Genomic DNA, 1,153,433 nt, shown 5'->3' on the forward strand with positions numbered 1-1,153,433 from the left:
GGAACCCCTGTCCGCGTAGCTCCCAACGGGTGGAAACAGCGCTGGGCCTCCGTGGCCCGTGGAGCGCTTTCTTTTCTTTTCTCTTTTCTTTTCTTTCTTTTCTTTTCTTGTCTTGATTTTATTTATTTATTCATGAGACACACACACACACACACACACAGAGGCAGAGCCACAGGCAGAGGGAGAAGCAGGCCCCACGCAGGGAGCCCGACGTGGGATTCGATCCCGGGTCTCCAGGATCACGCCCTGGACCGAAGGCAGGTGCTAAACCCCTGAGCCACCGGGGCTGCCTCATGGGGCGCTTTCGACGCAGACGTGTGTGGCCCCAGGACAGCGGTTGTTGCCTTAAGTGCGCCCCGCCGGCCACGGAAGGGCCCCCTCTTGGCGCCCGGCGCACCCGACTCTCTCCCTGCCTCAAAAACGAAATGGAAAGTCCTAGGCGCACGGCTGACACCGTTGCTTGGGTGCGGCCCCGCCGGCCCCTGCGGCCCTTACCTCCCTTCTATTCTCTTTTCATTTTGTGATTTGCCCCCTTCAGCCGCCAGCTCCTGGCCCAGGGCGGGCTCCCCGCTGCTTGAAGGGAGAAGCTTCTGGAAGCCCAGGAAGCCCGGGCTCTGGGAGGAGCGCGTGCGCTTTGACGCCTCCTCCAGGAAGCCTCTGCCTGGGCGTAGCTGCCCCGCGCGCCTTGGATTCGCGGCCTAGTTCCTTTCCCACCATCTGTTCACGGGTCTTTCTTAGAGATACTGACACTGACACATTGAATATGTTTGCGACGCTGCTGCCTAATGTTAGAGGTTGGAGGCTCGAGGGGGCGGCCGGGGACCCACTCGGAAACACAGTCCTCTTGTTCCCCTTTCCAAAAGGCACGCAGTCATTTGAAAGCGCGGGTAATGAGTTTTCTGGAACACTCAGCAGTGACGCTTATTTCATTTTGATTTCCTGGATTACGGTGTAAATTGCTACCTCATAAGGATCTGGGCTTTGGCGGGTGCAAAAAGAACACTTTAGAACATTGCCATTAACTTTTCAGCCTCGTTGCTCTCAGAGAAACTTCTGTATGCTCTCCTTGTGCACTTCACAGTATATATTTTTGAGAAATTATTCTTCCAATAGACTGCTCAGTCCTTCAAAATTCATTATTTTTTCTTTAAAGTCTCGTTGCAAGTGACAATCTTAACAAGGATATTCTTTGGGGCACCTGGGTGACACAGTCCGTTAAGTGCCCAACTCTTGACTCTTGGTTTTGGCTCAGGTCATGACCTCAGGGTCGTGAGATTGAGCCCCATATCAGGTTCCACACTCAGTGGGAGTCTGCTTGAGATTTGTCTCCCTCGCCCTCTACACCTCCCCCCCCCCATTTCTCACTCTCTCTCTCTCTCATAAATAAATAAAATTTTTTTTAAAAAGGGGATATTCTTTTCCCAAGGATATTTTCCTGTTTCCCAGATTTTCTAAGTGAACCAAATCTAGGATCTTTTCCTGTGATGCACACAGAATTAGCCTGCTATCACGACATGCAGAGAGAACGATGTGATGCAAATTATGTATTCCTGTTGATGACTGAGTTCTGTATTTCAATCAAGTCAACCAAAGAGCATATGAGCATATTTTTGTTACCTTAAAATATGGAATTATTTAAGACAGCATAACACAGATAATACCTAGTAATTAGTGGCAATCATTCATGTGCTTTTTGCCGGAGACCTGCCTCCAGTCAGGTTGAAAACCATCTACATGCACCCTTGGCTTGGCTCCCAATGGGCTGCAGGATGGCCAGGCTGACAAACAAAAGATGCCGAGGCCCGCAGACCACAGCACCATTTTGCATAGTTGGCTGTTCTGTGGCCAGTTTGTCAACATGGAGTCTGCTCTAAGGTGTATTAAATTAAGTGGTTTAACTTCACTGTTGCTACATGATTCTGCAATTTTCCTTTTTCATCAACACAATAGGGAGATCTTTTTCACATGGAATCCAAAACCAAAATGTAGGGACACCTGGGTGGCCCAGTGGTTGAGCATCTGCCTTCGGCCCAGGGCGTGATCCTGGGGTCCCGGGATCAAGTACTGCATCAGGCTCCCTGCAGGGAGCCTGCTTCTCCCTCTGCCTGTGTCTCTGCCTCTCTCTCTCTGTCTCTCATGAATAAATAAATAAAATCTTTTTTTAAAAAAAACAAAATGTACAACAGACAAATCTACATATATATCTTTTTATGGTACCTCTTGAACAAAAAACAAAGAGAAAATTTATCCAGTGAAATCTATTTCATGTTTTATAACAGGAAAGGAGGATGTAATTATTTTTTCAGCCAAAATGAAAACTATAAATTCAGCATTTAAAAATTTTTTGACTTCAGTTTATGAAAGGGATGCATAAGATATGTTTATTTTTAAACTTTTTATTATGGGAAACGTTGAACATATATAAACATCGACCCAGTAAAATGTTGAGTCTTCAGGTTTGATCATCAGCTTCAACCATTATTGATTCATAGCCAATCTTGTTTTATCAATACTTTTCCTCACTTCTTATACAGCTCTCAGATTATTCTGAGGTAAATTCCAGATATCATATCATTTAAAAGTACCTTTACAAATAAAAGCATTTAAAATGTTGGCCAGGAGTGCCTGGCTGGCTCAGTTGGTGGGGCATGTGCCTCTTGATCTCAGGGTCATTGAGTTCAAGCCCATACTCATGTAAAGATTACTTAAACAAATAAATCTTTAAAATAAATAGAAATTAACATATTGGACAAAATATAGTATAAACAGGTAATAGGTAATAACAGCTATTATATCTACATAATTCAAGGAATGGAGTGCTGTCTGGCATTTAAATGTCAGCCATATGGCAGAGAACCAGACTTTTAGAAAATAATGAATTAGATGTAACTTGAGAGCCAGTCAAATTGAAATATTTTAATTGGTCAACAAATATTTATTTTATGTGTAAACATATTTATATATGTATATAAAAAGAATTTAAACAATCACTGAAATTTTAGCCACGGTTGCTCACAATAGTGAGATTTTAGTTTCTGCGTTTCCTTGTTTTACAAATTTCTCACAATGGAATGTATTGCTTCTGACATGATTTTGAAAGTATTAAAAATGATTTTGACTATTGCAAGCTATCGTACAAAATGCCAGGTAGAAGTGGAAAGATGATATTACATTATTTCTTGCTCCTGATCCATGATTAGTTTGGAGTGGACTAGCTCTGTGCACATGGAAAGCCAGCGTGGCAGGTGTTTTTGCTTTTTGCTCTCTTCTCTATTTCCCTCCCCTACATTTCCTGTGGGTGCCACCCCATCCTCAAGTCCAGTCCCTGCGGCTCATATGTGAAGCGGGTGGCTCCCATTCCGGCTCCAAGGCTGGGCCCAGGACATATACTGGCCAATCAGCTCCCCAGAGACCCTTGGCCACCATGGTGATTGGTTCCGGAGGGATGTGTGCTCAAGACAAGCCAGTCCAATAAGAGCTGGAGTGGATTAGACACCAGGAAGAGGTGTGGGGCAGGTACTCAAAAAAGTAAACATAGAATTATCATAGAACCCAGCAATTCCACTTCTAGGTATATACTTAAGAGAATTGAAAATGTATATCCACACAGGGGCTCCTGGGGGGCTCAGTGGGTTAAGCATCTGCCTTTGGCTCAGGTCACCATCTGACAGGTCCTGGGATTGAGCCCCGCATCAGGCTCCCTGCTCAGTGGGGAGCCTGCTTCTCCCTGTCCCTCTGCAGCTCCTCCTGCTTGTGCTCACCCTCTGAGCTTTATTTGTCTCTGTCAAATAAATAAATAAAATCTTTAAAAAGAAAAAGAAGGGGGCACCTGGGTGGCTCAGCAGTTAAGCATCTGCCTTCGGCCCAGGGCGTGATCCTGGAGTCCCAGGATCGAGTCCCTCATCGGGCCCCCTGCATGGAGCCTACCTCTCCCTCTGCCCATGTCTCTGCCTCTCTCTCTCTCTCTCTCTCTCTCTGTGTGTCTCTCATGAATAAATAAATAAAATCTTTAAAAAAAAGAAAAAGAAAATGTATGTCCACACAAAAACTTGTGCACAAGTGTTCATAGCAGCGCTCATTATTCATAATAGCCAAAAAGCAGAAACCACACAAATGTCCATCAGTGGAAGCATGGATGAACAAATGTGATCTATCCATACAATGGAATATCACTTGGCCATAAAAAGGAATGAAGTGCTGATAGATGCTACAACATAGATGAATCTTGAAAACATACTATGTGAAAGCAGGTAGTCACGAAAGGCCATAAAGATTATATGATTCTGTTGACAGGAAATGTCAGAATAGGCAAATCCATAGAGGCAGAAAATAGATTAATGGTGGCCTAGGGTGAAAGGAGGCCACAGATAGTGAGGGCTCTGAGGAGGGAATGCTAACAGCAACAGGATTTCTTTAGGGGGGCGATGAAATTGTTCTAGAATTGGATAGTGGTGACAGTTGTGCAACTTTGTGAATAAACCGAAAACTGCTGAGTTGTACACTTTAAAGGGGTGGATTTAATGATGTGTGAATCATATCTTGATCTAAAAAATGCCATGAAAAGATGCTTTGGGAATAAGAATATCTAATCAGACCAAAAGAAAGGAGATAGAATCACTTTGCCACTAAAAGCTCAAATGGTTAAGGCAGGCATGTTAGCCATTATTATAAAATGATGAAGTGTTTTAAAAACATCTGGTATAAAATTAGGGGTGCCTGGCTGGCTCAGTCAGTAAAGCATGTGACTCTTGATCTTGGGGTCATGCTTCAAGTCCTGTTTTGGATGGAGAGCTTTCTTTAAAATTTCTTTAAAAATTTTTTTTCTTTTAATTTTTAAAAATCTAATATAAAATTAAACAGTGAAAGGAAGATAGAATGTGTTTGATGTCTGCTGCCCAAGTCAAATTTAGGATTATTGGGCTCAGTCTTTTCATACCAACTTTCATTTTGCTGCGTTTTTGAATACTAGATATCAAGCATAATATAACCTTTTCTACTCTGGTCCGGGGTACTTACTGCATGCCTTGGTTATGTTAGGTATTCAATAAGCATTTGATAACTACATGGATAAATGAGTGTTTTTACTATAAAGTTTTATTACAATATTGAGGGTAGGGGCACCTGGCTGGCTCAGTCAGTTAAGCGGTCTGCCTTCGGCTCAGGTCATGATCCCAGGGTTCTGGGATCGAGCCCTGCACCAAGCTCCCTGCTCAATGGGGAGTCTACTTCTCCCTCTCCTTCTGCCTGCATCCCCTGCTCGTGGTCTCTCTCTGTCAAATAAATAAATAAAATCCTTTTTAAAAAAAGATATTGAGTGTATAAGATTCTCTTCCCCCTGAAAATGAATTATTTCAGAATGTTGTATTTGTCTATTTTAAAGTTTTTCCTTTATATTTATGTACTTTTTCTTCTTCTGCACAATTTACTTGTTCAGATCAGAATAGAAATAATGATTAAGCATTGTAATTATTGATCTGTCCTTTAGTCTTTTTTTAATATTTTATTCATTTATTCATGAGAGACACACAAAGAGAGAGAGAGGCAGAGACACAAACAGGCCCCATGCAGGGAGCCCGACGTGGGACTCGATCCCGGGGTCCTCAGGATCACGCCCTGGGCTGAAGGCGGCGCTAAACCGCTGAACCACCCAGGCTGTCCTGTCCTTTAGTCTTTAATCTGTAGGTTTTCTCCCTCTTTTTTTTTTAATCCTCCTGCAATTTATTATTTTTTAAGAAATTAGTTCTTTGTCTTGTAAAATTGCTCACAGGCTGGATTTTGCTAATTGCATTTGTATGATATTGTTTTTTTTTAAGATTTATTTATTCAGAGAGAGCACGAGAGAGGCAGAGACACAGGCAGAGGGAGAAGCAGGCATCATACAGAGAGCCCGATGTGGGACTCGATCCGGGGTCTCCAGGATCACACCCCAGGCTGCAGGTGGCGCTAAACCGCTGAGCCACCGGGGCTGCCCTGTGTGATATTGTTTAATGTGTTCCTCTGTCCCCTCCAGCTCCTTTACATTTGTAGAGAGAACCAGAGCCTTTATCAGATTCAAGTTTAATAAAAAAAAAAAAAAAGATTTTATTTATTTATTTATTTATTTATTTATTTATTTATTTATTTATTTATGAGAGACACACAGAGAGAGACAGAGACACAGGCAGAGGGAGAAGCAGGCTCCATGCAGGGAGCCTGATGCAGGACTCGATCCGGGGACCCTGGGATCACGACCTGAGCCGAAGGCAGACGCTCAACTGCTGAGCCACCCAGGTGTCCTCAAGTTCAAATATTTTGGCAAGACTACTTCACAGCTGCTGTTGTTACTTGTATCGAGTGGCACTTCAGGTCTGGTTGTCTCTCTTGTTGTGATGTCAGCAGCCATGGATTATAGTGTAGCTCCATTCATTGTTGGCAGTTGGAGCCTGGAGCCTGTGGTAGCCGGCCTCTGGGACAGCCCCCGGTGTTCCCTGCCTCCTTGCATTCCTGCCCTATGTCGCATCCTTCTGCACTATATCAGGGCTGGTCTGAATGACCATATTAGGATATGGGAGAAGTAGTGGTATGCCATTTTTGAGGTGAGATCATAAAAAGCAGTGTAGCTTCTGGACCCTTCCCCTTTCTTGGGCCACTTACTTTGAGCAAAGCCAGCAGCCATGTCATGAGGACCGTGTGGGAAGGAACTGAGGCCTTCTGCCAATAGCCCCATGAGTGAGCTTGGAAGTCAAGTCTTCAGATGGCTGCAGCTCTAGCTGGCATCTTGGTTGCACCCCCTGCCAGGTCCCGAGCCAGAACCCCTAGCTCAGCCTCTCCCGAATTCTTGAGCCACAGAAACTGTTGTTTTAAGCCTCGTGTTCTGGGGTAATTTGCTACTCAACGAAGATGGCTCATTCAGTATTATTCTAATTCTTTCATTCAATCTTCATTTATTACCTGGAATACTTCTATAAGGAGAAAATTTCCTCCAGCAACTGTTTGATTACTCTGTGGTACAGCTGGTATAGGAAATAGTAGTTATTCCTTTCACTCAGAATCATAATCTTGCCACAGACATGCTTTTGTACACATTTATACGTGCATATGCACACATATGTATATAGGTAGATGGATTGTTAGATAAATATAAAGAATTTAGAGCATTTTCTTATATTTTTACTAGTTGTCCTGGACATCACGTTGCTGGTTGTGCAATATCCCACTGAGTTTATACAACCATTCTTCTTTGTTGGAAATTTGATTTTTTACAGCGTTACTGCTAATAGCCTATCAATTGGAAATATTTTTGCAATAAGGTTTTTTTTTTTATGGCTTTAAGACTGCTTTTTTAGGGGATCCCTGGGTGGCTCAGTGGTTTAGCTAGCACCTGCCTTCGGCCCAGGGCCTGATCCTGGAGTCCCAGGATCGAGTTCCGTATCGGGTCCCCTGCATGGAGCCTGCTTCTCCCTCTGCCTGTGTCTCTGCCTCTCTCTCTGTCTCTCTCATGAATAAATAAATAAAATCTTTTAAAAAATAAAATCTTCAAAAAAAGACTACATTTTTATTTTTTTAAAGAATTTTATTTATTTATTCATGACAGACCCAGAGAGAGAGAGAGAGAGAGAGGCAGAGACACAGGCAGAGGGAGAAGCAGGCTCCATGCAGGAAGCCCGATACGGGACTCGATCCTGGGACTCCAGGATCACGCCCTGGGCTGAAGGCCATGCTAAACCACTGGGCCACCCGGGCTGCCCAAAAGATTACATTTTTAGATCAGATTCCTAAAACTACAATTGCTAAATCCAAAATGATGGGCATTTTTAAGGCCTGATTTATTTTTCTAAATTACTTGCCAAAAAGAAAACAGAATTTCTCGTGACAACAACAAAATCTGGTCGCCATTTCGCTGCATCCCTGTCAGGGATCCGTGTTATTTATATTTTCAATATTCATACAACAAACGTTTGTAATGTACCTACTATGTGTGTAGCACTGTTCATAAAATGAAAACACTCAACTTTTTAAAATTTGTCTGGTCCAATAGTACCTCACAGTATTCTGAAAATTTTATGTACTTTAAAAATACCTCTCGATACCTCTTCCTTTGCACCCTCTGGGTCTGACGGGCATTCATTTCTGTCTGCTTATCACCACCAGCCTTATGGTCTGCATCTTTGCATCTTCTCTCTCCGTCCATCCCCTATTTTGCATCTTTTATTTCTTGTACGCCAAGAAGCCAAGTAACCATCCTTGTTACGACAATGAATTAAATGAGGTGACTTTGATTCATCTACTGCCACCATCCATTCTCATAAATGCAAGTGTAAATCCGTTTTTAGGCCATATTTTATTTAGCTTGATTTATTATTTCTCACAAGAATAGCTTTCCCTGAAAGTCCTGGAGGGAAAGCAACCTTGTAAAGATGCAACAAGATGTTGTCTAAGAAAGACTCTTTGTAACAGAGACTGTCATCCCCTAAACTAAAGAGATGTGGACTAGTTTCTCTTTTGGCAACATTCAGGGTGATAAATTGAGAACAGAGATTAGGTTTCCCTTGAAGTCAGCATTGCATAGATTTCATCCTCAAAGGAAGCAATTCCAGACCAAATCACCCAAGGAAATTTGTGTCTTTTGAGGGGCTACCATTTGGGTGGTTTCAAGTCCAGTGGAGGTAACTATCCGCCCTGACTCCACTCGAAGGGTAAGGGAGAAAATTAGCAGCCAGGATGGTAGAAAGAAAATAGCCGTTGCCCACAGCCCTGCCACCCAGACGTGATCACCCCCGGTATTTCAGCTTGCATCTGCCATACTGTTGGTTCCTTCGGCTGCTTATGGGTCATCCATCAAGATCTGAGATAAATTATAGGTTACATAGTATGAAGTAAGAAGTAGGCCCTATAGGGAAAGGGTAGACATAAAACTAGGGTTAGCAAGAGATGAGAGGCATGGACACCCCATCCTCCTCATATTCCACTGAAAGGGGTGTTTAAGTCAGGGCTTTTTGCCGTATATATATATTCATCAGAAGTCCATGTTCTAGTGGAATTACCATGCCCCTCATGAGTTTTCATTCTTATAGGACAGTATGAGAGCGACCATGTCAAGGGTGGAGTAATCCGAAGGTTGGCACTGGGAAGCCTAGATTGGATTGCCAGATGTTGGCAGGGCTTGTCTGGAAATGCTAGCTACCCGGGACCCAAGGCCTTTGGAGTCCATGGGAATTTCAATGGGCTTGTGGGAAGCTGAGTTCAAGTGAGGTCTCTCTCACGGGAAGGAAGGGTAGAAGCGTCCTTTTTACATAAACCATGATCCCAACCGTGTTTTAGTTTACATGACCCAGATGGCGGTGGGCTCCTGGGTCACTCTTGTACCCTAATTTCCTTTTAACTGATTGTGTGCTTGTGTGTCCATGTGCACGTATCTATTTCTATTTCTGTCTCTCTCCACACACACACACACACACACACACACACACACACATTCTGCACAGTTTCTAAAATGAATTCTAGTTCACTTTCTGACACAGTTCCTCATACTATCTCCATAGCTTTAGAGCATCCTATCAATTCTGCTTTATTTTTAGTATGCTTTTAACTTGGAATGGTTTTGCTAGTGTTATATTCTTTTTTTTTTTAAATTCAAACAGCAAATAATCATCTGTAAGTGTAAAAGTTTTTGTGTTTTTGAAAGGTAAACACGATTCAATCTATGAAAACTGGATTTATTTGCACCTTTCCAGGGACAGAGCTTTTATGTCAATCAAGCCATACATTCTGTTAATTTCTATTTCTGTTGTCAGGTCTGGCAACCTCTCCACTCTTGGGGATAAAATGAGAAAGGATGAGGTCCAGGCTGCAGCTTCTTCATTTACCTCGGTTTATTTCAGTCCAAATTAGAATTTTTTTCCAGAGAAGCCCCAGGTAAGACCATGATATGATTTCTGTTTAATCCCTTGCAAAGAGAGAACAAAGCAGGGAGGAGTTTTTAGAAGCTTAGAGGCAGGGGTGTCTGGTGTCTGGGTGGCTCAGTCGCTTAGGTGTCTGCCTTTGGCTCAGGTCATGATCCCAGGGTCCTGGGTTCAAGTCCTGGGTTCAAGTCTCACATCTGGCTCCCTGCTCGGTGGGGAGTGTGCCTCTCCCTTTCCCTCCCCCTGCTCATGTTAATTCTCTCTCTCTCTCTTTTTCTTTCAAACAAATAAAATCTTAAAAACAAATAAAGAAGCTTAGAGGCAAGGTCGAGTTGCAGATCATTACAGTGTCCCCTGAAATGTCCACTGATGCCATCTGGCTGGGAGCTTGTTTGGAGAGGATGGGGGAGGAGAACTGCCATTGGTTTACCATGAGCTGGGCCACAGCTTCCTACACACGCCCCTTTCAGCCTTCCAACAGCTCCTGGATGGATCTGCATTCCCATTTAGCTGATGAAGAGATTGAGACACAGACATGAATAACGTGCAATTAATAAGAGAAAAGCAGGAATCTGAACCAGATCTGTCTGTCTCCCCAAACCATATATTTTCCAGTACCAGGGCTGATGATGATGACCCCATCTCCACCAAAAAAATATTAAAAATTATATTTTACCACTATTTTGACATAAAGACAAATATAATCCAGGCTAGATTAATTATTATATCTACATTACTTATTGTTTCTTTTGATTTTTTTAATTTTAGTTTTTTAAAAAAGTTTTTGAGAGAGAGAGAGGGAGGAGGGTGGGGCAGAGGGAGAGAGAGAGAATCTTAAGAAGGCTCCACACACAGCATAGAGCCTGATGTAGGGCTTGATCTCACAACCCTTGAGATTGTGGGCTCAAATCAAGAGTCAGACACTTAACTGACTGAGCCACCCAGTGACCTCTGACTTTTTTTTAAAGGAGGCTCCATGCCCAAAGTGGGGCTTGAACTCTACAACCTTGAGCTCAAGAGTTGCATGTTTGGGGCACCTGGGTGGCTCAGTGGTTGAGTGTCTGCCTTTGGCTCAGGTCATGATCCTGGGGTCCTGGGATCAAGTCCCGCATCGGGTTCCCTGTGGGGAGCCTCCTCTCGCTCTGCCTATGTCTCCCTCTCTCTCTCTGTGTCTCTCATGAATAAATAAATAAATAAAATCTTTTTTAAAAGGTGCATGCTCTAATGACTGAGCCAGACAGGTGCCCCTTTTCTGATTTTAAAAGAAATTAAAATTAAAATGATTTTCCTGGGCCTCTAAACATACCGTGGGCCCCGGATTTATTGTGCCTAGTAGAGAAGTTGTCCACTCTAATGTGATTCCTTGTTCAATTGTTTTGTTTTATAGGAGAAGGGAGAGTTATGGGAAGCCAGAGCTTTAGGGTCAAGGGAAGTGGAATGAGTCACAGCAGCTGAGAATGTCTAGCACTGACCAGAATTTTAAGGTCATCATGAGCAATCATTTTCAGAATCTTTCTTTAGTGTTGGACCTCTTTGTTGTGCAAAGATTCATTTTTATATGCAAAATCAATGTATAAGTGCCCAAAGTGGGCAGGTACTGGAGCTCCTTACCAACCACCCTCTCATCCCAAGGGACCCTCACTGACCCTGAAGGCACACTAGAACATAATCTGAAACCTCACCTCTTTCCCAGGGGAGGTTGGGGAGACCCAGAGAAGCTAGGCTGCTCCGAGCTGCTCAGAGGATCCATAATAACACTTGGACCCGGGCCTGCATATCTGGACCCCAGGCCAGGGCTCTTTCCACCAGCCTTCTCCTTCACCTATGCCTACCTGCATCCAAGGAGTCAGAGTCACATCCAGTTTTGAAGCCTCTAAATGATTCACCTGGAAAATATGTGAAAATAATGATGGTCGGCAACCTTCCCTCCATCTTCTGATGACTTTTTAAGCTTTAGTTCCATGTTCCCTTGTTTGGGGACCAGGAAGTGGTGCTGTCAAGTGGAAGAACCGTAGCCACTGGCTGTCCTTGCTGTGTGTGGGGTGCCACAAAGGTGCCCTCCAGACCAAGGTCTGACCATCGGAGTGGGTGGAGGGAGAGATTTCTGACTAGCTCCTGTGCAGTGGGGTCTCATGGACAGAAGCTGATCCCAGCTCTGCCACCAGTCCTCCACTCTGTGCTCCAGGTCATGGCCATCTGGCATTTCCCTGAGGACCATGTATGTGATGGCTCAGAGAGCAGTCCAAGCAAGGGCACTCTCTGGTTGTAATGTGGGAGTCACAGATAGAAACACAGTCCCCCAAATGATAGGTTTTGCTTGGCACATAGTAGCTGATTAATTAATATTGAAAATGAATTAAAGAGGTGTTCCTGGGTGGCTCAGTTGGCTAAGCATCCTACTCTTGATTTTGGCTCAGGTCATGATTTCAGGACCATGAGGTCAAGCCCCGCATCGGGCTCTGCACTGGGCAAGAAACCTGCTTGGGATTCTCTCTCTCCTTGTCTTTCTGCCCATACCCCCCCACACACACACTCACTCTATCTCTCGCTCTAAAAAAGAAAAAGAGATTTTTCTCTCTCCTTCTGCCTTTTCCCCTTGCCCCCTACTGCTCTCTTAAAAAAAAATAAAAGAAACAAAGAAAATGAAGGAAAGGATGAATTGTGACAATTTTCACATCCCACGAAAAAATTAGGGTTTCTCTGTGAAGTCTACTTTGGGCCTGAGCCTCAGGCTGAGAGTCCTCCTTCTCCTCCTTGTGATGGGTCCAGGTGCCCTTCTGAGATGTGCAGCTGAAGATGCTGGGGAATAATAAAAGGCTGGAGAGGAAGACAGTTCATCTGGGGAAAGGCAGAAGGCTCTAGAATGTGAGTACAGACTCACACAAATCCCTCCGTGTCTCCCTTCTGTCAGTGCAGCTCTGCACTGGGCTTCATCCTCCTCTGCAATTAGAGGTTTCTGAGGAGAAAGTAAGGTGTGAACTTCATAAACTATAGACATTTGAACGCTAGCTCTGCTGGGTAACCTTGGGCAAATTATACAATCCATTGAAGCTTTGGTTTCCCCATCAGTACCTTGGAAAACAACGATGCCTATCTCACAGCATCTGTTGCAAGATCAACTGCGATGATACCTGAAATAGCACCGAGTAATCCCTCTCTTGGATATATGTCTTGGGGAACTTCTCAGATAGATGCTTAAGGGATATTTTCAAAGGTGTTTATCATGACACTTAAACAGTAGTGGAGCATTGTACATGCCACCACTGGTGGTGTCAGGGCGGGCAGGGGCAGGTATTTATTAGTAAACTGTGATGAAAATATACTCTGGAGTATGTGTTAGCAATTAGAAGGAGGACATTGGATTTGCACACAGCAACATGGGTAGATCTTAAAAATAGTTCTGTGTGAAAAAAAAAGAAAGAAACAATGTTGTGGGTCTAGACCCCAATGCTGCACATGTAGCATAAAATACATGTATACCAACACTCCTAAATGCTATATAAGGTCATATACAAATACAAGGATACACGTCAAATACGTTAGCATGGTGGAATCAGGGAATGGGGATAGGAAATAAAAATAAATAAAATAAAATAAAATAAAATAATAAATAAAATAAATTAAAATAAATTAAAATAAAATAAAATAAAGGAATCCCTGGGTGGCTCAGCTGTTTAACGCCCGCCTTCAGTCCAGGGCGTGATCCTGGAGTCCGGGGATCGAGCCCTACGTGGGGCTCCCTGCATGGAGCCTGCTTCTCCCTCTGCCTGTGTCTCTGCCTCTGTCTCTCTCTCTGTGTCTCTCATGAATAAATAAATAAAATCTTTAAAAAAAAAAGAAGAAGAAGAAGGTCTTGTAGACTTCAATGATGAAAATGTACCATTTAACTGGGGAATTTGATTAATTCAACCCTCTGCGTCTGAAATCCCAAAATACAATGGCTTCACGGAGAGCCCACGGCGGAGTAGGCCTCATACCTGACCAGTGACGCCAGCCCTAGAGTGGGGTTGCTAAGTCTCAGCACTACAGACACTTGGGACAGGATCCTTTTTTCGCCTGGGGGCCTGCTCCTGCTCGAGAGCACTGCCCACTGGAAGACACGAGCACATCCCGTTGGTAACGGAGTCAGGAAAAAGCACTTGGTCATTATGGTCATGTGTGTGCATGCACCCACACACGCTCACACGCACGCCTGTACATGCACTTATATGATTCTGCGCCCCTTTAGTCATTCGTAAGAAGATGGCATCCTGAATATTCCTCGTTTCTTCCCCTGTTGGTTCTGATCATGGTGATGTATTATGCTTCTCTTTTGGAGTCATCTTCTAAACCGATAATGCATAATTTGACAGAGTGAAAGAAGACTAATTCTTCCAGAGAAATTTGGGAACTTTCTATCATATCGTGGGTATTCAATAAATACCAACTAGATGACATCTCCCGTGATTTCATCTGCCCCGTGCTACATAGTTTGATGCCTTCTTGTGTACCTCGTATTTTGTCACCTGCAATTTATGTCCCTTTGGAAAGGTAGATCTTGGGCTTAAATATATTATTAGCATCCCTTGAAAACATCTGTTTTGTAAACATGCCATCAATTCTGTTTCCACGACATGCTTATGATCGACTGGGAAGATGTTAGGAGAGGTAAAGAAAAGGGGAAGAAGGATGTTCCAGCTTTCTGAAACTCCGGCTGGTGCTAATTGAAAATGAAGGCACTTTTATTCCCCCCTGTCATTTTGATGTATCTCTGAATTTTTGTAAACGGATTTTCTTTTAAGCTTCGGAGATGACACGCTGCACAGTGTTCCACCTCAGCTGCTGTAACCGATTAGCCACATCTTCCATTTCAACAGTACAGTGGCTGGAGTGAAAAATAATATGTTATAGTTCCGGCCTTCGAAATTGAACTTCAGTCTGTTGTGTTCCAGCCCAGGACAAAAGACTGGCCTCAGAGTGTGTGAATTTCTCTTCGACATCGGTGTTTTCAAGTGTGATGCATACTTAATTTTGCAGAAATTGATTTCAGTCAATGAAGACATGCTACTTGGGTTTTGCTATCAACTCAAGTTAGTTCCTGCACTCACATGGGGAGAAGACCGAAACAGGGCCTCTTTATTTTTAGACAGTAAGTTGGTTCAGGGTCAGTAAATGTGTGTGTATCAGAAGTCCAGTATGACCTGCCCGCCCAAAGTGCTAGGTAAGGTAGGAATTTATTCAACTGCTTTGACAAAATATGAAAAGGTGATTTCTAAATTTGGGATAATGTAAACCTGCTGACCTGTTCTTTCTTTATTTTTTAAAAAAGATTTTATTTATTTATTTCTTCATGAGAGACACACAGAGAGAGGCAGAGACACAGGCAGAGGAGAAGCAGGCTCCCTGTGGGGGAGCCTGATGTGGGACTCGATCCCGGGGACCCTGGGATCAGGACCTGAGCTGAAGGTAGATGCTCAACCACTGAGCCACCCAGGTGTTCTCCTTTTAGTTCTTTAAACTGTTCCCAGATATTAGCTTTCTTATCAACATAATCCTACTTGTTCTACATCATTCCTCAACCTCCACCCAGAGTGTGGGGGATAATGGAGTGATGCCCCCCTGCCTGGATCGGGGTTTGGAATCTGCAGGGTAGAACATGGGGTGCTGAGAGCCACGTGGTTTATTGAAGGTCCAAGCCAAGGTGGAAACAGCTGAGGTTCAAACTGCTTGAAGTTTCCCTCGAACAGTGGGGTCCAGAAGAGGTCAAGACTTCACAGCTCAGAGCCCAGCAAAGAGAAGGTTAGAGGTTGGGACTAGGGCAGAATGAAGCCATTGTAAGAAGAGCTCCTAGGGTGCTCTCGAACAGAGGGCACCCCGGCACTGCTGGAGATGTGCTGGGATGACCTGAGGGTGGGGAGGGGTCACTGGAGAGGCTTGGGGGCCACAGAGCCTACAGCGTTCTGAGAGGGGACCGCGGCCACCTGGTCACAGGGCCCCACAGCAGATTATTGAGAGCTGCACGATTGTCACGATGGAACACAGGCACACGATGTTGCGACCTGGGGAGCCGGTGACACCTCATTGAGTAAAAGTGAGCTGCCAAGAATGCTGTTTGCTTTTCATCCTGTGACCCTGTGCCCACTATTATCCGTGCTATTGCAGCCCACCGAAATAGCATAAAATACTAACTTCTCGTTAGGACGTTCTGTCTCTTTCATGGAAAGTAAGCATTAGTCTAACAGTGTTAGAACACTTGCTGTAGTTTCTTAGGATGATGCTCTCTTTGGAGCCTTTGGGGAAAAAAATCTTACATTCTATCATCTTAACTGTAAGATTCTGGAAAATTTCTTATGAGTGGGGGAAAACATGGAAGCAACAATGTATGTTCCCCTGAAGAAGAAATTTCTACTGAGGCGTAATGTACAGGCAGTAAAATGCAAAGATCTTAAAAAAAAAAAAAAGCAAAGATCTTAAGTGGACAGTTCAGTGAGTTTTGACCAAAGAATGCACCCATGTACCCTTATCTTCAATCAAGATATGGCACATTTCTGTCTCCCCAGAAAGTTCTTTCATGTCCCTTTCCAGTCAGATCTACCTCCAACTCTTCCACCTCCAGCCCCAGCTGAGCACTGTTTGATTTTTCACTACAGAAGTTTTGTCTGTCCTAGAACTTGATATAAAGAGAACTGTACAATATGTACTCTTTCACATCTGCTTTGTTCACTCAACATACTGATTTTGAGATTCATTCATGTTGTCTCATGTATAATTCGTTTGTTCCTTTTTGATTGCTGGGTAACAACGTTGCGTGAATATACCAGTTTGATTATCTACTCCCTTGTTGATGGAAGTTAGTTTCTAGTTTTTGGATACTGTGAATAAAGTTCCTGTGAACATTTACACACAAGTCTTTGTGTAAACATATGTTTTCATTTCAGCTGAATGACTACCTACTGACTACCTACGAGTGGAATACCTAGGAGTAAGAGCATAGAAAATTTATATTTTTTAAAGATTTTATTTATTTATCCATGAGAGACACACAAAGAGAGAGAGAGGCAGAGACACAGGCAGCTGGAGAAGCAGGCTCCAAGCAGGGAGCCCGACGTGGGACTCGATCCCTGGTCTCCAGGATCAGACCCTGGGCTGAAGCTGGCGCTAAACGGCTGAGCCACCCGGGCTGCCCAGAAAATTTCTTTTTTAAAATATTTTATTTATTTATTCATGAGAGACAAAGAAAGAGAGGCAAAGACACAGGCAGAGGAAGAAGCAGGCTCCCTATAGGGAACCCGACGCGGGACTTGATCCTAGCACCCTGGGATCGTGACCTGAGCTGAAGGCAGATGCTCAACCACTGAGCCACCCAGGTGCCCCAAGTATGCAAAATTTAGAAGAAAAGGTCATAATTATTTTCCAAATATATCACATGCCATTTCACACCACCACTAATAATGTATGAGAATTCCTGTTGCTCCACATCCTAGCTATCACTATTATTAATGCTAATCTTTTCATTTAAACCATGTTATTGAGTTTATATAGCTCATTGTGCTTTTAATTTGCATTTCCTGACAGCTAATGATGCTGAGTATCTTTTCATGTGCTTATTTAAGGCCATCTGTATCTTCTTTTGTGAAATGTATTTTAAGTCCCATTTAAAACATTAAGTTTTCTGTCATGTTGTTATTGATTTGTAGTAGCTCTTTTTATCGTATGGACTCACGTACTTTGTCATTCATGGTATATTACAAATCCAATAGTAGTTTGTGGTTTGCCTTTTAATTTTTTTTTTCTGGGGATCCCTGGGTGGCGCAGCGGTTTGGCGCCTGCCTTTGGCCCAGGGCGCGATCCTGGAGACCCGGGATCGAATCCCACATCGGGCTCCCGGTGCATGGAGCCTGCTTCTCCCTCTGCCTGTGTCTCTGCCTCTCTCTCTCTCACTGTGTGCCTATCATAAATTAAAAAAAAAAAAAAGTAATTAATTTTTTTTTTTCTATCCTAAGTAGGCTCCATGCTGAGCACGGAGCCCAGCGTGGAACTTGAACTCACAATCCTGAGAGCAAGACCTGAGCTGAGATCAAGAGTTGGATGCTTAACCAATTGAGCCACCCAGGCGCCCCTGACCTTTCCATTTTCTTAAAGATGTCTTTTGGTGAGTAGAAATGTTAATTTTGATGAAGTGCAATTTATCATTTTTTGTTTTCTGGTCAATGCTTTTTTGGAGGTCCTTTTTTAAAGATTTTATTTATTCATTCATGAGAGACACAGAGAGATAGACAGAGAGAGAAGCAGGCTCCCCATGGGGAGCCTGATGTGGGACTTGATCCCAGGACTCCGGGATCACAACCTGAGCCAAAGGCAGACATTCAACCACTGAGCCACTCAGGCACCCCTGGGTCCTGTTTAAAGAAATCTTTGCTTACTACAAGGTCAAAAAGATATTTTCCTATGATTTCTTAAAAACTTTTATGGTTTTTGCTTTTACATTTAGGCCTATGATTCTATGAAGGTATTTCTTATTTACTACTTATATACAAATATGTCAGCAACTTAAAAAACAATTTATATGACAAAACAGTTCTTTTTGAAAATAATGGCATGCAAAACATATGTCCTAAAAATAAGCTATTCATAGTGGCCTATTAAATTGCAATCATGTATTAGTAAGCAAGTGATTTAGAAAATCAGCTGCCTTTCATTCTGTTGGGAGAGCTTGCTAATTAATGTAAAACTCGCTTTGTAATAATATGGGAAAGATTATCTATCTAGCTGAATTCAGTTTTGCTAACAAAAGAATGTGCAGGTTTTTACATGCATTTCTTTTACACAGATGCATTTTGCAATTGAAATAATTTCTTATCAATGGCATATTGTCTCTGGAAATAGTTCCGGTTTTGGAAATCTCTTCCCTCAGCTTCTATGCAGAATTCATCAGCCCTTTTCTTCTCTGAGTGGCACATGGTGAACCCTCCAAGAGGTACTGAGAATGGTCTTTATCAGCAGCAAAGCCAGCTGCTATAGAGGACTTCCCTCTATTTCCAAGCACAAACTCCAGAAAAGTTCAGTTTGCGATGGAAATTCCTTCCTTTATTTTTCCTTCTTCCGTTCATCACAGATTTATGAAGTACCTCTGATGTACTAAGGGCAGTACACATATTTAGAAGAGCACCGAGGATACCTCTTGTTTGTTAAATGTCATTTTCTTCTTAATTTTTACCTACATGAAATATGTGAATAAGTAACTATATTGGTCAGGGTTCTCTAGAAAAACAGAACCAATGGGGTATATGTGTATGCATATGTATGTGTGTATCTATATGTGTATGTACATACATACATACATTTAAATTTTTTATTTTAAGAAGTTGACCCATGTGAATGTAGGGTTTGGCAAATCTGAAATCTGTAGGGCAGGTTGGAAACTCAGGAGTTGATGTTGTAGTCCTAAGTCCTAAATGTGTAGGGCAGACTAGCAGGCTAGAAACTAGGCAAGACTGCTCTGTTAGTCTTAAGACAGGATTCCTTCCCCAGGAAACCTCAGTTTTTGGTAATGCCCTCAACTGATTGTATAAGGCCCACCCACCTGGAAAGTAATCTCCTCTGCTTAAAGACGACTGATTGTAGATATTAATCACATCTACAAAATACCTTCACTAGACTAGTGTTTGCTCAGCCAACCAACAGTAGCCAAGACAGGTTGACCCAAAATTTAACTATCACAATAATAATGAGCAGATTTTGACTATTAGGTTATTTGGAACCAACATATTTTATTTTTATAAAGTCCGATTTTTCAAAAGCAATACCATTTATCACAGATCTTGGCATAAAGAACTGCATGTATTCAAAGCTTCAAGCTGCTTACTTGAAAATAAACAATATCTACCATAGGCATAAAGTTGTGCCTTAATTTCTATAGATGATAAAGGGGGAGGTAGAGGTCCTTCTCTTAGATCCAGGCAGCAAATATACTTAGTGGATAACCCAAGTCTTGTCTTTTCTTCTGGAAATAAAGCTGAAGTGTCGACTGTCTGATGACAAAACACCCCTACATTCTGTCTCGGTGCTCGAGCTCACTGCCCACCCACTTCTCCCCCGACCTCCACCTGCCAAGAGCTCTGGGAACTCCTCTTGTCTGTGAAACCACCAATGCTTTGGCTCTCAAAACTTCTTTCTTGAGGTAATACTGCCCCCATGGGATAGAGGGAGGCCAGCATGGCTCTCTCCTGGGCTCTTCACCCTCACTTCCTGGGGGACTTTATCCAACTGGTTTCTACTAATCTCTATATGTTGATGACTTACAAATTTGTAATTCCAACCCAGACTTTTTTCCAACCCCTCAAGCTCAAATTTGTGATATGATATTGCCATTTGATTGTCTAAAGGGCACCTGATGACTCTAGGACCCAACTCCTCTGTGTGTGTGTGTGTGTGTGTGTGTGTGTGTGTGTGTGTGTAGGGGTTTTCCCCACATCACTAAGCAATTTCCCAACACCACCTCGGTGTCATTCAACTCAACTGAATTCTGACACCATCTACTTGCAGATAGTGTCAAGTTCTACAGGTTAAGGGCTCAGTCCTACAAAACTGTCCCCCACTCTGCTTCAGACACCAGACAGTCACAAGTCCATGCTGTTATTCATGTGTACTTCTGACACTGGGTGGGACATAAAGCTCAGATCCTTTAATCACATGGTCGGCTCCACTAGCAACCAGCCCCCATCCTTAGGCACAGTCACTTCACTAACTTACCAATCGTGCACCTCACTTAGGAAATGCTCAGGGATTTAGGAGCTCTTCCTGAAATGAGGACACGACCAAAGATAAATATCTTATTATAAATCACAGTATCAGAGTGATGTGGTGTGAAGTAGTGTGATCTGAGAAGACAGTCAAGAAAGAATTCTTGAAAAGGTGTTTTTATTAAAGCACAGGGACAGGACCTGCAGGCAGAAGGAGTTACCCTGGAGTTGCAACAGGTGACTGATTAGATACTTTCAAGTTTGGGAGGGCGTTTGGGACAGCACAAGCCTCCAGGGTATTTTGGAAATAAGGTTTCCAGGACCTTGGTCAGGGAGGGGCTAGCTATTGTTAGGAAAAGGTCATTTCTTTAGTAAAAATGCAAGACATGAGACCCTTCAGATGTGTATCGGTGGGTCATATGCTTGGAGGACGATTGCTAACATGTATCTTGGGGGTAGAGATAAAGGAAGTTTCCAAAAGAATTTTACATGTTCTTTAAGATTTTATTTATTTATTCATGAGAGACACACAGAGAGAGGCAGAGACAGAAGCAGGCTTCCCAGGGGAGCCGGTTATGGGACTGGATCCCAGGACCCCAGGATCATGACCCGAGCAGAAGGCAGATGCTCAACCACTAAGCCACCCAGGCACCCCAAGAATTTTTGTATGTTAAAGAAGACTTACAAGATCCTGGAAGTCGGGCTAAGATTGCCTTTTGCCCTTAGTCAAGTATTAACGTGGAGGCAGCTGAGTCCCTAGAGGAAGGTCACTCTTCTTGCTTCAAGCACTTGTCAATGGGCTGTAAGTAGTAAGGAAATTTGACTTTTCTTTTGCCTTTGTTTGCCACATCAATAGCATCTCAACATTAACATGCCTAAGAGAAAATTACTGAAGTTTCTCTTGAAACTTCCCACTCAAGTCTTCCTTAGCTTGGTGTATGTAGCACCAACCCCCTGGTTGCTCAGGCAAATATCTACATGTTATCCCTGATTCCCTTCTTCCTTCCTGACAGTTAAATTCATCACCAAGTCCTGCCAGTGTTACCTCTAGAACATAATCCTGATCTGTCCACATTTGTCCATTTCCTACTAGTATCAATCACTCTGGTCCCAGCCACTGTCATGTCTTGCCTGGGCCACTGACAAACTTTCCTAATTCTCTCTCCTGCTTCCATTTTTGCCACCACAATTCCTTCTCCAGTTGCATGTTATTTTAGTAACTACAGTATTATGACTTTACTAGATAGTGTTAAAAAGAAAACCACAGCCCCCTAATGGAGCCCTTAGGCCCAGACACCAAATCAGGGCTTAATATCTAACCTAATTGCAGCTTCAACCTCCTCCAGAAATGGAGCTGCTCAGTGAGATAATCTGTCACTAGGCCCTCTTCATTCCCAAAGGAAGAGGAAGTAATCTGTATGATAAGACTCCCTGCCCTTCCTCCTAAGGGAAAGTGACCTTGCCCGGAAGGATCGCCCCCCTTTTTTGGCTGATAACTTCTGTGCCCCACTTCCTCCTATAAAAACTTTCCATTTTGTTCTCCTCAGAGCTCCCCTCTACTTGCTAGATCACTTAACAAAGTCAAATAGATCTTCAAATGTCAGTTGAATGTTGTGTTTTTTTTTAAGATTTTATTTATTTATTCATGAGAGACACACACACAGAGACAGAGACTAAGGCAGAAGGCAAAGCAGGCTCCATGCAGGGAGCCCGATGGGGGACTTGATCCCGGGTCTCCAGGATTACTCCCTGGGCTGAAGGCGGCACTAAGCCGCTGGGCCACCCAGGGATCCCCTGAATGTTGTTTTTTAATGATAGTAAGGGTATGAAAAGACTACAGCGTTCCCTCAAGTCTAGAGCTAGAAGAGAAAGTGTCCAGCATCTTTGTGAGCCAAATAGATTCAAAACCTAGTCATTTAGATTTGAGAGAGGGGTTCCAGGTTTTCACTGGCTTTCACTGAAGATCAGATTACAAGGAGTTGAACTGTGAGACCACCCTGTACAGAAAGCATTAGTGTATCAGCTATAAAGAGCTCAGTGGGCACCTGGTGGCTCAGCGGTTGAGCATCTATCTGCCTTCAGCTCAGGGCGTGATCCTGGGATCAGGGATCGAGTCCCGCATCATGAATAAATAAATAAAGTCTTTAAAAATAAATAAATAAATAAAGATTGCTCGGTGCCCCTTGAGGATTGTGTACAAGCATCTCAAAGGGCCCAAGGCATGGGCCTTTTCACTGGGAACTAGGAGGCAAGCCCAAACATCACGTGGGGAGATAACCCAACATTCTTGGGGGGTGCCGTAAGTGCTTGAATGAAAACATCAAGGTGCTGAATGCTTAAGGAAACAGTTACAGTTCCTTGGTGGGTAAATATCTTTTAATCCAAGGAAAAGTTAGAATTTAGTAAAAAAATTAAGAGAATTGAAACTGTAACATTAACATTTTTGTGTTTTTTTTAAAAGATTTTATTGATTTGAGAGAGAAAGATTGAGAGAGAACCAGAGAGCGCACAAGTGGGAGGGAGGGGCAGGCTCCCCACTGAGCAGGGAGCCTGAAATGGGGCTTAATCCCAAGACCCTGGGACCATGACCTGAGCCAAGGCAGGCACATAACTGACCGAGCCACCCAGGCACCTCCATATTTGTGTTTAAGAATAACCTATACAAGTTCGGTATTTTAAGTGTTTATTACACTTAAGAGAACTTGGCCTATTAAAATAACCTATCAGTTCTGTGATACAAATTCAAAGGGTGTTTTTTAGTTATTAAATTTATGATTGTAGCTTGAAATCCTAAGAAACTTATAAATAATATTAGAAAATTCAGGAAAACTTAAGTTTATCAACATATTTACAAATTTAATCTATTAGATTTGTAAATATTACTTAAGTACTCGGGAAGGTTTGTTATGCAATTGAAATATGTAAAAAAGAAATAGAATATATTAAAATTTTAAGTGCTATCTCACATACTAAAGAGAGTCTAATCAAGTATATTGGCAATGGGAAGAAACATTAATTAACGATCCCTCAAGAGTGATTATTAAAATTTGGTAAATTGATAAATATAGTAATATGATTAGGAAATTGAATGTAAAAAAGCTGAAAACTAGGTTTTTAGTTGGAAACTTTAATAAACTGATTATTTTTTTAAAAGATTTTATTTATTTATTCATGAGACACAGAGAGAGAGAGAGAGGCAGGGACACAGGCAGAGGGAGAAGCAGGCTCCATGCAGGGAGCCTGATGTGGAACTCGATCCCAGGACCCTGGGATCATGACCTGAGCCAAAGACAGATAGATGCTCAACCACTGAGCCACCCAGGTGTCCCTAAACTGATTATTTTTATGTATGTATGTATTTATTTATTTAGATTTTATTTATTTATTCAAGAGAGACACAAAGAGAGAAAGAGAGGCAGAAGGGAGAAGGGAGAAGCAGGCTCCATGCAGGGAGCGTGATGTGGGACTCGATCCCAGGTCTCCAGGATCACACCCTGAGCTGAAGGCAGATGCGTAACCGCTGAGCTACCTAGGCATCCCATATTTTTTAATATCAAAGGTATGTTCGCATATTATTTTTGTGCATGTAAAAGCTGATATCAGGAAAAGCAAAAAACATTTATTAACATTTAATAATTAACCTCACTACTTTCAGGAGCGACCCAAGGATTATGATTTGGCTCTTAATATATGTATGTGAACAAGAAGCCTCACAGAAAACGCCCCTCACACAACAGAGTCAGTTGTAAGGACGAATAACTGTAGTGATTGAGGAAGTACAATTCTAGAAGTTTGGTTACTGCTGTTAATCTGCAAATGTTCAGAAATATTGAGATTGAGTTTTTTTTAATGATAACAAAATAATCACTTGTTTAACCCACTTAGTAACCTATGAAGTAAACACTTTTATTTTCATTGTCCAGACGAGGAAGGACGGGTGCTGGTTATTTTTGTGACTCCCTAAAATACACAGCAACCAAAGAGTGGAACTGAGAGTCACCCACGGAGCTCCAGAGAATGAGATCTTAACTGTCTGGCCTAAGATTTCTCATATAGAGAGCAAAGCAAAAATGCAGAAGTAGCTGATTAATTACTGAACAGGTGGAAACCCCACTTGGGCAAAGTTGTGGGGTTACTGGAGCCCAGTCTTGTTACCTCTCATCTTAATAGTTCTGTGCCCTTTCTCCTAATTCTTTCAAATCTGTCATCCTTTTCCTACAAGCAAAGGGTAAGTCTATCATCTGAGTCTTCTCACCTATTGGCTGGGAAACTTCTCTATTGTCAGGTGTCTCAGTGTTTATTTCAATCATTGTTTTCATTTGTTATCTCTTATCTCCATTTGTGGCTTTCACCTCAGTATTAAAATAATTCCATGGGGCGCCTGGGTGGCTCAGTGGGTTGAGCAGCTGACTCTTGATCTCAGCTCAGGTCTTGATCTCAAGATCATGAGTTCGAGCCCCACCTTGGGCTCCATGCTCGGTGTGGAGCCTTCTGAAAAACAAATAAGCAAACAAATAATTCTAGCCTTCAGGAAGCAGGTGGATAGATATTTGTGGAGCCGAAGTGTTCCTAAAATCTCAGGTAATCCCTTGTTTCCTACCAGAGGCTGTTCTAGCCAATTCTAAAGGCCTATTCCTGGACCTCTTGGCATTTGTCAAAGATAAAGGGTTTGTGTTGTTTGTCATTACCTTCTTAAAGGAAATGGAGTTTGCCTTAGGTCTACCTAAGGCCTACTCCCAGGTCTTTGTCTATTCTCTATTGCCTTATGTGATGATTTAAAATATGTCCACAAACTCTTTGACACCTTCTTCAATAAGTGGAGTCTAATTACTCTCCCCTTGAGTGCGGCCTTGAGTAAGTGTCTTGCTTCTATTAAGTGGAGATGGAAGTGATAATACATGACTTCTGAGACACATTATCAAAGGCATGTGGCTAAAAGATGCTCAACATCACTCACCATCAGAAAAATGCAAATCAAAACCACAATGAGATATCACATCACACCTGTCAGAATGGCTAAAATTAAAAGCTCAAGAAACAAGTATTGGTGAGGATGTGGAAAAGGAACCTTTGTGCACTGTTGGTGGGGATGCAATCTGGTGCAGCCACTATGGGAGACAGTATGGAGGTTCCTCAAAAGTTAAAAATAGAACTACCCTGTGATTCACTAATCACACCACTACTGGGTATTTACCCAAAGAATACAAAAACACCGATTTGAAGGAATATATGCAGCCCTGTGTTTATGGCAGCATTATTTACAATAGTCAAATTATGGAAGCAACCCAGGTATCCAACAGTAGAGGAATGGATAAAGAAAAGGCGGTATATATGGGGTGCCTGGGTGGCTCAGTCTGTTACGTGTCTGCCTTCTGCTTAAGTCATGATCTCGGGGTCCTGGGATTGAGCCCCTCGCCAGGCTCCCTGCTCAGCAAGGAGTCTGCTTCTCCTTCTCCCTCTACCCTCCCCCACTTGTGCGGTCTCTCTCTGTCTCTCAAATAAATAAATAAAATCTTTTTTAAAAAAGAAGAGTGGTATATATACACAATGGAATATTATTCAGCCATTCAGCCAAGAGAATGAAATCTTGTCATTTGCAATGACATAGATGGATCTAGAAAGTATAATGCTAAGTGAAATTAACCAGAGAAAGACAAAAACCATATGATTTCATACATATGTGGAGTTTAAGAAACAAAACAAATAAACAAAGGAAAAAAAAAGAGGGACTCCTGGGTGGCTCAGCAGTTGAATGCCTCCCTTTGGCCCAGGGTGTGATCCTGAAGTCCCCGGATCGAGTCCCACATTGGGCTCCCTGCATGGAGCCTGCCTCTCTCTCTCTCTCTCTCTCTGTGTGTGTGTGTGTGTGTATCATCAATCAATCAATCAATCAATCAATCAATAAATAAATAAATAAAATCTTTTTTAAAAAAAGTAAAGAAAATAAAAGAGACAAACCAAAAAGGAGACTCTTAACTATAGAGAACAGATAGTTACCAGAGGGGAGGTGGTTGAGGAGGTGGGGGAAATAGGTAAAGGGGATTAAGAATACACTTATCAGGACACTTGGCTAGCTCAGGCAGTAGTGCATACCACTGTTTTTTTTTTTAAAGATTTTATTTATTTATTCATGAGAAAGTTGTGAGTTCAAGCCCCATGTTGGTTGTAGAACTTACTTAAAAGAAAAAAAGTTACACTTATGATGAGCACTGAGAAATATATGGAATTAATGAATTGCTATATTGTACACTTGAAACTAATACAGCACTGTATATTAACTACACTGGAATTAAAATAATAAACAAAGAAATAAATGGCATGAGGCCTCCTCCTTGCCCACTCTCGGATCACTCACTCTGTAGAAAGGCAGCTGTCATAAGTTAATCTAGCAAGGAACTGAGACATCCTACTAGTCACCAGCATCAACTTGTCCATCATGAGACTTTCTGGAGACAGATCCTTCAGCCTCAGCCAAACATTCAGATGACTGTTGCCCAGATAATATCATAACCTCGATCTCATGAGAGACTGAACCAGAACCAGTCTTAAGTTGCTCCCAAGTTCCTCACCCACAGAAACTGTAAGATAATAAATGTTTGTTGCTTTAAACTGCCAATTTTTAGGGTAATTTGTTATGTAACAATGGATACCTAACACACTTCCCTTGGCTAAACCCCAATCTGGGCATCTCCACCTCCTCACTCTTTAATAAGTCCTCTTCACACTGACTCAGTCTGGGTTCCTAGGAACATATCTATCTTTTCCCATTACCTTCAAACATCTCATATTTAAAATAATATTTGTATCATAAATTCCCTTGTGTTATGCCTTGGATTAATTTTCACATGATCAGCGTTACATTTTCTTCTGGTATTAAAGCTTTAAACAATGAAGCATGTTGTTGGTAACCTTCCTCATTCTTCAGAGAAGGATTCCTGTAATTTGGGGGTATTTTAATGTATTATGTCTATTCTATATTTTCCTTCTGGACATTAAAAACTTACTGATATGACTTCATTCTGATAAAGCACCCTGGACATGAAGAAGACACATCCTCCTACTTTGTGGTCTGTGGTTAAGAAAGATAGCATATGCTATATGGTAAAATTTTACAGCAGTAGTTCTCAATCCTAGCTACACATTAGAATCCCCTGGCAAGCTTCATAAAAATTTAAATCAGAATCTCTGTTGGGGTGGGGGCAGGAATTTATATTTTAACAGGCTTCCATGTGCCTCTATTAGGCAGCCAAGATTGGGACCACTGCTTTGGATTGTACCCAGCATAGAATTCAGTCCTTTAGTACCAGCTCTAAAGAAAGCACAGTGCTGGTGTTTCTGCTACTATTTAGCTATGTCATCTTAGGGAAGTCACTCTACCTCCTGGACAACTATTTTCTAAAATAGAGCAATGGTTCTAAATCTTGGTTATAGTACTGGAGATATTTAAAAACACTAATTTTTTGAGTCCTGGACAACTATTTTCTAAAATAGAGCAATGGTTCTAAATCTTGGTTATAGTACTGGAGATATTTAAAAACACTAATTTTTTGAGTCCTACCCCCAGAGATTCTAATGCAACCCTTTTGGAGTGTGCTCTATACATCAGGATTTTCTTTTCCTTTTGGGAGTGAGAGAGAGAGAGAGAGAAGGGAGGAAGGGCAGAGGGAGAGGGAGAATCTTAAGCAGGCTCCACACCAAGTGGGGAGCCCCATGTGGGGCTCAATCTCATGACCCTGACATCATGACCTGAGACGAAATCAAGAGGCAGGTGCTTAACTGACTGAGCCACCCAGGCACCCCAGGACATCAGGACTTTAAAAAGTTCCTTCTGGTGATTCCAAATACGCAGTCAAGATTGAGAACCAGAAAAGAGAAAATTGCTAAGATCCTTTCCAGATCTGTTTCTCATTTCAATGCCAATGATTTTGGTTGACATAACCCATAATAGTAAAATATTTTACACTCAAAAAAATTTTTTAAATAAAATATTTTACACTCATGGGAAGAAGGAATTCTCAAGCTATGTAGGTGACTCTTGACATATATGTATGTACTTATTCATGAGTTATTTGAAGTTATTCAATAAATGGGATGGTTGGAACTGGAGAGGGTTAATCTTGGAACACATTCAGAGGAGTTTTTAGCAAAGTTGGGAAGTCAGGAGGACCAGGGAACAACTTAAGAGAAGGAGCTCTTTTGATACCGGTTTCCATGGATTTGGATGGTGCATGAACATGGACAAAAGGTCAACTTACAAAATTTCTCCAAAACTACACACCCGACTATGATTTTTCCATGGTTGCTCCCCTAACAACCTTATTGTCTTGATACTGCACCATGACAACAAATAAAGTACACTTCATCTTTTCTTTTTATTCCTTGAATTGTATGACAGAGGAGTAGTTGTGCTTTCATTTCTAGAAGCAGGAATGGAAACTAATTTCAGTAAGAGGTATGTGTAGTAGGTGATCTCTAAGACGTCTTCAATGATCTCCAGCTCCTGGTAGTCATGCCGTTGTGTAAGCTCCGCCCTTTGAGCATGGGCTGGAGCTAGTGATATGCTTCTAACCAAAAGCATACAGCAAAAGTGACTGGATGTCACTCCTGGTATTATGTTACAAGACTGTTATTTATGAAATATTTACACTCTCTCTGACTCACCTCATGAGCGATTGATCTCTGATGAAGCAAACTCCCAACTGCCAGTGGTGACCTGAGGCTCTCAGCCCAACAGTCCTTGAAGAAGTGAATCTTGCCAACAAGGTAATGTATCTTGTCAACAACCACTTGAGTGAGCTTGACAGTGGATTCCCCATCAAACCTTCAGGTTGGGACAGGTTCATGGCAATTATGTCACTTGTTCAGACCCAACGTTTTCCTAAATATGAGTTTTCCACTCTTCCAAGCTGCATTTATAACTAATCATTGTGATCTGAATGGGTCATTCCCACCTACATTACTGCTACACAAATGTAAAAAATGACATCCCGCCCTTAATACACACAAATTTTTGCTGAATTATCACCGTCATCATCGTGTTTATCATTTTTGTGGAGACAGCAGTAAGCAATGTAGCCTGTTCTTTTACATCTAGTTCCAACTTCAGTTGTGTTAAACAACAAAAATTCAATGGAGTACATTTGAAGATCTAGTTGGCTTTATTAAGCAATGTGTGACTCAAGCAGCATCCCACCTAACAAGTAGGGGGAGTTCTGAGGTGTATAAATGGAAGGTTTCTATGGGAAAGATTATTCCAGGCAAGGTCACTTTCCCTTAGGAGGAAACCCAGGAGATCTTATCTTGCAGATGACCTCTTCTTCCTTTGGGGGATGAAGAGGGCCTAGTGACAGATTATGTCATCGGTGCTTACGGGAAAAGTCCTGACTGACCAACTCCCTGACTACATTTCTGGGGGAGGTTGAAACTGCAATTAGGTTAGATATTAAGCCCTGGTTTGGCATCTGGGCCTAAGTGGCTCCATTTTGGGCCTGTGGTTTCTTTTTAATAGTTGGAAATAGGTTTTGTTTCCTTTGCCAATGTCAATTGATTGGTAGTGGTTGCTGGAACTCAGTATTAAGAAGAATTGTCAGGAGCCCAAGCCTAGGCTCTGTTGGCAAAAAGAGTTGTGATCAGTTAGAGATTAGTTGGGAGAATAGTATACTTGGCGAGAATTTCGATGTTCTTTTTTTTTTTTAAGATTTTATTTATCCATGAGAAGCAGAGAGAGAGAGAGGCAGAGACATAGGCAGAGGAAGAAGCAGGCGCCCTGCAGGGGGCCTGATGCAGGACAGGATCCTAGGACCCCAGGATCAAGACCCTAGCCAAAGGCAGATACCCAACCACTGAGCCACCCAGGCGTCCCAAATTTTACTGTTCTAATGTCAGTCCTGATACAGGCACCTAGGTCTGATTACCAACTTTTCCTGGTTTTAGCAGGGATCGGGTGCATCCTGGCAACCCCTTCAATCCCAAGCAAACTGGAACTGTTGGTCACCCTATACCTACCCAGGTATCTTTCCGGAAGCCAGGAGAACTGGGAACTGGGTGTACTGTAATACTTTGCTTCTCAAATATGATCCATGGGCCAACTGTATCAGTATCCTCTGGGAGCTTATTTACAGTGTGGAACCTTCTGCCCCACCCCAGACGTAACTGAAGCAGAAGCTGCACTTTTACAAGGTCTCCTGGGGATTCATGCACATTGAAGTGTGAGCAGCTGCTGTAGGGCTTAAGTCCTGCTGGAGGAACACTGTTTATGGATCAATGGCTCCCATCCCGTTTCACCTGGAACACCCGAAAATGATCACATAACCCACGAGACCTAATCTCACATGCACAGCCTACGCTCTGCAGGAGTGGCACTTCTCTCCCACTCCCAATTTACGTGAAAATGAGAGGAAGGAGAGTGAGGCTATTGCAGGGCTACTTTGAAAGTGCTCTAATATTTTAGTGACACAGCAGTATGAGCAGTATGTGGGGGTGCTGTAGAGGGGAACTGCTGCCTGAAACTCGTGCTGCAACAGCCACTGACTCTGAGAGAGAGGGAGGTTCATTTGTCCTCTCTTAGTCCGTGTTCACCTTTCCGTCAGGTGGCCAGGGGCATCCGTCCTAAGATCCCCTTCTAGATGATGTGTGGGGAAGACACGGATTGGATTTGTAGAGAAGCCCTGAAATCCTTAGACCAGTGTTTTTCAAACTTGAGAGTGCATCAGAATCACCTGGAGGGTTTTTTTTTTTTTAAGATGTTATTTATTTATTCATGAGAGACACAGAGAGGGGCGGGGAGCCCCACGAGGGACTCGATCCCGGGAGCCCTGGGTCATGCCCTGAGCAGAAGGCAGGCGCTCAACCCCAGAGCCACGGTGCTCCCACCTGGAGGGGTTATGACAGATTAGCCCGCGCGAGTTGGGGGGAGCTCCTGCCGAGCGAGCAGGCGCTCTACGGGGAGGAGAGGAGGGAAACACGGAGGGAGACGAGAAGGTAGAAGATCTCACAGCGAAAAGTAGCCGCAGCGCAGGAAGCAGGGCAGGAGGAGGCACCGGCGCTCCCGGAGGCCGCGCGCCCCAGTTCCCAGCGCCGGCTTCCCAGGGAAGGGAGGGCGGCGGGGGCGTGGCTGGCGGCGCGGCTGGGAGAGCGTCAGCGCGGTGGGCGGGGCGGCTCCGGGGGAGCTGGGCGCGAGCCTCGGGAGGACACAGTCGCGAGCTCCGGTGGCGAAGTGACTTTTAGCAATAGTTCGTCTTTCACGGCTGCCAAGCTCTAGGGGGCCTAGGAGTCGCCACTGCGGAACGGGTCCTGGGAAGGGGCCAAAAGGCAGGCGAACTGCGGAAGCCTCTCGCAGCTCCTCCCCGCCTGCCGGCGCGCGCAGCCTGGGCGGGCCACGTCCTTCACGCACTGATACGTCATCCCGGCCTGCGCCCGATACGTCATCCCGGCCTGCGCCCGGGGGCGGGGCGGGGCGGAGTCTGGGTCGAGGGCGAGCCTGCGCAGAGCGTGGGAAAGGCGTGCGCTGTGGCGTCTGACGTATCTGTGGAGACATCTTAGGTTTCCCTCAGCGGGCGCGGAAGAGCAGCGAGTGCGGCTCTGCTTGGCTTCCCGCCGGTCTTTCCGGCCCGGCCGTGAAGCGGTCGCCTAGTGCCCGGCGGGGTGAATTTCCCGGTGCGGTCCCTGAGGAGCAGCCGGCGGCCGCGCTCCTCCCCGTTCCGGGCTGCGGCCGCCCCCGCGCGCCGGGGAGCCTTTCCGAGGCGGTGGCGGTGGGGGCCGTGGCCGCCGGGCGCTCCGCTCGGGCGTGTTGCCTCAGATTCACGCCACACTGAGACCAGCAGAAAGCAAAACAACCCTCAGCAATGTTGAACTACAGTGCCCTATTTTGGTATAAGTTTTAGGGGAGGGGTCCCCGGGTGGCGCAGCGGTTTGGCGCCCGCCTTTGGCCCAGGGCGCGATCCTGGAGACCCGGGATCGAATCCCACATCGGGCTCCCGGGGCATGGAGCCTGCTTCTCCTCTGTCTGTGTCTCGGCCTCTCTCTCTCTCTCTCTCTCTCTGTGACTATCATATCATAAAAAAAAAAAAAAAGTTTTAGCGGACCTGGACTCTTAGCGATAGGTGCGAATATATACTTACGGTGCATTTTGTTAGTTTTAAGGCTACAATCGTTAAAATGAGCAGTAGTTGTCAATTTGAGGAACAAGTGGTTCCCGACACGGTATTCATTATCTGGGTCTTAATGAATTTTGGGGACCGAGCAATGCTCTTTAAAAGGCCCTGCTACCTACCACGTATAGACGAACTCCACCGGGCCTGAATGAGGATTTATACTGGATTATCAAAAATCAATTTATGTATGGTTCTCCACAGCTATTTGATTCTAAAATACAGAGCCATCCTTTTGAGAAGCTCTGTTGAGGTTACTGTGGTCCTTCGTGATGTAAATATCAAACTTTGAAAAAAAAAACCCTTAGGACATTTGGGTAATATATTTACTACTAAAGTGATTTCTAAACGATACTACATTGAATACAGTTGGAAGGATTTAGTCTTCAAAGCCTTGTACAAAGTGACCACTTCACCTTGGCTGCTACAACTGAGGACTTTCTCTCACGTTTGGCAATAATTTGATTTTACTTGCCTTCAGGCACCTCAAACTCCAGACGTTGTGAGGTTATGAGCAGCATCCAAATGAGGATTTCGTAAGGGAAGAGTTTGGTGTAGTTGGTCTGGAGATGTCAGCTCTGCTAAACGCTGCCGAATTGCAAACTAGGCAAGTTATCACTAAATTGCGAATTTCTTATCCCTGACCTCTTTTCTACCTGTTCTCTGGGTATGTTCGATTAATACTAAATAACTTGTGTGGAATTGCTCTGGAACAATAAAAGCGCTACATACGTGTTTATTTATTTTTTTTTATTTGTTTGTTTTATTTATGATAGTCACAGAGAGAGAGAGAGAGAGAGAGAGGCAGAGACACAGGCAGAGGGAGAAGCAGGCTCCATGCACCGGGAGCCCGACGTGGGATTCGATCCCCGGTCTCCAGGATCGTGCTCTGGGCCAAAGGCAGGCGCTAAACTGCTGCGCCACCCAGGGTTCCCCGTGTTTATTTTTTTATTACAACAATTCCATTGCCATTCTTGTCAGTAAACTGATTAAGCTGAGAGAACTATGGCTTGGTAAGACACTATTTAGGTGAGTAGTACCAGGATTAAGGAAAAGTACGGAAGAGAGCTTTAGAATTCTTAAACTAAAAAAAAAAAAAAAAAAGGAATTCTTAAACTATTCTCAAATCTCCAAATCCTTGGAATTGTATAGGCCTCATTTGGAGAGTGGGAGTAAAAAAGGTTACTAGCCTATATAAATTGAATCTTGAAAAATATTTGCCTTGTATTTAAATATTTTACATTTGTTTAAAAGCCCCGATATTTTTTTTTCAGTTCGGTTTTCTACATTTTTAACAATCTTCAAGAACTTAATACATTCCTCAAGGGGAACAGAAGGCTTAGACTAGAGGAGATAAACCCAAGAGTGTTTTAAAGTACCATATTGAGGGCTTCAGAAAAGTAAGTGAATGTTAATCTACATGACCCACCTATTCTATAAAATGCAGAATGCTTTTGACTAATGGTTTTAAGTTAACATTTAAAGTTCTTCCCATAAGTTTAAATAATGGCAAATAATATAATTTCCAGTGCATTATAAAATGTTATTTTGCACTCTTGTCTAAATGTATGCAATGGAATTAAATTGTTTTGATACCTATCATCCATTTTTAAAAACTGAACTAGCTCCTTGATAGTCAAAACTTTACATTGTATTGTTATTCTGTTCTTTACAGCAGTGGTTCTGATTTAGAGACTAGAGCTTCCCAGAGGGCATTTGGCAATACCTGGAGACGTTTTCGGTGTCATAACTAGGGAGTGGGGGACACTGGCATCTAGTGGGAAGAGGCCTGGGATATTGCAGAACATTGTACAGTGCACAAGGCAACCCCTAACAGCAAGGAATTAATCAGCCCAAAATGTCAGTAGTGCTGTGCTGTTGAGAAACCCTGACCTACAGATTTCTACTCTCACGTAGTGTGGTTTTAAAATTAAAGTCTTACTGGTTAGCATCCCTTCCTGCAGCAAAAATGTGTGTATATTTAAATTTGTAGAATATCTTGTGATCATTAGGTTTTAAATGTTAAATCATTCCAGAGAAACATTTTTTTTTTTTTAGAATCATTACAGGTATCCTCTGCTTTTTGAAAGTTTACATTATACCACTTAGCTTTTCGAAACACTTACATTACTACTTGTTTTTACTACCTGAAAAATATCTGTAGAGGATTTTCATTTTTACAAAAAAGGTGAAAAGCAAAAATAGTGTTCAGCTTTTAGCAGCCAGCACGGTGCACCCTGAGCGAGAATGGCGCCACCAAGCTCCTTCCCTGGGAACTATACCCAGCATCTCGACTTCTGGTAGCCGTGGCTTTTGAACTATGTCAGCATCTGTGCTTTATCTGGGTCTATTTTGTGCATCTATTGGCGAGACATGCTCTAAGGTTATCAGAAAAGCCTAAGAGGGGTGGGCTTTTTGGGTCTGGGAACACTCAAAACATTTTCAATGTAAATGAAAGGTAGCTGCTTCTTCACTTTATGCTATTTTGGTTTACAAAAGTTCTTCTAGAAATGCTCTACTTTCAGATAGGGAAAGCTGTACAGCTATTACACGTATATAGCTGATTACAAATATCACGATTTTGAATAAAAGTAATATTTGATTAAATGTACTTCTTAATGAGAGTGGGCTTTTTTAATCATTTAGCTTACATTTCCATGGATGGATATTATTCATTGCTAGAACATGACAGAGTTCAACATCAATTCTTTCTCTCTTTTATTTTTAGAGTTGTAAGGCCAAAACATCTTGTTCATTTAAGCTGAGAGGAATAAAAAGAATGTTAATATAGTAATGTGGTTCAATTCTTTTTATTCCTTCTGAGTTATATGCCAAAAATAATTTAGTAAGACTGATCTAGCGGAATACTGTCAAATGACATGTCCGTCATGTGCTCGTTTAATCTGCTTTAGAAGCAAAATACTGGAATCCCAACTTGAAAAATGACTTCTTGCCTAAGTCATTAATTTTCTCAGTATTGACTGTTTAATGCCATGGCAGTTGTGTCCTAGAACAGCACACCATAGGAAGAATCAGGGTGGCTAAGAAATATTCCTTTCATAGGGGCCAACAGGGTGATCTCTGTGTGCTTAAGCACCCGGATGTTTGGGTTAAGTAGTTGTTTATTAGTAGTTGTTGGATGGGTGGATGGAGGAACACTGGAATGAATGAGCACTTTTGGATTAAATGTTATTGTAATGATCCAAGCTAGAAATCACGATTGATAGTATGGAAGCTGCGGAGAACATTCTGGATATATTCTGAGGACAGACCTCACAGAATTTTCCCCAAGGTTTGGATGTGAGAGGGAGGAAAGCATCAGGTATCACTGCGTAGTTTGGTCCTAAACCACAGAAGAGTTACCACTTACTGAGCTGGGGGAGAAGAGTAGGAAGAGCAAGTGCAGGCCCAGTGCATTTTCTCAGCGCCACATTTGCGTTTCCCAGCTTAAGGGAGCTGCTGAAACGTGTGGTTAACTATCAAAATACCAATAATAATATTACTTTTAGTTTGACTAAAAGGCTTCCACAGTCATTTTACCACAAAATGATGGAATCTTTCCCTTTGTTTTTAACTCCAGTGCCTCAAATTCAAACACCCTTGATGATGTTGTTAACTCTGTTATTAAGGAATGTTACTTACCTGATTTATGTATATTAGATGTACCTTAAGGACAAGTTTTGTAGTATAAAGTTATTAAGTGTTTTAATAGATTTTTTAAAGATTTTATTTAAGTAACCGTACATGCAACATGGGGCTCGAACCCATGAACCCCGAGATCAAGAGGCACACATTCCACCAACTGAGCCAGTCAGACGCCCCATAGAATTTTGAACACATTTTATTGTAACTTAAATTGATGATTTTCTACAGAGGTATTGTTTAGGACATATTTAATATTCAACAGTTGGCTCTATTGAGTATAAAAATAGACTTCTCAAACTCCTAAACACCAAAAGCATGATTTTGCTTCAGATGACTGAATCCTAGATTTCTGAGCTGATCAGAATAATGCAAGTTAGCTCAAATGCAACTTATAATTTATGATTTATGTTAATGTAGATTAACATGCAGTGTTATGTAGGGTTTCCCACCTTGACTAAGCTAATCCAGAGAGGCATATTTTTCTCTTAGTAACTTTTTAATACTTATGTCTTTTTCCCCCAGTTTGTTTCGGCAGAAAGAATCATGTATGCAAAGACAAAAAAAATTAACTCCATTTCGGTGAAAGGGCACTTATATACCCAGTTGTTAAGATGTCTTGAGAAGTTCACCCAAAACATGTTTGCCTGTGTAAATTAATGTGATCAATCCCTATTTTATGGTTTGGCATACATACTGAGAGTGTCCCTTATTTAATTCCACCCACATACAAGATTCTGATGTAGGTTCTCAGAGTCTAATGGACAAGGCACATAGGTGCATACCAACTTTGTGAGCATGTTTGTGGTAAATATTGAAATGCAAGCAAATATTGAAGGAGCATAAACACAGAAGAACTTCCTGTGGCTACAGATAGAATCTTTGCATTGATCACACTCCTCTTGGGAGAGGAGGTTGTGCACACTAGGGTAATTTTGCCTATTTCTCCTGTTTTCCTCCAAAGCCTGGCATCCTATGTCTCCTACCTCTCCGCATCTCTGGGATGGCACAGTGATGCTCCTGCCACCTCTGCTGGATGACGGCATCTGCAGCCCACCGCTGTTCTGTCTAAGCGAGTGTGCCAGAAGGCTTGGAGGACTGCAGCTGCCCGTGCAGGGCAAAAACATCCTCTGGGTAGCTAAAGCTCGGACTTCTTTCTAAGCAGGGTACCTTTTACCAGGGTCCCTTCATGGAAACCACATATATACATAAAAGACCTGCCATAGTATTTAGCCTAATGGCTGTGCCGTTTATGAAGATCAACCACAGGTGAAGAAGGCCTTTTATGTTTTGTACCTGAGTATCAAACATAATGTATATTTAGTGCTCAAAACTTTATTGTAGAAGTATGCCCATTTTGTTTTTTTTTTGTTTTTTTTTTTTTTCCTTACAAAAGGGCTTATAAACCCTGTAGGTAAAAAATTAAGAATTCCCATTTGGGGGAATTAAAGTTTCTGGTCACCAAAACAAACAAAAAGCCAAAAAAACCTTTGAAGGTGTTCCTGATTCTGTAGGTTGGAGATGGGACATGAATATTTGTAGTTCTTGCAGGTTCCCAGGTAACTCTTTCTTTTCGGATTGTGGTCCAGGGCCAGCAGCATCAGTATCACCTGGTAGTTTGTTAATAGTGCAGACTCTCACAGGTTCTCAGGCCCACAGGAGACCTTCTGTATCAGAATCTGAATTTTAACATGGTGCCAGGTGAGGAGTGCACATAGCCACAAACTGAATAGCAAGAGTTGGATAGCCCCAAGAAGTTGTTTCTCTTGTTCCAGTCTTGTTGGAGGTGATGGCAGCCTTTAGAGCGTCTCCCCCACCCCCCTGCCCCGAGCCTTGACTTTCTGGTTGGTACTTGCTGGTCAGTGACCTGGCCGATGCTGTCCGCTGCCTCAGTGTGATTTGCCTGGCTTTGAATACTCCTCTGTACACCCCTGAATGGAAATACTACTTGGTTCTGCTCCAGAATATTAGTTCTGAAAAATGTCAAGAAGGTGAATGCCTAAACATCTGCTTCCCTTTCTGCTTTCCACTCCTTTCTCTCAACTCCCACATTTGTGAGCTCTGTTCCATCAGCATCCTTTAGCAAATACACAGAAGGCCAAAGCACCACCTCTGCGGAGCACTGTTATAGGAAGGCTCCAAATACATATTTAAAGGTCCAGAAAAATGAACGGTGATCAAGTGCCTGTGTGGGGTATGGTTGGAGGTTATTTGACAAGAATTGCTGACCAGCCTGACAGGTCAGGGCTGTGCCTATCAGTCCCAGACTGAGAGGAATCTAAAACTGTTCAGAAAGAAAGCAAGGACAGCAGCAAGGCAGTGGATCTTAATGTACTGCCCAGCATCGAATAGGTGGAAATTGAGCCTAACTTTCTCCTATTTTGCCCCATCAACTGCCACCGTTTTGTCTGTAAAAGATCACAGAAGTAACAACAATGCAAGGGGTTTGGAAAATAGAATAGCAAATAGCAAATATTTACCCACTGCCCCACTGCCATATATAGTTATATATGTTTTTCTATCTGTCGCCAACCATATGTAATAGGAAGAATAATGGACTCTCAGAGATGTTCATGTCCTAATTCCTTGAGACTGGTAATTTGTTAGGTTACAGACAAATTTGGAAATTAACATTGCAGAAGGAATGAAGTTTGCTTATTGCTGACTTTAAATGTAGAGGTTATTTGGGATTATCTGGGTGGGCTCACTGTAATCATAAGAGTCCCTTAAAAGTGGAAGAGAGAGGCAGAAAACTCTGAGGGAAATGTGACTGGAGGTAGGTCAGAGGGGCGTGATGTGAGGACTCAATTGGCCTTTGGGGACTTTGAAGACAGAGGATAGGGCCACTGGCCAAGGAGTGTGGATGCCCAATAGAGGTTGTGAGAAGGAAATGACTTCTCTTGTGTGGCCTTCAGAAAAGAACACTGCCCAGCCAAAACCTTGATTTTAGGTCAATAAGACCTGTATTGAACTTCTGTCCTCCAAAATTGTAAGATAATAAATATGCATTACTTTAAGCAGCTAAGTTTGTGGTAATGTGGAGCATTACAGCAGCAATAGAAAAGTAAGACACCATATTTTTTTTCACCATATTTCTTATAGTTACATCATGCCTAAATATTTTTTGGGGGGTTGCAGTAGTTTTTGTAATTATTTGAATGGCCATGTGTTATTCTGTGGAGCTGAAGTACTGTCATTCCTTAGCCATATGTTCACTTGAAAATCAGATATGTGAACTGCTTCCTGTATTTCCTTTTTTTCATGTTTCATTATTTTCTAAGGATATTCTATCAGAATTACATTTGGACTTTGAATTTCTTCCAGTTTTTCTATATTTAAGAAAAAAATCTCTGAAGTCCATTTGAAATTTTTAAAAATATTTGTTTAGAGAGAGTGTGTGCCTGCGTGCACACTCTCACGTGTGCACACATGCACTTGTGGGGCAGAGGACAGGGGGGCACATAGAGAGAGGGAGAGAATCTCAAGCAGACTTCCCCTCTGGGCGCAGAGCCCACCTCAGGGCTTGATCTCACGACCCTGAGATCATGACCTGAGCCAAAACCAAGAGTCAGACACTTAACCAACTAAGCCACCCAGGCGCCCCTCACTTAATTTTTTAATTGATTTTTTTCAGATGCATCTTAATTCATTGTTTCCAGCTCCTTGAAAAATCCCATTGAGAGTTTCTGATGTCCATTGCCTTCACAAACTCCTTCAAAACTCACAGACTTGCAATCAAAGCCCTCAATTTTGTGATCCTACTTTTCCTGTTTCCATTTTCACAAACTTAAATTATAGTTAGGCCGTTTCCTTCATATCTTCCCTATTGATTGTTTTCTGCTTTAAGTCTTTGTGTATTCTTTTCCCAGTCCAGGTTGCACTTTTCACAGTGAAATTATGTGTGATTTGTCTTAAAAGCTTTTTCTCAGCAGCTTGGTATATGAAGAATGTGAGCGTTGGAATCAGAAAGCCCTGGATTTGAATCCCAGCTCTGTTTCTCACTAGCTGTATGGCCTGGAATGAGTCACTCATCCTTTTTGAGCATCAGTTTTCCTCTCTAGGATGAAGTCAACAGTGTCTCTCCTGCACGGTTGTCAACTGGATTATAGCTAGTGTATACAAAGGATCTAGCAAGATCCCTGCTACTTTGTAGGCAATCCATGAGTATCACTGCTCATCTTATGACTTTTCTATCCCCCCCATTAAACCATAAATTCTTTAAAAATAAGAACAGTTCATAATTCTTACATGTATACCCTATGAAGCCTAGGACATAATAGGTGTTTAATAAACATTTACTATTTTGTCTTCTTCCTCCCTGTCCCTGTCTTATTAAAATCCCATTTCCGGGATCCTAGGATCGAGCCCTGAGTCTGGCTCCCTACTCAGTGAAGAGTCTGCTTCTCTTTCTGCTGCTCCCCCTGCTCGTGTTCACTCTCTCTCTCTTTCTCTCAAATAAATAAAATATTAAAAAAAAAAAGATCCCATTCATTCTCTCAGGCTCCTGTTGTAGCCCCATCTCCTTTATGACTTATCCATGACGACACTTAACCTGGGTGAGCCAGTGCAATTGAATGATGTAAAATAGACGCTAAGGGAGGAAAATAGAGGTTCATGGAGATGATCCATTGGATCCCTTTTAGCTCTAATTTTTTATATAATTTTGGAGTTTTCTGGGAAAGGAATTATCACTGAGCTCTTGTTAATATGCCTAAGTGTTCCACATATGCTAGAGCTCATCGTGCCATTTAAGACTCCACCCAGAATGAGAAAACATTTGCAAAAGACATATCTGATAAAGGACTGCTATCCAAAATATACAAAGAACTCTTAGCACTCAACAATAAGGAAACAACCCAATTAAAAAATCGGCCAGAGACCTTAACAGACACACCACTGAAGAATGTTTACAGATGGTGAACTAAAGATATAAAAAGATACTCTACATCATATGTCATCAGGGAAAAAGAAATTAAAAGAATAGTGAGAAACCACTACACATCTATTTGGCCAAAATCTGGAACACCACCACCACCAAATGCTGACAAGGATGTGAAGCAACAGGAACTCTCTCATTCGTTGCCAGTGGGAATGTAAAATGGTATAGCTACTTTGGAAGACAGTTTGTCAGTTTCTTATAAAACTAAATATACTTTTACCATATGATCCAGCAATTACATTCCTTGACATTTTCCCAAAGGAGTTGAAAACATGTCCACACAAAAACCTGCACATACATGTTTATAGTAGCCTTTTTCTTAATTGCCAAAACTTGGAAACAACCAAGATGTCTTTCAGTGGGTGAATGGATAAACAGTGGTACATCCAGACAATAGAGTATTATTCAGCACTAAAAAGAAATGAGCTATCAAGTCATAAAAAGCCATGGAGGAAACTTCAATGCATACTACTAAGAGAAAGAAGCCAATCTGAACGGGACACCTATTGTATGACTCCAACTATATGACATTCTGGAAAAGGCAAAATTCTGGAGACAGTACAAAGATCAGTGTTTCCCAGGGAGTGGGGTGATTGGGGTAGGGAACTAATAGGCAGAGCACAGAGGATTTTTAGAGTAGTGGAAGTACTCTCTATGGTGTCATAATGATGGATACATATCATTATACATTTGTCAAGACCTATAGAATGTATACTACCAAGAGTGAACCCTCAGGTAAACTATGGACTTTGGGTGATGATATTGTGTCAATGTAGGTTCATCAGTTTTAACAAATGCACCACTCTGATGGGGGTATTAATAATGAGGGAGGATATAAGGGAATTCTTTGTACCTTCCTCTCAGTTTTGCTGTGAACCTAAAATTGCTCTAAAAACTTCTTTAAAGAAAATCCCCAAAACTCAACCCAACCCTTACCATTATTATACTGAATTTTAGAGTAAGGAAATAGAGGTTAAGTGGCAGAACCAGGACTTTCATCTCAATTTCTTTGCCTCCAAAGCCCACATTTTCCTACTCCATCACAGTGGAGCAACACCGACAGTGCCCAGTCTACAACCTTTTGGTTCTCACTCTTCCATACATGGCATACGTGCTTACAGCTTCTTATCAGGAGCCCCTGTACTTCTCCACCTTCTCAGACTGTAGAGGTGTGCTTGGCCTGCTTGCTGGGTAGGCTAGAAAGACGGGGAGTCAGTATCCTGGGGAGCAGCCCTTGATAATGCTGGACGGGTGTCAGTGGATAACTGTTCCAGCCTCCTCACCTGATAAGAAAGACAATGAAGCTGTGGATACTGGTGATGGCCATGGCTGAAGTCAAGGGTCTGAGCTGTCTGTGATATTAGGTTCAAAACTTTAGAGTGAGCATTTAGAAGCTCTTATAGTAATTGGACAGAAACATTGTATCTTTTGATTCTAGTAATTTTTTAAACTCTTGTATTTTGTATGTCTGTCTTTTTTAAATTTCATTTTCCCAGTGATTCATTTTTGTTATGTTTACAAAAGTCCTGTTTTACAATGGATTGGGCAGTTTTTAAGAATTAGTTCATCATGGGAATTTGAGAAACACTATTCTATAGCAAGGGGTTGACAAACTACAGCCCTTGGGCTGGCTGCCTGGTTTTGTAAGTAATGTTTTATTGGAACACAGCCATACCCACTCATTTATGTATTATCCATGGCTGCTTTTTCTCTACAGTGGCAGAATTGAGCTATTGCGACAGACACTGTGTGCCTCCCCAAGCCTGAAATATTCACTCTTTGCCCTTATAGGGAAAGTTGGGTCAAGCCCTGTTGTACTTGTCTCCCCCAGTTCCCCAGCTGAGTTGAGCTCCACGGCGCTAATTTGAGCTCCACGGCGCTAATTTGCTTGCTAACATACCTTCTATTGACATCTTTTTCTTCCCTGTCTCGTTTTTTTATTCCCTGCCACTATTTCCTGGATATCCTAAATTAATGACTTGCACTCACATTCTTGACCCAAAGTGGAGTTCTGGGGGAACCCAACCAATGCACACATCATGTCCTTGTTTGTCCTAACTCCAGGACAAACTTACCAGCAGAGCAGAGACCACTTAAGAGCAGGGTCAACCTCAGCACAATGATTAAGTTATCACGCCCCTCCCACCCCCACCGTCCTGTCTCTTCTGCAGCACTGTTTAACAATTCAACCTTGCGGACATGACTTTTTCTAGTTCATATATTCTATCTTATTGAGTGCCACCTCTGCACCAGGGATGATGGAGGAGAGGATAGAGAGCAAGAGGAAGAAAGAAAATCCCATCTTGTCCTATATAGGATGCTCCCTTTTTACAACAGAAGCCTGCTTGGAGCGGATCCCGAGGTGCCCATGCACCTGAGTCATTGCCAGTTGGTCTCAGCCTCACAGGACATGGCCGAGTCATTGTCCACCCCCACTTTATGCTGCTGTTTTCATTTGTCTCTGCCTACCCCTCCTAATTACTTAGGTCACTTCAGACTTTAATTCTGTCTTCTAAAGTGTAACAGCCATAATTAGGCCATATGTTAATTAGCAAGATGACGTCTTGTCACTCGTGAGAGATGTGGATCATCGCAGAAAGTACCATAGAAAGGGGAGTTCAGCAGGAAGAGGAAGTCTACGGAGGCTGGAAGTGACTCTCTGTCTAGCCAAAACTACCTTAGAGAGCAGGAGAAAATGGCAGGATGCAAGAGGGCAAAAGGATGGGGTCACACGAAGAAAAAGAGCTAGAGTTGACCTCTTTTCTACTCCAGGAATGAGCTGCAAGCCAGGAGACAAGCCTGAGGCCAAGAAGTCACCAGGGATGGCAGAATGTTCTGAAGGACTGGAGGTGGCCAGGGCTGAGGGCAAGGCCTCGAAGGAGGCAACGGGCAAGGTGAGTGTCAGGCATGCGTGCTCCTGTCTCTTACCCCTGGAAGCCTGTGGGGGTGCCCATCACAAATCAAGGCCATTCTCTGCTTCTGTGGCCCCTCTAAGGGCCCTTCAGGAAGTCTGGAAGATGGGGTTCTGGTAGCTCATGCTGTTTCTGTTTCTACAGGCTGTTTACTCACTTAGTGTCAGTTTCCTGTTTTCTGTTAACTTATTTTGTGACATTCTTGGGATGACAAAGTTGGAAAGAGGATCGGGCAGGTCATGATAATTTCCTATTTCAGTTAGTGTCACCTTTATCACTCAGGAGACAGTTTTCCAGGAAACTAATTACTCAGGGAATTCATGACTGGGTACAATGACATTTGAATTATTAAGATATTAACCTTCCTCCAGTTTGCTGTCAAAACATGATGTGATGAGAACTTGTTCTGTCATCACCACTAATGGATGAAAGGGACTAGGACAGTCATTTGAAGTTGTGTATTTGCTTGGATTTCAGAAAAAGTCATTTGACATAGGAACTCTCAAAGCATATCAAAGGGGAAATTTCAAGGGGTAGTTTGTGTTGATAATAATATTAACAAATATTATTATTATTATTGTATTTGTGGAGTTCCTACTATATTCCAAACCTTTACAGACATCACTTCTAATATTCCTAACCATCCTTCAAGGAAAGTATCATTATCCTCATTTAACTTGAGGCTCACAGATGTTGAATCATATTCAAAGATCATACATACTGCAAGCTGAGACAAAATTGAAATCTGTTATTTTTTCTAAACTTTGAGCTTTTACCAATATACTGGGTCAGCAAACTTTTTCTGTAAAGGGCCAGATAGTAACTATTTTCACTTTTGTTGGCCAGATGGCATGTGTTGCAACTACTCATTTCTGCTATTGTAGCACATAGGTAGCTATACACAATACACCAATGAATGAATGTGGCTATGCTCCAACAAAACTTTATTTACACAAACTAAAATTTGTTTTTAACATAATTTCCACATATTGTGAAATATCATTGTTCTTTGGAATTTTTTCCCCAATCTATTTAAAAAGTGGTAAAAATCAGGTGGCAGACCATGTTTGGCCCATGGGCTGTAGTTTGCTGACCCCCACCCTCCACGAAACCAGCTATCTCACAGTGACTTAGGAAACTAAGTGAAAGCAACTGAGCTGCATATTTTACCCAAGGGAGTCAAGTCATCTACAGGATAAATTATCAAAACCTTTAGGACACAGAAGCTGTAGGGAACAATGGTCCTCATTCTGGCTGTACCATCAAATTTAATGTGTAGATTTAAGTACATTTCAAGAACTTCTGGGTCTTGCTCACCTCATCTCCCGAATAGCCCCACTGTTCTTTGAATTCTACTCATAGTATGCCTGCACCAAATGATTTCCATGAAATTGGAATTTAAATCTAAGATGATTACTTGGATGATGCCATCGTTAACATGGGAAAGGGTGGGGGAGGTGCGGGTTTGTGGGTGATGGCAAGAGTTTGGTTGTGGACAAGTTAAGCTCGAGGCACCTAAGAGACATAAATGAAGACAGTTGCATAGAAGTGCCTGTAGTTGGCAGGGGAAGCAGGACTAAAGATTAAACTTTAGAAGTGGTCAGCATGTAGACTGAGTCTGGGTGTTTCATAGCATTGAATAAGATCTTTTAGGGCAAACTTCCATTACCTGGGCACTATTAACATCGGGGTGGGAGGATAATTCTTTGTTGTCGGGGCTGTCTCATCCTACAGTGTACACCATAGGGTGCTTAGCAGCATCCCTAGCCTCTACACACCCTGCCCACCCCCCGGGGGTGAAAATCACCCTTGGTTGAGAGAGAATCACTGTCTTAGGGAAAGGGCTGAGGATGGTCCCCAAGGACCACAAGTTTGAAAGTCAGAAAGAGGAGGAGGAAATGGGGAAACGGACTGAGAGGAGTGGCCAGTGAAGTTGGGGAGAAACTCAATGGTTAGGCCCCAACTGCTTAGGCTGGACTTGGTGTAATAGTTGAGGAAAGGCAGGAACGAATGTCAATTAAAAAGTAATGGCCCATAGCTCAAGACTGAGCCCTAGTGAGCTCCACTGTGTTTCCTTTATGGGACCTCCCAGTGCTAGCAGGGAGACAAGGGCACATGAAGCATTGAGGTCATATATTTTCTAACCACATGGCGCCTAAAGACAGTGCATTGGACAGAGTGTTTCCTAGTAGGGAACTAAACTAGATAGCACATTAAAAGTAACATTTACAAACCAAAGATAGAGACCATTCCATGTTTCTTCTTCTTTTTCATTTTATTTTTAGAAATAATCCTCAGAGGATAAAAATGTTATTGTCTGGGTGCAGGAGAAAAGCAAGAACAGAAATAGAGTTGCTATGGTTTTGAGGGGAAGCAAAAGGACTTAAGACCTGGGGCTTTTGCCATCCTGAGCTGCAGGTTGGATCCTCTTTGTTTTGTGATCTCTTCACTCGCTTCATGTCTGACGGTAGTAAGAAAAAAAAAAAGTCAAGAGATGTGAGCTTGAACTTGTGTGAACTTTCTCTTTATACATTTGAAAACTGAAGAGCTATGGCTTAATGAAGGCCCAATATAAAGATTAAGAAAATCAATCACGGTATCCCTGGGTGGCTCAGCAGTTTAGCGCCTGCCTTTGGCCCAGGGCATGGTCCTGGAGTGCTGGGATCGAGTCCCACATCGGGCTCCTTGCATGGAGCCTGCTTCTCCCTCTGCCTCTCTCTCTATGTCTCTCATGAATAAATAAATAAATAAATAAATAAATAAATAAATAAATAAATAAAATCTTAAAAAAAAGAAGAAATGAACAAATTAAAAAAAAAAGAAAATCAATCCCTCATATTGAAATTGATGTCATTAGACTAGAGTTCCTCTTAGTCATATGCCTGATAGCAAAGTACCAAAGAAGGGGCGATGTATGTTTTCTCCTTTTTATATTTATCTTCTCACTCTAAAATGAAGATAATAAGTTTACCTCATGAGGTTATTATATAAAACTGCCTGACAGTGCCTAGTGCCTAGTTGCTTCCATAAATGTTTTAAAAGAATAACAATGCGTATCCTGATTGTGGTGGTGGTTACACATGTCTAAACATGTAATAATATTCCATAGAACTATGGGACAGCTGAGTGGCTCAGTGGTTGAGCATCTGCCTTCTGCTCAAGTTGTGATCCCAGAGTCCTGGGATCAAGTCCCACATTGGGCTCCCCGCGGGGAGCCTGCTTCTCCTTCTGCCTATGTCTCTGCCTCTCTCTCTGGGTCTTTGATGAATAAATAAATAAAATATTTTTAAAAATTCCATAGAACTAGACACTGAACCCCACCCCCCAAAAAGTATAGCAAAAGAGTGAAGTCCAAATGAGATTATTAGCTGAGTTGGTAGTATTCTATCGATATCAATTTCTGGTTCTGACAGTGTACTATAGTTTTGTAAGATGTTCTCATTTGGGGAAGCTGGGCACAGGTATACAGAACTCTATTATTTTTGTAACTTCTTGTAAGTCTTAAACTATTTCAAATGTAAAAGCATTATGAAGAAATAATTCAGTGTTAACATAGATCAAAAAGCCCCCTTGTTTGTGACTATTGTGTAGCTCTGTATCATTTGGTTTTGTTGCCAACTTTACCTTGTAGATTCATTTTTATTTTAATGGAGACTCATATCACAAGTAAATCAAATGATCAGGTTTTAGTTATAAATGACAAAGTGGAGTCAAATCACTATATGTTTAGGCTAATGCAATAGGTTATAACCCAGATTGTGAACCTAAATTGATCTTAATAAATACATAGTCATGAAGCCCAATGATAGGTGAAAGTCTGAAATTAAACAGGATTACCATTTAGTCTTTAGTTTTGGAACATTTTATTTTTGGATAGTCCAAGATTCATGTAAGTTTGCCAAAGATTGAAATTTTCACACAACACATCCTTAAATTCCCTGAGAAGTAGAAAGTAGAGGTGGCTTGCATACTTTTTTAGGTGAGAATTTCTACTTCAGCAGACTTCGGGGAGGGCAAGCCTCCTCTATCTTGCTGATATGCCTAAGATGTGATCTATTTATATTACAAACCATATGCAGAGCCTGGCAAGCCTTTCTGTAAATGAGCTCATCGGTTCTTCCCTAAAATAGGAGACTGGAAGGAGGGTGCCAAAGACATTAGGGACCTTTCACAACCATTACACCTCTTGGTGCTGATTGAACAGGAAGGATAAACAAAATCTATGAGTTCTGATAGGAAGGATAAATAAGAAATACCTATCAAGGAGAACAGCATGTTTTCCTTGGTCTTCTTTGCAGGCCATCAAAGTCAAGTTCTTGAGGCCTTGAGTACTTTAATGGATTTTCCTTTTCTGTGTTTGTACAAATTGCAAGGAAAGATAATTTCAAATTTGTCATACCGATGGGCCTCCTTCAAAGTGTGATGAGTTTTTCTAGAGCTTCATTCAAAGCAACCAGTATTTATAGAACATTTTATCCAGTGTTAAGTCATTAGATTTATCTGTAAGGAAATAGAGAAGAGCAGTTGCTGACCTTAAGAGGCTCCCAAACAAGTAGGAAAGAAATGAAAAAACAAAGAATTGTATTACAAAATGACAAGCACAGTCAGAGCAGCACATACAAGCTTCAGAGAAAGGAGTAAGAGGGAGATCACCCATTTAGGACAGCGTGGCTCAAACTGGGCCTACAAAAGTATGTATTCTTGGAGCGTGTTGTTTGCTACAAGAATGTAAAAATTTTGTATTTTCATTAGGTGGAAATTATAAGTACACATATACACACAGAAATGTATTTTTTTCTAGTTATCTGGATGAGTACATATCAAAAAAATTTTCTTTTGTTGTAGGGAGAGCATTAACAGATCTACCCTCGTAACAAATTCTAAAGTGCACAATACGGTATTGTTAACTATAGGCACAGTGTTATAATCAGATCTCTAAAACTTATTCATCTTGCGTAATTGAAACTTTAGCCTGTTGAGCAGCATCTCCTCATTTCCCCCTCCCCCGCCCCAGCCTCTGGAAACCACTATTTTATTCTCTGCTTCTATGAGGTTGACTAAGTTCCTCATATAAGTGGAATCATATAGTATTTGCCCTTCTGTGGCTGGGTTATTTCACTTAGCACAATGTCCTCCAAGTTCATTTATGTCATGTAACAAATGACAGAATTTCTTTCTTTTTCTAAGCTGAATAATATCCCATTGTATGGATATGCCACATTTTCTTTATTCATTCATCCACCCATGGACATTTAGTTTTTTTCCACATCTTTGTAATTGTGAATTGGATGAGCCTGCATCTTACTGAATACTCGTATCCACATGGTTTTAGTGCATTTGCATCTATGAACTGTTAATTTTTTTTAAAGATTTATTCATTTATTCATGAGAGACACACAGGAGAGAGGCAGACACAGAGGTGGAAGGAGAAGCAGGCTCCTCACAGGGAGCCCAATGTGGGACTTGATCCCAGATCCCGGGACCATGCCCTGAGCCGAAGGCAGACACTCAACCACTGAGCCACCCTGGTGTCCCCTATGAATTGTTTAAATGAGAGTTTTGCTTTAGCTTGGATAGAGGGAAGTAGTGAAGAAAACTCAGTTAGTTGGAAATATGGAATTCAAAGAACCTGAACTAGAACATCAGTGGCATATTCTGAGTTCCAGGGGGTGTTTTGCATAGATACCATCTTTATTTGTTCCAACTAGCAAAACTTCCTTAATAGGAAGTGTAATAGTATGTAATCAATGAAGAATTTGTATATTCATGATTTCAACCACAACTGGTTAAGATATCCATTTAGTGTTTTTTTTATGATTTTATTTATTTATTCATGAGAGACACAGAGAGAGGCAGAGACATAGGCAGAGGAGAAGCAGACCTCCTGCATGGAGCCTAATGTAGGACTTGATTCCAGGACCCTGGGATTGCGACCTGAGCCAAAGACACACACTCAACCACTGAGCCACCCAGGTGCCCTAATATCCATTTGGTTTCTGAATAATGCCCTGGTCCTTACCATGCCTTTAACCAAATGGGAAAACTGTGCCTATGAGAGACCCTTTCCCCTTTCCATATCCTTGTAATAAGCAAGGCAGCATCAATTTTAATACCTTAATGAAAAGGCCAAAGTAGCTATATGTACATTGGCAGTATATCAATCAGAAATTGCATTCAGGGCAGCCCGGATGGCTCAGCGGTTTAGCACCGACTTCAGCCCAGGGCGTGATCCTGTAGACCCAGGATCGAGTCCCATGTCGGGCTCCCTTCATGGAGCCTGCTTCTCCCTCTGCCTGTGTCTTTGCCTCTCTCTCTCTCTCTCTCTCTCTCTCTCTCTCTCTCTCTCTGTGTGTGTGTGTCTCATGCATAAATAAATAAAATCTTTAAAAAAAAAAAAGAAATTACATTCAGCTGCTAGTAATAAAAACCCAAAAGAAGGTGGCTTAAATTATGGCTGTATTAGTCCACTGTGGGTAGTCTAGGACTGCTGTATAACCAGGGACCCATACTCCTTTTAGCTTTGTGCTTTGATATCCTAATCCTCCTGTTTTCAAAATGGCTATCAGAGCTCTAGCTGTCATATTTTCATTTTAACCATAGAGAAGGGGAAGACAAAAGAGAAAAGAAGGTATATGCCAACTGTGTTAACTCCTTAAAATTGCCTTCCTAGAAGTCCCCTTTAGTGACTTTTACCTGCCTTTCATTGACCAGGACTATCTCAAATACTCCTAGTTGTAAGGGAAACAGGAAATTTTGTTTTTATCTTGTCACGTTGACCATTCAAATAATCTCAGGGTTCAAGTAATATGGAAAAGAGATTGGTAACCAGTAACCTCTGGACAGTAGGCTCTTATCATTGGGCTTTTGATACTAGTTGAGCAACTACCTGATTCCAGACTTCTTGATATGTGAAAGGAAAAGAACTCTATTTGTTAAAGGTACTGTTATTTAGATGTTTGTTATTTGCAGCTGAACATATTCCTAACTAAAACAAATAGGAACACTGCTTATTGAGGTTTGACATTTGAAATCAACTCTTTTACTAGGAATCACAAACTCAAATATATTCAGAACTAGAGAGGCAATGTGAGTGAGTAATGCTGGTTGAAGAAGGAGCCATGACAACCTGGAGAGTGTGTGGCCCTTCTAAAGTGGGCCAGTGCTGCTGTTGTTGGATTGAGAGGGTTATTTTCATACAGGATGACCAACCCCTGTTACCATATAAAAGCATTTCAAGAGAACCAGAAAGCTGGACCATAAATAAATAAATAAATTAATTAATTAATTAATTAATTAAAAAAGATTTTATTTTTAAGTAATCTCTATACCTAATGTGGGGCTCGAACTCACAACCCTGAGATCAAGAGTTACACACTCCACTGACTGAGCCTGCTAGGCACCTCAGAAGGCTGAATCTTTATGCATATCACAGAGTAAGAAAATCCTTTTCATGCCATATTCTAGATATGAATAAAAGGAGCTCATTTCATTATTTAGTCTGTAATTTTAGCCTTTCTCAATCTCCCTTCCTCTGGTTAGAGGAAAAACATATTAAGACACCAACAACACCTATAAGTCAAGCTTGTTTAAATGTTACTCCACTCTGGAATTTTAGGAAATGTTTTCCTCTTTTCTAAATTATTAAGGTATAAAAAGAAAAAAATAAATTATTAAGGTATAATTCAAATACCATAAAATTCACCTTCAAAAGTTTATAATTCAGTAGCTTTTAGTATATTCACAAAGTTGTATAATTGCTACTAATTCCAGAACACTCATCACCTCAAAAAACCCATACCCATTAGTAGTCACCTCCCTCCCCACCAACCCCTGGCCACCACTAATCTACTTTCTGTCTCTGTGGATTTGTCTACTCTAGATATTTCATGTAAATGGGATCATGCATGGGGCGCCTGAGTGGCTCAGTCATTTAAGCATCTGATTCTTGATTTTGGCTCAGGTCATGATCTCAGGGTCATGGGATTGAGCCCCGCATCAGGCTCCATGCTCAGCACAGAGTCTTCTTGAGAGTCTCTCTCCTTCTGCCTCTGCCCCTCCTGCTTATGCTCTCTCTCTCTCTCTCTCAAATAAATAGATAAATCTTTTTTTTAAAAATGGAATTATGCAATATGTGGCTCTTTGTGACTGGCTTTTTTCACTTAGTATAATGTTTTTTGGGTTTATCCCTGTGTTACATGTATCAATACTTAATTCCTTTTTAAGTATGAATAGTATTCCATTGTATGGGTAGACCACATCCTGTTTATGTATGAGTTGATGGACATCTGAGCTGTTTTTGCTATTACGGATGATGCTGCTACAAGCATTTGTGTACAAGTCTTTATGTAGACATATGTTTTCACTTCTCTTAGGTATATGCCTAGGAGCGAAATTGTTGGGTCAAATAGGAACTTTGTGTTTAACTTTCTGAGGAACTGCCCAACTGTTTTCCAAAGTGGCTGTATCAATTTACATTCCCATCAGCAGTGTATGAGGGTTCCAGTTTTTCCATCTCTTCTCCAACTCTTGTTATTGTCTGTCTTTTTGATTATGGCCATCCTAGTGAGTATGAAGCGGTGTCTTTTTGTGGTTTTGATTTTTTTCCTTAATGACTAATAATGTTGAACATATTCTTATGTGCTTATTGGCCATTTGTATATCTATTTGAAGAAATGTCTAAATCCTTTACATACAATAAAAATGGGTTATATCTTTTTATTATTGAGTTGTAAGCTTTTTATATAGTTTGAAATATATGTTTTGGTCATATTTTGCAGGTCATTTCAACCATTTCAACAAATGGTTGAAAATTGGTGACTAATATGGTTCAAAATAATATAAAAATACCCAGTCTCCTACTGCTTTTCCCCCTAGAAGAACATTGACATGCTTTTGTAACCTCCTGGCAGGAGGGAAGAGTCAGGCTCTTTAGATCATCTTCTGGGCTCTTTAACCATTGTTACTTGTTCCCTTGGGTGCTGCTAGCTTGGCTGGCATTTGTGGCTCACATTTTTGATGGGACAGCTGATGATATGGCCACTCTTGGCTTTATGAGGGTCTCATGTTGCTGCTTTGGCTTTAGATCTTCCTCTGTTGTCACTGTAGATTCTTCTGAGGTTTGACCCTGACTTTCATTTGGCCCTGTCTTAGTCCATTTGGGCTGCTCTAAAAAAATAGCAAAGACTGGGTATAACAACAAAAATTTATTTGTCACAGTTCTGGGAGCTGGAAGCCCAATATCAAGGTGAGAGCCCTCTTCCGGGTCACAGACTTCTCAATGTATCCTCACATGGTGGAAGAGGCTAGGGAGCCTTGTAAGATCTCTTTTATAAGAGCATTAATCTCATTCATAAAGGCTTTACTCTCATGACCTAATCACCCCAAGGGCCCTGCCTACTAATACCATTACCTTTGGGGGTTGGGATTTCAACATATGATTTGGGGAATGTGTCACAAACATTGAGACAATAGAAATCTTGACTTAAGTGGTCTTCTTTAGAATCTTCAGAAGATGCCACCTTACCCCTACTGTGGCCATACTTTTTAGCAAATTCTACATCTAGAAACTCAGCTATTTTCCATAGTGGAAACCAGGGCAGCCTGAGGAAGTTGAATTTCAGGGTCTCCTCCTGCCTGACTTGGTTGTCAGACAAGGTGTACGATTGCACTGCAGAGTGCTGTGAGAGAGCATCATCTCAGAGTTCCAGATTCTCTGTATTCTCCTGCATTTGTCCATGATGTCTCTCCTTTGCCAGGTACAAACTAAAGAAAAGAAATCAGAAGATCCAACTCTCTACTTTGCTCTCCTGCTTTTCTCTCTCTCTCTCTTTCTCAGAGTTCTTCATATCAGAAGACAGGAGGGTGTAAGAGTTAGGGTACTTCAGGAAAACAACTAATAGGGGTGTGTGTGTGTGTGTGTGTGTGTGTGTGTGTGTATAAAGTTATTTACTAGAAGGAATTGTCTCATGCATGGAGGCCAATGAGTCCCAAGATCTGTTGGGTGACTTGGCAGGCTGGATACCCAGGAAAGACAATGATATAGTTCAAGTCTGAATCCAAAGGACTGAAAATCAGGAGAACCAGTAGTGTAGTTCCAGTCTGAAGACCTAGGAAGAGCCAATGTTTGAGTTAGAATCCCAAGGCAGGAAAAAGCTAGTGTACTAGTTTGAAAGCTATCAGGGAGGAGGAGTTCTCTCTTACTTGGGAAAGGGTCAGCCTTTTTGTTCTATTTAAGCCTTCAGATGATTGGACAAGCCCCAACCAAATTAGAGAGGGCAATCTGCTTTACTTAGTCTACTAATTTATTTATTTTTTATTTTTTTTAAATATTGTATTTATTTATTCATGAGCAACACAGAGAGAGAGAGGCAGAGACATAGGCAGAGGGAGAAACAGGCTCCATGCAGGAAGCCCGATGCGGGACTCGATCCCAGGACTCCAGGATCATGCCCTGAGCTAAAGGCAGATGCTCAACTGCTGAGCCACCCAGGCATCCCAGTCTACCAGTTCAAATGTTAATCTCACTCAAAAACAGCCTCACAGAAATACTGAGAATAGCGTTTGACCAAATATCTGAGTACCATATAGCCCGGTCAAGTTGATACATAAAATTAACCATCACAGAGAGCTGCCCCTTAGCTTCCACCATAACTAGGATGATCCATAAAATGTATCATGTGATCTGGAACACATCTGAGAGCTAAAAGGAGTCAGTATCTGTAGGGGCTGAATGGACATGTGTAAACTGGGACTGTACAAGGTCACACCACGCTGTATAGTGACCCTACATGTGACATCCTCTGACTGCCATAGCGTGTGTCTAGCTGGTAGAGATGGATTACCTCCTGTCAGGCTACTGTAGAAATCTATGAGGCTAGGTCCTCAAAGCTTGTTCTTTGACAAACTTAAGAGGGACATAAAGTAATTTAGAAAATCCTCTCTCAAGCAAAAAGCGAGTTTTGGAAGATTAGTGTCCTGCTTTATAACCTGATTTTAAAGACCTGAAGATTAATATTTCCTTGGATTTTCTCTTCAGATTTTTTCTTTAATGAATTCTAGTCTCTCTCCAGGCAGCTGGATGACTGAACATGTTAGGGTGAAGGTCATGAAATTGAGAAGGCGAAAGAATGAAGCACAAAAGAAATAAGAAAAGACTACTTCAGTTACAGGTGAAATTTCTCAGCTTAAAGTACTGGGAAGCTAATTTAACTTAGAAATGTGTATTTAAATTAAAAAACATTTATGTCATTGTTTACTTAGGGGCCAACACTTTGCCACCTTTGCTGGGCAAATCACAGATGAGTTTTATTGCAGAATCAGACTGGTAGGGACAGGGAAGGAGCAGTAGAGGGAAAGAAGAGAACATTACTGCTTCCCTTTATAGAATGAAAAGCCAAAAGATAGTGCCTATGGTGGAGGGAGCGTGAAATAGAGAAACAGAAGTGTACTCACTTACTAGCTACATTGACCAATGGAGGTCTTAATCTGGAGATATAACTGGAATATATGCCCAAGTATACATGGACCCTAAATATAAGTGAAAACATCTTTTTCCCAAATGAGAGAGTTGAAAACAACTTCTCTTTTTTTTAGACTTGAATATACAATGTTTAGGGAATGAGTTGAAATAGCCAAATGTTTACCTATAATATTTAACTTGAACTTTAACTATACCTGCATATTTTAAATCTCATGTTATATAAAATATAAAACTGCTCTTTTTCACTCTCACATTTCAGGATACAGTTTTTTTCAAACTCTGCACATGCTCATTGACATTCATTTCTCCTCCATCAAGAGCCACTTGAAGATAGTGCCATATTCACTTCCACAAAGTTGTTTGATTGCAGCACTTTTTGAATCTGAGCATGATGCTACCATTAGAAGTTTTACCATGATTGGGCAGCCCAGGTGGCTCAGTGGTTTAGTGCTGCCTTCGGCTCAGGGCGTGATCCTGGAGACCCAGGATCAAGTCCCACATCGTGTGCCCTGCATGGAGCCTGCTTCTCCCTCTGCCTGTGTCTCTGCCTGTGTGTGTGTGTGTGTGTGTGTGTGTGTGTGTGTGTGTGTCTCATGGATAAATAAATAAAAAATCTTTAAAAAATAGAAGTTTTACCATGATTCATGTATGCCCATGACTTTGTTGTAAGCTCCACGACATATGTATTTAATGTATGGTAATCAACTGATTTTTTTTAAAAAGGCTTGTATGCAGTGGTGCCCAGAGCTGCAGTTTGAACCATTTCTCCAGAAATGGTGACTCAATCTGTCTTAAATTTATTTACCTTCCCCCATCATGTCAAGAGACCTCTATAAGCATTCAAGCTGAGTTTGATTGAGGTCATTTCAGGTTAATGTGTCTTCCCCAAATAGCACTTTGTTGTTCAAAACTAAGTAATTGAGAGACTGCCTTCTGCCTGTAATATGAAAATCTTTTTTTAAAAAAATATTTTATTTATTTATTTATGAGAGACCCAGAGAGAGGCAAGAGACATAGGCAGAGGGAAAAGCAGGCTCCCTCTGGGGAGCCCAATGCGGAACTCAATTCCAGGACCCTAGGATCACGACCTGAGCCAAAGGCAGATGCTCAACCACTGAGCCACCTAGGTGCCCTGAAAATCTTAATAAGGACCTTATGTTATTTTGGGGGACTTTATTTATAATTTTTTAAGATTTATTTTATTTATTTATGAGAGAGAGAGAGAGAGAGAGGCAGAGACACAGGAGAAGGGAGAAGCAGGCTCCATGCCGGGAGCCTGAAGCGGGTTTGATCCCGGGACTCCAGGATCGTGCCCTGGGCCAAAGGCAGGCGCCAAACCGCTGAGCCACCCAGGGATCCCCCCTTGGGGGACTTTATTTGTGATGGAATAATTTTGAGGAAAAACTTTGCCTTGTAATTGAGTATACACAGAATTTTGGGAAGAAGGGCTACTGGACATTTGAGGGTGAGAGATAGGTTTAATCTCATCTATAGTAGCAGGAAATTAATAGAAATTTGATTTTTGCTAAACCAAGAAATTATGACATAAAGCATACTATCTAGAGATACTGTGGCAACTACTAGATGATCAAATACCTGGAGTAGTTTCAGTTAGTGGCATGTGGGGAGCTAGACTGGAACAGGGTAAGTTTGAGTCAAGAAATTTATTGTTCTGGGTTGCCTGGCTGGCTCAGTCAGTAGAGCATGCAGCTCTTGATCTCGGGGTTGTAAGTTCAAGCCCCATGTTGAGTGTAGAGATTGCTTAAATAAACTTAAAAAAATCTTTAAAAGAAATTTGTTTTTCATTATAAAAGCACTTAAACTATAATAGAGTATAATGAAACATGTAAAAGTTAAAGCTGGATGTTACAGTAGTCCAAATGAGAGATGATGAACCATGTTGTTGTTGATGAGGATGGAAGGAAGAGGCAGATTTTAGAGCTGCCTAGAGACAGAATTGATGGGACTTCATGTCTGTATTATGAAAGTTCATGGAGAGGGAAGAGTACAGGACGTCTGGTTTCCCAGCTTTGGAGACTGGATAAATACGGTGCCAAGTTGGAAATGTATGAACTGGGGAGTAAATGATAGTGGGATTCAATTGTGAGCACCCATACCCTTGGTATCTGTGCCCTATTTAGGTAGAGGTGAATTGAGAGTGCAAGAGAGAGACTCTGGGGAGATACACATTTGGGATTCATCAACATAGAAGTGGAGATACAGCCATGGGAGTAGATAGATTGTCCTGGAGAGATGTTTTATTGACAAGGCTGGGGATTGGGCTTTGGGAAAACCACCACTATTAGAGGAAGGAAAGAGAATCCAATTAAGGAAGTTGAGAGAAAATAGGTCCAAGACTAAGAAGGTCAAGCCAAGGAAAAGGAAAGTGTCAAAGAAAGAATATTTAGTACTATTAGATTTCTAAGGGATACCAAGCAAAATAAGGAATGAGCAGTATCTACTTGATTTGGCACAATTCTTTTGTATTTCTTTTCTTTAAAGATTTTATTTATTTATTCAAGAGACACAGAGAGAGAGAGAGAGGCAGAGACGGGCAGAGGGAGAAGCAGGCTCCATGCAGGGAGCCCAACGTGGGACTCGATCCTGGGTGTCCAGGATCACGCCCCAGGCTGAAGGTGGCGCTAAACTGCTAAGCCACCGGGGCTGCCCTCTTTTATATTTGTTAAATAAGGCTGTGAACTGCCTAGATAGAATCTTCTGTCTATAATCAAGTTAAAAGAACTTTTGGGGGGAAGGTATGATATAGGAATGTTTAGTTGAAATTAGCTCAATATTCATCAATAGAATGATGACCTTCCCCAAAACAAATGAATGTGCTCTTTACCCAAATTTGTCTGCGGCCCCACACAGCAATAACTTCACAAGCACCTAAACTGAGCCCCTGCCTCTATCCTTCAGGACCTCAAGATCACTCTGAGTCTGGCTTGCTGTCCAGTTGTCCCAGATCCCTGCCTCATTTTCTTGCAAAGCCTACATATAAGGCAAGGGCTTCATATTTCTTGGTAGGGTTTCTGTTGAATAGATATTAGATTTGCCTCCAGACACTTACTGCTATCTTTCTGGTTCCCATTGATCTATCTAAAGGATAAGAATTATGGAGACACAGCCCAGTTCAATGTAAGGATGACTCTCAGACAAGGTGATTCAAGGATGTGTTGAAATAGTTAATTAAAGAGGCACAAATTTCCATTCTTTGAAGATCTTACAGCATAGTCTAGATGACCTTTCAGCAGTCCTGCCACAGATAAAATAATTCATCCATTGGGTGACCTTTAAAATTCCTTCTTGTCCTGAGAAGTCAGGGGTCTCTCACCACCAAACAGAACATAGAAATCAGGGAACCTCAGGGTAGTAAGGGACTTTAAGAGGTCTTCTGATTCACTTTGTACCAAATAAATACATCCCTTCTACTATCTTATTGAAGAGGAACATCCCCACTTTTTAAAAAATTAATAAACCTTATTTTTTAGAGCCTTTTAGGTTCACAGCAAAATTGAGGGGAAAGCACAGAGAATTCCTCTATACCCCCCTGCCCCAACACTCACAGCCTCACCCACTATGAACATGAAGCACTAGAGTGGTGTTTTTGTTACAATTTATTAACCTATGTTGACACATTGTTATCACCCAAACTCTGTAGTTTACATTAGGGTTCACTTGTGATGTTGCACATACTCCATGGATTTTGATAAATATAAAATGACATGTGTCCATCGCTGTAGTATCATACAGAATAGTTACACTACCCTAAAAATCCTTTGTACTCTGCCAATTCATCCCTTTCTCCCCTCAACCCATGTCAACCATAATCTTTTTACTGTCTTTGTAGTTTTGCCGTTTCCAGAATGCCATATAGTTGGAACCATACGGTATGCGGCCTTTTCAGATTGGCTTCTTTCACTTAGTAATATACATTGAAGTTTCCTCCATGGTTTTTTTCTGGCTTGACAGCTCATTTCTTTTTAGTGCTGAATAATATTCCATTGTCTGGATGTACCACTGTTTATTTTTCCATTCACCTACTGAAGGATATCTTGGTTGCTTCCAATTTTGGCAATTTTAAATAAAGCTGCTATAAACATCTCTGGGCAGGTTTTTGTATGGACATAAGCTTTCAATTCATTTGGCTAAACCCCAAGGAGTGCAATTGCTGGATCATATAGTAAGAGTATTTATAATTTTGTAAGAGACTGCCAAACTGCTTTCCAAAGTGGCCGTACCATTTTGTATTCCCACCAGCAATGAATGAGAGAGTTCCTGTTGCTCTACATCCTTGCCCACATATGGTGTTGTCAGTGTTTTGAATTTTGGCCATTCCCCAGTTTCTGTTTGAATTCTTGAACAATGGTAATCCACCATGTCAGAAATTCAGAACTTATATAATGGCTGGGCAAGGAAGACCTTATAGGGTTGTAGACTAAGGTAAAGAATGTTTATAGCATCTCTGCTTGGAAAGGGCTTTATCTGACCAGTGCACCCTCCAGCAACTGAGTTCACTGAATGTCCGTTTCCTCCCCTACATTTCCTAGCCTCCCTCATAGTTGGGTTGGGGCATGTGACTGAGCTCTGCCCAATGGGAATATGAGAAGTGAAGCCTCCCTGTAGTTCTGAGTCAAGTAAGAGTCCGAGTGCTCCCCTTTTCCTGTTTCTTACAGTAAAAGAACCTGGAGCCTCTGTGATACAGATGAAGCAACTATAAAGCATCAGACCTCAGTGAGCTTGGACCTCAGAATAACTGGGTGAAACAGAGCTCCCTACCTACCTGCTTTGAAACATGCCTTTTGAGCAAGAAATAAACTTTGTTGTTAAACCACTGAGATTTCAGGGTTAATTTGTTACCTCCACATGGTCTAGCTTATCTCTTTGCTGACCCTCGAGTTTTCTCTTGGGGCTCAATCCCTTTCTCTCTGTCCAGTTGGAATTCTCTTTTATGTGCTAAACTTCAGCTTCAGACCTGTTTAGTTCTGTTTGGCTGCCTGGCCCATCTCACAAGGCTTTTGGAATCTGCCCCATGTTAGTAAGGTTCCCAGTCTTCCAATTCATTCTTTGTAGCCTATCTTTGTCTTTGGCCTCTGTGGGAAGCTCTGTGTTCTCTCTTCCATTGGCTCTCCACTGACTTCTCAGAGTCTCATTGGTACCAGCATTCTGGTCTTGAGCTCTCTCAGTGAAAATGCCCCTCACTTGACAATTACAAATGAAGTAGCCATTCTGTTTCTAGAAGGGACTAAGTGGTATCAGATATCAAATTTTTCCTTAAGTGAATTTAATGTGCCTAATAAAAATTGTCTTCTATATGTTCAACCTCCATCCTCTGGAGTTATCAAAATATGTTTTCTTTTGTCCATATGGTAGATTTCCGGGTAACTGAAGATGGCAAGGTATCATGTTCTTTCTGATTTCTTCTCTTACCTAAAATATGTCTTTATCCAGATAAATACATATATATATTTTTTACAAAAGTGAAACCTTTCTGATGATATGAAAATGGAATAAAAGGATATATATTTCAGTACATAAATTTAATTAATATTATACATTTAACAAGAGAGATGAACTTGTTTAAAAATCATAACTTGTGTAGGCTGTATGATTATACCTATAATCCATCTGCTTTTTATATATCTTTCAGTTTTCTTGATAAGATTTCACTTGGGGTTGAAACTTGGCAAAGCCTTAGTCTGACAGCAATTTTTAAAATACAAAATGTGAGAAAAGGAGAAAAGGATCTGTTATATTTTTCAATTACAAAAGCACTAGGGCAAGAAATAGCTTGCTTATCTTCTTTTCCTTTTTATGAACGCAGAAAGTCCAAAAAACGGGAGGGTTGGAAGAATAAAACCCCAGTATCTTTTAACTTCTAAAAAGCCTTCTTGCTCTAGATATTTAAATGGGAGAAGTAACCAATGACCTCTCAAAAGTCAAGGAGCCACTGTAATTTAAAAGCGTAGTTGACCCTTCAACAACACTAGTTTGAGCTGCATGAGTCCACTTGTATATGGATATTTCACAGTACAGTACTGTAAATGTATTTTCCTTATGTTTTTCTTAATAACATTTTCTCTTTTTTTAAAGATTTTATTTATTCATGAGAGACACGCACAGAGAGAGGCAGAGACACAGGCAGAGAGAGAAGCAGGCTCCATGCAGGGAGCCCGATGTGGGACTCGATCCCGGGACTCCAAACTCATGCCCTGAGTTGAAGGCAGACGTTCAACCATTGAGCCACCCAGGCATCCCAATTTTCTTAATAACATTTTCTTTAGCTCATTTTATTGTAAGAACACAGTGTATAATGCATATAATATATAAACTATGTAATAATTGACAGTTTATCTTATCGGTAATGCTTTGAGTCAACAATAGGCTGTTAGTAGTGAAGTTTTGAGGAGGAGTCAAAAGTTATTACAGGGGCGCCTGGGTGGCTCAGTTGGTTGAGTCTGCCTTCAGCTCAGGTCATGATTCCAGTGTCCTGGGATTGAGCCCCTCATCGGGCTCCCTGCTCATCAGGGAGCCTGCTTCTCCCTCTCCCTCTGCACCTCCCCATCATTCGTGCTCTCTCTAGTGCACTCTCTCTCTCAAGTAAATAAATAACATCTTTTTTTTATTAAAAAAAAAACTTATCGTTAGAGTTTCGACTGCATGGGGAGTCGGTGCCCCTTGATGCCCACATTGTTCAAGGGTCAACTGTATGTTCAAAAGAGTTCATTCTGCTGTGATATTTTCCCAGTATTTCCTGTCTAATAAAGCTAAGAAGGCTATGTATTTTCCCCTTTTTTTTCTCTTAAGATTTTCATTTATTTATTTGACAGAGAGCACACAAGCAGGGGGAGTGGCAGAAGGAGAGGGAGGAGCTGGCTCCACACTGAGCAGGAAGTCAAATGTGGGGCTCTATCCCGGGACCCCGGGATCATGACATGAGCTGAAAGGAGATGCTTCACTGACTGAGCCACCCAGGTGCCCCAAGACTATGTATTTCTTTCAAAGTTCAGAGGGGCTTTGGGAGTCTGTTACTTTTCTCTTGTTCCGCTTAGCTGAAATGCCTTTTCCTATTGAATCTATCACTATTGGGTTTTCCTTCCCTCTTATCTTTCTTGTTATCAAAGCAGCCAGATGACACCTAGCCAGCAGGACAAAGGGAACCAGATATATACATATATATATTTATAGAACCAGAGGGGATGAAAGTAGGCACGAACAAGGTGGCATTGTGGCATCTTCTGAAGTGGAGTATGAGGAGGGGTGGTGGGAGGAGCAGCACTGAGCCCAGAGCTAGGGACTCAGGTGGCTGGAGTCGGAAGCCAGGTTGGGTCAGGCAGAGATTATTTCCTCTTCTTCCTGCCCTCCCTCTTCCTTTTCCCGGCTTCTTTCCTTGTCTTCCCTTTCCCTCATTTTCCTTCTTTCCTTTCCACTGTTTTGCCCTTTCTCTGCTTTCCCCAGTTCGAACTACTCTTCTTTCCTGCAATGTGTGCTCTCCTTCCCCAGTTTCTCACTTGCCATGTGCACAGGAAGCCTGAGGCTGCTGTCTTTAAAGGCCATCTTGCAAGGTTGGTCTTTGGCTGGCACCTGGGAACTTTGCCTTTGAAACATTCTCTAAGTGATGGGTTGTTTTGCCCATCTGGGGCACTAAACACCTGCTTCCTTCTGGGAATCTGGCAGTTTGGCCATTGGGACAGATCATTAGGCCGGCATGACCAGCTCCCAAGAAAAGCCCTGAACCCCGAGTATTCGTGAAGTCTTTGCCAGGCAAAACACTGCATGTGTGTTGCTGCATATCCTTGCTGGAGGAATACATTACTTCCTGCTGCTAGGGAGAGAGCAGGAAATGTAGCCATGGATTCCTCTAGACCAATCCTGCTGGGTCCTTCCCCCTTGGCGATTGCTGTAACACACTATAACCCTGAGTACAACTGCTTTTGAATCCTGTGAGTCCTCCTAGCAGATCACTGAATGTATGGGTGGTCTCAGGATTCCTGAAACACATACCAAGGCTAATGTTTTGCCTGGCCCATCTTTGCAGCTTTAAAGCGGCATTTAAAAGTCAGAAAAAGGACTGTCGATTTTTTTTATCTTGTGAAGTTATTATTGTTTCCAACTGAGAAGAAACTTCTCTTAAAAGAATAGGTGAGGGGAGTGGAGACTACCACATACCAGGCACTGTGCTAAGTGCTTTCTATATATTGGGTCATTTAATTAACATCCCTGTGAGGTAGTTCTGTCATTCCTATTTTGAATGTACAAAGTTGACTCACTAAATAAAGATCACAAAGATGGGAGTCGGAGAGGCAAAACTTCAGTGGTTTAGTTTTGCTTAATGAACATTTATTGAGCAACAAATAACAATGTGTTAGGCATAAGAGAGAAAGTGATCAGTGGGACTGAGAACCAATGATAAAGTTGCTCACTATTCAGGGAAGAGACAGAAAAACCTAACTATTACACTCTGGTGAAAGCTTAAGACTAAAATATAAACCTGGAGTGCTATGGAATTTGAAATTAGGCTTTTTAAAGTCCATTATTGCTATGACCCTCCTTTTTTTCAAGGGTCATACATATGAGGAAATGAAAAGGTTCTGTGTTGTTCTGAAATAATTTTTATTAGGTTTTCAAATGTAAAAGAAGTATATGTTCATGACAAAAATGCCTGACAGTTCAAAAAGCAAAGTGAAAAGTCAAAATCCACATCCAGTTTTTTATTTTTTTAAGATTTTATTATTCATTCATGAGAGACCCAGAGAGAGAGGCAGAGACACAGGCAGAGGGAGAAGCAGGCTCCATGCAGGGAGCCTGACATGGGACTCCTGGAACTCGATCCAGGGTCTCCAGGATCACACCCTGGGCCGAAGGCAGCGCTAAATCGCTGAGCCACCTTGGCTGCCCAAGTTCATTTTTAAAAAAGATTTTGTTTATTTATTTGAGAGAGAGCACAAGCAGGGGTAGGGAGGGGCAGAGAGAGAGGGAGAGGCAGACTCCCCACTGAGCAGGGAGCCCAATGTGGGGCTCAATCCCAGGACCCTGAGATCATGACCTGAGCCAAAGGCAGACGCTTAACTGACTGAGCCACCCAGGCACCTCTTTTTGAGTTTATTTTTAAACTGAGAAAAAAAAGAGTTGTATTTCAATACATTTCTTCTTCATTAAAAAAAAAAATCCTACTGGTTAATGCTTTACGTTAGGAATCTCAAATCTTTATGTCAATGTTGGATTTTAAGAAAGCCATTTTGAAATGTTCCTGGATTCAGTTTTTAAAAAGCTGAGGTTTTGTTTCTTCTATTCTGGATTTAAAAAAAAAATCTTACTTATTCTTGGTAAAAGAATAGTGTGACAAAAATAGATTTATGCTCAGCTACTACAGAAATAGGTGATAATGGGTAGAAATGATAAATAATAGGAATAACAGGGGGTCATGATTTATGTTAGAACTGGAAGGAATCTTAGAGCTCATCTGGCATGTCCCTTCATTTTACATGTAGAACTCTCCATGCTGCTAATGATGAAAAACAGAAATGACTATTAATCCACAATGGTACAACAGTTTCTGGTTTGTTTTTTGTTTCTTGTTTTTATCCTAGAGGCTACTTTTTGTTTGTCCCTAGATATGCTTATTCCTGTGTATGTTTGGGGAATTTTTAACAGTACAAGCTGAGTAATTAAGGAGTAGAAAAGCCATTATGTTTGATCTGATTCAGGAGAATGGCTCAGTCTTGCTATGCTTATTCCTACTAATTTAAACCAAGTAAGTTCATTTCAAATTAACTCATCAAGAATTTAACATAAATTCCTGCCCTATGTTTACTTCATCTTATGGGAAATAGGACCCTTAAAATGAAAAATTAGAAAGCAATATCAGAGTTCAACTATGAGACACAAACCAAAGGCACTAGAAGGATATTCTGACATTTTTATCGGCTGAAAAGGCAATTTTCTTATTTGTAAAATAAAGATTTGGGGTTAAATCAAGCCAGTGGTTTTCTTTTTTAATTTTTAGTAGATTTATGGAATTGTGTAACCATTATCACAATCTTGTTTTAGGATTTTCCCATTACCCCCAAAATTTTCCTTGAGCCCATCTATAGATAATTCCCAGACCTATGCCCCCACCCCCATCCTTACCAAGCCCAGGCAAACACTGATCTGCTTTCTATCTCTAGAATAGAGTTGCTTTTCTGAAATTTCATATACATGGAATCGTATAATCTTTTGCATCTTACTTCTTTTATTTAGCATAATTTTTGAGCTTCATCCATGTTGTAGCATGTATCAGTAGTTTGTTTTTATTGCTGAGCAATATTGCATTGTATGGATATATCACACTGTGTTTATAGAGCCACCAGTTGATGGACATTTAGGTTATTTTTACTTTTTGACTATTACGAAGAATGCTGCTATGAACATTCACATACAAGTGTTGTGTGGACATATGCTTTCATTTCTCTTGGGTAGATTCCTGGGAGTAGACTTGTTGGTTTGTAGGATAAATTTAATTTTTAAAGAAACTGCCAAACTGCTTTACAAAGTGGCTGTATGATTTTGCATCCTTATCAGCAGTATATAAGTGTTCTAGTTTCTTCAAATGACTAATGATGTACATCCTTGCATGTGCTTATTATTTATTTGTGTGTCTTTCTTGGTGAAATGACTATTTATGGCTTTTACTCATTTTTAAAATTGGCTTGTGTTTTTATTGAGTTACAAGAATTCTTTAGGTATTCTGGATACAAAGTACTAAAAAATTAAATAAGCTTTCAACTCTTCTTATAGATTTTGTTAACAAAAAATGGAGGGGGGGCATCTCGGGTGGCTCAGCGGTTTAGCGTCACTTTCAGCCCAGGGCCGGATCCTGGATACCAGGGATCGTGTCCCATGTTGGGCTCCCTGCATGGAGCCTGCTTCTCCCTCTGCCTATGTCTCTATCTCTTTCTCTCTGTTTCTCATGAATAAATAAATAAAATTTAAAAGAAAAGAGTTGTTTTGGTTCAGTGGCAAGACTTCCTTCTTCATTGCTTATTAGCTGAAAATAAAAAACCAGCCCACTGGCCTGAAAAAAGGAATGGTTGAAGAGATTGGGATATCCCCAGTTGGCCATTTTGCACCATCTGGTCTTCACAGTCATACCTTCTATTGGGAATTACTTATGTATGCGCAGGAAGGAAGCACAGGGGTTCATCAGTAAAATGGACCACACTCCACTTTCTCAGAGTCTATGATGACAACACACTTTGCATAACTTCAGATATTTCAAATTTATTGTGACTTGTTTTGTGGTCCAGTCTAGAGTCTATCCTGTAGAATGTTTCATACGTACTTTAAAAGAATCCTTACTATGAATACTCTCATAGAGGTTGATTATGACTATAAAGTATCCTGTGAAATGTACTTTGAATCACTTTATGACACCGTTGTGTAAATGAAGCTTCTTCCTATTCTCCTAAGGCAAATTTAACAAGGAGATGCATATTTATGATGCAAATTATTAAGAAAGCAAATATTATACTTGCAGAAATCCTTAAAAATGTAGCTGTCAAAATAATTTATTTTTTCCTATCCCTGGTTTTAATAAACAAGTGAAGGTGTGAAGACATTTTTTCCTCACCATGTTCTTCAACATTTGTGTACATAATAGAGGTTTAGTAAGGCCATTCCCATGCTTGAACTGAGCTATTTGACATTTATTTAATTAAAAAATTATTCATTTACTGCACGTGGGAAGAACTATACTTGCAGACAAGGACATAATTATCCAGGATATCAATTTTTATTCTCCGCAGTATGAAGTTGATAATAACGAAAAGTTCAAAGCACAAAGAGGGAAAGCACAGCATTAAGCAATGTTTTGAGGCTTTGTCATGCAGTGTTAAAAACAAATTTCAAGGGGCACCTGGGTGGCTCAGTCTGTTAAGCATCTGCCTTCAGCTCAGGTCATGATCCCAGGGTCCGGGATTAAGCCCTTTATGGGCTCAGTGGTGAGTCTGCTTCTCCTCTGCCCCTTCCCCCCCACCCAGGCTCTCTCTCACACTGTCTCTCAAATAAATAAAATCTTAAAAAAGAAAAGAAATTTCAGGTTTTCATCAGGTTTATCAGGTGATAAAATTTTGCAAAATATACTTACTTTTGTTCTTTCAACCTTAGAATTGATCATTTTGAGGTAGAATCTTGAGATGAGCTGACATTTTTTCTAGGGAATTAAAAAAAATAAAATCCATGTGAGGACAACAGAATTCCTCCATTTCGCATATAGTAAGGAAGGACTCTTTCTAAGACTTTGAGTTCTTGCCTTTTTATGTTTTAGAAGCTAAATAGTTAAGATTGCTTTGTTATTCAGCTTATCACACTTTAGACATACTGTTGAGATTGAAGGTCAGGGAAGAATTACTAAAATTGTTTTCTCCATGTATTTTAAGAGTCTTGCTTTTGGAGTTATTTACCACCCTGCATCTGTCCCTTGTTACTTTAACTGGTTTCCCCTTGAGTTTAGGCTAGCTGCTGCCGCCACTTCACAGAAGCTCCCTGCTCTTTCCTGATGTTTTCCCTCAGGCTGTATCGTTCTTCTTTTGGGGGGATATATTCCTATTGTTGAGTGTGCTTTTTCTGGTCTTTGTATTTGAGGATTTGAACTGTCACTTCTATTAACTTTGCTTACCTTTTGCCTTGTGTTGCAAACTTCCAAGAATTATTGTTGACTTAAATCAGTCAAATTAGCAACTAAAGGCAAAGATTCTTCTCAGGACAATATAAAATTAAGAACACATTTTTAAAAAAATTAAGAATGCATTTGCCAGAGCACTTGAAATCTATGACAATGGGCATCTATTTTGGAAATAATAGTTTCCCAATTTACTGTTTTCTAAGAATGCATTGCGATAGTTCTTGGCTGTGTATTTTATGTAAACTTATTATGCGTGCTTACTATTTCTCAGTTTAATCACCTTTTTGAGATTGAGATGTAAGAAGAACTTTTTGGTTGAGGATTTTCTATGGGATGTTGGCCTGAAGTTCAGCTTCTTCCAGGGTGTATGTGGACTCTGCTTGAACTATTCCATGACTCAGGTGGCATTTCCAATCCTGATTCATCCCTTGCAGACAGCATATTGATGACAGAGAATGTCTCTTGATAATCATCAATGTTCCTTTTGCTCAGATATACTTGGTTTTTCCAGGAAAGGGAGTTGGCAATGTAGAGACAGTTGGTACCTAACTAGCTATTAGTGACGAGTTCTTTTCCCTCTGGGTGTCAGCTCCCCAAGGGCTCTGTGACAATCATACTATAATGATATTTAGAAGAGACGAATTGTCTTGGAGAAAATGTTTCTGCCTTGGAAGCATCTTATGAGGTTCTTGAAATCTGATTATAAATGAACTCATGAAAGAGATAAACCTTTTCTAAGTAAGTTGGATTTTCCCTAAACCAAGTTAGGAATACATGATTTGTTCATTGCTTCAGGTAAGGTGGGCTGAGTTTTAAGGGCTTTCTGTAAAGCTCAAATTCTAGGTTACCCTCGAAGATAAAGATTGATCAATCTTGATTTACTACTGATTGTTCTTTTATTGAAAAGTTTACAAGGTTCTCTATTTACATAAGAGTAGAATTAATTTGGAGATTTTCTTTTTAGTGTAAGACTCTTGAATTCAACTGAAACACTTTCTCAGAGGATTTAATTTTTAAAAAATAGAATAGCAGTTAAATCTTTGCTTTGAGACTCTAAAGCAACTTTAAGGCATTTAATGATCTTATTTTTTGTATTGATTGTGTATGTATTTGGTACAAAAGTGAACAAGAGCCAAAAGCTCCAATAGAAGATTGACCTTGAGATCTAAGATAAGTGATAAAGTGGTAAAAAGGACATAGATAGCTGAGAGGTTTTATTAGGATTGTTAAAAGAGAAACTGAGGCATATTTTTAAGACTTTGAGCAAACACCAATTGGAATTGGGTAGTACCAAACCAAAAGTAGTTAGGAGCCTTTCACCAACAGGAGCTTGGGGAGAGATTTCTATAGAGCAAAGGAGGAAGCAAAGTAAAGAAATTATTGAATGGCTGTACCTTAAAGCCTAGTTGGCTGTTTGGCATTGGTTGTCGTGACATTATGATTTCATAACCCTGAGGCATTTACAGGCTTAAATTTGGGCTTGCTTATATAGGCTGCAGCAGTATTATAGCCACCTCAGTCTAATGACCTCCTTGTCTCATTAATTTAACAATTCTCCCTTTTGGTAATTCTCTCATACATGACAGATAGAACACATCTTGGTATTAGTGGCACTCTTACTCTTGGTTTTGTTTTTGTTTTTACATTTCTTTGAAAGAAACTCTATGCCTGACGTGGGGCTTGAACCCAAGGTCAAGAGCAGCATACTTCACTGACTGAGCCAGCCAGGTGCCTTGATGTTAGAGCCACTCTCATTCACCATCAGAGGTCAGTTGCTCTTGTCTCACTGTGAAACTCATAGGTTATGATGTTGGATCCATGGAAGGAATGATTTTGTCATTCATCTTGTTCATCTTGTTTTTGTTTCTCCAAGCCCAGTGGGACCATCTGATGTGCTGCTGGGGGCTGTGCACATGCACTTAAGAACTTTAAGAGAAAATAGCATACCAGAGGACTAAAGTGATGACTTATAAGGATAATACCACAAGACTGAAGTATACTCCTCAACCAGGGCCCCTATGAGCCAAACCAGTTGGTGTCAAATAAATCAAAGAAGGGGCACATCAACCTGTTTTAGCCAAGTGTCTGGTTTTTTAATTTATTATATTTGCTACAAGACCAGGCATGTTGGTCCAGGTACAGTAGGAGGAATTTGCTATGGCAGAGGCTCCTCTTGTTCAGCCAGTAAGTCATCTAAAGCAGTTCTATCATCTGAAACCATCTTAGCAAGAAAAGTCTAAATACTTTCTTGTGTAGCTATGGCCTCAGCAGTAGATTCAGCAATAGTTGCCCGAGTTAAGGAGCATTCTTGTGCATTAACAGAAGAGGCAAGTAGCAGAAAGGCAAGAGGAATAAAGGTTCATAGTGGAGATGAAGATCTTAGCCCATGATCTTGGGGGAGCTGGCCACCTCAAGAGGCCATCTGCTTCTGAGGAGGAACCTCCCTAGTCAACGCTAACTTTCTATCTCCAGCTGGTGTGCAGTTAGTTCCAAGAGTCTGGAGGAGCCCTTTTTAATTGTGAGAAGTGGACCCAAGTTCAAGTCCCTGAAGTTTGGCTGTGGTCTTGGCAGCGAGAAGGACTGGGTCTGGTTTCTACCGAGGAGGTTCAAGGGCAGCCTTTGTTCTTAGTGATTCCAAATCAGAAGGGTGGGAGAAAATTGGAAATGTTAGTCTGGAGAGTTGCAGCCAGATGTTTGAGGAAACTAGGGGAATCCAACATCTAGTTCAGGTTACAGATACACAATAGTTTCCTTTTTTTTTTTGTATCCATTTTTTATTTACATTGTAGTTAGCTAACATATAGTCTAATATTGGTCTCAGGAGTATACAATTGTTTCCTTTCACCTTTATTATTTCTAAGTAATTTTTTAAAGATTATTTTTAAAGATTTTATTTATTTATTTGACACAAAGATAGAGAAAGCACAAATGGGGAACAGTAGGCAGAGGGCAAAGGAGAAGCAGGTCTCCCACCAGGCAGGGAACCCGATGCAGGGTTCAATCCCAGGACCCCAGGATCATGACCTGAGCTGAAGGCAGATGCTCAACCAACTGAACCACCCAGGCACCCCAAGTTTTATTTATTTAAGGAATCTACACCTCACATGGGGCTTGAACTCATGACCCCAAGAACAAGAGTCCAATGTTCCTCTGACAGAGCCAGCCAGCTGCCCCTCCCAAGTAGTTTTAATTACATATGTTAATTAGAATTCTTAACCCTTAGGATCCTTTATTCCTAGTAAAACCTAAGAAGTAAGCAATGTGGACTGTTGGTTATGCTAGCTTCTATGGATTGGGAAATTTATAAATTCACAATTTCTAGAAATATATTCTTCCTCATAGTAAAATTTTCATGTGGCACAGATGTTTACTAATAGATCCAGATATCTCTAGTTCCTCTGTAAACAAAAGCCAAAAGTGGATAAACCTATGTTCGGTACTTAATGTCTTAGTATTTTATCATATTTGGAATGATTGAGAAATTCAATTAATAGCCATCATTTAACTTAGTATAACGTTCAGGTTTCTAGTTACTAAAAAGATTTAGTATCATTGATAATGATAATATTAACAAAATCTATGTAGTGTTTTTTATGTTGCAAGCACTTTATATTTAATCTTCATATTGACCCTACAAAATATGCACTATTAGGGGTACCTGTCTGGCTCAGTGGGTAGAGCATCCAAGTCTTTTTTTTTTTTTTTTTTTTTTTTTTTTTTTTAATTTTTGTTTATTTATGATAGTCACAGAGAGAGAGAGAGAGAGAGAGAGAGGCAGAGACACAGGCAGAGGGAGAAGCAGGCTCCATGCACTGGGAGCCCGACGTGGGATTCGATCCAGGGTCTCCAGGATCGCGCCCTGGGCCAAAGGCAGGCGCCAAACCACTGCGCCACCCAGGGATCCCGAGCATCCAAGTCTTAATCTCAGAGTTTTGAGTTCGAGACCCATGTTGAGTGTAGCGATGACTTAAAAATTAAGTAAATAGAAATATGTACTATTATATGGACACACAAATGCATATATACAAACACACATATATGATTGCCAAGAATGCATATATTATTGATATATATATTTATATTTGTTTCATATATTAAAAATATTTCTTTTTATCACGTCAATAATAAAAGAGATGATTTTTGGCAAATGAAAATAAATATATAAAACACAACAAAAATTGGTACTATAATTCATAGTATAGTAATGGCTTGAGTTTTTCATTTTATCTTTTAAGTTCTCTTAATATATTGTATAGATTTGTTTACATTATATTCTTCATTTTTAATTATAGTATAGTTGGCATACAATATTAATTTCAGGTATGCAACAGTGATTCAACAATTTGAAGCACTATGAAATGCTCACAAGTGTAGTTACCATCTGTTGCCCTAAAAGTTATTAAAATATTATTGACTATATTTCCCATCCTGTACTGTTCATCCCTGTGACTTATTTTATAATTGGATGTTTATACCTTTTAATTCCCTTTACCTATTTTGCCTATTATCCCATACCCTAGATTTTGGAAACTATTTTTAAGTAGATATACTATTAAGCATAATTATTGTTGAAAGTGCATTTATAAACCTTTATCTTCCTTACATATATTTAATTTACTTGTTCTTAACAATTATGTTTAAATTGCTTATGAAAGTTTTATAAGGCATTAAGCAGCTAACCATCATTCTTGCTGACATATTCTGTAACAGAGATAACATTAGTTTATTTCACTTTTAGTAAACCTAGGTAGAATAAAAGCATATTTAATGCTCGTAACTCTAAAGACATGCCTATTTTAATTAAATTAATACCTTAAACTAGCTTTTATTTACCAAAGATTATTCTAGATCATCTGAACTTGAAAACCATTTGGGTTAGTTCCTTTATTTCTGAGAGTATACTGAATTATATAAATACTTTTTTGTCTTTAAGTCTATTAAATAGAGGTCTTTATAATTTTGGTGCTATCATCAGGAGGTAGAAAAATATCACATATCTATAAAACATATATACATAGACTTACAGACACAGAAATCTTCTACCTTTCATTTTTAGAGGTACCTGGGTGGTTCAGTTGGTTAAATGTCTGCCTTCAGCTCAGGTCATGATCCCGGGATCCTGAGATTGAGTCTTATATTGGGCTCCCTGCTCAGCGGGGAGTCTGCTTCTCCATCTCCCCTGCTTGTGATCTCTCTCTCATGCTCTCTTTCTCTCTCAAATAGATAAATAAAATCTTTAAAAATATATTTGGGGCACCTAGGTGGCTCAGTTGGTTAAGTGTCCGACTCTTGGTTTCGGCTCAGGTCATGATCTCAGGGTCATGGGATTGGGGATTGAGTCCCATGTTGGGCTCCAGCCCCATGTTGGGCTCCATGCTCAGCACAGAGTCGGCTTGGGATTCTTTCCCCTCTCTCTTCCTTCTTCTCTTCTCCTCCCCTTGCTCTCATTCTTTCTCTCTCTCCCTCTAAGTAAATAAACTCTTTAAAAAAATAAAATAAAATCTTTATTAAAAATACAGATAAACTTTTTTAAAAAGTAATTAAAAGAAGAAAAGGATGTTATAAAAATATTTTAAAAATTTTAGCTATGAGACAGGTATGATAATGCACAGCTTTATAAAAGAATAGTTGTATCTAAATTGTGTTTCACGGGGGTTGCCTGGGTGGCTCAGTCAATTAAGCATCTGACTCTTGATTTTGGCTCAGGTCATGATCTCAGGGTTGTAGGATCAGATCTGTGTTGAGCATGGAGCCTGCTTAAGATTCTCTCTCTCCCTCTGCACCCCACCCCCTACCACCCACACTCACTGGATATATCTCTCTCTCTAGATAGATAGATAGATAGATAGATAGATAGATAGAGTTTCTGGCAGAATAAGTTAAGATTGCCTGCTCTGGTGGTTAAAGCTTTTACTAATATTTGCAAAAAAGACTTTTAATATTTTTCATTTACCTGATTTTCAAATAGCTTCTTTTCTCTCCCTCTCTCTCTCATAAGAATTATCTCCCTGAAATTTATATTTAAAGATGGCTCTGGGCTTCTAGAGAAAACCAGGTAGAAATTTGCATCTCAAAGACACAGAGAAAGGATGTAAAGTTCTTTAAGAAGGGCTTTTGCTGTCTTTTTTTTATAAAGAGAATTTGTTAAAGTTTGTTGATTTTTTAGTGATCTCTAGTCACCATGGGGCTTGAATTCACAACCTCAGGATCAAAAGTTGCAGGCTCCTCTGACCGAGCCAGCCAGGCACCCTCTGGGCTTTTGCTTTCTGAATCCAAATCTTTTATAATATCTGCAAGCCTTTTGAGATGGATAGGGGAGAGTTTGGGATTGGTAAAATGGATAGATGGGCTTTGAATTGTTTCTAGAGCTGCATTTCTGTTCTTCTAAAGATTGATTTGTAAGACCAGTACAGTTGTTTTTAATTTTTCAAAGAATTAGGTTGGAATCTGAAAGATACTGTGACCCTGACCAGCCATCCAACTACATCATCCTCCATTTGCTTCTTCATATCAGGGAGAAGATCTTCAACTAAGATGGCAAATCAAACGATTCATATGTTCTAGATTTGGAGCTGTGTTTCTTTAGAACATTTTAGTAAATGCTCAGAATGCTTTTCTTTCCCTCTGGGTGCATAGTTTCATTTTAGCTTAGGGGAGAAGTCCTAAAGGAAGTTTTTACGGGGCACCTGGGTGGCTCTGTTGGTTAAGCATCTGACTGTTGGTTTCGGCTCAGGTCATGATCTCAGGGTGGTGAGATTGAGCCACTGCATTGGGATCCACACCTTAAGACTGCTTAAGAATGCTTAAGATTCTCTCTCCCTCTTCCTCTGCCCCTTCCCTGGTCATATGTGTGTGTGTGTTTTTTTTTTCCTCTCTCTTAAAAAAAAGTTTCTATCAGGTTCTGTGTATCAGCTTCCAATTTTGTCAATTTATGGACATGGAATTACTTGGAAAAAAATCCTTTTGAGTATCTTGTCAGGTTTCGGCTGAGACCAACAGTAAATATTCTTGGTAGAATTGAACAATCTTATGGAGCCAAGAGGAATTCTCAAAGAGGTGCAAAAGATAGTATCCCCCCAAAATCCAGGGCCATTCCCAAAGATAACCAATAGAAAGAAGACTTGAACAGTTGCCCTGAGAGTTGGAATTACTGGGGAATTTTAACAGTTGGCAGGACCCTAGCTGCAAATGGAATGCAATGCACATTTCTGCCTAGGCTTACCTAGCCACGAATAAGGCACAACACACATATCTGTTCAGCTATCTTTTGGGGGCCTCCAGTCTGACAGTTGCCAAGCCAAGTTCTCAGGATGCAAAATGAGACAAAAAAGAAGGCTATAGCCGTCCTTAGGAGAGAAAGGATGTCCTTAAGAGAGAAAGGATGAATGTTTTTTTCTGCCAATCCAAATTTGGAAAGGGAGGGAAAACGTGAAATTTACCTTCTTCTGTCAACCAAGCCCCACAACAGAGGTCTGGGAGAGCTGATTTGGTAAGAATTGTTACCCTTTGCGGGCCTCTGTCAGTTTTCCCAGAATGCTTTCTGTGTGCTCCAGAGTGAGCGGGAATGTGCCAGCAGGTCTTATCCTGTCCACCAGCAACTATAGAGGAGGAAAAACAATTTTCTCTCCACCCTTTGTGGTCAGTGTCAGGCTGAGACCCCTTTTTCTCTAGGCACCTTGTAAATTGATAAGATTATCTAAAACGGTTCAAAGTTCCCCACTGAAGCCAGTGTAATTGAAGATTATCTTTGGTAAGGTTAACCTACTTAGTCTTTCTTTTTTTAAGATTTTATTTATTTATTCATGAGAGACACACAGAGAGAGAAAGAGGGAGAGAGAGAGAGAGAGAGAGAGAGGGAGAGAGGCAGAGACACGGGCAGAGGGAGAAGTAGGCTCCTTGCGGGGAACACCCTGTGGGACTTGATCCCAGGACCCCGGGATCATGGCCTGAACCAAAGGCAGACGCTCAACCGCTGAGCCACCCAAGCATGCCCTTATTCAGTCTTAAAATTTTATTCACCCAAGGCCTCATGCTGGCACTGGTCTAGTTTTTAAGTCAGACCCAGTCCATTTCCAGCAGTTCTGGACTCAGTCCGGAAAAAGAAATGTTCAAATAAAGTCTGAAAGCCCCTAACACAAAAGCTGTGGACCTAGGATCCAGGAAGCCAGTAGGAGTTGCCTACCATCTCCACAGGCAGCAAGAAAGCAGCAGCTCAGGTGCCTTCACAGGTACTTATGTTTGGTTTTTCATTGCTCTGGAACTGTCAAAAGAGAGACTGAGCCATATTAAAATTTTAGAAAGTTTATTTGAGCAAAAATCAGTTCGAATTGGGCAGCTCCAAACTGGAAGTGGTTAAGAGCACTCCCCTCACAGGAGCTGCAGAGTTTAGTAGAGAAAACATGGAAGCAAAGCAGGGAAGTTACTGATTGGTTATCACTTTAAGCCTCCTTGGCTGTTTGTGATTGGTTGTCCTTAGCATTTTGATTTTGTTACTTTGAGGCATTTAGAGGCTTAGATTTTGGTTTGCTTTTGTAGATCTCCACAGCATTAGAGCCTTCTCAGTTTAATGGCCTCTTTGTTTAATTTAATAGGATTTTATATTTAAATCTCTCACAGAATATTCATTTATTGGGTCAGTTTCCTATGTCTGCTAATTATACTGTGTGAATTCTCTATGACTGCAGCAGTGATGATGTTCTTTCCTAGGTCAGTGGGAGTTTTTGCCATGAATTTTAGAATCAATATTACTTTGGGTCTGATAATTCCTGTTTATCTTATTTTTTTTTTTAAAAAACAACACAAACATGGTAATAAGAAAATAAGACATAAAGAAGTTCTTTTAGCTTTATTTTTAGTCCTGGGTCAATAGATATGCATCAGGCCAGAATTTATCTTTCATTAGTTCATTTGTTTTTTCCAATGTACTGTTTGTACAATAGTACAGGAACACACACTTGAAATGTTTACATTCCTTCCTGGGGTTTGCTATGGAGATAAAACTTATAAGAACTAAAGCAAATAGAAAGTGCTTAATACTCTAAATAGAAGAGTATACAAAGTTCTATGGATGATCTAAAGTGAGAAGGAAGCTTTCTACAAGGGTAGGGGTTGAGCAGATGGGGTTGTGGGCAAGAGTTTTGAAGATGGTCTTAATGTTAGATTGGCATTTCAGAATGAAATGGAGTAGGTAGGATCTTGAAAAGAGGATTACAGTGGAGTAGGTAGGATCTTGAAAAGAGGATTTGAGCTGAGGAGAGTATAGAGAGATGGAATACTATGAGGGAAAGCATTTTGGTCACCTACAGGGCTCATATGGGGACCATAGGTTTACTTAGACTAATGTGAAAATGTCAAAAAAGGAAGTGCCAGAAACGAAGGTGGAGATCAGGGGAAATTTGGATGCCAAGCTCAAGATTTATTGCAGATATAGTCTCTGCTTTTCACCTCCATCCTGGTTGTGTGTAGTTTACTGTTCTCGCCATGTCTTCTCACAAGACTTTCAGAATCAAGCGATTCCTGGCCAATAAACAAAAGCAGAATCTTCCCATTCCCCAGTGGATTCAGATGAAAACTGGTAATAAAATCAGGTACAACTCCAAGAGGAGGCACTGGAGAAGAACCAAGCTGGGTCTATGAGGAAGCATAGCACATCATGAAATAGCAAACATAATTGGCACACATATTTAAGCTGCATGGAGATCACATGTTCCTATCCTATCAATATGCAAACATCCTTCCTACCTGGCCAATAGACATATCTTATCAAGGAAATTCTTTTCTCTGTTACTATGCCTCTATACCAGTAGGTTGGTTCAATAATAAATGTGAGACCTTTCAGCTGAAAAAAAAAAAAGATTTATTGCAGATATAAACCTTTGAATTTCTATGTAGTAGTGGTGTGTTGTCCTTGAGAATTCACCTCATAGGCCTCCTACACAGGGGAACAGTTGCCCCAGGGACCTAGCCTCTGCTGTCTGGGATCCACTGTGGCTCTTGCCTCCCATGGCCTCCTCCTCAGCAGTGACTGAATGGGAATACTAAAGCATGCTCTTTCAGGAGGCAAACTCTTTTGTTGGTTGACCTTGGCTCAGGAACTCCCAGACAGCTTTGTTGAACCTTCCTTAGACATTAAGGGGGTCTAGGATGCTTCTACCGAGTAAATCTGGGTCTGTTAGTTCTCTTAACCTTACCTCACCCCATCTGTTATTTCCCTTTGCATAGGTATTTCTATTAACAAAATGCTCATATATTTAATCTTGTCTTGACTTTTGCTTCATAGATAAAGGACTAGGACTAACCCGAGATGTTTAGGGTAGCAACCTGGTTGGAGGTATATGATTCGGGGAAGTGTCTCAAAGATGCATTTGTACGGCAAGCACACTGCTTAATTTAGATCACATGGATATTTGAAGAGACTTTGGTCGACCTGGTGGTGATTATACAGGTCTATAGGACCTTCCCAGGTTTCCCTTGGTGTTGGTAGTGGGGACTCACTTAATATTTTTGACTTACTACATGAATGATGACACAGCTTATTTCATAATTCAGTTGTAAACTATATATCATTACATAAGAATGCTAATTTTTGGCTATAGTTTAGTACTTCTGACTTAGAACTAATGTGTTGTGTTTAACAAAGACAGCTTAGAAATACTTTCCTCTATTATTTTCTTCCCTCAGTATCCTTTTAATACATTTTATCAGGGGCTATGACATAGCCATACAATGTCTTAATTTGCAATGCCCCTTCTTTGTATAATTTGTGAAAGAACTCTTATGACAGCCAGAAATTACTTTGAGTCAGTTTAGTATTGATAAAGACATATGTTAAAGCATGCTCCTTGTTTGCCTGTTACTCAGTTTTGGGTTATACTTTGGTCTTGCATTGAAATTATTCTATGTTTAGGACCTTGCCGTTGGTTGCCTTGGATCTCATGGTACTGTCACAACTTTAGGCTGTGACTTTGCTGCAGGTGCTAACAGGAGGAGACAATAGGCTGCCAGGCAGAGGCAGAGGGAGGGAAAACTGGATTCCCACACATCCTGCGGCCTTGGCAAGTGGCACACATTGCATGAGTCTGTGAAAATAACTTCTACTGGGAATATGTGCCATAAATAAACAAAGACTGCTCAGAAAGTTAACAAGAATGAAGGAATGAGAGAGGAAGAAGAGAGGATCCTTGAAGGGCATTGCCTTGGCAGCGCTAACAGGGTGGTCAGACATAGCAGAGGGGAAAGGACAGAGGAAGCCAGCTAGAGGATGCAAGAGCCCCCAGGAATCAGCCAAGAGTGTGAACAGGGTAAGTAGAAGGGAAGGGGAAAGTGGCCAGCAGTTTTGATTTACATGCACAACTGGACAATTAGAAGCTTTTGGTATCCTTTAGGGAAAGCATGTGCTTCTCCTGAGTGACCCAGGGGTTATTTAACAAATACAAAAGCAACCAGCCCTGTTGTCTTTATATGCAAAATGATCCTGTCATTCTCTTGTTGCTCTGGGAATATTTGAGAGAATTGATGCCTCCTTTATCCCTGAAGACTTCCACTCATCTGCTAATCCCCTAAGAACAAAGATACATTCTAAAATTGAAGAGTTTAATGGACATTTTCCATTGATCTTCCCATGCTTTGATTTTGTTAGCATTCTTAATTTCTGTTTATAGTAAAATGTGAGTATTTTCTTGGGTAGTAAAATGGATTTTTCTCTAGTAAATGTTTGTTCCTGTGCAGAAAAATGTGAATGAGGTTTTATAATTCATTGTAACGAGTAGTTTCATAAAATTAATCATTATTTAAATTGAGGGTGGTAGAGATAGAAAAGTCAGAAGAACAGCTATTTGTGACATTTTCAGGAGACGAATTCTTGCGATGAATAAAACTGAGTGGATTATGTTATTCTTTAAAAATGTATAACACATTTTGTACACAGAAGATAGTCAAAACCAGATATCATTTATCTTCTAGGTGGATGGAAAAGAGACCAAGAAAAAAAAATAAGTGGCTTAATGACCCAACTCTACCCAGAGAATGGAAAATAAAATGCAAGATTCTAAACCCCGCCCTTCCATTTCATCTTCATTTTTGAAAAATTCAGGTGAGCGTCATCATTTCAAAAATTGATCTAGTGACTGTGAAAACAAAGTGGCCAAGACAGCAGTGCAGATCTGAGTCAAAGATTTGTTTGGTTTTCTTGCAAATACAATTAGAGTGGTATTGTTTTCTTATTCGTGAATGTGGAAATGTGCGACTTGATTTGTTTTAAAGCACATCTCTTTGAGTTATGTAGGACATATGAAGATGTGCTATACAGAACTCAATCTCCGCAGGAAGGATAACTACTACAACTATAGCAACAGTGATAGCCACAGCCTAGGGAGTCCTCCTGTGCTGGACATTGTACTAAGGTGCACTCCATAGATTTTCCAATTAATCCTTACCATAAGATTAAATAGGTAAATATTTTCAGCATTTTATGAATATGGAAACTGAAGCATAGAGAGGTTAAGACATTGGCTGAGGTTCATGTATCTAATATGACTAGACCAGGTTGTTATCTCTCTCCAAAGATAATTCTCTTAACCGGGGCAGATTATATAACTGGTAAAATGAGTGGTGATTGGAATACACCAGCTCCTTTCACACATTTGATTCTTCTAAAAGGATATCCAGATTATAGAGTAAGCCAAATCAAAATGCTCTGATTCGTGCAAGGCTTTGGCATAGGAATGACTACTACATGCCTGGCCTTATGATGTCTTGTGTCTACAACTTAATTGCTTTAAGGAGAAGGGCTTCACCAAGTAGGTAGTTTCCAGGCAAGTAGTTTAGGTAATAAAAGACTACAGACATTGAGTTTAGGCAATAGCAGGAGGAACGGGTTTAAAAAGCACAATTCTCAGTTCTGGGGTCCTAGAAATCCACAGACAGCTACTAACGGTCCAGGGTAGACAGATTTTGTGAGCTGTAGTGGTGGTCTCCAAACTTATTTGTTCACACATCACCTCAGCAAAAAATGCTAAGCATCCATAGATGCATGTGTCTGTGTATGTATACACATGTTTATAGACTACACACAGCAGTCCCCTCATACCCGTGGTTTTGCCTTTTGTGGTTTCAGTTATCTATGGTCAACTGCAGTCCAGAAGTAGATGATTCTTTTTCTGACATATCGTCAGAAGGTCAGTAGTAGCCCAGCTCTCCATCACAGTGCCCATGTCATTAGTCTCACATCATCTCATTATGCAGGCATTGTGTCATCTCATCATCACAAGAAGGGTGAGGACAGCACAATATGATATTTTGAGGAGAGAGATCACATTTGCATAGCTTTTATTATAGTATATTGTTATTACTGTTCTATTTTATTATTAGTTATTGTTCATTTCTTTCTGGGCCTAATTTATAAATTAAATTCTATCCTAAGTATGTATGTATAGGACCAAACATAGCATATATAGGGTTCAGTACTACCCATGGTTTTGGGCATTCACTAGGGGTCTTGGAATGTATTTCCCTTGGATAAGGGCGGGTAACTGTACTACTGAATTAATATATTCAGAGATTTTTAATGAGACTTTCATTTATTTTTTAAAGATTTATTTGAGAGAGAGAGAGAGAATGAGAGTATGCACAAGCAGGGGGAAAGGTAGAGAGAGAGAGAACTTCCAAGTGGACTCCTTGCTGAGCTTGAAGCCTGACATGGAGCTCTATCTTACAATGCATGAGATCATGACCTGAGCAAAACCAAGAGTAAGACACTCAACCAACTGAGCCACCCAGGCACCCCTCAATGAGACTTAAACATACTCAGGTTTAGTAAAATTTTGTACAGCAATGGACTGAATATTGTCTTTCTGTAATGTTTTCTTTAAAATTTTTAATTCCAGTATACTTAACATATAGCATTGTATTAGTTTTAGGTGTACAATATGGTGATCCAACATTTCCATGCATCACTGACGCTTATCAAAATAAGTACACTCCTTTATCCCCATCGCCTGTTTTACCTATCCTCCACCCCCCTTCCCTCTGGTAACCTTCATTTGTTCTCTGTAGTTTAGAGTCTGTTTCTTGGTTTCTCTCTCTCTCTCTCTGCTTGTTTTTTTTTTTTTTTAAGATTTTATTTATTCAGTCATGAGAGACACAGAGAGAGAGGCAGAGACACAGGCAGAGGGAGAAGCAGGCTCCATGCAGGGAGCCCAACGTGGGACTTGGGTCTCCAGGATCACGCCCTGGGCCGAAGGCCGCACTAAACCGCTAAGCCACTCAGGCTGCCCGCTGGTTTTGTTTCTTTAATTCCACATATGAGTGAAGTCATATAGTATTTGTCTTTCTGTGACTGGCTTATTTCACTTAGATAATACTCTCTCGTTCTATTCATGTCATTGTAAATGAAAAGATTTCATTCTTTTTTATGGCTGAATAACATTCCATTATACATACACACACACACACACATACCACATTTTCTTTATCCATTCATCAGTCAATGGACACTTGGGCTGCTTCCTCATGAAACCATGAGGTTTATAATATTACTGAAAAATATGGTAGTGGTTTGTTTTCATAGTCTGGATGTGTAGTTTTAAAATATTTTACAAATTTTGATGACTTCATGCTACCACTAGCCAATTTCTAAGATGGAAATATACTTTTGTGCTGAGATGGATGGTTAGCAGTACTATATGTAGGGAGTGTTCTTAATTTCAATGCTTTTTTTTTTCAATTTTATTTATTTATTCATGAGAGACACACAGAGAGAGGCAGAGACGTAGGCAGAGGGAGAAGCAGGCTCCCTGTAGTGAGCCTGATGTGGGACTTGATCCCAGGACACTGGGATCATGACCAAAGCCAAAGGTAGACACTCAGCACTGAGCCACCCAGGCATCCCTTAATTTCAATGTTGTGTGGCTGACTTCTCCTTAGATCTGATTATACCAGTATTTTTCAAATACTGCATATCACAACCTAGTGTTAGAGTATAATATTAACATCACAACTTATTGGTAGGTTATAATATTAATAATAACTAATACTACTTGTTAATAAAATAAAAGACAAAATGTTAGAGTATGTTATAAATAAGTATTGTTTTGAGAAAGTTTACTTTCGGTTATATACCTATATCTCTATATCTGTACTTACACATCTATATATACATTCTAAATACTGAATCATGATGTGAAATGTGGCAAACACTTTTGAAAGTATTTATTTATTTATTTATTTGAGACACAGACTGAGAGAGAGAGACAGAGACAGAGAGAGACATAGGCAGAGGGAGAAGCAGGCTTCTCACCGGAAACCCGATGCAGGACTTGATCCCGAATCCTGGGATCACGATCTGAGCTGAAGGCAGGCGCTCAACCGCTGAGCCACCCAGGTATCCCAAAAGTATTGAATTAAATTATTATTGCTTTTACTCAGGATTTGTCATTGTTGTAAGAGGTTGTAATAGGAGAAAGAGAAATATAAACACTATTTTCTTGCTTTTCTCTTGTGCTTGCATTATTTGCATTAGTGTCAGTCCTTGATTCCTTTACACAAAACTTTAAGCCATTCATGTGTTGTGTGAGGGTTCATTTAGTTGCAAGTCGAGAATATAATCTATAAATTCATTTAGCAAGGTATGTATCAACTGCAACAGAAGTATTCTGGGTGCCTGACAGACCCTTTGATAACTATTCCTTCAGGCGATTTCCAGTAACATATTTGACTCATGACCTTCAAACATCCTGACTAAGAGAGTACCACTGGCAATCTCCATATGACCTATTAGCAAAGCTTAATTTCTTTCTTATTATTTTAGACAAAAAATTAAAGTGCGGATACTGTTATCTTGCAACCCAGTGGACTGTCTTGAGCCATGCTCCGTGAGGCATGGGCCTTGCTTTGTAGACACATTCTCTAGTTGCAGCCACCCCTGCCTTCTGTATTGACCTCATGTGGCACCACTGTGTCTGCTCTAGCCTAACCACACTGAACACACCAAACAAGTTTCTGTCTCAGGGCATTTGGACTGGTGCTTCTCATTATCCCACATGACCCCTATGAGTCTAGCTCTTTGTCATCATGCAGGATTTGGCTAAAAAGATACCTTCTTGAAGAGGCCTTCCTGATTATTGTATTTCATATAGCTCCCTCCTCTTTCCATAGCCCCAGTTGCTCTCTATTCCATTATTCTCTTTTATTTATTTATTTTTATAGAACTTATCACTACATGTTTAATCCCACCCACAGACTTTCAGCCCCTCTAGAATGAGATCTTGTTCCTACGGTATACTCCAATATCCCCAGGATGTTTTGGGGGCTGGTAAATATTTGTGGCAAGATTCAACAAATGAATTAACATTTGTCTTATTCCTCTGCCTCATTTGAGCCAGTGCCTTTGGATCTAGTTTTCTCATTTTTCTTTGAAACCAGTTCTTCCCCATGATATCAGTTGGTAGAGACCCTGATTAGGAAGGATGGGTGGTTGTAGGTTAAGCCAAATGGTGTGAGAATTCCTTGGAAGAAATGCTCATGACCCGGGAGCTGGGTAGGGATGCTAGTCCTGGAAGTGCTGATGGTTTATTTCTGGCAATAAAATGGTTATTCCACTTACACATTAGAAAACAGAGAACTTTGCAGATGAATTATGCTACTAGCTCTAAAGGAAATCAGTTTTTTGTGTTTATAGATGATTTCCATGATCAGAAATTTGATCTCCAATTGAAGAGGTTTTCCTGAGACACAGTTAGTAGAGACTGCTAAATTTTATCCCTGTAGATAAAATATTACGCTCTGAATTTAGAGTTAATCAACTATACCTAAATGCCCCACCATCCTGCCTTATGTCTGGTATTCAGTAGACTCTTAATAGGTATTGTCAGATGAATAAATAAATAAACATAGTTATAGGAGTTAGGTCTGACCTGGCTCTGACATTATTCAGTTGTGCAACCCAGATTAGGGTCTGACAAACTATGGCTCATAGGCCAAGTTCAGGCCACCACCAGTTTTTATAAAGAAAGTTTTATTGGAACATAGACATGCTCATTTGTTGAAGTATTGTTTTTCACACAGCAGTGGCAGAGTTAAGTAGGTGTAACAGACATCATATTGCCCACAGAGTCTAAAATATTTACTATTTGGACATTTATAGGAAAAATTTGCTGACCCCTAGGTTGGAGAATGTCACTTAACTTCTCTGGGCATTGATTTTGTCATTCGTAAAATGAGTTGAATGGACTCAGTAGTGTCTGAGGTCCTTCTCAGAGCTCACATCTGCATATCCTGGAATCTAAGATGACTATGTTTGGAAACTCAAAGTAATATGATCTAAGATTACCCTCATTGTCTCTTAGGAAACATGATTTCAAGAAGCTATGTTTTCATTAAATGGACATAAAGGTTTTACCACCTATGTCTTAAAAATGTATGGAATATCCTAGGTAGAGTTCACTTCTCTGGTTTGGTATTTAAGTGCTTGGAGCCATACACTTATTACCCTGCTTATTAGTACCTTCCCACTGCTTTTGCCAAGGGCTTTGCTAAAGTGAAAGTCAAGAGTTTGTAAAGAAATTCTGAAAAGTGTGTTCATTTATTATCTATAATGCTTTAAGTGTGGGTCCAGGATATTGAGTTAAGAAGTGAAAAATAATGTTAAATATAACATGAAAATCTCAGCTAAATTTCTTTGACTTACTGTGAGGTCATTTATGGGCCAGATAAGAAAATTATTAGTTGCTGCATGTTGCAGGAGAAAAATTCTAGTTTGGGAAGAAAAAAATTAAGTTAGAATCAATTACTTTATCTTGATTGGTTTTCTTGTTTGGGTTTACATTATAAATGCTTAAGTAAATAAAAGTCTCATGAATACCTTTCAAAAATCATTAGTTCTGCAAAAATTTTGTTCAGGTCACAGAATTTGCATTGCATATTTCTTCTCATACTTGGCATCTTTGTCCGTAGCTACTTCTTTCATTGCTGTTGTTTTTTAAGATTTTATTTAGTTAGTTGAGAAAGAGAGGAGCACAACAGGGGGAGTGGCAAAGGGAGAGGGAAAAGCAGACTCCCCACTAAGTAGGGAGCCTGAGATCATGACCTGAGCCCAAGGCAGATGCTTAACTGATTGAGCCATCCAAGCGCCCCTGTCCTTAGCTACTTCTATTACTATCGTCTGCACCCTATATCAAAGATCACAGAAAATGAACAACATAATCAAATCAGGAGTTTCCAACAAACTGAACAAAAAAGAATAGAATACATTGAATTTTTATGTGAGGATAAGCCATAAATTGCAATTCAGAGACTCTGTCCCTTAGTCATTAAACATTTATTGAGCATCTACTATGTGGCAGCTCTATACCAGGAGCTGGAATTTCTCAGTTGTATGTTATCTTTTATGGACTGCATATCTATAGAAATTGAGAGATTTCACACCATGATCCCACTTGATTTTCACACAAAACTTTGGGAGAGAATCAGAACAAGGATTCCATCTACCCCTAAGGTTTGTGTGAGACTCCTCTGGAGGAATACTAGAGTGATGAAGTGGAGAGGTGAACCCAGCCTGCCCTGGCCTCCTCCAGGTGACATTTTTTAGATGGGATCTTGGTGTGAAATGGGTAACACAGGGCACCTCATTGACCTGAGGATGGGGAGCAGAAAAGGGTCAGTGACATGGTACTGGTGCAGCACAACCTCTGCATGCAAGAGATGTGATTCCTAATTTATACCCTATTCTGTCTCCCAGACCCAAGCAGGAGGCTGGATTTTCAGCTCATGGTGATAGCATGAATCTACATAATTACCAGATAACTCTCGTGCTTGCCCAACATCCTACTCCTAAGCAAACTCAAAAAGCTACTTCTCTTTTGGGTGTAGAATGCTTGTACCGGAGTCTATGAAATGTGAAAATTCTTTGCACGTCATCCATCAGTGTTTGATGGTGACCTGATAATAATTCAAAATAGCCTCTTAGACCTGTCAATAGGTAACTCTTTGCCTTTGGGTAAGTAATTCTCTTGATCTGTGAAATAAGGCAATTGGACTAGATTATCTTTGAGGTCTTTCCCAATTCTTATTTCTCATGATTTTTGGACTTAAATTTGATTCCCAAATTAACTCAGTTTATACAGGGCCCATGATCCAGAGATATCACTGTAGCAGATGCTGTCACGGCAGTGCCTGTTCGTATCCCCATGGCACTCACCATTTTTGTGGGCTTTCACTATCACTCTGCCAGAGGCTTTCATCTGGCTGCCGAGACATGCTTGGCTGGAAATACAGGGGAATTCAGATTCTCAGGAGTGGTCCTCAATTAATGCCAAATGTGAGCTGAAGAAAGATACTGCGGCATTCTTGTTCCTTAGGGGAGACATCTCTGAAGTGGGTTCTCGCTTATCCACAGCAGTAACTTGTTGGTTAATGCACACCACATCGACTTCCTTCTCTTTTCTCTCTTATGTCACCTCCTAAATAAACCACTTGCACTCAAATCCTTATCTCAGGGTCTGTTTTCTAGGGGAACCCAACCTCAGACTAGTCCCAAGCAAGTCCTATTGTAATTCATCTAGTAACATGTGCATTAATTCACAGTGGTCAGTTCCTTGAGGAATGTATCTTGTTTACCTTGACTAGGGTTACCAGACTTAGTAAATAAAAATATAGGACTCCCAGTTATATCTGAATTTCAGATAATGTCAAATAATTGTTTCCTGTAAGTATATTGCATCTCAAATATCACATGGGATATACTTATACTAAAAAAAAAATCATTGTTTATTTGAAATTCAAATATAGAGGGAGTCCTGTATTTTACCTGTTATCCTTAATCCCAACTCTCACTGGGAACAGTAGGCATTGTACCTGACCAGTTCCAGAGCTGAGGAAAGAAGAGTGATGGAGACTGGCTTAGAAGATGTAGAATGTAGAGGGAGTGAGGCAGACCCAAATAGCAATGCTTTAGAGATAAAGATGTGTTGAGTACCCAACAGTAGATGGTTGTAAAGTGGTGAATAAGGAATGATCAAAGAGCTTGGGCAAGGAGGCAAAAACTGGGTACAACAAAACTGCAGCCAGCAGTCTCAAACATTGTGGGGAAGGAGATGCTGAAGTCAGTGACCTTGCCCAGACATTATTCATTTCTCTAGCTCTGCTGCCTAGCACAGTGCTTGGCTCACTTTGGGTGCTCAGTAAACACCGAATAAATGATAGGAAGGAAGGTTGGTAAAAATAGGAAATTCTGCCATTGTGAGCTTTATGGAAAATGATGCCCACTAAAAAATGCATAGGGCCTTTTAGAGCAATGACTTGCATCTGATTATAGAAGCATAGAAAATATGAATTGCTGTGTGAATTCTAAGTAATGAGCTTTTCTAATCCTTTCCTCATTTTTCATTGCAGGTACAATTCAACTTAAATCTTTCATGGCTAGCCAGGTTTTTGAATGCCACTTGTATGTTCAAAGCTAATTTACTTAATAGCCAACTTATCTGAACCTTGAACAATATTACTGGAGCATTTAGCTTGACAGAGGGAGTTTGGGATAAAAAGTCCCCATTCACTTTCAGAAGATTTTAATCAATTTATGTTTTTTAAAAATGTTTTTAAAGATTTTATTTATTTGAGAGAGAGAGTTCAAGAGAGAGCATGAAGCAGAGGAGGGGCAGAGGGAGAAAGAGAAGCAGGCTTTCTGCTGAGCAGGGAGCCCAATACAGGGCTGGATCCCAGGACCCTGGGATCATGACCTGAGCTGAAGGCAGATGCTTAACCAACGGAGCCACCCAGGCGCCCCTCAATTTATGTTTTTTTTTAAGATTTTATTATTTATTTATTTATTCATGAGAGACACGGGGGAGGGGGGGCGGGCAGAGACACAGGCAGAAGGAAAAGCAGGCTCCATGCAGGAAGCTTGACACGGGACTCGATACCAGGTCTCCAGGATCACAACCCGGGCTGAAGGTGGCGCTAAACTGCTGAGCTACCTGGGCTGCCCTCAATTTATCTTCTTAATGACACTTCCTTTTCTTTCTGCAGGAAGGATAAAATCTCATCCTATGTTTATTATTTCTAACTATAAGTTCAAAGCTGAAAAAGATTGGTTTTATCCTCAGCAAGCTTATATGAAATTTCCTCTTTTATAGAGAAAATAAAATACAAAAACAAATGACAGCATATAGATAACAGAAGAGTAGCACTAGCATGTCCTCAATTTTCATTAAAATCAGCTTTTATTGTTATTAGTGAAAATGATTTTTATGAAACACTGAGCAGGCTGGTCTCCAAAGGGTGGTTTCAACTTAAAATCATTTATTCTGTGGATGATATATTTTTAGAATTAACATGTTCACTCTTTGTTAATAGTGTGTCAGCCACATGAGAAGGGCAAAAACCTGTACATGGAGAAATACTAAAAATGCATCTAGGAATTCAAAATAATATATGTCTTAATGTAAAATTAAAGATGTATTTGTTCTAACTTTTGTATCAGAAGTAAAAGCTTCCTCTGATGCTATAGAGCTGTTAAAAAAAAAAACCATAGGCCCCAAATGGAGTCATTTGTACCAGGCCCACGTCACCAAAGCAGGGTTTAATACCTAACCTATTTGTAGTTTCAGACTTCCCTGGGAATGTAGTCTTAATGGGTCAGTCTGGAATTTCCTGGTTAGTACCAATGAGGTAATCTGTCACATAGACCTTCTTCTATCCCCTAAAGGAGATGACGTAATCTGGTCTTTCTTTATCCTTGCCCTCTTTGTCTATAAAAGCTTTCCATTTTGTACAGCTCCTTGGGTTCCTTTCCACTTGCTAGATGGGATGCTGCCCAATTCATGAATCATTCAACAAAGCCAATTAAATCTTTAAGTTTTACTCTGTTAAATTTGTGTTATTTAATAGAGCCAATGATATTACTTTGAGGTTTATTACCAAATCTGTGTGATACTATCATAGAAGTTTATAGAAGAAGTAAAAGGAGGTCTCCTGTTTCTGAAAGTGGCAGGGTCAGTTATTCAGACCAATTCTCTGGATAAAATATTTTTTATAAAGCTTAAAATTACTGAAGAGCTGACAAAAGCACAAAAGTGAAGGAAAATGTAAAATAACAAGCGTTGGCGAGGATGCGGCGAATTGAAACCCTTGTGCATTGCTGTGAGAATGAAAAATGGTGTAGCTGCTGTGGAAAACAGTTTGGCAGTTTCTCAAAAAGTTAAACATAGAAATACCATATGATCTAGCAATTTCACTCCTAGGTGTCTATTCAAAAGAATTGAAAGCAGGAACTCAAACATACTTGTACACCAATATTCATAGCAACATTTGTCACAATATGCAAAAGGTGGAAACAACCCGAGTGTCCATCAGCAGATGAATGGATAAAAATGTGGCCCATCCATACCATGGAAGATTACTCATGTGTAAAAAGGAATGAAATTCACACACATGTAATAACATGGATAAACTTTGAAAGCATGAGGTTGGGTAAAATAAAGCAAACACTAAAGAACAAATACTGTGTGGTTCCACTTATATGAGTACCTAGGACAGGCAAATTTGTAGATACATACCAGGGGGTATGGGAAGGGGTTATGTAGAGTTATTGCTTAAGGCATACAGAGTTTCTTTGGAGGACAATGAAAAAGATCTGGAAATAGGTAGTGGTGATGATTGCATGGCATTGTGACTGTACTTAATATCATTGAACTGTACATTTAAAAATGTTAAAATGGCAAATTTAATGTTATATATATTTCATCACAGAAAAAAAAAATGAAGGAGAAACCTGACAGGTAAATGAGCATAGAAGCTGCTTTCGACCTGAAGGCATACCAATTTTCAGAAAATTAAGACCTATTCTTTACAGCCTCCTGCAGCAAGAGAGACAGAAAGCAAAGCACAGAGTATTTTTGTTGGGTTTGTATTTATTTATTTACTTACTTACTTACTTACTTTTTGTTGGGTTTTTAATCCTCATCTCATTAATTTTATCCTGATTGTATCCATGAGGTTTCTGAGTCAGAGACAGACTATCATTAGTGTTATTTACATAATCATCATTCCATTGGCCAACCTTGCTCCAAACCTTACCCATTGTGGCCTCACAATGAAAGTTAGATGGAAAAATTGCCACTGTGAGGAAACAGATGATCCATAGGTGAAGTATGGAGAAGAATGGATTTTCTCTGCTTATATTAGGAGAAAGAGGCAGTTGTCTTCCCCTCTTCTCTCAGAAAGAGGGAATAAAACTTTTGCTTCTTAGAGATGGGATGAAAGGATCCTGGGTTCTCACTCTAACCTTTGAGAATATAATTAAATCTTAAGGACCAGATAAGCCTGAATGCCTCTAGCTCTCCAAGGCCCTGAGCCTCATTTTCCCTTGAAATGTTAACACATATCTCCCGAGTTAGGTGAATCTCTCTGGAGTACTCTCAGTATCTATACTGTTCTAAATTACCTTCCCAAGGCTTGCTCTTCTCTCTGGCTCCCAAGTTTTCGGCAAAATTTATTAGGAAATCCCTACCTCTTCAGAAACACAAAAAGTATTTTTTTCTGCACCCACCCTGTTGAACACCACATTGTAAAATTTTTGATAAAGTTCAGTTTAGGAGCTCTTTCTACTACTTAAGAGTGATTTCCCCATAAGATCTGGAACAAGGCAAGGGTTTCCCTTCTTACCACTTCTATCCAATGTTGTACTGGAGGCTCTAACCAGTACATTAAGGTGAGGGGAAGAAGTGGGGAGAGAAGGATGGGAAGAGAAAGAAGCAAAACTGATTTCATTTGTAGATTACACAGTCATCTATGTAAAAAATGCTAAAGTATCTACAAGAAGCTTATTAGAACAATAAGGGAGTTTAGCAAAATTGTACACAAGTACCTATTCATATTTGGCAGAATGTGATAGCTGCTTTTATAGAGGTACTATGACCTTTAGAAGTACCGAGGTGGAGAGATTAATTCTCTTGGAGAAAGTGGAAGGCATCATAGGAAGTAAGCTGTGAATCAGGTGTTTGAGGAAAGATTGATTTTGGTCAGGAAAAAGGCAATTGGTGTTCTAATGGGAGGACAGAGGAAAAAACAAATGTTTAGAGGTGGAAAATCATGGCACTGAAATGTCAGACCTTGAATGTCAGACCCAGAATTAAGAACTTTATCGGAACAACTTGAAATAATTTCAACACCTTCCTTAGAGTGCTATAAAATTATCTTCTCAACTATAAAATAGTAGTCTCATTTTTCTATTGGCTAGTCAGAAAAGATGATTATGTTCATAAGTAATTTAAAATCAGTCAAAGTTTACCTTAGTATTTTGAAGTAGGCAAAATTACCCAATTTGATGTAAAAACAAATGAGGATGTGAAATGGCATGTTCCAAATCTGCTACTTTGGATATTTACCATCTCTCCATAGAATCCTAGAATGTAAGCTTTTTAAAGGTAGCAACATGGGACCTAAGTCTTTCACATTTGCCACTGTGCAGACCATTTGGTAGGTGTTTAATACATCCTTGCTATCCAGCTATAATGTAAAACTGTAATAATCCAGCTGGTAGCTCTTGACATTATTAAGAAATGAGTGTTGCCAAGTTAAGAAAAGAAAAGAAAAATCCACACCACACAGCCAAGGAATAAACATGGGAAATAGGCTGGAAATAGATTTATTTCTTGAAGCTCCTGCTTCTAGGACCCAGCACTTAACTGAGAGTCTTTCCCCCATCCAGGCCATACTGAGCATCCTGGACATTTCCCAAGGCAGACAGCTTCCTCCTCCTCTAATCCAGTCCATAGAGAAGGACATTGGTTACCCATTTCAGGACACCATTGTGCTCTATTAAATATTCTGTTTCTCCTTCCTATCCCAAAGCAAATGGGGCATGTACCTCTCTTTCCCTGCCTATTCAGTACCCTTTTTCAGAGGACCCTGGAAGCATAAACCTCAGCACTTCAGAGACTGACCCCTCTATACTCATCTCCAAAATAAGCTCTGGAGTGGACAGACAGCTGTACTGACACAGTTTACCATCTGAGGAACTTGCCTTCCTTTGGGTCACACCCACTTCTACTCAGAAAGCAAATTCTGAGGCTCTGAAGGCTGTTCCTTCTCCCAAGACAACATCCTGTCTGCAAGATTGCTCCCTTAGGCATGCCATTCTTCTTAATGACAAGATGTCTGCCATCACCTGTGGACTCGAACCATACTTTTGCTTTTGCAACCATCTGCCTAATTTTCTCAGTGTTGAATTTAAATAGACTGCTGTTATTATATTTAATTGAAAAGGCTTTTTGTTTTTTTTGCACAAATCTAAAGCTCATAAGGAAACATCTCAACTAGGGTTGGTTAAGGTTACAGGGCTAGGCAGGGAATCTATGTCCTCATCATCTCTGCCTTGATTTGTTTTGCTGTCAAAGATCAGCTCAGAATAAACCCTACTTGCAATCGGATGACAGAAACCAAAGTAAAATGAAGAATATGTAACTAAGGAGAAATTAGCATATTTTAAATGGCAGATTTGAGAAACTTGCGAACTATAGTAGTGTATTAGTTAGGACTCTCCAAGAAACAGAACGAATGGAATAAACACACACACGCACACACACACACACACACGTATTTGGACAAGGGTTCATTGAGATATATTGTAAGGAATTGGCTTTCGTGATTATGGAGGCTGAGAAGTCCCATGATCTGCCATCTGTAAGCTGGAGACCCAGGAGAGTCAGTGGTATAAGTTCCAGTCAGAGTGCCTGAGAAGACCCACGTCCCAGCTCAAGACTAGGCAGGGAGAGCAAACTCTCCTTTACTCCAGAGCAAACTCTCCCTTACTCCATCTTTTGTTCTATTCAGACCTCTGGTAGACTGTATAAGGCCCACCCACATTGGGGAGGCAATCTGCTATATTCATTTTACTGATTCAAATGTTAATCCATTTGGAGGCACCCTCACAGGTACACCCAAAATAATGTTTAATCAAATATCCAGGGATCCCATGGCCCAGTCAAGGTGACACAGAATTAATCATCACAGGTAGGGAGCAGTTTAGCACATGTCCATGGAGAGTCGGTATTCCCAACTTTAGATATGCCTCCATTCTGGCAAATCGAATGACCACCTGCATGTGAGTTCTATGGTTCACCCACAGCCTTGACTTTACCTACCACCAGTCTTTGGCATGAGCCTATCTCAAATGTAAATAACATTCCTTCTCTTTTGAACAACTTCACCAAAGAAATGGTTCTATCTAGAACAGTGGTCTCAGCTGGGAGAGACCACTAGGTCTACCTCCCCGGGGATATTTGGCAATGTTGTCACAGCTGGGGAGATGTTGCTGGCATCTAGTGGTTTAAGGCCAGGGATGCTGCTCAACAACCTCAGACATACAGGGCAGCCCCACAACAAAGAGATATCCAGCCCAAAATGTCAGTAATGCTGAGGCTGAGGTTGAGAAATTCTGGTCTAGAGAAAGCGAGACATTGCATAGTGCTCGACATAGTGCCCCAAATGTCCCATCTTTGCCATGAGAAACCAGTGCTTTCTGAAAGCTTCCTGGATTGGCATTTTTCCACTGGGTTTAAATTACTGGGTAGGATCTAGCATTTAAATTGGCAGCTTTTGAATATATTTAAGGTAGACATGTTACATATCAAATTTGGATGAAACACAAAAAAGCCATGAGAGAAGTTAAGCAGCACTTTGAAATCTAACAGCGCTTGTGTGAATTGTGTGCAGGTGGCTTTACTCCAGCTCAGAGCGCAAAACACCCCATCGCGAGTTTGCAGATGAGGAAGAGCAAATATTCATTTTCATCAGAGGCAAATGCTGAAACTGCAGTTATGACCTCTTCAGACCTTCAGAAGCTGCCAGTTCATTCCCAGTATAATACCACTTAGATTCTAACTGCACTGGGGTGTCTTGATTCATAGTGGTCAGTGGCAGAACTTCAATCAGAAGAAATCTCGTTTCTTGACTTGTCGATTTATCTGCTCGATTCCAAACCTGATTGCTTTTGTCTTCAATGAGTAACCTGTGCGTCTTTGCTCATGGTCAGGAAAAAAAAAATCCCTGTTAATAATTTACAAAAGACAGAGCTACTCCTCTTTTGCATCCTCAAATCTCTCAAAGCACGTGATTGTCTAAGCATATCTGGTTTCCAAGTAGCTGAGTGATGAAATATGATTGGCCTCTCAGCATCGATTCCTCCTCTCCTTCCTCTCTCTTCTTGCCTAGCAGTTGTTTGCTATGATACAATCATTCTTCTTTTAAAAGAATAAAGAACGGAGCTCTTTCTTTCCATCCTTAGGAAAAGGTGGGCTGTTTTGCCTTCCTACCATGGACGAGGATCTTGAAGGAGAAACTTGGCAGAGCTTTTCCATTCCCTGGGGCTTCGGCCAAGCAGTAGAGGATGAAGGAGAACATATCTGCCAGTGAGTAATAGTCCTCAAGTACAAATATCAGGGGTCCTATCATTGTTTTCTGAGATTAGCCCGTGTTTTTGGTAGGATGAATTTATTTGAACATGGGTTGAAGAGACCGTGTCTCGGAATTATACAAAAATGATGCCTGCGATATAAAAGTGATGGGATCCTTCTGAATTTTATCAATAATTCTAACTTTTAAAAAAGAACATTGGAGGTAAGGCAGGAATAGCCTATAAAAGAAAAGAATAACACCATATACTACTTTGGCTGTTTATTTCCTTAAGACTAACTGTCCAGAGGCACTTTTGGAAAGAGAGAAGCTGATTTGAGCTGCTTGTCCCACTATATGGTATAATAATAAGCTGTCATTCACAGTAAACTTCTGACTGCCCTTTTTGCAAAGGAAATTGGATTGTGCTGTGTTTATTTTCTTTTAAAAGTGGTATCTTCTCAGTGACAAATGTATCTGTCAGGATGAAAAGTTTTTATTTTTAAACAGAAAATGCTATGTGGGCTGTACAAATTGGTTTGTATTTAATTGCTTCTTTACCTTCAGTGGTCGTGATAAATAAGTATCTCTCCTTTGAAAAAACTACCTTTTTACTGAAAGTTAAGATCCTTGATGAGTGGTTTATGGTTTATATAAATATGTAATTCTTTCTTGAGGTTGTCTAAATTTTGAGTATGAGGAATTTGTCAGTAATGCATACACTTTTGGAATGCTAATTGGAAAGTTTCCAGCCATTCTGCTATTTAATGCTTTCTCATTAATCACTGGCACTTATGAATTTGTTTAAATGATACTCTTTCAGCAGATTCTATGATTATTGAGTATTTAAATATTGTAATAATAACTTTGTTTGGAGGCCCACATATAAAGGAACTACCACAGGTTAAGAGAAGCTCTCCAAATAGATAAAATTCATTACCCTTGACTTTTATCACTTGAGACTTTGAGCCAAATGTGTTTAGAGTTGCCATAATTTTCCATGATAGTAATCACTTGATGGCACTATCTCTTTTAAAACAGTTTTGACAGTTTGCATGGGTACAAATGAAACCTCTTTCTGTTATGTAGTTCACTGTAAGGAAGATTTAGAAATTTATGTTGTCATTCTATGGGATTAAAACACACAAAACAGTGTGATATTTTGGAACTAGCAACTACAATCTCCCAAAACTACTGTTTGCTTATGAGGTCATTTCATTGGATAACTTTTTTTTAAGTGCATGCATTTTCTTTCTGATTTCGTACCTGAAGGATGAAATGATTGAATACATTTGGGTTAAGGAAAATGACCGCTTAAGACATAGGATCCTGAGATTTGTGTCTCTTACTTGCCTGATCAGTAGCATGAAAAGAAATAGATTTGGTTCCATGCTCATTGAAGCATATTGTATATAGGTTTGGAAGAAAGTAGGTAATGAAAGAGATAAGAAATATTGTAAATCAAAAAAGAAAAAAGAAATATTGTAAATCAAAATACTAAAGCCAAACCACCGAATTCCAGTTTGATAGTTTGTTGGCCATAGTTTTAACTCCATGTATCCAGTGAAAAGGCTAGTGTGTCTTGTTTTATCAGAATTAGTGCTAGATGAGTCTCTAAAGTCTGAAGTTCTATGTTATTCCTGGGTGTGCTTAGTCATTAGATGATCCAAGTTAGTATATTATTAGTTTTCTTTTTATACATAAAATACGGCTTTATTTTTATGACTCAACACAAAGAACAACCATTATTTTAATTCTGGCTCATGTCTACAGTGGAGGATGCTCTCAGGTATAGAACTACGTAAATGTGATTCAAGATTCAGTGGGCAGGGACAGTCTTCACAGAGCAAGGGATGCTGGTCCAGTTGACTCCATTGAGTCTCACTTGTGCTGCTGACTCTTCACAGGAGCAAGATTTAAAATCCTTAGTCTGCCTGTCCTCCATTTAGGCAGTGCAAGCTCCCTAGACTGGGAGGTCCCTGAGAATGGTTCACTTTCCTGAAGTTTTATAACCTTCAAAATTAAAGTGACTTGAGATTTTTTTCATTGTTGATTAAAGAGCAACCGGTTCCTTTTCCCAGTAGAGAAGCCACACAGAATGGTAAGAACTATAGTTTCCAGAACTAGTCTAACCTGGGTGTATACTCTGGTATTTCGTTTATTGAGTATATGGTTTTAGGTAATTTTGTCAGTTTCATTAAGCCTCAGTCCTCATGTCTGTAAAAGGAGGATCATGCCTACTTCATGGGGATGAAGGGGTAAGTTAGTTAATATAGGAATGTCTCCTTTCACAGTGCCTGGCTCATCCAATTATCTAACTACTGATGGTGCTTCTACTGTTAGCTAGTAAGCTAATAGCAGTGATAGCAGAACCTTTCAGAAACAATATGGACCACAAGTCTTCAGGTTCAGTTAAAGTTTGAGAGAAAGTTACAGGTTATATTGCTTATCTTCTGGTAAGAAGATTCTAATCTTGCAGCAGGAAGAATGATTCATTTAGAATTGGTAGGAGGAATGAGTACAGGAAGGTAGGAAGGAATATAATACTTCTATGCAGTTTCTTTGGTTTTTAAACACAAAGCTTGGTAGAAAGTATAATGAAAACATTAGTGAGTTTAAAAACAGAAGTAAAAAAATGGGATGAGTTGATTTCAGCATAATGAATATTTATGGATAACCTACCAATGTGCTAAATGCTGGGGTACAAAGATCAAAGTCAAGGCTACAGTGAGATGCCACACCACACCTATTAGAATGGCAAAAAAGGAAAAATGCTGGCAATGCCAAGTGCCAGCCAGGATGTGGAACAGCTGGAACTCTCACTGATTGCCAGTACAGTGTACCAGCAAAATGGCATAGCCACTTCGGAGACTATTTGGTAACTTCTCATAAAGCTAAACATACATTTGCTATAAAACCCATACAGTCCCACTCCTGGGTATTTACCCTAGAGAAATGAAAACTCATGTTCACAGAAAAACCTTTCACAAATGCTTATAGTAGCTGTATTCAAAATTACCCCAAACTGGAAACAACCCAAATATCCTTCAAGGAATGCATGGATGAGCAAACTGTGTTAAATCCTCACAATGAAATACTACTCAGCAATAAAAAGGAACAGACTATTGATACACACAACAATTTTGGATAAATGTCAAAGCCATTGTGCTGAGTGAAAGAAGCCAGTTTCAAAGGTTATATACTGTATAATTCCATTTCTATAACATTCTCAAAAAGACAAAACTGTAGTGACAGAGAACAGATCAATGGGTACCAGTGATTAGGGGTTAGGGAAGGGTGTGATAGTACTTTATGTGATGGAGCTATTCCATATCCTAATTGTGGTCATGGTTACAGGAATCTATACATGTGATAGCATTTATAGAACTGTATGTCAAAAAAGGTCAATTTTACTGTGTGATAATTTAAAACATGAAAAATGAGAATACAAAATTCTTGCTCTTAAAGAGTTCACAGGTGCAATGAAGGACAAACACAAATAATTATAATAAAGTGGGGTGAATGCAGTGACTGTGACATGCTGAGAGCAGAGCTGCCAACTAGTGTGACATGTCATACTTGTATGCCATGACTGGGTTACAAGCGTATCCAGATATTGCTACACAAGGACTGTGGTGTCCTGAGACCTAGGCCAATTGTTATGGCCATGCACAGCCTTGCCCCTTTACCCTCAACTGTCTTCTGTGTGTACCAAAATGTGAAAAAGTTTGGGAAGTCCTGGATTAAAGTGTTACGAGAACATAGAGGAAGACCACTTTGCCTGCTTGCCTGGGAAGAGGAGGGCTCCACAGGGAAGGTAATGCCTGCCATGGGAATTAAAGGATAAGAAAGATATAGCTAGGCATTGCAAGCAAGCCAGTCCTTGCCCTGAGAAAGGCAATTAGGAGAGAAAGTGGGATGCAAGTTGGGAGCTCTAGTGTATTCATGATTACAAGAGTATGAAGGGTGAGGTGAGGCTGGAGAACTGAGACTGGGAACAGATTTCTAGATAACCTTGTATAATAAAGGAACATTTGGTTTTATGATGGTGGATTCTGAGGCTATTTAGATGGAGATGGGGATGAGGTGGCAGAGAGGGAGATTTGATAGAAGAGAGAAGAGACTGGTGGGATGATATAATGGGAAGAAGTATAGGGTTCAATTGTAACTGTCAAGTGCTGAAGAACACTCTTGCAATGTGTAGCATTAATAGAAGACTCTGCCTCCTGGGAAAATCTTTTCAACCATTCATCACCAATTCATTCAACACATCTTTATTGAGCACCCACCTGCATGACAGGCACTACTTTAGGTCCTGGGAATCCAACAGTGAACAAAACCAGGTCCCAGCTCTTGTAGAGCTGGTGTTTTAGGGGCTAAATGAGCTCAGCTTTGGACAATTTTGAAGTGCAAGTGGTCTCTGAGGTAATACTATCTAGTGGATAGGTCCTATAAAAACTAGACTGGGCTGAAAATACAAATTGGTAGTCACTGGTACAAAGAAATCAGAGCCTTGGAAATTGGTTGAGTAATCTACTTTTTATACCTCAATAAAGCTGGAGAAAATCTATTTTTCTCACCAAAATTCTCAATGAATCATCATTAAAACTTGTTCTTATATGAGAGAAGGAGAGATGCATCTATCTTATGCTGTAATCTCAAGGGTGCTCATCCACCCAGATTCCCTTTTTATGACATCCTGGTAAAGGGTTCTCTAATCTTTCTAGAAGAGACTGCCTTAAAGTTAATAAGTGTTTCTGACATGTATAGCATTATACTAAGCTCTAGGATGGGGAGGGAATGGAAAAGAAAGAGCAGACCTGGTCCTTGTTCTGAAAGCACTTAGAGTCATCAAGAAGAGCTAGCTCCTTTACCCTTTGTATTTGTGGTGCTTGATAACAGCCATCAGCAAATAAGTAGAAATTCTAGGTTGCTGAGGGTACTGAATCTTGCAGTGCATATGCACGGCAGAGTTGCAAAGCAATCATCAAGGACACTTCCAAAAGGAGTATGTTCTGAAGCCAATTTTTGATGACCTGACAATAATTGAAATGACATAGGCCGAGTTCTTAGGTTTGACTTTGGGCAGCTTAAATGGGCATGTGGTATTTTGAAGAGATTCTTTTAATGAAAGAGTTTTAACCCAGCTGCGTTGTTAGAGCTATTGTGACTCAGATTCCTGTTGATGCTACTGTGTTGATGTGACCCCCCAAAAACCAAAACATTAAAATTCTAGCCATTCTGACAACGAGGAAATAAAGAAATGGATGTCCTTTCTCCACCCCAGGCATCATCTCCTGGTGGTGGGTTTGGGACAAGGTGTGAATCCAAAGTGGGAGGGTAAATGGTTCAGGCACCACCTGGCAGGCAACTACCCATGACAGGGAATCACATGCTAACCATTGTCCCCAGCTAATAACAGACTTTTGGTCATTCTAAGCTGAGTGACTGCTTATTTTTGGAGCTGCCATGACATCTTGAATGGTCTGCATCTCATGTTAATTAATTTCACCTTTAAAATTACAATGGCTCTACTTGTTTACATGTTAGAAAGAATTATACTCACTCAGCTAAAAATTTAACTTATTTTCTTTTCCATTTGATAATTCAGGGATAGACATCTCTGTTATTTGAAGACTTCTTGAGTATACTCAGTTTTATTCATCAGTGTTATATTGGACACAAAGGGTAAAGAGGGGGAAGAATTTATGTGTCTTTATTCACAGCTCCATATTGCACAGAAAGTCTTCAAATAAATTTCTAACAGATCTAATGTTATTTTATTAGAGTATATACCTTCTTTATATATAGAATTAATTTACTAATATTCATATTATAAATTTCCTTTTAATTGATGTCTTGATAGTTGAGATACCCTTAAATACTAACTTTTAAAATTTTTTTAAAGATCTTTATTGCCTTTTATTATAAATTTAATACATACTTGTAAAAATTCAAAAAAATACTGAAAGGAATAAAGTTGAAAGTAAAATTCACATAACTGAAGAAGGGATAAGTATAGCATAAGGATCAGGAAGTCTGTCATGTGCATGACTTGGCAATGAAACAACAATTTCACATTTTGGAGGGGCCCTTTTGATAAGGGACCTGACTCAGAATTGCCAAGTCATGGTGTTCCTTGCATAAAAAGGGCCCATCAAAATGGCTGTATCAAAACCATTGCGTCATTCCACTTCTGGGTATATATCTAAAAGAACTGAAAGCAAGATCTTGAAGAGATGATATCTGCTCATGCATGTTTATGGCAAAATTATTCATAATAGCCAAGAGGTGGAGGAAACCCAAATGTCTATTGACTCATGAATAGGTAAGCAAAATGTGGTATATACACATACATTGGAATATTCTTCAGTCTTTAAAAGGAAAGGAAATTCTGACAAATACTACAACACAGGTGAAGAACCTTCAAGACATTATGCAAAGTGCAATAAGACAGACAAAAAACCCACAAATATTCTCTTATATACCACTTATATCAGGCACCTAGAGTGGTCAGATTCATAGAAACAAAGTAAAATGGTAGTTGCTACAGAGGATGGGGAGGGGGAAATAGGGAAATAGGAAAAAATTTTAAATATTTAAAATGTTTTTTTTAAAAAACTGTATGTCAACATGGCCTGCCTGGGTGTACACATTGCCTACAAAATTAAAATTCTTTCAATGCCATGCAGACCTGAGGTATTACTGTTGTCTTCCAGTATCTTGAAGGCAGGAGGTTTCCACAGTAGACCCAGGGGACTCATGAATTCCTCCATACTTGATGCAGATTCTTATCTGTTGAAGTATTCTTCTGGGTTAAAGGGCCCATCACTTTCTTAAGTTCCTCAGAGAGGCACATGACTCCCTACTCACCCAAAAAGGCTCAACAAATTGTCTCTACTTAATAAACTTAATTAACTATGTACAAAAGCTATTATTTCAAAGCTTTGAGTTGAATATATACTCAAAACAAAATCTTATTGAGGTTGGCTCAGTTGATAGAGCATGCGACTTTTAAACTCAGGGTCATGAGTTCAAGCCCCACAATGTGTGTGGAGCCTCCTTAAAAAAATTTTTATTGAAGCTCATTTATGTAATTGATTATTCCATCTGTACTTTCAGTGGCTGGGATGAATTTATGGCCACATACTTATAAAACCCAAGTGCCCTTGTGAGATGCTTGGCTTAGAGGGCAACCTTATTTTACGGGATGCACATGTCCCCGAGGAATCATATTTGTTAGTTTCTCAGCTTTTCTCACACATCAAGGTGTATCAAATAGTAATCAATGATTCAAACTCCACCGATTTGTACTCCCCCATTCATAATTTTCCTCCAGTATGCACTTCTATTTTCTGAAGTTTTTTTTTTTAATTTTTATTTATTTATGATAGTCACAGAGAGAGAGAGAGAGAGGCAGAGACATAGGCAGAGGGAGAAGCAGGCTCCATGCACCGGGAGCCCGACGTAGGATTCGATCCCGGGTCTCCAGGATCGCGCCCTGGGCCAAAGGCAGACGCTAAACCGCTGCGCCACCCAGGGATCCCCTGAAGTTTTTTAAGACGATAATGAGGGAGTCTTCTGTTTCAGTACAGTGGATTTGTAGAAGGAAACAGCTGGCAAACACGTTGGAATTGCAGAGAGGGGATCGACATTCCCTACCCCACCCCACCCCCGCCTTTTTTTTTTTTTTTCTGGTTACAAAGCACAGACAAACTCAGTGCTCTGAAAAGCAAACAGAAGTCAGAAGGTCTTTCCCCAGGTAATTCAACATGCACTTGAAGGACCTTTCTCTGACAAGGACTGTGTTTTGCCCTCTCAGAGCCTAGTCTCAGGTGAAGATGGTTATCCTGTATTACGGACAATTGCTGATGGGGTGGAACACAATCCTCCCAGGGGACTGAGGGTAATGGGTTGGAAGTTCTGTGTCTTTAATATATTTGCTGGGGGAATACCATGTCCCCTTTCCAATACAAAACTCAAAAGCCCAAAGTTGGGGAATACACACACACACACCAGCTCCAGTAGTCACTTCTTTCATTTTTTTGTTGTTTACTTTTTGTTTTACATATTTTGTTTCTCTACTTTTAACTATTATTTTTGTTGTTATCTGATAATCATTCCTTAATACTAACCCTCTCTTCTGACTCAGGATTTTGTGCAAATTGTTCCCTTCGTCTGGAATGTTTTATCACTCATGTCTCTACTCAGATGTCTCCTCCTCGGAGGAAGCTTGCACATGTTGGCATCCACTCATTTAATGACTCTATTTACTAACAGTATACCTGGTACTGATATATATGCTAGTAGGAGGGTAACATTATAATATTACTAAGCCAGTCTTTTGTCTCTTTGTGAGTATATGAACACTTGACTATGATTTTTTTTTTTTTTTGTCAACTAGGATTTCTGGTTGAAACTTTCATCTAAAATGGGTGCTATTCTGAGGTCTCACATTACCCGTATATCAGGATTATCTTTATTCCCCTGGAGTTTTCATGGGGAAATAGGTAGCAAAATGATAACATAGATAAATGAAGTTTTGAGAAGGTGCCTACAAGATTAATTTCCTGTTCTAAAAAATGGATTTATTTATTTATTATCTAGTACAGTTAAAACATGATTTGTAAGTACATAATTTCCTTACAGAAAATGCTTATGGAGATGATAAAATAAGTATATTTTTATATTTTCTTGCATCTTATTCTTAAATATGAAACCCATTTTATTGGCATATTATTGGAAAATTTTAGTTCTGACATTTTACATGACCAGTAGCAACCATTTAATACAACGTATTTTCCAAAAAGCACATTATGACTGAGATGTGGATGAGAGGCCTAAGATGATTACTACATACATTAAATCCTTTATATTTATTTCCCAATACTAGTTGGTATATGCCTTTTACCTTCAAAGTTCTATGTAGTCATCTTTTGGCTTTAACACAATACCTTCACAATTTTTACCTCTATGACATTTCTGAAATTCTACTATTTCTATTTCTGGATCATATAGTCTATGATATTCTTGTATCCTCACAATTCACTAATTTAGTGAAATTATGTGTGTCATGTGCCCATAGCAAATAATATATATATATATATATATATATATATATATATATATATATATATATATTTTAGCAAATAATATTTTAAAAGTCTATTTAAAATTGTCATTCTTGGGCAGCCCAGGTGGCTCAGTGGTTTAGTGCCACCTTCAGTTCAGGGTGTGATCCTGGAGACCCGGGATCGAGTCCCACGTTGGGCTCCCTGCATGGAGCCTGCTTCTCCCTCTGCCTGTGTCTCTGCCTCTCTCTCTCTCTCTCTCTCTCTCTCTCTCTCTCTGTGTCTCTCATGAATAAATAAATAAAATCTTAAAAAAAATAAATAAAAATAAAGTCATGATTCTCAGGGCACCTGGGTGGCTCACTTGGTAAGGTATCTAACTCTTGATCTTAGCTCAGGTCTTGATCTCAGGGTCGTGCATTCAAACTCTGCATTGGGGTCCATGCTGGGCATGGTTCCTACTTTTTAAAAAATTGTCATTCTCTGTATAAAGGACTTTCTAGACTGTGTTTGTCAGTGGGACTGACTTTTTCAGTTTTCTATACCAGATTTGAATACCATGCTCAATCATTACATACCTGTTTTTACTCCTCCATTTATCCAGATTCAAGTTGTACTTCCTCTATTGGACAGTTCTCAGATAACTCTAGAATACACTAATTGAACTTTTTCTAGGTGTGCATAGAACTTTGTTTTTGATGTTAAAATATTTTGATTCTCAGATATATGTTTAGTGTATGTTATTGATTGATACATATTTTCTAATTGTTTTCTTGTAAAGTATTAGTATTCCCAAATATATTACAAATTTCTTAGAATTATGTTTCCAACTTTTCTCACATTACCCAATAGCCCTGCATAAATACTTATTAAATTGAATTGAATACAGAAAAGAGGTCTTCATGAAGAAGATCTACTCTAAATGTATAAGTCAGAACTTGGCATATATTCTACCCTCCAGTTGGTAGGCATGTTTCTATATAGTTCTTCCAAGTGTTTTGGCTTTTAAAATTTCTGTTATCTCCTATGCAAGCAGAACATGTATATCCATCATCAATTGCTGTGTAATCAACCTCCCAAAACATAATGGCTTAAAACAGCAGAGACTTACTATTTTTCATAATTTCTGTGGATTGGGATCAGCAGGGTGGTTCATCTGCTGCATGCCTTCTCAGCTGGGGTCACTTGTGAAAGTGAAAGTCAGCTGGGCCTGGAATGTCCAACATGGCTATGCTCACATGTCTGGCACTTCATCTGCAGTGCCTAGAGCTGAGAGCTAGCTAGCCTTCTCCCCTCTTTCTCATTCAGCAGTCTGGCTGAAGGTTTTTTTGTTTGTTTGTTTGCTCGTTTTCTACACATGGTAACTGGGTTCTAAGCAGGCAAAAGTGGAAGCTACCAGGCTTCCTCAGGCCTAGACCTAGAAATCACATGGCTTTACTTCTGCCACATTCTCCTGGTCCAAACAGGTCATGGGACAAGCCAGATTAAGAGTAGGGACTCCACCTCTCAATGAGAGGAGCTGCAAAGTCACTCTGCAAAGGGACAGGTTGGGTGGGAACAACTGTTGGCAGCCATTTTTATGGATAATCACAAAATGATAGTGTAGTAGGAACATGAAATCATCTAGATAAACTTTAAAATTTTTGTGTCTTAGAAAGCTGAAGCCTAGAGAAATGAGATGGCTTGCCCAAGCTGGTTTCCCAGAACTTTGTTACACCAAGTGTGGCATCTGGACCAGCAGCAGCAGTCCTGGGAACTCACCAGAAATGCAGACTTTCAGGCTGCACCCCAGATTTGCTGAACCAGAATCTGCCTTTTCCCAAGATCCCCAGGGGCTCTGAATGCCCAGTAAAGTGTGCTTAAAAGCTCCATTGCCCCTTTTACTTCCAAAACTGAGACAGAAGACCTACCACCTGTGAAATAAGAATGTTTTGCCATCAGAGATTTGACTCAGCATGAAAAAGGTTTTGATTTACTTAATACCTATTTTGAATTTTTGAAGCACTGCCCTTAGCACCTTAAAATTATTATTGAATTTAACCCTCACAACAACTTTCAGGGGTAAGTAGTATGATTTACATTTTACAAAAGAGCAGACTGATGCTTAGAGACCCACACTTGTACATGATGGGGCCGAATTCAGATCTAGGGTTTTGTGACTCTAAACTCCGTGCTCTTAATTACAGGACCATATACACTGGCAACTGCTATATAGCAGCTGCAAAGGACTCTAAATGTTTAGAGGAAGAGATTGTTTGAGGGGAGCTGTGGCATGTGGCTCAGCTTGGTGAGCGGTCGCTTCTCTCCTGATGCCTCCCACTCCCACCTTGCTTAAAATGAAGAGACTGGCACAGGCATGTGACAGATGGCAAGGCCTCGCTCTGCCGTATGTGCCCTGCTCCCTGTTCCTGGGCACACAGCTGCCTGATACAGGCCTTGCCAGTTGGGCAGCTGCCTCTTGAAGTGTCTCCAAGGGCTGTTGCTCAGAGAGTGCAGTCCAGTGTTTTCTCTGCCTTCCCTTTTAGATACGTCTTCCCTCTGCTTCTAGGTCTCCACCTGGAGCAGAGAACACTGTTTGGGTACTGACTGGGAGCTCATGCCAGACCTTGACCTTGACGTATAACAGGTGGTATGTGGACAAAGCTCATCCCAAAGTGGGTGAGCCAGGGCAAGGAGCAGGGAACAGGGAACAGCTCCTCCTGGATTCCTGCTTCTGGGTGAGTTTAGTGCCTGCCAGAACTTCTTTCCAACAGCTGTGCGTGGGATGGAAAGGCAATTTCCTCCTTGCTGTTCCCTTTCCAGGAATGAGAGAGGAAGGAATGAGGAATGAGGAATGAGGAACAAGTGCAAGCAAGGGCACTCCTCTTCCTAGACCCAGGAACTGAGGACAGAGGGGGCCAAGAAAGAAAGCTCCAGAATTTGCCCACCTTGGAGTAAAGAGAGAAACACTTATGTTTGCTTTGGTCCGGTCAGCACTTTATGCCACCACTGGATAGGTTAACACTTGCCATCTGATACTGAATTTGTAGTATGAGCTAGCTTAGTTACTGTGATTACCCTCTCTTGATTAAAATCTATGTGCTATCACTTTCTTTGGGTAAGATACTTGATCCTGATAAGCCTCAAGGTTCTCATCTGGAAATTGGGACTCATAATTTAATCTCCTCATATGATTGCTGTGAGGAATAAATGGGAAAATACATGTAAAGAGATTACATAGCTCAATAACTGGCATTTCATACATATCTGACAAATGTTATTTAGTAATGTTAAAATTTTTGTGAGGGTAGACACTGTGTTCACTGCCATATCCCCAGCTCCCAGAACAGTTTCTGGCACACATTAAGTACTTGTTAATTATTTGATGAATGAATGAATGAATGAATGTATAAACTCTGTAATACTCTAGCAGGTATTTTTGTGCTTTATCAGAGGACTTGATGGCTTTAGGTATAGAGGGTTGGGTGTGTAATTGTGTTTGTGTGTATGTATACATAGGAGGTGTATATATGCATATAGATAGGGGTAGAGATTTTTCAGATGCTGCTCAGTTGGTCAGAAATGCCATTGCCTTTTTTCCCTGGAGCTAGCTGTCTGTTTCCCTCACTCCTTCCTTTGTGTACCTGCACACTCTTGTGTACTCCTGTTCTGACTCTCACATGCATTCTTTCTGCCTTGCCTTGCCTTTCCATCCTATCCCATCCCATTCCATCCCATCCAATCCCATCCTATCACATCCCATCCCATCCCCTTTTGGCTTTGGTGTTAAATCCTGCCTCAGAGCCTATCTAGACAGCTTGCATACTCACAGTAGACCCAGAGTCTTTGCCAAGTGAAACAGTACAGCCTCTCTGCTCTAAAGATGGTCTTGCAACAGTGCGCTTACTTGCTTTTGTCATGTTAAACAAAGTTCAAACAAGCAAATTTGAAGATTTAATTGCTGTATTGAACGATTTATGAATTGGTCAGCATGCCATTTAGCAAGTTGAGGGGAGTTCCACTGAGCTAAACAAAAGAAAGGTTTTTAAAGGCAGAAAGAGGGCATTAAAAAGAAAGAAAGAAATGTATTAGCAAGGGATGCATTGTTTGGGCAAGTTTGCCCTCCTAAGGGGAATGGAAGGGGTCTATCAATAAATTTCCTAGTATTCATCAAGATATTCTCTGCTGACTGGTTATAAGGTCACAATCCTAGGGAGTTAACACTATAGTTACGTTAGGTATTAAGTCTTGGTTTACTGACTCGAGGCCTTAACTTAAGTAACGCCATTTTGGGCCTGTGGTTTTCTTTTTAACAGTTGTAATTCAACTGTCAGGGCAGTCATTTTGCAATCCTCCTTGGAGGTGTGAGTGGTCTCCCAGTCTTGGCCTGTTGAAGGCCATGAGGCTCTGACAATCACCTGTTCCTTCACTCCCATATGTGTTGGAAGGAAGGCAGGGTAAACAAAAAGACACATGTGTACTAGGATACAACCAGAGGCATAAGAATGAGTACATAAACATCTGCTGTGCAGAGAATGAATTTACTCTGAGATGGTGAAACTGAGGGGACTTTTCACAGTTAAAGAAAGGGCAAAGAATGAAAGACGTCTAACCTTGCATTTCCTCGGGGGGTTTGCAACTTTTGGTCAGAGAGCAAGGAAGTGCCACAAGGACCCTGGGCATGGCTTATTCTTATATCCCTCACAAGCTGGCATTTCTGAAGGGATGATTTTATAATAAGAATTTGGAATATAATATCTTCTTTTTTTAAAAAAAAAGATTTTATTTATTTATTCATGAGAGACACCGAGAGAGAGGCAGAGATACAGGCAGAGGGAGAAGCAGGCTTCCTGTAGGGAGCCTGATGTGGGATTCCATCCCAGGACTCTAGGATCATGACTTGAGCCGAAGGCAGATGCTCAATCACTGAGTCACCAGGTCCCCAGGTGCCCCAGGAAGATATTCTTTTAGAAATGGAGCTTGGGATGGGTCTCAACCCTGGAGTTTACTTCAGAATCAATGAATATTTGTTATTTTATTAAATAACCCTTTTTGTTTTAGAATAATTTCAGAATTACAAAAGAGTTTCAGCCATATCCCAGGTAATTCCCAGGCAGCCTTCACCAGTTTGTCCCATTGTTAAAGCCTTAGACTTCCATGGTGCACTGGTATATTACTTTTAACTAAACTTCAGACTTTATTTATTTCATCAGTCTTTCTACTCTTTCTTTTTGTGTTCAAGGATCCCATCCAGAATACTACATTGCATTTAGTTGTCACATTTCCCCAGTCTTTGGTCTGTAACAGTTTTTTTTTTTTTTTTCCCTGTTACAGTTTCTCTGTGTTTCCTTGTTTTCCATGACCTTGATCATCTTGAGAAATCCTGGCCAGAAGTATATTTACTTTTTAATGTATCAAGTTCATTCTAATTCTGAAGGGCATCACTGTTAGGCTCTCCTTCGTGTATAGGTACTTGGGCTTGCATTTCTTTCTTTTTTTTTTTTTGTATATATATTTTTTTTCCTCCGTTCTGAAAGGTTTTATTAAGATTTCTTACTGCCTGTCAGGTATCTATGACATTTTGGTGACAAATAACCTATTTTTGGTTAGGGATAAAAGCATACTTTGGCTATAATAGAAGCCAGTGTAAAGTTGAAACTGAGATTTAGCCATGTCAAAATACATTATATGCCCAAGCACTTTGGTTTAAGAATCTTTGGCTAAAAAACTTTTATGGCTGTGATAAAGAATAATCACTTACTGATTGCTGACTGTGAATGAGGTACTATCTTCAGTGAGTTAGATATGGTAAGGCATTTAACTCTGAGATAGCTTTAGATGAGTCAAATTGGCTAGGCTCAATGACAGTCCAATGGTTCCTTTCTAGAGAATTCTGTTTCTGGTTAGAGTGGGCTACAAGGGACATTCTCAAGAATATCAAAGGATGAAAGGGACACAGTGACTATTTTTAGCACACACATCGCAATTATTCAAATACTAGTCTATATGTGGCCATGAAAAGATTTTCCAGATGTGATTAAGACACATAATCAGTTGATTTTAAGTTAACCAAAAGGGCAGTTATCCTGAGTGGGCCTAACTGGTCATTAAAAGAGAATTTATACTTCCCTGAGTTAAGAGATGTTTATGGACAAGCTGAAGCTTATGCCTGTAGGCTTGCAGTGTGCTTATGATCCTACCTTCCTGACTGCCTGCACTAAAGATGTCAGGCTTCATAAGTAGTCTTCAAACTACATAAGCCAGTTCCTTATAAAACACACACACACACACACACACACACACACACACATGCACACACACAATCTTCTACTGGCTCTGCTTCTCTGATTAAACCCTTATTGCTGGAAGCCCTTATCATATGAGGTAGTTTTTCCCATTTATATCTGGAGAAACTGAAGCACAAAGAGATTAAATAACTTGTCCAGGATCACATAATCAGTAAATGACAGTTGGAATTTAAACCCAGGGAGTTTAATACCAAACCCAGGCTCTTGACTGCTCTATTATACCAGTTCCTCTATAGGTTGTGGAATATATAAATGAAAGAAGCCAGTATCAACCATTACAAAAATGATCAATCCAGAGTAGTGCTTCTCAACCTTGGCCACATGTTAGAACCTTAATGGGAAGCTGTAGAAATCCCAATGCCTGGGGTGAACCCCAAACAAATTATATCAGACTCTGTGGAGGTGAAGCCCACACATCAGTGTTTTCAAAGCTCTCCCCAAGGTTCCAGTGCACAGCCAAATTCTAGAATCACTGCTCTAGACTAGAGCAATATGTCTCAGACTTTGATGTGTGTGAGACTCACCTGGGCATGGTGTTAAAATGTAGGTTCTAAAAAAAAAAAAAAAAAAATGTAGGTTCTAACTCAGTATGCCTGGGTAGAGGCATAGATTCTACATCTGAAAGGGGGTCCTCCCAGATGATTATGATATTGTTGGGTGCAGGGACCACATTTGGGGAGCAAGGATCTTAAGTGTGCCTCAAGGTGAAGGATATTTGAGAGGAGGTGAGAGACTAGAAAAGAAAAGGGTATTCTTGGCTGTGAATAATAAGATATGGAGCAGTATACATGGAGTATGTGAGAGAGGGCCCTGGGGACAGACCAAGTAAGTGGAGTCACCTGCCTGATGGGTGGACTCAGGCTGGATGTGGGGGCTAGGGGCTCAGGGCTGGGAGTTCATTGGTAAAAGGCCTTAGAGCTTCCTCCCAGAAATATGAACTCAAAAGACTGGAAAGATTGCTGAATGGTTGATCCGGACAAAATGCTTCTCTTCCTTGCTTATATAACAGATTATAGTAGAGTGAGGTTTCTTAACAGCAGCACTAATTGATATTTAGGGCCAGATGAGTCTTTATTGTGGAGCTGTCTTGTGCATTGTAGGATGTTGAGCAGCAGCCTTGGCTTCCACCCTCGGTGTGCCAGGAGCACCGCCTAGTTTTAACAACCAAAAATGTCTCCAGACATTGCTACATGTGCTCTGGGGGACAAAATTGCCTCTGGTTGGTTGAAATCCACTGGAATAGACTGAAAATTAGCACAAGGCTGTTGCACTAGGTTCCAGGATCAAATATTTAGAGCATTAATGAAAACTTTGAGGAAAAAAGAATGAATGGCAGATCCAGTCACTACCCGGGAGAACAGGGAGCACTCGGTTAAGGGGGAGAAGGAAATAAGAACAAAGGGACTTGGATTCATCCAAGGTAACTTATTAAAATCTACAAAAATTTTTCTGAACTTCAAAAGTAGGCAGTTTGGGGCACCTAGGTGGCTCTGTGGTTGAGCATCTGCCTTTGGCTCTGGTTGTGATCCCGGGGTCCTGGGATCAAGTCCCATGTTGGGCTCCCTGTGAGGAGCCTGGTTCTCCCTCTGCCTATGTCTCTGCCTCTCTCTCTGTCTCTCATGAATAAATAAATAAAATCTTTAAAACAACAACAACAAGAAAAATAGGCAGTTTAAGTATAGCAAGCAGAGAGTATCCTGCTGCTCTTGGTAACACTGCAGAGACCAATAGAGAGGTAGACTGTTGCAGTATGTAGGTTCATTGTACATTATGTTAAGATGGGGAATGTCTTCTGACCCTGTCTTCCATTAGTGCCTACCCAGGGCCTGTTTGCCTTGTAGTTCTAGAAACCTCTCAACCATATAATAGGAAGAGCTCCCTTCACATAAGTTGTTTCCTTCCTGCAGCTGGGTCAATTTATGGTTCTGACAGAGTTGTGTAAGCATCCTGAGATGTGATAGCCATTTTGAAAGTTCCTATTTATATTTGCACCAGAATACTTTTTCTAGTATTTTTTAATCCCCTCTAATCAAGCTACCCTTCTGCTTTGGATGAATACATAAGAGCTGAAAGATTCTCTTTTTGTGAGGACCTATTCCTTATTGATGCTCTTCGATGTGATTTCTCAATTTTGGACTTCCAGCCATTGCGTTCTGAATGATTTCCCCTGTGTAATTACACAGACATCCTCCTTGAGCTCTATAGACTATGGAGTTTAGATAATCCAATTAGCTTTCTCAAATCTCCAAGGCATAGGTATTTTTAAAAAGGGAATTCAAACTTGACTACATTAGTTGCTTTGTCCTGTGCAGTATTCCTTCCTTATCTTTCCACCCCCTAGTCCCAAGCTGGTGTTTGTAAGGAGGCCAAGACAATATTAGGAGTCTTTGCTTAGTTTATGTCAAGTGAGCAGCAGCAGTGAAATATGTTCCAGCTGAGCCCTGGCATAATAGCCACACAATATAGAGTGTGGTATGATGACTGCATTTCCAAGCCTCTCCCCCTAGAGTATTTAAACAGGTGCTTCACAACCCAGGAAATGCTCACTAATCACCTGGGCATTTTGTAAAAATGCAGATGCCAATTCAGTAATCCCAGGACCTGGGATTCTGCATTTGTAGCAAGTTTCCAGGGGGATGCTGATGTTGCCAATCCCTAGGACAGACCACAGTTTAAATAGTGAGGATTTAAACCAGTCTTGCAGCTAGAGATTTGGAAACTACTGAATTCAGTGTTTGAATTCATCTGGGTATAAGTTATTTAACATTCACCTCACCTTGCTTTCCTCAAAAACCTTGATAATTATTGTTCCAGTTTTCTACTTTAAGATATGGTATGAAATGTGGATGACCTGCAAAAACATTATGCTGAGCAAAAGAAGCTAGACACAAAAGAGTGCATACAGTATGACTTTATTTACATGAAATTCTAGAACAGGGGAAACTAACCTAGTGTGACATAATCTAGATCAGTGGTTTCGTGGGGCTGGGTTTGGCGATGTTGGTGGTTGTCTACATATGTTGGAAGTGATAATGGTCCTTATATTTTAGAGATAATACTGATATATTTACAAATAAAGGCTATGATTTCTGGGACCAGCTTTAAAAAATCTGCTGGGGGAAATGAGTGGAGGTACGTATAAAACAAGAGTGGTCAAGTGTTGAAAGTTGTTGAAGCTGGGTATTGGGTCTGTGGCCCTCATTGTATAATTTTCTACATGTGTGTGTATGACCAGAATGCTTTTTTTTTTTTTTTAAAAAGGTGATTTTCTGTTGAGATGTTTCGTCTCATGATGAATACTTTTTACAAATGAAGAGATGTTATCTCTAAGGACTACTTTTGTTCATTCAACATAAATTTGTTGTGCACCTGCTATGTTCCATGTGCTGTGCTAGGTAATGAGAATATATCAATGACTGAAGTTGGAAAAACATTGCTACTGCTCTGTTGTTTGCATTCTGGTACAGAAGACACGCAGTAACTGATGAAGGTAATAAGGAAGTAAGTACATTGTACAGTCTGTTAGACATAAGTGCTACAGAAAACTAGACCAGAGTAAAGAGATCAGAAGTGGTGGCAGGGTGAGAGAGTGAGAGGGACAGGTGAGGGTTCATTGAGGAGTTGGGTGCTCGAGAAGGTTCCATTTGCATCAAATCCGGAAGGAAGTGAGGGATTGAGCCCATGCAGATAATCAGAAAGAATAATCTAGGCAAAGAATGACCAGTGAGATGGCCTCAGGCAGGAGCAGACTGAAGCTCAAGTGAAAAGGAAGATGCCCTTGTGACTGGGTGGTGTGTACAGGAGGGGAGGGCGCAGCAAGAAAGGAGATCAAGGTGGTGATAGGTCCAGATGAGTCATTGGTAACAATTGACTTTTACTCTTAAATAGTGGCCTCCTGAGAGTTTTGAGCTGAGAATGGCAGGACCTGACTGCCCTTTTGAGACCAGACTCTAGAGGGCAAGTGTGGAAGTAAGGGAGGCTGGAGAGCAGGAGACTTCACTTACTTGGTCTGTCCCCAGTGCCTTCCTCACATGCTGCATGTAGATGCTTCCATATCCCATCATTCACAGCCAAGGCTACTCCTATTTTCTAGTCTCTCCCCTTCTCTCATATAACCTTTGGTTTGAAACACACTTCAGCACCTCACTACCCAAGTGAGGTCCCAGGACCAGCAGCATCAGCCGCACCTGGGAGGTACTCCACCACTGATCCAAATGAGAGACAGTGGGAGAGCCAGACAAGATGGAAACTCCCAAGGTAGAGAGAAGAAGTTGGATTCTGGAAATAATTTGAAAGTAGAACCGACAAGATTTCCTGACGTATTTGTACGTGGACTGTGAGAATAGCAGTGAATAAAGGATGTCGCCAAGGTTGGAGCTTGAGTAACTAGAAAGATGGAGTTGCCTCTAAGGTGGGAAGAATGCTTTGGATGTCTAAGTAAGGCTTTGAAGATTGCTTGACATACCCTCTGCTCTGTCATGAACATACCATCTAACTTCCTTAAAGACTTATATTTGTGCAATGGTGTCATAAAAACTACAAAATGGCTTTACTGTCAAAGCAAATTTGAGGAGGTTATTGAGGAATGCAGGAAGTCTGAACTGTATGTAAATTTGTAGGGCACTTCATGTGATGTTAGCAGCTAATGGCAATATGCTCTATATTACTCTCTGTAGCATCCTAATTTTTAACGCCTAGAATGCACTTGGGTGACTGAGAACGAATTTGCTTCTTTTCAGGATGTGGCTGGTGACTGTAGCAAGGGGAATGCTGCAGAATAATTTGTTAGTACAGAAGAAAATGGCTGAAGGGTTTATCGTAAATTAAGACCCGACATCAATCCTAATCTTGTTTCCAATTGTTGTGACTCAGGAGTGATGTTGACTTTGCAGCTGACACTTTGTGCCACCAATCCCCTTTCCTTTCTTTGTTTTGGCTTTTTTTTTCTTTTTTTGTCACCCCACTGACATCTTTTTCTCCTCATGAGAACTAAGGATTAAGGTTTAAGTGATATATTGATTATTTAGCCATGGGCACTGAGTTACCCAATAATACTTTGATCTTTATAAGGAGTTTTGAATATAAGCATACATTCATTTAAATGGATTATTATGTGAAAGAATTTTTATGCTGCCTTCTGGGTCAATTAGCACCAACAATAGAGCACACAATTCTAAATGAACAGTATTCTTTCCTTTCCATCAATTTGTTATTCACTATCAGTATAGCATTGTATTTCCCTGAATCATTTTCTTACTACAATCGCACAATAATACAAAAGTATTGTGTATTAAAGAATTATCCAAATGCGTGGTCTTTGGAAAAATACTCATTGATTCAAGGGTCCAGGTTTCTGAACTATTTTCTTTCTTTTTTTCTTCCTTTCTTCCTTTCGTTCTTTCGTTCTTTCTTTTTTAAGATTTTATTCACTTATTTGACACACACACAGAGAGAGAGAACAGGCAGGGGGAGTGGCAGGCAGAGGGAGAAGGAGAAGCAAGCTCCTCACTGAGCAGAGAGCCTGACATGGTGCTCCATCCCAGGACCCTGATATCATCATGACCTGAGCCAAAGGCAGATGCTTAACTGATGAGCTACCCAGGCACCCCTGAACAATTTTCTTTCGGTTGGTTTCTTTCAGGTCTGTCATGAGCTGAGCTCCCTGTGTCTCTTTTGCTTTTTCATCCAGTTGTAAACAATACTATATGAAAGATGTAATAATTTGACAGATTATTAAATTGCCTTTGAATGAGATTTGTTAATTTAACTCTTGCCTCAGAAAAATACAATTGCTAGAAATATGTTCCATGGCTGCTCACACTTGGGAAATTATCTCCTGGAATGGAGTTGGCATGGTAATGGCGGTAGCCTCTTCCGTCCCTCTCACACTTACCATAAGATCGAGTTCCCAGAAGGAAAACAAATGGCTGAGCAAAGGGCAAAGGTGGGGGCCTGGAGACCAGTCAGGAGCTTGTTGCAGTCACCCAGGAGAGGGATGACAGAGGCTGGTACCACCGGGCTAGCTTTGGAGCTCTTGGGAGATGGGTAGATTCTGGATATGTTTTTTTTTTTTTTTTTAAGATTTTATTTATTTATTCATGAGAAATAGAGGCAGAGACACAGGGAGAGGGAGAGGCAGGCTCCCCATGGGGAGCCCGATGTGGGACTTGATCCTGGCATTCTGGGATCACACTCTGAGCCAAATGCAGATGTTCAACCACTGAGCCACCCAGGCATCCCTGGATATGTTTTAAACATGGGGCTAATGGGATGTGCTGATGGGATAAAGATATGGTGTGGGTCAAGGATAACTTGGAGGGTGGTAGCCTGAATTACTAGAAGAATGAAGTCGATACACAGGGTGTTCTTGAAGGGAAACCGAGGAAGGCAGGATGTAGAAGAACAAGGTGGCAGTGAGCAAGAACAGTGCCCGGTTTTCATTTTGTTGACAAGTCTTTCATGGTGGCTATGAGTCTGATCTATCACTGGACATTCTCCAAAGCTTTCTAGTAAATGAAAAATGCTAGGCAAAATAAGTGGTGTGTGTTTATATGTCAGTTTTGAGCATAGATTTCAACCCCCAAATGGAATCTACTGTCCTTGTTTTTTAAACTATAACATTTTCAACCTTAATATTTATGCTAATATAATACTTTTATTGAAGATAAATTTAATCCAACTTTGGTTGAAGAGCAAATTAAAGCAAAGCACACTTACATATAGTCTAAATTATTTGAGCTGGAACATCGAAACATTTAGTGTAGCTAGCAAATAATGAGGCTGATTAGTAAGCCACATGGAAACCCAATCTTGATTCTTTAAGGCCCTACTTCCTCTTCTCTGATGTAAATCCAAATCATAATTCCATTTTGTTCAAGTTCCACCTTTCAAATTCCACGCTTTCTTGTTTTAAGTCAAGAAATTTTGGGGGATCCCTGGGTGGCTCAGCGGTTTAGCGCCTGCCTTTGGCCCCGGGGCACGGTCCTGGAGTCCCGAGATTGAGTGCCGTGTCAGGCTCCCTGCATGGAGCCTGCTTCTCCCTCTGCCTGTGTCTCTGACTCTCTCTCTCTCTCTCTCTAATAAATAAATAAATAAATAAATAAATAAATAAATAAATAATCAAGAAATTTTGAAGTTATACATCTAAAAGTCAGTAAATTATATTAGAGACCCAGAACTTGAACCATAGTTGTAAATTTAGAGTTTATGTTCTCCAGCCAAAAATCCATAGAAATTTCTCTTTGGAGCCCTACAGGTTGTCTTTTTAACAATTGCTGTTATTTTAAATCCTGTGCTATTTCAGTTTTAATACATCCTGCTGTTTTGAGTCTAATTTTGAGACTACTAAGTGAAACATCTGGATATTACAGAAGAATTGTTAATTTATTTTGAAATGGTTCCATTTATCCCCTCTCTCTTTTTCAAATAGATGGCTATAAATAGTCATCATCTGGTTTAAGGCATTGTCATTTTTATTTTTTACAGTGTCTTTCAAGAAAAACAAGACATAGCCCTCCATCCTGAAAGGTAGTCTTCATAAAGTGCTGCTTTACTCACTGAATTCAAATAACTAAGGAGAGACTTCGCCACTAAACTTGAGATGAAGGAAGGGTATTTGTCACTTTCATCAAATCCTGTTGATCTTTGGCCTTTTTAGGTAAAGGGCAAGGGGCACTGTTAAAATGTTGGCTGCAAGGAAGACAAGAGCTTGATTTGGGTTTTAAATTTAGCCATTCAATTTTGTCCAACCAGTGGTGAGCCAAGTGGTTTTACATGATTAGCTGAAGTCAATATCGAATTTCCTGTCTTGGTCCTCACTTTCACCCCTCTCAGGAAGCAACTTGGAATTGACTCTGCATCAGCCTTGATTTCCAAGGCCCATGGGAGGTCAATACTCATCAGCCACCTTTTAGGAATATCAACAGTGACCATACCAAGACAGTCATTATTGATCCTTTGATTGCTGTTCTCACTTTAATGTTAGGGCTCTGAAGTCTTGACCTTGTCCCCATAAGCTCTGGAGCTTTTATAATGTGATGATTTTTAAAGATACAACAATAATATTGACATGTAGAAAATAAATCTATTTTTGGTGATAATGGAAGTAGCTCCTCAAATAGCAAGACTGTGGTTTACTTTCTGTGGCAAAGTTACTTATATCCATAATAACACTTCCCCTTTCTCCTTGCCACCAGGAACACAATTGTATTTAGGTGGCAATGTACACCCCCGCTCCCCAGGAGATGAATCTATACCAGTGGTCTAAACTGGTGGCTTATATAAGTGCATTGTCATTCCATTTTCCTTGATACTCCCTTTCCCATTCCCTCTTGCAAGCTAGGTGGTTATGTGACTTTCGGTCAAGGGGACATAAGGGTTTAGAAGGACACGTCCCCAGCCATGCACTTTCCTCCTTTTTCCTGCCTTGAATGTGGTTAGATGCTTAAATGCATCCATCTTGAAACCATGGGGCAATAAACCGAGGTGAAATGCTGAAGATTGCAAAGTAGAAAAATGAAAATGATCCTGAGACCTTGGTGATTTTGTTAATCTGAGGCATTAAACCAGGAACTCCCTACCTTCTTTTGTTTTGAGATAATAAAATATATTAATTTTTTACATTGTTAATAATTCTATTCCTCAATAAGAAACATTCCTTATTGGGGTGCTTGGATGGCTCAGTCAATGAAACATCCGACTCTTGATTTTGGCTCAGGTTGTGATCGCAGGGTTGTTAGATGGAGCCCTGCATCAGGGCTTTGTGTGCGGTGGGAAGTCTACTTCTCTCTCTCTCCCTCTGCCCCTCTCCCCAATCACATGTGCGCGCACACACACACACACACACACACACACTCTAAAATAAATAAATAAGTCCTTAAAACAAAAAAAAAGGAGCATTCCTTATTGATTCAGCTTCTGTTATATTCTTCAGGCAAATCATCCATACTCCACTTTATATGACTATTCATCAGATCCTGTGCTACATATTGGAGATATTAAGATTGATAATATGTGATCTTTTTAAAAAAAAGATTTTATTTGTTTATTCATGAGAGACACACAGAGAGAGAGGCAGAGACAGAGGCAGAGGGAGAAGCAGGCTTCATGCAGGGAGCCCGATGTGGGACTCGATCCTGGGACTATGGGATCACGACCTGAGCCTAAGGCAGACATTCAACCATTGAGCCACCTGGGTGTCCCGATAATATGTGCTCTTAATCCCAAAAGATCTTAGAAACAAGTAGGAGATATTGGCTTTAAATAGATAATTTTGATATACTGAGTCAAGTATAATAACAGAGGTATTGACTAAAAGTTATTGAAGCAAAAACTGGGATTATGGACTCCACTTTGGAAGGCACAGAGAAAGCTTCTGAATAGAAGATGATTTTTCTTTTTAAATAAGTTTTATTGAGGTATAATTTACAAACAATAAAATTCACCAATTTTAAAGGTAAATTTTATGTACAGTTGGGTAACAGCCGTCAAGATCAAGATACAGAGTATTCAAATCCCTCCAAAGAGTTCCCTTCACAGTTAATCCTCTCCCCAGATCCTCTGACCTTGGCGAACTTTGGCTTTCATTTTTGTCCACATAGTCTTGCCTTTTCTGGAATGTGAAATCAATGTGCTTAGCTCCCTCCCATTTAAAAGGTTAATTTTGCTGAATTTGAATCCTTAGTTGACAGTTTTCTTTTTCTTTTTTGTACTTTAAATATATCATCTCACTGCCTTCTTAGCCTACATATTTATAATGAGTAAGCTTTTTATCATTTTTTTCTACTGTCTATAGTGAGTTGTTTTTCTCTTGTTGCTTGCAAGATTTTTCTTCTTTGTGGCCTTCAACAGTTTGACTATGGTGTGTAGGTACAGATCTCTTTGTGTGTATCCTATTTGGGATTTGTTCAGCTTCTTGGTCAGTAGATTAATATGTATTATCAAATTTGGAAGGTTGCAACAATTATTTTTTCAAATATTCTATTTCTCTCTGCTCCTTCTGGTACTCCCATTACATGTACATGGGTACACTTGAGGTTGTTCCGCAAGTCTCTGATTCTCTGCTAATTCTTTGTTCCATTTTTTTCTCTTTCTGTTATTCAGATTGGATAATTGTATTGATCTATTTTCAGACTTACTAATGCTTTTATCTGCCATCTCAAATCTGCTGCTAAAACCATCTAGTGAATTTATCACTTCTGTTATTGTATTTTCAACTTCAGAGTTTCCATTTATTTTTAATATAGTTTCTATTGATATATTGATATTCCCTATTTCTTGAGTCGTTGTCATTATGCTTTTGTTGAATTTTTAAAATAAACATGATTGGGGATCCCTGGGTGGCTTAGTGGTTTGGCGCCTGTTCTTTGGCCCAGGGTATGATCCTGGAGTCCCAGGATCGAGTCCCGCATTGAGCTCCCTGCATGGAGCCTGCTTCTCCCTCTACCTCTGTCTCTGCCTCTCTTTCTGTATGTCTCTCATGAATAAATAAATAAAATCTTTAAAAATAAATAAATAAATATGATTTCCCTTAATTGACTGAACACATTTATAATAACTGCTTTGAAGTCTTTGCTGAACCTAGCATCTGGACCCACTTAGAGTCCCCCTCTCCCACTTTTTTTCTCCTTTTGTTTTTCTGTATATGGGTTATACTTTCCTATTTCTTTGTATGTCTCATTTTGTTGTTAAAATCTGGATTGAAAACTTATGTTTTAGGGATGCCTGGGTGGCTAGGGTGGTTGAGCATGTGCCTTTGGTTTAGACCATGATCCCAGAATTCCAGGATGGAGTCCCGCATCGGGCTCCTGCTGGGAGCCTGCTTATCCCTCTGTCTATGTCTCTGCCTCTCTCTGTGTCTCTCATGAATAAAAAAATAAAATCCTAAGAAAAAAAGAAAACTTATGTTTTAGATAATATACTGTAGAAACTGTGGATTCTGCATTTTTTCCTCTTAGCGTCGTTGTTTTTGCTCATTCTTCTTTTTTCAGTTTTATTTTGTTAGTAACTTGCTTTGCTTTGATCTGTGGAATCTTTTCCACCCCTCCCTCATTCCCCATGTTTGTGGCTGTGATGTCTCTGTTGTTTGTTTTTTTCACTTCTAAGTTTTATTTTTATTGTTATTTTACTTTATTTTTAAAAAATCTTAATTCTAGTATCATTAACATATAGTGTTATGTTAGTTTCAGGTGCTCATCACCACAAGTGTGCTCCTTAATCCCCATCACCTATTTTACCCATTCCCCTCTCTCATCTCCTCTCTGGTAACCATCAGTTGTCTCTGTAGCTAAGAGTCTGTTTCTTGGCTTCTCTCTCTCTCTCTTTTTCCTTTGCTCATTTTTTTTCTTAAATTCTACTTATGAGTGAACTTACATAGTATTTGTCTTTCTCTGACTTACTTTGCTTAGCGTTATACTCTCTGGCTCCATCCATGCCATTGCAAATGTCAAGATTTCATTCTTTTTGTGGATGAATAATATTCTATTGTATATACACCTTTTTATCCATTCATCTATCTATGGATACTTGGGGTGCTTCCCTAATTTGGTTATTGTAAATAATGATGCTATAAACATGGGGGTTCATGTATCTCTTTGAATTAGTGTTTTTGTATTTTTTTGGTAAATGCTCAGTAGCATTTTTATTGGATCATTGGGTAGTTCTAATTTCAACTTTTTAAAAAATATTTTATTTATTTATTCATGAGTGACACAGAGAGCAAGAGGCAGAGACACAGGCAGAGGGAGAAGCAGGCTCCATGCAGGGAGCCAGATGCAGGACTCCGGGATCCCGCCCTGAGCCAAAGGCAGACACTCAACCACTGAGCCACCTAGGCGTCCCTAATTATAACTTTTTGAGGAACCTCCATACTGTCTTCCACAGTGGCGGTACCAGTTTGCATTCTCATCAACGGTATAGGAGGGTTCCTTTTTCTCCACATCCTTGCTAACACTTATCTTAGTTTGATTGATTGATTGATTGATTGGATTTAAGTTTTTAAAGTAAGCTCTATGCTCAGTGCGGGGCTTGAACTCACAACCCAGAAATCAAGAGTCATATACTCTACCGACACTCCAAGCACCCCATTTATTTTTAACCTGGCTTCCTATGGGTCACTGTTTTGTCTGTGTAGTTTTATTTTCAGTCAGTGATTAGAGAGAAATTGTGCTAGAACAACTTATGTCAGTAAGGATTCTATTTTCTGCTGATGAATGTGTGTGTGTGTGTGTGTGTGTGTGTGTGTGTAGAAGCACTTTCAAAGTCTAGGCAGTTTTCAGTCTTCTTTAATTTTTTGCTGGGTCCTCTTGGGGCTTCTCTGTATGTGCAAGGAGCAGAGCAGCCTCCCAGTCATCTAGGATGTGTGGAGAGCTTAGGCCCACTCAGATTGGCCCTGTGCCTGCACACAGCTTCCCAATTAGCCAGGAATATGTATGTAGAGCATCTCTAGCCCCTCTCTGCATCTTAATTTTTAGGATCTCCCTGTTAAATTTCTCACTTTCCAGCTGGTCTGCTGCTCGCCTTCACTGGGATTGCACTTTAGGCTAATACAGCTGTGGACTTTCCTTCTTTGTTTCTTTGTTTCCTACCAAACTTGGAATTTTTACTGACAATACCACTGGTCATGGGTTTCCCACCTTCTGCTTCAAATTGCACCATCTAGCAATAAATGTTTTATTTTATACAACCAGCCCCACCTGACATTACTACCAAAGTATTACTAATTTGCTTAATAATCTGAGTAGACTAGGGTGTGTATGATCCGTTCCAGGCAAGAGTGCCATAGAGTCCCATGATTTTACACAAAGTTTACCAGTTTTTCATTAATAAATACGTCTCAAGTTTTTTTCTGTCTTTGGTTGATTTTGAGAACTTTGAAATGGTTGTTTTTGGCAATGGTCCAGTTTTCTAACTGGATTTTTGGGAGATTTGCTGACTGCTTTACTGTAGTATCACTGAAGGTCTTGCTTTTACAGTGATTAGTTTTTTTTAAATGTTAGACCTTATATTCCTAGAATAAACCCAACTTGGTCAAGTTGGTTATACTTTTTATATATTACCGTCTTTGATTTATTGACATTTTATTAAGAATTTCCTGTCAGTGTTCCTAAGTGATATTTGTTTCTAGCTTTTTCTTGTATTATCTTTGTTTGATTTTGGCATCAGAGTAATGTTAACCTCAACAAATTAGTTGGAAAATATTCCCCAATTTCCAGTTTTGGAAAAGTCTGTGTGTACTTATTTCTTCTTAAAGTATTAGGTAGAATTCACCACTGAAGCTATCTGGGTCTAGAGTTTATTTTTAGGAAAGGTTTTTTTTGTGTGTGTTTAAAAAAAAAAAAAAACAAAAACAAGAGAAAATCAAATTGAATGGGTGTATGTACGAGGAATCACAGACATGAAATTCCAAAGAAAGTGAGGCAACTAGAAGCTTATGAGCTAAGGAGAGTGGTAGGGTCTGAGCACACAAAGGGGAGAAGGAAATTGGCTGGAAGGCAAGAGATATTTTGAAAAACAAAGGTTGCCCTATTATGCAGATAAGTCCCTTAGGTAAAGGAGAGAGTCTGTTAATAGCTCTCTTCCTGGTATAGGCTCTCCTTTCCAATGTAAATGAAGGCAGTTGATGGGGGAGGCAGAGAGCTTTCCTGTATCTGCTGGGTTTTGATTACTTTTAACTTGAAATAATCTTTTTGTCAAAATGCTCAGCCTACCCTGAGCCCTTACAGTTCTCTCCTCTGAAGCTTTCTTTTTGGGAAAAGTTTTTGAACTACAAATTGCTATTCTGTTTCTTCTTAAATGTGTTTTAATAGTCAAGGAATCTTAACATTTTACCCAGGTTTCAAAATATATTGCTGTAACAGTGGTCATGATATTCCTGTAATGTCCTTTAATAGATCCTACGGTGACATCTCCTTTTTCATTCCTGATATTGTTAATATTTGTATTCCCTTGTTACTTTGATCAGTCTGGCTAATTTTTTTTTCAATTTTATTTATCTTCTCAATAATGGTTTCATTAAATTTATTTGTTGTCTGTTTTCTATTTAATTGATTTCTGCTTTTTTAATTTATTATTTCCTTTTGCTTGCTTTGGGTTTTATTTGCTTTTCTTCCCCCAAGGTTTCTTTCAGTGGAAGCTTTTAGAATACTGATTTGAGATCTCTCTTCTTTTATAAAGTATTCACTCAATACTATAATTCTTCCTCTAATCGCTGCTTTAGCTTCATCCCACAAATTTTGATATGTTGTATCTTTACTTTGAAAATTCTATTTAAAATATTTTCTAATATCCATTGTGATTTTTCTTCAACCTATAACTTATTTGCAACTGTGTTACCTAACTAAACATGTGAGAGATTTCTTTCTCTCAGTATCTTTCTCTCAATTGATTTCTAGTTTAGTTTTATCATAGTCAGAGAACATATTTTTAATCAGTCATCTGAAATGTATTGAGACTTGTTGTGTCCCAAAATATGGTCTATTTTGGTGAATAATTATGTGTATTCTTTTGTTGTTGGATAGAATTTCTATAAATGAACATCCTATCAAGTTGGTTGATAATGTTCGTCAAGTCTTTTATAACACTACTGATTTTCTCCTTATGTGTTCAACTTATGAGAAAAAAATTTGAAACTTTCAACTGCAATTTTTGATATGTCTTTTTCAAGAAATTGTCTTCACTCACTAATTACACCACTGTGAACAAACTCCTTAAGTTCATGGACTCAATTTCTCTTCATGGTAAAATGCTAATACTCTCTTCCCACCTCAGAGGATTGTTGTATTCACTAAAATGGACAAATCAGGAAGAAGCATTGTAAACCATCTACTACTATGTAAATGTATTATCTCATTAAAACCCACCTTTTGGATCACTTGGGTGGCTCAGCGGTTGAGCATCTGCCTTTGACTCAGGGTGTGATCCTGGAGTCCCAGGATTGAGTCCCACATCAGGCTTCCTGCATGAAGCCTGCTTCTCCCTCTGCTTCTCTCTTTGCCTCTCTCTCTCTCTCTCTCTGTGTGTCTCTCATGAATAAATGAATAAAATCTTTTAAAAAAATAAAAAATAATAAAAAAAAATAAAACCCACCTTGCAACACTGTATAAACATAAAAATTTAATATAGTAATAGAACACACAGCTTTGCATTTGTAATGTGATACTCCTACCAAAGTATCAAGCCTTTTTCATAAGTATGCAACATGTCAAGGCACAGGGTAATGCCTGGTAGGACTTAAGCATTTATTTTTTGTGTGAATTAATATTAAACATCCATAATAGACATTCAGAATCAACCGTTTTCATCATTATTTTTAAAGGAATGTAGTTATTTTTGCTTTTATAAAGAAGTGAAAATGTAGCTCTCAAATAAGGTCTGCCAAGAATCCCTGTAGAGGGACTGTCTATTCTGCTTAAGTGTTGTAACAGCATGTTTTTGGCTTTGGCTTATTGTTAGTCTAGCACAAGGGTCAGCAGACATTTTCTGTAAAGGGACAAATAGTAAATAGGCTTTACAGTCTATTGCAACTAGTCAGCTCTGCTGTTGTACTCAGAAAGCAACCATAGACAATATGTGGAGGAATTAGCATAGCTGTGTTCCAATAAAATTTTGTTTACAAAAACAGGTTGTGGGTCTGATTTGGCCTATTAGGCCATAGTTTGCCACCCCCTGCTATAGATAATAATCTCTGCTTTCCCCTCCCTCTATTCAAACACTGCAGTTTATCTCTTTACATGTATTTGGTAACTGAGAGAGGTAAGAAGATATCCTGTTCAGGGAGGGTGATAAGGAGAAAGAACAGAAGGATGAAAGAGGTTGGGATGGCAAGTGGGCTCGTTTTGAACTTCCTACAATGAAAGCAATGTAGATGCCATGGTTAACAAAATTATTTAAATACGTTAAGAGACCCTGACCGCAATTACAGAAGTGTTGTGGGGCTGTCAAAGGAGTGACAAAGAACTTCTCTGTCTTTCTAAATGGACTCCAATTCCATTCTGGCACCTTGGAGAGCATCCTTAGAGAGACTCACATAAAATTTTGGTGGGGCCTGACAGGTGCTGGCAGCAGGGAGGCTTCTTCTGGAGACTCAATGGACAGGGAATGGATACCAGGTTAGCAAAAGCAAGAAAGGAGGAAAGGGTAGATATCTGGGATGAATTATAGCTGGCAGACATTTTTGTGGACACAAGGGAAGCATCCTCATGAGAACTGATAGCGTGATCATAATGGTAGGAGAGAGAGCTGGGGCTTCAGTCCATTTGCTTTCCAGGTGAGTATTATTGAACCAGAAGATATTTAAGCAACACGAGGAAATAGCTGAGATGAGGCAAAGTGGTGTCACAGCCACATTTGGCCACAGAATAGCAGATGGGCAGGGAAGACCTCTGTACTTTCCCTTGGAGTGCTTTGCTAGAAGAATGGAGGTGGTATTCTGGCTTGGTCTATGGGTTTAACTGACTGGCTGGTTATCAGGAAGAGATTAACTGTTTACAGGTGGGGCAGCCCGGGTGGCTCAGAGGTTTAGCGCCGCCTTTGGCCCAGGGTATGATTCCGGGGTCCTGGGATTGAGTCCTGCATCGGGCTCCCTGTGGAGCCTGCTGTGCCTCTGTGTGTGTGTGTGTGTGTCTCATGAATAAATAAATAAAATCTAAACAACAACAACAAAACCCGTTCACAGGCCACTTGAGGCTGGTTCTTCCTACTCGGAAACCACCAAAGGAGAGGAAGAACATGCCCCTTGATCTTCTCAATTGCAGCTGGTAGTTAGGGAGAAAGCGAGTTTCTGTGAGCCATACCCAGATTCTTGTCTTACTCTTTGCCTCTTACTTTAAAAGTTTTAGTATAACCAGGCTGGCCTCCCATCTTTATATGTAGTTCAGTCTTAGAATGTTACCCTTGGAAATGGAAACTCTTGCTTAACACAGGACGAATTGTATTCTCCTTTTCTCAGAGATCAAAAAGGAGATCACTTACCAGAAATATATTTTCCTGCCTGTCTGCCATCTAAATGATTGACACAATGAACAGATAGCTTTAGTTTACTACTTGTCTTGGAGGTTAGATAGCAAATGGCTTGTTGGGATAATAACATATAAAAGAAATATAAAGGCTCAGATTCCTCTGAGGACAAAGATGCCGCTTGACAGATGAGTCCATTGGCTTGACAAGCTAGTGAACTTACTTTGACCTGTGGAGAAAAAAAAATCCTATGTATACATGATGACAAAACAAGATTTGGGACTCTGCCTGAGGATTTCCGTTCGGTGAAACAGAGTACTTTAAAATGCTACATTGGGGCACTTGGGTGGCTCAGTCAGTTAAGTGTCTAGCTTTTGGTTTCGGCTCAGGTCATGAACTCATGGGTTGTGAGATTAAGCCCCACATCAAGCCCCATATTGGGCTCCGTGCTAGTGGGGAGTCGGCTTGAAGATTCTCTCCCTCTCTTTCTTCCCCTCCCCTGACTCACACACGTGATCTCTCTCTCTCTCTCTAAAATAAATAAATAAATCTTTAAAAGAATACTCTATCAATTCTTGTAATATTTTAATATGTGGAAGCACTCTGTTATCCAATCATAATTGTAGGACCTGATAACAAATTACTTATTTTCTGATATAGTGGAATAAATAAGTTTACAATAAAGAAGCTTCTGGGGCATCTGGCTGGCTCAGTTGAGAGAGCATGCAACTCTTGATCTTGGAGTCATGAGTTTGAGCCCCGCATTGGAGGGTAAAGTTTACTTAAAAAAAGAGAGAGAGAGAGACTGCTTCTACACAATAGCAAAATGGGGAAGGGAATTTATGAACTACTAACTCTGTCCCAGACATGGGCCTGGGTGCTATACTTTTATTACTTCATTTATTTCTGAGGTCATTACCATTATCCCATTTTAGAGATAAGGAAACTAATGCTAAAGGATAAGAAACTGACCTTTATGAAAAAGAAAAAGAAACTGACCCTTATAGGGTGCCCACAGCTTTTATGTGGCCAAGTTGGTCTTAATATCCATACCTGCCTCCAAAGCCCATGGTCCTTATAGTTCTGTATTTTTGTGTAGCATGTGGCTCACAGTCTTTATTGGGCCTACATATTTCAAAGAGAGCTGGGAATACACATATTCCTGAACTCTGGCCCCAGAGATCCTAATTCTATTGCTATTTGGGAGGTGCAGTTAGAAATTTTCATTTTCCAGCATTCCCTATGATTTTAATGCTGACTGAACACAATGTTTGGAGGAGTGCTAGCCTGGACCTGAAGTTCTCCATGCTGGCTACACATTGATCACTTAGGAAGTCTACAAAGTACCAATGCTTACCGCCTCACCCCAGACTCTCTGGAGCAGAGCTCAGGCATCAGTATGTAAAAGTAAAGTCCTGCCCCCTCTGGATAATGGTCATTCTGATGGACAGTGAGGGATGTGACTCTCTGGTCTAGCTGTTTCCAGTCTTACTTTCATCACTGAGTAATGTCATGATTGCTGACAGTCCTTCCTCCTCCATAAGGCATTAGATTGTGATGGTTAATTTTATGTGTCAACTTGAATAGGCTGAGGGATGCTCAGGTAGCTGATGAAACATTATTTGCATTGTCTCTCAACGGGTGTTTCTGGAAGAGAGCTGCATTGAATCCGTAGACTGAGTAAAGAAAATCTGCATTCATCAATATAGGTGAGCATCATCTAATCCACTGGAGGCCCAAATGGAACAAAAAGTCAGAAGAAAGGCAAATTCTTGACCTCTATAACCACATGAGCCAATTCCTATTATAAATCTCCTTTTATATATCTCTCTATATATATCCTATTGGTTCTGCTTCTCTGGAGAATGCTGACTAATACATGGATTCTACCTTTAATATCTCTTCTAGATACTTGGGTCTTAGAGGAAAACTAGTTGATATTGGATGCATTATTGATTCTTCAATAAAACCTCCAAGTATGTTATATATGGTTGCTTTCTGGAATTAAAATTTTAAATATCACTTTCCCTTTGGCAAATGAGAGCTATAATATTTGCAAGTAAAATCTGATTTTGTTTCAACACTTCCTGCAGAATGGAAATCAAGAATGTTCTCAAAACTATGAAATAGAATGGGAGAAGAAAGACAAGGGCTGAAGATGGTAGATAAAGTAAGTGAGCAGAGGCAGGGTGAGAACCCAGATCAACTTTCCTGTTTCAATGGGATGCCCAGCAAACTCTGGAGAAAACAGATTTGGAGGAAAGAGAATGACAGTATTTTTAGATTTGGTAATTATAATCATTTTAACTACAGTAGATGGTAAAAGCTGCCAATATATCCTAGAATTCTAGTTCTGCTAGAATTCTATGTCTTGAAGAACACAGATCTACCACCCTGTATCCCATAAATACAACTCTATATTCCATAAATATTTCCTGGATGAATTAATTCCTCCAGGTGTATAGAAGGTTCATGGAGGCAGAATGGGAATTTGTCTTTTTTATTTAAAGAATTACCATCTACCATGGTAAACTGATAGTGTACTGTATCTGAACAATACACCACACAGTGTCCTTCAGTTTTGATGTCATTTGTATAATAACTAGGTAAGAATATGGCTTTTTTTGGAAAGCATTTGAGTGCTCTGAGTTCCTGTAGTGGAATACTGTCTAACCAGGGTTTGCAAATGCCAACGTCAACGAGGAACTGGGTAGGTAAAATAGGTAGGAGGACTGAGCAGATGTAAAACAAGAAGGGATGATAGGAACAATGGCATTTTTGAGCATGCAAGTCCTATCTGAAAGCATTCAAATACACGTTTGTAAAAAAAAACATTGTGTAAGCAGAATAAAACAGGTTGGAGGGCCACCACTTTGCAACCCCTGATCCAAACAAAACCAATTAGTATCCTGTTGCAGGCTTATATTATATAGATTTAAGACCATAATCCCTCGAATGATTTCAAAATTCTTTACAACTTTTAATATGCCACTTTGTTGCCATGCTCTCTTCTCTCCCTGGGAAAGAAAACAAAACTCAAAACACACAAACAGCCCTGTGTGTTCTTTAAACTGTAGCAGCTGGTGGCTAAACATATGGGAAAATTATTTCTGTGGTTATTATTATTCTCTACGCACTGTGCCAAATGGGGGAGAAAAATAAACTTTTTTGTGTATACGTTCAATAACACGGTGTAGACAAAACATATATTACCTTAGTCACTTAGATGTTTTCACATTGAGTTGTGAATAGTGTTCAGAAATTTATATTAATGTGACTTCTTGGGACGCCTGGGTGGCTCAATGGTTGGGAGCCTGCCTTCGGCCCAGGGCGTGATCATGGAGTCCCGGGATCAAGTCCCACATCAGGCTCCCTGTGTGGAGCCTGCTTCTCTCTCTGCTTGTGTCTCTGCCTCTCTCTCTCTGTGTCTCTCATGAATAAATAAATAAAATCCTAAAAAAATAAAATCATGTGACTTCTTGATACAGATACCTGCTAAAGTTTCTAAGCATAAATTTCCATAGGATGTGTTTGTTTTTAGGTTTAAAAAAGAAAAAGAGCTTTGTAACAACACAACACAAATAACTTTTAGGATTTGCTTTGTCTTTACTGTAGTTAACTTTTATTTCCTATTTCTTGGCACAATGTGCTGACCTCATAAATATTAGGTGTTGACCTGTAAATATAACTAAGAATTGTCAGTAAGTGGAATTGCACTTCTGAACACAGAGGTCAGATTCTTCTCTAAACTGCATGAGATTATTTGTGAGCTTGTAATATCGAAAGTAATAAAGCAGTTTTTTGAGAAGCGTTTTCAATTAGGGTGATTAACCAAATTTTATAATAATAGGGATTGTTCAGCATATGCTGCAAAACGGGAACTCAGAAAAATAGTCTTATCTCTCAGTTGTAGGGGTAGAAAAGCAGCCCTACATTTTTATGGCCAAAGAGGAAATAGGCCTATTTCAATCTAACAAACCTTGAAAGTGAATTCTGGGGGCATCTGATAATGGACAAGCTGTAATCCCTGCCCTCAGGAGGGATGGAGACAAATATGGTACAGAACTGTGTTGTCCGATATGATAGCCAAGAGCCACATGTGGCTGTTTACATTTAAATGAAATAAATTAAAATGAAATGAAATTAAGAATGCAGTTTCTTAGTCACAATGGCCATAATACAAGTGCTTAATAGCCACATGTTGTTAGTGGCTACCAGATTTGAGAGCAGAAATATACAATATGTCCATTATCACAAAGTTCCATTGAACAGCACTGGTGTAGAAATCCTGAACTCATCTCCAGAGTCAGACTAACTGGGTTTGAAACCAAGAAGAGTTCCTTGAGATCACTGTGTCTCAGCTTCCCTGTCTGTAAAATGGGGATGATACTTACATAAGAGGGTTGCTGTGAGGATTAAATGAGTTTATAATATGTAATTCTTTTATAAATACCTGGCCCATAGGAAGTATACAATAGGAGCAGTGGGGTAATTCCCCAGTAGAGGTTCAACACATTCTGAACTCCCAGAAGAGTAAGCAAATTAATCTTGACACAAAGTTTGAGAAAGTTTCATGGAAATGGTAGCATTTAAGTTGGACCTACAGTAATAAATTGTAACAAGTAAAGAAGGGAAGTGGATGGGCAGGTGGGGTATTCAGGCTGTGCAAAGGCATGGAGGCATGAAATTATGTGCCACATCTGGGTGATGGCAAATTGCCCAACATGTCTGTCGAAAAAGGGAAAGCAGAAGGTGAAGACAAGAAAGCAGGTGAAGCCAGACTGTGTAGTGTGCCTTGCATGCCACACTAAGGAAGCCAGATTTTATTTTATTAAAGCAAAAACAAAAACAGTAAAGGATAAGGATTTTAACATGATCATACCTAAGTTTTAGAAAGATAACTACGATGATACTGTGGACAATGGATTAAGGTGAGGGCCCAGCAGTCAGAAAGGGAAAAGGGGGATGATGAGATTATGAACTAAGGCCGAAAGTCTGTAAGTAAAGGAAAGAGGGATGGTTTTCAATTAGCAATAATCGCGCCTCGGATAAACCTCATTGGCTACGATACTGCCACTGCGCAAAGCTAGGAAAGAGGGATGGTGATAAATATGGGGGATGAATCACATGTGGGGAGATGGAAAAGGAGGATTTGAAGAAATTCCTTAGGCTTCTGATGTGGGTGGAAATGTTCTTACTAAAGCAGGATTTCAGGAGAAGGATCAGGCATTCATCTTCCCAGAAGCCTTCCTTGACCTCCTCAGACAGGGCTGACAGCTCCTATTTTGTGTCTTACATTCTAACTTTATTTATTCATTTTTTATTTGAGTGTAGTGGCAGCACAATGTTGCATTAGTTTCAGGTATGCAGCTTAGCGATTTGACAAGTTTATACATCATGCTATGTTCACCACAAGTGTAGCTACCATCTGTCCTGATACATTGCTATTATAATATCAACTATATTTCTCATGCTGTGCCTTTTATTCCCATGATTTATTCATTTTGTAACCAGAAGCCTGTATCTCTACTCCCCTGCACCTGTTTTGTCCAACTTCACTTACTCGCCCAGAAACCATTAGTTTTCTGTATTTATAGGTCTGATTCTGCTTTTATTGTTTTTTCATTTTTTTTTACATTCTACTTATGAGTGGAATCATGCAGTATTTGTCCTTCTCAGTCTGACTTATTTTACTTAGTATGATACCTTCTAGGTTCATCCATGTTGTCTCAGATGGCATGATCTCATATTTTTTATGGCTATGTAATATTCCATTGTGTTGTATAAACATGTGTGTACATATCTATACACACACACATCACACACACACACACATCCCACATCTTCCTTATCCATTCTATTGATGGGCATTTAGGTTGCTTTCATATGTTGGTTATTGTAAATAATGGTGCAATAAACATAGGGGTGCATATCTCTTTTTGAATTAGAATTTTGTTTTGGGGGGTGGGTAAATACCTAATAGTGGAATTATTGGATTATATGGTATTTCTATTTTTATTTTTTTGAGGAACCTCCATGTTGTTTTCCACAGTGGCTGTATCGACTCACATTCCACCAACAGTGCACAAGGGTTCCTTTTTCTCCATATTCTTGCCAACACTTGTTATTTCTTGTCTTTTTTATTATGGCTATTCTAACAGGTATAAGGTGGTAGCTCATTGTGGTTTTGGTTTGCATTTACCTGATGATTAATGAGATTGAGCATCTTTTCATGTGTCTGTTGACCATCTGTATGTCTTCTTTGGAGAGATATCTGTTCAGGTCTTCTGCCTACTTTTCAGTTAGATTTTTTTTTTTTTTTGTGTTGGATTATATAAGTACTTTATATATTTTGGATATTAACCCCTTATCATAAATATCATTTGAAAATATCTTGTGCCATTTAGTAGGTTATCTTTTTGTTTTGTTGATGGTTTCCTTTGCTGTGCCAACACTTTTTATTTTGATGTAGTCTCAATAGTTTATTTTTGCTTTTATTTCTCTTGCCTTAGCAGACATATTTAGATAAATATTGCTATAACCAGTATCAGAGGAATTACTGGTTGTGTTCTAGGATTTTTATGATTTCAGGTCTTATATTTAGGTCATTAATCCATTTCAAGTTTATTTTTGAGTATAGTATTAGAAACTGGTCCAGTTTCATTCTTTTACATGTAGCTGTCCAGTTTCCCCAGCACCATTTATTGAAGAGACTGTCTTCTCCCCCATTGCATATTCTTGACTCCTTCATCATTGATTAATTGACCATATAAACATGGGTTTATTTCTGGGCTTTCTATTCTGTTCTATTGATCTATGTGTCTGTTTTTGTGCCAGTATTATGCTGCTTTGATTACTACAGCTTTAGAGTATATCTTTTTTAAAAGATGTATTTACTTACTTAATTTTATTTTTTTATATTTATTTATTTAGAGAGAAAGAATGAGAGTGGGAGGGGCCAAGAGAGAGGGAGAGAGAATTTCAAGCAGACTCTGAGCTGAGTGCAGAGCCCAAGGTGGGGCTCAGTCTCACCACTCTGAGATCATGACTTGAGCTGAAATCAAAAGTCAGACATTTAACAGACTGAGCCACCCAGGTGTCCCTATTTATTTAGAGGGAGAAAGGGAGAGAGAAAGAGAGCACAAGCAGAGGAGCAGAAGGAGAGGGAGAGAATATCAAACAGATTCCCCACTGAGCATGGAGTCCCATGTGGGGCTCAATCCCAGAACCTCAAGATCATGACCTGAGCCAAAATCAAGAGTTGGTCATTTAATGGACTGAGTCACCCAGGAGCCCAATGTAGTATATATTGAAATCTGTAATTGTGATACCTCCAGCTTAGTTCTTCTTTCTCAAGATTGCTTTGGCTCTTCAGGGTCTTCTGTGGTTCCATACAAATTTTAGTATTGTTTGTTCTAGTTCTGTGAAAAATGCTATTGCTATTTTGATAGGTATTGCATTGAATTTGTAGATTGCTTTGGGTAATATGGACATTTTAATAATGTAAATTCTTGGGCAGCCCGGGTGGCTCAGCGGTTTAGCACTGCCTTCAGCCCAGGGCATGATCCTGGAGTCCCAGGATCGAGTCCCACGTCAGGCTCCCTGCATGGAACCTGCTTCTTTCTCTGCCTGTGTCTCTGCCTCTCTCTCTCTCTCTCTCTCTGTGTGTGTGTCTCTCATGAATAAATAAAAAATAAAATCTTTAAAAAAATAATGTAAATTCTTCCAATCCATGAGCATGGAATATCTATCTGTTTGTGTCACCTTCCATTTCTTTCATCGATGTATTATAGTTTTCAGAGTACAGGCTTTTACCTCTTTGGTTTTTATTCCTAGGTATTTTATTCTTTTTGGTGCAATTTAAATGGGATTGTTTTCTTTCTATTTTTAAAGCCTATTTATTTATTTATTTTTAGTAATCTCTATACCCAATGTGGAGCTTGAACACCCAAGATCAAGAGCTGCATGCTCCTCCAACTGAGCCAGCTAGGCACCCCTGGAATTGTTTTCTTAATTTCTCTTTCTGTTACTTTGTTATTAGTTTATAAAAATGCTAACAATTTCTGAGTATTAATTTTTTATCCTGCAACTTTACTGAATTCATTTATAACTTCTAGTGGTCTTTTTGGTGGAACCTAGGATTTTCTATTATATTATCACATCATCAGCAAATAGTGACAGTAAAACTTCTTTATCAATACAATGCCTCTTATTTCTTCTTGTCTGATTACTATGGGTAAGACTTCCAGTACTCTGCTGAATAAAGGTGGCGAGAGTGGACATCCTTGTCTTATACCTGATCTTAAAGAGAAAACTCTCAGTTTTTCACCATTGAGTATGATATTTGCTGCAGATTTTCATATATGGCCTTTATTATGTTGATGTATGTTCCTTCCGACTTTGTTGAAAGTGTTTACCATGAATAGTTGTTGAATCTTGTCAAATGCCTTTTCTGCATCTTTTGAGATGATCATATGATTTTTATCCTTTGTCTTGTTGACACGATACATCATGTTGATTGATTTGTGAATATTGAACCATTTTTGCATCCCTGGAATAAATCCCACCTGATTGTGGTGATCTTTCTAATGTATTGTGTATGAAGTTTGCTGATATTCCTTTTTTTTTTTTTTAAGATTTTATTTATTTATTCATCACACACACACACACACACACACACACACACAGAGGCAGAGACACAGGCAGAGGGAGAAGCAGGCTCCATGCAGGGAGCCCGACATGGGACTTGATCCTAGGTCTCCAGGATCAGGCCCTGGGCTGAAGGCGGCACTAAACTGCTGAGCCACCCGGGCTGCCCAAGTTTGCTGATATTCTGCTGAGGATTTTGCATCCATGTTCATAAGGGATATTGGTCTATAGTTTCTTTTTTCATAGTATCTTTGTCTGGTTTTGGTATTAGGGTTATTCTGGCCTTGTAGAATGTATTTGGAAGCTTTTCTATTTTTTTGGAATAGTTTGAGGAGAATAGGTATTAACTCTAAATGTTTGGTAGAATTCACCTGTGACTCCATCTGGTCCTGGACTTTTATTATTTGGTACTTTTTTGATTACCAATTCAGTTTCCTTAATTGTGATCAGTCTGTTCAGATTTCCTATTTCTTTCTGATTCACTTTTAGAAGATTGTATATTTCTAGGAATTTATCTATTTCTTCTAGGTTGTCAAATTTTTTGGTATTTAATTTTTCATACTGCTCTCTTTTGGTTCTACGTATTTCTGTGATGTCAGCTGTTACTTCCTCTCTCATTCCTGATTTTATTTATTAGTCTTTTCTCTTTTTTTTCTTGGTAAGTCTTATTAAGGATTTGTCAATTTTGTTTATCTTTTCAACCAATGTTTCATTAATTTCTAATTTTTTTTTAGTGTCAATGTCATTTATTTCTTTTTGTTGTTTGTTTTTTCTTTTTAAGTAGGCCACATGCCTATTGTGGAGTCCAATGTGGGGTTTGCATTCACAGCCCTGAGATCAAGACCTGGATGTTTATCCAACTGAGCCACCCAGACACCCCTTCAGTGTCATTTATTTCTGTTCTGATCTTTATTATTTCCTCTTTTTTTACTCACTTTGGACTTTGTTCTTTTTCTAGTTCATTTATGTGTAAAGTTAGATTGTTTATTTGAGCTGTTTTTTGTTTTTTTGAGGTAAGCTTGTATCGTTATATACTTCCTTCTCAGAACTGCTTTTGTTGTGTCCCAAAGATTTTGAGCTGTCATGTTTCATTTGTCTCTGTATTTTTAAATTTCTTCTTTGATTACTTCATTGACTCATTGGTTGTTTGGTGTCACGTTGCTTATTCTCCATGTGTTTGTATTTTTTCCAGTTTTTTTCTTGTGATTTATTTGTAGTTTCATACCATTATGATTGGGAAAGATGCATGATATGATTTCAGTCCTTTTAAATTTATTGAGGCTTGTTTTACGACCTACTATGTGATTTCTTTTTTTTTTTTTAAGATTTTATTTATTTATTCATGATAGTCACAGAGAGAGAGAGAGAGGCAGAGACATAGGCAGAGGGAGAAGCAGGCTCCATGCAGGGAGCTCGACGTGGGATTCGATCCCGGGTCTCCAGGATCGCGCCCTGGGCCAAAGGCAGGTGCTAAACCACTGCGCCACCCAGGGATCCCTACTATGTGATTTCTTTTGGAGGATATTCCATGTACATGTAAAAAGAATGTGAATTCTACTTTTTGTGGATGAAATATTCTGTATATATCTGTTATGTCCATCTGGTCCAAAGTCCATCTTTGAATGCAAAGATCTGATTTCCTTGTTGATTCTCTGTCTGGATGATTAAACATTGGTTTAAGTGGGATGTTAAAGTCCCTTACTGTTATTGTATTACCACCAATTTCTCTCTTTGTGTCTGTTATTATTTGTTTTATGCACTTAGGTGTTCCAGTGTTGGGTGCATAGATATTCACATTTGTAAATTGTACAATATTTATAATTTACAATGTCCTCTTGTTGTATTGATCCCTTTATCATCATGTTAATGTCCTTTTGGGTCTCTTGTTACAGTTTTTGTTTTAAAGTCTATCTTGGGGGCGGCTGGGTGGCTCAGTTGGTTAAGCGGTTGCCTTTGGCTCAGGTCATGATCCTGGGCTCCTGAAATGGAGCCCGGCCTGTGGCTCCCTGCTCAGTCTGCTTTTCCCTCCCCCTGCTCTTGCACTCTCATGTGCTCTCTTTTCTTCCTGTCAAATAAATAAATAAAATCTTTTTTAAAAAGTCTATTTTGTCTGATATAAATATTATCACCTTGACTTATTTTTGCTTCCATTTACATGGTGAGTGTCTTTGCATTCACCTTCAGTTTCAGTCTGTATGTGCCATTGGGTTTGTTTTGTTTTGTTTTGTTTTTTGCCATTAGGTTTGAGGTGAGTCTTCTGTAGGCAGCATATAGATGGGTCTTGTTTTTTAATCTATTCCACCACACTGTGTCTTTTGATTGGAGCATTTAGGCCATTTACATTTAAAGTAATTATTGATAAGTATGCACTTACTGCCATTTTGTTATTTGTTTTCTGGTTGTTTTTATAGTTCTTCTCTATTCCTTTTTTCTTTTCTTGCTCTCTTTCTTTGTGATTGATGAGTTTCTATAGTGTCATGTTTGGCTTTCTTTCTCCTTGTTTTTTTTGTGTACCTATTATAGGCTTTGGATTTATGGTTACCATGAGGTTCATATATAACATCCTAAGTAAATAGCAGTCGATACTAATTTGATGGTCATTTAAGTTCAAACACATTCTAAGATAGGAAAAAAATAAAAATAAAAACAGAAAGAAGATAAAAAAAGAAAAAAAACCTTATTTTTCTCCTCTTTTCCCTTTTTTACTGTCTCCTCCACAGTTTTTGTATATGTTGTCATATTTTACATCCTTTCATTCATAGTTTTCTTATGTCTAATTATGGCCATTTCTTTTCCACTTAAAAAGTCTCTTTAATGTTTCTTATAGAGCTGGGTTAGTGGTTTTGTTTGGGGGAAACTCTTTATTCTATCTTTGGTTCTTCAGAAGCTGTTCAGTCGGCCCTCAGTTCTTTTTAGGAGGAATTGTTCTATATATAGGTGTAATTTGGTGTGTTCCGTGGAGGAGGTGAGTTCAGGGCCTTCCTGTGTCATCATTTGGGACTGGAACCCCCATTCTTACATTCTAACTTTAGATGGCAACAGCTGTCAGCCACCAGCACTGTCTTGTACTAATCTGATTCTCCCTGCAGTAGGCTGTGAGTTCCACCAAGAGAGGACCAGGAAGTGTGTGCACCGTCATGGGCCTTCTTGTGGAACCTCCCACATTCTTTTTCTTGCTAGCAAGCACACCCTCCCAAGAAAATGCCAGATACCTGTATTTCCAGCCTCCTTTGCCACCAAGGCATGGACATGGGCAAGTGATTCAGTACTGGCCAGTGTGAACTGAGAGAACTGTTGGGGCTGAGTCTGGGAAGACACTTTCTTCCTTGACAGAGGAGCAAGGTAACAAGGCAGCTTCCTTCCCTTCCCAACTTTAAGGCACTATTTTGTGAAAATGTAACAGAGTTGTGGTCACTATATTGTCACAATGAGGCAAATCTGAATGAATCAAAGAAGCTGACTCTGAACTCTGATGTTGTTTAGGCCCTGGACCAAACATGGAACTGCCCTTCTCCTCATACTTCCTCCTACTTTTTATGTTGTCTTTAAATAGATCTTCTCTTTAAAAAAAAAAAAAAATCTTCTCTTATTTATGTTCTCTTGGAGGCAAGCTTTCCCGTAGTTGAAGACCACTGTTCTAGGCAAATACTTTAGTTATATCTTGAAATCTAAAGAGCAAATAATAAGGCCTACACAAATATCTGTTATAAATTATGGATGAGTCCATAAGAATCCATCTGTCTAAATAGATTGGTTGGTGGGGAGAATAGGGCTCATGGAGGGTGGGAGGCTGTGCCCACAGGTCAGGGAGGCTGGGTGAGATCAGGGTGCTGTGGAGGGAGGATTGGTCTGGCTGGAATGTTTCACAGAAGTCCTAGGGAGTCAGAATCCACAGTGGGCACCAAGAAATCAGGCTTGGCTGTTATCATCACAGGGATCCAGTGACAACTCCTGCCTCCTTCAGGAATTGAGTTTGGGAATGACAATGGAGAGAAAATACTGCCCAAGTCAGGAATTCTACCACGAAAACTGGTTCATGTTTCTAATTGAAGGCTATTAATTGAAGCTGCATCACTATAGTCAGTTCTCGAGATTTTGAAGCTTGCACAGAGAAAGCATGGTTTTAGGAAGGCCTTCTTTCTGCCTCCTTGCTCCTCTTTGGAGATTATCTGTTTATATGTGGTACAGAGCTCAGGAGCCGTGACAGCACTGCATGCTATCTGCTGGGTAAATATCAAACTGTTCTGGAATTAGTCCTGAGTTACTGAAGGACAATATGGCAATGAAGAATAAGGAAATGGATATTTATTAGTGAGTAAATATCTTTTTAGCCCTATAATTCCTGGATTAAAAACAATATAGCTGGCATCATTTTATGAAACTTTACATAAATACAGCAAACTCTTCCCCCTCTCACCATCTATATTCCTCTAATTCCAAAACCTTCCCCCACCCCATTCTGTTTCTAAAAAAAAATAGAGAGTTTTTCTTCTGGACCATTGAGATTCTGCATTGCTGAGACCAGCAGGAAAAATAAGGAAGGAAAAAAAAAGCCGAGCATGTTTTCAGCTTTTGCTGTAGCTGTGGGCTTTAATCACAATTGATGATTAATGCTAACATCTTTATTTAAATGCCAGTGTTGTTATGACAAATAAACTCCAGTCAGCTGCATAGTGGCCTATTAAATAAATGCAATGAACCTTTCTTCTTGCCTGCAGGTTGGTTCTAACAGCCTCCCTTCTTCCTTTCCCATCTCCACTCTCTCCAGTCCCCAAACAATTAATCACAGTATCTTCTGTACGGTAATTAGTCCTGTAAGATGAGCTCTGATTTGAAATAATGATTTATGGAACAAAGGAAAATGTCTCTTTTGATAAGACTGATACATGCTAAGCTTTAAATTCCCCCCAGCATACATTTCTTCAGTTCCTAATAAGAATGTAGGAAGAGAGCAGAATAACGTTTGATGAAAACCTACTGTGTGGCAAGATCTTTCTCTCATTTACTTTTCACAGCAACCCTGGGAAGCAGTTAGCAGTATTATTTGACAAACACGGTAGAACTCAAAGAGTTGAAATTAAGTTCCAAGGACAGAGTGCTGTAACTATGACACTCATCTCTTCTACTGGGACCAGCAGCTCATTCTGTGACGTCTAGGGGCAGAGTCAGCCCTAGATAAATGGAGAAGAATGTTTTACTGTCTGTGCCCCCCAAACTACCTTTCTCCATTTGTCTATTTAGACACTCTTGATGTATCTGAAGAGTCAGGGTAATACTGCTTTTACAAATATCCCCTGACTTCAGTGGCATAATGTGGTAGATGGTGTAATTGTCCCCTATTATTTAGTCTACTTTGTAAGAAGACCGTCATTCCCATCCATTGCCATGGAACTTGCAATGCCCCTTTATGTGGGGTGTAGTAGTCTGCTAGGGTTGCCACAACAAAATGCCACAGACTTGGTGGCTTCAACAGCAAAAATTTATTTTTGCACACTTCTGGAGATTGGAAATCCAAGATCCAGGTGCTGGCAGGTTTGATTTCTCCTGAGGCCTTTCTCCTTGGCTTGCAGATGGCCACCTTCTCATTGTGTCTTCATATGGCCTACTCCTGGTATATAAGGAGTATATATAAGGACAGCAGTCTTAACAGATATATAAGGACAGCAGTCTTAACAGATTAGGGCCCCACCCTTTTGACTTCATTTATCCTTACCTCTATAAAGGCCCTATTTCCAAATACAGTCACATTAGTGGTTAGGGTTTCAACCTATGAATTTTGGAGGACATAGTTCAACCCATAATAGGGAGTAAGTAGAGTTTCCACCCTGGTAGCTGAGGCTTGGCCATATGACAGGCTTTGACCAATGGAATACAAGTAAACATGATGGATGCCACATCTGAGCAGAAGGTTTAAGAGCCTTGCATTGCAGTTTTGCCGGTGGTTCATTTTCTCCTGTGCCATGAAAACAGCATGTCCCAAATAGGGACTGATCCTTCAGCCTGGATTCTGGAATAAAGAAAACATAAGGAGCATAGTCATAGTCAAAAAGCAGTTATCATGTAGTATGAATTATAAATAAACACTTGTCATAAGCTATTGATTTTTTTTTGGAGTGGTTACCACAGCATAACCTAATAAAAATTGGCTGATACATGTAACAATATAAAAATGCATTTCTTCTTCAGTTAAAGTCAAATGCAGGTTGGATATCTCTCCTTTATGTTTCTCTTTCCAAATAGCTCCTTGCATGTAGGGTCCTGTGATCTTGAGGTCCTCATTTCCAGCCACACAGATGGAAACAAGAGAAAGCCAGAGATCTGTTGGGAGATTTTAGTGGGCAGATCTTGAAATGGAGTATATCACTCTGTCTTCATTTCTTTGATGAGAATTAATCTCATGATCCAAACTTAAATGTAAGGAAGGCTTAGAAATACAGTTTTCCAGAATGCCCAAAAAAGGGAAATATTGGTGACCATTTTGTCACCCTCTACTTGATCATCTATCCCCAATGTTTAATTCCTGAGAGGAGTCCTTTATTCTAGCTCTTCGTAATACCCCAAGTGTATTGACTGGCAGTGGCATAAAGTGTTAGATACATATCTGTTTTCTTTCTTTCTTTTTTTTTTTTTTTTTAGTAAGCTCTATACCCAGTGTGGGGCTTAAACTCACTACCCTGAGATTAAGAGTCTTATGTTTGGGCAGCCCTGGTGGCTCAGTGGTTTAGTGCCAACTTCGGTCCAGGTTGTGATCCCAGAGACCCAGGATCCCAGAGACTCCACAGGGAGTCTGCTTCTCTCTCTGCCTGTGTCTCTGCCTCTCTCTCTCTCTCTAATAAATAAACTAAAAATCTTAAAAAAAAAAAAAAAGGAGTCTCGTGTTCTACCAACTTAGTCAGCCAAGCACCCCCAGATACATATGTTTTAACAAAGGAATAAACAAAAAGCCTCGTGAACCTCAAAGGAATAAAATGCCAATAATCTACCTGATCAATGGAGATAGAACCTATATGCATCCATTCATAAGCCCAATTTGACCCAGCTAGTACAGTGAGTATCTATTAAGCACCTAGCTATGCCCATGTAAGACCCTGGACAATGTGCTGTGGGAAGTGAGGAGCAACTAATTCTCCCTTTGAGGTATTAAGAAGGTTGTATGGAAGGTGACTTCTGAACTGGCTCCAAAGACTGTTTTACTAGGGCATGTAGCAAACGGCATTCTAGTCAGAAGGGTGCTTACCCTCATTCAGACAGACAAACGAGTACAGTGTGTCGTGGGAAGTGCAAGTGGCAGAGTGTCCAGGTCACAGCATCACTAGGCCAGGAACAATGGGGAGAAAAAGACAACATGGCGGAGTGAGGTATAGTGGATTAAATGGTGGCCTCCCTCCTCAAAAGATATTTTCCCCCAAAACATGTGGATATGATTTTATTTGGAAAAGGGGTCTTTGCAGATGCAAATAAATTAAGGATTTCTAAATGAGATTATCTTGAATTACTCAGGTGGGTCCTATATCCAGTGTAAGTGTCCTTACAAAAGAAGAGAACACAGGCACATAGAGAAGGCCATGTGAAGACAGAGGCAGATTGGAGTGATGTAGCCGCAAATGAAAAGATATCTGGAGCCACCAGAAACCAGAAGAAGCAAGGAAGGTTTCTTCCCTAGAGTGTTTGGAGAGAGCACAGCCCTGTATTTCAGACTTCTTGGCCTCTAAAACTAAGAGAATACATTTCTGTTGTTTCAAGCCATAACATTTATGGTAATTTGTTATGACAACTACAAGAAAGTAATACATGAGGATCTGAAGAGTCTGTTCTGTATCTTGCTGTGGAGTTTGGAGTAAGGGATGGGCAGAGGTGGCAATATTGATAATCTTTAAGATGAAGCTGATATGGAACACCTGGGTGGCCTAGTTGGTTAAGTGTCCGACTCTTGATTTCAGCTCAGGTCATGATCTCAGGGTTGTGGGATTGAGCCCCACATCCGGCTCTGTGCTGGGCCTGGAGCCTGCTTGGGATTCTTTCTCCTTCTCCCTCTGCCCCTCCCTGCTGATACACATGCTCTCCCTAAAAAAAAAATGAAAGATATAACTGATACAATCTGATTTGTCTATCAGAAAGAAAGGCAACTCTGGTAGTTTTGCAGGGTATCAGGCAATTATTATCGGCCCAGTTGTGTTTAGAGAGTGGGATGATGATGAGTTATGGGTGAGCCCTGAGATGCAGTGGAGCTAAAACTGAAACATCTGCCTCTAGAGACATTGGCTGTGCCTTGCCACGAGGTTCTATAGCCTCTTCCCACCCAGTGAGTTACCCCAGCACCCTCTCAGGGGGATATTTAATGGGCTGCCTTTAGCTCTCAGAATGACCAGTTCATTACTAAAGGAAGGGTAATGAATTCTTTTTAATGACTCCCTTCTGAAAAAAGAACTGTTGTAATCATCTGGCTATATATTGCCTCTTCGGGAAAACTGACCTCAGAAATATTCTGAATGCAGTGCGTGTATGGGAGTGCCCCATCAGTGAGCCCCCAAATTCCACTAAGGCTTGTTTAGTGATGTGTTACTGTATAACAACCCATCCTAAAACATTGTGGCTTAAAACAACAGTCCTTTCATCCTCTCGAATAGTTCTGTGGGTTGACTGGGCTCAGCTCTGCAGCATTTCTGCAGGCCTTCCTTGGGGTTCCTCATAGTTGTTATCAGATAATGCTGGGTCTAGAGTCATCAGGAGGCTCCCCTGGGACACTGGGATGGCTGGGCCGTCATACGTGGTGGTTTTGGGGTCCTGAATATGAGAGTTCCAAGAGGGAGGAAATGGTAACTGTCAGGATTCTGAAAAGCCAGATCTGAAATGGGAAATCCTGGCTTCTGCTGCATTCTGTTGGTTAAAGCAGTCACAATAAAGCAGATTCAAGGAAGGACAAATAACTTCCATTTTTTTGATGGGAGAAGATAAAGAATGGGCAGCCATCTTTAAGGCCATCTCAGGGCTATTTACAAAAAGTTGCGCTTTTGTCATTTTCCGTCAGCAGAACAAATGGGAGTGGAAGAGGCACAGTGTAGGTATTCAGTGAATATTTGATGAATAGACTGCACAAATACATGAATACATGCATGCAAACAGTCAGCTATGTTTCAGAATGTCTAAGTTACTTTAAAGAGAGTTTGATAATCGCCAAGAGCATGGAACTGAAATTGCTTAGAGATACTGTTTAAAGGTTAGATTAGAAAAAAGAGAAAAGCCTCTTGTCTGGTTAAGAGTACAATGTCAGCATAGAGTGGTGTTATTAATGAATCGTGTTGTTAATTACAGGGTACATACATATATATACCACAGTGCTAAGCCCCAGGAAGACACTGTTGCCTGCCCCTTGTCATTTAGTTAAAGATACTCATTCATTACAAAGAAGTATTAATGGCACTTAGTTTCTTCTTTTTTAATGAATTCTAATCTAGCAGATAAAACTGTTACAGGCATGAATTAAGAAAGATGAGCCATTCACTCAAAAACTTCAAAAAATTAAAAAGCTTTTAAATCAATGTATTCATCTCACCTTTACTGAATAATTCTGCATTCATAAGTCATATTATTTGCTTTGCTTACATTTTCCTAATCTTTATCCATCTCTCTTTCCTATGACAGGAGTCCTGAAAGTCCTACATTTTCTAACTTAAAGTACTATGATTTTCTTAATGTTATAAATTAAATGCTACCAGTTACATTAGTGATTCAGGCATCATACAAAAAAGTATATCAAGAGCAGCCCTGGTGGCTCAGCGGTTTAGTGCCGCCTTCAGCCCAGAGCGTGATCCTGGAGACTTGGGATCGAGTCCCATGTTGGGCTCCCTGTGTGGAGCCTGCTTCTCCCTCTGCCTGTGTCTCTGCCTCTATCTCTCTTTGTATCTCTCATAATAAATAAAATCTTTTAAAAAAAAAAGTATATCAAAATGCTGGGAAAATATCAATATGTTTTTTGGGAAATGTTCAAATTAAGAGATTGGTCAACTGTTCAAATGGCTATGTCATTTTAAAATTTTTTAATTAATTAATTAAAATTTTTATTTATTTTTATTTTTTTTAAGATTTTATTTATTTATTTATTCATGAGAGACACACAGAGAGAGACAGGCAGAGACACAGGCAAAGGGAGAAGGAGGCTCCATAGAGAGCATGATGCAGGACTCAATCCTGGGACTCCAGGATCATGCCCTGAGCCAATGTCAGGCGCTAAAACGCTGAGCCACCCAGGGATCCCCTATCTTAAAATTTTAAAAGAGATTTTACTTATTTATTTGACACACAGAGAGAAAGACAGAGAGAGAGCAAGCACAAGGAGGGGGATGGGCAGGAGGAGGAGGAGAAGCAGATTTCCCACTGGACAAGGAGCTCAACAAGGGACTCTATCCTAGGACACTGGGGTCATGACCTGAGCTGAAGGCAGACGCTTAACCAACTGTTGAGACACCCAGGCACCCCACCATTTTTTTAAAAAAGATTTTATTTATTTATTTGAGAGAGAGGAAGAGCACAAGCGAGGAAAAGGACAGAGGGACTGGGAGAAAGCCGACTCCTCACTGAGCAGGGAGCCCGATGCTAGGCTTGATCCCAGGACCCCAAGATCATGACCTGTGCTGAAGGCAGACATTTAACTGGCTGAGCCACCCGGGCGCTCTGGCCGTGTCATTTTAAAGGAGGAATCTCCAGCTACATAATGTACAGCAAAATTCTTCAACATTTACTCCTTTAAGTTGGATGTCTCAAGTACTAGGTATTAAATACCCAAAGCAAGTACTGTTCTGTTTGAACAAAGGGAGGTCTTCAAGAAAACCAACGAATAAAATAAGAAACATTCAAAAATGCTTTGAACCCAGCAAGCATGTTCCTGAGTGCCTTTGCCCAGCCTATTCTCCCCAAATCCTCCTTTGTCTAGAACTCACCTGTTTGGCAGAACTTGCCTCTGATTCCATTCAAAGTCCTGCTCAAATTCCACCTCACTCACCAGGGTCGCCTTTCCCAACCACCCTTACTAGCGTAGCATCCCCTTTATTCTCAGTTTCTTCATCACACACACACTGAGTTGTTGGTTTCTTGTTTATAATTTGTCTCTCTCCACTGAGAACAGAGGCATAGCCTTCCCACAGCCACCCTATAGTGCCTGGCACATAGCAGCTGCTCAGTAAATACCTGTGTATATTCATAAGATCAAGTCCCCAAATGTTAGCTTAATGTAATGCACAGGAGTCGAGGGCTCACACACTCCAAAAACAGGTACATGTTTCCACAAAAGGGAAAGATAAACACTGCCGATAAAAGTGCCAAGCCTAGAATCTAACGTGGAGACATCTGCACCAATTGTGGAAAAGGCTGCCAGTTCCAGATTGGCCTTGTTATTCATGGATCATAAAAAAGAATTGTTTCTTCCTCTTGGAAGATGGCTCATCATCAGTATTTATCATTTTGTACTAACCATACCCTTCTAATGCTCTTCATGAAGATGAGTTTCCTGTTTTCATAGCACTCCCCACCTTCCTCCACCAGCTGCCCTCCTTTTTTTGTATTTAAGCTATGAGCTATCTCAGCAACCTCAAATGATTCTTTGGAAGTATCTTTCATTTGGATAAGTGAAAGTTTTCCAGATGTGAGGAGTTGCAGTAAACTAGGAAAAAGTCAGCAGAAAGTCAAACATTTTATTTTATTGCTGCAGAATGATTTTCAATTCTTACTACACCCAAAGCAGTGCCCAGGAATTCTAAAGGATTAAAACTTCACTGTCAATCAGTGCCTCCACCATTATTGTTTTTTAAGTGGGCTTCATGCCCAGAACAACACTGGGCTTGAACTCATCAATGGAGATCAAGACCTGAGCTGAGATCAAGGGTCAGATGCCTAACTGAGCCACCCAGGCCCCCCACCACCATCAGTTTTAATTCAGGAACCAGTTGTACCCACCCACTCTTAACTGGGGAAAATAATTGTATCCATTTGTAGGATCGAAACTGAGTTTCCAAAATATTTGGTGACATTATTGAGGTTTCACTGTGTTTCTTTAGGGATGATCAATATCTCACAAGAATAAATGTAGCATCAAATTGTATTATTTCAGTGGCAAGGCTTCTAATTATGATTCCGTTGATAAATCTCGTACTAGAAGCATGCAATAACCTTGCTCCTTCATTTATGTTTGCCTCGGTGCTAATTTTCTTTTTAAATTAAACTCTTCAGAAGAGAGTTGAAGGTGTGGAATTTTTATTTCAGTTAAGTAGTCCTGGCTCATTCATGGCATATACCCAGCTTTCCTGGCCCATTGCTAGTCTTACTCAAAGGGTGGATGAGCTTATCAAGGTGGTTTGATAATGCCAGGCAACTAGTCTACTACCTGGTAATCTCAATTTCAAAGATTTCAAGCAAGGAGTGTGGAGTTCATTTACTGTGCTGGCTAGATGCAAGGACCCCTCATGCTTATTGGTTTACTACACTGGGTGCTAGCACTTGATGTTGAGGTTTTGTTTGTTTGCTTGCCTTACTTGGGTCCCCCTAACTTTTAAAAAAGTAAACTGCTTGACTTCTCACATAAGCAAGGTTCTACTAACCTGCATGGCAGTCTGTCTGCATAGAAACAGGGAGTTTAGGGCTGGAAAGAATATCCCAATTCCCAATTCTCCAAGCACAACACCAATACAAAAGTTATTGAGAGATGGAGAGCATCTCCTGGCTGCTTGGGTTTCCAGTTACAGTGGTTTCTAGACTATAGCCACTCCCAGGAAAGTCTCCATGGAGACTTTGGGTGGTTTAGTAAAGGGTGGTTTACTGAATTCGTAAGAGAGATGACTCTCACTATAAATGTAAAGGGAGCATTTGTGTGTGTGTGTGTGGGGGGGGCATTTTCTGTCCCTACATAAAGATGTGTTCTTGCCAAACATAACCAGGTAATATTTAGTATTTTGATAAGATAACTTGATGAAGGAGTTATTTGTCTTTTCTAAGGTGATTACTTATTTCTAATACTTGTATGTCTGTGTTCCTGTGAGATTATAAACTCTTCGACGTTATGGACAATGTCTGTCTCTCCCACTGCTGTATCCCTAACCTGGGACCCCTAACCAGGGGTCCTAACCAGGGTTTGATGCCTGGCAGAGTGTCAATAGATATGTATGGATTGATGAAGGGATGAATGATATCCTTGAAGTTAGTAGCAATTTACTGCCCAAGTTTGTTGTTGGTGGTGAACTTGTTTATAGAGGAAGAGGAACCCATTCCATATTTTATGAACAATACACAGGCAGGACAGAGTACATGCAATTGGTCCTTTCTTGTGAATGTTGAAGGTCAAGTTGGTCAGTAAACTTTTGGCCTTTTGTGATACTGGATTTCTAGCAGTACAATAAAGTATTGGTGAATTTTTTACGGTATTGTCAGGAGGTTTTAAGAGATGATTATTACGAGAAATACCATATGTTTACCTGTAGGCCATTATGGTGTTTGCTGGTAACTGCACTCCCCATGGCCCTCAGCACTTGGTGAAATATAGAAGCGTTCTGCCCTTGCTCCCCCACAGTTAGCCATATGCCACTTCATATCTATAGGTAATTGTTCCACATCACTCCCTCTTGGGAAAGAAAAACAGCTTCCATATATGAAGGCTCATTCCAAAATGAGAAGCATGTACAGTGTTTAATTTAAGAAATACTTCAGCCTCGAGTATTTAAAAGCTTAAAGAGAGCAGTACCTTTGTGGGAACAAATCCAATGTTCAAAGTTTGAAGAAATCCAGTCGGTTTCAAGCAAGCTTCTAGATTTATCCCCTACTTTAAAAGACTTAGGGAAGGGAGATGAAGGCATGGAAGTTATTTTTAGCACTATTGAAATCGTGGAGGGACACATTTACTGCTCTGCAAGTTGAGAAGGTTTTTCTGCTATGCTGAAAACAGGTCTTTTTCCTCCTTCTTAAGGCAGTGCTGGCTTCTAATGCAGTGTGTGTGTGAAGCTAATAGGAGCCCTTGTTAATAATTATCAGTCCGAGGGATGCCTGGGTGGCTCAGCGGTTGTCTGCCTTCAGCTCAGGGTGTGACCCCGAAGTCCCAGAATCGAGTCCCACGTCGGGCTCCCTGCATGGATCCTGCTTCCCCTCTGCCTATGTCTCTGCCTCTCTCTCTCTGTGTGTCTCTCATGTATAAATAAATAAAATCTTAAAAAAAAAATATCAGTCCTGAATTGTCAGTGGTGACCAAGGGCTTCAGATAGGACGGGTGAAGTGGAGAAGTCAAGAAAACACACTACCCAGATGCATGTGAATGCTAAAGCTTTGAAATGGACAAAACCTAAACATTATTGCAAATTAGCTTCTGATTGTGATGCCTATTAAAAGAAAAAGTAAAGGCCTCTACTGATGCCTCCCAGTAAATCTACCTTTGAAAGAGTTATGCTTTCATAGAAATTTATGCTAGATTTTTCATTCAAACTCTGACCCTTTTTCCAAAGGGTCTAGGTAGATATGTTGATTATTAATTTAACTGTAAGATACATTTTTAAATCAATCATTATTTTGGGGCACCTGGTTGGCTCAGTCAGTGGGCATGGTACTCCATCTTGGGGTTCTAAGTTTAAGCTCCACATTGGGGTTAGAGATTACTTAAAAATAAAATCTTTAAAAAATAAATAGATAAAATAAAATATATTATTACTTAAATAAAGTATCAAATAAAAATTAGGCACAGAGGAAACACATGTAAAATTCTGGCTATGGTAGAATTAAGGGAAAAGTAGTAACCTCCTACCTCATATTAACAGGAAATTAAAGAGTGGAAATTTCATCGAAATTAATATGACACTGTATGTTAACTATACTGGAATTAAAAATTAAAAAAACTATACTACAATTAAAATTAAAAGAAAAAAGAAAGTGGAAGCTTCCCCCAATATAGTGACATTTATTATAAATTTAGGACCAGATTTTGTGTCTGACAAAAAAGGGTGTTAGGGATTAGGTTGTCTTCCATAATAATGGTCTCTTATTTTTAGAATAAGTAAAAGGAAAGCACGTGGGATCATTTTTTAAAATTGTGGTAGAACTCATATAAAATTCACCATTTTAACTATTTTAAAGTATACAATCCAGGGGCATTTAGTATATTCACAATGCTGTGCAACCATCAGCACTAGCTAGTTCTTGAACATTTTCATCAGCCCAAAAGAAAGCTCTGTACCCATTAAATAGCCACTTCCTATTTCTTCCTCTTCCCAGTTCCTGTAACCAAGTACAGACTTAAGCAATTCAGTAAATATGCTTTCTATCTCTTTGTACTTACCTATTCTAAGTATTTCATATAAATGGGGTCATTTTTTAAAAAGATTTTATTTTTAAGTAATCTCTATACCCAGTGTGGGGCTCAAACAACCCCAAAATCAAGAGTCACACGCCGTACTGACTGAGCCAGCCAGGTGCTCCTGGGATCGATTTTTTTAACAGGGGAAAACCCAAGCCAGCAGCAGCTACCATTTGATAAGTGAGATATGAGCAAATGGTTGGATTTTGCAATCTGGAAACCTTCCTTCTGCCAGCTGCCTACACCAGAAGTGAAGGACAAGCTGGAGAATCTTGATAATTGAGCAGAAATCAATGCTGGAATACCTAGGTGCTTGTAGAAGAAAGTGTAGAATTTCAGGTGAATTCCTATGTCCCCAAACCAGAAATTTGGGCAGAATTCCATAGTAGAATGTCACATTGTTACAGAGACCTGAGTCTGGTGTGTGAAATTACTAAACTAAGAACCCTACTTTCCCCAGCTCTCCTACCCTTCCTTCCTTTTCTTTCTTCTTTTTTTTTAAGTAAGCTCTACACCCAACATGGGGCTTGAACTTATGACTCTGATATCAAGATTCCCGGCTCCACTGGCTGAGCCAGCCAGGCACCCTTTTAAAAAAAAAAAACAACTTTATTTTTAAAAATTTATTTTATTTTTAAAATTCTATTTAAAATCAATTAATTAGGGCAGCCGGATGGCTCAGCGGTTTAGCGCTGCCTTTAGCCCAGGGCCTGATCCTGAAGACCCGGGATCGAGTCCCATGTCAGGCTCCCTGCATAGAGCCTGCTTCTCCCTCTGCCTGTGTCTCTGCCTCTCTCTCTCTCTCTCTCTCTCTCTCTCCCTCTCTCTCTCTCTGTGTGTCTCTCATGAATAAATAAATAAAATCTTTTTAAAAATTCAATTAATTAACATATAATGTATTATTTGTTTCAGAGGTAGAGGTCAGTGATTCATCAGTCTTATATCACACTCAGTGCTCATTACATCATGTGCCCTCCTAAATGTTCATCACCCAGTTATCCTGTCCCCCCTACTCCCCTACCCTCCAGTGACCCTCAGTTTGTTTCCTATGATTAAGAGTCTCTTATGGTTTGTCGCCCTTTCTGATTTCATCTTGTTTTATTTTTTCCTCTCTTCCCCTATGATCCTGTTTTGTTTCTTAAGTCCCACGTATGAGTGAGATCATATGGTAATTGTCTTTCTATGATTGACTTATTTCACTTAACATAATATCCTCTAGTTCTATTCACGTTGTTGCAAATGGCAAGATTTCATTTTTTTGATGGCTGAGTAGTAGTCCATTGTGTGTATATATATATATATATCTCACATCTTCTTTATCCATTGATCTGTCAGTGGACATCTGGGCTCTTTCATAGTTTGGCTATTGTGGACATTGCTGCTATAAACATTGGGTGTAGGTGCCCCTTTAGATCACTACCTTTGTATTTTTGCAGTAAACACCCAGTAGTGCAGTTATTGGGTCATAGGGTAGCTCTATTTTCAACTTTTTGAGGAACCTCCATACTGTTTTCCAGAGTGGCTTCACCAGCTTGCATTCCCACCAACAGTGTACGAGGGTTCCCTTTTCTCTGCATCCTTGCCAAAATCTGTCCTTTCCTGACTTGTTAATTTTAGCCATTCTGACTGGTGTGAGGTGGTATCTCATTGTGTTTTTGATGTGTGTTTCCCTGATGCCAAGTAATGTTGAGCAGTTTTTTCATGTGTCTGTTGGCCATTTGTGTCTTCTTTAGAAAAATGTCTATTCATGTCTTTTGCCCATTTTTTGATTGGATTATTTGTTCTTCGGGTGTTGAGTTTGGTAAGTTCTTTATAGATTTTGAATACTAGCTCTTAATCTGATGTGTCATTTGCAAATATCTTCTCCCATTCTGTAGGTTGCTTTTTGGTTTTGTCGACTGTTTCCTTTGCTGTGCAAAAGCTTTTTATCTTGATGAAGTCACAATAGTTCATTTTTGCCTTTGTTTACCTTGCCTTTGGAGACGTGTCTAGCAAGAAATTGCTGCAGCCAAGGTCAAAGAGGTGGCTGCCTGTGTTCTTCTCTGGGATTTTGATGGATTCCTGTCTCATATTTAGGTCTTTCATCTATTTTGAGTCTATTTTTGTGTATGGTGTGAGGAAATGGTCCAGTTCCATTCTTCTGCATGTGGCTGTCTAATTTTCCCAACACTGTTAAAGAGACTTTTTTCAATGGATATTCCTTCCTGCTTTGTTGAAGATTAGTTGACCATAGAGTTGAGGGTTCATTTCTGGGTTCTCTACTCTATTCCATTGGTCGATATGTCTGTAAAACAAACCTTATTGAACATATAATAGGGTCAACACTATGGAAACAATAATGTACATTTTTACTTACTGCTATGAGGAGGTAGGATTAAGGGCGTAAGAGTAGACTCATGGAAACCAGTTAGGAGGGTAATGAAAAGGTCCAGGTGAAAGATAGTGGTGGCCTGGACATAGTGGAAATACACCTATTCATGCCAGTGGTCATTTATGGAATCCTATGGCTGTGCTAAGCAGAATGGAATAAGCATGGGTGTTCACATTGGGATATTTGATCCCTGTAACATCCATCTAGGGGAGTTGGAATGAAATAAAATACAAATCGGGAATCAAATTGATAATTTGTTGCAGTTTAATAAACATTATTAATACTTCTCTGTGCCAAGCAGATGGCACCATTTTTCTTTAGAATTTTGAAGGCATTGCTCCCATGTTTATCTTCTTGCTCCCAGTACTGCTGTTGAGAAGACCAAAGCCGTTCTGGTTCTTGATGCCTTACTTTGACCTGGTTTTTCCTCTCCAGAAGCTGGAAGGATCTTCTCTGTTCTGCTCTTTCATGATGACAGGCTTTAGTTTGGGCATCTGATCCTCCATTTTGCTGGGTACTCACTGAACCAATTCAGTGTCAACATGCATGCTTTTCAGTACCTGAAATTTAAAAAATAATTGCATTGATGATTTTGTGTCTCCTATTTTCTTCTTGATATGTCTTTTGCCCCATTTTTTGATTGGATTATTTGTTCTTCGGGTGTTGAGTTTGGTAAGTTCTTTATAGATTTTGGATACTAGCTCTTTTTTAAGATTTTATTTATTTATTTATTCATGAGAGACAGAGAGAGAGAGAGAGAGAGAGAGAGAGGCAGAGACACAGGCTGAGGGAGAAGCAGGCTTCATGCAGGGAGCCTGATGTGGGACTCAATCCCAGGTCTCCAGGATCAGGCCCTGGGCTGAAGGCGGTGCTAAACCGCTGAGCCACCGGGGCTGCCCTTGATATCTTATTATATCCAGGTATTGAACCACTAGATTGGTCCTTTCTCTCTCTCTCTCTTTTTTTTCCCAACTTTTGGAACATTTACTCAATTTTATCTTCTAACCCGTCTATTGAGCTATTTATTTTTAATTTCTTTGAACCCTCCTTTTATATTTAGTTTCTGGATGTTCCTTTTGTATAAGATCTGGGAACCTGGAAATCTAATTGCTTATTAAACATAGTTTTAATCAACCTGCTCTTTTTTATAACTCCATCCTCTCCCCAACTCCCTGAGGTACATGACACTGCCAGTTCCTGAGCCTTTGGGGTAACCAAGCAGGGATCAGCAAACTTTTCCTCTAAAGGACCAGATAGTAAATATTTGAGGCTTTGTGGACCATGCAGCTGCTTAAGTATAAAATCACAACACCTCTCAACTGCTCAGCTCTGCTGCTGTATCAGGAAGGGAGCCATAGACTACCCACGTGAGTGGTTGTGCAGCAGTTATTTACTTGTCCCTGGTAGGTGATAGAAATTGGGCCATGTTGTGGCTTTCCCCACTGCTGGTTCAGGTTTTCAGCTCCTTTTGGTCTGCTAACTTATCAGCTTCCCAAATTTTGCTGTTTCCCCTCCAATTCTTATTTTGAGATTGTATGTTTTTAATCCTTTTACAGCCCTTTTACTGGAGTTTCAAGAGTGAAAGTAAGTAAATATCTTGTTTCTTCTGTCATCTTCACCTGGACAGTGCAGTTAAGCAATAACTAATAAAGGGTAGTGTGAGGTGTTTACATGACTTATTTCTGTAATTTAACCCAGACACTGTAGGCCATTTAAATGATTTTACTTGTTTCACCCTCTTGTAGGGCCCACTAATTTGGGTTCTTCAATCTTTGTTTTCCTTTCTTGTGACGCAAATTTTACTTTTATTTTAGCCTTTGTCAAGAAATCTGTTTTCGGCAGTTGGTGGGATCTTAGCATTTATAACTTCATGTGAACTTAGTAGACCATAGATTTTAGGCAGCACAGTCAATTTAGGAGGCTAACTTGCAAATTGTAGGTAGGAAGAATAGCTCTCCCAAAGATGGGCCTGCACCAACCCAATATGCTCAGGTAATCTGGAGATGGCTTCTTCCATGTCCACCTTCCAGAAGTAGAACTGAGGCCAGCAGGAGCAGTGGCTAGTCCTTGTACCGTGGAACCTTGAGCCATGGTGGCAAATAGGACAAGAAGCCACTCTCTGAACCAATACCTCTCAGTAAACATGGGGATAGGAGCACGTATATCTTCAAACCATGATTATGCTCCAGAATTCTTCCCTTTCTCTCCTAGAGCAAAGTACAAAATTCTCACTGAGCTATTGGCTGAGGAAAGAGGGCTGAAAGATAAATCCACTGTTTTCTTCAACTAGAGAATCCAGGTTCAATATTGCAAGAAATGCCACAGGAGCAGTGGCTTTCTAACATGATTGCACAACAGCGTCACTTGAGGAGCTTTGGAAATCCTGATACCCAGGCCTCACCCTAGATTATTGACATCAGACTCTCAGTGGGGTAGGACCTGGGCATTAGCATTTTAAAGCTGCTGTGCAAGTTCCTATATAAGATATATAAATGTCTTAATATAAAGGTATTAACTAAAAAAAAAGGTATTAACTCTTTATCAGAGACAGTGTTTGCAAATATTTTCTCACATTCTATAAGTTGTCTTTTCATTTTGCTGATTGTTCCCTTTGTTGCACAGAAACTTTTTTGTTTGATATGGTCCTCCTATTTGTCTATTTTGCTTTTGTTGATGTGCTTTTGGTGTCATTTCTAAGAAATAATTTCTAAATCTAAAGTCATAAAGTTTCCCCCTATGTTTTCTTCTAGGAGTTTTATAGTTTCCCCCTATGTTTTCTTCTAGGAGTTTTATAGTTTCAGTTTTTTAGAGAGGGACTAAATGAGAGTGTATGTAAATGGGATGGGGCAGAGAAGGAGAGAAAGAATCCTTTTTTTTTTTTAAGATTTATTTATTTATTTATTCATGAGAGACACAGAGAGAGAGAGAGGCAGAGACACAGAGGGAGAAGCAGGCTCCATCCAGGAAGCCTGACGCGGGACTCGATCCTGGGACTCCAGGATCATGCCCTGGGCTGAAGGCAGGCGCTAAACCGCTGAGCCACCCAGGGATCCCAAGAGAAAGAATCTTAAGCTGACTCCACACCTGGCACGGAACCCATTGCAGGGCTCAATTTCATGACCCTGAGATTGCGACCTGAGCCAAAACCAAGAGCAGGATTCTTAACTGATTGAGCTACCCAGGCACCCCTATACTTTCAGGTCTTATATTTAAGTCTTTAACTCTTTGTGTATTTTTTGTGTATGGTGTAAGCTGAGGGTCCAATGTCATTCTTCTGCATGTGTATATTCAGTTTTCCCAACACCATTTGTTGTTTCCCCATTGTGTATTTCTGGCTCTTTTGTCAAAAATCAATGGACTGTATATGCATGGGTTTATTTCTGGACTCTCTATTCTGTTCCATCGGTTTGTATTTCTGCTTTCACCATGCTGATGGGCAAAGGATTTGTTTTTGTTTTTTTTTAAATTTTTTTAAAATTTTTTATTTATTTATGATAGTCACAGAGAGAGAGAGAGAGAGGCAGAGACACAGGCAGAGGGAGAAGCAGGCTCCATGCACTGGGAGCCTGATGTGGGACTCGATCCCAGGTCTCCAGTATCGCGCCCTGGGCCAAAGGCAGGTACCAAACTGCTGTGCCACCCAGGGATCCCTGGGCAAAGGATTTGAATAGACATTTCTACAAAGAGGACATACAAACAGCCACCAGAGCAGTATAAGAAATGGTGCTCAATATCACAGGGAAATGCAAATTAAAACTACGAGATATCACCTCATACTTTTTAAGATGACTATTATCAAAATAATAAAAAATAACAAGTGTTGGAAAGGATGTTGAGGAAGCAGAACACTTATGTATTGATGGTGGGAGTATAAAATGGTACAGCCACTATGGAAAACAGTACAGAGGTTCCTTAAAAAAAATTAAAAATAGAACTACCCTATAATTCAATAATCCTACTTCTGGGTATATATCTAAAATAATTGAAATCAATATCCCAAAGAGATATTTGCATTCTCATGTTAATTGTAGCATTATTCATAATAGTCAAGATATAGAAACAAGCTAAATATACATTGATGAAGAAATACATAAAGAAAGTGTAGGGATCCTTGGATGGCTCAGCGGTTTAGTGCCTGCCTTCAGCCCAGGGCATTATCCTGGAGTCTCAGGATCAAATCCCACGTCGGGCTCCCTGCATGGAGCCTGCTTCTCCCTCTGCCTGTGTCTCTGCCCCTCTCTCTTTGTGTCTCTCATGAATAAATAAATAAAAATCTAAAAAAAAAAGTGTAGTATATAAATATATTATGGGATATTATATAGCCCTAAAAAAAGAAGAAAACCCTGCCATGGGTTACCATGGGTGAACCTGGAGGAGGACATTATGCTCAGTGAAATCAGCTAGGCACAGAAGGACAGATACTGTATGATTCCATTTATCTGAACATTGTAAAATAGTTAAACTCATAGAAGCAGCAAGTAGAATGGTGGTTGCCAAGGGTCAGAGGGAGTTGTTCAATGGGCATAAAATTTCAGTTACGCAAGGTGAGTGAGTTCTAGAGATCTGCTCTAGATCTCTAGACAACAATACTGTGCTGTACATGTAAACATTTGTGAAGAGGGTAGAGTTCTTACCACAATAAGACAAAGTAATCAAAAGTTAAAAAAAAAAAAAGATTTTTAAAAAAAGTTCCTTGGTGATTTCAATGCATAGCCAGGTTGAAATCTCCTGTTTTAAAGCACACCCTTTTAAGGAAATTTTTCTGCTAGAAGTTTGTCTCCTCACATGACTGCCATTTTCCCTGTCATCCCAGGCATTCCTTTAGAGCCTTGGTTCTCCAAAGTATGGCCATCGGGAAACTTGTTAGATATGCAGAATCTTAGGCTCCATCCAGGCCAACTAGATCAGAAACTGAATGGGGTTTGAGTTTGAACAGGCCCTAAAGGTGAGTCAGATACAGAGGCTTTTTTTTTTTTTTAAGACTCTATTTATGTATTCATGAGAGACACAGAGAGAGAGACAGGCAGAGGGAGAAGCAGGGTCCATGCAGGGAGCCTGATGTGGGACTTGATCCCAGGTCTCCAGGATCATGCCCTGGGCCAAAAGGCAGAAGCCAAGCCACTGAGCCACCAGGGGTCCCTAATTTTGGTTTTAGAACAAGATTTTTTAAATGTAAAAATATGAAAATTATGTCATATTTAATTAATAATGAATAATAGCTCAAATTTAGGCACTATTTTAAGCACTTCCTATATACTGTCCCACTTTATCCTCATAGCAACCCTATGAGGGAAGCATTATCATTTTCATATTTTTACCAATAAGGAAACTGAGGCACAGAAACATTAAGTTACTTGTCTAAGGTTACACATAGGACATAAGTGACAGCTGGGAGTCCATCTCCAGGGTTCAAAGTCATGGCTACACTGCTTCTACATTTAGTTTCATAAATGGATGATGTCTTTATGAAAAATAATCAAATTATAACAAAACGAATATAAAACTGAGCAAAAATCCTTGAGCACAGCACAACTCCATAATTTTTTTTAATCTTAATTTTGAAATTCCCAAGGCTTGAAAAATAGAGAATTTTGAAGTTTGGTCCCCAAATTCATTTGCCTATAAGACCTGAACTGAACAAATGTAAGGTGATGCATAATCTCTTCTTACTCCTCATAGTATAAATAGTCACATTTTTTGTGGCATAGTTATTGGGTTTCCCTACTCCTTGCATACTCTGTTAGGACTTTATCATAATATACAGCTGTGGAAATCCAACGTTCTGTGTACCAAATATTACCAGCTTTCCACTCTCTAGGGACATGGTAGGGTCGCAATCCCCTTCCCCTTTGAAGTTAGGTATGACCACGTGACTTAATTTGGTCACTGAATTGTGACCAGGTGTGATACATGTAACTTCCAAGCAGAAGTTTAAGGAGGCAGTTTGCAATCAGCTTTAGTTGTTTTTCCTTCTGGAATTCTGGCTAGCAGTGCTTTTGATAATGTTTGCTGTGACAACCTGAGACCTAGAGGGGATACAGACCTGAGCCCTACCTACCTGGATTTTGGAGATCTTTGTTACTTGAGCATAATCTAGCCTGTTCTGACATTAACAATGATATAAGTACCACCTTATCTTTCTAAAATCTGAAAGGAAAAAAGAATAAAATAAAATCTGAAAGATTCTGAATTCTGAAACAGATCCAGTGTCAAGGATTTCAGATAAGAGATTGTGGATCTTTATTTGAATATATGAAATTAGCAATTTTTTCCCAAGAAAATCTGAACTGTGTCAATGCTTTGAGCATAGCCATTTCCCGAAGAGTAAACTAGCACCTGAGCAATGTACTTTGGACTGAGCTCTTGGAAATCAGGGATTGTCTTATTTATCTGGGTAGGCTCAATGCCTGATGTGGGGTGAGCATTTGGTACACAAGGCACTGAAAAAATTGGTGTCACAAAGAGCACCTGGAACTTGAGGCTCCAGGGGAAAGAGCAAAAAAGAGAATATCTAAGAGGTGAAGGCAAAAGTTATCTATTTTGTCTACTTCACAATTGTGCCTTGTTCAAATAATGAACTGGAGGCAGGGCAAATCCTGTTTGAAAAGACAATATAGTGGCTGTAAGTAAATGCTCATGTGTTGATATAAAAATTAACTGAAGTAATTAGAACAAGGAAGGCTCTTAGCACAGAATCGGTTTAGAGTTAACTTGTAGTAATTTTAGCTATTGATATTAATGAAACAAAATAGATGGGCAGCCCAGGTGGCTCAGCAGTTTAGCGCCGCCTTCAGCCCAGAGTGTGATCCTGGAGACCCTGGATGGAGTCCCATGTCCTGGTCCCTGCATGGAGCCTGCTTCTCCCTCTGCCTGTGTCTCTGCCTGTGTCTCTGCCTCTCTCTCTTTCTCTCTCTCTCTCTCTCTGTGTGTCTCTCATGAATAAATAAATACAATCTTAAAAAAAAATAGGTAGTAAAAAAAAAATAGGTAGCAATCCTTATAAAACTTTATATAAGAAGGGGAAAAATAGCTAACACTGGGACACTTGGGTGGCTCAGCAGTTGAGCATTTGCCTTTGGCTCAGGGTGTGATCCCGGAGTCCGGGATCCAGTCCCACATCGGGGTCCTTGCATGGAGCCTGCTTCTCCCTCTGCCTGCCCCTCTGCCCCTCTATCTCTCTGTGTGTCTCATGAATAAATAAATAAAATCATAAAAAAAAAGCTAACACTATGACTTTTAAACTGTGCTTTACTGTGGTCCATGGATTCTGAAGCCCCTCTTAATACTCCTCAGGTGGGAAATCTCAGAGCCCTGGGGAGGCTGAGGCGGTGGGTAGGGCCTAAACCATCACTGTCTGCTCCAACCTCAGCAGCTGTGCTTTACAGTCATGGATTAGTTTCCACATAGGACTTTTTGCTTGAAGAAAGGATCCTATGGATAAAAAAAACTTTGAAGGCCATTAGAGTAGTATCTTTTAGAGAGACCTTTGGCAGCAAGTGTTGAAAAACAAGGCTTTTTGATAAATTTCATTTAAAAATAAATGAATTAGTTATTCGTAGTATCCTGGTATTCTGGCTAATTAAAGTTTTAATGTAGCATGTTGAGATAACATTTTAAAAATATTAAATGCTCTGGCAATCATGAGTGTATGGATCCTTAGGACATTTTCTCTGCCTCCTCAAAAACCAAGTAATAGATTTGGAAATTTGTAGGTTAATCACATGAGAGTTCTACTATGTTAAAATTTAATGAGATGTTACTTGAAGCTCCTAGAGTCTCCTCCTTGACTCATGAATTAGTGGCACTGAAGGGCACACTTAGTATTCTGACTTTAGGTAAAATTAGAGACTTTGAGAAAAAGCCATTGGGTGGATTCCATTTTCAAGGGGCCATTTATGTGATAAATGGGAAGTCACAGAGTGATATTAGTTCAGTCTGGCTCATGAATTGTGTAGGGTAGGGGAGGGTATGTGTATAAGGAAATTGCCCCTTCATGGACTGACTGACCCATGAGGCTTTTCCTACTCACCCTTCAGTGTTGGTGCTTCGGGATTCCTTTTCTGGAAGCCCTTGTTGTGGAAACAAGAGACTTGAAACTCTCAGAGAGTATATTTGTTCAGAAATGGAAGAGGAAGGAGGGCTACTCGTAACACATAATCTAAGTTAGAGACTTTTGGAAGGTGACATATTTCCAAAGACAAATTTGATTCTTTTGAAGTTTTGTCTGGGGAGAGCCCTGCAAAAGTGTCTATGTATGTGGTGGTGAGGTGGAGCTAGAGGGGGAATGGAGTTTGCCCCTTTTCCTCTTGTCACCCATCCAGAATGTCACTGATTTCCAGGATTCTCAAATGAGACCAACATCATTAGAAATCTACTTGAGGGACGCCTGGGTGGCTCAGTGGTTGAGTGCCTACCTTCAGCTTGAGTTGTGATCCTGGGGTCCTGGGATGAGTCCTGTATCGGGCTCCCCGCAGAGAACCTGCTTCTCCCTCTGCCTATGTCTCTGCCTCTCTCTTTCTGTCTTTCATGAATAAATTTTTTTTTTTTTTTTAAAGAAGAAGTCTACTTGAGGTCAAGTACAGGCTCAGTGAGGGCTGTGGTTAGTTAGCCTATGACCATGATCACCCTGAGCAACATTATCAGAGGGTGGGGAAAAGTACAAACTGGGGCCAAACTGGCCAAAATGGACTTCTGAACAAGCACTCAGTTCTATGCAGGAAAAAAGTCAGTGATAGGAATTTTCACATCTTATTCAATATAAGTCTCTTTGGTGGTAATTATTATTATTTTTAAAAGATTTTATTTTTTTAAAGTAATCTTTGCCTGATGTGGGGCTCAAACCTACCACCCTGAGATCAAGAGTCACACACACTCCACTAAGCCAGCCAGCTGCCCCATTTGGTGGGATTCTCTATCTCCCTCTCTCCCTCTCTCCACCCTCTCTCCCTTTCTAAAAAGGAAAAAGAAAGTTCTTTGAGGATGGAATTGACTGAACTATTTAAAGCTGGATGGAGTTACAACTGAAAAAGATACTACAAATTTTTTGCCCATGTCAGTAAATCTGGTCTACATAATATGTGACTTTGGTGAACAAAGAAATGCTGGGACGTCATTAATTATAGTAATAAGAGAACAATGTGGCTAAGAGAGTATTCACAAGTTGTCCCATTAGCACCTCCTAAAAAGAATCTTCATAGCTGCAGTGCTTTTTTCAAGTGGAAAGCTTAATCATTAAAACAAAACAACTAAGAGCAGGAGAATCTTTAAGTAAAAGTGATGGAAGAAAAAGATTAATTTTTTAACACCACATTTTTCAGTACTGTGGTGCACTATTACCACCAGCTGACTAGAACTTCTATAAAATAATGCAAATCCTTTCTAATATCATCCTAGGGTCTTGCTAGTAGTGTTCTACAGTTTGCATTGTTGTTCTCTGTCATTCTGTCTTTCATTATAGGATCATCAATTATTGTAGGAACTGCTGATTTCTCACTGAGGATTTGTTCTTGACCTTGTTGGTGTCCTTGGAGGCATTTTATTTAGCAGAGTAGAAAAGTCTCATTGCCACGGACTAGCCTAAAACTCCTCCAAAACATCCACAATGACAGCAAGAATAAGAAAACCATTTATTAGGAATAAGCCAGACACTGTCTTGGGCAGTGATAAAGTGAATTCTTATATTGGGACCCACAAAATGGGGGCCACCCCTGTGGCCTAGCCCACATAGCAAATCTAAACCGAGGTCATTCTGCACTTACAGGAAGCACCTCTGTCAAGGAAAACTAATATGAATCACGATCTCCCAACTCAGCTTTAGCTAGCTTCCCTTACCCTAGAAAATAGGAGTTTATACATTTTATTTCATTTAAACCTCACAACTTATTAAGTGGATATCATTTCACTCCACAGATGGCAAAATTGAATTTCCAGAAGATTAGTCTCAGTCTTTTTACTACACTACAGGAAATTTCTAAAATGTATGACAAAGAAAGGGGTCTTTTGAGCCCAGATTTTGGAAGGAAAAGTAAAGGGCTGGGGAGAGGGAGGGTGGAAGGAGGCCTGCTCCTTCCAACTTCTCTCAGCTGTGGGCCTCAGTGACTTCATATTTAAGGCTCATCTTTGCCAAGTTGCAGAATCAGTTCTGACACCTGTAGGCAGTATATTAATGGTTATGGGGCTCAGGATATGCTACCCCCAAATCTGGCACCTCAGTATTTCATTATTTTAAGCTGAAGGCATTTGAGAAAAGGTAGGCCCAAGAAGGATGGTCTGATCTTTTCTTGGAGCAGGTCAGAGAACCATGTGAGAGGTGCTCTCCTTCTACCTAGAGTAAAGGAGCATCCTTATCTCTGAAGGTAGAGAGGTGATGAGAAAAGTCTGGAAAGAATGGGCCTAGCCAAGCTTCCCTGGGTTTATAACCCTTAGCTTATATATACCCTTCTGTCCTATCACATCTTTCTATGGCTTTCAGTTCTTCAACTGAGTGAACATAAAAACACTCAGATGTAATAGTTCCTTCAGGTCTTCATTTCATTATGGAGGCTCCCATATCACATAAAACTTGTATTACATAAATTTGGATGCTTTTCTTTTGATAATCTGCCTTATGTTATAGAGGTCCCAGCTAAAAATCTAGAAGGGTAGAAGGAAAAGATATTTTTCCTCCTCTGTGATGGCATACACCCTCTGCAAGATGAGCTCTAGTGTTGTCACTGCTAGCCATATGCTTGATGATGGGTATGATGTCAGAGTCAGAGCCTTCCTAATGGCCCAGCCCCTGGCCTCCCTGCTCTGTAACTCATTGACCAGTTACACTTAGTCTTTTTTTAGGACACTGTTTTCTTCCCTGGGATTGTAAGCCACTCTGTTCTCTGTTTCTTGCTTTCCAAAAGGTGGGATTATAACACATTCAATTAAAGATACATGTGAGGCTTAGAGAGAGGAGGACTGCTTTAGAGTACATTAGCTACTCAAATAGAATGTAGAGCCATTCCTTTAGAAAACACTGAATATTGGGGTTCCTGGGTGGTTCAGTCAGTAAAGTGTCTAATTCTTGATTTTGGCTCAAGTCATGATTTCAGGGTTGTGAGATACAGCCCTGTGTAGGCGTGGAGCCTGTTCAAGATTCTCTCTCCCTCTGCCCCAACCCCCACTACCTCTCTCTCTTAAAAACAACAACAACAACAATAACAACACTGAATATAGTAACAAGAGGAGCTCCCTTTACTGTTAGCACACACATAAAACCTTAGTGAGATTCACTGGTGCTAAGGTCCCATGATAACTGGATGCACTTTTTAAATGACCCTCTAGTGTAACCTAGTTCTTCCTTCTGTGTAGAAAATTCTTTGAAACCTTCTTTTATATCCGTTTTAAATAGCATCTTTGTTCTTTTTCTTTTTTCATTTTTGGCCTTTCAGAAAATAAACTCAGAATGTTTCAAGAGCATTAGAATTTTTTCCCCCCGTGTTAAAGTTAGAGAACTGAGATAGAATTGAATAGAGGCAGGCAGGCTACTAACATATGTTTCAGAATTTGGCCCTCAGGTTTGGAGTTTCAGAAATGGAAATTGTGTGGCACTCAAAGTCAGCCTTCAATATAGCCTAACCATACTCTCAAGAGGCTGGTTTATCATCACAGTCAGAATTTGCCTACCCTGAGAAATGCAGTTTGCAGCAAGACTAGAATATCTGTTGTATCTGACACTGCATTTTCTCCCTTATAGAAAAGCTGTGGGTTTTGTGGAAAAGCCAGAGAAATAAGTAAGAAAAAGCTAGATGAACTCACTGACTGGCCTCTTTTCCCTCTAGATCCCTTGAACATTAACTTCCTTGATAGAATCTGTTAAAGGATAATTTTTAACAAGAGGTAAACTCATGACTCTCATGCAAATATAAAACAAACACTGCAAAATATTTTTTGCAGCTCATTAATTATGTATTTTTAAAAAAGATTTTTTTATTCATGAGAAACACACTCTTAGAAAGAGACAGAGACATAGGCAGAGGGAGAAGCAGGCCAAAAAAAAAAAAAAAAAAGAGAGAGAGAACCAGGCTGCCTGCAGGGAGCCTGATGTGGGACTCAATCCCAGGACCCTGGGATCACAACCTGAGCCAAAGGCAGACGCTCAACTGCTGAGCCACCCAGGCATCCCCATAGCTCATTAATTAAATGAGGGCCCCAGGAAGATGCTATGACCAGTTCAAAGTAAAATTTGTATGAAGTAAAGAAATGTTGAAATGAATTTACAAATGGACACAAAACTGGTTTTTCCCAACGGGGTGTGATTGAGGAAGTCCATTGAACTGCCAGCAGATAATTTATTTGCATGTCTCAGGCAAGAATTATTTTATATTGCTATTACCTACGATTTATAGGGTTGAAAAATAGCTCAAAGGAAATGAAAGGCTAGAATCAGCCCAGAAGATAGTGCTCTACATATGTCTTTAACAAAAGCTCAAGTTAGGAGTCTGTGGATCTACTCTAGGTTAGAAACCAAGGGTCCTGAAAGGAGGAAATACCTACCAGCCTTCATGGGCTGGGGAGTGGGCTAGGGGAATATTTGAGGTGAAAGTGGCAGGACCTAGTGACAAAAGAATATTGTAATGGATGCTGGGGGAGGAGGAGAAATTTTCATGAGTTGAGGATGATTTCCAGTCACTGAGCAAATTGTTAGATGGTGGTAAGGCTCATTATCATCTTTATAATATTTAAATCATTAGACACTCACGTTAGTATAGCTTTTCTCTCCACTGCCAAACTGGAATTAATTCCAGCATTTACCATTACTTTAGAAAGTCACATTTTGTGATAGAATGTAATTGTCTATATTGCCCATATATTATTTTATACCAAAACCAATGAAAATGAAGGTTACGGTTGGTAGGTTTTTTGTTTTAAATAAGTTCCATGCTCAGTGTAGAGCCCAATGTGGGGCTTGAACTACTCACCCTGAGATCAAGAACCCGACACTTAACTGACTGAGCCACCCAGGTGCCCCTGGTTGGTTGTTTTAAACTCCATTAAGTTTAATTTAATGGACATTAAAAAATCATGTAAAAAGGGGCGCCTGGCTGGCTCAGTTTGTGGAGCATGTGACTCTTAATCTCGGGGTCCGGAATTCAGGCTCCATGTTGGGCCTAGAGCTCACTCTAAAAAAAGAGAGATTATGAAAAAAAATCATGCAAAAAAAAAAAAAAAAAAAAAAAAACTCAAAATGTAGTTTGTGTCCTGAAAAGAAATCTTAAATGGAAAGCCTAAACTATTATTATTGCAGGTTGTATTTGTGATACTGTAATGCTGAGGAGGATCAAGTTTTTCTCGACCCTCTGGGGTCCCTGGCTGGGTCTGAAAACTAAACTGATAAAGAGATTAATGGGAGAAAAGCATAACCAAATGTATTTAATGTAAGCTCTACATGATTCATGATTTGAGAGCTCTCAGAAGGAAGCGACAGAGACCTGAGTGTGAACTGAGGAGGACTGAAGAGTTATCAAGACCTGTTCGTTCACATTCTTCTCTTTTTGTCTTCAGAGATAAGGATACTGCTTTCCTCCGGTATAGGGAGGCCCCGTCCCACTTGAGGGTTTTATAACCAGGATTAGAGCAGAATGGGGTTGGAGGAGGGCCAAAAGTGACCTTGCTTCTGCTGTCTTCTCAAACTCCTTCAGCTTCAATATGTCAGGATGCCATATTTTGGGGGAGTGTGTTCTGATCCCATTAGTGATTTATGATAAGAAATATACATTTGGTCTTTGTTTGGTTCCTGGCACAGAGCTCCTAAAATCCTAGTAATTTCTTAAGCGATAGAGAGATAAATGCCTTTTGTTATTCATAACAAAGTCCCTTTCAAACACGCCTGAGTTTGCTAATGAGGTTAACTTTTGAAAAGCCCCAGGCATCCTAAGGATGGAAGCTGGCTGTCACAGGAACCTATCTTGATTTGAGGTTTCAATTTTCAGCCCCCTCCCTCGGGGAGGGAAAGAGGGGCTGGAGGTTGAGTCGATCACAGACAGCCATTGATTTCATCAGTCATGCTGTGTAATAAAGCCCCCGTGAGAACCCCCAAAGGATGGAGTTCAGAGAGCATCCATGTTGGTAAACAAGTAGCATCCGTGTGTCAGAAGGGTGACACACCCCAAACTGCATGAGAACAGAAGCTCTTGTGCTTGAGACCCTTCTAGACCTACCCCTCCCTATGTATCTTTTCATTTGGCTCTTCCTTTTGTCCTTGAATATCCTTTGTAATAAGCCAGTAATCTAGTAAAACTAAATTCTGTTCTGTGAGTTCCTCTAGCAAATTAATCTAACCCGAGGAGGGAGTCATGGAGACCTACAGTCAATCAGAATTGAATTGAATTGTAGGACATCCGGCCAGTGTCACAAAATTGCTCCATGTGTGGAAAACCCACACATCTGGTATCAGAAGTGAAACGGTGTTGTTGTGGAGAAGTGAGTAAAGGAGACACAGGAGTGTGTTTTTCTTTATAGTATTCTTTAAACAATTTCCATAAGTGAAGTAGACATGCTTTGTTCCCAATACAAGTACTTTCTATAAAGGATATAAAAGGCCTTAATTGACATATGCTCTATCTCATAAGGGAAAAAAAATCACCTCAGCAAACAGTAATCGATGATGCCACAGACAGCTCTGTTGGAGGTTCAAGTGTCTCAAATGATGGGACATCATTCAGCAGATTCAGGAAACCCTAATCCATCAGTGTTGAAAAGGAACAACATGCACAGAAAATAGCAGGTGTGTTAGCCTTTTTAGCAGATGGGGTGTGCGTCCCAGAACGGGCCCAGCATATTACACATATTACAGCACTGATGATCACACTGTTGGGGAAAAATATGTCAATATGGAGATGCTTCCTTGTGGAGCATTTAGTATTTCCTGTCATTCCCCTTTCTTTTCCTTTCTGCAGTTTTCCTTTCCAGCTGGTGTGTGCATGCATGTGTGCACACGTGTTGCCAGGGACTGTTTGGATTTTAAAGGCTGAAAAGTAAGTGAAGTTCTTTTTTTACCAGGGAGTGGACTAGTTACCAGCTACTTCCTTCTTCTGGGTATCATTGCATTCAGTCTGTCATTGGCGAGGCCACACATTGCCACCAAAGAGGACCTTAGAAGCAGTCTGAAACTGAGATGCACTGATCCGTATCAAGGAATTGTTAAAGACCATTGACAGTTATCGCTTTCCTGGCACAATTTTCTAGGGATTCTTATGGCTTTCAGCATGGTTAAAATTTTTGATGTCTATATAGTTATTTGAGGATTTAAATCTCCTGTAATACAGAGTTGAATATGCTCTTTTTTGCAGATTTATTTTGCCTTTATTCTGCAGTCTAATCCTGCAATTTACTCTTGATGAAGCTCTGCCTTGTGCATGTCATGTACTTGGCACCAGATGCACATCTTGGTCATAGCATTCATCACAGAGTATTGAAGCATATTAAATGCCTGTGTATATACATATCTGCTACCTCTTTGTAGGTACCTCCTATTCTATTCATTTTTATATCCTCACTGTCTAGCACAATGCTCCATACATATTGGAGTTAAATTTAATTTATTCCCCATTACCTGAAGGGATGAAGTCCAAATTCTTTAGCCTGATAATCAAAACCATATTTAGCTTCTCACCTTACTGTCCTTTGATTACCTACTAATAACCAGTATGTGGAACAAGAAGGACTTAGGAGGACTTAGGAGGTAGAATCTTTTTTTATTTTTTAAAGATTTTATTTATGTATTCATGAGAGACACAGAGAGAGGCAGAGACACAAGCAGAGGGAGAAGCAGGTTCCCTGCGGGGCGCCTGATGCGCGACCAGATCCCAGGACCCTGAGATCATGACCTGAGCCAAAGGCAGATGCTCAACCACTGAGCCACCCAGGTGGCCCCCCCCCCCCGTTTTTGGTTTAAGTTTTAATCATTTATTTGACAGAGAGAAGAGCACAAGCAGGGGTAACAGGAGAGGGAGAAGCAGACTCCCCACTGAACAGGGAGCCCTATGTGGAGCTCAATGTGGAGCTCTATCCCAGGACCTTGGGATTATGACCTCAGCAGAAGGCAGACGCCTACCTGACTAAGCCACCCAGGCGCCCCGGTTATTAGCCTTTATCAGCTAATCTAAATGCAAAAAACTATCAGCTAGGAGGGAGAGCTCTGTCTGTGCTGGAAGACACAATGGTATATTTGTACATAACATCTACAGAAAACTTTCAGTATTTCAAGAAACTTCTTACTTGACTGGTACTGCCAGACAGGTCTAGCCTTGGAGTCCTCACTAGGCAGAGATATGATGTTGATTTCTTTTTTCTTTTCTCTCTCTCTCTCTCTCTCTCTCTCTGCTCTTGGTATCTTAAGCATTTTCATATCTTTGTTATTCATTTCTTTGCCCTAACAAATCTGAAAGTATCTCCAGCTTCTCCCTGCTAAGTCTATTTGCCCCCTTCGGGGGTCCTCTTATGCAGGATTAAAGCAATGCCATGCCTGCTCACCCTCATACAACAGTTGACATCCAGTCCCTGGGAAGCACTTCTGCATTGTCTTTCATGACAGACACTAAGAGTTCAGATCCCCTGTGATCCCCTCCACCATGGCACACTTTCAGAGAAGCTAGCCAGCTCACCTTTCACGCTTCACATTTTTCAAGTGTGAGTCAAACACTCAAACTGGAGGACACTTCTCTTAATTCCCCCAGCACTCCTTTTGATGATCTTTTTCCCCAGGCATCCCTCCACATATGACTCGTGATTTGCCTTGTCCGGTCAAGAGAAGGAAAGCACATAGGCAATATGAACAGAGTATTACTGTGAAACATTTCACATAAGTTAGCTAGATAAGTACTAGTTGTTAACTACTGAAGAGATAGAAGGTGGACACTGGGAGGTAGCAGAGATAGCCACTTGCTAAAATCTATCACCACCTCTATGACTGAGGAATCAGAGGGAAGAGGTTGCAGTTACTAGAATTTAGAAACTAAGAGAAGGAGCCTCGTAAAGCTGGGGTCTCTGCAACCCATCCTTCTGGGGAGGATCAGTGCTCAGCCATAGGAGCAAACTTCTGTGGCAGTGAAGGGGCATTCATGAGGTGCCACTAGGGGACTGCATGCTGATGGCCAACTCTCAGAAGAGCAAACCCATCCTTGTCTTCATCTTCCGCTTCCAGGCTTCCAGGCTCTCTCAGCGCCCCTGTTGAAAGAGCCTATCAGGGAGAGGCTGGAACAGGAACAGGCACCGAGAGCCAGCATTACAGAGCAGAGTTTGGAAGAGTGGGTTTTCAGCCAGATGGCAGTGACTTGGGGTGGGGCTGGACTCATAGCATGTCAACAGCACATGCTATGTGCTGAACAACAAGACTACAAGGGTGTCTTCAACAACCCTTGAAACCCCTCTTGTGTGGCTTGTGGTATCACCACCATTCCCCCTTGAGGGGCCAGGGCTCTTAGCAGAGTTACTGGCCACCCCCGGTCCCCAATAGTCTGTGTGGGTGGGTGGGTTAAGGCTCAGGTAGCTGGTTTTTGGACACCTCTTTTAAAAATTTCTCTTACGGTCAGACACTTGCATTTTAAATATGATCTGTACTGTTTCTTGTTACACAGTTCTATAGCTATTTTTTTAAAGATTTTATTTATTTATTCATGAGAGACACACAGAGAGAGGCAGAGACACAGGCAGAGGGAGAAGCAGGCTCCATGCAGGGAGCCCGACGTGGGACTCAATCCCAGGTATCCAGGATCAGGCCCTGGGCAGAAGGCAGTGCTAAACTGCTGAGCCACCCAGGCTGCCCCAGTTCTATAGCTTTAACTCCCTCCAGCTGCCTCAGTTTCTTTATTATTTCCCTTCTCTTAGTCCCTCCCACTGCCACGGCCGCTGCCACCACCACTACTAATAAGCAAAATTTGTGCCAGTGTTCTTTTTTGCTTTATTTTCCTTATTTTTTATTTATCTAATTTCTTTCAATCCCTGTACTGGGGTTGGTGACATAACAGAAAGGATAGAATTATTAAGTTGGACATAAATCAGAGATCTCAATAATTTTTAAGATACAAATTGCAATGCATGGAGAGGGCAGGAGCCACTCACTCATTGCATGTCTTCCTGTGTAGGGTGCACTGTGTGAGAGACTGAACATGTGGGGCTTCAAAGCATATGATACTTTGCTGATTATACAGTAGGGAGCTGTCTTGGACATAAAACATTTATACTATGTTACATGGCTTAGATGACATTTCCGTGCCCTATAAATCCATAGAGTCCAGGCCTGTTTGCCATAAACCATCCTAGACAAGTCAGGTATATCTTGCTAAAAGAATTTTAGGGACACCTGGGTAGCTCAGTGGTTGAACATCTGCCTTCAGCTCGGATTGTGATTCTGGGGTCCTGGGATCAAGTCCTGTTTTAGGCTCCCGCAGGGAGCCTATGTCTCTGCCTATGTCTCTCTTGAATAAATAAAAATAAAATCTTAAAAAAAAAGAATTATATAAATAAGGAATCTCTAACAGGCCATTAATTTGCTAGGAGGTCTGTCATTAGCATGTTTTCACAGGGATTTGCCCAGGTAAACTTTCTTTTAAGAAAGTCAGTGGATTGTAGGCCTGCAACCATTTCCTTTCCAAGGACCATTTTCTTTCCAGCAAGTAAAATAGAACTAACTGCTAAATATGTTGATTGAAGTCCAGCGGAACAGAAAGAGCAGAGATGCGTGGATAAATTCATTTGTGTTGGATCTGACCAGTGTTTACCTGAAGAATGTAGGGAGAATCTGGGCAAAAATTGGTAAGCCTCAGGCAAGGAACTGGAAGGAAGCTGGTGACTCTTAACAGAAGTCAGCAGATTCCTTGTAAGGGAAGTTTGCAGGTGGGGAATGGTAGGAGGCAGGACCAGCTTTAAGCTCCAGACTACAGAGAGGAAAAAGTCCCTAGGGATCATGTAGTCCAACCCTTCTATTTAAAGACAAATAGAGGGCAGCCTGGGTGGCTTAGCGGTTTAGTGCCGCCTTCAGCCCAGGCGGGATCCTGGAGACCCGGGGCCCACGTTGGGCTCCCTGCATGGGGCCTGCTTCTCCCTCTGCCTATGTCTCTGCCTCTCTCTGTGTCTCTCATGAATAAATAAATAAAATCATAAAAAAAAAGACAAATAGACAACACTAACTGTCCTCAAGTTGTTCTGAGTTTGTTAGATTCGCTATAGGAGATCTCCTAGGAGGTGTTTACCAAATTTGGCTGGTCGTAAGATTCACCTAGGAGAGATGGGGGAAGCTTTTAAAAAATTTGAAATCCTGACTCCCACCTCAGACCTACTTGGATCAGAATCTAGGGCAGGGTTGGGGTGGGGCTGGAATTCAGTATTTTTTTTTTAATTTTTTTATTTATTTCTGATAGGCATAGAGAGAGAGAGAGAGAGAGAGAGAGAGGCAGAGACACAGGCAGAGGGAGAAGCAGGCTCCATGCACCGGGAGTCCGATGTGGGATTCGATCCCGGGTCTCCAGGATCGCACCCTGGGCCAAAGACAGGCACCAAACCGCTGCGCCACCCAGAGATCCCTGGAATTCAGTATTTTTAAGATGCTCTCAAGCAATGCTCTAATGATCTTTGTGGTTTGAGGACCCTGTACTACGGATCAAATGCAATAGGATTCCCATGTTGCCCTATCTGCAAACTACAACACCTAGGCCCTTTGGGAGAACCAGCCTTTCCCTCAAAGTCCTAATATCCTGTCAAATATATGGTTTGGACCACTTGGCACTAGGAAATTACTACCACAGGTAGTTATTTTTCTATTTATAATTACACTTGTGCTAGTTTTCCATTGCTGCTGTGACAAATTCTCGCAAACTTAGTGGTTTAAAGAATGTAAATTTATCATCTTGCAGTTCTGGAGGTCAGAAATCAGAAATGGTTCTCACAAGGCTAAAAATCAAAGTGTGGGTAGGGCTTTATTCCATCCTGGAGGCTCTAGGAGAGAATTTATCTGCTCATCGTTTCCAGCTTCTGCAGGGCAGCCCATGTTCCTTGGCTGGGTCTGGCCTCCCTCTATCTTCAAAGCCATCAACAGCAGGCTAAGTCCCTCTTACCCTACCATTTTTTTTACTTCTTCTCTGCCTTCTTCTTCCACTTTTAGGGATTATAACTACAGTAGTCATTCCTTAGCAGCGGTTTCACTTTCCAAGGTTTCAGTTACCCATGGTCAGTGGCTGTCTGGAAACAAATGCTCCTCTTCCTGATACATCATCAGAAACTCAGTAGTAGCCTCGGGCTATGTCACAGTGCCTACCTCATTCACCTCACTTCATCTTATCACACAGGCATTTTGATCACCTTATATCACAAGAAGGTTGAGTACTGTATGGTAAGATATTTTGAGAGACCACATTCACATAACTTTCATTATAGTATATTGTCATAAGTTTATTGTATTTTAGTCATTAATCTCTTACTGTGCCTAATTTATAAATTAAACTATCATAGGTATGTTTGTATAGGAGAAAACATAGTATATACAGATCTTCCTTGATTTATGATGGGATTATGTCTTGACAAATCCATTGTATGTTGAAGATATCAGATAGTGAAATGCATTTTTAAAAATATTTATTTACTTATTTTGGGGAGGGGGGGAATGAGTGAGTGGGGGGAGAGACAGAGGAAGAGAAACTCAAGCAGGCTCCTCAATGAACTCGGAGCCTGTCAACATGGGGCTCAGTCCCATGACCCATGAGAGCATGACCTGAGCCGAAATCACAAGTCAGATGCTTAATCTACTGAGCCCTTCAGGTACCCCTTGAAGTGCATTTAGTGCACTGAAACTACCAGACATCATAGCCTAGCTTGGTCTATCTTAAATATGCTCAGAACACATACATTAGCCTGTGGTTGGGCAAAGTTCTCTTACACAAACCCTATTTTATAATAGTATTGCCTATCTCATGTAATTTACTGAGTGCTGTGCCAAAAGTGACAAACACATGGTTGTCTGGGGGCAGAATGGTTGTCAGTGTATGGGTGGTTGACCCTCGTTATCGCATGGCTGACTGGGAGCTGCAGCTTGCTACCACTGCCCAGCATCATGAGAGAGGATCGTACCGCATATTGCTAGCCTGGGAAAAGATCCAAATTCAAAATTCCAAGTACTGTTTCTACCGAATGAATATTGCTTTTGCACCACCGTAAAGTCAAAAAATCGTCAAGTTCTAAGCTGGGAGCCATCTGTACAGGATTTTCAGTACTATCATGGTTCCAGGCCTCCACCTGTGGTCTCAGAGTGCTTCCCCCGTGGATAAGGAGTCCTACTGGATTGTGACTGTATTGGGCTCACCTAGAAAACCCAGGCCACTCTCCCATTGTAAAGTAAGCTGGTTAGTGCCCTGCAGCCTTAACTCCCTTTGGCATGGAATATAACATTCACAGCTTCTGGGGATTAGGGTCTGCACATCGTTGAGGGGGCATTATTCTGCCTACCTCATGTCCTGTTTTCCAAATTAGATTCCTAAGAGGACAGGACCACATGTTATTTTAACTAGATGGGTGTTTTGCCAAAGTAATCATTCAATAATTAATGGTTGAATGGTTGGATGAATTTGAGCTAAATGCTGAATGAAAGTGCCTCCATTCCCGAGTTTTAGTTCTCTGAAAAGGATTCCTTCATGTTACTCAGTTCATACACCAGAATAATTTCATGAGGTACGTTGTAATCAGGAATAGAACTCATCGAATCACTATAACTCATCTCAGTGTCCAAAAAGATATTACTTCCGCTTATTTAGATCAATATACATGCTCCCAAAGCTGTTGTCATTTCTCCAGGATCACACGCTCCTCTCATTGTGTAAATGTTTCATTCCTCCAAGACTCCCTGGAGTGTCTGGCAGGATGAGTCCAGCAAAATAATCTTCCTGTTTAGTCATTGTTGTTGGGAACAGAAATCAGCATTCTTTTGTCAGTAGTACATCGTTCCTATCTGTTGCTTTTCACTTTCTCAGCATCTTAAATTAAAAAAAAATCAAACAATACATGAATACAAAAGAAAATGCTATTGGCTGTTTTCACTCCAGTATAGAACCTGAATAGTGTCTTGATTTGATTGTTATTTAGAAGCAACCTTCTTATGTTCCAAATCAAAAAGTCCTTTCCTTTCTAAAAATGGGGAAATAATAGTTTTCTGATCTTTCTCACAATATTGTCATACTTCCTGAACTCCATATTTTAAAATTTAATAACTCAATCAGGGAGCATTTTTAAGCACTGTGCTTGATAAAAAGACCTCTGAGACACAGACGTCACCTGAAAGAGGTTTAAAATATAGTGGAAATATATACAAAGTTAGAAGGAAAGAAGTTTCTATACAAAGAGTAGAATTGACTGAACCTTTTCTGTGCCATGGAAACATTTGCATCTAATAATCATAATGTTATTTTAGCTATAATAGCCTCAATTTGCCATACAGGAGTTGAAGAGCATGGATATGTAACAATCATCTATGATTTCAAAATATTTTCACCAAGACTTAATTTTTTTACCAACCTAGTATTTTTCTAAAGCAAAATCGGTAAGTAAAACCAACTAAGTTGAATTTCACTTTTTCCTGTTTAACCTTTCCCGTAATGCCAAATGACAATTCTTTTGATTCACACAGATTCTCACTTCGATCCAAAATCTTCCTGAATGCTTCATCTTTTAAATCTCCAGTCTCCTTTATTTTTAAGCATCCAACTTGTATGAATGCAACTGTTTTTTTTCAAATAGGCTAGATTAAACATTCTGAGTGGCCACACTTACTTGGATTATACTGGAGGATCCTCTTCTAACGATCCTCATTTCAGCCTCTACTTCCCTAGCCATCAACAAGTAAGTGGCTTGGGTGGATTTTTCTTTTTTAAAGATTTTATTTATTTTTGATTAATCTCTGCACCAAATGGGGGGCTTGAACTCACAACCCCAAAATCAAGAGTCACATGTTCCACCAACTGAGCCGGCCAGGCTCCCCTTGAGTCTGAGTTTTAATCCCTTATCTGGGTTTCTTTCTTTTTTTTTTTTTTAAGATTTATTATTATTATTTTTTAATGGGTGAGAAAGCATGAGCAGGAGGAGGGGCAGAGGGAGCGGGAGAAGCAGGCTCCCTGCTGAGCAGAGTGCCAGACACCACATAGATCCCAGGACTCTGGGATCATGACCTGAGCTGAAGGCAGAGGCTTAACTGACTCACCCACTCACCCTTATCTGGGTTTCTTTCATGCTTTTCATGGGAAGAGGTAACTGCAATAAAAAATATTTTAAAAATTAAAAAAGGACATTATTGCCATCCTCGAATTGAAACTGCAGTGAAAAAAAAAAAAAAGAAACTGCAATGACTTTAGATGTAAAGATATCTTATCCATGTTGAGGCTTCTCTCCATTTCATTGCCTTCAGAAATTGGAGACGCTGCCTCTCCCACTCATTACTACCGAAAATGTATGAAGTAATGAGCTGTTTTGTGTGGACAGTGCTGTTACATGATGGTGTGCCGTCAGACCTTGACAGAGGCATTTTTATTGAGTTTAACTTGAGAGTCACAATTGACTGCCTCAATTAGAACTGTGCCTTCCAAGTTCCTGCTTGACTTGTATTTGCAGAAAGCATTCAAAGCAATAAGCTTTTGAATTTGTAAATTTTCAATGCCTTCAGCTCTTTCTTCCCATAGGCCCTGTCATTTACATTTTTACAATGAACACCTGTTCTAACAGATTTGGGGTGGAGGGGAAGCTCACTGGCTTCCTTCAGTTTAGACCCAGACTGTCAGAGCCTGGGATACACTGAGAAGTGGATGACTCTTCGCCAATTGTGGCAGCTGGAATAGGCTTGTTCCTTGCAGACGCTACTGTCACTGACCTCCTGGTTTGCTCTGAGAGGCAGAAATGGAAGATCTGCAGGTGTCTTCACCAAGGGGCGTGGCCACCATCTAGAGTTCTGTATCCCCTTTTTTTCCTCTGTTTGACAGCGTAGGTCCACCAGTTCTTTCCATTCCGTCTTTTTTTGCTCTTCCATTCCTTTTTCTTGTAACCAACTAGAGACCGCTTTACTCTCAACCCCCTTTATTTGAGCCTTGGGTTTAGTTCATGGTAAAAGCTACTGTTTTATACCAGGCACTTGCTAATATTTTCAACAGCCCAATGAGGAGATGCTAGTACTTTCTGTATTCCCCTCAATTTTCCAAGATAAGGCAATTGAAGCACAGAGAGGGTGAGTAACTTGCCCAAAGTCACACATGGGTAACAGGTGGCAGAGGGTTCAAATCCAGGCAACCTGGCTCCAGTACCTGTGTTCTCAACCAGCAAACTACACTGTCACTCAGTTGCTCTGTACCATTTCTGCCCCATCCTTCCCAGTTAGGGAAGGCAATGAAACCATTTCCTTCTGCCACTTATAACAGCCACGAGACCTGACCAGTAGGCCAACCAAAATCCCGTTTGCTTTCATTTCAACTTCTTTCTTATTCTCCAGAGAAAATAAGGAACTGGTGGAGGGTTTGCTTTTACATATGTAGGCGGAGTAAGGTGTTGGTCTTCTGTCCTGTCTATATAACATTCATACCAATCCAGACAGTTTTTGAACTGATGTATACTACCCTCATGAATAGTACTATACATGAGAGTTTCATGGAGGTGCTGTTAGCTATTGTCTAGTTGTTATAGGGAAATATTTTAAAAAGGTAATAGGTGGTCTCAAGGAAGATAAGACAACCATGAGTTTGCTGGCAGGGAGAGAAGGATGCATGTTGGAGGATAGGGAGCATCTGTTGTTCCACGAGGAAGTTTAGGGTTGTTGAAATGTTTTTTCCCTGAAAGTGTGGATGTTTCCCTAAATCACTTGTTAGCTTCTAACTCACTGTATGTTGGTCAAAAATGCCTATCATTTCTCTCATATTACAATGACTGAAGCAGAGAAATATATCACAACCAAGAGTCTCCTAGAAGTCAGATCACATTTCAGAGCAGTGAGATTGCCTTGGGATTGTGAAGAAACTTACAGCAGGATACTGGGTTGGGAAGAGAGTGTATGAGACCATTTCTGGCAAGGCTATTATTAAAGCAAAGCTGATCACCAGGCAGGCCATGATTGAGTATGAATTGTGACCCAAACAATCTGGATGATTCGATCATATCTTCAACTGTAGGCTATTTCTTGTCGACGGTTCCTCTCTGCAACAGGACTGCTAAGAGGGACCTCTTCTTGGCTCTCTCAGGATGGCAGTGTGCCTTGAAAGTCTTCTTAGGCGACGCCTCCAACAGAGCCCCAGTCCATTTACTGAAGCCAGGCCAAGTTGCTGGGCTTTCTTGTCAATATTGATGAATTCAACTATGGAGTTATATGACCAAGAACACTACCGATGGGGCAGTGCCATCCCAGGGGGAAATCACCTGTGGATTTCCATGGGGTTAGGCTTTTGATCTGAAAATAGGGAGCCTTTCATCAATGACTTGGATAATGGAATAAAAGATCCTAGATATTGAGATTCCAAATGGCCTTAAAGCAATTGTAGGGGATTGTCCTGCAGTGTGGGATTGGGTCCAAGTGTAAAGTTGCCTTGATTGCATTAAGCATCAGGATCAAATAGTTGGGAACTCAAGATCATCTTGATATAAACCCACTGATTAGGTGTGGAAATGTTTTGGTCTGTGAAAGTCTGGCTAAATTTGAGATTAGGGAGATGTAGAAAGCCTGGAATCTCTGATTTTTTTTTTAAGATTTTATTTATTTATTCATGAGAGACACAGAGAGAGAGAGAGAGAGAGGGGCAGAGACACAGGCAGAGAGAGAAGCAAGCTCCGTCCAGGGAGCCTGATGTGGGACTCGATCCTGGGACTCCAGGATCATGTCCTCGGCCAAAGGCAGACACTCAACTGCAGAGCAGGTGTCCAGGAATCTATATGATTTAACAAAACAACATCTTTGTTATTGAAAAGTATGTAACAAATATGTCAATTCATTCTTACATCTCTCACCCTGCCTTTACTCCTGCCTCTCCGCTCCCACAAATCTTCAATGGAATAGCCAAAGCACAGGTAGTCGCATTATGAGGTACAGTAATAAACCATTGCTAGTACATTCTTCCTCTACCCTGGGATCCTGTAACTGTGATATTTGGAAATTTTCTAAGATCCTGTAGCAAAACCAGGGACAATTATAATTTGTTGTATTTGAGGAAACTTTACTAATTTTGTGATGCCTGTTGGCACCAAGAGAGTAGGCAATTTGGGTTTCTTGCCCAGATCAAAGAGAGACACTTTTCCAAAGATGTATATTATTAAGGCACCCTTTCAACTCAGTAACCTTTGCCCCCTCCTGTCACCATGACAGCCTTCATCTCATAATACACAGTGAATATCAAGAGAGGCTAAAGAGGAAAGCTTCTTGTGGTGTCTTCTGCTTCTCTTCCTGAGTCCATCTGGTGATGTTACATCTTGCAGGCCCTTTGCACTTTGTAGCAGATGATCACAACCTTTGGACTTGCATTCCCAACTGGAGCCTGATGCTGCCACATTGTGTGTGAGCTTCTTGATTACTCTTTGGTCTTTCTGTTGCCCTCATGTTCTGGTCTGGATAGATGCCCAATCCCACTGACTCTATCTAGAAAACAGAAAAGAAGGGCTTTGTCCTAGCACTAACTGGCTTGGTCCCAATCACAAAAATTAACTAAGAATGCTCTATGTGAATGAGCTGGATCACTGCTCTTCATAGATATGAGCTACTCAAGAACCACCAGGTTAACAGGAAGAGTAGGTGTTTAAGCCAAGTCAGGAATAAAATTTCTGCTGACTGCAAATCTCTGCCACTTTGGCTGGGTGAAATGATTTTTCCCGGAAGGTTTCAGTGATTGCCTAAAGCACTTGCTAGTTTTGCTAATGTGGTTTGACCTCACTGGGGCTCTCATCACAAATGCCTGTCATTTATCTCATACTACACATAGCTGAGGCAGAGAATTTATTCCTAGCACCAAGAATCTCATAGAAATTGGATGATCACCCTTCGGTTCAATCCAATTTCATATGATTGTCCCCTGGTTGAAGCCTCCCCTACAAATAAAAATAGTATTGATCTAGTGGTCAGTATGTGTAATTGGCAATTGTTCTTCCCCTCTTCCAGATCATTTGCGTATCTCACATGGTTTAGGATGGCTGAATTTGTCAGAGGTTTTCCCACGGGGCTTTCTTGATTTCTACAGGCCATGATCTGATCCCCAGGGTTTCTTTATTTCCTGCCTTCTGCAATCTGTGAGTCACTGATGTGTCTTAGCCATGGGCTGGCCTGCCATCCTTATTCCAAAATCAGAATCTGAGTCTCTTCCTTACTTGCACTTGATTTTGTTAGGGTCAGGGAAACATGTTTCCCTTGACTTGCAGCAAAGTTTTTTGAGCATAACATTCCGTATAACACATTATCTATGGCCTTGCCATTTCTTGTATTTGATTATTGTTTGGTTATTTGTAGAATATGACTCAGGAATTATCACCATATTGTGATTTTATTAGTTATGTAGAGAGATGTGTGTGTGTATATATATGTAATTTAGCACTGTAAATATCAGCACAGAGTGTGAGCTGTTCAGTGGCACAGTCTGTATCTCATTACTCATTTATATCCTAGCACCTTGAAGAGTACCAGCTCATAGTTGGAATTCAAGAAATGCTTTTATTTTAATGAATAAATAAATGCATGGATAAAAGAATGAATGACCTCGCACTGATAGATTTTTTCCCCCTCAGTATGTGGCTAGTAACTTATCATTTCAATTGTCTTCCCAACATTCATTCCAACTTCCTTGATGGGAAGCAGCAGTAATGCATTTGGTGCAGGGATTGGGGCCATTCCAGCTCTAGGAATAATTCTGGACTAGTCTAGGCCTATCACCCCAGTGTTAGATACTAGAAAGGGCACACTGTTTTAGGTACCAGAGAGAAAAAAATGAGGAAAAACCCGGAGGTAACTATAAATCAATATGTAACAAAACATGTAACATGTACATGAAACAAAATACATCAAGATGTATTTTACATCAGAGCTCTTATAATACAAAAATATGCATCTTACAATGGGTGGGATATGGTGAGTTGGTTCAGAGTGAAGCTCAGAACTTTTGTTTGATAGTTTGGGGAAGAGATACCCCCTTCTCAAGTACAAAGGAGGAAACAGGTGGCTCTGAGTGTCCCTGGCCACCAACATCCTACAACTCTCAGGACGGCTGGCCCCAGACGTGGCCTGTGATTGCAATGGCAATGTGGAATGCTGAAAAGAAACTGGGATCTCGACACTGTCATGTCTCAGGAATTCTGCTGTTGTGTATATTAGGACATTTCCTTTATTGTTTAAGCCAGTCCCAGTTGGTTGGTTTTTAAAATTTGGAACTTAAAGCATCCTGAGTCAAGTATGACTTTTAATAAAGGAAACTGAACTTAAGAGGACGGACCATACACTATGCAGCAATTAGAATCATAGGCAAAGAAATCCAAACTGTCACACAAAGTAGAATGTGAAAGAAAGGATGGCATGTACATGGAGCAAAATATCCCTTCTGTGTCCTCACTTTTGCCTGATTCTCAGATCACAACTGGCTCCTGCTCTAGAGTCCATTTGCAGGTCTTTTCATGAGAATTCCAGGAGTCTCCCAGGGAAGGTACATAAGAAAATAAATTGGAATTGTCCGGTTTGGGGAAAAAGAAACAAACAAAAGAAGTAACCGAGAAGCAGGATAGCAAGTGATTGAAAGCTTAGGGCTAGAGTCCTGTCCTGAGTTCAGATCCTAACTCTATTGCTCATCCTAAGACCTCAGGCACCTTGCTGGCTTCTTGTCTTTTCTTCTCTTCTGCCAAATGGGTCTAACCCTTTGCATTGTTAAGAGAATTAAATGAGGTTGATGTATGTAAAGACATAATGAATGCCTTACAGATGCTGATTTTAATATTGGGAAAACTTAGAAATCATTTTTGATTATATGCCATAACCAAAAGAGATCATAGTCTGGTGGCCTTAGTCTCTTGAGTATGTCAGAATAAATAAAGACAACTTTTCAGCCAGTAAAAGCTGCTAGGCCTCAAGACAGATAATAGACAAGTAAGATTCTTAATTGTCTAGATTCAGTCAAGTCTTCTCTGGAGTTGTCCCAGCACAATATTCTGAAACAGGTGGCTCGACTTTGCCTCCCTCTTACATAGGTTCATGTCTTTGGGGGGTTTTCTATTCTTTGAGCTGCAGACTTCAGTAGCTTTATTTTTGCCTGGTTATTCAGTAACCTCCACTTCAGTGCGTCCTTTCTAATTCATACTTCCTCTCTCATTTTTCTTACCTTTGTGAAAGAAACAGCTTCTGTGTCTATTAATCAGGCTCCTACCCATAGCTATGAATAAAGAAGCCATTGTTTGAAAATACTTGGTTTTACTTAAGTGTATTATAAAATGTGATGTTTCAAAGAAAAGGGCTGTGGTTTGAATCAGAGACTAGGGCTCTTAGATTTTGTGGGTACTGCTTAAGAAGGAGGCCAGGTTGTTTTTTTTTTTTTTTTTGAGGCCAGGTTTTTTTCAGAGAGAGAGAGAGAGAGAGGCAGAGACACAGGCAGAGGGAGAAGCAGGCTCCCCGTGGGGAGCCTGATGCAGGGCTGAATACCAGGACCCCGGGATCAAGACCTGAACCAAAGACAGATGCTTAACCACTGAGCCAGCCTGGTGCCCCTGGAGGCCAGGTTTAAATTCATTTCCAGGTATTGGCTGATCTGGGCTTTGCTGCAGAAAATGTTGACCTTGAGGTAGCTGGAACATCACATGGGAGGCTGTTAGAAATACAAAAATCTCAGCACCCTTGCCCCACCTACCGAACCAGAATCTGCAAGTTAACAGGTCCTCAAATGGCCTTGATGCTGGAGGAGCTCTGCTCTCAGAAACCTAAGTGGACCAGGGTGGAGAAGGGACTGTGAGGCTCATCTTCTGATTGGAAGAAGGCCTTCACGTGACTTTATGCTGTGTTCATTCCTCGTCTTTGTCTTTTGTACTATTCTCCTTTGTGAAGAGAGAAAGCTCATCATTTAGTAAGAAAGAAACTACACTGATAGAGACCAGCCCGTGATAAGGGGTGTGATAAGACACTAGGGAGTGAAACATGTCTTCTGCCAGAGAAAGCTCAGAGGCTGTGAGGATAGCAGTTCATTGATTCTACTTGAGTCTTGAGGAGAATCAGGATTAGATCCAGCAGCAGTTGGCAATGATAAAAGATTCCCGTGTACCCTGGGATGAAAGGGGGTCAGGGGTAACAGACCTTTGCCACAGCTCAAGGGGGTGGGCACAGAGGTAGGCCCCAGGAGAGTCTGGGACCACAAGTCATGCTTGAACTAGAGATCTGGAGTGAGTGGTTTTCAAGGAACTCCGGTCAGCCCAGAGTTGAAGAATTTGCAGAAAGCAAAGGTCAAAGTTAGGAGAGGAGCCATGCAAGTGGTGTGGGAAAGAGCAAAGAAAAAGATCGAAAGTCCAAAGCAATAATCAGAAACCAGAAGTGCCCTGGATGTTGAAGAGGTAGGGAAAAAGGAAAGGAGATCTGGGATGTCAGCCCTATGAACAGTTTGCTGTTGGTGAGTGCAGGATACTGAGCCTCCCATGTGTTTCACCAAGAATCTAAGGTTGTAATGAAGTGGGGGGGGAGGGGGGGGCTCCCGGCTGAGTGAGGAGAGAGGGTCACAAAGAGAGGCAGCTGCTGACCAGGAGCTGTTGGCCCAGGCAGGCATCTGTGCTGTGCATGGCAGCGGGGCAAGCCTGGACAGGAAAGATCAAGTCCACGAGGTCAGAGAAGCTCAAGTGAGAGAGGTTAATGGAGAAGCCTGGGTTTCTCCACTAGGCCAGGCTGAGGAGCAAAGAGTTCCTGAAGGATCATTTGGGGGCAGGGAAACAACGGAAGGTCAGCCCAGGTCGACAAGGCAAGAAGAGTCAGGCGAACAAGGCTGTTGACCTGGCAAGCTGACATCTGCATATTGGTTCTCTGTGCTCTCCATAGAGCCTGACAGGCATGGATGACCTGAAGCATGACTCCTGTCACAAAGGACGGCAGAGGCTTGCAGAGAATGAGAGCAAGGTATCCCAGACAGGTGAAGCCTGTACTGTGGTCTAGGATTTTCAGTTGCCTAAATCTTCATCCAAAGGAAATGATAGCATTTTGAATCTAGGACAAAGCATGCTATCAAGAAAATTTGCAAGCATTGCAATCAGACACATTGGGGCTTCAGAAATTTTTCTTTTGAGCTTGAGTTTTGGTATCTATAAAGTTGAGGAAATGCTACCTTCCCCGTAGGGTTGTTGGGAAGGCTTAAGAGCATGTAGAATGTCTAATGCAGTAACACCAGACACATAGCAGAGGCTCAATTAGATGCAGTCAAATAACTATGGGGAGGAGAAAGCCTTCATACTTGCTGCCCAAGCCTTCTACCTACCAGTGCTCATTATCGACTTCTCACTATTTTTTTTTTTGTATTTGAGGGATACTAATTTTTTTGGGGGGGGCATTTACTGTACAAGGAAGATGATAGCTCTATTTCTAGTAGGTAATGGAAGAGGACAAATGTAATTCTTAGTTAAAACAGAATTGACTGAGGGCAAGTTGAACTCTACCTAGAGGCTGCACACAGCAGAGCCCTAGCAACAACTGCCATTTACTGCCTGCTTCTCTGGTGGGCAGACAGCCTCAAGGAAAATAAGAGTCTCTTAAGTGATAACCCGGAAAGTCTATGTCTGGAAAGTGAGGGCCAACATCTCAGCTTATATCAGTCCAAGAGCTGGTCTTTACTTGGTGAATTATTAAATTTTGTGTAAGACGAGCTGCTTTGGAAGGTAGTGGGTGGGTATAGTTAGGTCACTTCCCTCTCCAGACAAGACATTTGCATTTTAACAGAGATCTTCAGAGAAAAATTCCGCCATTCAAAGCCGAGAGAGACTCTTACACTAAGAATTTTTTATGCTGTGGCAGCTCCATTGGAGAACAGATTGGAGACAGGGAGACTTTATGATATTCCTGTCCTTAGCACTCCTGAACATTTTCTTTCCGCATGAGCCTCTCTTCTTCCAGATTAATCCTAAACGTCCCTGAAGTTGAGGTGGGAAGTGGATTCTTAGAGTTCGGATTCTGCTACAGAGGTATCTGAATAGTGTGTAGCTTATCACACACAAAAAATTAAAGATAAATTCTCCGTGGAAAAGTCAGCAGAAGAAAAGAAAGGACCTACCGGCCTTTAGATAGTGAATACCACGGAAGATAAAAGTATTTCCTCTAATAGCTATTGTTTCTTTAAAGAAAAATGGTGCCACTTTGATGTTTTGGTGCTGTCTTTTCAAAACAAAACGAAACAAAACCCTTTAAAACACAAACACACTTGATTACACATCCATTTTCAAGTAAGCTGTGGCCTTGATCAATACATTGATTTTTATTTAAATGGGAAGGAATACCTACTTTTTGGCAAGGGCATCAATCTGGTGACCCTTTGAATGTGTTAATTACAATCATCAAAGTAATTGGGAAGACACAGTTTTAAATATTAGATCAATTGATCAATTATAATGTGATTCCCCAGCTCACACACTCTGTTTTCTAACAAACAAGCCCTTCCTATTCAGGTTGTTGCCTTATGAGAATTCATGCCAAACAAACTGCCAGTGACTAGCCAATTTAAGAGATTAACCTTGCTTCAAAAGAGCCCCTGAATGGCCGTGATTCAGCGGTCTTCATTAGACTCAGTCCTTTCCTACTTATTTGCCATGACTCATCAGCTTTGATGGGACCAATTCTGTGATCATTTTCACTTTGTTTTGTCCTTTCTTGTAAATTGCATCAGACGTTTATTTTAATTTTCCATCACACAGGATCACATTTATTGTAGAAGGGCTTTTTCTTGTAAGACAAATAAAAGTATAAATTCTGGTTCATGGAAACATTTGGAAACTGTACTCTACTACCAAGCAGGTAGTGTTTTCCTCCTGTATAATGAGTAAAAAAAAATCTTAAGGCATTTAGACTGATAGATTTTGTTGCTGTTTCTTATTTTAAAAGTAGTTAGGCCATGGAAAGCTGAGCAAACTGCTGCATAAGTTTGCTTTTCAGAATTATTCCAGTTTGGTCCTGGGTCTCAGAAATGGAGTCTGTGTACAAAATGGAGTCAAGGGCATTGGTCAGCCCACATGTTTTTATTCTCTGGTGTTCTGGTGGGTACTCAGAATTATCTGATGTTATGGGGGCTTCACAGTGGAGCTTCCTCCTAAAAAAAAAAAAACGAAAACAAAAACAAAAAAACCTCTCCAAGGCTGACATTTCCTGTGATTCAAAAGGGGTTGGTTACCTCTTTCAAAAGGCTAGAATATGTTAAATGGTGTTAAATGGAGATGTGAGAACTAGATCTAAGCATCCTGTAGCATATCTACTTTAGCAAGATTGACATATCTGGGGCATTTTGCCTGTTTAAAAAATAAAGACAAAATACATTTGGAATTGAAAACCAATTCAAAGAATATATGTTATCTATCTTTGGAGGGGAAGGAAAAGAAATTCTTCTAGTAATTACTGCACAAAAAATCTAAAATGAATCACTGTATTAATGAAATGGTTATTATGAGCACTATAATTCAGTGCTGGTAGGAAAATTGGAATCTTAATGAGTAGAGTGTGCTTGTAGAGACTAAATCATACCCCACAAATACAAAAAATTTATTTTGAAGCAATTAGAAAATTAGAGAACAAAAGAAAAGAACATCTTTAAGATTTTAATTTTTTCCCAGCTTCATTAAGACATAATTGACAAATAAAAATTGTGTATATTTAAGATGTACAACATATTTTGATATATGTATACATTATGAAATTATTACAACAATGAAGCCAATTAGTATATCCATTGCTTCACATAATGTGTGTGTGTGCAGCGAGGACACTTGCAATTTGCTACAAGAGTCGATCTTACCTGTACAATACAGTGTTGTTAGTTATAGTCAGCATGTTGTACATTGGGTCTGCAGAACTTATTCATCCTGTCTAACTGAAACTTTATACCCTTTGACCAACATTTCCCCATTTCCCTCAGCCTCATACCATTCTACTCTCTGATTTTATGAGTTCAACCTTTTAAGATTTAAGTGAGATCATGCAGTATTTGCCTTTCTGTGTCTGGCTTATTTCACTTAGCGCAATGTCTTCCATGTTCATCAATGTCACAAGAGGCAGGATTTCTTTCTTTTTTAAGGCTGAATAATATTCCTCCGTGTGTGTGTGTGTGTGTGTGTGTGTGTGTGTCTGTGTGTGCATGGCTCATTTCCTTCATCCATTGACAAGCACCTAGGATGTTTTCATATTTTGGCGTTTTAAAGATCCTGATTCACATTAGAGTCAGTGCTTTTTCTTAAAACCCAGGATATGTATAGTGGTAATGTTCCTGGTCTCTCTCTGTACCACCACTCTCCACTCTTAACAACTTACTCTAGAATAGGTCCCTCTTTATTCCCATAATATCTATTCTTTGTAGCACTAAACACTTTTATAATTATTACTGTCTTCAAAAATCGATTAAGGTGAAATATATCAGTACCAGGAGGTGGGACTCACTGGGAGCCCTCTTAGGGTCTGTCTGCTGTAGGATCTAATCCTTAATAGCATTCTATTTATTTGTTTGTTTTTTCAAAGGTTATTTGAGAGAGAGAGAGAGAGAGAGAGAGCACATGCACAAGAGTAGGGGAAGGGCAAAGGGAGAGGAAGAGAGAGAATCTCAAGCAGACTTCCCCCTGAATGTGGAGCCTGACATGGGGCTTGATCTCATGACTCCGAGATCATGACCTGAGCTGAAATCAAGAGTTGGACACTCAATCAACTGAGCCACCCAGATGCCCCTTAATAGCATTTTAAAAGAAGGTCTAGGGACACCTGGGTGGCTCAACGATTGAGCGTCTGCCTTTGGCTCAGGCGTGATCCTGGATTCCTGGGATTGAGTCCCACATCTGGCTCCCTGCATGGAGCCTGCTTCTCCTTTTGCCTATGTCTCTGCCTCTCTGTCTCTGTGTCTCTCATGAATAAATAAAATCTTTAAAAAAAGGAGGTCTAATCTTACAGACATAAACACTCCCAAGTTATGATTCCATAAACTAATTATCATGTAAAACAAGGAGCCAGCCTTTTACTGTTGCCTGTAAAGATCTCGTGCCTTTGAATCTATTTGATCTTTTTCTGGAAACAGACATATATGATAAGATGCCTCAATAAAAGACACGTAGGTGCACACTGGATCAGAATTTCTAACTATGTACCTCTATTCCAACAACAGACAGGGATTTAAATTTAGACACTAATTGTAGTTGAATAGACTTCTAAAGTCAAGCTTAAGGATAGTGATTACTTCTAAAACTTCCCACCCTTCTTACATTCACTTGAATCTGAAGTATTTCTTCTGTGCTTTGAGCAATAAGAAAAATGATTTCCTTTACATTTTAGTCATTTGCCTTGGAGTCACCTGAAAACATTTAGTAATTTGCTTCTTTACACCAAAGAGGAGACAACACTATCTTTGATGCTGATAAGGCACGTATTTCAGTTGAGATGTTACAAGAGCGCGATAAAGAGTTGATTTTAGTTCGTTTGCCCTAATTGCAAAGAGTGGCAATTGAAATCACATTGAAATTTTACTGCAAGTGCACTCACATCCAGATCACAGGGAACTGTTGTATTTTTATATCTAGACTACTATCCAGTGATTTAGAAGATAGATATACTCTAATTTTATTCAGTGTGTTCTTTCTGAGTGCTATAATAGGCTTTTGTTTGCATGCAGGCACCTAATTAAGAGAGGGGGGGAAAAATCCCTTGTTAAAATCAGCTGGGAATAATCAGAATGATCATTCTGTGACTCATAAATATTACATGAGCAATATGGGTGCATCAGTAATATTTAACTGTTTTCCAATTCCACTTAAAACTTTTTGTTCTGAAAGTCTCCAAGCCCAGGAGAAGATTGGTGCTTTAAATTCTTAATCTCAAGAAGAGCTCGTGGGATTTCTATTTGCAGCAATTTGGTTTATTTATACACTTTCAAGGATTACAAAAACCAACATGGTATTGCTGTGGCCACGTGTTTAGTCTCTCAGGCAAGGGCTCTTGTGTGGCTTACCCAGAGTCCCACAGGCAAGATGCCTGCGTTTCCTGAGCTATTTCGCCACCGTGTTGTGTGCCTTAATACTCAGACTGCCCTTTGTTGTTGTTGTTTGAATTCCACAGCCTTTAAAGAACTTGGAGCAATGGGATACAATTATATAAATCTTCCCCAAAAATTCGGACCAGAGTTCTCATTCAACAATTTTATTTTTATTTTTTTAAAAGATTTTATTTATTTATTTATTCATGAGAGACAGAGAGGCAGAGACACAGGCAGAGGGAGAAGCAGGCTCCGTGCAGGGAGCCCGACATGGGACTTGATCCTGGGTCTCCAGGATCAGGCTCTGGGCTGAAGGCGGCACTAAACTGCTGAGCCACCCGGGCTGCCCTCGTTCAACAATTTTAGCTGTAATTCCAGGAAAGACATGCAAAGAGAGAAATAGATGGTGAAGGTATTTACTTAAAGAGGGAGGAAGATTCAAGCCCCACCTGAGTCCTCTTTATTGTTCACCCTCTAGCATGGTGGCCTCCTTGCTCCCTCAGAAGGCCTTTCAACATTATTACCCATCAGGGAGCTGCCTCCTCTTCTCTTGGTGGGAGAATAGGGGGTGGAAGTAGCTGCCTGGCATGAGGAATAGTCTTGAGCACCCCCTGGAGATTTAAATGCACAGCCAACAGATTGGTGACTTTTATTGTCTTTAAGGTTTTTTTGGTTTTTGTTTTTTTGCAAATATTACAATTCCATTCATTTAAAAATAGGATTTTATCCCAACTTACTTTAAGCTTTTGGTTTACCAGGAATGTTTTAACCAAGAGGAGTAATGTTATTTCTTTGTCTTCTCCTTCCAAAATATTGGATTTTTCAGGCAACAGTTACTTTGGATACCTGCAGTGGATATAGCATCGTGGTCAGTAAACAAATGGAGACGTTGTGGGTACCATTCTTTTCCCATAGGCTGTTACCAAATCAGGGGCCATGAGTGACAATTCTAATTATGTGTCTAGACAGGGATTTCTCAGCCTTCGCACTATGGATGATTCTTTGTTGTGGTGCCATCTTATGCATTGTGGGATGTTTAGCAGCATCTCTGGTCTCTGTGCACTAGCTGTCAGTCATACACACCCCAACCCTGTACCTCTGAGCCATGATAACCAAAAAATGTCTACAAACATTGACAATTGGCCCCCATTGAAAACCACTGGTCTCAGGAAACTATAGGGAATAGAGATGAGGAATAAAAAAAAAAAAAAGCAAAAATAAACATTCATTTTAAAATCAGCATGTTCTATAGATTACTGGGTCAAACTTGGGCTAGAGACATATATTGTACAAGTCAGAGATCTAATATTAGAATTTTTGTAAAAACAAAGATTTTCCTCTTCATGTGTTCTTAAAAGTTATTTTTCATTTCAACAGTTTTTGTGGTACAGTCATTTCAAGGGCTACAGTAAGTCTAAAAGAATAGAGTCAGTTTTTGCCCTTTAGTACATTTTCAAGTAGATATTTGTAAATCAGGCTGAGGGCAAAGAATGATGATGTATCGAGTCCTTGCTTGAGAATATTATTCATGTGTAAATTATTTCTCCAGCAAAACAAGAACAAAAGCTTTTGACTGGAGTCCAATTCTGCTAATTATTTTGTGATGAACAGGTTTCCTGTTTTGTTTTGTTTTGTTTTCCAAAGAGTGATTTATGTGCTAATAGCAACTGCACAAGAATAAAAAAAAACAGAATCTGAGGCAATGAATTTAAGATTATTGATGTTTGCAAGTGATGCCTGTCTTCTCATAGACTAGCAGTTCTCACCTGAGTGATTTTGCACCCTCCCCCGCCCCCAGACATTTGACAGTGTCTGGGGATTTTTGATTTTCATAACTGAGTGAAATGATGCTATTGGCATTAGTGGGTAGGAACCAGGGATACTTCTCAACTTGCTACAATGCACAGGACAGCCCTCCATGACAAAGAATTCTCCAGCTCCATACTTCAATAGCGCCAAGGCTGAGAAACCCTGGCATGAATATATATGAGAAAGGAGGGCTTCAGCATGTAAGGTGACTTGAGGGTCAGAGGAAAGTTATTTTTCTGCAAAAATTTCTCCCCTTTTGGCCTAGGGGAGTTCATTCCTGTGAGTCTAGCATTGACTTCTCATTCTCTTCTTTTAAAAGGCAGATAGTCCTGGGAGAGATAAGCTATTGAGTTACTAAAATACAGTCAGAACACTTCAGACAATTTGCTCTCATGGTAAGAAGATTGCAGGATAGAGCAAATACAACCACTTTGTTTGGGGAATGCATTTGGGAGTGGGAGAAGTCCTTGAAATGAAGGAGAAGCTGCTGAAAGGGGCAATGGGGTCTATAAGGCTGAACTTTTTTTTTTTAAGATGTTATTTATTTATTCATGAGAGACACAGGCAGAGGGAGAAGCAGGCTCCCTATGGGGAGCCTGATGGGGGACTCCATCCCAGGACCCCCGGATCATGATCTGAGCCAAAGGCAGATGCTCAACCACTGAGCCACCCAGGCATCCTAAGGCTGTAGTTTAGTATTGTTTCATTTCTTTGTGGTTGGTTGTTTCCAGGAGCATTGTTAACGTTTATGAACACACAAAATAGCAAGCTATATGTTCAGGGGTGTGTGCATAGGAGTTGTAATTTAGATTAAATCTAAAAGATGATCCCTGTAAAATGAAGTTTCCATACCTTCCATACTTTCTAACCTTTCAGCTAATGAGTGATAATGGAGCCTACTCATCCCAGTAACTCAAGTACTTACAGAGTTTACATTTCGCTCAGAGTCTTCTAGAAGACATCAATTCTGTCGGAAGCTCTCAGCTTAGTCCTTCATTCTAACTGTTTTTATATTCTTTCTTTTCACTGTTGCATATTTAATGCCTCATATGTGCTCTGAAGTAGGCCTAGAATAATTTGAAATACTGGTATCACTTAAAGAAAGTCCTTTCTCCCCAGTCCCTTTTTCATGGAAGACTCTAAAATACTTGCAACAGCTCTCCTTTTTCTCTCAGAACAGCTTGAATCTGCGGTCCTTAAACCATTTCTGTTCCTCCCAGATTATGTGTTTTGTCTGTGTACTGAGATATTTCTCATTTTTAAATTGTGGTTCTTTACAATGAAAGGTGGGTTTCATTAAGACTTTGGCAGAAACTTGCAAAAGTTATCTGAAGATCAAAGACGGTCACACCACAGGGTCATGCTTTGAGACACAGCTTCCCCTATGGTCTGGGTTTCCTGACATCTGGTTTTTCATGGTGGCATCCTGTAGCACTTCATATTTTTTCAGTCACAGATCAGCTGGCGGAGGTCCCAGAGAAATTTAATTTTGTCATTCCATCTTTCCCACTCTTGCTTGGGTCCCGCTATCTTTATTTTCTCACGTTTCCCATTTTAGTTGCCAGTGAGCTGTAAATAGAGTTGAATCTTCAACATTTCAGACTTCTTTCCCCCACCAGTAGGCACAAGGGAAGACTCTACTTTCCTTGGAAAACACTCCCTAAAATCGAAAGATTGAGAATTGAAGATAATGCATCTTTTGATGCTCTTTCATCAGTTAGATTTTTAGGCATGCAGTTATTTAAAGTATTAAGAGAAACACATTTAAATTGTTAAAATCTTACTGTCCTTTTTGGTCATTTGAAGACTTTCACCCAATAGGTATATCAATCCCTCTTTTTACTCGGCATCTATCATGGCCAGGGACCATTGTGGATTTGGACTAAAAGTGTGGGCAAAATCATCCACTTCTATCATTAATATTAGATTGTGTGAGAAATATCAAAGACTCCAACTCTTATGTTCACTAAATGTGACTGAGATATTAGAGACTGGAAGTGGTTTTCAATTAAATTTCACCTTCATAAATGTGTCAAGGCTAATTTTCAGAATCTTTGGGCAATGTTACTTTAAAATTCTGTTGTTGAGGGGTGCCCCGGTGGCTCAGTCAGTTGAGTGGCTGCCTTTGGCTCAGGTCATGATTCTGGGGTCCTGGGATAGAATCCCATATTGGGCTCCCTGCTCAGCAGGGAGTATGCTTCTCCCTCTCTACTCTGCCTGCTGCTCCCCCTGGTGTGCTCTCTCTCTCTTTCTGTCAAATAAATAAATAAAAATCTTTTAAAAAATAAAATAAAAATAAAATTCTGTTGTTGAGTTCTATTTCATAATCACCAATAGGATTTTAAAATTTCACATCCCCCCAATGTGCCAGGTATAAAGTTTCAGTCATTTAGATCAGTTGTCCTTTTATAAAAAGAAAAAAAAAGAGCAAAGACAGTGTCTGTAGCAAATGCAGTTCCATTAGTTAGTGCATTGATTTTTAACCTAATATGCTGCCTCTTTGATAAATTATGGAAGTTGCTATCTGTCAGATGACAAAGGGGAAAATTAAGAAAATACATTTAAATATTTGTTTCTGGTAAACTGAGAAACTATAAATAGTGTGCTTTAGCAGAAGATTCCATCCCCACGTGCCCTCTTGGCCCTTCCTTACTGCCTTTGCAAAGAAAATAAATAAGAATTGACAATCATGTTCCCAGAGTGATGGCAGTCAGGTTAAGAAAATTCTCTGGGTAAGACATGATTGAATCTTCAGGAAATGCATCTATAGTGCTCTGCTTCCATCTTTTTAGTCTGGCAATGGATAGAAACATTTAAAATATATGCAGCAAATAGAATGAAATTCCTTCAGAGGAAAATAGTAATGCTCCCTTTTATGTATTTACTTGTTATTGCTATAAATTGTAAAGCTCTCAAGGCCATAGGTGATAGATTATTCATCTTTTTTCAGCCATTATGTATCAGTGCCTGGCACATAGTAGGTGATTAGTTGATATATATTGGACAAATGAAATCCTATTTTAGGGTATCAAATAAATATCCATTGCCTTTTGTGTCCAGCCATTCTGCAAATAACTTTGAGGAGAAAACCAGAGAATGTAGTAAACTTTGATATAGTTCTGGCTTTCAAGGAGATTTCAAGGTAGTTGTGAAGATGAGATATACATATGCACATACATGCAAAGTCAGTGTGTAGCTAGATGCTCCAGTGATAGAGACTGAAAAATGTCATAGGAATGGTACAACCCTTGCAGCTCTAAGAAGTCTGGGGAGGGTGATTACTACATGAAAGAAACCTGGCTTAAAATGAAGCTTTGTAGATGGGCCTAAAAGAAGAAGTGAATATTCTAAATGGGGTTCAGGGAGAGAGGTCCTTCTGTCTGAACAAAGATATGGCATAAAGAATTAGTCTGGGATGCAAACAGTGAAGAGATTAAACTAGTTGGTGGTTTTTGGAAGCAAGGCAGAATTTGAATCTGAAATGCTGTGCAATGGGAAGCCCTGCAGATGGTGAGATGAGATGTGACATGAAGGTGGTGTTTAAGAAGAAGAGTCGAGACATAGACTTCAGGATGGATGAGAACTGAGCAAACAGACTCAGGAATATTAGTTAGGAGGCTGTTTTGGTAATCCAGTTCTAAGGAAGGATTGCAAGAATATCTTCTTGGTATTTTGGATTTGGAAGAAGGGGTGTAAGGTTCAATGGGAATTAAAAATTGTTCTCATAGGGGCACCTGGGTGGCTCAGTTGGTTAAGTGTCTGTCTTTGGCTTGGGTCATGATCTCAGGGTCCTGGGATGGAGCCCCATATTAGGCTTCCTGTCCAGCGGGGAGTCTACTTTCCCTTCTGCCTTTCCTCCTGGCTCATGCTCTCCCCCTACCTCCGTTAAATCAATCAATCAATCAATCAATCAATCATCTTTTAAAAAATTGTTCTCATATTTCCTAACATGCATGTATTAGTCTGCTATTGCTATAGTAATGCTGTGTGACAAATTATCCCCAAACTTAGTGATTGATAACAGTGTGCATTCTCTGTTCCTACTCATAAATCTTTGGGTAGGCTAAAGTGGTTCTTTCTTAGGCTACAACTTCATGGGGCTTGTTTTCTGGTTTTGGAATCCATGAATCAGGCTTTGAACTCCAGGCTTCATGTCTGCAGCCTGGGTCTCATTATGAGGCTCGGACTGAAGGGACACAGGCTATCTAGAATATGCTCTTTTTGTGGTCATCACAGGAGGGCAAAGTATACTTACAGCTACTGTTAGAGTTATATTCCTTTGGTCAAAGTCACATGACAAAGCCCAAGTCCATAGGGCAAAGATGTATATACTCCACCTTAAATGGAAGGGAAATTAAGTGACTCTTTTCTGAGCAACAACCCAAACTTTTAAAACTGGTATAATTTTTTTTGAAATGCATCTAGAAAAATCATTCAAGTGGCTCCTTACTTGTGTAAAGATCAAAATTCTTAGTGAACAGAGCTCTTCATGATCTGCTCACATTCCCATGCCTGTTCTGCTGTGTTCCTACTTCTATCTTTCACTCTGATCACACTGACCTATGTGCAGTTCACCATGAAATTTCATGCCTTCTTTTCACACATTGTTCCTTTCTGCCTGGAATGTTCCCCTTCTCCTTTGAATCCTTTAATTCTCAACCTAAGTGTTGTCTTCTCTCAGAGACCCCCTTGAAAGGCTGTTGTTGATGCCACTGATGTATATTCCCTGACACTTTATGCATAACTGTCACAACACCTTCCACAGTTTAATGCTGCACTCTGAATGTTGGGCATGTGGCTCGTTTATCTATATTTCCCTTGTGTGTGTTGATTAAGACTAGGATAATGGGGGTAACTTTTGAAGGAACTGAGAACTTGGGAAGCAGAACCAAAGGTTTTCTTTGGCTTTTTGTTTTGGTTGTTTTTGAATGGGTGGAGGGAGGGATAAGAAAATGAAGTTTTCCCTTTGGGCCTTTTTAATTTTGAGCTGAGGGCAGGATATCACAGTGGCTCTCCATAGCTGAAAGTCTGGGACTGGAGCAAAGGTAAAAGGTCCAGAGTAGAAAATCCAATTTGGCCACCATCTTCAGTAAAACTGTACTGAAATCTTGATGATGGTGTTATAGTCTTTTGTGCCTAATTGTCATCTGAAATCCTGTTTTTGAAAGTTCTGCCATAAAAGGGGATTTATTTTAAAGACTTTTTTTTTGGCAGTCAACCCCTAAATCGTGTCTAAATCATAGGAAATGTGTGATTGTTCATACTCAGAGGAAAAATGATTGTTTCAACTTGACATATCCTACCTCTAAAACTTTTATTTCTAAACAGCTTACATCAGGAACAGCTGCGTAGTCACTTAAAAGAACTAGTTGACTAAGTGCTTTTCAGTTTGTATGGGATGATGTTTTTCCTTTGCCTGGTAAAAAAAAAAAAATCTTCTTTGATTTTTTAAAGCAGGGGTAGCTCAGGATTGCTATCTAAATGGGCTATCAGTCTTTGCATAATTTTGTAGGTCTGTGGGACACGCAGTAAATAACAGTTGATCATCTGACTGCTGATGTATATGGATCTCATCTAGGAAGCCCTTCCATGGAGAGGCCTTAGGGGATGGTCCTCTGTAGCACTGCCCCCACCTACCTCATTGCTTTATCCTGGGTGCCCATAACCTGCCTATACTCATGTCCACGAGGCTCTCTTGACAGTTGCCATATTTGCCCATGACCTGCCACTCAATCCAGAAACAATAAAGACATTACTAACTATACCAGACTGAAAGGGAGTATTTCACCTTGCAACTTCTCAATGATTAATATTCTAAAGAAACTTGAGGGGAAAAAAGAGATCCAGAAATGGCCCAACCCCATAAATTAACATCGAGTTTTAATAATGAAGTACTAACATTAACAAGTCAGAAAACTTTCAAGTTGAATAAGTTTTTTCAACAACTCTGACAAAAGATCGTACAATTAAGACAAATAACATTGGGTATATTGCAGTGATTCCCTCCAGATGTCATTAAAACATGTTTGAAACTCAGCGGAGGAAGTTACAGAAGTTACTGACAAATGCTCCAGGACAAGATGAATTGGCTAATGTGAAGTGACGCATGCACCTGTAACAATCACCCACGAATTAGGTCTATATCTCCCACTGCTCATCACATCAGAGACTCTCAAAACACAGAAAGCAAGTCTGAAAGGGAGATTACAGAAAAAGAGGCAGAGGAAGCAATTAGCAAATGGAGCACATCAGCTCCCCAAACTGAAAACCTCCTCTTAAAATGATTATGAGCATCTGTGCATGTCGTTGATGGCTGTGTCTGTCTTTGGAGCCCATCAGTGATATTCAAAAAGTGGTAAAGATGAGCCTTTCCTCGGCAATGCACCAAGCACATCCTGAAAAGATACTCTACACTTTGAATTCTCTTCTACTCTTTGAGGAAAAGAACTCAACTTACAAATATTTTAAAGGCCCACGTTTGAGAATTAAGCTTGAAGTGGAAAAATGATAGACCTTCTCAGATTTATTATTTTTTAATTACACAAAATCACGTGTTTCAATGATAGTTTTAAAAAGCCGCTTTACTGTACCTTACCTGCTTGAGTTCTTTTGCCATCTCCACTCTACCCTCTCTTTGCTCTTACCACATTAAATCTTTTCTGTAGGTTTTGATACAAGATTGGATTATTTTTCCCCAATTAATTTGGCATAGAGTTGAGCTGTGAAACTATCTGTGAAGATTTTGAGTTACATGGAGGTAAGGTGGTAATACGCCAAAGAAGCATATATGGATTTCAACTTTCATTTTATTTTACTTTTTTAACTTTTGTTTTTAAAGATTTTATTTATTTGACAGAGAGAGAACACAAGCAGAAGGAGTGGCAGGCAGAGGAAGGGGGAGAAGCAGGCTCCCTGTGGAGCAGGGAGCCTGATGAGGGGCTTGATCCCAGGACCTCAGGATCATGACCTGAGCCACCCAGGCGCCTCTCAACTCTCATTTTAAAATATTCCCAAGGGCATCTGACTGGCTCAGTTGGTAGAGCATGCAACTCTTGGTCTTGGCATGGTGAGTTCTAGCTCCACATTGGGGCTTAAAAAAAAATCCTAGGACAATTATAATTATGCAAGAGAAACAAAGATGAAGTCCAGTAAAAGTCTAACAAAAACAACTTTGACATAAATATGTGGCAATGTTTAACAGGAGCAAAGAAATTCAATACCATAATAGACCTAAAATAGATGATTTACTTGTAGAGAAATTATCAAATGTGGTACTGAGTTCAGCTTATTCTGAGCATCCTCTGCTCATTCCTTCCTGATCCCAATAGCTGCCTTATTTTCCTTGCCCAGACACTCTTCCCTCTCTGTTCCCTTCTTCAGATTACAAAGACTCTCAAGACTGAGTTTGGGCATCATTCTCCCCAGGAAAGTCTTCCCAAACCCCCGAACTAGATTTTGATGTCTTTTCTCTCCGTGACCCTAGCATCCTCTGGCTCGCTCTTTCATCGCACTAAATTACTGTACTTTATGCATCTGTGAGCTCCTTCCCTATAAAATTGTGTCTTTCATTTCTCAAACCCCTGGCACCACAGAAGTTTGTTGAATGAATGGTTCTTTTATCTGTAGATCTTACTTTTCTACTTGATATAATTTGTAACTCACTGGATACATTTTAAAAACGGACATGAATCTATTTGAAATCTTTATTTGTCATGCCCAGTGTGAATATTCATGCATTTAGCTGCAGAAATCTAAATGTGCTTGAATATCTGGTGCTATTCTGGACCCTACTGATGGGTTATGTATTAAATGGCATATGCATTGCTCACCTTTCTAAAATCAGAAGAAAAAGGATGACTTGAGGTATGCACATACTCCCTAAGAGTTTCAGATAGAGGCTGGTAGGTCTCTCCACGTACACACTGTTCCCTGGCACAGTACCTATACTTAGCAGCATTTGCATTCGTTAAGGTTGGCTGTGCTAGCTGCTGTAATAAAGACTGAGAGACAACCACATCCATTATGTGATTCCTAATATTCTTTTAAGGTGGACCACATGGAATTGAACAGAGTCGAAAGTGCAGGAGTTTTAGTGAGTTGCCTTTTCCGATGATTTACTTGACAATCACATGAGCATAATTGAAAATACAGGAAGGTGATAGGTGATAGATAGTTTACATTAAGAAAGAAGGGACCATATGAATGACCATCTATTTCTCAGATGTTTTATGAGAGTGGACAAATATTGATTGAAGTGGACAGTGTTGCCATACGATCTCCTCCAGCCGAGTGCCAGAAACACAGAGAAACTGACATTAAAAAAACAAACAAAGCAATCAAGCTATTGAAGAGGAGAGGAAAGGCATCCTATCTACCACACTCACAACACCAATTTTCAATTTTGAATTTTTCCTCTGAGAGGCTTGCTGGAATGACTTGACCTGCAAAATGGATGCATTTTTATCTTTGTAATTGAACGAGACTTTTGTAATTTTTCCCTATAAATGAATTTTTCAGAATTGCCATGGAATTAAATCTCTCTCCATCATTTTTCCCCCAAAGACTATTGGTTTTGAATAAAAATTGACTTCCTATAATGAACAGACTAGGACCAATGCCTAGGCTTTTAGAAAATATGATCTAGAGTGAGCCATGAATGTATTGTCTGTGTGTAACCAGAATCTACGAAGTAAATAATAATAATCGTGGTTCCCACTCTTCCCAGGGTCCAGCAGAGCATCCATCGACACACAAAGCTCTGCGTTAAACACAGGATTAGGTGGCTCCTCAGAGGCTCGTTCTCATAATGCTGGAAAGGAAGATGCAAAATGTGACCACAGAGCATTGGACTTCCTTCTCAGTGCATTCTGTAGAGCATTTATTACCTAAATTCTGGACAATGAAGGATGTGTTTTAATTAACTTTCTGTCTCCCTAGTGAGTTCTTGGACCCCTCACTCCCCTTTATGTGCCTGGAATGATATACAGGAGTAATAGCCTGGCTGTTTCTGTTCATGTGGGTATAGGAATCCGTTATTTTCCTAGGGTTATTCATAGGCAGGTGGCTTTGATTGTGCGTCAAGTCAGCAATTTGAAGAAACTTGATAGCATTACTCCTAGAATTGTATTTCTAATCACAGGACAATGCCATAGACTGATTTAAACCAAATATATAACAGAAAAGCTAAGTAAAATTAAGTAATGTTAGAAGCCAAAATGAGTCATACTATATTCTTGTTCCTCTCTACCTTACACTCAATTTTTAAACCCTTAACATGAGTGCAGTAGTGTTGACAAATGAGAACCTTTGTGTTTATCAGTATAGCTCTACCTCCTAGAATTGTGCATAAGATGTAGTAGATGCTCAATGTGTGTTGAATGAATGAAAAAAATCCCTTAGAAACTGGAGAAGGAATCCCCTGAGGATTCATGTCTGTATTTGTTCACTCACTCACTCATTCATTCATTCATTCGACCATTATTGAGAAGTTACTACGTCGCTCCTAGTATTGGGTATTGCGGATGTAATGCTTGAGATTCTTAAGCCTAGAGAGATAGGGTTTGGAACATGTAGACACATTGACTTAATATATTTACCAAAGTTGCTATGGTAGATGTACATTTCAGTAGTTCTACTAATAGAGGAAGGAGTGTAAATTTTTCTCTCAAAGACTTAAGCTCTGAGATATTATTGGATGGAGTTTTAATAAAATAAGCAGGGACTGGATAGGTGTCTACCATCTATTCTAGAAGCTGTTCTTACATTAAGCTAGTGTTATCGGGGATCCCTGGGTGGCTCAGCGGTTTAGAGCCTGCCTTTGGCCCAGGGCCTGATCCTGGAGACCAGGGATGGAGTCCCACATCAGGCTCCCCGCATGGAGCCTGTTTCTCCCTCTCTCTCTCTCTCTCTCTCTCTCTCTCTCTCACTCTCTCTGTGTGTCTCAGGAATAAATTAATAAAATCTTTTTAAAAAAAAAAAAGCTAGTCTTATCAAGTCCCCACCCATTTAAGGAACTCAAACTCAAAAAACGCCAACTGCAGCGACCCAGGAGGAACAGCTGCATTGAGCCAGGTCACCCCCTGTCATTCCTACCAGCTCTAGTCCAAGATAGTGCAAGAGGGTCTGAGATCTGAGGGGACTGATTTGAAATGCTAGCTCTGCAAGTTGCTTTACGCTTGTGTAAGCCTTGATTTCCTTCTCTGTAAAATAGGGATCTTATAAGAAGGTAGTAGAGAGAGTCATGGGACTGAGGGAAGTGATCTATTACACCTTACTAGAGTCTTGACCCTTACACCCACATCAAGATTTTGCTGGGGAACTGTTAGTTCTCTCCTCACCTGGTTTCCTTTTGTTCCTCTCACTGTGCCTTTTTTATCTACGCATTGTCACCCAAACATACATCATTAACATTATGAAATGCACAGGTTTTTTTTCATAACACTTTATCTCAGGTTGTAGACAACCGACAGTGTAGGTATTTCAGGCACATGGGCTCCTGCCATAATTAGCTCAACAGAGGTTTGTTACAAATCTGTCCCTTCCCTCCCTCTACCTCCCCAAAGATAGGCTGGGCCAAGACTGGCTTTTCCTGCCCTTCTCTCCTCTTCCCCGCTTAATGCTGGCTGTGTAATAGAATGATTTGGTGAGCTTTCTAAAAATGCTTCTGGGTCCCACCTTCAGCTATACAATTGATCTGAGTCCGGACAACATTATGTATTAAAAGTGCCAAAGGGGGACAACCACTGCTCTAAAGCAGAGCTTCACTTAGGTCTTGGTAGGATGGAAGACATCTGCCTGGACCAAGGTCTGCCAGTCTCATTCAGGTGAATGCTGCTTCCATTTTAAGGTAGTAGGATCCTGATTCAGCTGACTCTTTGCACTTACTCAGTTGCTGTAGAATACGTGAGTGCAGTTTCCTTGCTTTGGACACATCAACAGTATACTTAATTATGAACATGGCCTCTGATTTGCATTATCACATTTAATTGCTGTGCAGCCCACCTAGTACTTATCTGGTTGTGCTCATCACGAAGCCTGACCATACTATGAGCCAGTACCTAATAAAGTTAGGCCTCTAAATCCTTATATTGTTTATCATCTTGGTGTTGAGCCACTTAAAAATGGAAAGAAATTGGAACAGGTTAGATTTTAAGCTTGTGATTTAGTGTTTGTGCTTGCTGTCCATGATCTACAATTGTCCTCTTATGTTTATGTGAACTGTCAGTCTCTGCTTCCTCTTACTGCCAGGAGGATATGTTCTGTCCAGCCTAACCCAGCCCCTTGGCCTTTGTACTGATGCTAGGTACTCCTCCATCCCAGGATCAGGAACCATGTTCTGCTGGCCCAGCACTCTGCCTGACTTCTTTCCCATTGTTTAGGTCCTTACACCCCACATATAACCTTCATCATCATTTCCTGAAATATGAAATACACCATCAATAAGTTGGGGACAACTTCTTTTAGTAACTGATCTGTGAACTTGTCAAGTTTCATCGATTAACATTTATTTTATTCAGATGCTATCAAACTCAAGGCAATTATCTAAGTACCTAAATGACACATGAATTATGGCTCATCTTATTATGCATTCTTCAGGATTAAGTCTGAATAAACCAGTTGTCTATTTTATTTTTTTTTCCTCTAGCCACAGTCTGAATTGGGGCTTCTCACACTATAGCATGCTTAAGAATCATCTAGAGAACTAGTACACAGATTGCTGGACCTCACCCCTAGAGATTCTGATTGAGTTGCTCAGGGCTGGGGCCCTAAAATTTGCATTTCTAACATGCCAAGTGATGCCGATGCTGCTGGTCCATGGACCATACTTTGAGTAGCAATGGCCCAAATCACAGACATCCCATCCTGGGTTGACAATTTATACTTGAACCTCAGCTTGACCATGATTGAGGATCCCCAGCATGAAGAACTTGTGACAAGATCATCATTTGCTTGGTTCTCCTTATTTTGCCATTATGTATGTTTTGTAGTCTAGACAGAGTCCATTTCACTTCCAGTGTTTTCTTTAATCCGTAAGTACCTAGAGATGCAAAACCATTCTGTAGAATTTTATTGTCCTACTTTTTACCCTGATGAATCATCTTTTAACAGACATGTGAGCCGTCACTAAATGCATTATGTCATTCTTCTGAGCTCTGCAGAGAGAATTGATATGCCTTTGGGTCTGATGTAAAATGATGGCCTCAGTGTGCCCATCATGCAGCAACTCTGACTTGAGGGGGTGGCCCAGAAGTGTGGCAGAAAACCCTGTGGCCAGCGCTAAGTGGGAAAAGGGTGGCTTGTGACCCTGTTACTCAAGCCTCCTACCTCCATGCTTGTGTGAGCAGGTCTGTCTCCTCCCAGGCTGCCACATTCAAAAGTGGGATTTATTTTTAGAGAAGAAATCATTAGTCATTAGACTCTCTCCTGCTTCTTTTTTTCCCTTTGGGTAAATTTTAAGAACCTGATCTTTTAAGAAAATTTTCAGGCTATTAGAAGAAATGGTAAAATGATTATAGCCTTGGTACAATGGACCTATTTGCCTCTTTTCCAGACAAAGGCAATCTTCCCACAGGAGTCACTGCTCCAGGTCCCTACATGTAAACCAGCTTTATCTTTTAGCTTTATTTGAGAAACCTCTGACTCTTCTGATTTCCTAGCCCTCTCAAAACTAGGATTTGAGAAACTAATTCTATCATACACTTAACATTTGCTCTTTAAGCCCATTATAAAATCCATAATGGAAGTCGATTCTTAGCAAAATAGCCCTCTGGCATAGGTATGTACAAATTTTCACCTACGAACAGAAGGATTTAATAGGTATGTATATTGAAGCAGAAATAACTGAAAACAAGGTTTCTCTAATATCTTTAAATTTGGGATTATAGTACAAGAACTTTTTGCATGCTTCCACTGCCTTGGGCTAAATAAATGCCACATTAGTGGATTTACTACCAGAAGGCCACCAAAATAGCCAATTTTTGTTTTTAAATGTCATGTTAATGGTTTTACTACCAGAAAGCCAACAAAATAGCCAATTTTTAAAAATTAACTTGTATCTGTAAATATAGAGTTGGAAACGTCATTTTGAAGCATATCAAAAATTCCCAAGCATCCCTGGAGAGGAACACTGCACATTTCATTATATCCTTCCCTCCCTCCCCATAGCTGTAACATTTTGTTTCTACAGTTTAATCTTACTCAGTGAAGCAGAGACCATCAATTTTAGGAAAGCAGGAGGTAGATTATGCAAAGGGATACCAGGAACCCAAAGAGAAGGGATTCTAAAATATGGCAATCCAAAGTCCAAAGAGTTTCTGTGGTCTTGAGTCTAGAGGAAGGACTACATCATTCTGAGGTAGCCAATCCAACTCTTCTGCTTTGCTGAGGTAATAGAGAAGGAGGAGAGAGAGCCTATTTGAGTCTTAGTCTTCTCTTCTACTTTAAGACAATTAAGTATAGCAAGTAATGGGGTACCTGGCTGGCTCAGTCAAAAGGGCATGTAACTCTTGATCTTGGGGTTGTGAATTTGAGCCCCACATTGGGTGTACAGATTACTTAAAAATAAAATATTAATTTAAAAATGTAGCAAGATGGCCACAAATTCCTTGACACACCTCTCATTGGAAGATTCTGTGACCTCTCCACGGGGCACCTGGATGGGCCCAGTTGGTTAAGCATCTGACTCTTGGTTTCAGCTCAGGTGGTAATCTCAGGGTTGTGGGATGGAGCCACATGTGTTGGGCTCTGCGCTTAGCATGGAGTCTGCTTGGGATTCTCTCCCCTCCCTCTCCCTCTACCCCTCCTGCTCATGCATTCTCTCTCTCTCTCTCAAATGAATAAATAAATCTTAAAAAAAAAAGATTCTGTGACCCCTCCACTTGAATCTGGGTGGGCTTTGTGATGGCTTGAGCAATAGAATACAGTACGATGTTGCTGTGTCAGTTTCTGGGCCCAAACCTTAAAAGACAGGAAGCTTCTGTTTCCTGTCTTTTGGAACACCCATTCTTGAAACCTAGCCTCCATGTTGTGAGGAAGCCTAAGCAGCTCTGTAGAAAGGTCCACATGGAGAGGGACTGAGGCCAGATTACAGCTAGCACCCACTTGGTAGCCATATGAATAAGCCATGTTGGAATTATATCCACCAGCTTCAGTAGAACTGCCCTGGCTGCTAATGTGTAGTACAGAGATAAGCCTTTCTGCTAACTCTTGTTCACCTTGCAGATTCAGGAGTAACATAAATGATTGTCGGTATCTTAAACTGCTGCTGAGTTTTGAAGTCATTTTCTGTATAGCAATAGACATCCAAGACAAAGAACATCTCCTTTTCCTACTCTTTTCCATGCTGAGGCAATGCAAAGACTATGCAATAGTTCTCATGGCAGAGCTTTTCAGGTGGGGTCCTGCTGGAGTTTCTAAAACCCATGAGGCACTTGGAACTGGTGTCCTGGTGTCCTCCCAGTTCTTTTCCCTGGCAAATGCTGTAGTCTCAAATGCTCTCTGTATTTTCCCCAGCTCTGTCGAATGTGTAATATTGCTTTCTCTCATTCAGAGCCCACTGATTAACCAAATAATGTGTTTGAGGTCAAAAGCAAGAAGTGGCCTGAAGTTTCCAGCCTATTGCTAGGTCAATCATACCAACAGAACACTTTTTATCAAGGCTAAGAGCTTCTCAGTCTTCTACGTCTGCCCTTCCCTACCCAGGTGAGATAAATATGCCTTTAAGGGTATAGCTAAAATCTGTGGTATTAAATTCTGAGCAGGGGTTGGTGACAATTAGCCAAGAGCAAAGATTGGCCTGTCGGTGGCCACAGGAAGGGACCTACCCCCTGAAGAGTGCTAAGAGGGTGAGAACACTCACCACTGAGAAAAGGGAGCAGAGATACAGTGAAAGAGACAGGAAATGGGGAATGCATCAAAAACACACTTAGGTGGTTTATCCTGCCTACGGGAGACTATACTCTTGAGTCACTGCATGTCAGGCTGATGATGAAACATCACTGTGATCGATACTAATACTCCTTCTATATGATGACATAGTGGGCTTTCTTTGTGCTGGCTGATGTTCCAGCATCCTATATGAACTAAGGTGGATGTTACTCCTATCCCTAACTTATACCTGAGCAAACTGCAGCTTTGGGAGGAGGCACCATTTGGCCAGGGTCACACAGCATGACAGTTCATAACCAAATTCAGAACCAGGATTCAGGGACTCAAGCTCAGCAGTAGAGCACCTGCCTTCAGCCCAGAGTGTGATGCTGGAGTCCCGGGATCGAGTCCCATGTCAGGCTTCCTGCATGGAGCCTGCTTCTCTCTCTGCCTATGTCTCTGCCTCTCTCTGTGTGTGTCTCTCATGAATAAATAAATAAAATATTAAAAAAACAAAACAAAACAGAACAAAAAACCAGGATTCAATCCCGGGGGCCTGGCTCTATTATCTCTCACCCTTGACGTCAGAACTCTAGGTATGCAGGAGTCCAGTTTGAGTTTCCAGGACACTTGTAATTTTTGGTTCATGTTGTACATCATGTCACACTCATGTCACATGGGCTAAGAGAGCTTCAGTTTTCTTATTTTAAACATCTTAATCTCAAATATATCATGTGTCCCTTTGTAGTCTGCTTAAAGTCATTCTCAGAAGAAGGTAGAGAGAAAATAAAGAAACAAATGTAGCTTACAAAAAGTAGCATAAAAGATAACGGAGTAGTTTTGTGTAATAAGAATGAAGATTTGGGGGCCCAGCCTGTCACCCCATTAGCTCACTGGCCTTTACTGTGATCAACTAGGAAACTAGGTCTTATTTGCATTAGGCATGTGTTCCTGAATTTACAGGCGTTCTAATAACCCTTATTACAGTGACATTTAAAAATATTAATTCTTGCTTTAAAAAAATGGATGTAGATTTATTTTAGTCTACACAGATTTATTGGTTGCCCACAGAAAGTTGAATGCATACTTCATGATATGTATTTTGCCAATAGGGGTAGCCTCCAGCTCAGAGAACCACCTGCTTATATTGAAATCTTTCATTTGCATTAAATTGCATGCATAATTTAAGCTGACTATAACACCTCAAAGAGGCTCAGAAACAAATCCCTTCTTTCTCACTGGGCAGAAATAAGTAGACTCTCCATAACTGTAAAGAATGTGACCCATTTCAGAGAAAGGGGTATTTTTTTAAAAATCCTGTTTGCATATCGAAACACAATGTAGTTATCTAATATAAATGCAAGGACATTACAAATATATTTTTTAAATTCATGAGTTAGTGTTTAATACATTCAGAATAAAGTCAGAATGTTTTTACAGGAAGACATAAAACAATTGTCCTGTATTCCTCCCCACTCTGCTTTTTCCCAATGTTTCATATCTGCTGTGTAAACAGTCGATACTGAATAGTAAAGAGGTGTTGCTGAGCCGATAATGGACTTGAATTAGATAAACTTGGCTTGGACAGACTGAACATACCATTGGGGCATATTATTCTTACTTATGGTTTAATGTGATAGCTACTAACTTGAAGTCAATAACTTTAAGATGTTGAATGAAAAAGAGAGAGTAACTGCCTTTGTAAGGAAGAAAACAAATCAGGGAGAATTGGTTGACCAGAGTGGGAAATGTATATTTTCTGTATCTTTTGAATTTTTGAAAAAAAAAGTCCCTTCATATTTTTGGCAGGGGTATGGGGGGTATTTTTTTGTAAAGCTTTTCACACCTTAATTTAGTATTAAATTTGACTTTAATTACTTTTTGAACTTAGAAACATAAAAGCATTTTAATCTGACTAGTTCTCACAAAAATAGTTCCACTTCTATTAAAAATAACCATGGTTTACCTGAGCCATGACTGTTAATATACTATGTAGATATAGATGCATCGTTTTGCTATTTTGGCTTCCACTGGCATCTTAGTTCAACTTAAGGGAAAGCAGGTAAGCACAGAGAGGCAGAATGAGGTGGCTTGAAGCCATGAATTGGAAGATCTGGGTTTATGACCCAGTTTTGCAACTCCTTACTAGCTGTGTGACCATGTGCCTTGATTTTTCACAGTGTAAAATGTAGATAATGAGACCTACTTTCTCTGTGTCAGGAGGTTGTCTTTGACTAGGAAACAGTGAATTGGGTGGCATAATGTTTGCAAATAGAAAATTGATATACATAAGCAGACACTGCTATTTCTTATGAACAAAAACTTCATGTAAAATATTTATGGTATTACTGCCATATGTAGGGCAATTCTCTAGGTTTTGTGAAGATTAAAAAATGTATAAATCAGATGATTCCTGAGTTCACTCCAGAAGCTTATACGGGACCAGCAAACTTTCTGTGAAGAGCCAGGTAGGAAGTGTATCAAGATTTGCAGGCCAGATTGTCTTAGTTACACTTACTCAATTCTGTTGTTGTGGGGCAAAAGCAGCCATAGACAATATGCAAAATAATGAGAATGGCTGTGTTCCAATAAAACTTTATTTACAAAAAGATACAAGGGGCCAGATTTCATCCACAGACTGTAGTTTGCTGACCCTGGGTCTAATCAAAGATGAAAGTGCACATTTAACTGTAATATGCAGTCAGAGTGCTAAATATTACAAATGAAATAAATGAAGAGTAAAGGACATTCAACTGAGGCAGTACAGTCTTCCAGGAGATTGCAGATTTGAATTAGGCCTTGAAAAATGTGGGCATGTTTGAATTGTAAGACGGAGGAAGACATTCCCAGAAGAAAAGATAGTCCGAGAAAAGGTGGAAAGGTAGAAACAAGAAGGAGGTATTTAAAGAAGAACAAGTAGGGGTGCCTGGGTGGTTCAGTCAGTTAAGTGTCCTACTCTTGATTTCAGCTCAAACTGTGATCTCAGGGTCATGAGATCAAGCCCTGCACTGGGCTCCATGCTGGGCATGGAGCCTGCTTGGGATTCTCTCTCTCCCTCTCCCTCTGCCCCTTCCTGCTCGAGTGCACACTCACACATGCATTCTCTCTCTCTCTCCAAAAAGAAAGAAAGAAAAAAAGAAAGAAAGAAAGAGAGAAAGAAAGAAAGAGAGAAAGAAAGAAAGAAAGAAAGAAAGAAAGAAAGAAAGAAAGAAAGAGAGAAAGAGAGAGAAAAAGAAAGCAATTTGTTTGGCCAAACTATAGGGGTAAAGTTAGAAACAAGAATTCATTGGAGTGATGTAAAAGAAGAAAAGCATATATAGTCACTTATATGTAAGCTATATTATTTTTGACCTTACACTGCCTTTGTAATGAATACTAAGCTATAATTGTTAGGAAAATATTTCTTACATTTTTGCTTGATTAGAACTGTTACATGTTTCTATGTTGCAGAATCATTTTAGGTACTTCTTTTTTTTTTTTAACCAAAATGAAGAAGTGTGCAATTTTAATAATTTGCTCTGTTTATATATATATATATATATATATATATATATATATATATATAATTATTATTTTAGGTACTTCTAAGGATGTGCAGCAACTTGTAATTATTGCCGAGGATGGTTTGTCTGTCTTCATGGTGCTATCCCTCATCAATCAATGAGGAATTACACATAGGTTGGCTACTCCAAGGACAGAACCATGAGAAGGAATGTCTGATTCAGAGTAGGGTCTAGCTTTCTATGGCTATTCTGTTCAACATAGTGGCCATTAGCCTCATGTGGCTATTTAAATTTAAAGTCTTAGTTGTTCAGGGATGCCTGCACGGCTCAATGGTTGAGCATCTGCCTTTGGCTCAGGTGGTGATCCTGGTGTCCCAGAATTGAGTCCCACATGGGGCTCCTGCAGGGAGCCTGCTTCTCCCTCTGCCTGTGTCTCTGCCTCTCTCTCTGTGTCTCTTATGATAAATAAATAATTTTTAAAATTTGGTTATTCAGTCATACTAGCCATATTTAAAGTGTCCAATCCCTACTTGTGTCTAGTGGCCACTATACTGAACAATGTAGATTTAAAACATTTTTACCATCGCAGAAAGTTTTATTGGGCCTTGCTTCTCTTAAGAGATAAGAAACCAAGCAACCATTATGCATTGACTTAGAGTCCTGGGGCTGGAGATTTGGATGACAGTTATGACATTTAGCGACCGGCACCATTAACCAATAAAGGCTATCTAAAAGTAAAGCATTTCTATGAAACATTTTGTAAGTCGAAATTGTGTAAAGCAAAAAGCTTCCCCTGCTTTCTGGAAGTTTGTGTTAGACCACTATGCTTTTATGAAAGACCTATAGTAGCACAGTAATGGCTTTTTTGGTGAAAGTTAAAAAATCCTCTTTGGATTTCTTTTGGTTAGTGGAACCAGGTATTATTGGAGGTCTTTCACAGAAGTGAAGTGGCCTAACATGAACTTTTGGAAAGCAGGTGATACCTGTACATCACTTTCTAAGTAGAGTTGACCCTCGAATAATGTGGGGATTAGGGGCACCAACCTCTGCACAATCAAAAATCCATGTATAACTCTTGATTTCCAAAAACCTAACTACTAATGGCTTATTGTTGACTAAAAGCCTTATAGATAAACAATTGCTTAACACATATTCTGTATATGTATTATATATTGTATTCTTTAAATAAGCTAGACAAAAGAGTGTTAGTAAGAAAATCATAAAGAACAGATAATACATTTATAGTACTGTAATATATATGGAAAAAAACAAACGGTCACATATAAGTGGACCTGCACAGGTCAAACCTGTGTTGTTCAAGGGTCAATTGTATTAATTTTGTCATCTGTGATATGGGTACTAATAGTACTTATCTTACAGGTTATTATGAAGGTAAAATGATGCACAGCTCTTTGGAAGCTGTGAAATTCTTCATAAGTAAAAGACATTGCTATTATTTCAATGCTACCGTATCAGTATCTTCAGGAAATTTTCATTATTTCCTTGTTTGCTTCTGTGTTCAAAATGATGTCATTTGCAAATAGAGATAGTTTGCTTTTTTCTTTCCAATCAGATGCCTTTTATTTCATTTTATTGCCTAATTGTTCTGGCTAAAATTTCCACTACACTGTTGAATAGAAGTGGTTAGAGCAGACATTCATGTCTTTTTAAAAAAGATTTTATTTATTTATTCATGAGAGACAGAGAGAGAGAGAGGAAGAGACACAGAGGGAGAAGCAGGCTCCATAAAGGGAGCCCGATGCAGGACTTCATCCCAGGACTGGGATCATGCCCTGAGCCGAAGGCAGATGCTCAACCACTGAGCCACCCAGGCGTCCTGACATTCATGTCTTATTCCTGATCTTACATGGGAAAATTTCAGTCTCCCACCATTAGGTATAATGCTACTTGTGGATTATTTGTAGATACCCTTTATCAGATTGAGGGAGTTCCCTTCTTAGTCTGTTGAGTTTGTTTCATTTTTTATCATGAAGACATATTGGTGCTTGCTGCCTTCTGCTCATTCAATTTATTTATCATCTTCTATTAGCTCCTTCATTTAATTTTTTTCTCTCTCTCTTAGCTCCTTATGGGAGTGGAAACCAGCTGGGTGACTAGTTATACCTAGCATTCCCTAAAGAATTTTCTTTCCAGGAAGGCCAGACAACAGTATATGAATGAGTTAGACAAATCCATGGCACCTATGTTAAGGCTATTGCTAATGAATCAATGCAGAACTCATGTCCTACCACAGTGGGAAACATATCCCTTGTCGGAAGAACCATTACTGTTTGAAATGTATTATTATCATTTTAAAGATTTTATTTATTTATTAGGAAAAGAGAGAGCATGCACATGCGAGCTGGTGGGGAGGAGCAGAGGGAGAAGGAAAAGCAGACTCTCCACTGAGCAGGGAGCCCAATGCAGAGCTCGATCCCAGGACTCTGAGATCATGACCTGAGCTGAAGACGGATGCTTAACCAATTGAGCCACCTAGCCGCCCCTGAAATTTATTATCTTGACATGGACAACAATGGAATTTGTCTATTGATGTGGTACTGCAGTAGTATGGGGGAGAAGATAGAAGATGGAGATTTGAAAAGGATAAGATAAAGCATGGGAAAGGAAGGGACTCTAAATTGGGGAAACTGCATGAGAAAAGACAAGGAAGTAAAATGATCATGGAATATTCAGGAACTAGTGAGGGATGAGACAGAGTTAATGTATATGAGTCAGGTGTTTTTGCTGCATAAATAGGTAGCATGTGAGTCTTTCCATAAAAGTCCTCCCATAAAACTTTAATTTAATCTAATGAACTCAGATTTGGAATCCCATTGTTCATAGTGGACTTATGGTTATGTCTCCCCAGAGTACAAACATTTTAAAACACCAGAGCAGCAAGGAGTGATGTGGTGAGCAGCTTCTGACATGGCCCCAGGGAATTCTTTCTCTGAGAGAGAGCACAAGCAAGAGGAGCTGCAGAGGGAAATAGAGAAGCAACCTCCCCACTGAGCGGGGAGCCTGATGTGGGACTTGATCCCAGGACCTGGGATTATGACCTGAGCCAAAGGCAGACGCTTAACTCACTGAGCCACCCAGGTGTCCCTCATTCTTTTTTAAAAATATATTTATTTATTATTTTAGAGAGAGTGTGTGAGCAGGGGAGAGGGACAGAGGGAGAGGGAGAGAGGCAGAAAAGCAGACTCCGCACTGAGCACAGAGCCTGACATGGGGCTCAATCCCAGGATCCTGAGATCATGGCCTGAGCCAAAACCAAGAGTCAGAGGCTTAATCAACTGAGCAATGCAGGTGCCCCCAAATTTCGTTCTTTTTGATGGCTGAATAATATTCTGTTGTTCTATTGTTTTTCTTGACTGAAAGCTTTGGTGAAGCAGGCTGCAGTTCTGGGGAGACCCACATGGCAAGGAGCTGATAACCACCTCTGGCCAAGAGCCAGTCAGCAACTAAGGCTCTCAGTTAAATAGCATGCAAGGAACTGAGTCCTGTCAACAACCACATGAGCTTGGAAGTAGATCCTTCTCTAGTTGAACATTCAGATGAATCTCCAGAGCCTGGGCTGACACCTTGGTTTGAGCCTCCTTAGAAACCAGGAAGCAGAGGACTCAGCCAGGTCACATCAGATCCCTGACTCAGAGAAATTATGAGATAATAAATGTATGTTGTTTTAAGTCATTAAATTTGGTATTAATTTGTTATGTAGCAATAAGTCATTCATACAAGTGGACAATATCTAATCCCAAGTAGTGACTTCCAAATGGTGAACATCTAGATACATAGGAGCAGGAAGGGCAATATTTTGGAGTAGGGCCTGTCCCTGGCTCTGCCCCACAGAGACCACTGCTAACTCTTTTTAGACATAAGGTCATCTTTACTGGTAACAGCTATCAACCTTACAATCCCTAATAATCAGCTCTTTAGGACTTGTTTTGCTCAATTTATAATTACCATTAGTATGTGAAACTGACATAGACCAGTTTCTAAGGTTATTAGTTTTTTCTTCCTTTATGGTCTGACCCAGTTATGTTCTCATTGACCTGCACCAGGTTTGTACTCCTGCAGCTCTCCAGCTTGTCAGAATTATTTCTCTTTAGCTGTCAGCTACATCCCCCAACTTCCCATTATTAAGAAAATATTGTGTGTTTATTCTTTAAGCCCATTACCTAAATCACAAAGAAATCATCATGGTATGCAGAGAACTAACGCTAATGGAACTGACTTAATGCAAATCACATATTAGTACTTCTTTGAAAATGATCTTGAAATCTGGTACATTATTTAAACTATGTTTTCCTGGTTTTTCTGAGAAGCAAGGAATGTGCTTATCAAAAGCATGACTAGGCTCAGATCTCATTTTTCTCCTACATATCTCCCAAGCCAAGAATGGAAAGGTGTCTGCTCAGGCTTCCACCACTCCTTCATCCAGATGACACCAGACAGATTTGGCAGTGCAAGTAATAGCTGTCACAGTGCCTCGGTGTATTGCTGGTAGGAAGCAGCAAGAAAAAATGGGGCAGGAGCTTCTTAAGGTTTCTCATTCTCTGCTTAACTAGAAAGAGGACAAGTGCTGCCCATGAAGCCTCAACCCACTGTCCCTCTGACGCATGACATTTATTATTCTGTTCCATGAGTAGTTATTGACCTGTTTTTGTACCATTTAGATTTTACAATGTCAAGTGAATGCTGCCTGACTTAATGGTTACAAGTTATTATTTTTAATGCTATATTTCAGTTGTTTTGTGAATCTGAAAGCTTATATCTACCAGCTCAAATGTTTGACTAGTTCTGACATGTGTGGTAGGATATGGGTATCCCCATCTGGTCAGTGCCCGTTTTGCAGAATATTATGCCAGTATTTTGGAAAGTAAGAAAGAAAGCAAAAGATAGTATCCTTCCACCAGAGTTTTTAGTGCTTTGAAAGGAAAGAACAGAATAAAAAAAAGTCTATTGATACCAAACTAGAAATCTACACATACTTGATTATGTGTGTGCATAGCTTGGGTGTGGGTGTATGTTGAAAGAATTCAAGAGAGAGAACTGTGTCTGAATTGCTGCTGAAAGAATACAGCATCAAGTGCTCCTTGATGCTACTGAGTGTACGCTTCCATGGAAGCAATAACCATACAAGCACTGCAGGCTGCGACAGAGAAGTGGGATCGAAGAAGGTGGAGGTGCAGTTGTGATGATTAAATTGCAAATCTCCCTCTATTTCCCAACAGATAACACTATACAATAACATTCTAGGCAGTAGAGGACAAATATGTTAGCTTGATGAGGACTCTGTGGTTGGACACAAGGATATATAAAGAAGGGCGAGAGTGGGTGAGTTTCTTTGCTGCATTCTGTAACTGCCAGCACTATGCTGGCTTTTTGAAAAAAGGAAAAACAAATCTTGGCTGTTTTTTTTTTTTTAAATCCAAGAGTGTGCTCAGACAAAGGGATTGATTTTGATGTAGACTAGCTTTGGCAAGATTGTTGTCTCCAAGTTTAGGAATTTTAAAAATACACACCCACCATGTTATAGTTCATTTTATAGTAAATTTTAAAACTTGTTTCCAATTTTGGCTGTTTGGCCATCTCCCCAGTTTGAAGGTAGCAAGGAGAAAACACATTTCCCCTAACCTAGTAATTCTTATTTATTTCTCCAATTTCACTTAATAAGTTTTTTGTGATCTGGGCACCTGGGTGGCTTAATTAATGAAGAGGCTCAGTCAATTAAGCCTCTGACTCTAGGTTTCAGTTCAGGTCATGATCTCAGGGTTGTGAGATCAAGCCCCATGTAGTCAGGCTCCACACTCAACCAGGAGTCTGCTGGAGATTCTCTCCCTCTCTCTCTCTCTGCCCCTCTCCCTGCTCATGCTCTCTCTCCCCGCCACTCTGAAATCAATCAATCAATATCAATCTTTAAAAAATAATAAGGTTTTTGTGATCATCTCACCTTCACCACATTAGAACATGTTGCCCCATTAGATAGTCTCATACCAGCCTATATGTATGTTTTTATCTTACCATTTATCAAAGCTTCTTACTGTGTATTTTTGTGATTATTTCTTTTATGTCTGTCACCAGATAGCTGATATTTATTGCCCTCCCCCATTTTTTATTGCGATACAATTGACATATAACATTGTCTAAGATTAAGGTACACAACTGTGAATTTAATATATTTGCATGTTGCAGTATGATTCCCCATCCCCTTAGCCTTAGGTAACGTCTTCATCATGTCACATAATTACCATTTCTTTTTTTGTGGTGAGAACACTTAAAATCTAGTCTCATAGCAACTTTGAAATACATTATATAGTATTGTTAACTGTACTCACAATGCTGTGCATTAGATCTCCAGAACTTACTTAATCTTTAACTATAAGTGTGTACCCTTTGACCAACATCAAACCAATTCCCTGTCTTCTCAGCCCTTGGCAACCACAATTCTAGTCTCTGTTTCTACAAGTTAAGCTTTTTTAGAGTCCACATATAAGTGAGATCATGCAGTATTTGTATTTCTCTGATTTATCTCACTTAGCAAAATGCCCTTAAGGTCCATTCATGTTGTTGCAAATGGCAGGATTTCCTTCTTTCTTGTGGCCAAATAATATTCCATATTTTCTATATATACATCTTTTTATCCATTGACAGTTTGTTTCTGTATCTTGGCTATTGTGAATAATGCTGCAATATGGCAGTGCAAATATCTCTTCAATATCCTGTTTTTATTTCCTTTCAGTAAATACCCAGAAATGGGATTGCTGGATCATATGGTTTTTAAAATTTTTTTGAGGAATCCCCATACTATTTTCCACAGTGGCTGCACCAATTTACATTCCTATCAGTAGTGCACAGGGCTCCCTTTTCTCCACATTCTCGCCAACACTTGTTATTTTTCGTCTTTTTTTTAAAAGATTTTATTTATTTATTCATGAGAGACACAGAGAGAGAGAGAGAGAGAGAGAGAGAGAGAGAGAGAAAGAGAGAGAGAGACAGAGACACAGGCAGAGGGAGAAGCAGGCTCCATGCAGGGAGCCTGACATGGGACCTGATCCCAGGTCTCCAGGATCACACCCTGGGCTGAAGGTGGTGCAAATCCGCTGAGCCACCCAACCCGGGCTGCCCTCTTTTGTCTTTTTGATGACAGCCATCCTAACAGGCGTGAGGTGATATCTCATTGTGGTTTCACATTTGCATTTCCCTGATGATTAATGATGTTGAGCACCTTTTCTTGTGCCTATTGGCCATCTCTATGTCTTCTTTGGAAAAATGTCACTCCAATCCTCTGCCCACTTTTATTTTTATTTATTTATTTCTTAAATAATTTTTTTATTGGAGTTCAATTTCCCAACATATAGCATAACACCCAGTGCTCATCCTGCCAAGTGCCCCCCTCAGTGCCTGTCACCCAGTCACCCCAGCCTCCCCTTCCACTACCCCTTGTTCGTTTCCCAGAGTTAGGAATCTCTCCTGTTCTGTCACCCTCCCTGATATTTCCCACTCATCTTCTCTCCTTTCCCCTTTATTCCCTTTCACTATTTTTTATATTCCCCGTATGAGTGAAAGCATATAATGTTTGTCCTTCTCTGATTGATTTACTTCACTCAGCATAATACCCTCCAGTTCCAACCACGTTGAAGCAAATGGTGGGTATTTGTCGTTTCTAATGGCTGAAGAATATTCCATTGTATCCAGAGACCACATCTTCTTTATCCCTTCATCTTTCGATGGACACTGAGGCTCCTTCCAGTTTGGCTATTGTGGACATTGCTGCTAGAAACATCGGGGTGCAGGTGTCCCGGCATTTCACTGCATCTGTATCTTTGGGGTAAATCCCCAGCAGTGCAGTTGCTGGGTCATAGGGCAGATCTATTTTTAACTCTTTGAGGAACCTCCACACAGTTTTCCAGAGTGGCTGCACCAGCTCACACTCCCACCAACAGTGCAAGAGGGTTCCCCTTTCTCCACGTCCTCTCCAGCATGTGTTGTTTCCTGTCTTGTTAATTTTCACCATTCTCACTGGTGTGAGGTCTCTGCCACTTTTAAATCTGATTGTTTGGGGCAGCCCCAGTGGCGAAGCGGTTTAGCACCGCCAGCAGCCCAGGGTGTGATCCCGGGGACCCGGGATCAAGTCCCACATCAGGCTCCTTGCATGGAGCCTGCTTCTCCCTCTGCCTGCGTCTCAGCCTCTCTCTCTCTCTCTCTCTCTCTGTGTGTGTGTCTCTCATGAATAAATAAATAAAATATTTAAAAAAATAAATAAATCTGATAGTTTGTTGTTTAACTATTGAGTCGTATGGGTTCCTTATATGTTTTGGATATTAATCCCTTATCAGATACATGCTTTGCAAATATTTTCTGCCATTCTGTTGGTCACTTTTTCTTTATTTATTTGAGAGACAAAAAGAGAGCACATGCATGCACATAAGCTGGCAGGGGAGGGAGGAGGCACAGAGGGAGATGGAGAAGCAGACTCCCTGCTGAGCAGGGAGCCTGACACGGTACTCTATCCCAGGACCCTAAGATCATGACCTGAGCTGAAGGCAGACACTTAACTCAGTACCTGAGCCACCCAGGTACTCCTGTAGGTCACCCTTTAAATTTGTTGACTGCTTTTTTTCTTAGATTTTTAAATTTATTTGAGACAGAGAGAGAGTGTGTGTTTGAGTGGTGTGAGGAGTAGAGAGAGGGAGAGAATATCCAGCAGACTCTCCGCTGAGCAGGGAGCCTAACATAGGGCTTGATCTCACGACTCTGAGATCATGACCCCAGCTGAAATTAGAAGTTGGACACTTAACATACTGAGCCCCCCAGGCACCCTATTGATTGCTTCTTTTGCTGTACAGCAGCTTTTTGGTTTAATGTAGTCCCACTTATTGACATTTGTTGCTTGTGTTATTGCCATTTTATTCTATCTAAAATAGCTATTTTGTTTGAGGTGGAAATTTTTCTATCTAAAATCTACATTCCCTAGGCTCCTATGCATTTACAACTGGTTGTATGACATATATTTTTAAAGATTTTATTTATTCATGAGAGACAGAGAGAGAGAGAGAGAGAGAGAGAGAGAGGCAGAGACACAGGCAGAGGGAGAAGCAGGCTCCATGCAGGGACTCGATCTCAGGTCTCCAGGGTCACGCCCTGGGCTGAAGGCAGCGCTAAACTGCTGAGCTACCCAGGCTGTCCCTGTATGACATAATTTAGACCATTATGATGTCAGTGAAATTATACAGTGAGGCTTCAGGGAATGCTCATTTTTAAATGACAGCAAACACAACTGACTTGGGTGGGTTTTGCCTGTCATGCTCCTTGTTTTCCTGCTTAGGGCACAGTCACAATATTGGAAGAGAAGCTGCCACTTTGCAAGCATAAGGCAGCAAGCATTAGGTGCAAGCCACATACTATGCTGAGGCTGAATAAAGAGAGAGATACAGCATGGTTTCCCCCAGTGCCATCCCAGAGCCACCATACTCTTTGGGACTTCATTTCAACACCAGAAAAATAACCGTGTTGTGGATTTTCATTGCTCCCCTCCGGTTTTGTTTATTTGTATTGTTGGTTTTTAGTGGTACACAAGGATAAGCAAAGAAGGAATGGTATGGACTACTTGGCCTAGAGGAGAGAGCTGGGTTTCCTTAGACTGAGGAGTGATGGGAGGGAGTCATGACCCTTCCTGGGAGTCATGATTGAAGAAGTCAGTGGTGGAGTAGAAAGTTGAGGGTGAGGCCAACATCCCACTCAAGAAGGGAAAAGAACTCACTGAACAAGTTACGTCAAAGGAAATGGAGGGGAAGTTATGAGAGTCTGTGGTATATCTAATGTTCCTGTTATTAAGTGTGGTTGAGTTGGAGGAGAGAGGCTCTATGTGGTTAATATAGTTATTATGTGCATTAAGCAGACCAGAGTGCATTAAATGCGGAGTGAATTGATTTTGTACAACTATCCCCTGCCATCTTTTTAGAAAAATAATGACTAATGCAACTCTGCAAATGTGTTTCTCCGGAAAAGCTTTTGGGGAAGGGAGGTTTATTTTATCTAATCTCCTTCATCTATGTTATAGATTACTTAGTGTGCTTATTTGACCTTGGGAACTATACTTCTGGTCATTAGGCAAAGGAGGGCTCGCCTAAAAAGAAAGATTACATTGAACACTATCCATACAAAATCAGCCATTTAGGTCAACTTTTTTCCCCATACTTAAATATAGAGAGTACCCTGCCAATAAATGTAAAACTGCTTTGGAAGCTGAGGTCTGCAGGCCAAAGCACAGTCCATATTAGGGAGTATAAAACATAGCTTTCTCCCTACTTCTGTCCCACCCCCACTAGCCCATCCCCACCCATCCCCATTCCTTCCTCCAGACAGATTTTCCCAAATGACTCCAAGCATGGACCTCAGATTGTCCACACCAGAGAAAGGCCCAGCCTTCTATGAAGCAGGCCAAAGCCTCTCATTAGAGGCAAACTCTGGTCTCACTGCTCCAGAGCTTGCATCTGACCTCCTGAGTTTTACACGGTTTCTCTATTTTCTCCCTTCACTGGGCTATTGTTTGCCTTAGAATAGTGCTTGCCCCATATACCAGTACTATTTATATCTTCCTACTTCTTGCTGATTGACCTAGCTTTGGAATCCTTACTTGCCCTAATCTTGGATAGTTGTGTACGCTTCCTTACTGGCTCATCTTGTGGCTTCTGATCCATTTCCTGCTCTGACTTCCAATATTTGCTCAGTCAATAACTAACACCCTGTATCTGCCTCCTGGGCTGAGCCCTTGGAACTCATTGAGTTCTTTCATAGGGTTAAATGCAGAGGAGCAGAATGAGGAAATTTGGCAGGAAATTCAAATGAGCACATAACCTGTATGTGTCCCATACAGTAGAAGCCAGACTTCCTGCCTGTGACCATGTTTATAGAATCCCTTTCTCAGACAATCAGTAACTTGTTAATTGCTGGAATCTGATTTTATGAACAGGCTTAATTTCAGATGTCCACATTTCAAGCACTTAGCTATTAATTCCTTTTTTTCTTTTCAAATTTTTATTTAAATTCTAGTTAGTTAACATATAGTGTAATACTGGTTTCAGGAGTTGACTTAAATGATTTATCACAAAAAACACTCAGTGCTCATCACAAGTGCCTTCCTTAATGCCCATCACTCATTCAGCCCATCCCCCGCCTACCTTTCTCCATCAACCCTCAGTTTGTTCTCTGTAATTTAGAGTCTCTTATGGTTCACTTCCCTCTCTTTTTTTCCCTTCCTCTATGTTTTTCTGTTCTGTTTCTTAAATTCCAAATATGAACGATTTTTTAAAAACGCTTTTATCTCAAAGGAACATCAAACTCAGCCCTTCATAGAAGAGCTTGTTTGTGCCAAATGGTCAATGAAGAGCAAAAGGTCTATTGTCCAAAAATAAGAGAGAAGTTTATGGTGAAAAACTATTATTTTCTCTTATTTTCTTTCTTTTTTTGTTTTACATTTTTAAAATTAAGACTTTGGTTTGTTTTAGAGCAATATTAGGTTCACAGCAAAATTGAGGGGAAAGTACAGAGATTTCCCATATACTCCCTGCCCCTACACATGCTTAGCCCCCTCTATTATCAATATCTCCACCAGAGTGGGGCATTTGTTACAACTGATGAACCTACACTGACATGTCATCATCCCCCAGAGTCCCTAGTTCACATTAGGGTTCACTCTTGGTATTGTACTTTCTATGGGTTTGGAACAATGTATAATGACACATCTCCATCATTATAATATCATACAGAGTAGTTTCATTGCCATAAAAATCCTCTGTGCCCCATTTATTCATTCATCCCTTCATAACCCTTGGAAACCACTGATCATATTCCTATCTCCACAGTTTTGCCTTTTCTAGAATGTCACATAGTTAAAATCATGTAGTACATAGCCTTTTACACTGGCTTCTTTTACTTAGTAATAATGCATATAAGGGTCCTCCATATCTCTTCATGGCTTGATAGTTTATTCCTTCTTAGGGCTGAATAATACTCCATTGTCTGAATGGACCACAGTTTATTTATGTATTCACCTACTGAAGGACATCTTGGTTGCTTCCAAGTTTGGCAGTTATGAATCAAGCTGTTATAAATGTCTGTGTACAGTTTTTGTGTGGACATAAGTTTTCAACTCCTTTGGATAAATGCCAATGAGCTTGATTATTGGATCAGATGGTAAGAGTATGTTTAGCTTGATAAGAAACTGCCAAATTGTCTTCCAAAGCGGTTGGACTGTTTTTGCATTCTTACCACCAGTGAAGGAGAGTTCCTGTTATTCCACATCCTTGCCAGGATTTGGTGTTGACGCTCTTCCCTATTTTGGCTATTCTAATAGGTGTGCAATATTCTATATATTATTTTGTTTTGCAATTTATTTCCTATTGACAATGCTTCTGTTGTTCCTAGGGAATAGAAACTGTGAGTTATGTGATTCTCTGTTGCTAGTTCAAATTCAAATCTGCTGGTCCTAATCCTTTTTCAAAAGTTTAAATGAGAACAAAATTAGTGAAGAAATACACATAAAGCACTTTGGAAAGTGGTACAATGTGAGCACTGTACAATTGCTTGATATTATTTTAACTAACACTCTATCTGAATTCATAAGAACTGCTGGCAGCATGCACGCCATGAGCCCATTTGGTAGCAAAGGAAAGTTGTCGAGCTGAACCTTTTTTGGTAGCTAGGCCCACTCATTCCTTGCTGAAAAGACACATAACAGAGATTTTCAATACCAGGGGCTCTTGGCTGATTCAGTTGATAGAGCACGTAACTCTTGATTGTGGATTTATAGGTTGGAGCCTCATGTTGGGTGTGGAGATTACTTAAAAATAAAATCTTTTTTCCCCCTTTTCCCCCACCCACTAAAAATAAAATCTTAATTTTTTTTCAATATCAGAATTTCTTTCAGAAATGGATCCGAGAATGAAATACTTATGGATTAATTTGGCACCTTTTCTTCTCACTTACCAGGGGAAACTCACTCCTGGGTCTTTCTGTGTTGTTAGGTCAGTGTGGAGCTGGGCTGGAACATGGTACACCAGGCCTCATCAGTCATGCTTAAGACATCATCAACATTATTATGTTTCTGAAAGCCCAGATCTAGACATCTCTTTGGTCATCTCCCTTAGGACTCAGGCTCGGGACACCTGGGTGGCTCAGTGGTTTAGCACCTGCCTTCGGCCCAGGGTGTGATCCTGGAGTCCTGGGATTGAGTCCCACATCAGGCTCCCTGCGTGAAGCCTGCTTCTCCCTCTGCCTATGTCTCTGCCTCTCTCTTTCTCTCTCCCTCTCTGTCTCTCATGAATAAATAAAATCTTTAAAAAAAAAAAAAAGGACTCAGGCTCTCTCCTATACTGTTACCTTTTTCTTTTTAAAGATTTTATTTATTTATTTATGAGAGACACAGAGAGAGAGAGAGAGAGAGAGAGAAGCAGAGACACAGGCAGAGGGAGAAGCAGGCTTCCTGTAGGGAGTCTGATGCAGAACTCGATCCCTGGACCCCAGAATCATGACCTGAGCTGAAGGCAAACACTCAACCACTGAGCTGCCCAGGCTCCCTATACTGATACCTTTAATCACGGCATTCTTGATAGTTTCTTCCAACTCAAGCAAGAGTTGAGCACCAACAATGTATTTCTTCTTGTATAAGTTCAGTCTTTCAGTAGGTTATTCAGTTCAAATCACTTATAAGACCAAATCAGAGTTGAAAAGAAGCCCCTGGGCTCTAGCCAGTGTGCAGCTGGCTGGATCACTCTGCTTCCCTCCCATCGTCCCTCCCTCCCCACTCACAGCTTTGATGCCACTATTGATGTGCCTTGAAGCCATCAGATCAAATCTCTGTTTATCCCTGTTTAAACTGGAAGTCACAGGAGGTTCGAACTCCCCCAAGTCATCCCTCATCTCCTGGACTCTCATCCTTACATGTATCACATGTCACCTTATCTGTGACTGTGTTCCTGCTCACTGGATTTTTAATTCCAACCTTTCCCCCCTGCTGCACACCTGCATTATCTTTCTAAATTAATATTGCCGATAATTTCTTTCATCACTTATTGTCTGTTTTCTCTGCTAGAATATAACTGTTATGGAAGCATTGACTTTGCCTTGCTCGCCATGTCTTCCTAGTGGCAAAAACAGCGCCTGGCACATGGTAGAAACTCGAAAGACAAGCTTCAAGTGGCTCTCTACCAGTAATGGTAGACAAGCTTCAAGTGGCTCTCTACCAGTAATGGCTCTCTCCAGTAACTTTTTTTTTAACTTATACTTCCTTATCCACCTCCAGGAATTCTGCTCCATTTCTTCTTTTCAGTATGAACACCCTTTAAATTTCTGTTCAGAGTCTCTGAGCTTAGCTTGCCTTTCCCATTCTAAGTCATAATGACAATGACCATACTCTTTAGGCTCCAGCCTCAGTCTGTCTTTTCTTGGTTAAGCAGCTGCTGAAGAGATGCCTGTTCCCCTTTTAACTTTATGCTTTTTTGGAGAGGGCAGTGGTGGAAAGGGTAGGACTGAAGACTGCTTCCTTTAGAAAGTCACGTAACTACAGTCCAGCCACAATGTTTGGCCAGCTTCTGAAGATCCTTTTTCTTCTTGTTTCTTTGTACTAATGGAGACAGATCTGAACACCATTTGGCAGTATTCCCTGCCATTTTCTTTTATCAGTAATCTCTATTCTAGCTAAGCTCTGCAAGATTGTCTTTTTGTCAGCCTTCACTGTGAAGGTTGGATTACAGCTATCATTTATTTATTACCTGCAATACATTTATCTATGTGTGCATTTATATATGTGTTTCTCTCCCTCTTCCCCCCCATTCGCACACGTGCGTGCGTGCTCTTTCTCTCTCTCTCCAATGAATAAATATATCTTTAAAAAAAGATCACTTAGAAGGTGAAGTAAACTTCTGAAAAGAAGAATCCACCCTTCCTCACCTCTCATTTTTTTTTTAAAGATTTTATTTATTTATTTATGAGAGACACAGAGAGAGAGAGAGAGAGAGAGAGAAGCAGGCTCCCTGCAGGGAGCCCAATGCAGAACTCGATCCCAGGACCCCCGAATCACACCCTTTTTTTAAAGATTTTATTTATTTATTTATGAGAGACACAGAGAGAGAGAGAGAGAGAGAGAGAAGCAGAGACACAGGCAGAGGGAGAAGCAGGCTCCCTGCAGGGAGCCCAATGCAGAACTCGATCCCAGGACCCCGGAATCACACCCTGAGCCAAAGGCAGATGTTCAACCACTGAACCACTCAGGCACTCCTCTCATTTTTTTTTTAACTCCAGTATATGTGACATATAGTGTTATATTAGTTTCAGGTGGTGTACAATATAGTGATTCAACAATTCTATACAGTACTTGGTACTCATCATGATAAGTGTACTCTTAATCCCTATCACCTATTTCACCCATTCCCTCACCCATCTCCCCTCTGGTAACCATGCATTTGTTCTTTATAATGAAGATAAAATCACTCTTCAAAGATTACCAAATCTTGTCAATCTCTGTTAACTTAAAATTTTCACTGTGAAACAGTTCGAACATATAGACAAAAAGACAAAATAATATCAGGAATATTTCTGTATTATCCTATATTTCTTCAAACTTTTAAAAACCATAATATATTACAGATAAGGTGATGCCTATTGTATACTTTTCCCTGATCACATTCTCCCACTCCCTCCCCAGATGTAACTGCTTTCACGAATTTTAAAATATAATTCCTATGCTTGCTTTTACATTATTCCTATGTACAAATGGATCTATTAAAAACTACTTAGATTTAGTTTTTTTAAACTTTTAAATAATATATGTCTTTGTAGCAATTGCTTTTGCTTAGCTCAACAATATGTTTTTGGAGTTTTTCCATGTTGATGGGAGGGTCTCCCTGTTTCATTCATTTTAATTGCTCATGGTATTCCATTGCTTAAATATGCCACAATTTATTTACATGGTCTCCTATTGATATATAATTAGGCTGTTTTCGTATTTTGATTTTTAAAATGATAATGTCACTTTTCAGTCTTCATTTTATTCTACCTCTCAGCAACATGTTCTCATAGTTAGCCATCTTTATTCTTCTACATTTTTCTCTCTCTTGGTTCTGCAACTCCAAGAGTCTTTGTTTTTCTCCATGCCCTCTGGAGTCTCCTCAGTTTTCCTTAGCTTCTTGCCTTCTTCCACCTGAAATTTTGGGAGTTCCCCAAAACTTTTTATTGAACCCTTTGCCCTTCTCTCTCCTTCCCATTTTCTTCTTAGATGGTGTTATCTATTTCTATTATTTTAAATACTCAGAGTGTTGTCTCCTGCCTACATCTCCTCTCTGAACATCAGGCATGAATCATGACGATTGTCTACTTGACACCTCTTCTTGGATATCTATCAGAGGCCACTCAAGTTCAAACTTAAGGCATCTAAAAAAGAGAGAGAGAATCTTTATTTTTCCATCTAAACCCGTGGTGGAGAGTTTCTAATATGGTAGCTCAATGATCCACCTCCTGGTAGTCACATCTTTGTGTACTCTCCTCTCCTGAGTGTGGGCTGGACCTTGCTTCTAATGAATAGAGTAGAGCAAAAGCCATGAGATGTCACTTCCAAGATTAGGTTACAAAAGACTGCTATCTTGCTTGCATTTCTTCTAGCTCTCCTTACTTTCTCACTCTGATGAAGACATTTGTCAGGTTGTGAGCTGCTCGATGAAGAGGACTACATGACGAGAAACTGAGAGCTGTCTCTGTCTAATACCAAGGAAGAATTGCATTCTGGGCAGCCCTGGTGGTGCAGCGGTTTAGCGCCGCCTGCAGCCCAGGGCGTGATCCTGGAGACCCTGGATCGAGTCCCACGTCAGGCTCTCTGCATGGAGCCTGCTTCTCCCTCTGCCTGTGTCTCTGCCTCTCTCTCTCTCTGCATCTCTATGAATAAATAAATAAATAATCTTAAAAAAAAAGAATTGCATTCTATCAACAACTCCATGAGTGTGAACTTGGAAGATGTCCCTGCTAGAGTTGATACATTGACTGTACTTTTGTGATTCTCTGAGACAGAGGATCCAGCCAAGCTGCCCTAGGATGCCTGACCTACAGAAACTATGAGATAATAAATGTTTGTTGCTTTAAGCTGCTAAGCATTGGAGTAATTTGTTAAACGGTATTAGATAACTAATATAAATCCTGTTCACCTTCCAGCAGTCCCCATATCAATAAAACATCTACTTGGTAATGCAGGTTGTAAACTAGATTCTTCTATGACTCATTCCTCTTCCTCATCCTCTATAGTAATCCATTCATTAAGCCTGTAGCTTCTATCTTCAAAATCTCATATAAATATCTCTACTTATTTCTCCACTGATAGACACTAAGCCAAGCTGTCATCATTTCTTCTTTTGAGGGAGAAAGAAGAGGTCTTTGAACAGACCCCTTAGGGGATGTTAAGGTCATTTTACTCTCCTGCCCTTTTTTCTTATTAATTTATATTTGCCTGTTTAATAGATTTTTTATTACTGAGCTCCTTCTTTTAAGTACTAAGGATGGTGATCAAAACCTAACATGGTCCCAAGAGTCATGGAGTTTGCAAGGGAGACCCATCTTATAAAATTAACTGAGAAATGTGAAAATTCTCTGAAGGGATATTTTATTTTATGAGAATAAGATCCCAATGTACTTATTTCTCAAGAAATTGATGTTGATAAAGACTCCTAACTCTGGGAAACAAACTAGGGGTGGTGGAAGGGGAGGAGGGCGGGGAGTGGGGGTGAATGGGTGACAGGCACTGAGGGGGGCACTTGATGGGATGAGCACTGGGTGTTATTCTGTATGTTGGTAAATTGAACACGAATAAAAAAATAATTTATTAAAAAAGAAAAAGAAATTGATGTTGAGAATCATTCTTGATCAGAGGGGCTTCCAAACTTGTTTGAGGCAGAATTTTCCAGAATGGTGTAGAAAGTGTTGGTTGATAAAGCTTTGCATGTGTCATTATGTTTCATCATCTGACTAGTTATTCTCTTTCCATCCTTAATTAGTCTCCCCATATATGAATCTCCAGGGATGGGGCCTTAAATGCCAGAAACTATGGTTGGGTGATCTTTCCCACCTTTACCATCAAAGAGGGCAAATTGTCAAGGTTGCATTATACCTAAGGGAAAAAGGCATAAAGTTGTTCCTATAATATACAATGAATGAGTGTTCCAATACAAGCATATAATGACGTAGGATATCTCTTTAAATTATTACATCTATTTTTCTTTTGAATTGTAAAACTCTTAGTATTGAAATACGGACTTCACTGATCATTGGGTTGACTCCCCAGTGTAGTGTGGAAATTTCCCTGAAGTCTTCATAACTAGTGATCTTCCAACTGCTGTATAATCATTTGTAGTAATTGACAATTCATTGTTACACAAAGCATCTCATTTAATTGTTACAAAGATGAAATTGTTGTGACTTTTTATATTAATTAGAATTTTCTTTCCTTTGTTTTTATTTAAAAATTTTTTTATTTATATAAGTAAGCTCCATGCCCAATGTGGGGCTTGAACTCATGACCTTGAGACCAAAAGTCATATGCTCCACCAACTGAGCCAGCCAGACACCTCAGAATTTTCTTTATTTTTATTTATGTCTGTGGGGCCTGTTTATTTCTAGCAAAGCTAAGTAATTCTAACCTAGGGTCCCTTGCTACTCTGTAAATTTATATCAAAAAGCTTCCAAGTCTCATGACTAAGGCTTTTTAGATGGCTTATTACTTCTAAGTCTTCAAAGTTAACTTCGTGTGTCTTCCCGTCAGTTCAATGGATTCTTTATTGCAAGAGACAATCTTAGAACTTGAATTGTATGAAACTATAATTTCCTCAATCACATAGATATTTGATGCAGTCATCTGATGTGAGCAAGCAATCTATGTGAGGAAAACTAGAATCAGCTTGCAACAATTCCTTCCTGTTACATGGAGGATGACAGAGTGATCAGCAAAAACTGTTTTATGGAAGTCAACACTCATTCCTCAGTCCTTGCTTTCGGAAAACAAATTTGCCTAAGGCATAAATAAGATAAGATGTAAATAAGTATGAAAGATAGTCTCAATTAAAAAAAAATCTCAGCCCTTGCTTCTTATAAATTGGACTTTGTGATGCATTTATAAATATCTAATGCAATATCTTGAACTAAATTGTACCTTCTTTTTCTAGTCAAAAGTAAAGCCAATATCTGGGATATGTTACCTATGCAGATAAAATTATTGCTGATAAATGGTCAGTGTGGTCTCTTTTTTTTAAAGATTTTTTTTATTAATTCATGAGAGAGAGAGAGAGAGAGAACGAGTAGGAAGAGGGAGAAGCAGACTCCCTGCTGAGCAGGGATCCTGACACAGGGCTCAATCCCAGGACCCCCAGGATCATGACCTGAGCCGAAGGCAGTCACTTAGCCAACTAAACCAACTAAACCATCCAGGTGCCCCATTGGTCAGTGTAGTCTTAAATGCATGAATGGGAATCATTTGCTTATAAACTATAACATCTTTTTCTGTTATTTTTTAAAGATTTTTTTTATTCATGAGAGACACACACACAGAGAGAGGCAGAGACATAGGCAGAGAGAGAAGCAGGCTCCATGCAGGGAGACTGATGTGAGACTCGATCCCGGGACTCCAGGATGACACCCTGAGACAAAGGCAGGTGCTCAACCGCTGAGCCACCCAGGCGTCCCTCTTTTTCTGTCATTGATGTTTAAATATTGCCCATGTCTTTGAGGCTTCTATAAGATGGAGCAAGCAAGTTTATTAAATATGTCACTGGTCTTCTGTTGCCAACCATTGGATTTCATATTTTAACATTAAGGATGCATTAGTTTTCTTTTTTAAATTCTGTTTATTTAAGTAATCTGTATACACAATGTGGGGGTGAAACTCATGATCCCAAGATCAAAAGTCTCATGTTCTCCCAACTGAGGCAGCCAGACACCCAGGATGCATTAGTTTTCAATTGCTGCATAACAAATTGCCAGAAACTTAGTGGCTTAAAAAAAATTATTTATATGAGTTAGGAGTCCATGCACAGCTTAACTGGATTCTGTGCTCAGTGTCTCACAAATCTAAAACAAAATGTTGAGTGGGCTGTGTTTCTCTCTAGAGCTCAGGGTCCACTTCCAAGTTCATGTGATTGTTGACAGAATTCAGTTTCTTGCAGTTGTATGACTGACATCGCCACTTCCTCTTGGCTGTCAGCCAAGGGCTGTTACAGCTTCTAGAGACCCCTGCAGTTCCTTGCCACTTGACTTTTTCACAATATGTCAGCTTACATCTTCAGAGCCAGCAGGAGAAGCTCTGTGATCTCTAAAGCCTCTTTTAAAGGGCTCACCTCTTTAGGTCAGAGCCACCCAGGACAGACTCTCTTTTGATTAATTTAATGTCAAATGATCAGAGACTTTAATTATATCTGCAGAATCCCTCTACCTTTGACATATAATGTAACCGAATCATGGGAGTGACTGTCCCATCATATTCACAGATAATGCCCACATCTAAAAGGAGAGGGGTACATAGGGCATGTGTACTAGGGCAGTGGGAATCTTGGGGACCCTGTTAGAGTTCAGCCTACCACATTCCATTTGCTCATTTCTGATCCTAATACCCCTGAACTTCACTTATATCATCTATCAAATGAGAATTGCAAAAGATATTAGGACCCCACTCCTAGCAGCAACTCTGTTTGTCTTTATGCTATCATGGTAATGATAGAAGCTAGTCTGGCTTATAGAATCATAAACTTTCCAGACTTCACAAGGCACACTGGCATTTTGGAAGGAAAATATTATGTCTTCTAGATCATCTCAAAGAAACAAGCTTTCCAGAAAAGTTATTATCTCCATTGTCACATCTTTCACAGTTCTTTTCCAGGTCAGTGACACTGCCACTAGCATAGTACACCATGATAAGTAGAAGGTTCACCCACAAACAAGATGGTGGAGTAAACCTCCAAATGAGACCTTCTACCCCAGTGAGATCCATTAGTGTTTGGGTTCCTTTCTGGTCGTTTGAGGTCTCTTGGTTATGGTTATCATCATGGAAAGTGTCATGTTGAGCTACTTAGTGAAGCCTTATTTCCTGGTGATTGAAATCTCTGCAAATTCAGCATCTGTTGATAAGACAGACAGCAGAAATAGCATATATTCTCTATGGCAGATCTGAGAAGGCAACGAGCTACAAGCATCTGACCATTGCTTAGTTACACATGGAATCTAGACCATTCTAAGATGAACCGACATGAAAGTTGTTAGAGAAGACACTATCCTTTAATACTAGTAAGGAGAAAAAAGAAAAGGAAACCAAAAATCAAGTTAGAGCTAGCCATTGACTTACTAGAAATAAGGAGAAACAGAATGTTAGTTGAAACAAAGCAAAAAGGTGAGAAATGCAGGCTATGTTTTGACAGTAGACATTTTTCTCTTAAGCTGAGTGCCTAATATTACCCCAAATCTAACTGAGCATTTATTTATTTAAGATTCCCTAACAGATGCCAGTTAATACCTCTATAAATGAGTTTCAGTGAGGGACACCAGGAATGCTTTTTTTTTTTAAGATTTTATTTATTTATTTGAGAGAGAGAGAGAGAGAGAGAGAGAGAGAGAAAAGGTGCAAGCAGGAGGGCAGAGCAGATGGAGAGGGCAGAGGGAGAGGGAGAAGCAGATCCCCTGCTGGGCAGGGAGCCCAATGCTGGGCTTGATCCCAGGACCCTGAGACCATGACCTGAGCCCAAGGCAGGTGCTCAACTGATTGAGCCACCCATGTGCCCCCAAGAATGCTTTAGAATACCTACCATAATGCCTGGCAGATAATGAATGCACATAGCAAATGCTAACCTGTAGTAACTATAAAGAAACAGTATGAGTTGTCTACAGTGCAGTCTCCCCAGAGGAGACAACTATAAGGAATCAACACCACTGTTCACAGTAATTCATGGGAGGACTGGAAAGAGGAGGAGTGAGTACAGAAAAGCATGTTTCAACATGCCTGGTCAATTTTCAGTAACAGGAGTGGCTGTGCTTTCCCCCACAAAGTCAGTCTTCTGGTAGAAACCGTAATGAATAGAAGCCTGTATCATCTGTGTCCATATAATGAATGCCATTCAGAGCAAATAAAATTCTTTATTAAAATCTTTTGAAATTATGTCTGCAAGACATATTTGACAGGTTAAGAGGAAATGTGGAAGAATAGAGGAATGTCAAGAACAAAAGCTCAAAATGTTGAAAGAGATAATGTCCATGGTGGTGAATTTCCCACGAGGCCAGTGGCAAAGTGGAAATGATCAGTGTACATAAGGAACTAGGAGGGTAAAAGCTGAGGAGTCATTTGCTTTTGATTGCTCTAGGCCACTGGTTCTCAACTGTGGCAAATTTGCCCCTCAGGAGGCATTCAGCAATGTTTGGAGACCTTTTCCATTGACACAACTGTGGGAAGGAAAGGTGGTACTATTGGCATCTGGTGGGTAGAGGTCAGGCATGCTGCCAAACATCCTGCAGTATACAGCCCCCTATAGCAAAGAACTATCTGGCCCTAAATGTCAATTGTGCCAAGGTGTGAAACCCTGTCCTAGGGACTTTCATTCTATTATTGGATAAAGTTGAACCAGCAAATGGTACCTCCTTGGACTGTGTTAGCTTAGCACTCCATAGAATCATGCAGTTCGATGTTTTGCCTTTTACCTTTGTCAAAAAAAAACCCACTAAAAATAAGCATACAGAATTTAATGTGACATTTATGATTTTACTTTATTTTAAAGATTTATTTATTTATTTTAGAGAGAGAGAGGGCATGAATGTTAGGGGTGGAGGGAGAGGGAGAGAGATTCCCAAGCAGACTTTGTGCTGAGTGTGAAGCCAGAGGTGGGGCTTGATTTCACCACCTTGAGATCATGCCCTGAGCAGAAGCCAAGAATTGGGCCCTTAACAGACTGAGCCACCCAGGTGCCCCATGACATTTATGATTTTTTAAAAAAAGATATTGTTCATGCCCTACATGAGACATTTAATGTTAATTTTGTTGCTGGTAAAAAAGAATACACTTTGCTGAGGAATGTTCATGCACTTCCTGTTTAATAAGATCCACATAATATATCTTCTTTCCCTTTTTGCCTGAGTAGCCAGGAAGTTCAGGGCCAAACTTGAGGCTCAGTTGTGATTTTTTTTAAAAGATTTTATTTATTTATTCATAGACACAGAGAGAGAGAGAGGCAGAGACACGGAGACACGGACAGAGGGAGAAGCAGGCTCCATGCAGGGAGCCTGATGCGGGACCCGATCCCGGGTCTCCAGGATCACACCACAGGCTGCAGGCGGCGCCAAACCACTGCACCACCGGGGCTGCCCTCAGTTGTGATTTTTTTTAAAAAATATTATATGTTTACTTTCTTAGCAGCTTTCATTTTTTAAGAAGATTTTATTTATTTATTCATGAGAGACACAGAGAGAGAGAGAGAGAGAGAGAGGCAGAGAGAGAAACAGGCTCCATGCAGAAGCCCGATGTGGGACTCCATCCCAGGACCCGGGGATTACGCCCTGGGCGGAAGGCAGGTGCTAAACCACTGAGCCACCCAGGGATCCCCTCAGTTGTGATTTTTGAGCATATGAACATGATAGCTAGAATAGTTTGTATCTTTCTTTTCTTCAGTTATGATTTTCTTCTTACATTTCCATTGAATTACTATTCATACAATATTTATAATGCATGAATATTACAAAGATATTATATATTCACGTGTAATATCCATGTATATGATTTTCTCATAATCAGACGGAAAGAGGCTTTCTTGCTTTTTAGAGTTTCTAATCATTCTATTTTTTATTTTTTAAAGACTTTATTTATTTATTTTTAAAGATTTTATTTATTTATTCATGATAGACACACACACAGAGAGAGAGAGAGAGAGAGAGAGAGAGGCAGAGACACAGGCAGAGAGAGAAGCAGGCTCATGCAGGGAGTCTGACATAGGACTCCATCCCGGGACTCCAGGATCATGCCCTGGGCCGAAGGCAGGTGCCAAACCACTGAACCACCCAGGGATCCCTTTTTTTAGAGAGAGAGAGAGTGTGCACCTGAGTGGGGGAGAGGGCAGAAGGAGAGCTGAAGTCAGACACTTAGCCGACTGAGCCACCCAGACACCCTTGTAATCATTCTTAACATAAACTACCTGGATTATTTATATGTAGATTGTTATTGTGGGTCCCATCTAAGCAATGTATGTTCATGCAATTTTGTGCATCAAATACATTCTTGGAATGTCAGACATAGCACTTGCATCTGGCAAGTGCTGCTGCGGGAACTAGAAGAAAGGTATGTCCAGAGAAACACAAAGGATCGCCAATCAAAGGAATTCTGAGGCTCAGTTAAGGCTGGCTTTTTTTTATTGTGGTGCCATAAATCCATTCTGTTTTAGACTCTCTATAGCAGTTGTCAGCATCTTGGTGAAGACAGTGTCAATGTAGAGAGTTTTGTTTATTAGGATTAAGGTTTGGCCAATTGGATCTGAAGGAAGGGGAGTGAAGAAAGAGTTCTGTGGAATGACAAAACCATGACCTAAGCCAAAACCAAGAATCAGATGCTTAACCAGCTGAGCCACCCAGCACCCCAACAGATGAGATAGTTTAAAGCTAGGATACAGGATTGATGGTCTACAGAAGTAGTCCGGCAGTATGAAGAGCTCATAGATCTATTTGTCTACTACACTGTGAGATGTGGAAACTGCAGATTTCACTTTATGGACTTGGAAGGAACACATAGGGGAGAAGAAGAAAAAAAATCAGCCATTATTTCACTGTTCTGAGTAAGGAGATTACGCTAGAGATATGTAAGAATTGGTCAGAGTGGCTTGGGGAGACTGGATGGCTCAGTGAATAGAGCATGACTTTTGATTTCAAGGATGTGAGTTCAAGTCCGATGTTGGGCATAGAGATTACCTAAGAATACAATCTCTTAGGGCAGCCCCGGTGGCTCAGCGGTTTAGCATCGCCTTCAGCCCGGGGTGTGATCCTGGAGATCCGGGATCAAGTCCTACGTCAGGCTCCCTGCATGGAGCCTGCTTCTCCCTCTGCCTCTCTCTCTGTCTCTCTCTGTGTGCCTCTCATGAATAAATAAATAAAATTTTTAAAAAATAAGATCTTTTTTAAAAAGTTGGAAAAAAAATAAAAATAAAAATAAAAATAAAATAAAAAAAAGAGTTGGTCAGAGTGGGGAGACAGAACTAAGACAGAGGGTAATGAAGTCTTTGACCTAGGGCTGTGGTTGTTGGTGTGGAGACAGAGAGGGATACAAGCCTTATCAGCATTCAGATGATCAGTTAATTTTACTGCCCTTCAGTGCTAATTTCTGCACATTATCTGTGTTCCCAAGGCCTGCGAATTCTTTCCGTATTCCTCTTTGCTTATCCTTCATTCTGAGCTCCAATCCATCTAGCTCTTGCCTCCTGCTGCTTCTTTCCATTGAGAATTGATTCAGCTGAAAACATTTTCATCCAGTACATAATCCTGTTTTACATGAAGCTTCAGGCGAAGTCAGTATCTTTCCCAGTGCTTAGTTTAGCACTTGCTAATAGAGCACCTATTACAATACAGCCGGACCATTTGCCTCCACCCTTTCTGGTTCTTTCACTGGGAAGGTCCGCACAGCCACCATCCCTGTAGTTTAATTATTCAAGAATTGGATCCGATGAACTCCTAAAACAGCAGGTAGGCATTGCTTGAAGGGAATTACGCTTTGGTTAGCTGATTTGTGTCTTTGCCAGAACTGCTGTGTGTATGCACACATGTGCATATGTACACACCACTAATAAAAGCAGCCTGTGTGGGAGTGTTTCCTGTAACTGTGTTTAGGTACCTGTAGCATCACCGTAAAAGGTACGCAGTGGGTTATCCCCATGCTGGCAGCTGTTTCTGTACTTTACTTCATGAAGTGAGCATAGAGAGCAGTCAGTCTCTTGAGCAGTTTATGCCTGGTTCTTGGCATTGTTAAAATTCTCTTCTGTTCAGTGTTGCTTCATTTGTACAATCAAAATGCTTCATTTTCGGGCAGCCCGGTGGCTCAGCGGTTTAGTGCCACCTTCAGCCCAGGGTGTGATCCTGGAGACCCAGGATCGAGTCCTGCGTCGGGCTCCCTGCATGGAGCCTGCTTTTGCCTGTGTCTGTGCCTTTCTCTCTCTCTCTCTGTCTCATGAATAAATAAATAAAATCTTTTTTATAAAATGCTTCATTTTCAGACATTCAGAGCATTGAATATTCTTTAGTAAATAGATTTTTATTTGACATCAAGTCTAAGTTGAAGAATTTTTCATGTGGGAAATAACAACATAATGGTGTTTTGGAGGGTATTTCCCCCTCTTTGGCTAACATTTCTAAGTGCTTTATGGCTTCCAAAGCTCTTTAATGCACAAGATGTTTTATTTCTTATACAACCCCATAGAGTTAGTACCGTGAGCCCCCAATTTAAAGATGAGTAACTGGATTTTCAGAAAGGAAAACTGGATTACCGAAAGCTAGGTTTGAGTGATGGATTTAAGGTAAAAACACTGGTTGTAGTACACTCTAGGGATCTTTCTGTTAAAATGAGCTAACCTTGAGCAAGTGGAGTTTCTAGTGTGCTACCAGTTTGTATTGTAATAAAGTGTCTTCAACTTGATCTCAAACTATATTTCAAGGTTAACACTTTATAAATGGAATTAAATCATTGGAGCTTAGGCCAGGGGCTGAAGGTTTATTTATTGATCTATTCTGGCCTCTTGGGTTTCTTGATATTTGGTGAGATGGTACATTTGTCAGTACATTGGAAAATCATTCTGTTTCCTCCAGAATTAAGAGCAGTGCTCTTGAATTTTAAGCAGAAGAAATGACTATCCAACAGGGCTCATGGGCACAAAGCATAAACAACAAGCCTCATGTTGGTATAGCAAGAAAATAGGCAACGCCTATAGAGCCCTTCTATCAATATCTACTTGAATCTACACCTTAAAAGTAATAGAAATATATGATAGTAAACAAACATTTTTCTATTCTGAAATTATATCAACTGAGGTTATTAGTGGTTAAATGTGTTTATCTTCAAAGATATACCTCATGTCATAATATTTTAATATTCCAGTATATGTAATAGAACTAAATTATGAGCTATCAAAGTATTTCCACATAGATTACTTATCAATTACAAAGGGTGAAAGATCAGGGGGGCCTGGGTGGCTCAGTCAGTTAAGTGTCTGCCTACAGCTCAGGTCATGATACCAGGGGCCCGGGATCAAGCCCACACGGGACTCCATGCTCAGTGGGGAGTCTGCTTCTCCCTCTCCCTCTGCCCTTCCCCCTGGTTGTGCACACTGTCTCTGTATCTCAAATAAATAAATAAATAAATTTTTTAAAAGGGCGAAAGATCCCTTTACCATAGAGAAATATGATAAACACCACTTACACCAAATGATCCAACTTAACATGCCCGGTACAAGGACAAACAAACATATCCTGGTGTGATATAGCATAAAGGACATGATATCACATCTTTAGGCACCTGCCTAAAATGCTTAACCACAATTTAATCATGAGAAACATCAGACAAACCCAGACTGAGGGGCATTTTACAAAAAAATTGGCCTATGCTCTTGAAAATGGAAATATCATGAAAGACAAAAGGCAGAGGAACTGTTCCAGACTGAAAGAGTCTGAAGAGATATGACAACTAAATGCAATGAGTTTCATCTAGATTGAAAAAACAAAACTGCTATAAAGGATATTATTAGGAAAATTTGCAAAATAAAAAGTTAAGCAAGAAAAGATAGCAATATCTTTACAAATAATTGAGAACGTTTTGACATTTCTTTAGAAATAATATGAATTGATTTGAAAGTTATTTTGGAAGCAATCTAGAGCTAAGAAATGAGCAGCTTGCAGAGAAGCCTTTGAGTTTGCTTCATTATTTCAAAATGCAACGAAATAAGAAATTCTGCCTATTTCAAGGGAAACAAATTTATTACAGAACTTTGTTTCAGCTCAGGTATTATCTAACTTAGATCATTTGTATTTGAATAGAATTTTAAGATTTAGGTAGAGTTTCTTTATTTTGATTTGCTTATCTGTTGTAATCTTCAAGTGAGTCATTTGAGAGACATTTTGTTCCTTATATATGATCCCTTTTAAAAGCTATTTAAAAAATAAAAAAAAAATAAATAAATAAATAAATGCTATTTATCTGCTTACTGGTTTGGCAGTACAGTTAAGTGTAAAGATTACAAAAAAAAAAAAAGATTACAAAGAGCCTTCTAGGCGCCATTGACACAGTAGTGTGGGGGAATTAGATTAATTTATAGAATCTCCTGTTTTCATATTTCACCATTAAATATTCCACCTTCACACCCGGAAGAGTATCTGATTTGGCTAAGTATCTTAGAAACCATTTATCTGTCCATTTGTTATACAAATACTGATTAAGCACCTATGAGATTATGGCCCTTTGCTGGGAACTGGGACTATACAGACGAATTAGACTACGTCTGTCTCCTAACACAGGTAATGAGCTCACTTGTGGAACTTCTATGTAGTTCTCCAATGGCCTCAGCTGGGTTATAGATAGATATTTCCTTTTCAGCTTGAGGAGACCTACTTCCAAGCCTGTATTTTCTCATGAGGATTATACTCACCAGTAATCTTTCCCCCCCTTTTTGTACCTATTTATTTAAGATGCATTTCAACAAAGGGGCACAATCACGTAACCACCATTGTAAAACATTCCCATCATGCCACAAAGTTCCCTTGTGTTCCTGTACACCGATTTCCTCTCCCCCTTATCCCTAGCCCCTGATCTGATTTCTGTCCTTATTGTTTTGCACATTCCAAGATGTGACATAAATGGAATCAGTGTGCAACATTTTGGGGTTGGATTGTTTAATTTCACACAAGACTTCTGAGATTCATCCATAATTGTGTGTGTATTTGTAGGTTGTTTCTTTGTATTATGGAATAGTATCTCATTGCATGGATGTACTATTTGTTTATCCATTCATAAACTGATGGGATATTTACATTTCTGGTTTTTGACTGATTCTAAATCAACTTATTAATGAACATTTATATGCCAGTCTTTTTGACATATGATTTCATCTCTCTTGGGTAATGATGTAGGGGTAGGATTTCTGGGATGTATATTAGATCTATGTTTAAGTCTTTAATATGTGTGAAATTGTTTTCCACGGAGGCTGCACCACCTTGCATTCTCACCGACAATGTGTGAGATTTCCAATCATTCTCTATCCACATTAGCACCTAATATTTTCCTAATATTTTCATTTGAGCCATTCTAGGAAATGTGTAGTGGTATAACATTGTGATCTTAATTTTCTGTCCAAATGTTTTATTGTCAGCTCATTTGAGTTGTAATAGTTCTTTATGTATTCAACATACAAACCCTTTAAGAGATATGTGTTTTGAAGGAGATTTTCTCCCAGTTCTGTGGAGTGCCTGTTCATTTTCTTAAGAGTGTCTTTCGTAGAGCAGACATTTGATGAAGTCAAGCTTACCAACTTTTGTTATAGGTTGTGCTTTTCATGTCTACATCTAATAAATCATCACCTAACTTGACCTCACAAAAGTATTCTCCTATTTTTTCTCCTAGGAGGTTTCATTTCAGCTCTTACATTTAAGTTGGTCATTAAAATGTCTTCTTAAGAATTTGTCTATTTCAATGAATTTGCATAATGTGTTGATATCAATTTGTTCATAATGCTTTCTTATAATTCACTTAACTTCCTGAATTTGGTCTTTTATTTCTTCTTTTTTGGGACAGGTTGATTAGAAATTTATCGATTTTGGACCACCTGTGTGGCTCAGTCGGCAAAGTGTCTGCCTTCGGCTCAGGTCACGATCCCAGGGCTCTGGGATCAAGCCTCACATCAGGCTCCCTGCTCAGCAGGGAGTCTGCTTCTTCTTCTCTCTCTCACTCTCCATTCGTGCTTGCTCTCCCTCTCTCTCTGTCAAATAAATAAATAAAAATCTTAAAAAAAAAGAAATTTATCAATTTTAATGATGCATCTTCTTTATTGTTTTTCTGTTTTCCATTTGATTGATTTCTCCTATAATGTTTATGGTTTCTTTCCTGCTGGCTTTGGATATAATTTCTCCTTTTTTCCAATTTCTCAGAGTAGAAACATTATTGGTTTAAAACCTTTCTTTTTTTTCTACTATAGGTTTTTAAAACTATAAATTATCTCTAAGTACTACTTCAGCTACATCTAATAAATTTTAATATATGTGATTTTGTCTTAATTCAGTTCAAATACTTTATCATTTCCTTTGTTATTTCTTCTTTATCTGTATGTATAGTATTTTTTAAAAGATTTTATTTATTTATTCATGATAGTCACAGAGAGAGAGAGAGAGAGGCAGAAACAGACAGAGGGAGAAGCAGGCTCCATGCAGGGAGCCCGACGTGGGATCCGATCCCAGGTCTCCAGGATCACGCCCCGGGCCAAAGGCAGGCGCCAAACCGCTGCGCTACCCAGAGATCCCATGTATAGTATTTTTAAAAGTGTTTTTTAATTTCCAAATAATTGGTGATTTCCTAAATCGTATTCTGTTGTTGTTTTCTTCTTTTTTTTTTAAGATTTTATTTATTCATGAGAGAGACAGAGAGAGAGAGACAGAGACAGAGAGAGAGAGAGAGAGAGGGAGAAGCAGGCTCCATGCAGGGAGCCCAATGTGGGACTCGATCCTGGGTCTCCAGGACCACACCCTGGGCTGAAGGCAGCACTAAACCACTGAGCCACCCTGGCTGCCCCTGTTGTTGTTTTCTAACTTAATTCCACTGTGGTTGGAAAACATACTTTAAATAATTTCATATGTCTAAATTTACTGAGAAGTTTTTTTTAATTGGCGGTCTAGGATAAGGTCTACCCTAAGGAATGTTTCATGCATACTTGAAAAATGTGTATTCTGCTGCTTTTGAGTGGAGTGTTTTATGTTCATTAGGTATGTGTGGTCATGGTCACTGCTCTTTCTGCTCATTTTTTTTTTTCTCTAATTGTAGTTTTTAACCTGGGTATGTTGATGCCACAGCTCTGTGTTCATAACTTAACAGTCAGGCAATGATTGGGCAGAGCTTGTATTCAAACATTTCAAGGTGCCAATGAATTTGATTGTGGGTCGAGAGCATATTCAGAGTTCAGTCAATTTGAAAGTCGGCCTGGCTCTTACTTTCCACTGGGCCATTTTGGCTCTCCCTGCCCATACACATAATTTTCCCAGTCAGTCAGAGATGTGTGGAGAGCTTTTCTTGCACTTCTAAGGTGATCTCATTTCCAGGACTACCTCCTTGTTAAATCTCTGCCTGGCTTCCCATTTGCCCTGGAAGCCGACGCTAGCAGGACTATGGGTTTTCTCCTTTAGTTTCCCACCGAGTCTGCTACTTTTACTGACAACACTGCTGGGAATAGATTTTCAGCTCTGCTCCAAATCATGTCAATGCTCTCAGGCAGTGAGTGAGGCTGCTGCTTTTCAGTGAAGCTCCACACGTGTACAACTAGCATTCCTGTCTCCTGAGGCAGGCAGTGGAGATGGGAGCAGCCCTAGGCAAGCAGGCCACACACTCCCACAGTTCTTGCCTGAAGTTCTGGAGCTTTTCAGCAACCAGTGCTTCTCTAGTTCTCGTTTGCCTTTGGTCAATTGTTGCAGCTCTGAAATGGTTGTTCGTGACCATTTTGTACAGCTTTATATGTGTTCGTTGAGGAGAGAATTTGCCAAAATCTCTACTCTGTCATAGATGGAAGTTCTGCCAATTATATGGGTTTTAAATGAAAAATGTATGACTTTGGGGGGGTGGGTGAAAGAAATGATATATGGCTAATTTAGCGAGGTAATGATAAAAGCCTATAAATCAGACAAGAAGATAATTGAAATTGATAAAAATGTAAATTAGAAACTAAATTCAATATCAAGTTTTAAGAAAAGTGAAAAGCTTCTGAAAGAACTGTCTGTGATGATCTGTTGTGAGGCTTGTGAGAAGAGGGAGAAGCATTTAATAAAGATACAGAGAAAGAATTTAATTATGTGAAAAAAATTCACATTAAAAGAGACTTTGGATGCTTATTAACGCAGTAGTCCCCAAATAGTAGGCCGAGGATTCTTAGGGCCTTTGGGGCCCGTAAAATGATCTTCTCTAGTCCATAGCACAACTTTAAAAATACTAACAATTGAACGTGCTTTTCATAAAGCTAAGTCTATTTGATTTAAAGGACTACATTTTACATAAAGTAACATTGTTTTCCTACATTTAGTATGAAATGTCCTTTCTCTCCTCTGAAAGGGTGGTAATGGGAGGAATGTACGTATCATGTTCTTATTTACCAACATTAACATTTGTCTACTGCATGTTATTTCCTCGCATTTGGAAATTTTACTGCGAGTCTTGAGATGTTAAATTTTTTTCTCAATTTCACTCAGTGTTTTAAGAGGAGAAAAATACTATCTTATGATATTATAATGTGGTTTGTTCTTCATAGGAAAGGCTTTTATATAACTGACAGGAATAATGAATTACTGCTTTCCCTTCTGTGTAATTTAGCTATTTGAGTTAATTTTTACCAATTTTCCGAATGATAAAATCTTATTTGGGCTTGGGACAAAATTCACCCACAGTTCTTAAATCTTTCTTTACTAAATCAATTTAGCAATGATTAGATGACTTTATAATCAGCAATCCAGAATTCTACTCCTAGAATTTCATTATGCTCCCCTCACAACACTTGTATTCTGAAGATCCTGAGCTTTGTATGGGGATGCAAGGGATTTATGTATCACACCGTTCTTCTCGTATTGTGTGATAAGCGACCTGCTTATTCTTACTCTTCCCAGTTGGTCTTGTCTATTGGAAGTATGTGAGCTGTGCTCTATGGAGACCACATTCATTTATTTAATAATCTTTAAATGAGCCATTCCGAGGTGTAGTTTCACTGGTCTAGATATGAGAGATAGGAAGGTCAACAAGAAACACTAGAGCGAGAGAGCAAAGCAAGTTTGCAGTGCACTGTTGTTACAGGGAGCATGTACAATGGATAAAGTGCATGCAGATGACGGAAGCATTACCGTTGGACAGTCCAGACTAATTTGAGGTGGATTTTTTTTTAAGATTTTTATTTATTTATTCATGAGAGACACAGAGAGAGAGAGAGGCAGAGACACAGGCAGAGGGAGAAGCAGGCTCCATGCAGGGAGCCCGACACGAGACTCGATCCCAGGTCTCCAGAATCAGGCCCTGGGCCGAAGGCAGTACTAAACCACTGAGCCACCCGGGGTACCCTTGAGGTGGATTTTGAATGATGAGTAGGGTTCTCTGTGCTACTCTCCTCAGGTCAGATACGGATCAAGTCACTTAAACATTTCCAAGAACATACCAACATATCCAAGAACTAGCTCTAAAGTTTTGCTTTCCCAGATCACTGCAGACCTGGCCATCTTATCAGATCAATAAACAGGAGGCTGTGGTCTCATGTACTATGAGCTCTGCTTTAAGTGGTACAATAAGAGGCTTCCGTGGGCCAGATTGTCTGCTGGGAAAATTGCTATGAAAACAAAAGTATGAGGCACCTGGGTGGCTCAGTCAGTTAAGTGTCTGCTTTCAGCTCAGGTCAAGATCCCAGAATCCTGGGATCGAGCCCCATATCGGGCTCCCTGCTTGTTGAGGAGCCTGCTTTTCCCTCTCCTGCTGCCCCTTCCCCTGTTTGTGCTCTCTGGCACTCTCTGTCTCTCTCTGTTAAATAAAATCTTTAAAAAAAATCCTCTTTAAATTAGTGATTATTGATGCCTTTTAGTTTAATAATAGTGGCAAACACAGACACTGCTTTCTAGATATTAGAAAATACTCTGCACCAGGGGTTGGCACACTATTGCTTGTGGGCCACATCTGACTGGCTGCCTGTTTCAGACTGCCTAGAGTTAACAGTGCTTTTTACATTTTTAAATGTTGAGAAGGAAATGAGAATATTTATTGACCTTTGAAATTATACAAAATTCAGATTTTAGCATCCCTTAATAAAGTTTTATTGGGACACAACAGTACTCATTTGTTTATGAGCCATGCTGCTTTAGTCCACATGAAAACGGCAAAGCTGAGTAGTTGCAGTGGAGACTGTATGGCCTGCAAAGCCTGAATATTTAATACCTGGTCCTTTATTTTTTTTATTTATTTATTTTTTTTACCTGGTCCTTTATAGAAAAATTTTTCTGGCCTATATTTTAAACACATAATAAGGAATTCTCTCAGAGGCCTGGATTGAAGCTACTGGCTCCAAATATGTTTTGTGTTTACTCCCAGGATTACTACCACTCATTAAACACCTTTTAAAATTATTTCTTTCTTGGGATGGGGCTTCTAGGGATGTTTTTTCTTTGCTTCTAGGGGCATTATAAATAGAGAACCATTTGTAATTATCCTCTCCCTGGCTCAGAGGGTCCTAGATCACATCAATGTTGAACACATGAACCCCGAACCCATGTGAGGGATGGTTGATTTCAAATTCCAGAGGAAGGCTTCTTTTTTTTCCTGCAAGAGCCCATGTTGAAATGGACACATCACCCTGTTTGTCTCAGCCAGTGTGAGCATTTTTTGTAGTCTTATCGTTTTTTGCTCAGGTCTGTATACCTTCAAGAGTCCTTGAGAAGAAGGAAATTAAACTCAGAATTGAGATTTAAGAGGGAAAAATATCACTATAAAGGTGATATAATGACTTTATGAGATAATGTTAATGTCCAAATTTTAGGAGCAAAAAAGCAAGGAGAAAATAAATTAATGGATTATAGTGGCACACAAAATGGATGGGGTATTTGCAGAGTCAAATTGCTCTAAGGTTCCTGTATTCTGGAGAAAAGATAGGAATATTGATTAATTTGTGACAAAATATGCTGTAAGTAAAAATATCACTATTAGGGATGAAGAAGATCATGGCACAATGAGAGAAAGCTACACATCAATCTAAAGATATGCACATTCTAAACTTTTTTTTCAAAGTCAGTTCTATGCCCAGTGTGGAGCTTGAACTCAAAATCAAGAATCACATGCTCTAGCGACTGAGCCAGCCAGGCGCTCCCATTCTTACCTCTCATGATAAAGTCAGAACATAATCTTAAGTGTATAAAAAGTAATTATCTAAAGAATTACAAGGAGAAACTAATAAATCTATAGTGCGAGGTTTTAACACACTATTCTCAGTAAGTGGAACATTTACAAAAATTAACCAAGAAATAGGTAACAGCAAATTTCCAAATATCATATCATACTGACCCAATTCTTCAACTGTGATGCAATGAAGTAAAAAAATCAATAATAGGGGCACCTGGGTGGCTCAGTGGGTTAAGCATCTGCCTTTGGTTCAGGTCATGGTCTCAGGGTCCTGAGATTGAGCCCCATATCGGGCTCCCCGCTCCATAGGGAGCCTGCTTCTCCTTCTCCCTCTGCCTGCCACTCCCCCTGCTTGTGTTCTCTCTCTCTCTCTGTCAAATAAATAAATTAAAAATCTTTTGAAAAATCAATAACAGAAAAACAATCAAAAAGTGCCTGTTTAGAAATTTAAATTTAAAAGCACATTTTAAATTAACCCATGGATCAAAGAAAAAATTATAATGAAATTAGAAAACATTTGTAATTAAGCCATGATAAAACAATACTGTATTTCATAATTTGTAGGATGTAGCTAAAGTGGACATTGAAAATTAATAATCCTAACATCTCATGTGAATAAAAAGAAGAAAGCTAAAAATTAAAGAGCTAAGCATTTCAGTTAAGATGTTAGAATAGACCCAAAGAAATTAGAAAGAACTAATAAGGTGTAGAAATAAAATAGGAGACAAAGACACAATAGAAAAACAAATCAACTTAGCCAAAATTTCATTCTTTAAAGACTATACACATACACAAATGCATACCCATATGTGTGTATGTACATATATATATATACATTATATACTCATGCAAGATTGGTTAAATGCAAGCAAATGTTATTTAGAATTAAACAAGTTTTTTTTTTTAAGAATATAGCTCTCTAGGGAAGTGTTGTTTTTTATTAAAGATTTTATTTATTTATTCATGAGAGACACAGAGAGAGAGAGGCAGAGACACAGGCAGAGAGAGAAGCAGGCTCCATGTAAGAAGCCCGATGTGTGACTCGATCTCAGGACTCCAGGATCATGCCCTGGGCTGAAGGGAGGTGCTCAACCGCTAAGCCACCCAGGCATCCCTAGAATTAAACAAGTTTTAAAATGCAAAAAGCAAAACTTTAAAGCTTCTATATTTTAAAGGAAATACAGGAGTATAATTTGAGACTTTAATGTAGGGAAATATTTTTTAAATAAGACACAAAAAGCACAAACCATAGAGGAATAGGTAGATACATTAGCTACATTAAATGTTAAGAGCTTCTGTGCATCATGCAGCGCCTGACTAGCTCAGTTGGTGGAACATGCTATTCTTGATTTCAGGGTTCTAAATTCAAGCCCCATGTTGGGTGTAGAGATTACTTTAAAAAAAAAAAACCAACTTAAAAAAAAAGGTTTATATGCATCAAAACACAGTGTAAAAAAGAGAAAAGTCACAAACTTGGAGAAGATGTTTATTATACATAAAACTGACAACAAATTATTTAGAATATATTAATTGGGCAGCCCTGGTGGGTCAGCGGTTTAGCGCTGCCTTCAGCCCAGGACATGACCCTGGTGTCCTGGAATCGAGTCCCATGTCGGGCTCCCTGCATGGAGCCTGCTTCTCCCTCTCTGCCTGTGTCTCTGCCTCTCTCTCTCTCTGTGTCTCTATGAATAAATAAAATCTTTTTAAAAAAGAATATATTAATTAATATCAATAGGAAAAAACCCATAATTAATGTAATTCCACATAACCAAAGAGTAGAAACAGGCAATTCACAGAAGAGGAAGCCTAAGTAGGCAACAGACATGCTTATCTGTATTAATAATCAGATAATTGCAAATGGAAATAAGATATCAGTAACTATCATTGAGATTTAAAAAATTGAAAGTTGATGATATTAAGTATTGGTGAGGATTTGGAATGATCACAACTTTCTCATATTTCTGGTGGGCATATAAATTGGTACAGTCACCTTGGAAAAGTGTGGCAATATCTAGTAAAGTCAGAGACATTTATATCCTATGACCCAATCATTCCAGTACTACCTGAACATGATTCATGTTTGTATACAGGTATAAGAAGACTAATACAAAATGTTCATATCAACATTGTTAGAGCCAAATACTGTAAGCAATGTAAATATCCATCAAGAGGAGAATGGAGGGGCAGCCCAGGTGGCTCAGCGGTTTAGCGCTGCCTTTGACCCAGGGTGTGATCCTGGAGACCCAGGATCGAGTCCTATGTCGGGTTCCCTGCATGGAGCCTGCTTCTCCCTCTGCCTGTGACTCTGCTTCTCTCTCTCTCTGTGTCTCTCATGAATAAATAAATAAAATCTTTAAAAAAAAAAGAGAAGAATGGATAAATAAATTGTGGCACATTACTACAATGGAATACTACACAGCAGGAAATATGAATGAGCTAGAGCTAGAGCTATATGTATTAATATGGATAAATCTCATGTTGAAAGGCAAAAAGCACATGGTATAATGATACATATAGTATAATACTATTTATGTGAAGTCTAAAATCATGTAAACAATACTATTTATCGCTTCAGGCTACATGCCGCATAGTAAAAGCTGTAACAGTAGGCAATGGAAATGGATGAACAACAAATTCAGAATATGCAAACTTTAAGGGGTGTAGGGAGAAGTGTACACAAAGAAATGTAAATATATTTGTAATATTTTATTCAGATGGGCACAAAAGTGTTTTTTATAATGTCCTACTTTTTTGGTTAGACTGGGCAGCAAAGGAAACCTTACTATAGAAGTGGTATGCTAATTTAGAAGGAAAACTTGGAGAAAATATTATATAGCAGTGGTGGGTGGTAGTTACATATTATAAATATCATGGCCATGACCAGCCAGCCAGCCAGCCATATATCCATGAACTAATAAATGCTCAATATTGTACCAATCATTTGATGGTCAAAGTGATGAAAAAGAAATAAACCATGTTCCCTTTCCTCCACGTCTACCAGAAGGCAACATAAGAAAGTAATTAGTTACATCACCCATCACCGTGTGAGAAGAGATATATTTCAAATGCTCCAGAAGCACAGAGAGGGAAGTAATAACTTGGTCAGTGGAGATGGTTTTTTGCTGTGTTCAATGTAGAGAATATAGAGCAATTCTTTTCATTAAGTGGAGCCAGGGACTTTGTTCATTAATCATTTAGATATATTTTATGGTGTACCTCAAAGGTGTTGGTCCAGTGGTGGTCTGCCATTTCGATGTCTTGTGCTAAATAAGGATATCAAGGTTTTACCAGGCTCCATATTCTTGAGGTTATTTCTACTAGTTAGAGGTAGATTCAAATGAGTCCTTTATAAATCAGAGTGTCAGATTTATAGAGAAGGGAAGCTTGTAAAAGGGTTTCTTGTGGTCATTAAATGCCCTTTGTCTTCTGCCTCGCTTGCTATATTGTCTAACCAACACATCAAAGAAATTTATGGGGTTGTATCTTTGATCTCACTCAGTGAGAGAATCAGTAGGGAGTTGGGGAGGAGAGAGTATCTGAGTATTCAGATAATGTCTTTACAATATTTCCACAAATACAGTGCTTTGTGTTTGCTTGGGTGGGCAAAAGAATATATACTTTGACTTTCATCCAAAATGGATGTAGTAGAAAAGCCCTGAATTGAAAATCAAGGAACCCGAATTCTATCCTTTTGTTAGTTCTGTCACTTTGTGACATTGGGCAAATCAATCAGCCATTCCAAATCCATCTTAGAGTGTCCTAGATCTCTTTATCTGCTTTGTACACAGCCATCCAATAACCATGTGCACAGGCTTTCCCCCAGTGTTCGGAGTCCTTTCCAGGTCTCTCACTTCAGATATTCTCTCAGTTACTTTATTTGTAAGCAACCAGTAACAACAAAAAAGAACCTATAATAAATTGGCAATAATTCCTTAATATTAACATTAATAAAACCCTAATATGGCAGTATGTAGAGCCAAGAACCTAGGTATCAAGGAAGCTAGAGTGTTTCAGGGAAATGAAAAGGTTCGGCTGCGAGGGTAGTCAATATAAAGGTATCCTAAACTTGGACCACATTTTCTCTGGCTAAATCTTTGACACGTTGCAAGACTTAAAGATTCTTTTAAAACATTCTGAAAAAGGGGATCCCTGGGTGGCTCAGCGGTTTAGCACCTGCATTTGGCCCAGGGCGTGATACTGGAGTCCCGGGATCGAGTCCCGGGATCGAGTCCCGCATCGGGCTCCCTGGGTGGAGCCTGCTTCTCCCTCTGCCTCTCTCTCTCTCTGTCTTTCATGAATAAATGAATAAAATATTAAAAAAAAACACTCTGAAAAAGTGAGTTTATGGTACAGATTCAAGTGAGAAACAATTGAGGCCTACACACCCCAAATAAAAAAGGTGAGAAGAAAATATTTCGGGAAACAACCTAACCGTGGCCAGTTTTTAATTGCAAGCGTCTGTAAACTCTCTGGATGATGACATTTGGGAAACAAAGATGAATTGGCATTCAATTGCAATTATGGGCTCTGGGGTAAGAGGCCTGACTGTACTTGCAGAGCTGCAACAGTGGTTTAAAGGACAAGCAGGTGGAAATGGGGACAGGCAGACATCTCCCTTCCCACAGGCCAGTACCCTCCTTCTGCAACTTGGACTTGTGATCGGGATTTTAGTTAGCCTTCGATTCATCCTGGTTCCTCACAAGTTTGTTGAGTTTCTTAAAAGCCTAATTGACATATGCATGCCCTCCCCCTCCTCAATTCTCATTATCCTCTTTTTCTCTTTCTATATTTCCTCCATACAATTTACTGATTTATTATGTCTATTGTTTAAGCATTTGGCTCGTTTCCCTAGAATGTACTCTTTATGAGAACATCAATCTTCATCTGGTCACCATCTTCATTTTGGTCACCAACTGGTCAAGAGATATTTGTTGAATTAAGCTTAATTAAATCTGATCAGATGAAAATGGAAAAGTTCTAACAGAGGCAGATCTTACTCCCAAGAAGCAAGTGGGGGGAAAAAGTACATATCAAAAAAAGAAAAAGTTAACCTAAATAAAACATGTTGATATTTTTAAAAATTGTAAAAGTAGGGCAGCCTGGGTGGCTCAGCGGTTTAGCGCCGCCTTCAGCCCAGGGCGTGATCCTGGAGACCCGGAATCGAGTCCCACATCGGGCTCCCTGCATGGAGCCTGCTTCTCCCTCTGCCTGTGTCTCTGCCTCTCTTTCTCTGTGTGTCTCTCATGAATAAATAAATAAAATCTTTTTAAAAAATTGTTAAAGTATGATGTGACAAGCCATAATTTGTTAATGTATAGATGTTTCCAATCTCCCTGCCTGAGCTTACTCAAAGAAGAGAAGAGTTTGCATTCTTTGGCAAAGAGTTTCTTGGGGGTTTGGGGTTTAACCAGAGAATAGCTAGAGGAAGAGGACACCTACGCACTTGAGGCACAGGGCCCCAAGAGGTGTGGTAAATTAAGCCACATCTATCTCAACCTGGTTGCTGTTGGTTCATAAAAGACCACAGAGCTGGAAGGAAAGTAGTGGACCAGGACAAAATGGGAAGGAAATATCATTCATGTCTCTAGAGTTCAGACTTGAATCTGATGTGATGTTACAAGATCTGCAATTAGATATTTTAGAAAGTAGATGGATTGAAAATGAGGCATATTCTTTCTTTCTTTTTTTTCAAGATTTTATTTATTTGAGAGAGAGAGAGAGAATATACAAACAGGGGTGGGGGGAAAGGCAGAGAGAGAAGGAGAAGCAGACTCTCAATGCAGGGCTTGATCCTAGGACCCCAGGATCGTGACCTGAGCCAAAGGTAGGCTTAACCCACTGAGGAACCCAGGCCCCCCCACTCTCCTTTTTTAAAGATTTTATTTATTTGGAAATGAGGCATTTTCAACAGTGATCATTTTGTTTGTGTGGATTCTATGGATTTAGGGACTCAGAGGGGGTACAGTGAACAAAAGAATAAATTCCCCAAGGCCCTCCTTATCCTCATTCCTTTTCCCTAAACATTATCTTCTCTTAGCAGTTTGTTTTTTTTTAATCTTTGTTGTTTTATTTTTACAAACCTTTTATTTTAAACTTTTTCTATGCACAAAATATAAATTTGCACATAATATTTTTAAAATAAAAGTGTTATCAAAAAATTAAAGTGTCATCAAACTATATATTGTATAACAGGTTTTTTTTTCATTCAGTGAAATATTTTGGATATCCAGGACAGTACATTCTGACAAGCTTATTCTTTTTAATGGCCACATAGCATTTTATGATGTGAATATACCAAAATTTATTTTACAGTCCTTGTATTGATGAGTATGTGGAGTATTTCTCTGTTTCACTAGCACAAATAATGTTATAATGATCATCCTTATATATTTTAGAAATTATGCAATTATGTCTGTTGAGATGACTCCTAAAATAGTAAAAAAACATTTGATAGTAAATTGTTTCCTTACTTATTTTTTTTGCCATTGTGTAAATTTAATTTGTAGTAGTTATTTTTATGTTTATTTTAAAAGTTTATTTAAGCAATCTCTACACCAACATGGGGCTCAGATTCACAACCCCAAGATTAAGAGCTGCATGCTCTGCCAACTGAGCCATCCAGGTTGCCATCTAGCTATCCCTAGTACTTATTTTTAGAAAAAAATTTTGGTAGTATAAAATTCTTTGAAGCAAAGAATATAAGCACCATACACTAATTATATGATAAATTTAATGTGTACATAATGAAGACAGGCATTTATTTTAATTACCCAAATTTTGGCAGATGTCCCTTCTGCTTTCATTTGTCAATTAGTTACATTACTGGTGATGGTGTTTTTGAACAGAGCATAATTTAGTTTCATCAGCATCACTGAAAAGAATCAAAATCAGAATTTACTATTTTAGTTATCTCTCATGTCGCTTTTCTTTGTCATAAATGGACTATATTTAACATTTAGATCAGGAATTTAGATATGGGTATGCTGTCCTATGTTATGTATTAATGATATAATTTAAGAGGTGGTGAAATACAGAAACTACCCCTTTCTCACCGAGCCTTGTGGGGTCCTCAGGTATTCAGAGAGAATGAACTTCTGGATAAAATAATCGAGGTGTACTTTTGCAAGGGCTTAAATCATCTAGCCATTTTAACAGAAGCTATCCTAAATCAATATTAGTTACCTCCTAGAGTATTAGTTTTCCATTTTGAGTAGCCACAAAGAATGGCTTAAAACAAGGCACGTTTATATTATCTCTCAATTTCTGTGAGTCAGGAATCCTTGAGCAACTTTACTTCCCTCCAGGCTGCTGCCGAGAGGCCAGAGAGCATGGAGGCCACCTTCCAATTCTACCTTCTCAAACAGACCATGCTATATACTTCACCTGATGTTTCTGAAAACGCACAAATAATATCATGAATATCCATCATGTACCTTGTTGTTACATAGGTAGTAGAATCGCACCAGAGCACAATTAGATAGCAGTTTGTGAGTTATAGGTCTAATCAGTTCTGCCTCTGCCTTTTTATCTTTGCTTTAGGGGTGGTTTCCAGAGGCCTAAGTTTATCCCAGGCTATCTATTAGTAGGTAAGTAAGCAATTCTTGTTCTGGGCTGGTAGGAAGAAAATGCCTGCTTCCTCTCACAGTTCATCTATAAACATTTTACGTTGTTTTCCACACACCATTTCAAATCTTTCCAAGCAATGAGGTCAGGGCTAGTAAATTAAAATTACACAGGGAACACAGAAGGTATCATCTGTCATTCAAAATTAGAAATTACTTCAACAAATATTGTTGTAAAACAGAAGGATTATATTTCATACAAGACCCAATCATCAAATAAAATGACTTTAAATTCATTGTAGGAAAAGAAATGCTAATAAATAAAAATAGTACACCATGATATGTTACATCCTTTTTCAGGCCCTGGTTTCATACATAATTTTTATCAAGCATAATACACAGGGTTGCTTAGTATTGGTGGTATAAAAACACATTTCCACTGCAAAAGAGTGTGTCTTTGATTCAACATTTCTGGAGAGAGGACCACAGATTCATTTAAAAAAATATTTATACCCATTGATTGAATAATTCAACCTAGGAGTTTATCCTAAGAAATCATCAGTTATCCAACCAAAGAATTTTGTGCGAGTGTTTTTTATTTATCATGAAATGAATTAAATGGTGATAAAACTAAAATGTCTATATATAATGATTGAATTAAACTAATATATGTGATAATATTTTAAAATCATTAAAAGATGCATTTAGAGAGTATTTCATGACAGAGGAAAATGTTCAGCAGTTCGCTAAGTCCGTGATTTTTCAACCTGGGGCCATTTTGCATACACTTCCCCAACTACCAGGAGGTATTTAGTAATGTCTGAAGACATTTCTGGTTTTCATAAGTAGGAGACAGGGGTGCTCCTGGCATGTAGTGGGTAGAGGTGAGGGATACTGCTAAATATCCTACAGTGCACAGGACAGCCCCTCATAACAAAGAATTATCAATCCAGTAGTCAATAGCGCTGGGGTTGAGAAACTTTGCGCTAAGTGAAACTAGTTTACTATGTTAAATGTTATTCTAGTATAGTGAAAAAAGTCTACTGATGTATTTTCCAGACTATGTATCTTTAAAGAATGAAACTGTTCCCTCTTATCTTTAAGTTTAAACAAAGAGCATATTTTACATAAAAGTTGGTGCTAAATGGATCATTGGCCTACAAAGAAAGAGTAGATGTATGAAGCCTCTTCTTTTTTCCCACCCCTTTTCACCTGCTGTGTGTATTCCTCCTCTCCTTTCTCTATTCATCTAAAATCTATTTAAAAATAATGTATTTTGTAGACATGACCATTATATGTAGTTTGGTTGTGCATTTATGTGCAATGACTCATGATTATATTTGTAATTTACTGTGCTGTATATCCAAGTTGGCTGCTACACATTTTCCTGACTCCTTACTATTTGGGAATAATAATAATTTACATATTTTAGTGCATAATATTTGCCATATGCCTCATTTAATCTTCCTGTGTGATGGGGAAGATTATTATGCCCATTTTAGAGATGACAAAAGTAAGAAATAGAGATCAGGTTCACCAACTGGGAACTAATGGAACTGGAATAATGGAACAGGAATGGCCAAATGGGGATCCTACAATTAGGAGAAAAGACACAAAGTAGCAAACAAAAACAGAAAAAAAATTAAATTATGCTTACTTATGATCACCAAAAGCAAGTGGTATTTTTTTTGAAACTTGAAGATTTCACATTATTTCACTGTTATAGTAACAGTATATGTAATGAATGCTAAAGATGTTTGTGCTAAAAAATCTATTAAAAATAGTTTACTGGGGCTCCTGGCTGGTTCACTCAGTAGAGCATTGATCTTGAGGTTGTGAGCTTAAGCCCCATGTTGGGGGTGTTTACATTAAAAAATAAAATCTTTTTTTTTTTTTTTTTTTTTTATAAAATTTTTTTTTCTTTATTATTTATTTATGATAGGCACACAGTGAGAGAGAGAGGCAGAGACACAGGCAGAGGGAGAAGCAGGCTCCATGCACCGGGAGCCCGATGTGGGATTCGATCCTGGGTCTCCAGGATCGCGCCCTGGGCCAAAGGCAGGCGCTAAACCGCTGCGCCACCCAGGGATCCCTAAAAAATAAAATCTTAAAAAAATAGTTTACTTGTTTTTATATACTTCTCTGTTCCATTGTATTGAGGAACATTTTTGTTCCCCAAAAAGCTCAAACTCTAACATATATTTATTATAAATCAAGGTGTGTTGAATTGACAGATTAGGGAGATTTTCTAAAAAGATTTTGTTTATTTGAGAGAAACAAAGGAGAGCCCAAGTAAGGGGAGGGGCAGAGGGAGAGGGAGAAGCAGACTCCCTGCTGAGCAGGACCCTGGGATCATGAAGGTTAGGGAGATTTTATTAAAATCTATTTCGAGCTAAGTTTAGGACACTAATGTTCTTTTTTTTTTTAAGATTTTATTTATTTATTCATGAGAGACAGAGAGAGAGAGAGGCAGAGACACAGGCAGAGGGAGAAGCAGGCTCCATGCAGGGAGCCCGACTTGGGCCTCTATCCCAGGTCTCCAGGATCACGCCCTGGGCTGAAGGCGGTGCTAAACCGCTGAGTCACCCAGGCTGCCCAGGACACTAATGTTCTTATACTCAAATGAGAGATACATAATTTGTATCTGAAAGCATCTAGAAGAAACTAATAAAACTCTATTAAGTCTTTAATACCCCTAAAGTTTTTTTTTAATTAAAAAATTTTTTTTAAAATAATTAATTAAATTTTTTAGAGAGTTGGGAGAGGGGCAGAAGGAGAGAGAGAGAGAGAGAGAGAATCTTAAGCAGGCTCATGCCTAGTACAGAGCCTGATGCTGGGCTCGGTCTCACTACATCATGACCTGAGCTAAAAGCAAGAGTTGCCACTCAAAGAACCCAGGCACTGAGGCACCCCTAATACCCTTAAAGTTTTTAATTAAAGAATAAAGCTTGTTGTAAAAACCGAAAGGGTGCAGTCATAGGGATAAAATACAATTCTACTTCCCTGCCCTTACCCTACCCCTTTAACTCCCTGTGTTATTACCATTTATATATGATCTCTGGGTCTTTGCACAAACACTCAACACACTGTTGAAAAAAATTTTTTTGGCATTAATGGAATCATTTGGGAAACTTAATTTTATTTCACCTGACATCTATAGGGGCCAAAGGCAGGGTGCCCCAAAACATGCCATTTTGGCAAATTGATTATTTTTAATTAAAAGTTACTTAAGAATTAACAGCCAGCTCAAGAACATTCTGACCCCCTCCCCTTTGTCTCCAGAAAGTAGAAAATAAATCTTCTATGTGAAAGATACCCTCTCTCTGCACCAGAAGGTAAAGAAACATGCTTATCACCGGAGATAGACAATTCAGAGCTAAGAAGGCTGTATAAACAAACATTGTACTTTTTCTAATTTACTACACCAGCCCAAATTCTCTTTAGAATTCCTTACTGGGCAGCCTGGGTGGCTGAGTGGTTTAGCGCCACCGTCAGCCCAGGGTGTGATCCTGGAGACCCAGGATCGAGTCCCGCGTCGGGCTCCCTGCATGGAGCCTGCTTCTCCCTCTGCCTGTGTCTCTGTCTCTCTCTCTCTGTGTCTCTCATGAATTAATAATAAAATCTTTAAAAAAAAAAAAAAAGAATTCCTTACAAATTGAAGCTCCTGAATGTAAATTTTCTTTGTCCTGCCAGTTCCTCAGAGGTTTAAGGTCTTTGTCTAAAAAGTATAAAAACTAAAAAAACAAAAACAAAACAAAAAAAGTATAAAAGCTGCCTGCCTTGGTCATTTCTTTGATTCTCAATTTTATTATTGGGCCTTTGTGCACATGTAATTAAACTTTGTTTTTTTTTTGTTTTTTTTTTCCCATGTTGATCTGTCTCATGTCAATTTAATTCTTAGACCAGCTAGAAGAGTTTTGAAGGATAGGGAAAATATTTTTCCTTCCTAACACAATGTATTATGGTTATTTGTCTTTGTCAGTACACATTAATCTGTTTCACTTTTATTGGACCTTTATGGTATTCCAAAATATGTATGTATAAAATTTAACTGTTAATGTAGATTATTTTGATAAGAAATAACTATTTTCAATATTGAGTATTCTCTTCTAGGAGTATGATCAGTTTTTCCTTTAATTACAAGTGTTTTAAAAACACTTCAGTGATATTTTATAATTTTGTTCATCTAGGTCTTCCGCATTTTTTGTTAAGCTTATTCCTAGTTTTCTGATATTTGCTTCCTCTTTTTCTTCATGTAGGTGGATGAATAGGTAAATGGATGAGTGGCTGGATAGATATGTGGAGTAGAGGTTGTAGTATTGTGAAAAAGTTATGCTTATTTTTTAAAATTATATTTTCTAATTGGTTATAGGTAGTATACAGAAGCACTTTGATTTTATAAAGTTTTCTATCTTACCAAATTACTGATTTTTGTTGTTTTAGTTTTACTGTATTTGTTATTAAGCCTAGAATTTTCTAGGTATAAAATTATATTTAAAAAAAAAGGAAGAAAAGAAAAGAAAATTGTGTCAGAGGGTTATAATAAAAATATTCATGATGGATTTTTCTGTCATTTCACAATATTTTTGCTTCTTATATTCTTTTGCACTAGATAGGACTTCCAGTCCAATGTCAATTAGTCAAGATGAAAAAGTTGAGAGTATTGTCTTATTCATGGCTTTATGGGAGTGCTTCTAATATTTTACCACTGAGAATGAAGTTTATTGTAATTTTCTGGTGGAGATCTTTATTCAAATTAAGAAGATTTCCCACCATTCCTGTATTATTGAGTTTTATGAGAGCAGATATTGAAATTTATCAAATACTTTTTATTATGTATTGAAAAGATAATAGGCTTTTCTGCTTTAACAGAATAATGTAGTGAAATTCATTTATACATTTCCTAATATTGATTGCATGGTTATGGGAAAACCAAATTTACAGAATGAAATTTACTAATATGTAGTTCATAACTTTGTATATTCGATAATAAGCAGGAGGGATCTGTAGTGCTCCTTATCTGTGATGTTTTCAGAGATGTTTGGCTTAGGAAAAAAAGAAAAGCAGTTTTCCTTTTTGCCTATGTGCTGGACTACCTTAATGGAAATATATGATCTTTGCACGTTTGTTAGAATTTTTCAATAAGGCCATCCACGCCTTTGTGGGGGTTGATTTTGACTAACTTCAAATTCTTCTGTGGTTATTAGGTAACTCCTATTATCTGTATCTCCTTGACTTAATTTTAAAAATTTACATTTTCATAAAAAACTATTCACTTCATCTAGATTTTCAAATTTATCAGTGCCATGTCTATTAAAAAACTAAATGGATTTGCTTCTGTTGTAAAAGATATATCCGAATTGCACCTAGACTGTTAGCGATGGTGTTTTCCTTGTTGATGATGATGACTGTTCATATCATAACCCCATTTTAGTAAGCACAACAAGCTATTGAATCTCATCTGTTTAAGTAGAGAGTGATGGAAGATCAGGATGAATGATTAGCTTTAAAAAAGTAAGCTTTCCCCCTATTTTATACCTATCTGGCAGAACATATTATTATTCGATCATCCACTTATTTCAGGCATTAAGAAAGATGCTTTGTGTATAAAATCTCATTTAATTTCCTAAACAACTCTATAAAATAGATACTAACACTGATGTACAAATGATTAAATGCAGACTTAAGAGGGTATTGTATTTGTTCAACATTCCAGAACAAGTTTATAGCAGAGTTGAGGTTTTAACCAAATTCTGTGGCAGCAGGAGAAAATTCATGAGACAGTACAGTATGAGAGGAAAAATCTCTTCTTCTACCTATCTTAGGTTCTCCAGCTATAAATACAACTGGCCAAAGACAGATTAGCAGAAGAAAAACAAATAGAAGTTTATTAACTTATGCATCATGGCATATGATGTAGGCAAAGACATTAAGGATTCAAAGCCTATGGCCAAGAAAGAATTCTTGAGACATCTTTAGTGCAAAAAGGTGATTTTATTAAAGCATGGGGACAGGGATGCCTGGGTGGCTCAGCGGTTGAGCTTCTGCCTTCAGCTCAGAGTGTGATCCTGGAATCCCAGGATGGAGTCCCACATCAGGCTCCCTGAGAGGATCCTGCTTCTCCCTCTGCCTATGTCTCTGTGTCTCTCATGAATAAATAAATAAAATATTTTAAAAATATAAAAATAAAAATAAAACACAGGGACAGGACCCATGGGAAGAAAGAGCTGCACCAGGGTCATGAGGAGTAGCCCATTATATACTCTCAAGTTGGGAGGGGGTTAGGGACAGCATAAGTAAGTCTATAAGGAATTTTGGAAGCAAGGTTTCTAGGTCACCTTCCCTTAACTTGTCTCTCCTGCACAGTAGCCTAATACCTCCTAGCTATTGTTGGGAAAAGGTCATTTATTACTCTCTATAAAACCCTAGTCATTGGGGGATCCCTGGCTGGCTCAGCGGTTTGGTGCCCGCCTTTGGCCCAGGGCATGATCCTGGAGTCCCAGAACGAGTCCCACGTTGGGGTCCCTTTGTGGAGCCTGCTTCGCTCTCTGCCTCTCTCTCTCTCTCACGAATAAATAAAATATTTTTTAAAAACCCTAGTCATGAGACCCTTCAGGTATATATCAGTGGGCCATATGCTGGGGGGATGATTGCCAACACATATCTTGAGGGGTTTAGAGATAAAGGAAATTTCTGAAAGAATGTATATATGTTAAAGTAGACTCACAGGATCTGGGGATAGGGCTAAAATTGCCTTTGCAGTTGAGTCCCTAGAGGAAGGTCACTGCCTGTTTCAAGGACTTGTCTATGGGCTGTAGGGAGTAAGGAAATTTACTAATTTCTCTTCTACTTTTGTTTCCCATTATCAGTGTATACATGGGAGCACTCAGCAATGCATAACCCAAAGTGGTCGTTAGAATTTGGATTTAACTAAACACCAACAAAGGGAAAGGAGTTTGGGGCTACTGTGCAGGAGAGACAAGTTAAGAGAAGGAGACCTGGAAAAGTATAGTAAACAAAGTTTGTCAAAAAAGATTTATTAATGCAGATTTAAATCAGAGATTTCTCCCCTTGATAGGAGTTGTTAAGAGTCCTTTTCCTGGTAAGAGAAAGGGAGACATGTCTACAAATGAAAACTTATTTTACAAAAGGAAAACCTGTGCTCTGTTTTTAGAGTTCTGGCTGGTTCTCAATGGCTCTTAGCTCAAAATAATCCATATGTCAAAGAGGCATATTTTGGGGTGGCATAATCTGGTACCCCTAAGAACCATGTCTTTGGCACAAACTTGAATGGTGATGGAACTTTTCAGGGGTGCAGATCAATCATTGCATTCCAAGAATATACCTCCCTGGACCTATCTCAAGCCTAATAGGTACCTGGCCAAAAAATGTGTCTGACATTGGAGTTACTGGCCAGATGTCTTTTTTCTAGAGTTGAATCAAAGCATGCTTTAAGTCTATCGCTGAAAATACTTACATGTGGAGGTTTGGGGTTGTTGCTCATACAAATAAGGTATGGGAAAATGAAAAGTGAGGAACACTGAGGTTAATCTATGCAGGAATAAGAAATCCATCATTTACTTAATTAGGTGATTTCTCCAGTGCTTTAAAAATAATGGAAAAGGGAGCACCTGTCTGACTTAGTCAGTAGAGCATGTGACTCTTGATCTCAGAGTCATGAGTTCAAGCCCCACCTTGGGTGTAAGGGTTTACTTTAAAAGAAAAGAAAATAGATCATAGGAATCCCTGACAATATATACAGGGAGAAAATTTATTCTAGGGCTAAATGTAGTAATTAGTTGAGCCCTAAAAGAAATTGAAAAAAATGTTCATTTCAGTGGATTAATGTAACTTTTTAATAAAGATTACTAAAAATTCTCTGGCTGGTTTAGCAAAAATGAGCTAGTTCGTGGAGGAAGTTATATGGTTTGTACCCTTCAAGCTAGTAATAAGTACATTGAATTCATATGGTTTTTAAATGTCAATGTGCATAATTAATAACCTGCATTTACTAAATAAAGAGGAGGCAGTTAACATGAAAATAGAGTAATTAAGCTTCTGTAGTTTGTTAAAGAACGTACAGATTCCTATTTGCAAATACTATTGAATTTTAAATCATTCTCAATTGGCAAACTGAGTAGGAGTTGTGACTTTTAAGAAGCCAGTGAATACAAGAGGAACATAAATTATTAAACCTTTAAACAGATTTCTATGTGAGCTCCAGGTATTCTGATTTATCCCTTTCTGAGTAGTTGTCCCTGGCCAGTCTCAGGTACTGATACTTGTGAGAAGCAGGTAGCTGGAAATGCAATGACTCATAGTGGCAGAAGGCACAAAAAGGAGAGTATGTCTTCAACCAATGCCAAACAATGGTGACAATTTCACATTGTTATCAGAGGAAGCGAGGTTTAGTTAAGTGCCCATTTCAGCACATAGGACAGTTCCATTCAAAAGGAGCAAGGAGCTGGGTTGGCTGTCTAGATAGACCAGGCCTGGCGGCCAGATAGCTATATTACTCCTTCCTCCATCTCCACTTCCATACCAACTCTTGAGGCTGCATATTGAATGTGAATATCTCTTCTCACTTGGTACATGTATTCCTGCAGCAATCTACCCACTGTGGCTGCTCTCATTTCCGCTTTTGGCTTTGTGGTTATTTTAAACAAAATATTCCCTGAATATGAATATTATAGCAGGAGTTGGGGACTTAGACACACCTTATGGTTTGCCCTTGGTTCTTACACCTTGAGGGATGGCTCTCTGTATATCAAAGTAATTGTAATGTTTATATGTTTAGTAACCCAAATTAGTACCTTGGGGCTATGTGGGAGATTATTCACTTTTTTCAGTCTGTATAAATCTCATTTATGTTATGTTTCTAGTTGTACCTATTGTTAAAGTTCAGAAATCAACCACAACTGTTTAAACATATAAATCTAACTGAATCCCACCCCCCCCACCCCCCGCCCCAGCTCTGTTATGCCACAGCCATTGGGTTAAACTGAGATATTTCATGTTTTTCAGAAACTTAAATCATTTAGTTGGGGCCCAAGATTAACTTGCTAAATAACAATATCCTGCTGTGAATTAAGTTTTAGCAAGTTTCCCATTTTGTTTCTTTCTCTTGCTATTTTTATTAACTTAAACAAATTAAATTTCTTTCTGGAGAATAGCATCCATCCCAGATCCTTCTTTGAGCATGTCATCTTCTGTACCTGAAATGTAGACTAGGCAGTTTCAGGATCTTTATCCATGTGTAGGAGCAAAATGATGAGGCACGGATACCAGATTGGAAGGGGTGTTACCTAGGAAACAAATCAAATTCTAAGACTGTGTTTTCTATAATTGTCCATGATTGGAGATGAATCCTTGAAATTTAACTTCCCAGGGATGTGCCTTTTTGTGAGCAAGGTATGCACAGAAACCCTGAAAGGGTCAATTAAGCAAATCGATTTGATGAGATATTCAGCGTTTCTTTTCTGCCTTTTTGCCTTTTTAAACAACTTAAGTTCTGTTTGCGCTTTAACAAATATAACTACTTTGGGCTTGCTCATAGGGAAAGAAAAATTTAATTATGGAGTATGTAGGTTTTTGAATATTTGGGATGCTTGAAGAATACTAAAAGGTATGAGATTCATATATTGTAGACTACCTAAGTTCTTGAAATAATGTTTTATTATAACTTTTTGTTTTGTTTTATTATAACTTTTTAAAGATTCTGGATAATTTTGTTTTTATAGAAACAATATAAAGCAGCCATTATTGGGGGTTGGGGGACACTACTGTAAAACTCACTCTAGATTCTATAGTTTATAACTCCATATACTGTTAAAAAAAAAAGACAAACTACAGCACAAATACAGCAGCAGCCCCAAGATTTTAAAGAAGCACTGGCCTCGATGACAAGTTTCTTGCACAGTGAACTTCTTTCACATGAGGATGGCCTGCACACCCTTGGTCTCCCCTCCTCCACTGGCTTACAGACAGTGTCCAGTCCCAGAAATGCCTATGGCCAAGCAGAGCTATCAGTGCTCACCCCTTCTGCCTTGATCACTCAAAGCCAAGTACCAAGTGGAGTATATTTTATGCAAATAATTTTTATATTTTTGAGTTCTGCAGTTTTGGTATGCCTAAGTTACTGATCTGGTAGCTTGAAATAGTGTATCTTTTCCTTTCAGTCTCACAGTGAATGACTAATATAGGCAGAATAATGGCCTCCCTACAAAGATGTCCGAGTCCTAATCCTGAATGTTAGCTCATGTTGCAGAGCCAAGAATTCCTGTCCCCTCAAAGGTTCTTCTAGTTGGACTAAGAATCAAATTGATATGAAACAGATTAACAGGAGAAAATCAAACTTAATCGGCATATGTACAGGGAATCCATGAAGGCATGAGAATTCCAAAGACAGGCAGGTAAAATGAGGTCTATATGTCATTCTGAACTAAGGAGATGTGGGGAGGGGTCTGGGATTTAAGAAGAAAGAAATGATGTTTGCCTTACCATACAGAACCCTTATTCTTGTGAAGACCCTCACCCCCCCCCCATTTAGATTCTTCTATGTAGTTAAGGGAGGGGTAAATGTTTCTTTTGAGCCCATGGGATCTCAAGTGCCTTCAGCTCAAAATAATCGATACTCCAAAGTGGCACATTCAGGGGTGAAGGTGGGAGTGTCTGTCCTGAACCTCTTCACTCACATACCAAAGGGACTCCGCAGATGAGATTAAATTAAGGATTTTGCGATGAGAAGATTATCTTGGATTACCTGGATAGTTCCAGTGTAATCACAAGGGTCCTTACAAGAGGGAGACAGAAGGATCAGAATCTGAGAAGGAGAGGGACAGAAGCAGGAGTTGGGGATGGAGAGGGAGAGGGGGAAAGAGAGAGAGAGAAAGAGAGAGAGAGATTTGATGGTGTGATTCTGCTGGCTTTGGAGATGGAGGAAGGGGCCATAAGCTAAGGGATGTGGCGTAGCCTGTAGCAGCTGGAAGAAGCAAGGAAACAAAATCTCCCCTAAGGGCCCCAGAAGGAACATGGTGCTGCTGACCTTTGATTTTAGCCACAAGAGACCTATTTTGGACTTGCGGCCTCCAGAAATGTAAGAAAATACATTTGTGTTGCTTTCAGCCACTGAGTTTTTTACAGCAGCCATAGGAAACTAATACAAAGATGACTTTGTGGTTTTCAAAATAGGCCACTTTTTTTCTGATTATGATAACAAGCTTCGATTTTTAAAAACATTTGCTCTTCAGAAAAGTATAAACGGAAGAAGGAAACAATCACTTAGAGAACACGGCAGTCCTGCTGAAGCTTGATCTGTGTGGGGACCTTCTGACCCTCAAACCCCAACCCCTCCTTCCTTACTGCCAAAGTCTAATGAACACATTATGCCGTAAACTATGGAACTGGACTGCTTATTTTTTTAAAGGTTTTATTTATTTATTTGAGAGAGAGAGAGAGAGAGAGAGAGATTGGGAGAGGGATCAGAAACAGGGCAGGGCAGAGGGAGAAGCAGGCTCCCCACTGAGCAGGGAGCTGAATGCGAGCTCCATCCGAGGACCCCAGGATCACGATCTGAGCGGAAGGCAGAAGCTTAACCGACTGAGCCATGCAGGCACCATGGACTGCTTATTTTTCTAACTTTCTCCTTAAGTAAGAGATCTGAGAGCTCTGTTTTCTTTCATTTCGTTCCTAGCTTCTAGCAAAATTCTTAACACGCAGTACGTAGGTCCACAGTCAACAATTGATTGCTGAACTCATTGATTCGTTGATTAATTGATGAAATGCTATTAAAACATAGTTCTCTATAAATATTCATTAAGTATCAACAAATATTAAACATTTGTTGAGTATTTATTGTGTGTGAGACTCAATCCTGGGTAGTATATAAAAGAGAAGTTCCTGTCCCTGAGGTGCTTATATTTAGAGGGGATACACAGCAAAGAAACAAGAAAAACAGATAAATATGCAGTTTCTCCAGCAGTGATCAGTGTTTTAAAGGAAAATAAATGGCCTGTGGAATGGAGGGTATTGGGTTGCTGCTGTTATATAGAGAGGCAGAGGCAGGGAAGGCCACTCCAAGGTGACGTTTGAGTAGAACCTGAAATAAAGGAGGAAGTGAGCAGTATTGCTAATCCAACTAAGAGCGAGGGGCCCTGAGCCAGGCAGATATTTGGCATATTCCTCGAGATATGAAGAGATGCCTGTGGATAGACCCCAGCAAATGAATGGAAGACCGAGGGCAGGGTGTTTGTAGAGGTAAACTGGGCTAGTCATGAGGGCCATGGTTAGGACTTTGACTTTCACTCTGAGTAGGATGGGAAGAAGCTTCGGGGGGGGGGGTATCTGACAGTCTGTAAATATCACTCAGGCTGCTGTATGGAGATTAGGCCGTAGGCAGAGAGAACAAGAATCCAGGCAAGAGATGATGCCGGTTTAGAGCCCAGTTGCTATGGCAAAGGTGGGGTGAAGTCTCTGTATTTTGGATATATTTCTAAGGAAGTACTAATAGGACTTGTTCATGAATTGGATGTGAGATATGGGATATGAATTTGGAGTTCTGAGAAGAGGTCCAGGCTGAAAACCTAAATTTTGGAAGTGTCAGTGGGTGGATGGTTTTTCAATACAGGGGTCTTACTGAATGCACCGAAGGAGTGAGTGTGCAGCTTACAGAGGGCTGGACCCAGAGCACCCCGATGTTTGGTGGTAAAGGAAATGAAACTCAGAGAAATTTGCCTGTGAGCAGGGAAGACAACAGAGTGTGGGGTCGCCAAGGTGTTGTGAGGAGCACGGAATGAATTGCATCTCGCACCCTTGACACGCAGATAAAATGGCAAAGGTGGGAGCAGAGCATGGATTATGGGAATTGACCTCTGGGAAGTCATTGGTGACCTTGAATGAGCAGTTCAGATAGAATGATGGAGAAAAAAACCTGATGGCAGTAGATCCAGGGAGAACAGGTAGACAGGAAGTAGAGACAGTGAGTGTAGGCAAACCTTTCTAGAAATGTAGCTACGAATGCAAACAGGCAGTAGCTGGAGGATGATGTGGGACCACGGAAAGCCTTTTACTTTTAATATTGGAGATATTACAGGATGTTTGAATGTGGATAGTGATGATCAAATAGAGAGTGGGGAACTGAAGATGCAGGAGAGTCAGGCATCAGTTGGTTATGTGATCAAAAAGTAGGGGTGGGGCGTAAAGGTCCTGTGAAAAGCTTGGTCTTAAAAGTGATGAAGAGACAAGTCACATATTTTCTGAACAACTGATAGGGGCATATATTTTAACAAAGGATTTTTTATGTCACTTTTTAGTGTGAGAGGCACTTCAAAATATGTAGCTTTGATGAAAAAAAGAATAAAAACAGAAACTTCTGCAAATTGTTCTGATGTCGAGGGAATGATGGGATGTAACATTTTTTTAAAACCTGCCCTTTCAGAGGAAACCATTATATACAGACAACTATCTAACTGAGTGTAGTTATATCTGGTTTAACTCATTTTGTTAGAATCTTAAGTCAAGGCCATGGTTCAAGGCTCCACCCCAACGTGGTTCTGCTTTCTGTTTAAATAGATAAACCACTGTTTTGTAGCTGTGGATCGCACCACTAAAGTGAGCCATATAAATAAAGGTTGGGGGAGCTTGAGCACATAGGGCTGATTCACCTCAGGATTCTCCAAACTACTGGAAAAAACCCAGCTCCAATGACAGTGCATCAGCATCATTATCTCATATAAAAGATGGGCCTCTGGGCCAAAAAATAGATATATATTGTGGAACTGATATTGTCAATGTAATGAAACAGCGTTTTCAAAGATGAGATACAATTGAACTAAATCATTTAAAGTGTGAGCCTTAGAGCCTCTTGGACATTTGCATTGCAAACCACTCTGTTTCGTCATAGCACTGGGCTTTATCGGTCATTAAGACCTTTCAGGGGAGTGTGTGCTCTGGATTTATTTTGGAGGGTCAGTTTTTTTGTCTGAGAAAATTACTTTGCAGTATTTTTGAGGGACTGGTTAAATTATCTACACACTGCAGGTGACAATAATAAGGTGGTTGAGTTACCTGCCCAGAGCCCATAAATAGTGCTGATAAGAATGAGTCTCTGAGTAATGATGAGACCTCGTCAAGATTTTCCTTTGGGGCTAGGAGACAGGCTTCACTTTTCCCTTCCTTCTTTCTCCCTCCCTCCCTCCCTCCTCCTCCCCTCCCTGCTTTTCTCCCTCCCTCATCTTTCTCTCCCTTCCCCCTTTCTCTCCCTTCCTTCTTCCTCCTGCCTACCTCCTGCCCCATTCCTGCCTCCCTTCTGTCTCCTCCCCTTTGTAAATCCCATGAACCATGGCATATACCACACAGATCAGTGGAAATATTCTCACTAAGTTGCACACTGCACAAAGCATCTGCTAGAACAGCTAATATCTCTACAGAACTTAACCCTTTATAAAGCATTCTGGCAGATATTCTCCTTTAAAACGTTCCACAATCCTGTAGGATAGATTATTTACCCTTATTAGCTTACAGCTTCATTCACTTGGCCTTGGAGAATTCGAGATGCTCACCCAGGGTTGCACAGACAGCGAGTGGCAACGCTGATAACAAAATCCAGGTTTCCTGGCTCCAAGATTCTTGCCCTAATGCTGCATAATCTCGGCTCCTCCTCGCCTCCTCCTCGTTAGTGAAGGCAAACAGGCACAATCGCGAGGCTGATAGAGCCTGACAAAACACCCTTGTCGGCTGCTTTCCCTTTCTCCATAAAAATTTCCCTAGAGTGGTGAAAACTTTTCCAGTGCTCCACCTCCACCCTTGCCAGCAAAAGGAGGGACCCAACCAGGCAGGCGTTTGACCCAGCGTGAGTTCCATGAACACTCTCTGGCACCGGCAAACCTCAAACTGCCCAACGTTAAAATAGATGGTGTAAGTTTCCCACCACGTCTGACATCATTCTCATTAGTATTTAATCATGCTTCACAGCTACATCCTCCTTGACTTATAGCTGGGAAGAGCACATTTCTATTCCTTTTCCTGATACTGCTGGTGGAAACGAAGCTAATTTTTCATTCACCGCGTCTGGGAAATGTACACTCTTTATTAACAGGAGGGTGATTGGGAAATGCGTACTCCTCATGAAATATATTGCTAGTGAATTCTTTCCCATTTCCGTCTCTGTTCCAATATTCATAAAACATTTGTCTGGGGTTACAGCAATTATTTTGTCACCCATACCCTATGGTGTCACAGTAATTAGGTGGATAGTGGGAGAACACAGCTTTATGGACTATGTAATTAATCATGCCCGCTGGTGTGCATTTCCTAGCATCCAACAATGCAGGGCTGACACTAACCAAACCTCCCACCTGACTGCCTTCCCCAAGTGTTATGTAATTCAAAGGGCATTTACAGAAAAGGTTGTGGTCAGCTAAAAATGTGGACAATAGAAATAAGAGCTAGTGGGGTAATTCTGTAACTCTGAGATCATATTTTAAATTGCGAAAATAGTTCATACATTTCAAAGACATAGAGCACATTGCAGTAAACACACATACACCCATAGTAAACATATTGTTTCTTTATTATTTGCCACGGGAACTTTTTTTTTTCTTTTTAAAGCGATAGAACAATATAGATGCAGATGAAGGTCTCCATCCCAATTCCCTTCTTCTCTTCTGCAGAAATAACTGGCATCCTGAAAGTGTGAATTATTCCTATCCCTATTTTTATACTGTAATTCTATGTGTAATCCGTATAGCATGTACTATATCATTTAAGGTTTTTCAGAATTAGTAAGTTGTTTCATACTGTATTCTTTTGCCATTTTTTGTTTTTGTTCATTCAACATTTGTGGTTTATCCAAGTTGACACGTGTAGGTCTATTATTTAAAAGCTATTAGATTTCATTGTACAAATATACTAAGATTGATTTATGCAGTCACTTCTTAATGAACATTCACATTGCTTCCAGGTTCTTCCTAATAAAAACAACACTCCAGTGAACACTCTTGCACGTTCTCCTTGCACACATGTATGAGAGTTTCTTTATGGCCAGGGTCTGCAATTTTTTTTTCCTGTAAAGGGTCAGATAGTAAATATTTTCAGCTTTGCAGTTCTATCTGGCCTCTGTCACATCTACTAGACCCTGCTCCGGTAGTGTGAAGTAGCCGTGGACAGTAGGTAAACAAATGGGTATGGCTGTGTGCCAACGAAACTGTATTTATGGATGCTGACATGTGAATTTCATATCATTCTCATGTATCATTATTATGTATTTGATTTTTTTCCTCAGCCACTTATACATGTTAAAAGATGTTTTGAGCTCATGGGCTATACAAAAAGGGCATAGGGCCTGATTTAGCCCAAATTATTATTTGCTGACCCTCGCTCTAAGGGCTATACCTTCAAGTTGAATTACCAAATGGCAAGTGCAATTTCTTCTTTACTAGATAGTGCCACATTATTCTCCAAAATGGGTGTATTAATTTCTCCTTCTATTCCTGTCTACATTTTCTGATAGCCTTATCTACATTTGTTATCAGACTTTTTCTGTATTGCCAATCTGATGTGTGAGAAAGGTTGTTTCTGTTTTTTTTTTTTTTTAATTTTATTTATTCATGAGAGACACACAGAGAGAGAGGCAGAGACACAGGCAGAGGGAGAAGCAGGCTCCATTCAGGGAGCCTGACATGGGACATGATCCCGGGTCTCCTGATCCCCCTGGGCTGAAGGCGGCGCTAAACCGCTGAGCCACCCGGGCTGCCCCATGTATCTGTTTTAATAGTTGTTTTCTACAAACTGGCCTTTTCATCTCTTTATTCATTCAGGATTTCCAGATAATATTTCATATGTTCATTAATTGCTTAATTTTCTTTTTTCTATTGATTTGCTTATCTGTTTCCTTTTCAAGTTTTCTATTGGGTTGTTTGCCTTTTTTTTTCCTGTTAAAAATGTTGTTTATTTATTTCAGAGAGAGAGAGAGTGTGGGTATGCATGTGTGCACGTGTGTGCAAGATGAGCAAGGGGAGGGGCAGAGGGAGAAGCAGACTCCTTACAGAGCAGGGACCCCGATGAAGGGGCTCAATCCCAGGACTCTGGGATCATGACCTGAGCAGAAGGCAGACGTTTAACCAACTGAACCACCCAGGCACCCCTGTAGGACCCTCTATATTCTGCATACTAATTCTTTGACAGAAATAGACACTACATTGCAAATGTCTCAAGTTTGTGCTATGTCTTTGTTGTACTGTAACATTTAATACAGAATTCATCAATATTTTCTTCATAGGTTGTGTTTTTTGTAAAGGAAACTTCCAGATTAATTTACTTGCTTTAAAATCATTGCTGTCTATTTAAAAGACCACCACCACTACTGCAGCTCTCACTCCAAAATTGAGACAAAGGTGACACTTACCCTAGATGAGCCCCTCCTTCTGACTTTTCTTTGTTCCCTGTGTCTCCCCTCCAGCCCCCATCTCCCAGAACTGCCCCCTCCTCTCTTTCTCTGTGCCCGTTCTGTGTCCAATTAAACCCTGCTCTCAGGTCCCCACATAGATACAAATCCCTCATACCTGCTTAGAGATTTTTCCCAAGAGATCAATGTCTTCACCCAAAGGGATAATTGACTGATGTAAAATTTCAAGCATCAGTCAGCTTTTAAAAAAAGAGGATTTTCTTGACTGCCTGAAATCAAGCCAGTGATACTGCAGTAGACCTGCCTTGCCATTGCAAAATAAGTAAGATTATTCCTTCAACACAGCATATTATTGATTTAACATATGGTTCTTATACTCTATTAAGAAAATTTGAAATAATAAAAATGTAAGTGTTCCAAAAATGCATTACACGTTTTGCTAGCTTTTCTCCAATGACGAGAGATTGAAACTACATTTGCTCTGCATGGGTTTGCACTGTCGAGTGACATAATTAAGATAATCTCTCTTATTCTATAATTCTTACAACAGTGTTCAGAAACATTCTTCCCCATATGTTTTAAATTATGGTCTTTCTAAAAAGAAGTGCAGTGTTTGTGAAGAGAAGAAGGATCTTGTAGCCTGTGTGGCTAGAGAATTGTAATCAATAATAAAAAAGTTGAGGTGTAATAAGCTTCTGGTGGAAGAAGGCAATTGACTTGGCCAGATCATGTCAGAAATTGAGGAGTGAGTGGATCTGATGCCTTTGAAGGCTATAACTTTGAATCCACCATTGAGCCCTATGACTGAAAATATTTACTACCTAGAGACATTCTATAGCTTTGCCTGGGCATAGAACAAATCCAGTAATGCTTGATTTTTCCTCGCTCTTTCTTTCTCTCTCTCTTTCTTTCTTTCTGAAGGAGGGGAAAGTGGTAGAGGGAGAGAGAGAATTTCAAACTGACTCCATGCCCAGTGTAGAGCCCAACCTAGGGCTCAATCCCACAACTCCGAGATCATGACCTAAGCCAAAATCAAGAGTCAGATGTTCAACTGATTGAACTAGGTGCCCTTGTTTTTTTCATTTTTTAGATTGGAAATTATTTGTCTTTTTTAAATTTATTTTTATTTTTTTATTGGAGTTCAATTTGCCAACATATAGCATAACACCCAGTGCTCATCCCATCAAGTGCCCCCCTCAGTGCCCGTCACCCAGTCACCGCCCCCCCCAGGAAACTATTATTTGTATATGCCTATGTTCACTGAGCATGCAAGAGGTGGCCAGAGATCAAAAACATTGGGCTAATTGTACTGTCAATGCTATTCAAAGTTTGGGAGGGCATGGACAGTGGTGGAACATCTCAGAGGCTGCTGCCTGGAGGTTTCTGGAAAGACAAGAGGAATGGTGATGGTGAGATTTGGGAAGAAACCAAAGGCACCTTTCAGAGAACTCTAGAAGTCATTTTCTTCCTTTCTACAAGGAAAGAATGATGATATGACTCAGGACCACAGAGTGTAGGGAAGAAAGAATGGAAGTCTGAAAAAACCAGATCTGAACAGATTTTCTCCTTCTGGGTCAAGGATGCTCTAGATGCCACCAGGCAACCTCAGGGAATGAGTGTACCAAGACTCTTTAGTCTGAGTCCTAGAAGAAAAGGAGAGAAGCACAGACAACTCAGCAGCCTGGATTGAGGGATCTGATCAAGATACAAATATTCACGGTAAAAACTCTATATGAGGACCCAGGGAGGAAGGAGACTCTTCCTTACAGTGGATGTTACAAGACAGAGAGATGGAAATGGGAGCTTTTAGCCTTCTCTAGATTTAATGTCTATGTCCCTTTCATAGTGGTGGTGGTGCTGGTGGGGTTGTTGATGGTAATGATGATGCTAAATGAGGGGATTCCTGGGTGGCTCAGCGGTTTAGCGCCTGCCTTTGGCCCAGGGCATGATCCTGGAGTCCTGGGATCGAGTCCCACGTCGGGCTCCCCGCATGGAGCCTGCTTCTCCCTCTGCCTGTGTCTCTGCCTCTCTCTCTCTTCTCTCTCTCTCTATCATGAATAAATAAATAAAATCTTAAAAAAATGATGATGCTAAATGATCTCTCCCAGGGGAGGATGGACAAGATGTTACTGCTACACAGGAAATACTGATGGTGCTGAGAGTTGAATAAAGAGTGCCCGTGTGTCCAAAGATAAGACCTGTATTTGTGACCTGGGCATTTCAGCAAAGAGATGGTCAGTGCAAGTGCTATTATTAGACATGATTTTGAAATAGACACTTGACACTTCTCCACCAAAATTATGCTTTCTTCCCATTCAGTCCATCTAACTAGTCTTGTAAAGAAACCAGGAAAGGAAGATAAGCACCTGCTCTCTGTGAACTCATAATCTAGATGAAAAAAAGATAAACACATAATGATAGTCTAGTAGTTAGGTGCTGTGAGAGGAGCTTGCTATTGGGCTCTAATACCTAAAATTTCCCCTGTTCCTCTGTTCCAAACCACTCCCTACCTTCACCATGCACATCCACATATAAAGTGGCTCTTCCCTCACTGATCCCGCTAGTGACCAAAACAGCCAGGTCAGGAAGATAGATTGAAAACTCTAGTGGTCTTCTTTTTAAAAAGTCAGTCTTGGGGCTCCTGGTTGGCTCAGTCAATGGAGCATTCAACTCTTGATCTCGGGGTTGTGAGTTCAAGCCCCACATTGCATGTAGAAATTACTTAAATAAATAAACTTTTTAAAAAGTCGATTTTTAAAAAGATTTTATTTATTTATTTGAGAGATAGAGAGAATACAGCAGGGGAAGAGGCAGAGGGAGAGGGAGAGAGCAGACTCTCCACTGAGCAGGGAGCCCAACGTGGGGCTCCATCCCAGGACTCTGAGATCATGACCTGAGCCGAAGGCAGACGTTTAACCAACTGAGCCACCTCGGTGGCCCCAAAAAGTCAATCTTGTTATCAACCAAAGCAATTAAATCTATAACGAAATAACAACTTATATAAAAGGGTACTTAGAATGCCAAACACTGTGTTAAGCACCGTGCTTGAAGTCTGTCATTTATTCTTAACATTGTTTTAAAGCAGATGCGGTAGTGCCTCATCATTTTATCCTTCATTCATCTTACCCTCTTTGTTTGGGAAAGGCAAGGAAAAAGAGGCTTAGTCAGTTTAAGAGACTTGCTGAAGGAGACACAGCTAGTGGTGGTCAGAGCCTTGCATTGAATCAGCTCTCTCTCTTTGTGTTTTTGAGGCTCTTATCAATCTGGCTGCACGGAAGTGCTCTTGTGCCAGTACCGGTACCGCATTGAGCATGAAGGCAATGCACAGGTGCCCTGGCTCTCCCCACTGCCCAGCACCGGCATCATGGAAAGTTAGCTTGCTTAGCCAGAGCTAATGATAACTGCAGAGCAGCAAGTCTCTCTGCAGGCTTTATTTAAAATAGCAAATTAGCAAAGCAGCTAATGACTACAGTGGTGGCTGAACTAGTTTGCCTAGACTGAACTGAGCTTTCCAGGAGTCTTGACTCAAATAGCACTGGGAGAATGAATCTAGAAATGCAAAATAAGACATTTATTCCTTGGCAAGTCCTTTCCTTTCCCTGTCCCATTGTTAATAGTGCCTTAACCCCAAATTCTGGCCTCTGCTTTGTTTTTTTTTAATGTTGTTGTTGTTTTTTTAAAGATTTTATTTATTTATTCATGAGAGACAGAGACAGAGAGAGAGAGAGAGAGAGAGAGACAGAGGCAAAGACACAGGCAGAGGGAGAAGCAGGCTCCATGCAGGGAGCCTGATGTGGGACTCGATCCACGTCTCCAGGATCACGCCCTGGACTGAAGGCGGCACTAAACCGCTAAGCCACCTGGGCTGCCCTGGCCTCTGCTTTGTAATAAATATCTCAGAAAGTCATTCTAGGAGTTGTTTCTGAAATTGTTGCCTGTCTTTTGTTTTGTTCTCTTTTAAAAATTGTATTTATTTATTCATGAGAGACACAGAGAGAGAGAGAGAGAGAGAGGCAGAGACATAGGCAGAGACATAGGCAGAGAGAGAAGCAGGCTCCATGCCCAATGTGGGACTCGATCCCAGGACTCCAGGATCCGAAGGGCTGAAGGAAGACACTCAACCACTGAGCCACCCAGGCGTCCCTGTTTTGTTCTTTTGAAACGGCCAAAAGGAATGATGTTCATTGCTTTCTTCCGTGTACCGTGTTATGAGTAGACACTTGCGGTAGATAATGAAGAACACTTGTCCGTTCTAGAGGAGGTTGACTAAAACATATCAGATGCATGAATAAAGCATTTGGCCCCTCTTGCTGACTCTTAGCCTCTACAGAGTAGTACCAACTAATATTTTCCATTGGCAAGTTAATAGTCCTTAGATGGCATAATACTGGGTAAAGCATCAACTGCAGCTTCAACCCTTTCCTGAGAGAGAGAGAGAAAGGGGGTGGCGTGGGAGAGAAGTATCCTGACCTATTGCCAGGATTCATAAGAGTGCCTATAGTCTTGAGGCAGAAATTTTCTCTAAAAGACTAAAAATTGCCTTCAAATTGAAGTCCATTTGTTAGAAGTAAGGGTGATTGGTAAAGAACTCTCTTAGCAGCTTAAGAGTCCTGGTTGAAAACTACAGGTGATCAAACAGACATCTGCTATTCCCACTTTGATCTGGAAAGTTCAGATTTCCTCTCAGCAGCCCAGAGAGATCAAAGTCCCTGAGGGCAGCACAACTGAAGGCCCTCCAATTTTCCTTCCTCTGCGGAGAGAAAGTTTCCCCCCACTTTGTCTACTCATCGATGACCTTTCTTTACCACTTAACCCTGACTGTTCACGTTTCTAGAAACTCCTTGCTCAAATTGCACCAAGTGGCTCTATAGCCATTCTCTCCCTGCTTCTCTGAATAGACCTTTCTTCCTGCCTCCTCTTCTCTTTCCCCTAAATCTGTGCTCCTCTTCCAGCCTCATTGCCTGGAGCCCTACAGGTTCATTTCACCCCAAATTTCTGTTACCGCAGTAAACTGGCCTCTGGTTCTCTCAGCGTATCAGGGTTGTTTCTCCTTCATTTATTTCCTCAGCTCTACCAGCACCGTTTCCCTCTCATTATATTTTTTTAATTATTCATTTTTCCTATGGTTTTATAGTGCCTGTGTTTTCTTTCATTTCTATCGGCGTTTGAGTCACTGAAAACATTCTGCAGTTTACTTGAATCAGTCTTCCCCTGATTATTCACATCATCCACCTTCTCCATCCAAAATGCATTCATTCCATCACAAGCCCTTTTGTTGAGACCTCACATTTGCTTTTCCGTGTTTTGTGTGCTTCAACTCAGGACGGTTCTGCTCGCATCCACCTCTGCTCATTCCTCAGTGAGCAGCACCAGCGGTTACCTCGATTCACTTCTACTGTCATGTGAACTCTTCTTGAATCTTCCTCTTGGAGTCCCACATGGGGAACTGGGCACAGCTGTTTGTTCATCCCTGTTGTCCGCACATTTCCTACACCATGGACTGCTTTCTCTCCAGACTCACTCAAGAAGCCACGGTTAAGAGGAGGACCATATATGTTATGGTCCAAACTAAAATGCTTGTAAGAGCAAGCAAGTGGAAGTTTTGAAAATAAGGACACCCAGAAAACAGATGTAAACCAGGACTGTTCAGGGCAAACAGGGATGTATGGCCATTCTAAGTATTAAAGTTAAAAATCGCAAATTTGTCCCTGGGTAACTGAAGTGGAGCAAGAAATCGAATTTGTGAACTTATGGAGAGGAGACCAGAGAAAGTCATAGCGCTGGTAAATAATACTGTCATTCTCTCCTCACAGGCAGTTCACAATATGGCAACTTACTTCTCCAAGTCCAGCAGGAGAATTTCTCATTCCAGTCTTCCGAGACTGAGTCTTCTATAACAGAATATAATCGTGAGAGTAGCACCCCATCAGCTTTCCCAAATTCTGACAATTAGAAGCAAGTCACAAGTCCCAGCCATCTTCAAGAGGATGGGACTCTGCAGGGTTGTGGCTCACGGGAGGTCACCTTAGGGTATGAAGGATGAGAGGCTGGCCATTTCCTTTTTTTTTCTTTTAAGATTTTATGTATTTATTCATGAGAGACAGACAGACACACAGACAGACAGAGGCAGAGACACAGGCAGAGGGAGAAGCAGGCTCCATGCGGGGAGCCTGATGTGGGACTCCATCCCAGGACTCCAGGATCACGCCCTGAGCCAAAGGTAGATGCCCAACCACTGAGCCACCCAGGCGTCCCTTTTTTTTTTTTTTAATAATTTTATTTTTAAGTAATCTCTATACCCAGTGTAGAACTTGAACTCAAACTCACAACCCAGAGATCAGGAGTCCCACACTCTTCCCACTGAGCCAGCCAAGTGCCCCCTGGCCATTTCTTTTTAGCAGAGTCCCTCAGAATTTCCTCCTTCCCTTCCTGTGCCAGAACACCTTCTAAAGATCCTTCAACACTTTGAATAGGGAACATCAGGCTTCAGACGCAGTACATTCCCACAGTCTGGAAACTAATTATAAAGGTATCTGATTTTACAGCCTATAGGCATCAATATCAACTAGTTGGATGAGTTATCAAATGGGTGGGTTCTATCTCAACTAAATCCCTTGGAAATAACTGTGCTTATGTCTAGGGCAGGATTTCTCAACTGCAACACTATTGATATTCGAAGCTGAATAATTGTTGTTGGAGACTGTTCTGTGTGTTGTAGGATCTTTAACAACATGCCTAGCTCCCACCTCCCCCTTCCAGGGATGTATCAACTAAAAATGTCTCCAGACATTGCCAAGTGTCCCTTGTAGGAAGGAGAGCATAATCAACCCCAGTTGAGATCCATTAAGCCAGGGTCGTTCCCAGATTTCCATTAAGGAGACAGTGGGCGTCTCCTGATTGCAATAAAATCCGTGCAGTGTAATTTCATGGAACCATAATTAGGATGGAATTGGTATGAATACAGCTGTGAGTCTACCCAACTGCATTACAACTGATGATATAAGGCAGTGGGAAATTTCAAGCCATGCTTCAGGCAGCCTAATAGGGTCTAAAGGGTTCCATTTCTAGTTTGAACTATAACTTCACTCTGCCCAAGTCACTTCCCCTGTAAAATAAGGCAGATTTTATACACCTCCATAAAATAAGGGTATTGTAATCACATAAAGGATACTTTGGTTTGAAAAGTACTGCTTCATCTATTGAAATCCCCCCACCCCAGCAATGGGCCTGACAGAGTATCTGAATTTACCATTTACAATCTCAAGACGTTTCTTTCAACTGAGGAAAGAATGAAATTTCACAACTTACATAATTAAACAATAATAAAAACTCTTGTGAAACATACAGTTTGCTTATTGAATCTCTACACCCGATCCACTTTCCAAACATTTGTTTATGTCCCCATTTTTGCACTTTAATTTAAGACTCCAATTTTCTAGCCCTTCAAATGATAATAAAATGTACAAAACAGGAAATGAAAGTCCTCAGACACATGTTTGGCAATCCATTAGGAATTGCAATTTGTAGAGATGACCCCATAAATCTAAATTATTGGCACTCATGAAAGATTATTTCCATTTATTTTGTTTTATTATGCAATTTTTTCATTCAGGCTGAGGTTAGTATTAAGTCCTGCCAGTTCTATAGTCATAACCTGATGATTTCATTTATTTTGTAAATATCTGCAGTCTTGACCCATCTCTTCAGGTCACTCTGCTATTGGCAGCATTAATTGAAATATATTCTGCAACCAAGGTCTTAAAATAGAGAAGGCCTGTTAATAACCTATAATATAAATTGGCTGGAAACATGGATATCTCTTTATATTCCAGAGTTTAAATAAGGAATAAAACCAAAGATATATTATGGCTTAATGTGCCATTTGGATCGTTTATATGTGTGTGGAAATGAAATTCTTGCATTTTGAAAATTGTTGCTGCACCTATTACTTTTGGAAACTTGTGGAAATCAGGTGCCATCTCCTTTCAATCAGTAATGTGCTTTTTTCTCTGAGTGCAGGTGGAATAAGGACATCCTACATCCTCCCCAATGAGGAGAGAATGACAGTATTATTTACCAGTGCTATGACTTTTTCTGGTCTCCTCTCCATAAGTTCACAAATTCGATTTCTTGCTTCACTTCAGTTACCCAGGGACAAATTTGCGATTTTTAACTTTAATACTTAGAATGGCCATACATCCCTGTTTGCCCAGAACAGTCCTGGTTTACATCTGTTTTCTGGGTGTCCTTATTTTCAAAACTTCCACTTGCTTGCTCTTAGACAAGCATTTTAGTTTGGACCATAACGTATATGGTCCTCCTCTTAACCGTGACTTCTTGAGTGAGTCTGGAGAGAAAGCAGTCCATGTTTCTGTTTAGGAGGTATTGCCATCGATGCCCATCAGGAAGTGTTCTTATTTCTGGCTTACATCTCTCAGCTAAAGAAGGTTTTTTTCTCCTGGCAGATTTTTAAGAAAGAGAGAAGCTGGAGGCGCCTGGGTGGCTCAGTGGGTTGAGCCTCTGACTCTTGATTTTGGCTTGAGTCATAGTCAAAGGCTACGAGATTGAGCCCCAGGTCAGGCTCTGCTCTGAGCATGGAGCCTGCTTTGAATTCTTTCTCTCCCCCTCCCCAGGCTCCCTCTCCCCATGTGCACTCACACAGACCCTCTCTCTTAAAAAAAGAAAAAAGGAAAAGAAAAGAAATAAAGTCTATAAAAAGAGAGAGAGAGAAAAAGAGAGAGAGAGAGAGAGAGAGAAGCTAATCCATGAATATCTGTGAGAAGACATTAGCTCTCAGTAGAACTTCTAAAAGTTGGAAGCAGAAAACAAAAGCAAAGTCTACACTAAAAATGTCAGAAAGTACCAGAACCTGAAGAAGGAATAGAAGATCATCGATGAGAAGAAAAAATAAGAGGAAACATCTAGAATTCTAGAAATTATTTATGTTGTGATTATTTGGGAATTATAATTCAAAGAGAATTTATGAGCATGTCCCTTTCAGTAGTGCTTACAGCTGCTTTTCTAGATAACCATAGGTCAATACAATATCATCATAGATTTTTTTTTTGAGCAACCCAGCTGAACAATGCAAAGCTGAATTATTTCTTTATAAAGGCATCAATATTGCATTTTATTATCTTCTGAAAATGTATCAGACCCAACTCCGGTGAATTATTTACCTATTTGTCTGCCTTCCCTCCCATTTAAATGGCTGCATATTCAAAACTACCCACAGGAAACTCAATCATGGCAAATCTTTCCTGACTTCTCACTTTAGTTCTTTTCATGAGCCAAGTCACCTTGGACAGAGTGGTTCGCACCTGACCCAAAATTAAGTTGTCTTGTTCTACCATGGCTTGCTGCCCAGCACAAAACCCTAGTCCTCCCACGGGCTAAGACCACAGAGAATGAAAATAAGTTTTCTTTCGTCACCTTTCTTTTTATTTTGCTTGTAGATACAACAACATATGTGTTATGACTTGGCTGAGGTCAATGCCGACTACATTTTCTTCCCCTGTAGGATAACGGTATCTTTCTTTTCCCAACTAAGATTTTCCCAGAAGCTGCACGGTGAGAGGACTGCACATATTTTTGCTTACAGTTTCATATGAGCAGGGAAGTCTTTTTCAGGCAGTCTTCAGGTCATGGTTTTATAAGCAGTGAGCTTGTCATGACTTGTGGTTTCTCTTTGGCCACGCTGCTTTCTCAGCTGTGAATTTGACCATTGTCTTAGACATACTCTAAGTACCTAACTGGGAGGAAGGAAGCTCGTAGATCTAGTAACGGGATGAAAAGGAATAGCAAAGCTGCCCGACCTTTCCCACGCCTGATGACGCTTGGCTTGCTGTTTTTAGAATGCCGGTTTCTTCTACTTAATTCTTTCAGTATAATTTTAGATTCTAATGGAGAAGGAGAAATATATGAGCATGGACTCTTGTAGGAGTTGTGCTTTCCATTTTTTACTACATTTGAAATCCCCTAATGTCACCAAAATTGACAGCTCCTACCTTCGAAAATTTCATCAGTATTCTCTGCTGTGTATGAAACAAATTTCCTCGTTCCTATGAAATTTATGATGCAAGGAAGGAGCCACCATAAATATTCTTCCCTCTCACAGTGACATTATTCAGACAGTTGGTGAGTTATGCTTTTGAAATTACCCAGTGTAGCCCGACTCATGATATTTTTAGTTTGTTTCTTCCAGGAATCAAGCACAAGTCATTTTCTTTAGGAGACTAATTAATTTTTAAAGAAAATAAGATTTTAACCAAATGGGATGATAATATAAGATGCAGTTAATTCCTTATTTATTATTTATTGTTTCTTTGAGAATATCTAATCATATTTATATGTGCTTTTGTGTGTATGTGTGTGCATTCTAAAGCACTCTTTTTGGGGTGCCTGAGTGGCTCAGTAGGTTGAGCAGCCAACTCCTTTTTTAAAAAAGATTTTATTTATTTATTTGACAGAGAGACAGCGAGCACAAGCAAGGGGAGCAGGAGAGGGAGAAGCAGGCTCCCCACTGAGCAGGGAGCCCAATACAGGGCTCCATCCCAGGACCCTGGGATAATGACCTGAGCTGAAGGCAGATACTTAAGTGACAGAGCCACCCAGGCGCCCCAAGTAGCCAACTCTTGATTTTGGCTCATGATGGGGAGTGATGGGGAGTGATGGGAAGTTTCTGATGTTAACATTGAGTCTTATTTGTGGTCACCAAAAGACAGCTAGACATTTTGGTGGCTTCGTTATGTAAAATAATGACTAATGTCTGACATATCAGGAAAACCAATAAGCAATGGATTTTAAAATTTCTTGCCTCTCCACTGTGAATGAAAGCAGAATGGTATAATAGCTACTTAAAGGAATCTTCTGGTGTAGGAAACTGCAGAAGAGAGAAGCCGCATTGAGTGGAAGCTTTGGAAAGGCCGATGACTTTGGTGTGAGATCCCCTTTGTATGTGGGAAACTCAATGGCACATAGATTTGGATATTAGAAGAAGCTGATTGGCGGCATAAAAGCCTTAAGGCAAACTCACATATGACATCTTGAATTTTGGTAGAGCCAGGAAAGTATTGAGGAAAAATATTGATGTTTGGATATCATCAAAGGATCACAAATAATGGAAGAATAAATAGAAAATGAAAAACATCATGGATAAAATATTTTAGTCTATAGCTAACATATTTACAACTCAGTGCTAGGGATAAAAGAAATCATGAAAGACTAATCACAAATAACGAACTCTGGTAATGGTATTTGCTAATGCCCCATACTAGCAGATATACCACCAGATGGTAAATTTTACCCAATAAACGTGGCTTCAAAGAGTTCAATTAAATGAAGTCTTTTTGTGAATCTACCATACAGCAATTGTTGCACTAAACATGTGTATTTCAATTTTTAAAAATTGAAACATAATTTAAATGTATGAGGAGGTTCATCTTTTATAGAAACCTGTGGACATCTTTTGAATACTGATAAAAATCAATTGATCTGATTGTATTAGGAATAACCACCCTTAATTAATTAAAAAAAATAGTTTCTGGCTGGGGCACCTCGGTGGCTCAGTGGGTTAAGCATCTGCGTTTGGTTAAGCACCTTCGGCTCGGGTGGTGATCCCTGGGGTCCTGGGATAGAGCCTGTGTTCGACTTCCTGCATATCAAGGAGCCTGCTTTTCCCTCTCCCTCTGCCCTCTCTCTCCCCCACACTCATGCTCCCTCTGCTCCCTCTCCCTCACTTGCCCTCGTGTGCTCTCTCTCTCTCTTTCAAATAAATAAATAAATGAAATCTTTAAAAAATTATAATTTTTGGCTCAAGATGCATACATGCTAGTTATTCTTTCTAATCTTTTGATCATTAAAAAATTGTTTATCTTCTAAAAAGTATTTGCAAACAATAAAAAACATAGAGGAGGGGCAGTCCGGGTGGCTTAGCGGTTTAGCGCCACCTTCGGCCCAGGCCTGATCCTGGAGACCTGGGATCGAGTCCCACGTCGGGCTCCCTGCATGGAGCCTGCTTCTCCCTCTGCCTGCGTCTCTGCCTCTCTCTCTCTCTCTGTCTCTCATGAATAAATAAATAAAAAAATTAAAAAAAAACAGAGGAGACAAATAAACACCCTTAAACCTGTTATTATATAATAACTACTGATATAACTACTGTTATTTATAGACATTCAATTTTAATATCTTTTAGTTATTTTCACATGTCTGTCTGTCTGCCTGCCTGCCTACCTGCTCTCTGGGCTGCTATCCTGTAAGATTCCGCACACATATGCACACAAAAGCACAGACAATAAAAGGGGAACAGGAAATGGCTCTGTGGTCAAATACCTTATACAAATGTTGTGTGCTTATCTCCTCTTGGGATACTCAAACTTCTGTAGGGTGTCATAAGCTCTAAAACTCCTGCAGTAGGGGCAGCCCGGGTGGCTCAGCAGTTTAGTGCTGCCTTCAGCTCAGGGCATGATCCTGGAGACCTGGGATCGAGTCCCATGTCGGGCTCCCTGCATGGAACCTGCTTCTCCCTCTGCCTGTGTCTCTGCCTCTCTCTCTCTCTCTCTCTCTCTCTCTCTCTGTGTCTCTCATGAATAAGTAAATAAAATCTTAAAAAAATAAAATAAAATAAAACTCCTGCAGTAAAAAGAAAAAGTGTGTTTAACTTTGCTTTGCTCAGCGTTTCCCAAAAATTTGGCCACAGAACTGGTTTTTTGTTTTGTTTTGCGTTTTCCTCTAACAGTAACTCAGGGAGCACATCTGGAAAAATACTGAGGTTTTCTTTTTTTAATTTTAAGTGGGCTTCACTCCCAGAGTGGAGCCCAACGAGGGGCTTGAACTCACAACCCTGAGATCCAGACCAGAGCTGAGATCAAGAGTCAGATGCTCAACCCACTCAGCCACCCAGGCGCCCCAGTACTGATGTTTTCTATTAAAAGTTTATATTCCTGGAATGGATAGATGACAGAGTCACCAATGTTTAATTATTAATCAGTCTATCAGAGATTAACAATTCTCTTTGAGGCTCTGAAGAAATAAAAGAGTTTGGATGCTTGAGCAAAGAGGTTTTTGGGAGAGCTTCTCTCAAAGATGGGACAAAGATAGGAAGGCTTAGGTGTGTTGTGACATGAGGGCTGGGAAGAGTCAAGCTAATCCCGAGAGCACTGTATTTGTTTTCACTACCACCCTCCCCACCCTGGCCCACTCCGGCTTTGCAAGATGTAATTGACATACGACATTGTGCAAGTTTAAGGTCTAGGGTTTGTTGATTTAATACATTTATATGTTGCAAGATGATCACCACCAGTAGCATTAGCTAAACCTCTGTCCTGTCACATAATTACCGTTTCTGTTTCGTGGTGAGCACATTTGAAGGTTTACTCTTTCAAATATATTTCAAAGGTTTACAACTTTCAAAAAAAAAAAAACAAACAAAAACAAAGGTTTACAACTTTCAAATATATAATACAGTATTATTACCTGTAATGGCCATGCTCCCCAGAGCTCCCTAATCTTATAACTGAAAGTTTGCACCCTTTGACCAATATCTCTCCATGTTCCCTACTGGCCAGCCTCTAGTAACCACCACTCTACTCTGTCTGAGTTTGGTTTTTTCAAATTTCGCATGTAAGTGTGATCATATAGTATTTGTCTTTCTCTGTCTGGCTTATTTCACTTAGCATAATGCCCTCAAGTTTCATCCAAGTTGTCATAAATGGCAGAGTTCCTTTTTTCTAATGGCTGAATAATGATAATAATTCCACTGTATACGCTCACTTATCTTCCCATTTTCTTTATCCAGGTGTCTGTTGACAGACACTTAGGTGGTTTCCATATCTTCTATAGTGTTGCAATAAACAGGAGGATGCAAATATCTCTTTGGGATCCTGCCTTCATTTCTTTTTTTTTTTAATTTTATTTATTTGTTCATGAGGGACACAGAGACAGGGAGAGAGGGGCAGAGACACAGGCAGAGGGAGAAGCAGGTTCCATGCAGGGAGCCCGACGTGGGACTCGATCCCAGGTCTCCAGGATCACGCCCTGGGCTGAAGGCAGCACTAAACCGCTGAGCCACCGGGGCCACCCCCCTGCCTTCATTTCTTTTGTATATATACCTAAAAGTGAAGTTGCTAGATCATATGATAGTTCTATTTTTAATTTAATCCATGCGGTTTTCCACAGTGGCTGCACCAACTTACACTCCCACCAACAGCACACTACAGTGCCCTTTTCTCCACATCCTTACCAAAGCTTGTTATCTTCTGTCTTTGTGATACACAGGTGTGAGCTGATGTCTTCTTGTGGTTTTGATTTACATTTCCCTGGTGATCAGTGTTGTCAAGCACCCTTTCATGTACCTGTTGGCCATTGTCTGTTTTCTTTGGAAAAATGTCTATTCAGGTCCTTTGTCCAGTTTTTAATCGAATTGTGTATATTTTTGCTATTGAGCTGTAAGAGTTGTTTTCATAGTTTGAATATTAACCCTTTGTCAGAAATATGATTTGCAAGTATTTCTCCGATTCTCCAGGTTGCCTTTTCATTTTGTTGATGGTTTCTTTTACTGTGCAGAAGCTTTTTAGTTTGAGGTGGTTCTCCTTTACTGTTGCTTTTCTCGCTTATACTTTTGGTGTTATATCTAGGAAATCCCTGCCAAAACCAATGTCAAAAGCTTTTTCCTTATGTTTTCTTCTGGGAATGTTATGGTTTTAGATCTTAGGTTTAAGCCTTTAATATCCATTTCAAATTATCTTGTGTGTGTTAGGTATAAGGTAGGAGTCCAATTTCATTCTTCTGCATGTGGTTATCCAGTTTTCCCAGTACCATTTATGGAATAGATTACCTTTCCCATTGAGTTTTCTTGGTCCCTTGTCAAATATTAGTTAACCGTGTACATAAGGGTTTATTTCTGGGCTCTTGATTATATTCCATTGTACTATTTGTCTATTTTTATGCCAGTGCCATACAGTTTTGATTACTGTTGCATTGTAATATAGTTAGAAATCAGAAAGGTTGGTATGTCCAGCTTTGCTCTTCTTTCTCAGGACTTTTTGGCTATTTGGGGCCTTTTGTGGCTCCACACAAATTTTAGGATTGTTTTATTTCTGTGAAATATGTATGTCATTGAAATTTTGAAAGGGATTGCATTGAATCTGTAGATGGCTTTGGATAGTATGGAATCTTAATATTAATTCTTCTGATCTGTGAACATGGGATATCTTTCCATCTACTTGTGTCTTCTTTAGTTTCTTTCATCAAAATCTTATAGTTTTCAGTAGGCAGATATGTCATCTCCTTGGTTAAATTTATTCCTAAGGATTTTATTGTTTTTGATGCTATATTGTTTTTTTGTTTTGTTTTGTTTTGGTAAAGATTTTGTTTATTTGTTTGAGAGAGAGAGAAAGGAGGATGAGCATGGTGGGGGCAGAGGGAGAGGGACAAGTAGACTCCCCACTGAGCAGGGAGCCCCAAGGTGGGGCTCCATCCTGGGATCCTGAGATCATGCCCTGAGCTGAAACTGAGTTGGATGCTGAACTGACTGGGCCACCCTGGTGCCCCAGGATTGATTTTTTGAAGTTTCTTTTCCAAATGTTTTGTTGTTAGTGTATAGAAATGCAACTGTTTTCTTTGTATTTTGCAGCTTTACTGCATTTGTTAATTAGTTCTAGCAGTGTTTGGGTGGAATCTTTAGAAATATCTATATGTAAAATCACATCATCCACAAACTAAAACAATTTTACTCTTTCTTTCCTATTTGGATGCCTTTTATTTCTTTTTCTCACCTGATTGCTCTGGCTGGGACTTCTAGTACTATATTGAATAGGAGTGGTGAGAGTGGCTATCCTTGTGTTGTTCCTGGTCTGTGAAGGAAAGCTTTCAACCTTTCACCCCTGAATGTGCTGTGAACTGTGGGCTTACCTTATATGGCCTTTATCATGTGCCTTCTATACTCAGTTTGTTGAGAGTTTTTATCATGAAAGATGTTTAATTTTATCATATTTCTTTTCTGCTTCTATTGAGATGATAATGTGATTTTTATCTTTCATTCTAATGTGATGTATCACATTTATTGATTTGCATATGTTGAAGCATCCTTGCCTCCCAGGGGAAAAAAAATCCCACTTGATCATGGTGTATGACCCTTTTGATTTGATGTTGAGTTCAGTTTGCTAATTTTTTTTGAGAATTTTTGCATCTGTATTCATCAGAGATATTTGTCTATAGTTTTCTTGTAGTGTCCTTATCTGGCTTTCTTATCAAGGTAAATGTTTATCTCATAAAATTAATTTGGGAGTATTCCCTCTTCAGTTTTGTTTCATTTCTTTTCTTCTCTTTCTTTCTATCGTCCCTTTTTTTTTTTTTTGAAGAGTTTGAGGAGGATTGGCCTTAATTTTTAAAATGTTTGATAGAATTCATCAGTGAAACCGTCTTGTCCTTCACTTTTTTATATTGGGAGGTTTTTGATTACTGACTCATTTTACCTACTCAATATTGGTTTGTACAGAGTTTCCCTCTCTTCTGTCTGCTATGATTCAGTCTTGGTAGGTTGTATGTTTCCAGGAGTTTATTAATTTCTTTTGGGTTACCCAGTTTGTTGGGCATATCATTGTTCATAATAGTCTCTCATGATCCTTTTTGTGTTCCTGTGGTATCAGTTTTAATGTCTCCTTTTCATTTATTTTTTTAAGGTTTTATTTAATTATTCATGAGAGATACAAAGAGAGAGGCAGAGACATAGACATAGAGCGAGAAGCAGGCTCTTCACAGGGTACCCTGTGCGGGACTCGATCCCCAGACCCTGGGATCATGACCTGAGCCAAAGACAGATGCTCAACTGCTGACCCACCCAGGTGTCCCTCCTTTTTCATTTCTGATCTTATTTAAGTTCTCTCTTTTTTTCTGAGTTGGTCTAGCTAAAGGTTTGTCAGTTTTGTTTATTTTTTCAAATAATTAGCTCTTAATTTCATTGATATACTCTGTTTCTGGTCTCTTATTTCATTTACTTCTGCTCTAAACTTTGTTTTTTCATTCCTTCTGTTACCTTTGGGCTTAGTTTGTTTTTCTAGTTCCTTGTGGTATAATGTTAGGTGGTTTATTTGAGATTTCTTTCTTTCTTTCTTTCTCTCATGATTAGGTTTGCTTTATTTTTATGTTCTATCCTATCACCAGTCCCTCTCTCCCCAGTAGAGATATACTTCGTTTTTTAAAAGATATATTTCTTAATGTAGCCATTTACCACTATAAACTTCTCTTTTAGAACAGCTTTGGCAGCGTCTCATAGGTTTTAATATGTCGTGCTTCCATTTTCATTTGTTTCAAGATATTTCTTGATTTACCTTTGGATTTCTTCTTTGACCCATTGGTTGTTCAGGAGCATGTTGTTTAATCTCCAGATATTTATGAGATTTCTAGCTTTCCTCCTGTTATTGTGTATTTGTTTTCTGTTGCTGTGTGACAAGTTACCATGAACTTAAAGCCAACAAACATTTAGTATCTTAGAGTTTCTGTGGGTCAGGAGCCCTGGCATGGCTGAGCAGGGTCTTCTGCTCATTGTCTCACAAGACTGCTGTCAGGGTGTCAGCTGGGCTGCCTTACTTTCCTGGGATCCCCTCCCAGACTCACCTAGTTGTTGGCAGAACTGTTGCTTGGCATTGTGGAATGGAGGTCCCCACACTTCTTGCTGGCTGTCAGCTGCTGCCCGCTCTCACTCCTACAGGAGGCCTGCATTCCTTGCCATGAGATCCTCTCACAACATGACAGGTTACTTCTTCAGGGTCAGTCAGGGAGTGTCTCTCACTCCAACCTGCTAGGATGGAGCCTTATGTAACATCATCACCTTTGCCATTACCATTACTTAATCAATGAGGTGACATTCCACCATCTTTGCTATATTCTACTGATTAGAAGCAGATTATAAATCCTACTTGCTCTCAAGAGGAAGCGATCATACAGGGTGTGACTCTTTGGGGATCACCTTAGGGTGTGTCCATTTAAAGCAGCACCAAGGTGGGGGCACCTGCCTTGGGTTCAGGTCATGATCTCAGAGCCCTGGGATTGAGCCCCACATTGGGCTACCTGCTCAGTGGGAGTCTGCTTCTCCCTCTCTTTCTGCTGCTCCCCCCAACTCATGCTCTCTTTCTCTCTGAAATACATAAATAATTAAAAAAATAAATAAAAGCACTAACAGCCTAAGGGTGGGAGGTAGGGAGGAGGAGCAGGGGCTGAGAGGTTAGGGGAAAATCAAAGAAAAAAGAAGTTCTGTACATGGCAGCAACAGGCTTTCTAACTGGATTCAGTTCCATCCTGCTCTGAAGCCTATATTTGATGTACAAGTTTATGCACTCAGTGCTCTCATCTTAGAATTCCTTGCTCATTGTTGATATCACCCAGGGTCAGCATCGAGATTCAGGAAGCCTCCCAGGTAGACGGGTTTGTTTACCCAGGCTGGGTTATGTAATACTTTGGCCTCTTTTGTAGCTTCACCTCCTTCTGGCATCAGTATGCGTTAAGTAGAGAAGAGATACAAAAGCCTTGTTCAAGGAGAAACAAAAAATACACTCACATCGTTAATTTAAACATGTTTTCTTTGAATACAAAATATAGATTTTTTTTGCCTTCAAAATGACAAGGCAAAGAACTGCTACTTGTAAGATTTTTCTCTTTCTTCCCCCCAAAGCACTTAACAACTCTACAACACAATGTACCATATAATTATTAACCAAGTACTTATGAGTCTGCTGTTTAGCTACAGAAATTAGCACATACATGTAGTGTGCAAGAAACAATTGGCCCTGAAGAAAATTAATAAGTCTCCTCTGCTATTAAATTCCTGTCAAGTTGTCATAGAAAAGTGTGGTAATGGGGAGTTCCTGGTACCATTGCAGCAGGCGGGATATATTTTTGTGTGCTCCCAGGATGATCAGTTTCCCCAGGGAGACTGTAAACTGTGGACCTTTCCTGAGGAGCTTGGGTAGTTCCTGGCAGACAGGAGGCAAGAATGTAGCTGGAGGCAGGGTTCTGGGACCTCGCTCCTGTCTCAACTGTGAATTTACTGGTCTCAGACCAACAACTCGCCTCTTAGAGTCTATTGTCTGGCCTGTAAAATGAAGTTCTTTCCAGTTCTTGGTACTGACATCTGTGTAAAGAATGATATGTTCCTGTGTAGTTAGCAAGACTGGAGGTTGTGAGCAGGTGCTGGTGAATGGAAGGGTTTCTGTGACCACGTGAGCAGAACATTATAGGTTGTTTTCTCTAGGGAATGGTGACTTTGTTACCTACATACTGTGTATAGAACAGGAAGCAGTATCTCGAAGAAAAGGTGAATATTGCTAACTTACTCCTCATCGAATCAACCAAACTAACTTAATTTTATATTGAAGAATAGTCTACAGATAGAAGAGGGTATATATTTTAACTGTACAGCTCAATAGATTTTCACAAATTGAACATGTCCATAATACCAACACTCAGATTAAAAGAAAAAAAAAGAACATTAACACTCCTCTCTGAGGAGACCTCTCCTATCCACTCTATAAGACTAACCATTTTCTTAACTTCAAACAGCATAAGTTTGTTCCCTAGGTTTTGTACCCTTTTCTGTCTCACTTCTTTTGGATCATACACTATGGATTGGATCTCTAGTCCATAGTGGATTGGATCCACTGTGTATCAGTGGATCATGTGTGATCAATTGGATTATACACTATGTACCGGTTTCTGTCTGGCTTCTTTCACTCAATATCATGTTTGTGAAATTCATTCATATTAATGGGAATATTGTATATTGTTCCTTTTCTTTGCTGTATCATATTCCATTAGAAGAATGTCAGTGTTTCTTCATTCATTCACTACTAATCAGCATTTCAGTGGTTTTTACCTTTTGACTATTATGAATTATATTACTCTGAATATTCTAGTATTTAAATTTTAATGAACATAGATTGCATTTCTGTGGAGAATAAGCCAATGAGTGGAGTGGAATTGCTTATTCGCAAGATGTGCTTATGTTGAAATTTTGTAGATACTGTTAAACAGTTTTCCAAAATGGTTGTATCATTCTGTGGCCCCATCCATTGTGTGTGCGAGTTCTGGTTGCTCTAATCTGTGTTCTACATCTTTTTCATTTTAGACATTGTGGTAGGTGTGTAATGATAGTAACACAAGATTTTAATTTGCATTTCCCTGATAACTAATGTAGTTGGGTACCTTTTCATTATTTATGTTGGCCATCTGGGTAAACTCTTTTGTGGAGTGTCTATTCAAGTCTTTCACCCATGTAACTATGATATTACTTGCTTTTTCATTGATTTGTAGGACTATACATATCTATATTTATACATTTGAGTCCTTTATTGAATATGGGTATGTGTCAACCAATGTGACTTTTAATTATGTGTTTAGTGCCTACTAAGAGCTTCCCCTCTAAGCATAGTGCAACAGGAGATCCACATGAGAAACACAAGGTAGGTCCTTGCCACAAGTCATTGAAAATTTGATTTGGAGGGATGCTTGGGTGGCTCAGTTGGTTAAGCATCTGACTCCTGATTTCTGCTCAGGTCATGATCTCAAGGTCGTGGAATTGAGCCCCACATTGGCATCTATGCTCAGTGTGGAGTCTGCTTGTCCCTCTCTCTCTGTTCCTCCCCCTGCTGGCTCACACTCTCTCTCCTCTCTCTCTCTCTCTCTAAAGTAAATAAGTGAAATCTTTTTTAAAAATTGGGAAAAAATAAATTTGGTTGGAAACAAGGCAACCACATGAGCTGCAGTTGAATAACAGCTGTGGGGAATGTGGGATGCAGTGTCTTATTGAGAGCTAAAGTCCTCTGGGCACTTCTGGAATTTGAAGAAATAGTTTGGAGAGCATGCCAAAGGCCACAGGAAAAAAAGAAGTACCCATGCTGACATTTGGAGAATAGATAGGAATTAGAGAAGCAGAAACAACTCAAACAAATGCTAGGGGAAAGGCAAGAATGTAATTTGATCCTATATGGTGAGGCTCCAGGTCTAGTTAGAGTGGGGGATTTGTGGTGAGGACATATGGTTGACCTTTGAATGATGTGGGGTTTAGGGGCACTGACCCTCCACACAGTCATAAATCTACCATATAACTTTTGACTCTCCAGAAGCTTAACTACTAATAATCTACTGTTGAGCAGAAGCCTTATTGATAGCATAAACAATTGATTAACACACATTTTGTATATGTGTATTATATATTATATTATTACTTTAAAGTAAGCTAGAGAAAAGAAAATGTGATTCATAAGGAAGAGAAAATACATTTACAGTACGGTATTTATAAAAAAAAAATCCACGTATAAGTGGGTCCACACATTTTGAACCTATGTTGTTCAAGGGTCAACTGTATACACATCTAGGCCTACATAAATGTATGTTATTATCTGAAGGCCTTTCCTTTATAGGAGTTTTCAAATGAGACAGTAAATAAAGAAAGCACTGCCTTTCTTTTTTTTTAATTTTTTTATTTATTTATGATAGTCACAGAGAGAGAGAGAGAGAGAGAGAAAGAGGCAGAGACACAGGCAGAGAGAGAAGCAGGCTCCATGCACCAGGAGCCCGATGTGGGATTTGATCCCAGGTCTCCAGGATCGCGCCCTGGGCCAAAGGCAGGCGCCAAACCGCTGCACCACCCAGGGATCCCAGCACTGCCTTTCTTAATATGAAATGGTCAGAAAGTACATAAAGCCCATATCACTTTCACTATCAATTTTTATTTCTTTTCTTGGGTTTTCCATCAGATACTTTAAACTTATATTTTTTAAAGACTTTTGATCCTCTCCTTTCTTTGAGATGAGCACATCAAAAATTAGAGGCTATTAAGGGAGAGAGACCAGTAAGTTGATTAGATGTGAGAGATTTTATTCTTTTCTGGGCAGATTTTATAGTTATAGAAATCAATCCCTTAAAAAGTAATATCACCATGTTTTCTTTGTTTCCCCTTTAAAGGTGTCATAAATGCAAACAAGTATTAAATGCCTAGGATTCCTTGTGACTTCAGCACCATTATTATCATCAGCCCCTTTGACAGATTAGGAAGCTAGAGCACCAGGAGGTTTAAGGACCTTGCAGCAAACTGTAATGGTGATAAGCAGCTGAACTAGGATTTAAAAGCAAGTAGCCCACTTCCAGATCTTATCTGTGCTATAAACCAACACCTTTGGCTGAAAACAGCCAGATAGTAAATATTTAAGGCTTGGTGGGCCATGCTAACTGTCTCAACTATTCAACTCTGCTGTTGTAGTCTGAAAGCAGCCATAGACAATAATGCAAGCAATGAGCCTGTCTATGTTTCAGTAAAACTTTATTTACAAAAACAAGTGATGAGATGGATTTGACCTGTGTGCCATGGTTAGCTGGCCTCTGCTGTAAACCATAAAGGCATATTGCCCTTTATATATGCAAAAGATTTAAGTGAGATTTATTTTTACTGCCTTCTACTTCTTGTTTCCTGGTTAGACATCAGTGGTTCTCAACCTGAAGTGATGGAACCTCTCAGGGGACATTTGGCAATGTCTAGAGACATTTTCGTTGATCAGCACTGGGGGTGTCACTACTGCATCTAGTGTGTATAGGCCGTGGATAATGTTAAACGTTTTGCAGCTTGTAGGGTGGGACCTGTTCAGCAAAAAATTATATGGCCCCAGATGTCAGCTGTGCCACTTTTGAGTAACCCTTGACTAGTTGAACCAGATTCATCTTTCAACCTATAGAATGTCTCCTCTTCTCTAATTCTCTCGGTATGATGGTCCTTTTCTCTCTTACTGCCTCTGAGGCAGATCAACCCTTCCAAATGACAATGATGATGATGACGCTGCTGGTGGTGGTGGTGGCTGCTGTCTATTGAGTGCCCCTTATAGACTGGATAATTGTACATAATAACACCCCACTCTTAAAATATCCTGTTTCATTCTAAAACAAATTCATAAAGTACGTATTATGATTTTATTTCTTTGTTTGAAGAAGAGCAAGTAAAAAAAAAAGTTTAAAAAAAGAGCAAGTGCCTGTATCCAGAATCTGAATCTTTCCATTCTACCCTGCTGCCTCTTTCTTATTATTACAATGAATCATGTCATTGGACATAAGGACTTCAATGTTTGGACCACCTCCTTGAACACCAGCTATGCCTAGGAAAGAGTGCCAGATTTGTGTATTCAAGTTTTATTTGTAAAGTTGCATCACTAAGTACCATTGGCTCAAAAACAGCTTTTGTGAGAGTCTGGGATTGAAAATGTGATGTTTGCCTCTTTTTTCCACATCAAGAAATAAGGTCAGTGGTCAACCCCATGCCTTCCCTGTTGATAATAGCTTTTGCCTTCTATTAGTACATGCAGGCATTTTCCCTTTCAGTCACTTTACCTCCTGCTTAATTTACCTTGGGATGGAGCTCCCACAGTCCTGAAAGAGAGAACAGAGTTTACAAAAGGAAAATGCACAGGAAGAACAGAGCAAATGTGGACTCTGGAGGAGGCCACGGAGGGGGAGATTAGAGGAACAGCCCAAAGGCCAACCTGGAAAAGCAGTGGGGCTTGAGGTTCATGAGCTGAGTCTCACACTCACCTCACTGTGCTGCTTCGTTGTGTTCATTCATCCAACAAACATTCATTGAGCCCCATGCTGCATGCCTGGCAATCTTACAGGTGCAGCGACACAGCAGTGATCAGGACTGGACAAAAGCACCGGCTACAAGAGCCTATAAAGGAAAAGTAACCTTTACGGTATAATGAAAGGTAACAAGCATTATGGAGGAAAATAAATCAGCAAAGAGGATGAGGCGTGCCAGAAGGGAGACTGCAGACTATCAATGGGGTGGTTAGAATAGTTGCGCCTGTGAAGGTGACTTTTGGCAGATTTGAAGGAGGTGAAGAAGCAAGCTACTAGGACAACCAGGGGGAGGAGTTCCAGGAGGAGGAAACCAGAAGGGTGTGGACTTCAAGGGTGGAAGGTATGTGGTAAATTGGAGGAGGACTAAGGAGACTGGTGTGGCTGGACTGCGGTGAGCCAGAGCCAGAGGTCAGGAAAGTGAGTGGGCAAAAGGCCAGACAGTACAGTGTCTGTAGGTCACGGGGAGGATTGTGGCTTTTGCTCTGGGCAAGATGGGGAATCATCTGGAGGATTATGAGCAGGGGAGTGATAAGAGCTCCACTGTTTAAAAATGGATCTCTCTGGTTGCCACGTTGAGAAGACAATGTCCTTTCTATAGGAAGATGGATCCAGTCATGTAAATGAAAGCACAACCACTGTATAAGAGTCTGCTTGGGAATTAGAACAGTGGTCTTTATCTAAATCTCAAGGCCAGAAGAGACGTCAATGACCATCTCATCCTATTCCCTTGCTATCCCAATAAGCAAATTGAGCACAGGTTATTATTGTTTATTGTTATTGCCCACTTATTGGGAAGCCATACTCTGCCCAGCTATGCAGTAGTTACAGACGAGACTGTGACCGAAATGTCTTGTCATCAAGGAATGTCCTGTTTGCCAGATGAGCAAATCAACAATTTCGTAAGGGCATAAGTAGTACGATTGAGGTGTGCGTGGTACTATGGAAGTATAGGGGACAGACATCCAACTCTGCCTGCAAATCCGGGAAGGCCTCATCGATGAGGTGACCAAAAATCAGCATCCCCTTTAAACCAGGGGGACCAGTTCTCCTGCTTTATCCGTCCAGTTCCCGTCTTTGTCCAACCTGCTGCCTTCTAGGAGGCAAGAGACTGCCTTCATGTAAAAGAACTCCTAAATGCAGGGAGTTCCTGCTCCAATTACTCAGAAAAAAAGGCAGCATGAGCGCCAAAATTGGTCCTGTCATTTCCAGGGCAGAGTTGTAGCTTGACAGAAAGAGGAAAAAGATTTCAAAGATGGCAGTTTTTTGGCTCTCCAAATCTTCTCAGTGGCAGTGGCCTTCGTCTCTTGGCATTTAGACTTGATTTTCTCAGGGTGCTAGGAATAGTTCTGAGAATAATTAATACACTGGTGTCTATGCCTAAACCCTCCCAAAGACCAGGAAGTGGACAACTTAATAAATGCGACCATAAATACAAATCAACTGCCCTGTTGTACTTCCTGACTTTTTTAGTTCCATCTAAAGGCCTCAAGCAGTTTACGGGCAGGAACTCAATTACTCTGCGCCCTCGGAGGGTGAGTTTAGTGTGCGGCCTGTGGGGCAGGTGGAAGTCTGCTCCCAGCACGTCCCCTCTCCAGCATGGCGGGGTGACTTAACGGTTCTGTGCCTCGATGTTCTCGTCCAGGGTGCCTGCCTTCTAGGTTTGTTGCATGGATTAACTGAAAGGATATACAGAAGAATGATTCTGGAGCCTGGCTTCCTGCATCCAAAACCCCGTTCACCACTTTGATGCTGTGAAACATTTCCTATGCTTTGGTCTCAATGAATGTTACCCATAGTTAGAATTATTGGCAAAGGGCTGGTGGGTTTAAAAGACTGCTCCTTGGGGCACTGGGCTGGCTCAATCGGTAGACCATGAGACTCTTGATCTCTGTGAGTTTCAGCCCCACATTGGATATGGAGACCACTTAAATATTAAACAAACACACACACAAAAGCCCACACACCTTTAAAAAGCCACTCGTTGGGGTGCCCAGGTGGCTCAGTGGGTGAAGCATCTGCTTTCGGCTCAGGTCATGATCTCAGGGATCCAGCCCCACATTGGGCTCCCTGCTCAGTGGGGAGTCTGCTTCCCCCTCTCCCTCTACCCCTCTCTCTCTCTCTGCTCCCTGACCCACTCGTGCTCTATCTCTCAAATAAATAAATAAAATATTTGATTGCTAGATAGATAGATATGATAAATAATAAATAAATAAATAAATAAATAAATAGCCTCTCCCCGTCAGGTTCTACTCAAACTCAGAGTCACAGAACTAGAAGTAATCTCCAACATCATCTCATCTGGCATTGGCAAACCACAACCTGTTGGCTAAATCCATCCCACCGCTTGTATGTTCACAGTCCACAAGCTAGGAATTGTTGGGGGAAAAATCAAAAGAAGACTATTTCATGACGTGTGAAGATTATATTCTAATTTCAGGGTCAGTAAGTGTAGTTTTATTGGAACATAGTCATGTTTATTAATGTCTGTATTTCTGTAGCTCTTTCTGGATCTAGTGGCAGAGTTGAGTCGAGGCAACAGAGACTGTGCACACTGATAAGCCTCATATGTTTACCCTTCATCCCTTTACAGAAATGTTTCCAACCCCTGATCTAGTCTAACACCAAGGTGATCAGCTTGAATATTTTGTGTGTTGGCCAGTTTGCTACTTTATTATGCCACCTCCTCTGTGGGCCAAGGAAGTTCTCATTAATATCCCCACAGAAAGTCGGCCTCCTTGGAATGTCTCCTGGTTGGTTTAATTCTTTTCTTGGAAACAACAAATATAAAGGTAATTCCTTATCCATGTAACAACACTTTGGCCACACCCCATCAATCCTCTCTTGCCTAAATTATCCATCCCTAGATCCCTCAACTGTGCCTGTTTCTAGACCCGTCACCCTCCTCCAAAGGAACATCTAGGCTAGGTCCACCCTTGTCTGCCCTCATCAGCTCTGCCCTCTTCCTTTGAAAGATTCACCATGCTGGTAATGGCCGACTCAAGAACTGCCTTCACAAGGCCAGGGACTTTGTTTCCTTGTGGTGTCCTAGATTACCAGCGCCCAGCATGGTGGCCGACACTGACACCAGAATTTTTTGTTGAAGGTTGTTGAACAGCTATTCTGTAATGCACCTCTTAAAATATTACATTCAGAAATGGGTGTGATATTCCAAATGTCATCTGAATTTTGAAGTTCTGTTACTGCTGCCCAGACCATATTATTATTATTTTTATATATAAATAAATGATGTATGCAATATATATGGAAATTGTTGGCATGTAAAACCCACTAACTTATTTATTTATTTTTTTTTTTTTTACCGACTTCTTTTTTTTTAAGATTTTATTTACTTATTCATGAGAGACACAGAGACAGGTAGAGACACAGGCAGAGGGAGAAGCAGGCTCCATGCAGGGAGCCCGATATGGGACTCCATCCTGGGTCTCCAGGATCAGGCCCTGGGCTGAAGACGGCACTAAACCGCTGAGCCAGCTGGGCTGCCCTATCGACTTCTTTTAAATGAGTGATTGTGAAGCTAGGTCTCCTTCATTCTGCTCATGTGAAATGGATTTTTTGAACTTTTACATCTATTTTTAATTTTGTTTGGTTTATTTCAGCACGTTGTTCCAGCTTATTGAGATATTTTTTAGCCTTAGCTCTGTTAGCTAATGTATTTTCTGCTCCTCCTATTTTTGTAGCTAACAAATTAAATGAGGACCCTGTCTTCAGTGATGTTGATAACATGGTCCTGTGGCAAGCCACTGGAATCTTCTCTCCAGCTTGATCAAAATCCATTAATCAAAACACTTTGTTTAGCATACATTTGACAGGAACTGTTAGAATCAATGCCTAAGCCAAAAAGAAGGGAGTTAGGGACAGAATAGAAAGGGGAACTTTGGGGCATGAAGACTTCAAATGCTCCTGAATCCTCCCGAAAGTAACTACCACCTTCTCTACTAAAATGAAGGATTGCCTTCTAATTGATATACTTATATATGAGTTAAGTAAATTGCTCTGTGATTCTATTATAATGTCACCACAGCAATGTAATCAGAGCCTGTTAAACTTGTATCTTATCTGTCTCATTAATTTTAAGGATGCAGAGAATGTTAGAATGGAAGGTGACATAGAGACATGGACAAATCTCATATTGTTGAGACTTCTAGCTAAGGCCTGATGAATGAAAGGACAGTGGAAGCTTACAGACTGAGTTTATAGCCTGGTAGGTGAACCTCAATTTTCATCTAAGAGAGGTTCCATCTATACCTGTGCAATAAACACTTTTAACAGCTTTAATAAGATATAAATTATATACCATGAAACTCACCCATTTAAAGTATACAGTTTAATATCTTTAAGTTTATTTACAGAATTGTGCAACTATCACCATGATCTAATTTTAGAACATTTAGAACATTTTCATCACTTGAAAAAGAAGCTTAGTACATATTAGCAGTTACTTCCCATCCCTTCCCCCCACATATACACCCAGCTCTAGCTAATCCAGTTTCTGGCTCTAGAGATTTGCCTATTCTGGGTAGTTCATATAAATGGAATCAGCAGTGTGTGGCCTGTATGTTTGGCTTCCTTCGTTCAGCATTAGGTTTTCCAGGTTCATCCATGTTGTAGCAGGTGTCAGGACTTCATTCCTTTTTATTGTTGAAGAATATTTCATTATACGAATAGATCACATTTTGTTTATCCATTCACCAGTTAGTAAACATCTGAGTTGTGTTTACTTTTTGGCTATAATGAATAATGCTGTTATTTGCTTATAAGTCTTTGTGTAAATGAATGTATGTCTTCTTTCTTCTTAGATAACTGAGAGTAGAATTGCTTGGTCTTATGAGAAATTATGTTTTAACATAAGAACATAAGAACCTGCCAACCCATTTTCAAAGCAGCTGTACCATTTTACCATCCCACCAGCAATTCATGACAGTTCCAATTTTTCTACAACTTGGCCAATGCTTGTTCTTGTCTAGACCGGGGTAATACTTTAAATGACTCAAGAATGACATTTATCTGAGGACCTGTTACTTTTTATTATGTATTTCAGGTAACTGATTTTAGTTAGGGAAGGCTGGAGGTGCTATAAGTTTTGAAAGATTGTTATTATGAATTCCAAGATCATTTAAAATCTGTAAAAAACAGAATGAAAAAAAAGACCAGGGAATAAATTGTTGATCCACAGAGCATTAATATTGACATAAAACCTATTACAGTGAAGGACAAGTGATAACTGATACCTTAATAAATACCAAGAAAGTGTGTTAGTGCATATATAAGATTTGCAATGAGTTCAAAGCTACAGAATAATGGCTACACTTTGGTAAAAAGGTGGGGCCATGAGTGGGCTCATGGTCCTTAAATAAAGCAGAAGAAAAGTGCTTTTCTTCTTTTTTTTTTTTTTGGATTGAGTGTTAAGGTAAAGCCAATATAGGATGAGTTAGATTCTGACCCAGGCAACTTTGCCGTCCAAGGAACAGTTGGCAATGTCTGGAGACATTTTTTATTGTCATGATTGGGGGCGGGATATTACTGACATCTAGTGGGTAGAGCCCGGGTCTGCTGCTCTATGTCCTGCAATGCACAGGGCAACTCCCATAACAAAGATTTATCCAGCTAGAGAGTGTCAGTAGTGTTGAAAGGGAGAATCTCTGTTTTAACCAATGCTTCTGAAGGTGGAATAATTAGAATCATTTCTTAAGTGTTTTTCCCCCTTATTTTGCTTCCTAAGTGCAGATACCAAGTCATTTCCTGACTTGACCGAGGGGGTTTGAATCTTGCGCTAGTAGGGATGAAGACTGGACTGTATATTTGTGGTAGAGATTTCCAGTTAATTCTGTTGTGTTTCCTTCTCCATTCTTTCTCTTTGCAACCCAATTGAAAACTATGACTTTAAGAATTTTGTAAATGTCTGTGGCCCATCTTTAAAGGAAATTAATGTTTAGCATAAATAATTGGAAGAATGGATATTTTCTTATTCCTGTTTCTTACTCCGTGAAGAACCAATCATTCATTTCCTTTCTTTGCAACAATGCATTGGATGTTTGGGACAAATCTCTGAGTTATTGAAAACCAAATAAGAAAACATTTATTTGTATTTTCCAGGAAATTCAGGTTAAAATTATTTTTTGACATTCATGTAATAATTCTTCACTTGATTTTGGCAAGACCAACTTTTCACTAATACTAGCAAACTCTTTTGAGACTATAAATTTTACAGTGAGTACAGGCCCTAGTGGAATCTTGATATGTTGTACTTGAATTATTTGGGCACCATTTGTGTTGTGTAGCAATTGTGTATTTAGGTGAGTGGAATTTCTCCTCTAAACCATAAATCCTGTGTTTAAATGACTACAAAAGGTATAATGCCAATTAACACAACTCAGCATGGAGGAAAGAACATGAGCTCTGGGACATATGGTCCTCAAATCCCAGGCCTGCCTCTTATGAGCTGAGTGACTTTGAGCAATAGTTGCTTGTAATAGTTGCTCGAGCACTTTGAGTAATAGTTTCCTCATTTGTAATTTGAGAATACCATCTAGCTCAGAGGTCAACAAATTACTGCCCACAAGCCAAATCTGGAATGCTTTTATAAATCAAGTTTTATTGGGACACAGCCATGCCCATACATTTCCATATTGTCTCCAGTTGCTTTTGCACTACTGAAGTAGAGTCAAGTAGTTTCAGTAGACATTGTACCTCTGCAAAGCCTAAAATAATTACTATTTGGCCCTTTATAGAAAAAGTGTGTCAACTGCAGCTCTAGCTCAAAGATTTGTTGGACTTCAGTAGAATTCGTCTATGTAAATCTCATCTCAGACAGGATCTCAGAAAAATATTAGTACCTATTCCTTTCTAGACCCAATAAACTTTTTTTTAACAATAGCCATAATACTAAAGCTAGGATTTATTCAACAACTGTGAGTACGTACCTACAAGTAAGAAGATATTTAATTCTTACAACAGCCTAGGTAAGTATAATCCTCAGTTTGTATATTTAAAAAAGTGGAATTTCGGGACATCTGGGTGGCTCAGTGGTTGAGCAGCTGCCTTCAGCTCAGGTCATGATTCCGGGGTCCTGGGATCGAGCCCCACATCAGGCTCCCTGCATGGAGCCTGCTTCTCCCTCTGCCTGTGTCTCTGCTTCTCTCTCTTTCTCTCTCTATCTCTCATGAATAAATAAATAAAATATTTTTTTAAAAAGTGGAATTTCTGAGAGATGAAGTAACTTCTTCCAGGTCATACAGCTAATTAGGAGAATTGTGATACAAATGTAAATATCACAGTTGTTTTGGTGTTTCTTTTTCTCCTAATCTTTTTCTCTACTTATACCATGTGAGACCTTAAGCAGGACAGTTTTTAAAGCATCTAAACAAAAGTAGCTGACTGTTGAGGCAAGTGACTAAACATCCAAGGCCAGAGTGTACATTTCTTTTGAGTGTTTGCCATTGGATGTTTTCTAAAAGCTTTTACATTTGTTGTTGTTTTCCTTGTTCTCCATACTATATCATCCCTTGTTTCTCCTCTTTTCCTTGATCTGGTATTTTCTTCCTTCTTGAAGCTCTGCCCTTTCTTTCTTAATTGAGAGCATTTTTGGAAGGGAGGTAATGTGTATCTCCTGCATCTGTGAAGCCATAAAGCAGGTGGTTGAAAGGAACAGCTGAGCATTACCATGCAGCTCTTCTGAAGCTAATTGTCACCATTGCTGTCGGTTCCAAGGCATTCTTCATATTCATGAAACACTGCTGCCCCTAAAGACAAGCTATTGGCTTTGTGGCTTATTGTTTTAGGACATAGCTCACAGCTCTGAGGAATATCTTTAAGGATGGAAAACCAACTTCATGGTCACTTCTTATGCTGGGTTGTGGTCAGGAAGGACATTCAGCATAGGGAGCGATCTGCCTCTTCATATGGCCGTTGGCATCTGTATGGATGTTTCCATGTATGGTCATCCAGCATCTGGGGTGCTTCTGTAGATCACCATCCAGCAGCTGGATATGTACGTCCATAGAAGGTCATCTAGAATCTGGAGGTGTGTTTCCATCAGTGGGCATCTAACATCTAGGGGTGTGTTTCTATAGATGGTCATCTGAGAGTGCACTTCCACAGAGAGGGAGCCCTGTCAAGCTCTTTAGCACACTTTCATCTTGGGAAAGTACTTTTCTCTAGTGAGTTCAGTGAATCTCCCTTTCCTTTTCTGTCTGTTGGTCCTCGTTGGACTCTCGGAAGCCACCCAGACTAAAGTTTCATCCCTCCCCTACATGGTTGTTCTCTAGAGTATTTGATGAATCTTTACTCATTCTCTAGAGCCTGCAGTTTTTCCAAGATCAAAATTGCACCATCCTTCCGCTCTTTCTCAGAAGACAGAATTCTGACCTTTTGTTATCTGGGGGATGCTTATATTGATCCATTCTAGTACATCAGTGGTTTTCTTTTCCAAATGTAGCTTTTTTGTGTGATTTCAAAGATAACAAATATCCATTATAAAAAACCCCAAAAGAAAGGAAGGAAGAAAAGAAAGGAGAAAGGAAAGGGAGAAAGGAAGAAAGTCTCCCATTATTCCACTACCCAGAGAAACACTTCAAACGTTTTAGTTCTTATTTTCCAGTCTGTGTGTGTATGAGTGGACAGTGTGTGTTTACCAGATTATTCACAAGTGTGGTTAGCAGTGACTACATTTTACTCTTTTGTATAGATAGATAAGAATTGCTCTGTGCCCTTTTTGCAATGTGACTGACAGAGGCCATCACAGTGTTCCAGGCTGATCGCAGCTTGGCAGAGGTGGAGTGGGGCCGGCCCCTGCCCTGCCCTGAGTCAACTTCTATTCTTATACATGTGAATGGGGGTCTGGAAAGTAACTTCGTTTTCTTAGTTCTCCAGTCAAGCTTCTCTTTGGCATCTGAGCATGTTTGACCTATCAATCTATAGGGGAGAGGCACATTTGCAGATGTGATGGCATATATATATATATATATATATACTGTAAAACATACAGGAGACAGAATAAGATCATTTAAAATGAAAGCTATCACTAGGTTTGATTCAAGTTGGCCCGTGATGTGTGTGTGTGTGTGTGTGTGTGTGTGTGTGTGTGTCTTTGTACATGTAAAAGAAGCTTCAATAGGTCTTAGCACACCGTTTTCATTTTATGCTCTGTTCTTCCTCAAGGTAATAAACTATATATTTAGATATTGGCTTTTTCTGTTTGGTGTCCACAAATGTGAGCTTTTTAGAAAATTTAGTTTCAGATTCCCGGTTGTTCTGTGTGCTCAAAATAAGTAGGAATTACGGTATGTGTGTTTTAATGCTCTAAAGCAAGAGTTATTTTTTTAAGAGTTTATTGATTTATTCATGAGAGACACAGAGAGAGAGAGAGGGGGGCAGAGACACAGGCAGAGGGAGAAGCAGGGTCCATGCAGGGAGCTCGATGTGAGACTCAATCCTGGGTCTCCAGGATCACACCCTGGGCCGAAGGTGGCGCTAAACCGCTGAGCCACCCAGGCTGCCCTAAAGCAAGAGTTCTTAACCAAGGGTTTATAGTTGCCTTAGAATCAATGGGCATTTGGGAGGAGTGGTTTATGAGCCCCTGGAATTTTTACCCAAATATTTGTGTGACCATCTTTTCCCTTGAGATAGGGCCCTTGCCAGATTTTCTTATGGTGCATGATGATTGCTCCCAACAGTACCTTAGTGAAAGCTTCCTGAAAGGCTTAGTTGGTATTCTCAGAATGATGTTCTCCTTACGGTGAAACAATGGCTGAGACAAGGGTGGAACTTGAGAATGCATTAAACTTTCAAGGTGATGGCCGTTTTGTTTATAGAACTTCTCATGGCATATCAGGTAGCAATGTGTATATGAGAATGTGCTTCCAGAATCCAGCAAAGTCTTTTCTCCCAATTATTTCTGAGATTTTCCAGGAGGTATCTTGGAAGTGTCGAAATAACCCTCGCCTCCCTACCCCACCACCTGGCACCTGCCACTGTGTCCTCTTCTTTCTGTCTTTTCCTTTTTCTCTCTCACAGGAGTCTCTGAGCTTGCCCAGAGGACCAAACTTTCAGACAAACATTTGCTGTCCTCTCACCCTCACCCCCTCCACACCCCTCTTCCTGTTCAGAGAGGGATCTCTGCTTTGCTCAAGATAGGACCCCTGCCACTATAACATCCTGTAACACAAGCACTCATCAATAGGCCTTCCTCTACCAAAGTCTTTTGGTGGGGGTGTCTCACATGGCTTCTTGGGCCCAGCAGAGAGGTGAAGGTGAATGGCAACTGGATGTGATAGGATAGGAAGGAGCCATCTGCACTGGGGTGGAGAGGCTCCCAGAAAGCACTGTGCTGTCCAAAACATAGCTATGGGAAAACATCACAAGTGGGCCAGGAGCTGGTGACTTCCATCTTAAGGAAAACCAAGGCTTAACATATTTTTCAAGACAAAATACCACAATATAAAATCCTAAATTTTCGAAGACTAAGGTATCTGAGAGGTCATGCAGTAGGGATACCTCTTTGTTCAATAGTTCAGCTGCTTGGTTGAGCACAGGTTTGGAACTTAAATTTCCTGGGTCTATTCTTATCAAATTCACCAAATGACATTGGACAAGTCACACTGCCTCCTCATCTATCATATGGCAATAATAATAGAATCTATGCTTCAGGGCTATCATGATAACTAAATTAGTTAATATATGTAAGGCACTTAGAAAAGTGCCTGGTACATAGTAAATACTCAGTAAAGAGGTGCCTGGGGGGCTCAGTCAGTTAAATGTCAACCTTTGGCTCAGGTCATGATCCCAGGATGCGGGAGATCAGCCCTGAGTCAGGCTCCCTGCTCAGTGGGGAGTCTGCTTTTCTTTCTGCCTCTCCCCCTGCTTGTGCTCTCTCTTTCTCACTCAAATAAATAAAATCTATAAAAAAAGAAATAAAAATAACAGTAAAGATAAACCAACCTTCCTGCTCTCTCTTTTTTTAAAGATATTTTTATTTGAGAGAGAGAGAAAGAGCACACACAAGTCAGGGGGAAAGGCAGAGGGAGAGTGAGAAGCAGGAAACTGGGCATGAGGCTCCATCCCAGGACCTTAGATCACCTCTCTTTCTTTCTTTAGATGACTTGTCCAAGCCATCACAGGTAGGGACTGGCCCATTTGTACTAAGTATTTCATAATGGGCAAGCCATGCTTAAGAATTTGCTTCAGACTAACTCAGGGTCAGCAAAATCTAAGGGGCCAAATAGTCAATATTTTAGGATTTGTGGGCCGTGAAGTCTCTGTTGCTACTGCTCAACTCTGCCTTTGTAATGCCAAAGCAGCCCTGGATGATGTGTAAACAAGGGGGTGTGGCTGTGTTACAGTAAAACTTTATTTACAAAAACAAGGGATGGCCAGACTAGCTTTCAGGCCTCTGCTTCCCCTTCCTGCTTAGATAAAATAAGAAGATATGACCTGAGTATCTTTGGTTTCTTTTTTTTTTTCCTTTGGTTTCTTAATAAAAGCTACATATATGTGATATCTGCAAATTAAAATTTATAAATTACCTATTAAAAAATGTTGAGGGGGGATCCCTGGGTGGCTCAGAGGTTTAGAGTCTGCCTTTGGCTCAGGGCGTGATACTGAGGTCCCAGGGTTGATTCCCACATTGGCCTACCTGCATGGAGCCTGCTTCTCCCTCTGCCTGTGTCTCTGCCTCTCTCTGTGTGTCTCTTGTGAATAAATAAATAAAATCTTTAAAAAAAATAAAAATAAATTTTAAAAAATAAAAAATGTTGAGGGGTGCCTGGGTGGCTCAATTGGTAAGGGTCCAACTCTTTTTTTTTTTTTAAGATTTTATTTATTTATTCATGAGAGACTCAGAGAGAAGAGAGAGGCAGAGACACAGGCAGAGGGAGAAGCAGGCTCCATGCAAGGAACCTGATGTGGGACTTGATCTCGGGTCTCCAGGATCACACCTGAAGATGGTGCTAAACTGCTGAGCCACCCAGGCTGCCCCAAGGGTCCAACTCTTGATTTCAGCTGAGGACATGATCTCAGGGCTCTGCGTTCAGCAGGGAGTCTGCTTCTCTTCCTTTCCCTCTCCCTATGCCCCTCCCCCCACTCATGTGTACCTGTACGCACTCTCTCTCTCAAATAAATAAATAAATAAATAAATAAATAAATAAATAAATCTTTTGAAAAATGTTGAAAAGTAAGAATCACTTACATTCTACTACCCAGAGATAACTAGAGCTTACATTTTGACGAGTATTCGATGAATATTCTTCTAGTAGAAAGATGTTCTCAACGTCTTCCCTCTGTAGGTCTCTGGGAGCTGGTTTTGTTTATGATTGGCCTAACCTTAAGGGTTAATTATGATAGTTCATGGGCAAAGCTACTGTCCGGGTCCAGTACCTGTTGCACTAAAGGCCAGGGGAGAAGTGGAGAACTAAAAAATGATAGATTTACTCTTTTCAGAGTAGTCTTCTCTCTTCATTGAATAGCAAACTTCCTTACGTGATGGTCACACTAGTTGCTTCAAAACTATTTAATATCTATGGGACCTAGACTTCTATCACTATGTTATGTATCTGCCAAAACCTTTTGATCCATATCCCATAAATGTTATACATGCACACAATAGATTCTTAATGATTTGAAAGGTTAAGGTGGGGCACACACGTGTACTTCATTTCTGTCATATTTACATTTCTGAGAATTAATTATGGAGCACATGCTGTATACTAGACACCATGCTGAATACATGTGTCATTTCATTGGATCCTTCCCCAAACTTTATGATATAGACATACTGTTCTCATTTTACAGACCAGTAAACTAAGGCTTCTAGAGATTGAATTCAACTAGAGTTGAATTACTACAACACAGAGGTAAGTGGCAACGCTGGATTTAAACTTGAGTCTGTGGACTCCTCTTTAGTCTGCATACTTGCTATAAGTTTGTCTGGTGCTAATTATCCCCTTCATTTTTGTTTCACATGATGGTCTTCTTTAGAGTAGGGAAAGTTAAAATTCCAGCTGTGAATTACCTTCGTTCGTCACTTGACAAGCAGAGATGCACTTAAGACAGAGTTCAGTTATTTGCATAGTTATTAGTATGCTGGTAAAGTCCCCTCCTTACACTTGTGATTCCTTCCATCACATTTGTCATTCAGTTTTGCACATGAGAAAAGCTGTCTTTCTCTTCTGGAGGATGCTGACTTTTTGTCTCTGCTTTTGTTGATTGAGACATTCTGGCCCTGCTTTCCTTGGTACTTTGTTCTTCCAGTTATGGTGTTGGCACAAACTGTACCTGCAGCATCATGTTACTCTCCTGTGCTAAAAATAACTGAGATCCTGGGTGAGACTTCATATATAATTCATGGTTTTGATTTATTAATCTCTCCATTAAGTCAGAAAATGACATTTTTGCTGGCTGCATTCCAATCTGCATTATCTTAGACATTTAAAATTTGCATTAACTTGAATACCCTCCGTGTGTGTATGTATATGCATGTATGTGTGTTTGTGGTTATAGTAACACCAGAATCATCGCTTGTGTAACTCCTTTAATCTTTCACTTAACCCCTGACTTCAGATTCATAACATGAATGTAATATCAGAAAGAAGCAAGCATCCAAATGAATGTTGATGGTAATAAAAATGCAGAACCAGAATGAAAAAGAATAGTTTTGCCTTTTTGTATAGCCTTAAAGATAAATTTATATTCAGCAAGCAAGCAAGGGCGACACTTTGAAGCCCGTTTATTCATTCGGTATGTGTTTATTGAGCTCCTCCTAAGTGCTAGGACCTGTGGTAGGCTGATCAAGATGATGAAGGTACTATAGATAATAGATCAACTTGTATGCTACCCCCTAAGTCTTTAAAGTAAATTAAAATCCTTTCCTACTCCTACTGATGCATCAGAGTTGGTTCCACTCACCTGAGATTTTAAAAGACATCTAGAAAAAAGTGAACATGTTTGAATTGCTTTTATAAGAGCTAGATTCTGATGGTCACTCCACCTCTTTGGGCTCTACCACCTTCCATGAAACCTTCACCACCACCACCACCACCACCTCCACCACCACTTTTTGGACATGACCAGTATCCTCAAAGCAGGAAGGGAGGACGTGGTGATAACAGATCAATAAATGAAGGAGGAGTCCCGATACTCTCCCATCTGATTCCACCAACCATCAGCTCTTTGGAATTCTGACACTCTGGTATCCCAAGCGCCCTTTGAACAGTGACCATGTCCCACCTTGGATTGAAAACAATTCCACTAAGGGGCACCTGTGGGTGGTTCAGTCGGTTAAGCATCCGACTCTTGATTTCAGCTCAGGTCATGATCCCAGGGTTATGAGATGGAGCCCCAAGTTGAGCTCCACACTGGGTGTGGACCTGCTTAAGATTCTGTCTCTCTCTCTCTTCCTCTGTCCCTCCCTCTCGCCAACCACCTTGACCATGTGTGCTCTCGTTCAGAAAAAAAAAGAGAAAGAAAAAGAAAGCAATGCCACTTAGATATTGCATATGTAATAATTGCCCTTTTTACTGTTGAGTTACCAAGTTCATTTATTAACATAAAATAGGCCAATTTTTTAGGAGCTGTATCCATAATGGGGATGATGGGTCGTGGTAGATCAAGGCCATTAATGAAACCACACATGTAATCAAAATATGGCATATGGTTTTTATATTATAATGTTTTTAAAAATTTAAAATCAGGGCACCTGGCTGTCTCAGTCAGTAGGTGATGCAACTCTTGATCTCAGAGTCATGAGTTCAAGCCCCATGTTGAGGATATAATTTACTTAAAAAAATTATTATATGTGTACATATAATTATATATATCTGTATATAATCAATAGCCAAGGGAAGTGCATTAATTTTGAGTTTTTCAGTCAAATATGTACTTTTGAAATAGTATATTTGTTCCCAGTGATACTCAATATCCTTTCCTTTTCCTTCTTCTGGTAATAGCACCTGTCTTTCTTGTGGGGACCCAAGTCTATGTGATTTCTATGGGACTGACCCTTTCCCATCCCCTTTGCTCCAAACAAAAGGGTAAGAGGACCAAGACCTGGCAAATTAAAGTACTGCATACCCCTAGCTAAATAACTGGTTCAAGGAGAAGGTGTGACTTCTTCTAAGCCAGCCAGATCCACTCCCCTACCCCCCGGCTTTTTTGCAGTATGGTGGGGGGGAAAGCTCTTGATTTTCTTCTAGGTTTGCCAGGTTTAAGCAGGACCACCACACAATGTAGCCCAAGGGATCTCCATTCATTAAGGACATGGCAAGCTTTGATCTACCCCTGTTTATCTTTTCTATGACATGGGGAGGAACTGCCTGAAAGTGAGACTGGCCCAGAGGAAAGCATTGTTTAGAGATTATTGTAATGGACAGGTTCACAACATCAGCTGAACCACTGGATTAAAATGGGCTGGAAGTTAGTTGTATTCCTTGAACTTCCTGGTTATGTGAGTGTATGAGTTTCCTATTGCTGCTGTAACGAATAATCATATACTTAGTGGCTTCAAACAACACATGTTCATTCTCCTGTAGGTTGGAAGTCAGAAATCTCAAGTGGGTCTGTAGGACTATGTTCCGTCTGGGGCTTTTAGAAGAGAATCCATTTCCTTGCCTTTTCCACCTTCTAGGGGCTGCCTGCATTCCTTGGCTTCTCATCGCTCTGACCTCTGCTTCTTCCATAACCTCTTCCTCTTTCTCTGTCTCTGACCTTCCTGCTCACCTCCTTCCTTTCCCTTAGAAGGCCCCTAGTGATTACATCAGATCTGCCCAGATAATCCAAGATAATCATCTCATCTCAGAAACCCTTAACTTAATCACATCAGCAAAAGTCTCTTTTGCATATATAAGAAGCCTATTTTCAGATTCTGGAGATTAGGACATGAACATCGTTGGGGACTTAACGAACAACTGGTCTGAGTTAAAACTGGTCTGAATTGGAACACTGTCATTGACAAACAAAAGTCTTAAAAAACACTACATTAAAGAAAATGAGGGGCACCTGGGTGGCTCAGTCAGTTAAGCATCTGACTCTTGATTTCAGCTCAGGTCATGATCTCAGGGTCGTGAGATTGAGCCCCCTGTCAGGCTCCTGCTGGTTGTGGAGCCTGCTTAAGATTCTCTCTCTGTCTTTCTTTCTCTCTCTGCCCCACCCCTCCTTTCTCTCTCTCTCTCTCTCTTTCTCTCCCTCTAAAAAAAAAAAAAAGAAAGAAAGAAAAAAAAAAGAAAAGAAAAGAAAATGAGATATGGTAGCAATTTAAGGACATATATATAGATATTTGGAGTTATGAAGCATTTTTCCCCCAGAAAGATGAAAGAATTGCACAGAGAACATTAAATTATACATGTAACTTTAAATGGCTCCAGTATTTTCCTGTCCTTTAATCTCTTTATATCTTTTTTAACCATCTTTTTCACTTCTTTTATGCTACCAACTGGGAATTCTTTTTCACATGCTCTTGTTCTCACTCAAGTTCACCTTTAAAATATCTTGCTTCCTATAGCCTGTTATATGCTACAGAGCCTTTCTGAAATATTTTTTCCTCTTGTTATCCATGTTGCTTTTTCCTTCTCAACTGTCACATCTCTCATTTTTCGGAATATTCATTTTTTTCCTTCTTAAATTTAGACTATTTTCTCTTGTTTGCTGTTTCTATGAATTTTTTTTTTCTACAGGGCTTTGAGAGTGGGAAATAGGCTCAAAGCTTTATTTTTTATTTTATTTTATTTTTTTAAAGAAAACTGTGTGCTTTTGTTCTAAAGAATGTTTTATGATAATTCTCTTGGCTGGTATCAAATAAACATGAATTCCCATATCACAATAAATGAGTAAATAAATCTCTCTTCCAAAACTGTTCTTATTCTTTGTTGTTTCTATATAAGTTATATAGCCCTATATTACTTTCCTGAAAAGCTTATAAAATCGTATTTTTAGTCTTTACTCTTGCATATTTCAGTTGCATCCATGTTTAATTGAAATATGATTTTAACAGGGCATTTTGAGTTTTTGCTCATAAGAATATGTAAGAGAGGAAGAATTTTTCCTTGAGCCTCTTGAGGTCCCTGACTGGGTCTGAAAAATCATCTGAGTTGGATCATCAGGAGAAAAGCATACAAAGTGATTTCATGTAAGTTCTACATGACATGGGAGACTTTGAAAGGAAGTGAAGCCTCAAAGAAAGATCTGTGTATTTTTATGCTTCTTTTGACAAAGAGTGAGCAGTTGTGGAGGAGTGGGCTCCGTTAAGGAGAATGAGAGAAGTATAGTAAACTGGGGGAAACAGCGAGGCCTATTTGTTGGGATTCTTCTTCGTGTCCCTTTGTCTTTGGAGTTCAGGATATCCTTTCCCCCAGATATAGGTAGAGCCGCTCTTATCCGAAGGTCTCAGGGCCTGTTTCAGAGGAGAAGGGTGAGGAGGGGAGGAAGTCAGAATGTTCTTCCTGCTTTTGCTGTTTTAATTAAACTCCATCAGCTTAAAATTTGCAATATGCCAAGGTGCGGTATTTTACGGTAGGGTGCCCTGAGCCCCATGAAATACATTGCACAAGCTCCTTATTTACACAATGGAATCTAACTATATTATCTATGGCAATTTATTTTTTTTCAAAGATTTTATTCATCCATTCATGAGAGACACACAGAGAGAGGCAGAGACATAGGCAGAAGGAGAAGTAGGTGGGGTGGGGTGGGGAGAGCCCGATGCGGGACTGGATCCCAGGACCCCGGGATCATGACCTGAGCCAAAGGCAGACGCTCAACCACTGAGCCACCCAGGCATCCTTATCTGTGACAATTTAATCCAAGAATGGAATTTCTTTTCTCACTAACGTGTAAGGAATAACTTCTATATTTTACTTTTATTCACCATTTAATCATTTTTAAAATAAACATCTATAACAAAGTAATAGACAACAAAAATACAAAACAAGTTTTAAATGTGATCTTATTTATCGGTATGATTCTGCGACTGCTTTCCAATTCTTATTCTGGTACATTCATGGTTTTATGTTATTTTTTTCCTTTTTCCTTAATCCGTATAAATTTTTTTCTGTATCTACCTGATGCACAACACAGTGCATTGTTATACATATTCCAGCTTTGCTCACTTGTCAAGTATCTTTCCTGTTTTTTTTCTTCTGCTTTGTTTGTTTTTACAACGAACAATACAGCTATAACCAGTCTTAAATATATTTTTAAGTAATTCCTTGGAATATATTCCTAAAGGTAGTAAACCAGGCCAAGCCAAATGGTCATAACTAATTATCTCTAGTAGACTTTTAGTGCTGTCAGAATAAATACCCCAGAGAGTAAATGAAAATGAAAATGAAAATTTTGATGGAAGGAAGCCTACACAGAGAAGCAAGGAGATGAGGTTATTCTTTATCCATGAACAATATTAGAAGAAGTGTTTATTCTTTCTTTTTAAATGAGATTAGGATCTGAAGGATTTAGGGGAAAAGAAATAAGATGTATCTCCTTGGGAGGATGTTTCTGGTTTTTGTGATTACTTTCTCTCTCTCTCTCTCTCTCTCTCTCTCTTTTTTATGTAGGCTCCATGCCCAGTGTGGAGCCCAATGTGGGGCTTGAACTCACGACTCTGAAATCAAGACCTGAGCTGAGATCAAGAGTTGGATGCTTAACTGACTGAGCCACCCTGGTGCCCCCCTCTTTAAAAAAAAAAGATTTTATTTTTATGTAATCTGTACACCCAACATAGAGCTCAAACTCCCAACCCCAAGATCAGGAGTCACATGTTCTACTGGGTGAGTCAGCCAGGCTGTCTTCTTTCCAGTGTCGTATGCACCCCCACCCGTGGCATTTCATCTTTCATACTCTCTTCCTGCTCCTCCGTCCCCTCTAATGGCTCATTTCCTCATTTCATCCCCTAACTCTGAGCAGCCCTCAATGCTGGCTTCTCCATTCTCTTCCTCATTTACTTCAGACTGTGCCTTTATGTCACACACACATTGGATAATTCTATAGGATCTAAAACTGACTCACAGCCCTTCCCTCAGCCTTATTATCATTCCCACAATGCCTTCTGCTCCCCACCGCTACTACCATTCCCTTTTTCCAAAACCTTATCATTTATCATGTAGGTGATTTAAATTCATTTCTGGATGGTTTCCTTGCTTCCTGGTGGTTTCAATCTTCACTCTTCCCTTGCAAGCTGTGCTTGTCTACACTAGTCACTTAACATTTTTGAGTCTTGATTTATGTACACAGAGTCATGGATGAATAGCTCATTGCCCCTGGCATATCATATATATATCACTGTTTTCCTATTCTTCTAGTCTTTCCTTCTTATAACTCATGCCCCATCAGTATTCCTGTTGTGACAAACAAGTCTGATCACGTCACTCTCAAACTTTACTAACTTCGGTGACTTTCCCGGATCTAGAGGGTAAGATCTAAACTTTGTGAGAACAAATCAAGCCCTTCATGACCTGTTCACATTTCCTACCTCATCTTCTCCCCTCAGCTGTCAGACTCACTATCCCCAGCCCCAGCACTCTGCTCACTATTTCCCAAACATGCCAAGCCCTTCCAACCTCTGTCTTTGCCCATGATGATCTCTCTTTTTTTAAAAACTCTACCCCAACATGGGTCCCAAACTCATGACCCTGAGATCAAGAGTTGCATGTTCTACCAACTGAGCCAGCCAGGCACCCCCATGATGATCTCTTTTTTGCCGAACTTGCAAAATTCCCTGATTTTTTTTCAAGATCTGTTTCAAAGCATCTCTGTTTAAAGCCTTTCCAGATACTTGAACTCTTCTCATGCTCCTGGGACTTTTAATCTTGAGCAAGTGAAGCAATAATTCCGGAACAAAGGCAGTGAGTAGTGGGTAGCTGAGACCATCTTGTTCTGGTACCTTCTGCTTAGTGCCTAGACAGCCTTTTTCAACTGAGGTGCCTCATCTCAGCCACAGACACAGAAAATGATCTGAGTGATAATTTTTGCAATTCTGCCAGAGATGGCACATAACTAGTACCATTTTTTTTTTCAAGATTTTATTTTTAAATAATCTCTTCACCCAACGTGGGATGTGACCTCACAACCCTGAGATCAACTCACATGCTTTATTGACTGAGCCAGCCAGGCACCCCAACTAGTGCCATTTTAGATGCAAAGGAGAGGAGTGAGGTCATGGTGTGTAATGTGTGCTAGAGGGTGGTGGAGCTTAATTTTCTTATGGAACTCAAGTTGGAAGGACTGCTTTGGGCATTTTGGATCTGTCATCTTTTTAAGCCTGATCCTCAAAGCTCTCACTGATGGTATGAGCACCTGGTATTAGGATAGATTCCCTTTATGCCTAAGATAACTAGATTCAGTTTTGGCTGCTAACAAATATGACCCATTTCTGCTTTAGCAACATCAAAGAATATGTATTTGTGACTATATGTGTTTATTGAATAATTAGATGAATAACCTTTGGAATGCCTTCATTTTCATTTTTCCCTATACCAGATCAGTCACCACACACATCAGTCTTTATTTACATTGTCACACGGAGTCTACTTTTTGGTTTTGATTTTAGTACCACCATAGTTGCCTAGGTGTTTCTCATGTTGGCTTGCATTCCGCAGTCTTCTCCTGATGCCACCATTGACCTTTTTCACTCCTTCCTCTTCAGTGATACTGAACCCATGTCAAAATTTCCCCCAAATAAAAGGACATAATATAATTTCTCTTCCAAACATCATACCAACTGGCTTTCACATTACATTGAAACTCATAGGCCTGCGGGACGCCTGAGTGGCTCAGTGATTGAGCATCTGCCTTTGGCTCAGGGCATGATCCTGGGGTCCCAGGATTGAGTCCCACATTGGGCTCCCCACAGGGAGCCTGCTTCTCCCTCCACCTGTGTCTTTGCCTCTCTCTCTCTGTGTCTCTCATGAATAAATAAATAAAATCTAAAAAAAAAAAAAAAAAAGAAACTCCTAGGTCTGGCATTCAAGGTGTCCTGTGATTCAGACTCATATTCTAGGTGCAGCTTGCTTCCCCTTCACTCTACTCTGAGCTGTTTCTCTTCTGTGAACACTCTTTTGCTTATGCTGCACATGCTATTCCTTCCTGCAACTTATATTATTGACTTTTTAAAAATTTATCAGATTTGGGGCACCTGGCTGGCTCAGTCGGTGGAGCATGTGACTTTTGGTCTCAGGGTTTTGAGTTTCGGGCCCCATGCTGGGTGTGGAGATTACTTAAAAATAAAATCTTTAAGGGAAGCCTGGGTGGTTTAGTCAGTTAAGCGACTGACTCTTCTATTTTTCTTATTTTAAAAAAATATTTATTTATTTATTTATTTGAGAGAGGAGAGATAGAGAGTGAGTGTGCACGTGCATGGGGGGAGGGGGCAGAGGGAGAGGGAGAAACAGACTTCCCACTCAGCAAGGAGCCTGACACTGGGCTAGATCCCAGGACCCCAGTATCATGACCTGAGCCAAAGGCAGACACTTAACCAACTGAGCCACCCAGGAGTCCCTTTTTTCTTTCTTTCTTTCTTTCTTTCTTTCTTTCTTTTTTTTTTTTTTTAAGATTTTATTTTTATTTATTTTACAGTGTGCAAGCAGGAGGAAGGGCAGAGGGTGAGGGAGAGGGGAAGCAGACTTCCCACTGAGTGCAAAGCCCAAAGCAAGACTCAACACAGGGCTCCATCTCATGGCCCTGGGATCATGACTTGAGCTGAAACTGAGAGTCAGATGCCTAACTGACTAAGCTCCCCAGGTGCTCTAAGTATCCTACTCTTGATCTCAAGGTTGTGAGTTATAGCCCCATGTTGGGCTCCAAGCTAAGCATGGAGCCTACTTAAAAAATGAATGAGAGATAAAAAATAAAATAAATAAAATCTTTTTTTTAAAGGTTTTATTTATTTATTTGAGAGAAAGAACATGAGAGAGGGACAAGGAGGGGGAAGGGCAAAGGGAAAAGGAGAAGCAGACTCCTTGCTGAGCAGGATGCCCAATGTGGGACTCAATCCCAGGACCCTGGGATCATGACCTGAGCCTGAAGGCAGATGCTTAAATGGCTGAACCACTCAAGTGCCCCACAGACAAAATCTTAAAAAAAAAATCAGGGATCCCTGGGTGGCGCAGCGGTTTGGCGCCTGCCTTTGGCCTAGGGCGCGATCCTGGAGACCCAGGATCGATTCCCACGTCGAGCTCCTGGTGCATGGAGCCTGCTTCTCTCTGCCTGTGTCTCTGCCTCTCTTTCTCCCTCTGTGACTATCATAAATAAATAAAAATTAAAAAAAAAAAATCATCAGATTTTACCAAATGTTCCTCCCAATGTCCATGTTCCAACCATTTTGCTTCCTGGCATATTAACCTGTATTCATTGCTTCTTTTTCTGCCTGATTTGCTTTTAATTTTCCTATTTTCCATACTTAATTTCATCTGGATAATTCTTTTTTTATATTTAGAATTTTTTACTCTTATTTTTCTTTTACTCAATGTAACACACATACAGTGATTAAGAAAAATAAACAAAGGGTGAATTATAGAGTGTTCAAATTCTTCTTTTTTTTTAAATCATTACTGCCTTCTAAAACACCTTAGTACCACATCAAAATCTACCTCCTTCCAGAAACCTACTTGACTCTTTTCGATTTAAATACTCACTCATGGGGCACCTGGGTGGCTCAGTCGGTTAAGCATCTGATTCTTGATTTCGGCTCAGGTCATGATCTCAGGGTTGTGATATTAAGCCCCATGTGGGGCTCTGCACTGGGCATGGTGCCTACTTAAGATTCTCTTTCCCCTTCTCCCTCAGCTTCTCCCTCTTCCTCATGTGTGCTCTCTCTTTTTTCTAATTTTTAAAAAAGATTTTATTTATTCATTCATGAGAGACTCAGAGAGAGAGAAGCAGAGACACAGGCAGAGGGAGAAGCAGTCTCCATGCAGGGAGCCTGATGTGGGACTCGATCTCGGGACTCCAGGATCAAGCCCTGGGCTGAAGGCAGGCGCCAAATCACTGAACCACCCAGTGATCCCCTCTCTCTCTTTTTCTAAAAAATAAATAAATAAATAAATAAATAAATAAATAAATAAATAAATACTTTTTACAAATTTTCTTTCTTACACTCTATTGCCTTGTCTACAACTAGTAAGTAAAATTATCCACTGGAACTCTCTTCATCAAGAACCATTAATTAACCTGTTAAGTATGTACTTAAGTGGACAGCGAAGAAGAGACCTTTTAAAAAATGTTTAGTGGATCCCTGGATGGCTCAGCAGTTTAGTGCCTGCCTTCGGCCCAGGGCATGGTCCTGGAGTCCTGGGATCGAGTCCCACGTTGGGCTCCCTGCATGGAGCCTGCTTCTCCCTCTGCCTGTGTCTCTGCCTCTCTCTGTGTGTGTCTCTCATGAATAAATAAATAAAATCTTAAAAAAAAATGTTTAGAAGTATTCTTACCCCAGTTTCTTTTCTTTTTTATACCAAATTGCTAAATGTAATAGTTCCCCCTTATCAGTGGTTTTGCTTTCTGCCGTTTCACTTACCCATGGTCAACCATGGTCTGGAATCAGATGATCCTCCTTTGATGAATTATCAGAAGGTCAGTAGTAGCCCAGTGCTCTGTCACATGCCTATGTCATTCCTCTCACTTCATCTCATCACATAGATATTTTATCTCATATCATCACACAAAAAAAAGGTTGAGTATAGGGCAGTAAGATATTTTGAAAGAGAGACCACATTCACATAACTTTTTTTTTTTTACAAAATATTGTTATAATCGTTCCATTTAATTATTATTGCTGTTAATCTCTTATCTTGCCTAATTGATAAACTCTATTAGAGGTATGTATGGATAGAAAAAAACATTATATATATGCACACACACACATATATATATGATTTGGTACTATACATGGTTTCAGGCACCTATTGGGTATCTTGGAATGTGCCCTCATGGATAAGGGGGTATTACTATACTTTTTGAAAAAAAGATTTTATTTATTTATTTAAGAGAGTGGTGGGAGGAGCAGAGGAAGAGGGACAAGGAGAAACTGCACTGAGCGTGGAGCCTGACGTGGGGCTCAGTCCCATGACCCTGAGATCACAGCCTGAGCTGAAACGAAGAGTTGGATGCTTAACTGACTGAACAACCCAGATGCCCCGGGATTACTATACATTATATATATATTCATTCATTCATTCCACAGCAAATCACTGCTGACTATTAAGAAACCTAGTAACAGGCAAAACCATTTTCAATTCACCGTTGGGTCATTGGCATTGTCAATGGAAGCAGAAAGGCCTTCTATGTGTGTCTAGGAGACTCAATGAGAACATCTTCTGCCACTAAAGAGTGGAGGTTGGGGCAGGGTTGTGTTGTATATCCGGGGCTATGTCAGACTTGGAGCATCAGGCATCTCATACCTAAGTTGTCTGGTGGTAAAGAGGGTCTTGGCTGGGAATTATTTGGTTGCAGGAGCTAGAAATCTGCTCAAAGAAGGAAGTTGTACATTTATATTATGCAGTCATTCAGACATGGCAATCAAAAGTGGCCAAACTTCCTGAGAATTGGTGCTGGGACTGACTTTCTTTATTGTTCAACTCTTTCTTAGCAATTACAGGGTTTTTTCCATTTCTGCTTCTCTTAGTCTCTGCTCTCCAACAATGTTGACTGTTTGTAAAGGGCTCAAAAGGGCCCAAGTTACATGACCTTACAGCTCCATCACCATTGACTAACTACATTTTTGTGACTGAGTTCAAATTCTCAAGTGAAAGAATTTGGCTAATCTTTGGTTTGACAGTGGTGGTCGACCTTAGGCCAAGTGATCATTGTTTGTCCACAGCACTATGTTTGGGGTTGGTGCCACATATTATAAAAATAAACACTTGATCTTGTCCTTTCAAGAGGAATTTGAGTGGAATCACACATAGTTTTCAAAGTTTACACTGTAAAAAGTTCCATGTGGTATATGTATTTGAGATTTCTCATTGAGTGGTATAAAAGAAGAATAATTTCTTTAACACTCTATAGCTATTTCTTTCCTTTCTTCTAATTTTAGTAGCTAGTTCACTATGATATAGGAGAGAAATTGCCAATTTAATCCTAAAATTAACATGTTACTGATGACTGATGTCATCAGTTTGAAATGAAAAAAATATGAATTCTAATAATCACATATGCTGTATGTTTCATGGTTAAAAATCAAACTTATTAGAGGCTGGGTACAATTTGGGCTGGAAAATTTAAAAGAACAGATGGAAGAATTGGAGGGGGGTCTTTGGAAAGCTAAGGAAAATATGAAATAAAATGAAATGTGAGTTTCAAATTAAGGAAGATTATAGGCTTATTTAGCCTGGAGAAGAAAAGACAGAGTAATGAAGTGAAAATTTCCCCCAAACATATGAAGGTGAAACAGGGATATATTGAGCTCATCTCTATTGCCTTGGTATAATATACAACAGCATATAGATTTTAATGACAGCATAAACTCAACCTTTCAGACTGCAATGCTACATGTAGAGAAATTCACGGACTCTCTTTATAGATAAGACATATAAATGTATCTGTTGGAGCAGAACGTGGTATCATAGTCACATGAGTATAAATCAGACAACTTCATTGAGATTGCCTCAAGCTCTGTAAGGCTGAGGTCAGTTCTATGATACTCTAGTAGAAATGAAAGACAGAAGTAAACAGTTTTTGTAATCACATTTTTCTTCATCAGTTATTCCAGGCATGGCCAAATGAATTGTGCTCTCTAAGGGGCATTCAAAGGAGCAGCAATAGTCACCAATCTCTGAACTTTCTTTGGTAGAGTGGGAATTATAAACTAAGGATGAAAGCCATATTTTTCTCCATAATAAAGTAGAATTCTAAGTGACTCTGTGAGAAGAGAGAAAGGAGAGATGGTGTGACCAGAAGTGGAGAAAAGGTGGTGGAAATTTCAGTTAGAGAAATTAAAATACTTTCTTGTAAGTAGTGTGTGGTGTAAGTCATCTTTCTTCACCCCCTCCCATAAAATCATCATAAAATATTTGTCTCTGATTATTGAGTCATGGAGTTGAATCTGTATTAAGATGCGTAGAAAATGCTGAGTATAGCCTCAAGGTGGGATTGGACCAGAGCTGAGGTCACTTGTGGAAAGTGTACTAATATTCACATTATCTGTATTTATTAACTTAATAGTGGACTATGTAGATATTTCAGTGTAGTATCTGGGCCAGGTAAGAATTTTGAATGGGTAGAAGAAAACCCAAGATTGGGATTCCAGAGAGATGTATTATATGACCTTGAGTGAAACTGAAAAACTCTTCGTGTCTAATTTCTTCTTGAAATTAAGATAATGCATATACCACATCTACTTTAGGATATAATAAGGTATGATCACTCAGAATAAAACACAGGCCATTAATTTCACTAGTCCTGCCCAATGGGGAGAACCACGTAGAAGTGAGCAAGCACTGGGCACTGTGGCACAGTCTACCACTTCCACTTGAAGTGTGGTCTGGGATGCTGAGGTCCCTAAAACTCATTTGGTGGAGGGGAGCACAAAGTCAAAATTACTTTTATAATAACATTAAGACTTTGTTTGCTCTTTTCAATCGCATTCTCTCATGAATGCCTGGTGGAGTTTTCAGGAGGCTAAAGAATGATGGTGAATGATAGCTCAGCAGATTGAATGCAGAAGCAGATGTGAGAATCCAGCTGTCTTCTTTAAGCTAGATCTTTTTGTTTGCTTTGTTTTTTGTTTTTTTAAGATTTTATTTATTTATTCATGAGAGACACAGAGAGAGAGGCAGAGACATAGGCAGAGGGAGAAGCAGGCTCCATGCAGGGAGCCCAACGTGAGACTCGATCCCGGGTCTCCAGGATCATGCCCTGGGCTGAAGGTGGCGCTAAACCGCTGAGCCACCCGGGCTGCCTTAATTTTTAAAAAGTTCATAGATATTTAAACTTTTTTCTGTTTAATTTCTAACATAGTAAATATCAACAGGTACGTCTCATGCAAAAAACTTTTTTTTTTTTTGAGGTCTTCTATCATTTTTAACAGTGTGATGGGGATCTTGACATGAAGTTGTTGGAGAACCACTGATCTGCCACTTTACCTTGGTGAAGTGACCCTGAATTAGGGTGATCCATGCACATTCTAACTTTCTCTCCTTGTCGCATGGTCCTCTGATGGTTGGTGGGACCCTCAGGAGAATCCCTCAGAGTACATATATTTGGGATCCCTATCCAACTGACACAAAATGAAGCAAACTGTGTGCTTGGTTCCCTAGGCAACACCACCCTATCCAAACCTCACAACATATTCCATTCCTGTGCTGTAGGGGTTCTACAAGATTACTCTTCTCTGGGTGGCAGAGATTGATGGTATTTTAGACTGAAGGAAGGCTCCTGGGGAAGGTCTGGACTTGCTGACAGGCCTGGTCTTGGAACATTAGCAGCCCTTTTCTGCACATCCCTCAGCATATGAATCGTCAGAATGTTCAAGTATCAGCTTCAGAATAGCTGTTATGGACATTCATGCCATTTGAGACATTGGTCTAGGCAACTTACATGTACCAAGTCTTACAACATGCTTAGGAATTAAGTATAATTATTTTCCCAATTTTATGAATGGGGAAGCTGAGGCAAAGATTTAAGTAAGTTTGCCCAAAGTCTCACAGCTAGAAAGTAGCAGGAGTCAGATTCAAGCATAGTATCCTGGCTCTGGGTTTAATGGCATTAAACACTATATTGTATTACCCACCCTATAGATTTGATTTGTATAGATTTGTAAGAGCCCCCTAGCAATGAACTAGGAGGGGTCGGCTAACTGCTGTAACAACCAACCTAACCTTTATGAAAGATTAATATGAGAGTTGTTCCTTTGTGTTCTAGTGCAAAGTGGGTTGGTGAGGGTTCCATATGGTCACTTAAAGACCCAGGATCTGGGCAGCCTGGGTGGCTCAGTGATTTAGCACCTGCCTTGGGCCTGGGGTGTGATCCTGGAGACCCGGGATCAAGTCTCACGTCGGGCTTCCTGCATGGAGCCTGCTTCCCCCTCTGCCTGTGTCTCTGCCTCTCTCTCTCTCTCTCTCTCCCATGAATAAATAAATAAAATCTTAAGGAAAAAAAAAAAAAAGCATTATCAATTGCGTTTAAAAAAAAGAAAAAGACCCAGGATCTTCCCATCTTGTGGCTCCATTTTCTGCCGGCTCTTGGAGTTTTCAAACTTCAGCCAGTTGATGGGAGAAGAAAGGATGGAAAACTTCCCATAAGAGATTTTTATAGGGCAAGCCAGCACCCCCACTAATATTTCATGGCCTTAGATCACTCATATGGCTACACCTAAGGGTGAGGGATGCTGGGAAATATAGTCTAGCTGCCCATGAGGCAAAGGAAAGAGTTGAGCACACAATTACATGAGAATTCTGAAGAATTTTATGCTAAGTAATAATGTGGAGACACCAGGAATATTGCTGGGGTCTGAGCTCAGAAGTCAGCTGATATTTTACAAGGTCTACCAATAATTCTGTATCTTCAACATGGAAGCTTTTTTTCTTTAAGGCTTCCAGGGCCTAGGTCCTCAAATATAAATATATATGGGCCTGGAGTTAGCTATCAAAAAGCTTTAATATGATAGTTAATGCTAAACAGTCCATATAACATTTTAGTGAAAATTAGAAAAACAGAGGCACCTGGCTGGCTCAGTGGTTGAGTGTCTGCCTTTGGCTCAGGTCATAATCCCAGGGTCCTGGCATCAAGTCGTACATCAGGCTTCCCGTAGGAGCCTGCTTCTCTCTCTGCCTACATCTCTACCTCTCTGTCTCTCATGAATAAATAAATAAAATCTTTTTTAAAAATTTAAAAATTGGGCAGCCCAGGTGGCTCAGCGGTTTAGTGCCTGCCTTCAGCCCGGGGCGTGATCCTGGAGACCCGGGATCGAGTCCCACGTCGGGCTCCCTGCATGGATCCTGCTTCTCCCTTTGCCTGTGTCTCTGCCTCTCTCTGTGTCTCTCATGAGTAAATAAATAAAATCTTTAAAATAAATAAATAAAAATAAAAAATTTAAAAATTAAAAAAAAAGAAAATCAGAAAAATACCTTATTTTCCTAAGACACCTCAATCCTATGTTCCAGAAAATTCTCAGAGCAAATATACAAATCTATAATTAATATAATGTGAATGGTGCCCTCTACTATTGTGCTGTGTACATCCTATATAACTGTATAAGAATGGCCTGCCTTTACGCTTTAGTCCTTACAAGTCCCCCCAGGTATGCATGTATATGTGTATATGCTTTATGTATATGAAATACTATATATATAAATAAAATTTAAAGCACAGTAACAAATTGAATGTTTTATTCTTTTTTTAAAAAGGTTTTACTTATTTATTCATGAAGGATATATGGAGAGAGGTAGAGACACACACAGAGGAAGAAGCGGGCTCCTTGTGTAGAGCCCGATGAGGACTTGATCCCCGGATCCTAGGATCACACCCTGAGCTGAAGGCAGATGCTCAACCACTGAGCCACATAGGTGCCCACTCTGAATGTTTTCTTCTGAGCAAAATTCAATATAAATATTTTGAAAATCCTTTCAAAAATTATACAGCAACATCTAATTAATGTGTGATGGGGGTGCATTTTAATATTCTTTATATAATGTAGGATGATGGTGACAGCGGTGGTAGAGCTCCAAAGCGGAGCACTTCCTAGAGGGTGAAAGTACTAGAAGCTGCATCTGTTTAGCTCACAGTTATAGCCATGGCATCTTACACCATGCCTTCTGTGTAGTAATCGCTCAATAAATATTTATTCAATGAAAGAATGAGTGCATTCATAACTCACTGAATATTCTCTCCTGCCAAAACCCCCTGCTCAATTAATTTCTGCATTGCATAGTTTGTTTTCCAGCCTGCAAATCAGCTGAAAACCTTTTTACCCTCATTGCTGTTGAGACATAGTGACCTACATGAACAGTCCCACAGCCTAGCTGGCTTCTTAAATCATTGTGTAAATGATACGTCAGTGATCTTCAGACGATACTTGGGACCCCGGAGGCTTTATCAAAGCTATGTCGGCTCTTTCAATAAGTCCATATTGAGGACCCAAAGCTCTCCTCCACTGTGTTAACACCCTCTGATATGGCCATAGCTTTTGTTTGTGAGCCAGTGTAGGTAGGTCACACCAATTTTCCAGAAGATTCTCCTGGAGTCTAGTTATCCCAGGATATCAGGCATCTGGAGTTAGAAGGATTACCCTTAGGTTTTACAGTCCTGGAAGGAAGTTATATCTGGAAGGCTTTCCAGCAGTATTTTCAGAAAGAAATTAATCTCATTATTGGCTAATCTCAAATATACAGGAAGGCCAGAGAATAGTACCCATTACTTTTCTAATTGAGGAATCCTTTCAGCTTGATAGTCACCCTCTGATAGGCACTTGAGAGGTTTTCCCCACCCTGTATCCCTTTTCTTAATTCTTCTACCCCTGGTTCCTTTCAGGAGCCTTCCTGGCAAACACACTGGGATCAGGTGGGTAGAAGCTGTCTTTCCTAGACCTCTTCTGGAAGGGATCCAATATGTCCCTCCAGAGGCGAAATCCTTCCCAGGAATAGATTTACCTCCTCATAGAACAATCGTTAGACAAACTTTCCACTTGTTATTGTTGACAGCCCCTCATAACAAGAATACAAACATTATTAAGCTTAAGCAAACAGACACAAAGTTTTGTCAGGGTGAGAAGGGCAAGGATTGAATAGGGTGAGGGGTACAGAACTGCCATGCCACCCTGAACGGCCCTGAAGAACCTAGCTTAGTGGCCCATCTCCATCCCCGACACTCCTGTTCTTTTCAGCTCTCCCCTCTTACCTAGTATTTTCCTCTGCCCTTCTCCACTGGCCCCTCCCCAGAATCCAAGGGTGTTCCCAAGATCAAGCAAGCATGCCTGGAAGAATTTACATCAATCCTATACCAGTTCCTTAACAAGTGTGATGACATTTCACTAGGTTACTTCTGAGCAATGACAGACAAGGCCTCAGTAATAATACCTTGCAAGTGTAACATGTCTGTAATTAGACTGTCCTGTAATTAGGGAGCTGACAACTCAGCCACTGCTTGTCACTAGCCAGTGATGCAGCAAGACATAGGAGGACCCATAGAGAAGGACATCTGTCTGACGATTGATGGTGAGGATCCCGAGGAAAGCCACGAGAAATAACAACAAGCCATAGAGAGGAGATCACATTTCCTGATCAGAGACAAAGCCCGTGCCTCAGGAAGAGTGAGATCATGGATCTCCCTATGATCCTGCTCTGAAAGATAATGTGCGAGAGGTAGATTTTAGTGTCTCGCAAAGCCAGGCACACAGCTAAAGACGGATCCGAAATTTTGGTGGTGACTAGGCAGCATGAGAGAGAGGTTCCACATCAAATGACAACTGTACCATTTGTGCCAGCAGACCCATATCTATGCCATTTCCCTAAACCTGCTTCTAGTGAATTTTTTTTGAAGTCTCATTTGGTTCCTCCATTCCACATCATCTCCCACACCCAGTAGGCAAGTCCAGCCACAACCCCAACTCCATCCCGTCTCTTCCACTGTGGATGTCCTAGCCCTAGTTTGGGCCATCACATACTTTCTTGTCTGGTCAGACCACCACAACCCCCCATCCCCACTTCCTGGCTCCTGCTTCTGGGCTCTCTTCTCCCCACCACCTACCAGAGCTGTATTGGAAGAACCCAGTTTCCTATTGTGACTGTCCCCACAGTCTCTCTTCTAGCGTTGCTGACAGAGCCCTATTACCTACTAAAATAGAGTCTTTGGCATGACATTTAAGACCTGGTTTCAGAATTCTTATGTCCCTTATATCTTCTGTTTTTTTTCTAACTCAGTGCTTGTACTCCAGTTGAACTACTTGTTCAGTATATTCTGCGTCTTCCTCTTTTCATCTTTGTGATTTTCTCTGCACTAGTTCTTTCCTCTGACCTTTTCCTGAATTCCCAGCCATCCTTAAGGCCCGACTCCAAAGGCATCCCTTCTTTAGAAGGCTTCTCTTGTTTCATCACCTGATATGTTTGCCTCCTGTTCATGTTGTTCACCCCACGCCACACCCTTACAGCCCTGCTCACAGGGGTTCCTCAGGCCCCATGGCCACTGTGCTGATTGAGGTAGCTCCACTATAGCTGAAAGCTCAGTATGCTAGAAATTAGGATTTATCTGTTGGAGGGCTACTGCTTCTAGTTTGCTTGCCGTGCAATCTCGGGCAAATGACTTACCCAACTAGAACCTCAGTATTATCATTTACAGATGGGAGGTAATAATCCCTGCCTCATAGGATTGTTGTAAAGCCTGAGATGATATGTACAGAGACCTTTTCTAGATCGGAAGCATTTTACCAATGTGGGATATCATAATGATTTATCTTACAGTTATTTATATAGTTGCCTTATTATATCTTTTATACTATAGTTATTTGCAAAATTTTACCTCACTCTCCCACAACCGGTGTTAACTCCTGTATCTATTAGTCATACATTCAGCTCAAGGTTTGATGACCTTATTTGGAGACAGGAAGCTGTGCTGGGATCAGGCAGGCGGAGAGTAGGGGGAGTGCCAGGTTGGAGGTGGGCCCTCCTGTGGCCAGCACAACGGATCTCATTTCCATATGAAAAGAGAGCCTTCCAGTTGAGTATGCAACTAGCAGCCCTTGAAGACAGAAATCAACTCTTGTTCATCTGAATTCCTCCCTACAGTGCCTACTATATAGTAGATGGCATATGGTAGGTGTTCAATAAATATTAATTGAACGAATTAATAAATAATCAATACATGAATGAGATTTCAAAAACCTGAAATAACTGGTCTCAACTCAGCCATTTTTGTACATACATCTTTCTTAAAGTTCACCCTCATAATAGCCTTCAGGATTAGAGCAATTTATCCTTCAAGCAGAAGTGCTGTTATTCAAAGTGATTTGATTAGTTTTTGTCTAGTCAGGGGCTAAGATGTAGGAACATTATGTTAGAAAGACAGCATAAAAGTGAGTCTGGATCTGAGAGGTTTAAAATGAGTCTGAAATATTAAAATATGTCTCAGACAATATGAACCTTTATGGTTTTCTTTTTATACATTGTTGCATAGGAATTCAAAATATTGTTACAGGGTATATCACAGGAAGAATTTATATTCTGAAAATTATACACCAGCAGAATCTTTTAAATGACCTCCCCTTTTCCTTTCTATACCTCATCAGACAAGAGGAGATTCAGTGAGAAAGCAGTAATTATAATCCTTCCCACATTGACAGACTTTTCATATATGCCTGAGCAAAATGGTGAGAGAGGGTGGGGATAAAGATATAAAGGAAATTAGGTGACCTAATATGGCCTAGTGGAAGGTACATTTAGCAAATGTGGCTCTTATCCTTGAATAAAGTTCAGCTAAAAGGATAGACTAATAAATTTTTATCTCACTGATATACAACTGACTGGTAAAAGTCTCTGATCTTGAATTTGTTCCTATAGAACCCAGCCTTCTTTTATTTAAATTTATTTTTTAAATCTTTTATCTTAAAGAATTGAGATATAATTGTCATAGAACATTGTTTTAGTTTTAAACGTACAACCTAATGATTTGATATATGTATATACTGTGAAATAATCACCACAATAAGTATAGTTAATGTCTATCACCATATATAGTGGCAATTTTTTTTTAAGTTTTTATTTATTTACTCATGAGAAACAGAGAGACAGAGAGGCAGAGACACAAGCAGGCTCCATGCAGGGAGCCCGATGTGGGACTCAATCCTGGGTCTCCAGGACCATGCCCTGGGCTGAAGGTGGCGCTAAACCGCTGAGCCACGCAGGCTGCCCAATTTTTTGTGTGGTCAGAACTTTTAGTATCTATTCTTTTAGTAACTTTCAAATATACATTACAGTATTGTTAACTATAGCTGTCATGCTGTACATAATACCTAGAACTTTCTTATCTTATAACTGAAAGTTTGTACCTTCTGGTGCACTTCACCCACTTCACCTATCCTCCACAGCAGCCACAACTGCCAATCTATGACTCAGTTTAGTTTTGGGTTTTTTGGGGGTGTTTTCTCCCCCCAGATTTATTTATTTGAGAGAGAGAGCATGCATGAGTGGGAGGGGCAGAGGGAGAGGGAGAGCTTATCTGAAGCAGACTCCACCCTGAGCACAGAGGCCACCACAGGGCTCCATCTCACAATCTGGAGATCACAACCTGAGCTGAAACCAAGAGTTGGACACTTCGCTTAACTGACTGTGCCACCCAGGTGCCCCTTGGATAATTGGTGTTTTTGTTTTTTAAGATTCCACATATAGGGGCACCTGAGTGGCTCAGTCAGTTAAGTGTCTGCATTTGGCTCAGGTCTTGATCGCAGGGTCCTGGAATTGAGCCCCACTGTGGGCTCCTTGCTCAGTGGGGACCTTGCTTCTCCCTCTCCCTCTGCCTGCTGCTTCCCTTGCTCATGCTTTCTCTGTCAAATAAGTAAATAAATAAAATCTAAAAAAAAAAAAAGATTCCATGTATAAGTGAGATCATAGAGTACTTGCCTTTCTCTGTTTGAATTATTTCACTTACCATAATGTCTTTAAGGTCCATCCATGTTTTAGCAAATGGCAAGATTTCCTTCTATTTTATGACTGAATAATATTCCATTCCATTTATGTATATATGTACACCACATTTTCTTTATTCATTCATCCATCAGTGGACACTTAGGTTGTTTCCACATCTTGGCTACTGGAAATAATGCTACAATGAATACAGGGCTGCAGTATCTTTTCTAGATTAGACAATTAGCAAAATACATGGGATCTTAAAATATCAACCATCCTTTAGGACGAATCTCTTACATATCTGCATTGCAGGAGAGGGGAAAGGAAATAGGAAATACAAACTTCTAACCCACAAATGAGTAACTTACAAATGAGTAAGTTAACACCAAGAAAAGTTAAGTGATGTCTCAAGGGTCACTTCTATTTACAGACTTGGGAATGGGACCAAGAAGTCCTAGTGCCTTGTCTGTTGTCTTTTCTAATGCCCCATATAGCATCTTCAATTTTTGAAGATGTAAGATAATCAAATAAGAGAGGAAAGAAATGAATTATATTGATAGATAGAACTTGAGTGATTATTTATTTATATTAAATATTTTATTTACGTATTTGAGAGAGAGAGAGAGAGAGCATGAGCAGGGAGGAAGGTCAGAGGGTTAGGGAGAAGCAGGCTCCCCAATGAGCAGGGAGCCCAATGCGGGGCTCCATCCCAGGACCCCAGGATCATGACCTGAGCCAAAGGCAGACACTTAACTGACTGAGCCACCCAGGCACCATGAACTTGAGCAATTTTTATTCCACAAAAATTTTTTTATTTTTATTTTTTTAAAATATTTTATTTATTTATTCATGAGAGAGAGAGAGAGAGAGGGAGAAAGGCAGAGGCACAGGCAGAGGGAGAAGCAGGCTCCATGCAGGGAGCCTGACGAGGGACTCGACCCCCAGTCTCCAGGATCAGGCCCTCGGATGAAGGTGGCGCTAAACCGCTGAGCCACCTGGGCTGCCTCACAAAAATTTTTTTAAAAGCTACCTACTGATGTTAGACTTATCCTCCGGAACCAATGCTTCTTATACTAATCCTCATAGTTTGTAGAAATTATTGTCATCACTGAGCTTTTCTGGTCTCACCTTTTATCATCACTAAAATGGGATAATAATAACTTCCTTGTGTAATTTATAGGGCTATTTCAAGGACTGATAGAATGAAAAAAATTAGAAAAATGAAAACTTACAAATGTACAGCATGGTTCATCTTATTTAATGCTAATAAACGTAATAATCTTTTTTAAGTTTTTTTTTTAATTAAATAATCTCTACATTCAACACGGGGCTTGAATTCACAACCCAGAGATAAAAAATCACACACTCTACGAAGTGAGCCAGCCAAGTGTCCCAAGCATGGTAATGATTAAAATCAGCTTGTCTTGACTTCCAACCTCTAGTCCCACCCCCACCCCCTTAGTATACTAAGATATGCATGCAAGGTATAGAGTAAAAAATGAAAGAAAGAAAAGAAAGAAAGAAATTAAAATAATTTTCTTTTACTACTTTTATTTTTTTTACCTCATTTTTCAAGAATCTGTCTTTATATTTCTGCATTTTATTTTTTTATAATTCTTGAAGTACAGTTGACATATATTTCAGTATACAACACAGTGATTTGACAATTCTATACATTACTCACTGCTCACTATAGTAAGTGTAGTCACCATCTGTCACTATACAATGTTATTACAATATTATTCACCATATTCCCTATGCAGCATTTTCATCTCCATGACTTATTTGTATGGAAGTTTGTATCTCTTAATCTCCTTTGCCCATTTCATTCATTTCCCCGCCCTCTCCCCAAGTATCCCACTGTCTTTAGATGCCTACTCCACCTCTGAGAATATTGTTCCATTATTCACACCCAATGTGAAAATGTTTGGTGGCTCACTGAGATATCACAACTCTTTAGGTTCAGGCATGTACATATAACATCCTATGGACATCACCCATTCAAATTCAACATGTCACAAAGTGAACTCATCATCTTTCCCTTCAAAAGTGTTTGTCAGGCACCCCATGTCTCAGGGACATCTCCATTGGCAGAAGCATCCAAGATAGACACTTGCAGAGTTTCTTGACCCTCCCGCACTTCCTACTCGCATTTATCATCAAATATGTATCCCTGGGTTCTTTTCCCTAACACAGTTCTCCATCCTTCCACCTTCTTCCATAGACTCCTTGTATATTCTCTTAACTGGCCTTATGCCCCTTCTTCTCCTCATAGCCCTAAGAAGGATCCAATTAAAATAACCATCTGATCAGATCATCTGCTTCATGCCAGTCAGTGACTCCCACCACTGACACCAGGGTTCTCGAACTGGGTTCATATGGAGCCCATGGGAATGCCTTAGTTGGAAAGAAGGAAGAAGGCAAAGGGGATGCTATTGCTTTGGGCTGGAGTCTACATTCCCACTTCAAATAGGGAAATCTCACCTTTCTTCATTGAGGTTCTTGGAAGTAATTGCTTTGGGATAAAACATTTTGCTGTAAAGTTGGAAGCCCACTGACCAAAAGGTACCATCTATGACCCGACCCTGCCTGCTTGTCAAATTTTATCTCTCTCCTCTCCCTTTTTCTCACTGTAGAATCAAGCCACACTTCCTGCATTTACAACACTGTTTCATGCCTCTGTTTTATGATGTTGTGCCTTCCACCATGTAAGCCCTCTGTACCCACCCACATCACTACCTTTAGGGTAACAAAATTTCACATATCTTAAAAAAAAAAAAGATTTATTTACTTTTTACTTTTTAGAGAGAAAGAGAGTGTGTGAGCAGTGGAGTGGAGGGCAGTGGGAGAGGGAAAGAAGTAGACTCCCCACTGAGCGCAGAGCCCAACACAGGGCTCCATCTCACAATCCTGAGATCATGACCTGAACTGAAACCAAGACTCAGACGCTTAACCAACTGAGCCACCCAGGCACCCCTCACATATCTTTGAAGGCAGTGTATTACCACCTTCAAAAAGCATTCCTTCTTTACCCCTAGTTGTCCTTTCTCTCTCCGACAATCTGCTATCCATTATGGACTGGTTCAGATATGAGAGATGATAGATGGTATATTGCCAAGCACCCTGGTTTCGTCTGATGCCCTCTCTGCTACTAACTATATGTGTGACTGTAAATGATTTCACCTATATGGAACATAGTTGATTCAATCATCATTCATTCCTTCATCCAATGATGTTTGATGATCCCCTTTTTCACCTTTATGGAGCTTACATTCTGATAGGGGAAATAGGAAATTAAAAACAAATTAAAATTATCCTAGGGTATGAAGCACTATGGAGAAAAATAAAACAAAGAAAGAGGAATAATAAGGAGTCTGGAGGGTAGGGTAAGGTATTTCTATTTGAAATGGAATGTTATAGAAGAAAGGCCTTTCTGATATCTGGGAGAACTTTCCTGGCAGAGAGAACAAGTGCAAAGGTCTCATGGCCAACTAGTGGAGCAACCAAGTGGTTGATATGAGCAAGGGAGAGAGAAGGGACAGTTTATGAAGTCTAAAAGGAACAAGGAACCATATCACTTATGCCCTTATGAGTGAGAAGGGGACACTGTTGGAGATTCTGAGCAGAGAAATGGCATGATCTGCCTGCTGTTTTAAGAGAAGCCTGCTAGTTGTTGAGTGTAGGAACTCTGGGAGGAACAAGGAGACCAGTTGATGGGCCATTGCTATTATCCAGGAGAGTGATGATGGCTTAGACATAGGTGGTTATGGTGGAACTGGTGAGATGTGTAAATAATGTGGATTTTCTTTTTTTTAAGATGTGTTTATTCAGGATGCCTGGGTGGCTAAGTGGTTGAGCGCCTGCCTTTGACTCGGGCTCCTTGCAGGGAGCCTGCTTCTCCCTCTGCCTGTATCTCTGCCAATCTCTCTCTGTGTCTCTTATGAATAAATAAATACAATCTTTAAAAAAATATTTATTTATTCATTTGAAAGAAGTGCATAAGAGCAGGGGGAGGGGCAGAGAGAGAGGGAGAAAATCTCAAGTAATCTCACTGAGTGCAGAGCCTGGTGCTGGGCATCAATCTAACCACCCTAACTAAGATCATGACCTGAGCCGAAATCAAGAGTTGGACACTTAACCAAGTGAATCACCCAAGTGCCCCAATGTGTGGATCTTTTCTGAAGGTGGAATTGAAAGATCTGATGATTGGCTTGACATGCTGTTTAAGGGGGGGGAAGGGCAAAGGCAGTACCAAGAATTTAGAACTGGGTGACTAGAAGAATAGAGTTGACATTCACTGAATTGCGAATGACTGTAGGGAGGAGTCTCCTCTAGAGGAATTAGTTTTCCGATATGTTAAATTCAAGGTACCTTGTAGACATTGGATGGAGATGATAAGTACGTGGTCTGGAGCTGATGGATCCGGGCCAGATATATAAATGTGGGAATTGTCAGCATATAGATAGCGTAAGGTATCATAAAACTCAATGCGGTTACCTAGGAAGTAAGTATAAACATTCAAAGAGAAGAAGGTCTAGGGCTGAATCCTGGGACATTCCAATGTTTAGAGTTTGGCAAAATGAGGTTCGGTGACAGAAGAGTCACAAGAGATATTGAGAAGGAGCAAGCAGCAAGGAAGAAAGAAACCAGGAAAGTGTGATATCCCCAGAGCCGAGTGAAGAAACTATTTCAAGAAAGAGGGAATAGTCATCTGAATCAAGTACAGGCACTGAGCCACTGGCCATTGGATTGAGCTCCATAGATGTCCCTGGCTACCTTAAGAAGAATCATTTCTGTGGACTGGTAATTGTAAGGGAGGTGAGAAAACGCAGGTGGAGTAGATTCAGAATGTGCTGACAGATAGCAAAGAGAGGCAAGGTTTTGGAGAACTTTTGCCTTAAGGATGAACAGATGAATGAGACTTGGCTGAAGGGGGCTGGAGGTAGGTGTTAAGAGATCTGTTTAAAGGATGGGATAAAGAGCAGCATGTCTGTGCGCATATGGGAATGATCCAGTTGTTCAGATAGAAACATTACTGTAGGAGAAAGAGAGGGTACCTGCTGGAGTGAGGACCTTGGGCACACAAGGAAGGCCAAGTCACATATCCGTAGGGTCAGCCTCCAGAGCATGGCAGTTTATTGAGAGGAACAGGAGGGAAGGCAGAGGACGTGAGCACAGAGGTAGAGAAATCTTTCTGGTTTTTACATAGTCAATACCTGGTGAAATGAAGCAGTATTTTTATTTATTTATTTAATTTTTTTTAAAAAGATTTTATCCATTTATTCACAAGAGACACAGAAAGAGAGGCAGAGACGCAGGCAGAGGGAGAAGCAGGCCCCACGCAGGGAGCCCGACGCGGGATCCGATCCCAGGACTCCAGGATCACACCCTGGGCCAAAGGCAGGCTCTAAACCACTGAGCCATCCAGGGATCCCCTGAAGCAGTATTTTTAAAATAATCTTCATCACAGAGTCGTCCTTGATTCCTTGCTGTCCTTACCTCCCACATCCAATCCATCAACAGGTCCTGCTCAAAACATATCCTGAGCCTGGCTACTTTTCACTGTATCCTTGTTATATATGTTCCTTTCCGAGCCACTGCCATCTCTCACCTGGATTATTGCAACATGCTCCTTAGCTGCTCTGTCCCCACGCTCATGTCCCTTAAGAATGGTTATTCAAAATATAAATCAGGTTTTGCCACTTGAGGCTAAAAAGCCTCTTGTGGATCCCCATTCCGCAATGAAAGGTCGATGGCTTCCCGTGGCATTCTGTGCCCCATGTGATCACACCCCTGCCTACCCCTGCAAATTCACCCACTCTCACTCCATTTGACAGAACCCCCTTCAGGCACACCAGCTGCCTTCAATACTTGTTCCTGACTCAGGAACTCGGTTATTGTTTTGTCCTTGCTGATCCTTCTGTGTGCAGTGCTTTTCCACATGAATGTTGAGTGGCAGTCTCCTTCCTGTTCATCATATCTCATTTTAAATGTCACCCACATTGAGGGGCACCTGGCTCGCTCAGTTTGTGGAGCATGTGACTCTTGATCTTGGGGGTTGTGAGCTCGAGGCCCATGTTGGGTGTAGAGATTGCTTAAAGATAAAATCTTTTGTTTTTAAGATTTTATTTATTTATTCATGAGAGACAGAGAGAGAGAGAGAGAGAGAGAGGCAGAGACATAGGCAGAGGGAGAAGGAAAGAGAGAGGGAGAAGGAGAAGCAGACTCTATGCAGGGAGCCTGACGTGGGACCCGATCCCAGGACTCCAGGATCAGGCCCTGGGCCGAAGGCAGGCGCTAAACTGCTGAGCCACCCAGGGATCCCCCAAGATAAAACCTTTTTTAAAAAAATGTCACCTACAGGGGATCCCTGGGTGGCGCAGCAGTTTGGCGCCTGCCTTCGGCCCAGGGCGCGATCCTGGAGACCCGGGATCGAGTCCCACATCAGGCTCCCGGTGCACGGAGCCTGCTTCTTCCTCTGCCTGTGTCTCTGCCTCTTTCTCTCTCTCTCTGTGACTATCATAAATAAATAAAAATAAAAAAAAAAGTCACCTACAAAGAGAGGTCTTCTTTGACTATTGGACCATAAATAGTCACCTAGTCACTTCCTTTCAATAGAAATGACTTTAATTCTCTGCATATCTATTTTTCTTATTTATGGTATTCCTTTATTTTGCTGTTTATCATCTCTCTTTCCTCTTAAAATGTAAAGTCTATGAGCAGAGAAGCTGTCTTGCTGCCTGATGTGCTTTCCAGTGTCTATAGCAGTGCCTGGCTCATAGGAGAATTTTCTACTTGCGTGGAGCCCAACACGGGGTTGAACTCAGGACCCTGAGATTGAGACCTGAGCTGAGATCAAGAGTCTGACACTTAACCGACTGAGCCACCCAGGTGCCCCCTCATAGGAGAAATTTCTTAAATACTTGTTGAAATGATAGATACCTTCCATTTATTTAGTCACTTCTGTTTTCAAGACTGCAGTCAGATGATCAAGATGCTACAGTCCATCTGAGAAATGTATGAGGCTCTTTCAACCACAATTTACAGCAAAAGAATACTGAGCTGCCATCCTGTGTAGACACCTGGCCCAATAGCAAATTCCTGACACCAGCTTGAGATAAAGCCTTACCAGGGATGAAGAAATTCCTCCCTCTTTACCCTGCGCCCACAGAGCATAAAGGATACTACTGCATAGAGCTTTGGTGACTGACCAGGCAATGATGAGGTTCAATTTTAGGCAAGACACCTGACCTCTGATCAATCAAAGCAAATGTTTTCACGTTCAAAGTAGTGTTCTAGGCAGCTGAAACTTTTCCTAACGGTACAGATGGTCCCTGACTTATGAAGGCTTGACTTGAGATTTTTTTCAACTTATGATGGTGCAGAAGTGATACACATTTAGTACAAACTGTACTTTGAATTTTGAATTTTGATCCTTTCCTGGGCTAGCACTATGTGGTACAGTCTTCTCTTGTCATGCTGGGCAGTGGCAGTGAGCCACAGCTCCCAGTCAGCCACGCAATCCCAAGGATCAACAAGTGATACCCTGACAGCCATTCTGTACCCAGACAACCAGTCTGTTTTTCACTTTCAGTACAGTATTTAATAAATTACATGAGATATTCCCCACTTTATTATAAAATAGGCCTTGTGTGAGATGGTTTTGCCCAATTGTAGGCTAATGTAAATATTCTGAGCCTGTTTTAGGTAGGCTAAGTTAGGATGATTGGTAGGTTAGGTATACCCCATCATAAGTCGAGGAAGATGTGTACTGCCAAGGCTCAAGGCAGCTGTGGAAATCATTCTGGAGTTAATACCCATGTGACTCAATTCACATGTGTACAGCTCTGAACTGGTGTTCAACTTTAAGTGCTCATTTTTTTTTAAGATTTTATTTATTCATCAGAGACACGGAGAGAGAGAGAGGCAGAGACACAGATAGAGGGAGAAGCAGACTCCATGCAGGGAGCCCGATGTAGGACTCGATTCTGGGACTCCAGGATCACGCCCTGGGCCAAAGGCAGGCGCTAAACCGCTGAGCCACCCAGGTGTCCCTTCAAGGGCTCATCCTATGTGTAGGAGTGTATTACCATTTGCATTTTATAGGTAGGGAAACTGAGTCTTGGAGAAGTTAAATGTCTTGCTCTGGATGTGATGCCCTTGAGTCTCTTATTCATTAATACATTCAACAGTGTTTGAAACCAAATTTGGTTTTCAGAAATGACCAAATGTCACTTGGATCCAAGTGAAGCAAATTAAACAGATTCTGAAGGCTAGGTAATAGAGTTTCCAATGAGTAAATCTCTACAAGTTCTAGAAGGGGCCTTAGGGATTATCCAGGCTGAAAATAAAACTTTAGGAGACCACATATGTACTCAAATGCCACTCAGCATTTTTTGTTTGTTTTAGGCAGATCCGTTTCATGCTAGATAAAGAAGCCTATCCCAACCTGGGCCGCACACACCTAGCACAGAGAGGGAACAGAGCTGGGAGACCAGCTACTTAGATCTTTGCCTTCCCGCCAAGAGGGCTTAAAGGTATAAACTGTCATGTTTCAAGGGAGCAGATTCTTCCATTTGTATGTTAATGAAAAACAAAGGAGAGCAAGAATCTCTTTGCCTTAAAAAAAAAAAAAAAAAAAGACGAGATAGGCGTTCAGGGTGGTATGGCTGTAGATTCAGGGATCCCTGGGTGGCTCAGCAGTTTAGCACCTGCCTTTGGCCCAGGGCATGATCCTGGAGTCCCGGGATTGAGTCCCACATCGGGCTCCCAACATGGAACCTGCTTCTCCCTCTGCCTGTGTCTCTGCCTCTCTCTCTCTCTCTCTCTCTGTGTGTCTCTCTTGAATAAATAAATAAAATCTTAAAAAAGAAAAGACATTAGTCCATTAGAAAACATAATAGGTAATTAATATAGCGGAGGAGTATAAAGACCTGAAGGAGCCAGTTGTTTCTCCTGGTAGCTCTCAGGCTGTGGAGGGTCGGCATTCGCACCATTCATAACTGGAGTGCGCAAACTGGCACAGATTGAAGCCCAAACAGCAAGCTGTTCCAGGTAGACCAGATGTCTTAAAGGGAGGCTGTCTCTCTACAAGTAAACACAATGCCTGTTTCCTGTCATTTTTGCTGTTGAATAACTAGCTATTTGATAACTGGAATAATTCTTTTTTTAAAAAAGATTTTATTTATTTATTCATGAGAGGCACACAGAGAGAAGCAGAGACACAGGCAGAGGAAGAAGCAGGCTCTATGCAGGAAGCCCGATGTGGGACTCGATCTCTGGACCCCAGGATCATGCCCTGAGTCAAAAGCAGGCTTTCAACCGCTGAGCCACCCAGGTGTCCCAGAAACAATTCTTGATTGATGGTGTTATCTTTTTAAGAAGGGTATCCACACTGTTCTCAGAAGGAAGTGCTTTTTCAAAACACATTCTCCAAAGGCATTGCTTTAGGTCCCTTTCCCCATCAAGAGCTGGTGTCCTGCTGCCAGATGTTGACACAGAGATGAGGGAAAGTGTTGATGGCCCCTCTCTTGGGGAAATCTAGAAAGGGCTAAGGGGCAAAGAGCTGGCGAATATGAAAGGCCCTTCACTGTCCTCATGAGCAATGTAAACGAGGAAGAAGGATATTGGGGATGGAGGAGTGTTGGGGAGATGGACATATCAATGAAGAGGTCAGAGACGGAGCAGTGTGCACTGGGGATGCCCGGCCAGCATTGGTTGACTGTGAATCTCTTGAGCATAAAATGCATTCATTCAACAGATATTTGGTAAGGTCCTTCTACTTCCAAGGAACTATTCTAGGCATTTGGGATCCATCCATGAAAACAAACAAACAGACCCCCAAAATCCCTGCCCTTGTGGAGCTTTTGTTCCAGCAAGTACATCAGACAGGAAATAAGAAACAGTAGACACAAAAATTAATTATATAAAGCACTAGTGGGTGATAAGTGCTATGGAAACAAGAGAAAAACCCACAAAAAACCAGTTAATGAGCCCTGAAATCCGGGGCAGGGGGACCTTGCGATTTTAAATAGGCTTTTCAGAGGTCTTTCGTTGGACGTGATATTTGTGCAATGCTCGATGTGGCCCAGGAGCTGTTACCGCTGCAGGCAACTGGGGGAAGAGCATCCCAGGCTGAGGGAACAACTAGCGGGAAGAGCCAAAGGTGAGAGGACACCTGCAGAGTTTGCAGCACAGCAAGGAGGCCAGTATTGCTGGGGCTCAGTTAGTGTTGGGGGAAGTAGAGGAATGGGAGAGAGTTTGGGAGGGGAGGAATAGATAGACATCTAGGGCCTTCTTGGTCATGTAGGAGCACAACTTTGGGTTGAAGGGAAATGGGGAGCTTTTGCGGAGTTTTGATTAGACAAGCAACCTTATGTGACCCACATTTAAAACGCATCTCTCCGTCTAGTACATGGAGAATAGATGGTGGCATAAAAAGAAGAGATTTCTCTTTTTTAAACGCGTTGCCTTACTTATGTGACAGGGTTGCTATGAGACTCGAATGCAAAAATGCTTTAAAAAAGGTACAGGACAGTGTAGACCTAAACTACAGTTATTTTACACAGACAACGGGGGGTTCAAAAGCCGAGGTCCCTCTTGTTTCCTCTGCTGACGTGTGGTAACCCCGTTCATGGAATGAAACTAGTATGTCTGTAAGAAGCCAAAGGAAAACCGAGTCTCTTTATTTTTTAAATAATGTAATTTTATGCCTGAGTTTCACATCATTTAGATTTTTTCAGATTGCTACCGATTTTATGTCTCATTTTTGAAAGAAATGCCTTCAAAAAAACAAAGTGGAAGTACTAGACTCGAATACTGGAGACTTTAAATACAGCAGCAGACCCAGAGAGGGGCAGAAGTCTGGGAACTTTAAACCTATTTCCTTTTCCCTAATCCCCTCCGAGAGCTCGAAGCGCACTGGCCAGATCCTCCAACATTTCGGGGGTGGCATCTTTTCTTTGCAGTGGCCCTGCCATCAGGTGAACGCTTCTGGGTGGGAGAACACACACTTTGTGCAGCCATCTGACCTTCAGAGAGTCTGGGGAGAGATTTTAAAGGATTTTGGAGAAGAGGCCTTGAGACTCCAAGGGAAAGAACAAGAAAAAAGAGGCCCGGAGAAGCCTGAGCCTCCGGGGACAGAGAACTGAGTTAATGAAGAGGGCTGATTACCCAAGATAATTATGTAAAAGAGAAGGCTAGAGTTCTACATGGCTGCAACTTGGAGTTTACTCTGCCTAAGGTGAGTGTTTGTTTATGTGTCCGGCGTTTTGTTTTTATGAGTAAGGTTTTTTGGGTTTTTTTTTTTTTTTTTTTTTTTGGTTTTTTTGTTTTTTTCCTTTTGTACCGGCTGCTCAATTTGAGAAAGCGTCTCAGCTCTGCCTCCCAGACCCCGATCGCGTCCCTTCTCCTCCTTTAGATTCGGAGCCCCATTCCTAGCCGTCTCCCCGCCGCTGGCTTCTGGGACCCTCCTCTCCGTACCCCCGTAGCGAGAAGCCGCCCGGTGTGCACCGTCGCCCCTCCAAACGCCTCCCGGTCCTATTTTCTTATTTCTCCAACGCTCGCCGGGTGCTGCTGTCCAAAGACACACCTTCCCAGCCAGCCCAGCTGTCGCGTCTAGCTCCAGTGGTTGGGGGAAGCAGTGGGACCTCTGTGCTCTCCAGACCGAGCCGCGGTGCTGGGCATCTCTCCCTCCCCTTCCCCTTGACAGACCATCCGGCCCGGATCGTCCCTACTCCTTCCCCATCGCTAGTTTTGTTTATGGAACATACCAAGGCTCGGCAACCTGCGGTTGCACGGCTCTCCCCCGGTTTGGGGAGGGAGGGGGGAGCGTTCGCCGTCCCCGCTGTGCCCGAGACTGTTAGATCAATCTTTCAGATCTGGAGGCACCCGCAGCTGGTGACAGGAGAGCCCCCCCGCCCCCCGCGGGTGGGGGTAGGGAGAGGAGAAGGGACTCAGCTTGGGGAAGGAGGCAGGGAGGCAGCTGCAGTGCCGCGAGGGGTGCGTGCGCGTGTGCCAGGCTCGCCCGCCACCTCCCGGCTCAGTCTGCGCTCCTCCGCTCGCGGGGCAGCCGGGCCGGCGGGCTGGGGAGCGGGAGCGGCGCCCCTCGCCCGGGCCTCGCCTCCCCGGCGCGCCCGGGAGTCCCCCAGGCCGGGGCGCACACCCGGGCCACGCTCCCCACCCCCGCCCCTCGCACCCTCCACGGCCCCCTCTCCGTGGAGTTTTCCAACACGGGCGCCCGTCAATGGTCCTGCTCCGGGATGCACACGCAGCTCACGGCCGGAGGGGGGTAGCAGCCGCCGCCTCCAGGTGCGGGCTCTCCAGGTCCGCCGCCGCCACCCGCCGTCGCCGCCACTCGAGCCCCGGGGCGCGCTGAGGTCCCGGCCGGCCATGGGGCTGCCGTTGCTGGCGTGAGAAGGGGCGCCGCAGCCTCCGTGCTCGGGGTGCCCGGCTGCCTGCATGGATGTCTTCAGCTTTGTGAAGATTGCAAAGCTCTCGAGGTAGGGGCTGCGCCGGTTCATTTGCACCCGGGGCCGCCGCAGCCGGCAACTTGGTGCTTTATTTTTCGGGAGGCTTGGGGGGAGGCAAAAGCTGGAGAGAGCAGCGGGGCTTAAGGAAGGACTGAAAGGAGGGGGCCAGGGGCTGCGTTCAACTTCTCTCCCACTGGCTGGTGGGGCTTGTGTATCGGCGGCTGTAGAGCACAGGCGCGCGCGCACACACACACACACACACACACACACATGCACACCCTCAGGCACGCACCAATAGTCATGACAGTTTGTTTTCCCTTAGGAAAAACCCCAGTGGTGCTTGGGGGTCACATGTATAATTCAGGGCCAAGCGAAGATGGTTGTAATTGCTACTGGAGGCAAAGCCAGAAGTGCTTGGAGTTTGGGTTCCTGCTTCCTAAGCGGCACTGACCAAAAGTGGCCCCCTGGTCCCCACCCCTAAATTAGACCTCCACACCCTGAAAACTCAGCTTGTAGGTTGACCTGGGTAATTGTCCCGTGTTTCCAGCAGTGACCTAGATGCTGAAGACACGGAGACCGAAGAAAGAGACCTTTTAGCCTTTCCTTGGGTAACTATGTAGTCCCAAGCCCTGAAAAATTGAGAAATTTGCTTCCAAGGGGCCATGTTGTTGAGACAGAAGAAAAATCATGGATTCAGGCAGATTTCTCTGGCAGTGCTGATAGAGGAAGAAGATTTCCACTTTGGGGGCGCCTAGGTGTTACCTGGTCAGAGCATTTGCTCTAGGTTTTCTGCCCTGCTTATGCTTCCAAAGTCTTCATCAAACCCAGGAAGTAGGTCTGTCCTTCTGGCAGTGTGGCGTGAACTGGGAAGCGCCTGGTATGAGAAGGCTTAGAAGACCACACTCCACCTTCTTCACCCACGTCTTTGGGATGATGAGCCTTCTGCCCCTTGAGCTTGGCTCTTTACAGCAGTCACCAACCACGGCCTTAGGAGGTAGACAGGAAGAGTTTTCCAGGATGCAGTTTAGACTTCCTTGGAATTACGAGAAAATGGTTCTAGGTTTTCCTTTATTCCTTAGTGTCAGGGTGGGATGTGTTGATTGCACCAGGCAAGGATGAGCAGCCTCAGATAGCCCGGATAAAAAATGTGTGTTGACTTGGCTTGGCCAAATTACATTTGGGCCATTTTGGAAGCATTCGGTTTGCAAGTTGCCTTTCAGATGTGCCTTTCACCAACATCCACAGGTCTTTATGTGTTCTTAGTGCCCATCTCCACCTTCCCTCTCTGCTCACATGAGTCACTCTTAATGTCACAGCAGATTTTCCAGGGAGAGGGCCCAGGGTAACTTAGTCTGGATAGACATGAGGTATACGGCTGATGGGTAAATATGTCTGTCTTGGAGCAGCCCACGAAGAGGTGTTTTCCCTGCACATCAGAAGACTGACATGTCAAAGGGTGGGTGATTGTAGTGTGGCAAATTGTTTGATCTCACGCCAATATCACAGAGGGCCAGGCATCACACCTCTGTTCTGTTAACTTCCTGCATGCTTCTGCCTATGGCTGGTTTATAAACAGCTGTCGAGTCACAAACCATGGATGGTAAACGGCCGTGAGCAACAGTTTAGTGATTGCCCTGGTGCCATCTGCGTGATGGACAGAGACTGCCGAAGGAAAAGAAGTTCAACAGTATAAAGTAACCAAGATAGATTTTGGTGGCCTCAACTGCTAGAAGTGATAGATGTTAAAAAACATCCAGAGCCTAGATTTAGTCCTTAAACTTTGGAGTTTGGGAGAGGACAGTGCTGTATATCAGTGAAAAGATGGTTTATATTCATTTTGCTAAATTCTGGGATGCCTTCGTGATATTCACAAATCTGAGTTTTTGCAAAACCCAAGCCAGGCTGTGGGGGATTAGGATCTTATTTTAAAGAGAGGTTAAAATTTAGTAAATGAGTGTGAATTTCACTTTCTGTCCTTAACGTGATCCAAATAGAGTGTTTATTCTAAAGAGAGAAGCTGCACATGTTCTGAGCTTATGTGCCCATTAAGAAATCTTTCATCCATAGGCATTCTTCTTGTTGCTCAGTGTGAGCTCGGCGCTGGTCCCCAAGCTGAGATAGCAGTACGTGTAGAGGGTCATCAGTACGCCGAGGCACATGTTTACAGCTGCTGCTCCCTGGCCTTGTAGGAATAAAGTCTTGTGCATGTGTTTTAAACACTGTTACAGAAATCAGGTTCTTTTCTCAAAGGCGAAGTATAAAAGTGCTTACACTGCAGGATTTTCCTGATTTCAGAATGGATAATCTTCCTAAAGGATTTAGCTTTGATCAGCGTGGTTACTTGAGTGCTTAAAATTCTCGTGGTTTAGAGGTGAACGAACACACACACACAGTTACCCCGGGCCTTCGCCTTGTCTTTGGTTCCCAAGAACTTGAGTTTCTACATGTTAATTCGGGAAGCGGTTGCTGTAGAAAGCATACCTGCTATTTGCCAAATGTCCTGTCTGCGAGTAAAGACAGAGGTAATTACAGAGAATTATTGAGAGACTATGAGTCCACGCTGGAATTAACACAGTAGTTTGACTTCTCAAAGTACCCACGTTTAACCACTTGTTCCCAGAATCTATGCCCTTTGAATCATGTGAAAAAAAAAAAAAAAAACCTCACAATTCAAATCGCCCCTCAGGAATTCAGTACCACTTTATGGTCATCATTTTTAAATAATGCCACCAAGCGCTGGAATAGCTGGCAAGTCGTGAGCCTCTTCCTCTTTTTGAATGAGTTGTGACCCCTTGATTGCGTGCATCGTGGGTGGCACAATGTATCGTGGTGCTATCCGGAGATGTTTTTTCTTGTTCTTCTAATTTTCTGGTTATTAAACTGTTTGATAGTTTACATGCAATTTTACTTCACTGTTTCCTTGGTAACAGTTATATATCATTTTTCATCCTTGTAGATGAGAGCATTACAGATGATTGCCTTATAAACCAGTAATAGTATAAAAATAGGCATATATTTTTATTGTTACTGCACTTTGTATCGACTATTTCATTTGTAAAGCAGATGCACTCTTTGAAATGTTTATAGGAGAATGCAGTTCAGTAGAAAAACATATGATTATGCCCCCTTCGCCTGAGGGAAGTGATTTGAAACCCAAAACTCATAGGGGTGTTATTAAACTGAGGGATGCTTTCAGGGATTAAATAGCTTGACTTCATGGCTCTTCTTGACACAAAATGGCACACTTTGAGATAATGATTGGGTCCCAATTGTTAATAGGAAGATTATTCCTTATAGAGGTAGGTAAATTTAGAGGCTGCTTTATTTCACATTAGCATGCGGTTGCACAGGCTATTTTGTGGCAAGGATCATCCATTTGAAGAAGAATAAAACTCTATATAGAGAGTTTCCTCAGATTCCTCTGTAAAACCTACTTAGAGACTACTAAACTTCTATTTTTTACCTTTACCATATTCAGAATTAAATATTTCTCGGGGGGAAAGGGAAGTTAAGGAAGCAATGCAAAAGGTCATATTTTTCGCATCTCCTCTCTTTTTACCCAAATAATTGCATTAATATTGCTGATAATAGTGAGCTCTAGAGGCTAGCAACCAAAAACCCCCAAAGACTCTGGATTTGAATTTTATTAAAAATGCTACTTGCTCATCATCCAAGTCCTTTCTGAGTTCTGCTGATTTTTGTGACTGTCAGGAGGTGAAATGATGAACAGTTTCATAACAGAACTAGATTCCTGTTTTAGGAATATTTAACTCTAGTTTCCCAGAGGTTGCTAGTTTGCAGCTGTAAAAGTCTAGTTGCTAGCAGTTCTTGGGGGAAGATGTCTAGTTCAGGCTTTATGCCATTTCAAGCATCTTTCTCTCTCTCTCTTCCTTTCTCCTCTCTCCCTCTTTCTCTCTCTCCTTGGGGCAAGTGAATTTTACCTGCTTGCTATCAGAATTTGATAGAGATAGTCACTTACTGTGAAGTTTACTTGTACTTTAAACACATGACGTGAAAATTCTCACTTTCTGCTTATGGACCTTACAGCTATTCATTTTCTCTTTCTATATGCACATGCACACACATGCACACGCATGTACACACTCACACAGATGCATGGTTCAACTTTATTATTATTCCATTTGGAGTTTGCCATGGAAGTTTAGCTGTGAGAGAATATACATTATTGACGAGCTAGGAATTTATCTTTAAGAATTGACTTAAAATCACTGATTTCATAGTTGGCTCAATAAGAAAAATTGAGAGCATTTTTGAGTTTTTGAGAATATAACCCCCAAATCTACTAACCTTACCATTAAATGATCTTGAACTTTGGGAGCTAATGATAGCAAGGAAAGAAAAATATATAAATAGGTTAAGCCAGGGGTTGGCAAACTATGGCCTGTAGGCCAAATCTGGCTTGCGGACTGTTTTGGTATAGAATGTGAGCTAAGAATGGTTTTCAAAATTAAAAATTGTTTTAGGGATGCCTGGGTGGCTCAGTCAGGTGAAGCATCTGCTTTGGCTCAGGTCACAATCTCAGGGTACTAGGATGGAGCTTGCCTCTCCCTCTCCAGCTCCCCCTGCTAGTTCTCTCTCTCTCTCTCTCTCTCAAGCAAATAAATAAAGTCTTTAAAAAAATTTTTAAAAAATGGGATGCTTGGGTGGCTCAGTGGTTGAGCATCTGCCTTGGGCTCAGGGCTTGATCCTGGAGCCTGCTTCTCCCTCTGCATGTGTCTCTGCCTTTCTCTCTGTGTCTCTCATAAATAAATAAATAGAATCTTAAAAAATTTTTTTAAATGAAAATTAGTAGTTAAAAAGATCAAAAGAATAGGATGGAATTGAAGTGTCAGTATTCGTAAATAAAGTTTTATTAAAACACAGCTAGGCTCATGCATTTGTATATCGTCTGAGGCTGTATTTGCTCTACAGCAACGAAGTTTAACAGATACTAACAAGACCTTATGACCCACAAAACCTAAAAGATTTACTATCTGGTCTTTCATAGAAAGTTTACCGACCCCTGGGTTAAACAATGCCTTTTCCTATTTGTCCTTCTTTACATTATCAGAACATGTGTGTGGGCACAAGGATAACCGATTACGTACCTTCACAGAACGGCGGAGCCAGACGCTACTTAAAGCAAGGACAGATTTTAGTCAGTAATACAGCACTGTAATAGGGAAGAGAGTCCAATGTAAACTCAACACAACTTCAATTTGTAGAGAGGTGACCAGACATTTTATTTTATTTTTTAAAGATTTTGTTTATTTATTCATGAGAGACACACAGAGAGAGGCAGAGACATAGGCAGAGGGAGAAGCAGGCTCCCCAGGAGGAGCCCGATGCATCATCCCGGATTCCAGGATCACGCCCTGAGCCAAAGGCAGATGCTAAACCACTGAGCCACCCAGGTGTCTGAGGTGACCTGACATTTTAAAGAGACAATGAGGGGATGGGGAAGGGGTGCGCTGGAGCTCAGTAGAGGCAGGGAAGTGCAAGAGTACCAAAACCGAGAAGGAGATTGGTCCATGTGAAACTCAGATGGGTTTGCTAACTAGCATTTATCCAAGATAGGCTCCTTCCCTCCCACTGAAGCTGGGAGACAGGGGCCCTACTTCAGGTGTTGGCTGGAACAAACAGTATATTCTTTCGACAGCCTCAAAATTTTCTCAAGCAGGTACTGTACGGGGGTGGGCAGTTGGAGTCATCGTAACAATGTGTGGCCTTGAGCTGTTAGAAACTGAGTAAGTGTTTGTTCAGATCTTGATAGACCAAGGTTGAGGCCTTGTGGAGAAAGGGCTCAAAGGAGCCTGGCTAGAGTTTGGTTAAGGAGAGAAACTTTGGTAATACAAAATTTAGCATATCGAGCACATGAATTCACTAATGTACATTCACAATTAATGTGGACCTTATCTTTATTTAAACTTCTGATCTCAAATTACTTGTTTAACTGTTGGACATCAACCATTAGAAGTGAACATATTTGCCCTACTGGTATTCGTTGCACCAGGGACAATTTTGCATCCTTCTTTGGTTGTTGCACCAGGGACAATTTTGCATACTTATTCTTTGATCACTGGGTTGGCCTGCTTTCTTTGTGTTGGGGAGTGGCTAGGGCTGAAATGATAAATGAAAGGATAAAGTGAAATGCAAAGAATTGTGTTCAAGTTTCTTACTTGTGAGAGTGATGCTTCCCTTCCTTAGGCCTTTAAACTTCTAGTTTAACATGGATAGAAAAAGAATGGGCAATAATATTTGTACAGCCTCAATGACATGTGCCCATGAGCTGATAAGCAAGTCCATGGGAGAATGCCTGGTATTTCCTTACAGTACACTTGAGCCATCTGGTCCTAATGGCTGATGACCTTCATTAATCTTTTTCCAAATGGAAGGAAAACTAGATACGTGGGTTTCGTTTTAGGCAGAAGGCTGGAAGTAGACTGTCTCAATTTGGAGTTGAGTTTAACCCAACTTTCTTATGATTTGATTGAGGGCGTTGTAACGAAAAACCATAGGCTACCTTTAGTTCGGCACAGAAAAAACATCTCAAAAGTACGCTGCCTTGCTTCTGAGCAATTTAGGTCATTATGTGCTAAAGCTGCGCAAACTATCTAGGAGAAATCTAAGCCTTAGTTTTAGATAACAAAGTTAACATTCCCATTTTTTTCCTGGCAAAGAGATGAGAAGGGCTTCCTGCCTGAATTCTTCTTTTAGAAATATATTTTCAAGTATGGTTTACAGGATTTGGCATACAATAAATACTCGGTACTAAATAATTAGTGAGCAAAGTTATACACAACCCATTCTCATACTTCTTGCAAATAAATTCTCGTAATTTGTTTAGCTGCACAATTTTCATGATCAGTAACTCAGAAATGTAAAGGAGTACGCACATAGAAATAAATGGCCTGCTTTTGGACTTGGGGAATAAACTTTTATTTCCTTTTTGACCTTTGAAGCATTTTTTTTTCTGTGATTGATGGTTAAAAAGTCACCGACGTGGACTTCTAAGAAATCTGTGTGTTACCGCTATCACCTCAAAAGGCAAACTTAGGATTGTGCTAAATGGGTTTTTATGGATGTCAGGAGGTTTTATTTTAGGAAGTCCTCTTTGAATGATAGAACATACTATCGTTTCTATGAAAATAATGTTTCTCAAGTTTGCAAAGGAAAAGTGATTTCCCTATAATTACATTTATTATAGGGCTTTGATTTTTTATGGTGGTCGTTTTCGTATGTTCCATAAATTGTGTAGGGTTTGCTTAATTGAAAATAAGGACATGATAATTTTCTGACAAAGATGAGCTTCAGAGAAAGCAATAGGCCTAGCACGTGTAGGCAGGAATGTGTGGACCAGTGGAGGTCGAAATGCCCTCTGCCCACTTCGGGGCTGTTGTGTGCTGGTTCTGTGTTGGATCATACATCTAACCAGGGCAATTTTACAATGGCTCTTCGAACTGGAGCCCAGGGTGCTTGGCTCTTATGAATCTATAGTCCTAGTTACAAGCCCCTCCGGTGTCCAACTGAATTGTGGCTCAGGGCAATGTTCCCCTCTGTGGCCTAGGCCACCCAATTTGTTTCCCCTGCTTTTATTTTTATGTACTTATTTTATAAGAGCTTTACTACCAGTTTTTGTAAATAAAGTTTTATTGGAACACAGTCATGCTCATTTGTTTATATATTGTCTCTGGTGGCTTTTGGCAGCGTTGAATGGTTGTGACAGAGACCACATGGCTTGCAAGGCCTATAGTATTTATACTCTCTGCCCTTAACAGGAGTATTTTACTGTTCTTCCTTGAGCTCAGTGCTCACATTCACAGCTAGAGCTGTGCCCTGGGTGTCTGCCTATTTTTCTGGGATGGGGAAGGGTGGGTATGGTTGAGGGGTTACCCCACACCCAGCCAGCCTGGCCATCTCTCTGGGGGTCTTTACCTCTTAGCACTCATTGTACCACTTGAGAGTGCATTTACAAGTTTTCTTCTCTTTTAAAGATTCTATTTCTGGGACGCCTGGGTGGCTCAGCGGTTGAGTATCTGCCTTTGGTTCAGGGCGTGATCCTGGGGTCCTGGGATTGAGTCCTGCATTGGGCTCCCCACCTGGAGCCTGCTTCTCCCTTTGCCTATGTCTTTACCTCTCTCTGTGTCTCTCATGAATAGGTAAATGGAACATTTAAAAAATAATAAAGATTTAATTTCTTTACTTGAGAGAGGGAGAGAAAGCACTAGCAGGGGGAGAGACAGAAGGAGAGGGATGAACAGACTCCTTGCTGAGCCCCAACGTGGGGCTCCATCCCAGGGTCGCAAGATCATGATCTGAGCTGAAGTCAGATGCTTTTTTGTTAAAAGATTATTTATTCATTTATTTGACAGAGAGTACAAGCAGGAGGAGATGCAGGAAGAGGGAGAGGGAGAAGCAGGCTCCTCGCCCGAGCAGGGAGCATGATATGGGGCTCAAACCCAGGACCCCGGGATCATGACCTGAGCTGAAGGCAGATGTTTAACTGGCTGAACCATCCAGGTGCTCCTTGAAGTTTTCTAAAGTTCTAAACAAATCCTCTATCTCTGTGTTCCTTCATGTACTTGGGGCAAAATCCTCATTCTTTATCTCTACCCTATTGGGGTTGGCCCTCTTTTTTTTTTTTTCCATCTTATTTCTGGATGTTTGTGATTTGTCTTTCCCAGCCTTAACTTCCTACTCAACCCCCAAACACACATGTGCACACATTTTTATATACCAGCAAGCACACACACACACACACACATACACATTCTACCTCTGTGTTGCTCTATTTATTTACTTACTTGTTTTTTATGTTGAACTTTTTAGAAGTCTTAAATGATGTCACACCCCCGAGCCTTTGCATATAGTCTTCATTATGTCTAGAACACTCTTGACCTTGCCTCCTTTTTACCTGAAAAAGTACTATTTGTCTTTTATGTTGTAGAGGGGTTTTTGTTTGTTTGCGTTTTTGTTATGTTTTAGTTTCCAATCTAAGATTGTTCTATGTAGCCTTTTCCAACTTTCCAATCCTGGGCTAAATGGCTGACTAGCATGTTTTGTTAGTTTAGATAGTCCAACTATTTTAAGGGATCAACCCCTCAGTTGTTAGCAGCTTATCTCTGCTGACCTGGAGACCCAAACACGTGTTGCTGATGGAGGGGAGGGATTCTGTGAGACACTCAGAGAACCTGCAAGACGGAGGCTGTCTTACCTTCAGCTTGAGATTCAAGCTGAAGCCCATCAACATTCATCTGACAGATGAGGGGAGAGAAATGGTTGAAGATTGGCTGGGAGGTTTTGAAAGGTCATGCCTGGAATTGAGGATATGATTCTGCCCACCCTCCATTTACCAGGACCCTGGTTACACCTAACTGCAAGGATTGCTGGGAAATTTAATCCAGCTGTGCACCCAGTAGCTAATGCAGGTCCCGACTTCGTCGTAACATGTATTCACTATGTGGTAGATTGTTCTTTGTTCCCAATTCTTAAACCCTTCCTAAATCCAGGCCTCTTCTATGTGACATAACAGTTCCTCCTGCTAGAGGTGGAGTTGCCTTCCCTGCCTCATTGCTCTTGGGCTTCTGACTTACTTTGGCCAACAGGAGGTGGGCCAGGGTCACAGGGTATCTATCCATTTTCGTAGAAGACCTTAAGGGGCTGTGTGCATTTCTTTTTCCTTCCAGCATTGCTATAGGAAGAAGTGCCTGCAGTAGTATGTTGGTCCCAGAAGCTAGATTCACATGGCGCAGCACCATCCTGCAAACCTGTGAGCATGAAAACATGCTAGTTGTTGGCTGACACTGAGTTTTGGGAAGTTTGTTATACAGCATCATGGTGGCAGTAGTTGACTAGGACACATTGTATTATTTTTTTTAAGATTTTATTTATTTATTCATGAGATACACACACACACACACACACACACACAGAGAGAGGCAGAGACACAGGCAGAGGGAGAGGCAGGCTCCATGCAGGGAGCCCGATGTGGGACTGGATCCCGGGACTCCAGGATGACGCCCCAGGCCAAGGGCAGGCGCTAAACCGCTGAGCCAGCCACCCAGGGATCCCCGACACATTGTATTATAATTCAGTCCAATTTTGCATTGTTTGAGGGCAAACCCTCTTCATATGACACCTCCTTGGTTCAGGGTAGATACTAAGTATTTGGTGAGTTATGAATGAATCAGAGTGAAACCATGCTGCATTGCACGTGGTGTCAGGTGTTGATTATCACAGCTACGGCTGCTTTGGCACTTCATTCAGCAGATCTGACAGCTCCTGATTTTGAGGATCTGCCTCTAGTACTTGCGCCCGCTGGACACTAGGCAGCGAACCACTGCCTGCAGCTAGAAGTCCAGCCAGAACCCCTCGTTCTGACACTTGTTTTCTTTCCCTTCCTTCAAGTCCTAGTGTTCACCAGTTATACACATTGTTTCTCTACCGCCACAAGAGAATTGTGCATAATATTTGTTTTTTTTTTTTGTTTTTTTTTTTAATATTTGTAACATACTTAAAGATTTGATAATGAGACTTTTGTGTCCTTAAATGTCATATTAAAGAATCTATGATCAGGGTATTTTACGTACAGTACATTGAGTAAATGTAATGACTGGGAAGTGGAATACTCACTATACTAAATGAAAGGCACATATTTGGGGGTGGGGCTTCTCTGGCTCAGTGGGTGGAGCCTGTGACTCTTGATCTTGGTGTTGTGAGTTCAAGCCCCATGTTGGATGTAGAGATTACTTATAAATCTTTAAAAAATGTTATTTAAATAAAGTGCATATATTTGACCTAGAGTTAGCTTTTATATTGCCCTTTTAAAATATCACCATGAATGAGGAAATTTTAAGAAATCAGTCTATGAGAACATTGCTTAAAAATGAATATGAGGGGACACTGACACCTGGGTGGCTCAGTAGATGAGCTTCTGCCTTTGGCTCAGGTCGTGATCACAGGGTCCTGGGATCGAATCCCACATTTGGCTTCCCCGGGGAGCCTGTGTCTCTGCCTCTCTCTGTGTCTCTCATGAATAAATAAATAAATAATCTTTTTAAAAAAATGAACGTGAGATACAGTGCAGAGGTCAGGGAAAAGTACAAGGAGATGCTCTATAAAGTGATATAGGAAGATCTCTGGATATATATTAATGTACACATCTCTCTCTCTCTCTTTTTAAGATTTTACTTATTTATTCGAGATACCAAGAGAGGCAGAGACATAGGCAGAGGGAGATGGAGAAGCAGGCTCCCCCCAAGGAGCCTGATGCGGGATTTGATCCTAGGACCCCGGGATCACGACCTGAGCCAAAGGCAGATGCTCAGCCGCTGAGCACCCAGGAACCGTGTACATCTTTTATCTATTTTAAAGTAAGCTCTACATCCAATGTGGGGCTCAAACTCACCAACCCGAGATCAGGAGTCCCAAGCTTCACCAACTGAGCCAGCCAGGCGCCCCTGGGTACATTTATTGTTTAAGTGAGAATAGTAAGATGCAAAACTGTTTAAAAACTAGAGGATTAGGTATATATTTTTTTCTTGTGTTTGTATAAAAATGACTGGAAGGATACATAAGAAACTAAAAGCAGAATTTAACTCTGTAAATTAGGGGCACAGGGAGTTATGTGTGAGAGAGACTGGTCCCCACGTCCCCATTCACACTTCATATTTTATTTTGATTTTTGAACCCGAGGACTATATGAACCATTAACAAGTAAATTTGAATTTCAAAAAAGCCACTACTTGACAATAGCTAGGCCTCCCAGATCCTGTAAGTCTTCTTTAGCATATGAAAATCCTTTTGGAAACTTCCCTTGTCTTTACTTACCCCAACTCCATAGTATATAATCAATTGCTCCTCAGCAATTTCTGCCCCTGGGTCCTATCCGTGGGCTTTAATAAAAACGACTCTTTGCACTGGGTGTTTGGTGGGCGGGGCTAATAAGATACATAAATCCAAAGTCCAAACAGTATCAGTAAGTTTTCAAATGTTTTTCTGATTGTAGAAGTGAGATAACTGTATTGTAGAAAGTTTTGAGACTATAGAAAGGAAAATATATAGAAATAATTGAAATTTCATCAGCCAGATATAATCACTGTTATCTATTTTCTTTAATCTTTCCTTTCGTTTTACATAGTATCATATATACATGAATCTATACTTCACATTTTTACAAAACATTGTTTTTGTATCATTAAAAATTCTTTATAAATGGGAGTCCTGGGTGGCTCAGGCAGCTAAGCATCTGCCTTTGGCTCAAGTCCTGATCTCAGGGCCCTGGGAATCCCTGCATTGAGCTTCCTGCTCATCGGGGAGCCTGCTCCTCCCTTTCCCTCTGCTCCCCACCCCCTTGTGCTTCCTCTCTCAAATAAACAAATAAAACCTTTAAAATATTCTTGTAAATATAAAATACATAGCTACATATGCTACAGTTTAGTGAATGACTTCTTATTTAATTAACATTTAGATCATTTCTAGTGTTTTGACTTGGATGAACACTGTGATGCAATAAATATCTTTACAGCTAAGTCTTTGGATTATGGACATTTTTTATGACATTAATAATAGCATACTGAATATTTCAAAACTCATAAAAGTCAGAAGGTAGTTTGAGATGCCATTAAGTGATATTCAAATTTTATGCTAAAATTGTGGGCATTCTAGTTCCTCATAGGTATTAAAATTGACGAGCAGAATTTGTCCGGGACCTGAACCTCATGACAAGACATGAAACAGTTGGTGGTGGGGAAAGCTTGAGTAATGGTGGTTGGAACTTTCAGGTTGATTTTGAGCAAGTCAGCCTTTGTTTCCTCAAATTGTGCAGTGGGGAAATCGTGTAATATTGTCTCTAAATTTGATTCTAGGGCAGCCCCGGTGGCGCAGCGGTTTAGCGCTGCCTGCAGCCTAGGATGTGATCCTGGAGACCCTGGATCAAGTCCCACGTCGGGCTCCCTGCATGGTGCCTGCTTCTCCCTCTGCCTGTGTCTCTGCCTCTCTCTCTCTGTGTCTCTATGAATAAATAAATAATCTTTAAAAAATAAAATAAAATAAAATAAATTTGATTCTACTTCTAGAATTCTATCATTTTACCATAGAATAAGCAAATTCTAAGAAGAGCATCCATGAGAACTTTGATTAAAATAGGATGAAACACTATGCAGTTGTAAAAAATAAAGAAAAAAAGAATGTTCTATGCAGTGATTTAAAATGATCTCCAGGATATATTTATTAAGTAAAAATAAACTACACAACAGTAAACATGCTTGTATTTACATAAAAAATACTGAAAGGATACATAAGAAAATAATAAAAATGCTATTAGAATGGGGGGGAGGGGATTCCTGGGTGGCTCAGTGGTTTAGTGCCTGCCTTCGGCCCAGGGCTTGATCCTGGAGTCCCAGAATTGATTCCCACATCGGCCTCCCTGCATGGAGCTTGCTTCTCCCTCTGCCTGTGTCTCTGCCTCTCTCTCTCTCTCTCTCTCTCTCTCTGTCTCTCATGAATAAATAAATAAAATCTTTAAAAAAAAGAATAAAAAAAAAAAGAATGGGGGGAGGTTAAGGGGCACCTGGCTGACATAGTTGATAGAGCATGGACTCTGGATCTCAGGGTTGTGAGTTTAAGCCCCACGTTGAATGTAGAGCTTACTTAAAAAAAAAAAAAAGAATGGGGGAGATAGGGAGAGAAGAAAGTTTGCTTAGAAGAAATAAATTGGGTAAATATGATCCTCCCAATAGGATAAAATGTTGAAAAATTTGCTCCAGATGAAATATAAATTGCCAAATCAGGCCATTCTAACCTATAAGTTCCTAGTTTTCTCTATTTAGAACTAATGAAATAAAAGATAATTCAATATATTAAGGATATATATCTGAAAAGTATAATAGAAATTTCAGATTTATAAAATTTTCATGGTAATTTTTATTAGCAAATGCAGATAAAGCTGGAAGATGGGATGGTATCATTTAAAAGGTGTTAACTTTTTGTATAGAATTGAGAGTACTCTGAAGCAAAATTTCTTCAGTTTCTTAATCTAGTTTAGCTTTTCTCTCATAGGAATATAAACAAAAATATTTTTCTTTTTTCTCTACCTTCCAGCAAGGAATGCTTATTTTATATGTTTTTAAACTTAAAATGTATTAGTTTTTTTTTTTTTAATTTTTATTTATTTATGATAGTCACAGAGAGAGAGAGAGAGAGGCAGAGACACAGGCAGAGGGAGAAGCAGGCTCCATGCACCGGGAGCCTGACGTGGGATTCGATCCCGGGTCTCCAGGATCGTGCCCTGGGCCAAAGGCAGGCGCTAAACCACTGCGCCACCCAGGGATCCCAAAATGTATTAGTTTTTGACAGCAGTATTAACATCTTATCTTCTAATAATCTTCCACTCATCAAAAGGGTCAACTTGGTGTGTTTTGGAGAACCCATTCTGGGGATGTACTGATGGATGTTTCCTTTAGGACCGTAATTTGGTTATGATGCCATTAGTTCATAATTTGGCTTTCCGGTTAAGATCATGTTGACAGGTTAAAGAATAGAATGCTATTTAACTAAGTTGATGGAACACACGCAGGAGGCAATAAAGTGCCTAATCCTTCTCTACTGGTTAATTCTTTAGTTGACCTCACTTCTTTAGTACTATTGTGGTCATATATAACTCCCTCAACTTCCATTTATCTAGAATATAGTGATGTGTTCAATCAAATCGTCTATTATAGGTACATGTGTTAACATTTGTTGAAGATCATCAGAACACAAGAAGATATATGCATAAAACCATTCTGGGGTATAATTCATACTTTTATTTCTGACCTAGAAGTCATTTCTGATTTTTTTTCCTGTGTCCTAGTTAGGGATCAAGGGCTGGCAAACTACAGCCTCTGGACCAAATCCAACCTGTTGCCTGTTTGTATAAAGCTAAGAATGGTTATTACATTTTTAAATGGTTCCCCCAAATCAAAAGAAGAATATTTCATGGTATGTGAAAACTATATGAGAATGAAATGTTAAGTATCCAAAAATAAAGTTTTATTGGCACACAGCCATCCCTATTATGTATTGTTTGTGGCTGCTTCCTTGATACAATTGGAGAGCTGAATGATTGCTATGGAAAATATATGATCCACAAAGCCTAAAATATCTCCTCTATACAGAAAGTTTGCTGAGCCTTGTCCTATGTCATCAAATATCAAGTGGTGCTTGGTGAGAAGAGAATTAAAAATGAATATGTAGATACAGATTTAGATATATAAATATTTTTATCTTTTTGGGTTTTTTTTTTAAAGATTTTATTTATTTATTCATGGACACAGAGGGAGAGAGGCAGAGACACAGGGAGAGGGAGAAGCAGGCTCCACGCAGGGAGCCCGACGCGGGACTCGATCCCGGGTCTCCAGGATCACACCCCAGGCTGCAGGCGGCACCAAACCGCTGCGCCACCAGGGTTGCCCTCTTTTTGGGTTTTTGGAAATCCTGCATAAATGGGATGCTAGATAGTATCACTTTGCACTTACAGATGATTCTCTGTATAAATGTTCTTTGGACAATCCTGTCTCTTCTCCAGTAGATTTTAAACAACTTGAATCGAAATTATCTAATAGAGGTGCCTGGCTGGCTCGGTTGGAAGACTCTTGATCTTGAGGTCCTGAGTTTGAGCCCCACTTTGGGTGTAGAGATTACTTAAAAAAATAAATATTTAAAAAAAATCATCTTGTAAATGGTTAAATCCTCCTGCTGTGCTTTCTTTCTTTCCCACAAGGAAGATCTAATAACCTACACATGTTATATAGTAAAGGATTCAAAGCAAAAAGCTGATAAACTGTTTCCCTTTTGTCTACTGATTGTTTTGCTATGACAGGTGAATGCTTTGAAGGAAAGTGTAGAAACCACACTGGAAAAGTATGTGTGGGAGGATAGAAGAAATAGAAGAGGATGTGAACCCCCCGACCCTGGCCGGTCCTACTTGGTTATCTGACTCTGTCTACTTCCTAGGAAGTGTACATCAAAACTCCAGTACAACATAGATAGTTTATTTAGGGATACCTATACTTAGTAGTTCTTGTATAACCTAAATAGCTTCTATGTTTTAAGGTTAAAAATGTCATCTTCGCTATGTTTTCTTATTATGTGTATCAGTTAGGATATTTTAGCTGCAAATAAAGGACTGCTTTACTGAAATTGGCTTACACACTATATTTCTAGAGGTAGGTGGTTCCTGGATTGGGCTTCATTGACTCAAGCTCTTTCTTTCTTCTCCACCAGCTTTATGCTTGTTACCTCATGCATGTAAAGTGGTTGCCACAGTTCCAGGCATTGTATCATCCTATGGCTGTGTTCAGAGGCAGGAAATAGGGTGGCTGGAGCATTGTGAGCATTTTCCTTATCTCTCTCTCTTATCATGGAAGAACATCTTTTGCAAGAGCTGAGGATCTTCCCTTATGGTATCCTTGACCAGAGTGGGTCTCCTGGCCATATCTAGCAAAGGGCAATCAGATGTTCATTTCTGACTTACCTCTCCAGAGATCCTAACACTCAGAATCAGAGTCCTAATAGCATGGAAAAAGAAAAGAAGTAAATAAAGCAGTCAACATGCAATTCCTCTTCAATATTTTCTCTTTTAACCAGAGCTGCACTTTTGGAGAACAGCAACAAGGCTCTTGTTTGCAGAAGAAACACTTGAATTTGAAAGGTAGCTATAAAATGTCCATTTGGACACTATACTCATATTCTGGTAGAATTATGTGGCCCTTATTGCTCTGTGATCAAATAGTAAGTGTATTACTTAGGATGCTGTCAGCAGTGAGTGGTAGAAAACATAACTACAGATGGCTTGAGGAGGAGGGCAATTTATTCTCTTATATAAGAAATCCAGAGTTATGGGGCACCTAGTTGGCTAAGTCAAAAAGCATGCAACTCTTGATCTCAAGGTCATGAGTTCAAGCCCCACAATGGATGTAGAGATTACTAAAAAAAAAAAAAAAAAAAAGAAAAGATAAAAATCCAGAGGTAGAGCCACTTTAGAGTTGGTTAACTGGATTCAAGGGTTTTGTCATCTTTTTCATGCACCGTATAAGCATGTGGCCTGAACCTCTTATGGTCACAAAGTGACTATAGTATCTCCATCGATCGTATCTTCACACACACACACACACACACACACACTGATGATGGGGTGCCTCCCTGGCTTAGTAGGTGGAGCATGCAACTCTTGGTCTTCGGGTTGTGAGTTCAAACCCCACGTTGGGTGTAGAGATTACTTAAAAATAAAATCTTAGGGGATCCCTGAGTGGCTCAGCGGTTTGGCGCCTGCCTTCAGCCCAGGGTGTGATCCAGGAGTCCTGGGATCAAGTCCCACGTCAGGCTCCCTGCATGGAGCCTGCTTCTCCCTTTGCCTGTGTCTCTGCCTCTCTCTCCCTCTCTCTGTGTATCTCATGAATAAATAAATAAAATCTTTAAAATAAAATAAAATCTTAAAAAAATGAGAGAGGAGTAGAATATGTTGTTTCTATGCTTCTCTTTTTAAGAGTGTGAAAAAATTTCCCAGAAACCTCATAGCAGAGTCCCTTGATCTGACATTGTCTAGGACTATCATTGTGTCTCATGTCTTTCTTAAATCTACCTGGTAAAGGGAATCACCATGGCTGGTTTAGGCTTACAGACGTTGGCACTGTGATCTGTGGACCAAATGCAGCCTATCACCTGTTTTTATAAATAGAGTTTATTAGAATACAGCCATGCCCATTTGTATACTTAAAATTTATGGCTACTTTTGTACTACAACAACTGAGTTGAGTAGTTGCAACAGAGACCATAGAGCCCTTGAAGCTCAAAAGCTTTATTTACTATCTGGTCCTTTATAGAAAAGGTTTGCTGAGCCCTGTTTTTTTTTTTTTTTTTTTTTTTAAAGATTTATTTATTTATTTATGATAGAGAGAGAGAGAGAGAGGCAGAGACACAGGAGGAGGGAGAAGCAGGCTCCATGCAGGGAGCCCGACATGGGACTTGATCCCGGGACTCCAGGATTGCGCCCTGGGCCAAAGGCAGGCGCTAAACCACTGAGCCACCCAGGGATCCCCTGAGCCCTGGTTTAGAGAACCAATGGTTCTCAAGTGGAAAACAGGTATTGGGCAATGCCCCTGAATGTTCTAGTTGTTAATGATGTTGGGGCCCGGGGTCCTATGGCCATAAATTGGGAAGGGACCAGGGATACCAAGCATCCTAACATAAGCAAAATAGTTGGGTGTAATGAAGAGTTGTCCCACTCAAAATCGCACTGGGACCCTCCTATGGACAAACACTGACATATCAATTAAGAGTCAGTTTCTAGCATGGGAGAGGACCTCAGCTCCTGCTACCCCCATCTTACCCCCAACCCAGTATATGGCCAGCTAAAACCTCTGCAAAATTGAGACTATGGGGAAAGAAGGAGAGGAAATTGTTGGTTCTACAGCCCAAAGTGCTGACTGTGGAGAGCAGAGAGGATTTGCTAAATTGATATGCAGAAAGGGATGGATGCACCGATACCTGATCATTGTGGACTGACTCATCGGACGAGGACAGTGGTTTCCCTGAGGGGGAGTAGCTCACAGTGCTGGAGTTTTACCTGAGTGGGTAATGAGCTCTCCTGTGTTCCATATGCTACAGGATTGGAGTTCACATGAACTGAAAAGATCTTTTCTTTCATGCTGTTCTGTAATGAACAAATTATTTCTGACAAGAATGTGTTAACCATCTGATCAAAAATAAGGTTTAAAAGATAAGTATAGGGACACCTGGGTGGCTCAGCAGTTGGGCGCCTGCCTTCCACTCAGGTTGTGATCCTGGGATCCGGGATCGAGTTCTGCATTGGGCTCCCTGCAGGGAGCCTGCTTCTCCCTCTGCCTATGTCTCTGCCTCTCTCTCTCAGTCTGTCTCTCATGAATAGATAAATAAATCTTTAAAAAAAAAAGATAACTATAAACAAATAATTTAAAATAATTTTTCTTGGCATTTATGATGAAGCCAATTAATGTATTAGGTGGTTTTTATTGAAAATAATTTGATAATTATGCATTTCTTATTCCTCACCATTTTCTCATTGATTGAATAAGGTGTATGAGTGCATAATGAAAATATCTTAACTATAGTTTTTTTTTGTATATCTATAGCCATAATCACATTAAATGAAGGCATGATGATAGATATGAAACATATTGGAGTATTCCCGTGAATGAGTAGGTGTAGATGCTTACATGTTAAACAAATCTGATGTTTGATGATTGCCTAGAATATTGTAGTATTCTGATTTTTTATTTTATTTTAAAGATTTTATTTATTTATTTATTCATGAGAGACACACAGAGAGAGACAGAGACACAGGCAGAGGGAGAAACAGGCTCCACGCAGGGAGCCCGACACGGGACTTGATCCCAGGTCTCCAGGATCAGGCCCTGGGCTGAAGGCAGCGCTAAACTGCTGAGCCACTCGGGCTGTCTTATTCTGATTTTTTAAACCAAAACTCACAGTAAGAAATTCATTTTCCGCTGTTATCAGAACACACAAACACACACACACAATTAAAGCAAATTTCACAAAATAATCATTTGAATACAATCTGATTCTGTTCTATTTTATCATTTTTATTTTATTATTTATTTATGTAAAAGATTTTATTTATTCGTAAGAGACACAGAAAGAGAGGCAGAGACATAGGCAGAGGGAGAAGCAGGCTCCCTGCAGGGAGCCCGATGCAGAACTCAATCCCAGAACCTCAGGACCATGACCCAAGCCGAAGGCAGATGCTCAACCACTGAGCCACCCAGGTGCCCCTATCATTTTGTTTTGAAGATTTTTATTTATTTTTTCATGAGAGACACACACATGCAGAGGTAGAGGCGTACGCAGAGAGAGAAGCAGACTCCACGCAGGGAGCCCTATGCGGGACTCGATACCAGGTCTCCAGAATCACGCCCTGGGCCAAAGGCAGGCGCTCAACGGCTGAGCTACCCAGGTGTCCCACCCCCTATCGTTTTTTATTTTTAATTCTGCTGAGTGCAGCTCACTGAAGTACAGTCGACCTTTGAACAATGTAGGGGTTAGCAGTGCCGGCCCCCTACACAGTTGAAAATATGCCTATAATTTTTGACTCCCCTGAAACTTAACTACTAATAACTACTGTTAACCAGAAGCCTTACCAATAACATAAACAGTTGATTAACACGTATTTTGTATATGTATTATATACTGTATTCTTATAATAAAGTAAGATAGAAAAAAATATTATTGGGGCACTTGGGTGGCTCAGTTGGTTGAGCATCTGACTCTTGGTTTCAGCTCATGCATGTCATGATCTCAGGGTCCTGAGATTGAGCCCCACACTGGGCTCTGTGCTCGGCAGGGAGTCTGCTTGAGATTCTCTCTCTCTCTCTCTTTCTCTTGCCCTCTGCCCCTACCCTGCTTGTGTTCTCTCTCCCTCAAAAAAATAAATAAATCTTAAAAAAAGTTTTTTTTTAAGGATTTTATTTATTCATGAGAGAGAGAGAGAGAGAGAGAGAGAGTCAGAGACACAGGCAGAGGGAGAAGCAGGCCCCATGCAGGGAGCCTGATGCGGGACTTGATCCCAGGTCTCCAGGATCACACCTTGGGTCAAAGGCAAGTGCTAAACCACTGAGCCACCCAGGCATCCCTAAAAAAATGTTGTTAAGAAAATCATAAGGCGAGGGGGTACCTGGGTGCTTAGGCAGTTAAGTGTCCCACTCTTGGTCTCAGCTTAGGTCTTGCTTGATCTCAGGGTCATGAATTCAGGTCCCCATGTTGGGCTCCATGCTGAGCATGGAGCCTACTTTAAAAAAAAATTGAAGAAAATCTTAAGGAAAATACATTTGTAGTACTTTACTGTATTTATAAAAAAAAAAAAAATCTGCGTATAATTGGACCTGTGTAGTTCAAACCTGTGTTGCTCAAGGGTCAACTGTATTTCTATTGTGCATATTCCTGGGGGTAGAACGGCTGGCTCTGTGACTGTCCTTTGTAGTCACTCATGTTTCTCCTCTGCCTAGACTGTAAATTCCTTTAATGGAGAGACATCTTATTCACCATCATCTAACCCCTGCACTTGCGGTTGCATGGAGAGTGTACAGACTTCTCGAACACCCCTGAAAGGTTCCTGCATTAACTCCTTAACATTTCAACTGGGTAAGACACACTTGCTCAGGCAGGTTCTGTTGGCCTTAATAAAGTCCATCTGGATTTCATAAGAAGAGGTAAAGCTCCTATAACAAAATAAACCCAAACACGGCAAGTGTCCCATACCAGAATCATTTGTCTTGCTCTCACAAGGTCTCCTCCAAGTGGTGATACAGGAACCTAAATTATTTTTATCTGTGGCTCCATCATCTTCTGTATGCAGCTTCTAAGACGTCATGCTTGTTAGCCTAAGGCAGGCCAATTTTGAAAGGAGGACAGGGTGGAGAGTCAGGCATAAGTATCACCTCTGCTTTCATCCGTTAGTGAGAACTTGTTCTGAGGCTGATCTAACCATACTAGATGCTGGGAGACACTGGGAATGGTAGTTGCATGGATATCTTGAATAAGGAAGCTGCTCTGGTGATCAGCTAGCCAGTCTCAGCCAGAATCTTTTCATACTTATCTCAGAGCTTGTTGCCTTCCTAGTACTCTGTCCTCCTCTGAGGGGTGAGAAAAGTCTTGATCTTAAGGACTATTACAATTTCCCTCTGACAGATAGATGCTCTAGGCCACCATAGTCAGCCTCCACACTCTATATTCCTTCACAGAAAGTTTGGCAGTAACCTCTCTGTTTTACACTGGGGAAGATTTGGAAGACAGATATAGTCAGTTCTGCTATCATGCAGCATAGGCATTCTTGAAGTCACAGCGTGATGGTAAAGTCCTATAATAAAACCGCAAGGCTTATAGGAAAAAATGGGTGAAAGGAACGCCACTGAAAATATTAAAAAATGCTGTTAGTGACCGTGTTAAAACAACAGATGATGGGATCCCTGGGTGGCTCAGTGGTTTGGCGCCTGCCTTTGGCCCAGGGCATGATCCTGAGGACCCAGGATTGAGTCCCACATTGGGCTCCCTGCGTGGAGCCTGCTCCTCCCTCTGCCTATGTCTCTGCCTCTCTCTCTCTCTCTCTCTCTCTCTCTCTGTCTCTCATGAATAAATGAATAAAATCTTTATTAAAAAAAAACAGATGAGAACCTCATAAAGATGATAGCACAGTTGTACACAAGTTAAGCAGTTAAGAGATACAGAGATCCTATGGTCCACAGGTCGCTTTGCCTTGAAAAGTCCTGAATTTGGCCCATGGACATGGGAGCAGGGAGGGTTGCAGCTTTAGTGCTACTTGGAAGGGGTGCAGGAGGGTGATCTCCAGTCAGAGGGCGGTTGTAACAGTAGGTGTGAACTGCAGGGCTCTTAGATAGTTGGAGGGAGTGGCGATGTGCTCGCACACACTTGTTGTATTCCCAGGATTCCCGGGTAGCACTGTTGGGTTGGATGCACTTTTCCAAGCTTAAAGTACTTCTCCTAGATGAAATGGTTCTTCAGCAAACAGGAGGATTGTGCCAGCTCAGATCCTTCCCTGATGTATCAACCCCACCGAAACAGATTCACACTTACAAAATAAGCGCCATGTCTCTCATGAATAAATAAATAAAGTCTTAAAAAAAACTAAAAACAAAACAAAACAAAACAAAACAAAAACAAAAATAAGTGCCATGTAGCAGAAGGGACTGTACCAGGACAGTGCAGAGGGAGAGGGACAAGCAGACTCCATACAGCAGGGCTTGATTTCATGACCCTGAGATCAGGAGCCCCCCAGGCGCCCCTGCAGAATGTTTTTTTTTTCTAAAGATTTTATTTATTTATTTATTCATGAGAGACACAGAGAGAGAATGAGAGGCAGAGACACAGGCAGAGGGAGAAGCAGGCTCCATGCAGGGAGCCCGACGTGGGTCTCCATCCCGGGTCTCCCAGGTCTCCAGGAGCACACCCTGGGCTGCAGGCGGCGCTAAACCGCTGTACCACCAGGGCTGCCCTCTGCAGAATGTTTTTGACTGCCATCATCCTCAAACCAGGTAGCTTGCTTCTCAATAATCAAGAATTATCTCTAGTTTGGAAGCTATTGTTTTTAGAGGAGTATGCTAATTTCTCCCTTTCAGGTGTGTTCTTCTGTATTCTTTTCGGAGTGATGTTTTCTCCTCATTGGTAATCCACACAGCTCATAAATAACCCTTACCTTAAAGGTTCCTCTGTGGCTTTCATTCCCTTTTACCTACAGGAAGATTGCTCTTTGTTTTCCTAATACTGCTCCAAGATACAATTATCTTCTTTGAAAAGAAGGCAGAAGAGTAAGACACTCTTTAGAATACCCCTGTGTTCAAAATAAATAATGATTTTTGGCACAAAATAGGTCAGTTTTAAATTGCATTATTTTTACTGGCTCTGCAATGATTTCAGGGCCTAGAATGTTAGTATAATTATGAGTAGTGATGATTTTAATGATCTTTGTGTTACTAATCACCAATGATATTAGAGATGTTAACTATTAGCGTTAAGAAGAGCATTACTGGGACCCCTGGGTGGCTCAGCGGTTGGGTGTCTGCCTTCAGTTCAGGATGTGATCCTGGAGTTCCAGCATCCAGTCTCGCATCAGGCTCCCTGTGGGGAGCTTGCTTCTCCCTCTGCCTGTGTCTCTTCCTCTCTCTCTGTGTCTCTCATGAATAAATAAATAAAATCTTTTAAAAAATAAAATAATAAAATAAAAAATAAAGCTAATATGAATAGTAAAAAGTACTATAAGTAATAAGCAAAACTGCAGAAATAAGTAACAATATTAATACTAGTAACGATATCAGTAATATTCTTTTTTTTAAAGATTTTATTTATTTATTCATGAGAGACACAGAGAGAGGCAGAAACACAGGCAGAGGGAGAAGCAGGCTCCATGCAGGGAGCCCAACGTGGGACTCGATCCCTGGTCTCCAGGATCATGCCCTGGGCTGAAGGCCAGTGCTAAACCGCTGAGCCAGCCCGGCACCCCAGTTGCTACATTCTTAAAGGAGCTCATGGCTGCCTGTAAATCTCACCAATGGTTAATATCAAACTGAATGATAAGCACCAGAGAAATCTTGCAAAAGTAATTTATGGAAAATTCCTAATTTATGTGGAAATTCGAAGACATTTATGATCTAATACTCCCTGCATTCCCCTCTCCCTCAAGCACTAAGCATAGAACCACCTGTTCGTACAGCAAAAGTGCAGCTCTTTCTGCCCACGAGTCCTGTCCCCGTGCCACTTGAATACGCTAAGTTGCACCATAAAACGTCTCAAAAATTCTGTCTTGACCATACAACAATCTTGCAACACTGACTATCCCTCAGTGTCCTCTTTTGCAAAATGTGAATAACAATAGAACCTATCTCATTGAGTTACTGTGAAGATTAAATACTTGAGCTATTGTTGGCAAAATGCTTATCAAAGTGCCTGGGACGCAATCCGTCCTCCATACATTTTAGGTAGTCCTGGTAATAGAAGGCAGCAGTAGTAGTAGTAGGTAGCAGTTAGGAGGAGCAACTGGGGTGCCTGGCTGGCTCAGTCAGAAGAGCAGGTGACTCTTGATCTCAGGGTTGTGAGTCTGAGCCCCACACTGGGGATAGAAATAAAACTCAAAAAAAGAAAAGAAAAAAAATGTAGCTACTACTCTGTGTTCGATCCTTATTGGAAATATGCTGCCCTAGGTCAGCCTTCTGGGCTAAGGGGGAACGTTTTTCTGCTTCCATCCCTCATCATCAGGGTCTGACCATTGCTGCAGAGTCCCTACTCAAAACCACCATGCATACTGAGTCAGTTAATGTCACTTTGATGTGGTTCTCATTTGCCTCCTATGAGCACATGGAGCTGCCTTTTTAGATAACACTATATTATGGCAAAGAGAATATTTATATTCTTCCTTGTAATTTATACCTTTTCAGAGCTATGGAATCAAACACTAACAGTCTCATTTCCAACAATGTGGGCATTAATGAAAGTGGCTTCTTCCCTCACTTTTAAGGCAGAATGGTTATCATTACCGCCAAAGGACACGGAGCAGTAGGCATTTCACAAATCCCAAGTAACCCTCTTTATAGATAAGTATCTCATTGCATATTCCCTACTTTCTTTTGAACCTATACTGCCTTTGTACATTTTGTTTCTGAATTAGATGAATGCAGTCTACTCAAAAGAACCATAGCTGTCATGAGATGTCAGAGAATGTAAAGAAGTCTGCACTGTAGAGGTAATCTGAAATTGTAGGTAAAACTAGTTATTTTCCTCCTGAAATAATTTTTGGAGGGTCTGATTAAGAATTCTTAGCAGCATGTATAATTAACTCCAGGGTGGGAACAGGTTTCTCATACTTAACAGTGTTTATCCAGTTGGGAACAATGTAGAAATCAGAATTAATTAGGTGGAGTTGTGTGGTCCATTTTGGGCAGCACCATATCAAGTTGCTGGTGGTTTTTAAGAACAAGATAAAGAGCCTTGGAGGAACAGAGGGTTTGAAATTACTGCCGCAACTTCTTGGAACAGATGTGGTTGCATGAGGCGTGTTAGTTGGAAGACCAGATTCCCTACTCGGAATGCAATAGTAATTGAATCCAGACTGTTCTATAAGGAGATGATTTTTTTTTTTTTTTTGGTGACTTGCTTCCTGTTTATCATTTTCAATGACATTTACAATTAGTGCCCTTGAAACTGAGGACCACGAGTGCCAGGAAAAGTTAGTGTGTGTAGCAGTGAGTCACAGTGGTGATAGCATATGCTTTGGGATTCACTGCCCCCCACAGACACCCTGACAGCAGCATCTGGGATTGAGTCCCAGGCAAACCTGGGAAGACTCTTCTGCTTCTACCCCTAGCAGATAGCATGTCCCCTTTCCTGGGGTGAACGTGGCATTTTCAGGTCAGGGAGATTCCTTCTTGTCCCAACACAGGAGCTACTTCTGTTACAAAAATGGTGAAACTTGATAGATTTCTTCTCCCTCTAATTTGAAATGTCATGATGAGCCATAGACCTTATTCAACTACATTCTTCAACTTTTGTGAATTTCTCTACCATTAAAATGTCCTGATTGATTGAAAGTGAGAATTTTCCTTCCTCTTAGACTGTAAATAGCTCACGCGTAACACATTTAAAAAAAAAGATTTTACTTATTTATTCAGGAGAGACATAGAGAGGCAGAGACACAGGCAGAGGGAGAAGCAGGCTCCATGCGGGGAGCCCGATGTGGGACCCTATCCCAGGACCCCGGGATCAGGACCTGAGCGGAAGGCAGACACTCAACCACTGAGCCATCCAGGCGTCCCTCACTTGTAACACCTTTTGATGCCTCCTCCTTAGGTTACATCATGGAAGGAGAAGGAAGGAGGGAAGAGAGGGCACATTTTTCTATGTGTGTGCGCAGGTAAAAATGAAATAGATGATTGTCAAAAGATGGTTTTCCAATGATAAATGGATATATTACATTCCAATTAGGGACTCTAACCTCCCCAGTGCACGGGTAACCCACAACAGAGATATCCAAGAGCTAAGGATATTTGTTGGTGACATTTTCCCAGGACTTTGACCAAGATAAACTCTTCCAATTATTCCTGCTCCTTCTCTAGAATGGTGTTTCTCCCTATGTTTCCCACACTTTGGGCCTAACATTATTATTATTATCATTCTTTTCATTTATATGGTCACTATTATTTGATCACTCTTGATTGTCACAGCTGGATTTATTGGTTCCAGTGACCTTCTTGGGAAAAAAAAAAGTGGTGCTTGAGACCTCAGGATTCCCAAGTTTGGTTTGTGGGTAACCTTGTTCTCAGTCCCCTGGGCTGGGTGAATTGTAGCTACTAGGGTGTCAGCGCAGTGCCAGGCAGTGCTTACACTTACCAATGCACTATTCCTTTTGCCTCTGAGATTTCTAGTGAATGGCTTCAGGGGTTCCAGCACGTGCCAGTTGCAGGCAGAACATTATCAGTTTAATTATACTTCTCTTTCCTAAGCAACCACTAAATGTTGATGGGAACATACGAAAGACACAGGCCTGTCTTTGATTACTTTTAGCAGCTTTGCATCAGCAAGAGTGAGAGGTGGGACTGTTTCAAGGGAATTAGGCTTACATAAGTAATTATTAGGGGTCTGACAATTGGCTTGTAAGAGCCATTTTAACTCTCTTGTAGGATTTGGTCTCACTTACAGAAGTGGTTTTGTGCATGGATTACGGCCTCCCATTGGAGAGAAGCTGGTAGGATGGTGCAATTTTTAAAAAAATTTATTCATGAGTGACACACAGAGAGAGGCAGAGACACAGGCAGAGGGAGAAGTAGGCTCCCTGCGGGGAGCCCGATGCGGGACTCGATCCCAGGACTCTGAGACTCTGAGATCACACCCTGAGCCAAAGGCAGATGCTCAACCACTGAGCCACCCAGGCTTCCCAGATGGTGGATTTTTAAAGGGAAATAGGAATGAATATCAAGCGGTACTCACTGGGGTCTGGCAAAACCACCACGGGAACCCATTGTCCTCAGACTTTGAAAGACTTTTTGTGGGATTCATGGATAGAACTTGTTCCTGAAATGCTTGTGAATTGGAGGCGGGAAAAAAGGACTCTTGCTGTGTTTTTTTTTTTTTTTTTATAGGTTTTTAAAAAATTCATTTATTTGAGAGCGAGAGCAATAGAGAAGCAGACTCCCTGCTGAACAGGGAGCCAGACATGGGGCTCTATCCCAGCACCTCAGGATCACGACCTGAGCCCAAGGCAGACGCTCAACTGCTGAGCCACCCAGGCGTCCCAGAAAGACCCTTGCTTTTTATGGGAAGATAATATAATGGGCTTTCCAGCTGAGCACCTGTGCCCAATAGCTTTTGGAGTCACATACCACATGTATTACATGACCAAAGATAACCTGATTTAATATGAAAAAAACCCTAACATTAATAGATTACTGGTCTGGGAATCAATGGAACACATAATGTCTGCTGAGTGATAGTAGTGTTTTTGAGTAAGTCAGTGGTTCTCGCTGTTAGGTTAGGGGAAGACTGTTGTGCTGCCAGGGGATATTTGCCAATATGGCAATAAATGGAGATACCATTTAGGTTTGTCACACCCTGAGGGAGGGGTGTTATTGGTGTCCAGTGAATAGAGGCCAGGGATGCTGCTAAACATCTTATGATGCTGGGGACAGCCCCCTCCGGCATAGAACTACTTGGTCCCAAAAGTCAGCACCGCCAATATTAAGAAATCCTGCTCTAAAGGTTTTAGAGGAGGCAGAGACCACAGATGGAAGGTGCCTGGGACCCAGAACAACTGTGTAGAGCAAAACACACCCACACTCCTTGTCTACCTCTCTGTACTTTCACTGGACTGGGAAAGTGAAAACGAACTTTGACCAAGTTCAACCACGGACACTCTGGATTGTTTTGTGGTGGCAAATAGCCTCTCTTGCTAATAGAAATTCAAAGCTAGGTTGAAAAAACATTCTCTCTAACATGCAGTGTGATCAGAATGCTGTATGCATATAACTTAAATGCACAGTGCACAACCTTGTGGTCACGCTATCAAAAACAAAAGAGTCAAAAAATAAAATTGAATAAGCTTTTGAAATGCTCATGTCTGGGGTGCCCAAGTGGCTCAGTCGGTTAAGCATCTGCCTTGGGCTCAGGTCATGATCCCAGAGTTCTGGGATCCAGTCCTGCATAGGGCTCCCTGCTCGGTGTGGGGGCTGCTTCTCCCTCTACCCCTCCCCCTGGCTTGTGATCTCTCTCTCTCTCATATGCTTTTTTTCTCTCTCAAATAAGTACATAAAATCTTTAAAAAAAATGCTCATGTCTGAAGCAGGGGAAATAGATTTTATTAGAAAATAAGGAAATGTAAGCTTCTGAAAGTTATTTTGCACCCTTTTGAGAATCTCAGAAGGAAGGCATTGACTCTTTATTACCTTCTTTCACTTCAACGTGTTTCTTTCATCTAGTTTGACAAGACACATCCTAATACAGCTATGTTATTATTCATGATGATGCCCGCATTTTGACTCCTGCGAAGGTAGCTTTCTAATGTCACCAGACAAGAAGTTTAGAAGAGAGAGTAATAAGGAAAGAGGCGAGGAATATGTACTATGCAAAGATGATGGCTGCAGTAGTGATTAGTCTATGATCCTCCTAAATAGGAAAGAAAGTAGTGGTGGGAAACAAAGTTGTAGGGTTTTTTTCCTTGACTGGCCACAACTAGTGACATTGGCATATCAAATTTGATGGAATCTAAGAGTTCATCAACTGCTAGGCATCTTTTTGTGTGTACCACTGGGAAATTAAGACACAATGTTTTATGACTTTGATCGTAGGCCGGCGAATTGGCCTATAGGCCAAATCTGGCCCACTGCCTGTTTTTATAAATAAAGTTTTTGGGCACACAGCCACACCCATACATTTACATATTGTCTAGGGCTGCTTCTCTGTTACAGTGGCAGAATTAAGTAGCTGCAAAAGGGATTGTGTGGCCTACAGAGTCCAAATTATTTATTATATGGCAATTTACAGAAAGAATTTGGCAAACTCTTATACTTTTATTTTATATTTCTTGAGCTAACTTTTAGACTTAGGGATAGATTTTTAACCATATAATGCTCTTGAGGATAGAAAAAGTGAAACATAAGTGAACAACTAAGTTAAGGTATTCCTCAACCTATTGTAGGCATAACATACAGAACTCAACCCATTTGAATCACTTTTATTATTTATTTATTTATTTATTTATTTATTTGGATCACTTTTAAATGCAGCAGGCAGTATCCATGAGCTTCCACAAAATATTTTCCCCAGTGTCTTGGAAAGCATCAGTGATGCAGCATTTCTTGAATGAGTACTTCATTATTGTCTCTAAGATTTTCTTCCAAGATGCTGAAACCTATTCTACTTGCTTTGATGAAGATACTTTCGTGACCTTCCCTGAAGTTTTCAGCAGATTTTTTTTTTTTCAGTGACAACCAGGTCTCCCATTCCTTCCTCAAATGGTCTTTAGTCTGTTGGCTGCATCAGGGAAGAATTGTGGTTGTCCAGTTATGACTCCAGAAATAATCAACCAATTGTGCTTGCTCCAGAAGGCCAGGATTCGAAAATGCCATTCATTGTAAAATGAACCTGGATTTAAAATGTGAAAGGTGGGGGGTGAGCACCTGGGTGGCTCAGTCACTTAAGTGTCTACCTTCGGCTCAGGTCATGATCTCAGGGTCCTGGGAGTAAGCCCCACGTTGGGCTCCCTGCTCAGAGGGGAGTCTGCTTCTCCTTCTTTCCCCTGCCTGCCACTCTGTCTACTTGTGCTCTGTCAGGTAGATAGATAGATAGATAGATAGATAGATAATAAAATCTTTTTAAAAAATATGAAAGGCAGGGCACCTGGCTGGCTCAGTCGGTTAAGTACCCGACTTTTGGGCTCAGGGCATGATCTCAGGGTCATGATCTCGGGGTCACGACCTCCAGATGGAGCCCCGTGTTGGGCTCTGTGCCTGTTTCTCTCTGCTCCTCCCCCTGCTCCTGCTCTCTCTCTCTCCGTCTATCTCTAGAGGAAATACATGAAATCTTAAAAATAAAAAATAAATAAAATGTGAAAGGCATGTGCTTCTTAGAATTCAAGAAATATGTTAGCTTGTCTGTTTCCCAGCAGGTAGGGAGTGGTGTAGTTTCTGGTTAATTGAGGGCAGGGAAGGAAAAGATCCAGTTTCGGGTTTCTGCTGGTCTCTTGGAAGCCAGGGACTACTTATATACTTGAGATTTTCTCTTCGTTCTTTGCTTTATCAAGCTAAATAGACTTCCTACCGAGGCTCAAAGTGAAAGTTCATGGAAATGGAGGTTCTTCCTGAGTGTCTAGATTTGAAGCTGCCCCACATCCCCCGGGGGCCGCAGGGATTCCCATTGATTGCTGGTGCTCCGCGCCGCTGGGGGGCTTGGCCCTGAGCCTCAATCAGGCTTCGGCCTTGGCAGCCGTGGGATCCAATGTATAAAAACTTTACAATTTAATAACTAAGCCCCCTCCGCTTTCCTGTGTGAAACATCGGTGTCCTGTAGAAGTCTAGAAATCCCTTGTTGGGTTAACAGGATGAGGTCATTCTTCGAGCGGCTTTCCATTCACTGGTGTGCTGTTTGTTATTATTATTTTTTAAAGATGTTATTTATTTATTCATGAGACACAGAGAGAGAGGCAGAGACAGGCAGAGGGAGAAGCAGGCTCCATGCAGGGAGCCCGACGTGGGACTCGATCCTGGGACCCTGGGATCACGCCCTGAGCCGAAGCAGGCCTCAACCACCAAGCCACCCAGGTGCCCTCACTGGTGTGTTTAAAGAGTGGTGCCTAACACGCAGGTGTTCCCACTCCTCCCAATTTCTAGCTGCTGGCGCCGCACTTCAGAGAAGTTGCTCACACGGAACATTAGAAAGCACCTGAGGCCGGGGGATCCCTGGGTGGCTCAGCGGTTTAGCTGAGGGTGTGATCGCACACATCAGGGTGTGATCCTGGAGTCCTGGGATCGGGTCCTCACCGGGCTCCCTGCTTCTCCCTCTGCCTCTGTCCCTGCTTTTCTCTGTCTCTCATGAATAAATACATCTTTAAAAAAAAACAAAAGCACCCCAGGGTCTGTTAAGTAAAGCTGTTTTTCTCAGTCTCAGGACACCCCAGCATTCGGGCTCTAGAAACCCTTTTTAAAATTTCCCTGAGAGTTAGGATCATAATATTATGTAACCCCAAGTACAGTTGAGGGAGGGCTACTAATTTCCAGAACTCTCCCTGCGGAGGAGACCCTGCAAACCGAACAGGCAAATGATTCAAGCCAATAGGGGGCCTGGCGGGAGGAGCTAGCTTTCAGATGTGCCAGGGAAGGACCAGGGGGTCGATGCTGGGGCCTTTCTACTGATTGTACGGCCCAGTGTGAGCTGTAAGTTCTATTTTTTTTTTCTTTATGCCAGATACGGTTATATGAGCAGCTTTCAAAATGAGAAAGAAAGCCTTCGCTTTTGCTGTACTTTGCTTTTGTGGGATCCTCAAGGCCTTTCAGAGAGCTGTTTCCCACAGCAAGAGAATAACAGAGAAATCAGTTGTACTTTAGAGCTTGGTGTGTGGGTCTCTGACTTGTTCAGGTGGAAGAGCTCCCTTACAACTTGGCAAGATCCTGGAGATAAAAGGCAGTGTTGCAGGATGGCAGTGGTTGCAGGTTTGTTTTTTTTTTAGAGCCCAACCAAACTAAGTGAAAGCCGTCTTGGACTGAGAAGACAAAACCAGGTTGAGCTGTCCTTGTAGGCCAAGGAGGATGGGCCTTCATCCTTCCCAGTCACCACGACCTAGGGGTGACCCCGAGATTTCATGGGTTCATTAACCTGTGGAAGAAAAGGAGGTCATATCAACAGATACTGGAGACTTGGGGATGAAAGGAGGAACTAACAGGGTGAAGCCCAACCTGGACCTTGGTTGGGGCCATTCTAAGAGCTCAGGAGGCAGGCCCCAGATTTCCCTCTGTGCTCGACCACAAGATCCGCTGCTTGCCTCCAGAAGTTGAATCGAAAAGCTGTGGACAAAGGGCAGCCAAATCTATCACAGACAAGATACCTTTCTTTAAAACACACATTATCTGAAGGCAGGCACTCTGCCTACAACCATTAAGGTCACTCCTAATGTAGTTTTAGCATTTTAGACCTTTCTTTTACTAATTAGAGTCTTCACTTTCCATTTGCTTAACCAAGTGGTCCCTTTGAGCAGCTTTTGCCAAATAACACAACTGTGTCTCCAAAGCATATATCCATTTTCTACCCCGAGGAACCCAAAACGTCTGTAGCTTTTGGTTCCAAGGATAGAAAATCCAATCTTTGGGCTGCGCCCAAGCTCAAGGTCTCTGACCTTTTTTCTGACCAGAAGTTTCTGGAAACGGGAAGGTTTTCTATGATGAGGAAGCCTTAAGTGACTTTTGCTTAAAATAACTATGGTTGTATGAAGCAGGTAATTGGAAGATATTAACAGATCCTGCACCCAGAGTGTGGTAGTAAATTAAATCTGGGCTGTTCTCCAGCAGATATATTTGGAGCAAGGCATAGCCTCCTTGCAACCAACCACAGTGGGGTGTGGTGCTGAGGCGGAGGCCACAGGTGTGCTCATACCTCTTGCCCTGTCCAGGGATCACCAGCTTTTCCCTCTGGCTGTGTGTCAGCAAGGCCAGAAAGAAAAATGGCTTTTAATATTCAGATGCAAGGAGAGCCAACCCAAGAGAAGGTCATCTGAAATCTGAGCAGAGTGTTGGGAGACTAAGGAATATCAGGAAATGCCACATTTCCCTTTTCCTCAATCAGGCTGAGTGGCTTAGCCACCACCTGCCTCAGTGGAGGAAGGTACAGGGCATAGAGTCCCTACTCCTACATTTGGGCTTTGTTACGACCACGCCATGATGCCTCTGGTCTGTATTCATCATGAGTGCTGTTGCCGTGTTCAAGGTCCAAGATGGTGTTGGAAGGTTGGGGCCGAAAGGTGATGGCCTGCTCTCTGCGCTGTTAAGTTTGGCCCCTGCCCTTCCCTGCAACACACAACACCACAGATCCCAGTGGCCTTTCTCTAAGCCCTGGGCCAGATGGTCCCAGAAAACACTTTCTGCCTCTGGGGCCCAAACAGGGGCTGAGACCAGGTGTCTGGCTCTCCAAGGGCTCCATTGTGCATAGAAGCCACCCGCTGGCTGTCCCCGGCTGGGGGACTCTAACTCTTCCTGGGACCTGGTCACTTCCTTCTCCCTTACCCTTTAGAATCTTCTCTAGCTCCAGACTTTCACAGACTTAGCCTTTAGAGTGAGGACCAGCAAACGGTTCTGTAAAGGACCAGCTTTGCTGGCTATAGTCCCTGGCGTAACTGCTCAGCTCTGCCATTGTCACGTGAAAGCAGCCACAGATAATTTGTAAATGAATGAGTTTGCTGTGTTCCAATAAACCTTTATTTATGGACACTGAAATTAGAATTTCATAGAACTTTCATGTGTCACAAGATATTAGTCTTCCATTTTTTTCTGATCATTTAAAAATTTAAAACCATTTCTAACCATTTGAAAACCATTCTTAGCTTGTGCGTGGCACAGAAGCAGGTGGTAGGCCTGGTTGGGGGGATAGACTGCAGTTTGCTGACCTCTGCTCTAGAAAACCAGAGCTTTTTGCCTTTCCTTGGGGGCATGGGATACCTGGATGGTCAGAAGGTATAAACAATTCCTCAGTTTTTGGTTTTGTTTTGAAGATTTTATTTTTTAAAAAGATTTGAGAGAGAGCATGCGTGTAAAGCAATCACATGTGAGAGTAGGGGGAGGGGCAAAAGGAGAGGGAGAATCTCAAGCAGACTCCCCACTGAGTAACCCAACGTAAGGCTGGATCCCATAACCCTGAGATCATGACCAGAGCCAAAATCAAGAGTCAGATGCTCAACTGACTGAGCCACCCAGGCACCCCTAAGATTTTAAGTAATCTCTATACCCAATGGGGAACTTGAACCCACAACCCTGAGATCGAGTTGCATGCTTTACCAACTGAGCCAGCCAGACCCACAATTTGTTTTTGAATATAATTTTATTAAGATTTTCTTTATTTATGAGAGACAGAGACACAGGCAGAGGGAGAAGCAGGCTCCATGCAGGGAGCCCGACGTGGGACTCCATCGCGGGTCTCCAGGATCAGGCCCTGGGCTGAAGGCGGTGCTAAACTGCTGAGCCACCCGGGCTGCCCCTACCATCCAGCTCTTAAACCAGCTATTTGCTTTGCCAGGAATGGTTTGTCTCCATCTTTCTTCTGGTCCACTTTACCTACTCTTATCTTGTACAAACATGTCACCTGGTAGTGCCTCTGGGCAGACGCCCTGATCCCTATCTTATTTTGAGGTCTTAAAGCCAGCTGCATAGAACTCTTTGATGGCACAATTACCAGACCTTACTTTGATTGAATGTGTAGTTGCTTGTCTTCCCAACCAGTATGTGAGCTTCTAGACTGAACCTGGTCTCCTTTGATCTTTTCTTTCTTTCTTTTTTATCTTTTATTTCTAACCTTGTATCATACCAGACATAATATAGACTCAATAACAGGTGGTGGGATGAATGAATGAATGAATACACCCAGAGAATGGAGGGCAGGTGATAAGGAATGGTCAGGAGATGAAAGGCATGACTAAAGAGAGATTTGTAGTATTTAGTTCTTTTTCCCCAGCTTTTACTGTGAGCAGTGATCGATCTGGGTTTATTTTGCTTCCTCTCGATGTCGGGGATTAAGAGGTCTTCTTGTCAGTTCACACTCATTAAATGACCTGGACCAGTGGTTCTCAAAATGTGGTCCCTGAACCAGTTTCATCAGCCTCACCTGTTAAAAATGCACCTTTGGCAGTGGCACCCCAGCTTCACTGAGTCCGAAACTCAATCAGTGTTTTAACAAGTCCTCCAGGTGATTCTGATGAGCTCTCAAGTTTAAGGACCACCATGTCTGGATCACTGGTTCTCAAACTTGGCTGCACATTGAAACCATCCAGAGAGCCTTAAAAAGTACTGATGCCTATGTCCTCATCCCCAGTTCAGTGATGCGCTGGTAAGTGTTTAACAAGTGACTGCCTGGAAGATGAAGAGCCTTGATTTATAGTGTGTGCCCATTTCTTTTTCTTTTTTCCTTTTTCAAGGCTAAGAAGCTGTTAGTGTTTACAAGAGTTTCCCAGCTGTAGGTGTATATATATATATATTTAAGAGTTTGCTTGAGAGGAAGAGTGTGCACAAGCAGGAGGGAGAGGGAGAAGCAGACTCTCCACTGAGCAAGAAGTCCGACGCAGGGCTCTACCCCAGGACCCCGACCGGAGCTGAAGGCAGATGCTTAACCGACTGAGCCACCCAGGTGTCCCAGTGTCTGCCCATTTCTGTGGTATAAATACTCCCACCATCGCCACTTTCAGGCTACTAACATTGACGTTGCTGAACCCAGAGTTGGGAAAGACATGTGCCCTATTGGCTTTTGGGAGCTACTAGGAGCAAGCTGGCCTCAGTACACATTGGTTCCATCTCCAGAGCTCCAGATTAATCAGTCTAGGGTGTGATCTGGGCATCAGGATGGTTTTAGAAGTGCCCCAGGTGATTCCAATGTGAAGCAAAGTTTGAGCTCAGTGGCAGTAGAGTACATGTGAATCAAATTCCCCTCACCTAGCCATGGGCAAAATACTTCCTGCTTTTTCTGTTTCATCCTTTCCATACTATGACAGAAGCAGGTTCTATAGGGAAGTCACTGATCTTCACCCCAAGAAAAAAAATTGTGTGAAAATTCTATATATTTCTCCAGATTTTCTTTAAAAAATGTTTGTGTAAGTGTACGACTAAACGTGATGTTAAAAATCTATATAATTACAATCAGATTTAGCTTATTCAGTAATACAAATCAAATTTTTTCATAAAATATTATATTTTAGACAAGATAATTTTTTCCTCACTATACAAATGTATTTTAAGACCATGATTGATGTTATGTCGGTTTTAAAATCAGTTTCACGGACAGCTGGTGGCACAGTCCGTTAAGCATCGAACTCCTGGTTTTGGCTCAGCTCATGATCTCAGAGTTGTGAGAAAAGCCCCACATTGGGCTGAGTTCGGAGTCTGCTTGAGTTTCTCTCTCTCTCTTTCCCTCTGCTCTTCCCCTCCATGCTCGCCTGTGCACACACACACTCTCTAATAAGTAAATCTTAAAAAAATAATAAAGTAAAATCAGGTTCAAATATTCTAAAGGAAAACATAAATGTTTTGTATTCTAAACATTAAAATAAACTACAATATATAGTTTGACTAAAAGGCACAGGAAATATAAAGACATGTGGCATTTTGAAAAATCTAATACTAGTAAAAAAGATAAACTGTAAGGTAATTTTCTTTTATGTGGCTTGTCATAGTCACGTTTGAAAAATGCAATTTCTCAGATCCTCAGGAAGAAAAATGGCTTAATAAGAGCAACAAATATATAATTGATTAAAATAAAGATGAATAATTTATTTTAGTGTGACATTTGGTTTTCTGTGGATGAATAAAAATAAAAAGCCATAACGCAAGAGTTATTCTTCATATACTTCGAAGAAATCACCACTAATAAAAAGATGCTATTCATTAGTGTCAATTAAATACGAATAAATCTGGAAACCTCACCTACTGGATTATAGGTGATAGTGATTAACTGGATCTTAAACCAATTATTCATTCCAGAATATTCATATAGTATGAGAGGAGGGAAGGTAGATGTGGTTTTCGTGAAACAAAGTTGACCAAGAGTGGATGATTATTGAAGCAGTGATGGTCACATGGAGATTCATTAGATTATTCTCTACTTTTATGTATGTTTGAAATTTTCCATGATAAAAGGTTTAAAATATTCATTTCAGTTGTATTGTTTGTACCTGGTGTGCTAGGCAGAGTGGAAAATATAGAAAGAGCAAGAGACAATAAAGATACATTCTAACTCACTTGCCAGGCGGTCCACATTCATACATTTTTCAGATGGTTGGAGGTTACCACTTATGTATCCAAACTTTGAAAAGCAATTTTAGTAGAATTTTTTTTTTCAATATGTTCCCTCCTGCCCTGTGTTCTTAACCTTGGGATAATGAATATATTTTTACCTTGTCTTGATAACCCAGGTCCATTCTTCCTTCAGGCAGTCTGTTCAGTGGTATCTATGGTGATTGCCTTGAAGGTTGTTAATTCAATCAACAAGCATTTACTGAACGCTGAAGACGGATTAGGAACTGGGACTTGTACCATTGAATACAGGAGACAAGAATCCCCGCCCTCATGGCATTTTTGTTCTATTGGCTATTGGGATGTTTAAGTGGGGTTAGGTGAGAACTTTAAGAAGATCCACCAAATAGCTCAGAGTCCTGTACTTTTTCTAGCTCTTTTGTCTGTTATTTGTAGTTAATTTCATTCCTCTCATTTCTCTTTCTGAGTTGTTGCTTTTGTTACCTCTCAGCCTACTGAGAATTTTTTTTTTTCTTTTAGTTAGTTGATTTAGACTTTCTTGCCTAGAATTTGGGTCGTTGCTATTGTGATCTGATGATATAATCACTAGATTTGTTATCGACATGTAAAAAAATAAGACACACTAGGTGTTAAGTAACTTCCTAAATTGTGAGTGGCTCTTGCTTCTTTGCCTTGCTGTCTTCTCCCCCCACACACCTCCAATTATTTTTATGTTTCTAGATAGCTGAAGTCCTTAGATGCATGAGTCATTCCTTTGGCATTTAATAAATAGTTACTAAGCACATACTATGTGCCAAATACTATTCTAGGAGCTAGAGGATACAGGATATAAAACATGAATATGATGTGTGCCCTGACAGCAAGGAGAAAGTACAAGAGTTTGTAATACCCTGTGCTAGACAGAGAGGCATTTGCAAAGGCATCTCACTAGGGCGGGGGTGGGGGGATTAGGGAAGGATGTGGAATCTGAAAGTGGATGAGAGCTCTTCACTGTGGGCTTGTAACATTTGACATGTTTCTCAGATGTGCAAGTGGAAACATCCTGGAGATAGCTGGCATTCCTCTTCTCTCTCATTGCATAACACACCACCCTAAAACTTAATGGCTTAAAATAACAACAATGTATTATTTCTCACAATTCATTGGGCTTTCTGGACAGTTCCACTGATGGTTTTGCTTGAGCTCACTCATATGGCTGCACTCATCCAGGTTGAGAGCTAGGCTGGAAGGTCCAGTGGAGCTTCACACGCTTGTTTGGCAGTAGCTCTCTGCTTGGCTAGGGCAGCTCGGTTCTTCTCCATGTGGTCTCTGATCCTGTAGGACACCAGATTGGCTTTCTTCCTTTCATGGTCTCTGAGCAGCATTCCAATGCTGTGGAAGCAGAAATGGCAAGGCTTCTGTAGGCCCAGCTTTGGAAGACACATAATGTAATTTCAGCTACAAGCAATTTTCAAGATCAGCCCAGCTTTGAAGGATTGGGAAAAAGATTTATTTTCTAATAGGGAGGAGCAGCAAAGGCACTTTGCAAAGGGTCTTTATACATAGGACAGGAAGAAATCATGGCCACATTTCATAATCTATCACAGTTGCATAGATGCTTCTGAAGGTCAAGTGATTTGGATGGAAGATAGAGATTTAGAAGTTATTGATGCATATATTAAAGGCTTCTAAATCCTGGTTGCACATCAGATTCCCCTGTGGAATGGGGCAGTTTTCCATATGCTCCACATGCAATAATGATGATTTTTTTTTAAAAGTAGACTCCATGCTTTGTGTGGAGCCCAACATGGGGCTTGAACTCATGACCCTGAGATTAAGACCTAAACTGAAATCAAGAACTATCCAGGCGTCCCAATAATGGCAATTGTTTTTGTTGTTGTTGTTGTTGTTGTTTTATTTTTAATAATGGCAATTGTTATCTAAGAAAGAGAACTCCCTCTGGGGCACCTGGCTGGCTCAGTGGTAGAGCATGCCCCTTTTGATTTCAGGGTCAGTCGTGAGTTCAAGCCCCACATTAGGCATAGAGCTTACTTTATTTTTTTTATTTTTTTTTTTCATTTTTTAAAATTTATTTATGATAGTCATACAGAGAGAGAGAGAGAGGCAGAGACACAACAGGCAGAGGGAGAAGCAGGCTCCATGCACCGGGAGCCTGACGTGGGATTCGATCCCGGGTCTCCAGGATCGCGCCCTGGGCCAAAGGCAGGCGCCAAACCGCTGCGCCACCCAGGGATCCCTAGAGCTTACTTTAAAAAAAGAAAAAGAAAAGAGAAAGGTGCAGCAAAATGTTGGGGGGGAGAACACAGGACTTCACAGTGAAATGAAACTTACTAGACACCAACAAGTGAAGAATCCAATCTCCAATCTCCCTTCCTGTGGTGATTCTATGGAAAGTAGGTTAACAAATTGGCTTTCATCCCCAGTCCTAACCACAACATCCATTGCCTACACAGGGATTTATTGTGTTCATGAAGTTTTAATTTTATTACGAATTCTTTTTTGAATTACTAAATAGCTTCTTTAGTGTTCTAGTTTGCATGCTGTCTTGCTAACCTCACCTTTAAAAAAAAATGGTGTATTTATTTATTTCCCTGAATTCATTCAGACATGAGCTGGATTCAGAGCCCTCATTTGCCATTAACTATTATGGACAAGATGGACTTCACCCTGTTAGTCATCTGTTGGTGTTAGGTACCAGAAAAATAGGGAATTCTCCTGAGATAGTTATAGGAGAGTCTGGAAGAGCCCTGAACAGGAAAATGTTGCTTAGAGAGGATGGAACTTTATATTTATTAGTATTCTTAAGTCCCTGATGCTGTCCTACCCAATACACTAGCCATAGCCACATGTGTCTATTCATATTAATTTTAAACTCGTGTTAGATAATATTAAAAATTGAGTTCCTCATTTGTACCAGCCATATTTCTTTTGTCTTTTTTTTTTTTTTTTAAGTTTTTGTTTTTTGTTTTTTGGGTTTTTTTTTTCTTTTCTCTTTTTGGGGTTTTAAAAAAGATTTTATTTATTTGAGACAGAGAGAGGCACAAGTGAGGGGTAGGAGGATGGGGCAGAGGGAGAGGGAGAAGCAGGGAACCCAACATGGGGCTTGATACCAGGATGCTGGGGGTAAAGACCTGAGCTGAAGGCAGATGCTTAACCAACTGAGCTACCCAGGTGCCCCTCTTTTTTTTTTTTTTTTAAGTAGGCTCCACGTCCAGTGTGCACTTTGAACTCACAACTGTGAGATTAAGTACCATGTTCCAGGGGTGCCTGGGTAGCATAGTGGGTTACGGCGTCTTGGTTTCGGCTCAGGTCATGATTTTGGGGTCGTGAGATCAAACCCTGTGTTGGGCTCTGTGCTCAGTGCAGAGTCTGCTTAGAACTCTTTCTCCCTCTACCTCCAACCTTCCCACCCCTGACTCTCTCTGTTTCTCAAATAAATAAATAAATCTTAAAAAAAAAAAAAAGGTCAGGACTCCTGGGTGGCTCAGCAGTTGAGCATCTGCCTTTGGCTCAAGGCATGATCTTGGAGTTCTGGGATCGAGTCCCACATCAGGCTCTCTGCATGGAGCCTGCTTCTCCCTCTGCCTGTCTCTGTTTCTCTTTCTGTGTGTCTCAATAATAAATAAATAAAATCCTAAAAAAAAAAGAAAAAGGTCATATGCTCTATTGACTGAGACAGCCAGGTGCCTCTGTACCAGTCATATTTGAAGTGCTCAGTAGCTACATGTGGCCAGTGGGTACCATTTTGGATAGTGCAGATGTACAACATTTTCCATAATGTGGAAAGTTCTATCAGCCCCTTTCTGACATGTCTTGTCCAATTAGAATAAAACAGATAATGCCAGTGTTAGATCCCCATGTTGTAGATTAAAATTAAGAGCAAAGGGTAATTTCCTATGTGATCTAAAATACCCATTGCAATGCATTATTGCATCAATTAAAATAGATTTTAGGTGGAGGCTGGGGACAGGGAACATAAAATGACTATGTTCGAGACCATTTGTGAATAAAAAGAGTTTAGATATAGGTTACATACCAATGGACTTAGAGAAAATCTTATCTGAGCTGGAATGAAGGACCCAAACTAACAAAATAAAATCTAACAAGGCTAAATCTAAGTGCTTATATTGTTGGCTTAAATCAGGGCTTGACAAGCTTTTTTCGTGAGGAGCCAGTTTATAAATATTTTTGACTCTGCAGGCCAGCCAGTTTCTGTTGTAACTACTCAACTCTGACATTGTAGCATGAATGCAGCCATAGACAGTATGTAAAAAAATTGTGCGGGGCTGTGTTCCAATAAAACTTTATTTACCAAGAATGGTGGTGGGCTGGATTTGGTTTGCTGCCTGTAGTTTATTGACCCCTGCACTTAGTCAGTTGTTCAAGTACAAAATTAGGAAGTTTGGCCTAAGAGCTATTCACCTGACAGTGTTCTGCAGGTCTTTAGTTGGGTGGGGGGCTTGACTTGAGCCAGTTGCCTTACGGAATGCTATTTAAGTCTGTTAACAGACATGTTCCATCCGAAGTCAGGGAATGAAGAATTCTATTGTAGTTTACAATAGGAGTTTGCAGTTAGTTTGCATATTGCATGCAATGTTTAAGGATTTGGAAAGTGAATAAAAGGAGAATGGAAGGAACTGGGGTCTAACTTAACAATGGTGAATTATTGCCAGATGTGAGTATAGCTGTCAAGAATTAGTAGTCCCAGGGGATCCCTGGGTGGCACAGCGGTTTGGCGCCTGCCTTTGGCCCAGGGCGCGATCCTGGAGACCCGGGATCGAATCCCACATCGGGCTCCCTGCATGGAGCCTGCTTCTCCCTCTGCCTGTGTCTCTGCCTCTCTCTCTCTCTCTCTGTGTGTGACTATCATAAATAAATAAAATTAAAAAAAAAAAAAAAAAAAGAATTAGTAGTCCTGGGTAGCCCGGGTGGCTCAGCGGTTTAGTTCTGCCTTCAGCCCAGGATATGATCCTGGGGTCCCAGGATTGAGTCCCACATTGGGCTCCCTGCATGGAGCCTGCTTCTCCCTCTGCCTGTGTCTCTGCCTCTCTCTCTCTCTCTGTGTCTCTCATGAATAGATAAATCTTTTAAAAAAAATTAGTAGTCCTGCCACATCACAGGAGGTATGATTTATCTTAATAATTCTAGAGATTAGAAATAGAACCAATAGGTACATGGGGCACCTGGGTGGCTCAGTGGTTGAGTGTCTGCCTTCAGCTTAAGTCTTGATCCTGGGGACCTGGGATCAAGTTCTGCATCAGGCTCCCCAAGGGGAGCCTGCTTCTCTCTCTGTATCTCATGAATGAATAAATAAAATCTTAAAAGAAAAAAAAGAAGAACCAATAGGTGCAAGTTTATAAAAGGAGAACTTTAAGAATATTTGTTTTGGGAGCACCTGGCTGGCTCAGTCGGTAGGGTTGTGAGTTCAAGCCCCATGTTGAGCATGGAACCTACTTAAAATGAAGGAAGGAAGGAATATTTTAGTTGATTCAAAATGAGCTACTGTACAAAGTCGTTTTGTACAGTACAAACTGAAGGATTTTAGAAAAAGGATGTAGGGACGCCTGGGTGGCTCAATGGTTGAGCATCTGCCTTCAGCTCAGGTCATAATCCTGGGGTCCTAGGACCGAGTCCCACACTGGGCTCCCTGTAGGGAGCCTGCTCCCTCTGCCTGTCTCTGCCCCTCTCTCTGTCTCTCATGAATAAATAAATAAAATCTTTAAAAAAAAACTATAAAAAAAAAACTATAAAGAAAAAGGATGTAAAGTTTCTATTAGCTGATTGAAGAATTTGTTCTAAAAATGGATAGAAGGTTGTAAAGATAATCATCTAAGTTGTTGTTCTATCAGATTATAACTAAGTTGCATGTAAAGAAATCTCAACCCTAAGTAGCTTAAAGAAAAAAGAAAATCTAGGGGCGCCTGCGTGGCTCGGGGTGTTAAGTGTCCAATTCTTGGTTTTGGCTCAGGTCATAATCTCAGGCCTTGTGCTCAGTGTGGAGTCTGCTTCTCCCTCTCCCTCTACTCCTCCCCCTGCTCATGCACTCTCTCTCAAATAAATAAATAAATAAAATCTTAAAAGAAAGCCCACTGGCTTAACACAACTACAAGGTCCCAGGATAGGTCTGACTTCAGACATGGCTGGGTCCAGAGGTCTTACTAAAGTCTTTAGGTCAGAGTGGCTACATAATTTGTAGGGCCGAGTACAAAATAAAAATGCAGGGTCCCTTAGTCAAAAACTAAGAATCTCAAAATGGTGACAGCATAGCATTAAGTCAAGGGTAGGGCCCTTCCAAATGCAAGGCTCTGTGAGACTTCCCGGGCTGTGAGCGCAAGAGGCCGGCCCCCTTTAGGTCATCATCTCTCCATCTTTGCCTTTCCTCTCTAGTGTTCTCTAGGTCCATCTCGTTTTTCATTTTTCAGCAGCCTTTATTCACTGGTAGCTCAAGGCTTTTTTTTTTTTTTTTTAAGCTGCAAAAAAGTGTTCTTCTCCCTTGGTAATAGCAGCCGATGATGCCAGATAATTTCAAATAAACTTTTCTTACCTCCGATTTCAAATACATGGTCCTTTGGCCAGAACTGGGTGACATGTTTACCTCTGAAGCAGAGAGTAGAGTCAGCACTACTCAAACCATAGGGACCAGGAGAAAAAGGGATAATTCTAAAATGAAAAACATGCAGGAGTTACCTGAAGAAGGGGCAATGTACGCAGCGTAGTCCAATAATAAATGTCTACTCTGCTTAGCAAACAATTGTGAGCAATAATGAGGTGACTCAGAGTAAGAAAAAGTCTTAATTCGGAAAGCTTGCCAATAAGTGAACAGATTCCTTTCCCTCCAAAGAGTGTGCTAAATTTTAAAATTCTGTTTTCTCAGGTATGCAAGCGGGATTTTTCCTGCCTCATGTATATTCAGGATAACATTTGTATTCTTAGCCTTATTCTTCCTTAAAAAGCTATCTGTCAAGATTCTGAGATCCAACACTTTTTACCCTGCCTTGAAATTATTTTAATCAATGAAGAATATTCTTTGGAACCCTATTATGTTTCTCAGGCCCATCTTTCCTTCAAAGCTTTATTCAGTTTCTTAGGAGAAGAAATATATACATAGGTTAGTCATTACTTTCTGCATTGGTCAGTCAGTCCTGCTGCTGAACAGGTGCCTGTTTTGGGCTCATTGTTTGATAAGCTTGGCTTGAAACTTGACATTTTTGCTGAAATCATGAGTCTGATGCCTGGAAAGGTGAAGAGAACCAGGTAGCACCGGGACCATGTAGAGTTATCATCATCACAGTGGAGTCACCACACACGCAAATCAGTTCAGCCAGGATATCCATTCTAATCCAGTGATATCTGACCATATTTTCCATGTCAAATTTGACATCTGAATTAACTAACAATTTCATTTCAGTCAGTTTATCAGGGGAGCCAGGGGCTAATTGACTTCAGCCTGCCCCTGCCATAGTTTCATGCAGCTCCTGGAGAACACCTTTCTGAAGTCAGCTGTACTGAGGCAGAAGAAAACACAAGGTATCTTCTGGGCTTTGATGCCTGGTCCTGCCATTCACAAGCTGTGTTTCTTGGATCAGTTTACCTCTCTGAGCTTTCTTTCTCTTATAGAAATGTCTTTGTTGCTATCTATGTATAAACCCACAGCATGAAAACATTAGAAAGTACTTGCTTTCCCAGGTCCACCACACCTGCTGACATTCATAGGCTACATTTTTCTGGGTCATTCAACTATGTTGCTAGCATAGAAAATGAAATGGGACTGCCTTGACTTCTCGTAATATAAACAAGTTATCAATTACGAATATGCTTGGCTAAGCATACACTGGCATAAATTTACATTCGCTGACTTCTGCCCAACATCTGTCCTTAACCAGCATGGCTCATCCTCCCCAAATCTGTGAAGCATAAATCTACGTTAATTGAAAGTTCAAGATGATAGTCTTTTTGCCTCCTTCTTCCTTATCTCAGAGATTCTTACTAGAATAGAGAAGTCCTAAAGCTTTTGGGAAAAGAAGAGCTATTCCAAGGAAGACTTAATTTTCTGATCTTTAACCTAGACATTGAAATCTAGTCTAATAATTACATCAAATAATTTTCTCCCTGAATGTGAGGGTTTTCCCACTGTACAGGTTTGTGCTTAGCTTTGGTTGGTCTTAAAGGTTTTTAATATAAATTGTAGAGTATAAGGGCTTAATCCCTTCCTTCTATCTTCCAAGGAGGTAACTTTAACATTTCTTCCCACTGATAGGCACTCAGAGTCCGTGGCTTTTTAAGACAAGCACACCAGTCTAGGGCTCTTCAGAATATAAATAGAAGCATTGAAAACACACTTGGAGCTTTCTAAATTGACTTCCCTGAACTAAGTTAGAAATTAAAGTTGGGCTGAGGTGTCTGTTTTGGGCTCATTAAGTCCTGTAGTGTTTTCTCTGAAATGGCAGTTCTCCTGGAACAAATCAAGGAACTGTTCTCTTTAAATTCCCTGAAAATCAAAAAGGCACAATTTTCTGATAATTTTTAATTATTCTTTACTAGGACTGCATATTGAAAATGGAGCACGTCACCTGGGTAGATAAAGGAGACACATGAAAAAAAGAAAAGAAGGAAAGAAACATTTATGTGCGAATTCACTAGCAAAGCAGTCTGGGGCACAGTTGGATTTTTTTTAAAGTCCCAAGCTACTTTCGGATCTTTGCTAACAGAACTACACTAATTTAAAACATACCACAGCTTTAGGAAACAGGAATAAAAATCCTGAACATAAAAAAAAAAAATGCATGTTTGGAAGCAGCCTTTTTTTTTTTTTTTTTTTTTTTTTTAAAGATTTTATTCATTCATGAGCGACAGAGAGAAAGAGAGAGAGGCAGAGACACCGGCAGAGGGAGAAGCAGGCCCCGTGCAGGGAGCCTGATGTGGGACTTGATCCTGGGTCTCCAGGATCATGCACACCCTGGGCTGAAGGCGGCGCTAAACCTCTGGGCCACCCAGGCTGCCTGGAAGCAGCCTTTTGAAAAATATTTGCCTGGACTAGACCCAGAGAGATGGCCCTGAGCATCCTGTGAATTTCTGGACATACCTACACTGCACAGGATGCCATCACTGAGTTTGACTTCAAAGTTCAAGCCATTGGACTGGGGCCACTGGCCTGAAAGGGATAAATACCCCCAGTACATGCTCAGCCTTGAAACAAATTGTAATAAAAACCATCACTCGTAGCTATAAAAAACCACCACAAGAGTTCTGCGGATCCATTTCCCCCTCATTAGCCAGTGAGCGCACCAACACCGCGCATTCACCCCAGTAAGTGCTCATGGAAAAACCATGGTTTGTTTTATGTGGCAAACAGGTGAGGCAACACACAACTCCTCAGCTCCTACTTCAAAGGACTCCTTCAAGCTTTGGTAAAGAATGTGCATAGTCACCATGGAAGTGGTTATTGACCATGGACGAGCAAAGGACTCAGGTGTGGAGATCTTATAGAGCATGGGTGCCCAGGTGCCACCCCACACCCACCCAATCAGAATTCCAGGGATGGTGTTCTGGCGTGGGTACAAAATTAGTGCCCCACAAGTGAATCTTATGAAGAATTACTGGCGCAAAATGAAATCAAAAACCTTCTCTTGCACCATTAGACGTCATGCCAGGGCTGACTCTTCCAATAGCTCTACACCTGTAGTCACCCATCCTCCCCACTGTGCTCTTTCTTTTCCCCTTAGCTTACTCATTCTCACACTTCCTGGAATGGAAAGCACCTCAAAGGGACAACCTGTTCACTGATTCATTTTTAAATGTCATTGTAGGGGCTCCTGAGTGGCTCACTTGGTTGAGTGTCCTACTCTTGATTACAGCTCAGGTCATGATCTCAGGATCATCATATTGAAGCCCACTTCAGGCTCCACACTCAGCAGAGAGTCTACTTCACTCCCTCTTCTTCTCCCTCTGCCCTCCCCTCCCCTCCACTCCCCTACCATGCTTGCGAGTGTGCATGCTCTCTCTCTTCTTTCTCTCCCTAAAATAAATGCTTTTTTTTTTTAAGAAAGTAAAAAAATGTCATTGCAAATGTAAGCAATTCTGGCCTCCAGAAGTAACAAAAGGGAAAAATGGAGTGCTAATGGTGGTGATAGTTTAAAGAACTCACTTTATTCCCAGGGGCTCCATTTATCAAATCCCACTATAACTTTATTGCATATTCACCAGAAATCATTACATTTTGGTAGTTTTTGAATTACATTATCCCTGGTCATAAAATTCCCTCTAATAAGAAATTATGACTGTCAAGTCCAGTCTGATTAAAGAGAATGACAGATGATATGCAGCCTTGCAGATGATGTTTTTGGCTGCCCATTACTTCACATTTGAAAGATGATTAAGTGATTATAAAAGGAACCCATAGGTATAATTACAGGGCCCCACAGCATAAATAATTTTAAAGGTGAGTAATCTGTATTTTTTGTGTCTTTTATTGTTTGCATACCGTTCCTTGCATTGCCTCTACCCCAAGGCATTTTCAACTCTGTACTTCGTGTAAAACACCTGTTAAAAATCGCGCCAGCAATGCACACCATGACCATAAGACTAGAATTAGAGCCCTCCTTGCTAATAATCTAGAATGCCTGTGTCTTGTGAAGCATGGCATTCTCTTCAAACAAGAAAGCAGGAGTAGTCTGTTCTTACTTCCTCCTGTCATACTTTTACAGTACTTGAGAGTGGCTGGGATCTTTGGTTTTAAAAGATGGCTCCGTATAATTATTATTATTTTTTAACTGAAATCTCCCAGGGCCTGCCTCAGTCTGTGGAGCATGTGACTCTTGATCTTGGGGTTGTAAATTTGAGCCCCACATTGGGTGTAGATTAAAAATCTTTAAATGGAATCTCCCAAAGTGCTTTTTTTAAAAAAAGATTTTATTTATTCATTAGAGACACACAGAGAGAGGCAGAGACACAGGCAGAGGGAGAAGTGGGCCATATGCAGGGAGCCTGATGTGGGGCTTGATCCTGGGACCCCAGGATCACACCCTGAGCTGAAGGTAGACACTCAACCGCTGAGCCACCCAGGTGTCCCTGTTGGTGTTGTTTTCTATTTTACTTGCTGTATATGTCATGTGATAATCTGGTAGTATCCCAAAGAAAAGACTTAAATAATTTTTGGTGATGACAGCCATAGTACATTTTGATACCTTAGCTATTCAAAATTAGTAGCAGTGACTTCTTAACAACAAAATACAAAATAAAACTGAGGTTTAAATGTGTCTTTGTGACATGATGATAGAGAATTTCATTAAGAGGAAAATAAATAATAATGCTTCCATTCATAGAATGAAAGTTGGGCTATGAGTTCTGGGAAGGAAATAAAACTATGTTATAACTGTCTTTTTATATGGTCTTTTCCCATTCTCTACTTGCACCATTGCACAATATCTTTTTTTCTTCAACTTTGGGAGAAAAAAATACATCCACAAGCACGTCAATACATCTTCATATTTTCCCTGTAATCTTTCATGTGTATCTCCTCAAAGACCATGCATAGCAGCAGGTATAGGGAGCCTAATTAAGGAGTTTCTGTGAGGGGCATCTAGAAAATATGAATATATCTTACCTGCATATGAAAATGCAGCATAATTTTCTCTCCTCTGATTATTGACAGAATAGTGGAAAAGGTGGCAATAATGTAAGTAAATAGGATTTTTGGAAGAACTGTTTTGGAAGATACTGGCCACCGCAATAAATAAGATGTATACCCAGGTTCTTATGCCTTGAATACACTTGCCCATTTGCCGACTATTCCTATTAGTCCTCAACCAGATTCCATTGTTTTTTTATGGGGCCTTCCCCTATTCCTCCCCACTCTTATGTATTTTACAGTATCCCTTCAAAATGTTTTACATTATTGACTGCATCACATTGTATTTTAGTTGTCTCCAAGTCAGTCTTCTCTAAACAAGTGGATGAAATTTACTTTTATTTCCACAACAAAACCAAAAACCAAAACTTGGTTCTTTGAAAACATCAATAAGATTGATAAGCCTCTAGCTAAGCTAACTAAAAAAAAAGAAAAAAAAGAAGATGCAAATTACCAGTGTCAGAATTGAATGAGGGCACATCGCTACAGATCCTGTGGGCATTAAAAGGACGATAAAAAATATTATGAAAACCTCTGTGCTTACAAATATGTTAACGTAAATGAAAAGGACCAATTCCTTGAAGGACACGATCTGCGAAATCTCACATGAGAAGAAATAATCTAGGGATGCCTGGGTGGCTCAGTGGTTGAGTGTCTGCCTTCGGCTCAGGGCGTGATCCCAGGGTCCTGATATCGAGTCCTGCATTGGGCTCCCTGCGAGGAGCCTGCTTCTCCCTCTGCCTGTGTTTCTGCCTCTCTTCCTCTCTGTGTCTCTCATGGATAAATAAATAAAATCTTTAAAAAATCTGAATAGGCCTATAACAATTTTAAGATTTTATTTATTTATATAAGAGAGAGTTCACGTGTGTGTGCATGAGTCGGGGCAGGGACAGAGGGAGAGGGAGAGGGAGAGAGAAAATCTCAAGCAGACTCTGCACTGAGCATGGAGCCAGATGTGGGGTTTAATCTCACTACCTTGAGATCATGACCTGAGCTGAAATCAAGAGTTGGATGCTTAATGGACTGAACCACCTTGGTGCCCCTGAATAGGCCTATAACTCTTAAAGATATTGAGTCAATAATTGATAACCTTCCCAAATAGGAAGCACCAGGACCAGATGAATGGTGAATTATATTCTACCAGACATTTAAGGAAGAAATGATACCAATTTTTTTTTTGTTTTTTAAAAACAAAAGGATCCCCATGAGGATCATGGGATTGAGCCCCACATCTCAGCAGGGAGTCTGCTTGAAGATTCTCTCCGTCTGCCCCTCCCCTGAGTCAGGCACCTGTGCTCAGCTCGCTCTTTCTCTTAAATAAATAAGTAAATAAATAATAAATAAATAAATGTTAAATAAAACTGGGGCACCTGGGTGGCTCAGTGGGTTAGCCATCTGCCTTTGGCTCAGGTAATGATCTTGAGGTCCTGGGATCAAGCCCCGTATCAGCTCCCTGCTCTGTGGGGAGCCTGCTTCTCCCTCTGCTGCTCCCCCTGCTTATACTCTCTTTCTCTCTGTCAAATAAATAAAATCTTAAAAAAAAAGCCATGTCTTATTTAAAAAAATAAATAAAAATAAAGGCTATTAAATTGAATCAAAAATTGCTTATGAATCAACTCTTTCCTTATTAGAGAGCTTTCCCCTTAAGGCATTATTAGCCTTCTTTGGGTTTGGTTTCAATGAGCTGTCTCTTCTCTGCTGGTTGAATCAACTTTATCACATTTTGAAACACAACCAAAATTTCTGGGCACATTCTTCAAACTGGGGCTCAGAGCCCTGTGGTGGCACTGCTGTGACTGGCCTCCACGCTACTGGATACCATGTGACCTGGACATCCATGATGATTTAATTAAGTTGCCTTTGTTATTTCTGTAGTGGTATAGAGGAGAGGCTGTATTCTTTGTTACTGACAGACCTTTTGATGTTTTGCCCGTAGCAAGCTGTAGAATGGTGGCTGATAACTGGGGAGTGTGTGCGAAGATGGCAGCAGCACGGACACTAAAGCAAGGTCTGACATGGTGGTAGGGAGGATATTGTGGATTTTGCATGATCACTTCTCCTTCACTTGTCAGTCAAGCATGACAGACAATGATCCTCCTTGCCATCTGCTTCCCCTCCCTCTAAGGGTGACAGTTTGGGACATCTGCAATAAGGGTCAACCACATTTACCGAGGTGTGTGCCAAATGTTGCAGTGATTTCCAAACTTTAGTGTCCATCCGAGTCACCTGGAGGGCTTCTTATATAATTGGATCCTGGGCCCATCCCCAGATCTCTGATTCATTAGGTTTGGGGTTAAGCCTGAGAATTTGCATTTTTAACAAGTTTCCACATGATGCTGATGCTCCTGGTCTAGGGACCCTGCCTTAAGAACTTCTGCTCTACGGGGTGCCTGGCTGGCTCAGTGGAGGAGTGTGCGACTCTTGATCTCGGTTTGTGGGTTTGAGCCTCATGTTGAGTGTAGAGACTACTTAAAGAAAATCTTTAAAAAAAAAAAAAAAGAAAAAGAACTTCTGCTCTAGAAGGTTTACCTTCTTCTGAGGAAACTCAGTAGTAGGTGTTAAGACGCCGGAAAGTAGCATACGTGTTTATCTGACTTTTTATTAATGGAGAAATAGCTTAGAACATTTTGTCTTGCGAGAAAATATAATGAGTGTTCCAGATTAAAAAAAAATAGTGTATGCATCTTCCTTTTAAGGCATTGGCAAAAATGGTATGAGATGAGAACAAAGAGCCAGCAGAAGGTGGACAGCAATGTCAAATATGAAAAATGGGAACTTTTGGTGCCTGGTTCCCAAATCACTTCTTAGGTTTTTTTCACCTATTCGTCTGCTTCAGGATTACTAGATGGTTTTCTCAGTTGTGCTACCTGCGTGGATTCTATGCAACACATAATAAGCTTCTAGAATAAATCTACTGACTTCAAAACTTTAGTCATTTTCTTTTTTTTAAGGTTTTCTTTTTATATTTTTAAAAGATTTTGTTTATCTATTCATGAGAAACACACACACAGAGAGAGAGAGAGAGAGAGAGAGGAGAGCGAGAGAGAGAGAGAGAGAGGCAGGGACATGGGCAGAGAGAGAAGCAGGCTCCTTGCAGGGAGCCCTATGCAGGACTAGATCCCAGGACCCTGGGATCATGCCCTGAGCCAAAGGCAGATGCTCAACTGCTGAGCCACCCAGGTGTCCCTAAGATTTTATTTTTAAATCACCTTCTCATCCGATGTGGGGCTTGAACCTACCACCCTGAGATCAAGAATTACATGCTCCACCAACTGAGCCAGCCAGGCGCCCTTGTCATTTTCTGAATATGGCTTGATGACCTTCTTGAATTGTTGGTAACCGATTCCTATTTTCCCTGCAAAATATTATCAAATATTCCTTTAATGTCATAAATACCTAGGTTCTGTGCTTTCAATTGTTACAACATACATCTCTGCTTTTAGGGCCCTGGCCAGTTCTTTTTTTTTTTTTTTGGCCAGTTCTTTTTTTTTTTTTTTTTTAAATATTTTATTTATTTATTTATGATAGTCACAGAGAGAGAGAGAGGCAGAGACACAGGCAGAGGGAGAAGCAGGCTCCATTTTTTTGGCCAGTTCTAACTAGCAGGTGAAAGAGTAGTTGCCAGAGGATTTATGCTAATTGGATAATTTGAAAAGTGTTTGTTTCCTTGGTAAAAGTCTGACATGTAGAGGCAGGTGAGAGCTGTGTCTCTTTTCCATAACCCAGCATGTGGGTGGTACGTTACCGAGTTATAGTGAAAGCAAGTCTCAGATCAGAGTCTGTATAGATATTAATTAGTGAGCTGGCAAAAAGAAAGGAAAAGAAAGAACAGATTTGCTTCCTATTCCTTGTGAGGTTAGCGACACCCCTGTGTGGTACCTGCCTGAAGAGTTCTCTTGGAAACAGACCTAGTGTCAGGTGTGTAGCTGGACCAGGCACAGAGTCCTCTGTCGGGTGGGTGGTGGGTGTGGGTGAGGGGTGGGCACAAGACCAGATGGTCTGGCAGCACATTGCTCGTGGGGGTTCGGCTGCTGGTTTTGCCTGCTTCTGATTCTTGTCTCCTGCAAGGGCAGTTGGGCCCGTGTAGTCTTCCTGGCCACCGCATTTCTGCGGGACCACCCATTTCTTCAGAGGACAATGAGGTCTGACACTCGTTCTGCTGATTAACAAGCTTCTGGTGCAGAATTAGATAACACAGTTGAAGTGCTTGCCTTGGCCGCCTCTAAAGTGTGGATTCCTGATTAGGGGCCCTTAAATATGACCTAATTAGCTTTAGGATATGGGTTAAAATTAACTTATGTACCCATATACATAGCACTGTTTTGTTCCAGTTACAAAAGGAAGCTAGAGGAGGTGAGGCATAAAGTTCTAGAGGTTAATCACAGACAGCCTTAAAAAAAGTTTGGGAGGGCTGCCCCAGTATCAAGTGGACACGTTTTAGGTGTTGAAAGTAGAGAAAGAAGTTTATTTTTTTTTTTTTGAGAAAGAAGTTTATTAGTGTTTATGGAAGTATCATTGCATAGAATGTGGATGTTTTGTGTATGATTTAAGTTAGTATGTAAGAAAATGTTATTAAAGTGATCGTTAGAAAAAAAGAAAGATTTTATTTACTTATTGGAGAGAGAGAGAGAATCTGAAGCAGATGCCACACTGAGTACAGCCCAAGGCTGAACGTGATCCCACAATATGACCTCATTTCTAGATTGAACGTGCATGACCTGAGCTGAAACCAAGAGTTGGGCGCTCAACTGACTGAGCCACCCAGATGCCCCTCAAAGTGATCTTAGTGTTTTTATTTTTAATTTTTTAAAGTAAACTCTACTCCCAACGTGGGGCTCAAACAACCCCAAGATCAAGAGTTACATGCTCTACTGACTGAGCCAGGCAGGTGCCCTGATTTTAGTGTTTTTTAATTTCATCTTGAAGACTCAGGATTTTAGATTCTCTAAGGCACCCCCCCCTCCCCCCGGAACAAAACTAAAGAAACAAGAGCAAAGCCATGCTGAAAAAGCCGAATGGATCATTTTCAGAGGGGATACGGTTTCTTTTCACACTTTCCTATTCAGAGCATAGCCCTTGGGTAGTGCTGATAGCAAGCCCTGCATTTAATCATTGAAAACAATGACAATATGAAATGAAGTTCCCAATACTGGCTTTCCCTTTATCCGAGATCATTTAATTTGCCAAATAACTTGAATCAAAGACTGAGGCCGAAAGGTTAATAGAAGTCATGTTGCCCTTGGCTTCATTCTGTCCTTTCTCTTTATGCCATTTGATGGGCAGCTCCACCTTGTAAATCCAGTGTCATGACCACGTATATGCGTGTTTCTATATACATTCGTGTGTGCTTGTTAAATACTGTATAGATTTTCTGGTTTTTAAAAAACACTGACTATACAGGCAGGTGAGTCAAAATTAAAATGAACTTGGAAAAGTAACTTATTTCATGCAATTTTCAATTTTATTTTATCTCAAACTCTCAAATTCACTGACTGGTTGTCCGGAAGGGCACTGATGTATAAATACCAATCCAAATAGTAGACTACTGGGACAGTGGGATTGTTTTGGGGTCTGAAGGACCACCTGCATGGGGACACCTGGCTGGCTCAGTCAGTAGAACATGCAACTCTTGATCTCAGGATTGTGAGTTCAAGCCTCACTCTGGGCATGGAGTCTACTTTAAAAAACAAAAGAGAGGGCAGCCCTGGTGGCGCAGCGTTTTAGCCCTGCCTGCAGCTCGGGGTGTGATCCTGGAGACCCGGGATCGAGTCCCATGTCGGGCTCCCTGCATGGAGCCCGCTTCTCCCTCTGCCTGTATCTCTCCATCTCTATTGCTCATGAATAAATAAATAAAAATTAAAAAAAAAAAGAACAGCAAAAGACCACTCACACGTTTGATAGTTTTCTAGAAGGACTTATGGGGACTTAGCAGAGTCGTGTGTATGGTTTCCGTCCTTCTTTTTTCTCTTCTCTTCTATTCTCTCTCTTCTCTCTCTTCTCTTCTCTTCTCTTCTCTTCTCTTCTCTTCTCTTCTCTTCTCTTCTCTTCTCTTCTCTTCTCTTCTCCTCTCCTCTCCTCTCCTCTCCTCTCCTCTCCTCTCCTCTCCTCTTCTCTTTTTCTTCTCTTCTTTTCCACAGCAAGGATGCACATTGGAACCAGGGAGGGGAAAAGGCACAGGCAGAGTCTGGAAAAATCAATGCTCAAGCTTCTTGCACTGTCCATGAATGTGGCCACACACAGCGCTCTCTCCCCCAGCAGGACAATGCTCATGTCCTGTATGGTGTTTCTGCCTAGGAAAGGCCATCTGAGACTCAATGCCTAGGGTTTTTATTGGGGTTTGGTCACATCATCACAATGACCTGCCACTATTACTGAAATTCAGGATTCCCCCAAGGAAAGCAGGTGTTTTGAGCCCCAGGTGGGCAAAACAACATACTAGCATAGGGAACTTTTTTTTAAAGGACTTTATTTATTTATTCATGAGAGAGAGGCAGAGACAGGCAGAGGGAGAAGCAGGCTCCCTGCGGGGAGCCCGATGCAGGACTCGATCCCAGGACCCCAGGATCACACCCTGAGCCAAAGGCAGATGCTCAACCGCTGAGCCACCCAGGTGTCCTGCGCAGGGAACTTCCCATCCTGCGTGGGGAACTTTTCTGAAGCCGAGATTCCAGAAGCCAGCCAGGGGCCAACCCTACAAGCTGACCTGCCTTAAGATAACAAACAGCTCAGGCCAACTAGGTTAACCCTTTCCTGCAGAGATGTATACTTTAAAAAATGCTATTGTATTACCTTTTGTGTAATGACCTATAAATGTATGCTTGTTTGAACAAATGTATCAGACCATCAGCATCTTGAGGGCAGATGTCACAGCCTATTTATCTGTGTTCCGCTGGCACCCAGAATGACAGGTAGACCTGAAGGGAAACCTAAAGACTATTTCTGGAACACGTTCTGGAAGTGTTCTGGAAACATGAATGAATCCATCAGTGGGAAGTGGGGTTTTAGTCCTGTGTATAAATTAAAAGTTGAATATTTGTTAGATTATAATTTAGCTGTGGGTGTAATTTACAGATGGTAAAATTCTTATTTTCTGAACAGAATTCTGGCATTCTGGCCGGAGTAATCTTAATATGACCTCATTTCTAGATTGTCTAAGCTAACCACCAAGTACTTAGCATGTTCCAGTCGGTTGCGTGGCGCTGGCCACGACTATGGCAGAGGGCGAGAATGGCAATGATGCTTCTGCAGGTCACACAGCCGCCCGCCCTGGCCCGGGGCCTATCACCATCAGTCATCCTCCGGTTTCGGACGGATTAAACACTCGTCACAGGCCCAACTTCCAGTTAGGGCGCAATATCACAGTAATCACATCAGAGATGAGAAAAGGAAATAGGAGAAGAGGATATGGCTGTTTACCCACCGCGTCTGGGCCAGTGGAAGCTCTGGACAGTGTGCAAGAGCCTGAATCAGATTTAGTACAGACTTCTCATTCAGAACCTTTGTTGTTGCAAAAAGAAGTGTGTGTGTGTGTGTGTGTGTGTGTGCATATGTGTTAAAAGGATCGTGAAAGTGTGTTTGGCCACTTAAGGATGGAGTACAAATCGTTTATGAAATAGAGCCTCTGAATAGAAAATAAGTAGACACTTGAATCAGTGTTTCTTTCTTTCCCTTTTTAAATTTAACAGCCTAGAATGCAGAGGGAAACTCACTTAAAATTGAATTGAGTTGTTATGAAAGTTAAGAGCCTCTTTAACTTTCTCCGAACTGTCTTTATAGACCCTTTTATCGAGCCTGATCATGAAATGGAATACTCTAGTGTTAAAAGGTAGACTGAGGCATATTAAAAATCAGTTCAAATTGGGTAGTACCAAACTGGAAGTTATTAGGAACATTCCTTGATAGAAGCTAGGGGAAAGAATTATGTGGAGAAGGTGTGGAAGCAAAGAAAGGAAATTATCGACTGGCTATCACTTCAAGCCTAGTTGGCTGTTCATGATCTGTCGTCCTTAGGTATCAATTTCATAACCTAGAGGCTTAGAGTTTGGTTTGTTGACATAGGCCACCAGGGCGTTAGAACCACCTCAGTCTGATAGCCTCCTTGTTTCATTAATTTAACATTAGTTTATCACATATTACAGTTTAACAGAAGTTAGCATGTATGTCTCATGTGTATTACCTCTTTTCAAATGCATATATTTGTGTATTTTTTTTAAAAGATTTTATTTATTTATTCATGAGAGACACAGAGAGAGAGAGGCAGAGACACAGGCAGAGGTAGAAGCAGGCACCATGCAGGGAGCCCGATGTGGGACTTGATCCTGGGACTTCAGGACCATGCCCTGGGCCAAAGGCAGGCGCTAAACCGCTGAGCCACCCAGGGATCCCTGTTTATGTATTTTTTAAATTAAAGATTACTCTTGGGGTTTTCTTTGAATGTGAAGAGCATATCTATACTCTTGTACTTAAGTTGGTCTTGGGAAACAGCAAAATGACTGTGTGTGGACTCTGGGTGTCCAGAGGTAACCCCAAGAGAATTTAGTCATGATGCTTTAAGCCTTCATTTCCTCATCCACAACATGGGGTTATACAGACCAAATAAAGCAGAGATTCATTTACCAACTGTGAAAAAGTAATATTATGTGAGAGATTATTGCTGTTGTCATAGCACTAGCAATTAGACATTTGACAGCTCCAGACATATGTTCGTTCTTAGCCTTTTGCTGGGTTTCCATTGATTGCTTGCTGTAGAGAACCAAGGATGGGAGAAGGTGGAAAAGAGAAGTAGGCCCATGAGTTGAGTGGAAGCTGAAGTGAGGCCCAATGAAGGTCAGCTTGCTGATGGTGCTTCCGGGTTCTCAATGTTGCACCATGTGGCTATAAATGTGATTTTCCTTTGTGTGGGTTGAGGGAGTATTTTGTACATAGAAAAGATTATTTGAGGGCAAGGTTTTGGACTAACTTGGTAAGCAGTATATTCAAATTACATATTCAAAATTCTGTTTCTTCCTTTTAAAAAATCCTTAAGTCTAGCAAAATTTCATAGTTACTTTTATGAAGACTTATCGTTAAATTCCCTCATACATTTAAAGTGGCATTTCTGTGTTTCTTTAACATTCCTTCGTGTGTCTGACAAATCCTTCCAAGTATTTAAATTACTCTCATAAAGCTAACATTTTGAACTTACAGATACAAGTGTTTTGTTCTCTTAAATGTTCCAGCCCCATTTACAAACTGTCTTTTAGTGTATAAATCCAAATCTAAATGAGTGACACAAGTACATGTCTTATTTTATTTTTTAAGTTTATTTATTTATTTCCTGGCATAATCTCTACACCCAATGTGAGGCTTGAACTCACAACCCCAAGATCAAGAGTTGCGTGTTCTTCCGACTGAGCCAGCCAGGTGCTCCTCAGATACACATTTTAAATTAGAATTTCAAGGCTAGATTAGGTGTTCTCTGTGCCAAATTCTCTTAAATAATATAAAGTACTCATAATGTTAAATAGATGCAGATTAACTCTAAACTTTAGACAAAGATATTAATGCCGTGGGATTGATTTTTCTGTCATTTCTATACCTGATTCTAAACCTTTATGGGGTTAAAAGATATCCAATAAGTAAAAAAATCATTCTCACCAAGGCAAGTTGGGCTTCCCATCTCAATTCACCCAATTTTTCATTCAGCTAGGGAGGCACAGGCCTGGTCTTGTTATTCATTTTCGTGCCATTGATGAGAAGTACCCATCGCTAGTAATATCCCTAGTTCCTGACCAGTGCTTCTCAATCTTTCATGTACACACGAGTCACCTGGGCGTCTTGTTGAACTGAAGCTTTTCATTCTGAAGGTCTGGGTGGGCCTGTGATTCTGCATTTCTCACCAGCTCCCTGGGATGCTCCCATGGCATTTTCTATGCTGCTTCCAGTTGTGCACAGATGACTTCCTCTTGCACAGAGATATCTTCCCTCCCAGTGGGATTGGTTTTCCATTTCTTTGACTCTCTTACAACATTCAAATGTCATCCCCATTAGGCTCTGTAGACTTCTCCAGACTTTGTGTCATTGTTGTCATAAAATTAAAAGAACCTTGCAGATTAAAATTACTCTGACTCATTTAGAGGGAAAAAATGATTGTTTTGAAGTAAATGCATGGAAATAATTCACTAGGAAAAAACACATTAGAAAGAATGGGGATAAGGTTGCCAGAGTAATAACTTGAACTCTCTTGAGTTTTAGAAATATAAGGTAAAGGATTTCTGAAGATTGGTTTCTGCATCTAAGTTATTTTTTAGACAGTTTTTAGATACTTTGTACTGATTTGAGATATTCCTACAGATGCAGGGTTTGGTGGGTTTTTGTTGTTTGTTTTTTAAGATCTTATTTATTCATGAGAGACATAGAGAGGCAGAGGCACAGGCAGAGGGAGAAGCAGGCTCCCTGTGGGGATCCCAATGCAGGACTTGATCCCAGGACCCCGGGATCATGACCTGAGCCAAAGGCAGATGCCCAACCACTGAGCCACCCAGGTGCCCCCAAGTTTGTTTTGTTTTAATCTGATGGCTGGCCTCCTCTCTTTTCCTTACTGAGTCCTTAGCAAGCTTTTTTTTTTTTAAGATTTTATTTATTCATTCATGAGAGACACGGAGAGAGAGGCAGAGACACAGGCAGAGGGAGAAGCAGGCCCCATGCAGGGAGCCTGATGTGGGACTCGATCTTGGGACTCCAGGACCACACCCTGGGCCAAAGGCAGGTGCCAAACTGCTGAGCCACCCAGGGATCCCCCAGAGCAAGCTTTTTATTTTAACCAAATGCCCAGCCAAATTTGTCACATTTTTTACTTTACTTTACTCAATAAATTAGGCAACTTAAATTTTCAGAAAACGTGTGTGTGTGTGTGTGTGTGTGTGTGTGTGTGTGTGTGTGTGTCTGAATACCTGTGGTGTTGAGAGCTTGGGAGCAGGCAGTGAGCCGTGAGCATACTTCAATTCCCATCATAGATAATTGCTCTATGGTCTGATCAAGGCCTGGGTAATGTAGCTCTGGTGCCCACCTGGGCAAGCACCGGCATTGTGTGCAGTTAAGTTTGCTATTCTACTAGAAATAGGTCCTCATAGGGTGTTTGTAGGAGTGTATTTGGGTACAGCTTGCCCACAATAGGTATCTGTGTTTAGATCTGTGAGTATTTTCATCCAGCAATACCACTTCTAGAAATCTGCCCAAAGAATTTACTGGACAGGGTGTGCATTTTGGTTCAAGGATGCTCATTGTGGTATCGTTCACCATAACAAAACATTAGAAACTACCTAAATAACCATCAATATGGAACATTCCTGTAGCTGGAATAATCTGCATTCATTACAAATCCATATTGTCATCATGGAAAAGAGCTAGGATGCATTGTTAAATGAATACAGTGGGCTACAATGAAATAGTTATAATGGGATCACATTATTGGAAAAAAAAATAATGGATGTCTTACATTTTCAAAACAAAGTAAAATGACTCCTCTGCAGATTTAAAATGAACATGTTATACATTTTATTCAACTCGTTATTAGTGAGGCAATCAGTAAGGTGTTAGAACAGTTTAAAGGAGGATCTGAAGAATCTGAAGAGCGAACATGTTTATGAAATGAGTTGGAGAGGATTGCAACACTGGCTTCTTCAACAGTGGCAAAGGGGGCCAGATGTGCCCACACCTTACAGACCTCGTTTGCTCGTCTGTGGGGAAGTATTATTTTGCATCACTTTCAGTTATGTACAACTTCGAGAGTTGCAAAATAGTTCAAAGGCAACAAAAGGTGCAGAGCCACCGTATGATCAGAATCAGCCTAGAAAGATGTTGTAAAGTTTAGTGCCTAAACAATGCATAATTTTTTCCTAAAATACAACTTTTTCCCGTGTGCGTGTATATGTTAAAATCTGAAATGAGAACAGAAAGATTTTAAGTTGTCATCCATGGGTAGCAGGATTTTGTGTTATTACTTTTGTACTTATTTCAGATTTTCTGTGTTTTCATAGTCTTTCTAAAAGAGCATGTCATATTTTTTTATAATCAGAAAAAATGAGCCCCTACTTCCATATTGTGCAACAACCAGAAACCATCCTCTCCTGTTTCTGCTGAATCCTTCAACGACCACAACAAAAGCAATGCGTATGCCACAGACGTGCTGCCTGTAGGGTGCTGTGATTAAGATAATAGCAGGAGAGTAAGGGCAGAAAATACGGGATGGTCCACAATCCCCTTGCTAACCTGCTATGTCTGGTTGGTCCTCTGATGGATTGCTTTGTGTTCAGTCCTAAAATAGTCCCACTTGCAAGAGACGGTGATGCAACCAAGGTGCGTTGGTTGGCATGTCAGAGGTGCTTTGAACTCTATCGCTCAATGAATGAAGTGCCAAGAAGCTAATATTTTGTGTTGAGTCAGGAAAACCCCTGTTTGTTAATGAGCAAACTTCTGGGTAGGAGAGGGGAGGAAGCGGCGGCTGTGCATGGTGTGTTGGAAGGGAAGCTGCTTCCCATAACTGTGTGATGACATTTATTAATGAAGAGATGTTCCTGGGTTCACACAACCTCCTTCGGGTTAATGTGCTTATTTATAGAACTCATTTGAACATTAAACAGAGCTGTTTCTTTCCCCAGTTGTCATAAAGAGATAATAAATATGCTGACGGCTTATAATATTTCATAAGTATTTGCCTAGGTATCGATTATTGCCCAGAGATTTGTTGTCTTTCACTGCTCTAGGTGTTTTTCTTCCCTTTTTTTTCTCCCTCTCATGCCATTGTGCTTCTGGCTATAATCCTCATGTCCTTACAGCCTGCCAAACTGCAGCTCCTCTTGGGTGCCAGGTTTTTCTTCTAATCCTCATTCTGACTGATGAGAGATTTGCAGAGAAGTTGGCTCACACATACCATACAGTGTGTGTCTTATTGACAGTGCACATGGAACATTTTGGATAACCCTAGAAGGTTATATTCATCCCCCATTGTAGGAGGATGGTGAAGACCACATCAATAATTAAACAACGGTCTCTCGCTCTTCTTCAGTTTAGCTCAGAGCTGTGTGCATGGCGGTGCCAAAATATTTTGTTGAATGAATGAACTGAATAATGTTTATTTATATTGAGCTCTATATCACCTTTCTGGAGTAGCACTGTGTGTGGCTATGTAAGCATCCTGCTCTTTGAAGGAATAACTTCACCTATAAGAAGCACTTGGGGAACTGGTGTTCACGTTTGCTTTGGAGGTTTCGTTGTAAAAACACTACATCTGCTACAGTGCTGGGGATACTTCCCAGCATGCTCAGGGCACCAGCCTGTAGGCCTGGACTGGCCTTGGGAGACAAGGAGCAAGAGGGTCTCCGATGCCTCTCCTGGGTGGAATAGTGTCCCCCTTGCCCTGGTAACCGTGATTGTGACCTTATTTGGAAATCGGTTCTTTGCAGATTAAATAAAGGGAAGATGAAGCCGTGTGGATTTAGCATGGGCCCTGATGTAATGACAGTGTCAGAGTGTATGTGAAGACATGGACATGGAGACACCAAGAGAAGAAGGAGACAGCGATGGAGATGGGAAGTGATGCAGCTGCAAACCAAGGATTTCCAGCAGCTACTAGAAAATGGGAGGGGATGAGGAAGGATTCTTAATCTAGGATTTTTCCCTAGAGTCTTCACAGGGAGCATGGCCCTGCTGACCCCTTGAGTTCAGACTTCTGGCTTCCAGCTTGTGAGAGAACAAATGCCTGTTGTTCTAAGCCCTCCCCGCTCCCCCTCCCCCCCGATTTTGGGTCATTTATTATGGCAGCCCTAGGAAACTAATGCAGTGTCTCCTACTTCTTGGCGATGACCCCCTTTTTTCCTTAGTGTCTGTCACTGCCCTCATCTCCCATGCCCTTATCTTATAGCTTCACCATGTATGAGTCCAGGTCGAATAAAGTAAGCAGAAACCACTCTAGGTATATTGAGCAGGAAGGGATTCGATATAGAGAATTGTCAGCTTCCGTACTGTTGGAAGAATGAATTATCAAAGGCCAGGGAAACCTTTCTAGTGTCCAGAACCCAGGAAGTACAGGGAAGGCAAGAGATGACTCCTTGGTATTTTAGCAGCCTGCAGCACTCAATAGGGGTGATTTGCAGAAAGCTACTTGGAAGATCCCAGCAAAACTCTGCATTTATCACATGTTGGTGCCATGTGTCTGCTCCTGCCTGAGTCCTTGAACAGTCTTTTCCCTCTACTCCTACCACATCTCTGGGAGTGACTTTCATCAGCAGAATGTACATGGAGCCTTGCTGCTAGGGGCTGCTGGGAAATGTAGTTTCCCGGCTTCCAGCCCTGTGATGCTATAAACCGTGCTGAGGACAGGGGACAGACCTAACCACAGGAGATGATATCCTGCTTCCTCATCTTAATTTTCCCTTCCCTCAAAACAAGAACAAAAGTACTTTCATCTCTAAAGGATTCTGATGACCTGTTCATTTACACCAAGGTATTAAGGACCCATGGTACTTTAAATATTTGTTGTTTGTATCCCACAACTATTTGCACTTTAATAAGCTCAGAGATTTAATTCAAAGAAGTGAATCAATTTATTTGACACCTAGTTGGAACAGGGCCATACTAACAGCAGTGTTTTCTGAGGAGTCCTTAGAGATACAAAGAGATCGTAGGTGGAAATCTATGCTCTTCAGGCTTCTAACCCAGTCTGGTTTTCTCTTTGTGCATGCACTGATACATGCGGTTTTGTTTTTATACAAATACATAGATGAGAAACAATTGATTCTATTCTGGTAAAATGTTTAAATTCCTCTAAATAGTCTATCAGTGGGGCACCTGGGTGGCTCAGTGGTTGAGCATTTGCCTTTGGCTCAGGTCATGATCCCGGGGTCCTGGGATCAAGTCCCGTATCTGGCTCCTTATGGGGAGCCTGCTTCTCCCTCTGCCTGTGTCTCTCATGAATAAATAAATAAAATCTTTAAAAATAAATAAATAAATAAATAGTCATCATTAGTGGATATCAGTGGGGCAATTTTACTGCCTACTGCCCACCCCACCCCCACCTCCCACCTCCAGTCTCTACTGGGCACATCGTGTGTGATATCTAGAGATGTGTTTGGGTGTTCACAACTGAAGTAGAGAGGGTGCTACTGTCATTGAGTGGGTAGAGGTCAGGGATGCTGCTAAACATCCCATAGTGCATATAGGACAGCCCACAACAAAGAATGATCCAGCCCCAAGTGTGGTTAGAGGGAGAAGGTGAGGAGGATCTTTATTACTGTGACCCTTTTCTAACCCCAGGTAATCATTAATGCTGCTGTTATTAATGCAGTGTTGTCACAAGGTCCACTGCGTTAAGCCCTTCACTGTCCTCTGAGGTAGGCAGCTTGCCGAAAGGGGAGGCCAGCATTCTGCTCCTGGCCACCCAGTGCAGAACCAATGTGCTGGCAGTGTGTCCCCTCCCTTCGAGTCCCTCTTTGGGTTTGTTTCATGCTGAAATCCCCACTCTTTCAAAGCTTTCTTCCTCCCACAGTCTGGAAACAGCCTGTCTGTCAATTTGCCGGAGTTTTCTGGAGGGTCTCGGAGTCTCATCACGTGTCTAAGAGGCTTATTCTCTTCTTTTCCCTTTATCGCTCTCCCCTTCACCCCTGCCCTTTGCCAAACAATCTGGGTCTTGACATTTTAAATGTTCTCATCTTCACTGCCTCAGCTGGAGCAAAGCTGATGCTATAGAAATCCCAAATCCCACTCTGCTCATTCCCCGCACACGTGGTCCCCCATGCCTGGGGTGCTCTCCCGAATTTGCACAGGTTGTAGATTGCCCCATTTGTGAATTGGGCTAATTGTCTTCATTTGCTCATTTGCCTGATGCTAGGGGAGTCACTTCTCTGGGTTAGCAAAGGCTAAATTCTTAGAGGGCAAAAACAAGGTCCCTGTAGTCCTCTTTCACCAACCCAGGTACAAAATCAGGGCTAATTCGATGCTAAAGAAAGACTATCTGATGGCGAAGGTGATGATAACCCAAGCTGGAAGGGACCTTGGAACCCCCTGAAAGTCTGTTCCCAGGGCACGCAGGCAGACTGCAACACATCATCCAAGACAGATGACGATCTGTCCACTTTCAAAGAGTTCCAGGGAGGAAAATTTCACCACCTGTTCCAGCTATTAGCTACCGGGTATGATGCTTTCCTCTATCTAACCTACATCTCTGGCCTCTTAAGGAATCAACAGTGTGTAAAAATATAGAGTAATACAGTTTGAAATATGAGTTAAGATTTTCTTTATATATAAGAAATTTTATATAGTACAATTTCCCTTCAAGTTAAGAGGATTTTTATTTTTATCCGAAAAAAAATTGCTAAGCTAGGGCTTTTGGCAAAGGGGATTGGAATTCAGAATACATGAGTAGCTTGAAAAGATGATAGATTGTATGAGGTAAGAAAAAAACAGTTTAATTCTTTCTCTGTACTCGGAGGGTGCTCCCGCACAGCTGACTTCGAATGCCCAGAGCTCTTTTAGGATGACTCATATATTGGGGTGTTTATTTCTCTAAAGACGTCATCTCTCCTTCTGTATTAAAATGGTGCATTGTACTGTTTCCTTCATAACTTCCTACAGGGCAGCTGTTAAATTATGCAACTTCACAGGGCACTTCTGTCTACCTCAGCATTTCCCCTTTCAGTGCAGAAATGAATTTTCAAGATTTTTGCAGTTTATTCAGCAAACATGGATTGAGCTTCTCTTGTGTGCTCTGGCACCATGTGGGCTAATTATAGAATTGGAGAAGATGACACTGTCTTGACCTGGAAGGGGCTTTAGAGAGTTGAGCAGGGAGTTTAGACATGTAAATAAGGAAGTTGGGGAAGGGACTATGGGCTCCGTGTAGCAGTACGTGCAACATAAAACGGGAAACATTTGGTATATAACTTTCTAGTAAGTATGCTTTTCTGCATTCCTCAAGAACATATGCCTTTAAACCAAGATAAAACCTGATGACAGATCTGGTCGTCATGGCTAGGGGATCTTTCTGAGCCTCAGAATCTACCCTTGCAAATGGAACAAAATTGTATGTGCCTTAAAGATCATTGTGATGATGGAATTAGATCAAGTTAAGTTAAGCTAAATTACATTAAATGAGGTAACCAGCTTTAAAAGTGCTAAGCACAGGTCCTAATTCTGGGTAGGGGTAGGTACTTGATAAATGTTGTTTATATCTTCTCTGTTTGATGATTCGAAGATATTGTAAAGGACTTTTATTCTTTTCATGCGGGACAGCAGGTCACTTCCTGGTTTCAAAACCCCCTTCCTGCATGTGGGGATTCTCCCAAGTCATGAGGCAGAGCCCACCTTCTCGTAAAATCTGAGGATGCCACAGACTCCCATTTCCAGCCTTCCTTGCAGCCAGCGGTGGTGTGTGTGGCCAGTCGGGCATGCTGACACCTGTCCTTGAATTAGTGGCTCTTGGTTTGGAGAAGCAGGGACCACAAGAATCCATTCTGCTGCTAAGTCATGTGTGTGGTAGCCAGTGTACCTCATTGCTAGAGGTTTCAACTGTAGCTCATGTCCACGCTAGTGGAATCCACCATGCAAGCGTCGGTGTCCATTTCTGTGATGGCAGTAGTTTGTTTGGTGTTTCCATCTGTGATGTGACTTTTAATCTTGACTCTGGGGGCATTGCCTCCAACCCTGGGTCTCAAGACCTTCATGAACAGCTTTCATGAACAACCGTATTTCCTTTCATTAATCCCTTTGAGCTTTTTTAAAAAAAATTATTTATTAATTATGTAATCTTTACATGCAACGTGGGGTTTGAACTCACAACACCAACATCAAGAGTGGCCTGTTCTTCCAACTGAGCCAGCCAGGCCCCCCCACCCCTTGAACTTATGTTATCCACATTTTGTGTCTGATGCTCACAACTCAAGCTGGGCTGATAAAAATATTGTTATAATTGTCATAATGAGTTTTTTGGTTATGCAGTAATATCTTATACACTATCAAAGAAGGAAAGACTCTTTTATCCTATATTAAATTGACCCTTATCACCATATCACCATCCTTTTTTTTTTTTAAGATTTTATTTATTCTCTCACAGAGAGAAAGAGGCAGAGACACAGGTGGAGGGAGAAGCAGGCTCCTCACAGGGAGCCTGATGTAGGACCTGATCCCAGGACCTCGGGATCACGCCTTGAGCCAAAGGCAGATGTTCAACTGCTAAGCCACCCAGGTGTCCCATCACCATCCTTTTTCACTTAGTTTGCATTTTCTCTTTTTCAACCCTTCTACATCTTTCTTTATTGTTACATGTCATTTCTTATTAGAAAAACAACAGTGTCCCAGAGTTTCTACTCTTGATGCTAGATCAACATGACAGGGAGATATACCTTGTAGAATTGCCAAAACCTATAATGCCATATGCGGAGAAAAAACAATTGTGACTTTCTGTTTTTGGCATGAAAACCAATGCCTCACTACTCTTCATCAGTATTCTATTTTAAAACCTGACTATTAAGCCCTAACGCTCTCTGCTGTAGATAGAAATTTTTGAATTTTTTTTTTGGAAATTTTTCAATATTTAAACCAAAGCTGTGAATTAGATAAAAAAATACCTCTTTAATTAAAAAACAGCAACAGGAGTTGGTAGAGCATGCAACTCTTGATCTCCCAAGACCTACGTTTGGCATAGAGCTTACTAAACAAACAAACAAACAAACAAACAAATAAATAAATAAATTTCAACAACAAGAAACAGTTCATCAAAAATAAATTTTAGAGGTTTTTATTTTATAATGCACTGGCAGTTATTATACTATCATTGGACTAACCATTCTGCTAATAACAACTATAAATTCAAAATCATAAACTGTAAAAACAATTATTTGAAAGCTGTCTGGAGGAGATCCCTGGGTGGCTCAGCAGTTTAGCACCTGCCTTCGACCCAGGGTGTGATCCTGGAGTCCTGGGATCAAATCCCGCATCAGGCTCCCTGCATGGAGCCTGCTTCTCCCTCTGCCTGTGTCTTTGCCTCTCTCTCTCTCTCTGTGTCTCTCATGAATGAATAAATAAAATATTTTCTTTATTTTAAAGAATTTATTTATTTATTCATGAGAGACACAGAGAGAGAGAGGCACAGATACAGGCAGAGGGAGAAGCAGGCTCCATGCAGGGAGCCCAACATGGGACTCGATCCCGGGTCTCCAGGAACACACCCTGGGCTGACGGCGGCATTAAACCACTGAGCCACCTGGTCTGCCCAATAAATAAAGTCTTTAAAAAAAGAAAAAAAAAGAAAGCTGTCTGGAGAACAACAGAAGCAAGCAGGAACTGCAGGGCATATGACCCTTCATAGAAGAGAAGCACATTAGGTGAGATCCACACTTAACTCTTCAGTAGATGATGTTTCCCTTTTTGTGTAGCACACAGGAATAGACCTCAAGCAGAAAGTGACATTTTAATTAAGTGGAGGACTCAGGAGGTTGGTGTTCAGGGCTTCTGAAACACTTGGAAAATGAGAAGGAATCCTGGAAAGAAGAAACCCCAAAATCTGCATGCAAATCTCTCCTTGATTCCTAAACTGTGCATGTTCAGGTGTGGCTCCAAGAAACACAACAGAAAACAGTAAAAAGTTAAAAGTGAAGGACCGAGCAGAGATTTTATCAGTTGCCTGGTGCTGGGAAAACAGAGATTGGAGTACAAATTTAGCCAAGTGATAGGGGTTTGGTAAGCACAGGTTTTCATTGGAGCCCCAGAGTAGCACCTTTGGAGTAGGGACTGTTCAGGAATGAGAACCATGCTCTTGAAATAAGAACAAAACTAAAATAGACCTATCCTAAAAGACTTAAACCCAGGCCTCTATAGAATTAAAGTGATCCTCTAGTAATATAATTGACTGCTACAACAAAAATTAACACTCATCAGAGGAAGATAACAGAATCCAGACTGTATACAACATATTGTCAGTAATATCAGTATGTAATTATAAATTACTAGGCATGTAAGAGCCAGGAAAATGTAACCCATGATCAAGAAAAAAAAAAATCAGTAGCTAAAGATCCACATGCCACCCAGGTGTTGGAATTAGCCAACAGGGCCTTTAAAATAATTACTACAATGTGTTTAAAAATTATAATGTATTAAAAGAAAAAGAGAAGATGGGTGTAACAGGTAAAAAGATGAGGAATTTCGGTAGAGTGAAGGAAACTTAAAAAACCAGGAACCGAATAGAAATTCTAGAAGAGAGAAGTAAATATATTTTTGTTATCCTATTCATTTTGGTATCCTTTCCAATGCCTTTATGCCAAATAGAATTGTTTATGGCTGATTATTAATCATATTTAAGGTAAATTTCTTTAAATCCATAAATTTGGATTTCTTTCTTTAATTCATATAAAAATTGGCAGATAGTACTTCATTAACATCTAAGTTTACAATAAATTAATGTAATAATGTATCTGAGTAATTTTTGAGTACAGTTGAAGAAATTATTTCAATTAAGCCACTCTGTCCAATTTGATAAAATCATCTATTGCATTTACCACTTGATTTATTTATTTATTTATTTATTTATTTATTTATTTATTTATTTATAAAGATTTATTTATTTTAGAAAGAGAGAGCCTACAAGTAGGAGGAGGGTCAGAGTGAAAGGGAGAGAAGCAAACTTCCTGCTGAGCGTGGAGACCATGTGATATACCCATGACCCATGACTCTGAGATTGTGACCTGAACCTAAACCAAGAGCTGGTCACATAACTGACTGAGCCACCCAGGCGTCCCAGACTTTTGTCATTTTAAATTGGTGTAGTTGCTATAGTATCTTGTTTTTTTCAGCCCTCCTGTGAATTGGTCCATTGTATCTTATATCAATATATAAATGATTTCCAGTAATAAAATATTTCCTTAATTATCTATTATGTAATATAGAGTTTTAATCTGGAGTTCATAAAACTAAGAGCAGATATCACCATATCCTTTAAATTTTATGAAGTAATATATTTAAAAGTATATTTATTTGGGACACCTGGGTGACTCAATGGTTGAGTGTCGAAAAAGGATATTGTAGAAGGGGTTTCTGAAGGAGACATTTTGAGTTTTTTTTTTAAGATTTTATTTATGTATTCATGAGAGACACAGAACGAGAGAGAGAGAGAGAGAGAGAGAGGCAGAGACACAGGCAGAGGGAGAAGGAGACTTCATGCAGGAAGCCTGCTGTGGGACTTGATCCCAGGACCCCGGGATCACGCCCTAAGCCAAAGGCAGATGCTCAACCGTTAAGCCACCCTGAAGGAGACTTTTTGAAAAGGAATTGTATACATGGTCAGGACGGAGTCTGCCTTTGGCTCGGAGCATGATCCCAGGGTCCTGGCATCAAGTTCTACCCCCAGCTCCTGGCAGGGAGCCCCATGCTGGATATTTGAAAGAGCAAACTGAAAACCAATACTGTGTACTATCTTCATTTCATAGAAAAAATAACTCTACAGAACCAGAAATTAATTGAGGAAAGCATAATAACAAGAGAAACTGAAATCCTCTACAATCACCAACTATAGACATTTTACAACCACAACTATTTCCATATATACCGCATAGACCTCATTTTTCTTTTTCTACTGCAGAATGTTGGACACCTCCTCACTTAACCCAAATCTACAGATTACCATTGGCAAACCCCTCCTGTAGTGTGAGGGGCTTCAGTGTAGTGGGTGGGTGAGGTGGATAGAAGTGGGCGGGTCTATGAGTCCCTTGAAGATGTTTGCAAAAATGTATATATACACATTGGTCCTTTTCTGGGAGGAGGGTTTGTAACTTTCAGATGATTATCAGCTGTGTCCTTGATTCCAAAAAGAATCAGAATCCCTATGAAGAGTCTTTTTCAGTATTGACAGTAGCAAATCTCTTTCATTTCCTCGTGGCTCCTAACTTCTAAAAATTGACAAAAAGAACTCAATTTATTTATTTTTAAAAAGATTTTAATTACTTATTCATGAGAGACACAGAGAGACAAGCAGAGACACTGGCAGAGGGAGAAGCAGGCTCCGTGCAGGAAGCCCAAGCGGGACTCGATCCCAGGACTCCAGGATCACGCCCTGGGCCAAAGGCAGGCGCTAAACCGCTGAGCCACCCAGGCGTCCCAAACAAACTCAATTTAAAGGGATACTAATTTGGTCATTTCTTAAAATCATTCCACTTATAAAAAACTGAGGTGAATCTTTCTAGTATTAGATGTTGCTATTGTAAAATATGAAAGCTGCTGCCATCTTCTCATAGGTTGCACCTAAGTGACAGTTGCTTGGTTTTCTTTCCGTGGTAGTACCTTTGGGAAGAATTATTGGCCCCATGACTTTGAGCGTCTAAGTATATTTATTCCCCACCTTATTCAGGAAAAGATTTAAAACCGTTCCTAAATACATGCACAAAACAATAAGGCAACACGTAAAGTAAGTGATAAAAGCAAGTATACAGGGGACTTAGATCAAAAAGAAAGATGACGAAGCCAAATGTTAGTACATAAAACATGTGCCTCAAGCGACCTCACTTTTGCTCGACGCGCAATTCAGAATTGGACCAATCTTCCCAGTAATCAGCACAAAGGGGACAGTTAGTTGAGTTAGAGTGGGAAAGAATGCAGGTCAGCAAAACTAGCTTGAACCTGCGGAATCCAGCTTGAAGGAGCACAAGCCTGCCTGGACTAGCACAAGCCAGAGTGACCTGATTAGAAGCACAGGAGTGAGGCATCCTTCTGGCTTCCATTCTCATGGAGAGCTCCTGGGTCAGAGAGCAAGAGCGCACCCATGCTTCCTCCTTCTGGAGCCCAGGGGTCCCTCTGTCCTCCCTCCGTCCTGCCCCTTCCCTCCCTAGTCTCATCAGTGGCTGTCTCCTTCCCCCCCTTTCCATTCTTCCTTCTGTAAATATTTCCTGACCCCTTGGTGCCAGGTGTGCTGCTGGGCACAGGGGATGTAGCGTAGTGAGAAAGTTTGCCTCTGAGAAGCCGACGGTCTTGTAGAGAAGTCAGCAATGATGCGCAGTCTGAAAAGTGATCTCCAAAGGGAGGCAAAGGGTACCCAGGGAACCTGCCTTCACGGTGTCATGTGTTAATCTGTAAATGATTGGAATATTTGGCAAAGAGAAATCCACATATTTGAGGGACTTTAGATTTGCAGTGGCTGGTACTGCTGGAGCCTGAAGTAACCCCCAGTTGAAATATGTGCCAGCAGTCTAACTGGGAGTGTGGACTTGCAGGGAAGACTTTCTGAAGGGGCTGGCCGGGCAAAAAGGGTGGACAAGGATGTCCCCTTCTTTCCTAAAAGACAAGGGGGTGTAGCTTCTTCACACACATTTACAAAGAGCTTGGCACTGTTCCCAATGAGCACAGTCTGATGTTCTGGAGACTCTGCAGGCAGTCATCGCGTGTCACTGTTGGAACCCTTCCCTCTCGCACACCGACACACACACACACACACACACACACACTCCAAAAAGGGGGAAATAAAACCAGACAACCCGCAGTTTGAATTTAGATGTATGAAAAGTGACAGCCTTAACATTCACCAAATTTAAAGAGACAACATTAAATGGTGAGTTGTATTTTAAAATATCAAACACTGAAATGTTAGGCTTTCAGAAATATGAAGGTTTTAAAATGTCAAAACTAGGCATTAAAAAAAAAATTCCATGGATATAATTTCAAAGCGACAAAATGAAATAGAATATCTTTCTGAAAGGTACTTTTGTTAAAATCAAGGTGTTTGATTTCAGTTGGGTGATTGTTTCCTTGCTCTGGCATTTATTTTACATTCTCAGCAAGGACCTAGGACAGAACAGCTTCACGGACTGTGGCAGAGTGGGAGTGACTGGCATTTTTGTCGTTCTCATTAACAGGATTGAATCCACCAAGACGAATGGTGCTAGTTGCTTGAGCCTCTGGCTAGACTCGAATTTTCTTTGATAAGCAACTATAGGAGGAGCTCTGGCAGGAAATGGTGGAACCTAAGATTGGCTAAAGCGGCAGCATCTTCTCTAGACTTGGATTGTGTCCCCTGCTTCCTCCTGTTCTAGTTGCCAACTGCACCCCCCCCCCCCCCCCCGCCTTTTGCTCCACTTGGCTTATAGATCTGCTTACCACCCCATGAGCTCTTTGATGTCGAAGGGAAGCCTGTGTGTATGGAGAGGATTATTTACAGTAACTGCTTTTAACTTCATATTTCGTTTACTACAGTTACACTTGCAAAAATCCTACTTTTTCTTGTGTTTTGAACCTCAGTGAATAAACCTTATTAATCTATTTTTAAGTCTAGTAAAAGAAAATCACCTTCGTATTTTCTTTGCCTAATATTTAATTAATTCACATCAGACAAATGATACTTATTTAAATAATCAGAGTCTTTTTCGAAGGTAGTTCATTAAATTCTTTTGAGTATTTTACACTGCTATTATGCATTTAATGTGTTATATTTTCCTTTGATGTGTTTCCAGTGACTGACAGGACAACTTGATGTGCAAACAATCAAAAGCTTTCCAAGCACTTAAAAGTGCTCTTATAATAAATTAAACTTACAAAGCAAACAACCTCTGTGAAATGTTCTAATTCTTTTTAAAACTATCAATTTTCTTACCCTTTTCACCTTAAAATGAGAAGGCAAATATGTTGGAGTTTTTTTAAATCACTTATATAACAAATATAGATTGTTCATGGAATTTACTAAAAAATACTAATTGTATGGCTTTGTGTGGTTTCAATTGTTTACTTAATTCTAAATATTCCCAAAGCTGAAAAGACACTTGGCACCGTGGCAGAAACTTCCAGTTCCTCTCCTATATCTTATCTTCCTTCCCTCTATAACAAGCATTGGCAAACTTTTTCTGTGAAACGGCAGATAGTAAATCTTTTAGGCTTTGTGGACCACGCATAGGATCTGTCACAATTATCGTTTTTCTTTCTTTTTTAAACAACCATTTAAAAATGTTAAAACTGAGGCTCCTGGGTGGCTCAGTCGGTTAGGCCTCTTGCCTTGGACTTGGGTCATGATCTCAGGGTCCTGCTTCTCCCTCTCCCTCTGCTGCTCCCCCTAGTTGTACTCTCATGCTCTCTCCTCTTACTCTCATGCTCTCTCGCTCTTTCTCTCTCTCTCAAATAAATAAATAAAATCAAAAAATTAAAAAAAATCTATAAATCATTTTAACCCTCTAGTTTATGTAAAAACACAGTGGGCTCAACTTGGTCTGTGAGCTGGAATTTGTTGACCCCCTGTTTGATAATTTAAAAATTATTTTTTATTTCTTTGGTTATTTATTTTTATGTAAACTCTATGTTCAAGGTGAGGCTTGAACTCATGATCCCAAGATCAAGAGTTGCATGTTTTACCTAATAAACCAGGCAGGCACCTCTAATCAAAGAAATTTTCGGGGCACCTGGCTGGCTCAGTCCATGGAGTGTGTGACTCTTGACTTTGGGGTTGTAAGCTTGAGCTCCATGTTGGGTGTAGAGATTACTTAAAAAATAAAATCTTAAAAAGATATTAATTGATTGATTTTTTTTTTTTTTAGCAGGATACATTTCCCTGACTCCTTATACCTAGGCAAGATTAATTTCTGTCCTCTTTCCCTCAGAATGGAATGTAGACCTAGTGATGCATCATGCTGGATCTGTGGTCAAGGACAGCATGGTGGGAATGGCAGAGCACCTAGAGGAAAGGACACAGGGCTCCATGGCACCGTGGGATGCTGTAACACTCCCACAACCTCACAGAACAGTGTTGACATACCAGCCTATACTTTTATGTGAGGGAAAAATACATTTCTATCCAGTTGATGTCACTATAACCTGGAGCCAAATCTATTTTTGAACTAATCCACTTTCAAGGGGACAGATTTCATAACCCAAGGGATCTCAAGTTAGTGAGTCAAAAGTTCGTAATCACGTTATGGTTGTCATTAAAAATAACTAGTTCTTTAGTAATTGCTAATTGCTTTCATCTTTTTCTCATTTTCATGATAAAATCCTCCATCCCTCACCCAGATGTACAGAAATTTTAATGCTATTTCATTGGATTTTTAAATCCTCTTCACAGTTTATTAGAAGTCCCAATGACATTGGGTGCCTGGCTGGCTCAGTCAGTAGAGCATGTGATCGTTGATTTTGAGGTCCTGAGTTCAAGCCCCATATTGGTCAAGGGGCCTACTTGAAAGAAATCCCAATGCTATTGTTTCAATGCCTTGTTTTGTGTGTTTGATTGTTTAGCTGGTTTCTCTTAAGACTGGGTTGTTTGTGTGTGTGAGGATGTAAGGATCCTTGAACCTTCTGTTATGAATTGTGATGTGAGGTGTGGGGTACCCTGATTGGATTGAGGGGGCCACCAAATATGGGGTGACCTCATCAGGTAGAGGCTGGTGGTGTGGGCAGTGAAAGAATTCACCTCAGGTCAGAACAAAAGAGTTTATTAAATACACCTCATGGGAGATGCCTGGGTGGCTCAGTGGTTGAGTGCCTGCCTTTGGCTCATGTTGTGATCCCAGTGTTTTGCGATCGAGTCCCACATCGGGCTTCCCACAGGGAGCCTGCTTCTCCCTCTGCCTGTCTCTGTCTCTCTCTGTGTGTCTCTCATGAATAAATAAATAAAACCTTAAAAAAAAATACACCATGAGAGCAATGGGCAGGACAGCAGAGAAGAGACGCTGTCTGCCCAGGAGGTGGTGGTGATGAGGGGCTATAGTTATAGGATGGAGTGAGGGAGTATGAGGAATGTATGGAATTTTCCCTTTTTTCATAATCTTAGGAACTGTGCCTGGTTGTAATCGGTCAGTTAGGACCTGTGGTTATTTCGAGGTGGGTTGCTTAATGAGCCTGTTTGCATTCAGCTCAGTGGTTGCTGTGGCCCCCTTGCCATGATCACATTTCCATTCCTTAAGCCTGCTGCCTAAACGCAGCCTCTATATGAGGCATGAAGGATATTGAGATTCTGCTCTTAAGGCCCTCGATCAAGTCTCCCTCACTGCTTTCCTCCTGAGACCCAGTGTCTGACTGGTACAGGCCATGGCTATAGCTGTCTTTCCTCCTGGTTCCTGTGTTTCTGACCCTCAGTTTTGATAATTTGCTCTGGCTTCTGTTTGCCAGCTTCCTTCCAAAATAGAATCTACCTTCAAGTCTTCATTCTGTAATATGGCCCCCTTTAGGATGAAGTACCTGGCACATAGCAGAGACTTCATGAATATTAATTCTTACTCCTGATGCTTTTGAAAATTAGAATAAAGGCATAAATTTTGGTGACCCTTCTTATTGCTGGACCTAAAAATAAAATCATACAATATAAACACATTTTGCCAGAATGAATTGGTCCCTTCATACATAAAAGTTGAAGGATAGGTAGAAAGCATCCAGAATTTATGGAAAATGTTTTGTCATAAAGAAACTGGGACATATTTTCCTCAAAAGAGGAACTGACCTCCTGAGAGTACTTTCCTTGAGTGGCTCAATTTTTGCTGTAAGTTCTAAATGATGGATGGGAATTTAATCATTTTTGTTTGGTACATTTTATTTAAGATTGTATTTATTTATTCATGAGAAACAGAGAGAGAGAGAGAGAGAGAGAGAGAGAGAGAGAGGCAGAGACACAGACAGAGGGAGAAGCAGGCTCCATGCAGGGAACCCGACGTGGGACTCAATCCCGGGTCTCCAGGATCCCACCCTGGGCTGAAGGCAACACTAAACCGCTGAGCCACCCGGGCTACCCGTTTGGTACATGTTTTCCAGTTCAGGTTCTTGTTGGATGAGTACTGACTTGCTGAGTACCTTCAAAATGGCTTGCATCTCAATTTTCAGAGTGTGGGCTTTACATATTTAGAAATTTCATGTAGTACTTTTTACCTGCAATCACAGGATGCTTTACTTTGTGGAAAATAAGAAAGGGTAAAAAGGTATGGCTTAGCCAAATTCTGCTGAAGGGACTTCTCATAGTATTTATGAAACTGGAAATGGCTTATGTGTTGGTCCTCAGTTGTCTCATGCAGTATCCTTGAAACCTTTGTCTTACTCAGGTAGGCATACATTGAAGAGTGCATATGTCTTAGTACATTTATTTTACTTGCTTTTGGGATACCAGTTTTTAAACTCTAGTCAAAAGTGGAGTTAGAGGGCACCTGGCGCCTCAGTCAGTTAAGTGTCTATCTTTGGCTCAGGTCATGATCTTGGGGTCCAGGGATCAAGACCGGTGTTGAGCTCCCTGCTCAGTGGGAAGCCTGCTTCTTCCTCTCTGCTCCTCCTACTTGTTCTCTCTTTCTTTCTCTCTGTGTCAAATAAATAAGTAAAATCTTTAAAAAAAAAAAAAAAGTGGAGTCAGAGGAGTACCTGGCTGGCTGAGTCGGTGGAATGTGCTTCTCTTGATCTCAGGGTCTGAGTTCAAGCCCCACATTGGGATCCCTGCTCAGCAGAGAGTCTGCTTTCCCTCCCCCTGTGTGTGCTCTATCTCTCTCTAATAAATAATTAAATAAACAAACAAACAAACCCACCCTAAAAAAATTAAAACAAAACACACACATATACATAAAGTGGAGTTAGAGGGGCACCTAGCTAGGCTTAGTTGGTAGAGTGTACGACTCTTGATGTTGGGGTCTGAGTTTGAGCCCCACATTGGGGATAGAGCTTACTTAAAAAAATTATCAAATCAAATCAATACTTAAAGTGGAGTTAGAAATATTTATTGAGGGCAGCCCTGGTGGCACAGCGGTTTAGCGCCGCCTGAAGCCCGGGGTGTGATCCTGGGGACCCCGGATCGAGTCCCACGTCGGGCTCCCTGCATGGAGCCTGCTTCTCCCTCTGCCTGTGTCTCTCCTTCTCTCTCTCAATCTGTGTGTCTCTCATGAATAAATAAATAAAATCTTAAAAAAAAAAAAGAGAAATATTTATTGAGAATCTGTAACTATTTTATTTTGGAATATTAAAATTTTTTAGGAATATTAAAATTTAAGAATATTATAACACACTTCAAATATTTTCCTATGTTGTCATGTTATATTAACTTAATAATATTGATTTATTAAGTTCTTTATCAAGTTTGAAGTTAATTGAAAATAAAAGCTTTCTACCAGTATAAACAGTTGAAGTTTGTCTTTGTATATGTATTTTTTCTTAGCAACTGGCATTTTTGAAGCAGCTTGTTCCTGATAATTGACCTTTAAAAATACCAAATAAACTTGCCTAAGAAGTACAAGCTTCATGCAATAAGATATTTTATTGGCATCAGTTACATAATATTTTCCTTTGTGAAGTCTGATGTCACTTAGCTTGACAGGATCCCACGTTTCAGACTAGGGATAAGTTGGAACTTAGTTTGTACTGAAATTCAATTCATACATATTTTTTTATCTGCTATGATTTATATACCCTGTTGTAGATCAGCTTCCTAATGACCAATGAATCACAGCTAAAGGCAGAATATAAAATTTATTGCTTATTTGTAAGAAATCTAAGAGTTAAAAGAAACCTCAGGGCAAAGAGTGATTTTGGACAAATAGGGCTCTAGAACACAAATGTCACAGAATTCTTTTGTCACCTTTTAAGTAGAGCATCATGTCATAGGAGCTACCCCTGCTAAACCCTTGATGTTTCTCAGGAACTAATCACCGCATCTTCATGTGAATGCTGTTCAGCTGCATATGGCAATGTGTGTCTCCTACAGTCATGAGTAGATGGATTAGTAAGCATCCTTTAAAAATCTTCCTTAAAGGGGTGCCTGGGTAGCTCAGTTGGTTAGGCATCTGCCTTTCACTCAGGTCATGATCCCAGATCAAGCTGGGATATGCTTCTCCCTCACCCCTGCTCATGCTCTCTCAAACAAATAAAATCTAAAAAAAAAAAAAAAAGTCTTTCTTATAAAACTCACCTTAATTTTATGAGAAAATGATCAAGAGATCATGTTTAAATAAAAAATTGATACATAGATAAATATGTGACATATAATTTTGGTATATATATTCATATTTATATTGTTCCTTTATAGTAATTTTCAAGGATCATAAAATATTAGATAATTATACGTAAGTTAACATTTATAGGTAAAATATTATTTTCCATCTTAGCATATAAATGTGTGTGTATATATCAGCGTGTGTGTATGCTGTATAATATTAGAAGGGAAATACTACCACACTCCACAAAGTTGATTAATATAGAATTGCTGTGATTCAACTGTTTTTGTCCTGCAAAAATAGCAATTTTATATGGCTCAGGAAAGTAGCGTTGGTTATTTCTGAATAGTGACATTGCATGAGATTTTTCTTTTTTCTTAAAATTAATTAATTAGGGACGCCTGGGTGGCTCAGGGGTTGAACATCTGCCTTTGGCTCAGGTGGTGATCCCAGGATCCTGGGATCGAGTCCCACATCGGGCTCCCTGCATGGAGCCTGCTTCTCTCTCTGCCTGTGTCTCTGTGTCTCTCTCTGTCTCTCATAGATAAATAAATAAAATCTTTTTTTAAAAAATAATTAATTTTTTTTAACTTTTAGTAATCTCTACACCCCACATGGGGCTTACACTCATGACCTGAGATCAAGAGTCCTATCTATACTCTTCCAACTGAGCCAGCCAGGGACCCCTGTATGAGGTTTTTCTCACCATAGTTATGTTTCCTTTACTTCGTGACGCAAGGTTATTATGAAGTGCATTGCTAATCAGGAAGTAACATCCAAGACAGTTGTTGAATGAAACCTAAAAGGCAACCCTTACTTTCTGCCTCTTTCCAATACTGCCATCTTCCCATCTGGGTTGGCTGGGTTACTTCTTTCTAAGGACAAGTGCTAACTAATGGTCTCTCTGAACACACTCTGACTCCTCTCCTCCTCTTGCCTCTAGTCCAGATAGTTTTAGAGTCCCTTCTTCTGCTATATTTCTTTCTTTCTTTTTCTTTTCTTTCTTTTTTTTTTTTTTTGGTTAAAGATTTTATTTATTTATTTGAGAGAGAGAGTGAGAGAGAGAGAGAGCACGAGCAGGGGGAAAGGCAGAGGGAAGGAGACAGATTCTCTCCCCACCCCTGACCCCGAGCCTGGAACTCCACTCAGGGCTCGATCCCTCAACCCTGAGATCAGGACCTGAGCTGAAATCAGATGCTCAACTGTTTGAGCCACCCAGGTGCCTCTCTTCTGCCATATTTCTCATGTTTTTGTCCTCCTCTCTCTTTCTGGAGCGTCTTCCCTAGTTAACCACAATAGAAATAGCAGCAGAAATTTAAGTAATGCTTGTTATGTTCCAGGCACTACTCTAAGGCCTGTTATGTTATCCAAGGTCACGTATAGTGACCTAAGAGGTACTTAGTATTATTATCTCCTATTTGAAGATGAGGTGACAAAACAGGTTAAGTGGCTTGCCAAGAGATAATCTGGATCCATAGGCCATGTCCTTAAGTACCAAGCCATCCTGATCTCTAAGTACCTTATTTTGCCTCCAGGGTAGTTTCTGTAATTTCTAGAATTTTTAGAATAAACAGCCACAGAACAATAGCCTCTGGCCTAACATCAGGTTTCTTCCTTTGCCTAGAATAGAAGTCAGCAAGCTATGTACTATAGACCAGATCTGTCCTTGTCTGCTCCCCACTGATGTAGGAGAGACATTAGGGTTTGAAGCTGAGAGCCAAGAGAGAATTCTTGAGACCTCTTTGGTGCAAAAAAAAGGTGATTTTATTAAAACCTCAGGACAAGACCCATGGGCAGAAAAATCTGCACGGAGGTCTGAGGAGTGGCCCCCACATTATATACTCTCAAGTTGGGAGGGGGTTAGGGAGAACATGAGTCTCTCAGGAATTTTGGAAGCAAGGTTTCCAGGACCTTGAGGGGGCTGGCTATTGTTGGGAAAGGGTCATTTATTACTGCCTAAGAAAACCTTAGTCCTGAGACCTTCAGGTCTAAATCGGTGGGTCATATGCTTGGGAGATGATCGCCAACACATAGGTTGAGGGTAGAGATAAAGGAAGTTTCCAAAGGAATGTTTATACGTTAAAATAGACTTACAGGATCCTGGGGTGTTGGGCTAAGATTGCCTATTGCCCTTAGCCAAGTATTCACATCGAGGCAGCTGAGTCCCTAGAGGAAGGTCACTCTGCCTGTTTCAAGGACTTGTCAGTGGGCTGTAGGAATTAAGGAAATCTAATCATTTCTCTTCTGCCTTTGTTTCCCACATCACCCACCAGGCCTGCTTTTGTGAATACAGTTTTTTTGGAACCCAGTCAAGCCCGTCCATTTACATGTTGCCTGGCTGCGTTCTCAGTACCATGGCAGCCTTGAATAGTTGCCACCGAGACCACATGGTCTGCAAAGCCTTGAATGTTTTTACCTTTTTGTCCTTCAAAGAAAAAGTTTGCTGACCCCTGGTCTAAAATACCATTTCTAGAGCCAACCATTCCAGTTACTATGGCTGTAGAACAATTACTTCAAATCTTAGCAGTGTAAAAATGACCCATTTATCATGCTCACAGATTCTGTGGGTCAGGAATCCCGACAGGGCACAGCACTTCTTTTCTAGGGTGTCTGGTAGCTAGACTGAGGAGATTTAAAGACCTGGCGGCGGGAGCAGCAGGGGCTTCTCAGGCCTCGCTCCCTAGTTCTGCGCGCTCCACCCCCATGATGTCTCCAACATGGCAGCTTCAGGCCTCCAGACCTGTGACATGGCAGCTCGAACTTCCCAGTGCGGGCGTCCCCAGAGAGAGAATGAGCTGGAAGTTGTCCCACCTTTTCTGTCTTACTCTGGGTAGTCGCGTGGTGCCACTTCTGCTGTGTTCTGTTGGTCAAGGCCGCCACAAAGAGGCCCCCCGGGTCAAACAGGTGGAACATAGGTGTCCCTCTCAATGGAAGGGTGTTAGTGTCAAATTGTAAGAAGTGTATGAGGTGGAATATATATCACCGTGACTATGTCTGGAATCTAAAAGTACCGCCTCCACCACCTTCCTGTCTTTAACTCTAGACATCATTCTATCCCCGTGGACCCTAACAGCGAGCTCTTTTAGGGTCCTGGGCTAACAACTATTCTGCTATGTGCTACCTCCTCTCTGAAACCTCACCCTATCCTCCGTCAGCAGAAAACACCTGCAATGCTGTGATTTATAACAACGCATTTTGGTCATGCATCTGACCAGTATTTATTTCTCATATATATTTGGCCTTCATCCATGGTTCCAGGCTCACAGTTCCCAAAACCCATGGCATTTCCTGAGCGATAAGAGCATCTTTTGTTATAGCATTGGCTCTCTAGCCCTCAGTTCCTGAAATCCCTTCAGAACCATAAAGGTGTAATGGGTATCTTGTTATTCATAACAAGGCCCTTTCCACCACAATGGGGTTTATGTTAATGAGGTGAGTTTTGGAAAACACCTAAAGAAGGGGGCTGGTTGCTAGGGGAACCAACCTTGAATAATGGGGTGGGGAGAGATTGAACCTATAACTAATGGTCAATGATTTAATTAATCCTGTATATGTAATGAAGCCTCTGTAAAACCCAAAAGGATGGAACTCAGGGAACTTTCGGGGTAGTGAACACGGGGAGGCTTGAGCAAAGTGGTCAGCCAGAGAGCCTTGGAGGCCACGCGCACTTTCCCTATCTATTCCTTGCCCTATGCAGCTCTTCTATTTGGCTATTTCTGAGTTCTGTCTGGTGATCTAGTAAGTCAAATGTTTCTCTGATTTCTGAGTTCTGTGAGCCAATCTAGCAAAACCCAAGGAGAGGGTTGCGGGATTCTGATGTCTAGCTGGTTATTAGAAGCACAGGTGACAACTTGGAATTGGCCTCAGAAATCGAGGCGGAGTGGTGGTGGTGGTGGTGCTGGTGGGCAGTTTTACAGCATTGAGCCTTTTTAACTTGTAGAATCTGTTGCTGCCTTGGGGTAGATAGTGTCAGAATTGAGTTCAATTTTTGTAGGAGATCCAGCTGGTGTCCAAGAATTGCTTGCTGGTGTAGGGGACTTACCCCCCACCCCATTGAAATTGGGTCCCAGAAGCCAGATAACATCAAAATCTTAATCTAAACCTTGAGAATTACTCCCAGCCTCTAGGTCTGTTCTTTTTTTTTTTTTTTTTTCCAGGTCTGTTCTTTTTATGTATGTTAATAATCAATGTGTTTGTTTTTCTGAGTCAGAATCAAATCTTAAAATCTGGAAGTGACTGCTTTTTCTCTCTGTGCCTAAGCAAGGTCTCTCTTCTGTCCTATGTTTAAAATTTTCATTACCCCTTGGTGGGGTGTGTGCAGAAATTCTATGTAAAAGGGATTCAAGTGACCATCTCAGACAATGTGAAATGCCTATGTGATAGGAAGGAACCAGGACTCCTGTCTTGAAGATGAATTTATATCTCACACACAAGAAAAGTCAACGGACATTATTAAAAAACATTGTGGGTGGTAGGGTTGATGTCTTTATGTCATCCCTGGGTTCTGCTAATTTCCTTATGTTGAGACTAACCTCTTTGCCAGGTATGATTTCTCATGGTCTTTGGAAATTAAGCTTCTGCCGGGTTCTTTTTTGAGGTTTAGCAAAGGAAATGGAAGGGTAAAAAGAAAGTTAAAAATTAGATCAGGGGCAGCCTGGGTGGCTCAGCGGTTTAGTGCCGCCTTCAGCTCAGGGTCTGATCCTGGAGACCCAGGATCGAGTCCCACGTCGGGCTCCCTGCATGGAGCCTGCTTCTCCCTCTGCCTGTGTCTGCCTCTCTCTCTCCCTCTCTGTCTCTCATGAATAAATAATAAAATCTTTTTAAAAAATTGGATCAGGAACTCTTCTTGTTGGTCTTCTAGCCAAGCCTTCAATAGGTAGTAGAAAAAAGAAATTTCCCCTTGATATTTAAATGAGTTTATTTATTTTTTTAAAAAAAGTATAATCGGAAAGAACATTTTGATGTTCTATCACATAGGTTCTTGGGGTAATAAGCTTGAATGAGACTTTCAGTTGGCAAACTGGATAGTCATTACAGCGCATCTCAGGAAATAATACTTTGGTTATATTTTTCTACCCCTTATAAAATTTTCCACCTAAGTCAGGGGTCAGCAGACTGGCCTACTGGCCATATCTAGCCCTCCACCTGTTTTTGTAAATAGAGTTTTAGTGGAATTCAATTCAGCCCATTCATTGACGTGTTGTCTTCGGCTGCTTTCGCAGTATACTGACTGGATTGAGCACTTGTGAGGGAGATGTTTGGTTCCGCTCAGCGAAATATTTACTCTCCGGACATTTACAGAAAACGTTTGCTGACCCAAAACATTTTTGCCACTTTAACTAATTTTGTGTGTCTATTTTTCCATTTAGTTGTCAGCTAATACAGTGAGTCCATCACATGGCAAGCTTTAGTAAGGCTAAACTTAACTCTACACTGAATTATGTATTTGGACAGTATAAAGGTATCTGGAGAAATCAAGATATCTCTTCATTTTGGTACTTGTCTGATTGGGCCTGAGAAATAAGCTCTCTAAAAAAAGGAATTTAGTCTTAAGTGTTCATTCATATCCTTAATTTTTTTAAACATTTCAAAAGAATTAATGAGACAAAAATAGGAGGTCAAGACAAGAAGTTATGAATCTAGGAGATGAACTCTTTAGAAAAAGCAATTATTAATAACACCCTATTAATGTACAATGATATTTGGCTAAAGGAAATTCGTGGAGAGATTTCCACTGACTCTCCAGAATGGCTGCAGTGGTGGAAACCCTTGCCCGTAGGACAGAATGTTCAGGAGTGTACAGATACTGCAGACTGATCCTAGGGAGCTCCACCTGGGCCGACGTGCTAGGAAGGAGAGGCTTAGTGTCCGTTTAACTGTTCTCATGGGTAGAAAGCTTTATAGTGGAATAATATGAAGTTGTCTGAAAATTTAGTTATGAGAGTTCATAGAATTCATAATCAGGGTTCATCGATCTCTAGTATTTGTTTTTCTCCCCTCCTGGTATAACCTGTCCTCCTCCAAATGGGAGTAGAAGAATTAAGTCCACTCTAAACGTAGGAAGATGGTAGAGTCAACTTTAATTAAAGGTTTTTTAGGGTCATAATCACGACTGTCAAAATTTTAAGAAAAAAGGAGCCTGGGAGATGAGCTAGACCAGAGATTTTTTTTTTTTTTTTAAGATTTTACTTGAAAGAGAGAACACAAGCGAGGGAGGCTGGCCGGGTGGAGGAAGGGGCAGAGGGAGAGGTGGGCTCCCTGCACTGAGCCTGGAGCCCGATGTGGGGCTCAATCCCAGGACCCTGAGATCATGACCAGAGCCAAAGCCGGATGCTTAACCAATTTAGCTGACTAAGCTAGCCAGGTGCCCCCTAGACCAGAGATTTTTAATTCTTCTGCTGGGTCTATGGTTCTGTGGGTTCCCTGGGGCATCTTCAGGGACCCTTGCAGTTTGGAGGCCCGGGGGTGGGGGGTGGTTCAGTGTCACTCCCTCTCCTTCCCACCGAAACAGCTATGGTTCTGTTTTCTGTATACTGCCTTACACATAAGATTTGCTTTATGAATCGTTTTTACTGAAATGTTTGGAAATCATAGATCCTGGGAGCAGCTTTTCAGATCTTGCAGATAAAGAGCCTGAAGCGGCCACACTGTGGGTGAGTTCACCTGGCTCATAGCGTGAATTAGAGTAGAACTGCACTTAGAATCTAGCTCTTTTGTGCTCCATCGAAGGCTTTTATCTATGATTCTGTGACAGGGAGGAGCTGACTCCCATGCGTTAATCTGCTGAGACAAAGGGTGAACATTTGTATTTTTAATACCCTCACTTAAGGGCATTAAAACAATAGTTTAGTATTTGTCAGCTATTGTCATCACACTATAATAATAGTTCTCAAGTTTTTGTATGCATAATAATCACCTGGGGAACTCAGGATAAAGAAAAATCAGTTTCCCATTGATCCTTCTTAGAAATTCTGGTGTGGAATGTCTGTATTTTTTTTAAGCTTTTATTTATTTATTCATGATAGAGAGCGCGCGAGTGAAGGGCAGAGACACAGGCAGTGGGCGAAGCAGGCTCCATGCACGGAGCCTGACATGGGACTCGATCCCAGGACCCTAGGATCACACCCTGGGCCGAAGGCAGGCGCTTAAACCGCTGAGCCACCCAGGCTGCCCTGGAATGTCTGTATTTTAATCAAACATCCCAGATGCTTCTGGTACAGTGCAGTCCATGCACCATTGTTTAAAAAATACTGTCATAAAAAAAATTAAAAAAAATAAAAAATACTGTTATAAAGCTTTCTGATTGGATCTTGAAGGCCACTAGTATATAGTCCTTGGTACCACGCCCTCTATTGAGGTGAACTGTGACAAAGTAGATGACGACGTTAGCATATGAGGCTGTGCTGCATTGTACTTGGACTGCTTTTGTCCTGCAACTCTGTCATCAAAAGCGTGTGGTGTCCAAAGGGGCCATAGAAGGGGAAGAGGGATGGAAAACCATGCTCAATGAATTTGTTATTGAACTATAACAAACATACAGAGAAGCACAATCATGAGTGTGCAGATGAATGGATTTTTACAACTGAGCACACTTTTTAACTAGCCAGATCAAGAAACAGAACGTAAACCTTTTGTTTCCTTTTCCAGTCTTTGCCCATCCCTATCCCCAGTAAGTGTAGCTAACACATAGGATTTTTAAAAAATATTTGATTTTATATTTTAAGTAATCTCTACATCGAATGAGAGGCTCAAACCCACAACCCCAAAACGAAGAGTCTCCACCAATGGAGCCAGCCAGGTGCCCCTAACATACAGGATTTTTCTGAGTTCAGGTTTAGAAGTAGCTTACGTCGCTTTCTACCACATTCCATTGACCAGAAAGGTGACACTGGAACCTCAACCTAACTGCAAAAGGTACTGGGAAATGTGTCCTCTGTTTCCAGGAAGTGAATCAATGTGGTTAACATACTATTTTCTTTGTTACAGTTAAATTTATAATCTAGAATATAATCTCATGTTCCAAATGATAGCTTTCTAGAAATGCCTATCTATGAGTGTGGCAGTTTCAATAAAAGCTAACTTGCTCGCTTGCTTATTTAAAGATTTTACTTTTAAGTAATCTCTGTACCCAAGATCAAGAGTCGCATGCTCCACCGACTTAGCCAGCCACACTCAGTACTTTCTAACTTAATTCTACTTTTTTCTTTATCTTTCACTTAATTTTCTTTAGAAATTAAATTCATTCCCAAATAGCTGCATATTTATATTAATGATTACTTGAATACCATTATATGGAGTGGCGGATGGCTGGTAATATAGAAAAGGTAAAATAATGTGAACTTCTAGGGACAACTCATTTGTCAAATACATCCTGAATACCATTTAATTTCATGGGAATGAACATTAATCCCGGGGAGTTCTGTGCTACTAAAGAATGTTTAGGTATGCACTAATTATGTCTTTAGATAGCAAAGTGAATTTCTCTGCTTTCTTTCTTAGTCATAGCTCTTTGACATTTGAAATTGGTAGTTGTCTTTCTAATCTTTTTTAAAAAAGATTTTATTTGTTTATTCATGAGAGACAGAGACAGAGAGGCAGAGACATAGACTGGGAGAAGCAGGCTTCCTGCAGGGGAACCCCATGTGGGATTCGATCCCTAGACCCTGGGTCACAACCTGAGCCAAAGGCAGACGCTCAACCACTGAGCCACCCAGGTGTCCCAGTTGTCTTTCTAATCTTTGTGAAACATTTAAGCTTACTCATTAAACACTTGGTGGTCAGCTGTGTTGTTTCAAACAAAAGAAGTGTTTGATTCCTTTTTTATTGCTTAGTGGTATTCTATTGTAGGGATGTACTACATTTTGTTTACTGACCAGATGTTTGACAATTTGTTTTCAGTGATTAGCTGTTATGAATAAAGTTACTGTGTACACGTGCATAGAAGGCTTTGTATAGACTAGAAGTCACAACCCTGAGATCAAGAGTCTCCTACTCCACTGACTGAGCCAGGCAAACACTTTCCTTGTCTACAACTTTTGACTCTTCCTCCAATTTTAACAGCCTACTGTTAACCAGAAGACTTACCGGGCAGCCCTGGTGGCGCAGCGGTTTAGCGCCGCCTGCAGCTCAAGGCGTGATCCTGGAGACCCAGGATCAAGTCCCACGTCAGGCTCTCTTCATGGAGCCTGCTTCTCCCTTTGTCTCTGCCTCTCATTCTCTCTCTGTGTCTCTATGAATAAATAAATAAAAAATCTTAAAAAAAAAAAAAACCAGAAGACTTACCAATAACATAGTGTTATGTTAACCGTTAAATGTTAATGGTCAGTTAACACTTTTTTGTACGTTATATGTATTATATAATACATTCTTGTTTAAGATTTTATTTATTTATTCATGAGAGACACAGAGAGGCAGAGACATAGACAGAGGGACATCAGACTCCCCATGGGAAGCCTGACTGGGAACTCCATCCCAGGATCCTGGGATCCTGTCCTGAGTTGAAGGCAGACACTCAACCACTGAGCCACCCAGGTGCCCCTGTATACTGTATTCTTAAAATAAGCTAGAGAGAAGAAAATGTTATTAAAATCATAAGAGAAAATACACTTATAGTACTGTATTTACTAAAAAACCCAAACAAACCCACATATAAGTGGACCTGCACAGTTCAAATCTGTGTTGCGCAAGGGTCATCCATATATCCTGTTTTTCCACCATCCTGACAGCAATGTAATTTCCTTTCTTGTGTTTCCTTCTGATCTTTATCCAAAAGCCTCTGTTGGGCAGTGAGGGACTGCAAATGCCTTTTGTGATTTAGTTTGGCTCTGATTCTGTGTTCTTGAGTTCAACCTTTCAGTGTGCTCCTCTGTTCAGATAGTTTTTATTTTTCTTACTTGGAATTACTTTTCCTAGAATGAATATCTGTGAATAGTATTACTGGGATAAAGGACCTAACTTTCAAAATTCATTTTAATATGTATTACCTCTTTGTTTTCTAAATTTGAACCAGTTAGGAAATGTCCATTTTCAATTTGTATCGGCTCTGGTGTACCAAAGAACAGTCTTTGAATAAACCATCCTTTCTGTACATCTTGAGAAGCAGCTGTGCTGGTTTGCAAGCCTATAACGGTAATAGCAATAACTTCTCCTTTCTTAAAGATCCTATATATGAAACAAACAATATGCTAAGTCAGAATGGTAGCGCTAAATAAAATCCCCACAACAGATTAAGATTTGAAGTATGGAAAGAAAGGAAATGAGTTTAAAAAGATAAATCTGTTTGTGCCCTGAGTAAGGATAGTATTTTATGCAATAAAGCCTCCTTAAGTAAACATTTGATGGAAGGAATAAAATTGTACTTGGCACATAAATCTTTTTTATTAACAGCAAGGTTGTGTGTATAAGTGAGCGCTAATGTACCCAGGGGAAGAGGAAATAGAAGGAGCGATTATGGCAAATAAGATGAGGGCAGAACTGTTTCACTGTTCGTCATAAATTGGTCCAAGATTGTTTAACCAAAACTAAGAAAGAATAGATGGCCATCCTGATGGTGCTCTACGCAACAGTGAAGCTAATACTTAATAGCAACTTTCTCTAAGGGCTCTGTGTGCCCTAAAATCCTGATGTAATTCAGGCATAAATGTAGTCTTTCCTGTCCTTTTAGTTTCTGATTTCCATAGCTTAACTGAAAATGGAACAACAACAAAAATAACTCAGATGTAGCTTTGCAATGGCAGCTCTGCTTCTTTTATACCAAGCTAGCAACATTTCAGTGGGTGGAATTCTCTGGAGTGGAGTTACCTGAAGACATTTGGACAAGGAAGAGCCTCGCTCTCTTGCTTGAAATGAGTGTTGTAGCAACTTGCAGCGTTTCATAAGCAAGCTCCTTTTTACAGGTGTGGACACTGAGGGATAGTAGAATGACGTAAGTGAGAGGAATGAGAAATGAAGATGATACCTGGTTGGGCCTAAGTGGTGTGTTCTCCTCCAGTTCAGTGCATGTGGGGTGGTGGGCCCATCGCATTGCCTCTAGCATCAGCTGGCCTGGGTTGGAATGGTAGTGACTTTCTCCTCAGGATGTTGTCAGCATTAAGTGAAAAAATTGGTGTCTGGTACAAGAACTAAGCAAGTTTCAAGCATATGTTAGTGTTGCGTTGTTTTTTTTTTTAAGATTTTATTATTTTTTATTTATTCATGAGAGACATAGAGAAAGAGGCAGAGACATAGGCAGAGGGAGAAGCAGGCTTCCTGCGGGGAGCCTGATGCGGGACTCCATCCCAGGACCCCAGGATCATGCCCTGAGCCAAAGGCAGATGCTCAACCACTGAGCCACCCAGGGGTCCCAGTGTTGCATTTTTTTGTTTGTTTGTTTGTTTGTTTGTTTTAATCATAGGAAACTCCTATTAATCATAGGACCTCCAGTGGGTTGGAGGGAGAGTCATCCCAAACACAAATGGCTCAATGTCAAAGTCTCAATCATCCCAACAAGGGGCACTTGAGTAAAGTGAGTAAAGTGGTGAATTTATTTTTTTTCTTTTTTTAAAAAAGATTTTATTTATTTGAGAGAACCTGAGAGAGAGGGAGATCACCAGCAGGGGGAAGGGTAGAGGGAGAAGCAGACTCCCTGCTGAGCAGGGAGCCCAAAGTGGGGCTCTGTCCCAGGACTCTGGGATCATGACCTGATCTGAACTGAAGGCAGATGCCCAACCAACTGAGCCCCCCCCAGGCACCCTAAAGTGGTGAATTCCACTTGGATTTTTTCCTAGTTTAGTTCCAGAACCTGTGTTTAGTTTATTTTCTTTATTTTTTAAAAATTATATATTTATTTGAGAAAGAGAGAGTGCTCATGAGCTGAGGGAGGGCCAGCGGGAGAAGGAGAGAAGCAGACTCCCCGTTGAGCATGGAGCCCTCACAGGTCTCTATCCCACAACCCATGCCGAAAACCAAGAGTCAGATGCTCAACCGACTGAGCCACCTAGGCACCCCCAAAAATCTACATTTAGACCTTAATTCCCGACAGTAGGTTCCTAAATATAAATGTTAAGATCTATGTAGGGCCACAGATTTATTTTTTTGTTAAGGATGGGAACTTTTTTTTTTTTTAACAGTTTGTATTTTTTAGCGCTATACTCAGCATGGAGCTTGAACTCAAGATCCTGAGATCTTGATAGAGTCACATGCTCTTCCTACTGAGCCAGCCAGGTGCCCTCGCCCCTCACTCCCATCAAGCCCCAGGTCAGAGATCTTTTCTTACTTGCAAGCAAAGAAGGTAGCCTGCTACAGTTCATGGATGCTGGCAGAAGGAAGACACAACACCTGTGTCAGAGATAAAAGGCAGTTTATTGCTCACAGCCACGCAGTAGCCAGAGGATGAACGTTCATGTCTGTTCTCTGAATGCCAGTCCACCTAGCACAACGTGAAGAGGAGTGGAGGGGTGCAGGGCATGCAATGGTTTTCATTACAGGAAAGGAGCCCTGAGCTTAGAGAACCCAAATCTCTTATAGTGGGCAAGAATTGTGTATAGCCTTTGCTCCAAAAGCTGGAACTACCTCTGTCTTCCTAGGCTGCAAGCAAACCTGCCCTCTGCTTGGGAGGGAGGGAAGAAGGAAGGGAGGGAAGCACTCTATCTTTGAAGTCTGTTCCCTGTACAGACACCTTTGAAAAATTAGTCCCGAACAAAGGCAGTCAGGGCCTCCGCTGGAAGGATGTGTAGAAATGGGGGCGATCCATGGGAAGTTGCTTTCTGACAGCAAAGTCTGAAAGCCATGTTTATGCTGGAAGATAAGAAGGATTGCTTTGGTGTCCAATGTGACAAAATGTGACACAAAGGGAGAGCATAACTATGGCACATTAAAGACCCCAAAGCACACATGGCATCTCAAGGACTGTGTACAGGTGTTTGATGGCACATGTCCCCTGGTGCTTCTGGAGGTGGTGGTTCCTGGTGGTTCATCAATGTAACACCATGGGAAGCAGCTCCTTCTTGGCTTTAGAAGAGCCTGAGGAAGGATCTCTATACAGATGTGCAGCCAAGAGAGGAAGGAGTACATGGTGGATAATTCATAAGGGCAAACAGGAATTACTCAAGCGCCTTTAGGCACTTGTTGAGGGGTCCTAGAAGCAATGAGAGGCAGCTCTATAAGGAACTGTAGGCTCCCCAACACTTGGAGGGAGTGAGATTCAGCAGAACACCAGTTAGATGGCGAATGGCTTCTGTTACTCCTGATTGGTTGGTTGATTGATTAATTGGTTTCTTAAAAGATTTTATTTATTCATAAGAGAGAGAGAGAAAGAGAGAGAGAGAGAGAGACATAGGCAGAAGAAGCAGACTCCCCGTAGGGAACCTGATGCGGGACTTGATCCCAGGATCCTGGGATGGCGACCTGAGCCAAAGGCAGACACTCAACCACTGAGCCACCCAAGCGCCCCTGCTGTTCCTGATTTAAAAGACTATTTCTGTAGTGTGTTGATGTGTGTGCAGAAATGTTCATTTGGTAAGAAAAAAAATAACAGTAATGATGAAGTGGTGACAGTCAAATGGATTTACCTGTGTCACTGGTTTTCTGATTAGTTTTTGGTCCAAATGTATAACTATCAACTGTCTATTTCAGCACTCCCAGGGTATATTTTGGGGTACTTTAGGATATTCCTTCAGTTATGCTACAGAAGAAAACCTTTGGGCAAATTTTGAAAATGCTGAGTATCATACCCTTCCCTCTTGGGTATTTGTACTTCACAGTAACATATTAAAGACTCTTAGTTATCCTCCCTTTAAGGATGGATGCTCTTGAACTTTGTTTAAACTGACTTTTGCTAAATTCACCTGATCACAATATTTTCTTTTTGCATAGCATTCACAAAAATCTCATGGAACCAATGTTTGGGAGAGCACAATCCAGAAACTGCTTTATTTGTCTTTTAAAAAGATTGTATTTATTTGAGAGAGTGAGGAAGCAGAGGGAGAGAGAGCACAAGCGGGGGTGGGAGGGACAGGGTGAGAGGGAGATGCAGACTCCCTGCCCCCCTGGGGAGCTAGGGAGCCCAGAGTAGGGAGCCCAAGGCCCTGGGATCATGACCTGAGCTGAAGGCAGATGTTTAACTGACTGAGCCACCCAGGTGCCCCAGAAACTGCCTTATAGTAACATGACAGCACTGTCACAGCAAACTTCCAGATTACTTAAGAGCTTTTCAGCCATCCCTTTGTTTGATTTGTTGCTTGTACCTAGGGTCAGTTACAAACTTAAACTCTTTCAATCCTGGCACTGCGTTATAGTCCTCACTAGTGAGAAGCTCTAGTCCCCCAGACGTGATCTAGAATTCCTGACAGTGACATGACAAGTTCATCTAAGCTTTTAATAAGCCACAGATACCACATTGAGTTGATAGGATTCTGGGGAAAGGCAAACATATTTGCCTTTCATAGAGCTTGAGCAGCCTTATTGCGGTACATTCCCATTTTTACAACAGGTTTATGGACTATCCAAACTTGTTGACAGTCATTTGTGAATTACTTGGCAGTGGGATGCAACGTTGGTCACCATTGGCTAAGACTGCCTTTTCCTTGGGTCTGTGTGGGGTTTTGAGTCCATCGTCGCTGTTGCTGGGTAAAATATTAAGAATGTAGTTATGACTTGGGGAGTAGACGTGGTTTTCATGTTTAGAAAGCTGGATCAATTGGTGGATTTATTGGGCATTTTTCATTATGTTTAGTGGAAGATAAATTAGGTTTTTATCTCTTGTTTGCATAAATCATCTATCAAATTTTATGCATGACAGCTGCTCCTTTTGAAGTTCTCTCTTAAACAGGAAGTGAGATAAGACCAAGCTGGGGGAATCGGTTGAAGGTGTTCTGGCAGGAGCTATCACATAATCACATTGGATATTGTGATTAATGTCACAGGGGCGAAAATTGTGATGTATAGAAGTTTTTCCCCCAGTAACAGCTTTCCCTGTTTGGTTTTATCATGCATTCAAGTCGGGGAGATAGGGAGGTTTCTGTTTCCATCCTGGGGCCACTGTAGAAACTTACTTAATATTTATGAGCCTCAGTTTCCAGAAGACTCCTTTAGGTGAACTTTATTTTTTAATTTTAAAAAATATTTTATTTATTTATTTATTCATGAGAGAGAGAGAGAGACAGAGAGAGAGAGAGAGAGACAGAGAGGCAGAGAGGCAGAGACACAGGCAGAGGGAGAAGCAGGCTCCCCTCAGGGAGCCTGACGTGGGACTCAATACCTGAACTCCAGGATCATGCCCTGAGCCAAATTAACCACGGAGCCTATTTGGGTGAACTTTAAAAAAAACAAATTTCTTTGCCCTATCCAGATTTGCTATATAAGAACCTCCTAGTGTAGGGGGAGGAATGTTACTCTGTGCTTTGAAACCTCCTGGAGCCTAAGTGATTTTTCTTTTTTTCTTTTTCTCTTTTTCTAAGTGATTTTTCTGTGCAGCTAGGCTTCTCACCAGCATTGGGAGCCGACTGATGAGATTAAAAACCCCAGTACTTCCCACCTTATGAGTCTGTTCATTCTAGTTTCTAGTTCTGGAGTAGAGTACTCATGAACCTGCATGATTATCCTTGTCATGGCGATTCTGAGGACAAACATTTGTGTGCTCTTTTGGTTATTTCTATACCACCTTCCTACTTAGCATGAGTTCTTGAGTGTTGTATGAATGGGATGATCATCCAATCCAGAGCACTTCTGAGAGTGAAAGGAGGGCCATTAATAATTACCCTGGGACAACAAACATAAACCAGAGCTGCCCCAAGCAAACAGAGATGTATGGTCACCCATAAGGACCTGGCCTAAGTCAAAGGAGAGAGAATAAGAAGAGAAGAACCCATTGAAGAAGATCACATGGGAGTAGACCTGCCATGCTTTTTGTTTTGTTTTGCTTTGTTTTTTTCTGCTTTTCTCCTTTCTGATACTGTATTTGGTACCCAAGGGAACATACCAGTCTTGCCTAGGGAGATTAGTTTGGCAAACACCACTGTTGGTTGGATTGGGGCAGGGAGGGAACAATGTTGGAATGATCCGTGAACCAGATTATGCTGAGTTGTGCAACCTTGGAATTAAATCCAGACATGCCACCTGAGTCAACCACAAGAGGGAATAAATATTTATAATCACCCACCATATAATCAGGGATGAGCTGGGCTCTGGGACACCAGAATCAAAGAGTTCTTGCTTCACGGAGTTAACTATAGTAGGAAGTACACAGGCCATTCAAATACTGTGTGAAGTTAAGTCCAGATTTGCTTCGGAAAGAAGAGTGCAATTTCACATGTTGCAGGGAGTCCATGTAAACCCAGAAATAATAATTCAAGAAGGTACCCACAAATCAAATTTTCTGAGGCCATTAATATATGGTGAGGACTGTTTAAAATAATTGATAGGAGGAGGGGCACCTGTCTGGCTCCAGTCGGAAGGGTATGAGACTCTTAATGTTGGGGTCCTGAGTTAAAGCCCCACATTGGGTGTAGAGATTACTTAAATATATAAAACTGTAAAAAATAATAAAATAATTAATATGAGGGTGTGACCCTCTTAGGGACTACTTTTAATTCAAAAGTGAGATACCTTAACCCAAATGATTCTCATAATGGTATAAGGTTGTCAGATTTAACAAAAATACAAAACATGCTCAGTTAAATTTGAATTTCAGATAAACAACGAACAGCTTCTCTTTCTAATAGGAATATGTCTCATGCAATATTCGGGATATACTTATGCTAAAATATATTAATTCTTTATCTGAAATTAAAATTTAACTGGGTGTTCTATATTTTACATGGCAACCCTACATATTTGGAGAGCTATGTCTGAAGCTTCCTGAAACTCTGATTTATTATTTTTATAATCTTAGCCCTAACCATGCCCCACCGTGAGATTATTTTCTTTCATTTTTTTCAAAAACCATTTGTTATTCCTACTGTGGTTCAGGACTCAGATACAGAGGTCACTTGTGATGAAGGGGAGCCAACAGTGAAGTTTCTGAACTGGAAGCCCAGGTTCAAGTGCGTATAGTTGGCTTGCACCTGTAAGCAGTGTGGTTTTACTGAAACTTCCAGGGAAGGCAGTCAGTGTTTGGATCTGAATAGAGTAGGACCAAGATCAGGGGTGGACTTGGAAATGGAGACAGACAACTGTGGGCATGTAGACAAAGCAGGACAACTTCTTGAAGGCAAGATTGTGCCGTATGCATAGTGCATTGCCACATAGCTTATACAGTCCTTGCACGTAGCAACTATTCAAATACTTGGTGGATTAAATTGCCTCTTCCAAGGGGCTATCTTCTGATTTTTTTTCCTTCTGCATAATCCACTGGGAATTGAAATACTTAGCTAATTTATTTCTTAGCTGGCTCCTGCCCATATGTACTTCCCTTATTTAAGTTTGTAAATGGCCTCATGGGGTTCAGCAAAAGAATCAGTATGAGCAAGAATGGACTGGTAGACTGTGTGGCCAACCAAGCTAGGCAGAGGGCTACTTTTAACATTAGGGCTGAATATGAGGGTGTGTGTGTGTGTGTGTGTGTGTGTGTGTGTGTGTGTGTATAAAGTGATAAAGAGAGTGCAAGCACCATGCTAAAGATAGATTGCTGTGTTGGCATTTTACAGTATAAAACTTACATTAGAACCTTCGAAGTACAGATTAATTACAAAATGAGCCAAAGTCAGTTCTGAAGGTGAGAAATGACCCAGTGTTTGAGATAAGTTATGTAGCAGGTTTGCTCTGGCTTGAGCAGAGAGGTGCATAAATACCATTGAGATGATTCTACTCAGCGGCACTCTAGGTTTTCCTCCTACTGCATTTTTTGGCGACTTTGATTTGCAGCCTCCTGGAATGTTGCCAGCCATCTCCAGGGGTGTTAGGAAATATCCAAAACAAAATTAAAATAAATTCACTTTTATTTAAAATGCAATTTTATATACATAACACTTTTAGGAGCAGTGGGATTGGGTGTTAGAAAACCAGACAAAGCAATGGAGTAGCAATTACAAAGCTGGGAAGAAAAAAAAACAAAACAAAACATGCTAACAACTTGCTAATGGATTGGACACTGCTTGGGGAAGAGCTAAAAACCAGGAATAAAAGCAGCCTCTCCATATAGTTTTAATCAAACTGCTGGGAATTCATCACTGTTCTTGTTTGAAATGCCATCTGCAGAAGGACTTGCCTTGGTGTTATCTGATTTTGATTTTTTTATAAAGATTTTATTTATTTATTCATGACAGACACAGAGAGAAAGAGAGAGGCAGAGACATAGGCAGAAGGGAGAAGCAGGCTCCATGCAAGGAGCCTGATGTGGGACTTGATCCCAATCCCAGGTCTCTAGAATCACCCCCTGCGCCGAAGGCGGAGCTAAACCACTGAGCCACCCAGGCTGCCCTCTGATTTTGATTTTTTGCTTGTTTGTGATTCACTCATTCATTCTTGCTTCGTGTGCTCCATGTTAAATACTAGGCTCAAGAACATATAGGATGGGTTTGAATAGGTTCTTTAACATCCCTGTATTGCCACTCCACCTGCAAACACTGTCCTCCCCTACGCTGGAAGCTGGGCAGAGGGTGCAGCATCATCAGAGTGTGGAATTTAGTGAGCTCATCAAATGGTGACCATTGAGAACCAAGTGTGCTCGGCACTACACAGCTCTTTGGGGAAGATATGGATGGTAATGGCTTTGAGAATGAGATAATATGTTCTGACTTGAAGGACAAATTAAGGTAAAGCAAGGAGAAGAGGGAGGATGAAATGTTCTCTCCTTTTACAGACTAAATTTAACTGTACTTAATAGCAGCCGACTTTCCCCATTCCTTTCCTGTGGGAAGAGAGGCCTTCCAAACTCTGAGTAGGATACCAAAATAGGGGCTAGGGTTACTAAAGATTTTAGGTAATCTGATTTTTGATTGACCATCAGATAACTAATTTTTTGTTTTTGAAAGTTTTTTTAATTGAGCAAAAAATGTTTCCTTTATATAAACTATTAAATAGATGCTAAATACAATATGGATTTTAAAATGAAATCATGAGTATGTAGTTGTAATCATAACAATGAGTAAACTAATCAAAAGCTATACAACAGGTGTGCCTGGTTGGCTCAGTTGATTAAGTGTATGCCTCTTGGTTTCTTCTTTTCAGGTCAGGTCATGATCTCCGGGTCATGAGTTCAAGCCCCATATCAGGTGTCAGGCCCCAGGCCCCAGGCTCCTTGTGGAGTCGGTTTAAGGTCCTCTCTTTCCCTCTGCCTCTCCCCACCGTCTAAAGTTGATAAATAAAATCTTAAAAAAAAAAAAGGTTATACAACATTCACAGCAAATCCAAGTGAAGATAATCCTCTGAATTCTATGTTGGCATTGAATACCAAAAACCACCAATCTTTTAATCTGTAAAAGCACTTACTTCTATATCCACATTCTTTGCATCTGATTGGATCCCTGGATTTTATTTCATTTTCCGTGTGACATTCTCCACAGATATATCATTGGCTGCCACTCTGGGGCTTCTAGGTGTCCACTGATAGTCTCTCCAAATTGCAACCAGCCAATTCCCTACCCACATAGCTTGGAGAAACTTCTCACTTTGGACTTTTTTTTTTTTAATTTTATTTATTTATTCATGAGACACACAGAGAGAAGGCAGAGACACAGGCAGAGGGAGAACCAGGCTCCCTGCGGGGATCCCGATATGGGACTCCATGCCAGGACCCTGAGATCACAACCCGAGCCAAAGGCAGATGCTCAACCACTGAACCACCCCGATGTCCCTCACTTTGGGCTTCTAAACAGATTCCAACTTGTCACTCTCTGAAACATGTTTTTAGATATTAAAATTCATGCTCTCTCTATACCAGAAAAAAAAGAAAAATTAGTTTTTTTGGCATGCATAACTAATAAGGTAATTAGTACTATTAAGCTGCTTTAGAAGATTAAGCCATCAATAATTATGAAAGTAAGTATAAATTAAAGGACAGTGTTTAGATTTCATTGTAGTATTTTCTATCCAGTATTCAGTATTGTACTTTTTCTCCAGTATTGTCTTTTATCTAGAGCCATTACTCAACACGTTTGAAAGTCAGAGTAGAGTCATAGAAGGACCCATGGCTTTTTTTTTTTTTTTTTAAATTTATTTATGATAGTCACACACACAGAGAGAGAGAGAGAGTCAGAGACACAGGCAGAGGGAGAAGCAGGCTCCATGCACCGGAAGCCCGACGTGGGATTCGATCCCGGGTCTCCAGGATCGCGCCCTGGGCCAAAGGCAGGCGCTAAACCGCTGCGCCACCCAGGGATCCCGGACCCATGGCTTTTTATCAGAAATAGACACACAAGAACAAAAACTAGGGCATCAGTAAGTACTAAAAACTACAGCACTAAGAGTAGAGGTGTACATTTTTTAAAAATTATTTTATTTAAATAACTCAGTGAAGATATTTTTAAAATGTGGTTAAAGTCTGCAGAATGATACAACACTCAACCATGTACCCACAACTTAGGTATGTATACTTTTTCATCCTACTACAAAAATGATACGGTGAAGTCAAGAAAACTAAATTTTAAAAAAGAAATCAGAAGCAAGTAGAAATGAACTAGGAGAGAGAATTCAAAAGTAATTTTTGCATCTGGAAATGCACCAAGAAAACCCCCTTCATGGATAGAATTTCTATATTTTTCTATTAAAAAAATTGTAGTGAAAAATTAATTTCATTGGAATTGTTATTTTATATATTTATATATAATTTATATATTATATATAATAATTAATATATTACTTGAAATAGTTTCATTGGAAAAGTGCTTTAAATTTAAATCATGAATTCTGGGGTACCTGGCTGGCTCAGGTAGAGTGTGTGACTCTTGATCTCAGGATTCTGGGTTTGAGCCCCACATTGTGTGTAGGGATTACTTAAAAATATAATCCTTTTAAAGTTTTATTTATTTATTTATATTTATTTATTTTTATAATACTTTTTTTTAAAGATTTTATTTATTTATTCATAGACACAGAGAGAGAGAGGTAGAGACACAGACAGAAGGAGAAGCAGGCTCTGTGCAGGGAGCCCTATGTGGGACTTGATCCCGGGTCTCCAGGATCATACCCCAGGCTGCAGGCAGCGCCAAACTGCTGCGCCACCGGGGCTGCCCTATAATCCTTTAAAAAAAAAAAACAAAAAACATGAATCCTGGGAGGCCTGGGTGGTTTGGTGGTTGAGCATCTGCCTTCAGCCCAGGACATGATCCTGGAGTCCTGGGATCAAGTCCAGCATCAGGCTCCCTGTGGGGAGCCTGCTTCTCCCTCTGCCTGTGTCTCTGCCTCTCTCCCTGTGTGTCTCATGAATAAATAAATAAAAATCTTTAAAAAAAATCATGAATCATAAGCAAATGGTTTTTAATTTTTTTATTTATATATTTTAAGGATTTATTTTTATTTTAGAGACAGAGTGAGCAACCACTAGCAGAGGGGGGCAGAGGGAGAGAGAATCTCAAGTGGACTCCTCACCAAGTGTGTGGAGCCCCGACGCGGGCCTGAGATCATGACCTAAGCCAAATTCAAGAGTCAGATACTTAACTGACTGAGCCACCGAGGCACCTCTGAACAGATAGTTTTTCAGAAATGAAAAAATGGAAAAGAAAGGAAAAGGAGCATTTCCAGTCATCTTGGGCACTTTATGAAGATTTTTTTCCCCTGAAATGCATTTGAAACACTGCCCTTGTGTGCCAATGTGTTTTTCTGTAAATGATTGGAATGTTTGGCAAAATGAACCCCCCCCTTTTAAAAAATATTTTATTTATTCATGAGAGACACAGAGAGAGAAAGGCAGAGACACAGGCAGAGGGAGTAGCAGGCTCCCTGTGGGGAGCCCAATGTGGGATTTGATCTAAGGACTCTGGGATCACACCCTAAGCCAAAGACAGATGCTAAACCGCTGAGCCACCCAGGTGCCCTGAAATCTACATTTCTGAGGAACTTTTGGTTTCCATTGACTGGTACTGCTGGATCTTGAAATAACCCCCAATTAAATATGCACCAATCTGATCAAGCAAGAAAGCTTGACAATGCACTTCCATCTATGCATTAGAAGTCCGAAGACTGATACCTTGTCATGGTCATGGCTTAAGAAATCTCCATTTTTGTAAGCTTGGAAGTTCCAGCTTAATTCAGTGTTGATGGAGATTTATTTCTCTTGGTATTAGAACATGAATTGATCTATACCATTTGATTTCAACTGGGGAGGATTTTGTTCCAGGGCACACTTGGCCATTCCTGGAGACCTTTAGGGTTGTCACTGTCACACTGGCACAAGGGTATATTGCTCCTGACATTGAGAAAGTAAAGGCTAGAGATGCTACTACGCATCTGACAATAACACACAGGGCAGCCCCACAACAAACAATTACCTGGCCCCAAATGTGAATAGTGCAGAGGCTGAGAAACTTTAATCTACATGAGTTTACATTTATTTCCTCAAATGAATATGTATGCGGACATAGCTTATGCAGAGTTCTTCTTCTAATAGAGGTTGTGTTTGATAGAATAAAAAGTATTTTTAGAAGCTTGTTTTTAGATCTAAGAAATAGATTTTTGCATCATTTTCCCAAAGTATAGGTCGAAGTTTTCTAGTATGTGTTCTGTTTTTTGTATTTGCTTTGCAGCTACATCAGAAAATAGACGATGCGGTGTGTTCAGACATGCTCCATTCATCCTGATCATAAATAAAATGTCTGCCAGAAAAGGATCATTTCATGCCATATTTTATTTTGGCAATCAGTCTTGCTCTGTTTTAGGAGTGCTCTTAGCATTTGAACAAATATCTTCCATATTTATGGGGAGGGAGATCTATTAAAACATTGTCAATTAAATTCTTTTTCAATTCTTGGTGCCAGCATAGTTTATTTACTTTTGTATTATATGAGTTTCATACTTGATAAATTCCAAAAGAGAGGCTACATTTAGATATTAACCTTGAGGATTTCTGGAAATTTTTCCATTAAATATTTTCTACTACCACTTTCTCCTTGATGTCTACTCCAAAGGTTTTTACTTACCCTGATCTAGTTCTCAACAGTCCTCTTGGTTTTTGTTTGTTTCCAAGTAGGTGCCATGCCCAACATGAGGCTTGAACTGGTGACCCTGAGATTAAGAGTAGCATGCTCTACCAACCCACCTGGTCGGGCACCCAACAATTTTCTTGTTTGTTTGTTTGTTTTTTTTTAATTGTGCCAAAATATTAACAATTGTTTGATATCAGTAATACATTTAGCGTTCACATTTTTAATTGTTTCAAATACTTTTTTGTGACTTGTTGATTTGAATGAGAATCCAAATACGGTCTACCCATTATAAGTGATTGATATGCCTCTAAAGTTTCTTTTATTTTTTTTATTTTTTTATTTTTTTTAAAGATTTATTTATTTATTCATTCAGAGAGAGCGAGAGAGAGGCAGAGACACAGGCAGAGGGAGAAGCAGGCTCCATGCAGGAAGCCCGATGTGGGACTCGATCCTGGGTCTCCAGGATCACACCCCGGGCCGCAGGCGGCGCTAAACTGCTGCGCCACTGGGGCTGCCCACTAAAGTTTCTTTTAATCTGCAGGTTTCCCCATTTCTCTCTTTTTTTCTTATAATTTTTTTTTTTTTTTTTGAGAAAGTGGGTCATTTATCCTGTGGAATTTCTACTCATTCTGGATTTTGCTGATATAATTCCATGGCAGGGCTAAACAAGTTTCTTTGTATTTCCTGTAAATTGATAGTTGAGTCAGGATGTCATTTACTCTTAAAATCAAGATGGATACACCATTCACATGTTTTTGTTGTTGTTGTTGTTGTTTTGTTTTGTTTTGTTTTCATTCACATGTTTTTGAAAAATCTATTTGAAAGTCTATTTTTGCAGAGGGGTAATGATTTGACCCAAATTTCCAGAAACTGGAGAAACAAAGTATATCATTATTTATTTCCTAACATTTATAAATCCTTAGAGTTTTCTTGTATTTCCTAATATTTATAAATCCTTAGAATTTTCTTCCTCAATACCAATGGTATGAGTGGTGGGGCAACTACTTTTTTAAGACAGTCTTTTAGGTTACCACTGGGACCCAGTATAACAGGAGTTGACAAACTTTATACAGAGGGCTGGGGGCTGTTTTTGTAAATCAAGTTTTATTAGATCATAGCCACAGGCACTCATTATACACTGTCTGTGGTTGCTTTTGCAAAGCAGCAACAGAGTCAAATAGTTGCCACAGAGATACAATGGCCCACAAGGCTAAAAGTATTTACTATCTAACCTTTAAAAAAAAAAATACTTGCCAACCTTTTGGTACCAGGTAAGACCTTTCATTTTTTAGTTTTTAAGTAGGCTCTATGCCCAACTGGGGCTCAAACTCACAACCCCAATACCAAGAGTCACTGTTTTCCATTGACTGAACCAGCTAGGCACCCCAAGTTTAGGCATTTTATTTTATTTTTTAAAGATATTTTATTTATTTATTTATTTTAGAGAGAGAGAGCTTGAGCACGGGGAGGGGCAGAGGGAGAGGGAGAATCTTAAGCAGATTCCACACTGAGTGCAGAGGCAGATGGGGGGCTTGATCCCAGAACCCTGAGATCATGACCTGAGCTGAAATCAAGAGTTGGGCACTTAACTGAGCAACCCAGGCCACCCAAGGTAAGACCTTTTAAAAAGTGATCTGGAAAAAAAAAAAAAAGTGATCTGTTGGGACATCTGGGTAGCTCAGCAGTTGAGCTCTGCCTTCAGCTCAGGGCGTGATCCCGGGGTCCTGGGATCGAGTCCTGCATTGGGCTCCCTGCAGGGAGCCTGCTTCTTCATCTGCCTATGTCTCTGCCTCTATCTGTATGTCTCTCATGAATACATAAATAAAATCTTTTAAAAAAGTGATTTTTAAAGAAAAATTGATATGTAGTCTGCTATAAACTGTAGATAAAACTTTTCTAAAAAAGGTTAAGTGTCCTTTATTATCTGTCACAATATATAATTTAAAAGTATGATCAGTATTTGGTCATGATATGCTTTATCATCCTAAAGTTACTTTTATATCTCTTTACCTCTCAAATAAAAAAAGTTCACATATTTAAAAAATCAATAAAGTCATCCACATTTCCAAAAAATAATTTCTCTTAAGAAAACTATGTGTATGCTCTCAGATAATAGTCTATAGCCTTCAGACTGACTATAAATATTTTTGTTAATTTTTTCTATCCCCTTTCACTGTGCTTAAATATTCCCTTTAACATGAGCTGTGTACTTATAAACTCTGTAAAATGAGGAATGTTAGAGGACTTAATCATACTATTTTTTCTGAGTCATTTTTTTAAAGATTTTATTTATTTATTCATGAGAGACACAGAGAGAGGCAGAGGCACAGGCAGAGGGAGAAGCAGGCTCCATGCAGGGAGCCTGATGTGGGACTCAATCCCAGGACTCCAGGATTATGCCCTGAGCCAAAGACAGGCACTTAACCGCTGAGCCACCCAGGCGTCCCTCTGAGTCTTTTTTAGATGGTGGAATAATAATGCTTTTAGGAACAATATTTTCCAAATTACATGAAACGTTCTCTTTTGTGGTTCTCTCTGCAGAAAAGAAATGGACTTATTTGTATGTCATTGTATATGAATTATGTGCCATCCTTACGTCACATTTGGTCTCAGTTGACACCAATGCCAAGAATGCAATAGTACCTTCTTTGTTTTAGACGAGTACCACTTCTGTTTTCAGGTATTGATCATTTAGAAATTGGTCCCTGGTAGGATTTGTCTCAAACACTTGGGGAGGTATCCTATCAGTTTATCCTTGGCACATGTTTAAAAAGGGTGAGGGAAAGAGGTAGGAGACAGAAAAAGCAACTGCCTGTTTAAAAGTTGTAAATAGGCTTGATCTTCAGAAAATTTCGATGCTGAAGTTGGTCACAAGGACCTGGATGGGGGCATGCGTGTTTCTCCAAGGAAAGCCTTTATTCCCTTCTGAAACAGCTTGTATGGTAGCTGTTCTTTTCACGATGGTTGAGATTCTGCAATTACTTCTATTAGTCGGGGGTATTCCAACAGGCTCAGGAACCTCCCACGAGAAAACCTATTTCTTACTCCTGTCATCGTCTAGTGGCGAGGCTGTGGGGTTGGCAGAGAAAAGTCTCCACACGGCCCTACAGGGGGACCCCCCCTGCTTGATCTTCAGTCTAGCCAACTATGGCTTCTGGACTAAGCAGAATTTTTTAAGTTTTCTGATGTTTAAATGGTTTAAAAATAACAAAAGAATAATATCTTGTGACCCATGAAAATTATGGAGGTTTCTGTATCCTTCATTTATGGCTTGATTGGGACACAGCCATGCTCATTTGTTTACTTACAGTCCGTGGCTGCTTTCACACTATGATGGCAGCGGGTTGAGTGTTAATGACTGAGACCATGTGGCCTGCAGGGTCTACATATTTTCTATCTGGCCTTTATAGAAGAAGTTTGGCAACTCCTGGTCTAAGGGCTTGATCATCTTCTGGGGTCTCATAGTACCCCACTGGAGAAAGAAGAGAGAGTTAATGGGTGGATATTTTAGAGGTTTCAGGGCAAGGGTAACATGTGGTTCTGCCTGAACACAATTGGCCACAACACAAACGTGTCCCCAGTTCCTGCAAGGGAGGCTGGTAAATGAGGTCTGACAAAGTGCTGCAGAAGAGAAAACACAGGTACTACTGGTCAATGTCTGCCATTTTATACAAAAAATGTATTTTTGTGGACTCATTCTTGAACCCTGACCTCAACTCTGACTGCCCATGATTTTAAGTTTTTATAAATGCATGAGCTCTTTTATTTCCCCTCTCCACACTGTCATGATTTCAGCTCATCACGCTTTGTTTCCTCAATGCACATAGTCACAAAATGAAAGACAGGTTGTTTGTTTTTTGTTTTTAGATTTTTTTTTCTTTTGGATCACGATGAGCAATGTGATGAAAACAGCAGGGGTGTCCAATAATTGAGTTGGGTTTGACAGGCTCATTTGTGTATTTACTGAACTAGTCATGCAATCGGTGTTTGAAATATCGATCAAAGCAATGTTTTATTTTTCTGGATCCTGTCGTCTTTCTTTTTGGTCGGATTGCACCTGCTGATGTTTGTGAATTATTGTCAAATGGGCACCTTCCCAAAGGGTAATGTTTCATTGGAGTATAAATTTCATGTGAGAGTAGAAGGTCCTATAAATTGAAAGACGATGATCAACCAGATTTTTCTTTTAAGACAGAAGAAAGAGACAACACGAATACAGCAATCAGAGTTTTCTATTTCTAAAGGGAGAACTGTCGGTTATACCAAAGGTGATGTACAGAATTGGTATTGAACTTGGTATATTCTGGAGATTTATCTGCTTTGGATTCAAACTGGAATAGGACTGATGCAGACCTTGTCCAAATGGATCACTTTTGTGCGGTCCACATTGGGTCTGTAAGAGTTCTTGGAGCGCTTTGGGAAAATCACAGTGGCATGGAGGGTGCGGGGAGGAGGCGTGTGGGTGAGCAACTCAGTATTGCTCTAGCTGCAGACCTTTGGGCATGTCCGTTACTTCTTTAAGCTTCAGTTCCTTTGTGTAACACATATGATTTCAGGCTACTCCAACCTGGACTTCCTTTGGTCCACATGTGCTGCTGGAAGTTTTTTGAGCCTCTGACAAATGCCTTGGCCCAGATCCCCCGGTAGAGGCCAAGTTCTGCACAGCATACCACAGAGGTCCATCAACAAGAGCTGATGGCTATGGGCAGGGCCTGTTTCCTGACTCTGACCTGCTTGAGTGATGGCTCCTGAGGCCTCTGGTGGCTGAAACTAAGCAGTCTATATGTCAGTGGTTCTCAACTGGGGGAAATTGTGTCCCTGGAGACCTTTCCGGTGTCATAACAGGGGTGCAGGGTGTGTGTGTGTGTGGGTGTGTCTGTGTGATCATATTGGCATCTGGTGGGTGGAGGCCAATCCCCTTCAGGTAAGTCACTCCACCATTTAGTGGATGCGAAAAAGTTTCTTTTTTCCCTCCGAGGTCTCTCTTCTCTTTAGGCAGTGGAAGAAATTTTCATTTGCCAGTTAGGGGAAGATTTCACTGTGGACAGTGAAGTTTGCTGGTGTCCTAGTTCTGATTTATCAGAGGGATGTTCAGTCCGAACCCCTACCTACGTATCAGTTACACGTTTTGTTACCAGCCTGGGGCAGAACAGGGGGGCATAAGTGTGGGGCCCAAATCCAGTCTAGGTGTGTCTTGCTCTGGACATGGCAGCAGTGCAGTCCTTAGACCCAAGAGAAAGCAAGGCCCCCACCTCAGAGTAGCGCTGCCCATAGGAACATACATCACGGTCTGCAAGTGGGAGCCACCTATGTGAGCAGAAATTTTCTTGTAGCCACAGTAAAAAGGCAAAAAAGAAGATGTAGAGTTCATTTTCATGTTCATTTTCATAACATAACATTGGATCCCAAGTATTTCATCAGCTAATCAATGTAAAATTAATGAGATATTTTGCATTATTCTTTTTTGTACTAAGTCTTTGAAACCTTGTGAGTATTTTTTTTAAAGATTTTATTGATTTATTCATGAGAGACATGGAGAGAAAGGCAGAGACACAGGCAGAGGGAGAAGCAGGCTCCCCGCGGGGACCCCATGAGGAACTCAATCCCAGGACCCTGGGATCACGGCCTGAGCCGAAGGCAGATGCTCAACCACTGAGCCATCCAGGCGTCCTGAAACCTTGTGAGTGTTTTGCACATAGCACATCTCAGTGTGGGCCAGCCACCACATTTTGAGTGCTCAGTTGCCACATGTGTCTGGTGGCTCCAGTAGTGGACAGTTCTAGAGGGCCCACTTTGGTTCTCCTCTAGGTGCTCCTCTTGCCACACTGCAGGGAAAATGCAGGTCCAAGAGGATGTGTCCTCCCCAGCCCATACCCTCCTGCCTTCTACACCAGCCACCCACAAACGGTGGCCTCTGGACCACAGCCTATGTTTGTAAATAAAAGTTTTTTGGGGAACACAGCCCCATTTATATATTATCAATACCAGTTTGCATTCAATGCAGAGTGCAGTAGCTGTGGCGGAGAGAGTATGGCTTATAAAGCCTAAAATAGGCTCTTTACAGGAAAAAATCTACGAGTTTCTGATTTAGACCACATTTTGGATATCTAGGACCTTGGAATTCCTTACCCCAAGTCCTGAGCCTGCTTCCAGGTTCCTAAGGGTAGGGCCCTACCCTGTTCCAAAGAATGGTCAGGTGCGGCTGATGGCAAAGAGACAGGGGCCAGAGGCGAGGTGTGTGGGCCAAGTGTGAGCCTGAATGTGAGTGGGGAAAGGGATGGGACGTGCCCCCGTGAATGCTGCCTCCTTGATGGCATATTGTGGGGTGAGACCCAGAGGAGTCTCCAAGTTTTACATGTGAAACTGTCATGCATGTTGTTAGGAACATACGTTTGTCAAATTAGGATAAAACACGTATTTGACTTAACAGATTATTAGTTGGGTTGGGAACTTTTACATATGTAGACGTGTAGTGTGGGGGACTCTGTTCATGTTCGTGCAAATGTTGAGGGTGAGCCTGCCCAGAACAGGGGTAGAGGCACTGGGGAGCTGGTTCTTTAATCTCACCCTACCTGCCTTTTTTTTTTTTTTTTTTTTTTTCTACCTGCCTTTTAATGTAGCCGTACCCTGAGGTAATGAAGCAGGGACACAGTGGGTTGGGATCCTTGCTGCACCGAAGAACGTGCCTGTGGCTTGCCCTGAGGTTCATTAAGCCCATAAACTTTCTTGTCAAGGGGGGAAGACAACCCAAGGGTTTGAGAAGTGCCAGTAGGTCTTTTGTTCACTGTCAAAAAGATACTGTGTCATCACGCAGGGCAGTAATAATTGGCATCGCCCCCTTAGTCTCCTTTTCCAATCTTGTCTCCTTGCTCACATACTGATCTTTCGTTTCTCTGGGTTCTTGGCGCCATCCTGTAGAGTGTGTCCAAATACAATCACTATGGCTGGATTGCCACTCAGTTGCCTGGACGGAAATGCAGTTCCAGTACCTTCTGATCCAGCCAGAGATGCCATTATTGTTCTTCTCCCCTTGGGCTTTGCAAACAGATGTTTTGACAGCTCACAATTGCTTCTTGTGATTCATTTTCTTGGAATTACTGAACCCTGGACCCCACAGGGGTGCCAAAAAGAAGGCTTCACAGTCTGATTGCTGCTCTGTTAAAAGAGAAGGCTTCTTCAAATTTCATCAAAATGAGGTGACCCATCCTCCTTTTTCTAAAAGCTGACTCTGCGTTCACTTGACTGATATGAAGACTTTCAATCCCCCACCACCTTCTGATTTTAAAGGTCACATTTCTGTGCCTCTTAGCAGACAAAATGTTAAGATGGTAGAAAAATACTTGTAGGATTATTCAGCTCATAGCATCATTTCTTCACCACTGGTCCAGGGTACAATGACCTGCTATGGAGCTACCTCGAATTCCAAGATGAGCCTCTTTATTTTCCCCTGGCTTTTTGGTGTCTACTTCCTTCAAATTGGAGGAAGACTGGCTATGAAGTTATTTGTTTGTTTGTTTGTTTGCTTATTTTTGAAATATTTTATTTATTCATGAATGAGAGAGAGAGAGGCAGAGACATAGGCAGAGAGAGAAGCAGACTCTATGCAGGGAGCCTGATGCGGGACTCGATCCGGGTCTCCAGGATCAGGCCCTGGGCTGAAGGCAGGCACTAAACCGCCAAGCCATCCAGGGATCCCCTGAAGTTTTTTTTTTTTAAGGTTTTATTTATTTATTCATGAGAAAGAGAGAGAGGCAGAGACACAGGCAGAGGGAGAAGCAGGCCCCATGCAGGGAGCCCGACGTGGGACTCGATCCCGGGACCCCAGGATCAGGCCCTGGGCCAAAGGCAGGTGCTAAACTGCTGAGCCACCCAGGGATCCCCCCCAAGTTATTTTTAAGGATATATTTTTCACATTTGATAATGTGGCTAAACCACTTAGAGCCATTAGAAAAAGCCCTATTTTCCTTTGCATAGTTTTGATGATTTCTGTTCTCTTTTTCCTACTGATAAGAAACAGTGCAGACAAAAGGAGATGCATATTGCAGGAGATTCCTGAGTCAGTTGAGTATTTTTTTTCTTAGCGCATTTTAGTATAATCTTTCCTGGATACCTTAAAATTAAGGTCTTGCTTTACATTAACATGATGTCCATAGAGAACCATTACATCTGCCAACAGATGGGGTTCTTATACTTTTAAAAGGAGGAGATGAAAAATTGAGAGACCAGATTTCTATCACCCTAAGTCTGTGATTTAAAGCCAGAAGTGTTGGCAACTCATAAGTCTAGGAGAAAATTTTTTGGTCTAATGGACCAGCCATTGGTGCCAACTGGACTCTTAAGGGGATTTGCAGAGTAGGTGGAATTTGATTTTTCTTGTCTCACTCTTTCTCTCTCCACTTCTTTATCTCCAGAGCAAGGATTTTCAACCTCAGCACTAATGACATTTAGGGCAGGATAGCTCTTTCTCGTGGGAGCTGCCCTGTGCACGGTAGGCCGTTTAGCAGCATCCCTGGCTTCTACCTAGTGGATGTCAGTAGGGTCCCCTCCCAGTTGATGGCCACCAAAAATATCTCCAGACCTTGTTAGATGTTCCCTGGGGACAAGGAAGGAGCAAAATCCTTCCCAGTTGAGAACTTCTTCTCTAATGGCTTCCAGCTACTGGGGAGTCCATGCTACCATCTGGAGGTCTGAAAGCATCACACTGGTGATGCATCCCCCAGTGCCCTCCACTGAAATACCTGCTCCAAAATCCGTGTTCTTTTCCCACTAAGCCATGACCCACATAGAAAAGGGTATGATTTCTTTAAAGTGGTTCACACTATTACATGAATGTGCCATGTGCTGAATTCAGACCAATGTACTACATTTATTTTTAAAAGATTTTATTTATTTATTTATTTATTCATGAGACACACAGAGGCAGAGACACAGGCAGAGAGAGAAACAGGCTCCCTGCTGGGAGCCCGATGTGGGACTTGATCCTGGGAGCCCGGGATCACCCTCTGAGCCAAAGGCAGACACTCAACTGCTGAGCCACCCAGGCATTCCTAATATACTACATTTATAAAAGGATTTACTTATTTATGAGAGGGAGAGTGAGCGAGCATGTGAGTGGGGGGAAGAGGTAGAGGGAATCTCTTTTTTTTTAATTTTTATTTATTTATGATAGTCACAGAGAGAGAGAGGCAGAGACACAGGCAGAGGGAGAAGCAGGCTCCATGCACTGGGAGCCCGACGTGGGATTCCATCCCGGGTCTCCAGGATCGCGCCCTGGGCCAAAGGCAGGCGCCAAACCACTGCGCCACCCAGGGATCCCACCTTCTTTTTTTTTTTTTTTTTTTAAATTTTTATTTATTGAGGTAGAGGGAATCTCAAGCAGACTCCCTGCACAGCATAGAGCTTGCCCTGGGGCTTGATCCCATGACTCAGGAGATCACCCAGGAGATCATGACTTGGGTTGAAATTATAAGCCAGAGGCTTAACCAACTGAGCCACCTAGATGCCCCAAAGCCATCTTTTTTTTTGGGGGGGGGTGGTGGAGGGGCTCCACACCCAGGATGGAGCCCAACGTGGGGCTTGAACTCAAGACCTCGAGATCAAGGATGCTTAACTGAGCCTTGCAGGCACCCCTCAACATACTGCATTTTAGAAGAGGAGCTTGTTAAATGAACTGATCTGTTAGAAAAAAAAGAAAAGAAAGAAAGGAACCATTTGTAGCACTACTATTTGTCACTTCGTCTTTTTTTGAGATTTAACAGGGATTTTCTCCAATAGGTAAGGTTATGGAAGAGGAAGCTGAGACAACAAGGAGATTATGTAACTTGAACAAGATCACACAGCTTGCTATAAACCAGACAGGAATGCCACTCTGGTCTCTTGGATTGTAGCCTGGTGTTGAAGGTTATTGTGAAATGTCAAGAGAGTCCTTCTAGCTGCACCCCAACTGCCCCAAGTGATCACTAATACTCTTCCTTCTCTGCCTCCGCCTGACATGGAAAGGCATAGTCTTTCGTGGCATGTATTGTTCCGCGGAAGTCACAGAAACAGTGTTGGAGACGTGAAATTCTAAGAAACTGAGATACGTCAGTTTGAGCTTTATTGCAATTCGGGGGTGGTGGTAATACAAAGTATAATCATTCCAGCTGCTGACACTCAGTAATTTTCGGGATAGGCAGCTCTTTCCAGTTTCAAGCTTCACTTATTGCAAACAAAAGCAGAAGAAGCTCTTCCTCGTACTCCTCTTATAGGAGATCATGACATATTTATTCGCCATCAGATATGCCCTTGCTATGGCACTTTTCACAAGAGCTACTGTGATAGTCCTTATAGAGTGCAGTTGACTAACCTGGTCCTTGATTTCTTGGTTTCTGAGGGAAATATTAAGGTATTCTGTTACATGTTGACCACCTTCCAAATTCTGGGAAAAGTCATTAAGGGTCTTATCTATTTTATGTTTAACAGCTATGAAATTACTATTGAAAATGTACTCTTTGTGTAATTATACTGTAGCAAATTTGGAAACAATGGAAAACAACAAACAATAGAGCCAATTACCCATAATTCCACTGCTCAGTCCTAATCACTGGTGACATTTTGGTGTCTGTCCATTTATTTATTTTAATTAAAAAAAAAGATTTCATTCATTTATTCATGAGAGACACACAGAGAGAGGCAGAGACATAGGCAGAGGGAGAAGCAGGCTCCCTGTGGGGAGCCCGACGTGGGACTCGATCCCAAGACCGCGGGATCGTGACCTGAACCAAAGGCAGACGCTCAACCACTGAGCCACACAGGAGCCCCTGGTGTCTGTCCTTTTAGTCTTTTTTTTTTTTTTTAAGTTACATACATATATTAAGAAAACAAACCCATTGGAATCATAGTGATCATAGCATTTTTGTGCATACAAGATACAGGTATTTTCTAGAATCCTCATGTATTTGATTTTGATGACTGCATGTGCTCGGTTTTATGTCACATCGTATGATGCTCTAGGTATTTGAATATATTCTTCTATTCAAAATTTTAAACATAGTAGGCACGAATGGCATAAAAGGCATTTCGAGGGGCATAGTGTAGGTCCCTTGTAGTGTCAGATTTTGTCAGGAAAATCTGGGGAAGGTAGAGGGAAGCATGGGTACCTGGAGTTTGGTTTTTGTGTAAGACACAGGTCCAAAAAGGTCTCATAGAAAAAAGCTGGTGTTAACTTTACCAGTTATATTTAGTGGGGCAGCAGGACTTGACTGGGGAAGTGTGGGCAGGGTTGGCTGACAGTCAATAGGACAAGAAGGATAACCCAAAAAGATGAGCCCTTGTTTCCTGGGGCCATTGCTGGGCACTGGTGCCTTGGAGCAGCAGCTGGATGGAGAGGAGTGGGGAAGAGCGATTTGCTTCGTATTTAATGATGCTTTCTGCAGCCAGAAGCGCCATCCTAGCACATTTATTGGCTATTTTCTCTGTTTGGTGGACCTCCAAGGAAAGTGGGATGCTTCTGAAAGTGTCTGCTTAATAACTGGAAATGTACTGAGAAAGACCATTTGCACAGTTTTTACAGAGACCTAAGACATTCAAATCATCCCCTCAAAAAAACTTTCCTAAGTCATCAAGAAGACCAAAAAAGGTATTATTACTGAGTTACTTAATCGTGGTTAAAATGGGTATGTTGATTTTAGGGCAAAAACCCCCATACCAGTCAAGTTGCATTTTGCAGTTCTGTATATGGTGAGTATCGATATGCTGATCCCCTTGTGTACATCAGTCTGCTCATTTTGTAGGACTTAGTTTAGAATATAGTTTTTATTGGGCAGAGTAACCATATTTAAGTTTAACTTAATGTTGATCATATATATATATGTGAATTTTATCCTGCTTAAAAATTTAAATATATTACACATACATATATGTTAATTTTATCCTGCTCAAATTTTTAGATATAGTAGTTATAAAAGACATAAAAGGATTTGTGTGTGTGTATGTGCTAAAGGTCCCTTGTGATATTATTCTGGGAGGGAGATTTGCTTAGTGACTTAATTTTCAGGAACACACTGTGATACCAACTGGAAGCTGTTTGTCCATGGAGTGAAGTATAATTGGGCATTTACCCAGGTCCTCTGCCACCCCTAAATGAGGTTTGAGAGTTGTTTTCCTTAACATTTTCATTTGGCAATGATGATTTTCAGAGCAAAATAGACTAATATGATCACTAAACATACCTAAACTTCTAATGAGTAGGTTATAGCATCTTATGCATTCTTAAGGTACTTTTCTTGAGAATACCATATGTGAGTCCTCCACTATAAAATCAGACTTCCAGGGTTGACCAGATGTTTCTTTGGCAGGATTCACTGCTGATTCACACTGGAAAGGGAGTATATCTTTGGGGAGGTTGTGGGGTATATTATAGAATTAATGTCATAGAGGAAAGCATAACATAGAAATCTCTTAAGTGGATAGTTTCTGTATGAGTCAAATTGAGTACCCCAGAGAAAGAAAATTAAGATTTCACTAAAGTAGGGCAGCCCAGGTGGCTCAGCAGTTTAGCACCACCTTCAGCCCGGAGCCTGATCCTGGAGACCCAGGATCGACTCCTGCATCGGGCTCCCTGCATGGAGCCTGCTTCTCCCTCTGACTGGGTCTCTGCCTCTCTCTCTGTGTCTCACGAATAAATAAATAAAATCTTTAAAAAAAAAGATTTCACTAAAGTATAGTGAAAATTAAAATTCATTGAAATTAATTTAGTGTCTTTATGCTGTCAGATTTTTACTTTGGCATAAACTGCTTTTAAAAGGAGATCAGGGGATGCCTGGGTGGCTTGGCAGTTGAGCATCTGCCTTTGGCTCAGGGTGTGATCTTGAAGTCCCGGGATCGAGTTCCACATCGGGCTCCCTGCATGGAGCCTGCTTCTCTCTCTGCCTGTGTCTCTGCCTCTCTCTCTCTCTCTCTCTCTCTCTCTGTGTCTCTCATGAATAAATAAATAAAATCTTTTTTAAAAAAAAGAGAGATCAGTATCAAAAAGCACAAATACAAACTTTTGCTTCCCTAATTCTCAAGCAAATGGTCCTGCCAGTTCACAGGCCAAAGTGCTGATTGCCTTAATTAAAAAAGAAACAAAACTTAGGGGCCCCTGGGTGGCTCAGGGGGTCGGTGGTCAAGCGTCCAACTCCTGATCTCAGCTCAGGTCTCAATCCCAGGGTCATGAGTTCAAGCCCCGAGTTCGGCTCCACACTGAGCGGGAGGCCTACTTCAAAACAAAACAAAATGGGGATCCCTGGGTGTCTCAGCGGTTTAGCACCTGCCTTTGACCCAGGGTGTGATCCTGGAGTCCCAGGATCGAGTCCCGCGTCGGGCTCCCGGCAAGGAGCCTGCTTCTCCCTCTGCCTGTGTCTCTCTCTCTCTCTCTCTCTGTCTATTGTGAATAAATAAATAAAATATTTAAAACAAAACATTAAAAAAAAAAAAAACTAAACTAGCAGGGTTGGATGAAGCAGTGCCTCTAGCGTGAGGGCTGTGGAATGGCAGATGGACAATCCAGAAAGTCTATGCTGTACTTAGTTCATGATTCAGGTCAGATATCCCCACTCAGAGCTCTGTTGACCAAGGGCTCCTTGACCTTCACCATTCTGTTGTCTTGCTCCTGCCGGCCCCTGCTGGAGGGAGAGGCCTTTGCTCCTGGAGAGTCCAGCTAGGCTCCAGGCCTACCCTCCCGTTGTCTTCTGGCCGGTCATCAAAGCACCCAGCTACAGTTTTGCTGCCCCCCCTGCTTAAAACTGGCCTCAGGGCAGCCCTGGTGGCGCAGTGGTTTAGCACCGCCTGCAGCCGAGGGAGTGATCCTGGAGACCCGGATCGAGTCCCATGTCGGGCTCTCTGCATGGAGCCTGCTTCTCCTTCTGCCTGTGTCTCTGCCTCTCATTCTCTCTCTGTGTCTCTATGAATAAATAAATAAAATCTCTTTAAAAAAATAAAATAAAACTGGCCTCAGTGGGAGTGCTGATCTGCCATGAAAAGAATAACAATGCCAAACATTACTAATGGCATTTAAGATGGGGTAAAATTGCCTGATGTTCGGAAATGCCCTTTAATGAGTGAGTCACAGTCTCTGCCAGTTCCCTTGAAGACCTAGGAGACCTGCCTGATGAAAGAGCAAGGAGCAGGTGTCATCCACAGGGAAGCTGGGAGAATGGTGTGGTTCCAGGTAGGACAGACAATGTCAGGGTCTGCTGGTCCCTTACTAGACTGTTGACTGTTTTTTGTGCTTTCTTTTAACCCTTTCTTCCCTCCCTGTCTTCCTTTTTGAGACTTTAAAATTTTTCTTAAAGTACTCTGCACCCAACGTGGGGCTTGAACTCACAACCCTGAGATGAAGAGTCCCACATTCCACCAGCTGAGCCAGCCAGGTGCCCTTCCTTTAACCCTTCCTTGGTGATTTTCTCTTTGGCCCTAGGGCCCACTTTGAACCCACATGGCTTGATTGAACAGAAAGCTGGGAGTAGCTGGGAGTTTATTTCCCTACATGCGAACATGTAGCTCTTGACCAATGACTGACAGGTGGGTGTAACGCACACTCCAGAGTCTCCTGTGGGAATGAGGCTGACGTTACCTGTAATAACCCAGGGAGGCTCTCCTGGGGGCTCTCCTTCTCGGCCTCGCCTCCCTCCTCACCACATGTTCCTAGGGAGTACTGCCTTTATGGTCACTTGCATGCAAGCCCTCCTTTCAGTATTTGCTTCTGGAGAACCTCGTCTCAGATAGTCGGCCAACACATGTATTTGGGGACTAAAATAGAGCTAATAAGCACTGACCCCAACAATGCCGAGTTACGCGTGGCTGTGTGGCTGAAGGTTGAGGGCAGAAGCTGTAGACAAGAAAAAGAAAGCCTTGATTGCACTTCCAGCTTTTCCATTACTAGCTGTGGAACTTTGGGCAAAGTGGCCAACGTCTCTGAACTTCACTTTCTTTGCAAAATGGAGGAAAAATAGAAGCAAACTCATAAAGTTGGTGTGAAGCTTAAAAGAAATAATACTCACAAACATTTGTTCGTGGCACATAGTAAACCCTCAATAAATGTTAGCTGTATAGAAAACCCTGTTCTTAAGATTCAGAGAAATCCGTAGGCTTAGATAATTCTCTATAGCACAACTCGGAAGTTTTCCGAGACAGAGCAGCACAGCAGTACGTGTACCCATTTTGTAGGTGTAAACAGATGGGCTCAGAAAAGCTAGTGACTGTGTGTGAAGTTATGCAGTTTGCTGTGGTCTGTGACCAGCACCCAGGAATCTGGACTAGCAAGGCACTGCTTTACCTGGGGTACAACTTCTAGGCATCCAGTGGCCCGGCATTTTGGAGATGTGTTTGCTTGGGCCATTGAGTACATTGGATTCCAAGTATGAAAATGGACATGAGATCTTAAGAAATGAGAAATAGTCTGTTACTAAGGAAAGAGGTATAAGATAACACAGTAAGAGTGTGTCCTCTAAGCATTCTTTGAATGCCACAAGCAATAATAATATTTCAATAAATGAGATCCTTCATTTCAGATGATTCCAATCTCTGGTATTGATTCTTCTACCTTAGCTAGAGGAAATGAAAGAGATTGTAGATGATGGTGTTCGCAGAAGCTCTTGAATCTGTGAATTCGAAAATGTCACATGGAAAATGTGAAGGTCATGTGCATAAATTTACATATGATTGAATTTATGTATGTGTTAATTACTCCCAAAGAAATTAAGATCAGACATATGGGAAACCATATGTACTGGGAGGAAAAAAACTCAGGTGTGTTCAGTATATCAAAGCACAGAAATCTCACCTGGTCAGACTGATGTTGGAGGGCACGTGTGAGTCAAGCCTTTAATGCGTAACAGAGAAAAAGTGACTGTATCTCACTAGTTTAGGTAGGACGTTCAAGGGTAGGGAATCTATTTATAAATAGGACTTTGAATAATATATAAAGGACTTCAAATTATATTTGAGATTCCTGGAGGGCTTAAGGCTGCCAGATCTGGGAGACCTCAGCTATCTGTGAGAACATCCAGAGGACAGAACAGTTGGAGTGGGAAAGACACAAAATAATGTCATATCACGTAAGGGGTCTCTATTTTTTGTTTGTTTGTTTGAGGCAAAGTGCAGATAAAAGCAAGACATTCGGCAGTAGAGGAAAGTTCTTCCAGGTCTGGGGGGTTTATGATCTGGATGAAGGTATAGGCTTCTAGCTGGGACTTCTGGAAGGTAGAACAAAAATTGGAGGAGGAGAGCTACAGTTAACCAAGGATGTGCTTTGTTACAGCTCAGCTGTAAACAGCGAGAGAGTTGTCCATCACTAGAGGTGTTTCCCACTTAATGAAGATATTCTAGAAAGCTTCGGGTAAAATCTACCTCTCCCTGACTTCTATGAATATTTCATCTTAATTTTCATAATCATTTGTGGTCCTTATAATTAAAACACAGTCAATGTTCTTAATAAGGTATTTTTAAAGTGTCATGAATTTTATACCCTTGTGATTTCTATGAGTCTAGTTAAGAAGCTGTGTCTTGAAGTCAAATAGACTGCATATAATGTCATTACCCTCTACTAAAAGCAATGGATATTAATTATTGATGCTACTTCTCCTATAAAAATGAAGATGATCTTTTTTCAAATGGACAGAATTATTCCAAGCATATTTTTAGTTAAAGTAATTGGAACATGTGTGTGTAGTGTAATAATATCTTCTGAGTGCTGGGGGGGTGGAGACAGATGGAGGGAGGGAGGCACTCCATACCAATAATTATGTCCAGAAACACTTTCTCAAGGATGAGTTGAAGTAAAAGATTTTTTTCTAGCAAACAAAGCACAAGAGATTTTCTACTAGGAGATAACAACTAGAGAGTGTGCTACAGGAACAACGTAATATTATCAGGAGAGCATGTAAATAAGTTTTTCTTCCAGAAAGGGAGGTTCACCATGGAGTAAGTCCAGGTTCCCCATCAGTTCAGTGTTGTAAGTGCAGAGTCAGAATGTGTGTGTGTGTGTGTGTGTGTGTGTGTGTCTGTGTGTACACACAGTATAGAATATTGTATAGAATATAAATAAAACATAGAAAATATGCTGGTATGGTTTTTCTTGGAAAAGACTAGATTAGGCAAGGTCAAGAGAGTGGCTGTAAAGAGCCAGGTTGTAGGTTCGTAGAAATGATTTAGGTTTTGGAGGAAGAGAAGTACAGAAAGTAGAGAAACAAAATGTTAGAATTGACAGAACTCTTACGACTTATGGGATGTGGGGAGTAAAAGTCTAGCCGGGAGGCCACGATGAGCACCCTAGGCAGATGGTGGTGCCTTTTTGCAGGAGAGGAAACAGGTTTGGGGACAAGACCATTAGTTTAGTTCTGAGACTGATGACAAGATGCGTGTCTGTGAGACGCACAGCGAAGATATCCAGTGGGCAGTGGAACATACTCGTATAACGTGGAAGACATCTGAGGCAACTCACTTTTGGGATCCAGATGAAATTACGTGGGACCCTAATTAAGGCCCAGTTGGAGGCTGCTGCCCTTCCTTCCCATCTCTGGGATTCCTGATGGCAGGGCAGGAGGTAGGGAGGAAGCAGGCATGCAAATTGTGTCCTGCTCATCTTACTGAGTTTCCCTCCGAGTTTCTACTTCCACTAAATTCGTTCACGAGAGTGATTGTCTATTTGTTTTCTCTTGCTCCCCTTCTATGTGGTCTCAAGTGTGGAAGAGTCCCACTTTATCGATAACATTAACAGTAATGATTTACACAAAGCATTTATTTAGCAAACTTGAAGACTTTACATTAGATCAATTGTTTTCTAACCCCCTTGTTTTTCTGCCTTCCTACCTGATTGTTCAGCCGTGTCTTTCTTCTTCAAGACCCTCTGTGTCACTGCTCTCTGGATCCTTCCTGCACACTCTTCTGGGAGTCAGTTTCTCATACTCCTTACATCATAGTACTTTTATTTTTTAATTTATTTTTAATATTTTATTATTTTTAAGTGACCTCTACACCCAACGTGGGGCTCAAACCCACAACCTTGATATCAAGAGTGGCACACTCCAGCGACTGAGCCAGCCCATCACAGCGCTTTTAGCTCCATCCTTACTCTTACCTTTCCCAAGACTCTTCAGTAGCTTCCCCTGCGCTGAGATCTAGGCCCCATCCTGCTACAGCCTAGGACCACCACAGGCAGGCAGATTCAGTGTTATCCTTCCTGGGATGGAGCTGAAAGCACTTCATTTTCTCCTTTACATAAAATTAAAGCAGAAGTAAGCAACAATTTTGATGTTAGGTAACTTCTATTGCATCCAATATTGGGTCTTGAGCTCAGAAAAGAAAGTGGGACGAGGGATACGATATGGGATGACCAGCACACAGGTCATGAAAAGGGGCCTGGCTGGGACAGGTGATGGCATCTAGGCACAAGGCAGAGGGACAAAGGAGGATTGTCAGAGTTTTCTCAACTTGAATAAGGGGAAAGATAGAGTTTTGTTTTGGCCCAAGTCCTATTTGCCAAGAGAACCTTGTGTGGGGGTGGCACGATTAGGGGGGTATAGGACAACTTTATGGTTAGAATCTTAAGGAAGAAATATTGTCAGATTATAGGCCAGGATTTATCAACTGCTGTATTATCTCTGTTTACAGAGTTCAGGAAATATTTTATGAAGCACTGTGTTTCTGGAATAGCAATTCAATTCAATTGGATTTCTGTGGTAACTCAGGCTTTCCTTTAAAGAATTCAGATATTCAATGGATATATATTTATACTGTTTCTGTTTATTCTTAAGTACTTTGTAAGTTTAAAAAATTACAGTATTTAGGTATGCAAAATGAAGTGTTATTCTCCAGGGTAGTTAAAAGGGAGAACTTGGCCATGCAATTGTATGCCTATTCATTAAGGTAGCAAGTTTGCAGATAGAGGAAAGAAGCCTCTTTCTTGCTTTGGTGTCCACCAGAATGGCAATGCTGCATGTGGGTGTTTATACTGTTGACTTTATTTTGTGCAATGGATGTAGAGGGCTGGACAAAGGGCAAAACCACGGGTAGTGGTACTGATGCAGGCATTGCCTGTGTTGTGGGGACTTGGTTCTTTTTTTTTTTTTTTTAATCTTATGTATTTATTCATGAGAGAGAAAGAGAGAGGGAGAGGGAGGGAGAGAGGGGCAGAGACACGGGCAGAGGGAGAAGCAGGCTCCATGCAGGGAGCCCGATGTGGGACTCAATCCCGGGACTCTAGGATCACGCCCTGGGCCGAAGGCAGGCGCTCAACGGCTGAGCCACCCAGGGATCCCCTGGGACTTGGTTCTTGAAGCTGAAAGCCAAGTCCTATTTTCGTGGGCCAGATCAGCAACCTGACATTGCTAGGTGCACAGGCTAGATCTAGAGGTTGGATGCCAATACCAAGGGCAGGTGGCCAGTTATAATTACATGTGCTTGACCATCACTCTATGGGAAGGCCCCATAGCATGATATGTGGGCAGGTAATAAATGAGATTTCTGAGGTGGTTGGCTTTTGTGGATTTCTAACTCAAACTCCTGGAGTGCTCCTGACAAGCTCCATGGGGATGTTTATAACACAAATCTCAGATGCTTTCCATGTTTCATCCAGAGGTGTCGCTGCCCTACCCACTCCCCTTCCCCAGAAATAGGAGAGGAAGGTAGAACAAAGATGATAGACTAGGTCCCTATACCACCAGCTACACACAACCAGAGCCTATGCCCCAGGAATCCAGCCAGGATTTCCTGTACACTAGTTAGGTCCGTGAGTAGGTAACTGGGACCTGTGCTAATCAATCACTACCTGGGGGGTGAGGCCAAGGTTTGAACCTAATCAAGCATGACTGAGTGACTGTAAGCCTTGAGCCCTCATGGTAGGTGTTTTTTTTTTTTTTTTTTAAGATTTTATTTATTTATTCATGAGGCACACAGAGAGAGAGAGAGAGAGAGGCAGAGGGAGAAGTAGGCTCCACTCAGGGAATCTGACACGGGACTCGATCCCAGGACTCCAGGATCATGCCCTGGGCCAAAGGCCCGCGCTAAACCTCTGAGCCACCCGGGCGTCCATGGTGGGTGTTCTTGATTAACCTTGTAGCGGAGATGATCTCGAAGGCCTATAACCAGGAAAAGTCATAAGCAGGTTCTGTAAAAGTAACCTGTTCATAAAGTCCTATTCATGATGGCAGCACCTCTATTTGCGTATACCTCTAGCCTTCTAGCTTTTTATGTCAGGACCAATGCAGAATCTAGTAATTGGGTGAGGTTATTTGTGGCAGAAAGTACAGATCCAGAGGTTCCAACTGTCCTAGGCCACTTCTTCTGGTTAAAAATCTGGTTAAGACTCCCCACTTAAGGGGGCGCCTGGGTGGCTCAGTTGGGTAAGCGTCTGCCTTTGGCTCAGGTCATGATCTCAGGGTCCTGGGATTGAGCTCCACTGGGGCAGGCTCCCTGCTCAGCAAGGAGTCTGCTTCTTCCTCTCCCTCTGGGCTCTTTCTCCAGTAAATAAATAAAATCTTTCAAAAAAAGAAAAGAATCCAGTTAAATATCTCTGCACACTTATAACCCTTTCGTGGCACACCAGTGTACTTTGATATTGTAGGTTATCCCACAATTCTTCCTAATTCCCTGAATCTTTGTTCCACTACTGTTGATGAAATCAAATTGTTATCTCAGTGTTCTCATTTATTTAATGACCGAGGTGTGGTAACTCTGTAAAAATATTTCCCAGTAAAGATGTTCACTGCCAAGTGTTAGAAATACCATCCGGTTTCTCATTTAAATTTTAATTATCATACTACTTGAAATGACTCTTCATCCTAGATGTTTCTTACTTGGTTTACTGCTGTGGTATCTCTTGCCAACATTTTCATTTTCTTTCTGCTATAATTGTTTGGTGCTTACAAGTCATTCCGTTTCACCAACATTTGGCTTTATGACCTTTCTTTACAAATCCTCAAGACCCACATGCCGAGATGAGGGCAGTCTCTTGGTTGAAACTGTGATTTTAGGTTTTATCACACTTGTGGTTTGTTTTTTTGTTTTGTTTTGTTTTTTCTTTTTCTACCACCTTACAAATTGTAGGTATGTGATTTACTCCTTCCTATGCACCCTAACACCAAAAAAAGGGTCATGCTTTGATTCTTGAATCATTTTCAGTGTCTTGATGCTTGGGGCCAAAGCCTTTTCTTGTTATTTTATTATCTTGCTATTTCCAGCTTCATGGAAGTCAGAATAAATCTTTCATTTGCTTTGATATATTTCTTTTTCTTCTTCTGGTTTTTGCCCACTGAAGCATGAGAAGAGTTAGGGTAAACAAAATTAGGTGAGAGGCCCCTTCTAATCTGCCAGCTGTGTTAGAAAGAACATGAGATTTTGTTCTTCTTTTTTTTTTTTTTTAGTTAAATGAACCTGGGTTCTGGTCTTGATTCTGTTAATAAATAACTTTATGACTTTGGAAAAGAGCTTAGGCTCTGAGTCATTTCTTCACCTGAAACAAAGGAAATCCTAATGCTTGCTTCATGTACCTTTGAAGAACTATTTTAAGGAGTACATGAGAAAACACTTATAATTATCTTGCACTGTGCTGGCGGCCATAATAGATGTCAGTGATTGTTGCTTATTCTCTTGTGATCTTTTCTACGTAGAAAAACCTCCATATGTGCTTCCCTCCAGTTTGAGAGAAGGTGTCCCTTTATTTTTTGAAGTTACCCCTCCTTCTGTCTTCCTGATTCCGTTCCCTCTCACCTTCTCCAGGGTCTTGATGTTGATGAGGACGTGGAAGATGGTGGCTACCAGGCACTGAGTACCTTGCCAGGCATTAGGCAGTGTGCTTCAAGGCTGTTATCTCAGACTCTCCTCCCAAGAGCCTTGCCAAGGAGGGATTATGTCTCTTAGCACATGACACTCTCCTTGCAGGACATTTTATTTCTGTGCCCCCACCTCTAACTCTCTTGGGGTTTGATGAAATAACAGATAATATGTACATTGATGTCTATCCCTGATTCCGGCACCGAGTCCCTGAATCCCATGGAGTTTCCTGGGTGATTGGAATGTCTCTTGGAATGTCTCTTGGTTACCAAGAGACATTCCAGTGACTGGATGCGGACTGTTGTCAGAAACACCAAACCACGATGAGAAGCTTAGAATTTGCAGCCCTACTCCTGGCTCTCCATACAGAGGCTGCAAGTTGAGTTAATGGGTGATATGACTACATGGTGAAGCCTCCAGAAAAGTCTCAAGTGTAAGAGGTTTGGGAACTTTCGGGCCAGTGAACACGTGGAGGTGCAGGGAGAGGGGTGTGCCTGGAGAAAGCATGGCTCCCCACCCTTCCCACATACCCTGTCTTCTTCATCTCATCCGTTTCTTGAGTTGTAGCCTTTCATGAAAACACTGATCATGTGGGAGGTAAACTGTTTTCCTGAGTTCTGTGAAGCACTCTAGTAAATTAATCAAACCTGAGGGAGGGAGGGGTTCGTGGGCACCTCAGATCTGCAGCTGGTTGGCCAGGGCACAGGTGACCAGCTGGACTTGCAGCTGGTGTCTGCAGGAGGGGGAGGGGGAAGTCTGGGAGTCTTGACCTGTGGGATGTGATGCTGTCTCCATTCAGCTAGTGTCAGATTTGAGTTAAATTGTAGGACACACAGCTGGCATGGCAGAGAATCGCTTGATGGGGCAAAGGCCGCACACGTCTGGTGTCGGGTGCCATCAGTGCGGTAGTAGTGGGAGGCCTAAGGGAGGTACAAAGGAGCAATGAGTGTTTACTATTCAATTGTCATCTCTGAGTATTGCTTCTCTGTTCTCTTTTTTCAAAATATTTTTATTACTGAAGTGTCACTGACATATAGTGTTATATCGGTTTCAGGTGTACAACATTGTGATTCGACAGTTCTATACATTCATTACACCATGCTTGCCACCATTAGTGTAGTCACCCTCTGTCACCATACAGCGTTACTACAGTGTTAAGGATGGCGTTCCCTAGGCTGTATTTTCATGCTTGTGACTTTATTTTATAATTCGAAGTTTATTCCCCTTAATCTCTTTCACCTACTTTGCCCATCTCCCCACTCCCCACCAGTCTGTCTGGCATCCACTGGGTATTTTACCCAAAGAAAATGAAAACACTAATTCTAAAAGATTTATGCACCCCTGTGTTTATTGCAGTATTATTTACAATAGCCAAGATATGGTAACAACCTAAGCGCCTGTTGATTGAGGAATGGTAAAGAAGACGTGGTGAGTAGTATATACAACAGAATAGTCCTCAACCATTATAAAACAAAATGAGATCTTGCCATTTGCGACAACATGAGTGGACCTAGGGAGCAATATGCTGAGTAAAACTAGTGAGACAGAGAAAAATAAATACCATACGATTACACTTATACGTGGAGACTTTGTACTCTTGTAGGTTTAGACAAGACATATCTATGTCTTGGATTTGGGTGTTTCCTAGCTGTGACCTTGGCTTTCTGTCCTTAGTCAACATGCATTCCCTCAGCGACCTCATCCCTTTTGTGGTTTTACTTGCACTGGTGTGTTGATGACTTGGAAACCGAAATCTCCATCCCAAGGCTGCAGAATGCAAAGTTCAGTTGCCTAGTGCATGTGTCCCAGATGCCTCAAACTCAGCCTCTTCCCAGGGTACTTCTCCAATTTCATCCTAAGATTTTCCTTCCTTCTGTATTCTCACAGTAGGTGACACCACCCAATCGCCCAGGACAGAAAATCAGCAGTAATCCTCAATTCTTGTGGCTCTTGACCATTGGTACCTCATCAATATAACTTGAAACCATCTGCCTCAACTCCTGACTGTCGTCCATTGCTTGATTCTGTCTCATTATTCCTCACTGGATTTGATTTCAGGAGCTCTTGATGTTCTCATTGCTAATCCTGCCTCCTTCAAATCCATTATCTACACCGGTAGCAGATGTTCTATCTGAAGTGCTAGCTGTATGCACTTGTTCCCTATTCACTCATCAGAGACCCCTTACGGTCCTGATGCAAGCTCCTCTGAGTGGCCTAGAAGGCTGTGAAGGACCTCTCTCCACACCTCTCCTTTGGCCTCCTGTTCTACCCTTAGTGCTGTACCTTATGCTCTAGTGCTAGCACACTGTTCTCCCAATATGCCACGCTGTTCCACTCTATGCCTTTGCTGAAGCTGGTGCTTCTCCCTAGATGCCCTTTCCTCTTTTCTGCATGGAGCTAGCTCTTCCACTTCAAGGCAACTCTGGTGTCTGTTCTATTGCGTTTAAGCTTGGCTCAGGTTGCTCTGCTCTGGGCTCTGCCAACACCCTGGGGTTCTCTCTCCTTGTACTTAGGATGGTATACGGGATCCCTATTTCTGTGTCTCCTGCCAAGAGTTGGTTCCCTGAGGGCAGGGAAGTACGTCCCGGGACCTGACGTGATAGTTTTGGGAGCATAGCAGATGCCGAATAAATATTTGCTGATCAGAGCTGAGCTTCTTACAGAGGACCTGGGGAGAGATTTTGAGCCTGGACATGACCACAGATGATGGTTCGTCACCCTCACACCCCAGGGGAGAAAAAAAAAGATGCCTTACTCAGTAAAAATCCATGAAAATAGCATTTCAGAATCATTAAAGATGACATGCATAGAATGCAAAATATACAAAGCTCTAAATTTTGTCTGATTCCTTGGGTGTTATTGATTTAAGAAAAAAAAAAAAGCAGCATTGTTTTGATGCTTAGTAGAACCTCTGACTTCAAAAGCTGGTGATTTGCATCCTCTTAAAATGCCACCAGTGCACTTTCCTGCCCAAGTGCCTACCAGCAGGACTTGACATTTAAGGAAGAAGCTATCAGAAGCTAAAGGACTGGCAGGCATTGTTTTGGTGATAGGAAAGCTGAACAGCTTATCCCAGCAAGAGGTCAGGAGAAAGACAAGAGCCCCCCAAGGAACTTTGGGTGCCATGCACTTTGTATTCAACAACAAGTACGGTTTTCATGATTTGAACTCCTTAAGAAAATTTTAAACATGCCTAAAGCAAACAGAATAGCAGAACAACCCTTCCCAAGCAAGTATGAACATGGTGCCTTTTCTGAATCCTCTATATACCAGACATTTGCCATTCCCCCATTTTTCTTCTGCAGTAAAATTGTGGCTTTCATTTTATATATTCAGAAGTTACAAGGCCAATATACCTATTTTAAGAATAGTTCCATCATGAAATTAATAATACTACAAATACAAAATGTTAGATTTTTATTCCTTTAACTTGTAGCAGTATAACTTGTCTCTTGTTTAGTTTGCTTAATAAAACGTGACAAAGAAATCAGAAAAACAATCATTGCTCATGTGAATGATATTATATCTACTTCTAATTGTTTCAGGAAGCACTTTAGTTAGTGGATTAGAATAAGAGCTGAGTTCAACCCGTGGACCAAATATGGCCCCTATTTTTTGAAAATAATGTTTTTTTGTTTATAACGATTTTATTTCTTTATTTGAGAGGGAACAGAAGCAGAGGGAGAGGGAGAAGCAGGCTCCCTGCTGAGCTAGGAGCTGGATGTGGGGCTTAATCCCAGGACCCTGAGATCATGATATGGGCTGAAGGCCGACATGTAACCAATGGAGCCACCCAGGTGCCCAGAAAATAAAGTCTTATTGGCATATAGCCATGTCCATGCATTTGTGCAATGTCTGTGGCTGCTCGTGGACTACAGTGGCAGAGTGAAGTATCTGCACAGACCGTATGACCCAACAAAGCCTAAAACGTTTTCTGTCTCTTTACAGATAAAATTTGACAACTCCTGGCTTAGCATAGAAGCTTCCTCTTATCACCTATGTGCCCTTAGATGAGTCACTTAATCTCTTTGAGATAATTTAATATTCTGTAAATAGAAATGAAAAGTCTCACTTCTGGGGTTGTTTTGAGGATCACAAGAGTTTAAACACATGTGAGTTCTCAGAAGCCTGTTTGGCCCCTAGGCATGGTTAGCTTTGTCATCGTTACCATTATCAATATTATTGGCAATGGGGTGGTCCTGTTGGAGTCTTATAAACCAGTGGGCTTCAAGTTGCAGCTATACCACTTAGGAATTGAGGAAGAAAGTTATTAGGGCTGAGCCTGTTTCTGTATGTGCAAAAGGGTGATAATTAGTTCGCATCCTGTGAGACTATTAGCAGGAATGAAGTCAACAAAGCCTTGGGACCTGCCAAAGGCTCAGGAACTGGGGCTGTTGTGTGTCTCTGTAGGTACTCTCTATTTCGACGGAGGTGCTGGGCACCTGGATCTTTGTAGAGATTGGGACTACAGGCACTCAAGACCTCCTGGGATAATATTCCAAACTTTGATGAATTTGCTACAGTCCAGAATCTAGGCCTCAGCTGTGAAGGTCTTGGATCCATATTTTGTTATTTCTCTGAGAGTAAGTTTCTCCCTCTTGAATAGACTTCAGGTCATGAGACTGATATATAAACTTGGGCGGCAATTTGTACATTTGCCTTTTTTTTTAAGATGCATTTATTTATTTATTTGAGGGGGAGGGAGAGAGAGAGATAGCATGAGTGGGAAGGGGCAGAGGGAGAGAGAATCTTGAGCAGACTCCACTCCCAAGACCCTGAGATCATGCTCTGAGCCCAAACCAAGGGTCATATGCTTAACCGACTGCACCACTCAGGCCCCCCTGTACATTTGCTTTTAAACTAGGACTGCTAATGAGATTGAGTGCTGTACCTCTAAGCTTCATGGTCAGGTACATACCTCTCCATGGAAGTTTACAAATGGATTCAAAACAAGCTTTAGAACCCAGATTCGGACAACGCTGGCATAGCAAATGCTAGCTTTTGATGGTTTGAGTCTCTGTTTCAAGCAGAATGGGGACTTGATTGCCATCCTTTTTGGTTATGTCGATGTATTGAATCAGATTATGGTCTACCCTGCAGAACTGTGGGCAAGTCCGGGGAGTCCTGTGGTGCAGAAGCCGGTGGCTCAGATAGCAATTACATATTCACTGTTGTGGAAAGAGCTTGATACTGTACACTGGGATGTGGTGTGCTGGTTGATGAGCAGCATGTGCCCTGAATTTTATAAGCCTCAAACGCTTGATGGAAAAATATATCCAGAAAGTGAAATCAAAGCCAATATTCATAATAGGGGGAAAAAACGAAAGCTGTTAGGAATGTTCCCATTTATCTTCATGAAGTAAACATTTGCCTCTTAAAATGAGATATTTATTTGGGAGGAAAACAGACTCTGTCAGTATATCCTTGCAATAAAATAAATTTGCTTATGAAACCAGTTGTGGGTGAAATGAGGTGATTGTGGTTTCTCATATGCATTGTACCTGATATACTACCAGTTTTTAATGACAATAAAATGTATTACACATCTTCCTCCCATTTGGATGAGTTGTTTACGTCATGAGGATGGTGTTGATGGAGAGATTATAATAATTAATTTATATTGTGTTTGGGAAAAATCTCCATGTGCTTTTCAGAAGTGGATTTAAATGCATACAAATGCAAGAACAAATAGCAAAATGCACTTTATGTCACACTAAATGCCTTTCTTTCTGCCAGTTCTTTCTAGGTAGACTTTGGCTCAGATTTTAAGTCCATTTTCTCCCATAATCACCAAATTTCATATGTGCCGTGGATTTTTCCTAATCTTACTGATTATAGTTCTTAATAATATCATTAAGGAATAGCATTGATCCAGGATTGTCATCTTGAAACAATATTGTCATCTTGGATTATAACTATTCCCTGGAACGTTATGATAGAGGATAAACAAATATTTCATTCAGCCAGTAGGTACTGAGCATCTACTGTGTGCCAGGCACTGTTCTAGATCTGGGAATAGAGTAGTTAGTAAACTGCTCATGGGTTTATCTTCCATTGGAGGGAGTCAGAAACGAAACTAAATAAATAACTAAATGTAGAGCACGGTAGATGATGATAGGGCTCTGAGAGAAAAAGGGAGAAGATAGGAGAGGGATATAGGTGGGAGGTGGGAAGGAGTCCGATTTCGAGCCAGGTAGTGTGCTAAGACCTAACAGGAGGAAAGAAACATGCCAGCGAAGGTGTCTGGAAGAGGGAGAGGTAGAGTGACCTGGTTTGGCCAACACTTACTGGTATTTAGCACCAAAGGTCTTTGCATCCTAGACAATTTGTCAGTCCCTGGTGAACCCAGATGCTGGTGATCTTACAGGCGAGGTTGCCTGGTGTAGATTAGCAAGCGGACAAGTGTGGCTGGAGGGAAGTCCCAGAGGAGGTGACAGGCAATGGGATCCGAGGTGACATGAGGCATCAGAAGCATTAGGGCCTTGTCAGCATTTTGAGGACTGGCTTTTTTGACTTTGAGTGAAATGCAGTCATTGGAGGGTTGGCGTCAGGGTGCCATGGGTTGATGTCTCTTCCTGAGGGCCCATGCTGGCTCCTGTTTTGAGAGTCACAAAGGGAGCCAGGACAACAGCAGGGAAGCCCCATGATGACCTAGGGATGGGACGAAGGCAGCTTGGACCAAAGCACAGGATCGCAGGGTTCTTCTTTCACGGAGTCAGAGAATGAATCTTGTGGACACAAAAGGGTGAAGTGAAAGTTTATTCAGTGAAGGTAGAGACCAAAAAGGAAAAAAAAGAGCTCTCTAGAGTGAGAGGGGTCCTGAATGGGTTGCCACCATGGGCTGCCACTGGCAATCTTTTATTGAGAACTGACCCGGGAGGCTTGTGGCCTTGAGATTCTTGTGCTGTCTTGGTTTGAGCAAGGACTCCTGATAACATCCTTAATGGCTTGCTTTTTCTTTGAGGTCTGGTCATCTTCTGTGGTTAAAGTGTAGCTGCCAAAAAAAAAAAAAAAAAAAAGTGGTGTGATTCTGGGTGAATGTGCTGGCCAGGGTGGGGGACAGCCTCCCCTGGTCCAGGACAGTGGATGTGGAGGCAGAGAATGCGAGGAATCCATGGTGACTCCGGAGCTTTTGTCCTGAGTTATTACAGAAAGGAGAAAAAGACCAATTACCGAGACTGGGAGAAACAGCTTTGGAAAGGGAAGGATCAGAAGGCAAGATTGAGGTGCCTGTTGGAAATGCAAGCGGGAATGTTCTGTAGGCAGCTGGATTTAGAAGCCCGGGGTTCGGGGTTCGGGAGGGGGGACCGGGCTGGGTGTTGCCACGGGGGCTCAAGACACTCCCCACGCTCTCCGTTCATGACGGGGGCTTGCTGTTTCACACTGCAGCTGCTTTCCGCAAACATTTTATTCCAATTCTCTCCTATATTAATGTGTCTAAAAATGCCATGTGATAATAAATCCATCTCCCCACAACAGGTGTTGATTGGAATTAAGTGAGGTGTAAGTGTGGGCTACCGTATGTTTGTTTTCCCACAAGACTTTAATGAGTTTGTCTATTAGTTTAACGTAACGAATTTTTGAATCTCAGGAGATGGTTCATTATGCCATCGTTCTTGAAGAATGCCTAAAGCTACTGTTTGGTTGATTTAAAAGCATTCTTTTACTAATTTTCCAGAGACAATTATTTTAAATTGTTCTGAATTGGGGACGTTTAGATGGGAAAATACGCAGTTGGGTTGTATTAAGCCTAGTTTCTACTGCGAAATCTACTAGGGAAATTAGCTGTTCTCTTCCCTCCATCTCCTAAATAAGCTCCAGGTGAAGAGCTGTGGTGCAGAGCAAGCCAGTTTTCAGTAGAGGAAAATTCAGGCCTGATGCTTCACGTGACCAGGCTAAATATTTCAGGAGAAGGAAAGGTTGGTTGCCTTATTGACTTTGTATGAGTGGAAGAGCCCGGGTCACCTGTGTTTTGGTTTCCGCCTATACAAGATAATCAAAGACAAAGTAGTTCTCCGTCCGGCTGCCCATGGCCATCATCTGTGGAGCTAGAAAAATACCTGGGCCCGCTCCCAATGACTGTGCTATAATTGGTCTGGGGTGTGACCTGAACATCAATCAGTAGAGGTGATTATAATATGCAGCCAAATCTGAGAACCTCTGGTACAGAACAGATTCCTGATCCTGCATTTTTACTAGTGCATCAACGTTGAAGTTTTTTAAAAAAGATTCTATCTATCTATCTATCTATTAGAGTGAGCACCCAGGGAAGGGGGAAGGCAGGTAGTGGGGGGCAGGGGAGAGAATCTTAAGCAGACTCCTGTGCTGAGCTCTGAGCCCTACATAGGGGCTCAATCCCATGACCACAAGACCATGAATTGAGCCAAAACCAAGAGTTGGGTCACTTAACTGACTGAGCCACCCAGATACTGCAACAGTGATGATTTTTATAGTAACTAAATTACACTGTTAGAAGGAAAAAGGAGCCCAGTAAATGTAATAAAGAGTCTTCTGTGTCCATATGGGTTCTGCTTAATTAGAAGACTTATGTGGGTATATTTAAAACTTTGAAATAGGGATCCCTGGGTGGCTCGGTGATTTAGCCTCTGCCTTCAGCCCAGGGTGTGATCCTGGGGTCCTGGGATCGAGTCCTGCATCGGGCTCCCTGCATGGAGCCTGCTTCTTCCTCTGCCTGGGTCTCTGCCCCTCTCTCTGTCTCTCTGTGTCTCTCATGAATAAATAAATAAAATCTTTTTTTTTAAATAAAACTTTGAAATAAAGTAGGTATGGTCCATGCATGTTTTCATGTTTTATCCTTTCCTCTGGAAATAATGTGGGAGATGCACTTCCTGTGATTATATGTTCAGAGTGGCCTACAGCAGAATTGCAAGTCTGAATTAGATGGCTGTATAATTAAGCACTTGCCCTCTTTCTGCACACCACAGGTCTTATCTATTTAGACGAAAAAAATATTTCAAGCACGACTTTAAAAGCACCTTGTAATTTCCCCCAATTTCCTCCAGAATACTAAGTACTGGTAATTTTACTAAGTTTGGTTATGACAGCTTATTTTCCTCCCTTTACAATATAAAAAAGTATGTAGTGCTCCAAATAGCTTCTTTTTTCTAAGACAGATGGGATGCTTGGAAGTGAAATCTTGAAGCATGGTTATTAGTGTGAGTTACTGATAAATTCAGCAACAAATTATTGGTTCACTTTTGGGTTACTGCTGTTGGCAGAGTGATGATAAGGTGCTACTTGTCTTGTTGGTTTACACGTACTCTTCCATACAGAAAATGGTTGGGAATAGGCGTTCACTTGGGTACCATGGGGTCTCCCGTAGTTTTGTGAGGCGAAGCTAGTGTTTAATGGCTCGGTGTTGCCTCTTGCTCGGAGTGCCCTGCCGAGGAGGCTAGCAGGAAAGGCCTTGGCAAGTGAACTCTTGGAGCAGAGGTGGAAAGGGCCTTCTGATCTTGTATTTCAGCCTGTTGGGCTTCCCCACACAAGCTGGAGACCATACTTGGGAAGCTACAGAGAATGTCTATATTGCTCTTCTATGGGCTGAACCTCCGGAAGTGGTTAATACAATAAACGTTGATTTCTTGCTCACATCGCTAGCGGGCACAGTTTGGATGGGGATGGCCCAGCTCCATGTGGTCATTCAGGAATCCAGGCTCCTTCCATCTGGGGGATCAGCCTTTCTTTAGATCTGTAGAGTCTCTATTTAGCTAGCAGAGTGGGAAAAGAAGCGAAGCGCTTGAAGTGGGAGAGTTCCAATTGATCAGGCTTGGAACTAGTGCATTCACTTTCATTACAGTGGCCAGAGTTCCTCACACAGCCATGGCCAACTACAAAGAGGGCTGAAAAACCTAGCCTTCCTGAAGGAAGAGGAGAACAAGAATCCCAAGAGTGGTAGCAGGCTCGGCCATAGCCTCAGACAGGGGGGTTTTGGTTGGGGGTACAAATATAGTCTACCTCTGGAGGCAGTTGAGGTGTGGAGCCAAGATTGCCTTCACAGCGGAGAATCTGGGTTCCCATCTCAAGTCTGCTCATGCATGATTAGGGGCTCATTCCTGGTTTCTTCCCCTGTGAAGACGAGGGTCAAAGGATGACCCAACAGTTTGGAAATTACTTGGAGGAGGTATCATCTTTCTGTTCTATTCTACAGTCCCTTGCACAGAGCTAGGCATAGCCATTCTGTGGCTCGTTTTTCCAGAGAGAAGCTTTCTGTTTCATTGATGAGACTAGCTCAGCGGTTCCTTAGGGTATACAGTCTTTACAAGGAGTTACATTCCTGAGTCGCGGGCTGTAACCACAGTACTGATCGAGTTCTGATACGAATGCCAGTTTGAGTGGTACCTTCTTGAGAACAGTCCAGAAGAGTCCTTTAATTCCTCCCTTTTCTTCTAAAAGCAAACTGCAGTTCCTTCCTTCTGCCAGTTTGGCCCTGACCTGCCCTGGGGTGAAATTTGACTGTTAGCTTTGGTTCTGTTGTCATTTTTACGTTTCATTATTATTACAATTTTTTTGCTATTGCTTGCCAGTATAGATGACTGGTCTTGTGGCTTTGTAGCCCATCGATAGCATGGTTACCTCTTAAATGATGTGGAGAAGAGTGTGGGGAGAAGCCAAGGAGACCCTCCAGGGTAAGTGGACTGGAAACCACATGGCTAGGCTGGTTGGGTGATTGTGGAAAAATGCTTACCTTTTCAGAGGACCCCAATGTGTTCATTAATTAAATAAAAAGGTAGTCTTCTCTGAAGCTCTTAAACCTTCCAGCTATGGGCTCTATTACATATACCAGTTGACTGACAAGGTAGGGAAACAGTTTTTTTAATGCCGGAATGGAAAACTTAGGACATATTTGGGGTCTACTCACGTCAGTGAATGGACACTATTTCTAGTCACCTTACACGATTTCTAGTTTATTGTTAAAGGACTGAGTTTTTGTTTGAAAGTACATCTAGGTATACCGTGGTAGCAGTGGTAGGCTTGCCCCCACCGCAACAGATACTTTGCAGTGTCTGCAAGCATTTTTGGTTTTGTCACAACTGAGTGGATTGCTCTGGCAACTGGGGGTGGAGGTCAGGGAGGCTGCCCCACTCCCACGGTGCACAGGATTCCCCCACCCCACCCCCTAGCAAAGAGTTCTTGCCTCCGAATGTCAATACTGCTGAGTCTGGGGATCTTGGAATTTGAGGCAGCATGTGAAGACTCCAATTCTCCAGCTTTGTGCCTTTGGGATGAGGGGTTGCATGTTCAGGAGGAAGTGGGTACTTATTTGGACCATGTGTAACCTATAATTTGTGTAGATAGATGAGGGGAGGGAGCAATACGGGGAGCAGTGAGAAGGTGTCTCTCAAAATCATGTACTTGGATTTGGTAACATTTATTTATTTATTTATCTTTGAAGATCTATTTACTTAAGAAAGAGAGAGAGTGTGTGAGCAGAGGGGAGGGGCAGATGGAGAAAATCTTCCAGCTCCATGTAGGGCTCCATCCCAGGACCCTGAGATGGCAAACTGAGCAGCTTAACCAGCTGAGCCATCCAGGCACCCCTGGATTTGGTGACATGTACTTCCCGAAGTGCTAATGGACTTGTAGGAAGTTTTCTCTGGTGAAATTGCAGATTCGTGGATTCTTCAGAGAGAACTTGCAGATGCAAAAATACCCATGTGCTTATAGCAGTTCTTTATGATATCATTTTGATAAGGGGCAATCAGTTAACATGCTGAATGCCATTATTTTTTTTTTAATTCTTTATTTTTTTTTTAAGATTTTTATTTATTTATTCATGAGAGATGCACAGAGAGAGAGAGAGAGAGAGAGGCAGAGACACAGGCAAAGGGAGAAGCAGGCTCCACGCAGGGAGCCCAATGCGGGACTCGATCCCTGGTCTCCAGGATCACATCTCAGGCTGCAGGCAGCACCAAACCACTGCACCACCAGGGCTGCCCTTTAAAAAATTCTTTAAAAATACCTTTCTTGGTTTGTTCTGGATGAGCTGAATACCTGAGCCATGTGTCCAATAATTTTCTGTTTTCTTAAAATTCTGCGACCATCTGGTTGATTTATAGCTCCTGATAACTGAAATCTGTTTATTAATTTCACATAAGGAACTGCAAGAGGGGAGAAGATACAGAGCAATCCCTGTATTGTAGTTGGGTGAGTGGTGGGACTAAATGATTATGATCAAGTTACATGAGAATCTCATGAACAGGAAAAGTCACTATGCAAGTTCACTCAGTGATTGTTTTGCTCTTCAATTTCAGATATACCTTTAGAGATACGGATATGTACACATACATACGTGTGTATTTCTATATAGATTCTTATATATACATATATAAACCCATATGTATATAGAAAACCTAATGTCGGGCAGCCCCGACATTTGGCGCTGCCTTTGGCCCAGGGCGTGATCCTGGAGACCCGGGATCGAGTCCCATGTCAGGCTCCCTGCATGGAGCCTGCTTCTCCTCTGCCTGTGTCTCTGCCTCTCTCTCTCTCTCTCTCTCTTGCTCTGTGTGTCTCATGAATAAATACAATAAAATCTTTAAAAAAAAAAAGAAAACCTAATGTCTAACAGTCACATTCAGCAACACGTTTTTACTGTATTCATGCCTCACTGATTATGCATCAGTGTTTCTTTTATAACTCTACGAGGGGGCCACAAGGTATGATATTGGTAGACAAGGCAAAACGCTCATACTGGTGTGAAATCTCAGTAGAGTCTATATAATAAATAGTATTGTGCCAAGGTCAGTTTCCGGGTTTTGACAATAAGCTATGGTTATGGAAGATTGAGTTAGTATTTAGAGAGGCTGGGTGAAGGGTACATGGTAGCTGTCTATTATTTTTGCAGTTTCCTTGTGAGTCTAAAATAAAATGTTAAAAATGAAAACAACTAAGATTGTCTCCCTGCTTCCAAGAGTAGAAACGTATAAATAGTTTTTCTAAAAAGGGAGCACACCTTGCTTTTTTGGTTGGAAAAATATAATAATACTCCCACAGGTACTGTGTGATACACTCAGTTATAAACACTATTATGTTGCATCTGTTCATTAGTGAGACTATTTTATAGAAATAGTAATTTCTTTTATGTAAACTTTTATCAACATATAACATGCACGCAGAAATCCCAAGTCTACATACAGCTAGTGAATTTTCACAAATTGAACATACTCATGTAATAAGCAGCCAGATTAGGACTGGATTTATGACCATCAACCAGAGTCACCATCATCACCACCCCCTCACTGGTGCCCCTTCCGATCCCTAGCTGGGTCCCACCCTTGCCAAGGTTAGGCATATCCTGCCTTCTGGTACCATAGATTAGCTTTTTTTTTTTTTTTTTTTTAAGATTTTATTTTTTTATTCATGTGAGACACAGAGAGGCAGAGACCCAGGCAGAGGGAGAAGCAGGCTCCAGGAAGGGAACCCGACGTGGGATTTGATCCCAGGTCTCTAGGATCAGGCCCTGGGCTGAAGGCAGCGCTAAACTGCTGAGCCACCCAGGCTGCCGAGCTTTTTTTGTTGTTGTTGTTTTTAAGGACTTTATTTATTTATTTGATAGCAAGAGAGCCCAAGCACAAGCAGGGGGAGGGACAGAAGGAGAAGCAGCAGGGCCCCTACCACCCCCCACCCCCCCCACCCCCGCTCCCACTAGCAGGGAGCCAGATGCAGGGCTCTATCCCAGGACCCTGGGATCATGACCTGAGCAGAAGGCAGATTCTTAACTAACTGAGGCACCCAGGTGGCTCTAGCTTTAACTGTTTCTAACTTTGGCCTAGTGAAATTTCAAGTGTCTCACATTCTCTTCCAGGAGAGAGATGTGGGTCCAGCGCCTGTTATCAGGCAGGTTGAATGCTGCAACAGTCGAGAGGTTTCCATTCTGACACCAGGTGCAAAGAGCTGCTCTTGATCTATTCTCTGCTGTTCACCTGTGCCAGCGGAGCTAAAGTACGGTTGGGTATCCCAGGTTCTCCTTAATTTTGGAACTTAAGTTTGTGACTTCTGCAGGTCATTTTAAGGTAGAGTAGGAACTTTTATTCAGATGAAAGTGAGAGGTTTTGCATGATGACCAAAAAGTCAGTACTGCATCTTTTGTCATTAATGAGTTACTTGGACCAATGCAAGTCAAATTTTGTGAGCATCACACTCCCCTGGGGATCTTCTTGAAATGCAGATTCTCATGCTCTCTAGGTTTCTGGTTGTGTTGTGGATTCTGCATTCCTACGAAGCTCCTCTCCCTGATGAGGTGGGTACAAGGACCACACTGATGTGTCTGTGTGTCTGTCTTTCTTTCTATCTTTCTTTCTTTTTCTTTTTTCTTTCCCCTCTCTTTCTTTCTTCTTTTTTTCTTCATTTGATTATAGTTGACACACAATGTTACATTAGTTTCATGTGCACAACTCCGTGAATCAACAGGTTTATACATTTATGCTGTGCTCACCACAAGTGTAGCTACCATCTGTCACCACGTGATGCTATTACAATACGATAATGTAGACATTATCTTATAACCAGGGGAGTCACTATGTGGTGGGTGACAACAGGAACTTGGGCCAGATTGTCTAGATTCAAATCCTTGTTCTGCCATATACTCATGGACATCAAAGAAGTTTCCTAATAGTTCTATACATCTGTTGGGGGGGGGAGCAAATCATAGCAGGTTGGTTTTTTGTTTTTGTTTTTGTTTTAGGAGAGAGCACGAGGTGGGGAAGTGCAGAGGGAGAGAGGGAATCATCCCAAGCAGGCTCCATGCCCAGTGTAGAGCCCACCATGAGGCTCGATCTCACAACTTGAGATCATGACCTGAGCCGAAATCAAGAGTCTGTCACATAACCGCCACCCTGGGCGCCCCCAGTAGCAGAGTTTTGTGAGGACTGGATGATACCATACATGGGAAATGCTTCAAGCAGTGTCCAGCACATAGTAAATACTCAGTAAAGGTAATACTCATCAGTCAATGACTGGGCAGTCGGGAATATTTTCTGTCAATCACTGACATTGAACTTGAAACAATTTGGCTTTCTAGGTAGGTCCGTGTGTATTTCCGGGAGAAGTGTTGAGGACAGAGTTCGGTCTTGACTTTTGGATTGGGATGGGCATCATGAAGGCGTGGACAGTGCTGCAGGACCTAGGTCAGATCAGTGACAGGGCAGAGATGGAATCTTGTAAGCAGTGAGAATACCAGAGCAACACTCTGATGAAATAGGTGATTGGAGTGGTTGGGTTTAGGACGACTTGTTGAAGAGGCAATTTGTAGGACTTCGGACTCATCTTCTTCTTTTTCTTTCATTTTTTTAAAAGCTTTTATTTATTTATTCATGAGAGACAGACAGAGAGAGGCAGAGACATAGGCAGAGGGAGAAGCAGGCTCCCTACGAGGAACCTGATGTGGGGCTCGACCCCAGGGCCCCAGGACCATACCCTGAGCCAAAGGCAGATGCTCAACTGCTGAGCCACCCAGGCGTCCCTCATCTTCTTTTTAGGTCATCTGATGTCAAAGTTTGAAGGTTGAACCTTGACCGATATGAAATCTGTAACAATTCTTAGCTGGTAATTAGTAGCTACCTTGTAGAGAAATAAGTCAAGGTGGAAAATAAACATCATGCTGAAGATATTTTTAGAAGAAAGCACAATTCTTGCATGAAACCACAACTTAACAGAAGAAAAATGCCTGTCATTTTAGTTACTAGTGCTACTGACATACCCCCTTACTATTTTAATAAAATCCAGCTCCTGCCCCCTGCCAATTGTGGTCTTTGTTCTTCTAGATAAAGATGATTCTATGGAATATTAGGTCTATTTTGTTTGTTTTTGTTTTACAAAATGAACTTGGGCCAAAAGCATTCAGAAAATGCCTTGGAACATGACATTTTGAAAGTATTACATAAAAAAAAGAAAGTATTAGGTAAATTCCTGAAATTATTAAAAAAGAAGGTTGCTGTCCATTTTACTCAATTTGCTTGTAATTTATATTTCCTGCCAAAGTACAGTATGACTTTTTTTTTTGCACTTAGGGTAATTTGGCTTTCACATCAAACATTCAGAGACACTACCAATTTTTCAAGCATGAAAGGTGACATAGATTTGTTTTTCCAAATACAGATTGTATCATGAATTAAAAAAATTGAAACTGATATATATAGTGTTTTGTGTAAATGTAGGGTTTAGTCAGATGATATGCTATGATGATAGCTTGCTCTCACTTTATAGAAGTTTCTGGTTCCTTGCAGTGCTAGTCTCACGGTGGGGAAGATACTTTAGTAGAAGCATACTAGAGTATACAGTGCCAGTTAGTAAGGAGGATAGTCCTTGTGTTTCATTCTACAGTGTCTGTGCCCCTCCTAAGACCCTGAAAGTCCATGTGGCTTTTTTATGTTTCGTGTACAGGGAGTTCGTTTGGGACATATTTCTTTTTCTGCTACCTTTGCATTCCTGGGTATCAAAAATGCATGTGATTTAATTTGCCTCCTTGACTGAAACTTTTTTTTTTTTAACTGGGTTGTCGCCTACATTTTGTTTTTCTACACAGAGGTGACAATATTTCCATGCTGATGTGCCATTTTTTAAAAAATTTTTATTTATTTATGATAGTCACAGAGAGAGAGAGAGGCAGAGACACAGGCAGAGGGAGAAGCAGGCTCCATGCACCGGGAGCCGATGTGGGATTCGATCCCGGGTCTCCAGGATCGCGCCCTGGGCCAAAGGCAGGCGCCAAACCGCTGCGCCACCGAGGGATCCCTGATGTGCCATTTCTATAAAATTGCCTATTTACTCATTATGGAAGATAGTGACATCACAAAACTTCATATATTAATTCATTTAGTTATTTATTGATGCATTCACTGATTCAGTAAGTTACGTATGAGTCTTTTATGTACGGAAGCGGGGGGGGGGGGGGGTCCTACCAAGAGAACAGAATGTGGAGCCAACCTACTCCCGAGGATTTGGGGGGCCCTTAAATGGCCATTAGATTATATATATATATGTTTTTAAGAGTGCAAAAAAGGCTTGGTATCTGCTCTTCCCAGTTAAAAATTAAAAGAAAACTAAAATCAGGCAGAGATCCAGTTTTTGTGGCACCAGAAGCAGTTATATTATGAAAAGTCCTCTTTGGGAAGAATAATCCAAAATTATGAATACAAATTGGCAGAATCGCACCCGGAGCCTCGGAAGGAGCTGCGCAATTACGGCCTTTAACGGAGACGTCGTTAGCCTCTCGGTCGATCCGCTTTGGAATGAAGACGGGCCTCTGTACGCTGAACAAGCGCATGTTCATTCTTAAACTTCTGTAAAAAAGAGATAGCACTGAGAGAACAATAAAGCAAAGAAACGACACGATTTGAGTTTTATAGCTTATGTCAGCAGCCAAGTAATCCATGGAGTGAGTGCACGCAGCCTTCATTTGTTGCATATATATTCCTCCTGAGAATGTGGTTCTGGAGGGGTGTTGGGAGTAGGAAGCAGGGCCCGGGGGGGGGGGGGGGGAGTGGTCCATGGCCCATCTGCCTTCAGAGCCCATGCTGGTTCCACTGGAACACAGGATGGCCCCCGCTTTTCAGCTGCGAGTTCTGGAGAGGAGACACGCACGTAAATAACCGTTGCCCAAGATAGGATGCGTTTCCTTTTTAGAAGGCAGCGAGACATGGTGTCACAGGAACCCAGAAGAGCTAAGATTACTGCCAGCTGAGGAAATACAAGCTCTCACAGGAAAGGTAACGTTTCAGCGCGCCTTTGATTGACAGGTGACATTTGAAGGTGTGGGGATGCAGCAAAGCAGGACTTCAACAGAATTCCAGAGGACTTGATCCAAGTCTCAGAAGAGGGAAAGGCACGAGGTCAGCTCCTTGAGACAGAAATGCAAGGAACAGATGCTAGAAGTGGGAAAGGAGTCCCCTCCCTGGACAGCCAGCAGGGCTAGGTGGCATTGTCCTTTTATTGAGAGGGTAATGGGAAGGTCACAAAGGAGGTGGAATTGGGAATGACCAGAACCGTTGAGGAAGATTAATTGATGGTATTTAGGTGATCTGGAGATCAGTTTAGCTCAGCCTCTGTCTTCACTGAAGAATAAACTTGAGCCCAGGAGGGGCAGCAGCTTATCAAGACCACAGAGTGAATAGGGGAGTCAACCTTGGTCTCTAGACAGACAATTTTTCCTTCTTACCACCAAGACATTATGGGTCAAGATCAACCTCCAGCCCTATAGCTTTTTAAAAATATTAATTAATTAATTAATTAATTAATTAATTAATTTATGTTTTTTAAAGTAAGCTCTATGCCCAACATGGGGCTTGAGCTCAGGACGGTGAGATCAAGAGCCATATGCTCTACTAACTGAGGCTGTCAGGCTCCCCTCCAGCCCTGTAACTTGATTCACAAAAACCTTTCCCCTCCCTATACCATGGCAGAGGTGGAAAGGAACAAGATAAAACGGATAGGTAGCTAAAATATCAGATACTTGTTTGATTAAATACCAATTTTCAAGTTTTTTTGGACAAGTTTTCAAGTTTTACAGTAGCACTATCCAATAGAAATGAGACACATGAGAAATTAAAAATTTCCCAGTAGTTATATTTTTATTTTTATTTTTATTAAAGATTTTATTTATTTGACAGAGAGCACAAGCAGAAATAGAGCGACAGGCAGAGGGAGAAGCAGGCTCCCCGCTGAACAGGGAGCCTGATGTGAGGCTTGATCCCAGGATCCCGGGATCATGACGTGAGCTGAAGGCAGACACCCAACCAACTGAGCCACCCAGGTGTCCCCCCAGTAGTTATATTATATTTTTAAAAAGTTACAAATGGTGAAATTAATTTTAATAACATACCTGACTTCACCCAATAGATCTAGAGTATGATCATTTCAACGTGTAATCAATATAAAAAGTATCATTAAGACATTTTACTGCTTTTTTTTAAATTAAGTTTTTGTAATTGTACAATTACGGCATATCACTATTAGGACTCTCCACCATATAAGAGCTCAATAACTATCTGGGGCTGTTGCTACTATATTGAACAACACAGATAGAAAGCTTTAGACTAAGGTTTAAAAGGTGGTTTCTGAATTTTTAGTGTGGCATTTCTTATCCTAATTGGTCTTACTTTTGTCTGATGTAGCTAGTCTCAGGAATTGCAAGAAATAATGGAATGTCTCCAAAATCCACCCTCTGTGTGAAACATAGAATCTCACTTTTTATTCTCCCACTAGAAATCTCCATGGGGGCTCTGCTTAGGTTTCAAGTCCTTGGCGAACCTTTTAGTTCACTGGTCTCAGAAGGGTCCATTTTTCCCCCCAGGAAGTTGTGGTCCTTTTCTTTATTTTATTTTATTTATTCATGAGAAACACAGAGAGAGAGGGAGAGACACAGGCAGAGGGAGAAGCAAGCTCCATGCAGGGAGCCTGATGTGGGACTCGATTCCGGGTCTCCAGGATCACGCCCTGGGCCAAAGGCAGGCGCTAAACCGCCGAGCCACCCGGGCTGCCCTGGTCCTTTTCTTAATAAAATTGATCTCACCTAAAATTTAGGGTTTAATATTAACAAAAAAGAGTCCCCTCACTCCACCTCCCCAAGTGCAAAGAGGTACCAAGTTTATCTTCTGATAGGAAATCCCCCGGGAATGGGGCTTTTTTTTTTTTGTTTTCCAGCTCTTGCTGGATTTTCACCCATTTCAGCTGCTACTTCTGGTCACAAATACTTTCAGCCACCTGTTCTCTGAATATATTCTTTTCCCAACTGGCTTCCCATTTGTTTTGATACTGGCAAAGCAGATTCCAGCCATCACTCATTTATTAAACCCATTCAATCTGAAAAGCTTTGTCCACATGCAGCCAAGAAGAAAAAGTCACAGGCATCATTTCCAAATCTAATTCTAAAAGTGAAAAAACAGCCCATCAATTTTTTTTAATTTTTATTTATTTATGATAGTCACAGAGAGAGAGAGAGAAAGAGGCAGAGACACAGGCAGAGGGAGAAGCAGGCTCCATGCACCGGGAGCCCAAGGTGGGACTCGATCCCGGGTCTCCAGGATCGCGCCCTGGGCCAAAGGCAGGCGCCAAACCGCTGCGCCACCCAGGGATCCCCCCCATCAATTCATCTAGCCTGCAGCTTAACTCCTAAGGGGAAAATAGGGAGATAAGGAAGATATTCCTTTCTGATTGGAGCGGAAGTGGGAAGGCAAGCCTACAAGGGGGCTTTATAGTGCCTCGGTTTTCATATCACCTAAATGACCCTGGTATAGCAAATGATTTCTGGGCCCCGCAGGAAAACCCTGCATCCTCCTTCTGCTTGGATGAGCTAAGGGCACCCTATTGGAAGCGTCTGGGATTCACTATGTGAGAACTGTTTTGCTCTTCCTTCGGGTAAGCCAAAAGTGCTAAGCCGTCAACATTTCTGGGAGCAGCCCTCAGCTAATGACCTGTGGGACTTGGAGGGTAAATAGCCCAGCCCCCTCCCTCCTCAGGTGGAAGAACTCCGAAGCATGTTGTACAGAGTCTCATTATTTCTATCAGAGCTTCCTGGAACAATCTCACAGATAAAAGTGTTTTCACCCAAATCTTTGCCTCCAGGGTCTGCTTCTGAGGACCCCAGCTGCCCTGGCCAGCATTGCTCAGAAGCCCATCATGTTTGTTGCCATTGCATCTACATTGGTCTTGGGTTGTGAGTGCCTCCAGTAGTATAATGGAGTTCTAAGACTTGTCTGTCCCACCCTTTCTCTTCCCAGCAACACCCAGGGATGGGCCCAGGATTCTTGGTGGACCTAACCTTCTGCTCACCATCACTGGTGCAGCCTCTACTCTGCTGCCATCTTGGCCTCCTCTGGTTCAGGGCAGTGCAGCATCTGCTACCTCCCTGCTGGCCTGGATGCTCTCGGACTGCTGGAGCTGTCCATTTTCAAGCATAGAAAGCTATTTGTTTTCTGGTATTCCGGTGGTGGTTCTTGTCTTTCAGAGAGAGTGGTTTTGGTCTCTTTCTTGAAGACCACCTCCAGTGGGCTCATGCATGTTAGCCGTTCCTAACAGGTTCCTCTCAAGCCTCTGCAGGCAGGCTCCTTCGGGGCTGACAGGGGACACGTGGCCTTGTATCTCCTCTGAAAAAAACTTCGATATCTCAATCCTTTTCTCTTGCATGTGAGGTCCTAGCTCTCCACAGGCCTGGTTCAACATATCGGGGGATTCATCACTCCACATCTTGACATCCTGGGGAGTACAACATCCTCATTCCCCTTTGCTCCTAGAGGTCCCCAGGTGCAGAGATGGCATGCTTCTCTGGGTGGGCTGGCACATTCAGCTGAAGAGCACAATGACCGAGATGCAGACTCTGAACGGCGCCAGAATGATGGGGCTCGAATCCCTACTCCATCTCTTCCTGGCAGGGGACCCAGGTCCCCTCTGTGCCTTAGTTCCCTTATGAAATGAGGATAATAACAGGACTCACTTTGTAGGGTGTCAGGAATATTGAGGTTACAGATGTAAACTCTGCTGTGTATAGAGCACAGTGGTGGCTTGTTATTTAGTATACATGAATACACACGCACACACCCATTCATACACATCCACCCTTGAATCTCAGACACGAATGGTAAACATTCGTGGTCTGCTGTGTAATGAAGAGTGTTAATCCACAGAGAAAGTCATGTTACTTCATCGGAGCCATAATAAACGTAAGGATGGTAACTGTTCGCATACCTTGAAGCCCCAGTACCCTTGGGGGATTGCACTGACAGAGCCTTCCTTTCCCAGGCCCTAGCCTTCCCATTCACTACCCATGACTTAAGACAGCTACTTTTCTCTACCATTCAGTCTGGTCCCCTGCAAAATGGAGATACCGATAGCCAATATAGGGCTGCCGACCCCATCATGACCAGAGTCCCGCTATCTTTCCCCCCAATTCCTGTGGGCCTGCTGTATCTCCATCGAGTCGTTCTGCTTTCCTGACCTCCTTTCTGGAGGCACACGAGGCCTGCCCTTGTACTGCTTCCTAAGGATCCTGTCTCAGCTGATAGCAATATTTTTCCTTTGCTTCTGTCTTCCATTTCTTGGAGGAAAGTAAAAGAAGCCCCAAGCATTATACGGGGAGAAGTGAAGAAAACCAATCAAAACAAAAAGCCAGCAGCTGCCTCTGTTTCGTTTTCATTGTTGGGTGCTAATCACCCACCCCAGTGGCAGGGAAGTTTGGGTGATGGGACAGGTGAGATAGGTGATGGGGATGAAGGAGCACACTTATCTTGATGAGCACAGGGTCATGCAGGGAAGGGCTGAATCACTGTATTGTGCACCTGAAGCTAATATTACATTTCATGTGAACTGTACTGGAATTAAAATAAAATAATCAAATGAAAGAATAAAAGAAAGTTCCACAGAATATTAGGCTGAAGTACAGGTTCCTTTATTATGGAGTTTCATCTCCCAAACAAAGGAAGTAGATAAAAGGATGAGGTATCTGCCATGATCAACATGAAGTTTTCAAAGTGAAGAATTCTGAACTCTTTGAATCTTTATTAAAAAAAAAATTTTCCCTGTCGTCCAGCAACCTTTTGTCATTTTTGTTAATTTTAATATTCGCAATGGGATATATCATGACAGACCTTGTGCTTTGCAGATATGATCTTATTTAATAGCCATCCCAATCTGGTCAGGTAGATATTACTTTATTTCAGTGAGTCATTTGAAAATTGGGATTCCAAGATACTAATTAACATTCCCAAGGTCAGTGTTAGCAGTAGAACCAAGATTTAAAACCGAGTTAATGAGATTCCAAAGCCTATATGATGTTGATCTGAGTTTCTCTCCTCATTCGCCCTGTATGTACCCACAAGTTCTGACGTTTGATTAATAGACCTCCTGTTACCTAGGAAGCAGTTAATGGACTGTTGATACAGATGTCATCATAAATGAAGAGGCCTGAGGGACCTTTCTAGGTTGTCTTTTCATTGTGAATATAAGAATTTTGAAAACAAATGAACTCAGATGTCACCCATATGGAATTGATGCCGAGGTTAACTGTATATTATGGCTCTTGCAGTGTGAGGCCCCTCACCCTCTCCATGACCTGCATATCTTTCAACCTGTCAGAAGACCTACAGGAAGTCCTGGATTTTCAAAAACTGGAAGCCGGGTAGCCCGGGTGGCTCAGTGGTTTAGCGCCGCCTTCAGCCCAGGGTGTGATCCTGGAGACCTGGGATCGAGTCCTGCGTCGGGCTCCCTGCATGGAGCCTGCTTCTCCCTCTGCCTGTGTCTCTGCCTCTCTCTCTCCCTCTCATGAATAAATAAAATCTTTAAAAAACAAACAAAAAACCCCCCCCAAAACTGGAAGCCCAAGCCCAGGCAAGGGATCATGACAGAAACCAACACAAGCTTCCCCATCAGGCACGGGGCTAAAGGACTGTGATATTTTTAATTCTTTTAAATAGTAAAGAAAAAATTGAACTTTTAGGTCAAAGAACATATCTTAATATAAAATATTAATATATTTGAAACCCTTCTACCAACATAGTTATACAATATAGCTTTTAATTTTTTTTAGGGATGAAGGAGTGCGCAAAGGGAAAAGTCAAAGTGCCTTGAGCCCATGGAAAGGATCATGGCAGGTGGCAACTGAAACCAAAGCCCGAAGCAAAAACTGGTTTCATGCAAATCCAAGTGTACTGTTGTGAAGGCTTTGTGGACATTTGAGTGATCCTGAGGCTGGGCTTGGAGAAGCTCAGGAGAACTCTCACAGAGTGGTAGGATAATGACAGTTTGTCATCTGTAAAACAAAAGGGAATTAGAATCATCTAGGAGGGGAGGGACTCAATCATGTTGGAGCCACTACTAGGGCCTATATCAGCTTACTCTTGGCTTGACACAAACTATGTTAAGTACTACAGGGCAAATGGGTGCCCATCGTCAGGACATGTGTGCAGTATGGAGGCCCAGAAATCTTCTAATTGTTCACTGTCTATTCCTGCCGTGTCCAGCACCGAGCCAATAGCCACACGTGGGTAGTGCAATGTAAATTAATTAAAATTGAACATAATTAAAAACTTAGGGGCACTTGGGTTGCTCAGTGGTTGAGCATCTATCTGCCTTCAGCTTAGGTCGTGATCCTGAGAGCCTGCTTTTCACTCTGCCTATGTCTCTGCCTCTCTCATGAATAAAAAAAAAAAAAAAAAAACTTAGGGGGGCCTGGGTGGCTCAGTTGAACTACTGTCTTCTACTCAGGTCATGATCCTGGGGTGGGGCCCTGCATCAGGCTCTCTGTTCTCTTTATTTATTTGAGAGAAAGAAAGCGAGAGAGCGAGAGCAAGAGTACACCTGAACCTGGGGCGGGCAGAGGGGTGGGGAGTAGAGGCAGTGGGAGAGAGAAACCCAAGCAGAATCCTTGCACTGAACATGGAGCCCAAGGCTGGGCTTGATCCCAGGATCTGAGATCATGACCTGAGCTGAAGGAGTCAGAGGCTTAACCATCCGTGACACTGAGGCGCCACCCTTCACTGCCCACTTTAATTGTGGCCAGGGGCTACCCACCGGACAGTGCGGATGCAGAGCTTTCCCATCAGTGTAGAAAGTTGGAGTGGACGGTGCTGATCTACAAACTGTATTAAAAACTTCTCTAAGGTGATTGGCAATGTGATTTTCCAGATGCAAACTCTTAAGTCACGGACCCTGCAGAGAAGAAACAGGCCACCCAGTCTTATTTCTGCTAGCATCAACACCTCTCTTGCAAAGTTCCGTCTGTTGCTGTGACAATCCAGCATTTTAGGGAGGAGGCCAAGTGGAAAACCGAGGAGGCATGCCTGTTTAATGAAAAGATGGGGATGATTTGCAGTCAATTCCGTCGTTATTTCTAAGTGAGTGCTTTTCAAGTCCTTGAGATCATTTTGTTCTCGTGGGCAAATTAAACCCATCTTTGGAAATCTCATTTGTGCCCTCAAACTGATGAACACACGCTGCACAGAGCGCAGATACTTTTCAGCGAGGCAGGGTCAAACGGTGATACATGCTAAATGGATGGGCTCTTAATTAATGAGGTTTTAGTGAGACCGTATTTTCTCTAGTAAACATTTCAGTTGAGTTTTCAGAGTTTCAATTGCTTATGTGACTAATTACCATATAAGATGCATTGGATGCCTCTGTAAATATGTGAACAATTTTTCTTTCCATTGCTAATATTTGTTCTCACATCCGTTTACCAGCATGGCACAACGAATAACACCCCAGACAGTCCCATAGGCTCACATAAAATATTTGTGTGTTTTTAGGACTCTTGTTCCTGTTATTTCTAGAACATAAATTTCAGAAATTCTGAAAAATCTGTTTGGAAACTTTTTGTTGTTGTTAAAAGAGCTCGAGCAGTGAGGAGGGGCAGAGGGAGAGAGAGAGAGAATCTCAGGCAGGCTCCATGCCCAGTGCGGTGTCCTTTGTGGGGCTTGATCTCCCAACCCCGAGATCCTGACCTGAGCCGAAATCAAGAATTGGATGCTTACCTGAGTGAACCACCCAGGTGCCCCTGGAAACAAATGATTAATAGTCTTTGATGTATAGATAGCTCAGGAACTATATCTTGTGGTTCATTTTACCACCACAGATTTTCCCAGACTGTGCTTGGAGGTACCCAGCTGTGCCATGAACTACGATAATGGGTTTTCATCAAAAGCAAAAAAAAAGAAAAAAAAAGAAAAAAAAAACAAAAAAAACACAAACCCACTGGCAGGTAGTGTGGCAAACACTGCACATGAATCTAATAGTTTGTAAGAAATAATCTATTGAAGATGTGCTTATTCAGCTTTTCTTCACCTTTCTTTGGTTACAAATCACTCCATCCTAAAGTCCCTGAATACTATGTTAGTGTTATTTCCTGAAAGTTCAGAAATAGGATGTGGGGGCCTCCAGACACACTAATAGACTCTGCTGCTTTTGTTCTCTTAACTCCCTCTGCAGTCGGCACCTCCAGTTTGGCATCTTTATCCTTCTGTAAGGTACCCCAGATGCCAAACAGATTACCTTACTGCTCCCCCACTCCCCTCCTTATGCACTCAAACTCATTCCGTTCCTTGGATAGTGACTGGTTCCATTGCCCCTTGTGGGAAGAGGAATTCCTTTTGTATCTTGACCAGAGCAGGGGAGACGTGTTTGCAGTAGGTAAACCCTGCACTGCAGACAAAAATGTACTTTCCTAACGTGTTGTAGGCTGGGGTTAGGAAAGCTGAACTAACCCGCTACAGCCTGTTGGAACTTCCAGGATGGGGCTTGGTTTACAGCACTCTTACCTCATGGGGATTCATGTTCACCTTCGAGTCCGTGTCCCAAAAATGCCTTGAAGATGTGTCCCACATTCGGGTGCAGGACCTTGGATCTGTCCATGTAGCATTTTCTTGTGCTAGGTTTGGCCTGTCCTTTCCAGCTGTCAAAATTCTTAAAGGTAGTGAAGGGGTTAAAAACATAGATCTCTCTAGACAGCCTGTTTTGTCATTCTGTCTCTGCTTCCTCCAGGGCTTTGAGAACTGGGTGAACTTTAAAATTTCTCTATCCCGGGATGCCTGGGTGGCTCAGCGGTTGAGCATCTGCCTTTGGCTCAGGGCGTGGTCCTGGGGTCCAGGATCAAGTCCACATTGGGCTCTTTGTAGGAAGCCTGCTTTTCCCACTGCCTGTGTCTCTGCCTCTCTCTGCGTGTGTCTCTCAAGAATAAATAAGATCTTTAAAAAAATAAAAAATAAAATCTCTCTAGTCCTCAGCATTCTTATCTGTAAGATGGTGAAAATAAGATGACCCATAACATAAGGTTGTTGAGAGAACTGTAGAAGTTAAATTAGGTAAAGCATTTTTTTTTAAAGATTTATTTTTTCCTAAGAGACACAGAAAGGCAGAGACATAGGCGGAGGGAGAAGCAGACATAGATAGAGGGAGTAGCAGGCCCACCACGGAGAGCCCAATGTGGGACTTAATCCTGGAACCCTGCGGTCAAGACCTGAGCCAAAGGCCACTGAGTCACCCGGGTGTGCCTATGTAAAGCATTTAAAAGTATTCCTGGCATACAGTAGGTGATAAGGAAGGTACTATTATTTTTCAGGCTAGACCTTTGATGAATGTATTATTGAGCTCTCCTACCTTTTCACCCACTCTAAGTTTGATCAGGTTTCTTTTACCCATATTGAAGTCAGTAGTAGAAGTATTGAATGGGCAAGGGTGAGGGGAGCATTTGACTTGCCACTCTGAGGTGCTCCTAGGTGATGGGAAGCCTAATTGCTTAGCCCCCTTTGAGCTTGGGCATTCATTCAGATAGAAATCTTGAGTACTTCTTCTTCTTCTTTTTTTAAAAAAAAGATTTTATTTACTCATGAGAGACACACAGAGAGAGGGAGGCAGAGAGACAGACAGAGGGAGAAGCAGGCTCCATGCAGGGAGCCCGATGTGGGACTTGATCCCGGGTCTCCAGGATCATGCCCTAGACCAAAGGTGGCGCTAAACCGCTGAGCCACCCGGGCTGCCCCTTGAGTACTTCTTGTAACACACAGCTCCATCTTGTTCCCAAGGAACAAGGAGGATTTCGTTAAATGTAACTTTTTTTGTTAACCATGGCCAACATCGACTCTACTGGTCTTATATCAGTGCTTCTTCTGGTGAGGTGGGGATGAGGAATCACCTGGGAAAACCTGGGCCTGTTATTTTGCATTTTGTGTTTTGAGATGTAATAGACGAATTTAAGAGCAAAAAGCTTGAGATGAACAAACACAATAATGTGTATATGTTTGGGGAAACTGAGACATAATTTGATGTGTCTCTGTGTGTGCAGCTTAGGTGTCTCATATAGGTGGGGACAGGAAACCAAGGTTGGGCAAGACAGGGAGTATAGGGTGAAGTAAGCTGAGACAGGAAGGGGGCTGGCCTGGAGATCTAATAAAAGGTAAGTGAGTTCTTCAGGCTATTGGGAACCCAAATATTTTAAGCAAAGAATCTTCTCTTGACACCCTGGAGAAAGATTATGGAGGAACATTTGAATACACTATTGCTTTCTATTTTTCTTCTCAGAAGAACTTTCTTCTGATATGCTTCTTCTAGAAGTCCAGCACTCAGTGGCAGAGATGCCAGGTATATCTCAGGACTCAATGCATATGGGTTACACTTACCAAAGGAGAAATCTCATGTAACCCAATACGTAGACTCAAATTCAGGGAATGTCTGTAGAAAAATGGGTCTGATATATGAAATTTCCGGGTTTCGGTTTTATACCCAATAGTGGTGTAAATAGATCAGCTTGCGTGAAATTTCCCTGTTAGACAAGTACGTTGTGACACATCCCATTTTCCGTAACTCCAGCATCAGTGGGGAATAATAGCCTACTTCTCCATTGATGGATCTTTCCATTTAAATGAGCAAAATACTTTTTATGTATATGCCAGTGCCCAGTAAAGAAGACAAAATAGATGAAGGTAACACTTTATTATAAAGGGTACCATACACACACACACACACACACAGACACTTAACTATACTTGACAGATGAATTTTGAGTTGATTGTTTGCATTCTAAAAGGATTTTGGTTTCAGTGAAAAGATCTTGCTATCATTTTCCTCTTAATCATTGACCCTCCCAGTATATATAAAAATATGCATTGTAAGTGCAGCCCAATTTTCTCATCTATAACGAGAGCAGGACCCCCTGCTCTGATGTGAATGGTATTGGCAGTGCAATATACCCTGGATTTGAGACACTGAATTAGGCAATCTTGGAAGATAGCTTTGAACTCCATGGTTTCTATGACTCATTAATGAAATTTATGAAACTCATACTTAGGCTTTGAGAAAGTTTCACATATTATATTGCAGTTTTGAGGTTGCCAGAATGTTGGAATGTGCACATGGAACCCTCTGATTTTTGTGCCTTATGAGGATGTCAGTATTGTTATTGCCTTGATAAAATTGGTCATAGACTGAGTGGGAATTGTATCTTGTGATAGATTTTAGGGCTCTCATTTGTCATTGTGTAGACAATAGTGAGCGGATAAGAAAGCTAAAGAATGTGGAGATTTAAGAGAGTCAAGTACATGACATTTTGATGCCCTCTAAAGAATGAAAAAAATGGTCCATTGATTTTTTTTTCTTCATTATAGCAAATGCAGAAATGAAAGTAAGAGGACCATTTGCAACATTTCACAGTTGGAGTATACTTCGCCTTCAGGAACTTTGAGTCTGCCTAAGTCCTGAACAATTGGGAGAATGGGTTAGTTCCATTTGGAATCTTTATTGATTCACAGTTGAGGCAGGACAATGAACATTCATTTTTTTTAAGTATTCTTTTTAAAATATTTTTTATTTATTTTTAAAGATTTTATTTATTTATTCATGAGAGACACAAAGAGAGAGAGGCAGAGACACAGGCAGAGGGAGAAGCAGGCTCCATGCAGGAGCCTGATGTGGGACTCGATCCCGGGACTCCAGGAGCCCTGGACCAAAGGCAGGTGCTAAACCGCTGAGCCACCCAGGGATCCCCCGACAATGAACATTCATATGTTCATTCAGTATTGTTCATGTAAAGAATTTTACTTATGTTCTTGGCTCTGTGTACATGCCGGAAATGCAGTGATGAACAGAGAGCAAGGCTAAGTGTTTGCCCTTTGGGAGATGATGGTTGTTGGTGGAGTGGTTGGGAGAAGACAAGTAAATAGGCAATGGTAAAGTTAAAGGTAGAATAGTATGAAAGGGGAGCCCTTGAGAGGAATAGCTAAACCAGGTCCTGGTTAGTTTAAAAGACTTCTTGGTTAGTCTAGAAGACTTCCTGGTTAGTCTAGTGGGACTAGTGACAAAGGTGAGTCCCAAGTCCCAAGAAGGGGTTGTGCTCAATGGGTGTTGGAGGTAGGGTCAGCCTCCCAGGTGAAGATTTTGTGCCAGGAATTGGAAAGGAAGGTGATGATGGCACAGGTACGAACCATGTCAGAATGACTGCAACAAGAGGCTTTGCTGAAAACCATCAAGGGGCAGATCGTGGAGGACTTTTAATGCCTGGCAAGGAGTTCAGATTTTACCTGGATGGCAGTTGGGAATCACTGGAGGATTTTAAGACAAAAATGCCATTTTTCAATTTGGAAGAAGGTTTAGAAGCATTGAACCAAGGGCTGAGTTTGTTGGATTGATGCAAATCTTCTAGGACAGATGTGGCAATGACTTGAGTTTTGTTAGAAATTGTATAAAAAGATGGATTCAAGAGCCACAAAAGTCTTCGACTGGGTTATAAACTGAAACATGATGTTTTACTGCTAATGATAAATATTGCATTGTTGGGCATAGTTTGGCTGCTAGCTAGGAGTACCTGATGAACAATGGCCAAATGCTAAATGCATTTATAATCATATGTATTATAAAATTTCAGTGTTGTTAGTAGAGTTGCTCAGTGATATCAGGGCTCTGCTTTCCCTGAAGTCCATTTGGTTTCTGTCTCAGGAGTACAGGGTGGATGCCACTCATCCAAAGAGCATGTCCTCCTATGTCAGCATCCAAAGGCTATCAGATGTTGTGTTTTTCTCCATACTCATTTCTCCTGGAATTGCATCTTCCATTAAGACTTCTTCCATCATCTCATTGGCCGTTACAATGTCACATATTAATGACAACAGCAATAGGATTACTGTGATTGCTTTGGACAAGTTATGATACCTGCCTTGAGTATAATGCCATTCAAGTCGTGAATAAAGTCAGATCTGTTAACAGGGATGCAGGGGAGCCTGGCGATAGTTAGGCAATCAAACATAGTATTCCAAAACTATTAATGATCGTCAACCAGAGAGGTAGCCTGGCTTAAAGTAATTAGCACTAAAAACCAAGAATGAAAATGTCACCTATTCCTCTCTAAAGTAATAAATATCTCCACCCAAACTGTTTTGTAGTAGAATGCTAGTTTTCAGGCATAATGAGTGGGGTTTTGGTGTGCCTATCTTAGATGACCGATACTATAGAGATGTATAATTTGAGTTTCTACTCGTACCCAATGGAAGAAAGGTGCAAGCTTCACTGCCCTGGGGAGATTACACTTCCTGCTCTCCATTTCACTTTTGTACCAAGTCTTCTGGCCCTATTCTTTTAGAATTTTTCTCCGTGAAGATCTTCCATCTCCAGTTCACCAGTTCACTCTGGACCAGCTTTCTCTTCTTGGTTATCAATGTGCTATGATCTTAGAGTGAACATGTTAGATTTTATCATTTGGCTTGGAAAAGTGCTATTCTCTGATTGAATTAAGTAGTAGACAGTATTCCACCTTTAAAAAAAAGCGCTTTGACAATTCGTTTTGCTATTTATTGAAATTTTTATTCACACATGTTCAAATTTGGCTGTGACTCTTGAGGAAGGCAGGGGCACATGGATGTTAGCCAATATGATGCATAATTTCTGACTTCAATGGCCAGAGAATAGTGCCTTGCTGGCTGTGTCTAAAGCGGAGCTAATAATAGGTCCTGCCTCATAGATGTATTGGGAGAGGTGTTAACACAGCACAGTGCTAGGATGAGCTCAACAAACGATGAACATTTTCATATTGTATCCATTTACTTATCTGGTTTCCTGAGTAAATGAGCTGTGTGGGAGACAAGCAGTAAGTAAGAAAACCTTACTGTCTTCTTCCCTTTTTCTTGGGTCTTTATTCCTTTCCATGTCTCAAACCCATGAAGTTTCTTCTTTTCCTTGCATTTGTTCTTCACCTCACTTTCTACTTCTTTTTTTTTTTTCACTTTCTACTTCTTATTCAGTTTTGTTTCCTTTAATTTTTTAAAGATCTTTTTATTTTTAAGTAATCTCTATATCTGATATTGGCTCCAACCCACAACCCCAAGATAAAGAATCATATGTTCTACCGAATGAGCCAGCCAGGTGCCCCCAGTCTATTGTTGTTGTTGTTGTTGTTGTTTTAATGATTTTATTTATTTGAGAGAGAGAGTGTGTGTGTGAGAGAGAGGGCACGAGAATAGAGAAGGGCAGAGTGAGAAGGAGACTCCCCACTGAGTAGGGAGCCCAACACAGGGCTTGATCCCAGTACCCTGGGATCTCGACCCAAGCCAAAGGTAGATGCTTAGCCAGCTGACCACCACGTGCCCCCTGGTCTGATGTTTTAAAAAATTTTTTTTAATGATTTTATTTATTTATTCATGAGAGATACACACAGAGAGACAGAGACACAGGCAGAGGGAGAAGCAGGCTCCATGCAGGGAGCCTGATGTGGGACTTGATCCCGGGACTCCAGCATCATGCCCTGAGCCGAAGGCAGACATTCAACCACTGAGCCCCCCAGGTGCCCCCCAGGTGCCCCCCTGTCTGGTTTTTAAATGCCAGCCTCATGGTGCCTGGCTGGCCCAGTCAGTGGAGCATGTAAATAACTCTTGTTCTCAAGGTTGTAAGTTTGAGCCCCATGTTGGATGTAGAGATTGGTTAGAAAATATAATCTTTAAAAAATAAATAATTAAATGCTTGCCTTGCCAGAAAGGGATTGAAACATGATAGCATTAAAAAAATATTTTGGTGTTGTTATTTAGTCTCTGACTTTTTTCAGAGTTTCTGAAACAAGCTTTTTGACTTTTTCCCCATTTTCCTGGCATTTTTTCTACTTATCATTGGAATTGAGTCATTTTGTGTTTACATTGTATTCTAATCTCAAATAGAAAAGTTGCTCGCCCACATGCAGCTACTGAAATGATATGATAACACTGAACAAAATCTAAAAATTGTGTTCCTGGGGTTCCTGGCTGGCTCAGTCAGGAGATCTTGCAGCTCGTGGTTCTCAGCATCTTTAGATCCAACCCCACATTGGGTATAGAGATTACTAAAAACTAAACAAACAGATAAATAAAATAAACTTTAAAAAATTAAAATTGTGTTCCTCCGTTGCACTAGCTCCAACTTTGTACTTAAGATGAACATGTAGCTAGTGGCCATAATGCTGGAAAATCTGGTGAGAACGTTTTCATCATTGCTGAAAATTCTGTTGGAATGTACCACTCTAAATGCTTGCTAGTCTTGCCTATTTCATTCTTTGGGGATATTTGGGATATACAAGGTACAAGACAGAGAGATGACTCTATTTACATGAGGATTTACAGAAATGAGGTGCTGTTTCTGATGTGGCTCCCCACAACTTCCAAACCTAGTGTTCCTGGGATTGAATGTTGGCGCCCAAGTGCAGAAGAGAAAATCCTCAGCACATGAGAGGGCTCAAATCAATACTGTGCAAGCCCAGTGACTTCTTGCCTGTGTAGGAGCCCTGGAGCCTTTGGCCAAGAGCACTCATAACATCCCGATCCATACAGTGTTTCTGGAGAGGGGTCTAAAAGCCATCTGGATGCTGGGTCCTTTCTTAGTTCTACCTTGGACATGTGTCACCAGTGTAGACTCCTTTCGTCCTCATGGTGCTCGTTGACTCTGTCTCATCCTCATCATCTCTATCAGGGATCATTGTTTCCTACTCCCTCTTAATTCCACCAGCTTCTTCCCAGTCCCGTTCTTCATCATATTACTGTAAGAGTTACTTTCCTAAACATCACTTTTTATTGCACTTCTCTGCATGGAAACCTCCTCTTTGCTCTCTGTTGCCTAGGGATTGAAAATGCACAGGTCTGTGCATGGCAAAGAGATGCTTTCCAGATGTTGACCACTAAGAATACATCTGCAGTTGGACGGTTGGATTTATCACCCACTGAAATGAGGAGTGATGCATACTGGGGGGACCGTGTGGCCTCTAAGTGAGACTAAGAGCAAGGAAGCACTTTAGGATTGTAGCTCTTGTTAGGCGATTTGGGGGAGTGTTCAAAGAAATAGGACTTTGCTCTGGATTGGATGCTTCAGAAGTAGCACAAGTCTAATAAGAGTATAGGCAGGGTTAATGAATTGGATCTAGAAATCTCAAGTCTGAGGAAAAAGAAAAGTTGGAGGCTTAATTAGTGAAGAAACATGGGTCACTCTTACTAAACGAGGTAGTAATGTTTGGCCATCTTTATGATTTGGAGAATGTTCTTGTTTTGTCTGTTTACAGACATAATTACAGAGAGCCCTTGTTTCTGTCTTGATTCATTGTGGTCACAGAGTGGCTTTGTGTGATGGCCTTGGTCTGAAATTGCCCATGTGAATGTCTGCTGGTGCCCAGATGTCAGATGTCTGATGTCAGAGCTTCATTTTCTTGCATTTAGCCAACTGGTCACAGTGGGTCTCTCTAGACTTCTGTGTCCTGGACACACACTCTCCCACTCGCTCCTACTATTCTTACTGCCTTGCATCCTGTATTTTTGCTACATTGAATGTCTATTCATTTTCTTAACCATGACAAGATGTTTCTTGCCATTCAGCCATTGGCCTTCTCTGGAAACAGACCCTCATTATCACTCCTCTATTTCTTTTTTTTTTCTTTTTCTTAAAGATTTTCTTTCTTTATTCATGAGGACACACAGAGAGAGACAGAGACATAGGCAGAGGAAGAAGCAGGCTCCCCGTGGGGAGCTGGATGCAGGACTTAGTCCCAGGACCCTGCATCAAGCCCTGAGCCAAAGGCAGGCACTCAACCACTGAGCCACCCAGGTGTCCCTCACTCCTATATTTCTGCCTGGAAAATGCAAATTCATCAAGTGTCTCCTCCTCACCAGAGCTCCATTTCGGCCATTTCTACCTTGCAGCATGGTATGTGGGTTTCTCTCTGTATTATAACCTTCACCATTGAATAACCTGCCAGCTATAAAGCTTTAAGCCAGTTACCTAATCTTTAATTTTTTCAGTTTGCTTATTTTGTTAAATGAAAATAATAGTAGTCCCAACCAAGAAATGTTGTGGGCGTATATGTCCTCAGTGCTTAGAGCATTGTTTGGGCCATAGGAAATAACAAATAAGTGCGATCTATTGTTATTTTTTGATGGTGTTTGTGGATTAGGGCATTGTTGCTCTATATTGGGAAGAAAAATTTCTTTCTCTGTCCTCCTGGGGTCTTTCAGCTGATCTCAGAATTAAATTTACATGAGACAGGAGAAAAAAAAAACAATTTTATTACATATGCGAGGCCTATATTGAAATTAAGACCTAAAGAAATGACCAAAGCTGGTAGTTTTTATACTTTATCAGACAAAGAGACAATTTATTTGTGGGGGAATTGACAGGATAAAGGAAATATATTTGGGAGTTTTAATTGGTGAAGGATGTTAAGCAGAATTTGCTCCGTGGTATAGATCAGTTATAAAGGTACAAGGATCGTTTCTACAGATTTCTGGTCTGTAAAGTTCCCATTTCTGGTGATGAGTGTATCATTTTCCTTCTTGGCATAGGGAAGTTACCTTTCATATGGGAAGTTTTCTTAACCGATTTCAGGAGGGGCGGAGGAGGGTCTGAGTGTTGTTGTACCCAGTTGCTTGTTCTGTAAGTTTTATTTTAAATAATCAATAACCCACCTTGTCACATTTTGGGGCAGCGTATCCTTAGCCACCACGTTTCCTCTTTCAATTATTGCTTTAACAGCGTTTTCACAACAAATTCAGTGCCTGGCCCACAAAATGGTAGAATAAATGTTCTGTATTTATATATTTCTTTTCAGGGTCAAGTACTTGCGAGTTCATCATGGGACTTAGATTTAGGACAATATAAGCTAATTCTCTTTAACCCTCATTTGTAGTTGAGGATACAATTGTGAAGTCATTAGCTTGTCTGCTCATGATCACACTCAAAAAATTGAGGTATGAGACTTGAACCAGGGTCTAATCATACATGATTCAGTGTTTTTCAAACTGAATATGTCAATTTAAATGACAACTTTTTCATATGCATTACTCTATTCAAATCATACCTCCCAGGTGGTGAAGTCTCTCGAACTACATTAGGGAAAACAGTGAAAGAGCTCAGTCATTTTTGTATATTGGAGCCTAACTGAGAATTCCAAGCTAAATGTTCGAACTCTTCAATGAATCTAATTCAAGTATAAACGCTTTTGATGTATAAGTACATTCACACAGGCACATATGCACATTCTAATATTCCTTATGGATATAGAAGAAGCTTTCTTAAAATGAAGTTTGATTGTAATTGTGGCTGCATTTTTGTTCTGTCCATCGCCCTGCAGATTGTTAATGCTTATTAGTGCCTGGTCTGTTGTTAAGAAGATTTCAGCTAAAAAAAAAAAAAAGAAGAAGAAGAAGAAGAAGAAGAAGAAGATTTCAGCTATATTGGTGGCTTATTCATATGTGTACTTACAGAACTTCGCAGCTAGAAGGACAAGACAGCAGCTGACAATAAGAGTATGGAGTTGTGGAAAGCAAGGCTGGGGAAGAGAATACTAAGAATCACGTTGCAGAAATAGATCAGATCTGGCAAATAGATTTATCTCAGGGGAGTCCATTTGCAGTGTTACAATTGGTATGCAATGTAAATCATTGCCTGGAGAAGGGGAACAATTTGAAACCCAACAGCAGAGAATAAATATGTAAATTGTTCCAGTCTTTGAAATAGCAAGAAAGACTTATACCTTAATTCACTTGTGGTGTCACTGTCCATTTTAATTCTTACAGAAACACTGGATTCTTTCTACATTTAATTTGTTCGTTGCCTTTCCTTGAATTATTCTTGTTGGAGTGGTTGCCCACTGTTGTACAACCAGAGAGACTCATAAATTAAGGTCGACAGACTTAGATTGCATAAGACAACGCCACTGACTTTAGAATTAATGTTAGGTAATTTTGCTTGAATTTAGTCCAAGTCAACTGTTGTGAGTTTTAAGTATCAATCAGCTGGAGAATTCAGGTGCAATGTTTTAAAATTTTTATTTAGCATTTTAGTATTAATCTTGCTGTGAATTAAACATTTCTACTTTCGTCCTTCAGTTGCATACTATTGTATATTACTCGAACATAGGAATTATTTTATAAACCTCACTCTTTCAACACATGAAGCTGATTAAATGTTTTATGTATGTCAACAAATTTCATTTTCATTAATGGTATCTTTGACCACCAATAATAGAGGAGCCCTTAGAGCGATGTATTATATGTATTGAAAGAATAGATGCCTCAGTCAGGATATATTTACTGGATACTCACTGGTCTAAGGTGGTGAGCTGGTGCTGAAAACACAGTTTCATATAGAGGCCTTTGAACTCTAGTTTATAGTCTACATCATCAGTGTTTGGTAAATCCCTTGCCTCTCTTCTTTCTTCTCCTGTCAGAATCTGCTTTTCGAACAAGATATAGCCCCGAATTGCTGTTGCAAGGAAGGTTGTTTGTGGGGTTTCAGAAGGCCCCTGGCCTGCCCAGGTATCTCTGAAGGGTGTTCTTAGAACTCTGAAGGCACGTAGACTGATATGTCAAGACCGTTGCACCACATGATGAAATAAGATGCCCATTTGAAAAGCTAATGATGTTGTTCGTGGCAGCAAAAGATGTACATTAACGGGGGACATATATACGAAGTCCGAAAGGAGTTAGAAAATGAATTGTGAGATCTAAGTATTTAAATTTGTTCATCAAAGGAAGTATTTGAGACATTATGTGCATATTAAACACAATAGAAAACAGGGTCATAAACCCATAGCTGGAAACACACAGACACTCACACAAACACACAAACACACTCTTCCCCCCACCACACATACCTCCCCCCCCTTTTTAAAGATTTTATTTATTTATCCATGAGAGACACAGAGGGAGAGGCAGAGACACAGGCAGAGGGAGAGGCAGGCTACCCCTGAGGAGCCCGATGCGGGACTCGGTCCCAGGACTCTGGATCACACCCTGAGCCAAAGGCAGATGCTTAACCACTGAGCCACCCAGGTGTTCCCACACATACCTCTTTGGAATGCATTTTTCTTATGTTTGGTATGTAACAAAGTGTATTTAACCAAGGGGCTACCTCATGTCTGTATATGTCACAAGGATTTCAGTACTTGTTGTATTATCTTTTTGGAGTGTCTTTGGTCCGATTTCTAAAAGGCCACTGATAAGGACGGAGCTTCTCCCACTAGAGGCGGAATCTCTCCCTAGTTATCCCTATTAAATGAGTAACTATATTCAGAAGGCCGAGTGATAGCCCTGATGGAAGAATTGGGTCTTCAAATGTATAGTTTGAGAATCAGAGTTTCTTCTCATCCTGAACATAAATTGGCCTCTGATGAAATCCTATTAGTCAATTTTATAGATTTAAAATATAAATTTACATATTTTAACTATTTATGTAACTACCAGATATTATTTATATTTATATATATTCAAAATACATGATTCTTCTGTTGAAATATCAACATATGAATCTACCATGAGAAGGAAATACCATTTTCAAGCAGATTGGAATATTCACTTTCTCATGTCAATACCTTCCTTTCATGTAGGAGGCTGGCTTGTGATAAGTTAACTCACAGTCAGACTTCCAGTTTTATCAAAGTGTTATGAGAACCTTTGAGTCAACTGGAGGTTCCTGTCACTTGACCTGCTCACGATTTCCTTACTGAGAATCTACAGGAGAAACCAAGTTATCAAAAGGCTACTTTGGTGAGATTAGAATCTGAATAGGGGTGGTGATTGTCAGTTGATTGGGTAATTGCATCTCGTTCTTCAGGTGAGGCAAGCAGTCAGGAAAAGGGTATTTGGTTTGTGTGGAGGGAGCCTGTCTCTTCTAGCCACTGTGTGTATGGCCTGTGCTATGATCCTGTGCTGTTGAGAAAGATCTATGTCTCATAATAACCTCATAAAATTTTTGTGAGGATCACATGACACAAGTGTAAGGAACTTACTTGGTATTTCGTAAATATTTATTGCTTAAATAGTTGATTTAATTGTAGCCTTTAAAATCCCTATCCTTTAGAATAGACTTTAATGATAATTGGGTTAGAATTTGGGCATGGGGACACTGGGTGGCTCAGCAATTGAGTGCCTTTGGCTCAGGGCGTGATCCTGGGATCCGGGATCGAGTCCTGCATTGGGCTCCCTGCATGGAGCCTGCTTCTTCTCCCTCTGCCTGTGTCTCTGCCTCTCTCTCTCTCTCTCTGTGTCTCTCATGAATAAATAAATAAATTTTAAAAAATAATTTGGGCATGGATCATCAAATGTCTGAGGAGCATCCCTGGCTTCTATGCACTAGATGCCAGTAATATGCCCCTCTCGCAGTTATGACAGCCAAAGATATTTCTAGACATTGCCAAACATCCCATGGCTTTCATGATTATCAGTTGTTGAAAATCTCTATTTTAGAGGAAATATTGCACATTACTGGTGTTCACGTCTTCATTATCTGTCCATATCTCTCAAAATTTCCCAGAAAAATAGATGAGAAGAAGTCATTAGCATTAATGTTAATAACTTGCCACTAACCTGACAGTAGCATTTGATGCTTCGTTCCAGAGAAAATCAGAGCCACCAACAGTGTCTGTATTTTTGAGGCACAGTGTGATAATGAGCTGGCCCAACAAAGGAAAACAACGCATTCTTTTCCCAAGAAAGTTTTGCTATAAAAAAAGCCATCTGAATTAAACACTGTGCTTAGTGGTATACTAGTTTTGCATTCTAGTATAAGCTGCTTATCTCAGGTTGGACCAGTGACACGGGGCTGGCATTGTCCTCTGTCAACTTAATTCCTGCTGTACAAAAAGACAGTCACTGAAGCAGCCAATAAGCAGGTATGGAAGGCATAAAGGAATCAATGAATTGTCTAGGAATGAGTGGTGGGGTTTGCACTGGCGGGGGGGGGGGGGGGAAGCTCAGGTAAATGTGACCACCAGGTAGAGCATAGTATGTGAAGTGAACACTGCTGGTGTTTAACATATATGCAGGATAAACACTGAAGTACTTTAGACTTCAGAAACCTCTTGGCAGGCAAGACATTTTAAAGACATAATTGTGGGAGAAAATGGGGAACTGAGGGAGAGAATAGAATTGTGGGAGAGACGAGGAATTGTGGGAATGAATGAAGGATTGTGGGACAGTACAGGGAATTGTGAGAGACAGAATCATTGGAGAGAGGAAGAGTTCTTAGAGAATTCAGAATATGGGAAAGAACAGGATTGTGAGAGAGAGAACAGCAGGACAGAACAAAGGATTATGGGATAGAATGGAAGATCTTTAGATGGAATAGGGAATCGGAGGAAAGAACTTGAGGATTGTGGGAGAGAAGGGAAGATTATGGGAAAAATAAGGAATTTTGAGAGATAATAGAACTTTGTAGATGAAAATAAAGCATGGTGGAAGATAGGACATACTGTGGAAGACAACAATCATTGGCCCTCTGGGTTCCATATCTCTGGTAGGGCCATACTCTTGAGTTTGGCCTTGGCATAGGTGCTCCCTCCTAACCAGTCACCTAACCAAACCCCTTCCCGCACTCCTTTCAGGCCTTCTCTTACCAAGGCCATTCCCCTGCGAGTCCACACAAACCTATACGGCCACCCACCTCCCCAGGCTGTTCCTATTAGATCTGACAAGCACTTGTTTTCGTTTTCTGGCTAGGAAGGACAAAAAAATGTAATCTAATTTGAGACACTTCTTTATCTCAACACAACCTTTTTAGTACTTCGGGTGTATGATTAGGATTGGTCATTTCCGTTGTATTCAATAATCTAATATTCATGGGCCATGAGAAGTGTGAAAACAAACAAAATGTAATCCCTGCCCTACACTAACTTTCAAGGTTGTAGGACATAAAAGTAAATCATGTTCGCAATAGATGCATTTAAGAATGTGAATAAAATGCTATCGGAACACAGGCCAAGGCAAGAATCTAAAGTAATTAGATTCGACAAGTCAATTATGAGAGTCTAAAGCAAAAGCAAAAAGAAGGAAAGGTTTCTCAAAGGAGGTAATTGAGATAGACCTGGGACAATAGCACAGATATTTAAACTTGAAAAAAAAAAATGAAGGGGCACCTGGCTGACTCAGTTGGTGGAATATGTGATTCTTGATCTGGGGGTCGTGAGTTGAAGGCCCATGTTGGGTGTAGAAATTACTAAAAAAAAAAAAAATTTGTTTTAAATTAAAAAAAAAAAGAAAGCTCACAGTGTTGAATTCAAGGAAGCAGTGTGAAAATAAATGCACACACGAAGGATGGAGGTGAGACGGGGCGAGTGGAGGGACTGGCAGGTAGGAGGGCTCAGGAGGTGGGGGGGGCAGGGGTGGAGGGTGGGGGAGTGAGGGGCGGGGGCATTGGGGTAGATGCACTTGAAGAGCCTGCTTGGGTTCAGGTCTCTGAGGCCCAGGAGTTTGTACCGCCTGCCACAGGCCCCGGGTGCTGATGAAGATTTCAGGGTGGCAATGCCTCCCCTGTAAGTGCCAGGGTGGAGGGTGAGGAAAGTGGGCGCAGCATTCCAGGGCCCGGGCGCTGTCCAAGGTCCCGTCGGACTGGCGCCACCAGGCCTGAACAGCCAGGGCAGGGCCTGGGAGGCTGTGGAGCCAGGAAGGCTGGGGCCCGGGGATTTGTAGGAGGAGTGAAAGAAGCAGGCCAAGGGGACTTGGGAAGTCATCTGCCAGCCACGTGGGCCTTGTGCCACCGTGTTCTGGACCTCGGTGACTGTGCCCGCCTGGAAGTGACACCTGGACTCAAGGGTACAGGAGATGTGGTTCGGGTGTACTCTTTCCACACCATTCCGGGGGGGTTCACATTGGGAACAGATGGGAGAGGAGCAGCAAGAGGTGGAGCGGCTGCTAGCTCACCTGCAAAGCGGTTCCCGAACTCACAGAGCCGGGAGGAAAAAATACGTTACCAGTGTGGTCCCTGAAGAGGCCCCGAGAAGGACAGCTTCATTGGGACCACAGTGGGGAGGGCGTGGTGCAGCTGGTGGGAGATCAGACCCCCGGGGGTTGGAGCCCATGAGCGGGCTCTGGGGCCACGAGAGAGAGTGCAGAGCCTGCCAAGGGGCTCAGCTCTTCAACCTCGAGATCACAACGGAGCTGAAACCAAGAGTCTGACACTCAATCACCTGAGCCACCCAAGCACCCCCATTCTGCTGCATTTCACATCACAGCGTCTTCTTTCTTCTCTTTCTCCCACTATGGTCTGTGGTGCAAGACTCAACCTGAACATCAACTTCTCAGGATACATTCAACGGTGCTCCCCGGAGGCAATAGAATACCTGCAATTTCTTTGTTCCTATAACACATGGGTCTTTAAAAAATCGAAAACAGCATTGTACTTCCTTATTCGTTAGTCTCATATATTATACTTCTCAAGGAAACTTGCATCTGGCTAAAATAGTGTTTACCATACAGTAGATGTTCAATTGAGTATTTATTTAAGATCCAAATGAGCTAACTTTTGGCATACCCTTAGCAAGTGCCAGACATCACATCGTAGTTTATAATGGAAGCTCAGTGTGAGGCTTTTAGCCTTGGAGTAAAACCTAGAGAAGTAGACACTTAAGGATACGATAAACAAGTCAAGCTTCATCATGGCGATTTATATAACAAGGAGCGGCTCTGTATTTACTGTGTGTAGTTTGTATCTCTGGGCTTTCCCTCCACGGGAAGCAAAGTAGTTTTGACATTCTGGATGGCTCCCTGCCTTTACTAAATGGAGCAAAATCAAAGCAGCTGGAAAGAAGAAGTGAGGACAGCCCTAGAGGCACCCATATCTGAGTCTCAAGATTACCACTTTAGAAGAGGAGGCTGGCTACCTGTTCCTCTGCGTCCAGGCAGCAGCACAGTGCCTTGGGTTAAACTAATGGGAATCTGCTGCAGGGAATCGCTCTGCCATGGGCTGTCTCCCTACTCCTACCACCTTTTTAGCTCCTAGTGAACTGCCCTGATATTTCAGATGCAGATTAGAAATTTTCACCTTCGTCTTTTGCTTGTGAATTCCACTCCTCACATTTGTTTTCTTTCTCTCCTGAAACGATACATGACTTCTCAGAAGATGATTAGATAATAGATAATTTATTATACTTATTTATTGATTGCCTAGTATGTATCAGGTACTATTTAAGCACATAGCATGCAATATCATATTTAATACACCTAATGCTCATCATAATTTTCAGAGGAATTACTGTCATTAGGATCCTATTAGAGGTAAGGAAATACTAAGTGAGATTTCCTAGAGGAGCCCATCCTCAGCTCACTTGGATGAGACCAAGATGAGCAGTCATGTGCTCAGATGCCACAAACCATTCCTTCACGTTGTTGTGACAACTCTTGCATAGAAACCCTATTTATAATAATGCTTAGGTCATATGTTGCATAGTTTCTATTAAGCTTAGTAAATGTTGCTATTACTTGAAAAGCTTTCTTCGTATAAAATCTTAGATTAACAAGAAATTGTTTAGGAAGACCCCCAACCCTCATATTGTCAAGGAATTTTAAAAAATGTATAATCAGTTATTCTTATTTTTCAGCTAGGCATTTTAGAAGCAAGCAGTATATCCAAATCTATAGAAATTCAAAACTTCCAGGAAAATGTAGAATTTAATATGATTATTAGGTATAGCTGGGGGACATATCCTGTGCAAGGGCCAAACATTAGGTGGAAGTTCAAGCTGGTGAATAGAATGCATAGTGATACTGACTGTATAGATGCCTTTTAGTTGAAGCTTTCAAACAGCCCCAATGGAATAAGCTGGTGGGTGTTCAAGAGGGGAAGAAGCTAAGAAGCTAGAGGGCCTCAGTGGGGTCATAAGGAGAGGAGAGGCATGTGTCTCCTCAACAGCATTTGTTGGGATCAACTCATTGATTCCCAAGAGTATGGAAATGACAACGTGGAAGCTCTTTTCCTAATGAATTTAAATCTTGTTACTCAATGTTAACTCAAGAAGAATCTTTAAAGGGGATAATATCTGAGTATATAATTTACATTAAAAGTGAAAGGGGCGGCCCGGGTGGCTCAGTGGTTTAGCGCTGCCTTCAGCCCGGGGCCTGATCTTGGAGACCTGGGATCAAGTCCCATGTCGGGCTCCCTGCGTGGAGCCTGCTTCTCCCTCTGCCTGTGTCTCTGCCTCTCTCTCTGTGTCTCTCATGAATAAATAAATAAAATCTTTTTAAAAAAATAATAAATAAATAAATAAATAAATAAATGTGAAAGTAAGATCCTTTCCCATAAGCTTTAAATAAAGAAATAAAACCAGGGATGCCCGGGTGGCTCAGCGGTTGAGCGTCTGCCTTTGGCTCAGGGCGTGATTCCGGGGATCAAGTCCCACATTGGGCTCCCTGCATGGAGCCTGCTTCTCCCTCTACCTGTGTCTCTGCCTCTGTGTGTGTGTGTGTGTGTGTGTGTGTGTGATAAATTAAATAAATAAATAAATAAATAAATAAATAAATAAATAAATTCTTTAAAAAAATGAAAGAAAGCCAAATTTTGATTTTTCGCAAGTCAGATAAGGTAGATGGAGGGTAAAATTAATCAGTTATAATAATAATGGCATATTGAGATTTAACTGGAAAGAAAAAGCCTAGGTTTGCTTTATTTCTCATTAACCATCTCAATTAAAAGATAAACCAACTTGTAATTCAGAATATAGAACAGAGATAGATAACTAATGTTATGGGATGTTTGACTATAAATACGTGTGTGTATATATGCTACTAATATGTAAGATCGATTAGTCATTTTAACTAGTATCCCATAGATGTTTCAGGAGACATTATTTAGACCTTTATTGTTGGATTAGTGGAAATCACCCAAATAAGGAAAATAGGAGTTAAGAAGCAAAATAGAGTGTGGAAATTGTCAGTTGATAAGTTAGGCTGATGGTGGCATTATTGGGGGGCCCCTCATAAAAATAAAGCTTTGAAAGGGCAAAATGCTGTGGTCACCATGGAGAAAGGCAGATTTTAGAAGCAGAGAAGACTAATGTCAAAGGAAAACTTGCTTTGTACCAGCAGTATAAAAGGTTAAATGCAAACGCTTCGTTTGTTTCTATGTAATTTTAACGTGTGTAACTTAAGAGCTCTTCAAGGCCAACTGTGCACTCCTAAGAAGAAGGTTCTATGTAGTGGTTATGACTTATCCTGATTGTTGGTGCCTGAGATAGTACAGAGAAATTCACTGCATACACAAGTAGGAGGTTTCTTTCTCAGAAAATGATATGAAATATTTATATGTGTGAACGATAAAAGTAATGATGCCCATTTATGAAGGTTAGTGCCAAACATTATCGCCTATATACTATGTTCTCAGGTGCTGATTCTAATAATGAGAAACTAAGGAGTAATTTGGGGCCCATTACCCGAAAGACTTGTACAATTAAAGTGGTAACACGATGTTAAAATAGGATGTCTTAACCTTTGCATTATTGACATTTGAGGCCTAATAACTTTGTTGTGGGAATGTCTGCCCTGTACATTGTAGGATGCTTAGCAGTTCACTTGGTCTGTACCTACTAGAAAACAGTACCCTCAGTCCACCAAATGGTCTTAAGCTAAAATTTCTGCAGACATTGCCTAACTTCCAGTGGGGAGCAAAATCGCCTGTGGTTGAAAACCAGTGCATTATAGTAAGCCTGTAATGATACAAGCTATATCTCCCTTTAGGTCCTAAGCTAATCACAGTAAGAAAATAAGATGGTGATGAGCCCATGGAGGTGTAGAGTTCCGTCAGTGTTCATTACGAGTGGAGACAGAGCGGCTTCACTCTCTGCCTCTGCCCAGTGGAGCTGTTGTAAGGCAGCCCCTCCCATCACTCATTCAACTCTGGAGGTGGAAGTCACCCTGGGAAAATTTGTATTTTATAATCAATTATAAAATATAGATTCCTTGCACATGAGTTTGAATTTTGAGTTGATGTGTGTCATATAGCATGAATTATTTATGATGAAGACATGATACAATCTATTGTAGAACAATATGCCACAGAGAACCTTATTAATTGGGTGACTATCAATAAAATATGAACATTGTAGGTCAGATCTTACTCTGCCATTTTACCAATTATTTACAGCCTAATGCAAAATTACAGGTAAAGATGATTAGAACCCAGAAATTATGAAGCATGACTGATGAGAAAAAGTTTTGTGTGTGCCCTGTCTTAAACAGAACTCCTCAGAAGCCATTTTCATGAGGATTTTTCACCACTTTTATGCACAGAGTTAGCATCATCTGCACTTTTAACTTACTCAGACTCAGCTGTATTTAGTGTAGAGTCAGGTGGGTAGAAGACGGGAGGACAGGTGCGGGATGACATCGTCCTCGGGATTTCCACCAGTTAGCCTGTGCCCACAGTCAGGCAGGGAAGCGAAACAATTTGCAAGATGGCAAAGCCTCTAGAGAGAATATGTGAATGGCCTTGGAGACTCTTCCACCACTGACAAGGGAACTGAAGCGAGTTCTCTCGGGGTAGGCAAGTGGCCCCACAGACAGATACACTGACTGCGGAAGAGTTAGAGAGAATCCTGAAATTATCCCCAGGGGGCAGTGGTAGTGACAGCCAGCTGAAAGTGTGATGTGCAGATCTTCATAGATGTGCTCAAGTGTCCTCGGCAGCAAAACACTGAATTGATTTAAAGATTGACATCTCTCCATATAGTTCTTTGTGGAGTGATGTTTGCAATTCCCCCACAGAGTTACTAGACAAAGCTGTAATGACTGTGTCTTCTGAGCTATTCTAAGAAGTTCCAAGGGCGACTAGCTGCAAAATTGAGCCCCTAATAGCTACCTGAGCTGGATTTCCATTTTAGAGTTTTACAGGAAATTTTGGTCATTAATTTTGCAAACTTACTCTGTGCTTCAAAAAAATCCCCCCAAAGCCTGACCCAAGACAAGTTTGCTGGTAGTGGGTCAGCATGGGTTCTAAATTGACGTTGGCTCTTTTTACAGAAATTTTTTTGTACGACCAGAAATGCTGATTATATTTCTTGTTGGTCTCAAAAAGCTTTCCTTGTGTACTTTGTTTCCTCTGAAGATTTCTCAAAGCCAATATTTCTTCCTATTATTCTATTCTTATCCTTTTATTTTCCTCCGTGGAATGTGAGATTCTTGGGTAAGGTTTTGGAGTCACTGGTCCCCACATCCCACACAACTGCCAGCACAGGGCTTTGCTGTGGTCAGGATGTTTGAAAAGAGGAAGGAATGTGTATTCATTACGAGATTGCAGACTGACTATAACGAATGATCCTTTTCTGTTAATTCTTTTCTTTCTTTTATTGTGCTCACAAAAATCAATGTCTTTTAATGCCTTATTTTATTAAAATTAGCCAAAAATGGAATATCATCCAACCAACCGACTTCTTCAGTTGCTAAAATCACCCACTGCTTAAGTGATTAAATGATTAATCTCCATATCTACTTGCTGAATGGAATTCCAATAACCCAGAAAGGATGTCAATAGGGGTATGGTACAAATAACATCAGAAGTTTGAAAATAGGAACTGACCCTCCGTTCCCCACATAATTATAATGAAGAAGTCACTCTAATTACCACTACTATGCCACAGAAATTGTTACAGAATGTTAAAATGTTATGGTCTTCCAAACTGGAAAATGTGATGTTTTCTCAAGACTTCTTGGATGAGCTGTCACTTGTATATGGGCCTAGAAAGCTATGGATGTTTCCTATAGGCATAAATGAGTGTAGTGGGTAGCGGGGGCATCTGCTGCCCAAGCCACTGCCAAAACAAACGCCCCTGAGAGGGAAAGTGAGCAGGGTAGGCTTTTGCACTGGTGAGAATTTGTCTGAAGGTACACAAACAAGAGGTGGGCCACCAAGCCTGGACAGTCCATCAGTGCAGTAGCAGAAACTCTTGAATGGTAGGATGAGGAGACTATTTTTATTTAGAAAGCCAGTGAGAAGCCATTGGTGTTTGGTGTGCTTCAGAGTCCTATAATGGAAGGTTGACTGTGAGGATAGTCAATTTCGCAGCTTGTGCAAGAACCAATGATGAGGAAGAGCTTGGAAGTCGGAGACCAATAAAAGGCCACGGCAGGCTTTATCCATCATAGCCCTCAACTGCAAACAACTTCGATGTCTGTCAACAGTAAAATAGATAAATACTTTCTCGCATAGTGGGCTGCGGTATAAATATTCACAATGAAAAAAGAATGCATCACCTCTACCCGCCACAACTTGGATCAATCTCACAGACCAGTGTTGAGCAAAGAAGTCATCACAAGTCATTCCATTCCTATGAAACTTGAAAAGAGGCAAAACTAGTCCATAGTGGGAGCCATAAGAATTGTGATTGCCTTTGAGGGGAGATAGTGACAGAAAACACGTAGGGAGGTCTTCCCAGGTACTGCAAGTAGTCTGTATACGTGATTGTATCCACATGTCAAAATCCATCAATGGGCACACTCCCGGTCTGTGCACTTTGCTGTGTGCGTGGTTGGTTCCGGCAATGAAACAGTCAAGCCTAGAATGAAAGAGAACTAAAAGAAAGGATTTAAAAAAACCAGTAGAACAGTTTTGTGGAAGAGAAAAAGGGCTTGAAGTTGAGGCTGGTGGATACAAGAGCTAGACGGTACCGCACTTAGGAGGCAGCCAGAGCCCTGGGCTTGCCAAGCCGTTGGAATGAAGACTCAGAGAAGGGAGAGGAGTTAAAGCGGGACTGGAAGTTTTCATGGGCAGGTAAATGTCAGTAAGGCTGTGTGTGTGCGTGCGTGTGTGTGCGTGCCCACGTGCACTTAAGTGTGCACACCTGCATGCTGCCATAGTAACCAAAACGGGGAATGACCAGTTAGGTACCATACAATCAGGATGACCTTTGGATTTTTCAGTGTCTTGGAAAGCCTGGGCTGAATTTACCTTGGCTCTGAGGTCCCAGCATATCCTGACCTGCTTCTGTTCCCTTGGTTGACACCTATAGAAATACAAGGACCCCCCTGGTCCTCTGCATCTCATTAACATTCACCTTGTACTCTGTGGAGGCAACCTTTGCACTGAGGAAGTTAAAAGTAGTCTCACAAAGGTCATTGGAAAGCTTACACAGAAACTACACTATATCCAGAAGATTCTGCGGTCTGCAATTATAGGAAGCTTTGTCCTCTCGGGGTCATTGTGACTGAGAAATTTTGATGCTCCCTAGCCGATTTTCAAAGGATACTAGGAATCTGTTTGGGCATCCACAGAAAGGTCAAGAACATGCGCTGCCCGTTCCTGTCTGTCCATTTCTATGTGTACAGCTGGGCTCTGGAGACCAGGGTTGGGACTTCACACATGGCCAATTAGCTGTGTTCGGGGGCCTGTGAATTTGAATTGAACAGTGTTTTTGAAGAAGTCTCGGCACTGGCAGAGGTTGGGGGCTCTCTGAACCAGCAGCAAGTGCCAGGCCAGCCACAGGAGGAGGATGGAATGAAGAAGGCAGCAGGCTTTCACGGGAAGGCAGTCCTATTCAGAATTTGGGCTCTTTAGAGAAAGGCTCTGATCCTGACTCACCAAGGCAGTCTAGGGGACCCAGCTGCCCGGTTAGCATTTGATAAGGTGGGATAGATTTAATCACATGGAGATAAATGTTTTGTTTTAATAAAAGTCTTTTATTCAATAACCACTTAGCCAACCGTACAAAGCCAGCTCCGTGTGTACTAGTTGCCGAATGGGATCCCCCCCCACCCCCCAGTTATCCAATGTCCCTCCCTGGATTCTGTCTAGAGCCAACTTTTCGTGTAGGACCACGTAGTAGATATGTTTGGCTCTGAGGTCTATATGATCGCTGTTGGAGCTACTCATCTCTGCTGTTCCAGCATGGCATACCCCATAGTCTGTGCATAAACGAGCGAGCAAGGCTGTCTTCCAGCCACACTCTATTTATAAAAGTAAGTGGCTGTGAGTTTTTCCTGTGGACCATAGTTTTCCAAGCCCCTGCTCTAGGAGACCTTGCACACTCAGAGCCAAGTTCTGTTAGTTACTGTATTGAGTTATGTGTCTACTACTGAAAAGTGGGAACTTGGTCGACATGGAGTTATCTCTCAGAGATACCTAGAAGGTTTCCTCTCATTGTTTAGAAGTTAAGATTTAAACCATTGATGGAAAATTATAAAAAAAAAAATAGCGTGGGAATTCCTGAGGCCAATTGTGTTTTTGCCCAGTAGAAGAGTAGCAGCAGATTACTTTAAAGCTTTTGAACCTTTGTTTGCAGTACTTCATGGTAATTCATTTTGCTTTTTGAAGTGAGAAGTTGTTATGTAAGAACAAGATAATGTGATCATTATCTAAGCTGCGTACACCGAGATGATAGAGATCATTTTCTTCACTAACCATTGTATACCTAGCATCTAGTCATGGGCGCCTAATAAATGAAATAAGAATGAATGTTCAATGAATTAAGGAATGGGGCATGCAGACATGATTGTCTGATGTTTTGGACTATTTATTTTGGAAACAAATAGCTGTAATACAATTCCAGTGCCCCAAACATGCTGTCCTTCTTAGACGATGCCTGGGAGCAGCCTTCAGGCAGGGCATCCTTGCACCGTGTTGTGGTGTTCCAGATTTGCTCTGCTCTGTTGACACAGTCTTGCTGATCCCCCCGGTGTTAAGAGTTGCTGATTGGATTAGAAAGGACATCTGTGCTTGTGCAGGAGCAAAACTAACTGGTCCCTGCAGATTGGATTCTGCTCATTTGTGTTCCGCGCCCTGTCCTTCCAGCCTAATGAGCTGAACAACGTCAACATAACTCTTTCCTGGTCTTAGTCTTAGTCAATCCCCACAGTAAAAATGAAGGCAGAATGTTAACATGAAATTCAGAAGCCACCAACAGTCCAGTTTCCTACCTTCTCTCCAATGACTAAGTATCATTGTCATTAAATGAAATCAATAGGTTTTTTTGCGTGTATTCCACATGAAATAGCATTCATATGGGGCAAAGAAGGAGTGACTGCTTCTAAAGGGGTATTATCTCCAAGCCAATGCAGCTAGGTTTACTTAATTCAAGAAATTGGTCATAATGGTTAACTATTTTCAACTTGAGTAGTAGCATACCCTAATATAACCAGAAATCCTTATCTACCCAGCAGGGAAGAAGATCAATAATTAGTTTAAATTTTCTACTCTATTTTTGTTAGTAGGTAGATGTTCCTCTCTAGATTTCCTCATGCTCTATTTATCTTTTAACTTTCTTCTGTAGTCTTAAATTCTATGACTCTTCTAAGTGGCATAAAGTTGAAATTTTAAAGTATTGAATCTGACTTTTATCTTTTACCTTGAGCGTTTATTTCATTTACATGTCATGTAATGATATTACATGCAAAGATTTAAATCTAACACCTTTAGTACTTTGTATTTGTCTTAATGAGTCCATGTTCTTTGATTATTGTTTCTTAATTTTTTTTCGAAGGAGCGGTGGGATCTGGGCTTATCATTGTAGAGCCCTTCTTGCTATGATACATTGACTTGAAGGCTGGGCATGGGTGTGACAGTCCACTGCCACCCATTTCCAGGGCTAGGTGATTTGGTACAGTTTGATTCTTTTAGTGGCTACTCTTGGGGGAAAAATGTGAATTGTTAGCTACCCAAGTCTGAAGTTAATATTTTCATTCTTCCTAGGGATTAACAAGAATATTTAAACTCCATTTGCTCACTCTTTTCCTTATAAGCATGTATGCCATTATTGTTACTAGGTATTTTAACTTACCCACAAAGAAAATGAATTTGCTTGATACACTCAGTGTTTGTGTTGAGTTACCCAAATATTTACTACTGTCTGTGCTCTTCTTTTCTTTCTGTTTCTTATAAATTTCTTCTGGCATCTGTTCTCTTTTTTGGTTGAGGGTACATGCTTTAGAATTTCATTTTGAGTGGTTCTGTTGGTGGTTAACTATTTTCATCTGGCTAAAAAATATATTTATTTTGCTTTTATTCTTGAAAGGTATTTTTGTTGTTTATATTATTCTAGGCTGGCAGTTGTTTTCTCTCAGTGTATTAAGGTTGTATTTTACTTTCTTGGAACTTCCATTGTTGATAATTAAGATATGATTCTAAATGGAAGTCTTTTGAAGACAATCTCCTTTTACTCTGGTTACTTTTTTATGATCCATGCATTTTTCGGTGTGCATTTTAAAATTTTATCTTCTTTGATAATGTTTTGAGGATTTCTTGGAACTGTGGACTTTTTTTTTTTTTTTAAGATTTATTTATTCAGAGCACCAGGTTGGCTTAGTGGTCGAGCCTCTGCCTTTGGCTCAGGTCCTGATCCCGGGGTCCTGGGATTGAGTCCTGCATTGGGCTCCCCACCTGCTTCTCCCTCTGCCTGTGTCTTTGTCTCTCTCTGTGTCTCTCATGAATAAATAAATAAAATCTTTTTAAAATATATTTATTCATTAGAGAGAGAGAGCAAGCACAAGGGAGAGTGGGTACCATTGGGGGGAGGGGCAGAGGGAAAGAATCCCAAGTAAACTCCTTGATGAGCCCAACTGGGCTCAATCCCACAACCCTGAGATCATGACTGGAGCCAAACCAAGAAAGAACCTCTCAATGTATCGAGCCACCCAGGCACCCCTGGACTGTTGTCTTTTATTTCAGTAATAGATTCTCAGATATGATCTCTTCAAGTATTGCCTCTCTTCAGTACTCTTTTGTAAGTAGGTCAGGTCCTCAATCGGGATCCTGTGGATATTTTACCCTCTCATGTCTTTACCAACATGTTGTCTCTCTCTGCTACATTCTGAATAATTACAGCCAATTTATCTTCCAGTTCACTAATTCTTTTTTCAGCTTAGTCTAATTTTCTGTTTGACCTATCCCCTTGAATTCTTAAATTTAGCTTTTATTTTTTTTTGTATAATTTCTATTTGTTTCTTTTTCAAATCTACTTCATTGCTCTTTATAGTTTATTGTTCCTGCTAGATTTCACATGATATTTTTCGTTATATGTTGGCACTTTTTTCAGTTGTTTCCATCTCGAAGACTGACACAAAAAATTAAACTTCTCATTACTGGAATCTGCATGCCCTAGCTTCAGGCATACTTTCCCCTATTTTGGGTGACAGTGTCTTGAGATACTTGACTTCATCATCCAAATCACAGACCTCTTTTAAGGGACCACGTGTTTTCATTAGGTGGGCTTTCCCTGCCCTCATTACACTGTGGGATAGCAGGCCAAGAAGCCATCAGCAATAATTCAGTATGCACCCATGGTGCAGTGGGAAAACAAAAAAGGAGACCCAGAGCCTTGGCAGGGGTGACTCCCTGGGGGAATGATAGATGAAGGATGGATTTGATCACTCAGTATAACATGTCCCTTAGGAGAAGGAAAGACCAGGTCTGGAAAATCATTAGAGATTATGAGGTGAGGTGGGGAAAGAGGGACGCAAAAGAAAACTGAGAAATATTATTTAAAAATCCAAGAGTGGTGGAGCTGGACTTCCTGGGGGTTCAGCCTGGTTTTCAACCTGAGAATGTTAATACTGAATCAGGTCAACAGAGAATCTGCTCAGGCAGTTTGGTTGTCATTGATGACCCTTGTGAGAACAATTTCAGAATTGACGGGGGGGGGGGGGGGTCAGGACTGCAGTGGTCAGGCATAGTAACATAATGGAGGGTTTGTAGTTGACATGGAAATCCCGAGAAGCACTTTTGTCAGTGGACCTCAGTGTGTTTGCCTCACTCGCAGCAAAGCCAATCCCTGCGACATCAGGTGTGCAGCGAGCGAAAGGGTTGAGAGGCAGGAGGCAAGCTTCAAATCTGTCTCCCTGAAGGGGAAGCAACAATTTTTTTATAATCACTGGGGTTGAGATTACATACATATTGATGAAAAGGGTGGAGAAGTTTATGACTATTCATGAGGAGAGATGGAACATGCACAGCTAGCAAAAATATGTAACAAACATCCCATGTTCACTTTGGGATGGAGACTTAGCACCAGAAAAAAGCAAATTTCAACCCCTCTGGTCAGGAGGAGTTACCTTAGGACCAGGTGGGCTTATCTGAGAACAAGGAGAAGGGGATGTGGGCAATGGCAGAGAACCTGTGTAAACTGGATGGGGTCTTGGGATCCTTATCTCGAGTAAGAAATGCAGGGCTTTGCTTGTTCATAGGCTAGAACCGTATCAGTTGACTTTGAGTCCAGGCTTCTGCAGTGACAGCTAGTGGATTTATTAGTGGGTGCTGAAAAGAAACAATAGCTGATTAGGGAGAAATAGGTCTCTGATAACCCAGCTCTAAATTTTCTGCTAGTTTTAATGTCATTAACCCTATGGGGCCTGGCTTTGCTTGTGGAGATTGCATCGAGCTTTCGGAAACTCTGGCCTCCCGGCCAAATCTAGCTGATCATCTGTTTTGGAAATAAAGTTTTATTGGAATGTAGCTTTGCGCATTTGTTTTAAACCTATCGTCTATAGAAAAGTTGAGTAGCTGGAACAGATTGTATGACATACAAAGCTAAAAATATTTACTATCTGGCTCTTCACAGATATTTGTTGACCACTGAATTACACAAAAGGAGTCAAGCTTTGCTTGTTTTCTTTTCATTAGTACAGAGGAGCATGTTTCAGTCAAATTCCAAGGGATAATTGGAGGGGAAAGGCTGAAGGAGAGTTGGCTAAGTGGGGAGTATGATTCTCAACGAAATAGGAGGTGGGAGCTAGGGGAAAGATCACCCTCAAAGGAGTTAAGATTTGCTCTACTACACTAAACACACAAGAGTGAAGAGAGATTAATATATCTACCAAAAATTAAAATTGAAAAATAGGAATGTAGAGAGGGCTCTTGACCAGTGTTCAAAGGTCTTCTTCTGCTTGTAATGTAAAATAGCCAGGAAGTTGAAAAATCCCATCCCTTCGAAAGAGTAAGGCTTTGTGAGTTCTTTCCCCCATTTCTTTTATCTTTATAACCAGCTACTTTTAATAATCCTGAAGAGTGTATGGTTTCGTTTTTATTGTGTAAATCTATTTCCTGACTTGAGCCTTTTACTATTTTTAACTTCTGTGTTTTCCCTCTCATTGTATCCCTATTCATCCCCATAAATTTTTCAGAATTTCTCTGGCTTCAAAGGTTTAAATGGAGCTTCTCCAAAATGTAATGTGCATGGTAGTGAAACATAATGAGTGCAATGTCTGTCGTGTAATAATGTATATGCAGTAAATCACAGAATGGAAATCAAAACCAAAAAAAATGAAAGATGGTTATAAATATCATATCTGGAAGTAATATTAAAGCTGCTGGTAGGGTTCAAAGTGGGTGAATATTTCTGGTATTCTTCTCGGTAATGCTCGAGACATGAAAACTTAACTGTCAGTATCAGAAAGCTGGAGGTGTTTACTCAATGAATCAATCACTAATTATTTCCCATCCATTGGGCATGCAGAAATGAGCAGTCTGAGACCCCCTCTTCAAGTAGTTGAGAGTGAAGAGGGAAGAAATGAAGGAGGCTATTCCACTATAGATAATAACAGGACTCAAGGCAGCCTTCAAATATAAAAGGTGGGCATTTGTAAGCCAGCTTCTAGGTATCAAACAGGTTTCCTGGAGAAGTTGGACCTGAATTATTTAGAAGCTGTGCTTTGCAAACTTCCCGCCACCAAAGTATCACATGGAGATCTTGGTAAATTAGACATTTCCAGACTCCTCCCAGATCTTCTAGATCCGGCGTTAGGAGTAAATCTGAGGATTCTGTGTGGCTTTGTCCTGGTGGTCTGTGGCCCCTACACTGAAGCAGATGGGCTGTAACCGATGCATGGAGGTTATCTGGCGTTACTTGAGATAATATCCTATTGAGATGCTCAGAACATAAAAATCTCAATTTCAGATGGTCCTATAGTTGCTTTGGGAAAATCTGAGGTTATGAACATTCAGTGCTTATGGTTTATGTATGTTTTTATGAGTTTTTTTTTAAACTTGGCAGTAGACTTATACCTCCATGTGTCTCTTTCTCCTCAATGTGGTAGTGGTCCACAGAAGAGACAAGTGACTGGGGGACAGCAGGATTAGAGAGGGGCGTAATTAGTGACACAGCTAACACTGTGCAAGCAGTGGCATCTGCTACAGTTGCTAAATATAATTGCCAGAGAAAAGTTTATAAATATTCATTTAAATGTATTTCTCAAAGGCTCATGTTTGGAACCACAGCTGCTGGGTTGCCTAAAGAAACACAAATGCACCACAATTAGTGCATTCTTAAAGCAAGAAAAAAAAAAAGCTTTATCTTTAATGTGCAGGCATTTCAGTAAATACCATGGATCAGCGATTTCTATAGCCAACATTTTGCATGTCATATTTATTAGTCGGTGTTACTACTTATACTTTAGATATTCAGTACTTTCTCTGATTATGGCTTTCTCAATTTAACAGTTATAAATTTAACTTGCGTCGAGTGACTAATATACTATTTAATGTCTTGTGTGATTAAGTTTTGAGTTTGCTTGCCAGAAAATTTGGCTAAAGACTGTTAAAATGAATTTCATTTTCTTTTCAAACAGCAAGCTGGAAAACTCATTTCATTTTAATATTGCAAACAAAGGGATTTTTTTTTCTTGTAAAAATGTTTGGGGTTAATCTTCCCTTTTGTTGTCTTGAAATGAGTATAGTAATATTTATTCATTGACCAGTTACACCAATATGTTTCCAAATATGAATTAAATAACAACATTCCCTTGACATTCTTCTAATGAAGGAGAGGAGAAAATTCTTTTTTTCTTCTCTCTCCTAGGTGTTCTAGCTGGGGCCATGTGAATGGGACCAAGAAAGGTGGATTTAGAAGAGAACAACATACAAATTTATTTAATACAAGTTTTAAGTGACCTGAGAACCTTTGTAACAAAATCAGGACTCAGAGAGTTCAATGTGAGCATTCTTATTCTAGGTGTTTTGAGGTGCACAACACCATGGAAGAATGTGATAGGATAATGGCTATGAGGAAAGAGTGATGAAGTTTTGGAATATAGGTGAGGTCCGATGCCGACAACCAAGAAATAATTCTTGAGCCGTCTTTGGTGCAAAATGGTGGTTTTATTAAAGCATGGGGCAGGACCTGTGGGGAGGAGGAGCTGCTGCCTCAGACCTGTGAGGGGTGGCTGATTATATACCTGGGAGTTGGGAGGGGGTTAGGTAGAGCTGGAGTCTCTAAGGAATTTTGGAAGCAAGGTTTTCAGGACCTTGAGGGGGCTGGCTATTGTTGGGAAAAGGTCACTTATTGCTGTCTAATAAAACCTTAGTCATAAGACCCTTCAGATGTATATTGGTGGGTCATATGCTGAGGGGATGATTGCCAACATGTATCTTAGGGGTTTAGAGATCAAGGAAATTTCTAAAGGAATTTTTATATGTTAAAGTAGACTTACAGGATCCTGGGGATCGGGCTAAGATTGCCTTTTGCCCTTAGCAAAGTATGAACATTGAGGCAGTTGAGTCCGTAGAGGAAGGTCCCTCTGCCTGTTTCAAGGACTTGTCCATGTGCTGCCCCAGGCTCATGCCTTGTCCTCAGCTAGCCGTGTGTTCCCCCATCAAGAGTAGTAAATCAGAGCAAACGCAGCAAGCCAAACGTAGCAAGGCTTATTCGTTCATTCCTCTCAGCATCTCTTCATTTTCAGTCATAAAGGTGCTCCTTTCTTCTGATTATTGGAATGGCATGTTTTACTTGAGGGATTTTGATCTATCTCAGGGGAAAATTAGGACTGTCTGGAGTCCTTCTTCAACCTGGTGTTTCTCAAATTCCTTCAACGTAAAATATTCAATATGCCAACGCACCATATTTTCAGTAGTGTGTCCTGAACCCTGCCAACATCATCTCACATGTAGAATTTGGTAGATTTGGCAGAGGGAACAGAGGGAAGACAGGAGGCAGTGACTGGACTGTGAAAACCAGCTGGTGATCCTTAGGGGATATGCAGGTGGCTGAGAATAAGGAGGGCAAGGCATGGATTAAAAATAGGTAGACGGGAGGCCTGGGTGGCTCACTGGTTGAACATCTGCCTTAGGTTTAGGGCTTGATCCCGGGGTCCTGGGATTGAGTTCTGCATTGAGCTCCCTGCAGGGAGCCTGCTTCTCCCTCTGCTTGTGTCTCTGCCTCTCTCTCTCTCTCTCTCTGTGTCTATCATGAATAAATAAATAAAATCTTTAAAAATAAAAAAAAAATAGATCTCATGGGTGAGACACATATCAAAGGCTTCCTTTGCAGAATCCTGAGCAAAGGAAAAGGCTGGATTTCTGATGGATGGATGGATGAGAATCAGAGCCAGGCACCAAAAAACAAATATTGTCACCTCTGCTTGGTTAGAGTACAGGATTAGGCCGAAGAAGATTTAAGCCCATGGAGTAGTTCTCAACCAGGGGACTTCTGTCATTCAGGGAACATTTAGTAATGTCTCTAGACATTTTGGGTTGTCAAAATCAGAGGGAAGGGGATGTGCTACTGGCTGGTAGTGGGTAGATTCCATGGAAGCTGCGAAACATCCTACAATACACAGGATGACCCCCACATTAGAGAATTACCTGGCTTCAAATATCAATTGTGTGGACAGTGAGAATCCACTTAGCGTCCTTAGCTAATGGGCTGGCAGGACAGAGGTGGTATTGAAGGTAAGCACAGGTCTTAGATGCCAGGATTGGTTTAGGACACTCATCAATTGTCAAAGTTCTTAAAGTGCAGTATCTTCAATGGTAATTTCCTGATCTAAATTCAGGAGAGAAACACAAAATTAAAAAGATTCTCAACCATTGAGTGTTTGAAGATTATATAACCATAATAGTGTTAGGAAGGGAAAAAATTCCACTGCCCTTAAGGTTTTTCTAGCTGCTCTAAGAATCAAATTGACATGAGACAGACTAACAGGAGAAAATCAAACAAAAGTTTAATAATATGTATACCTCCAGTATACCTGAGAGACACCCAAGAAAATTGAGTGAGGCCTTAAGAGAATGAGCAGAGCCATCAACCTGAATACCTTCTGGAACTAAAGAGAAAAGAAATTGGAGGCAGGGAATCAATATTGGCACCTTACCAGGAAAAGCACAATGAGTAAGGGTCCTTGGTCTTCATGCAGATTTTAGGGATTGGCTTCTTCACCAGTAACAGTTTTTAGAGAGTTAGAGTCATCCCCCTCTTCCTGGTATAGACCAGGGAAACACCTTTGCAAATAGAGATTTTCCTTCTACTTGTAACTTCTAAGAGGAGTAACTTGCATTCGGGCTTTACAATTTCTCTTGTGTTTACAGTTTCTTAAAAATAATCAGCTTAAGTGATCAGTATGCCAAAGAAGCCTATCTTAGGGTTGGAAAATTTGTTCCTCTACAATAGCTTTTTATTAAACTCGGCTGAATAACAGCTCCCACTTAGCCATGGGTGATAGATTCCAAGACCACCCTGTGTGGGTGCTTTGAACCATGGATAGTATTGAACCCAATATATATGATTTTTTTTCAAGACTCATTTATAAATTAATCATAATTGGAAGAGAATAACAACAATAATAAAATAGAAGAGCTTTCACAGTATAGTGTAATAAAATTATGTAAATATTATTTCTCTTCAACATATCTTAGTGTCTTATACCCACCCTCCTTGTGATGATAGGGGATGATAAAATGACTGGGTGATGAGATGAAGTGAGGTGAATAATGTAGGCATCGAGGCTGAGCAGAAGGCTAGTACTGACCTGATTATTCATCAGAAAGAGGATAATCCACTTTTGGTCCACCGTTGACCATGGCTAACTGAAACAAAGAAAAACAAAGTTGTGGATAAAGGGGGGACTACATATTTTTTATCAAATTTAATCAGTTTTGTGGATAGTTTTCACATTTCCCTTTTCTTATTATTTTAGATCCACTTACGAAATGTATTCCTTCACAAGGGTATCCAGGTAAATCCACTGCATGGTGTGCTTGCTTTTAGCATTACAAAGAGTGTCATAAAAATCCTCCAGGGTTCTCTGGCATTTCTTTTACATTACAAAGCTTGCTTTAAAGACAGGCATATAACTGCCAGAATGTACTGATCACACTGTCTGGTTTGGAAGGAAAAAAACTTTTATAGTTATGGGGATTATGATTGAAAATGGCATGTACAATTTTGCATTTTGTAATGTTACTAAAATTGTTAAAATTCATATTCACTAAAGAATGTGTAGTTCTCATTTAAGGAACTTCCTTTATTGGCTTTTTAAGATCTCAATACAGCAGTCATTTGGATTTTAGGGTCTTTGATGTCTGTGGAGGAAGAAAAAAAAATTTCCCTCCACCCATCTAGACTCATTGCTGAGACCACCTTGTAATAAGATAAAAATTTACAGGCGTCAAACAGAAATTTAACCACATGTATACCTCTTGATATGTAAGAGAGACCCTGAAACACTTGAGTTAACTCCCTGGTATGACCAAAGCCATTACCCTAAATATCTTCCAGCTTAAAGACATGATTTTGGGAGGACAGAGTCAATTCTGGGAGGGTATCAGGAAAAGCACTATAAAGAAGTATAAGGTTGGTATATAGATTTGAATTATTGCTTTGTTATTTTTTAAAGAACTTCTAAAGATTTGGTTATCACCATTTTCCTGGTACACTGATGGAAACACTCTTAAAAATGGAGATTTTCTTTATAAATGTGAATGTCTCTTAAACAATAGGGTAACTTCCTTAGGCTTTTAGAGCTTCTTATCTGTCTCCAGTTTCTTAAAAATAACCATTTTTTCAATAAACCTTGGGCCAAAGGGACATATTTTGGGGTCACATACTCTGCTCACCTTCAGCTGCATAAAGTGGATTTCAAGTAAATGGAAACGCCTTACACATTTTCTTGCCATTAATAAGAAACATATTTCCTTTATTCTATTTTGTTTTGATTAGAACCTAAGGGAAAATGATAAGAATATACAGTTGAAATAAGAAGTTGAAAATTGTAATTCTGGGGGGGGGGGTCTCTTGCTTATTTTGTTCCTATAGTCTAAGTTGCTTGGGATGAGGATGCAATGTCTCTGTAAGTTTCCCTAAATCATAAACTGTTCCTCCTTAACTCGTGAAATGAGAGATCGATTTCATTTCATTGTTCTATTTGGTATTCAGTGGCTTGGAACCCTAGAGGCTTAGAAGCATGGTGATTAATTTGCAATGCCTGCTGCTGGCAACAGAAAGGAGTATGTTGGTCCTCCTACCATGCAATGACCATCCTCACTAAGCCCTTCACGGCTGCCTTCTTGAGCACTCGGCTACCAAGCTAAGAGTGTAACATGTTGATCCAGTGTGGGGCATTATATTTGCTTTTTTTTTTTCTTAAAAACATCTCTAACATGCATTGTTTCATGTTGGTCAGTGTTAATCAATGTGGGAAACTTCCATAGTACTTATGGCTCATTGACGAGTCCTTGAAAGAGGCTGAATGACCTTCCTCTGGGATTTCAGATGCCTTGATGCTGACATTTTGCTAAGGGCAAAAGTCAGTCTTAGCCTGACCCCACAAGATCCTGTGAGTCTACTTTAACATGCAGAAATTCCACTGGAAACTTTCTTTGTACCCCTTCCCCCACGATACATGTTGGCTGTGATCCTCCAAGCATATGGCCCACTGATAGACATCCAAAGGTTCTCATGAGTAAGGTTTTATTAGACAGTAATAAACTATCTTTTCCTAGAAATAGCTACTCCCCTCAAGGTCATGGGAATCTTGCTTCCAAAATCTCTTAGAGAATTAATGCTATCCCTAAGCCCCTCCCAGCTTGAGAGTATAATTAGTCACCTGTTACAACCCCAGGACCAGAGATGTGTCAAGAATTAATTCTTTCTTGGGGCAGCCCCGGTGGCTCAGTGGTTCAGCACTGCCTTCAGCCCAGGGCGTGATCCTGGTGACCCGGGATCGAGTCCCACGTCGGGCTCCCTGCATGGGGCCTGCTTCTCCCTCTGCCTGTGTCTCTGCCTCTCTCTCTCTGTGTCTCTCATGAATAAATAAATAAAATCTTTTAAAAAAAAGAATTAATTCTTTCTTGACCATTCGTACTGAACCCTGACATTGCCACATAATTTTGCGTTCATGTTTCTTTCATGTGTGATCATGTGTCAGGTCATAAATGTAACCGTTTTCTAACATGAACGAGTTGTTAACTGTACTGCCCCATCCTTTTGGCCGACGTGAAATGGGTTCTTGGTGTTCTGTAACATGTTACCATAGACATCCTCTGGGATGTCAGTAGTGTTTCTAGTTTAATTAAACATAGCTTTAGGTGTCCCTGGCTGGTTTAGTTGGTAGAGCGTGAGTTTTGATCTTCTGGTCATGAGTTCAAGCCCCTCATTGGGTGTAGAGCTTACATAAAAACTCAACAAATAAAAATATACCTTTAAATAGTTCACACTTTAGTGTTCTTAGTAATGAGATGGGACATGACCATGAAAAATCTTTTGATTTCTGCAGAGGCTTGCTTCTTATCTTACAGCAAAGTACTCCTTAAAAGTTTTCTCAAATTTAAAGTGTCATTTTTGATTTACAAAATCTTTTTCCCAGTATGTCAGGAGGGTATACTATGTAGTCAATTTTGTTGAGACATTTTATCTGTTACTTTCAGAAAAAGAAATTATACAATGAACAAGCAATTAACTACTTTTCAAGAGAAATATGTTTGAAATTCTGAACCATTTTCCAAGTGGGTGTTTCCATTGGTATATATTTTGAAATGAATATATATCGTGTATGAAAATGAGGAGTATTACCTATCCACACTCATAGCTGCTTACTGAAAATTCTTGGGAACAGATACTTCTTAATTTTTTTTATTTTTAAAAATTATTTATTTATTTGAGAGAGACAAAACCCACGACAGCAGGGGGGAGGGGTAGTAGAAGAGGGAGAGGGAGAGAACCTAAAGCAGATTCCCCACCTATGTTGAACCTGATGAGAGGCTCTATCCCAAGACCCTGAGATCATGACTTGAGCGGAAACCAAGAGTATCATGTTCAACTGACTGAGCTACCCATGTGCCCCTTCAACCCACTTTAATCAAAGCTTCTAGATTTAAGGTTTCATTGGGTTCTGACGTCATGTATTAAAAATATGAGAACAAACACATTCCAATTAGATTCTAAGACAGGTTGCCAGGGAAGATGGACATTTACTGTCATCGGTTCAGCAGAAATGATGGCCTGGTTGGTGGGCATCGGTTGAAAACTAAGACTCGGGATGCCTGGGTGGCTCAGCGGTTGAGTGTCTGCCTTCAGTCCAGGGCGTGATCCTGGAGACCCGGGATCGAGTCCCACATCGGGCTCCCTGCAGGGAGCCTGCTTCTCCCTCTGCCTCTGTCTCTGCCTCTGTCATGAATAAATAAATAAAATCTTTTTTAAAAAAAGATTTAAAATGAAATCTAAGACTCATGAGTTGGAAAATTCAGCCAGTCAGCATTTAGATCAACATCACTCCGTCAAGGTTTTCTTCTAGTCCGAGAGCCACCGGTCCAAGCTTTACAATGAAGTTCATGCCAGACCTTCAGATTGCTGTATCATAGAGCATGAAACTAAATTTTTCAAAATTAATTAAGCATTTATAGATGAATTGTTCTCCATAAAAGCTGCTAGCAGGAAGAGTTCCACAGCAGCACATTCTGTACTATTAATAATAAAACACATATTAGCACTACATCTATTTTGTCCATTTTCAATTGCCATTTGCCTGTGTTTTATAATGTAAGTAGCATTGTTACAGTGAGGCTGGTAAATAGTTTAGCTTAGACTAGGTCAGGGGCCAGCAAAACAGGGCTCTTCTGGCTAAAAGTGACCCCACGAACTCCTAATTTACATATCGCCTTTGGCTGCTTTTGTGTTTGGAAGAGTTGAGTGGTTGCCACAGAGACTGTGTGGCCTGCAAAGCCAAAAGTGTTCACAATCTGGCCTTTACAGCCATTTTTTAGACCCTTGGTCTAGGTTAATAAGGAAACAATGGGCAAGAAAATTCCCCCCTGTGTTTCATTCCACTAATGCCAGTTTGAATGCCTTGTTGTACTGTCTCTCATATCTGGCTGAACATTGTGACAGTTTGATAAAATACCATTGCCTGGGATGCCTGGGTGGCTGAGTGGGTTGAGCATCTGCATCTTGATTTCTGCTCAGGTCATGATCTCAGGGTCTTGAGATCCAGCCCTGCATCTGGCTCTGTGCTCAGCAGTAGAGTCTGCTTGAGATTCTCTCTCCTTCTCTCTCTGCTCTTCCCCCTTCACATGCATATGTGCTCTCTCTCTCTCTCTCTCTCTCTCTCTCTCTCAAATAAATAAATAAATAAATCTTTTAAAAATAAAACCCTGCTGGCTCACCCCACTCCTAGGGATTCTCTTGTAACCTAGTATGGGGTAGGATTCAGACACAAGGATTTTTAAATGCTCCACATCAGAACGTCTTGTGCAGCCATGCCTGGGAACCACTGCATTTCAGTGCTGGATACTCCTTTTTTTTTTTTTTAAGATTTTATTTATTTATTCATGAGAGACAGAGAGAGAGAGGCAGAGACACAGGCAGAGGGAGAAGCAGGCTCCATGCAGGGAGCCCAACATGGGACTCGATCCCGGGTCTCCAGGATCACACCCAGAGCTGCAGGCGGCGCTAAACCACTGCGCCACCGGGCTGCCCAGTGCTGGATACTCCTGATGGGAGGGAGATTTCTCTCTGCAGGTTCGAGCTGCCCCCAAGTAGCATTACAGGAACTATTCTTGCTTACTTATTCTAGCTAACTGAAGCATGAGGTGAGCTGTCCCCATATTAAGTGGGATGAGGACAGGTTTGGGACTAGTATTGCATCTTCAAACAAACTTCTTAGGGCAATGGCAAGAGGAAAGGAGACCGACATCTCCAGACCTCATTAAAGCATAAAACCCAAGGACTTCTATTGTCTTTTTATTTCAGTCTTTTCCTTGGCCCTCTGGTGCCTATTTTTACCACTGAACAAAGAAATTCTATTGGCAATGCTCCTGGTAGTTATCTTCCATTCAAATGTCAATGGAAAATGATCTGAAGTTCTAGAAATTTCGACATGGTCGATTTCTTTTCCTCCATGGTTTAGAAACTAAGGATTATTTCGGTAATAATCTTGTTTCTGAATGCCTGCCACATAATGTTATTTTGTAGCTCTGTGCATGGCTGTCCTTGTAAACACTGTTTATAGAACCTTTATCAGCAGTTGCCTCTGGAATTTATAAGGCACTTAATATAATTTGCTGTGAAAACACTGTTTTGTTGTTTGTTTGTTGGTTTTTTTTTCTTTAGCTTAATAGAGTGGCACATATGGAGTATTGGGAAGATAGTAGGTTACATCCTATAAAATGGCTTTCGAGTCTAAAGCACTTTTAGCCATTTAAAATGATTAGTTAGTTAATGCACACTGCCAGGTGTACTGTTCTTATTTTTTAAATGGGGGGTGGGGGAAAGGAGGACAGGGGACTTCTCAAGGACATGCCTCCAGGAGGGGTCATCGGAGGCCCAGATCTCAAGGTCCCCAGCCCCCCCTACTGGTTTCCTCCACTGCAGGGCCTTGATAAAGCCCTCTTGGTCTCCATCCTCCCTGAATACAAAGCATCCCCAGCAGGTACTTTTGTAGTAAAACACAGGACCAAATCTCTGCCTTTGCCTTAAGGAAAACTTCTTCAAATTTACAAAGGAATAAATGCAAATTGATCCATTGAAAAACCAACATTTTGCTTCTTAAAATTAAACCAGGGACTCTAGATAGGTAGCATACTCTACCTAGCAGTTGTGAATTAATGCTACCAGTGTTCTATAGGAGAAGGTGATAACTAGTGGTATGTTTTCTCAGTGGTATGATTTAGCATTTGCTTGTGCTGTTTATTTCATTTAGAATGCTTTTAAAGGAGGTGCTGCAGAAACTTGATTAGCCAGAACAGCGGGTAAATAGAAATATTCCCAACTTTACAGTACCTGGAAACAAGAAAACATTGAAGAAAAAGTCCTTGTTAGTTTATTAAAAAATTTTAATTTCTAGACTAAGTTCCAATGGAAAATCTCTTTGTGTGAAATGGAATCATGTTTAATATTCATGACAATGACCCTGAGGAAAAGCAATACACTCAATTATCAAACAAGATTTGCTTGTCTCTCTGTACTTTCTAAGGCAGAAGAATAAGTTTTATTAATTGTTGAAACTATTCCATAACCGTGGCTAAGCCATGTTTATTCATCAAGAACTCTAGTAAATTGAGTTTATCTTTTTGATGCTTTATCTGTAAGCATCTCCAACTGTAAGTATTTATTGTCTCAAGCAAAGTTTTGCTTGAGATAATAAACGTGTCAACCAACATGTGTTCTGGAGAACATAGTTTTGTAAAATGAGACCTTTTCCCCCACTATGACGTTTAAGAGTTTTTATAGCTGGGGCTTTTCTGGATAAAGAAGTAAGTTGTAGCCGTTGCAAATTATGAACCTAGTGGATAGAGGTAGACATTCAGATTAATGATTTTACTATTACCTGATCTCTGGCCTCACGAGGATTTAATCTATTTGGGGGGTGGGGTGGGGAGAGTTTGGCAATAAGCTGAGAATAAAAGCAGTAAGTCAAGTTGTGGTTGATGCTTTAAACCAGTATTGAGCATTCCCTACGTGGCCGTGAGCTGCTAGGCTGGCTTTCACGCTTGCGTAAATGAAATCTGTAAGGAAACCATGAGCCCAAATGGTTTTAGACAGTTACAACTCTTGGCACAGCATGTTCTCCTTGGTTACCTTGTCTCTTAAGTTCCACAGGGTGATGTGGAGGGTTCTGAGTAGATGCTGGCACACAGTAAGTTTGTGTGTCAGTTGAGAAACAGAGCTCAGGAAACTTCCGAATCATAACCAATTTCTAAGCAAACATGCCCATCCTCTCTTGGGAGAGAGATTCCCTTTATCAGCCTGGAAGCTGAGCAGATCTTCTCTCAGGAGAGAGGGAGACTTTCCAATCCTTGAATGACTCAGTATGGGGAAGATGAGGACGGGGAGGTCGGATTTCTCTTGTTGGGGAAACAAATCTGTGTCCCAGGCTTATCCTCTCTGTGGCTTCCAGCCTGTTTGCTTTCTAAGCATCCTTGAACAGAGCTCTCCGTGCCCTTGACTGAGATGACGTTTAGACATACCCTAATTACCTCCCAACCTGGAAGTGAGGTGCTGTGATGGAAGCAGCTTGAAAGGTGTCACAGAGAAGAGAGCCAACCTTAGAGCTGACCCAGAAGAAAGCAAATTATAGCAGTAACTTGGGAAGGGCATTTGGAGAGAGGACACCATGAGGTTGGCGCAGTGCCTGCTGTGTTCAGGGCACCTCAAGAAGAGGAGCATGGCAGGAGCCTCATGGGCAAGCAGGGGGGTGGGTTAAGTTTGGGAGATGCGGAGGTCAGGCCACTTAGGGACTTGTGTGCCTTGGTTTGAATTGGTCCTGCTTCACAAGTGAGATGGGAAGCCTATTCCTATAGCACACAAAGGATCTTCTGCATTTTCAGAGTCTGCTTTTCAGCCAGGCAGTGGGTAAATAAATCAATTCGGCTGGTCACAGTACAGTTTTTAAATACTCAAATGAGAAAATATGAGAGTTTCTTATATAACATGTAATGAGTATTGTTTCAGGGAATTTTTTAAAGATTTTATTCATTTTCTTATTTGAGAGGAAAGCGGAAGAGCACCAGTTGGGAGGGGCAGAGGGAGCCAGAAAAGCAGACTCCCCACGGAACATGCAGTCTGAGGCTGGGCTGGATCCCAGGACCCCGGGATCATGACCTGAGCCCAAGTCAGATGCTTAACTGACTGAGCCACCCAGGTGCCCCTGTTTCACGAAACTTTTGTTTTAATATTTTCTTTATATCGAGTGCACATTTTCCCAATTTCGACCTTTCTTCTAAAATCATGGTGGGTCTCATTATGAGTGACATCAAATATGACATAATGTTTTATATGTACATGTGTGAAGTAGGTTGCTATGCAATCTTTCTTTTTTTTGGGGGGGGGTGCCAATATTCATGTCTAACTGTGATTCGTGGTTTTTAAATTGTAGAGCCCCAGTTAACGGGGGCAGTTTGCAGCAACCCAAGGGAAGTAGAAGACTGTGTGGCATTGGAAGCTCTCATTCCCCGTAGGGTTGTTCAGAGGGGATAGAAGCAAATACAGTTGTTTCTCAGTCTGACTGTATCAGATGAATGTGTCCAGGCCAGCAGACTTAAGCGTTGATGGCTAATTGTGTCAAGAGGGGAGGATGTCCAGTGGACAGAGGGAGCCCAAGAGCTCAAAGGGCTTGGGCTGTTCACAGCGCTGTGCACTGGTTGCAAAAAGCAGGAGTAAAGATAGCCTTTAGCTTTTACCAAAACGAGGCCAGTGCTGAAAGAACAATGTGCAAGGCCCCCTTACAAAGCGTGGGGCATGGCTGTTGTCACACTGGAGGGCCAACCTCAGGAGGAGGAGGAGGTTGCTCTTCACTGGGGTCACCTTTCAGACCACTTCTCATCTAGACGCAGCACATGGCTTGCTCGCTGCGTCTTCTTGGCTTAGGCGGCAGTGACCTCTGCTTAGGGGACAGTCACATAGAGTCTGTGCACGGAAAGATCCCGCCTCACTGTGTTTTGGGAGTCTAAGGTTTGAGGACTGGGCGTCTGAGACTAAACGGAAACCAGGCCCAGGCCTTTCTTGAAGCAAGGGCAACTAGATTTCAATGCTGTTGGATTGGGCTTAAGTAAATACCCATCTGTATACATCTGACTTCAGATCCTTTAAAGGCAAGAGTAAGCCTCTGAGGTAAATGATTTGATTTGAGGAGGAGGAGGAATGCCGTGGCTGGAATCCTGGCACAGCTTACCTCAACCCCTCTCGGGAGAGTTTGGAAATTACTGGAAGCTATGCAAATGACCACAGGTTGGTCAAGCCAAGCGATAGAAGGATGGCATATGCATCTGTGTTGTTTTGCCTTGGAAGTGAAGCCTCGTTCTGCCTGGTGAAAGCCTATCTTCGTTTCTCTATGTAGACAGGAAAGGGGGAACAAAGAAATATCTTTTCAGCGTTCTGATAATGCCTAGTTCAAGTTGCGTAACCTTTTTGCAAGGAACTGAATTTAGTCATCACATATCATCTTGGAACACGTACTACAAAACAGGCCCTTTATTAATTGTCAGCAGATGATGACAAAAATTAATCAAATTGCTGAAGGCTACCCAGGATGGGGAAATTAGCATGTGATAATTTGTTCTTCAATGAATTTTTCATTCAAACCATAACTTCTGCCCTTAGAGCTGGGCTTTACAACAGGAGAAGGTATTTCTCGAGCCTGACAAAGTGACACATTTTGCTTGTGTTTGTTAATTGTTCTCTAGGATAAATGTTAGGGTTGTAAACATAATTTCAGTGCATTATGAAGAGAAACTGCCATTTTAATGCATTATGAAACAGAAACTGCCAGTTAACTAAATGGCAGTTTAAAAATAAACAATGTGACAGTGAAATTTTTCTAATTTACACGTTATTTTGGCTTATCTATAACAAGTGGACTGCTTTATGTTCTTAAATATTAAGTTCTTAAATTATTTCATTTCTCTTCTGACTATATATATAAGTAGATGTGTTGATGCATACAAATTAATTACCTTCCCCTTGGTCAGTATACTTAGAAAGCAATTGGTATTACTAATACATTTTCTAATTAAGTAAGATAATGGATGTGGATTTTTTTTTTCATAATAGACTTTTATCCAGCAGAGGCTGGTAGTTTATTGTCTTTTAATATGTGGATGACAAGAAAGGTTTCACAGATGCAATAAAATTCTGTGAGGACAGAAAACAATTTTGTTTGATGCTTTGTCAAAGCTTTAAGTTATTTAATGTAATCTCAATTGAGTTTCTTTTTATTTTTATGATGGTTCCCATTACCCAAAAGAGAAATTAAAATATGCCAGTAGAGGAAAATAATGTAAATTAATCTAATTTGTTCCCCATTTTCCACTCAGGAAAGGTAGTAGTTGTTGTAAAATATGTCACAGTTTCATATCGTATTTTGAATTTTGTTTTTAAATACTGGACTCCTGTGTAGTATATTTTCTAAAGGCATCTTGTTGAACGTATTCTCAAGACATCCAGTCTAATTCTTGGTGATTGAGACCTGTCTAAGCTGATTAACTCCACTTCACTTAGATGCAGTTTTACTTTGAATGGAGTGCATAACAGAGACCATGTGACACACAATGCCAAAACCATTTGCTGTCTTCTTATAGAAATTGTAATTCAGATGCATGATTAGTATTTATTTATTTATTTATTTATTTATTTATTTATTTATTTAAAAAGATTTATTTATTCCTTTTAGATCGAGAACAAGGGACAGAGGAGGAGGGAAGAGGGACAAGCAAACTCTGCATTTGAGTGTGGAGTCCAGCACTGGGCTCCAAGAGTGGCTCGACTCAGGACCCTGAAATCTTGACCTGAGCCAAAGTCAGATGCTTAATCTCTGGAGCCACCCAGGTGCCCCCAGACGCACGTTTAGAATTATTTAGGTACTTACTGCATTCCTGGAAAGTAGTCTTACTTTTGAATATTTTGCATTACTGCCCTGTAATTCTAGCATTTAGAATGATTGTACTTGCAGACTGTGTGGTCTCTGTGGCAATTATTAAACTGCCCTGTAGCACAAAAACAGCCATAGATAATAACTCAAATGGATGTGGCTATGTTCCAATAAAACTTTATTTACAAAAATAGGCTTAAGGGACTCCTGGGTGGCTCAGTGGTTGAGGGTCTACCTTTGGCTCAGGGCGTGATCCCAGGGTCCTGGGATCAAGTCCCACATCAATCTCCCCTGCAGAGAGCCTGCTTCTCCCTCTGCCTGTGTCTCTGCCTCTCTCTGTGTGTCTCTCATGAATAAATAAAATAAAATCTTTAAAAAACAAAACAAAACAAAAATAGGCTTGAGGTTACATTTGGCCCATTGCAGTTTACCAAGTTCTTCAAACTCTTGTCATTCTATGAAGAGTCAACCAGCATAGAATGTCAGTTTTGTTTAGAACTCCTTCAAAATCAGATTCTCAGACCCCACTTCAGTCCTTAATCAGAACCTACATATTAATAAGATCTGAAGAAAACTCATTGTCTCCTTAAAGTTGGAAGGGTAAGGACCTAGTAGCTCTTCAAACAGAAACAAAAGTAGCTCCTGAAGAAGCTCCATGAAATGAACAGGTCTTGCCACTGGCTTACTCCTAGGCTGAGTGGGTAGGGAGCAACATATTTCACTGTGGACTTCCAATATCTAAGAATATGGGGATATTTATATGGGGCACCAGTAAGTTCTAATTATTCTTTCTGCCCTAGATATTCTCACATGGTTTACTCCATTTCCACAGGAAGAACCATGTAATTTTTTGCCCTGGAAAAATGTTGGCTTTGATTGCATCTGCATAAGAGATTTAGTGGGTTGATTGATTTTATGAACAGATGTTGAAGTTTCCTTCTACTTTTTGGTCAGGCCCCATGTCACCCAAGTCTCTACCTGGCATTTCTTTTCTTTTTTTTTTTTAAGATTTTATTTGTTCATGAGAGACACACAGAGAGAGGCAGAGACATAGGCAGAGGGAGAACCAAGCTTCCTGCAGGGAGCCTGATGCAGGATTCTATCCTCAGACCTGGGATCACAACCTGAGCCAAAGGCCAGTTGCTCAACCACTGAGCCACTGAGGCACCCCTGTACCTGGCATTCCTAAGTCCTAACCTTTCTGTCATTTCTCCAGTCAGATTGACTTTCTCATCTGTTGATCCCAGTGAATGTATCTAAGCTTCTCAGCCTCTGGGCCTGGGCCACAGATGGACCACTTACCATAGGGGTTCTTAGCCTTTGCTTAGTGCCATTTGGGGCCAGATATTTCCTTGTTGTGGGGGCTGCCCTACAGATTGGAAGATGTTCAGCATCATCCCTGCTTCTTCTCATTAGGTGCCAACAGTCCCCCTCCTTAATCCCTCCAATTGTGATGCCCCCAAACAATTCCAGTCATTACTAAATGTGCTTTGGCAGGAACAAAACTGCCCCAGGTTGAGAACCACTGAGTCATAGGAGTGCTTAGAAATAAATGCCTTCCTGCGTCATCTCCGTGCAGCCAGAGGCCCTGGACATTAGCTTTCAGGTGTGAACCTTCTCTGTGTTCATCTATTGAGGCATGATAATGTTATTTTCCATGTGAGTCATGAAATGAAGAGGTAGGGAAGCATCCCAAGCCTGCCCCTTCTGGCCCTACTCCTCCATCAGCTTCTCATCCTCTCATAGCTTGGCCTCCCTCAGCTGCCCATCATCCTTTCCTGTTCTCTCTCTTCCTATCAATTCTTGATCCTTTTTTGTCTTTATATTCACTTCAAAGAATCTCAAGTGGGGACAGAGATAAATATATATTGTCTCTCTGGTATTTGGAACTGGGTCTCTGATCTGTAAAATCATATGCTGGGGGCTGGGAAACAATTTGCCATAGTTTAGGAGTTTTCATTCAAATTAGGAATTCGCTATTGCTTAGTGTCCATTATGTAGTCCATCCATCTATATAGTGTTTTAAAAAATCCTCATCAAATGAGTTGTGTAGCTGATTTCCATGCCAGGTGCATCATAAGTCAGGCTGTTAATAGGACTATTATTTGTGAGGAGGAAAGCTGGCATTTGCTCAGTTTTGTGTGAGTAATGATGGCCCTTAGAAAATCTTCCCAATCTGATCAAGCATAATTCATTTACTCCTGTAAAAAAAAAATCACTTTATATTATGCAGTGATTAAAATATTAAGTTTCCAAATATTGAACTTTATTTTGTATTTGGTTATTTCTTGAAGTTGTGATATGCAAATTTGCAGTTGATTCAATTGACTGCAATAACAGTTTCCAGAAGGAGTAAGTCTGGGTCAGCCAGAGGACTGACCCTCATGTACCGCCTGAGATGAATGCCCTGCATGGCAGATCTGATTTACAGTTTCATTTGGGTATTTAATCATTTCTCAAAGAGAAAGGGATGATTACATCTAGATCACTGCTCCTGCTAGTACATACCATGCCTTTGTGAATATCATGGATTGATGACAGCATTGGTTCCATTCATGTTATCGCACAATGACTTTTCAGATGTTCCCATCAATTAGTTGGAGTCATATTTCTCTTCCCATTGAGTGAGGAATGTTCTTGTGCCTTTCTGGGAATGTAGGTACAATAGTGATGAGCCTGTGATGAGCCATGTCCCTAAGAATCCCTGCACGTCTCTGCTGTCTTTGTTTAGGGACCTGCACAGCTCTCATGAGAATAAGCCAGGGTAGAATGCTGGAAGATAATAGACCGCATGGGACAGACAGGAGCCATCCCAACTGAAGACATCCATCTTAGCCAACTAAAAATACTTGGGTGCGGATACTTGAGTGAGCCCAGCTGAGGCCAGAAGTGCATAGCTGAACCCAGCTTAATGCCTACTTGTAGAGTTGTGATATTTAGTTGTTGTTTTCATCCTCTAAATTCGAGATGATGAGGGGTGCCTGGGTGGCTCCTTTGGTTAAGAATTTGTCTTGGACTCAGGCCATAATTGGGCTTCCTGCTCTGCAGGGAGTCTGTTTCTCCCTCTGCTCATCACCATGACTCCTGTACATTCCCTCTCACAAATGAATAAATAAAATCTTTAAAAAATTAATTTGGGATGATATGCTGTCTACAGAAAGATTGTTAAAAGTGGGAATTGGGAAAAAGTATCCCTAGGGATGCAGGAGTTAGATAATGGCACCCTTATTCTGGCACAGACCTTTCCAGAGTGGACACCATTACTTCCTCCCACGGGTTTCCTTTTGCAAGTCTTCAGCATCAACAAGTGTAAGGAGTAGCCATGAAATCTAGAGTCCGCTTGCTGCACTCCACTCTCGGCACACATAAAGAGAAGACTTAGGATCTCTGGGAGGAGCTTCGTCTCTAATGTCCTCTGTATTGCTTTCCCACATTTCCATACAGGAAAGTCCTCACTGGTAACAGAAATGACTCACATGAACATTTGTTTAAAGGTGACAGATAAGGTGCAGCAAGTTAGGGAAAGCAAATGTATGTAGATATTGGAGTTTGAGACCCCTTCCACCGATCCAAACTCTCTAGGGCCCTTTTCTTGAAGCACCCAGGGCCATGTTCTATAACTGGCTGGAATACTAAGGTCTGCATGTCTGATCTTCGCCTGGAAATAGTTCAGAGTCACTCTCAGTGCACAGCACTCCTAAATCCTATTTGTCATAATCCAGAGAGGTTCTTTAAACTGATTAGGATAGTTGCAAATGCTCGATACAGAAGCTGACCATGAGAGTTTCTAGCCATAAAAAAAAAAGTAGACTTTTAATCCCTTTGCCCTTATCTTAGACATGAGTCAAAAGTCAGATATCCTCCAGCCTCAGAGATTAGAGAGTGGTCTCTCTTCCAGGTACAAATCTCCTCTATCTCCACTGCCTCTGATTGCTCACTTGGAAAATGGAATTACTTATAAACCTTTTAATAGGATTGCTTTGAGATTTGTATGACAGGATTCGTGTAGAATACTTTTTTTTTTTTTACAAGTGTCTGCAACTTGATCAACACTCAAAAATATAGTTACTAATTCAATGAAGCTCACGCAACTGGCCATCAAGAACTGAATTCCAGCAGTGTGACCTTGGACAGAGCAGCTCAGCCACCCAGGCCTCAGTTTCCTTATGTGATCAAGGCAGCCCCATTCTAGGATGATGTTATATACGCTGTCAGATGGACTGAGTCTGAAAAACCACAGAAGAGAGCCCTTACATTATCAATAGTGTATCCAGGTTAGCATCTAGTCAGTGGACAAGCTAGACAAATCACTTCCTGATTCCTAATTCTGAAGGGATAGTACATAATTATGTGAATGACCTAGTAAAGCAAACTTCAGAGAGCAAGTGACTCAAAGAAGGCTTGAGGTATAGAGAAAGCCATTGGGAAGAGGGAAGAGTGTTGAGAATCTTGGGATTGAAAATCTGGGCATCATAGGGCAAAATCTTTTTTTTGGATCCTCTTCGTATTCGGGTTTCATCATGGTCCATGAACCACTAATGATGAGTTTTCACCACTTAGGCTGGGTTGTTACCTTTTTTTTTTTTTTAAGGATTTATTTATTTATTTTAGTGTGAGGCACTTAACCAACTGAGCCGCCCAGATGTCCCTATTTTCCTTGTTTTCAAAAGAGCCGTTATATAGAAACAGTAGTGCCCTTAAATCTAAATATAAGGAAACAAGTGAGTTGATCAAGTGTGGTCATTGGATGCACAATAAGTAGTTGAAATGTGCACACTTACACAAACATCCAATTAAATAAATGCTTAGTGTTTTCCCAATTACTTCAATATTTATGTTGTAATTTATTTTCTTTTAAGAAACAGATAAATTGCCATTTACTTATTTTCACCCAGATTTAAATTGGAGCTAATATTAATACCTAAGATACTCATTGTATGGGTTAATTATTAATTCTGAAATTAGGTCCTGTCCTTCCAGCTCCTGTTCAGCCCTGGCATTTCTAAAACATAGAATTTTCAAATTGCTTAGCAACATAATTTAACATTTATGAAGTGTAAAATGAAATCAACTAATAAGCCCACTATATTGTTTATTCTTTCCTCTTGAAGAGCTCACACTAAAAATACTGCATCAGTAAGCAAGGTGCCCTTGCAGTCTGAAAACAACATATGGGCAGAGTAAATATAATCCCGATTAAACTCACTATTTTATATGGAATGGCAATATAGCCAGACATTTTAAATACTTGCAACTTGTCAACTCCTAATTTGTGGTTTCCCACAGGACTAGCATAGTATACTATATTTTTCCTAACTACAGATGTTTGCCATTTTTTACCATAATAAACGTACCAAAAGTTTTTAAAGCATTTTATTTTTCTACACCATTTAAATATAAACATCTGCCTTAAAATTGGAATAAAGTCTATGAGTCATAGAGAAAGTGACACATTTTGTGGGCCATATGCCCACTCTAGAAATGGGCTAATTTTCAAAAATTATTATGGACAGGCAATTATGTGCTTGAAATTTTGCAAGCACATATGATTCATTACCTAATGTACACTGAGTATTTTTTTGCATTTAGAATGTTTTTGTACAAAGACCGCCACTAGGGAATGTTCTTTCTTTCTTTTTTCTTTTCTTTTCTTTTTTTTTTTTAATTGAACTCATAGTTACAGAGATTGGAAATGATAAAAGGTAACTGAAATTAGCTGATGTTTATGAAAAAAGAAGTGTGATAGCCCTCAATGGTAGCTTCAGACATTGTTACTGACAAAATGAATTCATATCCTTAAAAGTTAACTAGGCAAAGAAATATGTCAGAGGATGCTATATAACCCGGGTTGTGTTCTCACTTGTTAAAATTAAAATCTGGGCTACCGGTTGGTACAGTTGTGCTTTGCAATTTCTGAGAAATTTCGTTTACCTTTCATCACCCTGTGTTGTCTATGATGTCAGCCCAGTAAAATTGTAAACATAACTCTTTAAACAAATGACTAGAAACATGATCACCCTCTTTGTATGCTTTGTCTATAGCCAAGTAACCAAAGTTTGTGTGTGGGTAAGATTTAATTGAAACTGGGAAGTCTTTCCAATGTTCCACATAATTTATATAGAAATCCTGTATTCAGTTTGCTGGCAGAAACATTCAGGTATGTAACTTTTTTACTGTTGTGATTATCTACAAATTGTTTTCTCTTGGGTCAAAAAACGATAATCATGTCCACTTGCAAGAACATATGTACATCAAGCATAGGTAATGAACAGGCTTCTCCAGTTCCGTAGAGAATTTTTGGAGATTTGCAAGATACAACCAACATCTGTGGTTCTTTGTTTTCCTTTCTCTGGAAAGCATCCCTGTTTATACCGAGCAATCATATTCTTTTATCAGGAGATCACTGAAAAGGCCTTTATCTCTCTTGCCTATTGAATTGCAAAATTTCACTGTAGTATCATTAGTATCTGCCTTATACTGGAAAGTAAGTTCCAAGACTAACTTTAGTCATATTTTCTTACTCAGAGAGCAAGTCTTGCCTTTGGTTGTTTTAATAGTATGAGTTCCCTAGTGTCAACCTCATTACTCAATTTGCATGTAAATCAAATAGTCTCAGACCCTTGGTTTCTTCTTTCTTCCATTCTTCTCTCTTTTTTACTTTTGATTTTCTTTCTCAGATTTATGTTAGATCCAAACCACCTATCTGTCTGGTGCTAGAAACCTCTCCCTCAAGGACCTGCCTCAGTAGGTATGTAGTGATCCCTCCACTGAGAATTTAGTAAATCTGACAAGTAAAGGCCCATGACAAGAGTCACGTGCTATGCAAACTAAGTGTAAATGTGAACTTCATATAGAGGCATACGTTCTGGGGAAAGGTCAAAGTTTCCATACTGGCTAAGTTGTTATGCCTCTTCTCCATTCCTCCATATAAAGAAGTATGGTATTTGGGGAACTGTACTCATTGATCAATAAGAGAATTTTTATAATAGTTAGCCAGAAGAGATATTGTGGCCCTTGTGGATATTTAGTGACAGTTCTATTTTTTCAGTTCAGTTCAGTAAACATTGTGCACCTGTATGGTCCAGCTGTAGTGTGAAGATGAATGGTACATAGCCCTTGCCCCCAAGGAGCTTAGACGTTGTGATGGGAAAGAGACCCAAACATGCCGTGAGATACCATGTACAGTTACTCTGACTTACTCGCTAAAATGAGTCCTTACATGATTGTCAGGTATTGTTCTGAGCCCAGAACGTGTAACGAGCCAGTTAACCCTCAGAGTAACACTAAAGTTTATTGTCTCATTGTCATATATGCTACAATCGAAGTTAAATAACACTTGGAGACTCACACACCTCCATGCTTACTTCACTTAGGACTTTAGCTCAGGAGATGTTGGTTTTCTATGTTCCTGGGGAAGGCAGGGCTTTGAGATTCAGTGATCCGTGTTAGTTTGTGCTGCCTCCTTAACTCCTTGACTTTGAATGAAGTGGTAGATTTTGTTTAAAATGATACATCTCCTCTCCCCCAGCACAAGGGATCTATTACGGGCTTCTCTCCTCTTGGACTCTTGAGTGCAATATACTCTCATTTTTTCTGGGGTCATTTAATGCCCCACTGAGACTCTTTTACCATCATCAACTCTCTTCCCCTTATTCTAAGACTCTCAAACTTCAGTTTCTACCAGGATGATAATGGCAATCTCCTTTCCTATTCCTGCAGAGCACATTAGGCATCCTTTCTTCTCAGCCTCTCCACAGCTTGGAGGGGAAGCAGAGCTTTGCATCAAGCCTTTCCATGAAGGGATTTCCCCCAACAAAGGCATGGCTCTGTCCCAAGGAGGAATGTGGCTTCTTTTAGAGTAATTAGCTTCCATGCCATCAGCTGTGACAATATCATAGTTTTTATTCCCCTCTGTCACCTCACTTGTAACCCTCATTTGTGCAAAGGTATTCACTGCATCTCTTGAAAAGAACCCCAGGACTCGCTTTCATGTTCATTTTTGGTGACTGAGTTGGCCTGGTTGGGGTTCTAAACGTGAGCCTTTAGCTCAGTGTATAACATTATTTCTCTGTGTGTGACCTACTTTAAGGGAATGAATCTCCTCAGTTTCAACATTTATTTTTGTGTAGTGACAAAGGAGAGAGAGAGATGACCAAACATCAGAATGTGGCCATTTTAATTGTGGTCAGGCTGAAGGCATCTCCAGGTTTGAGGACTGATAGGATAAGGATTTGCTTCCTCGGCACCTTCCTTCAGCTACCTCTGAGATGTCCAGGACAGAGCTTGTAGTTTAGAGGCCACTCATGAAGGTGTAGGCCAACCGTTTCCAGGCCTAGTATGAAATGGGCAATCATTAGAGCTTCATAAATGGTTTGTGTCCAGCAGCTCACATAGGTTTTCATCGAGATCTGAATGTCAGCATTAGTCATGGCCTTGCCAGTGCTCAATCTGGTCGCCCTGGGCTGGGAAGGATTCTTTCTCGCGTTGGCATAATAAGGTATGGGCATCAGATCACTGGATGTTGCCCTTGCTATCCTAGACTTGCCCTCTCAGGAGGGGGAGGTCAAAACAGGTAAATCTTTTGTTTGTCTTACCTTGTTTCAAATTTTTATTTAAATTGTAGCTAGTTAAAATATAGTGTAATATAGGTTCCAGGAGTCAGGTACATCTTTTCTTAAATCAGAGTTAAGAGTTGTGCCTGGCACATGGCTGGTACCTTCCTGGAGCTGGATCGATGGGGAACACAGATATTGTTTCTGGGACTCTAACATCTCATCTAGGAAAGCTTATCTTGGGACAAGGGCCAAAGGATCCTTCCCTGGAAGAAGATCCCTTAGGGGATCTTTTTTTTTTTTCCATTAAAGATTTTATTTATTTATTCATGAGAAACACAGAGAGAGAGGCAGAGACACAGGCAGAGGGAGAAGCAGGCTCCATGCAGGGAGCCCTTAGGACTTTTAAAAACTGTTTTGGATTTTGTAGAACAAGCTAGGTCCATGCTGGGCCTGAAAAGTCACGCAGTTGGTCCAGGAAAAATGTCCAACTTCCAAATCAAGCCTTTCTCTTGTACTTCAACCATAGGAAAGGAGGTTCAAGAAAAGCTGAGCCATGTGCTGGTTGTGATGGCGAGTAGCAGTGGACTGAATCAAGAGGATGCGTTGGGGGAGCAGCAGGTCTACATCGTGGGGCAGTGGGCACTCTGCTCTCAGGCCTCTAACCCGCCACAGAATGGTGCAGGCTTGCGTGTGGTAGGACAGGCAAGTGAGAATCAGAGTCAATCACGTTTTAAAGGATCAGGATTGCAAAACACAATGAATGGATGAAAATCGGTTGACATTGACCCAACTGGGAAACAATTAGAGCAATTCAAACACAACCAAAAATTATAATTAGATCCCCACACCATATATTCCTTGGCTTATGATTAATGCCAGAATTAAGGATGGTCTTTTTGGAGGCCTGTATTCATTATGAGGCTTTTCTGTTTATTTATTAGTTCAATATCTTTTTAATTGCAAAAATGAAATAAAAAATTATCTTTCTTCCCTTTGTTCCAGAACATGGGGCTCTTTAAAATTCTTAATTGAGGATCCAGAGAGAGTTTGGATGTACCTGACTAGAAACAATTCAGTTAGGATTTATAAGGAATGCACATATATTCTAGCAGTATGCTGTGTAATATTTTTATGTGTCCTGTGTATGATGTTTGTTTGGGATTTGTGCTTCTGGTAATGAGGTACACCATTATAAACTTTCTTGATTGCATCAAGTAAGGGCACTGTCAGGGGCTAATGTTTTCCTGAGTAGATGTACTGATAATGGAGTCCACGTTGAGTAGAAGATAGACTCCCCTATTTGTGAGAGTGATTTATACTCGACTCAAAGTGGGTTGTAAGGTCAGCTGTGGCTTTGCAGAATGAACATTGAGGGTGAAAATACTTCCCTTATATAGTTATTTGGTTTACTATTAATTTATCATGTCAGGTCCTACCTTAATGATGAAAATGTCTTTTAAAGAATAATTTTTTTTAAAGATTTTATCTATTCATTCATGAGAGACACAGAGAGAGAGGCAGAGACACAGGCAGAGGGAGAAGCAGGCCCCATGCAGGGAGCCTGACGCGGGACCTGATCCCGGGTCTCCAGGATAACACCCTGGGCCGAAGGCAGGCGCCCAACCGCTGAGCCACCCAGGGATCCCCTTAAAGAATAATATTATTCTACATTTTTAAAAAAGATTTTACTTATTTATTCATGAGAGACACAGAGAAAGAGAGGCAGAGACACAGGCAGAGGGAGATGCAGGCTCCCTGTGGGAAACCCGCTACTAGACTAGATCCCAGAATCCCAGGATCTCATTCTGACCCATAGGCAGATGCTCAACCACTGAGCTACCCAAGCATCCCTATTCTACATTTTTAGATTGGACTTAAAACATAAAGAAAAAGAGTGGGATGCTCATGGTGAAAAATGTCTTAGTCATTGATGGGTGTCCGAGACAGCATAGAGCCCTGTGGAAAGGAATGGTAAAAAGCAGCTTTAGAGGGGATTAGCATACTATCTGTATAAATTTGCTTTTGACTTTGTGTATGACTGAAGAAATCACCTACCTTATTCATCCTACAGTCCATTGACTTAATAAACATTTCTTGTGTTCTCGTTGGAGGCACTGAATACTATGTACTGTCCATTGGTTAGGTGTAAGTCAAGTACAATGGGACATAAACCATTCTCTTACCTAGAATTCACACAGCAATGGGGAATATAGTGTTAGGAATGTATCTAAAGTATTTAAGAAATTCAGCAATGATATTTCATGTTAGCCAAGTAAGTGAAGCCATGAGAAGGGAAGACACAGCTGTGGAAAATACTACCTGGATGAGCCTTCCTGTCACGCCGTGTCGTATGTGTAGTATTTTATGTTTTTACTAGGATCATGAAGTAGCAACCTTGTTGCCTTTTTTTTTTTTTTTTTTTAATAAAGAAAGGGAGACTTCCAGAGGTGAATCAGCTCTACGCTAACCAGGAGTAGAGCCAGGATTTCATGCGCAGGTCCCTTCATTCAGGAAACCATTTGCCACTGTTTCATGTTGGTTTTTGAAGGGTAAAGTGAGAATACACTGTTAAGTATGTAAAGGAAATTTTGACCTGAGAACAGAAAATGCGGAAAGGCATTAAAATGTGAAAATGTTGTTAATTGGGGCCAAGCATTTGGGGGAAGGGCAGCGGGAGAAAAGATTATTTTATTGGACAAAATCATGATTTTTTATTTTTATTTTATTTTATTTTTAAACATTTAATTTATTTATTCATGAGAGACACAGAGAAAGAGAGAGAAGCAGAGACACAGGCAGAGGGAGAAGCAGGCTCCACGCAGGGAGCCCGATGTGGGACTCGATCCCGGGTCTCCAGGACCCCACCCTGAACCAAAGTTGGCACTAAACCACTGAGCCACCCAGGGATCCCCTATTTTTATTTTTTTTAAAGATTTTATTTATTGATTCATGAGAGACACACAGAGAGAAGCAGAGACACAGGCAGAAGGAGAAGCAGGCTCCCTGCAGGGAGCCCAATGTGGGACTCGATCCCAGGACCCTGGGATCACGCCCTGAGCTGAAGGCAGACACTCAGCCGCTGAGCCACCCAGGCAGTCCCAAAATCATGGTTTTTTTTTTTAAAGTTATAGGGCACTTTGCCTGTATTTGGAAAGGATGCATATAGTTACTTTTCAGATACTAGACTTCTATGCATGGACTATGGCTCACATGAGTTTTTTTTTTTTTTAACATTTTATTTATTTGAAAAAGAGAGCAAGAGTAGACAAGAAGGCGGGGAGAGGCAGATGGAGGAGCCCACTCAGCATCCTGAAATCCTTACCTGTGCCAACACAGCCGCTTAACCAACTGAGCCACCCAGGTGCCCCCCCCCACATGAGATTTTGTTTGGTGGTGGTTTTTTTCCTCGTCCTTGCTTTTTTGCCTTGATGTTTTAGATCACTGAGTCCTCTTCTCTTTTTCCACCTTCAACCCCACTGCTCACCTACTTACTCACTAGTCCTCCTAACCTATGTTTAATCTGTGTCCGTGTGTTCATCCCCCATTTCCTCATTACTTTCTGCCATATTTTTTTCTCTAAGCATTTCTGGGAAAATACAAAGTAAGAGATTAGGCATCACCTGGCCAACTTCTTGCTGACGTACCACATTATGGTTAGAAAAAGTTTAATTAGCATTCAAATTTGGGGAGCAATCAGCTGACTCAGCGGTCAATGAGATTTCTAAGAGTTAATTCTATATTTCCATGAAGTTGTTCTTGCCATCAGGCTTGGGATTCATCACCCTTCCTGTGGCAAGTTTCTCCTCAGTGGCACTTAGGGACTACTATCCCAGATAGACAAGTAGTGTTTAGGAGTGTTTAGGCCACCTGCAACCATGTGACACCTGTACAGTGTTGATTGTTTTTTTTTTTAAGATTTTATTTATTTATTAACAAGAGACACAGAGAGAGAGAGTGGCAGAGGGAGAAGCAGCCTCCACGTAGGGAGCCCGACGCAGGACTCGATCCCGGGTCTCCAGGATCAGGCCCTGGGCCGAAGGTGGTGCTAAACCGCTGAGCCACCCGGGCTGCCCAGTGTTGATTGTTTTATAAAAGTTGTTAACCCTCCCACGAATGTCATGTTTGCAGTGACAGTCAGTGCAACATTTCAATACTCATTTGTTTTCAAACATACTTTTCGTGAATATTTGGTTACAAGGAACAATGGTTTATGGACTTTTTTCCAAAAATAAAGGAGGCAGACTGGATTTCTGAGACAGTGAGCAGAGGGCAAAAATCAGCAAAGGAACACTGACTGGTGGTAGACGTTTCTGCAGAAACTGGTGAGATGGCTGGCAAATATATCCAAGTGAGGATTTTGTCTTTTAGGGCTAGACCAATAGTCATCAATGGAAACAATCTATGCTTTTACATGCTTTTTGGAAAGGTTTTAGCTGAGAAGCTCAGATGACATGTCTCTCTATGCTGTGGATAGTTTGTGGATCTTGATTTTAGCCTCTCGTGCTCACTGAAGCATTTGGATTTTTGCTGTCATCATTGATTTTCAGTGGACTACAAACCTGCCTCACCATCAATGGCGATTGCTTTACTTTTAGAAGTTGTAACTCCTTATGAGTAATGGTCTATCCAAATCATCTGTTTCAAGGAAGTGACATCTTAATCTTTACTTTCCCATTACTGTACCAACAGGTCAATGAGATTCAAATCACATTAGATGAATTGACCAGAACTTTCTGCTGTATGCACGCTGGCTTGAGAACGGAGATCTCATAAATTGCATACTTTATTTTTATTTCTAAACTTTATGCCACCATTCTTCAGCTGAGGTTAGGTTCTTCGGGTCTTTTTATTTGCTCAGCTAGGTTTTCTTTTCTTTCTTTCTTTCTTTCTTTCTTTCTTTCTTTCTTTCTTTCTTTCTTTTTTCTTTCTTTCTTTCAAGATTTTATTTATTTATTCATGAGAGACACAGAGAGAGGCAGAGACCCAGGCAGAGGGAGAAGCAGGCTCCCTGCAGGGAGCCCAATGTGGGACTCCATCCTGGGACTCCAGGATCTCACCCTGAGCTGAAGGCAGATGCTCAACCACTGAGCCACCCAGGCGTCCCTGGGTTTTATTTTCAAGTCAACTTCTTTATTTGTAAGATGATTGGGCTTGAGGCCATGGTATTTCAAGTTGTTTGAGCCTTGAATTCTGTGCCTAGGACTATCTTTCATGAAATCTTGCTTGTCAAAGTGTTTCCCTTTTTCTTCAAGGTATGAAATAATTTCTCAGAATCACATAATTTTAGGAAATGACTCTACAGCCTTGATCAGAAAGTAATGATGCAAGGAAGGGAAGCGTACTGAACCATTTGTCTTTTTTATTTGTGACTAGGTTACAGATTTTTCTAGATCCAAAGTTGTGAACCCAATGTGTAATTGCTGAGTAATTCATGGGAACTTTTTTTTTTAAAGATTTATTTATTTTAGAGTGAGAGAGAGAGTGCGCAAGTGGGTGGGGCAGAGAGAGAAGAAGCGAGAATCTCAGGCAGACCCTGGCCAAGCAAGGCTCTTGATCTTACTACCCTAAGATCAGGACCTGAGCCAACCCTGAGATTAGGATCTGAGTGAGCTGAAACAGAGTCGGTCACCCACCCAGGCACCCCTCACAGGAACTTCTGTATCCTGATTACTGACTTAAGAAGACAGGTCCAATTTGTTTTCCCAATTTATTATTATTGAGCCATTGGTATTTTGAGTAGCATATACCGTTTAATGAGTGTTTACTTTTCAGCCCCTCTGCTGTTTAACAGGATTGTTTTTAGTGTCTTTACCTACAGTTAGTAAACCAAGGCACAGAGCCATCAGTGTCATAAGGTCACAGAGCTGGCATCAGTGCCATAAGGTCACACAGCTGGCAAGTGACAGATTTAAGACTGCAACTTTGTAGATTGCGATCTCGTCTATTTTTCTGCTATATTTGATTTTTTGCTGATTGACTGTTGCACAGCGTTTAGATCTCCTCTTACAGGGTGGACGAACCATCCTTGATCCAGGGAATGTTCAAAAAAGTCCTCTTTTCGGATATTTTAATTGCTCTTGGAATTAAAATTCAAAAAGTCCAGAGGCACCATAATTAAATGGAGCTGGAAGCTCATGTAGAATTGCTTTCTGTTCTAGTCCTATAGGGAAACTTTTTAAAAGGGTAATTGGAAAGAAAATATTTCATTAGCAAACTATTGATTTTTGTCTCTGGATTTTGCCAGATATCTTGTATCTTTTATAATTGATATTCAGTGCAGTAGACGAATTCAGATTGGAACCTGACCCACACAGCAGTTGTGTTTGAGCTACTAATGCAGGTGAGCTGACCGACTGATAATCATGCATTTTACAGACACTTGGTTCTGGTAGTGTCTCGTTTGGACTGGATACAGAGCAGCGCACTGCAAAAGGAATTCAGCAGCTTTTTTTTTTTTTTTTTTTAGGCTTGCACACTCTCAAGGTGGGAGACCTATACGAAAGCAAATAGGTGTATTTCTAAAACCCATTGCTAGTACTTAGTGAATGTTATTCCGAGCCATGTGCTGTTCTATGTTCTGTACAAACATTGTCTCATACAGTGGTCACAACCCTGTAAAGAAGGTGCTATTGTAATCCTCGTTTTATATTTGAGGAAGAAATTGAGGCATGAGGAGTTTAAATGACCTGCCCCGGGTCACAAAAATATTGGGGGAAGAGCATGAGTTTCAGATCAGGCTGTACGTATGACCCTCGGTGGCGTAGTGGGTGGGCGTGGTGAACTGTAGTCGATCAGCTTTACAGAGGAGAGGGCTTTGGAATTTGGCTGTGATTGATGAGTTCACACTTGCCATCTAGATTCAGACAGTGGGAATGGCAAGGTCGCTCTGATCTGAGGAAACATTTGTAAAAGTACAGAGGTTGGAAAGTAAGAGAAAACATTTGTGAAGCAGTGAACCCGGTTAGGAATGCCCTGCATGTGAAGTGATGTGGCCAGTGGAGGGGTGGGGGCGTGGGGCAGTCAGTTTGTAGAGGTCAAAAAGGCCGAAACTGGCAAACTATCTGGAAACAGCAGACCTTGACAATGAACCTACCCTAGGCCCACTTTCTACGTCATTTCCTGTAGTCCTCATAATGAGGTTAGGTGTTATTGTAACCCTTGTCATTGCACACCGCAAGGATGCCCAGATTAACCTGCCCAACATCACATCAGTAGTAAGAGGCCGAGCTGGGATTCAAATTGAAGGAGTGTGAGTCCAGAGAGCATGATTGCAACTGCTGTGTTGGCCCAGATATTATGAAAAATGGAGTGAAATGATTGGATTCAGGACCTTGAGTGAGGACCTGAAAAATAGGGAAGATTGGAACAGAAAGATGAGTGACGAGGGGTGCAGAGGCCTGCTGAGGTGACTGTAGCACTCTGCGTGGGAGGTCCTCAGTGTCTGTGGAGGTGACTAGCACTGAAAACACGCATGAGGTCACAGATTAGTGAGATCGGCTTGGGATCTGGAAGTAAGAGCTCTCAGTATGAATTTTGGCCCTGCTTTTCTTCGCTGTGTGACCTTGGGCTAGTGGATGGACCTCTCTGCTTTGATTCGCTCATTCACAAAGCGGAAAATACCTCGGAGCTGGGGGAATGAATTCCGTTGTGGCTCAGCTGATTGTAAGGTCTCATCAGGCCACCCATCTGGCCCTGCCAGTGAGTCAGTTTAAATCAGCATCTCCAACTCAGACAAAAGCTGTCAGGAGTGTGAATAGGCTCAGGAGGTTCCTCCCGGGATGTGTCAGTTGGAATTGCCTTAGTGGGGATGAGGAGAGGGATGAGAGGATGGAGTGCGGATGGGGCCCTCGTATCTGCTCCACACAACAGGAGAGGAGGATTGAGAGGCATGTTCCCAGGAGCACATGCCATTTTCCAAGATGCCTTTTTCCATAGTTACTGCCTTTCTTGAGATGTGAGGCCGTGGCTGCTCTCTTTCCTGACATCTTGGGTTTTTGTCTTCTTGGCATCCCTAATGAGTTGGAGGATTCAGGCTCTAATGACCCTGCTATATTGGTCTGTACATTTGCTAATTCATTGCATGAAATCTCTTGAGCAGCAGGACCTCCACAGCCTCATACTTATTAAATGCACAGAGCCTGAAAGCAGGTCTTCCATTCACACTTCTTTTTCTTCTTTTCTTGTTTGGGGGATTATTCATCAATTCATTTTTGTTTAATGTTTTTTAACTTTTTATTTTGAAAGATTTTATTTATTTATTCATGACAGACACAGAGATAGAGGTCAAGACACAGGCAGAGGGAGAAGCAGGCTTCTTGTGGGGAGCCCAATGCGGGACTTGATCCGTGACCTGAGCCAAAGGCAGGCGCTCAACCACTGAGCCACCCAGGTGCCCCATCAATTCATTTTTATTAAATTTTTTTTAATGTTTACTTGCTGTACAGTTGACCTATATCTTTTCACTCTTGATGTCCCAAAGTCATTTTCTTTTCTAGGGGGCATCATGTATTGCCAGTGAAATCATGGTGGCTGTTTATTAATGCTCTTATAAGGCTAATTTAATTTAAGTAATTGAAGTTTGGGATTTTTGAAATACAGTGATTGATTAAAGGTGTTTGGAAGAACCATTGCCTTAAGTCGCAAATTTCAGCAATGGACTTTGAATTTCTTCTGTTAGTGCCATTTTGGATTTTTGCCCCAAAGGTCTCAGGTAGACGCATCACTCATGTCTACCTCACCTGCCTGTTCTTGCTTCAAGGCTCACCTCAGCAGGCTGTGGAATTCTGAAGAAACAAGCACCACCATAGGAAGCCTTCCAGAACCTTTGGGGTCCTTGCTGGACGTTGGAGGACATGTTTGTGTGGGATGTGGGGGCATCACAGCTCACCGCCAACCGCCCCCCCAATCCCCACTGATGTCCTTCTCTTTCCCATTCCTGTCAGCAATGTTCCTGTTACCCTTTTCTGCTTCTTTCTTTTGTCCCCCTGCCAGCATGGCCTTCCCACTTTACAGTCTTTAGCCTGACTTCCTTTCTGTGTCTCTGCTTGTGTGTCAACTTGGAGTCCTTGTCAAAACCAGTGCATTTTTTATTATTATTTATCTTCATTAGGAGGTAGGGAAGGAGGAATGGGAATGCAAATGTTAATTGTAGCATGCTAATTATTGAAATAGAACTGAGCCACCTTCAATAAATTGTGTATGTTGGATTCATAGTCGAAGAGCATTTTCATTTCTGGACTTGAGTCAGATTTCACTGAAGTTTGCAGACAGGTGGTACTGATTGGCTTTGAATTCTGTTTCTTGGTTCGAGTTTTTTTTTTTTTTTTCCCCCAGGTTTCAGTAGATGGCAAGTGCTAAATGTACCAAGTATTTGTAGACCACCTTATATCTACAACTGCTGGGAGGGTAGGAAAATCTAACTCTGAAATTCTCCTTTGTTCCCTCCCTTAGAACAGACACAGCAGGAAGAAAATAGTCCTAGAAATGCCTTCCATGTTTCTTGTTTGTTTTAAGATACAAGTTCAACTGCGTTAATAATGAACAAATGGAAAACGTGGTATCATCCCAATAGGCATTAAGTGGCTAGATGGGTGATCGAGGTTGGTCGGACCGATGGGTGGATAGAGGATGGTGGAGGGGTGGGTAGATTAGTGGGCAGGTGAATGGAGGGCATTCAAATGGATGGCTGGAAGCATGGACGGGCAGGTGGATGGGTGAATGGAGAATGGAGGGTGGTGGATGGCTGGATAGGTGGCTAGAAGAGTGGGTGGATTGAGGATGGATATGTGGACTGATGATGGAGGCCTGATGATTGGATAGTTGGACAGAATGTGTGAATGGAGGTGTTTTGTCTCCTCCTTCCGTGTGAGAGGTAAGTTGATGCATATGGTCTGGTTATTAATGTATGTGAGTTTGTACTTCAGATCTGTTTAGTATCAGCTCAAGAAAACTCGACCATTCCTTCTAGCCATTGTGCCTCTGGCCCTCTCCACCCTCATTTTAGGAAGGCAGAGTAACTTTCCCCATGACCCAGGACCAATGAGTGGGAGACCTGGCTTTCCATTCTTAGAATTATGAGCTATCAGCCAGGGTTATTGACTGTGAATTCCTGGAGAATTCAGGAACCTTTTCAATTCTTCATGTTGCCGAGATGTATTTCTCCCTGCTGGTTTCCCTGTGGAAAAGCCTACATTTTGTCATATGGATGCATGATTTGTGGTATATTTGGAGGCTGGGAGGGATGGTAGCAAAATCTAATCTGTTTCTAATTTAGCCAATTTAGTTCAATCCTATTAATTCTGTACTTTATTGAACACTAAATCTACTCACATGTTATAAAACATTAGTAATCTCTATAGCTTTAAAAAATACAACAATATATGATGTGCTTAAGGCATAAAAACTTGACAAAGAGCCCAGAAATATTTTTTCTTTGAATTTATAAGAAGCATTAGTTAAGCTACTTTATGAACTAGAAATCGATAAGGAAAAAGAAAAGGAATCATCTTTACTGTCGTTAGCCTCCGAATTCAATTTTATCTTTGAAATGCATTTTCCATCAGAATTTTAAAAATATCTCAGTTTTAAAAAATAAATAAAATAAAATATCTCAGTTTCATGAAATGTACAGTTAAAGGTAAATGCTCACTAAAGATTAGTGTAATTGGATTACTCACAGTTATGAAGCTAATTAGGGAAAAACAAATGAGTAAGCAAATACATTCGTATGTCATTGGTATAGCTAATTGATGGTGCATTGAATGTTAACATTAATGAGTTATATGCTTTACCAAGAAATAATGTCTTTCTTGGGAAGATCAAGTTTTGCAAGGAAAAAATTAGGTTGAATTGGGATTATGTAAATAAAGGATAGAAAGGCCAGAGCCCCATCTAAAATTGTCATATTTGGGGATTGCCACTTCTTGACAAGGCTCAAGCATGGAGAGCTCAGAAGAGAGTCCCTGGTCAGAATTCTCTCTCACTGATTCCTGCTGAAACCTGGTCAAAATTATGTGATTTCTTTGGCTGAATTTCCATATTTGTAAAATTGACAAAAAAAAAAAAAAAAAAACTTCTTCTGCAAATTAGAATGGATATTATCAATTGTACAGCAATTCTTTCCAGGCTAACTCTTATAAATACCCAGTTGCTTCCAGCACACCTTAACAAGTATTTTGTAGTCTGCCTCCTAGTTTTGGCAAAAATGGAATATCCCCCTCCCCTTTCTTTTTGAGGTTTTATTTACTCATGAGAGAGTGAGAGAGAGAGAGAGAGGCAGAGACACAGGCAGAGGGAGAGAGAAGCAGGCTCCCTTAGGGGAGCCCTTTGTGGGACTTGATCCCAGGACATCGGGATTGTGACCCGAGCCAAAGGCAGAGGCTCAACCATTGAGCCACCCAGGTGTCTCTGGAATATGCCTTTTTAAAAAGATTTATTTATTTATTTATTTATTTATTTATTTGATAATTAGAAAGAAAGTGAGAGTGCAGTGGGGAGGTGCAGAAAGAGAGGGAGAGAGGATCTTAAGCTTACTGGGCGCTGATTGTGGCCGTAATCCTGGGGCATGATCCCTCCACCCTGAGATCAAGACACTGAGATAAATATAGGAACAGAAACCAAGTTTCAGTCCTTTTACCAACTTCGCCACCTAGGCGCCTCGGAATAATGCATTTTTAAATATTTTCCATTCACTTTCTTGATTTGCCTTTTTATTTCTTGACAGAGGGTACTGATTCCTTGATAGTTTTCCCTCTTTTGCTCATAGGTTTGTTTTTTTTTTTTTTTAAGTCACAATCTTTAGTGATTCAGATGGATAGTTGCATTATTATCTTGAATAATATAATAATATACCTTTCTGTTAAAGAAAAGGATTGTGGGATCCCTCAGTGGCTCAGTGGTTTGGCACCTGCCTTCAGCCCAGGGCATGGTCCTGGAGTCACAGGATCGAGTCCCACAACGGACTCCCTGCGTGGGGCCTGCTTCTCCCTCTGCCTGTGTCTCTGCCTCTCTCTCTCTCTGTGTTTCTCATGAATAAGTAAATAAATCTTAAAAAAAAAAAAAAAAAAAGAAAAGTCCTCTTCTAAAAAAAAAAAAAGAAAGAAAAGGATTGTGTTACTCTCTTAAATCTTAGAGACTTTTTCATTAATTCATACTGGTAGAATTGGCATTTAGAAATCGGATGTGAAATTATGTGGATTCTCTTATCCAATATTCGGAGACAAGTAGTTCACATAAATAATGTTTTTCATTGTCTCAAAGTGGTTATATAATTTTCTTTTTATGTAATTAATTGAGAGTATTTGTGATAATATAGTGATTCAGCCTAGTTAGGAATATTCTGTTAAGTCATATAATCCGATTGAGGAAAAGCTGCTTTCTTTTGATTTGGGCACAGGAATGCAGGCTGGGTAAATTTGGTATTTCTTCTGAAATATATTCCCTCTATTGAAAATAAGCCTTCAGTATTTTATGTATTTAGTCTTTTCCATGGCCATTTTTTATAAAAATTCTGGACCATTTATCACCTTCTAATCACTTAAAATTAGGGGCGCCTGAGCCGCTCAGTCAGGTGGGCGTGCAGCTCTTGATTGTGATCACAGTCATGATCTTGGGATCGTGGGATCCAGACCCTCATCGTGTTCTGTGCTGAGCTTGGAGTTTGCTGGGAAATTTTCTCTCTTTTTCTCTCTCTCCCTGTCCCTCTGCTCTCTGTCTTTCTCTCTCTTCTAATTAATTAAGTAAAATGTTTTTTAAAAATGAAAGCTAGAATTAAAAATATATATATTATAAAAATCTGATCCCAGGGGCACCTGGGTGGCACATTCAGTTAAGCAACTACCTTTGGCTCAAGGCGTGATCCCAGAGTTCTGGGATCCAGTCCCACATTAGGCTCCCTGCTCCCCAGGGAGCCTGCTTTTCCCATTCCCTCTGCTACTCCCCGTGTTTATGCTCTTTCACTCTCTCTCTCTCTCCGTCAATTAAATAAATAAAAATCTTGGGATCCCTGGGTGGCTCAGCGGCTTGGCGCCTGCCTTTGGCCCAGGGCGGGATCCAGGAGTCCCAGGATGGAGTCCCGCGTCGGGCTCCCTGCATGGAGCCTGCTTCTCCCTCTGCCTGTGTCTCTGCACACCACCCCCCCCCCATGTCTATCATGAATAAATAAATAGATCTTATAAATAAATAAATATCTTTTTTTTTTTTAAGATTTATTTATTTATTCATTCAGAGAGAGCAAGAGAGGCAGAGACACAGGCAGAGGGAGAAGCAGGCTACACGCAGGGAGCCCAACCTGGGACTCGATCCCGGGTCTCCAGGATCACACCCCGGGCTGCAGGCGACACCAAACCGCTGCGCCACCGGGGCTGCCCAATAAGTATCTTTTAAAAATCTGACCCATTATTTTATTAGACATACAAAAATATCAGTAATTATTTTTAGATGAAATAAGTAAATAGTAGTTCATAGTATAATTTCTATTCTTCCTAATTATTTTATAGAAATTTCAAAATAGGGCAGCCCCAGTGGCACAGCGGTTTGGCGCCGCCTGCAGCCCGGGGTGTGATCCTGGAGACCTGGGATCGAGTCCCACGTCGGGCTCCCTGCGTGGAGCCTGCTTCTCCCTCTGCCGGTGTCTCTGCCTCTCTCTCTGTGTCTATGAATAAATAAATAAAATCTTAAAAAAAAGAAATTTCAAAATATTAAGTCTTTTGTAATCTAAGGTGATGGTAGTTTATATGAATTACTATTGAAACGGTTCTTGCAAAAAAAATTTAAAAAAAAGAAATTGTTCTTGCATGTGACTATTTTAGAATATTACGATATCTGACTAATACTTTCTCTGCTTTTCTATTAAGTATTTTGTTGTTTTATATGTACACATTTGTAAGTTAAGTTATTACCAAGAATGATTATATATTTTAAATTAATACCATTGAGTTTCATTTAACATATTCTTAAGTTAGGACATGCACATTTGACTCTTTCTGCTGTAGTATTTTATGAATAATTGTTTAGAGAAAACATTCAAGTATTAAGGATACATTTTACTTAATTAAATTACTTCAGGCTGGTAACATGAATTATTCCTTGATAGTCATTTAAAAATATTTACAAACCCTTACATTTCAGAGGTAGTACCTAATTTTCATAGTGAACACTAATTAAAAATACAGTTTAGATTTTATATTGATGAAATGTTCTTTCAATCAGCTTATGAACCTATTTCAGTGTCTGGCCAGGACTCTCCATCCACGAATGTTGACCTCTTCCCATTCTTAGGCTGTAAGTAAAGGAAAATCTGAGACATGCATAATGTACTTGCCATATTTCCACGAGCAAGAGGGCGGCAAGTAGCGAGGATACATTGTGATTCTACTTCTCAAGCTAGGAGGGAGAGATGAAATTGGAGCTCCCCAGGAATTCCAGTCCATCCGTAATGGTAGAGGGAACAGGAAGAAGCAGGTGTTTCTCATCCCTTTCTGGTGTGAGACCTGGGGACACTAACCCAGTGGCTCTCTGTTCCAATCAGCAAATGCTAGCGTTAGTTTTTACAGAAGTAAGTAGCCTTGGATGAGTTTGTTGTCTGGATGACCTCCAACGCGTCTGATCCCAGTGTCTTCTCATAAACTACTGGAAGTAATATCAAAATTTCTAAATTGAGAAGAAAACTCCCATCTTTTACGAAACTAAAGAAGCAAGCTAAGAGAGCACGTAAAAGTTAAAAACCCCAATCGTGACAGGCAATTGCCACAGGGGATTAGTCTAAATTGAAGGGCCCTTAGAGAGGATGGATATCTTAAGGAATGGTGTTCCTCATATATGGGGAGTACATGTTTGAAAGGGCCCGTGAGCAGCACTGGGACCTGCGTGAGTTCTTTCCTTGCCAGGGGCCAAAGTGTGAGGTATGGTGTCTGCAATGGTGGCCTGATGAAGGTGGTCCATCTATCCTTCATCAGGTTAGACACTCAGTGCCAGTCAGCTCTGTAACTGCTAATGTCATCCAAGGACACATAAATTTAAGAACTTGAAATCACCACAGATACATAGAAACCTTGTGACATACAGGTTTTCCCTGCAAGTCATTTGTAGACCTTCTGTTTGCCTGCAAAGTGGTAAGAAGGATAAAGACTCCTAATATGCCCTCCTTCAATTAAGCAAGTCAACTGTGTTAGGAGTCCATATCAGGGTCTAGTGGTACAACCCCTCCCCCCCCAAATTGCCATAGCTCAGCTCAGTCTTGTGGAGCATGGGGAGAAGGAGAGAGTCTCAAGCAGAGTACTTGCTTAGCGGAGAGCCTGAAGTGGGCCTCCATGCCTGGACTCTGAGATCATGACCTGAGTCGAAACCCAGAGTCAGATGTTTAACCATCTGAGCCACCCTGGCAGCCCAATGGAGAGATATTTTTTAACATGTCAGTGAATATGACATCTGTGAGCTCATCTTGAAACAAAAAATTTAGAGATTTCCTTAACCAGGAATTAATACAAATGCTGAAATGAGTATTAAGTGCATTTCAATATAAATATCTAAATTGTGGCAATTGGGGATCTGGAAGATAATGCGAATGTTTTATGCCTTCCTAATGGATCATTAATTTAGATTTCTTAACTTAATGAGCAAAAATTCATAGCCAAACAGAATGTTGGAGAAGTTTCTTGGGTGTATTTCCTCATGATTCATAGGCAGGCATAAAAAGATACTACCTAGAATGAGTAAATTCAACAATGAGGCTTAAATTATAAATATATTGTTTAAAAGTAGAAAGAGGGGTGCCTGGGTGGTTCAGTTGGTTAGGCGTCCAACTCTTTATCTCAGTTCACGTCTTGACCCCAGGGTTGTGAGTTCGGGCCCTGCACTGGGTCCTCCCTGGGCTGGAGCTTATTGACAACAAATAGATTGATTAATTATTTAATTATCTAATTAATTAAATAAGACTACAGAGATAACCAGTAGATGAACCAAAACCACAGTAGAATAAGTCATAAAATGTACTTAATAAATAAGTAAATAATCAAATAAAAATAACAGTACAAAGATACTTTTCTAAAGGAACCAAAAGCATAATGGAACAGATGAAAATTTCCTAGTGGAGCAAGGAGGGAAGTTCGCAGGAACTGTACATATATTTATTTCTCTTAGAGTTGATAGTTTATAGTCCCTGTGCAAGGTTAGTAATGCATGAAACTAGTGTTTGGATATATAACACAATTATAAGAGAAACCATTAGAGAGTTGACTACATAGAGAAAACAGAACATATACCAAGAGGGTGCTGAGGCTGTATGAACTGAAGTGTAGTAGAAGACATAGAGAGAAATGCCTTTCCTTTTGTCCTGTATCCCCTTTATTCTGTAGGATGTGATTTCTAGTTTTATTTCTTGATATCACGGGCCTTTATAAAATAATTGTTTATTTAAAAATCAGGTAATATATTTTTCTAGTCCTCAAATTCCAGATTTGCATTAATGGTTGTATTATTGTTTTCCAAGTGCAGAATTTCTGGATTTTTCTCTCTGCTAGAGTTCATTAGAGGATCCCCCAGATTCACATGTGAATATTTTTTTATGGAGTCCCCAAATTGGCCCTGGTGGTTGTGACCTCATCTTTATTGCAAAGGAAAGTGGTTTTGGTACTGCAATAGTGGGTAGAGATGAACTGTCTCCTATCTAATTAAAATTTCAAAGTCTTTTTGATTAAAACTACCCTGATAAGAACTGTTTGTTGAATAAGGTTAGACATTTCAGATTAACTTTGTAATAAGTTAAAAACAGGTCAAGAGACAGGAAATGAAAAGTGGAGGTGAGCAATGAAAACCTCAGTAGGAAAGGGTTCAAGGATACTTGTTCCACAATGAGTGTTGATAGAATTCTCGGTACAGGATTTATCATGATAGAAGATGTGCCCAAAATAGAAGAAAGCAACAGATGAGAAAGCACCTTTGTGCCCATGATGAGTGCCCTGTGAACGGAAACTCAATACCAGGGAAAGGGCCTCTAGTGGGCATGTCCTCCTTGTGTTGGTTCAGGGAGAGGATGTTGCCCTGATCTCGACCCACCAGCTGAGACAGAAATAGGTCTCGCATCCTGGAACTGGTCAAATGCTTGCCACTGATCAACACGCATGCACAGATTGGCTTTTAGAAACAATGGATCTGACTAATTCTAGAGGCTGCATTTGATCACGCGGGCACTTTTCTCTTTCTGCCTCGGGTCGTGCCATTTTAGCTCATCACTTAACATCTGCTTTGGAGTCCTATTTTTATCCATCCACATGACATTTGTCCCAGTAGAGTGACTTCTGCCTTGTGGCTAGGAGCCAATCAGGCTCATCTCACCAGCTGAAACTCAAAATATGTGGAGTACTCACCAGAAAGTGGTAGTGGGGGGGGGTGGGATATAATGTGAAGTTGCCGACCGGTAAGCTTTACAGCTTTTCACTGTGTAGGTTCCATATAAGATTCCGTATCTAATTTCCTATTCTTGTTCTTAAGGCAGTCCGCACCCAATTGCATCATCCTCCGATCCCACGAAACGTGGACAAGAAGCATACCTCTGATGTCTTGTGTGTTGCTCAATTTTTAAATTTTATTTCAGGTCTTAATTGATTTTTATCTTGCCTTTGGCCCAGAACTTGGGAATTCAAATTGGCTAAGGATCCTTAGCAGTACAATGCTACAATTAGTCGTGAAGTGGTTTTCGGTTAATGAGAACAGTGCCCACTATTTGTTGAGTGCTCATTTTGTGTTCCATACTCATCTGCACAGGATTTCATTTGATATTCACAGTACCCCTGGGACGGATGCTATGATTTTTGTCACTTTGGAAAGGATTTCCCAGGGACCTGTATCTAAATAGTTGTATTGCCAGGGCACTGTGCTTATATTAATAATTATCTAGTATAATATTTAAATGTTTCATGTCTTGAACTCACTGAACACAGAATAAATTTACAAGGAAGCCTGGTTTTGTTTCCACTTGCCAAGGAGGCATGTTCTCTATTGCAAAATAACTACATCTATTCATGTCCTTGGCATAAAGGCCAGGTTCTCTGAGTCCTCTAAAACAGGAAGCATATTCTCGTGTAGCATCAGCCATTTCTCGTGGAGAATGAAACTTAAAAGCAGGTGAGCCAGGGGGGCACCTGGGTTGTAGTCGGTGAACTGTCCGACTCTGTTTTCTGTTTTTTTTTTTTTTTTTTTTTTTTTTTTTTATGATAGTCACAGAGAGAGAGAGGCAGAGACATAGGCAGAGGGAGAAGCAGGCTCCATGCACCAGGAGCCCGACGTGGGATTCGATCCCGGGTCTCCAGGATCGCGCCCTGGGCCAAAGGCAGGCGCCAAACCTCTGTGCCACCCAGGGATCCCCTGACTCTGTTTTCTACTTGGTTCATGATCTCAGGTTTGTGAGATCTAGACTCATGTGGGGATCAGCGCTGGCCTGCCTGAGATTCTCTCTCTCTCTCTTTGTCTCACTCTCTTCCTGTTTCTGTCTCTCTCTAGCAAATAAATGAAATTGAAAAAAAAAAAAAAAGTACAGTTGAGCCAGAATCCCTGCCTGCCTTGGGTTCAGAAGGTAGGCATGGCTGCCCCTTGTGGAGTGGGCGATGGGCTTGCAGCCTGGTCCAGTGACCATTGCCTACTCTGCCTCCGAGTCAGTTGACTGGTGGGGGCAACCTCCAAATTTGGACAAGAATGGAAGAAGCTGCTACATGAATACCTGATCCATAGTCCAATCATGTCCATAGCTTTAATTGTTTTTCCTATTTTATTCCATTCTGCCAAAGATTTTGTATCATCGGACCATGTAAAGTTAATCTTGAGCTTTTGCTTTGGGCCAAGATTTTATTCCTTTGCTATTTAATGAAAAACATTCCTGGCTTTATAGACCCAAATCAAATACTACTAATGATAATTTAGGCCTTTCGAATACTTAGTGCATTTTCAAATGTTTTTCAGTAGCTGTACGATCACTGATGTAAATCTATTTGCTGAAGAGCACATTAAATGATGCAAAAGAATTCTGACCAGAAGTATAAAATCTATCCACTGGTGCCCAGTGGTAACAGAGGCAAATGTCATTGCCCGTTTTTTTCCCTGCTGAAGGAACAGGAAATAAAATGTAGTGAGATGAAAGATGGTTGGGGGAAATTGTCACCAAATCTCACTGTATATGTGCAATGTTTACTTTATGGTGGGCTTCTCAGTTTGGGCTTTCCTTGATAGAATACAAGGGATTTAATGTATATGAATGAAAAAGCGACTTGGAAAACTTACAGTATCTGTAGTATGGTAGTTCCTCTAAACTAGAGATGATGGAACAGATTTCCTTTCTGGTAACTCAGTATCCTCATACCACATAATGGGTCCATCTTGTGCAATGAAGTTTGTATCTGCAATATTCTTATATTCGTGGGTTACTACTTTAAATATTTAAAATTTTAAAGCCTTCTTTAAAATTCATGCACTTCTATATATACTTAAAGCATATTTTATAGCTCTCAAAGTAGCTGCAAAGTTTTAATAAAAGTATGGCAAATGGCAAATTTTATTATATTAAGAAATAGGGAAAGTGGATCAAATCAGTGAATTTTCTTCCTTCAGAACGAAAAACATAATTTTCAAGATGAATGTGGGTCCATGAAATCTTCCTCTCCATTCCTCTTTTCCAATAGGATTGTAGTTTCCTTGTAAGAGGCAGAAAATTGTGCATTTCATATTAGCTTTGTGCATTTAATGCATTAAGTGGCACAGTCAAAGCTACAATAAAAAAAAGTGGCATATGAGAAAAATCCTTGGCATGAGAGTCCTTGCCTTTGAACATGAGCTATAAGATGTGTTGTTTGACCAAGAATAAGTCACACACTCCCTTTGCACATTGTCAAACAATGTGAAGCTGGCAGTATCCACATCACTTGAAACCTGTTCGCCCATCAGATACTCATACTTGGTCCACTAATCAAGGGTGGTGTTATTTATTGTCATCTTCATTTTTATTAATTAGTTTTAATTTCAAAGAAAAAATAATCACATTTTCTTAACATATAAAAGGAAAAGGAAAAGAGATAACTTGGCCTTGTTCAAAATTAATTTTTTTTGTATCTAAGATGCTATTAGAAGGTGAGAAGTCAACCTCCAGAATGGGAAAAAATTGGGGGTAGCATATAACTGATCAGAGATTGTAATCTAGAATTTCGATTGAGTTAAAGACATGTAATTTAGCAACAATGCCCAAACAACCTGATAAAAACATGAACAACTGGCTGGAGTGGATCTTTCCTCAAAGATGACATCCAATGGCCAATAATCATGTGAAAGGATGCTCAACATGGCTAATATTTGGGAAATGCAAATCTAAACCACAATGAGTTGGAACCCTGTGCCTTGCTGATTTGAATGTAAAGCTGTGCAGTGTTTGTGTACGTGGGTTTTTTATTCCTCAAATAATTAAACCTTGAATTGCCACTAGATACAGCAGTTTCAGTTCTGGGTATCCTTATCCCAAGGCGACGAGAGCAGACACTCAAGAGAGGGGTTTGTACACTCGTTTTAACCGCAGCATTATACACAATAGCCAAAAGGTGAATGTAACCCAAGTATTCATTGACAGATGACTAGATAACGAAAATGTGATTAATACACACACAAAATGGAATATTTTGTTTAGGCTTAAAAGTGAGGAGTGTGTGACACACACTACAACTTGGATATACCTCAAAGACATTAATGGCTCGTGAAATCAGTCACAGATAGATAAATATTGTCTAATTCCACTTAAAAGAGATGTCTAGAGTCTTTCAATTCATAGACACAGGAAATGGAAAGGTGGTTGCCAGGGGCTGGGAGAAGAAGGCAACAATACGGAGTTAGTGTTTAGGGGGTGTGGGCGTGAAGTTTTGCATGATTAAAAAATGCTGGAGATGCATGTTGTTGATGGTTGCACAAAAGTGTGAATGTACTAGTGACACAGGACTGTACACTTAAAGATGTTTCAAATGGTAACTTTTCTGTTACATGCGTTTTACACAACAATAGCGCTTACACACACACAGGAGTCCCTGATATGCTGAGTTTAATGGTCTTTCCTAGCTACTTTGCCTTGGGGGAGGTTTGTAGAGGGAACAGCAAAATTTTAACATGGGAGAGATACCTTAAGGAACCCCAAATCCAGGGTAGTTCAGTAGTGACTGTGCCTTTAATGCTTGGCTTAGCATTTGTTCTTGGAATCTCCTGAGCTGCCCAGGCCGATTAGTGTGAAGCATAGATTCTGGACAGACGGCAATAGATACGAGAGGTTCTGCACCACGGGAGTGCTTCTCTATGTACCAGTGGTCACGATGGATTTTGCAGCCTTTCCTGAAGCACTAGAACAGTGCTTCATTTGGTATCCTTTAGAGATAAGGGATATTGAAATTTCATTTGATGAAAATGAAAGAAAAGCAACAATGAGTCGCACTAGGCACCTTTCAGATGATTGTTAGCAATACATGCAATTAGCTGATTAATGGATGAAAAACCTTGTCTCTTTATACAATGGAATATTATTATTCCATCAAAAGGCATAAAGCATTGGTCTATGCATGACTGGATTGCACCTAGAAAATACTATGTCCTGTGAAGGAAAGCAGACACAATATACCACATATTCTATAAATTCATTTGTATGAAATGCCCACAATAGGCAAATCCATCGAGACAGGAACTGGATTAGTGATGGCCTAAGGCTAGAGGAAGAGAGAATGGGGAGTGACTATTAATGAATATGGGGTGATGAGAATGTTCTGGAATTATTGGTGATTGCTTCCACGACGTTAGGAATGTGAAAAACACCACTCAATCCACCAACTTTATGGCATGTGAATTATTTCTCGTTCAAGAAATGAAGTAATGTTATTTAAACATTGCAGGTAACTGTCAGATATGTTATTATTTTTTCTATGCAAATCTCTTAATTTACATAAATATGGTAGAATTGTTTATTAAAAGGAAACATATTTACATGTGTCGAGTGGCTATCGAATTTGACAGAAGAGATACAGAAGTTTCCCACCACCTCTGTAGGCTCTACTGGGTAGCATTCCTCAGTATAGAAGACAGTGTTTTACAGATAATAGGTTCTCAGAATATCATCCAGGCTTCTCTGCACAGTTCTTTTCTTGACTTCACTGCCAAGCCTGCACGTTTGTTGAAATGACAGTTTTGAAATCATCTATGAGGCTTGTTTCAGCTCTAATAATAATCTAGGAATCTCTGTGGGAAAGAAAGAGTTTTTTCCCATCATCTATTTCAACTGTTCTGATTTTTAAAATTTTCCTTGGGATCTTTGGATATTTCAATCATGAGGTATTGCTAGAGGAAACTGATTTCATCCCAGTACAGGACACTTGCACTGTATTTAAATTAGACCGATGAACATTCTATTGATTTAAAAGTCACTTTCCGTTTGTTCCAAGGTATGTTTATGTGACTATTTCTAGGGCTTTGGCCATATTGTGGTTTACTCTAGTCTTCACCAGGCAGGTTATCATTTCTGTTAAAATGTCATTATATTATCTATAGCAAGCTCTGCCAGCATAAGAAAACACTGAGTTACTGTATCTTTAGGCCTCAAAATGTCCAGGTATTTCAAAGGTAGTGCTGACTTCATTGTGATTTATTGATTTTTGAAGGCACACTAAATTTTCAGGTTTTTAGGACTAATTTTGTAAATAACCTCATTATAAAGAGAATTTTTTTAAAGATTTTATTTATTTATGAGAGACACAGAGAGACAGAGACATAGGCAGAGGGAGAAGCAGGCTCCCCACGGGGGAGCTTGATGAGGGACTTGATCCCAGGACCCCGGGATCTCAACTTGATCTGAAGGCAGACTCTCAACCACTGAGCCACCCAGGCGTCCCAAGAATTGTTGTTCATGTACTGCAGACTCACTCTGTGAAATGACAGGGAGGGACCCTAAATGGATCTTGCTGAGTGAAAGAAGCCAAGTTGAAAAAGCTACATCCCATATGATTCCAGCTATATTACATTCTGGAAAAGTCAAAACCATGGAGAGATTCAAATGATCATTCGCTGCAGGTGGTACCAAGGTGAGAGAGAGATGAGTCGTTGGTGCTCATGGAATTTTGACATCAGTGAAACTATTATGTATGATACTTAGATGGTAGATACGTGACAATATACAGTTGCCCAAATCCATAGAATGAGTGACATAAGGATTGATCTCGAATGTTAATTTGAACATGGTTTAATAATGATGTGCTTAATAATGATGTGATGGTTGGTTCATTGATCACATGAAACGCAGCGCTCTGCTTCAGGATGTTGATGCTAGGGAGCCTGTTCAGGGGCTGAAGGGAAGGTATGTGGCATCTTTGTCTCTTTTTTTCCCATTTCTCTATGCAACTAAAACTGCTTTAAATTAAAATGTGTATTTACTTGAAAAACTCAAGTCATTCAAAATGTGTAACATAATTGAATATGCAATTCTTTAAAATTTTTATTTTATTATCATTTTTTCAGTAGGCTGCACACCCAATTGTGGGACTTGAGATGGAACACCCTTCCCTCCCTCCTCTCCCAGATCAAAAGTCACATTTTCTACCAACTGAGCCAGCCTTGTGCCCCATGTTATTATTTTTCTCATTCAATTCAGTAGCATACCAGGCATGATATAAATACAGATTTTTGTTTTCCTATTTTTTCTCTTTGTATATTTGAATAAGGAATTGTAGTGATGTCAAATAAATTAGTAGACATCTTCTCAGTAATGGATGTAAGAAATTATCTTAAATTACGGGCAAAAATCCTTCATATTTTCATTGGAAAGATGTGGCCTTACGTTTTAAAAATTATTTAGCTCTATTCAAAGAGTGAAGAAAGTAGTAACTAGCATATTGAATGAGGTTTATGTTCCAGGCCTTGCTACGTAAGTCCTATATATATGTGATACTTCATCTAATCCTGACAACTCTGTCAGGTAGGTATTAGTATTCTTATTCTTTTCTTCCAGATAAATGTTAACTGGAGCATGATATATAGCATCTGTGGTCTGAATTATAAGTGTCTTCGAGTCAGATATTGATCCAGGTTACCCACATCCAGGAGACCTGGTCATGGCATTGGGTGACATCCACTGTTGCCCCAGCCGATGAAACTTCATGTAATTGTAGATAATGCACTTTCTTGGTGCTCACATGGCCTGGCAATTTACTTGGGTCTTTACAATGTCTCTCAGAATAGGGAGCATAGAAAGAAAACAATTGTATTTCAGGACCCGATGTGAGCATCCTGAGCTCTGAAGACACTGACATAATTTACATACTGTACAGTTCACCCATTTTTAGTGTATAAGTCAATGGGTTTTTTTTTTAAGATTTTATTTATTTATTCATGAGAGACACAGAGAGAGAGAGAGAGAGAGAGAGGCAGAAACACAGGCAGAGGGAGAAGCAGGCTCCATACAGAAAGCCCGATGTGGGACTTGATCCTGGGTCTCCAGGGCTGAAGGTGGTGCCCTGGGCTGAAGGCGGCGCCAAACCACTGCCCCCGCCCCCCCCCCCCCCCCCGGCTGCCCAAGTCAATGGGTTTTTAAAGAATGCATTGAGTTGTGAAAGCATCACCATAATCCAGATTAGGATCTCTTGTGCATTTACTGTCAACACCTGTTCCTATGTATAGTGCTGGCATGTACTACTCTTCTTTCTGTTTCTGTACATTTAAACTTTCTGACCAGTTTTGGTTGTTACGACCAAGCAGGATGTCCATTGTGACTGCCTTCTTTCTCGTAGCATAATATTTTGGAGGTTTATATATGCTGCAACATGAATCAGCACTTTGTTCTTTTTTATTGCTGAATTGCATTCCATTGAATGGATATACCACAGTTTGGTGATCCATTCTCCACTTTATAAATATATGTGATTTTCCCATTTTTTTGGCTTTTAGTTATAATACTGCTGAGATTATTTTTTTTAATTTACTGATGCTTTCCCAAATGATGTAATTAGCACACAATCTTTCATCTCTCTTACAAGCCTCTCCTATCCCCCATACCTCCTGTGTGTGGACCAGGAATAAACAGAGACTCCCAAGGCCATTGGGAATCTCTCTTGCCTGGACCAAATGACTTCTGAGTCAAACTCCAGGTCTGTTGGATGCTAAATTCAAAATGCTGATGCATTTGGAACAGTGACTATGTTATGTTGTATATTTTCCTGTGCTCTTTGTTGACAATAGAAATACCATAGTTCCCATATTGGGGGCTTCATGTATCCACTTTACAGGATTGTCCAGTAAAGGCACTCATATTGCCAGACCCTCAGCTTGTCATTTATGTCGACTTCATAATTCATCTTAAAGATTCCCAAATCATAGTTCTTATAGGTTTTTAAAAAAATATATTTTATTTATATATTCATAAGAGACACAGAGAGTGAGGAAGAGACATAGACAGAGGGAGAAGCAGGCTTCCTTTGGGGAGCCTGCTGCGGGAATCAATCCCAGAACCCAGGAATCACAACCTGAGCCCAAGGCAGACGCTCAACCCCTGAATCACCCAGGCATCCCCTTACGGGTGGTTTTACTCATCTTTTCAAAATCCTTTCCTTTGATAATTAATTTTAGACTTCAGTCATTGGGAGCCTCTGAGAGCAGTCTTTCCATACCATAATTGAAATTCAAGGAGGTAATAAATTGTGAAACAGAGAAAGAGAATTTAATTATAGTTCTCAAAGCAGAAAAGGATGGCTTCAAAAAGTCAGTGCTGCATGTCTGTATGAACAACAAGTCTGTATGAAACTGTATTAAAAATGTTCAGAATGCAGGTTTCTCATGCTTGTTCTGTTTTTTATAATTTGATTTTTGCCTCACTCAATGTGCCATTCCTAATGACTTTTAACTGGATTTCTAGATAGACAGTACTTCCCTAACTTCAACAGTATTTCAAAATATGTTACATAGCTTGCCCTGAAGGGAACCACTGCCTGTAAAAAAATTTTTTTTTGAACAAGGGTACGGAATGCTGGAAGCTATCATCAATGCTCGATGGGGAGAATGTGATGTCTGTTTCCGTGATGCTGCAAATGTGATTGCTGGTAGACCTATTAATAGTTCAGAGTTGATTTTTGACCTTGGATTTGTGAAATTAAAGAAGCCCTATAAAAATGGAGATGACCAAAATGAACTGAAGGAAATCCAGGGCACCTACCAGTCTTCTCTCATGAATATTTAGCATATTGTGTTTCAAGTCGTAAATCAAAATAAGTGCATGTGTATACATAAATTTGTGTTTTGTCATCAAATCGTTTGAGAATATAAATATTATTTTGAAGCTAATCTGATTCAAAAGAAGAAATCCTATAGATCTGACTCTTCATCTTTCCACCATTTTGCTCGTTTGTTTTTTCTTTTTTTTTTTTTTTTCATTTTGTTTGTTTAAAAGCAGACATTGGTGTGTCACCTTCATGGTGGAGGGCAGGAAGTAGAGGAGGTAGTGTTCTTTCTGCTTTTACAACTGGTCCAAGCATTAGTGGCAAGGCTGGAGATTTCAGTGTCTTTATGTTACGTCAAAGTCTCCACTTGTGTATTAATGCCCAAAGTGGACTCTTCAGGCCTGTTGCTCTACAACATCTGTTGAGGGTGCCCCTTCTGATATTTACCTTTAGATTTAATGTTACTTTTTTATATTTAAATATGTTTGGATGATTCAAGGATTGCTTTTGCTTTTTTTTTAAGACTTTATTTATTTATTCATGAGAAAGGGGGGGGGGGCAGAGACACAGGCAGAGGGAGAATCAGGCTCCATCCAGGGAATCTGATGGGGGACTCAATCCCGGGTCCCCAGGATCATGTCCTGGGTCGAAGGCTGGCGTGCTAAACCGCTGAGCCACCCAGGGATCCCTGCTTTTGCTTTTAATTTTAGTTTTCTTGTAAGGTTAACTGGCAGAGGTTGTAAAAGTAGTGGTTCAAGTATGTACCTTACCTGTAGGAGTTGATCTTTAAACAATTGGATATTTTAGATATGTTCTCAAATTTTATCAGCTGTTTGTGCCTCAAGTGTGAATGGGTTTATATAATTTTTAAATTATGAATATGATTGGGATTAAGGGCCACTGAGATGAAATTCCAATTGCTATAACACTTTGCAAAAGACTATCCTGCTCTGTAAGTTGAGTTGGGTGAAAAAAAACGTATAGTTTATTTGGACAAATGGGGATGGTTTCATGGAGGACAACCATCCATGTATGTATGTTGGCAAGCCCAATGTATTCAATCTTATTTTGTATATTGAAATTAAACATGTAGGACAAAATGAAGGAGAAAATATTCCTTTGTCATGTATACAAATTCCAATTTTGATCTTGTGTGATTCACTGTTGGTCGCCAGTACTTTTAGTTGTTAAGTGTGGTCACAAATTGGCAATTAGAGTTCAGTTAAAGGTGAGGGGAGGTGGGAAAAGTAGTCATGTAGGGCAAGTTGTAGAAATTTCTTTTCAGCTTCTGAACAACTGAACAGTTGCTATATTGTTATCATGCTTGGGTTACTTCCTGACATTTCTTTAGTTGCTAAAAAACTGGTTGGTTGCCAAATATTGAGTGCATGCTGCATGTTCTTCCACAGAGAAGGTGACCTTACCTTGAGACCACAATTTTAAGAAATAAGTATATTCGAGAATTAACATATTGATCAGGCAATATAATTTTTTCCTGATAGTCCCATTTTCCATGTTCTTCCCCCCCCCCCCCCAATCAGGGGACAACAGAGCTATCTGTGGCCCCTTGGGTTTTGTGCTTTTGCTCCTGTATTAAGTTATGTAAAGAAGAAGCCAGTAAGTATTTTGGAGTCTGCAGACCTAGGTGGAGCTCTGAGCTTTTCGGGAATGATCACCAAAATACTAAAATTACCCTTGTTTTGTCGCCTTAGAGTGATTTAAAGGAATGTGGAATTTCTCTGTAAAAAAGAAAAAAAGTTAATGCAATGGAATAGTTGAGTTTAATGGCCTTGTCTTACAAAATAATGGAAATCAGCTTTTTTTCTTGAACTCTTTGAGACTGTGATCCTGACATTGCATTTTTCTGACCCTCACATGTAAGGTAATTGTAAAGAATATTTATGTATTGCTTAAGAGATAGCTTTTTACAAACAGCCAGAGCGATGAAAGTTCAGTTGGGGTATTAAGGACATCTTCCTTATACAATATATAAGCAATAAAAGAAAATTGTCATGGAGAATGATGGGTATGACAGCTCTGGAAGGATTCCAGGCCGATCTTGACATCGACTCCGTGTGATAATTTAGAAATCACAGGAACAGGCTTTCCTTCATGCAGAAGAGCTGGCCGGTGAAACGCCTGGCTTTGCTGGGAACCCTGATCCTGTCTTTCTATTTGGGGTCTCATAAGATCTGATCCTTTAGCTTTTTCTGTTTGTAGGAGAACGAGCTAGATGCACCTTTGAACACAGTGATTTTCAATTATTTTGGGGCATTTTCACATTTTTGGATTATTATTTGTGCCTTGAGGACGTTGGATGTAGACGTCATAGAGTATCAGTGTACTATGGCTGCTGTAACAAAGTGGTTGGGTTACCGTACCAGATAGCTATTCTCTCACAGTTCTGGATGGTCTCAGTCCAGCTTCCTGATGTTGGCAGGTATGTTCTCCCTGCGAAGGTTCTAGCCGTCAATCCCGCCATGTCTCTTTCTCCTTGTGAGGGCTCCAGGTATCATTCCCCTTATGTAAGCAGGATTCCAATTTCTGCATGTCTTCTGCATGCCCGTCTCCTGTGTGCTTTTCCTGTCTCTGCCTCCTCTTCTTTTTACAGATACGTGTCACGGAATATAGGGCCCGGTCAGTTAATCCAGGAGTTTTCTCATCGTGAGATCATTAACTTAATTATCTCGAAAACCCCTCTTCAAATAATCTCCCAATCATGGTTACTAGGAGTTGGGACTTTTATGTTTCGGGGGGGAGGGGGGCCACAATTCAACCCACTGGACAGCATAGGAAAGTCAAATTAGTATTTAGTAGAAATCTGTCCAATGTTTTTCCTCCCCCCTCATCCAGGCGGTCTGAATCTTTTTTGGGTCTCTGCAAATATTACCAGGAAAGTTTTTTTCTTTTTAAAGATTTTATTTATTTATTCATGAGATACACAGAGAGAGAGAGAGGCAGATACACAGGCTTCTCTAGAGGAGCCTGAAGTGGGACTAGATCCCGGAACCCCAGGATCACGCTCTGAGCCAAAGACAGATAGATAGATGCTCAACTGCTGAGCCACCCAGGTGTCCCCACCAGGAAAGTTTACCTGACAACTTGTCTTCATCCTAACTTAGAGTCTCTTATACTTCTAAACTACATTTCTTTTGGTAGAAGATGTTCTTCTTTGAAAATATTTGCCTTGTTGGAAAGATACAGTTCTACAGGTACTGTGTCACGTAATAGCTAAATATTTGCAATTCTCCTGGGATATACAGGGTTCCAAGGACATAGGAATTAGCAGTGACCACACCTCAGACTGAAAATCATAGTCGGGTACCCTCGGGGTTGATACCCTCCCGAGGCAGCATCTTGCCATCTGGAAACCACCCTAAATACAATCGTGGGTATCTATAATTGCTGTCACTTGGCCCATGAAAGCACTCAGACACCCGAAGTTTGAGTCACTGTGAAGTGGTTCATTCCGTTGTTGTGGTGTGTTTTTTAAAGAAGAATTTGACAGCCTCTTTAGGCAGTGAAGTGACAAGTTGTCAGCATGACAGCCCAGAAAGTGGCATCTTGCAAATGGAGAAGAAAGTGATGCCCTTGGCCTTAGCTCCACATGGTTAGAAGCCTGAGAGCATATCAGGTGATCGAGAGCACTTTGGAATGAGGTCAGCAGACTCCTCAGTTCCATTCAAATACCTATGTTGCAAGTCCATTATATCCCACAAATTTCATTTGTTTATATTTGGCATGTCTTCGGTGTTGGAACCTTCAATGTTTTCGTATCAAGGGAAAAATGAAACCTTCATTTTCCCTCAAGATCACTAGAGAATCAGATACTCCACCCCACTTTGCCACCACCCCTGCGATTCTAAAATGTATTTATATCAAAAATTATGAGGTATATTATGGCTAATAGATCAGGAGATGATTGCCTCACCCTGGGGGTGATTATGGGAAGGGCATAATGGTCCAGTTTTGGAGAGGCAAATAAACAGGGTGGTTAGGGGTGTGGGCTTTGTTTTGGTTGGATTGCATTTGAGAAGTGTGCTTCCTGGCAGAGGGCCCCTTAGGAGGATTACAGACCATGAGGAGGGAGGAAGGGAGAGGCAGGGGCAGTCCTGGAGACCACCGGCTTGTCAAGGAGTGTCTGGCATATGTATGTAGCGCAGATGTTCAAACACCAATTTTACGGAAGCTTGATACCTGGCTAATGCACATACGATGTTATCAAAGTTCTCATCCAAAAGCAAGAAGCCAGTTTGGAACCTCAATGCCCCTATTACAAAGTAGCAGACTGGTCTAGGGAGGTTCATAGAGCTTCCATCGGTTGGAGACTACCTTGAGTATAGAGATACTCATTGATTGGCTGAGTCTTCCTCCCTCCCTCCCCTTATCTCTGTCACACCAGGCAAGGAAGCTGTACATGGAGCAGGCTTTCAGCTCCTCTAGTCCTGGTCTAGAGGCCTCTTACATCCAGCAGGTGTTCTACCGAGATAGGACCTTTAATGTGATTCTTTATCTTTGCAAACAGCCCAAGTGACAACAGATCTAGGGCTTGCTTCCTCTAGACTTAGCTCAGGAGGGGGGACAGGAAGCCAAAGCCAGTAGATGCTGGCAGACGTGAATCAGCTGCTCAGGCTAAAGGATTCTTTGCCTTTTCTGCAGTTTCTTGATGCTGAGACTTTCTGTGGGACAATTTATAGGGTAACAGATGCCTGACATTGGAGACAGAGGCCTAGGTTTTCAGTCAGATCCCTAGAACTTTGTTCAGTGGGGCCTTGGGCAAGACCTGCATCTCGGGCCTTGGTCTTGCAACTCTGAAATGTGTGTGACTGTCGGGGCACGTTGCACGGGCGATGAGGTTGGTTTGGAAATGGTTCTGCAAAGAAGCCAGAGGTCTCGTCGTATATTTTTTGGTTTTGGTTCCTGGCTCCATCGTAGGAGAGACAGGCAGCTGTGAAATAGTGAGTTTGTTTGCAGCCTGTACGACTTCTGTTTTGCTCCTGCTTTTCCTCCACCCTTGGGCTCTGGTTGCTGGGGTCTGGAGCCTTCCTGCTGTCCTCCATGTGGGCCTGTCTCTTTGGGGTTAGAGCACATTGTAGACTCCCACAGGTCCTTAGCCTCTGTGTGTCCTCGTCCTCCTCCATCCTTCACAGTTCACCAGGCTTGACCCCATTCCACGAGGCTATCGCAGATGGGGGCTGGCTGGCCGCATCAGCTCGGGACCGGGCTGGCAGCCTTGAGCTGGGGACGCGGCCAGGAGACAGCTAGGTGTTTAAGGGTCTTTTTATTAAGCCTTCCACCTCTTTCCTCTTGCCTTTGCCCTGTCTTATTTTCTGCTGCATTATTTTCTGCTTCATTTTCTTATTTTCTGCTACATTTCCTCCTTCCTAAGTCATTCCTGTTTTTCATTTGCTCACTCACTCATTCATTCAATAGCTCCACGCAGCAGGCTCTGTACCCGTTCCTGGAGATAGACAGATAAATAACCACTCTCTCGCCCTCAAAAGCTGAGATTCACAAATAAATAAGTAGTGGTCTTCCTTGCTATTGTGAGAGAAAATTGTAGAAAATCAGTGCAGGGAGCTACTAAGGTGGCTCCGCCTCTCAGGACAACATCAGCCCCCAGAACTTTTGCATTGGGCCTGTAAAGCTTGGGAGGGGTTGGCCCAGCCAAAGAAGGGGTGAGGAGATGGCTATCAAGGGAAAGATTATCTAAGTCCAGCCTTGCTTTTTTTTTTTTTAAGATTTTTTTTATTTATTTATTCATGAGAGACAGAGAGAGAGAGAGGCAGAGACACAGGCAGAGGGAGAAGCAGGCTCCATGCAGGGAGCCCGATGTTGGACTCGATCCCAGGTCCCCAGGATCACGCCCTGGGCTGAAGGCGGTGCTAAACCGCTGAGCCACCCGGGCTGCCCCTAAGTCCAGCCTTGTGAGGGTGGGAGCAGAAGTTAGAGAAGGCAAAGTTAGGGTGGGACCTGGGTGCCAGGGGACTTTATCCAAAGCTTAGCTGTGTGATGGAGAATCTCCTACACCATAACTGCGCATTCGAACTGTGCATTGCAGGCCATTGACATTGGGTAGGATTGAGCAGGGGAGAAAACTGAATCATGTGACATTAGGAAAACCCATCTCCAGTGGCAGTACAGAGGGCGGACCAGAGTGCTCAGAGACTAGTTTCAGAACCCACGTAGGAGGTTGGGGCTGTCGTCCAGAATAAAGATGAAAATAATGTACATTAGTCATGGCATTAGCAATCTTCCTGCATATATTGATTTATCACAAATGATGCAGCCTAAATGTGATCACACCCATCCAGGTCGGTCCCATGGGCCATATAACATGCCACATAACATGACAGATTATTTGTCAGATTAAGCAACATAAAATGGAGCAAAATTGCTCCCTGTTCTGATTCACATAGGAGTGGGCATTGGCTCTGATCAGCACATGTCTGAGTGGAGCTTGCCAGTGGCTTTGGCTGCATTGAACGAAATCTGCAGGGGCTGTGGGGACACGTCCTGGGGCACTGGGCTGAGACTGACACTGTGAGCCAGTGACTGCTGAGGGACGGAGGAAGGGGCTGCTAGTGCCTCAGTCAAATGAAGGGAGAGCCACGCTTCGAGGCCGAGGGTAGCCCTACTGCAGAAACCCTGGGGTGGCTGCGGTCTCGACCACCAGCCCAAAGAGGTTCAGACCCAGCCCAGAGATAAAAGTGGGTACCCTGATGCTGGCCTTGCTCGGGTGGCCCCTTCTTGTGTTCTTCCTTCCTCTAGGTGGGCTGTCATCTGGAAGCTAGAAGGGTGGAAGCATAATCTAAGAGCTGGCACGTGTACTAAATGCTCCATGTGCCAGGACACTTGGCCTTTCTATGTACATATGTTTACCTGTAAGTGCATTAAAATAAGGGTTTAATAACAAAAAAGGGGGGTGGGGGACTGGACCTTTGCTTTTTCCAGCCCATGGCCTGTTCTCACTGGGCATAGGTGAACCAGTACGGAAATCCACAACCTTGCTTTTAAATTCCCTTACCTGACCGGAATCGGTGTTACAGGAACAGAGTATCCAGAAGTTCTCAGATGTTCTTAGAAACTCCAAGGTCCCCTGGCCCTGTTTTTGTGTGTTGCCTTCATTCCGGGCTGTCCTGAGTCTTCCTCCCCGCGGGTGGGGAGGCTTGCATCCTGCCCAGCCCGATTGGGCCAGCTGGGCCCACGCTGCGCCACCATCCCAGGGCCTTCCCTGTGGCCTGGTGTCTCTCCTGCAGCCGTTGAGCACTTGTGTCCCGAGCCCCCCAGCAGCTGCCCGCAGGCCTGCTGTGCACTTTGGTGAGGGCGTGGTGGCTGAGCGGGGGGTGGGTGGCTGGGGATGGGGGGGTGTAGAGGGTGTGGGGGGGAGTGGGGAGGTGGGGGTTGGCAGGGGGTGCTGGGAGCACAGGGAGCCCCACCGTGCAGCTGCTGCAGAGGTGGGGGCCAGTGACGGTGGTGGACGAGGCAGTCATATGGGGTGCTGGTGTCCATGCCAATGGGGCCGAGTCGAGAGCCTTTCGGGAAGTAGAACTGAGGCACGGTCAGGGATTAGATATGGAAGGGAGAAAGAAGGCGGCGTCAGGGAGCAAGGGGCTGCGAGGGTTCTGCGGGGGCTTTGTCCCGTGCACGTGGGAGCCCAGTGGAACAGGCTCACAGTTGGTACACCTGCCCTAGAAACAATATCCGGGGCCCCTGGGTGGCTTCGGCAGGTGAGCGTGGCATTACTGGTTTCCGCTCAGGTCATCATCTCGAGGGTTGTATGATCCAGCTCCGTGGCCGGCTCCGTGCTCAGGAGGGAGTCTGCTAGAAGATTCTCTCCCTCTGCTCTCTCTCTCTCGCTCTCTCGCTTTCTCAATAAATATTTCAACAAACAAAGAGAATCAAAAGAAAATCCTGTTAGGAGGCTCGTGTCCCTGACCCCTGTTTATTCTCCTCCTCCCTGACACCCCCACCCTTTAGCTCTCTCTCTCCAGACCACCCCCCGAACCCCCCAGCTTCCACGTTGAGCTTCCATACAGATGCCATCACTAATGCAATGACTTTATTTTTTTTTAATATTTTATTTATTTATTCATGAGAAACAGAGAGGCAGAAACACAGGCAGAGGGAGAAGCAGGCTCCATGCAGGGAGCCCGACGTGGGACTCGATCCCAGGTCGCCAGGATCAGGCCCCGGGCTGAAGGCAGCGCGAAACCGCTGAGCCAGCCGGGCTGCCCTAATGCAATGACTTTAAATTGCCAATCCATTCGAGTGGCCCAGAACTTGGCATTTCCCCTGTGGGTCTCATGTAACGGTCCTTAGGTGCTAGCACCCGGGCTAGAGCAAGTGGCTGTAGCTCTGTGCCTCAGTTTCCCTCCCCCCACAACCCTGGAGGCAGGCACTAATAGAGGTGCAGCGTATAGAACAAAGAGACCTTGCAGCCCACTGCTCAAGCCTTTACTTTTTGGGGAGCTGGAGATGCACGTGTGTATAAGACATCATGAGGGAGGCTGAATACAAGGTACCCCTGAAGGAGGCGAAATCCGCTCACACAGATTATACGCGCCACATTCTTTTTAATAAAGTGAAGGCCAGTTGTAACCCAAGAAAGGAAGAAAATCAAAAAAGAATAGTTGGCAGATCACTAGCTAGTGAGGGAACATGTTTTACATTTTCTTCTGTTGTTTTGTTGTTGTTGTTTTGGTTGTTGTGTTTCTGTTTTGGTTTGGTTTCTTTGCCAGTCAGTAGATTTAAAACATTTAAACACAACCTGTTCTCTAAAAACATTATTATATGTGGGAAAAGCTATAAGTTACCACCCAATTAACAAAAAGTATATGATAAATTCCGACTGAATTTAAATGTTTTCTGTGTCTTTGTCTCTCCTTCTCCCTCCCTCCCCCCACCCTGCTTCAGAAACTAGCCCTAGAACACAGCGTTTGCGTTCGGTGCTTTTGGTAGACTCCTGCTTTCCAAGGGGCACCCCGGTCTATGTAAGGGCGTTTGAAAATTAAACTCAAAGTTCCTTTCATTTTGACAATTTATTAATTTATGAATTCAAGCAAGTATTTGGAGTCGCACAGATTTATCTATTTACCATTTTTCCCCAAACAGTATTTTGGCACTTGGGTTGTATTCTGTAATTATTTCAGGCCTCCTTTTCATATGAATTGATTTCGAACTCAACACGTTTGCTTGGGTTTGATCCTGTCACAACCCAGAGAGGATAAATCACACTGGCCCTTGTGTAATGGAGGGTGGGAAACAGACTCATGTGCATAACTATACTAGGTGAGGGTGTTATAGGTCTGTGTAAAATGCCACGCTGCCTAAGTAGTATGCCCGAGGCATTCTGGGGCGGCTGCAAGGAGGTGGCATTTAATTTGAGCATTGAAAGAGAAATATCTAGGAGTTCAGTAGTAGGAGAGAAATGGGAAGGATCTCATATGTGTGGAAACCTGTGTCCTAAAAAAGGGCCTTACTCATAAAATGAGCCTTATTTTCAAGGAACTTAGCTGAAGGAGCAGGAGTGCTAATGAGAGAGTAAGGGTGAGGCCAAATTCCAACAGGCCTTGTTGCTTAAATGCTAAAAGGTTTAGACTGTCATTGTGAGTCATCTAAATCATCAATTCAGAATATTGATTCTCCTCCTGTATTTTATATAATACATAATTTTTGCCTCCTTTGTAAGACTTAATGGGTCTATTTTGGATTGGCCAGAACTTTTGCTTGTAAAAGAGTTTTCTAGTATTGAGCAAATGCTCTTTCTCTCCCTATAATGTTCACCTTTAAAAGAAAAAAAAAAAATCCATGCTGTTCCACAGTAACATAATTCACGTGTCCACAGGGAATTTGCTTCACGTTGGCGCCTTTATTCATAGATTTTGTACTGGGAAGGTTTGATGAAGAAAAGCAACAAAAAAGCCGAATGGGTTGGGAGTCTTTGTAGCTATTTCAATCCTGGAAGGTCCCTCGGTAATCCAGGAATGCGGAGCCCTCTTCCCTTGGGTTTGACCCTGTGGGGGCAGGAGCCCTTGCTGGGGGCAGTAGATTCTGCTGCCAACGCCTTGCTGGGAGTGTTCTGTGTAGCCCCAGGCAGATGTGGTCGGGGAACAGGTAAGGATTCTGGAAGACACCTCCGAGATGTTACAGGTGTCTTAAAGACGGGGATTTGGTGAGAATAAGCAAAGCTTCTTGAGATCCTTGGGCTATAATCAGAATTCTTCCAGTTTTCAACATTTCTACAATTGCTGGAATCCAAAACTCTTCTCTTAAACATATTTGTAATATGTGTTTGATTGCTTTGTGTTCAGGGATTGTATCCTTAAAAGTATTCCGGGCCCAGAATGCGGCTGTATGTTTAGGAAACTACAAAAACAGAGCCAAGTCTACTTTGTTGTCTGGGGAGCTGGGTCGCATATGAATATTATTGCCGGGAGGAAGTTCGCTCTCCTGGTAAAGTGTGTTTACGGTTAGGAGACAGGGAACTCGGTGATAAATTATGTGTCCCTTTTGGCCTTGACTGCTGGGCTCGTTTACATTAGATTGCCACAGTGGTCTTCAGTTTAGGTTTTCTTGTAAAATGATCTCCTTTCCCTTGCTTTGCATTTCATATTTTTATACCTATTTTAGTGTTTTCTTAGTACGGTTGTTTCTTTGTAGAAGTTATGTCAGTAACCTGTAGATGGCAAGCATATGAATGAATTAGCTCCCCATATCCCATTACCTCATGTCCCCTGTCCCTACCAAGTCACATCGAGATTATACGGTGATGATTACATCTGATAATCATGTGGACCAAGATAACGTGTGAGAGGCAGGTATGATGAGAAGAAGGGTGTGGTGGGCAGAAGCATTGGAAGTAGAGAAGAAATGTCCCTAATTAAAGGTTATTTCCAAATTAACTTACTTGTAGCTTGGAGAACAGAGCCTGATTTTCCTGTATTCAGAGTTTGTTTTGGTTCCATTTTCACATCAGTATGTCGAAGGTCTCCGTGAAACCAGCTTGTTCTGAAGTTGTGATAATGATGATTACAAGCATTTATATGCCGCTCACTCGGATTCCTGCTTGGCAGCGTCTTGCTTCTGAATAGAATCCACGAGAAATCCCCCGGTTAGCAGGTAACTAAGGCTCAGAAAGGCTCCAGTATTTGGTCCAAGGAGGCCGTTGAATGGGTGTGCCCGCCTGGGTGTTTACAGGAAGGCAGGAGGGCTCCTTGCCTTCAGGCCTAGGGACCTTCATGGCGCAGTCTTCACATGGGGTTTCTGAGAAGGGGAAGCAGATGCCAAATGCTTAGCACAGTGGCTGGCACGTGCCATCAGCATAGATGCCTGTGATAACAGCGAAGAGTAAATAGGAGTTCTGGGCCCAGATGTAGTGAATAAAATTACAGGCTGCTCAGTGAAATTGAATTTCAGATGAACAAATAATTCTTTTTCGCACTAGTGTGGCCCATGCAGTGTTTGGGACATATTTCTACCAAAGAGTATTATCCGATGTATCATTTGGGAGATATGCTAAAACCTTCTCAGTTAAACAATAAGCATCATATTTAGGCAGGCATTCTGTGCTTCATCTTACAATCCAAAATAAGAACAAATGGCGGAGTGGTAGCCTGTGAAAAATGCTTGAGATTCTTCCAGAAACACCTCTGGTTCCCTCTGCAGAAGACTCACCCACTCAGTGTCCCTTGTGCTGACCCACGAGAAGCTTGGATTCCATCAGTTTCTTGAGTTTATTTGGATCTCTGGTCTCTATGCTTCATTTAACTGCCCTGACAAGCCACCTCCTGGTATTTGACCTATGGTAACTTTTGAGAATTGCTGGATACCTGTCAGCCTTACAGTGCTGCTTCCCATCCTTGCTTGAATGTTAGGAACACCTGAGGATCTTTTAAAGATTTTTATTCATTTTTATTTTGGAGAGAGAACCCCACCTGAGGATCTTTTACAAATCCTGATGCCCTGGTCCCAGCTTGACCAATTATGTCAGTAATTGGGGGATAAAAGGCATGAGTATTCTCTTTTTTTTTTTAAAGATTTTATTTATTTATTCATGAGAGACACAGAGAGGCAGAGACATAGGCAGAGGCAGAAGCAGGCTCCACGCAGGGAGCCCCACGTGGGACTTGATCCTGGGACCCCAGGATCATGCCCTGGGCTGAAGGCATGCACCAAACCGCTGAGTCACCCAGGCGTCCCAGGCATGAGTATTCTTAATGCTTCCCACATGATTCCAATGCCTTACCTGTGATGCGCTCCACCTACTAGGCTCACCGGCCCTCTGTATCCTTGGCCCTAAGGCAAGGATGTCAACCCCTCCTAGCCCCTTCTCTGTTGTTTTTTCTAGCTTTCTGATTCCATACTGGATCCCTCATCTTCCAAAGTTGAATTCTTGCTAATGTTGCAAAACCAGGTATGTTGGGTCCTCCTAGTACCCTGTCTTGGCTAGACCGTTGCTTCTGTCTCTAGGTTCTGGAACTCGGGCCCGCACATGGTTAATAAAATTTGAATAGACTCCTAAGAAGATCCATAGCATTTTCCTGTTTTGTCCCGTGCTGACAGAGCTGCGCTTCCTTTCAGTAGAGCTTCGGGCACTACCTCAGAGAGGGCAAGTGGGCTCAGAGGCAGAAAGTGTCCCCTGTCTGAATAAATGGTGACATATCAGTCCTGGAGCACCATAGGGCCTTGCCACCATCTAGGAAAGTTCCCTAACCGCCCCCCAAGAGGTGCCCAGATATAACAGAGATGCCCTTTTGAACTTTGTGTATCAGCCCCACTGAGTTCACCCTTCTTGCTACCCTACCAGATTATTCTACAGTTACAGGAGCCTTTCATTTTGTTTGGTATTCCTCAGGTTGCAAATGCATAAGTAAGCCCTGGATTTGTAAAGTCTAGTGTATAATCACAATATGCTTGTTTTCTCCGGGCAAGTTGACTCCCCTCACTGTGTGTTCTGCTGAATTATTGGAGTCTGTAACTGATTGCTTCCTTGAAAGAAAAGAATTCATTTTTCAGGGAGAATGTTACATTTCCCTTGCTTTAACCTGGGTATTTTAAAATGCAAATTCTCGTGACATTCTGTTGCCTTCTCTGCATTTTAATGATTGTGGAGCCTTTAAGAAAGATCAGTCATTAAGTACTAATCAGATGCTGATTGCTTAAACTCTACAAAGTGTTTGATTTTTAAAAACCTCAGTTCCAGATAATAAATGGTGGGAGTTTATCAAAGCAAGTGGCATATACTTTGCCTCTCTATTTTGATTCAGATGTGTAACAATTTCTACCTGCTGGTTTAAATTGGCCCGAAGAACACCTTTTGTGTTAAGCCCACTCACAGCTAGAAGGAACCAACATCAACCTGACAATAAAATAATATCTCCCCACTAAACAAAGTCAAAAACCCAATGGGACAAATTGTTCTGTCGATAATCCAAAGCCGAATCTGTGTGGTCTCCTGCTATTTTTAGAACTTGAGGGGAAAAGAATCCTCCTTATTGTAAAAATGATACAATTAAATATGAAGTCGGCCACTGGGAAACTCAGAGTTCCCTTTGAGCACCATTTTGCAGACCGGTTTTCCTTTTATTAAAGCACAAAATGAAGCTTACAAAGGTGGCATTGCTTCAAAGGCGGACCAGAGAGTTCTGTTTGCGGGTAACCTCCACATAAGGGGGCAGTTGGTGGTTCCGGCAACCTGCTTTACCATCTGCATGAACTTGGGAAGTGGTTTGACCTCATTATGCTAGAATACAGAAAACCTCTGATTTTGCTGTCCCTTAATTTACTGATAGCCTTAAATTCAGGTCAACATTCTTTATAGTTGTGTTGGATTTCCACAATGGGAACTCTGTAGATTTTTTTGGAGTGAAAGTATTCTAATTTAATAGGAAAGGAGATTAGTACTCAGAATGGACAGACTTCAAGAAAATCAAGGTGAGCATTTTTACATCTTGACAAAGATAGGAATCTTGGACTCAATTTTGAGACTAGATGGGAGAGTAGTGTCGTCTAGGTATGGAATTAGAAAACTGAAGTTCACACGGAAAACAATTTTCCTGTTGACCCATGCCGGAACGATCCATGGGGAACTTTCACTAATTTCTTTCCCGGCCCCCTACCCCCATCCCTCCACCCCTGGCCTGGTCCACTCTGCTTGGTTTTCACTATGGTAAGCCTCACGATGCAGTCAGCTGGAGAGCAAAATGTAACAGGGTGCCACAAAAAGGCCCCAACTAGATATTACAATATTTTAACACAATATGTAAACACATCAAAATGACTGTGACAAAATCCAAGATAAACAAAATATCAGCGTTTTCAATAAAGACGGAATCCTATTTGGTTGAAACAATGGGAAAGTGAGATACACAGGGTCACGCACCTGCAAGGTTGGAGACAATATGTGTGTGTGAGAGAGAAAATGTTTATATTTTGATAGTTATTGATCTTTTTTCTTGGTGGATGGCATATATGGAGTGGTGGCAGCTTGGTATTCACACCACCTGGCACTCCGGGCCCCCCCACCTCCCAACCCCATTCCTCCAAATAGAAGAGATGACTTGATTCTCTGCCCGCCCCCATCTCAGTTCTTTGATTTCTTTCACTTCGTTGCCCCACTTCCTTCAATATATTCGAATACCTTTGAAGACAAAGATCTTGCCTTCCTTGCCTCTGAATCCACAGAAGCTAACACAGTGTCCGGCAATGATTTGTACCCTGCTCCCCTCTCTACTCCATCGGGCTTAGAATCATGTTCCAAGACTTTCGGTGTTCCTGGGCTGACCTAGTGTCTTTCTGGGCTTGTCCTGTCTATCCAGCGTCATCTATGGCAGTGGTACGGATTACTCCCCTGGGATGAGCCACATAAAGGAGAAAGTGTGCCAAGAGGATGGACGTGTTTGTAGCAGATCACCCACCTAGGCCACTGGCATTGCTGGCTCATCAGAGATCTGCTGTTGAACAAATTGCCACTAATTGAGTAACTTCATGGGTAGTGCCCATTGATTCGCTCACAAGTCATTCAAGTCAGAAGTCCTACGTGTTGCGGCTGGATTTTCTGCTTAGGGTCTCACCTGGCTAAATTCAAGATACCCACCAGGATTGGGGCCCACAGTCTGTAGTGGTTGGGTGTTGCTCCAGGCTCCCTGTGTGTGGGCAGAAGTCCACTCTTTGTGTTTCTCAGATGAGTCTGCCGACTCACTCAGGCTTCCTTTATCTTCAAGCCAACAATGGCTCACTGGATCCTCTTCAGGCTTTCAGTGTCTGACTTCCTCTTCCTGCTTTTCTTTTGCCCATTAGTGCTTATGTAATTCCATTGGACCCATTCAGGCCAGCCAGGAGACTATTCCTAGTAAACAGCCAGCTGATTAATAGCCTTGCATTAATACCCTTACTGCAGGTACATCTGCAATGTCTCTTTTGCTACCTACCAAAAACCACAGTCTGATAGCTGAAGGTGAAGGACATGGGAGGCAGCCAGGTATTTGCAGTTTCTCCTGGTAGTTCAGGGACCAATCATATTTGGTGTCGTCTTAGATTCTCTCCTTAAGTTATTTGGGAAGACTAGGTTCAGATGTTAAGAAGCACGGGGATATTCCTTATGGGTCTCCCATCCCTCTTGTTGAGGCCTGCAATGTCATTTCATGGGATTTTGGCTGAGGTATTCCTATAGGAAATGAGGAAAGCCATCCTGAGTTCTAAGAACATGAGTCCCATTTCATCTGGTCTGGAGGGATGATCTATTATTCATTTCTTTGTCCGCTGATGGGCAGAATGGAATATGGCCCATGGGAGGCAGTCTCAAAATACTGATGTCAAGAAATCAATAGTTAAATGAATTGATCAATTCCAAGAATGTACTATCAAGAGTTTTTGAGCCGATATTTATTGTCACCATTTCCTAACCACTGTTTCCATATTTGTCGACATGTTGGAAGCCATCTCCGATTTTCTAACCTATCTGTGAGCAATCATAATCATAAGTAAATGGGTTTGGAATGTTGGCCTAAAAGTGTCCTTTCCTAGTCATTGATGCTAACTATGCATCTACGTCTCCATTGCACCACTACTCATGCTTCCCAGTCTTACACTAATGGTTTGAATATCTGTGGCAGGATTAGAACTGGAATCAGTATACTTTGGCCTATTGCTAAGTCTAAGGACCAAGTTGATTTTATTTTAACATAGTGATTTATGAACTATTGGTTAAAATCTCTTAATGAGACTTTTAAGTTCTCATTGACTTATAAGGTGTGACTTAATACATCGTTTGATATTTATTCCCATGATCTCAATGCACACACGTGCGCATGCACACACACACACACATACTCCCTGACTCACCCGAACACACACGAACACACATTTTCTTAGTCTGGTGGAGGACAAATAGGCTACAGTTTCAAAGAGACCCATAGAAGGTAATGTTGCCATTTAACAAATGTTATGCTCAGTTTTGTACTGTACTAGATTTATCCTTTCTTTTTCAAAAATGTCTTTCTGTACAGTAGAATGTACAACAGAAATCCCAAATAATAATAACCCTGTCTTAGTTACCCTAATCTAGGGAGTTGTATCAAGCTTGATTGGTAGATGTGAGAATTCTGGTCATTTGAAAGACATTGATTTTGTCATACATTATTTATTCGGTGAATTCTTCATAAATTAACATCTGTTTTAGGCATCATTTTCTCGTGAGTGTGATTAACATGACATTCCAGAGATGTGCAGAAACCCTCAGTACAGTGATCAAATAGTTTCTTGACTTGCAGATTGGAGCAGCATGCCTTCCTTCACAGTGGCATCATTCAGCATTCCCTGTGAAATATGGCCCAAGATCCAAACCGCTTCCTCCCAGCGGGGTGCTTGCTCACCTCTGTCCTGTCTCTGGCAGCCTCCATCCTCTCCAAGTCCTGTAACAAAAGTCACAGGACGATCTCCCTTCTACATGCAAATGCATGTGTCACAAAGACGGTCAGGGAAGGTCCCTGTGAGGCCACCCGGTCCTGGATGCCTGAACTTAAAGGCCGGCCCTTAGTATCACACGGCCATGCAAATTTCATTTTCAAACCATGTTATTCAATGGGGGCAATTTGGAGGAGGAAGAATGAGCAGTATAATAGTAGTGTCTTTTCAACTCAATCAATTATGGGCTCGATGTGAGGGGGACATGTAAAATTAAATGTACGAAGCAGACCGGCTTTCCATCACTGCTGGTAGCAGGTCGTTTTAATCAGATGGGATGTTGGCTGTGGCCTGGTAGGCATGCGTTATTATGTTATATAACATCACACACTTTTTGTACAGTGGGTTTTTATGAAGCTTGTATTTAATGTTATATATCAAAGACGAATTAAAGCTATGGTGGTCTGTTTTCATGAATCCATTTCTAATTGAAGGCCCACAGAGCAGTTACTTGTCAGGATAAAGCTTACGCACCACAGTACATCTGGTGCTCGTTTTTTCCCAGTCTGGAAAGTTGCTGATTAAAAGAGAAAAGCAAAACCGGGCCGAGGCTGCTCACTCAACATTTCTGTCCCGCTCTGCATCCCCGGGTGCATATGGATGCTTGCAAAAGGTGTTTCTCTTAGCACAGGACGTCACAACGGTTCAGGTGCATGGGAGTGTGTGCATCGGAGGTTGGCTTAAAGTCACGGTGTTTTGCAGAAGTGCAGCGGGTGCTGGCAGTGGTTCAGCAGTGAAATGTAAGCTAGCCGTGTAATAAAATCTCCTGGGAATGCAGAGGATGCCTGGGCATTCGGCATGCTCCTCGTGTTTCACATAAATGCATCCTGTTCTCAGGAGCGCGGAGGAGCAGTGCGTTTGCACTGGCTCATTCAAATTGAATGTAGGTAAAAGGAGAGTCCTGAGCAAACAGACCAGCCTGGCATTTCTGAAGGCGGGAGCCAGGTTAAGCTGCTGGCCGCGCTCTCTGTTGTTTATTGGAGGTGTGTTTGCTCTCCTGTTGCACACCCGGCGCATGGGGCGTCGAGGCAGCGCTAGGCCAGGCTGATGGGTGCCTGCTCGGCCCAGGCACCCAAGCCTTTCTGCTCGGACTCTTCTGGGCAGTAAGGTTCAAGGCTTCAGACGTGGCTTCATCTGTTGGCCCCAAGCCTGGCGTGGGTAACATTTTGCTGGAAGAGAAAGCTCCTCCGGAGGGGGGCAGCTTGTATTGTTGTTTTTTTGGTTTTTTTTTTTTTTTTTTTTTTTGGTTTTTGTTTTTGTTGTTGTGCTCCTTTATCCTGTTCCAGCTTTAAGTTTGTCACAGCAAGAGTGAGGCGAGCGAGCCCGTAAAGAGCTTTTGGCAACTCGCCTTTTCCATCGGGTTTCCGGGGAGCGGAGTAGCACCGGCAGCAGTGGCCAGCTTGCTCTCTAGCCCTGTGCTGTGAGGGATAAAGACCCTGTAGGGCAGTGAACCTGAACTTGGCCCGCTCATCCGCGCTGTAGAGAGGCATTGCATAGAGTGGAGTCCAATGCCACTCGGGGGTGACCTGCACGCATCAACTTGCAATCCTGCTGGATGTCGTAGGAAGAGCCCTTGACAGAATCCAGTAATTAAAAGGTAAACCACGAAGTGTGTGCTCCGTGTAGGAAAATGTGGGCCGAGGGGGGAGTGCACGGGCAAAGAGGGACCTGTTTCATTTTGTTTGGAAAGCTAGGTTCCTAGATTTTACTGCCAGTGGCTCAGCAGAAGAGGGGGAGAGATTTCACCTCGCTGTTCACTGACAGTCCAGTACAATCCCGAAGTTCCTTTTACGCACGCTGGTGACTCTTCCTGCCCCTAAGGACTCAGAGCTCTGTGGACTCCTGTTCTGGAAGCTGGAGTGTTGTCAGTGGGAATCTGGGGTGGAAGCACAATTCTTGCCTCGGAAATGGAAGTATACTCTGGTTTCTCGTTTTCCTTAAGGTGAAATCTTTGAAATTCACTTGGTTATTTCTATCGGGTGGCTCTGTTGGTTTGTTTTTCCAAAACATGTTCAGTGGCTTTCGGAGGCAAAGCCTGGGAAACTTCATATTTCACTCAGGTTTGTTTCTAAGGGCGTATGTAGTTTCCTTAATCCCTTGGCGGGGGACTCTGGGTGGGTGGCTGAAGTTCTGAGTTAAGACATGTCATCAGCTCAACGCAGTTCACTATTGTCTACTGCAAATCATTCTTACGTGTGTCGGCTTTGTATTAAGACTATGCGAAGTAAGCAGTGTCTCATAGCAATATGTGTTCAGGGCAAGTTCATAAGTTTTTTGACTTTCAACTTAGCTTGTGCCTAGTAAATCTCCTGTCCAGCTCTTTGATCTCTTTTACAAGCTGCATAAAAAATAGGTGGTTGAAAATGTAATTAAATTATGCATTGTATTTGCCCTCAGGGAGCTGAAATGCAGTTATGTGGGCACGAATACAGTGGGATTGTGTTGTGTCTAACAGACTGGTCATATATGTTGCAGTTTTAATATAAGTCTGCTGCTCTTTCGATCTCTGAGGTGTTTTGTTACCATCCCACAAACGTGACTATCTGTTTCAATGAACGCTCAGATTATTATAAACACATAATGTAATTTGTGATATCATATGAACGCCCATTTTTGTCCATTTACATATATACAGTTCATTTATAGAGTCCTGGATATATGTGTGCTTGTGCATATATGTATCTTTTAGAAGACTTTGTTCAAATAATTAGGTTGGGGGAAGTATAATGTGCCAGTAGCAGAGTTAACAAGATGTGGGATAGAGTAAAGCACTCTCAGCATATAAATATGGGGTCTCAAAAAGATAAGAGATGCTCAAGTATCCATCTATTGGTCCATCACTTTAGAAACAGTGCTAGTGATTACCCAGGGATTCTTTGTGGTGTGGTATGGAGATCATTATTTCTGTACCAGGAACCGCACATCTCATTTGAGGATGAGAGGATGGGAATAGGGGAAAGATTAAGAGAAGTGGTACAAAGTCTTTTGTGGAAATCGGTATTGGAAGCAGTATAGTAGCTTCTAAATGAGTCCATGCTGGCACAGGGATCGTCTCTATGATGACATCATAGGAAAACCAATTTTGATTGCCGATAGATGCTTCATCATTTTAAGGTTATAAAATGATGGTTACCACTCTTCTTGTTTTATTAATTGACTTTCTTAAGATATGAGATTTTTTTCAAGTAATACCTTTTTCTTGAGTTTTTTTTTAAGATTTTATTCATGAGAGACACACAGAGACAGAGACAGAGACAGAGAGAGAGGCAGAGAGAGGCAGAGGGATAAGCAGGATCCATGCAGGGGGCCCGATGTGGGACTTGATCTCGGGACTCCAGGATCAGGCCCTGGGCCGAAGGCAGGGGCTAAACCACTGAGCCACCGAGGGATCCCCCTTTTCTTGAGTTTTTAATGGTATAAACATATAGTTTTATAGAACATTTAAAGGAACATGTCAATGTGAAAAGCAAGCATGTTACAAAAGATAATTTACTCAATTTTTGAGAAATAGTTTGGAGTACTGAGTACTGAGTTTAGAAACGGGCAAGATGTAAGACCATATCATAAGTGGAATCCTATCGGTTTCCCTTCAGTTGCAATGGGTGTTTATTTTATTTTTTATTTTTTAAAAAATTTTATTTATTTATTCATGAGACAGAGAGAGAGAGAGAGAGAGAGAGAGGCAGAGACCCAGGCAGAGGGAGAAGCAGGTTCCATGAAGGGACCCCGATGCAGGACTTGATCCCAGGACTCCAGGATCATGCGCTGGGCCGAAGGCAGGCGCTAAACCGCTGAGCCACCCAGGGATCCCCTACAATGGGTGTTTAAATTTTGTTATCTTAATGCCTTTAATTAGTCAATATGGAGCTGTGTAAAAGTAGAAAGCAGGAGGACCATAGGCTGGGCCTATGTTCTAGAATGTTTCAGCCAGTATAGATGAGTAGAGTTTGTTCTGTGGACTGTTTTCCTTGAACAAAAGCAAATGTCTGGACCATTGAAGCAAGGTATCCAAAATCTCACTGGCACCAACTCTTGTTGCAGTATTCAATTATTGGAGGGTCCAACCTGGACTTGTTAAAACAAACAAGCAGAGTTCCATGACACTGGAAGTCAGGAATGTCTGTGCCTGATTTCTTTCCTGGAGTGATTTATCAAAGCAATTTTGATGAACTTATGTTTACAGAGTATCCTTTTGCAAAGAGCTCAGTGTATTTTGGACCTAATCTAATTCTCGGAATGCCACAGTGAAAGAGCTCATGCTATCTCTCTTTTATAGGTGAGACCACGGATGGATAGAGAGGTAGAACAATTTTCCAAGACGATTTTGGAAGAACACTGACCTATGCTAGGAAATGGTGACCCCAAGTGAGCTCTGTGGATAGGTCTGGGGTCCTTTTGCCTTTGCAATCACATTATCTTACCAGGTGGCTTTCAGTCTGCCCCCATGGTTCCTGAGCTCAAGAGGGATGTCTTCCACTTTGTGGTTGTAGCATCCCAGTGATCCCTCTAAAATTTGTGATGGAAACAATGAAGAGCAGCCTTGTGGGCTGCAAAAGTGGGGTTGCAAAAGTAGCCAGTTGTCGCTAGAGGTCTTTACCACCAATGCAGAAAGCAACAGGACATAAGACTCTTACCCCATGTTTGGAGTTAAAGAGATTTGAAGCCTCTCCAAAGCCCATCATCTGTTGAGGATAGAGTTGGGATGATTTCACTCCTTTGATACATGAATCATAAAAATGACAGGAAAAATGCTTCTTTTGGTATTTCAGTTAACAGGCAGTAAGACAGGCTAATCTTGCTCAAAGTTGAGTTAAAATTATTGAGTTACCAGATAAAAACTGTTTTCATACACTCATGAACAATGTATTCTTTGTATTCCCTACTCTATTAAGTGGTTATTTTGGATGAAGCTATGTCCCTGTTACAAGATAAGAGAATGAATTCGTGACCAGAGAAGTTATGTCTGTCTTCTATTTTTTGGTATGGTTTCAATTTAGAAATAAGCACATCAGCACTTGCTACTTAGTGTATCATTTAGAGTCACAAACATTTGAATGACAAGGCAAGGACTTTACAGACCATTAGAAATAGAGACTCTTCTTCCTCTGGTCAGATTGAAAATGTACTATTGATAATGTAATCCAGTGGCCGATTTGGGCAGATGGATGGTAGGAGGACATTCTACAAAATGGCTGAACTACTAGGCGATTTAATAGAATAGCTCACAAGAAGACCTTATCCCTGGACTGGACCTCCTTGGCACTGTCCTTTGCTAGATCTGCATCTATGGAATGGGAGAGAGGTGCCCCAAATTGAGGGAGGCAGCCTAGAAACACAGCCCCTGTGGAGGCCTGATAAGTCCTGAAAAGGCTTTCCCAGCAGGAGGAGAGACCAAAGAAAGGGGGAAGAACAAGGTTCGGTGGAGGTTGAAGAAACCCAAAGGATTCAGATGGACCTGGGTATGGCAGTTAGGGACAGAATCATGAAGGCCTGCAGGGAACGTGGCTGTTTGCCAGCACAGTGAAAAAGTGATGTGATTCGAGAGAATTTTTGAGAATAGAACATAAAGGACCCTAATGTGTCAGTTTTAGAAGCTCCATGAAAAAAGAGGTGCCTAGGAAAAATGGGTGAGAAAGGACTCTCGTTTCTGTGAGCCCAGCTCATGAGTATAGTAGCGTGGAGAACTCGGATGACCCGGAAGTGGAGGCCAGAGACCCAGAGGGCCAGCCCAGTGAAGACTGTAGAGCTGGGGTTTGGGACAGTTGGGGAGGCACATATGTTGAAGGCTCAAGTCCCCAGTGCCCAGTGTGAAGAAGCTGTAACCCTGTAGCATTGGGTGTTTTCATCTCCTGCCTTTGTAGACTCACCTGGTTGGTAGTATGTATGAATTCTTTCCTCAAGAAAAGTCCATCTTTGTGCTCCGTGGTCCTTACTTGTAATGGTCCCAGTTCCTCTGTAAGGTCAACCTCAGGATTCCTGGGGGGTGGGAGGAATGACTTGCCCCTTTAAAATTGCACCCCACAGCCCACCCAGCACTCCTTACACCTCCCTCTTGCTTTCTCTTAACCAGAGGCCCTGTAGCCAACTGACACACTGCATGTTTTCACTATGTGCAAACATGAGAATGGAGGCTCCATCCTGGTAGCAATGATATATCTTGTTTACTGTGCTCTCCCTATAGCCCAAAGCTGAGCCACTAACACAACAGGAAATGTTTGTTGAATAAATGACTTGCTCCTAATTCATTTATTTATAGCCCCTTCTGGAACTTACTCTACCTGTCTGTTATTGGAGGCATTTTGTCTTCCAACCACTCTCCTAAACAAGATTGTAAACCTTTTGAGGACACAGAATTATGATATCCTAATTTTGTAAGGCCTTTAGTGAATAGGATAGCACCGTATCCTTGTGGAGGTACTTAATTAATAATTATAAAATCGAAATTACACCAATTAAAATAGGATATCATTGTTATCCTTAGAATTTTATGTTCAGACTCAGAGCATAGCACAGACATAGAAAATTCCCCAAAAATGAGAGACTATAGTACAATCAGTGATTGTTGGGGAGCCTGGTTGATTTTGGCTCAGGTCATGATCTCCCAGTCCTGGGATCGAGCCCCTCCTTGGGCTCTGTGCTCAGCGAGGAGTCCGCTTGAAGATTCCCTCTCTCCCTCTCCCTCTGCTCTTCCCCTCACTCATGCTCTCTCTTTCCCTCTCTCTCAAATAAATAAGTCAATTTCATAAAATGAGTAAATCAGTGGTTATGAAATAAGGGTGATTTTGGCCCTTTCTCGCCAGTAGATACTTGGAAACGTTGGAGAAATTTTTGTTGTCCCATGTGGTGGTTGTAGGGGTGTGCTACTGGCATCTAGTGGATGAAGACCGGGGAACATTCTGCAGTGCACAGGCTAGCTGTCCACAGAGAATCCTCTGGCCCTAGATGTCAATGCTGATTAAGTTGAGAAGCCCTGCATTAAAATGAAACCTTTATGGAAATTCTTACTTGCGTGTGTTTTCCATTAAACTCCGAGGGTGGGTAGCTGTCTTACCTGTGTTTCTGTTCCTGAGTTCAGACTAGCACCTGGCCTATATCAGCCTTGTAATAAATAATGGCTTAACTGATAAATGAATGGATACTAATGATATCAAAAAAGATGCTCCAGTATCCTCCTTGAGACACCGTTATCATTCAAAACTAGGCATTTCTAATGATAGCCTCAACAGAAAATCATCAGTAGGGTCAATTGCGGGTTGTAAAAGCAGAGGCGCAGCAGCCACCCATTCATGTCTTCATTTCACAAAGTCACAGTGCTTCAAGTCATGAAATATTAGCCAAGAAGGGGATCCAAGGGGTCATTCATTCCAACCGTCTAAAATGACAAGTGAAGCAAGGGATGTGAAATGACTCCGTTAAGGTCTCACAGGTAAATGGCACAGCCAAGAGTAGGATGATTTCTAATTCTTAGTCTTGGTATATATCTTCATCACGCTAATGTGTCACTGGTCTATCAGCCTGAGAAAATCTTGGAAGAACAAACTGCTTTTAATGATTAGATAAAGCAGCAACCCCTGATGTAGTACTGAATGTAACACATTCGATCTTTATGGCATCGTAGAATTTGACCTTAAACTACCGTGGTTATTTTCGTTATTAATACAGAAGTGAAAATAAAGGAATGTTAGGGCTTGAAGAAATATTTGTAACCAAAAAAAAAAAAAAAAAAAGGAAATATTGGTAACCAGCTGCTCATCTCCAGCATTTTTGGAGAGGAGTAGTAACCTTGTGGGTTCAGACATCAGGAGCTTTATCCAGAGTCCCAGATAGGGGGCTCTGGGGCCCTCCATTTTGTGCTCTTCACCTTAAGAAACTTCCCTAAATAGAATCTTATTTGCAGACGATATTATACAAATTCAGGGTTACGTGGTCAGATACATTTAGAAAATGCTAGGGTAAACAAACAGAAGAGGTTTGTTTGTACAAGGATCCCTCCGAAGTTTTCATTTATGCTCTACTTCTCTAAGAGTGTCCTATCCTTGGCTCCTGTCTTGTTTATGAAGAAGGAGATCATTTATATGACCCCGTGAGTGGCTCTGTGAATACAGTTTGAAAAATACTGTTCTACCTCGGTTATCTATATAATTGACAGAGACGTGCTGGGAGTGCTGGGGGTTCTTTGGGACTTGCAGGTAGACTTCTGGATGGCCCATGTTTGCTCCCATCCTTCCCATTCCTCCCTGTCTTTTTGGAAAAGCCAGCCAAAGCATGATGCATCAGTATATTTGTGTCTCTCACCGGAGGTTTTTCAGTGTCAAGCCAAGGTTTCAGAGACTTGTACCTGAGACTAGTCTTGGCGAGACAGGTGTGTATGGAAGCCCTGTCATGCAGGAAGACCCTGGGCTGGAATTGAAAGGATGTTGCCTTGGCAAGTCAGCTTACATGTAGTTGGTTATCAGTGACTTTCAAAACAGTTACATACGGAGTTTGATGAGGGGAGACAGTAGGCCTGGTTTATTTTATATTTTACATTTTGAGTAGTATAATTAGCATAAACATATTTTGTATGAGTGTCACAGGTTTAGTATTTAAATCGATTTGTATTTCCAATAACACCACACAAACTTTGCCCTATATGTAGCAGGTTTTATACAGCGAATTGGAGCTTATCAAAATATGCACGTTTTACAAATACTTGTCCCAGAAAAGCCCTTGGTAAATCTATGGAAAGGAAAATAGCATGGATTCAAGAACAGTGATAAAGGAGGAGAGTCCTAGAGTTTCTTAGAATAATCCAGATTGGCATGGAGCTAAATGATAGATAAAAATCTGCAAGTTACCCTCCAGGAAAAGCACTTCAAAGAGAATGAGGTAGTATTGTTTGCAAAAGCTGTCCACTGAGGTAGTATTGTTTGCAAAGCCTAAAATCTTGCTTTGTGTTTCTCCAAATTCCCTCTTAATTGTAACCGAAGGCCTTGAAAAGGATCCTATTGAGAGTATTTTCAGAAATGTGGAAAATTTATAGGTAAACAGAATAAGGACTCTTTGCTTTCAAGTGAGCTTGGAGTTGGCTCACTCTTGCTTCTCTGCTTTGAACTTGAGGACATTCAAGTTCACCATGATCAAAAGCTTATTACTTGGGGAATCACGTGAAGAACACGGGTATCTGTCTCCTGATTGGAAACAGATCCTAGCCGTTCACAGTGAAACTGTGTTCTCTGCCTTAGATCTCGTAACATCTGGAAGGGTCTCAGTGCAGCCAACATTTCCACCAAATGAAATAACCCTCTCCCATGATGTAGTATAGAGCAACAACCCATTTCCATGGCAAATTCTGTGAGGGGGAAAGTGTGGGAGGGTTGGCACCCAAATATAGACTAAACGGTTTGTGCAGTGAGTGAGCACAGTGAAATTTAAGAGGAGCCAAGGACAAAAGTGTGTGGATGGATTGATCAGGAAGGATTTTTTTTTATGATTTTCATGGCTCAGCCCTTGAGTTTGATAAATGGGCTCTTCAAATCATTCTGGGGTCTCCCCAACCTTCTTAGGGCATGTGCATCATGGCTGATTGCTTATTCACTAGGTTCGGCCTTTTCCTATTTCATTTGCTTTGAAGAAAGAAAAAGAGCCTGAGTGAGTCCTCTGCTTCTCTGCTTGTTTTACAGTAGCCAACTCATCAGTATGTTTGCATGAAAATGCCTCAGGCACTGCTCGCATGTTGCCTGAATTTTTCCCAGGTTACACAGGAGTGCTATTGGAGAATTACGAGGTTTAGCTCAAGGGACAGAGGTTGTTGTTTCATCAAGAGGAGTGAATGGTGATAGAGATTAAGAGATGAAAGGGCAGGAAATTTACTAGTGAAAAAAAGAATTGTACTAAGGAGATAGAGCTATTCTTCCTGGGTTCAGGCTCTTCCTCAAGAATCATTATGGAAAGTTTGTCTTCTTGTGCTAATTATTCATATTGGGAGAAAAACATTTGGTTAACATTTTGGAGTTACACTAGAAAGCAATCAAAACATGCAATTATTGGCAAACAAGACATAAAACAAGGATTCTTTTATTTTGTTGTTGGCTATTTTTCTGTACTGTATTTAGTTTTAAGTATGTGTTTGTGGACTTGCACTGTTCTGTTAACTACCAGGTTAACAATATCATAAAACAATAGGGGAGCCATCCATTGTTTGTGTCCATGTGAGACGAATAAATGTCCAATGATATGAGCCAGGATTGTAGTCACAAAATTTGCAATGAAATCGTGAAAAATGTTTTTCACTGTTTTGGGTCCTTTGAACATTCCCCGGGGACACAGGGACATTAAACTTGGGTTGACACCGTTTCCGGCAAACCTGGTGATTAAAGGCTGTTCATTTCTATTTTACGACATTAAATCTCTAAGCCCCTAGGAATCGCTAAGACAGATTAAATAATGTGAAAGCAGCCGGCTGAAGGATGCACAATGGAGCACAAGGCTTATTGATTATAAAGTGAAATGAATCTCACTCAGGCAGGGAGACTGCGGAAAGAAAGTTATGTCTATGAAGGAACCTTTTTAATAATGTGTCATGATTGAAGAGAGAAGTTTAAATCAAGTAAATAAGAAAAACATAATTAAAATGAATTAATCATGCATCAACATCTTGTTTGGAAATCTCTCTGGTTTATGGGATTTAATAAAAATTATATTAATAGTTTCACTCCTCCTAATTTAATGTACTTGTATCATTTCAGGAACTTTTGTGTGTGCGTGTTTTTTTTTTTTTAAACAAAACAAGTGTGTGAATGCCAAATGAGTAGAATGTTGTGATATGAAGCAAATTCTGAGACCATGTAGCGTTTTTTCCCTATTTTTCCTCCTTCCCTTCTTCTTCCTACCTAGGGTCGATGCGTCTTGGCCGTGGTCCTAGCTTGTCTGAGAGCCAGCGTCCGTGCCCAAGTGTGGTGTAACAATTTCCTGATCACTTCAGTAGTCGTTGTGACAATACTTTCCTTGCTAGCTTTATATTATTTCTGGAGTAGAGTGTCGTCGTCCCCCCACCCCCTATCAGGTAGTAGTTTCGTTCCACAATGAAATCACCATGCAGCAATGCAATGGATGAGCTACAGTCCTAGGGACATAGTGTTTGAGTGAAGGAAGCCAGAGAGAAGTTTCTATACTGCATGATTCCATTGAGATGGAGAATAAAAGCAAATTCAGCTAATGTGCAGTGATAGAAATCGGAACACTGTTTACTAATGAGTGCCAGATTGATAATGACTAGGCTTATATATGAGGCAAATATCTGGGTGCCGGACCTCGTCTATACCTTGGCTTGGGTGTCAACTCCATGGGTGGATACATATGTAAAACTCATCTCTACACTTAAGGTTCATCTTCTTTATTGTATATTAGGCTACAGTGAAAAAATTTATAAAACTAATCACACATTTGATCATGAGATGCATTTTTGTGAATGTACAGAAGACTTTACGTTTTAAGCAAGAAAAGTTCTCAGAATTGTGAACAGTGTATTATTTTATATAATTAGTAACGGTAGCAGAGACTCTCCATCAGACATACCATATGTTTCCTCATTTCCCATTTCCCAATCCCATTTTATGTATCGCCTCTAGGAATGCTTGTCATTGGCCGTCCTGTTGCTCCCAAGCAGGATAGTGCCAAGTTTTAACCCCAGTTTTATCTGACCTCAAATCCATTCAGATGAGTTGATGGAATTGTGGCTGCTGTAGAAAGCAAATTGAAGGTGGAGTCTGATTAAGTTATTAGCTTTGGTTGTTGTCATGTCTAGTCTTTCTAGAATATTCCCTCATACAGCTAACCTATGTACCAGGCTAGGATAGTAAACGTTAGCTTTGTGATGGAGGAAGAACATGTTGCAGGAATCAAAGGTAGATTACTCGAAGTGGGGGCCATTGCTGTTTCGGTTTGTTTTGCTCCAAGGATTCCATCTGTCATTCATATCAAAGGGAGAGTGTAAATTGTGTAAATTTATAAAATAAAAAGTAAGAAAAACTCAATGAAATAGAAATAAAATCACTTATAAGTAATGAGGCGGTGAGGTTTTTCTCTTTACTCGGTCATGAGCACTTTTTACCTTTGCGTAGGTTTCTTGACCGCTCCAGTTTATACCATCCTTGAGAGATGATTACTTTGAGAATTCTTTCCCTTTAACAAAAGTGTAGCTTTTTGCACAGTGTTTAATTTGCATTACTTATGCTCTCCAGGATGTTTGATATACCCAGATAATGCATCACAGTAGGGCAACTTCACATTCCTAGTTGCTTTGTCTTTACCCCTGGAGTGTCAGAATTGGTCATTAGGATTGGGTCCTTAGCATTTGGGACCCTCTGACTTCAGATGTGTATATCGTTCAGTAATGATGAAGGGAAGTCTCAAATGAATTACTTTTGATGTTTATCACACGTTATGCCAACTTCTAGGGTCTCCTACATCTTTCGAAAATCGTTTCTTGTTTGCTTTCCTCTGACACATAACTGATTTCGACGTCAGGGCTCTCACGAGGGCCTTCGAAATGTAATCAAGAGCATGATGCTGGAAATCGTCTATTAAATTCATTCCCCCTTTTGTCTCACAAGAGTTCGCTGTGGTTCAGTAATCTCTGAGGTTTCTAGATCAGAATGGAATGAAGCCTGTGTACTTGACAGAGTTGGTGTTTTGGAGCACAAACCTTTTTTTGTTTGTTTGTTTTGTTTTTGTTTCTTAACGATTTTTTAAAAATATATTCATAAGAGGCAGAGAGACCGGCAGAGGGAGAAGCAGGCTCCCTGCGGGACTGCGGGACTCCCTGGGGACTCCAGGATCATGCCCTGGGCAGACACTCTACCACTGACCACCCCGGATGGAGCACAGGGCCTTTAAGAAATGTTCACTCCGGGATCCCTGGGTGGCGCAGCGGTTTAGCACCTGCCTTTGGCCCAGGGCGCGATCCTGGAGACCCGGGATCGAATCCCACATCGGGCTCCCGGTGCATGGAGCCTGCTTCTCCCTCTGCCTGTGAATCTGCCTCTCTCTCTCTCTGTGACTATCATAAAATAAAATAAAAATTAAAAAAAAAAAAAAAAAGAAATGTTCACTCCAATTTTCCTTGTCTTAGAGTGAGACCATTTGGAACTCACAATCATAAACTTCTCATCGACTCCTTCTTTAGAGAAAAGTTTTGGATTCTTGAAGACAGTGATGATCCTTACTGGGCAGTCACTGGTCACCACTACCCCTCCCGCCCTTGTTTACATGGTTCAAACGGGGAAGGGGAGGACAGAGTAACAGAAAGCAGACTATTGCCATTTAGAGTCTTTACTTTGTCAAGAAAGAGACGAAGAGCTTCTCCAGGGGCGGTGCTCTGAACAGAAGTCCTTGCTACCTACTGATTTGTGTGAATAATGAATCCTCAGCGTGGTGCCCTGGCCTTTGAGAACTCCCCAGGGTTCTGTGCTGGTGGGAAGCAAATGAGGCAAGCTGCCTGTCTTGCTATCCTCTAGCTGTGCCCCTGCCTCTGTCCTCTCGGGTCCTGAGGCCGTGATGCACTCCCCACATCCTAGCGATCAAGAGCCAGGGCTGCCCTTTTCTGGCTCTCCTTTTGGAAACGGGGAAGCATCAATACAGTGAAGTATAAGGTAAGTCCCTACAGGCCAGAGAATTGACTCAGAAGCCAGGTTCTCTGACTTCTGCACAAGGGCTCTGGCCTCCCTCCTGTGAGCCTGCCACGTGGTAAATATCTGTTGCTGGGGTCTCCTGAGGCATGAGGAGCATCTGCGTGCAGTAGGACCCCAGGGCCTCAACTGTGATCAAACTGCAAAAGCAAAAATTGTGGCCAAGAGGAATAGCTCCCCGAGGCTTGTTTCTTCCTGAGCACTGCTGCTTCGACAGAGTTGCACCACTCGGTTAAGTGGCATCCTATTGGATTCTCAGCCCACCTTGTCCGATAAAACGTTCTGCGATGGTAAAAATCTGTCATCATAGCTATATGTGACCATTCTGTGTTTAAAAGTAAGAGTTATATATCTCAGGAACTAAATTTTCTAGCTAGTTTTAAATACTGTAAATATGAGGAGCCCCATGTACCCATAAGGTTTGATCCGAGCACAAACTCTTTCTTCCTTTATCAATTTCCAAATGAGATCAAAGTGGCTTCATTACTTTCTTTTTCCTTCCCACGTCTTGGAGATAAAAGTATGGCTTTTATTTTATTTTATTTTAAAGATTTTATTAGTTTGTTTGTTTGAGAAAGGGGTAGGGAGAGAGAGTATCACAAGGAGACTCTCCACTGAGTATAGATGCCCACGAGGCATATGATCTAATGACCCCTGGATCATGACCTGAGCTGAAATCAACAGTTGGGCTCCTAAGGGTTTGATTCACCCAGGTATCCCACAAAGCATGCTATTTCTTTTAAAATATGTCTAAAAAATATGCCTTGATTCATTAAAACATCACTGTCTATATATTCATTTTTGAAGGTAAGAAATTGGAAAGTTGATAGCGAGGATGTGAACTGGTTATATCAGTGGTCTGGAGGACAGAAACTGCAAAACCAGGTTTTAAGCTTTCTTATCTGTGTCTTAGATGTCTATCATTCTTGCCTTGATTTCCCTAGTTCTTAAGAAATAAAGGATGATGGGTGACTCGATTAAGCATCTGCCTTCAGCTCAGGTCAGGATCCCAGGGTCCTGAGATCAAGCCCAGTGTCGGGCTTCCTGCTCAGTGGAGGGCTTGCTTCTCCCTCTCCCTCCTGCTCTGCCTACTTGTGCTTTCTATTTCTCTATTTTTTTTTTAAATCACTTGTAGAATTGCCAGATCTATGGAAAAATAGTAGGCGATGGTTTGCATGTTTATCTGAGATTCAAATTTAATTGGGTATTTTGTATTTTTCTGGTAAACTTATTATCGTGCATTTTTATAGCATTTATTCTGTGTTTTTATTTCCTTCTGTTGCTTCAAGGAGAAAGAAAAACATTGGGAAAAAATTCTTTGGTAAATTTCCATTATCTTTTTTGCCCCTTCATTCATAGTTCTTTAATAGAACTTTTAATAGAACTTTAGTCTCCCAGGTAGCTCCATCCTAAAGGCTTTTAACTCTTGTTTTCTGCTCAGTTCTTGATCTCTTGGGTCCTGGGATGGAGCCCTGTCTCAGGATCCCATGCTCAGCTGGGAGTTGGTTAAAGATTTTTTCCCTTCGCTCCATCACTCATGCACTCTCTTTCTTTCTCAAATAAATGATGGAATCTTAAAAAAATAAATAAATATTCCCAAATAGGATTTGCTTGTATACAGAGTTAATTTTTTTTAAAAGACACATGATTAATCTAAATTAAGATTGGCTTGGCCTGTCTTGACCTCTTGTTTCTAAGAGAATTAAGTAGGTATTGAACTGAAGTGTGAATTCTAAAGAGTCATTATGTTTCATTAATGTCCATTCTGAATCGTTTATGTATTTACAGGCCCCATTTTGAAAATGACCAAACGAAGGATCACTTATTCTTTTTAAAGCAAGAGCATTTTTGTTTTGTTGCTATTTTTCAAACGAATATACCAAGCTTTTCATGAAAATTACTGAAGATTACATTGCTTTTTGAGTAATGTCTTTCTGCAAGAAGGTTGAGAATTTGGATGTGATTTTTTTTTCGAGTAATCCATTTGACAAGAAAGTGTTTCCACCCCTGAGGGAGTAGAAGGTAATAAAATATTTCAGTACAGATCTACCAGATGCATTTTGAAAAATCAGAGCTTTTAAAGCAAATCTTAGCTACTTGACAACTTAGGAAAAATAGGCATCTGTGTCCATTGTGTAAAACTTTATGTGAAATTACTTTCTATGTGTGATAATATGAACAGGCAATATTGTTGACATCAAGATGGAATTGTCATGACTTACCCATGTTGCCAGCATTGAGTGATGGTTGTCAAAACTAAAAGAAAAACCATTGAATGAGGAAAGAATCACCATGGACTCCTGGAATTTAATACTGAGAAAGTAGGATATGTCTCCATGTTGAAGCTGAGAGATGGTGGAATGAGGGAATTTTAAAATAAGTATTTTGGATGGTGAAATAGAATCATGGCTTCTTTTTAAGGCCAAATGACAAGTGCAATTTTGTTTTTACCTTCACCCTGTTACTGGTTACCTCTTTTTTGAACTTGTCAATTCTCATTCAGGTATTCTTTTTTAATTGCATTTGTTTTCTTTCATCTTTATAAAGATGTAATTTTTTTATTATTAGTTTTGAGAGTTTGAGAATTGGCAAAAGCATTGCAGGGAAGGGGCAGAGGGCAAGAATCTTTTGCCTGTGACTCCCTGCTGAGCTCATCTCTGGACCCAGGAAATTATGATCTGGGCCTAAAATCAAGAGTTGGATGCTTGGCCAACTGGACCACCCAGGCGTCCCTGTAGTTGTATTTCAAAACAAAATAAAAAGTATATTTATTCATAGATGGTTTCGAATCATATCATTTTTTGTTCCCGGACCAGCAACTGTCAAATTCTCCTGTGGATAAACAATGTGAGTCAGTGTTTGTATTCTCTCTCCTTCCCTCCCTTCTTTCCTTCTTTCCTTTCTCTGATTCCCTCTTCCTCCCCTCCCTTCTGTCCAGTTTAGTCCTTCTTTTGCTTTGGTTGTGAAAAAGTAATTTGCTGTATTGCTAATGTGCAACATGGCACAGCCATGGAAGCGTTGTAGTAGTTTGTTGCTTTAATCCTCATGTTTGGATTTATTTGTGTTTTGGCTGGAAATGGTGATCCATGGAATATATACATTGCAGAATACTTCTTTCTAAAGATTCTGGAGGAGTGTTGCACCCAAGATTGGCACCCGTATTGCACCTGATGTTGTACAGATGAATGAAATGTTCGGGCATGTCGTGTGCTTATGGCATATTATTTATTGGTTGGCATTTCCTGAATTCAGAGAAGCCTGGATCCAGCTTGTCACATCTGAAGCATAAAATCCCCTACTTATCTGGCTGTGTTGACAAGTTAAACTAACAGACATCTGTTGGTGTAGGTGTTGGGTACTGACCAATGGCAATTATAGCCTCCTACTGGTCCTGTGAGGCACAATGCAGACTTAGTTAAGCTTTGTTGACAGGCATACCAGTTGATTAATTAGTTCCTGGTGGCTTCCCTGGAAAACTGGGTGATTGCAGAATGGAAGTTAATTAGGCCTACAAACAAACCTTTTCTTAGGGCTGGCTTGACTTGGAGAATAAAAAGGAGTTCTTTTGAGGATATAAAAGCCATAAAATTGGCCCCTCTCACATTTGGGTTTCTTCCCACAAAGATTATGATATGAACTATATTTTAATTACAAACTAACCACTTTTCACAAAAGTAATTTGCAAATTTGTTTCCAGTTCCTCATCTAATTAAGGATGAATATTGAATGTTTAAATGATTATATGAATGTTATTAATGGGTGGTTCATTCACATTACCTGGAAAATACCAAATTTACATCTATATTCTTCCTTGATGTATTTTCCTTGGAAACCTTACTTGGGGCTCTTCAGCCCTTTCTTTAACTTGGCTGTCATTTAGAGTGTATATTTTACTGAATGTCTATGTACAGTTTAATATTGCTTTCAGGGGGCTGAGTGATTAAAAGGTGAAGAATTTCAGAGCTCCCTGAAGGCAAGCAATTTTTCAGTTTTCGTTTGTACCACTTTCTTCGGGATTTACACCTATTATAATATTTTCAATTTTAGTATGATACCCTTTTTTTAAAGAAAGATTTTTCTTTGTTTATTCTAGAGAGAGTGAGAACGAGAGCACAAGCAGGGGAGAGGGGCATATGGAGAGGGAAAAGCCGGCTCTCCGCTGGGCAGGGAGCTGGACTCTGGGCTCAGTCCCAGGACCATGAGATCATGACCTGAACAGAAGGCAGACGCCTAACAGACAGAGCCACCCAGGCGCCTCAGTAGGATGATATCCTACTATGTAAGCAGCACAATTTAATGGGATATTATTTAGGGTAATGTGGGTAGCTGTGACTCTCATAATCCAGTCCTAAAACGATAGAACTTCAGGTCATTAACAAATACAAAAAAAGCCCAATCAGTGGCTGGTTATATCGGGTGGTAACTCTTTTCCTGAATTTAGCCACTCAGTCACCAAGTCTGAGGGAACCTTTGCTGTTTTCAAAACCTGTCGTTTCTGGGGTTTCCGTGGTCCTTGATCATCAGCAGAAAGCAGTGGAAAGGGAAAAGAAAGCATGGAGACTTGCATATTTTTATGGGTGGGCGCGGAAGTAGCAGACCTGATTTTACCCACATTCCATTGCCCCGTGTGTGGCCCCAGCTCTTCCTTAGATAGGAGGAAGGCCTGAAGATGTCATCCCTGGTGGCCAGCTATGTCCATCCCAGCAATACCTCTGCAGTGTGGAAGGGCCATGGAGGTTTGGTAGACAGCTAGTCATCTTTCACATAAATGGGGTTTTTTTTTGTTTTTAAAGATTTTATTTATTTACTCATGAGAGACACACAGAGAGGGGCAGGGACATAGGCAGAGGGAGAAGCAGGCTCCCTGCAGGGAGCCCAATGCGGGACTCGATCCCAGGACCCGAGATCACTCCCTGAGTCAAAGGTAGACGCTCAACTGCTGAGCCCCCAGGCATCCCATAAATGGTTTTTAAAAACCTTTTTTATGGTTGTAAAAACCGGCATGTGATTTTCACTGACTTCTGGCTGATAACTTCCTAATGCCTCATGTTTCCTGGTTCAGTCACATGCTCTTTACTATTTACATATCTTCTTAGGAAACTGTTTTTAGATTACAGTTGAATGCAGACATTTATGGCTGGTGGCCTGAGGAACCTTATAAAATATAAATACTTATTATTATCCTTCAAGAAAACTGATGCTCATTAAAGAAGTCAGAGAGAGAAGGAGTGAGAAGATTAATCTATAAGTCCTATTGTCCAAGCATAATCACTGGGATTAGTGTTTGTTATATTTCTTGCCTTTCTTCTGTCTTGATCTGGAGATTTTTTTAGAAAACGTTACTCACCCTGCCATCATAATTACACTTTTGTGTTTTTTGTGTGCATGCCTGTCTTTGTGTGTGTGCATGTTGTACTTTATTAAGTCAATATTTGATAATAAGCATTTTGATGGCATTGTATTCTTTTTAAAATCTCATGTTATAATGATGGTTGCTTATTCCATTGATGAGTATCCTGTAATTCATTTATTCATTAACATAATTGGATATTTAGATGGATTCCAAATTTGTAGTCCTATATAAACTATTTTAGGGAGATACCTCTGTGTATAGTTGAAAGATAACGTTTTGTTTTGTTTTCTTTTTTTAAGATTTTATTTATTTATTCATGAGAGACAGAGAGAGAGAGAGAGAGAGAGAGAGAGAGAGAGAGGCAGAGACACAGGCAGAGGGAGAAGCAGGCTCCACACAGGGAGCCCGATGGGGGACTTGATCCAGGGTCTCCAGGATCACGCCCTGAGCCAAAGGCAGATGCTCAACCACTGAGCCACCCAGGCATCCCAAAAGATAACGTTTTTGAAATGGCATTAGTTCAAAAAACTATAGTTTTTTTGATAGACATGTATAATATGTATATATTTATAATTATGCATCCACCTTACATGTATGTTTTTTCCAGTCTCTTTCTTCATGTTACTTTGTAAAGAGTTTCCATACTTCCCCCATCCTGAAATCGTCTTGTAAGAGTTGTTTTTATAACCCATCTTCTTACCAACATTTTTTTTCATTTTTATTAATTTAAAAAGAATCATCTCATTGTAATCCATTTTTCTTTTGCCAGCAATCTAAACATTTGGTGATTTTGCTTCTTTATTTGTTTTTAAATATTTTATTTATTTGAGATAGCATAAGTAGGGGCTGAGTAGAAGGAGAATGAGGCGCTGACTCCCCCCTGAGCTGGCATCCTAATGCTGGGCTCCATCTCAAAACCCAGAGATCATGTTCTGTACTGAAAGCAGTTTACTTAACCCAGGATCTGCGATTTTTTTTTTCTTATTCTTCAGTCATCTTCAATGTGTCTTGTGAAGATGCTCATAAATTGTGCAAGAGTTATTTCCCAGAAGGTGAGGAGCCCAGCACAACGCTGGCTGTCTTGAGTTCTAGGGCACGGATGTGGGAAATAGCTCAAGTAGGACTTGAGCTACTACTTAGTATTCCCCTGACATCCCCTTGATTTTCAGAGAAAGATGGTCTCTTGGTCCCTTACTCTCATACAACCAAACACCATCCTCATAAACAACCAAATCAGAGTGCGTGTCCTGGGACCCTCAGACTCGTGTAATGGCTCTCTACCTCAAATACTAGGACTGAAGGGTTTGCGGTATTTTTCAGAATTTCCTCATTCAAAAACCTCACAAATTTATAAACAAAATTACATCTCTCAGAAGTAGCATTCTGTGGCATGTATTTTTGGAAACACGCTGTGTTGTAACAATTAACAGAAGTATATAGGTGATGTTTAAGCGTTGTAAGTGACAGAGGAAAATAAAATGCAGATAGTAAGTGAGCAGATTGCATTGATTTCAAATTACAATTCGAAGAATAGATTTCAGGTTTTCAAGTCACATAGTTTTGGAAAATGGATCAAGAAGTCATGTTTTTTTTTTATTGTAACCAAGGATATGAAACAGAACATGTCTCAGTAAGATCATTTTGGTTTCTTAAATACCTACTTTTTCTGGTCCTGTTTTGACAGGCGATGACTTTGGGGCCCATAGGTAGAGATATTGGGGACCTCGGCCTCTCTTCTGTCTTCTCTATCCCTTGGTGGCTCCATGGTCATTTTGCAATGTTCTTCTTGTGAAGACTGGAGTAATGTGAATGTTTCAGAGAAGTGCAATATGTTGTATAAATAAATGCTGGGAGTCCAGTTGCTATTCATCATAGTACATCATGTAAGAGGAAATGTAAATTCCTTGCAGGATGGGGTTTTTTTCTGTTTTCCCTGCTGTATCACCAGCATGTTCACTAACACCAAGCTCCAAGGGTATTTGGTGAATGCACGAACCTGTTTGTGTGTATTGGTGTCCATTACTGTTGGCTCCTTCAAAAAAGAGTGCAGCCAGAGACTAAGGCCCATGGAGGCATCCTCTGCTCCCCAGTCTCTGCTGGCCCTTTCTTCCTGGAGGTTAGATGGTGTTGGGTATGACGTCCTTGTTTTAATCCCTTTGGGAAACTCTTCTAGTCTTAATTTATGTACCAAGTGGGTCCAGTTGGTATGTTACACTAATGTAACTTTATTACACTTAGTATATTAATATTTCTCAATATTTACACCTGAGAGAAGTTACCTTCTATGTTTACCACTGCCCTGATTTAGTAACCAAAAGATGGAATGAATAGGTGATTTTTCTGATTTTCTTAGTAGAAAAGGCAGTGCTGAAGGAAATTCCACGTGAACTAAGAATGGCATTGCTATATTGTCCCGTTGGCTTCCAGAGGAAAGGGTGATGGGTTTACCTGGCTATAGAGGGAAACAGCAGTGATAGTGATTTACTTCTATATTCAGCATGGTTCTAGGTCTTTGGCTAGGAGATTCACATGTTATAGTAATACCTTCAGTTATTTTTGTTCTTTTTGTTTTCCCTGGCTCACAATATTGTCCCTCTAGCTAAAATTAGTTTGGAGGATATGATGGGCATGACAAGTATGAGGCTATAAAGTCATTTTATCTAGTCCTAAATTATGATCTACATTTTTTTAAACAAATTTATTTACTTAGAGAAAGAGAGTGTAGGGAGAGGGGGAGAGAGAATCCCAAGCAGATTCTGTGCTGAGGATGCAGTTCAAAGTGGGGCTGGATCCCCAGACCCCAAGATCATGACCTTAGTTGAGATTAAGAGTTGGATGCCTAACTGACTGAGCTCATCTCCATTTCTTTTCTTTTCTTTTTTAAAATTTTATTTATTTATTTATGAGAGAGAGAGAGAGAGAGAGAGGCAGAGACACAAGCAGAGGAAGAAGCAGAGTCCGCGCAGGGGCCCGACCTGGGATTCGATCCCGGGTCTCCAGGATCACGCCCTGGGCCAAAGGTGGCGCTAAACAGCTAAGCCCCCCAGGCTGCCCTCTCCATTTCTTTTAAAGTGATAGGAGGTTCAAGAAGCTCATTCACTTACAAGAAATTACGAAGGGGGAAGAAACTATTTCAAAAAGGGGAAACAAATAGAATTTCTCCAAAAAATTGAGTTTTGCCTTTTCGTAATAACTCCTTTGCATGGCAACCTGCAGCTATGTCTTCGGCTGTAATTATTTCACATGTGATAACAGTGACATTCTTTTCATCTTTCATGTGTGATTGTCCTGTGTGTTACCATCCTTTTTGTAATAGGCTGACAGTGATTTCGGATGTATCTGTGGAACTGCCTCGACGTCGTATCTGTACTCAGTTGCACATTAGTATGAGCCGCAAAGCCCCTTTCCACTATGAGCCAAGCCCTGTCTTTAGGAGCTTTGCATTTGCTGCCCGGCCCCTCCCCATGGTTAGTTGCTTTTCAATCGCTGCATCTCTGTGCCCACATCATTCCTGCTAAGATGATGTCTTTTCTTATCCCCTCAGCCGTGCCCAGCTGCTAGTTTGAGAAAGTCCCCAGATTTCTTTTATTTCTCTCTCTCTCTCTCTCTTTTTAAAGATTTCATTTATTTGACCGAGAGTGAGAGAGCATGTGTAACTAGGCAGAGCGGGACGCAGTGGGAGGGAGAACCAGGCTCCCTCTGAGCAGGCAGCTGGATGCAGGCCTCGATCCCAGGACCCCAGGATCATGACCTGAACTGAAGCCAGTCGCTTAACTGACTGAGCCCCTCGGGCACCCCACATCTCCAGAGTTTTGCGTCTGCCATCACCTGAGTGCTTATGAAACTATCTTGTATCACCCTCTCGGCAGCAAGGTCCATAAGGAACATTCCCTTCTGCCTGCTTCATTGGTGCACGTTTGGTCCATATTACGGTTTGGTGCACTCAGGAGGTTCTACAACATATATGTGAATAAAGGCACATATATGGCTGTAGACATAGAGATGTAGGTAGAGTTGTAGGTATTTGATATATAGATTGTTTTTAAATTATAGTGTCTTACAAGTTCCTCACAGCCACTAAATATCAAAACACCGTTAACACTGAAGCTTTGTCCAAAATATTTATGGTGTAACGATCCACTTCTGTTTTTATTTGTTCTGGAACATGAGCTGTCGTGGATATTCCGTAAGTATAATAATGGTGGCCTGTATCGGTTTCTTAAATCTTCATCTGAAAGGTATTTCTGGGTGGGCTCCTGGGTGGCTGCCTTTGGCTCAGGCCATTGATCCTGGGGTCCTATTCAGTGGGCAGCCCACTTCTCCCTCTCCCTCTGCCTGCTGCTCCTCCTGCTTGTGCGCACGCTCTCTCTCTCTTCCTCTGTGTGTGTGTCTCTCTCTGTCAAATAAGTAAAATCTTAAAGAAAAAAAAAAAGAAAGGTATTTTTTTTGCAAAATAGCCTTAGAAGGAAATCCATGCTGCCATTTGCCCATGCTTCTAATTCCTTACGTGGGGAGTGTGACAGAGGTGTACTGCCCAGAGTACATTTATTAATAAGCCCCCTTTCTTGAGAGGCCTGCGTAACAGTGGTCTGCCCCCATATTGAGGTGAAATTATGTCCATGTGAAATAATTAGTAACATTAACCTTCAATGAGATTTTTAGAAAGTACGTTTAACCATCTGCTTCTTCGTATTTGTCATATTTAATTCACCACGATGGCTTTTTGATTAGAAAATGGGCAAGCATCGTGTCCTTTGGGGAGATCTGTAGAAAGCAGAGTGAAAACGCCAACTGACAGAGTGCAAAGCATAAAATAATTGGAGGAGTATTAGTTCTAATGGTCCCTACCTTGGATGTCACTACATGTTTGAATGCAGCAAGCTCCACGACCTACGTGGATCAAGTTCATTTGGTGTAAAAGGAAGTGACATTAATTATTGGCATTTCACAACTATGAAGTGTGATTTTGTGAGCATTACTTTTGTGCATTTTCTGCTCTTTTCTTGGTATTATTAGTGTCCTTTTTCACTAGGATGGATGCCAAAACACCACTTTAATTTATATGACTTTTCTACCTTTTTCGGTTTGATTTCCAGTTTGGTTTGCAAATCAGTTGAGGCCAAATGTCACGATTACCAAAGAGTTTTGTCCTTTTGAAGTAGACTTTGTTTTATTACTATTTCTGTTTTGATAGTTTAAGGGAATGAAAGATTTTGTGATAGCCCTCATCTTAAGGGAACATTTGAAAGTTATGTTATGACCTACAATAAAAAGAAGGACACAGAATCCTGAAACTAAAGATCTGCTAATTCCAGTTTAAGGAAGCCTCATAGAACAAGTTAAGTCTCATATTTTGCTAGAAGAACATAATTAAATTGCATCGCCCTTAGCTTAAGCTAGATCTTCACGGAACAAAATCTGCCTTTGAACAGAAATCTAATGTTCAAGTTTCACGTTCATTTAATTTTTTACTTGGAAAATGGACATCTCAAACATAGTTGAAACCAACTAACTGGTTGAGCTTACAACCTGCATTGTTGATCTTTCTTGAACAGCAGTCATTTCATTCTTTCACTTTTTTCTCTCTCATTTTCTGCCACTCTGACAAATATTATTCTCCATGCATGTAAATAAAAACGTTCATAGGGATGTTGGCCTATTTCTGCAGCTCATGGCAGGTTGAGTGAGGACATTCCGAGGACAGTTGCTTCTAAAGAGTTTTTGGCTTATGTTATTCCTCATTTCAGGTCTTTCTTGCGTTCCAGATTTTCCTTGTTATTCTTAGACCCCAGCACTCTCCCTGTCTTCGGGAGGACCAAATGTGCCAGAGATAAATGTGGAAATAAGTAAAGAGGAGTAAATATCTAACATAAGTTGGATATGTTAGTTAAATTGGCATAGATGATAATTAAAAAATATCAGTTTGATACAGTTAATTGGCCTTTCAAAATATTATCATATGGATATTTCTTAGATATAAGAATGATTTATGTGATACTGTAAAAAAAAAATCTTGAGAGCTTCCATTTCCCATAGTTACAGATTCATTCAGTCCACTAATAGTGTATTTGCAAATTAGTGCAAAGTGTTGTTAATTTATTCATGTACAAAGTAATGTACCCGGTGCTGTGGGAGATGAAAGCTCGTCAGAGCGATGTCCTCCTGTGTAGTAAAGGTGAAGGACAAGTGCAGAGGTGAGCACAGGTGCGATGTTTGTACCCAAAAGTCAAGTCACACTTCGGCTAGGCCCGGTCCCAGAGGATGAGAACGAGGCTCTCTTGGGTCACTGCGGGATGGTAGCCTTAACTACTAGCATGCCTGGAAGTGAAACCCATAGTACCTTGACATGTCCTGGTGAAGTGACAGCTTAGAAATCCAAAGGCTGTCATGAAAAAGAAGAGGCAAATGTAAAGGAACAGGGGCGCACAAGTCAGTCTATGACCAGCATTTTGTCACTGCCATGCCTACCTTTGGCACCAGTGCTACCTCTCCAATCCTTTGTAATCCTGGCTTTCTCTATCAAAGCCAGTTATTACTCCCCAGTTTCTACTGCTGCCCCACCCTCTGAATGCAGAGCAGTCAGGACACTATTCTGGGTGAAAGTGGCTCTTTGGATTATAATATGACCTTTGAGGTCTAAGGGGAAGACATGTTCCCCAAAGAGGGAAGAGAAATCCAAAGACCTTGAGCCAGGATAAAGCTTCGGGTGTTCAGCATCAAAAACAAACTGCTTTTAAGATCAGGAGAATTGCCCTGTCTCAGTAAATTTACGCATTACAGGGATACTCAGGTGAAAGGTCACAGTTATCCCCGAGTCCTCTGTCCCCCTTGCTGATTTCCCCACATCCCATGTGTTCACTAGGTTCTTGAATGTCCCCTTTTGGTTGATCCCTGCAATTTTTCTTGAAGGTCTGCCTCAAAAATTCACCTGGGTCATTTCAGCTGCTTCTTTATTGCCCTTCATGCGTCATCTCTTCCCCCTTTACAATTCATTTATTATGGAGTAGCCAGAAAGTTCTTTCAAGAACACGGCTCTGATCCTGTCATGCCCCTGCTTTTAATGCACTAGTGTCTTTCCACTGCACCAAAAATTGACTCTCAAATCAAGTCCCACATGGTTGTACTAATTTGGCCCCTGCCTACCTTTGCTTCCTTCTTTGGGATGACACTCCCCATTCCCCCTACTGCTTCGCATGGCTTGTACTTGCTATGCTTTGTTTTGTAACACATCGACTTTATTCCTGTCTCAGAGTCCTATATTCTGTGTTTCCTCTTAGAATGTTTATTTCCTCAGATCTTTGTACTCTGATCTCTTGAGAAAATGTCAGAGTGTCCCAACCACTTCATCTGAAGTCATTCCCCCCTTTCTACTTTTTCAACTGTATTCCATCTCCTCTCTTTGGTTTCTAGATGACTTTTAGGATTTTAGACATTTTTTAAAAACAATTTTATTTATATATTCACGAGAGACACAGAGAGAGAGGCAGAGACAGAGACAGAGGGAGAAGTGGGCTTCCTGCATGGAGCCCGATGTGGGACTCGATCAACCACTGAGCCACCCAGGTGCGCTGGATTTTAGACATTTGCATTAATTGGTTCCCTTATTTATCACCTCACTCAGTGTCCCCTCCATTCCTCCTAAGGGTGGAATGTCTTTGAGAGCCAAGCATATAGTGTGGATCACTGTCTCTCCAGCATCTAAAATAGGATGTGAGCACTTGGTAATTTCTTGTTGATGAAATGAAGATCCCTGGTGCCCTTATAATCCACCAGCAGCACCGTGAGAATGATGCCATCCTGCTGCCTGAGTGGTGTCTCCTCCTTCCTGGCTGTTCTTCAGCCTTCATCTCTGGGAGGTTCAATCTCCTTCCTATTCCTGTGTTGATACATCTCCTCTTCAGTGAGTTCATGATGTTGGTCCTTTTTTTTTGACTGTGTTGGTATAGCTGAATTTGACACTAGTATGTCTGGATGCTTTGACCAGTCTCTTGATATTTGTGTTGTTGATGTGGACATGTGTAACCATATTTAGATCTTTAATTAAGAACATTTCTTTTTTTTTCATGATAATTAAGAACATTTCTAAACAGAAAAAGGCACAGAGAATAGTGTAATGACACCTAAATGCCTGTCTTACCTGTTCATCATGTAGATTTAAGAGTCATTAAGGTTTTGCTATATTTGGGTTGGATTTGGAGCATGTATTTTAAAAGAAATTATAGAAATCATGATCATATACTGTACATGCTTCAGTGTGTACCTTCAGAAAGTGTAGTTGGTTATGTATACATAATAGCATTCCCCCACCTACATAGATTCACAGTGCCTTCAAATCCCGTAATCCCCAGTTTGTATTCAGGCTTTCTCCATTGTCCCCCAAATATGTGTGTGAACTAGGATCCTTCAGTGGCTCACATTTCGAGGTTCTCCTTAATGTAGCCTGCCTGCCTGCCTTTTATTTCATCGCAGTGATTGAAGAAGTCCTGTCCTGTGGCATATCGCAACTTCTCGATTTGTAGAATTTCTTTGTTGTAGTTTTGTTTCACGTTCCCTTTTATCATCTATAATTTCTGTTATGGGAAATGACAAGGGAAGGTCTGAGTGAAGTTCAAAGAAACCCGTTGGGAAAGTTGCCATAAAGCATGTTGTTGGTATTAAGTCTTACGTTACATCTGGCCAAACACAATTTGTCTCTGTGGCACCATTGGCCGTTGGGGATGAAAGCGAGGTCCTTCTTATGTTTACTGTTTCTTCTTAAAATCAGCCAATACTCTGTGGGGTAAATAGACTTTTTTTTTCTTAAGCTATTCCTATGTGAACTTCACAATCACTTAAAGCAGGGCTCAGAAGCTGTTACAGTAGCGGACCAGATGGAAATGAATTTCAACTTTGCCTTCCAGAAAGCCCCTGTTGAACTCTCCTGTTAACCACAAGTGTAGCTATAGATAATATGAACATAATGGAATGTGCGTTTATTCCGATAAAACGTCGTTTACAACGGTAGGTGGCTCATGGAATTGCTTGCATTGCATGTTCTTGTAAGCTGCCTCTTTGGTTAAATATAGGTGCTCAACCAAGGCCATTAATAACATTTGCAGAGTTTTAAGAAATACTGATGTCAGTGCGCCGCTACACCGCCCCACCCCCAAATCAATGAAACTATCGTCTCAGGGGGTAGGGGCTTTGCATGAGTTTAATCATGTTATTTTTATTTTTATTTTTATTTTTGTTGTTGTTGTTGACTGTGTTTTAAATGTCTATTTTGCAGAGTAATTTAAGGTTCACAGCAATGTTAAGGGCCTGGTCCAGAGATTTTTCCACATATACCCTGTCCTCACTCATGCATAGGCTCTCTCATTAGCAGTGTCCCCTAACAGGTTGTTGTATTTGTTAAGATCGATGAAGTCACATCATATTCATAATGTCCATAGTTTAGATTGCTCTCTCAGTGGTGTACGTTCTGTGGCTTTGAACAAACATAAAATGATATGTATGCACCATTCTCACTGCTACATGGAACAGTTTTACTACCCAGTAGCCCTCTGCCCTACCTCTTCATCCCTCTCTCTCTCCACCCCTTGTCATCCACTGACCATTCTACCGTCTCCTTCATTTTGCCTTTTCCAGAATGTCATTCAGTATGTATCCTTCTCCTGTTGGCTTCTTTGACTAATTAATAGGCATCTGTGTTTCTTCCTTTGCTTTACATGGCTTGATAGCTCACTTCTTTTTCGAGCAAAATACTGTACTGCTGTCTGAATGTCACATCCTTTATTTAACCCTTCAGCGACTAAACGGCATCTCAGTTGCTTTCAAGTCATGGCAATTGTGAATAAAACTGCTTAATACAGCCCTGTAACAGTTTTTGTGTGAATGTAGGTTTTCAGTCCCTTTTAATAAATACTGCATTGCACAACTGTTGCATCATATGCTAAGAGTATGATTAAATGTATATGAAATTTCTAGGCTATTCCAAAGGGTCTGTATTAGTTTGTATTCCCACCAACAATGAAGGAGAGTTACTGTTGCTTAATTGTTGTTTTAAAAAGCTCTCCATGAAAAATAAATAAATAAATAAATAAATAAATAAATAAATAAATAAATAAATAAAAAGCTCTCCGTGTAATTTCAGTGTGTAGACCTTGTTGAAAACCCCTGGTTTAAAGGAAGTTATCCCCACTAGATACAAGTAGTACCCAAGGTGAAATAGATGGGCATGTGAACAACTAAATCCAATAAAAGACCTAATTAAATAATTGTGAGAGAACACGGGGTAGCCCATCAAAAGAAAGACCATGGGCACCAGAAATGTTTCTCTAGATCATTACATTGGAGCTATCCTTGAATTCCAAATCATTTTAGTTTTGTGCAAATACACTAGCCATCTCTTGTCAAATATCTCAGATGTCCTGTCTCCCTGCTTAATGTGGAATCGGGAATATAATAAAGAGTTAAGTCCCATTTCCAGTGGACTTTTTTCATTTGCACATTGGCAATATCCTACTCTTCTGTCAATGCAAAAAGCAAATGAATATTTATGTTATATTTACCTCAATATCAAGGTTTTCTAAGGATCTGAAACTAAAATCTGATGTCTAAGAAACAATACAGAGACAGTGGAATAAGTTCTATGTGTTGGCCATGAAATAATTCTTTCAATAATTCCTCAATTCCACTGGGTCCTCTATTTATGTTTGATCAGTGAGATTTTTCAGCAGTGATGAGGATAATATACATTTAGTAAAGGAAGTTGTAACTAAGGTAAAAAAAAAAAAAGTTGCCTGCAATTGTGTTAGTTGTTTGCAACCAGGGGAAATTTGGCTCCTTTAAGGATATTTGGCATTGTGTGGAGACATTTTTGTTGTTGTTTGTGACTGATCCTGGTTTTGCTACTGGCATCTAGTGGGTATGCCCAGAGATGCTGCAAAGCCTGCATCAATACACAGGTCAGCCCCACAGAATGAACTATTTGATCCTAAACGTTAGTAGAGCCATGCCTGAAAAACACTGGAATATTCTAGTGTGTTCCAGACATACAGCCTTTAGGGAAAATTTTTGTGTGTATTTTAAGGAGTACTTAAAATATCATCTCCATCTGCCAAATTTGTAATAATCTCAAATCACAACAATATCTTTTACCAAAGTCAAGGCCAATGGCATTAATATATCTGGATATCAGAAAGTTTGCTTTTAGATGCTAGTCAGAAAAAATCAGATAAAAGGAAGGTCTGCTCCTATAATAAAAAAAGAAAAATTCCTCATTATCCATATCGACCCTGGGGCAGTTCAGCTCTTGGGTAAGCTGGCTTGCTTGTGTTCTCTCTCTCTCTCTCTCTCTCTCTCTCTCTCTCTCTAGCTTGCTATATTAATCTCCACCACCACCCCCCACCCCATCTGCCTTCCTCGGTGGGTTAGCCTCTGCCTTTAGAGAAGATATGCTGAAATTAGTGTTCCTCTATGAGGAATCAATCTCTCAATTCCTCCTTTGGGGTTTCTAGGTATTTCCTTATCCCCTGGGTTATTTACCTACTGGAACCCTATCTAACTGTGCAGCCTAATGCTCTGTGATTTTTCGACCGTTAGCTTGATTTATAGCACATCCTTCTATTGCTGCCATTGGGTATATAGTCAAGCGCAGTTCAAGGGAGTAAAATATGGCTTGTACTTTGGTTTCCTATGGGTGATGTAACAAGTCTGCATGAACTTTTTGGGTTCAAACAACAACAATTTACTATCCTACAGTCCTGGAGGTCAGAATTCCAAAGTGGTCTACCCTGAGCTAAAATGAAGGTTTGCTCAGGGCTGATCCTTTCTCCAGGCTCTAGCGGAGAATCCATCGTCTTGCCTTTTCAGGTGTTCCTTGCTGTGTGTCCCCCTTCACTCTGTTTTCTGATCCCATAGTCACTTGTTCTCTCAATGCCTCTCCTATCTTCTATTTCAGTTACCAAGGTCTTGTGAATACATTAGACCCAACTGAGCTATCTAATATTCTGTAACTATCTCAAGATCCTAAACTTGATTGCCTTTAGCAAAGTCCTTTTTAATATGTAATGTGACATATTTGTAAGCCATGAGACGAGTATGTGAATATCATTCAGCACCATTATTCTGCCTACCTTAGCTTTAAGGTTACTAAATAAGGTTTCAACCGGTCACATAGTTTATTTGTAGTATACAGAGAAAGGACGTGGATTCCCGTACATGGCTCTTCAGTCTTTTACATGGTGGATAAAGGCAAGTTACTTCAACTTGCCTCTAATTCTCTATCTCTAAATTCCATTTCAATAATATCTATTTGGTAGGATTGTTTTTGGGGGGTGTAAAGGAAATAATGTACTCACAGTAGTATGTATAACTCCTGGCACATAATAATCGTTTAATATGTCTTAGCTGCTAAGAGGATTAAACAAAATAATTGACAGGTCGGTTGACCTTTTTGTAATGAGCCACATAGTAAATATTTTTGGCATTGTGAACAAGACAATTTTTATAACTAGTTTTTGACATTTAAAATATGATACGATAGTAGGGTAACTGGGTGGGTCGGTGGTTGAGCGCCTGCCTTTGGCTCAGGTCATGGTCCCGGGATCCAGTCCCACATTGGCCTCCCCTCAGGGAGCCGGCTTCTCCCTCTGCTATGTCTCTGCCTCTCTCTCTATGTCTTCCGTGAATAAATAAATAAAATCTTCAAACAACAACAACAAAAAACTTCTTTCTCTGTGTGTCACAGGCACTTATTTATGTGATCACGGTAGATGGAATTCATGGGTATTTGAGTCTGTGGATTTATTGAAGGCAACAGACCCTGAAGAGGTTATGAAGTTGACATTAGAGCAGAGTGATGCAGCAAAATAAGAATTATAGGACTGATTTCCAAAACTTACCTGTATGACGTCAACTCAGAACTTTGGTAAACATACATTAACAGAAGAAATGACATTTGTAATATCCTGAGGAAACACATAGTCATGAAATCCTGAAGAATGTTGCCATGGTCAAATGGAAAAGATTTTAAAACTAATTCATTTAAGAAGGAATCAGTTGTGTGTTTTTCAGTATCGCAAAGGGATTTTTTCCATGCAAAAACTTCTCACTATAATGGGATTTCAATGACTATTTTTGGCTTGAAAGAAAGGTCTTTATTACATTCATTGATGTTCACTAAACATTTCACGTCCTTTCCCTATTCAGCATATGATACTTTCACAATCTGTTAGTGCCACCTCTTCTTTTCTCTTCTAAATTTTTGGAGAATTGGGCTTTAAAATAATTTATGGGGGCTTTATGGCAGTCCGCGTTTGAACTTTTAATTGAAGCGGGAATTTTATTTCATAATGGGAGCACATCAGATTGAGTTAATACTTTTATCAGTTTCTGACACATGATCACCTGTGATAATTAGACTTCTTCATGTGGTTAAGGAATTTCTCTCTCCCAATGCCTCCTTGATTTACATACCCAGGTAATTATGCTACTGAGTTTACTATAGATCTTTGTTGTATGCAATTATTTTATCTGATATGTCATTTGCAAATATCTTCTCCCAGTATGCAGTTATTTTTGCAAATGAATGTTACTGTTTTACATACATTCTGCAATTTGTATAAAGTTTATTGAGTGTTAAATATCAATTGTTTGTATTTTCTGAGCCCTGGGATTTTAAGATGTTTATACCTCTGTGTACTTCTGCCTTGTATACTTCTCATCTGTTATTTTTTTTTTCTAGCTGCCACATAATGTTTTGTGGTGTGCAGAAATCTTGGTTTTTGAGATACAGTCACTTTACACTAGAAACTTGTAGTTTTGCCTTTGCCCCTTTGATGATGGAGTCATAAAAGTGTAATGAAAGGAGAACCTACTAGCTGTGAATAGCACTTAAAATGTCAGTTTCGGGTCCCTCAAAACTGATCCTTCCACAACCCATTAAAATATTCTTACTTTCAAGCCCATAGAAGTAAAATTTCAGAACCCCTAAGCTTTCCTAAATTCTATTGAGGCTATAATTTTGTTAAGGTAGCTAACTGTTCCAAATACCATTTAAATATAATGTTTTAAGTGGTTACCTTTCCCTCCTAATGCGTTGTATTGGGCTCTTTTCATGTTATTGCCATTGAGAAATGGAGTCTGAATTGTCCTTTGTGTCTACCTCTCCCTTTCATACACAGCCATCTTTGAGTCTTAGAGTTTTTATCTTGTGTCACCCTGTAACATATCTTTAAAAAGAACATATACTGAAAATATATTAAGGTGTTCCTAAAATTTCTTGCCATTCGTTCATCACCCCCTTTGAATGCCTGTTTGAGAATCCTTGATGCCAACTCTTGCTCATCCACTATTTTCCTTTGCACCATCAATTGTGTCGGTGATGTGGGATTTTTTTTTTTTAAGATTTATTTATCTATTCATGAGAGACCCAAAGAGAGGCAGAGACACAGGCAGAGGGAGAAGCGGGCTCTCTGTGGGGAGTCCGATGTGGGATTCCATCCCAGATCTGCAGATCACACCCTGAGCCAAAGGCAGATAGATGCTCAACCACTGACCCACCTAGGCGTTCCGGTGATGTGGGATTTTGTAGCAATCTCCACTATTGTCTGAGGTTTTTTTTCCTAATTCCTAAAACCTTCTCTGCCAGTTTTCACATTGGGGTTTTCTTATTTGGCATGGAACAGGTAATACTTTTTTAAGTGTTTTGGTAGCCCAGTATAACGTAGCTTCATCTTCTTGTGTGGTCCCTAATTCATTTGTTGCTTTGCCAGAAGTGTGACAACATGTCACAGTTCCTCAACAGTGAATATTCGTTTTTCTAATATTGAATTCATGGCCTGCTGCACGGTTTCAATGCCTTTTTATGTACCAGTAAATTTCAATTTCAATATTGAATCATCGTGTACTGTTTTGGAAGACATATTATGAATGATTTAAAACTTAACAGGAGTGGCATCAGCACTAGAAATAATTCCATATAAGTAGCTATCACAGTAGTGTTCCAACATATGCCACGCAAACCACTACTGCTTTATCGCCTGCAATTTAAAACACCATCAAGTGTAAGGGCACCTGGGTGGTTCAGTGGTTGAGCATCTGCCTTTGGTTCAGGGCATGATCCTGGGGTTCCAGGATGGAGTCTGGCCTTGGGCTCCCTGCAGGGAGCCTGCTTCTCCCTCTGCCTATGTCTCTGCCTCTCTCTCTGTGTCTCTCATGAATAAAAAAATAAAATCTTTAAAAAATAAGAAATAAAATACCATCAAGTGTAATTCTCATCCCAATTTTAAAAATGTCAAAGTGTGGAATATATACATTTTTTTAAAGACTTGTTCAGAGGTAGATACTAAAAATGCAATATGGTAGCTCCCTTGTCCATCAGTGAATGTAGGGCCTTGTCTTCTGCTGTTGCATTCTTATCACAGGGCTTCCAATGTCAAGGTGACTATGGGATGCATCATGACTTTGTTAGCTCCAGCGAGCAAGGAAAAGTCTGAAAGGACAAAAGGCCAAGGATCTCCAACTCATTGGATACTTGTATCTTGAAAGGAGGTTGGCTTGGAAATGCATTGTTTTATCTGGGCAGGTTTGTCCCGTGGCAGCAAATTGGGGTGTTGATATTAGAGGAGGTAGTCGATGATCACAGCATTTTCAAAGGTGCACTTCCCAGGCAACCCGATTGGCAGCCCTCTTTAGCCTACTTTCAATCACAGGACAATTCATTGTGTAATGCCTGAGACAAATCCTTACATTTTGTTCTCACTATATTCAATTTAAAATAATCCTACCTGTAATAATTGGTATTTCATGTGGCTTAACTGCTTCTGCCTAATGAAGCTACAGATCTGTCTTCTCCATCATAGTCACCTGTCCCACTCCACCTCCCACCTGGCTGCCCCTTGTCCAAATCCACTTTTACTCGACAAACGCTCCATACATGGATTTGATATCATCTGGTTTTGGTGGCCTGGATTAGATTTTGCTTTTTAGCTGAATTGGTGTTTGAGATTCCCAGTTTGAGTCCATAAAGAATTTAGTAAATGCAGCAGATTGAGAAGTGGAAATACTTACTGTTTGTTTATCTCCTTGTGAAATTTTTTTAAAGGTTGTATTTATTTATTCATGAGAGGCAGAAACACAGGCAGAGAGAGAAGCAGGCTCCATGCAGGGAGTCCGATGCGGGACTTGATCCCCGGACCCCAGGATCACACCCTGGGCTGAAGGCAGGTGCTAAACCGCTGAGCCACCCAGGTGTCCCTCCTTGTGAACATTTAATTAATGTTGTGGTAGGCCTCAGTTCTGGGTCAGGCATTACTATATCTTTGAGAATGAAAGAAAAGCAGCTCCAACCTGCAGTGAGATTTTCAGGGTCATGCCTGAAAATGGCCACCAAGCAGAAGCCATGGATTTTGGAAATAAAGAGTGGTTCTTGGAAGAGGACTTCTTATATAGGGTTGGTGCTGGTTTGTATATCTCGTAGATTTATAAGTACACAAAAGCAACGAACACTCTCTTGTTCAGTGTCAGCTTCTGATCAAATGTCAGTCAGCATAATGATGATCGTTAAATGTTTTGGAATAGCTACTCTGCTGGGAGAATGAACTAGCTTCCCCGTGGCGGGATATAGCCATGCATACTTGGTAGCATTGTTCAATGCCCCCTTGCTAGCAGGACTAATCATCCTGATAGTAATGGGAAGTAACATTCACAGAACTCTTTCCACATGCTGTGTACTCTTCTGTGCACGTTATATACATTAATTCATCCACCCACTCCTATCGCTTCCATTATATCATGTCATCTCCATCTTCCTGGCTGAGATATTTTCCTGAGACTGTTTTTGGTGCTTTACTTTTGTCCAGGAGTATATCAGAAATGACTGACAAGAGTTGCTATATAAATACCCCAGTTCCCTTGCTCCTCAGAAGCAGTGTTTAAGGATGTGAGTTTTACATGATTTTTGGAATTTCCTGGGAGGATGAAGCTACAATGACCCACTGTGGAGCCAGTAGGAAGATACTTTGTTTATTGAGTGCTTTCTCCTCTCAGTATAGCTTCCACTGCTTTTAAGTACAATCTTTGTCTTGGGGTCTACGTTGGAGGAAAGCTAAACTAAGATAAATACTAATTTCAACCCTGTTTATTAGGTACTGGTATTTCATTAATTTTAGACACCTGGAAATTGAAACAAAAAAAGTAAAGGAAGTATCAGAGGGGCAATATATGGCTCATAATGAGTCTGGATTCATCGTCTGCGGTCTAGGTACGCAAAAGAAATGCTTTATCAGCTGAGCAAAGGAGTGTAGAGAATTTTCTTAGCAAGTGTAGAATCTCTTCAGATAGAAAAAGGAATTGCTTAGTGGTCTGTAGATTTAGTTACTTTTCCAAAGGAAAATTATGTGGTCCCATGTGAAGAGTGTGTTCTAGACTCTTCTATTTATGATTTATTTTTTGAACATTTCATGCTAGTCTTTAAAAATGCAAACTCTTATTTTTGCATACCTGGTGTTTCCACCAGTGAACCTACTGAGAGTGAGAGGGTTGATTTTTAAATCACTTCCAACTTGGGGAATTTTCAGCTCTCCCAGCCGAAAACCCACCATAATTGTCAGCCATCTACAGGGTGATGTTTTTGTCTTTTATTTCCTTCCACTCTGTTTGTGTCTGGATGATAAATGTCTTTTAATTAAATCTTATAGTGCTATGGATTTATTGTTAGTAAGATGGTGACTTTCACTGTTAAACCAACGTTGGTCAGTACGGCAATAAATAAGAGTTGCAGTGGTTTTATAATAGTATATCTTGTCTAAGTGAAAAGAAATTAAAAAGTTATTGCCACAAAGGCTTCATGCAATAATACTTAGTGATAAGTTAATATGTGTTGCTTCTACCCTCTATCTTAATAAAATCCCCATGTAGTAATTCAAATAGGACTTGACTAATCCTGCCCATGTAAGACAGCATAATTCGTTAGTCAGTTCCTAACAATGTAGCTTTTAACTGCCCGATTTCAATTTTTGGATTGCCTAATTTCTTCTAGACTATAATTCAAAAGGTCTACCTTTTTATTTTAAATGTCAAAGATGTATTCAAATTACTTTAAAAGCCTGTTATGTATTGAAAAAGCTGTTGTGTAGCCTAAATTGTTTCATTTTGTTTTTTTTATCTGTTCCCTCTCCATTTAATAAATGCTAACATCCTCAAAACACTTTGTGTCAGCATGGAGAGCCATGCTTTTCAGTCACAAAGTACTAGGAAATTCTGGAATCCAAGATTTGGCTTCCCTGGAGTGTTGAAACACCATCAGTACGTGGAGGACATGAATGCTTCTATCGCTTGGTGGTGCCTTAGAGAAAAGGAAGCCCTAAATTAATGAAGGAGAAAGTTCAATACCACGAGGACCTAACATTTTTAAAGAAAGTATTCCGTTCATCGCCTTATCGTAGTGCTTGTCGTATGACTTAATTTTTATCTCAAACCGGGAAGTGCGTAAGTCATTTTCCTATGTTGGTGATAGTATCAGAGAGACTGTTGCATTCTTCAAAAACAGGTCTGTCTGACTGTACAGTTGTTTCTCCATACATCATTACCAGATAGTATTGAAAAGCCTCCAAGCTACGTGGTAGATTTCTTTTGGTTTCTGGAAACATGGAAATTTGTAGACTTTTTTAGTGGTCCCTTAGATGACATTATGAGGGAAATTTGGGGGTATTTCTAGCTATTTCATTTAGATGGTGAATATTATAAAGTTAAAGAGGATGTTGAGGCTGTGGGAAAGCAATGTGAATGCAATGGTGGTCCCCAATGTTCCATTGAAGCCATTGTCAATGACACATCTGACTCTTTGTTTACTCACTTTCTAATTTTGACAGCAGAATGCTGCTTGGAATGTGTGTCTCCCATTGGAATCATTGGACACACCTGAAACCTGAGAATAAGCATGTCTGAATTACAAGTACAGCTGCACTGAGCATTTTATGTTGGCCAGCGTCTCTCTGGAGAAATAATATTGTTGGACAATATGCGTGGGTTTCATAGAGATCTGAGTCTTGCAGCCCTTACTTTCTTTGTTCATTTTTTTCCTCCCAATTGAACATTCTCATCTCTTTCGTTCTTAGGGTTAACAAAATAGTCTCCTTAATGTATTTGGAGAAAACCTGATGAAAGGATTTTGTATCAGGATGCCTCTACTAACACTCCTTTCGCCCCTATGAACTCCATTTTCTATTTAACCTATTTTCTTTTTTTTTTTTAAGATTTTATTTATTTATTCATGAGATACACAGAGAGAGGGAGAGAGAGGCAGAGACACAGGCAAAGGAAGAAGCAGGCTCCATGCAGGGAGCCCCTGGGACTCCATCCAGGGTCTTCAGGATCATGCCCTGGGCTGAAGGCAGGCGCTAAACCGCTGAGACACCCAGGGATCCCTATTTAACCTATTTTCATATGAATACGATTTTCATGTGATCAGGTGATATATTAACAAGAGGGTTGTTCTTTTTTTCTTAAACTCCCTCCCTCAGCACACGCTGTGAATGTCAGACGTGAGTCCAGAGGAGGGAGATGTATGGGTTCCTCCTAGGGAATAATTGGCTTCCAGACAACCACTGTAGTCTTTCCCCTTAGGAATTCCATGAAATGAACGTTGCCGGGCTCTTCAAGAGCAGAATTCAGAAGTAGGTGAAACATGACTTTTGGCTTTCCTATTTGCTTTCCTGTCTCTTGTTTTCACTACAACTAGAATGGGGGGTGGGGGGACACCTGGTAGCTCAGTGGTTGAGCGTCTGCCTTCACCTCAGGTCATGATCTCAGGGTCCTGGGATTGACCCCACATCAGGCTCCCCACAGGGAGCCTGCTTCTCCCTCTGCCTCTCTCTGTGTCTCTCATGAATAAATAAATAAAATCTTAAAAAAATATATTAGAAGGGGGATAGGATTGATTCCTCAGGCTCTTACCATTACCGAAGTGTTCCAACTAGCCTGGAGTTGCCATTTACATAATCTGAATATATATATATTGTTCAATATTTGAAATTAACTCTTTCCTGCATTGTTTTTGATTATAACAACTAATTTTGTTTATGGATGTATTTGACATCTTCATGGTTTGTTGCTCATGTAGCAAAACCTGCTGTTTATGAATGGTCTTGATTGAGAGGAGTGCTGGTTTATCTCCGGCAAATCTACCGGTCTTTCCCTTTGAAGTAGGTTTTGTTAACAATGTTGTTTACCTCTGATTGTGATCATTTCAAGGTCACAGGCCCTTTGCGTTATTCACAGCAGTCCTCAGACACTGAGTTTCAGGGAATTTGCTGTTTTTTTTAGAATTCTTCATAAAAATACGAAGAAACTTCTAGCCCTTTGGGTAACATACATAATGTGGAAGGGAAAGAAGTAGTCCATCTTGTGTTAAATGCTAAAGTGCTAGCATTTCCTAGCAACTATTGTTTTTCTAAGTGTTTTCCATGGTTTCTTTCTCCCTGCTTTCCTCTTTCTTTCCCTTCTCTCTCTCTGTCTCTCTCTGCCTGTCTTTTTTCTTATACCTTTCAGCTTCTCCCTTCTTTCTTCTTTCCCCCCATCCTCTCTCCCTCTTTTTGTTCTTTTCTGGATACAAATGGTGGTTGAGTTAGGAGGGCAAAACAACACTCTGTCTTCTGAGAGAAAGATCAATTCTTGGAGATTCTTGGAGGGGGGACTGTATATTTCCTCCTGTGCACACTGTCATGTGATATCCCTCGCTGGCCATCACTTTCCCCTTCCACTCCAGGTGTTGGAAGTCCTCTCACATGGCCATTAACAACTTGTATGCTGTACTCTTTGAAGGCAGGGAGGCTTCGTATTTCTCAAATGACACTTTTGATCATCAATACCCTTTAGATTTACATAGATTCTTATTACGTCAATGACCTTGGCATTCTCACAAGGTAAATTTTCATGGGACTAAATTCTAGTTTCAGATTTTTAAATAACAAATGCATGTGGTTTGAGGATCTTTTAATTGGTGCCTTATGACTCCTTTGTTCAACCTTTTTGCCTCTTTGGAGATGAGACATATGATAGCAGTTGTTTTTTCTCGGTTTATGGGTAAAGAAAAAAAGAAAAAGATATCTGGCTTTTTCAACGTGATACTTGTTCTGGGTGCATGGGAAGTTGATCTTTAGCCTTGAGTCACTTTAAAAACTAAGTTGCTAGTGCCATATATTTTAATCTATCTTTGTTTAAAATCCTTTGTTTTTGAAACGCCACAAGCAGGTTTTTTAGAAGGCTTTGTCTCATTTTTGCATAATCTCTTTCCTTAGTCATCCAGAAACTACCCCGTTTTAATTGAAAGTTTTTCCTTAATTTATAGATAAGGTTAAAATCTTCATGACCTGAGGGCTCAGCGCTGATAGCATTTCCTTGTGGAAACTAAGAGACCCTCTTCTGTATCGAATTGCTCCAGTGCATTCACTACTTTAATATTTCTTCATTCTATTTAATGTATCTCTTTTGCTCCAGTGCATTCTCTACTTTAATATTTCTTCATTCTATTCAATGTATCTCTTTATAGGTTTGCCTTCCCATTAGGCTATAAACTACTGTTTATATTGCCAGCAGTCACCCCAACAGTAGATATTCGTAACACTATTAGGACGTAAAAATAGTGCTAGATGTTTCTAAGGAAGGTGATAACTATGATACATGCATTTTTCTATATTATAAATTGAGTTTTTAATTCCACTTCTAATGATTTTATTTTTTACATTGACAACATTGTTTTGTGATTCTGCGGCTTCAGCAGTCTGGATAGGGGCTTGCGTCACATAAAAGGTTACGAGCCTCTCCTGGAACAACATGTTCCTGACATCAGAGACACTTCAAAGACATTGGAAGGGATGGTTTCACATACCCTTGACCTGGCTGCCGTCTTAGTCATTGATTGGTTCCCTCATCATCAGTCTGGAGAATGCTTTCAGATTTGTCGGGTGCAGAGAGGAGCAGAGGTTGGGCGACTGTGGGGTATTCCAGGTCCAGCTGTTGCCTCTTGGATTTGAGCTTCCATAAGTGTTTGTACTTGTAAAAAACATTTGTTTCTCTGTGACATGGTTGAGATATCCACGGAGGAACAATGCTCTTGTGCCAGACATAATCATGTTATTCTCCTATTCCATCGCATGATAATCCCATTATTCCCAGTTTCTAAAAAGCAGAAAACAGCCACCACTTTCTTGACTTTTCTCCAGAAAGGTCAGTGATGTTGCGTTTCTTTAATTGTGTCTTCTAAAACCTTTTGGCATGAATTTTAGTGTTCCAGATGGCTCCCAATTTTTCAACGACCACACATGTCTTTTGTGATATTTCGTGTACATTTTTCAGAGGACATCTCATTCTGTCTATTCATTAGAAGAAAGGGTCACTTGATTATTTCTATTTACATATTCTCTAGGGCACCCTGGGTGGCTCAGCAGTTTAGTGCCACCTTCAGCCCAGGGTGTGACCCTGGAGTCCCGGGATCGAGTCCCACATCAGGCTCCCTCCATGGAGCCTGCTTCTCCCTCTGCCTGTGTCTCTGTCTCTGTGTCTCTAATGAATAAGTAAATAAATAAATATTTTTTTTAAAAAAGATATTCTCTAGCTTTTAAAATGTTTGATCCCTCATTTCACTATCTTATGATCCTAGTTTTCAGGGAAAGTAGGATCTACTAGTTGAAGGTCTTCAACCTCTTGCCTCAAAACCTATTCTTTTACTTAAATCCACACCCAGGATTGCCTCCTTGCCCTCATTACAATAGAAGGGAAGTTTTTTGTTTTTGTTTTCCTGTTTCAGGGGAAGGCGACTTTCTGTACTATGTCCTGTTTGTTGTAAAATATTGCTAAGAATGGCATTCAGCAATATATAGGGGAGACTCATTTTCATCCATTAAGGTGTATATTAAGGAGTTGTATCTGGAAACGTGAAAAGATGTTCATCTTACCACATGCTTTTTTTGGGGGGGAAAACATAGTTCCGTTTTAGAAAATATAGTATTCATTAATGGAATTATTATAGTTTTCCATTCATTAATATTTGGATCATTTTCCACTTTAAACTTACACTGCATTTTAAAATTAATTAATTAATTAATTAATTAATTAATTTATTTATTTATTTATTTGAAAGAGCAAGTCAGAGTTGGGGGTGGAAAGAGAGGGAAAACACTCCACTCTGTTTGATTCCAGGACTTGATCCCACAACCCTGAGATCTTGACCTGAGCTTATTCTTTTGTTCAAAAAAAATATTTTATTTATTTATTCATGAGAAACAGAAAGAGAGAGGCAGAGACACAGGCAGAGGAAGAAGCAGGCTCCCTGCAGGGAGCCCGACGTGGGACTCGATTCCGGGGCTCCAGGATTACGCCCTGGGCCGAAGGCAGGCGCTGAACTGCTGAGCCACCCAGGGATCCCTGACCTGAGCTTATTCTAGCAGTAGGACGATTAACCAACTTAGCTACCTAGGTGCCCCCACAGTGCATTTTAATCAATAGATGTGACCAACATGATAGATAGTTTTTTGGATGGATCATCAGTCCTGTGTGGGGGTATAAAGGAGTCAAGATCTGGATTGTTTGAGAAGTGCTGTTCTTGGTCTACTCTTAGAGAACATGTGTCTTCACCTCTAATCCACTCTGTGATCCAATCTAATGTGGCTTCTACCCTCATTAGTACATTGAACCTGCTAGTTTCAAAGTCAGTGAATTCAACTGGCAAATTCTTACTACACCTGTGGAAATGATTCCACGTGATTCTTGGCCATTTTCTGGATATGCTTTTATATTGACTCCGGGAAGTCAAGAGAGGGGTGTCCCGCACACTCCTGGGATTCCCTCTCTCTCCCCGTTATACCTCCTCTGTTTCCTTTTTGTGCTTCTTCTGTTCCCTCTCTCTCTTTTTTTTTAAATACCCTTGCTCTTAATTTTTTTATTTATTTTTTTATTTATGATAGTCACACACACACACACACACACACACACACACAGAGGCAGAGACACAGGCAGAGGGAGAAGCAGGCTCCATGCACTGGGAGCCGGACGTGGGACTTGATCCTGGGTCTCCAGGATCGCACCCTGGGCCAAAGGCAGGCGCCAAACTGCTGCGCCACCCAGGGATCCCCTGTTCCCTCTCTTTAAGGTATATGACCCTTGGGATGTGGCATCCTCCCTTGCTCCCTGAATAATCTCATTACTTAGCTTTTAGTTGTTACCATCTCTGGGTTGATGACAGCCACGTCTCTATCCCTGATTTCCTCCCACTCTTTGGACCTGAATACTGAACAGCTTGCTAGACTACCAATAGTTGGAGGGATACTCCAACAACACCACCATTTTCATGTGTCATGAATTGAGCTTATCATGTCACCACCCCACCTGCCCCTTAATCTGTCTTTCCTTGGCCCATGTTCCATGTAGGTGCTCAGTTCAGAAGTTTGGAAATAAGTCTTTTTTTTTTAAAGATTTTATTTATTTATTCATCAGAGAGAGAGAGAGAGAGAGAGAGAGAGGCAGAGACACAGGCAGAGGGAGAAGCAGGCTCTATGCAGGGAGCCCGACGTGGGACTCGACCCCGGGGCTCCAGGATCACACCTTGGGCCGAAGGCAGGCGCTAAACCGCTGAGGCACTCGGGCTGCCCTGGAAACAAGTCTTGATGATTTCTTTTGTACTGAGCCCTCAACATCCCTCACAGTATCCAAGATCAGTGTCACCCATGCCGTGTCTCTAACTTGTGATAATGCCCTGCCCTTTGCCCTGCCCTGATCCCCATTGTTTCTGCTCTGAATGACTGCAAGGATCTCCCAGCTGCTTCCAGTCCCCCCAGCTGCTTCACATATCACCTTCTGCCCCCCTTCCGGGCCCGAAGAGCTCTTGTGTATTGCCTGCTCAGGTCTCTCCTGCCTTCTTTGCTTTCCTTCTGAACTGGCACCCACCCCTCCTCTTGCATCTTCCTCCTCAAATACATGCTGTTCCTACTAACTCCATCCACGTCCTTGTTTTCTAGAGCCGACATTCTTCCCCAAGCAAGCCTTTCCCCCTCCACCTCCTGCCCTTTGTCGGAGCCTCTATAGAGCCCTGAGTGCCCAGAGATGGCATTTGTCAATCCACCTATTTAATTGTTTGTTTGATGTGACCTGCAGGCTGACAGCAACCTCACCTTTCTCATTTGTCTTGGGATCCTGGAAGCATTTGCAGTCTCACCAGAAACTCTCAGTACCTATTTGTCGAGTGGGGATGTTCATATATTTTCAAAATTTTTTCTTCCTTGAAAGGTGCAGCGATTTCAATGATTTTCCATTTTCAAGCAATCATACAGTGCCTGGAGCATAGAATAGCAATGATTTCAGAATTTACAAAATACAGGATTCATAGTTTTCCCAAGCCAACATGGGTATAATTTCATCTACCACCCACAGGAAAGATCTAAGAAAGAACACTGATGTGCTGGGGTGGTAATTGGAGGTGGCAACATGTTGACCGGGTTCAAAACTTCTGCATGAACATAAGGAGGGTGGTTGTAGTGAATGAGGATCTGATAACAACATTTTTTTGAGATGAGTATATCACAGAACTAATTCCATTTTTTTTTCTTTCCCAAAATGGCTTTAAAGTATAAAACCCTAAATATAAATATGGTGCCTTTTTTTTTAAAGCTGTTTTATCACGGAGATGAAAAAATGAAACTACAGAATTCATCATAGGAGATAAGTTCTACATAAATGTTATCTGTTTGGTTAGGAAGCCTGAGGGAAAAAAGCTTTCATGCTACCTTTGGGTTTCTGAAAAAGTAAAATATTTGCTAAGGAGGTAAAATGGTTTTTTTCATTTGTGTATTTTTCATAGAACTATATAATTTCTAGTCCATCACAGAAGACAGGAAGTCGATTTAAAGGTAGAGCATCTAACAAGGGTATTTAGTTTCCTACTTTGTTTATCTTCCTGCTTTCCGTTCTTGCCCTTTCCATTTTATTCCCACTCTTGTGGACAACTCAACAGACCTTCATATACTTTAAATCATAAGCACTTATGATGTTTATGTCCAATATTTTTGGTTCTTTGATATTTGGGTTTGTTTATAAAGCATTTCCTTCCAGGATCATAATTTTAGGTGAGTAATTGTGGCATTTATAAATGATTATGGCCATGGGGTTTGCTGCTTTTAAAAAAGGTGGGGCATATGACCACCAGCTTCTTTTTTTTTCTTATGTGATGCATTTCCTTCACAGGACCCACTCATTATCTAGTGAGTGAAAACCTTTATCTGCAAATCTATTCCAATGAACAAATATTTATTGGCAGTCTTATATAATGACATTGTGTCAGATGCTAGGGGCAGACCACAGGTCATCATCACATTTGGTGTCTAAAACCTGATTAGAGGAGGGTTTTTTTTTTAATTAAGGGTTTTTTTAAGACTTTTTTTTTAAAGATTTTATTTATTTATTCATGAGAGGCAGAGAGAGAGAAAGAGAGGCAGAGACACAGGCAGAGGAAGAAGCAGGCTCCATGCAGGGAGCCCGACGTGGGACTCGATCCCAGGTCTCCAGGATCACATCCTGGACTGAATTAACCTCCACTTTTTAAATTTTTTTTTTTAATTTTTTTTATTTATTTATGATAGTCACAGAGAGAGAGAGAGAGAGGCAGAGACACAGGCAGAGGGAGAAGCAGGCTCCATGCACCGGGAGCCCGATGTGGGATTCGATCCCGGGTCTCCAGGATCGCGCCCTGGGCCAAAGGCAGGCGCCAAACCGCTGCCCCACCCAGGGATCCCAACCTCCACTTTTTTTTCAGTCCTACTTTCTTCATCTGAAAAATGGGAAAATGTATTCTTATTTTTCAGAAGTATGTTAAAAGTCAGGTAAAGCCTATTAAGTGATTAGTTCAGCACTTGGCATAGAGGCAGAACTCAGTAAATGATGGCCTTCTGAGCAAGTTTATGAAAGATCTGGAAAGATTCCCCAGGATTCCAAAGTAAGCTAGAAAGAAGTGTTTTGTTTCCAGAAGAAGTACAATACAATGGGAAAATCCACTTTCAGAGACATTGGAAAGCTTTATGCTCATGTATCTCAAATTAGCATTCTTGCTAATTAGTTTCATCTAATATTCATCAAGGTGATCTATTGCACAGACTTGATTGGCAAGTCCCTGGGGTTGGTTGTTGTTGTTGTTGTTTTCTTGATGTTTCCCCTTAAAAAGACAAAGCATGACCAGAAGTGGAAAAGTTGTGACTTTTTGTTTGTAACTGACATTTTCTGGAGGGGGGAAGGGCAGTAGACCCATGTTGATTGTTTTTGTGTACAGTGAGCTGAGATGTTGAGGGCAAAGTTTTCCCTGACAGCTGAGTGTCTCCTGTCCTCCCTATGGAAACCCATCAGGTTTCTAAAAGCAAACTCTAGAGGCAACACTCTAGTGTTCCTGGCATTCTTGTATAAGGGGATGACTTTCTGAGTTTGGGAGAGAAAAATCTCTTTTTTAAAAATTCCTACTCCTGAAATAGGTTGGTACATGATTTCATTCTGAGCCAGGTCATCAGGTCTAGTAAGCAGTCATCTAGCACTGTTCAAACATTGACCCCAAATTGTTGTTCCCTTCTGAAGGTCTTCAAAAAAAAATAATGAGATTAGCTTTGGAAGAGAATGGAAACATAAATGAGTGTTCCTCCTTAATGATGTTTTTGGCTGCCACCACAAGGATTATGAGCTTTAAGCTTCTAATCTTCCACCTTTTTGACATATTTCCTGTTTTGTATTATTGTTGCCTGAATAGGGGGAAAACAGGGTTGCTGAGGAAAATGAACCCCCTCAATGTATGCGGAATGTCTTTGTCTACAGTTCAGTGGCTGAGTTTAATTTTATTCCATTTTTGGAAAGATTTTTACAATTGCTTTTTAATTACATGAGATTGTTTTTCATTTATTGAACTAATTGCCAGCTATTTATTGATGTTCTTTAGTCTTGTGCATTGGGCCTTGACTTACCATTTTAAAAGAAGCGCAATGTCAACCACTGGTGTTAGTGTGGGGAGACTTCTGCCAAGATTCCCCAAATCTCCCAGTCTCAAGAGTTTCAAAGCATTCAATGCCTGGGATCAACTAAGGCTTGTCAGCAGTGGGGAACAAATAACACCTGTCATCTTAAACTCTTAAGCAGAAAAGAGAGAAAGAAAGGAGAGGAGAAGAAAGGAAGATTAGATGAAAGAAAGAAAGGGAACCTTTCAAAATAAAGCACATCCTGCTCTTTGGTTGAAGGAGCCTTGTTAGATTTTTTAATAAATTTGATTTATATTCGTTCGTGCTAATGTAGCATTTTGTATGTTTGTGTGGAAGAACTGAAACATGTCATCAGTAAGAAGGGATGGGGAGTATCCACCTTGGGTATTGTAACTGGTCAGAGAACAGTCTCTTTTTAGACCCTGAAGTATAGACCTTGTCATTTCTTTGTTTTTTTAAATGTTTTTAAATATTTAAATTCAATTTGCCAACATATAACACCCAAAGCTCTTCCATTAAGTATCCTCCTCAGTGCCCGTCACCCAGTCACCCATCTCCCCCACCCACCTCCCCATCTGTAATCCTTTGTTTCCCAGAGTTAGGAGTCTCTCATGGTTCATCATTGTCATGTTTTTTCAGTGGATTATGCCTAGCCCGTGTTGAATTCAATCAGAAATGCCTGTGTTTGAAAACATCTACAATAAATGATTATCGTAGTCATCGTTTTATTAATTACATTTATCTTGTTTTCTGTTCTTGCATTTTCTATATAATATATTATTCCTGGAATATGAGAAGTTCTTGAAAGAATTTTTTCATATATTCTACGATGTTCTCAAAAGACCACTTCGAAAAAAATATGTCTTGGTTATCGCAAAGGGTTTTATATAGTATGATCTTAAGTGATAAAATGGAATCCTCCAGAGCAGTGCTTTTCAGACTTCAATGAGTGTGATTATTTCCATGTTATGTGCTTAAAATCCAGATTTTGATTAAATATATCTGGGTCAAGTATTGAGCTTTTGAGTTTCGTAGGAGCTCCCAAGGTGATGCTGGTACCGTCAGTCCACAGATCATATTGTGAAGAGTAAGGTTGAAGTCCAAGTTTCAAGTTCAGTTTCCAGCTAAGTCTCAGCATACAAAAGAAGTGAGTGTGTGTCCCCCAAGGAGGGGGTGAAAGAAAGCCTCAGCCTTTCTATCTAGGACAAGTTACATAGTCACATCATGAAAATATGAAAGCTCCTAACAATCTTTGAATTATTCGAACATTTTCTGGTTATGCGATTGCAAGTGCTACCTGAAGTATAAGTAAAGGTCATAATTTCATATTTACTCAGTCTTGGGTCCAGGCAGTTTTATTTACATAATGCTTTGGTGTTCTCGAAGACAGGCCTTCCTGACAGAACAAATCTCTCCATAACTCAGTTCTAATTTTTCCCACGTGTTGTGGACTGGAATGCTCTTGGCCCTTCATAATTCAGAGCTTGAAGCCCTAACCCCCAATGTGATGGTACTTGGTGGGGGATGATGACGAGATGAGTAGGTTTCGATGAGATCATGGGTTGAGTACACACCATGGGATGAGTGTCTTTATAGGAAGAGCACGAGAAACCAGATTGCTCTATCTTCCTGACTCCTTGGCTTTGTGAAAGCCTGGAAAGTGGTTCTCACCAAGTATTAGGTCTACTGAGTCATTAAAGTTGGTTGGACTCCCCTGGCTTCAGCACCCTGAGAAATAAACGTCTGTTGTAGAAGCCTCGCCAGGTAGGGGATTTTCTTATATCAGTGCAAGCTGGGTAATATAGCAAAGAATAAGTTTTATATATGAAGACCCTCTTTGAAAAAAAATTCCTGAACTGCTCTAAAGAAGGCCTTCCTGGGACACCTGCTTAATCTTCGGACTCTTGATTTCTGCTCAGATCTTCTCAGAGCTTTGGGATCGAGTCCCGTGCTGGGCTCCCAGGGCTCAGTACAGAGTCGGCTTGAGGATTTTCTCCTTCTCCCTTTGCCCCTCCCCTTGTTCTTGCTCTCTAAATGTCTCTCTCTCTGAAAGGAAACAAATACGTATTCAAACGAAGAAAAAAATCCTTCATCGCTAATTGGTCACTTGTTCCATCATTCACAAAGACAAAAGAAGTAAAAATCAGTTAGAGCCTTGCCTTCTTGGCTACAAAGCCATATGTACTGTTTTGGGTTTTTGCTTAGCTCGTTTTTTTTTTTCCTATCCGTCTATTTGGTTAGACCACATTCCTCAAAGAAATGCCAACTTTCTTCTCTTTAGTGTTCTAAGTTTGTGTTTCACAATGTTCTTCTATGTACTTGGCAGAACAACTTTCAAAGTTTTTAGAAACGACCAGTAATCCCAAGTTGTATTTCTATTCCCTCTCATTACTGTTCCTGAAAATAAAGCAGATGAGAATTCCATGTAAAAAGGCCCTTCTCTTAGGTTTTCTTAGAGTTCTGAGCTGTCTGAACCCTGTTCCCTGTTCTCTGCTAAAGGAATCTGTAACCATCATAGTATAGGTAGAAAATAATTTGTGGTTTAGAAAGTAATACCATTAAAATCAGAACTTAATTATTTCCTGATAATAGCTGATCCATTCATTCTGTCTCCCACAACCCTTGGCCATGACAGTGACAGTTTGGCTCTCAGGAGGACCCTCAGATTCAGGGTGCCTCAGGGTTGCTGACTTGCTAGGGGTCAAGGTTAGGGATGTTGTGAAATATTCCACGATGTGGAGCCCAGTTTCCCACAACAAAGAATTATTTGTACCTAAATGTCACGTGTGGTAAGTGTCTGAAATCTCGATTTATTATTATTTGATCCAGTATTGCCTTCTTATTTTTCAGCTGTGCGAGGGTGTTAGCGATGCAATTCATATTAGGTAAACAAGAATTGTGAGTATATTGTTTGTCAACAAAATTGGATTCTTTCTCATGTTTTGCTATAGTTCGTGACAAGTAAAATTTTTTTATCTTCTCGACACCCGAATACACCCGTATATACTAACCCATTAAACATTTCACTAATTTCTTTTTTGAAATATGAATACCATACAACTCTGTCATTTGAGCACATTTATTGAAAAATATATTTCAGGTATATCCATTTCTTCAAACAAAGTTCCCCCAGGCTACAGGGTATGATTCCTGTTTCTTTAGAAGTACCGTAATGTGGCATCCAGATGCATAACTTATGGAGACAAGATAATTCCTTTTGAATCCTGTTCATTCTGAGTGCCCGTGGACAACATAGGCAACCTTTGTGCCAGTTTTCCCAGAGTCTTCCACTGCCCAGGGTGAGCAGGCTTGACCAGCCCCCTCACTTTAGAGACTTGTATTGGCAGTTAGCCAGTATTATCCATGGAAACGGTAATGAGATTATATAAAGCAAAGGCTGAGCCCTGAAATCAATGACCTAATTTAAGCCAATATGGACAGGCTGTGTTTGCATTTGGCCTTTTTATCATGTTTCATCTCAGCTGCTAACTCTTAGGTGGGTCTCTGTAGGCCGCTCATGCGCCTTGATCTTTAGTAGTAGCACCAGTGAACAATAATCTGACTCCCTCTCACCCCAAACAAGGAAACAAGACTAGGAAACAAATCACAGAATTCGAGGAAGATACAAGGAACAATTTCAGAGCCCCATTGGCCCTTGAAAATAAGATGCTCTCACTCTCCTTCTATTCCTGGGGGTTCCTGGCTGTAGAGCTTAGTGCTTTTTACATGGGTTAGCATCCTGGCTGCCACCTGCTATGTGACCTCACGTAAATTTATAGAGCTTCTTTGTGCCGAATCCTTCTGAAAATGAGTATAATAACAGCCAGTACATTGATATGGGGTAGTGACGATTAGCACAATTAATGTATGTAAAGTGTTTTAGACAGTGGCCAACACATTACAAGCACAATATAAACATTAGCCATCATCATCATGTGTAGACCTAGAAGCTAACCTCCATTTATACACCTCACTACTGACTTTTGTTTTGACGTGAAGATAATTAATTGCTTTTTAAACACCTTTTCCAGTACTTTACATTGCTTTTTTAAAACATTATTTATTCATGAGAGATACACAGAGAGAGGCAGAGACACAGGCAGAGGGAGCAGCAGGCTTCCTGCAGGTAGCCCGATGCGGGACTCGATCCCGGGACCCCAGGATCACACCTTGAGCTGAAGGCAGGCGCTCAACCACTGAGCCACCCAGATGTCCCTACATTGCATATTTACAAGTGTTCTATGTCCTTCGTACAAAAGTTTGTGTTTGTAGTGAGCCCTGTTTTTCCTTTCAGTTGCATTTCTCCTCATTCCACCAATCCCTTGAAAACAAGGCAACAGTCAAGCAGCGAGAATTTCGCTGGCTGACACCGAGACACAGGCCAGTGCACACTTATTCTTTCTGAGTTAGGCCCGTTCTGTACTTTGACCTCCAGTTACATGGCCCAGATGACTGAGTGATCATGAATAAAGGGAGTGTAGAAAAACTAGGAAAGGTATGTCCGTGTATGAGTGAAAGGAAACAAGCCCTGGGTCGGTCTCTTTTGGGCACAGAGCGGGGAATAATGTGGAGAAAGCAAAGGAAGATGGCAGTGCTGTCCTGGGCCAAGGCCACTGGCTTGCTAGCACTGTTGGCTCAAGCAACCCTCCATCCAGATGTTATCTCCTGCAGCCTGCGACGGTTGCCCATGCCAAAAAGAGTGTTCTGTGTCAGTCTCTGTTCGGTAAAAGACGCCATTTATTCAACTTATAATCACAATTTTACTTACCAATAATTTTGAAAGGCAGTTTATTCTAAATTGCTTATGACATGACACTAAAGTCTGTTCCTTCCCATCCCCTCCTTTGCCAGCGGAAGATATTCCGCTGAAGCAAATACATTGACCGTGGCTTATTTTATCCTGTCATTTAGAAGCATATTTTTTTTTAACATAATGCATGAATTGCTATCTTTTCTATTCTTCTGGGGTCAGTTGCTATCTTGTTATTTTTTTATTAGGACAGATTTTTGACCACATCGTTACTTTTTGGTAAATCCACATGCAGTGTTTTATAATGATATTGATTTAAATACTGTTCTATCCTAAGCTATGCATTTTAGTACATTCCTTTTCTTGAAGAATTGATTTTATTTTTACAGTTGTTTGGGTTTGTTTGTTTCTTTTTAATCATCTGGAAAGTTCTTCATACACTCCCAAGGTTTCCTAAAAATACCTCTCAACGCATTTTTCCTTTGGGTCCAGTGGGGTAGATAATTGGTCCGTTTTAATTTTCTTCCTGAATACCTCGAACGTCCACACCAGTCTTGGCCAGCGTTTCATTGGGCAGACTCTGATTCTCTGACTTTGAAATGGAGTCTCACATTTCCATTATATCTTCCTCTTAAATTTTCATTGTCTCTTTCACTGCTTCTTGATTCTCTTTTTGAATCCCTTGTTATTTCTACCCAGGCTTACTCCCTCTCTTTGACAGAGCACATTCTCCATTATGTTTCTATGAAACGGTGTTTGGCTATAATGCCTTCTCCTGTCTCATAGAGAATTTAAGTGTAAATTCAAGCCTGCTTCACTTTCCGTTTTTACTGTGGAAAAACTTCCTGGCATGTGCATTGGTTGGGGATAGCTGGTGCATTGATTTAGTGGCAATACAAGCCCAGGTGAGTAAAGCTGTTTCTATTGAATATTGATCAAGGGACCTCCTTTTTTTTTTTTTTTTAAGATTTTATTTATTTATTTGACAGAGAAAGAGAGCATGCACAAGCAGGGGGAGTGGCAGAGGCAGAGGAAGAAGCAGTCTCCCCACTGAGCATGGAGCCCGCTGAGCAGGGAGCCTGACAGGGGGCTTGATCCCAGGACCCTGGGATCATGAACTGAGTCAAAGGCTGACTCTTCACTGACTGAGCCCCCCCTCAGGCACCCCGATCAAGGGACCTCTTAATGGACAGTTGCCTCACCCTTCCTTACATTGTAACCTGTGTCTCTGATTCTTCAAACTCTTGGGGCTTCTGAAGAGATCAAGTGCTTGCTTCTATTATTTGCACTCCAATTCTTTAACCAAAGCAACTAGCTTTGACCTTTCTTCCTCTGCTAATTTCATTGCGCTTTCCTCCAGTTGATTTCTGTAATTGAGGACATAGTTGCTCCTATGTTCATGGAGACTTTTCCCCTTTGTTCAAAAGTACTATGTGTAATGTCTGACCTCTTGATCTCGAAAATATGATTCAGACACCCTTTTGTGTATTCTGACTTGGAGTTGGTAAGAGTTGTATTGCAGGGGCCAATTACTGAACTAGAGTGATTCGTAACAAAACTAAGGGTTGTTCTTATAACCCCATTTCCCTCAATTCTACCATAATGAATTCTGTGGTCTTTCTCCATGTAATCATTTACCATTCTCCGCAGTTGCTGGGTACTTTCACAGCTCAAGAAAATCGGTACAAAATGTGACTTTCATCAAAAGATCTACATCTTTTTGTTTCTTGTCTGGAAGGATATTAACTCTTTGCACTTCCTCTTGTCTTCTCTTTAATCCCAGGGTTTGTTTACACATCTGTCTCCAGAACCACTTATTTATCTGGGACTCTTCAATGACTGCATTTCCTGGCTTATATGCATGGTTGAATGATATAGTACTTTTGGATGATAACCCTCTAAGAGATGAAGTCCGTCATGATCTTCTCTCCTAGTTTGGTTATTTTGGGGTGCAAGTGTCTGCTTCAGCAGTAGTTGGAGATTGATGCTCTAAATGATAATGAGAAGTTGTTGCTGGATTGTCCTTCTGATTAATGAATTATCCATTCCACTTTCACGTTCGTTTTTGTCTCAGATTTATTTTATCCCTAATTTTATAAATTCATCCTTTCTTTTTGATCTTTAAATTTTTAGACGTTATTTTCTTACATCTCTCAGATAGATGTAGCTTTGTCTTTTGGAGGAAAAAAATGACATTATTGCAGTCTGCTTTAGATGAAAAACATTATCTGAAGCATTTAACTGCTGCTGTTAGTTTTCCAGAACAATATTTCTATAACATTCAGGGTTCACAAAGTATTTATATTCAAATTGCACATAGAAATTCATTCTTATCCTTGAATTACAAATCAAATTGCATCTTAAATATTATATTTAAGAGAGACATAGCTTTCAATTTTGGCTTTTAGGAACATATCTTCAATCCATTTATTCATTCCTTTATGCAAACATTTATTGAAAGCTATTATGAGTCAAGCAATTTGGGGGCTTTAGGTATGCATATATAAATAAGATATGTTCTCTGTTCCAAAGGCATCTTGGAGTGAAAAAAACCATAATTTACAAGCAAATACAATGCATCCCATCTGAATGTATAATGGTTCATGATACCAATGTAAAAGGACTCGAGTGTGATTTCTGATGACTGAGCTTCAATAAAGAGGAAATAGGTAATCTTGTTATTCTCAACAAATTTTCAAATAACAGCATAAATGTGAATCTGTTCAAGCAACATTTAGATTATAATCCATCAACTACTTATTGACCACCTAATAAATGTTAGGTGAGGGTCCCAGTGTTTATACATACCAAATAAAAGTAGTAACGTAAGTTTGCATTGATATTTACAACAGAATAAAGGGAACTTAGTAGGTAAGTACAAACAGTTGGAATCTTTTATTCACTTCTATTCCATGGAGATTTGTTGGTTATCTAATAGGTCTTTGCAGAATCCAGAGTGGAGAGGTCCTTTGGTCCTTTTGAAGTAGTTATTACGTTTGAGCATATTGAAGAATGACAATAAATGGTTGTTGTACCAAAGATCATCCACAACAACCTATATGGTTGATAATTTTGGCTTTACGTTCAATTGGCCTGTCGTGCTAAATTTAGTTCATGGTATAGGAAGCATTCTTATTTACCCTTATTTATAGCACATCATTTGAAGGACAGAAAAACAGTACCATTTGTCCTTTATCTGGTGTGACATTTTCTTTTTATTAAGGATTCAAATTTTGCAGAGGAGTATCTGTTCACCTTAAGGTAACGAAGAACTAACAGGCGCAGGGTCCACTTAGAGGGAGATCTGGGCCGAGTAGGGCCGACAGTCTCCTTTGTGTACTCCGTAACTCAGGCTTCTACATTCGATTTAGATTGATCTTTGGCAGAATTGGACATTGAAGCCTATGTTTAACTCAGGCCTGTGAACCTGTTCCTCCTTTGTAGAAAAAACTTCCTTGAGATTTGAGCATGGCTTAAAGCTGCACTCTCTTCAGTTCTATACTAGAGTGTTTCCTCAGAGAGTCCCTCTTTGATCATTCCTGAACAAACGGAAATGCAAGCTCCATTGCAGCAACCCTTATACTCTGTATCTTTATCCATTGTAGTGAACCTCCAAAATATTCTTAGTTATCCATTGTTATGTAATCTATTATCCTAAAATTTCGTACCTGAAAACCACCAACATTTATTATTACACGATTTCTGTTGGTTAGGGATTTGGGCATTGCTTGACTTTGCTCCTTGGCTAAGGGTCCTTCACAAGACTGCATCTGGGTTTTAACCATGGCCATAGGCATCTCGGTGTTTAATTGGAGCGATTGTTTTTCCAAGATCATCTGCTGGACTCTTGGTCTGATTCTGTCGCTCTACATTATTAGAACAGTGGTTTTAGTTTCCTTGCCTTTGGGGCAGAGGCTACCTCAAGTTGCTTTATCAGATTCCCTGTAGCACAGCCCACACCATGGCACGTGGTGTCATCATCCTGAGCTAGCTTGCTACAGAGAGAGACTGCCAGCCTGATGGAGGTCGTAATTTTCTAAGAGCTAATCTCAGAAGTGAAATCTTAGCACTTTTGCTGAATTCCATCATCACAAGAAAGTCACTAAGTCCTGCCCACACTCTGGGATTGTGGGTTCCACAAGGACATGGGCTGTAATCAGGTTGGAGGCAAACCTCACTGGCAGCCATCTTCGAAGCGTACCTACCAAATACTTTATTTTATTAATTATTTTACGTCTTCTCTTCCAGAAACCAAAATATAAACTCAAGCAGCTACGCTGGCAGTTTGCCTGTTATGTTCCCTGGTGAATCTCTATGATTCTGGAATACGGGGAAATCCAATGAATAATTGTTGAATGTTGCATTTTATAAAATAAAGGTGATTTTGAAATGAATGGTAGTATAATTTGTCTCAATATTTACCCTACAGCATTGCATCTCTCTTCTGAAACAAATCCATACTCACTAATAACCTCTTGGATATCTCTCCCCCATATCGCCATGATAATCCCCTTTTATATTCCAAGCCTTAGCTATGTGGAACTTACTTCATTTCTTCCATTGTGCTCTAGTTTTATTCCTGAATCTTCACAGAAACAGATCCTCATGCGAAATTGTCTTCTTCACAAACTAGTCAGAAGTACATCTTTGATTCTTCTGCTATCTCTGAAACTTCAGATAATATGTCAATCCTTTTATTATTTTTTTCACATACTGATATCCTTTGACACTTAACTTGATTATTTGAGGATACTAATTCAACTAGCCTTTCCTGGATAATATTTTACAGGACTTTTCCTTTTTTTTCCCCTCATTTCACATCCCTTGTTCCCTTATGTTATTTTAAGGAGTACCATGATTTCATTAGCTGACTTTTTGAGATATATCATTTGTTTTCTGTTGCCATAATTATAAATATCAATTATTAGAAATTATTAACTTATCTTTCCTTAGGTTCTTTGAAATGATACTTCAGAGTTTAATGCTTTGTTCGTATTTAAAATTCCTGAGCCCTATTAGCAAACTGTCTTGCAGGAAGTTATATATTCTTGATCTTCTACTATCTCACTTATTGTTCCATAGTTAGCATTATGTAATATTGTCTTTTTAGGGTTTCCCAGCTTGAGAAATAAAATTTGGTTCCCAGTGAGACTGACTTGTTTTGTTTTTAAGATTTTATTTATTTATTCATGAGAGAGAGAGAGAGAGAGAGAGAGAGAGAAAGAGAGAGGCAGAGACACAGGCAGAGGGAGAAGCAGGCTCCATGCAGGGAGACTGACGTGGGACTCCATCCTGGGTCTCCAGGATCAGGCCCTGGGCTGAAGGTGGCGCTAAACCACTGAGCCACCCGGGGTGCCCCAGACTGATTTGTTTTAATGTGTATATCCTATATTCATATTTCTTTTTCTTGTGAATCAAGTATTCATTCCACGATTATTCTTTTTGGTATAGGTTGGGGATGGCAGCCTTTTTCATAATGATTTGTAAGCACTCTTTGTATATTACGGACTCTATTCTGTATTGCCAACATTTATTACCATTAGGTTATCCCAGTTTGTCACATATTTTTGTATGTTTTTCATTGTTTTTGTTTTAAGATTTATTTATTTATTTTAGAGAGAGACCACGTACAAGTACATGAGAGGAAAAGATGGTGGGCAGGGGCAGAGGGAGTTGTCCTGAGCAGCATAGAGCCCCACTTGGGATTCATTCCCCTGACTCATGAGATCATGATCTGAGCCAAGACCAAGAGTCAGGCTCTAAACCAACTGCGCCACCCAGGCACCCCTTTATTATATTTTGATATAAAAACTGTTCAACTTTCATACAGACAAATGCATCAGTGCTTTCCCCCTCATATATCTTTTCTCGCATATATACTAAGCTCTTCATCGTGCACATGTATTTAAACTTATTTGTTTACATTTATAGTGATTTTCTTTATTCTTACCTTCCAGGCAGATTTTCTTAAACCTGACACTATTAATCTTGGTAGTAGATAGTGTTTTGTTTTGCAGGAGTGGCCTGTTGTATGAACAGTAGAATGTTCAGCAACATTCCCAGTCTCTATTTAACAGATGCCAGTTAGCAACCCCTTCTCCCAATAATGTAAATTGATTTAAGATATTGACAGATGTCCCCGGATGAGATTAAGTGGGCAAAATAGTCCACAGGGAAGAACCACTGTCCTAGAATAATTGGTTATATAACTTGTGTACAGACGAGAAGGTATGGTGTGATGTGGATGTAGAAATGAATTTTAGGGATGCCTGGGTGGCTCAGCGGTTGAGCGTCTGCCTTAGGCTCAGGGGCGTGATCCTGGAGTCCCTGAATTAAGTCTCACATTGGGCTGCCTGCATGGAGACTGTTTCTCCCTCTGCCTAAGTCTCTGCCTATTCTCTCTGTCTCTCTCATGAAAAAATAAATGAAATCTTTCTAAAAAATGAATATATAGTATAGATGGAAACATTTATTTTTATTTAACTTCTTATGAAAATTTCTTTAAACTGAGCTTTTATCCCCCTCTTTTAAACATGAGGTCTCATGTTCAGTTTTCTTTGTACCCCATTATAGAAAGTCTGTGAACCTTTGATAAAAACATAGTGGAATCTCTACTTAATAAAGCACATTTTAACATGTGATACATTTTGTGAATGCAAATTTAAAATCATCTTTTAATTCGTTTAATCACATCCTCAATTGCCTGGTGGTTTATGAACATGTTATGATCAAGTAGGATTTTAAATATCATCCTTTTAAAGCTCTGGTTTAAGTTAACTAATAAGTAATGGTAATTACAGTTTCATATATGGAAATTTAAGTGTATTTTTCTGCGATGTGATTTGACAATCAAACAGGGAGTTGTGAAAACAATGTTTGAAAAATGGGAGATTTCAAGGTAAGTATGTGCATCATTAATATAATTAGGCATCTTAACTCCTTTCAAGTTTCAGTGGTGAACTTTTGACTTCTGATAATTGTCATTATTTAAAAAAAAAAAATTGTCGAGCACCTACCTAAGCTTCCAGGAGAAAGGAAGTAGTTCATTATCTCACAGTTTGTTTTCGTAAATGAAGTCCTGTGCAGCACAGAATAGTGCAAAGTAAAAAGCAATCTTTTTCTGCATCTTTGGAAAGGAGATAGATAGGATTAAGCCTGGGGGTTGTCATCTCCACCCTGGACACAACAGTTCCCCAGGGTACAAATGATTTCTGGGGATTTTAAATCATGGAGATTGAATTGGCCTCTTGCCGCTGGGGAGATGTTAGTCTGGAGAGGTTAGCCAAACTTCACAGTTACATCTTCTGAGTTAACTGATCAGAGGGGAGGGAGCAAATTTTATAATTTGGAGGCAGCTTGATTGTAGCCAGGAATGGAATCTGGTCCGAAGAAATTGAGTGGCAAGAAGAATTTAGTGAGAATGAAGATGTTCCAAAAAGCATGACTCCCCAAATCCAATTCTGTCAACAACATTTTTCAAGAGATTCCTAATGTTAAAAGTGTAAGGGACCATTCAAATAGGACTAAACTCTTGTTCTTAAGTGGGTTACAATGTATTTGGAAAGAAGACAAGTATTGGAAAAGTTAAACAATATCAGATCTGGGAAGGAGCAGAAGTGATTGCATGGAAATACATCTACAGTCACCAACTTGGTGACATCAGCCTTAAGAAGGAATTCAGAGGTTGGGAATATAGGAGTATCCTGTGGCTAGCAGGGAAGTAGTTGCAGGGAAGGAAAGTCGCAGCCGGGTTTTCAAGATGAAAGTGAATGTATAGGGAGAGCTGTAGGGGAGGCGTTCCCTGTCAGTAGAATAGTGTAAATTTATTCAAAAGCCTGTTTCTGGGGTGTTAGAAAGTGTGCTCAGGAGCAGAGAAGCTTCTGTGTAAGGGGAAAAGGAATGTTGGACTGTGGTTGCAGAGCCTGCCTTGCAGAGAAGCCCTAATGATTATGAAAGATCTGTTCTCCATAGGTCCTTGTCTACACCAGCTTGTCCTCTACTCCTGGCTTTTCCTAGTTTCTCTTCCTTCATTACTTGTGCGTTAATTTATGTAAACCACGTTGGGTTTTGAAGGCCCTCTAGGAATTGCTATTCAGGGAGACTTTGTGTTGAGTCCTTAACTCTCATTGTATTCAGGAGGAGAACTCTGGAAATTCACAATATTCAGAAATTGTTATAAAGACGTCCAGGTTGACTTGATCCAGTGCTTGTGACTCTATCTCCATTTATTGGTCTTTAATCTGTTTTTCTCTTTGCTATAGCTTCCTGCTTAGGCTGATTCCCAGATGCTGGCTGAGGACTTTTGGCTTGTCCATGCTACAAAATATCAAAGTGAGGGAATGCATTGCTGACTAACTCTTCAGATACTATGATCCTTCTAGAAGCACCTGGGGATGCAGCCTCCTGGGTCTGAATTGTGTCATATACTCTTTCTTGAATCTTCTTCTGTAGCTTGACTGGCTGAGGCCTTGCTTTTGAAACCACCCTCCTGCAGGTGGTTTGGATTTGTTTTGGACTTACCCACTCTTGGCCATTCTAGGTGTTGGATTGGCAGCTACACCGTGGAGGGTGGGAATGGATGTTTGAGAAAACCAGAGTCCAAGTATTCATGGTTTAACCGTGGAATAAGTATAGAATTGCATGTATGAAGTTTGCATATATAAACTGTCTTTGCTGTAATTGCACATTTCCTCCGCCGTATGAATTTTATTAACTTTTAGCTAAGTGCCATCAAGTCTTTTTCTGAAGTTGAATGAAATTTTGGTTAAAATAAAAGAGGAGGGATGCCTGGGTGGCTGTGGTTGGGCGTCTGCCTTCAGCTCAGGGTGTGATCCCAGGGTCCCAGGATTGAGTCCCACATCGGGCTCCCTTGCGTGGAGCCTGCTTCTCCCTCTGCCTGTGTCTCTGCCTCTCTTCTCTCTCTGTGCCTCTCATGAATAAATAAATAAATAATCTTTAAAAAAAAGAAAAAGAAAAGAGGAATTGACTCTTGCCAGAGATTTTATCCTACTCTTCCTTGAACAAAACATGCTACTATCGTCTCTTAATTTCTGTTAACTCGCTAACGTTTTATTTATATTAGGTTCTTTAGGAATGATTTCTTCACAGCATACGTTTTTCAGTAAATCCCTGCCACGATATTTGATAGTATTACTTACTGCTGGAAACAGGATTTGTTTTTCTATTGAGTATTCTAACTGGTTAGAATGTGATATTTGAGGCATTTGTATGTTAATCTTGTCCCTAGGCTCCTGCCCAATTCTCATATAAATTATAATTATGCATTGATTATGTTAGGTAATATGTTATCCTTAACTAATTAAAATTTTGTTCCATACTTTATAATTCTAAAACCTTTTTGGGGCCCCTGGGTGGCTCAGTTGATTTAACCATCTGCCTTTGGCTCAGGTCTTGATCTGACGGAGCCCAGCTTTGGGCTCCCTGCTCAGTGGGGACTCAGCTTCTCCCTCTCCCTCTGCTCCTCCCACCACTTCCTGTTGTCTCTCTCTCACTCTCAGATAAATAAAATCTTAAAATAAATAACAAATAATGCCTCTTCCAAATGTTAAAACCACTTTGTTAGGTGGAATATTTAGTACAATGTTGCATAAGTGTTGAATATATGCTGGCAGAGAGATTTTCAGCTATATCTGGATATTCACTGGAATATGTCTTAAATGTAACTACAGAGTAGATTTGTTTTTCTGTTCTTTTTAAATATACACCCTTCTTTTTGACAAAGGAGAATTCCTTGTTTATTATGACTTTTCATCATGTGAATACGTTTTGTTTTTTTTTTCAAAGATTTTATTTATTTATTCATGAGAGACAGACAGAGAGAGAGAGAGAGAGAGAGGCAGAGACACAGGCAGAGGGAGAAGTAGGCTCCACGCAGGGAGCCCGACGTAGGACTCGATCCCAGGTCTCCAGGATCAGGCCCTGGGCCAAAGGTGGCGCTAAACCGCTGAGCCACCCGGGCTGCCCGTGAATACGTATTAAATTAAACTGTATGCTCTTATTGCTTTAATCAGAATTATTTTTGCATCAGAATTCATAAATGAGTTTGTATTTTTCTAATGTCACTTTTCTTTGGTTATGTTTCACAGCTATGCTAACCTCTTGATGCAAGTTGACAGGCTTGACATCTTTTGACTTACCTAATGGGCAGTTATTTATTGTAAGACAGGAATGAATTTAGTATAAGTTTAGTCTCTGTCCTGTAAAATCACTAGCCTTAGTTGGAGTTTTTTTAGGAACTTGTTATTACTGTTTTAATTGATTTAATGTTCACTCCCCTATTAAATCTTCTATTCATTTTTTTGTAGAAATGTATTTCCTTGTTTTTATATTTTTGTCTTATATTTATATAATAATCACGTTTTCTTATGGTTTTTGAAATCACTGTAGTATCTATAATTAAGCTCTTCATTTTTAATATTATTTTTGTGTTCTCTGTTCTTTTCCCTCTGTAGATATTTATGTTTCATTCCACTTTCATAGAACCAACATTAGATTCATTTATCTCTTCTATTGGAATTTGGTTGTTGGTTTTTTTCCATTTTAACTTCTTTCATCTTTCATTTTTTTGTTTTGGCTCCATTTGGCACTCTCTAGCAAGAACATTTTATAGTTTAATTCATTTTTACTTTTTGTCTTCTTTTTTTTTTTTTAGATTTTATTTATTTATTCATAGACACACAGAGAGAGAGGAAGAGACACAGGGAGAGGGAGAAGCAGGCTCCATGCAGGGAGCCCGAGGTGGGACTCGATCCCGGGTCTCCAGGATCACACCCCAGGCTGCAGGCGGCGCCAAACCGCTGTGCCACCAGGGCTGCCCTTTGTCTCCTTTTTTTTTTTAAAAAAATAAAAATATTTATTTCCTGTTTTAGCTCATCTAGCTATTTTTCATTTAGACTGATTTTCATTTAAATTTCCTGCTATATATTGAATAAAATTTATCTCGTTTTTAAATTTTGAGTTATTTAAACCTATATTTTTGTCTTAAAATATTTGGAAATTATATTTTTTTCCTATTTGTTGTATTGTCACGATTAAGGGCAGTAGGACATCAGATATTTGGTGATATTAAGAAAGAATTATTTTTCCCCATTATATAGATTTTTCTTTTATTATCTGAATAGCTGCCTTTTAGTAGATGAGTTGAACTGATTTTTTTTGTGATATTGAGATAGTTTGACTACTTCGAGTGTGTTTATATTTTTATGTTTTTAAAATTTCTGATATTTGCTTGACTATGTTTTGTTTGTTCCCTTTTAACTGCTTGTAAACTATAAATTACACTTCTTATTATCTATTGTTATTTTTTAATAGTTTGCAAACATACTTTCATATTTCTCTTCTTAAATCTACACTTATTCAGTATTTTCTCTCTCAAATCACTTTAGTTCATGTTCATTTTCCCAATCTGTAACCTACTGTCAACTCCCAAAATAATACTACTTGGAGTCTAGAATTTTCTTTCTTTTTTAAAAAATATTTTTATTTATTTATTTATGAGAGACACACAGAGAGAGGCAGAGACATAAGCAGAGAGAGAAGCAGGCTCCCTTAGGGAGCCTGATGTGGTACTGGATCCTAGGACCCCGGGATCAGGACCTGAGCTGAAGGCAGATGCTCAACCAATGAGCCACCTAGGCATCCAAGTCTAGAATTTTCTTTGCAACTTATTTTTATACTCACAAATATACAGACACACACGTTTTCACACTTGTATCCCAAATAGTATTTATTTAGTTTGAACAGTTTATTTTCTTTTGTTCTTTTTTCTTCCTGTGTATTTCACCCACGTCTGTCCTCATTTTATGAATTTAAGGCATCTTGGCCTCAATTCTTATATTCTGCCCTTATGGTTGGGCGTATCAGTTTAACACTTCTAGTTTTACTATGTCTGACTATGTCTTTATTTCACCCTTATTTTTTGAACAATTGTTTTGTCTTCTAGGTGTCTTCTCTTCCTGAACTTTCTCTGTGTAGTCAGCTCATTAAATGTATTGCTCCATTGTGTCCTGGAATTTAGTGCTGAGATGAATAATCTGAATGTGGTCCTCATCCATTTGTGTGTCATAGGCAATCTGCCTTTACATCTTTTCCATTCATGAAGCTCTTATGACACTTGATTTTGTGAAGGTTTGCTATGAAGTCTCTGAAACTCAAGTGATCTTTTCCTCTGAGTTTATACACTTCATTATTTCTATGGTGCAATGTGAAACTAGTGTACCTCATGCTTTCAAAGGCCTTTGGTTACTCATAATTGGAAAGTTGAATAAGAGTTTGTTCTGTGAGTTCTGTTCAAAATCAAGGATGAATATTTATTGATAAAAAATGATGTGAGAGTACCCCATCCATCTTCCACCTAATCTAGAAAATAAGGGAGGGAAATAGATAAATCAATGCTTCCTCTTGCCTTTTGAGATTTATTATCTAGTGATTTGCTAGCTCTGAAAAGAATTAAAATCTCTGGATTATAGGCAACTGTATTATTTAACAACTGATAATATCAGGAAACCTATCTATAAAAGATTTTGAGATGAACTTATGACTAAAATTATCCCCACTGTTTTAGGAAAGTTACATAAGTCATTTTAAAGATATCCAGCACACAAATATGGTGAAATGAGAAATCTAAGAGCAGAATATCAGTGAAGTAGTCTCTTTCTCTATCATCCTTTATGCAGTTTGGAATTGTTTTTGAAATTGTACTCTCTCCTTGGTCATTACAGGACACCCGTCCTTTAATAAATTTCAGGCAATAGTGGATTTATAGACTTACAAACTCATGATTCCTAATGTCGCTATGGACAAAGTGCAGCTTTTCCTATTTGAGATAGAAGGACGTTTCAGAGAGAGAATCAGACTTTCTGCCTTAAAAGAGTTGATGGATGAACCCTCGCATTCTGAGTTTAATCTAGAACATCACAAAGACTTGTTAGTGGTAGGATCTTAACCACATTTGCTCAATGAGTGGGTTATCTGGGATTCTGTTGTTAAACCCAAGGCACGTTCTCCTTCCTCAGGTGCATTCAGTTATATGCCATCATACATCGGGTTTTGAGCACGCAAGCATCAGAACTGTTCAATATAAAGGAGCTTTTCTAAACAAAAGGTGAGGAGGAACTCAGTGAGGTAGACACTATTTTCTCCCATGTGTAAATAAGGAAGCCATGTCTTAGTGTTGGGAGATAATTTCTCCTTGGATCTCTTACCTTCCCACATTGTCTTTCAACCGGAGACACTGATTACCCTTTTTATAAAATATCCTTGCGAGAAAGTTTGTTCTCTACAAACTTGGACAACAGGGCAGTGACTCCATACAGAGTAAAAATCACTTTGTATCTTATCGACTATAATGAAGATAATGGTTCCCTCCAGGCCAAATCAGAAAGTCTTTTACTGTCCATTATAAAAGATCCAAGTTCCCTACATTCAATGCTCCGGTCCTATAACGAATTATGTGCAGCTTTCATCTGATCTCTTCGTGTCTACACTGGGATTTAGGGGTCTGCAACTTGTGAAACTGTTGGCACTCTGGCTATTGCTATAGTTGTTATTGCAAAATTCTTTTTATCTTTGACTCAACTTAGTGTCTTGTGGATGGAAATATGACAGTTTATCCAACTAACAGGTTACCTTGATAGTAGAGTTAAATGTCTGACTTTCCAGGAAGCCGGGGTGGCTCAGCTGTTTAGCGCCGCCTTCAGCCCAAGGTGTGATCCTGGAGACCCGGGATCAAGTCTCACGTCGGGCTCCCGGCATGGAGCCTGCTTCTCCCTCTGCCTGTGTCTCTGCCTGTGTGTGTGTGTGTGTGTGTGTGTGTGTGTGTGTGTGTGTGTGTCTCTGTCTCTCATGAATAAATAAATTAAAAATCTTAAAAAAATGTCTGACTTTCCACAGTTCCTAAAACTTAGGAAGAGTGAAACCCATTTGGGTAGGCAGTGGGGAGTTTCGAAACCATGCAGATTGAGCCACAGACCCAAAGTGTGAAACTCCACCTTTTTCTGGTTCACATGGAAATTGTGACCAGCCCCGGTGGCTCAGCGGTTTAGCACCACCTTCAGCCCAGGGCCTGATCCTGGAGACCCGGGATCGAGTACCACGTCGGGCTCCCTGCATGGAGCCTGCTTCTTCCTCTGCCTGTGTCTCTGCCTCTCTCTCTCTCTCTCTCTCTCTCTCTCTCTCTCTCTCTCAGTGTGTGTGTGTGTGTGTGTCTCATGAATAAATAAATAAAATCTTAAAAAAAAGGAAATAGGGACGAATAATCTCAGCAAGAGCGCATGATGTAACTCGAATTGCTTTATTTTTACATTCTGAACTGATCAAGGCCAGATCTCATTTCATTATCTATTATAATCCTTTAAATTCGATCCAACTTTATTCAGAGGCCTAGAAAATGGGTCATTTACAATGTATGAGGATTGGGCCAATGTCACCTGTCAGCTGTGGAGATGTTTCCAGTGTGAATAGTTCACATTTTCTAATTAAGGCATTGTTTGTTAAAATGCATATTCTCAGTTGGTTCAACACACCAAGTGCTTATTGGCCATTGGAACCTTAATTTTAATTAGTTTCCCAAGTTTCCTTTTCTAACAGGGAAGGTGAAGAGTGCAGAATTTTAAGAAAATGAGATGATGAGAAAAGACCATAGAAATTACGTGTGAGCCTGAAAACTGCAAACTCCTTTATGACTTTTTAAAAGTCAGTAGAATTCTCTAAGCTTTATTTTATTTTTTAAAGATTTTACTTATTTCCTCATGAGAGAGACACAGAGAGAGAGGCAGAGACATAGGCAGAGGGAGAAGCTGGCTCTTCCTTGGGATACTGATGGGGGACTCCATTCCAGGACCCCGGGATCATAACCCAAGCCAAAGTCAGACGCTCAACCACCGAGCCACCCAGGTGCCCTAAGCTTTATTTTTTTGATCTTATAAATGATAATAATCATTTTAATGGGTACTATGTGTTTCTAATGGGAAAGAATGAAAAACCATTTGCCCAGTTAGATTTGAATTTAAAATAAGTATTCAGTATTAGTATGTCACAAATACTGTATGTCACATACATTACCTAAATTGCTGTGTACCTCAAATTCAAATTTAATTCGGTGTTCTATATTTATTTGCAACCCTATGTAAAGATGATATATATATATATATATATATATATATATATCATCATAACCCTGACTTGATTCCAGTTCAGATTGTTTATGAAGGAATTCTTCCCTGGAAGACATCCAGCTGCATCCAAAATACTACTCTGGAAACTATAGAATACTTTGAGTGCTTTCTAAAACAGATAGAAGGAAAATGGGAAAGTAGATTCAGTTAAGAAATGGTCTTAACTGGGTTCTCACTGCTGTAACACCATGCCACAGACTAGGTGACTGAGAAATAATAAAAATTTGTTTCTGAGATTTGATGTGTAGAAGTCCATAGCCAAGGTTAGGAAGAGATTCAACATGTCTTGAGATCATGATTATTGTAACTTCCTGGTCACATGTCTTCTCACTGTGTCCTCGTGTGATTGAAGGGCAAGACAGCTTTCTGGAGTCTATTACACAGCACAGTAATGCCATAATGGAGTCTACCTTCTGGACTTGAATCACCATCCAAAAGTCCTACCTTCTAATACAGCCTCAAGGGTGGTGGGCAAGGTTAGGATTTCAACATATAAATTGGAAACTGTAATGACTCAAAGTGCTAGAGGTCTTTCTCCTTCAAAGATCAGGGTTAAATTCTAAGGATAGGTTTTTTTCCTGTATCATCTCACTCATTTAGCACATTGGATAGTATCTCTTCTCTATTTTATTTCCACTTAACTGTTAGTAAATAGCGAACATTCCTTGAATCCAGAGAGGAACAGCCTCCTACTTACTGTGGTATTGAAAGCCCAGCTGGAGGCAACTATAAACATGCAATCTACAACCCATGAAGGGGCATCTCATGTGGGAATTACAGGGCATCATTTGGAAGTCCATGAAGTACTACATGGCTTTTTGTGAAAAATCATGGAGAGATGTTGAATGGCCTTAAACTGATGTCCAAATTGCACATTAAAACCCTGTAATTTTGAGGAAGTCTTCCCAGGATGCTGTGGGCTTTGCTTGGCCCACAAAACTCTCAATATTAAAGGTAAAATTTGCTTACTACAGTACTGAAAAAGAAAATGTGTATGGAAATTATTGTTTATTTGATTGCTTTTTTGCCTCTTCTTTTTCCTTCAATGAATACTTTCACAACAAAAGAATCCTCTAATACAATACACACTCCCTTTATGCTCAAGTGTGAGACTCCTGAGTCCCAAAACAATAGGCTTTTGGGTAGGGCATTTTGCCACTGCCTTGTGCCTTACTTAGAGGCGAATACGAAGAAATGGAGTCACAAATAGAAGAGGTAAAGAGTCTTTGGCAAGGCACAAGGGAGACTGATTTTTGGCAACTCAGTGTTTCAGGAGAAAATGAGTTTTGTAGGAACAAACCACTGAACAAGGTCTCCTAACTCAATGCAGAATTATTATGAACCACCAGGTGATTAGGCTGTCATAGTGGCATGCCTTGAATTGATAATACCTTCTCTTCAAGAATTTCTTCTATGTAGGTGATCATTTGAGACTAATCAGTTGGTAGTATTTTCCTAATAAATGATTAAGGAATACATAGCTCCTTGGTCCCTTTGGTTAAGATTTTTCAAACATAATCCAAGGAGTTCATTACAGAGAGGCAGAGCTTTCTAGAGGAAGCTTACCTACTAGAGTGCCACAAGTAGAGTATAAGTAGGGTGATCATATGTCACAGTTTGCTGGGACACTTTGTTAACGCCCGCAGTGTCAGCATAATTATTAACACTTGCTCCATTTGTCATGGTACCTATGCTCACTGAGCACAGCATGGTTATAAAATCTCCCACAGAGACATGGGGATTTTTAGGTTGGAGGAGAAGCCAGGAGACAGAAAATGAACATCAAGAAACGAAGTTATGAAACCGAAATGTTGAATGCACATTTGACAAACTGAAGCACTTGTGGCTCTTTGGTGTCACCCCTAACTTGGCACCGTGTAAGGAGTCTATAATGGAAACAAATACTCAATGAGTTACTACTTTGCCTTGCTTAGGGTTCCTGACATGAGGAACCATCAAGACAGGTTTTAATGATGATGTTGGGAGCTGTTTTCAAAATAAAGTGTAATTTCCTGAAAGTGTGAAACATAGAATTACCACATGACTCAAGAATTCCACTGCTGAGTGGACACCCACGTGAAAGGAATGCATACATACATACAAACTTGTACGTTAATATTCACTGCAATAGCAGTCCTTTCGGCCAACATGTGGCAACAACAGAGGTGTCTGTCCAGTTGAAGTATGGTGAAACTAATTGTGCTTTATCTCCACCGTAGAACATTCTATAGCCGTGAAAAGAAATAAACTACTGGTACCTGCTACCACATGGACGAGCCTATGGAACATGATTATATCTGAAAGTAGCCGGTTGTATAAGGTGACACATTGTATGATATTACTTAACAGAAATACCTCCCATCAACCAATTGTAAGAGACAGGAAGCATATTAGTTGTTTCCAGGGACCACAGAGCAGCATAATGAGGAAGGTGTGCTGTTGGGCACCGGAGTAACATGGAGGGCGGTGAGAATGTTCTACAAATAGCCATTGGTGATGATTACAGAACTCAGTACACTCAGAAGAAGCACTGCCTTATACACTTTAAAGGTGGAATTTTATTTATTTATTTTTTAAAGATTTTATTTATTTATTCATGAGAGACATGGAGAGAGAGAGAGAGAGAGGCAGAGGGAAAAGTAGGCTCCCCTCAAGGAGCCCAATGTGGGACTCGATCCCGGACCCCAGGATCATGCCCTGAGCCAAAGGCAGATGCTCAACCACTGAGCCACCCAGGTGTCCCTAAAGGTGGAATTTTATGATACATAACTGATATCAATAATATGTCATATATGTATACATACATATAAAAAGCAAGCCACATATTTAAGTATAAAATTTATACTACACAGATTAAGGAAGTTAAAAAGAAATAGGTGTAAATAATTTTAATATAGCGTAGTTCACTTAATATGTCCAAAATACTATCTTAACATCCATCAGTATTTCTGAAATAATTTTCATTCACGTACCGTGGTATTCAAATTCCAGCTTGTATTATAGATTCACAAGGACAGTTGGTGCATACTTACCCCATTTGAAAGAGTCAAGTGTCACATGGGACTTGTGGGTACTGTAGGGTTGAGGCTGAACCGTACTAATGGATGGTTATTCACAGCTGTTAGCTCCAGGGTTTTGTGTGCTCAGTATAATTAAGTTACATCAGAAGGCCTAAATATTCTCAGCTATTGTGGGATCTTAGTATAAGTGGAAGTAAATAAAAGCATGATTTAATTGGGTTTTGTGTATTCATAGGGCCAGCTTGTTTTAACTTCTAGCACTGTCTGTTATGCCTCTGAAATAAACATGGGACGCAGATGTTTTTGTTTCCAGAGACAAACAGCAATCCCACAGCTCACAACTGCATCCTTTCACATTTATATCTTGGTGTTCCAGAGAAGTTTGGACCAGCCATAGGGTGACTTTGCTTTCTCTGAGAAACTTCAAGCTTCCATGTCATTTGCCTCGATTCCTCATTCTTTAAAATTTGGCCTAATGCTCATCCCTGTACAAATTTGCTTGGAAACCTGATTTTTCAATTTTCAGTTTTCTGGTCCACCTGGTGGTTTTGTTGCCCTCCTGTCTCAACCTCATGGCATGGAGTACATCTTAACTCACTGTAGAACATTCTGCTTCTCCCCCAATTTGTGAGAGATCCAGGATGTTCAATATCCTATAGGGCAATCTGGGGGCTAATTTTGAAGCAGAGGAAGGGAAGAAATCACCTATGGGGAATGTGCCCATATCTTTCCTAAATCTGAAAATTTCTAGAACATAAGACTATGAAAGGGAAGTTCTCACCCAAATCAAAGCAGAGGTATGTCCATCATTAATTTTTTCAGTATGTTTTGGTGTTGATAGGTGGGAATAAAGGAATGTTCAGTTATCCTTGGAGAGAATCTCAAACAGTAGCACCTAGGACAGTGGCTTAGGAGCCTGGGAAGAGATAGACCTGTGTTACCTACTCTAGAAATGGAGACACAGGGACACCTGGGTGGCTCAGTGGTTGAGCATCTGCCTTTGGCTTAGGACAAGATCCTGGAGTCCTTGGACTGAGTCCTGTATCAGGCTACCCACAGAGAGCATGCTCCTCCCTCTGCCTCTCTCTCCGTGTCTCTCATGATTAAATAAATTAAAAAAAAAAAAAGAAATGAAGACAGTTTTTTGTTTTGTTTTGTTTTTTTTCTGGACATCGATGTTCTGCGGACTTGAGGGTAGGCGTTTCACCTTGTTCCTGTCTTTCACCAGTTTATATTCCCCTTATTGCAGGAGTAAGTGTCCTGAACTTACTTGGGCTCAGGCAGTTTATGACATTAGCATTTCTGTTTCATAGTTTTTAGGGGCTTGTCTTTATCTCAGGGCAGCTGCTTCCAGTTCTTTCCTGTTGGTCGTGCTGTGATTGGGTCGCTCCTCCTGGAATGGCTGCTACTTTTGTCCTTAAAAGTCCTTATTGAGCAGTGGTCCTGGAACACTGGAAAAGATCTCATCGGCCTCCCTTGGAAACCAGGTTGAGGTGAAGACTTTAGGGCCTCTTTCAAGGTCTGTTGCCTCAGGATCTGCGTGTTAAGCACCCCATCTTGTGACTGTCATGTAGGCTTACATTTGAGAATGCTGTTGTTGAGCATTTGATGCTTTGGATATATTATCTTGTGCTCCATTGGAGGTACTTTAAAAAGAAATAGTAGAGAAATAATGGGAGATCCCTAGTTTAATGAGGTTTCTATAGCAGGAGAGAAACGATATGTTAATAGAGATTCTAGGATAATAAATTATTCGTTGAGAGCTTAGCATGTGGAAGACCATCTTCTCGCACTTTTTACATTCGTTCTCTCCCGTCTCAGCATATGTGAAAGTTTAGTAGCATATAATCCATTCACATCCCTGTCATATAACTGAAGAAACTGTTACTCCGAATGGATAATTCACGCAGTATCACCTGCTGATAAGACCGACCAATAAAATTGTAGTGCTGGTCAGGTGTATTCAACCTGCGTGGTCCAGCGAGGTGTAGCGGTGTCAGTACTGAGCTGCTGCTGACTGAGGTGATTAGTGTCGTCACCGTTTTTTTGGTTTTATGAAAAATATTTAATGGATGGTGGAGCATATCCTGCTTTTTTTCGAAGTGTGTATGTGGCACTTCCCGAATGGATTTTCCAGATGTAGTAAAGAAAGCGAGTTCCTACCAATCTCACTTGTTCTTATTTTTGATGGCACCTCTTGTTCGGAGAATGACAATGGAAAATGGTTTATTACAAGGGTTCTTCAGTGGAAGTGTTAGTATTAGTGTGACTTGGTCCTTGTTCTCAAGGATGAGTGAGTTAATGAGCAAGAGAAGAGAGAGAGAAAGAAATAATGTCAGTCTTTGGAACTCAGGAGAGAGCATCGATGACTGTGCATATCAGTGGCTTGAGGATCTCTTTGCCAATACTCCTAGGTGGAAATGCAGCTTGCAATACATTTGAGGACATTAATAAGTTATGGCCATGTTTTTAAAACAAAAGTGCAGAAGACAGAAACTTTAGTTTGTATGTGTGCTGGACAGTGCTGTTTGCTATTCTATGTATTTTAAAAATGTTAACCATGGGGATGCCTGGGTGGCTCAGTGGTTAAAGCATCTGTCTTCAGCTCAGGGCGTGATCCTGGGGTCCTGGGATCGAGTTCCGCATCAAGCTCCCCGCATGGAGCCTGCTTCTCCCTCTGCCTGTGTCTCTGCCTCTCTCTCTCTGTGTCTCTCATGAATAAATAAATAAAACCTTTAAAAAATGTTAACCACAACCCCCTATAGTGATTCAGCATGCTATTAATCAGTAACAATGTACAATGTTGAAAATATTAAAATATGTAAATCATTGTGTATAGCACACGTTTTTAGGTCACCTAAAGTGCTTTGAGTATGTGGAATAGACCATAAATGTTATTCAGATGGGAAGAAGATAATCAGCACTGCCGAAACTAATTGGAAAGAGTGTACTGGCTCCCAAAGCCCTTCTTTGGGGCTTCTGAATTTCTCAGTTGCCCATAGTCAGGAGATGGTCAGGTCCTTCCTCACATGGAGTATTTCCCTTCTTGTTGAGAGCATTTGGAAGCACTGCTGAGCATGATGTCTGTGAACATGACTGAGAGGACTAGTGGTGTTGGGTCGCTGAAGCGCAGAAATACTGATGTAATGAGGAGAATGGAGCAGTGTTCCACTGCAGAGTTTTTCTTACTAAACTTGCCTGCAAATCTCCCCAGGGGAAATGTTTTGGGTATTTCCATGCCCATAGGAAAGCCTGGTCCTTTAGGGCATCGGACATGCAAAACAAAGACTAAATCTGAGGTTTTCTTTGAGGGTTGCTCCTGTTGTTTAAAATTACTAAATTAATCATCTACTCCTAATATAGGGTTAGAAGGAAAGCAGCATGTGAGCAGCAGGGAAGCCCAAGGTGGCATTTCTCATCCTTGACACAGTTGACTTTTGGAGAGAGATAATTCTTTGTTCTGGGCACTCTTTGGAAGGTAGGATGTTTTACAGGTTCCCTGGCCTTGTATCTAGATGTCAGTAGCACTGCCTTCTGCACCCTGCTTGTTACAATAAAAAATATTTATAAATAGGGGCTCTAGGTGGCTCATTCGGTTAAGAGTCCACCTCTTGATGTCAGCTCAGATCCTGATCTCAGGGCTATAAGATCAAATGACTTGGGCGTGGCACTCAGTGGAGAGTCTGCTTGAGATTCCCTCTCCCTCTCCTCCGCCCTTCCCCATTTAGCTCTCCCTCTCTATCTCTCTCTAAAGTAAATAAATAAATCTTTTTAAAAATTTATAAATATTACCATATGCCCCTGGAGGTCAATGTCACTCCTGTTGAGAACTACTTGACTAATAAGGCAAGCCCATGACTTTTATCAGCAATTGTCTGCCAGAATGGGAAGTTCACAAGTAGCATGACAAGTACAAGCCTGTCTCTTACTTTTCTGTGTCACTGAAAACACCTTGATTATGGTGCAAACTGCTAATACTTTTTTTCTCCTTTTCCTAGAATCTTATTTCCTGTACGTTCTGCAGTGAACTGTTTGTGACAACAAGGTTTAATGTTATGTTCAAGAAAGAAAGGTCAAATCCCTTGAGCTTTATGAAGTCATGTTCCTTTGGAATCAGTACATCAGGGTTTCTCAGTCATTTAGAGTGTTATGGGGGTAAGGGGGTAATGCTTCTTTTGCTTCTCATATGTTTCTGGCTCATGGGTGGATAGCTAATTATTTTACAGCTTAAACTCCATCATGGATCCAAGGATTTATTCTGTATAGTTACATTAGAATAAATATGGAAATGGCAGTGTGCGTAAATTCCGGTGATCTCTTGTTTGAAGGAACAAAGACACTTGGTGACATGTAAGGCCAAGGCACATTTGCAGTTATTATCAAAACACATACTTTAAGCATCTTTCCTGTGCTGTTTACTTGATTTTCACCTGTGTTTTTCTTTTTCTGTTTTCTGTTTTATTTCGTCAAACTAAATGTAGTATTGCCTTTTACAATGTAGATCTTTCCTCCCAATGAGAATCCTACTTTCACATCTTCAGGGAAATATATTTTAGCTTTAGGTATCAAGGGTGATAAATGTCCTTGTTTTACAAAGCCAGTATTTACAGGATGGTAATTAATTACATAAAACAAATATTGCATGAATGTCTTTAGAATCCACTGACTGTGCACATCTAGGTAATGATGGAATATTTGTGTACTCAGTTAATCAAAGTGGAAGTGTCTTGCTTCCAAAGAAAATAAGCTTCTCTTAAAATGTATTAATTGAGTGTTGCTACTCCTGATAAGTGAAATGATCTATGCATTTGTGAGAACTTTGTTCCCTATTTTAATGATAACTACATTTAGAGCTGAGTATAATAGAAATTTGTTCTTTAGAATTCGTGCTGTTGGTCAGTAAGAAGATGAGCGCATTTATAAGAAGTAATGAAGAAAAAATCCTATCTAGTTCTTGGCCCAGAAAACACTTCAATAAATAAAATGGAACCATTACTTTAAATAAACATTGCTAAAATGTGTTTTGTAGTCTTGGCAAATTCAACCAGTCAGTTCAGTTTTGTTCTTTGTGAATTTTATTATTTGCGCCAATTGTTAAGATACAGTGCAATGGAGAGAGTACATAATATTCCTGACATATGCCTGAGAAGTACTAAATTATTCAGATAAATGGCTTTGGGGTTATTTTCTGTTGTTGTTGTTTTTTTTTTTTAAGATCTATTTATTTATTTGAGAGGGAAAGAGTGAACGAGCTCCAGTGGTGGGTAGGGGTCAAGGGGAAGAGAGAGAGAATCTCACTCTGACTCCATAGTGAGCATAGTGCCCACCTGGCGGCTCAATCTCATGGCCCTGAGATCAGGACCTCGGCTGAAAGCCACAATTGGTTGCTTAACGGACTGCACCACTCATGTGTTTACTAAGTTTTTATTTTTAATTCTGATATAGTTCACAAGAGTTGTCTTTTTTGTTGTTGTTGTATGAAAGAATGATAGGAAGTATTGCTTTATTCATGGAAATATAGAGATCAGAGATTACTCACACTGGAATGAAGGAATTTCTATTTTGTATTGTCGCCATGTATATATTTGTTTTGCAGTTAAGTGATATGTTGAAGAATAAACATCTCCTGAGTTGATGAGTGGTGGAAGACAGGTCTGATCTCACCAACAGTACTTTCAGTTTAGCACCACTGTGGGTCCAAGAGATTCCCCACCCACCTGTCCACATCAAGCAGGTTGAGAGTTACACTCTGCTATGGTTCTGGCGTACAACTCTGAACATCTCTCCTGCGTTCAGAAAACTTGTCCCTCTGATGGCCAGGCAGTGTTTCTGCGACACTTAAAGGAATTAATTCTCTGACCATTTTACATCTGCCTGTGTTGTTCATATACGTAGAGATCCACTGGAGGATCCTGCTATTTGAATTTCTTGGCAAACTGATTTTAGTAAGACCTCTTTTAGCCAAATTGATTGTTGTCATCCTGGTGCTCTCTGCAAATCCTTTTGCAGAGATTAACTATGGGATTACAGCAATACATTATATTTTGCATCCTGAAGGCACCCGTTTCAAAGTTCCCCATTCCCTTCTCAATTGGGTAGCTTTGTACAAGTTGCTTGAACTGTTTGATCTTCAGTGTCCTCAGGCGTTAAGTGAGAGTAACCGTTTTAACTGCTCTATATTTCAATATTGTAAGTATTTGCAACGACCATACATCTCAACTTGCCTTCAACATAAAAGATAATAGTGTTATTTCTTAGTAATTGAAATTGTGTTACAAGAATGGCTAGACTGGTGGAATGAACCATAAATATATTTCTTAATCTAATGAAAATATAATCCTGACATAAATCGTGCAAGTACCAATAACAACGCTATTCATTTATTTATACGGCTTCCACACCTATTATTTCCTGTGATCCTCACAGTCCTGTGAAAATATGTGGAGATTGTATTTGGTCATGTTTGACTAATGACACAAAAGAGACACAGATGCCATAAACTGGGGTGTAATGGAGAAATGTCAAATGAACATTTATTAAGCACCTGCTGTGAGTCATGCTTGAGCTGATGGTAAGTTTATCTTTTTTATTACATCATAGTTTATGCTTGTCAGAGTTATATGAAATACTTATTATTATTCCCTACAGTTCTAAAATTTGAACCCTTTTGCATATGTTTTAAGAGGATGGAATTTGGAAAGAATTGTACTTTGAGTAATTTTTCCTCAAGTGGTGACATATGTGGGGTTTTGTTCCAGTGGGTATAGCTGACAGTGCGTAGTACGCTAATTTGAACGTAGCCTTTCAACAGGCATCCTGTGTCCTGACCACTCAGTGAGTGTCTGTGTAGTTTCACCAATTAGTGTCTAGTCTTTTCTTGGATTCTACTTCAATGGTTCACTACGCCATATCCTTAATTATAGGTAGTGCTGTTTATTTGATCTGGCACTTTTTTCCCCCTGGGAATAGATTTTCTAAATTCGTGGTGGTTATTTTGGGGGAAAGACGGATGTATTACTTAAAAGCCAAAGGAATCATTTAAAAAAAAAAAGAAAGAAAGAAAAGTTGGAGCCAAAGACATGAGACTAAAATATGGAAGCTGTTAGAATTTTGTTCCAGTGCATGTAATAGGAGATTAGTATTGATCAAACAACAGTGCAAAGAGGTCGAAGTCTAAGTTGCCTGTACAAGTATAGTAGGACAAGGCTCGGATGGATCCCGCAGTCCTCCTTGGATGCATGGTGATTCCACCTTTCATTGTGTTCCTGCAGTGATTTGGTATTAATCTAAAGTTAAACCTGATGTTTTAATGAATCTCAAGTTCACTTGATGTTCTACGGTGTTCCGTGATCTGAACACAAAGACCTTTGCTCTCCGGAGAGGGAAAAAAGGATGGAGAGAGAAGTAAGGATGCACCTCCTAGCTCCTCCCTCCTTTCTGAGAAATCCCACTCAGCACTTTCCCAGCCATCTCAATGGCCAGAACAAGATCGTACCAAGTTCTGGAGCTAGAAGTGGGATTGTCTTGGTGCCTTTTAATAATGAATTAAAGAGGGATTATTTCACCATGTAAGAAGGTAAGGTTCCTATTGGGAACCCAAATGTGCCATACTTTCCCCTGAATAAGTAACACTCCGTGTAATTGAGATAGAGTGAGGGGGATTTCTATGTCCTTAGTAATTCCCTCTAAAGCAATGAAAACATATATATTTCTTTTAGACTCAGTGCTGTAAGATTGATATAAATTAAAAGAGAGAAATGATTAAAGTACATTAAGCAAAAGGCTTAAATGCACCAAGCGAATGCACCTTGCTTGGAGCAAAAGCCAAATCCTTTGAATGACAAATGGGGCTGGCCCTCTAGGAGCTAGTCCCTTACCGGTCCTCCTCCTGTTCATTCTATTTCAGAGACAGTAACCTTGAACTTCCCAAGCAGGTAACTGCCCTAGGATATGTGCCCTGGGTGTTCCACTGGGCCTGAAATGTTGCCTCGCAACCTACTTGCTTCATTCTTTCTCATTCCTTTAGCCTTTGCTCAAATTTCCTTTTTTAGTAAAACCTATTGTGATATTATGATTTATAGTTAGAAATATATATTTGGTCTCCATCCCTCTTCCTGCCATAGAGCTCACAAAACCCTTTATCATAAAAGACATGAAATTGTCTCCATGTTAGTGATATGGTTTTGGAAATCACCTAAGGACGGGTTCTAGTTGTCATGCGATCCCACCATGTAATTAAATGGCTGCACTCTCGTTTTTTATTTTAAGTTTTTATGTAAATTTTGTTTAGTTAACATAGAGCGTAATAGTTGTTGCAGGTAACCGTACGGTGATTCATTACTTCCAGATATCGCCCGTACTCCTCAGGATATGTGCACTCCTACATCCCCATCACCTATTTCACTACCCCCCACCTCCATTGTGGTAGGTGTTGCACTGTAAATGCCACCTCCTTGACCTCCAATGAGGGGAGAAGGCTAGAGATGGAGTTCAGTGACCAATTATTTAATCAATCATGTCTATGTAATGACGCCTCCATTACCTCCCAGAAGCATAGAAAGAGTTTAGAAAGCTTGTCTGTCATTGCATATGTGGATATCCAGCGATACTGGTGCTCTGGGGGGGACGTGGTTGCTCTGGGTACTTTCCTGATGCCTTGCTGTACGTATCTCTTTAGTGTGGCTGTTCCTGAGTCATAGCCTGTTACCATTAATTGGTAATCAAGCAAGTAAAATGTTTCTCTGAGTTCCGTGTCCTGTTCCAGGAAATTAATCATATCTAAGCAGGTGGTCTTTGGAACCTCAGATATGCAGCTGGTGAGAGGCACAAATGACAACTTGGACTTGTCTGTGGCATCTGGAGTGGGCAGGGAGTGGGCAGTCTAGTGGGAATCAGACCTCAATTTCTGGAGTCTGATGATATCTCCTGGTAGATAGTGACAGAATTGGGTTGAGGCCTTGGATATCCACCTGATGTGATAAAACTGCTCATTGGATCAGCCTCCTGTTCCAACCCACAGCGCCATTGGGTGTCAGAATCGTCAGTGTACCTTCTGTAGAGGACACTGAATACTAACATTTCTTCATCGTGTTCCACCCTCATAAAATAAATAAATGAGCACACTTTGCATTTTTTGAGATTATGTTTGTAAAATGGGTAAAGAATGTCCTTTGGTTCTCTAATTTTCACTCCACATGAGATACTTTTCCCACCTGTTCCATTGTGAAGGAAGGAGAGAGAAATTTCACAAAGAGTGTATTCCTTAAAGTCGGGGAGTAAAATGGCATCAATGTCACAAAATATTTCCTGATCTCTATTTCTATGTATATACAAATGGACGCACAAGATGAAACCATAGGGAAAGTCTAGTTAAATATGTAATGTCTTTGTATCTAATGTTTAAGACTGTTTTCACTATCAATCTTTATTTTTTTTAAAATTTTTTAAAAGATTTCATTTATTTATTCATAGAGATGCAGAGAAAAAGAGAGAGAGGCAGAGACACAGGCAGAGGGAGAAGCAGGCTGCATGCAGGGAGCCTGACGTGGGACTCGATCCCGGGACTCCAGGATCATGCCCTGGGCTGCAGGCGGCGCTAAACCCCTGCGCCACCGGGGCTGCCCTAGGTTTTTTTTAAATACTGTTTTCACATTCCATATTCCTTATAGTGTCCCACTGTGGGTATCGTCAGTGATGTGTGTGTCTCTGTACGTGTGTGCATGAGTGGGAATTCTCTTTGCTTTTTCTCTATTCCATTCTTATGTGAGTAACAAGTCTTAACATACTGAATAAATTCTTCATATTATTCCCAGTGTCTAGACTCACTCACTAACTTGCTTATTTTTTCTGGAATGTTTTCATCTTCTCCTGGAATTTTTATCACTGTCTGTTCAATTCCTTTTTTCTCCTCTTCTTTTCGTACTCGTCTTCTAGCATACTTCTGCGTTTATAGCAGGAAACTCTGGAGGAATGCTATAAGAAGTAACATCATATAATTTTCTCAGTTGGAAATTCTCTCATTTTGACTCCTTTACAGTGGTAATTGTCAATGAAAATCACATAAATTGCAAAAGTCAGACCAATAAATGCTGTTGTATCTGAATCCATGACCCTACCAAGGAAACATCTGTATCCGTACAGAACAAATACAAAGAGGTTATTTTTGCAAAGTCTCCCAAATTGTTATTCCTAAACGAGTGGTAATTTTAACTATTTTTCTAAAGCAATTTATTATAACTTGTAATAAAAATGTGATGTGCCAATGGAGTTTCATCTATTATCTACTTTGTCATGCATTGCATTATTACGTATAGAATAACTTTTTGATATTTACAACATATTCATGGCCATAAGTATTATGTTGTATTTTTTTCCAAACAACTATGAAGAGAGCAAGGAGCAGCAATTATTAAATTTTGCCGTATTCCACAGAAAATAGCTGTTATATCTGCAGAATGTCAATTTCCCATCATGGTACTGGTCTTCGTTGTCAGTGCCCTGATCCACCTCTTTCTCTGTTCTATGTCGACCAGTGCCATCTGTATCCTTTGCTGCTGTGTTTTACAGTTGTATATATACATTATAAAAGCAACCCTGAAATATCCAAATACCTTAGACACTTAATATCAGTTAAAAGCCAAGCCTATTTTTAAAATTAATATTCATTTTGTAATGTCAAATTGTCATAACTTTTTATGTCCACTCATAAATGTTGAAATCGGCCCATGATTCAGGCCCATTAAATCACTTGTAAATTACCACTGATGAGGCTAAAATTGCTAGTTCTAAAGATGTACTGCTGTGAGGGCTTCCTGTAGTTCTGTGAATTACTACCTGAAAACTGCCTTACTAGTTGCTCCTACTGTCTGGTCAGACCTGATGAATGCCTGCTGGTTGCTGTCCTGGTGCTCTGAATGGCAAAGCCAGGCTTCCAGCCCAGCATGGACATAATTATTGCTACTTTTGATTTTGAGTACAGAAGGTAGAGTAATGTTGAAAAAGTATAATTGTATAATGTGATTCTCTTTACTTAAACAGAATCAAACATGTATTTCTTAAGACTCAAGGAGCATGGAATAGGTGAATGATTATTTTCTATTTTGTTGCCTATTGTAAGATCTGTGTCTGTCTCCTGTTCTTTTCTAGTGTCCCTACAGTGTGTTTAAGAAATTAAGAAAATATAGGAGAATCAGTACTTTTTTTAAATTTTTTTTTTTAATTTTATTTATGATAGTCACAGAGAGAGAGAGAGAGAGAGAGAGGCAGAGACACAGGCAGAGGGAGAAGCAGGCTCCATGCACCGGGAGCCTGACGTGGGATTCGATCCCGGGTCTCCAGGATCGCGCCCTGGGCCAACGGCAGGCGCCAAACCGCTGCGCCACCCAGGGATCCCAGGAGAATCAGTACTTGATAATCTTTCAAATTGTGAGATGTTCTCCAGCCTGAAAATAAGATACACTTGTAGAACAATGTAGCTACAGAAGTTGATGTTTTCACTAGGTTTGTTTGTTTTTTATTAATGCAATCTATATATCCAAAATGATGTGCAACTCTGCATCCTGAGATTAAGATTTGCATGCTCTACTCACTGATCCACCTAGGCTCGCTCAGAATGTCTATGTTCATAGTAGAATGCCCGGGTTCCTTTTCTATTAAGATTCCATTTTGAGTTTGTTGTTGTCTTTATTTACTGTTGAAGCTAAGAATTTACTTGGACCCTTTTTTATTTTTTTCTTAAAGAAAGGAATGGCTTCCTTCATCATTCGGAGGTAGTACATCCTTATGTTATCAGTAGGAGTTAGAAATGTAACCATAGGGCCATGGGTTCATTGGTTAGAGTATCATCCTTCAGAATCCATTCTGAATGACCTTGATAACATCATCTTGGGCAGGTTATAGGAAGCTGGGGTCTGCCACTAGGAAAAGGGCAACACCTAATCCTATCATTCATTTTTTCATTAATTTAGAACCACATTTTAAGCACTTGTATTTTACAGAAAAACATAAAGATAGATCTTGAGTTTCGTGTACTATATTGAATATCTCACCTATCCTTTAATGTTTTCCAGCTCATTTAGCTAGCCTATCAATATCCTAAGTCTATGGATGTCTATTCAAATTTTATTCCTCTGTATTATCATAAAGGATTATTATTTGTTATGTTTCAATAATAGGTATAAAAGATATGGTAATGTAATTTATTGGTTGTGAATGGATTTCCTTTTTATTCAGAATTTTTTTTAAGCAGATGAAAAGTAGTCCTTTTTTGGGAAAGGTTTGATTTATTTATTTCACAGAGATAGAGCATGCAGGAGGTAGAGAGAGGCAGGAGGAGGGAAATGGAGAGGGAGTAGCAGACTCCCTACTGATCAAGGAGCTTGTTGTGGGGATAGATTCCAGGACCCCAAGATCCTGACCAGAGCCAAAGTGAGGCACTTATCCAATGGAGCCAAATAGATACCCCAAAAAGTATCTTTATTTTGACTTCTGAGAACATTTGAAATGTACTTTATAGGTGCATAATGTAAAAGTATTTCTTCAGATGCATATGTGTGTTTGAATACTAACATTCTAAAGAAGTTGTATTTCCAAAAAAAAAAAAAAAAAAAAAAAAAAAAAAGAAGTTGTATTTCCAAAAGTGAATCTCTGGATAAGGTCTTATCTTTTCTTTTTTTTTTCTTTTCTCTTTTCTTTTTCTTTTTTTTTTTTTCAGTGATGTAGCTTCAAGCTTTGAATTTTTTATTTTCCCAAATACAGTGAGGCTTTAGAGATTTGGGTTGGTAACATATTTCTCCTGGAATGTGCATAGGTCACTTTTGCATGACAGATTCCTATTTTCTAAGCTAAGAAGACTTTTCTTGCTCTATAATCACTTCTAAAAGTCATGTGTGCATTGAACACAATGAGATTTCTGGAAGCATTCCACGATACTGTACGATTCCACAATGCAATTAAGAATCATCACATGATCATGGACTGCAGAGAATATTAAATGTCAAAGAATGGCTGGAGGGAGATTTTGTAAAGGAAAATGACCTTTTTGATGATCAAGACCAGTTCTGCCAATGTAGTTTTATAACAAAAAGAGAGATGCCATCCCATGTGAGCAGAGATTTTCTAGACTTATTGCTGATAGGTTGTAAGGCAATATAGATCTGCAGCTTTGTTACAGATTATTAGGGATAAATATCAATCCATCACTGTTAGTGGATCTATCCAGTATAATGGGAAATCCTTTTTTTCAGATAAAACATGGTTAAATGAATTTTAAGAAAGCCTATGATTTGGTGTTAAGTCGGGTTTTTGTATTGGCTCCACCTATTGGATTAAAATTCAAGAAGTCACAACTTCCTTATCTTTTCTTTTCTTTTCTTTTTTTTTTCTTCCTTATCTTTTCAGTGAAATATTAGTAACCTAACAATTTCATAAGGTTGATGCCAGGTCTCAGGACATATTACACATTGTCTTATTATTTGATGAACAATTATTACTTCAAGGTCTTTAGAGAAACTAAGTTGTAAAATCTCTTATCCATCCAAAGTCCCTCTTTGTTATGTTGGGTTCCTTTAAACAACTTTGAATTATTCACAGATTGGATTGTGCACTTACTGGGTTAAAACGACTGTGTCTTCTGTGTAATTGGTGATATAATCTTAGTTATTCTTCCCACCAACTGAGCAGGTTGATACTTACACTTTTAGGGATGCCTAGGTGATTCAGTTGGTTCAGTGCCTGACTCTTGGTTTCAGCTCAGGTCATGATTTCGGGGTCTTGAGATCTAGCCCCACATAGGACTCCACACTCATATTGGAATCGGCTTGAGATTCTCTCTCTCTCCATCTCCTCGCCCCAACTAGTGTTGTCTCTTTCTGTCTCTGTGTAATGAATTAAATCTTAAAAGAAAAAAAGGAATATATTTGTATGTCTTAGGTTAAATTATTTGTGTATGCTAGCTCAACTTACAAGCCACAGGGTATTAGCATCCCGGGCTCCCTGAATCCAACAGTTGTGTTCTTCAACATCACCCATAATCCCATCCCACACCATATTTTAGAGTACCTGTTACTTGTTTGTTACTTGCTGTCTGCCATGCTACCATTATTTTGGGAACCGGCTAAAAGGAAATGGAAGGTAGATCAACATGATTTTTCTTACAGATTTTTAGTAAGAAGTGTTTAATCATTTTTACTTATTTTTTATTTGCCAGAGAAAGTCAGTTGTCCAAGACTGACTGCTATGAGGTAATCAGATAAATCTGCCCCTAGCAAAGATATTGTACATTGTGTTCCAAATCACCCTTGTGGTTTAACAGATAATATTTACATTTGACCTTTAAACAATTTAGGCTTCAGGGGCTGACTCTCAAAATGTAGCCTATTGTTCACCAGAAGCATTATCAATAACAAACGGTCAATTAACACATATTTTGTATGTTATATGTAGTACATATTGTGTTCTACACTAATGTAAGCTTGAGAAAAGGAAATGGTTTTAAGACAACCATCAGGAAAACAAAATACATTTACAGTTAATTTATTGGAAAAAAAATCCCCATATAAATGGTGCTCAAACTCATGGTGTTCAAGAGTTAACTGCATTTTGTTATTTTATGAATGAAAGAATAGCATGCTGGCAAGAGATATGAGAAGAATGAGGAGGAAATACAAAACAACATAGCCTATCAGCCATAAAATTTGAAACAGGTGACTGTTTTCATAGAGGCGGGGATAACACAGTAGATATCATGTATTTTTTATATTATTTTAGGTGGAACCTTAAATACTTAACCCTTTGGGAATTTGTGGACTAGACTGTTGTCAAGATCTTTATATTTGATTGTGAGATTAGTCAGTTATCATTACCAACTTTATACAGTCACAGGGCCTTTAAGCCCTTATGGAAAATGGTCAAATATTTGCCCACTTGCCATATTCCCATTATTCAATAAACCTAAATAGACAAAAGCACTCTCCTAAAGTGTAGTTTACTCAATCCACTGTCTTGTGTAGGTTTATACGAGGGAAACATTTTATTTAGGTCTATATCTTTGGGTAAATGAAGTTGCCATTAATGTCACATTTAATTGTTACCGAAGGAAGAGTGCTATATATATATATATATATATTTTTTTTTTTTTTTTTTAATCACTATTGTTAGCTAAGAGATAGTGGTTAGGTCTGAAACTGAAAGCCCCCTCCATCCTTGAAAAACAGCAAAAAAAGTGAATTCTAAGAATTTGAGTAACCAAAAACGTGATTGTAGAGGCCATTAAGAGGATTCCATCCTCTGGTTTTCTTATTTTTAGCAGGGCTCCCCACCTGTGGTTCCTGTTCACTACATTTTGGGATGGGGATAGACTAAGTCTTAGCAGAGTTTTTGAAAACTGCTTGACAAGCGTCCAGTTGCCATCCTCGCCAGGGCCATTGCTTCAACATTGATGTACCAGTCAGCATTCTTCATAATGTTTTATAGCTGTACAAGATCCGGGCTTGTTCCCCTATCATACTTTTCCATTAAATACATGACGAGGATAAGATGTAGAATATAAAGGTGATACTACAATTTACTCCCATCCTAGAATAAGCCTAGGTCCTGTGGTGCTGTTTTACCTTTATTACCACCTTCCATAAAGCAGCCATTTCTACCTGAACCACCATACAATGGCTGTGCACATTTGCGCTTGTGTGCTTCCTTCATTACTTCTGTCAGTTGACACTGAATGGCTCCTGTGCCTATTGTACGAGAGAAGGACATGAGTGTAAATAGTTTTTTTGGTATGTTATTGTAGACAGCAGGAAGTTGTTTTTATTAGGTTAGTGGGAAAAATATGAGAGTGATGGATGAAATTGAGAACAGCGGAGTATAATAGGTTGGCAGTGTGCATATCTGAGGCCCCAACCATTGGAGAATTTCTAAGAAGTCCTTTAGAACAGAAGTCAATTGATGACATCCATTGGACCACCTGACCAGCTTTTTGCTAATAGGTTTTATTGGCATGCCACCATATGCATTTGTGTACATTAGGACTTGGGCTGTTTTTGTGGTCCAGTGGTAGAGTTGAGTATATGGATAGAGATCATGTGGCCTTAAATATCTAAGTACCTAAAAATATGTGCGTCGGTACTGCAAAAGTTTACTGGCATCTGGTGTAGAACTTATCCCAAACTTGACCTCCTGAAAGGTGAAAGTAGAGTAACTTATTCATTGAACCCTTGACCATAAGCCAAGATTTTTTTCCACCATTATAAGAATTGCATTTTAAAAATTTAACGTGAAAAAAAATAAAATAAATTTAACGTGATACTTCTGAGGCAAAAAAATACACTGGTCAATGAACTAGCACCCTTAATGTGAGAACACCAGTGGACATAGAACTATCTACCGCAGCTACAGTATGGATATTAAAAGCAGCTATTGTAGTAATGTTATTTTTCCAAGTATTAGTTTCTTCTCATCTGCTAACATTTGTGCTTATTTGATCAATAAAGAGTTTGTTTTCCCTTTACCATCACTCAGAATGTTCTGGTTAACATAAATACCTCATATTCAAATGTTAGCTGTGTGAGTATGTTTGCATGCACATGTTCCCCAGTAGTTGTTTTTCTTTTTTTTTTTTTAAGTAAACTTGATAAAATAAGTTAGGCTGACAATTTGACCAAGTTGGAATTTTATTCATTGTCACAGAGTAAGGGACGGAGTCGACAGGAGTCCCTGTCCAACAGACAGCTTCTAAATAATGCATGTACCTGACAGCAAGAGCAAGCTCTTTGGAATGGAATGCCTCCTGGAAGAACAATTTTTCTTTTGATCTTGCTTGAGATGCTCATTATCCATAATTATGTACAAAACTAACACTTTCCATATTCCCATGAAGAGATACTTTGGAGTTGGATTATATAAGAATTATAGGTGGGCTAGGTGCTGCAATGCTGAATTCAGTTGAAAAAAAGAGGGATTCATTTTGAGTAGGCAAAGCCATGGATCCAGGATGCAAACATAAGTTGATTTTCATGAAATGGTACGCCCCCTCCTTTCACATTACCACAAGTGCAATTTTATGGCCAATGATTTTGTGAACACATTATCTGTTATAGGTAATAACCACTTATTTCACAAAATAGAACATATATTTTGCAGTAGAGAACATTTTGAGTCTATATCCATAGCAGTTCTTTTACTGAAACCATATTTTCCAGGAGGAACTTACCTGCTCCAATTCCAGTGGACTAGCTCAGTGTAGGAGGGTGAAGGTGTTAATTTTTTTGTCAGTGTCCCCATGACCTACTGCATAAGAGAAACAAAATGTCATTGATTTTGGAAAAAAGTACATAATCCCAAACTAGGAAGTGTTTCTAGTCTTAGAATTAATCACTGAATGAAAAAAACCTGGTAAAATGGCCCCCAATTGTACATTGCTTAATGGCTTCTTGTCCTTATGGCCTCAAAGGTCCATGCCTGGTAATACTTGGCTGAATTTCTTTTTTTCAATCAACATAAATGAGTTTTTATTTTATATAAAACACTGTAGAGTAGAATCCCTCCCAAAACCTAATATGAATGTCATATTCCATTGCTTAGAAAACACTCAGGTTTTCCCTGCCATCTGTGCTTGATAAGGAATGCTCTGTTGGGTTTCAGTTGGGTTCTAGAAGTTCTGTTTATCCTCTTGGATGCTGTACTTTTTATTTTTGAAGACATAGCATTTAATAAGCATTTGCTTAAGAGTTTTGAATAGTAAGATTAAACAGAGTTAGAGATTGAGAAATAAATGTGCTTCAAATGTACAATTATTGCTGCTTGTATGTAGTAATGATAACATGTCAAAATAAGGATTTTGTATTTAATGCTAAAGAGGAAGTTTGACAGTCATTTGATTCTTAGCACATCTCTTACGAAACATAGGAATGGCACAGACTATGGATGTCTTTTGCAGGTAGATTGGCACCATGGGTTCCATGGGTTGATTGAAGCATTAAGTTACCTACACCATGCCCTCTTCCTTCCTGTGTAGAAAACCCAGTGTTCAGTTACATTTTCTAATTAAAAGATTATGGATATCTATAGACATATTTAAATTAGATTCTTCATTGGAGTCTTGGAGTTTTGTCCTGAATCAGATGGTGGCTATCTTTTGAATTTGTGGAGTGAGAGGGAAGTTAAATGGTGTAAGGGAATATCCAGTCTGAATATTCTTATTTTATCAATATTCATCTCATCAATATACATGGAGCACTAGTAGTGTGAATATAACTCTTTTTCTGAGAATGAGCTTTCTTGATTTGCCTTCTCAGGATTGCATATGCGACTAAACAGGCAAACAAAATATTTTGCCAGGAAAAACCATAGTTAAATATTTTTTCCGGTGTTGCATTTTTCCCCTCAGATGTGCCTGCAATGAATAAGAAAGATGATGAAAATCATACTTCTAAAACCATGGGATTAAGAAACTTTTTTTCTTTGCAAATACAGGCGTCGTTGTTGTGGTGTTCACTCCCAATGTCTAATGGAGATCTTCCTGGTTTCCATTTTAAGTTCCACTCACCCAGAATTGTTTTTTCCCTATCATCTGTTCTTACTCTTCTATATCCTCTGAAACCAGGTTGTTTTTTTAATTTGTTTGTGTGTTTTTTTAAGAACAGAACAAGTGCAAAACGAACTTCCAATTTTGAATGCCTGCAGTCTTCAAAACATGGAGGAAGACAGGAAGAAAAGCTCACAAGAAGCCCTGTTAGTGAGGGTCACAGGAAATATCTTTTGCAGCTGCCTGAAGACCATGCTTCAGGGAATGTCCAGGGAGCTCTAAATCACTCTGTAGAGCTGTCTGTCCTCCTAAACGAATAGCCCTGAAAGAAATGGTCAGCGTCATGTACCAGTTAACTTGACTGGTATATTGGGAAGGGTGGGATCAATTCAAGGAGCGTCAAACTGTGTGTTATCAGAGTTGATCTATTCCAGTTAGTTCATTTTTGGAGCGTTCTTGTTGGCTTCTTATCTTTTTTCTTTTGCACTTAGAATTGCATTTGTCTCCAATCATGGAGCGAATTAAGTGCATGCACATGTGCTTGTGTTGTTGCTAGAGAGACTTCATTGTGTGCCTGCTACATGAGTGCATGTTTGATTGCTTGCTCAGAAATAGTAATCGTGCAGCTCTACGGTAGTTTTTGCAAATGTCAGTGAGAAGATACCTACGCTTTCTGTCCATATGCTATGGGAAAAAAAAAATAGTGTGCATCCACAGACCTTTGCCAGTTCAGGAAAGTACATCAGAGCTTCACCCCCAACACGTGCTCCATTGAAACAGGCGAACTTGTCCTGTGCAATCTCTCTTTTTAATCAAATTTCCATCATGGTTTCCCTTTACAGCCAGAGACTACATTTCACCTCAGGCTCAAAGACTCATTGAGTGAAACTCAAGTCCCTTCCTACAGAACTGCAGTATGTGGGGGTCTACTCAAAAAGTGTTCCTTTCCCGACAATTGTTCCTTCACGTTCTGGTAGCAGACCACCCCGGATGGACACTGTCATTTCCTATCCCTTTTGGAGAATCCCCAGTACTGGGCGATCGTGAAAATGTCCAGGCTTGATTCACAAGTGATATGTCACCGGTTCTGAGCACAAATGTTCCTGGTCCGACATAGCAAAATAGATTAAGATGAAATTCTAGTTTATGATCCATCAGGAAAAATGATCTGTTTTAATTCTACAGAATGAAAAGTGCTTGTTGAGTTTCAGCCAATAGATACAGCACTTCTATCTTTTAATTAAGATGACACATCACTTATTTTCATGCAACATTAAGTTAATCCGTTCCAATGTAATGTAAACAAGGGCGAAGGCAAACATGCATACTGTTCTATATAACATCCTTGCCATGGGTAATGCCTCATTGAGGAATTCGATTTTACAGCATGTGAACTATTTAAGTTGTCACTGAATCAAAGCTACCATAAATAAAACTCCATATCCAAAGTCAGAAGAGGTGCTTGTGTTCATCACACTTGCAGGAAAACAATTTCTAATACACTTTACTACTGATGTGCTACAAAGTACTAGTACATTTGTCCCGTTTTTTTTTTTTTTCTTGTAAAATCTCTGTGCTATGTGGGGCATAGAGTAACGGTTAAGTCCGAAAATGGAATAGTCAAAATAATTGGAGCTGAGAGTGAATTTGTAAGACTTTGTGAGTTTTTGTGAATCACTCAGAAATCCCATTTACTTCTCTTACCTCCCACATGGTATCTGCCTTTCAGCCTATGTAAGAATTTCATTTCAATGCCATTAGAGAATTGAAGTGCATTTTCCTTATTTCATGGGTACCAATCGTGTATGAATTTTGTTGAGTAAGTAATTGGTTTGGATCCAGCTGTATTTACTTTAGATGGTTATTAAAGCACTAGAAGAAATTATGCTTTTAAGTAAGAAGTGTTTTTGAAGAGAACACAAAAAAAGTTTTTGTTTGATGGCAAAAGCTATCAGCAATTAATCCATACAATCGACATTTAAAGGTGTCTCGTCCATCATTGGTAGTCCTGCCACTGTGCCTTTGATGAGGCAAATTCATGTCACTTGATCCTCAGAGCTTATCAAGTGTCTTTATTCATCCCCTATGAAGAATCAAGATTTTGGGCGCTCCTGCAGAAAAGAAATTGTTCATTTGGGGGGATCCATTGAATTCTCAGAAACACCTTGTTTGTCATTTAGCATGCATGATTTGAAGATTATAAGTGACAGATGTGCCCGAACTGTGAACTAAATGATGAGAAGATTCTATCCATATCTTCACCCTTCTAACATGGGGTCCCAAGGATGAGTCACCTTGACATCCTAGGAAGATATGTGATCTTTTCTGCGCTTGACAGTCCTATAGAAATTCCTGGAGAGATGTTCATAGGGAACGAAGTGTACTAAAATTGCTCAGTGATCTTAAAAGGAAAAGTGCATTATAAATATTTGTCTAACTCTGGTTCGCGTTGTTGGGAGAGGACACCCTGGATGGTAGCATGGCCAAATCTGAGTCCTTTAATATTTGCTACATTCTAATGAAAACCTTCAATCAATTTTGGAGGGGAAAAATCAACGCTTTGATTCTTGAGTAAAATGTCAATTATTTATGTGATTTTTAAAGTTCTTTTCCATGTGAAAATTAAATCGATTCTTACCATTCGTTTAGAATGACCTGGACATTTGGCATAGGAGTCCAGGTCTAAAATTTTGGTAAACAGAATGTCGGAAATTTGGAAGTAGAGCTTAACAGTTTGGTTATTTGGATTTAACAGAGATTAGTTTTTCCTTCCTTCTTCCTTCCTTCATTCTTTCTCTCCCTTTTCTTTTTTTATCTGTTCTTTTTGGATTTGTTTTTTAAAGATCATTGTGACAAACTGCCTCTTAATTGTTATTCTCAGGGTCGTGGTACTTCAGGTTGTCATAGATTAGCTTTTATAGTTACCTTCTTGGGGCACCTGGGTGGTGGGTAGGCAGTGGGGCAACTGCATTTAGCTCATGCATGATCCCTGGACCCTGGGATCAAGCCCCTCATCCGGCTTCCTGACCCTGCTTCTCCCCCTTGTTTGTTCGCGCGCTCTCTCTTTCTCTCAAATAACTAAATGACATCTTTTAAAAAATAACAATAATTACCTTCTTGAAGCTAAGCATTGGCAAATGCTCATAAGCAAGGTGATGAGGATTTCAGCCTTTAAAATAGTACTGATTAGTTGAAAATCTTCGAACTTATTTCAAATTAATTATCCATGCGGCTTATCAATGGGTAATATATGCAGAGAAACAGGAAGTCATCCATTAAGTAAAAATATCCAGCAAAGTCTGACCTGACCTACCATTGGGAGTGGAGCTTTTCAGTTAGTTAACATAGAATGGTAGGAACACTAATGAACCTTGATACTAAACAATTTGCTATTTACCTTGGGCTAGTCCAGTTACCACCTCTCAAATGGGAATGGTTTTTACCCTCTGTGCTTGTACAGTTAGTGTTCAGGTGAAATGACAGTTGTGAAACACTTTTTAAATTTAAAGCAGTGATCTAAGACATTCATGTCGTGACCTTTGCAGATACTGCATGTGTTGCAGTTGTAGTTTTTTTTTTTTTTTTAAATTTATTTATTCATGATAGTCACACGGAGAGAAAGAGAGAGGCAGAGACACAGGCAGAGGGAGAAGCAGGCTCCAAGCACCGGGAGCCCGATGTGGGATTCGATCCCAGGTCTCCAGGATCGCGTCCTGGGCCAAAGGCAGGCGCCAAACCGCTGCGCCACCCAGGGATCCCTGCAGTAGTAGTTTAATATATTTATATCGATATTGTATACAAAGGTATCCTTACTGAGAAATTTAGTAATGAGCCAATCACAATGAAGGCACAATTAAGACCTGTGCAGCATTGAGTAAGAAACGCTTCCATTTGGGGTCACTTAGGGACTAGTAAAAATTATCTCTAAGAAGGCAGGATTCTTTAGGATCTCTTTCTATTTAAACATACTTGGAAAGTGGTTCAACATCATATATTCTTTGTTTTCTTCCACCGTAATATCCATCTAACTGATGATCCAATGCCATTATTTTCATAATAAGCAAATGTAGTTACAGCTATTGATGCCCCCCTTTTGGGCATGTGGAATACCCAATTCTGGTTGTATAACCCCATTCATTAAATTGCAATTGCGTAGGGATGAAATGAATTGTTCATTAACATAGTTGATTGACTACAATTACTATGATGTTTTCCTTCCAGCAACGTCCAATGGCCTGATGTCTTTGTGGTTAGGCTCACACATACTAAACACGAAGTAATTATTTGTAGTATTGTTATAATTATTTTTGGTTATTTGAAATACAATAAAAAACCAATGTATTAGAAAACTGTCTCAAATTCCGTTGGGAAAGTAGTATTATCTTTTTTCTTAGACCTCATATGAAAAGATCAAGTTGATATAATAAGGTCTGTAATTCAGATGTCCTGTGCTGATGGTATTTCTATATATCTGCTACATGCATCATATTAGGTAAGTCTTCTTCCTTATCCTAATCTTTGAATATCTCACTATTCCTATTGAAAACAAATTCAGAAATCTAGCTTTTTATGCTTCTAATCCCTTCATTGTTTACCACTGTTATGTTTGTTCATCCCTCCATCCATCCATCTATCCATCCAAGCAACACATATTTATTTCCCATGTAGTGTCATATACTAGATACTTTCAAAGACCCTAGATCAAGGAATCCTTCTTTATGGATAAATAATTTTTTAACAGTTTCATTTATTTGAGAGAGAGAGTCACAGATAGAGCATGAGTGGAGAGAGGGAAAGAGAGAAGCAGATTCTCCGCTCAGCAGGGAGCCCGGGGCTGGGATCCATCCCAGGACCCTGGAATCTGGACCTGAGCTGAATTCAGATGCTTAACCTTCAGAGCCCCCTACTGATACTTTATTCATTGAAATTTTTTCCCTGAGCATCCTATCAGTGCAGCTGTCATCTTTCTAATGTTTACCATTCAAATCAGAACTTGGGCCTTAAGAAACTTTCTCCTCACCTTGTCTTTTCAAGTTTGCTTGGCTAGGCTGATATTTCATGCCCAGGGTGAATTTTGATCTGTCTGACTCTGAGAAGAGCTCTGTGCCTTGTTCGTGCCTGAGTAGGAGCCACTTTACACCAAACTAAATTCCACCCTAAGGAAGGATGCTCAAGAATTAAGAAACAAAAAACCTGTTTTTAAGAACGTTATGAGTAGGCATTTGGATGGTTCAGTGGTTGAGCGTCTGCCTTTGGCTCGGGTTGTGATCCCGGGGTCCTGGGATCAAGTCCTGCATCGGGCTCCCTGCAGGAAGCCTGCTTCTCCCTCTGCCTGTGTCTCTGCCTCTCTCTCTCTCTGTGCCTCTCATGAGTAAATAAGTAAAATATTTAAAAAAAAAGGTTATGAGCACTGGAGGAAGAATAAGTACAATGAGAAACGCCTAAAATACTCACAGAAGATATCTGAAATGAAAATAATTTGTGTTTAAGGAACTTTAGTCTCCTTCGCAGAATTGTTTTTATCAGGAATTCAGGTGACGGTGATTAGAACCAACGAGAAGAGCCCAGTAGCTGGCTGGCATTGCTGTGCTTGAAATAAAAGACGTGGGCACATTTGATTGGCCATTCTTCAGCACAGATGAGAGTTCAGGCATACTCACCAGCACCAATATGGAGAGTTTTCTTTGGCTCCCAGTTGGGCCAGTTAATAGGGACATTCGGTGTTGTTCAGTTTCTGGTGCTCATTATTGTCTTTTCATTGAGGAGAATAGCACTCCTCCCCTACTGTAATCACCACAACCTTGAGAAGTTGTCAATTGACCCTCACGGCCTGGCAAACTCACTCTTGACCTTCCTTGACTGGCAAGGTGGATTACCCTGTATTTGAGTGGAAGGACACTGGACTCTGTCTTCAGCATTCATTGACTCACTTACTTCACCTCCGAGCAAATGAGAATGTATTTTTCAGGTTACTGAAGCTGAATTATTTGCCAAAACAGAGCCCAGACTCAACCTCAGGCTTTCCTCTTTCCCAACCCCTTCACCCACTTTTCCTGCTCCCTCTCTAGAGCTGGCTTCTCCATGTTGGCACTGTCAGCATTGGTGCCTCGATTGTCCTTTTTGTGATCTGCACTGTCTTGTCCACTCTAGGAAGCTGAGCAACACCCCTGCCCTTTATCTGCTAGATGCCAGTAGCAGCCCCCTACTTGTGACAATCAAAAATGTTTCCAGAAATTGGGAAGTGTCCCCCTGGTGGGTGGAGCAGACAAGCACTTTTAAGCAAAGGTATCTCTCATTAAAAAATATCGTTCTGGAATGTTAGAATGGTTTATAAAGTTTTCTTTCTTTTTTTAATTTAATTTAATTTTTTATTCATGAGAGACCCAGAGACATAGGGAAAGGGAGAGGCAGACTCCCCACGGGTAGCCCAGTCCAGGATTCAATCCCAGAACCCCGGGATCCCGACCTGAATGCCAAAGGCAGGCACTCAGCCAGTGACTCACCCAGGTCCCCTGAGTTTTGTAAAAATTTGTGTAAGCTTTTTTACTCCCAGTTTTAGCTAAATTCAAAGAGTACAAAAGAGAACCTGGAATCCATTATGAAAGCTGAGTTTGTACAAGTTTTAATTCTTAAGACATTCACCCAGTTATTTTCTGCAACCATGCTGTTTATAAGGTGGAAGTTATGTTAAAAGACGAATTGTTTCAAGAACAATATGTGTTGTGAGGGGAGCATAGAGCCTGAGAACCCTCATTATGGAACCCCGCATTGTGAAGGGCTATCCCGGGTTTTACCTACACGGAATTTGGGAAGCTGTTGCTTATGCCATAAATCATTTGGAAGGCTCGCCTTGCTGGGAGCATGAGAAGAACTGCTGGGTAGACGTCAGTATTTTCAGCTGGGTTGTTTCCAGCTGCCTCGTTGAATACAAACGCCAATCCCAAATATTGAATGCTCCTTGAGAATAGGGCCATGCGTTAGACACAGTGGGGTTATTAAGAAGCATAACTCATAATTAGGAACAGATGAGTTGTTATTGTTGTCATTTGCTGACAGATATTAAGTTCACGTTACATAATAATAGAATAGTATAATGGGTGTATATTGCTATTAGCCATCATTATTTCTTTTGTTATCCTCAAAAGGTTTTCATAATGCTTTTGTGGTAATAGAACAAATTAGAGTTTCTAAAGTATTTAAAAAAAAACAATTAGGAAGATTGTTACTCCAACTCTAGAACGTCTCACCATTGCATTCCTGTCCCACTCCTGCTGCGTAGAATTTTCTGCATATGATCACCAATGTGGAGTGAAATCTAGGAGTCTTGCTCAGTCATTGGAATCACACCCAATACGTGCCCAGCTCGAGAACACTCATACATTTCCACCCTTGTTAGTGGATACAATTCGTGGCTCGGTCTATAAAATATATAAGGTCTTAAAAGTCCAATTTTAATATAAAAACCTCTCATTACACTGGGCTCTTAATTGTGTTTGCTCAGATGCGCAGCAGGTAATTAGACACTGATGGTTATGCCGCCTCAGAACGTAACCCTGGAAAACATGACTTCTCTTGCTTAGTTTCAAGTCTTCTTTTGGTGTTATCCCAGAGTACCCATCTGCAAACTGGAAAGCAGTATGAGCTCTATGTGGCAAGGACTGTCATCTACTCGGTTTCAATGTTCAGCAAAATATTGTTCTCAGGTTCTCTTCGCCAATGTTATAAACCCATTGACATTGAATATTGGAAGAGGGCTTGTGTTGAAGAAAACTTTACTTTATGCAGTTCTTTCTTCCAGATAACACACCCATATCTAATTATTGAGTTATTATATCTTTCAGGGAATATTGCCTTTGCAGATAATTTCAGGGGAGGCTGGATGACGAGATAATTAGATCAGTAGGGAAGCAAGATTTCTTTCTTCTTCTCTCTTGAAAATTATATGAAAACTTTGCACATTTACACATTTCCCTTTTTACTGCATTGTTAATAATTATTGCCCATCTCTTATTTATGGCAACAGAATATATAATCTTTTTACACAAACAAATGTGTGTGCATGAGGGGGCATATGTTTATAGATTAAAAGAACCATCTTAAGGTACTTATAGCATTTTCTTTGTTTTGTTTTTACTCTCCAAGCAGAAATGTGTTTTTAAAAAAAGCTGCATGTTTGCTTCCCTTAAAATGCTACAATAGTTTATGTTTCTGTCCTCGGTGACCCCTGAAAGATTGAAGCAGTCAACCGCCTGTGGTAAGAGAGGGACAAGAGGTGGAGGAACATGTTTCTAGGCCCTTAACTTCCTCGTGTCCTTGGAAACACTAGTCCAAGAGCATATTAGCGGGCAAAACTGTGTTGCCTCTCAGGGACTTGTATTTCAAGTTTCATACAAAATGATAAGCTCTGCGTGTCTGTTGGCAGCATTTTCTATTCACAGGGGTTGGCGGTCTACATTTGGTGAGCTGTTGATTCCCTTCAAGGGAACATTCCAAATTGAGGTGATAGCTGGTCAGGTCACTCCCTAACAAACCTTGTTGAAGGGGTGGTGGTGAGGGCGAGGTAACCCGTTTCTTTAACTTGTCAAGAGTGATGTAGTTAAACACCAAATAGTAGAGGCCTTGGCTTGCAACTAGACAAACCTGCTTTGAAATTTGGGCTCTACCCACTTAGGAGTTAGAGTACTCTGGACATGTGGTCTGACAGTGGCTTCATCTATGGAGCTGGAAGAGGAGTAATGGCATTCCAGTGCCATGTAGATGATTAAATGCAATGATTGTTATAATGTGCTTTAAAAAAAAATAAAAGTGGAGACCAAAAAGGTCTGAGGTCCTCATTAAGATGGCTAATTTGGACATCCTTACCTTGTTCACATCTTTCCACTGGTCAGAACCACTGGCCCCATTGATCACAATGGGTGTGGAGTAGCATGGTGCGACTGCAAGTTTTTTTTTCCTTTTGAAATAATTTTTTTAAAAGATTTATTTTTTTTTTTATAAAGAGACTGGGAGAACCCCAGGGGTCTCCACCCTCAGTGGCTGTGGGTTGGTGGAGGGGCATAGGGTAAGGATCTTCAGTCCCACTCCCAGCCACGTGTGGAGCCCAAGGCAGGGCTAGCTCTCTGCACCCTGAGATCCTGACCTCAGCCAAAACCAAGAGTCTGATGCCTAACCGACTGCACCACCAGGTGCCCCTCTTTTAAAGTTCTTAAACGGTATTAATGAAATGTAGGTAAAAACGGGAATAATAAATGGAAAAGGAGGAATGGTTGTGGATCTGTCCAAGGAAGCAGGAAAACCTATAACCCCAAGAGCAAAATTAATGGGTCACCTCACTTGCTTAGTGGCTAGAGCATTGGATTCTTTAACTTGGGCTCCTGAGATCGAGCCCTTTGTTAGGGATGCAGCTTACTTTTAAATACATAAATAAATAAACTACACTGACATTTCGTCCCCTCTGTTGCCTCTACAACATGGAACAGTAGGAGAATATTAACCACATATATAATAAGATGTTAATCTCAAGGGACGAGTCAACAACTTTTGTGTTGGGCAAACAATGAAGGATGGGACTCTAAGGAAAGGTAGGGAGAAGTAAAAAATAACGAGTCATAATGTGATGAAAATGAGTCTCTGTCCCTTCCTGGTTCTATAAGTCTAATAATGCAGCTGTCTTTACCTACTGCTCTATCTGCTGGGAAATGGGTCCCTAATTTGTACAGTGGAGGGCAGAATGATGAGATAAGGCTGGTGAGTTGCCCCACCTCCTGGGTGAGGCCCCCTTTCCATGTGCACATTTTGATCATCATGACTATTTGTGCCTCTGTGAAATATTGCCAAAGCGAACAAGAGGAGCCTGCCAGAAAGAGAAGTTTCCTGGGGCAAGAGATGAAAAAGAAATGGAACGAAGGGGGAGATTAAAAAAAAAAGAAGAAAAGAAAAGTAATTGCAGGAAAGAAATTAGAACAATTACATAAACAGAGATTGGCTTCAAGGACATATGGCCAAAATCCCAGAATCGGAGGAAGGCAGTTGCTGTGTTTGGAGAAAAACACAACAAAAACCCTTTGAGAGAATGTCGAATTCTCCAGTGGCGATCAGAGAGGTTCGAGAATAGAAGCTTCAGGTAGGCTACAGGCGATCAAAAATGAAATGAAACTGGGATAGAAAGATTTCCAATTTCCCTTTGCATCTTTGACTCCTTTATCTCCCAGAAAAGAGGTTTCAGTCATAAGATCCTGGATATCAATGGGACACATGCACATAGACTCTAATGGAACATAAGTAGTCGTTTCGTTTTGTGCAACTTACTAAGGAAGCTTCTCGACTGCAGAGGCTCTGCCTTTCAAGTCCTTCACCTGTGTTCTGGAGAAAGCTACTTTCAGCTTGCCTCCTTCCACTACCCTGCGATAGGCCTATCATCAGGTTGCCTTGTGCATCCTGATTGATGGCTGGTATCCTTTGTGTGAATAACGCAAATGATCTTAATGACTCTGGGAGCTCCCATCAGAAACATTTATCATAGCGGTGGGCCGAACAGAGGCTGTGAGCATGTAAATAATGACGGATTGGACAACCCGCTTTTGAGTTTCCTTTAAAATTAAAAAAAAAAAAAAAAGCCTCAGAAGAAACATATGTCTCGATGTGGCTGTTTTCATTAAATAATCTTTGCAGTTGTTCACTTGTGTTCTTGCTTATCGCGGTGTAAATTAAGTTTGTGTTTTTCTAGAAAAGAGTATCATTAGCTGTGAAGAATAGGTGATTTGGGGTCTTGAGGCACAGTTTGCGGAGCTGGGTACCTCGCTGTGGCGGTAATGCACAATACCTTTGGGGCAGTCTTTCTTCCCTGCTCCTTACTGTTGAGGGGAGGAAGTAGGAGAGAGGCCCAGTCCCTGGAAACAGCCTTTTCTGCATCCTGGCTTCCTCAGGCTTGTGTGGGGAATTTGCACAAGTGCTTTTGGGAGTTTGCCAACCAGGCCAGAGGCTGCTCTAGTCCCTCCCTCTATGCCCACTTCTGTCCCCCAGCTTCTGGGATTAGCCTCTCCTCTCCCGGGACACAGATTCCACATTTCCACCTGATGGAAGGGGTCCATCGAATTTCAGTACTTCCCCTACATCAGACCCACCTTGTAGAACTTGTATGAAAGTTGAGTTTACTATTGGTTCATTCCATAATGACTTTTCAGATATTAACTTTTACTGAGTCTATTGAATGATAACAAAACAAGGCATTTTTTGGACTGATCTAAATATCTGAATAAGACAGTCTTTGACACATCCCTGTTACTCATTTCAGTCCCTGAATTTTTAAGGGCTGGTGGAGATAATGTATGTTAATCTCTCAGTGTGATCATGACCTAGGAGGGTAATGGGACAGCAATTCTTGATTCTTTATTTTGTTTAAGATTTTATTATTTATTTGATAGAGCAGAGCAGGGAGAGGGAGAAGCAGACTCCCCACTGAGCAGGGACCCTGACTTGGGGCTCTATCCCAGGACCCCGGAATCATGACCTGAGCCAAAGGCAGATACTCAACCCACTGAGCCCCCCAGGTGCCCCACAATTCTTGATTCCTAATGTAGTTCTTGTTATTGAGTGAACATACGTGAATGTCTATCAAGGGTCAGCTACAGGAAGCGTCGCGATCAAGGAGAACCGAGTCCTTGCTTCACGTAGCTAACAGCACCCAGAAAAGATCACAAGCCACCTGGCAAATTAAGAAAGAGAATGGGAGACGCAACGGAAGCTGTAGGAGGAACACCTGACCCTCTCCCAAAAATCTAGAGCAGCATAGTCCAATAATAATCTGAGCTACATGTGTTATGTTAATTTTTCTGCCAGCCATATTTTAAAAATAAAAAGCTGCTGAAATTTACTTGAGAAATATATTTTGCTTTATCCCATATGTACGCAAAATAGCATTGTTTCAATATATAATCAATGTATAAAAAGGTCCAGGGGATCCCTGGGTGGCTCAGCGGTTTAGTGCCTGACATTGGCTCAGGGCATGATCCTGGAGTCCCAGGGTCAAGTCCCGCATCGGGCTCCCTGCATGGGGCCTGCTTCTCCCTTTGCCTGTGTCTCTGCCTCTCTCTCTCCGTGTCTCTCATGAATAAATAAATAAATAAAATCTTTAAAAAAAAAAAAGGTCCGGAGACATTTTGTATTCCTATTTTCCTATTAAGTCTTTGATGTCTGATGTATATTCTACACATGCCTCACATCTCCATTCCCTCTCACCATATTTGCCGTGTTCAATAACTCTGGCGTGGATTGCCTGGCTGCCTCAGTCGGGAGAACATGCCACCCTCGATCTTGGGTTGATCAGTTGCCTCCCCGTGTTCAGTGTTGAGATTACTTAAATATAAAACCCTTTAAAAAGAAAATAAACTATGTGTGATGTTTGGCTGCCATATCGGACAAACCAGGTTGACAGAAGGTTTCTTGGAGGATGAAGCATTAGGTCTTGGTCATTTGGGAGAATGGCAATGGGAATGCTTCCCTGCTTGATGAATTAGGAACTTTCAACACTTCAGGGCTAGAGAAGGCAGGTGTCTTCCCAGAAATACATGAAATTCACTGTAGCCTCTCTTGGAAGACAAGGGTTGGCCATTTATCCGAATGGGGATATGAGGTAGAGGAGCAGATGTGAGGGAAAGGACATTTTGGATCTATTGAATTGGACTTACCTCTGGATGACCAGGGAGAGGAGTGAGATGATCAGAAGTCTAGGAATTTGGAGTCTTCAGTGTGTATTGGAGTAATGAGGCTTCAACAGAGAGGACTGAATTTTACAGCATTTTCAAGGTTGGGTGTAGCCAGTGCCATTTATCCTACAGTGTTTGCTTTCCATTGGGTTAGATTTCTTCATTTTTCCCATTCACCTCAGAGGAACAAAGGTAGTTATAGGTACCATCACAAGTTGATGTCCACCGATTTCGACTATATCTTTCATACCTCATTATCTTCTATAAATAAAGTTGGGGTTCTTGTGATGTTAAAAGGACGTCTGGATATAGGATACTAGATCTTTAATTATAATATTTGTATTTCTACTCCTTCATGAAGTCAAGACCCATTCTGTGTCGTTTAGGGGAATTTATAAATTTTATGTTAATAGGCAAATTCATTTACTAAAATGTTTAGTTTTTACCATGTAGTTTTTTTTTCTTCCATCATATTAAGTTTATGCATCATATTGAGGCCCGTGATTGGCTCAGTCGTTGAAGCTTATGGTTGGTTCATCTCCTTGGGGTCGTGAGTTGGGTGTCCAGCTTACCTAAAAAGTTTAAGCATCGTATTTACTAGTCTTTTTATCCCGATTGTTTCTAATATTTAAAAATTTTAAGTTTATATATTAAGTTTTTTCTTTAAATATTTTTAAGTAATCTGTACATTCATAGTTGGGCTCGAATTTACAACCATGAGATCAAGAGTCGCATGCTCTACCAAGAGAGACATTCAGTTGCCCTTATATATTAAGTTCTGATATAGAATCTGTGTATGAGAAGATTTAATATTGTTGTTGTTGTTGTTTTTTTAGTGAGGGAAATCTAATGAAATAGCCTGCTTTGTCCATAAATATGAACTTCAAAATCGAAAACATCACTAGCGTCTCGGGAAGTCTGCTGTTCTACGATATTTGTGACTAGTAGTACTTGTGTGGGTCAGAGGACTCACAATGGTAAAGTGTGCCATTTGCTGGATTCGTAGAAATATAGTAAATGAATGAAATGCTTCACGCCGGAACATACAGTAGATGCATACGGTGATTTGGAAAGGATAAGATTTAGTCTTCTTTCCATTGGCAATGGCAGAAGGTGTATATTTTTGTTTCATTCTCTTAAGAATTGATGAACGTAAAGGAGTAAATTTTAAAAGGAAGAAAGAAGTTAATTGCTTACAGAGTGCAATTACTGCCTCTTCTTCCTGCTGGGTCCTTGGAGCCTAGCTAAGATTGTAAAATAACAGATGAATGGGGGTGCTGGAACAGAAGGAGAAATACACAGCCCATAAGCCAGCATGGTGATGGCTGAGCCTCTGGGTTGTTTGCATTGCAAAGGGCAGAGACTGTGTTCTTTAACTCTGCTGTGGTTTTGAAGATCCACCATCGATTGGTAGTGCTAATATCAAGTATTTTATGGCTGCAATTCATTATGGATGCTCTTGTAAAATCCCTGTGAAAGAAATCAGCTCTTACAGAGCTGCCAAAAGCACCATTTGGTTTCTGTTATTTTAGTTACAGGTATAATCAGATGTTTGCTTATTGCTCTAGTCATTTCACCATCCTAAATATCACAGCTTTAGTTGTGCCCTGGAAAAACTCCAGAGTTTACTTTCACTTGTACCCATCGAGCTCCATGTTTAGGCCAATCCCTATCCTGGTCATCCCAGACTCACTCCGATAAAAGAAAGTTCAAGACCTTTAAGAGAGATGTATGTGTGTAGGATACGGGCTCACTTAGGACATCACGTCACCTGGACTTGTACAACTCCCTGGTTCTCACTCTCTCCCTCTTCTTTTTCTCTCTGTCTCTTTCTGTTTCTCTCTCTCCCTCTCTCCTTCCCACACCCTTCTTGATGTAATACAAGATGAAATCTGAGTGATTTCAGGGTGGTACTGCTTGGCCAAATCTTTCTGTAATGTTCCAGATAGTGAATATTTCAGCCTTTGCAGGCCATTCGGATTCTTCCCCCACTCTTCAACTCTGCCATTTTCTCGAAAAAGCAACCATATGCTATACTTAAATCAGTGTGCATGGCCATATTCTGATGACCTTCTATTCACAAAAGCGCCTGGTGATTCACACCCATGGCCTGTCATTTGCCATCCAGTGTTATGTGGAATAGAGGGGAGATACTTTTACTACATCCGATAGCTAAGCCCTCGTGAGGGAGGTAGCACAAGAAATGGGCCACCTCGGAATATGTAGAGTTTTCGTAGGGATTTTCATTCTAGTTTATTCTTTGATGTTCTCAAGTTATGCTACTTGAGAGCCGAGAACAGGTGATCAGTTTGTGGTATTACACAGTTCAGTTGAGTTGTAAGATACAATATGTGCTCAGTAAATTCTTTCAGACAGAAGTAGGGTAGGGTCTTTAAGGAAAGTTTTCCACAGCTCTGAGTCTCTGCTGGGCTAAGAAATGAAAACCACAACCAAAGCTGAGAGCCCCGCCATGTCTCATGTACTCTCTATGGTTATGGACGCTGATAGAGCTTCTAAGGTAGACACTTACTCTAGAACATTGCCCAGTAAAGCAGACCCTTCGAATGCAGATTACAAGTCAGGCTCTGTGATTTTCAACAGAAATGATTTAGTCTCCATTTAATGCGTGTGCACAATGCTCCTATATTAAATGTAAGATAATCACAAATGTGAAGTGTCACTATTATTCATGAGACCTACTTTTGTTTTCTTTTTTCCTTATTCAAACCAGTTACGCTGGGTCTGCCCAGGTCAGTGCCAAGGAACGAGTGGGTATTGACTTCCACCCTTCAGGATACCTGCCAGTCCAACCTCAAAGGACTCAGAGACACCTGTGAAATGGTCTGCCCCGAGTCTAGCTGAGATTCTTTACTTTCCGTTTTCAAAACATGTTTAGGTCTAATACTCAGGTGGGGTTCCTTGGACCAGCACCATCACCTGGGAGCTTTTAGGAATGTGGAATCTTGAGCACCAACGTAGACGTACTGAATCTGAACCTATTTTTTAACATGATCTTCAGATAATAATGTATGCATGTGAATGTCAGAGGATGATTTAAGGGGCAGTTTTCATCATGAAAAGCTTTTCAGCCCTTTTCTCATGAATGTATGCTGTAGTTGCTAACATCTCTTTCCTAGAGATATTAACGGTTGTAATATATATTATCATTTGCAGAAGAGCAGATTTTCAGACCTTGTCTAATAAAAACTTAGCATGCCTTGTTTCTAATATTATGTTTTCCCATAATTTGTAAGTCTGCACACTTTGTAAATAAATGTCTTCCTTGCTGTGGATGTAAATACTCCACAATGTAATAATATTCAGAGCTCCTGTTCTTCCCACTGTTTTATGCCCTTTCTTCTCTAGGATACCTCGTAGGGAAATGTCATGATAGCCTTTGTTCTGGTTTATAAAATGATCCTATGTCTGCGCATCCAAAGGTAGCAGAATTTCCTTGTGCGCATTACTTGACCCGGGACAGGAAATTTCTGGATCTTTCTCTTTTCAGAGTTAACTTACCTATACTAGGAACAGCTGGAATGGAGAGTATGAATGAAGGGCAAATGGAAATCGGAAAAGATAGACAAAAACTAAACCACGGAGTATTTTGCATAATCGCGCCATTTATCTTGCAAGAGTTTTTATTATACCATTCATGATCAATATCCTTGTTTCCCACGCTATCAGGAAAAGGTGAAGGTAGAATGGGCAATGTTGATAATTTCTCAAAGAATATTCGACTTTCCTTTCCCCTGCAGAGTTTCAGTTTGACTCGGACTCTCAGAGACTTTCTGAACACATACATGATCATTGGGGTTTCTCCCCATGCGTCATCAAGACCTCAGGCTTTGATTTTAAACCCGAGCTCAGCATCTACTTGTACTTTCTCATTTTTTTTTTATTGTTTGTTCTTTGAAGACAATGGTCTGTCATCTTCATCTGTTGCACTACTCCCTATACAATGGTGCTTATTGGAAGCAATTTGAAGTTATAGAACCAAAAGAAATATGAGGAAAGTCAATAATGTTTGTGAAGCAACAGAGGCTGGCTCCCATTATGACCTGAGAATTCTCTCTTCCTCCTTTACAAATATTTTCTCACTTAGATCTTCACAGCTGTTTAAAGACTGCCCCCCGCCCTGCAACAAAATATAGCAGGGGAGGCCCTGAGGGTAGATAGGTATTTTTAAATATATGTGTTTATGTTTCCTCTGAGGCTTTTGTGCTTTCTATTCTAATACATTTTCAGTGACCTTGGCGATGTGCAGATACTGAGAAATCTAGTGAAATAATGTATTCCCCTTTGTTATCTAGGCTGTGTGTTAATGAAATAATTTTAATTTTCTGCACTTAGCATCTCGTCCACATTTGTTGCTTCTATGTTCATTGTTTGAGAAGGAGGAGAAGCCTTGGAAATGCATGATGAATTCAGGGTTGTGATGGGGATTGGCAACAGTCATATAAATGCAGGAATAAATCCAAGAATCTCTGTATTATATGACTCTACTTGAAAAGCCATCAGAAATCTTCCTCAATTAGATAAAAATAAAGTAACACTAGGTTGGTGTGTTTTGTTTACTTTGCAAATAACCCTTTAACAACATCGTAAACGCAGGCTATCCCTCGGGATTGAAGCCAGACCACACGTTTTAGTGTGACAGTGTACTTCCTTATACTTAAATGGGCTGTAACATTCTGTCTTATTGTGTTAAGGATGTCAGCAGGTGTCCTATAAACACCTGTTCTTTCAGGATTGTAATTCAACCATAAATAAAGAATTCTCCAGCAGACTCGGACACAGCAAACCAAAGTCAAGCATATATATATATATATATATATATATATATATATATATATATATATATTTTTTTTTTTTTTTTAAACAAATAGACTTATTCTAGCTTGTCAGATCCATGCCTTTTGGTCGTTTAGAATATGTGAATAAAGCTATGTGTTATTAAGCATCATACTATTTGGTATTAATACCATCTTATAACCTCACATTTGAAAACCCTAACACAATCAACTTGTGATATTGTTTACTTAAGACCAAAAAAATCTTTATTTGAATTCTGGAATGCAACCACTAGAGTTGAGTTTTTCAATTATGGTTTTAGACTTCCTACATATTGCATATTTGAAATACTATTCATCTAGATAGTAGTCCTATTTATAAGACAAGATAAATGGTTCAGAGATTTAAATCTCCCCATAAATATTCAGGTACATAATGGATTGAAGTATAATATTTTATCCTTGGCTCAAATGCTGTTGAAAATAGGAATCTTGGGCTGCCTGGGTGGCTCAGTTGGTTAAGCGTCAGCCTTTAGCTCAGGTCATGATCTCAGGGTCTATGGATTGAGCCCCACATTGGGCTCCCTGTTCAATGTAGGGTCTGCTTTTCTCTCTTCCTTTACCCCTCTGCTCATGCTCTCTCCCTCATGTAAATAAATAAAATCTATTAATAAAATAAAATAGCAATCATGTTCACTGTTTATGACTGTCAAACTGTTACCTGTGTGAAAAAATAGTTTCATAGAATTTGTCTGTATAGGTCTCTAAAAATCCTTTTAAAAATTATGACCTTTGACTAAGAGACCTTTTTAGTTTTCAAAGGTGAACATTTTGAATTTTAATGGAGCCTCAAATCATGCGGACCAGCACTATTATTTTTGAATAAAAAAAAAGCAAGGCACAAAAATATAAATGACTTTTCCTTTTTTTTTTTTTTTTTTTAAAGATTTGTTTATTTATTTGAGAGTGAGAGTGACAGAGCAGGAGCAGAAGGAGGTGGGGCAGAGGGAGAGGGAGAAGTCTCCCAGCTTAACAGGGAGCACAAGTGAGGCTCTATCCCAGGACCTCAGGATCATGACCTGATCCCAAGGCCTACTCCTAAACAGACTGAGCCACCCAAGCGCCCCTATAAATGACTTTTCAACAATGTCACTATAAGTCAGATCAGCAAACTCTGCTGCTTGTGCCAAAGGTCCAGTCTTAATTCTCTCACTGAAGTTTTGTTAGAATACACCCCTTTTCATTAGTTTATGAATTGTGTGGCTAAGTTGATATAATGATAGAGTTCTCTAGCATAAACCCACTTACCCTATGACTTTTAATGCTGAATATATTTATTATCTGTTTCTTTTCATGAACATTTGCTTGTCCCTGTTATCAGTCACCAATGTAGAATTTCCTTTCTGGCCTTCCTGGCTAGTGTTCTTCCATTTATATTCTTTCTCACTTTGAGTTCTCCAAAGGTACATATTGCATCCTCTCTCTTCCTTCCTCTGTCTCACCACTTTCTTCTTTGTACTAATCTCTTCCCTTTTTTCCAGTTGGCACCAAAGTGCGGAGAATTTTTAAATAATATTTCATTATTTTACTAAAAAAAATTGTTTTTTAAAGATTTATTTATTTATTTATTCATGATAGAGAGAGAGAGAGGCAGAGACACAGGAGGAGGGAGAAGCAGGCTCCATGCTGGGAGCCTGACATTGGGACTCGATCCCGGGACCCAGGATTGCGCTCTGGGCCAAAGGCAGGCGCCAAACCGCTGAGCCACCCAGGGATCCCCACTAAAAAAAATTGTTTTTAAATTTCAATGAAATGGGAAATCCCATAGCTAACAGATATCCGTGTAACACACCGTGCTAAAAGTTATAAAGCAAGGCTAAGAATCTTAAGAAAATTGGTCTGTAAAAGCAAATACTTATATGATAAACCATAAACTTTAAAAACTGATCAAAAGACATATGGATATCTTCAACAAACAACGAAAATACAACTTTCACAATGGATAGCTAACTTGGGAAGTGTTTGAAGTTTCTATATACAGTTTATGAGCATGTTCATTGATAAGCCAGTTGAATTTGGCTAAGTTTGATAAGTAGCAATATACTCTGTGAGTCATCTATTAAAAAGTCAAATGTAAACATGAATCTACCTCTTAAAATGATGAATCTTTGCAAAAGTGTTTTAATAACACATTGGAAAATTACCGTAGACCATATGGCAGATTTTGCCAATGTTGGGTTTTATTTATTTTATAATCACTGTCGAGTTCTCCAACAATGCATTTGGTGGGTCGTCAGAGAATTTTAAGTTTCCATATTACAAATAAGAGAAAGAGGACTGACCCTTAGATGAAGTGGGGGAAAAATACTTAATTTTTAGTATGGGTGAAATAGTTGTATTGTTGGCTCATTGTATAAGGAAGAGTTCTTTATCTTTTGATGCTTGAATATCCTAGGATGGGACTCCTAACTGCCAAGTTTCAATGAAAGAATAATGTGCATGGAACAAACCACAGCTCATACCCTGTGGAGGTTGGGTGAGATGTTATCCTGCTAGTCTAGGTCAACAGTGTTATCAATTCCCCAAGGGCAAACATCCAGTCTGCTTATCTCAGGTCCCATCCCATACAATGACTGCCATGAAATTCTACAATGAAGTGTCTTGAAGGATTTAGGAAATCAATTTAGTGTCCTGAGAGCACTAGCTGCTTGCAATGGCAAAAAGTCCTTAGATTGCCTTTTGGCCCAGGGAGTAGAAAGCATGCATTATAGAGTGGCTATATTTTCCACACAGTGTAGCACACCCTTGCAGAAAGGAGTCAGTACATTGAGTTGTCATTGATTTTTATCTATCATCTATCTATCATCTATCTATCATCTATCTATCATCTATCTATCTATCTATCTATCTATTTATGATTATTTATTTATTCATGAGAGACACAGAGAGAGGCAGAGACATAGGCAGAGAGAGAAGCAGGCTCCTGCTTCCTGATCCCGGACCCCAGGATTACTCCCTGAGCCAAAGGTACGTTGGCTTCACAGTACATCAAGACATCTGGGAGGGACCTTTTCATTGCAGTGGGATGTTTGATTTCAAAGCCCTTCTTCTGGTGCTTATTTGTGTGCTGTTGCCCCTTTTCTGTCTGCCTGTGTTGCTGCACAAAATATTGGGGCCTCTGATAACTGTTCAGTTTCCTCATCATGAGTCGCTGGACACTTTGGGTTCTGCTTTTTGTTTGTTGTTTACGTTGCTATATTATGTTGTCATCTTGAACTCTGCTTTTGAGAAATTTTAGGATTCTTTGGGGCCCTTTCTGCCTTGTCCCAATCTCCTGCTAGTACCATGCTCTTGCACAGTAGCTTCTAAGAATTTGTGTGTTAGCTCTGTCAATTAACAGTGTCTGTTAGTCAACTAGCATTGCTAGGCACTTCCTGAACTCTGGGAGTCTCAGTCATATAGAGTCATTTAGAAATATTGGTCATCGTTGTTCATTGGGGTGTGAAGGTGGCAGCAATATTCTTTCTGTCATTTTTAAGATAGGTTTGCATCCTGAAATGATCATTTAATAGATACAGCATAACTAAATGCAAGGCATATAGAGCTTAATTGGATATTGAATCACACAGAAAAACCTATAAAATAGTAGTATCATTGGGGAAATTTACATATGGGATATATATAATATATTAAAAATAGTAAAATTTAGTTTGATATGCTGTTTTGGCTTTGCAGTATGTCATTTTTCTTTTTTTCTTTCATTTTTCTTAAGTGATAGATTCTGTAGAGTTTTGAGGGAAAGTGTCTTCCTGTCCGTTACTATGTAACATCCACATCCACTAGTACATATCAGATGACTCAATAAATATTTCAAATAAAGAGAGAAAAGGAATTGTAGAAATGTTGCAAAGTATAAATAATTGGTAAACCTCAGTCAGTGTTTCTCAGCTTCCACACAATGGACCTGTGGGATCAAATTGGTTTCTGCTGTGGCTCTGTCATGTGTAGAGTAGCAGCATCCTTGGCCTCTACCCACTAGATGCCAGTAGCATTCCACCACCCCCTCTTGTGACCAAAATGTCTCTAGATATTGTCAAATGTCCACTGGGGGGCAAAACCATCTCTTGGTGAGAACCACTGCTCTAGGAGAAGATTACAAACATGATTGCTGTACTCCTTCAACTTTTCTGTGATTGGCATTTCTCAAAATTATAAGTCAGGGATACAATCATGCTTGTGACTTCAAGCTCACCATCAATGATGAGCCATTTCCTACTTTAGGAATCTTGAACTGGAATAAGAAAACAAGGTTTTGTCAAGGAAACTAACCAAGTTCTAATAAGTTAACATCGATAAAGTTATATGTAAACCATTTGGGTCCTAATTCAGAAGAAATCATGAGGCTTTTCAGAATGCCAAGGTAGGAAGGTGTGTTGATTATATGGTGGACTCTTTGAGGCTCTAATGTCCATCTCTTGTATTCCTGGACCCACACGGGCACTATCATACTGCTCATTGTGGAGTTTGCTCTATAGTTGATTGGTATTCATTCGTTTGTTTGTTCAAACAAATCCTATTATAAAACTGTTTCCATGTGCCAGATTATGCACTGAATATTTATGTAAGGAGCAGTTGTGGATTTGGGTGCAGTTATGCAGAATCGAGGCTTGGTGGCCAGAGTTGAGGGTTGTTGATCCTGGAGTCCCATGAATCTTCTGTCTTTACATCTTCATCATGCAGAGATAGATCCACCTGGCCACTCAGCAATTAAAGGCAATATTAAGAAGTCATATTACTGGCTCAGTGGTTGAGTGTCTACCTTTGGCTCGGAGCATGATTCTGGGGTCCAGGATCAAGTCCCACATCGGGCTTCCTGCGAGGAGCCTCCTTCTCCTCTGCCTGTGTCTCTGCCTCTCTCTCTCTCTCTCTCTCTCATAAATAAATAAAATCTTTTAAAAAAAAAAAAAAAAAAGAAGTCCTGTTACTGCTTTCATGTGTTTAGATCTCCCCTCCAAAAGCAATTGCTAAAATTCCAATTTCTGTATAATTTTGAAACCCTTACTAAACCAAGCATAACAGGACAACTTCTGTATCAGCTCATTTAACACACAGTATGTATTGCACAGCTAGCATTGCCAAGTACTACGTGAATTCCAGGGATATAAAGATGAAGGAGATTCACCCCTGACCTTCTGGAAATCAGAATTGGTTACGTAGCATAACAGATAAAGGTGGCAAGGCTAATGAGAAAATTTCAAGTTTCAATAAACATATGAACATGCAAACGTTCAATTTTTTTTTTAAATTGTAGGAACTTTCAGCATCTTATAATCTAGGAAGACATGTATTCACAGGTATTTGTAATTACGTGATATAGATGCTACCTCCATAGTGCAAATTCATTTCCAATCGTTATTGAGAAGCAAGGTAGTCACTTTGGGGTGAGGCTATTCAGGGACTACTTTATGCAGGTAGTAACATTTGTAATGAGTTTTGTAGCATGGTTCAAGTTTAGTGGTATGTAGAGGCATGTGGGTTTTGAATGGAGGAAAAAGTGTTTTTAGCCAGAAGTGGAATGTGAACATGAGAAACGTGTTTAGGGAATGATTAGGGAAGTTAGTTTAAAAGTCACAGGATATCGTTTTACAAAGCATGATTCTACATCGTGAATAAAAAGATTTGGTTCAGATGATTGGGGTGTTTATTTCCTGCGTTCATGAGTCTTATTTTCAGCATCTGTTTTGTTCACTGATGCATTGGCAGCCCCTTGAACAGCATGTGTCATATCCTAGGTATTCAATCAATATTATTTATGTGCATCGATATGTGCAAGCTGTAATGATAGTATCTAATTTTTATACTTAATCATTGTATTCCTTACAATAGTCCTGGCAAAGCTTAACTTTCAGATGATGATGCTCTTGTTTTGGGAAGGAATAGGGACCAGAATCAATCCACGTTTCAATGTCACTCTGTTTGAATCTAAATTCTGTGAGTTAGTCTTATGTGGAATTTTTTACTTCTGATATTCGTGAAATGGTAAAAGGGTCTCCGTATTTCTACATTTTTGTCTATATATATTTTTTTAGATTTTAGGATCTTCGTAAATCTGTAAACATTGCAAATCCTCTATCTTTTTTTATAGGTGCATAGTATCTTACCGTGTTTGTGTTAGAGTTTATTTAATCCATTTTGCACTGATTGGACCTCAGAGGGTTTAGACATTTGCCATTTGGATAGAAACTCCTAGGCTGTTCTCCATAGAGGAGTGTTGACATATACCCTGAACACTATGTTATAATGCGTATTTCCTTATAGCCTCATTAACACCTTGTTTTCAGACTTCCAATACCATCTTTGTACAATTTCTCCACTGAAGCCACCCAAATTCCATATGGAATCCCTCTTTTGGGGGGGGGTTAAAATGAAATTTTATGGGGATCCTGGGTGGCTCAGTTGATTAAACATCTGCCTTTAACTCAGGTCAAAATCCTGGGGTCCTGGGACTGAGCACCTTTTGGGGCTTCCTGCTCATCAGGGAGCCTACTTCTCCTCTCTCTGCTGCTCCCCCTGCTTGTGACATCTCTCTTTCTCTCTCAGTATCAAAAAAATAAATAAAATCTTTTTAAAAAATAAAATTCTATTTATAAAAGTAATGCATTCTTCCTGTAGGGCATAAGGAAAGACAATCCTACCAGAAACCACTCCCCCAAAAAAATCGCAATTTCACAAACTACCCCTGCCAAAAAAAAAAATCACAATTTCACAACTGATGGACAGCAACTTCAGATCCCTCCATACAGTTTTTCTATTCCTGTGGACAATGCCCTACGACCCAGCAATTGCACTGTTGGGGATTTACCCCAAAGATACAAATGCAATGAAACGCCGGGACACCTGCACCCCGATGTTTATAGCAGCAATGGCCACGATAGCCAATGACTTTCCCTTTTACATAGTTGATCATGTTGTGGTCATTCCTTTTGTAACCAATTTTTTTCATTTAACTGAAAATCTTATAGCAAAAAGTCTTCGTGTACCGTTTGGATTCAGGGCTGAATGGTATCCATTGTTGGATTAGCCAATCAGGGTGGCAACAAGCCCCCCTTTTTGACTGGTCATGAGATTTAAAAAGGAATAATCTATGAAAGTTCCTAGAATGGTACTTGCCTAATAGTATTTATTAATCTCATTACCTTGCCCTCTTCCCCTTACAGACTGTGAAATGCCCGAAGGCAGGAAGCTGCACTTTTAAGGCCTGTGACTCTCTGTGAATAGTAGCTTGCACCTTGGTTTCCTTTATTAATTCGATTCACACCTAGTATCTCTTATGTGCTAGATCATATTGTGAATAATAGTTTGTAAGGGTATAGAAGACCGCCCCTTTCACAGGTGTACACCCACCTTAGCAGCCCGTTGACATCAGGTGGGTACCTGAGAGCTAGGGCTTTGAACCCAGGAGTCAGTTCAAAAGCATTCCATCAAAAGTGGCTCCGACCTTGATGTGGTGAATGTTCCTACACATACCTCTATTGCCTTTCTGAGAATCCTCTGCTCCTGCGTCCAGTCTCTATTTTATTTTGTGTAGTACAAGGCTAATTATAAATGTCCTTCTCAATGCATAGTATTAGAGAATTCAGCCAGCTAATACATAAAACTGCACTTTGCAAACAGCAAAAATTTAATTCTGTGCAAACCTGTATCTGTCATTAATAGCCAACAATGTGTGCAATGTTTAGGGACACTAGGTATGTGAAGCAAATGAAAGTGATCAGAATAATTTTTAAATTTGGTAATTAAAATTACATCCAAATGTCTTTTACCATAGTTAAAATCTTTTTATAATCTTTTTAAAGATTTTATTTATTTATTCATGAGAGACACAGAAAGAGAGGCAGAGACACAGGCAGAGGGAGAAGCAGGCTCCAGGCAAGGAGCCCGATGCGGGGCTCAATCCTAGGATGCCGGAGTCACATCCTGAGTCGAAGGCAGACACTCAACTGCTTAGCCGCCCAGGCATCCCTAATATACTTAAACTCTTCTTTTAAGATTTTATCAAAAAAAAAGATTTTATCTATTTGAGATGAGAGAGAAAGAGAGGGAGACAGACAGAAAAAAAGTGGGATGCAGGCAGAGGGAGAAACAGATTACCCTCTGAGCAGGGAGCCTGATGTTGGGCTCCATATCAGGACTCTACTAGGATCATGACCTGAGCCAAAAGCCTACACTTAAGCAACTCAGCCAACCAGGCACCCAGTTAAACTCTTGATTAATACATTTTTGTTTGACTATAACTTTGGAATATATATATATATATATATATATATATGCTATTTGTTAATAATATTTAAATGAGTTTTTAACTACTCGCTATTCCCCATTTACTGTATTTTTTTTTGTATTCCTTGTTTAAACAGAAGTGACATCTTATAAATTATTGGTTGGATGACTTTTAGTTCTACCTGTATGGCTTTGATATTATTCTTATCTTATCAATCAAGCTTTCTCATGCACCTGCACTCAATGTGTCCAAAAAATGGCAATTGGATGGAAAGCTGTTGCCTCCTAAGTGAGATTGACATGCTGTGACGTGACTTGGGTACTACAGCCTGAATGAATGAAGATAGTTCTGTTCTGAGAGAGCACAACGCAGCTAATTTAGGATGTGTCTTTGTGTCAATAGCATGATTAACTGGAGCCAAAAGGCTTGGCCGGGCAAGTCCTCCCTGATCCATGGAGGCAGGAAACTTTGCAGCATAGAGGCCTTCGCCTACAATTGAGGCACAGCGCATTGGTCACTGTAGGAACAAAGCTGCCACTAGTCATGGAGCTTTTTTAATTCATCCAGTAACAATCCTTTTTTAAAGATTAGTTTATTTACTTTATAGAGTGATAGAGAACTAGCGGGGCAGAGGGTGAGGGAAAGAAAAGAATCACAAGCAAACTCCCCAGTGAGTGAGAAGCCTGACATGGGGACTGATCCCAAGACCCTGAGATCTTGTCCTGAGCAGAAATAGAGAATCGGATGCTTAACTGACTGAGCCACCCTGGAGTCCTCAGAAGCATTCTTTATTCAGTTGTCTCAATCCCTCTCTATTTCCTCTAATTCCTTTACCTTAAACCATATGGCTGTCACCTACTACTTTGTATATCACCTGTTTGTGTGTTGTGTGACGTTAGGAATTTTTGTAGGTTTTTGGGTACTGTAATCCAGCCACCACTTGGAGCAAAACAAATGAGAAAATGCTTTACATTCTGTAACATCATCTGTATCACTATATAACCTTGGGGTATTCTGAACATAATATTTGTGAGTCCAAAGAGATAAGGATGATCAAATTTGGGGGAAGAATTAGATTTTGTCAGATTTGTAAGGTTATTGCATATCCGGGATGAATAACTGAATGGATATGGCTTCGGTTTTATCGTATCTGAAATGGACATAATAACTCATTTCTCAATACCAGTTTCAAACAATTCAGGCTAATTCTGGCTTGTTGTCCATAATATTCCCAGGTATATAAATAAGCCCATATGCTGAAGTCACAATTCACGACACTGTAAGTATTATGGAATTTAGGGTAGGAAGCCCTGGGTGCTCCTAACTAGTTGTGTCACAGCAGTCGGCATTGTGCACAGGGAGTCGTTTCAGGGCCTGTTCCCTCTGCCCCACTATGTCCATCCCTCGTACAATCCATGAAACACACCGTGCTCTCTAGTCCAACTCTGTTGGCTGACCTTATTTCCCTCCATTGAGGACAATCCGGTGCCTCCATTGGACATGGGACAAGTTGCTCATTCTCTCCGAGGTACATTCTGCGTCTTTAAAACAAAAACACTATTGCTTTCGCAAGCGTTTTGTTCCATGATGACACCAATTTTGTATCAAAAGACATTCCGTATGTAGAAGTGGTGGTTAAACCAAGAGGTCAAATACTAAAATCACCTTCATTATAATGATAACCACTTCTAACACAACAGCATTTGATGAGACTATTCTCACTGAGTCGACCACTGGACCTCAGTGCTTGGCATAGATTAGTTGTCTGCACAGCCTGACTGAGAGCTGGATGTTGATGTTTGTATTTTTACACATTGAACTAAAACCCAGAGAGGCCAAATGATTTACCCAAGGCCTTGAGGCTTTCTGTGGAACAACCTTGGTTTTGAACTCTCTCATTGTGATGGAAAGATAAGATTCTGCTCGTTTTAATTTGGCTTTAAGTGGAAACTTTGAGAATGTTCGGGTGTTTTGTTTGTTTTTCAACCAAAGTGTTTTGAGCACATCAAGGAATGTGGGAAGAACTGTGTGTTCATCATTTTGTTTCTTTTGCACAACAATTTGATGAGCTAAGATGGGGCACGAATGTCATGTTCTCTTTGTGTTGGCGGTGAGTTGTGCCCTAGAGGATGTGTAGCAGCATCCAAGCCTCGTCCCCTGTACGCGCCTGCAGTGCTTCCACTCGCCTCTTTTATGATCACATAAAATGTCTCCAAAACAAGTGTCTTCCTGATGGTGAGAACCATTGACGGTGACTAAGGCTCTCTCACAGGTGAGGGAACCTAAGTACTTTAGAGTCCAGGGTCACAGAGCTCGTGAGTGGCAGCATCTGAATGCATTTGAATCAGGACTGTGGAGCCAGACCTTGGTCACCATCCTTCTCCCAGATATCATCCCTTTCTCCCATCATGAGTCCTGTTTCTCACCCACCAGGTCCCAGTATTGCCCTGTGGTTGGTTTCTAAGGTTTGGCCCTCTCCGGGGGGTAGATATGACACCAGGATTGGGTCCTGGGCTTAGAGGTGTGCACACAGCTAGAAAGTGTGCGTGGCTTCCACTGACGGTCCCAACACCAATACTGTCGCAGATTGACCCATACCCCTCGTGGCTCCTCTCCCTTCATCTCCTCTATGAAGATCTTTTTTGTCCAGGCCATTTTCAATCTGCTGCAAACAATAGATGTGAGAAGCACAGCACTGCAAAGCAGTTCAGTCAGTGGCCGAGAATTTCTGGAATGACTGAAATAGCCCTGGCAATGTAGGTCGCTATTTTGAAGGCTGAGCTAAGTGTTTGAAAGCCGTTCACACAACCATGATCTCAGGTTGAAGTGACAGGACCTGGGGTTGCAAGGAATCTCAAGGTGTGGCCTGAGAGCAGTTGAAATTGTCCCTGTGTACCCTGGGATCGCACACAGGACTGGGGTTACTGCCTCCTTGGGCAAAACTCTCTCATGTTTTTCCTCTGCTTCGAGAACAGCTGAACTCAACTTGTGACCTTGGAAGAAGGTATCACCTGGCTTGATTCAGCCCCTTATCAGCCTGCTCTTGCCTGACTGGAAAAGAATAGAGGACTGAGCCATTCACCCTTCTTCTATTTCGAGAACGATTAGAGACACCTATTGTTGCCTCACCCCTAAGTCCCTTTATTGTCTGCAGTGCTACGTTGGGATTTATTTAGCCGTGCCTTTTTAGCACATACTGTACTAAGTGCCTTACAAAACTAATTTAATGTTTTTCCAAGGACCTGGCCCATTACCACCATTTATAGAGAAATTGCTGGGACCGAGGCGGTTAGAAGTTGAGCAACTCGTTGAGGATTGTGGAAAAGTAGTAGCAGAGCTTGAGTTAAAGAGAGTCTGATTCTAACTCAGTGGTTCTCCACGTTAAGTGGGCATCAGCCTTGCCTGGAGGCTTGTGAGACAGAGCTCCCTCCATCAGGTGCCAGTCCCATCATCGCCTCCGCCTTTCCGGTTTGGTAGGTCTTGGGTGGTGGATATGAATTTGCATTTGCCATATAGTCCTCGTTGCTGCCACTGCTGTCCTGGGGCCACACTTGGAGAACCCACTGCTGAGATATTCAGGCTCTTGATTCAATCAGCCCAAATACAAATACAGAATGACTTTGACCAGTGGGTGGCCATCTTGGGGTGAAATCCCAATGCCTTGGCTTCATTCTCAGATACCTTGCCTCAAGTGGCTTGGCCTCCATCCCAGGCATCTGGAGTTAACAAGTTTTACCACGTGATTCCAACCTGCTGGGAGGCTTTTTCATCAGAAACCACTGATTTGGGCTGTAGTTAGCAAACTTTAATGCATGTGGGAGTCACTTGGGGATCTTGATAAAACACAGTTTTCACATTATGCCGACATCGCAGCGGATTCTCGGGCCATTGGATTTTCACACAAACTTTGAGTAGCAGAGACTAGTGTTCTCCACACTCCACAGCTCCCATATAAAATATGGGATGTCCAGTTGAATCTGGATTTTCAAGAAACAGCAAATATTTATTCTTTTGTATCAGTATTTCCCAATATTTCATGGGTCATAATTATAATAAAATTTATTCATTGTGTATTTGAAATTCGATTGACTTGGGCATTCCTGTTTTCTTTTGTTTGATTTAGTCTGGTCAATCAAGCAATACTATTCAAAACAGAATTATGTGAATTGCTTGTTTTAACATACACACTTACTCGTTCACTCACTCATAGATTCCTAGTTCTAACCCAGACCTCCAAAATCATAATTTATAGGGTGTGGTAATCTTTATAGTTACCAAATGATGTGAGGCGATTCTTACCAGGTAAATTTGGGAAATAGAAAAACCCCTACGTCATGACTCCTTGTTATGCCCCTGTCACGACCACAGACACCTGAGGAGGATGGGTAGTTTGGTTTCAGTCTAGTCAGGGAGCTGAGGATGCTTCATAGCACATCACGGACTCTGTGAGAGTTGTATTTGGTCCCACTAGTAGGTGAGGGCAAATTGTAAGGATTTGGGGCTTTGCTACTTTACTTCCATGGATAAGTTGTCTTCTTTGATTGTGGAAGAAGATCTGGGTATTCAATTATTTGAGGCGCTAGCATAGAGCTTGCAGATGAAATATAGCATGTCTAGTCAAATTTGAATTTCATAGAAGTGATGAATCCATTTTTTAGTATATGTAGCCCCCCCAATATTATGTGAGATTTTCTTATGCAGATAATTTGTTTTTTATATGAAATTCTCATAGCACTTGACATCCTGTGTTTATAGTTGGCAAATCTGGCACCCCTAGGGTGGAGAACATTCTTCTTCTTTTTTTAATATTTTATTTATTTATTCATGAGAGACACAGAGACAGAGGCAGAGACACAGGCAGAGGGAGAAGTTGACTTCCTGCAGGGAGCCCAATGTGGGACTCAATCCCAGGACCCCGGGATCACACCCTGAGCCAAAGGCAGATGCTCCACCACTGAGCCACCCAGGCATCCCAGGGAACTCTACTTTTATAAGCACAGGCCCATCTTCTCCTCTCCAAGATGCTAACTCTTTGCATTCCTGGTGGAAAAGATAGATCTTTCAGCAATTCCGGGATGGAGAAATGTCTGAGTGGAAGAGAGTTTCAGGAAGACACAGGGGTTGGAGCCCGGAAAGGAGTCCCTAGTAAAGGGAGCACAAACTCCGCTTACAAGGCTACATATTGTTGGGTGGACCTCCAGCAATCCCAGAGAAACAGGAGCAAAATCCCTCTATAATTATGACCCTTGTCCTTGATTTGTCTTAAGACCTTTATGTTTAGATACTTAGGGTGCTCTTTTTCGTTCTTCGTGCACTTTTAATTTGCTACATTCCATGTATTTTATGTCAGCACATTAAAAGACAAATTATTTGATTTTTTTGTATCAGCTAATGTCCTATTACTGAACTAACATTTGTAAATTTCTCTAGTATTAGCACTTCATTTGGTGTTTTATGACAAAAGACTTTATTGGAATACATCTTCATGAACTGTTGTTTTCTTCTTACTGAACATACTGTACAGGAGAGAATGTACTTTATAATAAAATTCAGGCATTCTAGGGGCTCCTGTGTGGCTCCGTCTGTTAAGTGTCTGCCTTGGGCTCTGATCATGATGTAAGGGTCCTGGGAGGGAGCCTGCTTGTCCCTCTCCCTCGGCCTCTCCCCCAGCTGGTGCCCTCTTGCTCTCTCTTGCTCTCCCTCTCTCTCAAATAAATAAATAAAATTTTTAAAAAAATCCAGGCCTTCTAATACCGTATTTTACACGTTAATTACATTAGGAAGCCTGTGTCTTGTTTTAGTGATTTAGACTCTGGTGGCTGTGACCCATGAAAGAGAAGGCTACCTAAAAGAGGAGAGTGTTTTTAGTAAGTTAGCCCTCTCTGGCATGGATGAACATGAACGTCCTGATACGTGCGTAACTTAGTCATCCAGTATAAATAGTTGCATTCTCTACATGAACAGTGTTTCGCTAGAGTATTTCTTCTGTTACCTCTTGATATCCTGTTGCTTTTGGAAGACTTTTCAATAACAGAATATGGTGTGTTCTTCCCACCAAGGGCTTGTGCTCTTGGTCTAACCTGAGAAAGGTCTCCAAATGCATTCTCTGCTACTTCGGGGAAATTGGCATTTAGGTTTTCTTGCCATGGGGTGGCGAATTCATGTGTTCTCTAACTGTAGGGAAGCAGCCCGTTTTTATAAAACCTGCAGAGGAAGTTACCACTGCTGACTTTTGGGCAAAGAAGAGGAACAGAAACTGTTGCCCTTGTCTTTTCTGTTAATAATGAACAAGAATGTTCCTGGGCCAAGAACGAATCCTATGGTGGGATTTTCTTCAGTTGCCCGATCTGTATTAGATTTGTGACCTTTGCTCCCCACACCTCGTGAAGGAGGTGGGCAACCTGAAAGGAGGTTGATAAAACAGCCACAAACTTGGTTTAAATTATGCAAAATAATTCCCGCCTAGAAATCTTACCGGAAATGGGCTTGTTTCACCGGCAGAGACTTGTTGCCTTAAGAGCAAATGTCTACATTGGGTGGGAGGTGGGGTTGAGTTGCCCTGTGTTCAGGGCAATTAAATGTTGCCTCCTTTTAGGAAAGCTAACATCCAGTCTTCGGATGCTTGCTGCAGGGGCCAGCCCCTGGCTAGGGAGAGCTGCCACTTTCACTTGTGCTTACTGTGGGTGTTGTACCTGGTGTCTCCTAAAATGCTCCTGGGTGCTATACACAGATCCTGAGTACGATGCCCTGGAAATGTTAGCACGGCTTTGCCCCCCACATTTCCTGACCCCAGTTTGCAATCTGCAAGTGCCTGGAAGATCTCCTAGGCCATCCAGAAATTCACATTGGGTGGGTGGACCAATGATGAAAGATGTTGGTCAATCCCAAATCGCTACTTCATATTTCCTCTTATGATTTTGCTCTGAAGCAATTTTGGTTGTGTTGAACAAACAGATGTCCTGAAGGTCCTCGGTGTAGAGGGAATGCAGGCTTCTAGAAAGTTTACATCTACATCTTGATATTGTGTGTGATAACTATTTATGTGCCACTCTTCTTAATGTCTGGTATCAGGAATGTGTAATGTCATGGAATGTGTGCAAAAATTTTGTTCAAAATGTGTATTGTGTCCTTAATAAATTTATTTAATCTTTTCTGAGCCATTCGTTGTTTCCTCTTCTCTAATGGAACACATTAATGGAATACATGTACTTACTCGGGGTGTCTGTGAGGAAGGAAGGAAAGAAGGAGGATAGTGTAAGGAAAACCGATGAGCATGGTACCTACAGTAAAATCACTCATTATATTTATTCATTTAATCAGCTGAGGATTTAGCCCACAGGTGAATGGTGCAAATCCTATGGTCCTTCTGGAGTTTGTCTCAGAAGAAATGTTCAGGTGTCAGGTGTAATGATATTTTTCTTTTTTTTTTTTTTCTAGCCACAGGACGAAGTCTTCTGGCTGGCCACCTCCCTCGGGAACCTGGGGCTTGAACCAGGTGCCACCCTATGGATGGGAGATGACTGCGAACCGGGATGGCCGAGACTGCTTCATCAAGTAGGTAGAGCTAACGGCTTAAACTGTGATATCTTCTCCATCTTCTGTGTCTCTATTTCCGACCTTGACTCAGAGAATTAACATACTTATATTCGTAGGCCATTAATCAAAGTGCTTAATCTCCTCTGACTTGTATGTCTTGTGACATGCAGTTGCTTCAGAGTTGGTCACATGCCCTGTTAGGCTGATAGTTCTTGGTACAGTAAGGTGATTCCGGGAAAGAGCAAAAGTGTTCATTAGTCAATCCAAGGCCAGTTGTCCCCACTGGAGGAGTGTCATTTCAATTGCATTGTAGAAATGGTCAAGACAGAGATGTTACTGGGTCATTCATTATAAAAAACATGAGCTAACAGGATTATATGTGTTCCTTTTGCTGACATTGGCTAAGATTTTGGACTTGTGTGGTGCGTTTTTTATTTTTTTAATGGGATAAAATGTGTATAATGTAATGGTAAATTTTTTTAACATTTTAACCATTTGGGAGTGTACAGTTCTGACACTTAACTACATTCAGAACATTGTAAAACTGTTAACCGCTCTCCATTTCTCAAACTTAATCATCATGCCCAACAGAAACTCTGTTGAAAACTACCTTCCCATTCCCCTGCTCCCTCTTGTAAGCTCTATTTTACTTTCTTTCTGTAGGAATCTACCTATTGTAGATATCTAAGTGAAATCAAGTATTTGTTCTTCTGCGAATAGCTCATTTCACATAGCACAATGTCCTCAGCATTGATCCGTGGCGTGGTTTATATAACAATTTCCTTCCTTTTCAAGGCTGAATAATGTTCCATTGTACATATTCCATTTTATGGATAGCCTTTGTTTGTGTAGCCATTCATCTCTCAATGGAAATGTGGGTTGTCTGTACCTTTCGGATCTTAGGAATAATTCTGCTGTGACCATTGCTTTGTAAGTATCTGTTTGAGAGCCTGCTTCTAATTCTTATGGGTATACACCTAGCAGTGTAATCACTGGATCATAAGATAATTCTATGTTTACTGTTTGGGTAAAGAGTTTTGGAGGAATCAGTGGTTGTAGTTCTCTGGTTTTTTGCAATTGTCTGAGATGAGTTTTCATATTGCACTTATCAAAAAAGCAAGAGTCCACCCTGCTTTCTTTTACAACCTATGTGGAATATTCTTAAGTATGAGGATTTTTAAAATAACTTTTAGACCAGCAAGCATGTCCAATCCTAACCGAACACAATTGAGTTGATACTGGACACCAAGGGAAACATTGTTCAGACCACAGCTGCATTTCTTTGTTCTTGTCAATCTGCCTGTGGACTGATAAGCAAACAGGGCTACTCGGAGGTGGAGGTTCTCGTTTATAAAGATAAAATTATTCCTCAAGATTATTTTTTGGGATTTGGTCTTTGCATAGCTCAGCACCTCCGCATGATTACGGGAATGATCTGTGTGGAAAACATATGAACGTTGTGCTTAGATTTCCAGTCTTTGTCACTCAAATCTCACCTCTAGAATTTCCTGTAATGGGGAGAGCAGCTCTCTTCAGAGTACAATTTGTTACTGATGGCCTGACCTTTTTCAGGTTGCCCTTGAACATAACCCACTACAGGGAGCCTATGGGCAATGGTCTTCTAGCTCTTCATGGCTTTCTTGAGGATATGATACCATAGAAACTACTCTGGGATTGGCCATGGGAGTAAAATCTCCCCAAAAGCACAAAGACTGGAAGAAAGACCAACAATTTTGCTTATATCCTCGATTCTGAGTTGTTCATTTTGAACAGTTTACCAAGTGCTTTCTATTGCTGAAAAGATGATATTTTGTCATATTGTGCTATTTTATAGCATGGTTATGAATTCATGCAGTTGGCTCAGTTCAGGTGGCCTAGATGCTTTGACTCAAAACAATAAGAATTTCTGTCAAAGAAATGCACTTTCTAAAAGATTCAGATTATAAATGTATTGAGGTATATGTTAGACTTTTTCAAGAAAATGAATTTTTCTTTTTCCTTGGATTGGGGCTCCCATACATTCCAAACCATTTGATCAATAGATAAAAACCCAAACCAAGGCCTGTTGTTTGTAGATGCCAGGTGTCATAGCTCGTTCTAGCCACATGCATTTCTCTTTGTATTCTTGACATTTTTAAGGGCAAGCCCAGGTGTGAATGTAACATTTACACTGGCCTACTGTCAGCTCTTAAAACCTATAAGAATAAAGCAGCAACTTCATAGAGAAAGCTACACAGATTACTGAATAGCAACATTAAAAACCGTTGTTACCAGTGCCACTTTTCCCAATCTGTAAGATTTTTTTAAAGTATGTATGTATGTATGTATGTATTTATTTATTTATTTATTTGAGACAGAAGGAGAACCATCATAAGTGCCTGAGCTGGGATAGGTGCAGAGGGAGAGAGAATCTCATGCTGACTCCCTGCTGTGCACAGAGCCTGATGCAGGGGTCAATCTCAGGAACCCAAGTTCATGATCTGAGCTGAAATCAAGAGTTGTCCGCTCAACATACTGAGCCACCCATGTGCCCCTAAATCTGTAGGATTTTTTTAGTGGAAAAGTAAGTTTCCACGGTTCTCTCAGACTCATTGTTTTCAGATGTGAAGAACACTACTTTTTTCAAAAGGGTTTGTTCTTTATCACTAGTGAGTTTTATAATGAATATCATCCTGATGGGTCTTTTTTTTTTTCTTATCTACTGAGTACTGTCGATTACAAAGAAATACTCTAATTACTCAGGTTTCTGTGGAGCTCTAGTTTGCAGTGTGGAGTATTTATCTACTCATTAGTTTTGTAAGTTAAAAGAACAATTTGAAAATTAAGCTGCGACTAGTAATTAGCACCTTTGCATTTAATTTCTCACTCTTTTACATATTCTCTTTGAAAGATGTTAGATCTCTTCTTTTTTTATCTTCTCTTAGGATCTAAATGATATCTCATATCAGACAATTGGTTTTGATGGTGGCATAACTACTTTCAAGTTATTAATGAAGCTATGGGAAGATCCAGGCTTCCCTTGTTCAAAGTTAGGGTCTCCTAGCTCAATAATGAGCTAATTCTATCTTGATGATTCCTTTAGAACACAGCCGAAGGAAGTTAAATGTGTTTAAATTTCATCTTCCTTTCCCATCCCCAATTATTTAGAGTAGAACCAATACCTGATATTTGATTTAAAAAAAAACACTGGTAATACATAAAGTTTAAAAAAAGACTTTAATGTCATTATGCACATATTTAGTGCCCATTTGTATAGTATTATATGTTCTGTAGACTACTGTTTATCAACATTTGCTGCACATTGAAATAGCTTCAGGAGCAGTAAAAAAATCCTGATGTCTTATTGTCTTAGTCTCCTTGGACCTTTATAATGAACTGTGAAAGAGTGGGTGGCTGAAATACAGAACTTTATTTCTCACAGTGCTAGAGTCTGTGAAATCCAAGATCAGTGGGCTAGTGGCTCAGCTGTTGAGCCTCGGCCTTTCCCTCAGGGTGTGATCCCTGGTCTTGGATCAGTCCCGCATTGGGCTCCTTGCAGGGAGCCTGCTTCTCTCTATGTGTATGTTTATGCTTCTCTCACTGTGACTCTCATGAATAAATAAATTAAAAAAATAAAATAAAAAAAGAAAAGGACAACAGTTGTTGGTATTGTCAGAAAAATATGAAATACATTTGTTTGAGCAACTGAGAATATTCTTTAAGAATTACGGGAGATGTCAAAGAAAAGTTGGTCAAAAAAAAGAATTGGTCAGTTTACTATTATTACCATTTAAGCCAGGGGAAATGAGAGATTCGGATAGGAAGAGAGAAACTGGACTGGAAGGAAAGTCTCAGGAAAGAATGTCCTTTTAAGAAATGGTGAGAGAGCCAGAAATAGAAGGAAAGAGAAAGAAGTATAAAGAATTTGATGTGCACTGCCATGTTTGCTATAAGAACAGCATCAATAAATAAGAGTTGTTGGTGTGGTTGTGGCTGTCGATGCATAAAGCTTAGAGTTGTAGATAGAAATATTGATATTGGGACGCCTGGGTGGCTCAGTGGTTTAGCGCCTGCCTTTGGCTCGGGTTGTGATCCTGGAGTCTCAGGATCAAGTCCTGCATCGGGCTCCCTGTGTGGAGCCTGCTTCTCCCTCTGCCTGTGTCTCTGCCTCTCTCTCTCTCTGTCTCTGTGTGTGTGTGTGTGTGTGTGTGTGTGTCTCATGAATAAATTTTAAAAATCTTTTTTAAAAAAAGAAATATTGATATTACCATAGCTCTTGATTCAGATACAGATGTAGTTGTGGATATTGGTATAAATGGATACAGAAGATACATATAGATGATCCCTATGTGCGCATATAGGACAGTACATATAGAGGAGTATAACCTTGTCTGCCCAGGAGCATCCTGGTTTATGAGTATTGTTCTGACATAATTAACGGACAGCACCTCCTTTTCCTCTTCACATGATCTAATTTTGGATAAAGCAAGTTTAGAAAATTATTGCGAGACCAAAGATTTCATTAAACCATGACAACCGACCTGAGAGATAGTGAGCTACATTGGGGAATTGACTCTTTGAGAAAAAGGTGAGATTCGCTGGAACTGAGATTGCCACATCCTCTGGATAGTCAGAGTAGCATTTGTTCCACATCATCAGACTATAAAGCCTCGCTTGTCTGTGCTTTGTAATGGAGTCTAATGCATGTTAAGCCTCCTATATTCCATAGCCTTCATCGCCACCCCTGGAATCACCCAGCCCTATTAAAGTGTGTCCAGCTCTACTCACCTCCACCTTTCCCTGGCTTACCCTCCCCATTCAGCATCATTAGAAATGGCCCATCCACCTGGTCATCTGGTCATGCACTTCCTTGAAAAGCACTCCTTGCCCCAGCCAACATGCCTCCACCAAACATTTATTGAACACAAGTGTATGCTGAGGATACCGAGATTAGTAAGACAATGTCTTACCTTTTATGATCTTAGAGTATGGTGCAAGCGATAGGTGTCCCATCATTCTCGACTGTGCAAGGTCTGTTTAACCTCCTCAGAGACATAAAATATATGTCATAGAGACTAGGGAGCACTGTGTGTTCCTAATACACCATTTTTTCATTAAATGGAGTAAAAACATTCTCGTTGGCCTGTGCAAGTGGGGAGGATTCATGTAAAAAAAATGTCCTTCATAAATTTGGAACTTTGGCTTTTGAGGATTGAACAGAAAATTAAAACATGGTCAAAATAAATATTAGAACACTGTTGGCAAGATAGATGTTTATGAACAGCCAGCCCAGTTGGAGTCTGGGGATAGCAATCGGGGGCGGGAAAGGAGACTGGAGGGTCATTGCAAAAATACATGCCCTGATTTTTCAAGTTCTACATTTGAGAACCTTGCTTTTTATCCCCCCTTCTTCTTCTTTTCTTTTTTTCTCCTCTTCTTTTTTGGCCTGTTGGATTTCTGGATACCTTCACCCTGTGAGTCTACAAAAAGTAGCCCTGCTTGCTTATTGGACAAGACACACTGTTCTATTACTCTGCCAGCAATTCCCATGGTGGGCAATTAAACTGAGTCACTATCTTCTGAATGCAAGAGAGTTCAGTCCCGAATCCTGAATAGTGTAGATTCATAATGAGATGTGGAAACTTCCACTTTGTTCTCCAGTGTGGACATTGCCAGTCTTGGGAGTAGTTTAGGCATTCCCATCTTCTAGCCAGTCCAGTGGTCAGTGTGAAATGCATTTTTGACTTATCTAGCTCCAGAAAAGAATAATCTAAGGAAATTTAATCAGATTATGTCTTCCATCTCTCAGTTTTATTAATAACTACAAGCAGAATAGTCAAGTCACCATGATCAACTGTATTATCATGGAATAGAGAAATAGCAAATCCTTACCCCATCCTTCAGCTGGAGCCACAGAGTATTTTCCCTAGGCTTTACCTAGTGTAATTCAAATATCCCCAACAAGTCACAAGCAACTGATTATTCACAAGTATTATATGGTTCTCTTAAGGTTATTTTTGAGGTGTTTTTCCCTTGATTTTCACCCCAAGATTTCATAAGAGAGTCTGGCTCATATTCTGTGGATAAATCCCTCCATTTCTCTCTCATCAGTTTTTTAAATCTTTTCCTTTTGTAAAAAATTAAAGTTGTAAAGTTGGATTTGGATATTGGCGGTAGCACCCACTATCCCCTGTATTATTTTCATATTTGAAATAGACATCAGTTTCCTGCTTCATCAATCCGACATTATTAATAGACATCCAACAAAGGACAAATGGATCTGAGTGATTACATAAGTTGTCACCCTTTGATTCTGGGAATGAAATGCAAAAGTTTTTTGTGGAAATTGAAAGGTGTGCCAAGGATGGAAATAGGAGAGATTTATTTGAGTTGGGTTGCTATATTATTTTGTGACTTTTTAACTGTAGAAAGAGTTACAAATTGGCATTATGTTAGAAAAGAAGCAGTTTGCCTCATTTTTTGTGTTTGTGATGAAGAATTCTTAAATAAAACATATTGCTTCCAAGCATACACAATGAATTCTTCATAAAATGCAAATAATTGCCTCATGGCAAAAGCAAATGCCATTGAGTTAAATGAGTTCCTGAGGATCCCAAGCATCCATTTAAGCGAGGGAGGTATATTATAATTTTGGAATTGGAGGAACAAAGTAAAAGTGATAATATCATTACATGCAATGAAAGGTAATTATGTCCTGTCAACGCACCAGCTTCCCTGGTTGAACGTTAGGGGCTGTTTATTCCCTTCATTGGAGCAGATTTGTTTTCTTTTGGATCTGACAAAGCACCTATCTGCTGAGTTAATAATTACTGCTCCCAGCTGGAAGGTACGTTTGCAGAGTTGATGGAAGGGCTTTGAAAAGTAAGGCTCTGAAATGACTCTATCATTCCTGTTCTAACTTGGCATATGGCAAAAAGAGCTGCGCTACACAGTCTTCTCCTGTATCAGAGTCTGTTTCCATTTTCTTGTGTATTTGCTCTAGAAATGTGGCTGGTTTACTTAATGTGTCCATCTCTCTTGTATAAACCCCTCAAACCCCTGGCTTTTTTTTTTTTTTTTTTTTTTTTTTTTTTTTTTTTTAGTCTAGGAAGCCAAAGAATCTGAAGGTTTTGTCGTTATCTGAATTTCCTTGGGCTACTTAACTACAGAGAGTTGGCTTTTGCCCGCTTAAGGGAGCTGTGGACAGCAGGCAAGGTGGTGAACAAGATCCATTCCTTCTTCTCCTGATTTTTTTTTTTTGCAGCCTCTAGGGATGTACATGAATTGGGTCACAGAGGCCATTTAGGATCACAGGGACAGCCAAACCATGAAAAAGAGAAGCACCTGGGTGACCAGGTTTCTGTCACAGCCTGTAATTGAAATACTAGCTTGAGGCTGCTACCACCTCTTGATTCTTTTGAGTAGCCTTTGGAGCTCTTCTTTCTGGATTGAGCCAACACTTGCAGAGAGCAATTTTGATGTCCTCGCCTAAGGCTGGGGCACAGGCAGGAAATTTTGGCCTCTGCCAAATGCCAACTGGCGGCTGTGGGTGTTTTTGCCAAGTAAATCGGCTGAACTGAAGAGGACATAGTATCACCCTTGTGGCAGGTGTCTTTATGTCTGCACTCCTACAGAAGAGGAGAGGAGGGCTGGATATACAGTGTCTCGCTGCGGTGCCCTAGGGGACCGAGACCCCACTCCCTGCCAAGCCCTTGTCTTCTATTGCTTCTCAAAGCCTGAATAACACCTTGTTATCAATGGCCATTTTCTGGAGGAGAGTCTCTTCCATTGCAGCACTGGTGAGCTGTGGCATTACTTTTCTATGCCGGTGGACACACTGATCAGCCTGAGTCAAGAGTAGGCATATCTCTTGGTTGTTTCATGGAGCGTGCCACTCACCTGCCCCAGAAGCTCATGGTTGACAATAGCAGTTCAGACTGTGATGCCAGGAGAGACTCTCTAAGAAGACTAGTTGATCTTAAAGGGTACTGGTCAGTACAAAGGGCCGACCCCAGAATTGTCAGCACCCGTTGCCAAATGAAAACAGAGTCCCCTTCCTCAAAAAACAAGATAAACATTCTCAGGAAGCTCCTAAAATCTACAGGTTTTCCCTTTCCTTCGTGGTCTGCAAATATTTCATAATTTTGTATTGGCCATTTGACACCAGTCTAAGAAGTTAAAATTAAAAGTTTGAATTATTATCATGGGTATTATTGATCATCCTTCTATGGTACAAAGTGAGCTTTGTATGCAAATATAAGGGCTTTTCGCTCAATATGCAGAATTGGCGAAGTTATAGGATTTGTATCTCATAGCTTATACATTTTATACGTTTTGCATTCCAACCTGGAAAGTCAAACTGGGGGAACCCTGGGTGGCGCAGCGGTTTAGCGCCTGCCTTTGGCCCAGGACGCGATCCTGGAGACCCCGGATCGAATCCCACATCGGGCTCCCGGTGCATGGAGCCTGCTTCTCCCTCTGCCTATGTCTCTCTGCCTCTCTCTCTCTCTCTCTGTGACTATCATAAAAAAAAAAAAATTAAAAAAAAAAAGTCAAACTGGTACACAAAATTAATTTCACTTCTTGGCGTGAATGCACTCTAGCAAAGCTCCCTACTTTTGGCTTACTATTGGGCACAGTAGAATTGAAAGTAAAAGGAACTATGTTTTGTCCTATCGTTCGCTTTTCTTCTCTGTCATCATTTTCAGTAGGTTGATGGCCAATCCAGGGAAGGAAGACAAGTCAGAAAGGGTGTGACAAGATTGCTTGATCATTCATGTTTCTTTGACGAGTAAAGATTGATTAACCTTCAGCCCCCACCTCTTGATTTTTGTTTCTTAACTTTTTTTTTTTTCAATAAAGGCCAAGCAAGGAGGACAAATTGCTTCTAGCTATTGACTCGTTCAAAAAGTCATCTCTCTGCCTTGTTAAGGATGGGTTTTCTCACCAAAAGATTCACACTTTCCTTCCTCCACCCATAGCCTTTATTTCTTTGTTATTATTAGTTTATTTATTTATTCATGAGAGACACACAGAGAGGTAGAGACATAGGCAGAGGGAGAAGAAAGGTTCCCTATGGGGTACCCGATGCGGGACTCCATCCTAGGACCATGACCAGTCCTGATGCGGGACTCCATCCTAGGACTCCATCAAGGATCATGATCTGAGCCAAAGGCAGACACTCAACCACTGAGCCACCCAGTTGCCCCCATAGCCTCTATTTCTGTAAGCCAAGTCAGCAAACCTTTTCTGTAAAAGGTCACATAGTAAATATTCTAGGCTTTGGAAGCAATGTGATCTGTGTCACAACACAAAGCAGTGTGACTCTTCCATTGTAGCGAATGCAGCCATCATAAATATGTAAATAAATTGATGGGGTTTTTTTCTAATAACATTTTATTTACAAAAAGAAATCGGTACCCACAACGGTCCTATGGCATGTAATTGTTTCCCAAACTGTTCCCTATAATATCTTCATTTGATCCCATTCTTGTATTTCTGATTCACTATTTGATAAATGCATAAAACCCTCCCATAAAATGGGAAGCTGCCATTTATTTTATGTATGACTGAAATTATGGCAGACATTGGTAAAGTGACTTTTCTGAGGTTGTATTATGAGTAATGCAAACTTCCATGGTGTTTCTACTGTCCACAGGAACTCCTTGCACAGCTCTTACAACCATTACCTACCTCTAAAGAGTGTGGTAGGGTTATTAACATCATCAAAACCCAACAGAAAGGTAAAACCTTCCCTATGTGAATATCGTGGCTCCCCCTTCCTTGTGATGGGGGCTGAGGGAAAGGAGTGTGCTGATCACAGGCTTTGCAGCTGCGCCCACCAACACCCAGCACCTTTGTGGGAGGGGCTGTAGGGGAGGCAGTGATAGCAACAGAAACCCAGTCACAATGGAATGCCAAATGCAAGTGCAAATAATTATTAGGGATGTGAAAATTACATAGCAACTTGTTGTCACCAGTGGTCGACAGAGAAACAGCCGCATTATACTTTGAAAAAGTTAATTGTCCATAGTGTTTTGAAGTCACACTGCTCATTTTACTGGAGGAATTTTATAAAGCTCCCAAATAAAAATCCCCAATTCATTTCTGGTGGTGTTCTTTTCTAAGTTATTCTCTTGGCTTCCATGATACCACCCCTTCCTTTTTTCTCTAAAGCCATTCCTTCTCTTATCTCCTCAGCTAGTTCTTATTTTTTTAGTTCAATGATTAAAGTTCCATTTCTCACCGTACTAAGCCTACATTTCTACTTAGAACTTCCAAAATATTAAATGGATTTATTAATTTCATTATATCGATACCATTTAATTTCAGTCCAAAAATTCCTGGAAACTCATGATGGTTCATCTACAAATTAATCAGGGTTGGTTTTTAAGTCAATGACTTAAAATAACCTGTTAACTTTCTGCTTTAGGAAATTCACTAACAGAATTTGAGCACATTGATAAAGCATATATTTCTTAATAAAACCTTGAGACCTTGAAAAATCATCACATTCTGGTCACTGCTTCATACCTTATTGTGTCCGTTTATCAGATATTCAAAATTTAGAAGGTAATGAAGGTGAGTTTCTAGGGTAGTGTAATTACATTGTAAGGCACAGAAATTGGGTGATAAAAACTAAAAACTCTTGGGCTAAGATCCCAGCTCTTCCTAGTACTAGTTGTGTAATGGTGGGTAATCGTTAGGTACTGTGGGCCTGGCCTCACATTTATCATTATAAAATAGTGTGTTTGAACTAGAAAACAGTACCATTTGGCAATTTAGCAAGTTACAATCAGCAGAAAACTTTTAACAAATTTAGCTTTAACTATGAAACGAATTTTTTGGTTTGTATCACTAAAACATAGCAGTAAGATGCTCATAGCCTAGAGGAGCCTAAGAAGGTAGGAGTACTAAATGTGATGCCATATCTCGGATGGCATCCTAGAACAGAGAAATGACATTAGGTGTAGAACCTAAGGAAATCTGAATGAAATGTTAACTTTAATTACTAATAATATATCAGTATTAGTTCACTGATTGTGACAAATTTACCAGGCTACCATAAGATGTTAACATTAGTCAAAACTGAGAGTGCCAGATGAATGGGAACTCTGTAATTTTCTTTTTTTTTTTAATTCTATTTATTTATTCATGAGAGACCCAGAGAGAGAGAGAGAGGCAGAGACACAGGCAGAGGGAGAAGCAGGCTCCATGCAGGGAGCCCGACGCAGGACTCGATCCCGGGTCTCCAGGATCAGGCTCTGGGCTGAAGGCAGCGCTAAACCACTGAGCAACCCGGGCTGCCCAAACTCTGTAATTTTCTATAACAGTACAAGTGTTCTACAATAAATTGGATATAAGAAATACTCACAGTGGTGGGATAACAGTCAAAGAAGCTTTATGACTTCACTCTCCCACATAGAAACTGTTTCTATATGGAACACAATTTACCTTTGTGAGAGGTCTCTAGACCAGTTAGGAAGTAATAGTACCCTAACCAGTATAAAAGAAAGAAAAACTTCTAGTAACTGGGTTATTAGTTCAATTCTTGTTTTGCATCCTTGGCCATGTTCCTCCCTCTGTGTGACCTAACATTGTGCAACCAGGAAGATACCTGCGCTACAGATTCTTTCTTTCTTTCTTTTTTTCTTTCTTTCCTTCCTTCTTTCTTTCTTTCTTTCTTTCTTTCTTTTCTTTCTTTCTTTCTTTCTTTCTCTTTCTTCTTTCTTTTTTAAATATCTTATTTATTAATTTGACAGAAAGAGATAGAGAACACAAGTAGGCAGAGGGACAGGCAGAGGGAGAGGGAGAAGCAGGCTCCTTGCTGAGTAGGAAGCCCGATTCGGGGCTCAATCCCAGGACCCAGGGACACAAACAGTATAGCATATCATGCACCCAATGTTCTAGCTGGTTTGGGGGCTCCCTCCAGGACTGTAATCTGTTTCACCTGCCATGGTGTGCTGATTGGTCTGAAAGTGTCATTTGGAAGCTGATGACACCAGATGCTATCACTATTGCATCTTAGAACTACAGTTCCTGGGGCTGGTGTCAGCAGGAGCAAAAGACTGTGGGCTTCTGAGAAGAAGTAGGAATAAGCTGCCCACTGAATTTAAGATGACTAAAATGATATGCACAGATCCAGAGAAGAAACATCCTCAGAATATGTTTCAATCTGGGCTGATCAGGAAAGTATTTTTCTAAACAAAGCCGGTGTATAAAGGCTGGAAGAGATTTTTTTTTTTTTCTCAAATGCCTGTCTCAACAACAACAAAAAATTGTAGCATACTAAGAAACAAGGACATATGAACCATGCAAAGCAACAAAATTAAATGTTTTCAACTGACTCTAGGGCACCTGGGTGGCTCAGGTTGGGCGCCTGCCTTTAGCTCAGGTCGTGATCCCAGAGTCTTGGGATCGAGTGCCACGTCGGGCTCCCGGTGCATGAAACCTGCTTCTCCTTCTGCCTGTGTCTCTGCCTCTCTCTCTCTCTCTCTTTCTCTCTCATGAATGGATGAATAAAATCTTTGAAAAAAAAGAAAGAAACTGTTTCTAATATACATCCATGTGCATGGCTTTGTTTTACATGTCAAAATACCGGTCATGAAAATGCTCAGTGAGCCAAATGAGAACAGAGTTAGCAACTAAACAAAATAAGGAAAACAATGCATGAACAAAGTGAGAATTTCACTAAAGAGATATAAGCTATAAGACACTCCAATTGGAAATTCTGGTGTTGAAATGAAAGGTATGCTGGAGGAGTTGACAGCAGACTTGATGAGGCAGAAAAAAACTGGTGTGAAATTGAAGACAGGTCATTTGAAATGGTGGAGTCAAAGGAGCAAAAAGAAAAGTGTAGTAAGAAGAAAAATGAAGAGAGCCTTAGAGATTGTGGGACCCGAATCCACCTTATATGCATTAGGGAAGTTTAAAAAGAGGGTCAAAAAAATAAATATAAAAAGAGGGTCAGAGTTGGACATAAATATTACTTGAACAAGTGACTGTGGAAACTTCCCAAATTTGAGGAAAGGAATGTACGTAGTAATTGAAGAAATTAGACTCAATTAACATCAGGATAAGTCCAAGAAGACATATAGTCAGTCAGATGATAATCAAACTGCTAAAGTTGAAGGCAAAGAGAGAACCTTAGACAGGAAGAGAAAAACAGCTCATCACACACAAGGAGGTTTTATAAGGTTATAGGTGGATTCCTCTGTAAAAACATTGTAGACTACGATGTGTGAAATGATATATTCAAATTGCTAAAATAAAAAATAATTTTCAACCAAGAATAATGTATCCAGGAAAACTGTCCTTCAAAAAAGAAGGAATTGGGGCACCAATTGGGCTCAGTCCATTAAGCATCTGCCTTTGGCTTAGGTCATGATCTCAGGGTCCTGAGATTGAGTCCCACATTAGGTTCCCTGCTCAGGGGGGAGCCTGCCTCTCCCTCTACTGCTCTTCCTGCTTGTACTTGCTCTCTCTATGCCAAATAAATAAATGAAGTCTTTTTTGAAAAATGAATTAAGACATTCTAAGAAAAATTATTTAAGAAATGGTAAAAGGAGTCCTTGAAGGTGAAAGAATGTATACCTTAATGCAAAGTGAAACGAAATTATAAAGTTCTTCATGAAAGGAGAACATAAATAGCATCTTCTATTAATAGTGTCTCCATGTATCAATTCAGTTTTAATTCCTGTATAGAATTTAAATGATAAAAACATTAATAAATGACAAATCTATGCAAATGAATATACAATATTTAAAAATGTGATTTGTGATATCAGTAACATAATGTGCCAGGGCAGTGTAGAGCTGTTTTAGTGTTTTTTCTATGCAATTGAAATTAAGGTTTTATCTGTTTGAAATAGAATGGTATAATACTACAATGTTTTATGTAATTGTAATGATTACCACAAAGAAATTATCTATAAAATAGAAGAAAAAAGTAATGAGAAGGGAATGAAAGCATGTCAGTACAAAATCTCAATGAAACACAGTGAATGGTGGTACGAGAGAGAAGGATGGACAAAAAGATAACACTTTAAATAGCAATTGTGCATCCTATATCAATAATTACTTGAAGTAAAAATAGGTTAAACTCCCCAATCAAAACACATAATTAGCAAGAAGGTATCTTAGAAATGGAGAGTCTGCTTATATGCAGTGTATAAGAAACTCACTTTTGATTTCACGAGAAATAACGTGAAAGTTTGAGAAAAATTGCATTGAAATGGTATCGAAAGAGCTGAGGAGTGGCTATGCTAGTATCAGACAAAGTCAGTTACATATTGTTTTTTAGATTTTTATTTTTTATTTATTTGAGAGAGAAAGAGAGGGAGGGAGAGAGAGTGAGAGTGAGAGAGAGAGCATGAGCAGGAGGAGGGGCAGAAAGAGAAGCCACCCAGGAACCCCCAAAGTCCATTTTAAGTCAAAAACTATTTAAAAATAACAAAACAAAACAATTTCAAGAGACAAAGAGGGATGTTATGTTAGCATAAAATGACAATTCACCAAGAAGACAAAATCCTTACAAATATTCATACAACAAACATAACTAAGCTCCTAAATACATGAATCACCTATTAGCAGAATTCAAGAAAGAAATATGTAGCAACACAGTGGTTTTTGGAGACTTCCAGCAGCCCACTTCATTTTTTTTAAGATTTTATTTATTTATTCATGAGAGAGACAGAGAGAGAGGCAGAGACACAGGCAGAGGGAGAAACAGTTCTCCACGCAGAGAGCCCGACGTGGAACTCGATCCCGGGTCTCCAGGATCAGGTCCTGGGCTGAAGGCGGCGCTAAACCGCTGAGCCACCCTAGCAGCCCACTTCAATCATGGGTAAAACAGAAAGAAGATAAATAAAGAAATAGACTAATTGCACCTAGAAGTCATACACAGAATACTCTAGCAGAGAACAGCACAATATACATTCTTCTCAACGAACCTTTCAAACATTATCCAAGGTAGGCTACATGTTAGGTCCTCAGAGAAGGCTCAGCAAATTCTAAAGTGTGAAATTATGCAAAATCTCTTTTCTGATTAAACTGGAATGGAACTAGAAATCATCAGAAGAAGGAAAAGGGGATGGCTAATGGATATGTGAAAATTAAACAATGCATTTAACCAACCAATTGGTCAAAGAAAATGTATCAAGGGAAATTATAAACTACCTTGTGAGAAATGAATGTGAAAACTCAACATATTAAAACTTATGAGATGCACTGAATTCAGAACCTAAGAGGGATGTTAGTAGCTTCAAAATGTACATTAAAAAAAAAGAAAAATTTCTGAAATGTATAAACTACATTTATACCTTGAGCTAGAACGTGAAATAATTAGTCCTAAAGCTAGCAAAAGGAAGGAAACAATAAAGACGAGTGCACAAATTAATGAACTGGGAAATAGCAAAGGAAGAGAAAAAATTCAATAAAACCAAAGTTGTGATTTTTTTTTAAAAAGATCATAATCAGGGCAGGCCGGGTGGCTCAGTGGTTTAGAGCCGCCTTTGGCTCAGGGCGTGATCCTGGGGACCTGGGATCGAGTCCCGCATCGGGCTCCCTGCATGGAACCTGCTTCTCCCTCTGCCTGTGTCTCTGCCTCTCTCTGTGTGTGTGTCTCTCATGAATAAATAAATAAAATCTTTAAAAAAAAAAAAGGAAAAAAAGATCACAATCCTTGGCAAGCTATTATCTTGTTTAAGAAAAAGGAGAGAAGCTCTTTTTCTCTTCCAGTCCGAGGCGCTTGGGGAGCCGCGGGCTTTGGTGCAGGCATGGCCAAGCCCAAGAACCACACCACGCACAACCAGTCACGAAAATGGCACAGAAATGGCATCAAGAAACCCCAGTCACAAAGATACAAATATCTTAAGGGGGTAGACCCCAAGTTCCTGAGGAACATGCGCTTTGCCAGGAAGCACAAGAAGGGCCTGAAAAAGATGCAGGCCAACAATGCCAAGGCCATGACTGCACGTGCCGAGGCTATCAAGGCCCTTGTCAAGCCCAAGGAGGTTAAGCCCAAGATCCCAAAGCGCGGCAGCTGCAAGCTCAGTCGACTTGCTCTGCCGGCCAAAGGCCAAGGCCAAGGCTCAAACCAAGGCCCAGGCTGCAGCTGCAACCCCAGCTCCGGCTCCTGCTTCTACTCCTGCAGCGCAGGCTCCCAAACGTGCCCAGGCCCCCACAAAGGCTCCAGTGTAGAGGCTTCTGTCTGCATGGGCCTGGTGTCCTGCTGTGCTATTTGTACAAATAAACCTGCGGCAGGATCTGTCAAAAAAAAAAGAAAAAAGGAGAGAAGCCTTCAATATCTAAACTCAGAAATGGGGCTTCTGCATGGCTCAGTTGGTTAAGGGTCTGCTTCAGCTCAGGTCATGATCCCCTGGGATCTAGTCCTGTGTTGGGGTCCCTGCTCCTCAGGGATCCTGCTTCTCCCTCTCCTTCTGCCTGCCACTCCCCAGGCTTGTGTGCTCTTTCTCTCTCACTTTCAAATGAATAAATGAAGTCTTTTATTTTTTTTTAATTTTTATTTATTTATGATAGTCACACAGGGAGAGAGAGAGAGAGGCAGAGACACAGGCAGAGGGAGAAGCAGGCTCCATGCACCGGGAGCCTGACGTGGGATTCGATCCCAGGTCTCCAGGATCGCACCCTGGGCCAAAGGCAGGCGCCAAACCACTGCGCCACCCAGGGATCCCTAAATGAAGTCTTTTTTAAAAAATATCCCATTTGCAGATATATAGAGGTCAAACAGTGTTTACCAGCGTCTGCAGTGAGAACAGAAAGTTGTTGTTTAATACGTATAACGCTTTTGTTCTGAACAGAATCTCGATTCTGGAAATGTTTCCCAACAATGTAATTCTACATAACACTAGTGAACTCGGCGCCTTAAGATGCTTAAGAAGGAACATTTTATGATACGTGTTTTTCACCGTGATAAAAAAAATATATATATATACATGCAAAGTACTAGCACCAGCTTCACAAGAGCTTTAACAAGCACCCAGCGTCATCAGAGCTTCCCCCCATCTCCGGATTCTCTTTTCTGCCTTCACCCTCCAGTTTCATACCTCACAGAGGCAACTCTTCCCATTCTCGCAGTCACCATTCAAAAGAGAGATAAGCAGCCTCCCAGCATGCTCGGAATCAGTCCCTGGTTTCTCACTGGTCCAACTGGTGTAGGCCACATACCCCAACTTCAACAAATCACAGTGGTTGGACATATGGGAAATGTCGATTGACCTAAAACAAACAGGGCTTACCCTGAAAGTGCCAGTGGAATCAATCCTTGCCTTACCACTTGGGAGAGAGGTCGTTTTCCTACCAGGCGTCTGCAAACTTTTTGTATTGGGCCACATTATAAATATTTTTCCTTTGTGGGTCATATGTGGTTTCCCCTGCAGCTATTAATCTCTCCAATGGTAGCATGAAAGCAGCCATAGACCTTAAATAAAGGAGTGTGGCTGCATTCCAATAAAACTTTACAGATACTAAAACTTGGATTTCATATAATTTCATCTATCATGAAATGTCATACTCACTTTGTTTTTTCTTAACCATTTAAAAATGTAAAACCATCTTAGCTCACAGATGGCTGGTAGGATTTGGCCCACAGGCTGTAGTTTGCAGATTCCCTGTTCAAGATAATCTGTCCAAATGCCTTTTAGCTCTTGAAAGAAGGCATTTGTGTCTCAGTTGCAACAAGGCATTTGGAAGGTCATGCAATAATCTCTTTTCCTTTTCCCTTGTGTGCTGAATTGTCATAATTCCTTGGTCGCCACAGGACACTTTGTACATACAGGACAGTGTACTGTTAAATATTAGAGATATATGACTCTTCTCCACTATTATTGGAAATTAAAGAGATACCTTCAAATCTGCAGGAACAATGAATTGACTTAGGTTAAAACTGTTTTCATGTGGCAATGCAATTGTTCTCCTATTTTTGTTGACTTTTCCTCATGTCCTTTTGTCTAGCTTAAGTATTTAGAGGACTGAAACAGTCTTCAGAAAGATCTCTCTCTTAATGGCTTTATTTTCCAGTCATTGATCAGAGTGCCATTATGTAAATGATTGAAGTGAGTATTCAAAATGTGGGTTTCAAGATCTTTAGTGTCATAGGGTGACACTGCAGAGAGAGGAATTAGAGATAGAGCTCAACAGTAAGTAGCAGAGGAAGAATAAAGTCAAGGAAGCTTTTAATTTCCTTCAAGGGGAGGGTTTGGCTCTATCTCTGGAGGAAGATGAAAAGAAAACAGGCTTGGGAGAAAGCAAACTTGATTGGAATAGCTTGGTGCTGTGGGAGGGCAATGATCTGTTTTAGAACTAAAATTGGCAGCCGTGGAATGATTTGGTCAAATGTGTTTTGGCAGCCTTTGAATTGTTGTCCAAATACTTTAGCACATATAATGACTTTTTAAATTTGTTCCCTCTTTATGACCCTCCTACTTCTAAAAAAAAAAAAAAAATGTGAGCCTCAACTCATTTGTGGAGCTCTCAATTTGAATTAAAGTCGTGCAGCATTTGGCATCTTGTGTACTAGTTTGTGGCATCTTTGTGATATTATTCACGGTTCTCAGGGCCCCGTGATAGGGTTAGATTTCAAGCACAATTTGGCTCGTTGTCCATGGTCCGATTGCGGGGGCCTGAGTTTGAGGTTGTCCATGCTAAAAGTCACCTGATTGAGTGGCAGTCCACTGAATAGTTGTTTCTCAGGTATAATTCTCACACAGGGTCAAAAGGCCACTTACGGGGACAGGACTGTGAAGGGTTAGGTGAAATTCACATGCATTGACAAAAATGTGCGTACGAAATAGACATCTAGCTGTATAGCTCTTCACAAGCTTACTTGGCCTAATCCCAACGCACAAATATTATAAACTGCAGAATGTTATTATAGCAGTTGCTTAAAAAGGAAGATTTCCACGTGAATAGTATGCAGTACCTCCTTTCAAGCTCTCTTGAGCCACAATTACGAGATAGACTCGAGGAAAGTACAGAGTGTTAGTTTGGATCCTAAATCTAAGTGTTCCCATCATGGTCTTGCTGATTTTCTGTTTTCTCTGGCCGTCGTTGTTGCATTTTTCTTTAATTTCTTTTATTTTCTAAATTGGAGGATTCCTGCCTCGCCCAGTGTCTTGTTGACACAGGTTTCATCTTTCAATGTGCCTAATAGTATGATTAGGAAAGCATTTAGTTGGGGTTGGTAGAATTATAAATAAATTAAAAGCTAATAGTCTCTAACAAGATCCTTATGGATTTAGGAAAAAAAGAGAAACGGGTTAAGTGTTAAGGTTGCTTATATCTCTATCATCTGATCAAATAGTCTTTGGGTTTCCATTAACTATGTCCTTTCCAATTCTTAATTTTTAAAAAAGATTTTAGTTATTTATTCATGAGAGACACGGGGGGCGGGGCAGAGACACAGGCAGAGGGAGAAGCAGGCTCCCTGCAGGAAGCCCAATGTGGGACTCAATCCTGGGGCTCCGGGATCATGCACTGGGCCAAAGCCAGACGCTCAACTGCTGAGCCACACAGGTGTCCCCAGTTCTTAATTTTTGTATTCCAAATAATTGCCTTTATATGAAAGTGGCTTGCAAATAGTATTATTACTTAGTGTTTTTAATTTTTGTGGGGGAAAAAAAGCTAAGATGGAGGAAATCTTGGTGGTTAAGCATGAGAGCACTGGAGTTAAGCTGCCTGGCTTTGCATCTTTCACTTTCTGGTCATATGATTTTTGACAAGATACCTAATTTTTCTCTGTCTTCATTTAGTCATCTGTCAAAAGGGCATAATAGTAGTTTTTATTTCATTGACTTTTAGGAGGGTTAAATGCTTTATTGATGTTATGTGTTAAAAATAGTAAATATTCAAGAATTATTATTATTATTTCCATTGGGAATAGATCAAGTTGTAGAAAAAGTAAGGAAGCCTCCCTCTCCCTGCAGACATCAAGGTAAATATCACCACTGGGAATGGTGTCTTAAGACATGTGATGTGTACTTTTCTAATACCTGTCTTTTTGAAATATTCATGTTTATAAATAAAGCATTATATTAGTAAGGTATATTAGCATTCTACAGAGAAGCAGAACCCATAGGATATATAGAAAGATATAGAAAGATTTATTGTGGGCAGCCCAGGTGGCTCAGTGGTTTAGCGCCGCCTTCAGCCCAGGGTGTGATCCTGGAGACCCAGGATCAAGTCACATGTCGGGCTCCCTGCATGGAGTCTGCTTCTCCCTCTGCCTGTGTCTCTGCCTCTCTCTGCCTCTCTCTGTCTCTCTCATGAATAAATAAATAAAATCTTTTTTTTTAAAAAAAGAAAGATGTATTGTGAATAATTAGCTAATATGATTGAGAAGACTGAGAAGCCACATGATCTGTTATATGCAAGCTGGAGTCTCCAAAAAGCAGTGGTGTAATTTCAGTCCAAACTGCATCAAACTGTATCACTTTTGTACATACCAGTCTGAATCTGAAGGCCTGAGATTCTGGACCGTCAATTTCCTAGAACAGGAGAAGAGATGGATGTTCTTGCTCAACCACAGTCAATCAGTTTGCCCATTATTCCTCTCTTTGTTCTGTTTAGACCCTCAGGGGATTGGATCATGCCTACCTACATTGGTTTGAGTGTTTTTGTTTATGTAGTCTCATTATTGAAATGGCAAGCACATCTGGAAACATCCTCACAGACACACCTGGATGTAATGTCTAGCAGGTATCTGGGCATGTCTTAGCCCAGTCCAGTTGACATAAAAGGAACAGAGCTCAAAGGAGAAACAAGAAAATTGCAATGATAGTAGAGAACTACAATGCCCCCACTTTCACCAGTGGATGGATTCAGCAGACAGAGGAATAATGGGGAAATAGTGGTCTTTTATAACCCTGTGGACCAGGTGTACCTAACAGACATATGCAGACATGTCTTCCTTCCAGTAGCAGCAGAAGAGTACATATTCTTCTCAGTCAGTCATGGAGCATTTTCCAAGATGGAGTCAAAGTTGGGCTTCGGTACATATCTTCACCAACTTGAGAAGATTGAAATCATATCTAGTTTCTTCCCCAGACAGAATGATATGAAACTAGAAAGCAATAGCAGAAAGAAAATGGGAAATTCACAAATGTCTGGAAAATGGAATGCACGCTCCTGGACAGCCAATTAGGGATGAAATCAACGGGGAAACCTGAGTGTATCTTGAGATTGGCAGAAATGGCAACACAAGATGACAGAACTTGTATGATGCAGCAAGGGCAGTTCAAAGAGGGAAGTTTATAACAATGAGTGCCTTTGTTCAGAAAAAAGAAATGGCTCAAACAGGCAACCCAGCTTTGCACCCTGAGCAATGGGAAGAATGGGTGGGGCGAAGGCATCCCACAGAAAGGGAAATGATAAAGACTAGAGTTGAAATAAATGTAATAAAGACTGGAGAGACAATAGATAGACTCTTCGAAGCTGAGCCTTTGTCTTTTTGGAAGAATGGACAGAACTGAGAAACCTTAAGTTCGAATAACCAAAGAAAAAGAGAGTGAACTCAAGAGAATAAAATAATGAATAAAACATGGGATGTTGCACCGGATAACCACAGAGGCATAGTGGATTATCACAGACTACTATGAGCATTTATATACCAATGAACTGGATGATACAGAACATGTGGATGGAAACACACAGCCTGCCAGGACGATCATCACGAAATAGAAAATCTGAATAGGAAATAATGAGAAAGAGACTGCAGAAGAATTCAAAACTTCCCAACACAGAAAAGTCCAGGACCAGATGGCTTTATGGATCGATTCCATGAAGTATTTAAAGAACAATTAATGTGAGTCCTTTTCAAAGTTTTCTAAAAATTGAACAGGAGGGAACACTTCCAAACTCATTTTACGAGGCCAACACTACCCTCATACCAACACCAGATAAGAACACTATGAGAGAAGAATTTAACTACATACGTACAAAAATCCTCAAGAAAATACTCACAAATCTAATTTAAGTGCACATCAGGAAACAAAATCAGTATGTAAAATGAATTGCTTTTTTATCCACCACGTTCTATCTGTAATTGAAATTAAGAGAACAATCCCAGTTAAGCACATTGATAAAATTCACACACCATGACCAAGTAGGATTTATCTCTGCATGCAAGGATGGTTTAACATCCAGAAATAAATAAACATGATACACCACAGTAAAAGAATAATGCTAAGAATTATATGATCAACCCAACTGATGGATCAAAAAACTTTTATAAAATTCAGCATCCTTTCATGATAAAAGCTCTCAACAAATTAAGTATAGAGTGAATGTACTTTAACATGACAACACCCATATATGACAGTTCCACAGCTAACCTCACACTCAGTGATGAAAAGCTAAAAGATTTCCTATAAATCAGGAATGAGACCAATATGCCTAGTTTCACTACTCCTATTCAACATAGTGTTGAATGTTCTAGCCACAGTAGTTAGGCAAGAACACAAAATAAGGGGATCCCTGGGTGGCTCAGCAGTTTAGCGCCTGCCTTCGGCCCAGGGTGTGATCCTGGAGTCCCAGGATTGAGTCCCACATCGGGCTCCCTGCATGGACCCTGCTTCTCTGTGAGCCTGTGTCTCTGCCTCTCTCTCTCTCTCTCTCTCTCTCTCTCTTTCTCATGAATAAATAAGTAAAATCTTAAAAGAAAAAAAGAACACAAAATAAATGTTATCCAATTTGGAAAAGAAGTTAACTTGTCTATGTTTGCAGATGGCAGGATCTTACATTTATTTTATTTATTTATTTATTTATTTATTTATTTATTTATTTATTTATTCATTCATTCATTCATGAGAGGCACAGAGAGAAAGGCAGAGACACAGACAGAGGGAGAAGCAGGCTCCCCATGGGAAGCCTGATGCTGGACTTAATCCCAGGACCCCTGGATCATGACATGAGTCAAAGGCAGACAGACACTCAACCACTGAGCCACCCAAGTGCCCAGTATTTTATATTTAGAAAGCACTACACATACCTCCCAATAAGAACTGTTAGAATAGGGGCAGCCCGGGTGGCTCAGCAGTTTAGTGCTGCCTTCAGCCCAGGGCCTGATCCTGGAGACCTGGGATCAAGTCCCACATCCAGCTCCCTGCAGGGAGCCTGCTTCTCCCTCTGCCTGTGTCTCTGCCTCTCTCTCGGTGTCTCTCATGAATAAATAAATAAAATACTTTTTTTTTTTTAAAAAAAGAACTGTTAGAATACATGTATTCAGGGTTGCCTGGGTGACTCAATCAGTTAAGTATCTGCTTGGGCTCAGGTCATGATCCCAGAGTCCTGGGATTGAGCCCCTCATCAAGCTCCCTGCTAAGCAGGGAACCTGCTTCTCCCTCTTCCTCTGTTCCTCTCCTCTTTTTGTTCTATCTCTCAAATAATTGTATTAAATCTTTAAGAAAAACAAAGAATAAATATATTCAGTAAAGTTATAGAAAAAAATCAATACCTAACAATCAGGTGCAGTTCTGTACTCTAAACTTAAATCATCTGAAAAAGTATTTAAGTATATTATGACCTTTACAAAAGCATCCGAAGGAATAAAAAATCATGGAAATAAATTTATTCGAGGTAAAAAACCCATACAGTCAACACTATAACACTTTGATTAATGATATTGAAGGAGACACAAATAAATGGTAATGTATATCCTGTTTATAAATTGGAATAGTTAATATTGTTTGCATGACCATGCTACCCAAACCAATCTACAAATTCAACTGCAACTCCTATCAGAAGTCACACAGCATTTTTTCATAGGAGTAGAACTATCAATCCTTTAATTTGTATGGAATTATAAAACACCAAAAAAAAGCCAAAGCAATTTTCAGAAAGAGGAATAAAGCTAGAGGCATCATCACACTGCTTTATTAGAAACTATATCATAATGCTCTAATAATCAAAACCCTATGGTACTAGCATAAAAACAGAGCCAAAAAAATAAAAATAAAATAAAAATAAAAACAGAGCCATTGGGACGCCTGGATAGCTCAACGGCTGTCTGTCTGCTTTTGACTCAGGGCATGATCCCGGAGTCCGGGGATCTAGTCCCACGTCGGGCCCCCCGCAGGGAGCCTGCTTCTCCCTCTGCCTGTGTCTCTGCCCCTCTCTCTGTGTCTCTCATGAATAAATAAATAAAATCTTAGAAAAATTATTTTAAAAGAGCCATAAATCAATGGAACAGAATGGTGAGCCCAGAAATGAACCCATGTTTATATGTTCAGATAATGTTTGACAGGTGCATTAAAAATTTACAATAGGGGTTCATATGGGTGGTTTAGTTGGTTAAGTATCTGCCTTTGGTTCAGGTCATGATCTTGGGGTCCTGGGATAGAGCCCATTATCAGCTTCCCTGCTCAGCAAGAGTCTCCTCTCTCTCCCTCTCTCTCTCTCACATACACACACACACTCTCTCTCTCTCTCTCTCTCTCAAATAAATAAATAAGAATTTATAATAGACAAAGGATTATGTCTTCAATAAATTGTATTGGGAAAGGATATGTATATGAGGAATGAAATTGGGCCCTTTGCCATATTTGAAATTAACTCAGTATGGATTAAATACTTAAACGTAAGACCTGAATCCATAAAATTTCTAGTAGATACCACAAGGAAAAAGACTCCTTGACACTGGTATTCACAATAATTTTTTGAATCTGACACCAAAGACAGAAATGCAAAAATAAACAAGTGGTACTACATTAAACTTAGAAGCTTCGGGGATCCCTGGGTGGCTCAGCGGTTTAGCGCCTGCCTTCGGCCCAGGGCATGATTCTGGAGTCCTGGGATCGAGTCCCGCATAGGGCTCCCTGCATGGAGCCTGCTTCTCCCTCTGCATGTGTTTCTGCCTTTCTCTCTCTCTCTCTCTCTCTCTTTCTTTATCGCTCATGAATAAATAAATAAAATATCAAAAAATAAATAACTTAGAAGTTTCTATATAGCAAAGGAAACAGTAAGATTTCAACCTACAGAATGGCAAACAATACTTGCAAACCTTATCTGATTGTGGTGCAGTATTTAAAATATGTAAGTAATTTATACAACTCAATAGCAAAAATTGAAATAACCTCATTGAAAGTGGGCATAATATAAGCATTTCTCATTTTCTCAAAGAAGGCATACATATAACGAATAGACATATCAAGCCACTAATCCTCAGGGAAATTCAAATCCAAACTGCAATGAGATAACTGCACACCTGTTAGAATGACTATTAGAAGAACTGTTGGCTGGCATGTGGGCAAAGGGTAACCGTCCTGCATGGTTGGTCGGAATGTAGACTGCTACAGCCACTGTTGGAAACACTATGGAGGCTCCTCAAAAATTAAAAATAGACTACCATATGACACAGCAATCGCCTTTCTGGTAATGTTGCCCAAGGAAATTAAATCAGATTCTTCAATTAAATCAGTATGTGTACTCCCCTGTTCAGCAGAGCATTATTCACAATAATCAAGATAATAGAAACAATCTAAGTGTCCTTTGAGCGATGAATGAATAAAGATGAGTCATATGTCTACAATGGAATATTATTCAGCTGTAATAATAAAGGAAATCTTGCCATTTATGACGGCCTGGGTAAATGTGGAGGTCATTATTTTAAATTTAATAAGTGAGACAGAGAAACACAAATAGCTTATGATTTCAATATATGTAGAATTTGAAAAAGTCAAACTCTTTATAACAAATAGAGTCAAATGATGGTTCTGAGTTTGGATTAGAAATGGGGAAATGTTGGGGAAACGTTACGAACTTTCAGTTTTGAGATGAGTAAGTTCTGGGTATCTAATCTGAGCCCCTTTATTGTAGTTAATAATACTGTATTCTATATTTGAAATTCACCAAGACAAGTTCTTATCTGGTCTTACCCACCTTCACACACACCTGCAAAATGGTAACTACGTGAGGTTACTTATGCGTTAACATCATTGTAATAATTTCACCATGTGAATGTTTTTCAAATCATCCTGGTGTATGCCTTATAAAAGCAGAAATTTGAAAAAGGAATTTTTTTAAAAGATTTTATTTATTTATTCATGAGAGACACAGAAAGAGAAAGGCAGAAACACAGGCAGAGGGAGGAGAAGCAGGCTCCATGCAGGGAGCCCAATGTGGGACTTGATCCCGGGACTCCAGGATCACGACCTGAGCCCAAGGCAGATGCTTAACCGCTGAGCAACCCAGGCATCCCCAAAAAGGAATGTCTTTAAGAAGATAGAGTGGGACTCCTGGGTGGCTCAGAGGTTGGGCGCCTGCCTTTGGCTCAGGTCGGAATTCCAGGATCTGGAATCGAGTCCCGCATCGGGCTCCCCGAGAGGAGCCTGCTTCTCCCTCTGCCTATATGTCTCTGGCTCTTTCTCTCAATCTGTGTCTCTAATGAATAAATAAATAAATCCTTAAAAAAAGGAGTAGAAAAAAACTTTCAGTAGGGAATGCAGGTGATGGAGCTGGCCATATTATCATCTAAATTACTGAGGATCCAGGGTATTGTGCTTCCCAGGGGTGTTTGCATTTTATTAAAAGTACAATACCTTTAACCCTACAATTAAACCTAACCAGGAGAGTTTTGGTGTCAGTGACCTCACTAAGATCTTTCACTTTCTTGCCCACCCACCGACTCACATTCCAATAAACATAGGTGCACTCTTATCTCTTCTCACCCACTTTGGCCTCATCATTGTAATAGAGGAAGCCCCTGTGCGTCAGATCCAGATGTTTCCTCGGTCCATTGATGCAAACCCAGCTGCATCTTTGGAAGCTAATTTCACATTTGGTTTATCTGTCTGTTAGATACTGGACATTCGGGTTGCTTCCAGTGTTTGATCATTCATGTACAAGTCTTTGTGGACGTAGGATTTCATTTCTCTCGGTAGATTACTGGGGGTGGAATTACAGGATCAAATGTGGTCTATGTTAAACTTTTAAGGAAACTACCAATTGCTTTCTATTTCTATATCCTCACCAATACTTGTGATTATCTCTCTTTTTAAATATCACCATCCTCATGGGTGTGCAGTGATATCTTGTTGTTTTGATTTGTATTTTCTTGATGATTATTGATACTGAAGGTCTTCTGTATGCTTAGTGTCCATTTGCCTATCTTTGGAGAAATATCTATTCAAATCTCTTAATGAAAAATTAATTTAAAATGATTGAAATCCTTTTTAAACGGGATCATTTATGTTCTTATTTACGAGATGTAAGGGTTCTTCATATATTCAGGATAAAACTTCTTTTTTTATTTCCTGAAACATTTGGTAATAATTATTTTCTCTATCTGACAGTGCTACAGTAGGTAATTTGAAATTCCTAGGCCTTAGGGTGCCTGGCTGGCTCAGTGGTTGAGCGTCTGCCTTTGGGTCAGGTTGTGACCCTGGGGTCCTGGGATCGGGTTTCACATCAGGCTCCCCACAGGGAACCTGCTTCTCCCTCTGCCTGTGTCTCTGCCTCTCTCTGTGTGTCTTCCATGAATAAATGAAATATTTTTTTTTAAATAAATAAAGTTCCCAGGCCTTCACAGTAACTCCTCACAGGTGCAGCACTGATTAACAATCCCCACAAACACATAAGCCATCTGCAGGCTCCCTTGATGGTTTTGTTCCCTTGGTGGGACCAGGTCATCAAAGTGGAGGTTGTTTGTGTCAGTGTTCCAAAAGCAAGAGCTGAGTCAGTCATCTGCTCTGAATTTTAATTTTAGGCACCTTAAGTCTTCATGTTTGCTCACCGCCAGAGTGCCAGGAGCCCCTAATGAGAGCCCTTCCTGGTATATCATTCTTAATACATGCACAGGTTTGCGTCTTCATTCACCAGGAGCCCCTTGGGGCAAGTGTGGTGTTAGCAGCACAGAGATAGAGTGCAGAAACTGCTGACTGCCCAGAAGACCGTTTCTAAAGGACTCGAGAGGAATCCTAATGTCCGTTCTACTCACCATTTGTCTCCCTCTGCATCATTTTCCCTTTGCCCTCCAGTGCCAACCTTCATAACACAGTCTCTAAATCTTTTTCTCGCGTGAGCATCAGCCATCTGGTGGTCAAATGTGCATTAAAAGTGCCTTTGACAGCATTGTGGAAATTGTCAATTCAGGAAGCACCTTGGGTTTCCATGCGAGATCGCAGGTGGGCAACAACAGAAAGGTGTTTAGTTCCTAGAAGAAATTATATGAGGAAACAGTCTGATTTTCTACCAAGGCAAAAAGACTTCTTATGCTTTCAAATAATCTTGTTGTCTTGCACATATATCAGTATACATATATTAAGAGGAAATACTTGCGTGTGGAACTTGTTAAATTCTTCATCTTTCACAACACGTTTGGTTGTAAATGCTCCTCCTGAGATTCCCGGGAGGATCAGTCCAAAGAAGTAGATCAAAAAAACAAAGAAGAATGCTTCCTTTTATCTATGGTCTGCCTTCATTTGTTACATCCAGTTAGTTTCATAGGTTCTCATATAACCAGGATAAAATTTGAGGAATTTCAAAAAAAAAAAAATAGTAAAGCAATCCCTGAAGAAAATTATGGCCTTAGTTACCATTATTTTTTAAAGTTGTGAACTCATCATCAGTGCATCCCTTGAGACATAAATATCAGGTGAGTAGCTACAATATCTCCACATACTTGATGGTGCTTAATTAAAACTGTTACTGATTTTTTACTTCCTAGAAAATGGCGGATAAGTGACATCTTCCCGGCCACATCTGCACCTGGGGAAGTCACTAGAGGTCTTTCCACTTATGTTGCCTACTATTTTTTTTTAAAGATTATTTATTTATTTATTTATCCATGAGAGACACACAGAGAGAGGCAGAGACACAGGCAGAGGGAGAAGCAGGCTCCTCGCAGGGAGCCCCATGTGGGACTCGATCCCGGGACTCCAGGGTCATGACCTGAGTTGAAGGCAGCTGCTCAACCGCTGAGCCACTCAGGTGCCCTGTTGCCTACTGTTTAGCCTCATTTCTTCCTCTGTTAATTTACATTTCTGGTTTTTTTATTGGCACTGCTTCTGTTACTCTAAGAGATCCTTGTTAATCTTTTGGATTTAGGGTTTACAATATTAATTAGCCCCTAGCCAACATCAGAGATCTGAGTTTGTTTAGTGACTTCCTTCTTTGTGAGGCACAAGCAAGTCACCCTCCTTGGAATGTGGGTGTTTTTTATTTGTTGGATTGTTGGTTCACTTGGCTTTGCATTTCTGAGAACTCCGCCAATCAAGAAAATGATCCTTTTCCCATGTTAGCCATCATCTGTATAGTAACAACGTGTATACAAAGTCCCACTTGGACTTGGGTCAGCATACATGAAATACCAACGCAACATTTAGTTCCCAACCATCTGGAAGTGAATCACCGCAATGCAGGTGCTAGGTTCATTTGTTCTACTAGAAAAATATACTTAGAGTGCCGAGGTGCCATAGTTGAAATTTTCCTAAGGTGTTTTGATGAGGCTTCTCAAATTTTCATCCCAATAAAATGTCCAAGCGTAGGAAATGATTTTAGCTTAGTAGGGTCATTGAAATATTGTCTTATGTTATCACTATCAGCATTTAAAAAATGTTGTGTGTCATCCATCAGCCAATTATTCAACATGAACATACATTGAGCCATTACTGTATGCCAAACAACGTGTTTAGTAAATAGGGAAAAATACAGAATTTCGCCCTGGTTTCAGGGAGCCCAGATTCGTGCATCTATTCTTTTATTCATTTTACTAATGTTTATTAAACATCCCATGTGTGTCAGACACATAAGTTAGTTGAGGCGAAATGAGCATATTGTGTATGTAAGAGCTGTGCAGGAGATCAGAGAGGACAAAGCCTCCTGGAGGAAGTAGCTGGCAGAAATGTTTATCTCCCTCTTAATAGCCGATCTTCTGGTGACTTCTTTCACTTCTGATGTGACTGCAAAGCCTCCCTGACCTGACCTTGTCTGCACCGGGTTCCTCACATTACAAATACTTGCCAGGGTGAGAAGAAAGATAGCAGCATTGCTAAGTGGAAGTCTCCTTTTTGAAGTATCTTAACCTTTCTTCCGAGGGATAATTCTTTATAGCATAGATTCATAGTATATAAAAATCCAGCATCAGGATTCTTTAAATATATCTCACCTTTAAAAGACTCTTTTTCATACTTATGATTAACCCAGCGTCCCCGATCCTCCGTAACTATCCTTGAGTCATTATTATTTAGCGACCCACTCAGAGCGGTTGTTGTGGTGGTTACCTATGCTGCAATAACCAATGATCCCAAAACTTAGTGGCTTAAAACAACACGCATTGATTACCTTGCAGTTTCTGTGGGTTAGCAATGTGGCCATGACTAAGGTGGTTCCGTAGCCCCAGAGTTCTCATAAGCTGCACTCAGAAAGTTGGCTGATGCCTGGTGTCTTCTTTGGAAGTCAGAGTGGAGAAGGATGCACTTCCCGACTCACTTAGTGGTTATTGGCAGGGTCCACTTCCTTCACTTTTGATGGACTGAATGTCCCAGTTCCTCATTGGCTGTTGGGCCTGAGAGGCTGCCCTCAATTCCTTGCCAAGTAGGCCTCCCTAGCAGAACTGCTCATTTCATCATGACATCCCATCCAAGAAGGCCATAGAGACTGTCTGCTAGCAACATGGAAATAATAATTTTTACAATCCAATTACAATAATTGTGTCTCCTGACATTGCATATTGTATTATTTAGAAACAATTTGCGCAAAGGGAAGAGATTATGCAAGGCAGCTAATACCAATAGGTAGAGAGTGTTTGCAGACATTTTAGAAGTTGGACCGGTAATTATTTCACTTAGCAACTTTTATGTCACCTCTAGGGTGCAACTGTGATAATTAGTGGCCCTTGCCCTCAAGCATCTCCTAGTCGGCTTGCAAACATGAACATATTAACCTCTAACAACTTTAACTTGGAAAATGTTACAGTAAAATCAAGTTCAAACCCAATAAGCATATGCAAAAGAGGGATATCTTTGTCCAAAACTGATCCCACCGTGGGACTCTCATTTTCTCTCACAGTTAAAAATAAACACGCTGTCACTTTTTCTGTGGAACTTTCTCTGACACTTCTGTTTTTCCCCAACTCCATTCCCAAAAGAGTTAAGTTTTTTGAGGTTGTTGTTAAGAAACCCAGAACATAGGAATGGCTTTCCAGGTATAAAACAGCACAATGAAAGGCATGGAGAGATGGTACAATTTGACACATTCCAGGAGCAGTGGAACTTACAATATGGCTAGAAATATTGGGGATATGTTTAGGGAAAGGGAGTTGTTGATGGCATAAAATATGTCTGGAAATGAGAAGTGTGCTTATAGGAAAGAAAACGTGAATGCTATTACCATGCAGTGTGGGCGTTACCGTATAGAAAGGAGAGTGCCAGTGAGGTTCTCTAATTAGTAGATTTTGTGCTTGAGATAGATGCCTTAGAAAAGAACAATGGGAGGAGGACTGAGTATTTGTTGGAGACACTAGATCAAAGAAGGAAAGATAATATTCCAAGGAGAGTTTGATGATGTTGTAAAATAAGGTAATGAAAGAAGAAGGCCAAGGAAATGGGGTGGTCAAATTTCAGGCACTGTTTTAGGGCTGAGGTTGACAGGATTGCCAGATTCAAGCAAGGGTTATTAGGAATGAGGGAGGCAAATGGAAGAGCCAAGGGTTTCTGTGGAATTTCTATTTTAAGAGAATAAAAGCCTCTAAAAAGAAGAACCCTGTCTTATTTGATAACAGAATCTCAATATTTCTAATTGTGCCTGGTACTTGAATGTTGACAGTTGGTGGGTTGACAGATGAGCAGATGATGTATGTTGGATGGATGGAAAGATGATGGGTGGGCAGCATGGGTCTATTGATGGAGTTGTGGAACATCCCAGGGAACACCGTAGAGTAATCAGTTTGGGGGTTATGTGAGGAAATGTGTCAAAAGAAGTAGTAAGAACCTCAGGTGGCTAAAGTGGAAAGATTTAGGAGAGCAACTTGAAAACTAACCCATGTTTCTTCTGTACGTTATTCCACGCTTTCCTAGTTTTCAAGAATTTGTTACTCCATCTGCATCCACAAATTTTGAGAAAGAATAGTTTCGTTAGAGAACAAATCTCTTTAGGAAGATCATATGAACATTTTGGAAATCTCTTAAATTTCTCATCACTTCATTCTAAGCCTGTAAGGCAACTACCAGTCTGGTCACTGAGGCCATTTAGCATCCCTATAGGTTTTGTTAGGAACGTGGGAATATTGAAAAAATTTTTCCAGAGACTCATATCGAAAAGGCTTTCTATTACTGCCATAACCATACTTCTTGGCACTTTTCTTGGACATCAGATTTTCTGAAGCAGTGCTTCACAAACTTTAAAGTGCATCCTCTAGGGTGCCTGGGTGGCTCAGTCAGTTAGGATCCTGGAATCAAATCTGGCATCGGGCTCCCTGCTTAGCGAGGAGTCTCCTTCTCCTTCTACACCTCCCCCAGCTTGTGCTCTGTCTTTCTCTCAAATGAAATCTTAAAAAAAAAAAAGAAAAGTACATCATCTAGAGATCTACTTCAAATGTGGATTCAGACTTTGAGCTGGGGCTTGACAGTCTTTTCCTAACAAGCTTCGAGGCATTTCTGCTGCCACCGCTCCATGGATGGCCCTTTGAATGGCCTGGATGGTAAGGTACCATTTGGTATTGGTGACTTGGCTGACTTCATCTATTTTTGGTGACACAGTCAGGCTGTAAGCTGCCTTTCATAATTTCATTTACCTCCTGCCATTGCTCATAGCCTCCCTGTGTGAAGTTTTATTATCTCTCCCTTCCCTGATGCTTCTAGCTCGTCTAACTTAATGATAATATGTGGGGATAGCTCCAGCATGCTGTCTTTCCCTGCCTCCAGATCCTTAGTGAAGCTGTCAAAGCTGAGTGTCTCTCCCTCCACTTTCTGCCACCATTTCTTACCTTAATGCTTTGTTTGCAGTCCTTAGATTTAGTCTTCTGGTTCCACCACCCCCGCCCCTTGCCTGAAAAAGTCTTCAAACAGGCACAATCAATTAAGGTTCAGAGGTCAGGGATCAAGTCCCTTTTTTAAGTAGGAATTTGGGATCTGATAATTTGCCATCTTGGGCGGGTCAGCGTTGTGTGTTAGGAAAACAAGGGAGGGATGCGTTCAGCCTTTGTTCCTAGGGAATGGTGGTTTAGCTCAAAACAAGGCAGCCCTAGTCTCCACCTTTGCGCTAAACAATTATATGACCTTGAGGAAATTGCTTACCCGTCCTGAGCCCAGGTTTTGTTGGTTGTAAAATAGTACATTAAATTTAAATAATCCTCTATGGTCTGCTAAAATTGATTACCTAGTGGCTGATCGAGCCTCATAGCCTCCTTATATGTCTAAACTAAATGAGAGAGTTTCCTAACATGAGGTCCATGGATCTCCACAAGAACTCTGTGAATAGAAGTCAGAGAGTCCATGAACCTTGATTCGCTGGGGAGGACGTGTGTGGAATTATATTTTTACTTTCACTGCCCTCTGGCTGTCAGTGAGCACTTTCCTTAATCAGGAATATAAGGGACAGACTGGTAGTATTTGCAGTGATTGTGACTTCGTCACCAATACAAAGCACACATACATGTTATGTCACATTACAGGTTTTATAGACATCAGAATCTCATGATATTTGCTACGACATCAACGTTTTGGTGCTTCTTAGACCTACTACTACCTCGTCTCATTGGACACGCTAGTGAAAAAGCACATCTAGTACGATCGGCCGCTGTTTGTCAATAGTAGGAGTTTTTGCCTCACAGGTCACATTTCACAAGGTATAGAGACATTTTTGATTGTTGCTACTAGGTAAGGAAGTTTCGTTGACCCCGTGTAATCGAGGCCAGGGATCCCGCTGAATATCCTAGAATCCACAAGACAGTCCCCTTGGTAGAAAAAGCATCCAGGCCCAAATTTCAATAGTGCTGTGACTGAAAAGCCCACTAAAGGCTTTGTAAAAATATTATAACTATGTTGTAGTATAGTTAATTTCTTCTGTAATCCTGTGTATTTTCGTTTCTGCCTTTACAAACTTTGTTCTTAGAAGAGCCTCATAGGCTTGCTAGACTCTCAGAGGGGTCCATGGCACAAAGCATGTTAAAAGGAGCTAGCAGGCGTCATCTGGATTCAGATCTTTTAGTTTGTAGACCAGGAAACTGTAGCTCAACTACCTGACGCTCTGGTAGGGCGTAGCCTGACACACGGGAATAAGACAAGGTTCAAGCGCCTACTCTACCCAGACAGCTTCTAGGACTTTGACCAAATCATTTACACTTTGTTTGTCTTAGTACTTTTGGGCCTCTGTAACAAAGTACTGGGGATGGAGCAGCTTGAACAACAACAATTTATTTTCCACACTTCTGGAGACTTTTGAAGCCCAAGATGAAGGCACTGGTAGATTCAGTGTCTGGTTAGAACCTGCTTTTTGACTCATAGATGGTATGTACCTTCTAGCTGCATCCTTAAACATAGTAGAAGAAAAAAGTCCATTCCTTGTGGCCTCTTTTATAAGGGCACTAATCGCAATCTTGAGGACTCCTCCCTCCTGACCTAATCAGTTTCAGAAATCTCTGCCTCATAATACCATCGATTTGGGGCTTTGGATTCCACATGTGAAGTTTGGGGGGGATCCAGCCATTCAGACCATAGCATCTTGGAATCTGTTTTCTCACACAAGATGGATAAAATAGGGCAGCCGGGGTGACTCAGCAGTTTAACACCACCTTCGGCCCAGGGCGTGATCCTGGAGACCCAGATCAAGTCCCACATTGGGCTCCCTGCATGGAGCCAGCTTCTCCTTCTGCCTCTCTCTCTCTCTCTCTCTCTCTCTCTCTCTCTCTCTCAATCTCTCTCTCTCTCTCTCAATCTCTCTCTCTCTCTCTCATTAATAAATAAATAAAATCTTAAAAAAAAAAGATGGATAAAATAATCCTTCACCCAGAGTCAGGATACTAGGGCTACAAATGGCCAAATTTAGCCTATAGCCTGTTTTTGTCCATAAAGTTTTATTGCAACCCATCCCCTACCCATTTGTTTACATATCATCCATGTCTGCTTTTACGGTCCAATGGCAGAGCTTGCTTACAACATGGAGCATATAGCCCACAGTCCCTAAAATATTTACAATCCATCCTTTCTCAAAAAAAAAAGTTTGTTTGATGCTGACTTAGAATATAGCTGTAAGGATGAAGAGACACCGGGCATAAAGATTTAGCTCAATGGGGATCCCTGGGTGGCTCAGCGGTTTAGCATCTGCCTTCGGCCCAGGGTGTGATCCTGGGGTCCTGGGATCGAGTCCCACGTCGGGCTCCCTGCATGGAGACTGCTTCTCCCTCGGCCTGTGTCTCTGCCTCTCTCTGGGTCTCTCAGGAATAAATAAATAAAAATATTAAAAAAAAAAAAAAAGATTTAGCTCAATGCCAGATCTAGGCTGAGCCACCTAATCAGATTTTTGTCACCTTTCACTTGTTGATATAAGATCTTTGCTGGTCTCCAGGCAGCCTTTATTCACAGAAGGGACTCTTCAGGGGCTTGTTTTGCTCAAATAATCACCATCCGATGCTTTCAAATATAAATAAATTTATTTAGAGTTCAGTTGTAAATGAAAATCCTAGTATCTCAATAGGTCAAATTCTTTTAGCTATTATAAGACTACTCCACACCAAATTTGTGCAGATACTGTAACCAAGAAATATTAACATGGGGATTTTCAGTCTTTTGGTTATTTCTCTTTTCAGTTCTACACTGAATTTACAATTTACAATCTCAATATTTCTAATTGTGCCTGGTACTTGAATGCCCAGATTTTAAAGATGCTCTTACACTTAGCAAGTCAAATGCAGTGTCAGTTTCTCTCTCTCTCTCTCTCTCTTTAAAGGTTTTAGTTATGTATTTGACAGAGAGAGAGAGAGAGAGAGAGAGAGAAAGGGAGAGAGCACAAGCAGGGGGAACAGACAGAGGGAGAGGGAGGAGCAGACTCCTCACCTAGCTGGGAGCCGGACTCAGGCCTTGATCCCAGGATCCCGGGATCTTGACCTGAGTGAAAGGCAGACTTTCAAACAACTGAGCCACGCAGGCGCCCCGCAGTGTCAGTTTCTGAGATGACTTTGGACCCGAGATTTCAACATATCGAAGCCGGGTGTTTCTATACAAACAAACATATTATCCCATGAAATCTGGCGCCTGCCTCGCTTGCTGAAAATTTGAACAAGCGGTTTTAGCAGGTCCCTGGGAGGAATCCTAATGTGTTGTGCTCTCCGTGTCTGCCTGACTGATGTTGGGGAGCCCAGGGCTTCCCAGGGGTGTGGTCAGGGAGCCCAGATCCCTGCAGTTGAATTACATACAAGACCTGGTCCTTTCTTCTCCCTGAACACTGCAGACCCCGCCCGGATTAATCCACCCGATTGGAATTCGTGTAGTTTTGCCTCTATGTCCCTGTCAATTCCCTTTTGTAGAATTTGAGGATTTTTGAACTGGGGGCAAAATGCTGTTTCTTTTTATATTCTCAGCACCCACCAGGTTCTTGGATTTTTAAATCTGATCCGATTGAATTCTCTACCCGGTTGTCTAGCCTGTCACCAAAACTCCCGAGGCTCTGATATTAGCATATCGAATAATAGAATTTTGTTGATTCTGGAGTCCTTCTCCTGTGCTCCTTGAAACTCAGCCATTCATTCCCCCTGGATCTGCTGCGGAATAAGCACTTTTCTCATTTATATCTTCCTGTCATCAGGGCCAAAGTGTAAGATACATCAAAGTCTCCCTGGATGCTCAGTGCCCCAGGGCAGGCACAGTGAACAACTTCTAAAAAGTGTAAACCCCTGAGATCTCCCAGAATAATTCAGATGGGCACAACTCACTTGGGAAGCATTTAGGACCTACTGCCAGGTGGGGGGAATGGGCTCTCCATGCTTTTATTTATTTATTTTTTTCTCTTCAAACCTGTGCTATTTTATTTTATTTTTTTAAAAGATTCTATTATATACTTGATTGGGGGGGGCGAGTATACAAAGCAGGGGGAGTGGCAAGCAGAGGGAGAAGCAGATTCCTCTTTTTTTTTTTTTTTTTTGAGAAGCAGATTCCTGCTACAAACCTGAACTATTTTATTATTATTTTTTAAACCAGAGCTATTTTAATAAGACTGCAAGACTTGTCTAGACTGCAGACTCCCACCATGACTTAGTTTAGAAAGATCGAGGTAGTGATGTTTAGTGATAAACTGCAAGGGTCAGGCAGGGAGGAGAAAAAAACAGTATCTTTCCATATTTTAATGCATGGGCCAACCCTTTATTAAAATAATCTTTCCAGGGCGCCTGGGTAGCTCAGTGGTTGAGCCTTCGACTTGGGTCTGGATTGCAGGGTCCCGAGATCAAGTCCCACATCGGGCGCCCCGCAGGGAGCCTGCTTCTCCCTCTGCCTGTGTCTCTGCCTCTCTCTGTGTGTCTCTCATGAATAAATAAATTAAATCTTTAAAATAAATAAATAAAAATAATCCTTCCAGCTTAGGGCTCCGCAGCCTAAGGAAAATTTGAAAAAATAAAAATGCATCCCAGCCAGTGGCAAATCTTGAAAGCCGGGCTGAAAGCTCCCTAATTATCAGTTAGCCACTTTACTTATCTTTATTGTCCAACAGTTAGCTTTTCTGCTTAAAATCACTGCTAGAAACAGCTGGAGAAATGGTTTAGGAGAAATGTCATTTAAAGGCCCCGTGTCGAGCCACCGTGGCAGTATGTCAATAAAAGAGTCGTCCAGATTTTTGCATAGCGTTTCCTAATGAATGTTAGTTCTATGCCAGCCATCAGTTTATGAAATATATTGTATCCTGAATTGTGAGAGCTTTACTTGGTGCCAACTGCCTTTCTTCCTGTTCTCAGTAGCCCACAGGCAGCTCTATTACAGTGTGTCCTTATTACCAGAATGTTTTCCAATTAGTGGTTTGTAAGCCTCAAATTGGAAGGTGGAATGTAATTTTCCATAGAAATAATGTTAAAAGTGGTGGCAAAATTCCAGGCTAGCCCACAAAAGGTACTTAATTAACATATAATTTAGCTGTATTTGGGATTATAGAGTCTTTCCCATATTTTTCCCGTGCGACATGGTATTATGATCCATTAATTTCAGCTCTCCTTCCCCTGGAGCAGAAGTGGCAAATGAGTCCACCCAGGAAAATCCTCAGAGCTGAATTCAGCTGAGCCTTTGCCTGGCCCTGACCTCATCCTCCACTAAAACACTAGTATCTGACTTGAAAGATCCTCTTTGTGTTTACATGTAAATATGACAAGAGCAAGGGGCACCTGGGGGCTCAGTCAGTTAAGTGTCTGTCTTTGGCTCAGGTCACAATCCCAGGGTCCTGGGATCGAGCCCCAGCTTGGGCTCCCTGCCCAGCAGGGTGTCTGCTTGTCCATCTCCCTCTGTGGCTCCTCCTGTCAAATAAATAAATAAAATCTTTTTAAAAAAAAATCATCATATGTGATAAGAGCAATAATACAAGGAGATAATATTGATTAATTAAAAAATCATCATATGTGATAAGAGCAATAATACAAGGAGATAATATTTATTAAATGTTCATATGTGTCCATCACCCTTATAAACTGTCCCACAGAGTGGTGCTACTTCCGTATTTCACAGCTGAGGAACTGAGGCACAGAGATGTCCATCCAGTACGTTGCCCAAGGTCATAGAGCTTTCAAACAGCTGAACCAATTGAAGCGGAAGTGGCCTGGTGTCAGATGTGGAGCCCTAGGTGCTCAGTGCTCAGCAAACCATAGCGCTCTGTCTCTTACTGTATGGCATTTGAGCTAAAAAGGGTCTTACCATTTCTAAAGTGTTGGGATTGGTAAAGAAGAGTATTGTGTCACCTGTGAAAATGCTACGGAATATAAATTCCTGCTTTCACACAGGCATATAGGACCACAAGCGCTAGAACACAGCACATGCCTATTCGTGTCTATACTCTGTTTAGCTGCTTTGGGGCCAGAATGGCCAAATTGAGTAGTTGTGACCCTGTTGCCTACAAAGTTTAAAATACTCTCTGGACCTTTTCAGGAAGTTTGCCAATCTCTGCTTTAGTGCACAGGAAGCTTTCGGGCCCAACGTCTCTATTATTATAAATCCTCAATCAATATTGGCATTTTGAAAAACAAATTCGCCTCCCTCCCGTTGCTGGAGCTAGTGCACCGGGTTCTCCCATTCAGAAGATGCCAGACAGCCCGATCCTCAGTTTCAGGACCCTGCTGCCGGCACCTCCTTGCAAGCCCCCGCTAGCTTCCCCTGCCAGGGCTCGCTCAAAGGCCTTGAGCCTGAGGGTTTGCTTGTCTCACTGGGACAGTGGTTCTTGAGATCTTCGCTGGTGTCCTGTTAGGCAGGAGGGCTCCAGGAAGACCAAATGCATCTTCTGGGGGACTAGAGGGCTAGACTCCAAATCCGGCTGCCTGGGAGGGTCTTAAGGTGTTGACTGAGAGGGATACTTTGGGTTTTTTGGGGGGGTTTTTGTGTTTTTTCCATATCATTATTTTTAATGTCCAATGTTTATAATATGAGGGCCAGGGCTTTCTCCTCAACTCAAGTTTATAAATTTTCAATTGGCTTGTGAGGCCAATAGGGATACTTCTTGTCTAATTTGGTTTCTGGGGAGACTTCATTCAGGTCCTCAATGGTCATCTGATCAAATGGAATTATGTTCTTCATCTTCTCCAGCTCTTTTTCATATTCTTCAATCCTGGCCTTTGAGAGGTTCAAAAACTCAGCACAGCTTTTCACATCTTCTTTTTCCTCAGCATCCACCTGGACAGTGTATTTATCCTCTGGCACAGGAACCTTCAGGGCATTAAACTTCTTCTCAAAGTCCGCTACCAAGCCAGCCTTTGCCACATTGGCCTTGTAGTAAGCCCAGTCGATAGCAGGTGGTTTCTCAGGAAGAGTAGCCAACCTGGAGGTAAGCATCTCATTCCAGGATTGCAGGGAGTTGGCAATGGCCTTCTGGTTTGGGGGTATGATCTCCCCAAAAGCTACCCAGTCAATGGTTTTTAGAGCAAGTTTTCGCCCAGCCATCTTGAGATCCTTCACCGACCCCGGCGGCCCACAGTCCACAGCCGAGAGGGATACTTTGGATCCATTCCTAAGCAGAGTGTACCTCCCCTGCCTGAAATACTGTAGTCTCTGTAAATGAGGAATGTAACATCTAGCAGAAGTATTTAGTAGTGACAGGCTCTTGCCTATGTATGTTAAGAGATTGTGGGGTGCCTGGGTGGCTAGGTGGTGAAGCATCTGCCTTCGGCTCAGGTCATGATCCCGGGGTCCTGGGATGGAGCCCCACATCGGGCTCTCTGGTCAGTGGGCAGCCTGCTTCTCCTTCTCCTGCTGCCCCTCCCCCCCAATCACTCTCTCAAATAAATAAATAAATAAAATCTTTAAAAAATAAAAAATGTCATACAAAAATATTCAGAGTAGCATTTTAATAGCAAAGACCTGGCTACGACCCCAATGGTAGCGAGCTGGAGAAGAAATAAATAATTGTGGCTCACTTCATTGTCTTCCTCAAATGTTTACTCAGCTGATATATTAAGAGAGATGTATCCTATTTCTCTCTTTCTCTCTCCTTTCTCTCTCCCTCTCTCTCTCTCTCTCTCTCTCTCACACACACACACACACACACACACACAGGGAAGGGAGTCAGCAGAAGATGTGTTATCAAATACATGGCTCCTGTAGACTCCACCTTCCTCGGAGAACGCTAGAGCCAGTATAGAACAAGACTCAGAGTTCTGCCAAAGGAGGGGCAGGCCCCATGGTATTAGCATTGATGGAAGGATAACTACTTGGAAGCATTAACACCTTGACAATTACTTGTGCTACTCTCAGGCTGAGGTGACCCTGTCTCCAGAATAAATACCCTTAGGCAGAAAGAACTAAACACTGTGGGGTGAATGCCCATGGACCATGGGTAAAGTGGCAACTATTATGCTGTCCTTGCAGCTGAGGCAGTGATGACATCTCCCTCCACCTCTGTTCAGCTCTGACCAAGAAAATGCCTAAACATATAGATGAGTCTCTGCTCTAACGTATAAATGAGTTGCTTCTCCATGCCCTACACCTTTAAACACTGGCATTCTCACCAAAACTTAGCAAAGTAACATTTGATGTCAGATATGACCTGGCTCCTGCCTCAACCAAAATCTCTTTCTTTTTTTTTTAAGATTTTATTTATTGATTCATAAGAGACACTGAAAGAGAGGCAGAGACACAGGCAGAGGGAGAAGCAGGCTCCCCGCAGGGAGCCCGATGTGGGACTTGATCCCAGGACCCCAGGATCACGCCCTGAGCCCAAGGCAGACACTCAACCGCTGAGCCACCCAGGTGTCCCAAATAAAAGTATCTCAATGAAGTAATGCTAAGTGCCTAGAGCTTTGTACGTTGCCACTCTTTGGTGTATTATCTGAGATAAATGTTTTTGGAAACTTAAAGTACATGGATAAATGAATTTATATGGAGTTATGATTTAGAGGTCAATTATTAAGGATTTTGAGAATCTTGTGGTGGAAAATTACTGTTGCAACACTATAAATGATACAAGTAATTAAAAAAATAATTCATTTTTTGGCCCACTAGAACTACTTCAAAGATTATAGTCTTTTGGATATAATTATGAATGTAGAAATAATTTTTATATAAAAATAATTTGGGGAATAATTTTCACAATAGAGTGAACAGTAAGCACACTTAATACCCAACATTACAGTAAACATTAAATATAAATGTGCAGTAGACATATTTACAAGCTGTTTTATAAAGAATTTTCAATATGACAAAAGGTTTATGGCATAATGATAAGAGCTAAAAAAGTATATAGGACGTGTGATTCCATTTATTTCTATAGTGCAAAAATAGAGTAAAAATTGGGCAGCTGGGGTGGCTCATCAGTTTAGCGCCGCCTTCAGCCCAGGTCCTGATCCTGAAGACCTGGGATCGAGTCCCACGTCGGGCTCCCTGCATGGAGCCTGCTTCTCCCTCTGCCTCTTTCTCTCCCTCTCTCTCTGTGTGTCTCTCATGAATAAATAAATAAAATCTTTTTTAAAAATAGAGTAAAAATTGAAAACTCATGTTACTGTCAATACAGCAAAACATTAACAATGGAATATAGAAATATTCTTCGGTGTGATTTTTTTTTAATCTATAGTTTCTACCTTCTCTCCAGAGATAAGGTATGGCTTTTGCAGTAACAATGTGAACTTTAACAATTAAGTAGGTTGGTGCAGGATAGGATAATTCATCAAAGAATAAAAGATTATAAATGACAAAAACACATAATCCTTTAATGAAGGACTCTGGGATCAAAATTTCTAACTGTACCTTGTCCATTTTTTTTAAGATTTCATTTATTTATTCATGAGAGACAGAGAGGCAGAGGCACAAACAGAGGGAGAAGCAGGCTCCCTGTGGGGAGCCCTATGTGGGACTCAATCCCAGGACCCCAGGGTTGCACCCTGAGCCAAAGGCAGATGCTCAACCACTGAGCCACCCACGTGCCCCTATCTTGTCCATTTTAATAACCTCTAGATGTAAATCACTTTTCAGGGATTAAAACTTGCCAAAGGTACATTACACGAAATTTTCTTTCATTACAAGTATTTTATTTTATATATTTATTTATTTTTATTTTGTTTTATTTTATTTCTTGGAAGTTATCTCTCAACCCATCATAGGGTTCAGACTCCTGACCCTGACATCCAAAGTTGCAAGCTCTACTGAGTGAGCCAACCAGGCGCCCTTTTTTCATTACAAGAATTGTAAATTACACGTTCACAAGTATGATCTTTACAAATTTCTAAGTATCTTTCATATATATCTTTATTAATTCTATAATAGTAGAAAATGTAGACCTTAAGATTCTGTTTGTTTCAGGTTTAATTAGCTTCTTAGTGTGGTTATCCTGAAAAGAAATTTTGCCCCATTGGCTATACTGCTCCACTATATTATCATCATCATAATTATTATTGAAATTCAAGATGTCAAAAGAGATCACTAACTAACAATGAAGCTATCTCATTGATATCTGAACATTGTGAAACAGAAAAAAAAGACTAGTTTAAATGAAAAGGCTTTTATAAGAGGTGTTACGACCCTAGAGAGGGTCATAAAGAGGGCCTTTTAGTCATGTACTAGTCCAGCTCTCTGGGTTATGCGTTCCCTCCTCATGTCATTCAATTATTGCAACCCATTGTTTAACACTTTCTGAAATTTGATAAGTTGACTTGCCCAAAGTCATGTAACTGCTAAATGCAACAGTCTGGAATCCTATCCAGTTCTGTGGAAAATGTGCCTTTCACCCGTTTGGCCACATGCCAACATGATGACATCTAGTATAACTGCAGTGCATCCTACCCTAAACTGTCCTTTGGTTCTCATTAAAGAGTGTCACTCCGTTATGGCTTCCTTTTCTGGTATTTTCTCCACCACTCTGTGGATTGCTTGAATGAGAAGTAATCTGATAAGAACCAGAGGGAACTCGGCGGCTTAGTCTAGAGCATGGCACACAGTCAACAATTGAATGGACAGGAGACCAGCTACTGACAGGATATAGTAGCCAGTGTCGCGTCTGGTCGCATCAGGCAGAAGATGTAGGTTTCGATCATCATGAGGAAGGCGTGGGTCTGGGAAGTGGTTAGCTAATACATTTTTGAGAAGCAAAAAATAGACTGGAATTCAATGAAAGCAAATAAGGCCTGGGCAGCCCAGCTCAGGGATGTGACTCTTCGTTAGGAGTTTCCCTTGGAGGAGCTCAGAACCATGGATAGTGCCCGGGATGGTAAAGGTTCGGAAGGAGGCTGCTTTCCCTCGGAGTTCCAGCTTGATTTTTTTTTTTTTTTAATTTTTGCAGAAGTTTTAGTTCTGAAAAACTTCCTATTATCTCCTTGGGGATCTCACATGCAGCATAAGGAAGATAGAGCTGCAGCTAGCAAAATAAGCCTTTTGCTGAAGGTGACCACACACACACACACACACACACACACACAAATGAAGGTGACCACACATACAAAAGTACTCAGATTATCAGATTTTTTAAAAAGCCATCACTTCTAGCCAATAGTAGTAGGAATTCCATAGGTTGTTTTGTGTATGTTGGTGATAGGGACCTCATAGAGAGTTATGGGTTCCGCCCTCACCCCCACACCCCACCCCATAGCTTTTCTCTCCTAGGGGAGCTCAGAACTACTAACGACGCCAGCCTCCTCTTTGGAAAATTCTGTAAAGGAAAAATGTCATTTATTTCACAAATCTGATTCCTACCATGAGAATTCAAAATTCTGCTTCTCGTGTAATATTAACTTTTTAAATTTTCCATTAAATTAGATTACTCAAATTGTAGATCTTTTTCATTTATATTCTATAGCTGAAATTAAGCTTCATTTTCTTAATTAATTCTTACAATTTTGTATTTTGTATAAGGTTATTTTAATACAAAAGCCCAGAATGTATCTATGTAGACAGACTTTCGTTTCTTCTCTAAATTTGCCAACCTCTGCATTTGGTTCTGAGTCAGAGCTACAAAAAGATTTATTGGGTTCCATGCTGCTAGCTCTCCATACCTATTGTTGAACAGTATCCATGCGCCAATATACCAACATTTCCCAAACTCTCTGAAAGTAAAGGCTTCCAAGGAATAGAAGTTTGGAAAACTCTGCCTCTCCTCTGCCTTTATTTGGAGAATCACAATGCTCTTTATCATTTATGTTCTGAATAAAGAAATCATTTCCATGCCCTTCAACTCAGGGTTTTCTCAATCCTTTGAATCTTAGAAACCCCCCTTTTTTTCATAGTAGTCCACATACTATCTTCCTGAGCTCTGATTTACATATAAAACTGTATTACATGCAGTCAGTTTACCAGAATAGCGATGAGGGGAATAATGCATCTAATACATAAAATCAGTGAGATTTACATCTCTCTCTTTTAAAAAAAATATTTTATTTATTTATTCATGAGAGACAGAGTCATAGGCAGAGGGCGAGGCAGGCTCTCCTCAGAGACTCGATCCCAAGACTCTGGGATCATGACCTGATCCAAAGGCAGATGCTCGACCACTGACCCACCCCTGTGCCCCTGAGACTTACATCTCTTAACCTGAGAATGTATAATTTTTTGTTTTCCTAGCTTAAATATTTACCTGTGACAGGGTCAATTTTAGTTAGAAATTGCATGTATGTCTTTCTTAAGTGGAGCATTTTGGAAGTTGGGGAAATACTTTTCCAACAGGAAGGAGGTATAACACATTACAAAGTAACAGGTATACAGTAGAAGTGTAGTCTTGAGTTTTTCAAACCATAATTCAAATTGATGCCATTGATCAACAATTAGTTCTATCACTATTCTAGGGTAGAGTTAGTTCTATGTCAGGTGTGGAACATAACCAAGCTCCAATTCCAGGACTAAACTCCCACAAAATGATCTTAAAGATGAAAGTTAGCATCTTCCTTGAAGAGTAAAACTTATACAAATAAAATAAGTAAATAAATGACAGTATTATATCTGATATTTTTCCACAGAATAGACTGATTGATTTCAGATTCACTGAGGTGTAGTATTAAATATTGCATGATAGCATGCCAAGTGCAGGAACCATAGTACTGTGTTTGTAGCTTCAACTTTGAATGCAGTTTTCCAACCCATTTGTTGAAGAGTATTCATTTTCAGAGGCAAATGATGTAGCAAAAAAAAAAAAATGTTCTCTATATGTTCACAGCCTTTTTTTTTCCTTTTGGTTTGTGAGTGAGGAAGATTGATTTCATATTACTCCTCAATTCGTAGAACATTAATCCTTCTCGATTCAAATAATGCTCCCCTACATGCGTGCTCATATCTATCTCTTTGTGAGTGTAGCTGCCCTCCTTTATAGTGAGCATAATATATGTGAATACAGTACATATATAGTCCCACATATTTATATATTAGTTTTTCTTATATAACATCCTCTACATATGTATTTTGGGGAATATTTTTCTATATTTTATTTTACTCTCTCCTATGGAACAACTAACTAGAGATGTTTAGTTACATTTCTGTGCTTTAAATTTAATTGAAATGTTTCCTTTCTTTATACTTTACCAATTCAATTCCCAGTTATGTTCTTTTCTTTCACTTTGCTTTTATTTATTGAAGTTCCTTTTTAAAAAAAAAAGGGATTTTATTTATTTATCCATGAGAGACACAAAGAGAGGCAGAGACACAGGCAGAGGGAGAAGCAGGTTCCTTGCAGGGAGCCTGATGTGGGACTTGATCCTGGGTCTCCAGGATCATGCCCTGGGCTGAAGGCGGCGCTAAACCGCTGAGCCACCCGGGCTGCCCTAGAAATTCCTTTTTAAATTTAATCTTGTTCTATAAGTTTTTAAAACCTGTACCTGGTCCCAGTGCACCATCTCCAAAATGAGATGTATTCAAAGGTGAAATGTTGTGCTCGCTTCAGCAGCACATATACAAAGGTGAAATGTTTTCTCTGTCCATTCCACCTTCTTCAGTCTCTCCTCAGAGGTAATACTTTAATTTTTTTCTAGTTTTTATTCCATCCTTTGATTATGGATAAACTGAGGCACACTAAAAAAATTGAGTTTATTATAACAAAAATCAATTCCAGTCGGGACATGCCAAACCAGAAGTAGTTTGGAGCACTCCAGTGTGGGCACTGGGCAAGGACTTCTAGACAAAAGGCAGAAGAACGTCAGAAAATCATTGATTGGCCGTAGTGTAAAGCCTACTTGGCTCTGTGTTTGATTGTTCTTAATGTTTTGACTTTATCAACTTATGGCATTTAAAGGCTTAGATTTTGGTTTGCTTAAGTAGGCTGCCTTTGGCATTAGAGTCAGGCTAGTCTAATGGCCTCCTCGTTTCATTAATTTACCACTTATCTTTGGTTTTAAAATAAACAGTTGCATATTCAACATGCTCTGTTCCACCATGTTTTTCATTTTACCTTATATTCTGGAGATCACTTACTAGAGAAATAAAGAAGTGGTCTTTGTTTTATTTTGCAACTGCAGAGAATGCTAACAGACATTTGGGTTGGTTCTAGTCTCATCCTACTACAAATAGTGCACTAACTTCATGACATTTATCCATATTCCAAAAAAGGACATCTGGTCCTCTATTTTTACCTGCAGCAACCTCCTCCACATGGGATTGCCTTCAAATCATTGCCCCTGACCCTGGGCCCCAGGTCTTTGCACAAACTCGCCAAAGCTGTAGTTGGCACTGAACTCACAGGCCCAGGTCCTGCTCAATTAATGACTGGGTGCAAGAAAGCTGGAGTCTCGTTTGTGTCCATTACCTTGAGAAGCATTTCAGGAGAAACATCTGTTTAATTTAAGCATTTAAATAATGCTCTGAGTTTTATCTTCTAGACACTTTGAGTTGTAACCTGGCTAGATTTCCCTCCACATTTGCTTCCAGAAAGTTGAGTGCCTAATTTATGACCCACTCAGCAATATGTAAAACTACATGATTGTATTTTCCTTTCTCTTGTTAAACTAAATTTTTTTTAAATCAGTATTATGGTAAACATCATTTTTTAAAATATTGAGTGATTCTAGGTCTGTGAAGCCAAAGTCTTGCTGCAACAGTCTCATTTTGTATCCTGGCCTTGTCAGTATTCTAGGAGGACAGATGCAAATATATCTTGTTATTCCATTTAAAAGGATGTTTACAAACATCAGTGCCCTTGAAAAATGTATCTGACTGCAGCTTTCCAAAGCCCTGTAATGTGTATTTCTCTACCATGATGACATTTTGAGGGGATTCCAGAAAAAAAATAGTGACCTGACCCAAGAAGCTGTGGGGTCAGGGGTTTTTTTAATTGAAAAATTTGCATCAGGGACCTCAGAGGCCTCCTTCATAATTTCACATAATGGGGGGGGGGTGTCAATAGTTATCTTTGGGGCATTTTAATTTTTATGAGTTTCTGCCTTTGTATATTTATAAAACAAAGAACATATTAAAAGACATACATGTTTTAGAATTTGGCAAGTAGTTAACTCTGCTTTAAAAAAGTTAGTAACAGTGATAAATATATATATGTATGTATGTTTATATTTAATGTTACACTTTAGCTTGTGTTTATGTTCATGTCAAAAAATATGATCGAGGAGTATTTTATATAAATTTTTGTCCTATACAAACATAACTTCTTTAGCCAGTGTCTTTGACAAATTAGATATGCTCTGAAAGAGTGGTATTTTTGATTCCTAGAGTTGCTAATCTCCAATGCAAGGCCCCCTGTGTCTTCAGGAGCTGCCCAAATGTTGAATATGGTGGTTTATATGTGAAGAAAAGGTTAACAAAGGAGTTCTTGTTTTTCAAATCCTAGCCTTGGCCTAGTAGTAACTCTTGTACTCTATTTGTTGTGGAATGATCTATCACAGCTGCTAACTCAGAAATCGAATTGATTTGGTGAGCCCTGTAGCTGCCACAGCAGACTGCTCTGTCCTAGGGAATCCCAAGGGGTCTAGACAAATCGAAAGCATAGCCCCTGGCTGGGTTTGCCAAGAATGTTGCCAAATAAATTTATCACAAGAGAAACCAATAACTCAAGAAATGAGGTTTGGAGAAGAGAAAGCCAGAGATTTATTTCGGGTGCCTGTGTCTAGAGGAGGTGGCGGGCCCAAACCTCAACAACTGACTTCTCTGCCTGCAAGATGGACACCTAGAGTTGATAGGAAAGCCCTAGGGCAGTCAGTGCAGGCAGGGAGCGTGTGATCACAGGTGGAGCGTCAGTATGTGTTCAGCCCATGCTCATGGGCAGGTGAAGGTCTTGTCGAGTGTGTTCTTTGGTGTATTCTGTTGATATCAGAACTTTTCTGATCTGATGGTTGGCTTCTTCCAGGTCATTGTAAAACACCTTCATCAGTGCCTCAATGAAGTGCAATAAGAAATAGGCACAATGAGGGGCACCTAAGTGGCGCAGTTGGTTAACTGCCCAAGTGTTGGTTTTGGCTGAGATCCTGATCTGAGTTAAGGTCCCATGATGGAGTCCCTGTAGGGCTCAGCACAAAGTCGGCTTAGCATTCTCGCTCCCTCTGCTCCTCCCACTCATGCGCTCTCTCTCTCTAAAATAAATATTTTTAAAAGCTGGGGAGCTAGAGATTTTTTTAGGAGAAGACGATAAATCAGTATTGGAAGTCTTCTATGGATCAAGTTCTGTAGTATTCAGTAAGCTTATTTAATTTTATCATCATCTTCTGGATTAGACGTATTTCCCCCTTTTTTTGGGAAAGAGACAACAGTCTCAGGGAGATGAAGTCAACCAAAGACATACTTAACATCAGGTCTCCTTTTTACTCCATCCTAAGTCGGAAAGATACCAAAAAGCCAGTCTTTTACCACCACATTGTACAATTGGAGATGAACAGGATGTCAAACTTTGCACATTCTTCCCCAAAGTCACCAACTAAAGCATTCATGAGTGACAATAATGGCTGCCATTTGTACATTCCTTCTTGGGCTGCAATTAACCTGCATGCATTTCATTTGATCTCACAAGGTTGATTGATCATGCAAAACTGTCCTATGCTCTCCCTTTAAAAACACTTGAAAGCACATAATCTGGAAGTGAACAAGAATAGATTCCTGCCTAACAAGCCATTGATAAAAAGAAAGAGAAAAGAAAAGGGCCTTCAGACATTTAGATGACCATCCTTGTTGTCTTGTAAACAAAACAATAGCAACACTCTTACCTGTCTCTGCAAGTATAAGGTTATAATGAAAACCAGACATTTTATGTTTTTAATTCGAGACATATCTTCAGGAAGTTATCTGCCTTTAAAATATAAACAGTTTTTTTTTTTTTGCTAAATGATGCCTGTTGTAGCATGATACATGTCAACTTTCTTCAACAGGAGATAGCAGACAAAATGCATGGTTTTTTCCCTTACACATAAGAAGGCTAAGCAAAAGTAATGTCTTTTGGGAAACATCAGGCTTAGTTATTAAATGGATTTATTCAAACAAGGACAGCATTTAAATACCTTCCCAGGATGAAAAGGGCAAGTTCAGGGCATGAAAAGGCTGGGGAGCAAGAAATTTTCTCTACCCTGCAAAGGTTTTTCCAGCTGGCCTGAGAATGAAATTGTTGTGAGACAGATTAACAAGTCAAATTTAACTTCATTCATACAGGAACCCCTCATATTTGAGAAGTTCAATGACAGAAATATAAAATGAAGCATCAATGCCATCCTCAGCTGAGCAACAGGATAGGGTCCTGGGGCTTCAGAGGGTAGGATGGCACCTCACGGCACAATAAGATGTAGAGCAGATGTGCGGTAATTCATGTTTGCCCTTCCATACAGATGGGTCACTCAGATAAAATGGATCTCTGGTAATCAATCTCATTCTAGAAAAGATCCCAATTCAGATTTTGCTAGATAGTTAAGGGAGAGGCAGAGGTTTGTGTTTGGCCCATAGGGTCTCAGTTACCTTCAGCTCAAAATACTCCTCTTGCCAAAGTGGCACATTTTTAGAGACTTCCTCTGAGAGACTGAACCTCCTTAGTACTACTTTATAGATTTTTCTTTCTTGAATTTTATCTTGGGGCAGCCCCGGTGGCGCAGCGGTTTAGCACCGCCTGCAGCCCAGGGTGTGATCCTGGAGACCCTGGATCGAGTCCCATGTCAGGCCCTCTGCATGGAGCCTGCTTCTCCCTCTGCCTGTGTCTCTGCCTCTCTCTCTCTCTCTCTCTCTCTGTGTCTCTATGAATAAATAAATAAAATCTTAAAAAAAAAAAGAATTTTATCTTGGCATCAACATTTGAACCAAGAGGAACAAATTAAGTAGCAGAATTTTCCATTTGGAAACTGATGAAATTTGGGACACCTGGGTGGCTCAGCAGTTGAGCATCTGCCTTTGGCTCAGGGCATGACCCCAGAGTCCCGGGATCAAGTCCCGCGTCGGGCTCCCTGCAGGGAGCCTGCTTCTCCCTCTGCCTATGTCTCTGCCTCTGTGTGTGTGTGTGTCTCATGAATAAATAAATGAAATCCTTAAAAAAAAAAAAAGGAAACTGACAAAATTTGCCTATCCATTATCCAGGATAATTCTAAAGCAAAGAAAAGTTATTTGGGCTGTACATCCTACACCCTGCCAGATTTTGGGTTGAGAAATGGTGTATTGGTAATAGACATACCTTCTAGCATATCAGTAGTAAAGTACATTTGAGAAAATAATAGCAAAAAGAGAAATAGCAGTGAAATGGACAGAATTACTTAAAGGAGTAGGTAAAGGAGAAATAGTTAATAAGAATGAGGAGGTTTGGAAAAGTGGTAGAAGAACCTTCCAGTTAGGGCATAATTGCTTCTTCTGTTGAAATATTCATATAACTCTTATTCGAGCAAAACTACCTTCCTCAAACAAGCATTTAGTTACAGAAACTCATACAGTGTTGGGCACTTGTGACTTGCTTGGTTGAGCAATTACTTTAAATTTTAAATTTAGGGAAGAGAAAGCTGATGTGTTCAAATTAGATATTGTTCTCGGAAGAATAAAAAACATCTACTCTATTTTCGATATGCCCTTCCTGTTTTCAGTGCAGTAAACCCAAGATCTAGTTCAGAGAGAAAACAGAGTTTTCTTTTAGAAATGCATTGCAATTACAGTGCATTCAAATAGAGCTTTTATTGAGCGAGGAAGCGACAAAATTTATTAAGGAACAATTCACAGTACTTTTTTCAAAATCCACTGAAGAAAATATTGATTTAACTCTCACAATAAAATAACAGGCAGTATATGCACAGGTGCAAACTGCTCCTCTTTAAATATAAGGGCCTGTGATTTTTGTAATTAATATTTTTCACTTGTCAAAATCTGTATTCAAATATATGATTCTGTTCTCTTATCTGAGGTTCGTTTATTTTAGAGTTGCCAAAACCACATATAACCAAGTTGAGATCTCATGGATATGCAAAGATTAAACAGCCTGGATTGATAGAGGAAAAGGAGAGTCTGCAAGAAGGAATTTCCAAGGAACCAGAACAGACCCACATCTACTGATGGACCTCAAAGGAGGGATGTTGACTAGACTTTACAGTATTTTGCATTCATAACATTGATTCTTAATTTTAGGAAAAAAAGGAAATGATTTCTTGAAAAAGATAAAAAAGCAATGGTATGACTTTTGGAAAACCCTACTAAGAATAACAGGAAAATAAAATTTTGGAGCTAACAAAATTCAGTTCCATTAGCTGTAAATATTTATTATGTACGGTGATTCTCAAATTTTTGCTATTTTTTATAAATATGACATGACAAGTGTCTAGACAATAATTGGTGTATCATTTTTGTACCATCCCTGTGTTTACATGTTCCCTCATCTTTTTTGACAGCTCCACCATTAATTTCTCAGTCAAATGGAAACTGTGAATATTGCTTTTACCCACTTTTACTTTCCAAGGCCTTCAGGAAATTTATAGGTCTTAAGTGCCTAAAAATTTACAGATAGTCTCCCTTTTCAATTAGTTGAAGACTGCAATAATTCAGTGTAACATTCATAGTTGAAATAATTTTTCAAAAAGATATAAATAGGTTAAAATATATTTTCCAGTTCAATCTCATATTCCCAATGGATTTAATTACCTGGAAAAGTGCCTTCGCTACGATCCTAAGAAATTAGAAACTTCACAAATTTTGTGTTGCGCCTCAGAATTTTCTGTTTCTGTCGAATGAAATCACATATTTTAAATATGCTTATCTATACTTAATCTTCCTCCAGATTAGTAAATTAGGAATCAATTCACGTCCTATTTTTTAACACAATCATATTGACATATTTATGAGTATATCTTATTCGAGTCATCATTTTAGATTTTACGAAATATTTTTTAAATAACCCGTATTCTCAAAAAGCTTTAAATGTGGTCGTCATAAACCTAATCAACAGTATAAAGCAGTGTGTGTGATGCATCTCAAGTGCAAATGTGCTTTTGGAGTTTGAAGTATCAATCATTATAATTATAGCAGTTAATATTTATCTGTTCTAGGTACCATGTTAATTCCATCCACCTACAGCCCTAAAACATAGTTTTTTGTTAGTCACGGCTCTTTAGGTTGCAAATGACAGAAATTCCAACTCAAAGTGTTTTGAGAAAGAAGAGGATCTTTGGGGGTTCATTTCCAGCAGTAGGTCTGGACCCAGGGCCTCCAATAATGTTACCAGGGCTCAGTATCTATGCTTTCTCCCTGCTGAGTTTCCCTTTGTGCTGGCTTGATTTTCAAGGACCACCATCAGTTTCAGGGATTCTTGTTGCCAACTTTGGATCTGGCAGCAAGAGTGTTTCTCTTTCTCGGTCCTCCCTCCTGCACAAAGTATGTAGGTCTAACAATCTTGATATCTTGGGTGTCCATTCCTGAATCATTAACTGTGGGGGGACGCGTGGGATGCCGGGCTAACCTCCTAGGCGTGCACTCTTTGCGGTCCCTGCTTGTAGAAGGTTCCCATGCTTGCTCTAATCCTCTGCTGTTACCGTGTTGAAATCCATATTACTTTTTGAATAAGGAGTCCTACATTTTCATTTTATTTTTTTTACTAATATCTATTCCGTGTGTGTGGCTCGAACTTCTGACCCCAAGATCAAGATTTGTGTATTACTCCTACTGAAGCAGCCAAGCACCCTGCATTTTCATTTTAAACTGGGTGGCTCAGTCAGTTAAGCAGCTGACTTTTTTTTTTTTCCCTGAAGATGTTATTTATTTATTCATGAGGGATTCAGAGAGAGAGGCAGAGACACAGGCAGAGGGAGAAGCAGGCTCCCTGTGGAGAGCCTGATGTGGGACTTGATCCTGGGTCTCCAGGATCACGCCCTGAGCCAAAGGGAGACGCTCAACCGCTGAACCACCCAGGTGCCCTGAGCAGCTGACTTTTGAATTCAGCTCAGGTCTTGATGGAACCTGGAGTAGGCTCAGCAGAGAGTCTGCTTGTCTCTCCCTCTCTCTGCCCCCCACTTCCCACTCATGCATTCTTACTCTCTCTAAAATAAATAAATCTTTAAAAATTAAACTAAAATAAACCATATCCCACAAATTATGTCACTGGCTTTGGTGGGATGTGGTCATTGTCTAGACCTACATCGTGTGACTGCCACAGGAGCCAAATGTTGGGGGTCACCTCAACAAAGACGTGAGTTAAAGGGGTGCCAAGTGGTTCTTCAGAGGAAAACTTTTGAGAAGGAGGAATGTGCCTGGCAAAGTCACTTAGCTGTCTACCTGCTATTTAAAATAGAAGCATAAAAATGATGCCATGGTTCTAGTATATATTTTCCTGATCTATGTCATGGAAAGAAAGGAGAGTTCCAAGGAGAAGAGACAGCCAAGCCAAAGCTGATGATTCCATGAATAAATTGCTGAGATGGAAACACCTTTAGGTATTTGGAGGAAGAGCCAGTAAAAGCATCTAATATGAACTTCATGGAGTTGCTGGACCAACGGAAGATACGATTGTGCAGGGGAATTTCAGGCTGGAATGCTGGAGGACGATGCCCCTGATCAACTGCCAGCTTGGGCTTGGTTAGTGTTGGAATGAGCAGAAGGTAAAGGCAGTGAACCAAATAGAGGGATTTGGTTGTGACCCTGTAGACCGGGCATTCTCAGTGGAGGCTGATGCGGCTTCAACATGGGCAAAAATTGCTTCTTAGAGGCAAAAATCTTTTATTCTTTTCATGTATAAAGCACAGATATGAATATAGTACATAAATAATATTACAATAAATCTTTGATGAAATTTCATGTGTGGACTATTAGGAAAAATGTCTAAAATGGCTCCTTACAGACAATAAAGAAAGCTTGACAAAGATTGCCTTAGACGAAGGCTTATTACTTTGGGTCCCAGATATTTTTGGAGGATCTGACGGTAATGATAACCTGTTTCTAGACTATGCATATGCAGAACTGTGCGTATTATTTTGCAGATTCATACTTTCCCCCACTAAAGCTATAGGCAGCAGGTTGGTTTCTGGTAGTTACAGCAATGAACCTGAAATCATTGAGCAACACAGTGGCTCTCCCCTGGCTCTCCGAGCATTCTATTGCAGCTCATTTTGTGAGCCAGAGGAAATGGTATTTTAAAGATTAACCTTGAGGCAAGAATACAATAAAGATCGAAAGTAAAGAGAAACCATGGCACATTATATTCTAAAAGAATAAAAAAACTGTGGCTCTGTGAATCTCTCTCTCTCTCTCTTTTTAAGAATTTATTTATTTGAGAGAGAGAGAGAGTGCGCACAAGCAGGGGGAGGAACAGGGGGAGAGGGAGAAGCAGGCTCCCCACTCAACTAGGTCCCAAGACCCTGAGGTCTTGCCCTGAGCTAAAGTCAGATGCTTAAGCGTCTGCCTCTCTTTGTGTGTCTCTCATGAATAAATAAATAAAATCTGTATTTAAAAAAGTAAGTAAATATTATTTTCTTAAGATTCTGTCTTCTTTGGGGGGTTTCCTCTTACTGTTTTACAAAGAGCTGCCTAACTCCAATGATCTCATCCAACTTTGGACTATCGTGCACCATGATAGCTGGGAAATTGCCCCAGATTGCTGTTCTCCAGTACTGGCCATCACAAACATCTCTGTGGCTCCGTTTCCCTCGTCTGGACAATTAGGAAAATACTTGCAGTCTGTCTACCTCAGAGACTCCTTTCTCGATCTCAGTGGAAGTCCTATCATCTCCTCAGGAGGAAAAAATGTGCAAAAGAAGTACAAAGTGTTATGATTAATTCTTTTATTCCTGTCAGTGGTGTTAGTTGAAAGATGAAACAAAATGAAACACAGGAAATTGAGTTGAAAATCCACATAAACACACCCTCTGTGAACTGACCTTGCATGCTGAGACCCAGAGTGAAAAACCATTGAAAAAACTGATTTGGCTAAAATCTGTCATGAAGCATGTCGGGGCAGAAGTAAATCTTGGCCTATTTTTTTCTATTTACATGCATTCAACTAAAGACATTTTTCCCAGGTGAAACCTTGGAGCTTAGTATGTTTGGTGTTTCTTTTTTTTTTTTTTTTTTTTGTTTGGTGTTTCTTATTATGGGTGATAGTCCAAATATTTTTTTATTTTTTTTATTGGAGTTCAACTTGCCAACATTTAGCATAACACCCAGTGCTCATCCGGCCAAGTGCCCTCCTCAGTGCCCATCACCCAGTCACCCGAACCCCCCGCCCACCTCCCCTTCCACTACCCTTTGCTTATTTCCCAGAGTTAGGTGTCTCTCATGGTTTGTCACCCTCATTGATATTTTCACTCATTTTCCCTCCTTTCCCCTATGATCCCTTTCACTATTTTTTATATTCCCCACATGAATGAGACCATATAATGTTTGTCCTTCTCCGATTGACTTCCTTCACTCAGCATAATACCCTCCAGTTCCATCCACGTCGAAGCAAATGGTGGGTATTTGTCATTTCTAATGGCTGAGAATATTCCATTGTATACATAGACCACAGCTTCTTTTTTTTTTTATAAATTTATTTTTTATTGGTGTTCAATTTGCCAACATATAGAATAACACCCAGTGCTCATCCCATCAAGTGCCCACCTCAGTGCCTGTCACCCAGTCACCTCCACCCCCCGCCCACCTCCCCTTCCACCACCCCTAGTTCATTTTCCAGAATTAGGAGTCTTTCATGTTCTGTCTCCCTTTCTGATATTTCCCACTCATTTTCCCTCCTTTCCCTTTATTCCTTTTCACTAATTTTTACATTCCCCAAATGAATGAGACCATATAATGTTTGTCCTTCTCCGATTGACTTACTTCACTCAGCATAATACCCTCCAGTTCCATTCACCTCGAAGCAAATGGTGGGTATTTGTCATATCTGATGGCTGAGGAATATTCCATTGTATACATAGACCACAGCTTCTTTATCCATTCATCTTTCGATGGACACCGAGGCTCCTTCCACAGTGTGGCTATTATGGGATAGTCCAAATATTTTAATAGCATTTATGGAATGGACAAAGAGAAATCAGGGGAGATCATTATCAAAAATGACATCTCCTCACCAAACCGTGGAAGTTTATGAAAACACAGCCCTTCTTTCCTTGGGGTATTTGTGCTCCTAGTTGAGTCTGAAATGTTATTCTCAAGCTAACAACAAATCAGCCTGTCACCACCACCCCCCACCCGCAGACCTGTGGATCAGATGTAGACTGTTTGTTCATATAGAAACTCTTCTCAGAGCCCCAGTTCTCCGAGGGCAAGTCAGTGAAAGCCAAATATATCTTGCCATGTGTAGAAGCTTTCCAACACAGATGAATTTCAGAATTATGAACCCCAGAGCTGAGATAGGAACTGCTAAAACATCTATCCATTTCCCCCTCGAGAGAGAGAGGATCGCTCTGCTGTGATATGTAGACAGATCCTCTCTGGGAGAGGAGGGAAAGGTCTCTGCTTCACCACCATCGAATGTAAACACAGGGCTCCAGGCCTACCTGAGACTTTGTCATTACGGAGCCCTCCATCCTTCGGGTGGCTATTCAGCTGCCCTTTAAAGCAGGTGCCAGTCGTGTTTTCCTGTAAGCCCTGACCATGCTGAAACATGGAAATTTCCATGGAGCGTTAGGTTTTGATTTGCTTCACCTGCGCACCAGAAATCCCAGGGGAACTTGACTTCCCATTCTTGCCGATTCCTTTCAATGCTTTCCAGAAGGGAATAGGTGTGCGGATTTACACATTTAAACAACCTGAGTTTAACTGGCTACATTTTTGATATCTGAACGGCTCAGATCTCTCTTTTATGGTAAAATTATAACAAAAGATAAAACATGCATCGATAGAGTTGATTTCATCTGGCAAAACGAAACTCTTCGGCCATGTGTTCTTGCATGAAGACAGTCCCCTCGAATGTAGCTGAGAATGGCTGGGTCCAGAGCCAATGACCAAGAAAGAATTCTTGATGTCTTTTGGTGCAAAATGGTAGGGTTTTTTTTTAAGATTGTATTTATTTATTCATGAGAGAGACAGAGAGAGAGAGAGGCAGAGACTCAGACAGAGGGAGAAGCAGGCCCCATGCAGGGAGCCCGATGTGGGACTCGATTCCAGGTCTCCAGGATCATGCCCTGGGCTGAAGGCGGCACTAAACTGCTGAGCCACCCGGGCTGCCCAAAATGGTGGTTTTATTAAATCACAGGGGACAGGAGCCGTGGGTAGAAGGATCTGTTGCCCCAGGCTTGTGACACGTGACTGATAATATACTTAGGAGTAAGAGGTAAGGAAAAAGGGAGGTTTTCTAAAGAATTCCTGTATGCAGAAGAGGACCTACAAGATACTGGAGGCCTTGCCATGTCAAGTTAAGATTGTTTTTCCCTCTGGTAAAGCATTAACATTGACAGTTGGGAGTTCCCTTCTGGAAGTTAGGTTATTGATAAGAATGCCTTATTTTGGCAAATCACTGAGACATTTCTAAACTGAGGGAGGCTCTTGTCTTGCTAGACTGTGATCTCTATTAGTTAACCAGTTGGAGGTTTTCCTTCCCTTGGCTTCAGGGCAGCCAGGAGTGCCTGAGGTATGTCTCACACATCCCACCTAGGAATCGGGGTGGGGTGGGGCTTAGGAGGGTCAGCTCATGCTCTGTCCTCAGCTTGCCTTCTGCTCCCTCATCAAAGACACTATTTAGTTGAAAGAACTAATGCTATATATAAATGCAATGATTTCTTCCCAAATGAGTCTTGCCCAGAGCCTGCAATTTCCCAATTTAATATTTTACGAAGTAGGTACTTAGTGAGTTTTATACTCAAGAAGCCATCATTGGAATCGATAAGTAGGATTGAGGCAGGTTAAGGCACAGGACTCTTACTATGGCCCGCATTAAACTGAACGAATTAGACCAATTTCTAGTAAAAGGAAGCAGGGCTCCTTGGAGACATGGTGATATGGGGACCTGACAAGGGAAAATGCAAATTGAGCCAAAGCGTCTTGTTGTGCTGGAACGTTCAGAAATGCTTGACAAAAATAGATAAATGAAGACAAATCAGAGGGACACAGAAGCTGACCTTACAGAGTACCCAGTGGCCATCCCTGGAAAACTTCAGCGACAAAATAATAATGTAGTATTGCCTTACTACCCACAGTAAACATTAAATAGACATGAGCCCTGACTGAAATAAATGAACAATTTAAGAAATAAATTAATGAGAAAGGAGACAAGTACAAATCTTCCTTAGGAAAGAATGCCAAATAATTCATGTAACTACTTCCTCTGGGAGGTAGAGCTTAGCCCCTCCCCCCAGGCCCTCTACTTGAGTCTAAGCTGAGCTTCCTCTCTTGCTGCTGCCAAAGAGCAGAATGTGCAGAGGAAGAAAGAACAAACCAACCAACTTTTACAGTGGAGAAACTTGGCGAGCAGTACTTGCCCAGGTGATCAAGGTTAATACCAGCAGTGAGAAGTCATGTGGAGAGCGTGAACTGCTGACATAATGTAACAAGAAAGGCCTATCACCACAGCGATACTCTTTCCAAAAATCCATGACCTAGTCTAATCATGAAAAAAATGTCAGACCAACCCAATTCTTGAGACAGTCTATCAAATGCCCGACCAGCACTCCTCAACACTGTCAAGGTCATGAAAAATAAGGAAAGAGCGAGGAACTGTCACAGACCTGAGGAGCCTAAAGACATGTGACAACCGAATGTGATGTGGCACCCCGAAATACATCATAGAACAGAAAAAGAACATTAATGGGAAAACCTGAAAAATCCAAATATGGCCCAGCGTTTAGTTCATAGGAACATGCCAGTGTAGGTTTCTTAGCTTTGACAGTGGGAGAAATGGCCAGGGGTATGTATCCTGGAACTCTCTGTACTATCTTTGTAACTCTTCTCCAAACCTAAAATTTTTCCAAAGTACAAAATGTATTAAAATGATGGAGTGAAGCTTTAACCCATGAATCTGAAATACAGTCTTCTTTCTCATTATCAGGCATTCTGGAGGCGGGGCACTGAGTCATTGCAGACCTTGATGCTGGTGTATGAACTGTGCGGGGCGGGGGGGGGGGGGTGGTCCAGGAAAGAGTGTCGAAGTCAGGGGTCCTGCAAGCCTAAAAGCTCCTGAGCACATGCAAGCCAGGGCCTGAGAACTGTCTCCTATGGCTCGACCTAGCGTCTTATGCAGAATGTCCGCCAGCAAGAGAATCCGAACATAACTCCGTATGTGATTATGTGATCATCTGAATACCATGGGGCCTAGAAAACTGCAGGAAATCCGGTGTAGCCAAGTGTGCAAAGGATTTGTATATTTTATTTCTTTGAAGATTTTATTCATTTATTCATAAGAGACACAGAGAGAGAGGGAGAGACACAGGCAGAGGGAGAAGCAGGCTCCCTGCGGGGCACCTGATGTGGGACTTGATCCTGCGACCTCAGGATCACACCCTGAGCCAACCACTGAGCCACCCAGGCACCCTGTGCAAAGGATTTGTATAGGGCTTCAGGTCCCCCAGCATGTTTGTCGGGTCTGAGTCTTTGCTCAACCTCGTCTGCTCCCATCTCCTGCAAACCCTGGGGAAGACTCATGTTTTTCAAATAATTTTACAGTTCTTGACACTAGGCATTTTGTTTTCTGTATATGCTTTCTAATCTTACCACCATGACTCCTTCCTGAAGACTCCAAATTAATATGCTTATTTTGTTCTCAAAAAAGGATTCATTTCAGAAAAATCACACGCAACCCAGTATCATAATGTGTGTGTGTATTGTTTTATTGTGCGATTATTTTCATCATGCTGACAGAAGACAAATGAAGGAAAAGTCACTTTTCCCCATGGACCTCCAAGACAACAACAAAAAAGCAGCAGCCGTAAGAGGAACTGTCTTAAATTTCTAAAATTTGAAGGAGTGAGAATGAATAAGAAGTTATTTATCTAATATCTTTATTTCCCCTTTCCCTTGAGGCAGGAGGGTGGGATTTTTTTCATAGCAGATCTTGTTAATAGCTGTTCACTGTTCTTTGGATTTAGGAATTGACCCTTTTGTTTGAGGAGTGTTTGGGGATCATTTAGAAAATGGCAGAAACTGTGCCCCCCCAGATCACACCCTTAGACCAGCGCTCTCACCTAGCACTCAGTGATGGGAAAACCACCTTTCTTTGCTCACTTGCAATATAAATCCTTCATTCTTATCTTGGCCATAACCCAAAGTTTACTCACAGGGAAGAGGAAGTAATGCTAATTTCCTTCCTTCCATTTCAGTATATTCTTCCCACAAAGACAGATAAGCCATCGTACATTTTCCCTTTTGTCCTAGATTTAGAAGGAAACAATTTTTTCCTTCTTCACAAATTTCTCCTCCCTCGGCTAGCTCTGTCACCCACAGACACAGTCGAAACTGCTGGCGTTTTCCATTGTCGAAGCTCTAATAAATAACTGTACTCTTACTGCTCTGGGTTTCTGAGGAAGGTAGACTTTGGCTACATCAGGCTTCAAGGTCAAAGATTTGTACAATAGTCCTCTTCCAGCAGCCCCCCCAGGGCTGGTTGTCCTAGAGCCATTTCGATTTAAGAGAAGGGTTTTATTTGAAGTGAAATATCTCCGTCTCTTTGTGATGTTTCTGTGACACAGAATTGATTTTTTAAGAAAATAGAATCTACAATTCCTGGCTCCCCCTAACCATTCATTTCTGCGTGCATGCATGTGTGCACTCATCCTTTGCTTAAACACTTGGCGGCTACTGTGTGTTAGGATTACCAAATGAATAAGCCAAGGGCGCCCTACACTAAAGAGTCTACTATTTCATGGAGGGAACGAGTATAGTTCGAGAAGGTAATCACCATACAGTGTGGCCAGTGCTGAACTCCAGAAATAACCGGCACTGGAGAAGGTTTCAGTAGATGAGATGACGTACACGTGATGAGCACGAGTCCACTCTATGTAGATAAGCCTTGAACTTTGGGGAAAGAGGGAATAGCATGGACTGTCATGCCCATGATCGGGCTTAGGTCTTCTCTATGCTAGGATCAGTGTCCCTGGATCTTAGTGAGGTGGCATGCCAGATTATCGTGGAGAGGATGATTTGAGGCAGGTTCCTTTTTTTAAAATTTAATTTATTTATTCATGAGAGACAGACACAGGCAGAGGGAGAAGCAGGCTCAATGCAGGAAGCCCGACGTAGGACTTGATCCCGGGTCTCCAGGATCATGCCCTGTGCTGAAGGCGACGCTAAACCACTGAGCCACCTGGGCTGCCCAGGGTTCCTTTATTTATATATAATATTTTATTTATTTGATAGAGAGAGTGAGAGAAGAAGAAGCAGACTCCCCTCTTAGCAGGGAGCCTGATGTGGGGCTCGATCCCAGGACCCCGGGATCATGACCTGAGCTGAAGGCAGACTGCTTAGCCAACTAAGCCACCCAGGCACCCCTATCTTTGGCTGTTTTAAGAATGACCCAATTATGTGTATTTAAAGCATTATCTACAGTTCCGGAAAGACTGTCTAAAAAATAAATCTGATGACAGCCACAAAATGGAGAGGCCTCTTTGCTGCCCTCCAGAGGCCGCCAAGGCTCAATGCTTTTGAAAATATGTTTTGAATCTGCATCACGCTTCATTTTGTTTAGCAAAATAATATTGGCACTCGGAATAATTTTAGGTAAGCAGACTAGGTACAGCAGCTAGAAGGAGAACTCAGTCAAGAAAGGTACTATATGGTACCTTTTGGTGATTCCTTGCATCTCATTGTCTTATCTTTTAGTTCAAATAATTTTCCAGCATAGTTTATTTATCTAAGGGTCGTGCTTTGTAAACCTTAAGCTGGCAATAACTGTTGCAATTAACAATAATTGTTTCAAAATTTAAATAGATTAAGGATCAAATACCAAAGCAAACTTAAAAGGTCAACTGGGAAAATATTTGCCATACATACGATTAATAAAAGGCTAAATTAGTATATCTTGACCTTTTCCATATACCTCTCTCATCCTTTTTAAATGCTACATAAAGAGGGGGGCCTGGGTGGCTCAGTCAGTTAAGCATCTGATTCTTGGTTTCAGCTCAAGTCTTGATCTCAGGGTCCTGAGATAGAGCCTAGCATCAAGTTCTGTGCTCAGTGGGGAATCTGCTTGAAATTCTCTCCCTCTGCCCCTACCCTCTGCTTGTGCATGCACTCTCTGTCTCTGAAATAAATAAATAAATCTTAAAAAAATACTACATAGAATTCCATTTCGTGTGAGTTTTGTATATCATTAAATGCTTTATTTGAAGGTACACCAGAAATGGTTAATAATGTCTTCTGGGCTGGCATCTGAGGAACTGGGACAAGGTGCCTATTTTTCATTTTAGACTCTTCTGTACTATGTGAAGTTTTCTCCTAACGCAGATTTTACTTATAAATTACAACATGATTTCTAGTCTGTGATGCAGACAATTTACTGTGGTCCTGTGAACAAAGATGATGGACATTTCAGAGTTACATGGCCTACAAAAATCACATCTAAATTTCAAATACCCAAGAAGTTCCTTGAGATTGAAATTTAGGATACATCAAGTGAGCATTTAGATAAACTAAACTGTGCTAAAGAAAACTGGTGATGCTAATGCAAGTTTGTATTCAAATGCTTTTAAGCTGTAAGTCGGGAGACTCACCGTGTAAAATTTCCCTCTTGATTGAAGCATTCATCCTACAATAAGATATTAAAAACATAAAGAGAACAAAATATTCAGGTATTTTGTTCTCTCTGCCACAGGTTATCAATAAGCAGAATGGGAATGACTGTATTCATGCATATGAGTGGGAGACCAACATTTTTTACCCATGACTTAGTCTTCAGAAATTCAGATAGAAACTTGAAGAAAAGGATTTTAAAAGAACATAGTCCTAATTTTCCGTTTCCTACTGTTAGGTTTTAGTCCATTTGTACTGTTAAAATAACATTTAATTCTGATACTTTTTTCTCTTGGTCTAGGGACCTGGGAATGTAGTTTAAAAACATAATATATATCAATGTAAGGAATTGAGCAACAGTAAATGTGTTTAAATCAGAGAGATTGTGCAAGTTCGTTTTGATGGTTCACTCTGGAGGTAATGCCTTAAGTTCAGAACTTATATCACCTGTTCATGTATCTACAGCACTACCTGGTACAGCATTAGACATATTAGTCGTTACTTAATAGTTACCCATTAAAAGATAGATTTCAAGGCAGCTCGGGGGGCTCATTGGTTTAGCACCGCCTTCCGCTCAGGGCGTGACCCTGGAGACCCGGGATCGAGTCCCACGTCCGGCTCCCTGCGTGGAGCCTGCTTCTCCCTCTGACTGTGTCTCTACCTTTCTGTCTCTCTGTGTCTCGTGAATGAATAAATAAAATCCTTTTTTTAAAAAAAAGATAGTTTTCAAAACAAGGGAAAATCATGACTCTTGTGCAGATTTAAAATTAACCTGTGTAATAGATTTCATTTAACTCATTAAATAGGAAAGTGCTGTGATGTTACAACTAGTCCAAAAGAGAATCCAAGGAACAGATCCCCGTGGTGATCAGGAATATTGATGTAAATATGCAAATGGAGGCAGCATCAGCTGGCACAGTCCAGAAGGCTTCAACAGAAGCCCCCTGGCCTGCGGGGATGGGATTTGCACATCTATCTACGGTCAAGAATGATTTTGCCTTGCTGTCAGTTCGTCCACGATTTAAAGAGTGGTAAAATAGCTACCACAGAATCAGGTACCCAGGAATGGTGTGGTCGGGGTAAAGCAGAGGTTTCCACTGAGGCCCAGGTTCCCACCCTCCGCTCCAATCGATTTTTTTTTAATCGATCTAGATGTAGATCACAAGGCCAGTTGGTGGGGGGATGCAATCGAGCCTTGGCTGATTTCAAAGCTGTTTGCTTCTGTCTGGAGGAGTCTCCTTCCTGTGCCTTCTCTAGGTGCCAGTCTCCCGGCCCCAAATGGCTCGTGTTCTGCAACAGCTTATAATGTAGACTTTCGAGTTCTTTCCCACTGTGTCTCTCGGAGCTCTCTTTCCTCCTGGGCCCTGGTCTTTTTTTTTTTTTTTTAAGATTTTATTTATTCATTCATGAAAGACACACATTGAGAGAGAGAGAGGCAGAGACGCGGGCAGAGGGAGAAGCAGTCTCCATGCAGGGAGCCCGACGTGGGACTCGATCCCGGGTCTCCAGGATCAGGCCCTGAGCCCAAGGTGGCGCTCAACTGCTGGGCCACCCGGGGATCCCCTGGGCCCTGGTCTTGACAGCGTCCCTGAGCCTCCAGGCCCCTCCCTAAGTGCTTATGGGGCGGTCAGAAATACTTGCCCTCCTGCCTATCCTAGCCGGCCTGCTCAGCAAAAGCCCCCGGGCCTCCCAGTGCCTCGTCTTACCCTCGCCGGGACTCCCTTTTGAGGCTGCTTGTCCACTGTTTCTCCCATCCCTTTGCTGGCTGGGGCAGCTGACTCCGTCTTGGAGACACACTCTCCTGCGCCAAGGTGCCCGCACCAAGGGGAGGCACAGTGATGTCACAGCACCCCCAATGCTTCATCCCCGGGAATTCCTGGTCTACTGATCCGCATACATAATCTCACTTCCCCGCATCCTTTCCTTTCCTGATTGAAATCCAGCCACTCCCCTGCAGTGCTGTGCTCCAGCTCCCCCTCTGAGCTGCCTTAGTTTACAATCCTGTGCCTTGAGCTCAGCGTCTGCCTTCGGCCCAGGGCGTGATCCCGGGGTCCTGGGTTCGAGTTCCGCGTCGGGCTCCCCGCAGGGAGCCTGCTTCTCCCTCTGCCTCTTTCTGTGTGTCTCTCATGAATAAATAAAAAAAATCTTAAAAAAAAAATAAATGAATCCTGAGTCTTACAAAGGGCTCACTTGCGGATCTCAAGATGCACTGATTACATTTAAATGTCCCGTTACCCCCTGTTCGTGTGTTTGCCTTATGCTCTTAATTTATACTCGTGGTTGGTTTGACTTTAAAAAATCGAAAAGCACTTTATAGTTGCTTTTTACATTGCTATGGCTTTGGGGCACATGTATATTCCCCAAGAGTGGCCAGGAGGTGAAGACCCCTGCCTGAGACAGGGCTGGAATGGTAGCCCGGGGCATCTCCTGTAAATGGGAGCCCTTCTGGCCCTTGAGCTGCCTGGGGGGCAGCGTCCAGCCCCCGGCTGCAGGGAAGGAGGACTCCCCTCCTCTGAGCTCTAGCTCCCAACAGGCATCTACCTTCAGCCTTTAACCCCCACAACACCACAGTGCAAAACACAGCAAGCCTGTTCATCTCAGTAAGTAAACTAAATGTCATTTTCTGCTTGAAGTGCCTCTAAGTAACCTGCATCCAAACCTCCACTTGGAGGTCAAGATTCTCTCCCCGATCGATCGTTAAGCCTGACCTTCGTTTATTGAACTGTTGAGTTCTCTTCTCCCACAATGAATAATTCACTCCTCAGCCAAGCATGCCTGTGAATTAATTAAACGCAAACTGCACAAACGATCCTCAGAAAACCCTTATTAACTTGCATATAAAACATATTTTCGCTGTTTACAGATAGCTGTTGCTATGGAAACAGTTTGTTTCTTAATTTTGGGACAGTTGGCACACGAAGTAAGGATGGGTCTTGGGTAATCTCTTTCGAGCATGTCTTTGTATGCCACAGACCGTGGCAGTGGCTTGGTGAGACCTGGGGTGGCCGGGTCTTCCCTTCCTGCCCGCTTCCCCCTCCTCGCCCGAGCCATTTCAGGCTTTCTATCTCTAGGGACTGTGGGGTCTTGCTTCTGGAGTATAGCTCAGAGCTGTCACTCCGTCTCCTAATTGTACAGGATAAATTTTCATTCCACTTTGTGATTGGCAATAGTCAGGCCACGTCCTGGCTCTTCTGGAGCAATCCATTGGAGGGCCCCGGCCTACTCTTTTGTACCCTTCTAGGCAATTATCTATCCCCGCCTCTTTACCATCTGAATGGCCGTGTCTGCACTCAGGTGGTATGATGAACACTCTGCAGATGTGGGAAACTTTGGGAAGGGGTGGCCTAATTGCCACTGTTGACGCAACTGGAGATTTCCTTGCTCTAAAGCTGTGGTCCACTAAGCACGAGGTCGCCGAATCTTTCATTTGCTCCAACCAGAGTTCTTTTGTGTGTGGTCAGCAGTCAACATGTGTGTAAAGTAATAGTGATTTTCGTTCTATTTGTCTTGAACAAAGGCAGGATTTTCTACATTGAAGAAAACAGCAAGAAAAAAATGAATAAGTTTCATGAGCTTTTCACCTCGCATACATAGAATTCTGGAACAATTTGCCCTGTCTTCAAAAGACAGTTATGTAGGGACGCCTGGGTGGCTCAGCGGTTGAGCGTCTGCCTTCGGCTCAGGGCGTGATCCCAGATCCTGGGATCGAATCCCACAATGGGCTCCCTGCATGGAGCCTGCTTCTCCCTCTGCCTGTGTCTCTGTCTCTCTCTCTCTCTGTGTCTCTCATGAATAAATAAATAAAATCTTTAAAAAATCTTTTTAAATAAAAAAAAAGACAGTTATGCCAAGTCTTCCTCAGATACGCCCACCGAAAGGGCTCCCTTCAGAAAAGAGTCGTGCTTCCAAAATGACATGCAGTATACACTGCTTTTTGAGATTCACAGTGTGGGGGTTTTGTTTTGTTTTAAGATTTTACTTATTGATTTGAGAGAGAGAACTAGAGAGAGAGAGAGAGCACAAGCAGGGGAGAGGGAGAAGCAGACTCCCCGATGTGGGGCTCCATCCCAGGACCCCAGGATCATGACCTGAGCCGAAAGCAGATGTTTCAGTGACTGAGCCACCCAGTCACCCCCCGCACCCCTCACAGTGTGTTTTAGACTCTCGAAGTCTCTGATGATTTTGAGAGTCTAAAACACAACAGCACAACAAACCCTGTTTAGTTTACTCTTACTTTTTCTAACTTAGATCAATACATCGTCTCCCAGATAACTGTGAGAGCCTGTGTTCAGGTGACATCTGTAAAACTTCGCTTATAATGCATTCAAACATTTTCCCATGCTATTATAAACATTCTCAGTTCATTACATTAGGATTCCAAAACCTCCTCAAAAGGTACGATGGAAAGAGAGGTGATTGGGGTCCCATTGAAGAATGCAGGATGCATGCCGCTTTTAGAAAAAGACGTGCCCTTGTTGTAAGATGAAAATTAAAGATAGAATCATTTTTTAGGGATGCCTTGGCGGTTCAGTGGTTGAGCATCTGCCATGCTCAGGCTGTGATCCCGAGGTCCTGGGATCGAGTCCCCCATCGGGCTCCCCACAGGGAGCCTGCTTCTCCCTCTGCCTGTGTCTCTGCCTCTCCCTGTGTCTCTCATGAATAAACAAAATCTTTAAAAAATAAAATAAAATCATTTTTTTTAGAGCGTAGCTTCACAGCGGTACCACTATTGACACTTGAGGCCAGAGGCTGCTTTGTGGTCGAGGCCTGTAGCTTATAGGTTGTGGGCAGCATCCCTGGTCTGGACCACTAGATGCCAATAGCCCCTCCCATCCCCAGTCAGGAGAGCCAGAAAAGTCTACAGACACTGCCTGATGTACCCTAACCGTGAATGGCCACCAATTCATTTTTGACATGAAATATTCAGAGTTGTTCAAAATGTACCTTGCTCCCTTCCAGCAATATCTCCTATGTTCCTATTGAAGGTAGAACCAAATGAAACATATGAACTTAGTTGCTTAATAGAATTCAGAGGCAAGGCCAGGAAATCTCCAAAGGGAACATCGATCGAGAGCTTTTGTTTTGTACCTTGAAAGTACAATAGTGCTCTACCTGTTTTCCTTATTAAAAGGGACTTAAAAGGCAAGCTGCTTTTAATTGTAGGTCTGGTTAAAAGCCACTTCAAACTTTTCCAGTTGAAAAAAATCTCAAAAGACCATGAAGGATCAAAGCTTGACCAGCCTTTTGCAGAGGGCATGTGAGAGAATAGAGGGTAGAACAGCCCCCCAGAGAAGTGGGCGGGGGGGTTGGGGTGACTGGGTGATGGGCACTGAGGGGGGCGCTTGGAGGGATGAGCACTGGGTGTTATGCTATATGTTGGCAAATTGAACTCCAATAAAAAAGATTTTAAAAAAAGAACAGCCCCCCAGAGATGTCCTGCTCCCTGAAACTTTTCCTGCTTCTCAATTTTAAGGACTAAATGAAGGGGCACCTGGCTAACTCAGTTGGTGGGTGTGTGACTCCCGATCTTGGGGTCCTGTGTTCAAACCCTTCATTTGGGTAGAGATCACTTTTAAAAAAAAAGTCTAAATTCATTTACAGTTTGGTAACATGGAATCTTTAGAACAAAACTTTGCTTTTTTTATTTTAAATATTTTATTTATTCATGAGAGACACAGATTGAGAGGGGCAGAGACACAGGCAGAGGGAGAAGCAGGCTCCCCGCAGGGAGCCCGATGTGGGACTCGATCCCAGGACCCCGGGATCATGACCTGAGCCAAAGGCAGACACTCAACCACCGAGTCACCCAGGTGCCCCAAAACTTCACTTTTTAATGCAGTTTCTCTCTGACTTCAGCTCCAGCACATATTCAGTACAGCCCTTAAGTTCAGGGTTCCATATAGTACTAACTCCCTGATGAAAAACCACTAGAGCAGCTGTTCTCAAAGGGTGATCTAAGGACCCTGGGGGGGGGTGAGGACCTATCAGGGGGTCCACAATATTGAAACTATGTGCATAATAGTGCTGAGATTTTAGTTGCCCTTTTCAATCTGTCTGTCAAAAGTATACAGTGGCATTTGCTACTCCGTGTGATCTTACAAGAGCTGGCATAGGGAAGCCCAGATGAGCAACCAGCTGTCTTGTGCTAATCCAGGCATTAAAGAGATTTTGCAAAAATGGAAAGCAGCCCTACTCTTGCCACTGATTTTTCTTGTTTGCGAAAACAGTTATATTTTATAACTATGGTGTTTATGTTACAATAGATGGGCTTATTGTCATTTTAATAAATGAGTTAGTATTTAAAAATTTTTTTCCCAGTATTTACATCCAACAGGGTGAAGATCAACAGATATGGCCAATATAAGTGAAAGCTCCTTGAGGTCCCTAGCAATTCAGAGACAGAGAAAATGGGGTTGTGCGTCCAAGAGTTTAAGAAGGACCCTGCTAGAGAATGAGAATATTCTGTTGGGTGTGTGTGGACAGGGAAAGATGAGACTACACCCAAAGGAGCCTGTAGCATGGGGGAGCATTTTAAATACACATTGAAAGCTAGTTTAAAGTCTCACGGCTGGGATTCATTAACATCTTCAACCCAATAAAATGCCCCATTAAAAATTAGGCTTCTCTTCTGACACTCTCCTATCTCCTGAGGGCACTAATTAAACAGGAAAATCAATAAAATGAGGCTCCTTCTTGACAGTTTTTGCGTCGTCTTCACCTTCTACTAACTCATAAAGAGGAGCTCTGATTTCACGAGAGGGACTGCGGGTCCCTGGGCTGTCTGGTTGTCCTCTCCACCCGACTCATCGCTCCCTCCAGGAAATGACAGATCAAGGAGGTCCCTCAAGTGATGCTGTTCATGGAGAACTCATTAATGTGCACGATTATTTAAATCCACAGGGAGGGGGGAAAAAAAACCCAAGCCAGAAAGCCCACGTCAGCCTGGATCACCAGACTTAACTGTCAGTCTTCCCTGGAACCGGGCAGATCATCTATTCTCTGTTTTTCCCCCATTGGTTAAGTAGGTTATAAAAACCAGCCAAAAAATGTTGTTTCCTGATGGGCTAAAGAGGAAGCTGTAAATTGATTTTTTACATTTTAAGATCTATTTTTTCAACACTATGTCTTATCTCTTTTGTGACCCTCTCTATTTCTCAGTCCTAATAAAGCTGAGGCCCAGGTAGATGAGCTGAAACCCTTTACCTGGGAATGCATGGCACTTCTGGAACATTCTTAGTGTCAAGCCATGTTAGTGTTTCAAGAAAACTTGTAGCACTGAATCCAGTGCTGCCTCAGTTGCCCTTTGAGGATCTGTTCATAGCTAGGAATCCTTTCCCCCAGAAAGATGCTCTTGGTAGGCAGACTAGGGCCCCCCCAAAAGAGCTTCATGCCCTTATCCCCCAGAATCTGTAAATATGTTACAGAAAATGGCAAAGGGGAAATCTTGGTTGCAGATGAAATAATCAAGGCATCTACTCAGCTGACCTTAAACTAGGGAGATTAGGGGCCCCTGGGTGGCTCAGTTGGTGAAGCGTCTACCTTGGGCTCAGGTCATGATCCTGGGGTCCTGGGGTCGAGCCCCAAGTTGGGGTCCCTGTTCAGAGGGGAACCTGCTTCTCCTTCTGCCTCTGCCCCTCCCTCTCGGACCCTCCCTCCCTTTCTCTCTCTCTCTCTCAAATAAATAAATAAATAAAAATAAGGGCTTTAGCTTCATGTTGGATGGATTTCTTTTTTTTTCTTTTGTTTTTTTAATGAAACCAAAATCAGAAAAAGAGGTTCCTTTCAGACTTGTAATGAATCATGCTGAATTTGGGGCGGGACCATAAGCAAGATTCCTGCTCTGCACAGAGCCCACGCGAATGCAGATACTGAGCATGTCTGGGCCTGCAAGGAGCCTGCAGGCAGTCCATCTGTCCGGGCGGGGGGGGGGGGGGGGACTTTGCTTTTTATCAGAGCACATTTTCAGCTGCTTATGGCTTGCAGGGGACTTTTGTGGATCTGGAAAGCTGTCCGTCCCTTCGTTCCCAGCAGCACCCTCTGGCACTCTCGTGGGAATCCAAGTGAGAAAAACAAATCCGCTGTCAAGGTTGCAGGAGGCTGGCTGAGCCCGGGCAAGAGGGAAAAATGAGTGGAGGGCACCTTCCCCGTGGCATCCCAGGGGTAGGGGGGTACGGGGGCGGGGCCCGTTGCCTGACACCCCCCCCCATACACACACACACACACACACACACACACACACACAGCCCGCTGCTACAGGTGTCATGTTTCAAATCCCACAAATCTTGTGTGGAATCTGCAAAGGAACTTAGGATCATTGAATTTGAAGGATTCGTCACTTTTTAGCCTCTTTCTGTAGGAAGAAAGCGTGTAGGCATGGGCACTCACTCTGAGGCCGGTTCAGGATGCTGCATCTGTCCTTTGGGCTGGCCAAGGGTCTTTGAGGGACACAGATGCCCAAAGTCCATGAGAGCTGTCACTTGAAGCCTCTTCGATTCCTGTTAAGTTGTCAAGCCCTGGACCTGTCTTAAGATACCTCCTGAATTCTCAGACCATTGAGGAAAAGAATCCTGCCTCATCATTAGGCTCCTATCCCTCCAGAAGCAAGAGCCTCACACATAGTGGGTGTTCAATAAATGCTTATTACTTACTGATGAGAGACAACACGTTTGTCTGGATCCCCAGCTGTTGATACCTTCCAGGCATCGTGTTAGGGGCTCTGCATTTCTAAAGTCAGTCCCCCCCCAAAGCAATCTCTCCTGGAGAAAGAAGGCTACCCCCCAGTAGAAGAGAGAAGACCCCAACGCAGACAGCTGTCATGGGAGCAAAATCAGAGAAGTGCTGTTGAAGAAGTAGAAACAAAGCCAGGGAGGCGGAGGATGGGGCCTGTGGGCCTAGAAGGCGTTATTTCCAGAGTGAGGCAGGGGCAGGTTTGGGGAAGAGGTTCTGAGCTGGCTGTTGGTGTCTGCAGGATTTGATTTCACACCACGTTGGTGGCTGAGACACTCCACAGCAGGAGGGCTGGATGGGCAGAGATGAGAATTTGGGGTGGGGGTGCTGAACCCCTCAGGTTTGGCCAAAGCCGGGGTGCCTGGATAGGAGAGGAGGGAGGAGTTAAGTAGGCACTGAACTTCAGGGGAACATAAGAGGGCTGCTTGGATTGTGAGCTCGGGCTGCCCACACTTGGCTATTGCAGATGGCAGTAGATGCGCTGGCCCTGCCCAAGATGGGTCTCAGTGACTAGTGTCGTGTGGTTTTTACCCACTGTGTGAAGCAGTGATTATTAGATGTTGGTTTGGGGCATACATAGCTTTTTGAGGCAATCACAGTAAACTGACAGACTCACACAAAGCTCCCAAGTGATATAAAGATAGTTTTAGATTTAAGTCTATTTAGCTCCGTATAATTGTCTATACCTAATGAGTATTCTGAGAGATAGAGGTGTGTGTGCGTTTATGTCCGTGTTTCTCTAGCGTTTTTCATTATTTCCCCCTGTAGAAAAAGCTTTTTTCAACAATTTAACAATTTTTTTCCTAATTGCCCCTCCATTTAATTTCAATAGCACAGGTATTTAGCTGCATATAAGTATATGTACTGTATGTATATATCTGTGCCTTATATATAAAAAGAGTGAAATTTTTGCCTCACAAGAACCAATTTCCGCCCTCTTGGAAGCAATATCACTCCTACTGAGAAAGCATACTACATATGTGTCTGTGTGTACGCGTCTGTGTACTCATTTGTGTGTCACCTTATTGTGCAAAAGAGATTAAGATGCCAAATCAGATGTTACTTCTTCATCCACAATGGAACATGTTGCTTTCCAAAAGATTGAATATTCCGGCCTTCCAACCATCTACCAGGAAAATGGTAGTAGACGGGGGAAGAGGACTGCCTGCAGACCACCGCGTCAAAGACAGTGATGTGGATAGTCCTGCAGAACATTTCATCCAAGGTGTAGAAACATCTGCTGGCCTAACTCTTATTCTTAACATATAAGATCTTAAAAAAAAAAAAACTTATAAGATCTTATGTTAGTGAAAAAAATCTAACTCTGTCGTGTATAAAATATTGCTGTCTCGTCGACAATGCCGAATGAATTTCCAAAATCTGTTTTTTCCATTCTGCTTTTTCTAGACACCCTTCAGAACACCCTTCTAATTTTATGATAATATAGCAATTGTCTCATACTTGTTATAATGCAGTTCACTTGCTGATAGCCCTTGAGAACCATCTTAGCTTTCTTAATTGGATCAGACTGCAGATTCCAGTGTCATCAGGGACACACTGCAGAGCCATCTACTGAGGAGAGTTACCCCACCCGATCCATTATGTGTCGTCTTGAGTGATATCCGCTTCAGGGGCAACTGTTTGCTGACCTTGTCTCAAATCCTGTAGCTCCCCAGTGGAGCCCCGTGCGGTGATCAAGAGTCAGGAGTGGCCTGAGTATGCTGTGTTCAGCCTGACATTTTCATCATTACATAATAATGCTTTTTGATATTTTATTTTTTTTTTAAATCTGAATTTTATAGACAAAAGTCAGTTTTAACCCAACAGGACCTAATTATTTAGGGCCTTCTTTAAATTTGTATTGGACAGAGAAATTGAATCTAGTTCCTTTCGTGAAGGCTTCATTACAGTTCAAAAACACTCCCAGTGAGCAAAATAAAACTCAAAACGTTTCCTTGTTATGGGGTTTAGAAAAAATTGCGGTCGAAAGAAAAGCTGTTGAAACTAGGAGATAAAATGTCTTTGGAAAATAAAATAAGACTTCATTCCATGAGAAGGAAAGTTATTGGAACAGGTGACAAGTTCAAATTACAGATTTATTTCAAAATAAAAATGGGTTTCCTTTTCCAGTATGGCCAAAGAAACTCCTACTAGACTGATTCTCTCCTATATAATAATTGTAAATGCCAAACATGACAGGAAAAAAATTTAAACACCTACTACAGACAGCAGAAAATTAACAGGGGTAACAAGATTCTGGAGTGGACTTGACACTTGGAAGAAAGGAACTGCAAGAGATATTTGCTAGTTTTTATGGGACAATGACCTGAGCCAACAGTCAGACACTCAATTGACTGAACCAACCCGGGCACCCCGAAAATGTGAATCATTCTTAAGAAAATAGACAGTCAATAGAGACCAATACTGATGATGCCAATGAGCATAACCATGCTCACCGACATAAAATTAAATCTATGTATGATAAATGAAAAGCTTGGAAATCTTAGCAGAGAAGTAGAATTCATTAAGAAAATGGAAGTTATGGAATTGAAAAATGTGATCTCTGAAAAGTCAGTATAGCACAATGACTTTAAGATTTGGATAATAGTATACACTAGTGCCAGATAAATTGTCAAGAATTCCTGCTTTAAGTAACAGCCACAGATCATTTGTAGTCTGCTTGAGAATTTTAAGTGTGTGTATATATATATATATATATTATATATATATACTTATATATATTATACATATATATTTTAAGTATATTTATATATACTTAATTTTATATATACTTCTATATACTATAATTTTAAGTATATATATATATATACTTATATATATATTATACATATATATGTATAATACCAACGTGCTATCTAAAGTTTTAAGAAAAGATTAAAGGGTCTTTTGCAATCTTTTATTGTTTGCTAAGTGTTGTTTCTTAAGTCTCTTTTGTTTTTCATAGACTACTGTAGCAAATTTGGTCTAACCGATGTCAAAGTTATTACAATTCTTGAGCAGGATTAAAAGTTGGTGTAATGTATCTATAAATTCTTATCATTTGACCATGGATTATTTTCTTCCTTTCTTTCATCTGCATCAACAATAAAACTTGTTGTACTGACTTTTTTTAACTCCAAGAACCCCCCACGGTGTTGACTAAAGAGGGATATACTAATTCTCCTTTGCCTCTAGAGATTGGGCTACTCGAAAGATGTGTGGTTATTGACTCTGGTTATCTGGATCTAGTTTGCTTGAGAGGAGACATCGTTTCCCAGTTTCTGTCTCCAACAGAGACACTGTTTAGCCCAGCTCGTCTTTTGCTGCTGAACCAAATTAGAGGTCCCACGGTCACACTATGAACCAGATTCCCTTGCATTGGATGGCCATCCCTGTCCAGTTAGATATGGCCCAGTGGTAGAGTCGGAGTGACATGGTTCAGGGAATTTAGGCAGGGTGGTTCATCTTGGAAGGAACTATGAATGGGGCAGACACTGAGACTAATGTTTCTAGGTCTAAATCCTTATTCTCACCTAGTCTTGAAGTAAATTCTTATTTCCTATGCGGCAGTGGTCGAGGAAATTGTCATGGACCTTCTTGCAAGATTGAGAGTTGAATGCAGAACCCAAAATAAAAAGTGGAGTTGGTGATAGTCTCTTTTATTTTATTTATTTTTTTAAAGATTTTATTTGTTTATTCACGAGAGGACACAGAGAGAGAGGCAGAGACACAGGCAGAGGGAGAAGCAGGCTCCATGCAGGGAGCCCGACATGGGACTCGATCCCGGGTCTCCAGGATCACGCCCTGGGCCAAAGGCAGCGCTAAACCACTGAGCCACTGGGCTGCCCAGTGATATAGTCTCTTTTATTTTTATTTTATTTTATTTTATTTTATTTTATTTTATTTTATTTTTGATAGTCTCTTTTATATCTCAGTTTGTCAAGTAAGTGGACCTTGAGAATGCTCTTCTGGCATTTATTCTAGAGATATTTATGGAGAACCTACTGTGTGCTAGAAACTTCAACAATGCTATCGCTGCCGAGATTAAACCTGTGGCTCTTGCCCTCAAGTATCTCAGTCTTACAGGTGACAATGACAATAGAGCAGGCAGGTCCCTGCGGTGTCATCCGAATGTTATAGAAAGTAAACTCAGGATATAACAGGAGCCCCCAAAGGAGGGCAGTCCTCTAATTTGGCCTGGGATAAAGGGGGCCAATGAAGATTACCTAACAAAAGAGGTAACTGAACTGAGCCCAGAGAGAAGGAAGCATTAGCCAAGTAGATGAGAGACAGGAAGAGCATTCCAGATCAAGGTAGGGAAGCATGAAAAGGCAGGGTGCCTGCAGGTCTTGGAGCTCCTGGGCCTGTAAGAGTGCCCCGGTGCTGAGCATGATGTCCAGTACCTGGTAAACTTATGAGTAAGGTCCACTCCGTACCAGTCCCTACATGGTCTGCCCCTTGGACCTGTCTCCCTATAGACCAGTGGACACCCATCCCCCGCCAACCTATGGCTTTTTCATTTGTAGCTCCCTCTGCCTAAAATGCCCTTCCCTCAGGAATCCATATGATGCACCCACTCTGTTCCTTCAGATTCTTGCTGGAACCCTATTATTTCAAGGAGACCTTTCTCACCTCTGCCTCCTGACACTTTTTAAAATTCATTTCCTGGTTTTTTTTCCTCCATACCACCTGTTAGCCTCTCACCTGTGTATTGTTGACTCCATATTTTACTGCCTGTCTCCCTAGAATGTAGGCTCCCCTGAGTGCAGAGACCTCTGTTGTTTGTTATCTGCTGTCTCTGCGGTTCTTAGAACAATGCTTGACATGGAGTAGCTTGTTAAAAATATTCATGAAAGGGACGCCTGGGTGACTCAGCAGTTGAGCACCTGCCTTTGGCCCAGGGCGTGATCCTGGAGTCCCGGGATCGAGTCCCACATCGGGCTCACTGAGTGGAGCCTGCTTCTCTCTCTGCTTCTCTCTCTGCCTCTGTGTGTGTGTGTGTGTGTTTCTCTCATGAATAAATAAATAAAAATCTTTAAAAAAAAATTCATGAAACGCATGAGTGAGTGAAGGGCCTTTTTCTATCTCCTTGTACAACATGTTATAATCATGAATTAATTGCCATACATTCACCGTATGCCCCTGACTCAGAAATGCAGATATCAAAGGAGATCCTGAAAAATAGCACTGGTGTCTCCCTGCCTTGGTTTCCTTTTGAGAGAAAAAAATCCATTACTTGTATAATGGAATTGGATTGGTTTGCCCTGATAAGTCAATAATACCTGCCTGATGAAAATCGTCTCTTGGTTTTTCTCACGCCGTCTATGTCAGCAGCCGATTCCTTTCCCAAAGCTTGAAAACTTGCCTGCCCCAATAAATTAAGAATGTGTCTCACATCCTATTATTCAAGACTCTGTGATACGGCCCTTGTCTTAGGTGGCATCTCCAGAGGTAAAGCCTGAGACTGGGCTTTCTGGTGAACTGAGTTATTGGAACGCTTTGCAGGAAGACCCCCGTGTGGGAGTCAGGAAGTGTAGGACCCGGAAGAGAAGGAGACCTCACAAGGTTGCAACATGAAGACAATCACCAGGAAGGATGGCCGTCTTCATCCAGCTGTACAGCGGGGTGCTATGGACAATTAAGTTCACATCTCCAGTGTTGTCTACACTCTAGGGACAGGGAGCTGGAGTAATTCTACCTCAGTATACTCTCAGGCTCTTCTCCCTTCATTGTAAATTTTTTCCTGGCTCTCTGGGATCGTAGGCAAGATAGTTTGTGGCAGCCTAGTGCTGTCCCCCAACCAAGAGACAGTGTGCTAGCTGTTGGGAGGGAAGCATCTGGAGACACGATATAGGGAAATGGTCATGGACTCTAGAAATACAGGCCATGTTACACTGCCAGCATCTGTTGCCTTTTTAGCCTTATTCTTACTACTCTCGGGTTGCCAGAGTCGCTTTCTACTCTTTGGTTGCATTTCGCCTGCCTTGCCCCCCACCTCCTTCCATGCTTACCCATCCTTTAAGACTGATTTCCTCTCCGACCTTCTCAATCAAGCTTTTCTGGGGTCCCAGAACCTCACCGCACTCTCGTTTTTATGAACCTTCATTATATTCTTGAGTCTGGGCTCTGCCCCCCACTTGTGTCACAAAATTGCTATTTGTCTTTGGACAAATTGTTGTGTCCAGTTACTCACCTGGCAAGGGTTTGCAATCTGACCGCTCAGGTCCCTTCAAGGGCAAGAATTCTCTGATTGTGTGACTAGTTGCTGTGTGTTCAAATTATGAATATAGGGATCCCTGGGTGGCTCAGCGGTTTAGCACCTGCCTTAGGCCCAGGGCGTGATCCTGGAGTCCCAGGATCAAGTCCCACGTCGGGCTCCCTGCGTGGAGCCTGCTTCTCCCTCTGCCTGTGTCTCTGCCTCTCTCTCTCTCTCTCTCTCTTTCTCTCTCTCTTTCTCTCTCTCTCATGAATAAATAAAATCTTTTTTAAAAAATTATGAATATATTTGTCAACATTCAGTGGACTGCAGACTTCCGAGGATAAGAATACTTTGCTTTCTGAACTACACCCATGTCTTCTGAAAGTCAGAAACAGTAAATTTTCCAAATTGAGGTTGCAAAGACTAAGAATAATGTAGGTGTAGTGTCTGGTACATAGAAGACCCTTGAGATAGATGATCAATATATTGATATACCTTTGTACTTCAGGAAGTGCCTGTTTACTGTCTCGTACATTAGAGGCACTCCAGAAATATTTGCTGCATTATGGAAAGCGAAGTTATAAGCTGTCACTAGTGAGTGACAAAGCCGAGCTCCCCTCACGCTGCACACCGTGACCTTTTCCTTCTTCCTTGTTGCTAGGGCCAAGAGTTGATGAAACACTGGAGAAGTAGCTTTGATATTATAAGAGCCACAAACCCACCTGGCAGCTATGCCCAATCACCTAGAACCTCTGCCAACCTGTTGGTTCCGGGACAGTCAACTTTCAGTGTCAACCACTCTCGAAGCTTATTCTTTGCTTTCTTTAAACACAGAAAGTATGGATCTAATGCCAAAGAGATCATATGCTCTGGTTCCTCAAAAAAACAGTAACGTCTTTAGTATCTGGTGTCTGCGACTTGGCCCCTCTTTGCATGCTGTTCATTTTTTCTGCAAAGCTAAACACTCATCGGCGCTGGTTGCCCACTGCAAGGTTTGAGCTGGACTGGTGGCCTAGCTTCCTAAATGTGGCTTTTGACATTACTAAGCAGATGATGCAACACAAGCTTTAGCTGTCACTGCTCACTCGCTGGTACACAGGAAGTACGGGGACTCAAAGCTAATTCCACGGCAACAAGTCTCCTGCTCAGAATCACAAACACCATGTATCGGGCCAGGAGCCTGTCCCAACAGGACTGTAGGACCCTCCATTACCTGGTAGGATTCATTGTGTCTTTTCTTTCCGACGGTTCCTTCATGAATCCCTCCCCACCTCCTACTCTCCCTCGTTCCCTTCCTTAGAAACAATCCTGTGAATAATGTCTCAGGAGATTGAATGCTTGGACTTCGCACAAGAGCTTTCATTTCTTTTTCATATTATCCTTACTCCCAGGCAATGCCCCATGGGAACATTGAGGGGAACAAGGGAGATTCAGGGAGAAAATTAGCCCCTCCAAAGGAAATACTTGAGTGCATTTTCTTATTGTGGTACAATATCATTAACCCAAAATTTACCACTAGGGACATTTATATATTCATAATGTTAACGGCTATGATTCTGCAACCAGTTCCACTGCGTGGATTTTTCCCCACACCGCCAAGCAATTCTCTGACACCTGCTGGGTGTCCTCCACTCGGGCCTACTTGGAGCTATCATCAGATTCCATGGTCAAGGGCTCAGTTTCAAGACAGACCCCCATCCCCTTAACTGCAGAGGCCAGTAGCACTTGCCCATTGTCACCTGTGTTCCTGACCAACCTACACACAACATCCCCTCCTTAGGTTCCATTAATTTGCTCAAGCACTCACAGAACTCAGAGAAACATTTTACTTACTAGATCGCCAGCTTATTATTATAAAAGAATATACCTCAAGAACAGGCAAATGGAGAAGCCTCGAAAGATCTGGGGAAAGAGTGTGGAGCTTCCTTGCTCTGTGTATTTGTGTATATATGTGTACAGCAACACTGTTCATGATCTGTGGAAAGTGCTACCAACCCAAATTTCCATTACTAGATAAATGGATATATCATGAATAGTGATGCTATAAACCTTTTAACGTGCAATTTTTTGTTTTCACATTTATTTTCCATTCTTTTTGGTACGTACCTAGGAGAGGAATCGCTGAGTTGCGTGCAATCTCTGTGTTTAACCTACCGATGAACCTCCATATGTAGTGCAGTTTTCAAAACCACTGTGGCCTGGTATGTAGAATTCTTAGGTCTTTAATATGATTTCAGCAATAGATAAAAAAATAGTAATTAAGAGAATTGTTAACTGAAATGATGATAGGAGTCTTTGTGAAGTGCAAAATGTCAGGACCCAGGATTTCTTGCTTTGGGGTATAAAATGAGGATCTAGTATGTGCATGTCACACACCCTACTCTGCTGTTAACAATTGGACAGGGTCGCCCATGTCCGTGAGTATCTGAATTGAAAATCAGAGTATCAAAAAAAAAAAAAAAGAAAGAAGAAAATCAGAGCATCTTTATGTTCACTGCATAAGTAAGTAAAGGTGACACAACTCACGAGGAGCTAAAGAATGGGATACAGGGGCGCCTGGGTGGCTCAGCGGTTGAGTGGTTGCCTTTGGCTCAGGGCGTGATCCCCGGGGTCTTGGGATCAAGTCCTGCACTGGGCTCTGCTTCTCCCTCTGCCTGTGTCTCTGCCTCTCTCTCTGTGTCTCTCATGAATAAATAAATAAGTCTTTTTTTTAAGAAAAAAAAAGGAATCAGCTACAGAAGATATCTCTATAGAGATCCTGAACCTCCCCAACAATATTTCACATTTCACTTTGCTTTCTCTCCCTGCTAAAAGTAAGCCAGATGGTTCTCCATGATGCAGCCAAGTCTGTATATTTCCAATTCCGCGTACTTAGTTTGTAAGGAAATCCTCCATCCCACAACTAGTGTCAGTCTGCTCAGAACATTCAGTTGCTTACCAGTATATTTCAAATATATCTTATTTTGAAATATTTTTCAGCTCGTTTCAAATATGTGTATGGATAGGTTTATATATACACACCTATATTCTATGGAGAACTATCAACATTCATAAAAAATACTCTGGTTCCAATGCTCTTATGTATTGTCTTGGGGAATCATCACTTATCACCAGCTTTTATTGAATAAAAGTTTTACCCTAGTCAATATTATCCAAATATTTGGCCGACGGCATATTGAAATTAGACTATTTACTGAGTGTGTCGGATTCTTTTCATAAGGTAGACTTAGGCATTTTAGATTCACTGAGACTTGATAGGTTAGAATCTTAGAATCTTTGAGAAAATTTTATCCAATGTGTTTTAAATTAAGCTAATGGCTAACCTGACCCTTTCCCTTCGGCCAAAAGTAGGTGTTTCATGTGAAACGTTGACTGTCTATTGAAGATATTGATGAACGCAGCGGCGCAGTTACCTTTCCAGACATCGAGGCCCTCACTGTGGATTCAGCTGCTTCTTAACAAATTCTCCAAATTCAAGAAATGCTGTGAGGAGAGAAACCCGGGCTCCCGGGTGTGAAAAGTCCCAGATTTTAACATATCCGAGATTGAACACAAAAAGCGTTACATTCTGTTTCACAGTAATCCTCACAATGTTTATCTTTTTCCCATAGCCCAGGTAAGAGAGGAAGTATTAGCAATTTTGTGATTATCCTCTACAAACCTCTAAATTTGATATGAGCAGAGAACAAGCGTTTAAACTCTTTGTCTCCATAACCTCCATTTTCATACACTGTTATCATTAAACACTTCTGGAGACAGGCTTTTGACAAGTGAATTGTGGCCTTTCCATGCTTAATTTGTTTCTTAATTGTGCATGCTTTTATAATGCCCATAAAATAATATTTATAGCCATAACATTTCAAAGGCAGCGCTTTTCCGAAAAGGAGAGTTAGATTTATTTCCAGATGTTTCCACCAAACATTTTCTTTTTTTCCTCTCCCTCGCCCTACACTCCAATTTCATGGTCGTGATTAACGGGGCAAAGCTCCGTAGCAGAAATTCATCAGCTGATTTCTTCCACCTACAGAATCCACATTTTTCAGGGCTCAATTTGAGACATAATGAAAGTCTACTTTGCATAATTATCATGTGAGACTATCTATAATTAAATGATGAAACGTGGTTTTGCTCCCGTGCCTAGACAAGGCTTGATGTGAGCTAAAATCACAAAAGTTTATTTCTTTGCTTTAACTTTCGTTTGGTGGTGGGAAGGGGGGAAGGGGGGATATAAACAAGCAATTCATTTCCAACACAGTTTAAGTTCCCGTGGGAACCTTTTTAATTTTGAGGAGAGAAGGCAATTTCTTGAATTGACGAATAACTGGAAACTCGAATATGATTGCCGCTTCAGTGTTAATAGGCATTACTCTCAAACTTTACGAAGTGCTTATCATCAGCATTACATTTTGAGTTTTGCCTAGAAAATATTCTGTAAAGCTTTTATGATAGCTTTTGAGATACCCGTGCAAAAAGACCCCATTATTCATCAGGCAGTTCGAAAGCCTGAAATGAACCTTGCAAAAGTTTCTAACCCTGAATCATCATCTGGCTTTATAGGCTTTCTTTCTCTTCCAACTACACCAAACAATGCTGACTATACCAAGTTTCGAATTCAAACAATGGTTGTAAAATTTCATGTGGGGAGCAATGTCTCCGGAACTCTTTGTGAAACATAATAATATATTCCTAAATTAAATTTAAAGTGACTGAATAGGTGAGTTTGGCTACGTTATACCTGCATTTTTCTTTTTTTCTTTTTTTTTATAAATTTATTTTTTATTGGTGTTCAATTTGCCAACATATAGAATAACACCCAGTGCTCATCCCGTCAAGTGCCCCCGTCACCCAGTCACCCCCACCCCCCCGCCCACCTCCCCTTCCACCACCCCTAGTTCGTTTCCCAGAGTTAGGAGTCTCTCATGTTCTGTCTCCCTTTCTGATATTTCCCACTCATTTTTTTCTCCTCTCCCCCTTTATTCCCTTTCACTATTTTTTATATTCCCCAAATGAATGAGACCATATAATGTTTGTCCCTCTCCGATCGACTTCTTTAAGTCAGCATAATACCCTCCAGGTCCATCCACGTCGAAGCAAATGGGGGGTATTTTTCAAGTATGCTTTGCACCACGATGGCATATGCTTAAGAGACAGAGATGAGAGACAACACAACTTTCAAAGAGTTTAGAACCTAATAGTATTCAGGTCTAAAATCCCAAAGGGGTGCATTTATCAGTGATTCACCAGGACAAACAGTGGAACAAAGCTTATATTTACGTTACGTACATTTCGGTCTGGACCTTTCCTGGCCTTAATTTTGGGAAAAGGCGCCCGTTGTTGATTTTTCCTGGAACGTTTCTGCTCCTGATAGGACTTTAGGAATCAAGGACGAGAATTTCTTCTAGGAGCTAAATGAAAAAGTCAATTTAGATATTTGGCTTCAATGTCTCTCTAATGGTAGTTTTTAAATCGTGCTCTATGAGTTTTGTAATGAGATGACTTCCTATGCGCAGCTAGATCTGGCCTCCATAAACTGTGGCTCCCAGGCCAAAGAATGGCCCTTTACCTGTCTTTGTAAATAAAGTTTTATTGTAACACAGCCCTATTCATTACTTATGCATTTGTTTAAGGCTCTTTTTCTGCTGCAACAGCAAAGTTGATGATTTGTGATCAAGACCATATGACCAAAAAGTCTAAGATAGTTACTTTCTGGCTTCTACCAGAATACTGTCTGCCGACTTCTGTTGTAAATATTATGCTTAAACTGATATTTCTAAGATTACCAGTTTTAGAACTTATCTCCTGTTGCTCACTCTGCCAGATAAAGGCTGGATTAGTGGCCCCATTCCCTATTCCCATTCCCTCTCCTCATGCTCTCTTTTCTCAGTTTTGTTCTGTTACTGCTGCTTACCCTTCTGATCCTAATTGATAGATTATACCTTTATTTCTTTTTCCTTCTACTTTAAGCAGCAGGTCCTGCTACTAGTAATTTCCACGTACTGAGGTGAAAATAGATTTCTGGCACCCTTCTTGCTTGCTTCTCTTTGCCTCTTCTTTCCCACTTTTTTTAAAACATATTTTCTCTTTAATAAGACAAAGGTTGAAAACTTAGAGTCGTCTTGTAATCTTTAGGGAGTCTTAAGGGCCCTATCTATAGGTTGATTCTCAATTTTCAAGCTCACCAAAGAGTTTTAATTTTTATGACTAATAAAGGGTTTTCATTGTATCACTAATTAGTGCTGATTATCTTGCCACTACTTTAAAGTTTTTTGGTTTTCTAGCAGTTTCTCTGTGTTCCTTTTCTCCCTTGCATGTCCGTGTCTTGAATACTTTGTTCTCAATGGTAGAGCCCGATCTCTGGAAGCACCTTCTTTCCCAAGCGTGTCCCTCCTGAATGCCTCTTCCTGCTCTAATTTTGATTGCTGACTCCCTGAGCCACCAGTAAACTGTCATCTTAAGACTTTTGCTTCCATCTTTCCTTCGTTGGAGCTAAGGTTTTCTTGATCTCATGCCTTTCTCTCTCTTGATTTGATTGGAGCACATCCTCTGATGATTTTCTTAGAGAAGATGTGTGGGACGTAAACTTTCTAAATCTTTGCATGTCTGGACCTGCCTTTATTTTGCTCTCGCACTCGATGTAGAAATTGACGTTGAAAATTATTTTCCCAGGAATGTTTGAATTCAGGCTACCTTGCTGTCAGGCCTCCAGTGCTGCACTGAGACAATGATCTGATTATCTTTTTTTTTTCTTTTAGATTTTTTTTTTAATAATAAATTTATTTTTTATTGGTGTTCAATTTGCCAACATACAGAATAACACCCAGTGCTCATCCCGTCAAGTGCCCCCCTCATGTCTTTATCCTCAGTGTACCTTTTTTTCCCTCTGGTTTTAAAGATAATTTCTTTATCCTTGGTGTATTAAAATTTCATTGTGATACATCCAGATGGAAAGTTACTTCTATTGTCTGGCTAAAGGCTCTCCAGCTAAGTTCCCAGGTCATTCAGCTCAGAGACTATTCAGAATCATTTCTTCGATAATTCCTTTCTCCCTGTTGTTTTTGCTTTTTGATTTTAGAAATTCTTATCAATTTGTATTGGCTTTTCTGAATCGATCATTTGTAATTTTTTTGTTTCCTTTATATTTCCAACACCTTGCCTTGTTATTCAAATGTGTGAAGGATTTTTTAAAAATTTTTCCTTCAAGGTCTCTATTGCGTTGAATATGAAAGTAGATATTTACTTTTCAAGAGCACTTCCTCATTCTCATGTTTTCTCCCTATTTTTGTTTTCAATAAAATGCTGCATCGGTACACGGCTCTACCCAGTTATCTTACAGGATACAGGCCTAGAACCAACATTGCTGAGACACAATATATGCACTTAAATTTTGGAAGCTTCTGATGGCCCTTCAGAAACAGGTTGCCCCACCTTACATTTTTACTTTGATGGGGAAAAAGTGGTATATCAGTATTTTACTTTGCATTTCTCAATGAGAATGAGTGATCTTTGAGAACGTTATTGGCCATTTGTATTATTTTCATCTATGTCCCTGATCATATACTTTCCCATTTTTATTGGATTCTCCTTGGTTTCTGAATTGTGCAAACTCTTTATCTATTACATATATTATACATTTTGTCTGTTCTATATGTTGCACACATCTTCTTCCAGCGTTTTGTCTTGTAGCTTTGCTTGTGCTTTTGCCCTCTTGAATTACTATGGAGTTGAACCTGTTTGTCTTTTCCTTTGTAGCTTTTAGATTTCGCATTATACTTGGAAATTCTCTTCCTACCACGAGACTCTAAATGTATTCTTTAGTATGTTAAAAAAAATTTCAACTGAGTAAATTTGAAGATCTAATTGGCCTTTATTCAGTGACTGATGAATCAGGCAGCCTTCCATCCGGCAAATAGAAAGGAACTCCAAAGAACTGCACAAAATAAAAGGCTTTTATGGATAGAAGGAGGCAGGAAAAGGAAATTTCTAGCAAAGAATAGGTTGTTTCAGACAAAGCCCCCTCCCTAAGGGGGATGGGCAGCATCTATGAGGTGGATTACCTCACTATTGCTGACCAGGTAATTTCAAATTGAGTGGAAAGGTTACATTCCTGGGAGAGGCTGAAACTGCAATTAGGTTCTGTATCCAGCCTTGGTTTGGTGACCTGAGGCGTTGCACAAGTGACTCCATTTTGAGCTTGTCGTTTCTTTTTTAAAAAAGTATTTTATTCTAGTACTTTCAACGCTTAAATGTGACTGCTCTGTTCCTCCGTGCCCTCAAGTATAAATGATAAAAATATTACCCACCTAGTGAGTTTGTTGTGAGAATAAATGTTGGCAATGCATATATATCATCAAGAACAGTGCTTGGCAAGCTCAAACATGTTGGCAGCATCTGCTGCTTTTATGGTAAGGGTTCTTTTCTTTGGGACCTAGCACAGGGCCTGACTAAATGACGGCTGTAAAGATTAGATAAATGAGTTCACAAATTATTGTAGCAAATGGAAACTCCCTGTGAAGAAGATGGAAGAATGGAAAGTTTTAATGCCCTTTTGTAAAGGTGAAGAAGGATTGAGGCAAAATCTCCCAATTGTATGCTGTGCCTTTGATTTGTTTACCCCCTTGGTTTGTGTGGCCCAGAAAATAAGTGTCACACTAATAAAAGCTGAAGATACTTTTTAGCCCTTAAATTGAGTTAAACGAATGCTATTGTGACAAGTTAATTAGGCATGCATAAAACTGCTAAATATATGTCATTGAAAATGCCTATCTTTCATAATTTGTTAAACATCAATTATGTTCATAAGAAATCTGCATCTAGTAAAATGGGTACTGCTGATACATGTTAATTATTTTTGAAAATAACAGAGTTCTTTTAAAGTTGCATATGGATTTAAGCATGCACGTCCTCTGAAGGTCTGAGCTATTTTGAGCTTATACAAATGAATCTGAACAATATGAAATGAAGTAAAATTTTTCCTAAAGTTCTCTTAGTAAGACAAAAGGCAAATGGAATTAGCTATAGCCAAGGGTCTATAAAAGATACTTGGTTTAGACTTCAAATGTTCAGGTAGGCACGTTCTCAAGTCTCATCAGATCCAGTCTGTGTTGGAGCAGCACAGTAAGATAAAATAAAACAATGAAAGGCGGTTTCCTTTGTCCAGTTGTTGACGGGACACCAGTTCGCAACAATGCAACACACACTAGAGTTTGAGATGCACACCTCTAATCTTTATGCTTTTCAATCCTTGAGAGTGTCCTGGATTCATACTAATATAATGGCAAATGCTAATTCAAGCCATGAAATTGTTTATCATCAAGAATTGCTATGGCATCCCCTTCGTGCTTCTCCATCTGGGAACTCAGATGCTCAAGATAGTCACAGGGAAGAAGATGCTACATCAGAGGCTGTCACCAAGGCAAGCTATGGAGTGAGCATGACTGCAAAGTACAAGATATATGGAGGTTGGCCGTCTGTTTCATCTCTTGGGCTTCCTCCTTGGATGTCTCCCACTGACCCAGTGCTTTTCAAAGTGTGGTCCTGAATCCTGCACCAGAATCACCTGGAATACCCTTTAAAAGCACAGATTCCTGGCTAAGGCTGCATTAACTAATGGGGCAAATTGAATTATGATTTAGGTTATCGGCTGAATTGGGTCTGAAAAATGAAATCATTTTAAGCAAACAGCATTAAAGTAGATATGGAAGATATCAGAGCATTGTTGTACTTTCTTTAATTATTTTGTTTAATGGTTTTGTTTTGACATGGAGCCCGGTATTGGGAAATTTATTGTCTTGGAAGATATTGACCTTTCTTCTCAGTGACAATTCCCTTCTTACTGAAATTGATCACTCTCCCTGCTTGAATGGGATCTGAACAACGGAATCCTCTGGTTTCTTCCCAGTCCACTTTCCTCTTGCTCACTACCACCTCTCGTCTGGCTTAGGTGCACCCACCCTTCGAACCTTAGACTGCCTACCAAGTATCATGGGAGGACCATTTAACATGCTCTGAAGACCCGTACTTCTGTGTTCTATCCAATAGCTCAGAAGTCAGGGTTGAGAATTACAAGGTTGATCGACTACTAAATCATTTTCTAACGTGGTTGTTCCAACGTTTGCTCCAGGAATAGATTTCCATAGTGGTATTTGAAGTGTTCTATAGCCTCCTCTCTAATTCAGTTCACATTAATTTACACTCACCCAAATGGCACAAATGTGTTTATACAGATTATTGCCAACCATACGATTCTGGGCATCTGTTGTGTGGCTATCTTCCTATATTACCTGTCTTTTAAATTAGTAATCCCCCAATAAATCTCAATCTAAGGTTCCTTAGGAGTCATGCCTATCTGGCCTGATGGTGTGAGGTGAGGTTGAGAGCTACTGGCTCTGCTGAGCATCTCAATCAACCCAAGGATGTGACTCGATTATTCTTGTCTCAAACACATTAGAGTGTCATTAACATAAAAGTCATCTCTTAAACACATTGAACTGAACTCAATGTAATTGATTACCAACCTAGCTGTAGGGATTTTGCAAGCTTTAGGGAAACTCACAAACATTTGTGCCCTTTTAGATCCTACCATTAGATTCACAAGGCACGGTCAATAAGCATTTTGCAGGCGCTAAATTCATCATCTTTAACGATGACAAAAATCTGGGTAGATGAACTGGCTGTTGATAAAAGACTAATTCTTGAAGTGGTTTTCAATAGTATTGACAAATAGAACTGAACCCTCGAAAGCTAAATTTGATCATGAATTAATGGAACCTATTTTGGACGTTAATTTATACAAGCCCTAATAGATCCTTGATTTATTGCATCTCATTTGCTAAAGCTGAAGCCACGACTGGAAAAATGTATCAGTCTGGGTTCTGTTTCAACTCTGTAGTCCTTCAAACTATAACCCTCAACATGAATATTACTGATTCATAAATAAAATTCATAATATGTGCATTCAAGTTAATATTTAAGAACTCTATTAACCTTTTGTTCTAAGATAATCTTTCTCATCTTCCACAGAGTGGAAGGAATTTTAGGATGTTTCTTTTCTCAACCCAGCGTATACCAGATCCTAATCAAGTGATAGATTTTAGAGCCTCTGACCTTCGCAGGAAGGATGTGCTCTTGCTTACATAAAGGGTGCGTGTGTGATACCAGACAGCATTCTAACATGGCTTATAGTTTTCTTCTCTAACCTCTTTTGTCCTTGGTACTGCTCGCTCTCCTAAACATTCTCCCCCATTACCCAACAAGTAACATGGCCACTTGTCCCAAACACTGGTTTCTTTAATGCCTCTATGGCTTTTTGCTTGCTCTTCCCTTGGTTTGGAATGTAATTCCCTTCCTTATCCATCTGGTATTTACCGCCTCACATCTCTAACCTCATCTCATGGGCACCTTCTCTGTGAGGTCTTTCCTGGTCCCCAGTGACTGTCCTTGGGCTACATTGACTACCCTTGTGGGATGCACCCCCATAGTACAAGCTACATCCTTCCTCGGTACCTGCTGTTGTACTCAGATGTTTATATCCGTAGCTCCTCCTACTGGATTGGAATTTCTTTCAGGACATAGAACCAAGGAGAACATCACAGTAAATAGGACTAAAACTTTTTTGAGGGGCACCTGGGTGGCTCAGTGGTTGAGTGTCTGCCTTCGGCTCAAGTCGTGATCCCAGAATCCTGGGATTGAGTTCTACATTGGGCTCCTCATGGCAAGCCTCCTTCTCCCTCTGCCTATGTCTCTGTCTCTCTCTGTGTGTGTCTCATGAATAAATAGATAAAATCTTAAACAAGCAAACAAACAAACAAATAAATAAATAAATAAATAACACTTTTCTGAGTAAGGAATGCATGGGTAAAACAATGGCCCAGAGACTATTCTCTCAAGGCCATTATACCTGTCTTCCCTCTGCCTGGGATCTTTTTCATAGATAGCTTCCCAACTAAATCCCTCCCTTTATTCAGGTCTCAAAGGTAACGTCCTGAGAGAATCCTCTACTCCCATCCTGTTAAAAACAATCCACCCCCTCTTTCTCGCTCTATCTTGCTGTATTTTTTTCATAAAAACATATCAGCCACCAACAATATGAGATATAGTTTATGTTTGATTTTCATTGTTTTAGTCCTTCCACTAGAAGAGGGGTTGGCAAACCTTTTTTCTGTCAAGGACCAGATACTAAGTATTTCAGGCCTTGTGGGCCAAAAAGCCCCCATCACCACTACAACCTCTGCCTTGGTAGCATAAAAGCAGCTACAGTGCATCAATAAAAGGGCATGAATGTGTTCCCATAAAACTTTATTTATTACAGCAGGCAGAGGCCAGATTTGGCCCGTGGGTCAAACTGTAGTTTGCTGCCACCTGTGTTGGAATACAAGCTCGTTGGTCTGAATCACAGCATATCTTGGGTACCAGACACATAGAAAGATTCCATTAAATAGTTGTTGAACTAATGGTGAATCAAGTTTGATCCACCACAAGTAACCAAAGAGCCCAATTTTGACTGAATTTGAGAAGTCAGCGGCTGCTAGTCTGAGAGAAAATGATAGACAAAATCTTCCATTGAGCCTATCGAATCCTCTAAAACATGAAAATGGCTGCTATGTGGCTAATATTGACCAAAGACAAAGGTTTACTGATAATACTTGTACAAAGACAACCAGAGAAAATGCTTCAGTTAAGACAAAGGAGATCGCTTTTCATTTAAATTAGGCAACTAGAAATGAATTTTATACCGGTCAATACATGAAGCTAAAGTTTTCATTGTATTTAAAGGTTTTATGTAGAAAATGTGTTACATCCTGAAAGAAGTATTTATTTAATAGGTATTTGGGACTTGTTTGTTTTGTGAGAACTGTTGGTGTATATGTAGGTATAGTTGATGTATTATAAATAAATATTAGTTGAATAATTGATCTCAGTATTGCTCTTAGGGCAGAAATGTTTATTGCTCTTGGCTAAGAATTAAAACAGAAGTTCTGGTTTTTTCAACTGGGAGTTGGGATGAGGACGCTCCCCATCAGTGCCATTCCCAAGGCAAGGAGTATTTCCTGGGACTTGGCAGGTTTCTTCATTGGAGAGAGGCATGGTGTACGGTTGAGTCCTGGCAGAGAATGGATGGATGTAGACACAGGTAAAGATATCCGTAAGTCCCACTGAGGCACCCAGGGACTAGCGACTAGCAACACCTGGGAAGTGGGCAAGGTGCCCACGTGATGCCACCCACGGGGCAAAGCTCCCGTTGCACAGAGCAGGCAGAGAAGGAAGCAGGCCTGGATCCGGGGCCTGGGGTAGAGAGGTTCAGTTCATACCATATGGAGCTTAGAAGAGGGGAAACAGAAGCAAACAAAACCCAAAATGGAAAAGCTGTGTAACCTTGGGCTGTAATGTAGTTCAATGTCTAAGGAAACTAAATTCCTAGGAAGGGGCTATGAATAATTATTTGAATGCGGAAAAGATTAAGAGATCACAATTTCTTAACTGAAATAGAACCGTTAGCTGAATCCTTGGATTCTGTGATTTCCTTACCAACTTCTTTTAACTTCTATCAGAAGTTCTTAGTCATTGGGGGTGCCTGGGTGGCTTGGTCAGTTAAGTGTCTGACTATTGGTTTTGGGTTAGGTCTTGATCTCAGGGTCATGAGACCAAGCCCTGCATGGAGCTCTGTGCTCAGTGGGGAGTCTCCTTGAGATTCTCTCCCTCTCCTTCTGCTCCTCCCCCACTCATGTGCGCTCGTGTGCACGAGCTCTCTCTCTAAAATAAATAAAACTTAAAAAAAGTTCTCAGTCATCAAAGGAGCCCTTACTATTCACTTTTTCAAATCCTTTGTGTAAAGATTATAAAATCATGAAGTTTACAAAGTGTGACTAATCATCTCTCTAAACGTATGTCCTTTTTAAAAATCAGATCATGCTTTCTCAAATGTTCCCCACGTTGTATCTACTTATTTAGTTAATTATTTTCTGTAAACTTTACACCCACTGTAGGGCTCGAACTCACAACCCCAAGATCCGGAGTCTCCTGCTCTATCAATTAAGCCAGTCTCATGCCCCAATATCAATTCATGCTGTCCAATATTGTCTTAGATCACAGTTTCTATAACACACCACTCATAGTTTGAATTTACAAACCCATGGGATTGTTTCCACTCTCCAAATATCAAACTATAATAGAAATCTTCAAAGAATACACATAGATCACAGAGAAATACAACAGCCCGATGTTGCGATGGGGAGGGTACCTCCTGCATCTTCAACCCTCTGCTTCCCGCATGTACTGCCCTGAAGTATGGATAGAATCCAATTTGATGGAGACAAACTTTCAGACCTAAAGCGATGATTTTTAACATGTTTGGGGAAGGCTTTGCTCGTTGTTATCAAGTCTTTTGTTCAAAAATGTTTTCCCATAGGTATAAAAAAATAAGGGGAATCATTCAAGATGGGAAAGTCTGCCCTGCCCTGTAATTCTATATGCTCCGTAAACACCAGATACCAAATGAAAGTTAGAGAGATTTGGAGTGCTTGGGTTTCCGACCCCCAAAGAGTTCAATCATTTGGAGCCCAGAGCAGGAACGCATTTAATAATGATCAATTTGTCTGTCCTTTTGTCACCCAAACCTGAGGCCACCCTGTTTCATGGTTCTTGCTAGAATTACTAAGGATTAGACAAGTAGAATGAAATGCACCATTTCTCATCAGCACGTTAACTTCATTTGTAGGTTTCTAAAAATGCTTCTGACGAGATTGGAATGTGAGAGCTGGGCTTTTTAAGAGCTATGCTGAGTTTTGTAGTACCAGTGATCCTGGCCATCATGTTTGAGTATATAAAACACTTTTCGGGCCCACACCATAAGTCAGATTATACAGAAGAGAAATCTCCACATTTTCTGCTTTTGTACTCCATTTCTATTATTTAAAAAGCTGTGAACATGCAAACTCTGAATATATACTAATTTATTTGTAATTTATATGTATATACACCCACACCACAGTGAAGAGTATATTACAGAAAGCATATGTGAAAAAGATGTTAAATAAGATGTGAAAATAAGATGAGATGAAGGTAGGATATTTTAATCACTTGTAAACACTTTGCTGCTGTTGCTGTATTACAAATTATGTAATATTTTAATGACAGCAACGTGATTGAGGATGCTTATTTATTTTTGAGCACCTTAGTTTACCACTTCATCAAATAACAATTCGAGGGTCTGTTTGCAAGTTCAGCTTATTTCTTCACTTGGTGTCTCAGTCGTTGTCATTGGGAGAAAAAAAGAAGCTGCAGAGACCTATCAAGAGGCCAAGAGCCAGGGCGCCTGGGTGGCTCAGTGGTTGAGCATCTGCCTTCGGCCCAGGGCGCGATCCTGGGGTCCTGGGATCAAGTCCTGCATCGGGCTCCCCGTAGGGAGCCTGCTTCTCCCTCTGCCTGTGTCTCTGTGTCTCTCATGAATAAATAAATAAAATCTTAAAAAAGAAAAAAAAGAGGCAAAGGGACAGAATGTTTCACCAGCTTGCTTACTGGTGAAACAATCTCATCTCTGCAAGTGTTAAAATTCAGCCAGAAAGTTTCCATGTTCCTTGATGTCCTCCAACTGCTCTCACAAACCAAATGGAAGATGTTACTTGTTATTATAGTTAACAAATGAGTTCACAATCCCCAGAAATGCTTCACTTGAGGATTTTTAAAAGGGTTCGAAGAATTCATTTCTGGGTTTTCAATGGCTGCTGTTTTTATAGATACATATTTGCATAATTTTCAATAAAACAAGCACATAATAGTAGAATCATTTTTAAACATCTGTCTCCCTACATTCTTAATACAACCCAAGTTTCTTTTAAAATTTAAGGTACTTTCTCATTCACTATTCTGATCTCTCCTTTACTCTGAAGAGACAACTCTTTAAGTTCATTGTCACCAGCTACCAGTCGGCAGCCCCTGCGGAGGACGAGAGATTTGCTGGAGCTTCGGTTCCAAACCAACCGTGCTGTTGACACACTAAAGCACTTCAGTTTCTTTGGTGCCTTGGCTCGCATTCAACTCTTTCAAGAGGGCGGGCATCTCTACATGTACCCCGAGACCCTTGTTCGTTCTCGTCAAAGCTGCGACTCCACCAGTGTATTCTTTTCTATGTTTGGGCCAGAGCTTCCTAAGAATTGTCATTTTATAATAGGGTCTGCTATTCTTGTCGGCTAGACAGTCAGTGTTTTTCTTGTTCAAAGTGTTCTTGTCTACGATCATATAAAAATTTAGAATTCTCTTTGTTGAATTCTTTAACACGGACTGTTGAGGTATCGTTATTGGATGGCATTAAATCTGTAAATTAGCTGGAAGAGAACTGAGATTTTCTTTCTTTTTTTTTTTTTTTGAGAACTGAGATTTTCATATTTAGTCTACCCATTACGAAGTCCCATTTATTTCAGACCCTCATAAAATTCTCCAACAAGAGGGGCACCTGGGTGGCTCAGTGGTTGAGCGTCTGCCTTTGGCCCAAGGCGTGATCCCGGGGTCCTGGGATCGAGTCTCACATCGGGCCCCCCGCAGGGAGCCTGCTTCTCCCTCTGCCTGTGTCTCTGCCTCTCTCTGTGTGTCTCTCATGAATGAATAAATAAAATCTTAAAAAAAACCTCTCCAACAAGAGGCTTCTCCACAGTTTGTGTCTTCTCAGTTAAGCATTCAGGATTCTCTTCGCTCTGCACGTACCGTGTAAGCTTCCAAGCTTGACTAAACAGTTGGAAATCTTTAAATGCTCCTGCCGTGTTGTGGAATTGAGTGACAGTGGCCTGTGGAATTGATTAGTGCAGGTTGAGTTCTTCTGAACCCACAATATGAATATTCATGAAGGCAAAAAAGGCACGAGACCAAGTATGTTATGTGAGCTGGAAACACATTAGGTACAGTTATATATTTTTATAGTAAATTTAGTTCGTCCTCAGTGGCGGCGTCTGGTTGAGCCTTTTTGATCCTTGAGGTCAGAGGCTTGCCCAGATTTGCTCTCAAAACATCGGTTTTGGGTGTAAAAATCCACAGATCATAAGAAGGCTGGAATCCCCTGGACATACAAGAGAAGTGGCTGAGCCTCCCACCTCGTGGGATGCAGCACGCGGATGTAGCTCCAGATTCTGGGGATTTCGATCCATATTAACAGAAGTTTCCAGAGCTCCTTTCGTGGTGTCCCTGCACAGGATGGTGTCTTTCCACGCTTAGTCACTTTTCTTCTGGCTCCTCTCTCCTTCCCCTCAGAGATCCTGTTTACTCCATTTCTTTTCTCCCACATAGCACAGACAAGTCATGTGTGCAAAACAATTAAAGTCACGCGGGAGCGTCATATTATGTTCCTGCTGGTTGGCAATTCGAGTATGATCACGTCAAATACTCAGAAGTCCCCTGGGTGTTCACAGAGTCAGAATTGGAGTAGGCCCCTCTGCTCCTCAGCCCATGGGTACCTGCTCCTAAGACCCTCACCCGAGACTGGGTAGGTCCCTGAGGTTCACGGACTCCACCATTTCTTTACACTCGACCTGGGGATGTTGGTGTTGGGTCAGGCCCACCACGGGCACCCTCTCTCCTGAAGTTTCTGCCACTTCCCAGTACCCTCTGCCGTTGCCTCCTTAGCCAAGGTGCTCCCACTTTCAGGAAACAAAAGTCAGAAGAGAGGGGTATCGGTAGTCATCGTTTGCCCTGGACCCTGGTAAATGCATCTTCCCTGAGGCTGGGGGGCTGCCGACGGCCTGGCTTCTTCATTAGACCCAGTAGAGGGGAAAACTCCATGAGAAGCAAGCTCAGATGTTTTTCAGTACGTTACTTTGCCTTATACGTCATTATGATTCGGACTTGCTGGAAACCCATCCTGGGGTCTAATCCACTTCCTGACCTCTCAGTGGTAAGCTACCAACTTTAATAATCCATACTTCTGCATTCCTTTTCCTTCCTGCTGCTTCTTCTGGGGAGTTCTGGTTTGCCTAGCTTAGGACTTTCGCTCAGAGCTTTCCTTACTAGGCCCCCTCACAGGCCACAGTAAGGCTTATGAATACTTCCCCTTGCCTTGGGAGCCACTGCGACCCACGTCCGCTCAGGGAAATGAGGAAGTCATGAGGAAGAGTCCATCGGGTTCCTGTGGATGTTCTGCCAGCTGAGATAATGAGGGGGGACGTTTCCTTTGGAAGTGTCTGTAGCATTTGTAAAATGTAACATACTCGAGCATAAATGGTGTGGACTATAAGGTTGGTAGAGTCCTCTGCGACCTCTGGAATTCCAGAGTTTTTAAGTAATACTGAAATCACTATTTTAAAGATTGTATGAGTGAGCTTCTGGTACATAACAAACATCCCCTAAATTCAGTGTCCTAGAGTCATTCTTTAGTAGCGTGTCTTCGGCCTGGGGGCTGGGAATCTCTGCTACACTTGGCTCCTTCCTGAGTTGTGAGCTCTGACCTCTTCCACGTGTGTCCATTCTCGAGCCCAAGCTGGAAGGGCAGCAGCTGCCTTGTGAAGGTCTTCTCGTGGTGATGATAAAGATGCAAGAGCAGGGGCACCTGGGTGGCTCAGTTGGTTAGGCAGGGGCCTTCGGTTCAGATCATGATCTCAGGGTCCTGGGATCAAGCTCTATGTCAGGGTCCCTGCTCAGCGGGGGGTCTGCTTCTCCCTCTGCCCCCTCTCCCTGCAACTCGTGCTCTTTTGCTCTTTCTCTCTCTCTCAAAATTAAATAAATAAATAAATTAATTAATTAATTAATAAAATCTTTAAAAATAGAGGCAAGAGCACATGAGCAACTACAGAGGTTTTTGTTTTGTTTTGTTTTGTCACATCTGGGCTCAGCTGTGTGACATGCTTTGTGCTGTGAGATGTTAGCAGAGTCAAGGAGTAGCAAAATCTACCGTGCGAATAGTGGGAGGCTCTGGAAAACACTGTGGTCTAGGCTGGCAGATCCCCTCTTGGGGAGCAAATAAAGAATAATTCAGTCTGTCACCGAATCCAGTACTACCAAGGTGAGCATATGATGTATTGACATGTCATGCTGTCATGTAATCACAGCTGGCCCTCCCTGACAAGTAACACTGCCAATGACCTTCCCAAGTAGAACTCTGGACCGTCTGTTTATTTATACTTCTTTTCATTCCAGTCCTAACTGCCCAGGTGTCCTACCTGCTACCATCTTCCTACATTCTTAAGTTTTAAGAGTAATAACTTCTAAATTTAGCTTTTCCTACCAGAATCTTTCCACTCAGCACATATTCCATAAAAGGACATCACTGTCTTTGATGAGTATATATAAAAATGGAATCACTTTAGGTTTTCTTTTTCTTTTCTTTTTTTTAAAAATATTTTATTTATTTTATTCATGGCTCCCCATGGAGCAGGGAGCCCGATGTGAGACTCAATCCCAGGACCCCAGGATCACGACCTGAGCTGAAGGCAGATGCTCAACCACTGAGCCACCCAGGAGTCCCCACTTTAGGTTTTCTTATAGCATTCTATCTACCAAAGTGACTCTTTGTGATGCGTGGATGTATCAGTCTTTGACTTCTGTGGAGGAAGAAAGGCTCCCAATGTACTAGGAAAGCCATTTCCTTTTGTTATGAGGGGTTGGACAGCAGGATCACCATCATTCCTTTTGAAATGAATTTGTTTGGGGCCCCGGGGTGGCTCAGTAGGCTCAGGTCATGATCCTAGTGGGGAGTCTGCTTCTCTCTAACTCCTGCTCATGCACTCTCTCTTTTTCTCTCAAATAAAGAAATCTTTATTAAAATAAAATAGGATGAATCTAGTCAAAACAGGAAGATTGTTCATTGAATCTCAGTGGATATGTTTTCCATCTCAATTAACATAGCCTGGATTTTCAGGTCACCTATTCCTGGTCTCTATGTGTGTCTTGCAGAAGGTTGGGGGCAGGGGCTGGAAGTTTGTGTGTCTCATCAGTTGTGTTCTTCTGTTCTTAGCATCAGAATTCACTGAAGCATGTTGAGCAGGTAAAGAAGATGTTGCTTTCTCAGCTCATTGTAAAAGGACTCAAGCTTCGTTGTAAAAAATACCACGAAGAGGGAGCCAAAAAGTGCTTACCTTAATACAAACCACAAAATGATGTTTCATGGGGGAGATCAAAGACAGGTTGATTATTTTAAGTAACTTCTGAAAACCCCACTTGTCGCGCAAGACTAAAAATGCAATTGGAAGGGTATCCTCAAGTGCAAACAAAACAGAGTAAAAAATTGTAAACAAAAACAAAAACACTGGAACAAACATCAACCACAAAATACACATTCGATTGTGAGTTTCAAATGGTATTTGGATGGGGAAAGAACCCTGAATGGATGTAGCCCAATGTCACTTTGTGGACACAGCTGGTGGCAGCATCTGAGCTGAAAGTGCAGGCTCCTCTGAACATAAGTGGCGCTTCTCATTGTCCCATGACGTGGGTCCCTGCCCCGGCCCTAGATTCGATGTTTACTTAGGGTTCTCAAAATGTGGCAAAGGAAAACTTCCTGATTTAATCCTCAGACAGCCTGGATTTTATTCCTTCTTCTTTGTCTGTATTCTGTTGTAGTTTTGCCTCATGTGTATCAGTTTATAGTTGTGTTTATTGTGTCATTGCATTTGATAAGATTTTTCAAACTAAAGGTCTCAGAGCTTAGCTAGGATTTGTGTGGCATTTCACTGGGAGTTCGCCTATCGGCATTTAAAACAATACTGAATTTGTTTTCATTTTTTAAAAAAGATTTTATTTATCTATTTGACAGAACACAATCTGGGGCAGAGGGAGAAGCAGACTCCCCACTGAGTAGGGACCCTCATGTGAGCCTCAATTCCAGGACCCTGGGATCATGACCTGAGCTGAAGGCAGATGCTTCACCAACTGAGCCCCCCCCCAGGCACCCCTTGTTTTCATATTTTAAGAGTGAATGAGTTCATCATATGTGAAACCTATTCCTTTCTATTCATTGGCTCTAAGAGATGAAAAGAAGAACTATTGCTTTTTGATTACTGATTGTGTGCTAGGCATTGTGCTAAGCGCTTCACTCCTATTCATTTCATTTTCACAACTGTCTTAGGCGATTGTGACTGTTAGTCTCGCCATCTTCCAGATGCAGAAACTGAGGCACCGAGTCAGGAGGTAGTTTGTACGGGGCCCGCTGCTAGGAGGTGGGGGGTGCTCAGGATTCGGCTGTAGACAGTCGCCACAGTCTCAGTGCAGACCACCGCAGCAGTCTCACGCTTGCCCTGTACCTGGGTGGATGCATGTGTGGGTCTCTTGGGTAGACCATAGGTGTTAGCTCCTCAAAGAAAAAAATGGCTCCTGCGATCTACAGACATCAGGACCTCGAAGTTGCATTAGACAGTGTGCTCATATGTCCACCCTCAGTTAAACATCCTATGTGTGCAGGAAGGAGGTTCCAGAGTAGGAGTCCGGGCCCTGTCGGAGTGGCCTCCAAATATGTTAAAACCCCAGCGATTTCTTGCCTTCCCTGCCCCTCTCACCCTGGTGCAGGCCACCGTGCTCTTCTTTCAGGAGGGATGCAGTAGGCCCTGAAAAGCTCTCCTTGCTCCACCGGTGCCTCCCCCGTCTGTTCTCTGTGGGGTAGCTCGCAATCACATCACTTCTCCACTCAGAGCCTTCCAGAGGCTGCCTGTATCACCCCCTCACACCCCCTCCCTTATTTACCCCTACCTCGGAATCCTGGCCTCCCGGCTGTCCCCTAGACACACTGTCACAGGGCACAGCCCTTCTCAGGACCTTTGCACTTGGTGGTCTCTCTGCCCAGAACACTCCTCCCCCAGATACTTATCTGACCCCTGATGGAACCCCCAAGTGTCCCCACCCAGTGGCTCCCCGCTCTTCCTCCCGGCATTATTTTTCTCTTCAGTGCTTGTAAAGACCTGATATGCCATACGTCTTCCTAATTTCTTAGTTCATTTTCTGTCTCAGAACACCAGAGTGAACATTTTATTATTTTTACTCTGTTTTGGTTCCTGTTGAATCCCTGGAAGCAAGAAGCCTGTGGGCGTTCAATAAGTATTTGTTGACTAAATGAATGCATTATGGAGTTGTTTCAGAGAATTAAATGAACTAACATATGGAAATAATTTCAAAAATTGCTTAGCATGAAATTAGTGTTTAATAAATGTCAGGTATTAATAAAATAACAATATTACAGTTATTGAATGAATGATGAATTAAGAATTGGAGGCTATTACTCTATCATGCGGTGGGAAGAGGATAATCAAGCGATAAATGCTTTCAATATCCTAACCTGCACTTCAGTAGATGCTGGAGGAAGTGGTCCAGCACATCGTTTGTGTCTTTTTTCCTGTTGCCTCGAAGCAGAGCCAGTAGCCACCCCTCCCTGAGCAGGGAATGGTCCCTCGTCCTTGCTTCACTTTGGAATCCCCCAGAGTTCCTTTCAAAATCCATCCTGCCAAACACCCCCGGATATTCTGATGTGATGGTCTGGAGCGAAACCTGGGCATTAGGACTTTTTAATCCTTTCTGGGTGGTTCTAATGTGCAGCCAAGTTTGGAAACGGGTGCTGGAAGCTTTTCCCAGACCGGCAGTGGCACAGGGCAAAGCCTTCCCCAGTTCCTTTCTACACTTGGAATTGAGAGTTCAGCCAACCAGGGTTCGGTTCTCTGTTCTGCAACAAGGGTGACCATGAGCTGGTGGTTTCACGTCTCCAACCTTCTTCATTTAGAATATGTCTTCTGTGGATTATGATGCCAATTAATAGCTGAAGGCCAGACCCTAAAACGGTGGGCATCCCCTTCTCTTTTTTCCCATTATTCCATCTGGGGATGAACAGCAAGTAGCTCAAGAAGAGCCTGCTCTGAGATGCTCTCTTGTAAGGAAGACAGGACAACAGAACAGTGTCCCCCATGCCCCAGTGGCTCCTTCCTCCCCCAGGTACACACAGCCATGCCTGTGACAGGCCTGGGAGGGATCCATGTCAGGGGTCACGTTCCCACCAGCGAGGCCTCCCTGGGGAGCAGTTTCTGGTCCCAGCATCCTGACCTGTTCCATATGACTCAGGCCCTCCCTGCCAGGAGCCCAGTGGAGGCTCTGGTCCTGGACGCTGGGGCTCACTCCGCATCCGTTTTGCTGGTTTAATCAGGGCCTTGAGTTCTGTCCTGGAGACTGCTGGCCTTCTTCATGTGACCTCATGCCCCCAGGTGGCCTGCTCACCTCCCTTCATCCGGAGCACATGGCCCACCACGGTAGCCATGCCTCCCCTCTGGCTCCCGCCAAACACCTGCAGCAGCACAGAAGAACTCCGTTCCCCTTTGACCCTATAACACCACCCCTCAGAGCCTGGTCGTGCCTGGAATGGTGGTGGGACACTGGAGCTAGTACACTACCGGGGCGAGCTTCTCGGGTGCGTGACCCAGGACATCCCCCGGGGCCCTGGGCAAGGGTGCACATTCTGCTGCCTTGAAGTCCTTAATTACGTTTGGATGAGGGGGTCCCGTGTTTTGGTTTTGCACTGTCATTGCAAATCATGTAGCTGGTCAAGCGCGTGACACTTGGGAGACCTGGTGTGAGTTGCACCTGGCTTACCTCTGAGAAGCGTGCGACCTTGACCCAGTTATTCTTCCTGCTTTTGGCGTTGGCAACGAGGGTGCCGTGGGGTCAAACTGCCGGTGCTGTGGGGTGTTCTGAAGATGGGATCGGGTAACAGATGAGTGTCAGCGGGCAGCGCATACCACGTTAGCTCTCAACGCTTCTCTCCCTCTGAGCATTCCAGACTGCGAGCTGCTAAATGAAGACACCTCCTTTCTGATTAAAGGGGATTTTAAACTTTTATTTTCTTAGTCAGTGGTATATGCCTATAGCACAGAATCCTGGAGGGTTTCCGTTCATTTTTCTCAAATCTTATTAATTACACAAAAAGACCACAAGAATTCATCCTTCCCAGTCGTCGTCTTTTTTTTTTTTCCCCATTGGAACAATGTATTGTCTACGTGGCATATAGAATAGCATCTTTCAAGGTATTTAGAAATGATCTTCTTTTACTTATTGAACATTAGAGAACCAAAAACTTGAATGAAGTCCGTGTTGTTGAAATAACAATGCCTTACATTTCTTAAAAGAGGTTTCTAGCGTTCAGACTAATAACTCTTCCCTCAAAAAAGGCTGCCCTGATTACTGGACAATGGTGAAGACTGCATGAAAAGTCACACGAGTGGGTTTTTGACACGATACTCTGGCACACGAGGCATGGGCCCTGTGGGACAATAAGCTGCTATTTTGACATCAGCTTCCGTCCGGGGGTAATGCAGATAATAACACCGGCCTGGCTCCTTCCTTCCCAGCTTGTTTTGTGCATCCAATGAGATCTTTGTGGGTGCATTTTGAAAGTGTGTGAACGCCACACTTATTTTGAGTTTAGACGACTGATAAAACTTCTGAGGTTAGGTGGTGAACAAAGAGATTCATTTAAATCATTTGAAAATGTCTCCAGAAAATAAATGCCAAGAGTTCATTTCTCATCTTTTTTGGAAAGGGGGAAATGCGGCTGACGCTAGGATAACCTATCACCACCAGTAGGATTCCCATCACTTCACTTCCACTGGAGCCAGAAGCCATAGACCCTACTTACTGAGTATCCCGAATCCTCTGAGGCTCTTTCTCAGCACACCAGTTATAAATCGATAGTGTTCCACAAAGAATTCTCTCTCTCTCTCTCTCTCTCTCTCTCTCTCTCTCTCTCTCGGTTCACTCAATTATTTATTGCGAATCCACTCTGGGACAGGTACTGTTGCAGGCAGCCGGGATAAATGAGTGAAGGAAACCCAGTTCCTTGCCCTCGTGGAGCTTACATTCCAGTGTGGAGAGCCAAACGATCAAAAGAAGTCTTATTTTATCGCACATTAGCAAGCGATTAGCGCTAAGAGCAAAAAAGTAGAAGAGGGTACGGGGTTCGTGGGTGCGGGGGAGCAGGCTTGCCGAGTGCGACTTTGTGGCCGGAGGGCCACGCCTGAGCAGAGGCTGGAGAGCGCTGAGCACGTGCCACACACATAGCTGCAGGATCAGCATGCCAGCTGGGGGGGAACAGCCAGTGCAAAAGCCTGAAGCAGAAGCGGCTCTAGCGATTTCAAGGAATTAAGGAGGGCAGGCGAGAAGCATGACCACGTGCCTTCCCATGTCTTCCCCACGCTCTCCCAGACAGGGAGCAGAAAGTTTTGAAACGGGAGAGGGGATGCGATTGCCAAGCCACTGCCAAGCGCTTACGCTAATGCCACTTTTCCTTTGTGTGTCCTTTTCCCACAGTCACATGACGCAGGGCATCCCGTTTGACGACCCTCGCTTAGAGAGCTGCCAAATCCTCCCTCCGGCCCCTCGGAGGGTGGAGATGAGGAGGGACCCCGTGCTGGGCTTTGGCTTCGTGGCCGGGAGTGAAAAGCCAGTGGTCGTCCGCTCCGTGACACCAGGTAAGCACCCGGGCCACTCCCGGGCCCCTGGGGTCACCCGCCACCTACTGCTCCCTGTCCGGCTGTGGAGCCTCGCGGAGTCCTTCCAACATCTGGGTGTGAACCGGGTTTCAGTTACCAAATGCATCGTATCTTTTGACTTAGGAAAACACTGATCTATCAGTTGTAACCATGGAAATGACCCACTTCTTAAAGTAGGAATGCACATCAAAAGAGGCAGGCGCTGCACTGGATTTCACTAAGTTCCCGATAAACCCCTTAGTGGGGGGAAAAGAAAGGCAGAAAGTGACATTTAAGTCGCAGAAGGATTTTAGTCATGGGAGCGGTTGGATCGTTCTTTGTAGATGCGCTCTTCTCTCCTGAGTCGAGGCCCAATAGAGTTCTCCACCCCGAGGCTGCGGAGCCGGCCCGGGTCACTGACTTTGGCCGATGGCATATTAGCAGAGATGACACTCGGGGGGCTTGAGAGGTGCTTGCACGCTTGACCTGCTCGATCGGGTTTCTGTCATGGGCGTGATGGGATGGGAGCGTTTCCCTCATGTGGCTGTCACCTGTTCAGCCCGAGCTCCCATTTGAACACGTGGCACTACGGGCCTGCCGTGTGGAGGTAGACGTGGCCTGGCCTGCACCAGCTGGTCTGTGGTCATCCCAAAGGCCCATCTGCCTGAGAAGCAGTGACGACTGTCGGCCAGCCGACGGCGTTTGAGGGCAGTTTGTTACGCGGCAGTGGCCCACTCATACACGCCGTGGCCGGTCTCTTGTTCTGCAGCGTGATCAGATCATTAATGTCCTTCACCTCCGTCTTTTTTTATCAGACTATACACACGTTCGACTCTCAACACAGTTGAACATTGCCCTGGGGATGCAACTGCCCGAAGTGGGCTGCCCTCTGCCTTTCCAGAAACAAGGCTCTTTTAATGATTTCTTTCTTCAAGATACGCATCTATGTGCTCGTTTTAATGGACTTGTATTGGATTTATTTTCACATTAAAAGGAAATTCCCTTGCATGCCGTTCCTCCCCCGGGCTGGGCAAACCGGTAACAGAGTCACAGTGGTACAGTCCTGTGGTGCCACGCAGAGCGCCTGGGTGTGATGCACTCCGAGCTCGTCTCTGCCCCCTATTAGATTGTTTTTAGCTTCCGCCTTAATTCCTTTGCATTTCAGTTTGATGGACACTTCTCTACATCACCTGAATAATGGGGACCATACTCGTATCTGTCTTTAAGGGCTCGGGAGAGAACAAAATACATTATAAGAGTGCAGGTGCCTTTTCTCTGCCCTCCCGTCTTGCCAGTTGCTGTGTCAGCCATACAGTCCCCTGCTCCCCTCCTCACCATGCCTCGAAAAATTGAAGGAATCAGAGACCCTCTGCTCTTGGCCAGGCGAAGGGATTCCAAACCTGTCAAGATCAAGAAAAATAAGGATAATGTGAAGTTCAGAGTCTGAGTGCAGGGGCACCTCGGTGGCTGAGTGGTTGACCTTCTGCCTTTGGCTCAGGGCATGATCCCGGGATCCTGGGATCGAATCCTGCATCGAGCTCCCCGTAGGGAGCCTGCTTCTCCCTCTACCTGTGTCTGTGTCTCTCATGAATAAATAAAATCTTTAAATAGATAAATAAATAAAAATAAAGTCTGGGTGCAGCAGAAACCTTTATACCTTGATCATTCCAGGCAAAGAGAAGGCAGAGAAGTGACGCAGTTCCTGCCCCCAGGTTTGGCAGTGAAGGAGCTGAAATGAAGGTGGTACACTGACTTGAACCGAATTAAGATTTTTTAAAATTGAAAAAATAGTTTAAAAAGAGCACCAGGTACATGCTTCCCATTCCAAAACATATTTATTGTTATTATTACTGAACTCTAAAATATTTGGGCTTCTGAGTCTGCCAGTTAAGGAAATTGAAAGGCATCTACTGAGTAGTATAGATCTCAAAAGTTAATAGTATTTTTCATTATTTGATATCATTCTGGCCCAGGGTGAGCGCTGCAAACACGGTCAACCACTTCACAGACTTGTTCAGGCAGAAGAGGCTTCCTTTTCTATCCCACCACTGACTCACCACACCACTTGGTCCTGTTTGCCCAGCTTTTTATTTTACTAGCCCCAGGTCCCACCTCAGTTCTCTGTGTGGGATTGTTGAGCTCTACGCAATTTAGAATTTCATTCTGAAAATGAAAGAGATTTGTCGCCTGCTGTGATAACAAAATATTACATATGCGTTGTAAAAATCCTACAACGTAGATCGTATAGAGGAGAAAGTTAAAACCAAAAGTCGCCCTGAGCTGCTAGTCCTCGGAGTGAACCATTAGTAACACGTACATAGAGGAGACAGTTCTGTGCGTGCATATGCATATGTTACGTATCATATGTATGAGATATATGATGTATAATCGGTGGGTGTGTACACCTTTTTTTTCCCTAAGTGGGTTAACATTTGACATGCTGCTTTCTGATAATGGGACACTATAACCTCTCTGGTTCTGAGATTCTCTAAAGACTAGGTCCTCCCTAGAGCCGACTGGAGATTTGAGTATTGTTTTGTATTTTCTTGTATTGCTTCACTCCTCCTTCAACCTCTTTCCTTTTTCACCCTCCACTCTCCTTGGTCCTCCACTAACACCTAATACTCGACAATTTTGAGAATAGTGGACAAAAGTGAAAACAAGTCAAACAGTACTGTTACCAGTCATTCTTAGGTGTGAAAATACTGGTCGAATAAGTTGTGTCTTTCATAAAAATGACTGCTGAGGTCTCAAATGATTTCTGTGGCATGACCAGATTTTTTGTGCTCGACAGCCCAGCCTTCAGAGCACAAGGCACAAGACAATTCCCTGAAGTATGTCTCTGCTTCATATTCTGGATGGAACCGTCCTGCTTCCCCTGAAATTCTTGGTTTTAGTTGCTCGATTAAACAAGAATATTTCCATTTGGCCAAAGAAGCATAGGTCAGATGTAAATGTACGTCCTATTAATCTGCAAGTGGTTTTCCCAGGAAAGTAGTTAAAATCCATTAGCCAATTAGTGTGAAAATTTTTCTGTATTTGATCAGCATCTGATTTCTAACCATTTGTTGGACTGAATTTGAGTGAATGTTTGCAGATAATCCAATGGTTATATAAACTCTCTCAAGTGATTTTCAAATTTTCTTATGTGTGCAAACACTGAATCTCAGTTTCCACATCTCGAAGTGAATATTTTTTTATCACTGATATGAGGAAATATTAAGGTTTTCCCCACTTTTTTACTACCCAGAAAGATTTGTTTATCCTCCAGCTTGAGTGACACATAATGCCAAGTGTCTGGGTGGGTGGGAAGCATCTGAATTACTTCGAGATCCCATCTCTGGGTGTGAAATGTTCATTCCAATTACTAAATAAAGTAATAGCAATAATATTTGAAAGATAATGTTTCAGCTGCACTTACTACCCAGTGACAGACCTGGAAATGAAATTATAGTACCCCATCAATATTTGGGAGGTAATTACATTAGACCAGTAGATAGTTGATATTTATAGGTTTTATTTAATCTGGATGTATGCTTCATGCAGTTGTGGCTTTATGTATTGAGGGACCTGGCAATGATCAGTTTTTAAATTATAGGAGCAAGTTCAAAAGAGATGCTGGCCACCTGAACTTGAAAGAGTCCACAGACCTAAGCTGGGACCCTGTTCTACCCTTTAGTCCAGTTCTTCAACCTGTGTGAGCCTGAGGCATCTTATTATATGGAAGGGATCAAAGTGTCAGCGGGATTCTAGGCAAAGCATTTAGCCCCTTGCCTGGTACATAATAGATGCTCAACAAATATAAGTTCCCTACGCCCTTGCCAACACAAGCAACAAAGACCATGGTGGGTCAAGACCAAAACAAAAGCCATCTGGCATCTTGTGTGAGCATGGACACACACACACACACACACAGGCATGGTCCCAGCCACAAAAATAATAAAACATCCTCATCCCCCAGCTGATAAGAGTATTTGCTGCTTCCTTAACCATCCCCGCCTTAGCTCTGCTTCCTTCCCCCCACCTTTTAGGCATGGATGATTGAAGACGCTCCCACTTCTTGAACCCTCCCCAGAAGCACATAATACAGGGGCCTCTCGGTTCCCCACAGTATGTGGCCTCCCTAGTTGTGTAAACGAGGCTTTGTTCAAATCCAGGAGTGCCCAGGTTATGGCAGCTTTGGCTGCACGTAGTTGGTCATCCATCAGGGGCAATACGTTCTAGGGGCTTCCATACTCAAAGTATCATCAGTTGACCAACAGCCTCCAGAGCCCTTGGGAGCTGGCAAGAAGCACACTGCCTCACCCATTGTTCCTCCAAATTTCCTGAATGAGTCTGCAGGGCAACAAAGTCCCCAGGGTCATGTGTGCCCGTTAAAGTGTGACAGGCTCTGCTAGGCTGCTGTGTCTCAAGCCTGCCTGGGAAGTTCTAGAGAAATAATGATGTCTGATTCCCACCTCCAGAGAATCTGATTTAATAGGCCGGAGTGTAGCCTGGGTCTCTGGAGCTTGCCCAGAGCTCTCTAGTTCTCTTTCTTTCTTTCTTTCTTTCTTTCTTTCTTTCTTCTTCCTTCCTTCCTTCCTTCCTTCTCCTTCCTTCCTTCTTCTCTTCTTTCTTCTTTCTTTCTTTCTTTCTTTCTTTCTTTCTTTCTTTCTTTCTTTCTTTCTTTCTTTCTTTCTTTCTTTCTTTCTTTCTTTTCTCCCTTCCTTCCCTTCCTTCCCTTCCTTCCCTTCCTTCTTTTCCTCTCTCTTCCCAATGTGGGGCTTGAACTCATGACCCTGAGATCAAGATTCACGTGCTCTGCCGACCAAACCAGCCAGCCCCCCCTCCCCAGTTCTTCCTAATGTCCAACCAGGGTTGGGAAGGATGACTGTGTAGAACTTGAACGGGTGGTTGGGTTTTGTTTTGGCAGACAGTGCCCGGCGCTTACAATGAATGGTGATGGGGCGAGAAGGACTCGGAGGGATTGGCGATGGTCTTCTCACCTGCGCTTCGTTCTCATTTGTCTCCAGGTGGCCCCTCCGAAGGCAAGCTGATCCCGGGAGATCAGATTGTAATGATTAACGATGAGCCAGTCAGCGCTGCGCCGAGGGAGCGGGTCATCGACCTGGTCAGGTGCGTGACTCCCCTGGGCCCTGTCCTGCTGCAAAGGCAGACCTCGGGCCCTGGAGGAAGGGCTTCCCGTGAGCCAGTGTGGGGCAGCATCACAAGTCCCTGCCGTTCACCTTGACGGGGCTGACACTGACCTCTAAATAGAAACAGGCCCCCTAAAGACAAAACACCTAACTGCCCGTTCTGTGTTAACAGCCAGGGTGCCTGTGCCTCAGCTGGAACGCTCCTTGACTCCTACTTCCATTGCTCTATCCAAAGGTTGCATTTTCTTCCCCTTCCAAAATTACTGACACGTTGATATTGCCTCATCAAGGGGATCAAAATGCAATACCCGAATTCCGTATAAGTGATGAGTAATTTTATATAATCTCATGGATACACAAACATACAGTTCACTGATTTTTCATACTTGACTGAGTGATTCATTACTGAATTGTGAATCATCAACCGAAGCAAAAGGATAAATAGGTCAAGGATATGACTGTTTAAAAATGTGCTTGGTTTGTTGGTTTAGCTTGATCATAGATGTAAATAATTTGTCGTGTGATACTCTTAGTGGAGCAGCAGAAAATATTTTATGTGATGTTAAAATATTGGTCAAAAGATTCTTGAAGCCCCCTGGAGTTATTCTCCCACAGTGTACTTAGGGCAAAAACGGGTCATTACAAGTTAGAAATGAGGCTATGCCTATTGTATGAGTGGATCCACTTGGGCTCCCGGGGTGTTGAGGAATGATGGGTGGGTGACACCTGTCTTTTATATACTGATTTTTTTCAAGCAAGATTGCAGCAGAAGCTAAAGCTATTACATCTAAAAAAAAAAAAATCTAAAACTACATCTTAAAAAAAAAAACCCCAAAAAACAAAACTACATCTACACTTTGAAAAGGCATTAAGTGGAGTGTTTCAGGGGCTTTCAAGAGAAAGTTTCTTTCCCAAGGTTTGTTCTGCTTCTGCTTCTCAGAGAAACCCTGGAGGGTCCCGCTTCCTTGGGAGGACTGGGAGAGGGGTAAAAAGACAGAGAAATAGAAATAGAAGAGGCTTACTTTAAGGGTGAGCAACCGTTCCCGTTGAAGCCCAGCAAGGCCCACATCCCGGGATGCCTCTCAGTTCCAGAAGGGTTGGTCACCCTACCTTACAGTGTAGACCCACTATCATGGAGGCTTTGCAGCTGGCTGGCCAAGTCTTCGTGGGGCGTCCACATCTCCCAAGGGTTCCTCCCCAGGCTGTTCATCCATGTGAGCAGTCACTGACCATGCTCCGTCAGACTTACCCTGCATCAGGAATGAGACCTGGGGACACCTTCAATTTTCCTGGGGGCCAGGAATGCAAGAATCAGGAGTGACTCTGTATTTTCAAGCCCTGGGAAGGGAGTGGCAAGGTTACCATCTGGAGCCCCTTTTCTCTCGAGATGCTTGTGGACAGACCTCATCCAGGCAGGCTCTGAGCCTTCGGTAGGCCTGAATCTTGGAGTGCCTTGTTTGGGCCTGAGGGCAGGCCACGGGGTTCTCTTGTTCTCCCCTGGGCGCACCCCTCTATAATCAGTTCTGTTCATCTGGGTGCCCGGAGGATGGTAGAATGAAGGTGGCATTTTTGGGGTGCTGGGGCTGACTTGCTCGCTGTAGGACACAGCCAGCGCAAAAACCATCCAAAAGCGGGATCATTTCCCAGCAATCCTACCAGGGCATCTAGAGAGATGTTTCTCCTAACCATTTTTTTCCTTCTGCTTCAATGCACTTTGAAGCAAGTGACCTCACCATAAACAAAGTCTCTATAGAACTTTCTATGTAGCAGGGCTCAGCCAGGATGTGTTGACTAAATGAACGACAGCTCACAGTCCACATCCAGCCTGCCACCTGTTCCTGCACAGCCCATGAGCTAAGAATGGGTTTTACCATTTTTAAACGGTTGGGAAAAAAATAAAAGAAGAATATTTTGTGACACATGCAATCCATGTGAAATTCAAGTTCCAGAGTCCATAAATAATGTGAAAACAGTCACACGCCATCATTTATGTGTTGTCTCAGTGTTTTCTCCCTACAGTAGCAGAGCTTGAGTGCTTGTGACCGACGCCTCTCGAGCCCTTTACAGGGAAAGCTGGTCAGCCCTTGTTTCAGAAGATCCTAAAGTCATCAATAGCATTTTCTTGGCGATCCCTGCACCATGCCCACATACTTGATAAAGAGGTTGTGCTGTTCAGAATGGAAAGCACGGGTGCTCTTTAACCATCATGAAGTTCTTCGGGTCCTTAAAACTCCCATTGGCTTGTCAAGACCAGCCCCTGGGTCAGAGGCCCGCAGGGCAATAGAGAGCCGAGGCCTTCTTGCCAAACTGCCCACGTTAGAGCCGCCTCCCCCTTAAGTCAGCTGTGGCTGCTCCTCTGCCTGGCCTTGGCTGCCGACTCGTCGTGTGTCATCGGTCCCGTGTGCCATGGCTCTCCCATGGAGCTCATCCATGAATTCTCTGGTGGCAGGAAAGGAGGGCATCCCGCGGAGCCACCGCACTGCACAGTACCGTGCCCGGGGGCCTGGCGCCAGTAAGACCAGCCACTCTTTGGGTTGTCTGCTGGGCCCCACCCCAGAGGAGAGGAAGGAACTTCTCCCTGGATCTCGGCCCTTCTGACAACGCCGAAGGTCCCTCTCTCCACTCCTTATGAGGCCTGGAGGAGGGAAACGAGAGGGGGAGGAGGAGGAGGTGCTGGCTGGCAGTAGCAGATCACACTGTGCCGCTTTCTAGAAAGTTCTAGGGGGAGTTGCACTTGCTGCCACGGCCAGGGCACTCAGCGCGGACCCCCCAAGACAGACGAGACCCCCCATCAGACCCTTGGGGGCATGTGCCAGGATCCAAGGGATTGTCTAGCCAGAGAAACTCGGGCCCTGGACGCCACTGAGACGGCGAGCAGCAGTCCTGAAGGTGCTCCCTTCCACCTCAGCACAGTCCATTTATCTGTGTAAAAAGTAACAAGGTGGGGCCCCTGGGTGGCTCAGTGGGTGGCCCAAGGGCGTGACTCCGTGGTCCTGGGATCGAGTCCCGCATCGGGCCCTTCCTCGGGGAGCCTGCTTCTCCCTCGGCCTGTGTCTCTGCCTCTCTCTATGTGTCTCATGAATAAATGATTAACATCTTTTTTAAAAAAGGTAACAAGGTGCTTTCTTTTAAGCAAAGCAAGCCTCGTGCAATTCGCAGAGATGAAATGCAGTCGGTCGTGGAGATACCTTCCAACTCATTAAACCAGAATTTGGAAATAATGCATTTCTCACTAATGAGGAAGTTCAAGTATTAGAAAATCTTCCTCGCCTTCCCATCAGCTTAGTCATCTGTCTGCCATATGTGGACCAACCTAAAAATGTAGCTCGTGTAATCAGCTCTGGGCTTCTCAGCCGATATGTGTTTTAATGCCTGTATCTTACTTGGGATAAATTCCCTTTCTGTTTAATAAAATATCCCATTTTCTTCACCACTAAGGAAATTCGGAAAAACACTCATCATTTTAATAACCCTGTAAAATTCGCTATTTAAAAATTGGCATCCATTCATTCACGTAAGTGGTTTAGTCTTGTTTTGTTCTTTTTTTTTTTTTTTTCCTCCCATCACAGTTTTTGCTCACGGATCGTTTTTCTTTCCAGATACATTTGTGTTTCTTTGCGGGTTATTTTTCTTATCATTTGGTTTCTCTATGGTAGAAAATTATTTATTTTTCTAGAGAAAATGAAAGAGTTTCTTGGAGACCAATTTACTACTATAGTAACCACATTTGGGTTTTTTCATGTATCCTCAGAAACATCTATAATTGCTTCACTGAAATTAGACGAGTTCTGTTCATTTCACAGTTTTCTAAGTTCTTAACTCTCTCTCATACTTTATAGCGGCTGAGGAGCAAAATCTTTGCAGAATTCGTGCCCTTTGCAAATTACCCTATCTTTCTTCTTTAGAAGTATCTGCGGATAATTTCCCTTGGCTTTTCATAATTAGACAAATTAACTTGAAACAGTTTCCAAAATTTCATTTTTGAAAACTATGGAGTATAATTGCTCATAGACATTATGAATCATGCCCCGTCCCTCAAGGCTAGCCAACCCAATTGAATTCGTTTGACTTCAATAAACAATTATTGAACATTAAGTAAGTGGCAAACATCGTGTAGGGTACTGGCCATGCATAAATACCAAAGACCTGATTCCTGCACTTCAGGAGGAGACTTCTAACTAATTGCACTCTATTTATGCGTGTTGCAAGGCTGCAGCGGAGGGTAGTGTTTGGTGGGAATGTTTGATGAGGATGGATGGGAATGTGCAGGAATGTAGGGAAGTGGCAATGGGTAGCTACTGACCCTCAGTAGAATGGCAGGTTCGTGGCTGGAGAGAGGGTTGTCAAATGCATCTTGCCTTTGTCTCTGGAAACCCAGACCCTCCTGATGGATGCTAACTTCTCCAACCTGCAGATAGTGAAATATCCCTTGCCACATGGCGGTCCCAAACCAGGACCTCAAAATTTGGTCCCACCCTCCTGCAGCAGTCACCCCTTTATGACAGCAATAAAACTCCTGGCTTGTTGTGTTGGACTGAAGGCATTGGTCTCTTGCGATTCAGGATCCATCTGAGAATTGGATAAATAGCATGGACCTCTGCCTCCACCCAGAAGAATCCATATGCATACCAGTTTTGCATATAGCGTCAGAATGCTTCTTGAACCCCAGTGTTAGGGCCCTGGCAGTGGACTCTGAAAGTACTGACTGGCTCTCTTCCTTTCCTTTTGTTTCTATCAGAAGGCAACATTGCAGAGCCAGCTATGTGAGCAGCTCCATCTCACCCCTTTCCATCATGGCAGTGAAAGCTGAGGACTGCCCAACCCATGATGAGAAGGCACAGGGGCCAAAGCTCCCTTCTCCCATCCCCTACAATAAGGCAGCCGACTGTCCCTCCATCTGTCTTCTCTCACTACCTAGTTTGATTAGGCCTGCTGATCTAATTAATGAGCTGTGCTATAGCTACAGCCACATCTAGAGAAGATTGTCTGCATCTCTCAGACATGTCACCCCTTCTGTACTAATGTCCTGTGACTGGAGAGCTTTTCTGGGGAGCATTAGGGTTCTTCCAATAAGTAACTAGAGTAAGAATAGATGGTACATTACTAATCATCACTTCAATTCACAATGGACAAACGCTAATTTTTAGTGACATTCCTTTTACCTAAGTAACTAATATGCACACACACATGCCGAGCAATGTGCAAATTTCCTTCTAAGGCCAGGAAGATTATTCTACCAATTATAGCAAGAAAGCTCAAAAATAAGACTCCTGTCCTCCTGGAACACACGCATCTCAACAAAACAAGTGAGCCAACTCACTTGCACAGTCGAAGCCAGAACTTGGTGTACAACTAACTGTTAAGGGTAACTTTTTTGACTCTCAGGAGAAAAAAAGCAAATATTATTGGTCGCATCCCTACTAATGATGATGAGAGTTAACATGTATCAAGTCCTTATTACATGCAAGACACTTTCCTTCCTTAGTGTTAACACCAGATAATACTTCTACAGCACTTACTGTGCACTGTCCTGTGTACGTTTTGTATATTAAGTCATTCAGTCCTCACAGTGATTAATGGGTACAGTGGTTACCTCTGATGTATAGATGTGGATCCTGAGGCACAGAAAGGTTAAGGAATGTGCCCAAGATCCCCTAGTTAGTAAGTGGTGGAGTGAAACCCAGTCTGGCTCCTTAGGGACCACTCATAACCTGCTCATCATGTGTATTTCTTACAACAGCCCTGTGAGCAAGTATTTTTTATTGGACCCCCATTACAGAATGGGGAAGGGGGCTCAAAGGAGTAAAGCAGTTGCTTAGGGCAAATAGGGAGGCACACAGTGGGGGTGGAACAAGCCAGTACCAACCACCAAGACCCGTCGGCTCAGAAGGAGACCAAGCCTAGTGATCTGACACATCAAGTCTTCACTTAGTAGGCCCATCAAATAGCAGAGCTGAATTTGGCCTCTAGATCATGGGTCTCAGCACCCCAGAGACACCCCCATTTTTTAATTCTATGCACAGAGCCTGTCTCCTATCCCAGGTTTGCCAAGCACTTGCTTTGAATTTAGCAGGAAGTGCTCAGGAGTACCTGCTTGCTGCAGTCGGTGAGAGATTGGCAAGCTTAATAGGAGCAAGAGAAACACTTTAGAAGGGACCCATCTAAAAATGAGATCTAACCCCTCTGTCTTTGTATCAGCCTGTCCTCATCAGAATTATAATGGAAAGTCAAATCAGATCATGTTCTGGGGGCACTGTGTCTGCACAAGAATATATTAGGAGGGTCACCTTCCTGTCTAATTTCAGCTGGGCTGAGATGCATCTCGATGCTGCTTCGTAAAATAACAAAGCAAAGAGCATCCACCGAGCATCAGGCATATAAAATATGCATGATGATGTATGATATAATAAGGCCTTATTACAGTAAGACCGGCAAGCAATTTCGGTGAAAACAGAAAAGAACAGCCCCTTGGTACGCTGACACTACACATTGTAGAGTCACCTAATACACATTTGCAGTGTACACGTTTTCTGACATTTGCAAATTACAGAGCCTGGGGAGAGAGAGGGCAGCGATTCTAGAAAATGGAATGTGTGGGAAAACCTTCTAATAAGGACAAAGTAGAAAAAGTGACTTGGGTCCATAGTTCATGAAAGTTATAATGAAAATTAATTTAAAAAATGGTTTCATTTAGATTATTTCAACGTCCCTTATATCTTGTTGATGAGCATCTGCTACTCTCTCACTAGATCTCTCCATCACTATACGTGCTTTTATGCAATTCTTGGATGGCGATGGATGGCAAAGATGGAAGAACAGGAAAAAATCTTTCAGCTAGGGCATATTTTCAATGATCTCATATGGTTGACACTACTGAACGTCTTAACATCTTACCCGTACTAAGAACAAATGGTAGGGATCCCTGGGTGGCGCAGCGGTTTGGCGCCTGCCTTTGGCCCAGGGCGCGATCCTGGAGACCCGGGATCGAATCCCACATCGGGCTCCTGGTGCATGGAGCCTGCTTCTCCCTCTGCCTGTGTCTCTGCCTCTCTCTCTCTCACTGTGTGCCTATCATAAATAAATAAAAAAAAAAATTAAAAAAAAAAAAGAACAAATGGTAGAAGATGATTATTAGCCCTATGCTATTTCTGTTGATCCTTTAGAAATACAAATTGATAAATTATTCCACACACTTTCTATAAGTAGCTACAGAGACAAGAACAAACAAACAAAAGACACATCCTGGTGAGCCTGCAGTCAGAACATGCCCAGGACCAAATGGAAGCCCCATTTCCTAGAGATTTTATTAGAAGGTCTCAGGAGCCCAGCACCCGAGCCTTATCTTTACAGGCAACACAGTGGGTGGGTAAGAATCTTGGGCCACGTGCTCAGATACGGAAGAAGTGTATCTTTTCTTCTCTTTTTTCTTCTTTTTTAATGTAAGGTCTCTGTCCAACATGGGGCTTGAATTCACAACCCCAGGATCAGGAGTCACATGCTCTACTGACTGAGCCAGCCTGGCACCCAGAAGTGTACCGTTATTTATCTATTATGTATAATAATCCCAATTATTCCCAATGCCCATCCTAGTGTGCAAGTCAGTTCGTCCCATTTTCCATGATGCTGCCTCTCCACTGGGCCTGGTTGATTGAACAGGAGGAGGCACCAGGAGAGGTGAAGTGGATCTACTCTACCTGCGTCAGCCATGAGAATTTGCTGAGATACCTTTGTGCCCATCTGGTCTGCCTTTGGTCATTCACCTTGGCAGGGAGGTACTGTGGCACCCCTGTTCACCACTGTCAGCACTTCCTTAGCCACTTGTGTGTCATCTTGGGTGCACTTGCCCCTCCTGTGCTGTATTAGGACATGGACTACTCTCTAGGGCCAATTTCCTCCATGGTCTTGGGGTTCTGAGTACAAAAGAAGGCACCAGTCATTGTAGTCTTTCATTCCACCAGACTATTTGGGGATTCCCAATGGAATCTTCCTGGAGGATAAGCTTCTGGAAAGAGAGGGAGGATGCCTGTTGTTTCACAGGCACCCCGATTCGGTGCTCTTCTGAGTACCCTCAGATTCACTCTGTCTCCCCATCCTCTCACCAGTCCCTGTGCTGGAGAGGAGTACGCTTTACTCTGCTTTGTTGAATGTCCTTCCTACTCTTATTTTTTACCCTCAGTTCCTAGACCCTCTATAGTTTTCCACCTGTGTCGTGAGCCTGTCCTGGGCGGATGATTGGTGTGTGGTCTGGCTGACCAAACGGGCAGAGGAATAGAGGGGATCAAGCAAAGAAATGAGCAGGGACGTCATGGAGGGGAGAGGGGAACACTGGCGAACGTTTCAAAGTGCTCTCCTGCTTCCTGATGAAAAGACACATGGCATAGAAATCAGAAAAAAATGTGAATTCAAGTGCTCCGTCCGAAATAGATTAGCAGTGGCTGCCGTTGGGCGAGGACTTCATTTACTTAATCCTGTATCTTGAGCCCTAAAACCAGAGACCTAGCTCATACAAATGGAAGAGTTGGATAGAACCGGAATGAGATAACGTATGTGACAGCACCTCATGACTTGTCATCACTCAGGGCCCTTGTGTCAGATGTTGTCATTAATGCTCTTGAAATTGCAGAGCAGGGGTTTGGGGCACAATCCAGGTATTCGGTCAAAACGAAGGAGGAACCCGAGCCGAAATGCAGTCTTTTAGGATGAATGGAGATGACTTGAGGAATGATGAAAAAGCCCAGAAAGCGCCCCCAGGCTTTGTTGGCAAAGGTAGCCAAGTCTCACCCCCTGCCCCCTGGGGCACTAGAACCCAGCAGTGATGATGGGTGAACTTGACTCGGGGGTCCACACGGGTGTGCAGCAGGGTGATCAGCTGGTGGCTCGAACCAGAGGGACTTCAGTGTCGTGTCATATGGGTGCAGTGGGTATGAACAGACTTGGGAGCTATTGGCACGTGCCCTGCAGAGGTGAAGATTGGGTGAGGAACGGCCTAAATCGGGGGTTGGTGAACATTTCCTGCAAGGGCCCAGGTTGTAAATATTTTAGGCTTTTGCGGCCCATATGGTCTCTGTCACAACAACCCAGTTCTGCCATTGTAGCACAGAAGCAGCCATAAATAATATGTAAACAAATGAGTGTGGCTGTGTTCCAATTAAACTTTGTTTACAGAAACAGAGAGGGACGGATTTACCCCCCAGGCTCTTGTCTGCTGGGCCACGACTTCAAGCAATGAAACTTAGACACCTGTTCTGAGATCAGAGGCCCGAGAGGCCGAGCAGTGAAGCAGGGCGGGGGGGGGGGGGGGGGGGGGGTGCTGGCCATAACTAGTAAAGATAAAGCAAATATGAGGAGCTCTGTGGCCACCTGAAAACCTTTCTGGAAAGTGGAGCGATGGGGGGAGAAAATAAGGAAACAAGCAAACAGAGAAACCTCACCAATTTGCGTATTGCCCTCCCTTATGCTCTCCCGTCAGCCCTCACAGCTAATCACTCCCGTACCTTGATCCTCTGAATCATACCAAGATCTTTATTATTATCTGTTTTCTTTATTTGCGAGCTTGTGGGTCTTTGTCACGAGTCTGTGTTTCGCGGTGACAAGGCCCGGGTTAGGGTACCACTAGCTGCTGTAACGAACCCAAAACCTTATGATGCTTCCGTCACGATGGGAATCAGTGCATCCCATAAAGTCCGTCCTGAGCACTCCTGGCTGGTGCAGCTCAGCCTTGACCTTGTCATACTGCACGGAGGGAACAGTCGGGAAGGACACGGGCCTGGAACGACCCCGGGGAGGGTATACAGCGCCTCCACTCCCCTCCCTTTGGTAAGAAGTCAGCCAGCTGGGTCAATCTCCCTGCCCTGGAAGCTTCCTGTGGTGCAGGCCTGTGCCCCATCAGTGGAGGGAGCGGGTTTGCAGAGCCCAGAGCCACTTCCCTCCCGGGCCCTGCGTTGTTCCACACTAGCCGTCGTGCCAGGTGCAGTGCTCAACGCAAAATCAAACAGAAATGACGGTTCCTAGGAATACCCCAGGTGGATTCCCTGTGGGCCTGCCTTTGAAATGAGCTCGAACGGTTCGTTCGGTTAGTCCTTCCATCAGATGTCAGTAAGTTCATGACCTTTCCGGCAGTCCTGTGTTTGTCTCAGGTCTTTGCAGACGTGTTGATTCTTGACACCTGTGTTCCAAACACCTGCCCACTTCGCCAGCACGGCTCACTGTCCTGTCCCTGCCTGCCTCCCTTCTCCTGTACTTCATGGGCCTCAACCTCTTCACATCACCTTACGCTCTGCTCGTAGGTTTGCAGCGGGGTATTTAGTAAGTGGTTTAAGTGATCGTTCTGGAATTAAACCGCCCCTTGGCCTCAGCGCAGTGTCAGACCCCATAGCCAGCATAACCAGAGTTACACTGATGCCTACGCCTAAGATGATCTCTAGTGTACATTAGGCTGCTCTACGAAAATGCAGTGTGGGGTCTGAGAGGTTGTGTTTATGCCTAATATGCATTGCTTACGTGTGAACTTGCACATAAACGTCCTCCCTTTCTGATACACTCGGCACCGATGCTTTGGAATCTCCTTGTGCCCCCTTGTCGTGAAGATGCCGAATGTAGGAGCGTGTGTTAGACTTGCGTGTGGGAGAGAGAAGATCGGGGTTCATCCCCCAGGCACCTCCCAACCAGCTCTGTCAGTTTGGGTATGTAACTGCTTCCGAGTCCTCATCCCCCAGAAGTTTGTGATGAAGGACTATAGGCCTTTTGCATGGGACCATTCTTCATATGTAGGTCTGTCCTTGAATGGAAGGACATATTTTTTTAAAGATTTTATTTACTTACTAACGAGAGACACAGGGAGAGAGGCAGAGACATTGCAGAGGGAGAAGCAGGCTCCCCGCAGTGAGCCTGATGTGGGCCTCGATCCCAGGACCCCAGGATCATGACCTGAACAGGAGGCAGATGCTCAACCGCTGAGCCACCCAGGTGGCCCCAGAAGGACATTTAACATCTGGCATCTCATCCACTAAAGCCTGGTGGTGCTCCCCAATAATTGGGGATGTTCTCCCCCCCCCCCCCCATCAAGAGCCACTGGAGATGACGGTTATGAAATCTTACCATCTTAAGCAGTTGTAGACAACATTTCTCCTTTTTCTCAAGAGGGTGTGATTTCAAATTCCCGCAGATGAATGGTCCCCCAGCAAGTGGGAATGTCCAAAGATGGCAAAATAACCATGAAATGGTTGAGAAGAGAGGAGGGGAAGTAATGAGGCAAGTCCTGTCCCTGTTCCCAGGCAACAGAGCAGGGAGCGGGGAAGCAGCGATTACCAAGAGCCACCCTCTGCCTGCTGGGAGTCCAGATGGTGTGGTAGCAGAGACCCCATGTTCATAAACTAAATGGTAAGACAGTGAATTTTCATTATAAATAGGATCTCTAAAAACCATATTGGCTTGTAAATCTCAGGCAGAAAAGGATTCTTTGAACAACTAAGATGCAAGGAGAGATTTTGTACTCCCTTGCCACTCTCTTACTACCGTGTTTCTTCAAGCAAACAAAACCCTCCGAAAGAGGCCCTTGAACCAGAATTTTTCAAACATGGAAAAGTGAAGCAACCACCATTTATGAAGCCCGCCTCTGGGCCCCACACACCAAATCCTAGCACTGCTCTGTGATTAGGAATAATCAGACTCATCTATAGTTAAGTAAACAGGGTTGGGGCACCCGGGTGGCTCAGCGGTTAAGCGTCCGCCTTCAGCTCAGGGTGTGATCCCAGGGTCCTGGGATCGAGTCCCACATCGGGCTCCCCGCAGGGAACATGCTTCTCTCTCTGCCTGTGTCCCTGCCTCTCTCTGTGTGTCTCTCATGAGTAAAGAAATTAAATAAATAAATAAAATCTTTAAAGAAGTAAAGAAAACAGAGTTAAGCTCATGCCAAGTGGATTCTGGGCTCTACATTATGCTAGAGGCGTCATACTTGATGAAGCCAGGAGGTCGGTCCAATGTCCATCTATGGTATGTACTGTCTGTTACTCAGTGCTGTCACCTGGTATCTGAGGGACCCTTAAACACACTGAGCCAGACCAGTCTCTGGTGGCTGTGCGGATTAGCACCAGAGCAGCCTTCCTGAATGGTGAGAGCCGAGTCACATCTCCGGGACCCTTGTGTGGCCAGGGCAAGAAGGAAACTCCCCGAGATACAACTGAGCATGTGTCTCCCACCAGGCCACTGGGCAGGAGTTCAGAGCAGAGATACATTAAGTAGAAATATTTTTTCTAAAAGGATGGGTTTTTTCCACAGCTAGTGTTATGGAGTTAAAATGTGGTACACACTACCTCGTCCTTTTCTTAGGTTGGACAAAATGCACACACAAGGAAAATGCACACGTTCTTGAAGGCCGTTTGTCCACCTTGAAACGCTTTTGGATTCCACGTGCAAACGTATGAGCTCGTGTCTATCAAATCAGCATTTGGGGCACCAGGGAAGCTCAGTCGGTTGAGCATCTGACTCTTGGTTTCAGCTCAGATCATGATCTCAGGGTTGTAGGGTCAAGCCCCACGTTGGCTTTGTGCTCAATGGGGAGTCTGCTTGAGGTTCTTTCCTTCTCCCTCTCCCTCTGCCCCTCTCCCGTGCTTGCTCGTGCTCTCTCTTTCTCCCTCTCAAATAAATTTAAGAAAAACTCTTTCAAACCAGCTTTTATTTCCACATTTTGGCTTATTAGTATCCGGTATATTATAAATCAATCTTTATTAAGCGTACCAAATTATATGCCACCACATAGTAGACATTAAAAAGCAGTTAATAAGCCATTTGATTACAACTTAAAAAATGAAATATAAACTCATTTAGTCTGTAAGTTATATACGTTTAGATGGAAAAGTACCAAAAAAGAGAATTGTGGATCTTGGCATTTAGACAGAAGCATGTGTAATATATTATTATTCTAAACAAGATTTCACTTCTACTTCAACACCTTCCCTTTCTAGTATCCTGAGTATTTCCCATTTAAACAACCAAGGCAAGATTCATTTCAGATTCTAGATCAAATAATAAAGGACCCAGAAAACAAAAGATTTGTTCATTTCCCCCCATAGGAGAACTTTCACTATTAAACAACCTTCTTCTTTTTTTTTTTTTCCTCCTTGCTGCTATCTATATATTTATGCACAAAATACTCTGCACGTCTGTGTCTAATAAATGGGATTGCTCTGTGGGCTGAGCATTCTTGGGCTTTTACAAGAAGCGTGTCAGAGCTGAATTTTCATCATGCGCTCTGAAACTCTGCCCCAGGGTGTTTTCATTTATATTTAATGTTAAATCGAGGATATTAGAGGTGGAACACACTGTTCTTCATTGAACCCAATCAACAGTATCAGCTCACTTTGAATTCTGGAAATAACAGGGAATGTTCTTTCTCATAGGGCACTTCAGGGTATCTGGGTGACTAGGAGCTTGGTGATTTCAAAACTGAATAGCCACACACAATAACAAAAGAAACCTCTCGGGATTCATAATAAAACACACCAAGTTTGGGGAAAGCTTCTAAAAGTGTGGCCGTTTTTTTAAAAACTCACATTTCTCACCCTTTAATTTCCTGCATATATTACATTTCTTAAGCACAGTGAGGTGCCGGTTTCCATTCTTTTACCAAGAAATACAGTACGTGGGAGGCCCTTAAAACTGGCCTTCCTCTGTAATTTGTTTTCTTTTCTCCATGAAGTCCCTTTCCTTGGTCTCTCAAATATATAGTAGGTCTTAAAAGTAGAGAAGCATAGCTGTGATTAGTAAGAGCCTTTCAGGCACCAGTGAAACATAATTCAAACAAGCTTAAGGAAAGAAGTGAATCTACTGGCTGATGGAACTCAAAACGGATCCAGGGTGGAGCTGGTCAGGCGAAGGGGAGTCGGGTGTTGGAACCCGACGGTGGGTGCCGGGAGTCCTTTGGCCTCCATCTGGGGTCCCGGCCCACCTTCCTGCATCAGCTTCTTTAGGAGAGCTCTCTCCAAGTGGTGGCGAGGCGGAACCAGAGCTCTAGGCTTGCATGCCACCGGCTCAACAACACAAGGCGGGGAAAGCCCACCATTTCCCACAAAAATCTAACCCAACTTCCCAGACAGAGCTTTTACTGGCCCAGTAGGGTGACTGTCTACCCCTAAATAAAACCCCTGGCATTCGGGGAGGAGACTATGCCCTGGGGGTGGGGGTAGGGAAGGTCTGGGTTATGTGACAAAGTTGGGATCAGCCTTCCATGGATTTTTAGGATCTAAGAGTTGGATTCTGCCAAGGACATCTGGTGGCCATTACTAGAAGAGTGAGCTGAATCCTGGTCCAGCAAAGCAGACCTCTACCACTATTACTGGTCACTCACGGCTGCAGGTTGTTTGGGAAACATTTTATTATGGAAAATCTTGAAAAGGATCGTAAGGGTTGGGAAAAGTGTAGTCAACCCATGTTCCCATCACCCAGCTTCAACTGTCCTCACTCACGGCCAGTCAGTCGTCCATACCCCAAGACACCCCTCTACTCTTTCATGATATTGAAGCAAACCCCACATATCAGTTCACCTATAATAATTCAGTGTGTACCTCTAAGCGATCAGCATTCTTTATAAAAGTTAAAAACCCATCATAGCATTTTCATACTGTATACTATACAATATAATCAAATATTCACAGTATTTGTATCTCTTCCATGGTCTCAGAAAATGATTTCTTACTACAGTGTATTTGATTCAAGATCCATATAAAGTCCATGTAATATGAGGTTGTTCATATGTCTTTTAATATTCTCTTATTTTTTTAAGGTTTTATTTATTTACTTGAGAGAGAGCACAAGCACACAAGCAGGGGGAGGGACCGAGGGAGGAGGGGAAGCAGGATCCCCACTGAGCAGGGGACCTGCCCGAGGCAGGGCTTGACCCAGGACCCTGAGATCATGACCTGAGCCAAAGGCAGACGCTGAACCAACTGAGCCACCCAGGGGCCCCATGACTCTTCTAAACTATACTTTCTCCTTTTATCTTTTTTTTTTAATTGTCTTCCTTAACAATTTATTTAAAAAAAAAAAAAAACAAGTTATTTGTCCTGTAGAGAATCCTAGAGCCAACCGTATCCCTGGGTGTCATGTCCCATGATCCTCTGTCTTCCTGTATTTTCTGTAAGGGTCTGATTGCTTCCTTATGGAGGATACTGTGTACTTTGCATCTCCAGGGCAGTGTGATAGCAAGTTGTGACTCTTTGTGTAATAAAAGCTCCTATTGATAATCTTGGCCAAGAGCTCTCATTTCATTAGTGATTGCAATGAAGTAATATCTAATTCTAATATTTCTTAGCTGAATAAATTTCTTTGTTTATTTATGAGTGTGCTACGCGGCCAACGTGGAATCCATTAGCTGAACAACTCTGAAGAGAAAATAAATTTGGTTACCCTGAGGAACAATTCATATGGACGGTAGGGCAAATATTTGATTCTGTCCCTTCTTTTACCACTTTTCAAAACGAGTTGTTTCACTGCCATTTACCCCCAAAACAGTTTTTTTGAATGTTATTATGAACTCATGGATTTATGTATGTTTGATTATTTAAATCCATTGATGTTCTTATTCTTGTCAAAGCTCAATTCGTCTCATCTTTGGTAAGTGGGAGCCTGTTGTCCTCGAGACCCTAATGTCCACATGACCCTAATGCTCTGTGTTCGTGTCTTGACTTTCTGATAAGACAAGACGCTCAAGGTTTGGCTTACGTGTTTGTTACTCCAGATCCGGAACCAGTTGTGGTTCCAAGCAGCCATGATCTCTTCTAGTGGGAAATGGTGTTTGGTAATCTGAATGCCAGCGTGCTCGGTGAGACGGATAGAACTATGACATCGGTGTACAGTCTTTTAAAGATGAACTACATCATGAGCTGATAACAATAGGTCTGATGCAAGTTGAGGACAAAATGTTTTAACTTGACCCCATCTATCTTTAATCTTTATCTCCTTTTCTCAAACTACATCCTTGTTCTCAGCGACCTTATCCTGACTTCTCAGTTTGATCCCACACTACACACGTTCCCACCTCAGAATAACAACACTACCACAAATAACCTGATTACCCAGCGCATTTTAAGATCGTTGCGTTGCAGTTCTATTTGTCTTCCTGACATGTCTCACGAGAATGTTCAAAATACTGTTTTAAAAGCACTTGGGACACTTCCTCTCTTTGTCACTCTGCCTCCAACTGGATTCACAGGTGCAATTACTTCATCTTACCTACAATTGCTAGGATGGCACCTTTGTTTAATTCTGTTTTAAAATTATGTGTAGCTAGAACCATTCCTCCAACAGGATATGTGGGTTCTTTATTTCATTTTAAAAGCAATATTTAGGGATTTTATTTAGCTGTGTTTTATAATTATGTTTATGTACAGGATTCCCATGCCAAATCTACAAAATGTATGTTCAAGAAAGTATAAATTCTGACCCTGTGCTCCCCTCCCTATTTCCTCTCAGATATGTAACATTTTTTATTTTATACTGCAGTTCTTTCTTCTGTTGTTTAATATGAGCACATACTCCAATTTCTCTCCATTCTTAGAAATGGTAGTAAATGAGACATACTTTTTTCTCTTAACATACATCCTACGGATCACCATGTCATAAAACCGTGTTTCTTACACACACACGTGTATGTTTGTGGGTGACTCATCGTAATTAGGAAGACATATATTTTTGGTCAGGTGGTTGTCATTAGAGTGATGCTTTATTTTTTTAAGATTTTATTTATTTAGTCATGAGAGAAGCAGAGACATAGGCAGAGGGAGAAGCAGGCTCCCCACAGGGAGCCCGATGCAGAAGTCAATCCCAGGACCCTGGGATCACGCCCTGAGCCGAAGGCAGATGCTCAACCACTGAGCCACCCAGCTGCCCTAGACGGATGCCTTTATATAATGCCCTAGTCTCCCCACACACACCTACCCACCATTGTTTACCGGTCTATTATCTATTGGCTTCCTACTCTGAACATTTCTGAAATTAGCGAATAACCTCTTCTTTGCCCTTCTTGCCATCTGCTTCAACATTTAACTTGAATTATAATCTTTATACTCATAATTCATATTAATACCTATAAGGCAAGTATCTAACTACCTCGGCTCTTGGTCAAATTTCCTTTTTCTTCCCCATTTTTAGATAGATATACTATATCCACCTTGTCCAAATGGAACCAACACAGATGCTCCCTGTCGCCCTTAGAGCATCAGAGTGGTAGTGCCATAGGGAAGTATGTGCTTACACCTCACCACTCTGTACAGATGTCTGCAGCTTGTTCTTCCTGGATGGCAATCGCCCACTTTGGGGGAGGATCTGTTGGCAATTCCGAGGTTTTTCTGGTCTCTGAGCCATCAGAGGCCCCTTTCCCTTCCCTTGAGGTCTTCCCACATAGATACATTGGTAGTTTGTCTTCCAATTTTGGTTCCCATGGGGATATCTCCCACCTAGCTTTGCTGGGATGCTGCCATGGGTTTTTGGCTTTGCTATCCTAGTTGCTTTCTCTCTTTTTATGGGCTAACTCAATGAGATTCCAATACTATTTCACCAACTTCACATAATCCTCCAAGAGCTGCAGATATTATTGAAAAGCTTGACATCTGAAGAACTATATAAATATTCAGTATCTCTTATGGTCACATAGTACTTTCATTTGAGTCATTCACTTTCAGTCCTATCCAACAAATATAATCAAATAGCAATCAATGATCATGGGTTCAGGTCAAGTCCTGCTCTTTTTAATAAAGAAGAAATAATCCTATTTTATGGAAAATTTTTTTTAAAAACATAGCTCTTCTGTTGGAAACAAAATGTTTTCCTTTTTCCTTAGATATGACAAGCAGACCAGTTTTTATGGTACTCGTGAAATTTGCCATCTGAATTTAAATGTTGAGACTGTAATACTTGTGGACATCAAGCAAAGCATAGATTTTAAAAATTGACTTCCTGCACTGTAAAGTATCTTTTTATAAAGTAGTGCGGGAAATATTCAATCCACTGAAGGAATTGCCTCTGCTGGTATTATTTTCCTACCATATGTTCCTCTATGATCAATATATGTGAGTTAAGGGTACCATTCACCTTCACAAAATGGTAGACTGACAGCAAAGATTTTCTTTTTTTTTTAAGATTTTATTTATTCATCATAGACACAGAGAGAGAGAGAGAGAGAGAGAGAGAGAGAGGCAGAGACACAGACAGAGGGAGAAGCAGGCTCCATGCCGGGAGCCCGACCTGGGACTCAATCCCGGGTCTCCAGAATCACGCCCTGGGCCAAAGGCAGGCGCTAAACCGCTGAGCCACCCAGGGATCCCCAAGATTTTCTTTATCCCATGAATGAGGATATAGAGGCTTAAAGGTGTATAGTATTTTCTTGCAATTATGCAGCCAATTAATAGCAGTGCCCAGAGTCAAACATGGATACTAAGTCAAACATACACGAATGGAGATTAAGAACCATTGTATGAGCACATGCAGAAAGCCTGCAGCACCATTTTCAACACAAGAAGGGATTCGAACAGTTTCCATTGGAGAAGAGAACTTAGGCTTTTCATTTGCTTCTAGGATGGTGAGGAGAGGAGGGGGAAGGAGAAGCTTGTTGAAAGGCTTGGGTAGTCTAAACATTGCGGTTCAATAGATATCTTTTTTTTTTCTCCCAAGTTTCATAAGCTATAATTCAGAGAGGCACTAGGGTGGTATCTGCCCACCTCTGGATTGAAAAAGAAACACAGAATCGAGGCTATTTTAGGCATCTGTCAGGCTGTAATTATCTCTTTGCTCAGAGAAATCTTTATGTAAGACTAATGCAGATTGGCATCTCTTAGGTTTAAAAGAACATTTCCAGTCATCCTTTTAAAAGAATGATCCTTATTAATGATACTTATTTCAATATGTTTTGATAGAGGGAAAATGTTCCCAGTATGGCCTTGACTGGGGAGGCTATAGTTTTAATCTGGTCTGTTTCTTATTTACTTGCATGCTCCAAATACTTTGAGTTTTCTTCTTCTACTCTTTCTAGTTCAGATTGTTGAACGGCATTTATTTCAACTTTCCAAGTAAGCTGGACTTCTCTGTGTATACCTTCTACAAAACGTTTACCCAAATCATGACCACTAAGATGTGGAATTGAAATGACAATTTGGGGATGCCTGGATGGCTCAGTGGTTGAGCATCTGCCTTCAGCTCAGGGAGTGATCCTGGAATCCCTGGATTGAGTCCCCATATCGGGCTCCCCACGGGGGGCCTGCTTGTCCCTCTGCCTGTGTCTCTGCCTCTCTCTGTGTGTCTCTCATGAATAAATAAATAAAATCTTAAAAAAAAAAGAAATGACAACTTGTAGGGGGAATATCAATGTTCTGTCATTAAGCACCTGTTCACTGTCTTAGGCCGGGCTACCAGAAGCTCACCCTGAGATAAAGATTCATGTGCAAGTGGCTTCGTAGGAAGAATTCTCTCAAACTAAATAGGGGGGAAGGGGCACCTGGATGGCTCAGTGGTTGAGCATCTGCCTTCAGCTCAGGTCTTGATCCTAGGGTTCCGGGATCAAGTTCTGCATCAAGCTCCCCACAGGTAGCCTACTACTCCCTCTGCCTATGTCTCTGCCTCTCTGTGTGAATAGATAAATAAGATCTTTTTTAAAAATTTTAAAAACTAGGGGCACCCCGGGTGGCTCAGTGGTTTAGCGCCACCTTCAGTCCAGGGCCTGATCCTGGAGTCCCAGGATCGAGTCCCACGTCGGGCTCCCTGCGTGGATCCTGCTTCTCCTTCTGCCTGTTTCTCTCTCTGCCTGTGTGTGTCTCTCTCTGTGTCTCTCATGAATAAATAAATAAAATCTTTAAAAATAAAATAAAATTTAAATTTAAAAAAACTAAATAGAGGAGTGGGGAATTCAGACCTGGAACAAAAGGAAGCCAAACAAAGATGCCATATCAGGCCATATTCCAGATAGGTATCTTTGGCTCAATCCACAAGGGCATTCTGGGTATCTTCTATGTCACACCTAATAGTCATCCCATCAGAGGCATCTGTAGTCCTCCTTTACCACAGGACAGTCACTGGCTAGGGTCTCCCCTTGAGGCTTGTAAACTCCCACTCACGCCCCCTCCATGCTCTAAGGCAATGGCCAACTCAGCAGCGTGAAGGTATTTCTTGAGCAAAGATTCAAGTCCAGGTGCTGAGTAACCAGAGTAAAAGCCCTTGGGATCAGCATATGCCCGGTACAATGACTGCCTACGGCGCTCTCACTGCTTCTCGCACGTGATTTATTCTGGCTGCTTCCAGCAACACATCCTAGAGTTTCCATGGGCATCTTTAGCGGAGGTGCGTAAGAGATTCAAGTTCAGATATGTTTTCTAGAAACACATTAAATATCGGAGACCACTTGTACCTAATCCAACATTTGTTTCTAGCCCAGCATTCCACATTTACTGGCAATTATCTCTAGAAAAAGGACTTGAGAGTGAATTAATTTAAGTAGAAAAAAAAATCTGCTATAAAAAGGAAAACATGCTTCTCTAATCTTTAACTCCCATCATAAATATGCAAGTAAAGTAGCCTGAATGTTCTGCCTGGGGTGATAGATCCCCAACTACTCGAATGCTGCTTGAAAGAATGGATGGGTTTTTTATTTATTTAATTTTTTTTTTGTTTTTTGTTTTGGATGGGTTTTTTAAAAGAATGGATTCTATTTATTAACTATATCTGTGCTAAAGAGAACCAAATGGAAGGAAAATGAATCTGAGCACTTCCCTGGGCGCTTGAAATATTTAATCCACACAGCAATTCTGATACAAGCCGGTGGGGCGAGTTGTATCGTTACTGCCAATCTAAGACTCCAAGAAACAACATTTTCCAGGTGCTTACTCTGGGCTTGGCCAGGTGACGGTTGCTGGTTATGGGTACTGAACACAGACCTGGTCCCTTCCTTCCGCAGGCATGTGGTCTGCTGAGGAAGATGGACAGTAAAGCCGTGAAACAAGCAAATACAATTAGAGTAAGTGCCATGAAGGAAGAGAATGGGACGCTAAAAGGGGGCATGATGGTATAGGGTAGGAGACTGGGAAATCCTGAAGGAGGAGGTGACATCCGAGTTGTTCCTAAGAGGATGAGAAAAGCCAACCAGGCAGAGTGGAGGGAGGAAGAAAGCTTACAGTGTTTGGGGAGAAAAATAGGACAGTGTAGTTGTCCTATTTGAAACATGGTATGAAAATACTAGAGAGAGAGAGAAAAAAAGGAACTGAGTAATAGAGGGCCTTCTAGAGTAGGGGTTAGTTAATTGTGGCCCAAGAGCCAAATCTGGCCCTTTGCTTGTTTTTGTAAATCAGATTTTATTGGAAATAGCCACGACCACGCATTTGCGTAGTATCTGTGGCTACTTCTGTGCTCTGACTCTAGACCGGGGTGGTGACAAGGGACCATGTGGCCCACAAAGCCTACAATATTTACTGTCTGGCTCTTTACACAAAAGGTATGCTGACCTTTGATCTAGACTGTGAAAAAAAACAAAGTCTGGATTTTATTCTAAGAGAGAGAGAAGGACCCACTGGAGGGTTTTCAGCAGTAGAGGAGAATAATCCAGCTTGCATTTTTACAATTTCACTCCAGCTGTCCTGTGTGGAGAATGGTGAGAAATAACAGCTAGAGAACTGGCCCAGAGGAGTCCTCGGGAGTATAAAAGCGGTGTCGTAGAGGAAGGATTGGTATAGGACTGGGTGGTGTATTTGATGCGGAGATTGCGAGACAAGAAAGGATGGAGGGTACCTCCCGAATTTCTAGCTGGAGCTGTAGGTGAATGGTGGTGCCAGGCAAGGGGATAAGCCAATGGGAATTGGCAGAAGTAATTTGGGCAAGTAAATAAGTTTGTTGCTCAGAGTTCTGTGTCCTTGGGTCACAAAGCCTGCCTTGGAGACCAGCTCCTCATGGGTTTCAGATAAACGACGTGGCCTTCCGTAGGAATCAGCACGTGAGTTTAACTCTGTTGAATGAGCGCCTTTGACCTAAGATCACGGACAATAAATCTTTTTTTCTGCTGATCTTTGGAGCAATTATATAATCGGGGCCCCCAAGAAATGGTCAGAGCGATCCGGTTTAGGCAGATATGCCTCTAATTGTGTGGCCTTGTCTTTATACTTGACAGAGTTTATGTATAATTTATATTATGCATAAGCGTGAGCTAATCCTAAGCTTCATCTTTAAAAAAAAAAACATTTCAGACCATTGATTAAAATATTTCGGTTATGAATTATGTAGTACCCACATACATTATGCAGGGAGCATCTTTGAGGACATACGGGATAGGATTCAGAATAGTTGTCGGGTCCTGGTCACCATGACATCGGTCTCCGACAGCCGTGGGAGACCCACTCACTAACATCTCTCAGGTCCTGATTTGAAATCAGGAGATTATCGAATTGTGCTTAGCCAGAGACCGGCCAGGAGCAGCTCCTGAGCGAGACCTCCCACATGTGTCCATCTTCCCACAGGCAGCTGGGAGGCCAGTAAGGGGTTTAACTTCGGGGCCTCACTGCTCCCCTCAGGTGGAAGGGAATTTTAAGCTCCACGGTACCTCCACCCCTGTCCTCTTAAGCAGACCCGGCCCAGGTCAGAACCTGGCACAGCTTGCAAGCTGAAGGATGACCCCGCTAGCCACATTTCAGGCTCAAGCTCAGAGTACCACTCACACGTAATTACTTTCTGGGATCCATAGGGAGGACTTTTGTTTCCCCTTCTTTAAATGAACAGCCGTTTCTCTACCTGGAGAAACTGCATGTGAAGAGTGACTTATTGACTATGCAAATGGACTACTTCACCTGTTCTGTTCAGACTTCCCCCCTAAGAGTTTCATAGGGCATATGTTTCAAGACCTATTTATATGATACATTACATGAGTTTCAAAGGAGCCGTTAATGTCTCATTTGGGCCAAGAAAATGCATGTTTTAAAAGAGCTCCTAATGTATGTTTGGATAATCGTGTCTCCTGGTATTTTTAATGTTGCAACTGCTCGTCAAATATGAAAAATAAGACTTCACCATCTTCTGAAAGTAATATCCACATGGCAATAGTTTCCTACCTGTTTTATATTTCCTACTAATCCCTTACCATTGTTTCCAACATGTTATGATTCATTTAGGCCTTGTTGTATTTTATTTCATACTGTTTTTCTACGCGTGTTACTTTGTATTATGTATCGGGTAATTCTGAAAACTTGCTCTTTAACTCAGTTTTTATATTTGCCTTTTCTTAAATCTCCTCACCACCCTACAGGACTTTTTTTTTTTTCTATTTTACCTAGTTGAATATTGAGCCTCCTTGGACATTCATGAAACTCAAGAGAAAAAAATAGTGTAAGAGATACAAATTTGTTCATATTTTTAAGATTGTTATATACATTTTGACTTACATCTTTTTGCATTGTCTCTGGTTATGGACATGCTTCCATTTGGTGGCAGGAGTGAAAAATCCAGGATGATTCCAAATAGAAATCACCAGCCACACCCTCGGTTCTTAATGGCCTTGAAAGTAGAAAAGGGTGGCTGTTGTGCTAAAACTCTAATCTCTTATTATAATGGGGTTATATACGGGGAAATGATCCTACGCCATGCTCTTAGGTTCTATAGGAAAGAAGCTATTTCATTATTTATGTTTGTTTGCTGTTTGTTTTTAACCCCAGTGGATATCTGCTTTTGAAAAATAATCTTCATATGATTCTTCATGTAGTAATTACATAGCTTTTGAGAGTGAAACACTTTCTTTTTTCATATCGTCAGCCCAAACATAGTCTATAAACCCTATTCATACAAAGCAGAAAGGTCTCAGAATTCAGTTGCAAGGTTAGTGCAGTCCAAGCTCATGTTCAAAGCAGTTATTTCCCAATAGACAGGAAAACAAGATTTCTCTCTGCCTCGCCATGGATTATTTTATAAATAGTTTTCTTCGGTTGAGGCTAAATTCGGACGTGGCAGGCACACTTCAGAAATTTAGTATAAATCCCACAACCTTTTTCCATCAGTGAAATATCATGGTTGGCTGAAAAATCTGTCAACTTTTAGAGGGGATTAGGGCATTGCTAGGTTTTCTGAGATCTGGGGTGTTGTTTTAGGATAGCTGTTTGAGCTTCGTACCTGTGCTTCCTTAATCTGATTTATTTTCTCCTAGCGGGAAGGTACAGTCTGTCTTGCAGCTGTTTACAGGCACTCTGTGTGTGTGCCATCTTCGAATTACAGCCTCTCCATCGGCATCACCTCTCTTCCTTGTCAACATTAAAAATAGTATTTCTCTACTTAGCATGTGCCGCCTCTTCACTGGCGTGCGTATCAAAGTTACCAACTGGGCAGGAGTTCAGAGAGTACCATGGCCTTGTTCATATTCAAGCAAATTCAATCCCCATAGAGCTCCACGTCATCCCGGCTCCAGTACGCGTAGATTGGGAGTTAGTGGCTATGATCATTAGCCCCTCGGAACAACTGAGAGCCCAGCTACTACTTCTGGCACCCAAATGACTTTATAGACAGGTTCCATTTCACCAGCTCCATCTGTGCCTCTCACCTTTTCGTCCTTGGACACCATTCAGATTGTGAGGCCTCCGGACACAGGTTCCCTCTAAAGCGTCCTTATATCTCCCTTCCTTGTCACCCTTTCTGCATCTTTAGTTTAAGTCATCATTTCCCCTGACCTGGAATATGGCAAGAGCTTCATCACTGAGTCACTTTCTCCCCTCGCCCCTGACATTTGCCTGCGCTGTGGGCTGAGCGAACCTTTCAAGAAATAAAGCTGATTGTCTATGTTAACCAACTGGAATTTAGATAAAAACTTTAAAAACATAAAAGCTGGGGCACCTGGGTGGCTCAGTGGTTGAGTGTCCGACTCTTGATTTCAGCTCAGGCCGTGATCTCAGGGTCGTGAGCGTGGAGCCTGTTTAAGATTCTCCCTCTGTCCCTCCACTCCCTGCTTATGCCTGCTTGCTCTCTCTCTCTCTCTCTCTCTCAAAAGAAAAAAAAAAAAAGGAATTGTGTTCACCTTCAATGTTCCTAGAAACTACTTTTCTTGTCAAGCTCTTACCCATCCATCAAGATACAGCTCAAAAGCTTCCTTCTCTGTGGTTCTCCACTGAGCATCTCCCTAGCTCCCACAAGAATAGTTGGTTTTTTCCCCATTCTATGCTTCCAACACTTCTGCAGTAGCTCTGCTTTATAGCTGCCAAACTCCACCCCGCTGGGTCAAGTGCACAGATCTGGTGAGCCTTTCTGTACCACAGTTTAGTCAACTACCAAATGGAGAGCTCCATACTTGTCACTAGCATCGTAGAGATATAAAGAAACAATATAGGAGCATGTTTTGGGGCCTGTAAGATAAACACAGCGTGTATCTGTATTAGGCACGTGTCAGCAGTAAAACTTTGGAATGTAGGCCCTCTGAACACCCTAGTGGCTACCATGGACAGAGGGAAAGGACACTGAGGCATGAGGCCTGGGTTGGGTTCCTGGCTCCACCTTGAATGAGCAGTGTGGTCTTGGACAAGATGCTTAGCCTCTGAAGGGAACCTGTTTTCTGATGTGGAGGCAGAGATCATGAAAAACACCTTGCTGAGTTATTTTAAAGATATGAGATAATGAGGATTAGACAGCCTCAGCCCAGCCTGGTGCAGTCAGTGATGAATAATGAATGGAAGGCAACGTGCCTGTGATGTCTTGAACTTGGCTGCTTTGCAGTGTTCCCTTTATCATCTCCTACATGGGCCACACGGGCTGGGACACATGCCCCGGGCAAGACCCAGTGTTCTGTGGCTGGTCGAGGCCTGAGAAAGTGCTTGTCATGCCCAGGAGACTAAGTCCCATCCTAGGAGGCTGCCGACCCAGGCAAGTGTCCAGTTCCTGCCTTAGTAACCTACCTTGTAAACCAGCACACTCCCAGGCCTTCTCCAAGTCGCCGGTGAGAACAGTCTAGAGCATCTTGTCACCTCCTGTCTGAGTTATCCTCAGAACCTCAGGGATGGTGAGCTGACACAGAAGCTCTAAGAGTGGGCAGCGTGCCTGGTGGGGGAAGAGCGATTCTTTACATTGCAGTGAAATGAGCAGCTCCATCACTGAGCTACCCTCTCCTCTGGATCTTCTAGAATGCTCTTCCTCTGGGCTCTAGGGACAGGCATTAATGGTAATAAAGACAATAATGGTTGCAATGACGACAGCAGGCCCCACCACTTACAAAGACATATGGGTCAGGGTAGTGTGCAGTACCTCTCTCATACCTTGTCCTACTTAGTCCTACTACTCGTGACCTAGGTTCTACCCCAGGGATGAGCTTGCAACTGAGTCTGTAGCAAGGACCTTCCTGCAGCAGGACAACAGGACTGAATAAGCTTTGGTAAATGAGGGGGTTTTTTCAATTTTGTTGTTTTTACTTCTGGCACCTGGGCTTAAAGCATTTGCATCTTCAGAGCCTCTGTATCTTTGTCTCTAAATGGGAAATAATAACACTTAATTCCTAATTTACTTGAAAGGAATACGTGAGGGACGCCTGGGTGGCTCAGTGGTTGAGCATCTGCCTTCAGCTCAGGGCATGATCCCAGAGTCCCAAGATCGAGTCCCACATCGGGTTCCCCTTGAGGAGCCTGCTTCTCCCTCTGCCTGTGTCTCTGCTTCTCTATGTGTGTCTCTCATGAATAAATAAAATCTCTTTTTAAGTGCATCCCCCCCAAAAAAAAGGAGTACGTGAGAAATATTGGGTACAAAATGCTTTACATAGTCCCTCGCATACAGTAGGCATGAAATAAATGCTCAGCTGTCCCAGTACTTTGTTTCAGAACAAAGTTGCCAGTTGGCCCCACGTAGATCCTGACCATCCCTCATTCCTATGCACACTGAAAGCTTGTGTGCAGTAGCCTTCTGATAAAACCGGTCTGGGCTGTGTGACTGCAGGTCGCCAAGCAACCCATTTCTCTCTTTCCCCAATTTGTTCCCTCTTTTCGTTAAGGAGAGTCCATCTTTCCTCCCACTCGCCCCTGCAGAGTTGTCTCTAAATGTTGAAAGGTTGCCATAGACACCAATAGGTTTGAAGGCAGTTGGGGTAATCTGGGAAGACTTGAAGGGAGTGATTCTTGGAGAGTGGTCTGAAGAAAGAGGATGGAGTGTCATTTGTTATGAAAGAAAAGGTTATGGGGAGTTTTAGGTAAATGACATTGAACAAGGCAGATTGGTTGATGTAGGTGATGGAAATAGTAAGTGGCCCAGGGTCTCTAGGAGAAACCCTTGTATTTGGAGATTCCATCCGGTTTCTGCATCGTCAGGATAAGAACACAAATGGCCAGAGGTATAAGGGGCTCTGCCCTCTGCCCACTGCCAGCCGGCTCAGGCATCCTGTGCTCAATGCCCAGGCCCCAGGTGATCCCATAGAATGGGAACCGCAGGTGGGCAGGGATTATTTTGTGTTTTGTTCACTGATATGTCGGTATAGTCTAGAAGAGTCTTTGTTGCAGAGTAGGGGCTTGTCAAACATTTGCTCAATGAATTCCAGTGGTTTTTAAAGTTGAATGTAAGTAAAGATAAATGGAGAGCTACTAAGGGTGTCCTCTACTGGGAGGAAAAGATTAAGAATCCTACTCGAGATAAGATGCAGTTGGAAATCATTATAGTATTTTGTGAAGGGAAGTGGTACAATCAACATAATAGCTCAAGAAGATGGTTAAAATTGCTTCCAAATAGACCAGAGAGAATGGAGACAGGAAGCATTCCACTTCTTGATAAAAAATATATATATTTTTTTAAAAAGCCATTTTTTCCAAATATGCTGATGAACTGAATGAACTCAAAGGCCAATCCCTGTGTTGCCTGTCTGAAAGCCTTAAGCACCTCATTATCGTCTCACCTGGCAACATCCACTCTATCCATTCTAGCCCAAGCTCGGAATTCCATTTCTCTCACTGCACATTGCAACACGCCAACCTTCAGCCCCTCCTTCTGAAATGGTCCATTAGAAACAAGAGGTGCACCTACGGGCCTTTGCACAGCCCTGTCCCAGAGCCCGGGGTCACAGCATCTACCCTTGGGGCCAGGCACCTCTAGTTGGCTATGGGAGATGCTCTTGATGGATGCTAAAACCCAGAAGCACGGTGTTGGAAGTGAAGGCAATAGCTGTGTCAACAAGACGGAGAGGATTCTCTTAGCAAAATGGGCATAAAGTCTAAATATTTCCTGGGCAAGAGCAGGTTGGGGTTGGGAATCTCCCAGACACTCTGTGCCCTCCGTAGCCCTGTGGCTAAGTACACAAAGTTTATTAAAGCAAATGCTATGGCCAAGAAGTGCTTCTCTCTATCGCTCGCTTCTCTGAATTATTTTCTCTCCCCTTTCCTCCCTCAATCCCCATTCTCATCCACCCACTAGGATCTTTTTTCTTTTTTTCTTTGGCAGTCTTCAAGGAAAAATAATGAAAAGAAAAAGAACTGGAATTTACATAATACCTTTCTGCCAAGATACTAAAAGCAATTCAGCCATCTATAATTTGTCCTCCTCACAACAATCCCCGAACAGCCCTGTTATTACTATTACTGTTATTATTTCCATTTTGTGGGCACATTGCTTGCCGCTGAGACTTTTGGCCAACAACACCTCATTTCTTGAACAATATTCGCCCCTCCGCTTACGTATTAAAAAAGGCTTCAACTGCCACCTCCCATTTGCCATTGTGCCACGTATTCCATTACGGTCTCTGGCCTTCTGTTTAATTTTATCGTTTAAAAATATATTAAATCCCTGTATTGTGTGCGCGCTGCAGGACTGGTGAACAGAAGGTGAAGTGAGCCCTGAAAGAGGGCAGGATCAAACATAAAATTCCTCTGAACTAAAGAGAGAAATGGGAAGCGACTGTCAAGGCAAATTGATTTGAATTGCATAACAATGTGATTTTTTTTTTTTTTTAAGAATCGACTGGGGGATATGAACTATTCTTTCTAACAGCTTCAACTTGGCAGATGACACTACCTGTCTCCTTCTGATCTCTTCCAGTCTTTCAGGCTCCAAATTTTTATTGGCTTCAATTTTTTTAATGTTTCCAGCTCCCTGAATTTTTCTAGTCATCTCGGATGCTCCACAACAGCAGTGCCTCCGTGGGAATGACCCTGAAATGGCACAAACCACTTCCAAATGGTCCCTTTTAATGGCCCCAACCATCAGTTCCTCCCTTGGCCCGCTACCTAATTTATTTTTAACGTGGAGAGATTTTATTCAGCAGACCAGATGTTGGATCTGACATTTCCCCCTCTTTCTTCTCCTCTTACTCATATTTAGCGTTACAGCAAATTCTCCTTCTTCTCTTTATAGAATATCTGCTCTACCCTTAGATTAGGGGCCGTATTGCTTCATAACAAATAACCACAAGGTCTCAGCGGCTTGTAACAACAAGGATTTTCTTTTTTATTACACTGGTGACATTGTATAGCATTAAATTTGCCATTTTAGGGGCACCTGGGTGGCTCAGTTGGTAAAGGGTCTTCCTTCGGCTCAGGTCATCATCCCGGGTCCTGGGATTGAGTCCCACGTCAGGCTCCCTGCTCATTGGGGAGTCTGCTTCTCCCTCTCCATCTTCCCCTCCCTCTGCTTGTGTATTCTCTCAATAATTCTCTCAAATAAATGAATAAAATGGTTTTTTAAAAAATCCTCTTAAAAAATAAGAAAATGCACAGCACGTCCAGGTCTCTTTCTACCAGCCTTTGTCTCTGTCTCAGAAGGGTTGCATGGAGCACAGTTTGAAAACTGGGATTCCCAATAATTTTGATAAAATGTATACTATTTAGTTTGGGGGAGTTGAATGTTGTACACTTACCCCTTTTTGCAACTCTCTAAGATGACGGAGCTTTAACTACGTGTAAGTAACTTTAGGATGTTCTTGGAACTCAGCAAGAATACAAGAATCAGGTCAAGAAAGGCTAGTAGAGTTCATCAGAGTAAAGAGATATCCATGTCACAGAACTACAAAGGAATGGCGTAGCCAAATAAAACAGTCTTCAGCTGGGCACGTGCATGACCTATATCATTCCCACTCCTAGGTGTGTACCAAACAGAAGTGCGTACGTATATTCACCAAAAGACATCTACAAGAATAATAATAGCAATACTGTCTTTACAGCTCCAGTGTGAAAACCAGCGACATGTCCATCAGTTCGTAAAATGTTTTGTGGTCTTAGAAATCAGGATAGTGAGGGGCACCTGGTTGAGCGTCTGCCTTCAGCTCAGGGCGTGATCCCAGGGTCCTGGGATCCAGTCCCACATCGGGCCCCCCGCAGGGAGCCTGCTTCTCCCTCTGCCTGTGTCTCTGCCTCTCTCTCTCTCTCTCTCTCTCTCTCACTGTCTCTCATGAATAAATAAATAAAACCTAAAAAACAAAAAAAAGAAATAAGGTAATCAGGATAGTGAGGGGCGCCTGGGTGGCTCAGTGGTCAAGCATCTGCCTTTGGCTCAGGGCGTGATCCCAGGGTCCTGGGATCCAGTCCCTCACCGCTTCTCCCTCTGCCTGTATCTCTGCCTCTCTCTGTGTCTCTCATGAATAAATAAATAAAATCTTTAAAAAAAATCAGGATAGTGAATGGGGGCATGAGACTTGGTTTCGACTCAGGTCGTGATCTCAGAGATCCAGCCCCAAATCCGGCTCTGTGCTGGGCATGCAGCCTGTTTAAGATTCTCTCTCTCTCTCCCTCTCCCTCTGCTCCTCCCTGCTCCACCTTCTCTCTTTCTTTAAACGAAGAAGAGGAAGAAGAAGAAGAAGAAGAAGAAGAAGAAGAAGAAGAAGAAGAAGAAGAAGAAGAAGAAGACGACGACGACGACAGTCAGGATAGTGATTATTCCAGAGAGGAATGTCTGATGTAGCCCAGGGTGCCTCAATCTGGGCACTACTGACATTTTTGGCTGAAAATTCTTTGACTTAGGGGGCTGTGCTCTGCACCGTAGGACATTTAGCAGTGGCCCTATCTTCCACCTCCTAGATGCCAGTAGCAGCCCATTGTTGTGATAACCATAAATGTCTCCAGTCATTGCCAAATGCCCTCTGTGGGGCAAAATCGTTCCCCAGTGAGAATCACTGATGTATCTCAAATGCCTGGCACTCCGAGATACTCAGTAAATACTCATCAAAGAGGTGAATGAGGTGAGAGCTATTTAGTATCATACGTGTGTGTAAAACAATTTAATTTTTATCTCAAAGAACTCCTGCTGTCCTTTATGAATCTTAAATGTAAGTACCGGTTTCATCCATTAGTTAAAGGTAAGTAGTTCAAAGGCGAAAGACAGCATTCATTCAGCTGAAAATGAATTAAACAGACAAAAAATTTAGGTCAAACCAAAAACAAACACTACATGCAAATAAAACTCTCTTGACAGCAGTTTCCAAGTGCCTAACCTGAAATTTCACTGCAAAGGTTTAAAAAGGACAATAAAATAAAGTGCTTGAAATGAGCCGATTTCATTTAAATGTTAATTTTGATAACCACTGCATCATTTATGTGGATTTTAACCTAATGACCTAATATTCTTCACAAAGAAAAGCCCAGCCTAAGCCTTAAATACACTCATTAAAATGTGAATTAGATTTTGCAAAAAAAATCTGGCTTCTCCGTAGGGTTTGTATTTATAGGCCTCGGTTGTATATAAGTATTCAATTCGAAAGCTAAAATTACAATGTACTTTAATCCGTGCTCTGCAAAGTTCAAATATATACCCGACAATATGCAGCTGATTGTGCCCTCCAAATTCTCCTTTGTAGTAGAGCACTTTTAGTCCAAGACTCTGATGGGTCTTTTTCTCTCATAAGTTTATTATTAGTTCTTTCTCCTCCACCTCAGTCTCCAAAGTGTGTAATTGTGGCAGTTGTGCTCTCTTCACTTCCACCAGTTAGAGCATTAGCATCCTTGTCCACGATTCCGCCTCAGTTTGTATGATGGATGTATATATATATATATATGATTTAATATATAATATATATATTTAAGATTTAATATATAATATATATTTAAGATTTAATATATAATATATATAAATTTAAGATTTAATATATATATATTTAAGATTTTATTTATTCATGAGAGACACAGAGAAAGAGGCAGAGACAGAGACACAGGCAGAGGGAGAAGCAGGCTCCCCACAAGGAGCCCAATGCAAGACTCGATCCCAGGGCCCCAGTGAGCCACCCAGGCACCCACATTTTGTTTTTAAATGTGAGTCCGTGTCAGTATTCTGGGGAGCCATGTTCAATTTCAAAATCATTTGACCTCTTGGAGGACTGTTTTTTAAAAACTTAGTCTTTTTCTAAAGTTTTTTTATTTATTCATTTATTGAGAGTGAGAAAGTGTGTGTCAGTGGCAGGGAGGGTCAGAGGGAGAGGGGGAGAGAATTCCAAGCAGAGTCCCAGCTGAGTGCAGAGCCCAACATGGGGCTCGATCTCATAACCCTCAGATCACGACCTGAGCTAAAACCTAGAGTCAGATGCCTAACCTACTGAGCCACCCAGGTGCTCTTAAAAACAGTTTCCTTTTTTTTTTTTTTTAGATTTTATTTATTTATTCATGAGACACACACACAGAGAGGCAGAGACAAAGGCAGAGGGGGAAGTAGGCTCCATGCAGGGAGCCCAATGCAGGACTTGATCCCAGGACCCCGGGATCAGGACCCCAAGCCGAAGGCTGAGGCTCAACCGCTGAGCCACCCAAGCGTCCCAAAACATAGTTTTCAATGTCTTTATGGACAGATGGTATTCTGTTTTCTTTTGCTGTCCAATAAATGTAATGGCTTGATAAAATAACTTCTCATGTGCCATGACTCTGCGGGTTGACTGGACTCATCCACGTAGTTCTCACTAGTATCTCTCATGTGGCTGTTAGGAGCCAGCTAGAGCTGCAGCCACACACAGGCTTGTTTGGGCCGGACATCCCAGGTGGCTCCTCCCTTCCTGGTTGTTGCCTGGACTCGGGCAGCTGACACAGGTGCCACCAGCCAGGTGCCAGGCAAGCCCCCCCTTGCCGCACCCACCACCCCCCATGCTTCTCCACCTGGCCAGCCTCCTCACAACATGGTGGTCACAGGGTTGCTGGCCTTCTCACCTGGTAGCTGGCTTATCTCAGTGAGGACTTCAAGATCCCCAGAAGGGGTCTCTGCGAGGCTTCTAGGATTCTTCTAACCAAGGCCTGGGAGTCATGCAGGGCCACTTCCACACTTTGTCTTTGTCAAAAGCAAGTCACAGACCAGCCCAGATTCGAGGGAAGGACACTACACAGGGTCTTCGAAAAGCTGTGGTTCGTTGAGGTCCATCTCCGGGGCCCCTGCATCACAGATGGGAAAAGATGAACAGTTCAGTCATCCACTTTTTCAGGGTGAAGTCTTCAACCTATCACTTTATAAGGATCTTTTCTTAAAGTCTCTTCATTTTCCCCATTGGCTACCAAGGTGGTGGAGTTTCCTTGCTCAGCTGTCTAACCCCCCTCTCAAGGGTAAAATGGTACTGAGAGGGACATTGTAGAATTGGGAGAAGCCAAGCCAGTGCTCCTGGACAAGTAAACCCTTAAACCAGCTCTTGTCTTTGTTGCCCTGATGACTCTGCTGGCTTCATTATGTGCATTGTCTTCATCAGCATTCCCTGAACGTTGACTGAGAAATGCCACATAATCCCATTCTTTGCAGTTATCAAAGGAAAGGCTCGGTTCCGCACCAATGTCTAGAGCGTTAATGTTTCCCAAAGTCCATGACGGATCACACTTAGCCTTAATGTGTTGATCTGGTTTGAATGCTTAGTCATTTGCTAGCTGTTTTCATTCCCTTTCAGCTAATGGCTTGAGTACATGTTCGGAATCGATAGAACGGATAATTAGTGTCTCTCAGAGTGTTGGAAAGGTCAACTAGACGAAGCATTAAGCCGCCAATCTAAGTAGTCCTGTGGCAACTTTTCTAGAAGTGAAGGGCGCATCATTTCCTCCAGCTTGGCCAGTGATTGACTGGGCGGACTATGTTATGGCTGGTTATCAGATCATAAAAATCTTAATGTTCTTTTCACATCTCCTGGTTCGGATAGAAAAAAAAAATGGAAAGAAAACCACTGGGATACCGATACCCTAGGATTGCAGAAAGCCTCTTCTGAGCAAAGTCGCTGGAGAAATGCTGTTATAATCATTTCTGATTTCCATCATCCGTGGCCGTCCACCAGCTGAGAGTCTAAGGAGCTTGCAGAACAGAATATTTTGCTAATCTCTCTGAAGTGCAAGAAGAATCTTACGTGTATGTGCATTTACCTGAGAAGTGAAGGTTCCAGTGCCCTTTCTCTCTCTGTGCCTTAGCACCTTTCTTTCCAAATAAAATTAATGCACATCAGTCTCTCGAGTTATGCGAGGATGTCATTTTGCAGTTTACAAAATCCTTTCAGATGTGGCCCTCAGTTACCTCCTTATTTTGCTTTTCCGGGAGCATCACCTTCCAGCCTTCATGGATTGGTTCCTTACTTCGTTTTTGAAGTTTAGAACCTTCCAGTTAACTTGTTTGGACTTGTTTTGTAAAGCAAGAGTCTTGAGTTTTGACATAAAATATCTTCCTATATATTTTAGTTCTTTGGGCTTGGTTTTGTTTGATTTTCCCGATTTCTGAGATCTCCATGCTCTTCACAGCTCTGTTACATCCCTATCGATTTCAGAGTTGATCAAGGGATCTATTTAGGTGGCATAGGAGGAAACATTCTGCACGCCAATATGATTACCTACTGCAATATTAAATTCGTGTAAATATAGAGTGAGAAAGGCAGTTTGGGAAAGATGCCAAGCTATGCCGCTCTAAGAAAAAGACCACACCAGCTTTAGCTGCATTGTTGCAAGAGATTTAACACCGAAAGCCTCATTAGAATCCTAGCTTTTCCTCACATCACTTTGCTTCTGCTGCAACAAAATCACAGCCAATGAATTTTACAAATGGGATGTGTTGGCAAAGCACGACCTGCAACCACTGATGCCCGATGTCCCAAGCATGCTGCAAGGGATTCCATCAAAAAGGGATAAAAAGAGACTTTTGTTGAAGAATTGAAGGCAAATTTGATAGGAGAAGTTTAGGGGAGGTCAGACTCTATTTTCCCTCTGCATGTCAGCACTGTGATTCGGGGATTTAAATGATGTTTTTAACAAGCTCAACTATTTCAAAACTATTGGTACTGCGCTTTGAAACTATTCGTCAAAAGTAGAAGATGTACTTGGAATTTATTAGAATACTTCTCTACACATGCCCCAACTGTATTTTTTAACATCCCCAGCTGTTTCAGACCTTCATAAAAGTTCGTTATGTGCTTCCTGGAATGTGGTATCTTCCATTCTCTGTTCTAATCTTCCTGTGGAAACGATTTTAAAATGGCTTTGATCTTTTTTCCCTAGGATCCCCAGGATCTTAGGGTTCGGAATTCTAAGAGATCCAAAACATTATGAAGTTCATTCTTCTTGTCTGGCAGGTTATAATGAAAGAATTATAGGTGAGAGAAACAGAAGAAAAGCACCTCTCCAGCCTGGATGATAAATAACATACTGGAGTATTTTACTTCAATTCAAATAACGTCATCTATTCATTAATTGGTAAAGTTAAAACCAAGCTAGGTTGTGTTTCAGGCACTTTGTAGAGAATTTACTATAGGCACAAGAACTTTAAATGCCATAAACATAATAGACATATTTTGAAAATTTTTTCCATTTTTAAATTAACAGGGTGTGCTGAACAATTCTTTATGCGGATGTTCCTTACCATGCATAAATAATCTCGCCTGAGGTGAATTCATGGGTGGAGACCACTTTTAAGATACTTAGCGTTCACTTGGTTATTAATCTTTCTGCTAGTGGGGCACACAGAATCTCACATGGTCCCCAATAATCCTTGCTTCTGGATATTCATAGTTTTTTGCATTCCACTCTCTTTTAGTACGGGTGGGACCTTTGCTTCTCCCCACCAGAATATGGGCAAGGGTGATGGGATGTCGTTTCTGTGATTATCTTATATACAATTGTAACTTCCATCTTGCCAGCAAACTCTCCTTTGCTGGTTTTGATGAAGCAAGTTGCCATGTTGGGGAGGCCCACGTGGCAAGGAACTAGGGGTGAACCGTAGCCAACTGCAAGCCAGGAACTGAGGTCCTTGGTCCAACAAGTCAAAAGGAATTTAATCCTGCCAAAAGCTGCAGAGGTTTGTTTGGAAGTGAATCCTTCCCAGTCGAGATTTCAGATGAGATCTCAGCCCTGGGCAACACTCTGATGGCAGTCTCATGAGAGAAATTTTATTTTTTATTTATTTATTATTTATTTATTTATTCATGAGAGACAGGGATCCCCATGAGAGAAGTTTTATTTTTTTTATTTATTTATTTTCTTTAAAGATTTTATTTATTTATTCATAGACACACAGAGAGAGAGGCAGAGACATAGGCAGAGGGAGAAGCAGGCTCCATGCAGGGAGCCCAATGTGGGACTCGATCCTGGGTCCCCAGGATCACACCCCAGGCTGCAGGCGGTGCCAAACCACTGTGCCACCGGGGCTGCCCGAGAGAAGTTTTAAATGAGAGCCAAGTTAGGGACGCCTGGGTGGCTCAGTGGTTGAGTGCCTGCCTTTGGCTCAGCGTATGATCCCAGGGTCCTGGGATCAAGTCCTGCATTGGGCCCCCCCCCCAGGGAGCCTGCTTCTCCCTCTGCCTATGTCTCTGCCTCTCTCTCTCTGTGTCTCTCATGAATAAATAAAAATAAAATCTTTAAAAAAAATCTTTAAATGACAGCCAAGTTAAGGGGCACCTGGGTGGCTCAGTCAGTTAAGCATCTGCCTTCAGCTCAGATCATGATCCCGGGGTCCTGGGATCGAGCCCTGTGTGGGGCTCCCTGCTCAGCAGGGCATCTGCTACTGCCTCTTCCTCTGTGCTCTCCCTCTCTCTCTCAAGTAAATACATTTTTAAAAAGAAAAAAAAAGATACTCAAGTTAAGCCATGCTCATATTTCCGCCTCCTAAAAAGTACGAGATAATAAATGTGTGTTGTTTGAAGCCACTAAATTTGTGATGGTCTGTTATGCAGCACTAGATAACTAATAAAGCTAGCATCTGTGGTAGGAGAGAATAATGTTCCAACCCCCAAAGATGTCCACAGCGTAGTCTCCAAAGCCTGTGACTGTAGATGTGATTCCATTAAGAAGGGGGTGATTATCCTGGATTTTCCAGGGGGACTCCATGTAATCTGAAGGGTCTTTATAATTGAAAGAGGAAGGCAGGAAAGCCAGGGAGAAATTTGAAGATGCTACGCTGCTGGTTTTGAAGATGGAAAAGAGGCCATGATCCAAGGAATACAGGAAGGCTCTAGAAGCTGGAAAAGCTTCCAGAATGAGTGCAGCCCTGCTGTCACCTTAACTTTAGCCTAGTGAGGCCCACTTCAGACTTTTGACCTCCAATCTTTGTAAGATAATACATTTGTGTTGTTTTTAGCCACTAGGTCCGTGGTAATTTATTACAGCAGTGATAGGAAGCTAATCCGGTTTCTTGGCTTATTTGTTTAGCATCTGAGATGCGTAACCTGTGCCCTTCTCCAGGCACTGTTCTGCTTCAAACAGTCTACACCGGAGCTGGGATATCTGCTTCCCTTTCCAGAAGTGAACAGACGAATACGGTGCCATTGGGCATCGCTCTGGAGGACATGAGCATTTTCCCCAGCGCCTCGTGTCCCCTCACTCTTGTGTTTTCCTCTTGACTGTTTATTTCTTAGAGCTCTGAGCACTGACTGTCTCCGTCAAGGGTTGTTCGGGCTCAAAGAATACGATCTCTTCCAGTCAGTTGAAGTAGAGAAGTTGGAGAAGCATGTAGCCAGCAGGTCTCAGAGGGTGGAATCCTACAGCCTCTGTCTTCTCCCCGCTGCCCGTTCGTGACTGCCCACCAGGGCCAGCTCTTCCTGAGCCCTCAACGAAACCTCAGGCAGGCCCCATCAGCATATCCGGCAGGTTTCAGAAAATTCTCCGTCACTTGTACACTTATAATCACAACAACTTGTAATCTCTGATTTAAATGTTCAGTTGTCAATAAGAATCAAAACTCCCAACTGCACAAAATGCCTCTCTCTCGCCCCTATTTCCTGCCTGGGAAGCCTGCGGTGGGCTAAGAGGCATTCCCCAACCTTCTTCTATAGCTTTAGCTCCTTCCGCATAGAAATGGGACCAGGACAGTGAGGGAAAGAGCCACAAGGGTTCTCACTTGATTGGCACCAATGTAACCTGCCATTGGTTTCCTCTATCTGTGGAGGATAATGAAAGTTGACTCTTGGGCGCCTGGGTGGCTCAGTCGGTTGGGCATCTGCCTTCAGCTCAGGTCATGTTCCCGGAGTCCTGGGTTCAAGCCTCGCATCGAGCCTGCTTGTCCCTCTCCCTCTGCCCTTCCCCTTGCTCATGCTCACCATCTCTCTCTCAAATAGATAAATAAAATCTTAAAAAAAAAAAAGAAAGTTGACTCTTTCCCTTGTGGGCATGTTGGTGGATTCCTGGAAGATGTCTGTCGGGTGGCTCCAGCTGTAGCTCTCTTGAGTCAGAGAGAAGGCAGAGGCTGGCTGTGTCCAATACTCCTCAGCTTCTACCTCTTTCTACCAAGGCTCTCTCACCCCTCGGGCAGCTCAGCTGAGCAAGATGCCATTAGTAAGCGACTCCGGGTGCTGTTTCTACCACGTCTTCCACATATTGGCCCTAGGAATGGCACACTGGGCCTGCCTCAGTGGAAGGGTAGCAATTTTGCAAACATAGCCTCTGTAATTTGGGCATAGGTTGCTTCCACCGGCCTCTCCCGGTAGCCTTTTTTTTTTTTTTTTTTTTTTTTTTTGTCGCTTTTAATTAAGTAATGAGTCCAGCTCCAAGGTGCATAAGGGGTTAGAGGTCCCAAACTCTGGTTTTCCATACTTCCTTTGAAAGTCCTGCGGCACCTAGCTTTGGCGCGCAAAGGTGATTGGCATCTTTTGGCCTGAGGCCCCAGCTGGAGCTACCTCAGCCGTCTTGGCATCCTGTGACCTATGAACACATAGGGCTTCCTTTTTGCTGGTGTTGTTATTGTTGTTGTTTCGGGTTTTTTTTTGTTTGTTTGTTTTTGTTTTTGTTTTTTACCCCTTGTAGGATTGAATTAGGAATCCTAAGGGATGCAAAGCACCATGGAGTTAATTCTTCATGTCTGGCAGGGGATAATTAAGTACTTGTAGGTGAAAGGAAACAGAAGTAAAAGCCCATTCCCAGAACTGATCATAGTTATATTGAGATTTTTCCACCAATTTCTTTCTTTCTGACAGAATGGTGGGAGCCAGGACTGCGCAGGGGACTACCGGCCTTTGTCACCTCTACTCTTGCCCAGTCATGACTGGCACTCGGCTCCCAACACTGTTTCTTAGTTGATCCTACAGAGGGGAATCTAATTGGCTCACTCAGCCCCTAGGCCCAATCAGCTGTGCCCAGGGCACAATCCCCAGAGCCCTACTAGCCCACTAGCAAGGACCCCCGCTGCCACATGCACACAAATGCTTCCATCAGCTGGGCTGTATCACATCTCTCCTCTGCTGGGCCTTCCTTGTTTCCCGTGAACAAGGGGAACTTGAGTGAGAGCTAAGAAGCAGTACTTTGCTTCTGTGTGTGTCGCTTTCTGAGTGTGTGTTTCTCTTACGCAGAGATCTGTGTGGAAAGAGTGGGGGCTGGGGGCTTGTGTTCAGCCCCCAGTGGTAGTTGGGTGCAGTTGAACAGCCCCAGAGAGTTGGGAGGCTGGTCCTCCGTCGTCTTGGTGAGCAAATGAGGGATTTCTTTAGAGGCCCCCAAGAGCCACCTCCCCTTAAGCAGTTGGTGAGTTTGCTAGCATACGTCTACCCCACATTTCTTCATCCTCTTCCAAATTGTGAGGGTTTTTTTTAATTATTATTATTAAACCATACGTGCAGAGAGTTGAGGTCATCAAACTCATCTGTTCATGGTATCAACGATCGTCATCATAGACCCATGTAAGGCTCTTCTCCACTGATTTTACTTATTTATAGTCACACCCGCTCCCATGTCCCCGAGAGAAATCCTCTCCAACCTGTTTGGCGTGTCTCTGTGCTCTCTTATTGCCTTCTCCCCAGTGTGTGCTGCTTTTTGGAGCACATACGTTCTGAGCTCTTGGGAATGGTATTATGTTGTGTTCCTCGTCCAGTTTCTTCCCCCACGTGCAAAGCACCCTCCAGGAGTGCCCGGGCAAGACTGGGCTCCTGCCTCGTCTCGCCACATCATTCCGTGGCGTGCACGCATGCGTCTCCTTAACCACTCTTCTGTAGCTGGACGCCCAGCTCGTTTCCAGCACTTCACCTCCATGGTCCTGGGAGCCAGACAGGATGCCTTTGCGGTGTCAACCAGAGGGGAACGGCTGCCTCAGTGGCACAGGTGACACTGAGGTCTTTGCCTGGTGGTGCCAGACTGCTCCCCTGAACTGCTACGCGGGTCCATACACCCAGCAGCCGTGCATGGTCATTCATTTCATCCACTTAACTCTGGTTTGGTCATACTGTCGCTGCATTTCTCCATCTAATGAGAATGCGGGCTGCCTACTTGTTAGTGGAGCTTTCCGCCCACCCTTGGCAACTGGGACCCCGTGGGAGCATCCAGGCCACTGGCACCCACGTGCTACTCTCCCCACAGTTACCATCACCCGGAATGTTCTGATACTTCTTCCAGTTGCTCTTGAGTTCTAGCCCACCCTTCCCCACTCGGCTGACTGCTCTCCTCCCGCACCTCGCGGTCCACACCGAGCGCTGCCAGGGCAAGTGTTCCGACCCGGTCCGACCCGGTCCGACCCAGCCTCAGTGCAATGATGGCTAGCAGGCCGATTTGCAGTGGCTCCTTCCGGGGAGCGGCCGTGCAGCAGACTCCCTTCACCTTATTCCTTTGCAGAGTAAATCACAAGAGGAGGCCATTAATTAAAACCTAAAGGAGAAAAAAGTCGGCGTCTCCTCAACAAAGTGGCAACTGACCTTTCTCCTACTTGGGATAAAAAGGGAAGGAAGGAAGGAAAACCACTATAACCACAGCATGATTTTCCCAAGGGGTTGAGTTATTTGTCAGGATTGGGTTATCTGGGGGAAATTAAATAAACCACGATCTTAAAAAAAAAAAAAATAGACCACGATCTTGCCTCGTTCTGCTTCTCCTGCGTGGTGTCCCCTACCATGGACACCGTTGCCCAGCGAGCAGCCACCTGAGATGCTTAGCGGCCCAGCGTCTTGGGCGTTGCGACTGTGGACCCCCATGAGCCACCTGGCGCGGGGAAGTGATGTTGCGGGGGTGCCGTTTGCCCACGAGAACCCCACAGTGACAGTTTTCTTTCATGATGCTGATGACCCCGAGCAGATAATGATGTTGTGAATTTTTAAAAATCGATTCCCTTTCTAGAAAATTAAAATCAAAAGGGGAGAATCAGTGTTGAGGGCCGCGGAAAGTGCGAGACGGAGGGAGTCGAGGCCTCTGAGACACCCCTTCCCTGGGCGAGTGTTTTCCGAAAGCCCTGGTGTTTGGCATCACAGGTAATAGCGCCCAACGCAAACCGCAGGGGAAGCTTTCCATCAGGCTGTTTGTTACACTGGGTGAACACTTGATTTTGGTTTTCTCCGCGGTCTGAAAGCCCATCTTTGAGCTTTTTGATTTACTCTGCCTGAGAGCCCAGGAAACAGTCGCCAACACATCACACATCGCATTTCAAAAGCACGCTGTCACTATCAAGAGACCGGCCTCTGTGCATTTCATAAATATGTTTGTTTTTCTTCTCTTTCAGAAGCTGCAAAGAATCGATACTCCTCACTGTCATTCAGCCTTACCCTGTAAGTGTCCTGTGAGTAAAAGTGCCGGTGTATGAGCCCAGGATTGTGGTCTCCTCTTCCCTGTCCCCTGAAACCGTGCCCGCGAATAATGGCAGAGGAAAACAGCATCGCATTCACCATATGAGTTTAGAAATCTTCATTATTTGTATTTTATACACCGTGATAGCAAAACCATTCAGAGGAGAGAAAAGAAAGTAATGCAGTTTCTATAGATCCTGAAAACCGGCTCTTCGGTCCTATGGGACTCACATCTAGAAATCCCACAAGACTCAAGATTTTCCTAGGGTTCCCAGCGTAAGAATCACAAATATAATGGGACTGTTTGACTGTAGGATGTTCCAGCGTGATGCTTTCTCATATCCCCTTCTAAATCAGTTGGTAGATATTTCAGGGAGCCTCCCCCTTTTGAAGGTGGCTCTTAGAGGAAATACAACTGTCAGAATTTGATGTCGGCAGCCTTGGTCAGGAGCATGCGGAGTGATTAAAATCGTACTGCCTTCAGTTGCCATGATTTTTTTTCTGACAACTTGATCACAGTATAATTTGTGTATCCTAAAATCCACCCATCTTAAGCATACAATTCAATGATCTGTATAAAATTTACTCAGGCATGGGGCCATCACCAGGATCCAGTCTGGGAGCACTGTCTTTAGCCCAATGAGATCCCTCGTTCTCATTTACAGTGAATACCCCTCCCACCCTCAGTCACATGCAACTACTAATTGACTTTCTATTTCTAGAGATTTGCTGTTGTTTGTGAATTCCATACATTGGCAGTTGAGCTAAAAAATACCAAGGCGAATTCCTTCAGATTTTCCCCCAAACGTTTGCCTTTGGTACCTTGTGTGCCCCTTGCAGGGATTGGCAGAGATTCCCGCCTGTTTGCGCTTCTCGTTTCTTCCCCAGGGAGTTGGAGGCTCTGCTAGTGGCCACTCTGCATCTCCTGACCAAAGTCATTCCTGTCTCCTGTCCCAGCATTTTCCTCCTAAGCCCTATAGCCTAAGCATTTCAGGCAGGAAAAAATAAGTATTCAAGATTCTGATAAGATGACAAATAGAACTAACCGAGACCACAGATCGTGCCATCCAGGATATAACTACTTATAATAAAAGCTTAGTTTACTATTGACTGTCACCTTTAGTCCCACTCTGGGATGCAACCACACGCGCATGTGTGGATTTGAAAACCAAGGAGACAGCAGGAAGTAAGAGAACCGAGATTTGAGATCTAGTTCCTGGCGCTAGAACAGGTGACTCCCACACCTGCTCGGATTTCCGCGCCTGTCTGAGAAGGTCACACTGACTCACATCCAAGGGCTTCCCTGCTCCACCATCTCATGATTCCGTGATTCCTTCCAGATAAAGTACAGCTGGTCTGTTTTTACATTGTTTCAGTTAACCAAATTGTCACTCATGCTCACTTCAAATCTATCCACACTTTGTCATTTCTTTGCAGTGGACAGATAGGTTGGGGGAAGCCAATGGAAATGTCTACAATGACCGAGTGGTTGACCAACTGTAAATTCCTGGTGGCACTTCAAGTTCACATTGTCTTTCCTGAATTCTCTCTTCCCACTTTGTAACCTCTTAGGGCGTGTGAGATCGGAACCATTTTAGTTCGAACCAGGCTATTTTGCAAAGTGAGGTAATGTCTTAGCCCATACAGTAAGCTTGGAGAAAGATCAAGGAGGTGGCATTTAAGTTAAGGGTTGTGGCTTTGCTTGCTCTTTTTGCCATTTGAGTGTGCGTTATTCATATGAATACTCATTATTATCAGTGAGTCATGGAACTTCCTATAATAGATCATCTGCAACTTTCCGGGAGTTCAGGCGGCTGTTGCTATTGTGCTATATTGAAAGTCAGCATTTAGGAGCAAGTGTTGCATGTTCTTCTGGCCAACAGCTGCACCTCTGCCCCTCGCAGCACTCTCCCCCTGCCCGGTCATTGTTGATGGAATCCTCATCTTTGACTTTCCTTGACCAGCCCTCCTTCCTGAAATGCCCACTGCATATTCCACCCCAACACCTCCTTGGCCTAGCCAAACCCTTCTCACCTTCCAAGCCTCGGAACAACTTCTAGATGCTCTCCTAGAGTTTCTCACCATCACCACTGCGACACTTGGCCTGGAGAACTCTCCATTCTCTGGTGCCGTTCCATGCACTATAGGATATTTATTAGTATCTCTGGCTTCCACCCATTAGATGCCAGTACTGCCCTCTCCCCAAATTGTGACAACCAAAACCATCTCCAGACATTGCTAGGTGTCCCCTGGGTGGAGGTGGGGGGGGTATCTCCACTTGGGAACCACTGTCCCACACAGAATCTCCCCTCACTGATCCAGCCCAGAGTGGCTTTTTCCTCTGTGATGTGGGAGTGGAAATGAAGGAATTAAAACTGTAAAGTGCTTTAAATGGGCAGATTAGACTCAGAGAGGAGAGAAGATGGGAGAAGAGGCTACAAACTGTTCCTTACATTCTTGTGGTTGGGTTTTCCCATCGGCACATTTGCTTTTTCAGATACAAAAACTTACTGGGTTCCATTCGCTTGCTGAACATCCTCTCAGCAGCCAGGATTGACGTCCTGAAAACAGATGACCCACCGGACCAAAAGAATGTGTGTAAATTCTACTTTTATAGCAGACAGTAAAAATCAGCATTTTAATTTCTTTTGTAAAGTGCTGGCCAGCATTTGTTACCTTGTCTTTTTTCTGCATAATAAGGTCCAGTCGAGACAAGAGAGCCCATGCGTCCCCCTTCTTACCTCACTCCGCATGGTCCCCGGGCACCCCCAGGGAACCCAGCTGCAGGGACCAGATTTTTACTGATGCTCAGGTCAAGAGGGCCTGGGAGAACAGTCTCAGGATTCCTGAGGCTTTTGAGAAGTCATCCTTAACCGGCTGCTGCCTTGTTTTTGAAGTAGTATAACAGACGGCTCTCTCCTTCCACCATTTTCACGTTATTTCTTAGAGAAAAATTATGGACGTGCAGCGGGAAACCACAAAGCAAGACCATGTGTGTCGGCACACCTTTTCCTCAGAGACAGCCAGTCTCTGAGTAAACAGTTGGCCTACTTCCTTCTAGTCCTCTGATATATGCCTTGTCGGTAGTGGAGGTCTTGGACATAGGTTTATTCTGCTCCTATCACTTAGTCTAGCAAAAGCGTGGTTGCATATCATCAAGAATTCTTTATAAGCATCATATACGCGGCTGTAAAGCATTATATCAAACCAGGATTTACTTAACCAGCACCCCCTTATGTTGGCTAAGTGGGCCCTTCATACTTCAGCGGCCTTCTCTTCTAATTCTGCACGGAACACCTTTGCGTAGAAGTCTTTATCTGTATCCAGATAGTAGCATTTCCCCATTCCACTAGGATGGCCTTCTAGAAAAGGAATTTCTGGATTTCTTATGAACTTTGTTTGTTTTGCTCTGACATGCCATCTTCTTTCCTTGCACCGTTACCATTTGGTATTACAGATCTTTCTTGGCTAGCTCCTTCTTCCTTTCCTTTGACTCTGCCTTCCACAGTTGCCAAATCTAGAACTTCCAGAACTTCCTAGCCTGATGTGGCTTGAGACAGGGAATATTGAAAGAGTCCCGATTACCTCCCCTCGCACAATCCCAGCTCGCTGGCGCTTGGCATAAGTCACTGTCCGTTCTCTTGTCCTGGAGCTATCAAGATTCACTCAGCTTTTTTTCTAGGCCAAAGAGCTGAGGGACCTACTTGCCTGCTACTCACTTCCTGCCCAACTTCCACCATGTCCCACACACCTGAGGGAAGCTACATATCTCCTCACGGCAGCGCCAGTGTATTAGATGCTATCAGGACCCAGACCGTGTCCTCCTGCCACATGTCACGCTGAGCATGCCAGTCCAGTCTCCAGCTGAGAGCACCAACGATTGTTCGCCCGTGGGTTTTTTCTGGCCGCAAGATGAGGCTCATGCAGCAGGCCAGAGGTGCTGAGGAATTAACGTTCCTGGAAGAACAGCCACTCGATCACTGATTGACAGGAGCTGGTGAATATATATACCCGAGCTCTCTGTCTCCTCGGACATGATAACTCTGAGGCCTGTGGCCTGCCTCGTTCCCAGAGGCCCCCAACAGGCGTAAGCTCCTGTTGCTTACAGTGGTGAATGGCTTAAAGAATGCTTCACTGGCTCCCTCCTCCACCCCCTGTCTCCCTTCCTCCTTCTCACCTATGCGCGCTTCCTGCAAGCACCTCCGAGACAGCGACCTGCTTGTGAATCCTTGTCTTGGGGTCTGCTTTGGGGGAACTCCAAACTAAGTTACCCAGTGATAACTGTGGGCCACTTAGACCTCACTAAATATTTACTCCATGCCGACTATGAATTGCTCATTTAAGACTTTTGGCTGTAGTTTCGGAAATTTATCTTATTTATGTAATTTTTTTCCAAATGATGTTCTAGTGACTTCTCAGCATCTAAAAGCATCAAGAACATGCCACATATCTACTCTGGCCACCTCAGCAACAGCAAATTTGGAAAGAGGTGCCGAGGTTGATTAGAGCCCTTCTAATCTTAAAATTAATTAACAGCAGGAGAATCTGATTATTCTAAATGGTAATTACTTGTCATTCCCACCACAGGATAGGAAGTGCTTATGATCAGCCCCTACAGGTCTGCAGGTTGCTAAGAATTAACTCATCAGGTTTCTGAGTGGTGTACATTGTATGTTTTTTGAGCTGCGAAAGGAGATCTGAGTGCAAACCGCAGTCGTGACGGGTTGACGTAGCATGTGTGGCACAAGTAATTCCAGCAGCCAGTGGAATAAGCCATTACTTTGTTGACTCCAATTCAGTAACCTTCACACTTGAGGAGCTTATGTTTTTATCATCAAAAAGTAATTTGTAAAATGTGTGGCAATTATATGAAACAGTCACAAATCCAGAATGAGAAAAAGGCCCTCGTGTGAATTCTTGGACTTTTATCCCAAGTCCATTGACTTCAGAATACATGTAAAATAGTATTTACTTGACTACATTGGCTATCTGGTTTCCTTGCTGACTCTCCTAGTTTATCAGGTTTGTCATTAGGGCAGGGTAAAAAAAAAAATAGGGGAACGAGGCTATAAGGGACAGCATGCTCTAGCTTCAGGGAGAAGAGAGAAGCATCACCAGCTTTGACAAGCTCTGCCGCATGGGGCCACATACTTTAGGGGCCAATCACCCTACTACTTCCATGGGAACATCAATACCTTCTAAGATTATATATCCACTGGTAAGCATAAGAAATAAGTCCTGTGCAATACCTTTTTATCGAGGCAAGGAGTGACACAGATCATTTTAGAAAAATCTGGCAAAATCTCCCATTTAAAGATTCTGATGCACAAGGGAAATGAGCCTCGGTGCCTGGCATGTTGAACACGGGTGAGATCCTTCATTCCCCAACAACGCTGGAGCAGCGGGGTGCTTCAGCGTTCAAGCACCTCATCTAATTAGTAGCGTCTGTTCTGGGTAGTTTTCTTACAGCCACTTCACTTGCACTGAACCCATCGTGCCAGCGTAAATATCGCCTGCTTAAAATCATTAGGGGAGAAGAATGTTTTCCCTTCAGCTAAAAAATGGCATATCCAAAGCAAATGAACTCACTACTGTACGATTTGTCTGTTAATCATTACTAAACTCAGCCTATAATTAGAGATACCGAGGAGAACACCACTATCCCATCACTTAAGCTCTGTCGTAGACTCTTGTTTGTCGTTGTTTATTTATTTGTTTGTTTGTTTCTAGTGATCTCTACACTCAACGTGGGGCTTGAACTCATGACCCCGGGATCAAGAAGCACACTGATCCCGCTGCACCCACTGAGCCAGCCTGGTGCCCCTGTAGTAGGATTTTTTATTTTTTTGTAGTAGGACTTTTAAGTCATGTTGAGGGACACCTGGGTAGCTCAGGGGTTGAGCGTCCGCCTTCGGCTCAGAGCGTGATCCCAGGGTCCCAGGATCGGGTCCCACAGTGGGCTCTCTGCAGGGAGCCTGCTTCTCCCTCTGCCTATGTCTCTGCCCCACTCTCTGTGTCTCTCATGGATAAATAAATAAAATCTTAAAAAAAAAAGTCATGTTGAACATGTTCAAAGTTGTTCTTGAGGAGCAGCCATTTAGAGTCTTTTGAGTTCTTGGTTTTGTTTTCTTTGGTTTCGTTCCAAGAGGGCAGCCGTTCTCTGAAAACATCTTGAGTAAGTAGGGGAATTAAAGCTCTGGCGGCCAAACCATTCATTCATTCATTCATCCATCCAGTCCTCGAAGACACTGATCAAAGCAGAGTCTGATGGGTGCAGAGGAGAACGTGAAATAACAGGATTTTTTTTCCCCAGTATTCAAGCAAAACTCCACCTGGAAATATACATAGACATATTGTGTTTTTTTTCAACAGTGATTTTGTTTTATTATAATAAGATGCACAGAATAGAAAGCTAAGGGCACCTGGGTGGCTCAGGTGGTTGGGTGTCTGCCTTTGGCTCAGGTCATGATTTCAGGGGCCCGGGATCGAGTCCCAGGTTGGGCTCCCTGCTCAGCAGGGAGTCTGCTTCTCCCTTTCCCTCTGTGCTCTCTCCAGCTCTTGTTCTCTCTCAAGTAAATAAGAATGAATTTTAAAATGAACAGAAAGCTACCATTTTCACTATTTTAAATGGTTCAAATCTGTGACATTAAGTATGTCCACCATCTTGTTCAACGGTTGCTGCTGACTAGTTCCAGAACCTTCTGTGACTCCAAGAGGAAACCAACCCCGCAGATGATAGTTCTCCATTCTCCTCCCCAGCCCAGGGCAACCACTAAGCTACCTTCTGTCACATGGATTTGGCTGTGCTGGACAGTGCATGTAAATGGAATCAACTCCTACCACACGTGGCCTTTTGTATCTGGTTCCTTTCATTCAACATAATGTTTTCGAGGTTCATCTATGTTGTAACACAAACCAGAACTTTATTCCATTTTATGGCTGAATAATATTCCATCAAATGGATTTGTCATTTCATTTCTCCATTTCATCCTACTGTTTTATTTATTTATTTTATTTTATTTGTTTATTCATGAGAGACAGAGACAGGCAGAGAGACAGGCAAAGGGAGAAGCAGGCTCCCCGCAGGGGATGCAGGACTCAATCCCAGGACCCCAGGATCACGACCTGAGGTGAAGGCAGATGCTCAACCACTGAACCACCCAGGCATCCCTCATCCTATTGTTTTAATTGATCTCAGGTGTACTTATATTTGATAAAGATGGGGATCATTTTTTAAATAAATAATAAATTTATTTTTTATTGGTGTTCAATTTGCCAACTACAGAATAACACCCAGTGCTCATCCTGTCAAGTGCCCCCCTCAGTGCCCGTCACCCATTCACCCCCACCCCCCCTCCTCCCCTTCCACCACCCCTAGTTCATTTCCCAGAGTTAGGAGTCTTCATGTTCTGTCTCCCTTTCTGATATTTCCTACCCATTTCTTCTCCCTTCCCTTCTATTCCCTTTCACTATTATTTATATTCCCCAAATGAATGAGACCATATAATGTTTGTCCTTCTCCGATTGACTTATTTCACTCAGCATAATACCCTCCAGGTCCATCCACGTCGAAGCAAATGGTGGGTATTTGTCGTTTCTAATGGCTGAGGAATATTCCATTGTATCCATAGACCACATCTTCTTTATCCATTCATCTTTCGATGGACACCGAGGCTCCTTCCACAGTCTGGCTATTGTGGACATTGCTGCTAGAAACATCGGGGTGCAGGTGTCCCGGCGTTTCACTGCATCTGTATCTTTGGGGTAAATCCCCAGCAGTGCAATTGCTGGGTCATAGGGCAGATCTATTTTTAACTCTTTGAGGAACCTCCACACAGTTTTCCAGAGTGGCTGCACCAGTTCACATTCCCACCAACAGTGCAGGAGGGTTCCCTTTCTCCGCATCCTCTCCAACATTTGTGGTTTCCGGCCTTGTTAATTTTCCCCATTCTCACTGGTGTGAGGTGGTATCTCATTGTGATTTTGATTTGTATTTCCCTGATGGCAAGTGATGCAGAGTATTTTCTCATGTGCGTGTTGGCCATGTCTATGTCTTCCTCTGTGAGGTTTCTCTTCATGTCTTTTGCCCATTTCATGATTGGATTGTTTGTTTCTTGGGTGTTGAGTTTAACATCAAAGTATGGGACACCTATTTGGCTTTTGTGCCTTGAGATTAATACAGTACACAGAAAGTTGAGCCTCTGTGTTGGTTCTAGAGTCAATTACTAGGATTCTTTTCACAACAGTCTGAACCTCTTACAGATACATACCGTAAAAACCATTAGGTTGAACAATTTGCAAATTGCAATATTTGACTATTTTAATATACAAAATGGCAATTTCGTGATTCAAACTAAATATTTACCTATATATTAGGTTCAATGAGAATGCAGTCCTTTTTGAAAATAAGCAAATGCTGTCCACAACATAGTAGATACCTCCTAGATGTGAGTTCCCTTCTCCTCAGGCTTCATTATAATTAAACAAGGATGGTTTTCAGAGGGTGTACATTGATCAGGACTGTGCAGCAAGAGCTTGCTTTGGATCACGGTACCCTTCTGAGCAAGTTTCCCCCTTGTACTTTTAGTTTCTAAGGAAGAAAAATTGAGTCACTCAGCCCCTCTTTCCAATAAAAGACAGTGTTGACCCTTGTACAATGTAGGTGTTGGGAACACCAACCTCCCTGCAGTCAAAAGTTGCATGCAGACTTGCATGCAACTAAAAACTTAATTACTAATAGCCTATGATTGACCAGAAACCTTACCGATAATGTGAACACATATTTTGTATTTTATATGTATTATATACTGTATTCTTAGAAAAAAGCAAGCTACAGAAAAGAAAGTGTTAGGAAAATCATAAGCAAAATATGTTGGAGTGTCTGTCTCGTTCAGTCAGTAGAGCATTTGACTCTTGATCTCAGGGTCATTAGTTTGAGCCCCACGTTGGGTGTAGTGATCACTTAAAGAAATAATACTGAAATACATAAAAATTTTAAAAAGGAAAATATGTTTATGGTATCATACTGTACTTTCCAGAAAAAAAATCCATGTATAAATGGATCTTGTGCTCTTAAAGGGTCAACGGTACAAAGAACCTTTACAATGAGACAGAATATGAAGTCAACATTCAATTGTAAGCCAGGGTGGTCTCTCTGTCCTGTCCCGCAAGACCACAGGATGACAGGTTACCAACAAGAGGCTGAAATTAGAGTTTTGGGTACATAAAGAGGGGTTTTTTTTATGAGTGTGTGCACTTGCCTGTTCACGTGCCCTTAAATCCTTCATGTGAAAAAATAGTGGGATTATCAATCAAGTTAGAACTGTTAGTGACTCTTCTCCACCTCATTAAAATCAGGAATGATCAATTTGACATGAACCCAACATTAGATTTGACCACCACTTCCCCTCCACATTGCATTCAAAGCTCTGTAATCAAAGCAAGGTTTGCGTACTTTCCCAGGCATCATTTTTAAAGATCCTTGGGCAGGGTGCCTAGGTGGCTCAGTTGGTTAAATGACCCACTTTGGGTTTCAGCTCAGGTCATGGTCTCAGGGCCGTGAGGTCGAGCCCCACATCAGGCTCTGTGTTGAGCAAGGAGTCTACTTAATCTCTCCCTCTCACCCCATCTCCTACCCCATGCTCATGCTCTCTGTGTGTCTCTCTCTCTCCCAAAAAAATAAGAAGATCTTTGGGAATGTGCTCAGCTAGAACATGGAATGTACTCTTTGCAGTTCTGGTCTGCTGAGTAAATCAAACCTCCCACTTTATGAGCATGACAGGGTTTTGATTGCCTCTGTGATTTGTGTTTCGTCCTTGAACTGGGCATGCACCAAACATACTTTTTAGCAAAAATAATGCATATTTGAGAGAATAAAGCTAGAAAACAACTGTTCCAGGGTTTGCATTATGTTCCCAATAATCATATCCAATGCTTTCTTTTTTCTAGTCTCCCAAGTCAGCATTTATTAGTGCTGCAAAAAAGGCAAGATTAAAGTCCAATCCAGTCAAAGTGCGGTTCTCTGAGGAGGTCATCATCAATGGCCAAGTGTCGGTGAGTTGACTGTTGCCTGCTTGAGACTCAGAGTGGCTGACATAGGGGCTTTGCACGAAGCACAGCCAGTTGCCCCTCTGGAAAGATCAATTTAGAATTCTGAGATTCAGGCCTGCTGAATCTCAGAACTCTAAAGGGCTTGAGAGATCCCCATGTCATGCTTGATGGGTCCTCTCTATCGTATCCAGAATACATAGTCGTCCAGGGTTTCTTCGAACGCTTCCAGTGTTCGAGACCTCACTGCTTTGCAAAGGAGTTCATTTGATTTGAGATCCCTGGCATTGCCCCATATTGAGTAAAATAGGCCTCTTTGAAATTTCTACCTACTTCTTCCCATCATGCCAACTGAGCATGCTTCCATTCTATATTTCGAGGAAGGCTTCCCCTAAGTTTTGCCTTATTCAAAAATGAAATGCCTCTATTCTTTTCACTAATCAAAATGGAAAGAAGTTAAAATGCTGGGCCACTGTCATGTGCGCAACCAGAAGTGAAGAAATACTGCCTGGATCTCCATCAATAGGTCTTGAAAGAAATCATGATTGCTGAGGCACATAATTGGTCTTCAAAATGAAGAGTGCAAACATCAGTAGGATGCTCTCTTTTTGATTTTTATTTTCCCCCAAGAAAATCTAACTTCATGTTTTTAGCTTTCAGAAAGCTGTTATCTGAGGCACTAAATGTTTTTGGACCTCTGAAATAGCAGCTTTCGTTGTTGGGGTTTTGTTGCTGCCAGGGGTGGTGTTTAAATAAACCTACAATGACAAAATGTCATCCATGACATGTGCATTAGAGGTCACAAACTCTTCCCTGAGGGATCTGAATTTGAAGTTGTGGGCCTGCACGTCCTGAGCTAGGCCCTCCTGGTCTGAGTGTCTCCCTGTCAAGACTTGCTGACCTGTGTCTGCCCACCTTGGAGCCCAGAGCTCCGATGACTAATCTGTTCAACCTTGTGACGCTTGTAGGAGGGGCCTCCAGCTGTCACTGTGCTGCCCTGGGGGCATTTCAGCCTTGTCCTCCCAGTCACCATCTCCTACCCCATCTCTGCTGCCTCCATTCACCCCACATTGTTCTGCTCCACACAGTGCATCCCTGTCCCTCTGGATGCAATTAGCATCCATTAGCATTTCACAAGACTATAGCAGTTCAAAACTGGAAGGTTCCAGTCACAGAGGAATCACAGTATCACAGAAAGTCATCTGGAACTTCCCCCATATTTTCTCGAGCTTCCAGGCATGAGACTGGGCAGTTTATGTATCTTTAGAGAGATTATGATTCTAGAAGCTGCTATGGCAGTTTTACTTCATCCTGGATATAATAGGGGGCTCATTCAAGGCAGCTGGTGTGTAAGGACAGCTCCAGGGGTCAGTCATCACCTGCAACCCCCGCTGCCTCCCCCCAGGCTGGTGTGTGGCAGGCATGTCCACTCATGTGTCTGCTCCTCAACCTTTGGGACCATCTTCATTTCCAGCCTACTCTTGCTCTACGGAGTCATCATGTGGCACTTCGTGTGGACTTGGCGCCAAACCAACTCCACGAAGTGGGTAGCAGGAGAGTCACGTGTGAGGTTCACACGAGGAGGAAGGAGAGGGAGGAAATTCAGAGAAAGGAACAAGAAGTGAAAGGCACAGAGCCTCTTAGAGAAATACCTAGGGATTGAATTCTCACGGAATATCTGTAGGACATTAACCAATCCCTGGAGATCTTGTCTTCTGTTTCTTCATCTGTAAAACAAAGGACATATGGTTTCATGATTGCCCAGTTCCACTTGACTTATATGACTCTGTGACCAGCTACATGTGAGAAATGCAGTGCCCGCCAAGGATTGCCAGAACTCACCCAACACGCCTTCTTTCTTCTCCTGCCATCTCTCCCTATTTCCAATTAAAGAGAGAATTCAAAGGAATATGTTTCTATTGTTAATTTTTGTCATGTTTCAGGCATCTCTTTTTGAATTGTTTTTAGGTTATGGTGTTTGTTATAGATCCAGTGTTCTAATCTTGAACACACTAACCCTTTCCTTATAAGTCCCTTTTGAATTTAAAGAACATTTCTAAATGGGGTAAAAACTGTTCTATAAAGGGGCACCCTCTTGGCTCAGTCAGCAGAATGTGCAACTCTTAACATCAGGGTCATGGGTCAGAGTCCCACGTTGGGCATGGAGCCTACTTTTTAAAAAATTGTTTAAGCCCCTGATGTTTCAGGGGCTTAGTGGTTGAGAGTCTGCCTTTGGCTCAGGTCTTGATCCGCGGTCCTGGGATCGAGTCCCGCATCGGGCTCCCTGCATGTAGCCTACTTCTCCCTCTGCCTGTGTCTCTGCCTCTCTCTGTGTGTGTCTCTCATGAATAAATAAATAAATCTTTTTAAAAAATAATAAATTGTAGATATATGCTGCTTCTGCAAAGAGCAGAATTCTCACTTGACCTCTTTCCTTGTTGTTATAAAACAGGAAACTGTCAAGGATAATTCACTTCTTTTTATGCCAAATGTTTTGAAAGTGTATCTGGAAAACGGGCAGACCAAATCATTTCGCTTTGACTGCAGCACCTCCATAAAGGTAAGCGGACCCGCTAACCTCCACCTGGACCCTGGCAGGTATGGCGTGGAAGTCACACCCACAGCCTTGTGTCGCAGCGCCTTCTTTTAGAACTACCTGTTTATTTCTGAGGCTTTTCTGGTTGCTTCCAAATAAGGTAGTGTGTGAATACTTAAAAACAAACTTGGGGGAGAAGAGCTGAAACTAAGAAGGTTCTGCTGTGTGTATGTGTGTGTCACAAAATGATAGAATATGCTCTCAGTGACGAACCACTAGGGCTAGTCATTTTAATGCAACTCCAGTTTAATTAAAATAGTGTGACTGTCCCCAGGAAAGCCTGGCACCCTGCCTAAAGCCAGTATAAAAAAAAATGGAAAAAAAAAGCCAGTATGATTTCTTAGCAATGTCAGCCACCAAAAAGATTAAGATGTTAGCCGTTAATTGAATATCTGCTACTTTGATGTCCGGCAAAAACAAGGGGTGGAATAATATAAAGATAACATTTACTTTTAATTGCTGTAACTAATTTCATGGAAATAATGCATAAAAGGGCAGAAATGAAGCATGCTTCTTAGGAGAAGGAGTAAAAAGGAAGAGTCTCTTAGCAGTCCTATTATTGCAGAGCCACAGGTGAGTTTTACGTAATGGGTGTTATAACAAAGCAGATGGGTTCTTTCCCCCTGTGCCCTCTTCCTGGGGAAAAAAAAAGCGCATATTCTATTTTTTATTGGACAAAAGTATGTTCAGAAATTGATTGCTCCCTAATGCTCCAGCAGCCTAAAATAGGCTTTCTGCAAATGGAACAATAAAAGAGATTTTATTGAGGTTTAAAAAAAAAAAGTAGTAGTGATGATCTGTATAATAATGTATCAAGAGAATATCAAGTCTGTGTTAAAAATGTCTGTCAAGAGTCAACCCCGAATTCTCGGGTTTTTTATATTAGTCAGCATGGACCTTGGGAGTGGAAGCGTTTGTGCCAAGGCCCTGTCACTTATTGCCACAACACCAACAAGCAGCCTGTTTGGAATTGCTTTAAATAGGTGGTGACGTAGCACGTAACAGGGCAGACAGTATTCTAGATTGATGATGGAGTGTATAAGCCATCCTCAACTCCTTCCACATGAAATATCAGCTTCGTGCAAGACTGCTCGTTTTCAATGGGGGCGGCTGACAAAGTCCTTTCCCTTTATTCCTACTCAAAATCCGTGTATGGCAACGTGTTACTCTTATTATTGATCTGCTAGCCTAGAGGTGGGCGGACTTCTGGAAGGAGAGTAGATATCTCCAGCCCTGTGGCCTATTTGATCCCTTTCGAAACTACTCTGCTCTGTTGGTGTATCATAAAAGCAGCCGTAGACGGTGTGTTCGGAGAGGTCCTTAAGTCCGCCCTCTGGTTCCATAATTCACTTGAAGGACTCACAGAACTCAGCAAATTGTTAGAAGCACAATTGCAGGTCTTTTATTTTCAGGAGTTTATTTATTTATTTGATAGAGCAAAAGCGAGAGGGATCACAGAGGGAGAGGGAGAAGCAGACTCCCCGCTGAGCAGGGAGCCCGACATGGGGCTCCATCCCGGGACCCCGAGATCATGAGCTGAGCCGAAGGCAGACGCTTCACTGACTCAGCCCGCCAGGTGCCCTCACAGTTCCAGTTTATCTCGGCCAGAGGATACAGATTAAAATCACCAGGGGGCAGAGGTGCATAGGGCAAGAGAGTTTCCCAGCTTACAGCTTCCCAACGCCCTCTCCCTGTGGGGTCCTTCACATGGTTCTTATTTCTCCCAGCAGTGACAGGTGACCACGTGTGTGTGGTAGCGCCAACCCGGGAAGCTCCCCTGAGCCTTGGTGTTCAGGGTTTTTGTTAGACGTTGGCCACATAGACCAGCTGAGCTCCCGTATCCTGCTCCTGCAGAGGTCGAGCTGGTACGACTTGGCCCAAGGCCCTCACGTCGTTAGCACAGGCTCTCTGCTCTCTACCTGGCTCCCAGGTACACAGACACTCCTGGGGCAGTACACTCCACGGGCTTACACTTTACCTCCCAAGAGCCGGGAGCCAGGAGGCAAAACTTTCTTTAAGGCAAGACGAAGCCTCTACTACACACGCAATGTGCAAATGAATGGGCATGACCAGATTGGGCGCGGGCCAGGCCACAGTTGGAAGAGCCCTGAGATGGGACACCCGGGTGGCTCAGTGGGTGAGCGCCTGCCTTCAGCTCAGGGCGTGATCGCGGGGTCCCGGGATCGAGTCCCACATCGGGCTCCCCACAGGATACCTGCTTCTCCCTCTGCCTGTGTCTCTGCCTCTCTCTGTGTGTCTCTCGTGAATCAATAAATAAAATCTTTTAAATTAGATAAATAAATAAATAGCCCTGAGATAACCCAGAGCACCGCATCATGATAACGCCCTGTGACACCATGGCTTGGTCTATGATACCAAATAGTCAGGAGAGCTCCTTGCCATTAGACCCCCTACCCCATCCGAAGGTATAGGTTAGGACTTGCATGCATTCCTTAACAGAAAGAACTCTAAATTTAAAAGAGAGCCCTGCTGTTAATTCCCTGTGGCCTTTTTATTAGGAACCCACCCTAGAGTGAGTGTGATTTCCCTGAGGGTGGCAGATGGTGGTGAGAAGACAGGGAACGGTGCAGAACTCACAGCAAATTAAAGCTTGCTTAGCTCGTACCTAACAGCTTTACTATCGCCACAGACACAGGTGGGTAGGCGTAAAATAGAAATAGTATAGTTACGAAAGGGATATGACACTGTTTAATAAAAATTGCCAAAATTCTTGCTACAGAATCACAGGGAAGAAAAACTTGCTATCGATTTTCTGATTTTCCAGTGTCCTCCCTGGTGTTTCAGGAGAATAGTTTATAAACTATGTGTTGCCACACAAAGGCTGGTTTTGTTTGTTCTTTTCTGGGCCTTGAACAAAAATTATGACACAGAGAATCTTTCTTATGAAATTCAATATAGTCAAGGCATTTCTGTGGAATGACTTCTTCGGTGGTGAGTGGGTACGGGGATCTTGGTTTTAAAGAGGCCTAGGGAAAAAAATTAAAAATTAAATTAAGTTAAATTTAAAAATCAAAAAATAAAAAAAAATAAAGAGGCCTAGGGAAAGGCGGCTGGCTGGCTCAGTGGGTAGAGCATGCCACTCTTGATCTCGGGGTCGTGAGTTCAAGCCCTACGTTGGGGGTAGAGTTTACTTAAAAAGAAAAAAGTAAATAACAGCAAAACCATTAAAGGAGCTTGAGGAAATTAAGAAAGGTCTGTAGAAAAGAATCAAAATTTCAGACAGCTCAGTAAAAAAAAAAAAAAAAAAAACCTACTCTGTATTGTAGGGTTTTTCTATCTTGGCATTGTTGATACTTTGGACGAGGTAATTCCTTATTGCGGGGCCTGTCCAGAGCACGATGCTTAGCTGCATTCCTCAATATTAATAGCAGCCCCAACCCCATTATGACAACCACAAATGTCTCCAGAAATTGCCAAATGTTACTATGAGACAGAATTGCTCTGGGGTTGCAAAGCACTGCTCTTTGGGATTTTTAGCATCGGAGTAAAAAATATCTTGAAGAGAGATCATTTACTGGTTTTCAAAGACATGAAAAAAATGTATGTGTTTTTTTTCCTTCATTTTCAAAGACATTTCTTTTGCACTGCAGTAAACATGGGCTTCCGTGTAGAACACCTATCAGGTCATAGATGTTTAATCCTGCAGAGGATTGCTAACAAAGCTTGCTCATTCTACTTTCCCCCAGAGATTTAAAATAAAAGCTACTATATTGTATTATTGTATAACAATAACGTATATTGTTACAGTACCCTAACTCTATCGAGCGGTGCTACAATAAATGTGTGCTGTGTATGAACTCATTTAGTCCTTATGTCTCTTCGGAGGCTGGTATTAGTATTATCCCCAGTTTATAGATAAGGACATTAAGACACTCAGAAGTTAAATAACTTGCCTTAAGCTGCACAGCTAACATGAAGTCGAGCTGGGAGTGGAAACCACCATTCCCTGATCCCTACTACATTTTTTTTTAACAGAAGGGCGCCTGGGTGGCTCAGTCGGTTAAGCATCCGACTCTTGATTTTGGCTCAGGTCATGATCTCAGGGGCCTGAGATCAAGCACCCAGGGTGGAGCCTGCTTAAGAGTCTCTCCCTCTCTAAGTTAAGACTTAAGTAGGCACCTCCTCCAACGAGTCAACTTGTTGCCTCCCTGTTTCTGAGCTCCGTAATGATTTGGGGCGGTGGGTGAGGTCAGGAAAAGGATCATCAAGCTTCGGAATGAACCAGAGGTATAAAACTGAAAGATCTGAAGCCTACTCGTGCAACAGTTGTCATTCCTGGTAAGCTCGGCACGCGGGCCTTGCTGATGTTGACGGCATCTTGTCAATGTTTCCTTGTAAGGATGTCATCTTAACTCTTCAAGAGAAGCTTTCCATCAAAGGCATCGAACACTTCTCCCTCATGCTGGAGCAGAGGACGGAAGGGGCCGGAACCAAGCTGCTTTTGCTTCACGAACAGGAGACTCTAACTCAGGTGTGTGAAATTACACCCCCAGGTGAGAGCAGAAATTACACCTGCTGCTGAAAGCAGAGGCTGCCCGGCCCCAGAATTCCCTTGTCCTCCGACCCTTTAAACGTACTCACTGCAGCCCTGGGTATTGCCGCTAAAGAAAGCTCTGGCGTTCATAATGGGCTTTACATCTCAAGGTAATGTTTCTCTTTTTGGGCAATTTTTCATAGATTGTCGATCGGTGTCACATACAGAACTGTCACAGACTCCGCAACTACTCACTGGGAATATGGCTCCGTAGAATCATATTTTGTGTTAGGGCAACGACTCGTTCACCTGTTCTGACAATCGATCTCTTGAAACTGTCGACAGGAAACAGCTCCTGAGATTACTGAAATGAAGCCAAAACTCTATTTCGTTGTCTTAAGCTCTGGGTTGCATACTGGTGACTATTGGTGGAAGCTTGGAATCCCTGCCCCAGTCTGCCCACCGTAAATACGTGATCCACCAATGCGTCCCAGTTCCTGGTTACCGAAGTGCCACCCCCATCTGTTCTCGGGAGACAAGCAGGCTGCTTGGCTGCTGAATTCCGCGTGGCACCCTGACTTCTCTTGTGATTCGACACAAGCAGAGTCTTTGCTGGAAGTATAAGGGATTCCCACAAACTCCTCTTCTGTAGGAGAGCTCAGGGATAAGGGAACTTTGGGGAAGGGGGGGGACGTGAGGGGAGCCATGGTCATTCTCTCCCTGCTGTAATCAGTCTGGAGTCTGATTTAGGGAGAAACCCACAGCGGTGTTAGAGAGTAATAGCAGTCTCTGCACTCCCCCCCCACCCCCCGATCTCCTTCTCGGCCCCCCACCCCCACCCTAGTTCTGGAGTGCTACGACTTACAGCCCCAGCACCCTCGGATCGTCTCCAGAGGACTGCCCGTAGACCACTGCCACCCATGCTGTCCGCACCTGGAAATTCGCATCCCCCTGGGCCAGCCTGAACCCAATGACTGATCAGTGGTCCTTTGGCTCGGGTCCTGGTGGCTCTACGGTGTAGGCCGGAGCGACCCACTGCTGGCTTCTGTGCCCTTGCTCGGCTCTCCTGCCTGCCCCGCTTTGCCCACTCCCTTCCTGGCCTCTCCTGGGAGCAGTTCCTTAGCGGGTCCCTCCGCTCAGGGTCTGCTTCTGGGGAACCGACCCAGGATATGTGCAGTTTTCAGGGAACCAGGATCCAGGACACGTAGCAAAAGAACTTGGACCACTTCCTTCCTTGGTGTCCAAACACACGTGCCTTTGCTTCCGTGTCCCTCGGCCAGCACTGACGGATGCTCGTGTCTGGTCTGCTCTTCCAGGTGACACAGCGGCCCAGCTCCCATAAGATGAGGTGTCTTTTCCGCATTAGCTTCGTCCCAAAGGATCCAATTGACCTTTTAAGGAGAGATCCAGTTGCTTTCGAGTATCTCTATGTTCAGGTATGTGAGAATTGGAGCATGCTTTATAGTAATACCGGAGGATGAGTTATTTCTTTTTTTTTGTTGTATTTTTTTTATTGGAGTATTTTCCAACATATAGTATAACACCCAGTGCTAATCCCACCAAGTGCCCCCCTCGGTACCCGTCACCCAGTCACCCCAACCCCCCGCCCACTTCCCTTTCCATCACCCCTTGTTCGTTTCGCCGGGGGATGAATTAAGTGCAGGGTTTTGCCCCTAAATGCTTGCATTTGGGATCTTCTTCCTCTTTTTCCCCCATCCCAAGCTCAGGGCATTGTGAAACCATTCCATGGTGTGTTTTTTTTATTTTCCCTTTTCATTTTGAAATCCTATCATGCTTAAGAGAAAGTTGCGAGAGTAGTAAAAGAACTCTGATAATCTTCACACAGACTCACCAGTTGTTCACATTTTACATATTTACTTTATTTTTAGTGAGAACACATGTTCTCCCCCTACACACACGCACACACACAAGTCCTTTTTCTAAAGCATATGAATGCCATTTACCAAATCCTGCTGATTTACCCCTAGCTACTTCAGTGTGTATTTCCCAGCACAGGACATTTTCTCATATAATCTTGGTATGATTAACAGAATAAGGAAATTTAACACAGATATATTTCCATCCTGGTGTACAACCTATATCCAGATTTTGCCTACTGCCCCCTAAATGGCCTTTTTCTTCTGGAAATCCATTTTCTCCTACAACAGGATCCATGCCAGGATCCTGTTTTGCATCTAAATGTCTTGTTACTTTAATTTCCTTAAATCCAGAATATTCCACAGTCTTCTAAGACCTTGACAGTTTTGAGGAGTACTGGGCAGTTATTTTGTAGAAACCTCCCGGTCTAATGTTTTCTCCTGATGAGGTTGAGGTTATGTCACCTGGGCACCATATCAGGGGACATTTGAGGTCCGTTTGTCCCCTTAACGATGAGCTTAACTTTGACCCTTGGTTACGGTGATGTTCCCCAAAGCTATCCATCCAGAGGTTACTAGGGTTTTTTGGTAATGAATAAGTAATTCGTGGAGAGGTGCTTGCAACTCTCTTAATACCCTTTCACTCACTGGTTTTCATCTTCACTGATGGTTCTTGCCCAAATCCACTATTACTGCAAGGGTTCAAAATGGTGATTCTTCTAATTCCATTATTTTTTCTTCATTTATTGTTTGACTTTCTACTATAAAAAATATTTTCTTTCCCTTCTCTCCTTTATTTACCCATTTATACACTCATTTATTTGCTGGTTAGATTGTTGTGAAATGTGATATTCCTTAAAATGGAATACTTAATTTCAAGGGAATAAGACTTTGAGAAAATAGTATCTTTTGCAGACTGACTCTCTCCAATTCTGGGTTACAATTCTCAAAAAACAAGGCTTCGAGAGATGAGAATCTTTACCAGTTTGCCCCAAAGGGAATTTATTCGTTTGACATTTAGGAGATGTCCCTGTATTTTTCCGTAACTGCTTCCCATTACTCTCACTTAAATTCCCGGTACAATCACATTAAACAGTAAGAACCCGTTTACCTGAAGTTTAAGCATCTCACATTAGAGCTACTCAAAGAGATTGTAAACCTAAATGTAACCTCCCTTGACAAAAGAAAAGGGAGAAAATGCCAAAGCAAGGAAAAAAAAAAAAAAACCCCAAGGATGTGCTCCCTTTGGCTGGGCGTACCTGTATAAGGCAGAGATTTCTAGAATCATCAGAAACAAAAAAGCAAAGACATTGGAAACAAGGAAAAAAAAAGATAGAAACGTTTGTTAGTTCTAGGTAGTTGATAAACTGGTTTTTGTTTTCCTATTCTCAGTATTTCCTTGCACATTTCAAAACTTTTGTGGTCTTTGAAAAGTTGAGTGGGAAAAGAAAACCAGTAGAAGACGGCAGAAACACAGACAAGCTAAAGGCCAGAGGTTGGGAATGGTGACGTAAATTAAAGTGGCGCTAAGCCCTAGAGAACAGAAATTAAGGTCGAAGGAGAAAGAAGCAGAATATGTACTAGAACATTCCAGCAGATGGGGCACTAAAGGCAAGGTCCACTTAAAACGTTCCCCACCTCAGTGGTCTTGGAAGAGACTGCAGTAGCTCCGGCACAGTAGGATGATTAGATGATTAATGGTCATGACCATAACCCCGAGGCATCTGGAAAAGACAAGTCCTATGCGGTGTACCCTGTTCATCAAGTAAAGAAATGTGCATTGCACCTTACACCATTCCCTACCCAGGACGGCAAAACTGTCATGACCTGGCTTTTCTAAGTGGGACCTCGGGTCACCTGGACCCCTCAGCTAGAAGCCCTGGGCCCTGCAGGCCGAGTAACCCAGACGTGACCGCCTGATTCTGAGCCGGCAGTTACTGCCTCTCCAGCCCCCCCATTCCTGCTGAGACCCAATCCGGGGCTTTGCCACAGCAGCTCAGCTTGTGAGTTGCAAGGAAATAGTTACAGGTGCCAGTCAGGGCATCGGTGTAGACGACGGAAGCATTCACTTGGCATTCTCTATAATGCTGCACCCCTCCCATCCACAAGATGATGCTTCCAAACCATTTTACTCCGCTCCTGTTTGCAACAGCCCCCTTAGCGATGCCGGTTGCCTTTAAAAATATGCATTAATTTATTTGAAATAACCGTAGAAAAACTATCACATGTTGGGGAAAAAAAAATGCCCGTTGCATTTACGAAAGAGGAACGCGGTTGTGCTTCTCCCGCGGAGGGCCGACCTCTTCCGTAGACCAGGAGACCTGCTAAGCACGGTTCTGTTCAAGGTTTGTCTACTCAAATCGAATGCAGCGCATGGAGATCTTCCTCAGTCAAAAGATACACTTGTTATTCTCGTGGGGCCTTGCTGGGGAGTGGAAAGCCTGCCCCGCGATCCTGCCCAGGGACTCGCAAAACACTGTGATGATGTTTTCTGCTTCCCCACCCTGGGTGTTGCATGGGTGGTGGACCAGCCAGCCACCCCTTCAGGGACCAGCCAATGGAGGGAGGGAAGGAGGTGGGAAGCCATGTGTGGTGGACCAAAATTAAGCTCCCATCATCCCCTATGTCCTCCACTGAGAATAGGAAATGAGAATTTCTTGGCATCAGCCTTTGTATCACAGAATGTGAGGTGTGTCTAAAATAACTTAGCTGTCTAACATAAGTCAGCGGATCTGCAAATGGTGCCGGGTGCCCATGTCGATTCTAAGGCACTAAAAAGATGCAGTAAAATTAGCCTAGAGAACAAAAGAGTAAGCAGAAGCAATGTATATCATCTTACAACGACCAAACCCCGTTCAGCTTTGTGGGTTCCTGTTGAGGGCAACAGCCCTTGACTCCAGACGAGCAGAAGTTCGAATATGGTCCTAGCTGTTAGCCTCCCACTTGTTAATGGGCCATGACGTATTTCACAGACTTTAGCATATACAGTAACAGAAAACCCTCGCCATTCAGACGGTTGTTACTCATAATCGCCCGTGTGCTAGCTATGAAGAGAACGGTTGTCCCCCCAACTCATCAACAGGACAACACCTAAGAGGCCACAAAGCGTTTTAAGACACTTGCGCGGCATTGGTTTCCTTCTTAGCATCTGACATGTCCGTTGTAAAGGAACTTTCTGGGGGCCCCAAGTAGAGTCTGTCAGGACCTCTCTTCGGCAAAACAACGACCACCATTTGCTCGTGTGAACTGTATTTTCAGTAATGTAATTATGAGTAATAAAAGCACGATCCGTACCGCACAATATACATGTCAGACTTCACGCTAATTCTCCAGGATCAGTCTGAACTAATTATATAATGTAATTAAGTGACTAATCACCCTGACAAAAACCTCACCCAAGAAGTCTGGTTAAACACAGGGTGTGAAAGGAATAGGACACAACAGTCCCCGTCACAACTCTTCAGAGAAATAAGAGTGGTGACTCACCCTAATGAAGCGCATTCCGTTTCATGAAACATCCTTACAGGTGTGCCAGCAATCGTGAGAGTTAGCCCGCTATTCGGCTGGGGAGACAGACTTGAGGGATGAAATGCCATGTCCCAGGTCATTTGATCAGTCGTTGACAGAGCCTAGGATCAAGGCTTGCGTCTCTAAATCCTGCGTGACGTGCAATAGCAGCACTAGAAGAAGGCCATGTACTAAAATGATTTACCAAAAATAATAATAATAATAATAATAATAATAATAATAATGATTTACCTACAAGCCTCAAGGGCTGCTCGTGGCCTGGCACTGTGCCAAGTGGCTTCCTCACCTTCACCCTTTACGAGACTGTAGGGTGACGCTCAACCCCACGGTGCCCCTTTATGGACACCCCAAGGCACCTGGAAGTAACTAGGAACCCAACACTAAAGCAATATGGTAGCCTAGAAGTGCACTCAGCCCGCCCTGTGACCTGCCTCCAGCAAGGGGTGCTGGCTTGCAACCCCAACAGGTATAGGATCTGGAGGAGGAGCAAAGGGAGAAGCCCGCATGGAGGAGGGAGGCGGGGAGGGAATGACTTCCCGCTTAGGGCTGATGGGATGAGCCGAGAGGCACGACCCTGGACCACCAGACGGAGCTCGCCCTGGGGGGGCCCTTGCACTCCCTCCACTCCCGCCCCGTAAGGCCCTTGGCACGAACCCCCATTGCACAAACAGGTAAACCGAGGCTGCAAGGGCAAAGTGGTCGCAGTTCCATGCACCGGTGGCCGTTGGGAAGGCCAGGCCTCTGAAGCGGGCAGGGGTGAGCCCACTACCTTGCCAACGACCTCCCCGGCTGCTCTAGGCACGAGGAGGAAGTTAGGGATGTGGCCCCGACAGCTGTTTCTGCGGGCGATCACTTACAACGGACCCGGACCCGGTGGGGTCCTTCACGTGGTTCACTCGTGGAATCCTCGCCCTGACCCTGGGAATGGCGAGCAGTATTGTACTAAAGTGTACTAAAGTGGAAACTGAGGCACCGACTAGTTAAGGCGCTTGCCTGAGTTCCCACCCTCCGATGTGGAGGAACAGGATTCGAACCCAGGATTCCGCCCCCGGCACAAGCCACGCGGCGCCCGCCGGGCTCTGCAGGGCGCATGGTGGCACCTGTGCTCCGACGTGGGCCTCGGCTCCTGGTTGTTTTTACAAACAGCCACCACGCCAGCCGCAGCTCCCTTGGCGGCCGCGGTGGCATGTGTCGCGCGGCCTCCGTGCTGGTGCTGACCGGGTTCCACGCGGCCTGGCGGCAGTGTTTGCACGGTGCACGCTTGGCCTCCTGGCCGGGCAGGAAGGTGGGGGGGGTGCAGGTCCCCTGTCCCCGCCACCCTGCCGCCCTTTCTTTGACGCGCGGCGCCCCCTGCTGGTGTCCGTTTCGCAGAGTTGCAACGACGTTGTTCAGGAGCGGTTTGGGCCCGAGCTGAAGTACGACATCGCCCTGCGGCTGGCGGCCCTGCAGATGTACATCGCCACCGTCACCACCAAGCAGACACAGAAAATCTCCCTCAAGTACATCGAGTAAGTGTTGGGCCCCAGGCCGCGAGGGGCGCCGCGGGGGGCCTCCGTTAATGCCGGCGCGTTTGGGGACGTGGCCTCCGTTCCCAAAACCCCGGGGCAAGGCGGGCAAAGGGGCCGAACACCGTGTTCGGTCCAGGTGGGAGGGGGGCACTCCTTGCACAGTGCACCAGGTGGGAGGGGGGCACTCCTTGCACAATGCACCAGGTGGGAGAGGGGTACTCATTGCACAATGCACCAGGTGGGAGGGGGGCACTCCTTGCACAATGCACCAGGTGGGAGGGGGGCACTCCTTGCACAGTGCACCAGGTGGGAGGGGGGCACTCCTTGCACAGTGCACCAGGTGGGAGGGGAGCACTCCTTGCACAATGTACCAGGTGGGAGGGGGGCTCTCCTTGCACAATGCACCAGGTGGGAGAGGGGTACTCATTGCACAATGCACCAGGTGGGAGGGGGGCACTCCTTGCACAATGCACCAGGTGGGAGGGGGGCACTCCTTGCACAATGCACCAGGTGGGAGGGGGGCACTCCTTGCACAATCCACCATTAGCAAGTTGTGGTGAAAATGGGGAGCCGATTTCAAGTGAAGTGCACGTCTTAAGATTCCTAAGCAGACTCTGGTCCTAAGCCAGGCTTAGGTGTCAGTGCCTTTCAGACATGCAGGTCTTTAAGTTCTCGTGACATCCCTAGGAGATCGGTAGCATTTTCACTGGAGGTTACAGATGAGCAAACCCAGGCACAATGACGGGTTGCTTTGCCCAAGTCCCACGGCTCTGAGCCAGAGGGCTCAGGACTCGGGCCCTGGGCGGCGGGGCTCGCACTGTGCTAGTTGGGGCAGTCAGTGGAAATACCTGTGCTTTAAAGGTGGCCCGCGTCACCTGAGATCACTTTAGGTGCCTAAGTGCGATGTAAAAGGAACGCTCCGTCACCATGGGGAAGGATGGTGTTTGTGGCAAAGAGCCGTGACGGTGGGAAAGAAGGCCGCACGCTCAAGCCAGGCTCTGTGATTCGAATGTTCTGCGGGAAATCGGGCTGCCTTGTCTCGCTCCGCATCAGCTCACTCCTGCTCTTTGGCCAGAGAAGATTCCACCCTACAAAAAAGCAGTTTGCGTTACCTTCAGTTAGGTCGACGTAAGGCCCGTCCTTTAAAAGAGAACCCTTTGCCACCCGCCTGTGCGCCTGCCGTTGGCAGGTGATTCAGGAGCCCCCCGCAGCCACCGCTCCCTTGGTCTTGGCAGCTCTGCTGCCTGAGAGCAAGGAACCCTCATATTTCAAAGTCGATGGCAGAAGTGCAGCCACATGGCCACGTAACACTGCAAGCCTTAGAGCCCTGTCCCATCTGCACAAGTGATGTGCAAGCTCCTTGCGACCCACCTGCCACAGAAGCTTCCCGTGGGCTGCCTAGAAAGCCTTTCTCGACTCCCGCTGTGCCAGGGTGACCCACCAGGGAGCGGAAAGGCTTCTCAATGAGTTCGCGAGCCTGTCTTGGGGAGGATGGGAGCTCCAGCGCTCTGGCTCCAAGGCCACTAGTCTCACAACTCTGGGTTCTCCTGTCTACACCAAGGGACAAACCCTTGTGTTCAATTTGAGAACCTCGGGCCTTCCCTTCTCAGCCCACTCTTTTTCGCAGATGGCTTCTCTCTTTCTTGCCACACGTGCTGTGTCACCTGAGAGCGACTTGGCTCGCAGAGAGGTCTTAGGCTCAGTTGGGCACATTCCCTCCCTCATCTGTTCCCCTTTAAAAAAAAAATGTTATTTATTTATTCATGAGAGAGGCAGAGACACAGGCAGAGGGAGAAGCAGGCTCCCTGTGGGGAACCCGATGCGGGACTCGATCCCAGGATCCCAGAATCACGCCCTGAGCCAAAGGCGGATGCTCAACCACCAAGCCATCCAGGGGTCCCTCCATTCCCCTTTCTTATGTTCCTGGGGAGGGATGATACTGGCCTCCATGTGAAAGAGCGCCCCGTACAACTTGACATGGTTTTCAGACTGTTAAAATGCATTTCTGTTCCTATTATCTGTCCCCACATTTTACCAGTTGGAATATGGTACAGTCAGAAACCTCCCAGAGATAACTGGCTTGAGTAAGAATCTCACAAAGTCTGTGATGATGTTCTTATTAATTCATTCACTCACCCAATCCCTGTTCACTGAGCATTCGTTCTATGTGGTATTCACGCTAGGACAGCAGGAAGTACAAATAAGTATAAATTATAATCCCGAGCATCCTAAGAACTCATGATCTGATTATAAAGATACGAGGGTCGCCTGGGTGGCTCAGTCGGTTGAGCATCTGACTTCAGCTCAGGCCATGATCTCGGGATCCTGAGATCAAGCCCCGTGTCCCTGCTCAGCAGGGAGTCTTCTCTCTCTGCCCCTGCCCCATCCGCCACTCATGCTCACACTCTCTGTCTCTCAAATAAACAAATGAAATCTTAAAAACAAAAAAAAAAAAGATACGAAAGTAATGATTTAAAGTGCTGATACAAGTAGAATTACCAGGCACCCCATAAGGAGTGCCAGATGATGGGTAGAAATAATAAGTGCGAGTGGAGGAGGAGGAGGAAATGGTGATCATGAAAAACACCATCTTAACCAGCGATGGGCATGGATGGTCAAGTGGGGGAAGGCCGTCTTCCCACGCTTCTTTGGAGGGGATCTGGAGTCGGAGACACAAGCAAACCTTCTTGAAGGTCTTTATAGTATTTAGAAGGCCCTGGATGGGCGCCTGACCAATCAGGATGGAATTCATAGAGTTCAAACTATGGAACCCTGCTGGGGTAGGGGTGTAGTCGTTGCTGAGGAAATGGGCCCTCCACAAACCTTATTAACCCAATGCTGCCCATTTTTCCTGTCTGTGCACACCTGTCGGGAATGTGGCGCCTCCCCACCAGTACCACACACACTTAAGGGTCACGACCCCCACCCCGTCACCACACCAGCTGCGCTCCTTGCATGCACACACGCACCCAGCAAGAGCTGTTGCCTGAAGGAGCTAGATGGACATCATGTGGCCGGCGGAGAAGTGTATGTTTGTAGTGAAGTAGCCACTGGGCGGGGGGGGGGTGGCAGGAGAGGGAAGAGCGGTCTGGGGCATGAAGGAGTTGGCATAGGCCCTTCTATTGAAGAGAGAGACGGTGTGGGGGACGGGGAGTAGTAACAGTGGCAGTAAGCAAAGGAACCGGCAGAAATGGTGTTGGAAATACATACTCAGGTATGTGAATGAATTCAGTGAGACTCCAGCCTTCCAAGAGGGTTGGACAAATGGTCTCCATTTCCACTGGTCCCCAAGGCATTCTCTCTGGAGAGGGAAGGCTATGTTTCCTTTAAGGTGCAAACAGCTGTATTCCTAATCAGCTAGTATGTTCCCCGAGCGTAAATTCAAAGTTGCTTCCCTAATTGGGGCCCCAGCTCCATTTCCTGACTTGCTCGGAGTTCGTTTGTTCCCACAAACATCAGAGTGCCATCTTGTCTTAGATAACTAATCATCACAAGAACGTGAAATTAAAGATATGCTCTTTATTGCAGAAAAGAATGGGGATTAGAGACTTTTCTTCCCTCTGCTGTGCTGCAAAGCATGAAAGAGAAGAACATAAAGAAAGCACTTTCACACCTTGTCAAAGCAAATCAAAACTTGGTACCACCGGGTAAAAAGGTATCACATTTGCATCTTAATGGAAAATGGATTTTAAAGAGCCGGGCTTGCATGCATTTCTAAAAATGTTTAAAATTAGCTCGTGAATAAAATATTTTCAGAGGCAGTAACACCGCATAACCCCCGCCCCCACCCCTTTTCTTCCCTATTAACCTGTTTCTAAGGCTAATGAAAAGTAGGTGTTCTTGTGGAGACTTCTTTCTTTCTTGTAAGCTATGGACTCCTTGTTGTACGGAGTGTGTGTGTGTTCACGTGTGCGTGCAAGAGAACCTTGCATAGCCACTGAGATCTTGTGATTAAAGAACAGAATTGCAAGACGACTGCGCATTTCCATCGTGCTCTTGCGTACGGCTCAGACTGTCTTAAATGCACAGCAGCCAGCAAGGGGCCTTGCAGACCAGATACCGCATTATTTAACCCGGGGTTTCCCTACGTCCCCACTGTTGACATTTGGAATCATTGTTTGCTGGCGGAGGGAGGCGGTCTTGTGCATTGTGTGGTATTTAGCAGCATCCCTGGTCTCTGCCTACAAGACGCCCTCCATCACGACGTGGAAAACGTCTTTAGACATTGCCAAATGTGCCCTGGGGAACAAAATCACCCCCGGTTGACAACCGCTGAATTAAATCTTACTTCTGAAAGGAAGATAAAATTATTTCTGCCATTCACCACCATTAGTGTTAAAATCTCCCTTATTATTATTTTTTTATCAGAAGACACAGAAAGGGCATTTTAAAACTTTGTTGGTCGGAATAGAGAGTTATGTTTATAGGCAATAAAAAGCAAAGGGCTTCAAGAACCAGAAAGAGGACCCTAAAAATACAGGACCTATAAAATTGGAAGCAGTGTTACAACCCGAGAACACTTAACAATTGATATTGGCCATAGAGACTTGGGTGGCTCTAATACAAATCACTGTTTATGTGGGTAATTCTTTGGTCTTGGTATTGGATTATAAGTCATTTTTACTGGCTAAAACATACTTATTGCTATTCCCTCCTCACCCCATGGCTTTTTAAAAAGTAAAATCAGCTTCGACACACTCCAGCCACTGTTGCCTTACTTCCTCATTTCTGAAAGCATTCAGCTCACAGAAATCTAGCAGGACGTCAGGGATGAAGATTTTGTAGGGGCGCCTGGCTGGCTGGCTCAGTTGGTAGAACGAGCAGCTCTTGACCGCGCGGTCTTGATTTCAAGCCCCGTGTTGGGTGTAAAGATTACTTAAATAAGTAAACTTTAAAAAAAAAATTTTTTTTTTAATTTTTGGTTCTGATTTGCCCAAAGCTAATTTCTTTTGATTGGCCCAATAGGATTTTTTTCAAGTGTGGCCCACTGGATTTGGTTAACTGTTCTAGAATTGATCGATCGATCGATCGATCACTGTTTTTCTATAAAGGTCAGTTTTTCTACCCAAGAGTGAGTGGTTTGCTTTCAAATCAATTTGCAAAGTGCTTTGGGTTTTCGAAAGAAGTAGGATGGCCCAACAGTGCTGGCTACCAGTGACATAAAGGGTAGTGCATTTGGGTATAGTTAACAATCAAGTACTTGTTTTGTGATGTGGGAATCTCCATTTTTGAGTCTTTCGAAAGATACATCTCACCTGGATAAAATTTTATGTTTTATATCCTTTATGAAACTCAGTAGATCCTTGAGTTGAACTAATCAAACAGGGACTTCTGGCAAGTCCCAACATTTCTACAATGATTGGAGCACAGAAAGCTCATTTTCCCTGAAAACATGCCAAGGCTGGAGGAAACTTGAGATGAGCGTGGCCAGCCTATTTCACAGGCTGTATGTAGATGGCAGGTGTGTGTTCAAAACGGCTCCCACGAACTCTGTGTACAGGTGAGTCTCCTGTACACAACCCGCTTCGTCCCTACCTGCGATTGGAAAGCACCACTCGACTCTTGGGGGTCTCCAGTGAGCAGACATTTCAGTGGAATATCTTACCATCTTATCTCTTTTGTTGAGTGCCCCGGCCCAGCGGATCCACGTTTATGACCTCCCCCGCCAGGCCTTTCCCCCCAAATAAAAAAAGGGTTTAATCTGGATGCCTTGTTGCAACCCTTTATTACGAACCCAAATACATAGCAGTTTACCCTCACTCGTCATGAAGAGTCCTTGTCACACCCCTTCTGTTGGCAGTGAGAGCATCCCGGTTCGCCCCTGTGGTTAGCTGGTCTCCAGCAGAAACCACACCATACCCACTGGAATTAACACCTGAGGTTTCTTTTCTCTCCTCAGCTCTCTGCACTGCAAGCCAAGGTCCATTATCTCAAGTTCCTCAGTGACCTTCGACTGTACGGGGGTCGTGTGTTCAAGGCAACATTAGTGGTAATTGCTTTTTCTTGCTTTCTCTTGGAAGCCACGGAAGCCTGCAAAATGTCACTGCCATAGGCTGTCTTGAATGAGCTGCCTTTGATGACAAAAGCAAATCAGCTGTGAATCTTTTCCAGCCTTCATTTCTAATCGGCTGCACCCCAGTCTGGAAATATCAGAAGAAATGTTAAACTAGATAACACCACTGCAGAATGCCCTAGAAAAAGAAATATGAAGAACCGAGAGAGTTGATGCGCTCTTACAATGGCCTTCTTTTAAATCATTGGGCCAGAAGTTGCTTTCATATTAAAAGAGGGGGAAAAAAAATCCTCATTTCTAAAAGTGTCTCATGATTATGAATCTATGTGCTCTGATAACATTTACTCTCTACATTATTCCTACTTTATCGGGGCCTCGATGCAATCATGATGTCTGGTTCTTCTAATTGGGTGATTTAGCACAATATGATCGAGAAACACTTCCTAAAGAAAATGTGATCTTGTAAGAATAGGCTCTCAGGTTCAACTCTGCATGGTGTTTTGGAGGTCGAGGATTTTTATACTTTGTCAACGTCTCTCAGCAGGCGGAAAAGCGCTCAGAAGTGACTCTCCTGGTTGGGCCCCGATATGGCATAAGCCACGTCATAAACACCAAAACCAATCTGGTGGCTCTTTTAGCTGACTTCAGCCACGTCAACAGGATCGAGATGTTTACCGAGGAGGACAGCCTGGTGCGGGTGGAGCTCCATGTGCTGGATGTAAAGGTAAATTCTTCAGGTGCTGACACAGGGCCTTGATCTGAACAGCACATTTGTGATAACACCGCCAATATTTACAAAGCGGTCAAAATTTCAACGTGGGCAGAGGATCAGAAATGTGACGAGTTACAGAAAACATCCACCCAACCTAGGCCTGATGACTCCAGTCCTCCCTAAGGAGCCGTGACAAGTTGCTCAAAGTCTTCATCTATACATGAGAAAGCAAACCAGTTCGTTTCTGAGGTTCCTTGTAGCTCCCAAGTGCATGAATCAGAGAGGAGGCGGGGGAGATTTTTCCCTGCTAACCTTCTAGAATATTCATGTCCAGAGAGTCAGGGAGATTTTCCCCAACTATGTTAAGAACTCCCATTCCCTTTTGTGAGATCCAGCCCATATGTGTTTATTCTTTGGGAAAAGCTGAGGACTTGAGTCAGTCTGTCTTTTTGTGCTACAGCAATTAGAACCGACCGAACATCTGGCCCCTGTGAATGTCATGGCCATTCCATTGAAAACAACAATCTGAGATGGTCCTCAAAGGGCAGAACTCTACTCCCAAAACAGAAGTTGACAGGAAATTATCCAGGTCCCCTGGGCCTACCTTCTTACCCCAGTAGTAGATGAGTCATTGGATTTTGGCCATGGTAACATATCTCTGCTTCCATGGAAAAAAAGAAGCCATGTCAACCAAGAGGAATGCTCTGAGAACAGGCAAGGGTTCTGTCTACATAGCAAATCCAAAAGCCTCTGTGTGCTCTGCAGTGGGACGAAGTGACCGTGGAAGGGAGAGTATGGAGCTCAGACATGGTGGCCATGGTTCATGGCATTTCGTGGGCAAAATCCAGGGACTCTGGTTGAACTTCATGGCAGTGAAAGTGCTAGAATAGACTCAGAATGCCTGGCCCACTCCATCAGCAAAGATGCTAAGAAGAATGGCCCCCTCATAGAAACAGTAGGGAAGAGCGTGGATTGGATGCAGCCATCACACACCTGATAACGGGATCGTTCAGCCCAACAGAAGCAGGTGGCACGACCCAATTGGTGGTTTCCTGCTTATACGAAAGAATTGTGGGATCCTTTGAGGGGAGACCTCAATTGAAATAGAAAGAAAAGGCAGTTTATTAAGTAGCGTGAGACTTTGGGTGGGAAGTTAGATTCCACTAGCCAGGGCCATCAAACGTGGCAACGGTCCCATACCTGGGAGTGAAAGCAAGAGCTGGTCACCTCGACGTTTCTGTCCCTCTCTGGGTGTCTGCTTTCATGTTGCTCCTTTATTCCTCTGTCAAGTTCTCTCTCTCTCTCTCTCTCTCTCTCTCTCTCTCTCTCTCTCTCTCTCAACTAGAACACACCAGCCAGTCCACCCTTCCTAATTCAAGGAGAATAATTGCTTCAACTAAACACTTCCTTCCCCATATGCCCAAGACTTGTCTCCAATCCTATGATAACCTCATTGTTTCCAGAAAGCTATAGCAAGGCCTTTTCTCAACTCGCATCTGTTTTGCTCTCCTGTGAATTTACAACGTCTTTTGCGAGCATCCTTTTCCTGGATCTTTTTGACACTTTTCATTCCATCTTAGACATAATTTTCACTTGAAGTTTTACTTCTTTTCAACACTAATTTTCACTATGAACCCAAACTTAATCTTCCTGTGATTATTCGGATCCCAGGTTCACATTTGGTAACTGACTATCACTTTTTTTTTTAAGATTTTATTTACTTATTCATGAGAGAGAGAGAGAGAGAGGCAGAGACACAGGCAGAGGGAGAAGCAGGCTCCATGCGGGGAGCCCGATGTGGGACTCGATCCCGGAACCCTGGGATCACGCCCTGGGCCGAAGGCATGCACCAAACTGCTGAGCCACCCAGGCGTCCCTGTCACTTTTTTAAAATGTTAACTATTTGGAGTAAAACCAATGTTATCTTTTTCTCCCATTCCAATATTACTTGGGAAGATTCAAAATGTCTACGCTTTCAAGATGGCGTCACCTAAATGTTTCTCAGCAAGGCTCTCGGTGTTACTTCCGACCTTTTGGTCCAATGAAATGGTTGCTCAGTAACTTTCTTTGTTATATTTCATAAGCACAAACTTACCTGAGGGAGCTTATTAAGGAGGGATGGCTTTAACCAAACTATTCTCTTTTGCGCAGCCCATCACACTGCTGATGGAATCATCAGATGCCATGAACCTGGCCTGCTTAACTGCTGGCTACTACCGGCTCCTTGTGGATTCCAGGAGGTCAATATTTAACATGGCCAACAAGAAAAATACAGGAACCCAGGAAACAGGTATTCTCTTCCTAAACTCATGACACACCGACCCCTCCCTTCCCCATCCCCTGTCACCTAAATGTGACAACAATAAGGACATTTCTTGAAAAGTTAAAATTGTGCTCATTCAAAAGTCTTATATCCAAATTTAAGACAAAAGCCTTCAAATAATTCTGATGTGGCCTTATTTTTTTTAGTGAAAATATTCATTTTTCCCCCATCCTATTTTACTCATCACTTGGAAATGCTGGAGAACGTGTTTCAAAGGGAGTGATTTTCCTATTCTGAAGACAGTAAGCATCAGTCTTTATGACTGAGTTTTTACTGCCTCACTCTTGCAGAGGTCAGGATGCAGAGAGCCAATGATGGAATGCACAATAGAAGTTGTGAACCCCCACCTTTAGGGCTTCTCCCTCCTTAAGGGGCCCTAGGCCCAGATATCCGGACACCTCCTCCTACATCAGACTTCCAGCCGGAATTCTGGGAGCTCTGAAACCAACTGGAGGACTTGGGTCTCACCCAGCACTTGGACTTGGGCCTCTAGAAGGAACCCCAGCAGCCATCTTAGCTCTGTAGCGGGAGCATCGAGATGGCAAAGACATCCAACAGGTTCAGTCACTTGACAAGACAGGATAGCTCATGAGTGATGACAAGGAGGGCTGTGGTGTTAACAGCTTCTTTGAGAGTGGGTGGTTTTCATTCACTTTAAAATTTTGTTCTTTAGTGTTTGACTCTTTACTTCCATCTACAGTGAACACTCAGCAAACGTGGCTGATGGACGAACAGACACTAGTCCTCAAGCCAGAGCTGCTGACCCACTGGGGTTCCATAATCAGAGTTTCTCTTAAAAGAAAGGGAAAGCCTTAAGAAGCAATCCCATTGTCACTATTTCTGAAGGGACGGGGGGAGAAAGGAAAATCCTCTCACTTTCGGACTTAGGAGAAAACATAAATCATTATTCCATAAATATCTTGTTATTTGCAGATAGACACACACAACCCGGCAGACTTGCACAGTTTATGATGATGGCTGGTTAGGGGGAAGCAGTTGGTCACAGGAAGAAGGGAAGCCAAGAGAAAACGAGGGAGTGGCCAAGGCATGCCAGAAGGCAACTCTGAATTATAACTAGATGTGGTCCAGCCCCACCTGGAAGTAGCTTTTTAAAATTTCTCTAAGTTTGGGTTTCTTCATTTGTAAAATTGGGATTAAGAAGTTAGCTTGCAACAAAAGGGTTCGGAAGGAACTTGTGTACGACACCTAAAAGGATGCCCGATACTTCTTTCAACAAGTGGCAGGGAAGCAGGAGTTGGAGAACTTGAGGAAGAAAGTGATAGAAATGGAGAAGGGAAGGGAACACAGATGGGAGGCAAAGAAGGACCCTGAGACACACAAGTGATCAAAGATAAACAGGGAAGGAACGAAATGGTGGTGGCGAGTGTGCACTGGCTCTGGTGGTGAACATTTGTACGAGCAGTTGTTTTCCCTGAGCTAGGAGATTTCGAGCAACTTCGCGCTGGCCCGGGAAATTCCAAAGGTCAGTTCTGCAACGCAACATAGTCCTTTCGCGTTGGAAAACCAGTTTTTGGCTATCTATCTTCAAATCTTGAATTTTATCTTGAAAATAAAACCTTTCTTCCCCTAGACTGTTGAGATTGTAGAGGTGCGTGAAGAAATCGCAACCTACCGTGTCAAAAACAGTCACGGTAATAAGGGGCCTCCATTCTGTCCAGTAGATGGTGACTCACAGTGTAATGTTTAATCAGATTTTGAGGGGCAAAAGCTATTATCTCCATGGGGAAAGAATGGAACCTCAGCCTTTCAGTCGTTTCTCCCAGTTCTACACTGAGAATGAGGGTGAGGGCATGTGCTCCGGGTATCTCTCCCCACCAGGGGGTGTGGGGAATGCGCGTGTAAGCAGGGGGTTGGGGGTGGTGAGAGAGAGAGAGTCAACACGCTCCAAAGAGCAAGCACCTGGTTGACCCGAGCTGAGCAGCAGCCAGGGGCTTAGCATCCTCTCATAGTTGCAAGTTCCCTCTCCTCTTCAGAAACACCCCCCCACCCCCACCCGAGACCCAAGAAGTGTAGAGAATAAAGTCTGTTTAGACCAATTCATCCGTGGTCCACACTGTCCTCCCACTCTGCGGGAGATGGGGCCAGTTCCTAACCCACTTCCTTCTGTGGCTCTAAAATCATTCCAAAAGCTAAGTCAGTACACCCTTCTAGAAGGAAGCCAAGATTGAGTGTGTATTTTCTTCTTGTCTCAAATTGATCAGAGACCTGAGTCAAGATCTTTGATAAGGAACAGCAAGCCCCCATTTCTTCCCTATCTTGAAAATTAACCTTTGGTTACTTTCAAAATCCCTGAACCCACCTATCTGTGCACCTCTGAGCATTAGGAGGAGCCGAGTAAGTATCTATCAAGCTGTTTTAGCCTGCTGATCTGTCCCGCTTTCATGTTGTTCTAAACCAGAAGTCGTCAAACTATGACTCATGGATCAAATCTTGTTCTTGTAAATAAAGTTTTATTGGTACTCAGCCAAGCACACTGTATTTGTTTCCTGGGTCTGCTGTGACAGGTTATTACAAACCCTGGGGGGGGACCCCGGGTGGTTCAGTGGTTTAGCACCTGCCTTCGCCCCAGGGCATGATCCTGGAGTCCCGAGATCGAGTCCCCCATCGGGCTCCCTGCATGGAGCCTACTTCTCCCTCTGCCTGTGTCTCTGCCTCTCTCTCTCTCTCTCTCTCTCTCTCTCGCTCTCGCTCTCACTGTCTCTCTCATGAATAAATAAATAAAATCTTAAAAAAAAAAGTCTACCATGATAGGAACTTACTGTCTCCCAGTTTTGGTGGCCACAGGTCTGACATCTAGGCAGCAGCAGGGCCGTACTCCCTCCAAAGGCTCAAGGGGAGAATGTTTTCTTGCCTCTTCCAACTTCCAGGGGCTGCCAGCGTTCCTTGTGTCTGCACAAGTCCGGTCTCTGCATCCATCTTCTATGGCCTTCCTTGCTTTTCTGTGGGGCCCAAATCTCCCTCTGTTTTCCTCCTATGACAGTCATCATTGGATTTAAGGCCCACGCAGATAATCCAGATGAACTCACCTCAAGATCCATAACTGAATGATACTTGCAAAGGCTCTTTTTTCAAATAAGGTCATATTCACAGAGTGGACTTATCTTTTGACGAGGCCACCATTCACCCCACTCCATGCATTCGTGGATGTCTCACCACGGCTACTTTCCTGTTACAACAGCAGAGTTGACTGGTTGCTCAACTGAGCAGTTGGCCCACAAGACCTAAAATGTCTGCTCTCTAGCCCTCCCTTTACAGGAGAAGTTTGCCAACCACCAGTTTAAACCCAGAGCTCCGTCACAACTTTGCTAAACGACTCTTCCTCCCCCAGCAATTCAGTCTCCTGACGTACATGAACGTGCGCGTGCACACCCCCAGCCCCGCACGCAGTCGGTCGTAATCGAAATTGTTCACAAAACAGTGCTGACCCCCCCCCAGTATACTTATTGTAAGGTAACATGTAAATATGTTCTTGTGTAGCTCAGTGTCTTCAAAATTATTTCTTTACTTGCTCTTCTTGAAAACATGTGCATTTAGCAAAAGGACTTGGAACAACATTCAGCGTTGAGTTCAATGCGTACAACTTGGAGCAGAAACATCTTCAGTAAAACTGACTTTTCTCCCCGTATGTCTTGCACATCTGATGTCAGTATTATCCAAACCTAGGCCAGGGAGCAATCGGAGGGCACTAATGGGAGAATATGTGGCCCTAACATGTCCTCAGAATGTTTCCTCTGCAGTCTACAAAGCAATATTGACAGAATGACGCACTGCTTTGTCTTGTTAAATATCAGAGCACAGTCTCCACATCAAAATTCCCTGCTGGAAGACCCTTGAGGAAGAAAGAAAACAGTGATTTTTAAATTAGGGTTTTGCAATTTTAATTCATGAGGAACATCAAACAGATCTTCAGGAGTTTTCATGATACAAATAAAAATCGAAATTAGCCAAACTGTTAACTACGCTTAGAAATAGAAAAGAGAAAAAAATAGCAGAGAGAAGTACGTTACCTATGATACGCTCCACCAGCTGCATCATACATGTGTGTGCACGCGCACACAAACAGGCGTGCATGCTGACATTTATACGTGAATATATTAACACCTACTAGGATGTAAAAAGGCTAAAGATAAGAGGTCTCTGTGCCATCATTACAACATGATTATGTTTTTATTTATGTATATACTAGATTATTTCTATTATGACATTATCATTACAATGTTTCCTAAAATCTGTGGTGGAAGTACGAGGTTCCTTGACTTTCTTCTACCTCAATGAGGAAAAAAGTCCAACATCTCCCTCGGCGAAGTGGTAAATGTTAGATCTCGCTTTACCAAGAAGGGGGGAATCTATTTTCTGGAATGCCAGCCGATTGGACTGCGGCCTTTAAGGAATTTTAGAGGCGTGTCGTCTATTCACATTCGTAGACGTAGATGAGATCTTCTAATAACAGAACCAGGGGTCAGATGGAGATAAGGGGTAGTTCCCTGTACTCAGATGGTGTTGTCCTTTATGGAATAGCAATTATATTTTGTGCGGGATGTATTTTGTTAGGGTCAGTTCACCTTAACCAAGAAATCCTGACACCTGAAGCCTCAATCAACCGGTACCATGTCCGGAAAGCTGCATGACTGTATTTACAGAAGTGGTGCTACCAGTCGTTAAATTAAGAAACCAGGCCTCAGAGTAACGTTGTCTTTGCATGATTCTTTCTCCTTAGGAGCTGAAAATAAAGGAAAGCATAACCTCCTTGGCCCAGATTGGAACTGTATCCCCCAGATGACCACCTTTATCGGCGAAGGGGAGCAAGAAGCCCAGATAACATACATCGATTCAAAACAGAAGACGGTCGATATTTCAGATGGCACCTTGTGTCCCAAAGACCACCGGCACCTGTATCTAGACAACACCTATAATCCAGATGAACTCAACCAGCCGCTGACCCAGCCAGGCGATGCCGCGTGTGAGGCGGACTACAGAAGTCTGGCACAGCGGTCCCTGTTGACCCTCTCGGGACCAGAAACTCTCAAGAAAGCACAGGAGTCTCCGAGAGGAGCCAAAGTGTCCTTTATTTTCGGAGATCTCGCCTTGGATGATGGTCTTAATCCCCCGACTCTCGGCTACGAGAGACTATTGGAGGAGAGCCCAGAACTGCTGGAGAAGCAGAGGAATCTCTACATCAGCAGTGCCAATGACATGAAGGGCCTGGATCTCACTCCCGACGCAGAGAGCATCCAGTTTGTGGCAAATTCTGTTTATGCAAACATAGGTGACGTCAAAAACTTTGAGGCCACCGAGGGGATAGAGGAGCCCCTCCTGCACGACATCTGTTACGCAGAAAACACTGACGACGCAGAGGACGAGGATGAAGTGAGCTGTGAGGAGGACCTCGTGGTGGGGGAGATGAACCAGCCAGCCATCCTCAACCTGTCTGGCTCGAGCGATGACATCATCGACCTCACATCCCTGCCCCCTCCAGAAGGGGATGACAATGAGGATGACTTCCTGTTGCGTTCCTTGAACATGGCCATCGCCGCACCCCCACCTGGCTTTCGAGATAGTTCAGACGAGGAGGACTCTCAGAGCCAGGCAGCGTCCTTCCTCGAGGATAAGGAGCCGGGCCGAAGTCTGCAAAATGATGAGATCCCCGTGTCCCTCATTGACGCTGTGCCCACCAGCGCCGAGGGGAAGTGTGAGAAGGGGCTGGATAGCACCGTGGTTTCCACGCTGGAAGCTCTAGAAGCTCTGTCCGTGTCAGAAGAACAGCAGACCAGTGACAATTCAGGTTCTTTCACGATTGTTACATTTATTCAGTGATAACCATGCATTCCATCCTCTCAAGCCATTTACCCTTGGAGCCCTGTTGATGTGCTGTTGTCCATTTCACGCATGTCCCGTTTCATGAGTGTGCTGAAGCTACCGTCATGGGGTATTTTTTTTCCTTTTTTTTTTTTTCTTGTGTATGTGGTTTCCTTTGTTTTCGTTTTGTTTTTTGGTTTTTTGTGTTTTTTTTTTAATATGTGGCACGTATTTTTCCCCATTTCTGGAACAGTTGTGCAATAAACTGAGAGTCCTTGCTGAAAAGGGAAAAACTTGGTTTTTTGTTGTTGTTGTCGTTGGCTTTTGGGTTTTTTTTTTGTTTTGTTTTGTTTTGGTTTTTGGTTTTTTGATAATAACGAGTCCCGTCTTCTTACATGTCTCCTAGTGCCTCTGATGCATCCATTAATCGCTTCTTGTTTTTTGCGGCATGCAGGTGTAGCCATCTTGCGGGCTTATAGTCCCGAGTCTTCATCAGACTCGGGCAATGAGACTAACTCTTCTGAAATGACTGAGAACTCTGAACTGGCCACCGCGCAGAAGCAGTCAGAGAGCCTCTCCCGCATGTTCTTGGCCACTCACGAAGGCTACCACCCCCTTGCGGAAGAGCAGACAGAGTTCCCCGCCTCCAAGGCCCCCGCGGGGGGCTTGCCTCCCAAGCCCCCTCACGGCCTGGCCGCCCGCCCCGGGACTGACCTCCCGCCCCCAGTCGTGCCTTCCAAGCAGATCCTGCACCCAGACCCCATGGAGATGGAGCCCGAGACCATGGAGACCAAGTCGGTCACTGACTATTTTAGCAAACTGCACATGGGGTCGGTGGTGTATTCCTGCACCAGCAAAAGGAAAAGCAAGCTGGCCGACGGGGAAGGGAAGGCGCCCCCTAGTGGGAACGTGCCGGGGAAAAAACAGCAGGGGACCAAATCAGCCGAGGCAGAGGAGGAAGCCAAAGGTAAATTCGGTACCGTGTCCTCACGGGACAGCCAACACCTCAGCACTTTTAACCTGGAAAGAACTGCCTTTCGCAAGGACAGCCAAAGATGGTACGTGGCCACCGAGGGGGCGGTGGCCGACAAAAGTGGGCTGGAAGCAGCGACGGGGATCCCGTTCCCCAGAGCTCCCGGACTGGGGCCCAGGGAGGCGGAAGAGAAGGACGAAGGGGCTCCCGACGGAGAAGCCGGTGAGGTTTCAGCACTTGGCCAACGGGACCACTTCTTAACTGACGTGACCTGTGTATCTTCAGCCAAAGACTTAGATAACCCAGAGGATACCGACCCGTCTACCTGTGACCATCCTTCCAAGCTTCCGGAGGCTGAAGAGAGCGTGGCCCGCCTCTGTGACTACCACTTGGCCAAGCGGATGTCATCGTTACAAAGCGAGTGCCATTTTTCTCTGCAGAGCTCTCAAGGCTCTTCGGTGGACGCGGGCTGTGGCACAGGCAGCAGCAGCAGCACCTGTGCCACGCCTGTGGAGTCCCCCCTCTGCCCCGCCATGGGGAAGCACCTGATTCCTGAGACTTCAGGGAAAGGCATGAGTTACATTCCCGCGGAGGAGAGAGCCACCGGGCTCCCCAGCCATGGAGCCACCTTTAAGGAATTGCACCCCCAGACAGAAGGCATGTGTCCACGGATGGCAGTGCCCGCTCTGCACACAGCTATTAATGCAGAACCCCTGTTTGGCACTTTGAGAGATGGATGTCATCGACTCCCCAAGATTAAGGAAACCACAGGTACAGCAATGATGGATTTAGCGCTTTGCCTTGCCCACCAGAAGCGTATAACCCGGATTGACAACAAACCCCAAAGTAGAAAGTCGGGAAGAAAAGTAGAAGTTAGAATTTTGGTAGGGGCTGCAAAACTATGGCCAGGTTAAGTATCGGTCAGCGATCCCCCAGTGTCTGAGCAAACACTGACATTTCTAGATCTGTAACAATAGTGGAGATGGCATCTGCTCTTCAGAACCTTGCTCTATGCTTGCTTCCAAAATTTGACAGAGCGACACATTTTTTTTTCTAAAAATGTAGATTTTTAGCCGTGCTCAGGGTGACTCTTAATTACAGGATGGTGTCATGTAGCGTCACAAGAGTTTGATTTCCTCCTCAAGACCTCGAATTTCTATTTTTGCCATTTCATTATTGAGAGTCAAGAAGGGATGATAGAGCAGGGTAGCAGGGAGATGGAAGGGGGTGGGGAAGATCGTTTGCCTTTCAGCAATACTTAATATCCCTCCCTACTCCGTAAGACTCTCATAGAGACATGTCCTGAAGTATCCGGTACACCTCAGTGTCAGGAAGGCTTTGGGGGTACGCGTGATGAGCTGCTTTATTTTCCCCCAAATAATAAAACGTAGGCATAGGTAGAAACAAGAACACAACCACCTCTGTGCCCATCTTCACCATCCTACCACCCAGTGGGCACATATTCCTCTCACCAATCCACTCGGCCAGCCATCACGTGGCCAAAACAGATGTTCTTTCCTACTCTCAGATATCAAAGTATATCCATAACATCTCTTCCAGACTAGGTCAGTAGATGTTAGTGAGATCTTGCATAGGTTCATTTCCATTCCTGCCCTTTTAAGATGATCTACTTTCACAAAACCCACCACTGACATCACCAGCCTCGGGAAACCTGCCTATGAATGTTCCCTAACTCATCACTCAGCTAGTGTCTTGACCTCTAACTGAAGCACGCTGTTTAATCTTTCGTGGCTCATGAAGAGCTTTCACCTAATTTCCCTCTTCCCACAAAAATTCCGTGAGATGGAAATATTTTCTTCACATGACAACTTTTTTGCAAAAAGTTGAGCAACTCGCCCAGGGTCTCCTCTTCAAACCCCATACCAGGCAGTCCTCGTGGGGTCCTCTTGAAAAACTGACCTTATTTACTTTGCCTTAATTAGACCACTTAAGAAAAAAAAGGTAACTAAGTAACTGATGCCAGGACTAACCTAACGCCCTTGAAATGAAACTCAAATGTCATAAATATTTTGAATAGCCGAGATCTAGGATGTGTGTTTTCTAATTACATGTCTAAACACTGATAGATAAATACCGGGGGTCAGACAAGTTGTGAAGCGCCACAGTCTCTGCAAATAATTGTGATTTCTAGCCAATTCAAAATAAATCCATAGTTTCAAAACAAATAAATCCATAGTTTCAGAAATAACAGCTACCCAATATATCTTGAAATGGAAATCTTATGAGATCTCAGGAGGCAGTCTTTGAAAAGGAGGGTGACCCTGACAAATGGCAGCCCTTCTAGAGTACATCCTCGGGAAGTGACAGCCAGCACCTAGAGAGTCAGTGAAAATGACCACCCATGAGATGCTTAACGATTCTCTCTGTTTTTCTGCTACCCCTAGTGTAGCTTTGACAGAGCCTGGGAAGGAGAGACGAGGAGGCATGCCTTCAGCTTGGTCTCAACATCCTGAAGCTGATCCCATCCTGCTACCATCAAACATTCACTCGGAATCAAAGGTGCCAATTCCAAATCAAGACCCTAATGATTTCTCCCAAGCAAATCTGGCATACGGAGAGGCTGTGAACTGGCGGCCACTGGATCTGAGAGGGGGGAGCCTCGGGACACCCCCCAGCCAGAAGGCTCTGCGGCGTAGCAGCAGTATCCTCTCGGGATCTGTGGGTTTGGAGACCTTCCAAGAGAGAACCAAGGGTGCGGTCAGCTTAAAGTGTCCGGGAATCACAGAAGCACCGGAGGCCAGTTCGGAAAGGCGAGCAGAACTCCCCCTGGGGAAGAAGCTCACCAAAAGTTTTTCCCAAAGCTCGATGTTCTTTAGCTCCGAGGGAAAAGTTCACAAGAGGTCCCCGGTGGCTCACAAAGACTCCAAGCTGTACAGGACATTACCCTTGCGCAAGCTGGAAGGCAGCAACTGGAGATGCCGGGGACCTTTCAGCTACTGCTTCCTGAACCGAGGGCAGGATGAAGATGGAGATGAGGATGAAGAGGAGGGAGAGGCCACGCGCCAGGTCTCTTGCCTCTTTCGGCCACAGATGACTCAAGCCACGCCAGAACCAATCAGCCCACCTCCGGCTGTTGGGATTCAGAAGCAAGGAGGGGAGCTGTCCAGGGGGTCAGTGCTGAAGGTCTGGGCAGAAGACCTGAGTGGCCCAGATGACGCGGACTTTAGCAACCTGGCCTTCGATGCCCGGATTGCAAGAATAAATGCCCTAAAAGAGAGCACATACGCAATGCCCGATGGGTTCCTCGCAGCCCAAAATGATGCCAATGAGCTGCTCTGCCTCGTAAGGGCGACAAAGGGGAAGAGGGAGGAGTCACGCCCTGAAGCATATGACCTTACGCTTTCTCAGTACAAGCAACTGTTGTCCATTGAGTCCAGACAGTTGGGAAGTGCCTGTAGGAAGCTGGCGATGGCCGAGAAAAGCCCAGAGGAGATGCTCCTAGCTATGACTTCCAGCTTTCAAGTGCTCTGTTGCCTAACGGAAGCTTGCATGCGATTAGTTAAAGTCGTGAACTCAGAAACACAGCGGCAGGAAATTGTAGCGAAGATCAATGAAGTGGTCATAAACTACATTTGTCTCCTGAAAGCTGCAGAGGCAGCCACTGGAAAGACCACTGGGGATCCTAATGTTGGACTCTCGGCGCGACATTCAACCACCATGGCCGCCCTCGTAAGCACACTAACACGTTCTCTCAAGATGCTTTTAAATAAATAAAGTATGAAAGTCACATCATAATCTACCTTTGCAAAGCCATACATGAACTTTTATTTACTTTATGTGTACGATGAACAGATGTCTCCTTTCTTCTCTCTGTATATTTTGTTATTTTATATAAAATAGGAGATAAAAGTCACATTGATGAAATGTTGAAATGTACTAATCAGAAGTATTCTGTTTATATTATACATATATATACATGTAAAAGAAATATACAAGAAAGTGATGACATTTGGCTATTTTTCATATAGTTGAAACTCCAGGTATATGATGTGAAGTTTTAAATTCTCCCGTGTTAGAGCAAAACAATGAATCCCATCCCCTTTCCCTCCAAGCGGATACTTGGAGACCATATCATTCATACTTAGAAGTTAAAAAAGAGGGAGAGAGAGAGAGCGAGGGGGAGAGAGAGAGAGAGAGAGAAAGAAATCATAGTGTATATAAAACAGTACTTATGTTTTAAAATTATGATTTTTAAGCATTGGAAATAGCAAAAGAGACATTTAAAATCCAAGAAGCTATTATGAATTATTAGAGAATATATATAATAAATTAATTTTTTGCTCATAGTGTTTGGTTATCTGATGCTTTCTTCCAAGAATCCTACATAAAATTTAATTTTGGCTTCTGCCATTTGGGCTAGAAATGGGGTGGGGGTGGATTCGATTGTGTCAGTACGAATGCTCTTCATGATGTTTCTGTAGTTCAAATACTTCCCAAATAGAAGAAGAGAGGTAATGATGCGCAGGTTCCTAGGTAATACCTAGAGTTAGAGATGATCTAACGACGTAAAATGAAAGGAATGAATAATATCAAAATTAAATTGTTTGATAAAAGAGAGATCTCTTTTGATTAAATGTCAAAATATATAAACCAAAGACATCATCTTCCTCCCCACCCCGACTCAACCGTGAAACTTAGAATTCCATTAAGAGTGACAGAACATTTAGTGAAGTATTTGCGAAATTACAAAAAGCAACATTCAATGATCATCAAATAAGTGCAGATCCAGTCATGTAAAGCAGCCCAGACACCAGCCTGTGAGTCACAGCTCTCCGTACAGAGCTTCATGCATCACCTTTCTAGGGGCCAATGCTTCCAACCAAATTTGGAATTCCAGCCTGACGTTGGGACAGTTTCAAATCCAGAACGTTCCAGAAAAATCAGGGAGAGATGGCTCCTCTGATACAGAAGCCATGATAAACAAAGTATCTAGTAAAAGCTCTAATTTGGATTGGTAGAGAGAAATATGAAAGCTGAAGGAAACAAACAAGCAAGTGGCAAATTTGACCACTTTACGTGAAACTGATGGAATGCAAAGAAGTTTTCAGAACTGTCCTCTGTCGACAAATGTGTCTTTTGGTCAAAGCGAAAGGATACAAACCGCAATTGTCAAATAAAATTGATATGTACATATGTACTTCATGGGTCATTTAGTGCTTAAGCTACACCTACTCCTGTTTGTGTAGACGGCTCCTTTAAAGATGACAGGAGTATGCCAGGTGCAAATACTTCATTTTTGTAGCCTACTGGGCAGGAGGCGGAACAGTCTATAGTTGCTATCTCATCAGTCATTCCATAGAGACTCCATCACAAAAGTCACACATATTTCTAGATGGTAGCAAACAAAAGGAGTTTAGGTGTGTGTTATTATAAATAATGTTTAAATAATACATTATTTTCTTATAATTATAAATATTGGTGTTTGATATTGATAAATATTAATGGTGTTTACTGTGGAAATTTTTGGTAAATATTCTGTGTACTAAAATGCTAACATTAATAGGATGTGTGTTCTATGTCAGACAATGTGCTAAACATATCACATATATTTAACCATCGCAACAATCTTATGGTTTGGACACTGTTGTTAATTCCCTATGGAGGCAATATGGTTTACTAGTTAAGGACATGGGGCCTGGGGTCAGAAACTTCTTGATTTAAATTTCGACTCTGCCATTTTCTACCCCCTTCATCTTGGGAAAGTTCATCAATTTTTTTTTTAATCTCAATTTCCTTATAGTAAAATGGACATCTCTTTCCATAGGATTGTCATGACTTTTAAGTACAATCATGTGTGTGAAGGTTTTGCTGCAATACCTGGCAAAGTACATACTTACTTAATGTTAAGATGATTTCATCGTAGTCCCTACGGTAAATATCTTGCCCAAGATAATGTGTGGGGGATGTTTGCTTTGTATGCATATTGTCTCCTGCCTGTATGTGCAGGATGCATTATGTGTGTTGCATGTGTATAGAAGAAGTGTACAAGGAAGTGGTGATCCTTGTTCAAATCCTATCCCCTTAGATAGGACAGCTGCCCAGTCCATCCCAGTTCTTTGAGAGGCCTCAGTGAAGCAGGGGTCTTTCTAAACCATCTCCCATTACCTATGGGTGCTCCAGTACGTTTCTGTTTCTTATAAACAAACTCTTTAGTACTTAGAAAACCTCAAGAGCCCTCCCATTCACTACACATGGGGCTCCTAAGTGGGGTCCAGGTCCACTAGAGTGTAGGAAGAACATGTTAGAATGATCCTTGTGTTTATTTTTATCTAGCCTTTTTTATGTTTGTGTATGTTTTATAATGGCATAATAGTACGGTGGTATATGTACATCATTTTAAATAAATAAATCAATTAATAAGCATATGCCTGGTGCATGTATGCAAAAATCTTGTCGCAGATAAGGTTGCATTCACACAGGTTGAGAGACCACTGAACAAGAGAATAAAATTTCCTTGTACCTGAGGTCCTTTTTTTTTTTTAAGATGTATTTATTTTAGAGAGAGGGGGAGAGCATGTGTGGGTGGGGGGAGGGGGAGAGGGAGAGTGAAAGACCTCACTGAGCACAGAGCCCGTTCCAGGGCTCCATGTCAGAACCCTGAGATCATAACCTGAGCTGAAACCAAGAGTCAGCCACACAACCAACTGTGCCACGCAGGCGCCCCCGTACTTGAGGTCCTTCATATTGAGTTCCCAGCCTGGTTTTCCGAGTGTACCGCTATTAATCTTTCATTTTAAAACTTTGAAACATATACAGAAGTAGACACAATCATATAATGAATTCATCTGTACTTCTCACACACCAATTCATTTACTAAGAACTTCTTTAAAAGATAAGAACTTTTAAACAACCACAATGCCATTTTCACACTTTTAAAAATCAATCATTTCTTAATGTTATCAGGTAAATGTTACAGAAGTAAGTGACGAAGAAAGTGAAAATTCCTATAAACCCAAGCCCCATAGTCACTGTCAACAATGTAAGGCATCTGCTTTCAGCTTTATGTGTATATACTGATGTTAGTGTTATCATCTGGGTTTATGAGTTTAACATTTGACTCAGAATAGGTCTGACTGCATTTGCCCTTGTAGCTGAGTCCCCATCCCAGCATATTTTATGTAAATAGATTGGCCAGAATACGATGGATGTGGAAAGACTCAGATGAACAACCACCACACCATTAGGCTTCTCGTAAAGACCAACAACTGGTGCAATTGCCTCAGACATTGAAATTAACACAGGCTGCCTAGGCCCAGCTGGAATCAGTCTAATCACAAAAGAAATTACTTTCCAGCAAAGAAAGACTAACAATAAATATTGGAATGCCCAGCACAGCATCACTGTAATGAATCAATTCCTTTTGCTATGAATTTCACCTTCCATGATCATTCGTCTTAGGAAAGACAGGCTTCATTTGTTAATGTTCCTTTTTTATACATTTCCAAATGCCAGTTATCTTGTGAATGATACACCTGAGCTACTCAGGATGTCACTCTAATTTATTTCTCCTGGATTACTCTTGGTTCGGCCCTGGGAGAAGACCGCTCTCTTTGGTTTACCATTCGTGATTTTGTTAACAGATTTTTAAATTGGAAAATGAGCAAATCAGCTATGTTCAGGTGATTCCTCTTCCAAATATTTAGAAATCTTCATAGGGATCAAAATACATACATATTACATTGTTTCTCACTAACCTGACTTTGTCTCCACATTTTGGGGGGTGGAGGGGTGCATGGAGGTGGGGTGGGTATTTGAGTAGCTCTGCGTGTGTGTGTGTGTGTGTGTGTGTGTGTGTGTGTGTGTGTGTGTGTGTGAGACTAGCTTTCAGTCCGGCTTTATGGATTCCAGTGCTACTTTCCCCTGTGGCAGTCCAAAAACTGAGATAAAACATTTCTCTGTATAACATCCCAAATCTTCCTTTAAAGTTACATTGCAGAGATAGCTTCTCTGCTTTGAAAGATCAGAGTCAGAATCTAACCTTTTGAACTGAATTTATATTCATAGGAACTTGAACATCACTAAGTTGGATACTTTTTAATTATCTCCCTGTTCTCTGGCCTACTCCACTCATTTTTCAATTTCAAAGCCTGTGCATAGGAAATCCATGGAAGAACAATCCATGGCTTTATCAAGCGTTTCTGCTGCACAAAATAATGGAATGAGTTAAATCCTGGGTCACTGGAAGAAGGAGAGAGCCAATTATCCCACGCTGCTTCGTTCACCCTTTCAACTTGAAATTAACCTGCTGCCTTCAGCTGCGCTTCTCCAGTCTTTCCAATCCCATCTCAATTTTCTGTTACACATTAACCTCAAAGCATTGAATTATTTGTGGGCTTGGTTTTTTTTTTTTTTTTTTTTTTTTGTTCTTTCTGTTAATTCTCATTTTCTACTCAACAGTCTGGACCAAAATCCTGTTTGCAGCATCATCATTCACAAATTAAGGCAGAATTAGCTCTGGCAGTGGAGGTATGTGGGATTCGGGAAGCTGAGCCTTCTTGCTAAGCTCCAATCAAGTAATAGTTCTGTTTTTACTTTGATTAGTACCCTTTTCATGTTTTGCCCTCTAAATGCTCCACGACTCCTTTCTGTCACCCACGTAAAGACGCAAGATGAGTCCATTCCTTCATTCCTCATCTGGGCAAACACTGTGCTAGGTGCTGGAGGTGGGATACAATGGTGAATGATTGACATAGTCCTTGCCAAAAAAATGCAGCACCCTTGCTAGAATGAGTAATCACTTGTCATTCCTCAAGAAAGGAAGGGTTCAGAGTGAGTCAGCATTGCAGGCGGTCTTCACTTTTCATGGCATCGCAGCAGCACAAAGATGACCAAGCAAGCCATAAAAAATGTGCAAAATGATCTTAACAATGAGGAAAAAATTACAATTGTCCCAATATTTTTGTGAAAACATTACAATCTTACTGTCAATTGTAAGTGTAGTGACATGAAAAAATATACTAAAATGGATATTTAGTACACAGTAATTGAAAACGTTAGAAACTTCACGAATTAAAATGAGCCTTTTTGGTAAAGCCTTTTTTAAAAAAAAGATTTATTTATTGAGAGAGAGAGAGTGAGAGAGAGAGAGAGGCAGAGACACAGGCAGAGGGAGAAGCAGGCTCCATGCAGGGAGCCCGATGTGGGACTTGATCCCAGGACTCCAGGATCACACTGGAGGTGAAGGCAGATGCTCAACCGCTGAACCACCCGGTGTCCCCTTTTTGGTAAAGCCTTATAAAGGGTAGTGTGAACAGTGCTTGTCTTCTTTTATTCATTATTTAACTTGTAATCTGGAGTAAGCATCTTTTCCATGCTTTGGCAAATTGTCATACTGCTTTCTAAATTTGGGTCAGCTTCCCATATTTTATCGTTCATGCTTTCAGTGTTGTGAAATGTTTCCAAGAGTTCCTTTAATGTAAGTGGGTTTCTTTTCCAGTGTCACTTCCTCTGGGACAGCTTCATCCTTTTCATCACAGCCACCCTCATCACTTATGTCAATGAATTCGCCTTCACTGCATTCCTCTGTCTGCGTATGTCCAGTCTCAAATGAAGGCAGTGTTCATATTCCTATAATCAGCTACTTTTTTCTATAATTTCATTTGCATTTGATTTTCATTTCACTTCCAGCATTATCACTTTTTTTTTCTTTACTGCACTTTTCATCTCTGTTGGCCACTTCCGTCTTTCAAGCATCCATTTTTATAAAATGTTATGTGGCTCTATCACCCAGGGGGGAAAAGGAGGCGGCACGACTCCATGCTTTGCTGTCTGTGCCCAAGCCAGCTAGCAGATGCTCAGTGCCAATCACCAATGGACTTTGAAAGAAGTGATATGATTGGTCACTAATCATCATGCACATCTTTTATTTATATAGTGATTTGGGGACTAATAGCAAAGTTTGTACTTTGTGTAATGACTCACAGTTATCATGCCATGGTAACTGAAGTTTAAGCCATGTTGTTGAAGGATGGGTGTCTAGCTAAAGCATGATAACTGCAATTCATGCATATTAGACCCATGCAGAATGAGGGCTGCCTGTACACAGAGGTTTAAAGGATCTGAAGCCTGTGGTGAAAAGAGCTGAATGGGTAGCATTCAGCACTGTCCAGTAGGATTTCCTACAATCATGGACATTTTCTTTTCCTTTTTTTTTTTTCAGATTTATTTATTCACGCGAGACAGAGAGATAGAGGCAGAGACATAGGCAAGGGAGCCCGAAGTGGGACTTGATCCCAGGACTCCAGGATCATGCCCTGAGCTAAAGGCAGGCACTAAACCACTGAGCCACCCAGGGATCCCCTCTTTTTTTAAAGATTTTATTTATTTATCCATGAGAGACACAAGCAGAGGGAGAAACAGGCTCCCTGCAGGGAGCCCAATGCAGGACTCGATCCCGGGACCCTGGGATCATGCCCTGAGCCTAAGGCAGATGCTCAACCACTGGGCCACTCAGGCATCCCTGGACATTTTCTAAATCCATGATGCACAATACGGTAGCAAATAGCCATCTGTGGCTATTGTATATTTGCAGTGCAACCAGAATGACTAGGCAACGGAATCTTTTAATATAGTTTAATTAATTTAAATTTGAAACTCATTTGTGGCTAGTGGCCCGTGGAGGTCTGGTGGGCAAGTGCAGGGCTAGGGGGCAAGGAAAGAAGAGAAAAAAATAAACAATAATGGCAGATTGCATGCAGTAAGTTCTAAGAGGGAAATGGATAGGCTGCCGAGGAAGGGACCACACATAAGTCAGGACTTTGTCTGGATTTGGAATGAAGGAGCCAACTCTGACCAGTTAGTACGTGATGCCCATTTCACACAGGCCCTGCTAAAGGTATTTAAATGGTATGTGCAATAGGACAGGAGCAGATAAAGGCTCTCCCTCTGCAGACTCAGGTTCTGACCTACCAAATCCTTCCCTCAGCCCCAGGGAAGTTCCAGGTCCAAAGACAACTGAGTACTCCCTGAACAACACAAACACACACACACACACACACACACACACACACACACTTGTTCTTAGCCTTTGGGTGCCTTAGATGATGATGATGTGTGATTTGCATGGATGACTATTTCTTCCCAAGAGCTGAAGTTCTGCTGTGGAATTTTGGGTGCATGTCAGTCTGTGAATGACCAACAACTGTTCTGGGGTACGAGAAGTGTTGTGGGAGGTATTGACCTGACAGCCCGCATAAGCAATCTGTTCCCTAAAACATGTCCTTCCCAACACAGTCTGATTCCATACCAACCCTTACCCCAGAGCTGGAATTTTCTTCTGCTTTCCTCATCTTTCTACCAGTTCTTGGGCCCAACTTCCTTCTTGGTTTGGTTCCAAGCCTGCACCCAAGTCCACTCAGATGTGACCCAATACCCTCTGCAGTCTAAAATATACATAGGGTAAGGAATAAAGGAAGACATGAGCTCAGAGTTTGATGAAAGCCAATTTAAATTTAGTCTCCACTATCCATTATATTCTCTCTTTCTTTCCCCTCTTTATCTCCCCTCACACTCCCCAACCCACCCTCTGTAATAGTTTTTTATTGCTCTTTAACAAGTGAACACAAACTTAGTGGCACATTTATTATCTCACAGCTTCCAGAGCTCAGGAGTGTGGGCACAGCTTATTTGGGTCACCCCCTCAGGGTCTCCCAGGGTTGCAATAAAGGTTTTGGCTGGGCTGCATTTTCATCTGAAGGCTCAGCTGGGGGTGAATCTGCTTCCAAACTCATTCAGATTGTTAAAAACAATTCAGTTACCTGCTGCTAGACGACTGGCAAGTAGCCTTGGTGTTTTTGCTGCTGGGGGCTGGAGGCTGGAGGCTGAAGGCTGGAGGCTGCTTTCGGGCTATAGAGGCTGCCCACATTTCCCTGCTACAGGGATATTTCCAATATGGCTGCTTATTTTATCAAGCCCCCCTCCTACCTCAGGGAGGATCCAGTCCCTCTTTCATGGATTTCACCTGATTAAGTCAGACCCACTCAGGATTTCACCTGTTTAAGTCAGACCCACTCTTTTGATTAATTCAAAATTAACTGAGCTGAGGGTGCCAGCCAGTCAGTGGGACATGTGACTCTTAGTCTCAGGGTTGTGGGTTCGAGCCCTATGTTTGGTATAGAGATTGCTTAAAGATAAAATCTTAAAAAAAAAAAGACAAATTAACTGAGTTGGGGCCATAAGTACATCTCCAAAATTACTTCACTGTTGTCACATTCTGTTGCTTAGAAGCATGTCACGGGTTCTGCCCACACTCAAGAGGAGAGGGCTGTCTGGGGTGTGAATGCTAGGAAGCAGGAATCATGGGGGACCATCTTAGGGTCTCTCCACCATGCCCGCTAGGGCTCTTCCCTCAGCCACAAACTCAACAGATCACATATTCCTCTGGACAGAAGAAATAGTGTAGACACTTGAAATGCAGACTTGAAAGGCTTTCAGGACTCGCGGACTTCAGCCTTCTCTGCCCTGGCCCAGGCCCATTCTCTAGACATATTTCCCTGTTAATATGCCAAGTTCCTCTGGGGCTGCAAATGCCAATAATTATGTTCTGACCTGTGCAGGCCAGAATTTTATTTGTGCTAAGTCCATAGGTAAGCTTTCTGTGGCAATATGACTGTTCTCGTCGCACTCATTTTAGAGTCAAGTTATGACTTCAAGATCGGGTTAGATCAAATAATTCAACTGGCAGATGAATTATTAAAGATGCTGAACTTTAACCAGTGTAACCATGGGTTTCTCAAGTATTTATGAGAAGGGGGATGAGTCGACTCAGGTTGCTTGCTCCTAAGTTATTCAGCTGGAAGTGGAACCCACTCATTCTAGTTCAGCTCCCCACCATGTCCCACTTGGAACTCATGGCCAGAGTACCCTAAAAGGATGCCACTTCCTCCATGCGGATTCCAGCAGAGATGAATATAGAACAGGGCTCATTTCTTCCCAGATTCTGTGGCCCTTTTTTCTCCCCCTTCATTTTCCAGAGCTTTATAAAGCTATATTGTTGAATCAGACTTTACTGGACTACTCCTCTAGTACTCCCTGGACTTCTGAGAAAGGAGCAACAAGGCAAACACACACATATACACACACACTGGATCACAAGGTATACTTAATGTGACCAAGATGGTGGCACCTGTCTACACTCCCACAGGGCATTGAATGATGTATCCCACCAATGATGTGCGTTATCCAGCTTTCTGACTTTGCCTATTTGATGGATTTGGTTTTTTTTTTAATTTGCATTCTCTGAATGATAAAGGGGTTGAGCTTCTCTTCATATGGTCAGTGACCACTTGGGTTCTTTTTCCTTTAATTTCCTTTCATGTCTTTTGCCCAATTCTCACTTAAGTTTTCTATTTTTCTATGTTAATTTACAGACTTTTAAAATGTATTTATATAGGGGCACCTGGGTGGCTCAGTGGTTGAGCGTCTGCCTTCAGCTCAGGGCGTGATCCTGGGGTCCAGGGTTTGAGTCCCACGTCGGGCTCCCTGCCTGGAGCCTACTTCTCCCTCTGCCTGTGTCTCTGCCTCTCTCTCTCTGTGTCTCATGAATAAATAAATAAAATCTTTAAAAGTAAATAAATAAAATAAAATATATTTATATAGAAGGTCCTCATTGGTTTGGGACATAGTAAATATCTTTTTCCAATCCATCATTAGTGATCTTTGCCCATAGTTTCCTTTTGAAAACAGAAAACCTTAGTGTGGAAATAACCACACCCACCAATCTTTAAATATATGATGAATGCCTTCAGGGTTTAGTTTAAAAGTCCTTCCTCAGCCCCTAATGAGAGATGTATTTTACCACACCATCTTCTATTTACTTTATGGTTCCACCATTCGTATTTAGGCCTTTGATCCACCTGAAATCCACTTTTTTGTATGATGTCAGGTAGGAATCTACTTTTATTTTTCCCCAGAGATGTAGACCACTTCCTTAACATCAAATCGCCCATCAGATCCTGTGGAATGAGCAGAATTTGTAGAGGCTCAGATGGTGAAGTGTGGACAGGTTGGGGATGGTGATTTGTATCACTTCTAAGTTATACTCCTTCTGCCTCTGGTCCACTTGGTACTCTTTGGGGGTACACCCTTGGCCAGGACACAGATCGCATGGCGGTGAAGTGGCCTGGGGAAAAACTGAGGTGCTCCCCACTAGCTTATAGGGAGCAGATCACAACAAGGGTGAACTGAAGCAGAAGAACACGGCAAATGTCCCATGTTCTAGGCAGAACTGTCGGTCAACTCCCATGAGATGCCGTCAAGGACTCCCAGGAGAAACTGGGTGAGACATTAGCAGGAAGGAAAAGTCCTGCATTCCTAGGTAGGCTCAAGAACAGCCAGGCCATTGTTGGTTGCTACCAAGTCGATCCCTTCTACAACCACACCGTTGGTGGGGTCAGGGAAATAGGACAGTATATGTAAATCGCCTTGTCTACTGTGGGGTGGGGTAAAACTACCACTTATTTGCAGGTTCATTAAATAGGAATTACATTCCTGGGAGTAAATTGCACTTTGAAAAGAAAAAAAAAAGTTTATTCTTGAAACCAAGGCTGTATAGGTCTCCCATTCATGTTGTTATGAGTGAAAGATGACTCTATATTTTAGAATTATTTTTCTATTACACAATATTTATACTGTTAAAGGTGAATGGGTATGAAATAAGACATTATAATTATAACATTTAATCATGTAAAAATCTCACTGAATCACACTTGAATGTATCTCAAATAAAATAGCATAATGGAAAAAATAACTAAATTCAGGAAGACATTTTTTCCTGTCTTTGAGAATATGGAACAGAAGGCAGAGTAGAGGTCACAGGTGCCTGGGGAAACCCAGGAGTAAGTACAGATTAAGAGTGTAATAATGACTGATTTAAGAAAAATACTTCTTGAATTTGTAATTATAATTCGAAGTGAGCTTTTTTTTTTTTTTAAGAAAATAACTCTCCATCTTGAAGCCTTTTCTCTGCTTTATCCAAGTAATGGTTCTATTTGTTTTTCAAATCACACCTCAGGGGTCACCTCCCCAGACAGCCCTCTGCCATTGACCCTCCAACCCTAAAGAGCAACACTCCCTCTTCTGGTCAATACTTCCATTACTGCATTACTCACGCAGTATTATATTTTTAGGTTTCATTTTTAAATCTGTTCTTGGGAAAATACCTGCATCTTATTCATATTCGTATTCCTGATGCTTCAAACAATACCTGGTGTATACAGCAGCCACCATATAAATGGGGTTTTTCTTAGGGTGTGGGGCTGCCTCGGTTGGCGGAGTGTGCGACTCTTGATTATGAGTCAAACCCCACGTTGAGTGTAGAGATTACTTCAAAAGATAAAATAAATAAATGTCTTTAAAAAAAAAGATTGAACTGAAATGCCAAGGACCTTCTTTCCCTATTGACATAAGCTTTGACGTGGGTGTGAATCACCCGGGCAATTGTTAAAATACGGAAACTGGCTTAGGCCGCCGGGTTTTTGATCCACCAGCCAATACATGAAGTGGCCAGAATCTAGTCCTCACTGCTAACCAAATGCACGAAATCTATGTATAACATTTGGACGACTGATCAACAAGCAAATGAATGTGCAATTAAGCTTTTCCAAACTTCCGAGACAGTGGCTTACAAACTGGCTCCATCAGGGCTGCCTGGGGGGCTCAGCGGTTGAGCACCTGCCTTCAGCTCAGGTTGTGACCCCCGGGTTCTGGGATCGAGTCCTGCATCGGGCTCCCCACATGGAGCCTGCTTCTCCCTCTGCCTGTGTCCCTGCCTCTCTCTGTGTGTCTCTCATGAATAAATAAACAAAAAAAATCTTTAAAATAAATAAATAAATAAAAGTCACCCTGAAACCATATTATGGACCAGTTCATCAACAATCGTCAGAATCTAATCCTTTCCAGGAACAGGTGGGAGCACCTCGGAACCATCTGACACGTGCCAGTGAGTTGGTGGCCCGTGAGCTCAGAGACTCAGCCTCACTTTGGCTCCGATTCTGGCTTCCGGCTCTGGGTCTCGAACCTGTGATTTACATCCCTTTGGGAAGCTCTCAAAGTTCTCAACCTCCCCAAGCCTCAGTTTCCCCATCCATCCTTCAACCCTTTGCTGCCGTAAGCCCCGGCCTGTCAACCCAGCAGAACTGCCCAGGCAATTGCCACCGTCCAGCTCCGTGGACCTTTGGCCTTTGTTCTTGAGCAGTACAAGGTGGGTCTTTAGCTCAATGAAAGACTGACTTCCTTGAGGACAGAGACGAGTTTTATTTCTATTTATTCTCGAGCACAGAATACTCCTGGCAAAGAGCAGGTACTCATTAAATGTTTGCTATGGAATGAATAAAAGTAATAAACCCTGGGCTCCAAATAGCCCTTTAGGTCCTGGCTTTATGCTAATTCTCTAATTTTAGCTGCTTTCAAGTAGTGCGAGCACGGAAGGCCCCACCAGGTAGCGCTGGGAATGAGAGACTCATAATTCAATGCCGAACACGACTCTCCTGGGACGGATCCATGGTTGCTGAGCTATAAATGATTTTTTTTTAATTTTCAGATTTAATGATACATAGAATTATTTTTGCAGGCAAGTATTTTTACGGTGGCTCTTTATCACCAGCTTTATTAAGAAAGTTTTCCTACAGGGCCTTGCTTTTATAAATAAACAGGGGCTTTTATTACTGTAAAAGTTTTCATTAATAAAAGGAATCTTTTTGCAGTTAGGTGTTTGTTTTTTAGATTTCAGAAGTTATTTTTTAGTCAGAAAGACTTTTCTGCTTAACAGAGTGATAAATCCATATTCTGCTTTTTTTCCCCCAGCCCTGTGGTGTCCCGCGGGTGACTTTGGGTGAGGCACCTAATGTTTAGGCACCTCGGTTTTCTTATCTGTAAGACGGGGATAAAGCTGCTCTCTTGGGAGGCCCTGGCTGGCTCAGAGGGTAGAGCATGCCACGCTTGATCTCGGGGTGGTGAGTTTGACTCCTACCTTGGGAGCAGGGAGCGCTTAAAAAAATAAGATGTAAAAAAAAAAAAAAAACAAAGACTAGCTGTTGTAGATTCTGGTTTGATACGGTTTCAGGGCCACCTGTGTGTGACAAAAAAGGAGGTTTTTTTTTTTTTTTTAGTTCATTTATTTTTGTATATTTTTTTACTGGAGCTTAATTTGCCAACATACAGCATAACACCCAGTGCTCATCCTGTGAAGTGTCCCTCTTGGTGCCCGTCACCCAGTAAAAGGAGTTGTTTTTATGAGTAAAGTGTCTTGCTAGAAGGGTGAGGTCAGCTGAGACCGGAGGGTGTCGCCTCCTCCCCGGCAGGAGAGAAGCCCTGGGAGCTGGGCTCCGGGGGGCAGGGGGTCCCCCCGCTGGGGCCGCGCAAGGACGCTCTTTGCTGATCTCAAAGCTCTCCCAAGACCTTGGGGCATGAGCTCCAGCTGCGTTTAAGGCGACCCTCACCCGCAATGGCAAGAGCCCAGCGGCCCGGGGCAGGCGATCCTGATCCTGATCCCGATCCCGATCTCGACCCCATTCTGGACCCCGGTCCCAGTCTGGACCCTGATCCGGACCCCAATCCCAGTCTGGACCCCGATCCCGACCCCGATCTCGATCTGGATCCCGATTCCTATCCGGGTGGCGATGGGGGCTGTGGCCGGCGGCGTCGGTTCCCTGGGGATGGGCTCCAGGGGCTGGGGTCGGCGGCAGGTGGTGCGCGCTGGCGGGGGGTTGGCTCGGAGGGAGCAGCACCTGCGCTGAGGCCTAGTAAGAGACATCCTCCGGGCGGCGGCTCCCCGGCCCACGTCCCGCCACCTGGCTGTCCTGGGAAACACGCGGGTGAACAGGTCTTCGGGAGCGTGTGTGACACGTGTCAAGCCCTAATGACTGTTCGCTGCGATTATTTTAAGATTGAACAAAACCAAATGCGTTTGCAGGAAGGTGCGGGCTTTCCCACAGTAGCCAGAGGCGAGCCCCCCCATCCTGAGCCCCGAGGGGCCTTGTTTGCGTAGTCCCCCCCCCCCAGGGCAGACCCACCCGGGCCCCCCCGCAGCTGGCGGTGGCGCCTCCCTGATTCAGACCCGGTGCTCCCGGGCCGCTGCTTCCTGGCTCTCCGAGTCTTAATGGCTCCTGAGATCCGCACCCCCATGTTCATAGCCCCCCCACCCCCGTTCACAACAGCCAAGACATGGAAGGAACCCGAGTGTCCATCGACAGATGACTACACAAAGAAAATGCAACTGGTAGCACAGACATGCAAGACACACGCACACGTGCACACACGCACACTGGAATATTGTTCAGCCATAAAAAAGGAAGGCCTGCCACATGCAACATGGATGAATCTGGAACACAGTTTGCAGAGTAAAATAAGCCACTCACAGCAGGATAAATGTGGCTCGACTCCACTTCCAGGAGGCCCCTGGAGTGGTGGAACCGAGAGAGGCAGGGAGCAGGGTGGGGACTGCCAGGAGCCAGGGCCGACAAACAGACAGGTTTCTAGGAACGATGAAGTTTCAGTTGTGCAAGATGAGGAAGTCCTAGTGATCCGCCGCACAGCGCTGTGCCTATATTTACCAACACTGTACACTTGGAAAGTTAAGAGGGTAGTTCTCTCACCACAGTTTTTAAAAACGATTCCCTAGGCTTCCACACTGTTTTTTTCATTTACGAAGAGCATTCTCAGAGAGGCTGGGGGATCTGCTCAGGGGTGCATGGAGAGGGAAGGACGGGAGGCAGAAATGGGGCTCTGCTCTTTGACTTGGAGTCCTGAGCTCGCATCCCGAAACCACCCCATGTTAGATGGCAGGTCGTGCCCTGTGGACGTATGAAGGATGCAAAGTCACCTGTTGCCCGAAGTAAAAAAGTCAGATATTGACTAATAGCCCTCATTTGAATCCACCCGAAGTTCCTCTGCTATGGTCGTGGCCCACGTGTAGTAGAGGTTGCCACACACTGGAAGTGTCTCCTGAGGGCACCAAGTGCAGGGGAGGGGAGGGGAGAGAAAGATCAGGAAGCCAGGCTGGGCAGAAAGAGAATGAGGAATTAAAGGGGGTGGTTTCAGGTCCCCAACAGTCAGGCTGGGTCCCACGAATTAAGGGGAAGTGGGTGGTCTTCAAAGCCCCCAGGTTGGGGCGTTGGCTACACTTGCCTGCTTAGGTGCGGTGGCTTCTGTCGCTTGGAGCACTGCCTCCTGTGGCTGCGTGGCTGAAGGCCCGGAGCAGTTGCCAAGAAGTGAGCAGGCTGACAAAGGATGGGACACTGGCTCGAAGCACAGGTTGCCTGAGAATGCCACGAGCAGCCAGCCCGACAGACAGAACCGTTCTCCGGAGTCAAGGTGTCGCCGTGGTGGCTAACGGAGGTCGTGCAGAAACGATGAAGCTAAATGGACAAACAGGGAGGGAGGCCCAGGACAGTGTTGTGATCATCGAGAAGGCTGCCCTACAAGCTAACATAGTTGCACGTGGGAAATCTCAGACAAGCCCGCTAGCTGAGGAGAGGCGCAAGGCTCGGTTGCCTCCAGCACCCCAGAAACAGAAAGGCCCAGCTGACCTGTCGCCGTCCATCACTGCAGGAGAGAACCCAACGGAAGCCAGAACCGCCCAGCCGAGCCCAGCCTGCAGAGCAAACCTACGGGCTAAGTAAATGGCTGTTGTACGAAGGCACCGAGCAGGAGTCTGCATGCTTGTTACGTGGCAGGTGAGGACTGATACAGGGTAAGATTATGGTGGTTCAAATGTGGACTAGATAGTGTATGCTATCAGGACGTTGTCGACTTGCTTAAGGGCGATAAGTTATTAGGATCACATAAAAATATATCCTTGGGACGCCTGGGTGGCTCAGCGGTTGAGCGTCTGCCTTTGGCTCAGGGCGTGATCTTGGGTTCCAGGATCGAGTCCCACATCAGGCTGACTCTATGGAGCCTGCTTCTCTCTCTGCCTATATCTCTGCCTCTCTTTGTGTGTCTATCATGAATAAATAAATAAAATATATTTAAAAAAAATATATCCTTATTTTTAGGAGGTTACAAGAGTGATACCTTATAACACCTGCAGCTTTCAAAAGAACAAAAATAAAGATAGATCGATTCATAAAGAAAGCAAATATGGTAAAATGTTGTCAATTGAATTTAAGTGATGGGTATATGGCAATTGTTGCACTGTTGTTTTCAACTTCCCTATATATTTGAGAATTTTCATGGGACACCTGGGTGGCTCAGCGGTTAAGCATCTGCCTTCAGCTCAGGACGTGATCCGGGGATCCTGGATGGAGTCCCACATGGGGCTCCCCGTAGGGAACCTGCTTCTCCCTCTGCCTGTGTCTCTAGCTTTCTCTCTCTGTGTAGCTATGAATAATTTTTTTTAATCTAAAAAAGAAAATTTTCAGAGTAAGAAGTTGGAAAATAAACTGTTAACGAATCACCCGTATTCCATACTAAATGTGTATTTAGAATGACACGGTTTTCATAATTCGCTTTTGAAATTAGGTATGAGTAACCATTCAATCAGCTTTAGCTTATCATTTCTTGGCTCTTTTCATGAACACGCAGGAATGTCACAAAGAAAAAAATCCAATTTATAAATTGTTTTCAAATGTGCAGAACTTTCTACAAAATGTATGCATTTTTATGGATCTTTGAGCACCAAATTTAACAAGGTGGCATATTAAATCTCACAGCCATTTAACAGAACGCTTATTTAAAAAAAAAAGATTTGATTTATTTATTCATAAGAGACACACAGAGAGAGACAGAGACACTGGCAGAGGGAGAAACAGGCTCCCTGTGTTGAGCCTGATGCGGGACTCGATCCCGGGACCCCCAGGATCACGCCCTGAGCTGAAGGCAGACGCTCAACCGCTGAGTCACCCAGGTGTCCCTAATAGAACACTTATTAATTGACTTCAACTTGGTAGCTTTATCCATTCAGGAGCCACTCCCTTTCCCTTAACTAACTCTAGAATGTTCGCGCAGATTGTATGTATGACCCGTGGTTAAGGGAACAAAATAGGCAGCTCGGCTCCTGCATCAACTGTGAGAAGAAGCCAAACCCCTCCCTTGACAGTGGCAATCCAGAGAGTCATTTTCTGTCAGGACCAGTGACCCCCAGAATTGTGATCATGGGAACCAGACAGACCTGAGTTCAAAGCCCGGTCATGCTCTTTCCCCGGAGCCACGTAACCACTCCGAGGCCCACCCCCTCTTCCATTTAAAATGCAGATAACAATGATTATGTGACTCGATTGTCACAAAAGGAGAGAATCCCGTGCAAGGGCCTTGTGCCTCTGTTATGGGGCCCCAAGGTCTTATTCTAGTTTCCTTAAAATCAAGTGAGTACAGAGAAGGAAAGCATCTCATGGGGTTTTTGAGCTCGGCGTGCAAGGCTTTGGGGCCAGGGCGTGCGGCCGTGCCTTCCAGGTCAAGCAGGCCAACCGGGTAGGACTGCAGGCAGGCCCCATGGGGAAGCCTCCAGAAAGGGTCGCCAAATAAAATAATGGGACTTGGCACTGCAGTCTCCACTCCGTAGGGGGATATCGTATTTGGGGCACGGTCCAGAGGCCTCAGCTGGGAAGCTGAACAGTTAATCAACCCCACAGCCACAAAGGCTGTCCTTAGTCCACATGATACCTTTGTGCAAATTAGAAAAGGCCACACCTTCCCGGAGATCCGTTACTGCACATGTTGGAAAATTGCTGCAGTGTACTGAATTTTTTTTAGGCCAATGCAATTTATTATTTTTTGCTAGAAGTTGTCGTAGTAAATATACAAATTAACTATATATACCTTGTGAACGATAGATAGAAATGTTGTCTACTTTTTTGTGGCAAGGCCTGGATATTCAAACTCGGGACACCCCCCCTCCCAGACACACACACACACACACACACACAGCCCCATGCTCAAGAGTAAAATGAAATTTAGTCATGTCATCTCTTCCCCGAGCAGCTGGGAAACTAGAAAGACAGCTCAATCTCAGTAAAATGTAAGAGATGGGCAGTACTTAACTCAGGGGAAAGGAAAAGCAAAATCAATAAAAATAGACATACCCTGTATCTCTCATAAAATTATTCCTTCTCAGACCTTTTGGGGCACAGACCAGAATTTGTTCCTGGTTTTATTTTTGACCTTCCTCAAAAAAAAAAAAATTCTGTTTTCATTCGTATGAAGCCGTGACCATTCACAAATGGCAAAAGAAAGCAGCCCGGTCTAGTTTGGCAGTTTTCCTTTTTTTTTCTTTTTTTAAAGATTTTATTTATTTATTTATTCATGAGAGACATAGGCAGAGGGAGAAGCAGGCTCCATGCAGGGAGCCCGACGTGGGACTTGATCCCGGGACCCCAGGATCACACCCTGGGCTGAAGGTGGCGCTAAACCGCTGAGCCACCCGGGTTGCCTATAGTTTACAGTTTTCCAAAGTGACTAGATATCATAATCACCTGGAAAGCCATAGGAAAAAAAATAACAAAGAAAGAAATATGGAGACCCAAGCTTCTCAGTAGGTTGGGGACGCATTCGTGTAGGTGAATAGTCTAATGTGAAAAGATAAATGGTGATGTCAGCCGGAGCCCCTGACTGCCCTCCTCTCACAAGTCCCATTCAATCTCCTCTCCAGAGCCCCCTGGTGTGCTCACAGAGCCTGGGGGGCACCCGGAGCCTCAGCTTGGGCAGGGATCTCTAAGCCAGTGGTCTGCAAATTGCAGTGCAAACACCCCAGGAGTCATGTGAGATTGTTCACTGGGGTGAAAGAAGAACATTGTATTTATGTTTTCATCTTTTTATAGTATATTGCACATTTGCTCTGTGAATGAGATGATCCCTTTATTTAATTTGTAAGTCAATGTATGCAATATTTTTGACTCATCAGTGGAGTGGTACGTGTATATAATTCATAAATAAGTACATTTATGTACATAGTATGTGTTTCTAATGATGCTGAAATTGTTTTTACAAAGAGAGGTAGTGGGGCACCTGGGTGGCTCAGTGGTTGAGCGTCTGCCTTCAGCTCAGGTCGTGATCCTGGGGTCCTGGGATCGAGTCCCATGTCGGGCTCCCTGCATGGAGCCTGCTTCTCCCTCTGCCTGTGTCTCTGCCTCTCTCTCTCTCTCTCTCTCTGTGTGTGTGTGTGTGTGTCTCTCATGAATAAATAAATAAAATCTTTAAAAAAAAGAGAGAGAGAGAGAGGTAATATCTATCATCCTAGAGGTAACAATAAGCAAGGGACTGTGTTCTCCAGTGAAGCAAGAGACAAAAGGTGGAGCCACCTGGCCAAAGAGTAGAACTCTACATATCCCTGGGGAGGACGTGTATTAAGGTTTTCCAGAGAAACAGAACCAGAAATAGAATGAGTATATATATGGAAAGAGACTTATTATAAGGAACTAGCTCGTGAGACTGTAGAGGCTGGCAAACCCAAAACCATTGTCCCAGTTGGAGCCCAGACACCCGGAACCAAGAAGATCCAATGTCCCCGTTGGGCCCACAGGCAGGAGAAACCTCTTAATCAGGAGTGGGTCAGCCTTTAGTTCTGTTCAGGCCTTCAGCTGAGCGGGATGAGGCTTGCCCACACGAGGGAGACCCATCTGCTTTACTCAGTCTACCCATTTAAATGCTAATGTCACCCCAAAACACCCTCACAGGAAGAGTGACCAAATGTCAGGCTGCCATGGCCCAGTCAAGTTGGCACATTAACGATCATGGGATAGGAACTGAACCCTTCCCATGGAGTCACTTCAGTTATGCCACTCCCGCTCCCAGCCACCAAGTTCAAACTTCCCCATGACCCATTTTTAGCTGCTTCCTTCTCCTTTCTCTGCGCCTGGAGCGGCCACACTTCCAATCCCGTCCTCTCCTCTCCCGCCGTAAAGGGTTACTAGAGAGAACTTAGCCATAAACATTGGGTTAAATTTTCAAATCACCAAAAGCCTCGGTGGGTCGCGGAGCAAGCTTTGCAAACATTTCACACAAATTTTCTTTCTCAGGAGCAGAACGCGCACAATATGTTCTAATGAAAAATGTAGAAGTAATAAAAGGAACTAAATCTTCTGAAGTCGCTGGTGCATGGATCCTTCCCAGGACGTGTGTTATCTGCCTCTGTGAGTATTAACCTAGGAGGGCTCACTGGCTCTTTCTTCTGCCAAAGGCTTTCTCTCCCAGGAGCTTCCCTGAGGGTCAACCTCACCCCATCAGAGGAGAGACGGAGTTTTGCCATCCCTGGGCAGGGGGGAACGCCAACAGCATCACCCGACTGTAGAAGGTGACCTCTCAGCCCAGTACCAAGGAGAGGGAGAGGAAACAGAAGCCCCAGAATTTGTATAGCTTCAAGTGAACCACAATACATGGAAGACACATAGTGCCGCTAACTGAAAAAGCAAATGAAAGAGAAGACTTCGGGAAATTCAAGTTAGCATTAGAAAACCACGTTCTGGAGCTAAAGGCAAACCAAGCAAAAGATGTCTAAGTTTTAAAAGAGAATGTATGGGTTTTGTTCACTGCTCTCTGTTCCTATTCATTGCACATTTGCACAAATATTCGATGAATAAGTGAATAAAACTCAATAGATAAAATAGAAGAGGCAAGGGGAACTGATGAGAAGACAATTGGGGGCGTCCATGTGGCCTCAAGATGCTACAACAATTAAGGAAATGAAAGGGAACATCACGAGGAGCTACCCCTTCACATCCAGTAGGATGAAGGCTATTATTAAACAACAAAGCAAAACAGACAATAACAAGAGTTGGCAACAATGTGGAGAAAAGGGAACCCTGCACTGCCGCTGGGAGGGTGACAGGGCGCACTGTGCAAAGCAGTGCGATGGTTCCTCAGAAAATGAAACGTAGACTTATCATGAGACCCAGCAATTCCACTTCTGGGTATGCACCCAAAATAAATGAGGACAGAGGGATCCCTGGGTGGCGCAGCGGTTTGGCGCCTGCCTTTGGCCCAGGGCGCGATCCTGGAGACCCAGAATCAAATCCCACATCGGGCTCCCGGTGCATGGAGCCTGCTTCTCCCTCTGCCTGTGTCTCTGCCTCTCTCTCTCTCTCTGTGACTATCATAAATAAATAAAAATTTAAAAAAATGAGGACAGACACGAGCAGACACGTGCACACCAACGTTCAGAGTAGCAGCATCCACAGTAGTTCAACGGTGGCGACAACCCTAGTCTCCATTGACAGGTGAATGTATGGCCAACGTGTGGTCTATCCACACGATGGAATATTATTCAGCCTCAAAAAGAAAGGAACCCCCCCCCCAACAAAAGAAGAAGAAGAAGAAGAAGAAGAAGAAGAAGAAGAAGAAGAAGAAGAAGAAGAAGAAGACCCTGACACCTGGTATGACACAGATGAACCTCGAGGATATTTTACTAATTGAAATAAGCCAGACACAAAGGAACAAATACCGTATGATTCCAGTTCACATGAGGTATCTAAATTTCTTTTTTATAGGTAAACTCTTCATGGAACATGGGGCTTGAACTCAAGACCCTGAGATCAAGAGTCACATGCTCTACTGACCGAGCCAGCCAGGGGCCCTCTTTAAAAAAAAAAAAAAATTGTGAGATATCTAAAATAATCAAATCCATAGAGACAGAAAGTAGAGTGCTGGTGGGCGCTGAGGAGGGGGGATTGCTTAATGGGCATAAAGTTTCAGTCTGGGAAGATGAAAAAGCTCTGGAGAAAATTCACCAAAGCAGAATTTAGGAAGCGCTAGATAGGATACACGGAAACAAGAGGTCGGGGACTCTCCTATGTAAATAACAGGAGTTCTAGAAGCAGGAAAAGAACACACGGGAGGTGAATAATTAAAGAGATAATAAAAGAATGATTTTCCTGTTCTGAAGGAAGACAAAGCTGCAGACCAAAAGGGCCCACTGAGGTCCAGGTAGGATTAATGAAGATCAAAGGCCCTCACCTAGCAATGTCTTGATGATATTCCCGAGCTCCAGAGGTACAGAGACAATCCTATAAGCATCGTTCAGACGAAAATCATGCATTACTTAGGCCGAAGAATCAGGCAACCCTCAGATTTCTCATAAACAACATTTAAAATTAGAAAGACCTGGAGCACCTGGGGGGCTCAGTCACTTAAGTGTCTGATTCTACTTTTTTTTTAATTTTATTTTTTTAATATAAATTTATTTTTTATTGGTGTTCAATTTGCCAACATATAGAATAACGCCCAGTGCTCATCCCGTCAAGTGCCCCCCTCAGTGCCCGTCACCCAGTCACCCCCACCCCCCTCCCACCTCCCCTTCCACCACCCCTAGTTCGTTTCCCAGAGTTAGGAGTCTCTCATGTTCTGTCTCCCTTTCTGATATTTCCCACTCATTTTTTCTCCTTTCCCCTTTATTCCCTTTCACTATTTTTTAAATTCCCCAAATGAATGAGACCATATAATGTTTGTCCTTTTCCGATTGACTTATTTCACTCAGCATAATACCCTCCAGTTTCAGCTCAGGTCATGATCTCAGGGTGGTGAGATCCAGCCCTGTGTTGGGCTCTGCACTGGGCATAGATCCTGATTCTGATTTTCTCTCTCTCTCTCTCTCTCTAACCCTCGCCCACCCTCTCCCTCTCTCTTAAAAAAAAAAAAAATTAAAATTAGAAGGATGTGAAATAACATCCACAAATGATAGAGGAAAAGAGAATTTGTAGTCGAAGAACTCAATAGCCAGCCAAGATGGCCTTGACCTGCTGGGCGGAAATATGCATAGCAATAGGTGTGTGATCGATATATATAACCAGCAAGTGTGCAGAGCGCTCACTATGCTCTGGGTACTCCACGGGCAGGATAGATAATACCCCTTTCAGCCTCCCAACAACTCTAGGAGGTAAATACCTGTATTTTGATCCCAATATTACAGATGAGGAAATGAGGCACAAAGAAACGACAAAAGATATCTGCAATCACACAACCCAGAAGCCGCAAAGCCAAAATTCAAATTCTAGTGTTCACACATTTACATCGTTCTGCCATTTCCAAAACTGGTCTTCATGACAAGCAGAGAAAGGGCAGGGGAAGAAAGGTTTGCAGAGCCGGGGCTTGGGGACAGAAGACCAGCAGATGGAAGAGGATGCATATTGTAATATAGACGGGGCACATCAGACGTCAAATGCCGTAAGATATTTAATTGCAAATTTATAAAACTTGAATGTACAGATTGAGAAGAACTAGAAAGCAATAGGGCATATGAAAACACAAGTTTGATCTTGACCAGGCTGTGAGTCATTTTACTCCTGGATTTCTGTTATTTCAAAAGAGTGCGATCAAGAGTTCCAAAAAAAACAGAGCTCTGGGGACACCCGGGTGGCTCAGGCCGTTAAGCATCTGCCTTCGGCTCAGGTCATGATCCTGGGGTCCTGGGGTCAAGACCCACATCAAGCTCCCTGCTCAGTTGGGAGCCTGCTTCTCCCTCTCCCTCTGTCTGCCACTCCCCCTGCTTGTACTTGCTCATGTGCTCTCTCTCTGTGTCAAATAAATGGATGGTTGGATGGATGGACAGATGGATGGATCGATCAATCGATCAATCGAACTAACAGAGCTCTGCCTTTGGGCACAAGACTGGGTTCTGATTCTCATCCTAGTTACTTAGTCACTGTGCTCTTGGAGGGGCTCTGGGGTGTTTGATTCACTTTGAGAGAAAGGAGTTGGGGTCTCAAATCTCTGTCCCCATCTGTCATTGGCCGCGGCCGCCCAAGAAGGCTGTATGCTGCGACAGACACCTCTTGCTGTCAAGCTGCTGGGACTCCAGTAGCCTGCGGGTAGAACTCAAAAAAGGTCACCAGTGTGAACAGTTGGAAGCAATGTGCACCCAAACTGGAGAAGTAGCCCCTGGAACCAGGAACGTGTAGCCAAGGAAATTTGGGCAGAACACTGGGGCATCCATATGTTATTTTTCTTCCTCCACAAAAAACACAGAGGGAAGCCGTTGGAAGAGTGAGATCAGGGGATGGTAATGCTACCCAGAAACCAAATGCTCTGTCTCGTGGCTCCTCCATCCCTAGCATGTTGGCTTTTTGCTTTAGAGGTTGAGCCGCTGCTCAGTCTCCAGACGTAACATGCATGTTTCAAGCCGAAAGAAGTGGGAAAGGATGACAGCCAAAAGGTCTTCCCTGCCAGCTCCCACATTCTTGTCGTTTCTTTATGTGGGAAGGGAAACTCCCAAGCAAACTTCCCCTTTCAGCTCATCAGCCAGCACTGCGAGAAACGCTCGCCCCCCAAACCAATCAATGGCCAAAGGGAACGAGATCCCCGTGTGGATTTAGACCAACTGTGATTCATCCCCCGCTGCTGGGAATGAGATCGGGGGGTCGCCGCCAGAGACCCGAACGTGTCCCTGTTCTTTCAGTGGTGCCACCTGTGGCTGGTGGGTCGGCTGTCAGCGGTACCCGCCGCTACCCCGTCTCCTACTTGAGGTCACGGGAGTCATGGGGGTGATGTGATCCAAGGACAGCGCAAATAATGAAAAGCACAGAGGATGGAATCTCCAGGAAGCAAGCCACCTGAGACTGGCAGGGAGAGAAGAGCCCATGGCGGGATGGGGAAGGGGAGCCACAGAACAAGAGGAAACCCCAGGGAGGGGACACCACGAAGCCGCGTGATGAGAAGTGCCTAGTGCGGGCTGCGCACGTGTACTGCTGCGTAACAAACAGCCCCTAACCCGGTGCCCTCAGGCAGCACTCCTTGATCATTACCCTCTCTCGTGGTCTGGGGCACTGAGTGGGCTCAGCTGGGGGCTCTGGCTCAGGGGTTCCCGAGGCACTGCGGTCAGCAGGTGGCTGAGGCTGCAGTCGTCTCAAGGCTTCCTCAGTCCCGGCTCTGCAGGCCTGCTGGCCGGATGCGAACAGCTGGAGCAGCCGAGCCCCCTCAAGCATCATCCTCTAGCGTGGTGATCTTCCTGCGGGGTCTCCTCCCTGCGACTGCTTCCCAGCAGCCTCACCTCTCCCACCATCCACAGCACATGACCCAAGGAGACAGCGGGTAGGAGTCATGTCACTTTTTATGACCTAGCGTCAGGAGTCATGAAGCATCTCATTCGAGGCCAGTGACGAAAGCCCACCTGTGTTCAGTGGCTCTTGATGGGAGCCCAGGCCAAGGATTTCGGGGCATGGGTTAAGGCCACCACATCTCAGTCAATTTTATTTTATTTATTTACTATTATATTTGAAAGATTTCATTTATTTATTCATGAAAGACACAGAGAGGGAGGCAGAGACACAGGCAGAGGGAGAAGCAGGCTCCCTGCTGGGGGGCCCAATGTGGGACTCGATCCCGGGACCCCGGGGTCAGGCCCTGAGCCAAAGGCAGATGCTCAACCATGGAGCCACCCAGGTGCCCCTATTTATTTTTTATTTTTTAAGTAATCTCTAACCCTACATGAGGCGCCACCTCATGACCCTGAGGTCAAGTGTCACAGGCTCTACTGACAGAGCCAGCCGGGCGCCCCTCAGCCATTTCTGTTTTAAACCACTGCTCGGTGGAATCAGAAAAGACCCCGAATAGCCAGGGGAGTTTTAAAAAAGAAAACCATATCTGGGGGCATCACAATGCCAGATTTCAGGTTGTACTACAAAGCTGTGGTCATCAAGACAGTGTGGAACTGGCACAAAAACAGACACATAGATCAATGGAACAGAATAGAGAACCCAGAAGTGGACCCTGAGCTTTATGGTCAACTAATATTCGATAAAGGAGGAAAGACTATCCATTGGAAGAAGGACAGTCTCTTCAATAAATGGTGCTGGGAAAACTGGACATCCACATGCAGAAGAATGAAACTAGACCACTCTCTTACACCATACACAAGGATAAACTCAAAATGGATGAAAGATCTAAATGTGAGACAAGATTCCATCAAAATCCTAGAGGAGAACACAGGCAACACCCTTTTTGAACTCGGCCATAGTAACTTCTTGCAAGATACATCCACGAAGGCAAAAGAAACAAAAGCAAAAATGAACTATTGGGACTTCATCAAGATAAGAAGCTTTTGCACAGCAAAGGATACAGTCAACAGAACTCAAAGACAACCTACAGAATGGGAGATGATATTTGCAAATGACGTATCAGATAAAGGACTAGTTTCCAAGATCTATAAAGAACTTATTAAACTCAACAGCAAAGAAACAAACAATCCAATCATGAAATGGGCAAAAGACATGAAGAGAAATCTCACAGAGGAAGACATAGACATGGCCAACATGCATATGAGGAAATGCTCTGCATCTCTTGCCATCAGGGAAATACAAATCAAAACCACAATGAGATACCACCTCACACCAGTGAGAATGGGGAAAATTAACAAGGCAGGAAACAGCACATGTTGGAGAGGATGTGGAGAAAGGGGAACCCTCTTACACTGTTGGTGGGAATGTGAACTGGTGCAGCCACTCTGGAAAACTGCGTGGAGGTTCCTCAAAGAGTTAAAAATAGACCTGCCCTACGACCCAGCAACTGCACTTCTGGGGATTTACCCCAAAGATACAGATGCAATGAAACGCCGGGACACCTGCACCCCGATGTTTCTAGCAGCAATGTCCACAATAGCCAGACTGTGGAAGGAGCCTCGGTGTCCATCGAAAGATGATGGATAAAGAAGATGTGGTCTATGGATACAATGGAATATTCCTCAGCCATTAGAAACGACGAATGCCCACCATTTGCTTCAACGTGGATGGAACTGGAGGGTATTATGCTGAGTAAAATAAGTCAATCGGAAAAGGACAAACATTATATGGTCTCATTCATTTGGGGAATATAAATAATAGTGAAAGAGAATAGAAGGGAAGGGAGAAGAAGTGAATAGGAAATATCAGAAAGGGAGACAGAACATAAAGACTCCTAACTCTGGGAAACGAACTAGGGGTGGTGGAAGGGGAGGAGGGCAGGGGGTGGGGGTGAATGGGTGACGGGCACTGAGGGGGGCACTTGACGGGATGAGCACTGGGTGTTATTCTGTAGTTGGCAATTTGAACACCAATAAAAAATAAATTTATTATTAAAAAATAAATAAATAAACCACTGCTCGGTTGTCACAACAGGACAAGGATGCAATTGCTGAAAAGATGCCAGGCCAAGGATACAAGTTCCTTCGGTGTTGTTACAGGATAGAAAGGATGGACCAGTAATCTACCCACTGAAGGAGCCCAGGCGTGCCCCCAACTGGGGAGACAAGCTTCACTAAACTCGACCTTCCCCCAAGTCACTCAGCTGATCAGGGAGGAGGAGGTCACGGCTTGTTTTCCAGAAATTCGTGTCTGCCATTCCCTCAGGGTTTTTCACATTCTCTAGCTTGTGGAGTCTTGGCCAACCCGCCTGCTCTGGGCGCAAGCTACTGCATTGTCCCCGGTGATCCAAGGTCACCTTTGCTGCCTGGTTTCTGCTAGCTGGCCCTGGCCGTGGGGCTGCCTTCCGGCACATTCTTATCTCAGACCAAACCCTGCCTGTTTCCAAAGGCTTGGAGGCTACTCACTTGAACACGCAAAAGGCCCAATGGGGTAACTAGAAAATAAAGAGCCCCCATGACAAAGGGAGCAGAGAGTGATCGAGAGGCCCTAAGCTTCCTGACCATGAAGCCAAAAAGGCAGATCTTGGCTTATGTAGTGTTTTTTTTTTTTTTTCATTATTATTCCTCTTCAGAAATAAACTTTTCTCCTAAAGTCAACTCATTTATCACAACAGGGTATTGAGTAAAGGACATTTGGTCCCAAAGTTGACACAACACCTTTAACTACAGTTATGTAAGAGTCATTGGCTGTCTGCGTGATGGATTCTTCTATTGATCCTTTATAAAGATTAAAGATATACTATGCCCATTAGGCTGTCTCTTCCAATATTATGTGTCTTAAGTGAGTCTTAGGTTCCTTCTCTGAAAAATTTATTGAGTATCTTCAGTGTGTGAGACACTGTGCCAGCTGCTAAAATAGCAGCCAATTTATCCTGGAGTCCTCTAAGACAGTACTTCTCAAACTTGAGTGTGCATTGCAATCCCCTGGGGGGCTTGTTAAAACTCCCGGCCCATCTCTAGGGTTTCCGATTCACAGGGTCTGGGATGGGGCTCAAGAATTTGCATTTCTATCAGGTTCCCAGGTGATACTAATGCTGGGTGGGTCCAGGGCCCACACCTTGAGAACGACTGCTTTTTTTTTGTTTTTTTTTTTAGATTTTATTTGTAAGTAATCTCTACACCCTACCTAGGCTTGACCTCACAACCCTGAGATAAAGAGTCATCCGTTCCACCGACTGAGCCCCCCAGGCGCCTCGAGAACCACTACTCTTAAGAGTCACCTGTCAAGGTGCATACTCTAAAAGATGTTTTCAGTTTGTGACACACTCAGGAGGTGAGATTTGAGAGAGGAGTTGTAGAACGCATATGTGAAACATCTGTCTCCTTCTCATAGCCTAGTCCATGCAAGAACCTCACCGCTGTCTCTAAGAATATTCTAGCTTTATGAGCAACATCACCTTGATGGACTCATGAGAATGAATAAAGTGCAAAATGCACTTCCGTGGTCATTTAATTGGCAGTTATAACATTCTAACGCTTTCTTAGCACATGTTCTTCAGATAATTAGAACTAATCCATCATTTACTATGTGGACCTCAAGGAAGGTCATTCAAATGCAGAGATTTGGTGCTAGTTCAAAAATCTGCTAGGGTATTTATTGAAATGCTTAAAATGCGAGTTTGGCTTATTTTTAAAGGACCCTGTGTAAGTTCTGAAAAAAAATTGGATTTTCAAATTTTCAATTTCTTTTGATCTCTGCTGAAATGCCCAAATATCAATTTAATGACCAGGATTGCCAGGTAAAGATGGTCCGTTAAAGTTCAGCACTTTTCCCTGTTCCATCCCAAAGCTCCCTAGGCTAAGAATAGGGATATTTTTTTCAGTTGTATTGGGATATAATTGACATATGACATTGTGTCAATTTAAGGCATACTACGTGGTTTATGTCACCTGCACTCCTTGGCTCATGGCCCTGTATTACCCAACCTCTGCTTCCTCCCTCCCATCTCCTTCTTTGACTCTCTCTCCCGCTTTCCTCTTCATCTGCAAGGACCCTTGGGAACCCACTGGGCCCTCCTGGAATGTCCACGATCATCTCTCCATTTCAAGGTCCTTAACCACATGTGCAAAGTCCTCTTTTGCCATATAAAATAACATATTCTCGGGTTCCAGAGCTGAGGGCAAGGACACCTTTAGAGGCCATTATTCCTCTCATCACCGATGTCTCCATCACTCTCAATGAAACCCCTGGTTGGCAAGCCCCGCTCACTGGCACACAGCTTCTGTTCCTCTCTTTGGCGCATGTCTTAAATATTAGCAGAACATTTAGATATCTGAGCCTCAGCGTCCTTATCTCTGATAGTCCCTTCCATTTAGGAATATTAAGATTAAGTGAGTTAAATGTGTAAAGTGCTTGAAAGACTTTCTGCCAGACAGTAAGTACCATAAAAATGTTGGCTTATATTATTTGATAGTATTATCATCAAAGGAAACCTTCTAATGTTAAAATTAGAGAATAAAACAGAGGGAAAAAAACAGGGGGGGGAAAGACTGCACTGGAAGATGAAAACATACCAAGAAATCTGCCACTGATATTTCCTCTGGGACATAAAAAAAGTTATATCCCTGAAATGAGAACTTTCAAAATGAAGGGAAACAACCAAAAAACAAGAGCATGCTTTTGGAAATTCAAAATAGTAGTTGGAAGTATATGAAATTGACACTTTTTAAGATGGGAAGCCATCAAATATTAGCAATTTTATACAATTCTACCTATTATGAACACAGGAAAAAAAAGACTCAATAGAAGAAAACACTGAGGAGCACCTGGGTGGCTCAGTCGGTTGGGCATCTGCCTTAGGCTCAGGTCATGCTCCCAGGGTCCTGGGATTGAGCCCTGTGTCGGGCTTCCTGCTCCTCGGGGAGCCTGTCTCTCCTTCTCCCTCTGCCCCTCCCCCTGCCCGTGCTGTCTCCTATCCTCCCTCTCTCTGTCTCTCTCTAGGAAATAAATGACATTTAAAAAAAAGACTGAGAAAATTCTCAGTAGAACAAAAAGATGAAGAATGGAAAATAGAAATGATGTAAAAAGTATCTCTCCAGGAGGTCCAACAGCTAAGTGAGAGAAAGAGGGAAGAGAAAAAAATGGAGGGAAGGAAATTATCATAGAAGTAATTCAAGAAACTTTCCAGAATTCAAAAACATGAAAGTGTCCCCCAAGGGGACAAGGGTGGAAAATAGAACCACCCTAAGACCCATGCTCAAAGAGAAGCTCATAGATGCTTTGAGAAGGAAAGTGGGGAAGAAATAACCCAAAGATCAGAAGTTGAAATGCTGGGGCTCCTGGGTGGCTGAGTCGATTAAGCATCTGCCTTCGGCTCAGGTCATGATCTCAGGGCCCTGGGATTGAGCCCCGCATTGGGCTCCCTGCTCAGTGGGGAGCCTGCTTCTCCCTCCCCATCTGCCTGCCGCTCTGCCCACCTGTGCTCTCTCTCTGTCAGATAAATAAATAAAATAAAAAAAAAAACAGTTGAAATGCTTTGAGCTTCTCAACAGAAATGAAGCTGGAAGAACTATGGCAGTCCTCACTTTCTTAACCCATGGTATGGGTTACCCAGAGTCAACTGCGGTCTGGAAGCAGATGCTCCTCCTCCTGACCTCTCCTCAGAAGGTCAACAGTAGCCCAACGCTGTGTCGCACGCCTGCATCGTTCACTTCACTTCATCTCATCAAAGGAAAAGGGTGAGTGCAGCACGGTACGATATTTTTGAGACAGAGAGACCACATTCAGCTAACTTTTATTACAGTATACTGTTATAATTGCTCTATTTTATTATTATTGCCATTAATCTACTGGGCCTAATTTATGAATTAAACCGTGTCATAGGTACGTATGTATATATAGGACAAAACATAGCACATAGCGTTGGGTACTAACCACGGTCTCAGGCATCCGCCGCAGGTCTTGAAAAGAATCTCCCACGGATAAGGGGGACTATGTTTATAGGACAAAACCTTTAAAATGTTGGGAGAAAACAATTTCCAATTAACAATTCTGCAGCCAGCCAAGTTTGGAGTTAAGTGTAATGATGCACGTGGAAGACATTTTCAGACTTGCAGAACTGCAAAAATGCATTTCCTATGCGTTATTTCTCAGGAAGCTACTGGAAGACAGCCCCTCACCCCCACCCCATGAGGGAGTCGGTCCCTAAGAAAGAAAGATGGTTCCAGAAAAAGTCTGGAACCGGTGATAAAGGTGGGGCTAGTAACTGAAGGACTGGGCTTAAGAGAAAAGCAAACATATTTTTAAACAGTGTTTTCCGTACATCCTGAATAATGTAGCGGAGAAAATTCTCTGGAGCAGAGGTCTCCAACTTGAACGTAAATCACCCTGACGGTTAGTTGAAGCAGTGCAAGCTTCCTGGGCAGTAATTGTTCCAAGTACATATTCTGGAGAGCTCCGGAGATCATTTAGGGGAGAGATGGTTACTGTTGAAAGTGCTTGTATCTGCGGAAGGAGGGAGTGATGGGCCTGGGCGAGTTGCGTGAGCAGGAAACTCTGGTGATCGCCCAAGTAGGCCCTGTCAGAAAGAGATTTGGCCCCCACACTGGTGGTCAGCGACGTTGGGGGGACAGTGAGCCCACCACCTGGTGCTGGAGACACAGTTTTCCTGGCACACCTCCCTGACCACTTGTTTATGTACCGTCTCTCTGGCTGCTTTCCCCCCACAAGGGCAGACCTAAGTAAGTCGTTGGGAGGGTCTCTGTGGCCCACAGAGCCTAAAATATTTACTATCTGGCTCTTTCCAGAAGTTTCCCAACCCCCATTTTAAACCATCAGTATTTCTACACCTGAAATGAATACAATATTGATGGCCATGATTGTTTCATAAAACATTGATCAAGTCAGTGCTTATAAGAATAAAAACTAAATGAAAGAAAAGCAACAACAACGACGACGAAAATGAATGACTACAGAATCCTAAGACGTTAGCACTGGCAGAGATCACGGTCAGCTGCATTGTTGACAAGGGAGGAGACAGGTGTGCCCAGGGAATCAGCTCGTCCCCGGTCTGAGTCTGGGTCCTGGTCTGGGTCCTGGTCTGAGTCCTGGTCTGGGTCCTAGTCTGGGTCTAGGTCTGGATCCAGATCTGAGTCCTGGTCTGGGTCCGGGTCTGGGTCCGAGTCTGGGTCTGGATCTAGGTCTGGGTCTGGGTCCAAGTCTGGGTCTGGGTCCTGGTCTGGGTCCGAGTCTGGGTCTGGATCCAGGTCTGGATCTGGGTCCAGGTCAGGGCAGTGGAGGGACCTTGCCTGGTTCTCCCGGCCCTGGTTCCCCCACAGCCCTGTGGCCACCACCACACTGCTGTCTCCCCTCGCCTTTCCCTGGTTTTAAGTGGCTTTCCATGTAGGTGGGTCATAAAAAGTCACTAAGGTTTCATGAATGAAACCTGGCATGTGACTAGGGTTGGCAGGCGAGCCCATGGAGCATTGTGCAATGAACACCTGGCAACATAAAGCTCGTGCAGAAAGGATTCCCAGATTTTTCAAGAACACTGAGAGCACGTAATCGGTGCTGCCCTGAGTGCGATTTGCAGTTGCTTTCCACTGCAAAGTTTTCCTCTAGCTTGTTGACACTGATTTTTATCAGTCCAAGGTATGCTACTGCCAGCTGGGAGCCTATAATTTCCCTAAACAAGGTATGAGGTGCCTGAGATTGAGACTCCAAATGTGAATCATCCACATGCTTTGTTATAAGCTGAACTGCTGTAACAAGTAGATCCAGAGTGTGACAGCTCATGCAAAGCAGTTTCTGATTCACAGAGTACACTGAAGGGGCAGGAGCACAGGGCCGGGAGGGGGTGCGGCGTGCAAGGTTGGTGGCGAAAGGGAAGGGAGGGGCTCTGCTCCACACAGTCACTCAGGGCCCGGGGCTGATGGCAGCTCTGCCATCTTCAGTATGTGGCTTCCGGGCACACCGCAGTCGTCAGCAGGGAAGCCAGCAGGAGTGAGGAAGGCCGTGGAGGAGTATGTGATGCTTGAGGTCACTTCTCCAGTTCCACTGGCTAGAAATCAGCCACGTGCCCGCACCTAACTGCAAAGGCAGCTGGGAAATTTGCACATATCTGAAACATCAGGAAACATAGGACGGACTTACTTTTTTTTTTTTAAAGATTTTATTTATTTATTCATGAGAGGCACACAGAGAGAGGCAGAGACACAGGCAGAGGGAGAAGCAGACTCCCTATGGGGAGGCAGATGTGGGACTCAATCCCAGGACCCCGGGATCATGTCCTGAGCCAAAGGCAGACGCTCAACCGCTGAGCCACTCGGGTGCCCCAGTCTGGACTTACTTTGAAAGAATATTTTAGATACGTTTTCAAATCACAATCTCAGTATATTTTCTCCAAGTTTTCATGTGTGTGGCCATGAGCCCAGGAAGGAGGAGGTGGATTTTGGTGGTCTTCCCCATTCCTATTGCTAAAGATGACACTATCAGCTGAAGGTGCTTATAAAGCAACATTCCCTTGTTATGGCTTACATCTTTCTTCCATTGGAAAGTGGAAATGAGTCAGATGGGTGTTGTTGTTGTTTCTTTTAAATTAATTTTTTATTTATTTAGAGATATTGAGAAAGAAAGTGAGAAAGAGAGAGAGAGCGCTCGATCAGGGGAAGGGGCAGAGGGAGAGAGAACCCCAAGCAGAGTTGGCGCTGAGCACAGAGCATGACACAGGCAGGGCTCCGTCTCATGACAAGATCGTGCCCGGAGCCAAAATCAGGAGTTGGGCACTCAACTGACTGAGCCACCCAGGCACCCCCAAATGAATGCTCTACAGGTGTCTTTTGTCCCACCTCACTATCGAAAGCACTGAGTCATTGCTATATAGAAGAGCAGTTTCAATCTACAACTTTGGCGGCTGAAAATTAGCAGGTGGGGACTTTAGTTGAGGTGTAAAAAGGACTCCAAGGACTCTGGCATAGGGAGACAGCCTACCTGACCTGGGGCTAAGAAACTAAAGCAGAAAAAGCCACATTCACCTGCTAGCACTGACAGGTAATAGTGGGAGGTGGAACCAACTACGCTTCTTTTGCTTATCTGTCACAATTTAAACATGGAGGCAATCCTAATCCCAGCTAAAGTGGTATGGCACCCAAGTCAGCACACCTGCTTGACTAGGGTCGCTCGGGCCTGGGGCTTCCTCCACTGATGGGGTCAGCACGCACCCTGGATCAGGTGGCAGTGCGCCCACATTTCCTTCTCTGCCTCTACCAGTTGCCTGGTGGCCTGGAATAAACTGTAGACCGGAAAAGGTCGTAACTCACTGTTGGCCATCGTGCAAAAATCGGCCTGGGATTAGCAGAATCCACGTGCCGTGGCCTGCCCCTTGGTTTGCTCTCCCAGCCCTTCCTGATCACCAGGAGACATGGGGCTCCCAGGAAGAGGAGCAGATGGGGCGTGTGTGTGTGTGTGTGTGTGTGTGTGTGTGTGTGTGTGTGTTAGCTACCAACGTGGGGTGGGGCCGTACCAGATGGGAGCAGAGCCAAAACCAGCAGGGGACGGGGAACTCTAGAGGCATCGGAGATAAATTGCATTTCCCTTAAAATACTATCTAAGCCCGCCCCATCCTCACCTAGGGGCCCTTTATTTGCTTTTGCAGTAAAAATGCTTTGATTTATCCAGGGCTTTGGGTTGTATGTTCACTTTGATTTACAAATTCCTGCCATCTAGTGGTTAAATTAAGAACACATCCTTTCTTTTGAGTAGGGATCTCATCCTTGAAATGTGAGTTGGGTGGGTTTTTTTAAGCGCCTAATGCGGAGTAGATGTTCAAGATTGTTTGACGTAAAGTGAAATGTAGTTCAAACAAACATTTTAAGATACGGCTTATGTATTGATGTGAAAGAGAACCAAGGGACAGAATTGATGGCTAAGCTCTTCTCTGTATCCTAATCCAGCAAAGATGTCTCCTAGCAGAGGTTTGTCTAGAGAAAGGGGGAGAACTGGACTACCCCAGTGGTTTGGACAGCTGTCTGCACATTAGCATCACCTGGGATCTTTTAAAAATTCCAGAGCCCGGTCCCCATCCCAGACCAAAGTCCTTCATTTCAGTGTGCTTTATTTAAAGCAAAAGAGAGGCAGGAAAATCCAAATTTTTCTGATTATATGGGGTGATTATTTACTTTGTGAAAGGCTTCCTCTATGAAAAAAATTGACCATGGGATTTCTTTTCTTTTCTTTTCTTTTCTTTTCTTTTCTTTTCTTTCTTTCTTTCTTTTTTTTTTTTTGACCATGGGATTTCTTAAGAGAATGGACTCCTTTTCTATATCTTAAATCAGTTAGTAAAAAAAAAAAAAAAACCCACCCTAATTCTATATTCACCTACTTGGCAATCTTTTTTTGGGTTAAAGCTGAGCACATCAAAATACTCGTCCAAGTCGTTGGCTCTTTGTTTTTGCGCTTGTCCATCCAGCAGATGAGAAAACAGAAGGAGGAACTTTCCAAAACCCAAAGAGATCCCCCTCCCTGGGGGCTGCTGTGTATGGGTACACAGGCTGTGCACTGCACAACTCCAGGAGGCCTGTGCCGCGTGGACAATGATGTGAATCACAGCCCCTTGTTTGTGCAACGTGGTGGGGCTGCTCTGATGCTGGGTGTTGCAGAAGGATGCAAGATGACTATCTTGACTCGTGTTTCTAATATGAGAGCTGGCGACCCACCAGCTCGATTTTGTAAGACCCCCGCAGCCAAACCCAGTGGCTGTCACTTCAAGGCCAGTACTGTTTCTCCTGGGATGGCTTCATGCACACGAAGAACGTCTCTCTCTCTCTCTCTCTCTCTCTCTTTCCCCTTCTAAAAAATACTTTCTCTGAGAACGTTTATTTTTATTTTTTAAAAGATTTTATTTATTTATTCATGAGAGAAACAGAGAGAGGCAGAGACACAGGCAGAGAGAGATGCAGGCTCCCTGCGGGGAACCCGATGCGGGACACGATCCGGGACCCCGAGGTCATGACCTGAGCCAAAGGCAGCTGCTCAACCGCTGAGCCACCCAGGTGCCCCCGTTTTTTTTTTTTTTAAAGACTTGTTCCAACTCATCCATATTCAAGAGAACTTCATGTCTTGTGCTCTAAACATCTAAACATGAAAAATTGAGCTACTAGAAAGATCTTGTTTACTCCCCTGAACATCCGCTATGGCTCCTCACTGACCTTCAGTGTCAATCTTGCCTTTATTCTTCTGAGCAGCCAGTGATTCCCCTCATCTTCAAATACAAGCTTAACCTCTTTCTCAAAAATACTATCAATTTTGTGTTTCAGATGGCCTTTGAAATGTCTTTACTTGTGAATGGAAGCCTGTCTCAGCTGGGAATCACAAAGTAGTTTCTGGAAGGGCAAGGGGTGAACCTTGCTTGCTGACTGGGATTGCTTGGCCTCGTGTATGCTAGAGAACTCCGGAGACCTTTGCATTAAGGAAGGCGTGCTGAGCTGCTTCAGCTCTGGCCAGCGCTCCTTTCATTTCCTCCTGCAACTGGATCTTCAGTAAATGGCAGAAACTGTCTTGCAAAATGCAATTCCACCGCACCCCCCCCCATCACCAAGGTTGCTCCGGGAACAGAAATCGAATACACTACTTTGCCTTCTTTGCCTCCCTTGGCTGCCTGGAAGCTCAGAGCCCTTCGGGGTTTCGAATGTTCGCTATTACCTTGGCTTTCTAATGTACTTCGTCCAAATCACTAGGTCTTTTGAATCCTGTGTTAGGAGGGTCAGTTTTATGATTTCTGTGCTTTTTCCCTTCCAGCTGCTCCAAATCCCTTTAGAAAGGGGAGTAGAATGAGCAAGCACATGAGTTGGAAGGATGCATTTCTAACTCCGAGCCTTTGCTTAGCCTTTTGCTAATCAGATCAATTAGGGAAACAAGAGACCAGGAGCCCTGGACCCTGCTTCCTGCTTATGGAAGTGGAGGAGGTGGCTGGGGGTAGAAACATGCGTTTTTTGTCCTTTTTCTTAACACATAGGACTCGGGGAACCTGGGGGGCTCAGTCGGTTGAGCATGTGCCTTTGGCTCAGGTGCTGATCCTGGAGTCCTGGAATCAAACCCCTCATCGGGCTCCCTGCTCAGCGGGGAGCCTGCTTCTCCTTCTCCCTCTGCTGCTCCCTCTGCTTGTGCTCTCTCGTGCTCTGTCAAATAAATATAAAATCTTAAAACAAAAAACATAGGAATCATGGGGCAGAAAGCCACAGCAGTAAGCAGTGATGGTGTGTGCAGGAGTTCGGCCGGCAGGCTCGGGAGATCCGCTATCCCTGGGTTCAAACCCCAGCTGTGCCACATGCCACCTGTCAATCACGTTGCTTATTCTCTGTCCTTCCCTTATTCCTCTGTAAAATGGGGACAGCAATTCACCCTTCTTTGGCTTTTGTGAAGATAAACTGAGAAGATCAACGCAAACACTTCGCACAGCGCTTGGAGAACGCATAACAGGCGCTTAATCTATAGTATAGCCACATACGCTAAGTATAGTTTTATCGTTTTGTTTCCAGAAGAAAGCCAGACAACACTGTGTGACTGGCTCTCTTATTATTCATCATTCTGATAGTCGGCGCAATTAAAATTGCTCTCTTTTGTAAGAAGGTGTGGGGGTTCTGGAAAGAAAACCCTTTAGGAAAACCTTACTTCCCTCTTCACAAGTTTCCCAGTGTTTTTTCCTGAATTTTTATATCTGTAATGTAGCTGTAGGGAAACACTAGTTTAATAAGACTGTTAAAGGTTTGATTTGCATAGGGGGATCCTTAATTCAAGATAATTAGATGCTTTCTTGGGAGGTTCCCCCCCCCAATTTAAAAATTAACCATATATGATCTCAAGACACATATCGATAAAATAACCAAGAGGTAAAACAGTCTTGTATTTCCTTCACTTTTAGAAAAACAAGTTTGCTGGAAGTTGCTCTACTCCAGAAAGCTAAAATAGTAAGTTCTGGTGCCTTCCCTTCTACAGACTGAATTCACCATGAGACCCAGACTTCCCATATTTTCATTTTCCCAAGTCGCAGAGAAAATGCACAACAAAAAAATGAAAATTCTTACCCAAACAATGACGATTCAGTAAATGCCTTTTTGTAGAAGACAATTAGAATACAAACACATTCCTAAAATAATTGCTATTTGGGGGGTGAAGCTAAACCTGCATATAATCAATCCAAATGGAAAGGAAAATTGCCAACCCCCAGTATCTGAAACAAAAATTGAAATGTAAACAATTCTACTGTCACTTGTTTTCTTAGGGATGCATTATTTATTTCACAATTGAGATTATATTTAATTCTCAAAGAGTACAAGGCCACGGAGGTGGGGGGGGTGGGGGGGGGATGAGCCAGGGCAGATCCATTAGGAGCAAGGAGCTGTTAACCTTCTGGATCTCTCTCTCCCCACCTCAACGCTGCTGCCAGGCTCTGTTGAGGCCACTGCAGAAGCACCTGCCTCACCGCCTCTATATTAAGGCAACATTTATACAGACTTATTCGATATGTTCTTTGTTTGGGTTCTTTTTTTTTTTTTTTTCCCTTCAACAGTAAAAGCATATTCCCTCTCTGGAAGGATAATTAAATTTCTCTAGATGCATGCATGTCCCGAGCTGCAGGCCCAGGATAATTGGAGCCAGGCAGCTATTTGTCCTTTAATTTAAATGGGTCCTAAGGCTTAGAGGTAGACAAGGAAAATCAGCCGCCTGCAAGAGCCAAGCTGGCCACGGAAACGTGTGACTAGGGCGTGGCGTGATGACAAACAGAAGCACGGTCTTGATGAGAAAGGACAGTTGACATTTGGCCTCCATGGGGGATAAAATAGAGACCGCTGGGGCATGGCAGAGGGGACAACGCTATCCCCCAGAAAGGTGACAGCCTTGACTCGGGGGCACACAATTGTGGCCTGGTGCCAAAGCGGGACTGGCACTCCAGATCTTTGGATTTTTTTCAAGAGAATCCTAAATCTGGCTTTTCTAGGAGCTGCTCTGTGTTTTAAAAGTTAGCAACTCGTTCAAGTGACAGGCAATAACACAGCAACATCACTATGACAAGCAAAGAAAACAGAACTGCTAGGCACAGGTTTCTAATTGTGGCCTAAAATATGCAGCTCGCTTCAGGGTTGCATTTCTCCTTGAAATATAAACAGAGACAAATACCATTCTTTCAGAAACTTGCTGCTCAAAGAAATAACAAAAGAAAAAATGTTGTGCACTAAATGCAAGGTGGTATCCTGGATTGGATCCTGGAACAGGAGGAAAAAAAACACCCATAATGGTAAGGTATTTGAGAGAGAGAGAGAGAGAGAACAAGCATGTGTGGAGGCAGAGGGGCAGGAGGAGAGGGAGAGAGAATCTCAAACAGACACGGTGCGGAGCCCGATGCAGGGCTCGATCTCATGACCCTGAGGTCACGACCTGAGCTGAAATCAAGAGTCAGATGCTCGTCGGGCTGTGCCACCCAGATGTCCCAATACAGTTTGCTTTAAAAGAAGCTATATACAATGACATGTGTGAAACATGTTCAATCAGTTAATTCATAAAACACATACTGAACAAGCAGGTTGTCCGTGAACATCACCGCTTGTCTGTGTCGCAAGTAAGTAGGAAATAAGGGTGAAGACACAGCTGAGTTCACGTATGGGCAAAAGTAAAAATTCCAGAAAGAACAAGATATCTTAAGACAATTAGGTAAACCACTGTGGATGGGGCAGAGGATCTGTTAGGGGAAGTTTTAGGTGAAAAGTCTGAAAAAAATTGAGGGCGAGCTGCTATAGACCTGGGCGCCATATGCAGGCAGTAGACGGTGGCATGACTCATTTGTTTTCTCTGGACTTATTGTTTTGTTTTTCTTTTTTTGTCTGTTTTTTTTTTTTTAAGTAGGCTCCACACCCAACCTGGGGCTTGAACTCACAAACCTGTGATCATGAGTTGCACGGTCTACCGACTGAGCCAGCCAGGCGCCCCAAAATGTCATTTTATGGTCACGGTAGGGCTGCTTTTTTCATCTGTGGTCTACCAGTTTCCTAGCTTGTGATTTTCAATTGTTTTGCCTTCACCAAGGCAATGAAATATAAGGTATGTACCGGTCAAGATGAAGTACAAATAAAGGACCAGAAGAAAAGGAACGATGTGAAATGCAAGCCAAGGCAGCGCACACAGGCGTGGCCAGCTAGTCCACGGATCAGCCTGGAGCCGGGTTTCTCGGCCTCAGCACTACTGGCGGTTTGGTCTGGATCTTTCTTTGTGGTGGGGCTGTCCTGTGAGCTGGGGGGGTGTTTAGCAGCCTCCCTGGTCTCTTCTCACTAGATGCCAGCAGTACCCCCCCCCATTTATATAACAAACAGAAATGCCCCCAGACGTTTCCACATGTCTCCCAGGGAGGGGACGGGGCACTACGTTGGCCCTGCTTGAGAACCACTGGCAAAGAGTCAAGCGGGTTTATCTAAACCCGGGCTTATTCCGCAGGTATGCCCAGTGCTGCCGTTCGGGTTGTTAGAACTGGCAGGTGCCACCAAACCTTTCGAAACCAACGTCTTTGTTGGTGAGAAATGATTGAATATCAGCAATTTCATGAGTTTCAACCTGACATCGGTCCATGTCTACACTGACTGGTAAAGGGCAAAATAGCGACTGCTGGTAGTAGGAAAATGATCGAAGACCTTGCCTTCTAATGCAGACTTGTTAGTGGGAGCTAATTGCCATGTCGCTGAGCGTCATGATGACCAGTCATCGCAGCAGCTGTGTCCCGGTAGATTGTAGAGATGGTAAATATATTAACATCCCAGCTGGGGGGAGCGGCCGGAAAATGTTTTCATCAATCTGCTGTGGGTTCATCAGAAGCTGAGGAGAAAATCAGTGCCCAGAATAATGTCGGTGCCATGAACATAGACTCTCTGCTGATTAGATAAGAAGTCAGCAGATCGGAGAGCTTATTGGCAGCTTCGAGGGCGGGCGATGGGATGGGGGGCAGCACAGGGTAGGGTAGCTCCGGCCGGCGCTGGAGCAAGGGGCCCGGGTCTGCAGAGCCACAGCTCTCCGGTCCACACCATGCGGAGCGTTGTGGTGTGCACAGGCTCAGCCACCCGAGATCCGGGGCACCCAGCCTGGTGGTCCCTGGGCCACGGCACATCCAAAAATCAGGCACTGGGGCCCTATAACATCCATTTAAGGGGCCCGTCACTGGATGCGTTAGACGTGGTTCCTCGTGTTAAGTCATGGCTCAGACAGAGGCATCCCTTAGCTCTTCGTAGCTGAACAAACAAAAGATCACATCAACAGTTTCTAAAAAATGAGAAGTGATTTGGATTATTAGGACATCTGACGAGCAATATGCTACCACTTAGACTACTTGGTGAGTAGTTTGGGATTGGTGTAGTTTCATTAATTTAGCGTGTACAGGGAGCACATTTTTAATTTTACGTGTTGGTTTTTATATTAATTTTATTCCCACTGCAGCCGTAAATATATTTATTTCACCGGTGGCTATCATCAGATGTCTAGAATCCCACTGGTTCCCGAATCCAAACTGAGGAGTGAGCAATTAAAGTCTGATTCGACATATAAGAAAAGTGGAACACAGAAACCACTTGCCCACCACTCGCCTTGGATGCCTTACTAGCCTCTAAACCTCAGTTTGCTCGTCTGTGATATGGGACCATGGCCCACAGGGTTGTGGGGACAATTGAATGAATGTCTCGGTGTGAAGGAGTGTGGCCTACAGGAGGGACTCAGTTTCCCTCCGGGGTTTCCGTTAATGAAGGAATTCACGAGCAACCTTCTTCGGTATTACACTGAGATGATGGATACCTAATGCTTTGTGCCTCACTCAGTTGGGGGGGGGGCTTATTAAATATATTCTGTTGACTGAATTTAAAAGCACCTGGAATTTAAGGGTCTAGATATTCCAGGAGGAGTGTGTTCGAACGAAAATTCCTGATCTTGGCTACAGTCCTTCTCTTACCTATGATACTGTAACCTTGAAGGAGTGCCAGTGAGGTTAATAATTTACTAAGCATGGCTTTCTCCCCAAAGACACTTGAGCTAAGGCTTTTTCAAGCCTGAATAAGGTCACATTATTCTTCTCTTAAAAGATCAAGAAAAATCACATCATGCTTTTGAGGATCGATGGTAGATAGTTGTCATAAGTTGGCATTCAGAGAAATGAACATTTTTTGGTGAAAAACCTGTGCTTGTAAATCAGATTCTTATATATGATAAATTTTCGGAAAGTGCATTCTGAACTCTTTTGCCCCCTGTAGAGACCTAGGTTCCAGGAAAAAAAAAAAATGTTTTCAAAAAATTATTCGTTTTCTTTGTAAAAAGGAAAAAGAAAAACAAAACCCAGACACTGGTTTTTTAAAATAAAGCGGTGTGGGTTTTTTTTTTTAAATAAACACGAAGAATCATTGATTTCAACATTTCCCTGCTACCTTTGCTAAATTCAATAGGTGACCTAGACAGTTTCTTGTTAACTGGACACCGCCAAACCTGGGGAACAAAAGCACCTTAGCACGGGAGAACAGAGAGATGGGTTTACCATCACAGCCCTGATGACTTGAATGGCAGTGTTGGAACACAGGTGGCGGGGGAAAGAACCGAGTCAGGAGACAAAGGAGCCCAAGCGGAGCACTGCCAACCTGGGGGTTGTTCTCTTGGCCACGACCTGCTCCTCCAAGGAAAAGGGTGTCAGCGTTCTGGCAAAAGAGGCAAAGAGGTTGACACAATTCAGAATCTAAATGGACAAAACGCCAATGGTTGAACTGGAAAGATCTGGAGAGCTGTGTGCATGCGTGTGTGCATGCGTGTGTGCGTGCGTGTGTGTGTGTCCCTTATTATATAATGATCAGAGACATATTTCATTGAGTTATTTTTTAATTAAATATTTTATTTATTTATTCATGAGAGACACACAGAGAGAGGCAGAGACACAGGCAGAGGGAGAAGCAGGCTCCCTGAGGGGAACCCGAGGCAGGACTCGATCCCAGGACCCCGGGATCACGCCCTGAGCTGAAGGCAGACACTCAGCCACTGAGCCACCCAGGCATCCCTCATTGAGGTCTTTGTCATCTAAGAAGTTTCTAGGGGTCACTTCATATGAATTCCCATTTGATCATGGGAGGATTTATGAGAGTGGCTGTGTCTGCACAGACCAGAGGGAAGTGGATCTTCTGGAAGCTGCCAAACGTTGAAGGGACTTTTGGTTGCTGTCTAGATTGATCATGTCAATTGCAAAATAATCACATTTTCGTCTATCCATGTGTTGTGTCCTCTCTGAATGCACATTGAAGGAATATTGTTTGGAGAACATCTCTCATTTTTTTTAAAGATTTTATTTATCTATTCATGAGAGACACAGAAAGAAAGGCAGAGACACAGGCAGAGGGAGAAGCAGGCTCCATGCAGGGAGTCCAATATGGAACTCGATCCCAGGACCCCGGGATCACGGCCTAAGCCGAAGGCAGACATTCAACCACTGAGCCCCCCAGGCATCCCAAACATTTCTCATTTTTAAGTTCTTCACTGCATGTCTTCTTTATTTCCAAAAAAAGAAAAGAAGGAAAAAATGGTGCGAATCTGCCAAGCAATGTGCTAGATGAGGAGCTGGCAAGCCACTTATGGCCAAATGCTTCTGTACAGCCTTTGAGCTAAGAATGGGTTTTACATTTTTAAGTGGTTGGAGGCCAAAAAAAAAAAAAAAAAAGATCCCACCCAAAAGAATAATATTTCATGACACATTAAATAAAACGACAGTTACACTGCAGCGCCCATAAATAAAATTTTATGGAAACACAGCCATGTGCATCAGCTTCCCTGTGTGGCTGCTTTTGTGCTGCGATAGGTACCCTACAGCTGACAAAGCTGAGACTATTCACTCTCTGGACTCTGAGGATAAAACTGTGACCAAGACTGACCCAGTTTCTGACCTGCTGCTACTTAGAGACTAGTCACTAATGGAACAGGGAAGCAAAGTGCGCATAAAAGCAACAAAATGATAATTACAGATCAAGATAAACGCTATGACGGCAGTTGACGCAGGGAGCAATGAGAAAAAGAGAAACTGGAGTGGGGGTGGGAGAGGAAGGAGACTTGTGGTTTGAGTGGAGGTTAAAGAAATGACATTTATAAGCTGAGACCAAGAGATCAAAGGAGCCGAGCCTGTGATGGAGGAGCCGGTGGGAAGAGCTCTGTGAGAGAGGAAGGCACATATGCAAAGGTCCTGTGGCCAGAAGATTCGTATATGTTTTATGAATCTTACGTGAAGCTGGCAGAAGAGACACGGCCCAATTCCAAGTAGCATGGGAAGCCATAGATGGGTTTTGTTTTGTTTTGTTTTTTAAGATTTTATTGATTTATTCATGAGAGACACAGAGACAGAGGCAGAGACAGAGGGAGAAGCAGGCTCCATGCAGGGAGCCCAATGTGGGATTCAATCTCCGGACCCGGGATCACACCCTGAGCTGAAGGAAGATGCTCAACCACTGAGCCACCCAGGCGTCCCATCACAGATGGGACACGTCATTAAGACACACAGACGACACGTCATTAAGATGGGTTTTAAGCAAGAGGGTGACATGATACAATTGGCTTTGATTTTAAAAAAACATTCTGATTGCTGTGTGGAAAGGGGCTGGAGGAGGCTGAGGTAGGAAAATACTGTGGGGGAGGTTCATGCTGGGGCTGCCCGGCGGCCGTGGACACATAGAGAAGCGAACAGGCTTGGATCGAGACTCTGCAAACAGAACCAACAGTCTCAGCACGCAAGAAGCAGTGGGAAAGTCAGGATCAAGGATGAGTCACATATTTTTGACTCGGGCAACTGGATGGTTAGTGGTGCTACGTAATGAGGGAAGAATGGGTTGTTGGGAGGAAAAACGTCAAGTCAGAAAATGAATGAGAAAAGTGTGTGTGTGTGCATGCGTGTGTGTGCGCACACGCAGTGGAATATTATTCAGCCGTGAGAAGGAAGGAAATGCTGCTGTTCTCAACAGCTTAGATGGACCTTGAGGACATTATGCTAAGTGAAATAAGCCAGATTGAGAAAGACAAACACTGCATGATTTCATTTATATGTGGAATCTAAAGAAGCCAGAGGAACACCTGGCTGGCTCAGCCGATGGGGCATGCGACTCTTGGTCTCAGGGTTGCGAGTTCAAGCCCCACACTGGATAAAGAGATTACTAAAAATAAATAAATTAAATTTTTTTAAAAAAGCCAAGCTCAGAACAACACAGAGTAGAGTGGTGGTTACCAGAAGCCATGGGGTGGGGAAAGCAGGGACATGTTGGTCAAAGGGTACAAACTTCCGGTTATAAGATTAACCTGCTCTGGGGAATCTCATGGACAGCCTGGTGATTATAGTTAATAATAGTGTATTATATACTTGAAAGTCTCAAAGAGGGTAGATCTTAACTGTTCTTACCACGAAACAGAAATGGTAATTACGTGACATGATAGAGGTGTTAGCGAATGCCACGGTCGTCATCATTCTGCGATACGTAAGTGTATCAGATCGGCACTTCGCACACCTCGAACGTACATAAGTATACGTCAGTTATATCTCGGTAACGCTGGAGGAGCAAAGGAATTCTCACTGGAGAGGCCTGGCTTCTTCTGTAAAGGACCAAATTGTAAATATTTAGACTTTACGGCCCCATGATTTCTGCCCCCGCTCCTCAACTCTGTTCTCGTGGTGCAGAGCAGCCGTGGGCAAGGTTATGATAAGTGTGTGAATGTCTAAAACTTGATTTACAAGACAGGTTGTGAACAAGCTTTGGGGGGCACCTGGGTGGCTCAGTGGTTGAGCACCTGCCTTCGGCTCAGTCCGCAGGGAGCCTGCTTCTCCCTCTACCTGGGTCTCTGCGTCTCTCTCTGTGTCTCTCATAGATAAATAAATAACATCTTTAAAAAGAAAGCACAACAAGATTTGGCTTTGGTTTGCCAAGGCCTGTTGTAGAGTTGGGTGTTCAAGTTCCAGCCCTGGAGAGAGAGAGATCGGAGCTGGAGATATAAACATCTAAGTCATTAGGATTCAGTCAGGAGCCTAGTTGATGGTAAGGAGAGCTTATAAAAAGAAGACAGGAGAGCCCTGGATCATGCTTTTGGAGCTACTCCAACAACATTCCAAAAAAATGTTGGGTGGGTGGGATAATCTCTACCGAAATTGGGTTACTGGGATTATCTGGGAGCAGGAAACCTATGACAAGGGAGTAGTACCCTTTTTCTACACCCCATTGATCCCAGGTGGACGGCTGTCTTCAACTGCTCCCACTTACATAACGGAGTGAAGTAAGAGGCCGTAGTAAAAGCTGCCTGGCTCCCCTACGTAGCTGTGTGACCTTGGGAAAGTTACCTAACCCCTCTGTTCCTTAGTTTCTCTACCTGTGAAATGGGGGTGAGAATAATAAAACTGACTGTATAGGGTCGCTGTGAAGGTGTGCCGTGTGTATACAGCTCCAATACCATTCTTCTTTCTCTCACTGGCTACCTTACTCTAGAAAGGAAACTTAGTGACCCCCACTTCATTTAGATCCTCTACTTCTCCGTCAGTTTGGCTCGCCCTAAAATGAAGCTCAGCTTAACTTCACCGACTCTGTTGCTCCCCTCATCAGGACATTACCCCACCTTGCCGCAACAAAGCAAATGGTGCATCCCATCTAAAAACCTTGTAGCTCCATTGCTGTAAAACCTCCCCATGCCCCCATCTACACCCTGGATGGGCGTTCCCTACCTTTGACTCCTCTGCTTCAATTATGTATGCTGTCTCTAGCTCATGGAGGTCACCAAGGTCTTTATCTTTGATCTAATTTCCAGAAGTCACTGATCCGACCTACATGAAAAGGACATTCCCCTGGACAGCATCAGATGATATGTAATCACCCAAGAAATCAGTTAAGTCCATCTTCACCTTGCCTCTCAAGAAAGCTAACTCTTTCATGGCCAATTTTCAGGGAAAGGAGTTAGTTTCATATCCATCTTCATTGGGTTTGAGTGAGGTTTACTTCTCTCGATTTTGTTCCGGTTTTCATTTAACCGAGTATCATGGTAGACTCATTGATTTGAACATATTTGGTACATATCAGGCAATTATCATTCCATGAATTCTTGATGTTCCCACCGTCCTACGTTGGGTCAGTAGCAACTGCTCCAAGTTGGTTTCTTTATCCTCTGGACACAGTCCTCCTTGTCTTTGATATATAGCTGAGGCAAGGAATCCTGGCTCACCTTGTCCCTTCCCTGCCCCAGACCTTGGACCTACCAAATCCACAAGAATCTCTAGTTCCTTTTAGTGGGAGGCACCACTAACTCCTTTCTCTGAAAATACATAAATGAAGGGAAGAAAATGAAGCTTTTCCCTTGCTTTTCCGATACAAACCATGTTTGGAGGGTAACGAAGTAGTCCCAGAAGATGAACGGAAGCTCTTCTGTGTTTTGTTTTTTGTTTTTGTCTTTTTAAGCCCTTCTTTACTGAGGAATTCCAGCTAGTGTTTGGAGACAGGATGGGATCGTGGAACTAGAAACCTAGCACTTGGCAGAGTAGAAAGCCTAATTATGGAGAAATCAGGCTGTCACCACCTTAAACTGGTGATCGATCTCAGGATCATGGATACCAGAACAATGACATGTTAATACATTGGATGTGATCGTGGTGTTGGAATCATGAAGAGAAATGTCCTTATCTTTTCTTTTTTCTTCAACTGCTCTTACTGCAGTATCATTTCTGTACCATTCAATGCAGCCACTTAAAGCGCAAAATTCAATGGCTTTAGTATATTCACAGAGTTGGGCAATCCTTCTCCACAATCAACTTTACAATTTTAGAATATTTTCGTTACCCCCAAGAGAAACCCCACCCCCCTTAACCACCACCCTCCCCCAATGCCTCCATCCCCCAGCCCCTGGCAGCACCTCATTTACTTTCCGTCTCTAGACTTGCCTATTCTGATCATGGAATCAAGCAATATGTGGTCCTCCGTGGTAACTGGCTTCTTTCACTTAGCGTACTATTTATTTTTTTATTTTTATTTTTATTTTTATTCTTTTAGGGAAGGACAGCAAGAGTCCATTAGCGTACTATTTTTAAGGTTCACCTGTGTCATGACATGTATCAGAACTTCATTCCTTTTTTATGGCTGCGTAATAGTCTATTGTGTGGAGGGATCACATTTTGTTTAGCTAACTCATCAGGTCGTGGACATCTGGGTTGTTTTTATCTTTTAACTATTGTGAATAGTACCACTATGAACATTCACGTCAACTATTCGGGCACCTGTTTTCGGTTGCTGGCTATACACCTAAGAGTGAAATTGCTGGGTCATATGGCAATTCTGTGTTTAACTGTTTGAGGAACTGCCAGACTGTTTTCCAAAGCAGTGGCGCAATTTTAAATTCCCACCACATTCTCACCAACACGCGTCTTATGTGTCTTTTTGATTAGAGTCATCCTGTTGGATATGAAGTGGTATCTCACTGTGGTTTTCTTTTGCTCTTCCCCGATGGCTAACGATGCTGATCGTCTTTTCTTGTGTTTATTCGCCCTTTGTATACCTTCTTTGAGGAAATACCTATTCAGGCCCTTTGCTTATTTTTCTTTTTCTTTTCTTTCTTCTTCTTTTTTTTTTTTCATTTTTAAATGTACTTTGTTGGTGTTGTTGGGTTTTGGTTTTTGTTTTTGTTTTTTTTTTTTGTTTTTAAGTTTTTTGTTGTTTTGTTTTTTGTTTTTTTTTTTGTTTTTAAATGGTTTTTGTTTTTAAATGGTTTTTTTTTCATCTTTAAATGTTGGTGTTGTTGGGTTGTTGGGTTGTTGGTGTTGTTGGGTTTTGTTTTTTGTTTTTTGTTTTTGTTTTTTCGTTTTGTTTTGTTTTTTTAAAGAGTAGTTTTGGGTTCATAGCAAAATTGAGTGGAAAGTACAGAGAGTTCCCATCCATACCCCCCCGCCACCCGCCCAGCCTCCACACACAGCTCAGCCTCCCTGACCATCAGCATCCTGTCCCAGGGCAGTACATTTGTTACAAATGATGAGCCGACCACAACACGTCATTATCAACCCAGATCCATAGTTTACATTAGGGTTCACTCTTAGCGTACACTCTCCGGGTTTGGACAAATGTATAATGACATGTATCCACCATTATCGTATTCTACAGGATAGTTTCACTGATTATCTGTCTCTTCATCCCTCCCTCCCCACAAGCCCTGGCAACCATTGATCCCCCCTTTTTTTTTTCTGTTACTGTTTTCTTAGTCTTGCCTTTTCCAGAATATCACATGCTTAAAGTTATACACTTATGTAGCCTTTCCACGTTGGCTTCTCTTACTCAGTTGATATACATTTGAGGTTCCTGTGTATCTTTTAATGGCTTAATAGCACATTTTGTTTCAGCAGTAAATAATACTCCGTTGTCTGGATGTATCACTGTTTATCCATTCACCCGCTGAAAAACATATCTGTTGCTTACAAGTTTTGGCAGTTATGGATAAAGCTGCTATGAACACCCATGTACATTGGGCAGCCCAGGTGGCCTAGTGGTTTAGTGCTGCCTTCAGCCCAGGGCGTGATCCTTGGGACCTGGAATCGAGTCCCATGTCTGGCTCCCTGCATGAAGCCTGCTTCTCCCTTTGCCTCTCTCTCTCTCATGAATAAATAAATAAAAGTCTTTAAAAATAAAAAAGAACATCCGTGTGCAGATTCCTTTGCTTGTTTTTAAAATTATTTGTCTTTCAGTGGGTTGTGGCCATTTTTATACATTCTACATACAGTTCCCTTATCAGATAGATTAGGTGCAAACATTTTGAGTTGTCCTCACTTTCTTGATGGTATCCTTTGAAACACAAAAGTTTAAAATTTTGATTTTTTAAATCTATCTAATTTATCTACTTCTATTGTTGCTGATGCTTGTGCTCTTGGTGTCATATTAAAGAGGTTATTGCCTAACCAGGGTCATAAAGAGCTCTACCTATGTTTTCTACTGAGAATTTCTTTTTTCTTTTTTTAAGATTTTATTTATTTATTTGAGAGAGCACAAGCAGGGAGAGTGGGAGGCAGAGGGAGCAGGAGAAGCAGGCTTTCTACTGAGCAGGGAACCTGACCTGGGACTCGATACCAGGACCCCAGGATTATGACCTGAGCCGAAATCAAGAGCCAAGGACTTAACTGATTGAGCCACTCAGGCTTCCAAGATCTGGCAAAATTTTGATAGCTGCTAGATCTAGGTGATGGGTTTATGGATATTAATTCTACTCTTCTTTATTAACAATTTTTTTTCTTTAAATGATAGAAAGTAAAAGGAAATGATATAGAAATAAAAATCACAAAAAAATTGGTTATAAGTGATAATGTCAGTAATACAGGAATAAGCTTGTATTTATTTTATTTTATTTTTTTGCTTGTATTTATTTTAACTTGCATTTTAAACTAAATTATTTATAAACTCTTGCAGTTTACAACCAGCTATAAATTATTTGCCACACTCCTAAAAAAAACACACAATAGAATGGATACATCAAGGTGTCTTAGCACTGCTCTTAGGAACCAGTGTTCTAGAACTCCCACTCTCATAGCAACTGCTAGCCACATGTGGCTGTTGAGCCCTTGAAATATAGTGAGTCCAAATTGAGATGTGCTATAGGTGTAGAGTATGTGTATAGGTGTAGAGTATACACTGGAAAGACGGCCTGGGAACAAAAAAATAATACAAAATATCCCTTTAATTAATTTATATTGATTACGTGTAGGAGTGATAACATTTGGGACATATTAGGTTAAATAAAAGTGTGTCATTAAAATAACATCACTGGTTTCTTTTTACTCTTTTTAAAATATGGCTACGAAAAGGTGTAGACTACATATGTGGCTTGCATTATACTTCTTTTGCACATCACTGTTCTGGAGAGAGAAGAACTGAGTTAGAAGGCCTGCATTCTGATTCCCTTGCTGCCTTTTATTAGCCATCTCACTTTGGGCCATTTCTTCCATTTCTCAGCCCTGAGATTGTTGAGAATAAATTCATTCTGCAAATATTGAGAGCTCTTACCATCTACAAAGATCTTTGCTAAGAGTTGTGGGGGATGCACGATGTGAAACTATTCACCAACTCAAATCAATATTTTCTCCTATCAGCCCTATTGATGAGTTGGTGAAGGCAGAAGCCAACAATGGAAATATCTTTTTTTTTTAAGATTTTATTTATTTATTCATGATAGTCACACACAGAGAGAGAGAGAGAGAGAGAGAGAGAGAGAGAGAGGCAGAGAGAGAAGCAGGCTCCATGCACCGGGAGCCCGACGTGGGATTCGATCCCGGGTCTCCAGGATCGCACCCTGGGCCAAAGGCAGGTGCTAACCCGCTGCGCCACCCGGGGATCTCCCTGGAAATATCTTATTTTTATTTTCTCCACAAACATTTTATCTCAAAATAATGAATATTTTATATCATGTCCAAAATCTGAGATCCCATATATACATGGCATACGTTCTCTTCACTTGAGTCTTGAGTCTTTGTACATGTGTTCCATTTTCCTGGAGGCTCTCTCAACTCTACATTCTGTCCAAGAAGTACACCGTGGTAGACGGTTGGTGGACTAGTGGACCTAGTAGTGATGCCCGTATACTGTCCCGTACCATACTGATACTGGTTTTGCCACATAACTTGCTTTGGCCAGTGGGACATTAGCAAATGTGATAATACTAGAGGCTTGATCGGTATTTGCTCATTGAGGCTTATCTTCTTGGAACACTCCTTCTTGGAACCCTGCGGCCATTCTGGGAGGAAGTCCAAAGAGCCCTAAGGAAAACCCCACATGGAGGAACGGGACAGAGGTTCGTTCAGACAAGTGGTTCTCAAGCGGGTGTGATTTTACTCTTTAGGGGACATTTGGCAATGTCTGCAGAGACTACAGCACCAGCGCAGAGAATTACCCAGCCCAAATGTTCATAGTGCCAAGGTTGAGAAATCTGCTCTAGACCAAGGTTTTGTCACAACAACCTGGATTCTTTGGGTCAAAGTAAAGGGCTTTGGAGAGAAAGTGTTCACACTTAAATGAAATCACCTACAGCTGCTCTTTTAATCCTGCACTTGTGCCAGTGCCAGCTCTCTGGGCATCTGCTACTCATGGTGATCTTAGACGATCCCAGTGGTACTTTTCTCCTTGTTTACCCGCAGCATTTAAGCCTAGTAACTCATCAGAGTGTTGAGCCAATGACCATCTTGTTAGTTGCCCCAACCTAGATATTGCTTCTCCCTGGTAGTATTGAGGTCATGGTTTGTGAGAACTCAACCCTAGCTTCCAAATCCTGGCCCATTAACATACTCAGGGACCAGGCGCTTTAACTTCTACTGTATAATAGAGTCCGTCAGTTTTGTTACCAAAGAACCATGGCTCTGCCATGCTAAGGAGAAGCAACTTTCCCACTAAAAAGAACATGTATATGGCTTGTCTATGAGAAAAATTTTAAGGACATAAAAATTACAGTAATATTGTTAGTAGAAAATTTTATTAGGAGAATTTAAAAATAATTACATTAGCAGACTCATTCAATAATTTTAGACATATGGTTGAGTATCAGTATAAATCTCATTGCTATGGTAATTAACTGTAAAACACATAGATAATAAATCATTGCAAGTAGGGTTGGATTTTTTTTTCTTTTTTAATAATAGAGCACATACACGTCTCCAGGAAGAATGAAAAAGGGGCAGAAACGCTGCCAGAATTGGTGCTCTGGACAGCTTTTTGGTAAGCGGGCCGATTCAGTTTAAAGAAACACTTGGTGTGCTAGGTAATCAAATTTGAAAAGTGCATGGACCTGGATGAAAAATCTGAATTGCATGAATAATCCCAGAAATCACCCAAATCCAAATAATATGAAGTCAGGTTACAGTGGGCTACAACTGACCTGCAAGTGGCCTTCTGTGTGGATGGCCGGCCAATTCTTGGCAACTTTAGGAAAAGCCCAGCCATTTATCTGACCTATTTAATCTGCTGTCATTGAGAAGCATTAAATTGGCCAGCATCACTAACACGCTGGTCCTCCGTTCCCACGTAATACATTCCTTTCCCCTACATTTGATTTGTGCACAAGGGTTGGCTCTAGGACTGCATTTGCTTGAGAAAACCTTTTTTTTTTTTTTTTTGCTCTGGCCTGCCCGGAGAGAGGGGAAGGCAGCCCGCTGCAGGGGTATGGAGAGCTGTGACTGGGGACCATCTGGTGGGAGTTGGGGCACTGGGGGTGAGGTCCCTAGGGTCAGGCGTTTGAGAACCCAAAAGGCAGGAAGTTGCAAAGCTGGCCGGATGGGTACCTACAAATGAGGAATATGGAGGAGGCTTGGTTTGATCCAATTTACCGTCATTAAGGAGAGCAACCTTGCCCCTCCATCTGTGGTCAGGGCTCAGATGGCCACTGGCATCCTGGCTTTTTCAAGGACAAAGGGTAATCCTGTAGTTCAGGCATCAGATAATTTTGACTCAAGACTAGCTAATAAATAATTTAGGCTTTGTGGGCTACAAAGCAAAATGGAGAGATTATTATGTAGGTACTTCCATAACGAGAGAAAACACGTTTACAACATTTTTATTGACAAAACATAATAATTTGGTACAACTTTTTGCAGTACACAGCCACTAATGAGAGGAAAGGGTTTTGGGGTTTTTGTGTTTGTTTTTTGAAGGGGATTTTTTTTTTCTCAATTGGGTTGCGAACGTCGTACAGCTGTGATCACGCAGATTGCGAAGGTTCTTGTGTCAAAGCAATGCTTAGCTCTCCGGTAGGAACAGGCAGCGCCGGGCACCTGGCCCGCGGGCCGCAGTTTTGCAGCCCCCCGTAGCTGCACACCGGTCGTCTGCAATGGGTTTGGGGTATTCCGGGTCGAGGGGTCGCTTGCGGTTGCCGGGCACGTCGGTCGCCTCCTCCTGCACCCTCCCTCGGTGTCCAATTAGTACGGCACCTCCAGGCAGGGCAGAAAGGTCAAGAACGGGGTCAAGTGCTCCCGGTCTGCCGCCCGTCCTACCGCAGCTCCGCCCCCTCTAGCTCCGCCCCGCTCCCGTCCCGCCGCGGCGCTTTCCCGCTCCTCCGCCCCGCCCCTCGAGCCCCGCCCCGACTCCGCCCCCTCCAGCCCCGCCCCTCTCCGGTCCCGCCGCGGCGCTTTCCCGCTCCTCCGCCCCGCCCCTCCAGCCCCGCCCCGACTCCGCCCCCTCCAGCCCCGCCCCTCTTCGGTCCCGCCGCGGCGCCTTCCCGCTCCTGCGCCCCGCCCCTCGAGTCCCGCCCCGACTCCACCCCCTCCAGCCCCGCCCCCTCCAGCCCCGCCCCTCTCCGGTCCCGCCGCGGCGCCTTCCCGCTCCACCGCCCCGCCCCCTCGAGCCCCGCCCCGACTCCGCCCCCTCCAGCTCCGCCCCCTCCAGCTCCTTTCCCCTGCGCTCCTCCTTTGGTCGACAGCCGCGCTTTCCCGCTCGCGTCGCAGCCTCCGGTGCCACCGCCGCCTCCGCCATGCCCAACATCGTGCTCTTCAGCGGTAGCTCGCACCAGGACCTGTCCCAGCGCGTGGCCGACCGGCTGGGCCTGGAACTGGGCAAGGTGGTCACTAAGAAGTTCAGCAACCAGGAGACCAGGTGGGGGGCCGCGCCGGCGGCCGGGCCGGGCCGGGGAGGGCACTGGGCGCGCTGCCGCGGGGCCGGGCGGGGACCGTCGCCCCGCTGCACCTCGCCACCTCCCCCCCCGGGGACCACTCCGCGGCCGCCCGCTCCCCCTTCCGGGGCGGGACGCTCACGACGCGGCCTCCGCGCCACCGCTGCGGCGCCCGGGAGACGCGGAGGAGGGCGGCCCCTGGCCCGGAAGGGCGACCTCGGGGCGCCCGCAGCGTCGGGGCGAGGTGGGCGCCGCCGGCGGGAACCGCTTGGGTGCAGGGCACGCGGCTAGGGACGGCCCTGGGCGTGCGAGTCCGGTTTCCCGGTCCCCTCCGGGCGGGTCCCAAGCCCCGGGCGTGCGACCGACGGCTCCGCCCACGTCCCCAGCCCGGGCCGCGCGCCGGATTCACCTGGGGGCCGTTTAAAAAGCCGCTTCCCCTCCCTGCCCCGGAGCTTCTGCTCTGCGGGCGGGGGCGGGGGCCTTTTCCAAGCCCCCGGGTGAGTCCCCAGCAGCCGGGGTGCAGCCCGCGGGCTTACCCGCAGGGCGTGTTGGTGCGGAGCCTTTACGGAGCGTGAGAGCGCCCGGGCGCACGTGCTGCTTCCCGGGGCTTCCTCGAATTTTTCTGCCTCAAAGCTGATGGCTTTCATCATCGTCGTGGTTGTGCGCCTCGGCGGGGTCCAGGGCAAGGCCGTGGCCCAGCGTGACTGCCACCCGGGTCTCGGTGCAGCAGCCGCGGTCGCCAGGCCGGCGGCCCGCCTCACAAGCGGGACGGGCTCCGGTTTCCACCTGCCTGAGTCCACAAAGCTCTGAACCAGTTTCAAGTAGCTCCTATTTAGCTCCTTCCCGAAGGATCCAGCGCGCCCGCGGTTACCGATCACTTCTCGCTCTGGCACAGGTCCAGGGCTACCACCACTTTCCACAAGCGGAGCGAGCTGCCAAAACGACAGCAAAACCCATCCATGCTTCCCACTGTTTCAGAAATTAACTTGAGACGGATCGCAGACGTACATGTGAAGCCTGGAACTAAACATTTCCAGAAGAAAACGAGGGAGAGGGGATCCCTGGGTGGCTCAGCGGTTTAGCGCCGCCTTCGGCCCAGGGCGTGATCCCGGGGTCCTGGGATCGAGTCCCACGTCGGGCTCCCTGCATGGAGCCTGCTTCTCCCTCTGCCTGAGTCTCTGCCTCTCTCTCTCTGCATCTCTCATGAATAAACAAATAAAAATCTTTAAAAAAAAAGAAAAGAAAAAACGAGGGAGAAGACCTTGAGGACTTTTGGAGTAGACAGAAATTTTTTAGACGCTGAGGAGTTCATGAATATTAATACATCTGGGGAGGATGGTGTTTTAGAGTCAGCTTTATAGGCTATGTGCAGCCCTTCCTCCAGGTGGGAAATCACCACACAGACAGTCCTGTTGATAAGGCCAGCAAGGAGAGATCGCTCGTGAATGAGTAACAGGTGGTAGATGTGCGGGCGGCCCTTGCCAAGATTTCCGCTTTGCAGGAAGGGTTTAATACAGAAGTCTGGGAGGATGGCGTGGAGGGCTCTGGAAAAGGCTACTATAGCTAGGTGTCAATGTTGTTGTATCTGGCCAGCCCTATTCAAGCTTCAGCAGCTAGACGGAGAATGGGATACGAGGTTTTGTTCACCAGGTGGCATCCTGTAACTAGAGGAGAAATTTCTGGGTGAAGTAGATTTTGAAAGCAAGTATGTTGGTCTTCCCTGTTTCCCCAGGGCAGTGCAGTCCTTTGGTGCTCCAGGAGCAGAGTTAATCCAGCTTAGAGATGTTACTGTTGCATTTCTGCCCAAGATACTGTATGTACTGTTGGCTGGAACTCATTGAGACATTGAAATACAATTGCGTGTTTGTTTTAACTCTGTTTTATTTGGTTTTGAGTATTTTATAGCCACCACCTGATAACTAGAAATCCTGAGGTCTCAAAAACCATTCAGCATGAAGTCTGGCAATTGCTTGTCACAGACTAACAATAGTTAGTACAGTATATGTTTTTTTGTTTTTTAACAATTCACTCTTCAAAGATTTTATTTATTTAGAGTGTGCATGTGAAGGCACATGTGGGCAGGGGGAGGGGCAGAGGGAGAAAGAATCACAGGCAGACCCAGAGCTGATCTAGAGCCCATTGTGGGGCTTAATTCCAGGACCCTGAGGTCATAACCTGAGCCAAAATCAAGCGTTGGATGCTTAACTGACTGAGCTACCTCGTGCCCTTGTTTTGTTTTTTAAAATATTTTATTTATTTATTCATGAGAGAGACACAGGAAGAGAGAGAGGCAGAGACACAGGCAGAGGGAGAAGCAGGCTCCATGCGGGGAGCCCCATGTGGGACTTGATCCCAGGTCTCCAGGATCACACCCTGGGCCAGAGGCAGGCGCGCTAAACCCCTGAGCCACCCAGGGATCCCAATGAGATTATAATTGTATACACTGAACTATCACGGTCTGCTCCTAATCACGCCCTAGACTGAAGGCGGTGCTAAACCACTGAGCCACCCAGGCTGCCCTGTTTTGTTTTTTAAGTAATCTCTATACCTCAGGTAGGGCTCAAACTCACAACGCCGAGATCAAGAGTCACATGCTCTACTGAGTCAGCAAGGCACCCCAACATTATACATTTTTAATATTTAGAATATAACAGTTTAGCTTCTTCCTGACTTTTCTCTTTCCTATGATCTGTCTAGGTCCAGAGGTTGATTTTTATAAACAGTCCTCTCTGTACTAGGTATTGTCCTAATGACCTGTTTTTTTACTGTGTGGTCCTAGAGATGAGAAACAGGGTAAAAGGAAGAGAAAATGGACTCAGTACATTTAAGAGGCCCCTTTTGAACCTCTCCCCTGAGCCAGGACCAGAAATCTGCTTTCATGTCTCCTGGTCGTCACTCCTTCCATTCCCTACTTTTTTTTTTAAAGTTTTGATTTTTAAGTAATCTTTATACCCAGTGTGGGACTCAAGCTAAGAACCTCAAGATCAAGAGTAGCATGCTTCACCGACTCAGCCAGCTACCACCCACCACCCCCCACCCCCTGTGGCCATTCCCCACTCTTTTTTTTTTAAGATTTTATTTATTTATCCATAAGAGACAGAGAGAGAGGCAGAGACACAAGCAGAGGGAGACGCAGGATCCCTGTGGGAGGCCCAATGCGGGACTCGATCCCAGGACCCCAGGATCACAACCTGAGCCAAAGGCAGATGCTCAACCGCTGAGCCACCCAGGAGTCCCCATTCCTCACGTTTAAAGCACCACCACGTAATCAGACACAGGGCCTCCTGATTTTCCCTTCTCATCTCTGAATCATTTTACTGATTTATTTTTTTATTTATTCATCTGAGAGAAGGACTGCAAGTAAGCACGAATGGCGGGGGACAAGCTTACTCTCTTCTGAGTGTGGAGCCCGACATGGGGCTCCATCCCAGGACCCTGAGGTCATGACCTGAGCTACCCAGGCACACCTCTGAATCGTCTTAGGTATGCAGAGAGATGTCTGCACCAGCTTCACTGTAGACCACTGAAATCCCGCAATGAAGGTGTCTGAAAGTCTGTTGTAACATTTTATCCTGGTCAGTTAACTTGCCCACAGAGTGGTTAGCTGTACTGAAAGACCCAAAGTTTTGGTTTCTGTCGTGTAATAAATCACCCCAGAATTTAACACCTTAAGACAACAATTGTGTATATGACTCACAAAGGTGCAGTTTGGGCAGTGTCCTATGTGATGGCACCTGGGACAGTTAACTGGGGCTGGGGGGTCCACTTCGAAGATGGCTCGCTCACTTGGCTGGTAAGTTGGTGTTAGCTTTTGCCGGGGAGCTTGGCCAGGAACCTCAGTACCTCTCCTCAGGGCTGCTTGAGCTTCCTTAGAGCATGGGAGACAGGAAGAAGCTGCTGCCAGTCTGGTAAGGTCTGGGGCCTGAAGTTGGTGCATTGTCACTTCTGTTGTCAAGCAGACTCCTCCCAAATCCAAGGGAAGGGGAACATAGACTTCACTTCTTTCTCTTTTTTTTAAGGTTTATTTTAGAGAGAGAGTGTGTGCAAGTGAGCACACAAGCTAGGGAAGGGCAGAGGCAGAGAATATCAGATTCCCCACTCAGTACAGAGCCCAAGGTGGAGCTCGTGATCTGAGCCGAAACCAAGAGTCGGATGCTTAACCGACTGAGCCACCCAGGTACCCCTAGACTCTACTTCTTTTTTTTTTTTTAGACTCTACTTCTTGATGGGAAAAGTTTTAAAGCATCTGCAGCCATCTTTTAATTACCACACCCATTCATTGTTAAGTCAGATAAACTCATCTGCCTTCTTATTTTGGGATCTGTGAAGATTCTCCATCTGAACAACAAATGGATGCTGCCTTCTGGCCACAATTTTTAAGAGGCCCTACAAGAAAGATCAGTCGTGATCATCTTTATGAGTAGAAGCAGGAATGGCTTTGGGGGAAAAGTTGCCATGGTGATAGAATTTTCCATCCTCTGCTGGACTGCTAATCATAAGGGGACTGAAGTTCCTGAAGAAAAATAGGTCAAAGAAGCAGGTCTTTGGGGATAAACGGTCATAACGCCAGAGGCTGGCAAATTTTCTTTGTAACAGGCAGGCCAGGCAGTAAATAGTTCCAGCTTGGGGGCCCCACGTCCTCTGTTGCTGCTGCGTCTTACAGCTGGGTAGGTCAGCAGTCTGTCATGGGTCACTGCGTCCCTTCCTGGAGGCTCTAGGGCAGAAGCCATTCCCTTGCCTGTCTCAGCTGGAGAGGCTGCCTGCAGTCCTTGATTTATTCCTCCATCTTCAAAGCCAACAATATAGCACCTCTCCGACCCTGCTTCAGACCTCATATCGCTTCCTCTGACGTCTTCTGTCTTCCTGTTCCATTTTAAGGACCCTTGTGATCACAACGGGCCAACTTGAATAATCCAGGAAAATCTCCCTATTTTAAGGTCAGCCGGTTAGTAACCTTAATTCTCCCTGCCAGCCTGTTTCCCCTTTGCCAAGTAACTGACCTATTCAGAAGTTCTGGGGCTTAGGACCTAGACCTCTTTGTGGGACCATTCTGCCTACATCGTCATTCTCAGCTTGTGGGTTGTGGATTGTCAGCTCCTAGCTATGTGATACTGCGATTTCCAAATGGACTTTTTTCCCCAGTTGATAGGATATTCACAAAGGAATTACATTTAGCTCCTTAGAACTCAAAATAGGAGGGAGTGTATAGAATTCAGTCTCTCTCATCCTGAGGGTGACGTCATCCTGTTTCCGTTCATAGCAGAGAACATAAAAAATTATGACCCACTGTTTACCAAAACTCATTTTCAGATCAGTTCAACTTGAAAAACTTCCATTTTTGTGTTCTGGTTGAAGTCGGTTAGAAGCTTCTGTTGATTCAGTACACTTATTGCATGGTATCCAAAATGTTAACTCATTTTAAAGTTTTTGTAGAAATAATTGGCTCTGTTGATAAAACAGTGTCATCAGGTATAATTGGCTTCTGATAGTAGGAGAGATAAGGGCAATTGCTTATGTACCTCCCTTGTAGTTTTAGAATAAGATTCATTATATTTTTTAGGGTGAGCCCATTTATAGCCAGTCGTACTATAATATGACTTATTGCTTTCCTAAAAATCCATCATGCTATGCAAAATCATACAATAAAAACCACAGGGTTTATGGGAAAAATAGGATTGGGGGCACAACATCAAACCTCTTCAGTAACTTATTTTTAAAAGATGGGAGTATAATAGAAATGGTAAAACACTTTACAAATACTACAGGTTTAAAAAATACATAGACTCTGTAGTAAGTATGGCACTTTCCATTGAAGAAGACCGACAGCTTCCTATGGAAGTGGGTCTTGGAAGGGCTGTAGCTTTTGGGCTCTTGTGAGGCGACGAAAGGTGGGTGATCCGAAGTCATGTGGAAAATGGTGATACCAGATGTGGGTGGGTGTGGCTGTGGTCCTGGTGTGGGAGTATTTCTAAGTTGGCTCCTCCATTCAGCTGGGTGCAGTGCAGTGTTCTACATTCTTATCTCCAGATGAAAGGTGGTGTGTAAGCAAATGTAAAATTCATATTATGCTCGAATTGTTCCTAATATATCAATTGGAACAAAATTAGCCTTTTCAAAATGCACATGGTAACAGAGCAGCTGAAGGTCTCCTTAGTTCTTGGCAGTACTCTGGGAAGGACCTGCCCCTGCACACAGCATTTTTTTTTGCTTCCCATGGAAGGTACATGCCAGGGATGGGCTGGCTTGCTCTCATGTTGAACACTCAGCATTCTATGCCCACAAAACAGAAATTTTTCAACATGCAGTTTTCAAAGACTTTTGAAGCTCCTCTTTACTTTTCAAAAGTTACTAGAGGATGCCAACCAGCGAAACAAAGAAGTACAGCAAAAAAGAGGACACTGAAGGTGGGAAATTGAGTGCAGGGGAAGGGCAGTGGGCTTCTCCAGGAGGCATCTGTGCATGGACAGGAGACACACACCCCCCAGTCAGCCAGCGACTGGGAGGAAACATGGGCAGGGCAGTGAGCTAGAGATTGGACTTGGGGCCCCTGTCGTGGTGGGAATGTAGATTGTCCTTAGCCCAGTGTTTAGGCTGGAATTTGTATTCACTACTTAGAAAACTCAGCAGGTGAAAAGGTAGGATAATATACTCCAGAGAAAACAAACCACCAAAAATTGTGTATAAAAGGGAAGTCTAAATTTGAATGTAAGTTTATGGCTCAGCTCTAAATATCACATGGTTAAAAGTAGGCATCCTATTCGATTAGAAGATTGATCTATGTTGGGATGGTGGTGAGACCAGAAGGCTGCAAGGGATGCAAGTGTTGGGAGGAGGTGGGGGGTAGTTAGGTCCTCATCTGCGTAGCAAGAAATCAACACGTGATGCCTACAACGAAAGCTCAAGATGAAGCAATAGAAACGTTCTAGTTGGAGACTTGAAGATAAATGCCCGAGAACCATAGCAAGATTGAAATTGGTTGCCTCTGAAGTGTTTGTTACAAGCCTTACTGAACGACTTGAATTTTTGAAGCAGTGTGTTTATGTAACTTTAATAATTAAAGTAAAAATCTACCGTTGACCAGAAAGAAGTTGATATAACAGGACTGAGACCTATTTCTAACGAGCATATAAGATCCCCTCCTATATGAAAAAGGTCTGCGGGGTAGTCCTCAGCTGGCCTTCGGGAGCTTTGTTTTTGGAAGGGTTCCCGCCATTCCCAGATAGGATCGGCTGACTCTTCCCTAACTGTAGAAACAATGTGGTTAATGTGGAATGCCTGGGGTCTGGAATTTTGGTCTGTGCCAGGCAGATGGAGCCCATGTGACCAGCACCCCCAGTAGTGGCCTGGGCAATGATGAGCTCCTTGGTGGACAACACCTCAAGCATACTGTCATGGCTGGTTGCTGGGGGAATTAAGCTCAGCCTGTGTGACTCCACCTTAAGGTGACTCTTAGAAGCTTGCATCGGGTTTCCCATGGATTTTGCTCCTTGCCCTTTTTCCCTTTGTTCATTTTCCTCTATATCCTCTCACTGTGGTAAATCCTAGTATCCAGTGAATCCTGGCACACCTGGTGGCGCTCCCAGGGACCGCCAAAACACAGACATACTTGACCGTTAACGGATGGTATTTTCCTTCTCTTAGCGTCGAGATCGGTGAAAGCGTGAGGGGCGAAGATGTCTACATCATCCAGAGCGGCTGTGGAGAAATCAATGACAACCTGATGGAGCTCCTCATCATGATCAACGCCTGCAAGATCGCGTCATCATCCAGGGTGACTGCCGTCATCCCGTGTTTTCCATATGCCCGACAGGATAAGAAGGACAAGGTATGAGAGTTGGGGTCATGTTGGAAGAACCTGCTCTGGGTTAACTAACATCTACATTCTTTCCTCCAGATTCCAACTCAGAATATCTGAAAAATGTTTGCTTTCTTTTTTCATGATCGCATAAATAAGTTTTCTCATCTTGGCTTTTCAAAGATTTGTCTTTGAACTAGCCATCATGTGAGTATTTAGAGAGACAGACAAGGCATATTTTTGCAGGTGATGTGAGACCATATAGCCCTGGTGATGAAATCGTGTGTATCTTTATGGTGGTGGGTAGAACTAAATACACCACCCACCCACTGAGTACCTTAAACTAGGGAAGTGGAATCAGATCACGGGACTGTCTCTGCCACTATTTTGGTTGTGATTCTGTACTATAGTTTTGCAGATGTTACCCATGAAGAGAAACTGGGTAAAGGCGCAACCAGATCTCTGAATTGTTTCTTATAACTGCATCCGGATCTACGGTTCTCTCAAAACACAAATTGAATTTTAGAAATACACCGTTATGTCTTTTGAACCTTTCAAGAAGAACGAAGTTAATATGTGTTGCATTTTTCACACACCGAAGTGGCTTAAAGCAACAGAAACGTGTCGTGTCACAATTTGGAGGCCGGGCATCAGAGAACAAGGGGTCAGGGTGGTAGTCCTGAAGACTCTGGGGGGAAGCCTTCTTTGCTTCTCATTTCTGGTGCCTTCTGGCATTCCTCGGCTTCTGGTAGTGTCATTCCCATCCCCACCTCTTTCCCCACATGGCCCTCTTCCCTGTGTCTCTGTGCTCTCCTCTTCTATAAAAGGACAGCCATTGGCTAGGACCCATCCTAATCCAGAGTGATCCCGTTTTGTTCTTCATCTTAGAGCTGAAAAAAACCTCTTTTTAAATTAGGTCACATTCCAAGGTTATGGGTGGATGAGTGTTGGGATATCACTCCAACCACGATAGGGATCAACTCTTCAGCTGTTATCTGCTTAATGTCTTATGGATAGATAGACATCCAGCTGGGTTCCGTACAGATCCTGCCAGTTGACAAGACGCATGGCTGTTCTGTGATGTGGTGACTAATCGTGAGAAAAGCTTCCTTCGCTTCACCTCCGTTTATCTGTTTATCTGTTTTCTGAAACAGCACAAATTTCCAAACAGCATATAAGGTTCCCTCATATGTGGAAGAAAATCCCTTTACAAATTTGAATGCCTATACCAAGGCCCCCCTAAATTTTAATGCCTCTTCAGGTGTGGTGTCCATACCCCATGCTGAACACAGCTGTCAGTTAATTAATTTCTCATTCGAAATTGGATCTCCAGAACTCTGTTCTGCAATTGAGTTTTGATTTACCCTATATAGATTAGAAGGGATCAGCACACTTTATGTAAAGGGGGGTCTGGTCTCTGGCAGCAACTGAATTCTCTTTGTATCTCAAAGACACAGTATGTAAATGACGGGTGTGGCTGTGTTCCAGGGAAACTTCTTTGTGGACACTGAAATGTGAATTTCATGTAATTGTCATGTGCCATGAAATGTTCTTCTTTTGATCCTCCCCCGCCCCCCTACCCCCCCTACCCCCAGCTATTTAGTCATGCAAAAACCATTATTAGCTCACAAGCAGCACAAAAACAAGTGGCTGGCTGGATTTGGCCCGTAGCCTAGTTTGGCAGCCCTTCCTTCGATTGGAGCATTGACTGGGCGTGAGTGACTTTGTGACTGTGTGTACGTATCACTTTGTGGTTTAGCCTTAGCTAAGGGCAGCCAAAACCTTAGGTCACATACGCTGCGTGAAGCATATGACCTGCCCCTTGTTATTTATGGAGCATTTTTTAATTCCAACTTGATGGGAAGGATTTTCTGTGCGGTTTTATTTTTTTTTTTAAGATTTTATTTATTCATTCATGAGAGACGGAGGGCGCAGAGACACAGGCAGAGGGAGAGAAGCAGGCCCCATGCAGGGAGCCCGACGTGGGGCTCGATCCCGGGTCTCCAGGATCCTGCCCTGGGCCGAAGGCGGTGCTAAACCATTGAGCCCCCCCGCTGCCCCGGGCTGCCCATTCTGTGCGGTTTTAGCTGCGAAATTTCTGTTTTTGTCCCAGGTGCACGGTCTGTTGACTTAGGTCTTCCCCTGTTTGTGTGTTCATAGCATCGTTGAACATCTCCATTTTTGTCCATGTCCTAGAGGAGCCAGTAATATTCTGCTGTTCTCTTCCGCTTGGCAAGAGGTCTAGCAAATTCTGTAATTTGCCATCCGGTTCTCCTTTCACTTCTAGGAACTTTTGCACTTGGTGCTAAGCTACGGGTTGTATCTTCTCGAGTAACCCATTGCATTTACTGTTGCATGGCCCCTGCCCCGCAGGAAGGGAGCCCTAACTTCCTTAGCTGATACCCACCAGGACTCCTACAGTTGTTTCCAAGTCTCCGTTCTGTAGCTACCTCGGTTTCCAAGGTTGTATTTGCAAACTTGGTTGCTTATGTTCATTCTCAAGGGCGCCTTTGTTGCGTGGGGAAACCCTCCCTGCTGGGCCGGGCCTGCCTGCGGGGGGCTGTGACGGCGCCCCCAGCTGCCGGCCCCGCTGCACCTGCCCCGCACCCACGGGCCCAGCCGCCGGCGTCCTTCAGACGCCAGTTGTGGGGGGAGCCGCTCTGTGCAGCCGTGGCCTCGGGCTCACGCCTTGTCCTATTTCTTACCGTCGGACATTTGGGGGGGTCCCGTTAGGGGCTGTTTCGAGCCCCTGGGTCTGTCTTTCCTCCACTCTTTCTGAATCACTTGGCTCTAAGTGTGTTCCTTGGAAAAAACCTGGTAGCAGTTGGTAGGTTTTTTAAGATTTTATTTATTTATTCATAGAGACACACACAGAGAGAGGCAGAGACACAGGCAGAGGGAGAAGCAGGCTCCATGCAGGGAGCCCGATGTGGGACTCGATCCCGGGTCTCCAGGATCACACCCCGGGCAGCAGGTGGCACTAAACCGCTGCGCCACCAGGGCTGCCCCAGTTGGTAGTTTTTAACTACCTCAGAAGGTTCCCGACTCCGCGAGCTTCGCTGCCGGTGGCCGAGACGAGCAGAGGCGGCGTGTGCTGCGCGGGTACAGCGGGGGGGGGGGGGGGGGGGGCGCTCAGTGGGTGGGTGCCTGCCTTGGGCCCGGGATCGAGTCCCACGTCGGGCCCTGCAGGGCGCCGGCTTCTCCCACCACCTGTGTCCCTGCCTCTCTCTCTCTGGGTCTCTCGTGAATAAATCAATCTTAATGTTTTTTTTTTTTTAGATTTTATTTTATTAATTCATGAGAGACACATAGAGGGAGAGGCAGGGATACAGGCAGAGGGAGAAGCAGGCTCCACGCAGGGAGCCCGACGTGGGACTCGATCCTGGGACCCCAGGGTCACGTCCTAGGCTGAAGGCAGGTGCTCAACCGCTGAGCCACCCGGGGATCCCCTTGAATAAATCAATCTTAAGTCAAAAAAAAGTTGCGTGGCTCGTCGTCAGAACTGATGAGACGAGGGCACGGTGGGGGCCGCACTGGGCGCCGGTGCTGCAGGGAGCTAACCGAGCTCGGGCGCTTAGGGCGCAGGACGCTGGCCTCGCGCTCTGGGGTCGGGGTCTCTATCGAGCCGGCGCTGAGCCCTGCGTGTCGGGGGCTGCGTCGCTCCTGGGCTTGAGGCACAGCCCTCCAGCCTCAGCTTCTGTCTCCACTTGGCTTCTCATGTCCGTGAAATCTCCCGCTTGAAGCGATTATCACGGGGATTTGGCAGGTGCTGAGGGAAATAGCCTGAGCCTGGGAGCACACTAGCGACGTTTGTCACTGTCGGGCTGAGGTGAGACCCAGGATGCGGGGGGAGCCCTCCTTCCCCCTTTGTGCTCTGCGCAGCTAGGCCGAAGGCCGTGTAGTGTTTAGTTTGTGTTTTTTTAAGATTTTATTTATTCATGAGAGACAGAGAGAGGCAGAGACACAGGCAGAGGCAGAAGCAGGCCCCATGCAGGGAGCCTGACATGGGACTCGATCCCAGGACCCCAGGGTCACAAGCTGGACCAAAGGCAGGCACTAAACCGCTGAGCCACCCGGGCTGCCTCCGTGTAGTGTTTGAATGTGACCAGAAGTCATGGGCCATACCCGCCGTCGGGCCTCAGGAAGAAAATCCTCCGCCGCCGCAGGAGGAACCCCGGGTAGCACCACCGCCACCCCTCCTGGGCCCCCCAAACCCGGATTGCCCTTGCCCTCTTCCCTCCCACAGGACCGTGCTGCCTGTGAGGTTCAGAGTTCCCTGCCAAGAGGCCCAGAAAAAGCCAGAGCCTTTTAACCGTATTCCAAACCTGCTTCATTATTTTTAATCGTACTGCTTCTTTTTTAATCACACCCCGCACATCTGTAAAGTTTTATTTTTGGCTCCATCGGGGTGTGCGAGAAACCGGGGCCTAGTTCTGCCGGTGAAGGAACGGGTCCATAAATCATGACACACCAGCACAGGCTGGCGCTGACCCGCAGAAAGGCAGGTGACGTAGGGTGGATTGTAAAATGCGTGGCTGTAGCGTCATCTGAGCTCTGGGGTTACAACTTGGGAAACAAGTGGACTCGGGTTTGAATTTCAGCCCCATTATTCACTCAGCGTGTCCTTTGGAACAGTAGCTTAAACTCTGTGTGTGTTTAGCCTTCTCGTGTGTAAAGTAAGGATAGCGTTTGTCACTGTTTCTAAAATGCATATAGCGTGTAATAAATCCATGGGTAGGCATCCTTTTTTCCCCAAAAGAACCAGGTGTCAAGTTTTTAGACTTGATGGACCACCAGATCTCTTGCAATAGGTCAGCCCTGCCATTTTGGCATGAAAACAGCACATAGGGTACGGAAGTGAAGGGGGGGGGGTCCTCTGTGTTCCAATAAGATTTCGTTTATGGACATGGAAATAAGAATTTTATAAGCTTTTCAAATGTCACAAAACATTCTTCAGATGCTTTTCAGCCTCTTAAAAACATAGAAACTGTTCTTATTCTTAGCCCACAGGTTGTACAAAAACAGACCACAGGCTGGGTTGGTCTTACGGGCTGCAGCTGGCCGATGCCTGCTACGGTGGACACGCGGTGATTGCCAGCTTCCTTCCCTGGTACAAACAGTGTGACGTGGGCAAAGCTGGGAAGCATTACTTCTGACAGGGTAGAGAACTTGTAGCTTTTTTCACAGTCATTTTCAAGATTATGTTCTCGTTTCAATTATCAAATTGTTTTCATTTTTTTTTAAACTGGAAAAATTGGGAACATTTGCCCTGACATTGGTTTCTCCAGTCTTAGAAATTTATGAAGCTCATCAAATTTATGCTTTTTTAAAAAAAAGATTTTTATTTATTTATTCATGAGAGAGACAGAGGGGGTGGAGAGAGAGGTGAGAGGGAGAAGCAGAGGGAGAAGCAGGCTCCCCGCAGGGAGCCCGACGTGGGCCTCGATCCCGGGACTCCAGGATCACGCCCTGGGTTGAAGGCAGAAGCTCAACTGCTGAGCCACCCACAGGCGTCCCAAATTTATGCTTTTAGCAGGGTGGCTTCTGATACAATGAATAAGATCTGGACTATCTGGAAGTCTTTGTCACGATTGGACTGGCTCACAAAATGTTTGACCTTTCTCCGTGTTTTATCTGGGGAGTTGAACATTTTACTTTTGGTTATTGTACCTTGACGCTACCTTTGTGGAAATGTCATACTGATCTGTTAGTGGCTGTAAAGTGAGTTAACTTGTGAATCCTCTTTCCTGCAAGATTCAGTTGGGTGTTGAGCCAAATCCATAGTACAGAACGCAGATTTATAAACAAGATCTGGAGAAGGAAATCAGAAAGTATGAATTTAGAAATTACCTGTGGTTTGGATCTCAGGAGCGGGAAATGCTGGATGCCATGGAGGAATGTTTTTGCCAGTTACAAAATTATAGGAACCAGCCCCACTTTGATTAGCATGGAGAATCGCATTCTATTAGAAAGAAGTCCCAGTGATCAATTCGTTCTTTTAATTATCCTGAAATCATGTTAGAATGAATAATTCTGTCACTGAGGCAAATAACCAAGCCTTGAAACAAACTTGACGTGATGTAGATTCTGTTAAGTATTTAGTGAGGAACTAATACTTAGGATATTTAATACTTAGGATATTTAGGAGCTAATATTTAGGATACAGAGCTGTGTGCCGCAGAGGATGTGAAAATCTCCAAAACCAATTATTTGCCCTCAAGGGATGCCTAGGCTAGTTGTGAACTATGACACCCGTACGTATTACATCTTCTAATGTCAAACTTCCAGTGGATGGCGTAAGGTTGGCCCCAGGGGTAGAGGCTGAGGGCTCCGCCAAGGCGGTGTCCCTTTTCAGGTGGACAGACCATTTCTCTCTGGAGTTCTCAGAGCGTCGCAACGTTTGGAGATTTGAACCAGACCTGGGAGGGTCAAATGCAGTAGCAGCATGGGAGCCAGGCAGACATGTGGGTATAAACAGCAAGTCTTAAATTGTTCTCTAGAAGAGAGAGAGAGAGTAGAGCCCAGTGTAGACCGCAGGGAGGACCCTTGGAGCTGAGACGTGGAGAAACCGCTCACAGGAACTAGAGCCATACTGGTCAGGGTCTTTTTATCCCAAGGCAACCTGGAACAGAACATGGGAAATATTTTTTTATGTAATTTTTTTTAAAAAGGATTTTATTTATTAGAGAGCACAAGCAGGAGGGAGGAGCAGGTTCCCCACTGAGCGGGGAGCCTGACTTGGGGCTTGATCCCATGGCTCTGAGATAGTGACCTGAACCAAAGGCAGATGCCTAACCCGAGTAAGCCACCCAGGCCCTCCAGAACAGGGAATTAAACAATGAAAACATGAATTATAATATGTAGTTCGTGGAAAAAGTTGAAAAATGTAAAAAAAAAAAAAAAAAAGAATATTTCCCTGTAATTTCACTTTCTGGAAAGTTAACATTTTGGGGTGTGTTTCTCATTCCTTGTGTGTTGGAAAAAATGTGTCTGTGCATGTGTTTGTTACATATGTATTGCTAACCTTAAAAGTAAAAGTGCCAGTTATTTTCCCAGCAAAAGGTAGATTTATTCGAGAACTAAAAAAAAAAAAAAGCATTGGTAAGTCCAGAGGATGAAGGAGAGGGACACTTTTGAAGGAGCAAACGGGGAAGTTGGGAGGACCGTTAGGAAACTGGGAGTTTGAAGTATGGTGGCTTTTCATCGGCGGAGCTGTTGCCAGAAATAAGGAAAATTCCTCCTGCTGGAGCAGTGGAGGGATCGAGCGGTATCCCCGTGCAAGGTCAAGTCGCCCTCTTGTTGCCATTGGGTCTGCCATTGACTAGGCCTGGGAGGGCTTGAGCGCTCCGGACTCCGTTTTAGAGAGGGTTCCCGTTACTGACGTTCTTATTTTCCTCTTTTGATCAAGATCTTTCCTTGGAAGCCTCTCTGATCAGCAATCAGGTTCTTTATATTTAGTGGTTTGACCTCTCGGGGCCAGGATGGGCCTTTCCTGGTTGTCAGGTCTCCCGTCACGGAGGGCAAGTGCGTAGCAGTCGGAAACCACTTAAGCCACACCGAGCACAGGGAGAGTTAGAAGAGACGAAGGCTCAGGCGTTGCCCATCTGACGTCTGTATCTTTGGATTGCGAGCACGGAGCCGACATCCGCCTACAGGGAGGGCCTGTCCTTTGCAAACGATGGATAGACAACAGGTACCCAGTCCAGAGCAACGTGTCTGTCCCAAACTGCGTGTTGGTTCTAAACCAGAACCCTTGGTCTCAAAATACTTATTGGCTCTTCTTTGGATTTAGGGAAGAAAGGCTTCTCCCTGTGAAGGCCATTTGCCTCCAGAAAGTTGCCTCCTCAAGTGGCTCTGAGACAAAATAGTGCAACGGTGCAAGAGTACACTGGAGGGAAAAACCGAGCGTGCATTCAGGAGGCTACAGGACACGTATAAACATGAAGCAGCGGTTAATGAACCCTTTTTGCAAGAACAGCAAAACTTCAAGGGCATTTTAGAAACAGCGTTGTTATCTCAAAAGAGCTGTTTAGAACCACGTGTGTTATCAGTAATAGTCTGTAAAGTTGTGAATTCCTCAACTATGAATTTGGATAAGAATCCAGGGTCAGTTAACAGTTTAGATAAAAGAAAGCCGTGTGAATTCTGGACCTTGTAACTCTGTGGAAACACTCACAGGATCCTAATGAGGCTGTTTCTGTTTCAAAAGTTTGTTTTTTTTTTTTTTGTGCAAGAAATTGGGAAATGGCAGATAAAGGGCATTTTCTTGCCACAAAAAAGATGCAAGAAGCAACAGTGAGAAAAACTATACAGGCCTGGTCTGGATGGCTTGGGAAAGGGGTCTCTCCGGATGTTGTGTGTTCCAATTCTGGGAAAATCTTTACTTTCACATCATCAGATGGTATACAGGTCCAGTCGAGGTGTGGTGGTTTCTTTAGATGTGTCAACATGGATCCAGGAGTCTATTCCTTTTTTTTTTAAGATTTTTAAATTTATTCATTTGAGAGAGAGAGAGAGAGAAAGTGCGGGCAGGAGGAGAGGAAGAGGAAGAAGCAGACTCCCCGTTGAGCAGGGAGCCCGATGTGGGGCTCCGTCCCAGGACTTGGAGATCATAACCCCAGCTGAAGGCAGACACTCAATCATCTAAGCCACCCAGACACCCCCATGAATCTATTCCCTGGAGTTTGGCAGCACAGAGCGCAGCGAGGCTGAAGAATCTTTTTGGAGGTGTCCTTTCTAGTAGACAGATTGTCCAGGTTGGGAAGTGTGAGGACTCAGGATCATGGTCTGCTCAGAGTGCACAGTGAAGAGATCACCAGAGAGCATGGTGATTTTTAATAGCAGCAACTAGACCTTTTTAATAATGAAGATCTCTCTCTTTGTCAGCTGAGGGTTTAAATAAGAGGCAGGGGCCACATGCATGGGCGTCCTAGGACTGTCTCCAAGAGCGAGAGCGCATGAGTCCCAAAAGAGAGGAGGACATGAGATCTAGAAGGACTAACGGGAGTGCCTTTGGCCAAGGGATTTGGAGTCTATAAACTTTGCCACTTGAGTCCTAACATTAGTGTCTTCAGCACATTCGAACAGCCCTGAGGATCGGGGATGGGACGCACAATGAAAATGATTGTGTAAAACTGGCCACACAGCACAGGCTTGTAGAGGCACCTGACCTGTAAAATGGGTTCCCCAGGTAGGGGTTATTATTAGTATTATTATTATTTTTTTTTACGCAGTTTTAGCCACCGAAGAGGCACTGGCCTACCTGCTAGGGAAGCTTCAGTCCAGTAAGAAAACAGACCATGACTAAACCATGCTTGTACCCACGAGGTGGGGGGGGCTGCGTAAGGTCCATCTGCAAGGCACAGGTGCCCTGTTGAACAACCTGAGACACCAGGGGCAGTAGGGCGAGGCTTCCCACGATTGTACTTTGGACAGGTGGAACAAGCAAAGTCAAGGAGACCCTTTTTGCAGCCTTTTTAATATTTTCCCATCAATATCCCATCATGAACACTCTCGTTTTGTCAGTAGACCAATGATTTAATGCATGTGCAGTTGGAAGCAGTGGGAATTGTAGAATTTCTGGTCAGACCGGATTGTTATTTGGTCCAAACCAGAGCTTGCTTTCTTCATGGAAGCGACAGTTATTAGATTTCCAATATCGTTTCTCCTTTTCTGGGCCTAATTGTTGGGCATCTCTCCAGTCAATTTTTCTAATTTGAAAGGACATCCTTTGGAACATGACAGGGGTCTGGCTATCAGGCTCCTCGAGAGCAGTATTTTTTGGTGGAAATACAGCGAAGTGATGTCCTTGGGCTTGCAACGGAGTCTGGAATGTCTGGGAACCTTCATAGCCAGAGCTGCCGGCAAAAGTATGGCACCTAATAAATTTTGGACATAGGAGTCATTTTTTAAAAAAGATGTTATTTATTTATATGAGAGCGAGATAGCATGAGCCAGGAGAGGGAGAAGGAGACGCCCAACGGAGCAGGGAGCCCAGACAGAGGGCTTGATCCTAGGACCCTGAGATCACAACCTGAGCCCCCCAGACGCCCCCATAGGAGCCGTTTTTCATCTTAGCCCCACTAGAGAGTAAGGAAACCTCATTGCTGCCATTAACATTCCAAAATCATGAGCCACCCCAAATGCATACTGACTTGTCAGTTTAAATGTTTGTGGTTTTGCCCTTGGCGAAGATACAGGCTTGAGTCCGAGTGTAAAACCCAGCCTTGTTGGCTGAGGTCGCTGAAGGCAGAGGTGACAAGCCTCGGTGACTTCAGAGGGAGTCGAGATAGCATGCCCTGCGGGGGATTTGCCATTTTTACTGTTTAAGAACCATCGAAAAGCCTGCACCGGCTAGAGGAGTCCCTGTCACTTGTCCCGGCCAGTCAGAAGGTCACCTGTGGCCTTAAGCAGTCGGGAGGGGCTTCATCAGTGGAAGGGGGAGGAGGGTGGCAGAGGGAGGCTGCTGCGGGGAGCAGCAGTCAGCCGGAGGATGTCATCGGAGAAGGATGTCATCGGACAAGGTGACTGGCCAAGTGTTGAGTGTGATTGAGAATCGAGGAGGGTGTCTGTTGTGGGGCACAAGGGGACGGGGCAGGGCCACCCGCATGACTTTCTAAAGTGGCCTTAGCTAAGAGGCCGGTGGCAGGAATGGCCCTGAGGCCGGGGGGATAGCCCGGAGCCACAGGAGCCACAGGGTCTGGTTGCCAGCTGTACAACCCCCTGGGGTGACGCTTTTGGGTGAGCGCTTGAGGGCATTCCCTTACCTCCTGCGTATGGAGAAGAAAAGGGCAGGTTGGTGATGGGGTGCCCAAGGACAGGGCCTTTGTTAGACCTGGCTTTTCAAGTCCCTGAGACTCTGTCATCCCCCCCCCCCCCTTTCCAAAGAACAGGGTTAGGTGGGCAGCCCAGGTAGCTCAGCGGTTTAGCGCCGCCTTCAGCCCAGGGCCTGATCCTGGAGACCTGGGATCGAGTCCCACGTTGGGCTCCCTGCATGGAACCTGCTTCTCCCTGTGTCTCTGCCTGTCTCTCTCTCTCTCTCTCTCTCTCTCTCTCATTAATAAAATCTTTTTTTTTTTAATTATTTATTTATGATAGTCACACAGAGAGAGAGAGAGAGAGGCAGAGACATAGGCAGAGGGAGAAGCAGGCTCCATGCACCGGGAGCCCGATGTGGGATTCGATCCCGGGTCTCCAGGATCGCGCCCTAGGCCAAAGGCAGGGGCTAAACCGCTGCGCCACCCAGGGATCCCTCATTAATAAAATCTTTAAAAAAAAAAAAAAAAGAACAGGGTTAGGTTTGTCAGTTTTCAGTAAAGTGCATAGAAGCGTGAAAGAGAAGTTGGGAACCCCGAGTTCAGCAAAAGTCAGCCAGTCCAAGAAAACCTCATAATTGGCTCTTAGTTTTAGGTTTTGGGAAATTCAGGATGCCTTGGAGTCTACCCGGATTCAAATCTGGCCCGTGTTCTGAGATCACGTACTTGAGACATCAGACCTGACTTTGAACAAACTGCAGTTTTTCTTTGGAGACTTCTATGTTTGTTTGTTTTTGTTTGTTTGTTTTTTAAGATTTTTATTTATTTATTCGTGAGAGACACAAAGAGACAGGCAGAGACACAGGCAGAGGGAGAAGCAGCCACATGCAGGGAGCCTGACGTGGGACTCAGATCCCAGGTCTCCAGGGTCACGCCCTGGGCTGAAGGGGGCGCTAAACCGCTGAGCCACCCAGGGGTCCCTAAGACCAAAAGTTGTAACAGGTGCATGCTGTCTTTCTGGGAAGAGGTTTTGAGGAGGGGGACAGCAGCAAATGGTCTGTGTATTATGACAAAGTAGGGCCTGCAGAAAACTTTGTAGCTTCCAAATCAGCTTTTAAGGTTTGTGAAAAGTTAAGAAGGACTCTGTAACCCTGGGGCGTCACCGTCTGGGTGTCTTGCCGTTCTGCCCAAGTGAAAGAGATGCTGGCTGTCCTTATCAACGGGAAAAATGCACCGCACGGGTCAGTCACAGTGAAGAATGTGCTTTCAGGGGGAATGGATGTCAGTAACGCCTGCGGGTTGGGAACGACAGGGTGTCAAGGGATGCCAGTGGTATTTATTGCTTGGAGGTGCTGGACACACCTCCATTCTCAGCCCTTGGGTTTTCTCATAGGTAAAATTGGGGTGTCACAGGGACATATGAGGCCCTGAGCTTTGTAATCTCTATTGTGGGCTCGATGCCCTGAAGGGCTTCTTTGTTTATAGGGTATTAATTCTAGGGATTGATTTGAATCCTCATGGGAGGCACAATGTGGGTTCTGCCAATATCAGTTGGAGATTTTGCCCATAAAGAGGATGGTAGCTGATTCAGTAGGAATAAATGATCAGGGCCCCCAGACTGCTATAGTGCTCTCAGAGATGGAGCGTAGAAAAGACGCCAGCGGGTCATTTGTTTCCCCCCCTGTTGGCTATTTTGGTTACTACTGTCAAATTCTAGAATTATTTTCCTTGTTGGGAAGAAGGCAATTCCGGCATATTTTTCTAAGAAATCTCAGCCCTGTAAATGCATATGGGCAGAGGAAGTAGGGAAGAAGGGGTGTGTGTCTCTCCATCAAAGGGCCGAGACAAAAAGGAGTATGTGCAGAGACTGGAGCCTGGTGAGATTTTCCAGACAACATCCCCCGCCCCCCCATTTGGACTTGTTTCAGTACCCCGAGGCCGGGGCTGCTTTATAGCCCCCAGAGTGCAGTTCTGGTGTCAGTAAGGACAGACACAGGTTTATTTCCAATCTGGGTAGTAGTTTCTGCAAGCTCATTAGAGGGAGGATTGGGAAGAGCCCCTGTAGTTCCTGGTGGCCCCGTTGTGGACAGCAAGACGGAGTCACTCATGTCAAGCAATGATGCGAGCAGTTAAGGGCAGTGCAGCGACCAGACAGCACCGAGACCAGCACTAGCTGATGACACCCCAGAACCGATACCAGGCAGAAGCAGAGGAGGTCTGCAGGGGCCCAGGACTGGTGATTAAATCCCTTTAGCAAGAGAGGACTTCTGCAGCAACATCAGACTCCTGAGAATGACCCCTCTGTGTCTGAGCACTCGGGAAAAGGCAGCCGCCGCCAAGGGCTGTGCCCGATGTGTCCCCCAACAGAACTGAGCCTCTCCACCGGACCCACCGACGCCCCAGCTCAGGGGTGCGCCCACAGCCCGACTTCATGTTTGGCCCAGGAACGTCCTGCCCCCCCGCCCCTCCTCTGGTTCACTGTGTGGCTTGTCTTCTGTCCTGCTCTGCGCGCCGTGTAAGAAGCCGAGCTAGCCATGTGGTGGGGTGTCCTGAAGTGTGGACTCCTCGCCCGCTTCACAATCACATTGCCCTTGCTCCGTGACTGACACCGTGGAGAGACACAGCCCGCAGGTGCACCTCGGAGCATGCTCAGGACCGCTGGCCTGGCCCACAGGATTCTGTGTCCTCGACTCCTCGGATGTTAGAAAATTCAGAAGAGTCAGAAAAGTCCCCCGGAGTCCTGCTTGAATTGAGCATAACAGCACTAAAAGGAATAAATCAGAGAGTGAACGTATGTGACCGTAGACTTTGCAGACGTCTCACGCAGGGTGAGGTCCTAAGGGGTGAGATCCTAAGGGCTGGGCACACGTAGGTGAGGCCAAGCCCGGCGCCCTGCAGGAAGCAGTCAGCGGAAGGCAGTCCGGGGCTCACCCCTTTGCACCCCCAGGCACGAGGTGGAACTAGCCAGAGCTGAGACCAAGGGAGAATGCCTCAGAAAGGTGCTTGGGGGGCGGAGAAGAATTAAACCATTCGGGGATCTTGCAAAAATACATGCCACTACTGGCCCCAGTAATCTCTAACTTGGCAGAGCCATGTGAAGGAAAATTGTGAGGAAATGTGTATAAATCTGCTAAGTATAAGTGGGAAATAGAGCTCTACATAGTTAAGAAATTGTATATGGCAGCTGCTGGGTCACAAAAAGGGAAGAAAGATGTGGGCATTAGGTAGGTGCCTAAAGTGGAAGGTGAAAAGGGCCAAGAGGCCTGAGACCCTGCATTCTGTACAGAAGACCCAGGCTACCCTACCCCATGGAGTTAGAAGTCAGAAAGAATGGGACGCCTGGGTGGCTCAGCGGTTGGGCATCTGCCTTTGGCTCGGGGCATGATACTGGGGTCCCGGGATCGAGTCCCGCATCAGGCTCCCCACGAGGAGCCTGCTTCTCCCTCTGTCTGTGTCTCTGCCTCTCTCTCTGTGCCTCTCGTGAGTAAATAAAGAAAATCTTAAAAAAAAAAAAAAAAGTCAGGAGGAAACTCAGTACCGGGACCCTGGGAGATGTAATCATGGATCTGAAGGACCCTAAAAATGTAAAGCCATTAGGGTCCCGGGTGCCCACCGTGGAGGTTCCCATCTTACTGATGAAAACCATCTCACAGTTAGACCAGGACAGGCAAAGAGCTAGCTAATAGAGTAGTACGGAAGGACAAATCAATGAATAATTTAAAGGATGAAGTACCCTTGGGGACCTCAAGGTGCCCAACTTGAGGACCCAGGAGATTTTGATAACCCCTAGAGTGTGATTATCAAAGCAGACCTTCAATGCTTCTGCCTGTAATGGGTTCTGGGGTGTCACCTGATGCTGGTCTTGGCGATACCTTATGGCTGTAGTATGCTTAGTGCTTGTGTCATTGCTTGACACAGGCTCCTGCTTGACATGAGTGACTCCATCTTGCTCTGTACACTCATCATTGGGAATTAGGACATTAGGAAGGTTGGCGAGAGGGCTGAAGGCGCCTGACGTTTATTTGCAACAAAATCTTTTCCCAGTGTCCTGGTTCCTTGAAATCAGCAGAAACTACTCTTCCAGTTTGGGTTGGGGGCCTTCGTTTGCTGGAGCCGAATATCGAAAATTTCACTGCTCTTTCCTCTGGGTAACTCATCTAGGGTGTGAGCAAGGTGGTTTGCCAGGTTAGTCAAATCTGAAATGGACGTAGTTTCTCATTCCATCCTGGTCCTTTTAACTAAAAGGGAAAGATCCTAGAGCAGTCATTAATAACATAGAATTGAATGTTACCCCGATGGCTTCAGCATCTAAAGGAAGACCAGAATTTTCATTAAAGACAGTTTGGAGTCGATTCTACTAATCACAAACAGATCCATCAAATTTTGTGTGTAAGCCTCAATTTTGTTCCAGTCAACAGGCTTAGGAAAAGCCATTATAATTTTTCAGTGGAGATCTCCAGCCAGCTTAATAGCATCTTGCCAAAGGATAGGGGTCAGTTTGTCTAAAATCCTGCTCAGGATCTCCCCACTGGGCTAGTTTCATCCACTGTCTGGCCTGCCCGGCCCTCACCAGCAAGCACGTGCACCAACTGATAGAAACCTGAGAAAGCAAGGTGGTAAGTTCAAATCATGATTTAAATTCTTCAGCAAACCTGTGGGGGTCCCTCAGTCATTTTAGGAAACCCTATAGCTATGGCTGGAAGTTCAGCAGTAGGCCAGGGAACATAAGAAACTTGGGTCTGTTCAGGTCCTTAGGAGACTTTACATTAAAGGGGCAAGTTTTTTTTTTTCTCCCTTTTTTTTTTTTTTTAAGGGGCAAGTTTTAATTGCTTCAGGAGAGGAGAGAGCAGAGGGAGACTGTGATGAAAGGAAAGTTTGGCCAAAGGATTAGCAGGTGAGAGCAGAGGAGATGAGAGGTGCAGAGAGAAGATGATTCCCAGGGGCGGGGCCTGAGCACAGGATGGCTGCCTCGGGTCTGGGGGGCAGGGTGAAGAGGCCCTAGAAGCCCCCCCTTTTTTTTAATTGTTTGCCTCATTTAGTTTATAAAGTGTATGTTGGAGAGAGGCAATTTTATATTCCTGAGAGTGTTTGGAAGCTTCAAAATACCAATTAAAATAGAAATCCCATTCCGTTTTAGAATCCTGGTGGTTGTCCAATTCAACTTTGAGAAAATTAAGTTTGGAGAGATCGAAAGTTCCCCATAATGGCCATTGAAGTTCTAAATTGCTTCTGGTTAAGCCAGTCCATTTCTTTATAAATGTGCATGTGGCAGGACCACAGGTTTTAAACATAAAACTCGCTTGGAGCCCCAGTTGGGAGGGGCTGGCGTGCCCTCAGAGCGTTTTGATGATTGGGATCCTGTTTCATAGACGTGCTTCATGAACAGCCTGATTCGACAAGGAATCCGATGAAATACTGGTACAACCAAGGACCTAAATAGATCCCAAGTAAAGCCTGGAGAACTCAGACACAAGGCACGAAGCTCAAAATCCAGGAGAAAACGTACCCTTAAAACCCCAGGGTCGTTGACAAAGCAGTGCGGCCTAACAGCTCGGAGGGTGCTGCACCTGTTTGCTCCCCAGCCCCGGAGCCATCGGGGGTCCTCTCTGCATCTCAGCCTCTGATCACCGAGTAATCCTAACCTTAAACACAGACACTGCCAGTCACTCTACCGGCAAGGATGGGTTTCTTTGGGAATGAAAGAGAATTAGAAACAAACGAGGAAGGTGTGGCAAGACTGTATAGCAAGCGCGGAAGACAGAAGTAGGCTTTTGAAGGAGGCCAGGGGGAAGTTGGGAAGGCTGTTAGGAACTAGAAGGTTTTCTTCAGTATGGTGTGTTAGGAGAAAACCTAAATGATCTCAACATTATGATGTAATTCCTTCCTGTGCGTTTTTACATGAATACACTCTTGTGTATTTAATGGGCATAGTTTGTGGCTGTTGGGAGTGAAATTTTTTTTGTTTCAATTTTGAGGTGTAATTGACAACATTGTGAGTCCGAATGAAATCTTTTCAGCTTATATATTTTAGGGTTGGTGTATGAGAATATTACTGTTTACAGTAAAATGCCGACCTCTTTTCTTGGGTTTAATCTATGTGTAGTCTCTTCTGTGTATTTTCTTTTTTTCTTTTTCTTTCCTTTTTTTTTTTTTTTATTTTGGATGTAGACAGCCATGGTCCAGGATTTATGATACAGAAACTAAAGCTATGGAGAAGTTAGGTTACTTTTAAAGAGGATACAGTGACAATAAATCACCTGGCATCCCTTTGAAGTAGCAAATTCTCGATCGCCGTATGGTGTTCTTTTTTTCAGTCTGGTTTTCGTTGAATTTGTGATGGTACGAGCTTCCAGCTGTAGTACATCAAGTCTTCAGGAGCTGGCCTGGGCTCTCAGGGCTGTGCAGGGGAGGCTCTGGCTCCCTTCTCAGCATCCCCTTACACTCCCTCCCAGACCAGCCTGTGGCCACAGTGGACTTCTTGCAGTCCCTGCATGTAACATCTCGGCCTCTGTGATGTCACACATGTTGCTTTTTTCTGGAACACTGGTCTCTCCTCTCTCTCCTCTCTGCCGGCCACACCTTAAAAGTAGTTTCCTCCAAGGGGCTTCTGGTTACCAGTCTCCTTAAACTGGATGCCCTTCATGCTATCCTCGGTACCTTTTATTTTGCACAGTTGTCACTATTTGAATTGTATAAAAAGTGATGTTAACGTGTATATATTTGTTTGCTTCTTTGATATTTGTTCTCTCTACCTGGTGTCAAGCACATTGTCTTGCAACAGCGTACGTAAGTCGTAAACATTGGGCGAATAAAATGGAATGCATATCTTCCGTTCTGAGAATGTAATTTCCTTGTTATTAATAATCAAATAATTTAAAGTATTAAATGACATGTTAATTTTATTAATGCATCTCTTCCCTTCTCTTTTCCTGTTATAAAATCTCCATCTTTATGTTTTAGAGCCGAGCTCCGATTTCTGCGAAACTTGTGGCCAATATGCTCTCGGTCGCTGGGGCCGATCACATCATCACCATGGACCTGCATGCTTCTCAGATCCAGGTTCCAGCATTTTCTTCCTTGCCCTTGGTGGTGGTGATCGGGGGCTTAATGCAACTGGTTGAATCCTAACTCTATTAAGTTAAATTGTTTTCGAACGGGGTGACGTGAGTCGTGTTTAAGTTTGTATGCGGTGGCTCTCCTAGATTTTCATCTTTAGTGGACTTGGAAACATGGTTGAAGGTTGTTACCGCTGTCTGCCACCAACTTGCAAACGGCTTCAGAGGAGTGGGAATGGCTTCTTGGTAGTCAGCCTTACAATTCCATCTCCACTCCTCAAATAATTACAGTGGCAGAGTTGTGACGTATGTTTTTTCACCCTCCTCATAGCTTAGTTCTTCATCTATAAAACAGGCCACTTTATACTGTGCCTCCTCTGTAATACCATGAATATGAAGAAGCGTTTGGCTTATAATAAGGTGCTTAATTAAGACAACAAACCTCACTGCCCTGCAAGACCGTTCTCCTATTCCTTAGGATATAGGCAACCCTAAGATAATAGGTTTCCAAAGATAATGGGTTGGACTTACATAGGCTCCCGGAATGTATCTGTCTTTCAATGTAATTCTGTTAAAATCAAGAAAAGGGAAAAAAAAAAAAAAAGAAAAGGGAGTCTGTTGAAAGACTTCTTTTGAATAAAAAATTCAAATTTGACTTCATGCAAGAGGTTCTCTTTAAAACAAAACTGTGCGGTGTGTCGCGCACTTCTCCCCTTAGGGCTTCTTTGACATCCCGGTGGATAACCTGTACGCGGAGCCCGCCGTCCTGCAGTGGATCCGAGAGAACATTGCTGAGTGGAGGAACTGTATCATTGTCTCGCCCGACGCCGGGGGAGCCAAGAGGTAGGCAGACGCGCGGTTTTGCTTTGTTTTATTTTTTTTAATATGTTAGATAAGGAAGCACGTTCTGAATTACTTAATCCTCTGTTTTGTAAATGAACAAGTAAGGGGACTGCAGTCCTCACCTGCAGGGCAGGGAGCGGTCCTCTTTGTCATCGTTCATGCAAGAAGTACAGGCACGTCTTTGTTTTCAGCAAATATGTTTCAGTCGGTGGTTTTAAGAGTCTATTTGTTTGAGAGAGAGAGAACAAGCACGAGCCAGGGGAGCAGCAGAGGCAGAGGGAGAAGCCGGCTCCCCGCTGAGCAGGGAGCCCGATGGGGGGCTCGATCCTAGGACCCCGGGATCACGACCCGAGCCGAAGGCAGATCCTTCACCGATGGAGCCCTCAGGTGCCCCAGTGCTGGTTTTTAAGTTACTTTTTTCTGACTATAAAAGCAACGAGCCCAATTGGAAAATAAGACTTTTAATTAACAACACGATTGACTAAGCTAGTCCCTCCTCCTATAAACACCTGACAGTGGAGGCCAAAATAGCGTTTTAAAAAAGAAATCTGTGTCCATAGAACACCAGGAAAAAAGGAAATGTCCAGGGCTGGGAAATAAAGAAGGGCTGAAGACCCTGCTTACGTGGCCTGGCGGGGGGTTATCAGATCCAAGAAGAGGCTGCTGGCTTGGGTGTTAACTGCCCACGTAGAGGTCTTCAGAGAGAAGGGAGATGAAAGTTTGACCTCTCCCCAGTGGCACAGGGGGGCAGCCAGCTTTACTCAGGCCTTTGGGGGGGTGGGGGTGGGGAGGACAAAATAGCCACTCATGAGAAATCGGACTGAGAGCCTGTGCCCTGTGCAGGTGTGCGGTGAGCTCTGCGTGCCCCTTGGTGCGGGGATCCCTACGCTAAGAACACTTGGTCCCGGGCCACCGGGAATCCCACTGTCCCAGCTGAGCACTCCCCACGGGAGACCGCCTCGCGCCTGATGATCCCCGGGAGGGCACAGCCCACCCGGAGCCGGCGTGCGCAGAGGAGTCGGCGGCAGGCGGCCGGCCCTGTGGGGTGACAGGACACTTTCTGGACCGTAAAATGACCAGCTTGGACAGAAAGGGACATGCTACCCAAAGCGTCCCAATGCTAGCACACTGACTAGCGTGAGAAAGTGGCCCTGAGCCTCGGATCGGGGGACCTCGCAGGCGTTGGGAATGAAGGAACAGTCAGTGCAGGGAGCTCAGAATGAAGGGCGACGACGACGCAACACGGATTCGAGACGCGCTGCTCTTCCGCGACCCGACGTGACCCTGTCGCACGGGGCAGCGGCCTCCTGGAAAAGGAAGACAGGGTGCTTGGGGCTTCAGGGCCCAGGTGTAGGGGCCTCCGTCAGGGAGGGAGAGGGACAGAAGACCTCTGTCAGTCCATTGCAAAAGCAAAGAAGCTGATAAACGTGCCAGGAGTGCCCTGCAGCCGCCCAGCTCCAGGACGTACGTCTGTAACCTGCAGATGCGTCACCTGGCTCTCTTGTCCACCTGTAGCCTGGTTAAGGGACTTAGAATCAAACTAAAAAGCTCAGGAGTGGCCCAGAAAGCTGTCATGAACCCGAGCTGGGAAGCAGAGGTGCTAATTCTTAGAAGAGCCACGATGAGCACCAAGCTGCCATCTCTGGTGCTTGGTCCCCCGCACAGGAGAGGGGGTGAACAGGTGGGGCTGGGCCTCTGACAGCAGCAGGAAGTGGCCGTTGACAGGAAGGAGACACAAATACATCAGAGTCGGAAGCAGAAAGTGAGCGGCAAAGCCCCCATGCAGGGACCTCTGGGTCAAAGCACGCGGAGTGTCTGCCCGCGTAAGAACTCGGGGCAGTGGGGGCGCCTGGGGGGCTCAGTCACTTAAGCATCTGCCTTGGCTCCGGTCATGATCTCAGGTCCTGGGATCAAGTCCCACGTTGGGCTCCCTGCTTAGCGAGGAGTCTACTTCTCCCTCTGCCCCTCCCCCTGCGCTCGCTCACACTCGCTTTCTCTCTCTCGTTCGCGCTCTCTCTTTCTCTCTCTCTCTCTCTCTCTCTCATATTAAAAAAAAACACAGGGAATGTGAGTGGCATTTTGGAGTTATTTCTATAGCAAATGCTTGCTGTTCACTTGGAAACCTTAGTAAGTCACATAGTGGACTCCCTTCAAATATGGTGAATCCACTGGTGCGATGGAAGGTTCGAGGTGAACAAGCAGGCCAGAGGTACCTGAGCATAAGATGTAACTTGTTTTTAGTAACAGTTTTATTAAGATAGAAGTCATCTACTTACCGTCCACCTACTTAAAGTGCACAGCTCAGTGCCTTTCACTGTGTTCGTACAGTTGTGTCTCCATCACCACCACCGAGTTCCGGACGTGTTCATCACCCCCAAAGAAGCCTGTTCCCAATAGCCAGGCGCTCCCCATTCCCTCTGCCCCCGGCCCCTGGTCACCACTCATCTCTTCTCTGTGTCTCTGGACATTTCATATGGATAGATCATGCAATATGTGGTCCTTGTGTCTGGTGTATTCTTTTTTTTTTTTTTTTTTTTTGAAGATTTTATTTACTTAAGAGAGACAGTAGGAGCGAGAGAAGCAGCAGAGGGGAGAAGCAGGCTCCCTGCCGAGTGAGGACCCCAATGTGGGGCTCGATCCCAGGACCCCAGGATCATGACCTGAGCTGAAGGCAGACGCTTCACCCACTGAGCCACCGAGGCACCCCCCCATTTCCTTCTTTAGAGGCCTCTGTTCTTCCCAGTGCCAGAATTCCGTTATTCAGACATGTCCCCCTTTTTACTTCATACAAATGGAAATATCTGCTTTTTAAAAAACATCCTCATCCCATCTTAGCAGCGATTCCACAGCTGTGCAGTACATCTACTCTATTGCTCTTTCCAGCTGGGTGATAATTCGTCATAGGCATAGATCATCGTTCCTTTATCAGGTCGCCCCGTTCCTCACTTGGGGGTACCATTGTGTGTCCTCTTAAGCACCGTCCCGCCACACTGTACTTACTACATTTTGTGTACATTCAGGTCTCTTTCTAGAAGAGACCAGGTCCTGGGGCAAGAGCCGTTCGGGTTTTGATGGACAGTGACAAAATAATTGGGTCTTTCGGAAAAGGTAGACGGGTCAGCGCTCCGAGTGTGGACGCGGGTGACTTTCTCCGAGGCCTGCTGTGGAGCAGACATCGTCTGGTTTATAAACAGATGGCGATGATACGGGATCTTTTCCTGTTAATTCTGGTTGCCGTGGACAAGGTCAAGCGCCCTCTGCGGCCTGCTGCTTTTCCCCGAGGGCCTGGTCGTGCCTCTGCCTGTTGTCACGTTGGCCGGAAGCCTTTTCCTCCGGATCGTTAGGAGTTCTGTGCAGACAGGAGGTCACATCTTTGTTTCCTGTGGGGGTGGGGGCGGTGCAGATACTTCCCCGAGTTTTTCATGTCTTCCCTTGGTGTATTTTTCATCTCTGCAAGACTTTTTAGAACGTCGCTTCTGTCGTCATTTATCTCTTCATGTTCTGACTTCTGGGTGTAGGAAGTTTTCACCCTCCTCAATTCTTCTTCTCCCATGATTTCATATATTTTAAGACAAATTGCCTTCTTCCCTTTTTAATGTTTCAATTTTTCTTCCATCTGATATTTGTTTTGGAACAAAGAGTGAAGAAGAATCCAGCTTTTTCTCCCCCCAGCTATCTGGTTGTTCCAAAACTATTTGTTAAATAATCCATCTTTCCCCTGCTGATTTGAAACACCATTTTATGCACCAAATTCCCCTATCTACTTGCCAACTCTTGCCTTTTCTTTCTTTTTTTTGGGGGGGGGGATTTATTTATTTCAGAGAGGGGGAGGGGCGGAGGGAGAATGAGAATCTCAAGCTGACTCCATGCTGAGTGCAGAGCCTGACTCGGGGCTCGATCCCAGGACCCTGAGATCACGACCTGAGCTGAACCCTAGAGTCAGATGCTTAACCCACTGAGCCACGCAGGTGTCCCAACTGTTGCTTTCAAAAATGCAGAACCAACGAAGCAGAGTTAATGGCCAGCACTGAGATGCTGTCCTTTTCCAGGTCACCTTTAAAGCTGTCCCACTCGAGCAGCCCTGCTCCCTCTGCCAGGGACCATCAAGCTTTTTAAGAGCATATATTTTGGAATTTTTTTGCCACTTCCTTCCTTTTCCCCCCAAGTTTCGTTACCTCCTTCCTACTGTGGAGTAAGCTGCTCCCCAGCGGACAGAACAGTCACAGCGGTAACACGTGATAATGCAGTAGATACTACCACTGGCATCTTTGCTTGATGCAAAATAGTCATTTCATCAAAGGAAACAGGTCTCTGACCAACTAGAACTTTCTGCCTTTGCGAAAAGCCTCAAAGCTTGACACACTGCAGGTAAAACTTAACATTGCCACAAGAGGTCACTGTCCGGTAGGCTTTGCGGCTCGGTTGGCTCGGGCTAAGGAAGAGTGAACCTTAGCAGGGAGCACACCTACTGCCCGTCAGTAGTAACGTGAAACTGGTGTGGGAAGTTGGTGAAATGAAATAATTCAGGTTTAACTTTTATTGTTTTTCTTCCGGAAAGCACGTAAACACGTGTGTCGAAGAAACAGAAATGAAACTGCATGTGATTTGGGTTCCAGCTTGCCCTGCCTGAGGTTTCCGTGTGATACGTTGTCTCAACAGGAGTTGTTAGGAACACACCTTAAGTGTCCTGTACGTGGAAAAGGAGGATTGTAGCCCCGTGCCCAGAGCTCACTGATCAGCCTGGCCTGCCACCTTCTCTTTCTGGTGCCAGCCCAGCCCTTTCTGAGTGAGTGACTTTGGAGCATTTGCCAGGGATGAGGAGAGAAACTCAAGGTTTACAAGCCCCAAGGCCTGCAGCGCAGCGAAGTCCACTTTCATAAGCCCCAGTGTGGTATGTGCCTTTGTGAGCTAGGACTTCTGTCCCCACTGGCTGCACCACAGACTGAGCGAGTGGCGGTTTCTAAATCACTTGATTTGAGTTGTGTCTATGACTTGTATTTTTTTCTATTTTATTGAGTTTCATATATGCTGTATTTTTCTTGCTGCTAATGCTTTTTTCCTTATGCTTTTTTTTGAAAGTTTTATTTAAGACTATTTATTTATTCATGAGAGACAGAGAGAGAGAGAGGCAGAGACACAGGCAGAGGGAGAAGCAGGCTCCATGGAGGGAGCCTGACGCAGGACTCGATCCCGGGTCCCCAGGATCACGCCCTGGGCTGAAGGCGGCGCTAAACTGCTGAGCCACCCGGGCTGCCCTTTTTGAAAGTTTGTATTTAAATTCCAGTTCACACACAGTGTAATATCAGTTTCAGGTGTACAATACACCTGATTGTACACGTGCCCGTGATTTTTTTTTTAAAGTATGCACAGGCACTAACAGATTCCCATATTGATTTCCCATCCAGTACTTCCATCCAGTGGTCCAGGCACCCGGCGTTCGTTGCCAGGTGCCACGAACACAAGGCCACCTCTGCACTTGTCTCCCCGCGGCTTGTCTACTGTGCACCCCAGGCCAGGCCTGTCTTTCCAAGTGAGCCCCGATTACCTCGTTATCTTGAGCGTGGCTGGTTAACCGTGTTCCTAAAATACGACCATAGACGTCAAGGGCTTTTCTTCTGTTGACAGTATTTTGCATGTCTGGCTGTGTGTTCGAGCAGGGTCACGTCGATTGCAGACAGGTTGAATGTGGAATTCGCCTTGATTCACAAAGAGAGGAAGAAAGCAAATGAAGTGGACCGGATGGTTCTGGTGGGTGACGTGAAGGACCGCGTGGCTATCCTCGTGGACGACATGGCTGACACCTGTGGCACCATCTGCCACGCCGCGGACAAGTACGAGGGGTGGCGTGGGGAAGCGTTAGAGCATCGCATTAGGAAAGGAAAAATGTCAGCTCTTAAAAACTGGCCTGTTCTTCCTAATGATTGCTGATTGCTGGGGGGGGGTGGCCTTTCAGGCCCATTTATTTTTTTCTTGGTGGAAGACAATCCCCTGGGCCTTTAGGGCCTGGTTTTCATTTTCCAGGATGAGCTTTCAGTGTCTGGAAAAGGATCCAAGAAGGTGCTCCCCCCGCACCTGAGCACGGAGGGAAGAGACCGTCTTGTGGGCTCCTTTGGGCCTGGTCTTCCTTCTCTTTGGCCTTCACTTGAGCCTCCCCCGCTGCGGCTCCCGAAGGTTCGAGAGCTGGGCCGTGGCAAGTGGGAGCCGTGGTACGGAGCGCTGGGCGCGGGGCCGCTCTGACTTGAGCCGGGCTGCAAGCACGCAGCTCCCACTGGGCCAAAGGCAGTGTGAAACCAAGAATGCAAAATCTGTCAGTAGTTTAGATTGAATGTGGCTCAAAATGATGGTAGTTTGGCTTTATTTTTTTTTTAATATTTTATTTATTCATGAGAGACACGGGTGGGGGTGGTGGGAGCAGAGACACAGGCAGAGGGAGAAGCAGGCTCCACACAGGGAGCCCGACATGGGACTCTATCCCAGGTCCCCAGGATCACACCCTGGGCTGAAGGTGGCGCTAAACCGCTGGGCCACCCAGGCTGCCCGGTAGTTTGGCTTTATCAGTTGAAACCAGCGGTTCTCAACCAAGGACAGTTTTTGCTCCCCGGGAGACATTTGGCAGTGTCTGGAGACGATTTTGGTTGTCACAGCCGAGGGTCAGGGGGTGGCTGCTAGTGGAGAGGCCTGGGATGCTGCTCAGCAAAGCATTATGTGGGCCCAAGGCCAAGGCTGATAATCCCTGATTTAGCGGAATACAAAAGGTTTTGCCAGTACGTACCTTCAAAGATTGTTTTCAAGGCTAATAAATGTGAGTCAGATTGGTTTTCTGTTTTTCTTTATGGAACACGCTTTTTGCCTTTTAATTCACACTGAGGGGAGAATGTTTCAGGAATATTTGTGTACACTTAATTGTTTTGCTCTCTGCTTTACAGGCTGCTCTCCGCCGGAGCCACCAAGGTTTATGCTATCCTTACACACGGGATCTTCTCTGGGCCAGCTATTTCCAGAATAAACAACGCCGCCTTTGAGGCTGTTGTCGTCACAAACACCATTCCGCAAGAGGACAAAATGAAACACTGTCCCAAGATTCAGGTACTGCTACACAGCAGGCAGAGGCACGCAGTGAGGAATCTACCTTGAGCCCCAAAAGATAGCGCTGAGTCTTGTGTGTGTGACTGCGTGTGTGACATGCTTGCCCAGGGATAGCTGCCAGATGCTGTGGCTTCCCGTAACGGGGGGTGGGATTCACGTTAGGTCTGAGAAAGGCTGGGGCCGGTGCAGGTCAGAGTTGGAAATAGTCAAAACCACACTAGAAAAGCAGTTAAGAACAGGCTGTTGTTGCAAAAAAGTTTTGGTGGAATGCAGCCACACATATTCATTGACGTATCGTCTGTAGCTGTCGTCACGCTACGATGACTTGAGTCGAGTCTGGCCCCGCAGAGCTGAAGATATTTACCGTTGGTAAATTATTTTTACCCAAAAGCTACTCACTGAACCCTGAGTGAGGTGATCACAGCTGTGCTCTCTTTTTTTTTTTTTTAAGATTTTATTTATTTATTCATGAGAGACACAGGCAGAGGGAGAAGCGGGCTGCCTGCGGGGAGCCCGATGCGGGACTCAATCCCAGGACTTGGGGATCACGCCCTGGGCTAAAAGCAGGCAGACAGCTACCCAGGTGTCCCCAGCTGTGCTCTTAAGTGACGCAGTCACTGCGTTTTTGGAAACTAAGAAGAAAACCTTCCATGTGATGATTGAGTAAAATCAAACAGACAACCCAAGGAAAGGCTATCTCTGAGTACCAGTGACCCCGAAAAGCCTTTGATTGAAGGTCTCGCCTCCAGGGACCCACTTGTGATTGTAATTGGAAGGTAGAAACGGGCGCAGGTTGGGGGGGGTTGGTGATCGCGCGTCTTTGTGCTGGAGAAGTCGTTCCTGGGCTCTCTGGCTTCTAAGTTTTTCGTGGACTCCGACTGAGGTGTCCCACTGTCCTCTCCCCTTTTCTGTTGGCCTTTAGGTCATTGATATCTCGATGATCTTGGCAGAGGCGATCCGAAGAACGCACAACGGTGAATCCGTGTCCTACCTGTTCAGCCACGTCCCGCTATAGGCCCGGACGTGAGGTGTGGAGCAGGCCTGCTCGGGCCGCTGCCTTGTGTGCGTTTGCCTGACTTTAGTTTTAGGACTCAGCAACTCTAGGATAATGCAAAAGCGTCCGATCTTTGTACCCTGCAAGATCCATTGTTTCCCCCCTCTCAAGCTCAAGACCATTTACTTCTGGTTTGGGAGGGGTAGGGGGAGGGTGGTGGTTATCTGATCTTTTTTACATGAACTGTCCTTAAGGTCATCCTGGCTCATTCTGACAGGTGACCTTTCTTTTGTTTTACCAGTACTCCGAGGCCACAACTTTCAAGTATGTAATTCCACTGCGGAAGGTCATAGTCTTGTCTACTTCGAGGTCGCCAAAGGTGACTTCAGATTAAAGCCTTCTGTGTAAATACTGATAATGCCTATGGACATTTGGGTCAAACCCTGTATACAGAATTAGCCTTTTCCTTCCAAGTGCACCTTAGAAAATTTATAATACCCTGAATTCGGTTGGGTTTTTTTTGTTTGTTTGTTTTTTTGCTTTTTTAGTAACCAGGTTTCAAATAAACCTTTGTTATCGTGCTCAATTCGACCAAATTTTAGGTAGCTTCAGAGGGCTGCTGACACATTTACTTTCTGATAAACATTAGACATTATCACAAGCAATTCAGCATTTCTTTGGTTGTTGTTACCACTGCTGAGAAACGCATTATAACTGCCACTTACCTGAAATGTCGCGTTCTGAAATTCCAAAATTATGTTCAGCAATGGATCTGATTGAGAAAGTGTCAAGATAGACCCTACAGGCTCGCTGGTGCCACTCAAGCTGCGCTCTGGCCATCCGAGGCGGACGGCTCTGCAAGCGGCTCTGCAAGCAGCAACTCCGTCCTACCATCTTTTTTATGGCCTCTTTTTAGCTCTAGCTTTTACTTCGCCTTCTTTCCAATAATCTCACGTTGTGGGTCTCCACCAAAACCAAGACTCCCCTAAGTTCCCTCAGGCTTACTAGTGTCTGTTCGTTATTTGTTCCTGACATCATAAAAAGGCGAATTTTTGTGAGTACCACCAAATGCATATTTAAACATCACCTCCTTCGTTTTGATTTAATAGTCTTTTGCCTTTTGTAATCAGAAGTAGCAGGTCTCCTAGACAACTGATTGTTTTAACTAAAACTGTTACATGAAAACGTGGGTAAGAAAGGCCTACAAAGAAAGTACAAATAAGTAAGCATTAATTGCTTCATTGAGATAAGGTTCAAGTGGTGGCCCAAGAGTGATCATGGAGGCAAAGATTGCTTTATCCACAGATGGCGCTTGACAGCATCTTCCTCAGTGGGGTGCATCCCTAAGGCGAGCTTTGACTCCCCATGAGTGTTGGTAGATGCGCACTGGTGCACAACCAACTAAATTCTTCAGCCCGGAAAGAAGAGAATTTGCCTGCGTAGACAAAGGCTGGGAATAATAACAATCCCTCCCTTCTGCTGAATCTTAAAACTTGAAGAGAGGAAATTGCCTGATCTAAGTTTTGCAGGTGGCAAAACCAAATCTTTAAGTCACTTGAACAGCAATTTTTAAGATTTCAAACTTCAGTCCAGCAGAGGTTGAAGTTTAGCAAGTATCATGTTGGTCATTGCAGAGACCGGCATTTTGCTGTACCTTAAAATGGTTTTTGAAAAAAACAATGGCATTCTAGCCTGGTAGAGTCAGCTATGCGATACCTATTGGCTCTACCTAGGAAGAGTTGACTTGATAATGTAAAGAGCCTCCTTAGATGTATGTAATTTTTAGTTTTGATAAATGAGTGATATCTGTTTCTTGGAATTTCTATGCAAAGACAGATGAAAATGTAGTTACAGACACACGCAGGTAGACGGCCTTGGCATATAAGCATAGACATGTTGACATGACTGACGAGAGGTGATTTAAACGTGATCATTTCGCCTTCAGATTGAGTCTAAGATACAGAGCTAGTTTTAAAATAATCCTCAGATAAAAATCTGCATTGTCATCAAATTAACTGACTTTTTCTCTCTTTTGGCCTCACTTTTTGTTTTCAAGTAGTTCTGCTATATTCACTAATTCGACTAGACTTGGCCATACACGGGGGCGATGTAGACCTCAACCATTTGATGGTTTCAGCTCCAGAAAGATGATGGGGGTGGCCTCAGGAGCGGCCCGATCGCAGAACTTGTGTATCCCTTGCCGCTGGTGTGCAAGCATTCAGGGAAACCACCCAGTGTATCGGTTCTGTCCAACTCTGCCGAATGGAGCTGGACTCATGGATATCTAGCCGAAAAGGGGAGCCAGAGAAGTACATGCATACCAAAGCTGCTCGTCCTCCAACTTAAATGATATTAATCAACCTGCAGATAATTCATACTAGAACTTGCCTTTGTTTAGATGTCCCTTAGATTCAGGAATGTATCATTTGCAGTGCTTGTATTGGTTTAGAACACACGATTTTAAGATCATCCACCACTGTACTAAAACATTTCAATAAAATCATGCTACTTCTTTCTATCATAGTTTGTGTCATCATTACGGAGTGCTGTGTTTTGACGGGGGGACCCGAACGTGTTTGGTACTTGAGGATTATAGCCTGGCAGATACAATTACAGAAAAGCTGGAAGTTAATGGAAGTCAGCTCTTGTCTGTTTTGAAGGTATTTCTTTGGGGAGTGACCAGCAGTCTCCTCGTCCCAAAGTGTAACAGCCGTGCCACATAAGATGACGCAAGTTGAACATTCTAGACGTTGCCTGTAACATTGGAGATCACACGGTATGCTTACACATTACAGTAGTAATGGTTGGTGTCCCCAGATTGGAGCAGACCAAACGTAGGCCCCATCGAGTTTTTCCATCTGCTCTGATTTCAGAAGCACCAAGAGTTTCCTGCTCCCTTGAAGCAACTATCTATTCAGTGAAGCTTTAAATTACTCTTGGGGGACAAAGGAAATTTATAATTCTGTTCTCCCGCCAAAGCTCAGCTTTATAGTGTGGGTAGTGCTGAGAGTGGCAGCATTTTGCCTCAAAAGTTCCAGCAAAATATAAAGAATTAAAACAGTCTTCCAGAGAATGTCACGGTTTAAGACCCAACATGATGGAATGTACTAGAAGGAAGAAAAATGATGGAGACCTGGAATCCAAAAACTCTTAGACCTAAAAATGCTGTCACATGTCTTCCGGAAGGGTTTCCTTTCATATGGGCAGATCCTGCCAGCTGACAGGCCAAGTGTCAAAGGGAAAACAGGAATTCTCGGGGGTTCAGGGGATCGATCAGGCTGGGGAGATCAGAAAGGGCTTTGTGAAGGGACTGCCATTATAGATGATCATTCCTGGAGGAATCTTCCAGAATCGCGTGGCTCTATTCCAGCAGGGACTGAAGCAGGACAGCATAGGGCATTTGGTACACGATATGTTTGAGGTTGGCCGAGGAGGCTGGAAGGTAAGGGCTGAAGCACGTCACCAGAGCGTTGACCTCTATTGCATGGAGAAGTCTCCAGAATGCCTCCTTTTCGCTGCAGATCTTCACCTTACTGATTCATTTTCCTGCAGCCCAGGGTCCCGCCCCTCCACCTTCTCCCTGCCCTTGCTTTCCAGAGTTGCTTCACTGTGGTTTCAGCTCTGTCTTCTCCGACAGCGAAGCGCGTGATGCCCAGAGATTTTACCACTTAGTACGTCAAGGCAACAGCCAAAGCTCTTTGGGAGCGTTGCTTCACGTCTCGTGCCTCAGTTTCCATAGATGGGAAATGGCCTAACAGGGCTTGTACTGGGGTGTGACGGGGACTGCATGAGATCCCTAGACGTTTTGCACAGTACTTTCCGCCTTAAGGGCAGGCGTCTTAAATCTTCCTTTGAAAGAAGCTAAGTAGATGCGAAGCCGCAGGATTTTCATGCATTTTGCAGATGTCAAGGCTCGTGCATGTGTGGTCTCCTCACAAGCGTGTCGTCCTGACATGTGACTGTCAACGACGGCGGTCGGTGGTGACAAGTGGCTGCATGTAGAGAATCCTTGCAGTGGCATAGAGCTGCCGGGGAAGAAGGGCACACGCGCCCCGGGGTGGATCGGGGCCGTTCCCAAAGACCCGGTTCGATTCTCCTTCCCGCACAAAGACCAGCAAAGGCGGCGCCGGTGTAAAGGGTAAGGGCGCTCCGCCCTGGGGGCTTCCCCAGCTGAGGACTTAGGGGCGTAAATGCACCCCGAATAAGACCGTCCTGTGGTGGCAGGCCAGGCCCTCAGAGCCCTGCAGGGGGGGAGCAGGGCCCTCCCTGGGGCTGCAGGCCAGGTGGTGGCCGCACGGCCCATGCCCCCGCCGCACCTTGCCGTCGCCGCCGTCAGCCGCCCCTCCGCGTAGGGCTCTGTCCCCCCAGCGCTGTCCGGGGACCGCGAGCCGGTGGCCGGGCCGCGGAGTCCTGCCGCTTGGCCTGCGGGCGCGACGGGCCGGGCCGCTCGGGTCCCCGCCTGGGCGGTGTCACTGTCCACCTCCGTTACGAGGCGGGCGTCGGTGACCCGCCGCCTGGGGTCCACACGCCCACCGGGGGCTCCCCGTCTTTGGCAGCCGCTCTGCCACCAGCGGGCCCTGTCTTTGTCCCCGTCTTCGGTGGCTCGGCCCGGGGACAGGAGGCCACCGGGTGCCCGCCACCCGTCTGGGGCCCGGAGCTCGGTGCAGCGCTGAGCCCGAGGAGAGGCCGAAGCCCAGCCGCCCTGCCCCGCAACGCGGTCGCCCGTGCTCTGACCTGTTGGCTCCCGCCGCCCACGCCGCGCGATCGGGCCGAGCCTCGATCCGGTGACCTGGCGGGCTCCAGCCTCGGCAGCCCACACACAGGGTGCCGGCCCACCCCGCCCCCGAACACGTGCTGCTGGCCCACGTGCACTTTCCGGCTGTGGGTGCGCACCTCCCCGCGGGTTCCTGAGGGAGCGTGAATAGGGTGGTCATCTGGGGACGTGGTGGCCTCGGCCTTGGGCTTCTCCCTGCCTGGCCTCGCGGCCACCATCCTCATCCCCCACCGGTTTACACTGTCCTAATGGCAGAGTTCCGTGGTCAAAAGGAAAACCAGCAGCAGTCATTTTACATGTTTTTAAATTTGCATTTCAAAAGAGCGATAAAAAGAGACTGGGAAAGCGACAGATGGCATGCAGTGGACAGTGTCCTAAATCGGGAGTGTGGCAATCTGGAGTCTGGTTCCGGATATACCACTAGCAAGCTGTGTGACCTTGGGAAAAGGGCTACACCCCTGTGAGTCTGAGTATCTGCAAAAATCAGAGGGTAGATGATTGCTGAAGTCCCAGCAGTTTTTTTTTTTTAAGATTTTATTTATTTATTCGAGAAACAGATAGACAGGCAGAGGGAGAAGCAGGCTCCATGCAGGAAGCCCGATGCGGGACTTGATCCCAGGACCCCAGGATCAGGCCCTGGGCTGAAGACAGGCTCCAAACCACCCAGGGATCCCTCCCCAGCAGTTTTTAATTAGCCTAGGCTCTCTGTTCCAGACGTAGTTGGAACATCTAGTAACCAAAGGTGGCCCCAAAGAGACAAGCTGGTTACTTGCCCCTCAGGTGCAGCACTAGTTTTGCTGGCTGCACCGCTCGCCATTTCTTTGCTGGAAGCCCTGATTCCCAGGAAGCCCCCCAGGCCTGAGCAAACCAGGATGCGTGGTCACCCTCGTTCTGTCCTCTACGGTAGCTGGTTCCGGATCCCCAGCACCGGCCCTAAGGACTCCCATGAGTGTGGCTCTGATTTTGTGCCCGGCCATATGACAAGCCCAACTGGGTGCCAGTGACCTGTGACGTCACAGTTCTTACTGAATACGTTGTCAATTAACTGTAGAAGCTGAAGAGCTGTAGTCACAAATAAAGGAGGGAAAAGGGACACACTTGTAACATTTAATTAGAAAGATCATAAAGAAAATAAATATTTTATTTATTTATTTATTTATTTATTTATTTATTTATTTATTTATTTTTATTTTGGGACACACTTTTAGAAAATGCATTTGAGGGGTGCCTGGCAGGGCCCAGTCAGTGAAGCGTCTGCCTTCAGCTCAGGTCATGGTCTCAGGGTCCTGGGATCAAGCCCCGTGTCCAGCTTCCTGCTAAGTGGAGAGCCTGCTTCCTTCTCTTCCTCTGCCTCCACCCCCTGCTTGTGCTCTCTCTCTGTCAAATAAACAAATGAAATCTTAAAAAAAAAAAAAAACAAAGAAAATGCATTTGAGACCTGGGCTGTCAGTCATTCGGCACAGCGGCCCTCAATGCTGTAAGTGGTCTTTAGAGACACCACGGCACAGTCCAAGCAGAAGGCAGTGTGTCCCGAACGTTCACTGATGGACATTGGCCTCTGCACTTGGGGGGGTGGGTCATGGATCCGTGAGCACTTGGCCATCCGTGTCTGAGGATGTCTAATTCTCTGATTTTCTCTAGACAAGGGAGCATTAAATCCAGTATCTTCTGACATTGAAGCCAAGACTACGAATCACAGAAAAAAAAAAAAAAAATGAAGGACTCCGCCTGAATTTGTGTCACTCTTTAGCATCATCACAGTGATTCCTTGGGGACACATCTTGATGTGTGTGTGCTGTAGAATGACCTCCTCCAGGAAGTGCCGCTGACATGTACTCATCTGAGGGACCAAGGAACCAACCCTAAATTTCTTTGAGCCCCAGAATATCGTCTGTTTAGGACTGGGGCTACTGAGCAGTGTCCTGGTATTGAAAAAGGGACAGACCCGTGTCTTCAGCAATGGTGCGTTCATTCCCACACTAACTGCATTCAGAGCCTTCAAAGAGCAACACTTGGCGGAGACAAAATTCACAGATGTCCCATGAATCAGAGAGTGTGCGGAGAAAGGCCAGTTGGCACAAGAAGACTAGGGGTTGTTTTTTGTTTTGTTTTGTTTTGTTTTGTTTTCGTTTTGGCTTTTTTTAAAAGATTTTATTTATTCATGAGAGACACAGAGAGAGGCAGAGACACAGGCAGAGGGAGAAGCAGGCTCCATGCGGGGAGCCCAACGTGGGACTCGATCCCGGGACTCCAGGATCACGCCCTGGGCTGAAGGCAGGTGCTCAACCACTGAGCCACCCAGGAGGCCCAAGAAGACTAGTTTTTGATGAGTCACGGATTCCTTCCCAGTTGGCCTTGGTGTGGCCATGAACATGGTTCCACCCCGGTGATCTGAAGAGGTTTCGTTCCGCGCACACAACTTGGGCGCTGTAATCGACCTAATAAATGCCACTTGCTCCCATGTCTTGTGATTCTTGTGAAGGCTTTGGCTGGATGCTTTCTTCCATGGGATCAAGTGAAGGAGTGGGTCTCCTTTCTTTCACTCACCGATCATCCTTTACTAAGCACCTGCCAGGGGACTGTCATTTAGGATGGGGGGGCTCTGAGTAGGTAGGCGAGAAATAAAACACATGGCGAAGGCTCCCATGTGTCCAGCCGAGACAGTTGACATGGACTGCTTTGTACACAGCTGTGTGACATAGACCACACACGAGGGACGGTGCCCGCCCCCCCCCCTTTGTGGACACGATCATCTATTTGGGGCCCGGGTAGTCGTGGTGGGGGGGGTTAGGAAAGAGCTGGGAATGCCATCTGCCGGGGCAAACCCTCGGCGGTGATCGCAATGCCTTCTCCCCCTCCCCGTTTTGTGCTACGACCTGCTCTGGTTTTGTGCGCGTTCCTTGGCGTGTTGCTGCTCTTTGGGTCCTGTAAAAAAAAAAAAAATCCGGAACCCGAAGGGTTTCTATCGTGAGCCTACCCAGGCAGCCACACTCGGCACGACACGGAAACACAACCAAAGTGCATCTCTTTAAAAAGTGCGATCGGGATCCCTGGGTGGCTCAGCGGTTGAGCATCTGCCTTCGGCCCAGGGCGTGACCCCAGAGTCCTGGGATCGAGTCCCAACATCGGGTTCCCGGAGGGGAGCCTGCTTCTCCCTCTGCCTCTCTCTGTGTGTCTCTCGTGAATAAATAAATAAAATCTTAAAAAAAAAATTTTATACAATTAAGTAGCAGAAGAGATGCCTTTGAAGCAATCCTTTTGACAGACACAACTGGAAGGAGGTCAGTATTCTTTTATATTCGAAAAAAACATTTAATTAGAAGGATCATCTACCTGGGTGGCTCAGTGGTTTGGCGCCTGCCTTTGGCCCAGGGTGTGATCCTGGGGACCCGGGATCGAGTCCCGTATCGGGCTCCCCACATGGAGCCTGCTTCTCCCTCTGCCTGTGTCTCTGCCTCTCTCTGTGTCTCTCATGAATAAATAAATAAAATAAAAATAAATAAATAAAATAAAAAGTACGACCATGCCCCCTCCAGGGTAAAAACCTGCTTTAAGAGACGTCTCGGCTTTGCTAGCCATTTCTGGTGTGCTTCTGCTGTTAAGCTTGTTTTCCTACATCCGCTGGCTTCTCCTGCTTATCACGGATTTTCCTCAGAGCCAATTTGTTCCCCAAGGAACGTCTCAGGGTCCCTGATGGAGGCCTTTCGGGGAGGGGCAGGGGAGGCGGGAGGTGAGGAGGGAAAGCAGGGGGAGGATGGGGGTCCTAGCAAGGACCAGCCTTTCCCTGAGCTCAGCTGCCTCTCCCTGGGGACAGATGCCCACTGCTCCCTCCTTTTTGTCCCTCGGGCCATTTTTCTTTGCTCCCCCAGGAGAATTTATGTCAGAGTTTCTCAACCTTAGCTGGATATTTGGGGCTGGGTCACCCTCTGTGGTGGGGGCCGCCCTGTGAACTATAGGATGTTCAGCAGCCTCCTTGGCCTCTACCTAGGAGACGCAGGTAGCAATGCTCCCCCCCCCAGCCACCCACACACGTTTGTAACAACCAAAAACCCGTCTCCAGACACTGCCACATGTGCCCTGGGGGCAAAATCGCCCCTGGTTGAGAACCACCGATGGATTCTAACCAAGACCTTCTTCCTTGATCCTCTCTCCTGACATTCACTCAGGTCAGAATTCCAGAGAAGATCCATCCTGGCTTCTGGACCAATTTCAAGTAGAAAAGCAGCCTGGAGCAAAGTGAATAAGGCAATGGCGATCATCAATCACTTAAAAAATTTAAGCGGCACTGTTTTGGCAGGACTTGAAATTAATACCGAAAAAAATCACATTCTCCTTTTGGTGCAGGGCTGCAAACACTGATCCCTGCTTCTGGCAGGAGGTGGGTGAGATTTGAGCAAGTCACTAACTTATTGGTTTCCTCAGTGTCCTCCAGGAATGGTTCCAGCCTTAGAATGGGTCATGAAGTGTGTTTTGTTTTTGTTTTTGTTTTAATCAAGAATCTGATTAAGGGACGCCTGGGGGGCTCAGGCTAGATTGAGCATCTGCCTTCATCTCAGGGCGTGATCCCGGGGTCCTGGGATCGAGTCCTGCATCGGGCTCCCTGCATGGAGCCTGCTTCTCCCTCTGCCTGTGTCTCTGCCCCTCTCTCTCTCTCTGTGTCTCTCAGGAATAAATAAAATCTTTTAAGAAAGAAAGAAAAACGGATTAAAGCAGAGCAACCCTCCAAGAGGTGACTGAATTTTGGTCTCACCTCAAGTGACCTCCGGAGGGCAGAGTTTTTGGTGCACGGTGCAGGTGGCGGGTTTGGTGGCCCTTCAGTAATTCTTCACCCAGCCGTGAGAGGCCCGCATGAAGGCTAATGGTGATGCCAAAGGCCATGGAACTGCCATGCGCTAAAAGGGCCAAAGTCTCCCGTGTTCAAACCAGAGTCCATCACTTCTTGACAAATGTCACGGAATTAATTGGATTTGGGAGTGAGATGGAACATTCGAGACTGAGGGAGTCCCCTCTCATTTTACAGGTTAAGGCTCAAAGAGATGGAATTTATTGGCTCAGTGAAGCCACACGGTGCCTTAGAAGAAACAGGACCTCTTGCTGCTTCGACCGGAGATGTTGGCTGGAACCCAGGTCACCTCTGATGACCAACTGCTGTATCACGATGGCGCACTTTATCATTAGGCCTCAGGGCCGTGAGGAAAAGCACAAAATACGCTGTGCTGACTTCCATCAACCTGGAATTCTTCCTCCACAGATTTGGTTGTTCACCTTCTTTCTTCCAGAAATTCTTAATTGCACTCCCTGCCATTGCCTGGTCCATTTTCAGGGTCCTACCAACACGGGGAGATTCAAAACAATGGCACTGGGTCATGGATGGTTTTCAGATCATGATTATTTTGTAGGACAGTGGTTCTCAAAGTGGGGTCCTGGACGAGCCACATCTGTATCACCAGGGAACTTGGGAAAAATGTAAATTCTCTGCTTTCCCCCTTCCCCTGCCAGCTGTATTATATCAGAAACTCTGGGTATAGGCGGTGTGGCTTGCATGGGGAGGAGGGGCAGGCATGGGGTTCAGCGCACCAAAGTTTGAAAACTACCCTGTAAGGCCACGTTTTCTAGTCGAGTAGTGGACAAACTTGGTTGCGTATCAGAACCACCTCAGAGGAGCTTCGAAAAATATTGGTTAAATGAAATGGATTTTAAAAAAATTGTAACTGTGTGTGATGATAGAGGTGAACTAGACTTCTTGTGATCATTTCTCAATATATACAAGTATCAAATCATCACGTCGTACACGTAAAACTAATAAAATGTTATATGTCAATTATGTCTCAGTTTCAAAAATGATGAATTTGTTGCCTGGGCCTTGTCGAGGTGGTGATCCGTGTGTGTCGTATAGGGGAAGATCCTTTCCTGCTTTAATAAACGTGCTTCTAAAAAAAAAAAATAATAATAATAATAATAATAAACGTGCTTCTGACTCGGGTAAGTTGCCGTCACGTTTCATGGTGCATGACTGTAACTCTCGTATTCAACTCAAAAGTTAGGCCTGCTTTGTGGACATTTGGAGGGAATAATGGTTTTCAATTTATCTGAAGATTCAAGTGTCCCTAGAATAGAAGTTTCTTTCTTTTTTCTTTTTTTAAAAGATTTTATTTATTTGAGAGAGCGAGAGACCACAAGCAGGGGGAGGGGCAGAGGGAGAGGGAGAAGCAGGCTCCCCACTGAGCAGGGAGCTAGACAGGGAGGGGACTCGATCCCAGGACCCCAGGATCATGACCAGAGTGGAAGGCAGACCCTCAACGGACTGAGCCACCCAGGCGCCCCTAGAATAGAAATTTTTGATATCTGTGTTCACTTACCCAACAGCTATCATTGCCAGATACTTAATTGCTTGGGGCATTTGAGTTGTTTCTAATGCTTTGATTTGATTTGTTTTTTTTTTAATGTTTTAAAGACTTTATTTATTTGGGAGAGAGGGGGAGAGCACAGGCGGGATGGGGGGCGTGCAGAGGGAGAGGGAGAAGCAGACTGCCCGCTGAGCAGGGAGCAGGCTCTGGCCTAATCCCAGAGCCTGAGACCGTGACCTGAGCTGAAGTCAGACGCTTAACCGAGTGAGCCACACAGACGTCCCTTTCATGCTTTGAACTTATGAAGAGAAAAATACAATCTCGGTTTTCTAGGAACACAAAATCTAAGATAATGCTCTTGTATTATTTCATTGGTGAAAATATAGTTGTTACCAAGAAATATTTTTAAAAATAGTTCTTAATCATTTATAATAAGGGGTTCAACACACACTCCTTGATATCTAAGTAATTTCCAATGGTTTTATTAATATGAGACTCTCCTTTAATAAGTAGTTTCTTTAGGAGGGAAGCTAGAACCAAGAGAAGTAGCTTTATTTAGCGCCATTGTCTCCCCAATATCATCGGTCAGGTAAAGAACAGTAAAAAGGTCAATGAAACCCTGGTTATCTTTTCAAATCCTGAATTCTGTAGGGCAGGCCACAGGCTGGAGAGTCAGACAGGATTTCTACGTGACAGTCCTAGGGCAGAACTCCTTGTCCTGTGGGAAATTTGTTTTTGCTTTTAAGGCCTTCAACTAATTTGATGAGGCCCACCCACGCTACCCAGGGCCATCTCCTTTGCTTCAAGCCAACAGATTGTGTAAAGGTTAATCACATCCACAAAACACCTTCACAGCAACATCGCAAGTGTTGTGAATGATGGTGCTTCCAACTCAACGGAATCACCAACCGGCTGAAGGAATGTGCGGATGCGAGTTCCTGTTGCTTGTGACACGGCCCTGTCCCTCAAATCCCCAGCGAGCACCCTCCCACTGTACCTCACTACTCATGAACCCCCTCTTGGGGCTACAGAAACCAGACGGCGAGACAGACTACCGGTAGTGCCCACTTGGCGAACCCGCTTCGGGTTTTCCAAGACAAGCAGGTAGACCTGCTTGGAGACCACTACGTCCAGAAATAGCCTTTTTTCTTTTGAACCACATCATCTACTCCATTATTTGCATCTGGGGCCTTTTTTTTTTTCAAAGCATCTGACCTTTTGGAGTCATCTGGTGAACGCGAATACTTGGGTGGAACCAGCCCTGGGTGAAGGAAGGATTCTGTTATACGAATTTGCATATCCTGTCAAGAACATCTTCAGAACACTTTCATTTCAAGGTGAAATGAAACTTATGGGACTAAGCAGAGGGTTTATGGGGATGGAGGCGAGGAACAAAAGGCAAGGTCAAGGATGATCCCGGGGCCTTCCAGTGCTACAGTTATAGGGAATACAACGGAGCGACGCACGCTGTGTTCTACTCCACGTCTCACTCACGCAGGGCTGGCTCACGGGATCTGCACATTTCCAACAAAGAATATTATTTGGAAACGGTCATGATTGTATCTGACTGAATGGATTAGAAGTTCAGACTTGTTATAAAAATACCATGATGCTCACCATTAAAGTCCTCTCTCCTTTCTACAAGCAGACCCTGACTTCCAGCATCTGCCAGTGGGACCAGCAGAAACTGGGGGGGGGGGGGGGGAATGGGATCAACACCTCCCTCTCACTCACACACTCACCGAAATCAAGCAACCCTGGCAGAGAAATGTAAGACGTCATGCTTCCCCGGGCTGGGAACACAGCAGTAGGGGGACTGGAGCAATTTGTTTAAGGGCCTTAACTTAGGTTCCCATCAGCTCTAGGAGAGTGTGGATGATGCTAAGTTTCTATGGAACTACTTTGACGTCCATGTCAGAGTCAAATGGTAGGACAGGGACTCAAATCAGAAACATGCCACCTGTCCGTCGATAGGGAGACAGTTAGATAACTTGTGGAATGTCCAGAAATGAGAGATTTTCCAGCTGTAGGAAAAGGAGGAGGATGCTCCTTATACATCCTCAGGGGCAGACAGTATAGAACTCCGAATGGAAGAAGCAAGAGAAGGATAAAGGATTTGCCAACAAAGTGTGCTGTTACCCAACCCAAGTTCAGCTGGTCTTCCTTCCGGAAGGCCATCACTCAAGAGACGAGTTGTGATTGGCAAGGAATAGGAGCTTTATTTGGGAGGCCGGCAGCCCGGGGAGAAGGCGGACTCTTGTTCAAAGGCCCACTCTGAGGTTTCCGCCTGGCCCAGGGGGCTTTGAAAGGGGTTTAGGGTAGTTAATCAGCAAAGGGAGTGCCGTGGCCTGCAACATTTCTTGACGTCCTACAGACTCGATGGTGCCAGCTACAAACGTTATCTCAGTGCTCGGGGAGGAGGGAGGGGCGTCCTGTTTCAGTCTGGTGATGTGCGGGAGGACTCTATGCTTTCTGCAAAGGAGGGCAAGGTCTGTGGATACACAAAGGAGGTTAGTGAAATCGTTTGTGTGACCTAAAAAAGGAAAAATATGTTGCTAAAAAAAAGTAGGTAGGCTAATCAGAAAGCCCAGGCCACGTCCAACAGACTCCCTGTCTTCTGTGGCCTGGGAAAAGTTCTGGTCCTCCACTCCCCAAGGCCAGTGGTCTGCAGATGGAAAGAAACTTTGGAAAGACAAGTAAGGATAAACCACAGACAAAGGCTTCTTGTGGAGAAGGGGGTGGAATCGGGTGGCTGGTGCATAAGGGCAGTGGACGATCTTGTACTCTGTATCCACCTGCACGTGGCTGTATGTAGATATTGTACGGAAGAGACCACACAGCAGGCTATAGGCTTCTCTCCTCAGAAAGGCCCGCTTTTAAGCCTGGCCTTTAGAATCTGGGAACTTGGATTTCTAGTGGGTTCATCTGGGAACTTGGATTTCTAGTGGGTTCGCACCATTTCCCAGAACTGATAAGAGTGGCTCACTGCAACTCAACTGTTTTCATAAACAATATGATTTTTCTTGAACACCTGTTGTCCCTCCATAGAGCTGAAAGTTTTCAAGATTATGTTGGGCAGAAAAAGGAAGATTTTATTTAAACAACCAGGCTATTGATATAATTGAAGTTAAAGTAGAATGATACAATATCCATTATTAGAAAATCAATAACTGCTCTGCTACTGTATTTACCACATTGATTTAAGGAGGACTTAGGATCTTTTGAGTAATAATAATTTTTAAAAAGCAGGCTTTCTTTACACTCGACTACTAGACAAGTGGCATTTGACCGAACTGGTTAATTTAAGCAGCTAGTGAAACTCACCAGATGACTAGTCACTTCGATGGATGAATCTGTAACCATCTTTCTTTCAAAATTGACCTAACTGATCACATTGTTCTTGTTTTCATGATTACTTTCATCTTCATCATCGTAGAGCCTGATTTCTTCAGCACCCGCTATGCACAGGATGCTGGGGACAACGCATTCCTAACTCTTGGGGCCTGTATTATCATTCGGGGGCTAGGAGATACAAATCATAGGTAATAACAATACAAGAAAGCGTAATCAATATGCTACATACAGGGTATCATCATTTCTCAGGATCTTACCATATGAAAACTGGATGTGTCTTTGCTGATCACAAAGTCTCATCCCTCCCTGACAGATGGGGGAGTAGATTTATTTTCATGTAGTCAAATATTTCAGTGTTTCCTTGAGGCTCTGAAGTTGTTGCTGTTGGGTTTTTGTTTGTTCGTTGTCGTCTTCGTACATAGAACATAGGACGACTTTCTTATCTTAAGATCGTAGAACTATTTCTCTGTGGTTTCTTCTAGGACTTTTATTTTTTTTTCTTCTAGGACTTTCAATGTTCTAGGTCTTAGATTTGAATTTTGAACCATCTGAAATTAATTTCGACGTAAGAAACAAAGGAGGACTGTAGCTTAATATTCTCTAAACTTTAAACCAGCTGCCCAACATTATTTTAATGGTTTATTTTGCCACTGATGTGTCTTTAAACTAATGTCTCGTATGTGCCTTTGCTTAATTCTGACATTTCCTCTCTTTCATCGACGTGCTGGTACCATGCCGTTGGCAATGCAGCATTATGATGCGTTTATAGATCTGGAAGGGGAACCCTCCCTTTGTTACTCTTCCATTTAGAAGTTCCCTGGCTGGTCTCACACCTGCTCTTAGCCCAGTCAGATCCAATGCCTCGTGTCTCTAACAAAGATTTACTCAATCTTCGCAAGGAGATGACCTTGGGGACAAATCAGGGAAATTTGAATACCGAATCAACATGAGATGGTATTATGGGGTTATTGTTTATTCTCTTAGATGTCATCCTTCTTTTAGGAGATCACCCTAATCTTTGTGATAAACAAAAATGCCCAAGTGATTTCCAACATGCCTCCCAGTTTGGAGTCAATCTGGCAAGTTACTCATGAAATCCTACTGGTGTTTGGTTGGGGTTGCACAGCATTTATAAATCAATGTAAGCAACATTTCCATTTTTTACCATATTGTGGACTCTAGCCTTAATGACAACTTATTTCTCTTCATTTACTTACATCTTCTTCACGGACGCCAGGGTCCTGGCAGGCAACAGGTGGCACGCTCAAAGAAAGAAATCAATGAATTTAGCAAAGTGCCTTTAGAGACAGTTTGGACAGGATTTGGGGAAATCGGGATAGTGCAGCACTTCAGGGCAGCACTTTGCAACCCCAGGCCTACAATGGCATAGGGAAGGAGCAATCAGTGGAATTTGAGAAGAGTGGTGTCCAGGAGGGCATCACCTGACAAGAGCGTCCATAGAGGGTTGCCGCCAACCCACAGCCTTGCAAAGGGAGGGAGCCAGGGGGTTAAATACCCTGACCCCTACCCCCATTGGCCAAACCTAACCAGCAGCCTTTGGCACCAACCAGTTGGTGAAGTTCATACAGCTCAGCCTCCTGGGACATGGAGCAGAATGGACCTGGGGGCAGGTGAGAGGGCCCGCAGCCCTCAAGGCGGAGCATTAGAGCCTCCTGCCTTCCTCCTGCCCCCTGAGTTCCTAAATGCTCTGTGCTAGTTTGCTACCCCACTAGTTCCTATTTTTGTTACTGTTTTCAATGGGATCTCTCCTCCGAATGCCCCTCTGGATCGGTCATTGTTTATATGTGAGAAAATGACCAATGTGTACATATTGTTTCCAGAGCAAATTGGTCTGATAAGAAGCTATTTGATAGGGGCAGCCTGGGGGGCTCAGTGGTTTAGCGCTGTCTTCAGCCCAGGGCCTGATCCTGGAGACCCGGGATCGAGTCCCACATCGGGCTCCCTGCATGGAGCCTGCTTCTCCCTCTGCCTGTGTCTCTGCCTCTCTCCCTCTCTGTCTCTCTGTCTCTGTCTCTCTCTCTCTCTGTGTCTCTCATGAATAAATAAATAAAATCTTTAAAAAAAAAAGAAGTATTGATGTTTACCGCCCTTGTAAGCATCACTTATATGGTCTGTGCATTAATTCCAGTACTTATAAAAAAAATAATATGTTTACTTTGCTTCTGTTTAGCATTTGCTGAGATAGTACATATAAAGCAGTTAAAACAGTGTCTGGCTTGTAACAACATCCCTGGAAAGATCTTGATTTTTATTGTATCCAGGGGCCAATCTGGGGCACCAGCGACTTTTCAGCATATTAACCCTGATTGTTATCAGCTCACCTCCCCACGCCAACCTGCCTTCTTCACATTCTTTCCAGGTGGACGAGGTGGCCTATAGACCTTTAAACATGCCTACTGATATTTTGACTCTCTCTACAGAAGGACCCAATCATCAGTTAAGAAGAAGGAACAGTTCTCATGAAGACCCCACTTCGAGAAGCAAGGCTTTATATGACACCAGACTACAAGTGCAGCTGACCCCCCCCCCTTTTTTTTTTACTGAAGTGAGTCAGCTAGCTGGAAGCTCTGCTACTGCTTACAAACCCAAGGGGCCCTTTCGGGGAGGCGGTGGGGTGTGGGGTGTGGGGTGGACAACAGAGCAAGGTAAATTTAAACCTCTCAGATATCTATAGAATGGTGGTTCTCAATCTGGAGCGCTTCAGGCCCTCAGGGGATATTTTGCAATGTCTGGGGACATCTGTGGTTGTCACAACTGGAAGGGCAGTGCTACTGGCGTCTAGTGGGTAGAGGTCAGGGATGCTGCTCAATATCTTACAATGCAACAAAAAATTATGTCCCCCAAAAGGTCCATAGGGCTGAGGTTGAGAAAGTCACCCATACAACAAGAAGGAAGGTCAATTTACTGAGCTGTTTGGCTTTAGGCAAAACATTGCCCCAGTTACAGTGGTAGAAGTAAGAGGAACCTGGGGCTTCTGCAAACCTCCTGTCTGGGGTGGCTTTAACACTCATGCTCCTCCCCTAAACCCCCAACCTTGTGTTCACACTGGGAAGCTCTAGGGCTGGTAGCCTGGAGTCTCTGTGACCCCATGCTTCCTGAAGACCATCTCTTCATCTCAGAAGACTCCAGACATAGAATCACTCCATGCCACCCAAAAAGGTATTTTCAACACTGGGACAAATTTGGATAATTTAACCAAGTAGATGTTTGAGCCGCTCTCAGGGGAGGAGAGGGGAGGAGAGCGAACCCAAATCATATGCAAAAAAAATTTTTTTTCCGTTAATCTAAAGAAAAATCTTGATAGTCTCGAACACCAGTTCTTAGAAGATAGAGTCTGATGTTTAATAATATTAGAAATGGTTTTCTGGAGTGTATCTCTAGTTTATATAACTTAGAGGAAGTAAATACTATTAATGGCTGTTTTCAACAGCACATTTTCAAGCCACATTCTAGCATGTTTTGAAGCTACAGTCCTTTAAGATCTCTGAGATGTAAAATTCAGTATTTTCTCTTTCTCTTACTTGATGCTATTGGGTCCATCTCAGGTTCATCTTGACCTCTTTTCTGCTCTGTTCTCTCTCTCTCTCTTTTTTTAAAAGATTTTATTTATCCATTCATGAGAGACACACAGAGAGAGGCAGGGACACAGGCAGAGGGAGAAGCAGGCTCCCTGCAGGGAGCCCGATGTGGGACTCGATCCCAGGACCCCGGGATCACGCCCTGGGCCGAAGGCAGACGCTCAACCCCTGAACCACCGAGGTCCCCACAGCCCCTCTGCTCTGCTCTCTTCAACCAGACTTCTGTATTTCACGGTGGAAGAAGACTAAAAATGGTAAGAACGGCTAAGAGATTCCCTGAAAACGAGTGTGATCTGTAATCTTTTGCGGGGAGAACTGGAAGTAGCTGGCAAGAGAGATGCTTAAGAATTTGCATCTTGGTTATTTGCGGGGGAAACTTCTTCGTGATATTTCATAATCAAGATTAATCATGGGAGTCTTACATAATTTCAGACTAATCAAAGCTTGCTCTGTCCAACTTCCTGCAAGCGTTAATGCGGGCTGTCGTGAGGAAAAACAGATGCTTGGATTGAGGCAATCGCCTCTGTGGATCTCATTTGTTCATTCTGCATTTTTGGCTTTAAAACTGTACAAATCCCTGAAGTCACTTTGTGCTTTGTCCAGCATGCGGGGTCCTCTGAACGAGTACGTATGTGGGGAAACTCATAGGAGCAGCGGGGCAGGAGACCTGTGCTGGCAAAGAAACCAGGGGCGCTTGTGGACAGTAGTTGTGGCTGGAAAAGCAGGCTTTGTTCGAGAACGAATGAAACTGGGGGAAAGAGGCGTCGTCAGTAGAGCCCTGGACTCGGTTGCCAGCACAGCAGGGACATGTGGGGATTTACAGCCAAGGAGCAGAGTGCGGGTCGGTGGATAGAAAATGAGTAAGGGGACATCAGGGGTGGGGGGGCTTCTGGATGAACCGACGGGACAGGACACTTGCTGCCAGCAGGCCAGGCAGATGGGCTGTCACCCGGAGGACGGGAGGGGCCGAGGATGATCAGGGATCAGTGGGGAGGGGTTCTCACTAAACCCACCTACCAGCACTCGCGCTGAACCTGCGCAGATGGACACAGAAACCCAAACGTCAAGGCCTAGTGGCTGAGAGGGGCCTGAGTCCGGTTCAGCCAATGAGTGGCCCAGTCACCAAAGGCCTCCGAGCCCCACCTCCTCTGTCGAGGCAGAACATTCTAGTACCCCTCCAGGTGCCTTCCAGGGCCACAGTGAGGCTCAAGTCACAGAAGATGTGTTCCAGTTCTTTGCAAGCAGAGTGAGCCATTAGAGAAGCCCAAAACTAGTCAGGAAAAGACGTCAGTGGACTTTTCCAGAAACTCTTTTGTCCCCCAAGTGAGCTATGGTGGAGTGCGTTTCAGCGGGAACCCACTCCGATTTCTAGATCTGAATGTTGGCGCCAGGGCTCATGTTGTCCTGAGGTCTAATGAAGAGTTAACCACGGGGGGAGCTATGTGACAAAGGAAACAACTGCTTATAGTTTCATTTCCTAGAAACTCAGATGTCTATTTTTAGGCCAACCCATGCCCACATCTGCCTTTGCCCCCTGAGGGATGGGATGAGGGGACTGGTGATAATAAAGACGGCTCAGAGTGACTGACCACTAGCTACAGGCCACATGTCACGCTAAGGGCAGAGCATTTCGGCTTCTAAGCCGCCCGGTGCGGTGCAGATGAGGGAAGTGGGTCTTCAGGGGCTTAAGGAACCCGGGGGGGTCGTGCCCGGGTGCCCTGACTGCAGGAGCCGTGCGGGGCCCCCCTGCTCTCCTAGGCCAAGCCCACCGCACACCCATACCCAGGGGACCGTACGTGTGAACTTCCATTATGATCCCTTACGGCGGCCGGCAAAAGGAGCGACTGGCAGATCTTTTATAAGAAAAGATTTGGAAACAATTTTCAAAAGAAGAGATAAAAGAGGTCAGAAAGCACAGGGAAATTATTCAACCTCTTTTGTTTAAAAGATTTTATTTGGGGGATCCCTGGGTGGCTCAGCAGTTTAGGGCCTGCCTTCGGCCCAGGGCGTGATCCTGGAGGCCCGGGATCGAGTCCCACATCGGGCTCCCTGCGTGGGGCCTGCTTCTCCCTCTGCCTGGGTCTCTGCCTCTCTCTCTCTCTCTCTCTGTGTGTGTGTCTCTCATGAATAAATAAATAAAATATTTTTAAAAATAAAAGATTTGGGGGATCCCTGGGTGGCTCAGCAGTTTGGAGCCTGCCTTTGGCCCAGGGCGTGATCCTGGAGTCCCGGGATCAAGTCCCACATCGGGCTCCCTGCATGGAGCCTGCTTCTGCCTCCTCCTGTGTCTCTGCCTCTCTCTCTCTCTCTATGTCTATAAATAAATAAATAAATAAATAAATAAATAAATAAATAATTAAATAAATATATATTTAAAAAATAAAAAATAAGAAAATAAAATATTTTATTTATTTATTTATTTATTTGACAGAGAGAGCACTAGCAGGGGGAGGAGGGGCAGAGGGAGAAGCAGACTCCCTGCTGAGCAGGGAGCCCGATGCGAGGCCCGATCCCAGGACCCGGGGATCATGACCCGAGCCAAAGGCAGGTGCTTGACTGACTGAGCCGCCCAGGTGCCCCTATTCAACCTTATTAATAGTTATATGTCCTATCCTTTGATATGGAAACTCCACTTCTAGAAACTCTTTTTAAAGGCATGATCAAGGATGTGGCAAATTATTTATAGAATAGTCTATGCAGCGTGGCAAAGAGTATCTCATGCCAATGTTGGGGAGGGATTACTTAAATGTGACTCCCCATCAAATCATGTCTTAATTAATTAATTGATTGATTTTTAAAGATTTTATTTATTTATTTTAGAGAAAGAGAGACAGTGTGTGCCAGTGGGAGGGAGGAGCAGAGGGGGAGGGAGAGGGAGGGGGAAAGAATCTCAAGCAGACTCAGTGCTGAGTGCAGAGCCTGACGTGGCACTCGGTCTCACGACCCTGAGATCATGACCTGAGCCAAAACCAAGAGTTGGATGCTCAACTGACTGAGTCCCCCCAGGCGCCCCTCAAGTCATGTTTTTTTGTGAATTTTGTTTTTTTTTTAGATTTTATTCATGTATTTATTTGAGAGAGAGAGAAAGAGATACAGAGCATGAATGGAGGGCAGAGAGAGGGAGAAGCAGGCTCCCCACTGAGCAGGGAGCCCCACGCGGGGCTCGATCCGGGGAGCCTGAGATCATGACCTGAGCTGAGCTTAACCAGCTGGGCCACCCAGGGGCCCCTCAAATCATGTTTTTTAAAAGAACACTGAACACACACAAGAAGGTACTTATAAGATAGTGATAAATGAAAGCAGCAAGCTAGAAATTGGGAAGTATCGTATATTCCTGGTGTTTTTAACGTGCCCACGCTAGATGCTTACTCGGCATTGGTTCATCTGGGAGGATGTTTTACACGAACACATGTGTTACCTATTTTTGTTAATAGTTTCTCAAAACAGCCCTGCATTCTAACCATTTTACAGTTGAGAAATGAAGATTCTCATGAGGCAAAGTGATTCACCAAAGTCAGAGAGCTCTTATGTGGTACGATAAGAATTGAATATCAAATCTTTCTGGGATTCCTGGGTGGCTCAGTCAGTTGAGTGTCTGATTCTTATTTTGGCTCAGGTCATGATTTGAGGGTCCTGAGGTCAAGCCCCACATCAGGCTCCACGCTCAACAGGGAGTCGGCTTGAGATTCTCTCTCCCTCTGCCCCTCCCACCCTCCTCCTGCTCGTGTTCTCTTTCTCTCTCTCTCTTTCTAAGATAAATCTTTAAAAAAAATTTTAAACAAAATAAAATGAAATCTTTCCCCCAACAAACCCCTAGCTAAGACTGGAATGCTTCTGACTACGTGAAATAGACACAGCAATGGGGCGATCCGTATTAGAAGGAAACGTGTCGATATGTACCCGTGGTTAAGCAGTTTTAAAAGTAAAAACGTTATTCTGCTCTCGACTATAATATATTTCTTTGTGGCCCAGCAAAGAGGTAATGAGAAATTTATTTCCTAAATTAATCAAACCAAATTAACCAACATTTATTTTATTTTTAAGATTTTACTTATTTATTCATGAAAGACACAGAGAGAGGGAGAGAGGCAGAGAGACAGGCAGAGGGAGAAGCAGGCTCCACACAGGGAGCCAGACGTGGGACTCGATCCGGGTCTCCAGGATCACGCCCTGGGCCGAAGGCAGGTGCTAAACCACTGAGCCACCCAGGGACTCCCCAAACCTGTTCATTTAAACATTTGAAAGATTGTGCTACAGTTAAATCCAATCATTACAGATGAACCAACCAGTGTCTTGCAGGCCAAGGGCAGATCCCTTCTGTCTCAGAAGCTTACCAAAGCTTGGGGCTGAGCGGCACACCGTGGCCACGGCCCATACCCGGTTGGCCACCTACGTCTGCACAGCCTACAAGCCAAGAAAGCCCTCAGTTTTTGAGTGATTGAGAAAGTCAGAGGAAGGATGCTATTTCATGACCCATCCCATTTCTGTTAAATTCAAATTTCCGTGCTCGCAAATAGTGTTATTGTTTGGTTAGATACGGTCTGTAATTGCTTTGGCACTATAGGGCATCTTCCTCGTTGGTTGAGTAGTTGTGACCGAGACCGTGTGGCCTGCGAAACATAAAACACTTACTAACAAGTGAAAACAAGTGCCGATGGTTTGGTGTGGTTTATGGGAAGCAAGCACACAGGGTGTAAGGTCAAATAAGATTTAGTATCTTCTGGTCTTGGGTGCCTGTCGTGATGGGTAACAGCTGTCAAGTTCCTCGCTTATGTAAGACTACTTTCTATCATTTTATTCTCTTATTTTGAAAACTAAGTCTGTTGGGCTAAAATGGTAAGAAATAAATGATGAAACGTCTCTGTATTTTTAGAGTGAGTTGATTATATCCTTAGGTTTTTTTTTTTTTTTGGTTATATAATGAGACTTTGACATTTATGGTAATTACATTTTACAGAGATTAGTCTATAATTAGAAATCTTTGAAAATTTGCAAAAAAAATAAAAAGAGGGGGGCTACTTCATCATAAATTTATTAGGGAAATTCCAAATAGAGTCTCAGTCTATAAAGTAAATAGAAAAAGAAGGAAACCAGGGGCTCCTGAGGTGGAGTGATTCACCAGCTAACTTCCCTATTCGCGGAGTGTGGTGGCCACATGGCTACCTCCTTCTGGAACAATTCAGGGCGCTGCCGAGTTGACCGGAGGGCCCTCCTGGGTGAGCTCCAGACAGCACAGCAGCGCAGCGCTCACACGAAGGAAACGGTATTTGAAGCAAAGAAGGAGGCCGTGCGGAATAACTTCCAGAAACCCTGAGCAGATGTGAGGGGCTTCCTTTTATTTATGGTTAAGATGGAAATTCAGAACCCGGAGCCTCGCTCCCCGCCCTGGCACCCTCGGTGGGCGCACGGTTGCGCAGGTGCGTCCTGCAAACGGGCCCATCGGTGCACCTTGCGTTCCCGGGGTCGGCGGCTCCGGGGTGGCCGTGGGACACGGCGAAGGGGCTGGAGAGGCGCCCCAGGGGACAGCCGGCTTCCGCAGGGTGGGGTCTTGGGCTCCTGATCTCCAGGAAGGAATACAGACTCTATGCTGGTTCACAGTCCCCACCCTCTGCACTTGACCTTTTTTAAATTTTTTTTTTTTTGGAGTTCAATTTGCCAACATTTAGCATAACACCCAGTGCTCATCCCATCAAGTGCCCCCCTCAGTGACCGTCACCCAGTCACCCCAACCCCCTGCCCACCTCTCCTTCCACCACCCCTTGTTCGTTTCCCAGAGTTAGGGGTCTCTCATGTTCTGTCTCCCTCACTGATATTTTCACTCATTTTCCTTCCTTTCCCTTTATTCCCTTTCACTATTTTTTATATTCCACGAATGAATGAGACCATATAATGTTTGTCCTTCTCCGATTGACTTACTTCACTCAGCATAATACCCTCCAGTTCCCTCCACGCTGAAGCAAATGGTGGGTATTTGTCGTTTCTAATGGCTGAGGAATATTCCATTGTATCCATAGACCACAGCTTCTTTATCCATCATCTTTCGATGGACACCGAGGCTCCTTCCACAGTCTGGCTATTGTGGACATTGCTGCTAGAGACATCGGGGTGCAGGTGTCCCGGCGTTTCACTGCATCTGAATCTTTGGGGTAAATCCCCAGCAGTGCAGTTGCTGGGTCGTAGGGCAGATCTATTTTTAACTCTTTGAGGAGCCTCCACACAGTTTTCCAGAGTGGCTGCACCAGCTCACACTCCCACCAAGTCTTCACTTGACCTCGAGGGCAAATCAGTTGTCTGAAAAGGCCGCTTTCACCTTTCCGGTAGTCCCAACCTCATTAACCCTGGGGGGGGGGGGGTGCACGGTTTCACAGCACCTGGCAAAAGGCGAGTGAACTCAGATTCACAGGTTGCCAACAATTGCCCGCCGCCCTGGCCTCCCCTTGCCTCCCGGGGCCCCCTCTCATTGTTTTGCAGCCAGCCATCGCGTTGGGTTCCCCCAGCCCAGCGGGGTGCAGGCCCCCCACCCGAAACATGAGCTGCCTTCCTTCCCCGGTTTGCCTGGAAAAAGCACCAGAAAGGCATTCTAGAACTTCCTCCCCCCCCCCGCCCCCCAGGGCGACTTGGCTGTTTTTCTGCTGTGTGCTTTTTTTTTTTTTAACATGTTATTTATTTATTCCTGAGAGACACACACAGAGAGGCAGAGCCAGAGGCGGAGGGAGGGCGAGGGGCTGGGGTCCTTGCTGCCGGGGCGCCGGCTCCCTCGGGCGCCTCTCCTGCCGCACCTGCTGTCTGCTCACCTGGGGCTGCTAAACCTGCCTCCCGCTTCCCTGCGAACGTGGGGACGAGGTCCTGCGCCCCTCGCCTGGCCTCTGTCCCCCCTTGCCCCCCTCAACGCCTCGGAGGTTCCCCAGCCCGGCCTGCAGATCGCCCTGAAACAACGGCGCTAAAGTCAACCGCAGTCCTGTGGCTTCTGTGTCCTGGTCTCCAACCGGGCGCGGTTAGGTCGCTGGGTCTCTAACACCCGTGGGATCGGGGCCCTGGGGCGGGGGCTGGCCTCCCCGGAAAACTCGCTGGCTCCCAGGTGCAGGTGCGGTGCCCGGGGCCGCCCCTCAGCAGGTGCGTGCGAGCCGGGGCTGCTCGGCGCGGGACAGGCCCCGCACTGTCCCTTCTCAACAGGCCACCCGCGGCCGCCCCCAGGCCGTAGGGCTCCCAGAGTGGGGGAGAGACCGAGATCAGGGGCGAAGGAGCGAGCTCCGGGGGGGGACGTGGGACCCCGGTCGCCTTTTCTCTCCCGGCCTTGGAAACTCTGTGGCATCTCTTGTGCCGCTGCTGGCGGGGGAGTCACTCGCAGGAGCCGGCCTGCGGCCCAGGGGAGGGGGGGACGGGGGGGGGGGGGAATGAGGGACCACTCAACCCCGGAGGGTGGGGTTGCTCCTCTCCTCGCTGGGGCTCCTCCCTGCTCAGCTGCTCACAGTCAATGTCCCAGCCGTGGTCCCTTCTCTCTATGTCATCATCATTGTCGTCGTCGTCATCATTAGTGCTTTTGGGTGTTGCTTTGTTGGTTTGGGGTTTTTCATCCCCACCAGCGTTATGTAACGTGCTGTTCTTTCCTCCTAAGACGGTCTCCCCCGCCTGCCGGCCCTGCGAACGCCTGCCAGGGGCTTTGTTTCCCTTGGTCGGAAATTCCCCAGCAATGTTTGCTGTTTCCAATCCCTCATTCTTCCAAGAACTTTCAAGTCCTATTTTCTTTGGCTTCACCTTCAAAATGTATCCAGGTCTGGCAAGTTCTCACCACCTGCACCCTTGCCAGCTGGGTCTGTTGCCTGAGTCGCTGTAATCGCCTCCTGACCGGCCTCCATCCTTCCACCTGTGCGCCCTCACTGTCCCTTCTCAACACGGCCACCCGCGTGAGGCTTCCAGCACGTAGGTCAGGCTGCGTCACTCCCCAGGGTTCCACGCAGAGTAAAAACCACCATCCTCGGAGGGGTCAGCAGGGCCCGCGTCCTTGGCAGGGGCAGGAGGCCCTCCTCTTTGACTTCATCTCCTACTCATCTCCTCCCCCTACTTGGTCTAGCACCGTCCCTTGCATAGGGTATATTCCCAATATGGTTGTTGAATGACTATGCGAGCATATAGTTCTTTATTACAGAACATAAAGCTCAGCACGCCTTTGAGTGTACAAACTCACAGACTAGCCTGACATAGCGTTGCTGGCTAGCAGGTGCAATTCGTAAGGAATGCATCGTCCAAAAAGCCTCCTTTTCCCCTCAAGTTGATCCTGCTCAAATTGTAAATATCTTTTTTGTTCTTTGACAAATTTTCCCCCTTGATTTCGGCACACCAGTCTCGTTGCCACCTCTGCAAATATTCCGGCACAGTTTTCCGCCTTTGCGTGAGGCTTACCCCTCTGCCTGGAGTGCTTTTCCCCTGGATAGAGCTGCGTGGTCAACTTCCTCCTCCCTTCAAGATCTTTGCTCAAATGTCAACTCTCCATGATGTCCACGCAAGCCGCCCATCTACGGTCACAAACCCGTCTCCTGTGTCTGATCTCCTTCGCCCTGCCCTACGTTTCCTTTCCAACCCTTATACCACCTGACATCGATATGATTATCACGGAAAGTTCTATACTTTCCAGTTTATTATTTGGAGGACATAAGCTTCAGAAAGAGCAAGAATCTCCTCTGTTTGGGCCACCGATGTGACCCAATGCTTAAAAGTGGGCACCTGGCGCATGGCAGGTATCAGTAAATACTTGTTGAAATCCTCATTTTTCACAATTTTCTTCCACATTGTTATGACACAATCTTATTGCCTGTTCTGTGATGTTTAAAATGTTTTTAAGGGCAACCCAGGTGGCTCAGAGGTTTAGCACCATCTTCAGCCCGGGGCGTGATCCTGGAGACCCGGGATCGAGTCCCACATCGGGCTCCCTGCATGGAGCCTGCTTCTCCCACTGCCTGTGTCTCTGCCTCTCTCTCTCTCTCTGTCTCATGAATAAATAAATAAAATCTTTTAAAAAATGTTTTTAAGATAAAAGCGATACATGATCTTTATTTAAAAAAAAAAACAACAAAAAAAACCCTCAAGGACTAGAAGATATAACACACTCTTTCCTACCTGGCAAAGACTCTGGAAGGTATCACCGTTCAGTTTCTCACATGTCTTTCTGTACTTTTCTCTGCAGATACAAATCAAATCTGTGTGTCTGTATTCATCACAAAGGGATCATATGCTATGTTATTTTCATGCTGTCTTAAAACTTCATTTTATTCTTTATTACTTAATAGCATAACCACACAGCTTTTCACCTATATGTCTGCCACATTCTTTTCAAAGGGATGTTTGGTGTTCCAAATGGTTTTAGCCATTTCCTCCCATTGATGGATCATCATCCAGTTCTTCCCAGTCTCATTAATTTCAGAGAGCTGAAGAAAGCTCACAAAATGGTGTCACCTGAAGACACAGGACGCCTGTTATGTGCTAGTGGTGGTTTTTTCCTTTCTATGGACCCCTTAGAAGATTCACAGTGATTGGAAGCCTTGCTTTGACCATTTTGAAACAGCAGCAGCCTGAGGTTCTGGGGGGTTAGGAAGATCCCAGCTGAGGTCAGATGCTGGCAGATAAGTTTCGGGGGGCTCTGGAGGTCAGTTAGCTCAACCCACACAGTTTGTGGATGAGAAGGTCAAGGTTCAGGAGAATTCAGTTGGTCGCCTTCTATCCGCTAGAGAGGCTGACTCAGTTCCCGGGACGCCAGCCCCCAGAATAAACAGGCGAAGCCAGACTATAGTTGGTCTTCCTCTAGCTTGTTGCAAGACACAAACCACTTCGCCTCACTTCCCCACTGGGGCCAGCTGTCCTCAGAACTCCTCAGATTGCAGCCACACGTCCGTTCCAAGCTTGCAAAGTCTTAAAAATAAAAACACTATCTGCAAAGTGGGACATTGGCAACCTCTTGGGAAATGGGTCTCCCTTTCAGTCATCATAGCTCTCTTAGCCATAGACTTCCTGGCGGGAACCAAATGTGGGTCTCAAGGTGGGGAGCCTGGTTCTGAATATAAGAACCACACAAATGACACAACGCAGCCAAGAGGATATGTTTTGCTGCTTTGAAGGGTTTATTGAAGCTTTCGTTTGAAGGGTGGGCAGCATTACCTTTAGGCCTGACTAGAGGTTGTCCTACAGTCTTGGATTTCCACGCTGCCTTGCCCCGACTGCAGAGACTTTCAAGCACACACGGCCTCTGGGTGGCAGCTGCAAGGCCCTTTGGTTTTGAGTTGGGCAGGAATGGTGTCCAAGGCCCCTACTTGGTCTAGCACCGTCCCTTGCATAGGGTACATTCCCAATATGGTTGTTGAATGACTATGCAAGCATATAGTTCTTTATTGCAGAACATAAAGCTCAGCACGCCTTTGAGTTTACAAATTCACAGACTAGCCTGACATAGCGTTGCTGGCTAGCAGGTGCAATTCGTAAGGAATGCATTGTCCAAAAAGCCTCCTTTTCCCCTCAAGTTGGTCCCGCTCAAATTGTAAATATCTTTTTTGTTCTTTGGCAAATTTCTTTATGGAAACTCTAAATAGCAGGGCACTCAGGTGGCTCAGTCAGTTGACCAGCTGACTCTTGATTTCGGCTCAGGTCAGGATGTCAGGGTCAGGGGATCCAGCCCCACGTCGGGCTCCATGCTCAGCACAGAGTCTGCTGGGAATCCTCCCTCCTCCTCTCCCTCTACAGCTCCCCCTGCTTGCTCTCTCTCTCTCTCTCTCTCTCAAATAAATCTTTAAAAAAAAAAAAACCTCTAAATAGCACAATATGGAAACATTACAGTGCTCAGAATCCTTGAATGGAAATGGAGATAAATGAAGACACAGGCACGCACGCCAAGTGCGTTTGCTCTAACTTCACGAGGTAACTTGAAGATGATTGGTCATCATGGAGTTTGACTCTTGGTTCAGAGTTGCCTCTCTGGTTGCTGCCTCTTCAAGAGTGAAATGAGGATATTTATATATCCTCTTAACCTCACCGTCAGGGCTCAGTCATGTAGCATCAGCACCGTGTCCTCTTCAGCGTCTGGCACGTAATCACATGATAGAAAGCAGCCATTCAACAAAAATGACTAATGACCGTTCAATATGAATTCTACATTTTCCATTTTAACAAAAAGAGACGATTTACTGAGAGAAGAGAACACCTGTGCATACAACGTCAAACATTCCCATTTTAACTGTATTGAGTTTGCTAATCGAGCATCCAAATTTACCCAGCATGTTTGCGTGTGTAATTAGCTGTGATTTGTGGCCAACGCTAAGCCCACGTTGGGGTGTATTCCCTTACTTTATAAATCAAATTACTGAAAGGCACATGTCTTTTGGCAGTTGTTGCCCAAAAAGCAAGCAAAACAGAATAATGTGGATTTATTTCTATAAATCTATTTATTTGTTTCAGATGAAAAAGTAGTCCTGGCTCAACACTGAGTGAACTCTTTTCAAAGACTTTCATTTATTTATTTATTCATATATTTTAAGAAATCTCTATACCCAACGTGGGGCTCACACTCACCACCCCAAGATCAAGAGTTACATGCTCTACTGACTAAACCATCTGGGTGCCCCTCTAGCATTGAGTGAACTCTTAGATCACCATTATGTGATGCTCAGGTCCTCACTTTAGTCAGAGGCAGGGGGTTCCTGGTGGTCTGAAAGGGGACATTTTTACACTTAAGGAATAAAGGAAAACTTTAGGAAAACTTCACATCTTTCTAAGGTTTGTTTGTTTGTTTGATTGATTGATTGATTTTAAGGGGGGGGGTCCTATGTGCCTCAGTCGGTTAAGCATCTGCCTTCAGCTCAGGTCATGATCCCAGGGTCCTGGGATGGAGCCCCACGTCGGGCCCTCTGCTCAGCAGGCAGCCTGCTTCTCCCTCTCCTTCCTGCTTGTGCTCTCTCACTATCTCTGTGACTATCTCTCTCTCTCTCCAATAAATAAATACAAACTTTAAAAAATTAAAGAATAATAAAAATATTTTAGAGAGAGAGTGAGTACCAGCAGGGGGAGGAGCAGAGGGGGAGGGAAAGGGAGAGAATCTCGAGCAGACTCCATGTTGAGCGCAGAGCCCAACACAGGGCTCCATCTCACAACCCTGGGATCACGGCCTGAGCCGAAACCAAGTGTCAGACACTCAATCGACTGAGCCACCCAGGATCCCCAAAGCTTCACATCCTTCAGTCATCTTCTCAAAAATATCTTTTAAATTTGGAAGTTTCAAAAGGGCATTACTTCTCTTTAACAAATTTAGAAAGGCTTTGTTCATTGAATCCATTTTTCCCCTTCCTTTGCTTGGTCAGAACCCAACCTCTCATTGCAGTTAATTTTCTTGGTTCCAAGATCCGCGCAAGCTCACTGATACCTCGGAGTTCCAGGCTCCTGGTGCAGCGGGGGTGGGGACCCAGAAGACCTCCCGTCGACCCTAGAGCATCACAAGGGCCAGCGGGGCTGGGGCTCAGCTATGGAGCACAGGCTGTGCCTCTCCCAGGAGAGACAAATGAGCTCTGCACTGTCACTGGGGTTTCAGGTTCCAGGGAACAGAACTGAGAAAGGATCGAGTGGGGGCTTCTGCAGTTTCACTTGCATGGCCTTCCTCTGACACCACTGTACCCCTTCCTTTTAGAGGCCCCCAGCCCTCCTGGGGTCTCCTCGCTTCCTTGTCAGCAATCTGACCTTTGGAATACTTCACTATTGAGGACAATTCAGTGCATGTCTTCCATGGGATTGTAAGGACGTTCGAAGCCTTGATTTATTCCGCAGATATTGATCTCACGCTCACTATGTGGCAGGCATCATAATGATAGAGCGTGTGGAGAGACAGGCCGGGTTCTGGACCTAAGAGCGTTCAGCTCCCAGGGAGAGGAATGGGTGCATTGACATAGAGCCTTCTAGAAAGGAGGTATAACAAAGCAGCCAAGAGTGCAAGCTGTGTGTCTGACTTGCCGGAGTCTTACCTTGGGCCGGTTCTGTGGGCTCTGCATTTCACTCTCCTCATTGCAAACAACCTATTTCTTAGAATCGCAATGACGAGGAAATCATTCGCTTGAAATCAGCAGCACGTGAACAGACGCACAGGCTTCGCAGGCAATGTAATTTCTTCTAATATTAGGCAGTCTTGGATTGAATTTGCTTAGAGCGAATTCTATGCACAAGTTTAATACACCCGAAGATTTTGTCTAGACCAGGAGTTTGCAAATCGCGGCCTGTGGGCCAAATCTGTGTAGCCACCTGTGCTTGTGTGGCTCGTGAGCTAAGGATGGTTTTTATCACTTTGATGAGTTACATTCTAAATGGTAATTTAAATACCCATATAATTGCCTCAACTTTGCCCCAAATATTTACTCTCTAGCTCTTCACAGAAAAAAGTTTGGCATACCTCGGTCTAGACCTATGTTGTCTACTAGAACTTCCTGCAGGGATCCCTGGGTGGCTCAGCAGTTTAGCTCCTGCCTTCAGTCCAGGGCGTGATCCCGGGGTCCTGGGATCGAGTCCCACGTTGGGCTCCCTGCATGGAGCCTGCTTCTCCCTCTGCCTGTATCTTTGCCTCTCTCTCTCTCTCTCTCTCTCTGTGTGTGTGTGTGTGTGTCTCATGAATAAATAAATAAAATCTTAAAAAAATAGAATTTCCTGCAATCTCTCTGCGTGCTCAACTACCGTAGCCTTGAGCCTAATGTGGCTCTTGAGCACCTGAAATATGGCTCGTGTAACAGAAACTGAATTTTAAAATTGCATTTAATTTTAATTAATTTAAATTTAAATGGCCACATGTGACTGGTGGTTATCATATTAGACAGAGCAGCTCCAGACCATTTTAAATGTAAAGATTCTGTATTCCGTCAATGTTCCTCAGTCTCAATGTAATCAACTCCCCAGAGGCTGTATGAGTCAAGGGGAAGGCAGCAATCCTAATCAGATTCTTTGGCCTGGCCTGGCTTCCATTGTCTGCTGGAAAATACTTAATGGAAAGTGCTTGAAAAATGCATGTGAGCACACACTTATGTTCTCTTAAGGCTGCTAGTGACTCTGTCCATTCATCTGCTTTCATTTGGGGTAAGGCAGGAGGCTTTTTCAACCCCGCAAGGCCCCAGATTAAGGAAGTCTTAATCAACCTTGGAGTTCAGGCTGCAGGCAGAGAAAGCCTCCCTTGGCCGAGCTGTACTTCCTTCCATTCATGCTTGCAGATGGCTGACTTCAGCCATGGCTCATGCCTCCCCTAAGACTGCTAAAAACAGTAAGAGGTCATCAGCGTGCATCATCATTACAAATACCGCCATACCATTTCCCCTAACAGCGAAGTCACAAGTCACGGTTGGCACACTGAGGATGTTACGTACAGCACGGTGACGGTAGTTAACAATACTGTATTGTGTGTTTGAAAGTTGCTAAGGGAGTAGATCTTAAAAGTTCTCACTGCAAGAAAAACAATGGTAATGATCTGAGGTGTTAACTAGACTCATTGTGATCATTTTCCAATATATGGGTTTACCAAATCATTATGTTGGACACTTTAAACTGATATAATGTTAGGATGTCGTTGTATCTCCATAAAGCTGGGAGAACGAAACAGAAGTCACAGTGGACGTGTGTCCCGCCTTCCAAGATGGCCTGGGTGATGGTTGTATCCGGTGTTTTGCAATGGTGTGGTATGCGTTGCGAGCTTTCCAGCCTCCAACATCGGCATCTGTCTTGCCCGTAGCGTAATAACATCGACATCACGTGTTTTAGGTTCTTTCAGGAGCAGCAACCTACTCCCAAGTTCTACCTTTTACACTGGCTAAAAGTAGGCTATTTCTGTTTCTAAAAGAAATGCAATTTCTATTGCATTTGTACAATAGAAAGTCCAGGGGCACCGGGGTTGCTCAGCGGCTGAGCATCTGCCTTTGGCTCAGGGCGTGACTCTGGGGTCCCAGGATCGAGTCCCGCATCAGGCTCCCTGCATGGAGCCTGCTTCTCCCTCTGCCTGTGTCTCTGCCTCTCTCTCTCTCTCTCTCTCTCATGAATAAATAAATCAATCTTTAAAAAAAAAAGGAAGAAAGAAAGTCCAGTTAACCCTGGCTTAGTATAACAACTTTGTGATTTCTCATCAACTCCTAGAGATCAGAGCCATTATTTATACTCCGCTCTAGGAGGTCGTGCGAGGAGGATCCGGTGCTCTGGATCATCCACCTTGTTGCTTCGCCATCCCTAGCATATTTTCCTCATTTGCAAAAATCAAGATAGGTGGCTACCACACCCATATTACAAGAAGCTAGATGGAAGTAGACAGGAAGAAGGGGAAGAGCCCCGCCATTCAAGGACATATCCCAGAAATCATACGTCTCACTTCCTCTCACATCACATTGGCTTTAACTTAGTCATGTAGCCATGCTTAGCTGCAAGGGAGTCTGGGAAATAGAATCTTTTCTTCAGAGTAGTATATGCCCAACTTTTTTTTTCCCAACTATTAATGAAGACTCACTATGAAATGAAAGAAAGGGGACAAAGATATGAGTAGAGATTTAACAATCTCTGGACTCAATGAGGCTGATAAAAATAACCAATTTAAAGTGTCAGAAAATACCCTGCATGAAATAAGAACAACATACAATTAAGCTTCACCGGGGCACCTGGATGGCTCAGTGGTTGAGCGTCTGCCTTTGGCTCAGGGCATGATCCCAGGGTCCCAGGATCCAGTCCCACATCGGGCTCCCTGCATGGAGCCTGCTTCTCCCTCTGCCTGTGTCTCTGCCTCTGTGTGTGTTTTTCATGAATAAATAAATAAAATCTTAAAAAAAAACAATTAAGCTCCACCTCTACAAGTATCATCATCTTGTCTGGAAAGAACTAATGGTCTTTCCACGTTTTAATTTTAAATGCACATATTTTTTCTCTCCTCCACTGTGAGTTGAGCTCTTTAGGGGCAGGGGCTGTGTGTTTGCTGCCCCTAGTAGGTATTCAATAAATACTTGTCAAATGAAAGAATGACTGTGTCAGTGGAATCCTGATTTTTTTTTAAATGAATTCTTTCTCACCAGGTACTTGGTATAATTCCTAGCTAATGAATTGTTGGAGAATTTTCTGGTTTGGGTCCACTGTCTTTTTATTATTATTATGAAATATTTTATTTATTTATCTATGAGAGACACAGAGAGAGAGGCAGAGACACAGGCAGAGGGAGAAGCAGGCTTCCGTGGGGAGCCTGATACGGAACTCAATCCCAGGGCCCGGGATCATTCCCTGAACTGAAGGCAGGTGCTCAACCGCTGAGCTACCCTGGCATCCCCGGGTCCACTGCCTTGGTTCCGGACAGTTGTCTGGGTCCTTGATGTGTCTTGTACTGTTGGTTCTGTGTGCACCATTCTCTTGGAGGGGCTCTTCTGCTGGGCACAGTGGCTGCCTCACAAGGGGACGTGGGTGGAGTACCAAGCCAGGACTGGGAGCCAGTTCTTCCAACCCTCATTCCAGAGTGGTATTTCACAGCCATGTGTGTACTCAGAGCAGAAGATGAGAAGAGGGAGCGACTACTTCTGTCTGGGTTCGTCCCAGAGAGTGCCTTGAAGAAGATGAATTCGAAGTGAGCAATAGAAAGCAGAGCTTTTGAAACCTTTTTCCCCGAGGAATCCTTGGGCAAATAGATGAAATAGACTGTTATCCCCTGGCAATGTGGGGCTTTAGCCTAAAGCAATCTACTCCAAGGAGAAATTTCTTGGAAGTATTTTGCTTTATTTCATTCATTCATGCTTTCATTCTTCTATTCATGTATTTAGCAAGCATGATACAACACGAATTACGTGCCGGGCATTGTTTTATACAAGGACACACAAAGCCCTACTCTCTCAGAGCTTATCTATCTTCTCATGCAAGAGAGACATTAAACAACTAAGCACATGAATCACAAGCACACAAACTATCGGCAAGGTAATTTCTGATTGTGCTAAGGGCCATGAAGGAAATAAAGCAGGGCGGTCTAGCACAGGGTACGACATATATGCACCCCACTGCACCTCAGTGGACTCATCCCTAAAATGGAAATTAATAGTAGACATTCACATTTCCAAAATCCCCTGACTGAAAGCTTTGTCCTAACTCAGTCAATGGCAAACACATGACCTGAATTCATCTGGAGGTGAATCTTGATCTGAACTGAACAAACTAGTTCTTTTCTTCCTTGTCTACTTGTGTGGTTGCTTGCTTTTCTTGCTTTTCCTTCCTTCCTTCCTTCCTTCCTTCCTTCCTTCCTTCCTTCCTTCCTTCCCCACTTACTGTGGAGGCTTCTTTGTTTCACTGCACAAATTTTTATGTGTTTGATTATGGGATGCTGCCCCGGGCCCCAGTAGGAAGATTACATAATGCATGGATATGTATTACCTTCTAAGGTCTGAAAAATTCTTAGTTCCAAAACACATCTAACCCCAAAGGTTTTGGGTAAGGATTGAGGATCTGTAGTACCACTCACATGTGGTTATTATGAGGATTCAATGGGTTAATATATTTACACCCTGAAAATAAGGCTCAGAATAGAGTAAGTGCTACCGAAGTTAACCAAAGTTACGGTCACCATCAATAGTATTACATGGAAGCGTATTTACGTAAGTTGACCAGAGATGGTCTGTCTGAATACATGTTATCTGTGCAGACCCCTAAGGGATGAGGATGACCTGGCTGTGGGAAGAGGAGGAGAAAGATAATTTCAGGAAGAGGGAACAGCAAGTGCCAAGACTGGCTCGAATGCAGAACAGAAAACAGGCCAGATGTCTGGCGTGTGGTCAAAGTAGGGGGAGGATGGTTCAAGGTCATGGAAGTAGGCTGGAGTCAGAACATGCATGATATAAGCAGTAACGATTCGTTGTAGTTGATGTGATTCATGTTTAGAAAGACTGCTCTCATGCCATTTGATGCAAGAATTGTAGAGGAGAAGGAGAATTGGGAGGACCAGTTTAGAGTCTCTTGCGGTAGTCCAGGTAAGACCTAATGGCTAATGGCAGGAAGGAGGTGATAGTAGACGAGGAGAAAAGTGGACAGGTGCAAGAAAAAAGTTTAGAAATAAGGGAGAAAGAGGGGCACCTGGGGGGCTCAGTCGTTTAAGTACCAGCCTTTGGCAGGTCATGATCTCAGGGTCCTGGGATCGAGCCCCATGTCCCTCAGCAGGGAGTCTGCTTCTCTCTCTCTGCCCCTCCCCCCTACTTGTGCACACTCTCTCTCTCTTTCTCTCAGATAAATAAATAAGATCTTTTTTAAAAAGAGAGAGACAAGAGTGAAATACTTTCTGATTAATTTTTCCTTCTAGTTCATACTACGTCAATAGGTAAAGGCTAAAAACTCCACAGTCATGGTCGCAGGTGTGTTAAGGGCAGGGTCTGCTGGACGCAGCTCCCACGGGCTTGCCAGGGCAGCTCTGCACATCTCTCTCCAACTCCGCATTCAGTGACATCACGATGGCAGCTCACACTATGGGAACTAGAAAATGCTATAAATCAGGATTTAACAAATCAGAGGTGTGGGGCGTGGGGAGACAGCCAGTTGTTAAACATTGACCAGCACACCACTGTTATTTTTTTCCTACAACTAAACTAGAGCATCTACTTCCCCCCATCATAGAACTAGGCATATTCTGGAACCTTGGTGTGGTGATTGCTGTCACTTCATGTCTTTAACTCTGCTAATTCAGGGATCTTCCCAGTTCTTCCCAGGAGCTCGTCTAGGTTTGTGAGAGTGGGATCAGAAGAGGGCACCTGGTTCACGATTTGTCCTTTACTCATTTTGGCCCCCTTCAGAATACAACTCACCTCCCAGGTCCATAGTAATGCCCTTAGCAGCATTACTTTTTACCTTCTGATAGCGGGGTTCATGAACCCATCGTGTCTTCTGACAGAAGCATAGCTGGAGATGGGGTCCAGGGTCTGGGATCCTATAGTCAGGAACCATAAAAATAACTCACTCTCCTTCTCCCCTTTTCTCATCTTGACTCAACCCCTCCTCCCTGAGTGATGAACATTTCTCCTAAATCTTCGAGTAAGATTGATGCTCAAGGGAGATAGACCCTATTTATCTAAGGGCTTCCTGTACACCCTGGCCTATTGCCATCTTCCCAGGGATTTGATTCCTCCAGATTGGAAGGTAAAGCCTTAAGGGATAACCAGAATTCTGCTGGGTGGAAATGATAGAAAAGAGAAGTCCAGGTGAAAGGACTTGCAAGTAAGGAACACAAACTGGGCTTGGGTTAGTGACTAGAAAAGCTGGCAGGGCAGTGTATTAGGAAGGCCTGGACAAGTAGATAGGGAATAAATTATGGAAGACTTTGGATGTCATGATAAAAAGTTAGGGCTCATTCTGTAAAAAAAAAAAAAAAGAGAGAGAGAAATCATTTTAAAGATTGTGGAATAACGTAATCTGATTAATGTTTGGAAAGTTTAAATGGTTAGGGTGGATTGGGAGAGTGAGAGCCTGAGCACAAAGATGAGGCTTTAGAGTGGACCAAGGGTGAATAATCTCAACTGAAATTGTGTCAGCTAAAATGGGCAAAGCGAGGAGGATGCCAAGAAGGTCAATGAAGAATGTCAACTGGACTCAGTGAATGATTTTCATGAGGAGGAGAAGAGGAGACAAGGTGGTGAAAGAGGCGGGGAAAAAAGACAATGTTGTACCTCTAACCTCAACAAGGTTGGGTGTGTAAATGTGTATGAAGAAGTCCTTTAAGATCCTTCTGAACCATCTTGGATCAGAGAAAAAAAGAGCTGAGGGGAAAATTGCTTATTTACGTTCTATTGGAGGAATTAAGGGAAGTAGGCATTTGGTTTCTTAGATATCAACATAATTGGTTGATTCAGTTCATTGGGAGAACAAAAGCATTAATTGATCTAGAAGCCTATTGTAGAGACACAGGCCAGATCGTTCCATGGATAAGCACCAGCTAAACTAAAACCAGTGTTCTGGAGTAGAATATTGATAGAAATCTTGAAACTTGAAGGCTAGTCTCTGGTTAAACCACCCTCTAAGGCAGGGCCAGTCCAAGTTAACATGATGACTGGCAAAGCTCTTCAGTACTCCCCATACTACCTTTCAAGGTCTTTCTCCCCAAGGTCCCGGGGTCTCTCATGCTAAACCTGGTTGCCCAAGAATCACCATTATGAGTAGGTTTCCATATGTCCCAGTTTGCCTGAGAGAGTCTTGGTTTTCTGCCTGTAGTCTTAGCGAAATTATTAATAGGTTCCCCTTCCTTTCACTCCCATGAGTATCCTCTTTGATCAATCAGGAATCACCAAGGCAATGGCCTGACTCTCTGCTCTCTTCTTTCCAAATTTATGTAATGCAAAGCAAAAGTGTAGGGGAAATGCTCCTTCCCCAGATCATCTTGGATTTCCAAAAACAATCCAAGAGGAAAGCCAGCTCATAGGATGGCAGTGCCGGAATGACACAGTTGAGTGTCCTTGGGCAAATGAGCTGTTATTGCTAGGTGGGGTCTTAATCCGTAGAATAGGGATGATAGATCTCTTAATTTTTCTACTTAGAATATTAAGAGGTTTGAGTATTATGAAGGCCTCTTGTAACATGTATCAGAGCAGGCTTAGCAAGCAAAAAGTAATGGCACAAAAGTCTTTTTTTTAAAGATTTTATTTGTTTATTTGACAGAAAGAGTGAGAGCACAAGCAGGGGGAGCAGCAGAGGGAGAAGCAAGCTCCCAGCTGAGGAGGGAACCCGACGTGGGGCTCGATGCGGCACTTGATCCCAGGACCTGGAGATCGTGACCTGAGCCAAAGGCAGATTCTTAACCCACTGAGCCACCCAGGCGCCCCAGCACTAAAGACTTAATGTGTTGTTCTTCCCAATGCATTTTCCTTTTAATATTCCTTCATCCCCAAATTTCAGACTTTGGCAACTAGTTGACAACCCTTCTGTTATACTATTTTAAATAAAAGCGAGTAAGAAAATGCTTCCTCTACCACCTTCAAATCTATGGAACTGAAGAGCTAATGTGCTAAAAGCTAAATGTGTAACTTGATTATTATGACCCTCAGTAGTAGGTTCATCATAACGTCAGGGGGTGGGGAGATGCAACAGAGAATTAAGACCTGGGTTGTATCTTTTAAACTGTAGCAAAAAGGGATCCCTGGGCGGCTCAGCGGTTTAGCACCTGCCTTCGGCCCAGGGCGTGATCCTGGAGACCCGGGATCGAGTCCCACGTCGGGCTTCCTGCATGGGGCCTGCTTCTCCCTCTGCCTGTGTCTCTGCCTCTGTGTGTGTGTGTGTGTGTGTGTGTGTGTCTCATGAATAAATAAATAAAATCTTTTAAAAAATAAATAAACTGTTGCAAAAGAGAGGCAGCAAATGGGACATTTCAAATCTGATTCTTGATATATTTTAGAATGATTTAGAATGACGGTGATTTGTTCTTTCTTATGCTTTCAGGTGTTTCCAATGTGGACATTGAAGAGACAGTTCTTTATCCTTTTGAACATAATCCTGATTTCCAAACTCCTTGGAGCCAGATGGTTTCCTAAAACTCTGCCCTGTGATGTCAGCCTGGATGCTCCGAAGGCCCATGTGATTGTGGACTGCACGGACAAGCACCTGACGGAAATCCCGGGAGGTATTCCCTCCAACGCCACCAACCTCACCCTCACCATTAACCACATACCCGGCATCTCTCCAGCCTCCTTCCACCAGCTGGACTATCTGGTAGAGATCGATTTCCGATGCAACTGTATACCTGTTCGACTGGGGCCGAAAGACCATCTGTGCACCAGGAGGCCACAGATTAAACCCAGAAGCTTTAGCAGCCTCACTTATTTGAAATCCCTTTATCTGGATGGAAACCAGCTTCTAGAAATACCCGAGGGTCTTCCTCCCAGCTTGGAGCTGCTGAGCCTCGAAGCCAACAGTATCTTCTCTATCATGAAAAATAACCTAACAGAACTGACCAACATAGAAAGGCTCTACTTGGGCCAAAACTGTTATTTTCGCAATCCTTGTAATGTTTCATTTTTCATCGAAAAAGATGCTTTCCTAAGTCTGAAAAATCTAAAATTGCTCTCCCTCAAAGATAACAACATCACGTATGTCCCTACTACTTTGCCGTCTACTTTAACAGAACTCTACCTTTATAACAACGCCATTGCAAAAATCCAAGAAGATGATTTTAATAACCTCAATCAACTGCGCATCCTCGACCTAAGTGGAAATTGCCCTCGTTGTTACAATGTCCCATTTCCTTGCACACCCTGTGAAAATAATTCGCCCCTACAGATCCATGAGTCAGCTTTCGATGCATTGACAGAATTACAGGTGTTACGTCTACACAGTAACTCTCTTCAGCGTGTGCCCCAGAGATGGTTTAAAAACATTAAAAAGCTCAAGGAGCTCGATCTGTCCCAAAACTTCTTGGCCAAAGAAATTGGGGATGCCAAATTTTTGTATCTTCTTCACGACCTTGTCCAACTGGATCTATCTTTCAATTATGAACTTCAGGTCTATCGTGCAGCTCTGAATCTGTCCGACGCGTTTTCTTCACTGAAAAACCTGAAAGTGTTGCGCATCAAAGGATACGTCTTTAAGGAGCTGAGCAGCCATCATCTCTCTCCGTTACAGAGCCTTACCAATCTCGAAGTTCTTGATCTCGGCACTAACTTCATAAAAATTGCGGACCTCAGCATATTTGAACAATTTAAAACACTGAAAGTCATAGACCTTTCGATGAATAAGATATCCCCTTCAGGAGATTCAGGTGAAGTTGGCTTCTGCTCTAGCACCAGAACCTCTGTCGAAGGTCATGCGCCTCAGGTCCTTGAGACATTACATTATTTCAGATATGACGAGTATGCAAGGAGTTGCAGGTTCAAAAACAAAGAGACTCCTTCTTTCTTGCCTTTTAACAAAGATTGTTACATGTATGGGCAGACCCTGGACCTAAGTAGAAACAACATCTTTTTTATCAAGTCCTCTGATTTTCAGCATCTTTCTTTCCTCAAATGCCTAAATTTGTCAGGAAATACCATTGGCCAAACTCTCAATGGCAGTGAATTTCAGCCACTAGTGGAGCTGAAATACTTGGACTTCTCTAACAACCGGCTTGATTTACTCTACTCGACGGCATTTGAGGAGCTACGCAAACTGGAAGTTCTAGATATTAGCAGTAACAGCCATTACTTTCAATCAGAAGGAATCACTCACATGCTAAACTTCACCAAGAACCTAAAAGTTCTGAAGAAACTGATGATGAACAACAATGACATCGCTACGTCCACCAGCAGGACCATGGAGAGCGAGTCTCTTAAAATTCTGGAATTCAGAGGAAATCATTTGGATGTTTTATGGAGAGATGGTGATAACAGATACTTAAAGTTCTTCAAGAATCTGCTGAACTTAGAGGAATTAGACATCTCTGAAAATTCCCTGAGCTTCTTGCCTTCTGGAGTGTTTGATGGCATGCCTCCGAATCTAAAGACTCTCTCCTTGGTCAAAAATGGGCTCAAGTCCTTTCACTGGGAAAGACTCCAGTATCTGAAGAATCTAGAGACTTTGGACCTCAGCTACAATGAGCTGAAGATTGTCCCTGAGAGATTATACAACTGTTCCAGAAGCCTCAAGAAGCTGATTCTTAAGTATAATCAAATCAGGCAGCTGACAAAGCATTTTCTACAAGATGCTTTCCAGTTGCGATATCTGGACCTCAGCTCAAATAAAATCCAGATTATCCAGAAGACTAGCTTTCCAGAAAATGTCCTCAACAACCTGGAGATGTTACTTTTGCATCATAACCGGTTTCTGTGCACCTGTGATGCTGTGTGGTTTGTCTGGTGGGTCAACCACACAGAGGTGACTATTCCTTACTTGGCCACAGATGTGACTTGTGTGGGGCCAGGAGCACACAAGGGCCAGAGTGTGGTCTCCCTGGATCTGTATACCTGTGAGTTAGATCTGACTAACCTGGTTCTGTTCTCATTTTCCCTATCGCTGGCCCTTTTTCTGATGGTGATTACAACAGCAAACCACCTCTACTTCTGGGACGTGTGGTACAGTTACCATTACTGTAAGGCCAAAATAAAGGGGTATCGGCGTCTGAAATCACTGGACTCTTGCTATGATGCTTTCGTTGTGTATGACACTAAAGACCCAGCAGTGACCGAATGGGTTTTGGATGAGCTGGTGGCCAAGCTGGAAGACCCAAGGGAGAAACATTTCAATTTATGTCTTGAGGAAAGGGATTGGTTACCAGGGCAGCCAGTTCTGGAAAACCTTTCCCAGAGCATACAGCTTAGCAAAAAGACGGTGTTTGTGATGACGAACAAGTATGCAAAGACCGAGAACTTTAAGATAGCATTTTACTTGTCCCATCAGAGGCTCATGGATGAAAAAGTGGACGTCATTATCTTGATATTCCTTGAGAAGCCCCTTCAGAAATCCAAGTTCCTCCAGCTCCGCAAGAGGCTCTGTAAGAGTTCTGTCCTGGAGTGGCCAAGAAACCCACAGGCTCACCCATACTTCTGGCAGTGTCTGAAAAATGCCCTGGCCACAGACAATCATGTGACCTATAGCCAGGTGTTCAAAGAGACGGTCTAGGCCTTCTTTGCAAAATGGGGCTGCCTGACTCACCAAGGAGAAGCTTGGCTGCCTAGATTTTCTCTTCGATGTCTCACTAGAAGGGTGTTCGTAAATTCTCTAAGACCCGGGATGGCCCATAGCAGAGAGGCTGGTGGAAGTTGGAAAATGGAATTTATATGATACATCGAGTCATCTTACTTATCTCTCTGTGACTCCATTTGCACTGGAGCCTCTCCTTTCTGTTCCTGGATAGATGCTATTGGGAGGACGGCGGCAAGGAGAGGACACGAGGCTCTGACTCTCCTGTAATTCTCTAGTGATTATTAAATAGACGTGCAATCACAGACTACTGAGAAGAATTGCACTTCTTCCCGAAGAAGAACTACTGGTATGTGTCAAAAACGCTCGGGGCCTGCGTACAGGACATTAAAATGTAGCAGAGTTTGTGAAATGAAAACCCAGTCAACTCGTCACCTGATGGCTTCTGTATCATCCAGCGCCCCTTTCTGTGCAGACCCAGAGCTGGCTCCCCACGGAGGATTGCCTACGTGCCACTGTCTCTTTGCCCTTGGGCCTGTTGCTGGGTCCCTGGTGGAAATAGTGAGAAACACCCTTACCACTGGTGGGCTTGGCCTACTTACAAATGGAAAAAAATTGAAGTTGATCTGCCTTTATACAAATGAGGCTCTTTACCTTTGATGATAATTCACCTGCTCAAGTATTGTTACGGACTGAACGTCTGTTCCCTCCCAAATTCAGATGTTGAAGTGCCAACTCCCAGTGGGATGGTGTCAGGAGGTGGCCTTTGGGGGGGTGATCAGGCCACGAGGGTGGAGCCTGCAGGAATGGGATCAGTGCTTTATCAGAAGATAGCAGAGGGACGCCAGGGTGGCTCAGGGGTTGAGCATCTGCCTTTGGCCCAGGGCGTGATCCCGGGGTCCCAGGATGGAGTCCTGCTTCGGGCTCCCCGCAGGGAGCCCGCCTCTCCCTCTGCCCGTGTCTCTGCCTCTCTCTGTGTCTCTCATGAACAAATAAATAAAATCTTTAAAAAAAAAAAAAAAGACAGCGAGACCTAGCTTGCTGTGTTCCCACCACGTCCCTGTGAGGATACAGAGGGAAGTCAACAGCCTGCAGCTCGGACGAGGACCCTCACCAGATGGACGATGCTGGCGCTCTGACCCGGGACTTCCATCCTTCAGAACTGGGCGAAATAGGTGTTTGTTGTGGAAGTCACCCGGTTTGTGAGATTTTGTTATGTAGCAGCCTGAGCGACTCTAACGCCTATTTTTATCTGCTTTGCAATGTGCTGTGTCCAAAGTAAAACGGCCTCATGCGATGGTCTCTCAGACCGCTTTGCCAACTAATATCGTGTATCTGTAATTATCTGCCAACTTGATCCGTCCACATTAGATGGCTTTGGAGGACCCCAAGACCATTGATTTATTTACGGTTATCAGGCAGGGGTGCCCATTCCATGGATTCCTTTAAATTGCGGGGAGGAGGCAGGGAGAGGACAAACCAAGGTGGACGGACCTCAACACTCAGAAGGCTTCAGTTTTGAGCACCTACTTGCGTTCTCCAAGGCAGCAAGAGAGAGGACCAAGACGCGCTGAAGACGTGCACGCGTTCAACTGGGTACGAAGTCACACGAGTTCAACGTTTGAGACCTGATCACTTGGCTTCCGTTTCCTGAGAGCGATTATCGACAGAGGTGTCGGGGTCCTTTGGAAAATAAGCGCGCGTGGGCCCAAATCTCGGAGCGTTAGTTGGGAGATGCTACGTACGCATGACACGCCAAGGGTTTTGCTTTAAGTCTAGTTGTAGATACACAGTAGAGGAATTCTTTCCAAAGGACTTGTAATCGATAAGGGTCACAAATAAAGACTTAAGCTGCTAGAGCCAACTATTTGACAACGTCTTTAAGCTTTATTGTACTTAATAGATGCCTTCCTCCTCCTCCTCCTCCTCCTCCTCCTCCTCCTCCTCCTCCTCCTCCTTCTTCTTCTTCTTCTTCTTCTTCTTCTTCTTCTTCTTCTTCTTCTTCTTCTTCTTCTTCTTCTTTTCTTCTTCAGTGTGAAGAACAAAGACAATGTCATAAAAATTGGCTCTTGGCCATCCTAAAGCTTCTTCGATTAAAACACATCAACACATAAGGTTGAAGCTATTTTGGTGATTTATAAACCATAAAGCCCTTGAAGACAGCTTAAACATCTTCTGAAATGGATTAAGGGGAAGGGAAAGTGAAAACAATGCATCTCAGAAACCACAGCGTATTTTGACAGGAGGTTATGTACACGCTTTGTTGTAGGCAACAACCAAGAGCACATCGACAAATGGTTTTCATTTTTTTTTTTTTTTTTTTTTTTTTTTTTTTTTTTTTTTTTTTTAAATTTTTATTTATTTATGATAGTCACAGAGAGAGAGAGAGAGAGAGAGAGGCAGAGACACAGGCAGAGGGAGAAGCAGGCTCCATGCACCGGGAGCCCGATGTGGGACTCGATCCCGGGTCTCCAGGATCGCGCCCTGGGCCAAAGGCAGGCACCAAACCGCTGCGCCACCCAGGGATCCCTGGTTTTCATTTTAAATTCTTTGTACTCTTGGGTAGTCACTCTTTCAACCTTGAGAGGGCCCTCCGCGGAGTCCCATGCACCTGGAGCCAGAACTCAGGCTGCTAGGAGCGTCTGGCTGCCGGGTCCCCTCCAAAGCTCTGAATGTCCTGCTGCTCGGTTGACCCACCTCTGGTTGGCTCTACTCCGGAAGGGCCTCCCCGACTGTCCAAGAATCCCACTCCGCTGTCAAGGCTTGGCCCCCAGCTCCTTTCACCCCTGCACTTGCGGGGTTGTGTCCTTCCTCCTCACACACATCCTGTGCCTCAGCAAGACTCAGGACCCAAGTGTTTGAGGGATCCAAGCCGGGGGTAGGGGTGGGGGACCCAAGCATTGGGCAGGGCAAATGTCATGGCTGGGAAAAGGCAAAGCTAGCGTCTGGCGTCTCTCAAGAGAGGGAACGAGTGTGATCATGGCCCCGTTCCTGAGCCAGGGGCTCCGGGCCCCATCCTCACATCTGTTCCCAGCCCTGATTGGACACTGCAAGGTCTAGATGGTCTCTCAAACATAATCAGAAAGTACAGAGTACGTGAGGGGGACGGTGACCTGAGAGCCTGGGCGCCTCGGTCCTGAGGCCGCCAGGGAACTAAAGGCCAGGCAAGGACCCACGTTCTTCCCTCTGGTGAGGCTGCCCTCTGCCCCCGAACCGGCTTTTTAGGTTCTGTCGCCTTCTCATCCTAACCAGGACGGATGGGAGACACGGGTGGCACTTCTGGGTGAAGTGGGAAATGGGGATGGGGAGAAGGTTCCATCAGTCCTCTGCATCTTCCGCTTGCGCCCAAGTGAGCAGAGAGCCCTGGCTAGGGGGCGGGCACATCCCTCCTGGGACTCCGGGTGCCAGGGCTCAGGGGCAGCCGGTGACCCGAAGGAACACTGGGGGCCCCTCAGATCCTCTGAAGGTGAACAAAATCAGCCCATTTCACTGACTTGGTGGGAAGAAGGAGGACAGGAGCCCAAGCGACCCACCCCCCACTGGCAGGGTGGTAGGGAAGAGTGGAAGGGGAGACGGGGTCCCCGAGTCCTGGCGCGGGGTCCCAGGCAGGCTGGTGGCAGTGCCGTGGGAGCCGGGTGGGCTCCCCCCGCTTCGGGCGCGCCCTCCTGCCTCCACCTCCCTCTCGGTTTCCTCTTTGGCTGTGGCCGCCACCGCGAGCCTCCTCGGGCCATGCCCCCCACTGAAGAGAAAGAGCAGTGGCTGCAGGTGGGAGTCTTGTGTCTGGAAGCGGTGGTTTTGTGTGTCGTGTTGGTTGATAACTGATCTCTTTGGCACACACCTGCAGTGAGTCCCCCCTGCCTCGGGGAGGGTGGCCTTCCCGGCTCATGAGACCTCCCCGGGGCCCCAGCCGGACCCCTCTACCACCTTGGAATTCACATTCCCGGGGCAGCCCGGGGGGGGGGGCTCAGCGGTTTAGCACCCCCTTTAGCCCAGGGCATGATCCTGGAGACCTGGGGTCGAGTCCCGCATCGGGCTCCCTGCATGGAGCCTGCTTCTCCCTCTGCCTGGGTCTCTGCCTCTCTCTCTCTCTCTCTCTCTCTCTCTCTGTCTATCATGAATAAATAAATAAAATTTTTTTTAAAAAAGGAATTCACATTCCTTCTACTTAGCTCAGATTTTAACCATGTCAATTAAGAAACTGGTTAAGATCTGGTCCTCTGCCTTTAAGATTACCTTAATCTTGGATTGTAACCCATTTTTACCATGTTCACCATTTGGCTCAGTGGCTATATTTCTTTTTCTTTTTTTAAAATATTTTGTTTTTTTATTTATTCATGAGAGACACACAGAGAGAGAAGCAGAGACACAGGCAGAGGGAGAAGCAGGCTCCATGCAGGGAGCCTGATGTGGGACTGGATCCTGGGACTCCAGGATCACACCCTGGGCTGAAGGCAGGTGCTAAACCACTGAGCCACCCAGGGATCCCCCTTCTTTCTTTTTTTTTTTTAAGATTTTACTTATTTATTCATGAGAGACACAGAGAGAGAGAGGCAGGGACACAGGCAGGCAGAGGGAGAAGCAGGCCCCATGCAGGGAGCCCCATGTGGGACTTGATCCCGGGTCCCCAGGATCACACCCTGGGCCAAAGACATACGCTCAATCGCTGGGCCCCCCGGGCGCCCCCAGTGGCTGTATGTCTCTACGTGTACAAATATCCCTTCTCCCTCTTGGAGATTTATATTAATTAAATGTTTTGGAAGAGCCCAGACTTAACCTGACCGAGGAGCTTTGAGTTCCAGTCTCACAAGCAGCATCGTCCGGCAGCAGTCTGGTAGGATCTGGAAGGGGAGACGAAGTCCTGGTGGCCTCGTGGCGGTCCCCTGACATCCCTAGGGGCCACCGGTGTGCTGGGGGAGGCGGGCAGTTGCTTCCAGACACACAAAATGGCTCTGAGCGCGGCGAGCACCCCCCGAGGGCCAAGGCCAGACACGGCCGCCCAGGAGGCCGCATCTGTCTCGTGTCACACACGACTGCTTCACCCCTCAGTGGCCAAGGCGGTGCAGTGGATCGTAGATTCCAGGCGCTTTCATAAGGGCGAGGTGCACGAGGTGACACCTTGAGCCAAAGCCTAGTAGCACCACCCCCAGCCCATAACCGCGGCTCACTGTCCAGGGGGCCCGCACGGCCCAGGAGAGTCCCCGGGGCTGCTTTGGAAATGACAAGCAGTCTGCCGTCCGGTGGTCACCCCGGGACGGGGGACGACACCCCGGGCCAGGCCCCCATGGAAGCCCGCCAGGCAGGACGCCGTCACCTGTGGTATGCACAGAGTCCAATGAGTTCCAGCAGCGACAGAGCGACCTGTCATAGGCCCACATTTCCCACGACTTAGTGGCCTCTGCCTAGAACCCCGGCAACTGAAATACCCGGTTCGTTTATACCGGGCCCGCTATGGCCTTAACACGGACTCCTCCCCACCGACACATCCTGATGCCTTCATTCGCGAGATGGTCGCCTCTGCAGAGCAGGCCGCTAAGGAAACAGGACGCTCGAAACGTGTTGTCAACGTGAATCTGAAGCTCTCGAAAGATCGGCTCGGATTCCCAAGGGCAGGTCCCCAAAGGGAAAGAGGTGGTGGGAAGAGAGTGAGGAGGATCTTAGGAAGAATAGTGTAGGAGGCGGACCCTGCTATGGAATGGGGTGTGGAGGAGGGGGAGGAGGAGGGGGAGCAGGAGGGGGACCAGGAGGGGGAGGAGGAGGAAGGGGAGGGGGAGGGAAGGAAGTCACACTTCTTTTTATTTCAAAGATTTTATTTATTCATTCATGAGAGACACACACACACAGAGAGAGAGAGAGAGAGAGAGAGGCAGAGACCCAGGCAGAGGGAGAAGCAGCTCCATGCAGGGAGCCTGACGCGGGACTCGATCTCAGGACCCTGGGATCACACCCTGGGCCGAAGGCAGAGGCTCAACCCCTGAGCCACCCGGGCGCCCCAGAAGTCACATTTCTTAAGCAGCCAATGCAAATTAATGCTTCCCTTATTCCATTGGATCTTGCGTGGCCTCCGAGGCTGTTAGGAGCTCCATCTCCCCGAGGAGGAGGAGGACGGGTAACTCAGAGAGATGGGGGAGCGCACAGGGTTAAGTCCCCTGCTTCTTCCCCAAACCGACCGGGCTCCGTGCAACCAGCGCTGTGGGTTCTCCAGTTTCCCCGGGGACCAGAATCACCTAAGGGGCTCGGGGCCCAGGCGGGTCGCAGGCCTCCGGGCCACAGAGCCTGATCTCTGGGACCAGGGACCTGCATTTCCCGAACTGGGCCAGGCGCCTCTGTCGCAGCTGGTCTGGGAAGTGCTGGGCCTTCTTTGGGGACACCTGGCACTGTTAATGGGGGGGGTCACTTCAGCAAGCAAAGCCTGAGTTCCCCCAGCTTTGCTCACGGTCTCTTTCCCCTTCTGTGCATAACCGGGGCGCTCTTAGCCCACCGCTAGGGAGCGCAGCTGCACCCGAGTGGCTCCCGCCCCTAATCCCCCCCCCCTCCGCCCCACACCTGTTCGGGAGGGCGAGCCTTTGCATAGCTTTGGCAGTTCTGTCGGATGCTGAATGGGAAGACAACCTGCACGAGAACACCGGGCAGATTTAGGTCCGGGTACGTGGCCACCTGGATTCGCGGTCCTTCAAGGCCTGACGAGTAGAGGACACGTCGCAGAGCGCCACCTAGTGGAACCTCGCGGCTGCTGATGGTCCTCTCCTGAGCCCCTTGGCGGAAGTCCCCAAAGCCAGGTGTGGGGCGAAAATCTAATAGGTACCATCTTTTCAAAAGTGTGTTTGTGGCTATTTTATCACATCCCCATTGTGTTAACACAGAAATCTGTAGGGATGTGTGTTCATTGTTGTTTACTGATGAGAGGACAAGGTCAAAAAATGTTGACGACCATAGATGATCAAGTCTTTCTGTTGACCATTTATTTCCATTGCTTCTGTGGTGTCTCAAGATGGGGGGACGGGGGGGGGTCATGGTCATGCGTCTCCCTTTGCAATCGCAGGTGTGGATGAAAAACCCGAGTTCACTGGGTGAGCAGCCCTCATTCCCTAAGACGTATTGCTGTTTTTGTAGGGACGGTGGCCGCCAACGCTACACTGTGGTTTAAGCAAAGATGGAACCCCTCTTACATGTCCCCGGCTCTCCCACTCTCAACCTCTCTTGCTGAGCACCCTCCACTCGTAGCTCTGAATAATCTAACCATTAACCACTCTCCCCTGCCACCATGCCCACCCAGTGAGTTCATGAACACCGTCGCTGGGTGCGCATGGTGCTTGGGGGCCCCATGCCTGTGTCCCACAAAGGTCACCAACTCAAAGATCATGGTATGCTCACTCGCTTATATATCCCTTATATACATCTGGGATATATATATCTGTAGGTGTGTGGTTCTGTGTGCATTTGCACACATATATATGCATGGGTGTGTATGTTTGTGTCTATGTGCATGTATGCGTGCTATTAAAATTGCTAAGTCTAACTTCTACATAGGTTACTTGTAAAACTAAGTGACCTCATCCATGACAAGCGCTCAGCCTGGAGTCTGATATCTACCACGTGCTCCATGAATATTAGCTTATGTTATTATTTTCATTTTATTACCTTAGATATATGATCATTTTTATATTCCAAAACGGTGGATATTTTTATTTTTTTAAACGGTGGATATTTTTAATCTTTTTTTTTTTTTAGTCCATAGTATCTGAGCATTTTCTTCTACTAACCATTTCTGCCGCGTATAAATTTTATGCTCAACATTTCATGCACTATATTCATACTCTGCTTTAAGATTCTTTCATGTAAGGAGCGACACCCGGTTTGTTAGCTTTTCCATCCATTACCTATTCTCTTTTTTTTTTGTATATTTTTTATTGGAGTTCAATTCGCCAACATAGAGCATAACACCCAGTGCTCATCCCGTCCAGTGCCCCCCTCAGTGCCCGTCACCCAGTCACCCCCACCCCCTGCCCACCTCCCCTTCCACCACCCCTAGTTCATTTCCCAGAGTTAGGAGTCTCTCATGTTCTGTCTCCCTTTCTGATATTTCCCACTCATTTTTTCTCCTTTCCCTTTTATTCCCTTTCACTATTTTTTATATTCCCCAAATGAATGAGACCATATAATGTTTGTCCTTCTCCGATTGACTTACTTCACTCAGCATAATACCCTCCAGTTCCATCCACGTCGAAGCAAATGGTGGGTATTTGTCATTTCTAATGGCTGAGGAATATTCCATTGTATCCATAGACCACAGCTTCTTCATCCATTCATCTTTCGATGGACACCGAGGCTCCTTCCACAGTCTGGCTATTGTGGACATTGCTGCTAGAAACATCGGGGTGCAGGTGTCCCGGCGATTCACTGCATCTGTATCTTTGGGGTAAATCCCCAGCAGTGCAGTTGCTGGGTCGTAGGGCAGGTCTATTTTTAACTCTTTGAGGAACCTCCACACAGTTTTCCAGAGTGGCTGCACCAGTTCACATTCCCACCAACAGTGCAGGAGGGTTCCCCTTTCTCCACATCCTCTCCAACAGTTGTTGTTTCCTGTCTTGTTAATTTTCCCCATTCTCACTGGTGTGAGGTGGGATCTCATGGTGGCTTTGATGTGTATTTCCCTGATGGCAAGTGATGCGGAGCAAGTTCTCATGTGCTTGTTGGCCATGTCTATGTCTTCCTTGGAGAAATTTCTGTTCATGTCTTTTGCCCATTTCGTGATTAGATTGTTTGTTTCTTGGGTGTTGGGTTTAATAAGTTCTTTATAGATCTTGTTTATTTTATTTATTTTATTTATTTATTTTTTATTTTTTTATTAGATCTTGGATACTAGCCCTTTATCTGATAGGTCATTTGCAAATAGCTTCTCCCATTCTGTAGGTTGTCTTTGAGTTTTGTTGACTGTTTCTTTTGCTGGGCAGAAGCTTTTTATCCTGATTAAGTCCCAATAGTTCGTTTTTGCTTTTGTCCATTACTTATTCCCAATCACTGTTTGGTCTACTCTTGTTTTCTTTGGCTATAACTCCATCAAACTTTCCAGAAATGTCTCAGATACCCAGAGCTCATTTCTGGAGGCTTTTTTAAATATAATTTTTCATTTTCCATAATCTATCTAACCACGAGAATGCTGACCACTTCCTGCTTAAAATTTATTTGAGGAAAGTCCCTTTTTGTTGATCCAAGTTCCTATATTTCCCCAGTTCTGCTTTTTCCTATGATCCTCCAAGAAGAAAAATAAGAAAATCCAAAAGTATGAAGTAGAGTCAAATGTCAGTTTGCATGAAACTGTGAAGGTTCTTTTTTTTTAAGATTTTATTTATATATTTGAGAGACAGCATGAGCAGAGTGAGGGGTATAGGCAAACTTCCCATGGAGCAGGAACTGCCCTCCCATGCGGGGCTCGATCCCAGGACTCCAGGATCATGACCTGAGCCGAAGGCAGACGCTTAACTGAGCCACCCAGATGCCCCCAACTCATGATAGTTCTTTATCTGCAACAATCAGAACTGAATTCTGATATTTGCCCTAACTCTGGGTATAACTGATCTTCTCCATTGTCACATGGGAGTTTACATTTTTCCTGATACAGCCTGTTTTCATGAAATTTTATTTGAAGGCCTTCTTTTAAAAAGGGGGGGGGGGGCGGAAACCCCTGGGTGGCTCAGCAGTTTAATGCCTGCCTTCAGCCCAGGGCCTGATCCTGGAGTCCCGGGATCGAATCCCACATCGGGCTCCCTGCATGGAGCCTGCTTCTCCCTCTGCCTGTGTCTCTGCCTCTCTCTCTCATGAATAAATAAATAAAATCTTTAAAAAAAAAAAAAAGCCTTCTTGCAAGAGGCCACATCAAGGTTTATATCCAAAAGTCTTGAGTGGTTTCTTCCGAGAATGTGATGTGCAGGGTTTAATCTCTCCCGACGAGGGGCGGGGCGCCCAAGTTGAACCACGTCCAGCCTCGCTGAAGCTCACTTGGCAGTTTAGAATTCCACTCAGAAATCTGCAGGTTTAAAAAAAAAAAAATCGGCAGGTTTCAGCACTGCTGGTGCCTGTGGGACCAGGTCACCGACATCTCTCGGCAGCTGAGCAGTACACACTGGCACCAGGTGGGGTTAAGATCCAGCATTTGCCAAATTCGGTGCCCATAGCTTGGACTTGTCGTCTTGGGACTCTCCGATTCCCCAACTCAGTAGAGTTGACCCACCCAGGCACAGGTCGAAAACCAGAAATGCAAGCCTCCAACCCGGAGTGAGGGCTCCCTGCCCCGCAGAGCCTACCCCGGGCAGCGGAAGCAAAGACGGGGTACACTCAGCTTATGGGCAGACCGTCCCAACACAACAAGAGCCACGAGACTGGAGCAAACAGCAACAGCGACCGGTTCCCCACTGTGGCCGAGGTGACAAGTCACTCTGCCTGCCGGGAGAAGCATAGGAACAGGGCGAAGGGCAAAAGGGACACGTCCCCATCCTTCGTGGTGCCTTTGATTGGCCTTTCTCTGACGATTAGGGATGTCGAGCGCCTTTCCATATACATGTTGGCTGTTCGCGGATCTTCTTTGGAAAACTGTCTATTCGGTTCCTTTGCCCATTTTTAAAATCGGGTTTCTTGTTTTGTTGCATTGTGGGCTTCTTTGCTATCCAGCTGTATGACTTCCTCTGTATTTTAAATATTAACCCCCTAATCAGATTTGGGGTTCCCAAATGTTTTCTCCCATTCCGTAGGCCACCTTTTCGTTTTGTTGATGGCTTCCTCTGCTGTGGAGCAGCTTTCTAGTTTGATGTGCTCCTACTTGTTGACTTTTGCTTTTTGCCTGTGACTTTGGCTAAAAAAAAAAATCATTACCAGGACACCTCAGTGGCTCAGGAGTTGAGCATCTGCCTTTGGCTCTAGTGATCCCGAGGTCTCGGGATCGAGTCCCACATCGGGCTTCCTGCGAGGAGCCTGCTTCTCCCTCTGCCTGTGTCTCTGCCTCTCTCTCTGTGCCTCTCATGAATAAATAAATAAAATCTTTTAAAAAAAGTCCCCCCAAAAAATCATTGCCAAGACCAATGTCAAGGAGCTTTCCCCCTATGTTTCCTTTAAGGAGTTTGATGGTTTCAGTTTCTACGTTTAAGTCTTTAATCCGTGCCAACCGACCGGTGGGAGAGGCCTGTCCCATGAATCACCAGAGTCGCACCCGCAGATTCTCAGGCTGAGGATGATACCAGGATATCTCAGCAGCGAGGACACATTTACGGTGAGGCCGTCACAGAGACCGAGCTAGCGACTCCCTCACCTGTCACAGTAGCTTGTTAACCTTAGTCACACCTTGAAACTACCTAGGGCGCTGTAAAAATCCCATACCTGGGCCTCACATACACAGATTTTGACCGAATTGGTCTGAATTGGTCCGGGGGATAGCCAGGCCTTTTGGATTTTAGGCCCACGGCTGATTCCAGCATGCAGGCCAAGCTGAGAACCAATGACTGCTCCCCCACAGCTGGTTCCCAGACTCGAGCATGCAGCAGCCACCTGAGGGGCTTGTGAACCTTCTCCTGGCTGGTCCCTCATCAGTTCCCGATTCAGTAGGTCTGGAGTTGAGCCTGAGAACCTGCATCTCTAACCGGCTGGGGCCCACGGGATGCTGATGCTGCTGGGCAGGGAACCCCACGTTGGAAACCCGAGCCCTCCTGCGGGGTTTCCAGCCTGCACCGGCTTCAGCTGCCCTGCCCTGGGGCTCCTGGGTGTGTATATACGTGTGTCCTGGCGGCTGCATTTTAAATAAGAGTCAGATGATCCCCCAAGCAAGTGATCTAAAGACCAGTCTTTGCAAAACCATCGCGTCCACGCTGACCTTCAGCTCTGTGCACGCTGCCTTGGGGGACGTGTGCGGGGTAAGTTATTCGGATTTTGTCTTCTAAAGGCCTATCGGTCTTAAGGGATCATGGGGGGCTTAGGGGAGGTAAAGCAATGCAAGGACCTCTGGGTCCCCAGGGAGGGAAGGGGAGAAGGCTGCTTCTGGATCCATTTTGAAGAGGGAAGGGAATAGGCGGGCCCGTTTTTGGTTCTGAGAAAGGTGGGACTGGGCCAACTTTATGTGCAGAATGATCATGAAATGGATGGTGCGTGCACACACACACACACACACACGCCACCCCGGTGTGTCACTACATCAGACCCGGGAACTGCACGCAAGCCCTGGGGTGCAAGGCTCCCCCAGGCTCTGAAAGAACAAGTTAGGCTTTGGGAGAGTCGGGTAGGATGAAGCTCAGAGATGAAAATGCAAGTGGCTCATAGAAAATCAGGGTTTCTTTCTGCGCACGGCGGCGGGTAGACTGACGGCCACACCACAGACACCGGCCACGGTTCCACCACTTGAGCATTTTCTACCTGGCTCCATTTCCTATATAATCCGGCTTTGTTTTCTCAAAATCAAACTCAGTGGACTTGGGAAGTCTGAGCTTTATTTCCTATCACTCCAGATCCGTGAAATGAAGCCTTCTCTAGCTCGTTGCTTACTTAAAATTCTCTATCTACTTCCAGGCGGGGCACCAAATGTTGATAGTTTCGCAGGGTTCGCTTTTCTTAAATCTTTACGCCCTTTTGAGGCCCATAGGCCAAATCACGAATAACACTTCTTTTTAGGGATCCCTGGGTGGCGCAGTGGTTTGGCGCCTGCCTTTGGCCCAGGGCGCGATCCTGGAGACCCGGGATCGAATCCCACGTCGGGTTCCCGGTGCATGGAGCCTGCTTCTCCCTCTGCCTGTGTCTCTGCCTCTCTCTCTCTCTCTCTGTGACTGTCATGAATAAATAAATAAAATCTTTAAAAAAAAAAAAAAAAAACACTTCTTTTTATTTAGCAACGTGGGTTGCCGTCACGGAAACGGCCCCCAAACGAGGAATAAAGCTTTTATACACGTGCGGATTTTTATTCACTTCTACGGGGATTTAAAATTTCACACGCCTGTGGCCGCTTCACGCACAAACGACCCATCCGCCTGGTTCAGGGAGACCGAAATAGTGGGCCGGGAGCGCCACCTGGTGGCAGCGCGCCTACTAACGCCTTTGCCTTTGGCGGGATCTTCTAGAAGTTCTGTGACCTCGAAGGAGGTTCCGCAGGCCCTTTGGGGTGCAGAGGCACAAGGGAAGAAGCAAAAATGGTCTTTTCCAACTCTAAGAACACCCCTGTGAGAGAGCTGGAGATTGGAGAAGGCGAATTAGAAGGGAGGAGAAAAGAAAGCATGTTGGGGCGGGAGGGCAAGAGGTACTTGGGATGGTGGGGAATCAGATGAAGACTTTATGGAGCCTTCCTCTCCCCTCGAGCCCTGGGCCTCCAACCAACAGGTTGTTCTCCTGTCGACTGTTCCCCAAAGCTCGCCTGTTTCCAGGCTCTGGTATGGAACCTGTCCCCCGAGCCGACACTCTTGCCCCCAAGGATCCAGCCTCACCTCCTCTGTCCCAGAGAAATTGGAGGCTCCCCGACACCCACTTGTTCCAATGCAGAATGTTCTGTGTCACGGTGTCCGGCACCTTCGCACAAAACCAAGATTCTTCCCCTGAAGAGCCTGTGCACCCAGATGCCTATCCTGTTCCTCAAGGAGAGCTGGGCCCCCCTTAGGGGTTTCTTCCCCTTGGACAGTTAAAACCCGGGCAACCCGGGTGGCTCAGCGGTTTAGCACCTGCCTTCGGCCCAGGGCCTGATCCTGGAGTCCCGGGATCAAGTCCTATGTTGGGCTCCCGGCATGGAGCCTGCTTCTCCCTCTGCCTGTGTCTCTGCCTCTCTCTGTCTGTGTGTGTGTGTCATTAATAAATAAATAAAATCTTAAAAAAAAAAAAAAAAAGAAAGTTAAAACCCCACCCAGCCCGCTCCTGGCTCGCTGCCTTTTCCGACTCAGAAACCCTGCCCATCGGGGAGTGTACCCTACAGGCTGAACAAACTCGCTCTTGCATTCTGCAGGCCCTTCTCCTCACCTGCACACGGCTCTGTTACAGTCTCTTTCCTTCCAAAGATGTTTGTTGGTGGCACTGTTGGTAATTAAAAAAAAAAAAATTAGGACAAACCCAAATGTCAATCAATGGGAGATTCATTAAGTAAAATGTTACATCCGTACGGTGGGTCCAGTCCAGCCACTGCAAATTAGAATAATGATAATAAGACAGATCTACCGATTCAAAGCAGGGCCACGGGGAAAAACTGGTGCAGACTAGTACCTGTCGCGCGGTCCCATTTGTGCAAAAGGATTGTGTGTGATGCTGAGTCACTATATGCAGAGGGACTCTCTTGAAGGTCGTACGCCAAATCGTCAATATTGGTTTTCCTTGACGACTGGCATTTGGAGGGCCTTCATCTTACATGTTATACGTGCCGAATTCGAATGCTTAGGACCAAGTAGTAATATTACAATCAGAAAAGATTTATATGCATATGTGTACACACACACACACACACACACACACACATATACTTTAAAAAACTTCCCTTGGGGACACCTGGGTGGTTCAGTGGTTTAGCACCCGCCTTCGGCCCAGGTCGTGACTCCAGGGTCCCGGGATCAAGTCCCGCATCGGGCTCCCTGCATAGGGCTTGCTTCTCCCTCTGCCTGTGTCCCTGCCTCTCTCTCTGTGTGTGTCTCTCATGAAAAAACCAATAAAATCTCTTAAAAACTAAAAAAAATAAGATATTAATAAATATTAAAAAAAAACCTTCCCTTAATTTTACCGATGTAATCGTCTGTGTCTCCCTTCCTTTTTTACCAACATTTGTCAACTGATCGGTGCACAAGGCTGAGCTGCCTGAGAAAAAAAAAACAGCCCTCAGACTCCAAAGGTTTACACAGTCTGGTAGAGAATGGAAAATGGACCCAGGAAAATAAAGCGTAGGGCAGCCCGTGACAAGTGCCACAGGGCTCTTGGTTCATGTGGGCAAATTACTGGACCTTTGCAAGCCTGCTTCCTCCTCCGAAAACAGATGGCATACTAAGCACCGGATGGCATACTAAGCACCAAAGCTGAGTGTGGGCTGCACAGGGGCAGAGCCTGGAGGGGGCCTGAGATGCCAGGAGAGATGCAAGGGGCCTGGGGCCGCCGAGCCCCCTCTGTGCTGTGCAGGGCGGCGAGCGCTCAGGGCCCAAGGGCCACACCGGGTCACCGCATGCAAGCTCTGGCGACTTTCCAAAGCGGGGCGCAGGGTGGGCAGGTGCACACCTGCCCGGGAAGCGTGGGGAAGGCTGCAGACTGAGGGCTGGCTCGGGGCCTCCCTGGGCGGGCAGCGGGGGGTGGTGGCCTGAGGTCCGAGGCTACTGAGAGGGAGAGACGGGGAAAGACTGGGTCTAGGTTGCAGAGAAGCTCACGTGCCAGCTGCCGGGCCCTGCTTCTGATGGCGGTGCGAGCCGGGAGGGTGGCAGCCCGCACACCCTTTCCAGAAGCTTCATGGGTGTGCTGGGCTTGCTGCTGAGTGGGCCCAGGGGACAGGGTCTGCCCTCACCCCCAGCACTGTGAAGCCCCTTAGCACGTGGATTTTTTTTTAAGATTCTATTTATTTATTTATTCATGAGAGGCACAGAGAGAGGCAGAGATGCAGGCAGAGGGACAAGTAGGCCCCATGCAGGGAGCCCGACGTGGGACTCAACCCCGGCACCCCAGGATCACACCCTGGGCCGAAGGCAGCGCTAAACCACTGGGCCACCCGGGCTGCCCAGCACCTGGCTTTTGATCCTACTGTCACCACTGCTCTGTCAAATGTTGCTGGTAATCTGGTCGCCAGGGCAGGTGTCGCTCTAGGTCCCTGTGGTCCCGTCTGCCCCTGGAGCACCCAATACAGGTCAGAGCCCGCTTCCGCCGTCAGAGTAACCTGACTGTCTGAACCTCTTGGTGTTTTAGTTCCTACCTATGAAAACGGAATAACCACAGTCCCTCAGGGAGGGGGTTCCCACGAGGGGTGGGGAAGTGAGGGAGGGCCTGTTGGGGCGCACAGTGAGCTCCACCTCCCTTTACTCCAGAAACTTCTGTGTGGCTTGCCCTGATGCTACAGCCCTTGGGCTGGGTGCCTGGGGTACAAGGATAGGTCCCTGCCCTCGGGGAGCCCCCAGTCCTGAGCGGGGCGCACAGTAATCTGTAAACGAATGCCAAGTTTGAAAAAAGGGAAGCAGAGGATGCTTGGCCTCTGAGAGTGGCCTGCTGGGCTGCGCGGCGCTGCGTAGACCAGGCCGCTCAAGGCGGTGCAGCCCAAACTGCGTCTGGAGGAGTCGCAGAAGGGGGCCAAGTTTGGGGGTGCCCGGGTGGCTCAGGGGTACAGCGTCTGCCTTCGGCCCTGGGCGTGACCCCAGGATCCTGGGATCGAGTCCCGCATCGGGGTCCCCGCGGGGAGCCTGCTTCTCCCTCTGCCTGGGTCTCTGCCTCTCTCTGTGTGTCTCCCATGAATAAATAACATCTTAAAAAGGAAAAAAAGAAAAAGGAGTGAAGAGCAGGTGGGGGGGTGACATGGGGCAGTGTGCATGGCACTTGGGAGGGGAGATGGAGGACGGGCTCAGGAGCGGGCTTGCGCTCGGGAGCTGGAAGGGAAACAGAGCTCAGAAGAGAAGAAGGGTCGAGGGTCGTGTTGATCCAGCCAGCGCTGTGCTTTGGGGTGTGTGGACCTGCGCGCTCCCCCCCTCCCCGCCCTCCCTCCCCCCTTCTCTGCTGTACACAGCGTGGCCTGTGACATTTTACTTAATCTCCTATCGATTGACATTTGGGTTTGTCCTTTTTCCCTAAATTACCAGCAATGCCACAGCAAGCATCCTTGGGGGGGGGATCAACACATCAAGAGCGTCCACACCTTCCGCCTTGATCTGCTGCTTCTTCGGAAAAAGCTCTGCTTCCCTTCGTGTAGTGTTTTCAGCGGGAAGCTTCAGGTTTTCTTGCAGGTGTCTTGACTCCCGTGTGCACGCGGGGAATCTTAGCCTCGCTCAGTTTATATGGGCGTGTATTTTCTTTGGATTATTTATTTATTTATTTATTTATTTATTTTTAAAGATGTTATTTATTCATGAGAGACACACAGAGGGCGGCAGAGACACAGGCAGAGGGAGAAGCAGGCTCCCTGCGGGGCGCCCGACGTGGAACTCGATCCCGGGACCCTGGGGTCACGGCCTGGGCCTAAGGCAGACATTCAACCGCTGAGCCACCCAGGGGTCCCTCTTTCCTGTAGCGCCCCCACCCAGTTTCCCCTGTGGTTGGCGTCTTCTGCTGCTGTGCCACGGTGGTCGATATGTTATTATTAGTGGAAGCCCCACTTTATTCCGGCTTCATTCGTTTCTCCGTAACGTTCACAACAGCATGACACGGGGAGCCGGCATGTCTCCTTGGGCCCCTCCGAGCTGTGACCGTCGCTCGCCTTGACCTTGGCCCTGATGACCCTGCCCGTTTTGAAGACGACTGGTCCGGGATTTTGTAGCGCACTCCTGACTCGGGGCTTTTGCCCTGTTCTTCTCGTGACCACACTGGGGTTATGGGTTTTGAGGAGCAAGAGGCACAGGGGTGAGGTGTCGTTCTTGACACATCGTATCAGGGACACCTGTTAGCAGCAAAATTATCTATTTGCCCGCTGATGTCTGTTAAGCTCAAACATGGGTTCCCACTGGCATCTCCAACCAACCCAGTGCCCCGGGGTTCATTCTGTCCCCCTACCCCCCACCCCCGCATAAGCTCTATTTTTTTTTAAAGATTTAGTTATTTATTCACGAGAGACACAGACACACAGAGAGAGGCAGAGCCACAGGTGGAAGGAGAAGCAGGCTCCATGCAGGGCCCGTTGCGGGACTCGATCCCGGGACCCCAGGGTCACATCCTGGGCCTAAGCCCCCGCAGAGGGCCCTATCTGCGGCTTCTGAGTTTCCTCCTGAACTTGGCACAGGCCAGGCCCTTGTCCGAGCCCGCGTGGCTCGTGTCTCTATGCTGCTCCCCTCGGCATCTCCTCCTCTTCAGGCTGCAGAAATGACGCTTTGTCCGGGGCAAGGAAGGAGCACTCTGTGTCGGGGGGGGGGGGGGGGGGTGATGTGTGCCTCCCGAGTCAGGGGACTCTCACGGGGACAGTCTTACGAGGCCTTCCTGTTTCATGCATCCCTTTTGGCTCAGGAACACCTGGGGTGGGAGGAACACCTGGGGTGGGAGCAACAGCCGGGGTCGGCCCGAACTCTGCGTTGGCGGACGGCGAAGGGCCGAGGGGACGTCAGCGCACACGCAGCGCGTCCCCGGACAGAGAAGGCCTCCGCGCGAGGCGGGTGGGGAGCAAGACGGCGGGGTTGGTGGGAGCCCGGCAGGCTGGATCCTGTTTGGCTTTGGACTGGGGGCATTTCGTGAAGGGAGAAGTTGAAAGCGCACAGAGCAGAAGTGTGCCACCCGGTTCCGAGACTCGGCTCGGCCGCTGCTGTCCTCCTGACCTTTCCTTCGGTTCCCACACCCCCTGAAACCAGGGGCCCTTCCGCCTCCAAAGTGCTCCGGCTCCCTGCGGTGTCCTGGCCCATTATTCGAGACACTAGGCTTCAGGAAACGCAGGAATGGGTGGCAGCAGAGGGAAAGACCCAGGTCTTCAGATATTTGGCCCGCAACCTGGGGCTGCCTCGAGAAGGGAATTTGCAGAGGACCGCCTTGTCCCTGCTTGTGCAGTCGGACGTGCTGTGGAAAGGAGACCGTCCTCTTCGTCATGCTGAAATAAGCTTCAATTTGGTTTAGCTGAGCCGCCGTGTACAGTTGCACAGGTTGTCCACTGCTCAAGAGTAGCTGGCCGTATGGTCAAGCGAGGCTGTCCTCTAGCCCTCCCTCTTTGTACCTAGCTCTGTGCCCTGATCTAGGGCGACATTAGCCACAGGAGGACTGCTTTAGCCAACTTTTTCATGACAGGGCTGCCATTCTCTAATGGGTATTGAGGTATCATCTAGACAAGCACTTTAAGCTTTTGTTTGAAATGAGAAATAATAGTACAAATGGAAAAGAACTGCAGTTGGGACTGAGCATACGGGGCCAGGTGTGAGTCTGAGCACTAACGCTGAGTGCTCTGGAGGGTGGGTTAAGGGACTCAAGAGTGAGGGAGGGGTGGGGAGTGGAGAAAAAACTATGGAAGTGTGGGAACAGGTGCACGAGGACCATGAGATGCACAGGAGCTGCTACCTGTGGCCGAGTCCCGTGGCCCTTGTCACCCATGTCTGTGCCGACCAGGGAGGGGCCGTGGGCTTGGAGGCGCCCTGAGAAGCTGCCACCAGCCTCCGAGATGTGGGCCCACAAAGCAGCCATGCCCTCGGGAGCTCTGCACCTCAATTTAGTTATTTATTTAGATTTTATTTATGTATTTAATTTCTTTACTCATGAGAGACACAGAGAGAGAGGCAGGGACACAGGCAAAGGGAGAAGCAGGCTCCCTGCGGGGAGCCCGATGTGGGACTCATCCCAGGACCCCGGGATCACAACCTGGGCTGAAGGCAGATGCCGAGCCACCCAGGCACCCTGCTGCACCCCAATTTAAAGCCAGCACGGACTCCCATCAGATCTGGCCTTGCTGTCTAGGGATTCTCTGGTGCGTTTCTTCATCGAAATCCTTTGCTTAAGAAATGGTTCTTTTCCAGGACTCCTTCCACTGGGGCCTTTCCTATATTTTATGTTGATTCTTGGGGGGACCTGCAACTGGTGCCAGGTACCCAGGGCTGCCCTAGGTCTTGAGCCTTCTCCAGGGCCCGCACCCCGCCCGTGTGGGCCACAGCCGGGGCGAGGGAGCAGTGACAGCTCTGCCGGTGGAGTGTTGACCCCGCGCCAGGTGCTGCTCTGAGACCAGCATGGCTTAGTCCTCGAAGCCAACGGATGAGGACGATGCTGGGGGGTTTTATCCCCATTTGAGAGATGGGAAAAGCGAGGCTCAGAGAGGTTCATCCGAACAGGTGCACGTTGGCCGACTGGAGCGCTTCACGACGGATCATTTCCATTTTGAAATAAAGACCAGTGTCAGCAGGGCGGCAAGAGGAAGAGAGGAAGGGGCGGCCGAGACATACGCCCTGGCGGCCTGGCCCCGGAGGGCCGGTCCTGGGGCTCGGGCCGAGGATCCCCCCGCCCTTTCCACATGGGGCTGAGCTTCCCGTCTGCAGCGACCCTCTGGCCCCGCCGTCCATTTCATTGTCATCTCTCAAGGTCACTGGTTGTGCAGGAAAACCCGCGGAGCCTCGTTGGCCTTGAACAAGTGGCTCATCTTCACGAGCGTGCCCAGCACGGGCACCCACCAGGCCGTCGGCAAGTGTCGCCCCACCGTGTGCCATGCTTCCGAGTGCCCGGATGACGGATCTGTAATGGGCTGACACTTGGTGGCCCGGGAGCCAGGGCATGTGTGTCTGGCCTTCCCAGAAAGGCTGCCCAGGAGTCCAGCCTGACGCTCAGGCCACTGCTGGCTGTCAGTTTTACTTACTACTTTTTAAAAGATTTGACTGAAAAAATAAAAAAATAAAAAATAAAAAAATAAAAGATTTGACTGCTTTATTAGAGAGAGAACGGGTGATAGAGCAGGAGGGAGGGGGGCAGCGGCAGAGGGAGAAGCAGACTGCCCGCTGGGCAGGGAGCCCGACCCGAGGACCCCGGGATCAGGACCTGAGCCGAAGGCAGAGCTTCCCTGAGAGCCCCCCAGGTGCCCCTTTACTTATCTTCAGAAGCTATTTCTGAGCAAATGGTTCAAGGGAAACCGAGAGCCGGGGTGGCGCGGACATGAGATCCTATGAAGCCACAGGCTGTGTTGCCTGGTGTCATGGAAACCCTGGGGGGGGGGGGTGATAATAATGACACAACGTGTGCGATACCGCATGTGTGTGCGTGTGCGTGAAAATGTCCCCCCTTCACTTGATGGGATGAGCACTGGGTGTTATTCTGTATGTTGGCAAATTGAACACCAATAAAAAATAAATTAAAAAAAAAAAAAACGTCCCCCGTCCCCACCCAGTCCCCAGTGTAGGGTGAGATGAAGCACACCCATCCCATCCCAAATGATTCTCTTGGCCAGGGGTCGGCCAGTGTTCTCTGTGAAGTAAATATTTTAGGCTTCGCGGACCAAGAGGCACATTGAAGACATTATGTAGGTACTTCCGTCGTACGAGAAAAACACATCGCACAATTATTTATTTTTTAAAAGATTTTATTTTTATTTATTTATGATAGACAGAGAGAGACAGACAGAGAGAGAGAGAGGCAGAGACACAGGCAGAGGGAGAAGCAGGCCCCATGCCGGGAGCCCGACGCGGGACTCAATCCCAGGACTCCAGGATCGCGCCCCGGGCCAAAGGCAGGTGCGAAACCGCTGAGCCACCCAGGGATCCCCCCCCCCGCACAATTATTTAATGGATAAAAATCAAAACGGAATAACCAAGTGCACTTTTTTGGTGATCTAGGTCTAATAAGGACAAGAATGGAATTCTTTTGGGGGGATGATCGCATCGTGTGATTGAAGTTTAAAGTCAGTGTTCTTTTTTTTTTTAATTTTATTTATTTATGATAGTCACACACAGAGAGAGAGAGAGAGAGGCAGAGACACAGGCAGAGGGAGAAGCAGGCTCCATGCAGGGAGCCCGATGTGGGATTCGATCCCGGGTCTCCAGGATCGCGCCCTGGGCCAAAGGCAGGCGCTAAACCGCTGCGCCACCCAGGGATCCCTAAAGTCAGTGTTCTTTAGCAGCAGACCGGTTGCAAGTGTTTATTTGTAAAAATTACTCTTCCCTCCCCCATCCCGCGCCCTGGGGCCTGCTTGGGCCCACACGCTGTGGTTTGCGGACCCCAGTGCTCAGTTAAACCTTCTGAGGCCCTCGGTTCCACTTCACCTGTCAGACCAAATCAGGAAACTGAGTCTTCGTGCCTGGTGCATGCTCATCCAGCCCCCCGCTGGCCCATTCACCGAAAGTTTGTTGGGCTTAGGCCACGTGCCAGGTGCTGGCTGAGGTGCGGGGACACCCGGGGGACAGGCCCCACGGAGCCCCACACCTCCCTTGCTATGAGCTGTCTTGGAAATGAGTGGGACAAAGTCAAGGCGACGCAAGTGTTATTTAACTGTGAATCATACAACAAAAGAGGAGTTTGGGCAACCCTAAACTGACCTCAAAGTTATGAAGTTTACAAAAACACACTAAAGCTTGCGAAGCGGAAGAAAAATATTCCCTGTTTCTCTCCTTCCTTTTCCCCTGATCCTAGACTCCAGAGCAAAGCGATGTTAACATTTTTTGTTGAGATGTTATTTATTTATTCATGAGAGACACAAAGAGAAAGAGAGACAGAGACACGGGCAGAGGGAGAAGCAGGCTCCCTGTGGGGAGCCCGATGCGGGACTAGATCCCAGGACCCCGGGATCACGCCCTGAGCCGAAGTCAGACGCTCAACTGCTGAGCCACCCCGGCGCCCCCCACCCCGATGTTAACATTTTGGTGAGGATCCTTGCAGCCATCTCCCCACCCCCCGACATACACCCCAAAATACACAAACTCACACATACACACACCCAACCCCATATGTGTTATATTTGTATCACTTACTCAAATTATTTTATAAATAACTTTCTCCCCTCCCCGTGAATTTCAGTTTTGAAATTTGAAAGCACAGTCAATAAATGATTTGGCAACAGTTAAGAAATCACAAGTTCCCTTCTTCTCACATAAAGTTCTGCAAACCACGTGCTAGGTTCCGCTGATGGTAAAGCAGCCGAGTTCAGGAAGTTGGCCAGTTTCTTTTCCCTGAGTGCACCTACCGCCCAGAGGACAGCCCCCCTCGGTGCTGCAGGTGACGGGATGAGACTTTAGGACCACAGAAGCTCGGTAAGCGGCCCCTATTCTTTTAACAAAGCTTTCCAACAAAATACCTGATTCCGACTCCGAAATGTGGTTTGGGAGCAAATGGTGTGGACACAGAAAGGGACGGATGGGGCCACAAGCATAAAAAGGTTAAGTATTGAAGCAACCCCTAATGTGGGCCGAGTGGCCTCATGTGCAGTAGGTTTTGAAAATCAAACCTAGTAAGCGATCTTACTAATTCCAATAGGACAACAAGCAAATTCCAGGTTCAGGAGTTGACTATGACTCTCCGGTCGTGCAGGAAGCAATATTCTCTTCTAGAACCAAAGAGTTGAAAGCCAAGTGGGTGGGAGAAGTGTTTTTCCTTTGCTACCTCTATAAAAAAAAAATTAAATTAAGCTAAATTAAAAAGGGCAAACTCTGATCTCACATGCGCCAGTCGCTTGCGAGGGCCTAGGCGGAGCCTGAAATTGAGACTCGTAGGAGCTTAATGTTCAATATTAGTTGCCCCTTTTCTTGTTCAGGATTTTTGAGTAAACGTGGTACCATTTCTGCAGTTGTGTGCTTGAGTGTTGAGACCTAGCAGGGGGTCAGTTTTTTGTTATTGCCGACAACTGTCAGATGGAAACACAAACTTGACGATTTTAAGATGTGTTTTCTACAAAAAACTCTGAGATTTGAGAGCAGTTAAAAAGTCTGATTTCAAGAGACTCTCATCCAAAATTTACCTTATAATGTTTCCATGCTCAGTCAGTGCTTATTAAAGTTCTTGGAGTTATTTACTTCTACAGCCATTTAGTGTATATTTAAGTTTTCGAAGTTCTTTTTCTTTCCTTTTTTATTTTTTTTAAAGATCTTAGTTCCAGGTAGTTAAGGTTACGGTGTAATATTAAGCTCAGGTGTACAATGCGGTGATTCAGCGCTCCCATCCATCACCCGGTGCTCATCACAAGTGCCCTCCTCCATCCCCATCACCTGTTTCACTTCTCCCCTCACCCCCCTCAACCACCCGTGTGTTCTCTGTAGCCGAGTCTGTTTCTGGGTTTGTCTCTCTCTCTCTCTGTCTTTCCCCACCCCCTTTGCTCATCTGTTTTGTTTCTTAAATTCCACAAATGAGTGAGATCATATGGTATTTGTCCTTCTCTGACTTATTTCACTTAGCATCATCCTCTCTACCCCCCCCCACATGGTTGCAAATGGCGAGATTCCACTCTTGTTGGTGGCCGAAAGGAGTTAATTTTGAAATCCATGTAATGCCCGTTTTAGATCTTGAAAGGAGACGAAGTCTGTACTGAATTTTTATGATGCTTTATGAACTGACTGTGGTGGCCCGCCAGGGCCAATGACACATGTGGAATTGGGATTGAAGTTATCCAGTTTCTTTCCTTTTTTTTTTTTTAAGATTTTATTTATTTATTCATGAGAGACACACACAGAGAGAGAGGCAGAGACTCAGGCCGAGGGAGAAGCAGGCTCCATGCGGGGAGTCCGATGTCGGACTCGATCCTGGGACCCCAGGATCACGTCCTGGGCCAAAGGCAGACGCTCAACCGCGGACCCAGGCGTCCCGAAGTTATCCAGTTTCTACTAGGTATTTGTCAGCCGCTGTGGGAGCCCCAGCCAATATAACTGTATTATAAAAAAGTGAAAATGGAATGATAACAAAATCAAACTCAGCGTGGAAACATGCCCTGCCTCCCTTCCACCGGTGACTTAGGTAGAGGTGAAGGACCTCACAGGCCCCTGGCAAGGTCCTTTGACCTCAGAGGCTTGACTACACATTGGAATCACCGGGGACCCCCCAGACTGAAGGAATCAGAATGTCGAGGGCTGGGCCTAGCCGTTCGTAGCTTCTCAGCTTCACAGCTTTCTCAACGTGAGCCCAAGAGCCACTGCCTTAGGACAGCACCCGACCAGCTCCTTTGGTCCTTTGCTTAAAAGAGCACAGTCCTTTTGTAGGGGGGTGAGAAGATTCCAGAAGACCCGGAGCTCACTTATTAGCCCCTTGGTTTGATTTCAGAAGGTGAAATGAAGGCTCCAAGCATGCCTTAGCTGAAAAGCCAGGGCTGTGGTTCAGGGCGAGGCAGGGGGTGACGCTTGCTCGTTCTCCTCCAGGGGCTGCTTCTCATCCTGTCCTGTGCTAAGCCTCAGCACTGCGTGTGGCGGGGGTGGGGGGTGGGGGGGACGGAAGGCAGGCCCCTGGGAAACCAGACTTAGGGGATGTGGGGTGTGTCTCGTGGGGGAACATGTTGTTACTCATGGTTAGTCTTTGAAAACCCGCTGGATGTGATTTATAAGGGCATCTTAGGGTGACGGCCAGAGCCTACTGGGGGGATCATCATTCCAATGGAATGTCTTGACTTCAGCTGGGTTATTAAACAGAACTGCGGGATTTGCTGCTGTTTAAGGTCTTATCTCCAATTTATGACCCTTCAGGACTATAATGCAGAGTAAATTGGACGCGTAACCCGTGGCTTCTGGGTCGGCAGGAGCGAGTACAGGCCGTGCTGACTTTGCCGAGGGTAACAAAGAGCTCCTCGTGGGTGCCTATGTCTCCAGTCAGTAGGCTTCCGGTGGTTCTACGGAATTCCAGAGAATCTGGAAGTGCCCCAGGGGTAGACTGACCAGTGCAGAAAGGCAAGGTGGAAAATCCACTCCCAGCATTTGAATCCTGAAGGTCCAGGTGTGGCCGGGAGGTCCCTGCGGATAATCCAAACCAGAGCATTGCCAACCAGCTGCTTGCCTCCAGCCCCACCCATCTGCTAACCACTCGGGGTGCCCGGGCTCGGCTGCAGCCCTGCCACGTCCCATTTGAGTGACCTTGGGGAGATCGGCTTCTCTGAGCCTCAGGTTCCCCGTCTGTAAAATGAGGGCTTAGAGTAGCACCTGCCGCCCTGAGTTTTAGGAGGATTAAATACAAAAATGTGTGACTTGGCGCAGCTCCCAGTGTTTGCTTCCTGGTAAAGCACTCACCACGTTCTCCCTCCTATACTTCCAGGAATTCAAATAGCATGATTTTTCATATTTCAACATATAGGAAATCAGGACCCATCTCATTGTGGACGTGTGCGTTTGTTTTTTGTTTTTTTTTGTGTGTGTGTTTTTTATTTTTATAAATTTATTTTTTATTGGTGTTCAATTTGCCAACATATAGTATAACCCCCAGTGCTCATCCCGTCTAGTGCCCCCCTCAGTGCCCGTCATCCAGTCACCCCCACCCCTCGCCCTCCTCCCCTTCCACCACCCCTAGTTCGTTTCCCAGAGTTAGGAGTCTCCCCTGTTCTGTCTCCCTCACTGATATTTCCCACTCATTTTCTCTCCTTTCCCCTTTATTCCCTTTCACTATTTTTTAGTATTTTTTTTTTTTTGGACATGTGCATTTGATGCGGTAGTGGTATCTTCTTGCCTCCAAAGCTGTGAGCGGATCCGTCAGCTTTGGGATGGATAAAATAAAAAATCCATTGATTAATTATACGTTTTATCCGAGGTGACAAATCCTGTCAACCGTTTCTTTATTCATTGACTGCCAGGATGCCTCAGTGGTCCACAGAGTCAACTGCAAACGAATCAAAACCTGTTAGAAGTTAGAAAAATGTCCAGTTTGGCAAAAATTTAAAAAATAAAAAAATAAAAAAATCAGGTCTGGTCGAATGCCACGGCACACCTGCCCAAACAGGGAAATAAGTCACCTGGGGGGATTAATCACGTTTTATAATCAATGGGTTCTCTTGACACTGCAGCGCTAGGGGTTACCAGCGGGACCCATCCTGAGAAAGGAGTAAACTCGGGAGATGTTGGGAGGCAGAGGGCGAGGAAAGGGGGCATCATTGCCGAAAGGCCGTTTGCAGCCTAGGACAGGGATGTGGAAAGATAAAAAGCTGTTTTATTTCAGGAAGGCAGGCTCGGCCCCCACCCGGAACCCCCGCAGGCGATTTTTGCCCTAGATTGTGAAATTGTGCAGGAAAACCAGCGGGATCTATTTTAGCACCGCCCAGTGGGGAGCGCTCCCTTTGCACCCAGCACGTTCAGCTTCTGTCCTACGCACGACCCTCGGCCCACAGGACGGCTTCTGGGGGTGTCCCCAGCCAAGGCGGACTTTTCTGAGCCTTGAAAGGGCGCTGGGCCTTGAAAATTGTGGTTGTGGCGTCCCCTGGCATCCAAGCACAGAAGGCAGATTTGAGGGAGGACCAAGGCAGGTTGTTTTTTGTTGTGTCGTGTGCATCTTTCGGAACTCGAGGGACTGGTGTGGCCTGTGGTGTGCCACGGCCCCAGCCAAAGACCTGAGGACGCACGGAAAATAGGAAAACGGTTGTGAAATCGCTTCCTCTACAGCTAGCAACAGCTGTCTCTGGCAGGGAGGGGAAGTTAAACAGATTTCTGTGTGCGTGCGTGTGTGCATGTCTGAGTGTGTGTGTGTGTCATAGGCTCTCTTTAAAGAAACAAACGGGTCCTGACTTTTTCTGGGGGTTCCCAGTGAGAATCCAGAGCACGCTGCCTCGGGCGTCCTCGGGGCTGTGCAGGGCACTGAGCCCCGGGCCTGTGTGCACCAAGGGCCTCCTCGGGCCGCTGCACTGTGTCTGGGCGGTGGGGTCACCGGCCACCCGTTCTCACCCTCTTAGTTTCCTGGGGCCTCTGTGACAGGCATCACAAACTTGGTGGCCCAGAACCACAGCACCGGGTGCTCTGGCCATCCTGGAGGCCGGAAGTCTAAGATCCAGGTGCTATCAGCACGCTTGGTTCCTTCTTGGTGGCTCAGGGGGAAGGGTCCCAGGCCCTGCTCCTGGCTCCCCGCGGTGGCCGGCAGGTGGCCGGCAGTCCTTGGTGCTCCTTGCCAACGTCCCCTCCTTCTTAGGACCCCAGTCACCGGACTAGGCTGCACCCTAAAGCAGCAGGACCTCACTTTGACTCCATCCCATTCATTTTGGTTTTTTTTAAAGATTTTATTATTTTTTAGAGAGACAGAGAACACAAGCAGGGGGTGGAGCAGAGGGAGAAGGAGAAGCAGGCTCCGTGCTGAGCAGGGGGCCCGATGCAGGACTCGATCCCAGGACCCCAGACATGAGCCGAAGGCAGACACTCAACCCACTGAGCCCCTCAGGTGCCCCGACTCCATTCCAATTCTAAAAACCCTACTTCCAAGTGAGGTCACACTCACAGGTACAGAGAAGTTCAGCGTGTGGGGATCCCTGGGGGGCTCAGAGGCTGAGCGTCTGCCTTTGGCTCAGGGCGTGACCCCGGGGTCCCGGGATTGAGTCCCACGTCGGGCCCCCTGCTCAGCGCAGAGCCTGCTTCTCCCTCTGCCTGTGTCTCTGCCCCTCTCTGTGCATCTCTCATGAATAAATAAATAAAAAATCTTAAAAAAAAAAAAGTTCAGCATGTGTTTGGGGGGCATAACTGAAGCCACCACACTCTCCTTTTCTGATCCCTGTCTGCCACCTCTGCTGGCTTCGGGTCCCCCACCGGTCAGCTCCGCTCTAACCCTTCTCTTTCCGCCAGCGGGTATCTCCCCACCTCACCCCTGGGCCTGATCTGAGCCCCAGGGCGACAGCACTGACAACCAGGGTTGGCTTCTCTTTGGAGAGCTCTTCTTAGAAGGCACAAGGCCTGGGACCCGTGACACTTTAAGGAGACATTTTGTTTTCTTTAAAATCAGGAAAGTGGGGCAGCCTGGGTGGCTCAGTGGTTCAGCACCGCCTTCAGCCCAGGGCCTGATCCTGGAGACCTGGGATCAAGTCCCACGTCAGGCTCCCTGCATGGAGCCTGCTTCTCTTTTAAAATCTTTTAAAAAATAAAATAAAATAAAATAAAATAAAATAAAATAAAATAAAACAAAATAAAATAAAACAATCAGGAAAGTAACATAATCCAGCCCAGACTGTGTGGGGCTTTACGCCAAAACAGTCATTAGAGAAATCTTTTACTATTTTTTTTTAATGGAGGAAGGAGCCCACAAGTGCCATGAAAGTCATAGCTCAGCCCTGTTGACAACCACATTCGATTTGCTGATTTACCACACATGCCAAGGGAAACTCAGGAATCACTAATATGTCCCCAGGGAAGGAGATCTAAGTTGTTTTTTTTTTTAAGATTTTATTTATTTATTCATGAGAGACACACACAGAGAGAGAGAGGCAGAGACACAGGCAGAGGGAGAAGCAGGCTCCCTATTGGGAGCCCGATGGGGGACTCGACCCCGGGACCCCAGGATCAGGCCCTGAGCCAAGGGCAGGTGCTAAACCACTGAGCCACCCAGGGATCCCCTAAGTTTTTTTTTTTTTTTTAAGATTTTATTTATTTGATGGAGAGCCAGAGAGCACAAGCAGGGGGAGAGGCAGGGGACAGGGGAGGGGGACAAGCACACTCCCTGCGGAGCGGAGCACAGAGCCCGACTCAGGGGCTCCATCTCACAGTCCTGAGATCGTGACCTGAGCCGAAACCAAGAGTCGAGCACTTACCCAACTGTGCCACGCGGGTGCCCAGGAGGTTTAAGTACTGATCCCCAGTCCCTTATCTGAAACCTGTAGGCCAGCAGGGCGTCCGAATTCAGAATTCACATTCCAGCAAGATGACATGCTCCCCACATGATACATTATAAAACACTTCCAAGGGGTCCAGGTCAGGCACGTGGCTGTTTCTGCCGTGAAACAAGAATGCTCACGCTAAGTACGGAAATACAGGTGACAGTAGCCTTAGGTCAGTTCAGGTCACGTTCTGCTGCCAAATATGTTATAAAAGAAACAAAAATGTAGTCTTCTGGTGCTCAAATTTTTTAGGATTTCAGACTTGCAGAGAGGGGACTGAGAATGCGTGCAAGACAGGACCTGCATTAAGAAAATAAACCGTAAACCACTATCCTGGGCACCAGAAGGCCTCATTCGATCAATAGCTGTGTCTGATTGTTTTTTTCTTTTTGCTTGTATCGATTTTTCTCATGCTCGGTGAATCGCTCAGGTGATTGGTATTGGTTGTTATTTCATACTCAAGCGTGGGGCATCAAATAACTGATTACGAGCTCCGATTTCAAGGACAGGACTTCCCAACGGATGAGTCTGTGCCCAAGATGAATGGCTGTGAGTCGCTTTTGGTCAGACTATGCCAACGTGATCATAGATCTTTTCTCTGGTGCAAGGCTGAGGCCGGGGTGAGGCAAGTTGAGGTGCTCATCCAGGTGCAAAATTTAAGGAAGGGAGGATGCCAAAAAGCTCCATAATCAAAATAAGCAATATTTTAATAGTGCTATTTGCTATTCAAAAATCAAACTGGCAAATTACAGCCCAGCCTGCAGACTAGTTTTGCCAGTTTTGGTGAATAAAGTTTTTTTGGAACCACAGCTGGGCTCAGGGTGAGGCAAGTGAAGTGGTGCCTCACAAGTGCAGGGTTGGATTCTGTCTTTATTGAAAGATTTTTTTAAAATGTATTTATTCATGAGAGACACAGAGAGAGAGAGAGGCAGAGACACAGGCAGAGGGAGAAGCAGGCTCCATGCAGGGAGCCCGACTCGGGACTCGATCCCAGGACCCCAGGATCACACCCTGAGCCAAAGGCAGATGCTCAACCACTGAGCCACCCAGGTGCCCATCTTTATTTAAAATGTTGAATATTTAGCCCATGAGAGATTTTAAGTTGTTAGACTAGCATTCACCTTGATGACTAAGTTTTGGGGTGCCCCCTTAAATTTGGCACTCACAGCCCTGCTACCGTGCTTGTTCATTTTCCCAGGGAGATGCTCCGGTTTCCTGCTGGGGTGCTAGAGGGGAGTGTCCATGAGCTGGGACATTGGCAGAGTTCCCAGAGCCAGGGGTGGTGCAGGAGGAAGATGGGGAGGATGGAGAGGGTGGGGAGTATTGGGAGGATGGGGAGGATGGGGAGGATGGGGAGTATCAGGAGGATGGGGAGGATGGGGAGGATGGGGAGGGTGGGGAGTATCAGGAGGATGGGGAGGGTGGGGAGGGTGGGGAGGATGGGGAGGATGGGGACGATGGGGAGGATGGAGAGGGTGGGGAGGATGGGGAGGATGGGGAGGGTGGGGAGGGTGGGGAGTATCAGGAGGATGGGGAGGATGGGGAGGATGGGGAGGGTGGGGAGTATCAGGAGGATGGGGAGGATAGGGAGGGTGGGGAGGATAGGGAGGATGGGGACGATGGGGAGGATGGAGAGGGTGGGGAGTATCGGGAGGATGGGGAGGATGGGGAGGGTGGGGAGTATCAGGAGGATGGGAAGGATGAGGTCGATGGGGAGGGTGAGGAGGATGGGGAGGGTGGGGAGGGCGGGGCTCGGTGCTGTCTGCTGCAGGTGCTCTCTGTCGATGTGCCCTCGCAGATGTGGGGAGGGGGGACCCGGTCCTTACTCTCCCTTAGTGGGGGCCTTGACCTGCCAGGGCGGGAGAGGCAAACAGCAGCAGAAGTGCACGTCCTTTCTCCTCCCTGTCTCAGGTTCGGTTTTATTTGCATAGTTGCACTTTCTGTGTTACTTGCACAATTGCCCCCTTGCGCCCTCGATTTTATTTGCCAAGTTGCCATTTCTCTATTTGGGGGGGGGGGGCGAGTGGCCATTTCTCTATTTTCCTTGCAGAGTTGCCAGGCTGGATGTGTTGGCTCGTCGACGACACCTGAGTGAGGCCTGGCTGTCCTGGGTACCCTTCTCGCCCTGCCTGGGATCTGGCTCCCCAGGAGGTGCTTCTGGAGCCACAGACTTTTGGGAGCCAGGGGCTCGGCTGGGGAGGTCATGCTGCTCCTGCTGGGGTCTTGCCCCCCACCCCAGCTCCAGCTGGACGAGCGAGCTAGGGCCTTGCCAAGCAGCCTGGCCCCTGGGCCTCACCCAGCACTTTGGGAGAGGACCTGAGGCAGAGGGAGAGGCTGATGGGGGGAGGTTTTCTCCTCAACCCCCAGGCTAGCAGCCTGCCCGCCACTTCCCACCCTGCCCCGCCTTGTGTTTCTCTTCAAATTGAGGTTACATGGAGCTTGTCCACTCTGGACTCGTGGAAGGGTGGAGCTAGGAACCTCGAGCTCCTCGCTCACAGATCTGCGGGATGTCCTGATCCCTTCCCTGGCCGACATCTACTGTAAGCTGCCTCACTCTCTGGGAGGCCATTTTCATCCTGAAAAAAACAACAAAACAAAACAAAACAAAAAAACCCAGTGGAGTTCAACAAGTTCTCCTCCTGGTCTCCAGTGCCCCCTAGAGGCTTTTCTGCTCACTTGTTCATTGTTGTAGGAGAGACCTTGGCCTCTGAAATGAGATGTGGAGGCCTTAACTTGAGGCCACACAGGGCAGCTCTGTCCTCTGGACCTGCCCAACGAACTACCTAAAAATGCCACTCCTACCAACACAGCTATTTAGCAGGCCAAGGGAAGAGTCTCCAATCTGGCCTTACCCTGCCATCTGTTCCTCATGGGCCCTTTTAAACATTAATTTTGAATTTTTTAATTAATTAATAATTAAAAATTAGAGCAGGAACCTGACAAGCACTGCCTCAGCCATTACCCCAGTTTCATCATGAGAAAACCAACAGACAAATCCCAATCGACGGACAGTCTACATAACCAACCTCTTCCCTCTCTTTATTTCTCTTCATAATAATTTCCTTTTTTTTTCTTTTAAGGTTTTATTGATCTAGTTGACAGAGGGAGAGAGAGAGTGCACAAGCAGGGGGAGCTGTGGGCAGAGGTGGGTGGAGAAGTAGGCCCCCCGCAGAGTGGAGAGCCCAATGCGGGCCTCAATCCCAGGACCCCGGGATCATGACCTGAGCCGAAGGCAAATGCTTCACCCACTGAGCCCCCCGGGCGCCCCTCTCCACCATAATTTCTACCGTCTAATAGGAGTAATCCGTTCACCAAAGGAGAACACTGAGCAGGACTTGCCCGATCAGATATAACATCCCCTCAAACTGTAGTTATTAAAACATGCGCATGTTTTAATGCTAGCGCATGAATGATGAACAGATTGATGAAGCAGAGAGTCTAGAAATAGACCCAAATATACAGGAAAGTGGGCAGCCCAGGGGGCCGCTCCCGGTTTAGTACCACCTTCGGCCCAGGATGTGGTCCTGGAGACCCGGGATCGAGTCTCACGTCGGGCTCCCTGCATGGAGCCTGCTTCTCCCTCTGCCTGTGTCTCTGCCTCTCTCTCCCTCTCTGTGTCTTTCATGAATAAATAAATACAATCTTTTAAAAAAAACAAATATACAGGAAAGTTAGTATATGATAAAAGGAGTATATCAAGTTGGTGAGCAAAAAATTATTCAAATGATATTACACATCAACAAAACAGAACAGCAACCTACTGAATGTGAGAAGATATTTGCAAAGGGTCTGTCTGATAAAGGGTTGCTATCCAAAATGCATGAACTACACAACTCAACACCAAAAAAATAGTCTGATTAAAATTGGGCAGAGGACCCGAATAGACATTTTTCTAAAGAAGGCGTAGGGATGGCCAACAGACGCATGAAAAGATGCTCACCATCACTCATCCTCAGGAAAATGTAAATCAAAACCTCCATGAGATCTCACCTCACACTTGTCACAATGGCTAAAATAAAATGCACACACAAAAGACATGTTGAGGGGGATGTGGAGAAAAGAGAACCCTTGTGCCCTGTTGGTGGCGATGTTAATTGGTGCTGGTACAACCACTGCGAAAAATACTGTTGGAGGTTCCTCAAAAACTAAAAAATAGAAACACTATATGGTGTAATTTCACTACTGGGTATGAATCCAAAGAAAATGGAAGCACGAATTCAAAAAAATACACACACTCCTATGTTCATTACAGCCTCATTCACAATAGCCAGAATGTGGAAGCAGCCTAAGTGTCCATCGATAGATGAATGGATAAAGATGTAGTGTACACACAACAGCTATAAAAAAGAATGAGATCTGGGCAGCCCGGGTGGCCCAGTGGTAGCGCCACCTTCAGCCCAGGGCGTGATCCTGGAGACCAGGGATCGAGTCCCACGTTGGGCTCCCTGCATGGAGCCTGCTTCTCCCTCTGCCTGTGTCTCTGCCTCTCTCTCTCTCTCTCTCTCTCTCCCATAAATAAATAAATTAAATATTTTGTTTTAAAAAGGCTATTGTGATATAATTTAAAGAAAAAGAATGAGATCTTGCCACTTGTGACAACGTGGATGGACCCAGACGGCATTATGCTCAATGACATACGTCATAGACAGATACTGTATGATTTCACTTATCTGTGGAATCTAAAAAACAAAAAAAAAATGAACGAATCAAAGAAGCAGACCTAGGAATACAGACAACAAACTAGTAGTTGCCAGAGGAGAGGGTGGTGGGGAATGAGAAAAATGGGTGAAGGGGGCAATGGGAGATACGGGCTTCCAGGTAGGGAATGAGTACGCCTCGGGGATGAAGGGTACAGCGCAGGCAGTACAGTCAGAGGTACTGTAATAGCGCTGTGTGGTGGCAGGTGGGGGCCACACCTGTGCTGAGCAGAGCATGAGGTGCAGAGGTATCGAATCACTAGGTTATGTGCCTGAAACTAATGTGACACTGAGTGTCAACTATACCTCGGTGAAAATAAATACATAAACAGTGTTGGGGCAACCAGGTCTCTGTTGAGAAAAAAATATTGTGAGTCTGCACCTCATGTTTTTGTTTTGTTTTTTTTAAAGACCTTATTTACTTATTCATGAGAGACACAGAGAGAGGCAGAGACACAGGCAGGGAGAAGCAGGCCCCATGCGGGGATCCCAATAGGGGACTAGATCCCAGGACCCCGGGATTACGCCCTGAGCCGAAGGCAGATGCTTAACCGCTGAGCCACCCAGGCGTCCCTGTACCTCATGTTTTAAGCCAAAACAATCCCAGTGAGATAAATATTTCAGTGTAAGAAAGTGAAATCATAAAATTACTAGGAAAAAAAGATGAGAAAATCGTTGTTGATGGAACAGAAATGTGGAATATCCTTTATGGTGTACACTTGCCACAACTCCCAAATTCATCCGTCCATGAGGCTCCTCTGAGCCCAAGGGGCATATATGTAACTGCCTACTGGACATCTCCACTGGAAGATCACAAACTCAAATTTAACATATCAAATTAATATAATTAGAGGCTTTAAACAATACGCATTTATTAGCTCAAATTTCTGTAGGTTAAGTCTGAGTGGGCTTGCCTGGGTCCTCTGCTCTAGATCTCCTAAGGCTCACATCAACATACTGGCCAAGCTGGACTCTTCTCTCCAGGTTCCGAGTAAGGATCCATTTGCAAGTGCATTCAGGGTGTCAGTCAGTTTTAGTTCTTTGTGGTTGTAGGATGGGAGAGGGGGCATTTCTTTGCAAGGTGTCAGCAGAGAATCACTCTCGGCTTCTAAAGGCTGCCTGCATTCCCCGTCAGCGGCCCCATCCACCTTTAAGTCCGCAAGAGTCAAATTATTCTCCTGCTTCTGATCTCTGGTTCTCCTTTCTGCTGCGAGCCAGAGAAAACTCGCTGCTTTTAGAGGCACATACAATTAAATTAGGCCCATCTAGATAATCAACCTTTTGCCACAGTGACATAGCACGATTACACCAGTAGTGCGAGGGGGCAAAGGCCAGAGGGACCCTCTTAAAATTCTGCCTACCAAACCAGGTAAAGCAGGGCTTTCTTCTAGTAAAACATCAAGTAGCGGCACCTAGATTGTGCTGTATTTGAAAATAACTGAAAGTAACTGGAAATGCCTGGGGGTTCTGGTTCACCTTATATATTTTCATCTCATCAGGAGCTGGCTCTTCCTCGAGTGCGATGAATTGGCAGTGATCACTGATCCCCAGAATATCACTATTCACTACCAAGGCTATGACAGTGACTGTTAGCTCATTAACCCTCAACTTTAGAAGGATTTAAAGAGGAAGCACTTACCTGGCTTCACTCTCAATAAGGATGTGAGTTGTGCTCTAGTGAAAAGTACAATTTAGTGAAGGTTGGTTTCCATGCCCAGTGAAATAAGATTTTGAGAGTTGACCATGACCCTCATCAAACGAATCACACTAATCTGTTTATTGCATTGTATAACTACCAGAAGTAATATATTGAGCCCTCCGTTGAGAGGGCTGCGGAGGGACGCCTGGGTGGCTCAGTGGTTGAGCGCCTACCTTTGGCTCAGGTCGTGATCCCAGGGTCCAGGGATCAAGTCCCGCATCGGGCTACCCGCAGGGAGCCTGCTTCTCCTTCTGCCTATGTTTCTGCTTCTCTCTCTGTGTCTCTCATGAATGAATAAAAAAAGATTTGATTTATTTATGCCGGGAACTGGATGCAGGACTCGATCCCGGGACTCCAGGATCGCACCCTGGGCCAAAGGCAGGCGCCAAACTGCTGAGCCACCCAGGGATCCCCTCAAATCTTTAAAAATAAATAAATTGTCTTAAAAAAAAGAGAGAGGGCTGCAGAAAGTGAGGCACTACAAAGTGTTACAGAGGCCGCATAAAAATAGGAAACATCACGTCTTCCCCACAGAAGTTTACAATATTAGCCACAGAATAGCTATGCATGCCAATGTTCATCTGCTAAGGGACATGTGAGCACTGGTAGGCATTCCGCAAAGTTTTTGTTGCGTGCTGTCTACAATTGAGGCACTGTTCTGGCATGAAGACTTCAAAGCGAGGTTGTGTAGCATCATGGCTACTGGTTAAAACACGATGTTGGAATCAGAATGACTGGGATCCAGCTCTACGGTGTATCATCCTTCTTTTTTTTTAAGATTTTATTTATTTATTCATGAGGCACAGACACAGGCAGAAAGAGAAGCAGGCTCCATGCAGGGAGCCCGACATGGGACTCGATCCCGGGTCTCCAGGATCACACCCTGGACTGAAGGCAGCTCTAAACCGCTGAGCCACCCGGGCTGCTCTATCCTTCTGAAAGCCACCAAAGTGTCTGGGTTTGTTTCTTCACCCACAAAATGTGAAAAACATAGAACCCACCTCATTGTGTTGCTCTGAGCATTAACACGGGTGAGAAAATGTTTCTGGTGAGCACACTACCTGATACGCTGTTATCCTTATCAACAGAAGGTGTCCGCTTTGTCACTCGAGGAGATAAGAGATCCAGAGACGCACCACCGGAGAGGTAGGAAAAAACTGGGGGGAATGGCAATAAGAGATACGGTTGTGTAGAGAGATGGCTACGTAGATGAGCTAGAGGTGACTCTGGCTTGGAGATCTTGGATGACCCCATAATGAAAGCTGGATCTGAACTCTACTTGGGACGGGCCAACTTTCATCAAGAGTTATGCTAATAGGTTGAAGCTATGAATCTATAGCTTGCTGCGCTACAGACCTAGATGAACCACAGCCACGGGCCAGCATCAGACCTGCTACAGTGATGCGGCATCTCAATTAATGCCTCTGCAAGCAAAAGCTTCCCAGGCTTTCTCATCAACATAATCTCAGATAGTTCCATCTTCAACTTCTTTGAGCACCATGAAGCTGAAGGCAGCGAGAAATTAAAATCGTTCCAAACAATTTTCATAACCTGGCACTAGGTGTTATATGTAAGGGATGAATCACTAAATTCTACTCCTAAAACCAATATTAGACGATATGTGAACCAACTAGAATTTAAATAAATATGTGAAAAAGAAAAACAGATTTTATTTTACTTTTTTAAAGATTTTATTTATTCATGAGAGACACAGAGAGAGAGAGACAGAGACACAGGCAGAGGGAGAAGCAGGCTCCATGCAGGGAGTCCAATGTGGGACTCGATCCTGGAACTCCAGGATCACACCCTGGGCCAAAGGCAGGTGCTAAACCACTGAGCCACCCAGGGATCCCCAGAAAAACAGATTTTAAAAATCCAATTGTTATACTATATGTTGGCAAATCGAATTCCAGTAAAAAAATATATATATATATATATTTTTAATTCAATTGTTCCAAACCAAATTTGTTGAATTGTTGAGAGAATTCACACTTCAAAACGCATGCACGGTGTGATGAAGCGCTGATAGTCGCATCATGAAATGCGTAGTAAATACTGCTACTCTAACGTTGCGCTTCCACTTTTGATTTTCCTTAGGAAAACATGAGCCCTCGGTCTTTGGTTCTGACCTGCCTTTTCTTGCTCATCTCTGACTCCTATGAGTTCGTCACCAAAGCAAATTATTCTAGAAGCTATCCTTGTGACGAGAGAAGACAGAATGGCTCTGTTATTGCAGAGTGCAACGGTCGTCGACTTCAAGAAGTTCCCCAAACAGTGGGCAAGTACGTGACAGTGCTAGACCTGTCTGATAATTACATCACACACATAACAAACGAATCATTCCACGGGCTGCAAAATCTCACTAAGATCAATCTAAATCACAACGCCAACCCACAGCACCTGAGTGAAAATCCTGATAACAAAAATGGCATGAATATCACAGATGGGGCATTCCTCAACCTACAAAACCTAAACCAGTTACTCCTTGAAGACAACCAGTTATACCAAATACCGGCTGGCTTGCCAGGGTCTTTGAAGGAACTTAGCCTGATTCAGAACAACATCATCTGGGTAACGAAAAAGAATACGTCTGGGCTCACGAATCTGGAAAGGCTCTATTTGAGCTGGAATTGCTATTTTGGCAACAACTGTAACAACAAAACTTTCAACATAGAAGACGGAACATTTGAAAGTCTTACGAATTTGGAGGTGCTGTCCCTGTCCTTTAATAAGCTTGTCCATGTGCCCCCGAAACTGCCAAGCTCCCTGAAGGAACTTTATCTTAGCAACGCCAAGATTAAAATCATCAGTCAGGAAGATTTCAAGGGATTGAGAAATTTAAGAGTCCTGGATTTAAGCGGGAACTGTCCGAGGTGCTTCAATGCCCCATTTCCCTGTACACCTTGTGAGGGAGGCGCTTCAATTCAGATCCATCCTCTTGCTTTTCAAACCCTGACGGAGCTTCGCTACCTAAACCTCTCTAGCACTTCCCTCCGGAAGATTCCTGCAACGTGGTTTGACAACATGCGTAACCTGAAGGTACTGCATCTGGAATTCAATTATTTAGTTGACGAAATAGCCTCCGGGGAATTTTTGACGAAGCTGCCCGTCTTGGAAATACTTGACTTATCTTATAACTACGTAAAGGCGAAATATCCCAAATATATTAATATTTCCCACAACTTTTCTAGCCTGAAGTTGCTCCAGGCGTTGCACTTAAGAGGTTACGTATTCCAGGAACTTAGAGCGGGAGACTTCGAGCCCCTGATGGGTCTCTCAAATCTAAAGACTATCAACTTGGGTGTCAACTTTATTAAGCAAATTAATTTTACCCTTTTCCAAAATTTCCCCAACCTCTCCATCATTTACTTGTCAGAAAACAGAATATCACCCTTGGTAAATGATATCCGGCAGAATGAAGTAAATGGTTCCTCTTCTCAAAGGCATGTCCTTAAGCCACGCTCAGCGGATATGGAGTTTGACCCACACTCAAATTTTTATCATAACACCCATCCTTTAATAAAGCCACAATGTACAGTTTATGGCAAAGCCTTAGATTTAAGCCTGAACAGTATTTTCTTCATCGGGCGAGAGCAATTTGAAGCTTTTCATGACATCGCCTGCTTAAATCTGTCTTCGAACGGCAACGGTCAAGTGTTACATGGAAATGAATTTTCAGCGGTGCCGCATATCAAATATTTGGATTTGACAAACAACAGACTAGACTTTGACGATGACAATGCGCTCAGTGATCTGCCCGAGTTAGAAGTTCTGGATCTCAGCTACAATGCACACTACTTCCGAATAGCAGGGGTGACGCACCGCCTAGGATTTATTCAAAACTTAACACAACTGAAAGTCTTAAACTTGAGCCACAACAGCATCTACACTTTAACGGAGCAAGACCTGAGAAGCGTGTCCCTGGAAGAATTAGTTTTCAGTGGAAACCGCCTTGACATTTTGTGGAATGCCGAAGGTGACAAGTACTGGAAAATTTTTACACGTCTCAGGAATCTGACACGGCTCGATCTATCCTTAAACAACCTCCGGCGCATCCCGAACGAAGCTTTCCTGAACCTGCCCCAGAGTCTCACCCAACTGTACATAAAAAATAACGCTTTAAATTTCTTTAACTGGACGTTACTCCAGGAGTTTCCACGTCTCCAGGTGCTGGACTTGAGTGGAAACAGGCTGTCCTCTATAACCAACAGCCTCTCCAAATTCACGTCTTCCCTGCAGACGCTGCTACTTCACCGAAACAGGATTTCCCACCTGCCCGCCAGCTTTCTTTCTGAAGCCAGCAGTCTGATTCACCTCGACCTGAGCTCCAACCTGCTGAAGATGATCAACAAATCCACGCTGCAAACTAAGACCAACACCAGTTTAGCCATTCTGGAACTAGGTAGAAACCCTTTTGACTGTACTTGCGACATTGGAGATTTTCGAAGATGGATGGATGAAAATCTGAATGTCACCATCCCTAGGTTGACAGACGTCATCTGCTCTAGTCCCGGGGATCAAAGGGGGAAGAGCATTGTGAGTCTGGAGCTAACAACTTGTATTTCGGATACCCTCGCGGCGGTGCTGTGTATCTTCACGTCCTTTATCACCGTCACCGTCATGTTGGCTGCCTTGGGTCACCATTGGTTTTATTGGGATGTCTGGTTTATCTATCACGTGTGCTTGGCTAAGGTAAAAGGCTACAGGTCTGTTTCCACGTCCCAAACTTTCTACGACGCCTATGTTTCTTATGACACCAAAGATGCCTCTGTTACTGACTGGGTGATAAATGAGCTGCGCTTCCACCTAGAAGAGAGTGAAGGGAAAAATGTGCTCCTCTGTTTAGAGGAGAGAGATTGGGACCCGGGATTAGCCATCATCGATAACCTCATGCAGAGCATAAACCAAAGCAAGAAAACCATATTCGTCTTAACCAAAGAATACGCCCAAAACTGGAACTTTAAAACGGCGTTCTACTTGGCCTTGCAGCGGCTCATGGATGAGAATATGGATGTGATCATATTTATTTTGCTGGAGCCAGTGTTACAGCATTCTCAGTATCTGAGGCTGCGGCAGAGGATCTGCAAGAGCTCCATCCTTCAATGGCCTGACAACCCCAAGGCGGAAGGCTTGTTTTGGCAAAGTCTGAAAAACGTGGTCTTAACTGAAAACGATTCACGGTATAACAATTTGTACGTTGATTCCATTAAGCAATACTAACTGATGTTAAGCCATGACCTGCCAACATAATAAAAATGTGAAGCGACTGCCCTTCTGTCTTAGGTATTTATTGCTGCGTAACAAATTACCCCCAGACTCAGTGGCTTAGAGTCCCACACTCTGTGATCTTAGCGTCTCTGGTCGGGATCGCGGACGAGGCTTGGCCGAGTCCTCTGCTCAGTGTCTCTCAAAGGCTGCAGTCTAGAGGTCAGTGAGGGCCACGGGACCCTCCCGGGCTTGGGATCCCCTTCCAGGCTCAAACTCACGCGGTGGTTTTCAGGACCCAGTTCCTCCCTCGCTGTCGGTCAAAGGCTGTTCTCACTTGCCCCCCTAGCAGGAAGTCTCCCACGGGGCAGCTTGCTTCATCAAAGCCAACAAAAGAAAGAGGTAGCTAGCAAGATGGAAGTCACCTGCCCTGATAATCTAGTCGGGGGAGTGACACCCCATCATTCGGGCCATATTCTATTTGTTAGAAGTAAATCTCAGGTCCTGCTGCCAGCTCCGTGGGAGTGATCACCTCAGTCCAGGGAAACTAGTCCAAGACCAAAATGGCCTGCCTTGGCCTACCATCTTGGTCATAGACTGTGAGTACCAGGAGGCAGAGGTTATTGTGGGCCAGCTTTACAGTTGGCTTGCTATACCTTCTTTCCAAGGTCTAAGAATTTTTGTAACTAGAACTCATGGCTCTGATGTTAAGCTGCTGTTTAGATTTATCATATATTCATGGCTACACGGTTGTATTACGCTGTGGTTGCGTTAGTCTTCCTTTTACAATTCCTTTTATAAATATCGGCTATGATATTTGACTTCTAAGGTTTAGATGCCATTTAAAGGCTAAGATGGATATTTTAAGTGTTTTCTATTCCTTAACTACTTTTTAAAAGTATGCAGCCAAATTAGAAGCATCTGAAGTATCTGCCAATTGCCATTGCCGTAAATCTTGATTGATTAAAAACGCTTCATTTCACATGATGAGCATATGATCGACATACAGTAAGGAAATAGGTCTATAATGTAAAAGACATTGCCATCCACACTGGGTTTTTGGAGAATACTTTTTTAAAGAACTTTGGTAAAAGCCAAAGGGCAATAAGTTTTGATGAAGTTTATATATTAAGATGATTTTTTTTTAAGATTTTATTTATTCATGAGAGACACAAAGAGAGAGAGAGGCAGAGACACAGGCAAGGGGAGAAGCAGACTTCCTGCAGGGCGCCTGAGGCAGGACTCGATCCCAGGACCCCAGGATCACGACTTGAGCCAAAAGCAGATGCCCAACCGCTGAGTCACCCAGGTGGCCCTTAAGGTGATTATTAATAGAGGAATTAATTATATCTTTACTTCCCACTCAGAAGACAAAGAATGCCTGCCTGTTGGTGCCCTTTATGCAATTCGCCCAAAGGAACCAACCTTGGCCCTTTCCCCCACCTCTATACCCCCGTGGTTCCTCTGCTCCAGTTTATAGCATCCTCCCTCCGCTACAGGTATGAATCTTGAAGAGGCACCTTAGGAAATTTACCTGAGAATAACTGGAAACTAGTCAAGCTTAAAAAAAGGTCCCTTCAGAAGGAAAGGAAGAAAAATCCCCATTGTACCACCCTTCCTCAAATACAGGCTCTTAGTTAATCTTTCAGGGTGAGTTATCTTTAATTATGCGTTTTTAAGGAACTGAACAAAGTGGGAGCACCTGGGTGTCTCAGTAGGTTAAGCGTCCAACTCTTAATTTTGGCTCAGGTCCCATGATCGAGTCCCACGTCGGGCTCCCGGCATGGAGCCTGCTTCTCCCTCCTCCTATGTCTCTGTCTGTCTGTCTCTCTCTCTATGTCTATAATAAATAAATAAATAAATAAATAAATAAATAAATAAATAAATAAATCTATCTTTAAGGGGATCCTGGGTGGCTCAGCAGTTTAGCGCCTGCCTTCAGCCAAGGACCTGATCCTGGAGTCCTGGGATCAAGTCCCGCGTCGGGCTCCCTGCATGGAGCCTGCTTCTCCCTCTGCCTGTGTCTCTGCCTCTCTCTCTCTCTCTCTCTCTCTCTCCCTGTGTCTCTCATGAATAAATAAATAAAATCTTCAAAAAAAAATTTTGGCTCAGGTCGTGATCTCAGGGCCCTGGAATGGAGCCCCATGTTGGGCTCTGCCCTCAGTGGGGAGCCTGCTTCTCCCTCTCCCTCTGCCTGTCACTCCCTTTGCTTGTGCTCTCTGTCAAATAAATAAATAAAATCTTTTTAAAAAATTTGGGATCCCTGGGTGGCGCAGCGGTTTGGCGCCTGCCTTTGGCCCAGGGCGCGATCCTGGAGACCCGGGATCGAATCTCACATCGGGCTCCTGGTGCATGGAGCCTGCTTCTCCCTCTGCCTGTGTCTCTGCCTCTCTCTCTCTCTGTGACTATCATAAATTAAAAAAAATAAATAAAAAATAAATAAATAAAAGCAGGATAATTCCAGGAAGGTGCACCCCCGAAAGAATGGTGGGGGCACACACAGTTCATTCCTGTTGATGCCACATTCATTTGTTGTCTGGAAGAAGCTCATTCGTTTCCTGGTTGTTTTGGTAAAAAAAAAAAAAAAAAAAAAAGATTTTTCAGCGGCATTAGTAGTTGGGGATCTATGTGAGGCTCACACATGTTGGTAGCGTTCTATTGACAGAATCAGAAGTTAATGAAGGTCACAAACAGCTTTCCCCTCATAGCAACTATCTTCATAAAGCAAAGATAGTGAAATCAGTGGTTAATAAAAACATGTTTCAGAAACTCACCTTTTCTCATTTAAGATACTGGCCTGAGAAAATCAGACCTATGATTTGTTAAAGAAAAGGTAAATGTTCTGTTATTATTTTAAAATGAAGGGCAGCCCAAGTGGCTCAGTGGTTTAGCGCCTGCCTTTTCGGCCCAGGGTATGATCCTGGAGACCCGGGATCGAGTCCTATGTCGGGCTCCCTGCATGGAGCCTGCTTCTCCCTCTGCCTGTGTCTCTGCCTCTCTCTCTCTGTGTGTGTCTCTCATGAATAAATAAATAAAATCTTTAAAAAATAAAAATAATAAAATGAATATATGCTAATACCTGCATAGAAGTTTCTTCAAATTCAAATTTTACAAAGGGATGTACAATGAAATTTGAATCTCTCTCTCTGTTTCAATTTTTATTTCTTTCTTTTTATTTTTTAGGTAAACTCTATGCCCAACGTGGGGCCCAAACTCACAACCCCAAGACCAAGAGTCACATGCTCCCCTGATTAAGCCAGCTAGGGTGCCCCTAAATCCCTCTCTCGATACATCTCTGCTTCCTGGAGACGATCACTCTTAGAGAGTCTTGTGTATTCTTTGGTGTCGTAAGTGGAAAGGCTCAGCTGCTATAACCAGAAGACCCAACAACATGGAGGTCTATTTCTCTATCCCATACGCTATGGCCTGAATGTTTATCCTCCCAAGATCCACATGCTGAAACCTAACCCCCACGGTGATGGTGTTAGGTGGTGGGGCCTTTGGGAGGTGATTAGGCCAGGGGGGCAGAGACCTTGTGAATGAGACTGATGCCCTTATAAACGTGGCCTGAGAAGGCTCCCTTGGCCTCTCTACCATGTGATGTTAGGGCAAAATGACGGCTCTTTAGGAAGAGGGGTCTCACAAGACACTGAATCTGCCAGGGCAGTGATCTTGGACTCGCCGCCTCCAGAACCATGAGCAGTGGATGTTTGTTGTTTATAAGCCACCCAGTCTCTGGAATTTTGTGATAGAAGCCTGCATGGACTAAGACACCCATTACAGTTCCAGCGATACTAGCGGAGGTTGGCAAGGCAGTTCTGTTCCCCCCGGCCATTCAAGATCCCCCGCTCCTTCCTCTTATTGCTCTGCTGTAGGGAATTGGCATCCCCAGCACGGGCCAGGCTGGGGCACCGTGGCATTTGGGTTCCAAATGAGGCAAGGGGAAAATAAGAAAAATCCTCAGGCCAGTGTCGCAAGGCCTAGACTCGACAGTGGCGCCCACAACTCCTGCTCACCTTCCATTAGTGAGGACCTATCTGGTGGCTCATAACTGCAAGGTATGCTGGGCAATATGCCCACCAGGAAGTCTCTAGCTGGGGGAGAAAGGGAGAAGAGACTTGATGGACAGCTAGCCGTCTCTGCCACAACCTCTAGTTTTCAGTTTGTACATCTAAGCCTATAATTGCTCTTTTACTATGAAGGAGCAGACTTTGTAATACTGCTCTACATTTTGCTTTTTGCACTTAATATTTCTCAGAGTTTATACTTTTCTTTTTTTTTAAGATTTTATTTATCTATCCATGAGAGACATGGAGAGAAGCAGAGACATAGGCAGAAGGAGAAGCAGGCTCCCCACGGGGAACCTGAGGCGGGACTCGATCCCAGGACCCCAGGATCACGACCTGAGCTGAAGGCAGACGCTCAACCACTGAGCCACCCAGGGGCCCCTATACTTTTCTTTTTAATAGCTGAATAGTAGTGCCTTATAGGACTATGCCACAAGGTGTTTTCCCAGTCCTGTATTGCTGAACATTTAGATTGCTCCCAATCATCTGGTATTAGGAATAACTCTATAACATTTACATCTTTGTGTTCACATAAACATATCCACATATGGGCAGTCCGGGTGGCTCAGCAGTTTAGCGCCGCCTTCAGCCCAGGGCATGACCCTAGGGACCGGGGATCGAGTCCCGCGTCGGGCTCCCTGCATGGAGCCTGCTTCTCCCTCTGCCTGTGTCTCTGCCTCTCTCTCTCTCTGTGTCTCTCATGAATAAATAAATAAAATCTTTAAAAAACAAAAACATATCCACATAGAATAAAACAAGTTTAGTACAGCAATACTCAAAAGTGCCCTACAGACTGATGTGATTTTTTTTTAAGATTTTATTTATTTATTCATGATAGTCACACAGAGAGAGAGAGAGAGGCAGAAACACAGGCAGAGGGAGAAGCAGGCTCCATGCAGGGAGCCCGACGCGGGATTCCATTCCGGGTCTCCAGGACCGCGCCCTGGGCCAAAGGCAGGCGCTAAACCGCTGCGCCACCCAGGGATCCCTGATGTGATTTTTTTTTAAAGATTTTATTTATTTATTCATGAGAGACACAGAGAGAGAGAGAGACACACATAGGCAGAGGGAGAAGCAGGCTCCACGCAGGGAGCCCGACGTGGGACTCAATCCTGGGTCCCCAGGGTCACAGCCTGGGCCGAAGGCAGCGCTAAACCGCTGAGCCACCTGGGCTGCCCACAATGTGATCTGTAATTGGATGTTACTGATGTGTGATGAGACAAATACAGAATCTGAGAGCTTTCGGTTTGACATGGCCGTGACATCCGTGATCAGTGATGTGTGACAGGTTGGAAATTTTAAGAACCTGGTCTTTTGCCACAGATGGTTTGAAGAATACTGGTCTAGAAGTGGAATTACTGGGTCAAAGGGCTGTTGCATTTTAAGTGTTTATAGATACTGCCTCATTGTCCTGCAAAATGGTTGCTCAAATGTATACTCCCACTCAGAGTCTTGGAAGAAAGATCTGAAGAATTATAGACTCAAGGAAGAGTTGATGGTTGTCCTTTCCCAAAATAAAATAGACTGTGCTCAGTGTCCATCTTGAGTTTTCTTCCTGAGGAATGAGTAGAAGTGATCATTAGGCATGGATTTGGCCCACCAATGAACACATGCTATAAGCACAGGTGCAATGGTCAAAGTCTAGAGCCCTCCCTGGCAGTGTAGGGTCTGTTGGGAAGGACGGGGCGTTAGGAAAGCATCTCTAGCTTGTGTTTTGCTTTGATAATACAAACTACACCATGCAAAATTTCATACAATGTTATTGAGTGACGGTGATCCACGGAATGAAGAGTGAGGAACCTCACGGTCCGGGAGCGTTGGTTGAAGATCATGGAGATAAGATTCCTCAGCTTGATGTGATTAATCAACTGATAAATGATGAGGACAGGGAGTGTAACACGCTGGCGGGAGGGGGGGAGCCGGAGGCAACAAAGATCTGACACGTGGCCCAGGACAGGTACTCACGGTATTGTTTCTTCACATATTTGCTTTTTACCTTATGATCTCTGGCCCGGAATAAGAATGGATGCAGGACTTGGTTCCATAAAGCCCAAGAAATAAGTCTCCCTGATGCTCTTAGAAATCCAACATCTGGGCAGCCCCGGTGGCTCAGCAATTTAGCACTGCCTTCGGCTCAGGGTGTGATCCTGGAGACCCGGTATCGAGTCCCACGTCGGGCTCCCTGAGTGGAGCCTGCTTCTCCCTCTGCCTGTGTCTCTGCCTCTCTCTCTCTCTCTCTCTCTCTCATGAATAAGTGAATAAAATCTTTAAAAAAAAAAAAGAAATCCAACATCTTCTCAGGGAAATGCAAGCGTTCCTTTGCTTTGCAATCTACCTAGATATTAGAACTACCAGTTGAACCAAGTGCTTCCCACTGTCCTCAGCAAAGGACCCATGATTTAGTAGAAAGGTAGAGTCTTTTTTTTTTCTTCCTGGGAGAAGAATCCGTCAGAGTGGCGTTTTATCAGCAACCAGGGGAGTCCGTCCCAGACAGATGCTCCTTCACACTTCCAGAAACTTCCTACCAAGTGGACACTCTCAGAGGAACTCTCCACTCATCTGATGTAGCTCATTCCTACTCAGATATTCTACATCGTTCATGCAACAAAAATTGGGTGAGCGCCTCCTATATGCACCAGTTGTCACTGTGTCAAAGTGCACTTGTGGAGAGCCATTGGACCAATGGTGACTGGTCTTCCCTCTTCTCTCCAAGATCCGGCCTCAGGTGAGCAGGTTTCCTTGGGGTGGAAGAGGAGTAGGAAAAAAAGGCTGTAGGAAGGGGCAGCTACGTTATACACAATGTCTCTGTGTGTCAAGGACTCTCTGGGAGGTCTAGCAGGCCTCCAGCTGGTCCTGCCATAGTACTTGAAACCGTCCACATGTTGCTCATCCCTATGTGCTAAAGAAACCCAGAGGTGAGTCATTAACACTTCAGCTATAATTAGATCCTCAGACCCATTCCATTGAGAAAGAGTAGGTCTCACATATCCTAAACTTCTGTTCTTTTTCAAGGCTCCATCCTCCCCTAGCACCAATTGTGGTGAGAATATAAAATCATCAGGCCTGGGCTATCTCATCTATCTCCCTCTTCAGTTCAAAAGGTATACTTAATAACCAAATGCTTTTTTGAACAACTAACATGCATTGAGTACCAAGGTGGGTTCAAAAATGGCCAAAACCCATCAACTAATCAATTGGGTAAATAAAATGCGATCTCTCGGGGCACCTGGGTGGCTCTGTGGTTGAGCATCTGCCTTTGGCTCAGGTCATGATCCCGGGGTTCCGGGATCGAGTCCCACATCGGGGTCCCTGCATGGAGCCTGCTTCTCCCTCTGCCTGTGTCTCTGCCTCTCTCTGTGTGTCTCTCATGAATTAAAAAAAAAAATCTTGAAAAAAATGTAATCTCTCCGCACAATGGAATAGTATTCAGCCATAAAAAGAAATGAAGCCCTGATACGTACTACAACATGGAGGAACCTGGAAGCATGCTCAGTGAAAGAAGCCAGATGCAAGAGACCACATGTTTTATGACTCTATTTATATGAAATGTCCAGAATAGGCAAATCCTTAGAGACAGAAAAGTGGTGGCTTGGGCCTGGGGGTTGGGAGAAGATGGAAAGCGACTGCTAATGGGCACAGGATTTCTTGTTGGCGTGATGCACACATTCTGATTGTAGTGATGGCTGCACAACCCTGAATCTATGCACTGCCTTGTTTCTCTTCTTTGCCCTTTTATTTTGGGTGGTATTCTTAGGTTGTCCCCCTCCATGTCTGAGTGCCTAACATTTCTACCCTATATTCTTTTTTTTTAAGATTTAAATGATTTATTCATGAGAGACACAGAGAGAGAGAGAGAGAGAGGCAGAGACACAGGCAGAGGGAGAAGCAGGCTCCATGCAGGGAGCCCAATGCAGGACTCAATCCCAGGACCCTGGGACCATGCCCTGGGCTGAAGTCAGCACTAAACTGCTGAGCCACCCCGGCTGCCCACTACCCTGTATTCTTGAAGTCCTATCAGCTTACTTTGGTTCTCTGCTCTTTTCTTGGAGCTGGCAATGATTTGCCAAATCTCTGTTTGGCACTGATCTCTGAGAGTTGGCCTCTATAAAGAACCCTGAACCACAGGGACTGGAAGGCCATTTCTGGTCCTAGCAGAGGAACTGGGTGACTCTGGGAACATCATTCCACCTTTTTTTTTTTTTCTCTAGATTTTAATTTATTTTAGAGAGAGACAGCATGACAGGTGATGGGGCAGAGGGAGAAGGAAAGAGACAAGCAGACTCCTTGCTGAGTGGCAAGCCCAACACAGGGCTTGATCCCAAGACCCCGAGATCATGACCTGAGCTGAAGTCAGATGCTCAACTGATTGAGCCACCCAGGCGCCCCTCACTGTACCTTGCTGAGCAGGATTCCTCATTTGTAGAATGGACTAAATGATCTCCAAGGTATTTTTAAATATTACAACTATATTAGTTTCCTAGGGCCACCATAACAAAGTACCACAAACTAGGTGGCTTAAAACAATAAAAGTTTATCGTCTCATAGTTCTAAAGGCTAGAAGTCTGAAATCAAGGTGTCTGCAGGGCCATGCTCCTACTGAGACTTCTATGGGAGTCTCTCCTTGCCTCTTCTAGCTTCTGGTCTTTGCTGGCCATCCTTGGTGCTCTTTGGTCCATAGATGTATCACTGCAATCTCTGCCTCCAATGTCACATGGCAGTCTTCCTTCCATGGCTCTCCTTTTCTTTTTTTTTTTAAGATTTTATGTATTTATTCATGAGAGACACAGAGAGAGAGGCAGAGACTTAGGCAGAGGGAGAAGCAGGCTCCCTGTGGGGAGCCCGATGTGGGACTTGGTCCCAGGACCCCGGGATCACGCCCTGAGCTGAAGGCAGATGCCCAGCCGCTGAGCCACCCAGGCATCACCATGTCTCTCCTCTTCTTATATGGACACCAGTCAGATTGGATTAAGGGTCCACCCTACTCCAGTGTGCTTCATCTGAACTAACAACATCTGTAGTTGCCGTATTTTCAAAATGTCACATTCTAAGATACTAGGGTTTCGATCTTAGACATAAAATTTGAGGTGGGTCAGGGGACACAGTTCAACCCATAACCAACCATGGCTTTTCTTCTTTGAACATTACTCAAAATTCTGTGAAAGTTGAAAACGCCCTTGGGAATGGGAAAGTCATTTATGATTGTTGAAAGAATAAAGGCAATTTCCCTCTCGGCTATTAATAAAGCTATGATGGTGATGTGGCCAGGTTTCCACTGTCATTATCCTTGAACTCAAAGCCATAATAGTAGCCATTATTTCCAATGAGCACCAAAAAAGGTCACACAGTTGTGTTCTCTTCCTCCCTGCCCTTTAGGTGCCTTCAGGGAATGGGGGAATTGATAAAGCCCCGTGTCTTACTCAGCAATCATGTAGTCTTGGAGGACACAAGGCAGGAAATGAGTGTTTTGAACCTGAAGGGGACATCTCAGGACTTCCTGTGATAATGACCCAAAGTGAGAAACGGTCTTTATAAATGTCCCTCCAGTGTACAGAGGGAAGAGACTAAATGAGAACCCTGAGACTCCTTGCTGACTCTTCCATCTCACTCTACATCCAACCATTCAGCAAGCACTCTTGATTCAACCTCCTAAATTTCTCTCCCACCCATCCTCCATCTCCAATTCTGTCGTCGACACCCCTTGTCCCGACCAGCATTTCCCATTGGCTTCGTGGTATCCGCTCTGTTCCCTCCAATTCAGTTCCAGCAGCCAGAGTGATTCTTGTCAAAGGTGTGACTTCTGAATTAAGCCTAAAACCTTAACTCCTTAATATGATGCACAAGGCCCTCTGGGATCTCCCATTTCCTGCCCTTCTGGCCTCTGCTCTAAACACCCCCGTCACTAGCCTGTAGTTCATGCTGACAACACACCACATTCTCTCGCCTCAGCACCTACCCAATGCCACTGCCATGAGTCACCTCTTCCTCCAGACTTCACTTGGCTAATTCCTGCTCATCCTACAGGAAGAGGTTAAATGTCACTTGGGTTTTTCTCTACCTTCCCAATTTCACTAAGGTGCCCCCTTATACTATCATCTTAGCATTTATCACAAGTTTTGCTGGGTAGATAATAGCTAAATGGATGGGATGGTATCAACACATGGGTGTTCCGTTAGACTATAGGCTTCGGAGATGAGGGAAGGTGTCTTTTGCCCATCACCGCGTCTCTAATATTTATTATCATGCCTGATACACAATAAGGGGTCTCAACAGATACTTTTCAAGTGATTGACTGAATGAACGAAAGTTCAGAGAGACTTCCTGAGCTCCACATGAGGGCAGCTGTGATATGAGTAGAGGTCACACTGTCAAATGTCACACAGTGGCATCTATGCAGGAGGCGGGGCTTCTTCCCCCTTCACTTCCCCCTTTTCCACTCCCAGTAGCAAGCATGCGGGTGTCTCTTGGGTACTAGCTGCGCCAGCAATCTTGGAGGCCACGATGCTGATTCTATGAGGCTCTGAGCCTGGGCAAGAATCACTGGCATTCGTATCTGAATGTTAGGCTGTGGTTCAGAGAGAGTACAGCATAGACAGAGAAGGAGCCCAAGGGAAGACGTCATGAAACAAAAGTAAGTTGGCTACAACTCTACAGAGACCATGTGATGATCCATAAACAAATACATAATAACAGTGAGCCTGAAATCAGGCTCAGGGAAGGCGATTCCTGACTATATCAGCAGGGGGCCTTTGCAGGTTCTATGACACCCTTCAAAGCAAAATTTCCCCAAATTCATTCCATACCACCTTAGTAAACACTCCACCAAAAATGTTCCTGAGGTCAAATAAGTTTGGGAACTGCTTGGTTATTAGAGCATTTCTAAGAGGCATTGTGATCTCCAAGAGGGGGCGATATTACACTGTGTCTAAACTTGTTTGACCATGGATTCTGGTTTTTTTGTTGTTGTTTGCAAGGCATCTGCTGGAATTGATGTTCTCTCTTTCCCTTTGGAAATGAGGATTTGAAGGCCTGATAGAGAGTCAGCCATCCTGGTGAGCCCCTGGAAACATTTCCAGGTGTATGTTGATATTTCCAGGTGTATGTTGACATGAATTGTCTTGTTTTAAAAGCAGAAAGAAAAAAATAAGGAAAATAAATAAAAATAAATAAATAAAAGCAGAAAGAAGGGGCACTTGAGTGGCTTAGTTGGTTGAGCATCTGCCTTCGGCTCAGGTCATGATTTCAGGGTCCTGGGATCAAGCCCCGTGTCCGGCTCCCTGCTCAGCAGGGAGTCTGCTTCTCCCACTCTCTCGTGCTCTATTAATAGATAAAATAAAAGCTGAAAGAAATAATAATTTAGGCCATATGCCTTGGGCTTTTAGAGCCCAGTGACTGGCTCCTTGAACTGGGCCTGCTAGGTCTCCAGAGGGGACATGATTGCTTCTAAAGAGAGAAGTGACAATAAAGCAGATTATAATTCAGAAGCGGTAAATAAACTGTAAAATAATAGATTCTTCTTTAGTATAGGATGAGGTGGTTAATGTTCATTTCTAAAACATCAGGGTAATTTTAGCATTTGACATGAAGTGAGAGCAGACATGATACTTCCACTGCTTGGGCTAACCCGTGCTGTGGCTGAACGAGCTCTCTAATGGCTTAAAGAATATGGTGGTTTCGAAGATGTTAAATCCAGTGGGAATGACTAAAGCGGTCAGTCTCTGATCTTGAAAGAATTTCCGTTAAATCAGCAAACCAGATCCAACCAAGGTTGGATACATGGCGATAACTGTTTGCACTGGGAACCACTATGAAATGTGTACATGTATGTTTACTGTATACATACAGACACATGCGGAGAAGCAGCTATATAGAGATAAAGATGGTCATTATTGACTGATTAATAGATATTAAGAAAAAAATAGATATTAAGATACTAAGTGAGTGTAATTTTTTAAAAAGATTTATTTATTTATTCATTTATTTGAGAGAGAGAGCACGAGCAGAGGGAGGGGCAGAGGCAGAGGGAGAGGGAGAAGCAGACTCCCTGCTGAGCGGGAAGCCCAATGCAGGGCTCTATCCCACTGAGATCATGACCTGAGCCGAAGGCAGGCGCTTAACTGACTGAGCCACCCAGGGGCCCTCCCCAAATTTACTGAATTCTTAAAAGAGTGCAAGTCTCTAGCTAATAGCTATAGGGTATAAAAAGTTGACCACTTTTGTCCTTAAACTTGGGCAAAACAAGAGAGGGTTTATGTAGGTCTGTTTCCCAAAAGTGGCTCATCCAGAGGAGAAAGTGAGACATACGCCCGTGTTTATGGGTGATTCGGCCTTCACGATACTTTGTGATATTCAATTCTGTCCCAGCTCTGCCTCAGTGGCTGCCATTTGCACACCGAACCAGTGGAGCCCTCCATAGTTCCACACAGGGTAACCCCAAGAAACGAGAACCCAGAATCTATGAACAGCGAGAAGGCATCTGTAGAGGCCTCATCTGTAGTGAAAACTGTGCGTAAAGAAACCATTCCAGGACTGAGAGTGTCCAGGAACCCAAGTTGACAGCCTCACGTCCACAATGAAGCTTGGGTTGTCTCATGGCCAATAGAGGATTATAAAAATACTAAATAGGGGGCACCTGGGTGGCTCAGTCCGTTAAGGGTCCAACTCTTGGGTTCAGCTCAGGTCATGATCCCAGGGTCCCGGGATTGGGCCCTGCATCGGGCTCCACGCCGAGCAGGGATTCTGGTTGAAATTCTCTCTCCTGCTCCCCCTTCCCCTTTCCACTCATGCTCTCTGTCTCTCTCTCTCTCTCAAATAAATATTTTTTTTAAATAGTAAATAGAAATAATAGCCATTTGGTGAGCAACAAGTCTCTGCATTATATGTTTCCTGTCTAATCCTTATTTTTTTTTAATTTTTTATTTATTTATGATAGTCACAGAGAGAGAGAGAGAGAGGCAGAGACACAGGCAGAGGGAGAAGCAGGCTCCATGCACCGGGAGCCCGACGTGGGATTCGATCCCGGGTCTCCAGGATCGCGCCCTGGGCCAAAGGCAGGTGCCAAACCACTGCACCACCCAGGGATCCCCTGTCTAATCCTTATTGAACTCCTCCCCCACTCCCCGTGAATATCACCGTTCCCATTTACAGGTGACAAAGCAGGCTTCAAAAGGTGAAGGGCCTTGCCTCAGTTGACACAGCTTGGTGTCAGAGTGAGAATTTGTGCCCAATTCTTATTTGCTTCCAAATCTAAACTTCTTGCACTTCCTGCTCTCCCACGTCCTGTTGTTGTAAGGGTCAAATCAGGTAATCGGGGGTGATTCACAATGCCAACGTAAGAGATCAGCGGCTTACGTGCCCTCCCAGCATCCCTTAATTAAAGAAGCTCTATGCGTCTTTTGAGGCCTCTTTTCCATCCTACATCATCTTCTCTTTGGAGCAGTGGCTCCTAAAACTTTGGCGTGTGGGTCAGCTTGGGGGGCCTAGTAAATCAGTCTGGGGCAAGCCTGAGAATCTGCATTTCTAACAAGTTCCCAGGTGCTGCTGCTGCTGGTTCAGGATGCCACTCTGACAGCCACTGCTCTAAACGTCACCCAGGCACCACACTCGACGTCAGTGACAGGGTGCAGCAATCTCCTCTGCCTCCCCAGGACTGTAAATTCCTTGAAGGCAGGGACCACCATGTACTCAGACCTACAGTATCACCCGGAGTATCGCAAAAGGTGAATCTTAGCTAGCAGCTGTCTAGAAAAATCTGGAGTAAAATTCTGGAAGGGCAGCCGATAAATAGCACTACGGCCAATCATCACTGATCATACCATTCTTTTATAAATGTCGCTCGCATGAACCTTTCCAGAGGCTTCCAGGTTTCCTGAGGGCAGAATCTTGAACTGTTTGCAAGGCTGCCCTTCGGGCAACGTGGAGTGCAGGCAGGAGCTGGGCCTCCCAGGCCTTGCAGCCTGCGGGGCCTCGGGGCTCAGGGCAGGCATCAGGGGTGTCTCCCCCGAAGAGGGGCTGCTAGGCCTTGAGCAGGGCCGGGAGATCCTCCGGGAGAGCCCGGATGATCGCAACCCCCCCTCCCTTTCTGGAGCCGCAGGTGCAACTGCCCCGGCCCCGCCCGCGGGGGTGGGGACAGGCCCCGGGGGCTCGGACTCCTTGGGGCGGGGCCGCACCGAGCACTGGCTGCCGGCAGGTGGCGACAACAGGCCGCCTAAACTTCGGGTCTGGCTTGGGGAGCCCTCGGGGCGTGGAGGCTCATTGTTTACTCTGAAACCGGGCTTCTCAGCTGCCCGGTGACTCAGTTTCCCCCGAGCGGCGCCACGACACTGGTGTTGGGGCCCAGAGAGCTCCGGGGAGGCCGGATCTCCTGCAGATCGCAGAACGGGCTCTCATGAAAAAACCCAAACACCAACAACACTAACAAAGACAGTTTCGGGGTGGGGGGGACCGTAATCCCACGAGGTCTGTCCAGCACTGTCGAGGCATAAATCAGTTTAGACCTTAACGGGTCAACTCAAGTGGGAAGTTTTTTCATTGGCTCCCGGTGATGTCACACGGGGCTGGGAGAACTGGTTTTCTAGGTGTGGGGCTTCTTAATCCCAGAAACATCTAGAAGAAGGAAAAAAAAAAAAAAAAAGCTCTGAGCCCTTTCACCTCCTGCCGAACCAGGGCCCTGAGCTGTAAGCGGATACTGAGCTTTGTCCCCACGCTCTTTGTAAACCGCAGAAAAGCCGAGAGAGGGCAACGCAAGGCGGGAGTGTAGACAATAACCGGTGGTGGCGGCGCCCCGCCCCTTGGCTGCACCTGGAAACCACCTGGGGGTTTCACGCGCATGTGCAGACGCCGGGGGCCCCCCGCCCAGGTGATGGTGAGCTGGCCTGGACACCCCTGGGCGCCCGGAGTTTTGAAAGATTCCCCAGACGATTCCGACGTGCAGCCAAGGCTGAGCCACTGCTAGACGTGCGGCCTTGGCACCGGTGTTGGTGAAACGCTCACACCCGCCAGCTAGTGTAGGTGCCTTATGCCTTGAGCACGTTTCGAATAAAAGCCAAGACTGCTTCGTAAGCAAAGCTCAGCACAGGTTGGGGGCGGGGGGGGGACTAGGAACCGGATTAAAACTGAGCATAAAGCAGAGTCGGGATTTTTGTTCCTCTCTTCTGCCCAGAATTGCCACCACGACCTGCCCCCATAGAATGCAGGCCTGTTATTTACTTTATTCCTGTTATTTACTTTATTCCTTTTTTGAATGAAGTGTGTGTATTTGCTGACCTTCAAACACTTGCGCGTTGTCTAAGGGCGGGGGAGAGGGGGGAACCCCGATGTGCAGGGTCTGCCGCTTGCACCGTGTGCCTGCTGCCACCGCGGCTCACTGCAAGCTACCGCCAGTGTGGCACGAGCGAACGCGGAATTGGGACAGCCGTGCGCCACCGGAGACGGGCCGGCTTAGGGGACGTGCCTGGGGTGCAGCAGGCCCTCACCACGGATCACATCCCCGCTGTCTTCACCCGATAGGAACCTTTATGCCGACCTCGGTCTTGCCCGTTCCTAAGCATTTTTACAGACACGGTCTCATTAAATTCTCAGGGCAACACTGCGCAGTGGCAGGGTGGCTGTTGCTGCTTGTACTGACGAGAAGCCTCCGGCCCAGAGAGGCTGGAGCAAGTTGCTGAAGGCCGAAGAGTAAGTAGCCTATAGGATGGGTGTGCTAGCCGGAATACTGGCCCCCCAAAGATGTCCACGTCCTAATCCCTGGAACTTGTGAGCAGGTGACAAAGCAAAAGAGAATCCGGGTTGCGGCCAGAATCAAGGCTGCTAGCCAGCAGGCCTCAGAGGACGGAGAGTCCTGAGTTGGGCGGGTGCCTCCAGCGGGACCCCCAGGGCCCTCACCCCTGCACGTGGAGGAGGGCAGCGGATCACGGGGCCCAGGGAGGGGAACACAGGCGAAGGGTCAGAGGGGCGCACCGGTGCAGGCCTTGAAGACAAGGAGGGGAGCCGCAAGCCGAAAGGCAAGAAAGGAGGTGCTCCCCCAGAGCCTGCAGACAGGGACACAGCCTCCGGTCCCTTGACGTTGGCCCCCGACACCTGCCTGGGGCTTCTGACCTCCAAAAGTGTAAGCGCGCACAGTCATGTGGCTTACGTCGCTAGGCATGTGACACCTGTTCCCGCAGCCCAAGAGCCAAGCTGGCAGTTAGGCCTCCTCCTCCTTCAAGCCTCAGCGCGCATGTCAGCTCCGGGGGAAGGTGGGGAGGCTGCTTTTTCTCGCCCTTTCTAGGCCGGGGCCTTCTCCCCTGGGTTGCCGCAATGTCTGGCTTTGAGCACTTGGCCCTGCGGCCGCTTTCTCGCACCGGTGGTGCCGTCGTCGTCGCAGGAGCAGAGCAGAAACCCGAGATTCAGCAAGCATGGATGTGGGATTAGGGGAAAGAATGCTTGACTCTGACCTTGGCAGCAGCCCCGCCCCCTCGTCACCACCAGAAATCCTGGTGCTGAGCTGTCAGAGCCGCAGGGTGATTGCCAGCTGCTCTGGGGGGCACGGGGAGCTGCGGCCCCCCTCCCTGCAGCGCCCTCTGACCTGTGAGCCGCAGGGAAGAGCAAGACTGCAGTCTCCCTGTTAACCCGCAAGAAAAAGGCGTCTCCCCCAGCCCAGCGTGTGTCAGCCTCTTTGGCAGAGGAAGGAAGGTTCTGGCTCACGTCTGAAGACAGACAGGCATGATGAATGGGTTCCCGGAGCCCCGGCCTCTGAGGCTGCCCTCTTTGTCTCAGCAGAACCCGCACTGGATTTGGGCCGGTGGCCTAGGCACTTGTTTGTCCTCATTTCTCGAATGTGCAAAAGACCAGCTCTGTGCTCTGCTTGCTTTCAAGGCGGATGAGAAAAGAGTAAAAGGGGTAGGACGGGGGCAGCCCGGTGGCCCAGCGGTTTAGCACCGCCTTTGGCCCAGGGCCTGATCCTGGGGACCCAGGATCGGGTCCCATGTCGGGCTCCCTGCCTGCGGCCCACTTCTCCCTCTGCCTGTGTCTCTGCCTCTCTCTCTCTCTCTGTCTATCATGAATAAAATAAAATAAAAATCTTTTTAAAAAGCGGGGGGATAGGATGGGCCTTGAGTACTGCCACACAGTCAATGCCCCAGGAGCCAGTGCGACCACGTGCTAAGCAGGGCCAGGGCTGCGTAGGAAAGTTCACATTCACACGGGAAGTGAAAGTGAATTGCATCACTTTCTGTCATATGACAGCTGTGTGCTGCTGATGGACGCACTGAGCCCCCGTTTCCCCACGGGGGAGAGGGGGATCGTGCTGGGTCCCATTTATGGATCATTTCCCACGCATCCCCCCCACTCCCGTTCAAGCTCTTCACCCTTATCCGCATCATACACTCATGCGGCCTGCCGGGGTTAGGATCTGGAGCGGCTGCAGGATTTGTGAGCCCAGTGCCCCCCTTCAAAGCTGACTAGATCTCCTGACAGCAGCAGCAGCAGCAGCAGCAGCACATTCAAGGGAGCGTGGATGGGGCTCGCGCTATGTGACTGCAGGTTGCACGGCCGTGATGCAGGCCCTGGGCCGTCTGACTCCAGAGCCTTCCATCTTAGCATCTGTGCTATGCTGGCCGTCTCCTAAGGTGGCTGTGATGTTGGAAGTGAGACTGATGCATTCCGGGCCGAGGGAACCGCGTGAAGAATGGTCCGGAAGTGGACGCAGGGAGAGGACTATGTGGAAAGAATGATAAACCCTGGTGGCTGCAGCTGTGGTCACTTGGAGGAAACAGAAATGTGCCGGCAGATAGTGCGGGCTCCGCGCTGCGGCGCTCTGAAGGCCCTGCTCTTGAAGCTGCTGCTGGTGGGCAGGGATGGACCGTTTAGAAGCAGGTGGCCATGAGGACACAGGGCAGGGGACTTACCCTAGGGGTCACGGTGGGGCAAAGCCGGCTGGGGCCAGAGCGTCCCCTAGAGGGCGCCGTCACAGCAACACTGCAGGGGCGCAGTGAGGAGGGGCTGGTGGAGAGGAGGCAGGGGAAATGGGGAGAAGTAGACAATTTAGGGGTAAGTGGAGAAGACAGGCCTGTGCTAACAATCTGGATATCAAAAAAAAAAAAAAAAAAAGCTCCTGATGCCTGCTGGCCTGGCCTGTTGTTTTGAGGACACCAGGCCTTGGCGGAGGATGTTATCACAGACACAAAGTTTGCCTTGGAGCACGCAGCAAACAGGATATATTTCTTCAGGAAGTAGAAACTCTTTGAGAAGACAAAAAAAAAAATTAATTTAACTTCCTAAAAAGAACAGCTGTTACTGTCTATAAACTCAGGTCATTTCTCAATTGGGGATTTTCCCCCCTGAAATTCTCCCTTCCAATTTTCAGAGGCATTTATCAGTTCTTTGATTATGATATAATCATGGGTCCTATATCTCGTATTTGCATGTGACTGTATCATATAATAGTTGTACATTTCAGAGGAAACCATGAAATTAAAACCAGAAAAAGCAAAAATTAAAAAAATGTTCTTCTGGGCAGCCTGGGTGGCTCAGTGGTTTGGTGCTGCCTTTGGCCAAGGGCATGATCCTGGAGTCCCGGGATCGAGTCCCACATCGGGCCCCCTGCATGGAGCCTGCTCCTCCCTCTGCCTGTGTCTCTGCCTCTCTCTCTCTCTCTGTCTCTCTCTGTCTCTCATGAATAAATAAATAAAATCTTTAAAAAAAAAATGTTCTTCCAAATCTCTACCGTATTCTTCTCTCAAACTTGGTAGCCACCTGAGAAGTGGGGCACCTCAAGCCGGGCTGCCTGGGTTCAAATCCCAGCTCCCACCCACTAGCAGGGGGGCTCTGGCCAAGTGAGGGTAACCTGGATCCCTTCTTTAAAGTGGAGGCAACAATACTGGTTCTTATCTCAATCCTACTGTGTTACTTTGTTCTGAAGATGACATGAGAAATGCCTCGATGAGTCGCTGGCTTGCAGAAAGCAGGCCATAAATGTCACATCAAATTCTCTAGATAGTTCTACAGTGATCCTGAGTGACGCTGGAGATCAGAAACATCTTTGTGAAGTCATATTATCATTACGTGTTTATCCCCCCCCCCCCGGGGCATGATGGTACCACCCCGGACACTGTAGTGGTGACGCTGAGTCAAGCCTTACGACTGCCCCCCGCGGCCTAGAAAGAGGGGCTCGTGGGCTCTCCCCACGTGGGCTCACGGCAGAGCTTTTGACCGATTCAGCAACCCAAGGTGAGCTGAGCAAGGCCACAGAGGAGAGGGAAACAGACCCACATCCGCACTGTTTTGAAGGAGGACCTCTCTGGGTTAATAAAGTCCCCCCACTTTTCATGATTCGGGCTGGACTTCCGCCCCAGTATAGCTGTGGGCCGAGCAGTCAACAAGCGGCCTTTCAGGCCTCCATGTTGTCACCCCTGGAGGTAGAGAGAAAGGACCCCAGGCCCACCACGGAGGAGACCCAGCCTGACAGGGAACAAACAAGTGGCAACAACAGGGCCAAATGTCCCAAGAGGAGGGGGCATGAGGACAGCTTTCGGTCTCAGGGGGTGAGGAGGGCTCCCCACCTCAGGCCTGCGTTTAAGCACAAGTCTCTAAAATGGCTGCCAGACAGGGAACTTTCTGGGCGGAGGGCGGAATTCTGTGTCTCGTCCGGGAGGGTGATCCGCAGGCCCGCCCGGTCGTGGGTCAGGAGCCATGGACAGTGCACAGAAAATGGGTGCGTTTTGTTTTATGTAAATGAAACCTCAAGCCAGCTGATGGGACCCAGGGTGTGCGGGCTCGGGCACCGCGGTGTCCCGGCGACTCGCTGCCTGGCCCTCGGTGGGTCCTCTGCTGGATGGCCCCGGGAGCCACGGGGGCCCGGCCTCTGCGGGGGAGGAGCCTCCGCGACTGGCTGCCCTGAGGGGGTTCAGGGGAGTCTTGGGGCTTCTGGGCTGAGTGTGGGGTGCTGTCGGCGGGCCAGCTCCGAGCAATGCAGGCCCACTGATCCTGTCGGGGGCTCCCGGGGGCTCTGGCTGGCGGGGCCTGGCCCTCAGCTCCTCCCGCATGCTGTTCTCTTCTGGCCCCCCCCCTTTCCTGCCTCCCCCCCATTCCCCTAGGCGGCAGACCCAGCTGGGGCAGGGCTGGCAGGAGCCCCTGAGCCAGAACCCTGAGCCCTGAGACGTCGAGGCCTGCTGAAAGGGCCCTGTGTTTCCTGGGGCAGCCCCACCTTGAGGGCAGGTGGGGGGAGTGGAGCTTAGCTCCCCTCAGGTAGGGCTGCCAGAGAAGGCGCAGGACTCCCAGTTACGTCGGAATTTCCGATCAACGCTGACGTTGAACCATGTCTCAAACACTGCGGGAGTAGCTCACCCTCCCAAGTATTTGTCGTTCACCCCAAATTGCAACTGAACTCTACTGGGGTGCGGCCGTGCGGAAGGGGAGAGGGCCACACTCGGCTACACCTGCGCACGGCACTGTCGGGGTCGCTGGGGATGATGGCAGGAGGCCTGGGCATCACGGCGTGGCTGCCGGGCTGCTCTGCTCTACCTCCACAAAAGCAATCGTCCCATTAGCCCAAGACTGATAGGGCAGGAGCAGGGGAGGGCTGGGAATGTGCTCCCTCTCCCCCGCTGTGCGGCCCCTCAGCTCCCCCACACACTGGGTGACTCCCCGCGCCTCACCCGCTTTCCCAGGCTTACCCCATCTGCCACCCACGTGGCACCCTCCCCGTCCAGAACCTTCACCTCGGGCTGCGTTGGCACCCAACTCCCTAGGTCGGCCTAGGAGAAGCCAGTGGAAAGTTACTTGCACATCAACGGGTGGACGGATGATGAAACTCCGGGAAACCACAGCTCCTCCCCTGCCGGGGCACCGGGCCACAGGCCAACCTGCTAGGCTTGGGACCCACTTCTGGCCTCATGACAGATGTGCCCAGAGACCTTGGGCAAGTCACTCTCCACATGCCGCATGTCTTCCGCACCCTTCCAGGGCTGCCAGGAGGCAAGAAATGGAGCTGGCAGGTGCAAACTCCAGGTCACATTGGAACATGAAGCTGGGACGCCTGGGTGGCTCGGGGCGTGATCCCGGAGTCTCGGGCTCCCCGCAGGGAACCTGCTTCTCCCTCTGCCTGTGTCTCTGCCTCTCTCTGTGTGTCTCTCATGAATAAAAAAATAAAATCTTTAAAAAAAGAAAAGAAAATGAAGCATCTGGGACACCTGGGTGGCTCAGCAGTAAAGTGCCTGCCTTCAGCCCAGGGCGTGATCCTGGAGTCCCGGGATCAAGCCCCACGTCGGGCTCCCTGCTTCTCCCTCTGCCCGTGTCTCTGCCTCACTCTGTGTGTCTCTCATGAATAAAGAAATAAAATCTTAAAAAAAAAAAAAAAAGGAAAGGAAATGAAGCATCTGTACAAATGTCCCTTTTATGGTGGTTCCGGCTGGCTGCAGGTGCCCCTACTTAGAGAAATGCGATCCACGAACGTTCAGACACATCCACACGCCGTGGCGTGGTTCAAAGAGCAGCTTCTGTGCCTCCCTGAAAACATGACTCGGTTCACCAAAATGTAACGTTGTGCTTGCATTTTACAGGAAAACGTGGAAGACACAGCTTCTGTAATCGGGGTGGCTCTTCGCTGGGCCCGCGGTGGGCCAGCTGCCTGAGCCCGGTGTGCCTCAGTTGCATTCTAGAAAGGAGGCCTATTGCAGACCTGTCCAGGGTGATGGCCTTAGTAACGTCTTCCTGCCCCTTTAAGAACAGAGGCTCCCTCAGTTGCAGATAGGCAGGAAGTGCCTGTACTCTATCTGGGCTGCTTGTTTCACTTCCTTGCAGAGGTGTTTTCTTACTAAAGAAACCCCAAGTCCAAGGCCACGGCTATTCTTCGGAGGCAAGCTCAACTCCTTTTGTGTCGGCTTCATGAAATTTCTGGGGCAGGAAAATATAGATATATACACTTTTTTTTTTTTACTTTTTTTTTTAAAACAGCCTTTATTTTTTAGAGCAGTTTTATGTTCATCGCCAAACTGAATGGAAGGTACAGAGATTTCCCATATCCCCCCCTGCCCGCACACATGCACAGCCGCCCCCGTTATCGACGCAAATCATATTTTTAAATATATACAAGATGAAAGTAAAACGCAACATGGTATTTCAAACGTTTTAAAATAAAAAAAGTAGTACATGCTTCTGGTAAAAATGTCAGTGGTAGAGGATTCTCCATTCCCCTTCCCCAGAGGTAACTTCTGTTAGTAGTTCTAAAAATTCCCTTCTGGAAATTGTCTCTACAGCTTCACTTTGTTATTGCACAGAGATAGATCATACAGTATGTGGAAGGTTCTCTTTTTTCTACTTAAGAGTATACTTTCGGGGTGCCTGGCTGGCTCTGTTGGTGGAGCATGTGACTCTTCATCTCAGGGTCATAGATTCAAGCCCCACATTAGGTGGAGAGATTTCTTATTTTAAAAAATGTCTACTTTGGCTATCCTTCCATGGCTTCATGAGTAAAGCTGCCTCAATCTCTTTCTTCCTTTCTTTCAGATTTTATTTTGAGAGAGAGAGACGGAGCAGGGGCAGAGGAGAGGGAAGAGGGAATTCTGAAGCAGACTCCCCACTGAGCAGGGAGCCCGATGCGGGCTCGATCCCATGCCTCTAAGATCGTAATCCAAGCCGAAACCAAGAGTTGGACGCTCAGCCGACTGAGCCACCCACGTGTCCCTCAATCTTTTTCTAACAGCTGCCTAACTTTCCATTGTTTGGGTATTCGACTATATATTTAACTAATCTCCTAATTAATGTATGCACTTAGGGTAATTCTAGGGTTTCCTCTTAACCTACAGTGCTATGGGGAAAAGATGTACGTGCACATGTACATATATGTAGACATATCTTGGCATATCGGTCCGAATATGGCCCTAGAAAACCTTTTTTTTAAGATTTATTTATTTATTTATGATAGACACAAAGAGAGAGAGAGGCAGAGACACAGGCAGAGGGAGAAGCAGGCTCACGCTGGGAGCCCGATGCGGGACTTGATCCCGGGACTCCAGGATCGCACCCTGGGCCAAAGGCAGGCGCTAAACCACTGAGCCACCCAGGGATCCCCTAGAAAACCTTCCTGACAGTGGAATCACTGGGCCAAACTGGAAATCACTGTGAGAACGGCTGGTGCCCCTGAAACGTCCATATCAGTTACACTTCCAGCAAGGGCACGGAGGGCGGCCCCCACTCTTGCCCTGCCTTCTGTCCACCCTCAGACAGTACTCAACCTTTTCATTTTTGTCTATCGGAAAGGGGCAGAGAAAGCCTCGTTGTTTGATATGCATTTGAAAGCCTGCTCTCCAGGGGCATCTTCTCGAGGAGGGGCTCTTGGAGGCCGGACTTCAGAACCAGAGAGAGAGAGAGAGAGAGAGAGCCAGATGCCATCCCAGGTCAGGCAACTGCCCTGGGTGATGCCCAGGGCCTCATTCTTTCCATCTGTAAAATAAGCATCCTAAGACCAAGACCATACGGGTTATGGAAATGCCCCAACAAAGCAATACAAGTGGCCGGCACGACGAACGTTAGTGGCCATCCCATCAAGGCAAAACAAAAACCAACAAACCAGATTTCGACTGGCCCAGTCCAAGGCCTGGTACCAGTTTCTGCGAGGTCTGAGATCTCACCTCTTACTTGCTGCCCCGGCTTGAAGGAGGAGAATACAAATAAAATGCTGAAAGATAAAACTACATAAAACTGAAGTGATCACATCCCGCGGTCTGTGTGCTGAGGCAGTGACCTGGGGCATGTTACGTCTCAGAGCCCCAGGTTCCTTCCTGCGAGATGGGGTGTTCACTTTGCCCAGGGAATTCAAGAGTACACAGGACAGTGCCTGGCTCTGGCAGGCACTCTGGATGACCCTTGTGGTTATTCCTAGCCACGGGTCCCCCCAGTGGCTCAGCCCGCGCCCCCCAGCAGGACAGGCAAGGAGTGGAGCCCCCTGGACTGTGGGTGATTCCCAACACCTACTAAAGGCTGGCCTAGCCGAAAGGCTCTTTGGGGCTGCAAACGCTGCAGGAGGGCACTGGTTGGAAGGGCGACTCCAACCTTCTGGTCTGTCCTTTGAGACAGAATTATATCCTGCAGCGCTCAGCAAACTGGTTGAGTGAACAGCCCCATTACCCATTCCTCAGCGTTTAAGAAGATCTTCATGGGCCCACTTTGTGAAAATACGTTTGCCACGTTTAATTTTACTTTTTAACTGCTTTCTTTGGAAACAGGGTGCCCCCTGAATGCTGTGGTGTTGCTCCAAGGACATCTAAGTTACTTGCAAGTGGGGTCGGTGCTGACACCCGGTTTCTCAGTTCCCTTCAGCGCTGCAGCCTCTGGCCGGGGCTGGTGCAAGGTGAGAGAATGATTCGCCTCCCCTGAGGTTACAGTTAACGCCACCAGGCCTGAGTGCTGTGGCCTAAATATCTGTATCCCCCCCAAAATCATATGTTGAGATGCTAACCCCCATGGCGATGAGATCAGGAGGTGGGCCTTCGGCAGATGACTGGGTCACCAGAGTAGAGCCTTCCTGAATGGGGTTCGTGCCCTGATTAAAAAAAAAAAAAAAGGCCTCGTAGAGTTTCTTCAGCCTTCTAGAATCACGGGAGGACATCACCAGAAGTCCGTGACTGGGAAGAGGCCCTCACCCGACCATCCCAGCAGCCCGATCTTGCACCTCCAGCCTCCAGAGCTGTGAGGAATAAATGTCTGTTGCTTATAAGCCACCCCCCAGCCTGTGGGGGTTCACTGCGGAAACCCGAATAAACTAACACCCCAAGCTAGGAGCTCAGTGTGGAGCCTGACATAGAGATCGGGAAATGAGCATGTCTCAAAAACGAATAGCTTCACGGTGGAGAAGCCTGGCAGGCAACACCTTCAGCAAGTCATCAAAATGAACACCCCCAATAACGGTCAAGCCAACACCATGAGCCTCCTGATTGAGACGCCCAGAAGGGCACAGCATCCTCGCGGAGGATTCCTGCCAGGGTGGCAAAGGCCAAATCTGATCGCAAGGAAACATCAGCCAAACCTCAATCAAGGGAAATCCCACAGAACAACTGGCCCATCCTCTCCAAAAAATATTAGTGTCATGGAAGACCTAGAGAGGCTGAGGAAGTGCTAAAAGACACTAAGGGGCATGACATCTAAATGCGATGCATGCTCCTGGGCTGGAATCTGGACCAGGAAAAAAAAATTGTCATAAGGCCGTTACTAGGCTAATAGACAAAATCTGAATAAAATCTGTAGATTGGGGCGCCTGGGTGGCTCAGAGATTAGGGGCACCTGGGTGACTCAGTCAGTTAAGCAGCTGCCTTCAGCTCAGAGCATGATCCCGGGGCCTGGGATTGAGTTCAGCATCAGGCTCCCTGCCTCCCCGCCCCGTGGGGAGCCTGCTTCTCCCCCTCCCCCTGCTGCTCCCTCTGCTTTTGTTCTCTCACTCTCTGTCAAATAAATACATAAAAATCTTTTTTAAGGGATCCCTGGGTGGCCCAGCGGTTTGGCGCCTGCCTTTGGCCCAGGGCACGATCCTGGAGACCCGGGATCGAATCCCACATCGAGGCTCCCGGTGCATGGAGCCTGCTTCTTCCTCTGCCTGTGTCTCTGCCTCTCTCTCTCTCTCTCTCTCTCTCTCTGTGACTATCATAAATAAATAAATAATAAATAATCTTTAAAAAAAAAAACTTTGTAGATTAGACAGCAGTATTGTAACAACATGAAGTCTCCTGGTCCTAATGATAGTACCCTGGCTGTGCTGGAGAATGTCTTGTTCCAGTAAATGCAGGGGAGTATCTGGGAGCAAAAACGTGTTGTGTTTGTGAATTGCTATCGGGCTTTAGAAGATACATGGAGAGAGAGAAAGAGAATGATACAGCATATGTGGGACAAACAGTAACAGTTGATGAATCTGGGTGCAGAATGTTCAGGACTTCTTATTGTCGCTTTGCAACTTCTCCCGGAGCCACCTGTTATCGTAAACAACCAGGCACAGTCCAGGGGGGCCCACCAGGAATAACAAAGACACTCCCTACCACTTGGGAAATGTGTGCAGAGTTCAGAGGCGGTGGCCCAGGACCCAGAGACCAAGGCCTGCCACATTCGATGCAAAACCAGACCCAGCATTCTAGCTAAAAAGTAAGGCATTTGTGCAAACATCGCCATAGACTACAAAATACAAGATTCAAGCATTAAAATACCTCCTTCTGGCCCAAACTAAAATTGTGCCCCCGTCTGTAAGTAGATAGAAAAATAGAAATCGTTTAAGTCCAAATGTACACTTTTTCTTTGTGCCAAGGACTACTGGTAGTCAAAAGAAGGGGGGGGGGGTGTCGGGGAAGGCATTTTCACGAATGGGTAGATTTAAGCCTTTGGAAGCCCAGCATGCAGGTTCAAATCTGAGAAGTGGATTCCTGGATGACAAGACTAATCCCCAAACACACTACTGTCACCAACACTGCCACGACTACAACAAAACCAGGGGTGCTGCTGTTTACTTAGCATTGGAACACTTAGTGCCAACCCACCAGTCCTCTAGTGAGCTACACAATACTACTCTTAGGTGACTGACTTTCATGAACCACTTGGCTCCTTCTCATCCGAGGTGTATAATCTGCTTCTCCCGTGGCCAAAAGCATGCCTGAAGGGCTACAGGCCCACAGCTCAGAGTAAGCAGTTGGGGTTTCTGGTCTTGGCCCTGCTAACCAATGCCCCTGGGCAGGTCACTTAACCTCTCTGTGCTGGGGTTCATCCTCTGCAAGATACTGATGCCACTACCTGGCCCCTCTATCTGCGTGACGCTGCTTTAAGGACACAGTGACCCAAAAGGTGAAAAAGCGCACTGACAAAGTTCACAAAGGCCAGATAAATGCGACTTGTGTTAAGTAAGGGATTAGTGAAGCCCCAAACGTGAGGTGACACCTATAAGCAGGTTGCCCCGAGCTGGTGCCTAAGCCCTTTTGAGGAAGCTGCCAGTACGGACCGGACCGTGGACTCGAAGTGGGGACGAGAACATGCGGGAGGAAATGGTAAAATGACACTTCCAAAGCGGCCATTGGGTGGTTTATCTGGTTTATTGATAGCCACACGGTTATCTCTTCTGTTTTTTGTGCCTTTTTCTGGCTCGAGAGACCCTCCCTTCGATAGACTAGGGTCCACAGAAGTCCAAGAGAGCTTTGCAACGAATCTGGGGGGGGGGGGGGGTCCATGAATTTAGAGAGGAAAACGTGACATCTTTCCATTAACCTCTAAGGGAGCCTTAGCATTTCCTTCCAGGGGGCCTGCAGGCGCGTCTCTAAGCAGGGGCTGCCCTAACGAAACGCCAGGGAGCAAGCCGCTGACACCACACACAGGTAGTTCTCACCGTCCTGGGGGCCGGGAAGTCCAAGACCAAGATGTGGGCACATTTGCTTCCTGCTGAGAACCTGTTTCTTGCTCGGCTTGTGGGCCCTGTGGACGGCCGCCTTCCTTCGGACGACCAGCGGGGAAGCTCGGTAGCCTGAGCGGTTCCTGTGACCGTGTCGGCAACGGGCATCGCGGGTGTTTTCACGTCTGCTCACACTCTGCAGATGTCTGCACACTCGCCACCGTTCTGAATTTATGCGGGACCCGAGGCCGACTGTCGGATCGTGGGATTTACTGCGCGCAGACGTGCGGGTTGCACTACGTGTCGGTGTTTAAGGCTTTTTTGGTACCGTATGGAAATCCAATTGCTTTCCTTCTCCATCTCGGGGGTGGTTTGCTGGTTAATTTTAGGCATTTACATAATTCTCAGAAAGGGTCTCTGGGCTTCCTCAAATTGGCCCGGCACAGGAAGAGTTAAGAACCAGACTCTCACTCCACCCCCAGCTCCCCTCCCATTTCCTCTTTACCAGACGCCGCCCGCGTGAGGAAATGGGACTATGATTTACTTTTCTTTCTTCTTCTCTCTCTTCTTACCCCCCTCTCCCCACCCCGCTTTTTTTTTTTAATGGAGGTAAAATTCACCTAACGTAAAATTAACACTTGGAAAAGCGAACAAGGCAGTGACATTCGCAGGGCTGTGCGCCCCCCTACACCCCCTTGTCCTCATTCCCATTTTCATTCCCCTAAAACGAAACCTTAGACCTGCCCAGCAATCGCACCCCCTGGCTTCCCGCCGCAGCCCCTTGGCAACCTCTAATCTCCTTCTCTGCCTATGGATTCGTCTATTCTGGATGTTTCATAGGAATGGAATCCTAGGGTACGTGGTCTCTTGGATCGGGCTGCTTTCGCTCAGCAGGCTCTCCAGGCTCATCCACGTTGCACCGGGACAGCATTCCTCTTTAAGGATAAATACTATCCCATCGATGGCACCACCACAGTTCATTTATCCGTCCGTCCATCGAGGGGCATTTGGCTCATTCGACCTTTGTGCTCTTGGACTGTGCTGCCATGAACAAGACGAGAATCTGAACACATGCTTTTGACTGAGTCCATTCTAACCTAAAGTGAGATTTAGTGACTGTAGTGTCTGTGAACCTCAATTGTCCATATCGTCTTTACCAACTCAGACAATTGAGTCCTGGCAGGCAATAAATTGCACAGCAAAGGCCTAGAACTCAGGCATCCTTTGCCGGTGCTTTCATTTGCCTTGTGTTTGGCCTTTGTGTGAGAGAGTGACATCCCCCTCTTCTTGCTTCGGTGCAAAATGTATCCGTGGAATCCTCCCCCACGGAAGCCTCCTGCGAGCGAAGGCATCAGAGAGCATGGGAGGAGTGGGCAGAGATGCCGGTAAAGGCTCGCTTCTTCACTGACCTTGGTGCATGCCTGGGAATTCTGATGTGCAAGCAGACTAAGAGCTGTAGGCATCCCTCGGACCGGACAAAACAGCCAGGCCGGAAGGAAGGGAAGAGAACTGTTGTGCGTACCTGGCCCAGGCCCTAGAAACATGTGGTGATCACCAGCTCCAAAGGCAACTAGGCTCAGACTGAAGCTTAGCAGAGGGTGCAGGGGCTGACCCACCCGGGGACACACTCAGACCTTTTCACACTCAGGCCGCATAGGCGGGAAGGCTCAGAGAGAGCACGGTAGGCAGGAAGAAAGGGCATCTAAGTAGACGGACCCATTCCTGGGTCCTAGGAAAAGCTAGGCCACTGAGGGCGCACAGGGAATGACAGGGGCAGGACTGGCTTCATAGCTTGGGGACCTGGTATAAAATGAAAGCCTGGGGCCCTTTGTTCAAAATTATTAGCAATTTCAAGATAGTGGCTGCAGAGCATGAAGCCGAGCGAAGTGTGGCTTTGTGAGTGTGAGGCCTTGTGCCACCGCGTGGCTCACGCGGCCTCGGAGCCTGCCTTGCAGTGGCGAAGGGGTCCGGGTCAGCCAAGGAGGTTGCCCAAGGCCTACGTGAGGGGGGCCCTCAAATCCGGCGCCCGCCCGTGCTTTATTTCCCGTACTGGGATGCCATTAGCCACCTTCTGCTGATGCTGTGGGAACTGCATTGTATTTAAAAAGCACTGACGTCCACAGAAGAAGCACATTTTTAAGATACAGGAACACTTACAACTTGCTAATGATAATTCTGCTTCACAAACAGGAGGAAAAGTATCCTTTTTGTTTTTTAGCACAAAAGGCGATTGGGAGTATGCAATGCCTCCCCTTTAGATATGTTACTTGACCTAATTTTTTGTAACCAGCATAACCTGAATGCTGGAAAACAATCAAAGTAGTTAAAAAAAAAGCCGTGTGAAACTGCCAATGTTCAAGGTAAGAATCCCCTTTATCGCGAGTACACTGGGCCCCGTAGGGTGAGGCAGAGAGCGAATTTCCGTGGTGAAATCATTTGAAAATTGAAGCAGGCAACTTTTTAATTTATTTGATACATGACTATGGTATCTGCCTTTCAAAGTTTTCTGATGGGAAAGTTGGATGATTTATTGTGATGGGATACAACTTAACCCTTAGCTGGGCCTGTAAGACAGAGTCTAAGGGCCTTCGGATTCTAGAAAAGCGGAATATTTAACTGAGGTGGCTTCTGAACCAACCAGTCTGAGTTTGAACTCCGCCTCTGGCTTTCACTGTGTGGTTTTGGGCAAATTATTTAATCTCCCCAAGACTCCCTCATCGGCAAAATGAGGAACATAATAGGGCCTCTGTCATATAGGTTGTGTAAGGCTTTTGGGAGATTATGCACAGAGACTTCCCGTCTGTGGGGAGCACTCAAAAAATGGGATCATCACGGTCGGGACTGCTGCTGCTGCTGCTGTTTTGCTTAATTATTGTTACATCTGTTGGTATTATTGAATCTGGCCCGCCTGCCTCTTAGAATTATTTCCCTCACTTTCTAGCCTTCTGTGCAAGCCCCAGCCGCCCTAAGCTACTCACCACCCCCTGCACACACTCGAAGAGTCTCTGCCTGCTTTTTTCTGTTGCCCTTGCTGTGCATAGAGCGAGCAACCACTTGGAGGGGATGTTGTAGAGGAGAATTCAAGCCACAGAAGGAAACTGGGTTGAATGAGATCCCCCCCCCCTCAAAGTTCCTCTTGGCTCTAAAATGCCATCAGGCCCACAAAGAGAACAGGAAAGTTAGCAGCACGTTTGACATTCTCGAGAGTGTTCTTTGCCTCTTCTCTGCTTCACTGGGGTCCTGCACTGGCTCTGAGAACACTCACCGAGGGGGCCTCCGGTTCCATTGGGCCGAGGTGGAGCCACCGCAGGCGGGGTTCCGGGAGGCACACTCAGCTGGGGAGGGGGGAGATGCCCCAAGGGCGGGCGTAGAGCGGGTGGAGGGACCGTGCGCTTCATCTGGGCTGCGTGCCTTAGATTCTCTGAGCTTCAGATCCTTCAGTAGTAAAATGCGGCTGTTCGTGCCCTCTGCACGGGGTGAGGATTGAATTAGACATTGTGGACAGATAGTCCCTGTCGTTGTGGGGGGCGGTGGGGGGGGGCTCGGGCTGTGTCTCTAAGGGGATTTAGATGAACAGAGAGAGATTGTGGGGTCACTGGGGATAGCCGGGTGCAGGCAGGCAGGGCAGACGGTAGGAGGCCCTGAAACCGAGACAAGGGCACCAGGCCTTGCAAGAGCAAAGGGTTGGGAGCCTTCTCTTCCTCCTCTTCTCCTTCTGGCCAGTGCTCTGCACAGAATTTAATAAGTTAAACATAATGGGACTAATTTTCACGTACCCAGACCTCTGTGGCTGCTTCTCCAGCTTCAGGAATAGCTACAAATCTGTCCCAGGCCTACCCTGGAAAGGAACATCAAACCCAGCGGGCCCGGATACCTCTTCCTGGTTCCCCTGGGCACGGGCTTTGGAGGTGGGCCACCGTCCAGTGCAGGCCCTCTCGGCACACAGGTGCAGGGGCCCCTGGGCTGAGGCAGACCAGGCCCGCAGCAGGTGGGTACCTCACCCATCTTCTACCCGAGGGCCCTGCGAGGGGAGCCTTGCCACTCTAAGCCTCTGTCTTTTCAATCGGGATTGAAAACCCCCGCCTGGGTGGCGGTCGCTCCCCTGCACACACTACCCCGCTCACAATGGTAGCTTCAGGGAGGCAGGAGTCGTCCCTGGCATCTGACACATGGATACCGAAAGGTTTGAATTATCTGGGGAAGGAAGCAAGGTGGCTAGAGCCACGGGTTCAGAGTTTGGCCGAGCTGGGTTCTGGAACCTTCCTCACTAAAGCAAGTCAGATCAACGCAATGCCTTAACTGTTTATTGAGCAACTGCTCTGTCCCCGGCACTGTGGGACCCAGAGCAGCCTGCCGCTCACATGCTTCCTGATGATTCTCAGGCGCAGGCTTGGGGGACGGCGGGGGGGGGGGGGGGGGGGGGGGGGGGGGTGGTGGTGGTGGTGGTGGTGGTGAAGACTTTCATGAGCCCCTTAGCACAAATAATAGGCAGCGGCTACCGGCTGAGTTACGGCAAGGATGGATCTCTGACCTCAGTTTCCCCATCTGTAAACCTCTCCTCCTGGTGCGGGGGGTGGGGGTGCAGCAGGGGACAAAGGCAGAAGCACCTCTGACAATGCCTGACTTTTATAAGGCATCAACCAACGGGGGTTGTAAGTTTTTATTTGCTATAGAACTAACACAAGATTTCATTTTTACTAGTACTTTTTAGGAGAAATGACTAATCTTAAAAAAAACCTCTAGGGGTGCCTGGGTGGCTCAGGGGTTGATTGTCTGCCTTTGGCCTAGGTCGTGATCCCGGGGTCCCACATCGGGCTCCCCGCAGGGAGCCTGCTTCTCCCTCTGCCTGTGTGTCTGCCTCTCTCTGTGTATGTCTCATAAATAAATAAAATCTTTTTTAAAAATTAACTAAAAATGAAAAAATAAAAACCTCTAAAATTTGCACTTCCAAACACTATAATTTTTTTTTCTCAACCTTCCATCCTAAATGATAATAATAAGAACATAAAGCACTTACTAGCTGTCACGCACCGTCCTGAGACTTCGGGGCTCCCGGCAAGCCCGTGAGGTGGGCACTGCAATGATCCCCTCTCACGGATGACAAAACGCAGGCCCAGAAACATTAATTCACATGGCGGGGGTCACACGACTCTTAACAATATTCCTTTAGTTTGCATTCCTTCTCAGGTGCCTCCCCCTGTCTTTGCACTCTCTAGGCCCCTGACCCGGTGGCAAGGCAAGCCCAGTAAGGAAGACCCCTCCCTTTTAAGCGAGGGCCCTTCCTTTCTTTCCGTCCCTATCTAAACACGGCGGAAGGCGAACTAGAAACATTCCCCAGGCGTTTCCAAATTTCCTCTCCTCCGTCTCTTCTGGAGACATTGTTCTGCAAGGCCTTACCCTTTGTAAGCAAAGGGCCTTGGGGACAAGAAGCAGTGCGTCGTTAATGGCCTTCCTTTGTATGGGGGGACCCCCGGGGAGGAAAGAAGTGATTTCTGACAGCGTTTGGGGTGTGGCAACATGGAATCAGGGAACCCACAGGGATGGTGGCAGTGTCAGGCAGCTGCCAGCCGAAACGGGCCATGCGTGATCTTTAAATGAGCTTCCACAGTGGAGGGGACTGTCAGGCCCGTCAACTAGGGTGCGGTCAGGGGGAGGTGTAGCCAGAGAGGTGACATCCTGTTTGGAGAGCAGAATGGCAGCCACCTCCCCCCACCCCCCAGAGCACGAACTGGGGAGCCAGTCAATCACCTGCTCCTGCCCCCCACCCCCAGCCCTGCAGCCTCCCCACCCCCCACTCCAAGAAGGAAGTCAAGTGGATAAAGAAATGGGGAAGTCCGAGCTGCCTCTGCAGTGGCTTTTGAGGGTCTATATAACACTTGACTTTAATCCCCAGGGGACAAAAGCCTCAGCCATGAACGTGCTGAGCAGGGGGGTTCTGGAAACATTTCCTTAGGATGCGGAAAGGGATCAGAAGTATTGTGCCTACTGCTTTGTGTCTCAAAATCCTCTCAAGTGGGTCTTTTCCAACCTGCGGGTCCTTTGCGTTTGCACGTGCCGCTGGGGGGCACAGGGCACGCCAGTGGTGGGTGATTTCTGCGGCAAAGGGGTCACCGGTGCTCCCAGGCAAGGGGCCATTTTGCAAACTGCTCCTGTCTCCCGAGATGTCCCATATTTCCGGGCGTACTTCGCAGGTCCCTTGCAAACCGGCTGGGGCCGAAGAGGCTCTTTGCACAACACAGCGAGATTTTTTAAATTTAATCTTGGATTTTAGAGCCGACGGGATTGCAGTCTTTGGCTCGGGACGCAGGCCTCCTTGGGGCAATCGCTTTTACGTTTAGGGGAACAAGGAACAGGAAAGTAAAAGAACTTCCTTATTGTCAGGCAGCAAGTCAATGGCAGAGCTTGAACCTGGCTGCTTTTTTCTAAGCGGGGAGGCGTTGTGCGCTGGAAAATCCGGATAAATTGACCTCCGAGCAGCCAATATTCCGGGTCTTTCAGCGGGGTGCTCACAAAAATCATAGCGATGGACTAATATGCGTGTTACAGCGAGGAAACCTTTTTATGTAACAAGCAGATCCCTTCGGGGTGCTTTACCCCCCACCCCCACCCCCAATTTCAGAAGATGCCGGGTGAGCAGACAAAGAGGCCCGGGGTGGGGCGAAGGCCTCGGCGGACCCCGAAGCTGAGTCACAGGAATCGCGCCCTGCGTGGGGCGAGGCCCTCCGGCGCGGCCACCGCACCCTCGCTCGGGGTTGCCCGCACCGCACAAAGCCAGCTTCGCAGTAAAGGAACAACCCCCCCCCCCCCGCCCGGTCCCACCCAGACCCTCGGTTATCCCGCCCCGGCCCCCCGAGAGCAGGTTCGCGCGGCTGTTGCCCAAACCCGTTCGGACACCCTCAACCTCGAAGGGGGCAACGCCTGGGGCGGGGAGCGCGGGGGGTGCTGGGCCCCCTTTAGTTTTCCGCCGTCGTTGCGGTTCGGGCGCCCTGGAGCACGCGGGGCGCGAGTCCCCCAAGCGCCGGGCGGGCCCCCGGGCGCCGGGGCGGGGACGCGGCGCGGAGGAGTGCAGCGGGCCCGCGGTGACGTCACCTCATTTGCATAGGGGCGCGCATATAAGGGCGCGGGCTCGCCCCAGCCGGCATTCGGCAGCGACCGCAGCGCAGACCGGATCCCTCTCCTCTCTCCAGCTCGCTCGTGCGCCGCGCTCCGGTGAGCCCCGGGGCCCCTTCCCTCCCTCTTTCCCTCCCGCCCGCGGTCCCTTCCCGCCCGGCGCCCGAGCTCGCCCCCGTCCGGGGGCAGCCCTGCAGCCGAGCCCCAAGGGTCCTCCCGGGGGAGCCTGCCTGGGGGTCTTAGGGATACCAAACCCTTCCAGATGCTGGGGGACGAGGTCGGGAAGGCGAGGATTTTAAAGCCCAAAGCCTCCCAAACCGGGCGTTGGTCGTGCACCTTCGAGGGGGGGTCTTTCCCCCCCCCCGCCCGGGGCGTTCTGCATCGCCTCTTGGGCGCTGATGAATCCGGAACAGAAAGCTCCTTTGTTCGCGCTCCCACCCACCCGAGCCCGGAGCTTCAACAATGACATTTTTCCCGTAGCCTCTGCTGGCTCCTCGGGCTCGGTCTAGGTTTAAGGTGGCTGGGCTTAAATGGGGGGGAAACGGCCAGCCAGCCCTCCTTGCAGGGGCCCGGGCCGCTGTGGGGCGGGGGGCGGCTTTGTGTGCGGCGGCTGCATTGTTGAGCGCGACGAGCGGCGGCAGGGCGGTGGCCGGGGCGCCGCAGCAGCTGCCGCCTTTGTGAGCGGAGGAGAGCGGCGCGGCCCGCGTCTCCACGGACAGCCCGCCCGCGGCCCCGGGGAGCCCCTGCAGCCTCGGCTGCGCGCTCACGATTTTTTGCTCGGCCCCACCTTGAGCTGGCCTCGCTGTTTGCCGCTCCCAGCCGGATTGCTGCCGTTCCTGGGCATCGCAATCCCCGGTGGTCCGTCTCCGTTTTCCGAAAGTGCGATCCCCCCGGCTCGGCCCCCCGCATTTGGGAATAATGAAGGGGGGTCTTTTTTGTGTAGACGGGGGAAGAGCCTGAGCCTTGAATGAAAGCGGAAGGAGGCAGAGGTGGGGTTTCAGGCAGGAGATGCGAGGGCAAAAGCGCATTTCAGAGCCAAGAGACCTGGGTGGGTCGCTGGCTCGATCTCACCCGCCTTGGCTTTGTATATGCAGCTTCCTCTGCAACCATGTCTGACAAACCCGATATGGCTGAGATTGAGAAATTCGATAAGTCGAAATTGAAGAAGACAGAAACGCAAGAGAAAAATCCACTGCCTTCGAAAGAAAGTAAGCCCCCCCCCACCCCCTTGAGAAAAGGCTGGGCGGGAGGGAGGATGGGAGGGGCGGGGGGCGGCCCCAGGGAGGGCGGGGGGGAGGGAGGGGCTGACCGTTCTTAGGGTGAATGTGGCCTGGAAAGGTCAATTAAAAATTGTTTTGCAAGCAACAAACGGGGCTTTGATAATCTTAATAATGGTATGCTTGATGTGCCCTATTAATATGCAATATAATGTGTTAAAATCTTATATTAATGTACCTATTTTCATGGTGAGGCCACTTGATAACTGGTGGATGTTTATGATCCCGGGAGATAAGCGTAAACGAAAGTACAATAATCTTCCACTAGGCTGTACTGAGCCCGCCTAATGAGCTCTCTCCATCTTTTTTCTCTTTTTTTTTTTTTTCTTTCTGTCACAGCGATTGAACAGGAGAAGCAAGCAGGCGAATCGTAATGAGGCGTGCGCCGCCAATATGCACTGTACATTCCACAAGCATTGCCTTCTTATTTTACTTCTTTTAGCTGTTTAACTTTGTAAGATGCAAAGCGGTTGGATCAAGTTTAAATGACTGTGCTGCCCCTTTTCACATCAAAGAATGGAGAACTACTGACAACGAAGGCGCCTGCCTTTCCCATCTGCCTGTCTGGCTGGCTGGCAGGGAAGGAAAAGAACTTGCATGTTGGTGAAGGAAGAAGCTGGGTGGGAGGACAGTGAGATCTAGAGTAAAAAACCAAGCTGGCCCAAGGTATCTTGCAGGCTGTTAAAATGCAGTTTAATCAGAGTGCCATTTTTTTGTTCAAATGATTTTAATTATTGGAATGCACAATTTTTTTAATATGCAAATAAAGTTTTAAAACGTGACTTTGGTGTGACTGATGTCTGGAAAAAGCGGCTTAATGGTAAACGGCAACCATTGCAAGAGGCCCAAGGGGTCTCACTGGCGGGAGGGTATAAACAGAGGCCCAAGGGGTCTCACTGGGGGGAAGGGTAGAGGCTTCGGAGGGGGGAGGTAGAAAGGAGTTTACTCCGGAGGTGGGGGGTAGAAAGGAGTAGGCTATGAAATCCTCTTGTATTAGGTGATCATTAGGAGATTGGAAGGTTATTTTGAGGGGCTGCCTGAGTTCCTAGTAGGAGCATAAAAAGTGATAGAATTCTTGAGTTTTTGCCTTACATAGGGTTTGATAAGCCAACACTGAATTTATGGCGTCTGATATTAAACCCGAAGGTGGTGGCAATTCACAGCACAGTATTTAAGGGGTGTCCAATGAACTCCATTATTTAGCCAGTTGGATCAGCGTTGACACAAGACTTCAGCAGTTCGTCTAAGGGGAAAATAACATTTTTAACAGCTGCTTAAAAAAATTGCAAGGAAAAGTTCCAAGGATCTGCTTCCTCAGTCTAATGGCTGGTTCCAATATTCAAAAGTGCTTTTTATAAGATCACTGCATTTGGGATTAATGAATTAGGTTTTTTAAATTGTCCTCAATTTGGATAATGGGCAAAATCTTACGATTTAAAAGGCATTGGGACTAGGATGAAATCTACAGAATTTATGCTAAATTTACATAACGTAGGACTTAATTGGTACTTCTTGAGGGTTTGCCTTTCTTAAGGCCTGGTAACTTCGCATGAAGTCCTTTTAACTGGTGGGTAAAAGCCAAGCCCTTTTGGGACATTAATGTACAAAAAGAGGCAAATGAATTCTCAGGTTTTTAAAGTAAAAGGGATGTCGTTCTTAAAGGTTCTTTAATGGGCACCTCTGTTCAGTAAGAAAGGGTGCAGATGTCTTTAAAAATCTGTATCCATTGTCTCGTGTGCGAGCAGCATTTCAGGATGACTTGTTCAGGTACCTCAGCAAAGCTAGGATTTAGAATGCAAAGGTCCAGGAGGTCAACCCCCACCCCAAGACTGAAGAAAAGACCCCTTGTGAAGGAGAGGGTGGAGGGCAAATTGTTGATTAGTATTAAACCGGTTGATTTCATTTCCTTTGCTCAACACTTATTTTGAGAAATGCACAGGAAACCATTTACCTGTGGTTTAGACAATCGAGCAGACCCATCAGCTAGAAGCAGATCTGCGTCGAGAGGGAAGGGCCTTGTGCCTGCGGCTGCAAAGCCCGCTGTGGGGGGAGCCCGGAGGTCTGGGAGCTCAAGATGGAGCTGGCCCTCCCACCCCACTATTTCTTTTCCCTCCTGCAAGGAAGGGTGTGGGCCAAATGAAAATGCCCGAGGCCCAGAGATAAGCCAAGCCCACACGGGTTTTTGCTGAGTACATTTTCCAAACAATGCAGAGATGAAATCGGATTTGAAGAAATCAACCCTGCTGCACGGTCTCCAGTTCAAAAAATAAAAATGAGCATTAAGGGGAAAGGGATGGTTCATAAAATGCTGAAGGAGAAGACCTTCCCGTGCTGGGAAGACAAAGCTGAAACACAGCTCGGGGAGGGGGAGTGGGGAAGAAAAGCAGAAAGTAAATGAAAAATCTGGCAATGATTGAGTTTGGGCTGAGTGGTGTGTGGGAGGGGGAAATGCAGAAGCTCTGCGCACATCACACTGTGCATTTAACTGCTGCACGGGGGGCTGGGGTGGGGGCAGGCGCCTTTTTTTTTTTTTTTTTTGTAATTTGTTGAGTGCATTCTTTTTTCTTCCCAAGAGAGGATCTTCCCAGAAGGGCCTGGGGGTATTTATGAATCCATATGAGAATTTATACTGCTCTTGGGAGCTTGGGGTGGACAGTCTTTCTTGCAGACACCAAGGGGACTGGAGGTTCCCCACTGGAATGAGCGACTGCTCCAACTGAAGGAGACCCTAAGCCACCGCATCTGGGACCCTCTCCCCTCCCCCAGGAGGAAACAGGCCAAGGTTGCTTATGTAAGAGCCAAGGGTCACACGGTCCTGTGTGGGACTTCTGCAAATTTTGAATTGATCAAGCCGAATAAAGCAAAAATAGAGGAAGTGAAAAGAGGCTCACCAGAGGACTCTAGGGACAGAACCTTACTGATTTCCAAACCTCACAAATTCCTCAACCATCGCAGCCCCATGCTCAGTCTTCCACTGCATGGAATCTGAAAGCTACTTTATTCTCTCAGGAGCACAACACAGCTCTTGGGCTGCATGAAACGACTGCATGTGCGTTGAGAGGGTGGGGTGGCGGGGAGGCATGCAATGTCTGAAACACAGAGCCCCCCTCTTCTGTACGGGGCCTCTTCCGTCCCTGACCATCATTGCATCCTCCCCACGCCCTTGTGAGCTAGATATTGTCTCCTTCCAATGCACTGGGAAGATCTATTTATTTCCCTAAAGATGCATCTAACTGCTTAAGATGCAAAAAACAATTTTCTACCCTTTTTAAACGTATGGAGCCAATTTTGTGCTTACTAGAGAGAACAGGAAATTTTGGAAGCGACATTTTGGAAAACCACAACAACAACAACAAACAAACCCAACCCACACCCAAAACTCGGGCCCTTCTTAGTTTAAGATTGTAAATCGAAAACATTATTTCATAATTGCAAACACTTAGCACCTGATTTACTGTAGTAGCCTTCACTGACCTAGCAAGAGACTAAGAAAAAAACCCTCTCCAGCTGCCCTCCACCCCATATCTTTCACTTTTAAAAATGCCTTCCTGTGCAATCTAAGAGAATCGAGAAGAAACTATATCACAAATTTAAGACACAGATGTGCAATGAAGTGAGCTAAGAAGAAAACGTTTCTAAAGCTTATATTTTTAAAAAAATTTTTTAAATAAAAATAAAAAAAATTTTAAAAAAAGAAAGCTTATATTTACCTGGCTGGTTTTTCCCCTCGATACTTGTACCATAGCCTCCTATCTCTGTAGTCATACAGTTGTGCTAGTTGTGCTACCTCGACTCTTGGCTTCTGAGACTTTTGTGGGCAGAATGTGTGTGGCCCTACATTCTACTCATGTGCTTTCCCTTCTATGTCCGACAGGACCTTGCCTGGTAATGGGCAATCTTAGGGCTTCAGTATACACTTTGCTCCTCTTAATTGATGGAGAGTTCATGCAACGTGATTGTTTGGGGCCTACCTTTGAATATGTGAATGTCATATTAAATAGTACAATTTTAATATAGTACAATTTTAAATATATATATAGTACATTTTAAATATATATATAATGACTTTGAAGTGGTATTTTATTTATTTTTTAAAAGATATTTATTTATTTATTTATTTATTTATTTATTTATTTATTTATTTCAGAGAGAGCGAGAGCGCACAAGCAGGGGGAGCAGCAGAGGGAGAAACAAGCTCCCCCCTGAGCAGGGAGCCCAAATGATGCAGGGCTCCATCCCAGGACCCCAGGATCAAAACCTGAGCTGAAGGCATATGCTTAACCGAGTGAGCCACCCAGGTGCCCCTGAAGTGGTGTTTTAATCGTTACACAGATAATAGTAATCATTGCTACTGATAATTACACAAATGGTTGTCGGTGGCCAATGGCCAAAGAAAGCCATAACTTAGAAGCAGTCGTACCAAATTCCATTGAATGTTTTTTCTTTTTCTGTGACAGTCACAGACTAGGATGGCCAGCCAAGTGCCTTGGCATTGATTCCATATAATAAGCCTCATTACACTTCTCCTTCGCCTCGTATATGTATTTTTAAAAAATATTTTTTAATGAAGGAGATTATAGGGACATTTTCCTCAATACTTATCGCTAATACCCACCTAAATGTAATGAAATTCACAGATAATGTGGAATCTCCACTTGTAAAAACCTAAGAATTATTTAACAAATATATTTAAAGAGCTTTGAGTGCTAATTTGCCACTGTCCTTGGTTGTGCAGATTTTGAATCAACACTTAGAGCCAACTGCGTACTATTAAGCCAGAGCACTGGGTCATTAGTTCGCCCCACCAATATTTATTGAATGTCCAATACATGCTGGGTATTTATTCTTATTATTATTATTATTTTATTTGTTACAGAGATAGTCATAAGTAAGACACAGTCCCTGCTCTCATGTGTGCTTTCTTGGCTACAGATGTCCTTTTCATCTAAATCTGAGTAGAAAATGCTAAGAAAATATTACTATTCATTTTTAGGGTGCAGAACCTAAGAGCTTTGAAATTTTTTTCATTAAAAAAATACATACATACATTTTATTTATTTATTTTAAAAGATTTTATTTATTTATTTTAAGATTTTATTTATTTATTTATTTTAAGATTTTATTTATTTATTTATTTATTATGAGAGACACAGATAGAGAGAGAGAGGCAGAGACACAGGGAGAGGAGAAGCAGGCTCCATGCAGGGAGCCTGACATGGGACTCGATCCCGGGACTCCAGGATCATGCCCTGGGCCGAAGGCAGGCGCTAAACCGCTGAGCCACCCGGGCTGCCCCATATATACATTTTTAAAGTAAACACTGTGCCCAACATGGGGCTTGAACTCATGATCCTGAGATTAAGGGTTGCATGCTCCACCAACTGAGCCAGCAGCGCTCCTTGGCACTTTGAGTTTTTAAACATGTTTTAAAACCTGTTCTTTGGGGCGCCTGAGTGGTAGGTACAGTTGGTTAAGCCTCCAGCTTGACTTCGGCTCAGGTCATGAGCTCGGGGTTGTGAGCCCTGTGTCAGGCTCTGTGCTCATTGGGGACTCTCCTGTAGATTCTCTCTCTCCCTCTCCCTCTGCCCCTCCCCACCTCTCTAAAATAAATATACATCTTAAAAAAAATCTATCCTTTGCTTTACTGTGAACTTTTCCCCCAGATGTATCTCTAACGATTCCATCAAATCCCTCTAAAAGCTCAATGGTGAGTGAAATGTGATGGAAACCAATTGATTCTTTGCACCACAATCAAATATTTTATCAGCATAGAAAGACTGGGCATAATAACTCTTGCCTGTTACCTTTTTATTTCATTTTTAAAGGTAATCCTTACCCCCAATGTGGGGCTTGAACTCAGAACCCTGAGATCAAAGGTTGCATGCTCTACTGACTGAGCTAGCCAGGTGCCCCTTGCCCGTTACCTTTGGATAATCCTTTATGAGGAATGCCCAAGATTCAAGAATGGACTGAATGGATATTATCTTAAAGTCTTTTTCAGGATTTTACAACTTAGATGCTGAATTTCCAGAGAAACACTTCTTCTTACTAAATCCTTACCCTTCTTTTGTCAGTTTTCTTTCTCCGATTCGACTGTCAGATAATTGGGGGCAGAAAAAGAGTCACTTGAATTTTGAAATCCCTCAGAGAACATAACGAAATCACGACCACATCAGGATATCTATAAGTATATGTCTACTCTAAGTATGTAAGTGTAATTCTCAGCCCTATGGCTGGGTCACATTTGTTTAGTAGGACTCCATGGCTTTCAACAGAGAGGGACAAGTTATGTTCATGATCTATTCAAAGCAGATGAAGCTATTCCTGTCACATTATTGTCAAACCACAGGAAATTAGGCCTTTCCTCATTACCACACAGAGCTCTGTAAGTGGCTGATACCCTTTGGCTACCCAGAGGCTTCAGGATAGTATTTTCCCGATCTAGAAACCGAAATAGTTCATAAGATTAAAACAGCATATTTATAGATAATCTTGAGTGCCATCAAGTTATTTCAATGTAAAGTAATGGCTCACCATAAATGAATGAATGAATGAACAAATAAGTAAATAAAGTAATAAAGTAATGGCTTGCTTTAAGGGTAGAAAGAAATTATTCTTTGTTTACTCAACGAACATTTATTGAGCACCTCCTGCATGTCCAGCCCTTTGGTAGTTGCTGGGAATAGAAATGAATCGGAGGCAGGCCCATGTAAGTGAAGAAAAGCCAGGTAGGGCTCTACAGCAGAAACCATATATCTGTTCATTTGCCCAAAAACCATTGGCTGATTTTTTGTTGTTTTTTTTTTTTTTTTTTTTTGGCCCACGATACACCCATCTGGGAGATACACTGGAACAAGGTAAAGGGCTGCTAATGCCTGGCTGAGAGGCTTGAAAATTAGCCTTGGGCAATGAGGAGATGTCAGAAGTAAAACCACTTGGCCCATTGGAGACCGCGCGTGGACTCTTTCTGCACAGAACCATAGCCACCTGCAGGGTAGGGCAAAAAAGAAGCTGTCCCCACTTGTTATCGAAAAAGCAGATTATCGGGGATCCCTGGGTGGTGCAGCGGTTTGGCACCTGCCTTTGGCCCAGGGCGCGATCCTGGAGACCCGGGATCGAATCCCACATCGGGCTCCCGGTGCATGGAGCCTGCTTCTCCCTCTGCCTTTGTCTCTGTCTCTCTCTCTCTCTCTGTGACTATCATAAACAAATAAAAAAAATTTTTTTTAATTAAAAAAAAAAAAAGAAAAAGCAGATTATCAGTATCATATTGACCGCATATGGGAAAGTAACAAATTATCCTTTTATTGGTATTTCTTAGTCTCCATTTCAATAAGACGGGCCGCATTGTGAGCACTTTTCCTGTTCATTTGCTACCAAGTCTTCTAGTGGTAGGCACGGAAGGTTAATATATTTGAAATAGTTACGATTACGTTTTTTGGATGGGATGGCCGAGGTGTGCAGTGCCTCATACTAGGGTTTGCACGTTCAGAGCTGGCCTTGGATCATGTATTGGTTTCCTGGGGCTGCTGTAGCAAACTACCACGAACCGGGTGGCTCCAAACAACAGACTTCAGTCTCTCCCAGTTCCACAGGCCAGAAGTCCAACATCAAGGTGGGGTCAGGCCATATGCCCTCCGAAGGCTCTCGAGGACAGTCCTTCCGTGTCCCTTCCAGCCTCTGGCAGCTCCGGGGGGTCCCTGGCTTGTGGCTGCATAAATCCCTCTGTCGTCACATGGCCCTCTCTGGCTCTGTGTCGTGTCTTCTGTCTTCTCTAAGGACGCTTGTCATTGGATTTAGGCTCTCCCTGGGTCATCTAAGATGATCTCATCTCAAGATAGTTTACTACATCTGCAAAGAGTCCTTTTCCACGGGGGGCCTGGCTGGCTGGGTCAGTGGAACCTGCGGCTCTTGATCTTGGGGTTGTAAGTTTGGCCCGCACGTTGGGTGTAGAGATTATTTGAAGGCAAAAAAAAAAAAAAAGACTCCTTTTCCAAATAACTTCACATTCCCAAGTTGCGGGGATTTGACTTGGGCAGAGCTTATTGGAGGGGCTGCCCCTCAGCCGTGTAGGAATCGAGACCAGTAGGACCCCTGGTAGGGGCACTGCACTGCGATGGTTGGAGTGGTAAACGGGGGCGAGTAGCACTGTGGGCAGGGACCTTTTACTTAACAACTGGGTTTGGGGGAGGAGAGGGGATAGTTGTGAGGTTTTTGTATTAATGAGAAAGTGACCCCACGCTACGAGGACCGATATGGAAAACTTACAGGAGCTAGGAATGAGTGGAGACGGAAGGGCATAGAAGGGAAGGAACATCAAAGGGCCGGAATCACTTATATGTTCCCTGTGATCACAGAGATGAATAACATGGGGGGTCACAGAGGAAAACAACTGGGCTGGTACCGTAATTTGAAATGTCTTCACGATGAGTGAAAAATACCATTGGGCAAAGTACGTGTATATACTGTTACAAGGAGTTGGAGAGGCCAGTCCTGAAAATTAATAAGAAATAACAAAGGTGAAAGAATATAAGCTGGACTCTTTTTTTTTTTTTTTAAGCTGGACTCTTTAAAGAAGGGATTGTAATGTATAACCCCAACTTGTCATTTCAAAAGCAGTTGTTAGGGGATCCCTGGGTGGCTCAGCGGTTTAGCGCCTGCCTTCAGCTCAGGGCGTCATCCTGGAGTCCTGGGATCGAGTCCCACGTCAGGCTCCCTGCATGGAGCCTGCTTCTCCCTCTGCCTGTGTCTCTGCCTCTCTCTGTATCTCTTATGAATAAATAAATAAAATCTTTAAAAACAAACAAAAAAATAAAAAAGCAGTCCTTAACTTTGAGCTCAGATGATGACAGCGCTGTGAGTCCATATATTCCAAACAGAAATTCTCGAGTGCATATATAGATGCCTTAGGTATTCCTCTAACAGGAGGGATGGATGCCCCAAAGTAAATCTATTGAGGTCCTCACCCCAAGTTTCAAAGCATGAGTTCTGCAGATTAGAACGAGGTGAGGTCAATGGAATCTAACTCCGACATCAAGACCCATCTATCCACGTTAAGGGCTTCTCCACACTTTGGAGCATATTCCTTTGAAACGGCTGTGATTTCTCTTCTCTCTCCTCCTCTCCTGCAAGCTGACTCCGGTGCTTGGGGAGGGGACGTCGCGTCTGTCGCCCATGTCTTCACCACCGGGCTTTCTGGTGCAGCTGTTTCCCATCAGGGCCTCAGGAGGCTGGGAGGGCAGCGGGCGGGTTAGGGCCTCGGGCAGGTGAACCAAGCCTGGGTCGGGCCCAGGCTCAGCTCCGGGGGCCAGGTGTCCTCTGCCTCCAGCCCCCCCCCCCCCCCCCCGCGCTGCCCCTCACCCCTCCCAGGGCCGCGTCCCCCTTAGGGTTTCAGGCCGCCTCCCTTCAGCTGATGCTTACCAGCATTCAACAGAGAAACACTGAGCGCTGCGCGTTATACTATATGTTGGCAAATCGACCTTAAATAAAAACATGTAAAAAAAAGAGAGAAATGAAAGAAAGAAAGAAGAAAGAAAGAAAGAAAGAACGAACAAGCTAAAACAAATTGCCGAAATAAATAAATAAATAAATAAATAAATAAATAAATAAATAAAGAACAAGCTAAAACAAATTGCTGAGGAGAGAAACCGAACAGGAACGACCGGACTCTCCTGCGGGGTAAGGGTAAGGTGGTGTTTGATCAAACTTGGGTTTTTTATTTGTGTGGGAGAGTGTGTGTGTTTACTGGCCTGTGATGTAAAATGCTGTGGGTTTTGTGTGTGTTTTTTTTTTCAGCGTGAGTCAGAGTCACACTTAACCCAAGCATCCATCCCCCACCTCCTGACGTCGCAGGGCTCCATGACCTTGCCTCCCTCCACCTGGCTTCCACTCGTCAGTCTCCTCGCGTGGATTTGGGACTTCCTTCTCCCCCACGCCCTGCTGCGTACCCCAGGCCTGAATCCACCCCAAGAGCCTGTGTTTACCGTCCCTTCATCCAGGCCCCCACGTGCTGCCAAGTACAGTGACACACTTTCCCTGGTGGTTAACCACTCAGCTTGGCACCTGCCTCCGATCCGCTCCCTTTTAGCTGTGCAACCTTGCCTAAGCTTCCTAACTTCTCTGAGCTTTGCTTTTTCTCCCCTGCAACGTGGGGGACGGGAGGGTCCTAACCCAGGGGCTCGCTGTGAGGGCTGAAAGGAATCTGTGCCCCTTGCTCCTTCTAGGTGCTCAGTGCCTGGTCGCTTTTATAACTGGGACAGAACCATAGGACGAGGATCAGGCTCGGGAAATTGAGCATCAGGGCTCATATTAGCTGATACAAAGTCCTACTTAGATTTTTGCCAGTTGTTCTATTAATGTCTTTTATAGCATTTTCTTCCTCCTCCTGGGGCACCCAATCCAGGCTCACGCATTGCAGTCGCTCGCCATGTCTCTGTAATGTGTGACAGCCCTCCTTCATATTTTCGAGGGATACAGACCAGCTGGTTTGTAGAATTTCTCTCAATTTGGTCGTGCCTGATGTTTCTTCACGGTTAGAAGCAGGTAATTTGGGGGTAGGAAGCCCCCATAAGGGACGATGTGTCCTAGGTGACTCACAGAGGAGGCGCATGATGTCAACTTGTCCCATCGACTGACGATGCCGGTGATTGCTTGTTGACAGGGTTGCCACCAGATTTCTGCAGTGTCAAACTGTCCTTTTCCCTTTGTAATTAGTAAGTAACCCGTGGAGAGACACCTTAGGACTCAAGTCTCCTGTTGCTTGTCAAACTGGCACCAAACAGCTTTGGCATGTATTGATCACTCTTGCCTGAATCAGTGATTTCTGTGATGTCAGCCAAAGTGAATTTCCAACTCTTCTCTATTCCTTCTAGTGTGACTTATCATACTTGAGTCCTACCTTCTACATAGAAACCAATGAATGCAATTTCAAAATGTATATGCTAACAACATGAAAAATAAAAGCAGCTTATACACGTAGGCCTGTGGGCTTGTTCTGCTCAACTCGTCTCAACCTTATACAGGTGCCGTGTCTTAAGGAATCTTTCCGCAGGCCCTTTCAAGATATGGCTGATGCAGGCAGCCCTGTGCCATCATTCCACCCCAAAGAGTCTGCTCAGAGCTTGTCTGCAATCAGTCCTCTCATGTGACAAGGCTGTGATTTTTAAAAAAATATTTTATTTATTTTTTCATGGGAGACACACACACAGAGAGGCAGAGAACACAGGCAGAGGGAAAAACAGGCTCCCTGCGGGGAGCCCGATGCGGGACTCAGATCCCAGGACCCCGGGATCACACCCTGAGCCCAAGGCAGATGCTCAACCACTGAGCCACCTGGGCATCCCAAGGCTGTGATTTGAAAAAGGGATACAGATGCCTGGGTGTAAGTCATTTCCATTCAGTTCAAATCAGATCTCTAATGTTAACTTGGATCTACCAAAGCTATTACTCAGGATCTGGAGGAGAAGGTGCTGGTTATCCTGCGTGGCTCTAGCAGAGGCTTGAGGGGCGGTAGGGGTGCATCCTTTTCAGGTTCCTGATAGACAGTGGATGCTTGCATTATAAAGGACAGCTGGACCCAGCTGGAATAAACTCTTTCTCTAGGAACCAAGAAGTGGCCTCCGGTTTGTGAGTTTGACTTTGGGTCAGGTGCCTGTGTTTCAACAAACCTTAAACAAACATCACCTGTTCCACTGGTCAAACACCTTCCCAATACCAGCGTGAGAGGAATAAACGGCAGGAGAGCTTCAAGGATGTCTGGCTCTCTTCCATCATCTACTTGGAAAGAATGCCTTCACCCCAATACTGCTGTTTGCTTATACCAGCGGTGCCCTGTCCTATCTTGAGTCTTGAGGTCAGCGGGAAAGCAGCTGCATACCTGAACAATGACTCACCCCCAAAGTCATTTTAAGGACACCCTGGCCACGTATTTGTTATGGAAACCAGGGAAAAGTCTGTGGTTTCAATAGGGGCATATCCTCAGAAGAGTCAGAGTCTCCAATATGTCATTACAAATAATGAAAAATTTCTTTTGTTTTTTGGGGAAGTGGGGAGATGGTAGTTGACCTTTTAAAGGTGTTTTTCATTATTACTTTTTGGACGTCATACATTTATACGGTACAAATATTAGAACAGTATAAAAAGTATATTCCCATTCAGTTGATTTTCCGTTCCCTTCGGTGACGTTTTTTTCAGTTTCTTTTTTTTTAGATTTTATTTATTTATTCATGAGAGACACACAGAGAGGCAGAGACACAGGCAGAGGGAGAAGCAGGCTCCATGCGGGGAGCCCGATGTGGGACTCGATCCCCAGACCCAGGATCACGCCTTGGGCTAAAGGCAGACACTCAATTGACTGAGCCACCCAGGCGCCCCTCAAGTCTTCTTTCTAATACAGTATTCTTAAACTTTTAGAATTGTTATAAGAATAATACATATTTATTTAAGATAAACCAAGCAATATAGAGTGACCTGAATGAAAAAGGAAAAGTTCCCCCAACCTCCAACTCATTTTCCAGAGGTAGCCACTCTCAACAGTTTTATGTGAGCAGTTCCAGATGTTTCCTAACAGTGTATTAGTGGCAAGAGCTACTTGTTAAATTCTTCAGAAATTTGAGAGCTGGTGGTTAAACACAGCCACCATTCAGTATTAAATTATACAAACTTACAATGAAATTATATGAAAAGTAAAAGTAATAACCAACTCATCACCACTTAATTATTCTACATTGTGTTGCTATCTATGCTCTCCTGGTTAATCGTGTCGACTGTGTCTATCTGTGGTGGAAATACCATAAGGTGGTGGCTACCAGTCATGTCCTCTCAACGACTCCTGAGTACTTTATGCCTCTATCGACAAAGACTGTGAAAGAGAATTCATCAAAATGAATCAAGAATTTAAATTAGGAAATGTAAAGATGCAACTAAAATGTCACCGTGATTATTTTTAATTTTATTTATTGTTATTTTTATTTATTTTTATTTTTTAAATTTAAAGCAAACAGGCATTATAATAAATGACATGGCTTAGTTAGAAAAAAACCTTGGCTAACTCTCATGGATATACAAATATCCCCCCCACCTCCTTCTTTTTATCCAAAACCCAAGTAGACAAGATCTGTCCTCCCTCATCTTGGGAAGTATCCTCGCTTACCCACCTGCCACTTTTTTGGTTGGCATTCCAGCGTCTCCCCTTGTCCCGAATTTTCCTGCTTCTCTTCACTCTTCTTTTTTCCTCTGGTTCTGCTTCGTTTACCTGTCCCTTCGAGACCGGTTTGTCCAAAAAGTGAATCTTGACCTTACGCTCTTTCTCATCTATACCCTTTCTTTCCCCAAGGCTTTAGTTAGTTTCTCTACCCTGGTAACCCTCTGTCTCCCTTGGTCTCCATCTGGCTAGATATCTCCACATGATTATTGTTCGAAGTCATCCTGTCTACAAAACTTGTCCTCCCAAGTCAGTCAGGGGCATGATTATTGTTCAAGTCACACGACAAGTCAACTTTTGCGCCTTGTTCCTTATGACTCCCATCCAGTATTTAGTAGTGCAGAGGATCTAATCCAAATGCTCTCCTCTACAAACCTCCAGCTCTGTCCCTGGCTATAGGATTTTGCTTCTTTTCTTTCTTTCTTTCTCTCTCTCTCTCTTTCTTCTTTCTTTCTTTCTTTCTTTCTTTCTTTCTTTCTTTCTTTCTTTCTTTCTTTCTTTCTGATTTTATTTATTTGAGAGAGAGAGAGCACAAAGGGTGGGGGCAGAGGGAGAGGGAGAAGCAGACTCCCCACTGAGTAGGGAGCGGGGCTCTATCCCAGGACCCCAGGGATCATGACCTCACCTGAAGACAGATGCTTAACTGACTGAGCCACCTGGGCGCCCCATGGATTTTGTTTCTTTCTCTCAAGCTTGCTCTTTCCTATGTGCCCCATCTTCATCCCAGCCATCTTCCAAGGCCCAAGTCACTTCACACACTCTAAGAAGTCTCCTAGATCCTCACTCAGATTAATTCTGTCCTCCCCACAGCCCCACTACATTCTGTTGGTACCTTCTGTGAAGACCTAGAGCCCATGCTTAATTAACTAAACTTCTATTTTCCTCACCAGATTGGAAGCCCTTATCTGGGCCCAGAGGAACAGAACAGATCCTCGCATGGAGCTCTGTGGAGTGTCTGCTTGAGAAATGTAAGTCGAATTGTTTTCCATAGAACGTATGTCTTACATATGGGAAAGCTGTCAATGAAAGGGGGAGGGAAGAGCAAGTGTTCTCCACCTCTGGGGTCACAAACCCACGTGTCTGCAAGTGCCCAGCAGGTCACATAAAAAACTGGAGAGGCCAAGCTCTATCAAGAGGTGAGGCAGCCCTTTCTTGGCTCCAGCCAAGTACCCTAAGGAAGCATGGACCCAGATTTGCCAAATCTGATTTTTCGAGAGAAGGCAGAAATAGAGATATTTAAATATGCAACCTTACAAGTTTTAATTAGTGGTAGCTAATTAAGAACATTTTAACGTTTTCATTATAAAATAAAAAAGTAAACTACAAAAAAAAAATGTGTAGCTTAACACGTTATTATAAGGCAAACATCCAGTTCTTGTAACCAGCACCCAGGACAAGAAATAGAACTTCGCCACCTGCCCCAGGAGGCCTACACGGGCCTCATTTTAGTCTCAACACCCCCAAATCAATCACTTCCCTACTTTTACACTAATAATTTGCTGTTGTTCCCTTATGGTTTTATCATCTAGGTGTGCATCCCTACATGCTATATTCTTACTAAGAACAAGTCGAGTCTTTACTCATTTTTTGAAATTTGTGTCTTCTTGTCTACGGCTCCTCCCTCTGCCCTTCCTTACGGTTTTTCTGTTGACACACCTGGGGTGTTTGACTCATAAACTTTCCCACAGTCTGGATTATGGTGATGCTTACTGAATGGTGTCACTCAACGTGTGGTCCGTGTTGCCTACATTTTGGCAACTAGATCCAAAACTTATGTTCATTAATTAAAACATTGTTTTCAACCATAGATCTCATTAGTTGGCAGCTCATGTCTACATCCCCTACCTCCTTACTTTGTTGACTTACTTCACCTTACTATGAATGATAAATCACTGTTTTTTCCCCATTTTCTGTGTTTCGAGGATGAAGATGTATTCTGACCCGACAGCATCTAAGTATGCACAATTATCATGTTGCTGACCACACCCATTAAGTGCGGTGGCTCCTTTGATCCTATTACATGGACTGTGTAGGGATGCTTTAGAGAGAAATCCAGGCATCACGCCAGAGACTGATTTGTTTTTAGCCAGATGGTTCTCTGGGTGGGATTCAGCTGAGACACCAGACTTTCTCTCACCGGGTGACAGGGCTTCCTCCAAGCATGGCACATGGTTCTCTAGAACCACTTCCCATATATAGGATAACACTTACTGCAGGTGCCCGGAGTCAGGAAGTTCTGAAGGCAAGGGGTAGGAAGGTTGGAGGCATGGTGTGAATACAGCAGAAGGGAAACTGAGCCTGTCCAACAGATACAATCGTACATAGAGACCTGTGTCTTCCACAGGGGTAAAGGGAGTGAAAGGATGCCGGATTTGCAGAGAGACCGTCAGGGTAGAAAAGTCTCACTGAAATATCTGATGAGGAATCTGTAAAATCCCCCAAAAGAACACACACAAAGAATAAAATGGGGAGGGGGATCTAGACAACAGAACCAAGACATGGACGTAAATGTCCCAGATCAGAAAATGTCCCAGTCAATGAAAGGGCCTGGGGAGCAAAGCTGATGTGCGTTTATGGCATATGGAGTTGATTATAATCATCCAAGCCACTTAAGGGTTCCAGGTAAAGTTTTGTCCATAGCGTTAGATTGCTGCCCAAGTCAAATGTTTTGTTAGACGTTAAAGACTGAGAACCCAAATGCATGAAGTATAATGACCGTTGATTAGTGGACTAACAACCAGGCAAAAACCAGTCTCTAGGTGAGTTGACCTGTACAGCTTCTGCCCTGGGGGGGCTGCCCTTCCAGTTGAGTGGATGTGATGGCTCGTGGCAGCTAATAACCGATTAGAACAGGAGGTAGGGGGATCCCTGGGTGGCGCAGCGGTTTGGCTCCTGCCTTTGGCCCAGGGCGCGATCCTGGAGACCCGGGATCGAGTCCCACGTCGGGCTCCCGGTGCATGGGGCCTGCTTCTCCCTCTCCCTCTGCCTGTGTCTCTGCCTCTCTCTCTCTCTCTATGTGTGACTTTCGTAAATAAATAAATAAATAAAAATTAAAAAAAAAAAAAAAAAAAGAACAGGAGGTAGGCACTGCATCTGGCCCGATCCCTTTCTTCTCCTTTCCAGCCTCGTCACTTCTTCTAGATGAACCCTTTCGTGTCTTGTCCTACCTCATGTCCACCGCTAATTAGACAAGGAAATGTCCGATTTCACGTAGATGGCCAGGTGAAATTTTCCTAGAAGAACAGAGTTCAGTGTCTGGCCATCATGGACTTTCATTAGCTTGGCTCTCTAAGGCACTATTGACGTTCAAAAGAAGTTTTCTCTGAATGAAAATGTGCCTGGTCATCCTGCTTTGGGCATTACAAGATCACATCCTGGGGAAGAAGGGAGGACCAGGGCTCTTCCTTACAGAATAATTCCAAATTGTGTCTATAGATACTCCCTTTCCCCATCCTCCAGGAGAAGGAGGTTATTTCCTCCTGCTGCCCGCGCCCCCCCCCCCCCAGGTGAGATTTAGTGACTCCAAAAGACCAGAGTATGGACAAGAAAGGGAGAAATGGTACCAGTATAGTAGAGAAACTTGGCACACGGCACCTGACATAAGTGACAAAGGGTGGGCTTCAGGTACCCTCCGATAGGTTGTGACGAGAAAGGAACTTCGCCTCTTCCCAAAAATGCCTAGCCCCAGTCTAATAAGAAAAACAGCAGGCAAACCCACACTGAGGGCCAGTCTGTGAAATTCCTGACCAGCACTACTGGACATTGTCAAGGTCATGAAAGGTAGGGAAAGATGAGGAAATTGTCACAGCCCAGGGGAGACTAAGGAGGCATGACGACCAGATGCAGTATGGTGTCCTGGATTGAGACCACCTCTGGGATGGAAGGAGGTTGTTTAATAGAAAAACGAGTGAAATTTGAATGCAGTCTTGAGTTAACAGTAACGTATCATTGTCGGTTTCTTCATTGGGACAAACGTACCATGCTGTTGTAAGATGTTAACGATAGGGGCAGTTGGGTGCGGGGCAAATGGGAACTTTGTCCTCTTTTTGCACCTTTTCTGTAACTAAAAAATTATTCCAATATGAAGTTTATTTCAAGAAATTAAATGAAACCAAAAGATAACATCTTCTAATAGAGTAGTGAGTATTCAACATAGATTTGTTCTTATAATTCAACACTCCTCCTACCCTGTCATTGCACAGACCAACTGTTAACATAGTAAAAACATATCTTCTGGGGTGCCTGGGTGACTCAGTAGATTGAACGTCCAGCTCTTGGTTTTGGTTCAGGTCTGATCTCAGGGTCATCGTGCTTTCTATCTCTCTCTCACTTTCTCTCTCTAAAATAAGTAAATTAAAAAAAAAAAAAGACCTCTCTTCCATTTGTAATAGTTTATGGCCATTTAGTGTATAAAGCAGCTAAAGTCAAGACTCTGAGGTTTAATTTGGGCTTGTTAACTCTGTTTGATTCCATAGCTGTCATCTCCATCCCAGCGTTGTCTAGAAAGATCTTGTGTAAATATACACTGCATCAGGGTGGGTAAATACTGTGGTTTCTCCTGGCCCCCAGAAAAGAACTGAAAGCACATGTTCTCTGGAAGGTGAGCCAGCAGTGCTATCTTTCCATATGAAGACCTGCTTGATTATAATTAAAACTTTCATTTAACTATTAAAATTAAAGAACAGCTATAAATTAAGATAACAATATTAAAACCTCTGGGGGTAAGTCTAAAAATCCTCTCTGTAATTAGAGAGCTACAAAACTTAAGGAGCACTAATTCTTTTCAGCATCAAGGTCTCATTTTCTAAGGAAGCTGGTATTTTGTAAATCATAGCTCTTCCAGGGCTGAGGACAGATTTTTGGTCCTTACCGAGGGTGATTGCCTGAAATACTTTGCCCTTTGTGGACTAGCCTACTGAGTTAGAAGACTAATTTCCTATCCCGATTGGATATGTGACAATCTGGGTGGTCTCCGTCATGTCATGGCCTTTCTAAACGAGGGGTTCCATCGCCCTATAGTTAGATGTTGGGTTATTAACCTTACCTGACTCTTCCAGTTCAAAAAGTTTGGAGTTTTTATTGTAATAATAGAATTAATACCCTCTAACGCGACCTCTCCTTAAAAACAGAAAGTATTAGTTATCTTTGAATGGTAGGTCTGGTTATTCATGGTTTGTATAGTCTTCGTTCTTGTCTACATTATCCAAATGTGTGTACGTGTGCGTATAGTCATGTATCACTTTAAAATCAGTAAAAATAAAATGGAAAGCTGAAGACCTAATAAGGATATATACTAATACATTTTTCATTAAGTCTTACGGAGTTCAGGCACCTGGGTGACTCAGTGGTTGAGCGTCTGCCTTTGGCTCAGGTCATGATCCCCGGGTCCTGGGATCGAGTTCTGCATCGGGCTCCCCAAAGGGAGCCTGCTTCTCCCTCTGCCTGTGTGTCTGCTTCTCTCTCTGTGTCTCTCCTGAATAAATAAATAAAATCTAAAAAAAAGAAAAAAACTCTTGTGGGCCTTAATCCGTCACTTGAATGAAAATTTTGCCAGGCCAATCTGAAAGTTGAACTTGGCCTTCAGTCCACTCCCTGACCATCTTTTTCCATTTGCCAGTCTTAATATTTGTACTTTCTCTTTATAGATCTTACTCTTCAGTTGTTATCTCTCTTTTTTCTTTCCACTGGATTAAAACTAACAACGAGCTTTAAAAAGAACATTCCCCATTGTAGTTATCTCCAGAGAGGTTGAATTTACTTTAAAGTGAATTCTTGCCAGGCCACCCAAGTGGATGCCCCTGCTTTTTCATTATCCATCAATATATTACACTGTAGCGGGCACAATGGCATAGAGACAGTGCAGTCGAGCAAAACTCTAAACAGCCCAACAGGACAACACAAAACCAGGAGAACATTTTTCTGTCCAGTTCTAGAAAAATTATTCATATTTTTTTCCTCCCTCCTTCCTTACCTCCTTCCTGCCTGCCTTTCTTCCTCCTTTCGAGGCTTATAAGAGGCAAAATGATAGATACGGTCATTTGGGTCCTATGAATTTGGACTCTGGAGAACGGGACTGCTACTTGCCATTTTTCCCATTAGTAATGAGATACCTTTCCAAAGAATATCAACACTCTAATCCAGTCTTTTGTATTTTACAGTTAACTTGCTTGTTTTATAACATAATGCCAGCACGATGCTCTAGTCACCTGTCTCTGAGACTAACACTGTATATTTTGTGTTCAAAGTGATGAATGAGGATATGGAAAAACTGGACCTTTGAGTCTGTCCAGGATTATCTGAACTCCATGGAGATCTGGTTATGGCTGGGTCACCTCTGGTTTGATTGTCTTGGCTGATTGCTACCGGTCATGTCTAGGATTTTGCCATCGCACAGCCTGTTTTTCATAATACCGATCCGTGTACGTCAAATATAGGGTAAAGGACTCTATGATAATTTTATTTTTTATTTATTTTTTTAAAGATTTATTTATTTATTTATTTATTTATTTATTTATTTATTTATTCATGAGAGACATAGAGAGAGAGAGAGGCAGAGACACAGGAGGAGGAAGAAGCAGGCTCCATGCCGGGAGCCCGATGCGGGACTCGATCCCGGGACTCCAGGATCACGCCCTGGGCCAAAGGCAGGCGCTAAACCGCTGAGCTACCCAGGGATCCCCACTCTATGATAATTGTAATCTAGTGGGCCTTCGCTTGTAGGAACCACGAGGTGCACCCCAGTTCCGTGAGTTTATTGTGTAGGATGAAATGCACGTACAGACCAGGTCTGTCAGCAGAGGTAAGATCAGTGTCCTCTTTGAAGATGTGACATGACTTGTGAACCTGAGCACTATAAGGACATCTTTGCTACTTTAATCTGTGTCTGTATACACACAGCTACCTTTTCACCCAAATTTGCATTCTAAAAAGAGAAAAATCTTTTGCAGTGATTAATTCACTAACCCTGTTGGTGTATCTCTGCAAACCGGGAGCCAGCCAACTTTGGCCCCAGCTACCTGTTTTTCTACAGTCAGAGAGCTAAGACGGTATTTACATTTATAAATGACTGGAAATTTAAAGAATACTATTTCTTGGCATGCAGAAATGATATAAAATCCAAACTACAGTGTCCATAAAGTTTTATTGCCACACTCATTCATTTGTGGCTTGTCTGTGGCTGTTTTCATGTTCAAAGGCAGAATGGGGTAGCTGCGACAGACACTCTCTGGCCTGCAAAACAGAAAAATATTTACTACGCGGCCCATTTCAGAGAAAGTGTGCTGCTTCCTGGTATAGATGAAGCTATTTTCAGAACAAGGACTGAGGCACAGCACGAAATGTGTAGACACAGAAAAACTAGCACAGTGAACGAACTGGCATGGAACGTCAACCAAATGTCTCGTGTGATAGGATTTCTAAAGAAGCATCTTGTATAAGCAGGGAAAATAAAAATCTGGCGATTAAGGGCTGCCCGGGTGGCTCAGCGGTTTAGCGCCTGCCTTCGGCCCAGGGCATGATCCTGGAGACCCGAGATCGAGTCCTGCGCTGGGTGGGCTTCCTGCATGGAGCCTGCTTCTCCCTCTGCCTGTGTCTCTGCCTCTCTCTCTCTCTCTCTCTGTCTCTCATGAATAAATAAATAAAATCTTAAAAAAAAAAAAAAAAGAAAATCTGGCGATTAAAAACCAAAACTTGAAGGCCTGAACTCTGCATGATGGGAAAAATCTGAAGAACAGAGCACAAAGATGGAAGGCACATTAGATAAAATATTGCCAAAACGTGTCCGTTCTGGCCTAGCACACTTCCCTCCCTGAAAGCAGAGGTGTGCAGCTCTGAGCCTCTCTCAACCTTGCTGACTGGCTGATGGATGAGAAACACCCAGCTTTGAGTAGGCAGTGATGAGGGTGACCTTTGAACGTCTAGGGCCTCCATGCAAACCTGCTTGGTGTCGGTGGGGGTTCCCATGAAAAGGCTGGGCATGTGTCCTTTCATCAATGGCCCCCTAGAAAGTGCTAGAGTCAGGTTCTCAAACAGCCTGTCTAGGCCTTTTATTTTGGACATAGTTCAGTCCATTTGGGAGGTGACAGCTGAGCTTAGAGTCTCAATGCTTGTTATAACCTCTACAACAGGGAAGAGAATTGTCGGTGTCGGAAGAGGGATGTGACCAAGAACAGTGGTTATCTGTTATTTTTTCCCGTTTGCGTGTATATGGCATTTATGTGTGTATGGACTGGTTTATTGTGGGGTCAACTCTTGGTATAGTAGTTCTTGTACGTAATTTACAAATATGTTATTTTTATATATTTGTGTGCTCGAATATTTTAGGGGTTTGTGTTATCGAGTAGTTTGCATACTGGTTGGCTTAATTTTCCACAGTGTAACAAATTACCACAAATTCAGTGACTCTAGTGACAAATTCAGTGACACGTTTTTTTATCTCACAGTTGTCTTGCCTCAGGAGTCTGGGAATGGCTTAGCAAGATCCTTGGCTCGGGGTCTCACAAGTCTGCAATCAGGGGGTTGGCCGGGGCCGTGTCCTCCTCTGGAAGCTCGGGTCCCCTTCCAAACTCAAGTAGTTGTTGGCCCGATTCCTTCCCTTGAAGCTGTGGAACACATGGTAGCTTGCTTCTGCAAGGTTGTCAGAATACGGTCTCTGTGATTCAGAGAAGGCCTAACCCCCCCTTTGAAGGACGCCCAACTGATTAAATCAGGCCCCTCAAGGAGTATTTCCCTTTTGACTACTTAAAGTCAACTGATTTAGGACATTAATTACATTTGCAAAATCCCTTCTACCTTGCCATCCATATGGTATAGCATAGTCAAGAGGGTGCCCTCCATCATCCTTTCGTGTGACATAACCTCATCAAGGCATGACATGGGGGGGGGTGCTGAGATCATAGGTGCCATCTTGGAATTTTGGCCATCCCCCCTGTGGACAAGAAAAGCATGGCTCCAAGAGTCAGTCGGAGGGGGCCAGCCTGGAACCTTGGCTCTCTCACTACCTGTGTGACTGCACAAGTAACTTAACTCTCCCCATCTCTGGACTTTTGGTGTACACTGGAGATCATTCTAGCAACATTTTATCATCGCAGCACCTTCCCCTTTGGGCTGGTACCAGAATTCAGTAAGATCATACCTGTAAAGGTCTGGTGCAGTGACTGGCAAACAGCAAGTGGTGAAGAGGTGCCAGACATTTTCATTCGATATTCATTTTCATACATTTTATTCATACAACAGAGAAATAACATCGCACATCAACAGACGGTGCATCGCTGGATCGCCAAAAGAGCAAGAGGGGAGGCGGGAGCTGAGGGATGCGAATTAATCCTGGTTTTATAGTAGGAAGGGCTTATTCTGGAGGTGATTAAGAACAGGCTAGTTCAGGAAATGGTGCTTTAATGCCTGGGCAGAAGTAAATGCTTAATAATTGTTAATGGATTCACTGATGTGATTATTTTAGTTTTAAAGATGAATGGATAAAGAAGATGTGGTTTATGTATACAATGGAATATTACTCAGCTATTAGAAATGACAAATACCCACCATTTGCTTCAACGTGGATGGAACTGGAGGGTATTATGCTGAGTGAAGTAAGTCAGTCGGAGAAGGACAAACATTATATGTTCTCATTCATTTGGGGAATATAAATAATAGTGAAAGGGAAAATAAGGGAAGGGAGAAGAAATGTGTGGGAAATATCAGAAAGGGAGACAGAACGTAAAGACTGCTAACTCTGGGAAACGAACTAGGGGCGGTAGAAGGGGAGGAGGGCGGGGGGTGGGAGTGAATGGGTGACGGGCACTGGGGGTTATTCTGTATGTTAGTAAATTGAACACCAATAAAAAAAAAATGAAAGTAAAAAAAAAAAAAATAAAAATAAAGTCATTTCCTTAACCGAATTATTTCTTTCCCTTTACTGTCATCCCCCAGACTAGGCGAACAGGACAAACATTTAATTTGCCACAGGGCGCCTCCCTTCCTTGCTGCTAGCTCCAAGGTAAGCCCTGTTAATATGAAACCAATAGGGAGGGTCAAAGTGTGAGAAGGACGGATGAAGCATTGTGTTGCAAATAGAGAAAGAGAAATATCAAACTCAGGACCTGTTGTTCCTGTCCTGAAAAACAGCTCTTAGCTGCCTCCCGGTTTCAAATTAAAAGCCTGCACTGGGCTCTTCCTCTATGCAGAGGGGTGAGGAGGAAAAAAACCAAACAAACAAAAAAAAACAAAAAAAAACAAAACCAAAACCAAAACCCAAGAAGTCCCTCCCCAAAACGCCACTCTAAATTGCTCACATCCCTGGAAATAAAAACAAAGAGTTTCCCCTGATGACAGACTTCCCGAAATGCAGAGAATGCACACCCCCGAGTTCCCTCGTGGCTCACAACAATGGGCAGACACAAATGCGCACAGGGCAGGCTTTTGTGCGCTCACTATATGGTCATCTTATTCCCCACGATGGCTTCTGGCCTGGTGACGGGGGAGAGGGCCTGCTTGCTGAGGAGCCCTCTTCATTGTGACTGCTGTGCCTGTGGCCGGTGTCTGGGGAGGCCAGGAGACGACAAATCCCGGGAGCAGGGCCTGGGCCGTCTCCAGTCACTCTGCCTCCCTGGGATTCCTGACAAGCCTGGCCCTTTGAACTCCCAGACTTCCTAGCCCACTGAATCAGAGAGCGAAGTATTCTAAAATTTGAGGGAAAAGCCGAGGGGGAGACAGAAAGAGAGAGAGAGAGGGAGGGAGAGAATGACATCAACGGACAGCAAGGTTCTGAGTCTCATTGTCAAGCCCCGGCAAAGCAGGCCTAGTGGCTGGTGCAGATCTTGCTAAAGTTCTCAAAAAACCGACCTTTTTCTTGGAGGGCAGTAGGAGCAAAGGGCCTACAGGGTTGGCAGCTCGTTTTTGGCCTTCCTCCAGAGCCTCTGGATATAATCTTTACATTTTGATCACTAAGTACTTGGAGGAAAAGAGAATAATGGAGACAACCATCTAGAAGTTTCCAAACCTGCAGGTGTTTGGCACTGTGGAAATATACATAGACACAAGTCCTCTGGGCTTTCCGTGGACTCGTTATCTTGTTCTATATTTGTTTATAACATACCTCCGTGCAGGGCGTGGAGGGGGCAGGATGGGCGGGCCACGCACAGACCCCATTTTCCAACATACACTGAGCACACACGTACGGTGCGTGAGACACTGTGAAGCACACGGATGAAACACAGACTCCGGCCTTAAGAGATTTGTAGTCCTATCCCGGGGACCATCAATCCGGGAACAATCATTGTTCCAAGCCGTAATGACATCCCTAGACCACACGCATCTTCCAGAAACGCTGGTCAAGACCATCCCACGGGTTCCCTAAGTCTGGGGAGCGAGACTCCGATGGACTCGACGCTTGGTAATTCAGCCAGAGCCGTTAACTCAGTCCCCAGTTTACCAAAGGCTTCTAGAAGTAGGAAGTCAGCTTTCTGACCCATGTCCATCTTTTCCATGTCTATTGGAGGACAAACGGCCAGTCCAGCTGCTGTCAGGGAGCCTTTCTCCCCGGGCAACTCACCCTGCTGCTCTGTCAGTCCTCAGGGGCCCAACAGGGTCAAATACTGGTCTTAGCATTTGAGGCTCTGCATTATGCCTAAGATGATTTTTGGTGTTTTTTTTTTTTTTTTTTTTTTTTTGGTTTGTTTTTTTGAAGACTAGGAAGCCATCGCATTTAACCCAAGGAGAGAAGTAGTGGATGCAGCAGGAATTCTATTGCCAGCAGATACACTGCAAATCATGCTGGAAAGATCTGAGAGCCAACATCTCAGGTTACCCAGGCTTCTCAAATTCCAGTCCTCCTGTCTTCGGAGGGCCTCTTTTCCCTTTGAAATAGTTGTGGCATTTTTCTGGAAGTAGCAACCAGCCTAATATGTATATAACTTGTGCCACCTGCGGTGTTATTGCCGAGGAGCACAATCCGCATGGGTGCTGATGCAAGTTTAGCCTTCTGTTTCTGAGCTTTGGGGCCATTTAAGCAGCTGGTTCTATGGGTAGACTCCTTAAGGCTCTCTTTTTTTTTTTTAAGATTTATTTATTTATTTATTCATGAGAGACACAGAGAGAGAGAGGCAGAGACACAGGCAGAGGGAGAAGCAGGCTCCATGCAGGGAGCCCGACGTGGGACTCGATCCCGGGTCTCCAGGATCACGCCCTGGGCCGAAGGCAGGCGCTAAACCGCTGAGCCACCCAGGACCCCCAGTTTAGTTTAGTTTTGTTTTTTATGATTTTATTTATTTGAGAGAGAGAGAGAAAGAGCATGAGGGGGGTGGCAGGCAGAGGGAGAAGCAGGCTCCTTGCTGAGCGGGGAGCCCGACATGGGGCTCGATCCCAGGACCCTGAGATCATGACCTGAATGGAAGGCAGGTGCTCCACTGATGGAGCCCCCCGGGTGCCCCCTTAGAGCACCTCTGAATAGCTGACAGAGAGGTGCATTTTAACCACTGCTGCACCCTCTTGATGGCTGTGATAATCCCGGCAGTGATGGGATCCCCGGGTGGCTCAGTGCTTTAGCACCTGCATTATAAATGCATTATAGCACCTGTCATGAATAAATAAATAAATAAAATCTTAAAAAAAAAATCCCGGCAGTGTTGGGGAAAGGATGCTGAATCAAGGCACCACATTACTTAAATGTCTGTTTCCACAAAAGGTGTCCCAAACGGTGGCCCTCTGTACTATTTGAGGATGTGTCTTGTGGTAGGGCCTCTCTCTCTCTCTCTCTCTCTCTCTCTCTCTCTCTCTCTCTCTCTCTCTCTCTCGACAAAGGCGGCCAGGAAGTGGCTCTCTGCTCCCCAGCGACAGCATTTTCCAGATTGCTCTGTTCTGCTCGATAAAGGGTAACAGGAAGTGAAACCTGGTGTGCTCTGGTGCCCTGCTGTTTTTCCAGACGAGCAGAAAGGGCCGCACTCTTCCGAGGACCTGCTAAGAAAGTGTTGAAACCAGCAGGCAAGCAGCGTGGCTGTGCCCCCGCCCGTTCTGTGCCTCCGAAATGAAAACAGGACAAGAGTAGCCTTGAACTTGGCCTTTGAAACTGCAGCCTGGTTGTGGCCGTGGTGACTGGCTCCACAAAGGCCCTGATCTTCTAGAAGCGGGAGCCCGGCCCGGGAGCCAGCACAGCCGTCTCTCCGGAGTGAGCAGGACCCGGGCCCTGCAGTAGTGTTTCCTCTTCCTGACCTTTACAGCAGCAAGCTGGGCAGACACATGGAAAGAAAAATCAGGAACTCTGGAGAGGAACCAAATCCTGCCCAGACCGACTGATAATGAACTTTGAAGCCGTCAGCTCAGAAATCACTGATTTGATCCATTTGTTCTAGCTCTTTAGTAGAAAATGAGGTTAGGGGATCCCTGGGTGGCTCAGCGGTTTAGGGCCTGCCTTCAGCCCAGGGCCTGAACCTGGGGTCCTGGGATCGAGTCCCGCATCGGGCTCCCTGCATGGAGCCTGCTTCTCCCTCTGCCTGTGTCTCTGCCTCTCTCTCTGTGTGTCTCTCATGAATAAATAAATAAAATCTTAAAAAAAAAAAAAGAAAATGAGGTTAAATACACAAATTTACATTAGGGTCTCTCTGTACTAGTGCTGGCACACGATTTTGTTCTTTCTTTCTTTCTTTCTTTCTTTCTTTCTTTCTTTCTTTCTTTCTTTCTTGACAACACAAAGTAGAGTGATTTTTCAACATCTAGCATTTCTATCCTGTAAAGCCGGGGTTGGGGGTGGGAAATCTAGCACAGAATGAGAGAAAACCTAAGATGCTTTTGGATTTCCCTTCCCTGATTTTGAACATTGTTGTTCTTTTCTTTTCTTTTCTTTTCTTTTCTTTTCTTTTCTTTCTTTTCTTTTCTTTCTTTCTTTTCTTTTCTTCTTTTCTTTCTTTTCTTTTCTTTTCTTTCTTTTCTTTTCTTTTCTTTTCTTTTCTTTTTCTTTTCTTCTTTTTTTTCTTTCTCCTTTCCTTTCCTTTCCTTTCCTTTCCTTTCCTTTCCTTTCCTTTCCTTTCCTTTTTTTTTTTTAAATGACACGACCTTAAAGTTTTTCAGATTTCAGCGAGAGCGCTGAGAGAGAAGAAAGCAGCATTTTATTCACCTTTGGGCCCCTGACAGGCAGAAATGGTGGTGTTGGGGTGCGTTGAATGCAAGGATCCTTGGCCTACTTGTCCCTCTGTTCTTCTAATCCATCTAAACTGTCCTCGCCCTTCTGTGTGGGCTAGTGTTAGGCTTGAATCATGAGTGACCACCGGGATTACATTCAGGAGAAGTTTAGATCGTCCATCTCCGAAGTCTTCCTTTTTGCCCCTGTGTCGGGAGATTTATTGGGAAAATCTGCCTTCAGCTACTATAGTGGCTTGGCAGGCGGGAGCTCTCTCACTTCCTGTCGGTTATTTGCATTTCTATGGCCTATTATAGCTAAACATTTCAAAGAACCTCCTAAAATGCGAGGGTTAATTGAATTAAACTGTACTGCTCTGTCTCTGCGGTGAATATGACAATGTTTTGCTCGTTTCAGAGCTGGAAAATCCAGGCCCCAAAGTTACAAAAATATTTCTCTCTTCTACTTCTGTGTGTGTATGCAGTATATGAATAAAGCATTCAGTACAGTAAAAAAAAAAAATCATAATTTTTTCTTTTGGGTCGGAAACAAAAACCCTTTTCAGAGATTTTGATGATTCTTCCTCCAGACCTTTGCTTTATTCACACGTCCTGCTAACTAACCCCCCATTCTAAAATCAGCAGAACCATCTATCTTACCTCTGTGATCGTAAAGCCATCATGAAATTAGCTTAAGAATTAAAATTCTCCCTTTCAAGGCCTTTCATGATCTTTCTCCTCTATAAAAGGCCTTGATCTCTCCCTGTCTGAACTTCCCATTTATATTGCTATAGCAATGGTTCTGAACTTGTAAAAAAGCGAGCCCCTTCTGCACGCTAAATTTTTGGTGGCCTCCCACAAGATACTATAATTATATTTTAGAACTTTGAAATTCATCAGAAAGACAAGAATCTTCTTTTTTTTAATTTTTAATTTTATTTATTTATTAATTTATTATTTTTATTTTTTTTAAGAGAAGAATCTTCTAACTAAGGAATTACATTCATTCGATTGGGAAAATATGTGTTCAGTATCGAATCTCTTCATCCCTGTTCTTATTCTGTGAGCCCGCGGGAGTCGGAGACCCACAGTAAAGGATCTCCAGTTGCTTTCACGCTGCCATTTGGGTGCTTCTTTGCCTTGTTTTCAAACTGCTCCTCAGTGTTTAGTTCTAGAGGATGGGAATCAGGCCACCTTTTCCCCTCTGTCGGGGCTGCGCACATAGCACGGCTTCCGAAACTCGTGGTTCATGCCTTGCTTGGTCCCCTCTCTTGATTCTCTTTTGCCTTAGCAAGTGACACTGCACTGACCTTTCAAACCAATTTTGCCTTCTGCAACTTGTCTCGCATCTCCGTAAAAAGAGGAGGGTCTCTGACCTCCACCTGGTGAGAATCTGAACAAATAGTCATGGATTAACAGCTCCTATCTTTCCAGACTTTGTCCCTTGGAGCTCCTTTTGCTTTCTTTTCTCACTACGGCAGGGTCGGGTCTTTCAGTTTTCTGATGAGCATAGTTTCCAAAGACCTGTTCCCTCCAGAAAGGAACGTCAGAGCCACTGGATCGGATGGACAAAGAGTCTAGGCCTGACCCAGTGGCTCTGGAATAATCAAGCGGGGAGGGGGGCCGGGGAGTGGCCCCGTTGACCCCCGTTACTATCTGTGCTTTTGTCCTGGAAGATGGTTTGTCTCTGAGCTCTTTTCATCACGTCTTTACAACCATCTTGTCAACAAGTTATTCTAAAAATTGTCGAAAGGACTCCATTGATTCTCAGCACAGAAGCTATCCTTTGGATTCTTTTGTGATAATTGCTTTACCCTCAACGTGTGGCTGGTATTAATTAGTTTTGAAAATCTTGACACTGGAACAAACCTTCACCCAGTTATGTCACTGCCATCTTCCTTGCAGGCTAGGTGGTGGTGGTGGTGTTTTGTTTTTGTTTTTGTGGGCTGGTCTTAAGGGGCTTCTTCAGCTAATTGGCAATGACCCCAGAACCTTACCTCCTCCCGCAGGGATCTCCTAGTTAACTTAGCTCCCAAGCCTCAGCACTGCTTCGTCTCTCTGGGTTGCCAGATGGATGTTGGACATAAATCACTTGAACTGTGGTTGTATAGAATTGGTTGGGAGTCACATGTGTCTCTCCATACAAGGACTAGTGAGGACACTTTGTGGGTCTAGATCCTGGTGTATGCGGCCTTCTCTGAAAACAAGTGGAGATGCTTTTCTATTTTCAAATAATGTGTATGGACTTTCCCTTAGCTCCAGGTGTTTAAAATTGTATGGTCCTCTGATGTTGGTGGGGAGTAGCCGACCAAATGGATCCAAATTCGAGCCTACAATGCTAAGTGCAAACATGCGGCCAAGACGAATGGGTCTGGTCTTGGCTTCTAATTAGTCATGTGACTTTGGGCGGGTCACTTTCCTTGGCTTTGAGTTTTTTCGTTCGTAAAATGGTGCGAGCGGATCAGGGTCTTTCCAGGCTTCTTTCTGGCCCTTTCCATCTCTAAAGGTCTAGGATGAATAGGTGAGCTGAGTCATCATGGGTTCCAGAAAAGCACCGAGAGCCTTGCTCCCCATTCCTGGCACACATACACACACACACACACACACACACATAATCTCCACACAGGGGTCCCTGGTTTTTAAAGATAGGCAAATGGAAAAGGAGACCTGAAACCCACATAGTTTCAGTTCTGAGTGAGTTTTGAATTTAAATGCTTTCGCACACGAGAAACAGTAAGCAGGCAGAAGGATCCTTCAATGAGAGCCGTGAGGCCGGAGGAGCAACGCACAGCCTCTTTCTATTGGTGGTTGTCTTTTGGAAGGAAACACAGCACTACTCCAAGCCAACAAAGAAAAAAAAAAAAAAAGAATAAGCAGAAGAAAAAAGAGAACTCACCACACTCTACGAGAGGCGCTGCCAAAACCAAGAGAAAGAGAACATGGCGGCCCGCACAACCTCGCAGGCCCTTGGCCAACCCACCTACTTCTGATGCTGCCACACATGTCTGTGTCAGGATGATTTGTGAGATGCACGTTGTCACTGAGCCTCTGAAGGCAGAGAAGTTGGCTCGTAGTCTCAGGGCTTTTAAAACAAAACACAAACAGCATGAAGAGAGAAAACCGTTGGGATTTATGCGACACGCAATAGCATCTTCCAAGCAGCTCTGTGGGATGGGTAACGCTTGAGTTGGGCTGTGTGACAGGAATAGACGGTGGTGCATCACCATTGCTTCCCACAGCCTCCTCCCAAGGCGGAGGTCCCTGTCACAGAGGGGTCTGAGCACACTGCCTGCAAGTAACACGTTGGCAACTTTTAAATTCACATGGGTCCTGACAGACGAATGTGCTCCAGGCGAATGATTATCTGCGTGCATGATTTATCATGGGATTTGGTCATACTTAGCAGCCCTTAGATAAAATATGAAAATTAATCAGGCAGGAAGACAGGTCTAAAATGTTGCTCAGGAGCATTCGAGAAAAACAGAGAGAAATGTTAAGCATTTAAAATAAAAAGCACTGGGGCGCCTGAGTGGCTCAGTTGGTTAAGCGGCTGCCTTTGGCTCAGGTCATGATCCCGGGGTCCTGGGATCGAGCCCCATGTCTGGCTCCCTGCTCAGCAGAGAGTCTGCTTCTCCCTCTCCCCATGCTTGTGCTCTCTCTCTCTCAAATAAATAAATAAAATCTTTAAATAAATAAAATAAAATAAAATAATAAAATTAAAATAAAATAAAATAAAATAAAATAAAATAAAATAAAATAAAATAAAAAGCACTAATGAGGAAAAGCATACGACACTATTATACTGGCATTTTTCCTTTTTTGGCCATTCCTGAATTTCCAGAGTCGTAACCAATCTACTCAACTTGGTCTTCTGATTTTTTTTTTTCATGTCGTATAAAAATGGAAGGTCTATCAAAGACAACATCTTATAGGTTTGGACCATTTGTAACTGGAGTTTTAAAGGAACTTGTTACTTATCTACCTGTGCGTGTCTTTCCAAGCTTTCTTTGGATTTTTTTGGTGGGGGAAGGGGATTTGTTTTCCTGTTTAAATGCTGAACCTGGGGGATCCCTGAGTGGCTCAGCGGGTTTAGCACCTGCATTAGGCCCGGGGCATGATCCCAGGGTCCCGGGATCGAGTCCCACATCGGGCTCCCTGTGTGGAGCCTCTTTCTCCCTTTGCCTGTGTCTCTGCCTCTCTCTCTCTCTCTCTGTCTGTGTCTCTCATGAATAAATAAATAAAATCTTTAAAAAAGAGAAAAGAAAATGTCACGAAACACCAGTGCCAAGGCTGAATGACAATGTTAGACACGTAATTATCTGAAACCCAGACGTTTCAGACCAGGGGTTAGCTCAGCAAACGTCCCCCCAGCCCCCGCCCCAGCCTGCCTGCAGCTGGAAGACTAGGAGACTCGGAGGAGGCCGCATATGCAAGAGGCAAGGGCCCACATGCCCGACACTGGCCAAGGTGGGACTGAGCAAGGACCACCGTCACCTGAATAACTCTGGAAGCTTCTCCTTCCCCGCCAGGTTGCAAGCTGACCGTCCCGCCTGCTAATCTGGGCTGCGTGCATGACCCAGTCCGCGTCTGCAACGACAGCTTTCGTCCTTGGCTGGGCCACAGAAATAGCAGAGCGCGTGCCACGAGGGGACTGTCCCCCTCCAGGGGGCCGCCACCGTCTCACGTGAAGACCCCTGCTGGTGCCACCCCCAGGCAGGAAGTAGCGTCAAGGGCCCTGGTTTGGGACAGATCGCAGACCCGGTCTGGGGGAGACAGGCTTCGTGCAAAACCTGCCTTCGTCGCCCTTTGCCTTTGAGCCTATTTATTTGCTCACTCGCTGCAGCATCTTGCTGTCAACAACCCTGACTGACCCTGTCCACGGGAGGTCAGGTCCGGGGCCTCCGAAGCCTGCTCAGGAGGGAAGAGCCAGGCCCCCCTTCACCCCCGCTACTGTGACCTGGCTGGGCCTGGGAGGGGTGGGCGCCCCAAATGTTTCTGCAAGCTCAGGTTATTGCCAGAGGAAAATGGTAGCAATGATAGTAAGAAAAAATCAAATTGCACCCCTAAGTGGACAGAAGCTGGTGGCCATTATTTTTGTGGAGGCAAGACCAGGTGTGTGTGGGGGGGGTATAGGTTTTTCCAGCTATGTGGGGCTTTGCTTCGATTTCAGACTTGAGACCATTTGGTCTGTATCCAGTGACACCCGGCGGGGTATGTGAGGATGAGGTGGGGAGTGGGTGGGAGAGATCGATTTTGGATTTCGAGGCATTTGCCAAAATCTTTAAAAAATCTTGCCTTATTCCTTCTTTTTCTTTTCAAAAATCTTGCCTTATTCCTTCTACAGTCAGGATTTGTCACCCCCGGGGGGGATATGATCATCCGCTTTGGGACAGTTGGAATCTCCCTAATGCTCACAGGACAAATGGAATGCTCTGGACCACCAGCCAATGACCCAGAGGTTGGACTTCACCCTGGACATTCTGTTGGTGTCTTTTGTTCAAGGTTGAACTGGAGAGGTGGCAGGTAGACGGGGACCTCTCTTATCTATGTTATTTTTCTTTTCTTTTCTTTTCCTTTTTTTTTTTTATGTTATTTTTCCATGACCTGGGCAAGCCATCCAGAAAACCAAAGACGACCCTTCCCTGGCCCGCATCCCGCTAGCCTACAGGGGCCCACAGGCTCTTCTCTTCCATTGGATCTCGATCCATTGCAAGTGTCCCAAGCACGAGGCTCTGGGACAGGCCGGCTCTCACGGGCCTGAGGTTTCTGCAAGAAACCCATCTCGGCTTGGCAATCAGCAGCTCTTTCCAGCAGGAGCTTCTGAGAAAACAAAGGAAAACCCCCTTTTAAGTCAAGTGGTCCTTCTCACTGTCACTTCGAATGGCTAAGTCATTTGTACTTCTAAGTGTCCACGCTTCCAGGCATGACATACGTGAGTGGACACCCACGGATAGGGCCCTTCTATAGCTCTGTGGGTGAGCCAGGCCCCAGGAGAGAGGTGGCCCAGGGAGGGGTGGAGAAAAGTTCAATCCGTTTTTCTTACGGTATGACTGGTTTTAAAACATTGCAATGTCTTTTTTTTTTTTTTTTTTTTTTTTAAGATTTTGCTTTTATTTATTCATGAGAGACACAGAAAGAGAGGCAGGGACACAGGCAGAGGGAGAAGCAGGCTCCATGCGGGGAGCCCGATGGGGAACTCGATCCCGGGACCCTGGGATCACGCCCTGAGTCCAAGGCAGATGCTCAACCACTGAGCCACCCAGGCGCCCCACATTGCAATGTCTTTAAAGCAAAATAGTATGTTTTTTTTTTGTTTGAATAAACTTTTTTTTTTTACTTTGTAATATTTTTTTAATTTATAGAAAATTTGCAAAGATAGTAGAGAGTTCCCAGGAACTTCCCGTCCCGCTTCCCCGAATGGTAACACCTTCCATTTCCACCGTTCATTTGTCAAAGCTAAGAAACCGACACGAGTGCAGTACTATTAATCAAATTCTAGGTTTGGGTTTTGTCAGTTTTTCCCATTCGTGGGCTTTGTCTATTCCAGGAGCCAATCCAGGGTACCATGGTGCATTTAGTAACTTGCTCTTTCTACCAAACTCCACTTGAGCTAACCTAGCAGATTTTTTTTCAACCTCCTTACTGAGCACCTGTTTTTTTTTTTTTTTATCTGAGCACCTGTTCTGAGCAGGACCTTGGTTGGACCAACTCTGAGACCAAGATGAGTAGGTCCTGGGCAGTTTGCTGTCTCCTTGGGAAGAAGCTGATGCGCAAATACTCACCCACGGGACGTACACGATCCAAGTGGTTTGCAAACAGTGCCTCGGGATTGTTGGAACATGGGCATGGCTGTGTCCCAGGCCTCGCTGAGGACACATTTGCTATGACCCTGGGACAATAAGTCATTCCTAGCTAGAAAAATAGGCTGGGGAGGGAAATCTGGGAAGGTTTAGCGGGGCTCGACCCAATGTGACTGCAATAGGAAAGGGACAATCCCGTGTGGTGCTGAGCCAGCCATTCAAGACGCGGGTGCTTGGAACTGAGAAAGGTCCTGGTCTCCAAAAATGAGGAAAGGAAGCACCCTAACGCTGGTCAAATTGCGTTTGTGTGTGCACGTGTGCGTGTGTTTGTGAGATTTTCAATCAGGGGCCTGTTAGGAAGAAACCCTACCAACCTTTCCTTTCTTTTACGACACGGTAACTGGTGGAACTATTTGATTTCGCAGCAAAGAACTCACAAAGAGGTGTGTTTGTTCCCAGGCCGAAAGCACAAGAAAATGCCAAAAATCCTGTAGCGTGATTTCAGTAGCCAAGTGGACCTGAATCTTTTGACCCTCAGATTGGTTTTCATCTGGAAATAGGAATATTGTCATCCGCACTGTCTGTTTTGCAGGCCTAGTAAGAATTGGAAAACACGCGCACGTAGAGTACATTGCCTTGCGGAAGAGCACTCGGGATGGGGTGGCTATTGTTCAGACTACTTCATGTGTCATTAAAAGAGCACTTTGGGGCAGCCCCAGTGGCGCAGCGGTTTAGCGCCGCCTTCAGCCCAGGGCGTGATCCTGGAGACCCTGGATCGAGTCCTACGTCAGGCTCTCTGTATGATGCCTGCTTCTCCCTCTGCCTGTGTCTCTGACTCTCTCTGTCTCTATGAATAAATAAATAAAATCTTTAAAAAAAAAAATAAGAGCACTTTGCTGCATTCGAGTTCCTGGTAAATATGAGGGTCTCGTTGCAGTAGAAAAAGAGCAGCCCTTATGCTACCAAGAAGGACAAATACAAGTGTTTGCCTCTTGTGGCAGAGAGGATAATAGCCGAGCAAAGATGCGCGCGTCCTACAGCCCGGAGCCGTGAACGGGCTCTGCGACAGGCAAAGGGGATGGGGCATCGCCCATGGAATTAGGGCTGGCGATCCCATGAACTTGAACTAGGGCGACTAGGCCGGAGCATTATGGTGTGCCCTGGGTAATCCCAAGGGTCCCCAAAAGTAAGTGAAAATGAAAGGGGTGACCATGGAAGAGAGAACGGAGGTGGAGCAGGGAAGGGATGAGGCCTGGCACTGGGCAGGGAGCCTCTGGAAGCAGAACGAGGAAAGGGGACGGAGTCTCACCCTCCAGAAAGCCATGCGATCTCACCAATAGCTTGGTCTTAGCCCAGTGAGATCCATGCCAGGCCTCTGATGCACAAGACCATAGGATGGCCGGTGCGTGTTGTCTGAAGCCACCGGGTTTGTGGTACCTGGGTACAGCCTGGAGACAAAGCTCACGCACCTGCCAGTGGGAATTCGGGCGGGTGGCGCACGCCTGGCTGTGGGCACGCAGGGTTGATCAGCTGCACGGCTTCTCGGGAAACTTCACTCTTCTTCTCGGGCCCAGCCCCACACGAATTCGTCTTTTTCCCCGTTTGCCTGGCACGTAGTTGCAGAGCTAGAGCAGCTCCTTACAGAACTCGTTTGACACTTCCTATTATGTTTGCAAAGATTTATATACAAAATACTCATGCCTGATTCAGGCTGCCCAGTTTGGTTTCGAGCAGCGAGCGCTGGGGGGGATTAGGAGACCTTTTGGGGCACCTGGGTGGCTCAGTGGTTGGGCACCTGCCTTCGGCCCAGGGTGTGACGCCGGGGTCCTGGGATTGAGTACTGCATTGGGCCCCCCGCAGGGAGCCTGCTTCTCCCTCTGCCTGTCTCTCTCTCTCTCTCTCTCTGTCTCTCATGAATAAATAAATTAAATCTTTAAAAATAAATAAATAAAAGCGACATTTTGAGGGGCACCTGGGTGGCTCAGTGGGTTAAGTGTCTGCCTCTGGCTTGGGTGGGATGGAGCCCCCTGTCTGGCTCCCTGCTCCGCGGGGAGCCTCCTTCTCCCTCTCCCTCTCCCCACTCGTGTTCTCTCTCTCTGGCTCACTCACTCTCTCTCTCTCAAATAAATCAATAAATAAAATCTTTGAAAAAAAGAGAAAAATTTTGACTCAAGGGCAAAGCGATGCTGATAGATCCCAACTCAACATATTTCTAGAAGAAGGATGGGCTCCGTCAAGTGGGCCTTCCCCTGGTGATTTTCTCTGAGAGCAACACAGATACCACGGCTTTCCCCTTTGCTTGGTTTTATTTTTATTATTTTTTTAAAGATTATATTTATTTATTCATGAGAGACACAGAGAGAGGCAGAGACACAGGCAGAGGGAGAAGCAGGCTCCATGCAGGGAGCCGGATGTGGGACTCGATCCTGGGACAGGATCACGCCCTGGGCCAAAGGCAGGCACCAAACCGCTGAACCACCCAGGCGCCCCCTTTGCTTGATTTTAACATAAAAAGGAGAGGTAGATGCCAGAAACCCGGTTCGTTCAGCTGGGGTAGGGGGGAAGGGGGTCGGGGTGGGGGGGGCCTGCAGGAGCTCAGGGGTGGGGAGAGGCAAATCCACACTCCCCAGCAAACATCTGCAAAAGGATTTGGAACCAAGGAGGGGGAAGTTCTGAGGCCTGCTAAAAGGGAAGGAAGGGCTTTATTTACAGGCCGTGGATCGTACTTCCTGTTGTGAAGCTGGGGCTGTTTCATAACAGCTGGGGGGCTGCAGTGTCTGGTGCTACAATGAGGAAGCGGCGCCCTGGGCTCTGCACGTTACACAAGCTAGTGACCTCCGCTGCGCCGTGAAACGGACACAGGAGGAAGGACAGGACACTTGCTCTTGCAGCCACAATAGAGTTGTTTTTCTTAATTGCAGGAATATCTTCTCATATATACTATTATTGAATATGCAGCAGCACATCCTTTCTTCCTGTGCCTCCTCTTTATAAGCCCCCACGGGAGGGGAGGGGAGAGGGGGTGTAGCCCGGATCCATTGTCACTGCAGGGCCAGGAGCTGCAAAGGGCGGCACGGTTGGTGCAAAAAGGGGTTTGGTTTATGTCTCTCTTAGCACACAACTTTGCCATAAATGCCACGGGGGCTGTTTTTGCAGCAGATTTGCCTGGAAGGTCAGCCAAGGGATCGGGAAACATCTTTAGCGCAATGGGATGCGTCCTGTATGGGCGCTTTGGGGGGGGGGGGGCTAGCTTCACCCAGGTGAACCGCGGAGACTTCCTGCATCGCTTTTGTGGCTGAACACTCCAAAATCGAGATTGTCCAGCCAAGGGGGCTCTCGGGTTGGAGGACAGAGGTGGGCTCAGTCCTCGCACTGCGCGGGTAGATCCGAACTGGACTGTGTACTGACTGTGTGACCCTGAACGAAATTAATTAACATCCCTGTGCCTCAGGTTCCCTATCTTTGATGGGAGGAGTAAGAAAGCTTATGCCTTAGAGTTGTTGTGAGAATGAAGTAAAGCAGCACAGGAAGGCCACAGAGCGGTGCCCGATGCTAGAACCTCTTTGATCAGTGAAGGCCATTCTCATTCACCAGGAGGACGCAAAGTTGCTGAATCAGGCGACTCGTTCGGGGAAGGAAAGCCTGCAGGCCAGAGGAAACGGCCCCCACCAACACATGGTATCATTTGTACCCAGTACTCAGAGCTTTCCAACCTGCTCCCCCACCACAAGCCTTCTGGAAGCTTCTGCCACCAGCCACACTGGTCTCCAGGACTTGCCCGTCTCCTTTCCCTGACTCAGACATTTTCCCCCTTTCGTGTCTGCACTTCCGCCCGTCCATTCTACTGAGAGTTCTCCTCTCTCTCTCTCTGTGAACACCTTCCTCCTTTGAGCTCACATAGCTAAAAGTCACAGGGCTTATTTTATTTTATTTTTAAAAATTATTTGAAGGGGCATTAGATGTCTTGCCCTTGTTATAAATTGAAAAACCCGGGCCAGAAAAGTTGCGTGGTTTGACAATCCTAGTCAACTCTGCACTTGGAAGATATGGACTAAACCCCCAGGTTTTCAGCGCCCTTGCCTCTGGGCTATACTACGGATGGGGGATACCACTGTTCTGGCAGCGAAAGTCTGTGCGACTGTATTCTTTCCCCTCGTCGTTGATTAATGACACCGTAGGGTCACCGCAGTTCACCTGGGTGAGGCTTGCCCCCCGAGCGCCCATGCAGGACACAATCCCATCTCGCTTGAGATGTTGTTTCCTGGTCCCTTGGCTGACCTTCCAGGCAAATCTGCTGCAAAAACAGCCTCCGTGGCATTTATGGCAGAGTTGTGTGCTAAGAAACACATAAATCAAATTCCTTTTTTCGCAGACTAGTTTTGGGGTTTGGTTTCTTATCTCTCCATTTTGACTTTGAGTGCTCTAGGGCAGGGATCAGACGTCAGTTTGGTATTCCCAAAGAGATCCCTCAAATCTATATTCCAGATCCCTGATCCTGTTGAGAATCTTCAGTATAAATGTTTATTGACATTTGTATGGATTCAGTGAGGAGGTGGCTTTTTCTCTTCCAGTGCAAATGTCTATAGAAGGCAGGTTGCTTCCCCCTACCCCGCTGCAGGGTCTGTGCATGGGTGCACCAATCTCAAGAGTGGCCCCCGTTGTGAATTCTGGCTGTTGTCATCATAGTAGGTGACATTCTGGACTTCCCCCCCCCCCCCCGCCCCGGACTTTAGTTCCATCTCAAAGCCCTGGCCTTAGCATTCCGCACACTGACCACACTGGAAGTGAAACCATAGGCTCCTTTTTCACGCAGGGACGCAGCGTATAAGGAAGTTAAACAAACAAAAAAAGGCAAAAAGAGAACAGACCTACTTTGTTCCCTTTGATGCCAGGTTTGGTGGGTTGCAGAATTTGGGGCAGGCTGTGGAGAACAGCACATGACAGCATGTTGCCTCTTTTGTATCCTCCAGGGAACGTGGCTACCGAATTCCTTTTGCCAAGGAATGTAGGACAGTTCCCACTTTGCGGCTTTGAGTGTCTTGCCTGGGAATGGTAAGGGAGGCAGGCTGCCCGCCTGTTAGGTTGGGGTACAGGGCCCAGGCAGGGGCGCTGCAGGGACTTGAGGTGGCGGCCAGCGCAGGATCTTCTTGAGGCCTCATTTCTCCAGGACGTGTTCACGCCGGAGACTTAGGAGGTCGTTGGTCGGTGGGGAGGCCCCTCTGCTGCTTCAGTTCATTGCATTTTAGCCTGGCCTCTACAGCCCGGAACTTAAACCTTTGGGTCTTTTGATGCAAGCTCAGGGTAACATTAAATGTCCCTCCTGTCAGGTTGTTCCCGTCCGCTGGTCTTTGACATGTTTCAGGTGCTGTAGAAGTGCTGCCCTACAGTTCTTGGTTCTCAGCACCTGCAGGCAGAAACCAGGAGGCCAGGCCTCCTCGGAATGCCTCTCTGCCCCCTTCATACCCTCCCAATGACTAAGCGGGCCCTGCTTCCCGTCTCGGCCCAGAAATGTTATTCTCTCCCATAACCTTTGAGAGAGAAGGTAGGATTAAATGGCAAACATCTCTTGGTTCTGGCATCCTTTGTTTTTTTTTTTAAGATTATTTATTTATTTATTTATTCATTCATTCATTCACTCATGAGAGACACAGAGAGAGGCAGAGACACAGGCAGAGGGAGAAGCAGGCTCCCTGCGGGGAGGCCGATGGGGGATTCGATCCCAGGACCCGGGGATCACGCCCAGAGCTGAAGGCAGACGCTTTAACCGCTGAGCCCCCCAGGCGTCCCTTGGTTCCAGCATCCTTAGCCCCGACTTTTCCTTGGGGTGGTGTTGTAACAGGGAAAAGAAAGATCCTGCATCAGCTTTGAGTTCCAACAGCAGTCATCCCGCTACTTGGCTGTGCGGGTTTAAGTGATTTACTTCTCCAAGGTTCGGTTTCTTCATCTGTAGAATGAGAAAGATGAGACCAGTCTTTTTTTTTTTTTTTTTTTTTTTTAAGATTTCATTTATTTATTCATGAGAGACACAGAAAGAGAGGCAGAAGCATATGCAGAGGGAGAAGCAGGCTCCCCGCGGGGAGCCCAACACAGGACTCGATCCTGGAACTCCAGGGTCACGACCTTCGCCAAAGGCAGATGCTCAACTGGTGAGTCACCCAGGTGCCCGATGAGGCCAGTCTTAAAGGGTTGTTGGGAGAATGCTAATGAGGTCATGCACCCAGAGCATCTAGCACAGTGCCTGGCACGCAGGAAGCATGGAATGCCTTTCGTTATTTTTATTATTAATGTATTTTTTTAAAGATGGTATTTATTTATTCATGAGAGACACAGAGAGAGAGGCAGAGATGCAGGCAGAGGGAGAAGCAGGCTCCCCGCTTGGGAGCATGACGTGGGACTCCATCTCAGGTCTCCCAGGACCCCGGGATCACGCCCTGAGCCGAAGGCAGACGCTGAGCCACTGAGGCACCCAGGCGGCCCTGAATCTGGTTTTAAGACACGTCCTTTTGCCTAACTGGCATTCAGTAAACCCACACTTTCCTGCTATTGCCGTTGGGAGGACATTGGTCTAAGAAATCAGAGACAGCCCTTTGTAGCAAATAGGCTCGGAATTTCCCCACAAACACAGACTCCCATGACAACCAAACAGAAAGAGAAAAGGAAGGGGAAACTCGCTGTCTTAAAGCCGTCAGCTGTAATTCCTTTCTGCTAAAAACTGTAGTACGGCGTAGATTCTATTTAAATGTTTGTTATTTTTATGACTGACAGAAAGAATGAGTTTGAAAGCCCTTCCGACTCTTCTCCTTTACCTCTCAACCGGCTTGGAGAAAT

General features: G+C 42.8%; 7 protein-coding genes, 3 long non-coding RNA genes and 3 pseudogenes across 25 annotated transcripts; 9 read left to right on the forward strand and 4 right to left on the reverse strand.

Annotated features, from left to right (window-relative positions):
• Nucleotides 1–33,527: 33,527 nt before the first annotated feature.
• On the forward strand, nucleotides 33,528–37,778 carry LOC112652841 (uncharacterized). Of its 2 annotated transcripts, XR_003131757.3 has the most exons (3): nucleotides 33,528–33,780; nucleotides 34,026–34,151; nucleotides 37,358–37,778. It is a non-coding gene; the product is annotated as an uncharacterized LOC112652841 (long non-coding RNA). The 2 variants fall into 2 exon arrangements; XR_007409425.1 differs by having other exon boundaries at nucleotides 33,528–34,151.
• Nucleotides 37,779–77,857: 40,079 nt separating this feature from the next.
• Nucleotides 77,858–78,097, forward strand: LOC112655543 (60S ribosomal protein L39-like). Its single transcript, XM_035712262.2, has one exon. The coding sequence runs from the start codon at nucleotides 77,868–77,870 to the stop codon at nucleotides 78,021–78,023; it is 156 nt and encodes a 51-aa protein (XP_035568155.1). The 5' UTR covers nucleotides 77,858–77,867; the 3' UTR covers nucleotides 78,024–78,097.
• Nucleotides 78,098–133,053: 54,956 nt separating this feature from the next.
• Nucleotides 133,054–133,170, reverse strand: LOC112655904 (U4 spliceosomal RNA; annotated as a pseudogene).
• A 206,706-nt stretch (nucleotides 133,171–339,876) lies between these two features.
• Nucleotides 339,877–906,471, forward strand: FRMPD4 (FERM and PDZ domain containing 4). Of its 3 annotated transcripts, none has more exons than XM_025436476.3 (17): nucleotides 339,877–340,288; nucleotides 709,073–709,189; nucleotides 812,954–813,114; nucleotides 818,127–818,229; nucleotides 860,034–860,079; nucleotides 870,046–870,150; nucleotides 872,597–872,704; nucleotides 877,101–877,232; nucleotides 878,552–878,671; nucleotides 884,012–884,148; nucleotides 887,677–887,803; nucleotides 890,048–890,137; nucleotides 890,703–890,885; nucleotides 893,025–893,163; nucleotides 897,935–898,999; nucleotides 899,468–900,757; nucleotides 902,397–906,471. In XM_025436476.3, the coding sequence occupies exons 1-17, from the start codon at nucleotides 340,257–340,259 to the stop codon at nucleotides 903,719–903,721; spliced, it is 5,280 nt and encodes a 1,759-aa protein (XP_025292261.1). In that variant the 5' UTR covers nucleotides 339,877–340,256; the 3' UTR covers nucleotides 903,722–906,471. The 3 variants fall into 3 exon arrangements, with proteins under 3 accessions (XP_025292261.1, XP_025292271.1, XP_025292254.1); XM_025436486.3 differs by lacking the exon at nucleotides 339,877–340,288 and adding an exon at nucleotides 341,131–341,546 and having other exon boundaries at nucleotides 902,392–902,529; XM_025436469.3 differs by lacking the exon at nucleotides 339,877–340,288 and adding an exon at nucleotides 341,139–341,546.
• LOC112652884 (uncharacterized) lies at nucleotides 464,963–471,980 on the reverse strand. Its single transcript, XR_003131799.3, has 2 exons — nucleotides 471,688–471,980; nucleotides 464,963–466,319 (listed from the first exon to the last, which is right to left on the reverse strand). It is a non-coding gene; the product is annotated as an uncharacterized LOC112652884 (long non-coding RNA).
• On the forward strand, nucleotides 724,878–725,350 carry LOC112652862 (60S ribosomal protein L29-like; annotated as a pseudogene).
• On the reverse strand, nucleotides 748,680–749,265 carry LOC125754631 (ATP synthase subunit d, mitochondrial-like). The gene has a single exon (XM_049107468.1). The coding sequence runs from the start codon at nucleotides 749,218–749,220 to the stop codon at nucleotides 748,738–748,740; it is 483 nt and encodes a 160-aa protein (XP_048963425.1). The 5' UTR covers nucleotides 749,221–749,265; the 3' UTR covers nucleotides 748,680–748,737.
• Nucleotides 814,451–814,852, forward strand: LOC112652875 (60S ribosomal protein L38-like; annotated as a pseudogene).
• A 51,907-nt stretch (nucleotides 906,472–958,378) lies between the features above and the next one.
• Nucleotides 958,379–1,003,739, forward strand: PRPS2 (phosphoribosyl pyrophosphate synthetase 2). 7 transcript variants are annotated; one of them, XM_035711882.2, is made up of 8 exons: nucleotides 963,134–963,281; nucleotides 963,493–963,551; nucleotides 966,256–966,439; nucleotides 984,124–984,222; nucleotides 984,937–985,061; nucleotides 990,719–990,892; nucleotides 991,988–992,147; nucleotides 1,002,936–1,003,739. In XM_035711882.2, exons 3-8 carry the CDS (start codon nucleotides 966,335–966,337, stop codon nucleotides 1,003,383–1,003,385), a joined length of 1,113 nt encoding a protein of 370 aa, XP_035567775.1. In that variant the 5' UTR covers nucleotides 963,134–963,281; nucleotides 963,493–963,551; nucleotides 966,256–966,334; the 3' UTR covers nucleotides 1,003,386–1,003,739. The 7 variants fall into 7 exon arrangements, with proteins under 7 accessions (XP_025292303.1, XP_035567779.1, XP_035567778.1 ...); XM_025436518.3 differs by lacking the exons at nucleotides 963,134–963,281; nucleotides 963,493–963,551; nucleotides 1,002,936–1,003,739 and adding exons at nucleotides 958,379–958,598; nucleotides 993,070–995,657; XM_035711886.2 differs by lacking the exons at nucleotides 963,134–963,281; nucleotides 963,493–963,551 and adding an exon at nucleotides 958,380–958,598.
• A 2,727-nt stretch (nucleotides 1,003,740–1,006,466) lies between these two features.
• LOC112652907 (uncharacterized) lies at nucleotides 1,006,467–1,008,355 on the reverse strand. Its single transcript, XR_003131816.3, has 3 exons — nucleotides 1,007,874–1,008,355; nucleotides 1,007,587–1,007,784; nucleotides 1,006,467–1,006,753 (listed from the first exon to the last, which is right to left on the reverse strand). It is a non-coding gene; the product is annotated as an uncharacterized LOC112652907 (long non-coding RNA).
• Nucleotides 1,006,836–1,037,673, forward strand: TLR7 (toll like receptor 7). Of its 6 annotated transcripts, none has more exons than XM_049107534.1 (5): nucleotides 1,006,836–1,006,958; nucleotides 1,010,058–1,010,182; nucleotides 1,010,691–1,010,796; nucleotides 1,011,237–1,011,469; nucleotides 1,032,639–1,037,673. In XM_049107534.1, the coding sequence occupies exons 4-5, from the start codon at nucleotides 1,011,254–1,011,256 to the stop codon at nucleotides 1,035,786–1,035,788; spliced, it is 3,366 nt and encodes a 1,121-aa protein (XP_048963491.1). In that variant the 5' UTR covers nucleotides 1,006,836–1,006,958; nucleotides 1,010,058–1,010,182; nucleotides 1,010,691–1,010,796; nucleotides 1,011,237–1,011,253; the 3' UTR covers nucleotides 1,035,789–1,037,673. The 6 variants fall into 6 exon arrangements, 5 of the variants coding, with proteins under 5 accessions (XP_048963491.1, XP_048963489.1, XP_048963493.1 ...); XR_007409386.1 differs by lacking the exons at nucleotides 1,006,836–1,006,958; nucleotides 1,032,639–1,037,673 and adding exons at nucleotides 1,008,430–1,008,570; nucleotides 1,011,648–1,011,797; XM_049107532.1 differs by lacking the exon at nucleotides 1,006,836–1,006,958 and adding an exon at nucleotides 1,008,430–1,008,570.
• Nucleotides 1,037,674–1,058,465: 20,792 nt separating this feature from the next.
• TLR8 (toll like receptor 8) lies at nucleotides 1,058,466–1,076,777 on the forward strand. Of its 2 annotated transcripts, XM_025436566.3 has the most exons (3): nucleotides 1,058,466–1,058,617; nucleotides 1,072,599–1,072,656; nucleotides 1,073,608–1,076,777. In XM_025436566.3, the coding sequence occupies exon 3, from the start codon at nucleotides 1,073,614–1,073,616 to the stop codon at nucleotides 1,076,728–1,076,730; it is 3,117 nt and encodes a 1,038-aa protein (XP_025292351.1). In that variant the 5' UTR covers nucleotides 1,058,466–1,058,617; nucleotides 1,072,599–1,072,656; nucleotides 1,073,608–1,073,613; the 3' UTR covers nucleotides 1,076,731–1,076,777. The 2 variants fall into 2 exon arrangements, with proteins under 2 accessions (XP_025292351.1, XP_025292360.1); XM_025436575.3 differs by lacking the exon at nucleotides 1,072,599–1,072,656 and having other exon boundaries at nucleotides 1,058,486–1,058,617.
• A 34,436-nt stretch (nucleotides 1,076,778–1,111,213) lies between these two features.
• Nucleotides 1,111,214–1,113,280, forward strand: TMSB4X (thymosin beta 4 X-linked). Its single transcript, XM_025436589.2, has 3 exons — nucleotides 1,111,214–1,111,320; nucleotides 1,112,316–1,112,429; nucleotides 1,112,838–1,113,280. The coding sequence occupies exons 2-3, from the start codon at nucleotides 1,112,330–1,112,332 to the stop codon at nucleotides 1,112,870–1,112,872; spliced, it is 135 nt and encodes a 44-aa protein (XP_025292374.1). The 5' UTR covers nucleotides 1,111,214–1,111,320; nucleotides 1,112,316–1,112,329; the 3' UTR covers nucleotides 1,112,873–1,113,280.
• Nucleotides 1,113,281–1,153,433: the final 40,153 nt, after the last annotated feature.

The sequence above is a fragment of the Canis lupus genome, chromosome X (genome assembly GCF_003254725.2).
Source record: "Canis lupus dingo isolate Sandy chromosome X, ASM325472v2, whole genome shotgun sequence".
NCBI lineage: Eukaryota > Metazoa > Chordata > Mammalia > Carnivora > Canidae > Canis > Canis lupus.

What these genes read in the sequence shown, in the direction of transcription:
- LOC112655543 (XM_035712262.2), top strand. Translation starts at nt 77,868, where the DNA reads ATGTCTTCTCACAAGACTTTCAGAATCAAGCGATTCCTGGCCAATAAA.
- FRMPD4 (XM_025436469.3), top strand. Translation starts at nt 341,506, where the DNA reads ATGGATGTCTTCAGCTTTGTGAAGATTGCAAAGCTCTCGAG. An exon ending in AACAGGAGACTCTAACTCAG is followed by an intron (nt 877,233 to 878,551) that starts GTGTGTGAAATT and finishes CTGCTCTTCCAG; the next exon opens with GTGACACAGCGGCCCAGCTC. An exon ending in TCGAGTATCTCTATGTTCAG is followed by an intron (nt 878,672 to 884,011) that starts GTATGTGAGAAT and finishes TCCGTTTCGCAG; the next exon opens with AGTTGCAACGACGTTGTTCA.
- LOC125754631 (XM_049107468.1), bottom strand. Translation starts at nt 749,220, where the DNA reads ATGGCTGGGCGAAAACTTGCTCTAAAAACCATTGACTGGGTAGCTTTT.
- PRPS2 (XM_035711886.2), top strand. Translation starts at nt 958,477, where the DNA reads ATGCCCAACATCGTGCTCTTCAGCGGTAGCTCGCACCAGGACCTGTCC. An exon ending in TTCAGCAACCAGGAGACCAG is followed by an intron (nt 958,599 to 966,255) that starts GTGGGGGGCCGC and finishes TCCTTCTCTTAG; the next exon opens with CGTCGAGATCGGTGAAAGCG. An exon ending in GACAGGATAAGAAGGACAAG is followed by an intron (nt 966,440 to 984,123) that starts GTATGAGAGTTG and finishes TTTATGTTTTAG; the next exon opens with AGCCGAGCTCCGATTTCTGC.
- TLR7 (XM_049107534.1), top strand. Translation starts at nt 1,011,254, where the DNA reads ATGAGAGACACACAGAGAGAGGCAGGGACACAGGCAGAGGGAGAAGCA. An exon ending in GTGGAAGAAGACTAAAAATG is followed by an intron (nt 1,011,470 to 1,032,638) that starts GTAAGAACGGCT and finishes TTATGCTTTCAG; the next exon opens with GTGTTTCCAATGTGGACATT.
- TLR8 (XM_025436566.3), top strand. Translation starts at nt 1,073,614, where the DNA reads ATGAGCCCTCGGTCTTTGGTTCTGACCTGCCTTTTCTTGCTCATCTCT.
- TMSB4X (XM_025436589.2), top strand. Translation starts at nt 1,112,330, where the DNA reads ATGTCTGACAAACCCGATATGGCTGAGATTGAGAAATTCGATAAGTCG. An exon ending in TCCACTGCCTTCGAAAGAAA is followed by an intron (nt 1,112,430 to 1,112,837) that starts GTAAGCCCCCCC and finishes TTTCTGTCACAG; the next exon opens with CGATTGAACAGGAGAAGCAA.